The sequence below is a fragment of the Bacillus rossius genome (genome assembly GCF_032445375.1).
Source record: "Bacillus rossius redtenbacheri isolate Brsri chromosome 9 unlocalized genomic scaffold, Brsri_v3 Brsri_v3_scf9_2, whole genome shotgun sequence".
NCBI lineage: Eukaryota > Metazoa > Arthropoda > Insecta > Phasmatodea > Bacillidae > Bacillus > Bacillus rossius.
The window spans coordinates 11,898,968-12,961,327 of NW_026962013.1; the positions used below are offsets into that span (position 1 = coordinate 11,898,968).

At 39.4% G+C, this 1,062,360-nt stretch overlaps 7 protein-coding genes and 1 long non-coding RNA gene across 24 annotated transcripts; 7 read left to right on the forward strand and 1 right to left on the reverse strand.

Moving 5' to 3' along the window:
• Window positions 1-2,694: 2,694 nt before the first annotated feature.
• On the forward strand, window positions 2,695-614,770 carry LOC134543354 (rap1 GTPase-activating protein 1). Of its 9 annotated transcripts, XM_063388338.1 has the most exons (15): window positions 2,695-2,922; window positions 18,156-18,194; window positions 372,680-372,817; window positions 475,248-475,341; window positions 494,357-494,452; window positions 556,140-556,418; window positions 589,199-589,381; window positions 592,583-592,821; window positions 596,204-596,355; window positions 598,263-598,389; window positions 599,004-599,169; window positions 599,894-600,133; window positions 602,838-602,944; window positions 609,168-609,387; window positions 612,969-614,770. In XM_063388338.1, the coding sequence occupies exons 1-15, from the start codon at window positions 2,753-2,755 to the stop codon at window positions 613,110-613,112; spliced, it is 2,394 nt and encodes a 797-aa protein (XP_063244408.1). In that variant the 5' UTR covers window positions 2,695-2,752; the 3' UTR covers window positions 613,113-614,770. The 9 variants fall into 9 exon arrangements, with proteins under 9 accessions (XP_063244408.1, XP_063244411.1, XP_063244409.1 ...); XM_063388341.1 differs by lacking the exon at window positions 372,680-372,817 and having other exon boundaries at window positions 2,697-2,922; XM_063388337.1 differs by lacking the exons at window positions 2,695-2,922; window positions 18,156-18,194 and adding an exon at window positions 95,817-96,072.
• LOC134543356 (uncharacterized) lies at window positions 40,032-79,479 on the forward strand. Its single transcript, XR_010076925.1, has 2 exons — window positions 40,032-44,486; window positions 78,543-79,479. It is a non-coding gene; the product is annotated as an uncharacterized LOC134543356 (long non-coding RNA).
• An 11,128-nt stretch (window positions 614,771-625,898) lies between the features above and the next one.
• On the forward strand, window positions 625,899-827,413 carry LOC134543353 (protein split ends-like). 8 transcript variants are annotated; one of them, XM_063388333.1, is made up of 21 exons: window positions 625,899-626,206; window positions 729,632-729,859; window positions 772,106-772,279; window positions 781,117-781,272; window positions 782,316-782,477; window positions 783,484-783,638; window positions 784,344-784,566; window positions 786,743-786,869; window positions 786,967-787,144; window positions 787,538-787,644; window positions 790,621-790,793; window positions 791,182-791,430; window positions 792,641-803,522; window positions 813,684-814,238; window positions 815,099-815,248; window positions 816,797-816,895; window positions 818,658-818,820; window positions 820,378-820,760; window positions 822,658-822,858; window positions 823,497-823,655; window positions 825,171-827,413. In XM_063388333.1, the coding sequence occupies exons 2-21, from the start codon at window positions 729,717-729,719 to the stop codon at window positions 825,297-825,299; spliced, it is 14,568 nt and encodes a 4,855-aa protein (XP_063244403.1). In that variant the 5' UTR covers window positions 625,899-626,206; window positions 729,632-729,716; the 3' UTR covers window positions 825,300-827,413. The 8 variants fall into 8 exon arrangements, with proteins under 8 accessions (XP_063244403.1, XP_063244399.1, XP_063244401.1 ...); XM_063388329.1 differs by lacking the exon at window positions 625,899-626,206 and adding an exon at window positions 626,858-627,165; XM_063388331.1 differs by lacking the exon at window positions 625,899-626,206 and adding an exon at window positions 626,858-627,165 and having other exon boundaries at window positions 791,188-791,430.
• Window positions 827,414-849,640: 22,227 nt separating this feature from the next.
• On the forward strand, window positions 849,641-896,557 carry LOC134543358 (heterogeneous nuclear ribonucleoprotein H2). Its single transcript, XM_063388347.1, is given in 11 exon segments — window positions 849,641-849,728; window positions 863,965-864,065; window positions 871,022-871,180; window positions 873,949-874,092; window positions 882,477-882,615; window positions 884,135-884,310; window positions 884,687-884,905; window positions 884,907-884,974; window positions 888,534-888,653; window positions 889,455-889,593; window positions 895,959-896,557. Coding segments are annotated over 10 exon segments (1,368 nt in total). The 5' UTR covers window positions 849,641-849,728; window positions 863,965-863,968; the 3' UTR covers window positions 896,066-896,557.
• A 7,591-nt stretch (window positions 896,558-904,148) lies between these two features.
• On the reverse strand, window positions 904,149-940,005 carry LOC134543357 (ras-related C3 botulinum toxin substrate 1). The gene is made up of 7 exons (XM_063388346.1): window positions 939,864-940,005; window positions 933,802-933,923; window positions 929,461-929,575; window positions 927,024-927,141; window positions 922,873-923,033; window positions 919,006-919,118; window positions 904,149-912,923 (listed from the first exon to the last, which is right to left on the reverse strand). The coding sequence occupies exons 2-6, from the start codon at window positions 933,915-933,917 to the stop codon at window positions 919,041-919,043; spliced, it is 588 nt and encodes a 195-aa protein (XP_063244416.1). The 5' UTR covers window positions 933,918-933,923; window positions 939,864-940,005; the 3' UTR covers window positions 904,149-912,923; window positions 919,006-919,040.
• Window positions 940,006-941,384: 1,379 nt separating this feature from the next.
• On the forward strand, window positions 941,385-951,072 carry LOC134542999 (uncharacterized). 2 transcript variants are annotated; one of them, XM_063387657.1, is made up of 4 exons: window positions 941,419-941,485; window positions 943,170-943,301; window positions 945,068-945,386; window positions 946,803-951,072. In XM_063387657.1, the coding sequence occupies exons 2-4, from the start codon at window positions 943,270-943,272 to the stop codon at window positions 951,057-951,059; spliced, it is 4,608 nt and encodes a 1,535-aa protein (XP_063243727.1). In that variant the 5' UTR covers window positions 941,419-941,485; window positions 943,170-943,269; the 3' UTR covers window positions 951,060-951,072. The 2 variants fall into 2 exon arrangements, with proteins under 2 accessions (XP_063243728.1, XP_063243727.1); XM_063387658.1 differs by lacking the exon at window positions 943,170-943,301 and having other exon boundaries at window positions 941,385-941,485.
• Window positions 951,073-968,334: 17,262 nt separating this feature from the next.
• Window positions 968,335-1,039,582, forward strand: LOC134543360 (small subunit processome component 20 homolog). The gene is made up of 35 exons (XM_063388348.1): window positions 968,335-968,584; window positions 969,751-970,031; window positions 973,955-974,288; window positions 977,650-977,868; window positions 978,281-978,535; window positions 980,584-980,825; window positions 981,748-982,267; window positions 984,117-984,338; window positions 985,396-985,597; window positions 986,523-986,682; window positions 987,041-987,247; window positions 987,530-987,706; window positions 988,895-989,020; window positions 990,895-991,052; window positions 992,769-992,973; window positions 993,990-994,220; window positions 995,025-995,257; window positions 997,172-997,475; window positions 999,852-1,000,143; window positions 1,004,372-1,004,569; window positions 1,005,844-1,005,977; window positions 1,006,383-1,006,521; window positions 1,009,708-1,010,324; window positions 1,010,823-1,011,078; window positions 1,013,786-1,013,953; window positions 1,014,917-1,015,357; window positions 1,022,307-1,022,477; window positions 1,023,973-1,024,215; window positions 1,025,583-1,025,732; window positions 1,026,409-1,026,591; window positions 1,029,845-1,030,148; window positions 1,030,981-1,031,201; window positions 1,035,464-1,035,676; window positions 1,037,594-1,037,866; window positions 1,039,366-1,039,582. Exons 1-35 carry the CDS (start codon window positions 968,540-968,542, stop codon window positions 1,039,513-1,039,515), a joined length of 8,274 nt encoding a protein of 2,757 aa, XP_063244418.1. The 5' UTR covers window positions 968,335-968,539; the 3' UTR covers window positions 1,039,516-1,039,582.
• On the forward strand, window positions 1,017,368-1,020,823 carry LOC134543361 (uncharacterized). The gene is made up of 2 exons (XM_063388349.1): window positions 1,017,368-1,018,877; window positions 1,019,248-1,020,823. Exons 1-2 carry the CDS (start codon window positions 1,018,499-1,018,501, stop codon window positions 1,020,471-1,020,473), a joined length of 1,605 nt encoding a protein of 534 aa, XP_063244419.1. The 5' UTR covers window positions 1,017,368-1,018,498; the 3' UTR covers window positions 1,020,474-1,020,823.
• Window positions 1,039,583-1,062,360: the final 22,778 nt, after the last annotated feature.

Here is a 1,062,360-nt window from a genome sequence, read left to right on the forward strand (position 1 = left end):
TGGTGGGGTCAGAAAAGTGTAAATGCGGGTACAAGGCAACTTAAATCCACCAGACTGACCTCGGAATGTACTTTTTATTCCTTTCCTGTGCAAACAAAAATAAAAAATATCAAGTACTTTTCGAATGAGAGTCATAGAAGTAAAATGCCTGCAGCATTTCTTCCAGCATCAAGACGGCACTCTTAATGTAAAATATTAAAATAAAATAAGCAGTTAAAAGTGTGATGCAAAACTGTCCCAATACCAAACTAGATTTTATTTTGAAAATATGACATAAAACTTTGATTTCATCTGGATACGCAATAAGAAAAAATAATATAAAAAAATCAATATACATATCCATAAATGATTTTATATCCATAAATGATTTTTTGAATCACCAGACCTGCACAAAAATTATTTTCACAACTAGTACACCCAAAAACATAATACTATTTGGAGTCAAATAAGCAGAAATTATGGACTAAAAAAGGTAAGTGATGGTGTTTTTAAATGCTTAAACACATGAATTCGTAAAAATTTTTGTAAATATTTATTTTTTCGTAGTACCTACTTTCCACAAAAAATAAAGGTTACATTTGCATTACAGGATAACATTTTTCCCTGCACAAAAAAAAAAACCTTTTTTTTCATAAAAGTTAATTGCATTTTCAGTTTCTCGGGCGTAACTTTACAACTAATTTTTTAAATTATTACTTATGCATTTATGCACATAACGTCAACGTCCATCAACAAAAGAAAAGAGATGAATACAATGAAAATAATTTCCACACTTCCATGAGAAATGTTCTAATCCTCATTGTGATTGGCCTTCCACTAGTGACGTCAACGCTAAAAGCAACGATGCCACACTTCCAAAGATATTTTCGCTAATCCGACACTTGATTCCGATACTCAATATAGTAGTTTCAAGAATATACATCTGAGCTTTCTACCATAATATAACTATAGGGTCATTCCTCTAGAGAAATTATTCCGACAGCTTCAAGAATAGGGCTCCAGTGGAACCGAGCTCCAGTGAGGAAAGTGAATTGTGGACTCAGTGTATGATTGTAATTTAATATATAGTATAAATATTAGTTAATGAATAAAACTATAGTTGATTATTTGGGCCATCTTTTGGACCTGTTTTTCCCCCTGTGACATCAGTATGCAAAACATCTGGACGAACAAATTCTAGCTCCACAGACCACTATTCTTGTGACTAGTTGACTGGCGCAATCAAGCCACAGATGCAAGGCATTCTTCCGTCCGTCAAATGTTAATGCCCCCCCATACACGATCATTCCCAGCTTCCAGTTCTAACTGCTCAGCCCCAACTGATAGTTGTGCAAACACGATCAGTCCAAGTGCACATTTCGGAACGAACAGTCCGAACTGAACTGGAGCCTTCCCAAAAACACGATCAGTCTTGTGGTTGCTGTTGCTACTGGATGTATCGTTTCATCGTAGAATATGGAATAAAGTTCGGAATTTTGCAGCAGCAGCTGCACTTTTACTCAGAAAAAGTAGCCAAGCAACCAAAGAGTATATAGCAAAGATGTCTGCCACGACACTCAGCCGACGTACTGATGGACTCATTGTTTGGACTGGCGAAGACAACGGCAGTTCGGACTGAGTGCTCTCGAGCCTACAGTCATGTTTGATGGGAAAGCCATCAGCCCTGGCGTGTCAGTCCATCGTTTGTTGCTCACGCACACGACAGTTCGGACTGACAAGTCGTGTGTGGAAGCCTTCAGAGGGGAAGCCTACAACTCACGTAGTTTCGGTTCCCTGCAAGAATTGCCGAATATTTCCGAAGTTTTGCGTTTTGGCATTAACGCCACTTCAGCCGCTAAATCAGAAGTTTCCAATGAAAACAAGCATGTTGTGACTGACCTAACCTAACATAACCCTTCGATTTTTTTTAAATTTCAATTTTTGAGAGGAATCCGAAGTTGCACGAACGTGGTAGGGAACCGAAACTACGTGAGTTGTAGGCTTCCCCCTTCAGAGCTCGGCAAGCCTTTGAGGCCAGCAGACGTCTGGCGTGGTCCAGCGACCCTGGGTGGAGGGAGGGGTTTCGCGCGCCTCGCGGCCTTGGAGAGCGACGACGGAAGGCTGCGGACGGCCAGCTTCCCCCGGACGCCGGGTCTAATCTGCCCCAGGAAGTGCCCGGCGCCAGGGAGGGAGGAGGGGGGATCCCCGCAGTCAAGTGTACCAGTATCAAGGCACCCGTACCAATTTACAGCCTTGTGTACCGTGTTATGTAAATGCGCCTTTTCAGGGGGGACTGCAACGTAAAGTAACCAGTGAAACAGGTACGTCTAATCACGTACTACTTTATTTCTAACGAAAATTTGTTACAAAATTATATATATATATATATATATCAGTGTTTCAAGTTCGTTCAGGCTCTGTAGGTAGATTAAATAGTGTTCTAAATTTTTAGTAACAAACAACCATTTTTTTTATTACATTTTAAATCATCTTTTGACGAGTTTTTAAGAAGAAATATAAATTTAAAAAAATGTATCCCAACAAAAAAAAATGCCTGTATCAAGCTTCGATGCAAAGCCAACCACTAGTCTCCACGTGTGAAAGCCCGCAGCAAGTCCGCGGAAATAGTTTGCCGCTTGGAACCCTCAAGGATGCGTCCGGCCAGCACGCAGAAAGTAAGTCTCGGCCCTGCCACAGGAACGTACCGTAGTTGGACGGCGGCGTACCGTCGCGGAGAGCGAGGCGGCGGGGCCCAGTGAGTGAGCGGGCCGCCATGTTCCGCGGCAGGCGGAGGCCCGCCGCGCCGGGCAGCCCCCTGAGGCTGCACCTCCGCAGGATGCTGAGTGCCGGGTCGAGCGGGAGCAGCAGCCAGCCCCCCAGCCCCACGACCTCCTCGGGCTACCACTCGGGCAGCCTCGACTCCCTCGGCTCGCCGCGCCCCAGGTCAGTTGCCCCACGTTCCGACCTCATCGCCAGGGGGGAAGCCTTCATGCCACAGACGAGAGAGCCACACCCGAAGTTCCCCGAAGTTCCTGCTCGCTTCCCCCCCCCCCCCCGTATCTTTAATGTAGCTATCCTAACCAAATCAACCGTCCACAATGTTTTAAAGTAATTATAATGTAGTTAAACTAACCTAATATACCATTAGTATCCTTTTATCAACACATTTACAATGAACAATAAAAAAAAAACGAAGATGCACGATCGGAAGTTTGTCTCTCCCGTCTGTGAAAAGAATGTTTCCCATCGTCAGGGAGCAGTTACCTACCGTAACTGTTCCTCCTGGTGACGGCGACTGTAACGGTGATATCTTCGCCTCCGACGCGGCTGCAGCCCAGAAGCCAAGCCACTAACAGGCAATGGCCAGGAAAGCCAGCGATCCGTATTAGTTTTAAAAAGGTTACTGTGTGCATTGCAGGCTTGCACTGTACGTCATAGAGAAAAAACTTGAATAACGAACCGAGAAAGATGAATACCCGAACACAGTCTGTTTCCCTACGATGTTCGTCTGTGCTGTCATTGCGGTGTCCGAAATTACTGTTTGATTTCATCTGTGGGTTCGCCTGTGTTGTCGGTGTGGTGTCCACGTTATCTGTCTTGTACCATCCTTGGGTTCGTCTGTTTGTCGCCGTGTAGTCCGAGGTGGTTGTTTTGTCTGCATCTTCTGTTATTTTTACCACTGTCTCGTCGTTCTCATTCCGCTGTGTTCGTCTGTGCAGTGATATTTTTTTTATTTCCGACAGATTCCTGTGCTGTGTTTTTACATCGGCGGATTTTGGCTTTTATGTAGATTTCAAAGAAATACTACCTACCTATTTTAGCCGTTACCATGGTGCGACTTCCGGAAAATGTATGAATGGTTTTTTGTTTCATGATCCAGTGGCCCAGTCTCAAAAGGAGACAAGCGGATCGCCAGAGAACTTACTCTTGATGCATGGCAACAACGTTGGGATTCTTCCAACAATGGCAGATATACGTATCGGATACTTCCGAATATTAGAGAACGCCTCGAGAGACGGACTATTCCAGTGGACCATTACTGCACTCAGTATCTTACGGGTCACGGAAATTTCAAGGCTAAATTGTACACCATGAATTTGGTGCACGACCCAATGTGTGCAGTCTGCGGGCTTCCAGATACTGCCATCCATGTTATGTTGGAATGTTCTAAGGTGCATGACATTCGGCAACGTTATGAAGACCTCGCATCAAATTTACAATTGTCCCTCTGGAACATTTCTGGTTTGTTGGCTGATCCAGAGGGTCAAAGGATATGGAAAAATTATTGCAATGAGATTGGCAAGAGATTAGAAGAGTTCGATAGCTGGATGGCAGCAATGGACCTTCAAGAACATCAAGAAGGAGAATAACATCTGCAATTGTGGAGAATAGTTAGACAAGAGACAATAGTTGAAGAATATCAAGATATAGCCCATGCTCGGATTTGGTATTTTATTAACTCACTAAAGTGACAACTGTTGATGGAACTAGAATGATTAAGTAAGGGAATTGGAAGCAGGTGTTGGAGAGGGTTGCGGATGCAACAGATGGACTGGATTGGCATTTTATGATAGAACTATGGAAGGAAAAGAAGAGAAATACTTGCTGGCTGTGGAATCGGCGCCCCTGCATGGGTTCGGTGCCGGGTACTAGTAATCGTCCTGTCACCGGGGACATGCGGGGTGATTCCACGTGGATTGATGAGGTAAAAGTTTTATATATCCACCGCCGGTTTATATAATTGTGGACACAAGAAATGCATTTATATTTGAAAATTTGACAAAGCTATAACCTGGCTGCAGCGCCGGCGGTGAAAACAGGTTGGATGAGTTATTCTGGTTAATGGCCCTCGAGTGACGAAAATCAAGTCACTCAATGGAAACATGGGAATATAGGCCAAAAAATTGGAAAATTAAAGTAGTGCACTTGGTACACCCCTACTGGGGTTTAGTTCCAGGTGGAGGAGGTGGTGAGGCTTGGCCGGGCTTTTGCCCAGAATAACTTGTTTCATGATCCATAGACCACAAAACAATCGTCAACACAAAATATTATGGACACGATAACTATCGCTATTTTTCTCAAATCATAAAATCTAACTACCGTAATATAGAATATATCACATCCATAGCAGTCATGCCAAAATATTTTGTTTGAATAAGTTTTTGATACTGTGCTGAAAACTCTTTTATATTTTTACTACTGGATATGGTGGTGATAGGTGTTGAACGTGTGTGGATGTTTAGATGTAAATTAACAGATAATGTTTTGTTTTGTTTACAAACACAGCTCTGGGGGGTGGTATGTAAATGACATTTCAATTCACAAGTGGCATTATTACTAACCATTAAAGTAAATATTTATGTTGAGTAACGAAAATGCTGACGGGAGACTGTGCTTGATGACTTTAAATAAATAAACAAGCTTGTGACAAATTTACATTTATAATAATGAAGGTTGATGACAGCAATAGTAATAACAATTGTTTTAGAAATTACGTTCGAAAAACATAACCAGGTAATTATATAGTCTATTGTTGAAAGTCCTCAGAAAAGGTAAGCTGTGACTAGCCAATTACACAAGAAAACAACAGGGGTTAGGATGTTTTTAAGTCCAACAATAGCATGTGGAAAGTTTATGCAATGTTCACACCCCAGTGCAAAATAAACGTTGACAACAACAAAATTTATGTGAAAAAAAATAATAAGTTCCAGATAGTTCTTCAGGGGAGAGCACGTTCTTATCTTCGGAACACTGGGGCACCATGGCGCATTCCAATTCTAGACGTTGGTTAGTTCTAAAGGACCTGTGCCAAATGTCCGATGATTCCCGGAGTAGCGAGAAAAAAATAAGGGGCCGATGTGCAACTCCAAACATGCACGCATTACTTTATGTCTGCGGTGTCAGATGTCTACCTCTGGTCCTCAACAGGATACTCTGGGCTGTGTGATGGCCTCCCAGGACGATGTCACACGCAGTTCAGTCCGTAGCAGAAACATAATCACAAAGTACGTGAGGCTCGCGGAGTGCAAAATTCCCGAACAGTTCAGGATAGTCGGAGAATAGTCAACTGCATAAACCGGTACAGGAACGACGAGAAATCACCTACTCGCCGTTTTATACTAATCTGGGGTGCCAGTAACGGCGCCTTTCATTGGCCGCTTCATACGTTCAGGCGGTAAACGAACCATAAAAGTTTTAAAACAATTTTCAATAAAGTTTTTGCGCCTCTATAAAACTCCGAAAGTACTTGAATTTTAAACAGTGATATTGCACTTTAACGTCTTTTTAGTTGTTTTCAAAAATAATAAAATAATGAATTTAAACAGTTTCGGCGACCATCAACGATCGCACGAGTGATACGCATGCGCAGTCACGAGTCTGTTCCTCCCCTCCCGCGCTGCTTCCACCGTCCACACCGGTTCCCCTCTCTCAGTCCAAACGTAAATAAACTGGGAGCCTATTGTTGAGAGGTCAACTACTGAAGTTTGTTTTATCGGACTCCAAACACTTAAATAAATATATATGTGTGCCGCTGTATCGGTACAATACAACCATAATTGCAAGGCGTTGGAAAAACGAGGGTTGGCGGACAAAAAAAATCGTAGCTCTGTTCGTAAGTATAACATCTAATTTGTACAAATAATGTATTAATCTTATGATTTTAATTTAAAACTTTTTTTGTAATAGGTTGAAGAATAAAGGATTGAAATTTTAAAAAAATTATAACTCCCTTAGTAGCTACTTTATCAAATCCATTCAAATTGTTTGTACTTAAATCTTTAATTTTCAGCTACAACTTTTGTCTGAAACAATTTTTGATAAGATAAACAATTGCTGCATGGGTTTGAACAAATATAGGGTAGAATTAAAACATTATCATTATTTACGTTCTATGTACTCTGTTAAATACGTTCGGTTTTACTGTAAAACTTTAAATTTTTAACTACAACTTTTGTCTGAATAATTTTTTATACGACTAACCATAACTGCAAGGGATTGAAAAAACAAATATTGGCGGACAAAACAAAATCATAACCTTCGGAGCAAAAAAATCTAAATCGTACAAATTGTGCTTTACACTTATTATAATTCATATTTTCTTTGTAAGTACTCAAGAGTTTTAGTAGCACGGTGATAGGTCGCTTGCTTGCTAACCTCATCAGGCATGATTGAAATCTCGTCACTGGAAAAACAATCTTAATTTTAAGTTTTTTTAAAAATATAGTAATAATGTTGAATCAGCTCAAGAAAGTCATAGTTTGTAGGACGTATTTACAGAATGGTTACAGTTGTTTTAGCAAAAAAACTAATATACTTATATATTCTTAATGTTATAATATACGTTTTAAAATGTTTAGGTTAATATTATAGTAATATCACGTATAGAGAAATATTATAGTATCAAATTTTAGATGAATTTTAACACGATGGTAATTATTTTAGTAAAATTCCTTGTCTAAAACTAGGTCCAATATTTCAGTCTGCTAATTACTATCTGAGATTGATGATGGCATGCAACAGTTACGATACAGGCAGCGGATTATAGCAACAGGCACAGATAGTATGTGTGTGATTCGCATCCTGAAATATTGGTATTTGAAACGCGACTATTTTAATTATCACAATAGGCATTATTTAAAATAATTCTACTATAAATGTTGTGTCCTAGTTTTGTAGTATAAGTTTATTTGCAACATGAACAACTGAAAAGTTTGCTCTTTACCGAGGTTAGATGTAGACTGTTAAAAAAATGTCACTTTAAAATTACAAAGAATGGTGGTAACAAAGTATCCAGGGATCTTTGTAAATTTACCCATTATCTATATAAATTTACGGTACCATGTTTATTGACTTTGAACATGAATCTACGAAAATAATTTTGTTATACTAGCAGACCCGGCCACGCGTTGCTGTGGCTGAGTGAGATTCGAATTTTTTGGTGACATTTTATTGAAAATAATAATTAAGTTAGTAAAAATTCAACCAAAATGAGAAAATAAAAAGCAAGTACATAATACATTGATTTTTTTTGTAATTTTTATATACTTAGATTATAAAATTCGCAGGAAAGTTAAAATTAATTAATACTTACAAATTTTTTAACAAGAAATTAAATTTGATGAACACTGATTCTCTAGCTAATATTATTTGTTTTATTATTATATCTGTAGATTGACAGCTGAAGATAGATATCAATAATTGTAAACACGTGAGAATAAAATAAAAAATAATACAAAAAAGCGAGGTTACGTAGTACATTGATCAACGAAAATGTGCACATGGAGAAAAATAAAATTTGAATTGAAACGTAGCTCCATCTATGTGATATTTATGTCAGACAGTACAACATTTGTCTGTAAAAATCTGATTTAAAACACCATCTGTTTGAGACTTATGTAACTTACGATTAATAACACCAATCAACATTGATAATCAGTTTATTATTAATTATAAATTATTAAGACCATTAATCGAAATAAAAACTATCCTATCTCTCAATTTTCATTTAATCGGTTGACTTGGTGAAGAGTTCACTAGAAACAAACATCAGGACACTGAATTTATATTAATTAAGATTACCAAAACATTCAAAAAACTGGTTAAATCTACTGCAAATACACTGTACTGCAACAATAGTCTAGTTGTTTATTTTAATTATAGTTGTGTCACCTAATATTTTATTTATGTTAGGGTCATTCTCCAAAAAGTGTGCAATTTGGATTTTGAAATCTCAAAACTTAAAAATATGAATATTTCATTATTTATTTTACAAGTTACCTACAGTATTATGTACATTATTGCTGTTGTGATTGTTCTTCAAAAATATATTATATTAAAAAGTTCACATTCACGGAGGTGAGATTATGGTAACGGAGGTGAGAATAGAGTTCATAGAGTAGACTTAATCTCTAGAAGCCAGTATAATAAATAACCACAGACAGACAGAAAATGTACCTATAATATTAAGACACAATTATGCTAATTTACATAAACTTAAATTTCACATTTTGATGTTAGCAAGTAATTTGCATTGTTAAATCAGCCTCCTATTTCAAGTTTCTATTCAGTATTAAAACTTACTAGTAATAATTTGAAAAATTGCAATACACACACACTGGTCTTACAAATTAAAAGTATTTTAAATACTTTTCTTTGTCGCCAGTTCTTCCTTATATTCCTCTGTTCCTGAGAGCTCATTTCATTTACTCTCTTTATTTTCCCCAGTCTTTTCCTTTCATGGTATCTCTCTCTTTCTTTCTTCTTGGCTTCTTCATATATGATAGGATCATTTGTTATTGCTTCGCTTAATTTTTGCATTATGTTTTTATTTTCACTTTCACATTTTTTATTCAGTTTACTATGTTTACAGCAGTTGTCCTTTTTAGTCATTCTGAAATGTAGAAGGAACTGTAATAAGCTTACTAGATCCCGCAAATACAAAAACAAAATTTTTTACAAATCTATTTACAATTAGGCCTGTACAGTTAAAGTAATAAAAAATATTTAAAATTCAAATTAAATATTATTAGTGAAAGTAAACTTTGCATACATTTCTTGAAGCATCACTCCAGAAAAATTGTTCTGCTAATGAATACGTACATTTAAGAAGCTTGTAACATTTCATGTTCAATATTTTTATTTTTTTTAAACACTGCATTGTAGATTTTGCAAAATAGTTATTATTTATACTACAGTTTTGAAGAATGGAAGTGTCTGTTACTATAATAACCTTAATTGTATGTCACAAAGAAGAATTGAACATCCATTTAATAGAAATGCATCTTTAAGAGCATGTTAAAATGGCCAATACATAAATATATTATGCCTGAAATATACTTTAATGCTTGATCATTTATGTGATGTAATAATGTGTACATAATGTTTTACTTACAAAAATAACAAAATTAAAATGTTGAAAAATGTTACTCCGTTACTTCTTCTCACCTCCGTGAATATTGCAAGTAACGGAGGTGAGGGTAACGGAGGTGAGAATTTTAAACTTGAAGTTAAATAATTGTGGCATATTTGAGGTTAGGACATTAGTGTTTGTTGATTTCACTTTTATTCACCACATTATTACATTTATCTATAGAATGAAAGTTAAATACAATGTTTCTTACCTTGAAATAATTATCACGGAGGTGAGAACTTCAAAACACAATATCCATATTTCATACTACAAACTTCAGAAAATTCACATTTGAAACAACTTACTAAACTGCATTTTTAAGAGTAAATGAAATGGCTACCACACCTTTCTTTAGTCTACAGATTGTTGCTTGCAATGCACTCTATAATAAATTATTACAGTTTCAACTCTTACTGATGGAGGTAAGAACCTGTGTGAGGGACAATCATAAAACACCCAATATAATTATGAAATAAATTAATTATGCACTTCATTTTATCAACAAAAACTTGTTTACAGGTATACATCATGGCAAATAAATAAAAACAGAAAAAAATTGTAAATAAAGTGAACTGATAAAAGTGCTTAGTTGTCGGTGGGGACAAGCCACGGAGGTGAGATATTGCACACTTTGTGACAAATAAAAAATGAGATTATATTGTATTTAGGTTTTCTACAGGTTTTTTACATTTTATTGGTTTCCATTGAATTCATGTTGCAATTTCAAGCATTAAAAATATGTTATATTACTCTGAAACTGACCGGGACTGAAATTGCACACTTTTTGGAGAATGACCCGTTAATTACATGCTCTTTGGTTTAATTAATGAGTATCTATGAAATACAAACACTATGGTATAATATGAACATTAAAATCCAACCATAAGAGAGACCCCTCTAGAGACAATTGAGTTTTACAACGGTAAAGTAATATTTTGATGGATGTTTTAATTATGTAACATTTTATGGTCAATAATTGTTATTTTTAATTTAATGTGAATATTATGTTTTGGTGTTATTGTTGAGCACCTGATTCAAAAGTTAAATGTAAATTAAGTGTAACTGTCACTAGATTCCGGCCAATGAGGAGCCGCCTTGCCAACAAAGGCATAAGTTTTAAATAATTTAAAAAAAAAGATAGTTTTTAGGATGGCTTCGATGGGACTTGCATGCAGTATATCAAAGAGATAAATATCAACAAGGATGTAAGCTGGAAATAGGCATCCGCACAAATGTACGATAAGGATTGATTGAATTAAAGTGTATAATTATTGGTATGGCTTTATGAAAACGATAAAGTAATTAGGAGTGCATATTTTTATGTGAGTAACATATGCCCTATTTTCCACCAATAATCTTTGGTATGGAATAATTGTAAAATACACTACCTAACATTAAATTGGATCTATTGTTGTGATTTGAGACTTTGAAAAGACTGGTAAGTATTTTTGAACACACAAAATCTATAAAAATTATTATTTTTGTTAAATACCCATTAACATACGACTTGGTGATCTAGAGGTCCAGGGAGACGTTTCTCTGTGTATCTACCGACCAAGCAATAAGAAAACTGAGAACTAGCCGAGGTAAAAATACAAAACTGTGTAAAAATAATAAATCCTAGACTTTGAGAGACATTTGTTAATTTGGAGTAAATGTGCGCAACCTAAATCCAGACGTTTTTTTTTTAACTGCATGTGTTCTGGAGTGCCAACATCTTTATAGGTTTTATTATCATAACATTAACAGTAATTCTTGTGCTGGCAGAGATAGAGCTATGTATTTTAATTAATTCAATTTATGATTTTGGATTCCTTTTGTTCCCTAGAATAAAAAAAATGTGTGAGCTAAATCTTAATATTTGAGAGTAATTTGTTTTATAATAATAGAAATACCCATGTCCTATGGTATTATCACACACTCAAGCTTAATAAGGGGAGAATCCTGGCGCCCACAAATAGTAATAATATTCAGCACAATAAATAATGACACTACACCAGTAAAATCAAAAGTAGTGGAGAAACATATTTACCAGTTTCATATTAACAGGTAACAACGGACTATAATAATAAAAAGGAGTCAGAGAGAAAGAAGGGACAGTGGCTAGATCCTCGACAACACTTTTTTGCTTCTACGAGTGTGTTTACTGAAAAAAATAAGAACTCGAAAGTTTAAATATGGCATAGATTCTACAAAGATTCAGTTATATAATATTACGAAGAACTCTTCATATATTTGAGGTGAATTAGTCGTTGAAAACAAAGTAATTTTAATATTAATAATAATAATATTAGTGTGTGAAAACTTCGACACCTGAAAATCTCACTTTTTTTATGTGTAACATCTCAACTCCATACGGCTTGTGAATGGAACGGACATGTGTAACGACAGTGCTGCCATCTGTAGTGTATGGCAAGGGAAACTTTATAGAATTAACTGTTAATGAATTTTATCAATATGGACAGTATGTTTATAAAAATTCATTGCCGAAAATCAGGTCCTCAGCATTTATAGGAGCAGCTTTGTATACCGTTTAAAATATAATGATTCGATAGTCGACGTAGCTACCCCGGTTACGGAAACAACGTGTTAATTAAAATTATTGTAGTTGAAAACACGATTTTCTTATATTTATCACGCTCGGCGTTATTTTAAAGAATTCTACGTTAGATCTAGTGTCTGATTTTTTTTATTATAAATGTATTTGTAATATGAGAACAAATTACTTAAATATTCGCTACGATTGATTTTTTAATACCTTACATAGGTGCATGGTTACTTCACACATAAACTTTCAGAATGACAAACCAAACTACAGTGGAATAACGTCTTGTCAGTGTTACGAAGACTGCAGATCGTCGCTCTACCACTCTGGTTCTGGGGTAGAGCGCCTGCCTTGTGACTTGTAGGACCCGGGTTCGCGCCCCGGCTCCTCCAAGGCGGATTGCCCAGAGAGAATGGCGGCATTTTCTCTGGTAGGAATACAATCCCTTGTAACAAGTCAGGCTACCAAAGAAACGGTGGGTGGAACAGAAAAAAACCTTCCAGGTGGCTTCCAAATGGGGAGCCCGTTTCTTTTCTTGGGCTCCCCATGCGGTGGCCATTCCGGGGGTTTCTCCGGGGGAACGGAGTTTTGCAAAAGTAATTTTTAATTTTTCTGTATTCTGTAATGTGGTTGGAAACTCAATATTTATTCTTATAAAGATGTTTACGTTAATTTTCGTGTCCGAATGTCGTATTATAAGTGTTTGAAAAACTCGTTTTCCATATTTTCGGACCTTCAAAACAACGATACCTATGGGGGAAAAATTAATTTTCCGTTATATTTAAACTAAAATATTACTATTATCGTGTTTCTGTTTTGGAAAAACTATTGTGTTTGTTTCGTCTTTTCGTTTTGTCGTGTTTTTGTCTCGTTTCAACTGTTGTGCTGAATTATTTTGGGTTCAATATTTTTGTGCTGTCATCATTTGTGGTTTTTTATTGTTCTATTCTGTTTTGGAAAACTATTGTGTTTGTTTCGTATTTTCGTTTTGTCGGGTTTTTGTTTCGTCTCGACCGTTGTGCTGAATTTTTTTTTTGGGTTCAATATTTTTGTGTCTTCATCATTTGTGTTTTTTTTTCCGTTCTCTTAGTACAATTTTCTTTGTTTGTTGACCATATTCCTGTTACGGAATATTTTGTGGTGTTTATATCATGTTGACAACAGCAATTGTTTGCTTAATTTGTGTTTTTTGTCTTTTGGGCATTTTTGTTTGTTTTATTCTACAGAAAAAGTGCTTAGCAATGGCGTATGTCCAAAAACTTACATCAAGTAAAATATTACCTTTTTTTAATATCATGCCTACGTGTTACCTACTCAAAACAATCCATACAGTTACGTAAACATTTACACATGCGTCGTAGGTTCTGATAAAGAAGAAAAAGTCCCAAATATTCAAATCCATCCAATGTAATTAAAGGTGTTTTATTTATATCGGAGCTATAAACAGTACTGCCTACTAAGTTTACTCATCTTGTTAATTCACATATACAACATTAGAATTTTTCTATGTGTTTCAAGCCATTTCCCGCTTCATGCTCTAACTGTTGATGCTCCTCTTGTGTGTGTTCCAGAAATGTTCTGAATCCATGTCACGCTGTTTACATCGAGGACTATAATCTCAGTCTCCTTAGGGTTTGGTGAGAGCTATTTAGGCTGGATTTGTTTTTGTTGTTTAAAATCTAATTTTTTTCTGACTTCTATCCTTGGACATATATTGGGATGTTGCTGTATTGTGTGCTATTACAGCACCATCACATCTTTTAGGATAGTTTTGTTTTGTTGCAAAATTTACTCTTGTCTATCTGCATCATAAATGTGCAGCCAAGCGCTTGGGGGGGGGGGGGGGTTGGGGGAGGGGGAGCTGAATATCCAACACGATTGGAGCATTTTCAATTTTGCATTTCAACTGTGAAACCATTGTCCACTGCTGTCACATTTACGTAACAGGAATTTTGGGAAGGATGAGGAAAGGACCTTCTCAATGAGAGTGTATAGAATATGTGAGAAAAATTCGGATATCCTGGACTGATTCGAACCCAGAGCCTTCCGATGACATGTCGGCTGCTCTACCATCGGGCGCTCGATGTACAATAAATATGAAACAAAGCAACCCATGCTTTTTTCACAATAATACTAGTATTTTTCATTCATTATTGTTTTAAGCTTATTTTAAAAATTATTTTTCACTTTTTAAAAGCGTGTTTATTAGTTTTTTTAAACTATATTTTTTGGATAGGTAAAATCATGTGAGTTCGCATCACCGACATGCTGTAGTAGCAGCAATTGAAGCTAATTTGACCACATGAATACATGACCTAGTTCTGACATCACTGGTAAGTCATAGCTAGGTAATGAATTTTTACGTAATTTTTACATACCACTGACATCTGTTGTGACTAAAAAATTATGTAAGTGTACGGAACTCTATTATATTTTTCCTACGGGATATGGTGGTGATAGGTATTGAACGTGTGTTGATGTTTAAATGTAAATAAACAGATAATGTGTTGTTTTGTTTACAAACACAGCTCTGGGGGTGGTATGAAAATGACATGTCAATTCACAAGTGGAATCATTACTAACCATTGTTGAGTAACGAAAATTCTGACGGGAGACTGTGCTTGCTGGCTTTAAATAAATACCCAAACATAAACAAGCTTGTGACCAATTTATATCTAAAATTATGAAGGTTGATGACAACAATAACAATATAGTAATAACAATTATTTTTAAAATTGCGTTCGAAAAACAGAACCAGGTAATTATATAGTCAATTGTTGAAAGTCCACAGAAAAGGTAAGCTGTGACTAGCCAATTACACAAGAAAACAACAAGAGTTAGGATGTTTTTTAGTCCAACAATAGCCTGTGGAAACTTTATGCAATGTTCACACCCCAGTGCAAAAAAAAAAAAACGTTGACAACAAATTTATGTGGAAAAAAAGGTTCCATTTAGTTCTTCAGGGGTAGAGCACGTTCTTATCTTAGGACCACTGGGGCGCATTCCAATTCTAGACGTTGGTTAGTTCAAAAAGTTTAATGGTTCCTAAAGTAGCTGTGCCGAAGGTCCGATGATTCCCGGAGCTGGGGGAAAAACAAGGGGCGGATGTGCAACTCCAAACATGCACGCCTTACCTTATGTCTGCGGTGTCAGATGTCTACCCTTGTCCTCAACAGGATACTCCGGGCTGTGTGCTGGCCTCCCCGGACTATGTTACACGCAGTTCAGTCCGTAGCAACAATAAAATCACAAAAGTCCGTAGCGGACGACGCGGTAGACACGTGAGATTCGCGGTGTGCAAAATTCCCGAACTGTACAGGTTAGTCGGCGAATAGTCAGCTGCATAAACCGGTACAGGAACGACGGTCGTTTCGCGCGATCTTCAGCGCGGTGCCAGTAACGGCGCCTTTCATTGGCCGCTTCATACGTTCAGGCGGTAAACGAACCATAAAAGTTTTAAAACAATTTTCAATAAAGTTTTTGCGCCTCTATAAAACTCTGAAAGTTCTTGAATTTTAAACAAGTGGTATTGCACTTTAACGTCTTTTTAGTTGTTTTCCAAATTAATAATTGATGAATTTTAAACAGTTTCGGCGGCCATCAACGATCGCACGAGTGGCGCGCATGCGCAGTCACGAGTCTGTTCCTCCCCTCCCGCGCTGCTTCCACCGTCCACACCGGTTCCCCTCTCTCAGTCCAAACGTAAATAAACTGGGAGCCTATTGTTGAAATGTCAACTACTGAAGTTTGATTTATCGGACTCCAAACACTAAATTAATATATGTGTACCGCTGTATCGGTACATAAGGATAAATGATATGCTGACATCGTACTGATATAATACCAAAATCTTTTTCTTACGTACATTTGATGTAGAAATGATGTAATAATACACATTTAATAACAAAGTTTTAAGTTTTCACTTCTGTTGACAGTCCCCATGACTGGATATTTGTTTTTTTGACACATGGCTTTCTATACAATTTCACAAAGGCATCATCTGCCACGCAATGTCCACTTACGTAGCGCCCGCTGATCTCGTTGCTAATTACTATTCTTCCTCGAGGGGTTGCAGCATTTTACATTATTATTTTTTGTTCTAATGAAAATTACTACGGATGTTTAACTATATACAAAATGAGTCAGAATTCAAGCTATGAACTTCTGCTGAAGGTTTACCACAAAAAAAATCATGCTTCATATCAATTTTTTTAAATTAGAACTGAACAACTATTTTATTCCAAATAATATAGAAAAAGGTATTTCAGATGGAACAACTCTAAACATCTGGATAGTGTTTAATTGAATAGAGTTCTACAAACACCTCCGAAATTGTCGTTGTCGTAATACAAATATTTTTTATGACGTGTTGTTACTCGCCTTTGTTTCAAATAAATCATCTTGTGAGTGTTGATACAGGGGCTGTAAAAGTTTGTTCAGTAACTCAGTTGTTCCATTTTAATACTCTGTGTTATTTGCAATTAAAATATTGTTCATCTTCAACCTCAAAGGCATATGCCAACCTTTAAAAGCACTTCAGACTATAGGGCTGAGTCGTATTCATGTTTTGAACTTATTTTGTCGTGATAAACCCGCAGCCGAATTTTGAAGGTTATATTATGACTCATTCTTTGTGAGTACTGTGCTTTAATTTTCTTACTTAATTATGGTTTCAGATATAGTCAACACGTTATCTTCTTTTTTTAAAAAAATAGCCAGGTAAACTTTCATAATTAAAACTTTGCCTAACCAATTGTGTCATGGTCGCTCACTAGAAGTTCGTTTTAAGCTTTTCCACAGCTGAATAATGCATACAACAATGATACTTATATTGTTCCGTTAAATGTATCTTACATGTTTACACAATATTATTCCATTACATGTCTCTTATATGTTTCGGCAGCTGAAAAATGCATACATAATTTTACTTATATTGTTCTATTAATGTTTACAACATTATACTTCTATTGTTCCATTGAAGTCCATTACTGTATTCACAGCTGACCGAAGCACACAACATTAAACTAACATTGATTCCATTAAATGTTTCTTACATGTTCCCACAGCTGGGTAACTATACTTATATTGTTCTATTAAATGATTCATACATGTTTACACAGCTGAATAATCCATTAATTAAATTTCTATTGTTTAATTAATTGTTTCTTCATAAACATATGTAACTAGCAAAAAAACAAATGTCCATCATAGCGGTCGATGCTGACCCTTAAGAGGCCACTCCAGTGTTTCAGGGGCACTACGCAACCCGCGTTTACCTCATAAGATTCAATGCTATTTTCATTTTGCTTATAACTTATTAACTAATATAGATTTCGAAATGATGCTTGCTTGATATGTAAGACAACGATGCTCTTATCAAAGCCCCTTTCTTCAAAAATGTGCATAAATTATGGTTCAAACCTAGACAATACACTTATGCATATTAGTAAAGATTAGTATAAAACCATAATTTATGCACCTTTTTGAAGAAAGGGGCTTTGATAAGAGCATCGTTGTCTTACATATCAAGCAAGCATCATTTCGAAATCTATATTAGTTAATAAGTTATAAGCAAAATGAAAATAGCATTGAATGTTATGAGGTTAACGCGGGTTGCGTAGTGCCCCTGAAACACTGGAGTGGCCTCTTAAGGAGCACGATTATAAATCAGAAAAGAGATACTTTTTTTATTTACTCAAAATATTATCTTTATTTTTTCAGGAGCCACGGGAGCTTGCCAACCAGCCCAGTCGACTTAAGGTAAGACACGCTTGTCTACTCTTGCTCGTTGCGGCGCGACTGTTGCGTGCGACTGTACCCCGCTGCCTGGCGCCTGCTGCTGTGGGACTTCTTCTCCCGCCTGGGCTGTGCTGTGCTCAAGTGCCAGTTTTACGCGACGCAAGTCCTTATGTTTCATACCCTAACACACATACAGTTCATCGACGCACCGGGCCGACGTTATGCTATTAAACACGTTCTGTAGGCCTACATGCATGGAGTGACGTTACTCAGCAAAAGCGATGACGAAACTACGTTAAGAGTTAACGCTGACATTTCCCATATTATAAGCATTACAGTTATTAAGCATGCATGTAACAATTACATAAAATTGCAAAACAAAATTTCTTTTTTCCGGGCGAAGGAGGTAAGATGTTACTTAGTTTTAGATTATTGGAGGCCCGAAAATCTTGCTTCCCTATATCACATGATTTTTAGTGCAGAAGCTCCCCTGCTAAGTGGGTCGACGTACATCAGTCGGTCTCCCTACTGCTAGCTGGTATTTGACTGGCTGAGAGGAGTGACGAAAAAATTGTGAAACTGTCATCAAAAGAAACCGCAAAAGTTTCGTGTTTATATAAGTTATTCTCTACATATAAGTTATATTGGTTGAATGCAACGTGTTTTGATCATATTTGTTACCTACATTAAAAAAATATTTTTAAAATTTTAAACTGTAAATAATTGGCGTCAGGATAATTTTATCTTCGAAGGGTTAGTATCGACACCTCCACCAAGAATGTCACCCTCCCGAGGGAAATCATTCCAACGCCACTGGCCTGATGTACCTCGCATCATAGGATGATCACCTCAGGGGTTTCTGTACTTACTGTGGTCCCAAATTCAAACAACCTATAGAAGTGCACTCTTTTTCCTCGCAGTCGTTATCGAACCAATTACACGTGGACACATCAGAGTACAATCGACCAACGTCATTCTACAAACAGCCTGGTCTCGTCTTCACAAATCCGCAGACTAGAGACCATGAAACATGCTATTAAAACTGTAAATACCGTTTGGGTCAGTCTACATATAATTTTCTGGAAGAGCAGAAGTAGGACAAACTCTAATGAAATTCTGGAGCGGAATAATTAGAGAGACCTCGTTTGCTTTCACTAAGAGACGAATATTTGCGCAGACCTGCCACGTAATTTCATCCTTTATTCCTGTCTTTTCCTCGGAGATTGATGGAGGGTGTTTGGGAGGACAGTTTGCGGAGAGTGCGACAAGGGAACAAAAGTGAGGAGGAGGAGGGAGAATCAACACCAGTCCATCTCGGGCGAAGACGTGCGGGAGCCGGGAAGGTTATCTGCAGTGGCGGCCATCACGGGCACTCGGCGTGGGTCCCGGGCCGTCGGGGCGAGGTTCATACCCGCTTCACGCACCCCACACCCCACCCAACACGACTTCAACCGCGCATCTGGGCTACTTACACGTGCTGGACTTAACGAGGTCCACCCGAGCTGAAAGTGAAGTATGCATGTGCGCAAGTCAAAAAAATTCTGTGTACCTTCATGCCTCTGCTGTGAATTGGCCCACCACTTTAATCTGCAGGACCGCGACCCAATGAGAAATCATTGTAAGTAACAAATCCGCGACAATCCAGTTGAGACATCTCATAAATCAGGATCCAAGGAACAAGCGACATTTAACTTAGGTGTTCAGAGGACCATGGGGAGTCTATCCAAGGAGGTCGTTGGACCCAGCGAATTTTTTTTTTTTTCCAGTTCCTGACTGCAGGCAGAACACTGAACAAGGACACGAGCGCTGGAAAGCTTTTGTCTACGGCGGACGCAATCACGACGACGGCATTTGCCACGGCATCCCCGTGTTTGCGCGCGCTTCTTGCGGATTTTCTATTATTCATCTCTCTCTGTGTCTCTCTTTCTCGTCTGCCTTCTCACTCACCCTGTCCCGTGTTCATCTCTCTCTCACTCCTCTCTCTCTCTCTCTCTCACTCCTCTCTCTCTCTCTCTCTCCTCTCGCCCTGTCTCTCTGTCTCGTCTGCCTTCTCACTCACCCTGTCCCGTGTTCATCTCTCTCTCACTCCTCTCTCTCTCTCTCTCTCTCTCCTCTCGCCCTGTCTCTCTGTCTCGTCTGCCTTCTCACTCAACCTGTCCCGTGTTCATCTCTCTCACACTCCTCTTTCTCTCCTCTCGCCCTGTCTCGTCTGCCTTCTCACTCACCCTGTCCCGCGCGTGCCCGGGCAAGGCCGTGTCAACACGGGGAGACGCGGCGCTCATGAATTGGGCAGGCAGGTCTCCGCTCGGGTCGGGGGTTCGTTACCCGGCTCATGAATATTGACGAGCCAGCGCCCCCTTCCCCCCCCCCCCGGCCCACTCACCAAGCGCCTGTGCTCCATCCGCAACTTGCAGTCACCGCTTACAGTTAACTGCCACTGCTCAGAAACAACCTTGCCTCGGGACCATCGCGAATGAGAAACACAACAACTTGTTAACTGTCACGAACGAGAACTACTGAAAGCTATAAACAACCTAACTTAGACCTGTTGTAACTTCGAGCGAATTACGTGTTTCGAAGTTGTGGACAGTTCACTGTTCGTTCGTTCGTCGTCAAGCTGATGGCTGCTTAATCTATTCTGGTATTTAAAAATAATAATTAATCGTAGTCGCATGGCGCGAACATGCAGAGATACTTGAAATTAACGTCACAACTGTTTTGTCACTGGTGTTGAAGTCATTGTTTTGACCATAATATCTGTTTTATCTTTATCGACCTCGGCGTATTCGCAAATGTTCACGTGGATATTGTGAGCAGTTTTTAAATTTCATGGTTTTTTTTTTCTGGAGCTCCGCAAACCACGTGTTTTTTTTGCCCATGTAGGCAGTGGTCTTAAGTCACTTGGAAAGTGTGCCATGCCACTGAAAGGTAAGGCACAACCCTAACGCGTGAAATCCTATCTCAGAGAAGGCCTGGGTCTCGGTGCAGGCAACCCTTTACATAGGCGTGTGCTTCTGGCATATCCATTTTTTTTTCTGGCCGGAAATTTTCGCACCGGAAGCCAGCGGGAAGAAGAGCGCGGAAGAGAGAAAGGGAGAGAGGGAGAAAAGGAGAGAGGGAGAAAGGGAAAAAGGGAGAAAGCCCGCCCAGCCACGCCTATGTTGACACGGGGCAGCCTCGTTTCGACCGGAGGCCGCGGTAAAACCATCTCGGTACAGGCGCCACCAAAACTACCTCATCGCGTGTGATGCTGGCTGATATCTACCCGCATTAATTGATGACGATGAGTCGTTTGTACTCATTACTGGGTTTCGTGAGCACAGGCAACTGCAAGCGGTGGTGACAGCCGTGATGTGCATGAAGATTCTGCGTTGGTTTGCCGTTGCCTTCCGCTGGGGAAGAAGGTTGAGGTCCCAGTCCTGAATCCACGGAGAAGGAATTTCCCCTCCCTCCCCGGCCGGGGATCGAACCCGGGGCCCCTATTGGCCCATCGGCCGGACACGCTGGCCACTAGCGGAAAAAAAAAAAAATTCGCGTCATTATTTGGAGAGAACGTGAAATTCATTCCATTATGCCCTTGAACTGCGTAGTTTTGACGCGAACCTGAAAAGATAAGTAACCAATAAAAACATTTTAAAAAAAAAATTCAAATTACCCAATCACTTGTGATTCGGCCGGAAAGTGCAATGTGACACCAGTCAATGGACAAAAGACATCGACAGAAAAAAAAACCGTGAGTTTTATAGGCGACTACGCGTAATTAATATATATTATTTATATAAATATAATAATTACCTCTGGTAATTTATTTTTTCATTTGGTGAGGAACCAAACCTAAGTTCATTAAAGCTTAATGAACGCTTTTGATATCAATGGTAGATGGGGGGGGGGGGGAATAGTCGTAAACGTGTATTAATGGATTTGTTCATAGTTTGGTGTGTTGACTCAGTCAGGTTTTCGGCGCGTCGGGAAAAGTAATCTCCCCACTTGGCGACTCATGGAGCGGGTTGGGAGTTATGGCTTCTGGGACAGTGGGATGCGGCGCGTGTGCGCGGCAGTGACGTCATCCGAGCAGGCCTGCTGGAAGGGTCTCGGCCGTGGCCCTCGCTGCGTGGTGCGGGTTGCGTGTTTCCAGGGATCGCGGCGGGCCTACGAGGTCCTGGCCGACGGGTCGTTACCACAACGCCGAACGTACAATAACGCCGAATACCATAACGCCGAATGCCAAATTGACCGCAACGCCGACAGCTAGAAAACTGCTGTGTACCACAACGCCGAAATACAGTAACGCCGAAAAATGTTGCTGCGGGGAAGGGGGAGGGGGGCACAGGAGCAAAATGAAAAACAACTGAATGAATTTGTGTGCTAACCTCACCTAACCTAACCTTTGTGGCAGTCCTGCAATGACATTATTCGGCGTTAGTGTATTTCGGCGTTGTGGTAATTCAGATACGTGTGCCATTAGGTCTCAATCATTTGTCAGTGAACACTACACTGTTTGAAAACTAAGAGAGTGATGCCTGGAAAATAAGAGCTGTTGTTGGTGGCGAGAAGATGTTTGGGAACCACCCGCTGAACGCACAGGCTTGATGGGGGGGGGGGAAGAGTTGGGTTCGCGATATTGCACGAGCTGACCAATGCCCGGGGGGGGGAGAGGGGGGGAAGTGGACTTCAGCCACTCGCCTTCCTTCCTCCCTCGACGCCATGACCGCAATTATCCTGCGCGTTCCTCTACCCTCCAGACCACAGTCAGATGCCCTGCGCACATACGATGTGTGATCAATAGAGACCGGAAAAATTCGCGGATTAATTTCGTGATAGGCTGAAATTCAAACATGTGTATAATTCTGCTGGTTCCGCTATTGGCTCGCGGTTTAACTGGAGCTCTCTGGGCCGATGAGAGACTATCGACCAAAGAAGCGTCGAATCACAAGCTACCCAGTGGAGACGACTCACAATTTAGTAACCAATGAACACGCGTGTTCACTTGAGAAGTGCAGAGGATAATGGAGGCTATCCTAGAGGTCGTTGAATCTGCGAATTTTTCCGGTCCCTAGTGATCAACAAATACGGTGAATGAATTTTTATAGCAGCAACTAGGGGCTCAAATCTGTAGGATTTGCAAGAGGGGTGGGGGGCGAAAATTCGCAGGTTGGGTGGGGGTGGGGGCAAAGATTTATGCGCGCGGGGTTTAACCGACAAGATTCATCTCTGGATATGATATGTTGTATAAAACTCACATTTTGGCCTACAAGCAGACAAGTTTAACATATACAGAAAGTTTTTGACCATTAAGTTTATCAACCTCATTCCACAGTCACTATTTTACATGCGCAAGTGGGCCTTATCAGTGAGGGGCTTCTTAATTCCGTTGGGGGGGGGGGGGGGAGGGCAAGTTAGCACTACCCCCTCCCCCGAATATACGCCCATTGCTGCAACTGCTGAAACTACATCTAGTTCAAGCAATAACCCCGACAGCCTGTTGAAATAAATATTAAAAGCAAAGTTTCAGAAAGAATCTGTTACTGATAGTCCAACATAGGCATTAAATAGGTTATAAAGGTGAAATCACTAAAATATTGTTAGTATGAATGTCGTGTTCGAAATAAACAGAACACAATTTTTTTTTGTGAACAGGTATTAATGTTAGTTAAAATTTACAGATGTTTTAAAATTTAAAAAAAATCTCAAACTGTATAACAAATTTAAAAAATATATTCTATCCACCACTGTGATGCATTGTTTGATTTCAGAATAAGATTAAAATGGAAAAGTTTGATGTAGCTCAGACAAAAAATAAACTTTGATAGTGTGACATGATTTAAAAAATGTTTGAGGTCCAAATGTATCTGACGGAGAAAAATTGGAAGCAATTTCCCATCCAGTGCTACTCCTCCAACAACTGTGTTGTCAAAAGTAGTTGAAGACAGATATTCGACAGTGGGGAATCCTTCTTTTCACAGACGAGAGAGCCAAACGCCCGATCGTGCATCTTCGGGGTTTGTTTTTTTTTGGTTCATTTGTAAATAAATATGGCGGTGTTGATGAAAGGATACTAATGGTCAATTAGGTTATTAGGTTAGGTTAGCTACATTATAAATACTTTAAAACATTGTGGACGGTTGATTTGGTTAGGATAGCTACATTAAAGATACGGAAAAAAAAAACGTAAACTTCGGGGAACTTCGGGTTTTGGCTCTCCCGTCTGTGAAAAGAAGGCTTCCCTTCGACAGTGTGGCAGGGCCTTTGACGCTGCCGGGCCGCGCTTGTGTGAACCGCGCGTCACGAGCATGTACAGCAGGGGAGGGGGACAGGAGGGGAGAGAGAAGAAACACGCTCCAATGCGCGACTACCACATCCCGGATCCTGCCTCGCGGTCTGCGATAAGGCGCTCTCAGCGCCTCCTGTGCATTGCGACGGAACGAACCCCCCCCCCCCCTCCAAAACCCACCAACCACCCTCCCCCAAATGACGTAGTTATGAGCGCGACAGGAGCGAGTAGCCGTGAGCCTCCCCTGAAGACCCGTCTACAGTTGCTACGTCCCGAATTATGTCCGAACCAACACTCATATCTGATTGGCCCACGTGACCCTCTGACGTCACGAGCGGTGTGGGGGCGATGGTCCGAATATCCCATAGACCGGATGCATTCGTCAACTTGGAACTTATTTGTCCCCTGTCTGTGTCCTTTGGTGCCACAGAAAAAAAGAGGAACACTCGTGATATTTGCGGTTTTCCGTTCCCGTTTCGCAAGGAGGTAAGACAGGAAATAACGGACGGTGTTGTAGGAAGCCAGCAAGACCGAGAACAAAATATACTGGTCAGTGCTGTTCGTTTGCAACCGGAGCTTTTGAAAGGCCTAAACATGAACTAATTTTTGCGGCGTGCCTTACAGGACAAGTTAAATATTATTGAAATCCCCGAACTTTCACAAGTTTAATGAATGCTGCGAACTCATTTACAATGCATGGCTAAAATAATTTAAAAAAAAAGTTATTTTGGTGCTGTATGTTTACTGCGCTCCGGTGATTACTTTAGAAATAAGTAGATTCAGACATCGGACATCTCAATAGTAGACAGGGAGGATTTCCGTGCGACAATGTGACGTCATTCACACTAGGATAAGGACACAGACTCGGACAGTGTAGAGGGGCCGTTATCCTCCGGTGGAACTACGCCGTACTGAGAACACAGTACCATCAAGAAAACTGGGCCCGTCAAAAATTAAATTGAAACAAATATTCCCGCACGGAACACATAAGTAAGCCTGCCATTGGAACGACTTTGCCCGTGGTCGCCGTACTCCACCTTCGCAGACAAAGAATAGGACAACACAATCAAATACAAAATCAACTAGAAACCGTGATAGTTTTTTTTCGCGTCTCACCTGAAGAAGGGGTCAGGTTCAGGACCCGAAACGTCGCGAATTCTTGGTCCTGTTTTTCTATTCCATTGTTTATATTTTCTTGGTTTCAACTGTGTTATTTTTGCATATTATATCTTCATTTTTTTTTATTTCTTTGACAAATATTTATTGCCCTCGTACTATTTTTATGATGAATGTAGATGGTTTTTGTGGTTTTATGTGCGTCTCTGCCATTTGTTCGATGGCTAATTCAGTGAGAGTTTTGTGTCGTTTATTGCTTTGTTTTGTAGGGTTTATTTTTATATAGCGTTGTTTTTTTTCGTTTATGATTTTTGTGACAAGTGCTAGAAAATGGGAAAGGTCTATTTACCTTAATATATCAGAAATAAATCATCATTGAAATTAAACTTCATGTACTTCTATTTAAATATAATTTATTGATGAACCTCTTGTTGTACTAATGTAATCACCGCACGATATTATCAACCGCTCTTTCAACAACACATCGTTACGAAATAAATATTTTTTTATTGTGATTTAATTTTTTTTTACAATCGTTATTTATGTCAAAGTTTCAACGCGCTCAGTAACAGCCAAGGATAAAACCACGAATCCCTTCGCCAAGTAATAGATTTCGGAACGCCTTATTCGAAGAATTTTTAGATTAAATGTGTTTCGCTTACCTCCGTTGTCTCCTTTAAAAAGGACTCGTGGGAAAATTCCATTCCATTTCAAAAGGGCACTTTTCCTAATTGAATTACTGAAACCAATATCTGTATTTTTAACATCTCCCCGTTAGATGTACTAGACAGACGATTCGCAGACAGTCGATAACCATGTTACATAAGGTGAACTCTAATCTCCTTTTTGCGACATGCGCGCTGATGTAACGGAAGATTTTGAGCTAAGCCTTCTCATCGGCTCGGAAGTTACTCATTACGTACAAGAAGCGAGTTCTGTTCCATTACTGATTAGTTCCGTTGCGTGACCTTTTTTGCGATGAATTTTTTTTCTCTCGCGATAACACGCGAGGTTCTTTTTAACTGGTCTCTTACGGCACTCACTTTGATTAAAATTTTGACGTGCAATAATTTTTATTCATTTCTAAGGAATAACTGCTAAAGGTGGATTAGGTATACTTGAGGGTGTGTAGAACAGAAAGCACTTACAGGATATAGTTCCAAGTTCACGATTTAAAAAAAATAATTAAACCTTACTTCTTCCAGTCTTCGCTCGCGTAAGACGACAGTGATTTGAAGTTTTCAAATGATATAAAAATATATAATTACAATATTATAAACCTGATGTACTAACTATCATCGGTTACACAAAATTTTCTCGTGACCTAGACTTCCGTCGACAGGACTGTGGCGTCTAGCATAGCATGCAGTGTGGATGCACGAATCAGGGCTTAACCTCTCATCTGCTTCGAGGTCGGTGCAGACGTGCGAGCTGGGGAGGAGCGGCGACAGAATGCATTTCGGTGGAGGAAAAACGGGAATACCCCGAGAAAACTCGTCGGCTACACGGCAACATCCGTCACGTTTCGCACACTCGCCATGATTTTAACCCGCGTATCTCTGGCGAGACAGCCACTCAACCACTCTGCGATATTATAAGCAGAGAGTCGGCAATTTTCGTGGGTTCAGCACATGTCAGGTCAGCCGCCGTACGGTGCAGTTGAAAGTTCTCGCTGTTCTGGTTAACTGGAAGATAACTGCAGTAAGCCTAGTGCGATCCTTTGGCAAAGTTAGCAAGCCAGCAGTGGAACAACCAAACACCTATTCAATATTTTCCATCTCTGGCACTATAGTAAGACATATTGTGCATACTCTTTGCGAATAGCAGTGAATTCGTAGAGTAGATTTACTATGTACGTTATCCCCATTTCCTGAGGCTCCTTGGCTTGTGGACTTTATCCGCGTCTAAAGTGAAGAGTTCACCAAACGTTTCGGCCGACATTGCAATCGCAATCGTTAGGGCCGCAGTCTCCTACTGAAAGTCTTCGTAATCCTCTTGCCTTTGAGAGGTGAGTGTTCTGTTCGGCTGCTTTTTTTTTTTGGACCGATAAGTTAAACAGTTATAAATCATTTATTCACTTTATAATTTGAAAACTAATCCTTCTTTCTTAAAAATAAACATATTTCAAAAGTGTGAAACAAGTTTACAGCACTGTTACTAAGGAGTTACTAAGTTGTTGATTGGATCGGCTGGCGTATTGTGGCTCTACAGTTTTCTTCCGCCGTCAAGTGTCACCACCATGGGGGAGAAACTGTAACTGCCGAAAGTGAGACATAATTTTTTGAAGCAGTTTTGAGCCCGTCCGCTAGATGGTGGTTTCAGTAATATACTGCTAACACAGCTGCATTGATTGTGAGAAGTAGTTTTGTAATTGACGGCTTGTTAGGAATCATTGCAACGTGTGGTGTTCCGTCGATATTCATCGTCGCGACTGCAGTCGTGTTCGAGACGGTACTAAAAAGTGTACTCGGAGCCCGCTGTGCTCGAAGCGACGGCAGGTTGCGTCACAGACATTTGCCGCGCGATCGCTAAATCAGTCCGTTACGTGCGGAGAGGCGCGTGACGTAACGCGTCCACCAAGGCCCCGCGCGTTGTGCAAGGTTTGCCACACTCTGCCGGCTCACCCCTGCGAGCGCGGGCGGATGCAACCCGCGCCGCACGGCCGCCACGCGGGTCCCGACCTCTCCCAGGCGTCACTTCGCCGCTGCAACCGTACGGCACCGGTGGTACGTGGACGAGTGTTGCGGGCATCGAACCCGCGACGATTGCGTCGCGCGCGCGGCCTTGGGGTTCAATGAAGCCTCCGGGATGTGCCGCCGCGGGCCAGCTCCCCCCACACGCTGTAGCGAGCTCGTGTTTCCATCTTCCAGCCGACCTGAAAACACGCGCAATGTTTCACACACAAATTTAAGGTTAGTCAAGACATCGTGATGCATTTTGATGCAGACACCAATTTCACACAATTCCACTACAGTTATCAAACCGTGTTATTTCAATAATTGTGTACTGTAAATTTTCTTTGTGATGGTGTAATATATGTAACATAGGTAATAGCTATAGAGCAATTATTTTTTTTTAATTTTTAATTTTAGCAAATCTCAAAATAAGTCGCACCAGGTAAGATACGCGGTTTACTTTTGTTACCTATAAATGTTGGTTTCTTTAACTTTATAGGTTTTCTATTACTTGTTTGGCAAAGTAATATCATACTGGATGGAATTATAGAAAAACGCGCGTTTTCTTTTCATCGGGGAAAATATTTCTATTAAAAATTAAACAAGTAAAAGTAACTACGAAAAGTGACAACTGACAAATTTATTTAAGTTTATACACATAAATTAGACAAAATTGTAAAGACGTTCTGCAGACAAAACAGTTTCTTTATACATAATTTTCAAGACTTTTTAATGCGTGGAAAATCACAAGTTATGCTATATATTCATATCACGTTTACAGTCGTGACCATGGAGACTTTGTACAAGCATATCTGCCTGGAAGAAAGTTGTGATAACGGACTACAAAGAGAGACAAAATATACATCCGTAATTGTTTTATCTTAGCTGAGAAGGAGGCCTGGTTATCGCTTGGTGGCGGAATGTTGAAAACCTGATAAGGCAATGAACAATCCGCCGGCCACGACAAGTGGGTGTGGACTGATAACAAGCAAGGACAGCTGCTGCTGCAGCAGTAACCCAAGATTTATTTACGCTCCGTTTTAGCGTTCAGTTTTAGCATGTTAGTGGCCACAACGCACTCATACAGTAGGCGAAACACAATCGTGTTGTGTGTTTGTGTTATTTAGTTGTCTTCAGTTTGGCTGGAATATAAATTAAATGATCTGTAAGAACAAAGATCCAAAATCTCACGCGAGAAACATTGGTGTGTATCGCTGAACATTCAGATTATAAATAGGGTAGCTTAAATTTTTTTTGTTACATGACTTATTAATACACATCGAGTTTAATTTTATTCGGAGTTACAAATATGTGAGCATATTTGTTAACCTTATCAAAGTGGGCCACTTTTTTATTTGATCTTTTTATTTAAAAATGTAAGTCACGTAAATTACAATGTGCTAAATTCTTTCTATGAAATTATGAAATACCGACCGACACAAATCAGGTGCTCAAAGCGGAAAGTAAAGGCTAATAAAGATTAGAAAAAAATATTTAATATTGGGTTTATGTCATCTATCGCAGATGAAAAACAAAGAAAGGAGGCAAATAATTCGAAATTCCTTATTATTGTTCTCAAGATTCACAAGACCAACATTTCTAAATCTACTCTTCAGCCTCTAAAATTGCCTAACAATTCAACAAAAACTCAACACTTCTGATTTATTTCCGAATGTGTTTGTCGCACTGAGTACTTCTTGTTTCTGTTGCTAAAGCAGAAACAACTTTCAGTGCGCTTAGCAGAATAAAGATTTTCCTGAGATCAACAGTGGGTCAAAAAAGAATTGAATTTTCATTCTATTGTTGAAAACTAATTTTAAATAGTTGACTTTTAATTCGTTTAGTATTAATCATACTCCGGCACACCCCAATTAGGCCCCCTAAGTTTTAAAAAGAAAACAAAATGTGACATATTTTCTGAAAAAGTATAAAATAATGAAAATTATGTTTTATTGAGAGAAACATTAAAAAAAATAGTCTTATAATGCTATTAAAATATATTATGTTAGTTAGTGTTGTCTTATTTATACAGCATTAAAATCTCTCAAAGGTGTGCAGTCTTTTTATTTTTAATAGCGAGCGGTTCGAAGAGTTCTGTATTATGCAATAGGGAGGGGATGCGACAAAAAAACCATTTGCCTCCGGGCCCTTGATTTCTCTCGGCGGTCATCGTTATAGCTTTAAATGCATATTTTAAAAAAAGCTCCTCAAATAGAACATCATGGAAAATGCTTCTTCATAATCTTGGTTTTGTTCCCGTGTTTTGTGGACCACGTGTCTTTTCAGCGGAACTTCCGGTGATAGAGAAGTCACCGTCGGCCAAGGGAAGATGTTTGGATACAAGCGGTGTATTCGATTGATTGACATTCCTGGGATCATAAACATTTATTTAGTTCTGTTGTTGTTCATTCGTTATAATTTTTTTTCCTTACATCGTGTTCTTTGTACGTGATTCCTCTCTATGTCTGTTTATTTCCGCTTTTGTACTCTTATAGTGCCAGCCTGTTTTGGACAATATCCGCTGGATAGCACTAACAATAAATAAATAATAAGCAATAGCTTGACAACAGTCCTGGGCACTCAATATATTTGTGATCCGTTCTTAATATTTGTTTTTTTATTTATTCTTGTTCTTGCTTCCAGCAAGGAAATTGCTCTGTGTATATCCAATAATTCAGCTGTCTTCTTCAAACTCCTGAACTCTGAATCACTAAGAATCGTATTAGAGTATTGACAAATACTGTTAAGCCTGCAGTTGAAGTGGTCGTTCTCCTTCTGCAAGCATTTTTTTTTTCTTTTTGCAACGGATAACAGAAAACTGGATTCGGAATCGTGAGTGGTTTTTGTAGAACTGTACCATGCGTTGATTTCATGCGTGCATCCTTCGTTGAAAGAAAAAAAAAAGTCTGTGCCAGCGAGTGGCTCTTGGTGCAATGGCTTGAATTGAAAACGAGCCAGACTGCGTGCTAAAACTGTCTTCACTCGGCGTGTCCACTGGCACAGGAGTCTGCGCCTGGCAGCTCTGCGCCGCTCCAGAGACAGTCTCTCTCGGCGCCTGTGCCTCCTCTGTCCGGCGATACTTCCCGCCGGCTCTTGCACGGCCCGAGTGTTCCAGTACTTTTCATAGGCTTGCTTAACATTTTTAAATATAAATATTGCACATAACACACTGTTTTAGGCTATAAAACTCTAACACACAAACACACGAATCACCGCTCTATCACGTCCGAGTCGTGAGCTGCACTGAGTAGAAAGGTTGTGACAGTCTGCGCGTTTCCCCATCCCCGCCACAACCCGCCCACCCGCGACGCAAACTCAAGGTCGTATCAGCGAGCTGGCTATATACGTTAAATAATGACACCTCGCTTACGTCTGTAGGACTAATAGTTGGGGAATTATTAAGGCGAGACTACATAGACTTTTTCTGTTCTGGTACCCGTATGTTTTTTCTGTGTGATTTCAAAGACGTTTCGCGTCAGAACTTCACTTTGCTGTGATTCGCAACAGCGTGGCCGGTTGCCGGGCGCTGAAAGGAAAGGCGGCGAGGTTTTTGGGCGAGGGGTGGTGGAAGGCGGGAGGGAAGCGCCCCCCTACCCCGGATGATGGACGGGGCTGAGCGATCGCCTCGGCCGGGGATCGATCTAGCCCCCTCCCCCTTCCCCGCGACCTGGCCAAGGTCGTCCCGGGATAAGGGGGGAGCCCGAGATCCACTCTGCCACCGTCTGCCCCCGAACACGGCAGCAGTTCGCCGCCCGCCCGCGCAACAGAGATGTGTTACATCTGACCTCGGTAAACGAGCACATTCAAGTGTTCTCGTGTTGCAAATTTAACTTAACAATACTAAACTTGGAACACGAAATCTAACGTAGAATTCTTTAAAATAATTGACGAGCGTGATAAATTCATACGCAAAATTTTGTTTTTAACTGCATTTCTGGACGCGAATCACACGCAGTTTGCTCACCCGCCGCTAGAATTCGCTGCCGGAGCATCAGCTACGTCGTTTATCGATTCATTTTAGTAGCAGACAGAAATTTTAAACTGTGCAATGGAACAGCTCCGATAAAAGCGCAAAATACTGGGAAAAAAATACCTAACCCCGGCTTTGGCCCTTCTTTTCGACACGGTATGTTTTATTAATATACTCCCATCTTGTTACAATTCATTAAAAAGTTAATATTATAACGTTTCCTTTTGGTTTTGTTACCTTTTTTTCGCTCCATGCGCCACTAATGGCATCACTGTGGTTACACATTTCCGTTCCATGCGACTTCCGTTCCATTCACGAACTCGCTTATACCTTATACCGAAAGCTATGATGTTACACAACAAAAAAAATGTATACATAAAAATTGGACCAAGTCTTAGGGAAGCTGTGCAATACAGTGGGGGGGAAAAAAATTCCCGCATGCACGGCTGTTTACGACAGCAAAATAAACTACAGTTCTGTAAGATGGCGGGCTTCCGCGGTCATTGTTGAGGTGCGTCGAGGAGCGATAAGGGGGGATGTTTCTGATGTTACTGCAGTCGCCATCATCAGGGTAGCATGATACTGGGTCGATCCTACAAGCCGAGACACCTTTTTATGTACCTCTTTGAAAAAAAAAATGTTCTCACGTAAAAAAAAGTAAAATGCCATCCTGGTTTAGTTACAGTGTTTTGTTGACTACGTGTCTGTGGGATATCTAAGTAAATTCACTGGCTTCCTAGGGAAAAGTTAATAATCATCATTAGAACAGTTTGACAATTAACAGTTACTCCGTTACTGGGGTGGGGAAGATGCCAAGAAAAAAAAGGGGGGGGGAGAACTCTCCCTTCAATGATTTAAAAAAAAAATTCTAAGGCAGAATAAGAAAATTATAGCCACTTAGCTACATAAGGTTACAGAGAGCTTATTTTAGAAGGATTATTGTAATCCTCAGTGAGAAACAATAATATATTTCTCCCTCATTATAGCTCGACATACTCCATATACATGTGACAGGAATTTATTTCTGAGTATGTAGTCTATATTTAATTCCTCTCTACCACTTGTTACTGTAAGCATTTGTTTTATACAGTTGTGATATGTGTGCTTCATGTATTTAATAACATTTATATATGTGTGTGTGTTTATGATTTGTTTTTTTCAATCAAAATCATTAATTATACGTTGTAAAAAAACAGTTGTAGTTCTAAAAGTCTTAAAGATTTTTAGTGTAACAAAGCAATTTTTTTTTAAATTACTTACTAAACAAAAATATGCACTATATACTGGATGTACTGGATCCCCCATGGCTACGGCACTGGCTGGGTGAGGGGGCAGCTCGACGGATGTCGAAGTGCGTGGCTTGGAACCTCTCGCGCGCTGAAGAAAGTCCGACGAAATCATTGATGGTTCAGAAGTTATCGACCTCGACTTCCCAGGGACATAAAAGTGTTCCGAGATTTAAAAGTTGCTAATCCAATCCGCGTGTCTGTTTTATTGTGCAGGGCAACCAGTCATGTCAAAGTAGGCACCATATTTTAATACATCTTATTAGTTATTAGTGGGTTAAAAAATTGCGGACACAATAATGTTTGCTGGTGTCTGTCCCAGTGTTATATATATATATATATATAAATTATATCTTGATTTTTGTTTTAAATAAGAATTGCACAAATAAAATTGGTTTAGCATTTAGCTTTTTTAATAATTTTGAAATTTTTTTTTGTTCAAAAAGCCTTTAATTGGCCAAAAATATATTTTTTCGATGATAACTGAACCTGCAAGAAATAAGTTTCCTGTATACTTTTTTTTTTTTTTTTTTTTAAACTCAAGAGAGCATAATACATAAACGTAACTGTAAAATTTATTTTAATGATCTTTAAATTATTGCCGCGTGACGTAATTTTTTTAGGCATGCAAAATAGCTGAATGTGTAGCCCAGCCTTTGAACAAACGGAACCAGCAAGAAGAAGAAGAAGAAGAAGAAGGTGGTGGTGTCTCCCACCATCCTCCTCCGGTGTTTTACTGTCAACAGCCTGGGTAGGCACGTGTTTGCCCAACGTCAACAGCGCGCCGTGCCTTTGGTAAATACCCGGCACGAGACGTGACGCCGGAAGGCCGGCTGCCAGCAGACGGCGCGAGGCCGAGACCTGGCGTGCTCTCCGCCCGCGACTAGCGACCTTGGACCGCGAGGGCGTCACTGGCTGACGCGGAACAGCTGTTATCGCTGCCGTGACGTCACGGTACAGCGCCACATTCATACCACCCGGCCAGTCAATACTACAATTATAATATCTATATGATCGATAATTTAAAAAAAAATTTTTAAATATATGTGCAATGGGAGTGCATGACTTGATGTAAGCTTTTGGACACACGTCATTGCTAAGCACACGTATGTCTGTAGAAGAAAACTTACAAAAAACCCAAAAGACAAAAAACACATAATTAAGCAAAAAATTGCTGTTGTCAACAGGATATAAACACCACATAATATTCCATAACAGGAATATGGTCACCAAACAAAGAAAAATTGACTAAGAGAACGAAAAAAAAAAAACCCACAAATGATGACAGCACAAAAATATTGAACCCAAAAACACAGTTGAGACGAGACAAAAACACGACAAAACGAAAAGACGAAACAAACACAATAGTTTTCCAAAACAGAAGATAACGAAAAAAAAAAAAAAAAACCCACAAAATATGACAGCTCAAAAATATTAAATTTTAATATTCTTCCAATTTTACTACCTGTTTATTTTCCTAAGAACATAAAATAGTGTCATTTGACAGTTTTATTACAGTTGTATACATTTTAAAAGGAATAAAATATATACAAATTCTAAGTACCAATTATTATTTAACAGGAGATAATATCTCTAGCAGTCTGTTATTATACATTACAACACATTCCATTAATTATGTATTATGGTCAAAAGGGGGGGAAAATGTTTAATACGAAATTATACAAAACAACTTTACGGCAAAAACTGTTCAAACCAACATGGCTTCTTTCAGATAAATTATATTAAAATAATTTTTTTTAATATTATCAGATGATGTGTTGCTGAAATGAAACAAGAAAACGTATTTCCGAAATACTTATTCCAAAATTTTCTTTAGAAATAAATTTTTGTTCACTTTTTAAATCATAAAGTTTTGTTTAATTCCGTTGCGCTCTTGGGGAATCTCTGGCAACAGTGCACACTGAAAAAAAGGACAGTGTTGCCAGATGTACGCCATAGAGCGTAAACGTTTGAGACACAACTTTGTAATGTAATTATTTTTTGTTTAAAGCATCGGAAATATTGTATTTTGTAAGGTAACAATAGGAATGAGAATCGTGGAAATAAATTTTCCTGGAATATTTCATCAAAATCATTATCCTATAGTTTAAATTTTTTTTTTATTTCTAAGGATATGTAATTGAAAGACGCCATCTTTGTTTCAACCGTTTTTTGTTGTCATTTTGTTAATTGCTCTTTTCAGCATTGCAAATACTTTCATAGAATGCCTTGTTATTATTAGTGACTGATTGTTACAAATAGTTTCTCCTGTGAAATAATAATTGGTGTTTAGCATTTTTTTTCTGCCAGAATGACTATAACTGTATTAATACTGTCAGTAGCCACTATTTTATAATTTTAGAAAAATCAAGAAATAGTAAAATCAAAAAATATACTAAAATGTATTATGATTAACGATGGTATACAAAATAATAATTTAATAAATTTTTCCAACACGGGTAGTATCGATGTGACAACAGTGTTCGCCATTTACTTTGTACTGCAATCTAAGCGTGAAACAGACTACAGAAACAGTTTTATTGAGCGGGGCAGTTCCACTGCCTGATAAGACTTTAACAACTTACCTCCTGCAGCGTCTCGCTTTTTTTTTCTACCTCTTAATCTTTATTAGTGTCAATGGCGGGTCGCAACGAGAGAGGCGTGGGAGAACTAGGCTTTCTTTTTTACCATTATTTCTCCATTCCCTTGCACCTCTATCGCACGATCTCTCAACTCCCGCTGTGCGGTCGAACTCCTACTGGAAAGGGAAGTCCATATCTCCGGTACTCCTTGCTTATCTACCGTTCCGGGCACCAATATATGCACGAACAAACACCTGCTCTAATCTCTAGATGCAACAAAGTTGCGACAGAAATTTCGTATGTACAGTGTAATTTTTTTTTTTTTGTAAATGAAAAAGAAATATTCATGTAAAATTGCCGATATTTGTAAATCTGAACATTTGCGTGAAAACAGCTGTATCACTACAAAAATAGTGTTCGCAGTAATACTGCGTTCGGATTCTCACCCGGGCATTTATGCTTTGTGTTGTGCCAGTACCTCCAATAGTTTAAGTTATTTTTAAACCGCTCAATGAATAGCTTCACAGTATTAATTGCTCACACAATATAAAACAAAATAAAGTCAAATGGTTGAATATTCGATTATATTTTCCATGGTTTTACATGAATGAAACATCAATTAAAATAAACTATACGTCAAATTTCGTAAGAGATACTCAGTATAACAAGAAAAACTTATTTAATATATGTTAAAATAACCATAGCCGTGTGTTGCACAAAGTTCCAAATAAAGATTGATAAAGTTCTTTTAACCAATTGGTTATTTTGGTTTTCACAAAAATCTTAAACCGAAACTAAAATGGTGTATACAAAATAAATATGTAGACTACAAAAGTTTTACCAATGAATATTTGTATATTATTCAAAAGGAGTTATAATTTTTTACACATTTTAAAATTACTAATGGTTTTAAAAGTGTCACTAATTCTGTAATTGCAAGTTGGAATTCTTAATGCAAACCGAGTCAACCAACAAAAAAAGTAATAAAATGTTTATAATAAAAAGTGCATCACTGATCGAACGTCTAATAAATAACACATTCAAAATAATGAAATGCTTGAAAATGCTTTAATGGGTTTTAAATATTAATTTAAGAACTTTTTCTGCATACTTTCGATTCTTTTCTAATTAAAATCTTTTGATGAAGAGAGAGTTTAAATTTAATAGGACCTAAAGATCTTCATGTGTTGCTAATAGTATTATCTACATGTTGGTGAAAAAAAGCTTGGCATCCAATATAACTCGAAGGTCTTAAAAGAGGACACCACGTTTAATGTCATTACTTACTATGTGATAATTCTGATTAATTTAATTAGTTTTTTTGACTAAAGGTTATACAATAAATGCTATCGTAATTCAGAGACGTTTGTTAACTAGAAAATCAGATCCGGACAGCTGAAATATCTTGCTGAATAGTTTCACAAACATATTTCCCAATTACTTTTTTTTTTCCATCAGCATCTTTTCTTGATAAATTCTGATTACAGTTGGAATAACATTTATAAAATATTAAAGAGTAGTTGAGATAAACTACTACTTTGCGGAACACCTACTACCATGAAATTGCATTTGCAAATTTGAATACAAAGCGTCTATTTGTAGAATAATTAAAACATATATCTACCACGCATTGTTTGACGAGGCCTAAAATTGACAATTTTTTAATCATGACATTATGTTGGAAAGTAAAAAGGCTTTGCTCATGTTGAAATAAATAGCATATTTTATTTACATTTGGATTTATATATATAAGCGTGTGTTAAAGACGATATCCCTGATTGAAAACTATGTGGTTTTACAGAAATTATATTTTTAGGAATAATATGCATGGGACTATAAATATTTTTTCGTCAAAAACTGCTAAAATACTACAAAACAAAGGTTTCTGGCTAGAATTTAACCGTCAATGATACTTCAAGTAAATATATACCGATAAATGGTTGAACACACAACCACTCACTGACTGATGCACACTTAATTAAAATATTATTTTTTTACAAAAGCAAAATTTTTTTAATGTTTGTTTGAGCTTTATTTATAACATGTTGGAATGATAATGCTACAGTTACTATAAAGCTACAAAACTGCAAAAAATATTTTTGCAAAACTCCATTCCCCCGGAGAAACCCCCGGAATGGCCACCGCATGGGGAGCCCAAGAAAAGAAACGGGCTCCCAATTGGAAGCCACCTGGAAGGTTTTTTCTGTTCCACCCACAGTTTCTTTGGTAGCCTGACTTGTTACAAGGGATTGTATTCATATCAGAGAATATGCCGCCATTCTCTCTGGGCAATCCGCCTTGGAGGAGCCGGGGCGCGAACCCGGGTCCTACAAGTCACAAGGCAGGCGCTCTACCCCAGAACCAGAGTGGTAGAGCGGATACTAGCAGTCTTCTTAACACTGACATGATGTTATTCCACGAGTTTACTGTAGTTTCTTGTGTCATTAACACGTGCACTAACATCTAACCTCGGTAACGAACAAATTTATGTGTTCTTATGTTGTTCGTTCAGCATGAAATATGTAATTTCATAACAGCAGTGAAATATAATTTGTGTAACTAGTCTGGCAATTTTTTAGTTGTTTTTCTACAAAAAAAAACTAACGACTGTCGAAATATAGACTAGTAAAAAAATATATGTACGAGCTTGCACTGTCTATAATAGGTAATTATAGTTCGATCTGGCACAGGGGGTGAGGGGTCGGGATTCAGGGGATTCGAGGCGGCCATCTTGGATAACGTCACTTACGGCGGCCATCTTGGATTTGAATTTGACCTTTGACCCCGGCGATTATCTTGGATCCTGCCATTTGGTTTTCTATAACATTCCACCGAATTATGACGTCACATCCACACTCTTGAAAAACCTCAAATATTAACTTAAAAAATCGGGAAAAAAATTATAAAAAAATATTAATAAAATTTTAATTTTAAATCTTGATGACTTCGTCATCAAGCTCCTCACTCCTGTGCGTTGCACTTTTCGTTACGATGCCATCATCATCAAGCGCCCCACTCCTACTCATGCATTATAGTCTGCTGGAGGCAGCCATCTTGTTTAGTGGAGACCGCCATCTTGATTTCATATGATGGATGTCGTCATCGGGTGTAGGTTTCTAAAGTATGTTAGTGTATGTAAGATCGAGTTTATATTACATACCAGTGTTGTTATGACCCTAATAGACAAAAAAATTCACAAATTTTGTTAAAATAAATCACAAAATCCACAGTCATTTATTTGCTGTGACCACCATTTTTACTTAAAGACATAATAATTTATAGGTTTTAACTAAAATATATGTCATCAATACTACCGATGTGGATGCGATGGTTTTAATAAAGATAATTTTATTACTCCATCTTAGCGGACCAGAAATTTTTCAGAGTCCTCAGAAGTCCGTGTTTGCGTACTCATGTTTTAAAGCTGCAATGAAGCAGATATTTTGATGTTTGCGTATAATTTCACTCTTTTTAATATGATTAATTTGAGGAATAAAGGTTTTATACTAAAATTAATAAGCAGTATGTAGGTATAATCATATTTATTCAAATAAAATTTAGAGAATAATAAATATATATGACATAATTTGTACTAAATATTATAAGATTCTTAATCGTAAATATTTATTATTGATTATTTAATATTTTAAAAGAAAATAAATATAATAATAAATTCAAAAATTTAATTTAAGTTTATTCATTTTTTAAATATTTATAATTTTTTTAAATTTAATAATCACTTTTCATTTTTATCAAAACGTTTTCATTAAATTTGTTCATTTATTTTTATAAATATTTATTATTTATTCAATTTAATAATAAATATTAAAAATTAATATTTTAATTTGATGTTCGATTTTAATTTTTATCACAATTTTTTTATTAAATGTTTTATTAAATTTATTTTGTAAGTATTAAATAATAATATTTTAATTTATATCAATAAATAATACATACGGATAGCTTGAAAAAGTATAAAGGCACAATTTTTTTACTAATATTTACGAATAGTAAATCATATTAATCAAAATATTCAATTTAAATCACTACTGAATATAATTTATTAGCACATAATATATAATTCGCACTTGTATGAAACTAAAACACGTGTTGTGAATGTAGAAACTAGAAACATGTGGATAAATATTATAAATATGAAAACAGTGATCAGAGGCGACGAGCGTGCCAACATGCGCGACTAATAGAGGTTCTATTTCTATTTTGTTGGTAGCTTTTTTTCGAGACTTAATGAACGGTTTAGCGGGCAGCTTCAACCTGTTAATTTTGTCTTACAGTGATCCGCGCCCATCTTAAAATTTCACTCATCATTTTTTTCATAACGCGCCTAAAGAAGTATAACTTTAAAAAAATAAAAATGAAGATTAAAAAGGGTATGTTAAAAAGTTACAATTTTCTTGGTAAGTAATGTGAAACGGAAGTGGCTTGCCCTCTTTTTTGTGCCCTACGGATGCCATGTTAACAGGTTTTCCCTGAAGATTATCGTCAAACGAAAAAAAAAAAAAATATATTTTGTAAATCATGACGACAAGCAAGTTGCAAGACGTAACCTTCCTTTAGACCTACGAATTATTCGATCTTCCTTCCTGGACTTTCTTCACGTTGAAAATGTTTCTAACAATCATTTATTCACCACTGTATACTGCGTCGTTGTTTACTGTGTTACCATGAAGCAGGCACGTATAATTCAGATAATAAACTGAAGAAAAATCGTACTATAAAGATAACTGAGGAGTCGCACGCCATCAAAGAGAGGCTGTTGTAATGTATACGCCTGCGTTTCAGCCAGACGTTTGCCACGGAATTCGTATTAAATTAAGAACCGCCAATGCTTTTGTAAACTAAGAGACGTGCGACAGCTGAAAGGCGAGACTCTGAGAAAGCGACGTTAGCTGTTGCTTCTCTTCCAGGAAGTATAGTCAGTTCCGATTTCCGTAGACCTCGTAGTTTCTGAAGGGGGATACAATTTTCGAGCGTTTTGAAAATTCCGATCGCACGCGGAGAATAGTTAGGTACGTGGTGGGGGAACCGATAGAGGAGGAGACAGCATGTAGAAATGACACTTGCATTCTTGCACACTTGCATAATTTCACACTAATACAGTTGTGTAATAGCACAATTTAGCGCTCGCATTCTTACATATATATATATTTTTTAATCTGTTACCTCAGCCAGTGAAAATTATGTTTCCGATATGTAATAATTATAATAAGCAAGAAGTTTCTAATCGATAGCGCGTGGCCTACACGCACACATCCCCCCCCCCCACCCGTCATTTAACTTTTCAACTCAAATCTTTCTTCTGCAAACGAAATATCTCGAAATCTCTATATGTACCTGGTTGCAACCAAATATTTACTAATAGGATCTAGTATATAAGCGCTGCGAGAAAATAACTTATTATTTTTCATAGCGGCGACTACAACTGTCAAGATAATCGCACCAGTTCAAAAGTTTTGACTTCAACAAGTAGCCGAAGCCAGGTCCTACGCCATTTCAAACAAAAAATAAATAAAAATAAATCTCGGAAGCTTTGTTGCAGTCGGTATCAAAATATTTTAAATTGAAAGAAGGCAAGGCCTAATCCCACTTCAAAGTCCGTGTTTGCTACGAAGCTACTGTTATCTGTAACTTCAAGCAACTCGTATTGTTTTTTTGTAGGTGCACTGTTCCTTAAAAAGTTCGTAAATTGTTGAGTTTAATTTCCCACGGTGCAGGAAACTACAACTCCGGAAGCAGTTTCGAAGCTATATTGCCCCTTCAAGCGAATGAAAGTATAGGATAGCCTCTTTTTGCCGCCATTTTATGGCGGCGTCTGCAAATGCTGAGACGGCCTCCTGCACTCCAGTGCTTGTCGGTAACCTCAACTGCTGACAGCGGAAGAGGAAAACGCTGAACGTGCTTGTAACCAGGATGTTATACTGGCTTTCGGAAAACATTGCACGTTCACGTGTTCACATACCAAGGTTTTTTTTTTTTTAAATTGCACTTCTGCGACGACGGATGTTAGGAAAAAATCGTGTTTCATTGCAAGTCCTTTTTTATGTTAGTGATTGAAAAATTAACTGTTGATATCTTTGAAGGTAATGATAATTTTTTTATATGTGGCTTATGGACTGCAGACGATGCAACTATAACGAATATATATATATATATATATAAGCAAAGAAATTAAATCGGTTTTTCTAAGCCTAGAATTAGCTCTCAGAAATAACTGTCAATTAAGTTGTGACCATTCGCGGTCGAAAGCATGCGCGCGACCAAGTGTTTTGAACAGTGGCGTAACCAGGATTTGTGTATGGGGGGGGGGGGGTTAAGAAGCATGGTTCCCCCCCCCTTATTAAAACGGGGGAGTCCGGGAGTCCACCCCCGGGAAAAATTTGGATTTTAAGGTGTAAAATAGTGCTATTTTAGCAGTTTTCGGTACTTAACTTTAAATATTGTAATTGTAAAATATAATTAATTTTTTAATAAAAAAATTGTTTGAGTGATGAAGTAAGAAATTAACTAAAGATATTTTTATCAATCCAAGTGCCTTGTTTACGTCCACTCAATATCATAATTCTTGCTCGAAGATCGACAATACAAAAAAAAAAGGAATAAAAAGGGTTGGGTTTCGGCAGAACCATTGAATATATATATATTCAATGGCAGAACTGATCTATTCCTGGAAACAATTATCTTTAGCTTGAAGAGTTACATGACACCATGACGTTGTCTCAATTCTATACACACTCAGCGATCCTTACACTTTTGGAAGCCCAGTCAACACCTGCTTATGATTACCGCGCTGGTTAAATTCAATAGGTGTAAGATATTTGAAAGCTTGGGACCCGTCACGGCGTCACAACCTTATAGCTTCTGCTCGCGACAGGGGTAGGGGAAGGGAAGGAGAATCGGTAGGGCTCGCTTACTCTTCCCCTCCAGTGCAGTGCCCGGTGATTGCAGTAAGACACCCAGGCTTTTAGCTAACCTGCTTTCAGATAAGAAAAAAGAATTGTAGCTAAGAGGGGGGTGGGGTGTTAGAACCCCTAACCCCCCCCCCCCTATGACTACGCCCCTGGTTTTGAAACGTCTTTAGACTTCACATTAGGCTGCAGAGTAGAACTGTTAAGGAAAAAAGAGGTCCCAGGTGTGATTCGTCACAAGTATTCTGTAAAGTGCGCAAATTAAATTACTTTTGTGTATAAAAATTCAATTAAAATAGAAAATAAGAAATGAAGATATTCACCAAACATCATCAGCATTAGAATACTAGCCAATCAAGGCGGAAATGATTTTATTTTTAAAGCAGTGGGTACGTAATGCGATTCATAGCTTATGTTCACTTTTAAATTAGTGTTAATTGCGTCAAATAATTATGAGAACGATATCCGACGGCTCGAAGTCGCTCCAGAATCTATCACCGCAAGTATCGATTAACTCCCCCTGAATCGTGGCGAAGTGGTGTTTCGCAGGGGTTATTTCTTCTGCAGACAGGTTGCGCATAACATCGAGGTCAAGACGTCACATCGTCCATAGAGAATACGTCACGATGCAGGTTTGTGAGAATCTCCATGGAGCCGCGAATGATTCCTAGTTCCGTGGTCGATCCGGGATCGAACCTTCTGGATCGTGGTTTTCTGCTATGGCCACGGCGAGCATCGTTGGCAGGGTGTCCACAAGGAAAATATATTTCGTACCAACTTAGGCGAGAAAAAAGTACTAGATTTGAAAAAAAAAAGTACTAAATTATAATTTGTTATGGTTTTAACAATTTAGGAAGTTATAATGAAATTGCAATGCTCTAACTTAAACATCACACCACACACACGTACATTCCATAGTTTTTAAAAATAATTACGCTTAATAATAAAACATATTGGAGTTACTGTAATATTATTATATTAAAGAAAAAAAGTACTAGAACTCGGCGTAAATGTACTAGACCACTAAAAGTACTAGATCTAGTACGAAAGTACTAACTGTGGAACCCTGATCGTTAGTTGAATTTGAACGATTCGCGGAAGGGTGGGAAATTCCGGAAGCTGAGGGGTGGGGGGGAAGCGCATCCCTCGCATGCGGGGTCAGAGGTCAGGATCAATACGAGTATTTTCTCCCGGTGTCCTTCGAACGCCCGCCCAATACGCGCCCAGCTGAGGTCCCGGCACGGGGCCATCGATCCGCGGGCCGCGCGGGAAAACTGGGTCACGCGGTACCGGCCGTGCGAGCAGCTGACGCGCGGAGCTAGCGCCGCGCCGGTGCAGCGCTCTGTCGGCGCGCGGAGGAACTACGTGGTGCGCGCAGCTTCGGGCCCCGACGCGCCGGTCGCCGCCAGTTGGATCCAGACTTCAGCCCGCGCCGGCAGCAGCGCAGCTGATTGGTCCTCGCCAGCGACGCCAGTGAGAGTGGACTGGTTAGTGTGCTGCTTCCTGTTCCCGTCGCACCTTTACCCAACCTCAAAGGAAAAATTACATTTTTAAATTTATTTCAAATGTACTTTTTCTTTTCAAAATAATTACTTTTATTTTTAAGTTTTAAGAATTATCAGCGACGTATGAAATGGGCTCCTAGATTATTCTTTATAGAAACAATTTTTTTTGAAGGTAAATCATAGTTTTTAGTTTTAGATTGTTTATTACCTATTTGCTAATAAGATTAGCGGTGATTAGTGACTAATATGTTGTTTTTAGTCGTCGTGCAGTTACCGCATCCGTGCCAATAAATGGTAATCATTTTATCACATCAGCTATGACCTACAGACGGGAGCAAATGACGTGACCTCGCCACGTTTATTCTCCCCTGGGGTAGGCCTCAAATGGTTTCCGAATCAATGTTTGAAGGAAACGATTAACTTTTACTTCTTGAAACATGACTTCGTGATTTTACTAATGATTTTTTTTAAATATTAAATTTTAAAATAGTGGTTACTATTTTACTTTGTGGTTGGACTCCGACGTCGTATTTTCTATTTGCCTAGTTACCGTAAATTACAGTACGTAAATTTTGTCTGCATGCATACCCCGTAATCTGTATTTACGGTATATTTTCGACAGTTGGACACACAGTTGCGCATGTGAATTAATTGTGCGTTGTGCTAATAGTAGTTCCGGAATCGTTACATACTTTCTTTCCGTGCGATGAAAGGAGCAGATATGACTACCTACTTTCACTTTTGCATCGAGAAAGCAAGTCGTGTGAATAAGTATGGATGATGGGAGTTTGTGACCGTTTAAGATGGTAGAAATGAATTAATTTGTTTCCAAAACTTAAGAATTTTTCACACGTATAGCACGAGGGAGGTAACTTTATATTGTCCTCGCAAGCAGCGTCTAATGTTAAATAAGGCTGGTTGCTCACTAACTCACTAAGACATTTATGTTTAAGAACTATTTAGTTATGTTTTAAGAAGATTAACGTTCTTGAGAGAATCCGTGTTGTAGGGTGACCATAAGGCTTGAATAACTATTTTCGTTTTAAGAATTGCAACAGTTACGCATTTTATTCATTTAGTTTCGGGTGCATTTAGGATCTTGTTCCTATTTTTACCACGCTTTTATTAGCTTCACCTGTATGTATGTATGTATGTATGTATGTATGTATGTATGTATGTATGTAGCCTATGTATCTATGAATGGATGTATAATGGATGTATAATGAATGAATGTAATAATATTTCCATTCAATTTCACCCACATTTCGACGTCCGAATGTGTTGAAATTTTGCATACATATAACGAACACCTGACAATACAATATTTTGAAAACTTATGATCTTAGTGTTAAAGGAGTGTAAAGGAAGGGGGTCAGAGGGTAAAAAAAACACTAATTTCCAACTATGGGTATCAACTATGCTTTATGTGTATCCATAAGGCCGGAACATGGTGGGAATTTGCCCCGGGGTCGACTGTGCCCCTGTGGGGGGTAAAATCCCAAAATTTTGAAAATTTTAAAAATCAATGCTTTTTATATTTTGAGTGTTTCCGGTCCTAAAGGTTGGGCTATGGTAAAGAAATGTGCCCCGGGGAATTTGTTTTTTGGGTTGGGGGGGGGGGGGGGGGCATAATGGCTTAAAATTTAGAAAATATATTTTCGACTAAGAGGATTTCCGAGGTCGGGTTATGGAGGAAAATGTGCCTTGGGTTCGATTTTCTCTCCCTCGAAGGGAGGCAAGGCTAATAATGACCCTAAATTTCGAATATGTTAAAAAATTTAATAATTTTTTATTTAGAGTGTTTCCGATCCAGCAGGTTGGATTATGATGGAAAATATGCCGGGGGAGAGGTTAAAGTCCCAAAATCTTTAACGCTCCTGTAACCTTCTTGGAGGCTGATTTTAGTAAAACCCCGTGCTCAGTTAATGTCTGTGTAATATAAAGAATATCCGTGCCAAGTTTCAAGTCTGTGGACATATACTTGAAAGACGGTCAACCTAGTACTCACAAACTCTACAATTCACAACTTTCGCGAAAACTTAACGGTATAAAGACAACTGACAATGTCGTAAATTAAGCACACGAGGTTAAATTTGAAGAATTTGCTTGGTATTTTTTGTTTCCACACGGTAATTTAAATTCCATGTAATGTTGACACATTAGCTGAAATGAGTAGATTACGTGAACATTAATGACTAAGTTTAAGTCATTTGTAACAATTAAAGACTTTAATCACTCATATGTAGTATTTTGAATCTGTTTTAATTACTCATTTTCAATATTTTTATTTTATTTTGAGACTAAAAGGAATGAAATAATTTTATAGTTAAAAAAATAAAATACCCGCTTTTATATGTTATTTGTATTAATTTACGGCCGCTGAACTTCAGTTGAAAAAAAATGCTAAAATTATGTAAATACATTTTTCGTAGTGTATTTAAATTACTTCGCTGGTTAGATGCAAATTCTGCTTGTTACCGAAAATAATGAGAGTTCCCACCACTTATCGACGGATTAAGCTATGCTTGCTATGGCGCAACGCCATTTCTTGTCGAAGTTTTCTTCTCGCAATTTCATTTTTCTTTCATGGATAGTTGTACAGTGGAAGGATTTTTAAAGTCTGAGTTGATGTATGGAACTTCTAAAAAAAAAAATATTTAAATGAAAACGTGCAACATTTCTCACTGTCTCGTTTATGAACGATCTTCTAAAAAAAAATATATTTAAATGAAAACGTGCAACATTTCTCACTGTCTCATTTATGAACGATCTTCTTACTGAGACTAGATTTGAACCATCACTCACCTTCGAATTCCAAGATGCTATCAGATATTGCGCTTTGTCCTCCCTGCCATCTGGGATTACCAAAAAAAACACCTCGGACGTCATAAACTAATTTTATAAGATGGAAAGTCAATAGGCAATCTCAGTACTTACTAGCTTGCAATACTGATCATAATAAAAAAAGTGTATATTACGTACAAACATATTATAACTAACTAAAAAACAACATTAACATATTTAAAAATAAACTAATAATAAAAACTTTTTAATATGCAAAGAACAGAAATTTTTAAAATAATTTAAGGATACCGATGTTTATAGGAGCATTGCTTCAAGCTCTTTAAGGAAACAGGCGAGAAACAACTAATGTCGAGAAACCTAGTGTCTCGATCACCTAGTTGACGCTACTACAAGTAGCGTACTGAAACCGCCCCTTGTACTCTATAGGTAGTCAGTACGCGATGCAAGAAGCTATTATTGCAAATTAACTACGTTTTATAACGGGGAGGGAGTAAAGTGTTTCAACGTTTCACAAATTGTAATGTTTTAGTTCTCAGTGGGTTCTGAAACTAGTGGTGCGGTTTGATCCTCAGCATGCCTGCAAACACTGAATTATCAAATAACTGCACGGTGTGAACTCATGAAAATTATAATTGCGGAACTGCTTATAACTTGTCAGGCATATCAGTCTTTTGGTCCCAAGCGGACAAGTGTCGAACTCTTCAAACACCCCTTCCCCCTCCCGTTGAAAGACGTTGAGCTGCAGTGAATGATTGATGAGGGGTGCGGGGTATGACAGCAGGCGACAGCGCTGCGCTCTAACGTGTAAATAACAACTAAGACGATACAGGCGTTACGACAGCGCACTGCAGCGGTGAAGTTCCCAAGCTGCTCATCATACGATTCTGAAAAACGTAGAGTAAATCCTATCCACTCGCGACTTCTATACAGTATATATATTCAAAGCTTTTGGTGGGTCATTCAGGACCTGAGGGTAATCCGAGAGTTAGGCAGCTTGTAGATCTTGGCCGCTTTGCCAACTGCCTACCTTCCAGGCGTCAGATGCGTTTTGATAACCACTCCCACAGAGACCCGGTAAAAGTTATCTTGGAATAATGAAGGTGTCAGATCAACTTCAAAAATCGTTATACAAAACTACCCGAAAGCACGCGATGACATTAACTTTCAAGTAAATTATTTTATTTCAGTCGGTTTTAATAATACTTTTATTGCTCAGAAATATTTCCACTCATATATTAAGTCTTAAAAACATTTGTCGACAATGTCGACATTTTTTGGATGAAAATCAGCTTCTGGACAGATAATCAAACGATTAAATGAATTTTACAGCCAATAAAATCGAAGCCATGAATGAAATGTGAATGAAGTAAGTTACTTCATTCACGGGAAAGTTTGACTACGAAGGTTTGGTTATAAGCACGCGAATGTTTACATTTTCTCATCTCACTTAAAATTCTATCCCTTCCTCCCTGGACCACCAACTTAAGGTTCCGCCTACCCGGGCACACATACGGTTTGCAGAGCTTCAGGAAAAACGACGCTTTTTCAAAACTACTCAAGATATCCGAGTGGGGTATGATTACGAAAATAATTTAAGAGTTCGCTGAGGGCCGATAAGTACTTTTGATTTCGGATTAAATTTTTAAACAGTATTTTTAGAATAGTTAAAATGGCTAAAACGCATGTTTTCAGAGTAATTTTTAGACGTAAAACAACCAGTACATATTCTTGAAAGCACTTTAGGGACGTGCATTACCCCTTTATCTTCATTTCTCGGCCATACAATGTAACGGTCACCGCTCAAATTTCACAGTTATCATGTGACAACGAGAAGACTGCGCGCCAGTCCAGAGGCGACACCGCGCTAGAAGCACCAGCGAACGTCGCGCTTATCATCCCGCCTCCTGAGTGTCAGACCGAGCTTTTAGGAATAGCTTAATTTGCTTTCTGAGATACGAAAAAGCGAGTAGAAAATGCCACCGAAATTGTGCCCATTAATTTTTTTTCAAACCAAAATGAATTTTAATATGATAAAAAACTCGTCAAAAGTTTGTTCTCTCTCCTCCTTTTCCACAGTTTTAAAACAGGCAAAAAGAGTTAGAAAAATTATATCATTTATGTTCGGTCGTTCTCACGGTATATTGTTCTGAGGATGCGAAGTTGGAAACCCTGTCGTCAAAATTAGTTTCTTCGAGCAATAATCGCCTCCCCAGAGGCTTCGTATGGATCCGTCCCTGTGTCTCAAGAGGCTTCCTATAGATCCGACCCTGTGTCTCAAGAGGCTTCCTATAGATCTGTACCTGTGCCTCATGAGGCTTCATATAAATCCGTACCTGTGTCTCATGAGGCTTCCTTTAGATCCGTCCCTGTGTCTCAAGATGCTTCCTATAGATCCTCCCTTGTCTCAGAGACTTCCTATAGATCCTCCCTTGTCTCAGAGACTTCCTATAGATCCTCCCTTGTCTCAGAGACTTCCCATGGATCCGCCCCTGTGTTTCGGAGGCTCCCGGAGGCCGTGTCGGATCGAGGCTCCTTGGGGCGTGACAGTGATCGTCGACCTCGCAGCCTGCTCCACGGGTCACGTGTCCACACGGACACGCGGACACGCCGCCCTGGGGCCGGGCCAGCGCGCACGCGTGTTGCGCAAAGAGCCCCCCGGGGCCGGGGGAAAGGCGCGCCGGTGACGCAACACGGCTCGCTGGTCGAGAGCACACACGGCGCTGTCCCCCCCTCTGCATCCCGCGCTCTCCGCAGACACAGCGTGACACCATCGCGCCGAATCAGTGGCAGATACAGGCTTTTTTTTTTTGGGTGGAAAGAGGGATGGGGGATCTGGTGGTGGTTAAAAAAATAGAAAAAAATAATTGGTTGTCTGTAAAGTCGGTTTACGGACGATAGTTTAACGTGACAACGTCATAACAAAACATTGATGAAATGATTGCATACTTTTATGAATAAAATTGAATCATTTTTTATTTTAATAATAAAAGAATAAATACTTGAAATTATACTAGTAATCAGATTTTTAAAATGCAAGAATAATTAACCTTTATTGCAGAAATTGTTGTTGTAATAAGCAATGAAAACCAGATTATTTTTTCACTTCACTTTATAAACAGTCCAGTGGAAGAGAGATAGACGTGGCGCAAGCGTACAATGAGCGAAAATGGGGACACAGAGTAACGGAACAATGTGCGTAATGGGACACTTTTTCGTGCGTGCAGCCGGCGTTTATCGATTTATTAGACGTTGTCGCGTCAAAATAGTTTTATTACTTGTATTAAAAAAAATTACATTACTATTGACACTAACTCAATAACACACGCGGCTTCTCACACGTGTGCAGTTGCAAGTGTTGTCAGCTAACCTTCCATCATTCAAGATAACAACCTGCCTTCACTGTTTATATCTACCTTCCCCCCCCCCCCTCGCCCAAACTCACGGTTGGCGCTACTGGGCAGAATGTTCCGTGGTAACGACAGAGTTGCATTCAACATAATTCGGCAAAAAAAAAAAACTTCAAGCTGTATCATGATATGCTTATTTTTATTTTTGGAAAATTACTTAACTGTCACTGTAATATTAAACTAAAAAAAATAAACTTGTTATTTGATACCAGATAAAAGTAAATAATGTGAAATTTGATATTTTTTTCCTATAATCTTCGTCGTTGTGTGTTCCGAAACTTAGCTACAAATTGACGTGCAAACTGTGAAAATTCACATTTCAACCCTGCAATAGGAGTAAGAATGTGCCTGGTTACACTATTTTGCATAATGGGTCGGCTGAAAACATTTTAAGTGAAGAAACTCAACGTATTCAGCTAACTACATTATGTTCTATCTGCGCAATTGCATATTCAGTAGCTGTATCATGTGTTACGGATCCTAAGTTTGAACGTTCCCGTCTCCGAGATGCTGCCTGCTGATCCGAGACAGGATGAAGGAAGTACCGAGCTTAACGTGAAGAAAGCTGTGTATAGCTGATTCAGCTCATCGTGCCTTGCGTCCAAGTGTTGCTGTAACGACAGATTAAAATCAGCTTCAACTGATCCTTGGTCAAAAGAGTATTTCTCGAATTCTTACGGTAGCAAATAAGTCTTGAAAACGTACATACATTTGCTTTGCGCAGGTAAATCAGCATATTTTTTTTTTTAGCGCACGCCTTGGAGAACTTATAGCAATTAATAGAGACCTGCAAAATTCGCGGATTAATTCGGTGATAGGCTAGAATTCAAACACATATACTTCTTAGATAATTTTGCTATTGGCTTACTGTTCATCTGGACGAATCTCAACCAGTTATAAACCCTCAACCGAAGAAGGATCGAATCACAGACAAACTATAGCTGAGACGACTTACAAGTCGGCAGCCAATGAACTTGCGTTATTTGCCCGAGTGTACAGGGGTATTTGCAGTTTATCCTGAAGACCATCGAAACCGCGAATTTTGCAGGTCTCTAAATTAATATGTAAAAATTAATAGGGCCAGGTATTTTCTCGAACAATAAAGTCAGTGCCATGTCTCTTGTTTCAAATTTGAAAGGGATCAAAATAGGTACCAGTGGTGCCCATTTCCCCGCTGACACTTGCAAAAACAACGCGAACATCGACGGCCGCGTGAATTTGTTTGCAGGCGCTGTTGGCAGGCTCTAGCACAATAGATTAGTCATGGTCTCTAGTGGTCACGAGAGTCACGAAAAGGTAAGGAAACTCGAAGGACTGGTCATGAAAGTCATGAAAAAAAATATCAGTCCCTAAACAAGCTGCAATTGTGCTGGAAGTCATTTAAACTTTATATCTCCAGCTGACATTTGCTAACTACACTGAGATAAAGGTTTGTTTGCCTCAACAAAATATTTGTTTATATATGGCGAAATAAACATATTTTGTTAATTCAAACAAATATTTTGTAGTAGGAAAGATTCTGTTGACCCCCCAAAAAAAGATTTTATCAACTCAAATGTATATTTGGTTAGGTGTAACAAATTATTTTTGTTTTTTACCGAGTTTGGTTAAACTAACAAAATATTTTGTTCCACCAAGTAAATATATGTTTCGGCATTTATAAACAAATATTTGTTTGATTCAAACAAACCTTTTTCTCTTAGTAACATTTATTTTTCATCCTTGCTTCAGTTTACAGTTGTTACGTGAAATATAATTAGTTGAACATTGTCAGTTTAGATCATGTAGAAATTATCTCAAAAGGTTTTAGCTTCCAAACTTAAAAAATCTTTTTTTTCGTGCAAATTGTCGAAAAAATTTTATTATATGTTTTACGTTTTGATTCGGTTGTATGGCTTTTTGTAAAAATTCCACACGTCGATGAAAAAAAAAATTTGTATGCATTTTTTGTATTAAAATGTCCTTAAGAAGCTATTCGCAGGCAGCCCGAGGGGCAGAAGGATGCGAGGACTATCGAATTCGGGACAAGTTACGTGACACGAGAGACTGTATAACCTCAAAGGAGTCGCGGAAGCTGTGCGCCGTGGGAAGTTGCCCAACCTGCTTCTCCTACTTCCGCTTTCACTTTCCTGCCGCTGGGAGGCGCGTGCGCTCTTCTCTCCCCCTTCCCCCCCTTCCTGCAACACCTTATGAGGGTCGCGATTCGCGCGTTCGATCCCCCACTCTTGTCAGCATTCGTATTTTACCGGGCTCCCGAGTGCCGTTTTATGTGCCTCGTGCCCGAGGATTCGGGTGGAAGAAAACGGACTATTCCTGAACGCACTCAGTGGTGGATCCAGGATTTTGGTTTGGGAGGGGCTTGACCCAGCTGAGGCTAGGCTTTTTCAAGGCAAACACTAAAACAATAATGGACCCAGATGCTTTTGGAGGGGGCTTGAGCCCCTTAGCCCCTCCTCTGGATCCGCTACTGAATGCACTCGCACCCAACGCAGGTTACCAACCTACCACAAGATTGCAAGCTATGTCGCTGATTACTGCACCACCGGGACTTGTTTATGACGTCGCGAAATATATATATATATATATATATATATATATATATATATATATATATATAGTTATCGGATCGAACAAACTTTTTGGTGTTATTGTTATGAAACATTGTGTTGTTTAGAGTGGCTAAATTATTTTGTCGTCACCAGAAAAAATTTTTTTGGCAGGGTCCATACGACTAAAAGTATAGTGGCGGCTACGAAACCTCATATTTCAGAGCTGAAACTTGCTGTGTAGGTACTGTAAGAGTTCCGCAGAGTGGAAATGTTAGCTTTGTTGTGTTGGCAGGGACGTCGGAACAGGGGGGCAGCAGGGGCGAGTCGCCCCCGTGCTGTTATGCATGGAGGAGGGGGGGCAAGAGTAGCATTTCGCCCCCCTCCTTTTCCCAGAATAAATGTTTGGTCTTAGTAGTATTTTTCTCAACCAGTAGTTACAAACGTTGCATTGGTGATCACATTGATTAGAAAATCAAATTTATGAATGTCAATATACTGTAAAATGATTTCAAATTCCTAGATGGTATTTTATTTAAATTGTACTACATCTACTGTCAGAGTAGTATTTAATACATACTACATCATCAAATTCTTGGAATGGTATATTTAATATTTTGGTTCGGAAACTCATTAAATAGCACAATTTTGCATCTAAAATTTTCCAAATTTTTCCGGGGGAGGACCCCCGGACCCCCCGCTCTAGGACTGAGGTAAGTGTGATGCATCTTTTCGCCCCCCCCCCCCCCCAATGCATGAAAACGTTCTGACGTCCCTGTGTGTTGGTTTGTGGTAAGGGGGGGGGGGGGGCGCCTCCAGTTTGAATAGATGATAATTTGTACTGTGCTGAAAATAGCTGTAGTTACTCTTTCTCCTACCATATCTCTCTCTCTCTCGCTCTCTCTCTCTCACCCACACATTTCCTCCCGTGCTGGTCCCTAAACGATACCGCTTCCTCAATATACCGCGCAAACTTCCGCCAAGCCTTGTGTGCATCCAGTGTGTGTGTGGCCTGTGGGGTGGGGGGGGGGGGAGGGGTTCAGGAGCAGGGTAAAAAAATACACAACGAGCACTCGTGGCTGTTCTAGGTTCCGCTGAAGAGGCCATAAAATGACGTGAAGTGTTGCATCACGGGAAGCCTACGATTCACTCGTACTTCTGGACATACCCGAATACTCACGTTGGCAAGCCTTCTTTCAACAGACGAGAGAGTTCATGCTCGCTTTTTTTTTTCCGTTCTATCTCATTGTATAAACCGGTGTGGCATTAAATTTTGCCGTCGATTAGGATAGGTTAGCTACATTATAAATACTTTAAAACATTGTGGATGGTTGGTTATATTAGGTAAGTATAGCTACATTAAAAATACTGTAAAATCATTTTATGGTTGCTTAGAAAATAACTTTTTAATATGTAGCTATCCAGCGCTAGGAAACCGTTTACATGATTTCACTGTATCTTTAATGTAGCTATCCTAACCAAATCAACCGTCCACAATGTTTTAAAGTATTTATAATGTAGCTAACCTAACCTAATTGATTATTAGTTATCATGAGTAGTATATTTATTTACAATGAACAAAAAACAAAACCGAAGATGCATGATCGGGAGTTTGACTCTCTCGTCTGTTGAAAGAAGGCTTGCCAACGTGAGTATTCGGGTATGTCCAGAAGGACAAGTGAATCGTAGGCTTCCCGTTGCATCACGCTTGTTCGGCTGGCAGCTGTTGCGAGAAGAGCTTTAGGTGTTGGGGGGGGGGGGGAGAGGGGGGGGGGGGGAAAGGTGAGCTGCCGTGCAACATTCGGTCGAGAAGGTGAAGGTGTAACGAATTTAACTGTCGTCTCTGTCTTCTTTTGTGAGGCAATGGAGGATTTAAGGTAAACAACCTGACACTCACGTCCGCCTCTTTACCGACCGGTGGAAATGGAGACAGCAGTCATCACGTGGAAGTAGTTTAGCTCCATGTAACTAGCATAGTGCCCATTCTTATGGAAGGTTGTTTTTTTTCTTAAGACAATAAACCTGTTTGTGCAAAGTATTTATATACACACAAATATAACGTAAATTGTACATAGGTAATCTTGCATTTTTTTTTTTCAATTTACAATTTTATTATTATGTGATTATGAGTAAATTAAGACTGTAAAAATATGAATATTTAAATACTTACACATGCATATAGTAGCTTCAAGCGTAGGCGCCCGTTAGTATGCAAAAGTGCGTGTGTCTTAAGTATGGGTGTGTGCAGTCTATGCAGAAGGCTATATCATTTGAAGTTCCCGTCAAAGGGGGCTAATTGAGTGATTTTACAGAGGTAAAAAAAAATTGGTTTCCCCTTATAAATAGAGACCGGAAAAATTCGCAAATTCATTTCGCGATAGGCTAAAATACAAATCATTATACCCCAGTGCTGCCTCTGCTGGCTCACAACTCACCTGGATGACTCTGGGCCAATTTGAAACACCCGGCCAAAGCTTTATCGAATCACAGGCTGCTACGTTGGAACGTCTCAGAACACAGCAGCCAATGAGTGGGTGACATTTGACCCCGAGTGTACGTAGAACTGTGGATTTCATCTTGCAGGTCATTGAACCCGCGAATTTTTCCGGTCCCTACAGTTATAAAAAAAAAAGAAAGGAAATCTCAGAAAACGTGTGTGCCCAGTTTAACCCCCCCCCCCCCAAAAAAAAAAAAAATCTACAAAAACTTTCTTTGAAACTCGAAACCCGTCCCTCGGCGCGCTCTGCCAGACCGCAGGGCCGTGTTGTTTATGCGACGCGTGGAGGCGTCTCGTCGAAAGGTTTTCCGCGGACACGTCGGGGCGGGAGGTGTGTTTACGAAGACTGGCGAAGACTGGCGAAGACTGGCGAAGACTGGCGAAGACTTCTCGGACCGGCTTTCACAGCCTCGTCCGTCCGGAGCTCAGCAGAGGCCGTCGTCGTGCTCACGGCACGGAGCTGTCAGCTGCAACAAAACTGGCACTGTTAGCGAAGCTTCCAGTAACGATTTGAACGTCTCCTCGTGAAAAAAAAAAAGAAGATATTCCAACTGTGTACAATCAAGTTTCAAACTCCAAAACACGAAGAAGAATCAAGCCTTTTTTATTTAACAACCATAACTATAGAGACCGGAAAAATTCGCGGATTCAATGACCTCTAGGATGATAGCCTCCATTATCCTCTCTGCATTTCTCAAGTAAACACGCGTGTTCATTGGCTACTGAATTGTGAGTCGTCTCCACTGGGTAGCTTGTGATTCGACGCTTCTTTGGTCGATAGTCTCTCATTGGCCCAGAGAGCTCCAGTTAAACCGCGAGCCAATAGCAGAACCGGCAGAATTATACACATGTTTGAATTTCAGCCTATCACGAAATGAATCCGCGAATTTTTCCGGTCTCTAACTATTAGTCTTGTGGTTGCTGTTACTGTTGTATGTATCGTTTGATCGTAGACTTTGGATTTTGCGATTGTAGTTGCACTTTTAGTTTTTTAAAAAAAGGAAGGAAAAAATAGCTAAGCAACCAAGAGTATCAACACAGACGCTGCTCCCACGCCCGGCATGAAAGAGTCGCGAGACGGTAGAACCGCAGCACGCCAGGGGACCCTCAGGGCAGCAGTGCTACCAGCGGTTATCATGTAGGTCAGCGACGCGGGAGTGTTGTCGGCCCTGTTTATCGTCTCCTGCGGGGGGTGAGGCGAGCCGCGCAAACACTCCAGATAACGGCTCCCCGGAGAGCACAGGGCGCCGCAACAGCACCGCCAACCTGATAACAAGCCCCGCGAATATACCCGCCCGGCGCTGCCAACATTGCGGCCGTGCGCATGCTAATCGCCTCGCTGCCACACACACAAAAAAAAATAATTACACAGCGGAATAAATTTGCAGATGCAGTACGCACAAAAGTTTTGTTCCGGTCGCTACACGTTATTGAATAAATGTCGACTTATAATGGCGTCTTTTTGGTTATTTATCTTACCCTTAATGATGGGCTCCACCAGTCATTTTAGGAGCTTACGCAGAATTTTATTTTGGGGCTTTCAAATTATTTTATTTTGTAGATGGGAATGATATATATTTTGGAGGATTTCGACGGATGCTTTGTTGCCGGGGGGGGGGGGGGAAATTGAGTTATATAAACCCCCCCCCCAAATCATTTCCATTTTTTTGGATTGTATTGATTTTTTTTTTGTCAAATTGAGAAGCCCAACTATATTTGGAAAATGGGATAATAAAAGTAACGTTGTGTGAATTACCCAGCTGTGCAGTAACCACGACGGGGTTAAGCTAGGGGACAAAAATGAAATTTGTTAAATAGTTGCCTGATATTTCACAAGCAAGCTGATAATGTTCAGGATGTTCAGCACGCGCAGTGGAACTGGGATGACCGGCGTGGAGGGGTGGGGCAGTGCCGCGGGCGACAGGTCGACGCCTGCCCTGCTGTAGGCCCGGGGGGTCCGGAGCAGAGCTCGCCTGCTGCAACCCGGGGTGCTGCCACTACTTAGAAACACACGAGATAGAATCTTCTAAGTTGTTTGTTTCTAAGTTATGTGGTTCAGCATTGTGTGTTTCTAAGTTGTGATAGTTCTAAGTTTATGACTTTCTAAGTTACGTGTTTCTAAGTTATGATCGTTCTAACTTATGACAGTTCTAAGTTACGTGGATTTCTTTTCGAGGTTTCTAAGTTATGACTGTTCTAAGTTGTGTGTTTATAAGTAGGGCCATGCAGATTTCGCGAAAAGATTTCGAGACTAGATGAAAGTTAAAACACTGTAGCATCGTCTGTGTTTCGTGATTGGGTGAGTTTCTCCCATGTACATATCGATTGTAACAACACCAATCACAGTGATTCAGTGCGGAAGTAAACGCATTCTGAATCGCTCGGTCGAATAAGGCAACGACTTCTCTCGCGGACGGCCGCCAATCACAAGGAAGAAACCACAGGTGCGGGTATACCTTGTTGCAGTCTAATAAGCGTTCAGATCTTTTCGCGAAAAATGCCTGCCCCTATTTATAAGTTATGTGTGGTTCCCCTGCAACCAACTGGTCGTCGCGATAGTCCGGGTCCCTTTCTCCGCGGAACGGCCTTGTACGGGAATTTTTTTTTTTGACGTGTTAACATCTCAGCACCCGGTACAACGGCATTCGGTAGGAGCGATTCCGTGAATGGAACGGAAATTTGTAACCACGGTGACGCGAACCAAAGTTCACCAAGACAAAAAGAAACTTTATTGTATTAACGGTTTAATGAATTTTTAACAAGATTGGCAGTATTGTTTTTTTTTGTTCTAAAATATCTTGGCGAAAATCACGCCCAAGTCTTTTACGCTTTTATCGGAGCCATTTTCATTATATAGTTTAAAATTTCGGTCTGCTTTTATAAGATGATTCAATAGTCGACGAAGCTTCCCCTGCAGCGATATCTAACGGCGGGCATGGAAACTACGTGTGGTTCGCGTCAGGAAATTGTAGTAAAAAACACTATTTGCGTACATTTATGACGCTCGGCATTATTTTAAAGAATTCTACGTTAAATTTCGTATCCGAGTTTCGTATTGTAAGTGTATTTGCATCATTAGAACACGTGAATTTGCGCCCTTGTATAACAAGTTTCAGTTCATGATTACGTCCTAAAGATTTTTTTTTTGACAGTGGAAATTTCTTAAACGGTACGGGCGTTTTTGGTTATGAATAATTCCAAACACAGTGTTTTGAGATGTACAGGGAGCATTTATCTTTAATATTCCAGCATTGAACTGTAGGGTCGCCGCTTAAATTCCTATATAGGCGCGTTACTGACGATAATACTGCACGCCAGTTAGTTGCCTGGCGCGTAGAGGTGAAGATACGTTTTATTGGCGAGCCAGTGTCGCCCTTAGCGCCCCCTGATGAAAAGTCCAGGTTACGCCAGAACAACCGATGGTTAACTCCCCTGACTTATAAAACAAGTCGAAATGTACCCAGGTGAAAGCTGTATAGACGCAGGCATGACTCCAGGCGCAGCAACGCGGGGTGGAACAAGGCATGCACTAAGCAGGCACGATGATGCATGACGAAAGAGGATGGTCCAGAAGAGTGCGGGAGTTTGAACTTTTTACTGTAATTACGTATTGTTTTGGTTGGGCTGTTCTGTCGGTTTAACCTTCTACTGCATGAATTTTTTTATATTTATGGAAAAAAAATATAAATGTTTATCATTTACAGCGTGGAGATTACAGCAAAAATATTTTAAAATGTTTAACTTAATTTTTAAATTTTTAATTTAATAAAATCGATTTGTGCCAATAAGGCACAATATTCAGTTATCGTAAAATAAAAATAATGTAATATAAAAATATCTACAACTGAACATTTTCGTCCAGTAAATAATGATAATTAACAATAGGTAGAGACCTGCAAAATTCGCGGATTCATTGACCTCTAGGATAGACTCCACAGTCCTTTAAATACTCGCGGAAATGACACCTGTTCATTGGCTACTGACGCGTGAGACGTCTCAACTAGGCTGTCCGTAATTCGGCACTTTCTTGGTTTAGTGTTTCCCATTGGCTCACAGTTCCCCGGATAAAATGTGGGCCAATCGCGGAAGCGGTACGAAGGTATAGTTGTTTTGATGCTAGCCTATTGTGAAATGAATCCGCGAATTTTGCATGTCTTTAACAATAGGTAATATACACAAAACAATTATATGTTTGTGTATGTAATGATCATCAGGGGCTGCAAGAAATGGTTTCTGTAGCTTGTGCCACGTATGGAACCTCATGCAGCTGCTATCCTGGAGTAGTTTCGTTTGTGGAGAAATGTCTAAAATGCTTTATGCCATGTGTGTCACACTATGCAGTAGAGGGTTAATAACCAAGGGGCCATTTTGAAAAAAAGTGGCAAGAGGCCGTGACATGAAGGGCTTATCGGTATATGTATCCTCCATTTCCCACGAAGCCTTATTAAAATCAACTGTTGGCATCACACATATTCGCGGATGAGAATAGAAAAAGGCTTAAGTTCATAAATACTGAAGTCGATTGCCCCATCCCAGGTGCGCCAGCTGAAAGAAATGAGTTCGCATATACTGAAAGGAATGCAACCCTTACCCCATATTTTTTTTTTTACCCGCTTGGGAAATATTCCAACACGAAACTGCCGACATTCGAAGCCACGCATCTCTTGCTTTTGGAGCTATCACATGGGATGTGTCAGAAAGTAGAAAATTTTCGCAGGATGTAATTTTGTCTTGGCCACACAACCACGTTTTAGTTCAAAGCAGAATATTTGGTTTACTAAAGAAAAGCATGAGAAAATTATATATTAGGTATTACATCGAGGTTTGTAGCAATTTGTAGTTCAGAGCTTGTTTAACAGAACATGCCTATATCTAAAATGTATATCGAGAGGTCGCATTAGTAGCATATTTATTTCTCAGTTTTGCCCATAGCTATAACTGAAGAACTGTAATAGAAAAGTGCCTGAAACACGTGCCCAAAAGAGGACGTATTATGTACTGTCACGATGAAAAGTGCTATTCCCAAAAGAAGAGAAAAGAAAATTTCACTTCCGTGTTTCCCATCACGGAGCGAAAGTCACGCGAACAACAAATCTTTCTCTTGGCCAGAAAACGGATGGAGGTTGGTAGTACTTTTGACTGGGAAAAAAAAAAGAAGGTTATGGTGTGTCTCGAGGAGGAGAGTTAAAAGAAAGTTTGTTTCAAGTGAAATTGTCAGCCGGAATGTTTTGTGGTGACAAAAAAAAATCAGTGGCTACGAAACTGTTTGCAAAGCAACTTTTATTGTCACTGATAAACTGTGTTGGCCACAAAAACTTTTTTTTTCACCACAAAAATAATGTGGCTTGGTTGATTACTGATGCATATATTTACCGGCCCTAATTCCCCCTCCCTTTTCCCCCCCATCCACCCGTAAATAACTCTGCCAAGCTTTCCTAAACCATCAGTTTATAGTCAAGCAGAAATAAATATACTATTTATTTAACTTTTATAAATGCTGAGAGTCCTTGAAGAACCATAACTTTTCAAGGGCTGACCAGCACTTATCGGAAAAGGAAAAAAATTGTATTCATAGCGACCGAACTTTAAATGCAAATAATTTAAATGGTTTTCGATGCCATTCCCACATAAAGATGTCAACCAACAATGTTCAGCAAGTAAATCAGACTGTATGCACATTTCGTTCGACGTGAACAACTATACCTCCCATTTTTATGTTAAGAACAGACACCCCGATGTTAAATGTTATACACTCTAAAGAAATTAGAAACATTTCTAAACTTGTAATGGGAGTTAAAAACATTTACAATTATACATAGGAATCCATTATACGATTGTTTAGGAAAATGTCAAATCCGTAGTAAAGTTACCATATTTCTATGATAAATTTCATGTAGATTAATAAAATGTGTACATGTCTATATCTTGCAGTTATCCCCTAGAACTCGTTAAAAAAAGTTTTAGTAGTAGGTGTGTTTTGGATAATCCTTAATGCATTACGAATTTGACCTTGAGGATGTGGATAGTCATAGGTGAATATATAACGTTCAATAATCTGGGTTTGATGCTACCGGAATTGTGTTCGTTGAGTGTTTCTGACCGAGATGTTACCGTGAAAAGGCAAACAGTGAGTGCACCGGCGTGGGTTTTTGCCATTCGTTCCCGACTCTTGTGCGTCGTAACTGCGCATCAGCAACGAAAGTAAAATGCTCTAGCACAGTGCCACTCCTTTATTGCTATCTCCCAGGAACTTTCCCAGTATTCCGGGTTTGGCTTCACTGAGATCGCCTCATGAATCCTCCTCTCGCTGACGTTGCGCTAGGACTGATCGCATCGGTCGTAAAAGCAAAATGTACTTGACCCTTGCGCTGAGGTCACCCTGACCTCTCTCTCTCTCTCTCTCTCTCCCTCTCCCTTTCTCCCTCTCTCTCTGCTTCTCCCTCTCTCACCTCACTCATGCAGGCGCCAGCAGCCTCAAGAGGATTCACATTTCCCGTCGTGGCTTCAAGTATGCGTGTCGCGTCATATTGCGGGAAGAAAGGTATTACAACCAAAATGAAGTTGTTAACGAAATGTTTTCTGTAATTTTAAAACGTGCTCGAAATATTTACGAATTATTTTTGTTTAGTCGAAACCAATTAATACGTTTCTGGGGAGACAAATGGAGTACATGGAGGGGGATTAAGGAGCAGTAGAATTCACGAACCAACATGGCGCCCGTTTATTGACGTCTTATCAGTAGAGACCGGAAAAATTCGTGGATTCATTTCGTGATAGGCTGAAATTCAAACATGTGTACAATTATGCTGGTTCTGCTATTGGCTCGCGGTTTAACTGGAGCTCTCTGGGCCAACGAGAGACTATCGACCAAAGAAGCGTCGAATCACAAGCTACCCAGTGGAGACGACTCACAATTTAGTAACCAATTAACACGCGTGTTTACTCGAGAAGTGCAGAGGATAATGGAGGCTATCCTAGAGGTCATTATATCCGCGAATTTTTCCGGTCCCTACTTATCAGTCGTTATGATGGACTGCGGTGACACGTGTTTTAGTTCAGTTTACCTACCGAGAGCTCCTCGATCTTTTAACTTAGAAAAGAATCAAGAACAGCCGATGTCAAATGGAAACAAGCTACCGCCATGTTTTATACGCGAATTGATTTTGGTGTGTGGGGGGCAGAAACTACATTTCATACACTCATTGCTTAACAACTGAACCTTAGCAAATTCCTGAAAATACTTTTAGTTACAGTGTACGTAATGTTTACTTTATGCTGCACAGAAAAAAAATATATACTTACAGTCATCATTATAGCTACATTGAATTTTGTTTTTTTGAACGGTCGACTTTGGTGTGAGTAAATTATGTTACCGAATCAATTATACAAATTGCTATTACGTGCTTTTACGTGTTTTCGCCTGTGACGTACAGTGCCACATTAGTAAATTAGCTGACAAATTAGGAACGTAGTAGTTTTTAAGAAACGTGTGGGCTGGCGCAGCGGTGGAAGGTCGCCGGTTCGAATCTCGGTCCGCACATTCTGATCTCATGGTTACCCGGAATTATCCCTTCCAAAAAGACGTGGGTGATTTCGTTTTCCATTTTCATTTACGTGTGTTATTCACGATGACCTCATTGCAAAAACAGATTTTTTTTGTAAGAAAAAAAATTAACGCGGAAACTCAAAACTTAGAAACGTAGCAACTTAAAAAAATATTATCTTAAAATGGTCGCATCTTATAAATAATGTTCGCAGGCTTTCTCGGCCATTGTCTGAAGTAGCTTGGCTTCTGGGTTGTAGCCGCGTCCTTGGCGAATGATTCACCGACGTTTCGGTCGGAATTTCAGTCACCATCATCAGGGAGAAGTTACCTACCTGATGATGGCGACTGCAATGTCGACCGAAACATCGGTGACTTATTCGCCAAGGACGCGGCTATACAACCCAGAATCCAAGCTACTTCATATCTTATAAGTAGGGACACCTGTATTTCGCGAATACATTTCGTGTCAAGGTATTTCACAAAATACTGTAGCTTTTCTCCTGTGGTTATTGGCTGAGGTCGGTGAGAGGTGTCGTCCCGCTCTTGACGGGGGCCAATGAGAATGTGGTCACCGTACTGCTGCACCCTCCTCACAATTTGCCATGACTCTTAGAATAAGCTACAGTGTTTTGTGAAATACCTTGACACGAAATGTATTCGCGAAATACAGGTGTCCCTACTTATAAGTACACATTTTATACCTTAGGAACACGTGACTTGGAACTGGAATCTCGTGTGTTTCTAAGTTCTGGCGGCAGCCCAGAGGGCGTAGCTCCGGGGCTGCGGAGGAGAATCGGGGCCCTCCTGGGACACGCCGTGGGGATCTCGCGTCGCCCTCGTATCCGCCGCTGTAGCTGCCGGGCGTCGGGGGAAATGGATTCTTGTCGATTTCAGTCGCATAACTTCATTTACTTATTTCGTTCCGTTTGGAATAGTGCACCCGGGGATGTAGAACTGACTTTATTGATGTGATATCTCCAGTCCTCGCAGACAGGGAAAATCTGAAAAGGAAAAAAAAAAAAAAAAACCAGTAAAACTCAGGGAATTGCAAACGCTTCTTCAATACTTGGAAAAAACAGGGAAATTTTCAGTGTCTAACTATAAAACATAACTCCAGAGTATCTTAATGTCATATAGAACCGAGTGTATATTTATAAAATCATGCATTAATTTACTTTAGTGATCCTTGCCCGATTTAATGTGTATTCATTTGAAATAGAATTAAATATGTAAAGGCCTAGTCTTTAGTTTAAGAATAACAAATAAATAATGTATAAAGTTAAAGTTCGATCAAACAAATGTATTCTTTTTTTTCATCATACTGAGTATGTTGGTTACGTAGTGTTGATTAAAAGGATAACAGCGCAAACGGTATATTTTGCAGGAAAACATTTTTAGTCTAATATTTATGATATGCATTTTTGTCTTATGTGTTTGATAGTATTTTTTTATTTTAGATATTTTGATTTTATTTTGACAGATCTATAAAGCAGGGGAAACATTTTATATGGAACAGGGAAAACTCAAAGAAATGTGCAGAAGAGTGTGGCAACCCTGATCACGTTCTTTAAATGATTTTTCGCAATGGGGAATTTTGATTTAAATAATTATTCTGAACACACGTCATTGCTGGTTTAGACTATATTTCCATAGGAAGAACTTGAAGAATGAACAAAGGGAAAAAATTGAATACACACACACAAAGCACGCCAAACCACCCATGGTCAAAATGTTAAATGCATAGACAGCACAGAGAATTCCGTTGAAGGAATTATTACAATATCACAGCACAGACGAAACACAGTGGATCCATTCTTCAGGTTCTCTCTATGTCATATATTGTTTACCAGCAAAAGCGTATATCTAAAATAATTTATTATATATATATATGATAGGATATCATTCACATAATATACACGTAGGTGAGGTACGTGCGTACGATGCGTACCTATTTAAAAAAATTAAAATTCAAGTGTTCAAAAAACACCTATGTTCTTAATGTCACTATGTAAATATTATTTCTTGCGCTATAACTGTACATTGAATCCATAATAGTCTTCAACGTATTGAAAAAGTCTTGAACAAACTTTATTAAATAATCTTTTAGTAGGTACTGTATGAAATATTTGTAATAAGTATTATAGGTTAAATAATTATGTACTTTTAAACACAGTTCTATTTTTTTCCATATCCTTTTAAGTTAAAAAATACCTTTAGACAGCAAGTAAAATGTTAATTTACTAATTAGCCTACTTTCAGGGACAAACTAAAAAAAAAATATGTTCTTATTTTCGGTTTATTTTATTTACTATTTAAATTGCCTTTGAGTTTTTATTACTTATTAGGCCTAAATCCTGCGGGTGATGTGCTAGTATTAAAATTAATTTTTTATGGTAAAACAATTTAGATAACATAAATTGATACTTAATTTAAATTACAAAAATTTCAACTGCAAAATAGTCAAAACAATTCATCAAAGATCTGATCGGTTCGTTGTTAAACTTTTAAAAATGTTGTAGTATAAGTTAAATGGTTGAAAATAATTTCCAGTATGAATTATTTTAATGCTACCAGATATTAAGGGGCCCGCATGGTAAGGGGTGTACTTGTGTTAGTGAGGCGGGTTGATAAGCGCGACGCCCGCTGGTGCTTCTAGCGCGGTGTAGCCTCTAAGCGCAAGGCTCTGAACTGGCGCGCAGTCTTCTCGTCGTCACAGGATAACTGTGAAATTTGAGCGGTGACCGTAACATTATATGGCCTAGAAATGAATATAAAGGTGTAATGCAAGTCCCTTAAGTGCTTTAAAGAATCTGTACCGGTTGTTTTACGTCTAAAAGTTACTCTGAAAACACGCGTTTTAGACATTTTAAATCTTCTAAAAATACAGTTTAAAAACTTCATCCGTAATCAAAAGTACTTTTCGGCCCTCAGCGAACTCTTAAATGCTTTTCGTAAGCAGACCCCGCTCGGATATCTTGAGTAGTTTTGAAATCGCGTTGTTTTTTGCTGAAGCTCTGCGCACCGCGTGTGTGTGCCCGGGTGGGCGGGGGCCTTAAGAGGGTATGACGATGTCGGTCGTGGTTGTATCGCGAGGGCTGCTGAAGAAGCTCAGCTCGTGACCACAAGTCCATAAAGGCTGTGATGGCCCACGTACTGCGCCGCGCCTGATTGGACACGAGGGTCGCGTCCCCACGGTAATAATTGAACCCGCGGCGCCGGAACGTTAACGTACGTAGCCAAGGGCTTAATTAACTACCGCGCGAATTGCAATCCAGCGTCGTGTGTTGCACACTCTCTATTTGCGGCTGTTATCTTTTGAAACACAGCGACAGTAATTGGGGTTTACGAAAAAAAAAAACAAAAAAAAAAGTCACATCAAAACCTATCATTTTCTCATTCTCCACATAAAACGTTGCATCGCATGCCAGCCAAACTAAACAAAAACAGTCGACTTAAAAAACATCGGAAGATCACAGTTGACTGTCTTTCCGCACTTAACATTATCCAATGGAAAAACTTTTTACAATTTATTTAAATTAGAAAAAAGGTTAGGCTAGGTTAGGTTAGGTTAGGTCACTTTACAAACTGACCACTGTCAGAAAAATCCTGAAGGGCTGCCCATCCAAGGGGAAACAATTCAGACAACCTTTCAAATACACCACTGTCAGAAAAATCCTGATGGGCTGCCCATCCAAGGGGCAACAATTCAGACAACCTTTCAAATACACCACTGTCAGAAAAATCCTGATGGGCTGCCCATCCAAGGGGCAACAATTCAGACAACCTTTCAAATACACCACTGTCAGAAAAATCCTGAAGGGCCGCCCTTCCAATGGGCAACAATTCAGACAACCTTTCAAATACACCACTGTCAGAAAAATCCTGATGGGCTGCCCATCCAAGGGGAAACAATTCAGACAACCTTTCAAATACACCACTGTCAGAAAAATCCTGATGGGCTGCCCATCCAAGGGGCAACAATTCAGACAACCTTTCAAATACACCACTGTCAGAAAAATCCTGAAGGGCCGCCCTTCCAATGGGCAACAATTCAGTCGCCCCGGACGGACGCGACTCGGAAAGCATCCGCGCGCGAGCGAGCCGTCGCCGTCGGTCGCGCCGCCGAGTGTAAATTTAGTCGCTCGTCGCTCGGCCGTGAATCAATAAGGCCGCAGGATCGGCGAGGCGGAACCCCTCCCCCCCCCCCCCATCCTCCAACCAATGTCTCGTGTCGCTCGGAGCGACTGGCGTGGCCGGGAGAAGTAAAGTCTTCTTCGTCCGCGTGGTCTCCGCGTCACGTGGACGGGGGAGGTCAGTGGAGACGAGCACACTTCAACGAGCACAATGCGCGGTTGTTAAAGAAAGGGGAGAGGGCGATTGGGTAAGGAAAGTCAATCGGCCGTGGGCATCGTCGAAGAGAAACCAACCACCAGTATTCGCCGGGAAATCTCACGTGAAAGAGAAGAAATTGTCGTCCCCACCCCACTCCTTTTTTTTCCCCTTTCTTTCTTCGTCCTCCCTCTTGAGACATTTGTGGAGATATTTCGAACATTTATTTTGTTGTTGGCAGATATTTTTTTTATGTCAATAAAAAAAAGAATTCAATGGTTTCTAAAAATTTAATCGTAAATTACGAATTCAGTTTTGTATCGCATTTTTTTTTTTAATCAGTTTTAAGAAACAAATAAGTCCGGGATCATTGCCACAAAAACTTAAAGGTTTTACTGGTACATCTAGGTCTCCGTAATGAAAATACCTAACCATGAAAACCAACCCTATAAAATTATATCAAGTCATTCAGATTCTGTTGTTTTATATTCTTTTCATTCATGCACGATGTGACACTTTCCTATTACTCTTTAACGCCTTTTCTATGAAACAGGAGTGTTGGGGGGGCCACGGGGAACCAAAATCAGGATTCTAACCCGGTTCCAAGGCCCGTTCTACAATGACAGATATCACGGAACCAAGGATTTAAATGGCACGCATGCGGACGCAGGTACGGGTTAGCTCGGTAATTCCCAGCTCTTCCGTTTTCGTTACTCCGTGCGACCAATTTGGCCGCGGTGGTAACCACATTTGTTTACATTCTAAAAAACGCGGGGGAAAAAAAAAACTCGTTTCAAATACAAGAATCTCTAGTGTTGTATCATTACTTGGAGGTTTATTTTTATAATATATGTTAATCCTGACCATGTTTTTTTTCTTCTCGGATCTCAATTATTTTGGGCTAGTAATTTTTTTCCCCCCCGTAACTCTGCAGTTCAATCTCATTAGTTGCCGTTTGTTACGTTTCAGCGCATTGCAGAAGCGACAGACGGATAATGAAACGTAAATATCTCGCGGGGCCGATCCATTATTATTATTTTTGACGTGACAACGTCTGATAAATCGATGAACGCCGGCTGCACGCACGCAAAAGGATGACTCATTGTCCCGTTACGCTCGTTGTCCCGTTACGCTTTGTCCCGTTACGCTCATTGTACGCTTGCGCCGCATCTATCTCTCTTCCACTCGATTGGAACAACCATCGATTTGACTTTTTCGAGGCAAATTAAACTTGAAACACTCCCATTCGTTTCCTACCATCGTCCTATCCTTAACATAATAACACAGATTGGAAGAAGTTAAATAGCAAACATGTATAAACGTTATAGTTAAAATAATCTGTTCGTTAAAGTAATAAACATATTTGAACTAATGAGTGCAAATAAAAGTAAATTTATCAATTAAATTGTATATTTCATTTCACTCCTTCTTTGTATCCATACAAAATAGTGATAATTCAATAAAAAAATTATTCAATTTCATTCATAAAGTATGCAGTCATTTCATCAATGTTTTGTTATGACGTTGTCACGTTAAAATATCGTCCGTAAAGCTACTTTACAGACAACGAATTTATTTTTTTTTGTTTCCATGTCGTAGAACGTGTGTAAGTAGCCCGGGCAGCTCATCGGGGAGCTCGCTCGACGTAAGTTTGGTCACAATCGCGCGCGCGGCTTGTGAAAGGTCTCTGGCCAATCCCGTGCCTGAATGACCCTCGCTGGCCCGGCGCTCGCTCGACTTCTCATGGAGCAGGGGGGGGGGGAGAGAGAGAGAGAGAGAGAGAGAAGACCTCCCGCTTCCCGCTTCGCTCTTCGGCCACGAAGCCAAGTTCACACCACAGCAAATGAACCTAGTACTGCGTCTCGAACAAAAATAGATTGGGTGTGTGAGAAAAATACAGTGTTTCGAAAACTATCATGGTGGGAAATAATTTTTTTTTTTTCGATTAATAATCATTAGATACAGTTTGTATTTCGTGAAAATGTTTACTACCAGTTTATTTCTAAGTGATTGATCGCCTTACTGACATTGATTCTCAAGCACGGACAAAGCTTTCAATTTAGTACAGATACAAACGTAAGCGTAACAAGCACTTAACCCCCCTTTTCGGCCCCTTTCCACAAATATGACTGTCTCTAATCATCGTCTATGGTGAAGGGTAACCTAAAATTATTAGATATTTTATGTGATTCTCAGAATTACTCTTGTAAGTGTATAAACGTGATAGGTTTGAAGGTCGTATTTTATTCCTGGCAGTGTTACAACCGATTGTAACTGGGTTCTTTGTTCGTTGCGAATTTATTTACGTCTCGAAAGAGTTACTAAGTTAAGTTGAAAAAATGTCGCCGAAATGGACGGAAAATATTATTATAGCAATTTAATAAGTTTTTTTTTTAATGAGCTTCATTGTTAATCTTAGGTTTTTTTAAAAATATAGAACTAATAATTGAGCTACAACTTCGTTCCGAAACTATTTTCGTGAGAAAGGTGAGCTGCCTTTTTTTTATTTTTTATTAAGACGTTCTATGTTGTGTACGGCTGCATTATTTCGTTGTCAGTCGTTCATGTCTTCTTTCTGGCAGCTGTGATTGGCAACTCAATTTTCCTCCTCCCGCCTCTTCTCCGCTCCATTTTAATAGCTTGTCCGTCTGACGTTGAGGTCTAGAAGCAATCACTGATTTGTTTTCGAACAGCCTGCAGTAAACCGAAATTATTTCCTGCGGTAGACAATTTGCCGTCACGGACGACAAACGTTGGAGGGTTCACGTTAACTTATAGCTTGATAACAAACTGTTTTTATTTCTGCTTAAATCCACTTAATTTTTTTTGTGTGTATAAAAATATATGATTTAATTTCCCTATTCTGGTATATAATTCAATTTTGCTAGATGTTTAACTGGCTCTTTAGAATTCAGGGTTTCAAATATTTCCTTTTTGTAATTTATTCTTATTTTATTTAAGGACTATCATGTGTGCAGTATTTTTACTACGGTGGAAACCATTAGGCTATATAAGAAAAAAGAATTCAACTTCATGTTTTTGTTATAAAAAAAATTAGATGTCAGAAATTGCCTTGATGGGAATGAAATTTGCGGATTCATTTCGTGATAGGCTGAAATTCAAACATGTGTATAATTCTGCTGGTTCTGCTATTGGCTCGCGGTTTAACTGGAGCTATCTGGGCCAATGAGAGACTATCGACCAAAGAAGCGTCGAATCACAAGCTACCCAGTGGAGACGACTCACAATTTAGCACCCAATGAACACGCGTGTTTACTTGAGATGTGCAGAGGATAATGGAGGCTATCCTAGAGGTCATTGAATCCGCGAATTTTTCCGGTCCCTACCAATTAATGATCTATAGGGACCTGGTGCGCACCGTAACATGACGTGGTCGCCACCCGGGATCAGCCCCTCGCCCATAGAGGTGACAAGGCATGTGACGTGAATGCCTGTTTCGACCTTGGGACACTCGAAATACATCAGAGTTCCGACCGGTCACCGGGAGCTTCATTTTGTGCGCACCGTGCCAAGTTACACGTCACTGTAGGAAACAAACAACTATATTTTAATTTTTTAATGCTGGATTTTTTTAACTTGACAACGTCTAATAAATCGATGAACGCCGGCTGCACGCACGAAAAAGTGTCCCGTTACGCACATTGTTCCGTTACACTCATTGTACGCTTGCGCCGCATCTACCTCTCTTCCACTCGATTGGAACAGCCATCGATTTGACTTTTTTCGAGGCACATTAAACTTGAAACACTCCCATTCGTTTCCTACTTTTCCTATCATCGTCCTATCCTTAACAGAATAACACAGATTGGAAGAAGTTAAATAGCAAACATGTATAAAAGTTATAGTTAAAATAATCTGTTCGTTAAAGTAATAAACATATTTGAATTAATGAGTGCAAATAAAAGTAAATTTATCAATTAAATTGTAGATTTCATTTCACTCCTTCTTTGTAGCCATACAAAATAGTGATAATTCAATAAAAATGATTCAATTTTATTCATAAAAGTATGCAATCATTTCATCAATGTTTTGTTATGACGTTGTCACGTTAAACTAAGATGAAATAATACATTTTAAACTAGTTGTAATATACAAGTTGAGTTATGTTGCTGTGGCTATGTTTTACATTAATTTTTTTTTCCTTTCCTGATTGGCTAAGCGAGCGTGTCATCTGTTTGTAGGCGTGGTATATTTGCAGCCACCCACTCTAACATTCACTATACGAAAGGAGTGGCTTTAGTTCGCCGTTCGGGCGCTTGGCGCGCTGCTCTTCAGCACGCGGTTCTGCATAATGAGTGGAGCGCGCCAATTCGGAAGACATCCTTTTTTTTTTTACTAGGCAGTGGCACCATCAATTACCCTTTTAACATCTCACCCGCAGCCATTATTGTTTGGCTCTAAGCCCGGCCGGGGCATGATTTATGGGCAAGTGTGATGGGAGATTGAAGCTTGCTTTGTGGAAAAACCTCTGTCCTTCTTTAGACGACCTTCGCTCGCGCTAACCCCTTTCAGAGGCTCTCCTGAAATTAATTTTATGTTAAAAAAAAAGGCAACTTTTACGAGATAATGAAAAAAAATGTAGCTACTGACACGTCAATTAAATCGACACAAGGTTATTGTAGTTAAAAAGTTTTGCTTCGGCGTGGCAGTAAAATTTTTTGGTGGCAGTTACAGCAGGAGCTCTGAACGGCAGGGAATGTTTACTTTTATATTGTAATGGCTAGAGACCTGCAAAATTCGCTGTTTCGATGGCCTTCAGGATAGACTGCACATACCCCTGTACACTCGGGCAAATAGCGCAAGTTCATTGGCTGCCGATTTGTAAGTCGTCTCAGCTGGTTTGTCTGTGATTCGATCCTTCTTTGGTTGATGGTTTATTATAACTGGTTGAGATTCGTCCAGATGAACAGTAAGCCAATAGCAAAATTATCTAAGAGGTATATGTGTTTGAATTCTAGCCTATCACCAAATGAATCCGCGAATTTTGCAGGTCTCTAGTAATGGCTAATCCCCGATTCTTACACGAATTATTGCAATGGCTCTTTGTGGGACGGGGGTCTTTACTCTTGTAGCTGACGCCACCACAATAAACTCCGGAAGGAAGGTGATGGGGACGGAGGTTGAAATGAGGTTGGAGAGAGGTCAGGACCGTAGTGGGTGGAATTAGGATCTCTGGACCTTCGCACTTGTCGTTTAAGGATTTCCCTGTGTGTGGGGAGTCATGAGCTGTGCTCAAAAACTAGTCGATACCTGTTCGAGTGCGGTATCGCCTGAGTACTGTCGGGTAGGCAACCTCGCTGTACTCGGTGATAACTAGGGACAGGAAAAATTTGCGGATTCTATGACCTCTAGGATAGCCTCCATTATCCTCTGCACTTCTCAAGTAAACACGCGTGTTCATTGGTTACTAAATTGTGAGTCGTCTCCACTGGGTAGTTTGTGATTCGACGCTTCTTTGGTCGATAGTCTCTCATTGGCCCAGAGAGCTCCAGTTAAACCGCGAGCCAATAGCAGAAACAGCAGAATTATACACATGTTTGAATTTCAGCCTATCACGAATGAATCCGCGAATTTTTCCGGTCTCTAGTGATAACTTAACATTCTGCTAAACAAGTCGTCAATCTTAACGCGCTTCTCGGTACAACTATAATTACTATCACTCTCGTCGAAACACGACTCTCTTTGCACGTCCTGCTGCAAGTCTTCGTGGTAAATCCGTCGGCGATTCCTGCACAATGGCCAGTCGCTGCCAGCGCCTCTAGCGGCGAAAGGCCAAGGCAGCGAACTCCGATCTGACGAGGCGGATACGCCCTCGCCCGCCGCATAATAATTCCAATTTTAAAATTCCCTTACAACATACAAATTTGTGTTGGGAATTTGACTGCTTGACAGATAAATAGAAGATCAGAAATCACGTCTGTCTTAATAGTGCCAAACAATGACGAAATTTGGTAGATATATTGTTGACTAAACAAAAACCCGTGTGAAAAACTGATTTCTGTAACCACCAACAAGTGTTTAATCTATTAAATCCTTCGGCTGAAATAACTGCGTCAAATTTGATTGGCACTATACGAACGTTTACAATAAGTCAGACCTTTTCTTAGTGTTTGTGTATCTAGGAGCTCATTTCAGTTTAATTGCATTAGGTTTATCATAATGTCGACTTTATCTACTGTAAAAATCTATGTATAACAAATCTTTCGACTTGGTACGCATCTAATAAAGCAATTAGATGAAACATTATGTTATGCTGCTTGTGAAAATTGAAAATGTTACGTGTTAAATTATGCTGCAAACAAAATCATGTACAATTGAGTGTGTGGACTTTGTAAGCTATTGGGGTGCGATTGTGGAAATACGACTTTTTTTTAACGATTTGAAAATATGCACGCGTCTGCTCTGGTTTCATAGCCTTCTATATTTTAGATTTAATTTTAATTGCCCACTAAATTATATCACATAGAATCGCATCGAGAATTCGAAAAAATATACTTTACATCTCTTAAATCCATAATTAATTAGTTTTATCTAAAAATTCAATTGGCTTTTTCCCACTAGAATGTAATTTACATTGTGTTAAATTTTCTCGAAATAGTAAGCTGTAATTTTCTGCCCGTTTATTTAATTTAAACTAACAATGGTTTAGGTATTTTCACTTATTACTAGAGAACCATCTGTCATTTCTGAATTCTGCTAATGAAACTTAATATTTCTATAATGATTCTTGGTGTTGAAGCACAGTAAGATTTTTTTTTTTGTTTTATATAAAGAGAGATATCTAGTTAGTTTCAGCCTTTATCCAAAAAGTTCTTTCATCGCCCACGTATGGCAAAATTAGTAAAAAAAAAAAAATATCTAAAGCACTTCTTTCGGTATATCGGAATTGATACAAGCTAAATCTTTAAAAAAATATTTTCAAAAACATTTCTTGTCTAGACCCGATAGTGATTTTTTTTTTGCGCGTACACCGTGGACACAGATACTAAAATGCAAATAATGAGGTTATTCTCGTATTTATGCTAGTAGTATGGCCTAATTTTCCTAAGAGAGAGTGAAAGGCGCCATCTTGATTTCAACAGTGGTAATAACCATTTTCGATGGTTGAGCTATAAAAATTGAACTTTGTTAGATCATAGTATATTATTAAAGGAATTTTATAAAATTTGTAGTAACTGGCTGCTACAAACCGTTTTCCCTGATCAGTCGTTAACGTTTAGTATTGAATTCATTTTTGGAAATGGCTACTTTGAAATAATACTGTCGATACATTGCATTTTTTTTTTGGTAAATGGAACAGATATATTCATGTAAACTTACAGATATTTGTAAATTTGTACATTTACATGAAAACAACGGTGTCACTACTCGCAGTAATACTGGGTTAGTATTCTTACCCCGGCATTTATACTTTGTTTTGTCCCAGTACCTCCAATAGTTAAAGTTATTTGTAAAACGTTCCCCAAATATCTTCCCAGTATTAACTTCCCACATAATAAAACCAACTAAATAAAATAAAATTGTTGAATAATCGATTATATTTTCCATGATAAAAAAAAAATAATTGAATGAAACATCAATTAAAATATAAGATTATGCGCTAATTATCGTAAAAAATACTCATATTATCTCGAAAAAAGGTTATTTCATATATGCAAAAATAATCATAGCCATGTGTTGTACCAAGTTACTTGTAGTTTTACAATCTGGCTATTGGTTCCCAAAGGAATCGTTTGTAAAAGTACAGTTTTTTTTTTTTTTTTAATCTGTGTATACGCTATGTCAGGCATTTGCAAATATCTTAATGTGTAATCTCGGCCTTATCGAAAAAAAATTTTTCGATGTTAAGTGATACAAAATTATGACACAGACCCTTTTTGAAACCAATATGGCGTCTTTCGTATCCCATCATCGCTCTTTCTCTCCTTGCCTCTCTAATCGTTTTAGCAGCGTGTAAAAAATTCCTAGTCGAGGTCGAGGCAAAGCGACACAGACACAATGTGCGCAGCGATAAAGCAGCACAATACGGGCGAGGCCCCCCCAGTTTCCTGTGGTCTGTTGATAGCGCTATCTAAGAAGGTTGGCACTCCCCAACTATGTGGCTAGTGGCGCTCTAAAAAAGCGTTGTGCCAGCCACAGAACACTCTTTTTGTCGCTCCCGCAGTATCGCATCGGAGCGCAGGCCGAGCACACACAGAATCAGACGCAAAAGCGGATCCAGAATGAGGTTCAGGGAGGGGCCAAATTAATTTTTCCAATAAATTTTAGTATATTTATAATTGAAATACCGAAAGGAAAGTTTAGAACGGTCTTAAATTATCTTGCTGCTCTATTTAACAGTGGGTTGGATGCTGAATAATAATTTCGTCATTCTTATTTAGTCGCGTGCATTTGATTTCTGGTTCAAAAACGTCCTATTCTTTATGGAACAGCAGTAAAATAATACTTTAGTAATTTTGGAAAACTATGATTAGGAAAATCAGAAATTTTTCAGTGTTCCGCGGGGGGGGGGGGGGGGCATGATGCTATGCTCCTCTCCCCCCTGTGGATCCGCCAATGATCAGACGCAGCACGACTGACGACACAAAACAGTCGCGATGAGACACGAGGCGAGCGACAAAGTAGAATGACTGCTCCAACTTGGTAGCGAGCAGACTGTCTGACGGCTGCAGTGCTCTGCGCATGCACGAGGGTGAAAACTTTTGTCATCAAAAAGGCATGCCGTAGTGTGCATACCCTTATTTACTATATGGCAGCTTACCACTTAAACGTGGTTTTTTCATCGTTACTTTAATTCGAGAAAATATTCACTTGCCAAGTATTTTAATTGAGTTTGTATGTTAACTACAGTAAATAACAATTTTATATAATCTATCTTTAGGGACACCTGTATTTCGTGATTTCATTTCATGTCAAGGTATTTCACAAAACACTGTAGCTTTTTCTAAGAGTCATGGCAAATTGTGAGGGTGCAGCAGAACGGTGACCACATTCTCATTGGCCCCGTCAAGAGCGGGACGACACCTCTCACCGACCTCAGCAAATAACCACAGGAGAAAAGCTACAGTATTTTGTGAAATACCTTGACACGAAATGTATTCGCGAAATACAGGTGTCCCTATCTATCTTTTAAAGAGTATCGCTACAACAATTTGATTTCAAGAAAATGCGAAGAAATATCGTAACGGAAATACGGCCTTAAGCTGTCGCGCGGCATCGTGTCACGTCGCGTCGCGTCTGATTCTGTGCGCGCCCAGCCTAACACCTGAATCAAGAAACTGTTTCTCACAAACTGTTTTCATAATCTTCGTATCGCAAGGTTACGGGTTGTAGTATAAAATATGCCCAGATGTGTGGTTTGCTGTCTTCACTACTTCCTAACTTCATATTTGTTCATGAATTACAACTAAATAAATTTTTTTTCTGCAATCAAAACTTCATAACCCTTTGTGACTTATATAATAGTTTATTGTACAAATTAAAAACAAAGAAAATGAATGACATATTAACACGTAAATCATGCAGATAATTTATCTGTGGTGAAGTTTTACTATGGATATTTTCAAACTCAAATCTTCCAGGCCTATATAATTTTACTCATAACTTCGCTGTAACCCAAATAGCAATTAGGCTTGAGGTTAACGTGCAGGGTGACTTGCAACATGTGACTAAACTATGATTGTTACGACACAGATTTGTATTCGCAGCTTGCAATAAACACTATGTCATGGCAACGTTAATTCAAGCTTGACATAAGAGTGATACAGGCTTGAATCAAGCTTGTGAGAGCTACACGAGTTTAGACTTGTGATGTTGATTCAAGCTTGTAGGCCCGCACACACGAACTGCCAGTTTGGACTAATGAGTTGGATCTGAAAAGTCGGAACTACCGTGTGTGAGCAAGAACGGTGGACTGATCAGTCGGAATTGATGGACTGGCGAACTGATGGCTTCCCATCAAATCGGACTGTGGGCTTTTTCAGTCCGAACTCCAGTGTGTGGGAACGGCATCTTCGCCAGTCCAAACTGTCAGTCCATTAGTACATCAGCTGTTTGCCGTGGCAAACATATTTGTTTATAATCTTTGGTTTTTTTTACTATCCCCCTCCTTTTTTTAAAAACTAGAAGGAAAATGCAATTGCAACATCTAAAGTTTTTTTCCATATTCTACGATGAAACGATACATCCAACAGCAACAATAACCATAAGACTTATCAGCAAGCCTGCAAGCTCTCACAAGCTTGTCTCAAGATTTTATCAATCTTATGTCAGTCAAGCTTGAATGAACGTTGCAATGCCAAAGAGCGAAAACAAATCTGTGTCATACTAATCATAGTTTAGTTTAAAAAAAAAAAAAGAAGCTTGAATCATGCTTTGATATGTCTAGAATGCACAGAAAACATGTTTCAAGTCACTCCGCACGTTCATTACTATTATTTAAGTGCTATTTATGAAAATTTCACACGATAAAACCCTTACATTTGTTGTTCTGCCACAAATATCTTTAATAGTTAATATAGTGGCTGTAAAAAGTTGCACAATGTGGCAGAAGAACAAATGCAAGGGAGGTATCGTGTGACAATTTCGGAAGTAGCTCTAGTAATGACGAGAAAAAAATTAACATAGCGTGTGACAAGAGCGTCGCCAGCCGATGGCCTGGGGGGGGGGGGGGTGAACTGCCCCCCTACAACCCCCCCCCCCCCTCTGGCGAGGCCCTTGGCGTATGCTGACAGCGAAACTTACAGTTGTGTTGGACTCGAGCATTAAAGGTTTTCTGGTGTGACTTATAGGGTGTTCCTGTGGTACAGATCAGACAGGACGGTGCAAGAGTTGAAGCTCCGGTCGTATTTAAGGGTGACGCGACCAAACTGTGGTACATACTTGCAGAGCGCCGCAGCCATGCTGAACCCTAGCGAGCAGCTGTCCAAGCCCGCGGCAAAATGGCGGCTGCCGCGCGTCGCGCGCGACGGCCGGACGTCCGGGGGCTGGTGGCGCGTCTTCAGGCTGGCCAACCTGCTGCTGCAGACGGGCTGCTGAGGGCGCCTCTAGCGGCCGCTGCGAGAACCTCTTCGTCTCTTCGCCCCGTCCGGCACGATGACGTCACGCGCCCATAGACTCCACCCGTCATAGTCCGAGCACACCTCGCATAGCCCGCGCGTTGCGCGAGGAGTCTCTTAACACAAGCATGTAATTAACATTACCACTCAGTAATCAAGTAACTGGGGCGAGCAGTCGCCATGTAACTATCACTAGAACACTAATTAAAATGATGTACAGAGTTTAATGATTTAGCGTTTAAGGAAATGGTGCCTCCTTGAATGTTCGGCCTATTGCACTTAAATTATTCATGTTATTTGCGTACATTTTCATTCAATACATACACACACTACGTTTTCCATTATATTTAGTAATCATAAGGAAGCATTTCAGACGATATTGAGACGTTAGAGACTTTATTATTACTATACAAATGTATTCACATAATACTACAAAAAGTCCATCAATTGTATACGGAGTTAGAGGAAATGTTCAGGATAATAACATAAAAGTACAAATCGAAATATTTTTTTTTGTACTGTATGTGTTCATAATGATAAATTGACAACATCTTAAAAATATATTTGTGAACGTTAAAATGGTAGTCTTAATGGTAAAGAAAGTTAATGTAGTAGTATTTTTTTTAGACCACTAACTATTTTTGTGATTTAGTAGTTTGTTCAGAACTTAAATTATATTTAGCATGTGATACGTTAGTAAGTTATTAATGTTGTTAAATAATATTTTATCTTGTAAATTTGTTCTGGATTAAAAGTTTAATCATTTATATTTTGCTCTTTTTTTTAGTTATAATGTGATCAAGAGGAATTTTTGTATCTCTTTATCCACATGTGTTATTTGTGAATGTAGTAGGTAATGAACGAAGTTTCTCGTGAATATACACTGTGAATGGTAAAACATCTCTCAAGTTACACAGAAAAGTTTCTTAAGCCCGCTGAGAGGGACAAATATATATTTTTTATTTTTATTTTTAAAAGATTTGGCAGAATAAATAATGGTGTTTGGACTAGTTATAGCAACCATAACTACCTTCTTCAGATTTCACTAAAAATATTTTGTTTTGTTAAGCAGAAAATAAAGAGCGGCATAAAAAGCTAGGCAAGTTGGAAAAATATTAAGGAACATATTTAACTTATTCTAATTATGTACCAAGTTTAAGTCTTAGTTATACTCCTTCCCTCAACAGAGATTCTAGATATTATCTCAAGAGTTTTACTGTAGTAAAATAATTATGAAATGTACGCTACAATTTTTTTTGCGCTGTGACGAATTCTGCTTTGCTATGCCTCATTAAATAATTCATTTCAATCGTGTACTTCGAAATATTTATACATGCATAACCCTGTAGTGTAATATGGTAACTATTCTAGATTTTAAGTTTTCTATATAACTAACATACTTTAATCAGTTTTGGTCTGTGTAGTGGTAGGCGAACGTAATGATAGTTCGAGTATTGCGTAGTAGCCCTAATTATGTGAGTCTGAAAATCACGTCCTTCATTGGCAATTATTTATATTGATTTAAATTTTTTTTTGTGTAGGACCAGCCTCAAACGTAGCTATAATAAATTTGTCATATAATACTTTCAACTAGCACGATGAAACCAACCTAAAATAAAGCTATCCAGTCAGAACAAACTCAAGAAAATCGTTTCCGTGAAATGCATAGTTTCAACATTTTTTAGGTCATAAGAATGATTTATCATTTAATTTTAAAATTTAGGCTTTTTTAAAGCAGAGTATTCCATTTATGTAGTGGAATGCTTGTAAATGGAAAAGCAGAGTATTCCATTTATGTAGTGGAATGCTTGTAAATGGAAACTGATTGCTACAAGCAATAAGTTTCCCGTCGTGTGAATTTATTGGGGTTTATTTTTTTAATTCATTTTCGGGTATGGCTACGACTGTAATAATTTGGTTAATAAACACCATATAAAAATCTTTTATTGTGTGGTGTGTGCCATAACGAAGATGATTTTTTAACTGTTAAAACTTATTTGACGTATTTTAGTTTCCAACTCTACATCTTGTAAGAGTCTAGTGGTAATTTTGAATGGCTTCACAAGTAGATAACACTCAATGCATGCGATATGCTGCAAGTGGCATTTTAGTAAATAAACAAGTGTAATGTTACTCCAGAGCGAACATACATAATTGTATACACGTTATATGGTTTCAGTGTACGACCACCACCACCATCATTACCAACAACAATAAAACTTTATTGCTTTTATTTTGTTGTATTGAATGTTATACTCTAGCGTGAATGTGCCCAAGCATAACATCACAGCGACACTGACGCACGCACTCCAATACGACAGGCATCGCTGGTATGCTGTATCCGCTGGACGATATTTTCATGCGAGTCAACTTGCGATTTTTCGTGTTGTGCCACATGACAAAACGACCCGTTTTCTTGTTATTTTTTGATGATTTGGTTAATATTTTCTCATTAAAAATAGTTTAAAGCTTGAAAATACAACAAAAGATAGCAGATCCCATCTTATTAACGAAGGAAAATTATATAAGCAACCCTGTTTCCACAGGTACAGTAGCTCTGTTATTTGGAACTTCATTCGTTGATTTGTTGCTCAGTTTTAAGTAGTTATTTTTTAAAAATTTATTTCATAAATATGCTATCAAAATTGAATTATTATGGCCCATAACACACGTCATTATCTCTTAAAGAAAAAAAATGATAAATAATTATTTACGTGTTATTTTCTCCCGAGAAATCGCCACCGGTGCTGTTTGAAAACAATCTGCATAGCGTATCTTCATAACGTACTGATGACGTATGGAACATGCGTGCGTAATTTCTCTGCAGATAATCTGATGCTAACGACGCCTACTGGAAAAAAGTACTGCCGCAATAGTGGCCCGAAAATCCCAAGCGTTCTTTTTTTTTTTTTTTTAAATTGTGGCCATTTGTGTTTGCCAAACGATATTTGCAAATATTATTATTTTTTTTTCGTAGCCCGGGGGGGGGCAGAGTTTTCCAAAATATGACAAGGACTTAATTTTTTTTAAATCTATACAGAATGCTCGCGAACAACGGGGTATAAGTGGCAGGGAATGCTATAACAAGCAGTCCTGCTGGTGAGCACGTGTCCGGAAAGGCAACCTTGCAAAGTTACAGGCGCGCTAATGTACGGGCGTCGCTTCCAACGGCTGGGAGGACGCTTGATCACAGTTCAGTGAACCTTCAGCACTGCGCTGATGGCCTCAAAGACCGAGCAACCAACCAACCAACCACTCACGGGGCTGTGCAACAAACTGCTGCTGGTTGCTGTTGCGCCTGCCTGACTCTCTACCGTCTGCACCACGCTCTCCAGTTGCCAGCCGTGGAGCGTCCACGGGGGAGAAACTCTAATTACCGAGACTGAGACCAAGTTTTTTGAAGTAGTTATGGGCCCGTCCGCTAGATAGTAGTTTTCATAATATATTGCTGACATAACTACAAATAATTTATTAGGAGAAGTAATGTATAAGGTATTATCAGGTAAACAAACTAGTGAAAATTCACTCTATTTAGGTAGCCACTAATGTTGTGGTGTGTAATACAATGAGTTTTTGCACCTCCTACTCCTTTAGGTATTTATTACATGACGGTTTATTACAAAACAGCATTAAGTATTTTCGCATCGGTTAAATTAGTTTTGCGCCGCCAAGGAGATGATAACCAAAAAAAGTATCAACTAAAAAATGAAAATCGGTGGCCCGCAACTCTACGATAAAGCATCTACTCCGCTGCCCACCCCCACAAGTACCGCTAACCATAAGACCCGGCCGCCAATCTTCAGGCCAGACCCGAGCCAAACGGGCCTGGCCACACCTGCAGATGATCATCATCATCATCATCACCACCAACAAAACAACGACACCACTACACATCACCACCAGCCTCCAAGGACTTATTTGTCGGAAGGGGCCCAGTTCCGGGTATTGTAACATATTGTAAATACTTAATTGTTCTTTTGTATGTATCATCTGTTTCCCTTCACTGAATTATCTGTACTTGCTAACTCAAATAAAATTGAGTCTTTTTTTTTTGGCGGGGCGGACCCCCTGGGGGATTCCCCCATAAAAAAAAAAATGAAAACCTCTTTTCCGTTCTGTGGGAGCGTCTGAACGTGACACGCCACGGAGATCTCTGGCTGCACGCCCTCCGCGGGGGCCACCGGGGTGGTACCTGGTTGGGCGCGAAACTTCTGTTCGCGCCTTTAAAACTTTGTGGGATTGCTTCCAAGGAAGATTGTTTTCACGGAACAGAAAAAGATGTCGCGGGTCAAGGCCATGTCTGGCGAATATGGAGGCTTATCACAGCGCTGTTTTTTTTTTTTTTTTTTTTTACCAAAAATGTATGAACACGCAATTAAGTGTGAGCAGGTGCATTATTGGGATGCAAAGGCCATGAATTGTTTCGCCATGAATTGTTTCGCCACGAATCTCAGCGTTTTTTTTTTCCAGATCGCTTCATGCAAAATGAAAAATATTTAAACTAATAAAAACAATTATTTATTGAATTTTTTTTAACAAATAAAAAATCGCTGATGGTGCCAACACAAATGTAACTTTTTTGATAGCTAACAAACTAAACATCTGATTTGGCTATCAATGTACACATACTTTTCAGACATGTTTTTCCAATACAACAACGAAAAAATTGCGTGGGTATTTTCAAAAAGTAACGGGAATTTTGTGATCTCCCAAGTTGTATTAGTCATATTCACGCAATTTTTTCGTGTAATCATGATATTTTGTATGAATAGGTTTTCTTTATAATTGAATTTTTTTAAAAAATACTGTCACCCTGAAATTTCAGGGAACAGTAGAAATTCGACGTTTATACACATTATTTTAAGTAATGATTTTGCTTGAGAAATGAAAACTGAATAATTTTATTTTTTTTATTTTTTATTGATTGTTTTAATTCCTTTGTTCTTAATTCAATGCCTGTTGGATCTTAGTTAAAACATGTCATAAATACATATGTACACATTAATGTTATTCAGCAAATGGAACACGCGTGTCAAATTTGTGTGCAAGACAATACGTACAGTAACACTGTGCGAACCGGTATTAATGCACAAAACAAAAAAACAGGTTAGGGGAGGACCTAAGTGTGTCTCAGGCCAAACCCCGATTTTTTTCCTAACCTAAATTAAAACTAAGTGTGTTTGGGAGGGGTCTGGGTTAGGGAAAGACTCTAAGTGCGTCTCAGGCCGAAGTCTATACGCTCTAATCATGCAGGGTTCAAGTCATGCATCATGTGCTAGGAGGGGAATTGGCCAGCCATGGCAGCGATTGGCGCCATGACTAACTCCCCTCACTGACTATTCTAGACTATAAACCAGATATAAGTTGGGCCCAGGTAAAACCTGCATAGACACAGTGAAAACCCTGGGCACTTACATGCGGGATGCAAAATTTCATGCATCATTGGCAAGCAGGTTGGTTACAGGAAACAGAAGGATGGTTCCGGAAGAAGAGTTGGACAGCGAGTAGAAAAGAGTCTACCATGCGGGGGGGGGGGGGGGGGGTTGGGGGGCTTGCACATTGCTGTGCGCATTGGTTTGGGAGGCACTGGTTGTTTCGGGGGCGACTTTAGTCGTTTCCCGCCAGGCTGCCAGCCAGCCATTGGCCGAACCCCCTCTTTTTTTTTTTTAAACCCGGAAGAGAGGAGTTCGGACCGCACAGAAAACGCCCGCTGGCAAGCGTCCCTGAACGAGGGCCGGGATGAACTTGTGTTAGTTCTCCGGAAGGCCGCCGATGCGAGGGGAGGCGCTGTCGCGGCGCGGTTACAGCTCCTGATCCGAGTGGGCGGCAGCTAAACAATGGCGGGGCTCGCCAGAAGTACCGGATGTGCGTAATTAAACTCCGCACGTCCCCGCTCGCTGCGCGCGCGGTCCAACAACCCCTCCCTCCCCTTTCCCTGGGCACATTCGCGCGGGTGTCGCCAGCTGCGGGCACGGTTCAAATTCAAATTCAAAAAGTATTTTATTATGTCTTTTTCATACATTAGCACTTTTACATGATACACTCGACATGCCAGCACTCTGTGCTCTTTCGCCAAAAAAATTATATACAATTTAAAAGGTGAACATTGGTTTTACATATTATATACAGATGAACAGAAGTTTCAATTGATTGTCTTTGAAGAAAGCACGGTTCGGAACCGGGAAAACCCGTACTTTTGATATATCAAAAAAGAACCGGGAATATAAAATCGAGCTAAGGTTACTTTCATTTAAATATTCTCCTAAGCATGTTGTTGTTGCGCAAATGTTCTTTAAATATATATTTTTTTTTAGTTTGTTTTGAAAAGAATTTTTTTAAGTTAATACTTCTGTGGTTTTACATGCGTTGAAACAATTATTTGTTTAATTTTTTTCTCTCCAACGTTAAAGATTGAGAGTAAGACTGAGAATAAAGTGATATTGTTAACGTCAGTAGATATTTTTTGCAATAAAAAATTGTAACAATTTTTTTTTACTTTTTTACTAAAACTTGTTTAATCGTTCAAAACTAACTATTACTTACTACTTCAATCACCGATTGCTGCACCATAAATTAAAAAATATATACCTATATATCTACCTAGTACCGAAAGTACTGGAAATTCTCGGTTCCACGGAATACCAGTACCGAAATTCCTTGTCCTGAAAATCGATTACGGTTCCGAATACCCCAGATGCGAGCAGTCCGGGCCCGAGCCCCTGGCAACGGACGTCCGCGCCTTAATTTGGTTGAAAGGCCGTGTTGTGTGCAGGGGCGTAGCCAGGGGGGGGGGGTTTTAGGGGTTCTAACCCCCCCCTTAGCACCAAATCTTTAATTAATTTCTTACTCATCACTCAAACAAATTTCATATTAAAATTAATAAAATTTTTACCATTACAATATTTAAATTTAAGCACCGAAAACTGCTAAAATAGCACTATTTTACACCTTAAAATCCAAATTTTTCCGGGGGAGGACCCCCGGACCCCCCGCTTTAATACGGGGGGAGGGGGGCCATGCTTCTTAACACCCCCCATACGCAAATCCTGGCTACGCCACTGGTTGTGTGATCTGTTCTCGGAAGTTGTTCCATTGGCGTGCGCGTCCTGTTTTATCAACAGTGTACTGCAAACAACTTCACGCGATGCTTCGAAGGTGACAGTTGTGAAATGGGTACCACCTGTTCTACCGTCGAGAGCTGTCCAATTCGAATACTCAAGTGTTCATCTCGCAAGCCCACCAGAGTGAAATCGCACAATGAGCAATCTCTCAGAAACAAAATGGCGTAGGTGGATTCTTTCACGTATGGGCGAACTGGGGTTGTTTATCGGTTGCGTGGGAGAGCAGAAATGGCGCGTCGCATCTGCTTGATAACTAACTTACTCGCAATGGAAGATCTCGCATTGTTGTACAAAGTGACGGATACAGGAATTTTCTCGGGTGAGGGATGAAAGGGGGTTTTTGAAAAAGAAAATAGAAAAAATGGGTCCGTGTACTTAAATAATAAAAAGATTGGAGTGAGTGCTATTATAAAAACAGTTGGTAAAGTATAAATTCAATAAAATTTAAAAAAAAGAAGTAAATTGTCAGAATTCATTATTAATACAACCATGTGTTTAAAATTAATTATTTAAATTATTAAAATAATTGAGATAAATAATGAAAATCATTAATTATGCTGATTGTTTATTCTAATTTATTAATTATAATTATGTATTAAATAATACGGTAATAATTTATAATGTAAATAAATTAGATACATTCGGGAACGTAATCTCACTTATATAAATAAACATGAAAATACTTGAAGTTTATAGACACAATTTCTATCACTAATATTTACAATAAATAAATGTTTTTATATAAGATTTAAAAGCACATACGTAATTTTTATTTGTATGATTTTTTTATCGTGTGAAATTTTCGTTGCGCGCGCGCATCGTAAAAATCCACTCTTCATCATTTTCATAATGCGCCTAAAGAACGATATATTCAAAAAATTAAAATTTTCACTAGTATACTAAAAAAAGTATCATTACTATTGACATTAACGCACTGACATATGGGTCTGACAGTAGTAGCCACAGACAATGTGGCTTCTGATTTTGACACAAGTTACATACCGTCTTCACTGATATTTTGCAAAAAAAAATTTCATAACTAACGTCCGTAACTGGTTGTACATTTCTTTAACCAAATCGTGGAAAATGCTTGATGACGAAGCACTTTGTGCACTGGGGGTCTGGACATAAATTAATATGCTATTTTGAAACTACAATTTATGTACCTGCAAATTTGCCGTTGTTATTCTGAGAGGGGCCTGAATTCACGCCATTGTAACTTGAACAGGCAGTTTCGACACGCCCCGCAGGAAAAGAATACAATAATAACGTCACAAAATTCTCAAATGACACACTCACACGCAAACCGGTTGGGAGGTGAAATGTGGCGGCAGTCGATGGACAACCGACGCATCTGTGCGCGGGTCAGTGAAGTTCATCCTGGTAGCAGATAATAAAGTGATTTGTTTAAATCTCTATATCTGTGATTTTACATTCCTTCAAAAAAAATCCAATGCCTGGCTCACATGTGTCGATACTCTAAGATTGTGAGCAGATGCTAACGTCTCAATAAACAGTGGTCATTTTTAGAGACATGTAAAATTCGCGATTTCAAATCCCTAAAGGATAGACTCCATGATCCTCTATGCACTCGTGCAAATTACATCTGCTGATTGGTTACCGACTCGTAACACCTGTTGACTGGAATGATCGGTATTCGCTAATTCTTCTGTTAAAATTTTTTCCTTCAGATAAACTGTGGCCCAATCACTGAAGCAAAATAATGTCAAAAGTATTTGGACTCTATCCTATCACGAAATGAATCCGCGAATTTTACAGGTCTCTAGTAATTTTTTTCCCCTCCCGTTTCCTAAACACATGTCGTTTCTGTGTGCGAGTTTTTTTTTTTTTAATAATACTAATGCTCGGTGGCCGTTTTCGCTAACGCCCCACGGTCGTTTATATCGAGGGTCACGGGTTCGATTCCAACAATCATGAACATTGAGACTGTTCTCGAATGGTTGGCCACCCACCATAATATTGGTGTGCCGTAAAACCCTTTTAAACAAGCAAACAAAAAAATGTACACGCGAGCTTCATGATGGATACGCGACGAGGTGGGATCCAGGGCTTACAACTCGTGTGAACTGGCCAACAGGCAGTCGAGATGTTGGTGAAGGGTGAAGTTATCCTAATTGCAGGACGCAAATCTCGAGTCTGTTACTGACAGAATTAATTGGAAACCAAACGAATTAATGCGATACGCACCGATCACATTTACAGTTATCTTTGAAAGATTTGTGCAATGGGAGTGCTTGACTTGATGTAATCTTTTAGACATACGCCATTGCTAAGCACATGTATGTCTATAGAAGAAAACTAAAAAAAATACCCAAAAGACAAAAACACAAATTAAGCAAAAAATTGCTGTTGTTAACAGGATATAAACACCAAGTAATATTCCATAACAGGAATATGGTCAACAAACAAAGAAAAACAGATAGAAAAATGGATTAAGAGAACGAAAAAAGCCTCACAAATGAATGAAGAAATTTTTTGATTAATTTTGTGTTTTTTTTTGGGTATTTTTTAGTTTTCTTCTACAGACATACATGTGCTTAGCAATGGCGTTTGTCCAAAAGCTTACATCAAGGCACATTTACAGGATTCAGAATTTCTTGATGTGAAACATCTCAGCTCTCGGTGTACGGCATTCGGTACGAGTCATTTCGTGAATGGAATGGAAATGTTTAACCACGGTGCTGCCATCTGTGGTGGATGGTGTGAACCATTGTTAACAAATCCTAAGGGAAAATTAATTTTATTAAATGTTTGATGAATTTTTAACAAATTGGGCAGTAATTAAAAAAAAATCCGTAGTCGAAAACAGCTCCAAAGCCGGTGTTTAGTTTTTTTTTTCAAGTACTTTTTTTTCTCGCCTTTATCGGAGTCTCTTAATTGTACAGTTTAAAGTTACATTCTGTTGATCATGTGTTTCAGTAGTTGACGTAGCTGATCTATCAGCGAATTCCAGCGGCGGGTGAAGAAACTACGTGTGATTCGCGACAAGAAAACAATTTCCGTATATTTATAACGTTCGCAATTATTTCTAGGAATTCTACGTTAAATTTCTGGTCCCGAGTTTCGTATTATAGGTGTATCTGCAACACGAGAACACATGAATGTTGCTGGTTACCGAGGCTAGATGTGTTACACATCACTGGCGAGTACTGAAGGACTAGCTCACACATTTTTTTGTTTACAAGTTGGTAAAGGTTTTAAAAGTTGTAACTTACATTGGAAATTGTAAGGGGGGGGGGGGGGGCGGTCACAACCACATGCTTGGCCCTCCGGGGAACCACACATAACTTAGAAACACGCAACTTATAACAGTCATAACTTAGAAGCTTCGAAAAAAATCCATGTAACTTAGAACTGTCATAGGTTAGAACGATCATAACTTAGAAACACGCAACGCAGGACCACACAACTTAGAAACGTCGTAACGTAGAAAGTCACAACTTAGAAACACGTCAACTTAGAAACACACAACGCCGAACCACATAACGTTAGAACTATCATATCATTGGAAACACAACTTAGAACAGGCATAACTTATAAGATTCTATCTTGTGTGTTTCTAAGTTGTGTGTTTCTAAGTTGTGTGCTTCTAAGTTGTGACAGCACCCCGGCCCTCCAGACGCCTTCAGACGGCACGGGCGCCGACGCCCCACGGCGCCGATAGTCGTCACCGACGCATCGGGACTCGGCCCACGCACGTCCTTGTTCGGCTGCTGCCAGCCCGGGCGGGCGCGCCACGGTAAGCCCCAACAATAGACATTACGCAAAAAAAAAAAAGTAAGGACAAAATAATGTATACGTGGAGTCCACGCACGACAGAAGTGCAACTTATTTCTTGTAATATAATATAAATCTCTTTGGCTGAGGCCACAGATAAAAAAATAAATAATACATGCAAGTATGGGCAATTGTGCTATTGCGCAAGTATTCAAGTGTGCAAGTGTGTTGCGTCATTTCTACTACTCCCCCTGCCGTCTCCACGACTACCGGTTCCCCCAGCACGTTCCTAACTATTCCCCTCCTATCCCGTGTCCCCCCACCATTCACCCTAATGATTCCCTTCATGCGATCGGAATTTACGTAATGCTCGAAAAATTGTAGCTCCCTCAGCAAAGAAGTTTCACATTTAAAGTTAAAGCAGAGATTATTTTTACCAAATGCCCGTTACTCAAGATGCAAAAACGAATTTTGAATTTCGGCTTGCGTTTCCGCTTTCCTAATTTTGAAGTTTTCCGAAAATCATTGATGACGCAGACGTTATGTGCATACACGCCTACGATAAATAGCTATCTATGTGTGTGTGTATATATATATATATATATATATATATATATATATGCGCGTCATGCTTTTACTTGTTAAACTTTCACACAGTGAAAGCAAATAACACTTTTTAACTCAAAATGATTGTGTTACGTGTTTTCAAATTAAAGTGCGTTATTAAAATAAGCCCGGAGATAAATTTTGTTTTCAATTTTTTGCAATTTCAAATTGTAGCGTTGGGGAGGTATTGCGACTTTGTTCTGTAAAAACGAACGTGATTTTCTTGCATTGGCTGTGTGTTGGTCGTGCGTAGTTCCTTACGTAGTTCATAAACACGGTCTAAGAGTTAGATTCACAACCCACACGACTCAACATCCACGTAGGTACGTAAGTGTGAATATCGTGCATGCACTTCCTTTCCTTTACAGTTGCAACCAGTGATTGCAGAAACCATTTTTAAATCATTAGATTTTTTGCCTTTTCATTAAAAATAAATAACAATAAACTGAAATAATTTTTATTTAAAAACATTGATTGGCCGTATCTTTCTGCATTATTAATTAAATATTTAAGGCTTTCGGGGGAAAGTGATTTAAATGCAAGAAAGTATTTGTGGAAAAAAAAACTGATCAGTAACTCAAGTTTCTAGCAAAACTTTAATGAAATAGCTTGTTGTGGTAGGCAAATAAGAAAGAGTACACTGCAATAGCAATTTTGTTTCTCGGTCACTTTTCATGGGATGAAAAACGTAATTACAAATTGTTGCTTGAGCAGTTAGATATCTTCGCCCCGAAACTCTTTATTTGTAATTTTTTTATGTAAAGGTTGTTATATGTGACCATTTTTATTGTAATATAATCAGTGGCGGTCCCAGTTTTTGCAGGGCCCTGGGCCATTTAATTTTGTGGGACCGTAATAGAGCGACCCTACCGGGGAATAGTCCCATGAGAAAATGGCCCGGGAAATTTGAAAAATAAACTCTTTGGAACAACTTTTAAGCTAAACAATTTTGACTATGGTTTTGCTTATTGACCTTAAATTTTGATATTCTTTCCTAACATATTACTCTTGGGTTGATTTTATAAGAACGCTAACGATCAAATTCTGATGAAATCACATTACATTAGGCATTGAAAATCTTTAAACGTTCCTTTTAGTCGCTGAGGTCATGATATCGACCACCATCTTAGGTGATGTCACGTCCGTCATCTTGAAAATCCGTAATTATTATAAGAAAAAAATTAAAAATTTATACAAAAATAATTAATAAAATTTTAATAAAAAACACATCATGGAATCCTCAGTTTGAACATGAGGGCAAAAAACAAATGGCGACGGATCCTTCCTCCACGGAAGCCATCGGCAGTCTAACCTGCAAACACTAATGACAAGGTAGATATGCCAGCCAGTATGATGTCAAGACAGCCATCTTGGATCAGCCATCTTGTTTTCGATACTCACTACCAGGAGCGCTAGTGTCACGTAGTACACATGCCATCTGCTAGAGTGTGATACCTCCATTTTAGTTTAATTTTTGCCCGCTAGAGTGCAGTATTATTTATTACTTTGACGTAGGCCATCTTGGGTGCCATTTTGAAAATCTGCAATTTGTTAGCAAGATATTCGGGGAAAATTCCAAAAATCATCAGAAATACCGTTTATTAAATAGCGATTGATTCGGTTGATTCAAGTTCTTGGTTGGCTTCTTGTTCGATCCAAATAGGCACCCGCTAAGATCGGATTTTACGAAAATCAGCTCCCAAGGGGAGTTGAGGGGGCGTCAAAGATAAAACAAAATTCCCGTTTATCAAGTACCTATATGCCTTACAGACTTTAAACTGGGAAGGGATGTTCCTGATATTACAAAGGTCTCAACTTGGTACGACCCCCCCCCCCCCCCTTGGTCACCCTAGGAGGGGGGGTTGTTGATGTGGGTAACATATAAATAGTAAAAAAAAGCTTCCGTTCGTTTGTTTCTTATACAAATCGAGGAAGGTCATTGTATACGTGAGATTTCGGAAAACTATTTCCATCCTCCATTCTCGCACCACATGAAGAAGAATTTCGGGGTGAATAATGTCTAATGTCTCATGAGATTTCGAAAAAAAAAAAAAAAAAAAAAAAAGAAGAAAAAAAGAAAAAAAAAATCCCCATCGCACTAAAAGAAGATTACTTTGATGGTTTAGGGCACCGCCGATCCAGGTATGTCAGCTAGTAACTATATATAACTACGAATTCCCTTTTACCCCATGACAAACCTTTTCAATTTAAAAGAGTGAAGTTTCAGTCAAAGAAACAATTTTTTTAAATTACGATTAATAGGTCACATGGGTAAACATTGGATGCGTACGTGTATATATGGACACAACGTGATTTTTCCAAGGCCAACTTAGTAAATGTTGCTGTCTGTCGAAGTAGCGACCAAATATAATTTTAGATAAAACAGTTAAAATATATGTTGATTATAATTTCTGGGGCATTATATATTTCAATTGATTTTAAAAAAGTTCATATTTGTGTAAAAAAATAACTTATTAAACAGTTTAATTTATTAGTACGTGTTTTAAATCTTTGTATGATACTAGCTTTGTTCGTAGTATCCAAAATTAACAACCTAATCAAAACAAATTAACAAAGGTGTGAGAGAATCCCATTTGAATGCTGTGCATTTGAAAACGAAGGTGGGTCATCATTCAGGAACGAATTCGGACACACAACCTTGAAATAAAGGAATAAAAACTTATTAAATCTATTGAGCAAAGTGTTTTGTCTGTTCTAGGTGGAGTCCATAAAGTAAAAATATATATATATATATATTCACTTAAAACCAAATTACGTAAAGATAAAAGTAAAAAAAAAAAAAGAAAACTCGGTGTTGAAATAGATTTGCCTCTTGTAGTTATTAACGTCGCCACTTGTAGCGCTGTCAAGTGATGTTAGAGGTAATTCACATCAATTAAAAAAAAATCTATATGTACTCTTGATAAAATTTAAAACACTAGTACGTTGCATAAATAGTACATTTTAACGTTTTTCTGCATTTATAAAAGCGAAGAAACAATAGTGTAAGCCAAACAAAATAACTACGTTGTAAGGTTTATGCTGCTCTCTAGCGAGGTACACAGGAACTAAATGAATTCAGTGAACTGTACTTACAATGTAGATGGCAGCACACGGTATAGCGTTATGAAAGAAAGTACTCATTCCGGTCATGTTCGAATCTTTGAATTGGTCTCGCCAGAACGTTATAAATTTGAGGTTTGGTTGATATCAGTTTGAATGCATTCATTCTGAATGCAGCTAAAAATGTTGAGGAAAAGCGATATGGTGAGAGGTATTTTTTATGGATCAAAGCTTATTCATGGGGGGAAAAGGGGTCCATGGTGCAATACAATAATAAATAAAAACAAACGAACAAATATAATATATTAATTTATTTTTAAAATAAAACTTCGTGAGGATTAGTTACAAGTTTTCTAACTACAGCCACGGCTCTTTTGTTCCACTTCGAAAAAAAAGGGGGTAGGGGGCAGTTGCATCCCGCTGTTTCCTTTCAAATTCTTACTTTTATTTGTGAGATTGATTTTTTTTAAGGATATGTGAGGAGGGGAATATATCACTCCATCACCAAGGGCCGAATCATTTATTTCATTACCAATATCTAATTAGTTTAATTGCCACAAGTAAATATTTAAACTATTAAAAATAAATGCCTAATGACTTTGTAATGTGATAAATTCAATCTTCATATTATAAATTTTTTATACCAAATAAGAAAAAAAAAATTTGTGAAATAAGTATTATTGGCATATACAATATAATGACGATAATTGTCCAATTTGTCAACAAAATATATTAATCTTAATATGTCTTCAGAATAGTTAGGACAGCATAAACAGTAAAATAATCATCAATCTATATAAATAAAAATGTAAATGTTAGTTTGTACAAAAAAGTTAATCTGAGAAAGTTCTTCACCGATTGCTTTGAAATTTTGTCACAACGTTGCATTCGCATGTTTTTTTTTAAATTACTTATGTCACGACTGTGACAGGTAACGACATAGATAAAACTATAGATATAATTGTGTGCTATATCTTTTCTCTCTTTTCCAGACTCTTTAACCAGACTGAGCCATAGCAAGCGTGGCTGGTACGGTTAGTATCTAATAAATTAAAGAATTGAGAACAGTTTAACAGTTGGTATCTAAAACATCACGAAAATAAAACTGTTAGGTTGTTATTTAATTAAAAAGAACAAACCCAACCATAATTTAAAATATATGGATGGTATGTGAGCGTGCGTAGGGGGAGGGATGAGGGAAATGTACTTACCCCCTTTCCAAAATTAAAAAAAAAACAACAAAAAAACTCACCAACTAATGGAAAGAATCTGAAAGCAAACAGTGGGCAAAGTGGTTCCCCTCTCCCTCACCCACACACCATCTCTTTAGAAATGAAATTCTGTGTACGCTTCTAGGTATGATGTTATCTTTAAACTACAGAAAGTAATTTTTTTTTTTGAATTGGACATAATGTTCATGTCGCTACTGTGAGCCGGTGGTTCTCCCTGGAGAAGCAGCTGTTTCCACTACAAATGTATTCCAAGTGCTGCTTTTTCTAAACGTTTTATCTACCATCCTAGGGCCATGCACATTTCGCGAAAAGATTCTAAGAGTAGCTGAAAGTTAAAGCACTGTAGCAACGTCTGTGTTTCGTGATTGGGTGAATTTCTTTCAGATGCATGTTCAGTGTTACAACACCAGTCACAGTAATTCAATGCTGAGTGGCTCGGTGATATAAGGCAACGACTTCTCTCGCAGACGGCCGCCAATCACAAGGAATAAACCGATTTTGATGTCATGTAAACCCATTCCCCTCTTACTAAGACGGGGGGTCCGGGGGTCCTCCACCGGAAAATTTTGATTTTAAAAGTGCAAAATAGCGCTTTTTAAGCAGTTTTTGTATCTAAGCATTGGATACATCGATGTTAAAATTATTATTGTCTAGAATGTTGGGGGAAGGGGGGGGGGGACAATCCCCTCCACCCAAAAAGTTCAAGGGGACACGTCCCCCCTGCCCCCCCCCCCCCACCGGCCCCGGTTCCTACGCCCTTGTCGCTCGGGCGTCCACTTGGTTGCCTATAGGTAGGGGCAGGCGTTATTCGCGAAAAAATCTGAACGCTTAATAGACTGCAACCGGTTCCTACGCCCTTGTCGCTCGGGCATCCACTTGGTTGCCTATAGGTAGGGGCAGGCGTTATTCGCGAAAAAATCTGAACGCTTAATAGACTGCAACAAGGTATACCCGAACCTGTGGTTTATTCCTCGCGATTGGCGGCCGTCTGCGAGAGAAGTCGTTGCCTTATTTGACCGAGCCATTCAGGACGCGTTTGCTTTCGCACTGAATCACTGTGATTGGTGTTGTTACAATCGATATGTATCTGGGAGAAACTCACCCAATCACGAAACACAGACGATGCTACAGTGTTTTAACTTTCTGCTAGTCTCGAAATGTATTCGCGAAATACAGGTGTCCCTACCGATAGGCTATAGCGAACGCGCGAGCTGCCGTGACCTGACGCGCGCGCAGTACCTAGTTCGTAAAGTCGTCGCTAGATAGCAGCGCGGGCGCCCTCTCCTGCCGGACCGGTCCCCCTGATCAACATCTCAAGGGGGGGCGGCGACCAGTGCTCGACCGCGTGGCGCGCCGGACGGATGCTCGAGTGGCCGTGTGCGGTCCCCGTCGACTGGGACCTGGACGTGAACCTGGAGCTGACGACTGGCAAGGGCGTCGTGGTGGCGGGCGGGGCGGGACGGGCCAAGCTGCACCGCTACCTGTCCGAGGGACACCACCCCAACAACAACAACAACAGCCAGCAGGGGCCGCCGCATCATGAGGGGACACTTACGCCGGTCCTGCCGCCTAGGAGGTCAGCCACCATGACCTTCCACAGGTTCGTGGTCTTCCGCGTCCTATTCCTGCTCCGCGCCCCCGTTCCCCCGGGTGTCGGGCGTATTTCTTAAACCATTGTTGCCTTTCCTTACTTCACTGGTTGGTGACGTAGCTACTTGCAGAAGTATGCATGGATAGAAACACCTGTATTTCGCGATTTCATTACATGTCAAGGTATTTCACAAAACACTGTAGCTTTTTCTAAGAGTCATGGCAAATTGTGAGGGTGCACCGACCTCAGCCAATAACCACATGAGAAAAGCTACAGTATTTTGTGAAATACCTTGACACGAAATTTATTCGCGAAATACAGGTGTCCCGATCCATGGATGTTCAGCAGTAAAGTAACAGTAATTTTCTTACTGGCACAGCTAAGGGCGGAAAAAAAAAAAAAATGAAATACACCTGACCAACAATAGCCAATAACAAAACAAATTGTTGCAAAATATCAACACGTGGTGTCGAAGTGTAACAAATTTTTTTTTTCCGTTAGAGACGGTTGTATTTCACGGGAATTTGTGAGAGTGTGCTAGACTTCAAAACAACGCATTCAATTTGGCAGCACATCTTCCATCATTTAGAATGGGCCAATGAAAATACGTTTGCTGTAACACATACGTAACGTCTGTGGTACGCTTGAAAAAAAAAAAAAAAAAACACGGGAGCAAGAACGAGTGTTTCGGGTAATGTCTTGGTACGGATCGTTTTCCGGACACAGAAACTATCTTTAGAGATGAGGTCATGAATATTTCTACTGACACTGGCTGTGACTGGCGAACAAGCCTCATCCCGCATTTGAATGGACCAATAATAAACCAGCTGTTGCATTGCGTCAATCTGTGATTCGCCTATGTTAAACTACTTATTGTTTAAAAAAAATATTTAGTTGAACCGCGAGAGTTGAAAGGTTTTTAATCTTGACGCTTAACATTTTCCCGATAGAACATTTTTTTTTCTCGCTACTATGTTTTGCACTAAGATATTCTGAAATACACTGTAGGGAACTCCTTTCGCCGATCAGACCTAAAATTCGAAAAAAACTTTGTGAGTTTGATCAAAGTGAATCGAAGCCTGTCAATCAAATTTTATTGCGATAAAGCAGCATCTCTATGGTGTAACAAATCTTTTCTTTTGTTTCAGTATACGATAAATTATATATAAATAATGTATTTTAATATTCTAACTGAATGAAACAGCCGTGTACAAGTTGTCCTACAAAACAACACTCTTCTTGCTTATTAACTTTATATTGTTGTTTTTTTTAAATTGTTTTTTGTGGTCTTATTCCAAGGAGAATAACTCTTGTGGGACGTAAACCATTCTCGTGACATTTGGTATCGTGTTTTAATTTTTCTGCCCGGCGTTCATTCCTCGTCGCAAACTGCAGGTGTGCCCGCGTGTACGGTCGCACGCCCGTGAAGCGCCATTTGACCGCTCGTTCGTGTGGTTCACGGTTGTGGAGTCTTCACACACGCGATGGACAGTTGACCCTGGACGACGAAGCCTTGACGAAAAACAGGCGTAGTCAAGCTTGTGCCGACACGGAGGAAAAAAAACTTGTTCGTAAATCACGTCGGTGTCATTCGCTTATTGGTTGCTACCACATTTTACCTTTTATCCCGGTTGTTTTTGAGTGCGTGTTCGTTGAAAACGTTTTGACATGGGCTTCTAATCCTTAGGGAAGCGCCAAACAATCGATATACAACAACAAGAGTCATTCAAATGTACAAGTTATTGGCCCAGCTTGACAAAAGGTAGAACCACGCGAATTTTTACTAGTCCCTAGATGTAAAAAATTTATTTGTATCTTAGTACACGTTGCACGACACATTTTCTCATCAACGCTCACAATATTCTGACCACGACGTTTTTTTTAAATGCTTTTCGTAAACAAGACGCCAGTCATATGGGTTATCTCAATCATTTTTTAAATCGCGTGTGTAAATCTGAAGATCTGCACATCGTATGTGTGCCCAGGTAAAACGGGGCCTTTAAAGTCTTGCCTTGTGTAACTTGTTACAAAAAATCCGACAGTTTCGCTGTTGGTATCCATTGCCCGACTGCCACTTGCAAAGGAACGCATGATACTGACATGAAAAAAAAAATCGACATATGGTTTCCCGTTCGGTGCAAGAATGAAAGGAATGAAAGAATGGAACGGGGGCTGACACTCAACAGAAGCCGGCTGTCCTAACCCGATGGACCGATCTGGCCACCCTGAAGACTGTTTGAGATGAGAACGGGTATGGAATGGATTCGGAGGGGGAAGTAGGTGTACTCAGAAAAAAAGAATTGGTTGTCTCCTTGTCTGTAAAGTCGGTTTACGGACGATAGTTTAACGTGACAACGTCATAACAAAACATTGATGAAATGATTGCATACTTTTATGAATAAAATTGAATCATTTTTATTCAATTATCACTATTTTGTATGGATAAAAAGGAGTGAAATGAAATCTACAATTGAATTGATAAATTTACTTTTATTTGCACTCATTAATTCAAATATGTTTATTAGTTTAACTATAACTTATATACATGTTTGCTATTCAACTTCTTCCAATCCGTGTTATTCTGTTAAGGATAGGACGATGATAGGAAAAGTAGGAAACGAATGGGAGTGTTTCAAGTTTAATGTGCCTCGAAAAAGTCAAATCGATGGTTGTTCCAATCGAGTGGTAGAGGGATAGATGCGGCTCAAGCGTACAATGAGCGTAACGGGACAATGTGCGTAACGGGACAATGAGTAATCCTTTTTCGTGCGTGCAGCCGGCGTTCATCGATTTATTAGACGTTGTCACGTCAAAATCCCACAGTCCACGGCAACGTCCGCCACATTTCCCATTCACGGAAATTTGACACCGTCGGGAATCCGAACCCCGGCCACCTTGGTGGATGGCAAGTGTTCTAACCAGTAAAACCACCGCGCCCATAAAGTTGTTTTTTTAAACAGAGCAAGAGTGGCAAAATGTTACGTGGGCCGTCTGCACAGATTCTGCGAACTGTAGTACTCGAGAGACGGGTCGCTTGACACCAGGACCCAGCGACGGCGACGGCCCTTGTGTTTCTATCGCACTAGTAACATGAAATGTTTTGTCATTAAACTGTAGAATATTTCTCGTAGTTATGACGTAAACGCAATTTATTGGGATTCAGTAAAGCTGAACTTATCGTTATTTCTTTATTTATTTCTATATGCTGAACTTACAAATAATTGAGCAAAAACATCATTGGAAATTTTGAGGTCCTGGTTGATTTAAATTCGTTGCTAAAAAGTTTTTTCATTCAGTTTTTCCCCCGTTTCTCTAAGGGATTGTGGTGAGGCACCTCTACAAAATATCAGAGCCCCGCAAATTCTAGGGCCACCACTGCTTAACACAGAGTGTACACACCTCCGGTGTTGCTTATCAGTTGTGCGGCGTGGTGGACCGGACATGGCGGCCGCTGCGGCTCGGGGCGACAAACCGCTGCCGGTCCGAGGCGCGCGTGTCAGGTCGAGGCCAGGGGTCGCCACCGCAGGGCATTCGCTCCAGGTCATCCACCTTCAAATAACTTTATGAAAATAAAATATTAACACATAGGTAGAGACCGGAAAAATTTGCGCATTCATTTCGTGATAGGCTGAAATTCAAACATGTGTATAATTCTGCTGGTTCTCTGGGCCAATGAGAGACTATCGACCAAAGAAGCGCCGAATCACAAGCTACCCAGTGGAGATGACTCACAATTTAGTAACCAATGAACACGCAGAGGATAATGGAGGCTATCCTAGAGGTCATTGAATCCGCGAATTTTTCCGGTCCCTACACATAGGACCATGTATAAGTTGCAGGCACTTTTCGCGAATAAATCAGAACGCCTGTTAGACTGAAACAATGTGTACCCGCACCAGCTGTTTCTTCCTTGTGATTGGTGACCGTCGGCGAAAGACCTCATTTGGCCGAGCCACTCAGGACGCGTTTGCTTCCGCACTGAATAGCTGTGATTGGTGGTTTAACAATCGACATGTGCCTGAAAGAAATTTGTCCAACCATGACACACAAACGATGCTACATTGTTTTAACTTTCAGCTAGTCTCAGAATCTTTTCGCGAAATATGCATGCCCCTATTTATAGCTATAGAGACCGGAAAAATTCGCGAATTCATTCGGCGATAAGCTAGAATTCAAATACATATACCTCTTAGATGATTTTGCTATTGGCTTACTGTTCATCTGGACGAATCTCAACCAGTTATAAACCCTAAACCAAAGAAGGATCGAATCACAGACAAACCAGCTGAGACGACTCACAAGTCAGCAGCCAATGAACTTGCGTTATTTGTCCGAGTGTACACGGGTATGGGCAGTCTCTCATGAAGGCCATCGAAACCGCGAATTTTTCCGGTCCCTACTTATAGCTATAAGGCAACTTAGAAGGGACTCGCTACTTCGATTACTTGACCCTAGGAAGGATATATCCCACACGTAAAAAAATCACCAACCCGGCTGGGAATCGAATCACGAATCTTTGTCTCGCCAGCTAAAGGCTCTCACCAATGACAAGTACATGAATTTTTATTTTTATTTTCGAGAGGGGATATTGTAAAACAAAACAATAGCGAGTTTTTCCGTACTCACCAGAGATGTGGAACATCTAACCTCGCTAACAATCAAAATTAACGTGTTCTCATGTTGCAAATACACTTACAATACGAAACTGGGGCCCGAAATTTAACGTAGGATTATTTAAGATAATTCCGAGCGTGTGATAAATGTACGAAAATTGTAACTACATTTCTCGACGCAATCACACGTAGTTTCCGCACCCGCCGCTAGAAGTCGCTGCCGGAGGAGCAGTTACCTTGACTAACTAATATTTCAATTTGGAAATATAAATTTTAGACTATATAATGAAACGGCTCCAATAAAGCGAAAAAGGCTTTAAAAAAATACTAAACCCCGGCTTTAGACCTGATATTCGACAAAGAATTTTATCAAAATACTGCCGATATTGTTAGAATTCACTAAACAGTTATTACTTTAAGATTTCCCTTTGTGTTTGTGAACTTTGGTTCGCGCCATCCGCCACAGATGGCAGCACCGTGGTTACACATTTCCGTTCCACTAGACTTGCGTTCCATTCACGAAATTACTCCTGCCAAATGCCGCCTACAGAGAAAAAAAAGATTTTTACACATAAAAAAAGGGGAAAAAATATATTTAAAACATGTAGGCCTATTACAAAAACTTACACTTCTGTTGACACTTTCACAACTGACATATGGGCTTACAGATGTAGCGGCTTCTCATACAGTTGAAGTTGTAGGTTTTAAAACAGCTCATTTTGCTTCACCTAAAATAGCGCACTGCCTTCAATTATATTTTGCAATTTTTTTTTAACAACTCTTGGGGGGGGGGGTGGATATTATATCCCCCCTCCCAACTCAACCCCCCCCCCCCTATTTTTTCCCCCGTTTCCGCTACTGGCTCTCATTACTGAGCCAACAGGTTGCACTATTATTTGCCGTGCTTCTTTGTCCAAAAAAAAAAATACGACAGTAATGTTTGCGTGACAGGGATCGTTCATGTTGGGGGGGGGGGGAGGGGGAGGGGGGGAGTCCTCGATTTACGACGTGCCTGAGAATAAACCGAGCTGTTGTTTTATGTAGCTGAACGGGAGGCGTGGGACTAATTCTCCGTTACAATTTATGGGCCACGATTTTGGAAATATTAATAGAATTAAAAAGAAAAAAAAAGTCCTGTTTAATGTAGATGGTGTTTTGTTCGTAATAACTGTAGTTGAACAGGCTTGGTTGCGAAAATTGTTGACAATAATACCTAGGTACTTGGTTGATTCTCTTCGATATTTGCGCTAAAAAATAAATGCTAACTCGGAATAAATTCATTAAGCTATGCTTGCTTGGTTATTTAAAAAAAATCAACAAGCAGTGAACATTAAAAACATGAATTATAACATGTGTAAACACAGTACTTAATGCTGTATCTCGGGCTGGATTTCAGTCAGGGAATATTGAATTTTTTTTTTTTTTCAAATCAGGGGAATATTTCTTTGGTAGAAAAATTTAAATGGAATGGTTAGACAAAGGCGTATCCTGTATTGCTTACAGTTGTGCCATGAATTGAGTTCATTCCTTGTTGATTGCAGTAATGGTGTGTATGTCAAGTATTTCTGACCGGGGTAGTGTGTGTGTATGTGTGTGTGTGTATATATATATATATACTTTCATATATATATATATATATATATATATATATGAACGTGAGTTGTGTTCTGTGACGGTGCTTAGAAGTGTGACGTAACAAACATCAATTTGTTGCATGATTTTCGGGCTTTATGTTACTATATAATCCGTTTTGTCACTACATTGTAGAATCCGTAAGTATTTTTTAACTATGCCCTAAGAAGTAGGGCAAAACATTTTTTTTTCTGTCGGAATATTATATGGAGTAGTCAAGGAAAACTCAAGGAATGCGGGTTGTTTCTGGACACCCTTTCATGAATAGTATACCTACATGGAAATACGCTGTTTATTTTAACTGGTGAACACTTTATTTATTTATATTAATCTACCGTACATTATTTCCTATACGCCAAAATTTACTCGTGAGCTTAGTAACTCGTATGCATGCGTTAGCACGTGAACTGTTTGTTATTACTAATTGTTACAAGAATTATTTACGGCTTAGCCTTTTTTTTAAAAATTATTGATAAGAAAGGTTGGATTATTAGGCTTCGTTCAAGATAACCTTCATGCTGTTAGCCTGCATGTTCAAAATTCTTTCCCTAAAGCAAACATGTATTCAAGTGTTCATATTAGTACAAAACCTACCAATAATGAACAATCTTTTCATCTTGGCAAACTGTAATTTATTCGTTTAAAAAAAGTGTCATTTAAAAAGAGCCAATAACCAATGAACAAAGTTTTTATTTTTCACTCACTGTCTGGACTAATTACCATTATTTTGGTAGGTATAACTTTTTTTTTTCAGCACTTCTTTGTATTGGTTATGTGTCAGCGGATTAATTAACTTCGCGTTTCCAACTCGGCCGCTGCCAGCCGCAGTGAATGACGTAACCTGTTGTGCTGAAAATGACAACTGATAATTTGCAATTACTGTTTTCCAGGCCCTGCGGATTTGATACGACTTTGTGATACGCTCTCGTTTATTCTCGGTAAGGTTGTGAACCGCACATGTTTCCGATTATGTAGACTCACGTTGGGAACCAGTCAGTGTACTATAACTAGGATCCGGAAAAATTCGCGGATTCATTTCGTGTTATGCTGAAATTCAAATAATTATACCTTAGTGCTGCTTCTTCCATTGGTCCACTGTTAATCTGGAGGACTGAGGGCCAATTAGAAACCCTCACTCATAGAAGTGTCTAATCACAGGCCACCCAGTCGAGACGACTCACAAGTCAGCAGCCAATGAACAGGTGGCATTTGCCCGAGTGTGGAGAGTATATTGGAGTCTATCCTGGAGGTCATTGACCCCGCGAATTTTTCCGGTCTCTAACTATAACTAGGATCCGGAAAATTTCGCAGTTCCACTGACCTCTAGGGTTGAACTCCACGATGAGCTATGTACTCGGGCAAACTACACACCTGCTTATTGGTTTCCATATAGTGTCACCTGTTAATTGGGATGCTTGTTATTCGATGCTTCTTAGTTGAGGGTTTTCCATTGGTTCAAAAGTCCTCCAAATAAACGGTAGCCCAATCACTAAAGCAGCAAGAAGGTAAAACGAGTTTGGATTCTAGCCTATCGCGAAATATGTCAGAGAATTTTCCCGGTAAATTTCCAGCTAAATTGTGGCCCAATCACTGAAGCAAAAATAAATAAATAAACGTATTTGGATTCTGGTCCATTGCAATATGAATCGGCGAATTTTTTTTCAGGTCTATTAGTCATTCGTAGAGACCGGAAAAATTCGCGGATTCATTTCGTGATAGGCTGAAATTCAAACATGTGTATAATTCTGCTTGTTCTGCTATTGGCTCGCAGTTTAACTGGAGCTCTCTGGGCCAATGAGAGACTATCGACCAAAAGAAGCGTCGAATCACAAGCTACCCAGTGGAGACGACTGACAATTTAGTAACCGAATGAACACGCGTGTTTACTTGAGAAGTGCAGAGGATAATGTAGGCTATCCTAGAGGTCATTGAATCCGCGAATTTTTTTCAGGTCTCTTAGTCATTCGATGTTTCCGCCTCGTGTCTGAGAGCGACAGTTTGGTGACGTCACGCCGCGTCTGTGCGTTGCTTGTGTGTGAATGCGTGGAAGAAGTGAGCTACTGGCAAACCAAAATGTCGCGTCGTGTCTTGCGTTTTTCGCTGTGTGTGTGTGTATATGAGGAGACTTTATGTAAGCTTTTGGACATACGCCATTGCTGAGCACATGTATGTCTGTAAAAGAAAATTATAAAAAAAAAAAAACGAAAAGACAAAAACAAAAATTAAGCCAAAAATTGCTGTTGTCAACAGGATATAACACCACATAATATTCCATAACAGGAATATGGTCAAAAAACAAAGAAAAACAAAGAAAAATGGACTAAGAGTGTTTTTCTTTGTTTGTTGACAATATTCATGTTATGGAATATTATGTGTTGTTTATATCCTGTTGAAAACAGCAATTTTTTTGCTTAATTTGTGTTTGTGTCTTTTGGTTTTTTTTTTGTAGTTTTCTTCTACAGACATACGTGTGCTCAGCAATGGCGTATGTCCAAAAGCTTACATCAAGTCATGCACTCCCATTGCACAAATCTTTCAAAGATTATATATGAGGAGAGCTCGGGCGGGCAGAGACGCGAGAGACGCTCTTCTGTACGCGCGCCTGCTCTGTGCGGACGTCTCGCCGCCGTCACAGGGGTGTGTGTGTGCGCGCCAGCGGGAACACGGAGGCGCCGTGTAGCGCCAGGCGCCGCCCGCTCCCACGTGGCTGCCGCTCTGCCCCCCCCCTCCCCCCGCCAGGGACCAAGGCAGGGCCACGCGGAATGTGTGGAGGCATCCTCTTGCTCGCGGGGAATTACTACAGACGAACATTTTATTGAAGTGAAACTTCTTGTTTCAATTTTACTCATACATACTTAGTTCTTAAAATGGAAGAATATTTTTTTTTACAGCATTTCATTATCTAACATACAAGGCGTTAAAGTGATACTTAATACGATTTCAACCAAAAAGAGTGTCGTTTCGATTGCGATGGAAGTCATAATCGACTTGGAACAAAAAAACAAACAAAAATGGTGCACTACCAAGTGGGGAAAATAATAAAATAAGTTAACTGGATGTTAGAGAATATTTTTATATATAAGGCCCCCCCCCCCCCCCGACCAACTGAACACTCATAGCATGTGTAGAGATTCTGTAAAAAAAAATTACCGGATTTAAAAATTGCTCTTGATAGTCGAGTGGTGTGTTTACGGAAAAGGCATGTAAGAATACGTTGAGGGCGGTAGAGTAGTTATATCTACGTATCCCGTTTAATATTTAGGACAGTGGAACATGTGGTGCAGATTTTTGAATGCCTTCGAGGTCTTCGCATTGCACCAGGTGTCACGAGTCAGTAGCACAATGAGCAGATGTAATTTCCCCGCGTGCAAAGAGGATCATGCAGTATGTCCTAAAGGTCATTGAAATCGCGAATTTTTCCGGTCTGTACGTATAACGTAACGGCCCCCGCGCGCGACGAGGAGACAGCGCGCCAGTGCGGACAAGTGACGCCCCTGACCGGGCGGTCGCTAGTTCCTCCACAAGGCACTCGGCGGCCGTGAGCGCTTAGTGCGGCGCGCCTGTCCCCGCGCCAGGCACCGGACTGCCGCGCCATTTTTTTTATTATTATTAGGGACATGCATATTTCGCGAAAAGATTCCGAGACTAGCTGAAAGTTCAATCACTGTAGCAGCATCGTCTCTGTTTCGTGATTGGGTGAGTTCATTTCAGCTAGCTACATGTCGATTGTTAAATCACCTATCACAGTAACTCAGTGCGGATCCAAACTCGTCCTCTAGTGGCTCGGCCAAACGAGGCAACGACTTCTCTCGCCGACGGCCGCCAATCACAAGGAAGAACCCGCTGGTGCGGGTATAACTTGTTGCAGTCTAATAGGCGTTCAGAATTTTTTTTTTTTTTTCGCGAAAAATGCCTGCCCCTAGTAATTGTACAGGAAACTTTTGTCTGCGTTGTTAGTCTGCGAATGCTGCATGTGTACACTTTCCCCCTTATCTCTGGCCACACGTCCGCTGGGCCCGGCTGCCTTGGACATGACCGGGGGGGGGGGGGGGGGTGAGGGATGCCGTCACGCACCGCGAAGACGTGTAGCAGTAATGAAGTCCAGACCGCAAGCCCCGTCGACCATCCTCGGGGTTGGCTTCTTCCCTGCCTCACTTTCAGTTTCTGACCTTCCGTGTGCTCCGCCCTAACATGGCAGAGTTTCGTGTCGTGATGTGGGGATAGAACCAATTTGCACGTCGTTTGTTCCGCCCCCCCCCCCCTCACCCCCGTCAAATGATAGATTTTTGATAGATTTATTTTGGAGTTATACTTCTTTAGGCGCGTCATGAATAGAGACCGGAAAAATTCGCGGATTCATTTATTGATAGGCTGTAATTCAAACATGTGTACAATTCTGCTGGTTCTGCTATTGGCTCGCAGTTTAACTGGAGCTCTCTGGGCCAATGAGAGACTATCGACCAAAGAAGCGTCGAATCACAAGCTACCCAGTGGAGACGACTCACAATTTAGTACCCAATGAACACACGTGTTTACTTGAGAAGTGCAGAGGATAATGGAGGCTATCCTAGAATTCATTGAATCCGTGAATTTTTCCGGTCCCTATTTATTGTGAATATTAGTAGTATGAATGGTGTTTATAAAATTTTTCAAGTGTGTTTATATAAGTGAGGTAATGTTCCCGTATTATAAACGATGCCAGGTGGCTTGCAAGCTTCCATTATCGCTTGATTTTGAATTATAAAACGTTAAATTAAAATATTTAATAAATAATTAAAATTAAAATGTATCTCGATTATTTTACTAAATTAAATAATTATACATATGTTTATATTAATGTTGAATAATGAGTTTTTATTTACTTAATTTAAATTAAGTTTCTTCTTTACCAATAGTTTTTATTATTTTATTTCCATTAATTATTTACGCAAAGGAAGTATAACTTCTTACGCACTTTTTTGTTTTAGGATTTCGGGGAAATATATCAGCCAATTCTCCTCCTCCTTTCTCCCTGCGAACCCATAGGGGGCATGTGCTATTGAAGATGAAGCCATACAAAACAACCTTAAATTGCTCTTTACTTTATGGAGGCCGTAGTCAACTCAATTATTCCTTTAGGGGAAAAAAATGGGTATGCCGACAGTGGGCGTGCACCTGAAGTAAACTCAACCAATTACAAAACACAGACGCTTCTGTTAAATGAAAATTAGTCGGCAAAGTGAAGACTACGTACTAACAAATTAAATGCATTTCTGAGACTATTTGATGTAATAAATTTTACGGTAGTTGTTAATTAACATTCGGCCTTTGCATGTATAGAGCGCTCTCGTAATGAACTACCTTGATGAACCTTTTACCAGGTGCGAAGGTAAACAAATGAAAGGTAATTTACTAATTGCGACCAGAGTTCTTGCCACCCAGCGCGCGTGCCGTTCATTTATTTTTGATGAGGAACAAATTAAAAAGAAAGGTTTGTTTGAAGGCGACGCTACCTCATGATGAGATTAAAAAAAAAGACAGGTAACCGCAGCCATGTGCAGATGTGGGCTGAATGTCAAATATGGGTATCAACAAAGGACGTATATACACCAAACAGAGTTATGTACAAGATGTGTTCTCTGTCCTACTACCGATAGCTGCTAGAAATATTGAGCTTTCTTACGTGGATTATTTATTAATTACATAACGTTTTTGTAACCAGATGATATAGGAATTGAATCGTTCAATCGTTAATTTATGTAAAAAGGATATTTCCATGCTGAAATGGTTCAATTGACACAGATAGCGAGTAATATATGAATGTATTTCCGGGCACAGGCTTCATGCTAAGGTGCCGACCGCCATCTTGGATTGTGTCTTCACGGCGGCCATTTTGGTGTCAAATTTCCTCAAAATTCTTGAAAAATGACTGCAAATTCCTAGACATTTCTCTATTTTGAGAGAAAAATTCCCGTTTTGAGGGAAAATTTCCCGTTCTAATTCAAGAAAGATTCGAAAATTCGAAATTCGAAGTTCTGTTGGTTCTGTTTGCGCGTGTCTCCGCCCGTGATATTTTTTGCTTTTGACCAGACGCAGTCACGTAGCAAACCAATCTTCAATGCACTACTTTCTGAACTTTAAATAAAAAAACAAAACTAAAAAGTTCAAATTCAGGGAAACTAATTAAACAATTTTGAAACTCTGCACTCCCTTGATTTAATTTTTTTCACAGTTTATTCCAGTGACTAAGTTAACTTATTTATCAGTTATTTCTATGAACCGTAAAAATTCTCGGATTCATTTCGCGATAGTTTGGAACTAAAAAAAAATTAACACATTTATTCTGCTTCTGCGATTGGAACACAGTTTACCTGGTGGACCGTGAGCCAATGATAAATCATGATGTCACGAGAACCCACGAAAATCCAGTTCAGACATCTCATGAACAAGTGGCATTTGCCACAGTGTACAGAGGACTGTGGAGTCTATCCTGAAGGTCGTTGAACCCGCGAATTTTTCCATACAATTGAATCCCATTTTTTTTACCAGCCAATAACAGATCGTTAGCTGAACTTCTTGTTACAATCACGTCTCTTGTCTTATATCAATATTTGTACCTGTGCCTAGAGATGGTAATTTGTAGGGACCAGAAAAATTCGCGGATTAAATGACCTCTAGGATAGCCTCCATTATCCTCTGCACATCTCAAGTAAACACGCGTGTTCATTGGTTACTAAATTGTGAGTCCTTTCCACTGGGTAGCTTGTGATTCGACGCTTCTTTGGTCGATAGTCTCTCATTGGCCGAGAGAGCTCCAGTTAAATTGTGAGCCAATAGCAGAACCAGCAGAATTGTACACATGTTTGAATTTCAGCCTATCACGAAATGAATCCGCGAATTTTTCTGGTCTCTGGTAATTTGTTGAGAAAATCTTTTAGCATCAGGATAATTTGCATGGTTCTGTAGGTTATTCCTGCGCTTGCAGTTAGCCTCGGATGGATGACAGTAGTTTTCTTTCGTTCGCATGCGGTCAGTCTATTGCGGAAAAAACATTTTGGAAGGTCGATGGACACCTGTTACAAAAAAAGAAAAACCGCTGCACAGATGGACAAACGGGTGTTGAATAAGATGTAACATCGATGGTGTTTCTTGATTGTTTGAGCTGTTTTTAGGTATTTTATTTCTAATGTCAGCACTCGTATGCCTTTTAGTAGGGGCAGGCATTATTCGCAAATAAATCTGAACGCCTTTTAGACTGCAACTAGGTACACCCTCATTATGATTGGCGGCCGTCGGCGAGAGAAGTCGTTGCCTCATTTGGCCTAGCCTCTCAGGACGCTTTTGGTTCCGCGCTGAATAGCTGTGATTGGTGGTTTAACAATCGACATGTGCCGATAAGAAACCCACCCAATCATGACACACAAACGATGATACATTGTTTTAACTTTCAGCTAGTGTAAGAATCTTTTCGCAAAATACGCATGCCCCTACATTTCAGTGTCGAAGCTAACGCGTCCTGGAATCCAGCGGCTTTTCTAGCCAGACGGCCGCCGCCGTGAGGCATTGCAGTCCGGGTGGTTGTTCAGGACCGAGGCGTGCAGTTAGTGTCCGAGTCTAATAGGCGTTCAGATTTTTTCGCGAAAAATGACTGCCCCTAGTGATAAGTATACGCAAATTGTGCTTTCAGCTACATTTATGTACGTGAATCACACGCTGTTTCCGTAACCCACTGCTAAAATACACTGCCGGAGAATCATTCCATTTGCATACCTAAACGGCTCCGATAAAACCAAAAAGAGACTTGAGATAACACTAAACCCCGGCTTTGGATCTGGTTTTCGACAAGGAATTTTATTGAAATACTGCTCATCTTGTTGAAATTCACTAAAAAGTTAATACTCTAAAGATTTTTCCTTTGGCTTTGTGAACTTTGGTTCGCGCCATCTGCCACAGATGGTAGCACTGTACTTACACATTACCGTATACCGAGAGCTAAGATGTTTTACAGCGAAAGTATAAAGGCTGTAAACTTTAATTTGGCTATATAACTGTAAAAAAAAATTTGGGGGTATCGCATTACTAGAGACCTGCAAAATTCGCGGATTCAATGACCTCCAGGATAGACTCTACTACACTCTACACACTCGGGCAAATGCCACCTGTTCATTGGCTGCTGACTTGTGAGTCGTCTCGACCGAGTGTCTGTGATTCGACACTTCTATGAGTGAGGGTCTCTAATTGGCCCTCATTACTCCAGATTAACAGTGAGCCAATTGCAGAAGCAGCGCTAAGGTATAATTATTTGAATTGTAGCATATCACGAAATGAATCCGCGAATTTTGCAGGTCTCTACGCATTACTTGTAAAGGCTTTCTTTGAATTATACTTACAATAGGCTTGTAATCTTCGTCTTGTCAGGGTAAACGCAAGCATTAAAAAAATATATCCGTAAACTTAACCGGGCCCCGGGGATCCATCCCCCCCCCCCTTTTCTTACCATTCCCCTTTTGTTTTCTTGACGACCCTGGTGACTTCATTAACCGTGACACACGTGTATTGGCAAATAAAGCCGTTTTGGTGTTGTAGTTACAACCTTTCGCTCTGCAAATCGAGCCATTCGATATTAAACGTAGCTTCTCTGGCATAGGCGTGCGCACGGTAGGTGCCACAGGTGCCTTAGCACCACCATTAGGGTTAACGTTATTTTGTTTTTTTCAAGCAGAAATAATACATACTTACAAAAATCCGTATTATTTCCAAAAAAAATATGTTTTCCAATCGTGTCAAGTTACAGATATGTGCTTGTAACACTATCAGTATATCAATTATCAATCGAACCAACTATACACACGAAAACAAGCCAGTTGCAATTACTTGTGTTGTACACGCGGGCCGCGGCTACCATTGAATATATATTCAATGCGGCTACGAAACTTCTGAAATGTAAATACTTCTCATACTTCTCCTCGAATTACATAGAATGCGCGCTCGGTGTCCACTGTTCACTCCACTCGGCAGGCGCACGGAATAATAGCCGCCGTCCGCCAGGGTTTATTTAAAAAGAGAGAGTTTAGTTAGTTAAAAGGATAGGCTTACTCGATGACTAATAAGCAGTCGCCGACAAAACATTTTTGTTGTATTCCAAAAGTTAAAACTTTTGCCCACTCTTATTTGTGTATTTTTATTATTTTAATATTTTACATATTTTAGGTATGTTACAAAAACTCCCTTCATTTGTTGATTTTAAAACTTAACATTTGAGAATGTTTTTCTAGCATTTATTTGGCGTCTTCAGAAAACACATTAGTACGGTTTTTCAAAGCCACCAGCATGAATTCCGAGCAAACAATTTGTGCAATTTACTTTATGGCTCAACAAAGCTTAAAACTGTAAATAGTTTAGTAGTTTTCCTGACGATTATAACGTTCAAAGCCATAATTTGTCATAAAAAATATTAAAATTTTTACATCTGTGTATTTAATGTTTTTGTTCGGAAACACCTGAAATAGCACCATTTTGCGCTTTCAAATCCAAATTTTTCCGGGGGAGGACCCCCGGACTCCCCGCTTTAGGCTCGGGGTCCATGAATGACAGGGCTGTTGTGTAATCTGGCACCACCAATACTGAAGTCCTGCGCACGCCTATGTTCTCTGGTAGCAAATTATAGCGGCAGTCGCGAAACTACGTGTGAGTCGCGTTTAGAAATTTAGTGATTGATTTTAAATACTGGTCTATATATAATTAACAAGTTTAATTATTTTCAAAAATTAGCGATGGAAATTGTGTTTTTAACCTTTTCCAAGTGTATTAATACAAGTGAGGCTGAGTTATCTTACGAATATTTTATTCGCATTATAGAGTTTAACATTATTATATTTAATAAATACTTAAAGTTATTCAATTAAAATAAACTGTGTACTGCGCAGTTTTGCGCGCACGATCTATCTCCGTCGTTACTCTGTGGTTCGGTCCCGCCGCTGCGCCGCTAGCCGGCGCGAGGTCTCCACACCCGCCCGACGACATTTCAGCCTCGCGGCCATTAAGTAATTGCTCTTTACGACCTCCGCCGTCCCTTTTCTGGTCGTGCCATCACCCGCCGCTCGTTTCGTCCACGAAACAAGGGGAAAGGAAAAAAAAAGAAAAGAATGTAAGAATCCGTGGAATGACGAAGACTTGATAGGACCATCCTCGTCGCCGCGGTGAAGGAATTGCACGCGTCTCGAAGGGGCAGGAACTGAAGTGGGGGGTCAGCAAGGGAAAATCTCTGGAGACGGGAAAAATTACGGCGATGTCAGTGACCTACTCCACGAACCTTTGTGAACGCGGGCAAAATTACTTCCGCTATAATTCTGACTCGTGACACCCTTTGAACTGGGATGCTCGTGATATTCGATACTTATTTTGTTGGAGTTGTTGCTGTGACGCAGTCACTGTAGCAACAAAATGGCAAACGTGGTTTGGATTTCTAACCTATCGCAAAATGAATCCGCGATTTTTTTTTAATTTGTTTTTCTTACAACTCTAATGAAGAATTTAAAAATCTGTAGCCAGGCAAGTTGAAAAGGATGATTCTCGGGCGAAAAAATTTTACCTGCACAACTCATTACAATTAATGTAATCGCAGAGTGTGATTAAAGACTTTCTGGTTCCGAAATATCTTTGCGCACAAAAGGCATCTAGAAATTTTTAGGCATAGGATTCACTTTTGGGATCTATGCTCGTGACTGATGTTCGAGAACTTCGTTAAACACATTTCTCATTCCAGTATTTATATTTTTTAAGTTTAATTCTAATGTTTCACATAACTTAAAAACTTGCACACTGGTCGTCATAGTAAGCACGGCACAGTACGAATCGCACGAATCTCACGAAACGTGTTTACTCAAGGCAATGCACACAGCAGCGGAATTCCTGAAAGGCGGGCTCATTCTCTGGTGTCGTTCAGTTTGCTGTGTACTGTCCGCCGATATGGATGGCTAGGAAGATGTAGTCGTTAGTTGCTTGTTGGCACATTAGGAAGAACAGGGACGGAAACGAAGAAAACGGTAGTTTAGAGTAGAATATAAATATTGAGAGTAACATGCCTTTTTTCTCAGACCTTGTTGGTGATTAGTACAATTCTTTCTGCCCAGTATTTTCACATGACTCACATAAAGTTTAGAGTACTTACAGACATTCTCTAATCACATTTATCTACACTGTATTTTTTTTGTAAATGTAACGGAAATTATCATGTAAAAATACAGATCTATTTTTTAAAAAATACTAGGTTAGTTTACCTTCCATTTAATGTATGGTTTGTTGTCAATATTCTAAATCACACTGTTGTAATTAGAGACCTGCAAAAATCGCGGGTTCATTACGCGCTATGCTAAAATTCAAATAATTATACCTTAGCGCTGCTTCTGCCATTGGTCCACTGTTAATCTGGAGGACTGAGGGCCAATTGAAGACCCTCACTCATAGAAGTGTCGAATCACAGGTCACCCAGTCGAGACGACTCACAAGTCAGCAGCCAATGAACAGTTGGCATTTGCCCGAGTGTGTAAAGGATATTGGAGTCTATCCTAAAGGTCATTGGACCCGCGAATTTTTCCGGTCTCTAGTTGTAATATACCATTGAAACGGGGACATTCTTATATGGTCATCCTGTGTTACGTTTGTCGGGGCGTGGCACGCTGTATAGAATGTTCGCTCCCGCCCTTGCAACCCGTATTCTGACTTCTCCCTTTCCTTTACCAAGTCACACACTCTCCTTCATCCCCGCCGCCCCCCCCCCCCTGTTCCCTTTACTAGTCCTTCACGTGCCCTCATCCAACTCGACAACTTGTTGCTTCCGCGCGGTTGTTTTCTGGAGCGCGCTCTGTGCCTGCTCGCTCGCAGACAGGCTCATTTCCTGCCCGCGCAGCCGAGGACTGCTTCAGGCACCGTCCGTGCCCCAAGCAGCCTCTGCACACTGAGGCAAATGCCACTTGTTCAATGGATCATGATTTATGAGTAGGAACTGGAAAAATTCGCGGATTAAATCCCGTCTAGGATAGCCTCCATTATCCTCTGCACTTCTCAAGTAAACACGCGTGTTCATTGGTGATTCGACGCTTCTTTGGTCGATAGTCTCTCATTGGCCCAGATGGCTCCAGTTAAACCGCGAGCCAATAGCAGAACCAGCAGAATTGTACACATGTTTGAATTTCAGTCTATCACGAAATGAATCCGCGAATTTTTCCGGTCTCCATTTATAAGTAGGGGTAGGCATTTTTCGTGAATAAATCTGAACGCCTGTTAGACTGCAACAAGGTATACCCGCACCAAGGGTTTCTTCCTTGTGATTGGCGGCCGTCGGCGAGAGAAGTCGTTGCCTCATTTGGCCGAGCCACTCAGGACGCGTTTGCTTCCGCGCTGAATAGCTGTGATTGGTGGTTTAACAATCGACATGTACCTAAAAGAAACCCACCCAATCATGACATACAAACGATGCTACATTGTTTTAACTTTCAGCTAGACTCGGCATCTTTTCGCGAAATATGCATGCCCCTATTTCCTAAGATGTTTGAACTGGGTTGTGCTTGGATCTGTTACTTGTTTGACTGGTGATTTCTCAATGGCTCACGGTCCTCCAGGTAAAATGTGTTTTAATAGCAGCAGCTAGGGACCGGAAAAATTCGCGGGTTCAATGACCTCTAGGATAGCCTCCATTAGTAGTATACGAATGTATGTTCTGGAACATGGCTTCTGGCTGTGGAGCCCGTGGAGCCGACCGCCATCTTGGATTGTGACGTCACGGCGGCCATCTTGGAGGAGTGTAACGGGACATAGCGTAACGGGACAAGTTTGACCTTGACCTTTGACCCTCAAAATTCCCAAAATTGGGCAAAAATTGCCCAAAATTCCTCAAAATTCGTCAAAATATACATTTCTGTGAAAAAAAATTCCGCCAAAAAATCTCAAAAAATTCCTCAATTCAAAAATCAGGATTTCGAAAATCCTCAAAAGTCGTTTTGCCCTAGAAAAAACCCAAATTCCTAAAAGCGGCTTAAAACTCCTAAGAGATAGCAGCTCTAAGCCGCCGAGGTCATGACCTTGAAAACTAGGATGCCATGGCAGCCATATTGGACGATGACGTCACCGTTGCAATTTTCGTTACGGCCGCCATCTTTAACTTTTTTCATTTATTATCCGATTTCAATGAAAAAATTTTTAAAATTTATTAAAAAATCCATTTAATAAAATTTTAATAAAAAATATTTAAAAAATATACTTTTACGACACGGAGTTCGGAGTCCTCGGTTCGAACCCGGTGAGGCCAAAAAAAATTAAAAATGGCGACCGATCCTCCTCCCGTGGTGACTTTTGGCAGACTGACTCCCACCACTTTTCTTAAAGCATATATATCGTCACCTAGTATGACGTCATGTCCGCCATCTTGTCTTCGATGCTGGAAGCCATCATCATCATTGTATCGTCGACGAGAGTGCGCTGACACCATGTTAGTTTAGTTCGTATCCGTTGTACTAGAACTCTATCTTTGTTCAACAATGAACAGTTCACAAGCTAGCAGAATATATTTATGTATTTTTTTATTTTATTTTTTTTTAAATTTTTTATTAATTTATTTTTATTTTTAGTATTATTTTTTTTCCTGAAATTTTATGATATCAAAGAAAACTTGCGGTGGTTTTCTCCGTGTGCTCCTGATTATTCTTGTCAATATTATGGAGGATTTCTCCGTGTGCTCCCGTTTATTCTTGACAATATTATGGTAGTTTTCTCCGTGTGCTCCTGATTATTCTTGACAATATTTTGATGGTTTTCTCTGGGTGCTTCTGATTATTCCTGACTAGACATCTGATGGTTTTCTCCGAGTGCTTCTGGTTACTGATGAGGTATTGATCTCTGCATGAAGAATTTTTTACTTAATGAGTCATGTCATTTTTTATTCAAGGTCGCATTTAATTATTGAAATCTGCCAATAAATCAGCACTTGTAATAATTTTTATCAGGTGGAAATTAAAAAAAAAAAATATCATTACTCAGTCAAATAATCTCTGAGAAATCTAAGAAGCACTAACAGGATGGACGAACTTCCTTCTCCTTGGAGTCTAGCGAAGCCATCCTTCTTTTGCGATCGTTAGTGAGCATCCCGCATCCCGCATAAAAGAACTAAATATTATTTACCTGCAAGTAACATGTGGCGACATCTGTTGTTGAAAAGCAGAACTACTTGCAACAAGTACCTTTGAATGAGATAAATTAATTCTCGCTGATGAAATAATTAAAAAATTCTATTTAAGTAATATATCTAATTTAAAACTCTTAGTTTGCATCTGGCATTAGTCTCAATAACTAATATGAATCCTGAAACGGGATTTGTTGCTGTATCAAAACGTCATCACTGTAGATACTGTAGCAAGGTGTTTACCTTGAGAAAGAATGCTAAACGACATGAGAGAAGCGAGTGTAATTTGGGTCCTTGTCAAAAACCATTTCATTGCAGTCAGTGTCAGAAATCCTTTGGTAGAAGATATTACTTGGATAGACATTACAAGACCTGTACAATTAAGATGAATGAAGATAACGAAGACTGGGCTACAACATCGCGGAAGAGGAACGAAGGCGAAAAAGCTAATGCTAAAATTACTGATCTAGATCAAGATAATAATTTAAAATTTAAAACAAACGAAGGAAGTTGTAACCACATTAGAAATGAAAATATATTTACTCCAATATCTAGTCGTCTCCATGAAAATGTGAAAGATGGAGAACCACCTGAAGCTTACAAGGTCGAAGACTTTGATGAATCATCTGAGGCTGGCATGATTGAAGATTGTGGTGACACATCTGAGGCTGATATGATTGAGTACTGTACTGAAACACCTAAAGCAGGCGAGATCGAAGACTGTGATGGCAGTCTGAGACCAAAACGATGGAAACGACGTAATAAAATAAATTATCCTGATCAAGTTTGTGGTGCTGACATGATTGAAGACTGTGGTGACACATCAGAAGCTGGCATGATTTAAGATTGTGGTGACACATCTGAGGCTGACATGATTGAGTACTGTACTGAAGCACCAAAAGCATGCAAGAGCGAAGACTGTGATGGCAGTCTGAGACCAAAACGATGGAAACGACGTAATAAAATAAATTATCCTGATCAAGTTTGTGGTGCTGACATGATTGAAGATTGTGGTGACACATCTGAGGCTGACATGATTGAGTACTGTACTGAAGCACCAAAAGCATGCAAGAGCGAAGACTGTGATGGTGGTTTGAGACCAAAACGATGGAAACGACGTAATAAAATAAATTATCCTGATCAAGCTTGTGATAATCACTGGCAAGATGACGAAAGTGACCTTGTGGTTGGTGTTAAAACGATAAACACCAGAGATAATATTTATTATAAACATGCAAGGATGATGAAGGCAGCAGAAGAGATTGATTATACCTCATGGGAAGATCCTAACATATTGGTTAACAGGCTACGACTACTACATGGATCGCTTTGTGCAGGAAACTATTCGAACATTAAAGAAATATCCTTCATACTCAAAGAACTGAGGGAAGCTGGCTACATACAATAATGGATTAAATTAGATGTATGTGTATAAACTTGAAGATAAATTAATATATTTTCTTTCCAGATGGAAGCTATCATTTATCGAAATCTGATTTCTAAATAAAACTTATAACTTAAAGGTGTAAAAAACGTTACCACTGCCAGTCAAAATGTATACTGATAAAGACATGTTAGTAATCATGCCAAGTTCGATAAAAGTAATAGGAATCAGTTGGAACCAATTGAAGATGGAGCTCTTGGAGCAATTGGAGCCTTTTGAAGCATTTGGAGTCTTTTGGAGCTGTTGGAGCCATTTAGAGCTGTGTTAAGCATTTGGAGGCTGTTGGAGCCATTTGGAGCATTTGGAGCTGCTGGAAACATTTGGAGCTGTCAAGCATTTGGAGGCTGTTGGAGCTGTTGGAGCCATTTGGAGGCCGTTTGGAGCATTTGGAGCATTTGGAGCCTTTTGAAGCATTTGGAGCTGTCAAGCATTTGGAGCATTTGGAGCTGCTGGAAACATTTGGAGCTGTCAAGCATTTGGAGGCTGTTGGAGCTTTTGGAGCCTTTTTTTGGTGCTGTTGGAGCATTTGGAGCTGCTGGAGACATTTGGAGCTGTCAAGCATTTGGAGGCCGTTTGGAGCATTTGGAGCCATTTGGAGCTGTGTTATGCATTTGGAGCTGTCAAGCATTTGGAGCCATTTGGAGCTGTGTTAAGCATTTGGAGGCTGTTGGAGCATTTGGAGCCTTTTTTTGGAGCTGTTGGAGCATTTGGAGCTGCTGGAGACATTTGGAGCTGTCAAGCATTTGGAGGCCGTTTGGAGCATTTGGAGCCATTTAGAGCTGTGTTAAGCATTTGGAGGCTGTCAAGCATTTAGAGGCCGTTTGGAGCATTTGGAGCCATTTGGAGCTGTGTTAAGCATTTGGAGGCTATTGGAGCATTTGGAGCCTTTTTTTGGAGCTGTTGGAGCATTTGGAGCCTTTTGAAGCATTTGGAGCTGTCAAGCATTTGGAGCTGCTGGAGATATTTGGAGCATTTGGAGCCGTTTGGAGCCATTTGGAGCTGTGTTAAGCATTTGGAGGCTGTTGGAGCTTTGGGAGCCATTTGGAGCTAAGAAGTAGTCGTTGCACGTCTATGCAGGGCTAAATGTTTATAAGATTGATGTTGGCTTTCGCAAGTGATTCTGTAGTAGGATAGAAATTGTGTAATAAATATTATGTTTGTAAAAGACTTTGAGGTGTTTTATTTCTCGAACCTTACACTTTTCTGGTACTTTTTTAAAATTAAAGTTGTTTTGTATCGGCCAGGGATCGAACCAAGAACCTTAGTCGATCTAATCAATCAGTATATAGATTACAAATTTATTTAATGAATTTTGAACTTTTTCCCGAATCTCTAGCATTACAATTACGAATTTCCAATATGGTGGTCTTGGTGTCTGATAGGATGATGGTAGTAGAGGATTTAAAGTCTCTTTAAGAATTTTGAACATGGTTTATTGAAATTATTATTTTTTATATAAAATTAAATGTTTTGCATCATTCAGGGATCGAACCAAGGACTGGAGCGGATCGAATCAACATGTAAGTTAATGAGTGATTTATTTAATGAATTTTGGAATTTTTCCCGAATTTCTAGCTAAATAATTACGGATTTTCAAGATGGCGGCCATATTTCAAGATGGCGGGTGTCACAGTAATAATAAATGATTACTGCACTCTAGCGGATACGAACTAAACTAACATGGTGTCAGCGCACTCTCGTCGACGATACAATGATGATGATGGCTTCCAGCATCGAAGACAAGATGGCGGACATGACGTCATACTAGGTGACGATATATATGCTTTAAGAAAAGTGGTGGGAGTCAGTCTGCCAAAAGTCACCACGGGAGGAGGATCGGTCGCCATTTTTAATTTTTTTTGGCCTCACCGGGTTCGAACCGAGGACTCCGAACTCCGTGTCGTAAAAGTATATTTTTTAAATATTTTTTATTAAAATTTTATTAAATGGATTTTTTAATAAATTTTAAAATTTTTTTCATTGAAATCGGATAATAAATGAAAAAAGTTAAAGATGGCGGCCGTAACGAAAATTGCAACGGTGACGTCATCGTCCAATATGGCTGCCATGGCATCCTAGTTTTCAAGGTCATGACCTCGGCGGCTTAGAGCTGCTATCTCTTAGGAGTTTTAAGCCGCTTTTAGGAATTTGGGTTTTTTCTAGGGCAAAACGACTTTTGAGGATTTTCGAAATCCTGATTTTTGAATTGAGGAATTTTTTGAGATTTTTTGGCGGAATTTTTTTTCACAGAAATGTATATTTTGACGAATTTTGAGGAATTTTGGGCAATTTTTGCCCAATTTTGGGAATTTTGAGGGTCAAAGGTCAAGGTCAAACTTGTCCCGTTACGCTATGTCCCGTTACACTCCTCCAAGATGGCCGCCGTGACGTCACAATCCAAGATGGCGGTCGGCTCCACGGGCTCCACAGCCAGAAGCCATGTTCCAGAACATACATTCGTATACTACTTCCATTATCCTCTGCACTTCTCAAGTAAACACGCGTGTTCATTGGTTACTAAATTGTGAGTCGTCTCCACTGGGTAGCTTGTGATTCGACGCTTCTTTGGTCGATAGTCTCTAATTGGCCCAGATGGCTCCAGTTAAACCGCGAGCCAATAGCAGAACCAGCAGAATTATACACATGTTTGAATTTAAGCCTATCGCGAAATGAATCCGCGAATTTTTCCGGTTATAGCAGTAGTAGCATAAATGTACAGTGGTTGGAATATAACCTATCGTGAAATAAACACCTGAATTTTTTCCGGTCTCTAGCGATGGTGCTTCAATTGGTTGGACCACAGCTTACCTGAATGACTGTGAACCAGTGAAAAAAAAAAAAACTATAAAAATAAGTATTGAATCACAAGCGTACCAGTTAACAGGTGTCGCGAATTAGTAGCCAATGCACATGTCGTATTCGCACGATTAGGTACAGGATCGCGGAGTCTATCCTACAGGTTCTTAAATTCATATTTTTTCTAGTTTCGCAAAATAAACAGGCGATCGCCCCATTCCCAACCTTCGTGCCGTATGCCTATTAAAATCTCAATCATGTTCAGCAAAACTCTGGTAATGATTACAGATGAGTATTAGGTGAATTGAAACACGTCACTCGCCATGATTACTAATCCGCTCACGTATTAATTAAAAAGTTAAATAGTTCTTCATAAGAACGATTATATTTTTGACGTGTAAACATCTTAGCTCTCGGTATACGGCATTTGGTACGAATAATTTTGTGAAAATGAAACGGAAGTTTACGAAATGAAATTTGACATAAAGATGGCGGACCCACGTGTAGCAACATAAGCCCGTACATAGTCACTTTCGTAAACATTAGGGGACATACCAAACGTATTGGTGTGTCAAGTTAAATTTTATGATAGTGAAACTACACTGGAATATATTTGGTGAACTGAAATAGTCATGGTAAAAATAAATATAAAGTTTTTGAAAACGTAAGACAACTGGCATCACAGTGACGATAACACATAGTCCCCTTAGTTCCCAGTAGGCTCGGCAGCTTAGCGGTAGACCGCGCGCTTGTTTACCTCAAAGGATATGGTTCAGATCTCATAACTGGTAAATTTCTTTTGTACTTTTTAAATAACATTATAATAGAATAGTATAAAATAATGTAGAATCAGCTCAATAAGGTTAGAATTTATTTGTAGAAATTATTTACATACTGATTTTTAGTCGTTAATAAAAAAACAAATATAAAAAACATATACTTAGTGCTACAATATGTGTTTATATTTTAGTAATGCCATATAAATATAACTTCTAACATGCGCCGAAATTATTTTTATAATATTAAGTGTTTTGTGAATTTTTAACAAGATGGGCAGTATTTTGAAAAAAAATTCCTTGTCGACAGTCAGATTAAAAGCCGACGTTTAATCGAAGCCGTTTCTAATAGTTTAACATTTCCGGTTGTTTCGAGCATGAATTCAACAGTAATAATCATATAATGTAAACAAAAAAAAAATTCAAAACCGTGTTGAGTTTACAGCGAAAAAAAAAAAAAAAACTTTTTTCTTGCACTTGGTATTTGCTTTGTTCACAAAGCAACACAAAACCCTGAAGTTGTAATATGTAGAGACCGGAAAAATTCGCGGGTTCAATGACATCCAGGATAGACTCCAATATCCTCTACACACTCTGGCAAATGCCAACTGTTCATTGGCTGCTGACTTGTGAGTCGTCTCGACTGGGTGGCCTGTGATTCGACACTTCTATGAGTGAGGGTCTCTAATTGGCCCTCAGTCCTCCAGATTAACAGTGAACCAATGACAGAAGCAGCACTAAGGTATAATTATTTGTATTTTAGCATAACACGAAATGAACCCGCGAATTTTTCAGGTCTCTAGTAATATGGCGTTTATTTATTTTTTTTTTTTTACAAAGATCCAGTTGTCTAAGATTACGACAAGCTCTTTATTTATTTATTTATTTATTTATTTATTTATTTCGGGTTAGTTCCTCGGTGTAAAGCCCGCGAGTTCGCTGCAGCATCCAACAGCGCGCCTGCGCGAACCCCGGCCGGGGAACACAGCGCGCGACGGGCCCCTGTGGTCCATGCCTATTCCGGGTCGCGGTCGAGCGATCGATATCGCTGGCGGGATCGACTAAAATAGCTGAGGGGCGGTCGACGCTTGGTGCGCCGGGGCTTTGTCGACCACCGGCAGAAAATACCACCGGGTACCCGTGCGCCTGGGCGCCTGGCAACCGAGCATTCCTGAAACCAGGTTGCACGCGGACTTCGTGAATCAGCTAGCGGACATTTGGATTTAAAAAAAAAAAAATGGTTGTCTGTAAATTCGGTTTACGTACAATAGTTTAACGTGACAACGTCATAACAAAACATTGATGAAAGGATTGCATACTTTTATGAATAAAATTGAATCATTTTTATTGAATTATCACTATTTTGTATGCGGGTACAAAGGAGTGAAATGAAATATACTTTTTAATCGATAAATTGATTTTATTTGCACTAATTAATTCAAATATGTTTATTAATTTAACGAAGAGATTATTTTAACTGTAACTTTTATACATGTTTGGTATTTAACTTCTTCCAATCTGTGTTATTCTGTTAAGGATAGGACGATGGTAGGAAAAATAATGTGCCTCGAAAAAGTCAAATCGCTGGTTGTTCCAATCGAGTGGAAGAGAGATAGATGCGGCGCAAGCGTACAATGAACGTAAGTGGACACAGCGTAACGGGACAATGTGCGTAACGGGACACTTTTTCGTGCGTGCAGCCGGCGTTCATCGATTTATTAGACGTTGTCACGTCAAAAAAACAAAATTTAGTCATACTGACGATAACTAGGAATGGTTATTTATCCCGAAAATGTTATTCTCTAAGATAGTACCTATCCAATCCACTCGAGGCCGTAGCCTGGATTTCGAGAAGGATGGGGTCTGGTATGAACATCATGTAATTATTTTTTAGCAAATTTCCTTTATAATAAAATTGTAAAAGAAAAATGTGTGTCACCCTAAAATCGCAAGGTATATCAGACTTTCAGAACTCCAATGTTCCCACATAGAAATTTAAGTAATGATTATGCTTGAGGGAATAAACTGAACATTTTATATTTTGGATTTTATTTCATTGTTTTTTTTTTTTTTACTTCAGCAACTACACAAAAACATTAAACGGAATCTTCGTACGTCAATAATCCATTTGAACGATAAAACAAAATATTCACGTAAGTCACTTGAACAATAAGGTACACAAAAGGGGTACACACTCGTAACACAACGTGGCAATGACTCTCTACTTTATTCGTTGTTCCCCCTCCCCTCTTCACACCAACGATTGCCCCGAGCGCTTGTCGTGAACTTTTGCAGCTTTCGTTACCCTGTGACGTAAATACACCACTTTATCTCATTTAAATTCATACAACTTTATTTTGAGGTGTCAACATCCTAAAATTTTTCGAGAATTTCGATTCATAAATTTTTGTTTGGAGGAATTAAGATAATGTAAAGAATTATCCGCGGTAGAAAATACTCTCGAAGTTTTAAACACGCTGACAGACACGACGTCTTCCTCAACTTCAAGCGGGTTTGGCTGGCACAGCTGCGGGGCATGTCAGGCGCCCGTCAGCTTCTGCGCGTGTGTGAGGTGCTGACACTCGACTATGTTTACGTCGTGGATGGGTGTACGGGACGGGAAACGCGTGCAAGCTGAGCAGGAAACTGGTTGTCTGACACGTCATCGAGTGGCTTCTTATCTCCCGGTAGAAGGCTCAAAACAAGCGTGGCCGGGAGTGCGCATTCGGCGCAATTTTAGGTTACGAAAATCAAGATTGTCCATAACCGTAGAGACCTGTAAAATTCGCGATTTCAAATCCCTAAAGGATAGTCTCCATGATCCTCCATGCACTCGTGCAAATTACATCTGCTGATTGGTTACCGACTCGTAACACCTGATGACTGGAATGATCGTGATTCGCTAATTCTTCTGTTAAAGATTTTTCATTGGCCCAGAGTCCATCAGATAAACTGTGGCCCTATCACTGAAGAAAAATAATGTCAAAATTATTTGGACTCTATCCTATCGCGAAATGAATCCGCGAATTTTACAGGTCTCTATATACGAATGTTAGCAGGCTTTCACGGCCATTTTATGAAGTAGCTTGGCTTCTGGGTTGTAGCCGTGTCCTTGGCGAATAATTCATCGACGTTTCGGTGGACATTGCAGTCGCCATCATCAGGGAGTAGGTAACTGATCCCTGATGATGGAGACTGCAATGTCGACCGAAGCGTCGGTTAGTTATGTGGGTAAACATATTGCCTTAGATCAATTTAATTTAATATTTTTCTAAATTCTTTTTAACTTCTCAAATTTTGCTGAATTCGCAGCGCAAACTCAAGTGAGCCCTACATCGTAAAGTACCATGTTGCATCACAGTGAAGCAATATGCTTTAACTTTTCATGATTTTTTTTTCTGAGAAGGAAGTAGCTTAAAGCGTAAAGTGCTTAAGTAGATTAAATATACAGGGCTTGAGTGTCATTCTCGTATTTTAATTTAATTGATCATTTGTAATAGGCTTAGTCTTTAAATTTGTAGATACAGATACGGCGGAATACATTTTTTTGGCACGTTATTTGGTGCTAAACATTTCACGCGAAACTAGTTTAGATGTGTGTGGCTGCACGTATGATTAAGTTATTTTAATGGCTTTTGTGTAGTACTGTTTTATTTTTTACTGCGTTTAAATTTATAACATTGGTAAAAAAAGAACAGCATTAATGAGTGTATACGTAACTGGTGTGTCGTATTTTATTTCCACGTGATGCTTATTCGTTTAAAGGTGGCCACCTATACTTATCACGTTGTCCTAGTTTAAATTTAAAGCTTGTTTGGTTCAGTCCAGTCCAGTCCAATAACTGGCGCTATTATTTAGTTGTTATTGTGGTTTTTAAAGGCTATATATGTTCCCGCCTTAGGCCGGAGGGCTGTAACCATCACTCATTGATTAATTATGTCTTATTAAATACATATGCTTCGATGCGTACTGGAAAAACAAAACAAAAAAACCATTAAAATAAAATCAGAGTTGGTGAGGGTGTTACAACTCTGGAATTGAAATAATTTGGTTTCCGTTTGAAACTACTCTTGTGGAAAGGTTCAGTTTACATCATCAGGTTTTAAGAAATAACCAAAACAGAGATGAGATATTTTCTTTTAACTGGTCAAACATTTGAAGACTCAAGACAATTATAAATGTGGTATAATTGCTGAAGAATATATATAATATATCTATAATATTTGAAATTATTGAACTGGGCCCCTTACAGATCAATTTAATTTTAATTGCTATTTTATATTTTGTATAGTTTAATTTAAAATATTTAAGTATGATTAAAATACTGCCAGTGCTGTCGTGGTTATTATAACTTAAATGCAGAGCATCACGTCGCCTTGGAACACGGCGTAGACGGCATGGCGGCTTGTTCCGGAGACTCGGTAGAAGTCAGTAGACGGGAAGCCTCCGGGAAGTTGAAACCAGTTGAAACCAGTTGAAACCAGTTGAAACCCGGAGAACCGGAGAACGGTGGACGGAGGATCAGGGACGCAACTAGAGGGGAGCTGAATTGGCAGAGTAATTTTTACTAGAAAAGTTTACTTGAATACCATAGTGTTAGGGAAGATAAACTGAATTTTTTGTAATGAAGAATGCATGCATGTAAAAGGTTAAATATTAAAAAAATGTTATTTTCTTGTACCTACTACGTAATTTCTGTTGTATTAAAAACGAAATGACTGCAAAAAATTGATTTGATTTACCATATAAGTTGAATAAAAAAAAAACTTGGAATAGTGGAATTAATATTTGGTGGCGACAAGAGTTGTCGGAAAATGATTTAGTTTGTTTGGTTTGGGGAAAAAAAGGGGGGTGGAGGAGGTACAAAGATGAGTTCTTGCCCCGGGTGGAAACTAGTGTTGTCGGCTGACCACGTGATTACGTTTTTTTTTTTTTTTTTTTTGCGCTTTTTCGGTTTTCTTTCAAAATACTGATCTGCCGCAAGTCCTACGTGATTCTGGACTGTAAACTGCGTAACTAAAAAAGAGAAAGAGAGAAAGAGAGAGAGAGATTTAAAAAAAATTGGAAGCTGGTTGCAGAAAGAAAGTGAGTTAAGAAGCTTAGCTTTGCCGTCTCCGGAAGATTTTTTTTTGCAAAATTAAAAATAATAGAAATTTTTTCTGATTAGTTTGTTTGTTGGTTAATTTTTTATGAAGTTGTAAAAACACAAAATGTGAGATATTTTTTGAACGAACGATTTTTCGAAAAGTTACCAAGAGGTTTTTTTTTTTTTTGGTTGTTTTTGGATTGTACAATTGATTTACAAACAAAGGAACTTTGACATTCTGTTAGACTTGGACATTTGACACAGTTAGGTGTACACAATTTTTTTTATCAAATTGTTTGTAAATTATCAATTAAGTGTAAATATGATCTGATTTAATTAATCTACAGCTCTCAACACTTGCAGCAATAAATTTTAATGTTTTATGGATTGAACTTGAACAGCTACAACGATGGATTAAGACAGTCGTATGCTTGATGTAAGTTCATGTTTGTGTTAATTTAAAAATTAACTGTGAATAACCGAGTTGCGATAAAACTTACGTTCTTTCTCGAGAAATGTAACGAGGACCCCGAGTTCCGCGAACTTGCTAATCAACTCAGATCCTGGAATGGAATGATTTCAGTCGATGATGTTTGAAAAAAAGTGACTATTAGGAGCACTGGAATCGCCAACAGATTCTCGGTAGACGTGGGTCGTACCAACTGCTCGTGGCTAGCTCTGGCGAGCTGTCTCTAGTTTACTTCGCTCGCAGCGATTCTGACCATTCACTTCGTGAAGTAAAGTTTTTCGGGTCGTTACCACATCGCCGAAATACCACAACGCCGAACGTACAATAACGCCGAATGCCAAATTGACAGCAACGCTGACAGCTAGAAAAATTCTGTGTACCACAACGCCGAAATACAGTAACGCCGAAATACAGTAACGCCGAAAAATGTTGCTGCCGGGAGGGGGGTCCACAGGAGCAAAATGAAAAACGACTGAATGAATTTGTGTGCTAACCTTACCTAACCTAACCTTTGTGGCAGTCCTGCAATGACATTTTTCGGCGTTAATGTATTTCGGCGTTGTGGTACACAGCAGTTTTCTAGCTGTCGGCGTTGTAGTAAATTTGGCATTCGGCGTTATGGTTTTCGGCGTTATTGTATTTTCGGCGTTGTGGTGCGTCCCCAAGTTTTTCCAGCTCCTCGGTTCAACATTGCACCCGTGTACATTAGGCGACCAGACTCAGATTTTAATTTACGTTTTTAATATATTATAGATAACGCTGCGTGATGTAGAGTATCGTATACGTTCAAAATTTTACTATTTTTTAAAATACTTATTTAGTTTGTATTCTATTTGTAAGTTGTTTTCATTTTCTTTTTTTTATTGTTTTTATTAAAGCTAACTTAGTTATTATATACGTTTAGTTTTACCATCACTTTGCATGTAGTTTGTAAACATTTAGGTTAAGTGGAAGTGTGTGTATGTATATGTATGTATGTACATGTATGTGTGTATATATATATATATATATATATATATATATATATATATATATATTGATCTGCTATCGCCCGTGAAGCCACGAAAATGTATGTAGTAGTTGCTGAAGTAAAATGTTTTTTTATAATAATAATATAATAAGTCCAGATTTGAAAAAAGCCAAGGTAGGATGCATCTCAAAAATAGTTTTTATTAATATTTTCTATTCAGTTGTATTTAAGTTCTTTTAGTTACGGCTATCACTTCATTCCCTGGGCTCGAATGCACCTTTGCTTGGCATCACTTACGTTTAGTGCCGGTAGCCACTAGCATGGCACGTGTGAATTTTCCTTTATCGTCGCTCGTAATTCAGGGTCGTTAACTTCCCTGACGCCGCCACCTCGACACATGTGTAAGTCGAAGCTTACAGCACTTACGAAGTGTTCCTTCACAATCCCGTTCTGTGAAAAACAAAACAAAAAAAAAAACAATTGTAGTGACTTATAGAATAGCGTGAAAAAAATTGTTTTGTTACTACTAACAATTGGTGTTGTAAAGAGTTCACAATTATTTTGTTACTTTGAAATATCACTCTGGTAGGGTCAATATTGACAAAAATATTTTGCTGTGCCCCAGAACATATATACTACAAACCACACCCCCCCCCCCCCCCATCCCAAATACACCTATTGCACTAAGATGCACAAAGAATTAGAAATTGAAATCATTCTGCCTTAAAATTATTTTCAAGCTCAATCTCTATAAAGTGTTTCAGTTTGCCTTAAACACCTATTTTCGTAAAAAAAAATTGCAATTTAAACTGATTTTATACCTAGGCTTACGAATCACTTCAAAATATATCATTATTGCAGTTGATTGAAACCACGTAATGATCTCCGTGGCTCCTACCCTGGAATACGTGAATAACGGTGGTTAAATAGTGGTGTATTTTTCACCTTTTAAGGCTTGATCTCACACGCCATACTGATTTTTTTTCGATTTTCCGTCTCATTTTTTAAACGGTTATTTCTCACATTTTAACTCGATACATCCCTGTCACAAGTAGGTATATTCAACAAGTATTCACTTATATAGTAGGGATAAGATTTCGCGTAAGACTTTATAATTACCATCACTTGCGGGACTTTCTACACCCGTGATGTTACGCAAAGTAAACATATGTTGAAAAAATTTCTGGCAGAACACCAAATTCAAGGAAAGTGTGGAATTAAAATGGTAGTAATATCCCTTTAAAGATAGTAATGATTTTAAAAAAAGAAGGGAAAAAAAATCAATATAAGGTGTGAGACGTAGTCTTAGTTATTTGCCGGTGAAGTGGAACAACGTGTGCTCGTGTGATCCGCGCTGTTCCCACGTTGCCACGTCCCACTGTCTCGGCCAGCTCTTCCCGGCAGACAGCGCTGCTGGCGGTAGCGCGCGGAACTAGCAGGTCGACATTGGCAACCACGGAGTTCACCGTCCTTCGCTGGTCTTTGGCTTTCTTCGAGTATTTTTTTTTTGAAGTTATACTTCTAATGCGACTTCCAACAAGGTTGCGTTAAACGTTTAACGCTCCTGGGGAGGGGGAATAGAAAGAGACAGAGCGAGAGTAAGGAACTAAGTAGAGAGTAAGAAAAAAATAGAGATCCTGACAGTTTGTAGTGTCGCCATATTTGTTTCAATTTTCAATACCTTTTTTGTATGTTACAATTTAAATTGCAGAAATAAAATCATGTTTCATAGACACATAAATAGTGAGTGTGTGTCATTTCTCTATGTCCACGAGGTCTCGCCGCGTCAATTTTCTCCTTGGGGCGAACCCGTCCGCTTAATTAAATAAACAGCTTTTATCGTTGAATGATTTAATGATTTATTTCATGAAAATCTGCTCTCATAAAAAAGTTAGTTTTATAGACATTCAATAGGTCTCTCTCTCTCTCTCTCTCTCTCTCTCTCTCTCTCTCTCTATCTCTATCTCTATCTCTCTCTCTCTGAAAATCAATCTTTGAATCGTTACAAATTTAGTTCCTTTATTTTTTTAGTTTGATTTGATACAATATGATTTCACTAAAAATCAATTTCTACCCCTTCCTATTTTTATTTCCACATTACGAAGTTTCACTTCTTCCGCGCGGAGGGACTCCACGCACTATTTTTGCATGCAATATGCTTTAATATGCGTGCATTTAATATTTAATTAAAAACTAATTTTTAATGATGCCAAAGAAGTATAACTTCTCACGCGCGTACCTAAGTACACGCACCCATTTTTTTCTTCGCTCACTCACTTTTTGCGCTCTTTATACGCAATTATACTGTGTAAAACCACGCGAAGGAAAAAAAAAACACATCATAATATTATTTAGGTACATATGTATACAAACTAAATTAATTTCACCATCTCATGTTTCTGAATCCACCAAAATCACCCTCGGCTCATATTTTCTAAGAGTTAATACATTTTATGGCTTAGCAGGTTTTTGAAGCATTCATTAGTTCTTTTTTATGACTACGTGTTTAAAATTTATCGTCATTCCATCTCCTTATGCGCGCACGTATCAACTATTGCTTTCGGACTATGATTTGAATTTGCTTTAAGTTAACTAAACCATTATTTTATTCTGTTTTTACTGTGGTCACACAGTTTGCGACCTTTTCATTTGATAAGGGTAGTAAGAAATTGCAGATATTTTTTTTTGTGTGTTATCCAATAAGATTTTATTTTTGTCCAAGTGCATGGCCCAGTTTCCAATCACTCGTTGACGCCAGCCAGTTCTGAACACCGCGATGGCCCGTTTTTTTCCCCCTTCACAGTAATTTCTGTTGTCGGCGCATTCCTTTTCAACGCCGTGTTGCGGAAGGGAAAAGTAACGAACGAGTTCGTCCGCGTCGTTTGCGCCGGCTCGTTCCCGGTAATGCCCGGTCGAGATTAAAAACGAATGGCTTGTGAAATTGAGTCTTCCATATATACGCGCCTCTCCCCCTTCCCTCGGCCCCAAAAACTTCCTTTTATGCCCCCGCGCTCCTCGTGCCGTCTTCCACGCACAACGGGAAATAACGGCTCGATCGTGGGGAATTAACTTTCTTGTGTTGGCACTGCTTCAAGACCCTTCCCCCCCGAGCCGGCGGGGACTGTGACATCGAGTTGTGTCCTGTTGCTGTGCCTCGATTTGTGCAGGCCTACAAGTTAGCTGGGACGTTAAGTAACTGGTCTAGTTTCCACCCGGGGCAAGAACTCGATCTTCCCCCTTTTTTTTGTTTAAAACCAACCAAACCAAAACGTTTCCCGACACCACCTCGTATTACCACCACATAATAAATTTCACTATTCCAAATATTTTTTTTTTATCCAACTTAGACGGTAAATAAAATAGATTTATTGGCAGTCATTTCATTTTTAATACATCGCAATTGTGATGGTACGTGAAAAATAAACCCATTTTTTAAATATTTGGACGATATACAGGTGTGTATCTTTCAACACAAAAAAAAATTCAGTTCATCTGCCCTCCGAGTTTTTTTGTGTTCTAACACTACGATATTTAATTAAATATTTATAGTAAAAAATTTTTCTCTCAGTTTAGCACCCCCCCCCCCCCCCTCGGGGCTCAAATGCAACGTCCGGGGCACAAGCCCCCTCTACCCCCCTCTAGTTACGTCCCTGCATGCTAGTTTAACCCATTCGTACTATGTTTCGCTATATGTGGACCTTTATGTGGACCCAATCATTAGATTTTTAAGCGCAGCACTGGTTTTTTCTTAGATAGCAATTTAAAATAAGGAAACGTTCCAGTAGATGTTAAACTTTTAAACTTAAATGTTGCCAATCAATCACGTTTTACAAGACAAATGTGTCGTATATAGAAAAAATGTTTTTTTCGGAAACAATTTCGCCTTTAAAACCAATAACTTTTACGACGTTACTAAACTGGTAGATTTGGTACACAATTGTACAAATTTTCTGAGAGTCAACCAAACATTCCTTCTAAAGTAACTATCAACCAATTGCGTGCAGATTATTTTCGGCGAAAACATCGCAAATAGTACTTCTACAAAGGTCTAGAAATATTTTTTAAAGAGGCATACATTATCTGCTCTGAAATTAGACCACTTTCTAGCCCTGTGTACCGCAGCGAAGAGGTCCCTAATATAACAAATGTTAAAATTCTCGTTTGAAGTTAGAAACACACAGTATATAGTGTCAAGAACATTTCGTAATTTTTTTCAATTAGAAAATACAAAGAACACAAGTTACAAAATATCCAGGGATTTTCGTAAATTCACGAATATCTTCGTAAATTTACGGATGCTGAGTTAAGCTTCTTTAAATATGAACTTACCAGACTTATCTTGTTGTAAAAAACAACTTGATAAACTTGATAACTTGATAAATTTACGGCAAACACTCTCTTCTCCATTCCATGTACACGTTATAGCCCATTCCTCGTTTACGACGGAACTTAGGTTACGGAAGTTGGAGTTCGGCATAGGTTCTACGAAGATCCACTTGTCCTGTATATTTATTTTATTTATCGTCTTTATTGGGGGCTAAGTTAAGGCGATGCGTCTTTTCTTACACTTAACCACATTAAAAGATTCGCTACATTAACATTCCATAATGAAAAGGAAAATAAAAAAGCATAACCAAAATATACTTGGTGCTAAATTATTACATCTCATAGAAAACAAACTTGAATGTAAGCTAATTGTCCAAAGACAAAAAAAAAAAAACAGAAAACCAGTACACATGAAACCCAAAATTAAACATAGGCATACACCTGCTGAAATGATATGAAATGTTAAAAGTAGCACGAAGACGTATTCGCATACTTGAAATGAACTCTTCGTTGAAAATTCCGGGAATCCCTACTAATATTACAATCACGGGAAGTGTGTTTATCTGTATTTCTTTCACGCATCAGAGTAACGGCTCGACATGATTTTGTTTTGCAGACAAATGGGCCGGAGAGTTATTAGACTACAAATAGGCCTAATTATGAAATTGCATCCCTAAGGTATTGAAAAAAAGGAGTAAATACTCTATTATAATAGAAAATCATAGGAGGTAGGTCATAGACACAAACGAACAATGTGTTTGTGTCATTTCTCTATGTCCGCCACACGGTCACATAGTAAGGTCTGGCATCTTCCTATCCTTCTCCTTGGCGATACCCATCCACTTAGTGAAGCACGCAGCTGGTAGCGAACTAAAGGCGCTAATAACAGTTTAGTTTACAACTTCGTCAATAGATGGCGTTGCCTTGAATTTGTAACGCGCTATTGTCACGTCTAGCCTTCTCACAAAATGCTGTAGAATGTCGTCCCGGTTTTGCTGATGTGTGTAGCCTTGATGCAGCGAGGTTGTGCAATCAATGGGACTTAAAAAAAAAAATCAAAATTTCCCCGTTTTTCAAGTGTTAAAAGTCCTACAGGTTTGAAACTCGGTAGTGGTGTTCCTTACGTTGTGATGATTTCAGCCCGGGCAACTCCGGGTACTTCAGCTATCATTTCTAGCAGTGTACTGTAATTTCGTGGCGCATTTTCGCGTGCTGCGAGAGTGTGTGAGAGAGTGTTCCCCTCGGTCTTATTTCCGGCCGTGAGAGGGCGTCTCGCCGGCCGCGAGCCCGCGGGATGAAGGGCTTCTCTCTCTCTCTCTCTCTCTCTCTCTCTCTCGCACATGGCTCAGGCCGAGTTGCCTCGGGGCCCCGGTTATTAATTCAGAGGGCGTGCGGGCTCTTCATGAGAATTTATACGGCCTGTTAGCTGCCGAGTCGGAGCCTGCAGCCCTCGGCTGCGCTCTTCTACCAGGGCGTGACCTTTATTTCCTCGGACGCGAAACTTAATGTGCTGTATTAACCTGTCGGCGTAGTTCTCGTGCGAAATAGTGCGACTTAAGGGGATGCCTCCCATTTCAGGTCAAGATTTTATATTAACAGTAATTACAGATAAACTTGTAGACTTTTTCAACTGTTTAACTTTCACGAAATGAAAAAATATATACAGCGCATACTTTTTGCATAATTAGCTGCCAAAGTTACATTTTTAACGTTTTTGGGTTGTACAAATAAGGAGAATTTAATTTATTGCTGAACTAAAACCGAAAAGAAATGGTTTGAATTTATTTCAGATAATACTAATTAATTTTACCTGGCATTTAAAAAATCCTCAAATTTGTTACGATTTTGACAGCCAATGAACACACTGAGAGAAAGGTTTGTTTGCCTCAACAATATATTTGTTTGTATATGGCGAAATAAATATATTTTGTTAATTCAAACAAATATTTTGTAGTAGGAAAGGTTTTGTTGACCCAACCAAAATGATATTGTCAACTCAGCTGTATATTTGGTTAGGTGTAATAAATCAATTTTGTTACTTACCAATTTTGGTTAAGCTAACAAAATATTTTGTTGCAGCAAGTAAATATTTGTTTCGCCACATACAAACAAATATTTGTTGGATTCAAACAAACCTTTTTCTCTGTGCATGAAATGAGTTTTTGTGATAGAAATGCAAACCATATCATGAAGTAGCCAGTAGCATTGCAGTTAAACATAAAAAGTTTCAGTTCTACAATAAATTAAATTCTCCTTATTTGTACAACCCAAAAACGTTAAAAATGTAACTTTGGCAGCTAATTATGCAAAACGTATGCGCTGTACCTATATGTTTTTCATTTCGTGAAAGTCAAACAATTGAAAAAGTCTAAAAGTTGATCAGTGATTAATATAAATATAAAATCATGACCTGAAATGGGGGGCACCCCCTTAACGGGCAGTGTATGCTTGAGTTCGGAACGTTATGAAGTCATTCCGTATGAGAAACCGTGAGATGAATTGGGGTGTTCACCTACGAAAACGTTTACAAATAATTTTGCCTGTACGGTCTCACACGACATGTAGGCTGTTCCGTTTTCTAGCCGTTACTAGTATTCAACGGCCATTCCTGCTCATTTATCACCGGGGCTCTCTTGAATTTTCCGTTCTTTCGCTAGTTTCAACATCAGATATTTATTGAACCTTTTTTTTTTTGTGAACTGTAAAAAGTCACGCAAGTTTTTGTAACTATGTTACACTTGCACGACTTTTTATCCTTACTAGATAACTTTTAGTAAAGTTTTGGCGATAAAATATGGAACATAACGTTAAATGCAATAATAGATATCGTGATAAATTTACAGGTACAGCCCTTAAATAATAATAATAAAAAATAAGAGCAATAAATATACCCATGTGGTGAAAAGCTGAATAAATAATTTATATAAGCAAATGTGTACCTACCGAAGATTCAGTTTTAAACCCTCTAACTGCTTGAAGACTTTGGTATCAGGGGCAGTGGATGACTGAGTATCATTTTATTCAGTTCGGAGCATATGTAAGAAGTTTTTCTATTAACTGCACGTGTGCCATTTTTCAACGTAGAGCTACTCTTGCAACATTTATTCCGTTACTAGCACTTGTCGGCTAGATGAGCACGTAAAAAAAAAAAAAGCCGTTTTGTTATCAAACGTAATCGCCTGAAACTACTCTACGTTGAAAATATTACTTCCAAAGATGAACGTCAAGGTTTATATCTTTTGTTGGAGACCATCTTGGCGCCAGAGAGAAATATTATTCGCGACTAATCGCAATCTGTGGCACGAGTGTTTCAGCTCCGCGGGTCGACGGCTTCTCTCGCGCGGGGTCGCCTTATCAGCGCGCGGATGACGCGGCGCAGGCCGACTGCGTGATAACGGGAAGCCTTCGTTTCACAGACGAGAGAGCCACACCCGAAGTTCCCCGAAGTTCATGCTCGCTTTTTTCCCCCCGTTCTATCTCATTGTATAAACCGGTGTGGCTTTAAATTTTGCGGTCGATTAGGATATGTTCGCTACATTATAAATACTTTAAAACATTGTGGATGGTCGGTTATATTAGGTAAGTATAGCTACATTAAAAATACTGTAAAATCATTTTATGGTTGCTTAGCAAATAACTTTTTAATATGTAGCTGTCCAGGGCTAGGAAACCGTTTACATGATTTCACAGTATCTTTAATGTAGCTGTCCTAACCAAATCATCCGTCCACAATGTTTTAAAGTATTTATAACGTAGCTAACCTAACCTAATTGGCCATTAGTTATCATGAGTTACAATGAACAAAAAAAAACCGAAGATGCACGATCGACGTTTGGCTCTCTCGTCTGTGAACAGATGGCTTCCCGTGTGATAACAACCGGCCCCAGAGAGATGCAGCGCGAACGTTACTGTGTTGGGTTGGCATGACGAGGCGTGAAAGGGAAGGGGGAGCAGAGATTGGGAGCGATTGCAACCAGCTATAGCGTGTCTCATGATTAGATTGCAGTGTGCATTTTTATGGGTATTTTCACTCCCTCTTTCCAACGCACGAATTGTGCCATCAGCGCTCTACTTGTTCCACCGTGCTCTATAGCCAGATAATGCGCAAAGAGCACGAAAGTTTTAGACACAATTTTATAGTGCCATGGAAATTATTTAAAAATGCACTTAAATAAATGTATCTTGTAAAGGAAGATTTTGTAATGAGAATTTTGGGAATAGATTTTATTTGTACTTCTAAGGAAACATAACTGAAAAACACCGGTTTGGTTTCAAAATTTTTTGTCCAAAAATGTTTTTGTATCATCTAGTGTTGAAAATGTGTGGCTCATTCAATGGAATGTCTTGTTATAGTGACCGAATGCTATAAAAATAGTTTCATCTGTAAATAATATTTAGTGATTAACATTAAAATTTTTTTTTCAGAATGACTACAATCATACCAATACCACAAATAGACATTATTTTATTATATAGTTTAAGAAAATCAATATTAAAAAATCTGAAAAATAATAAAACTTATTATACTTACGTAAGGTATAGGAAATATATATATATATATAACATATATGACGACAATTTAATGAACAAGTCTAGTGATTATACGGACTACTTTATGGACATGCATGGAAGTTACAGTAGCACAGAAACTGTTACATGTAGGTACGGAAAATGCTTAAATAGCACCATTTTTCCGTGGGAGGGCCCCCGGACCCCCCGTTTTATTGGTGTGGTATGTGCAAAAAAGATGGGGGGGGGGGGGGCCGCATGAATCCATTCATGCCCCGGGTGCCAGAGACTCTAGTTGCGGCCCTGTAATATATATATTGAATTCTAACAAGCAGGGTGGTATCAACGTGGGCGCCAGTGGCTCTGTGCTGCAGCCCGGGCGCGAGACTCGCCACAGCCGCCGAGACAGCGCGCACGGGCTTATCTTCCTGCATATGGCCGCGCCGTTTACGTCGGCATATGCCTGCGGCGGCGGTCAATTTTTCTGTTATCTGAGCTCTCGGTTGTACGGCATTCGGTAGGGAGTAACTTCAGTGAACGAAAACCGGAAGTCGCGTCGAACGGAAATGCGTTTTTTTTTTTTTTACCGCGGTTCTGCCAACTGTGGCGGATGGCGCGAAAAAAAAGTTGACAAACTTTTATCGAACATCCCAATGATTTGACTTTATTTTGCTTGCCACGCTTGTGGTGCGCGCAGTTAATGCTGGAAATATATTCAAGGGGGAACGGGTTTACAAATAACCTATCACTATCGGAGGTACCCGGGACGACAACACAGAGCGTAGATGAAATTCTCCGGGTAAGAATCCGAACCCAGTTTCGAACTCTATTTTGTGGTGATTTTATAGTTGGTTTCATCAGGGGCGCAACAACTAAATTTCCAAAGGAGGAGGGGACAATATACCTTTTTACAAAGAATCATCGATCCCCTCCCCCCGGGAAAATTTGTATTTCAAGGTGGAAAATGGTGCTATTTAAGCAGTTTTAGTATCTAAAAATTGATTACACAGCACTTTCTTTGCCCCCGATTGTCCCCACTTCAGGGTTTCAGAGGGGTGGGGGGGGGGTAATAACCTTGCCCCCCCCCTGGTGTTGCGCCCCTGGTTTTCATGTAAACGTACAAATATCTGTAATTTTTAATGAACTTTCTGTTCCGTTCACCAAAAAAAAACAAATGACTGTGTAACGGCGCCTCGACGCCGCAATTCGGCGGGACCGACGGCGAACATTCCACGGGATCTCGGCGTGGCCAATCGCAGGGAAGACCCGCTGCTTTGGGATGAGAAGAGAGGGAAAGGGGTAGGACGCGGGGAATCGCGGCAGTGGATCGGCGACTGCGTGCGGTACACATCAAAGGGGGCCCGCCCCAAGCCTCTCCCCTAAGTGCTTCCGCGCCCTCCCCCCCCCTTCCCATCACGTGACTCGCGCCTGCGCGGGAAGCACGGAACTCCCGAAACTCCTCGAGCCCCTGAACCGACTATTCATTCCTGGACCATGCCGGACCTGCCTGCTCGACGCTTGCAATAAATTAGAGTCCCGGAAATTTCCTCGGATTCCTCTGGCCTCAGGATAGAATTCAAAGTCATATAGGATTATTTCGAACCCGTGTTCACTTTCTCCCATTGGTTGATTTCTTAGCGAGAACATTTTTTTATCCTTGTTAATTTGGCACCACCTGATCCGCTTACTTCTCTCCCTGGCTGGACATCGTTGGCTCGCGGTCGTAGAGGGGGCGTGTCCGGATAACTGCGGTCCAATCATGAACACAGTGCGACAGTGTGGAGGTTTGCATTCTAGCTTGCGACTAAATGAATGCGCGAAAATTCCGTGGTTCTAGCAATAATGTAACCCTCGCGTGATCGAGCCCAGGGTTTCCCCCTGCGTCCACGCAGGTTTCACCTGGGCCCCAACTTAACTAGTTGTAATCTAGATCTAAGATAGGGGAGTCATTATTGGCCTAAATTAATAATGTTCGCAGGCTTTCACGGCCATCGTCTGAAGTAGATAGCTTGGCTTCTGGGTTTGTAGCCGTGTCCTTGGCGAATATTAATTCACCGACGTTTACGGTCGACATTGCAGTCGCCATCATCAGGGAGCAGTTACCCACTGATAACTGCTCCCCAATGATGGCGACTGCAACGTCGACCGAAACGTCGGTGAATTATTCGCCAAGGACACGGCTACAAACCCAGAAGCCAAGCTACTTCTTGGCATCAATTGCTGCCAAACTAAAAGTTCAAGTCCAGACGAACAGGAATAAATTTAAAACACACATTATAACACTTAGCATATGTACATGTATACTTGTGTTTGCTTAAACGCAGAAATCAGCCTGTTAATATAATTTATACTTCGTACTTACAAATCTTAACCCGTATTGAGATGATTCAACATTTAAAATTTAACAGTTAAGAATTTAATCACGAATTTATTTTATTCTGAACATGGCGTCGAATATAATGTAGGCTAACATTTTCTGGCGTCACGTCGTTATACAGCCTGTAACCGCAGGGGGATATAACCGACATTTTCACATGGGCGACTGCATATGACATAATAGTCTGACTTACACGGATGTAGAACCTATCAAATTCATAAAGCTAGATACTCTGTTCTTCCAGCAAAAAAAAAAAAAAAAAAAACATGCATTACAACCCAACCTCCAGCTTATATACATATATATACAGTGGCGCAACAACACGGGGAGGGGGAAGGATATTTTGCCCCCCCTCTGAAACCTTGAAGTGGGGGCAAACGGGGGCAAATAAATTGCTGTGTAATCAATTTTTAGATAATAAAACTGCTTAAATAGCACCATTTTCCACCTTGAAATACAAATTTTCCCGGGGGAGGACCCCCACACCCCCCGCATCAATAGGGGTGATCGATGATTCTTTATAAAAAGGTATTGGAAATTTAGTTGTTGCGCCCCCTGTATACACACACACACACACACACACACACACACACACACACATATATATATATATATAACATCAGATATGGTGGGCTATAATTTCATCTAATTGTACATGAACATTATTTGTGCACAAAATTTAACTTTACCGTAAACTGTCTTTTTCAACTGATTGGGAGAAGTAATTAATTTCATATTTTAACGTCGTCTTGACTGATATAAAAACACCCGCAAGAAAGTATTCAGATAAGCTGGAAGACAGATTCGCTGGTTTGAAGCGTCGTGGGCTATTTTAAACCTCAGTTTCAGGAATTTTGTAAATAAAAAAACTTACCTTGGTGATTTTTTCCCCTCGTATTGATGTTTTATTTATACTTTGAAGTACTGTATTAAAAGTTTAATTCTGTGACGTTTTCAGTAGGTTGAAAGTAAAATTATCGCCAGGAGGCGAGGAAGTTCTAAGAAGTGGAAGGGTGCTCTGGCGCAGACAACCTAATAGATTTTTCCCTCGCCGATGGAGTTTGAAAGAACCGGGAACAAGGCAAAGTAACTTACTTTTTTTTTCCTGAAAATTATAACAAAAAGTCTGTCTTTTTTTTTCTTGTCCGCTAAACGAAGATGGGAAAAAAAGTGAAGTTGCAAGACGCACGGCGATGAATTTTAATTTTTTTTTGATGGGGAGAGAAAATAGCGTTAGCGTGCGTAGGAAAATGTAATTTCTTTTTTTTTTATTTTACCTTGAAGACCGGTCCGCGGGCGTTAATGGAGTAGAGCGGAGTTGACAGGTAACTGCTCCCTGTTTTCCAGGTTTCGCTGCGTGCAGAGCACACGATAGCTGCGAGGGATCCAGTGCGCCCAACATTGACCGTCTTACGTCCTAATGGCCGGTTGCGCGCCCCACATACATGATCAGTCTAGCTCCTAGTTCGAACTGACAGTTTGGACTTAACTGAAGCTTTCCCCACGCACGATCAGTCTTGTGGTTGGCTGTTGCTGTCGGATGTATCGTTTAATCAGAGAATATGGAAGGAACTTCGGGTGTTTTTCAATTGCAGTTGAACTTTTAGTTACAAAAAAGCTGTCTGCCACGACATTCAGTTGATGTACTGATGGAGGACTGATTTATGGACTGGTGGTTTTGAACGGACTGTCGAGGACGCTGTTCCGACACACTTGCAGTTCGGACTGAGTGCTCTCGAGCCCACAGTTCGATTTGATTGACAGAAATCAGTTCGTCAGTCCATCAGTTCCGACTGATCAGTCCACCGTTCTTGCTCACACACGACAGTTCCAACTGTTAAGAACAGACAGCACGGACTAATAGTTTTCAAGGGCCTCTAACCGAAGAGTGATCAAGGGATCAACCCTCTGAACGTTGCGCCAACTCATGCTGGGACTATACATAATTTAAACTGCGGCAACCGACGGTAACAATATCGGAGAAATGTTACGTGCGTTTCTGTATAGATGTCCCTACGAACGATTGTGGCACGGCAAGCAATGAAGTTGATGCGGTTGCCACAAGATAGCAGCACATGCGGCTACTGCCTCGTCTATGTTGAATTTCAATAACCACTGAAAACACGTGCTGGTATTTAAAAGCCATTACAGAACGAAGCAGTCTGAAATATGAATAGTTTTTTGTTTAAAAAAAACTCTAATATTAAAAGTAATATAAATGAAATAAAAAGCCTTTTTGAAAATTAAAAAAAAACGAGCATTTCAGAAACTTAAAATATGGGAACTTCACGAGGGATAATGTTGTAACACTAGAAAAGTTTTTTTCCCTTCATAAATGTAACGCATATTATCTGAAATGTTGTAAATCATTATCTAACATTTATGCCTGCATAAATTAGTAACCTGCATAAAGTTCGTAGCCGAGATCCTCATGAACAGCCAGAACTGTCGGTTTATCTTGGCGTTATCAAAGATATTTCTTCTTTAAGAGCTCAAAACAAAATGTTGCAACAGAAAATGTGATCGGACAATGATCAAACTAGATTATTAAACAAGATCAATCCGATGGTGAAACTGGCCATTAGCTGCCGAGAGAACATTGGTGAACGCAGGAGTGGGGATATACAACCCTCCCTCCCCCCGAAGTTATGCAAAATTTTGTAAAATATCAGTGAATACTGTATTCTATTTAGGGTGATGCAATGTGAGCAGTTACAACACCTGCAATTTCAACTGTGTGAGAAGCTACTACTGTAAGCCCACATGTCAGCGTGTTAGTGTCAATAGTAATGCAAGTTAATTTTTTTAATACACATGTTTAGTTTTTTTCTCATATTTTTTCAACTCCCTCTCCCTCCCAAAAAATATTCCTGTATCCGCTCCTGCGATTAACCCCCATTCACCAGTCATTGTGTTGGTGATTTATGTGTAACATCTCAGCTCTTGGTATAAGGCATTTGGTTGGAGTAATTTCGTGAATGGAACGAAAGTCACATGGAACGGAAATGTGTTACCACGGTGCTGCCATATCTGGCGAATGGCGCAAACCAAAGTTCGCAAAGCCTAAGGAAAACTTTAAAGTATTAATTTTTTTAATGAATTTTAATAATATTTTAATAAAATTTACTGTCGAAATTTAAGTCCAAAGCCGGGGTTCAGTATTTTTATAAAAGTCTTTTTCGCTTTATCGGAGCCATTTCATTATACAGCTTAAAATAATTTATGCCTGCAAATCGAATTATTCGATAGTCGACGTAGCTGCTCCGGCAGCGACTTCTAGCGGCTGATGCGAAAACTACGCGCGAGTTTAGTTAAAAACACAATTTGCGTGTATTCATCATGATCGCCATTATTTTAAAGAATTCAACGATAAATTTCGTGTCAAGAGTTTCGTATTGTATGCACATTTTCAACTTGAGAACACATGAATTTGCTCGTTACTGAGGGTAGATGTTGCACATCTCTGGCGAGTAGGTACTGAAAAATTAGCTCACTTTTTGACGTGGCAACGTCTAATAAATCGATGAACGCCGGCTGCACGCACGAAAAAGTGTCCCGTTACTCACATAGTTCCGTTACACTGTGTCCCGTTACGCTCATTGTTCCGTTACGCTGTCGGCGAGTGCAGTAATAATAGGTTATGTTAGAATTGACTAAAAAATGATGGTGATTCATATATTTGATTACAGTTTATTTATATGAAAACTTGTTCATAATTATATTTAAACTTTATAGCTAAACGCCAGTTTTTAAAATTAATTACAAGTCATCTACACGTGAACTGTTTCGTCGACTGTTTATAAAGTGAAGTGATGAGTTAATGTGTTTTTCATTGCTTATTACAACAACAATTTCGGCAATAAAGGTTAATTATTATTGCATTTAAAAAATCTGATTACTAGTATAATTTCAAGTATTTATTCTTTTATTATTAAAATAAAAATAATTCAATTTTATTCATAAAAGTATTCAGTCATTTCTTCAATGTTTTGTTATGACTTTGTCACGTTAAACTATCGTCCGTAAACCGACTTTACAGACAATTTTTTTTAATGTTGTCGCACTTTGGCTTGTCTTCGCCTGTCGTGTTCGATTCTGCACGTAACACAAAATGGCCGTACTTCTGCTCGTGGCCTAACATGCCTCGACGCAATACATCGCGCGGTGGTTGACCCGAAAATTTAGTTAAAAGCCTTGGCGACCTTCATCACGCAAGTTACCCCACGCAACTGTACACCAACAATTATCATGCAAATGAGCTTCATTTTCAATTAATTTATTATTGGGCTCCAGGCTGGTTTGTGGGTGAGGTTAGTTTTCATTGGTATTTGATTTCACCTAAACGCTGATGTTATTTAAAAATACTTGTTTGATAATGCACGCATAAAAAAGGTTTGATACAGACATTTAATAGGAAAGATCATGTTTTTAGATATGTGTTTCGTTTGAGTAACGATTCTACACTCTTCATATTTTTGGTAACTTTCTTTAAATAATGTATAGTGGACGTTATTAACCTATAAAATTGTATAGTAAATTTTAAATATAATTGTATAGGTCAGTAACTTACAAAACATGTTAAGGATAATTTACAACAATTTCTTACAGTAACACGCTTCGTTAAACAGTGACAGCAAGTCATTCAAGTACCAATAACATGTTCGTGTTTTGCATCTGTTCACTTGTGTTGCATTGTTGGGTTCAGGACATGAAGTAACCGCTGCTTCTGATGTAGTGTGGATCTGTGCGATTGATTGAGTCGTTCATTAGGTTTAGTCTCAGATTTCGTTTCCTTCACTTGTTGGAGAGTTATAAAATACATCTAGTGCCATACGTAATACAGTATGTCCATACAAGAGTGTCCCAGCTATAAATTTTAACAGTAGGTATCATCTGTAAGCGTTGTAGAGTGTTGTTTCAATGTCACAATTTACGAGTTACTCAAACGCGAGTACTGCTTTGTTGTTTTCTCGCTTCCAGCGTGAAATAATGGCTCTTTCCCCAATCAGTAGAGTGTGAACATGTAAACTTTACTTGGCAACAGGATGGAGCCCCTCCCCATTGGAATCTCTTTGTACGAGAGTGGTTGAACGTCGGAATCCCTGATTGGATTGCCCGTAATGGTCGAGACGGACACAGCTCTTTTTCGCTGGCCTCAAAACGTTTACCTGACTTAACGCCATGCAATTTTTTCCTTTGAGGATTTATTAAATACTAGATAATGCCCGGCATGCGTTGCAATGCCTCAATAAATTTTTTTTTTGTAATTTTTTTAACGTATACTAAGCATCTCTCTTTATCTCTCTAATTCTCTATCTCTCTATGTATATCTCTATAACTCTCTCTATCTTTCTATTTATATCTTTATCTCTCTATATATCTTTCTAGCGGAGCCGACAGACATTGTCCTGCCCAAATGTACTTTTTGTGAGATATGGATATGGCGGTAAGTATTTCTACGCTGGACATTTTGTATCTTCGCTTAAGTTCTGTGAATACACTTGTTGCTGGCTTGCATGTCTTGTGCGGCGGCCGATGTTGGCACGTCGTCCTCTAGGCATTTTGGGCTATGGACAGAGTGGTGAATTTAACCTTAAATGCACGATCCACATAATTTACACAGTTCAACTTACGACCTTAAAGACAAATGCCTGCTGTTGAAATTGAATAAAAATTTGCACAATATACGTTATATGTTTTTTTTTACTTTTTTTTTACAATTTCACAGAAAACACAATACCGGTTTGTCACATGAAATTAACTGAGCAGAGAACAATGAGTAGCTGTCAAACAATGTATCACGCGGGGCGCCATCTACTTAAAATGTTGGTTTGTCCTGAATTTTTCCTGAATTTTCTTTGCTATAAACCTCACGGAGCCCGAGACCTTTCCAACGACTGCAAAACCGTGGAAATCGGTTCGTGCGTTCTGGAGTTATAGCGTCAGGAAGGAAAACCCGACTTATTTTTATATAGTAGACTAGCAGAATCCTGCAGACGTTTTCCTGCCTGTGTATATTTTATTTTATTTTTTTATCGAAAAAAATAATTTTTTTTGTAATATACCTAGATTCTGTAATGTGTTATAAAAAAATTCGTAATATGAAAAATAACTTACAGTGATAAGATTTCATTATATTTATTGTCATAAACTATAAACTTTTTTAACAATAATTCACTTGAATGAACATTTTTTTTTACTATTCTATATTGTTATGTAATTGAACTAATTTAAAATAATTTAAAATAATACTAATATCTACCGTAACGGAAGTTGATAAACAATATATTTTTTTTTATTGATTTGGTGTATAGATGTTTAGATTTTTTGGAGTTCCCACTCTGGTGCAAGCAACATGTAGTTGACAATGCAAAAAAACCTAGATTTGTTAATTTTAATCCGGCAACGCGCTGTGACTGCCCTTGAGCTTTGTTTATTGGCATCGCTAGAGACCTGCAAAATTCGCGGTTTCGATGGCCTTCAGGATAGACTGCACATACCCCTGTACACTCGGATAAATAACGCAAGTTCATTGGCTGCCGACTTGTAAGCCGTCTTAGCTGGTTTGTCTGTGATTCGATCCTTCTTTGGTTGAGGATTTTATAACTGGTTGAGAGTTTTATAACTGGTTGAGATTCGTCCAGATGAACAGTAAGCCAATATAAAAATTATCTAAGAGGTATATGTGTTTGAATTCTAGCCTATCACCGAATTAATCCGCGAATTTTGCAGGTCTCTAGTCATCGCGAACGCGAGACGCACAGGAAATTGCAGACGTTTGAACGTGAAGGTCAACTCAGTGGGGATTATAGGAATGCGCGGAATCATCACATATTCTCCTTTACATTTGCTGTTAATTCTTGTTGCTTCAATCACATTTGACATCAGATTTTTTTTCATGGAAAGTCTGGTTCCGTTGTATAACTTTGGCGTGTTCAGATTACGAAGGAGCAGTATTGATGAGCCAATTTTCAAAGTCGGGTTGTGTGGTGGGAATCCAGGTGACTTCAAAGAATTGAGAAATTCATTTAGTTGCGTGTGATCGCTATAATGACAGTGTAGTAAACATAGAGAAATGACACACAAGTACTGATGCACACCAATTTTCATTTTGATCGGTTGAACGGTTTAGAAATTGGTGCGCTGCAGCGCCCTCTAGCGGCGATTTGCAAAAATAATGGATAACATAAAAACCTTCTTCATGAAAAAACACTCTGATCTGCCAACTTTTATGGCGATCGGTCAAACATTGTCAGAGTTTATCAATCTCATACATACCAACATCCAATTTATATTGCTATTGCTTCCATCATTACTCCAGACTTGTTAACCAAAGTGTGGGAAGAATTTTATTTTAGGTTGGATGTGTGCCGTTTAACTAGAGTTGCACATATTGGACATTTGTAAGAAAAACTAGGTTAGTTTACCTTTAATTTTATTTATGATTTGTTGTAAATAGTATTCTTTTAAGCACACCACGTACTTTGCTAACGTTTACCTATAATTTGTTCATACACACTAGCGGTTTTGCTGAAGCCGAAGAAAATATCCATGCGTTCCAAGAACATAGGTTAAATTAATTATTTCGCAAGTCATTGGTGCGTTTCGAATGTTTTTTTAAATAAAAATTAAAATAAATTCTGAATTCAATCCTGTTATACAGGTGAGACGAAGTGATTTATTTATGTCAAGGAATACCATTGATTTGTATATGTAGCTATTTTCTCGCCCCCGCTTTTTTTTTTTTTGGTATTTAATGGAATGATTTATTGTGTCAAAGGAAAGACTCTTGAATTCTTTAATTCTTTACTGCGCATAAATGTGCGTCGTAAATCCTGTGACGCTAAAATTTCTGCTCTCTCTCCCTACCCCTTCCATCTCATGCCCCTTTGTCTCGGAGCAGCGTCGGTCGCTCCCGTGGCTGGAGAAGAACAGGGCGTTCAGCGCCTGGCGCGTCGAAACAGCTCCCCTCCCTTCCCCCCTGCTGCAGTTTATCACCCTGGACCGCACCAATGAGGGCTGTATCTTTGTTCCCCAACTGTTTATCACGCCTTCCCTTCGTCTCTCCCGCTCAACGGCTCCTCTCCACCAAACCTGACTCTATTCTTCCTCTCCGAGCACTTTTTTTTTTTGCGCGCACACGTCTCGATCCGTTCCTTTATCCCCGGCGCGGCGCCTAGGGTAAAGTAGGTAAGTGTTCCCGTGGTTTTTCGGGCCGTTGCTGCCGCCGGGGGAAGGAAATAAACAGTTTGATGCCGAGGTCCGTTTACTTCGCGAATTCGCGTGACGAGGCGCACACGTCAAAGCACTTTCACTTTCGTGTTCGTGTTGTGATTCTGTGTGCGAAGCCCATCACAAACAAGCAGAAACGTCCTGATCTCGCCAAAGAACAAGTTATATACTGCTTCGAGGACAGTACAGTTCTTTGGGAGTAGTAAAAAAAGTTAAAAAAATTATTTTTTCGCAAAATCATACCTACAAAATTGTTTTTTCCCCCCTTAGCTTTTACAATGCCTTTTTTTTGTCCAAGACCATTTGAAATACTATTTTAAAACTTTTTGCTACTTACCCAAAAAAAAGAAAACAGAAACTTTGTGATAAAAAGAGTAATTATTACTGTCTACTTCATGGCATTATTATTATCTCATTTTATTGAAATTACGGAATCCTCAAATATTTAAAAAATCTTTACCTTTAAATAAAATTACATTAATTTCCCTTAGATAAATTTGCAAGTCAGCAAGTAGCCTAGCCACTAGCATTAATTTTTAACGTGGAAAGTTTCAACACTGCAGTCTATTTACTTCTCTTCCTGGGTAAGCATTCAGGATGTTAAAAATGGGACCTTCATAACTAATCATGCAAAGCAAATGATACGTTCATTTTATGATTAAGTGAAAACATGATTTATAAAGTCTAAAAATGTAGCAATGTTTGACGTAAATATTAAATGATAAGCTTGCCAGGGGTGTATCTGTTATTAGCGAGGCGGGATGATGAGTGCAACGCTCCCTGATGTTTCTATCGCGGTATCGCCTCTGGACTGGCGCGCAGTCTTCTCATCGTTCACAGGGCAACTGTGAGATTTTAGCGGCCATAACATCATAAGTAGGGACCGGGAAAATTCGCGGGTTCAATGAACTGCAGGATGAACTCCATAGTTCTACATACACTAGGTCACATGCCACCCACTCATTGGCTGCTGTCTTGTGAGACGTCCCAACGTAGCAGTCTGTGATTCGATAAAGCTTTGGTCGGGTATTTCTCATTGGCCCAGAGTCATCCAGGTGAGTTGTGAGCCAATAGCAGAGACAGCACTGAGGTATAACTATTTGTATTTTAGCCTATCGCTAGATGTATTCACGAATTTTTCCGGTCTCTAATCATAAGGTGTAATGCAAGGCCCTTTTGTGTGCTTTCAAGAATTTTATCGTACCCACTCTGAAAATACATGTTTGAGCCATTTTCAGTCTCCTAAAACGGAATCCGGTCCCTGCGTATTATTAAATGATTTTCTTAAACAAGCAACACTTGGATATCGTGAACGTAGGTTTCTTCTGAAGTTCTGGCACATTTGCGTTTGTACTCAGGTTAGGCGGGGGGTCTTAACAGATAACAGCCGTGGAGCCGAAACAGATCTCTTCTTTTGTGTCACGAATCGTTAATGTCAGGTGTGGGAAGAGTGAGCGAGCTACGCGCTCGAACGCAACGTGGAGGCCGGGACGTACGTACTTTGAAACAGCCGCGAAGCTCGTTAGCTCCGAGCTCGTTTATTCGCCGGCCGCGCCGGCTGCCCTTGAGGGAGGCCACGGGGCGTTCTGCCGCCGACGAGACAATTACAAAATAATAGAACCGCTTGTACACTTCCGCCCCACGCCTGGCGCGTGGGCCGCGCGCCCTGCCAACGCGCCCGTGCGCTCCTAGGCGCGCGGAGGCGCTGGGAGTCGGCCGGCCTTCGGCAGCACGCCCGCGCCCGCTGCACCTGCGGACTGGAATAATGGAACCATTTTTTTTTGAAGCCATACTTCTTTGGGAAGCCTTCTTTCCACAGACGAGAGAGCCAAAACCCGAAGTTCCCCGAAGTTCATGCTTTTTTTTGACGTGACAACGTCTAATAAATCGATGAACGCCGGCTGCACGCACGAGAAAGTGTCCCGTAACGCACATTGTCCCGTTACGCTGTGTCCCGTTACGCTCATTGTACGCTTGCGCCGCATCTATCTCTCCCTTCCACTCGATTTGAACAACCAAGGATTTGACTTTTTTCGAGGCGCATTAAACTTGAAACACTCCCATTCGTTTCCTCCTTTTCCTATCATCGTCCTATCCTTAACAGAATAACACAGATTGGAAGAAGTTAGATAACAAACACGTATGAAAGTTATAGTTAAAATAATCTCTTCGATAAAGTAATAAACATATTTGAATTAATGAGTGCAAATAAAGGTAAATTTTATCAATTAAATTGTAGATTTCATTTCACTCCTTTTATTGTATCCATACGAAATAGTGATGATTCAATAAAAATGATTAAATTTTATTCATAAAAGTATGCAATCTTTTCATCAATGTTTTTATTAAGACGTTGTCACGTTAAACTATCGTCCGTAAACCGACTTTACAGACGACCAATTTTTTTTTTCCTGAAGCTCCGCACAAGGTGTGTGTGTGTGTGTGTGTGTGTGTGTGTGTGTGTGTGTGTGTGTAGCCGCGGGTAAGGCGAGGGCCGTGAACTCGACGTGACGCGGGAGTGCGGAGCAGGGCTGGCAGGGCCCGGAGGCCAGAGGCTGCTCGCGACGGCCCAGTGCCTCCCTCTGCAGTCGAGGGTCTCGTGGCGCTGGTGTCGCGACTAACGAGCGAGGCGGCCGGAGCTGGCGTTCTCACCTTTCCCGTCCCGCTGACCCCCCCCCCCCCCACCCTGAAGGACCAACCCGTCGCCCGTCCTCCGCGGCTGAAAGCCCCGCTAATTAACTGCACCGATGTCTGTCTCGCCTCGCCGCCTACTCCGGTGTCCCGTGAGCTCTCCCCCTCCCTTTATCTCTTTAACGTCCATACCTGCACACACATTTTTTTTTTTTTGTAATTTTAGACCTTCAGCAGGTACAGTAAGTCGAGGAGATGTGCCATCACGTAGGGACCGGAAAAAAATTCGCGGATTCAATGACCTCTATCTAGGATAGCCTCCGTTATCCTCTGCACTTCTCAATGTAAACACGCGTGTTCATTTGGTTACTAAATTTGCGAGTCGTCTCCACTGGGGTAGCTCTTGTGATTCGACGCTTCTTTTTGTCGATGGTCTCTCATTGGCCCAGAGAGCTCCAGTTAAACCGCGAGCCAATGGCAGAACCAGCAGAATTGTACGCATGTTTGAATTTCAGCCCGTCACGAAATGAATACGCGAATTTTTCCGGTCCCTACGGCCATCAGTTGGGGTGTGTATTCCTCGCAAAATAATCTGATTGCTAATGATACTGCAATAAGGTAGCGCCTATGCACAGAAAAAAATTTATGTACTTTTACAAAAAAATTCTAATACTACAAGAAATATATGGAATATTTGTACAACACATGGGTTAATTTTGCATAAATGAAATACGTTTTTTCGAGATAATACCGATGAGTATTTCTAACGAAACATTGCGCCTAATTTTATATTTTAACTGACGTTTTACTCAAGCTTTTTTTGAAACAATGGAGAAAATAATCGAATATTACTTAAATGGGGCTTTTATTTGTTTTATTGTGTTTAATAAGTGCGCAGTTAATTCCGGAAAGCCATTCAGGGAACGGTAGGTTTTTAAATTACTGAAACTATTGGAGGTACTGGGACAACACAAGTGCTTAGATTCCTGGGTAAGAATCCGAAACTAGTATTACTGCGAACACTTGTTTTTTGTTATACAGTTATTTTCATGTAAATGTACAAATTTACAAAAGTATCTGTACTCTAACATGATTATTTCTGTGTCAATATAAAAAAGACATTATGATGTGATAGCAAATGCTCCATTGTAATTGGTGGCTGCCTGCAAGAGAAGCAATTACCCTATTTTGGCCGGTCCAGTCAGGAAGCGTTGTCATCCTCACGTGCGCTGGCAGTAGGTATACTTACCCAGCCAATCAAGAAACACAGTAAATGTCACAAAAGTTATAACTAGGGGCAGGCATTTTTCGCAAATAAATCAAAACGCCTGTTAGACTTCAACAAGGTATATCCGCACCGACGGTTTCTTCCTTGTGATTGGCGGCCGTCGGCGAGATATATCGTTGCCTCATTTGGCCGAGCCACTCAGGACGCGTTTGCTTCCGCACTGAATAGCTTTTATTGGTGGTTTAGCAATCGACATGTACCTGAAAGAAACCCACCCAATCATGACACACAAACGATGATACACTGTTTTAGCTTTCAGCTAGTCTCAGAATCTTTTCGCGAAAAATGCGTGCCCCTAGTTATAACTCACAGCTGGTCTGGAAAAAAAATTCGCGAAAAGTACATGGACCTTCATATCAGAGCGTAACGAAAAGTGCAACGCTCAATACTGTGGCGCTCGACGGGGAGGGGGAAGGGGAGCAAGGCATAGAGTCGTGTCTAACTAATCGTAAGGATTCGGCCATGTTCGGGCGTGTCCTCCGCTCGCTTTTTTTTTTATCAGGACCTCGGCGCCCATTTTTGACGACGACACATCCATCTAATCCAAAACTGTAAACAACGTGATTACATGCTTTCAGTTTCATGCTAGGAATAAATTATAAAATTGCTTTTCAATTCTTGACACCTTTTAAATAAACACTCATTGCTTTCATAAAACAACTTATTAACCTTTGAACATATATGATAATGATTACCATTGAAATCATTTTAAAAAAATACATAATCAAAGAAGAGAAATAATGTAAGATACCAGACTTCTTAAGCGGTAGTAATCTACATTTTTTTTGCGTATAGGTATAGTATTTCGTGTTTTTACAAATTATTTGAAGGAAAAAAAATCATAATATAACCATCTTTAATTTTTTATAACAGGCTTTTTCTTCTAAACAAGTCATTAGTTAATGTTTTTTTTATGAACATGGCAAATTATTTTGTCAGTCCTAGCATTAAATAATGTGTAATACAGTTTTTAGATTAACCGTTAGCAGGTAGTCTTAAAAATCTTTATTTTTAGTATACAATTCATTTAATCAATAAAAATTTGGTTTCCAAAAATAATATGTCCCAGAGTTTTCCAAGGGGTTGGGTAAACCTAAGTTTTATTGATTTAATGGACGATGCACTAAAAATAAATAGTTTCAAGACAAAGACTACATACGAACAGATAATCGAAAACTTTATACCACATGATTTCATGCTTTCCGTAAATGTTGGGACGGACATACAAATTTTCCTTTAATTTGTAAAAAAAAAAAAAAAAAACATTAAATAGGTTTTTTTTTTAAGAAAAGGGTATTTAGGAAAAAAATACATTAATATAATAAAAAATGTAAAAAAAAAACGAAATAATATAAGCAAAATAATTTATGATACTACCTTTTAACCAACGGTGGTTTGAACCCTTCTGCCTGGCACACCTAGCGTTTGGGTAAGTTGAGTGGGAGGGGGGGGGGGGGCTGGGGGAATTAATCTGAGTAGTTCTCAGCCCGCTACGAAGACAAAGTTGTACGGACTTCAGACCCGTGCTCTGACCGCGGTGACGTTAAAAACTCTAACTTTCACTTCAGTTCGGCGAGAGCTTCGTGTTTCCTCCCATCGCCCCCACCCCAAACTCTTCTCCTGCAATGTTTCGGCGCCACAGGACCCGGGCGTAGCGCTCGGTAAATACCTTACCCATGTCCTTCCCTCCCGCCAGCATGATCTTTTTTCTCTCTGCAAATATTCGTTTTTTTTTTTTCCCCGGACACGAAGCGACAGTCTCCGATGCCCGTCTCTTGCCGCGAGAGCTAACTGAAACGCCGCTACAAGAAGAAAAATTGGTTGTCTGTAAAGTCGGTTTACGGACGATAGTTTAACGTGACAACGTCATAACAAAACATTGATGAAATGATTGCTTACTTTTATGAATAAAATTTAATCATTTTTATTGAATCATCACTATTTCGTACGGATACAAAGAATGAGTGAAATGAAATCTACAATTCAATTGATAAAATTTACCTTTATTTGCACTCATTAATTCAAATATGTTTATTACTTTAACGAAGAGATTATTTTAACTATAACATTTATACATGTTTGCTATTTATCTTCTTCCAATCTGTGTTATTCTGTTAAGGATAGGACGATGATAGGAAAAGTAGGAAACGAATGGGAGTGTTTCAAGTTTAATGTGCCTCGAAAAAGTCAAATCGATGGTTGTTCCAATCGAGTGGAAGAGAGATAGATGCGGCGCAAGCGTACAATGAGCGTAACGGTACAAAGCGTAACGGGACAATGTACGTAATGGGACAATGAGTCATCCTTTTTCGTGCCTGTAGCCGGCGTTCATCGATTTATTAGACGTTGTCATGTCAAAAAGCTTGGTCGTGCGGTGTTGGAGGTGTCAGCGGTACTGTTTTACGGGCGCGCGTCGACTGCAATTGCCTCGTCGCCATTTTCTACTCGCCCGTCAAGAGGGTCGGTGGGGGATTCGGCGAGTTAAAAGGGGGGGGGGGGGGAAAGACGTGTGAAAAGGAGGGAAATGGGGAAGCTAAAAGTGAAATGGCTAGAGAACGCTAGGGAACGGTTTCAGGGCCCCGTAGGGAAACTTTTGTTTTTGCAGTTTCCGTCTCCTGTTTTGCGCGATAATGGACGTAAAAAAAAAAGAGAAAAAAAGGATGCATGGGCTATAACGGTGTGTGAAGCATGGCGTTAAGGAATTGTCGTGGGACGGCATGCTGAGACGTGAAGTTGAAGTGGCTTTCTACCTCACCATTGCCGTATTGCAAACACCCGAAACATTGCGGGAATATATGCTTGTCCTCGACTGATGATGGTCAGGACTACGTCGAACATGCTATGTTGTTTATTTACTTCCTATCGTAATTTTCACAATTTAAGTGCTTCACGTTAAATTTAAACACGATACCTCCCTTAAATATGAAATACTTTTTTCAAGACGAAAAATTGGCGCACAATTCTATACTTTAATTGATATTTCATTCACACACATATATATTTTTTTAAAACCATGGAAAAGATAATCGAATATTCAAAATAATTTCACTTTAATAAGTTGACACTGGAAAGCTCTTCAGGGAACTGTTTACAAATAACTTTTATCAATTGGAGGTACTGGGACAACATAAAGCATAAATTTTGTAGTGATACCGTTTTTTTTTCATGTGAGTGTACAAAATTAAAAATACCTGTAGTTTTACAGGAATATTTCTGTTCCATTTACAAAAGTAAAAAATTGGTTGTCTGTAAAGTCGGTTTACGGACGATAGTTTAACGTGACAACGTCATAACAAAACATTGATGAAATGATTGCATACTTTTATGAATAAAATTGAATCATTTTTATTGAATTATCACTATTTTGTATGGCTACAAAGAAGGAGTGAAATGAAATCTACAATTTCATTGATAAATTTACTTTTATTTGCACTCATTAATTCAAATATGTTTATTACTTTAACGAAGAGATTATTTTAACTATAACTTTTATACATGTTTGCTATTTAACTTCTTTCAATCTGTGATATTCTGTTAAGCATAGGACGATGATAGGAAAAGTAGGAAACGAATGGGAGTGTTTCAAGTTTAATGTGCCTCGAAAAAATCAAATCGATGGTAGTTCCAATCGAGTGGAAGAGAGATAGATGCGGCGCAAGCGTACAATGAGCGTAACGGGAAACAGCGTAACGGAACAATGTGCGAAACGGGACTCTTTTTCGTGCGTGCAGCCGGCGTTCATCGATTTATTAGACGTCACGTCAAAAAAATACAGTGTAGTTAATAACGCTGCTGTGGCGGGCGCACCCAAGGCAAACCCAAGGTTCGGGCGAAGATCCGCGCGGCCGCGGAGACGAGACGCGTCTTGCAGTAGTCCGGCCCCAGGGCCGAGGTCAGCTGGTCTTCAATCAGACCACCCGGGGGATAGGGAAGCTCATCCCGCTGATCCTCGGGAGCTGGAGCCGGGAGGGTTTCGGCGGACCCCCTGACAGGGGTGCTCGTCGAGAGATTAGCCGGGAAGAAGGGGGTGGAATGGACTCCCAAGATCCACAATGCTCCCCCGCCAATCTCTACCAGACGCGAGGCCTCCATTCAACCCGCGCCCCGATCCGCGCGGGTAATCGAACTCCGCGGGTCTTCGCCGCCTGAGGTATAGGTACCGGGCGGGTCCACGTCTGTCGTCTCTGGGCGAGCGAACCGCCGGCTGGAGATCTGGGGGTTTATTCCAAGTTTCCAGCGTTTTCTATCGGAACATTTCGATATCGATTCCGACATATAGCTATTTGGCCGATCGGCAACGCACGGTTCCGAACGATCGTAATCGAAAGGTACAGAAATTTGATATTCTAAGCGCGGTATCGTTACGAGGCCTAACTATCTCGGCAAAGTTCGGGTTACGATTTCCCCCTCTACAATATTTTTGGCAGCGAAGATGAGATTTGAAAACTGCAACATAACAACAAAAAACACTTCATATTTCTAACAAATTTATAAATAAAAACACAGAGTTTATAAGACAATATACTTTCCAGATGTTTCAATGTTGATAAAAGTATTTATAAAAATCTTAAGTAATTTTGAAAGTGCTCGAGCAAGCGAAAACATGTTTATTTCTTAAATTATTTTTACCGGATATTTGGTGTGAAATGAATAATGGCTGCTCGGCGATCTCGTGTGAGTGAGAGGCAAATTAAAATACGTCTTTACATTCCCACTTAGTTATTATGTATCTGGAGCACTACTTCATTACGTAATTATTGTAACTTAAAGTGGTAACCGTGGTAAGGAGTCATCCGAAAGAAGGCAAAACTAAAAAAAAAAACGGAATGCATTTCTTTTAGTTATATACGTCATATCAAATCATTCTATAAAACGGCATTGTGATATGTATATGGTTAGAAGTAGCTTCCATATGAAGAAATACTTTCGTGATTTTGGGGCGTATTGAAGTAGTTGGCCTAACAGTCACAGGATTGCAGGGATTGCGGAAGTGCGAGGCAGTAGCGCGCAGCGGCCGGTAGGACTACTACAACACTTTATCGGAATTAAGTTTCGCGTCCATTACCGTTTCCTGAGTGGTAACAGTAGTTACTGAAGATATTTGTACATGTATTATGGATCAACATTTTATAAATAATACATGTACAAATATCTTCAGTAATTACGGTTACCACTCGGGAAATGGTAATGGACGCGAAACTTAATTCCGATTAAGTGTTGTAGTAGTCCTACTCGCCGCAGCGCGCGCTACTGCCTCGCACACCCGCAAGCCCTGCTGCCCTCTCGTGACTGTTAGGTCAACTACTTGAATAGCACCCCAAAAACATACATATTCAATGCTACTGGGAAAAAATTTCCTTTTACAAAATATTAAACACAATTGACACCTACGTAAAATATCGTAAATATTGATCACGCCCAAAAATGTACTATTTTCGACCAAGTTTAACTATTTGTGTACACATAAATCGTGCATCCGCCATGATTTCAAATGGCTGCTAATTCCCGATCGGCAAAGACTTTTCGACAGCAATTGTATACTCGAAACATACCGATTTTTGGCTTCCGAGAATCGAAAGGTTCCGAGTTGATGAAAGTAACTTAGAATACCATATTGTACAAAGCTTCCGATAATCGTGAAATTACGATCGGGAACTCTTTTCCGAGAAACTTAGAATAAACCCCCTGGGTCGCAAAACCCCCTTCTCCCCGATGACAATCCCCCCCCTCCCCGTCAGACCTGGGAAGGCGCGGAGGTCGCACTGTGCTTGGTAGTTGTGTTATCTTTGAAAGATTTGTGCAATGGAAGTGCATGACTTGATGTAAGCTTTTGGACATACGCCATTGCTAAGCACATGTATGTATGTAGAAGAAAACTACAAAAAAAACTACAAAAAACTCAAAAGACAAAAGGACAAATTAAGCAAAATAATTGCTTTTGTCAACAGGATATAAACACCAAGTAATATTCCATAACAGGATAACAGGAATATGGTCAACAAACAAAGAAAAACAAAAGAAAAATGGAATAAGAGAACGAAAAAAAAAACACCCACAAATGAATGAAGCAAATTTTTGCTTAATTTGTATTTTTGTCTTTTGAGTTTTTTGTAGTTTTTTTTTGTAGTTTTCTTCTACAGACATACATGTGCTTAGCAATGGCGTATGTCCAAAAGTTTACATCAAGTTAGCTGTGTCTTACACATGTTGCTTGCATCCTTCGCCGCTGCAAATGGTCTGCTGTGACAAACAACAGTTTTTGGTACAAGCGGGATTGTGCAAAGCTGACAAAGTTAGCTATTATTATTGGCTCTAAAATGAAAGTTTTTCTTCACAAGCCCAATATTAAAGTCTGAATAGACCGAATACATTAAAGAAAAATTGTTACTACAACGTGAAATTTTTTTTGTTGGAAATAGAAGAGATACTACATTCATGTAAAATTACAGGTATTACATTTGTACATTTACATGAAAACAACTGTATCATTACAAAATGGTGTTGGCAGTAATGGTGGGTTCGGGTTCTTTGCCGGGTATTTATGCTTTTTGCTGTCTCAGTACTTCGAATAGTTAAAGTCATTCGTAAAGCGTAAAACAAAATAGTCCAATTATTGAATATTCGATTATCTTTTACACGGTTAAAAATAAATCTTGCTTGAATGAAATGTGAGTTGAAATATAAAATGATGCACCAAATTTCGTAATAAATACTCTGTATTATATCGAAAAACGTATTTCGTGTATGCGAAAATAACCATAGTCATGTGTTGTACAACGTTACAATATATTTCTTGTAGTAATACAACAAACTATTTCTTGGCAATTTTTTTTACAAAGGAATCTTTTGTAAAAGTACAGAATTAGGTTTTTTTTCTGTGCACGAATAAAAATTAGTTTCTCGGTGTGAATAATTCCACCCCGTGTTTCCGCTGGCGGTACTCCATTCTGGGAAGCCTATGATGTACATTCTGTATTGCACAGACCCGAACAAGTCCGAATATCTACCTTCGACCAACGTCGGGATAATTTTTTTCTGTAGACTCAAAACATTAACACGAGGAGGATTCAAGGTTGAAGGCATAGTTTGAATTTATGTATACGTAAACGAACTGATTATTGATGTTGAAGGGGCAATTATCTCGACTAGTCCCTCTTCCTTAAAAAAAAAAATGAAAAAAAAATCGGCAATACTTTTATTTCGTGCTACAATATTTCCTCTATTTAACACAATTTGTGGAGATAAGATGTTAATTAGGTTAGTATAGCTACATTTAAAAAAAATTGGGAGATTGTGTGAATGGTTTGTTAGGTCACGATAGCTACATATTAAATTAGAAATTCCTAAACAACCATTAAAATGATTTGACAGTATTTTTAATGTAGCTATACCAACCTAACATAACCAACGATACACAATTTTGTAAAGAACCTAATAAACAAAAAAAACTGACGAAGTTGGCCGAAGGTAGATATTCGGGCTTGCTCGGGTCTGTGCAATACATAGAGACCCGTAAAAATTCGCGGGTTCAATGACCTCCAGTATAGACTCCAATATCCTCTACACACTCGGGCAAATGCCAACTGTTCATTGGCTGCTGACTTGTGAGTCGTCTCGACTGGGGTGGCCCTGTGATTCGACACTTCTATGAGTGAGGGTCTCTAATTGGCCCTCAGGCCTCCAGATTAACAGTGAACCAATGACAGAAGCAGCACTAAGGTATGATTATTTGAATTTTATCATAAACACGAAATGAACCCGCGAATTTTACGGGTCTCTAGCAATACAGAATGTACATCGTAGGCTTCCCCTGCATTCTCGAGGCGGACTGTACAGGCTTCTGGCCGCGGGGCGAGAGAAGGCGAGAGAACTCTAGAGCAGGAGGCGAGAGAACTCTAGAGCAGGAGGCGAGGACCAGTCGCTCGCGGGCCAATGAGAACTCGGAGGTGATGTCATCTCAATTGCTCGTCCCCCCCCCCCCCCCCCCGCCCGCGGCACCGAGCGAGGCGGCACAGGAGACAAAAGAACGCCGGACTCACAGCTGGACGGAGGCGGGTTTCCCATCGCGGGTCGTCCGCCCTCGACTTCAGTTCCCCCCCCCCCCCCTCCCCCCCCCCCCCCGCAGGCAGTGAGCAGAGACGGGAAAAACATTCGCGGGAATAATTTTTCGTATATAGTTTCAGAATTTCCAAGCCGTCGCACCTTCAATGCTGCTGCCGTAATCGGCGCGAATTTCACCCGGAAGGATCGTGGGCCGATGGGAAATCATCAGTCGAAGAAGTAAAGAAACCCCACGAAAATCCAGTTTCAGAAATCTCGTAATCAGGATCCAATGAACAAGTGACGTATGCCTCAGTGTGCAAGAGGACTGAACACTAATTGCGTGACAAAAATCATGTAACATTTATGTAGTTACATTTAATATTATATATAGTGAAAAATTTTGAAACAAATCTTAAAATGAAATACTATATATAATATTTAAAAAAAAAGTTATGAATAAGTAGAGACCGGAAAAATTCGCGATTTCAATGACCTGTAGGATAGACTCCATGATCCTCTATGCACGCGGGAAAATTACATTTGCTCATTGGCTACTGACTCGTGATACCTGTTAACTAGGACGCTAGTGATTTGACGCTTCTTTTGTTGAAAGTTTTTCATTGGCCGAGTGCCATTCAGAAAAACTGTGGTTCAATCACTGATGCAGTAAAAAGGATAAAATTTTTGGATTCTAGACTATCACGAAATGAATCCGCGAATTTTTCAGGTCTCTGTGAATAAGTACTTTTACGATCACCACCATGGAAGTTGGATCGAGAGCTCGCTAGGAGGCGAACACGTTGTCTCGGAACATCTCGCGTTATTTGTGTTCGTGAGTGCATGATGTGTAAGCCGAGGGCACAGACGTTCAGGCACGCAATTTAAAGAAGAAAAAAAATAAATGTGCAGGGTTTCGCGAACGCTGCTGGGTTCAAACAACGGGCGGACGAGCGGTCGCACCGGAGCGATTTCGCGCTCCGCTTGTGCGGGCTGATTGGACCGGGCGTTTGTGACGTCACGCCCGCGCGCGAGGCGGCTGGGATATAGAGACGAGGCCTATCGGCGCGGGTGGAGTGACCGATACCACCCGCGCGTCTCTCCTCTTCATGTGTGCTTGTGCGATCCTAGGGGGTGGGGGGTAATGAGAGAGAACCGCGCGCAGTACTGCCAACTGTGCTGGCGCCCTCTGCAGCCTCCACCGAACCTATTCGTTCCCCCGATACCCGGGTACACCCCATCAAAGCCTTTTACATTTACCTACACTCAACAAACAAAAAATGTATACCTACATTCCAACAGCGTACTCATTGGAGGAAAAAAATAATAACTGTAGCCTACTTTAACGGAAAATTCATTGGAGACTTGCTGCTACTCGTAATATATATGTATATGGTCCTCAAAAGTAAAATAGCTTTCATGTACGAAAACTTTGCACCTGAAGAGTCACGTACTGTATTTTATATATTTGTAGTAAATATTTAAACAGAACATTACTTAAAGCGGTCCACAGCAATTTGTTTCAAAATAACATTTTACTTCTTATGTGATAGTTAGAGACCGGAAAAAATTGCGAATTCATTTCGCGATAGGCTAAATACAAATCATTATACCTCAGTGCTGCCTCTGCCATTGGTTCACAACTCACCTGGATGACTCTGGGCCAATGAGAAACACCCAACCAAAGATTTATCGAATCACAGGCTGCTACGCTGGAACGTCTCACAAGACAGCAGCCAATGAGTGGGTGGCATTTGACCGAGTGTACGTTGAACTATGGAGTTCATCCTACAGATCATTGAACCCGCGAATTTTTCCGGTCCCTAGTGATAGTGTATTCTATGAAAATTGCATAACCTAATTGAGGATATTAAGAGCCTTCTTTATTTTTTTTCCCCCTGGCTATTCACTGTGATCTTGAGTCCTTTGGTTGGTATTTCTGTAAACAACGGATAACACACGTAAGCCCTATTTATGTGCAAGCAGGAAAACCATTAATTTATAAAACACTAAAAAAACAAAAAAATCACACAGTTTTCTCACAGTAGCATCAGATAAAGCGCTTTTTTAACAATAGGTAATAAATGGTTTAATTTATCTGGCCAGTAAATTTCCTTCGTGCCACTGTGCCTTCTCCTCTTGGCAACTGACTAGGTACTTTTGTGGTGATTTGCATTTTCTTACGTTTTTAGTAAATATTACTTGCATGAGAATATTTATTTGTTATTTATTTGTAGGCATCCTTTTTACCAACCACAAATATCATATACGTAAAATATGTTTATAGATTCTACATTCAAATCACATAATACTTAAGTAAAAAATAAAAAAATGTTAAAAAACTGCAAAACATTCAAAAACTGGTTAGTATACAGCAAGAACGCTCTTCTATTGTCCACTCGTGTGTTTACATTTGTTGAGAACAAGTATGGGGAAATAAAAATACAGCGTAGTTTCTGCAAACATTCAGTTACTTTAAATTTATGAAGAACTCTTTGTTTATTTGGGTTAAATTCTTCGTTGAAAAGTCCGTAACTAGAGACCTGCAAAAGTCGCGGATTCATTCGGTGATAGGCTAGAATTCAAACACATATACCTCTTAGATAATTTTGCTATTGGCTTACTGTTCATCTGGACGAATCTCAACCAGTTATAAACCCTCAACCAAAGAAGGATCGAATCACAGACAAACCAGCTGAGACGACTTACAAGTCGGCAGCCAATGAACTTGCGTTATTTGCCCGAGTGTACAGGGGTATGTGCAGTCTATCCTGAAGGCCATCGAAACCGCGAATTTTGCAGGTCTCTATTTATAACAGTGTGTTCAAAAGCACACTCGAGGAATTTTTCTTGTATAATTTTAAACTGTGACAAAACTTATATACGCCACCCCCTTACCACGAAGTCACCAGAGTCAATTACTGCAAGTTCACCGTGACTTTCTAACAGTATGGAAGGTAGTTCATTATGAACGTGTGTAGCACGCTGGGAACTATGTAGTAAACTGGTTAGCTTTGTAGCGCCGGGCTGCGTCAGCGTGGCAAATGAAGCAGGTTATGCACGCATGGGTTAACAGCGTGCTTTGAAGTGTTGCGGAGTGGCGGTGCTTCGTGAACACGGAATACGTCGAGAAGCAAAGTAATTCGCGATGATTTCGTAACGGCGCGGACTTCTCTCTAGGTTCTGTTGTTGCTTTCCTGCCGAATGGTTTGCGCAGCACACCGTCAGTTAATTGTGTTTTCATTTTTATTTTCACGTGTAACATTACAACTCTCAGTATAGGCCTCCGGGAATTTGATGGGACAAAGGTTTAAACACACAGCTGGTCTGGAAAACTTGTTGCCAAAAAATACATACAATACATGCATATTCCGCAAAAAGATTCTAAGACTAGCTGAAAGTTAAAACAATGTAGCATAGTTTGTGTTTCATGATTGGGTGGGTTTCTTTCAGGTGCATGTCGATTGCTAAACCACCAGTCACAGCTATTCAGCGCGGAAGCAAACGCGTCCTGAGTGGCTCGGCCAAACGAGGCAACGACTTCTCTAGCCGACGGCCGCCAATCACAATGAGGAAACAGCTGGTGCGGGTATACACACTCGTGGGTTCAACGACCTCCAGGATAGACTCCCCAGTATTCTGCCTACTGTTGCAAATGTCACGTGTTCATGGGGATCAAGATTTATGAGATGTCTTAACTGGATCGTCGTGGATTCGTTACGTAATTGAATGACGATTTATCATTGGCTCGTGGACCTCCAGATAAACTTTGAATCGCATGGTAGCATAAAGGGACAATCGTTCGAATTCTAACCTATCGCGAAATTAATCCTCTAATTTCTTCGATATCTACATACGTGTCGCGGGATGAAAACAAGAATATTTCCAGTACCTAATCCGCAGATTCATTTTGCAGACATTAACTAATGGCGTTGAAGCCTAACAAGTTAAAAATTTTCCCCGTGATAAATAACATTTCTCACTTTTCCATTCATTTCTGCTGAATATCTTCCAGGGTGTGTCAAAGGAAACACCAGAGAGAAGAAACGTAGTAGATAGAGACTGGAAAAATTCGCGCTTTCAGTGACCTCTAGGATAGACTCCACAACCCCCTACACACTCAGGCAAATGCCGCCTGCTCACTGGCTATTGACTCGTGACACCTGTCAACTGGGACGCTTGCGATTCGATACTTTTTTTGGTTGAAAGTTTTCCATTGGCTCAAAGTCCTTCAGACAAACTGTAAGCCAATCACAGAAGCAACATGAAGGTACAGTAGTTTGGATTCTAGCATAACGCGAAATGAATCCGCGAATTTTTCCGGGCCCTAGTAGTAGATGTGTTTGAAGGCCGGTCTGATGGGAGAAATACCTTTGCCGGTGAGTGGTTTGTACTAATGTGGCATGGGATATTTGCGGACAGAGGTTATTCCCTTTTCTGTTGTTCTGCGGGGGCCATTAGCGGCGCGAGCATGCCGACCCGCCGACCCGCGGACCAAATTAAGCCAATTACGCCCGCGCGCCTCATCAGCGCAACTTGGCGGTGTAAACGCGCGCGAGGGGCCATCTCCCGAGAGAAGAGGCAGTTGCGGTGGGGGGGGGGGGGACCTTTTGAGGCGCGAGTCCGTTGAGTTTAACTATTCTGAAAGCCCCGCTTGGCACACACAGAGGGTGTGTTCGTAAATGTACCAAGTTTACTATTTTCTCTAGGTTACGGGTGTACGTCTCGTTTCAGGTCATTATTGACGTGACAACGTCTAATAAATCGATGAACGCAGGCTGCACGCACGAAAAAGTGTCCCGTTGCGCACATTGTTCCGTTACGCTGTGTTCCGTTACGCTGTCGGCGAGTGCAGCAATAATAGGTTATGTTACAATTGACTAAAAAAAAAATATGGTGGTTCATAAATTGATGATAGATATTTGATTACAGTTTATTTATACAAAAATTGTTCATAATTATATTTAAACTTTATAGCTAAACGCAAGTTTTTAAAATTAATTACATGTCATCTACACGTGAACTGTTTCGTGGACTGTTTATAAAGTGAAGTGAAAAGTTAATGTGGTTTTCATTGCTTATTACAACAACAATTTCTGCAATAAAGGTTAATTGTTCTTGCATTTTTAAATCTGATTACTAGTATAATTTCAAGTATTTATTCTTTTATTATTAAAATAAAAATGATTCAATTTTATTCATACAAGTAAGTATGCAATCATTTCATCAATGTTTTGTTTTGACGTTGTCACGTTAAACTATCGTCCGTAAACCGACTTTACAGACAACCAATTTTTTTTTATATTTTTACCTTTAACACGGGTAAACTTGTAAACTTTTTGTGTGTGTGTGTGTTAATTTTACAAAATTTTGGGCAGTAAGGAAAAAAGAAACCAAATTGAAAAAATAACTTTGAAAAAAATTGGGTTTAAAGACAATGTTGGTGGCTCATTAAGGTGTGGTTTAAAAATTATTTCAGAAAAATTTAATTTATTTTATTTATTCTTTGAAAATCATGACAATTCTAAAGATATTAAAAGGCCAGGTATAATTAAATAATTTTTTTTCCTGAAAGACATTAAAACATATCACATAGCAACCAGTTAGTTTGAATTACTTTAAACCTAAAAAAAAAAAAAAAACAAATCCCGTTTTGTATTCCATTTCATTCCCCTTAGCCGTACTGCACAATAACTTTTTAAAGGCAACTTTGCCACCTAATAACGTGAAAATGTATTATATACATATATATATACACACTAATTCATTTTATAAAAGTTTAGGCCACTCAAAAATTTAACCACGTGGAACGTAAATATAAAATAGTGACCTGGAACGGGACATTACATCCTTGAACACGACACTAAACTCAGTAGGAAAAATTCGCGGATTCGTATTGTGACAGGCTGAAACTTCTGTTCTGCTACTGCTAACGGCTCGCAGTTTCTCTCGAGGACTTGAGGGGAAATTAGAAACCCTCAACCACATAGAGTCTTCACAGGTCGGCAGCCATTAGACAGGTGACATCTTCGCGAATATGCAGTGGACTGAGGTGTCTATCGTAGACGTCAATGAAGCAATTTTTAGAGGCATGTTTTTTTCTTGTTTATTTTTCGCGAAAAGACCTGATCGCTCATTATATTGCAATAATCTTTTCCTCCGCTAGAGATCGTGTCCTTGTAATTAGCGGCCGTCTGCAAGAAAAAAAAACCTTGCCCTTTTAGGCTTTTTAAGGCATAGTTATTATGTTAGAATTTTAGTGAAATTACGTTAATGTGCTTTAAAGTCCACTTCCTATGTGATAAGTATTTATTTTTCGTCTCCTAGCTTACTACTTCTTGACTAATGTTGGAATGATTTTATGCCTGGAATTGTTCCAAATTTTATTGGCATCTAGGTTTATTAGCTTCCCCTCAAAATGTTTTGGGAAACGGGGTGGAGGAAAATATATTGTGGAAAATGTTTATATTGTTATCCGTGAATTGAATATATATATATATATATATATATATATATATATAGTATTTTAATCTTATTTATTTATTTATCTTTTTTTATATATATTTCAAAAAAATACTATAACTCTCTAGTTTTCGAAATATTTCGGAACCAAGTTGGCGGAACATTCAGTTTGTTCGGGCGCGATGCGCGTGCTGCGGTGACGTCACGAGACGACGCCAGCGCCGCGAGAAGTGAGCGGCGGCGCGAAGCAACTGCCCAGGACACGTGAGCGTGCGCGCACGCGCGGGACGAGAGTTTGGCCGACGGCGGTTGGTGCATGTGCTACTAGGTGGTTGGAACGAGACTTTTCAAAAATCCCTGAACAAGAGTTCTTACACGTGCAACTATTTGTAAATGTTTTACAAGAGTAGAAGAAATTGTTCCGGTACTAGTGCAGGTTGTGAAAGGTTATTCCTAGAGACCGGAAAAATTCGCGGATTCATTTCGTGATAGGCTGAAATTCAAACATGTGTACAATTCTGCTGGTTCTGCTATTGGCTCGCGGTTTAACTGGAGCTCTCTGGGCCAGTGAGAGACTATCGACCAAAATAAGCGTCGAATCACAAGCTACCCAGTGGAGACGACTCACAATTTAGTAACCAATGAACACGCGTGTTTACTTGAGAAGTGCAGAGGTTAATGGAGGCTATCCTAGAGGTCATTGAATCCGCGAATTTTCCCGGTCTCTAGTAATTCCACTTGCAGGTTGTTGTGTGTAAGCTTTGAGGACGGGAGCTGGCGATGTACTCGGACTAGCTTCACCTCGCTGTCCCTAGCCCGCCCCGGGGTTGCAGGGTCCCGGCTCACCCGTCACGCCCGCTAACCACCCTCCCGGACTTACAGCCGGGGATATTACCGACACGCACCCCGCGTCCCGCCCCCCGTCATCCCCTAAACACGCAGCGCACATCCGGCATGGCTGCAGGGGTTGATTTATCACGCCGTTCCAGTAGAAGGGCCGGACTGATTTATTCTGCTTTCTGTACGATATTCAAACTGTGTTCGTGACTTGTTTTATTTTAAATATCATTTTTTTTCGCAAACATTTCATTTTAATTATTAATGTAAACTACCTGGTTTCTCTGCCTTGTGGTTTTTTTTTCCCCCCAGATGCGAAGCGATGAATGTTGCGAATAACTCTAAACTTATGAATAGGGGCAGGCATTTTTCGCGAATAAATCAGAACGCCTGTTAGACTTAAACAAAGTATACCCGCACCGACGGTTTCTTCCTTGTGATTGGCGGCCGTCGGCGAGGGAAGTCGTTGCCTCGTTTGGCCGAGCCACTCAGGACGCGTTTGCTTCCGCGCTGAATAGCTTTGATTGGTGGTTCAGCAATCGACATGTACCTGAAAGAAATCCACCGAATCATGACACACAAACGATGCTACATTGTTTTAAATTTCAGCTAGTCTCAGAATTTTTTTGCGAAATATGCATGCCCCTACTTATGAATATTTAATCCTGATGTCATCGAACGAAGTTAACCGCCTGCCCGGGTTGGAACGAACAGGAACGTGTAGGTACTGCGAGCTTCAGTGTCGCGCGCGCGACGGCTGTTCTGGTTCGGGAGACTGCCGCCAGGAAGCGGCACGCTCTCCCTCGCTCCTCGCTGATGTCGCTCGGAGATAGGGCACGCGCCGGCACCTCTCCCTTTGTCGAGCCGCTGTCTGCCGCTGTCTGCCGCCGGAAGCGACTGTCGAACACGGCTGCAATTAGCCCGCCCGTCAAAAGTTACTTTTTTTTTTGTAAAGCTGGTGTACTCACAACCCAAAAATTTTCTATAAGTTTCCGTTGGTGATTCAGCATAATGAAAAAAAAAATTGGTTGTCTGTAAAGTCGGTTTACGGACGATAGTTTAACGTGACAACGTCATAACAAAACATTGATGAAATGATTGCATACTTTATGGATAAAATTGAATCATTTTTATTTTAATAATAAAAGAATAAATACCTACTTGAAATTATACTAGTAATCAGATTTTTAAAATGCAAGAATAATTAACCTTTATTGCCGAAATTGCTGTTGTAATAAGCAATGAAAACCACATTAACTTTTCACTTCACTTTATAAACAGTCGAGTGGAAGAGAGATGCGGCGCAAGCGTACAATGAGCGTAACGGGACACAGCAAAACGGAACAATGTGCGTAATGGGATACAGCGTAACGGAACAATGAGCGTAAAGGGACACTTTTTCGTGCGTGCAGCCGGCGTTCATCGATTTATTAGACGTCACGTCAAAAACGAGGAAATTTGTGTAACAATAGATTGTGGTGGCATACAGATCCTCATTGTTAGTATTCATTTCGCAATACGAGGGTTGGAGGAAAAATTAAATTGTGATATTAGCTGGTATATTGTAGACAAAAAGTCTAATCTAGCAAAACTACATTGTTCCGATTGAATATCTTCATTAGTATTGATATTCAAGTATTTTCATTGAAGTTTGGTTCGCCATTCAGAATACGATACAAATTGCGTTTTTTAAATTTTATTTACTCAGTACTCAGGAAAATTTTATATTACAGTTTTTTGGAATACGTAGAATTTTTAATTAAAGAAATGTATTGTTTCTATCATTTAAGTATTCTTCTTAACGTAAGATTAGTTCATGCACACTTTAACAATGAATCTAGCAAAAATTGAAGTTTCCGTCATTCAGTCATAAATACGTGTACTAATAATTGTAAGTGTAATAATATGAAGAATAAGGTAAACTAAATAATAAATACTTTAGTCTGTGAGTATTTAGTCTAAAGTTGAAGTCACTCGGTCAGTCTGGTTAGCAACTGGTTAGCGGAAACAGCTGTGTGAAGGGTAGTAGTGCTCGAGGTGTTTGTTTTAACCTTTACTTCGGTAAACTTGGGAACACTGTCGTGGCTGTCATGCCGGTGGACTGTGGGCTGTCCTCGCGACTCGAAGGAGAAAACCCCCCCCCCCCCCCCCCTTCTCAACCGACGGAACACGTAGCGCTGTGTCACCGCGCACAGGGGACGCCCTTTGTTGAGCCGCGCCGAGCTTCACGGACGAGTCGCGCGCGCGCTAAATACGTGCGTGTGCCGCGAGGGCCACGCGACACACCATCTTGGAAATTTAAAATTTCTAACCGCTTCTTTCACTTCGGATTCATTAGCACGTACTACTTTCTGAAGTGAAAACTTCAATGGGAAGGTTTGTTGGATAGGGAGTATATTTATTCATGTAAGTCGTCATCGACATGGTCACGTGACGTGTGAATTTTTTTTTTATATTTCAAGGATAAAACTTAATTTATTCTATTTATAAAGATACAAGTTTTTTAATTTTATCTTTATTTTCCAAGGAAATTTATAACGTTATTGTGTGGTACATATTGCGAGTATTGGATATTTTTTTAGTAGGTAGTTAAGTTGAGGTTATGTTTTTTTTATTTTGTTTATTTATTTACGATGTGAATTTCTTCAAATGTCAGGTTATTGATTTATTAGAGATGATGTTGATTATTTGTAGATTTAAGTTAATATTTTTTTATTCTTTCAATGAAAAAAACTTCATTTCTTCTAGTTTTAAAGTTATTATTGTTAGGGGCAAAACTTATGGGTTCGCGTCGCCGACATTCTAGTGATATAATACCAAAATCATTTTCTTGCGTACATTTGACGTAGAACTTATTTCATATTAAACATTTAAAAACAAAATTTTAAGTTTTCACTTCTGTCGACAGTCCCTTTGACTGGCTCTTTTTTTTGTCTAAAAGAAACCCTCATGACTAGGGGCAAGCATTTTCCGCGATAAAAAAAATCGGAACGCCTGTTAGACTGCAACAAGGTATACCCGCACCAGTTGTTTCCTCATTGTGATTGGCGGCCGTCTGCAAGAGAAGTCGTTGCCTTATTCGGCCGAGCCTCTCAGAAAAACGTTTGCTTCCGCCCTGAATAGCTGTGATTGGTGGTTCAGCAATCGACATGTACCTTTAAAGATACCCACCCAATCATGACTAGGGACTAGCTGAAAGTTAAATCACTGTAGCATCGCCTCTATTTCGTGATTGGGCTAATTTTTTTCAGCTGCATGTCGATTGTTAAACCACCAATCACAGCTGTTCAGTGCGGAAGCAAACGCGTCCTGAGCGGCTCGACCAAATGAGGCAACGACTTCTCTCGCCGACGGCCGCCAATCACAATGAGGAAACAGCTGGTGCGGGTATACCTTGTTGCAGTCTAACAGGCGTTCAGATTTATTCGCGAAAAATGCCTGCACCTAATCATGACACACAAAACGATGCTACATTGTTTTAACTCTCAGCTAGTCTCAGAATCTTTTCGCGAAATATGCATGCCCCTAGTGATTAGCACCTCGGTTCGTGGGTTGGTGTGTGCCGGTTAAAATGCCGAGGAGCTGACGTAACATTTCAGCTCCCAGGGACCCCCCGCACTGACTCCACTTAACCAACTTCCAACAAATGACGACGACTTGACTAAACAACATCACCCGAGCTGCTCGCTGGTTTAGAAACAACACGTTTGAGGTCTGACGCAAACTGTGTGTTGCGCGCTGATAAAAGAGAATCGGTTTACAAAAAAAAAAAAGATCAACAAACCGTGTTTTTACCGCGTAAACAGTCTATTACCAGCGAATCAGACACATTTAAGAAACAGTTCTTATACGAAACACTTTTTTTTTTATTTCCTGACCGACGCGCAAAAAAATATTGAGTAGATCTTTGGAAATGAACAATTGCTTATGTTCATATTGTGCTGTAAAGATAAACTCTTGCCTGCACTATGGCATAGAGAGCTCGTGTAGTGTATACATTTTCGTAAACAAAAAAAATATATAAACAGGATTTTGTCACGAATTAAGAACAGATAGCATAAAATAAAGTTCCAATATTTGACATGTTCCAGTTATAATCTAGTTTGCCAATCGTTCTGTAATTTAGTCTCCACTTAATACACTTGCAAGATAATGCCGTATTGACTGTACATTTATGGCTTCGTGGCGTGCGCTCCTTTTCCACTGGGTTCCAAAGATTTTTGTACATATTTCTTGTAAATGGAACAGTAATATTCATGTAAAATTACAGACATTTGTATATTTGTACATTTACATGAAAATAAAAATAGTGTTCGCAGCAATACTGGGTTCGGATTCTTACCCGGGTATTTATGCTTTGTGTTGTCCCAGTACCTCCAATAGTTAAAATTATTTGTAAACCGTTCCCTGAATAGCTTTCCAGTGTTAAATGCGCATATTAATAAGAACGGTAAACCAAAATAAATTCAAATTTTTAAATATTCAATTATTTTTTCAATGGTTTAAAAAACGCTTGAATGAAATATCTATTAAAATTATAATTATGCTCAATGTTTCGTAAGAAATACTCAGTATTGTCGCGAAAAACATATTTTATATATATGGAAAAATAACCAAATACATGTACAAGGTTACAATAGCAACTATTTTTTGGCAACTAGTCTCCAAAGGAATCTTTTGTAAAATTACAGAACAATTTTTTTTTTCCTGTGTGAAGTGCGTATCTTCAAAATCGTTGGATAATTCTGCACTCAAGCAATTAGTTTCGGTCTCACGTACCTTGCTGATTTGTTTTTCATTTACTCGTTTTTAATATTATTTAAGTTTTTTTTGTGTATATTTACCAGGATACATCTCTTATTTTTGTTGTTCTATCACAATTATCAACCACAAATTTACGGAAAGCCCCCTAGAGCAGAGTAAAGACCATAAAAATAAAATTATCAGTTTTCCGTGTGAACCAAGCCTTAAGCACCTAATCCGTGTGACATTACTAGGGACACCTTTATTTCGCGAATACATTTCGTGTCAAGGTATTTCGCAAAATACTGTAGCTTTTCTTCTGTGGTTATTGGCTGAGGTCGGTGAGAGGTGTCATCCCACTCTTGACGGGGCCAATGAGAATGTGGTCACCGTACTGCTGCACCCTCACAATTTGCCATGACTAGAGACCTGAAAAATTTGCGGATTCATTCGGTGATAGGCTAGAATTCAAACACATATACCTCTTAGATAATTTTGCTATTGTCTTACTGTTCATCTGGACGAATCTCAACCAGTTATAAACCCTCAACTGAAAAAGGATCGAATAACAGACAAACCAGTTGAGACGACTTACAAGTCGGCAGCCAATGAACTTGCGTTATTTGCCCGAGTGTACAGGGGTATGTGCAGTCTATCTTGAAGGCCATCGAAACCGCGAATTTTGCAGGTCTCTAGCCATGACTCTTAGAAAAAGCTACAGTGTTTTGTGAAATACCTTGACATGAAATGAAATCGCGAAATACAGGTGTCCCTAGCAATAACATATTCCTTGAGATAATAAGAGATGATGTGGGTTGGCGACGTGAGAATGGGATATCCGCGGAATACATTGATGGAGGAAACGGGAGTACCACGAGAAATCGCCCACCGGCTCGCAGAAACGTCCGCCACGTTTTTCCGATTATGAAAAAAAAATTAAGGGTTGGACTCCGCCAGGAATCGAACCCGGATGTTAGCGCGTGTCGTGAGCACTCGACATCGCCCGGATCTTCCTTTGCGTGCTTTATAAAGGACCGTGATTTTCCTTGCGTTAGCTGCGTATTGCGTTTATCAGTCCGGCCTTATGTATGGCACATCACTAACGACAGGATTTTATAGATATGTTTTCAGCTCAATTTCGTTTTCAAAGAGAATTTGGGTGTTATTGTTTTTTTTATTTTTGTAATACTTACTCCACCAAAATAGGGCTAATATTTATATACTGTATTTTACAGTCAAGTAATTTTCAATACATCGGCCTAAAACAGTTACATTCAGAACAATCAAAATTATTTAGTGAGAATTTATGTTTTGGAATTGATTCGATAATAGATGCACAATAAAACGAATTAATTTTTTTTTCTAATCCATACACTTTGGTACAATTTTTTTTGTCCGGAAATAACAACATTCATTGAATTTCAAACATTAAAACAATCCCGTTTTTTTTTTATTATTATTTAAGTTTCGGTTGGATGCTACTTAATTCCGTGATGTGAGTTGCATTTCGGGTGCTTATGCGGTGATTCGACACACGTTTCGGTGTAATTTGGGTTTTTGTCGCGATTCACCGCACGATCTCGTCCCTCGCAACATCGCGTGACGTCGCTTGTGTGTCTGGGGATGAAGCCAGTCCCGGGAACACCCTGTGTCCGGAGTTGCCCGGGGTGGTTGACGGGTTGGTGTGGTAGGGGGGGGGAGGACACGACGGCGGATTGCAGCCCTGCCACTCGTCAAAGCGGCGCGTCTGTCTGTGCCGAAGGGCTCCCACTTTGTCGCCTTGCGTGCGGACAGACCCGCCCTGCTGTCTCCTCGTCTCCTCCTCCTCCTCCTCTTCGTAATCAAGCCCCGCCGGCGGACGCTCCTTCTGCCCCCCCCCTCTCTCTCTCTCCTCTTCTCCTCCTCTCTGCCTCTCTTGTTTCGTTTGAGGGCGTCTCTGTGTGTCGCGAGCTACGAGCTGCAATAGTATCTCTCCCCCGTCTTCAACACCCTGCCCTGAAGCACTGGGTCTGTCTCCTCGCAGGACCTGCCCCTGGTCCACTTTCACCCTTGCTTCACCCAGTCCACGTGGCGCATGAGCGTCCATCGCTCTCAAAGGGGCAAACCGCTTGTAATAAACCTTCCAAGCAAAGTTCTTTTCTTTTTTTTGACGTGACAACGTCTAATAAATCGATAAACGCCGGCTGCACGCACGAAAAAGTGTCCCGTTACGCACATTGTCCCGTTACGCGGTGTCCCGTTACGCTCATTGTACGCTTGCGCCGCATCTATCTCTCTTCCACTCGATTGGAACAACCATCGATTTGACTTTTACGAGGCACATTAAACTTGAAACACTCCAATTCGTTTCCTACTTTTCCTATCATCGTCCTATCCTTAACAGAATAACACAGATTGGAAGAAGTTAAATAGCAAACATGTATAAAAGTTATAGTTAAAATAATCTCTTCGTTAAGGTAATAAACATATTTGAATTAATGAGTGCAAATAAAAGTAAGTTCATCAATTAAATTGTATATTGCATTTCACTCCTTCTTTGTATCCATACAAAATAGTGATAATTCAATACTAAAAATGATTCGATTTTATTCATAAAAGTATGCAATCATTTCATCAATGTTTTGTTATGACGTTGTCACGTTAAACTATCGTCCGTAAACCGACTTTACAGACAACCAATTTTTTTTTGACATGGCATGGTACTGAGCCTTGGCTACTTGTTGAAGTCGGCACTTGTGATCTGGTGAGATTATCACGAGAGCTTTAGCCACCCGTATTAAACAATGTCATTTCCCCGCAGCGCTTACAGACTGCTGGAGCCTGTTAGTGAATTAGTAAATACGTGGTTGCAACAAGGTATTATTTGAAGAAGCTTGGCTTCTGGGTTGTTAGCAGCGTCCTCGGCGAATAATTCAACCGACGTTTCGGTCGACATTGCAGTCGCCATCATCAGGGAGCAGTTACCGATACAAACCCACAAGCCAAGCTACTTCAGACAATGACCGTGAAAGCCTGCGAACATCATTAAGGTATTATTTTGTTTTACTCATTGTGTCGCAGTCACTTACTACTTAGTTTTTTTTGTTTTGTTTTGTTTTCCCAGTTGGGTAAATACGTAAAATAAAACTATAGTTCCAGTTTCGAAAAAAAAAATTCTTCGTGAAACTCGAGAACAAGAGAAAAAACGAAACAATTCCGCATTTCCTGCGCGTAGAGTTGAAAAAAGACGAGCACGGGACATTGAGGGGCCGCGGGTATTTTCAGTCGAGCCGTTTAGGTTCAGAGTCGCGAGCGGCTCTCGGAATAGCGCGGGGCGGACAGATCCGTGCTGCAGAAACAAAACACGGTGTGTTTCGAGGCGACCTTGACTCCCCTTCCCCTCCCCCGTCACAGTCTCATTCAGTCACGAGCCGTGGCCCACTTAGCGGGACGTTTGTTTACTTTCGTGCAGACTTCGTCGTCGGACGACAAACATCGGGCCCCGGCGTGGACCGTTTTGAAATTTCTGCCCGCATACGTCACTGCTGCAGAACCAGCGCCATCTGGACTTAGAGGCCTGCTTTCTGAACGAAGGAAGGCGTGTGACGTCAGCAGGAGTAGTCCTAGCGCCTCCCCCCTCTCCACTGTCCAAGTCCGCGCACGTGTTTCTTACCTTGTCGGTTTTTGGCAGTGATATCGTACTGAATGGCAAGTTAAAAAGTGTCGCTGTTTTCTTACAGAATTGTAACGGAAATTATGATAATGGGCCTGGAGTTAGGGTGGTATTTGGCGTGTAGATTTCGTGTGTTCATCAATTCAAAACATGCGTTTAAAAGTCAATTTGAACTTCAGAAAGTTGTACGAATCTGTTGGTATTTGTGGTGTGTGATGTTTCAGTGTCCACGATTTCAACTCCCGAACACAATGATTTCCTGTTCTAAATTCAAAATTGCAACATTTTCTTCTGCATTGCGGCCGATTTGATGTAACTCTTGATGAGTTTCTTTAACTCCCGTGTAAGTAGATTCCGTGATAAGAATTTTTTTTAATAGAACATAGAACCAAACCTACCCCATTTTCACACTCTTAAGGGTGGAATTCCGTAATGATATAGGTGTAGCCTATATGTGTTAATGTCTGTTTTAAATTTCAGCCAAACAGATTCGGCAGTAAGTTTGTGATCCATTAAGAAACATTCAAACTCACAATCTTTCACAATCATATTTCTAATGGGGAGTTGGATAAGAGTGCATATAATCCATTTAAAAAGTATGAAAAATATTAAGGTATTTCAAAAAAACGGTGATTGTTTATTGTTCGGGGCATGCATATTTCGCGAAAAGATTCTGAGACTAGCGGAAAGTTGAAACAATGTATCATCGTTTGTATGTCATGATTGGATGAGTTTATTTGAGGTGCATGTCGATTGTTGAACTACCAATCACAGCTGTTCAGGGCGTAAGCAAACACGTCCTGAGTGGCTCGGCCAAATGAGGCAACGACTTCTCTCGCCGACGGCCGCCAATCACAAGGAAGAAACCGTCGGTGCGGATATACCTTGTTGAAGTCTAACAGGCGTTCTGATTTATTCGCGAAAAATGCCTGCCCCTAACTATTGTTTATTTTCGTTTGACAGTTGAAAATGCCTAGTGACTGGTGGAAACAACAGTGAAGGCGGGAGACAGCGCATGCGCGACTGAATGCTTCTGGGAAGCGGGGAGAACGCCGGCAGTCTGCCAGGGTTGGCAGCACTGCATCCGGGCGGGCTCCTTTCACGTGCTTGGACGAGGTTGGCAGCGGCGACGGCGTCACCGTGGAGCGAGGCGCCAGCCGATGTATTCTTGAAGCTGCAGCCGCGCGTCTTTGTCCGTGAGGGGAGGGCCTGCAACTGTACAGGCGGAATATGGCCACTAAGAAAAGCTGTGCGGTTGACAAATGCCAACATTTAAAAATTAATTTTCAATTATTTTTAAAAAGATAATTTTCTTAAACATTATAACTTAAATAAAAAAAAAGTAATTTTTAGTTAAAAAATTATAGAATGCTGTATAAACATAGTGGCGTATATAATTGCAAAATGTTATACTTTTGAATAATTTTTGACCGTGTTGAATTATCTTGGTAGCAATGAAATAAACGTGGCTGCCATGTGTAAAAATGCTGCCATGTGTACGTGTTTTTTTTTTTTTTTTTTTTGCAATCGAAACTGAGGTAATGATTTTCAGTACTCGTACTTTAGACTATGCAATTTTTTTTTGAAACAAAAGTTTTTCGGTTGTTTGTATTGCAAAATAGATCATCTTAAAAAACATATATGGCGAATACACTTATTCCCAGCAACGAAATAACACCAAAAAAATATCAAGGTTGCGAAAATTTACTTTAAAAAAATTTGGCTGGTAGCCAGGCCCGTTAAGGCCCGTTCTACAATGACACGTAAACGGAGACGTATCTTACGGAACATAGATTCTACGTACAATAGCACGCAGACGGAGGCGGGCTCGTGCGGATTAGCTCGGCAATGCTGAGCTCTTCCGTTTACGTAGCAGCCATTAGAAGCCGACCTTTTTATTACGATTGTAGCCATGTTAGTTGATGTTCTAAATAAGTTTGTTTCAAGTAGAAGAATTATCTCCTGTTATATTATTACTTTATGGTTTATTTTTATTATATGTGTAAATTCTGCCCGTGCTATATCTCGAAGCATAATATTTATTTATTTTTTGATTAAATTAATATTTCGTAGCCCTGAAATGCAATATTATTGGTTGCTATTTGTTACGTTTTGAAACGTGACTCCGTGCCCAGCCAATGTTATGACAAACGATGTACTGTAAACATGTAAATTTTTAAGCTATAATGAAATAATGGAATAATCTTATCAAATTAGTGTATTGTCATCGGTCCTCGATAAATCTACAAAGCTTGAATGAAATCTGGCCGTTTAAAGTGGGTCAAAATCGCACCCAAAGGAGTCGGTTACATACATACATACATACAGATGAAGCTAATATAAAGCGTGTAAAATGAAAATCGACACGTAATTCCTCGCCCGAGGCAGGGTCCACATGGATGAAACGGAACTGACGCACACGGGAGCCGGCTGCGCTGCCCGGGGGACAGACCTGGAGACTGCGAGAGGTGAGGTGAGGTGGGGTATGGACCAGCGACGGGATGAACTGGTTTTGGGTAAAACGAGAGTACCCCGAGAAAACCCACGAGCCACGGCAAAAGTCCTGTTTCGACCCCGCCGGGAATCGAACCCGGTTCGCCACGGTGAGAGGCGAGTGTTTTGACCAATCAACCTCCGCGGCTCCTTTTAAGCTCATACAATTTTGATTTCGAATTTACCAGGTTTTTTTTTCTTCAAAACACTCCAAAATACGAATATGAGTGTTTACTAGGTGTAACAAGAAAGGCTACTTTTACTTTCATAATTATTTGCCCCTTCCAGAGCCAGCGATATATATTTATTACGATTGAGTAGTAGACAAATAATGTTTTATTTACATACGTATTCTTATTCTATTCCTTTTTAAGAAAATATATTAACCGATATACGTCATTTAGAGTAAATAGTTATTTGATTTTTTTTTTTTTTTTTTTTTTTTGTAATTTGTCTTTGCTAGGGAATATTACTTAATTTAGTGTAATTCCGGGCGTTTTAAAGATTATTTTTCTACTGGGAAATTGTTATGGTTTAACAGGGCATTAGTTTTTTTTTAAAGAATGTTGATAATATTATTACATTTGTAGTCGGTCACAGTCTCGCCAAAGCTCCAAATGTGACTTTGGTGTATTGAGTCCTCGAGTCCGTAAAGGAGCGCAGTCTGTTGCGTATAAGGCTGAGGAGGTGATGACAGGAAAGTAGGATGGCCTTCAAGGACTGGTCTAATAACCGGCTGTCAGCGCGGTTCGTGACGGTTGATGGAACACTTGAGCAACCGATTCGTTCCGTGTCAAATCTAAAATGGCCGTGGGCGTAACGACTGTTTTGCATCCGACCGTCGATCATGGAACTGTTAATTTATAGAGGTACATGTGTCCATGTCAGTTCCAGTTTATTTGCCAACGAGCATGTCTGTGTCTGACCATGTGGACGTGTTAGCACGTCTGACTCGCATGGAGACACCCTACATTCCTGGCCGCTGCTGGCATGAATGCAGATGGCTTTTCCCCCGAAACGTTTTTACTTTTCCCATCCTCAGTACGTGTGGATTTCGGCGCAGTTTCAGACTGGAAAAAGTTCCCCAAACCTCACCAGTAATTAAAGCTATTTACATATTTATGCATATATACATACTAGACGCTATGACATCACAGGGTAAACTATGGATAGCAGCCAGTCACTATTATCTTTAGGTATAACTAGAGACCCGGAAAATTCGCGGGTTTATTTCGTGTTATGCTAAAATTCAAATAATTATACCTTAGTGCTGCTTCTGTCATTGTTCACTGTTAATCTGGAGGACTGAGGGCCAATTAGATACCCTCACTCATAGAAGTGTCGAATCACAGGCCACCCAGTCGTGACGGCTCACAAGTCAGCAGCCAATGAACAGTTGGCATTTGCCCGAGTGTGTAGAGGATATTGGAGTCTATCCTGGAGGTCATTGAACCCGCGAATTTTCCGGGTCTCTAGGTATAACATACAATTGTATACCACTAGCTGAAGCACCAGGCTTTGCCCGGACTAAACATATCACAATATAAGGAACATCAGTACCGAGTTTCAGGTTTGTAATACGTACACTTGAATAACGGGAAATTTTGATTGTAAAGCATAAAATGGTTGCACAATCTCGGTGCATCAATGCTACGCATCAGCAAAACCGGGGTCGCCGATCTCCAGCTTCATATTGTGGGGAGGCAGGTAGCAACAACTAGGCAAGACTTAACGGACGCACCAGACGATCGCGCGTTACAAATTGAAGGCAACGCCATCTATTGACGAAGTTCTAAACTAAACTGTTATTAGTTCACTAGCAACTGCGAGCTCCATTCAGCGGATGGGTTTCGCCAAGGAGAAGTTTAGGAAATTCCCATATTTTATTATATGACCATGTGGCGGATATATATAAATTACACAAACTCAATGTTTATGTGTCTATGACCTACCTCCTATGATTTTGTATTATAAATTTGAATCTACCCACTTTTTAATACCTTAGGGAAAGAATTTCATAATGATATGTAGTCTATATAACTCTCCGGCCCATAAACTATTTATATGTAAGAATTATGTAGATCCGTTGCTCCGTTGCTGCGTGAAAGGAATCAAATTTTCGCATTTATATTTGTAGGGATACATACACACACATTCACACACACACACAGGTTGAGCTGGAAAGTACCAGCGGGGATTTGACACGCGCCAGAGAGAACCATATATGTCTGTACCTCAGAGGCATAAGACACAATGTCCACTTTAGGTCAAAATGCACTTTAAGGCATAAATGTGACCACTGTTTGACGTTCTTTCTATTGGCATACAACACTGAGATCTACGATGTGTCAAAAATTCACATAGTTTGGGCATTAAATAGTTGAGTATGGAATTGAGGCAGTTTAAAATTCTTTAAACTGTTCTATTGAAAAATGTGGTTTTTTGCGACATAGTAGTTTATGCCTCCGAGGTACAGATATATATAGAAGGCTATATATATGAATTGTTTAAGTGGATACGAAAACAAAATTTATATTTTTAACATGACTTTCAAGCGTTGAACTGATTGCCTTTATTTGATGACAATTTAAAATACGCTTGCTGAATTGACTTACAAAGCCCATTGAGTAAATTGCACGATTATTACCTGCAGGAATTTAAGCTTTGAAAGCTGGTTCTTGAAGTGCGGTACTGAAATCAGCCGTGAACCGACATAAGCTATTTGAGTGAGTCATAAGATCATATGTTGATTTGGTTTTCAACCAGTTTGCATTTGGTGAACGGTAAGAAATCAGTCTCTCTTTTGGTTTCATGACATTCACGTTTCGAACCGCTGTTCATCCCGTGGGATTGTGCAGAAATCAGGAAAATTCAAGTAAAAAATGTTTGCTAAATGTTTCCTTTATTTTTTTTTTCCGTCAGTAATAAATTATAATATAAAACATCTTGCTCGAATACAAGCAGGGATGTAGTCCTTGGGGGGGTGGGGGGGGGGGGGTGAAGTCATGGGTTCCAAACCCCTCCCTTCCAGGATTTAAAAGAAAAGAAACACAAGCAAGGACATAATGGGATAATTAAAGCAACTTAGCCACACATAAGTTTACAGAGAGATTATATTAGAAGAAGTATTGTAATCCTCAGTGGGCTGCAATAATGTGTTTCCTCCCCATTATATCCCGATATGCCTCATAGGTACACCGAAGCGGCAGGATTTGTGTTTACAAGTAATCTATATTTAATGCTGCTCTGCATATACATTTTTGACTTGTTTAAGCGAAATCATCTAATAATTCACATAAGAAGAAAGTATTAAAGACAATCAAATAAAAAATAAATATATATATATATATAAATGTTCAGTCTTCGTTTATACGTCAATGTTGGAGTTATAAAAGTCTACTATTCCCCAGAGATTTTAGTATGACAATCAATATTTAGGGACCGGAAAAATTCGCGGATTCAACGACCTCTAGGATAGCCTCCATTATCCTCTGCACTTCTCAAGTAAACACGCGTGTTCATTGGTTACTAAATTGTGAGTCGTTTCCACTGGGTAGCTTGTGATTCGACGCTTCTTTGGTCGATGGTCTCTCATTGGCCCAGAGAGCTCGATTTAAACCGCGAGCCAATAGCAGAACCAGCAGAATTATACACATGTTTGAATTTCAGCATATCACGAAATGAATCCGCGAATTTTTCCGGTCTCTATCAATATTAATTTAAAATTCAAATAAAAAGAAAAAAAAAATTGCTCATAAAAATTTATGTAATGGTTAAACTGGACCTCCTCCTTCACAAAATCCTGGATACGGGCTCGTTCTTTGTCCGTTAGGAAAGGCGCCAGTACGAACGGACAGGCATGGGTTGTTAGGAAGTCGATCACGAAACGTCCGGTTGGGCTTTTTGACGCGCGTCAGAGAGAAAGGACCATGCGCGGGGTTGGACCACTGTTGGACACGAAATCCGACATCGCTCGTGATTCACGCGCCGCCACATCTTGGAAGGAGGGGTGGAAGGGGGGGGGGTGTTCGTTAGGAAAGTGAGGAGGGGGGAGGTGGTGGTGATCGTTCGTTGATTGGCTGCGGTGGCGTCGCGACGCCTCGTGTCCCGAGCTACCAGCGCCGTCGCCTCGTTGCTAGAGGAGTGGTGGTTGGTGGTGGTGGTGGGGGTTTGTGGATTAGCGCTAATTAGCCCCGGGCTTCCCTCCCTCTCTCCCGCCTTTCACTTCCCCTCGCCGGACGGGCCTTCTAATGGCCCGCACACACAAAGTCCATTAGAAACTTTAAAGCGTCCTTCCCCGGGGGCTTTTGCAGTGGGAGAATTATGGCGGGTTTATCTTCCCGCGGTGCGTGTGTGTGTGTGTGTGCGTGTGTGTGTGCGTGCGTGCGCGCGGGAGGGATGCTACAAGCGCAGGCACGTGACGCCTCGTTACTGAAGGCCTCGCGGACAAGCAAGGGCCTTGCTGTTCCCTAATAGCCTCTCCTCCTCTCTTCCCATCCAGGGTGTCCACAGTTAGTACCTTTGAATATGTACACTGTATAGAAGTCGCCAGCCCAGGTTAAAATTTCTAATACGGTTTTGAGGTAGTTGGTTAATTCACCGCCGCAATCGCCACACATCTCTAGGGCATCGACTTGTGGTGGTCCCTAGCGGAGAAGTGTCGAACTCTTCAAACACCCCTTCCCCCTCCCGTTGAACGACCTTTGAGCTGCAGTGAATGATGGGTGGGGGGTGCGGGGAATGACAGCGGGCGACTAGTGCTGCGCTCTAACGTGTAAATAACAACCTAAGACGATACAGGGCGTTACGGCAGCGCACTGCATCGGCGAAGTTCCCAAGCTGCTCATCATACGCTCCTGAAAAACGCAGAGTAAATTCTATCCACTCGCGACTTCTATACAGTATATATATTCAAAGGTTAGTACTTTCGTATTAGATCTAGTACCTACTTTTATAAGTTTTTTTTAGTGGTCTAGTACAGATCTAGTACTTTTTTTTCTTTAATACAATAATATTATAGTAATTCCAATATGTTTTATTATTAAGCGTAATTATTTTTTTAAAAACTATGGAATGTATGTGTGTGTGTGTGGTGTGATATTTTAAGTTCGAGCATTGCAATGTCATAATAACTTCCTAAATTGTTAAAAACCACAACAAATTATAATTGAGTACTTTTTTTTCTCTTCAAATCTAGTACTTTTTTCTCGCCTAAGTTGGTACGAAATAATTTTTCCTTGTGGACACACTGTACCCATATTCCCATCCCACACACTTCAGTAGCACGTCGCCGTGTTCATGCCTGCGTTCGTCCGTGCCGCTGTCAATTCATCATTTAATTTTGAAGTGAAACTTCCTTTGGGCGCGATGAGAGGTTAAAATTTCAAGGCCGTATTTTAATTTCAACTGTTTTCGTGAAACATTGTTGTGAAACGTTTCTGACGGTGAAAAGGACGGAGAATAGGTATTTTGGCCGAAGAGATAGATATATATGGAGAGCACTATGATATATACGTTGCTGGGCTCGTTTACGTTCTCCTCTTTGTGCGATGATTCGTCCCTCGCACAAAAAAAAAAGAACAGCGAGAGAATTAAAGAATAAGACAGAGAGTGTGCGCATGCGCTTGTTTCAGAAAAAAAAATATATAGACTGTATAGAATGTATAGGATGTATAGGTATTCTATACAGTCAGCTGTGAATACCTCGAACTTTATATTTACTAATCGCACGCTCACGTTCCTCCTTGTTCGACCAGCAGCGTAGAGAGCGCTGGTGAGACAGTCCCTGCATTTCCTGCATAGATAGCACTACCTGTTATTGATTACGTATTTCGTTCAGAGATTCAGTGTGTTACAAATGACGGGATTGTTCCAAGAAACAGTAACACTCACGGTTTTACTTTATGGTGTGAGTATTTCAAGTGAGTAATATTTATATTAATCATGAATGATTTATCAATAATTATTGATATCCTGAGTAGTTATATTGAAGTAACAATTTTGTTGGTTAATGTTTATTAACATATTTTTATTTTAATCAAATTTTTAATTAATGCAAATATGTTAGGATTCTTAAAATACTTGAGGAATAAATGAAAGTCAAAACAAAAACCTGCGCAGTGTTATTTTTATAAGATTGTCTTTCTTCTCTCTCTCTCTCTATCTTCCTCTCTTACTATCTCTGCCGTTTTACTCCTTATGATATACCTACAAATCGAGGTTTGAATTGCGAAAGAAATTTCACTTCTATCACGTGTACTGGTGTTACACGCATTCTTTATTTTCAAACAAAAAATAGATATATAGACTGTATGTGTTGTAAGTTGTGACTTCCAGAGTTGTGTGTGGATCCCAGGACGAGAAGCCTTCTTTTCACAGACGAGAGAGCCAAACGCCCTATCGTGCATCTTCGGTTTTTTTTTTCGTTCATTGTAAATAAATATGGCGGTGTTGACAAAAGGATAATAATGGTCAATTAGGTTAGGTTAGCTACATTATAAATACTTTAAAACATTGTGGACGGTTGATTTGGTTAGGATAGCCACATTAAAGATACGGAAAGAAAAAAAAGCATGAACTTCGGGGAACTTCGGGTTTTGGCTCTCTCGTCTGTGAAAAGAAGGCTTCCCTCCCTAACCCGGACCCCTCCAAAATACACTTTGTTTTAGTTAGGTTAAAAAAAAAAAAATCCCTCCCAGGACCGCTGTCGTGCTCTGCCTTGTCGGCTCGGCTCGGCTCGGCTCGGCTCGGCTCGGCTCGTACTTGTTCCGAGCAGGCTTCCCCCTCCCTCGCCCTCCCTCGCACCCTCGCACCCTCGCACCCTCGCAGCCTCGAGGGAGCAGCGAGTGTGCTCTCGAGTGCGCGCGCAAAGGGAAGCACGACGGGAAATGAGAACGAGAGCCGGGGAACGCAATTTATTTTTTTCCCTCCCTCCCCCCTTCTGCAATTTCCGAGTTCCTCTTTAAACTCCCGCTACGCCGTGGCTCATAGAGTTTTAATTATATGGACGTGATAAATTGAAGCGACAAATTTTTTTTTTTTTCACTGTGACTTTGTGTTCCCTACCGGCCCGTGCAAAGCAAACTTCACTCAATCCTGGTGAGTAGTGATAGTAGTTAAGTAAAGTTGCTTGTGAGGAACGAAGTATTCATTTGCTATGTAAATCGGTTTAAAATTTAATTAAGGGAACAATTATAATATTAGCACTTAATTTATTCATAGGAAAAAAAAATTCAACTGAAGTAATTTGAGAAGTACGTACACAGCGTAACATTTCCCCGGGTTTAGTGTTAGTTCATGAAGTGAGTTATTTGGTATATCAGCTCTAATTATGTGAATAATTATTTTTTAGTTGTCTGTATGATTTTTTTTTTGCCAGTACCTTCCGTGACGGAGTTGTACAGAAATCAGTGGTGGATACAGGATATATATATATATATATATATATGGGGGGGGGATATGGAAGGAGGTGATTTGAAAAAAAAAAAAAAAACAATTTTTAATGTGAACACGTGTATTCACAGAAACTTACTTCACTGTAGACACCAACACTGACATACGGGCTTGCAGAAGCAGCCATAGGCGACGTCGGCTTCTCACACAGTTGTAATTGCAGGTGTTGGAACAGCTCACCTTTTGCATCGCCTGAAATAACATAGGTGCTGCCTTCGCTGATTGTTTTTGCAATTCCCCCCCCCCCCCCACAATTTGTGGGATATCACCTTCCTCCTCCTCCCACTAACCCTTTTACCAGCGTAGGCCACTGACGGAAATACCTGACGAGTGCATGGAGTCCATGCCATTGTAAAACGGGTCTAAATGGTCAGTGTTTTGTCTAGAGACGTAGAGACTGTAAAATCCCGATAAAACGACACAATGGTGATGCACTTGCAAACAACTCGATTAGCAGCAAGCGTGCACGATAGCACCAACTTGCCGCACATGATGGTTGAACAACAACAACTGTTGCTTCGTTGCCGGAAGCTGCAGGGCTGCCCACCTCGGCAGGCAGCCAACTTGAAAAAACTTGGCGCTGCTAGCAAGCAGCGCGGGAACTTCAAAATTCAAATGTTTCAAACACTATACACTAAATTGCACACAATATTTACAAGTCCAAACATTCAGAATCCATCGATTTTCGACACTGGGCTTTTTTTTTTTGAGTTCAAGTTTGCGAGTCGACGGGGACGGAGACGTTAAATAAAATCAGGTGAAAACGAAAAACTAGAAATACGAAAGTCCCGTGAGCGACGTGATTTTAATAATGGCCTCGTTCGAAGGCCAGGTCTTGCCCGGACCTTCTCTCGCCATCGATCCACCGACCACCCGGGGCGAAAGGAAGAAGAAGAGGCCGGGGGGGAGGGGGGGGGGGGTGATGTGAGGGTGGAAGGGATCTGGGGAAGGACGTGACCTTGCGGGTTGCTCGACCTACATGTGTCCTCTCGCGCGCGCGACGCCAACCCCCTGACGACAACCCCTCGCACGGCCGCGCGGGCTCTTAGTGACGGGGAGTTGCACCCTGCGAGAGCGCGAACGCCGACCTTGAACTCATGAGTTGCTTTACTTAATTTTACTGCCTTTTGAAACTAGCTTGATAAATGCAAGCATAAAAATTTAATTCCCGCTGTTCACTTTTCATTTCATTTTATTTTGTCCAGTAAATACAGTATATATGTTTTGCACATCACCGTATTGGACATGTCCATACAATTATTTAACAATTTATTTACAACAAATAAACACTCTTACGTAAACTCACACGCCTTTTTTTCTGTCTTCCCCTAACCCACTTTTTTTTCTCTTTACTCTTATTTTTCACTTTCCTCTCTTTAGTTCTTACTTACCCCATGTTTTATCTTAACGTTCGTTATTCCCCAAACCTCATCATTCTTCTCCATTTCCTTTTCCTTTCTTGTTCCTATTTTCTCCGATTCCCTCCTCTCTAACTCCATCAATTCTAACTGTTCCTCTTCCACTACTATTTTTGTGCCTCCTGTACCTTTCTGTCCCTACGTATAAATTCTTTTCCCTCGTCAATTTTTTAATGCCCATGATCCACAGTTTCAATGTATGGGCTGTCTCGTTGAATCGGTTGTTCAGTCCGAAAAATCCGTTGTTCACGAGATATTTCACTTTTTTTCCCCCAGCTTTATTAATAACATACCTACAACTCATCAGACTTCACAAAAACTTTGTCTAATGTTCTTAATTGCGTTTATCCAGATATGAAAACAAAGTAGCAGTACGGTTAAAAAACATTGAAAGTTCATTCTTAGTAAGGGAAGGAAAGCTTTTACGAACGACACAGTAAAAAAAAAATCTCACTTACAATTTTTGAAATTTTCAACAAACGTTTGAACTGACATTGGCCAATTTCTTTTACCGACTCTGAAGATTGAAAAATAAGATTGTTTGACAGGAAATTGAATGTAATTTCAATATATCTGTATTAATTAGTGTTGTTATACGGTGACGTAATGAAAAGTTTAGAAACCCAAAGTGTAAAATATTTCCTGAACGAAGGATGTTTCGCAAACATTTTACCCAACTGTAGAATTGATTTCCAGGTTTAGCCGTTAAGAGCTGATAACTACTTGGATAGTCCACTCAGCTAATCTGAAACAGTTTAAATTTTTCCTAAATGTTTTCCTTTAGTCACGACGGTATTGAAATAATAAACTACATTCTTGTACTAATATATTGTGAGTTAAAACAAATATTATCCTTCAACTGAATATATAATCTCAAGAGAAAGATAAAATAATTTTTTTTCTCGACTTCTTGGTATTAACAAATTTAGATTAATTTGAACCTGACTTGTGCCAGTTAAAAAAAAAAAAAATCAAATTGCAGGGGTTTGAGAAAGACGTCTCTTACGTAATTGGATTCTACGTGCTTTGTCGGTTGGTGGCGTCACTGAAGATCTCGAGCAGAAGAGTGAAGTGAAACCACAAAAAAAAAAAAAAAATCATTAGGATTCAAAAACACAGCATTCACGTCTTGAGAAAATACTACGGACCTTGTAAAACATTTATCTTGGCGCCAGAGGAAATATTTAAATGGGCAAAAGAAAAATAGACAAGGGTTTTTTTTTTTTAATGTTTTTGTTTTCCTGCCGGTGTCTTTCAAGAGGATGCGTCACAGACAGAATTTGACTATCTCCGGTTGAGAAGGGTAAACGAGGGGTGGTGGGGGGGGGGGTGGGGGGGAAGGGGTTGGGAAGTGTTATTCGATTCGTGAGATGAGGGAGAGTCTCTGGAGGCCAACTGGGGCAGAACAACTTGAAAGCCCGCCGGGGGTTCTGTCCGGAACGGGGGGGGGGGGGGGTTGTTTGTAAGAGAATTTGCGAAACTCTTGTAAACAGCCCCCCCGGCACGACCACGCCAAGAGAGAGAGTGCGCAGGAACTACTTCTTTATCTGCTCTCTCCTTCGTCCACTCCTTCCCATTGCTTGCGTGTTTCTCCTCGTGTCTCCGAGAGATGCAAAGCCGTGTCCTTTAACGGATTAGCCGTCCTCTTGGGACCTCTTCCACAGTAGCTGCAGGGTTTCCGTTGAAGCTAGGGAGAAGGAAATGGAAATAGCGAATCCCTCTCTCTCTCTCTCTCAATAGCTTACCTCCTCATGGATATCGTTGTGTCTGAGCCATTTACATTATACAATAAATAAAAGGGGGGTTGTCTGTAAAGTCGGTTTACGGACGATAATTTTGCGTGATAACGTCATAAGAAAACATCGATGAAAAATTGCATGCTTTTTTAATTTTAAAATATTATTTACAGTTTTTGCAAATTTAATCAATTTGTTTAAATATAATCACGAACAATTAGTTAAAAAGCCCGCCTTAACCTGTTTGATATTATAGAAGATTTTCTCGCGCGGTGGTTGGCCGGTTCTTGCACGCTCGGCTCAGGCGGAACGTGACAATGAGTCATGTTTTTTTCGTGCGTGCAGCCCGCGTGCATCAATTTATAAGACGTTATCACGTCAAAAAAATATTTTCTTCACTATACAGTCCTCTTCAATTGATGAAGTTCTTCCTTTTTTTTTTTGTAAATAAAACGTTTTTTTTTTATGGATAGGAGCATTACCTACTGATTTCATGAAGAATGTGTCTGGTATTATTGTTTTATTTGTGAGTCTCAACTTGGGTTAAATGTTCTCCTGTGGAGAATTTTGTTTGACATAGTACCAGATTCAATTATATTACCTTTTTAACTCAAAATATAGTAAGTACATTTTAATCCTTTGAAGACTGTAAACTTATGTAATAAATATTTTTGAATAGGTCAGGCCTTTTTTAACATTCAACCACATCACTGAAATTTACTGTAAAAAATTTAAATTACGCGTGGGTACTCTGCGTTACGGCTGTAGTTATTGGCCAGGAATAACTGCATGTGACACTGGTACCTAAGATTTTTTCTTGGGAAGATCGTGGGGAATATGTCTTTCTTGAATACTGCGCACAGGTTGTGAATAAATTTTTAAAGAGCACCGAAAGGCCACAATACATGCATTAACAGCTGCAATTTTTTTCCCTAAATTACTGCCACGAGACTTTTAGCATGCGTTAGTAACGAACAGAAAAAAATTGCATGCGTGATGAGTAACAATTTAAGCAAATTATGGACATTTTAACAGTGGGTAGGGTCAGCTACTTTGGTCATCTCTTCTGTCGAGTAACTCACAAACAAGGTCATGTCCAGGCCCGCGACAGAAGAAAGAGAAAGATTCCAATTATTTTAATTTTTTTTTTTTTAATTAAGCAACTACACACCTAGAGTCGTAATCATATAATTGTTTTAAGCATACACATTTTTGTAAAAACAATCCCCTCCGCCCTCCTGGTAGCAACCTTAAACGCTATTAGTAATGTTAAAGAAATACAAAAAAAAAAAAATAAAAAACAGGTTTTACATCATGTCATATTAAATTATGGAAGCTGTGCCAGTTGTAAACGATAAAATGTCGCTGAAGTTATGGATATTTATGTTAGTTATGTTCTAATATAATTCGTCAGATTTTCCCCAACCCCACCAATGTCACTAACTAAAAGTTGGCTGATATCTCTTTTAATAGGTATAAGAATTAATTTGCATAGAAACAAATGTGTTAACTTAAAATAGGGATGACGTGAAAAACAAAAGTTTTATATTGAACTTTTTTTAAAATTTTATTTTGTGAAAGAACAACAGAGACTCGTTTTCGGAACTCTCTCTCTCTTCTCCCCGCCCCGCCCCCCCTTTTTTTTTCAGGCGCGTTGAAATATCGGTAATGGATGTTCGGAATAACGAGTTGTGAGCCTATGCAGGCAGGAGGGACCTTATCAGTGTTTTGACGGGCGCCAGCAGCCCGTTTATCTTCCGTCGTTCTTCTCCGCCGTAAATCCAATAATTGCGAGCGTCGAAAAGGTGGAGGGGGGGGGGGGAATGAGCAAGCCTTTATCTCTCCCCCTCTCCCCCTTCCCCGGTCTTTTTTTTCTTGCATCACACTCTCCGGATATGATGAAAAATGAGTCACGTCTGACCAGTCGCGAAGGTAACGCCTAGACTATACTACCTGGAGCGTGCTGGATAAGCGTGTTCAGTTTGTGCTGTCCAGGATCTCCACTGTAGGAGACCAGTGGGCGGGAGGTTTCTAGTGGTTGTGGTGGCTTGATTAGTATTGGACGGCGTGGTTTATAAACCCGCCGACGTGAGATATTAAGCGATGCCGGATAAATACCTGCTGGGTAGTTTCTTAATGCTGACTAAATAAAGGAAATAGTCGGTAGAGTTGTTGTGGATCACCTTGATATCCAGTTCAGTTCGTTTCGTCACGTCACCTCATTGCGTATTCCCTAGCCTCGACGCCATTGATATAATGAATACTATATATATTCAATGTTGACGCGGAACTGTAGCGAGCCTTGGATAAGGCCTCCCTCCCCCCCTCTTTCCCCCTCACCCCCTTATGGTGCCGTTTTGGTTTGTAGAAGCACGTCAAGATGTGAAGTTCAGGTACAAGTGGAGAATTTCATTGCTCAGCTATGGGCAACATCCCAGATGTGTAAGTATTAAAATGTGCGCATAAACTAATGTTTTGTACGTGGAAAGCCAGTTAGCTCTAGTGTGGAATGTATAGCAAACACCGTGTGATTGTCCTGCAGATAAATTTTCAGTTAAAAGACCTCGTAATTTCAAAAAAGAATTTGTAATTAGTTGTCTTTTTGGTCTTGCGAAATGCTAGGTGTTGTCAAATGTGAAATATCTTGGACGTAGACCATGTCCAAGTCAGAGCTCCCGTAGCGGACCGTACCAAGGAAAAGGTTTGATAAATTCTGTGTACACGTTTGTTTTAGAGACTATAGCTGGACGTGTAGGTGGGCGAATATACCTCTTCAGCATCTGACGTGGTTTTTTTTACGGTTGCGAATGAAATATATACCCGACTGTGCTCTAGGCCGGGGCGGCAATCAGTCTTCGCCCTTGTCGGGAAACTACGTCGGGAAACTTCGAAGCAGAATGCTCGCCTGTCCGACTATCGCGAACGGCTGGTGCGTTCGTTCGCCGGAAACAAGGCCGAGAAGATTGATCGCGGCTCGCTTCTTTGGAAACCGACTTGAAAATTTTTACAGCACGAACCAGATTTTACGTCATACCATCAGCTCCCTCCTCGCTTTCACAACTACTTTCCTGCAAGGGTACACCAAAACTGTAAACAGCTTAGCTCTCGCGTATACGGCATTTGGTAGGAGAAATTAAATACCTGAATGGAACGGCAGTCGCATGGAACGGAATTGTGTAACCATTGTGCTGCCATCTGTCGCGGATATCGTGAACCAATGTTCACAAAGCAAAAATTATAGTACTAACTGTTTTTGTTAATTTTAACAATATGGGCAGTATTTTAATAAAATTCCTTGTGGAAAATCAGGTCCAAAGCCGGGGTTTAGTATTTTTTCCAACTATTTTTCGCTTTTATCGGAGCCGTTTCATTATATAGTTCAGAATTTATGTCTAAAAATGGAACGTTTCAATAGTTGATGTAGCCGCTCCGGCAACGAAATCTAGCGGCGGGTACGGAAACTACGTGTGATTCGCGTCCAGCAATGTACTTGAAAACAAATTTGCATGTTTTTTTTTTTACGCTGAACATCATTTTAAAGAATTATACGTTAAATTTTTAGTCCGAGTTTCGTAATATAAGTGTATTTGCTACACGAGAACACATGTCTGCTGGTTACCTAGGTTAGATGGTACACATTACTGGCGAGTACTGAAAAACTCGCTCACATTTATTTTTTTTGGTTACAAAATAATTATTGTCTGGCTTCTTCGAACGTGGTAACGTCTGAGAAAGAACTTTATTTTTGAATGAGGATTTTAAGTTAGCCAATTAACGGGCGGGAGCTCGAACGAAGCGAAAGATCTCACAAATCCAACTCGCAGAGCTTTGTCTTTGCTGTACTGTTAAACATCACAGTAAATCTACGGACTTTTCAACGAAGATTTCACCTGACATAAGCGAAGATATATTCGTGATTTCAGATTACTAGATCTTCGTAGAAGCTAAGCCGTTCTTCCACTGAAGAGTCCTGGTTTTCGTTATGAACAGGTTAAACACACATGGAAGAAATAACATTGTTTCTGCAGTAGTCTAAAAAAGTTTTTGAATGCTTTGCTCTTTCACCAAGATTATTCTTGGGGATTCATGTGCAAAGTAAGTGAACGTAGAACCCGTAAATTTACAAAGATACAAATATATTTATAAAGCGTTCTTCGCAAATTAAAGGTGAAATTTTTCAACAGTATGCGAGTTAAGTTGGTTCGAGACTGAGGCCAAATCATTGGGACCTTCCCTCAGCTTGCTAACAACAGTTATCCTTTAAACATTTAAAAAATACAGTAATGAACAAGTTTACCAGCTTAATAAGTTCAAAATACCTGACATCAGGTCGATAAATATAAATTATATTTCGTAGTTAATAAGTTTAATAATGCCAGTCTTTTGAGAAAATTATTAACAAGGTATTATTGTATAATTGTTAATTTTAATCGAATTATTAATGTAATTTCTCTCGTGTTCTCAACAAAAATGTCACCCCGTACGACCCGTCTAGCGAGTTAAGTTCAGTCACATCTGCAGAGCGTGTAGAGGACTGTCCAGTCTTACCTAAAAGCAGTTGAGGGGTCCGCCTGGTTAGGATTTATAAGGCCGACGCTCTCTGGTGCTTTTAGTGCGGTATCGCCTCTAAGCGCAAGGCTCTGAACTGGCGCGCAGTCTTCTCGTCGTGCATAGGGCAGCTGTGATATTTGTGTGGTAAATATAACAATTGATAGCGGAGAAATGAAGATAAAGCTGTAGTGCTAGATCGTTGAGTGTTTTCAAAAATCTGTACCGGGAGTTTCATTCCTAAAAAGATATTCAGATAACGCGCGTCTTAGCCATTTTCACTTTCCTTAAAAATACATTTTAAAAACGAAGTATGGAATCAAAACCACCCTTCCGCCCAAAGCATATTCTTAAATTTTTATCGTAAACAGACACTTCTCGGGTGTCTAAGGCAGTTTTAAAACGGCGTATTCTTTTGATGCGTTTGCTTTCGTTTGAGCTTTCCGAAGTTAAGCGCCATCGAGTGTGGTTGGTACTTTAATGGGAAACTATTTTCTTATATATATATATGTATATATATACATATACATATATATACATATATATACATACATACATAGACACAAATGATTCACGCGATTCCGACATTTCTCGAGGTTTCTGAGACTTCCGCGCACCGTTGTTACGCATTTCCGTTGCTTCATACGTCGAGTTAGCTATTTCACTTTCTTGTCATTGAAATTGTTTGTGGGATTTTGGTGTAAATTTATTAATTTTACTCTTTTGTAATTTATGTTTCGCTTTAAAATTTCTCTATAGATGTTGCGTGAATATTTGACAGCGGTGAAACATTCAAGCAGGATTATCATTTTATTGCCCGAAAACATCTTTCAGTATGCGTATGTTGATTTTATAGAATGTACTGTCGAACAACAAATGCAAGAGAGCCATAGGAATTACTTAAACAAACAAAAACCCTCAAATAATAGTAACGGCAAGAATTGAAAAAGAAACTAACTCTGAGTGTAAGCACGTGATTTTTTTTGACGTGACGTCTAATAAATCGATGAACGCAAGCTGCACGCACGAAAAAGGATGACTCATTGTCCCGTTACGCTTTGTCCCGTTACGCTCATTGTACGCTTGCGCCGCATATATCTCTCTTCCACTCGATTGGAACAACCATCGATTTGACTTTTTCGAGGCACATTAAACTTGAATCACTCCCATTCGTTTCCTACTTTTCCTATCATCGTCCTATCCTTAACAGAATAACACAGATTGGAAGAAGTTAAATAGCTAACATGTATAAAAGTTATAGCTAAAATAATATGTTCGTTAAAGTAATAAACATATTTGAATTAATGAGTGCAAATAAAAGTAAACTTATCAATTATATTGTACATTTCATTTCACTCCTTCTTTGTGTCCATACAAAATAGTGATAATTCAATAAAAATGATTAAATTTTATTCATAAAAGTATGCAATCATTTCATCAATGTTTTGTTATGACGTTGTCACGTCAAACTATCGTCCGTAAACCGACTTTACAGACAACCAATTTTTAATGGAAACGTCTTGATTGACGCGCTCGGCGGGCCGGCAACTCCGTGGTGTTGACGAGCGAGTGGACTCCGAGGGTGGGAGCGGGCTTATCGGCGCTGCCCAAACACCGCGGCTGCCCCTGCCGGACCCGGTCACGCGCCGAGATAGGGCGGCGCCCCGGGTCGGCAGTCGCCCCCTCCTCGGCGCCAGGTGATGGCAGGCGGCATCATCGCAACGAAAATAACTTTCCTCTCTATTAGGGAAAAAATTTGGTTGTCTGTAAAGTCGGTTTACGGACGACAGTTTAACGTGACGTCATAACAAAACATTGATGAAATGATTGCATACTTTTATGAATAAAATTGAATAATTTTTTATTGAATTATCACTATTTTGCATGGATACAAAGAAGGAGTGAAATGAAATCTACAATTTAATTGATAAATTTACTTTTATTTGCACTCATTAATTCAAATATGTTTATTACTCTAACGAAGATATTAATTTTAACTATAACTTTTATACATGTTTACTATTTAACTTCTTCCAATCTGTGCTATTCTGTTAAGGATAGGACGATGATAGGAAAACGAATGGGCGAGTTTGAAGTTTAATGTGCCTCGAAAAAGTTAAATCGATTGTTGTTTCAATCGAGTGGAAGAGAGTTAGATGCGGCGCAAGCGTACAATGAGCGTAACGGGACAGCGTAACGGGACGATGTGCGTAACTGGACACTTTTTCGTGCGTGCAGTCATCGATTTATTAGACGTCACGTCAAAAAAAAATTTCATTATACGTACTTTCGGGGAAAAATAAAACTCCAGACCTTCAGATTTCTTTAAAAAGAATGTAATCACGTTTGACATATGTATGGATGTTAGTATATACTGTATATACATATATGATTGATTAACTCCGATACAGTTTGACCGATCATCATGAAAGTCGGCACGTCGAAGTGTTATTTTCACAGTGAAGGTTTTATGTTATTAATTTTTTTGTAACTCTCCACTAGATGGTGCTACTGCGCATCAACTTCTATAAATAATAAAATTGCTGACACTAAACATTTTTAAGTTTATTGTCGGCATTTTCGGTTTTAACGTTTTCCGCGTTTATGGCGGTTTCATCGCCGATATACACACTGATTAAATGATTGGATGTTAGAAATTGAAAGTGATGTTGTGTCGGACATGTTAAATTTTGTAGCCAACCAGAAATTCTTTTCATTTTTGTTTTCTAAACTGTACTTTTCTAGTACAGAAACTTGAAGGTTCACACAAACAGACGTTACCACTGTGCGTTTTGTAACTCGGTGTAATGCTGCATTGTCGTCGCATCGATGGACTTCCAACAACTGTTCTGCGAAGTGCGGACGACGCAATGTTGCTTGTCTTGCGGGTCTAGAAGTGTGCTCTTGGTATTAGGCTTTCTCTCTTCCCCTCCTCCCCTCCGGCAGCTTTCAGGAGATGGCTGTGCGGGAGCCGATTATTGGACGGAGCGGAGTGGATGGCAAGGATGATGACAATACAAACAACCACGAGAGTGGAGAGCTCAGACGGAAGATAAATAAGGGAAGTGGCGGAAAAGCGAGGATGAGGTATGGACCAAGCTTCTTGTATGACCAGCAATAAAACAGACAATTAGTTTTTGGACAATTAAAACACGTTATCATTACAATAGTACCTATTATTTATATTTTTGTGTACGTAAAATATTTTATATTGTCCCCTTTTATTTTGAAACATAACACTGGCTTGTATGAACAGGACAATATTTAATTTTTTGAGCGTGGTTACTTTTATAGTTATTATAATCCTATTCTTACACAAATTTAATTTTGAACGAAAGACAGTAGATTTTCAGATTTTATTCTCCGTCTGAACTAACGTCTCAAGCGAGAACTTTTGGCGTGTTCGTATGCATATATATTTCTTCATACAAGTCAAGTTTTTTTTTAAAGAATTCTCTAAGTTTTTTTTGCGAATGTTATCCAGTTAACTTTACTGGTTTTCGTAACTTATTCGGGCCTGAATTATATTTAAGTATGGTAAAACGTATCTTCAACGAAAAACCAAATTAAAATAAGCTTTAACTTTGTAGAAATAAATAATGTAATTAATTTAAGTGACGGGACCTCCAATATTATAGCGATCTCCAATCTAGTTTTCTTGTTTTTTCTGCACTGTACAACGCCGTGGAGGGAAACAGTTTTTTTTTTTAATGTGTTGGCAGCCACCGCCGCAGTTTCGCTGAGCAGGGCTGTCGTGTAGCGGCGCAACCAACCAAGCGGACATCCTGCTGATACGACCGAGATTGTCGACGTGGCGAGCTCTTGAGACGCGTATCGCAGTACGAGTCGATATCACTTATCGATACATATCATCGCTAGCCGTAGGGGGGAGAAATCTTGAAATCTTTTAGCAAAAGCTTGGACCAAGCACAAGACCTCCGGGAATAATGGTCGACCCAGCAGTATAGGCTGTGTCCGGATTTGCCTCCTGGAGTACATACGCGAATGTACTCGACCCCGGAAATGACTTCAGGAAGACTTTTCGAACGGGAAGGAAACGATCTGTGTACTTCTCGCGTATTTCCGGGTAAATAATCGTCACAATTTTGAAAAGCGTACTATATGTTATATTTGACTGAACACTTTAGTACCTAAAAGACTCGTAAAATGATTTTCACTTTATATTTTACTACGATTAACATAAAAATAAAAGATATTTTAACCGGTTTGTAACGAATTTTCAACAAAAAAAATGCATATATACTAACTAAACAAAATAAAAAAGTAAAGTAGATTAGGAGCCTACCATTAATCCATTTTTTTTTTGTAATTGAGTGAAAAATTTACTACTTTCAGATTAAAATTTTTACTAGGACTGCATTTATTTATTGGAAAACGAAATGTCAACGAGCAGTTTACCTGGCTAAAACTATTTATAGATTCATCCGTTCCGAACTGCTGTAGTGCACCGCAAGGTAAAGTTTGGTACTTGGTCGCAAGTGCAATAGCTGTGCACTTGAATTCGCACTCAGCCAAAAACCAAGCTCTCAGATGGAAACGGAGCATCACTCGGGCGATATTTTCTCTGTCACTTAGAAAGACTTCCGTTCGGAAGGGGAAAAAAAATACTACGATAAAGATGCATGAAATTGACCAAAAATTATTATAGAGAATATTTTTGCTCATTGTTTATTTACTAAGCCTCGACTCCCCTGCGCTCCCTTTCAGGACGTTTTTAATTATTCGAGGGCGGCTTGAGCTGATATTATTTGATTCTACAAGCTGCATACATAACATACTTTATCATTAAAATAATTAATCAGTTTAGCGTCAGCGCGAATCAGTATGATTTTCGTACAAACGATACAAAAGAACTTATCACTGTAAGGTTGGCTTCAACAGACAGTGTACATCATGGCGGAAAAAAAAACTTCTGTGAACCTTACGGTTGTAGCAGTTTAACAAAAAACAATTTTTGACATATTTCATGATAGCGCTGTAATAGCTATTGCATTTTTTTCCCCCTTATTCTTTGTGCACACAAATGTATACCGTATTCTGCTCGAGCAAACAAAGAAAATAAGTAGTAACCACCATAGGTACAATTTAATGTTGATGTTTATTTTGTTAATTTTTTTTATTGTTTCTTCTCGTAAAGGGACTTGGTGAAAGTTTGAAAATTACAAAGTAGATTTCAGTTACAAATGAATTACCTATACGTTACGTATAGAGACGTATGTGCGGTAGTGATTCTGATTACGCAACAGTCAATTTACGAACATTCTCGTATCGTCAATTTTTTTCCCCCCTCCTCGATAATGGAGCAGAAAATAATTGTTTCTCCCATTGCTCTCGTTTGCTTTTCAATTACTCTTCCGTTACGTCACACACGACACAAGCTCCCGTATCGGGCTGCCGTGTGTAATCACAGATAATGACTCCCAATAGAAAGAACATGTGTCCCGGTCTATTTGTGGTCTCCCTCCCCCTCCCCCTCCTTCACACACACACTCTACCTCCCTTCTCAGCCCTTTTGTGGTTATTTACGAGAAGAGCGCATCATGGGCGCCGCTGCGGGGTCTGTGGTCCATTGCAGCCTCCTGCTGCGCGTTTCCCGCGAGGCTGTCTCATTGCTCTTTTAAGGGCATTCCTAACATTTTAACTCGATGCCTCATTGCATTCGTTGCTCTGCCACAACTATATTTTAAACAGATGTGCACTTAGTGTAATATCATATTACACAAACTGAACATCTGTAGGAAATATTCGAGGCAGAATAACAAATGCAAGTGAGTAATCGAGTTGAAATTTAAAAAATAGCCCTTAAACAAAAAACTAATAAAAAACACGAAAAAAAAAGACCTAGCCTTAAGAGGTGTAGGGATACGAAGTAAAACATGCCATATTGGTTTCAGAAATTTTATTACATAACAATTTTTTTTAAACCTTTGGTATTGAAAAGTTGCCTTCGTTAAGTCATAAATCATACGTCAGGGGATTTCCAAAGAACATAAAGTAGTGTATATCGACGTGATTATAACAGTTGTAGTCATGACCAAAAAATTAATTCAAAATAATTCAAAACTAAACACCGGTTACTTCACCTAAGAACTATTTGTTGCGGATTTTCACTATTAACTTCAGTCATCCCACTTAAAAGGCCCTGCCTACCTTGGCACACAGATCTTCATAAAAAAAATTACGCTATTTAAAAGTTGCCCAAGATATCCGAGTGGTGTCTGCTTACAAAAAAGCATTTAAAAATAGCTTGAGGGCGGATGAATAGTTCTGTGTCCGCATATGGTTTCCAAACTGTATTTTTTTTTTAAAAAAAAGTGTGAAGTACATATTGCCCAAAATATATTTTGAATTTTTAGTAATCATATACTTTTATAATTTTTTGAAAGCTTTTTACTTTGGTGTGAGATAAAAAAGTCATCTAAGGTTTTTTTTACGTTTTGATAAAAAAAAATTTTTTTCCTTTTGAAATGGGAGTTTTTTTTTTTTTTTTTTTTTTACTCTTGTGCTTGTGTATATGTTCGGACTTCATGGCAGATGGAGCTTTTTCAAGGGTGGAAAAAGTTTGAGGAACTGAATTTCCCCGTATCTCTGAATTCTTAGATTGCAACTATGCTGTATAAAATTACGTTTTCCGGGGATGGTGTGGGGTGTGTTCGTGGAGGGGGGGGGGGGGGGTTGGGGGTTGAAGTTGGGAGTGAGGGAGGGAGCCGTCTGGATCCACCACTGGTCCCATGATTCCATTCGCGGCAGGCGGGCGACGAGGGGGCCTGCCATCTTGCTCTCCGGAGATTACCAGCGGGCTCGTTACCAGAGCGCGCGCGCGAATATATCACACAGTCTTGCAAGAGTAGCGGTAAGTAATTGCCTGCCTCTTCTTGCCCTCCTCCCCTCCCGTACCAAACTCCCTTCGCCCGTGTCTGCCGCCAGACCCTTTAATCCCCCCGGCGCAACCCCTCGACCCTGGCCCTTCTGCCCTTCCCGCGTTAGAGGGCTGGTGTCAAGGGGGGGGGGGAGTTTAAATAAGCTACGTCTGTATTAATTCACTGAGACTTCGCGAAAGTGTTCGCGATGAAAGTAAACTTTTTTTTTATATTTTCTTTTATTAATCCCCGCCGAGTATTTTGTGGCATTTTGTTCGCCCTCTCATTCTCTTCTGAAGCGCTGAACATATTATTTTTTTTTCCACCGCCACTCTACGTCTGGATAAGTTATATATAATCTGCTATCCACTTAAACTTCAGTAAACTTACACTTTTTTTCCCCCTTTAGAATAACTGCGAAAGCTGAATAAATCATTGCACAAAATTAGTATCTAGTAGCTATAGATGAATCAGTGGCATTCAGTCACTGAAATAATTGGTATTTCATTGATTCAGGTGAAGCGTTTACAACTGATTTTCTGTCCGATGCTACCCCACCCTGTAGTGGTTGGGGGGGGGGGGGGGGCGTAGCAAAGATATTTAGAGGAAGAGAGGGGGAGATTTTTGGCATTGTCAATCTATACTAATATTATAAAGCTGAAGAGTTTGTTTGTTTGTTTGAACGCGCTAATCTCAGGAACCACTGGTCCGATTTGAAAAATTCTTTCAGTGTTGGATAGTACATTTATCGAGGAAGGCTATAGGCTATATTACATTATCAATAACATTAGGAATCCATACTAAAAGTCCAATTTAGAATCAAATACGTTGGAGGAGGTTAGATACAACATGCAGTACACGTACGAAGTGTGTGTTGACAATGCCGCAGAAGCTAGAAGTTTATTTCCTATTGCCCATTAACACTGTTGCCACGCACTAGATGCCTTATCATTCTTAATTTTCCCATACAAGTAAAAAACACCCGTGTAATATTAACAACGAAGCAATCAGTACCCTCATAAGAGTTCAATTAGTATTTAAATACTTTTTATCACTTTAAATCGCAAACCTAAACTATTATTTTTTTCCTCTCTCTGTGTTTAATTTGTCTTTTTATTGCCCTTTTTTTCAAGTATATATATTTTACAGACTTGAAACTTCACAGTAATGTTCCTTATGTTACGCAGGATGACATTTTCCTTAAATTAGATCCCATGGGTGGTTAAAACCAGGCAACAGTGGGTACTTTGTCTGCATGAGAACAGGATTTTGCATTGTTCATGCCTTCTGCGTCTCCATGGCAACGGGCATCGCGCAGCAGTGGCGTACCCACAAGGAGGGGCATGTATAATGAGTGGCGCAAGAGTGATCTGCCTGTAGACTGCCGTAGCGAAGTACGGGTACATCAGTTGTACGTTGCGTGCACGAGTCTGGAAACCATCAGTGCTATTCATTTTCTCTCCGGTAAATTATACAGCATTGTAATAAATTTTCACTGATTTTTTTTATTTACCATTACTGTAAATGGGAGATGTGGCTTATTTTTTTTCCATTAGTATAGCCGTGCGAAGCCGGGTCGGGCAGCTAGTAATTTATAACAGCACCTTATGGGATGTTTAGAGCAGTTTTTTTTTAACCTGAAAGGCCAAGTAAGAAGTTTTGTTTTGTGTATCATCACAGTTAAATAATACGAATTACTAACATTAAATACGTAAAGCCCGACTACAAAATTAAAAGAAAATTTATTTCTTTTTCTCTTAGTAAAAAATGTGGGGAGGGAGGGGAGAGACTATTCCTCGTAATTTTTCTCACTGGCAAGCGCCCCTGCTCTAAGGTACGAGGCATTCTTTGGAAGTTCGTAAAATTCTCGGTGTACGTGTTAACATTTCTTAATAAACTGTTATGTTCATTTGTTACGTATGAAGAACGTCGAAATTGCTCTACATAGTTGTGATTGCACGCGCGTAATTCTGCGCACGTAATGCACATGTGTAGGTGTACTTTTATGTCCCAGTGTCTCTGTCTCTCTCTCTGGCAACACGAAATACAACACCGACCTCGAGACTAGCCTAAAGGCGTCACAGTTGTAAAACACGCTCTGTCTGCCCACATAATGACATAAAACAACTCTTTTCCGAGCTAGTAGGTGTTATCGAGATCCACCGATCGCATTACGCACTAGGGTTAGAGCAAGTTTTTAAATCTTTTAGAAAAAAAGAGAGTTGTGATCGAATCTATGCTTCTTCTTTGCGTATATTTATTGTGCTGCCGATTTGATTGAATCGCGGCTAGTACAGTTTCGACAATCCCTGTGATCTTGTGCGCCTCTAGTCGAATATCGGAAGCAGGTCTCTCAGTCACCAGTAATGACTGTCACCTTCCATACAACTGCTATAAAATTTGGGTTTTCAGTTTTTTTTTTGTAAAAAAACAAAACTCTTTTGAGAGAAGAATGTCCGAAATTTATCACTTCATTATAAATGTCGTTTTTACGTTCCTGTGTCTTTAAATTACAAGCCATGAGATTGTCGGATGTCTGAAAATTGTTTATCCAAACAATAAGATACACATACGTCCCAATTCGTGAAGTTTTTGCCTTTTTTTTTTTGTATTTTTCTTGAATAAAAAACTGCAATAGTTGCCAGAAATGTCAGAAAAAAATAGCTATCGTAAATGACTGAATAGTTATATTTTTGGAAAAACCACGTATAAAAGAGATAATTGGCTTATAAAATAAAATGCAATTGGTAGTTAGTATGTACCTTATTTTTAACGTAAGAACAGTGTTGATTATTTCTTAATTTCGCAGCATGTCTCTTCCTAAGTTTTTCTTTAAGAATATAAATTTTAACTTTTAAATGATTTCAATTTTAGTCGTCATAAAACATGTTATCCCTCTATTTGTATTTTTTTTAAGTACAACAGAATCGATGGCGATAAAATATTTCTATTCTAATGTGACAAAATTGTTAATGTGATTTTTTTTCTTACAAAGCATGTCTTATTTTTAAGGTCCTAGTTTCTTAATGACGCAGATTCTACTTCTACCTCAGACTACAGCTTACACACAGCTGTTTCATTATATGGTTTAAATATTCGCTCTGCAAATCGAATGACTCGATAGTCGATGTTAGCTGCTCCGACAACGAATTCTAGCGGCGGGTGCGGAAACTACGTGTGGTCAGCGTCAAGAAACGTCGAGAACACAATTTGCGTATATATTTATCACACTCGGCGTTATTTCAAAAGAATTATACGTTACATTTCGTGTCCGGTTTACGTATTGTAAATGTGTTTTGCAACACGAGAATATGTTCGATACCGAGGTTAGATGTTACAACATCTTTGGTTGAGCACCGAAATATAACTCGCTCGCGTATTTTTGTTTCTCTCTTGTAACATAGTTGAAAAAAACAGGACAGCCCGAGCGTAGTTTGCTTCATCGCGGATGTGGTGCAGTCGAGCATAGCGGTCGTTAAGGGCGTCGGGTACTTTATAGTCCTCGCGGGAACAGTTTAATTTACAACGTCTCTCTCTTCCATCGGAGCCGACGTGGTGTTCAGGCGAGAGTCGTGCCTCTGGAAGCAAACCCGTTATGGTTCATCCGAGATCATTATTACTATCATACGTTTTTTTCACTCTAATTTAATTTGGAAGATATTAACAAACGGGCAATATATAAAAAAAAACTTGAATATTTTTTGACTAGTATCGTGCATCAAGCCAGTCCTGCTAATTAAATTTAAAAAAAAATTCATTTGGTCTCCACTTATAAGGGGGAATTAGGCCTCTGCATCTTGCAGTTTCAAACATTTTGATACCAATTGCAATAAATCTTCCGTGCTAGAATTTTTGGCTCAACATGCCATAGTACATGCTTAGTTTTGGCTATTTTGTTGAAGTTAACACTTGTGAACTGATGTGATCATCGTGATGGTTTTAGCCGCCCGCGTGAAATAATAAGTTATTTCCTCGCGTCGCTTACAGACAATAGCCTGTTAGTAAATATGTGGTTTCAACAGATAGGTACAGAAGGTCTCTGAGATTTTATTTATGGCTTGAAATGCCAAAAATTAGTATAAATAGTTCAAAATAAGAATCATAGCAAAAATAAAGAAAAATACAAGATTCCGTGGTCTATACCCCTTAATATATATGTATTTTCTTTTAAAATCGCTCTCAGTTACGTATACTCATCATAAAATATGTACGTAGGTGCAGAATTATTCGTTTCATAAACGATGAATAATTTCCGTAAATGTTTTACCGTGTGAATATACCGTGTTATGGGTGGCATGAAACAAACATGTATTTGCAGTTTTTTTACGTGACAACGTCTAATAAATCGATGAACGCCTTGCACGCACGAAAAAAGTGTCCCGTTACTCACATTGTTCCGTTACGCTGTGTCCCGTTACGCTCATTGTACGCTTGCGCCGCATCTATCTCTCTTCCACTCGACTGTTTATAAAGTGAAGTGAAAATTTAATGTGGTTTTCATTGCGTATTACAATAACAATTTTGGCATAAGGGCTACTTATTCTTGCATTTTAAAAATCTGATTACTAGTATAATTTCAAGTATTTAATCTTTTATTATTAAAATAAAAATGATTCAATTTTATTCATAAAAGTATGCAATCATTTCATCAATGTTTTGTTATGACGTTGTCACGTTAAACTATCGTCCGTAAACCGACTTTACAGACAACCAATTTTTTTTTCATAAGTGTGATTGCAATAGTTAAGTGCAGCGTGTGAGCACGAGGTGTGATTGCAGGATCGTGTGCCTTGTTGCAGGTGAGGCAGCAGCCGTCAGCGGGCCAGGGGAACTGACTCCCCATGGAGCGGTCCTCAGCCAGAGGTAACGAGCTCGTTTGTCACGTCGCACAGTGGTGTCTTTCGGAGAAGCTCGCCGGCCTCTCGTCCTTGGCTGAAGGAGGATTCTGCATGAGCGCATCGTTTCTATCGCTACTTAGTTGAAGCATCGACCATTCATCGTTGTCAGGAAAAACGGCTAAAATTTAAGTTAGTTAATGATAACAATTTTTTGACGTGACAACTTCTAATAAATCGATGAACGCCGGCTGCACGCACGAAAAAGTGTCCCGTTGCGCACATTGTTCCGTTACGCTGTGTCCCGTTACGCTCATTGTACGCTTGCGCCGCATCTATCTCTCTTCCACTCGACTGTTTATAAAGTGAAGTGAAAAGTTAATGTGGTTTTCATTGCTTATTACAACACTAATTTCGGCAATAAAGGTTAATTAATCTTGCATTTTAAAAATCTAATTACTAGTATAATTTCAAGTATTTATTCTTTTATTATTAAAATAAAAATGATTCAATTTTATTCATAAAAGTATGCAATCATTTCATCAATGTTTTGTTATGACGTTTTCACGTTAAACTATCGTCCGTAAACCGACTTTACAGACAACCAATTTTTTATTAAAATAAAAATGATTAAATTTTATTTACAAAACGACATGTTTGTGCCAGTCCATCTAGTGAACGTATTCAAAATCAAGTAGTCCTAATTCTTGTAACATTTATGCCAGAAGAGGGACTCTAAAAATCACTATATCAGATTTAGAAGGCAGGTACACTCCAAGACACTTAGGAAAACTGTATTTGAAAACCAGTTGCCTAGAAATAGTTGGAAATACTGCAAGAAAAATATTGTACCTTTGTATAATACTTGCCTATGGTTATTTATTCATATAAGAAATTCGTTTTTCGAGATTATACTAATTCTTTCCTACAAAAATAAGGCTCATAATTTTTTTTTTCCTCAGGGTTTCAAGAAAACGTTTTTATTTTTAATCAATATCCTAAAGGTAAAGTGTTTTACGTAAAATGCAACACACAAACACTTACATTCTACATGATACATGCTCTCAGTTCATTCAAGGATAGGTATACAATCGCCAATTAGCCAATGCAACTATTAATAATCAATAAATATAAATTATTGAACAAAACAAAATAATTGCATTGCTTGAGGCCTAAAATTGATAATTTTTTATTCATAAGATTGTGTTGAGAAGTATCAAAGGCATTGCTCATGTAGAAATAAATAGAATATTTTATTTATGCTTGGATGTTATACTAGTACATATATATGTGTTTACCAGTATATTAATATTATATATATAATACATGTGTGTGTTAGAGACAATCATCCTGATGGAAAACTATGTTGTTTTTCAGAAATAATATTTTTTGGAATAAAATTCATGAGCCTATACATTTTTTTTGTCAAAAACTTCTAAAATACTATATAAAAAAGGTATTTGTAACTGATACACACTTAATTCAAATATTTTATGTTCAAAAGCAAAATTTTTAAAAATATTTTAAATGTTTGTTTGAGCTTTATTTATAACATGGTAATGCTACAATTACTAAAACGATACAAAAACTAAAAAAAAAATATTTTTGCAAAACTCCGTTCCCCCGGAAAACCCCCCGGAATGGCCACCGCATGGGGAGCCCAAGAAAAGAAACGGGCTCCCCATTTGGAAGCCACCTGGTAGGTTTTTTTCTGTTCCACCCACAGTTTCTTTGGTAGCCTGACTTGTTACAAGGGATTGTATTCATATCAGAGAATATGCCGCCATTCTCTCTGGGCAATCCGCCTTGGAGGAGCCGGGGCGCGAACCCGGGTCCTACAAGTCACAAGGCAGGCGCTCTACCCCAGAACCAGAGTGGTAGAGCGGGTACTTGCAGTCTTCTTAACACTGACATGATGCTATTCCACGAGTTTACTGTAGTTTCGTGTGTCCTTAACACGTGCAGTAACATCTAACCTCGGTAACGAACAAATTTACGTGTTCTTATGTTGTTCGTTCAGCATGAATTATGTAATTTCATAACAGTGAAATATAATTTGTATAACTAGTCTGGCAATTTTTTAGTTGATTTTCTGCAAACAAATTTACAGTCCCGCTGTACCTTAATTATAGTAAAAAAAATTGGTTGTCTGTAAAGTTTATAGAGTTTATAATAGTTTAACGTGACAACGTCATAACACAACATTAATGAAATGATTGATCCAGAAGAAAATGAAATATCATTTTCGGCCTGAGACTGATACGTAATAGGTTTTTGCAACCAAACCATTTAGGCATTAAAAATATTATATTCTTTGAGGAAGAAATTGTTTTTAAATTTTTCTATCTTTTGTATGATAAAATCTACCTCTGCATACTTTTATGAATTAAATTGAATCATTTTTATTGAATTATCGCTATTTTGTATGGGTACAAAGAAAGAGTGAAATTAAATCTACAATTTAATTAATAAATTTACTTTTATTTGCATTCATTAATTCAAATATATTTATTACTTTTGAAGTGTCGTGCGCGCCGTATTTATTTTTACGAGTACAAAAAAAAATTTCAGCTGCCGGGATTTGATCCGTTAACCTATCGATTGGTAGTCAGCTATGCATTCTTTTATTTTACCGTGCTTAAAATGCGCAGCTAATGCTAGAAAGCTATTCAAACAATTGTTTGCAAACAGGTGGTTTCAAAATCTTAAATTAAGTACTAAATCTATGATAGTGTTGTAGATGTCAAATTAAAAGATACATATTCATACTGACATCGCCGGAATTTCAGGTAATGATAGAACTGACCTTAAATCGATAAGTTTGTGAAGACTAAGAATTTAGATGACACTAGTTTTGAGAGATTTGCTTACTTATTTAGAAATATTCACATTATTTGAATACTAAAATATTTTATTGGAACTTACTAGTCTATATTTCTATATAATTATTGTACAGCGGGACTGTAAGTATTTGTTCGCAGAAAATCAACTAACAAAATGGCCAGACAAGTTATACAAATAATATTTCACTGTTATGAAATTACATAATTCATGCTGAACGAACAACATAAGAACACATAAATTTGTTCGTTACCGAGGTTAGATGTTACAGCACGTGTTAAGGACACACGAAACTACAGTAAACTTGTGGAATAACATCATGTCAATGTTAAGAAGACTGCAAGTATCCGCTCTACCACTCTGGTTCTGGGGTAGAGCGCCTGCCTTGTGACTTGTAGGACCCGGGTTCGCGCCCCGGCTCCTCCAAGGCGGATTGCCCAGAGAGAATGGCGGCATTTTCTCTGGTAGGAATACAATCCCTTGTAACAAGTCAGGCTACCAAAGAAACGGTGGGTGGAACAGAAAAAAACCTTCCAGGTGGCTTCCAAATGGGGAGCCCGTTTCTTTTCTTGGGCTCCCCATGCGGTGGCCATTCCGGGGGTTTCTCCGGGGGAACGGAGTTTTGCAAAAATATATATATTTTTTTTGTTTTAGTTTTTGTAGCGTTTTAGTAACTGTAGCATTACCATGTTATAAATAAAGCTCAAACAAACATTTACATTTTTTTTTTAAATTTTGCCTTTGAACATAAAATATTTGAATTAAGTCTGTATCAGTCAGTGAGTGGTTGTATACCGATTATGTTTATTGGTATATATTTTCTTGAATTATTATTGACCGTTAAAGTTTAGTCAAAAATACCTTTGTTATATAGTATTTTAGAAGTTTTTGACAAAAAAAAATATATATATATAGGTTCATGAATTTTATTCCTAAAAATAATATTTCTGAAAAACCACATAGTTTTCCATCAGGATAATTGTCTTTAACACACACACGTATTATATATATACTGGTACACACACATATATATATATATGTACCAGTACAACATCCAAGCATAAATAAATATTCTATTTATTTTTACATGAGCAAAGCCTTTGATACCATTCAGGTTATTCAACGCTTTTTTTTTGTCTTTTGTTTGCTTAATTGTGTGTGTTTTTTTGGTCTTTTTTTGGGTAATTTTACTTTTTTATTTCTTTATTTTAGTTTTTAGTTTTTCTTCTTCTTAGCAATGGCGTATGTCCAAAAACTTACATCAAGTTCATCGATTTATTAGACGTTGTCACGTCAAAAAAACACAGATTTGAGCGAGTCTATCAGTACTCGCCAGTGATGTGTAACATCTGACCTCGCTAACAATCAATATTAACGTGTTCTAATGTTGCAAATACACTTATTTAACTATCAAATTAGTCAATTTGCAGAGCGAAAGATTAAAATATAGATACCTATAATGAAAAAAAACTCCGATAAGAGCGGAAAAGACTTGAAAGATACTAAACCCCGGATTCGGACCTGATTTTCTGCAAGGATTTTTTTTATTTTATAACGCTGCCCCATCTTCTTTAAAGTCGTTAACAGTTAATGCTTTAAAGTCTCCCGTTTGTGTTTGCGAACTTTGGTACGCGCCTTTCGCCACAGATGGCAGCAACCGTGGTTACACATTTCCGTTCCACGCGACTTCCGTTCCATTCGCGAGATCACGCCTACCAAATGCCGTATACCGAGAGCTGAGATGTTGTTACACGTCGAAAAAATATTTTCTGTTACCAAAATCTCGGCTTCTTCGGCAGAAAAAAAAAGGTGTGCTCTTCAGTGATGCGAAGAATCTGAAAGTAATCTCACATCGTGGGTCAGATATCCCGACAGTTGGATCTGTCAAAGTAGAATCAGTTAACCACGGACGGATCTCATAGCCTCGTCTGTCCGCGGGCAGTCACGACGAAGGCTCTTCTCCCGTGAGTGATTTTCGGGAGCACTTGACAGCTTATCGCCTCAAACATCGATATTAACGAACACCTCAGTCGGTTTGTGCTCCGGGCACAACACCTCTGCGAACGAACAGTGATTCTGTAGTGGCTCCTCCTCCTACTGTAAAATAAAACCTATATGATGTTTAGCATTTAAAATTTTTTTCCTGTCAGAGTGACTGCAACTGTCTGTAGACACTATTTTATGATCTAATAAATATCAGTAAATAGTATAATTAAAAAAATATATATGTTTAAACCTGTTATGATTACGATGGTATACAAATTAAGACTTTCAATTTTAACAACACGGGTAGTAGGTATCAGTCCGGCAACAGAGTTCGCAATTTGCTCTGTGCTGGAATCTTTAAGCACGGAACATACTTTATCAACAATTCATTTGGAAATTTTTGTCCTGTCACGGAAAACTCAGAATTTAATTAAAAAAATTGGTTGTCTGTAAAGTCGGTTTACGGACGATAGTTTAACGTGACAACGTCATAACAAAACATTGATGAAATGATTGCATACTTTTATGAATAAAATTGAATCATTTTTATTTTAATAATAAAAGAATAAATACTTGAAATTATACTAGTAATCAGATTTTTAAAATGAAAGAATAATTAACCTTTATTGCCGAAATTGTTGTTGTAATAAGCAATGAAAACCACAAATTAAAATTTGTCGAGAATATTTTACGTTTTTATGTCTTCCAGTGCTCAAAACGATATGCAATTGTAGCCCCGGGCACGAAATTTTATTTATAATTCATTAATAATAACTTCTCTCACGATAAACAAAGGAAAATATGTATTAACGAGTGCCTGGTTGCCGCGGAAGCGGCTAAATAGCGCGATTCGTTCGGTTCGCGTCCGTCACCGTAGATGACAGCACCGTAGGGGAATAATATTATTTAGTTTTTATAATACGATTTTATAACAAATACGCATCCCAAATACACCAAACTTATTATAATGTGTTACAATATTTTTTAAATCATTGTGCAAAAGATCCCGGATTATTATTGTAACTGTAAAACACCATTGTTCGTACAAAAACGTATTTGAAAATTCAACATTACTTTTAAATAACCGTACCGATTGTGCTGAAAATCGGTGGACGAAAGTTAAATTACATAATATTAATAATTCATACAACGAAAACATGATTGAAATATAAAATCGATGGTTGTTTCAATCGAGTGGAAGAGAGATGCGGCGCAAGCGTACAATGAGCGTAACGGAACACATCGTAGTGGGACAATGTGCGTTACGGGACACTTTCGTGCGTGCAGCCGGCGTTCATCGATTTATTAGACGTTGTCACGTCAAAAATATATATGTTAAAACCTATTAGGCTATGATTATGATGGTATGCAAATTAAGACTTTAAATTTTAACAACCCTGGTACTATGTAACAATCCGGCAACAGAGTTCGCAATTTGCTCTGTGCTGGAATCTTTAAGCGTGGGACATACTTTATCAACAATTCATTTGGAAATTTTTGTCCTGTCACGGAAAACTCAGAAATTAAAATAATAATAAAATCTCGAAGCTGAACCGGGACCTTTCTGGTGCTTGGATCCAGGGGACTTGTTCCGCCTCTCCCCTCCCCCTCCCTCTGGAAGGGCCTGGGTGTGTGCAACTGTTTACCGACTCAAGGCCGGCACCCTCCATCACTCCTCCCAGATAAGCGCCCTTAAGGGTGGATCGGGAGTCGGCTTGCAGATCAGTTTAAGATTTCCAGAGCAAGTAAAGCTTAGACCATACTGTCATGGGATTACTCCCCCCCCCCCCCCCCCCTTTTGATCGGGAAGGTGTTAGAGCTTCAGCTATGACCACCTTAGCCCTCTGCCTCGCTCAGGTAACCAGACAGGTGACACGGGAAGCCTTCATTTCACGGACGAGAGAGCCACACCCGAAGTTACCCGAAGTTCCCCGAAGTTCATGCTCGCTTTTTTTCCCCCGTTCTATCTTATTGTATAAACCGGTGTGGCATTAAATTTTGCGGTCGATTAGGATAGGTTAGCTACAGTATGAATACTTTAAAACATTGTGGATGGTTGGTTATATTAGTTAAGTATAGCTACATTAAAAAAATACTGTAAATTCATTTTATGGTTGCTTAGCATGTACCCCCCTTAGACCCAAAAATTTGCGGAAGGCAGGATACAAAGAATAGACAGCGAAATAGTGAGTTAGTTATGTATTATTTGGTTCTTTATATGACCATAAAACAAATATAAGCAGAACATGCCAGACAATATATAAGGATATTAAATTTAACAATTAACAACAGGGTATATCAGGCTTCGCCCCTCTTGACTAGAAGTACATAACACTATAAAATAACAAGTATACCTATAACCCCCCCGGTGCACCACGGGTGTCGCACATGAACTAGATGCTGTTCTGACTTGGTTAACATCAAAAAACCACCACAATAAATATAAAATACAATATTACTTGAAAAAAAAACAATATCACTTAAAACTGCAACCTAAAATACATATATATATATATATATATATATATATATAGAAATATAAAATATTACCACCTTTCACAAAATAAATTAGGTGCTCGGTTCAGTTAATCTACTCATTCAATGTTTTTTGGCAAAATAATTACTTGTTGCCTCAAACTTTTCCAGTCCAATTCGAAAGTTCACGATCAGGCAGTAAAGAAAAAATATGTATATACGATAAATGATTATAATAGTTCACAGCCAATTTTCTGCCTCACAAAATACCCTATCGAGCACCTGAGTACACACCTTTCGAAATTAACTTGATAAATACCTACATAAAAATTTATAATGTTATAAAAATTGCAACAAAAAATTACAATAAAATCTCATTAAAAAACAAATTTACCCAGTACGCATAACTCGCATAAAGGGTACAAAATATTAACAATTTCCCTCCCAAATAGGTAACCACTCAATTCCAGACTTGACGACGTAGTTACTTGCGGCTGTGTCTAATAAAAAAAATTGCTTCAAAAAATTACAGTTATATTCAAACGTTATCTCGAAGGTGAAAAATACCGGCGTAGCGTAGGCCACAAAGTCTACCCAGCGAAGGTCCACAGAAGGTCCGTCTGACGTAATATAGACGAAGACTAAATTTCAAAACTTACAGTTTATCTGTTGCCATCTACTTCCGGAGATATCCAATCAAGAAGCCTCGCAGACAAGCCTTAACAGGGTTGAAGAAGGATCAGCAGCACGCACGGCACCATTTGACGTCCACGACATTAGCGACTAGGCCCACTCTACAAAATTTTTAAATTCTCGATATACTAAAAATAAAATTTTTCTCCTCATTGGTAATAACTGCGTAGAACACTGCTGCACTCGAACATGGTATAACCGACGGAGCAAAACCTGCCGTAACTTAAGTTCTTATATTCCACCAAGGATTTACCGAACTTCCACACTAAGTTACAGCCATGAAATTCATTCCCGCAGCCACTCCATCGGCAGTAAAAGGTAACCCACTCAGGCCATGGCTCGTAGCAGACAGACCCTCCTCAGAGAAAACTCGTCAACAACTCAGCGCGCCACAGGTACCAACCTCAACCCACCAAAAGGAAAACACATGACAAACGCAAACACTGAGTACCGAAAATAGCCGATCAGAGCCTCACGAAAGCACGAGCGGCTCTAGATCCTGACAATCTGAAACGTGCCCGCGCTCCTAGATCCACACCGGCCAAAACACCAAATCTGAGGGAACGGCTCGCGCCGCCACACGGCAAACGGTAAATAACACTGCGCCAGTACACAAAAATAACCGCCACCAAATGTGACGTGACACACACGTCACAAGCAAATAACCTTTTTAATATGTATCCATCCAGGGCTGGGAAACCGTTTACATGATTTCACAGTATCTTTAATGCATAGCTATCCTAACGAACTCAACCTTCCACAATGTTTGAAAGTATTTATAATGTAGCTAACCTAACATTTTACAATGAACAAAAAAAAACCGAAAATGCACGATCGGGAGTTTGTCTCTCTCGTCTGTGAAGAGAAGTCTTCCCCAGGTGACACGGGCGCGGAGGTGTTTGTGTGAGGACGCAGCGAGGACGCGCCCTTGGTAAGGTACGAAGGACGGGGGAGGGGGAAGGCAGCGTGAATGACGCCCTAATGACGGACTAGTGGAGCCCGCAATCAGGCGTCACCCGCATGGTATCTCTCGCCGTTGTGCACACTGCCCCCACACTTGGAGCTGACATGCTGGAACACATGGATGCGGCTTTTTGAAGATATCGTACAAATTAAGCGCACTATAGAGCACTCGGAGCCGGAGTGAGCAGCCAATGACCCAGGCGTAGAGTGGATGGAGACACAGAGTGAGTTTAGGCTACTGCGCACCGTGCCATGATGATTGTTACACAGAGGCCATGGAGGTAAGAAGTTAAAGAGTGGCTATGTGCGATATTTACCATGTCAGTCCATCCAGTGAAGCTTATATTAGTGAAGCTCGCGGCAGCTGAACTAAAGGCTCTACAAAAGGAAAAAAAAAATAAATAAGGAAGCGTTCAACATTCGGAAGACGACTTGTTAGGTTGGATGCATGGATTTTTTCGGCAGGAAAATTGGAAGGAATGACGACTTGGAATTTGCAATAAATTGTATAACTTAGAAGACCGTCCTATCTCCAGTTATAGTCTAGATTTAAGAGTGTGGGGAGTTAGTCATGGCGCCAATCGTTGCCATGGCTGGCCAATCCCCCTCCAAGCACACGATGCATACGACCTTCTCCCTGCATGGCTAATCCCAGCATGACTAGGCGTATAGGCTTCGGCCTGAGACGCACCTAGGTCCCTCCCTAACCCGGACCCCTCCAAAATACACTTAGTTTTAGTTAGGTTAGGAAAAAAAATCCGTATTCGAAAAAAAAAAATACGGATATAACATACTGTACATAGTGTTAATTTTTTCCCTTCAAATGATTTAAACAATTTGGAAATAGAGAAGAACAATTAAGATGGAGAGAGAGAGAGAGAATGGAGATATACATCAAGTATCGAACATCAGCAGTGAGGCCACCGACGGAGGAAGACGTATCAAACGGAAATAAGTTTAATGAACGGTGGCGGCGGATTTCCTGGCTGCCCACCCGGGGCTCGTGCCGGATTGTCTGGCGCTGAGTCAGCCCTCGAACCCGTGTGTTGCTTCGGTCGCGTCTTGTTCTCTGGTCGCCGTGACCTTCCTTGAAATTTCAAGTCTTTTTCGTTTGGCACGACAGAAATCATAGACTTGATGTAAGTTTTTGGACATACGCCATTGCTAAGAACTTTTTCTGTTGAAGAAAAACTAAAAATTAAAATAAATAAATAAATAAATAAAAATACCCAAAAAAAAAGAGACAAAAAAAAACACACAAAATTAAGCAAACAATTGCTGTTGTCAACAAGAATATGAACACCACAAATTATTCCGTAACAGGAATATGGTCATCAAACAAAGAAAACAAAAAAAAATGCACTAAGAGAGCGAAAAAAAAAAGATAACAGAAATCATAGAATTTACAATAAGTAGAGGGTATACAAACAAAACAAAATATTCATGGAACCAGTATTGTAGTGCTTAAGTGTTTCCCTTACACAATAATTGATTATAATAGAAACAAACACATTTAAGACATTATTAATTAAATAACTACACAAAACTTTAACATTAAGATAATTATAATACTTAAAAATAAATAAATATTAAATAAAATCTTTGCATAAAATATTTTAAAATTTATTTAACATGAAAGATTAAAAAAAAATTGCGAATAAATTAATTACTCATAAAATCACGAGTGCCATAACTATAAACGGCACAACTTACACCCGTGCACGACGTCTCTCCCCTCCCACCCTCATTTACATACTTTATTTTTACATGTGGCGTGGACACCACCTTGTTTTAAACTTAACGACAGAAAAAAAAACAGCTAAAAAAAATGGAATAAGAAAAAAAGCTCACGGGAAAAAGGTATAAATAATTAATTTTTTTTTCATTTTATGCTCTTTTATGGAGTTCGATTTCTTGCAGAGATAAAGCAAACAATCTAAATATACAATTTAAAAAATATATATAAATGTGTATAACTACACAGTACCACCTGTTGTCTCAGTGTTCGTCGACCTCCGAACTGTACATCTCGGTGAGATGGGTTCTGGGTTCGAGTCCCGGGAGAAGCGCGGGTGCAGGCGGAACCGTCGGAACGAACCGTCCAGCTGGTAAATGGACGGTGTCATGTGAAAATTGGTCAACCTACAAAACATTTGGAACTCAGCAAATTCAGCTCAAAGTTGAACAGACAAAGGCCAGTATGTGGCACTGTGTTGAATGTTATCTTTAAAAGATTTGTGCAATGGGAGTGCATTACTTTTTTTCCCCGTTATCTTAGTACATTTTTCTTTGTTTTTCTTTGTTTGTTGACCATATTCCTGTTACGGAATATTTTGTGGTGTTTATATCCTTGTTGACAACAGCAATTTTTTGCTTAATTTTGTGTGTTTTTTTGTCTTTTTTGGATATTTTTATTTATTTATTTCTTTATTTTTATTTTTTAGTTTTTCTTCAACAGAAAAAGTTCTTAGCAATGGCGTATGTCCAAAAACTTACATCAAGTCACTGTGTTGAATGTTTGACCGCTAGATGTAACAATAAATTATTGGTTAAATTATTTTTGCTTGATACAGGGTGTGATTTTACCTACAAAGCTATGCCAATATAACATTTATTTATTACTTTTGCTGGTGAGCTCATTTTTGCACAACACCGTCCAGATAGCAAGTCGTGCGTGGTCAGGGCTCACCGTCAGCTGCCGCCCTCTTGAAATATCCGCTCCGTCCGTTGAGTCGTTTCGCTTGTCCGCCGCCGCTTCGAGCGAGCGCGTGCCGGCCCACGAGGGGCGAAGACCACGGCCGGACGGACAGACTTGTCTGGCGGCGCTCACCGCCTCTCGGTGGACCTGGGCTTTGAATATATATATACTGTATAGAAGTCGCCAGCCCAGGTTAAAATTTATAACACGGTTTTGAGGTAGTTGGTTAATTCACCGCCGCAATCGCCACCGTCTCTAGGGCATCGACTTGTGGTGATCCCTAGCGGACAAGTGTCGAACTCTTCAAACACCCCTTCCCCCTCCCGTTGAACGACGTTGAGCTGCAGTGAATGATGGATGAGGGGAGTGGGGAATGACAGCGGGCGACAGCGCTGCGCTCTAACGTGTAAATAACAACTAAGACGATACAGGGCGTCACGGCAGCGCACTGCAGCGGCGAAGTTCCCAAGCTGCTCATCATGCGCTCCTGAAAAAACGTAGAGTAAATCCTATCCACTCGCGACTTCTATACAGTATATATATTCAAAGACCCGGGTGACTGCTCAGCTCATTAGCGGGTCGACTTCCCTCTACCCGCGGCCGGGGCATCGCGCCAAACAGCCAACACGCGGGACGCGACGCGCCCATTACCGCGACCGACGGGACAAATGGGCGTGTCGGCATGATGAAGGTTAGAAAAAAAAGAGCCCCGAGGAGAGATGGGGGCAAGGAAAAGCATGTTTGACCGGTAATTGGAGCTTCTTCGCTTGATGTGATCCGTCAAGAGACAGTGCTGTCCAGTGGCGGACGCAGGATTTTGGATTCGGCAGGGTATTACAAAATTTAAAAAAATAATAATTTGAGCCAGAGATGTGTTAACATTTAAAACCTCAGTAACGAGTAAATTCTTGTGTAAATATACACTTACAATACGAAACTTGAACAACAAATTTAACGTATAATTTTTTTAAATAATGCTGAGCGTTAGAAATATACGAACATTTTTGTTTTCGACTATATTTATGGACGCGTATCACACGTAGTTGTCGCACCCGCCGCTAGAATTCGCTGCCGGAGCAGCCACGCCAACCAGTGAATCATTTGATTAGATGACCGAAATTTCAAACTATATAACGAAACGGCTCCGATAAAAGCGAGGAAAAAAAAACTTTACAAGGAATTTTATTAAAATACTGCCCATATTTTTAAAATTCATTAAACATTTAACATTATTTAAAGTTTACCTTTGGCTTTGCGATCTTTCTTTCGCGCCATCCGCCACATATGGCAGCACCGTGGTTACACATTTCCGTTTCATGCGACTTAGGAAATACTCCTACCAAATTCCGTATACCGAGAGCTAAGATGTCACACATTAAAAAATAATTGTGCATATACTGTATAAGATTTTTTTTTTTTTTTTTTCAAAAATTTACTTCGACTACAAAGGGCTTGGACAGTTACATTAATCATTCTCAACATGCATCACTGCTGTCATGGTGTGTGATTCCAGGTGGTGTAAGAGCTCTCCCCGCATCAACCTATAATAATAATTATTATTTATTTCCTTTTTTTTTTACACTTTGTTAACAATATTCACTTAATTAACCAGGACATTTAGCACTCACAAAAGCAAGCTCGTATGTGAGTGCATCTAGTCACTTCAAATTCCATGGGTTATTTTTACTAATGTACTGAGAAATAAATATATAAAATATAACCTATATATAAAATATAACGTGCTGTCTTCGCTGAGATTTCGCATAATTTTTTCATGAATTCAGAAGGAGCTTATCATATCCACGCCTATTCTCTCTGCGTCAGCCACTGGTACTTTCTTTGCGTTAAGGTACGTAAGGTTGTAGAAAGTAGGCCTATATGAGTTGAAGGGCCAACATTAGCAGTCATTTTTCATCATGTTTCCCCCGGGATTCTTTGCAAATAGACTTTTATAACTCATTTTACGATCACTGCTGTCCAAATAATATATCCTACTTAATGGTTATGGATTAGGAACACTGATCCCTACACGACTGCGATAGGCAGCTGGAGCAATCCTTAGGCGTGTACAAGCAAAACGAAACATTGATATGTTATCTCTTCCGCAGTTCTACCACTTGCAAAGATGCTTGAATAATCCATACGCCAAGATCAATGGATTTGAAATGTGTAACACTTCAGTGTAACACAGTAGCGTTCGATTCCTTGGACAGTAGTAGTAGGATGGCCGCATTTATGACGTATTAGTGACGTCACACGACTTTTACTGGTTGGAATTAAGTAGTATCTTTGAATATATATACTGTATAGAAGTCGCGAGTGGATAGGATTTACTCTACGTTTTTCAGGAGCGCATGATGAGCAGCTTGGGAACTTTACCGCTGCAGTGCGCTGCCGTAACACCCTGTATCGTCTTAGTTGTTATTTACATGTTAGAGCGCAGCACTGTCGCCCGCTGTCATTCCCCGCACCCCCCCCCCCCCCCCATCAAACATTCACTGCAGCTCAAGGTCGTTCAAAGGGAGTTTGTGCGTCACAAAACTGTAGGAATGAGAGGTGGGGCAGAGGGTGGGTGGAGGACAACGCATGTTTGAGGGAGGGTGGGGAAGGGGTGTTTGAAGAGTTCGACACTTGTCTGCTAGGGACCACCACAAGTAGATGCCCTAGAGATGGTGGCGATTGCGGGCGGTGAATTAACCAACTACCTCAAACCGTATTAGAAATTTTAACCTGGGCTGGCGACTTCTATACAGTATATATATTCAAAGGTAGTATGGCCTGAAGTAAAATGCGATGGTGTGAAAAGCCCACTTGTAGCAGCTCGATCAACACGCACGCCGTGGGAAAAAAAATAACTGCGCGTTGTGTGTCTGGAGCCGAACAGGTCGCCGCCAAGTCGCGTCCTTTTGGCCCGTCGGAGGGGGGGGGGGAGGAGAAACCCCTCCCCGTTGCTCGTACCCCTCGGAAGTTTCTGGAGCATTGGTCCTGTGGCTCATGTTTATTTGGGCGCAATAAACCTCTTTGGCGCGGGCTGTTGGTCCGCTGCACCTCCCCCTCCCCTCTTCATTTTTCACCGCGCTCGCCTTTTTCGAGGGGAAGCCTTCCTTTCACAGACGAGAGAGCCAAAACCCGAAGTTCCCCGAAGTTCATTTTTTTTTCCGTATCTTTAATGTAGCTTTCCTAACCAAATCAACCGTCCACAATGTTTTAAAGTATTTATAATGTAGCTAACCTAACCTAATTGACCATTAGTATCATTTTATCAACACCGCCATATTTATTTACAATGAACAAAAAAAAAACCGAAGATGCACGATCGGGCGTTTGGCTCTCTCGTCTGTGAAAAGAAGGATTCCCTTTTTCGAGTCGTACTTCTCTTGGCGTGTTTTGTTCAAATTCTTGAGAATTAATTTTTTTTTACGGTGCGCGCGCAGCATGTAACAAAAAGTTGACACGATAAAAATAAGGCTACATGCGAATAAAATTATGTATGTGCTTTAAAATCAGACATTTAGTGATTGACGTTGAATACTGGTCCATATAACTATAAACATTAACTAATATTCACAATAAACAAATTAGTGATAGAAATTGAGTATAAAAACTTTTTTAAGTGTATTTATGTAAGGGAGTTTATGTTCCTGCATGTATAATTCATTCGCATTATAATTTATAAATAATTACACTATTATTTAATAAACAATGACATTCAATAAAAAAGTATAAACATTCAGAATATTTATCGATTTTAATTGTTAATTAAAATTAAATTATATTTTTTATAAATTAAATAATTAATTATATACACATGTTTATATTAATATTTAATACTGAATATTTATTTAAAATTTTAATTTGATTGAATTTATACTTTACCAACCGTATTTGTAATATTACTTCAGTCCTTTTATAATATTGTTTCCTACTAATTATAACATCCAAAATTAAAGTTAATTTTTTTACTATGCCAAGTAAGTGTAACTTATAACGCGCATAGATAAGTACACGTACTCTTTTTTTTCTTTTTTTAATTTTAATGTAATCCCCCACTGTATCACCCCCGTGGAACCCTAGAGAATACATTTCCCTAATTACACTTTTCGCTGAGCTTCCTGACAGAAGTCCAGCACAAAGTTGGGCTGGAACTGTAAATACTAGTCTTTTCCTTTCTGTCTGTTTTGTCGATCAGACACATTTCGAGATTGCACTACTACAAAAACAAATAAATATCACTTTCATAACAACCTAATGTGTGGTGAGAATTTAATTTAGTGTGTAAAAAAATTGCAATACTTACCACTGTAAGAATATAACCAACTTGCATGTTCTTTTTAATCATTTTTTTTAATTCGTATGAATAATCAGTTGAAATATCTTACGTGACATAAAAGATAAAGAAATTGGTTCCCTCGTGTAATTACCACCAAACAAATGTTGTCACATATACCCTCAGATAAAATAATCGAAATATTTTTAATTATCGTAGTGTAATTAGTATCTGACAATTCAACGTTTTTTAAAGATCAGAAGCCCCATAATTTTTAATTATTATGAATTGTAGCCCTTTTGCACGTGACAGCCGCGATGCGATGAACGCAGAACATCTGTGTCGTCACCGCGACAAAATTTGACTGACGCGACAGACCTGCCGCCAGCGAGGCCGAAATGAGTGTCAGGAATTGGTTTGTAAAAGCTGGCTAGACTGTTGATTTTTGGTCAGAAAACTAAAACTAAAACTGTGAAATCTTTTAAATGCGTTAACGCTGGATTGTTTTTTCCCCCCAAATGGATGGTAAAATTAAACTAAACGTTCTTTTCTCGTTCGTGTCGATTTGGAAAAAAAAAAAAAAACTTTAAACATTGATGCTGTCGTGTGCTTTAGTGCGCGTAGGATGGCAAATTAATTTTTTATATATGCTATAATAGTTTATTTATTATTATCGCGCGGATAACATGTTCACAACAACGCGATAGTGCGAGTTACGGCCCCCGTCTGCACGGGCACACATACAGTGTGCAGAGCTCCAGGAAAAACAACGCGATTTCAAAACTACTCAAGATATCCGAAAGGGGTCTGCTTACGAAAAAGCATTTAAGAGTTCGCCGAGGGTAGAAAAGTACTTTTGATTTCGGATTAAGTTTTAAAACTGTATTTTTAGAAGAGTTATAAGTGGCTAAAAGTAGTGTTTTCGGAGTAAATTTTAGGCGTAACCACAACAAGTACAGATTCTTGAAAGCACACTTTAAAGGACTTGCATTACACCTTTATCTTCATTTCTCGGCCATATAATGTTACGGTCACCGCTCAAATTTCACAGTTGTCCTGTGCACGACGAGAAGACTGCGCGCCAGTTCAGAGCCTTGCGCTTAGAGGCTTATAGCGCGCTGGAAATACCGACGAGTGTCGCACTATCATCCCGCCTCACTTAAACATACACACCCAGGGCCGGTGCAAGGTAAATTGGCGCCCTAGGCGAAAAACCTTAATACCCCCCCCCCCCCCCCCCCCCACGGACGGACACCCCAAAAAAAAAAATTCCTTGCCTCAAAATACATCACGTAAGCCTAAGATTTTGTCAACAATCAAATGTAAGCAGGCTTTTTTTTCTTACTTTTTTACTTATTACAAATCTTAAAAAGGTCACCGTGGACTTTAAATAATTACTTATATCAATATAAACATTCCAAACTGTTACAAAAATCCATTTTCATCTAGTTTCAATAATCGTTAAACATATTATATCAGCTTGTTATGTGTCGTGCTGCGCCGCCCCCAGCTACTTGGCGCCCTAGGCGGTTGCCTAGTTCGCCTATATGGACGCGCCGGCCCTGTACACACCCCTGACGAGGCGGGGCCCCTTAAGGGCCTATCTGCTCGGCCTCCTCTGCGCGATGCTGGGAGTTCTGTGGTCGCGCCTGGGATTAATCAGGCGAAGTGCGTCCCGCGACAGTCGGTGGAGGAGGCTCTTAAGAACTTGACCTCGAGGGACTAGTCTCCTGCGCTCGGCCAGGCAGGTCGATTGTACAGAACTTCAATTGTACTGGAATCTAGACGTGGCGGGTATTAAGGGCGAATCAAAGGTTGTGTTACTAATTCGGTTTGCCACTGAATTTTTCGTTTGTGGAAAAAAAAACATTTACTTCTTCCTTAACTACCAAGAGTGTCCCAAAAAAATGGCTGGGCAAATTTTGACAAGAATTTAAAACAGCAGTGGCAACTTATTTCTTTTTTTCTGTGCAAGACAACTAGATTTAATCCCCGGTAACTTTTTATTCTTGAAATCGAAAACATATAATTTTGTTTTACCAGTACCTCTACTACTCTTTCACTCAATTTATACCCTACCCGCGTTTATCCGTCATGACATCTGGCTGTATGTAAAATATATATAGATATATATATATATATTTTTTCCATATAATAAAGCGAAGCAGTTTAGATACGTCACGTCTGTAATCGCAGTCCTTTATCTCGAAAGTCTGTAACTTTAGTGAAACAAAGAAATGTCTTTGCGGTCGCAATTTGCGTGACAGTTCCATTAAAAAAAAAAAAAAAAGGAACGCCTGGCGACGTCTGTGGTAGCGATGCAGGAATATCTTGTCATCGCGTTGCGCTCATCCCTCTTTCCTAACCTCTCTACCTCGCTCCCTCCCCCCCCCCCCCTCCGCAACTCAACAGCCACCTCTCTCTCTCTCTCTCTCTCTCTCTCTCTCTTGCTACGCACATGTGCTTCCACACTACGTGACTAACACATTTCTCCCATGACGGAGGGATAAAAAAAAAAAAAACAGGGAGCGAGGGATGGGTCGGCTGAGGCTCTGAAATTCTCGCGAATGCGGTTTTTTGCTCGTCTGTTCCATTTGTTTTTTTTTGTTTTTGTTTTTTATTATTCAAAGTTCATCTCCGCGTTTTGACTCAAGGAGACGGTTATTTTATTTCTCTAACGTTTCCCATCGTCCAAGCAGGGTAAGTGAAAGTTAACGAATTTTACGTGATTTTGCGTTATGCGTTGCCGTACAAGTGGCACGATTGTGGAAGTATATTCCGCAAACTGAAAATACTTTCGTTTGCTCTAGGGTTTAAAAATAATTTTTTTTTTCTGAAAGAGGAAGGGGGAGAAAAATTGTGTGCGCACACTGGTAAAAATTGTCACTTAAAATTTACAAAGCAAACTAGTAAATTATCAAAGGATGTTGGTAAATTTATGATTCCCTTCGTAAATGTATGGGGAGACTTATGAGTTTACTGAACAGAGACATCGCCTCAATTAAATCACATCATAACCGTAAACTTGTCAAGTCCACGGAAAACACATTCGCCCTTCAGCATGCCTGTTTACCCTGGTTACAAGTAAATACGAATCTCGGAGTTTGGAATCTGGAGAGTTTATACGAAGACCCAGTCGTGTGGAACCGCGACTACGTTTATTTTAGAAGCATTCATCGTTGGATGGTGCGTTCATTTGTACGTAATTTCTAGAGACCTGCAAAATTCGCGGTTTCGATGGCCTTCAGGATAGACTGCACATACCCCTGTACACTCGGGCAAATAACACAATTTCATTGGCTGCCGACTTGTAAGTCGTCTCAGCTGGTTTGTCTGTGATTCGATCCTTCTTTGGTTGAGGGTTTATAACTGGTTGAGATTCGTCCAGATGCACTCAAGGAACTTTCATTAAACCTTTATCTTCATTTCTCCCCCGTATAATGTCATGGTTACTGCTCAGATCTTAACAGTTGTCCTACTCACGACGAGAAGACTGCGCGCCCGTCCACAGCCTTATCTCACGATGGAATATTCCATGGAAGTTCCATCGCAAGTGGATTGCAGCGTCAAGCTTCCGTACAAGTTTTAGCGGACGCAGGCCGTTTTGTAGGAAGGTTTCCCACAGTTGTCCAGTGCAGTTTTCTGACGAAGGTTTGGCTTGTGAGCCAATCAGGTGATAGCAGTTAGGGGGCTCCTACGTGATGTGATAATTGTATTTTACTTATAAGAATTGTTTAGTTGAAGCGGGAAATGTGTGGACTCCTGAATCTGTTTGCGGCGTTATGCGATAAACAAGCACAGTATTTCGCGTTTATTTAACGCAAAAACGGCAAAATACCACAGTAAAACCATCCGTGCTAACATGTATAGAAAAATACGTGTGTGATGTGAGTCCGAAAACCTCAGTTTTGGATGTTAAATAAAACTCGCTAAGCTGTTTTTCTGCGTTTCTTTTTTACATATTCTGCGATAATTAGTACTATCGTACTTTAAACTAATTTCCGTCGAGGTTGTTACACATTTTAGCTTTTGCTTACAATCGTGCCTACACCTACACCAGTCGCATTCTACGTGTGATATCTTCTTCCGTAGAAACGTCTAACGCTGCCTGCATGCAAGGCAGCGTCGAAGGTTTCGTACAAAATTTTATCGCAGCCTCTTTGGAAAACCATCCATCGTATGATACAGGCTTTAGAGGCGATACCGCGCTAGAAGTACCAGCGAACGTCGCACTTATCATCCCGCCTCACCAAACACAAATACACCCCTGACGAGGCGGGCCTCGTAACGACGAACGCTAGAGAGTTAGGACTAATGACGTTTCTTAACATTATTATTATTCTTAATGTGCATGGTTGAAGTTTTTTTTTAAAATTATGATATCATTCAAATATTTGATAAAACAAATATTAGTATTGGACAGGCAAGGTAACGAGTGGAGGAAAAAAAAACTTAACAAATCACCCTCCCTCCTTAAAACGATACGCAGGGGTCAAGTGATCCCATTGATGCTGCAGAGACGATGAATAATACATAAACCCCGCCACGTGCCATGCGATAATTATAATAATAATTGGAATCATAAATTCTGCTAGGTATCCACACAATGCCGTGAGGGTTTTATCTCGTTTATCGTTATTTTACCACTATTTTTATGTTTTTTTTTTTCGTTTGGCAAGTTTTTAAGTTAATAAAGTTAGTGGAAACTTGAAGGTTTTTCGAGTCGATACTTTTTTTTTATTTAGAAAATGAGGTGTTAGGTGCATTTTAAATACATGTAAAAAATTAACTCGGTAAAATGTTTTTTTTTTTTAACTGAACAAAAAATAAACATTAACATTTCTCTCACTGTACTAAATGGTATAAGACTGAATGTTAAATGTGCATGAAATAATTTCACCGTAAAATCTACAGTTATGGTTATTTAATTTTTTTTAGTTATGTCGATAAGCAACCTTATAGAAAAAAAAACGGGTGTCAGAACAACAAATGCATGGTAGGTATAAAATTAAAATTGTAGAAATAGTCTTTGAAACAAAATTACTGAAGGTAAAACAAAAAAAAATTAGCATATTTTAACTATAAACGAAACGCGAATGAATATCACGTTATTTCGTAAAAGCTCATGCATTAAAACTTTGAATTGCAAAGACATTAAATTAATAATGAAAATCGATACATTTATGGTTCAGTAATATCTCAGGTGTCTGAAGATTTACCTACGGAAGTTTTACCACGAAATTTTCTTAAGCTTGAATAATAAAAAAAAATCAAGAAAATAACAGTAACTATCAATAAAAATTAAAAAAAAAATAATTCATTATACACCATAACGCTTCTTATCTTCTCTAGCCGCTGAATCATTAACATATATATTGATTGATTAACTGAGATGCTGGTGCACCTTTCTCCTGAAGGCGGGAAAATGTTTCGACGGTGCACAGCGTTCGTGGCGGCGCCGCCGGCCACGACGCGTTTTCAATCTTCCTTCCGATATCGCTTCCACACACTACTTCTCCCGGGGGCGGTGCTTGTACCGCCCCCGCTCTGCATGCCAATACCTCGCCCGCCCCCCGTCTCGGCCCCCCCGCGACCACCTGTGGGCCTTGTGGCCCTGCAGCGCAGGGCTGCTGCCGCGGAGACGGTATCTGCAGGTGATCCTAACACCACTGTCGCTTGACGGGAAAAAGTAAACTGTTATTACTGTATTATTGTTCCCATTTTTTTTTTTTTTTTTTCATTCCTTTTCAATTTATGACTGGTGGAGAGAGAACAAGGCCTGATATGGCGATAGTAGAGGCAAGATTTTCCATTTTTATTTCTTATAAAATTGCTGCATAGGTTAATTATTTAAAATAATTAGTCAGGAAATTTGGAAATTCTGGTCAGGGTGAGATATATTTTATTACATATTTGTTTAAACACTTACAAGCTTGAGTCCATGCTATTACTTTAATAAAACCATTGGCTGTTTTTAAAAAAAAATTGCAAACAAAGACTTACTATATAGCAAATTTAAATAGCATTCCAAACTGTGTGTGTGTAAAGGGGTGTGGGTGGGGGGAGGAGGTCCCTTTGCTAACTGGGTGTTTAGGAAGAGTGCACACCATTTCCCCCCTCCTCTCTTCTACTCGGGGAGGACCTAGGCCCGGTCCTTGAACTCGCGGTGGATTGCTGTCATAGCTTTTAGAAACACAAAGCTTAGAAACGCGCATCTTGGAAACGCGCAGTTTATAAACTAACAACTTACAAACTCACAACTCAGAAACGCGCCACTTAGAAACGTGCAAGATATAGTGTTCTGAGTTACGCATGTTCTAAGTTACGAATGTTCTAAATTACGAGTGTTCTATGTTACAAATGTTCTAAGAGACGAATGTTCTAAGATACTAATGTTCTAAGTTACTAATGTTCTAAGTTATTAATGTTCTAAGTTACTAATGTTCTAAGTCACGAATGTTCTAAGTTACGAATGTTTTAATATACGAATGTTCTAAGTTACGAATGTTCTAAATTGTGTGTTGTAAGTAATGTGTGGATCTCGCTTGCGGTGAGTTTTTTTTTTAGTTTTAAATTCATTTATTTCAGCAGTAAAATACATTGTTACAAAAGAACAAAACAGCCAAGAAAATAGCACGCTCCAACTGACTCAGCTCTTTCGTGCTCAAAACTAAATACACGATACAATAGAAACAACACGAAAGCACAAGAAATATCATCATCATTACAAATTCCAGGAGAAAAAGTATTTAAAAAAAACCCAGAGCACGGCAAGTAAATAGTGAACAGTAATGAATTAAAAACGACCCGAAGTAATGAATGGAAAGATGGAGCGTCGGAAAAACAAAATTAAAAAGGCAGTTTGCCACCTTGCTTTCAGATGGGAGAATGAATGAAGTGACTCTGGGGGCCAAAATGGTCGCTACTTAGAAATGTGCACGATATAGTGTTCTGAGTTACGCGCATGTTCTAAGATACTAATGTTCTAAGATACTAATGTTCTATGATACTAATGTTCTAAGAGACGAATGTTCTAAGATAAGAATGTTCTAAAATACGAACGTTCTAAGTTACTAATGTTCTAAGTTACTAAGGTTCTAAGATACGAATGTTCTAATATATGAATGTTCTAAGATACTAATGTTCTAAGTTGCGAATGTTCTAAGATACTAATATTCTACGATACGAAGGTTCTAAGTTACTAATGTTCTAAGTTGCGAATGTTCTAAGAGACGAATGTTCTAAGAGACGAATGTTCTAAGATAACGAATGTTCTAAGAGACGAATGTTCTAAACTGTGTGTTGTAAGTAATGTGCGGATCCCACTGGCGCTGAGGACGCGGTCGGCAGCCCCGCGCGACTCCCGCCGAGCCGTCGAGCCGTCAGGCGGAGTGATTATAACCTCTGACGACGTCTCCCCGGGAGAGGCCGGCGAGTGACGGAAATACGGGGAGGCGATAAACTGAAGGAGGCCTGCCTTCATCGCGCCGCCTCTCGGCTCCGCGGCGCGCAACGAGAATAGCCGCGCGGAGCAGACGAAGGCCGTATACGTCAACAGCTGAAGAGAGAGAGAGAGCTGCGCGCCGCGGCGGTCAGCCGGTGTCTAGATCACTCGCTCCGTCCACCTCTTTGTGTCATCCGAGTCCACTCCCGTGTCATTCTGGTGTCTGCGAGCATTTCTTTAGAATCTGACTCGATAAATATAGTTTTAAAAAAACTTGTGTTCAGCGCATTTTTTTTTATAGTAAAACGAGTTTGTAATAAACCAACGTTATGAGTTTTAGCGAAGGTGTTTCTGAGAGTATAGATTATTATATTTTTTTAGTTTTACTTGAAGTAATTTTTTTAAAAGAAAAATCTTAATTCTAGATAAATATAGAGGTCAATTTAAAAATAATATCTACTGATACATATATGCCATATGTATAGTTGTCTTTGGCAGCTATAATGGTACTTTTTTGACGTGACAACGTCTAATAAATCGATGAACGCCGGCTGCACGCACGTAAAAGTGTCCCGTAACGCACATTGTCCCGTTACGCTGTGTCCCGTTACGCTCATTGTACGCTTGCGCCGCATCTATCTTTCTTCCACTCGATTGGAACAACCATCAATTGGACTTTCTCGAGGCACATTAAACTTGAAACACTCCCATTCGTTTCCTACTTTTCCTATCATCGTCCTATCCTTAACAGAATAACACAGATTGGAAGAAGTTAAATAGCAAACATGTATAAAAGTTATAGTTAAAATAATCTCTTCGTTAAAGTAATAAACATATTTGAATTAATGAGTGCAAATAAAAGTAAATTTATCAATTAAATTGTAGATTTCATTTCACTCCTTCTTTGTATCCATACAAAATAGTGATAATTAAATAAAAATGATTCAATTTTATTCATAAAAGTATGCAATCATTTCATCAATGTTTTGTTATGACGTAGTCACGTTAAACTATCGTCCGTAAACCGACTTTACAGACAACCAATTTTTTTGTGTTAAGACCGGAGTTACTTGTATTATTGTTTCCGTTGGTTACGTGTTTCGCTTCCCCGCCGCTTGAGCGCGCCTAGGAGCCGGGCCCAGGGGTTCGGAGCCCGCCCTCTGCCGTCCAGGGCCGTGATCGATCCGCCCTAGCGAGGAAGGAAGTGCCCAGGAGGTAACGATCCCGCCGTCAATTACGCCCTTTGTGCCGGGACCTCGCCCCTCCGTCACCCCTCCCCTCCTCGCCGCGACGTGACGGCGCGAGTGTGTGAGGGATGACAGCCAGGTTCGAGGGTGGCCGATGACGTCCATCCGTCGGGCAGCCGTCACTGCCCGGGGTCTCTTCCAGCTCGTCTCCGACTCTTCCACGTTGTCACTCCTCCTAACCCCCTCCTCCTTCCTGTTTCTTACCGCATCTTCACCGGAGCGCTGACAGATAGACACCAGCACCGGGGAATGTGATGATGGCTGTAATAATAGCTCTGATATTAAGCTTAATACATTTTTTGTTTTATTTATTTGGGGTTTCTTCTCGTCAACTACGCGATCATTAAGGCTCTGTCTTATAAGACTGAAATAAATTTTTGTATATTTTACAAGGAAAATCCTTGGAAACCCTGTTGCCAAGGATATTACTTGTAAAAAATACAAGGCAGAGCTTTGTACCATGTGCGATTTTGCAAGGCTCTGCCCTGTAGTTTTGCAAGAAATATCCTTGGCAACAGGGTTTCCAAGAATTTCCTTTGTAAAAGTACAATTTTTTTATAGTGTACACACCATGTCGATTTTTTTTTGTTTTGTCATTAATTATATGTGAGGGCTATTTATAAAATTTTAACTCACTCGATACCTCCCTTTCATTTGTTGTCCACAAATATTTTTCAACAGGTATTCGCGTAGTGATAATGACATGGGTGTCAAAAAAAAACGCGCAAGTGATGCTAATTACGAAGACTTGAGCTGCTTTTCGTAAACAAACGCTCACTCGGATATCTTGAGTGGTTTTCAAATCGCGTTTGTTTTTTCCTTTGAATCTCTGCACACCGCGTGTGTTGTGTGCCTGGGTAGGCGGGGCCCTCGAATAAAAGTTCGATATGGCGCGTGCGAGACAAAGCCTTGATACTGATCATTCTTAAACGGATGAACGATAAGACGATGATTTAGTCTATAATGATTTAAGTTTGCGTATTTACCGTAGCTAACACTCGGGGAAAATCTGCGACGGCACGATGACTGTTGATGTCTCGGGGAAGTACGTAAAATTAAAAAAAATAAAATAATAATAATAGTTGTCTGTAAAGTCGGTTTACGGACGTTTAACGTCACAACGTCATAACAAAACATTGATGAAATGATTGCATACTTTTATGAATAAAATCGAATAATTTTTATTGAATTATCACTATTTTGTATGGATACAAAGAAGGAGTGAAATGGAATCTACAATTTAATTTATAAATTTACTTTTATTTGCACTCATTAATTCAAATATGTTTGTTACTTTAACGAAGAGATTATTTTAACTATAACTTTTATACATGTTTGCTTATTTAACTTCTTCCAATCTGTGTTATTCTGTTAAGGATAGGACGATGATAGGAAAAGTAGGAAACGAATGGCAGTGTTTCAGGTTTAATGTGCCTCGAAAAAGTAAAATCGATGGTTGTTCCAATCGAGTGGAAGAGAGATAGATGCGGCGCAAGCGTACAATGAGCGTAACGGGACAATGTGCGTAACGGGACACTTTTTTCGTGCGTGCAGCCGGAGTTAATCGATTTATTAGACGTTGTCACGTCAAAAAAAAGTAAGCACGTGTCATTTCAGCGACGGTTGCTCTGAAGAAACACGCCATCTGCGTCTCGTGGATCGCAGCACAAGGCGTGCACTCGAGCTCCAGGCGACGGTTCCTTTCTCTTGGGATTGTTTGGTAGTCGCCTGGCTCGTGGTCGGGTAGGGGGGAGGGGGAGTACGAGGGCGGTCGTGGAAACAAACAACACTTCCCTCGGCGCAAACAAAGAGACGAGAGCGCCATCTCGGGGCGGCGCCGGCGAACTGCAGTTACGCCCCTCCCGCCGGCGTGGACGGAAACACTTTTCCTCCTACAGCCATTTTCACTCGGCCTCCCCGCGCTACCTCTCACACTTACAACACGGCCAAAAATTCACTTTAACACATTTTTGACGTGACAACGTCTAATAAATCTATGAACGCCGGCTGCACGCACGAAAAAGTGTCCCGTTACGCACATTGTTACGTTACGCTGTGTCCCGTTACGCTCATTGTACGCTTGCGCCGCATCTATCTCTCTTCCTCTCGACTGTTTATAAAATGAAGTGAAAAGTTTATGTGGTTTTCATTGCTTATTACAACAACAATTTCGGCAATAAAGGTTTATTATTCTTGCATTTTTAAAATCTGTTTACTAGTATAATTTACAAGTATGTATTATTTTATTATTAAAATTAAAATGATTAAATTTTATTCATAAAAGTATGCAATCATTTCATCAATGTTTTTTTATGACGTTGTCACGTTAAACTATCGTCCGTAAACCGACTTTACAGACAACCATTTTTTTTTTTAACATTCGCCATTGCTGGTTGCACTGTATGTCCATAGATAAAACCTCGACGGTTAAATGTGCAATCACAAAGAAAACAAGCCGAACTCAGCCGGGGTCAAAAGTTAAAACGCATAAGATCACACACGTATTTTTTTTTGGAATCGAAATTTGAACCACATCGCGGCACATGCGAACACAGTGAGCCGACGATGAAACCGTTACAACGATAACCGTTCTTGAACCGCACGGTGACAAAACCCTGCGACGATACTGGACAGAAAATAGCGGACAACACAGCGGGCAACACAGAGAGGCACAGGCGAACCCAGTGGGCCGACGATGAAACCGTTACAACGATAACCGTTCTTGAACCGCACGGTGACAAAACCCTGCGACGATACTGGACAGAAAATAGCGGACAACACAACGGGCAACACAGAGAGGCACAGGCGAACCCAGTGGGCCGACGATGAAACCGTTACAACGATAACCGTTCTTGAACCGCACGGTGACAAAACCCTGCGACGATACTGGACAGAAAATAGCGGACAACACAACGGGCAACACAGAGAGGCACAGGCGAACCCAGTGGGCCGACGATGAAACCGTTACAACGATAACCGTTCTTGAACCGCACGGTGACAAAACCCTGCGACGATACTGGACAGAAAATAGCGGACAACACAACGGGCAACACAGAGAGGCACAGGCGAACCCAGTGGGCCGACGATGAAACCGTTACAACGATAACCGTTCTTGAACCGCACGGTGACAAAACCCTGCGACGATACTGGACAGAAAATAGCGGACAACACAGCGGGCAACACAGAGAGGCACAGGCGAACACAGCTTTGTGATTGAACAGATTTTCCGTACACCACAGCACAGACGAACACAGTGTAGGCTTCCCTAAGAAAAAAAACAGTTGGATCGTTTCGGGAACTGAGATCTGTTCCCGTCCTTAGGGATCGTCCATTAATCACGTGAGTCTCGAAAAGGGGGGGGGGGGGGGGGTGTCGGGAAAAATCACGAAATATCACAAGGGGGGAGGGGGGGGGGTGTAGAGAGATATCACGTGTATTTATTTTTTCGCGTGATTTCTACTAAACCGAAAAGGGACGCGTGACCTTGACTCGCCGTAGCCGGGCAACCATATCCCCGCCCGGCTCGGCTTGCCAGTCGCCAGTAAGACTGTGATTTTGGCGCCGAATACAAGCGTATATTAGATTATACTTATATTTAAAGATAATATTCTGAAATTTTTAAAAGTATTTTGTACCAAAAAAATACACGTGATTTATTGGGGGGGGGGGGGGTAGTCTGAAACCTCACCACAAATCACTAGGGGGGAGGGGGGGTTACAAATTTGCTAAAAAAACATCACGTGATTAATGGACGACCCCTTAGGTACAAACAGAGGTTTCTTATGACCAGAGACCTGTTAAAATTCGCGGATTCATTTCGCGATAGGATAGAGTCCAAATACTTTTGACATTATTTTGCTTCAGTGATTGGGCCACAGTTTATCTGAAGGACTCTGGGCCAATGAAAAATCTTTAACAGAAGAATTAGCGAATCACGATCATTCCAGTCAACAGGTGTTACGAGTCGGTAACCAATCAGCAGATGTATTTTGCACGAGTGCATAGAGGACCATGGAGTCTATCCTTTAGGGATTTGAAATCGCGAATTTTACAGGTCTCTACTTATGACATACATTTTTATAACTAGCAGTGGCGTATGTAAATAAAACACATCCTAAACAAATTTTCCCCATTTGCAAGAACATTCAAAGATCGTAAAATTTTGCTTCGTTCATTTCAAAGTAACTGACAAGTATATTTTTTTAAATAACTGAGATTATAAATTTAATTTATGGTAGTTAATTCATGGTTACACAACTTAGCGCGATTGTGGTTACAGGTATATAATTGGCTTCGGCGTATACGAGGCCAAAATAGGCGTACGTAACTGTTAACTTTCGTTGATGTGCCTTAGTTGAAAAATGCAACTCCAACATACACACGTTTGTCATTAAGTTATTAAATAATGTATGTTAGTAACTTGATGCGGATCACATTGGAATGCACTGATAATGTCATATAAAACACTTAAACTGCTTTCAAATGTATTAATACAAAGTATTATGAAAATTCATAACATCACGACGGGTCAACTAACTGCATATGTCGTTCAGTGTTGCGCGCAGACTTCCTTACTGGGTAGGTGGCGGGCGCGATCTATGTTTATTATTTTAATTAGTTCATTATCTTTGTCAATCGAAGGATGAAAAGGGGAGCTTAGAGACTCAACTCACCCTACGTCTCCAGTTAAAAACGCACTAGACTTATATTACGTACTTAAGTAAGGGACTATGTGCAGACAGAGCTTCAGAAAAAGAACCACGCAATTTGAATACTGCTCAAGATATCCGAGTGGTGTTTGTTTACGAAAAAAGCTTTTAAGAATACAATGAGGGCGTATGTTTAGTTATGTTCCCGTATTTAGTTTCTAATTTTATTTTTAGTAGAATTAAAAACGCAAAAAAAAAAAAAATTATAATAATATTTAGATAACAGCCTGTACAGAATATTTAAAGCACTCAAGAGACTTTCATTACACCTTTATCGTTATTTCTCCGGTTACGGTCACACTCAAATCTCATATGTTTGCAATTGCAAGACGAGAAGACTGGCGCGCCAGCACACATCCTTGTGCTTAGAGGCGACAACGCACTAGAAGCACCATGCAGCGTCGCACTTATCATCCCTGCCTCACCAACGCATATACACTGGAATCCGAACCCACAACAACCACTGACACCGAAGCTGGCGCTTCAACCAACATTGTTACGGAGATTGGCACGGTCTATATCCGTCATTACTCTATGACGTCCCCCGTTGCCATGCTGCAGCGCGGCGCGGGAAGCGAGGCAACAGCGGACACCGAAGCCGCTCAACACCCGAGCGCCCGAAGAAGCTGTCCTGATTGCCACGGGCAGCCTTCTTTTCACAGACGAGAGAGCCAAAACCCGAAGTTCCCCGAAGTTCGTGCTTTTTTTTCCCCGTATCTTTAATGTAGCTATCCTAACCAAATCAACCGTCCACAATGTTTTGAAGTATTTATATTGTAGCTAACCTAACCTAATTGACCATTAGTATCCTTTTATCAACACCGCCATATATATTTACAATGAACCAAAAAAAAAACCGAAGATGCACGATCGGGAGTTTGGCTCTCTCGTCTGTGAAAAGAAGGCTGCCTGATTGCCACGCCCGTCGCCAAGATGGCGGACGGCTAGACGGGGGCCAGAGCGGACCAATGCCACATTATCCACCCATACGTTATATATATATATATATCCCTGAAAAAGGTAACTAAATTAAATTGTTCAGCGTTCCTAGGAAACTATTATTAATGAAACTTCTCGATGTATATTTTGTTTTTTATTTATCAGACGTTTTGGTTGTCGCAGTTAAGGTGTGTCTTACACTCCAGTGTCTTACATTGAACCATGGGACATAAACAACGTGTAAGTTATATCTAGGGATAAGATATGAAATGACATACTAAGTAATTACTAATTATTGCAATCACTGATGAATCATCTACAATTTTATCATCCAATATTATTACTAACAAAAAAATACATATTGTATTAAATAAAAAATTAATTAAGTACTATTATTAGCCTAAACATTAAATATTGTTTTAAATATAAACACATTAAAACATAAGAAATTCATTATTCCTTTAGTTACGTGTCTGAGAATTTAAAGAGCCAATTTTTTTAATAAGATTTTTTTAAATACATTGGTAGACAATTGGTGTCTACCATATTGGTCTATGTTGTTCAGAGGTGAGATGCAGTAGCTGGGAAGGATTTCGATATTTGTTTTAATTTTATGCATGGGTATTAAACGTTCAAAATTTGATTCTGATTGTGTCCCAAACGTAAATCGCCGTGATAAATATCGAGAAGTATCTGTTTTAGGTATTTTATGTAGCATAAGTTGGGCGTTTGAAGATTGTTTTTTTTTTGTGAACTTTAATCTACCCTAGTTTTGTATAGTAAGTGTGCAAGTGATCACTCAAATTAAGATTATAAATAAAGGAAACGCAACTGATTTTTTTGGCATTAATTAGCTCTGGCTTACATTTTCTGGTATAGTTATTTTGGTTTTACTGGCTCTGGGTTATCATAAAATGAATTCCAAATGTGTGTGTGTGTGTGTGTGTGTATATATATATATAATGTGATGAAAAAATCATTTATTTATAGTTTTTAATCAATTTTTTTCCCTAAATACATTTTTCGTAGTAGGTATGTGAGATAAAAACTGAAGTGGCCAAAAGCCAACTGAATTTTTTTATTAATGACTCTTGACTTATGTATGCTTAAAGTCTCAGTTTGGGGACGGCTTGTATGTAAATTAATTTAGAAGCACGGAATGGACTGGATTTAGTTTAACTTCCCGTCGATACATCAAGGCTATTAGAGATTATTAAATGTGATGAGCGGCTAATGTAGTGTCGGTGGAATTATAATGTGGGTGAAACGGGAGTACCTCGAAAAAAAACCGCGGGCACAGGCAACGTCCGCCACGTTTCCCACGGCCGCAGACCCAGCAGCCAGGAACGGCGAGCGCTAGCCCGTTTGGAAGGGCACTACTGCGACATTTATTTCCGGGTGCGGCATTCGCCCAGTTGTGTGTGTGGTGTGGGGGGAAAGAAAGTAAAGTGGTGTAACGCGGAGAGTAGGCAATAGGAGATGGAGGGCTGTGCGTGTGGTTGCAGAAGCACAAGGGGAGGATGATATTGCGTGTCTCAGGAATGCGGCTGGTTAGCGCGTGCTCCCCGGCTGGTCCCCGCCGCGGCAGGAATGTCGTGTCGGAATGTAACCCCAATCCCCACCCTCCCTCTACACCGCTTCCAACCCCCACCCTCTTTATTTTTTCTCTGCAAAATACCACCCCTTAGCCCGCGCAACCCCCTACACCTACCTACACAGGCTACCCCTCTTCGGGCGCTTTGCCATTCTCGACCTGTGACTGCGGAGCACAGCATACTTCCTTCTCTCTTTTCCCCCCTCCCCCCTCTTTTTCCACCCCATATCAGCCGACTCCTCGCGTGGCAGGGAGCAGCGGCCGTTTTTATTAAAACTTCTCACGTGTTTGTTATTTCGTTTCTCCCCTTCAGCTTCCCTGGTGTTTTTGTGCTTGACGGCAGGCCATTTGTCGGCGTCGCTGCAGTTAATACCCTTTGGAGTCTGCCTGAGGGACGTTGTTCCCTTCTGGGCTCGTCGCTTGGGGCTTAGCTCTTGCCCTTGCGTCGATTAGTTTCAGGCCTGTACTTCGAGGATATCGAAAGGCTAGGCAGAATTAAAATATATGTTTAGAAATAATTCAAGTCATATCGTGAAGTAGTCTGTATCAGTGTCTTTAAACCTAAAAAAAATTGGTTGTCTGTCAAGTCGGTTTACAGACGATAGTTTAACGTGACAACGTCATAACAAAACACTGATGAAATGATTGATCCAGAAGAAAAGGAAATATCATATTCGGCCTGAGACTGAGCCGTAATAGGTTTGTGCAACCAAACCATTTAGGCATTAAAAATATTATACTCTTTGAGGAAGAATTTTTTTCTATCTTTTGTATGATAAAATCTACCTCTGCATACTTTTAGGAATAAAATTGAATCATTTTTATTGAATTATCACTATTTTGTATGGATACAAAGAAGGAGTGAAATGAAATGTACAATTTAATTAATAAATTTACTTTAATTTGCATTCATTAATTGAAATATATTTATTACTTTTGAAGTGTCACGCGCGCCGTATTTATTTTTACAAGTACAAAAAAATATTTCATAGTAGCCGGGATTCGAACAGTCAACCTTTGGATTGGTAGTCAGCAATGCTAACCGCACGGCCACGAGGCCAAATTAAAAATGATTGTTTAAGATGTTTTATATATATATTTATAAAAATTTTGTTTTGTGTTGTGGGAGTTTTAAAAACGTATGTAGTCCGCCATATTTATTTCTTATAGTGGTAGGCGGGAAATTAAAAATATATTGTCGGCTGCAAATCGGTGGATGATCGTTAAATTGCATAATATTAATAATTCAAACGACGAAAATATGATTGAAAAGTCAAATCGATTGTTGTTTCAATCGAGTGTAAAAGAGATGCCACGCATACGTAAAATGAGCATAACAGGACACACCCGTAGTGGGACAATGTGCGTTACGGGACACTTTTTCGTGCGTGCAACCGGCGTTCATAGATTTATTAGACGTTGTCACGTCAATAAATGTTTAGTAATAATTCAAGTCATATCGCGAAGTAGTCTGTATCAGTGCCTTTAAACCTAAAAAAAAAAGTTTTTTTTTTTTGTTTTGTTCCGCAATATATTTGATTCTCCTTATTGGTACTGGTGGGAAGGGGGGGAAACAACGTGAAAAAAATTACCTTGGTCAGTTAAATCACGTCAAAAGTATGCGATTTATTTTCATATTGCGTCACTCATTAGGACTAAAAGTTTAACAACTTCCAACGTAATTGAAAGAAACTATTTGTTGTGTTGTGAAATATGTGATTCTTGCTATTCGTAAATAGAGAGCTAAGTATTCTTTTTCTTACTCATTGCGTGATAATCTTGCTTTAGAAGATTTTTTTTTGTTCACCTGCTTGGCAATGAGTACTATTTAATTCATATACTCGTTTGAATATTTCCCTTCATAAAACTCTAAACCGTTAAAACCCTTTAAAAAAAAGCATAATGCGAAAGGAGGGAGGATGTGAGTCCGCGCATTTAAGTAAGACAGATAGTAGATGTTACTTGTCACGAAGTCAGTATGTCACCATCGATATGCTCTTGTCTACAGAGGTATTTTGGTCGACTTAGAAAATCGTAACTTAGAAATATCTCAACTAAGAAACACACAACCTTGAACTGACAAAACTTACAAACATGTAACGTGATAACGTTAGAACCAAATGACGCAGAACAGGCATAATTTGTAATAATCTATCTTGTGAGTTTCTAGGTTATGACTAGGGACACCTGTATTTCGCGATTTCATTTCATGTCAAGATATTAAACAAAACACTGTAGCTTTTTCTAAGAGTCATGGTAAATTGTGAGGGTGCAGCAGTACGGTGACCACATTCTCATTGGCCCCGTCAAGAGCGGGACGACACCTCTCACCGACCTCAGCCAATAACCACAGGAGAAAAGCTACAGTATTTTGTGAAATACCTTGACACGAAATTTATTCGCGAAATACAGGTGTCCCTAGTTATGACAGCACCCCGCAACATTGTTTGAAGCGGCTGCTGTAAACGCTACCACCGTTGCAGCAGAGTAAGAATGTTTGCAGTCAGTACAGGATGAGTGCAAACACTAGCGCTACGGTCGTATATTATTGATGGGACTCAGAATTACTTTGTATCACAGGCTGTACGGTATTATCAATACTTCAAAAGATAAAACAATTTTTTTTTTTTGCAAAATCTTAACGGTGTTGTGAAATTGTATTGCTATGATTAGTTTTTGACGTGACAACGTCTAATAAATCGATGAACGCCGGCTGCACGCACGAAAAAGTGTCCCACTACGGATGTCCCACTACGGATGTGTCCTATTTGCTCATTGTACGCATGCGTGGCATCTCTCTTCATGCTCATTGTAGGGCCTACGCATGCGTGGCATCTCTCTTCCACTCGATTGGAACGACCATCGATTTGACTTTTCAATCATATTTTCGTCGTTTGAATTATTAATATTATGTAATTTAACGATTGTCCACCGATTTTCAGCACAATCGGTACAGTTATTTAAAAGTAATGTTGAATATTCAAATACGTTTTGAACCAACAATGGTGTTTTACATTTACACATAATAATGCAAATTACAACCGGGATCTTTTGCACAATGTTTTAAAAAATATTGCAACACATTATAAATAAGTTTGGTGTATTTGGGATGCGTATTTGTTATAAAATCGAGTTATAAAAACGAAATAATATTATTCCCTACCGTGAACAAAATTTTTATAAATGTATATATAACATCTGAAACGATTTTCTATCGAATATGGCCTCGTGGGTGAGCGATCAGCGGCGCTATCATCTAATTAGAAAGTTGTCGGTCCGAATTCCGACAGGTGCGAAGTTTTTTTTTGGTACTTGTAAAAATAAATATGACGCACGTACCATTTCAAAAGTAATAAATATGTTTGAATAATGAATGCAAATAAAAGTAAATTTATTAATTAAATTGTACATTTCATTTCACTCCTTTGTATCCATACAAAATAGTGATAATTCAATAAAAATGATTCAATTTTATTCATAAAAGTATGCAGAGGTAGATTTTATCATACAAAAGATAGAAAAATTTAAAAAAAAAATCTTCCTCAAAGAATATAATATTTTTAATGCCTGAATGGTTTTGTTGCAAAAACCTATTACGGCTCAGTCTCAGGCCGAATATGATATTTCTTTTTATTCTGGATCATTCATTTCCTCAATGTTTTGTTATGACGTTGTCACGTTAAACTATCGTCCGTAAACCGACTTTACAGACAACCAATTTTTTTTAGTAATATATTATCTATTTATTTTTGTCAAATTTTGTAATAGTTATTCTTCTCTTTGAACATTTAGTTAGAGCTTAATTCTGCTTTCTATCATATTACCTATTTTATCATCAATAATGTTTTTTTTTTCTTAATTTTTTAAAAATCTCCATGTATAATGTAATGGCAGGAAATGTAAAGTGTAAGAAAAGTCATATCGATTACTATCACGATGATTTTTTTTTTTACCGAAATTGTATGGAGACAAGGCAAATGTTTCAATATAATGCTTTGGTTGGATACCAACATCGCGTGAATTTTAATTGCAGTAAATTTATTAAGTTACCAATTTCGTAATAAAAGAACGTTGATTTTGAAAGACGATACCTCGAAGATCTATTAATTTTATTTGGCTTAGTTATTTTCAAAGGTTAGCGTGAGGAAATAAATGTACCGAGCAATTATGTAGTTAATGAACTGATTCAGTAATAAGAGTGCTTCGTTGTAACTAAGAATAAATCTACAAGGTGAAGCAGGTCAAGAGCAAACAAAATTTACTGTGGCGTGGGTGGTCTGTGAATTGTAAAATTTATTTTCCTGGGCTACAGCGTTAGACTGATAAGTTATTCGAGGAAAAAAATATATATATAGCCTACGTAGGTTATATATGGTTAAATTGGATTATGCATGATTTTTAATATATTCAGATCCGAGGGTTGCAGGTTCAACCCAGTGGGTGACTTGATTTTTAATGTGTGTTCAACCTCTTACATTCGTTTGCAAATCTTGAGTTTCACAAGTTGTTTGTGGACATGCTTACGAGAAATTGCTTCTGCGGATGTTGCGTGAAAGAACGGGAGGAAAAACGACGGAACGGGAGGTATCATCGCTCCATCCTCCATTATATCCTTCTTCATGGAAAACGGGAGATTCGCCGCAGTGGATACATTCGACCTCTGCTCTTCGTCCAACCCTCACCCCCACCCCCATTTTACCACCAACTTTCACCCCGTCAACGCGAGAAGCAATATGAACGAGCATCGTCCCTGCCGAAGATAACTGCATGTCACTCTCGTCACGTCACTTCCTGCCAAACCGCCAATCCACCGGTTAAGCTTTTCGGGAAGAGCAGAAAACTCGGGTCTTTTTTTTTTTTTCCTCCTTTGTCCGAAATCTACGATTACACAGCAGCCTCCCGAAATTGGAGGCTTAACGTCAGCAACGACATGAAGGCAGTGGCGGATCCAGAGGTTCACCTCGGAGGGGGCACTCTAGGATTTCAGAATAGCCAGAGAAAAAAAATGTCTTAAAATCACTAAATTTGTATTTAATCTACTTACACTACACATAACATCCAATCACCAGATTTTATGATTCCACAAGAAATTCATTAATTATATTAAAATATTTTATTGATTTCAGAAACAATAATTTTTGTCGGCAATATTAATGTAGCAGACAACTGGTTTTTCGGGGGGGGGGGGGGGGCCACTTGCCCCTGGTGCCCCCCCCTCCCCTTGGATACGCCACTGCATGAAATTCACGTGAGACGGCGAGGAGTGGCGTGATGACGATGGAGCAGCGGTGGAACGCATTGGCGAGGGAAGCGCTCTAGCCCATGGCAACGTCCGTCGCGTTTCCCCCTCGAGAAGAACCTGTGCTCGACCCGGTGTCTGAAGTGGTGCGCGGGTCGCCTTGGTTGTGTGGACGCTGCCTGAGCTGTGGGAAACTGACGGTTATTCCCGATCGTCCTTAGTTCTGAGAGCGGCGACCCGCCAGATGACGCCGCCACGTGTTTTGTCTAGAGACGTCAGAGATTGTAAAATCCATACAAAAAGAAACAATTAATAACGATTCACTCGCGAACAACTCGAGATTGGCAGCAAGCGCGCACGATATAGCACCAACTTACCGCACATGATGGTTGAACAACAACTGTTGCTTCGTTGCCGGAAGCTGACTTGAAAACTTGGCGCTGCTAGCAAGCAGCGCGGGAAGTTCAAAATGCAAAAGTTTCTAACACTATACACTAAATTAACACACAATATTTATCAAGTCCAAACACCACGAATGCAACTGAAGTGGTCACGGCAGGTTGATTCTGCGGTGGCTTGCCATTGCCTACCGCAGTATCCAGGGGAAGGAATGATTACACTTGACAACGTCCAGTCCTGTACCCGCGAAGTGAGAGGTCCTCTCTACCCGTCTCGGAGTCTGACCTGGTACCTTCGGCTCACCAGCCAGGCACACGAACTTGTCGATGCATATAATCCACGTCGTGTTTCTGCACACGGCGGATACAGTTGTTGATTATTAGAGGCATTAATTTTTCGCGGAAAAAAAAATCCTGATCGCTTATGAGACTGCAATAAGGCATGTTCGCGTTAGTAGTCTGCTAGAGAATCCTTTTCCCTGTTTGGATGAGCGATGTTTGGGCTGTGATTGACGTTACTGACGTTAGACCTGAAAGAAACACACCCAACCACGAAACACAGACAATACTACAAATTTATAACACACAGCTGGTCTGGTAATCTTTTCGCGAAAAATTTGTGGTCCTATTGATTAGTAAATTGGGGTGGATGAAGGCATGGATGGATGTTCGGGGTGGATGAGGGCATGGATGGATTCTGCGATGTCCAATGTCGGAATATACTGATTCCTAAAGTTGTCACCAGAGCGCTGTAAATATAGAGTACCAAAATAATTGTTTTGCTTTCGTTTTGAATGTTTAGTTAACTTGTGAAATTAAGGTAGGTCAGAACAATAAATTACAGTGTTTTATTTTTTCTGTTTACCTTTCGAAATGGGAACCGGAAACAGCAAATATCACGAGTGTTCAATCTTTTATTCTACCCAAAGGACACGATTGGGACAAAAAGTTCAAGTTGACCAATGCATTCGGACCAGGGAGATTTGGACCACCGCCCACACCACGCATGACTTAAGGGTCACGTGGGCCAATCAGTGATCGGTGTCCGTCGGACACGGTTTAGGACATTAGGACGTAGCGGCGCGGCCCGGAAGATGCCACAGGTCGAAGCGCCGTGTTCCCGATGGGGCGGAAATTACACGGTTAGCTTCATGTGATTCGTGTACTGATGACTTTGGAACGTAGTTACGACGTCCAACTTTTCTTCACTCTTAAACACGCGGCATTTTACACGGATTCCATGTTACAAAAAAAAAACTTACGACAATTCTGGGCGAACTTTTGCATGAGCACTTCACAGCGTACCTTCTACATGAATGTAACTGGTATTAAATGAGTTCCATTTCTTTAGATTATAAACGACAATTTTTTTTTAAAAATAATTTATTTGCAGCAAGTGTATGCGTACACTTAATTTAGAGTAACATAATTTTTAGTTGTTTGTTGGATTTTGAAATGTTTTAACTTTTGTTTTGAACATTAATCTTGCGCACATAAGTTAGTTTTCCAGAAACTCTGGATCATTGTCACTTGATAAATGTATTGAATAGCTAATGCAATAGTATTTAATTTATTACAAATGTGTTAAGGTGTAAGAGAAGGCACTCCACTTTATATTCCACCTTATATGCCACCTTAAAAGTTTTTTAAAAAATAATGTAATAACTAAAATACATAAATATTTGTTGTTAAAACATAAACAAAAATTCCAGAGATATATCTGAAGGGAAGTACAGTAATGAAATCGAAAGGTAAGTAAGTAGCTTGTATACACACCACACACATATATAAACGTGTGCGAATAAACTAACCTGACTGGGGTTCTGGAATCGGGACGACAGAATTGTATCCCCTTGAAAAGGGTACCTTTCAGACTTATTGTGGCTGTAGTGTAGCTGGGTAGAAACTGGAAAGGTACCCTTTCCGATTTCTTAATATGTTTAGGTTTTAATGCAAATATGCACTGGAAAGGTATCCTCTAGGAAAGGGTAGGCCCTACCTTTCAGGATTTTCTGTACAATGACACAGCATAAAATAAACTGGAAAGGTACCCTTTCCGATTTCTTAAAATGCATATTATTTTCTGCTTTAAAATCGTGAAAGTTATCCCCTCTAACCTAACCTTACCTAACCTAATCTAACCTAATCTAACCTAACCTAAACTAACCTAACATAAACTAACTAACCTAAACTAAACTAAACTAAACTAACCTAACCTAACCATTCCGAGCACAAACATGTCGCAAACGGGAAAGGTTACCTTTCCAAGGGGATAACTTTCAGGATTTTAAAGCAGAAAATAATATGCATTTTAAGAAATCGGAAAGGGTACCTTTCCAGTTTATTTTATGCTGTGTCATTGTACAGAAAATCCTGAAAGGTACCCTTTCCGAGGGGATACCTTTCCAGTGCATATTTGCATTAAAACCGAAACATTTTAAGAAATCGGAAAGGGTACCTTTCCAGTTTATACCTAGCTATACTACAGCCACCATAAGTCTGAAAGGTACCCTTTCCAAGGGGATACAATTCAGCCCCCCCTCCCCCCCCCCACCTACGGAATCAGCACGGACATGTAACGCAGCTTTTTTTTGCAACCTTACGTTCAATCTTCGAACGTGTTTTTAAAAGCTTCCGATTTCAAAGTTTCGCTCACCAGTCGGATGCGCACCTGCGGGCTGATTGCGAACACATATGTTGCTATGCAAGACGCGGCAAACATCAAAGGTCGTGGAGATCACCGCAGGAAGAAGCTGCGTGGTCGCGAACAAAACAATTTTTCGTTAAACTCCGACCATTTACGACATTCTGACGATATATACAGTGACCTTTTGAGTATGAACTCACATTTCGGACGGTATTTATCATACCGGTGCTCCGTTATATGTAGAGACCGGAAAAAATTCGCGGATTCATTTCGTGATAGTCTAGAATCCAAAAACGTTTGCCCTTTTGCTGCATCAGTGATTGGGCCACAGTTTATCTGAATGATACTCGGCCAATGAAAAACCTTTAACAAAAGAAGTATCGAATCACTAGCGTCCCAGTTAACAGGTGTCACGAGTCAGTAGCCAATGAGTAAATGTAATTTTCCCGCGTGCATATAGGATCATGCAGTATATCCTACAGGTCATTGAAATCGCGAATTTTTACGGTCTCTAGTTATATACCATGTGTTTATAAGTTGGTGGTGTGAAACGAATAAGAGATTAGCGATGTAATTTAACTACAATAATTATTAAATAATGTAACACTTTCGTGGCACTTTTTTTTTTAATCATAGCTAGGGGCTGTTAAGGAGTCAAACCAATTGACATTGTAAACAAATTTTTACAGTATGTAGTATTGCTATGATAATACACGGATATTGCAACATTTATGACACAAACGTATTTTATTCCATGTTTAAATTAAACAATTATCAAACAAATGACCGATAGTTTAAATGCCCGAAATAAAAATTAAATCTAAAAAAAAGCATATTTAAAGTATAGATGAAAAAAAAATTCCTTTTCATATTTCACTGACACAATAGTTTATTTAAATGCACGCGTTTATTATTCAGTGGTCGCTGGCCTTCCGTTGGCGTCCCTGATGTGTACCGTGTGTTTCACAAGTCTCGCGGATCATGACAGAAAACACACACACACACACCGCATGTTGGTTCGTAATCGCGGGTCGTTACCACAACGCCGAAATACCACAACGCCGAACGTACAATAACGCCGAATACCATAACGCCGAATGCCAAATTGACCTCAACGCCGACAGCTAGAAAACTGCTGTGTACCACAACGCCGAAATACAGTAACGCCGAAAAATGTTGCTGCGGGGAAGGGGGGGGGGGGGGGCACAGGAGCAAAATGAAAAACAACTGAATGCATTTGTGTGCTAACCTTACCTAACCTAACCTTTGTGGCAGTCCTGCAATGACATTTTTCGGCGTTGTGGTAATTCGGCGTTGTGGTACACAGCAGTTTTCTAGCTGTCGGCGATGTGGTCAATTCGGCATTTCGGCATTATGGTTTTCGGCGTTATTGTACGTGCGGCGTTGTGGTATTTCGGCGTTGTGGTGCGTCCCCCGTAATCGCCCGACGCGGTGATGCGGTGTATCGGTAGGACGCGGAGGAATACCACAGGTGTTCCGTCATCAGCCCGCTGGGAGGTACGTGGTCGGCGCGTGATCCAGGTACAGGCCAGAGACGCGACGAAGCGTGCGGGGGGGTTTGTCTCGGCTCGGTGCAGAATCCCGCGGAGGTTTGGAGTGCCGTGCGTTATTGCGAGCCTGCCGCGCCAGCTGTAAGCGCCTTACCTCCGCGCTGTGTCCGCCCCCCCCCCCCCTCCCCATCATGTGGCCGGTAAACCTGGGCTCCGCCCTCCGCGAAGGAAAAGGGAATGTCAGATGAGACGCAGGCTCTCTGCAGCTGTAATCCTCGAGACTGACTTATTTTACAGGATGTCCACATGTCTCGAAACTTAAGCACTGGTCTCGAAATACACCGAAATAATTAATAACTGTGCTGGAAGTAAAAAAAAAAAAATTCTTTAATTTCCCGCAGCCTTTATTTTTTGCTTACTTAAGTTTTTTTTTTTTTTGGCATTTCACATAAATTCATGCAGTTGCGCATGAAATTATAAACAGTTGGAGAATTTCTATTTAAATCACATTGAAATTAGTTTCGGAAAAGTTTTAGCACTGTAAAAATTTGTTTGTACTTTTAACTATGAATATTCCTTGGAAACTCAGTTGCCAACAATATCGCTTGTAAAACTGCAAGGCAGAGAGCATTGTAAAATTATAAACTCTACAAATACTTTCCTTGTAAAAGTACGAAATTTTTTTTTTACATTGCAGCTTTCTAGCTTAAAAATCGGCACATTACTACGAATATTAGATCTGTTTCGCGTTACGTTAGCTTATGTTTTATTTTGCTTGCATTCATGATCATCCTGTGATATGACAAATTTTTGAAGATTTTTTTACCAAAAGGACTTTAAAAAATTCCTGAAATTGGTTCATCAGGTGTTTGAAGATATCATGTGTTATCTCTGGGAAAGATGAGGTTGCAGGGACACCGTCGTCGATAAATCCTGCCTTCGTAGGGTTTACTTTCTCGCTTAACATTTATTTTGTTTAATTTTTTTCCCCGATGACTCAATGCTTCAGGCCTTGGCACGTATCGGTCTCGAACCCCGGACCTTTTTCATCGGCTGCATAAGAGTTATTCTTGAAATGAAATAAGCTACCTTTTTTTTTAAAACTATCTTGTTATTTCGTAATCTCATTAGCGATTATGAAGTACAAAAATTCCTATTACATGAGTGTTACTATACCTGTAGTGCTGAAGAACGGGAAAGCGTGAGTTAGTTAATTTTAATATTACAATTATATAATAATGATTTAACACCTTAGTAAGTTGCAGCTTTCGTGACGTAATGACACCCGATCAGTGTCACAGCCTTTTCAGGCTCTCGTATTCTCATCACGAACAAAATGTTCCCTTTTGGAACATATGCGTCTTACAGTTACGTGCATTATTAACCTCCTGTAGTTTCCCCGTTTAAAATTCCAGTAAAATCGCATGTATGTTAAACCCCAATTTGCGTGTATGTATTTAATAATAAATATAAAGGAAAGTTGAGAATTTTTAGATGTGATAAAAAAAATATACCTACTTAATCCTCTTAAACAAGATAGCATTTTTTGGAACTAGTATTTTACAAAGCCGCTTTGAACTGAAAGTCTTATTAAATAGCGAGAAGTGAAGAAGGATGAGAGTTTTAAGACCGCGAGAGTGTTAGTACTGTTTAATACATAATACTTGTTCGTTCATGGCTGAAATTTCCGCTGGAAACTTGCGCAGTGAAATATATATTTATAATAAAAATAAAATAAAAGCACAAATGCTACGTCAAGCTTTCGTGGAATGCTAAATAATTTGCTACAAAAAATTAATCTTTTAAAAAAAAGTTTTATCTTTGTTGCAAAGTGTAAAATTGTTACGAAAACGAACATTACCTTTATAATTAGTTTTTAATTTAATGTAGAAGGGACACTTTCTTCATACGTTTTTGTATTAATAGACGTGTTTTAATGTTTTGTTGTTTTTACTTCTACTTTAAAACTATTATAAAAAGAACATATTGTTGTAGCCCGCGAGCTTATGGGCTTAATCTCGTTCGAAAAGCGTTTGTGCATGCAGTAGATATCTGTTATTTTGGATGAGCTTTAGAATTAGTCACTTAAGTTAGCTAAGTAAATGCAGTAGTACCAAAATATAAATAATTTTACCTAAAAGTTAAGGGTTTTTACTTATGTATAATTTTTTTATAACTAAAGCGTTATGATTTATATCAAATAACCTATTTGGAATTAATAAAATTTACAAAGGGAAAGTTTAGTTGTACATATCGTGGCTGCATGTGGAAACAAAAACTTCCAGTTTTTAATTACTATCAATATTTTTTTATATGAAATGTTTCCAATCTTCATTTTTTTGTTGAAATATTGTTCTCGTAAAAAAATATCGTCCTGTTATTTTTAAAAGTAAAATTTATGTTTATGTGGTAAAAATGTTTTACTTGAACCGTAAACTCGTACGTATTTTGGGAGGAATAAGCAATATGGACGAGATTTTAATTTATTTTAAATGTTATTTTTATCTTAGGCTGGCCGACAACTTGGTACCATGCTGGTGTAACTTGAGACAAAAAGGATGCATAATCTAAGTGTTGGGATGCTGGTATAGCATAGTGAAAATAAGTAGGGACTGGAAAAATTCGCGTTTTGAATGACCTCTAGGATGGACTCCACGATCCTCTATGTACGCGGGAATATTACACCAGCTCATTGGCTACTGAATCGTGACACCTGCTAACTGGGATTCTTATGATTCGATACTTCTTACGTTGAGGGTCATGCTGCCATCTGCGGCGGATGGAGCAAACCAAAGTTCACAAAGCCAAAGGTAAAATAATTATATTAACGGTTTAATCAATTTTTACAAGATGTACAGTAATATATCTTAATAAAATTCTGTGTAGAAAAAGAGGTACAAAGCACGGGTTTAGTCCTTTTTTTATTAAAGTCTTTTTCTTTTTTATGGTATTTCGTTTTATAGTTTAACCTTCCGCTCTGCAAATTAGATAGTCGACGTAGCTGCTCCGGCCGCGAATTCTAGCGGCGGGTGCGGAAACTACGTGTGATTCGCGTCAAGAAACTTAGTTGAAAACTCGATATCACTTTCGGCATTTTTTTTTTTTTTTAATAATCCTGCGTTAAATTTCGTGTGAGAGAACACACCTAATTACCGAGGTTAGATTTTACACGTTTCTCCGGTGAGTACTGGAAGACTCGATCACAATTTTTTTTTCAACCCCTCCCCCTTCTTCCCCCGAGAAAATTTTTTTTCCAGTACCCGCCACGGGTCGTTACCACAACGCCGAAATACCATAACGCCGAATGTCAAAACTGACCACAACGCCGACAGCTAGAAAACTGCTGTGTACCACAACAAACTCCGAAATAACAACTGAATGAATTTGATTGTGTTTCTTAAATGTACCTTAACGCCGAAATACCACAATAAAACCTAACCTTACCTAACCTAACCTAACCTAGCGTAATATAACCCAACCTAACTTAACCTAGCCTATCCTAGCCTAGCCTAACCTAACCTAGCCTAACCTAGTCCAACCGAACCTAGTCTAACCTAACCTAGTCTAACTTAACCTAGTCTAACCTAACCTAGTCTAACTTAACCTAGTCTAACCTAACCTAGTCTAACCTAACCTAGTCTAACCTAACCTAGTATAACCTAACCTAGTCTAACCTAACCTAGTCTAAACTAACCTAATTTTTGTGGCAGTCCTACAATGACATTTTTCGGCGTTAGTGTATTTCGGCGTTGTGGTAATTCGGCGCTGTGGTACACAGCAGTTTTCTAGCTGTCGGCGTTGTGGTCAATTTGGCATTTCGGCGTTGTGGTGCGTCCCCCCCGCCACTGTTCAAGGGATTTGTGTGGATCACGCCAGGCCCTTCCAGCGGATTGGCCACCGACACAGAGTGACCCATTGATCTCTCCCCTGGGGGCACGCCGGCCGAAGGGACGGATTGTCGAGTCCCGGATGTTCTGGAAAAGGGGGGGGGGGGGCAAGGGATGGGTCGATGGGGTAGCTCCTTGGCTGCCTCGCTGGAATATTCCAGTCGGTGGTTTCCCCACGAGGCGCTGAGCCGCCGTGCAGTATTCACGACGTGTGTCGACCAGGGGGCTGTCACTATTATGCGCTCCTTGTACACTTAACTATTCCACACCTATACCGACATCACAACGACATTCACATTCAGAGCTGGATCACAAATATTCTTCTGTAACGTGATTTTGTGAACAGACTGTGATTTTATCTTCTTAATTTGATTATGTTTTGCTCCCCGAATACGTACAAACATTTTAGTGTAGAAGCTACCATTTTACAGAATGAAGGCACGAATCAGCAAAGGTCAGATCGGAGTCCTCGTTATTTCAAAATCGCGCTCGTCCGAAAGATAGTGGTGTTTTGCACGTGGCTGTCTAATGTATTTAAAAATAATAAATAAGTATTAAATAATATGCAGCGCCTCAAATGTAAGTAAATGTACCGGGTGATCTCGGCGAACGTTCGTGTTTTAATACCAGCATTCGTGTTAATTTTTGTGCGCCCGTGTGTGTTTGAATGTTGCAGTTGATTATTTGAAGGCACTAATTGTACATTTCTGATTGCGCATTTTTGGTATTTATAGCCACCACTTTAAATAAAGCCAATTTGTGTGTGTACTGCATTAGATGGGCTTTTATGTAAAATTAATATAGCTATTTTAGAAGCCAAAGATGATTGTGGATTGTGAAACAACTAGGTTAACTTAACATTCTTTAAGACCATCAACGAACACAACCTTTATTCTCTAATAATATTGTATTAAAAAGCTTATTTTTTTTATGAATATCATGACATGGAAATCCAAATAAACGATATTTTACTAAAACGCATAAATTTATTAATATACCTAGATCCTGAGCACGAGCAATCTTAAAGAACCCTAGATCCTGATATCATTCGGGACAAAATTATAAATTTATTTGGTTTAATGCTGTGTCAGAATCGTTAGTGGCCGATTTCAGAGAGAGAAAAAAAATCTCTTTCGGCACGGTAGGTTTCGAAGCATCTGCATACACGTGCTGTAAAGTAGATAAAACTATAAAAATATCCGGCGTTGCCAAACCAAAACACACAGATTCAAGAAGTAGGTGAGCCGCAGAGTTATCATGGTAGGTAGGTGTTCCCGAGATGTTTTTTTTTTTTTCAGCCTGTGTTCAAAATTAGGAGTACACGTCGTTTTGCCTAAAGTCATTTAGCCTAAAATGTCCTTTAGGCAAAATGACTAGGCAAAACGACTTTAGGCGAAATGACTTTAGGCAAAATTACTTTTAGGCAAAACGACTTTAGGCAAAACGACTTTAGGCAAACTAACTTTAGACAAAACGACTTTAGGCAAAACGACTTTAGGCAAAATTACTTTAGGCAAAATTACTTTAGGCAAAACGAATTTTAGGCAAAACGAAGGTGAGGAAACACGATTAGGCAAAACGATTTTAGGCAAAACGACGCGCCCCCGATATTAGCTGGTATATTTCGTTCAAGAGCCTGCAACTCGTGGCTGTGAAAGAGCCCTGACAAACATTCAGATGAATGTACAAGGATTGCCAGCACGTAGCTGCGTGCGGATCGTGTGTCGCGGCTACGGCAACTACGCAGTAGGTAATTAATATTCGTCGACAGAACATGAGGTGATCCCGGCTGGGGTGATTTCTGCAAACAAAATTAAAAAAAAAAAAAAAAAAACTGAAGTCAGAGAGGATGCTCAAGAGATTGGAACCAAGCGACACCTCCGATGCGTCGACGTCACCTCGCGCAGAATCCGTCTGAGGTGCGGGTGACGTATCGCGGGCTCGACTGGGATGGACGGGAGAAGCAATTCACGCCGTCCCTTTTGTTTTATTTCACACCCTCCCTCCCCCTCCCCTCCTCCACCACTTGCGAGGCCCCTGCAGGCGGCGTCGGAGCAATCAGCGCACGCGCCGCGGCTCAAAGGTCGCCATGGCAACGCGTTTTCCGCGTCGCGACGCCTGGCGCCGACCCTTCATCCCCTCCCCCTCCGCGCCGACCCCTCTCCTCCCGGGTGCGTGACGAGGCCGGACCACGTGGTCTCCTTGGCCGAAGAGGGGGGGGGGGACTTTTTTCCTTCGGTCCTTTGGGAACCAGTTGCCAAGGAATAGCTTGCACTATCACAAGAAATATATCGTAACTTTGTACCGCACACGGCTCTGGTTGTTTTTTTTTTTTTTTTTGCATACATCAAACTACGTTTTTCGAGATAATTCTGAGCATTTCGTACGAAAATCGGCTCATACTTTTATTTTTTAACTGATGATTTATTCAAGCACAATTTTTTTTTAAACCATAACAAAAATAATCGATTATTTAATAATTATTATAATAAATATTTAAAATTAATTAACATAATTAAATATAACAAACTTACTCGAAGAAAAGAAAAATTGTGAATGAGTCGTTCAGTACTCGCCAGTGATGTACATATAACATCTAACCGCGGTAAAGAGCTAATTTATGTTTTTTTGTTTTATGTTGCAAATACACTTATGATACGGAACTCGGACTCGGAAATTCAACGTAGAATTCTTTTGAAAAAATGATGAGAGTTTTAATTGTACGCAAAAAAATTTTTTAAACTATATTTATGGACGCGAGTCACGCGTAGTTTCCGCACACGCCGTAAGAATTTGTTGCCGGAGCAGCTACGTCGTCTATCGAATCATTCGATTTGCAGTGCGAAATTTTAAACCACGTACATAACGATTTGAAAAAAAAAAGAAACTAAACCCTGGCTTCGGACCTGATTTTCAACAATTAATTTTATTAAGATATTGCCAATATTTGTAAAATTCATTGAACAGTTAAAACCAATATTTGTAAAATTCATTAAACAGTTAATGTTATTAAGTTTCACTATGTTTTTGTGAACTTTTGTTCTCACCATCCTCCACAGATGGCAGCACCGTGGTTACACATTTACTTTCCTTGACTTCCGTCGCATTTACGGAATTACTTTCACTGTCGCATACCGAGAGCTAAGATGTTACACATCAAAAAATTAATACACCCTGATACAAAATGTAACAAAATACATTCTACTTAAAAATAATGTTTAATTAATGTGCAGAATTTTCAACCACCTCTCTCATTGCCATAAGTTATACTCTGTGACGTACCGGATACATACAAGTGCAGTATTGAACGTTGTCTAGAATAGTCTACGTATAACATTTAAGGGTCACCACTCAACACAGATGGTAGACGTTGCAACGATAGAGCTAGGTGGCGAAGTGATGGATATAATACTGAATTGTAATCCCATGTAACCCTGGGTTCAAATATCGGTCCTGAAAGTACTTGCGGCAAATGTTGTAATGGTTCCTTACTGCGTGGCTTACTCCTTTCCCCAGTAACCCTGGTTTGTGTTGTTGTGCACTGTAATGGAACAGAATTATTAATGTAAAATTATAATTATTTGTACATTTACATGAAAACAGCAATACTGGGTTCGTATTCTTACCCGGGTATTTATGCTTTGTGCTGTCCCATTACCTGGTAGTTAAAGTCATTTGAAAACCGTTCCCTGAGTAGCTTTCCAGTATAAATGGCGCATATTAATAAATATAATAAAAAAAATAGTCAATTATTGATTATTTGATTAATTTTCAATGGTTTAAGAATATTATGCTTGAATGAAACATATATATATATATATATATATATATATATCATTATGCGCCAATACTCAGTATTATCTTGAAAAACGTATTTCATATATACAAAAATAACTATAGCCATGTATTGTACATAGTTACAATATATTTCATAGTTTAATATATTTCTTGGCAACTGGTTCCCAAGGAAATCTTTTGCAAAAGTGCTGAACATTTTGTTTCTTCTGTGTGTGTAAATGATGTCAGCGCTGTCGGCGATATGTTAAACGCAAGTAAAATAAAAAGTTTCAACGAAAATAGTATTACTGTGTTACAGCAAATTTCGTACCACCACCACCACAATGTGAATTTATGTTATTCCAACGTTGCAGTTAGCATTGCAGCTGTCAAAGTCAGACGGGAGTTTTCACTAGTACACGTATTCATTTCCACAAGCAATAAATTGTGACGTGTACGATGCTGACAGCGGTTACTAGCGAGCGCTGTGTGTGTGTGTGTGTGTGTGTGTGTGTGTGTGTATCTGACAAAACAACGTCTATTCCGATCAGGGATATAAATTCATCTGAAACAGTTTTCCTGAGTTGCGCTGTTCAAACTGTGTGATCCAGCATGCTCTGTTGATTTTTGTGCTTAATTTCGTCAACTCAGTGCAACCATGATATAGATAAAATGTTACAAGTGTAAGAATTCATCCTTAATGGTTGTCGATCCGGCATTAGTGCTATCCCCCAAGCTTAATTGCTGCAAGTCATCCTTTTTATTTATTTTTAATAAAATAAAATAAATTTAGATATTCCGGTTTTGTATTTCTCAAATAGTGAAACGACACCACATTTTTTTCCATGTGTTTTAAACTATTTTTTTACAAAGAATTTTTTTTGTGTGTAAATGCCAGGTGGATATGATAAAGCAGATTCGTCCCCACATATTCCTCCATATTTGTTTTGAAGTGTAATTTCGTCTACGATGAAGTCTAATAACCTTTAATGCAACAAGACGTTACAATGTCCAATAAAAAAAATGTGAGCTAGTCTTTCATCACTCGCTAGTATAAATGTGTAAACATATAACTCTGTACCGTGCAAATTCATGTGTTCTCGTGTTGTTCATGTTATAGATAAACTTATAGCATCAAATTTAGACAGGAAATTTAACGTAAAATTCTTTAAAATAATGCAGAGTGTCATAAATATACTGATAAATATAAAATTTGCTTTTCAAGTAACAACATTTCTGGACGCGAATCACACACGTACTTTCTGTGCCAGCCGCTAGAATTCGCCGCCTGAATCGCAAACGTCGCTTATCACCATCACGCGCAGATAGCAGCACGAAACTAACACAAATTTTTAAACTATTAGAAACGGCTCTGTTAAAAGCGAAAAAGACTTGAAAAAAAAATTATATACCCAGGCTTTGGATCTGATCTTCTTCAAGGCATTTTATTAAAATACTGTACACGTTGTTAAAATTCATTACCCTGTTAATTTTTAAAGTTTCTGCACACGCTAGAATACTTCTGCAGCAGTATTAAAATATTAGATTGAAACATTTTAAAACACGTGTTCTAACACTGATGTATATTTTCTTTTGCTTAAACGACGGAAATCAGTCTGTAAATAATCACTAGAAACAAACATTAACCTTATTGAGCTGATTCATCATTATTATATAATAATACTATTATATAATAATGTTTTAAAATGTAAACATAGTTTGTCAATGACGATATATGAACAACGTTCCTTCACGATAACAAGCACGTGTTCTACCGCAGTGGTACCGAGCCCGTTGACGTATGGTAAAGAGAATGTGTATTATAATAATATTGTAATGCCATTTTTCTTACGTTTTCCAAAACTTGAGATTACCATGTGGGTCATCCGTCTTTGTGTCACATTTCAGTTCATCGAATCCCGTTTCATTTTCACAAAATTACCCCATACAAAATGCCGTATACCGAGAGCTAAGATGTTTACAAAGCAAAAACACTTTTAATGTCCTATAATGGACACGTGATTGTAAACATGCGTCGAGAGAAGTGAAAAACTATACAGCCGTTGTCCGCAACGGGCACTTGTTGAACACAAGATGGTCAATAAGCCCAATATCATTGAAACATTTTTGACGTAATTTTTGCTATTTGGTGTATACGGCTCGGCAAGGTGCTTTTGAAGGGTCGAAAACTTAGAAGGCAGAATCACGCGAACGCAAGAAAGCAATCTACTCGTATTAGGTACCTATAGTTGTCAAGAGCGTGAGAAACGTGACACGTAGACTATAATATCCCACAAAAGTAATTGAGTCAAGACTCACGAAAAATATGACAAACCATAACCGGAAAAACAAAACACGTGGACATGCGACGATGACATGTGTCACAGAAGTATTATGCAAACAAATTATCGGGAAATGAACGTTCGCGTGTACTGTCTCGGTTGTGTCATCCATCAAACATATCTTTCTGTGCTGTCACCCGTTGGTAGGGGCGTACTCATATATCCCCCCTCCCCCTTTTTCCGAAATAGAATTCTGCGTACCCTCTTGTTCGTTGGTTAGTGACGAAGCCGTGTTGGGTTTTTGTCATTCACTAGCGAACCACGCTTAAGTGTATTCGATCTGAAGAAAGCATTGCGTCATGTTTTTATCACTTTGTATTCCTATTTTATATAATTTATTTTCAGTTTGTAATTACTTTTTTTCCCTGTTTCGGTGTCTTTTTTTTTGTTGGATAATATATTTATGATAGCTACTGACAACGTGCACTCTGAGTTACTTTTTTTAATTGAGTGTCTCCCAGAAGTTTTATTATCTGCGAGGATCAGAAATATATGCACGTTGTAGAGCCGCCTGAATTTGACTTAAAAAACGTTCTGCCAGGAGCCGTTGGGCGGTTAGAGAATCTGCTGCGTGGTCAACCCACTCTCCAGAACCGTGGATTCGCCGAGGAAGAAATGGAGGTATTAAATCTCATGGCGCGGCTATAAAAATGTAATAAAAACAAATTTTAAATTCACGTCAGGGGCGTGGAAGCATAAATAGCATTCGAGCAGTCTGGATATTAAAAAAAAAAAAGACGGTAGAAATACGTACTTTCAAATTGGCTCAATATATTACTTCACATTTCACTTACGTAACTGCGAGACGGTATAATATTTCTGGCACCGGGAGGAGTGTATAAGAGGAACGGCAGATGCATATTAAAATTTAATATTTTTCTCAGTACAAATATCCTGTTTATTAAAGACTAGGGCAAATGCGGGAGATAACATCACAGCGGGACAGACGTCACTCTATCTGTAGTTACTACTCCCCTAAAAAGGCTGAGTTGCTTTCATTATGTTCCGAGAGAGGGCACTGTCAATAGCTTTTAGTTTGAGACATTACAGTTCACAATAAATGCTTGTTCTGGCGAGTTTCTTTCGTAACTAAATAATTTAGGCTTTAATTTACTTTTTTCATGCTGATTATTATGCAATAAAGATTTTGTTTTAGTATTATTTTATTTAGTATAATTTTTATTATAGGACGACCTTGGCATGATATTGCGACATATTGCCACGAAAAACGTAATTTAGTGGAATGTGACATCTCTCCCTAGACCACGGGTAACATATCACACTTCGCTAATGGGAAACACGCCACATCCGTTTTTTTTTTTTACATACCGTGTGAAATCCCGAGATAATCCGTACGGAAAGCCGAGCACAAGGAATGAATCGTCAGTAATCGAAAGAATTTTTTTTTTTTTAATTTGAAAGAAGAAATGAAGAAATAAAATTTAATGGTCAAACCACAAAACATTTTCAACATGGATAAAAGTGGTATCCAGTTGACCAACAAATTATTCAGGTAAAAGTTTTGACTACGATAATAGCGTAATAACTCCTTGTGAGGTAGGCGAGAGCATAACTTAGTCGCATCGTGTGTTTTTAATGTAAGTGGTCTAAAGAAGCAAAATTTGGCAGATGGACCCCATAATGGATCAAGGATGTTGGCATGATTCCAAGTCATCTTAGATCAATGCAAATCTGTTTCTCAAATTCTTTGAGTAGCATTTTCTACCACGAAAATCTGTTGGTAAGAATATATTAATCTTGGATGGCCGCACTTTCATCACAGTGCCCTTCGAGATGTTAGAACTACCTGACAAGAATGATGTAATAATAATTTGTGTTAACCCACTCACGCAGAGGCGTTAATTGGTACATTTAAGGTGTGTTACAACAACGAGGCTAAAGTTTGGATGTATGTTCACAAGGACATCAATTATTATCAGAAATCAGGCTGGATATCTCATTGCCAAAGCCTGGTAGAAGACAATGTCAGTTGGTAATGCAGTTGCGGGATTTAAGGTGACAAAAAATATCCTCTTCGCCCAGATATCATTCCAGAACATTTATATTCAATATATGATGCATCCGTTTCCAAATTAGCAATTTTCACGCTACTTTTTAACAGAGAGATTTGTTTTGGTAGCTTCGGTAGTTCTGTTGCTTAGGTAGCTGCGGAGATTCCTTTCTTCAACCCACCCTCCAGCAAATGCGCCCAAATCTCTTGCCATATCGCCAATATTTTAAGATACATTCACATCAGTTTATTCACCTCCCAAAAATGATTCAAATTACACTCCTATAAAATATCTAAAAACTCTCCCAGTTCCACTTAAGCAAAACATATCAATGTGCAACTGTTTAAAATTTCGGTAAACAAATAGAATGACTAGTGACCGGAAAAATTCGCGGATTCATTTCGTGATAGGCTGAAATTCAAACATGTGTACAATTCTGCTGGTTCTGCTATTGGCTCGCGGTTTAACTGGAGCTCTCTGGGCCAACGAGAGACTATCGACCAAAGAAGCCTCGAATCACAAGCTACCCAGTGGAGACGACTCACAATTTAGTAACCAATGAACACGCGTGTTTGCTTGAGAAGTGCAGAGGAAAATGGAGGCTATCCTAGAGGTCATTGAATCCGCGAATTTTTCCTGTCCCTCAGAATGAGTCAATTAGTCTACGTAGCTGCTCCGGCAGCATAATTGTAGCGGCGGGTGCGGAAAGTACGCGTGATTCGCGTCGATAAATGTAGTTGAAACACACAATTTGCTTGTTTTTATCACGCTTCGCACTATTCTAAAGAATATTACGTTGAATTATGTGTCCCGAGTTTCGTAATGAGAACGCGTGAAATTTGGCTCGGTACCGAGGTTAGATCTTTTGCACATCACTGGCCGAGTACTGCAAGACTTCTTCCTCTTGCGGTGGATCGCGCTGCTCACGGCCGCCTCTTGAAAGAACCACCGCTGTCGTTGAGTGGTTGTGCTCAACTGGCCTCTCTCAAGAGCCAAGTTCAAGTCCCGGCGGGGTCCAACCCGAGTTTCCCGCCAGAGGGAAAAATATTTCGGTGCACGTTTCCGTGGCACGTGGGTTTCCTCCGTTTGCTCCCGTCTCCCACCGCAAATTCATTCCGTCGGCGCCCCGTCAGCATCTCGTCGTCTTCCATCGTCTCTCAGCGACCTCGATGTTTGACGAGATGTGTTGAGCCCAATCCAATTCCGCTTCCGGCCGGTTGTCAGCGGCGGCCAGGGACATTGTGGATGCAAGCCCCCCCCCCCCCCCCCCCCCCGAGTCCCCAACAGTTGGAACTCTGCTTCTCGGAGAACTTTTCAGCCGCCAACTGCTAACGAATGGCCATTGTGGAAGCAACGACTCTTTTTTCTTCGAGGCTTTCAACTTCGCAAAATTCAACATTTCGTACGATCAACCGACAACCGACCAACTAACAAAAAAAAATCCAGGCATTTTACCACACTTAGTGGTTATCTTTGAGATAAACTATTGTCTGTTTGAGTCCAAGCTTTTAATCTTTACTATTTGATGAAATATCAAGCATACTTTCAAACAATGCACTCAAGTTTAAATCGAACCCGTAGTAATGCAGTGTACAGTGATATAGCGCTTCTTTTTTTTTTTTAACACAATCCATGTCATAATGGTTACATAACTTGAAAAATATAATGATGTGGTTTCTGCACAATTTTTTTGTTGGGAGAAAGAAATAACTTAGTCAAGTGTAAGCACGGGGTCGTTCTGTTTGAACTAAGGTTAATGCGCAAACGTTATAAGAAATTTAAAACCATCCCTCATGTGTTGCTCCAACACAAACACTGTCGGTTTGTGTTGGGCAAAACGTTAGGGAAACGGCCGATTAGCCCTGTGCTTCTTCTGCAGTCTTTTAACAGCCAGGCTTGTAACTTCCTTGGAAAGATATATCAGTGTAGCGTACGTTCTTTCTGAATTATGTAATCCCTGGTAACTTACTACTTACGTATTGGCTGTAAAAAAAATTTATTCTCCCATGTGTTTGTAATCATTCCAGATTGTTTTAGGTGATTTTAAATGTGCATGAACTAGATGAGGTCATGTGCATTTTAGTTATGTAATATTATTATTTATTTTAATTTTTTTTCTTTTCAAATTTGATGTAAATAAAAGTAAGATTTTTTTTTTATCCGTGTCTGTATTCTCCACGACAGAATTTTGGAATAAGACACGGAAACAGGTTTTCGATATGGGTTGTAACGTGGCTTGAAATTTCCCCCGCGCCGACAAGATGGCGACACCCGCGAAGCGGAGGCGGTCCAATGAAGTCACGTGGTGGCGGCGACGGCGTGTTCTAAAGGCATGGCCGGCGGATGCTTGGGCATTGTTCCCGCCGGAGACGTGGTTTTGGGGGGCAGGAGTCGGGTTGTCCGAGTGGAAGTGGTGCATTGTGGGCCGATAAGAAACAGGGGGGGGGGGGGGGGGGTTGGGTAGGGCGAAACCTGACCGGTCACGCCGCCGGTAAATGAAATAAAGTCCGCGGTGAATTCGCGGCACGAGTAAAAGCCTTTTGTCCGCTCGGAATATAATTCCTACCTGTGCAAAAAAAAACCTTTTTGTGCACGGGATTACAGAAACAGGTATTTTATTTTTTCCTTCGATAGGTACTTTTTTATTTATCTCCTTCCCTCTTTATGCTCCCTCCCTCTTTATGCTCCCTCCCTCCCTCCCTCCCTCCCTCCCTCCCTCCCCTCCCTCCAGTTCTTGCTTCTGAGAACAGAGCGAGGTGTGCGCAGTTCGATTCCCTGCTGGTCTCTCGCGGATTTTGATCAAGACCCGCGAGTTTTCTCCCCTTCATCGACCGCACCAATGAATTTCTTTTGTGGCCCGTTGTATTTTATTTTTTTTCCCCAGAGTTTGAGTATGCCTACTGATGTCAGTCATAAAGTTTCCACTGACCACGCTTGCCTTTTGTTCTTCATCCTGCACCCTTCGGTTTGTTTTTCACTCTCCGGTACAGATTGTTTTCTCTTGTTCCCGTCTGGAATATTGGCACCACGTATCAAATTACACCTAGCATTCTCCTCAATTTTTTTTTTCATGCAAGGTGGTTTTGCGCAACATGGCTTGTCCCGTTGAATGTAATTATATTTATGTTAAACTTGTAGACATTTTTGACTTTTATGAAATGAAAATAATTTATTTAATATCGCGTACTTTTTGAATAATTTGTTACTAAAGTAAATTTTTTTAAGGTTTTAATGCAATAACGATAGCGAGAATGAAATAATATGGTTTGAAAATGTTTCAGGTAAAACGTTATTTAAATTGGTTTAGTCTTTTAAAATGGAATTCAAGCCGCTTCAAAAAAAAAAAGGACTAGTTAAATAGAGGTTCTAACGTAAATATAAAATAATGACGTATGTAGAACGACATGCCCAAGGGTGGTGTGTGCAAGTCAGTCTCGGATGCGAGGTTGTCTAACAGAACGGTGGTTGGTGGGTTGTATTTATAACCTAGGCAGAGGTACCATGCGCTTGTTACGTTGGAGCTTGTTCAACAGTGAATGGCCCAGAATTAGCGACGTCAGATCACGGACACGTTTCCACGGCCCGGTTCGTTTTTCCTCCCCGGGGAGGGGGGGGGGGAGAGACGAGGCCGGCTGTTCGGCTTTGCTGGACGTGACCTGGACGTGACCTGGACGTGACCTGGAGTGACCTGGTCGTCGCTGGCTGTGACCAGCTCGCTCGGGGCTCGGTGACCGCGTCTCTGGCCCGACCTCTCACACAGCCCCACGCAGACACACTGCACTCAGCTGCGTGCGCTGCGGAACACTTGCGTGAGCATTCCAAACAAGCTTTATTACAGCCGTTATAGGCAAGTCGAGACCATCCTGGAGTGAAATGAATCCGCGAAACGGAAATGAAATGAAACCGGAAAAATTCGCGAATTCATTTCGCGATAGGCTAAAATACAACCTAGTTATACCTCAGTGCTGCCCCTGCTGTTGGCTCACAACTCACCTGGATGACTCTGGGCCAATGAGAAACACGCAACCAAAGCTTTATCGAATCACAGGCTGCTACGTTGGGACGTCTCACAATACAGCAGCCAATGAGTGGGTGAAATTTGACCGAGTGTACGTAGCACTATGTAGTTCATCCTGCAGGTCATTGAACCCGCGAATTTTTCCGGTCCCTAACAATAAGTTATTATAGATAGAGACCGGAAAAATTCGCAATTTCAATGACCTGTAGGATATACTGCATGATCCTCTATGCGCACGGGAAAATTACATTTGCTCATTGGCTACTGACTCGTGACACCTGTTAACTGGGACGCTAGTGATAGGATACTTCTTTGGTTAAAGGTTTTTCATTGGCCGAGTATCATTCAGATAAACAGTGGCCCAATCACTGATGCAGCAAAAAAGCAAACGTTTTTGGATTCTAGACTTTCCCGAAATGAATCCGCGAATTTTTCCGGTCTCTACTAATAAGCAACATAGTGGATAGTGAATTTTTTTTTGATCAAAAAAATAACTGGTCTGTATTTTTCTTGTTTTCCAGTATCGGGCCTTTTCACTTTGAAAAAAAAAGGGGGGGGATTTGTCTGTAAAGTCGGTTAACGGACGATAATTTTACGTGATAACGTCATAAGAAAACATTGATGAAAAATTGCATACTTTTTAATTTTCTTATATCATTGACAGTTCTTGCAAATTTAAATTTAAATAATTTGTTTAGATATAATCACGAACAATTAGTTAAAAAGCCCGCCTTAACCTGTTTGATATTATAGAAGATTTTCTCGCACGGTGGTTGGCCGGTTCTTGCACGCTCGGCTCAGGCGGAACGTGACAATTTTTCGTGCGTACAGCCGGCGTTCATCGATTTATAAGACGTTATCACTTCAAATCGAAAATAACTTTCTAAGTATATAACAAATAAAAATTACACGAAAATTTTTTTTTGTTATTGATTAAAAACTATTAAACCAAATATGACCAGAATTCATGCAAAAACTTTTTTGATGTGTTTAACAGTTGGTCGTGTAATTTCAGTGGTAATTCTATAAGATCAGCGAAACTCTGTTTTTTTTTTTTTTACTTATGGTTCCAGGATGGACTGCACTCACTTTTGTACAAAATAAGTCGGTGTCCATTGTCAGTTGGCTATTGCCACATGTTAAATTCCGGCTGGTTTGCATGTAGGGGGATCGTTTGTTTGAACTTAGCGGCGTGAACTTCTTGTGCTTCAATGAGAGCGCGGTTGGAGTGTATAACGGTGTGCATTCCAGCCTGTACCAAATTATTAGGGACCGGAAAAATTCGCGGATTGAATGACCTCTAGGATAGCCTCCATTATCCTCTGCACTTCTCAAGAAAACACGCGTGTTCATTGGTTACCAAATTGTGAGTCGTCTCCACTGGGTAGCTTGTGATTCGATGCTTCTTTGGTCTATAGTCTCTCATTGGCCCAGAGAGCTCCAGTTAAACCGCGAGCCAATAGCAGAACCAGCAGAATTATACACATGTTTGAATTTCAGCCTATCACGAAATGAATCCGCGAATTTTTCCGGTCTCTACAAATTATAACGCGAATTTCGCAAGTCCCTATCTAGTCATTATTGCAAATAAAAACAGATTTAAAAAAAAATCCGAAGTCGTGCGTAGGCATCAGTCATTCATAAAACTTTTTTTTTTATAAAGAGATTCGAGTAAGGGAAGGGGAAAAAAATGCTATGTGTGTTGGGCTAATGGTATCGGAAGTCCAGAAATACGCGTGTAGCTTAGAGGCGGACCCAGCTTCCCCCGTCCTCCCCCCTGTCCTGCTTCCCGTCTCTAATGCGCCGGACGACGACCATCAATCACGTCGGCCCGGGGGGGGGGGGGGGGGGGGGGATGGGGGTGGAGGGGGTTCGAAAAAGAGCGCAAAAAGGAAATATCGTTTCCGGAACGCCGGTCGCCACTGCTCTGTTCAACCATTCAAGTCTCGTGCACTGAAGGGGACTATCTCGATGATACTTCCGATGTGTGGGCCATGGTGTACATTCCAGTATAATAATGATATATTAATATTAATAGTATAGTTATAGCTAGAGACCGGAAAAAATTCGCGGATTCATTCCGTGATAGGCTGAAATTCAAAAATGTGTACAATTCTGCTGGTTCTGCTATTGGCTCGCGGTTTAACTGGAGCTCTCTGGGCCAATGAGAGACTATCGACCAAAGAAGCGTCGAATCACAAGCTACCCAGTGGAGACGATTCACAATTTAGTAACCAATGAACACGCGTGTTTACTTGAGAAGTGCAGAGGATAATGGAGGCTATCCTAGAGGTCATTGAATCCGCGAATTTTTCCGGTCACTAGTTATAGCTTAAAGTAAATGCTACAAAAATTACTTTTAAAAAAAATAGTTAAAATTAAAATTAAAATCAGATTTAACAGATGGCGCGCGGGTTATTTGTTAGGTGTCCGCATTGTCACAAACATAACGAAAACGTTGTAAATCTATCAAAATAGGGTGCTAAAGGAGTACTGCGCATAGTTAGGCACATTTATGTTGAAACCATTAGCCTGCGTAAAAATCCCTCGTGTTATTAATAGTTTGTTTGATATCGTACACATTTAGCGAGAGTAGACACTCGCGAGATTTTTTTTTGTGACTTTGCTAATGTAATGTTCATCGATGATAATTGATACGAACTAACTGGCCACAAGCGATGATGATGTAACTCGGTGTCAGCGGAGTTGAGTAGCGTGCGCGGGACATGGCCGCACCCCGTGGCGAGCACAGCACGCGCACAGCACACGCACAGCACACGCACAGCACAGCACACGCACAGCACGCGCACAGCACGCGCACAGCACACGCACAGCACAGCACACGCACAGCACAGCAGCGCGCTGTTCTAGCGCTTCCCCGTGCTGTGCGCCCATCAGTATTCACTGCGTCAGCCGCACACACTAACGAACGATCAATTTGATACGTGCTTTCCAAATATATATAAAAAAAGTTGAACTATTTCGAATACATGGTTTTTATGCGCGGAAAAATTAAAATTTTTGAAACTGAAAATTACGACAAAGGATAATTTGTAGGAGATGGGGGGGGGGGGGGGGGGGAGGGGGTGAATTTTGGGAACCGCCATGTTGTGTGTGAATCTAGCTTCGACTTGTGAGACTGTGCTATTCACATGCTTTTTTGCGTAGTTGAAAAAATAAACAGAACTACTATCTATATCTGTTTAAAAAAAATCTTATTCTGACGTTCTGACATACTCAACAATCTCGCGTGTGTGTATGTTTGTGTGCATGTGTATACAGTATATAATAATACAAGTTATACTTCTTGTCGTATAACAGGTCCTTCACTGCATATGTCAAACGTACGTGCGAATCATGAATGTTTTCTTTAAGGGGAAACCGAATTTTAACTTTTTAATTAGAGTAATAAATAACTTTATTTCTCATATTGAACACGTTCGGGAAAATAATTTAAAAGGCACAATATGAGTATGCTAGTAGCTGCTTGGCAATCAAGCGCGTATCTTCGCCCCAAATCTTATCTCTTCCGCTAGCGTTTCCTGAGTCATTTAAGTTCGCTGCGAAATTAAAATTTCTAGAAACTACAGCTTAAGATAAGGAGTGTGTATTTTTGGAGGTTTGTGTATTTTTCTTGGTTTTCGTGGTAATCTTTTGTGCAACATTGTGATGACTTCTTCCTTGCGTTCAGGTAACAGTTGATTCATATAAGATAGCTACTCTACAATGCAAATGTTTCACAATTACGTCAATAGACATTTATGTCAGTTTCAACGTAATTTTGCAAGTATAACGAAACATCGAAAAAAAATCCGTGATAAGTTTTATTTATTTGCCGTCATTTTAATCCAGTAATCAAGTTATCCTAAAACATCACTATTTTGATATTCGTGAGATCATTCGCGAATAACTTATAAAAGGTATTTTCCTTTAAAGTGAGATAATTTGGTGGATTAGAGTTTTTGAGTTTTTTTCCGAAGCTGTTGCACAGCTATATAAAAAAAACGTTGGATTTTTAAGTCGAACGGCAATGAACACAAGCTTTTAACGTGACGGAGCTTACTAAGTTATGGCTTGGCTTCGAACCACAAGGTGGACGCGCAAGTAATTTACGGAATATATAAAAACACGTATGCATCTGCTGTAAGTTGAGGATTATCCCACGGTTCTCTCAACACGCAGTGGAACCCGCTGAGTCAAGTCGTAAACAAGGAGTAACAGCGCGCGCCGCTCGGTACGAAGACCTTGGGAATCAGCAAATGAGCTCACGAATGTGGCTTGGGCGCACGTACAACAGCGGCGTGGGTCGTTACCACAACGCCGAACGTACAATAACGCCGAATACCATAACGCCGAATGCCAAATTGACCGCAACGCCCGACAGCTAGAAAACTGCTGTGTACCACAACGCCGAAATACAGTAACGCCGAAAAATGTTGCTGCGGGGGGAGGACGGGAGGGGCCACAGGAGCAAAATGAAAAACTAATGAATGAATTTGTGTGCTAACCTTATCCAACCTAACCTTTGTGGCAGTCCTGCAATGACATTTTTCGGCGTTAATGTATTTCGGCGTTGTGGTGCACAGCAGTTTTCTAGCTGTCGGCGTTGTAGTCAATTTGGCATTCGGCGTTATGGTATTCGGCGTTATTGTACGTTCGGCGTTGTGGTATTTCGGCGTTGTGGTGCGTCCCCCAGCGGGCGTCTACCCTGCAGCGAGCACAACCCGCGCTGTGGTGTTGGCCCTCCACATCTCCGCGTGGGCAAAGACTCGGTGCTCATGAAGAGGAAGACCACGTGACCACCTGGGTTCCCGCCGACGGACAAGATCAAAAAATAGTGTCCTACCGCGTTGGTACTTCCTCGCGACAGATTTTTTTACGTCATAACGTCTTATAAATCGATGAACGCCGGCTGCACGCACAAAAAATTTAATTGTCACGTTCCGCCTGAGCCGAGCGTGCAAGAACCTCCCCCCAACCACCGCGCGAGAAAATCTTCTATAATATCAAACAGGTTAAGGCGGGGCTTTTTTAACTAATTGTTCGTGATTATATTTAAACAAATTATTTAAATCAAATTGGCAAAAACTGTAAATAATATTTGAAAATTAAAAAGTATGCAATTTTTCATCAGTGTTTTCTTATGACGTTATCACGTAGAATTATCGTCCGTAAACCAACTTTACAGACAAACACCCCCCCCCCCCCCCCTTTTTTTTAAGAATTTTTTCATACTCAAAATGACAATACATCAAATTGTAATAGTTGTAAGTAAATGTTTACCCTTTAAGTATGTGTGTCGGCGAGGCGGGGATGACAAGGTGTGGCACTCGCTGGTGCTTCTATAGCGCGGTGTCGCCTCCGAACTGGCGCGCAGTATTCTCGCCGTGCATACCGCAACTGTAAGATTCGAGCGGTAACCGTAACGTTAGATGGCGGTGAAATGAAGATAAAAGGTGTTAGTGGAAGTCCCTCGAGTCTTTCAAGCCATTCTTTTCAGAGATTTTTCACTTATCAAAAATTACAGTTTGAAAAACGAAATTCGTACACAGAACAATTCATCCGCCCTCAGCGTATCTTTAAATGATGTTAGGAAATATGGACCACTAGAATAGCTTGAGCAGTTATAATTATCGAGTGGTTTCTTCTGGAGCTCTGCGCGGCCGTGTGTGTGTGTGTCCTTTACTTACTTCCTGGTCAAACATTCAAGAATACGTTATAACTAGAGGCCGGAATAATTCGCGAGTTCATTTCGCGATAGGCTAAAATACAAATAGTTATACCTCAATGCAGCCTCTGTTATTGGCTCACAACTCACCTAGATGACTCTGGGCCAATGAGAAACACCCAACCAAAGCTGTATCGAATCACAGGCTGCTACGTTGGAACGTCTCACAAGAAAGCAGCCAATGAGTGGGTCACATTTGACCGAGTGTACGTAGAACTATGGAGTTCATCCTACAGGTCATTGAACCCGCGAATTTTTCCGGTCCCTATTTATAACTGACGTGTTTCAAGCTTGATTCGGAATCGAGGTACCCAGAATCCTTGAGAATACTCATGGCCCTGAACGGCGTACGTATAGCCAGTTCGGGGCACGGGCGCTGCCCCACCACAGCGTGACGCGCAGACGTTAGCGTACGGACGACGTAGGGGCTGCATTCCCGTGCCGTATGAGCGGCCGGCTCGAGATTGCTTCCGTCAGAAGGAGCGCGATTACCGCTCTCCTCGGCAGATCGCTCCTTTTCTCCTTTCCTTTCCTTTTCTCTTTTTTTTTTACCCTTCCGAACCGCTCCATCGCACGGCCGATGGAGCAACGACCCCGAGATGGGAGATTGGGTGGAGGTTTACTCTCTGATTACCCGTCGAATTAAAGGCGCATGGCGTATCTGCTGGCTTGTTACCTCGCATCACCGTCGAACTCTTTCTCTCATTCTTTTTTTTTTTCCCCTTCAACAACTGACAACGCAGTTGAGGGGAACATGACGCAGCGCGTTTCCTTGGTTTTTGCAATGAGATAAACACGTGCGGCTGAAGGAACCTGCATTCCGGACCCACAGTTTGCACTCCTAGACCATCTATAGTTAGAGACCGGAAAAATTCGCGGATTCATTTCGTGATAGTCTAGAATCCAAAAACGTTTGCCCTTTTGCTGCATCTGTGATAACTATAGTACCTTATTGTTTTTTTTTTATATCCTCGACATTCGTGCATGATCCGACCTTTCCCATTATCTTCAATTGTGTAGCTTTATACACAACAAAAATCATCCACTCGCGTCTACAGTACTGGAACAGTGCGTAGCAAAACGCCCAATGGAATGTTCGATGTAAACTAATTGTTAGCAGTGTTGTTGTTTTCTCGCTTGCAGCTGCACCTGCGCAAAAATGGCGACTACTGGACGTAAAGCGTTTTGTGTTCTACAATTTGCTAACATGAAATCTGTAATTTCAGCCCTCCCCGTCAGAATCCCTTTGTACGGGAGTGATTGAACGTCAAGTTCCTGACCGTTGGATCGGTCGTGATGGTCGAGACGACAGAGCTCTTTTTTCGCTGGCCTCAACGTTCACCTGACATAACGCCAGGCTATTATTTGTTTTTTTCCTTTGGACCTTTATAAAAGGTGTCTACGTTCCGCCGCTACCTAAATGATTTGCCAGAGTTTAGACACAGAATTTACGAGGCTATTGCTTCCATTACTCCCGAGTGCGGGGAGAATTGGACTTTAGGTTGGTTGTGTGCCGTATGAATAAAGGTGCCGATATTGGAACTTTGTAAGAAAAACTAGGTTAGTTTACCTTCAATTTGATGTATGATGTGTTGTAAATAGTCTAAATTTAACTGTTATAGTATACCATTGAGACTGGGACATTCTTTTATGGACATCCTGTACTGTCAATACGAGGTGCGTTCCAAAGGTAATGAGAGTGATTTTAGTAACGTCCACTAAGCGCTGTGGTTGGTCCCGTCTTGAGGAGGGGAAGGGGGCAGGGTCCTCGGGTAGAGATTCCGGTCACCCATCATTATCTTCGTGACCTTCAGTCGAGTGAGTTTCAATTACTCGCGAGCGTTCTATTTCCTGGTCGTCACAAGCCAAGATGCAGCGTTCCCTCGAACAGCTTTAAGAAATTAAATTCTGCAGGAAACTGAATAAATCTTGATCGAATAATCCTCCGCCCATTGCTATGAAGAGTGGATTTTTTTTTAAAATCACTCTTTACTTTCGGAACGCACCTCGTACACACATGTGTAATAATGGTCTTTGAAAATCTCGTAATGCGTGAGTACTGCCTTAACGAAGGCAAATTTTTAAAATTAAACAATACAGTATTGTAGTGACATTCTGAAGTAAATGTTTAAGATTTTTTTATTTTAATTACTTATCAAAGCTGGACATACGGTTAGTAATAATTTAGCCTGTATCTGATATCTTAAATAAGTTATTAGTAGGTTATCTGTATATTAAGTAAATTAAGCTCAATATCGGGATATCGCTGAACTGTCATAATGTTGAACGATTTATTGATGTCCTAATATATATTTTTTATACTTTTATCATACGATTCCTATAGCTGTAAAGGGCACTCATCTGGCTAAAAAGCATATTTACCTGTTAACTTTGTTTTTTTTTTTTCTTCTGAGGCAGCGTCACCGGTCTACTGAATTTATTGGGGAGGATAGACTCACATTGGCACCTTCCCCATCTCTCACAAAACACCCCTACCCTCCTCCCCCCAAGCCTAGAAGACAATCCTGTCCCCGTCTCTGCAGACGCCACGCCTTTATGACGCCCACTTCACTCAGGCAATAAGCGATGAGTAGGCCTACGCCTACTTTCAGCAAGTAATTAATCCACCTCGCCATTTCCCTTCTGTGAGATGATTTATTCTTGGCTGGTTTTTGAGACCGGTCAATAAAAATATTAAAAAAAATTCGCGAATTCATTTTGATGTTGTGTGCTGGACTTTTACGACTTGTGCTTTCGAATTTCTTTATCGACCGGCGTATTCTACTTGACACGCCCTGCGTCGTGCTTTAAAGCTAACATCAAGCTCACGACGGAATAAAAGGCCGAATCATGCGCGAACCAGTTCCGAATTAAAGTGACCTATCATTGTGGCAGCGGGAAGTAATTAAAAAACAGGTTATGAATTTGCAAAAGCATTTTGATTGTAAACCCACAGGTCATTGAATTATTACTGTATTTAATACTAGATGTGGTGTATATCGTTTATGGTTTCGATTTCCGTTTCACCGCAAAGCGTTTCAATGCACTCCTTATTTATCAGTATCGCTATGAAAATAACTGATGCTCCCAGTATAATCACCATAGGTATGTTGGAAAGAAAAAAATTAAAAAAAAAAGAAAATTTTTTATAATAAAATTTAAACTAAATATTGAAATGTTTTTATAAACTTTAATCATATGCAGTATGTGCCACTCCTTATTGATACTGCTGTCCGTTTAGCCGAACGTTATTTTTTTAAAATTGAATATTGGCTATTCACCAAGGAACTTCGTTTTTTTAAGAGATGAAAAGTACCATACGATTTAATTCAGTATGTTTCCTACCTCTATTTCAAAGTCATAAAAACCGGTTTAGTAATAAATTCGTGATTAAAGTAAACAAACGTTCGAGACGTAAAACATTTTAAATTATAGTTTAAGTCCAGAATAGCAGCATCTTACAAACCACAAGCGTACTTAAACAAGAATTTTTTTCGAGTAGAGATATTTTCCGTGTAGTGAAGCCATATATTATTTTGCAGTCCATCGTGTTGCATAAAATATAAATGCGCTACGCGCAGATCCGTGAAGTATGTGTTACGTAACCTTGTCCTGTCTCAAATTTGGCAGTTCTCAAAACGTGGTAACAGTGGTACCCATTTTCTAAATAGCAATTGTAAACTAATAAACGATGTTTGTTTACGAACATATACAATCACACGAAGTTTTTTTCAATGGCGTGCGCGAGGGGAGGGATATATATATATATCTCCCCCACTCCTAAAATGTTATTTTATCTTACCCACAAAAAAATATAGAAATAATTTAAAAGCAAACAGTTGGTCAAATGTTTATTTCCCCCCCCCCCCCCCCCCTTTTTTTCCCCTTTCCGAAATGAAATTCTGCGCACCGTATAACGGGGTGAATAGAAATAGCAGGTTCAAAGAATTATAAATTATAAAAAAAACTAATTATTCTGTAAAAAATCACCCATAATAATGTTGACAAATAACTTGCAAAATAGAAAAGTTTTAAGTCAAATGTTTTATTCATTAAGATTTTGTGAGTAGATTATTCCTATTTGCCCCGTTTTACGGGATGCTCGTGTTGGTTTCCAAAGAGCAACAGATGCATAGATCACTGGTACCACTTTTAAAAACTGTCAAATTAGATTAAAGTTACAAGACACAGTACACAACTAAAGCTGGACTCGTAATAATCCGTCTCATCTGTCCGTCAACCGTCCGTCCGCCAATCACGTTATATTCAGCCAATCAGATGGCCCAGAAAATTCCACCCGTCCGTCCGTCCGTCTAAATCTTACCAAGCTTTAACTTTCTGCGGTACGGATGAAATTAAAACCTCGAATATGTCTGAAAGGCATTTAAATTATTTATTTATTTTTTAGTTTGTTTATTGGTAAAGCTGCTTCCGTATTATTATTTTTTTTTAAACTTGACTTTGAACACGTTTTTAGTTCGATATTTGAAACAAAAATTAACTGAAACACAATAAGTAATTAATAATGCACGGTAATTTTTAAATATTTTATAATAAAATTTTTATATTTTGTTTAATCACTTCTAAGTGCTTGTCGTACGCTATCGTTCGATTGGTAAACCTTCACAAAATAAATTTCTTTAAATAAAAAAAAAACCTCAATAGCTGTTGGCAGTATCCGAGCAGCAGAATGTCATGACGGACGCGAGGATCATTGTGAATCGCTGGGCTTGTCGGACGGACGGACGGACCATTGATGGGGAAGCCTACGATTCACTCGTCCTTCTGGGCATACCCGAATACTCACTTTGGCAAGCCTTCTTTCAACAGAGAGAGCCAAACGCCCGATTGTGCATCTTCGGTTTTTTTTTTTGTTCATTATAAATAAATATACAACTCATGATAACTAATGGTCAATTAGGTTAGGTTAGCTACATTATAAATACTTTGAAACATTTTGGACGGTTGATTTGGTTAGGATAGCTACATTAAAGATACTGTGAAATCATGTAAACGGTTTCCCCCAAATAAATACACCTCTTGTGGTACGGAAAAAAAAAAAAGCGAGCATGAACTTCGGGGAACTTCGGGTGTGGCTCTCTCGTCTGTGAAAAGAAGGCTTGCCAACGTGAGTATTCGGGTATGTCCAGAAGGACGAGTGAAATCGTAGGCTTCCCCCATTGATGAGGTCTGTGGCGCAAAGGGAGCGAACACAAGTGAAGGGCCACAACGCGCCAAAAAGCCGCGCGGCGCCGCTACCGGGAGCGACCGCCAGGCGCGCTGCAGTCGACGTAAATAAACGAGCGCGTGGAAGCTCATCGACCGCGATGAGGGACGGGGCCTTGATGAAGGGGGGGGGGGGGGGGGGGAGGGGTGAAGCCTCGTTGAGCGTGATCGCCGGGACGGTATCACGGTGTTTGAGGGGGGGGAGGAGGGGGTGAGAGGGTGGGCGAGGAGGGGGCGACGTGAGAGCGTGCAAGCGCCGTCTAGCCTCCAGTGCCTCGCCTCGTGGGAACGTGCGTGCACGCGTGTGTGGCCCGGCGCCGAGCGTGTGTGTGTGCGTGTGTGAACCGGACGGCGACATGCTGAAGATACACATGCTGGAGTACCTGCTGGGGGAAGACACCGGGTGAGTCACGTTCCACGGAACTCCAAAATGAATTAAGTTACGTGACACAAAAATTTTTTTAGCTGATAAACTGAAAATAGTACGTGTCACTAAATGTCCAAAATGGGTTTAAGTCAACAGTCTGCTAATAGAAAATAAAAGTCAGCATTATAACAAACTTTTTTTTTAAGACATAACATTCGATTTCTATAGAATAAATCATTATTTTCCAGTCCGTATAATGAAAAAATTAGTACAAGTCAAAACTTCACTTAAACTTTTTTTTTCCTACCCTGACAGCTCAGAATTATTTTCTTAACATCTAAGGGGTTGGTAAGGGTCTAAATATATTTTTTTGAGGCCTAACAACCGTGAATACAGGCCTTATAGGATATTATAGGATGTATATAATCAGGTTGCATTGTATTATATTTTGTAATGATCTAGATGTAAAGAATTAATAATAAAATATATTGATTGATTAAACACCGATTCGTGTATTCAGCGCACTGTTAAAAAGAGGTGGGGGGAAGTCATTTGGTTTACGATGATCCTAAACTGCCCAATTCGGCTGACATAAACATTGCCATGTGCGTTTGTTTACTAATAATATTCCAACACACGCTCGCGGTTTGGTTAAAACTTTTACACGTAGAGTATTAATTAAAAGCAAACGCAGAAGTACAACAGATGTTTTTGTTTATCTGCGCATGCGCGAAGTCAGCGACGTTTTATAAAAAAAATAGCGGAGAACCAAACACCTGATGACATAGCGAACACAGCTTTGTGTGGCCAGTGACACCTGAGATGCAGCTGGCTATATTTTTCTGGCATAGCGAACATAGCGAACATAGCGAACATAGCGAGCATAGCGAGCATAGCGCCCTGTGTGGCCGTAGCTTTATGCCCCTGTCCGTCTTCGCCTCGCCTTCGTGGTGTACCTACTACAGCATTTCGGACTTTGTAATTTTTGGCCTCTACAAACGATATTAGTTAGTAAAATAAGTTCATGAAATTAAAATGTTACCTCAATAATTTTTTGTAGAATAATTTTTAGCTAAAATTAGTACAATTGTAAACTTCATTATAGACACGCGAATTCTCTGCATCTTACATTCTTATGATAAAACACCTTGGTTTTTATAAACTTAAGATCAGAATCTGTGCATGAATTTTTGAATTGAAACTTCCTTATAAACAGGTTTGAATATTTTTTTTCCAATCAGTTTCTTAATCGAAAATAAAAATAAGGTGAACATGATTTTACCAGTTTTTAATCTGCTAAAGTGTTCTATCAACTATAACCTACAAAACGCTTTTGAAAATTGCGACTTTTTATTTACCCGAAAGTAGAGAATCACACAGATTTATTTAGTTGCATGCCAACCACGAAACACAGACGATGCTACAATTTAAACACACATCTGGTCTCTAAAATCTTTCGCGAAAAAAATACATGATTTTTGTAATAACGTATCAATCATTTACTGCATTGTTATTTGGACATGCAAAGGACAAATGCGTCCGCCATGCCACGCGTTTTTGGCAGTTCTATTGGGCATTTATACCGTCCAAAGTTTGTTAATAACGGTCTACCGTGAAGCCTACGTGAGTAGTCTATATACGATACATCATGTTACTAATGTATGGCAGTTGAAACATTATAAGTGGCAAGTTGGCAACGAGCTATGTTTACATCTTCCTGAAAGTGTTTATTAAAAAAATATATATTAGTTTGTTTTTAGTTGGGTAAAGGATAACGTATTTAATTTAAAAGTTTCACGTTATTGATGTTACATTTTTTTTATGCCAGCAAGTATATTTTTTTTAAGCAGCACATACAAAAAAATTTAAACTTCTTTAGAAGAGATTTAACGAGTGTACTAATTGTTACTGCAATGAAATTTAACGTGCATGTACGCAAATAAATATTCGGACAGTTGAATGGTTGATCAACACTATATTAATTTTTTTAGGTAGATATAAAATCAAAGTTTGGTGAAATTTAGATTTTATTTAAGTTTTCTGAGCCCTGGAATATTAAAGTTCGGTAAAATTTAGATTTTATTTGAGTTTTCTGAGCCTTGGTAATCTGGAAGGCCCTTCTGGCTACCGGACCAGAGCCGTGAAACAGCCGCCGGTTGTAATTACAAGGTTCCCGTGAACCGTGAAGGAGTACACAGAAGCTGTTTACACCGCTAGGCGGAGGGCGTGGTTATTGCACTCGTTTAACCGGAATACTAGGGTGGGGGGGGGGGGGGGGCTACCTCCCCCACCTCTGGGGAGCGAACCTCGTGTGTGGAGGAGAGGGGCGGAACTCCTCCTCTACCCCCAACATTTTAGAAACATATGTTATGAATTATTTTGATAACTTGAAGTAAGTTTCTAGTTTCTAGTTTCGAACGCAGGGGAAATATGTTCCCTCCTCCTCCTCCCCCCACCACCCCTACCGGAAAATACAAATATGTCGTGGGTATCGAATGAGGCAAAAAGTAGCCGAGAGAAATGAGCCAGTGGGGCAAAAAAAAGGGCCCCCGAACGAGGCGCGAAATTTGGCGCTCGAGCTAGCCTCAGCCGTCCAACTCGCGAGAAGCGACGGGGAATAAAGAAAATTGTTTGGTAATGGACGTGGATAATGTCTCTGATGATGATACTGATGTTCATATGGTGTCAGTTGAGCCAGTGGTTGTGAGCGATGGGCCGATTTTGTCAAACATCAGATTCGTTAATTTATTTTATTTATTTAATACACAACATCCCCGTTCAGTGCGATAGAAATTCGTGAAACAAAACTCTGGCCGCAAAAATTCAGCCTACTCAGAATTTTTTATATAGATATATATATATTTTTTTAATTCCCTCCCGAAATAAATTCTTGTACCCGCCAATGAGTAGTTTGTATATTATATTCTCAAGGATTGAGTTCTTGAAATGGATATTTCGTTTCGTGTGCGTTTATTCAAAATATTTACAGTATCCTAATGCCGTTATTACACAAACGCCACGAGAATTATGACTTAAAAACGTATATAAGGACGTGATAAAAAAATTAACATTTGTATTGGAAATAATAATTATTTTTCTAGGTACCTGATGTGTAGCAGAGATGCTGGAATCAAGTAATCATCCTTATTGTTTTCAAACTTGGAAAACGTTGGAATGTAGCCACTAATAGACCTATGATTCTGTGCTTTGTTGAAGTGTAGCGCCACCAAGTGGCGTTCGAATTTATTCTTTCAAAATTTCCAAACCCTAACTTCATTCGGCAGATTCTAATCACTGCTAATTTGCTCAGTCTTTCGCCTCTACCGACATGTCAATCAGTTGACAGTCACGTAAGAACAAGCCCAGGACGTCATTGAAAGGTGTAGCTTAGCAGCGTGCGTGTGTGTGTGTGTGTGCGCGCATAGTAATGTTAAGGTTCTTTTAAAAGAAATAACTACAAACATTTGCATTTTGAATGATGGAAGATCGTTGAATATTCAGTGACGTAGCGACAGCCATAAAAATACGATTGAAACCGTTTCCTCGGTGGATGTAAACGGTAAAGATGAAGGAAAAAGAGCTATAAAAAAGTGGGAAGATTGGTCCATGAGGGGAAAAAAAGCTGTCGTTTAAAATAAAATAAAAAGTGGTGGAAGGGAGGCGCTGTGTGTTGAACCATGAGAAAGTTATTATTTGGAAAGAATTCTTAGCGTTATGTCGTGTAGTTGAGAATGCAGAACAAGACATCCTATACGTCCAAAGTACTTAATGCTCACCTAAATGCACATTATGAAGTTAGTCAGTGTTCAAAATAGGTTGACTGACGTAGTCCCTCCCATTAGCAAGTGTATCGTTATGTCAGATTCAATTAAATATAATAAAGAATACTTTTTTTTATTTTTTCAAAAAAATAACTAGACATTTACCAGTTACTATACATACATTTCTTAGGAATAACGGGAGGATATGCAGCTGTCGTAGGCCGTACTAAAGACGATCATAAAGTTACCTGCCAGAAAAGTGCGCTTGTTCGTACTTCGAAGTACCTGTATTTCACGAACACATCTCATTAAAATTGCGACATTATTTCTACATTTATATTAAATAATTACGGTATAAAATTATTTTAATTTTGAATATTTGATGAGAGTCTGTATTTTTTGGATATCAATTAAAATTATTGCCGGAATGGGTAGAATCTAAATCACAACCCATTAATGTAAATGCTCACTATTCAAAATCTTCAGTATTCGCTACCATTAAGCTAAAAGTTCAAAATTTTCAAGTAAACATATACATTATTTTCTTATAAATAAATAATTTTTGCGATAGTTCTAGCAGTGCGGTATTACTTTTGTATATGTTGCACTGGTTTTAAAAGCGTCACGAGACACCTCTTTTTTTTCTTTTTTTTTTTTCAAAATTAAAGAAATAGGGTATTTTCGAATTTTGTACCTCACGAAATACACAAAATTACATAATACAAATTTTTGAAATGAATTTGTTGGTAACATTTTTTTTGTTTTGATTATAATTTTTCGTGACGTATTTGAGAGACGTACGTAGTTATAAAATATAACTTGATTATAACACTTAAAATCTAAAAGTTTTTAATATCCTTTTCGAAGTGTTAGCTGTGAGTGCGAAGCAAGCGAATGAACAATACTTACGAATTAAAACCTACAAAACAAATTAACTGAGGCCATGCATTTCAAGATAACGTGTGTGTTCTAGTTGTACGTGTTCCGTGATTGGTAAGGACCGGTAAAATTTGAGGATTCATTTTGCGTTATACATGTGCATTCATGTTTCTTCTTTGATTGACATGCAGTTCATCTGGAAGACTCTTGAACCAATTAAAAACCCTTCACCTTCAATCATCCCAATTGACAGTTCTCACAAGTCAGTAGCCAAATGAGCACGTGGCATTTTTCCCGAGTATGTAGGGCATCGCATTGTGGAGTCTGCCCCCAGAGGTCACTGAAACAGTTCCTGGTGATTGGTAGAGTCACTTCCCAGGTCTACGGGGGTCTGCCGTCGGCGCGCCAATCACAGCCATCCAGCGCGGAAGCAAACGAGTCCTGAATGGCCCGGCCGAACAGGACAATGGCTTCTCTCGCAGGCGGCCTGCCAATTGCAAGGAATGAAAGAAACAACTCAACGCGGCCGTGCCTTTATTGCAGTGTAGGGGGAGCGTCCCGACTTTTTTCTTCTTCGCAAAAGAATGTCTGCGCGCACCAATTACAACATCACGCGAATTTGGACCAATTTCGGACGCGGCCTCGTCCTGCCTCCACCCTGAAGTTGGGTTTCGGGTCGACCTCGGGGCACGAAGCTAGGCCGGGTGGGTGTGTGTGAGGGGAGGGACCAGGAACAAGTGGGACGCCCGTAAACGAGGCCATTGTTGTGGCGGGTACGTGGAGCGATTCGTCCGTGCCGGCTCTCGGCTCGCGTCCACCTGCGGAGAGGCGCGGCGCGCGCGCAAGAAGGCGATTAAGAGGCCACTCCAGTGTTTCAGGGGCACTACGCAACCCGCGTTAACCTCATAAGATTCAATGCTATTTTCATTTTGCTTATAACCAATTAACTAATATTGATTTCGAAATGATGCTTGCTTGATATGTAAGACAACGATGCTCTTATCAAAGCCCCTTTCTTCAAAAACGTGCATAAATTACGGTTCAAACCTTGACAATACACTTATGCATATTAGTAAAGATTAGAATAAAACCATAATTTATGCACGTTTTTGAAGAAATGGGCTTTGATAAGAGCATCGTTGTCTTACATATCAAGCAAGCATCATTTCGAAATCTATATCAGTTAATTAGTTATAAGCAAAATGAAAATAGCATTGAATCTTAAGAGGTTAACGTTGGTTGCGTAGTGCCCCTGAAACACTGGAGTGGCCTCTTAAGGGCTCCGCCTACCCGGGCACACACGCGGTGCGCAGAGCTTCAGGAAAAACAACTACGTGATTTCAAAGTACTCAAGATATCCGAGTGGGGTCTGCTTACGAAAAGCATTTAAGAGTTCGCCGAGGGTCGGAAAGTACTTTTGATATCGGATTAAGTTTTCAAACTGTATTTTTAGAAGATTTAAAATGTCTAAAACGCGTGTTTTCAGAGTAATTTTTAGACGTAAAGCAACCGGTACAGATTATTTAAAGCACTTGAGGGACTTGCATTACACATTTATCTTCATTTCTCCGCAATATAATGTTACGGTCACCGCTCAAATTAAACAGTTATCCTGTGCACGACGAGAAGACTGCGCGCCAGTTCAGGGCCTTGCGCTTAGAGGCTATACCGCGCTAGAAATACCTGCGAGCGTCGCGCTTATTATCCCGCCTCACTAACACACACACACACACACACACACACACACACACCTGACGAGGCGGGCCCCTTAAGGTCGGCGTCGGCGCGCGCGTCAATGGCCTCGTCGCCCTTATGTACACACGCGGCCCTTACAAGTGCTGGCCGCGTTGTTTTAACACAGGAAAAAACCCATGCTGAAATAATTCTGTAAATACTTCCTACAAACAAACCTTAACATTATTGAGCTAATTTAACAATATTATTACATGATATTATAAGAGCTAATTCAACATTATTATTACATAATATTATATGCATTAAAAAAGTAAATAAAAGTAACTGCAGGAGTTTGTAACAGCTGACATTGCACACCCGAGGTAACATACTATACTACCTTCATTGACATTTTGCATTTGGGGTTCATATATATCCCAAACGTAAACTCCTTCATTCCAATTGCGTCCGCAACTGTATGTCTTGTGCCAAACAATTAAGTAAAGATAATTTTAAATATGCTATATTTCAGGATTAGGGGCATGCATATTTCGCGAAAAGATTCTGAGACTAGCTGAAAGTTAAAACAATGCAGCATCGGTGTGTGTCATGATTGGGTGGGTTTCTTTCAGGCATATGTCAATTGTTAAACCACCAATCACAGCTATTCAGTGCGGAAGCAAACGCGTCCTGGGTGGCTCGGCCAAATGAGGCAACGACTTCTCTCGCCGACTGCCGCCAATCACAAGGAAGAAACCGCTGGTGCGGGTATACCTTGTTGCAGTCTAACAGGCGTTCTGATTTATTCGCGAAAAAATGCCTGCTCCTATTCAGGATTTATCACTACAGTTCTTCTGCATTTTTTTTTTATTGTTTGCTCGCACATTCTGTCATCAGATGTTTTTCTAAACTTTATATGCGGGGCTATAAAAATGAAACAACCCACGTGCTGTGTAAGACAAGAGCCCCTTCAAGTGCTCGGCCGCAGGTGCTTCATGGTCGACAAGGGGTCGGGCTGTTGCCCCTCCCCCCTATGCTTCACCCCCCCCCCCCCCCCAAACACACACACACACACTCAGGAACGCATCAGGGGGCTTCGACGTAGCAGTCTCCGCTCGGATTAATCTCTCCCCCGTTGTCCGAGGAGGGCCGGCATTAGCGTATGAAATACGACCCCGGAGGGGCGTTACACGGCTCCGGCGGGAGGGAGGGGCGGCCATGTTTCTCCGCACGTCCCTCGTCCTGCGCGGGTCCCCTGTTCGCGCCTCGCCCGCGCCGTGGAAGCTCCACCGCGCGTCGCGGGATTGAATTACCCCTTCGCGCGCAGCGACGGTAATTAATGGCCTGAGTTAATTTGCGCGACAGACGGGGAGACACGCGCAGACAAACGAAATAAAGGGTTTTGACCCGGGGGGGGGGGAGGGATTAATGCTACGTTGGTTCGCTGGCTATTCGTGGTAATTAAATTGTAAACATGGAGTAGGTGTGTACGCTTATGTTCGCTGGCTCAGATGGGCTGGTTTAGAAAGGTCTCGTGTTGTGAGATTAAAAAAAAAAATAAAGAATAAATCATAGGCCTATTCACCTCAGATTATGGTTTAATGTGTGACAAAACCATAACCCGTTAGAATCTAGAAATTATTTAAACATAATTTGTGCATTTACTTGGCCAGTTTTCAGAACCATGTTTCTCAGTTTAAAAAAAAAAAACAATTAATGATCTTAACATCCCTTCTTTCACGACTGTTGGTGTCAGCACACGCTCATACTTGAGAGGTAGTTGTTAATGTTATTTACATTAAAGTTGGGTCGTAAATGTTCGGGGATATGAAGGTTTCAATTGCTAACCGTTATGTTTTGTCCACCATCGCTGGAATTATGTTTCTTGTGTTTTGATTAAAATCTGCATATGGTGTCTTCCAGTTCACTCAAGGTTTTGTAACATTAACTCGTGAATTTTGTAAATCCCTATCTTTCACAACAAAAAAAATGTAATAAGTTAAATAAACATACAAAAAGAGATTGGTCCGGTGTATTTTTTTTTGTAATTGGCTATTACTAAAGACCTGCAAAATTCGCGGTTTCGATGGCCTTCAGGATAGACTGCACATACCTCTGTACACTCGGGCAAATAACGCTAGTTCATTGGCTGCCGACTTGTAAGTCATCTCAGCTGGTTTGTCTGTGATTCGATCCTTCTTCGGTTGAGGGTTTATAACTGGTTGAGATTTTTCCAGATGAACAGTAATCCAATAGCAAAAATATCTAAGAGGTATATGTGTTTGAATTCTAGCCTATCACCGAATGAATCAGCGAATTTTGCAGGTCTCTAGCTATTACTATTTAAATGTTGTCTACACCTCTATAAATTTCGAGCCATACTTCACGTGTCCCTTTTGGTTAAACCCTCAAAATATGAAGATAATTTTGCGTGGTCTTTTTCTGTTTGTTTTGCCTCGGGGTTTCATAAAGCAGCCACGAAAATAAACATTGACTGACGGTATGTGGTCTGTATTCCGAGCAGCACTCATGAACACTGCGCGGCGCTTGACAGTTGAATATGGATGGAGTCCTATTCATGGATCGTCGAGAGAATTCTGCAGCTTGTAAAAAAAATAAATAACTGAAGGCAACGCCCAAAATAAACGATTGGGTGAAATAGGCTACAAATCAATAGCCTTCTCTGGTTGTGAAATGTTTTCCATGGTGAAATTTTAATTGGGATACAGTCAACTTGTCACACTTGGAACGATAGCAGATAACGAATGGCTACCACTGGAAGCAGACGTTTCTAGTGTGTGCTGCAGACAAACAACGCATGGACCGTAAAATGTGTCAGCCAATGAAACAACTGCTCTTTGTCTTTCTCTTTCCCTTGTACTTCACGCGTAAAATTTGTGGGGGAACGCGTTTTAATCTGTGCTAATTTAGAAGTGTGAACTTGAATTTTGTGGTTTATTAAGAACCTGTTATAGCTATTCGGTTTGGTAGGATATCCTGATTTATTTTATTACGTTAAGTGCTTTTAAATCGCCTACGAAATTTTGCTGAAAATTATTGTGGAAATGTGTGCGTTAAATATTGTCAACCATTTGTTGTTGAATATTCGTTTTAGTGACGTTTTTATCACATGGTATGGTATTTGAGAGCGATATATACGTTAATTACATCAGTCACGAGCGGACGTAAATTACAACACTACATACGCATATCGAATTATGCATAATTAGATATGCGCATGAAGTGTTGCAAATTAACTTCATAATATTGGATATGTTAGAACTTACAAAATAAATAAAGTACTACAACAGAACTTACAAACTTATTCAGGACACGGCAAACAAGCTATGTTTAATTATTTATTTTATAACGGATACTGGGAACTAACATATTTATATAATCTTATCTTTCTTTGATATATTCTTATCTTCCTTTACTTACTCCAGTCAAAATATTACTCGAACAATTTAAAACTATAAAATATAAATTAGAAATAACGAAATACACGTCTACATAAGATATATTATATTATTCCCTTAAAAATATTTTCTTATATCTTTTAACGTATTGCATTAAATAAGATATTAGTTTTAAAGTTAACTATAGTTCATTGAATCCGGAGAAAATTTTTCTTTTCGTGGTGTTTGTGTGGGGGGAAAAAATTGTAGAAAACAAAGTTGTGGAAGAAATATTTAAATTATTTATAGCTAAGAAATTTTTTTATTCGCTGCTTGACTGTGTTCTTTCCAAACTCTCAAGTTTCGTTTACATGGATGGTTCGACAAACCCTGAGCTTTGCTTTTCCCCTCCCCCCTTTTTCTCTCTCTCTCTATTTTTTTTTTTTTTTTTTACTTTTCCTGTGTTTTATTCTACAGGAATTTTCCGCGAATAATGTGTGTCTTAACGACATAAAACTGTCTGCGGAGGTTATAGAGCTGGAATTCAACTGAGCTGTGTACAGTTCAGTTCCAAGTACCTCGGCTTTGAAACAGCGCCTTTTCGTCCTCGAGTGTGTCTTCTTGCCGCTCGGCTCGAGTCGATTCGCTCGAGTCGATTCGCTCGAGTCGACATCGAGTTCGACATCGGGTCTCGGCGGGCTCGAGTCCCGCCCTCGAACTCGACTAATATTTCAAAATGTAATACATTTTATGGAGACCCGGCTTACTGGTCCGTTGCTGATGCCGAGTTGAGGTTTTTTTTTTTTCAATTTCTTTTTTTTTTTTACTACGGTCCGCGCTCGATAAATTAAACGAGAGCTCGACCAGAAACGCGTTAGTTGTCTACTTCCTGAGACGGTAACGGCCATATTTCATTGGGAAGAATTTCTCGGCGGCTGCCAGACAAGGCTCACGGGTAACCGTCATCTTTTCAAGTACAGTTTAGAAAAACAATACCCTAGAACAGGGGTCGGCAACCTTTTGAGTCGGAAGAGCCAAAAATTAAAATTTACAAAATTTCAATGTTTTTTAAAGAGCCACAAATGTTTTTATTGCCTACAATAAATAGTACCTACTTGCATAAATAAAGTTTTTTGATAAAAAACTAATCTATTTATTCATAAGAAAAATTTATTCATATATAAGCCTATCTGTTGGGTGGGCCCGTAAGTACTCGGGCGGATGGATAGCTTTAAATGGATAATTTAACTGCTTGATGATATTTTGTTTAGTAAAATATAACAAGCGTGGAAAAAAAAACCAGGCTTACTACTGGTTTGTAATAAAAAAAGTATTTTCTGTATAAATGACCTGGTGATGCAGTATTTCTGGAACGGAACTAAAGAGCCGCAGCTTCACATCCAAAGAGCCGCATGTGGCTCGCGAGCCGCAGGTTGCCGACCCCTGCCCTAGAATGATAGCGTGTGATTCACTTAACACAAAAAAAAAAAAAGAGAAGTGCCAAATATTGTATTTCAATTTCTCAATAATTTTATATATTTATAGAGAAAATGGTAATATTGATGTACGGTAAAAATACAACATAACATTTTCAATTTGCAAATATGACTTTAAATGTTCACTGTAAAAACAGCTTTCTTTATAATGGCGAAAAAATTTCCCAACAATTTTTGTTCAAATTAAATAAGCATAAAATCATATTAAATAAACATATAATTTTTCTTGTTATAATATTTCTTCGACATGTTTGGTTTATTTGGACATGAATATATATTTTTGAGTTTACAATAATAATGGATTCAACTCAAACTTTTGTTTAAAGCAGTAGTAATTTACTTTGTCTTTACTTATCAATAGTTCGAATTTAAATTTTTGTTGTTGTTTGATAGTCGGAACTAACCATTTTGACTTGACTCTCGTTATCTGTCTGTCATATTGAAAGTAAACATTAGGAATACATTTTTTTAGTGATTTTCGTCACATATTGAATTACGTCATAAGATGTGCTCATAGCGTTGTCAGTTTGTTAAGGAAAATTCAAATTAAATGTCATCAAGAAATGTTGAATTTAAATATTAGAGACTTTTTCTAAGAGTGATAATTTTATAACTCACAACTCTATGTGTTGGTTGAATTATATAACTGAATATTTAAGGACAATTTATATTTTTGAAGAAGTAAAGCCTGTAAGAGTCAGTGAGCGCTCACTACTGAACTAATACACACTTGATTCATATTTCCGATATAACATTCTTGCGCGTGTGTTAATTAAATGTAGCAGGGAAAAAAAATTGTACGTAAAATTTGATTAATTTTGTTTTGGAATTCCTGATGATTACACAATAAAATTCTCGTATCATGTTCTGTTAGCGAATTGAACATTTTCTCTTTTTTTATTCGTCTAAACTCCACCCAATATGTTTTGCGGATCAAAAGCTGCAACAAGACAAATGATTTTAAGACCTGGTATTTGGTGAACTAGAGAAAGTACTCAAATTTTTAATCCCGGTAAAAATTAAGGTAATTTTCTTTCAAAAGGAATAATTTAATGTTATCTTCTTTTATGAACCTCGAAGAAATTGAATATTTTAAGCTTTCGTGTTACCAAAAATATTTGCTGCATGTATAAGGTAAGTGAACAGACCTCCGTGTTTTTTTCAATATAATTAATGCAAGATACTTTAAAAGTAAAAATAAATAAATAATGCCTTCTTAGATTCCATAAAACGGAAGTTCGTTCGTCGGGACAGGGGTTCGTTAGAAGTATCTGAGTATTTACCCCGTCGTCTCGAGTCGCACAGAGGGCACGCTAACAAAGTGACGTTTTCAAGGCTCGTTCGAACCCACCGCGTCTCTCGACTAACGAACGTCGTTAAAAATAATTACCGTAGTTATTTTTTTTCTTTTACGCCTTTAAGTTTTTTCCGCGCCCTTCTTTTGAGCTGGCACGCCCTCTGCGATCGGGAATCCAATCAATTTAGTCTCTTTTCCATCTTTGGGAGAGAAGGGAAATGTGCTCGTGGGCGCGTGTGTTGCGCGTGAAAGTTGCGGACACGCACTTGCTCATGCGCTGGCCGTCACCTCGAAGACGCGGGAACGGAGTCGTGTGAGGACGCGCTGCCCGCTCGCTCAGCCGGATCACCGACAGCAAAGAGCCCTCGCACAGGGACGCACCACAACGCCGAAATGCCAAATTGACCACAACGCCGACAGCTAGAAAAATGCTGTGTACCACAACGCCGAAAAATGTCATTGCAGGACTGCCACAATGGTTAGGTTAGGTTAGACTAGATTATGTTAGGCTAGGTTAGGCTAGGATAGGCTAGGTTAAGTTAGGTTAGGTTATATTACGCTAGGTTAGATAAGGTTAGGTTTGATTGTGGTATTTCGGCGTTAAGGTACATTTAAGAAACACACACACAAATTCATTCAGTGGTTATTTCGGCGTTGTGGTACACAGCAGTTTTCTAACTGTCGGCGTTGTGGTCAATTTTTACATTCGGCGTTACGGTATTTCGACGTTGTGGTAACGACCCCCCTCGCACCATCCCTACTGATAATATAGGCCTACACGCGAAAGTGTGTGTTTGTTTGTCCTTCTTTCACGCAGCAACGGAGCAACGTATCGACAATGGCATTGTTATTAAAATAGTGATACAACTTAATTTGCAGATAAGTTATTATTAGAGACCGGAAAATTTCGCGGATTCATTTCTTGATAGGCTGAAATTCAAACATGTGTATAATTAATTCTGCTGGTTCTGCTATTGGCTCGCGGTTTAACTGGAGCTCTCTGGGCCAATGAGAGACCGTCGACCGAAAGAAGCGTCGAATCACAAGCTACCCCAGTGGAGACGACTCACAATTTAGTAACCAACGAACACGCGTGTTTACTTGAGAAGTGCAGAGGATAATGGAGGCTATCCTAGAGGTCATTGTATCCGCGAATTTTTCCGGTCCCTAGTTATTATTTGTCATTGATTTAAAAGTTAACAACTTGCATCACAAGCCAACGTCTCCAGTGTATTTGGTCGGACCTACTGGTACGAACAAAGCAGAAAAGGGCTGGGACTAAGTTTCACTGACGTTCACACCATATGTGCTACTTCAAGACAGTGTCCGCGTAAGCCTGCGATCTTTATTAATGTAATGTATCTGTTTAATTCATGATGTGTTATCACGAGAGACCGGAAAAATTCGCGGGGTCTATGACCTCCAGGATAGACTCCAATATCCTCTACACACTCGGGCAAATGTCACCTGTTCATTGGCTGCTGACTTGTGAGTCGTCTCGACTGGGTGGCCTGTGATTCGACACTTCTATGAGTGAGGGTCTCTAGTTCTCCAGATTAACAGTGGACCAATTGCAGAAGCAGCACTAAGGTATAATTATTTGAATTCTAGCATAACACGAAATGAACCCGCGAATTTTTCAGGTCTCTACGTCATGTGGTATCATCAACATTTTGAAACAACCAAAACTAACTTACTTTTCTCTCGGAAAAAAAAAACTTTAATCATTTTATAGATTTGTGGGGAAACATAAACCTCATGTTATTGAAAGTTAAAAAAAAGAGTAATAATTGTTGTCACCAGCTGATATTATATTTAATTTGACAATTTATCGGTAAAAATAAGTGTGTGGTTACACCTCTTGCCGCTAGGTTATTTTTCACACTCTAACCTGTGCTAGTATGTAGTGTGCTGTCTGTGGTGTATTTGGTCTAAGCTTGCAGTCACGGCCGGGAGTGTTGGCTGTTACGCCAGCGAGATCAGCATGGCGGGTTCGGGCGCTCCAGACACTCTAACGGGCCGTGTCCAGTCTGTCGGGTCCCGCCCCGCCCGCGGGGATAATTTTTTTTATTTTATTTTGACAACGGCCCCCCTCCGCGCTGAAGTCTGTTCCCACACAGCATAACGTGTCTATGGGTCAAAAACCCTAATTAGGGAGTGAATTTAAGGGTATGTTCCTAATGCGTGCCAAGCGTATGCCCTTTGGCGAGCACTCCAGGGCCTGACTTGATGTAAACTTTTGGACATACGCCATTGCTAAGCACACGTATGTCTGTAGAAGAAAACTACAATAAACCCAAAATACAAAAAGCACAAATTAAGCAAAAAAAAATTGCTGTTGTCAACAGGATATAAACACCACATAATATTCCATAACAGTAATATGCTCAGCAAACAAAGAAAAACAAAGAAAAATGGACTAAGAGAACAAAAAAAAAAACACACAAATTATGTCGGCACAAAAATATTGAACTCCAGGGCCTCCTCGCCACTGGCACCAGTGATGTCCGAATAAAGTCCGCAAAAGGAAATTCACGTATCAAAATATGTGTACACACTAATGGACAAAATGCATGTTTAACCGTAAGCTTGACCGCCGTCTTGACGTTCTTCCAATTTGCATACAACACTTAAGATCTATGGTACGTCAAAAAAATTGACGTATTTTTGGTAGAACAAGTGAGGCATCATTTAAAATTCTTCAAACTGCTCTCATGAAAAATATGCTGTTTGTAACATGGTGTATTGTGCTTCCGAGGTCTCTTTGTATTAAATACAGTTGGCACAATTAAAACATCAAACTAGAATAAATGTGTTGAACGCAATTTCTACTCCAAGCGAAGAAATCTTGAAAGTTGCAACAATTAGAAAACCTGCTCGCTTGAAAATTTACAATTTTGTGACATGGAGTCATGTACTTCGGAGGTGCAGACTTTTTTAGTAATTTATTAAAAACAAAAGCACATCGTAATGAAAGCAGGAAATCACAAATCCCGGTGTGAGCTCGTAGACGTGGTTCCTGGAAGGGTATTTGGCAAGGGGGAAGTGGGGGGGGGAAGTGTTGTGCGTGTTGTGCGGGGAGTCCGTGTTGTCCGCGACGCAGGAATGCGAGGCCCCGCCGTTAGCCCAGCAGGTCACGTGGTCTCTTACCCTCCTCCCCTCCCCTCCATCACCACGACCACCACCTTTTCAGCACCCACAGTAGTTGTAGGCCTACGCCTCAACGAACCTTGAGAAAGCGAATAAAACTTCGCAAGTCTTGTGTACATAAACTTACACTTTACGTTACGTGCTTTAATTTACTATTTTAAACTTCACACGTATCCCTCAAACTGATATTACTTTTTTTTTTTACTTTTAAAAATATTTGTGATTAGTTTACATATTTTTATTTTCACATGTTAAACAAGCTGGATCTTGGCGAAACTTGAATACAGCAATGGCGTGGTGATGTGATATGCTTAATTTGTATCTCCTGTTGTAATATTAACTAAATTATATGTTACAAAAAAAAAAAGGGCGGGGGGATGGGTGGGCAGCCGATACTCTACCGTCTAACGAGAGAGAAAAAAATCCCTTTATTTGAAACAGATTCTGACTATTTTTGGCATACATAAGTTGAAAAAATGACAAGTCAGCTTTTATTTTTATCGAGTTTGCGATCTTGTTTAGCGACCATGTCTACTAAAAAAAATAACGGACTCACCTGTAGTTTTTCCGCAAAATAAATATTTTAAAATTACGATATTTTGTATACTACAATCACTTTCACTCTGAATTTACAAAAGCAGTAAGTAAGATATTGGATATCCTGAATTAATACATCATTCTTTAAATTGAAAGTTTTTTTGATGTCTGGAATTTTCCTCACTCAATGACGTCTTTTATTACTGAACCAATATCGATTTTAATCAATTCACAAAGACAAAGAGCGGTAAAATAGGTCGCAGTGGCGATAACAGCGGAGAGAAGTCCACTTTTCAAATATTATTTATTTTAAAACATAAAACATTTATTTTATACAGGCCTACAGTGTGATGCCAGTTATTTTCATAGCATCAGAAAAATTGGTTGTCTGTAAAGTCGGTTTACGGACGATAGTTTAACGCGACAACGTAATAACAAAACATTGATGAAATGATTGCATACTTTTATTAATAAAATTGAATCATATTTATTGACTTATCACTATTTTGAATGGATACAAAGAAGGAGTGAAATGAAATCTACAATTTAATTGATAAATTTACTTTTATTTGCACTCATTAATTCAAATATGTCAATTACTTTAACGAAGAGATTATTTTAGCTATAACTTTTATACATGTTTGCTATTTAACTTCTTCCAATCTGTGTAATTCTGTTAAGGATATGACGATGATAGGAAAAGTAGGAATACGAATGGAAGTGTTTCAAGTTTAACGTGCCTCGAAAAAGTCAAATCGATGGTTGTTCCAATCGAGTGAAAGAGAGAGCGAGAGAGATGCGGCGCAAGCGTACAATGAGCGTAACGGGACACAGCGTAACGGGACAATGTGAATAACGGGACACTTTTTTGCGATTTAATAGACGTTTGTCACGTCAAAAAAAAAAACAAGCTCCGGAATGAAATGGAACTGGATCGCGATGCAGGTCCGGGTACCGCAGCCAGTGAAGTCGCCCAGAGCTGGATTAGCGGGCGCTGTCGTCTCCGGGGGTCGTCGCGGGCGAAGGGACGCCAGATGCCATTAGGCCCCGACCCCCCTGGGGCGCCCCCTAGGAGAACAAGTGGCGGGCAAACAGTCCCGGCCGGCACTGCCAACTGCGGGAATAGCAATGAGGTGGACGGGAGGCACTCTCGCCCGAAGCGCGGCGTGGCCTGGGTCGGTGGTGGTTTATTCATTCGGCAGCGGAGTAGAAGAGTCGACCCTCTCGTGCATCTGATTTGCGGTATTCGCGTCTGGAAGACGGACCGTAAACATTCGCGGAAGGTTAGAATTCCAACGACTTTACCTTTACTGGCCCACAGTAAAGGTCCTGGAGGCCCGTGAGCCAATGAGTAGGGCGAATAATTATACGTAAGGGCAAGCATATTTCGCGGAAAGATTCTGAGACTAGCTGAAAGTTAAAACAATATAGTATCGTTTGTCATGACTGGGTGGGTTTCGTTTAGTTACATGTCGATTGTTGAACCACCAATCACAGGTAGTCAGTGAGGAAGCAAACGCGTCCAGAGTGGCTCGGCCAAATGAGGCAACACAATCTCTCGCCGACGGCCGCCAATCACAAGGAAGATACCGTTGGTACGGGTATACCTTGTTGCAGTCTAACAAGCGTTCAAAGTTATTCGCGCAAAATGCCTTCCCCAATTATACGGTTTTTGCGTTCGTTCTTCTGCTGTTGGTTCCCTGTTTTAATCTGGAGAACTCTGGGCCAGTTAGAGACCCCCAATCAAATAAGTATGGAATCACAAGTCATTCAGTTGAGACGCTTCACGAGTCAGTAGCCACAATGTATCCAGAGGATTGTGGAGTCTATCCTGGAGATCATCGATCCCGCGAATTTTTCCAGTCCCGGCCGATTAAAACTCATCAGTCAAAGAAGTAACGAATCCACGACAATCCAGTTCAGACAGCTCACGAACAGTTCCTAGGTCTTGACCTAGTCGTGTGCAACCCAGACGAATTTATTATTGAACCAATAGCTTATAAAAATCTCGACCGTGGTGGTAACCAATGAGTAGAGACATGCGAAATTCGCGGATTCATTTCGCGATAGGCTAGCATCAAAACAACTATACCTTCGTACCGCTTCTGCGATTTGCCCACATTTTATCCGGGTAACTGTGAGCCAATGGAAAATACTAAACCAAGAAAGTGCCGAATTACGGACAGCCTAGTTGAGACGTCTCACGCGTCAGTAGCCAATGAACGGGTGTCATTTCCGCGAGTATTTGAAAGACTGTGGAGTCTATCCTAGAGGTTAATGAATCCGCGAATTTTGCAGGTCTCTACCAATGGGAACGCTGCATTGGCGTGAGCGTGCATAGGACAGTTGAGACTAGCCTGGAAATAAAATAATAATCCGTGAAAAATCGCGGCTCTTGTTTATACGCATAACGACCCCACAAGTGGCCAACATCAAAAAAGCCAAATCCAGACCAATAGCCCGGGCGCTGCTCCTGGTTCAGCCTGTGTGTGGGCGCGTGCCCGTGACGCGCCTCACGCGCCTCACGCGCCCGAGGAGAGAGCTGCGCGTGTCCCGTCGCGCGTCCGCACGCCGCCACGCACCACCGCAACAACACGGGTGGGCTCTCGTGTCTTCGCCGAACACCTGGGGCGCAGCAGGAGGGCGATGGATCACAGCGGCACAGTCCTCCCCCGAAGTACGTAATTTAATTTAAGTAGTATCCAAGACAGTGGCGGATCCAAGGGGGGGGGGGGGGGCACCAGGGCCAATTCCCCCCCCCCCCCTGAAAAACCAGTTGTCTGCTACATTAATATTGCCGACAAAAATGATTGTTTCTGAAACCAATAAAATATTTTAATATAATTAATGACTTTCTTGTAGAATCATAAAATCTGGTGGTTGGATGTTATGTGTAGTGTGAGTAGATTAAATACAAATTTAGTAATTTTAAGACATTTTTTCTCTGGCTATTCTGAAATCCTAGAGTGAACCTCTGGATCCGCCACTGTCCAAGGCAGGCAATTTTTCGCGAAAAAAAAAAAAAAAAAAAAAATCGGAACGCCCATTGAACTGCAGTGTGGTTCACGCCCGCGACAGCTGAAATTCCTTGTGATAGTCGGCCGTCTGCAAGAGAATCCATTATTGCCTTATCGTCACGACGAGTTTTGCTTCCGCGTCGAATAATTATTGTGTTTGGTGAGCTGACAGTAAAAAAAAAAATAAAAATACACTCGATTGAAGGGCCTGTGATGACAAATTGTAAATTGCAATAGCTACAAAACGGAATGAATTATTTGTTGAAACAATGCGTGCAGTGATCAGCGACTCCTGTCCCGCGCAGGACGTCATGTTGCGCCGCGTCGGTGTGCGGGTTGTTTTAAGGCCCCTGCCCACCCGGGCACACACCCGGTGCGCAGGGCCCCAGAGGAAACCACGGAATTTGAAAATTGCTCAAGATATCCGAGTGGGGTCTGTTTGCGGAAAGCATCTAAGAGTACGCTAAACGCGGAATAGTTCTGTTTCGTTTTTCGTTTTTTATACCGTATTTTTAGGAGCGTGAAAAGGTCTAAAACCGGTAGTTTCCATAATAATATTTAGACATGAAACGCCTGGTAAAGATTCTTGAAAGCATCTAAAAGGCTCCCATTAAATACATATTGATAGGGGCATGCATATTTCGCGAAAGGATTCTGAGACTAGCTGAGAGTTAAAACAATGTAGCATCGTTTTGTGTGTCTAGATTGGGGGGGAGGGGTTATCTTTAGAGCCACGGAATTTTCGCGCATTCATTTAGTCGCAAGCTAGAATGCAAACCTCCACACTGTCGCACTGTGTTCATGATTGGACCGCAGTTATCTGGACACGCCCCTCTACGACCGTGAGCCAACGATGTCCAGCTAGGAGAGAAGTAAGCGAATCAGGTAGTGCCAAATAACAAGGATAAAAATGTTCTCGCTAAGAAATCAACCAATGGGAAGGTAAACATGGGTCGAGCACACCTATAACTTTGAATTGTATCCTGAGGCCAGAGGAATCCGCGAAATTTCCGGGACTCTAGTTATCTTTAAAGGTACATGTCGATTGCTGAACTACCAATCACAGCTATTGAGTGCGGAAGCAAACACGTCCTGAGTGGCTCGGCCAAACGAGGCAACGACTTCTCTCGCCGACGGCCGGCAATCACAAGGAAGAAACACCTGATGTGGATATACATCGTTGCAGTCTAATAGGTATTCAGTTTTTTTTTTTCGCAAAAAATGCCTGCCCCTAGTTATAAGCATTCAGGTAAAAGTGTGCTGTCGGCGCGCCAATCACAGCCATCCGGCGCGGAAGCAAACGCGTCCTGACTGGCCCCGGACAAACAGGGGCAACGGCTTCTCCTATGCAGGCGGTCGCCAACCACAAGAGAGTAAAATGCCAGTGCAGTCCAATTCGCGATCAAGTTTGTTTTTTTTTCCGCGCGAAAGATACATCGCCCCTATTCATACTCGGAACGTATCTCGTGCGAGAAGCTGCGACCCGCGCCGGCCTCCCCTGTGTTCGCGCCTCGCTGGGTCACGTGTCTCCCGGGAGGAGACGGGCCGACCAACGGCTGTCGGCGTCGTCGCGTCCCGATGAACCGCGCGCCTTGTGCGCCGCGTTTTATTTCCGTGGAATACCCCAGTGACGTCGCCGATAAGGCCGGGGAGCGATCCCCCCTCCCACTCTCTCTCTCTCTCTCTCTCCATCTCTCCCCCTCTTCATCCTCTCCGCCCCTTCAATGACGGCCCACATTCGCGGGAACTCTCTTCAATGGGCGGCCGTTGATGAGTCTGAGAGCGGGGCGCGTCCGTGTTTGCCCGCGGCTCGTCGTGGCTTATCTCTCCAGAAGAATAACCCCCCCCCCTCCTCAAACCATCTCACGTCTTCTTTTCCTTCCCCACCATAGTCCATCAGTCTGGAACCCCTTCCTTCCTCCCTCTTTCACTGTCTGCCGCGGGGCCAATTGTGGACCGGAAGGCTTTGTGAGCCCCGGCTAAGGGCATGGACGGCCGGCTCGGGTCCCGGCAAGGCAAGGAGGGGCCATTAGTCATGCCGCGTCGGCTCGCATGCTGATGGTCTGGTTCAAGGCCGCGGCGTGTGCGCCTTCAGACGAGCTCCCCGTCCGGAACACACGTGCTCCGACAACGATCCTGTACTCTGGAAGCCGGTCGCCGAGACATGCCTAGTGTTACTACAGGAAACATATTGTGACTTTGTGCAACACTTGACTACGGTTCTTGTTGCATATGTGATGTAGGCCTACGTTTTTTTTTCTCGAGATAACACCTAATATGTAGGAGCATGCATATTTCGCGAAAAGATTCTGAGACTAGGTGAAAGTTAAAACAATGTATCATCGTTTGTGTGTCCTGATTGGGTGGGTTTCCTTTAGGTACTTGTCGATTGTTAAACACCAATCAAAGCTTTTCAGCGCGGAAGCAGACGCGTCCTGAGTGGCTCGGCCAAACGAGGCAACGACTTCTCTCGCCGGAGAGAAACCACTGGTGCGGGTGTACCTTGTTGCAGTCTAAGAGGCGTTCAGATATTTTCGCGAAATCTGCATGCCCCTACTAATGTGTAGAGACCGGAAAAATTCGCGTATTCATTTCGTGATAGACTGAAATTCAAACATGTGTATAATTCTGCTGGTTCTGCTATTGGCTGTTTAACTGGAGCTCTCTGGGCCAATGAGAGACTATCGACCAAAGAAGCGTCGAATCACAAGCTACCCAGTGGAGACGACTCATAATTTAGTAACCAATGAACACGCGTGTTTACTTGAGAAGTGCAGAGGATAATGGAGGCTATCCTAGAGTTCATTGAATCCGTGAATTTTTCCGGTCCCTACTAATGTGTGTTATAACGAAAATGGGCACAGTGGTTATTTCAATCAAGCATATATAATTTTTTTAATTGGGAAAAGTGAATGATATACACTAATTTGACATTATTTTGTTTTATTGTGCTTATCAATGTGCGCAGTTCATAATGGAAAGTTATTCAGGGAATTGTTTACGAATAACTTCAACTATTTGGATAGTGCCATGGATGTGAATACAATGGGGTTGGCCACAAAAAACTCCATGAATAATTTTAATAGACGTGGAAGAATTCGGGTATAATGTAAATAACATGCATAAATTTACAATGTAATTTAAAGTAGGTACATCAATTACGAAAGTAAAAAAAATATTATAAAAAACAAACATTACTTAGTCCCTGAAACTTGAAAGAAAATTTTCTACGGTTATAAAAATCACTATTTTAAAAATTTATTAAAGAGCATGCAGTATGTCCGTAAAGTCATGCTGCACTTCCGACCGGTCACAAGAAAGCAACGAAACGAGATAGCCAGAAAAGTGAATTCTTAACCAAATAAAACGTAAACTCTCCAAGAGTTTACCTTGGAGAGTTACTCTTGGAGAGTTTACCTTTTATTTGGCGAAGATTCAACATTTCTGTCTATCTTGTTTCGTATGCTTTCCTGAGACCGGTCGAAAGTGCACCATAACTGAACGGACACACTGTAATAACGTCCCGGCCTTAAGGTGGGTTTACGATTGAAAATTAAGAATTAAGACTTAAGACTTAGTCATGTTTTTACCATATGACTCTATGTAAACTAGTGGAATGGTTTATGATTGTCGTGTGTGAATTTTGACCGGTCGTGTGCGAACCATGTGATGACTTAAGACTTAACAGAAATGGTTATATTTTATATTTTTCGTTAAGACTTAAGGGAAGCGACCAATCACAACAAACCGGAACCTTTCAACCGGAAGTTTATGTCTTATTATTGGACCGAGCGAGGCAGTATGTATTTTGGGTTAGAATTCGTATATTTGTCATTTGTAATCATCATCCATTTCGAAAAATAGATATCCCATTTGTCAATAACCTATTTCAAACCTGCTTCTCCGTTTCGAACAATGACCGACCATGTGTTTTGTGCTGTGATTGGTTAGAATTAACGTCTTCTATGTCAATCATAAACTGGAAAATGTAGTTTTGACTTAATCGTGTGCTCGATGTTAAGTTATAATTCTTAAGGAAATCAATCGTAAACCCAGCTTTATTATAGGAGGCTTAGCTCAGGCAGGCCAAACTGGAGTTAACCGTATGACCTCAGCACGGAATCAGGAACGCGACCCCTACAACACCCTGAAACCAGGGATGCCAATCGGACCAGGGGCTGACAACTACACAGGGTCCATGTACGTAGAACTGAAGTTAGTCCCTGTGCTTATTACCAACCTCAAATAAAAGCAACAACCGGTATGGTTTAAAGGCATGCTTTGTATTCGAGCGATAATAATTGTTTTTCGATTACCTTACAAAAGTTGGTTTGCAACTTTAAATATTTAATGGTTATAAAGCTATTTATTTATAGTATATCCTAATTATCACCATTATTGTGGACATATATTAAACTATTCGACGAAAATGGGCCGGAAAATATGCTAAAAATGAGTAAATAACAAAAACCACCCCGAAAAGATAGTCTTTTGAGAATAAGTAGCTTATGCAAAAATAAAAATATGCCGTCTTGCATGACCATAGAAAAATTTGGACATACAGATATAGATATTATCTTTGAAAGATTTGTGCAATGGGAGTGCATGACTTGATGTAAGTTTTTGGACATACGCCATTGCTAAGAACTTTTTCTGTTGAGGAAAACTAGTTTTTTTTTTTTTTAGTTTTCTTCAAAAGAAAAAGCTCTTAGCAATGGCGTATCTCCAAAAACTTGCATCAAGTCATACAGATATAGAATTTATTGTTTCACAAAAGGAAGACACTTAACGTTCAACACGAATATATTAGTTATTGGCATTATTTTGTAGGGTATGGGCACTACTACACATTAAAAGTGCTTCATTTCGTACAATATACAGTATTTGATGGGTTTGTTATTCGTCTTTATGGACTGAGGTTGGTACGTATACAGCGACCTACTACCCACCCACCACTACCAACAGAGACTAAACAATAAGGAAGTTTCCCTGTATCTCCTTGCTCTGGGAGTTGGAATCTCTGACGGCGGAGCCACGGTGGAAGCGCATATTTTTAGCGTTCGTTGAAGTCTTTTCGTCGGCAACGCATCTTTTCTGAACAGAAACCCGGAGAACAATAACATGAAAATGCAGTGCTTCCATCATGGTCGTTAAAATAGCTGCATAACATCGGCTCGTATCCCAAGTGTTATCTGAGAAGGAAAAAAAATAGGCATCTGTAATCACACACTTTCTAAAAGTAGAGCAAATAAATCGTGTGGCGTATGTAATTATGAAGGAAATGGCTTCCCGGTGAAAGGAGCGAACAGTCTGTTGCGAACAAGGAACAACTCTTCAGAGACAGAGAGGTTGGTTTGTGGACGTTAGGACAGGAAGAGCCTCAGCTAATACGGTCCAGTTGAAGACAGGCGGGGGGACTTGTTCTGAACCGGACGTAGGCGTCATAGAAGTCTGGCGTACTAGGCCACTTCCTGCCTATTGCTTGGTTGCCAGATCGTTTTCTGTAGCGGTTTAGAATCGAAATTTTATTTAAGGGGGCATAAGGCCTCTTACCATGTTGCAATTTAAAATATGTTGATACTGCTTGAAATAAAAGCCAAATTTGTTGGGTTCACATGGCATAGGACTTAGCCTTGACTACTTGTTGAAGTCAACACTTGTGAACTGGTGCGATTATCATGACAGTTGTAGTCGCCCGCGAGAAATAAGTTATTTCCTCGCGGCGCTTACAGACAAGAGCCTATTGTTAGTAAACATGTGGTTTCAGCAGATACAGAAGGTCTGGGCGATATGATTTGGGCCTTGACATTCCAAAAAATTTGAATGAATAGTTAAAATGTTAATAATAGCAAAAATATGGAATAAATTATTTTATTTATGGGGCTTATTAATTTTCCTGCTTTTTTTGCCGTCAGGCTTATCTTTAACTTACTGCGCTACGGAGGTCGGCTGGTATTTTAGGTCAGTTTAATTGATTGTGGTTTTTCTGCCTCAGGTAAGGAAATTGTCAATAGAAAATAAATTATGGAAAATAATTGCAGTGCTACTTTCAGCATTATATGTTCCGTACGTTGTCCTGACCTCACGTGGTACAGTACATAACTCTACACGATAAGTCTGAATTCGACCCACGATCTTCGGCTGCAGGTTAATAAAAAAATACTGATAACGTACATACGACTTGTGGTTTGAAGTGCTCTCCCAGGCTAGTATACGCCCTTGGAAGTTGGAGTTGAACAACTGCTTAATTGAAAGTAATAGAGAAGATATCATAAATGGAGCACTAAGTGACTGACAATTTTTTTAATTGAATAGAGTTTTACAAATACAGATAATTTGTGGGTATCGTAAAATTATTTATTTGAATAAATGAAAGTAACAACACGTCATTAAAATTTACGGGGGGTAGGGGATAAAAGTGTACAGTTAAACTTTATCAAAATGCTTATTGTTCCATATTAGGTGGGATCTCTCACGCCATGTGGATTGTTTTATTTTCATTTTCTCGTAATTACAAATAGTTAATGACTTTTTCGGTAAATTTTTTTTAACACTATAACTCTCTTACATTTGTTGTTCTGTCACAAAATGTTCTTTTCTGTCATACAATGAATGTTAAGTGCCGGGCAAGTGTTGGTTTTAGTTCAACATCAAAATGCGTGAGCCAACTCGGGGAAACACTTGTTGTCAACTTATCTTTCCGTGGTGATGAAACTGCAGCATGAGATCCGTGGATCTTGTACTGACATATCATGCACATGCGCACATGCAGCCGCCTTCTGCGACGCGCGGTACAGTCGCGAGAAGCTGCGTGGCATGCCGACAGTCCCTGGTGTTTTTTTTATTCGCCCCGCCGTTGTTTTTTGGTGTTTCGAAAGCCGCTCCCTTCCAACCTTCCAATGTTTAGGAGGGCTTGTTATCGTTGTTTTTCTCTCTCTCTTCTCATTCAACCCTTCCTTGCACGCCCCCGCACCATCCTCCTCCCCCTCTAGACCCCAACAGCTGCCGCTGTCCTGCACCCGGGGAGGTTAATCTTCACGGAGTCCTCTTGAAAGTACCTCCGGCGTGTCAGTCGCCCCTGATTCTCGGTGACGGTTACCAGTTGCTGTCTTCCCCCTCCCACACCCCTCATACAAGCCACCCCCCCCTCTCACCCCTTTCGTGTATATCCCGAGCTCCCCCTTTTTCACATAACCTTACATGTACACATCCTAAAACAAAACGAGACGTAAAATATATTTTTTTTATCTCTCTCCCGTCTATCCGCCGTGGGCGATTCACCCCCCGAGGCGGCGCAGCGGGACCCGGGGGTCTGTTTGACTCGTCTCGGGTGTTTGTTTTTTCTGCGCGGGTCGGGTGGGTGGGAATGGAGAGGGGGGGACAGGGCCGGCTCTTGTTTGGGGGCTGACATCCGGCAACCTGACCCCGGCTGGCGAGGTCTGGCGAGGCCTGGCGGCAGAGCGCGGTATGTGTGCTGGCTGCTGGCTCCCACCAGGTGTGTCCGTCGCGCGGAGACTGCACCTGCACACAAGATTCCTTTCGGAAACCATTTTCCGTGACACCACGAGCAAGATATTGTAACTTTTTACAATACAAGACATGTTTATCGAGATAATACTGAGTATTTCTTACGCAAAATGGCTCATAATTTTTTTTTTGACGTGACAATGTCAAATAAATCGATGAACGCCGGCTGCACGCAAGACAAAGTATGACCCATTGTCCCGTTACGCACTTTGTCCCGTTACGCTCATTGTACGCTTGCGCCGCATCTATCTCTCTTCCACTCGATTGAAACAACCATCGATTTGACTTTTTCGAGGCACATTAAAATTGAAACACTCCCATTCGTTTCCTACTTTTCCTATCATCGTCCTATCCTTAACAGAATAACACAGATTGGAAGAAGTTAAATAGCATACATGTATAAAAGTTATAGTTAAAAATAATCTCTTCGTTAAAGTAATAGACATATTTGAATTAATGAGTGCAAATAAAAGTAAATTTATCAATTAAATTGTAGATTTCATTTCACTCCTTTGTATCGATACAAAATAGTGATAATTCAATAAAAATGATTAAATTTTATTCATAAAAGTATGCAATCATTTCATCAATGTTTTGTCATGACGTTGTCACGTTAAACTATCGTCCGTAAACCGACTTTACAGACAACCAATTTTACAAGAGTGAAAATGGCTAAAAGGCGTTTTTTTAATTGATGTTTCATTCAAGCAAAATGGTTTTTTTTTAACCATGGAAAAGATGATCGAATATTCTTTTTGTTTTATGATGCTTATGTATTAATGTAGCAGTTTTGGATGGTAATCACAATCTCATGAATTACGTAACTTTTGAGAAGCACCAGTGAAAATGTAAAACATATTCTTACTTTAGCTAACAAATATCCCATGAGGGGAAATTTCCTTAAAAAAAAATAATAATGCAAATTTGACAGCAAATTTCCTAGGAAAATGATTTGTTTGTTACTTTTAAGTTTTTTTGCTAACTTCCCTTTGTTTTTTTTTATTTACAAATATATCTGACAAAGCAATTTAGATTAGTAACAGTATAAATTACATCAACAGTTATTGCTGGAAATCCAGCTGGGAAGGGAACCGTTTTGTAATTGAACGAAAACCCCTCACTGTTCATAAAACCCTTTTTCAAAGGAATGTTGCTGTCACTGCATACAAATTGACCGAGGTTCAAAAAAAAGGGTGTTAAGGAGCATTGTTTTGCGAATTAGGCTACGTTATGCTTGCGGTATTTTTTTAATACGCCCATTGTGATGGCGAGCCTCCCAATTATACCCGTCGCCTCACGTAGCGTTGTTTCGGGGATTATGCTGGCGATTACGTCATTGTGCGGGCAGAATCCCATTGCACGGTTTAAGGAAGGAAAAAAAGGTATTGGTGAGTTGGTGTGGTAAGGGGGGGACGGGGGAGCATCATTGACACTGAACGGCTTGCTTGCAATGCTCGCTCCAGAGCAACAATGCGCGTTGCAATGGAGCGGATCGTTTGTCGGGGCTTCAGCCTTCGATGATAATGGCGGCGTTCGGGAATAGATGGAAGGAGGTGTGAGAAAGAGCGAAAAAAAAAGAGGGTGAGGGGGGGGAAGCTATTTGCGGATCCGCGAATCTGTTTCCGGAAAAGCACCCCTTGCTGGTATCAGCACGCGTGATTGTTTTAGCGCGTTTCGGTCCATCCCTTCCCCTTCCCCAAGCCGCGTGGAGTGAGGGAGGGAGGGGGGGTGGGGTGACGCCATCATTGTTCGATCCGCGGGAGAGAAGGATTTTTATTGGTAATGGGCACCACTCTTCCCCCTTCCCCCTGGGCTATAGTGCACCGTGTGACAGAGTGGGGGAGCTTTTTGTAGCAGCACCGGACAAAGCCAAGGGGAAAAAAAAAACACAAGCAAGCAAGGTAGGGTCGACGGCCGAGTGCTGTAAACACGGAACACGGAACATCACGAGAGTCCCTGCAGCTCTGATTACGTGTACGTGTACAGTTTGTGGCACACAACCCAAATTGGAGAGACTTCATTTAAAACCAACTTCTTTTTTTTTTTGACGTACAACGTCTAATAAATCGATGAACGCCGGCTGCACGCACGAAAAAGTGTCCCGTTACGCGCATTTTCCCGTTACGCTGTGTCCCGTTACGCTCATTGTACGCTTGCGCCGCATCTCTCTCTCTTCCACTCGATTGGAACAAACATCGATTTGACTTTTTCGAGGCACATTAAACTTGAAACACTCCCATTCGTTTCCTACTTTTCCTATCATCGTCCTATCCTTAACAGAATAACACACATTGGAAGAAGTTAAATAGCAAACATGTATAAATGTTATAGTTAAAATAATCTGTTGGTTAAAGTAATAAACATATTTGAATTAATGAGTGCAAATAAAAGTAAATTTATCAATTAAATTGTAGATTTCATTTCACTCCTTCTTTGTATACATACAAAATAGTGATAATTCAATAAAAATGATTCAATTTTATTCATAAAAGTATGCAATCATTTCATCAATGTTTTGTTATGACGTTGTCACATTAAACTATCGTCCGTAAAACGACTTTACAGACAACCAATTTTTTTTTTCTTCCACTTTCGCCAAGCGCAGCCTTACCTCCGCGTTTTCTCACCGTCATCACGAAATAAAATAAGTTGATAGCCTATTAGTTATTCGAGGTTCATTGGCGGAACACTTATGGAAAATCACAACGTATTATATAAGGAAAAATTGTAGTAACATTTCAACGAACACGGAAAGTCCATGGCTAGAAAATAAACACGCTTCCTTTTTTTTTTTTTTTTTTTTTTTCAAAATTTTTATTTTAGGATTATATTTAAAAAAAAAACAGTGGTCGTGTGTGTGTGTGTGTGTGTGTCCGTCTAGTCTGCTGTGTGCTTCTCCACACTGCTCCACGCCGCGACGCAGTATCTCGTCGTCTCTTTGGAGGTGGGCGGGGGGACGGGGGGCGGCGGGACGTCCCGCGAGACGGGGACGGCTCCTTGCATTATTCATGCCCCCGCGCCGCCGCCGCCCGCCGCTCTGATCTCGGGAGTGCCCGACGCGCGCCGCCCCCCACCCCCTCCCTCAACCCCCGAGCCCTGCCGGAACTACGGCATGTCCACGAAGGAATGTCCCACTTTCAATAGTTATTTTATAAAAGTTTAATTTACACTAATAATTAGAGACCGGAAAAATTCGCGGATTCATTTCGTGATAGGCTGAAATTCAAACATGTGTTTAGTTCTGCTGGTTCTGCCATTGGCTCGCGGTTTAACTGGAGCTCTCATGGGCCAATGAGAGACTTATCGACCAAAGAAGCGTCGAATCACAAGCTACCCAGTGGAGACGACTGACAATTTAGTAACCATATTAACACGCGTGTTCACTTGAGAAGTGCAGAGGATAATGGAGGCTATCCTAGAGGTCATTGAATCGGCGAATTTTTCCGGTCCCTACTAATAATGTTCGCAGGCTTTCACGGCCGTTGTCTGAAGTAGCTTGGCTTCTGGGTTGCAGCCGCGTCCTTGGCGAATAATTCACCGACGTTTTCGGTCGACATTGCAGTCGCCATCATCAGAGAAGCAGCTTACCTACTGCTCCCTGATGATGGCGATTGCAATGTGGACCGAAAACGTCGGTGAATCATTCGCCGAGGACACGGCTACAACCCAGAAGCCAAGCTACGGTACCTAATTTATACTATTCACAAACAAATAAAAAACCAAAGGTAAACCAAACCTAGTTTTTCTTTTAAAATGTTACAGATGTAAAATATGTGCACCTTCAGTTACACGACACGCATCCAACCTAAAGTCCAATGATCCTTCCCACACTTTTGGTTAACACGTCCGGAGTAATGGAAGCATTAGCCTCTTCAGTTCTGTGTCTTAAACTCTGGTAGATCATTAGGCAGCGGCGGAACGTAGACACGATTCTTTCATAAGGCCCCCAAAAGGGGAAGAAAAAAAATTCGCATGGCGTTACGTCAGTTGAACGTGGAGGCCAGCTATGTCGTCTCGACCATTACGACCAATCCAACGGCCAGGGACTTCGACGTTCAACCACTCTCGTACAAAGAGATTCTAATGGGGAGGGGCTCCATCCTGTGGCCAAATGAAGTTTACGTGTTCACACTCTACTAATATTGGGGGAAAAGCCATTCTTTCACGCTACAAGCAAGAAAGCAACAAAGTAGTATTCGTGCATGCGCTTATCTAAAACTGTTTATGAGTTACTCTTTAATTGTGACCTTGAACCTATACTCCATAACGCTTACAGTTGATATTATCAACATTTATAACCGGGAAATTGTTTTATTGACAAACTGTAATTTGCTCGAGTTGCTCGAGAGTAAGCACTAAGTGGTGCTAGTTGAGTGGAATAACTATTAAGTTACTAAGTGAAAACGGGTATGTTTAGGGACCGGAAAAATTCGCGGGTTCAATGACCTCTAGGATGAACTCGGTCAAATGGCACCCTCTCATTGCCTGCTGTCTTGTGGAGGTGTCCCAACGTAGCGGCCTGTGATTCGATACAGCTTTGGTTGAGTGTTTCTCACTGGCCCAGAGTCGTCCAGGTGAGTTGTGAACCAAAAGCAGAGGCAGCAATTAGGTATAAGTACTTGAATTTCAGGCTGTCGTGGAATGAATCCGCGAATTTTTCCGGTCTCTAGTTATGTTGGAGAAAAGTGAGAAAACAAGCGAAATCGGCCGAGCAGAAGCAGCTACAAATGCAGAGAAGTGTCGTGGGTATCGAATGAGGGCAAAAGTAGCCGAGAGAAATGAGCCAGTGGGGCAAAACGAGCCCCCGAACGAGGCGCGAAATTTGGCGCTCGAGCGATCCTCAGCCGTCCAACTCGCGAGAAGCGACGGGGAATGCAGATAATTGTTTGGTAATGGACGTGGATACTGATGTTGATAAGTAGGGACCGAAAAAATTCGCGGATTCAATGACATCTAGGACAGCCTCCATTATCCTCTGCACTTCTCAAGTAAACACGTGTGTTCATTGGTTACTAAATTGTGAGTCGGCTCCACTGGGTAGATTGTGATTCGAAACTCCTTTGGTCGATAGTCTCTCATTGGCCCAGAGAGCTCCAGTTAAACCGCGAGCCAATAGCAGAACCAGCAGAATTATACACATGTTTGAATTTCAGCCTATCACGAAATGAATCCGCCAATTTTTCCGGTCGCTATTGATAAGGATTCAATTGAGCCAGTGGCTGTGAACGATGGGCTGAGTTTATCGCGGTCTGGTGTCGCAATGTTTCCAGGCGTAGCCGCCTGTCCGTCAAGTAAGACGCTCATCGAATTCACGTCAAAAAAAAAAAGCAACATCAATTTTGCTAAATTATTTTATTTTTTTCATACGCAATATTCCCGTTCAGCGCGATAGAAATTATTGAAACCAACTCCTGAAGGCTGTAGTCCAACATACAGCCTTCCCAGATTTTTCTTATAAGCTACCATGATGACACTTTATAAATTTATTCTTCAAAAGAAAGCAAAAGTTTGTATGGAAAACAGTTGATTTTTGATGGTAGAATGTCGCGTGTAAGCTCGCATACCAGACTGGTTATTTTATTGCCACCACATAAACAAAAAAAATATACGTGTTTTATAGGAAAATTTTACACAAACAAACATCGTTTAGATAAAGTGTTTCCATCCCAATCATAGAGTTGTCCCTTAAAAAAACACGTCACACACTATATATATACATGCATATACATACACACACACGTGAGCTAATCCACTATTTCACTCTTTCCGCCATGTGTTAAGGTTTGTTGGGAGGGGGTTGTGGTGGGAGGGAGGGAGGAATGAGGGGTGACCCTTCCCTAACGGCGTCCTCTCCTTTTCGACGGCTCCCACGAGGTCTCCTCTCGCCGTGACCTCTGACCCGACCACGGGTCTCTCAGCTTGTCACGGGTGGAGGGGGGGGGGGGAGGGTCGCGGAGCTCGGCCGTGATGAATGTTAGGCCCCGGCGGGGAAGAAACAGGAGTATAATAAAGTGGCTGCCCATGAGGGGAGATCGTGCAGTCCGTCGATAAACTCCTCCTTCCCCCCCCCCCTTCACAACACCCGCGCCTTCGCCGCAGACCCCTGTACCTGCTTGTACCAGAGATAGACACCCCGGGCGCAGGTCGTCACCCCCTGCTTCGTCATTGTCCGATGCCCCACTCTCACGTTAAGGCAGTTAATGCACTACACACACTCGCGTATACTTAGTTTAGCTTGACATACAGCCCGCTCTTACAACCCCCTTTTGCTTCCATAATGGTTCATTTATACTCAAAACATCTATGTAATTTTAACTGGCTCATTTACTATCCCAGTTTTCATGCCAGTAGTTTAGTAAGTGGATTGACTGACAAAGTGGTGTTCACGATAACAATATGGGCTCGGATTCGGGAGTTTTTAACCTTTTTGTTGTCCAGGTACCTCCAATAGTTAAAGTTATTTAAACCGTTCCCTGAATACGTTTCCAGTAATAACTGCGCACATTAATAAGCACAATAAAACAAAATGAAGTTTACTTATTGAATATTCTGTTATCTTTTCCGTGGTTTAAAAATATTTATGCTTGAATGAAACAACATTCAAAATATAAAAGTATGGGCCAATTTTATAATAAATACTCAGTTTTAACTCGAAAAAACGTACCTATTTCATTGGTGCAAAAATTACCATAACCATGCGTTATAAAAAAGTCAACAATATCTAGGGGAAGGAATTTTTCGCGAATAAATCATAACGCCTATTAGACTTCAAAAAGGTATACCCGCAGCAGCTGTTTCTTCCCTGTGATTGGCGGCTGTCGACGAGGCCTTATTTGGCCGAGCCACTCAGGACGCGTTTGCTTCCGCGCTGAATAGCTGTGATTGGTGGTTTAACAATCGAAATGTACCTAAAGGAAACCCACCCAAATCATGACACACAAACGATGCTACATTGTTTTGACTTTCATCTAGTCTCAGAATCTTTTTCGCGAAATATGCATGCCCTTAACAATATATTTCTTGTAGTATTACTAGGGACCGGAAAAATTCGCGGATTCAATGACCTCTAGGATAGCCTCCATTATCCTCTGCGCTTCTCAAGTAAACACGCGTGTTCATATGGTTACTAAATTGTGAGGCGTCTCCACTAGGTAGCTTGTGATTGGACGCTTCTTTGGTCAACAGTCCTTCATTGGCCCATAGAGCTCCAGTTAAACTGCGAGCCAATAGCAGAACCTGCAGAATTGTACACATGTTTGGATTTCAGCCTATCATGAAATGAATCCGCGAATTTTTCCGGTCCCTAAGTATTACAGACTATTTCTTGGCGACTGGTTTACAAAACGGAATCTTTTGTAGAAGTACAGCAAACTTGTGTCTGCGCGATGTCCGTAAGAATGTCTGACGTGACTGTCCCGCACGGCGGGAATGTCTCAGAGGACGAGGCTCCGGTGGTGAGGTCACCGGGTGGTGGGGCTCCCATACCCGCGACCCGCTTCTTCCTGAACCTCGGCAGCCCCCGACACGCAGTTCTCCGCTTCCGCTTGCGGACTGATGTGTAGGGACCGGAAAAATTCGCGGTTTCAATGAACACTAGGATAGACTCCACGATTCTCTATGTACTCGGGCAAATATCACCTGGTCATTGGCTACCGACTCTGGACACCTGTTTCTTATGATTCGATACTTCTTTCGTTGGATGTTTGCCATTGGCTCAGAGTCCTTCAGGTAAATTTGCGGTCCAATCACTGACGCAGCATTAAGCTAAACGAGTTTGGATTCCAGCCGGTCTCGAAAAAAATCCGCGAATGTTTCCGGTCTCCACTGATGTTATCGTGCCTGGGCTCAACGTTAAACCTTTCTTTTGACTCGCTCTATATCAGCCCCGGGGATATGTTCCATTGGACCCGCACGCTCGCAAAACTGATGGCGTTCCCAATTCTGGATAAATATCTGGGCAGTCCGACGGCCCGAAAAGGACGCGAGTAGTCGTGAAAAAAAGGGGGTGGAAAGGGGAATTTGTGTTTTAAAAAAAAAGGTGTGCATGTGCACCTCGCTAAAGCTTTTAATTAAAATCGGTGGACCCAGATTCCGAAATGATGCTATCTCGTTTCCATTACGGTTTTTTATTTTATTTTGCGCGTTCCTTTTGTATTCGCATCGGGAAGGCACCTACCAGCTTCCCAGTTGGGAGGGGGGGGGGGTGGAAGATACAAAGGCAATATTTGCTTTTGCCGTTTCTCGTCGCGTCCGTCCGCGAGATCGTCGGCGATCGGGGAAATGGCGAGTGTTTGCCGCTGGCTGCCTTTCAGATTCCATGCGCTTTACTTAATTTGCCCCGTGGGGTGATAAAAAAAAATATTCTGTAGAAGGCACGTTCATTGCCCACCTGCCCTTACTCATCGTACCGCGTACGAGCGGCGAGCCTGCAATTGTACCATCGAGGCGTTTGACCGAGTTCACTGTACGCATCTTGCTGTAGTTTCGTTGGCATCCTCTGGAAAGTTTTTTTAAGATATAGCTTCACAAATACAACAATTTTGGTTGAAGGTCTTCGAATTAACGTTTTATAGACGCGGAATGTCTTGGCAGACGGTAGGCAGACGGTTTTTTTTCTGTTCGTGTGGAAACAGCTATCAAGTATGGGTTTTTTCCCCGGTAAAAACGTGAAATTTTTTCGAGCACACTTCAGCACAATTTCGCACCACTGACTTATTTATCCGTCACAGTTATCTTTCCTCCATTCCCGCACGTCTGGGATGAGTGTAAGGAAGTGAAGTGTCGGGCCTCGTCAAAGGTTTTTTAAATTTTCCTTTTATAATATGTTAATACTCCTAGTGCAATGTAAATAATTAAGTGATCATATGTAAAAAGTTGACAAAAGAGCAGGAAACTGCTAGCATGTCTGTACAAACCTGCAAAACCATGTACCATGACAAAAAATAAAAATAAATACTTATTAATTGTAATTGTAATTGTGTCCTGAGACACCCTCTTGATTCACGCGTAGTTTCAGGTTTCACCCCACCTCCCCTCTCTCTTTCCCCCTGAGGCCTTCAAAGCAGGGTGTTTCCCCTGAAGCGGGGTGGGGAGGACAGAAACGCGAAGAGGTCTGGGGAACAGCCCAGGTCGTAGAACTGACGTGGCAGTACCCGCCGACCAACACACGCCGCTGTGCTCGCGCGTCGTCGGAGCAGGCCGTCACGTGTCACGAGTCACGAGTCACGAGACACGAGTCACGAGTCACGAGTCTACGACGCGCACCGTTACACGCCGCGGGAGCGTGCACCGGGACCCGGAGGTCGGCGGTCGAACCGAACACAGCATCTCGTGGACCGCACTGTTATATACATACTGCTACGGCAGTATTTTGGTACTTTTCCATTGAAGGATGGCCCTCAGACTAAGGAAGGGTTGTTCGTAGGTACAGATAACTGGATTGTTCGTAGGAACTACGCCGTATTCCACCTTCCAAGTCCCGTACCACGACTAATTAGGGCAAGGCCCAAGTTCCCAGGTCTGCAAGGCAGCCTTTTCGGTCCCACCCAACTCTCCTCGCCTGGAATTTTTCTCCCTTAAGGCTATTTAACACTGTCAATTATTCGTCTCCAACTATATTTGACAGTAGAGATGGAGGAGTAGTGTTGGACGGAAAATGGCTTCCAATTTTTCTCCATCAAATACATGTCACACAATAAAAGTTTATTTTTGATCTGAGCTATCTGGGACTTTCCAATTTTAATCTCCTTTTGAAATTAAATAATGCATCACGGTGGTGGATGGAATTTTTGAATTTTTTATGCTATTTGTGCTTGTTAAAAAAAATTAAAAATGCATAAAATTTACTCAGTATTCGCTACATAAAATAAATGTTCAGTGATTTTTTTTTAAAGTTATAAAACATGATTTCCTTTTCACGCATAATATATATTTCGCATACGACTCTATAAACATTATTTATGTTGTTTCATTTTTATAACCTCTTTAATCGCCTATGTGCTATGTGTTCTTCGCCATTTTAAAGATCCCTATGTGACGGGAAGTGGATGTCATTTCCGTTTTCGTTTGGCACGATTTTTATTGATAGATTACATCCAACATTCAACAAACTACGTGTGATTCGCGTCAAGAAATTTAGTCAAAAACAAATGTATTTATATTTATCACGCTCGGCATTATTTTAAGGAATATAACGTTAAATTTCACGTCTTGGGTTTCGTACGTATTGTAATTGTGTTTGAAACACGAGAACACGCGATTTGGCCCGTCACCGAGGTCAGATGTGTGCACATCACGACCGATGATTAGGAGCAGGCATATTTCCGCGAATAAATCCGAACGCATGTTAGACTGCAACAAGGTATACCCGCACCAGCTGTTTCCTCATTGTGATTGGCGGCCGTCGGCGAGAGAAGTCGTTTGGCCGAGCCACTCAGGACGCGTTTGCTTCCGCACTGAACAGCTGTGATTGGTGGTTAAACAATCGACACGTACCTGGAAGAAAACCCCACCCAATCATGATGACACACAAAACGATGCTACATTTTTTTTTTTTAACTTTCAGCTAGTCTCGGAATCTTTTCGCGAAATATGCATGCCCCTACCGATAACTAGAGACCGGATTCCTTTCGAGACAGGCTGGAATCCACACTCGTTTAGCTTAATGCTGCGTCAGTGATTGGACCGCAATTTACCTGAAGGACTCTGAGCCAATGGCAAACACTCAACAAAAGAAGTATCGAATCATAAGAATCGCAGTAAACAGGTGTCCCGAGTCGGTAGCCAATGACCAGGTGATAGTTGCCCGAGTACATAGAGAATCGTGGAGTCTATCCTAGTGGTCATTGAAACTGCGAATTTTTCCAGTGCCTACCGATGACGCGTACAGACCTGGTGACGGGGGCGAGGAAGATAGAGCCTTGCTCGCCCTGCAGGTGGAGTCTGGACGGAGAGCCGGCAGCATTCCACGTGCGTGCGGATGGCTCGAGCAGGCCTGTATGGTGGGGGGGGGGGGAGGGGAGAGGTGGACTAGGAACTGGTCCACGGACAGTTACTCGGCCGGCCGCGGGAGGCTGGGAAGATGATGGGAGCTGACCGCGCGTCGCGGCCCATCTGGCCGTGATCTCGCCATGCGTGATAAGGTGGGAAAGGGGGGGGGGGGGTTTCTCTACGTCTTACAACGTGTACATCTATATTAATACAGGAGAGTGTGTGTCTGTCTGTCTGTCTGGAGTTGACGTAGCGCGAAGACGGTGTGGCCTAGAAACGTGACATTGGAACGTTGATTCTCTACACGGGGGATCAGTTTCCACGTCTAAGAATTTTTGACGTGACAACGTCTAATAAATCGATGAACGCCGGTTGCACGCACGAAAAAGTGTCCCGTTACGCACATTGTTCCGTTACGCTGTGTTCCGTTACGCTCATTGCACGCTTGCGCCGCATCTATCTCTCTTCCACTCGACTGTTTATAAAGTGAAGTGAAAAGTTAATGTGGTTTTCATTACTTATTACAACAATTTCGGCAATAAAGGTTAATTATTCTTGCATTTTAAAAATCTGTTTACTAGTAGCTATAATTTCAAGTATTTATTCTTTTATTATTAAAATAAAAATGATTCAATTTTATTCATAAAAGTATGCAATCATTTCATCAATGTTTTGTTCTGACGTCACGTTAAGATATCGTCCGTAAACCGACTTTACAGACAACAATTTTTTTTTTAATTAGTATTAAATTTAGCTATTTTCGAACAAATTTTCCTTCTATAATCTCCATGGCAACAGCAGTTGCATTGTTGACGATTAGGAACTGGGACCTTTAGGATAGATTCCACGATCCTCTATGTAGGTAGCTACTGGGGCAAATTATACCTGCTCATTATAGGCTACCGACTCGGGATGCCTGTGATTCGCGTCTTCTTTTGTTGAGGGTTTTCCATTGGCTCAAGAGTCCTCCAAGATGTACTGTAGCCCATCCACTGAAGCAGCGTGATTCTAGCATTTCGCGAAATGAATCTGCGGAATTTTTCTAGCCTCTATGGTGATGCTTTCTTCGTCTCCTGGCAACGGCTATTACATTGTTTTGATCTTCATGGTCTTTAAATCATCTTTTGTCATCGTACAGACACGGTATTGGTTAAATGAATGCGAATTTGAGAGCCTTAAAAAAATGCTGGATCCATGATGGTATCTTTGGTTAGTTTTTCTTCCCCGTTTATATTAATTCTAACGATTTTCTTTTTCGTATGATTTTAAAATTTTAAATTAGTTAAAAGTTTTTTTTTTTCGTTTGAGTTGCGGTAGGGGCGTACCCACGAGAATTGTGCCATAGCGAAGCACGGGTACCTAAGCGTTTGTGTGTTCTTTTTTTTTTTTTTTTGTAAATTGTAGATGAACTTTTTTTGACAGTGTAGAAACAGAGAAAAATTTTTTTTACGTCCCCGTACCGGAACACGATAACTCGTTACCCCCCTTCTCCTTCAAATTATATCCTTTTTTTTTTCATCCTTTATGTTTTCCTGTGCCGACATGGGACGACTCTCTCGCTAGTTCTTCTTCCCCACCGCGACTTGATCGCCTTCCTTCCTGCCTGTAGCTCCGCGCCTGTCCGCGCATGTCTCGGAACAAACTTCCCTTGCTGGACGGTCGGGCAGCTGTCTGATCTCGTCTCATTGGTCATTGAGCTCACGGACACGGTTCATCTCCCGCGACTGTGTGCGCGTGTGTGAACGAAGAGAACAGACTCCGTATATAGTACAGTTGGATGAACGCCGGCCCTCGCCGCTAGGGGAGCTGTATTTAGGACTCGGGGCAGGCACGGGCGTGGATTTTGCAATCGTCTGAATAAGTTGCAACTGTTTTTCACATTCAGTAGAATTGACAAAATGGAAAATCATCCGTGTTGAATAATTATTCATGAAAAGGACGAGGCGGGTGGCGGATTGCTGGCCCGTTGGTTATGAAAAATAACCAACGTGGCAATCATAAAAAAAAAAAAAAAAGAGATTGTTCAGGTTAGTGCCGTTTTCACCTCTCATTAATTCCATTATTATTTAGCCTATCAATTCTCACCTAATCACTACACAAGGGGATGTATTTTACGCAAAAAAAAAATCTGTTCGCTCTTTAGACTGCAATAAGGTATGCATGCACTAGCGAATGTTCCCTTGTGATTGGCGGCCATCTGCAAAGAGAAGCCATTCATTGCCCTGCTTGGCCGCCATTTTTTGTAATGCTCTCTATCTGTACATTATAATTTAAATATATTACAAAAGACAAAAGTAAATGAGGTTTTTTTTCCATGCAATTGAATTAAAAGGAGGAATTCATTAGTTTAAAAGTTTTACTCTGAAAAATAATGTTAGGTTATGCAAGTACACATACATATAACATTGAACGAAACATACACAAATTCAGCACTTGACAAATAAATAACCAATGCACGTAACAATTGAACACTCTGAATTATATCATGAAGATAAATTAATAAGTTTTTCAGCGAACCGGAACCTGCTTTTGAGCTGCCACAGGTCCAAAAAGAGTCTCTTTGTTCTTGTTTAACAATTACTTTTTACAAACCAAAAGTTAAAAAAATGGTGGGCTACAAACCCCCAAGCTCACACTGCAAAGGAAATAATATTTCAAACAACTAAATGTCTAAAGAGACAAACTAGAATTAAATAACTTTAAAATATTACTCACCTCAAAAACTGTACATATTGAACAATGTTTTCCAACAAACATAAATAATTTAGACAACTATGTACATAACCAACAATTATTGCCAACCCCAGTATATGGCCAAATAAACAATGTTCCAAAAATAGGAAATCAATTTTCTCCGTAGATGAACAAATTTAAATAAATAAATTTACTCACAAATAAAATCAGTAACTATAGCCCTGTATGCCAACAGTATACCTACAAGTTACACGTCAAAAAACCTGATCAGTCTAGTTAGACGTTAAGGCCTTTAATGCTGCTCGCATACGATGTTTATGTATTTACTTTCACGTGTTTTTTTTTTCTCCTAGTGTTTCCATGTATGTTTTCAGCAGTGAAAAAAAAAAAACTTTGCGCTGGTAATATCATATAATTGTTTCTCTTTTGTTTTCAGGTGAGTGTGTGTGGCGGTCAAGTTCGCGGAGGTCTTCAGGATCAGTGAGTATGCTGACTTGGCGTCGCCCAGATGTGAGAACTGTCTCCACGTCGGTGGAACACAGCCCACCGTCCTCATGTGTTCGTGTGGTTGTTGGCGAGAGAGCCGCAACTACTAGACTGCGACTCGCACGAGAACGTAATCCCACACGAAATCTCCAGGTCGAGGTGTTTCTCAAAACATTGCAGCTCTTTCTTCTTTCATGGCTCATCATGGAATAGGATATCTAATGTATCACACTCTCAGTTTAAAGATTTTTTTTTTTAAATTGGTAAACTGAAATAATGGTTTTACCTTAAAAATAATTTTTGTGTTGGCTATTAAAATAATAATGACTAGGGACTGGAAAAATTCGCGTATTAAACGACTTTCAGGATAGACTCCACGATCCTCTGCATACTCGGGCAAACGTTACATGTTCATTGGCTACTGACTTGTGAGGCGTCTCAACTGGGAGACTGACTCGTGATTCGATACTGCTTTGACTGAGGGTCTATAGTTGGCCCACAGTCCTCCAGGTTAACAGTGAACCAATAGCAGAAATTGCACAAAGGTACAATTGTTTGCATTTCAGCCTGTCGCGAAATGAATCCGCGAATTTTTCCGGTCTCTAATAATGACTCATTTTCCCGTCTCGACATTATGTTTAATTGACAGAACTGACTTTCTACAGAAAGTAGGATATTGCTTTGGTGGTTTTGCTGGTAAATTATCGAAGCACAATTTATGATCTTGATTTGTAACATCTTGGCTCTATGTATATGGGTATTTAATAGGAGTAATTTCGTGAATGTAACGGAAGCCGTATAGAACGGAAATGTGTAACCGTCTGTTGCGGATGGCGTAAACTAAAGATCCCACAGACAAACACAAACGTTATAGTATTAACTGTTGAATGAATTTTAACAATACGGGTCGTGTCGTAAGAAACTTGCTTGTCGAAAATCAGGTCCAAAGCCGGCATTTAGTAATTTGTTTTCAAGGATTTTTCGCTTTTATCGGAGCCGTTTCATTAAAATACTTTAAAGTCGGTCTGCTAATCAAATATTTTAATACTCGACGCAACTTCTCAGGCAGCGAATTCTAGCGGCGGTGCGGGAACTACATGTGATTTGCGTCCAGAAATGTAGTTGAAAACAATTTACTTAGGCTATATTTATCACGCTAGGCATTTAAAGTGAGTAAAAAAATTCTACGTTAAATTACGTGTCCGAGTTTCATATTACAAGTGTATTTGTAGGGGCGGGCATTTTTCGCGAATAAATCAGAACGCCTGTTAGACTGCAACAAGGTATATCCGCACCAGCTGTTTCCTCCTTGTGATTGGCCGGCCGTCGGCGAGAGAAGTCGTTGCCTCGTTTGGCCGAGCCGCCCAGGACGTGTTTGCTTCCGCGCTGAATAGCTTTGATTGGTGGTTTAACACTCGACATGCACCTGAAAGAAACTCGTCCAATCATGACACACAAAGGAAGATAACATTGTTTTAAATTTCAGCTAGCCTCTGAATCTTTCCGCGAAACATGCACGCCTTTATGTATTTGCAAGGCGGGGAACACGTGTATTCGCTCGTTACCGAGGTCAGGTGTTGCACACGCACACACATCCCTGGCGAGAACTGAGAGACTCGCACGGTAATTGACGGCGCCCTCTGCCCGACTGCTGTTCGCGCCGTCAGAGGAATATCCTGCGAGGTACTTGACGCGGGCTGAACGGGGGTGATCCCGGGTGAGAGAACCGCCTAGCGCGTGATCACGGCAGGAGCCGCGTTATCTAATTACTACCCCCGGCAGCGCGCCGTCGTCAGAAGGGTTTAGCCGCGCGAAGGCGCTCTCATTGGCGCTGCTAACCTGGTTAAGGTGCGTGCGGTTCGGGAGTCGGGTAGTCGGGCGGGGCGAAACCCCCGGGCCGCTGGCGAACAACAGACCCCGCGCCCGCGCTGATTGCGCTGCCAGACCCGCGCGTCGACGGGTGCTTGTGCGCTCTGCGTGCAAGTGAAGCTCCCTGAGTGCTCGATGGCTAGACACCCGGAAAATTCGCGGGTTCAATGACCTCCAGGATAGACTCCAATATCCTCTACACACTCGGGCAGATGCCGACTGTTCGCTGGCTGCTGACTTGCGAGTCGTCTCTACTGGGTGGCCCGTGATTCGACAATTCTATGAGTGAGCGTCTCTCATTGACCCTCAGTCCGACAGATCAACAGTGAACCAATGACAGAAGCAGCACTAAGGTATAATTAATTGAATTTTAGCATAACACGAAATGAACCAGCGAATTTTCCGGGTCTCTATCAATGGCCTAGAAGGGGTGAAGGGAAATATCAAACGCCTCGATCTTCACTCTTAACGTTAGTTAATAAAGGTGAAAACATGTTCTCGATGAGAAATCAACCAATGGGTAGGGACCGGAAAAAACTTCGCGGATTCAATGACCTCTAGGATGGCCTCCATTATCCTCTGCACTTCTCAAGTAAACACGTGTTTTCATATGGTTACTAAATTGTGAGCCGGTCTCCACTGGGGTAGCTTGTGTTTCGACGCTTCTTTGGTCGATGGTCTCTCATTGGCCCAGAGAGCTCCAGTTAAACCGCGAGCCAATGGCAGAACCAGCAGAATTATACACATGTTTGAATTTCAGCCTATTACGAAATGAATCCGCGAATTTTTCCGGTCTCTAAGCATGGGTTAGGCACACACATGACTTTGAATTCGACCCTGAGACCAGACGAATCCGCGAAATTTTCCGGGTGTCTCTGTCCATGCCCCTGGCGATAGCGCTATTCGGTGAATGATTCCGATGCTTGGTAGCGAACCACGCCGCCACCCGCGGCGCATGCGCGGACGTTTATAGAAAGTGTGTCTCTGGCGCGCCGGGCCGAACGGACCGCCTTATAATAGAACCAGGATACGCGCCGTCTGTCGCTTTCCACCTCCTCTTCTGTGGCGTCCTTGTGTCTCCTCGCCGCCTGCCGCGTCTCCACGGAGGTGCTGGTGCGGGGTGGGCGCCTGTGCGCGGGAAAGTTGAAGCCACCCTGGTTAGTGAATCTGATGCAACAAGTTTGTGCAATGGCCCCTAGCCGATCACATGAGGCAGGCCCGTTGAGGAGAGGGCTGCAGACAACCCCAGAAACATTACTGAAAAAAATTAAAAAAAGTTATTTAATAAAGACCACAAAAATTAATATTACGAGTATTATTGAAAACTGCATTTTTTAAATTTTAATTTTAATTTTGAAATTAATACGTTACCAATATAATTTTACCACAGTCTGATTTATGTGTACATGACAGTAAGAAGTTAGGGAATTCGTGTAAGTATTTTTTGCCATATTAATTAATTATTGAAGTCAAAATTAAAGCTATCCCCAACAGCTATTTACCAATATGGATAGCGTAACATTTATTGTTCGTATAGAAGTTCAAAGCTCATTATTTGCTGATGTATTGTTAACAACACTCACTTTATGATGGTATTATTTTGCTATACGCGAAAAGATTCTGAGACTAGCTGAAAGTTAAAACAATGTAGCATCGTTTGTGTGTCTTGATTGGACGAGTTTCTTTCAGGCACATGTCGATTGTTAAATCACCAATCACAGCTATTCAGTGCGGAAGCAAACGCGTCCTGAGTGGCTCGGCCAAATGTGGCAACGACTTCTCTCGCCGAAGGACGCCAATCACAAGGAAACCTTTGGTCCGGGTGTACCTTGTTTAAGTCTAACAGGCGTTATGATTTTTTCGCGAAAAATGCCTGCCCCTAAATGGCTCGAAAGGAACTCGCCAGGAAGAATAGGAAAATAATACCATCGTAAAGTGAGTGTTGTTAACAATACATCAGCAAATAATTAGCTTTGAACTTCGTCACGAACAATAAATGTTACGCTATCCATATTGGTAAATAGCGGTTGGGGATAGCTTTAATTTTGACTTCAATAATTAATTAATATGGCAAAAAATACTTACACGAATTCCCTAACTTCTTACTGTCATGTACACATAAATCAGACTGTGGTAAAATTATATTGGTAACTTAGGTATTAATTTCAAAAATTAAATTTAAATTTAAAATTTTAGTTTTTTATAATACTAGTAATTTTAATTTTTTGTGGTCTTTATTAAATAACTTTTTTAGTTTTTTCAGTAATATTTCTGGGGTTGTCTGCAGCCCTCTCCTCAACGGGCCTGCCTCCTGTGAGACTCGTGTGCGAGTTGTGCCTTCCTTGCATGTACGGGTGAGAAGCGCTTGATGTACGCGCTAATGTTGTTCCTTACAGCTTCCTCTTCTGATACGATAGACGCACGAAATATCTCTAAGGCACATCACATTGCAGTTTGTCTGAGAACTTTTGAATTCATTCCTCGTGTTTTTATTTCAGTCAGCGAGATGATAAAATATGGGGATAAGCAGTTTCAACAATTTAACAACTATACGGTGGCTGAATGTCTGGCTTAGTTTAAATAATTTGTAAATAAATTTCGACAAGATTTTCGATTGTAAAGTATTCCATTGATTGAATTTAAAGTGTTCAGTTTAAATTTCATGCACTGCTGGTCGCTATTCCGTTTCTCAGAAGCAATTATACGTGCATAACGCAAGGGAACAATATATGTGTTACGAAGTTCTGGTATTCACGCAGTGAACGGTACATGGACCTTGTGGAGGCATAACGAAGTTCGTGCGACAGCAGTCAGAGTAGAAAAGTGTTTACGTTGTTTTCAAAGCTGTCGTCAGCCGTTTTTAAGGTGGGTTTACGATTGAAAATTATGAATTAAGAATTAGTCGTGTACTTAACATATGACTTTACGTATACTAGTGGAATTATTGATCAGTATCCTTTAGGAATTTTGATGGGTGTTGTGCGAATCATTTGTTGACTTAAGGCTTAACAGATTTTTTTTAAACAGAGATTGCATTTTTCTTTAAGAATTAAAGGAACTCCAATCAGAGTACAGTAAAGTGTGTTTTTGGCGCGAAATAATGTTTCGTTGGGAAAGCACAAATGGTGCAGTACGAAAGGAATAGGAAATTTGAAATTACTGACATAATGATGTTAAGAAATGATAAAATACTTAGTACAACATTGCACGAATTTTTTTTAAAAAAAAAACCTCTGATTGGAATATTTACCTTGTTTTACTTTTCTGAAATGGATTAACGTGTTTCTGGTTGATTTTTTTCTATTACACGATTATAAAAATATGTATTTGCAATGCATGAATATATTTTCTTACTGTAAAGCCATTTTATGGGAGGGGGGGTTGAATAGATTATATTAACATTACATGTAATTACTAGTATTTATATATTAAAGTAAAATATCTTGGATTCTGCTTTGTGTGCGGATTTTAGGTTACGAACAGAAATGTTGCAAGTAGGTATATAACCAATTTTGGCATGGATAAAATGCTACGTTAAACAAATTTTTAATCGGCAACGATTACAAACTGAAATGTACTTCGAAATGCAGACGGTACCTACGAATACAAAAAATAAACGTAAATGATTTGGCTGCTTTCTCGCGCGTTTTTATTGGCTGGAATTAACGACTGCTAATTCAATCATAAACTGGATATTACTTAACCACGTGCTTGTGACGTACAGGTTAAGTTTATAATTCTTAAGTTTTTGAAGTTATACTTCTAATGCGACTTCCAACAAGGTTGCGTTAAACGTTTAACGCTCCTGGGGAGGGGGAATAGAAAGAGACAGAGCGAGAGTAAGGAACTAAGTAGAGAGTAAGAAAAAAATAAAGATCCAGACGGTTTGTAGTGTCGCCATATTTGTTTCAATTTTCAATACCCTTTTTGTATATTACAATTTAAATTGCAAAAAAAAAATCATGTTTCATAGACACATAAATAGTGAGTGTGTGTCATTTCTCTATGTCCACGAGGTCTCGCCGCGTCAATTTTCTCCTTGGGGCGAACCCGTCCGCTTAGTTAAATAAACAGCTTTTATCGTTGAATGATTTCATGATTTATTTTTTTAGTTTGATTTGATACAATATGATTTCACTAAAAATCAATTTCTACCCCTTCCTATTTTCATTTCCACAATACATAGTTTCACTTCTTCCGCGCGGAGGGACTCCACACACTATTTTTGCATGCAATTAAAAACTATTTTTTTATGATGCCAAAGAAGTATAACTTCTCACGCGCGTACCTAAGTACACGCACCCATTTTTTTTAAATCGTGAAGCCACCTTTGACCTGCGTGCTTGTCACATTCTTGCCTTCTAGCTGTTTGGTCACACCTGCAGCTGTCTGGACCTTGAGAGCATTGCGTCATCGACCCATTGACCTGATACCTTTCACAGGTCTTTTTTTTTTATTTGTGCGCAGCTGACTTTAGTTCTAAGTCGCGTTTGAACTTTATCTTGAAAGTTTTGATTAATGACACTAGCGCCATTTCTGATGCACTTGTTCCACCATAATTTACGGAACCTGTTTCCAAGTTGCGTGTCGGGCCGCTGTCACTGGAATCAGTGAGCTTATATCAAACTGGGGTGAATTACTGGTTGAGGCTGTCAGCATATTATAAATTATTTATAATCTTTGGAAAAAAAAAGTTGGCACATGTAGCAAGGTTTACCAGTCCTTTTATGTTGAATAACCTGGGGTTTTCACACCTCGGTGAAAACCGGTACCATGTCATAGAGTCATGTAAATCATTTTTCACTTGAGCTTACCTACATATAAAATTACTGTTGACCTGAAAAAGTGTAGAGATGTTTTTTTTTTTTTTTTTTTTTTTAACTTTTAAACCATTTTTGTGGAAGTAAAATATTTCGTGACTGCTTTAATGTTTTTTTTTTTTTTTAAATACTGCGCATTGAATTGTTACGAGACGACCAGAGGCCCTGCTCCAATCCAAGTAATGCCTGTCTCCCCCCTTACCCCTTGCCCTCCTTCACTGTCCCACGGAGCCCCATCATGGGAGAGGGGAGGGCGAAACCACCTCGTGCATTCCGCGCAACCTGAGAGCGCCTTATGCAAGGAAAGGGGCGTGACTAGGACGCCATTGTTCTTGCAGCTTCGAGTTTCGAGTCGGGGGATTCTGACTGCAAGACCTTCCCAGGGCGGGAGTTCCCGGACGTGCGAGACGACGCGAGGGAGTGCGAGAGTGGCGAGAGTGAGTAGAGTGGGTAGAGTGGCGAGAGCAGCGAAGTTGAAGAGGACGAGTGGCTACCTGGCGAGCGATAAAGGACGACGAGAGACGGGCTTCGCACCCGGAGATTGGTGCCGAGCTCCAGTGTGGAGAGTAAACTGTCGACTTGACGAAAGTGATTTATTTACGGACAGGCAAATTGTTATAACTTAATTAATAGTGTAAATATTAGCTAAGATAAAAAAAACTCTAGTCAATTAATTGGACTCTATCCTTTTGAACCTCTTATAACCTCTCGTGACAGAATGTTAAATGTATTACATAAAAAATATTTTATCCTAACCACTTTCACTGTTAGTTTAATCTATTGCCCATTTTCAGTTATTTCTCTGGAAGAAGCCTAAATATACTAATCGTATCAGTAACGTTCGTGCAGAATTTGAAACTTGACTATACTTCTGCCCATTTGACTATTGAATATGTTTTAGTTAAAAAAAAAATATATCGGTTTAATTCAGCATTGAAGAACGATCAAATTTTTGTAATTTTACTCATTTTCTCTATTTTTTAAAGTGAATTGAAGGATTTTGTGGTGCACTTACTTAGAGTTTATGTATTTATGTTTTACATCTTCTACATTATTTGGCTTGTACCTAAAACATAGGAAAAACATCTCCAGGAATTAAAATTTGCAGATTTAGACCTTGCAGCCATTGGTTCTTTGTACTTCCAAACTGCAAAGAAGAATTCTGCAACACTCGACGAAGAGGAAGTGAAAAAAACTTTTTTTTTTTTCCTTTTCAAGAACACTCATCGCTTTGTCATTCCTCGCGATGACTCCAGACATTCGTGCAAAAGCGCAAATGCGCAAGTCAGTGCCTTCGAATGGACGTTTGCGGAGCAGCGCCAGCGGGTCGAAACACTTTCGAGGAAATTGCTCTTTCGAGACGGTAGCTTCATTTTAACTTTTCTTTTTTTTAACTAACGTACCTACCATTTGTTCTCTCCTCCGAATTTCGACGCGAGTGGTAACTTCGCGAGCGCAACGCCCTCTGCCGTCTTCCTGATCGCAGAGCAATTCTGCAAGCGGCACTTGACGTGGCGCTCTCACTGCAGGTTATTTTGTAATCTCTCCATGCGAAAATAAAACCGCCGTAGCGGTGGGGCTGTTATTTACGCCGAACCTCCCATCTGCGAAGGTTCCGGGTTCGATCCCGAGGCGGTAAAGCCAGTGTTTCAGCGTGTTGGGAAAGTTCCGGGCGTTGCGTGCACACAGGGGCGTAACTGGAATAGTTTTCATCCGGGGAAAGAACTAATTTTGGTGCCGCCCCCTCCCCTCCCCCTTTTTTTTCAAACCACTCACACCGAAACCTTTCCCCGACAACACCTCATATCACCACCACATATTAATTACAATCCACTATTTCCCAACAATTTTGATTCAACTTAGATGGTCAATAAATACATTGATTTGCAGTAATTCCATTTTAATATATCGCAAGTTGGTTAATACGCGAAAAAATACGAGTTTTTTAAAAATATTTTACGATATACGTGCATGCATGTGTGTAGCTTTCAATACAAACTGTTCAGTTCAACATTTATTTTTTTTGTGGTCTAACACTACGATATTCAAGTAAATATGTATAGTAAAAATTACTCTGCCAGCTTAGTGACCAGCCCCCCCCCCCCCCCCGCCCTCTCCCCAACAAACTGTTTCCTAATGCGGCGCCCGGAACACAAGCCCCGTCTGCCCCCCCTCTATAGTTACGTCTCTGCTTGTACGACAGTGTCGAGTGTATTTTAGTACATCACTTAAGGTTATAGATGCATTCACTTCAGCTCTGTATCAAAGCGAGCAGTGCCACTGAACTACCTTCAGCAGCTTTGTTCCAAACCTTTGGTCGGCGGCATCCTCCACCAGTCCTCCCATATGTGCGCCCTTTAAGGGTGGATTGGGAGTGGCTTACAGATCCATTTATTCATTCCAGGGCGAGTAAAATTACGACAGAGCTGTCAAGGGATTACTCTCCCCCCCCCCCCCCTCTCTGACCATGAAGGTGTTAGAACCTCGGCTTTAACGAAGTAATCACCTTAGGCCCCCCCCCCCCCCCCCCCTCCTGCTACACTCAGCTGACCAGACAGTTGGCTGTGTCCTTTGCCCTCAGACTTTATCAGCACTGCTGGCGCCTTCCCCGATCTCCCGCGTCACACTTCAGCAGTCAGTGTCACAACACCTTCAGCAGTCGTGGTACACTGTGGCTCCCTCGTCTTTGGCTTGCCCGCTCCGTGCCGCTGGACCCGGATGTCCGCGGGGGGAGTACCACGGCACCACGGTAGCACGGTAGCACGCCATCGCTTCATAGAACTTCCCATTATGCTCGGTGTCAACCCCCTGCAGGAATGCAGTCCTGTCCGGTACACTTATTCCTAGGGTTTCCATTACCCTGGTACCACGACTGTTACTCCTGTACCGTCCCCGATACCTGGTGCTACAAAAATAAATTGGTTGTCTGTAAAGTCGGTTTATGGACGATAGTTTAACGTGACGTCATAACAAAACATTGATGAAATGATTGCAAACTTTTATGAATAAAATTGAATCATTTTTATTGAATTATCACTATTTTGTATGGATACAAAGAAGGAGTGGAATGAAATCTACAATTTAATTGATAAATTTACTTTTATTTGCACTCATTAATTCAAATATGTTTATTACTTTAACGAAGAGATTATTTTAACTATAACTTTTATACATGTTTGCTGTTTAACTTCTTCCAATCTGTGTTATTCTGTTAAGGATAGGACGATTATAGGAGAAATAGGAAACGAATGGGAGTGTTTCAAGTTTAATGTGCCTCGAAAAAGTCAAATCGATGGTTGTTCCAATCGAGTGGAAGAGAGATAGATGCGGCGCAAGCGTACAATTAGCTTAACGGGACACAGCGTAACGGGACAATGTGCGTAACGGGACACTTTTTTCGTGCGTGCAGCCGGCGTTCATCGATTTATTAGACGTTGCCACGTCAAAAAAAAAAAAACAATCACAAATACTTACGACACTGTATTAACTCTACAAGCCGGGTTTTCTCGAGGTCATCCCGCAATTGACTTTCGTCGATGCTCCTTCTCAATGTTTCACTCCTCGTCAGTCTCTTAATATCCTCGATTCATTCGTGAGTTGTTGTTGTTGTTGGCAGAGAGCTGGAGGATCCGAAGGAAAGCCCAACCGCGACGTCCGCCATGTTTCGCCGGGGAGCGAGCCCGCCCGGAGAACGAACCCTGGTCATCGGTGAGCCGAAGCCGCCGGGGTGTAAGGGGGTCGAAAGCAATTACCGGGGCGTCGCGCTAATGACCACGTAGGCCGGGCGCCGCCCCCTAGCGAGGCATTGTTTGCAGTGACGTGTCGGCTTCCGGGCCGCAGGTCCAATCAGGAGGCTGGCCCTTTTCCAGCTCCTCCCTGGCACCTTGCCGGCCGGGGTTACGCTTCCACCCCCTCCCCCCACACACACACACACAACCCTCCCACTCTTCACTGACACTGCGCGGCTCTGATGGGAAGCCTTCTTTCCACAGACGAGAGAGCCATACACCTCGAGCATGCATCTTCTTTTTTTTTTTTTTGTTCATTGTAAATAAATATGGCGGTGTTGATAAAAGGAAAGACCATAAACAAGGCAACGGTATTTATTTGTACGCCGGCATATTTCTCGTTTGCCGTGTGTCCGTGAATGTTCATGACAACTAATGGTCAATTAGGTTAGGTTATCTACATTATAAATACTTTAAAACATTGTGGACGGTTGATTTGGTTAGGTTAGCTACATTAAAAGATACTGTGAAATCATGTAAACGGTTTCCTAGCGCTGGATAGCTACATATTAAAAAAGTTATTTGCTAAGCAACCACAAAATGATTTTACAGTATTTTTAATGTAGCTATACTTACCTAATATAACCAACCATCCACAATGTTTTTTTTAAAAAAAAAAAGCGAGCATGAACTTCGGGAAACTTCGGGTGTGGCTCTCTCGTCTGTGAAATGAAGGCTTCCCGGCTCTGATAGTGGCAGTGTCCTATACAGGGAGAGGTTGTGTACGATCTCTGTCTTGTCAGTAATGAAGTCAGAATGAGATCCCTGCGCAGCAAACTTTTGATGGTTGTCCTGGAGTTATGATGTTTGTTTAACAGTACTCCTTGATTCTTGAAGGCATTTCCTCCTAAAAGAAGCTCATGCAGCTACACCTGGTTTTGCTACCCAAGTTTGCTAATCAGAGCGACTTCTCCGTTTTATATCAGACACCCACTACTTAGACTAATTAAAACCCGGTCACAATACAATATTAGGGTCAAGATAATGTGTCATTATTTTCATAGCTCCTTCAGAGAACATTCAGTATTTTTGACAGATTAATATCGTGACGTAATAATAAAAAAAATTTCAAATTTTCTTTCGTTCAAAATCTTAAATCTCCGGGAGTTCTTCGCCAATTTGTTTGAAATTTTGGCACAACGTTGCATTGGAATACGCGCGTGTTACACCTGTGACAAGTAAATAGATAGATAAATATATATATAAAATAATTTATTATTAATATTATTATTGTTGTAGAGTAACATATATAGTGATATAGAGGGAGATATAGATAATATAGAGAGGTGTATATATATATATACATGTGTGTGTGTATGTATATATATATGTGTGTATATATATACATATATATACACATATATATATTAGCCGCTATCTAGTTTCAGCCTCCGGGCGTATGCTGCCGAGGACCCTGTAGCTTCCAAGCAAGACATTGGTTTCCAGTAGTATAGGATAGCCGGTCCTGCGGCAGGATTCAGGTTGTGGTGTGTGGTGGGGTCAATGACCGACCGACCTCTGACGTCACGGCGGCCATTTTTGACTCAAAATTCCTCAAAATTGACTCAAAATGACTCAAAATTTCCCGTTTTAAGAAAAAAATTCCCGTTTTCGAGGGAAAAATTCCCGATCCGAGGGAAAATTTCCCGTTTTAGTCCTCAAAAATTCCAGCAGTTAGAAATGTCCCCATAGTGGCTTAAATTCCCCCAAGGTCATGCCGCTCTAAGCCACTTGTGGGGAGCTTTGTCCTTGACCTTGACCCCGGCGGCCATTTTGGATCCGCCATCTTGGATCCGCCATCTTGGATGACGTCATTTTGTTTTCTCGAACTTTCCGTCATCTTGGATCCGACATTTTGAATGATGACGTCACCGTTGCAATTTCCGTTACGCCCGCCATCTTTAACTTTTTTATTTATTATCCGATTTTAATGAAAATTTTTTAAAAATTATAAAAAAATAAAATTAATAAAATTTTAATATATTTTTTTTAAAAACATACATTAACGACACGGAGCTCAGAGTCCTCGGTTCGAACCCGACGAGGTCAAAAAAAAAATGGTGACAGGTTCCTTCCTCAATGGTGGCTGCTAGCAGACTGACTTACCCCCACCACTCATGTCAAAGTATACATATCTTCACCAAGTATGACATCATGTCCGCCATCTTGAAAATCCGGAATTTTTATGTTAGAAAACCGGGATAAAATTTAAAATCATTAAAAAAATTAACTAATCAAATTAAATAATAAAAAATTAATAACATTTTACTTATAAACCACTGCTGCACATATCGTTATGGTCGCCATCTTGGATTATATAATTGCAGCATGTTTCGTTATGTCCGCCATCATGGTTGAGTACGATGTAGTCGTTACACTTTATGTTATGTCCGCCATATTGGATCCTATTACTGTTGCATGTTTCGTTACGGCAGCCATCTTGGAATCGTATAATTATTTAGGTAGAAATTCGGGTAAAATTCCAAAATTCATTAAATAAATTTGCAAGCAATATACTGATTGATCCGGTCAGTTGCTGTCCCTAGTTCGATACTTGATCGATTCAATATAGTTTAATTTTATGTAAAAATATTAATTACAATAAACAATGTTCAAAATTCTTAAAGACTTTAAATCCTGTACTACCATCATCCTATAAGCCGTTAAGATCACCGTCTTGGAAATTCGTATTTATTGACTTATTAATTCGGGAAAAAGTTCAAAATTAACTAAATAAATTTACAACCAATAAAATGATTAGTTAGATCGACTTAGGTCCTTGGTACGATTCGGAATGAAGATAAAAAAAATTAAATATAACAACAATATAACATAATAGTGTCAGGTTCAGAAAAAAATAAACACAAGTTCTTTCACAAAATAAATTTTATTACATAATATATATTCTACTACACGATTACGTACGAAAGCCAGCAATCTTATAAACATTTAGGTCCGCATAGGCGTGAAATGACTAATTCTTAGCTCCAATCGGCTTATACTAGAAAGAGTCCAACCAGAACCTTTACTGACATAGTTCTCCTCTTCTTGACATAGTTTCTGGATACCGTTTTTAACAGTTTGCTTCACATCGTCAGAACTGTAAATTACTGCAGCTGATGTCTTGAATGCACACTTCTTCACTTCGGCTTCAAATGGATACGGCTTTCCATATATACAGTCCAACCACAAGTTGTATTTTAATGGACCGTTTGTTGCTACGTCATCAGTAAGCTGATTGATTATGTCCTGTCTGATATCATCAAGAAAAGTACAAATGTCTTTCATCTCACCTAACGTATTTAAATAATAGTAATCTTTTAATGTTCCACGAAATGCAGACTGCGCCAAGTAGAACCCATTATCATTCACTTGTAATGCGCCGAACACAGTCTTAGGTTTATTTTCATGTCCAGACGTTATAGCAATAGGTTGCTGCACATCAGTTTTCTTGCTTGTACGCTTACGAGTCTCCAATCTAAAGCGAGGAGTCGAAATTTCTACAGGTAAGTCTTCAGCAGACACACGAACTTCTCCTTCACATTTTTTCACATGTCGTCGCAAACTATCAATACGTGTAAACCATTCATGACACCCATCACAACGAAACTTTATACGGGATGGATTCTTCTTACATTTACTCCGTTCATGTCTTCGTGCATCATGAGAAAATGCGAACGACATATCACAGTAGCTGCAAGGATACCGGGATGATGAAGTTGAGCCTTTCAGACCCGATCCAGATACTTGCGTTGCCGCAGTTGTGCCATCTCCAAGCATACTCTTATGAACATCAATGCATCGTTGTTGCACCGAAACCTTTACTTTCTGACGCGCAGCAGGTCTTCTACATGTCTTCAAGTGTCTTTTCAACTTATCTTGCCTTGCAAATTGCTTGCGACATTGGTTACAGCTAAACATTTTGCGAGGAGGATTCTTAACACATTCTCTCTTCTCGTGGCGTCGAGCATTGCTGTTGTTTGAGAAAATCTTGTCACAGTAACAGCACCGATGTTCGTTAGTCGTTCTTGAATCACCAGTCATTGAAGTTTCCATCGAGGACGAAACGAAGTTCGTAGAGTTTTCCTGTGTAGCCAGCACCACAGGAATTAAAGTCTCTCCTGCTGACGGTATCGCGACTGTTGAAGTCTCCTCTTGTGATGACGTCGTCGTTGCCGACGGGATCTGCACCTTCTCCGCCATAGCTGACGTTAGGGTTCCCGTAGTCGATGGTACAACATCCATCAAGTTCGACGTTTTAGATGGTAAAGATGCCATCGAGTTCACAAGAACAGGTAATTACACGTCTTATGCACCAGAAGAATCAAACTAGGTGATCCTCACACCGTCGTCGTCGCCAGTAACAAACTGAGCAACCTGCTGTCTAGGACTCGCTTATATACATGCACCGGTTGGAATAATACGCTAGTCAAATCAAGAACCAATTACTATAATACTCGAGTCAAAACACCATTGAAAGAAGAAGCGCACCAAAATAAGGTGACACTTTTGGAAGAAAATTCGACAAATGAAATGAACACGCAATGCACGCACTTGAAGCTTTCATCTCAAGGTATCATTTAAATTTCATTCAAGCGAAGTATCAAGCCAATGACACATCATATTAACATCATATTGGTCATACTATCCTCAAAATTTCACAGTCTTATAAATCACATCAGTTATACGACTTATAGTTTATAACACACATCATTTCAGCCATTGTTCTTTAACAAATTCGAATTTAAAAATGTAAAATGTAAGTACTTGTTAAATTGAAGAACCAGGTACGTAAATATCTTATATATACTTTATGGACACTGTAGGCACAAAAACCCTGAAAGTACATATGTAAGAATGATATTTAATAAAACTAATATTAAATTGTATATTTATTTCCAATAATATACATCTGATCAAAAAAAGCAGGTTTTATTCTATAAACCCTGCATTTCGTAGATCATGTTTCTTTGAGGATGTATAAATTTTCAACATTTTGCGAACCAAGTAGAAGTTTTAGCCTATTCTCCAATCATTTGGATTGACTCTCGATGAACAATTTGGTCTCGCGTGCTAAGGCTTCCATCTTTTCTATATTAATAATATTATTTGTCTTAAAATCTCCGCGTCCGTGTCACTATCACAGATGTAAATCATCATCATAGCTGTCATCAATATTATCATGAGCTGCATCAATATCACTCATTTTATGATATCGTTTCCACATTTCAGTTGTCAGTGATTAACCACAATCTATGATCTTGTGAGCTCCATTCTCATTTTCTGTAAAAGCCTATGAGGCCAGTTTTATTATTTAATCCTTCAACCCATCATCACAAACACAATTAAATCATCTTAGTATATAGAAGAAAAAATCATCAAAGTTCCTTTCATTTAATCTTGGGAACCGCATCATCCCTTCCACCTATAGTGTAGTTTCTTGAGCCCAAGAGTCTTTCATTATATATACCATGCAGTGTTCTTCAAGAGATGTGGTATACTAACAGTTCTACATACAAATCCATCCTATCAATAATTTGTTTACACATAAAAAAACCTTCACGCTATTTTTACATGTTTTATTAAATTATCACTTCGACTAAAATAATTACCACACATAGTAATTTCTACAAAGGACACATTGTCCAAGACATTTTATCCATCATCTGTCTGAAAACAACCATGTCCCATCTATATCACAAAGTAAACGAGGGTTAGTGGAGATAGGTCAAACAAGTGCTAGTCACTCATAGGGTAAGAACCATGTGTTCGATACCTATCTCAGTCAATGTAGCATCTATGTATTTTTCTTACCCCAAATAGAAAAATATGTTCCAATGCATACGAATTTAAACTTATTCACGTGCGACTAGTCAAAAGTACATAAACTCAAGCACGTCAACCACAAAATAAAAATTCTCAAGGATAGAGACAGAGACTACACGATCGAGACACGCCTACCATCACCTGCAAATGAACATTGACCCCTCGCGCGGGAGTTGCAAGCTAGCAGAATGCTGCGACACTCATATGTTTTGCTCAAGACATGCATACATCACGTCGCTAGCCTTCCAACTCAGTACACGTAAAACTCCAGTGAAATCGTAATCCAGCATACGTAAAGTACTTGCTGGAACCACTTCAAAGTATACATCACTGAACCAGAGCAGAAAATTAGCTTACACATGTATAACTCGCTACCAACAAAAAAAAAATTTGTAGCACATATACGAGAGGAGTCGAACCCTACATACCATACTGTGAAAGTCGATACTCCGATAATTATAAGCGGCAAAATATTTTAAATCAAGACCCCGGCCAGTATATATTATTTTTTTCATGTTTTAAAAATTCATGTTAGTAATCAGCAACGAAGGAGTGAGTAACTTGGACGAAGAATCGTTTACCAAGTATCCGGAATCTTACTGATACAACCCATCCAGTGCACCAGCTTACTCCGAAGTGTGCGCAATTGATTAACATTATTCAATTTTTTAATATCACGTCCGCAGTGTTCACCAATATATGACAGGTTACGATTTAAGACCATACATTTCCCTCAAGTCTGATAGTTTTATTTCGGGGAGTAATAAATTATTTCTCTGAAAAAATCAATCAAGTTCCTATCAGATTTTCTCTAATGTTACGGTATTACCTGTACCTGCACATTACCAAAACATCTCCCATAAAAAATCTTAAGAATGCAGATGGCATACTCACACAAAAATAATTTTAACAAAAAAAAACAGTCTTCAGCATTATTGATAAAAAAATAATACACACAAACAAGACAAAACGGACATTTCAAATCCGACCTAAATTACGTGACACATATAGTTTATTGCATTAAGATAAACGATGTAGGTTAGGGAAAAATATATAAAAAATTCTTTAATTCTATAATTTATTTAAAATTTTACATTTATACACATTAAAATCTGACACTGTATATATTTTTTAAATTTCTCAGTTCATGCGACATTCAATATTATTAAAATAAATTATTATAGTTCGTATTAGGAGTGAAAAAATACAAATAATTCATACATATCACGTTACATCAGATCAGGAGTGTAACACCTTAGAGGGCCAGAAATTATGCTAGAAACCCGTCTTTACAAAATTGATAATGTTTTTTTTTTTTTTTTTTCAAGTAAAATTTTCGTGTAACCTGTACACCGCACTTCTCACACATAAATTTTACACGGTCAAGATTTCTTCTGCAGCCATGCCTTTCATGGATGCGTGTACTTCGTACTCGTTCAAAACGTTTACCACAGTAGTGGCACTGATAGAGATACTTATCGCAATTACCATCGCTTCCCCGATGTACAACTTGCAAATGAACTTTGCTTTTACAATGCCTAATCAAATTACTTTTGTTTGTGAAACGTACACCACATGGCTCACACGGAAATGTCAAACGATTAACGTTTCTTCTACAGACATGATTTTCATGTCTTCTTGCATGTTGTCGGTATTTAAAACTTTTGCTACAGTACGTACACAGATGTCTCGTCGTTAGACCGTTAGTCACCGACGGCTCGGAAAGTATATTACTTTCAATGTGCACTGCTGTTGTAGGCGACGAAGTCCCGTATGTTGCATGAGCTGGAGATTTCCCAGTCGACATTGACAGATCATCTGTACTGGATGCCAAAGAAGCAGAAGTATACACGACTGATGCAGAAGCTGGGAATTGCTCACAAAATGTTTTATTTACGAAATGCGGTGTATTTGCAGGTATCGGAGTCTCCTCTGCGTTCGATAATGAACACATTGAAGTCTCTTGGAGTGAAGAGACAGTAGATACAGCCATACATCGGGATCTCTGGAGATGGTAGCTTCGTTACCATCGGAATCTCTGGAGCTTCCCTCATCGTTGTCATAGGGATCTGCTTCGTCATCATCGCCTCCGTCGTCAGGGACCCCGGTGAAGACGTGAGACCCTCCGTCAAGATCTCTGCAGTCGTTGACCCCGCTACCATTAGGATTTGTACCGATTTCAACGTTGCTACCATTGAGTTCGGATACACATCAATATTCATATACCAGACTTATATACAGCCAAAGACTCGCTTAAATAACAGTGTCCGCTTGTATAACATGCAAGTCAATTCATCATCCATTGTTATTACTTAAAAAAAAATTAGGAATTTCAAGGAATAAGAATTTAAATTATATATACAAACAACTAATCACACATCCTACATACAAGGTTCATTTAGACCTACAAGAGGAGCAAGAGTCTGTTATCAATGGAACTTTCACAACCCAAACAAAATTTAAACTACTCAAATGTAAATTTTATTATGTACAGCTACTCATAACATCCAACTGACTCCAAATGACTACAACACATGACTAAAATAATTTATACGATACCAGGCTAGGTCCAAAGTCAATTTTTTTGTACCTCTCATCTACAGTTCAGGGGAGCTTCAGTGCTGATATAGCTACAGCCAAGACATGCTCAGTACCATACATCTTCAAAGCCTTCAAAGTCGATCCTTGTTAAGCCTTACGACAAAAGTCTCCGAAACAAGAGACCTACTCTATAATTTTACTAGACATTTTTAAGCTTTTCATAGCACACATCGATAAAAATCTTCGTAAATAACCCAAAATATTATTAGACCACTAGCATTTGATTTATGCACATACTGTGGGTCACCAGCGTATTCATCAACACATGACCATTCTACATTAAGCTCCCCACTTACTTCCATCAGTCTACTAGGCTCCACGCAGCACACATAAACTAAAAGAAGTCAATTAACCACCTATTATTTATTAACATTCGAATATTTAACAGCATACCGTCGACTAGTAAAATAATCCTGTCAGTGAACATATCAGCAAAGTCTACATTTATATAGAACCAGGAATCCATTGAACATTCAGAACCTAGCTACACATACACAGTGCTGGTTGCAAGTTAATTCTACACTTATTTATCATCACTGACACTCATATTACATCATAGGCACTTGAGTCAACACTCATTTTCCATCATTAACATACACACAAATGCAAATTAACCACCATCGACACTCAATGCAACCAACCACTTTCCATAATCTAATCTCAATTCGGCACTCATTTTCCAACATCGACACTCAATTCAACACTCACTTTCCATCATCGACACTCAATTCAACACTTACTTTCCATCATCAGCACTCAGTTTCCTTCATCGACACTCAATTCAACACTCATTTTCCATAGTCGACACTCAAATCATCACTCATTTTCCATAGTCGACACTCAATTCGACACTCATTTCCCATAATCGACACTCAATTCATCACTCATTTTCCATAATCGACACTCAATTCAACACTCATTTTCCATAGTCGACACTCAATTCGACACTCATTTTCCATAATCGACACTCAATACGACACTCAATTTCCATCATCGTCACCCAATTCGACACTCATTTTCCATCATCGACACTCAATTCAACACTCATTTTCCATCAACTACACTCAATTCAACACTCACTTTCCATCATAGACACTCAATTTGACACTCAATTTCCATCATCGACACTCAATTCGACACTCATTTTCCATCGATGACACTCAATTCAACACTCATTTTCCGTCATCGATACTTAATTCTACATACTCCTTCCTTTTTCGACACTCATTTACCATCATCTACATACAGTAAAATGGAAACTTTTCACACACACACACACACACACAGATATATATAAATATATTCATACTCAACTCAATTCTTTAAAGTAGCATACACATGAACTTTATTAGGGCATGAATAACGACACATTTTAATAACAATTTTCAAAATTACATTTATATCAAAAATACAAAAGTATAAAAATTCATCAGTCAATAAACATTACTAACTTATTATATATATCCTGAAATTCTAAGTTCATCAAGAATAGTCCACGTTTCTTTGATAACTGATACAATTTCGTCATCTTGCGAAACAAGTAAAAGTCGCAACCTGTTCACCAACACGTTCGGGTCTTTCATCGATATATAATCAATTTCACTTGATGACACCATCTTCTTCGAATGTTTGCTGAACATATTCTGAAAATCGTTGTAATAATGATTATGATAATTTGTATCATCATCATCATCGATGCTGTCCACATCTTTATTAAACACACTGACATCTTCATCTTGCATATCCCAGTATTTCGAATTTTTTGACATTGGAGTGCCATCATTGGCAACAAGCTTACTTGCTAATTTTCCAAAAAAATATTCCAAAGTCCGTGGAAGTCTACTATAAGACGCCTTGTCACTTTTTCTGGAGATGTTACTTTCATTATCTTCTACCTTACTTATATCTCCAACACCATTTAAGCTATAACCTTTCTCAAGACCTGGAGAGATTTTAACACAATCGCTTTTAAGACTAAGTCGATCAATTTCATTGTAAGACATACTGTCCCCGAGCATATCATCTCCATCTTCGTACTTTATCTCCTGAACGAGCTTGGCTTTACAAGTTTTATAGTGTCTTTTTAAATTCTCTCTTCGTGTCATCCGCCTACCACACTTGCCACAACTTAGTATTTGACGGAATGGACTTTTAACTCAATCGGTCTTTTCATGTCTACGAGCATTATAGCTTTTATCAAAGTATTTGCTACAGTATGTACAATGACCTTCAGATCGAGATCGATATTTGAGTATCGTACCTTCACTAGACTGTATGTACTCCATAATGTTTGAATAGCCACTAAAAGTATTATTTAGGTACTTCGTATTTTTATGTATGAACATTCATCAATTATTTACGAAAAAAGATTTTTTTTTCTTCTTATTTTGACTAAAAAACACATGTTCCACGTAGTTTTACTACCCACCTTCATATTTCCTCATATGTTATGTTGTAAAAGCAACCAGAGTTGGTTGTAGGTTACGGAATGCTCACTCACGATCTCTTGAAAAAGGTGTGCCTCCCTAGATCTCAAGAGGAAGAACATTGACCTTATTTAAAAATTAGTGAATAATATCATGGCCTAGCAAGAATCAAAAGATAATCTATTCACATATTAGCAACCATCATGTATCAGTTGTCTGTATATGCAGTCTCTGTTGTCTGTATAAGTAGACAATGATTTGTGTGGGATGCGGGATGCTCCCTAACGATCGCAACAGAAGGAGGGCTTCGCTAGAACTCAAGGGGAAGGGAAATCTTCGTGTGTGATAGCTTTTCCCATTTGTTTCAAGGCATAGTAATCGTCTGATTAATGAACTTTGGTTTTTGTGTGATTTCCACCTGTTAAAATTATTTTTTAAGTGTTGATTTGATAATATGACTTCGGAAATTTATACGAAACTCTGAATAAAATTATCCTGTCTTAGACACCAAGGACAATACAGTTTGTCTTTCATGTTAATGCTTCTCAGCTGTCTCAAAGCATATTATTTGTCTGAGTAAAGTTTTTTTTTTTAATCCACCTGATAACAATATTGTAAGTGCTGATTTATTGACAGAATTTCACTGATTAAATGTAACTCTGAATAGAAATGACATGACTCAGTAAGTAAAAAATTCTACATGCAGAGATAGATCTCTCACAAATAATCAGGTGCACTCGACGAAAAACATCAGATGTCTAGCCAGGAATAATCAGAATCACTTGGAGAAAGCGATCAATATAATATCAAGATTAATCAGAAGCACTCGGAGAAATCCATCATATGTCTTGTTAGGTATAATCAGAAGCACACGGAGAAAACCACCATAATATTGTCAAAAATAATCGGAAGCTCACGGAGAAAACCACCATAGTATTGTCAAGAATAATCGGAAGCACACGGAGAAAACCACCATAATATTGTCAAGAATAATCGGAAGCACACGGAGAAAACCATCAGGGAGGATATCGTTTAAAATCATCATAAATTACCAATTTTTTTAAAAAGTCCAAATTTAATCCTGCTTAAGCAACATGAGAGTTCTAGAACAAGCCTGCTTGTGAACTCTTTGCTTAAGCAACATGAGAGTTCTAGCACAAGTCTGCTTGTGAACTCTTTGCTTAAGCATCATGAGAGTTCTAGCACAAGTCCGCTTGTGAACTCTTTGCTTAAGCAACATGGGAGTTCTAGCACAAGCCCGCTTGTGAACTCTTTGCTTAAGCAACATGAGAGTTCTAGCACAAGCCCGCTTGTGAACTCTTTGCTTAAGCAGGATTAAATTTGGACTTTTTAAAAAAATTGGTAATTTATGATGATTTTAAACGATATCCTCCCTGATGGTTTTCTCCGTGTGCTTCCGATTATTCTTGACAATATTATGGTGGTTTTCTCCGTGTGCTTCCGATTATTCTTGACAATACTATGGTGGTTTTCTCCGTGAGCTTCCGATTATTTTTGACAATATTATGGTGGTTTTCTCCGTGTGCTTCTGATTATACCTAACAAGACATATGATGGATTTCTCCGAGTGCTTCTGATTAATCTTGATATTATATTGATCGCTTTCTCCAAGTGATTCTGATTATTCCTGGCTAGACATCTGATGTTTTTCGTCGAGTGCACCTGATTATTTGTGAGAGATCTATCTCTGCATGTAAAATTTTTTACTTACTGAGTCATGTCATTTCTATTCAGAGTTACATTTAATCAGTGAAATTCTGTCAATAAATCAGCACTTACAATATTGTTATCAGGTGGATTAAAAAAAAAAAACTTTACTCAGACAAATAATATGCTTTGAGACAGCTGAGAAGCATTAACATGAAAGACAAACTGTATTGTCCTTGGTGTCTAAGACAGGATAATTTTATTCAGAGTTTCGTATAAATTTCCGAAGTCATATTATCAAATCAACACTTAAAAAATAATTTTAACAGGTGGAAATCACACAAAAACCAAAGTTCATTAATCAGACGATTACTATGCCTTGAAACAAATGGGAAAAGCTATCACACACGAAGATTTCCCTTCCCCTTGAGTTCTAGCGAAGCCCTCCTTCTGTTGCGATCGTTAGGGAGCATCCCGCATCCCACACAAATCATTGTCTACTTATACAGACAACAGAGACTGCATATACAGACAACTGATACATGATGGTTGCTAATATGTGAATAGATTATCTTTTGATTCTTGCTAGGCCATGATATTATTCACTAATTTTTAAATAAGGTCAATGTTCTTCCTCTTGAGATCTAGGGAGGCACACCTTTTTCAAGAGATCGTGAGTGAGCATTCCGTAACCTACAACCAACTCTGGTTGCTTTTACAACATAACATATGAGGAAATATGAAGGTGGGTAGTAAAACTACGTGGAACATGTGTTTTTTAGTCAAAATAAGAAGAAAAAAAAATCTTTTTTCGTAAATAATTGATGAATGTTCATACATAAAAATACGAAGTACCTAAATAATACTTTTAGTGGCTATTCAAACATTATGGAGTACATACAGTCTAGTGAAGGTACGATACTCAAATATCGATCTCGATCTGAAGGTCATTGTACATACTGTAGCAAATACTTTGATAAAAGCTATAATGCTCGTAGACATGAAAAGACCGATTGAGTTAAAAGTCCATTCCGTCAAATACTAAGTTGTGGCAAGTGTGGTAGGCGGATGACACGAAGAGAGAATTTAAAAAGACACTATAAAACTTGTAAAGCCAAGCTCGTTCAGGAGATAAAGTACGAAGATGGAGACGATATGCTCGGGGACAGTATGTCTTACAATGAAATTGATCGACTTAGTCTTAAAAGCGATTGTGTTAAAATCTCTCCAGGTCTTGAGAAAGGTTATAGCTTAAATGGTGTTGGAGATATAAGTAAGGTAGAAGATAATGAAAGTAACATCTCCAGAAAAAGTGACAAGGCGTCTTATAGTAGACTTCCACGGACTTTGGAATATTTTTTTGGAAAATTAGCAAGTAAGCTTGTTGCCAATGATGGCACTCCAATGTCAAAAAATTCGAAATACTGGGATATGCAAGATGAAGATGTCAGTGTGTTTAATAAAGATGTGGACAGCATCGATGATGATGATGATACAAATTATCATAATCATTATTACAACGATTTTCAGAATATGTTCAGCAAACATTCGAAGAAGATGGTGTCATCAAGTGAAATTGATTATATATCGATGAAAGACCCGAACGTGTTGGTGAACAGGTTGCGACTTTTACTTGTTTCGCAAGATGACGAAATTGTATCAGTTATCAAAGAAACGTGGACTATTCTTGATGAACTTAGAATTTCAGGATATATATAATAAGTTAGTAATGTTTATTGACTGATGAATTTTTATACTTTTGTATTTTTGATATAAATGTAATTTTGAAAATTGTTATTAAAATGTGTCGTTATTCATGCCCTAATAAAGTTCATGTGTATGCTACTTTAAAGAATTGAGTTGAGTATGAATATATTTATATATATCTGTGTGTGTGTGTGTGTGTGTGTGTGAAAAGTTTCCATTTTACTGTATGTAGATGATGGTAAATGAGTGTCGAAAAAGGAAGGAGTATGTAGAATTAAGTATCGATGACGGAAAATGAGTGTTGAATTGAGTGTCATCGATGGAAATGAGTGTCGAATTGAGTGTCGATGATGGAAATTGAGTGTCAAATTGAGTGTCTATGATGGAAAGTGAGTGTTGAATTGAGTGTAGTTGATGGAAAATGAGTGTTGAATTGAGTGTCGATGATGGAAAATGAGTGTCGAATTGGGTGACGATGATGGAAATTGAGTGTCGTATTGAGTGTCGATTATGGAAAATGAGTGTCGAATTGAGTGTCGACTATGGAAAATGAGTGTTGAATTGAGTGTCGATTATGGGAAATGAGTGATGAATTGAGTGTCGATTATGGGAAATGAGTGTCGAATTGAGTGTCGACTATGGAAAATGAGTGATGATTTGAGTGTCGACTATGGAAAATGAGTGTTGAATTGAGTGTCGATGAAGGAAACTGAGTGCTGATGATGGAAAGTAAGTGTTGAATTGAGTGTCGATGATGGAAAGTGAGTGTTGAATTGAGTGTCGATGTTGGAAAATGAGTGCCGAATTGAGATTAGATTATGGAAAGTGGTTGGTTGCATTGAGTGTCGATGGTGGTTAATTTGCATTTGTGTGTATGTTAATGATGGAAAATGAGTGTTGACTCAAGTGCCTATGATGTAATATGAGTGTCAGTGATGATAAATAAGTGTAGAATTAACTTGCAACCAGCACTGTGTATGTGTAGCTAGGTTCTGAATGTTCAATGGATTCCTGGTTCTATATAAATGTAGACTTTGCTGATATGTTCACTGACAGGATTATTTTACTAGTCGACGGTATGCTGTTAAATATTCGAATGTTAATAAATAATAGGTGGTTAATTGACTTCTTTTAGTTTATGTGTGCTGCGTGGAGCCTAGTAGACTGATGGAAGTAAGTGGGGAGCTTAATGTAGAATGGTCATGTGTTGATGAATACGCTGGTGACCCACAGTATGTGCATAAATCAAATGCTAGTGGTCTAATAATATTTTGGGTTATTTACGAAGATTTTTATCGATGTGTGCTATGAAAAGCTTAAAAATGTCTAGTAAAATTATAGAGTAGGTCTCTTGTTTCGGAGACTTTTGTCGTAAGGCTTAACAAGGATCGACTTTGAAGGCTTTGAAGATGTATGGTACTGAGCATATCTTGGCTGTAGCTATATCAGCACTGAAGCTCCCCTGAACTGTAGATGAGAGGTACAAAAAAATTGACTTTGGACCTAGCCTGGTATCGTATAAATTATTTTAGTCATGTGTTGTAGTCATTTGGAGTCAGTTGGATGTTATGAGTAGCTGTACATAATAAAATTTACATTTGAGTAGTTTAAATTTTGTTTGGGTTGTGAAAGTTCCATTGATAACAGACTCTTGCTCCTCTTGTAGGTCTAAATGAACCTTGTATGTAGGATGTGTGATTAGTTGTTTGTATATATAATTTAAATTCTTATTCCTTGAAATTCCTAATTTTTTTTTAAGTAATAACAATGGATGATGAATTGACTTGCATGTTATACAAGCGGACACTGTTATTTAAGCGAGTCTTTGGCTGTATATAAGTCTGGTATATGAATATTGATGTGTATCCGAACTCAATGGTAGCAACGTTGAAATCGGTACAAATCCTAATGGTAGCGGGGTCAACGACTGCAGAGATCTTGACGGAGGGTCTCACGTCTTCACCGGGGTCCCTGACGACGGAGGCGATGATGACGAAGCAGATCCCTATGACAACGATGAGGGAAGCTCCAGAGATTCCGATGGTAACGAAGCTACCATCTCCAGAGATCCCGATGTATGGCTGTATCTACTGTCTCTTCACTCCAAGAGACTTCAATGTGTTCATTATCGAACGCAGAGGAGACTCCGATACCTGCAAATACACCGCATTTCGTAAATAAAACATTTTGTGAGCAATTCCCAGCTTCTGCATCAGTCGTGTATACTTCTGCTTCTTTGGCATCCAGTACAGATGATCTGTCAATGTCGACTGGGAAATCTCCAGCTCATGCAACATACGGGACTTCGTCGCCTACAACAGCAGTGCACATTGAAAGTAATATACTTTCCGAGCCGTCGGTGACTAACGGTCTAACGACGAGACATCTGTGTACGTACTGTAGCAAAAGTTTTAAATACCGACAACATGCAAGAAGACATGAAAATCATGTCTGTAGAAGAAACGTTAATCGTTTGACATTTCCGTGTGAGCCATGTGGTGTACATTTCACAAACAAAAGTAATTTGATTAGGCATTGTAAAAGCAAAGTTCATTTGCAAGTTGTACATCGGGGAAGCGATGGTAATTGCGATAAGTATCTCTATCAGTGCCACTACTGTGGTAAACGTTTTGAACGAGTACGAAGTACACGCATCCATGAAAGGCATGGCTGCAGAAGAAATCTTGACCGTGTAAAATTTATGTGTGAGAAGTGCGGTGTACAGGTTACACGAAAATTTTACTTGAAAAAAAAAAAAAAAAAAAACATTATCAATTTTGTAAAGACGGGTTTCTAGCATAATTTCTGGCCCTCTAAGGTGTTACACTCCTGATCTGATGTAACGTGATATGTATGAATTATTTGTATTTTTTCACTCCTAATACGAACTATAATAATTTATTTTAATAATATTGAATGTCGCATGAACTGAGAAATTTAAAAAATATATACAGTGTCAGATTTTAATGTGTATAAATGTAAAATTTTAAATAAATTATAGAATTAAAGAATTTTTTATATATTTTTCCCTAACCTACATCGTTTATCTTAATGCAATAAACTATATGTGTCACGTAATTTAGGTCGGATTTGAAATGTCCGTTTTGTCTTGTTTGTGTGTATTATTTTTTTATCAATAATGCTGAAGACTGTTTTTTTTTGTTAAAATTATTTTTGTGTGAGTATGCCATCTGCATTCTTAAGATTTTTTATGGGAGATGTTTTGGTAATGTGCAGGTACAGGTAATACCGTAACATTAGAGAAAATCTGATAGGAACTTGATTGATTTTTTCAGAGAAATAATTTATTACTCCCCGAAATAAAACTATCAGACTTGAGGGAAATGTATGGTCTTAAATCGTAACCTGTCATATATTGGTGAACACTGCGGACGTGATATTAAAAAATTGAATAATGTTAATCAATTGCGCACACTTCGGAGTAAGCTGGTGCACTGGATGGGTTGTATCAGTAAGATTCCGGATACTTGGTAAACGATTCTTCGTCCAAGTTACTCACTCCTTCGTTGCTGATTACTAACATGAATTTTTAAAACATGAAAAAAATAATATATACTGGCCGGGGTCTTGATTTAAAATATTTTGCCGCTTATAATTATCGGAGTATCGACTTTCACAGTATGGTATGTAGGGTTCGACTCCTCTCGTATATGTGCTACAAATTTTTTTTTTTGTTGGTAGCGAGTTATACATGTGTAAGCTAATTTTCTGCTCTGGTTCAGTGATGTATACTTTGAAGTGGTTCCAGCAAGTACTTTACGTATGCTGGATTACGATTTCACTGGAGTTTTACGTGTACTGAGTTGGAAGGCTAGCGACGTGATGTATGCATGTCTTGAGCAAAACATATGAGTGTCGCAGCATTCTGCTAGCTTGCAACTCCCGCGCGAGGGGTCAATGTTCATTTGCGGGTGACGGTAGGCGTGTCTCGATCGTGTAGTCTCTGTCTCTATCCTTGAGAATTTTTATTTTGTGGTTGACGTGCTTGAGTTTATGTACTTTTGACTAGTCGCACGTGAATAAGTTTAAATTCGTATGCATTGGAACATATTTTTCTATTTGGGGTAAGAAAAATACATAGATGCTACATTGACTGAGATAGGTATCGAACACATGGTTCTTACCCTATGAGTGACTAGCACTTGTTTGACCTATCTCCACTAACCCTCGTTTACTTTGTGATATAGATGGGACATGGTTGTTTTCAGACAGATGATGGATAAAATGTCTTGGACAATGTGTCCTTTGTAGAAATTACTATGTGTGGTAATTATTTTAGTCGAAGTGATAATTTAATAAAACATGTAAAAATAGCGTGAAGGTTTTTTTATGTGTAAACAAATTATTGATAGGATGGATTTGTATGTAGAACTGTTAGTATACCACATCTCTTGAAGAACACTGCATGGTATATATAATGAAAGACTCTTGGGCTCAAGAAACTACACTATAGGTGGAAGGGATGATGCGGTTCCCAAGATTAAATGAAAGGAACTTTGATGATTTTTTCTTCTATATACTAAGATGATTTAATTGTGTTTGTGATGATGGGTTGAAGGATTAAATAATAAAACTGGCCTCATAGGCTTTTACAGAAAATGAGAATGGAGCTCACAAGATCATAGATTGTGGTTAATCACTGACAACTGAAATGTGGAAACGATATCATAAAATGAGTGATATTGATGCAGCTCATGATAATATTGATGACAGCTATGATGATGATTTACATCTGTGATAGTGACACGGACGCGGAGATTTTAAGACAAATAATATTATTAATATAGAAAAGATGGAAGCCTTAGCACGCGAGACCAAATTGTTCATCGAGAGTCAATCCAAATGATTGGAGAATAGGCTAAAACTTCTACTTGGTTCGCAAAATGTTGAAAATTTATACATCCTCAAAGAAACATGATCTACGAAATGCAGGGTTTATAGAATAAAACCTGCTTTTTTTGATCAGATGTATATTATTGGAAATAAATATACAATTTAATATTAGTTTTATTAAATATCATTCTTACATATGTACTTTCAGGGTTTTTGTGCCTACAGTGTCCATAAAGTATATATAAGATATTTACGTACCTGGTTCTTCAATTTAACAAGTACTTACATTTTACATTTTTAAATTCGAATTTGTTAAAGAACAATGGCTGAAATGATGTGTGTTATAAACTATAAGTCGTATAACTGATGTGATTTATAAGACTGTGAAATTTTGAGGATAGTATGACCAATATGATGTTAATATGATGTGTCATTGGCTTGATACTTCGCTTGAATGAAATTTAAATGATACCTTGAGATGAAAGCTTCAAGTGCGTGCATTGCGTGTTCATTTCATTTGTCGAATTTTCTTCCAAAAGTGTCACCTTATTTTGGTGCGCTTCTTCTTTCAATGGTGTTTTGACTCGAGTATTATAGTAATTGGTTCTTGATTTGACTAGCGTATTATTCCAACCGGTGCATGTATATAAGCGAGTCCTAGACAGCAGGTTGCTCAGTTTGTTACTGGCGACGACGACGGTGTGAGGATCACCTAGTTTGATTCTTCTGGTGCATAAGACGTGTAATTACCTGTTCTTGTGAACTCGATGGCATCTTTACCATCTAAAACGTCGAACTTGATGGATGTTGTACCATCGACTACGGGAACCCTAACGTCAGCTATGGCGGAGAAGGTGCAGATCCCGTCGGCAACGACGACGTCATCACAAGAGGAGACTTCAACAGTCGCGATACCGTCAGCAGGAGAGACTTTAATTCCTGTGGTGCTGGCTACACAGGAAAACTCTACGAACTTCGTTTCGTCCTCGATGGAAACTTCAATGACTGGTGATTCAAGAACGACTAACGAACATCGGTGCTGTTACTGTGACAAGATTTTCTCAAACAACAGCAATGCTCGACGCCACGAGAAGAGAGAATGTGTTAAGAATCCTCCTCGCAAAATGTTTAGCTGTAACCAATGTCGCAAGCAATTTGCAAGGCAAGATAAGTTGAAAAGACACTTGAAGACATGTAGAAGACCTGCTGCGCGTCAGAAAGTAAAGGTTTCGGTGCAACAACGATGCATTGATGTTCATAAGAGTATGCTTGGAGATGGCACAACTGCGGCAACGCAAGTATCTGGATCGGGTCTGAAAGGCTCAACTTCATCATCCCGGTATCCTTGCAGCTACTGTGATATGTCGTTCGCATTTTCTCATGATGCACGAAGACATGAACGGAGTAAATGTAAGAAGAATCCATCCCGTATAAAGTTTCGTTGTGATGGGTGTCATGAATGGTTTACACGTATTGATAGTTTGCGACGACATGTGAAAAAATGTGAAGGAGAAGTTCGTGTGTCTGCTGAAGACTTACCTGTAGAAATTTCGACTCCTCGCTTTAGATTGGAGACTCGTAAGCGTACAAGCAAGAAAACTGATGTGCAGCAACCTATTGCTATAACGTCTGGACATGAAAATAAACCTAAGACTGTGTTCGGCGCATTACAAGTGAATGATAATGGGTTCTACTTGGCGCAGTCTGCATTTCGTGGAACATTAAAAGATTACTATTATTTAAATACGTTAGGTGAGATGAAAGACATTTGTACTTTTCTTGATGATATCAGACAGGACATAATCAATCAGCTTACTGATGACGTAGCAACAAACGGTCCATTAAAATACAACTTGTGGTTGGACTGTATATATGGAAAGCCGTATCCATTTGAAGCCGAAGTGAAGAAGTGTGCATTCAAGACATCAGCTGCAGTAATTTACAGTTCTGACGATGTGAAGCAAACTGTTAAAAACGGTATCCAGAAACTATGTCAAGAAGAGGAGAACTATGTCAGTAAAGGTTCTGGTTGGACTCTTTCTAGTATAAGCCGATTGGAGCTAAGAATTAGTCATTTCACGCCTATGCGGACCTAAATGTTTATAAGATTGCTGGCTTTCGTACGTAATCGTGTAGTAGAATATATATTATGTAATAAAATTTATTTTGTGAAAGAACTTGTGTTTATTTTTTTCTGAACCTGACACTATTATGTTATATTGTTGTTATATTTAATTTTTTTTATCTTCATTCCGAATCGTACCAAGGACCTAAGTCGATCTAACTAATCATTTTATTGGTTGTAAATTTATTTAGTTAATTTTGAACTTTTTCCCGAATTAATAAGTCAATAAATACGAATTTCCAAGACGGTGATCTTAACGGCTTATAGGATGATGGTAGTACAGGATTTAAAGTCTTTAAGAATTTTGAACATTGTTTATTGTAATTAATATTTTTACATAAAATTAAACTATATTGAATCGATCAAGTATCGAACTAGGGACAGCAACTGACCGGATCAATCAGTATATTGCTTGCAAATTTATTTAATGAATTTTGGAATTTTACCCGAATTTCTACCTAAATAATTATACGATTCCAAGATGGCTGCCGTAACGAAACATGCAACAGTAATAGGATCCAATATGGCGGACATAACATAAAGTGTAACGACTACATCGTACTCAACCATGATGGCGGACATAACGAAACATGCTGCAATTATATAATCCAAGATGGCGACCATAACGATATGTGCAGCAGTGGTTTATAAGTAAAATGTTATTAATTTTTTATTATTTAATTTGATTAGTTAATTTTTTTAATGATTTTAAATTTTATCCCGGTTTTCTAACATAAAAATTCCGGATTTTCAAGATGGCGGACATGATGTCATACTTGGTGAAGATATGTATACTTTGACATGAGTGGTGGGGGTAAGTCAGTCTGCTAGCAGCCACCATTGAGGAAGGAACCTGTCACCATTTTTTTTTTTGACCTCGTCGGGTTCGAACCGAGGACTCTGAGCTCCGTGTCGTTAATGTATGTTTTTAAAAAAAAATATATTAAAATTTTATTAATTTTATTTTTTTATAATTTTTAAAAAAATTTTCATTAAAATCGGATAATAAATAAAAAAGTTAAAGATGGCGGGCGTAACGGAAATTGCATCGGTGACGTCATCATTCAAAATGTCGGATCCAAGATGACGGAAAGTTCGAGAAAACAAAATGACGTCATCCAAGATGGCGGATCCAAGATGGCGGATCCAAAATGGCCGCCGGGGTCAAGGTCAAGGACAAAGCTCCCCACAAGTGGCTTAGAGCGGCATGACCTTGGGGGAATTTAAGCCACTATGGGGACATTTCTAACTGCTGGAATTTTTGAGGACTAAAACGGGAAATTTTCCCTCGGATCGGGAATTTTTCCCTCGAAAACGGGAATTTTTTTCTTAAAACGGGAAATTTTGAGTCATTTTGAGTCAATTTTGAGGAATTTTGAGTCAAAAATGGCCGCCGTGACGTCAGAGGTCGGTCGGTCATTGACCCCACCACACACCACAACCTGAATCCTGCCGCAGGACCGGCTATCCTATACTACTGTTTCCTTCCAGCAATCTGTTCAGGGGTCTTCACATCCACGGGAGATGTAATCAAACGTCGTAGTCTGAAGCGTAGCAGCAGCCGGCTCCCCGCGCTACGGCATGACGTCTAGCGGGGCGAGCTATTAATAGGCAGTATACCGGCAACCTCGAGAGTCGGGTTACGTGCGGTGAAACTTGCATCCGACATTCCTCGACGTCTAGCGAGGGGTGCATGTGTGTCAGCGAGACGGGGTGACAAGTGCGACGCTCGCTGGTGCTTCTAGCGCGCTGTCTCCTTGAACTGGCGCGCAGTCTTCTCGTCGTGCGGAGGGCTACTATGTGGTTTGAGTGGTAACCATAGCATTATATGGCGAAGAATAATGATAAAAGTTTTATAGCACACAGAGAAAAAGGTTTGTTTGAACAAATATTTGTTTATATATGGCGAAATGAATTTTTTACTTGGCGGAACAAAATATTTTGTTACCTTAACCAAACTCGGTAAGTAACAAAAATGATTTGTTACTCCTAACCAAATATATATTTGAGTTGACAAACAACATTTTTTTTTTGGCTCAACAGAATCTTTCTTAAGACAAAATATTTGTTTGAATTAACAAAATATATTTATTTCGCCATATACAAACACATATTTTGTTGAGGCAAACAAACCTTTTTCTCAGTGCATATCCCTTAAGAGTCTCTACCGATTGTTTCATGCCTAAAAATAATTACGAAAACACGTGTTTTTTTAGTCATTTTCAATCTTCTAGAAATACAGTTTAAAAACAAAATACGGGAACAGAACTAACCCGTCCGCCCTCTGCGTATTCTTGAATGCTTTTCGATACACAGACAACACTCGGGATGTCTGGATCAGTTTGCAAACGGCGTGGTTTATTCTGAAGTTCTGCACTTCGGCACGTGTGCCCGGGCAGGCGGGGGGACTCGACATAAACGTGAGGCTGCAGGAGTCGTGATGCGGCGATTGAAGTCTTCGGGTCACTTAGACATCACCAAGGAAAACCTGGGTTCGATTCCCGGCCCAGGTCAAGGCGGGATTTTCGTCGAGTGGAGAAAATGTCCTGTTGACATAACTCTCGTCGTTTTCAGTATACCAGACGTGGACAGGTTTGGAAATGGAGAGGGGGGATAAGTAGAAACCGAAAGACGCCATGTTTATTTCAACTGGTTTCATCCCATAAACGTTTGTTATTTTTTTTATATTGAACATTTCGCTTCGTTTGGTCATATATTAAGTACACATCAAGACTTTTAACATATTTATGAAAACCTCGAGACAGTGTCGATTAACAGTGTTGTTACAGCTGTAGCCGATTTCAAAAAAAATATATAGTTAAAAACTAAATCGCCAACGTCTTCACAAGGTCCACTATTTGTGGCGGCCACACATTATCAAGTTTAGGCATCCCATTAAAGTATAGGCCATGCTTTAACGAAGTCAAATTTTGAAGATCGAATGGTAGAAAATAGTTATCGCGTAAAAACTGTTTGAAACCAAGGTGGCGTCTTTCAATTTCTATCTCTCCTCTGTCATTCAGCGAGGCTCAAGGCATTCAGTGGCAGCACAGCCGAGAAGTCTCTCTCTCTCTCTATCTCTCTCTCTCTCTCTCTCTCTCTCTCTCTCTCTCTCTCTCTCTGTGTGTGTGTGTGTGTGTGTGTGTATCCCGGCGCGGGAGGGTTAGTTCGATCGTAAACAGCCGCCGTGATGTGCCCGCCATTAGCGAGACACGTGCTGCCCCCAGCGGCGCCGGGCTGCAGTGTAAACAAGCCACGCTCGCCGCCCGAGCCTTGTTGCTCGCGTGTCGGGTCATGTCGCTTCCGGACGAGTCGGCAATGCGATGGTACGACGCTAATAAGTCGAATATTGGTATTATTTTAAATATGACACTGTCTTTGAAGTCAGCGTAGCTGGTTATCGATCACAGTATATTATATACATGTATGTATGTATGTATGTATGTATGTATGTATGTATGTATGTATGTATGTATGTGAGTTTATCTTTACTCGCCAAACATGTGGAATATCTAACCACGGTTAACGAGCGATTTCATGTGTACTCGTATTGCAAACACACACTTATAATACGGAACATTGACTCGAAATTCTACGTAGAAGTCTTAATAATAATTCGGAGCGTGATTAATTATATAGGTATATTTTTTATACATACAGATAAGCAAATTGTGTTTTCAACTACATTTCAGGACGCTAATCACACGTAGTTTCCACGCCCGTCGCTGCTGGAGCAGCTACGCCGACTATCTAATTATTCCATTTGAAGACCGAAATTTAAAACTCTATATTGAACAACTCCGATAAAGCGAAAAATGACTTGAAAAAATTCATGTGTTCACGAGTTGCAAATACAATACGAAACTTGGGCATGAAATTTCACGTAGAGTTTTTTTTTTAAATAAAATATTATCCTGAAAATTTTTAAAACACGTATTATAACACTAAGTATGTGTTTGTATATATTTTTTTCTTATAAATACTTCATACAAAACTTCACCTTCTTGAGCTGATTCAATAAGTTTTAAACGATTAAACATTTGATATGTAACAGTAAATATTTCATCAAGAAATTCTTTTATTTTTTCCATGGCTTCGAATATATGTCGGCAAACAATTTGTTGTGTGTTTACAGTATGATGAACACTGCGCTACCTCTACATTTCAGTGTTAACTAAGGCTTAATGCCAGGATTTTAAAGTATTTTTTAAGTTGTCATTTATTTTGTGACGATAAATTATAGCATTAAGTAACAAAGGATAATTGTACTTAATTTTGATACCCATGCGCGATGTAAATTCTGCGATGTTCATGAAAGCAATATATACGGATGAATCACGGGTGTCCGCCATCTCTCCGAGATTTCTAAGTCATCACAGATGGCAGCCCTGTGGATACACGTTTCTGTTCATTCGACGTCAGTTTCATTCATCAAATTATGCCTAAAAAATGCCGTATACAGAGAGGTAGGATGGTGCATATCAAAAAATAATAAGAGAAACTATACACTGAACACTAAACCAAAAAAAAAAAAGTTTTTAAGTGACAACAAGATTTTTCTTTGACCTATAAGTATTTTCGTGAAAAGTGCTAAATTATTTTTTTCGCCTTAAAACATCAATGGAGAAAAACTTGTTTTATAACACATTCATAAATTCAGAGATTAAAACAAAAAGATGTTCTCCAACACAATAGAGATCATGGGCACAACACGGTTTATCGTTCGGTCGCACCTCACAACGGCGTGGCGGTGAAAAAACCAACATTTCAAATAAGGTTCTCGGTCTTTCGCGGCCCGTTGTCTGAATAGGTTTGAGACTTGAAGGCACATCGAGGTAAAAGGCAATGGCAACCGCTACCCTTACGAGAACTTAGAACTGTTGGATTTTCAAATTTGCAAAATTTATACATAGCTGATTGAAAAAGAATCGTTCCTTTATGTTAAAAAAAAAAAAGGAAGCATAATAGTGCTTGATTGTAGTAGTGATTGATTGTAGGCGCTTGTTCAAAAAAATTATTAATTTTTTAGATTATTTTAAAACCTGAAGTTGTCGTTTTCTTGGCCCTTACGATGTCATCATCTTATGGGCTATACATGTAGGCCTAATAATTCATGTATGAAAACTAAACAGGTAGCCTATTATGTAATGATATAGGTATTCAGACTTTCTGCTGTATAAAACTGCAAGTAGACATAATTATAATTAGTTTGTCAAATACTAAATTAATAATAGAATAGGGTCGAAATGAAGTTATTTTCTTTTAAAATAAGATTAACATCGCGTTCTAACATGATAAAATTAAATGTTGGAACATTATAACATGGAAATTCTTGGGAACCATCTGACGCTACGGCTACGATCACTTACTTACTGCCCCGAGAAGGAGTGAAGAATGTTAATGAGAGGGGCGAAGAGAGAGGAAGAGAGAGAGAGAGATAGAGAGAGAGAGAGAGTAAGTTTCCCGCCCTCACAGCTTGGTCGGAACAGGAACACTTGCGCTGGGTGCAATGAAGCCGAGCTCTTGAGTGAGCGCCGGAGGAAGCAGTCCTCTATCGCCCTGTAGGATGACGTCACCGCTGCCTGGCACCAACGCGCCTCAATTAGCTACTGAACAAGCTTCCCTCACCCCCTTTTTACGTCACGCCCCAGCTCTCCACCCCCTCCCCTTCCCCGCAGAATGCCATTATGTACAGGAGCTTTGTACCAGAGAACAACTGCCTTTGTAAAAAAAAAAAAAGGGGGGGGGGGGGTTGTCTGTAAAGTCGGTTTACGGACGGTAATTTTACGTGATAACATTGATGAAAAATTGCATACTTTTTAATTTAAAATATAATTTACAGTTTTTTTTTGCAAATTTAATTTAAATAATAATTTGTTTAAATATAATCACGAACAATTAGTTAAAAAGCCCGCCTTAACAACTGTTTGATATTATAGAAGATTTTCTCGCACGGTGGTTGGCCGGTTCTTGCAAGCTCGGCTCAGGCGGAACGTGACAATTTTTCGTGCGTGCAGCCGGCGTTCATCGATTTATAAGACGTTATCACGTCAAAAAGAAAAAATGTGAGCGAGCCTGCTCTCCAGTACTCGCCAGTTTATGTGTACACATCTAACCTCGTTAACGAGCAAATTCTCACGTGTTCTCATATTGCAAATACACTTATAATACGAAAACTCGGAAATCGAAATTTAACGCAGAACGTTTTTAACTACATTTCTGGGCACGAATCGCACGTACATTCCGTGATTTCGAGACACCATAGACTGAAATCAGAAAGGATTGTACACAGAAAACATTCCCTGTACGTTTACAAAAGATTCCTCTGAAAACCAGTTGCCAAGAAATATTTTTTAATACTACAAGAAATATATTGTAGATTTTTACAACACACAGGTATAGTTATTTTTGCATGAATTACATACTTTTTTTTCCTCTCGAGATAATAGTGAGTATTTCTCGGGAAAATCGGCGCGTTATTATATATTTTTATTTATGTTTCATAAAAATAATGTATTTAAACAATATAAAAGCTAATTTAGTATTAAATAACTTGACTATTTTTATTATGCTTATTTATGTCCACAGATAATACTGAAATGCTATTCAGGGAATGGTTTACAAGTAACTTTATATATTGGAGGTACTGGGACAACACAAAGCATAAATGCCCGGGTAAGAATACGAATCCAGTAATACTGCCAACACTATTTTGTAGTGGTACAGTTGTTTTAATGTAAATGTACAAATTTACAAATATCTGTAATTTTACATGAATATTTCTGTTTTAGTTACAAATTAAAACAATGTACGGGATTCAAACCTATGTCCTCCCATACTCTGTTACTGTAAAATAATTTTGGAAAAAAAAATTGGACTGCCATCGGCACACAGTGTTCGAAAACGCTTCCCGCAAGCGAAAATACAAACCTATACTTATACCCAAGAAGGGGGTGTAAATCTTTTTTTTTTTTGTTGGCTCCACTATTTTGTCGCTTTTTTTTCTTGCTTATAAAACCTGTTTCGTGCATGGAGGATTGCAATTAACTTCTATCGAGTGTTGGGAAGCGAGCAGATAACTAGCACTCTGCGGTAAAATGCTTGTTTTTTCACGTGGCGTCATTCATGGACCGACGCGCCTATTCCAACCCTACTCTCTCTCCCCTCCCCTTCTCCACTTCAGCCACTGAACAATGTTGCGATTGTCGCTCCCGTATCAGCACTTTGTCGAACGTGAATTGTGGATGTCGACACGGAGTGTTCGTGTTGCGATCTGACGGTCGACCCCCCCCCCCACCCCCCCCCCCCCCCACTCCTCCAATCATCACCAGTCGACGCCTGGCTTATCGGGAGCAGGCCCGCTGCAGATAACAGCTCATCCAGCCATGCGGACAGTTTCCGATAGCGTCACAGTGCTAGGTCAGGTTTATAACAAAACGCTTTTATAACAACGCTTCTTCACTGCCACTTATCTCGGAACAGTAAAATAAGCAGCTCATTCCATCGCACTCAAAACATAAAACATTGATCTATTAAAACTGATACTTCTGATTCAAAATGTAGCTTTTTTTCAACAGTGTTACGGTAAAATTCCACTTACTATTTTTAACAGTTTCGTGTTTACAGTGTAATGGTTGGATTTTATTTAATTGCATGGCTAGCACTCCTTTTGAATAAATTACTTCCACGGCATTTCTAGGCTTTTAACACATTTACATCAGTTGATGTCCATTCTTGAGTTTTTTTGAATTTAGTGGAAATCAGCATTTGTGTATGTCCATTAAATTGTTTTTTAATCAACTTTCCCCATTGCAAGAATCATTCAAACAACTCCTATGAGTTGGTTCAATCCCCATTTCTTACCAAGGAAATCTCTTTTTTAATGGTTATTTTGTATGTATTCCTTCATAAGTCCTCATTAGAGTCTGGAAGAATTCGCGAGTTAGCGGTGTGTCGAAAGAATTTTTAAAAGTACTGTACATACTGAGAATATGATTAGGAACTGGAAAAAACGTCAACGTCCTCCAGGATAGACTCCACAGTCCTCTGCACACTGAGGCAAATTCCACTTGTTCATTGGATCCTGATTTACGAGCTGTCTGAACTGGATTGTCTTGGTTTAGTTACTATTTTGACTGATGATTTCTAATTGACCCGAGGTCGTCCAGTTGAACTGTGTGCCAATAACTAGAGACCGGAAAAATTCGCGGATTCATTTCGTGATATACTAGCATTCAAACAATTATACCTTAGTGCTGCTTCTGCCATTGGTTCACTGTTAATCTGGAGGACTGAGGGGCAACTAGAGACGCTCAACCATGGAAGTATCGAATCACAGGCCGCCCAGTCGAGACGACTCACAAATAATCATCCAATGAACAGGTGACATTTGCCTGAATGTACAGAGGATTTTGGAGGCTATCCTAGAGGTAATTGAACCCGCGAATTTTTCCTCTATCAATAACGGTAGCTGCATAAAGGTACATTGGTTGGAATTATAACCTGTCGCGAAATTTAATGAACGTATTTCTCCGGTCTCTAAATTGTGATTCTTTGTTTTCTATTCGTCTTGACGGGGTCGCCTGTGGATTCTGTCATTCTGTTGCACCTTCTGCCAGTGAGTAGAGCTCTCCGGGTGAACTGCGGTGCCTCAAATCGGAAGTAGCACGGAGACACGAACAAGTCTTGAAGCGAGACGGTCTCTGGCCATCTGGGGTCGACTGTAGGCGAGTGTGTCTTGACGACATGTGCCGGGTGGGCGGTAGATTAGCATCGCGCTGTCCTTGTGGGGTCGCCGTCAAGACGCCGTGTTTACTGGTCGCGCTCGAGGACGACCGTGTTACGCTGACCAATTGAAGGCCGCGCTATACGAGCGAGTCCGCGCGAGCGATACATAGGGGCATGCAGATTTCGCGAAAAATAAATTCTGATAACTCATTAGACTGCAATACGATATGTTAGTGCTAGCGGATTTATCCTTGCGAATTCACGGATTTTTTTCTTAGACTATTTTTTTTTCCTAGATAATATTTTTAAACGACTTATGCCATCACACTTCACACATCGTATTTACTTATTTGTTATTTTACTTAATTATGAAAATTAAAACAAAAATGAGTTCTAGAAATTTAGTTTCGAAATTTATATCTGGTTCCCTGTGAGAACGGATTAAGGCATCACTGCTCTGTTGGAAACTATGATGGACGTCCTTGAAAAACCGTGCTCTGCGGGAGAAGGTTTGTTAGCGCGTGCGGGCAGCTGGTGTAGACCCGGGTGGAGGGGGGCCATGTGGTGAGCAGCAAGGAGGGTGGTTGGGGGCGGGGCTGTTACTGCAGGGGTTGTTTCCCCGGGAGGCGAGGCCGTTCCTTGTGTTATTGCAGCGCCGAGGTGCCGGGGTGCGCTGAAACATCCACCTCCTCTCTCTGTCTCGACACTCTCTCTTGTCGGGCGCGGCTAACGACCCGTCACGTCACGTGGTCTTCCCCTTTCCCGCGCCGTCATAACGTACCAACACACCGCACGACTTACACACTAAATGAAATAAATTGAGCTGAAATAAACATGTATAATTACAGGTATTTGTAAATTTACATGAAAGCAACTGCTTCGCAAAAAAAAAAAAATGTTCGCAGTAATACTGGATTCGGATTCTTGCCCGGGCATTTATGCTTTGTGTTGTTCCAGTGCCTACATTAGTTGAACTTATTTTTAAACCGTTCCCCTGAAAAGGTTTCCAGAATCAACCACGCAAATTAATAATAAAGCATAATGAAACAAAATAAAGTCAAGATGTTGTTTAATATTTGATAATTGTATGTTCCGTGGTGAATAAAAATTTATATTTTTATAAAACCTAAATTAAAATTTAAAAATTATGCGCCAATCATCGTGAAAGCGAAAAGAAATATTCAGTATTGTTTCCAAAACAATTTATTTAATACATGCAAAACTAACCATAGCATTGGGTTGCACAAATTTACAATATGTTTTCTTGTATTACAAACTATTCCTTGGCAACTTTCGTAAATATACAAAAAATAAAAAAAAATCTGTGTAGCTAGGGTATTCTAATATTGTAACAGTTTTTAGAATGCGTGGTTCTGACTTGCGATGATTCCAAGTTGCGTGTTTTTTTTAAGTAAATTACGGTTAGGTATGATTCGGAATCGGTACTGCAGTCTGTGGGTTTTTTTATATTTGGAAAAAAAAGCGAGATGTCGGGGCCTATCTCCCCCTTTAAATGTTTATCACTAGAGCCACGGAATTTTCGCACATTCATTTAGTCGCAATCTAGAATGCAAACCTCCACACTGTCGCACTGTGTTCATGATTGGACCGCCAGTTATCCGGACACGCCCCTCTACGACCGTGAGCCAACGATGTCCAGCCAGGAGAGAAGTAAGCGAATCAGGTAGTGCCAAATAACAAGGATAAAAATGTTCTCGCTGAGAAATCAACCAATGGGAAAGTAAAACATGGGTCGAGCACACCTATAACTTTGAATTCTATCCTGAGGCCAGAGAAATCTGCGAAATTTCCGGGACTCTATTTATCACTAGAGACCGGAAAAATTCGCGGATTCATTTCGTGATAGGCTGAAATTCAAACCTGTGTATAATTCTGCTGGTTCTGCTATTGCATCGCGGTTTAACTGGAGCTCTCTGGGCCAATGAGAGACTATCGACCAAAGAAGCGTCGAATCACAAGCTACCCAGTGGAGACGACTCACAATTTAGTACTTAATGAACACGCGTGCTTACTTGAGAAGTGCAGAGGATAATGGAGGCTATCCTAGAGGTCATTGAATCCGCGAATTTTTCCGGTCCCTACGGTTAGGTATAATTCGGAATCGGTACCTACTGCAGTCTGTGGTTTTTTATATTTGAAAAAAAAAAAGTGCGATGTCGGGGCCTATCTCCCCCTTTAAATGTTTATCACCTGTGCGGTTTCGGGAAGGAGAAGTTTTTCCACCCCGCCGCCCGTCCATTTGTACCGGCGCGGCGTCGCCCTGGGGTTATGTCGGCTGCCCTGCGCGAACCCCTGAGGCACTCCGCGTCGCGCGCAATCAGCGGTAACCCCGGCCGGTGCGTTACGACCTGCCGGCGGTCCCCCTGCCCCCCTTACCTGGTCCTCGCAGCTTCTGGAGAGTCCCGCCGGCAGAGCCACCGTCGAGCCGGGCTCCAAGCGCCGCCTGCACCAAGTTTTCACACCGTGCTTTCTTTCCCTTAACCCAACCAAAACTATGTGATATGTAGGGACCGGAAAAATCGCGGATTCAATGACCTCTATGATAGCCTCCATTATCCTCTGCACTTCTCAAGTAAACACGCGTGTTCAATGGTTACTAAATGGTCAGTCGTCTCCACTGGGGTAGCTTGTGATTCGAAACTTCTCTGGTCGATGGTCTCTCATTGGCCCAGAGAGCTCCAGTTAAACCGCGAGCCAATAGCAGAACCAGCAGAATTGTACACATGTTTGAATTTCAGCCTATCACGAAATGAATCCGCGAATTTTTCCGGTCTCTGCTATGTGATATGTATTAGAGACCTGAAAAAATTTCGCGGGTTCATTTTGCGATAGGCTAGAATCCAAATACATTTTGCCTTTTATGCTGCTTCAGTGATTGGGACACAGTTTACCTGAAGGACTCTGGACCAATGAAAAACGTCCGACAAAGGAAGTATCGAATCACAAGCTTCCCAGTTAACACGTGTCACGAGTCAGTAGCCAATCAGCAGGTGTAATCTGCACAAGTACATAGTGGATCATGGAGTCCATCCTAGAGGTCATTGAAAACGCGAATTTTTCCGGTCCCTAATATGTATCTTGTGAGAGAAGTCGTTGCCTCATTTGGTCGAGCCACTCGGGACGCGTTTGCTCCCGCGCCGAATAGCTGTCTGTGATTGGTGGTTTAACAATCGACATGTACCTGAAAGAAACCCACCCAATCACGACACACAACGATGATACTTTTTTTTTTTTTTTTAACTTTCAGCTAGTCTCGGAATCTTTCCGCGAAATATGCATGCCCCTAGTGATATGTCTTGGTTAGTGCGTCTCAGGACGAATCATGCTGGGCTTTCAACCCATGCGCGAAGGGCAGCATGCATCGTGTGCTTCATTTGGGATTGGCCAGTCCTGGCAGCAATGGTAGCCATGACCAACTCCTGTATCTTAAGCTCTAGACTAGAACTAGATAAGTTGGGCTCAGATAAAAAAAAGGCATAGGGCAATATGACAAGCATTAAGGGGGTAGTATCCTAAATTATTTTGCTTCCATAATTTCATGTTTTTACTCATTATTTTGTATATATGTTTATGATATAATAATCGTTGATTGTTTATCAGTATTTTATAAATTTAATAAGCATTTATTGAATGGTTTTTAGAAACTTAAAGGCCAGTGTTATGTGAACCCTAGCATGTACTAAGAGCATGTAATCGTGTTGTATATAATTTTAAATCGTGTATTACTTAATTTTTTTTTGTATTTCATTCATTAATCAACAAAGAAATTGTTTTGCCCACAATCCTACAAATCTGGGTATTTCCGGATTTTGTTCAATCCAATTTTTATTCAATCCAATTATGAAATATGAATGACAGACAAAAAAATTAAGCAAAAATTAATTTATCCTAGCCCCGTAAAGATTTATAACCCCAACACAAATTCCTAACCACAAACAGATTGTCCTAAAAATTTGTCATTGTTGATTTTTAACACCTATGAATTAATTTGTAAGTTTTAAAACAAAACGAGGAGCGCATGTGATTGGTAGGAATAGTAATGAGTGTGGCGAGTAGCCGTCGTTGAGAAAACTCACCCAACAGTTCATATCATTTACAGAGCAATAAAATTGTTAGTGAACTGTCCATGTATAAATTGTCTATTGAATGCACTCTACGTTTTTTAGTTTTAAAACTTTTAAGTTTTTTTCATAGGTGTTAAAAATCAACAACACTTGGATACAATCTCACTGTAAAATACATTTTAAGATGGAATTAAAATAATCGTGAAAAATTACATATATTTGTAAATAGGTACATTTACATAAAGGCAACTGCACCGCTACGAAAAAAAAGTTCGCAGTAATACTGGGTTCGGATTCTTGCCCTGGCATTTATGCTTTGTGTTGTCCCAGTACCTCCAACAGCTAAACCGTTCCCTGGAAAGCTATCCAGTATTAACTGCGCACATTAATAAGCATAATGGAAAAAAAAAAATTTCTAATTGTATAAAAATCCGATTATTTTTTTCCTTGGCCTTAAAACATTTAGCTTGTTTAAAACATCAATAATAATTTATCATAATGCGCCAGGTTTCGTAAGCGCGACAAGAAATATTAAGCGCTGTTTCCCAAAAAAAAAACGCATTTCATTTGTGCGAAAATAACCATAGTAGTGTGTTGTATAAATTTACCATTTTTTTCTTGCAGTGATACAAACTATTTCTTGACAACTGGTTTACAAAGTAATCTTTTTTGTAAAGGTACAAAAATAAATTTTCTGTGCACGGATTTGAGTCGTGTCGAAGTTTATTGTGATCTAATCCACAACACTCGCCGCATGAGCGTCACGTGTTTAAAGTGATCACCGACACCACCGGGAACACTTACTTCAGAATATCACTTTTTTTTTTCCTGCTCAAGAGAAATAAAAAAAATGGAGTGATGAGTGATCAATAGGGACCGGAAAAATTCACGGATTCAATGAACTCTAGGATAGCCTCCATTATCCTCTGCACTTCTCAAGTAAACACGCGTGTTCATTGGTTACTACATTGTGAGTCGTTTCCACTGGGTAGCTTGTGATTCGACGCTTCTTTGGTCGATAGTCTCTCATTGGCCCGGAGAGCTCCAGTTAAACGAGCGAGCCAATAGCAGAACCAGCAGAATTATACACATGTTTGAATTTCAGCCTATCACGAAATGAATCCGCGAATTTTTCCGGTCTCTACTGATCAAATCTTGTTGCTCTGACTGTATCTCGCGAGCAAGCGACGCCGACACGAGTCTCTCTCCAGGCTCTTTTTTTATTATTATTATGGAAAGGGATGGGGGGAGGGGGAGGGGGAAGGAGACAGCTTCCACCCCTCGCGGGAACACGGGCCTGCAGTGACGTCACGGGACGTGCTCCGAAGGGGAAGTAGAAATGGGGGCGGTGGTGGGCTTCTCAATAGATTAGCTCAGTTCGCGTAGGACTTAACCTTTTACCGCCCCTACATCCAGACAGCAACTCTGAATCTTCGTTCCGTTAAGCGTGGTTCAGTCGTTCTGCTCTTTGGTTTAACTGCACTAGAAGAAATAAAAAAAATATGTTTATACTAGACGAAATAAAAAAAAATAATTGGATCCACTGGTATGTGCCAGAATTATTTTTTTTGCGATGTATATGTACTTACAGTAAAAGCAAGCTATAATTCTCATTAAAATAGTGCAACAACTTTTTTAATGACGAAGTTAGTTACTAATTAATGTTTCTACAAACCAAATTATTGTAACCTCAAATAAATGATAACTTTTGCACTATCCACACCATTTCTTGAAGTGGAAAGTAGGAGATTAGAAGGTGTATTAGAGGTTTGTAGCAGTTTGTGGTATTATAAGCTGACATTAAAAAAATAAAATATTTTTATTAAAATAATTTCACACTTTAAAGATATATGACCAATTTAGAAACACCAAAATGAAAAGTCACTAATGAGAGATCAGGAAAAAAAAACGCGATTTGAGTGAACTGTTTACGAAAATCATTCAAGAATACGTCGAGGCCGGATGGGTAGTTCAATTTCCACATTTCGTTTTTAAACTGTGTTTTTGGAAGTGTGAAAATGGCTAATCTATTGTTTTCATAACATTATTTAGGCATGTGACACCCTGGTAGAGATTTTTGAAAACACCCAAGTGACTTGCATTACAACAGCTTTATCTTCATTTCTCCGCCTTAAAACGTTACCCTTAAATCTCGTTAGTTGTCCCATGCACGACGTGAAGACTGCCTGCGTGACAGTCCGCGGCCTTGCATCTAGAGGCGATACCGCGCTAGAAGCACCAGCGAGCGTCGCACTTAACCATCCCGCCGCCGCCGTTTGTTCATATGCTCGGCCGGGAGCGTGTGACAGCGATACCAGGAACTATTATGTTCCCATAACTCGCTATGTGGGAAGTCAATACAAGATTGCGACCCCGTCACTTTGTTCGAATCATTAGAAACGACGGTGGAGCGCGAAGTGTGCGATTTTAAAATTAATGGTGGCTCTCGGTCCAGTAAGAAGTAAAGCAGCTGTCGCTATGGTGCTTGGCTATAATTTATTTAGTGTAGATGTCAGGCGGGGGGAAGGTCACCCTTACCCCCTCAGTTAGGTGGCTAACTGATGTATGAAAGTGTCGTGATGTCTGTATTTAGAGGCTTGTAAAATATTGCGTCAAAAGTGGCCTACTTAACCATCCCACCTCAATGTGTTAGTTTTGTAGCCGTCAAAATAACGCAAGGAGCATGGCAGTCACGAAGGTACACACTTCCAGCAAAAAAAAAAGTTATCATCATCGAAGCACCACAAACGTCTTGCATTCGCCTTGTTGCTAAACCCCATGAAGCAACCCCCCTGCCCCCTCCAATTCCCCCTACTATTAGCTGGCAATCATGGGAGTATCTCTGCAGGCAAATCGCCGGGTACAAATGTCCTTCCACGCTCTATCACAGCGCTTCGCGGCCGTTAGGGGTGCGGGTTTAAAAATGTGGGGGAGGTTTTGATGGTTTGGGTTGCCGAGGGGAGGGGAACAGCCTCCCCCATCGTACTAACACGCTTGCACAACGTGTTTGCAATACCTAATAGAACATCTCCCCCTCCCCCTTTTTTTTTTGGTACATTCATTTTTATCTTCCGCGCCCCTCCACGCTGCGTGATGGCTCTTTTTACGCGCCGTAATTTATATACCAACATCACAATTCCCCCTCCTCCTGGTTCACCCCTTCCTTTTCGCTTCTATTAATCACTTAACCCTCCGGCGAGGACGCATTGTTCCCGGTCGCGTGGTCTCGCGGGGGTGGGGGGGGGTGGGGGGGGGGGTGAAGCCCATCGAGGGTCCTGCAGTCCTCGCATCGCTCTCGGCCCTCGGGAAGTGTGTACTCGAGTGTAGTTAGCTCGGTACACGCCGTAGCGCCTGAGGGAGTCGTCGGCGTTTGTATTTCAAGTACTTGCTCTATGACACAAATGGAACAGAAATATATAATGTAAAATTACAGATACGTGAACATTTTTGTACGTTTACGTGAAAACAACTGAATCACTACGTAATAGTGTTCGCAGTAACACTGGGTTCGGATTCTTTCCCCGGGCATTTTTGCTTCCCCGAATAGCTTTGCAGTATTAGCTGCGCACATAAATAAGCATAATAAAACAAAATGAAGTAAAATAATCGAATATTCAATTAGATTCTCCATGATTTAAAAACTTATATTTGGATGAAACATCAATTGAAATATATTATGCGCCAATTTTCGGAAGGTATAATCAGTATTATCTCGAAAAAAAATCTTATTCATGTATGCAAAAATAACCATAGCTATGGGTTGTAGAAATTTGCAATACCGTTCTTCTTCTATTATTATTATTATTATTATTATCATTATTATTATTATTAACTATTTCCAAGCGATTTTTCTTTTTACAGTCTCTGGTTAAGGGATGCAAGTGCTCACATTCAAATGAGTTGTCGGTCCCGATTGTAGTGGCTGAACTGTAAGTCTGCGGCATCACGTGGCCAGCGAGGTGACTATCGCTTGAGTGACTGGTGTGTGAAATTAATATTGGACGAACTTAAAACACGAATAGGGCTAAGTGGCTTGCGAATACGTTCATTTTTTTTGTACCAGGCTATACTCCTTGAACCTGTGTATAATCAAGTTAATTATCACGTGTTCATTGACTGTCGCCACATTCCACACTACCTCCGGTTTGCACGTGATGAGCCAGATTTTTAAAGAGGTTTTTTTTTTTTTTTTTTTTTTTTTTTTTTTTTTTTTTTTAAAGTATTCGAGGCCGTTAGGGCATGTCCAGTAAGTCGTGATCCATTGGCTAGGAACCGGAAATATTCGCGGATTCATTTCATGATAGGATGAAATTCAAATTTGTACACCACCAAGCCGCTTCCGCTATCGGCATGCAGTATATAAGAAATAAATACCCTTGGCCAATGAGGAACCCTCTAACGAAGAAGTACCGAATCACAGGCTGCCAAGTTGAGACGTGAGCGAGCAGGTGACATTTGCCCGAGTGTAGAGTCTGTCGTAGAGGTCATTGGAAACGCGAATATTTCCGGTCCCTGCTAATGACGTGTTCATTCAAGTATAAAAATAAAACATTTTCAGTTTAGACTGATGTGAATGTCGCAATAGTGTTAGGCCGGGTTCCCAATTAAAAAACAAAAAAAAAAAAAACATAAGAGTGCATAGCAAGTCATGCGTACGACCTATGCAAAATCGGTTCGCAATTGAAATCTTACTGTTAATTACAGCCAGTGTATCCGACATTTGTTGGCAGTGTTGGTAAGTAATTATATAAACTACCAAATGATTATTATCCCGTGATATCAGTCCAGCAATATGTGAACACATTTTTTCAATGCGTAAATAAATAAGGGTTATATAAAATTTTCATCTAAACATTCTAACCACGAAACGTTTTTATTTAAAATGTTTACTAGTGACTTATAAATAATATTATTAATTTTTAAAGTGGGGATAACACCTGCGATTTGTAATATCTCGACAATTTCTTGACACAAAAAGATTGATAAAAATCAACAGTTCTCAAGTCCCGCCAAGAGGACTTCCTACTCTACTCTCATTGGTTGTTGCGCCATGTGTCCTTAACGGAAATAAAATATATTAATTTCCCTTTAATGTGCACGACCGTCCTATGAGCTATTGTGAATCAGTAGCTTGGGAAACATGGCGGTCAAATCTTTCGCGCACGACCTACTGTTAGTGTAACTTAATATTTGTTTTTCAATTGTTCTCCCAGCATCATTAGGTTTTGGATGCAATGTTTTCGCTGTGGGCCCTAACACTGCCAGCGTCTGCCGGTGCGCAGGAACAGTTCCCAGAATTCCCGGGTCACCTTGCCTCCGCCCCCCCCCCCCCCCCCCCCCCGTTTCCCATCATCCAGGGTTCCAGATGGACTAGGTATAGTTGCAGCCAAGACTGTTCCGCGAATTCATCCCGCCCTTGACAGCTCTGGCTTTTTTTTTTTTTTTTTTTTGTAATTGTTCATTATACACAGTGCGCGGGTTCGAGCCCCAAACTCAAAAACCCCCCAAGTCACGTAGTATCCTTCATTTGCATCACAATCAAAACCGAATTTGTACTTTCGTAAATAGAGGTGTTGGGCAGGGGTGGGTACATGACTAAATTCTTTGGTGGGGAATTGCGGATCTGGAATACTCCTCCAGTAAAACCGTTGGACCGGCGATGAGTAGGTAACCTTTAAAGTTTTATAAATCTTAAATCTTACATTAAAAAAAAACTAAAGACTGATACATCATTACAAACTATACGACGGTTCTGGCATCCGTACCACGAGGCCCGTAATGGCCGGCAGCACATTTGCAGCTTACCTTGCGGCGGTGTCGTCTGAATGAGCAACTAAGGCTGACCTTGCATATGTTTATACATGCCAGTGTAGCGTTCTCATTGGTCACCACCGCGGTCAGACGCCTTCCGTCGTTTCGATCATAATTCGGCCTCGCCGCCTCTCCATGGCAAGTGCTGGCTCAGGGTTGCTTAGGTCGTGTAACCCAGTAGTCACAGTAAATCTGATGTACGAGAGGTAAGTCTTCTTCGCCACCGAATGGACGCGCACATTACTTGTGTCCATGTGCATAGCTCAATTAGCATTCTGTTTTTGTTGTTGTTGTTGTTGTTGTTGTTTAGGTAACCACACATGCTGAACAGCTAGTGCAGTGAGTAGTCGCCACTTAGATCATTGACTTGGGGAGGTAAGGTGCGTATGTTACTAGGGTTGGGCTTATCAAATCCCTCAAATCCTCAGATACCATCAAATCCTTAGTATTCGAAGGATTAGATGTTGACTGTAAACGGGGCATGTATTTGTCGCGAAAATATATCGAGACTAGCTGTGTGGTAAAACACTGAAGCATCATCTGTGTTTCCTTATTGAAATTATTTTTCAGGTGCATGTCTACAGTCGGCACACGAATCACAGCCATTCAGAGCGGCAGCAGAGGTCCGGAACAAGCGTGGCTCCAGAAAAGGGGGGGGGGGAGCCCGAGACCAATTTTATTGATTAGTGTATATTTATGTTTACTTAAATATTTAATTTCATATGTTAAACTTTTATCTCATCAAAAGTTGCATGGAGCTACTAAGGTTCTGTATTTGAAACCTGTAATTTGTAAATAATATTCCAAGGCCAATATCTGACCACTTTCATTTTTTGCAACTACGACCTTTCTTTGTGGAAAGGATCGTGTAATACGGTCTCCGTGCTCCGAGTCGCGCGACGCTCGTTGTTCCGCCATTAGTCACCGGATTGGTGGCGCCCGCGCGACAGGTGCGCCCCTAGCGGAGAGCTCAGGAAGGTCAGGGTGACGTCTCTTGTCCAGGTAGTGGCTGCCACCTGCTGCGCACCCCACTGGAGGGGACATGATGGGGCTGAGACAGATTGGTCTTACAGTCCCTATACGATTGAGATAAGATTTGTAAACCATCCAAGAAAAGCAAGACGCAAAACTTTTACGACTTTTACAGATACTATACCGACGCTAAAACGAAACGCAAACATCAACCAACTTTCAAATGTCTTGCGTCAGCTTGCAATTTTGCTTCACGTATTTGTAGTGAAGTATTGCGAAAACTCTTTAATGACGCAGACGTTATCTGTGTTTATTGTATTTATACCACGTTTTCGCTTGTTTTAACTTTCGCACGGTGAAAAAAAAATTAATTTAATTGCTCAAAATTTAATTTGTTTTCATGATAAACAAGAATTGTCAAAAAACTCCCTGGGGAATAAATTTGTTTTGTAGTGTTGAACAATTTTAAATTATAGGTTTGGTAGTCTTGCGACTTTCATGCCGTGATTTTATTGCATTGGTTGTGTTTTGTGCCGTTGCATTCCTTGCGTAGTTTATGAACCCGACCTAAATTGAACGTTAGAAAAATAAATAAAACTTTATAAGTGTCTGTGTGTGCTAATGTTATTACATTAAGTATTTTACTTTTCTTAGTTTAAACTATATGAAACTCACAAATAGTTATACCGACTATGAAATATGTGAGATAGTGTTGTGTTGCAGAACAAAGACAACATAGCGTGCTTGCAGAGTACGCTTCGCTATCTCCCATTGCTATGTTAGCTGAATGAAATCTTTCAAAGCTCTGAAAACAAATTTCCTAGCATTCCCATAAAGTTTTTTTTACACATTTGAACTATTTAATCCATACTTACATACAAGATTGTCATTGGCACATATTATTTGTTTCTGTTTTGGTAAAACTATTGTGTTCGTTTGTCTTTTAGTTTTGTCGTGTTTTTGTCTCGTTTCAACTGTTGTGCTGAATTATTTTGGGTTCAATATTTTTGTGTTGTCATCATTTGTGGGGGGTTTTTTTTCGTTCTCTTAGTACGTTTTCTTTGTTTTTCTTTGTCTGTTGACCATATTCCTGTTACGGAATATTTTGTGGTGTTCATATCCTTGTTGATAACAGTAATTTTTTGCTTAATTTTGTGTTTTTTTGTCTTTTTTTTTGGGTATTTTTATTTATTTCTTTATTTTAGTTTTTAGTTTTTCTTCAACAGAAAAAGTTCTTAGCAATGGCGTATGTCCAAAAACTTACATCAAGTCATGCACTCCCATTGCACAAATCTTTTAAAGATAACATATTATTTATTAATAGATATCATCCTTTATTTATCGACTTACGGAACTGTTCAAGGTATTTTAAAAACTTGACAGGCGCTTTTCTGTTTGTCAAGTTAGTGATATTGTAGAACGATTACGAAGAAAAATTTTTTGCGTAGATTCGTGCCGACGTGACATGTGATCTCGCTTTTTAAATTTAAATAAGAATCGAACCCAAGAATTAGAAACGGATTCGTTGAAGCTTTGTACCTGAAGTTTTATATACATCTGCATGCTCCACACCGTAATAATAAAACATAGGAAATAATAAAGAGTTAAACACGAAAAGGAAGGAAATAAAACACACGAGACAGCATAATGAATGCAGTTCCACTTATGCCTGTCTGCAAGTATGTCTTACACGAGACAACGAAAGTGTATCGGTAAAATAAACTCCTGATGCTTTTATTCCTTTTGATAGCGGAATTTTTTTTTGTAAGTTGGAACATTATGTTTGTATTTATATAAAAATGTTAGCTTAGAGGGCACTCAATATTACCGCTGGAAAATGAGACTAGGCAGTACGAAGACTACACGAGCACACATGATGTTAATTCTGTGGAAGTGAGACATCTCGAAGCTCAGCGCTCAGCTCGGCACCGGGCGAGCTCGCAGTTCCGGCTTCTGGCCGCGTGAGGCGCTGGTGTCACCTGGGCCACGCTGTCCGCGGAGAAACCTACGATTCACCTACCCCGAGTCGGTCGCGCGAATAAGACTGGCAATACACGCGACCTGTGCGATATCAGTTCACGATTGAATTATGTGCTAATTTTTTGCCATACAAAATTTTTGCAATGAAATAAACTCTGTTTGTGGTGGTTAGTAAATAAATATTGTAAATATTTATCTCCCCGCGACAACTATCCAGCAGCCTGTAAACACTATTTCTCAACTCATGAATTTTATAATACTCTGATAAGTTAAGCAAATATTTTAGTAGACTACTTTCAAGGAACTTAAAAACACACACACACACACACACACACACACACACACACACACACACATATATATATATATATATATATATAATTAGTATTTTTATTACATTTCTTAATACAAGTTATTTATGTTAAAAAATAATGATTATAGTTATTAAATTAAATTCATATGTTAATGATTCCCTACAACCATTTATCAAATAATGTTTCTAACTCGCGCCAAAAATGGCAATCTACTCTTCTCTCATTGGCTGATGCAACATGCCTCCATGGACTAAATAAAATATAGTAGTTTCCCTCAAATATTTAATTTCCCTCTAACCATGCACACAACCGTTCCGTGTGTTGTTGTGAAACAGGAGGTTCGAAAACATGGCGCTCAATTCATGTGCACACGACCTACTGCTACTGTTAGCCAATAGATTTATTTTTTTTTAATAATTGTGAAAACGGCCGTGTTCATGCATTTTAGATTTTTTTTCTTTCTGTTGTAAAAGTTCAAGTTAGTTTAGATTAAAATTCCCGCACAACTACTTTTTTTTTTTTTTTTTGTATTTTTGACGGTGGGTTTACGCACTTCTTAATGATTGTAAGAAAAAATAAATAAAAGAGTTGGTTTGGTTAGGTCAGAGGCATTAAAAATACTTCTGTTTGTTTATTTAGTACTCGATGTACTCGCGATATTTGGAATTTTTTTTCCCTCTCTCCTCTAATTGCCGCCGCGAGGCAGCGCGAGAGAGCCTGACCGGGGTTCTGTGGATCCCGAGTGTCCGCCGGAGCCGGTGCGTCACCCCGCCGCGCCGTCCCGGCATGCCCCGCGCCGGAGACCACGTGGTCTGGCGGGCGGGCGGCCGGCAGTCTTGGCTCGTGGCTCGTGGCTCGTGGCTCGTGGCTCCGTGGCTCGTGGCTCGTGGCTCCGGGATGCGGCTGCCCCACGCCGCGGCTACCCCGCCGGGCGACAGCTCTCGGCGGGAGTCCTGGGCCCACCTCTTCGCGCACAGGTACGTCACAGCGTGGCTCCAGCGTCATTGCTACGGACCGGAAAAATTCGCGCATTCAACGACCTCTAGGATAGCCTCCATTATCCTCCTGCACTTCTCAAGGTAAACACGCGTGCATGTTCATTTGGTTACTAAATTGTGAGTCGTCTCCACTGGGGTAGCTTCGTAGCTTGTGATTCGACGCTTATTCTTTGGTCGATGGTCTCTCGTTGGCCCAGAGAGCTCCAGTTAAACCGCGAGCCAAATAGTAGAACCAGCAGAATTATACACACCTTTGAATTTCAGCCTATCACGAAATGAATCCGCGAATTTTTTCCGGTCTCTAGTCGTTGCAACAGCGGCAAACAATACATATACGACAGCCATCAGATTTTACTCCACCTCTTTTGAGAAACATTTTGTTCGATCCAAAATTCGTAATTTAAAAAAAAACGCAAGCCGAAACGCTAGATGTTGAAAAGACGTGGGGGGGGGGGGGGGGGGGGGACGTGCTTACTTGGTGGCGTTTTTGCGTCTTGCGTAGTTTATAAACGGCCGTTTGAAAATCGCGTTATTTAAACCTTTTACGTCTCGCGTTCTTGCAACAAATCCAGCCTTGGAACTAGTTTATAAATACGCGGAAAAAAAATTGTACTTAAACGTATTCTGAACAAATTTCACCAACGAACTTTTTTAATAAATAATAATTTTTAAAATAATAATAACAATACAGTTTTGTTTAACCGTCATTCGAAAACTGAATATTGTGTATGCTCATTCGTCGCGCCCACGACGCGATGGGAATAGAGAAATGTTCTGATCGTTAATTCTGCCGCTGACGCAAATCTTGTCCGCGCTGAAGCCACAGATGTTGGCATCCGTCGCATCGCTTCCGTCGGGCTGCAGGGATTCCAGCTGTATGCCAGACCTCACGGTGGTTTTAGAAACTCGCAATGTATTGCCAACAAGTTGTCGAAAATAACTTTCGTTTCGGGCTTATTTTCATAAGTATTTTTTTCCACATAAACGTGTGCAATTCTTAATACCTAATTCAATTTCAACGCGTTATTAACGTTTATTGTGTTATAGTTAAAGGTTTTTTTTTGTGCCTGCGCTTGGTGTTAATTATTGAAGCGAAAAACGAGTGCTTACGGAAAATCAAGTTTGCATCATGGTTGCGTTCCGGGATGTGTTAGGATCTTAAAAAAAAAAGTAATTCTGTAGTTTGATGTTTTGCGTATTTCAATTGAACAAGCAAGCCGATTTGGTAATGAATAAAACATTTTAAAGTAAGCAGTATCAAAAATATATTAAATAACATTCTTATTGAGGTTTTTTAGTTATCTAATCTGCTGACTTAAAAGATATCAGTAGTGGGTGTTATCAAGGATAAAAGATAAACGCGTTTACAAAGGTCATTTCATCTAACGTGGCCTTCGTCGATTGATTTTAAAAACGTAAGTTTTAGAGACCTGCAAATTTCACGTTATTATTTCGGTACTTGATAGAATTTATAGAGTTATATATTTGCATCACACTATCATTGAATCATGGATAGTTTGACACGCCCCGAAAGACAATGAACAATTAACACAACTACAAGAATTGTATGATACAATCAAATACAACCCGGACAGAAGTCAACATGCAACAGAAGCCAATGAAATAAAGTCACCAACTTGTTTATTAATATTCCTAAGTGTGTTGATTCTAGCCTGACGGAAAATAAATCATTAGAGACCGGAAAACATTCGCGGTTATAACTACAACGATTGTATCTTTATGCCGCTAATGCGATTGACACACAGTTCACCTGGAGTACTGTGAGCCAAAGAGAAATCATCACACACAGAAGTAACGAATCCACGACAATCCAGTTCAGACATCTCATAAATCAGGATCCAACGAACAAGTCACATTTGCCTCGGAGTGCAGATGACTGTGGATTCTATCCTGAAGATAGTTGAAACCTTTTTTTCCAGTCGGTATAAATCAGGCATTCTTCGGTTCGGCACATTCTGTAATCCGGTAGCAACAGAGCACTTCACGGTAGCATTTTTTTTTTTTCGTGTGAATTCTGACCTTTATTTACTTTTACCGCGCTGCCTGCGTTTTTAGTTCGGCCAGTGTTTATCTGGACTTTGACTTTGTATCTAGTTATTTTTAATATCGATACTGGTAAGCCTTCTTCTTACGTGAGCATATTCGTGTTAAGAGTAGGCGTGTAAGTTAGTTCCCAGCTGTTGTTAAAAAAAACTGTGAGCTTGTTTTTTTGCGGTCGTGTCAATCCGAATACTTATGCGTAACATCAAAATTGGCTAGAAACAAATCTTTACCAATAGCGCGCGGAATTTACTTTGAGTGATCGATGCTCTCGGTATTATAATTAATTGTCAATCACTGGTGAAAGAATACATAATGAATTGTACTTAGCTTTCGAACACGATTTTGAACTCGTTCAGTTGAATGCGAAACGATGACTTTCATTGCATCAAACAAACAATAGTTAAAAATATTACGCTTTGCAGGTTGCAGACTGGATAACAATTGCTATTAATTCTGATGATTAGTAATTTTTACGGACCTGCAAATTTGTTGGCAACAGTGTAGGATAACGGGGTTTTGGACACGCCATAGTGTCTATAACACTTGAAGGGGGTAGTGTGATTATGCCTTTAATATTTCGTGTTTTTTTCACATTGTTTTAAAAAAATCAAAATATAAACATATTTAATTATTTATAGAAGTTTTTTTTTACTAAACAAGTCCTTTAGTGGCTTTTAGTAACTTTAAAGGAAATTTTTGTGTCGGTATTCGCATGTACTGAAAGCATGCAATCGTGTGGTATACAGTTTCGTATGTAGCCTTCGTCTTAAAACTTTTTATTTCTAGTATATAAATATAGGCTAGGTATTTAATTAAATCAATAAAACTAGGTTTTCCCAAAACCCCGAAAAACAGGTGTGCGTGTGAATTTGGGAAAACCTAATATTTTATTGATTAAATGAATGATAGACTACAGTATTTTATGCTTTCAGTACATAATATATAAAAAATATTTTGCAAAACATTATGGTTATATTATTAATGTATTCAAAATAATGAGCAAGAACACGAAGTATTTATTACAAGCAAAATAATTTTAGGATACTGCTTTCTTAAGAAAACACCTGACCGAATCACGCGCGACCGGGAGAGACGGTGAAACGTGTCACATCAACACGATTAATCACACGTTTATGAAGTCTAACGCGGCATCTGAATACAACGAGACTTTTGCAGGTTATCACTAACGCTTGCGGACAACACTAATTCTTGGAGACCTGAAAAATTCGCGGATTCATTTCGTGGTATGCTAAAATTCAAATAATTATACCCTAGTGCTGCTTCTGCCATTGGTTCACTGTTAATCTGGAGGACTGAGGGCCAACTAGAGTCCCTCACTCGTAGAAGTGTCGAAACACAGGCCACCCAGTCGAGACGACTCACGAGTCAGCGGCCAATGAACAGGTGGCCATTTGCCCGAGTGTGTAGAGGATATTGGAGTCTATCCTGGAGGTGATCGACCCCGCGAATTTTTTTCCGGTCTCTACAGTGATTCTTATTTCTTTTTCACGGAATCGGCGATGCTTTAACGGACTGAATGAAGATCGTTTCGGTTTGACGACGTCGACGAACGACGAACGACGGGAGGCGACCTCGGGCTCGGGGCTCCGGGGGACGGGTGTTGGTCGGCGGGTCCGCACCCCACGACGGCCGGTTGTCCGTTCTAGGTGGTGGGCGGGGCCGCGAGAGGCGACGCCGGGCGCCGAGACGCCGCGCCGCCACGGCCTGCGGGCGACCTTCAAGAGGAGGAAGAGACGAGCCGGCGTCGTCGTGGTCGCCGTCGACGGCAGGGTCATCGCCGCCAGGTAAAAGCGCGCCGCTCGCGAACTGTCGCGTGTCGCTTTCACGCCGGCACGCCGAGCGAACACAGTGTAGTAACGCATCTTAAAAATCGATCTTTAAGAGGCCACTCCAGTGTTTCAGGGGCACTACGCAACCCGCGTTAACCTCATAAGATTAAATGTTATTTTCATTATGCTTATAACTTATTAACTAATACAGTTTTCGAAATGATGCTTGCTTGATATGTAAGACAACGATGCTCTTATCAAAGCACCTTTCTTCAAAAACGTGCATAAATTACGGTTCAAACCTAGACAATACACTTATGCATATTAGTAAAGATTAGTATAAAACCATAATTTATGCACGTTTTTGAAGAAAGGGGCTTTGATAAGAGCATCGTTGTCTTACATATCAAGCAAGCATCATTTCTAAATCTATATTAGTTAATAAGTTATAAGCAAAATGAAAATAGCATTGAATTTTATGAGGTTAACGCGGGTTGCGTAGTGCCCCTGAAACACTGGAGTGGCCTCTTAAATATCGATCTTTCACTTTAAATAGTCACAAACCTGTTACTAGAGTCCCGGAAATTTCGCGGATTCCTCCGGCCTCGGAATAAAATTCAAAGTCATAGGTGTGCTCGACCCACGTTTACTTTCCCCTTGGTTGATTTCTTAGCGAGAACATTTTTTTATCCTTGTTAATTTGGCACTAGCTGATTCGCTTACTTCTCTCCTGGCTGGACATCGTTGGCTCGCGGTCGTTTAGGGGCGTGTCCGGATAACTGGCGGTCCAATCATGAACACAGTGCGACAGTGTGGAGGTTTGCATTCTAACTTGCGATTAAATGAATGCGCGTAAATTCTGTCTCTCTACCGGTTTCTAATTACAGAACCTCCTGTACTAAAGTTGGCGCTTCAACCAACAGCGCTACTAGGGTCGATGCATACCTGTCTCGTGTTCTGCGTTAACCTTTTTCAGCATTCGAGACATCGCGACAACACGTGGTTGCTCTCGTCTCTGAAAAGTTTACGTGCGAGTTCTAGAATTTTTGTTGTTGTGTGTCCGCTCATACGAGCCACCGTCATTCGTTAATTTAGCCAGTGTTTCCATTCCACGCGGCGAACGGTGCATTTAAATAAATAAGTATGTAAAACATCGATACCTAAGGATGGACTGAACGTCAACACACTGATTTCAGGTTTCTACTGACGCGATTAGACAAACATAATATAGAATATTTTCGTAAAAATTTAATTAATTTATAATGATAGCCACGAAGGAAGTGTTTCTCATGTATGAACTTCGTTGTGCCCCTCGGAATCACAAGTGACGCCGTAACTGACTGTACGCATACTTTATTTCGGTAGATAAAATTAATTTGTGGGTCTCGGGTTGTTGACCTTCCACAAACATCAAATCTCTATATATCTTTTTTTCAGCAGTAACAAAAGTCGGAATTGTCATTGAAAAAGGCAGATATTGCCTTCGCCGCGAACCTTGCGCCTCTCTGTTAGAGATAAATCTAGTTAGTTCAAGGACGTCGCTTTTCAATCAGTCGGCCAGGCACAAATGGCGTGGGGCCCTTTTTTTTCTCTCTAACTCTCGAAGCCTATTATTAAATTAGGCTAGCAGGCGGTCCGACAACATTCAGCTCGCCCGGTGTTAATTAACAGCCTACCCGTTGTCGGCTGGCCGCAAAGGCGCGTGAGGCCGAGCGAACAAATGACGGTTGCTCGTGTGAGCTCGTGTGAGAGAGAGAGACCGCCAGCTCACTGTCGGATGGATTTTCGCGGTTCCGCCGGTGGGAAACACTCTGCGGTTCGCGTGACGTCAGCGCGTGATTCGCGAAGCTCGCGATTGGCGGTCGCGTCGATGTGGAAGGGGTGGGAGAGGGGGAGAGTGTGTGATGGACGGCGACCTCGTGACTGTGACACTTGTCACCCGTGCGTGCGTGCGTGTGTCACCGCGGCCCGATCCTCCGTCCGCGCGCCGCGCGACGAAATTGAAAATGCTGACGTATGCGGGTTTGTGCAGGTGATGCCGGAATCACACACACACACAAAAAAAACACGTTGCTACGTCAGTATATCTCGTTGTTGTAAACACGCTGTTTCCACACGCGCGTGACAAAGTAAAAAAAAAAAAATTGAACTATTGATCACTTATATGTAGAGACCTGCAAAATTCGCGGGTTCAATGACCTCCAGGATAGACTCTACTACACTCTACACACTCGGTCAAATGCCACCTGTTCATTGGCTGCTGACTTGTGAGTCGTCTCGACCGAGTGTCTGTGATTCGACACTTCTTTGAGTGAGGGTCTCTAATTGGCCCTCAGTCCTCCAGATTAACAGTGGACCAATGGCAGAAGCAGCGCTAAGGTATAATTATTTGAATAGTAGTATGAATCGAAATGAATCCGCGAATTCTGCAGGTCTCTACTTATTTGTAGAGACCGGAAAAATTCGCGAATTCATTTCGCGATAGGCTAAAATACAAATCGTTATACCTCAGTGCTGCCTCTGCTATTGACCTGGATGACTCTAGGCCAATGAGAAACACCCAAGCTAAAATTTATCGAATCACAGGCTGCTACGCTGGAACGTCTCACAAGACAGCAGCCAATGAGTGGGTGGCATTTGTCCGAGTGTACGTAGAACTATGGAGTTCATCCTACAGTTCAGTGAACCCGCGAATTTTTCCGGTCGCTACTTATATGTTTATTTCCATTTTAAATGCACCGAACATACGTCAGCCATGAATGTTTGACATGTTTGAGAGAAATACTCACTTTTGGTTCATCGAAAAAAAAAATCAATATGCTGAACACATCTTGTAAAAGATTGCACGAATATATTTTGTTTACAAAACTTGAACAAATAAACGAATAATGATAGTATTACCAACGAACCAGTTTAACCATCTTTTAGAAGAAGGAAAAAAAAAAACATGCCGACGCCCGCGACGCGATGGAAATATAAAATCTTTCAAATCGGATGATGTCATAGGTGTGTGGAACGTGATCGGTGAATTATTTTATTTGCATCGAGTTCACCGCGCCACGCCCTTTGCGCTGTTGTGGGCCAGCATAATGCGTTATGCGCGGGGTGAGTTGCCTTTCTTTCGTAGTCTGCGAAACCAAATCGCTGGGATGTAAACGTCGAAGGATTAATGCAACCGGAACACCAAAAAAAGGACGTATCGTGACGGCTCCTGTCGGTATCCTCCGACAGTGGTAGTGAAACAGTGATCACACAATTAGTGACTCGTATATGTACGGGGCAGTGAATTACAGGCCGAAGTCAAAATTACACCCCCAATCCTCATATTTTGCGACCTTCAAAATTCGCGTTTTTAGCTGGACGGAGTTTATAATGTATATTATTATGCACTTTTAACTGCGATTCATTGGTCCATAAGGACCATAGATTTATGTGACGACCCCCTGCCCGCTCCTCGTCCTCGAAGGACAAGAAACAACGTAACATCCAAGTGACCCCAACTTATTTTTGTACTGCTGGGGGGGGGGGGGGGGGAAGCCTTTAATGGTAGCTGAAAATAACGATAATTTGGCAGGTCTTTACTCATAAGCGTCAGCCTATCTGAATGCTCACAATATTGGGCAATATATAATATATATGAAATATTTTATTTTATTTGGAATTTTAAAGGCACGAGACTCACATTAATATAATATAATATATATTATTATAATTTTAGCTATCTTAAAAAAATGCATGATTTAACTCAACGATTCCACAGAGGTGTAGCCTAAAGTTAGAACCAGACATAACTATCAACCTCTAGTAATTTGTTGCTTTAACGATAAAATGATTTATTATATAGAGGAGAATAATGCAGAATGAGCTTAAAGAATATTTGAAACATTATGTGCAAAATTGCTCAACTTAAATGTAGAATATTTAAGCGAGATATTTTTCAAATATTTTGCAAATTAAATTTGGAATCCCAAGAAGCAAATGTATAGACAGTTAACTTTGACTTGTGTCCTACCTACATTTCTCTCATGCAATAATTTTCATGCCAGAAATAGCAAATACGCATATCTCCTTTCAGTGACCTTGCGGAAAAAGCATTAATTTCCAATTTAAGATTTTTACCAGACAATTCAGAGTTTCGTCATCGTCATACTTAAAAGGACGTGTTTGGGCTTTTTTTTTTGAGTATATTTCAGTTCAGGAAGGTTTATTAATTTACAGGCACCGTTATTCGATGGTTGAATGTCGATCCACAATCTCCGCGGCCAACACTTTCTTACACGCCTATTGAACTCTGGGGAAGGAATGCGGAGTTAGCTGCCAGCGCATGCCGCGTGCTATGATTGCGTGGAAACCAATTTTCAATCTCATAACTGGATGGCCTTTTTTTTTTTTTACGTTCCGCTCCGAGAAGTAATAACTCCCCCCGGTTTTCAAAACAAGAAAAGAAGCAAATGTTTTAAAGTGACTCGGTGCTAAATTTGAGCCACGCCGGAATTTGTGATCGAACCACCTTCTTTCATCACGTGAATTTTTTACCACGATAAGAGAAGCTTTGCGTGCAGCGGAAAGTGATAGCGAGGAATAAAAAAAATACACTTTATCTGCTCGTAACTGTTATTGAAAAAAATTCTTCATACCATTACGTTTTATCCATGAGCCGGCTAGATTATCATATGAATGTTTTTCGCAACGTTTAGCAGCTTAAAAACCATATCGTCGGTTCAGTAGGTGATTTAGAAACTTCAAAATGAGCATTTTCACCTTGGCCTGTTTTTAAAACAAATTAAGAAAAAAAGATACTAAAATATTTGTGTATTAAAACTGTGTGTCAGTATTCTGAAGAGAGAAAAAAAGAGGGAAAAGTCAGGGAGTTGGAATTGGTCAGGGAAAGTAAGGGAATTTACTTTAAATCCTGGAAAAGTTATGAAAATTCCCGAATGACAGTTATGTGAACGGTAAATACGATATGTCCAATTCTTTCACCACACAGACTGTGGTGTTTTAGTATATAGTCCTAGGCTGTTTGAATTTCCATTATTATTTTTTAAAAAATTTGAATTCTAGGCCAGATGGGGATGTCGGAAGCTGTATCTTCTTGGTTTCTTTCAGGAAACTGCAAAATATGTAGCCCTACGTCATTAAAAAAACAATCAGGATATTTTGAAAAAAATTTCGGGGTTATTTTATTACAAATATACGTGGACAACCAGTTAATGTGCTAAAAATACATGTACCTGTAATCTGCAATGTTTACAGTTTTCACACGTATAATATTTCGCAAAAGACGAAATAGTTGAAAATTGATTTGAAAAAGAAGTGTCCTTCCTACCATCCTGTGCAGATCTTGTGTGTGCCAGCTGTTGGGCTCGCAGCAACCTCCTTGTCTTCAGACTGCAATTGAAGCCAGGCCAGCGTGACAGTCGCTAACAGCACAAGCGACGCGCACTTAGCTCTCTCTCTCTCTCTCTTTCTGGTCCGAACATGCCCGCTGTCATTGTCCTCTCGCATCTTCTTCAGTCGTGGGCCGCCGGTACCCCGAACACGGATAGGGGTGAAAATTTTTGACCCCTGCGTTCCCGGAAACGTTTTTAATCGATGAGCAGCCAATTCACCCCCCCCCCCCCCCCCCACCTCAAACACCAACATTTTGAGCCCTGTGACCATTTCCCAGAACTAGCTCGCGCGCGGAACATTCTTTCTCGGAGGAGGTCCTGTCCCATCTGCAGCTGCGAGTCGCCCACATCTTCTCGGAAAGGTCTTCGGCTGATCCGGTGGTTGTTGACCGTCCCGTAGGAGATGTGTGTGCTGCCCAATCAATTTGTTTACACTCGTTCACCAACGAATGATTGTCCTTGCTTCCAGGTCAGTTTGCGATTGAAATTTGAAGATTAAGTCGTTTTTTTTTATCTCGGAATCATTTCAATCGTTCTCCATCGGTTTGTGGCACGACGATTTCGGCATGACGGTAAACTTGACGTAAACCTCTTTTACCTTGTTGCTTACAGTTAATAATAAACACAGTGAAGCTTGGTGAGAAAATCAAGTGCAACTCCGTTCGAAAGGTTTAAAATCTTCTCTACTTGGCAGGCTGAAGGGATTCGAGCGTGTGCAGGACAGTTGAGTTATGCCTGTAACGTAAAGAAATACACTCAGTTAAAAATAAAATTTAATTTTTTTATAGTTTCTCGAGTGAACACTAAGACCTTGACAACTGAAAATTATGGTGCTTTTTTTTCTCTTCATTGCGCCACATATTCAGCTTTCAAAGTCTTAAGGTTTGCTGAAACTTTTGACAGAAAAAAATTACATTATATTGAACAGACTGTACGTACTCTTTAATCATTGGTCATTATTACTACTACGACCCTGCTAAGTTGTTGACGGCAAACGCAGTACTAATTACACCCACACCACCAGTAATTTGGGATAGGGACACGATAGCGAATTAAAAGTATCGATACTGTACTCGTGAGTAGTATCTAAAGTTACGTATAAAAAAATAATCGATACCTATATTTATTGATAGTTTTCTTTAGAATCTTAGCGTAGATTATTTACATTAAATAATATTTAAGAAAAACATTAATGAATATTTTTATTGCAAATTTTGTTAGAAACTTTAAAAAAAGACACGAAATAAAACATTAAATTACGAAACTGAAAATCAGTGAACTTGCGAAACGGTTTATAATTTCTTAAACGCGAAGTTTCAGTAAAAAAAAAAAGGGAAGGGGGGCCGTGCACTTAGTAGGGGAGACTGTTGTACCATGGAACACTTTTTTGATTATATTTTTTTTAAATTTTTTGAACCGAAAAAATATTTATTATAACTATTGAAGAGTTTATATGTTTCACGCCTCTGTTTAAGAACAAAAAAAATCTATATAATGCCATGCAAAGTGTTCCATGGTACATGGTCATGTACCATGGAACACACCCTCTTGTACCTTGAAACACAGTGTAAATAGTTTTAAAATATAAGTAAAAAATACAGTTGTGATTTTATATATATTATGCATTATTTACAATAATAGTAAAGTACATGCATATCATACACAAACTACATGGTTCAATTTGTAAAGTTATGCCATTGTCACTTAATTATTTCGTGTAAAATAAAGTTTTTTTTATCCTTTGCAAAAGTCACAAAGGTAGGTTTTCCACCCAAAGGTACCGGTATCATCGCATAGTTCATGTGCCCATCGTTTGCAAGATGTGCATCGAATCCATTGTTCACCTGATGCATCCTCTTTAAAAGTTCCATAATGCAAGCCTCTTCTTCACTGCTATCAGTTTCAATGAAGGTGACAGCTTCGTCTTCTTCTTCAGATGATGAAGCCTGGGGTCCTAATAGATAGGTCACTGTGACACTTCATGAATCCCCTCATCCATTCTTCTCCAGCTAGTTGTTGCTCATCCCAATTCTGAGGATATTTTATGTCATTCGCACAGGCAAACTTGTATGCTAACTCTTGCACACTTTTTTTATTATTTTTTTTTTTTAGATAAACCATAGTTCATTTTTGCTACTTTTTTAAAATGTAATTTAGCAAAGCATTTTCTTCAGCATCATAAAATATTTTTCTTATGTCAAGGTAAGTTCACTCTCAGAATTACGAAATTGCGAAATTTGTCTTGACAAAGTAGCCAATTTAACATTGAATACTTTGCAGACTTCTCTAACTGATATTTTCGTTTCAGGAGGTTTTAAAACAGCTTCTACAGCCTTTTTCATAGCAGGTGGATCAACTGGGGCCCTCTTAATGCCACACTTACTTCTTGGCATAGCGATCTGTAACAAATAAAGATAGCATAATGTACCTTGGAACATGTTCAAAGGTACAAGATGATGCGTGTGCCGAGGTACAAGAGGTAGCGAAAATTAACAGACATGGCGCCCTAAACCCGTGGTTAGATGAAAACTTTGATTGCAACGTATGAATCTACTCACCACAAGTTCAGAAAAATATTCTAGGTGATGATGATTTCAAACACATATTTGTTTCCGTTAAAAAATTAGAAGAACTACGCATGAAATATTTACTTTCGAAACTTCAAAAATTGTTTTATTACAACATCGCACAATTCCCAATAAAACGAAACAGAACTGCCGTCAGAAACACCTAGCGACATTCTTCACAACCAACTTATGGAGTGAGCCCGCTAGGTGGTAGCACTTCCTCAAAGCCACCAATGTTCCAAGGTACACTATGCTCAAGGTACAACAGTCTCCCCTACCTATTGCGCGTTTATACTTACATTGCGTAATCAAAAACTAACTATAATTTGGCATGAAAATAATTAATATAAGTGATAATATAAATAATGTGGTAAAGTATAAATTCAATCAAATTTTAAAAAATTAGTAAAATAATTCAGGAAATTTTTAATGATTAATGAACATAAATATGCTGAATGTTTATTCTAACTTAGTTATTTATTAAATTATAATGTAATAATTTATATATACGGGAACATAACCTCTCTTATATTAATATACTTGAAAAAGATTATAAACACAATTTCTATCACTAATATTAACAATAAACACAAAATTTTAATAATATCGACCAGTATTCAATATCTGTAACTAAAGTATAATATTTAAAAGGAATATATATAATTTTTATTTGTATGAAGCATTTTTTTTCATCCTACGAAAAATGTTTTGTGCATGGTGCGTGCGCATCGTAAAAATTCACTCCCGTCATATTTTCATAACTTAAAAAAAAATTTAAGTGTTTGTTTGAGCTTTATTTATAACATGTTTGAATGGTAATGCTACAGTTACTAAAAACTAAAACGCTACAACACTAAAAAAAATATTTTTGCAAAACTCCGTTCCCCCGGAGAAACCCCCGGAATGGCCACCGCATGGGGAGCCCAAGAAAAGAAACGGGCTCCCCATTTGGAAGCCACCTGGAAGGTTTTTTTCTGTTCCACCCACCGTTTCTTTGGTAGCCTAACTTGTTACAAGGGACTGTATTCCTACCAGAGAAAATGCCGCCATTCTCTCTGGGCAATCCGCCTTGGAGGAGCCGGGGCGCGAACCCGGGTCCTACAAGTCACAAGGCAGGCGCTCTACCCCAGAACCAGAGTGGTAGAGCGGATACTTGCAGTCTTCTTAACACTTACATGGTGTTATTCAACAAGTTTACTGTAGTTTCGTGTGTCTTTAACACGTGCAGTAACATCTAACCTCGGTAAGGAACATATTTATGTGTTCTTATGTTGTTCGTTCAGCATGAATGATGTTTTTTCATGAAAGTGAAATATAATTTGTGTATCTAGTCTGGCAATTTTTTAGTTGATTTTCTGCAAACAAACGTACAGTCCCGCTGTACAATAATTATATAGAAATATAGACTAGTAAAAAAATGTGTAAGAGCTTGCACAGTCGATGGTAAAGTTATTTTGAAATAAATGTTAGATATAAAGAGTGTGTTTAGTTAAATATATGTGTGTTCTTACAAGCATGAATTTATTGTGTAAATATTTTATGTATTTGGATTTAAAACCACAGAAAAGTTAACTTTTTTATATATTCTTTTGGCTTTCATTTGTTTTACCGTGCTTAATATGCGCAGCTAATACTGGAAAGATATTCAAACAACTGTTTGCAAATAGGCGGTTTCGAAATCTGAAATTAAGTACTAAATCTATGATAGTTTTGTAGATGTCAAATTAAAAGATACATTTTCATACTGACATCGCCGGAATTTCAGGTAATGATAGTACTGACCTTAAATCGATCAGTTTGTGAAGACTAAGAATTTAGATGACACTAGTTTTGAGAGATTTGCTTACTTATTTAGAAATATTCACATTATTTGAATACAACAATATTTTATTGGAACTTGCAGTACTTCTGAGTACAGAATTCTAGGTAATAGTTTACCTCAGGTTTAAGCAGGTGCATAAATAAGAGTTTAGCAGGAATATAAATGTTCTATTTCATACAATGAAACTCTCAGAAACTAATTTTAATCATCGGGATTATTACTTCTAGTAGTACTTCTATTAGTACTTCTAGTACACAACCACAGAAAGTTTTTTTTAGTATTTGTGCACATCGCAGTGACATCGCTATTTAATTATTTGTATTTTTAATTGTAACAAAAGTTGGAATATGGTGTTTTATATATTTTGATTGTGTAATATTACTACGTTTAATAGAATAAAACATGTATTATTTTTTAACTGTTACAGTATCAAAAGTTCATTTAATGGTTGTGATTGTTTATTTCCGTCCAAAAAAATATTTTGTACAAATAAAAATATATCCTTCAGGAAGAGATTTCACTTTTCTTATAATTTTATTGTTTTAAATTATTATGTTCGAACCTTTCCTTCAGTTTAACAGCTTAAGTAGATATAATAAATACTACACTTAATATTTTGAGATTATTACGAAAAAATATTTAATTTTATTTTAAATACTTTTTTTTTGCAAATGTACGGGTTTAAAATACCAAATTTAACATTATATATATTTTTTTTTTTAATGGTTCTTGCAATGTATGTCATAAGAAACCTCAATAACAGACACGAAAACATAAAAAAAAAAATAGTTGTCTGTAAAGTCGGTTTACGGACGATAGTTTAACGTGACAACGTCGTAACAAAACATTGATGAAATGATTTCATACTTTTATGAACCTAACTTAACCTAACCTACATACTTGTATGCATACTTTTATGAATAAAATTGAATCATTTTTATTTTAATAATAAAATAATAAATACTTGAAATTATACTAGTAATCAGATTTTTTAAATGCAAGAATATTGCCGAAATTGTTGTTGTAATAAGCAATGAAAACCACATTAACTTTTCACTTCACTTTATAAACAGTCGACGAAACAGTTCACGTGTAGATGACTTGTAATTAATTTAAAAACTGGCGTTTAACTATAAAGTTTAAATATAATTATGAATATGTTTGCATATAAATAATGTGTAATCAAATATCTATCATAAATTATATGAATCACCATAATTTTTTAGTCAATTGTAACATAACCTATTATTACTGCACTCGCCGACAGATGCTACTTTTTTTTAATATGAAAATAATAAATCCATGAAATTATAGATACTAATAATGAGATTTTTTAAATGCAAGAATATTGCCGAAATTGTTGTTGTAATAAGCAATGAAAACCACATTAACTTTTCACTTCGCTTTGTAACCAGTCGACGAAACAGTTCACGTGTAGATGTAAGTTGTGTGCTGCCGCTGTCTTTCTTCTCCTCGGACGCATGCATAAGGCCAATCGAGTGTAAGAGAGATAGATGCGGCGCAAGCGTACAATGAGCGTAACGGGACACAGCGTAACGGAACAATGTGCGTGACGGGACACTTTTTTCGTGCGTGCAGCCGGCGTTCATCGATTTATTAGTAGAGACCGGAAAAATTCGCGGATTCATTTCACGACAGCCTGAAATTCAAATAGTTACACCTCAGTGGTGCCTCTGCTACTGGCTCACAACTCACCTGGACGACTGTGGGCCGGTGAGAAACACTCGACCGAAGCTGTATCGACTCACAGGCCGCTACGTTGGGGCACCTTCACTAGACAGCAGCCAATGAGAGGGTGGCATTTGACCGAGTATACGTGGAACTATAAAGTTCATCCTAGAGGTAATTGAACCAACGAATTTTTCCGGTCCCTATTTATAAAACATTGTCACGTCAAAAAGTATTGACATCCATTCGCTGAATAATTGTTGTTCGTGATTAAATACAAACGTGGTGGTGTGCCGGGAGACGGAAGGCCCGCAACAGGAGACTTGACGGCGAAACTCTGCCAGGAACCGCGACGGGCGACGGCGGTGTACACCCCTGGGCGCGCGCGCGTGATTAACACACAATCCCGCGGCCCGGCGCGGCTAGAGGGCGTTCTGGCCGTGTTCCGAGCGGTTCGGGGCGCCGAGGCGAACTGGCAGACCTAAGATACACATCATGTTCTGCCATTCCCGATTACACCCGAACAATTCACCTTCGGCCAACTTCGGGATTTTGTTTTATTTTTTGCGCAGGAAAAAATGAATTCAAATTTTTAAAGTGGTCGGTTAGGTTAGCTACATTTAATACACTTTAAAAACACTACGGACGGTTAGTAGAGTCACGGAAATTTCGCGGATTCCTCTGGCCTCAGGATAGAATTCAAAGTTATAGGTGTGCTCGACCCATGTTTTACTTTCCCATTGGTTGATTTCTTAGCAAGAACATTTTTATCCTTGTTATTTGGCACTACCTGATTCGCTTACTTCTCTCCTGGCTGGACATCGTTGGCTCACGGTCGTAGAGGGGGTGTGTCCAGATAACTGCGGTCCAATCATGAACACAGTGCGACAGTGTGGAGGTTTGCATTCTAACTTGCGACTAAATGAATCCGCGAAATTTCCGTGGCTCTAACGGTTAGTTAGGTTAGTATAGCTACATTAAAATAAACAGAGAAATATAAATATATATATATAAATATATATATATATATAAATAAACCCGAGGTTGGCCGAAGGTGAATCGTTCGGGTGTAATCGGGCAGTGACAGAACTTGATGGACATCTTAGGCTTGCCGAGGCGAACACTCGCGACGTGCAGAAGCCAAGTCGCCGCCTGAGTATTGGAGTGTTCTATGTCCACTTTTTAGGTTTTGTATGCTATGGACACGAAATTAATATTAGTATTCATTTGTACTTTATCCACACACGTCTGCGCACATAAAAATGTTAGTTCTTAATTTAAGACCAATATTATTTTGTTCTATGCCATGATATTCATAGTTGTTTGATCTTTCAAATGCTTATATCTCAGTTCCGACTTCAATGGACATAGAACACTCAAATTCTCAGGCGACGAAGTGTCGCCGGGAGGCAGTCGTCAACGTCATTCACGAGGTTCCTGCCGGGTGCGTCTCGGGCAAAGAGTGGACGTGAAAACAAACACGCCTCGCCCGAAAAGACGTGAGCGCATAGATTAGGGGCAGGCATTTTTTTTTTCGCGAATGAATCAGAACACCTGTTAAGACTTCAACAAGGTATACCCGCACCAACTGTTTCTTCCTTGTGATTCGCGGCTGTCGGCGGGAGAAGTCGTTGCCCTCATTTGGTCGAGCCACCCAGGACTCGTTTGCTTCCGCACTGAACTCACTTGTGATTTAGTAGTGTTGTAACAACATCGACATGTACAGTGAAAGATATCTGCTCACCCAATCACGCAAACACAGACGATGCTACAGTGTTTTTTTTTTTAACTTTCAGCTGGTCTCGAATATCTTTTCGCGAAATCTGCATGCCCCTAAATTTATGACTTTTTTTATTACGTGATGCGACAGGTGAAGGAAGGAAATATCACCGGGGGATTGTCCGATCGCCGGTGTGTTGTCCGAGTCGTCAGTGCCGCGTGGGGTATGGGGACGCACCACAACGCCGAACGTACAGTAACGCCAAAAACCATAACGCCGAAAAATACATTAACGCCGAAAAATGTCATTGCAGGACTGCCACAAAGGTTAGCTTAGGTAAGGTTAGCACACAAATTCATTCAGTTGTTTTTTCATTTTGCTCCTGTGGCCTCCCCCCTCCCCGCAGCAACATTTTTCGACGTTGTGGTACACAGCAGTTTTCTAGCTGTCGGAGTTGCTGTCAATTTGGCATTCGGCGTTATGGTATTCGTAGAGACCGGAAAAATTCGCGGATTCATTTCGTGATAGACTGAAATTCTGCTGGTTCGGCTATTGGATGGCGGTTTAACTGGAGCTCTCTGGGCCAATGAGAAACTATCGACCTAAGAAGCGTCGAATCACAAGCTACCCAGTGGAGACGACTCAAAAATTAGTAACCAAATGAACACGCGTGTTTACTTGAGAAGTGCAGAGGATAATGGAGGCTATCCTAGAGGTCATTGAATCCGCGAATTTTTCCGGTCCCTAGGTATTCGGCGTTATTGTACGTTCGGCGTTGTGGTAACGACCCGGCCGGTATGAGTGGCGCTCCCGCGGCCAAGCGGGAGCCGCGCATTGTCCGCGGAGGCGCTCGGACGAGTTGCGACACGGGGCAACCTCGCGGCCCACGCGGCCAGCCAGCGCCTCGCTGCTCTACATTCCCGCCGGGCACTGCGGCTGCACGCCCCACGGAACCTTGTCAGTCGCTTCGAGACCAACCTTAACGATACGTTAGCTGCAATGCCTAGGGACACCTGTATTTCGCGATTTCATTTCATGTCAAAGGTATTTCACAAAACACTGTAGCTTTAACCAAGAGTCATGGCAAATTGTGAGGGTGAAGCAGTACGGTGGCCACATTCTCATTGGCCCCCGTCAAGAGCGGGACGATACCACTCACCGACCTCAGCCAATAACCACAGGCGAAAAGCTACAGTATTATACCTTGACACGAAATGTATTCGCGAAATACAGGTGTCCCTAGTAATGCCATTTAGGGACTCAGAAAACAGGAGTTAGGATTTGGATCCTAAGCCAACCAACATGTTTGTTTGATGGCGTAATGGCCACCATATTTGTTACCTTGCCCTTAAGAGATTTTCCATTATTCCTCAAAAAACATATCACATTGCTCAAAATTTCCCTAAATTATCTTATTTTGAGAGATAATTTCCCTGTTTTGTCAACCAAAAAAAAACCGAAGGGGTGTTGCTTTACAGATAGGGCCTAAGGTCAACTGTCTACAAAAGGCCCCGTCTGAAGACATGACCATGATCTAGTGAAGAAAAAAATACTTTAATTAAAAAAATTAGAATAATAAAAAACTTTAATAAAAAAGCAGATACGTCTCAAGTTTTTTGGAGTTCTTGGTTGGATTCCCGACGGATGTCCTTTCAAATTCAATCGTTAGTTTTTTTTTTTTCCCCTCGGCGGGGTCGAACCATGCACATAGTGTTCACTATGTTGGAAAGTGTTTGCTACGGCGAGCCGAGCACCTGCGGAGCAGACAACCGTCAACCGAGTGTGAGACCTCGCGCGCAGCGACGAGTGTGCCAGTTGCCGCGGCCTGGCGTGACGGTCGGGCCCACAGCAGTGTGATGGAGGGAGGGGGGATCAGGAGGCGCCTTTGTGCGTCTCCCCGCCACGCCCCCGGCCGAGCCTGCAACCCTCCTCGGGTTGCACTTGTACTGCCGGGCAACTCGCCTCCGAGTTGAACCCATCATCAACATTGTGTTTCGCATGAAACTGGGAATATTTTGACGTGACGTCTAATAAATCGACGAACGCCGGCTGCACGCACGAAAAAACGTGTCCTGTAACGCACATTGTCCCGCTACGCCGTGTCCCGTTACGCTCATTGTACGCTTGCGCCGCATCTATCTCTCTTCCACTCGATTGGAACAACCATCGATTTGACATTTTCGAGGCACATTAAACTTTAAACACTCCCATTAGTTTCCTACTTTTCCTTATCATCGTCCTATCCTTTAACAGAATAACACAGATTGGAAGAAGTTAAACAGCAAACATGTATAAAATTTATAGTTGAAATAATCTCTTCGTTAAAGCAATAAAAATATTTCAATTAATGAGTGGAAATAAAAGCAAATTTATCAATTAAATTGTTAGTTTCATTTCTATCCTTCTTTGTATCCATACAAAATAATGATAATTCAATAAAAATGATTCAATTTTATTCATAAAAGTATTCAATCATTTCATCAATGTTTTGTTATGACGTTGTCACGTTAAACTATCGTCCGTAAACCGACTTTACAGACAACCAATTTTTTTCTTAAAAGTCTGTTTAGTTTTTTCATTGTTTACAGATGATGATTTTTAATTTATTTGGGAGCTTTTTTAGGGCTTAAATGCATAGCAATAATTTGTAACTTCACCGCAATTTTGTCAGTTAAAAGATGGTGTTAATAATGAGGTACACAAAAAAAACTGGAATCTCCCATAAGAAAATGTTTATTGCATATTTAAATCAAGAATAGTAGTTTGCTATAATACATTTTAATCTTAAGCAAGTGTTGTTCTTTCAAAGTGATTTTTAATCTAGTAAGATGTCATGTCTCTTTCATTTTCCTGGTATTGCAGTTTGTCAATTTTTTTTTTAAACCTTGTCGTTAGGTAGGTATAAAAACGAGAAAAAAACTTTACGGTTTTAAGCTGTAACCTTCATTACAACCAGGCACGATACAAGTACAATGCATTCTCTCCAACCACTTCAACTTAACTGTTCTTGGAATGTAGAATACCAAAGAAAATATTTAACCATAAAACTACATTTAACTTTACTAATTTCCAATGCAGAAAAAAATATCCAATACGGTACACTTCAAAATTGTATGAATATACTTCTATACAAGAATTAAGTATAGGTACCACACCCAAAATATCGTATTCTAGCCTTAACTATGGCTACCCTGCCAGATAAATTATTAACTGGAAGTTTTGGGTTGGAACCTGTGCGTTACCAAAATAACGCAAAGTGTTATAAACTGGGAAGTATTACCTTCTGTGCAAAAAACTGTCGAAAGACTTCAAGTTATTTCAAACTTCGGTCATGTAAAGTTTCCCTCGCCTCGTGTTTCGATTAGCGGAGAAGTTACTCCTTAGCGGCTGTTCATGAAGCCTGGCAACTTTACATCCGAGTTTAATAATAACACATGCCCCACGGGAACTGCTTTCTTTTTGTCGTGTTTCAGTCTTTGCCACCAAGAACTCTCCGTGCTGAGAGACTTCAGCGTCAAAACGCAGTTGTATAATGAGATAGAGAACTTTATTCAGAGTGCACGTCCTTTTCACGCACGCCATTAGTTTGTCAGCGTTGCGTCAGGGGTGTTTATGTGTCGGTGAGACGGGGTGAAAAGCGCGACGCTCGCTGGTGCTTCTAGCGCGGTGTCGCCTCTGGATTGGCGCGCAGTCTTCTCGTCGTGCATTGGTTCACTATGATATTTGGACGATAACCCATAGCTAGAGACCGGAAAAATTCGCGGGTTCAATGACCTTCTGGATAGACTCCAATATCTTCTACATACTCGGGCAAATGCCACCTGTACATTGGCTGCTGACTTGTGAGTCGTCTCGACTGGGTGGCCTGTGATTAGACACTTCTATGAGTGAGGGTCTCTAATTGGCCCTCAGTCCTCCAGATTTAAAGTGAACCAATGGCATAAGCAGCACTGAGGTATAATTATTGGAATTTGAGCATAACACTAAATGAATCCGCAAATTTTTCAGGTCTCTACCCATAGCGTTACATGGCGGAGAAATGAAGATTAATGTCTACTGAATGTTCCCTGAGTGCCCTTTCGCGAATCTTTATCACGTGCTTCACGTCTACAATGCTACTTTGAAAACATGCGTTTTAGTAATTTTCGCTCTGCTAAAAGTACAATTTAAAGATTAAAAACTGAAACAGAACTGCTGATCCGACCTCAGGATTATTCTTTAAATGCTTTCCGTAAGCAGACACTACTCGGTTATCTTGAGTAGTTGAAATCGCGTGTTTTTTTTTTTAAATTCCGAAGCTCGGCACACCTTATGTGTGCCTAGATAGACGAGGCTCTTCATTTGTACCTCAAATAGTCGTTTCAATGATAGGCTATACCTACCATCAAAAAATTCTGTAACTGGATTTCTTGCATCAGGGCAAACCTGAAAGAAAACCCGTCAATGTCAGGGCACTCTGAATTTCTGGAGAATTCAGTGAAGGGTTAGGGAAATTAAAAGTTAGGTCAGGTTATTTATATTGAATGGATGGACAAATGCTCATCTTAAATTTGAGTTCAACCTTTGTTTCATTGCTGGTGTGCCAAATATTGTTTTAAGCAGAGGTGTGTTTTTTTTACATGTGATGGTTAATTACTTTATAATTATGTCCCGGAGAGCGGATAAGAAAATGTTATTGTGTAAAGATATTTTGTTTTCACGGCATTGAAGTAGGTATTATGTGACTTAGACATTGTTAGGAAGTACTGCAAAAATTATATTTTTTTATGGAATATTTGCTGGTTTTTGTCAGTGACAAACTATATAGGTATACTCAGAGAAATCAGACGAAAGTAAGAGTTTGTGCATGTTGCTGTACAACCTGTTTAAAAACATACGTCTTGGCTCTCGGTATACCGTATACGGCATTTAATGGGAGTAATTTCTTGAATGCGAGAATGCGACGAAAGTAAAGGATCGGAAATGTTACAGACACGGTGGTGCTATCTATGGCGGATGACACGAACCAAAGTTCATAAAGTCAAGGACAACTTTATAGTATATTAACAGTTTAACGAATGTTAACAAAATCGCCAGTATTTTTAATCGAATGCCATGTCGAAAATCAGGCCCCAAAGCCATTTTTTTTTCGGAGCCGTTCCATTATGTAGTTTTAACATTTCTGTCTGCTAATCAAATTGTTCAAAAGTCGACGTAGCTGCCCCGGCAGCGAATACCAGCGCCGGGTGCGGAAATTACGTGTGATTCCCGTCCATAAAAGTAGCTGAAAATACATTTGCGTATATTTATCACGCTCGGCATTATTTTAAAGAATTCTACGTTAAATCCGTGTCCGAATTTCGTATTATAAGTGTATTTGCAATATGATAATTGAATTTTCTCGTCACCGAAGTTAGATGGTTCACATTTCTGGCGAGTATGGAGAGATTACCTCACATATGTTTTGACGTGACAAGGTCTAATAAATCGATGAACGCCGGCTGCACGCACGAAAAAGTGTCCCGTTACGCACATTGTACCGTTACGCTGTGTCCCATTACACTCATTGTACGCTTGCACCGCATCTATCTCTCTTCCACTCGATTGGAACAACCGTCGATTTGACTTTTTCGAGGCACATTAAACTTGAAACACTCCCATTCGTTTCCTACTTTTCCAATCATCGTCCTATCCTTAGCAGAATAACACATATTGGAAGAAGTTAAATAGCAAACATGTATAAAAGTTATAGTTAAAATAATCTCTTCGTTAAAGTGATAAACATATTTAATTTAATGAGTGCAAATAAAAGTAAATTTGTCAACTAAATTGTAGTTTTAATTTCACTCCTTCTTTGTATCCATACAAAATAGTGATAATTCAATAAAAATGATTCGATTTTATTCATAAAAGTATGCAATCATTTCATCAATGTTTTGCTATCACGTTGTTACGTTAAACTATCGTCCGTAAGTGTGACAGCTCCTACACAAGTGCCGTTCGTAAAAGAAACCATAATTACGAAAATTATTCATTTTCACAGGAAAAATATCAAAACGCGTAAAAGATCTCGGTATTTCAAAATTAAGTTTTTGAAGTGAAGAAAAAATCACTTCATGCTAATTTAATCAAGATTAAAAAAATCCATAAAGACAAACAGAAAACTTTTTTTCTAAAAGCAAATGTTGGTCGCTATAAATTAAGAAATATCGCAATTGCAAAAAGTGCGTGCGCACACGTTATCAGTGTTATTAATATTGCTACGAAGATGCAGTGTTCCAGATTTATAATTGTTTTTAGATTTTCCTCAGTTAAAATTTTTGAGTGTTTTATTTTATTTATGCTTTTGAAGCATTTTATACGGATGCAATGTTTTAGAAATTTTTTTCAAAAGTATTTTTATATTCTATTAACAATATTTAATGCGTTAGTAGACTGACGTAGTATAGTTTCAAAAATTAATTATCTTTCTTTCAGAACTGATGGAAAAACGTTTGGTACTTTTATTGGGAAGGGAAAGGGGGGGGGGGAGATTTAAAGGGCATTCATGCGATTCATTAAATTTGCACGTTCGTTATAATATTGTCGCGGGTTGAAATTTTGCAGGGTTGTTGAAATCAAATTTATGGACTTTACTGACGGGACTCTGGGCTGGCTGCTCTGTTCACTCGTCAGCGCAAGTGGCGTGACCATGTAATTGGGGCACGGGGCCGGCGCGGCGCGCTGCGGGCTTGCAGAATTTTGTTTGTTTGTTTGGCCGCACGCTGGCGCAGCCACGGGCCGCAGTTACTGGGGCGCGCTGTCGTAACAAGCCGCGCGGTGTGGCCTGCACATTGGGGTAGAGGGGGGGTAGTCTTCCCAGATGTTCTAGTTAGTTGTTTAGTAAATTTGACTTCAATAACGAGCTTTTGTTATGGTAGGCGCGGCAGGGCGCGCGAATTTAAGCGCAAGTGATTGGTGACTCGGGGCTCACTCAGGCGGAGGCTATGCGTCTCACCTGTGGTCACGAGTTGTTAGTTCGTTCGTGATGTAGGAATTCAAGCTTTCGGGCGGAAGCTATGGTCGACGCCAGAGGCCACGAGTCGTTTAATTTAAGTTAGGTCATAATGTAGTCGTCAAGCTTTCGGGCGGAGGCTATGGCCCTCGTCAGGGGTCACGCGTCATAGTTTTTAAAATGTAATGTTCGTTCGGGATTTCAAGGGCAGGAGAGGCCCCTACGTTATTTTTTTAAAGTAATCGATCAAGAAAGGCTTTTCGGAAAATGTGAGTATGGACTTATCTTTGTTTTAATTTTAAGTATTAATTATGATTTGAGGTATTCGGAAGGACTAGGGAAGTGTTTAGTGAAGTTCTCTCATTCTCTCTCTTGTAAGGTCGTTCAATCGTTAAGGAAGTAAAGAGATTATTGTTTTAAATTGTAATCCCGCTATTTAAATGTTCTTTAAAATGATGTTGAGTATTTGACTTTAAGAATAAAATAATTTTAATTAAGTATTATGTTATTTTGCAAAATCTCCTTAGTTCAGCTCTCACCAGACATCCTGTACGGGATGACGAACCTATGATCCTAGGTACAGTAAAGTATTTTATGAAGTTAAGACTAGTTGATGCCAAGCGAGTTGTTTCTATGTAAAGAGCTACGATTCTCGCCCCCCCCCCCCCCTCTGAAGGTGAATCGTGACAGAAATGGTGGTGGCACCGGCTAGGTGCACGTGACAGAAATGGTAGAGTTCGCCGGATAGGTTCTATTTCTGGAGAGAGAGAGAGGTAGATTTTTATGTTTATTATTAAGTTAGTTTCAGCTTCTGATAGCAGGTTATTAAGAGTTTACTTGAGGAGAGGATTACGGAATTTTAGTCTATAGTGGAGGAAGTCTTTGAGATTTTTTTTTTTGACGTAACAGATGTTTATTTGAGGATACTTGTAAGGATAAAGTTTATAGTGATAAGTTGTTTTAAGTCGTTGAATTTATTGTAGATTTATATCGGGGATTATTACGTGAGGAGAATACGTTATAAGTTAAATGCTTATTAGAGATAATGCAAGTGGTTTAATTTAATTGAAATTAATTTTAAGATTGTAGGTTAAGAGAGTTAAAATTTAAAATAAAGTTTTTTTCGTAAATAGGAATTACTTTCAAGTGAAGTTTGTTTTGTTTTCGTGCGCGTAGGAGACGAGACGTACGAATTAAATCAGTCGAGGGAAGGATAAACGTTAGAAAGGAATTAAAGAGAAAACGAGAGTTTATGTAAAAGAGAGTTATAGAATTTATAGTGATGTTTTGTTTTAATTAGAAAAATGTTGAGAGTTGTTTCAGAACGACACGTCAGTGGACGTGGCAGAGTGAACACGTGACGGGGAGGTGCTGAGACCTAGCGGAGAACGGAGGAACCGCAAGCGAGGGTTGGCGCACCTGATGGAATTCGGTGACGTCACGAGCACGTACAGAGACGTGGACGGCCGTGACCTTGTTTTGATCAGCTGTACGGTAACTTAGCGATAAGAAAATAGACTATTGGTTAAATAAATTTAAATTTAAGTGTGTTTTAGGAGAAGAGGAACTTTCAGTATGTAAGTAATTTAATTTAAGAAGTGTATGATGTATAGGCTAGAAGTGTTTCGTTGTAAGTTGTTTATGTTTTTGTTAGTTAAATTCTACCTCGGTTTTAAAAATATTTTTTTGGGATTTGTAAACATTATTAAGGAGGTACACTATAAAATCGATAAGCATTGAGAAAACTGGGAAGGCTAGATTTTGTGTGTAGAGGGAATTTACTCCAAAAGAACAGAGAGACAAAATTAATGTTTTCATTAGGGCGAGGGACCCTAAGGTGAGGCGTTGTGTCCCTGGGAAGAAAGGGAATTGTAGCGCAGACCATAGGAGATGGGCTGACTACGGAATTAAGGGTCAGGAGAATCCTGAGAGTTGTGAGTAGTTTGGGGCAGGAGTTCCCCATGGTAGTACCGAAGTGGCTATCCTGTATGGGATAGGGTACCATTTCAATGAAGTTTGTTGGTGGGGTTAGAATCCCTTGCTGTGTAGTGGGCCTATAGCAGATAGGCACTACAGTGAAATTTTTGGTTATTTTGTGAGGTAAATTCCCTGGAGGTTAAGTAAGATTGGATTCAGTTAGGAAGGAGGGAAATGAGAAACATTGCTGTAGAGAGTTAGTGTACTTGCCTAATGTGAAATTGAATGTTACTAAATTAATTTAGGAGAAAGTTTTGTTCGGTAAATAAATAATAATGGAAGATAGCTAGATAATTAATTAATTTTTTTTGAGTAAGGTGTTTTAAGTAATGAAATAAAATAAGGTGAAGTAATTTGAATAATTGGGGAGGAGTTTCTTTAAGAGTTTAGATAATTGTTTTTGAATTTATTGAGATATTCAGCCAGTGGAGTTTGAGTATGAGAGATACAGTGAGATTTCAAGGAAATTGGTTGTTTATTAATTAGGACGAATGAGATTTTATGATTTAGAGTCAGTAAGCATAGTTAAATTTACGACATAATATTTGTTGACAGTTTACAGTTATTAAGGAGAAAACAGAGTAATCTATTTATTTTTATTTTAAGGGTTTGAAGATAAGATTATGAATTTTTTTTTTGAAAGTTTCTTGGGCATGTTTGAATAATTTTTATTTGGATTTTAAGAAATTACAGAGAAAATTTAATTGATTTACATTAGTTTGGAAGTATGGAGGTTTAGTGTTCGATTAGCCCTAACTTGATGGTCGGATCCCAAAAGAATGCCGTAAAACCGATAGCCAATTGAGAGGAATGCGGTAGGCGCTTGTGTAGAGAGGGGTTGTGGGAAAACTCCTTGGGACTGATGGCAGATCAGGGGCCCTAAATAGTGTGTGATGCTGTAAAACCAGTGCAGAGAAAGCCTGGTATGCTTAAATTTTTGGGCACAGGTTATGTAAACCTGGGGTTCCATGGGATTTAGTCATGTTAGCTGCTGTGAGACATTAAGATTTCCAGGCTCCATAGTAAATTCAATGTAAATTTTTGTTTTCTTAAAATAATAAATTTGTTTTTAATTTTTTTGAGATATTTGATTTGTAACAGTGAATACAGACCCCGAGGAATAAGAGTTGTCATGCTGTGAGAGGAGAAGGTGGTAGGCCTAAAAGGGTACAGGCACCACAGAGGTTATGTGCATTGCATAATTTAAATATAAGGAAACTTGAGAATTTGAAATTTTGTTGTTGGTTTGTACACCCATAAGAAGAGTATAGGCAGAATTTTTATTGTTATGAGATGTCTAATTTAATTGAAAAGAAGAAAGTTTAAAGATGCAAGGTAACATTATTATTGTAATAATTGAAAGAGATTAAGAGGTAGAGAGAAATAGGCAGTTTTTGTTTGTAAGTACTAAAGTTTACATATAGAAATTTAGTAACTAAGAATGAATAATAAGTTAAGTCTAGTGTAAAAGTTTTTTTTTAAGTTTGTTAAGTTAAGAGTCACAAGTAAATTTTTTTTTAGAGAGAATGTCTTTGATAGGAAGTATTAGAAACTTATGGGAAGTTTAGGGTAACATAAATAATGTAGGTAATGAATAATAAATAGATGGTAGGTCTTAAGTTAGGATTAACATTTGAAGCAGAATTTAATTAAGAAGAAGGAAAATAAATAGGCCTAATGAAAAGAACAAAAAAGGATTTTATGGTAAAGCATTTTTTTTAAGTAATAAACAATGAATAATAATGTTGTTTCAGGGTAATGTGTACTAATAATACAATTGTTTTTTTTAGGACCAAAGAACAGGAATTATGTAATTTAAATTAACATGTATTTTTGAAACTGTTACAGATTCCTTAAGATGAGCTGAGCAGCAGTCCAGTTTACAAGATGACAAGAGTTCGAGAGACAAGATACAAGATCACTGAAACAAGAGCCAAGACTGAAGATTCAAGAGAAGAGAAAGCTGGCAGCCATGGACTTACAAGTGGAGATTAATAAGGTCATGTAAAGTTTTATTTTTTTTATGGAAGACAGTAACTGGAGTTTTTTTTTGTTATAAACATTATTTACAGAACTTTTTAGGTTATAGTAATGTAATGGAACTAGTGAGTTGTGGTAGCTGTCAAAAAGAACTAATACCTTAAGTTTAATTTTTAAAGTTAATTTTCTTAATTTACAGAGGGATTAGTAGTTTTTTTTAAACCTTATTTAGGTTGGAATTTAAATACAATAGCTTATTATAAATGTGTACGAACAGTTCAAGTTCACAGTACTGATAGGTAGGTCAGATGATCTTATTGATTTTGATGATTTGTTGTTTTGAGTTGATTTTTAAGTGTTGTGAATTAGACAATGAAATAGTTCTGAAAACTTAAATTATTTCAAGCTAAGAAATAGTAAAGTTAATTGTAACTCAAAGGACACCAGAATTTAATTTTTTTTTGAATTAGTAATGTTTGAAAATTTTATACTTTACAAGAAAGGTTATAAACAAACAGATCGGATGGAACAAGGATGCAGTAAATCACAATTTCATTTAGAATTATTGATTAGCTTTTGAGGTTATGAAGTAAAAGTAATTATAATTTAAAAGTTTGAATAAAAAAATGTTTTTTTTTATTTGTTTGAAATAGAAAGTTTAAAAGTTAATTAGTCATGATCTAGGTGGGTGATGGGGTGGGAATTGGCCACTCTTTTTCCCTATAACCTCCCTAACATGGCCTTCTATTACATCTAACAGAAAAAAAAAAGAAGAAAAAGAAGACTTATTATTAGTTAGAATGTTTTTTTATGAAGATACCTGATGAACTTTTTTTTTATTGTTGGGAAGAATAGTAGCAAGATTAATCAGATGTTTTACTCAGAAGAAGAAGAAGAAGAAGATAAAGCAGTTTTATGACTCGACAAGCCAGAGATTGGTGTTTCCCCTCTGCGCTCCTATTGACTACGTTGTTTACTCTCATGGGATAGCTGGTTCGGCACCATGGAGAGAGATTGGTGGGCATTGTGGTTGCCCCCAGAAGAAAAGAAGAGTAGAAGAGGTTATGGGTGGGTCATGTGAACTGACCTTCAACCCAGTTACTTCGTGGGGACTATTTGCTGTATAGAGAAGATCAAGACTCAAGAGTTAGGGAAAATTATTGGAGGTCATGTTTCCCTTCCTTAAGTTTTTCCTATCAAATTATTTGCCTGATTAGATTATGCTAAGGGTGGGATACTTTATGTTAGCAGTTGAATTAATTAATTTTATTTTTTTGTGTGTTTGCATCCTTGCCCATCGATTGCAGTTTAGTAGTTAGTTTTGTATTTGTCAGGCGTGATGGTAATGCCTGTTGATGATGTTTCAGAATTGTAATCTGTTCGTGATGAGGATGGCACAACTCCGAAGCAGATGTGGGGAGAAGTTGTGAGCTGCCCTGGAAGCCAGTCCAGTAGCTGTTGGAGTTGAGTGGTGTTTGCTGATGGCCAGCCCAGGGAGCTACTCTTCTCGACAACACTGACTTCGAGGAGTTGCACCAACCTTCACGAGATAAGAGTTTAATTAATTGAAACACTGTAAGGACACTTAATTTTTTTTGAAGAACGAAAGAAGTATGGTAATAAACGGAAACCGAAAAAAAAAAAATAATAATAATTATCAAGAATTTGCACATTGTTTAACGAATACTGAGAAACTAAGAACAGTAATTTAATTTGTAAAGAGAGCTTCACTAACAGAACAATTTTTTTTAGAATTGAGAACTCGAGCCTCTGAAGGTTCCTGTGAGAACAAACCAGATAAAAGTTTTACATTTAATTTTATGAATACTTGTTGTTTTAAAATAAATCTTATGCAGAATCTAGATGTATGTTCAGACAGCAAGGAACTAAGAAAATTATTATTTTTGTGAAATGAGGAATTTATAGTTATGGTTTAATGGAAAAAGACAATTTGTAATTTTGAGGTAGCTCGATGGGGCTCGAGCTCTGTGAGGGGAGGGTTATGTCGCGGGTTGAAATTTTGCAGGGTTGTTGAAATCAAATTTATGGACTTTACTGACGGGACTCTGGGCTGGCTGCTCTGTTCACTCGTCAGCGCAAGTGGCGTGACCATGTAATTGGGGCACGGGGCCGGCGCGGCGCGCTGCGGGCTTGCAGAATTTTGTTTGTTTGTTTGGCCGCACGCTGGCGCAGCCACGGGCCGCAGTTACTGGGGCGCGCTGTCGTAACAAGCCGCGCGGTGTGGCCTGCACATTGGGGTAGAGGGGGGGTAGTCTTCCCAGATGTTCTAGTTAGTTGTTTAGTAAATTTGACTTCAATAACGAGCTTTTGTTATGGTAGGCGCGGCAGGGCGCGCGAATTTAAGCGCAAGTGATTGGTGACTCGGGGCTCACTCAGGCGGAGGCTATGCGTCTCACCTGTGGTCACGAGTTGTTAGTTCGTTCGTGATGTAGGAATTCAAGCTTTCGGGCGGAAGCTATGGTCGACGCCAGAGGCCACGAGTCGTTTAATTTAAGTTAGGTCATAATGTAGTCGTCAAGCTTTCGGGCGGAGGCTATGGCCCTCGTCAGGGGTCACGCGTCATAGTTTTTAAAATGTAATGTTCGTTCGGGATTTCAAGGGCAGGAGAGGCCCCTACGTTATTTTTTTAAAGTAATCGATCAAGAAAGGCTTTTCGGAAAATGTGAGTATGGACTTATCTTTGTTTTAATTTTAAGTATTAATTATGATTTGAGGTATTCGGAAGGACTAGGGAAGTGTTTAGTGAAGTTCTCTCATTCTCTCTCTTGTAAGGTCGTTCAATCGTTAAGGAAGTAAAGAGATTATTGTTTTAAATTGTAATCCCGCTATTTAAATGTTCTTTAAAATGATGTTGAGTATTTGACTTTAAGAATAAAATAATTTTAATTAAGTATTATGTTATTTTGCAAAATCTCCTTAGTTCAGCTCTCACCAGACATCCTGTACGGGATGACGAACCTATGATCCTAGGTACAGTAAAGTATTTTATGAAGTTAAGACTAGTTGATGCCAAGCGAGTTGTTTCTATGTAAAGAGCTACGATTCTCGCCCCCCCCCCCCTCTGAAGGTGAATCGTGACAGAAATGGTGGTGGCACCGGCTAGGTGCACGTGACAATATATATATCCAAGCGCTAGGAATAGCGTGGAAGAGAAAAGGGTTTAGAGAAGTGCCTTAAAAAAAAGGAAAGAAAAATTTATCGCGCGTTTTCTTTCGCCTTGTCGCCCAGGTAACGAGTTCGCAGCAAGAATTAATGGGGAACAATTTTTGCTGAAAAAAACTTTTTTTTAGTGCTTTCTTTTTTCTCTCTCCCTTCCTTCCGTCTACTTGAATCATCCTTGCAGCTTTTCCTCGACTTTATAGAGAGAACTTCTTCCGCGAACTTCTTACAGAGGATCACGTTTCCCGAAGTTTGCAGTCGGACTAAATGCAAATTCGCTTTCAGGTCGGAGGAAGACATCCCCCAGGATATAAAATGTCGTAGTACGGCCACGTGGTCCAGTGTTGGTCGACCTATGACGCAGTCGGACGTACGCCGCGCCGGTTCGAATCCCGGGTAAGGCATGGGCGTGAAATAACTCACAGCACTTGTCACCTTTGTCCGTAAATTTGTCAAAAGTAAAATAACAGTGTCGCAAAGTATAGGCATTAGATGGTTAACTCGTTGGTAATAAAAACGTACCTATGTTGCCAGTCATTAATGAAACTTACTTAATGAACTGACTCGTGAAGCTAAAGTTTCCGGATTCAATTCCCGACGAGGTAAGGAATCTTTTCACCTGCGATAAAACTGCCACGAAAACTTTAGTTGTGTGTTACGCAAGGTCACTGCGTTTTAATTCAAAGCAGCAACGACTCGCAGGCAAGTATACGCGGTTCTGTTCCCAGGGGGGTTTGAGCACAGACTAATGATTATACAGACCTATACTTGTACTCTGCGCATAGCGGGGATGTGAGTAGAAGTGTAAAACAAATCAGGGGATGTAAACATTGTCGTGCGTTTATTTAAGATGGCACTCGAAATGACGCTGGCTCTTGTTAAAAATAATCAAATGTTAAGCTTATGTTGACGCAGTTTTGTCGTACCATAGCGTGTTCTCATCTTAGTTTGGCGTATGAAATTTACTTAAAATATGCAGAGAGTATTCCATAAACATATAATTTTGATTTTTACGTTTTATCAACCCCGTTCCACAGTCACAATTTTGCAAGTGTAAGGGGGCTATTTTAGTGAGGGGGTTCTTAATTCCTGGGTGAGGGGGGGGGGGGGGCTGGGATCTACGCCCATGGTCGTTTTTTTCTCCGATATGTCGGTGAAAAGTCAGTCTTTCGGTGTAGGCTACCGACCGTCGCCAGACGGCGAGGTATGTCCGCGGGGGTGGGCCGCAGCTGACGTGTGGATGGGAGGGAGGGAGACACTCTGCGATAAGGCCCCAGCTGCCACGGACCCCCCTTGCGTGCTGCCATCTGGCGGGAAGGTCTCCCAACTGCGGGCAGTCTAGTCTGCCCGTTCATGCAGGATCTCCCCCCGGTTATCAGCCCTCCAAGTTTCACGAGAGACCTAAGATGTCCACCAAGTTCTGTCCCTGCCCGAACACGCCCGAATATTCACCTTCAGCCAACCTCGGGATTTGTTTTATTTTTGCGCAGGGAAAAATGAATTCATATATTAAAAGTGGTCGGTTAGGTTAGCTACATTAAAACATTTTAAAACACTATGGACGGTTAGTTAGGTTAGTATAGCTACATTAAAATAAACAGAGAAATATGAATATATGTAAATAAACCCGAGGTTGGCCGAAGGTGAATATTCGGGCGTGTTCGGGCAGGGACAGAATTTGATGTAGGGGAGGACGGGGCAAGTTGACGAGCGGAGCAAGATGACGAATGACTTATTTCCACGTCATGGCACTAGATAGCACTACCTAACAGACACTACTAGCGCTCCACACTGGTGGGCACTAAAGAATCGCACAGTGAAGCCGCTGCCACCATTTAGTTGTTTGTTAGATGATGTTCGTACATTTGGTCTGACGTATTGTAATTTTCAAGAACTTCGAATTAATATCTCATGGACAAACAGGTAAGATATTTGGATATTCAATGCCACACATTATTACCTTAGACTATATACTTTTCTTAACCACTATATATTGTTAACCTTTTATTTTTTTTCCTAGCGAAAAAATCCAATACTAATAACATTGCTGATCGGGGCAAGTTGACTGCAAGCAAGTGCTTTATACGGTTTTTGTGGTATCCACATACAACTCTTTTATAACTTTTGTTTGATTTTCTGAGCTTTATAATCTCATAAGCAAAATGCAAGTGTCATCACAAGCTCACCCATGAAAGCGATTCTGGTTCAGAGGAGAGCTCAGTGGATAGAACAAGAACGTTTGAAGCAACAAAGACAAGAGTCTAGAGAAGCCAAAAAAGGAACTGTTACTAAGAAACTGAAGCTCGATTCTCGAGAAAAATCCAAGAAGCTCCAACTTTCGACAGGCATGACTTTAGCTCAAATATCCGAAGTGCAGTGTCCAGTGTGTGATGAGATTTATGTCAATCCTCCATCAGAAGACTGGATCGAGTGTTGCAAATGCCACACATGGTGGCACGAGGACTGCTCGAACTTTGAAGGAGGAAAATTTGTGTGCGATTATTGTTTATAAAACACCAACTCTGAATTAGTTATGTAAGTTAACTATTAATTGTAATTTTCAACAAACCAAGCCTTTAATAACATGCCTTATATGTAAAAACGCATGTAACAATGTTAAATTAGTTAGATTACAGTAGTTTGCATTCTAAGAATAAATATGTTTAAACTTGTGTCAAAAATGTCATCTTACCCCGTAGTCAAAGCCATCTTGCCCCGGTAACGGGGCAAGATGGCACATTTGCATTATATTTTTAAAAGGGCAGAATTTTTGAGATAGTATAGAAATATAGATTTTTTTCATGTAGTTACACCACGACAAAAGACTATTCTAATAGTGTCTGGAAAGAAGGAAATCGTATTTCCAAAATTAAAATTATAAAAAATGGTGAACTCTTAACATCGCCAACTTGCCCCGTCCTCACCTACATCTTAGGCCTCCCGAGTTTCACTGTCTCGCTCCGAATGGAAACCTCTGCTTCCTAGGTAACTTGGGACACACTCGTCCAGAGTGGCTACGAAAGTCACGAGAAAGTCACAAAATAAACAGTAACTACTAAGTGAAGATGTTGTGCATAACATGGTTTTAAAATGCCTGGCTGTGGAGTACAAAAATTTAAAACTTATATAAAACTTTATAAAAAGAACTGGGGCGGCAGCAACATATATATTTCCCAATAAATTAGTTATGCGAGAGAAAAAAAGAGCACTAGCGTGTAAAAGAAAGAGCCTTTTCAAAACTGAAACGTCAAGAATTCATTCGGTTAATTTTTATGAAAATCATTATGGGAGAAACCTACGAAGAGAGCTCACATGACAGAAGCGGAAATTGATTCTAAAAGCTGACGTGGTGCCTCATTTGTTGCTACAGAATCCAACAGTTGTAGGGAACTCGGCTGGATATGAGTAATTGCAAAACAGAAATTTAAAAAGAAAATTAGTTTGTTACTTAACAAAGATCTGCAAAAAAAAAATATCATATCATTGTTACTCTGGAACGAGTGAAAGAGAAGCCACAGATGGAAAAAAACTGGGTCTCAACAACTCAACAATAAGTGAATCAGAACTGGACTACACACAACAGAACAGTGACATCGAGAAAATAAAACTTCTTGAAAACAGGTTTTGATTTTTTTTAAAGCTTGTACGTTCTTTGGAGGAAGACGTGACTAAAATAAATCTTTAAAAGAAAAAAAACGCGAAACTGACAAGAATTAATTAGTATCAAAATCCAACACAGGCGTTTTTTGGGGAAAAAAATACAAAACAAAGGAAGAGAGACGGTTTTGGAAAAATAATTTCACTCCGAATAAATATACAGACTACGTTCAACTTAAAGAAGCATGTACAGGTAGGTTTATCATTGACAGGATTATAAACAAAACTAAAATGTACGCGTTGGTAAAATTCTTTGCCTAGAATCCAAATCTAAAAAAAAATATTTTCCAGTTTTTAATATTATCAGTTTTAAAAGCCAAATAGGTATCGACCACAGTCGTAATTGTAAGTTGTACACTTTTCAAGTGTATATATTTAAATGTTTGTGACTGAACATTACATTTGCATGATTGCTGATAAAAATCTCATCCTAAAGTTTTCAGGCCGAGTCAGTAGTGCTCGATCTTATGTTCTGACAAATATCGATAAAACGTATTTACTTTGTGTGTGTTGTTAAGAGCTTTTTAGTGTCCTACGATTTTATGCTGCTAAGCTTAACAGCGGGTGGCATAAACGTGCATAGCCTAACTATGCTTCAAGTGTGAGCCAGCTAGCTGTTTGGTTGGGGAGTAGGCACAGCAACCAGGGCCGCTGCATTTCTGCCCTTGCAGATTATTACTGAGCGATAAAAATAAGCACATTTGTTTGTATTATGCAAAATAGATGTTGAACTCTTATTTTAATATGACGAATGTGACGTAATAAAATAACACAATATGTGATAAATTTTAACTTTGTACCTTTGTCTTTGTCACTTTTTTACCAGAGTTTTCATGATTTCGTAAAGGAAAAACATTCAAAGATTTTTATTGACTCATACGACGCGATTTCGCAGGGACTTTGATCGTTAGCGTTTATGAAACTAACCCTTAAGATAAATTAGCAAAACCATAGAAATTTACGTAGCAGTTTGGCTTTAAATAAAATAAAATATAAAATATATATATTATAAAATTGACGTGGGAAGTAAGTAAGAACGGCCCAGGGCCCCACAAACTCTGGGGCCTAAGCTGCCGGGACGCATCACGTCTGCAGAGGCGCCCTTGATCGCAGTCCCACGAGGGACGCGTGAAGACTACCCCCCATCCCTCCCCGGGCATGGACGCGAAAAAGCTGTCTCGCTCAAGAAAGAGAGAAATTCAATTTCGCGCCAAGAGTCTCTCCCACAACATATTTTTTTCTTCCTCCGGTGGCAAGCCCACCTCCGCGCACACGGCATTGCTTTCAGCAGGTTCCCCTAGACCTGGGGGAGGGGGGGCGGGCACCGGTGGGCGTGATGTCAGCGTCACGTTGCCGCGACGCGACAGCAAAATAATCGCGTTGTTGTTTAACACATGGGTTTTACATCCGCGCAACAACCAAAATTAAAACAATTGTACACTAAATTTTATTCTTGCTGTTACATACGCACCACACATACGACAGCCATCCACGTATGCAAGTTTTTTTTTAAAAAAAAATCGATATGCTTGAAAGAAATTGGTTTAATTTAAATTTAACTTTACATTTTAAAAATCACCATGTGTAAACCATTACCGATATTTCACAGATTAAATTCCGTAAAAAAAAACCTTAAAAATTCAAGAATTATAGAATTACCAATGCACAAGTTTGAACAAATTTTTGAAAACACAAAATTCGTCACGTATTCCATTAATGCCGCACCAGCAGCGACGAGATGGAAATAGGAAATATTTCTTATGGGGAAGTCTGTCGCGTCCGCCATCTCTGACGGGCTGACGTCACAGACGGTGTCGAACGTGATTGGTTGTAATAGGTGTTCGCGTTGCCGCCGTCGTTCGCGGGTAAGAAGTGTTCCCCCTTTACGCGCGTGCTGTAGGTATCAGGTACCTATCAGTAGGTAATTGCTTCCCTGATGAAGGCGACTGCAATGTCGACCGAAAACGTCGGTGAATCATTCGCCAAAGGACGCGGCTACAAATATGTTTTTTTTTAAATTTTTTTTAATGTTTAGTTTGTTGTGCAATCCGAGCATGAGACGGACCACACGGGCAGTCACGGCACGCACACAGTACGCAGTACGCACGTGGTTGTTGTTAGTTTCCCGCCGACGCTGTGGCACGCAACACGTCACGAGGGACAGTTCCTCCCTCGGTTCCGCCTTTGAATATATATACTGTATAGAAGTCGCGAGTGGATAGGATTTACTCTACGTTTTTCAGGAGCGTATGATGAGCAGCTTGGGAACTTCACCGCTGCAGGGCACTGCCGTAACGCCCTGTATCGTCTTAGGTTGTTATTTGCACGTTAGAGCGCAGCACTGTCGCCCGCTGTCATTCCCCGCACCCCACACCCATCATTCACTGCAGCTCAAGTTCGTTCAACGGGAGGGGGAAGGGGTGTTTGAAGAGTTCGACACTTGTCCGCTAGGGACCACCACAAGTCGATGCCCTAGAGATGGTGGCGATTGCGGCGGTGAATTAACCAACTACATCAAACCGTATTAGAAATTTTAACCTGGGCTGGCGACTTCTATACAGTATATATATTCAAAGGTTCCGCTGATTCTTGATGCCGCCGGCTCCATGAGGTTTGGGGGGGGGGGGGCTGACACCCCCGCGGCGAGTCGTGACTCGCGGCACGAACGCACGAGAGCCCCCCCCCCCCCCCCTTACCTTCTCCAGCTCACTGCACAGGAGGTAATTAAAGTCCGGCCGAGTTCCATCAGGATAAGACGGAAAAGGGGAAGGGGTACCGTAGCCCTTCGCACGGGAGCCTTTGGCGGAGACCGATCGCGAAGGCAAAAAATAAAAAAATAAAAAAAAACTATAATTAACTGCGGAACATTTTCGCCTCGGTCGGCTCGCTGATCATCGTCACTCACGCTCAAACCCAGTCTCCAGTCTCGCATCGAGGGAAATTTTTGCTACAGTTTCAATTAGTTGAATTTTTTATCAAAAATGTTACGGCATTACACAGTCGAGATTATATCATTGTCACAGTCCAATCTTCGCTAATGGACTGTTGGTCTCGGACTACCAGGAATAAACGACTGATTATCTCACGGGGGTTGCTACTTTCGCTGTCACCATAACCCGTTTGCGACTGTCGACTTGAACGGGCGCGCCGACCTAGGTTCTTTGCCGCGCCAAGCAGTGTGACGCAGTAGGCTGTGGCCTAGTATTTAACTAAAAACCAAACAAAAAATATGGCGTGGCCAAACCCACCTTCAACACGGGTTTAAGGTGGATTAGACCTCGCCATCTTTGATTTTTTTCTTTTTCTATAATTCTAATTTTGAACTATTTATCCAAAAACGTATTTCATATATGCAAAAAATAACCATAGCCATATGCTGTACAGAGTTAAAATAGCTTTCTTGTAGTATCACAAACTATTTTTTGGCAACTGGATTCCAAATGAATCGTCTATGTAAGTACAATTTTTTTTATGTGTGTACTATTAAGGGGAATAAGATTGTAATACACACACACATATAAATGCACACACATTGAAAATTAGCGATACATACATTAGGTGTTAGAACACAACCAGACAAGCAGAACTCACGACACAATACATGCTCGGAACCCAACCGGCGAAGTGATAGAGGCGATGCGTGCTGTGTCGTGGAATGAGAAACAAGACGTAAAGGTACGGACATGACAGAACACGCTCCTTGCGCGCCCTGCATTCCACTTGCAATCCTCGTTCGAGCCACTTTCCGGAGAAATGCTGCCGTCCACAACTCCGTGCAAGTGGTACGTGTCGTCCTTCTCTTTATTGACTTGATGCAAGCTTTTGGACATACGCCATTGCTAAGAACTTTTTCTGTAGAAGAAAACTAAAAAAATACCCAAAAGACAAAAAACACATATTAAGCAAAAAAAAAAAAAATTGCTGTTGTCAACAGGATATAAACACCACAACAACTATTGACAACAGCAAATTTTGCTTAATTTGTGTTTTTTGTCTTTTGGGTATTTTTTTAGTTTTCTTCTACAGAAAATGTGCTTAGCAATGGCGTATGTCCAAAAGCTTGCATCAAGTCATGCACTCCCATTGCACAAATCTTTCAAAGATAATATCTTCTCTTCATTAGCGTGCAGCTTCCATCTCGCTGGAGATTCCCAGCTCAGATGACGGTGGTTGCAGTGAAACTGGAGAGCGCCCTCAAGCGAGGACGATCGCCCAGGGCCCCGCGCAAGTGCTTTTAATTATTATTTATTTTTTGTTTGCCTAGTGTTCTTTTTAAATAAGGACATTAACTGGAAACTGAAAATTACGATTCTATTTGCACGCAAATTAAAGTGCTGGTCAACACAAATTTTAACTCGATATTTTCGTATGAGAAAAACTTTCAAATATTTAATTGCCAAGTACAATCACGCGATTTCACAGGAATTTGATCCTAAGCACTTATAAAACTTGACTCCAGGAAATAGTTTCCAACATTTTTTAAGATGAATCAGCAACACCATCGTCGAAATTTAAGTTTGAGGTTGGCTTTTAAAAAACTCTTTTGAAAAAAGATAAATTTTTCAACATTTCCTGGGGAGGGCCGTCTGTGCCCTCTGTAGAGCCATGTCGGTTGAGTTCCGAGCATATGTTTTTTTAGCTTTCGTTTTCAAAAATTATTTTATTGCGGTAAAGCAAAGAAATACAATAATATTAACATAAAATAAACTACTTACACATACTAGCTGCATAGTCTCTTCCTGCATTACATGACACTAATAAAATACAATGGAATACCATAGCATACATGACAAACAATACATAGCAGCATGGGACAAAAAAGGCCAAAAAAAAAAACCACAAATTCCGAGAATATGTTGCACGGGTGAACTGTGTTTGCCTAGTATGTAAAACGAATTTTGAAACAATAGACACACACATATGTAAATGTGTACCTGTTGCAGGTTCGAGTCGATCGAATGCCCCTTACGCAGATGCAACTTGGTTTGATAGTCTGACGGATTCCGCGGTCAACCACTGTTGCCTGTTCAGTTACATCAATCAGGGTCCAACGGGCTCAACTGCACTACGATAGTTAAAATAGTGCAGCTTTCAATTTTTTTTCCTTGGCGTCTGTTTTACAGATAAGTTGACTACTCAAACGTTATTGGAAGCCGGCCATGAATTTCAAGGCAAACTCTGACTTCAGTAATCAAATGATTGGAAACCCGCTTTTAAATAAACGCCTGCAGCTGTATGAAATCATTATAAACACACAGTCTTCAGTCATATCTTTTTCATGTTTTTTGGGGTAACGCGGTGTTAGGTAAAACTACCGAAGCTGAGCTACCTGGGCCGGATAATATTTCTTCTGCCACTCCATAAATTTCTCCAAATTAATTACCTTGGGTGTTATAACGAGGCATTGTTACTAACAAACCTGAAGCAATAAATTAATCATTAGTGTAAAATATGAAACGGGGTCCGTCGGTATATTATTCACCGCGGAAATAAGGCGTCACGAAGCTGACCGGATGGATTCTATAACAAGGCCGAGGGGATTAAGAACCAATTTTTTTTTTATCTCCCGTTTCTTCGCGCGGCCTTTCTAAATGCGAAACAGTCGGCCGTAGGAGCGCAGTAAATCTCCTGCCGGTGATGCGAGGCTGTGATTTACAGCGGCTCTGGAAATCTCCAGTCTCTCTGCTGGACGACCACGCGCCCGGGTTGTTGGCTCCGCCGCTGTGACGTCATACGTCGACCCGGCCCGGCGTGTGGGGGTGGTACTAAATTACTTCGCTTCTAACATTTCCTTCTTATTTTCACACGATTCGTAATAAATTCATAAAATAATCATATTTAATTGTTTTCAAAGAAGGCTTTTAATAATAAATAACGAGCACACGGTAGAATTTTTGAAACTATAAACAATTACAGATATAGTTATTCTAAAAAAAAAAAAAAAGGTGGTTGTCTGTAAAGTCGGTTTACGGACGATAATTTTACGTGATAACGTCATAAGAAAGCACTGATGAAAATTTGCATACTTTTTTAATTTTCAAATATTATTTACAGTTTTTGCAATTTTAATTTAAATAATTTGTTTAAATATAATCACGAACAATTAGTTTAAAAAAGCCCGCCTTAACCTGTTTGATATTATAGAAGATTTTCTCGCATGGGTGGTTGGCCGGTGCGTGCAGCCGGCGTTCATCGATTTATAAGACGTTATCACGTCAAAAAAATATTATTTGACCCTTTTTTTGTGAACTCAAACGCAAAATTTTTAATGTCGGTCGTAGCCTGTACTGAAATCATGATATCACGTGCCGTACAGTTTTGGATAATCCGTTTACATGTAGCTTTCGTCATCAAACTCTTTATTCTTGTTATTTTGTTTATTAAAGCGATAAAAAAAAATTAGGTTTCTCGTAAACCTGGGGGAAAAAAATCAGGTTTCAATGATTTTGGCATACCATAATTTTTATTGGTTTAATGGATGATATACAAAAAATAAAAAATAAAGTGTTTGAAGACGGAGGCTACAACGAACGTTTAATCCAAAACTGTAGACTGCATGATTTAATGATTTCATTACATGTTAAGACTGACAAAAATGTGCCGTTAAGTTCATTAAAATCATTTTATAAGGACTTATTTTGTAGGGAAAAACCTGTTATATTATAAGCTTAATTAAAATCACGCGCAAAGACACGAAACACTATAAGCAAAATAATTATTTTAAGTGTAGGTTCATCTGCCAGGGATGCTAGTGTCGCCTGCTTTTAATTCTATAGGTGGCTGATATGGCTTTAATTAGGTATTAATCACACATTTTTTATTTTATTTTTGCATAACCAGTGGTCACCCTGTTTCACAAGCACCTGTATGTATATAACCGTGTGACGTATAGCACGCTGTTCCCATCCCTCCTCAAGGCTCTATTTTTCTCTTGTTATTATCATCATCATTATTATTACAGGACTATGTCTGACAATCTAACATGATACCTCTCTTGCATTTGTTGCGTCACCAATATTTTCAGACCGAAATTTTAAGAGATTTGATGGGAAGGGGGGGAGGGGGGAAGGGGGGGGAGGAATACGAAATCCTGGCTATTGGGGCTTGATTTTCGACAATGAATTTTTAATACAATTCAGTAAACATTTCCATGCTATGAAATAACATTTTGGCTTTGTGAACTTCGTTTCGTGCCATCCGCTGCAGGTGGTAGCACCGCGGTGGTTAACACATTCCCGTTTGTTTTCACTTCCGTCGCTACTCTGTAGCGAATGCACGTACACACCGAGAGCTGAGATGCGACACGTCAACAATCAACAGTGAACGTGAAAGCGCCGGGAGAGTGCTACCAGGCAGGAGAGCTATGGCCACAGCGACTACGCACAGGCCGTGCGAGCCCTCAGGCTACAAGCGCCACCAGCTTTCCCCCGTGTCCGCCAGGAGCGCCAGGAGTTGCCCCCCTACGGGGCGTGACCCGGGCCGCGACCTGACTTTCCCCTCCTCACCCGCGCCGCGCGCAAGCTGCGCAGTAACTACACGTGTTTGCATTCCCGACATCGAGGCGGCAGTATACTCGATTATTTTGCTTCAAATTATCGTATTGTTACGAATCGCGGGTTCGTAAATTCGTAGATTTCATAAATTTGTATCACACTACACAGTTTTATTTATTGCCACTAGTTAACTTCACTACAAATAATCAAAAAATGCCAAATAATCAATTGCACTTAAAAAAATGTCGCTTCCCCAGTCACTCGTTTCTTACAAACCGCACAACTCGCTCGGCCGCACCTCTGGCGCAACTCTCGCCGCAGCACCCCTCGTGGAACTCCGTCGCAGGACTCCGCCGCCGCCGTCGCACCTCCCCTTCGCCGAGGACCCACTCGACGCCTCGCTCGGAACTACGCCGCACCCGCGACACTATCTCCCGGAACTGAACTCTCCGCCCTGGAACCTTCGTCCAGGGACATCGCCGCGGAACTCCGCCGCGGGAAAACTCCCGACTCCACTGAACTCACTCACTCCCTGCCCTGGAACCTTAGTCCAAGGACTTCGCCACTCTGCCGCACCCGCGACACTATCGCCCCGGAAACTCCGCCACGGGAAGGCTCCCGCCTGAACTTTCACTGAACTCCTCTCCGAGGCCGACGTTCCGGGCATATATATCGGCCCAGGCGCCTTCTCGAATCCACCAGCGCGGCTGGCGCCAGTCGCGTCATTCCGCGCCGACCCGAAGGCAGAAATCTCTCCAAACACGTGTCGGCAGCTGCCAGGTGGCGCGCGGGACTCCGCAGCTGTCAGATGTCAGTTACGTGTCAAAGGCAGGGCGTCGCGCGGGGTGTTGGGGGGGGGGGGTAAGGAGGGGGGAAGCGACAATCCTTGTAATTTTTCTGGCGCGCGCGGCGCATATCATGTTGCGGCAGCCGCCAGCCAGCTCTGCACCTGCACGTGTCACTCTTATAATAAAAATTGACACCATTTAACGTTGTTTTTTTTTAAATCTAAGGGCCAATTTCTTAGCATATACTGAGATCATGGAACCATGAGGTATAAAGTTTAAGATATACCGTTCGTATGCAGCCTTCGTTTCCGAACATCGTATTTTTAGTGTATAATTAATGAAATAAAAATTGGATTTCCCCAAAACCATAGGAACATTAGTTTTTTTCAGGGCTGACATAAAAATTTGCCTTTAAGTTCATAAAAACCATTAAATTAGGACTTTTCCCGTATTCACGATGTAAACAAAATTACCTGTCATCTTACCAAGTTATATGCTTTAATAAACCATATTATCAAATAACTTGCGATGTTAGCGTATACTTTTTTTACAGTAATGACTATTCAAATTTACCGAATTATATTTTTTTACAGTACAAGTATTCCTAATAATACCCCTCTAAAATTATAGTATGTTTGTTTTTATTTTGAATTGTTATCAATAGTAGGGTTATTTATGATTCGTGGCAAAAATATTTTTGTCACAATATCATCTATTAAATTGGTGCGGATTTCAAAACTTTTGAAAACATGCCCATAACTCTAAAACTATTACACGTTTAGAGTTTTAGATTTAATTCTGAAAAAGTGTGCTGCTATCTCGTTAGAAAAATGGCTGCATTAAAAATATTAATAATATATAACATTCAACACATAGATCGGATTTTTTTTAATGTATCTAGCAACAAACAATAAGGGAGACTATCCTGGATGTTACGGTGACAGACGCAACACACACGAAACAAAACGTAAACAGTAGAAACAAAGTCATTAAACAACACCGTTTTAAAAACAAAAGTTACTGTCAACGTTAAAACTTTAAATAAAGTTTCAGACAACAAATACATAAAATAATTCATTACTCCTTAAATTGATCACGGTGATTGCTTCAGGAGCGGAACACTAGTCAAATCAAAGACTATATTCCTAACTAGAGTCAAAACAAATCCCTCACAAAAATACCGCGGAAACAACTGAAAATTCAGAAATATCAATATAATAACTAAACCGTTTCCATAACATTTGTGCTTATGTTTCTGCACCAATCAGAACCGTAATTTATTGGCGTATTAATTATTTGCGCAGAAAATATGTTTCATCACGGCATTTAATAATTTCTTGCACTGTGGGGGTTTAAAAACTTAAAAACACTCCTGTAACTTAAAAGCTACGACACGTTTTGAATTTTGGTTTTTGAGATTCAAAACCTTAAATACACTACCCTATCAACTGTTCTCGGTTTGACGTTGTGACGGTAAATACTGCAATCTTTAACCACGAGCACATATTTCGGATGTTATTCATCGCACCGTTGCTACTTTATATTCCACGTGTGTATGAGTTGATGCTATGTTGTAAATAATATATTAGCGAAGCATATATAATAGTAATTGAAGTTGGAATATGTTAATCTAGTAGTTTTTATCATCGTAGTCTATAGTTTAATGTTTGTTATGGCAGTGTACGTGTTTAGCAACATTGACGACACAAAATTTTGTGTTGAATCTTTTATTTAAATAATTACGAAACACGTTTAAGACATGGAAAATTACGAGTGAAATAAGTAAAGTTATATTTTAACGACAAGATAGTGGTTGTTTTCCCTTTTGATTTCATTGGTTCATGCGGTGGCTCACAAGTCTCGCGGATTATGAGTAGGGGCAGGCATATTTCGCGAAAAAAAATCGGAACGCCTATTAGACTGCAACAAGGTATACCTATACCAGCTGTTTCTTCCTTGTGATTGGCGGCCTTCGGCGAGAGAATTCGTTGTCTTATTTGACCGAGCCACTCAGGACGCGTTTGCTTCCGCGCTGACTCACTGTGATTACTGTTGTGACAATCGACACGTATGTACAGTGAGTGAAAGAAACTCACCCAATCACGAAACACAGTCGATGCTACAGTGTTTTAACTTTCATCTTGTCTCGAAATCTTTTCGCGAAATATGCATGCCCCTAATTATGAGGAAACACATTTCGCAGGCCAGCTCGCAATGGAGGAATGCGGGACGTGTTAGCACTAGGGACCGGAAAAATTCGCGAATTCAATGACCTCTAGGATAGCCTCCATTATCGTCCGCATTTCTCAAGTAAACACGCGTGTTCATTGGGTACTAAATTGTGAGGCGTCTCCACTGGGTAGCTTGTGATTGGACAGACGCTTCTTTGGTCAACAGTCCCTCATTGGCACAGAGAGCTCCTGTTAAACCGCGAGCCAATAGCAGAACCATCAGAATTATACACATGTTTGAATTTCAGCCTATCACGAAATGAATCCGCGAATTTTTCGGGTCTCTAGTTAGCACGTGTCTCCGCAAGTGCAGGGCAGCCAGCCCGCTGCTCGCTACTGCGTCGCGCCGTGAAGGCGGTAGCGGCGGTGTCGCCTCCACCACGTACTTGCTCGCCATAGCCCCCTCCCTCCTTCTACAGTCCGCGTGACCTTTGCCCTCGCTGGGCTGTGACGTCAGAGGCAGGCGGCAGGTGCGCGCCCCGGTCCCTGCTTCTGTTCCTTCGTGCGCGGTGTCCCCTTTACCCTCCGCCCTCCCCTGCCCCCTTTCTCTCTTACTGCCTCTCTGTAGGTAGGCTATATCTCTATCACTAGGGGCAGGCATTTTTCGCGAATAAATCTGCACACCTATTAGACTGCAACAAGGTATACCCGCACCAGCGGTTTCCTCATTGTGATTGGCGGCCGTCGGTGAGAGAAGTCGCTGCCTCATTTGGCCGAGCCGCTCAGGACGCGTTTGCTTCCGCACTGAATAGCTTTGATTGGTGGTTTAGCAATCGACATGTGCCTAAAAGAAACCCACCCAATCATGACACACAAAACGATGCTACATTGTTTTAACTCTCAGCTAGTCTCTGAATCTTTTCGCGAAATATGCATGCCCTTATCTATCACTCTATATATCCCTATCACTCTTTCTATCTCTATCAATCTTATCACTTTCGACATCTCGCTCTCTCCCTCGATATTCTACATCACACTCGATCCGTAACTCTCTATCCCTAGAGACCAGAAAAATTCGCGTATGTATTAATTTCGTGATAGGCTGAAATTCAAACATGTGTACAATTCTGCTGGTTCTGCTATTGACTCGCAGTTTAACTGGAGCTCTCTGGGCCAATGAGAGACTATCGACCAAAGAAGCGTCGAATCACAAGCTACCCAGTGGAGACGCCTCACAATTTAGTACCCAATGAACACGCGTTTTTACTTGAGATGTGCAGAGGATAATGGAGACTATCCTAGAGGTCATTGAATCCGCGAATTTTTCTGGTCCCTATCTATCCAACTCTCTATTACTCGATCTATCTGTATCACTCTCTCCCCAAATCTCTGTATCACTCTATCTCTCACCATCTATATCTCTCTCTCCTTATTTTACTTTTTCTGTTTCTTTTTTTTTATAAATATCAAGACACGCAAGAACGCAAGACTCATGAAGTTCAACAAAGACGTATTTAGGTACTCGTTTGTAAACTACGCATGGCTTGCGTTTTCGCCTTCCATATTTGAAGTACAGTGTTCCGAAAACTTATAAAGACACAGACTTCATGTGTTTAGAAGGAAACGTATGTTGTTTTTACTGTATAGTATAAGCCATGTACGTTTTCACTTGTTAAAACTTTTGCATAGTGAAAGAAAAAAAACTTTAAAAATGAAATTATAGACAGATCAAATGTTTTATTTTAAATATGTTTTATCAAAAGTAGCCCAGGGGAAAAATAAATTTCTACTGTTTTACAATTTCAAGTATTAGAGTCGGAGACGTCTTGCGACTTTGTGCTTCATAAACGACCGTGATTCCCGTAGTACGGTGAAGTCCAGGAGTTGCTCTCCCCACAGCACGGCAGCTCCGGCGCCACGGCTGTCGATGGGAAGTCGCGGCAAGCGGAAACGGCGAGGCCGGCGACCTTCGACTCGGTTCGCGGCGTCAAGGTCTCCCTATCGGACCGCCAGCAACAACAGGAAGCATCGCGCATTTCTCTTGTAGAGCTGGGCTTCCCGCCGCGTCCGTCCGTAGCCTGTGTGTCCGCCGTCCGTCCGTCCGTCCGTCCGTCAACGAGCCGAACGATCCGCAGTCCTCCGCACGCATGCCCGTCAAAATTGTTTTCTACTTGGATGTTGCCAACTTAAAAGGCTTAAATTTTTGAAGAAAACTTTTTTTTGTAAAGTTTTACCAGTCTGTTGGTCATGTACGCTAAACAATTATAAAGGAATAAAACAAACACTGAAATGTTTATTTAAATATATTTTGGAGTTACCGTGCATTATTAATTATTACTTTTGTGCCTCACACAATTTTGTTTCAAATATTTAAATTAATAAATGTTGTTGGGTAAGTTCAAAAAAACACGACACGGAAGCATATAAACAAAATAAAACCTTATAAAATAGAGGCAATGACTTTCAGACATTTGTGAGGTTGTAATTCCATCCGTCCGTCCCGTCCGTCGAAAGTTAAAGCTTGGCAAGGTTTTGACGGTCGGACGGGTGGAATTTTTCGGGCCATCTGATTGCCTAGACCTCGCGGATACACAAAAAGCCCGGTTATTACCCATAGCTAGAGACCGGAAAAATTCGCGAATTCATTTCGCGATAGGCTAAAATACAAATCGTTATACCTCAGTGCTGCCTCTGCTATTGGTTCACAACTCACCTGGATGACTCTGGGCTAATGAGAAACACCCAACCAAAGCTTTATCGAATCACAGGCTGCTACGCTGGAACGTCTCACAAGACAGCAGCCAATGAGTGGGTGGCATTTGACCGAGTGTACGTAGAACTATAGAGTTCATCCTACAGGGCATTGAACCCACGAATTTTTCCGGTCCCTACCCATAGCTCGAAATAGTGTTTTTTTACCCTCCACTCCCAATTAACAGTAAGGTCTTAAGTTAGTTATCAAAATATTTTTTTTTGTCACAGGTTATTTATATTTATGCAAAATTTCAACACATTCGGACGTCTAAAAGTGGTTAAAAATTGAATGGAAAGATTTTATTACATAAACTATTCATACATACATACATACATGTCAAGCTAATAAAAGCGTGGTAAAAATAAAATAAAAATTCTTTAGAGGTGGGGATTTGTTGATTATGTTATTACTTCGTTTTATCGTCTTTCTTATTACATATCTGAAATCTATCCCCGAAATTTTGTCTTGGTAACAGTCTTCAGTTTAGTCGCAAATTTTTTCATTAGATTTACGAAATGTTATCTTAAACAGCATTTAAAAGTCACTCAAGTTTTTATATTATGATCACTGCGTTATAATCTGCAGCCCGTAAATAACGTTTAGTAAATATCTGGTAATAAATTTCTGAAGAAAAAAAATTTAATGTAAGAGAACAATCGTTAATAAGTGTAAGAAAAGCAAATGAAATACCAACGTTATTGAATGAGACTTATAGCTATGGGCATGCAGATTTCGCGAAAAGATCTGAACACTTACTGGACTGCAACAAGGTATACCGGCACCTGTGGTTTCTTCCTTGTGATCGGCGGCCGTCTGCGAGAGAAGTCGTTGCCTTATTTGACCGAGCCACTCAGGACGCGTTTACTCCCGCAAGGAATCACTGTGATTGGTGTTCGTAACAATCGATATGTACCTGGGAGTAACTCATCCAATCACGAAACACAGACGGTGTTACTGCGTTTTAACTTTCATCTAGTTTCGATATCTTTTCGCGAAATCTGCATGCCCCTACTTATAGCCTTAAGAAACTGTGGTTGTGAAGCAGGCTGTGAGTAGCCACATGCAAACAAGGTCGACAATTGACTTGTCAGTCGGAGGAAGTCCAGGATAATCAGCATTTACATGCTTGGGGAAGCTAAGAAGATGTTGATCGTAGTACCTACTACTCTGCCCAGTGACGACTCATTGCGTCTCCGCCATGTTTAGCGACGGCGGTAAAAAAAAAAAAAAGGTCTTAATGATGATGGTCACAAAGGTCTTTCCAGAACTACGCTATTTCCTACCCCTTGTTCTTCAGAGTTTTTTTTACTTCCTCCTTTCTTTTTTCCCACCCTTTTTTTTTTCTCCGCCAATAGCAGGCCGCCTCGCTGGCAACCCTTCTGGGACGCTACTTCCAGAAGGTAGCCGCGCCCGGGCAGATTCTCCTCCCCCGCTACCCCCCCCCCCCCTCCTCATCCGGCTAGAACACCTTCCTTCCTTTACCCCCCCTGTTGCAGCCAATTTGCCGGCCTCATGTTTCCTTAATGGCCGCACAATCCAATCTCGCGGGGGCGTGTTACCCCTTCCCTCCACCTCCCCCTTTTTTTTTACTCGTCTCGCACATTTATCACGTTGTTTGTTATATCGCTCACGTCGAGGAGATACACCACACCCCTCCTGACCCTGAAAATTTTGGCCATCTCCTCAACAGCCCTTTTTTTTTGTCCATCCGCGCGTTATCAGCTTCCCTGGAGATCGCAGCAACTCTCGCGCTATCTCGCCCGCGCCCCTTTAGTCGCGACTTGAGCTTTCGCTGCGCCGGGCCTTCCGCCACGGCGTGCCGTAGTATCGGCACCCGGGTTCTTGGACGTGCCATTATCGTGGTACTCGTGCCGTTGTCGAGACTTCTGTGCGGTGCACGTCAGTAACGTAAAAAAACCCGCGAAGTATTTAACTTCGTTCAGTCTGTAGGTATGTCGCGCATAGGTAAATACCGCTCATAATTGAATTTAATTTTTGACCCCTAACTGTACAATTGCCTAGATTCAGGGGCACAAATCTGTACGATTTTCCGGGGGGGGGGGGGGGGGGAAAGGGAAATCTAAAGGGGGGGTGGGGAGCAACCAGAGAATTTTGCGTGTGAATTTTTAACCGACAAGTCACCTCTGGATAGGGAGCTTGTATGTTGTATTATAATAATTGTATTTGCAACATGAAACTACATGATCGTTACCGAGGTTAGGTGTTACACATCGCTAGAGACCGGAAAAATTCGCGGATTCATTTCGTGCTAGGCTGAAATTCAAACATGAGTACAATTCTGCTGGTTCTGCTGTTGGCTCGCGGGTTTAACTGGAGCTCTCTGGGCCAATGAGAGACTATCGACCAAAGAATAAGCGTCGAATCACAAGCTACCCAGTGGAGACGCCTCACAATTTAGTACCCAATGAACACACGTGTTTACTTGAGAAGTGCAGAGGATAATGGAGGCTATCCTAGAGGTCATTGAATCCGCGAATTTTTCCGGTCCCTAAACATCGCTGGCGAGTACTGAAAGATTCGCTCACTTTTTTTTATGTATGAACGGATCTTTGACAATTTTTTTCATTTCTAAGAAGCCAACCAACACGCTTTTAATTGCAAATGTTTGATTGGTTTAAAATTCTTTTTGTCAAATTTTAGTGTCTGTGATGAGGTTTGATGCTTATTTAGACAAATACGTATACACATATTGACACCCATGCCTTACCCGGAACTCGAACGGAGAACCCGTCCCCACAGCCCCTTAACAAAAAGCAGTCTTCATAAAAGTCAGGAATAGCCTAGTCTTCTCGCAGGTAACGACCCTCTAAGGGACTTGAAGCTGATGCTGGAATATTGAAGACAAAGGCTCCCTGCAATTTCCTGTACCACGTACAATACTGTGTTAAAAAGATTTTCATGCCTAGAATGCCAGAGAAAACACCCGTTTTCGTTGTATTTTTTTTTTAACTTTACAAAAAACTACTCGTTAAAAGATAAAACCACGGGACGAAACTTGTAATCGACAAGTGCGACGGTTTTAAAACGCTGTATTCGTTGACAGTTTTAATTTAAAAAAAAAAAAATTGAAACGTTGTGTCAAGGGCGCGTCGACACCCGTTTGGCTAACACGTTGAGGGCGATCTTTTTTTTTTTTAACCTGGAATATGAATATTTTGTATTTTGTATTTTTTAATTATCGCCACTGCATGGCTGAATGGAAGGTCTCTGCGGGGAGATCAACGCCCGCCCTGTTCCCCTCCCCACCCCCTCCTCCTCCGGTGCGGCGAGCAGTTATCTATGGTCGCGGGCCGCTAACGATACCGGGTGGTCCTGCCAGCGGCGGGCTGCTCAATCACTTCCCCCCCCCCCTTCACTCCTCGTCCTGTTAATTCACTCGGACTGGGGGAAGGGGGGGGGGGTTGTCGCACCTACCCATGCTCGCCTCTGGTAGTCGCCGCCATCTTGTTTGTTTCATTGATTATGGCGCATTTCCCCCACCCTCTGAAACAACACTCGTAACTTCAAATTGGTCACTTTGAACTTGTCCCAATCTGTGTCCTTTGGTAGGATATGGAAGAAGAAGAATACTAGTGATATTTGCGGCTGACAGTTCCCGTTAAAAAATCACTCACACACACACACACACACACACACACACACATATATATATATATATATTCAACAGAAAGGAATAACTAAGTATTGTTACTCTCCCAGAATATGTTATGATTAAGGGCACGCATATTTCGCGAAAAGATTCTGAGACTTCGTGAAAGTTAAAACAATGTATCATCGTTTGTGTGTCCTGATTGGGTGTGTTTTCTTCAGGTACATGTCGATTGCTAAACCACCAATCAAAGCTATTCAGCGCGGAAGCAAACGCGTCCTGAATGGCTCGGCCAAACGAGGCAACTACTTTTCTCGCCGACGGCCGCCAATCACAATGAGGAAACAGCTGGTGCGGGTAAACCTTGTTACATTCTAACAGGCGTTCAGATTTATTCGCGAAAATGCCTGCCCCTAGTTATGTTGATACAAAATTTAGCTTCTTCGTCATTTGAAAATTAATGAAAGAAATAAACAAAAAGAACAGAAAAAAAACACTTATCTAGGCGCTCTATATTTACTTTGTTCTGGTGACTACTTAAGAAATCGGTAGATTCGGACATGCAACATATTGTAGACGGCAGTTTTCCGTGAAACAGCGTGACGTCATCGCATTGAAATAAGGACACTGGACCGCCCACTGGTTCGGACTGTAACGTCAAGCTGCATCATTTTGAATAAAATATCCTGACACGAAACGTTTTTACTAGAAGTACAGTTGTCTCTAATCACTGATCCGTAGGGGCAGGCATTTTTCGCGAATAAATCTGAACGCCTGTTAGACTGCAACAAGGTATACCCGCACCAGCTGTTTACTCATTGTGATTGGCGGCCGTCGGCGAGAGAAGTCGTTGCCTCGTTTGGCCGAGCCACTCAGGACGCGTTTGCTTCCTCGCTGAATAGCTTTGATTGGTGGTTTAACAATCGACATGTACCTAAAATAAACCCAACGAATCATGACATACAAACGATGCTACATTGTTTTAACTTTCAGCTAGTCTCGGAATCTTTTCCGCGAAATATGCATGCGCCCTTAGACTGATCCGTGGTTGAGTTCGCGTTGCAAGTGAACTTAGACGGGCGTCGGGTTTTGGCGATTGGTGTAACATGCCGCGCCAATCGCGCTTCTGCCCTGACGGCCTGCTAGTGCAGTGGCGCCCTGTACTCCCCCCTCCCCTCTGGGGGGGAAGCCAATCCCGTGGGAGTTAACTCGCTCCTAACTGCCTTCCGCCTCGGGAATCACCGACGCCGAGGAGGCCTCAGCTAGAAGTGCGGTCATCCATCCTCGCGGCGCGGTGCGGCTACTCGCAACGGCGGTAGAGACGGCGGGGTTTGGAACCCCACTACCACCATCTTTCCATCTAGCGGCTGCTTCCAACATTTAACCAAATATATATTTTACAATCGTGAGAAAACAGATCCGGAAAGGATAGTACAGTTAAACAAATATATAGGGACCGGAAAAACTCGCAGGTTCAATGATCTCCAGGATCAGGGGCGCAACATCTAAATTTCCAAAGGGTGGGCAACATACCTTTTTTTTTTTAAAGAATCATCGATCCCCTATTGAAGCGGGGGGTCTCCCCCGGGAAAATTTGTATTTCAAGGTGGAAAATGGTGCTATTTAAGCAGTTTTATTATCTAAAAATTGATTACAGAGCACTTTCTTTGCCCCCGTTTGTCCCCACTTCAAGGTTTCTGAAGGGGGGGGGGGCAAAATACCCTTCCCCCCCTTGTTGTTGCGCCCCTGTCCAGGATAAACTCCATAGTTCTACGTACGCTCGGTCAAATGTCACCCACCCATTGGCTGCTGTCTTGTGAGACGTCCCAACGTAGCAGCCTGTGTGATTCGTATAAAGCTTTGGTTTGGGTGTTTCTCATTGGCCCAAAGTCCTCCAGGTGAGTTGTGAGCCAATAGCAGAGGCAGCACTGAGATATAACTATTTATGTGAATGAATTCGCGAATTTTTCCGGTCTCTACAAATATAGTATATTCACTAACTAGAAATTACATTGTTTCACGAATAACAATAATCTGATTGACTGTCCACAAATTAAACCACACCTTCATACCTCCTCTATTTCCTCTCCCTGAATCACACCTCAAGTATATCTCCTCTAATTACTCTCCCTGCTGAAACTTGGCTCGACAGTGGTTCTCTCTTTCCACTTTTCCGTCTCTCAACACGCATCTCGGTTCCAACACAGCCTCGTGCTACTCAACACGACCGCCGTGTTATAATTATATGTATGTTAAAAGCATAGCATCAGTTCCACAACAACAACGTCTACAGCATATCGTCGGTTCCACAAATAAACGAGGAATTCATCAAAAAAAAAATCATTCTTAGCAACATTTTTTTCTTTTTTTATTTTAAAATATTATTTAACAGTAGTATCAAGAGTTATCTTTCAATATAAGATTTTTTTTTCCTTCGAACTAATAACTCATGTAATTAAACTTGCGCTAACTTATGTTTAAAAAAAAAAACATAAAGGAATAAATTTTTTCCGCTACTATCTACTAACTTACTTTTGGTAAAAACAAATAATAAAATAATATTTTTTCGTCCCCTCCCCCCTCCTCCCTAACCTCACCACACGTGAGGACGTGTTCATACACGACTCGTAACAGACGAACATAAACAGCACGGTCACAATATTATATGCTTTCCATTTCGTTGTCAACTCTTCTCGCGCCTTACGTAATTCAACAGTAATGCCGGAATCACTGTAGCACGACGAGTTGGATGTAACGCGAATAAAATAATTTCTTAGCTAATCACGTTAACACGTCTTTTGGCGTCAATGCGACGCGGAGTTACTTAAATGCGTGTCATATTTTGTTTTGTTTCAAATAATGTGTTAAGACTTGTGAATTGTAATAATATTGTTTATATATTTTATTTATGGAATTTCTTTGTAAACGTATTTGTATCATCTCTGAAATATAGTTACGCAAGTAATTTTTCTAGATGAACGTTAATTTTGGGTTCAACATGTCGATAAAAAAATCGGAAATATTGATGGCCGTCGCATGTGTGGTGAACACGCAATGGCCAGAAACATTTTTTTTTATACAGGCCTGTAGTTGTTTACGTTTTGTTTGACGCGCGGGTGGAAACCTTTTTCCGTCGTGTCCACCGCGCTGTTCTGATTGCAGCCTGGAACCACTTGTGCGCGGGGAGCGTGCGTGGGTGTGAGCTGAGTGCCCGTGGGAGGTGGGGGGGGGGAAGGGGGGATAGACACTTGCCGAAAGCAGACCCAGATCTCCGCCGGAGCTGGTAATGGCGGGCTGGAAGGTAAGACACAGATCTCTCCCACATGAACGAGCTCTAATGGACGCTTGGCTTCTCTACTCTGTCACTTCCCCCCCCTCCCTTTATCCAGCTCCACTTTCCCTGACCCGTTTTTTTTTTCTTCATTGTCATCCTTCTCCATCGCGATATCGCTGCGGCACGCCCGCGCCTTGTTTGCTCTGTCTGTCGTGTCGACATCTCGCGTCGCCGGCGCAGAAGACGCGCGCTTACAGAAGCGCATCCCACAGCCGGTGCGCGATTTCAGAAGCCATTTTCTAATAGTTGCAGACGTGAAAAAAAAAATTGGGCTAGAGGGATATTTCTTTCCCCTCCCCCACCCCCCTGGAGTTGGAAAAAATTATGTACTAAATATCAGTAAAGACAGTATTGTTGTTATCTTGGATGATGCAAGGTGAGCTGACATCTGCATCTACAACTGTGTGAAAAGCCGCGTCGCCTACGCCTCTTTTTTTTAACTCTCGTGTTCAAATTACATATATAAATAATACACATATTTTTATATTTTTTCATATTTTTTTCATATCCGCCTTTAAAAAATACCCGAAATCGCCACTGATCATTTTGATCTGCTTCCACCAAATCGTTTAGCCTTCCGAGAGACCACGAACACAGGAAATAATTAATGTGCCACTTGATTTATCTGTAAATTTTTTTTGTTGAGTGATTTGTAATTTGTTTAATGTCATGTGTAAATATTTTATGATGTCAGGTGGGTAGCCATTTGCTAGAAGTTCGTACTTTAAGTGATTTTGTTCATCAGCAACTGATTTCTTGTCGGTACAAATAACTTCAGCTCGGTCGATTATAAAATGTGAATCATTCCAGTTTTTGGTGCTTTTCGGATGGTTGTAATTGAAATGAAGGTATTGACCGGTATGAGTTGGTTCCCTGTACACTTTAGTGCAGTTTTCCCTGGAAGCTAGAACATCTAAGAAAGAAAGTTCCCCTTTAGTTTACATTTCATATATGAACTTTATAGATGGCCTGAGAGAATCGAGGAACTGGGCAAACTCTTCGGGGCCATGCTGTCAGACAAGGAAAGTGTCGTCAACATAACGAAGCCAGATTTTAGGTGGAGTTCTTGTTGTGTTCAGTGCTTCTTACTCGAAACTCCCCATGAAAAAGGTTGGCCATGAAGGAAGAAAGATAAATCCAGTGGAAAACTGCAAAAGGCGTATGTCCAAAACAACTGCACTAAATCAAAATTCCCCATTGCGTGGATCATTCAAAAAACATACGGGAGTATGCTGCTACACGTGAGTCCGATATCTTTGCGAAACATTCGTTCATCGATTTCCATTCCATTTCCACGAAATTACTCATACCAAATGCCGTGTGCCAATAGAGCAGATGTTTACACATTTAAGAAAAATAGATTCATCTGCGACTCGATCAGGAGTAAAATGGGATTATCGCTGCAAAGAAGTGGCGTGTTCAGAAAATTCGAACCCAGGACCTCGTGGTCCAGAGTTAACTGTCCAGCGATCTCACTCCTAGGTTTACCGTTGGTGCAAGGGTCGAGTTGCCTCGAGTTGAATGCAGGTACATCGAGTGTCATATCGCTGCATGATTAGGGACCGGAAAAATTCGCGGGTTGAATGACCTGAAGGACGAACTCCACAGTTCTACGCACACTCGGTCAAATGCCACCCACTCATTGGCTGCTGTCTTGTGAGACGTCCCAACGTAGCATACCTGTGATTCGATAAAGCTTTGGTCGGGCGTTTCTCATTGGCCCAGAGTCATCCAGGTGAGTTGTGAGCCAATAGCAGAGGCAGCACTGAGGTATAACTATTTGTATTTTAGCCTATCGCGAGATGAATTCGCGAATTTTTTCCGGTCTCTATGCATTATGTGTCAGTGAACCCGTGCAGTATGTATCTATCTGTCCTTGCGCGAGTGCGAAGAGGAAGTGATTAAGGGAAGGACGGGGGGTGTTAACGAGCACCATTAAACATCCCGCCGCTGTGTTGTCACCCCGGGACCGGCGGGAACTGGCTCTAATTCAAGAGGCTTCGTCGCGCAAGCGCATAGAGCGCCTGCTTCCTGTTTGCGAGCATGCGCGAACCAGCCGGCGTCGCCGCTCGACTGCTAGCGTTCAGCGGGTGTTTCCCCACCAGTGGCAGTTACAACATAACAACAAATAAATATACTGATAGTAACCATGCCTAAAATTGAAATACGATTGCTTTTTTTTTTTTTGACGTGACAGCGTCTAATAAATCGATGAAAGCCGGCTGCACGCACGAAAAAGTGTCCCGTAACGCACATTGTCCCGTTATGCTGTGTCCCGTTACGCTCATTGTACGCTTGCGCCGCATCTCTCTCTCTCTCTCTTCCACTCGATTGGAACAACCATCGATTTGACTTTTTCGAGGCACATTAAACATGAAACACTCCCATTCTTTTCCTACTTTTCCTATCATCGTCCTATCCTTAACAGAATAACACAGATTGGAAGAAGTTAAATAGCAAACGTGTATAAAAGTTATAGTTACAATAATCTGTTCGTTAAAATAATAAACAAATTTGAATTAATGAGTGCAAATAAAAGTAAATTTATCGATTAAATTGTAAATTTCATTTCACTTTTTTTGTATCCATACAAAATAGTGATAATTCAATAAAAATTATTCAATTTTATTCATAAAAGTATGCAATCATTTCAACAATGGTTTGTTATGACGTCACGTTAAACTATCGTCCGTAAACCGACTTTACAGACAACCAATTTTTTTAAAATAAAATAAGTTAGCTTCATACGTACCGTCGAATTTTTAATATTTACATACCGAAATTAGCTTGCAGTTTTATCGTGAGACTGTTGCTCTAACACCCCCCCCCCTCCCCCCTCCCATTCAATGCTCATGTTTGTGTGGGCGCACACAGGGTTCCTGCAGATAAGGAAAATAGGCCTATCAGGTAATTTAGAAGCTTTATTAAAAACCGAAAAAAAAAAACACGGAGAAACGAACAAAATGTTAAGTTACCAAACTGGATTAGTTATTTTGAATACTGAGTGTGTTCCTTTGATGTCTGGAAACGTGTCTGTGTTTTAACCACAAATTCACGTGTGTTTGAAAACCTGTTTGTTCCCTAAGATAACAATCAATCGAATGTGTATAATTTTAATGATTTGAAAAACTTGATCAGATGTTAAATGTCAATTGTCTAGTCACAATTTGTAATGTAACCTTTTTCGTTTCTTTTGACATGTACATTGATATTCAGCTTTTAAAAACCATATTATTCCTCCGCGTCTCCAACATTTATGGTAATTAATGGTGTTGCCCTAAATTATTAATATTAAATAATTTAACCTCAGCGACAAGATTTGCACTGTTTGTGGAATTTTGTTTAACTCGACATTACATGCATGCTTGACGTTCATCATAAATAGTTTATTATTAAAAAAAGGACCGGTTCGTCTGCAACTTCAAAGAATTATACCAGTCTTGAGAAGCACTTTAGACCATATGTCGTGTATATGTTTTCAACTTATTTCTACGTGATAAGCCCGCAGTCGAAGTTGGTCGGTTTAATTTAGACTCACTATGTTTATACCAGGGGATATTTTGCGGCTTCAATGACCTCCAGGCCAGAATCTAAATTCTTCTGAAAATCAGAGCAAATATAGTTTGTTCATTGTTTGCTGAAATTTAATTGAGCCGTCTTCTTCTCTGAACGCTATTTTAAGATGGAAACCAACAAATTTCAATGGCCTCGGTGTGATATTCATTCGTTACCAGCTGTACGTTCCAAGTAGACCTGTTTTCTTCAAAACTTTTGTATGGTTCACAAACTGGGGTACTATTTTACACAAAAATCATTTTTGTCATTATTGCGTAGTCATTACACTATCGGCACCCAAACACTCCCATTCTGCGCCAACAAACTTTTACAAAGACAAATAACTAAAGTATTTTAATAGCAAAATACGCTGTTAATTAAATATTCTATCAAATATCCACGTAACGGCCAATTCTTATCTTCTGGTGCTGGTTTACCAGCGGGATAAAATCTCGCAATGGCGTATGCTACAGCCTCTGGTATAACCGCAGAAGCTGTGAAAAATACAGATGTTCAGTGTTTAACATATTTCCAGGATGAAATCGCCAAATTATCCTGTCTGTAGAATTTAATTTATTATTATTTTTTAATCAGTGCGGGTGGTTTTATTTTAACCCAATCTGGCTCTATCAAGTTTCTGTCTCTGGTTTCAAAGCTAGTGAGTGGGTTTCGCTGCCGGACCCCACCACGTGCGCAAACCTAATTAAGGTCACAAATTAACCCGCGCGCCACGCCAGCCATTGGTCGCTGGTTGAATCTGATCACCGCTTCTCTTTTTAACAACGTCCAGCCATCGATTGCGAGGCTGTGCCAGTCGTGATTTCCTTTGTGTGTCTCTCGGTGGCTGGGGCGGATAGAGGACAGAAATCAGCAGGGGGCTGAAACTTTTTTTTTGTTTTGCCCGAGAGCTACACGTAGTTTTCATGTTTGACTGAGATACTATGTTTAAATGGGTGCGTCAAAGAGTAAGTATTGTATTTGTTACTGGAAAAAATATATGTAAGGACTCTATAAATATAGTATTTGGAAGTTGTGTAAGTACGAGTTGGTCATCAGAAAAATTCGAAAATGTTTTACAACTACGCAGTATTATACCGTGTCTCATATTACCTGGACAAAGACTGGAAAATTAGTATATGGATGTTTTTTTCATGTCAACAAAACAATGCTACTATAGACGGTGCCGCGTCATTGCACCTAAGTGTGAGGTTTTCAGAAGTAAGCAAGCAGTTTAGCCAACACATTTTTTTTCACCCTAAAAATGCGTGTCACCTAAGTAATCTGGCATCCGTTGACCGGCAAATTTAATAACATTTTCAGGTGATCGTGCGCCAGAACTAGGGAAGAAGATGTGCAGAAAACTTTAAACGTTCAGTGCATACTGGTTAGATTTCTTCAAATGAAAGCTTTGCAGGCATTTTGTTTTTTTATTATCCTTCCATTATTTTTTTTTTTCCGGAAATGCGGAGCAGGGAATAAAGGGTTTTTTGAGAGTCAGGATGCCAGGATGCGCATTGTGTTCGTTCTCAGTCTTCCGGACACAGTAAACTTCCGAGGAGCGAGTCGGCGGCACAGATTACGTAACAGGCTTACTCATATAAATTATTTATCATTGGCATGAGGCCTCGAATCCTAGGTGACGGTTACTTCCGTGTAGAATGATAAGGCCATGTACCGTGTGGAATGATATCTGATAACTTCCGCGTAGAATGATAAATTCAAAATTATCGCCACTTCGTCGTTACGTAGATATTCGATAGCATATTTAATTAAAAGCGCATTTTTCTATTAAAATACTTTAGTTTTTGTCTTTGTAAAAGTTTGTTGGCGCAGAATGGGACTGTTTGGGTGCCGATAATGTAATGACTATGCAACAATGACAAAAATTATTTTTGTGTAAACTAGTACCTCAGTTGTGAACCATATCACAGTTTTGAAGAAAACAAGTCTACTTTGAACGTACAGCTGGTAACGAATGAATATCACACCGCGGCCATTGAAATTTGTTGGTTTCCTTCTTAAAATAGCGTTCAGAGATATCGGCTCCGTTTTCTTACTGCCGTATCTTTAAGTAGATTCAGTTTGTATTATAATTAATATTTTGCAATCCCGGAAAAATAGCGGCCTTGAAATTGAGGCCCGTCTCTTGTTTAAAGAGCCCGCCTAGTTAAGGCTGTATTTTTGTTAGTGAGGCATAATGCTTCTATCGGATACCGCTCCAGGAGCAAGGCTCTGACCTAGCACGCAGTCTCGTAGTGCATAGAGCAACCACGAGATTTCAGTGGTAATCTTGGCAATTTACGGCGGAGAAATCATGATAAATGTGTAATGCAAATTCCTTGATTGCGTTCAAGAATCTCTACCGGATATTTCATGCCCAAGAAATTATTCTGAAAAAAAAAAAAAACGTTTTAGCAATTTTTAATCTTACAGTTGAAAAAATAAATTCGGAGACAGAACTACTCCGCGTATGGTTAAACGCTTTTCGTAAACAGACACCACTCGTGTATCTTGAGCAGGTTTGAATTTTCTCCGCCCGGGTTTAGGCGACGCCCTTAAACCGTTGGAGCGACGTCTTTCCCACGTGCGCCGGTCTGAGCGGGTAACCACCACGTGGTCTGGCGGGGCCGAGCTCCGCCCCGCGACGGAACTCCGCTGCTCACTTCCGCCCCGCCGCGGGCGTAACGTGTCATTATGTAAACTACCGCTCTTCTGCAGGTCCCGCTCTTGAACATAGGAGTGGCGGCCAGGCCATTCATGAACGAGTTCCTTTCCTCCGGTGTGACACCAGACGTGGCGTGGCATCTCCGCCCCCCCCCCCCTCACTCCGCCTCTACTTCCTCCGGCGGGATGCTGACGGCACCGCCTTTTCGCGCGACACCCGGCCAACGGTCGCGTCACGTCCTGCGGCCAACTGACGCTGTTGTCTGGGATACACGTTCTGGCGAAGAGGGGTAGCACAAAAGCTGCTGTTTCCACCCGCGAGGAAACGAAAAATATTTACAATAAAATGCACATTTAACGTAACCGTTATTTAAACGGTGAGCTCGAAACATAATCATATCAATATCGTAGCAAATTGTGTGTGTGTGTGTATTCTTAGCAACATGTTGTTTAGCAGTAAAGAAAAGGTAGTAGTGTGAAAAGGACCACTGGTCGTAGAACTTTTTTAAAGACACGCCTGCGTTAAAAAAAACAAACACGCATTCTCCCCCTCAATAATGTGCTTGTAAAAAGGTTACATACTTTATCTCTTGCGGTTCATTAATGCAATGAATATTTTGCAGCTTGGTGATACTGAATGCTATTTGAAGACCAAAAGAGCATTCGAATAATGCTCGACTATCCATACGCATATTTTTTTTGACGTGATAACGTCTTATAAATCGATGAACGCCGGCTACACGCACGAAAAATCACGTCTAATTGTCACGTTCCGCCTGAGCCGAGCGTGCAAGAACCGGCCAACCACCGTGCGAGAAAATCTTCAATAATATCAAACTGGTTAAGGCGGGCTATATAAAAGCAGCAATTTAAAAAAAAATTGATTTATTTTTCCAATTTCGTCATTTAAAATTAACAATTTATTAACTTTGATTTGATTTCAGTTTATTCCTATAACTAATTGTTCGTGATTATATTTAAACAAATTATTTAAATTAAATTTGCAAAAAACTGTAAATAATATTTGAAAATTAAAAAATATGCAATTTTTCATCAATGTTTTCTTATGACGTTATCACGTAAAATTATCGTCCGTCAACCGACTTTACAGACAAACCCCCCCCCCCCCCCTTTTTTTTTTACATTGTTTCCGCCCCCACGCAGTTTTTTTTTGAAAACGGTTTCTGCGCGAATGTGCTGTACGGGCGCGCCGGCTGTTTCACCAGCGAGTTCTGGAGGCGGCCGCCAGGCGCGCTGCCGCGGCGTGCTAGTTGGGCGCGCCGCCGCCGGCCGCGCCACGGTCGCCTCATCCCGCGCGCAGAGCAGCAACAGTCCGGCCCCGCTGCAGCGCAGTACCGCTAGCAGCAGCATCGCGGCGTGTGCGCGCGCGCGTGGACCCGTCCGTGCATGTCCGTGGTCTCGCTGGACCTCGCGCCCTGCCGTGAGCTCTGTGCTGAAGCAGGTGATCGACATGAAGTTCGCCGCCGGCAACAATAAGGATTGCTACAGTCTCAACAAAAAGAAGCGGTGAGACTGTTATCACGGTTTCCAACATTCTGTTTTTTTTTTTTCAAGCAACTTTAAATAATAACAATGTATGCACGTATTAAAAATAAAAATAAAACAAATATTTGGCGTCTAAATTCGGTTTCTGAAAAATAAGTATGTTCTACCGTAGCTACTCATGAGGGATGTCAACGTGTGATTTGGCGTAGTTATCCTATAATTAATATATAATAAATATTTAGGGGCAGGCATTTTTTTCGCGAATAAATCTGAACGCATATTAGACTTTCAACAAGGTATACCCGCACCAGCGGTTTACGTGTCCTTCTGAAACTGTTGTTCTGTCAACAATGTTTGTAAACATACAACGTGTGGTTGTGTTTGTAATCAAAAATCATTTGCTGCTTCGCAAGAGGCAATAGATAAATGGGTTCCTCAGGCACTGCTTTTAACAATTGGTAAATTTGAGATAAGTTACGTGGCACAACATTTAAGCACTTAAGCCCTTTTGAACTAGGTTGCAAATAAAATCACACTAGGCTTCAGGGTCGTATAGGACGTGCCAAGGGAAATACAGACCAGTTATCAAGGTCAAGTGCTACAAGTAGGGGGCATATTTAGAATTTCAATTGGATGTTTGTGAGGGGGGTAGAGGTAATAGAACAACTTTGTCCGCTGTTTGCTTTCAAATTAATTTATTTTTGGTGGTGACTATATATATATATATATATATATATATATATATATATTAGTATTTTTGAGAAGGGTGGGAGAATGTATCCGCTTTCACACCCCTTCTGTTGGCTACATGTCTATTTTGGTACCGAATGAAAACGTGAAACATCGTGCCTCTAATTATCAATAACTAGAGCCCTGCGAATATCGCGGATTCATTCGGTGATATGCTAGAATTCAAACACATATACCTCTTAGATAATTTTGCTATTGGCTTACTGTTCATCTGGACGAATCTTAACCAGTTGTAAACCCTCAACCAAAGAAGGATCGAATCACAGACAAACCAGCTGAAACGACTTACAAGTCGGCAGCCAATGAACTTGCGTCATTTGCCTGAGTGTACAGGGGTAGGTATGTGCAGTCTATCCTGAAGGCCATCGAAACCGCGAATTTTGCAGGTCTCTATCAATAACCAGCACTAGTTACGTTGTACGGTCTCTTGGACCAGGTGGATCAGCGGTCGGGCGAGGACATTCACACGTGTACAGTGTTCCTTCCCGGGTCCAGGACGGGTTTCCGAGGTGTCCTTCCGCCGGAAGGCAGGGTGAACCCACACGGTGTCACCCCCTCCTCGCTCGACCCGCTCTGGCCATTTCCCAGTGGCGATAGTGTCTTTTTGTTTTTGTAACTGGAACAAATATTCATGTAAAATTACAGATAGCCTATTTGTACATTTACATGAAAACAACTGTATCACTACAAAATAATGTAGGCAGTTATACTGGATTCGGATTCTTGCCTCCAATAGTTGAAGTTACTTGTAAACCATTCCCATAGCTTTCCGTATTTACTACACATACCGTAGTGTAATAAAACAAAACAAAAAGTTATTTTATTAAAATATTCGATTATCTTTTCCATGGTTAAAAAAATAATAATTCTAGAATGAAACATCAATTGAAATAGATTACGTGCCAATTTTCGTAAAATAATACTCAGTATTTTGTCGAAAATACGTATTTCATATGTGCAAAAAATAACTATAGCCAAGTGTTATACAAAATTACAATATATTCCTTGTAGTATTGCTAGGGGCAGGCATTTTTCTCGAATAAATCAGAATACCTGTTAGACTTCAACAAGGTATACCCGCACCAACGGTTTCTTCTTCTTTGTGATTGGAGGCCGTCGGCGAGAGAAGTCGTTGCCTCATTTGGCCGAGCCACTCAGGACGGGTTTGCTTCCGCGCTGAATAGCTTTGATTGGTGGTTTAACAATCGACATGTACAGTGAAAGAAACTCACCCAATCACGGAAGCACAGACAATGCTACAGTGTTTTTAACTTTCAGCTAGTCCTCGAAATCTTTTCGCGAAATCTGCATGCCCCTAAGTATTACAAATTATTTCTTGGCAACTGGTTTCTAAAGGAATCTTTTGTAAAAGTGAATATATATATATATATATATATATATATATATATATATATATATATATATATGTCGGAATTCAGGTCTGACATGAGCCCATCATCATCGTCAGTTACGTTACGCTTAACGCGATGTAAAGTCCAACTAGTTCACTTGTTTCACATCACGGGAGTTTCGCTTCAGTTTTACACTTACAGTATCTCTCCGTCACACGCTTAAATAGCCACGAGTATGGACTGGAAAAATCGTGGGTTCAGGTACCTTCAGGGTAGACTGGACAGTCCTCTGTACCTACAGTCGGGCAACTAACGCCAGTTGGTTGGTTGCTGACTTGTGAGCCATCTCAACTAGGTTGTCTTTGATTGGATACTTGTTTGGTTGAGAATGAACCAAAATATATGGGCATGTATTTTTCGCGAGAAAAAATTACTGGCCTCTCATTAGACTACAATAAGGTATGCCTAGGGGCAGGCATTTTTCGCGAAAAAAAAAATACCTGAACGCCTTTTAGACTTCAACAAAGTATACCCGCACCAGCGGTTTCCTCATTGTGATTGGCGGCCGTCGGCGAGAGAAGTCGTAGCCACTCAGGTCGCGTTCGACATGTACCAAAATAAACGTACTCTACCACAAAACACAGTCGATGCTACAATGCTTTTTTTTTTGTTTAAGTGCAGCGATTTTTTTTCCGGTGTTGTTGAGTATGGCGCGCAGTTAGCCGGTGGGCGTGTATGTGATCGGTGTTCGCTTGGAGGATGGGGGCCAATCAGGGCAGGGCTTATCGATCTGGGAGTGACCTCTCTCGTCGCCGCGGTCGAGATGCCTAGGGCCATGCATATTTCGCGAAAAGATTCTGAGACTAGCTGAAAGTTAAATCACTGTAGCGTCGTCTCTGTTTCGTGACTGGGCGAATTTCTTTCAGCTGCTTGTCGATTTTTAAACCACCAATCACAGCTATTCAGCGCGGAAGCAAACGCGTCCTGAGTGGCTCGGCCAAATGAGGCAACGACTTCTCTCGCAGACGGCCGCCAATCACAAGGAAGAAACCGCTGGTGTGGGTATACCTTGTTGCAGTCTAATATGAGTTCAGATTTATTCGCGAAAACTGCCTGCCCTTAGAGATGGGGCAGTAAAGAGAAACAAAGACGTCACAAGCGTGTTGGTAGGGACAGGCATTTTTTGCGATTAAATCTGAATGCCTGTTAGACTGCAACAAGGTATACCCACCACCAGCTGTTTACTCATTGTGATTGGCCGGCCGTCGGCGAGAGAAGTCGTTGCCTTATTTGACCGAGCCACTCAGGACGCGTTTGCTTCCGCGCTGAATAGCTTTGATTGGTGGTTTAACAATCGACATGTACCTAAAAGAAAACCCACCCAATCAGGACACACAAACGCTGCTACACTGTTTTAACTTTCAGCTAGTCTCGGAATCTTTTCGCGAAATATGCTTATTGGGTGCACAGAAAAAAAAAATTATGTTATTTTACAAAAGATTCATTTGAATACGAGTTGCCAAGAAATAGTTTGTAGGTAATACTACAAGAAAGATAATACAATTTTGTACAACGCATGGGTATGGTTATTTTTCTGCATGTATGAAATACGTTTTTAGAGATAATAATGAGTATTTCTTGAGGAAAAAGGTGCATAATTTTATATTTCAATCGATGTTTTATTGAAGCATCTTTATTTTAAAGCGTGAAAAAATTCGAATATTCAATAATTGGAAGTTGTTTTGTCTTTTTTGATGATTATTATGTGCGCAGTTAATACTGGATAGCTATTCAGGGAACTGCTGACAAATAACTTTTAACGATTGGAGGTACTGGGACAACACAAAGAATAAATATGCCCGGGTAAGAATCCGAACCCAGTATCACTGCGAACACTATTTTGTAGTGATACAGCTGTTTTCACGTAAATGTACAAATTTACAAATATCTGTAATTTACATGAATATTTCTTTTCCATTTACAAAAAAAAAGTTACAATGTAGTAGATATCTGTATAAGAACCAACAACAGTCAATAAAGACGGGAAACCAAGCCGTCATATAATATGTAGGAAGGTAAGCATTTTTAATATGTAGTAGTGTCTATAGCACAGTAATGCCAATAACTAATATATTAATGTCAAATGTCTTATTTTTGTCAAAATCCTTTTTGTATGTAATTATTTACCGCCATGCAAGGCGGCATTATCGTTGGATTTTTATCCTTACATAGGCAATTTTCTTTTCAAAAGTCTTTAGTTTCGTGCGGTTTTTTTTTTATAACCGTACTCATCATCTGTTCCGTACGATTTTCAATTATTGAAACGAATTTAATTAGAATTTGCTAGTTATCTACAACGAAAAAAACCACTAAAGTATACGCGTGCCACAATGCATGAGATAATTTCGACACACTGAATTGTAGTAGGTTTATAACCACTAAATGTTGTAATATGTGCAACCCCTCCCCTTTCTTCCGGTGAGACATTGCAAACTCACCCCGAGCTAGGAGCGATACAGATCTTAAGAAAACTTAGCATGATGTTTTCTCTCCAGGACTGCCAACTTCGCTGGTTCATAGCTTTCCCAAGTGAGTTAAGTTGTTTGCTTTATGATTCTAACCGAAACAAATATGGAGTGAAAGGGATGGAATTTATAAATGAGCAACAAAATTTAACTATTTTATTGAAAAATTGAAACACACTAAATTGCTGTTGGTAACCCGTTATGCTGATAATTGGTTACTCGCTAAACCAAAATACCAGTTAACTAAACTCTTCATTCGTTTACCATTGTTAACTAATTGGGGTTTTACATCCCTGATATAGACTATTACTCTATAACATGTTACAAATTTTCCATAGATAGCGCGGGCATGCAGGCTTAGACTAAGACTGCAGTCATTAAACTATACAGTGAAGTAGATACATTTAACCTTAGTCAAATATATGTTTATAACTCGTGACTGCACAGTAAACAAAATCGTGTTAAATAATTTACGTTATTTACATGTTGCCAAATAGCTACAAATAAATTTAAAGTCTCTGTTAATAAAGTGTGTAAGAGTGAGTTAGGCCTTGGCAATGCTGTAAATGATATACTAAATATTGTACGACGAAAACATTCTTCGCAGCCGAATCAAAACTTGCGCGCACCGCTGTCAGTCCAGATTCGATTGTCACTTGCGCGGGCACGCCGCGCCTTTTTCAGCGGCGATGCAGCTGACTTCGTACACCGCCCGCGCGAAGTTTTTACGCCTAATCTTCAAGGCACCCACCTATCCACCTTTATTTTATTACTGGAGGCTTTCTTAATTTTTTTTCTCACCTCTCCACAGTTTAAGAATATCACGTTGACGTAACGTATAACAGTTTCATAACTTTATCAAAATGCATAAACAAATATCTGTGAAAAAGTTTAGATCAAAGTTTATTCTTACGCACGCAGTTTCTTCACAGTGAAAATAAGTCTTTTTAAAATTTGCAAAGTACTGAAAAAATCAAACGCACAGCCATTTAACGGTTCAACCAAGTACAGTAGCTCTTTGTGTTAATTGTTCGCGGGACAGAAAAAAAAACTTACTTCTTTCCATGCACAACTCGACGATACCGCAACAGTTCAGTTACGTGACTTTCTCGGTAAACTATGCGAGTCCCGAGCAAAACAAAAAAAAAAAAAAAAACGCGTCAATCGTTACACCAAGTTTAAGTCGGTGGTTCGCACAAGTTTCTGGAGCGTTTGAAAAGCTCGTCAACAACGGGATGTCGAGCCTCACCAGAAAGCTAGGTCCGTGTAGCGAAAGGAGCGTGGCTCAATGGGAACACGCTCGGCGAAGTCACGACAGGCCGCGTGCTGGCTCCTGGGCGAGGTGTAGTCCGGCCAGGGTGTCCACGAAGAAAAAATATTTCGTACCAACTTAGGCGAGAAAAAAGTACTACATTAGAAAAAAAAGTACTAAATTATAATTTGTTATGGTTGTTAACAATTTAGGAAGTTATTATGACATTGCAATGCTCGAACTTAAATATCACACCACACACACACACACACTTACATTCCATAGTTTTTTTTTAAAAATAATTACGCTTAATAATAAAACATATTGGAGTTACAATAATATAATTATATTAAAGAAAAATGTACTAGATCTGTACTAAACCACTAATAAAGTTATAAAAGTACTAGATCTAGTACGAAAGTACTAACTGTGGACACCCTGAGTCAGTCATCTGCCCCCGCGCTCGATCGCTCGTCTCGCCCCGCCGCCGACACGCCCCCGCCCCCGCCCCCGCCCCCGCGACTGCCGCGCCGCGCCGCGGGCGTCTGCGGAAACAACACTCCCGGCACGGAGCATAGCTTCCCGTAGAACCAGCCTTTCCATCACGCGTTCTTAGTTTTGGCATATGAAATAAAATAAAAAAATTAAACCTGAAACTCAGGAGAAATTTAAATGAACCTAAACAATTTACCATTTAACTTATTAACAAACTGTTTTATAACCAGATACAAAGCTAAAGAAACAACATATTCTAAATTATAAAAGAATATCACGTGTAACTCAGTAAACGTGATATAGACGAAACTTCTTTGGCAGTTCAGACCTCGACTCGAAAGTATATCGTAAGGGGTAAAACGGGAGATAGAGAGAGAGAGAGAGAAAGAGAGAGAGAGAGAGAAAGAGAGAGAGAGAGAGAGAAAGAAAGAAAGAATGAAGATTATTTAAAAAAAATTGGTTCTCTGTAAAGTCGGTTTACGGACGATAGTTTAACGTGACAACGTCATAACAAAACATTGATGAAATGATTGCTTTTTTTTATGAATAAAATTGAATAATTTTTATTGAATTATCACTATTTTGTATGGATACAAAGAAGGAGTGAAATGAAATCTACAATTTAATTGATAAATTTACTTTTATTTGCACTCATTAATTCAAATATGTTTAATACTTAAACGAACAGATTATTTTAACTATAAATTTTATACATGTTTGCTATTTAACTTCTTCCAATCCGTGTTATTCTGTTAAGGATAGGACGATGATAGGAAAAGTAGGAAACGAATGGGAGTGTGCCTCGAAAAAGTCAAGTCGATGGTTGTTCCAATCGAGTGGAAGAGAGATAGATGCGGCGCAAGCGTACAACGAGCGTAACGGGACACAGCGTAACGGGACAATGCGCGTAACGGGACACTTTTTTCGTGCGTGCAGCCGGCGTTCATCGATTTATTAGACGTTGCCACGTCAAAAAAACACCTAATGTTGTTAGGATTTAAGTAAATGATTGAAAGGACAAAGATGAGAACACCAGACAAGAGCCGATGAAGTGGAGGGGGGAGGGGAGGCGCGTGGGCCGTCGGGAGCGCCTCCAGATGGCGCGCTGCAGCGACCGACGCGCGCGGGCAGAAACGAGGTCGCGGGGAAGTTATGAATCACGAGGCGAGATCAACACCGCGCGGGACACGCCCCCTTTGTATGCCCGCCGCCGCCTTGCGCAACCTCCGCCACTCTCGATAAACCACGGTAAACGCTCTGCAAGTGAAACTTGCGCAGACTTGCTTCTTTGCAGTTGTTGTTACACTTCTGCAAACTTAACGGCGTCCCTGATGCTGCTGCTGCTGCTGCCATCTGTGTTTTCACCGAGTAACTTTGATAGCTCAGGTACGATACGTCAGTTCGCAATTCTAGGAGATATTCGTGTATTTCAAAACTGATATAAACCCGAAAATTCAATTTCCAGTAGGATTAAAGAGTTTTCAGAATAATGTATACGTATCCTGCAGCCTAAAGGCTCGCCAAATAATCAAGTGTAACAAACATGGCGCCAGATAGTAATGCAGTTGTACCACTTTTTTTTTTCCTGATCGTTAAGTGCTTTCCATAACTCTCTAAGCGTTACACTTTTTTATTTACGCTATTTATTTGTTACGTTGATGACGCCATCGCTTTGACTGATCCTACCGGCTGTTACGAAGTCTGGTGCACATGGACGTATTCATGGTGGCAAAAAAAAAAAAAATTAGCAATGAATTCTAGTTAGAGAAAAAAATTTTTACTAATCCTCCGAAACTACAGTTGACAAAATTAATACTTAATGTTTTTTGCTTTTGTTAGTAATGATTGTATGGTCCCATGGACTCTCTTCCCTCGTGAAAGAGGTTGAGTTCCGGAGAGTTTCCTACCTTCTGTCGGATTCTGGAGAAATGCTTCTGTTTTGAGCTGGTAGGCCTTGAGTTTCACTAACTTCTTTGTCAGCATCTGCTCTTAATTCAGCTCAGACGTTGGTTGTCTTCTTGACGCACAGTCAAAGAGGCAGCGCAATAAAAGTTGTCTGCCTCGGCGATACGGGCGTCACTGGCCCGCGCATCCCACGTGTCTTCGCCCCTACGCGCAAACTGAACAGCCTTGCTTTTGAGCGGTGACATACGAGTAGTTTGACCTTCAACTGTCCACTTACTCCACTTGCAATGTTGCGTACCTATTTTTTTAAAATTATTTTCTCGAAGTCTTAAAATCATCATATATTTATTTATAATTGTATAGTTATGTTTTCTTGTGTCTAATAAATTTTATTTAATATCCATCACACCTTTGTAATTAAATGTTTGAAATTTTTTAAATTATTTCCCAGCGAGTACGTTAACTAACGAGTCACATTCATGTGTGGTTTGAATCCAGACATGTTACATTTTAAGAGTAAATAACATACGACGTGGAGCAGTGGCGGATCCAGAGGTTCACTCTAGGATTTCAGAATAGCCAGAGAAAAAAATGTCTTCAAATTACTAAATTTGTATTTAATCTACTCACACTACACATAACATCCAACCACCAGATTTTATGATTCTACAAGAAATTAATTAATTATATTAAATTATTTTATTGGTTTCAGAAACAATAATTTTTGTCGGCAATATTAATTTATCAGACAACTGGTTTTTCGGGGGGGGGGGGGGGGCACTTGCCCCTGGTGCCCCCCCCCCCCCTGGATCCGCCACTGACGTGGAGGTAGTGGTATAATATCTGAACTGGAAATTTATTTAAAACCTTTTAGAAATTTGGGAACACAAATTAATCCGTGTGTTTTAGCTGGTGCTTCAATCACTCTCTCTCCCCCATCAATGATTCACGCTACGCGACTGGATCTGAGGCGAACGTTAGAGATAGGCCGGCTGCACCCTCCTGGTGCGTCTCGGCTCGTGTTTACGGCAGGTTCTATAAATATACTTATCTGGAAACGAAGGAAAAAAAGGAGGGGGACGAGAGACGTAGCGTGTAGCATATCACAGGTTGAAGATTTGTGTACGAAATACGGACCTTGGGCGTGTTCACAGAGTTCGTGCAACTAATTTTCAAGCAAATAACAAGTTTTTTTTAAGGATTGTGCAATTGAAATCCATAAATGTAATTGTTACTTATCAACGTTAATCGCTTAATGAGGTTGACTGGGTTCATACACATAGCCATGAACGCAATAATAAAACGACGCAACTCGCGACATACGAAAGAAACCCAGCGTAGTTAATTAAAAAAAAAAAACACGACTTTTTTCATCTCTGCAATTCGAAACAGTAAATTTTATTTCATTGGAATTCTTTTCGTAATTAAAATTTATCACGAAAACACGTGAAATTCTTTTAAAATATAAATATTTAAAGGTGTTATTTGCTTTCACTGTGCGGTAGTTTTATACGTATGAACGTGTTGGGCATGATAAAAATAAACCGTAGCCTTATACACAAGTAACGTCAACGTTTTCGCCACAATTAAATTTAAATATATGAGGGAAAACGCGAGAAGTTGAAAGTGTGCCGATGCTTGCGTTTTTTTTTGCGTAGTTTGCAGTTTAAACGAGTATTTAAAAACTTCGCTGTTTAACTTTTGAAAAAAAAAAAACTTTTTTTTGCACTTCCTTTGTTGTTTTGAACGCAGCTTAAAGTGAGAATCCCACGTGGCCTTGTACCGAAGAGGATGGCCACTAGGTCGATTAACAAGCTTTCACTAAGCGCATCTGAGCCTTCTGTGACTGCCACGCGTTATCATTTCAGCTGAATAAGGAAATGTAGTATCGTTTCATATTTTATAGTTAATCAAGGTGTCCACATTCTGGAAAGTCAGGGAAAATCAGGGAAAAGTCGATCTAGTTGGAATAGGTCAGGAAAAGTGGAGGATTTTACTCTAAAACCTAAAGAATTCATGAAAATTTACTACTGATTTTAAAATTTGAAGGGAAAATGTTGCTCTCGTGTCTGCAATCATCCAGACTGTTTAGAGTTTTGTATATGGTGTTTTATTGCATGTTCATACACACTGTAAAATGGCGTATGCGAGGTTCTGTTTAATTGATGTAATTGATGGGGATGGTAGAGGCTGGATTTTCTATATTTCTTTCAGAAACTTTTAAAATAGGTAAATTAATAAAAAAAATTAGTCATGAAAATTTGTGAATTTTTTTCAGGGAAAAGTGAGGGAAATTTCATTACAGATGTGTGTGGACTACCAGTTAACGCTTAAGTTTCCCGGTATAAAGGTGCTTGGGAAACGTAGCGAAAACTCAGGCCTGCAGCTAAAAAATTTGGATAATCTGGGTGAGCGCCCAGTGGTTGAGTGAAGAAACAACTAAGTATAGAGCATTCCTACTAGTCTGAACATTTGAAATCGATTTTTGGTTGTCTTATCTGCCCACAAATGTACTCACTCCATTTAGAACGTATTCTGGGACGCACCCACGAGAGTTGGCAACAACTGAGGACCAGCGGTAATTTTATTTTAAAGTTTCGTAGACTGGAATATAATCATTATAAATATAAATTTAAATGTTGGTTCAAAATCTTAAATCTCAGAAAGTTCTTCACCGATTGCTTTGAAATTTTGACACAACGTTGCATTTGAACACGCGCGTGTTTTTATATACCTCTATGACACACCTGTGACAGGCAAAAAGATATATAAAAATATATATGTATATAAATTAATGTTTGTGTGTTCGTCTTCTGTTTTGTAAATATAACGTTATAGATAGGAAGATATAAACAGATAGAGTGAGTGCTGTATAGAGAGATGCAGAGATATATAGACAGGGAGATAGATTGCGATATGGATACATAGAGAGATATAGGAAGAGCTGTAGAAATATAGTGAGTTTTATAGAGAAAATAAATTGCAGTAAGTGCTCGCATTAACCGCAATGAACTATACGTAGAGACCGGAAAAATTCGCGGATTCATTTCGTGATAGGCTGAAATTCAAACATGTGTATAATTCTGCTGGTTCTGCTATTGGCTCGCGGTTTAACTGGAGCTCTCTGGGCCAGTGATAGACCATCGACCAAAGAAGCGTCGAATCACAAGCTACCCAGTGGAGACGACTGCTCGCAATTTAGTAACCAAATGAACACGCGCGTTTACTTGAGAAGTGCAGAGGATAATGGAGGCTATCCTAGAGGTCATTCAATCCGCGAATTTTTCCGGTCCCTAACTATACGTCTGTACCTAGTGGTCAGCAGGCAGGCGTCGAGACGTGTGATGGATGCAGGCACTACCCTTGTGGCGTTGCCGTTACCGGCGACGTGCGAAGGACGTGACGCAACGGGGGCGCCACCGCTTGATGCAACGGCCTCCCTCAGCTGGGAAGAGAGGGCGGTGCCCAATTAGCGCCGACGCGCTAATGAGTGCTCGCTTCTCGCCGCTTAGCGGAGCGCGGTGGGCAGCTAGCGGCCGACGTGTTCGGGGCGCTACTCTCTCCCTCTCCCTCTCCCTACCCCTGCCCCTGCTCCTCTGTCGACCCAGGGCCTGACGAGAAACACGCACGCCGTTAACTTCCTGACCGCTTATCTTTGAAGTTTCACTACTAACGCGCGGGGCGGCCTGCACCCGTGTTAAATAGTAATTACTAGAGACCGGAAAAATTCGCCGATTCTTTCAGCGATAGGCTAAAATACAAATAAATATAGGTACCTTTTAGATTATTTTGCTATTGGCTTACTGTTCATCTGGACAAATCTCAACCAATTATAAACCCTCAACCAAAGAAGGATCGAATCACAGACAAACCAGCTGAGACGACTTACAATTCAGCAGCCAATGAACTTGCGTTATTTGCCCGAGCGTACAGGGGAATGTGCAGTCTATCCTAAAGGCCATTGAAACCGCGAATTTTTCCGGTCCCTAGTAATTACTAGGGCCAGGCATTTTTCGCGAATAAATCAGAACGCCTGTTAGACTGCAATAAGGTATACCCGCACCAGCTGTTTCCTCATGGTGATTGGCTTCCGTCGGCGAGAGAAGTCGTTGTTGCCTCGTTTGGCCGAGCCGCTCACGACGCGTTTGCTTCCGCACTGAACAGCTGTGATTGGTGGGTTTTAGCAATCGACATGTACCAATGAGAAACAAACCAAATCATGACACACAAAAACGATGCTACATTGTCTTAACTTTCATCTGGTCTCGGAATCTTTTCGCGAAATATGCGTGTCCCTAACCATCGGCCAGCCGCGTCACAATCGATTGCAGCGACTCGAACCGCTCCAGAAATGCACCTGTGTGCATAGTTCCTTCCTGCAGTCGCGGATCGTACCCGTGTGCCAAACTTATCCAACAAGACACGCGCCCCGCCCGTTGATCCAAGTGATTTTACAAAAGTGTGGGGGGGCACCTGATTCACAATGCACTAAGCGAGTTATAGAAACTTCGGTTTCTGGTCTCGCACACACTAACTGCCCCGGGATGGCAGTGTGATGGATCGGCGGCGGGTTGTAGACGTGTGAGCTGCACAGTTGTTGGCGCCGAGAGGACTGTATCGCGGGATGGCGCAACTGTACCGCGGCCAGGAGGCGGACTCGTGAAGCGCGCCACGGACCCCCCCCCCCCCCCCCCCCCCAACCCCCGGGTGGGGACGCCCCGCGGACGACGGCGGCGAAAGTGCCCGGTAGCAAGTGGGTCAGAGGCGGTCAGGGATGACTGGTCGCCCCGTGGTCAGGCCGGGTCATCGCGGCTTTCTCCCTCCCGCGTCCATCCGCGCCCGTCGACCGTTACCGGGCTGGGCCGCCGAGTGTAAACAAGGCCCCGTTCTCCCGCTCGCCACATTGATCACCTGATTGTCCCATGCCCTCTTCAGGGCGACTGCAGATTACTGCATTTGATAACACTTTCTTGGACGCACACACATTTGCAGTCTTGCACTGCTGTTTGTCTTGGGAAAATACTCATGAATGCAAAATAAGAAATAAAAATGAAAACATAAACCCACAGAGAACAAGCCAAAATCAGATAAACTCGACGATGAACTTAAACCGGTATTATGGGCAACACAACGATGACAGCACAGAAATATTAATGTTAACTTACGGATATTTGTAAATTTACTAAAAAATAGTGTTCGCAGTTATACTGGGTTCGGATTCTTATCCCGGGCATTTATTATTTGTGTTGCCCCAGTGCCTCCTATAGATAAACCGTTCTCTGAATAACTTTCCAGTATTAACTGCTCATATAAATAAGCACGATAAAACAAAATAGTCCAATTGTTGAATATTCGATTATCTTTTCCATGGTTTAAAAATGTATATACTTGACTGAAACATCATTTTAAATATTAAAAATATGAGCCAGTATTCGTAATAAATACTCAGCATTTCTCTAAAAACTTATTTCATATATACAAAAATAACCACAGTCATGTATTATATAAATTTACAGTATTTTTCTTGAAATTATTACAAACTATTTCTTGGCAATTTGTTTCCAAAGGAATATTTTGTGAAAGTACAGAAAATGTTGTTTGAATCCTCGTTGTGTTAATTGCATCGCGCTAAGCAAGGTATTAACGTAATTTTGCGTGTAAAGGGGGAAAAATAAAAAGGTGAGGAGAGAGAAATTGGCATTCGCTCTACAGAACTTCGTCAGCATGTACCTACCTTTGGATGGTGGTGAGATAACACTCCAGGAAAAATCCGACCCCAGTGAAAATGTTTGGGATTGAACCTACGATAATATCGCCTCGGCACCGGCTAAGTGTCCATTAATTATTGTTTAGATTCGGTCTCATAGCAGACATGCTCGTTGTAGTATAATCGGAAAACTTATAATATTCTTAGCGATGTAAGAATACGTTGGTAAAAAGTTTGCAACAGAAAATATTTGTTCCAAATATGTGTTTAACTTTTTGTAAGGGTTCCCCCGCCCCCCTTCTGAGTCAAAGGGTTTTGATATCCTTCTGTTACGTTTTCAATCTGTGGAGAGAAAAAAAATACGATAAACATTTAAACATACTAACACCAATACAAATTTTGGTTTTCATATAGCAGAGATTGCTATGGAGTAAATACGAGGTAACCATTCGCGGGGCGAAAATCTTTTCTGCTGATGGACTTTTTAGTAGCTAAAGCGATAATTTCTGTTTTAGTTGAAACTAGCTCCTTTTACCACCAAACCCTTCATCATATGTATCTTTCGAGGTGACACACGGAACGAGGAATGCGGAAGAGGCCTCCCAAGGTGACGTTCAAGCGATGAACATTATAGTTGTGTTGGGGGGAGGAGGGATTTCTGTCTCTCGATTTCGCCACAACACCAAGTCTACGGAAACTACGGGAATTTATGGTTTGGGAAGTCATCGCTTGCTGGGATGTGTTTAGCACCAGGCGCTTGTTCACGCCGGATCAAAAAAAAAAAAAAAAGTAAATAGAAAGCTCTGAAAATTATACACCAGTGAAACTGCCCGACTAAGAGTCGGTGAAATTTAAATATGAATATTTCATGTCGTTATAACTTATTTAATGAAAGGTTAATGTGATGTTATGTATTTTTGAAAATAATGATTCTCGCTGCAAGTTATATAGTTAACTTCCGTCTCTTTATAAATAGTACCCTGCAATGTTAAAAATGTTAAATTTACAGCTAATAATAAAAAAAGTACAACTTTTTTAATTATTTAAAATTACATTACGAGTAATGTTATGCGTAAATAGGCTTTAGTAGCCCTTAGTAAGCTTAAATGTAATATATTTTTTGCATGATTCCGCGTTGTTCAGAAATTAACACAATCATGTGGAATTTCGAAGGTTGCTACAGTTTATTATTGACTTTGTTAATAAGACTGTTATCTTTCTGATATATATGTCAGGTAAGAGAGCCGGTACATTGAGTTAAAATTTTCTTAAATACAAATGAAGATAATTAAAAATTAACAGAAAATAAAATTACAATACCTGTGTAAAGAATTTTTAAACGATAAGAAAAATGGAAATTAAAAGAAAACTACGTAACGAATGTAAAGAAAAAATCTCATGTGTCAATATTGTACCTGCTCCTAAACTGAACTGGCTGTGATTCAGTGCTTCTTTGGTAGAGCGTTCTTCATTGGCTCTGTGTCCTGTGCATAAACCGTCTGCCGACCCTAGAAGCGTCCCTGAGACATAAGTATCTGGTGTTTCAGACGCACCGAAGTCTGGCTCCCGCTATCGCGGCCTGTTTACGGAACTGTTCCGTTGATGTTCGGCGTGACGCCGTCCAGACCCGGCGAATCGCGCCAGAGGACGTGGGGACGATTGCCGTTCGATGGCGGCGCCACTGTTAATTGCGGTTCGCCAGCGACCTCGCCGTCCCACTAATTACTGTTTCGCTTATTGATGCCACTCCCCACCCCCCGTGCCCCCCTCCCCTTTATCAACCCTCCATTTCCATTCCATTCGGCGTGGTGATCATTCCGAATTATTCCCCGACAACCAAATTAGGTTTCGGCGTGGGAATTTTGTTTGAACGGGATTGGGTGGGGGGGGGGGGGTGTAGGGGGGGTTGTGGTCGACGAGGGACTCTTAATTTATGTCTGGTTTCCAAATCGCCCCCCCCCCCCCCCCGGCCTCGGCGAACACCGCGACGTTTATTGGCTGATCTCGCAACTGTACCGCGCCCGGCAATTGGTGCTGTTGTGCGGATCAGCTTTTTTAGCGAGCGGCTGAGAAACATTGCGCTAGTTTCAGCTGGTTATATGTATCTCGCGTTCTTTGTCTGTTAGAATGATTTCAAACGAATTGCGTCTACTTTTTTTTTTTTTACTTCCGGCGAATCACAGAATTTCAGTTGCAGCATTTTCGTTGGCCTGTTCACTACAGCCTGTGCCATGTGACTTGTCTCATTTTTTTAAAAATTCTCAAAAGTAGTTGCAATGGTCTGCCCACGTTGGCAAACAATTCATGTTGTTGTTATGGTTTGTGAACGAACATCATGTGTTGTTGCTTTGCAATTTGGGCAATGTGTACCACTGGTGTTGACTACGTGTTGACAACTTGTCTTTGAGACAAGTTACGTGGAACCAATCAGAGCAGACGGACTCACCCTCGCCGACTTGGCCAGTACAGGAAGGAACTTCTCGGGCCGTCTTGATGGACCGCCACAAGGCGCGCTGGGCTACGAGTGTAAACGCACCTTCGTCAGACCGCTAAATATTTCTGCAAATTTTACTTATTACCTATTGAATTTAAATACACAATATTAGATTTTTGACGTGACAACGTCTAATAAATCGATGAACGCTGGCTGCACGCACGTAAAAGTGTCCCGTTACGCTCATTGTACGCTTGCGCCGCTTCTATCTCTCTTCCACTCGATTGGAACAACCATCGATTTAACTTTTTTGAGGCACATTAAACTTGAAACACTCCCATTCGTTTCCTACTTTTCCTATCATCGTCCTATCCTTAACAGAATAACACAGATTGGAAGAAGTTAAATAGCAAACATGTATAAAAATTATAGTTAAAATAATCTCTTCGTTAAAGTAATAAACATTCTGTTTGAATTAATGAGTGCAAATAAAAGTAAATTTATCAATTAAATTTTAGATTTAATTTCACTCCTTCTTTGTATCCATACAAAATAGTGATAATTCAATAAAAATTATTCAATTTTATTAATAAAAGTATGCAATAATTTCAACAATGTTTAGTTATGAGGTTGTCACGTTAACCTATCGTCCGTAAACCGACTTTACAGACAACCAATTTTTTAATAGTTTCGATTGTAGTTTAAGGACGTGCCGGGAGCCACCTTCTATATTCATCGAGGCGCGTACCGACGCAAAGACTGCGTGCCGGTCCATTGTCTTGTGCGTAGAGGCTGTGAGGCGTGTGAAGTGCGAGTCACTCTCGCTCTTAAGGCCCCCACACATGATCAGTCCGAACTTAACAGTCGGAACTGCCGTGTGTGTGCGCGCGCGCGCGTGTGCAAGGACGGTGGAACTGATCAGTCGGGAACTGATGGATTGACGAGCTGACGGCTTCCCATAAAATCGGACTGTGGGCTCGGAAGCACCCAGTCCGAACTGCCCATGTGTGGGAACACAGTGTCTCGCCAGTCCAAACTCTCAGTCCATTAGTACATCAGCTGTGTGTCGTGGCAAACTTCTTTGTTTATACTCCTTGGATACTTTGCTGTTTTTTCCCCTCCTTTTTATAACTAAAACTGCAATTGCAACATGAAAGGTTTCTTCTGTATTATACATACGATGAAACGATACAGCCAACTGCAACAGAAACCACAAGACTGATCGTTAGGGGCAGGCATTTTTCGCGAATAAATCTGAACGCCCATCAGACTGCAACTAGGTATACCCGCAGCAGCTATTTCCTCATTGTGATTTGCGGCCGTCGGCGAGAGAAGTCGCTGCCTTATTTGACCGAGCCACTCAGGACGCGTTTGCTACCGCACTGAATAGCTGTGATTGGTGGTTTAGCAGTCAACATGCACCTGAAAGAAACCCACCCAATCATGACACACAAACGATGCTACATTGTTTTAACTTTCAGCTAGTCTCGGAATCTTTTCGCGAAATATGCACGCCCCTACTGATCGTGTGTGTGTAAAGGCTCCAGTTCAGTCCAAACTGCCAGTTCGGGCTGAGCAGTCAGAACGGGGGGCTGGAGAGATCCTGTGTGTGGCGGACATTACGTGCCACGTGGGTTTTAGAGCTGGTGTCAGGCGGGAAGAAGCCGCCACGCCCACAGGAAACGAGCAGTCAGTCCCCGGCGATGACTCGCCCCGAGGCCGTGGTGGGGGTGTCAGAGCGGCGACCTTGCGTGACGTCACCGCGAGGATGGGGTCAGCTGACCGCGAGTCGCGTCGAAGTCTTCCGCCCGCTTTCTCTCGCTTCCCTTTCTTATCCTGCTTCGTTCTGCGTACTGCCACCTTTGAATATATATACTGTATAGAAGTCGCCAGCCCAGGTTAAAATTTCTAACACGGTTTTGAGGTAGTTGGTTAATTCACCTCTGCAATCGCCACCATCTCTAGGGCATCGACTTGTGGTGGTCCCTAGCGGACAAGTGTCGAACTCTTCAAACACCCCTTCCCCCTCCCGTTGAACGACGTTGAGCTGCAGTGAATGATTGATGAGGGGTGCGGGGAATGACAGCAGGCGACAGCGCTGCGCTCTAACGTGTAAATAACAACTAAGACGATACAGGGCGTTACGGCAGCGCACTGCAGCGGTGAAGTTCCCAAGCTGCTCATCATACGTTCCTGAAAAAACGTAGAGTAAATCCTATCCACTCGCGACTTCTATACAGTATATATATTCAAAGCTGCCACTACCATAGTTCGTCCGAACTACTTCACGAAGGGTCGTTACCACAACGCCGAATGTCAAAATGGACCACAACGCCGACAGCTAGAAAACTACTGTGTACCACAACGCCGAAATATCAGCTGAATGAATTTGTGTGTGTTTCTTAAATGTACCTTAACGCCGAAATACCACAATCAAACCTAACCTTACCAAACCTAACCTAACCTAACCTAGTCTAACCTAACATAACCTAGTCTAACCTAACCTAACCTTTGTGGCAGTCCTGCAATGACATTTTTCGGCGTTAGTGTATTTCGGCGTTGTGGTACACAGCAGTTTTCTAGCTGTCGGCGTTGTCAATTTGGCATTTCGGCGTTGTGGTGCGTCCCCCTTCAATGAACATGTTTCGTTTAGAGGACATTTCTCACTCAACCTAAACAAGTTGGCAAGGTAGCTCAGAACGACATACGTCTCTTTTACATAAGCCTCTCTGATTGGCTGTTGATGTTGAGAGTACAAACAAGTCCTTCGATGTAAAACCCAACATTTAGATTGTTCCTGGCACAAGTTTCGAGTAATATTTAACCGACTGCAACAAAAAAAAAAACGATTAACCCGGTAAATATTCTATTGTTTGAAAATTTATGGTGACGTTAATTCTCTAATAGAGAGGTACACTTGCTCGAATAAATAGGATCCAAGACACATTCATTAAATGATAGTAGAAAAATAGATTTTGTAGATGGAACACATTTTATACCAACTGCTGTGTAATCGTACACTTTTGTGTTTTTCAACATTTTTCATTTCAACCTGTTCGCCTGAAGTAAGTTTGGCGAAGAAATCTTCGTTTATTTCAGATAAATTCTTCGTCGAAATTTACTGTATTTTCTAACAGTGTACGTACTTCCAAAGGAAGTAAAGTTACAAAATTATGGAGTCATGTCATGTAGAACATTGCAGTGATCCGCATTAGCGTACACGCGTATAAGACTTTCGTGAAACCACGAAGAACTAAGGTCAGAGTCTCCGGACCAAGATTAGAACCCTTGTCCTCCACTTTGCCACGCCGTAGTCAGTGTTGTTTATATTGATGCTCGGTATTTGGATAAGGAAGGAATAGGAGGGGTTATTATTGTAACAATGAACTGTGTATTTTATTCAACTGTTCTTGGTTGTGTTTTATTTCCTTGGGAGTGTCGGGGTTTCGCAGCACAGCTGCAATACCGTTAAACCACCACCCACCACCACCACTACCCCATCTCTTGCGCGCTGGTTTATTATTCATAAGTTTGGCAACGCTGCCGGACAGCTGGGGCGGCGTGACGCGGAATGCAGTTAATTAATTATATCGCGCCCGGGGATCGCATCGCAGAGGGCGTGAAGCCGGGGGATGTGCCGACTGCTACAGCCCCTCCCCCCCGCACACCCCTACAGTAGCTGCTGGCATGCGGGCGGTCGCACCCCGCCAGCTACTGGCCGAGAAGACTATGATGTACATTCCGTATTGCACAGACCCGAACAAGCCGGAATATCTACCTTCCGGCCAACTGCGGGATAATTTTTTTTTATTACTTTACAAAATTGTGGATGGTTGGTTATGTCAGGTTAGTATAGCTACATTAAAAAATACTGTCAAATCATTTAAATGGTTGTTTAGGAATTGGCCGAAGGTAGATATTCGGGCTTGTTCGGGTCTGTGCAATACGGAATGTACATCATAGGCTTCCCGCTAGCTACCTGCCGGCCTGCTAAACAAAACACAGAGAACATAAGGGACGGAGAAGTCACTCGATCACTCGGGCGTTTAGTTTTTTATTTTTTTGTTATCTCCACTTCCTCTAATATACGAAGAAATTTTTTTTTTTTTAATTTTTCCTCCTCTGCGTTTAGTCGCACTGTCATCCAGAGAAACGTATTATTACTACTACGATTTCTTGCGGACTAAATTTATACTTTAATTACAACAATATATTTTTTTTTAGATTACTTTCTTGATTTCTGTTTTTTTTTTTCGTTTATTTCTGTTTGAATTAAAATTTTCCGAGTCCGTGAATCTTTTTGAGATACATAGGAAATTTTAATATAACTTAAACAAACGTGAAAATATGGAGAATTCAAGTAAATAAATCTGCCCTATTATACTTTTTAGATTTGCGTAATGTATAATTTGTATGTTTTATATGAACATTTATATAATCAGGAACCGTCTTAAGCGGATTCCCCCCCCCCCTTTTTTTTTACAGTGAGCAAACTTTCTCCTGGTTTTGAAACGCTGGGGCGCGAGTGTAAGAAAGCTTGTGGATTACGGCTGTTTGCCTTGCGAATAAAACATCGCACCCTAATCCAGCTTTCAGCATCCAACTGGAGGTATTTTTTTTTTTTTTTAATGAAACTGGCGAAGGCCAATCTAAATGCAGCAAGATTTTTTTATTTATTATTTTTAAACTAAGCTTACTTCGGCTCTGCACACAAGACTCCGAAGCTAATGGGAGAGCTGATCCCTCCCTGCCTCCTACTCTCAGTCCGTCCACGTCGCGTATAGTGGTCGCACGTCCCTTGTTTCCATTGCAGATTCCCTCGTGACCTGCCTTCGCTGATTGCCACTGAATATTCACGCGGCAAACACTGCGAAGCGCGCTCGTTTGGCAGTCGGACCTGTCGTTCGACGCACAATCAGCTGAAAGTGGCCCTGTGAAGAGAACGTTCTTTTTAAATATAAAAAAAACTTAATTTGGAAGCGTTAAGGGGGCCTGCCATGCCAGAGGCGTGACGCTCGCTGGTGCTCCTAGCGCGGCAGCTCATATCAGTTGCCTAATGAAGCGACCCCAAGCAGCCATTGCTGACTGGACTAACAGGGATATCATCATCGCCGGTAGCGGACCCAGAGGGGGCCGAGCACCCGAACTAGGCATCGAACCCCGAGGCCCGCGTGGAGTCCCAGAGCCGCCGAATGCGGTCCCTAACCTCCTGTCTTGTGCCAATATAATAATTAATAAGTTTTGACAGAGGATAGTGAAATAATTGACTTTGAAAATTTTGCTGCGAAACTTGCACCATGGTGACTGCAAATGGCCTGAGTTAAATTTTAATTTAATTTCGAGGGCGCGGTGTCGCCTGTAAGCGCGCGGTCTCCTCGTCGTGCATAGCGCAAAACTGCGAGATCTGAGCGGTAACCGTAACATTATACCGCGGGTAAATGAAGATAAAGTTGCAATGCAAGTCCCTTAAGTGCTTTCAAGGATCTGTACTGGTTGTAACTTTCCCGAAAATTACCCTGAGAACATGCGTTTTTTCCTTCAATTTTCACTCTTCTAGAAATACCGCTTAAAAACTTGATCCGGAAACGAGAAAAATACTTATCAGTCCTCAGCGTTTTCTTAAATGATCTTCGTAAACAAGCGGGCTTGTCGCGTAGTTTTTCTTGAAGTTCTGCGCACCGTGCGTGTTCCATTGCATAGTCACACAGTTTTTACTGGATATCCTTCACGTACACAGCCAGCAAACTGTGGAAGCTAAACTTCCTCTGAGATTATTGTTCCAGGAGTGCAATGTAAATGAAGTCTAGGCTAACCATGGTTAAGTAATTAAAGTTATTTTTTTTAATATTTGGTGTTTTTCTTTCAATATTTCTTATAGCATCGGTCTAACTAGAAAACCTCTTACTCTTCGAATGCAAATTTTCAGGAGCGACAAAAATCTCAAACTTAGCACTCATCGTTTCTTCGAGTTGTATCATATTGCTATCTCTTAGCTACCTAGTTTTTCATTTCACTTAGAATATTAATAATACTAAGGTAAGGTACACGTGTTTATTACTATTTAATGTAATAATAATACTTGCATGAACCTTTTGCATTTGTTAAGAGGTGTGCTGAAATGGGAATTGTTTTTCATAGAAACATTTTATAGATTTTAACACTTGGAGCGAATGTGCAGAAAATATTTCTGAGGAACTTAATTCATAAATGAAAAAAAGAAGTTAATATTGGAGTTACAAGGTTTGTTAATTAAGGCGGTGGTAAGATGAATTATTACTATAGAAAATGTTAAATTTAGGTGTATTAAAGTCACGCATTTGTTGAAAACCGGCCTTTGGCCGAACTGTAATTGGATAAATTAATAAATACATAATAAAAATTGTTAAAATAAATTTATCAGGATACCCTATGATATTGGAATCCATACAGAGCGCTGATTGGCCACTGTCGCTTTTCATCCTTGGGATCGGTTTCCACATTATGGAATCACACTCAGTCTCTCTAAGGATGGCAACAATATATCGATACATCAACAGTATCGATATTTCAGGTCAAGTAGCAGATATCTTGGTATCGATATATTTTTCCGATATATTCTTAATGCCGATTATTTTGTCCGGATAGTATCGAATTGTAATAAATTTATAAGCTTAATTTTAAAAAACATTTGGAGAACTGTAGGTATTCTCTCGTCGATTCTATACCATCCCAGTATAAATAATCCATAAACGACAAGTATTTGTACTGATCATGTCTCTCAGTTTCAAGGCAATCTTTAGTAGTCAATAGAAATTGACAAATCAAAAAATAATAACTAAACATAAAATCGTTAGCGATAAAAAAACATCTAAACACGTAGAGAAGAGAATACCTACTCATTAATAAAAATAATAATTAGTCCCTGGAATTTACTTGTGTTAGTAAAAGCCAAACCTTTTTAGGTAATTTCGTCATTAAAAGTTAGATGTATCAAGAATAAATGTTAATTTTATGGTTAGCCAAACAAGGGTAAAATGTGTCTATGAAGTGATAGCCCGATGTTTCGGAAGTTTCGGTATGTTGAAGCCGATATGTTTTAAGTACAGGCTGAAAAAACATCTTTGTAACAACTGCTTACCATGACCACTTCGCCGCTACCCTACTGCTTGAATCTGTGTGTGAATGTGCAAGCGACTGGTTTTAATGTAGTAGCACCTATTTTTTTTAATACTTTTTGCTGTATGTTTAAATCACTTTCCTTTTTATGCATGTCTATGCTTAATTTTTAATAACTTTAAATTAGTTATGGTTTAATCTTTTGTAATAGTTAATATTTGAACATTAAGTTAAAAATTTTAATTTGTTCTCTTAATATTTAGTCAACATCTGCTTATATCATGCTTAATTTTTAATATTCAGCTATTTGATGTAATTGTAGAAAAGTGGTTTAAGTGTAAGAAAAGGCGTACCGCCTTAACTTCGCCACCAATAAATACGGTAAATAAATAAACATGTGGAAACGGTTTCGCCTCCCGCACTGCCGCACTGCCGCACTGCTCTCTCTCTCTCTCTCTCTCTCCGTGGCTGGTCCAGCGGCGCTGCGCCGTGCGGGTCTCGGCCTGACGGGAACACCCACGACGCAGAGGTCTCTCCCCCCCCCCCCCTCCAGCGCCCCTCTCATCTCGACTCGCGGCCATCTGCGTGGTCCCTTATCGTCCACCTGCAGCTGGCGCGCCAGAGCCATCTTCCTTCTCCTCGCCTCGTGGGCGCACACGAGCACAAGTCACCTCGCACTTTAAAAAAATTCTATTTGGAACTAACGTTTTTTTTTTTTGAGAAAGTACAAATGTTTGTAAATTTACAAAAATCTATTTTTTGTCAAAATTTGTCCTATGTACTGAAATAAACAGTGGTATTCTGAAAGTACTTCGTACAGTGGTGAATGGACTCGAGTTGTTGCGGCCCACTGCCGATAGATGTCACTTGAATTTTATATACGCTCCAAGACAGTTTCATCGTTATTTGTTTTGTGCGTTTCCGCCAGCCAAACCCAGTTGTGTTAGCTCCCTGGACTTAGTACGTGGAAAAAAAAAAAACTGTGTAAAATTGTAAACGCGTGTATGTGCCGAACAAATGTAAAGTTTTATGACATATGTTCCTAGGGTAAACTGATAAAAGCTTTCCAGCAAACGATACAAATGCATGTAGCAGCCCCAAAAACCGGAGGCACGTGAAAATTTTCTGTAAACATTACTTGTGTATTTATCTATCGATGTATCAGCAACCACCGTCATTTGTGATGTGATCTCCAGCGAGCTGGAAGCTGCACGCTAATGAAGAGAAGGCCGACACGGAGTCGCGGACGGCAGAATCTCTGCTGAAAGTGGCTCGAACGAGGATTGCAAGTGGAATGCAGGACGTGCAAGGAGCGTGTTCTGTCATGTCCGTACCTTTACGTCTTGTTTCTCATTCCACGACACAGCACGCATCGCCTCTATCACTTCTCGCCGGTTGGGTTCCGAGCATGTATTGTGTCGTGAGTTCTGCTTGTCTGGATGTGTTTCTATCACCCTCGATAGTGCAGGTACCACCAATCTCGAAACATCTTATATGCACATAAAGCTTAATCGGCTACATCCACCATATTGTATTTTTATTTGTTACTTATTTTAGAAAGTAATAGCAGACAACAAGTAGCATGTACATGCTGACAAAAATTGACGCAGAATATAGCATGCATTGCTTATATAATTCGTTGCACTCAGATTAAGGACAAACGACTCAAGGAATAACGACGGTATAGGGTCGATAAATTTTTTAACTCAGTTTTAGGACAAGCAACGAACCCTCCGTCAAACTAACAGCACGTCTAATAGCTGACGTCGTCTATGGTTATAAATGTAACGGCAGGTGTGTCCGTGCTTATCACCCGCAGAGTGGAGACCACATACGGTTAGTCCGCAGATAACCGTGTGCCGTTAGATCTGCTCGCGCCCTTCGTGAGCGCGCCTCAACTTCCTCTTCCGCCTCACAGGTCAGCCACGTCATCGCCGAGCTGACACAGCGACCCAGTGGCGTGCGATGACATTTCGGACTGAGATATTTCAATTCGGATGCTGTTTCGTGGATAATCCAGTCAGTATTTCCAGCTAATGATTGAATATTGTAAAAACCTACTCACGTGTACTAGTAGTCTCCCTAGTGAACCATTGTTTGATTCTCTATTTCGTGAGTTTGATATTCGAAAGCGCTTCTCAAGAGGTCGTACCAAAGCCAACTAAATTATAAATCTGAATGCACTATTCAGTACGTTCAGTTTTTACTCACTGAACTTCCAATTTATAAAGCAGCTGTTGGCATCAGGTAGCCCATTGTAAATTGGTTATATTGTTCAAAATTCTAATTTTAAATTTACGAATGACATGGGTTACAGATTATAATCGCACATTTGTGGATATCTTCCCGAAAACTCCGTATTACAAGTGCACAAAACCGCGCTTAAACTCTCAGATAGGAAACGGCCAATCCCTTATTTCTAGGGAACGGATTTTGGTGTCCTACGCGTGACCTGTACGTTGCCCAAACTTCCGCCCATTCGCAAAACTCACTTTTTTCGGTTATTTCGTCCAAATGGCGGTTTCGCGTCTGGCGCCATCAACTCGTATCGGGGACGTACCAAGCTTGTTGGTGAGACAAATGAAACTTTATGACAGCGAAACTATCCTAGAATACATTAAGTACACTTCAAAGATCATAATAAATAATCTCAACTCAAAAAGTACTTTAAAAAATTAGAAAGGTGGTTAAATTTTTTTTGTACGATGGCGCTGCTGTCTCTAGGATTTTTGCCGTAACAATAATTGTATGGGTGGATGCGAAACGTCCGCTAGAATGCGTTTGGACCAGTTTCCAGCCTCGCGCAGGGCGCCGTTTATTAAAACAGTTGCCGATTTGTTACCTTACTGGGATTCGGTTTGGACATGTTCTGGAATACGGCCCGCGAGTTAGGGTACGGTTTCATTCCAAACGAGGAAGTGCTTACTCGCTACCTCACCCGAACTCCTTGGAACACCACTCAACAGTACCTTGAAGAACTTGTAAGTACACTAGTTCTACCACGAGCGTTTTCATGACTGTTCACAACAGGTTTACAACGGAATCCGGCCTAGTTACCAAGACCCCGTTGTCATTAACTACGAATAACGGATTATTCATTCGAGGTGCAATATTCGTTGCAAATTTCGTGAATTTATAGTTATTTCATAACGGAGTTTTGGAGAAGAAAAAGCTTCTACCAATCATGTTTTAAAAAAAAATAATATTACCTAATAACTTTAATAATTACCACTATTTTGTTCATTCGTGCAAACATATTTTCAATAAAATCACTTAAGAATTTTTTTCAATTTTAGGTGTTTTTGCTTAGTAAATGTGGTTTCACAACTTCGATAAATTTCGTTAATTTCGTTCTAGTGCGAACATATATTTGCAACTATAATTTTCTGTGATTGTTGGATCATATCATATAGAGGTTATGGAGTCACGGAGATAGAGATGTTTTGCTGGATGTTATTGAATAGCAACAAATAATTATTGAAGATATGGCCAACGTTTAAGGCCAACGTTGCACTTGTTGCAGTTCAAAGTTTCATATCGCAAGTGGGACATATTTCATTGCTTTATCTTTTAGACTGTCTTGTGTTATTAGTCGAGCTGATTGAATCTTATTCCGTTCAATTATGCCTAAATATGATTTTCTAAACGATGCTAATGTGAAGTGCCATGTATCTTTGACGTTTTAATTGAGAAGACCCAATATTCTTTCTAATTTAATCCTTAAATTATGGGTAAGTACCTGTACAGAAAAAATTTTAATTTCGACGGCAATTGCGCAAAAAAAATCATGCGAAATATATTTTTATTTGTGAAAATTACGTCAAGTGAAAAGTCTACACGTAGTCTACACTTAACGATGATTAGCTGGAAGGCACCAAACACTTTCTTAAGCCCCGCACAAACCAAATTCGTGGATCAAGCCCGGTTGTGACAAAATTAAATGTAGTTAAATGTGATGAATTTTGAAGAACATTTGCAACATTGTATGTTCTGTAATCAAGTTATCAGGAAATACTGAATGAAAGACCAAGGTAAATGCTCCGATCTCTTAAGGCTGAGAATATACCCCTTGTTAAGTCACTGCATGCACACGTCATAATTCTTATGCATGAACAATTCCTACGAATTTGACATTACGTATGAACATTCAATATTACATGTTTTGTTGAAATTTGTATTGCCGAATATAAACACACACTACTTGCTGTTTGTAGATCCATGTTAAGTGTGCTTAGTCAGCCATTTTTGTTTGACTAATTGCGCCGTGGTAATTCACGGTAAGTTCTTTTTATGTTGGTTTCACAGCTGGACGGTGCGTGGAATGGATGTTCTAGTGGTATTTTTTTTAAAACCTTTCTGAACACAAATGTGGAACTGCGAAATGAAGAAAGGGCGAGTCCAGCATATGGATCGGAGCCGTGCAAAGAGCGCGCAGCGCGCATCTGGTCTTGGTGGCAGGGGGCAGAGAGGGGGTTGGTGCTGCCTCGCCTACCTGTGCGAGCCGCGGTGTGTTGTTCTACGGCAGGTTGGTCTAATGGAGGCAGGGGAGCGGCCAGGTGCGGTCCAGGCCTCTTGGTACACGTACAAGCTCCTCGGCGCGAAACGTCATCAAAATCACACCGAAAACATGACGGGTGCCAGAACAGAAATTTCTACCGAAACGAAAAGGTCTATATAGTCTTGCCTTAATGATTTCCTATTAGTAGGGATAGGAAAAATTCGCGGGTTCATTTCGCGGTAGGCTAAACTACAAATAGTTACACCTCAGTGCTGCCTCTGCTATTGGCTCATAACTCACCTGGATGACTCTGGGCCAATTAGAAACGCCCGACCAAAGCTTTATCGAATCACAGGCTGCTACGTTGGGACGTCTCACAAGACGGCAGCCAATGGGTGGGTGGCATTTGACCGAGTGTACGTAGAACTATGGAGTTCATCCTGCAGGTCATTGAACCCGCGAATTTTTCCTATCCCTACCTATTAGTCATAGAGACGTAAGTGCGGTGTCATTATTTAACGTGTATAGTCAGCTCGCTGATACGACCTTGAGTTTGCGTCGCGGAAGGGCGGGTTGGCGGGGAAGGGAAACCGCGCAGATTGGTCACAACCTTTCTATTCGGTGCAGCTCACGACTCGGACGTGATAGCGGTGATTCGTGTGTTTGTGTGTTAGAGTTTTATAGCCTAAAACAGTGTGTTATGTGCAATATTTATATTTAAGAATGTTAAGCAAGCCTATGAAAAGTACTGGAACACTCGGGCCGTGCAGAGCCGGCGGGAAGTATCGCCGGACAGAGGAGGCACAGGCGCCGAGAGAGACTGTCTCTGGAGCGGCGCAGAACTGCCAGGCGCAGACTCCTGTGCCAGTGGACACGTCGAGTGAAGACAGTTTTAGCACGCAGTCTGGCTCGTTTTCAATTCAAGGTATTACACCAAGAGCCACTCGCTGGCATAGACGTTTCACTTTAAACCAACGAACGAGTGGCCAGACACCGCCCCACCGAATTTTTTTAAAAACTATTTTTGCTAATTCAAGATATTATTGAAGTATTTCGACAACGAGACTGTTCAGATAAAATTGCATGGTCTTCACTGTAATTTTTTTTGGTAAATGGAACAGATATATTCAAGTAAAATTACAGATATTTGCAAATTTGTACATTTACATGAAAACAAATGTATCACCACAAAATAAATAGTGTCAAATTATTGAATATTCGAATATATTTTCCCTGGTTTACAAAAATATGCTTTAATGAAACATGGATTAAAATATAAAATTATCCGCCAATTTTCGCAAGAAATTCTCAGTATTATCTCGAAAAACGTACTTATTTCATATAGGCAAAGATAACCATAGTCATGTGTTATAGTAATTTAAAATATATTTCTTCTGGTATTACAATCTTGGCAACTGGTTTCCAAAGGAATCTTCTGTAAAATTACAGACTTATTTTTTTCTGTGTAGGCAGAGCGGCAGTCCCCGTGGCTGGTCTTACTGGCCGCTATGCCGACAAGTGTTCCTCTTTGTGTGGTTGGATTAATGGAGGATTGTAAGGAACTATGCATGTATTCATGGATGGAGGGTTGGTTGTATGGAACCCAGGAATATAGAAGCGTGTGCTTGCAAAATCATGACTCTCAAACAGGGTTGACAAACTAACCTATGTTTTATGCGAAACTTTTTGTATTTTTTTTTTAAGTCTTATGCTTATTGTATGCGTACAGGCCAAAAAATTGGCAGCATACAATACGCAAGCACCCTATCCAGAGATGACTTGTGTCCGTTAGCACCCACGCGCAAAACTCTCGGACAGCGGCCCCTTCCCCCCACCCCTTTCCTCCACCGCCTTCACCTTTGCGAATCCAACAGATTTGCGTCCCTGCTTACTCTTGCTGCAGTATCCTGTCATTTGCCGTCTGGGCAGAGGACGTGAGATGCTGGAGTGTGTGTAGGCTGGACCAGACACGGGTGCGGGAGGGGGGGGGGTGAGATGATCTCCACGCGCCATCACTTATGTACGTCGGGACGCTGATGCTGCGTCGAGAACCCCTTTCCGCAGTTTATAGAGCGCGATAATGTTATTCCGGAGCGGCGCGACAATGTAGAGGCGTGATTTATGCGCGCACGCCCTCGTCGTTAGCTCTCGCTCTGGACGAGGGGGGGGGGGGGGAGAAGCAGTTCCGCGTCGCGAGCCCTCGGCATTGTTCCGCCGCACAGTCGCGCTTTCGCAGCGACTCGCGGCTGGCGTCCCTGGAGGAGGGGTGGGGGGTTGGAGTGTCCACGTCGCGGCCTCCTGGCCCGCGTGACGGCGTTGTGGCCGGTCATCCGAGTGTGACCTGACCCCTCCACCCCGCTCTGCCCCCCCCCCACCCCCGGAGCGCGCCGCTCTCGACGGGACAATGGAGACGGTACGCGCCGACTCCACTGGGCGAGTCGACAGCTGTCGTGCATGTGAGTTCAACTCATCGTCAATAGATGGCGCCCTGTTTAATTGCCTCTGCCTTTGTGACAAGGAAAGTGTGTATTTTTATCAAACATATTTTAAAATAATTTTCAACGGAAACATTAATTTTAGATTATTTTTTTTTCGTACCATTAGAATGTTTTTTTTATGAAGTATTAAAGGAGATACGGTGTTTGAGGGGGAAAAAACTAACGAAAAAAACTGTTTTTTTTTCATCATTAGCCGTGAACGTTATCTTCAAAATAATGTCTCAACCATTAATTCTGTTGAAGTATCAAGGAAGGTATGGCGTACAGACAGAAGAAAAAAAAAATCACCTTTGAGAAATATGTATTAAAGATTCTTCTTTAAGCGCGTTATGAAAAAAAAAAATGACGAGAATGAATAATTTTCACGATGGGCGCGTAAAATACGACAAAAATTATCTATGGAATAAGGCTACATACAAATATAAATATTATATGTGTGATTTTAATCATATACTTTAGTGAGTGATACTGTATTGAATACTTGTTCATTTTATAATTGAAAAAAAATGTATTTATTGTGAATGTTAGCTGTAGGAATTGTGTTTATAAACTTTTTCAAGTGAATTTCAAGTGTACTTATACATGCGAGGTTATGTTCCCGTATGTATAATTTATTTGCAATTTAAATTATTTCATTATTATTAAATAAATAATTAAAATAAACATTCAGCATGGTTATTGATTTTCATTATTAATTAAAATTGATCTCTCTTATTTTACTAAATTAAATAATTTTATACACGTGTTTATATTAATATTGGATACTAAGTATTTTTTTTTTTTTAATTTTTACTGGATGGATTATATATTTTACCAACTGTATTATAATGTCACTCCCGTCCTTGTATATTCTATTTTTAGTAATTATTTGAATGAAAAATTAAAGTTAGTTTTTATTATGCCAAGTGATTATAACTTTAACACGTGTACATAAGTGCTCGCACCAATTTGTTTTTAATATGGAATGAGAATTCTCACGTATGATCCAACATAGTGTGTTTTTTACTAATTAATAGGTCGGTTTAGTTTAGTAACTTTAATGTGAGCTATTAGATAAATAATTTTTCAAGATGATCAATATTCATTAATATCGTTCCATTTAATTTTAATTGATAATTAAAAAAAATTATTTGTTGTTTTTTTTTTCATTCCTATGAGGTTAAGTGAATACCAGTCGGTCAACGCCTGAAAATGTAAAAATAAGACAAATAAAGAAATGAACAGGGTAGGAAAGAAGAAGAGTGTGTTTTTTGATGTTTACTCGACAGGTTTTTGAAAAGTTTTGTTGACACTCCGGACATCATTCTTGCTAGTTTATATTTTAAGTAAACTCAGTATCAGCAAATTTGCTAAGTTTTTTAACCAGCACACTACATAATTTCTTATAAACTTATTTCCCAAGAATGGTGTGAAAAATAAATATTGCGCCTACTGTAGTTTTCCCATACCGGCCCATTTCAAAATTATTTTTCTGTTTGATTTTCGACCGATCTACGTATTGTAAAACCATCATAATCTAGGGTGCGAACCGACAAAATAATTCACACGGATCGGCTATTATCATAATACACGTAGGACGTGGCGCTGGTAATAAAAATAACCGAAATCATAGTTCATTATGTTTTTATATTCAGTTCTCAGTAATTAAGAGATTTTTATGCCTTCGGCGATGCGTCGCCGCATCCATCAAGGAGATAAACTTGTTTCTATTAATTCTCAGGCGGGCGTAACTCCAGACGCGGCTGGGCGCGGGCCCGAACGACGTAAGTGTTCGAGTATGCTAATGCGAGTTGTAACTCTCTTCCGCGTGCGGTTGTGCTTGCTGCGGGGCCGCCCTGTTATCCTTGTCCGCATAACTCACTCGGCAACACCGTCGCGTGCGTCCGGACACGCTATTGGCCGCGTACCTTACGTCTGTTCCACGGAGGTATTAGCCCGTGGAGTGGGCGTCGGTTCTGGAAGTTGTGAAGACTGCGTCGCTGCGTGGTATCTGGGTGAAGCCGTCTGAAGCCGTCTTACCCCCCCCCCCCCCCCCCGCCAGGTTAGTAACGCGCGCCATGTTGTTTGGAAGCTCAAGAACATTGGCTGAAGCGTAGGTACCTAGTGTTTGCATTGTGGGAATATTTAAAAACTTTTTTTTTGAAGCGACTATGTTTAACGACGGACTACCAACCATTAGGGACCGGAAAAATTCGCGGATTCAATGACATAGGATAGCCTCCATTATCCTCTGCACTTCTCAAGTAAACACGCGTGTTCATTGGTTACTTAATTGTGAGTCGTCTCCACTGGGTAGCTTGTGATTCGACGCTTCTTTGGTCGATAGTCTCTCATTGGCCCAGAGAGCTCCAGTTAAGCCGCGATCCAATAGCAGAACCAGCAGAATTATACACATGTTTGAATTTCAGCCTATCACGAAATAAATCCGCGAATTTTTCCGGTCTCTACCCATGATTAGGGACAGGAAAAATTCGCGGGTTCAATGACCTGTAGGATGAACTCCATAGTTCTACGTACACTCGGTCAAATGCCACCCACTCATTGGCTGCTGTCTTGTGAGACGTCCCAACGTAGCAGCTTGTGATTCGATAAAGCTTTGGTTAAGTGTTTCTCATTGACTCAGAGTGATCCAGGTGAGTTGTGAGCCAATAGCAGAGGCAGCACTGAGGTATAACTATTTGTATTTTAGCCTATCGCGAAATGAATTCGCGAATTTTTCCGGTCTCTACCCATGATCCATTAAACCAACCCTCCATCCATGCATACATGCATAGTCTCATACAATCCTCCATTAATCCAACCATACCGAGAGGAACACTTGTCGACAGAGCGACCAGTAAGATCAGCCACGGGGACTGCCGTCTTGTCTACACAGAAAAAAAAAGTCTGTAGTTACTTTTACAAAAGATTCCTTTGGAAAACAGTTGCCAAGTACAAGAAATATAGTTTGAATTCCCATAACACAAGGCTATGGTTATTTTTGCCTGTATGAAATACAATTTTCGAGATATTACTGAATATTTCTTACGAAAATTGGCGCATTGTTTTACATTTTAATTGATGTTTCTTTCAAGCATATAATTGTTTAACCATGGAAAAAAAATAGAATATTCAACAATTTGACTTAATGCTTGTTAATGTGCGCAGTTAATACTGAAAAGCTATCCAAGGAACGGTTTACAAATAACTTTAAAAATTGGAGGAGGTGCTGGGACAACCTACTGCGGACACTCATTCCGTAGTGATGTAAATGTTCAAATTTACAAATATCTGCAAGTCTACATGAAAGTTTCTGTTCCATTTACCAGGAAGAAAAATGACTGTGAAGTCGTGACCCGCGGGTGGAGAGGCCGAGTCGCGACCTCCAGCACCCCCCCCCCCTCCCGTGACGTCACGCGGCATGACCACGCACTTTCGCCCCGCACGTGTATCCCGAGCAGGAGGCAGGACGCAACTTGGGTGGCTGTGGCGCTCGAAGCCTATCACAGAGCACGTGTTGGCCACGTCTTCACGGAGAACGCACCACAACGCCGAACGTACAATAACGCCGAAAACCATAACGCCGAATGCCAAATTGACTACAACGCTGACAGCTAGAAAACTTCTGTGTACCACATCGCCGAATGACCACAACGCCGAAATACATTAACGCCGAAAAATGTCATTGCAGGACTGCCACAAAGGTTAGGTAAGAATAGGTTAGGTTAGGCTAGTCTAGGTTAGGTTAGGTACACAAATTCATTCAGTTGTTTTTCATTGTGCTCCTGTGGCCCCCCTACCCCGCAGCAACATTTTTCGGCGTTACTGTATTTCGGAGTTGTGGTCCACAGCAGTTTTCTAGCTGTCGGAGTTGCGGTCAATTTGGCATTCGGCGTTATGGTATTCGGCGTTATTGTACGTTCGGCGTTGTGGTAACGACCCGTCTTTACGTACAAAAATCAGAATTTATTTACGTGTCGCTACGTCTAATAAATTGAGACGCCATTTTGAAAAGTGGAGTGTAACTAAAATAAGATGATAACGTTGGCAGGCTTTCTCCGGCCATTGTCTGAAGTACTAGCTTGGCTTCTGGGTTGTAGCCGTGTCCTTGGCAAATAATTCACCGACGTTTCGGTCGACATTGCAGTCGCCATCATCAGGGAGCAGTTACCTACTGGTAAAAAAAAGTTACTTCAACTATTTCACAGACACCCCCCCCCCCCCCCTCCAACCATGCAACCATTCATCCATCCACCCTTGATACATTCAACCAACCCTCCATCCATCCGGTGAATTATTTGCCAAGGACACGGCTACAACCCAGAAGCCAAGCTACTTCTTAAAATAAGATAAATTTGAAACGTTATAAAATATAAATCTCGTTTAGTATATTCGCGGTGTTCATATATCATATATGCATATATTTATTTAATTATGCTCCTTTATAAACAGTAGTCAACATTATTGCAAGGTCAGTACGAGTAATATGCTAGTGTCTCGAATGTTATATTCCAGGTGTCTCATCTACTTTTGAGAGTAGATATTGGCCACACAAGTTAACAATTTTTAATCAAATAAAATTATGTATTTGTGAAGAAAATAGAGAACTATTTAAACGACGTTCAAAACGTTTTAAATAAGTTACGAAGAAAGGTGCGAGAAAAATTGCATTGTCGATACATGTGGGGAATTTATACAATCGGAATTGCAAGAAACGACGATTAGAAAATAGTAACGGCTTTTAACGGTTATAAAAACTCGCCATTCACCGACACAACTGTGGTCTTCAATCCACTAGACCTCTATCTCGCAAGTCATGCATCACTTTGCTCTAAGAGCTATTTCCGTCAATTTTAACACGATACGTTGAATTGTTGCTGTATGCAAATATTTTCAACAGATATTCACTAAGTTATCGTAATTATCACTTAATGGGGCCTTTGTCACCCATTACATTACAAGCAATTAATATTTGTTAAAAATATTTGTGACTACATATGCAAGACAGGTTTAGTGTTATATTTGTGGAAATATCTCGTAACTAATAGAAATGAAAAGAAAACTAAAATAAAAAAATACACATAACGTGCGAGACCTAATGTTAAAGACGTTAGATTATTTTTAATTAAATTTTTTAAGAATTAGCAGTCTCTCTTTCAGTAATTTTATTGTTTGTCACAATCTCCATTTTATAAATATTTTTTGTAGTTGGTATATTTAAATGTATGGCGGCAAAATGTATTTAAAAAAAAGCCTTGCATGTGATGTGAAAACAATTTATTGATTTGATGATATTCTGTGGGTCATTTTCCCTCTTGCTTGCCGTTTCCTGATGTATTGGAGCAGATGCGGAGAGAAGACAGTTGGTGAAGCCTGCCCGCAGATGGCTCTCAGGGCGGGTGGTGGCCTTGAAGAGGGGAGGGTAATAGATAGGAGATATATATGTATATGTAAACTCCCCCACCACCAAGGAAGAAAATAATACGTGAGATCTCGGTGAAGGCAGTATGTTGGATGATGCAAGGACTTTTGTTACAACACCTGAACTGCACACCACATAGGAAGCGGTGCATGTTGAGAATGATAATGTAACTGTTCACGTAATTTTATTTAAATTGCGATTTAATAATTAATGTGTATCATCTTAGCTCTCGTTACACGGCTTTGGTGGAGTACTTTCGTGAACGGAACGGAAGTAAAGGAACGGAAATGTGTAACCAAACACGGCGAAACCATCTGTGGCGGATAGCGCGAACGCATGTTCACAAATTCGAAGGGAAACTTTAAAGTATTAACTGTTAATTAAATTTAACTATATGGCCAATATTTTAAATAAAAATTTTTTGTCGATAATCAGGTACAGAGCCGGTGTTTGATATTTTTTTCAAGTCTGTTTCTCTTTTATCGGAACATTTTCATTATATAGTTTAAAAATTCTCTCTGCAAATCCAATGATTCGATAGTCCAGGTAGCTGCCCCGGTAACGAATTATAGCGGCGGGTGCGGAAACTACGTGTGATCCGCGTCGTTAAACGTAGTTGGAAATACAATTTGCGTACATTTAGCACGCTCGGTTTTATTTTAAAGGATTCTAAGTTAAATTTCGTGTCAAGAGTTTCGTATTATAAGCATATTTGCAATATAACTAGAGACCGGATTCATTTCGTGATAGGCTGAAATTCAAACATGTCTATAATTCTGCTGGTTCTGCTATTGGCTCGCGGTTTAACTGTAGCTCTCTGGGCCAATGAGAGACTATCGACCAAAGAAGCGTCGAATCACAAGCTACCCAGTGGAGACGCCTCACAATTTAGTACCCAATGAACACGAGTGTTTACTTGAGAAGTGCAGAGGATAATGGAGGCTATCCTAGAGGCCATTGAATCCGCGAATTTTTCCGGTCCCTAAATATAACACATGAAATTGTTCTTTACCGAGGTTGGATGTTACACATCTTTGGCGAGTACTGAAATACTCGCTCATATAGTTTAATTTTCTTTTTCAACTGCCCTCCCGCCACTTCTGACGGCACTTGGCGGTCGCTGCTGGGTCCTCTTTATGAGGGGCGCCGCATCACGAGAGCGGAGCGCGATGTTTATCGCTCTGCCGCGGCTCCCGGCAGCGCGCTGTCATTGGCCCCGGCCTCCGCCAATGGCGATTGTGCTGCCCCCCCCCCTTTCCCCTCTTCCAGACTGTCTGGTCTTTTATCGTGCCATTTGACAATTTATCGGCGCAAGAACAGCTCCGCAAATATTCACGCAGTAACCCCCCTCCCTTTTCCCTCTTTTTTTTTTTTTTAACACGAGCACACATTTACAATTAATTCTCACGAGCAATTAATGTCAGATTACGCTCACTTTCACAATCTCTTAAGGTACACGATATAAATTCTTTGAATGTAAAAATACTACCACCTGGACCCAACGTTAATCTTAAGTCATCAGATACGTGAGTATAATAATGCTATCTGCAGTAAAAATAGGAACTAATGGAGAGAAAAAAAGGTGAGAAGAAAATTTATGGTTCCTGTCGCCCGTGGACTAATTCCAAAACGATTTTAAACATTTAAACACGTTACCTACGTCCGTAACAGCGGTAACGTTTTCCACCACTACTTAAATAACGAATCATAAACAGTATATTATTTTTATTAAAATTATACTTCGTGGTTCAGAAATGTACGTCTGTAATGATTACTAGGGACTTTAAAAATTCACGGGTTCAACGACCTTTAGGATATATTCCACAGTCCTCTGCACACTGAGGCAAATGTCTGTAGTTCATGATTTATGAGTAGGGGCAGACATTTATCGCGAAAAAAATCTGAACGCCTATTAGACTGCAACAAGTTATACCCGCACCAGCCGGGTTCTTACTTTTGATTGGCGGCCGTCGGTAAGAGAAGTCGTTGCCTCATTTGGTCGAGCCACTCAGGACGAGTTTGGTTCCGTACTGAGTTACTGTGATTGGTGATTTAACAATTGACATGTAGCTGAAATCAACTCACCCAATCACAAAACAGAGACGATGCTACAGTGATTGAACTTACAGCTAGTCTCGGAATCTTTTCGCTAAATATGCATGTCCCTATTTATGATATGTTTGAACTGGATTGTCGTGGATTCGTTGCTTCTTTGACTGATGATTTCTCATTGTCCCTCGTTCCTCTAGGTAAACTGTGAGCCAATAGCAGTAGTAGCATGAAGGTACAATGGTTATAAATCTAACCTATCGCGAAATGAACCCGCGATTTTTTCCGGTCTCTAGTAGTTTTGCATATAGTGATTGTCAACATAGCGTCTAATTAAATGGCCACATAGAAATATGAAAATACCTAGTGACGAGTTAAACACGATGTTTATTGTATTCAGTGTATTTAGCGAGTACAGTTTTACCTGCTGGCAGATTTAGTTTCTACACTAATTTTTCTTAAATATGTTGCTTTGCTTGTTCGAAGATGGTGACAAGAGTTCATAGTTTATAGCTGTGATATAATTTCCCAACATTCTCTACTTCCTAGTAATTAAATTTAAACAATGTGTGTATAGGGCCATGCATTTTTCGCGATAACAGCTTTTTTTTTTCGCGACCAGCTGAGTGGTAAAACACTGTCGCGTTTTCTGTGTTTCGTGATTACTTGAGTTTCCCTCAGGTACGTGTCTACTGCAGGCACACACAGAGACGATCAGTGCGGAGGCAAACGCTTCCTGAATGGCCCGGCCAAACAGGGCAGTGGCTTTACTTGTACACGGCCGCCAATCACTAGTTTACTACCGGCGCGGGCATACCTTATTATTAGAGACCAGGAAAAATTCGCGATTTCAATGACCTGTAGGATAAACTGCATGATCCTCTATACACGCGGTAAAATTACATCTGCTCATTGGCTACTGACTCGTGACACCTGTTAACTGGGACGCTAGTGATTCGATACTTCTTTTGTTAAATGTTTTTCATTGGCCGAGTATCATTCAGATAAACTGTGGCCCAACCACTGACGCAGCAAAAGGGCAAACGTTTTTGGGTTCTAGACTATCACGAAATGAAATCCTCGAATTTTTCCGGTCTCTACTTATTATTTCAGTCAAATGAGCGTTTAGATGTTTTCGCGAAAAAAATTACATGCCCCTAAGTATCTGCCACGAGTTTTAAATATTGGGCTTTAATCTACCCTCAGTGAGAAAAAAAAAAGAAGAAACGTTACAAGTATAGAGTAAACGGGCTGACTGCGCCGTTCTTTGGAGAAAGAGAAGGTTTGTGTGCGTAGGCAAGCTGTTGTCCCGGAGTAAGCGACCAAAGTTATACCGGAAAGCGCCTGTCAAGAGTATCTGTCGTAGCGCAGTGCTCTTTAGGTCGTGGGAAGGGCCGCTCTGGCGCTGCTGTGCCGGGTGCGCACGACGCAGTTTTTATCTGCACGCGAGTGTACACCACTCGGAGGAAGCGCCGGTGCACGTGGTCCACGTGTTGTTTACTCTGGTATTGGCCCGACTTTGTGAACATCATGTGGGTTGTTGGTCTCACACGCCATGTATGTGTGTGCACACACACACATGAATTTCCGACAGGAATATGATTGTCTTTAATTGGGTGTCACTTCGGTACAGGATTCGACACCGCTTAAAACTCGTTGACTATGAAAGCTACAGAGTTGAAGTGTGTGTGTGTGTGTGTGTGTGTGTGTGTATATATTTAGCCATTGAATGAATATATATATATATATATATATATATATATATATAGCCATTGAATGAATATATATATATATTCAATGGTATAGCAGACGACCAGGAGCCAAAAAGTTTGTTTGTTTGTTTGTCGTCGCCACCAATAAAGACGATAAACAAACAAACAAACAAACTTTTTGGCTCCTGGTCGTTCTGTATGACTGATCTTAACATTTGCAGTGATGACGTAATGAGCGTTGGTTGAGAGCGTCGAGTTGAAGTCAGTGAGAGCTGTGACTCCGAAATGGACCGATTTTAAATTTAAATAAATATATATGTTTGCACTTTAAAAAAATTATTGAGTTTTAGGTTAGAATTTATTATATTTTCATATTTGTATTTAATATAATATATCATGTGGTTTATATTAGTACTAAACTTGGATTTTAAATTGGTAGATTAATCATCAGTAATTGCTGTAATATGTAATTTGTTAGTATGTTATGTCATATTTGATTCCTAGATATAACTTATTATCCATTGTTTCAGTGCAAGGGAAGGTGTGCACGCCTTAACTGCGCCAAACAAAGTCGGATAACTAAATAAACAAATAAATATATATTTAAAAAAGTATAAAAACTGTGGCCGTAACTGATCTGCGCGTTATATAACTTGTTAGGTTTCCAATGGACATTTCGAGTCTCAGCCAGGCTCCAATGCTGTTTGCAAGGTCCATTAGTTGATTGGTTGGCGTGTCAGCCGTCACAGAAGCCATTGCTAAGTTCTCCGCGTGTCATTGGATGGCGGTGAACTGTTGGTTCGTTGGTTGGAGCCCCTGGTTGGCGGGTCAAGTGCCGAGAGGGGCTGCGAAAGGGAGCGGCGAACCACTGCAGTATCATCTACCCCGCGGCGATGTCTGCCTCCAGGCAGTTCACGCCATCTTCGCTGATGGTGGGGCCTCGCCCTGTAGCCTCGCCACCTGGCGGGCTGCGCTGACGGGCGGGTGGCCTACCCACACAGGGGCTGGTTGAGTTCTTCCTCAGATACGTCACTTCAGCTTTGCTGGTGTGTGGCAGAGTTATTTCAATAAAATCTACTTGGGTTTGAGCCAATTCGCCATATTTACACGTATAAATCCTGGTACTTATTTTAATTTTTTTTAATTAACTTTTTTTTACCTGTGATATTTTTAAACGATTGATTTGACGCATAAGTTCATTAATGTACAAGCATTCAATTATTATTTTTTGATACTACTATTCGACGTTAACTTTCATTGCGTTTTCTTTCATAATGTTCTTTTGCATTCATAAATGTGATTTTTTATGGGTGTGCCTGAAATTCGGTGCAGACGCGATATCATTCATATTAAAAATGTTTGTTACATTCCATAGTAATATTTTGAAAATTTTTGCACTAATTTACGTTTAGTTTCACCAAAATTATTTTGGCAACTATTTTTTAAAAATATTTTTGTGTTAATACTGATAAACGTTTTTACTGTGTGGGTACTCCTATCCCCCATAACTATGTAGATTTTTTATTAATTAATTAGATGCTATGTTTGCTAATTAACAAAGTTCGACCGCTTGGTGGGCAGAGGCTCTCGGGTTTGATTTCCGGCAGAGTCGACTCCACCCGAATAAGATTTTTTTGACGTAATAAACGTCTATTCGCTTTCTACAGTGATAGTCGGTCGAATTTTCTTGTGAGACAGAATACCGTCAGATTTAAATCATCAACAACTACGAGATTAATAGTACGTGAACAATGGTTAAGTCCGCAATGGATATATTTTCAAACAGAATTATAGTTAAATTAAATATTAATACAAAAACATTTATGATTTCACGCCGACGTTTTCACGAAAAACATACGGCGTGGACCTGAACTGTTTCTTTCTCTGGAATTTTTCCTGACCGCACTGTGTTGTCCTTCAGCTCCAAGCTGCGGAAGGCATCGATATGCCTCTGCGGAATCACTTCGGTTGCCAGGGACATTAGAGGTCTTCTTCGAATCAGAAAATTGGCAGCGCTAATGACGGAGCAATGAGTGTATTAGGGAGATATATATATATATACATATATATATATATGCAGTGAAAGACTCCATACTAGTTTTAACAGTTTTCATACCATATAAGGCTGTTATCGTTTGATAATGATAATTTGTCCTTGATAAGGCCGTATCCAACGTAGGGAAATTTTTTAATAACATAGCATAGTGTTCAAAAAATTATATCTTTGTTACAGTTGTCATTCCCAAAAATTAATACTAAACGCTAATTAATTCACAAGATAAAAATTTTTGTACTGCCAATAAATACTGTTGTTAGGCATTCCTTTAAATATTTAATGTTTTAACGAATTTAAATTTAAAAAGCCACACAAGTATATAAATTGTTATCGCTAGAGACCTGCAAAATTTGCGGATTCATTGACCTCTAGGATAGACTCCACAGTCCTTTAAATACTCGCGGAAATGACACCTGTTCATTGGCTACTGACGCGTGAGACGTCTCAACTAGGCTGTCCGTAATTCGGCACTTTCTTGGTTTAGTGTTTCCCATTGGCTCACAGTTCCCCGGATAAAATGTGGGCCAATTGCAGAAGCGGTACGAAGGTATAGTTGTTTTGATGATAGCCTATCGCGAAATGTTTCCGTTATTTTGCATGTCTCTAGTTATCGCTTAAAAAACTATTGAAACCAACTTGCGTCTTTCAGTTTCTAAACCACCCCCTCCACTGTTATCCTATAATTAAAAAAAAAAACTATTCACTCCTTCCTCTTTGCCCACTTGTACGGTTCCATCATCAAAACTTGCTGATGCGCGTGTCCGCCTGGAGGAACTGGGAGCGGAGGAGGGGAAGACATAGACTCAGATCCACAAAGAGGAGGCTGAAATTCGGGTGTCGCGCCGCGCCATGCTCGGCACACATGTCAACACAACTAACTACGTCTTTTTTTTCCTCGCATGTATAATTTCGCTCGTTTCTTTTTTATTTATATTTTTTTGTTCGCCCCGAAAAAATTCTTTCTCATGAATGAACGGAGCAACCTTCCTCCTTCCCACTTTTCCTTCTTATTCTTCTTCTGAGCCGTACACACGGCGCAATGGGCTTTTAAACTGTTTCAAGATGTTGAATCTTTAACTCGAGTGCTGGCATGTGTCGGGCGTGTGAAATACGGCCTTGCCCTTGAGTGGTTCGTAGCTTTGTTTCTGTTGCTAATTTTTTTTTATTACTATCGGCCCCACCGCGGCGCAGACTGATGGAAATGTGAGTGAACTTCAACTAATAATTCAGTGCAAAATGCAAACTCATTGGGAAACAGTGATAAATCTGGAGTATCTGAGTATGAATTGTAATATTTCACAGGGTAATGCGGAACTGTTTTAATTTCCGTTGCTGCTCCATGCCCCATCTCTAGGGACCGGAAAAATTCGCGGGTTCAATGACCTGTAGAATGAACTCCATAGTTCTACGTACACTCGGTCAAATTCCACCCACTCAATGGCTGCTGTCTTGTGAGACGTTCCAGCGTAGCAGCCTGTGATTCGATAAAGCTTTGGTCGGGTGTTTCTCATTGGCCCAGAGTCATCCAGGTGAGTTGTGAGCCAATAGCAGAGGCAGCACTGAGGTATAACTGTTTGTATTTTAGCGTGTCGCGAAATGAATTCGCGAATTTTTCCAGTCTCTACCCATCTCACTTCAACGTATCCCTCGGGCTGGCCGGCCCCACTACAGCCACGTAAGACCTCGCTCAGGCGGGGGAAACCACACGTCGATTGTCCTCTGTGACGATGCGCTGCGCACCTGACGCGCCTCTCGCTCCAGATACAGCAGGGAACAGTTCCTCTCTTGGACCACGGGATCTCGGGGAACTGGACTTGATAACTGTTTCCCCCTCCCTCCCCCACTAGGCCGCGACTGTACGGACCTGTCCCGTGTGTTGCAGGCGGCAGCCGATGGACGGACAGCTGTACTGTCCGGCGCCTGTCCACTCGCCCGCCGACCCCGCGGACACGGGTCAGCAGACGGACAGGTTCAAGGTGAGTCCCCCCTACCCCTCCCCCCTTACCCTCCTCCGGAGATGCATCAGCAAACCTTTTACCGTTCGGAGAATTATTTCTTGAAAAAGATAACCTAATTTTATCAGAAAAAAAATCCCCCTTTTATATTTTCGACACAGAGTTCGCCGCCTGAGAACTGGAGTGTTCTATGTCCACTTTTTAAGGTTTTTTATGCTATGTACACGAAATTAATATTAGTATTCATTTGTACTATATCCACACACGTCTACGCACATAAAAATGTTTGTTCTTAATTTAAGACCAATAATATTTTGTTCTATGTCATGATATTCATACTTATTTGAAATTTCAAATGCTTATATCTCAGTTCCGACTTCACTGGACATAGAACACTACAATTCTCAGGCGACGAGTTACCTACCTAATTCAAAATAGCTTGATATATTTTATACTACTATAATATTAGGGGCAGGCATTTTTCGCGAATAAGTCTTAACTCCTATTAGACTGCAACACGGTATACCCGCAACAGCGGCTTCTTCCTTGTGATTGGCGGCCGCCTGCGAGAGAAGTCGTTGCCTCGTTTGACCGAGCCACTCATAGGACACGATTTACTTCTGCGCTGAATTACTGTGATTGGTGTTGTAACAATCGTCGCGTGCCTAAAAGAAACGCGCCCAATCACGGAACACAGACGATGCTACAGTGTTTTAACTTATAACTAGTCTCTGAATCGTTTCGCGAAATATGCATGGCCCTAACTATAATCTTTTGCTGATTGGCAGGTAATGATTGAACAACATTTTATTTTTGTTCGTATCAGACGGTAGATGATAGCATTGGGTCCTAACCCTACTCTTAAAAAATGTCAAGTGAGCCATTGTGATGTATTGAAGAATGAAATGTATGTTTTATTTTTTTGTTTTGTTAAAAAAAGTATATTCAGTTGGAAAAATTTCCGGTTCCTATCCGTCACCTTGGCGAGACCCGGCCGCCCAGTGGCGCTCGCGGCGGCCAGCGAACTAACGGCGCTGATAACAGTTCAGTTTTGAACGTCGTCAATAGATGGGAAGCTTTAATTTCACAGACGAGAGAGCCACACCCGAAGTTCCCCGAAGTTCATGCTCGCTTTTTTTTTCTCCGTACCACAACAGGTTTATTTATTTGGGATGTAGCTTACTCATACGTCATACGCCGTTATATCTCATTGTATAAACCGGTGTGGCATTAAATTTTGCGGTCGATTAGGATAGGTTAGCTACATTTTAAATACTTTAAAACATTGTGGATGGTTGCTTATATTAAGTAAGTGTAACTACATTAAAAATACTGTAAAATCATTTTATGGTTGCTTAGCAAATAACTTTTTAATATGTAGCTATACAGCACTAGGAAACCGTTTACATGATTTCACAGTATCTTTAATGTAGCTATCCTAACCAAATCAACCGTCCACAATGTTTTAAAGTATTTATAATGTAGCTAACCTAACCTAATTGACCATTAGTTATCATGAGTTGTCCAAAATAAACATTCACTGACACACGGCAAACGAAAAATATGGCGGCGTACAAATAAATACCGTTGCCTTGTTTATGGTCTTTCCTTTTATCAACACCGCCATATTTATTTACAATGAACAAAAAAAAAAAAACGAAGATGCACGATCGGGCGTTTGGCTCTCTCGTCTGTGAAAAGAAGGCTTCCCTCAATAGATGGGCTGGGCTGCAGCTGGTACATTATCTAACTAGCACAGGCGTGCAATCTAGTGCTGATCGGTCCTCACGACGGGTTGTAGGGTAATGACAGGGTTTGGGGCGGCGCCCTGGGTGACTGCCGGCTTGCCCCGCCTGGGACCCGCCCCTGCTAGGCGCTGTTGTGGAGCACCCTTTAGCCGGCTACACTTCACCCGCCAGGTAGGCTGATTGCATTTACTTGCCGTTATGTTTTTGACGTGACAACGTCTAATAAATCGATGAACACCGGCTGCACGCACGAAAAAGTGTCCCGTTACGCACATTGTTCCGTTACGCTGTGTCCCGTTACGCTCATTGTACGCTTGCGCCGCATCTATCTCTCTTCCACTCGACTGTTTATAAAGTGAAGTGAAAAGTTAATGTGGTTTTCATTGCTTATTACAACAACAATTTCGGCAATAAAGGTTAATTATTCTTGCATTTTAAAAATCTGATTACCAGTATAATTTCAAGTATTTATTCTTTTATTAATAAAATTAAAATGATTAAATTTTATTCATAAAGTATGCAATCATTTCATCAATGTTTTTTTTTTATGACGTCACGTTAAACTATCGTCCGTAAACCGACTTTACAGACAACCAAAAAGTGGACATAGAACACTACAATTCTCAGGCGGCGATATACCGACGCTTTTTTGTCTTGAACAATTTCTTCGGATGGATACACACACACACACACACACACACCTATGTGTGTGTGCGTGTGTTGGTGTGTGTGTACACATACATAAACAGTGCATTTTGTGCTATTTAGAAAATTTGGGCACCAGATATGCGTTACTGTGTTACCGGATATAAATGAACAGTCTGGCAATATTCGCCATTAAAATCCCCCCCCCCCCCCCGGGGTTGACTGATTGCGTCGTGATCATGCACTAGAAGTTCGTTTTCTTAATTTCCTGGCCGGTTACATCATTTAAAAAATAGCATCTATAAACTCATTTTCGAAATATTCCTTCATAAATGCAGTGACCTTAAAAAAACAACAACAGATATTCTGTTTTATAATGGAAAAAAAATTGTGATGTTCTTACTAATTTTACGGATAATTTGTTTTTTTTTTTTAGTCTTGAAAATAATTAGTGTCATTTAAATTCTATTTTTATTTATTTTTACAGCTTTAGTCAATTGACCCGCGAGATATAAATATGGCATTGTAAATAACTTAGCCGTTTAGTTTTTATTAGCTGGATGTTGTATATTTTACAGCTCCTACAATCCTAACAGTGTTTTAATTGGGATGTAGATGTAACCGACAAACAGGTTTGTCAGCGTCCGCATGCGTCTGGATACTTGCCAGGCGGGGAAATAGGAATCACTCTTCTGAAACGGTCACATCTGAGCGTGGCGCACTTGGTTCTGGTGACGTGAGCTCCCCGGGGTTTTTACTGCGGGTCTTTATCCGTGGAAGTGTCCCGGAGAGAGACGGCTCCATGTCGGAGAAGCGTAAGATGTACATCAAGTTCTGTCCCTGCCCGAACACGCCCGAATATTCACCTTCGGCCAACCTCCGGGATTTGTTTTATTTTTGCGCAGGAAAAATGAATTCAAACATTAAAAGTGGTCGGTTAGGTTAGCTACATTAAAACAAACTTTAAAACACTATTGACGGTTCTTAGGTTAGTATAGCTACATTAAAATAAACATATATATATAAACCCGAGGTTGGCCGAAGGTGAATACTCGGGCGTGTTCGGGCAGGGTCAGAGCTTGATGTACATCTTAGGCTTCCCCTCCATGTCGGGGCGGCCTTCAACCACCGCGCGTTGCTGACTTCCCTCGAACCGCAGGGTTGGCAGCCATGTGCCCTACCCGCTGCCTTGGTTCCTTAATAAAACCCAGCACGGACTTACTTAGGTTTTTTTTTTTTTGACGTGACAACGTCTAATAAATCGATGAACGCCGGCTGCACGCACGAAAAAGTGTCCCGTTACGCACATTATCCCGTTACGCTGTGTCCCGTTACGCTCATTGTACGCTTGCGCCCCATCTATTTCTCTTCCATTCGATTGGAACAACCATCGATTTTTACTTTTTCGAGGCACATTAAACTTGAAACACTCCCATTCGTTTCCTACTTTTCCTATCATCGTCCTATCCTTGAACAGAATAACACAGATTGGAAGAAGTTAAATAGGAAACACGTAAAAAGTTATAGTTAAAATAATCTCTTCGTGGAGTAATAAACATATTTGAATTAATGAGTGCAAATAAAAGTAAATCTATCAATTAAATTGTAGATTTCATTTCACTCCTTCTTTGTATCCATACAGAATAGTGATAAATCAATAAAAATGATTCAATTTTATTCATAAAAGTATGCAATCATTTCATCAATGTTTTATGACGTTGTCACGTTAAACTATCGTCCGTAAACCGACTTTACAGACAACCTATTTTTTTTAAAATATTAATTTGAACAATTAAAAAAAATGGAAATTTAACATAAGTAACACATGCATTGTAGGTACATACACTACAGATGCTCACAAAAGTTAAAAAAAATAAAGCTGATTCCAACTTATTATAACCAAACCCCTTAGTAATGTGCACGTGGAATAGATAAATAATATTTTGACTTAGAAAAACTATGATAGTAGAGAACTAAACAGAAAGTTTAATGTTTAAAGAAATGATTTTCAGAAAACCCACCAGAATGCAACTTTTCGGGGGGGGGGGGGGGGGGGGGGGGAATGTGAACATCTGGGTCATATAAAAAACAAAATAAAAAACCCACCTGTTTCGAGTTTTTTTTTTTTTTCAAAATTGTCCGGATTTTTTTGTTAACCGTGAATGCTTCGCGTGGCATTGCTGATCGAGTGTTCGAGTGAGGCCTGCGTTCATGTGAGGTCATGTTTATATGTATCCATATTAACTTCCCCCCCTGTTAAGTGCAAGCATAAGCATCAAACAGTGAAGCTCGTCATCTTCGATTACATTCATAATCACAACACGAGAAATAAGAACTCATTTCAGGTATTTTCATGGCATTTAACATACGTAATGACACCGGGAGAGCAGACACACATTTCTCTTGTCTCGTTCATACAAAATAAATATATTATAAAAGTCTTCCTTCTGCAAAACAAGCTTAAATGAAAGTAATTTAAAGTTCAGTACTTTTAAGTTTTTATTATTTTATTAGTATGTATTTAACGTAATATTCAATTATGTATACACATCTCTAAATATATATATATGCACGTGCTAATTGTAAAACAGCAAAGGGCACTGAATAAATAACTAAATAAATTAAAAAGTATCTTGAAGGCAAGGTTTAGATTCGAAAATGTAAGAGCGGGCTCGAAACCACTTACATCGATGTGGTGGCTAATTTATTTTTATTACATTGGTTTTTGTGGGCTTTCCTGTAATTTTATCTTTGGCATTTGCTGTTTGGTCGCGCGTTTTCTCTCCGCATGGTTACTAAACATTATTTGCGAGTTGTAAAATGTTACGTAAGTGATGCGAAATAATAGTTTGTGTCGTGTAACTTAACGGTTTTATGGAAGGTACACGCCAATTTATACACTAAACTTTATGAAGTAGACCTATCATGCATTTTAAAATTTGGTCGTTACACACCATGGAAGTAAAAATAAAGTACCATTTTTTTTTTGTTCTTAGAATGCACTTTTACAATTTCTTTTTGATGAGTTAATATACTTTTACAAAAGATTTTTTAATATATGAAATACGTTTTTCGAAATATAACTGAGTATTTCTTACGAATTTGGCGCATAATTTTATATTTAAAATTTTTCATTCGAGCAATTTTTTTAATCCATGGAAAAGATTATAATCGAATATTCAACAATTTGACTTTTTTTTTACGGTGCTTATTAATTCTCAGTTAATGCTGCAAAGCTATTTCAGAGAACGGTTTACAAATAACTCAAACTATTGGAGGTACTGGGACGACACAAAGCATAAATTCCCGGGTAAGAATCCGAACCCAGTATTACAGCGAACACTATTGTGTAGAGATACAGTCGTTTTTGTGTAAATGTACAAATTTAAAAAAATGTCTGTAATTTTACATGAATATTTATGTTGAATATACACAAAAAAAGTGTGGGCTCGTATTCGGGAGAAACGAGGTTGTACTTGCGTCTGGACGTTCTGATGTTTGTTGTTTTCCCTTGACTGTCCCAAGTCACTGCAGATGATGGCTGGGATTTTCCCTTCGCTAGGCCGTAGACATTCCTCCCGTGTTCCCCCGCGTGCTGTGGGTTTTACGTGGCCGTCTACAACTGACCACGTCTACCGGACGTGACATCCGAGTATGATTCAATAAAAAAAAAAAAAATTGGTTGTCTGTAAAGTTGGTTTACGGACGATAGTTTAACGTGACAACGTCATAACAAAACATTGATGAAATGATTGCATACTTTATGAATAAAATTGAATCATTTTTATTTTAATAATAAAAGAATAAATACTTGTAATTATACTAGTAATCAGATTTTTTTTAAATGCAAGAATAATTAACTTATATTGCCGAAATTGTTGTTGTAATAAGCAATGAAAACCACATTAAATTTTCACTTCACTTTATAAACAGTCGAGTGGAAGAGAGATAGATGCGGCGCAAGCGTACAATGAGCGTAACGGGACACAGCGCAACGGAACAATGTGCGTAACGGGACAATGTGCGTAACAGGACAAAGCGTAATGGAAAATGTGCGTAACGGGACACTTTTTCGTGCGTGCAGCCGGCGTTCATCGATTTATTAGACGTCACGTCAAAAACCTGTAAGGGGCTTACGGCACGGACGAGGTCTGGGCGCAGGGTCACGTGCTGCTAAGAGCACGAACTGGCGGGCGATCCGAACGAGCTGTGAGGCCGGTGTTACACGATACGTTTCTCCCGTTGCGACAAAAACTTCCGCGGCGATCTTTCCTTTCTTTTTTTTTTTCTGAATAATCTTTCGGCCGCTGTTCTTAGGATGCACAATGCAGGTCTCCCAAGAACGCACTAACTGAATCGAAACCAATGTGTAAAAAAAAAATCGATTTAGAAGACTTAAAAACGCGATGAGCACAGTGTGATGGATTTCCTGTTCCTGGCACCAGGATAGACTGCACAGACATGCTGACCGCTATTCAGTACTTGAGAGGATCTTTTTTTTTTTCCTTCGTCAGTTAAATTTTTGCGCCATTCAAAATATTTTTTTTTGTTTGTTCACTGACTTACATACAGTTCAGCCGTAGGGCTGGTTCTCAACATATACGCGTATACGCTTTTTATATATATATATGTATATATTGAACATTGCATTTCTTAATAAACAGTCTTATGAATCATAAGAATAAACCAAATATTCATACAAATTATAGTTACACAACCATGCACTTCTAAAGGAATTCATGTTTTGATTTTAGTTTTTTGGTAAGTCATTTCATTGTAGCGTTACAGAGATTTCAAAACTTGAAACATGATGATATTGATGTCCACTGACTTATAAAAACAGGCGTAATAACTAATAATGAAAATAAGCCGGGGAGGGGAGGATGTGCCAAGCTTCTCTGCTGGCGCGTGTGTCGGAGCCACTAGGGGCTGCTCGGTGATGCCGCGGGGTTGGATCGCAGAGGCGGGTCGAGGCACGGAGCGCGATGCCAGGCGTGGTCGCCTTCCCCCGCGGACCGCGATCTGCCTGAACGCCGTTGGGGGGTTCCGACGGGCGGGCAACACCGTGGGGGCGGGCCCCCCTTGTAACCTGCCTCGGGTGGAGGGCGGAGGGAGAGGGGGGTGGGTATCTGTCGCGCCCTGGATGGCGGGGGCGTGCGGCCGCGCCCCGCAGATAGCGATCAGGGGCGCGGATCACGGCGCAGCGCGACCCCTGCGCCCTCACGCGGCGCGCTTCCGGGATGCCAGCCCCCTCTTCCCCTGGCCACTCGCTCCCGGCCCGTCCTGCCTTTCGATATATATACTGTATAGAAGTCGCCAGCCGAGGTTAAAATTTCTAACACGGTTTTGAGGTAGTTGGTTGATTCACCGCCGCAATCGCCACATATCTCTAGGGCATCGACTTGTGGCGGTCCCTAGCGGACAAGTGTCGAACTCTTCAAACACCCCTTCCCCCTCCCGTTGAACGACCTGGAGCTGCAGTGAATGATGGATGGGAGGTGCGGGGAATGACAGCGGGCGACAGTGCTGCGCTCTAACGTGTAAATAGCAACTAAGACGATACAGGGCGTTACGGCAGCGCACTGCAGCGGTGAAGTTCCCAAGCTGCTCATCATACGCTTCTGAAAAAACGTTGAGTAAATCCTATCCACTCGCGACTTATATACAGTATATATATTCGCGACTTCTATACAGTATATATATTCAAAGGTCCTGCGCAGTTCAGTTCAGTTCAAAAGTCTTTATTTGTGCATTTTTTTACATGGGATTGCACAGTAATATTTGGTACTCCAGCACTCACCGCTCTTTTACCAAGAGGGAAGACATATTTAGAAAAAAATAACTATTAACACATATACATACATACATTTGCCTTTAAATTATTTACAAGTTTTTTCGGTATTACCTTGAAGGAAAAGTTAAAAAAAACCTTCTGCATTGTTTGGAGCCCGGGGCTCAATGTTTTTTTTTTTTTTTTCGTTTGAGCACTAATTGTAGGACGCACTATATACAAGTGTGTTTGTTATTACATGTGTTATAATAACAAAAAACGGGCAGCGGTAACCAGCCCGCGAGGTATTTCGAGCATCTCCACCGGGGGTTTCAAGCCATTTTCGCCCTACTGAAGACACGGGAACAGAACCACTAATTCCGTACTCGGCGAATTCATAGAGCGTTTCGTAAACATGCCCCACACTCTGATATCTTAAAACAGTTTCTGAAGCTCAGCACACCGTTTGTGTGCCCAGATAGGCAGAGTCCTCTGAAGTTGAAATATTCATTACTTTCCCCAACCCTTTCCAGAGGCAAACGTCTCTCGCTGTTGACCGCAAGGTGGCGGACTGATTCACACTGGACTCGCGTTCTGGAAAGGCCTTCCCCCCCCCCCCCCCGATTCCCCACCATGCCATGGGCCATGGGATTGTCTTGCCGTGGATTGTGTCGTCTCTATAACCGCGGCAAGGGTCGAGTGAGGTTCGCTACAAGAGTCCTTGTGTGAATGTTTTTGAGATGAGCACATCGTTTAGCAGCCAGGCACAAAACTCTATTAAAATAACGTGAAAAACTGCCCATAACGTACAAGAGAATTATGGAGAAAAAATATTTAAAAAAAAATAATAAGGATGCGCCTAAGTACATGAATCAAAACTTACTTATATAAACAATATTTTTGACCACAAAACAAACACGAATAATTAATTGGACAAATTGTTATTCATAATTATCTAACTATGCAGGGCGTGTCTGAATTTGACCTACAGACTTCCGCTGCAGGATCATCGCGACACAATAATTTGAAAACTTCTACGCGAGTTACGGTCTAAAGTTCTTCCCAGTGCTAGTACACGTCTTTGAAGTTGGAGCTAAACATAATTTTTATTGAAAATAATGGAGAAAGATTTACGATGGCACACCGAGCGTCTGGATTATGTGTATATAAATTAATATTTACAACCACCGCGAATTTTTCTCACTGTCGCAAAATAATTTTTTTTGAAATAATTGGGGGTTGTAACACGTCACCAAAGTATGCGTAAAATAAAGGTGTTTACCCCAAATATTTAAATTAATAAATCTGCAACAAGTAACGAAATTCGCGGGGGGGGCTTAGAACTCCATTCAATAAAACATAATCCAGAGGTCAGTGTTCAATCTGGAATGCGTTATCGATTATTTACAATAAAAAAAAACGTTGTTCGGCCCCAACTTCAAAGACTTTAGACCATGAGTTTCAACTTATTTTGTCGGTCGAATTCAGACTCATTCTGTACCCTACACAAACCTAAATCCCTCGTATAAGTAGTTCGGCTTGGGTCGAGTGTTAATTAACGGAAAAGTCAATTTCAATTCCTCCTCCCCCCCTTCCGTATCATTGCAATCTTCGAACCGCTTGATGGTTGACTCGTTCTTCAACTATAATTCGTTCACATAAACGTGGCCTCTTATTGGCTCACGATCGCATCCCTCTACTGTGACTAATTGTTTTAATCATCCCGTGTTTAACCCTGAATTCCCAACTAGCTTGTTCGTTTGCTCTCGAATTTTTGTTTGTTACCTTTGCGATTATTTTCAATTGCGGCGAGTTTTTAATTGAACCATGTAACCATTTGAATTAAAAATGTGATGAATGTAATTTGTGCTGCTAGTTCTGTTACTTCAGTTCAAATTTTGGTTTATTTGCGAATTCCTTGACGTAATTTTTCATAACTTTCTCAGACGCGCATTATTGACCAAAAAAAAATGTTTAAGACGGAATTTTTTTGCAAAATCTTCGTTTGCCAAACAAGGGGGAAAAAAGTTTCAAAATAATTTTTTTTTTGCACGAATGAAGTTTTCTGTAGTTTCTGCCTGTCGCTTTGCTCTGCTGCCTTGGGAACAACTGGTTGGTAGGCAACCGATCGTACTGGCCCGCGCGCTGGTTGCATATGTAGTACGAATTTCTCCGTCTTAGTGTGTTCTGCATTACACGTAGCTGCCTTTATTTTATTTCACTACGTAAAATCTTCGTCTTCATAAATTAAACTATTTAGAAGTTAGCTAACGTAAGTTTAGTAATTATTTAAATACTGCCCACTAATTAATGGCTTTCCGACTGTTGATTGGCCACGATGGTCAAGTCTGTAGCACGCTGTTGGCGCCGACGGTTCACTCCCACTGCCGTGAGTGGTTGTTTATTCTGTGGCGAGGACCCGCTGTCAGTTCTCGCGCGATTGAATGGAGTCCCGCCGAGGTTTTCTCTAAGGCCCAGGATTCTGATTGGGTAGGACTCGTACTTGGTGGGGGTGCTCCGATCGCTTGGAGCAGGCTCCAAGGGTTCCCTAGCGCGATGCGGAGTCGACGTGGTGAGCGACGACACAGCTCCAGTACTAGCCCGGACAACTAGGCCTCCACCGGACCACGGGTTCACTGGGTCGCAGCGTGATGTGGTGGATCGGGGAAGGCTCCAGCAGTGATGTAAAGTCTTAGGGCTCAGGACACAGCCAACTGCCTGGTCAGCTGAGCGAGGAACGAGGCTGAGGTGGTGACTATGCTGGGTTGGTGGTCCCAGCCGCTGGTCATTGCCGAAGCTCTAATACCTTCCCGATCAAACAACAGGGTGTGATCCCTAACAGTTCTGTTTAACATTATAGCTCTGGAATGTATATAAAACTAACTGGAAGTTACTCCCACACTACCCTGTTAGGGCGCAAATGTAGGAGGGGAATGTGAGAATGCCGGCCGTTAAGGTCGGAACAATCTGTCAGTTGTTCTCGCGCAGAGGCGCCCTGTTTCGCTCTCTGGGAATGAGATGGCTTTCTTCGACGCGCGTCGTGTCTGGGCGGTGCGTGGACGCTCCGTCCCGCCAATCAGAGAGCTGCTCGGGTCGCCCCGTGTCCTTCGCAGGTCGAGGAGGCGTGGCTGGCGCTGGCATCGCTGCACACGGCTTCGTCCGACCAGTTCCGTCACTGGTCACGCAAGTGATCACTAGGGGCAGGCATTTTTCGCGAATAAATATGTACGCATAAAAGGCTGCAACAAGTTATACTCACACCAGCGGTTTCTTCCTTGTGATTGGCCGGCCGTCGGCGAGAGAAGTCGTTGCCTCATTTGGCCGAGCCACTCAGGACGCGTTTGCTTCCGCACTGAATAGCTTTGATTGGTGGTTTAACAATCGACATGCAGCTGAAAGAAATTCGCCCAAAGTTTATGGTGTCAAGGTTTATGACCATGCAAAAAAAAACACAAAAGAGCTGTACTGATAAATCTGCAGGGATACTCCTCAAGGCCTAAGCCTAACTGGGCACATACGCACGCGGTGGGCAGAATTTCAGTAAGAAACCCCGCGATTTATGAAATGCCCAAGATATCCGAGTAAGCATTAAAAAATACCTTGAGGGCGGATGAGATATTTCTTTTTCCGTGTTTCAGAATAATTTTTAGGCACGAAACTTTCGGTACAGGTTCTTGAAAGCTCAAAAAAAAAAAAAGCTTTACACGTTTATCTTCATTTCTCTGTCATCTAGCGCCATTTCATAGCCTTATGCTTAGAGGCGACACCGCGCTAGAAGCACCAGCGAGCGTCGCACTTATGACCCCGCCTTACTAACACAAAAAATACACCCCTTACCAGGCTGGCCCTTCAACGCAAAATAATGTCATAAAAAAATTAAATAACCAACATTGCGTGTTTAGACATGTTTACATTGTACAGAGCTATGTCACGCGAATAATAACTTACAGAAAATTCCTTTCCAGATAAAAACTAAAGAGCTTGAAAACGCGAGAGGGGGTGATTGCCGAGTTCTGGCCCGGGACGGGAAACATGTAAATAAGGAACACCATCACTAAAAGAAAGAGAGAAAAAAAAGGGCTCGGATCGTGTTTAATGGCGGGGTTGCACGCAGCGCACGCTTATTGATTATTAGTTCCCCCCCTCCCTCTGCCACCTCCTCAGCCACGAGGTTCAGCGACGGTGCGTCCGAGTAACGAGAGCTTCGTTGCCGCGATGACTGGCTGCTCTCGGCGAGATCGATGATCGATTAGTTGCATCGTGCGACCTGTCGAGATGAAGCCGGGCCGTGTCGACTAGAGGAAGGCTACACGTGCTCCCGGGGCCTTGCTGACCTCTCTGCAACTCTAGGATCACCTGAGAGAGGAGGAGAGAGAGATAGATATCTCCTCTCCCACTCTCCTCCCCTCCTTTTCACCGAAAACACCGCGAGGAGATAATTAGTTCAGAAGCGAGAGCATCTTCTTCCCCTCCACCCCCCACCCCCACTTCCTCCTCGATCTTGTTTTTATGTGGGCCCCACGTCTTAATTAAATCACTTTCCTCGGAATTAACAAATCCGGAGAGCTGAAAAGACGCACTGTCCTTGCTAACTAGGCCATGTTTTGTTTTTCCCCTCGTGCCGTCGTACCGTTGCTTTGTTTAAGACAAGGTCCTTTTCTACTCCTTCGCTGCGTCAAATAAAATACAAGCTAAGTTTGTTTTTTTTATAATTAAAGAGTTCGCCTGTACTGATATAAATTATTTCTCCGTCGCAATCGAGTTGGTCTGAAGAGAGGTCGGTTTATTTTGTGTCTGCTGGAGCATACTCTGAGAAGATAACTTCGTTTGAACCGCCGATTGTTCACTTAATTTTCTTCCCATTTCAGAGGCGTATTTATTTAGTCAGGTCGAAGATAATTCTGACTTTTGCGCAGCAACTCTTAGATTGTTTAGTTTGTTTGAAGCGGCTGTAAATTAAAGGTTTGTATTATGCGTGGTTATTATTTTAAGCTTTACTCTTGTGTCGGTGCCAATAGCATGAAATGAAAGAAGGCTGTTACGTTCATGTTCCCTGCCACGCACGGTGCTCTTGAAGTCGCAACGCTGCAGTCCCGCTCCCAGGTGAAAGAGGCGTCGCCGCACGCCGCCTCCTCGTGAAAGGGGCCACCGCGACGTGTAATCACTAGGGACCGGAAAAATTCGCGGGTTCAATGACCTGCAGGATGAACTCCATAGTTCTACGTACACTCGGTCAAATGCCACCCAATCATTGGCTGCTGTCTTGTGAGACGTTCCAGCGTATCATACTGTGATTCGATAAAGCTTTGGTTGGGTGTTTCTCATTGGCCCACAGCCATCCAGGTGAGTTGTGAACCAATAGCAGAGGCAGCACTGAGGTATAACGATTTGTATTTTAGCCTATCGCGAAATGATTTCGCGAATTTTTCCGGTCTCTAGTAATCGCTAGGGGAAGGATGCTGTCATAACTGTGAAACACACAATATAGGTTTGTCTACTTTATGCCTGTTCCAGCTTTCGATAATTTTCGGCTTTGTGTGTTTCTAAGTTACGTTATTCTAAGCAATTGGTTTCTTCGTTGTGATAATTCTAAGTTATAAATTTCTTAGTTAATATGTTTCTAAGTTTTCCATTTCGACGTTGCAATGTTTCTAAGTCATGACCGTTCTATCCCATGGCAGTTACGTGTTACGCAGCTTTCTTTGCGAAAAAAATCCTAATTGATGACTGTCATAAGTTAAGCACAGGGAGTAAGTAGTCCTGACTCCCTGCGGGAGAAGGTGCTCGCAATTCGAGGCGTCAAGTCTGTTCTGTTGCCAGCCTAATATCCGAGGTGTAATCCAACAGCACCACTTGATGGGTTGCCTGAATGATAATATGTAGCCTATCCGCACCAACAGCAACCCACTACCTCCACGCGGTACCAGTGAAAGATACTGTAAGGTAATTATGCGGGGGAGTCCTCTGTTGTAAGCCAGAGGCATCTGGTATTGCGGAAGAGACCCCCCACCCTTGCATGCAACTGTTCCTTACCCTGGGGGAGGGGGGGGGGGTTAGCACTGCCGGGCCCTCAGGCCGTGGGTCCCACGTATGGCGGAATGGTAATGGCCGGTTATAGGCGGGGCTTCTGACCAGGAAATGACCGCGGCTGGGCCGTAAAGGCTGTAAGCTCCGTGGGGCAGGAGACGGCGGGGTATCTGAGGGGCTTGTTCTGCGGTTGTCCAGTTCCCGGGGTGACCACGCCGACTGAACTGGGGCAGCTTACCCCGTTAGCTCCCGGGCTAACAGTCCGGGGGAACCCCCCTAGCGCCATGAAACATCTAGGCACTAGTGCCGGGACGGTCAATCATTGACTGGGAGCATTCTGGTTTCCTTATAGAGCTCAGGCCGTGCGGTGCAGGACTCGCGCTGGTTTACGGGTTATTCCTTTTTTAATTTAAAAGTGGTCACTCGGGAGTTTTACGAGCAAGTGCCAGGAGTCCGCACTCAGAAACGGGCGAGTTAAGCGCCTTGTGGTACTCTTGGGATGGGGGGGTTTTCCTTGAGTCAACCACTGGTTGGGCTAATTAGGTTAAGGGGGGAGAGCGTGGCCATGATGCTGGATTGGGTTTTCTTCAGTCTTTCATTGTAGGCGCCTCTCCAAACATCTGCAAGTCTCAATGAAATGGCGTATTCATTTCCCGATGCCTTAGGAAAGCCACGCCAGACCAGTTCTGCCTCGAAAGGCTTGTTAATAAATAGCTTTTTAGTTGTAGAGAGAGACAGACATCTGTTCTAAGTTGTTTCCAAGTCGGGTGTGGATCCCGGCAGCTAGTCTCGTTCGGTCGGGTGGACCACGTGACTGCAGGGACGAAAACATTCACACTTGGAATTGCGGTTCTCTGTAGGTGTTACCAACCTCGCCGGCACGGATCCTTCGTTCATTCGCGGTATCTGATTGCTTCCAAGTCTCCCAGCGATCTGTCTGACGTCACGCATGGCCGCTCGCCGCGGCGGTGGCTTATCTCTGGAAGGAAAACTGTTTGTTATCTCGAAAACAGCCTACGGCAAACTTCTCAGCAGCACGCCGTAGTTTGAGATTGTAATCGAGACTCGAAGCGGCCGCCTACATATGATTTTATTTCCTTGTACGCCGTTGTAATACAGTCGTCTGGGTAGTCATTGGTGTCTTATTTTTCCTGATGAACATTTTTTGCCCTCCTAATATCACAAAGAAGGAAACACGGGTAATTATTTACCTCTAACAGTGGCAATTATTCCTGCGTAATCTTTTTAATTGTTTTTTTTATTGTCGCTATCTTTGTGCAGATACACAGTATGGAAACATATTGGGTTCATATAGGTGAACCATTTCATGGTTAGTGATATCAGGCACACCTATTCTCTAGTGTAATGAGGGATTTGAGACACTATGTTCGTATCTACCTCGCACATTAGAAATATTCATACGCGTGTGTCCAATATTTTAGTCTTTAAGCGTCGAAAGACGCTAACTGTTATTCTGTGATCATTTAAAAGCTACGGTATTTGAAACGACGGGGAGTTTTCTTGAATAAGTCTGCATTTTTTGGGCGACTTTCACAAAGGTTTAACGCAAGCTCTAGCTCTACACTCTGTTCAAGATACCGTGAGACGTTTTTGACAATTGCTGCAAGGAACGTCCGGACCTTTACAACTGAATATTGCAACGATATATTCTAAAAAAAATTACATTAATTTAGCACTAGACAAGCTTATCATGTATAAATAATTTTTGTTAGTTTTTTTAAAGAGTATTGAGCTGTCAATGTTTAAATCTCCCTGACAAAAAATCTCACCTCATCTTGAACAGAGTCTAGTTGTTAGGCATACCGTGGTGTGAGCGAGGAAAAACTGTAACTCTTTTTTTTTTCGTAAATAATCTATTTACTGAATGCTTCTTATTTTTTGAGTGAAGCTGTATCAGCGAAATTGTCAATAATTTGATTTAAAAGTGTTACTGTCTGTCATTGTGCGTACAATGACAGAGTATACGTGATGTATATTATAAATGATGCTTGCGTTGCGTTTTTGAGTCTTATGTAGTTTATAAAGTGGTGTTTAATAAGGTCTTTGAACATTTTGCGTCCTGCGTTTTTTTTCCCCCTTTTTTGTAAGAGTTTATAGACACGGATTTAACCATTTCACGTAAAATTGTTCACACGCCTTACTGGCAAAAACCAATCTTAACTCTGTTGCCCAAAGACTCGGCCATATCTTTACACCATCATATCGCATTACAGCTCAAAATAATTAATTTGTATGAAAAACGGTTAGCAAGTAACGCGATTACGCGATTCTTGTACATCTAGCCGGTTATGCGATGAAGTTTGCTTGCTCGCGGCTGTACCGCCGTCCCGCTCAGCAGGTCGTTACCCGGCGCGTCCAGCCACCTGATTGGCTACAAATCAGTCCTAACTGCAAGAGCCACGAGTGCGTCCTTCCTCGCTGCTAAAGTGGAATAAGGCTCTTCTGTGTCTTATCTCTGAAAGATTTGTGCAATGGGAGTGCATGACTTGATGTAAGCTTTTGGACATACGCCATTGCTAAGCACATGTATGTCTGTAGAAGAAAACTACAAAAAAACCAAAAGACAAAAACACAAATTAAGAAAAAAAATTGCTGTTGTCAACAGGCTATAAACACCACATGATATTCCATAACAGGAATATGGTCAACAAACAAAGGGGAAAAAAAGTACTAACAGAACGAAAAAAAAAAAAAACCACAAATGATGACAGCACAAAAATATTCTGTGTCGTTCTCTGGCGGCACGGCGAGTGGAAGTGACGGATCAACAGTTTGATTTGGTTTCGGTTTGATATATTGTTTGAAATATTATTTTGTACATTACTTTTTACAGTAGTACATTGAAGTGCATTGAAACATTTCTTATTGTCTTCGTCTTTGTAGCGAATTCATATATTATGTTAATTAGTAGATGGTGGCGTCTAAGGGGAATACTTAAAGAAAATATTATTTTATAATGAAAGTTTTTTTGTTAATGCATTTTGTGGATTAATTTGATAATATTAATTTAACATGTGATCATTATTGTGGGACACTGTTACTGTGTTACTTTTTTTTACTTTTTAACTATGTCACATTTTTTACTCGTTTTCCCCTCCGTAGGCATCCGTAAGCATCGTTTCTATTGGAGGTTTTATACTTTATTCAGGTTCACTTCAGCACGAAGTCCCGCGAAATTATAATAATCTACACTTGCCCTGCGATGCAGTGATTGTGTTTTACGTAACAGCGATTCAAAACTCTTTTCGGTGTGGCGCAAGCGGTTCGAACGTCTCGTAATTCGTGGATATTAAGAAAACTTGAAAGGATAAATCATTAAAAATTTACCATAGAAGATGAAATATCTGTGCAATTCAAACAATTTGTGCTTTATTTTTTTTAATTTCATCATATTTAAGGTCCCTCATTAGTATTACATAAAATAAATGTATTTTTGTTCAGCGATAACAAACGTAAATCCTAGGTAATTTGCGGTGAGAGTTTTTTTTAAGTAAAATCAATATAAATACACACAAATAATAATTTTAAAAAAAACTTTAGACGAACTAAAACTGTAAGGCGAAAGGTCGTGCATAGAATCCTAACCGATTCCTGTGATTGTCATGATTTGAAGTTGGTATACGTTTGTAAGAAACTACGAAGCCAAGGTTATTTCTAGTATTCTGTTCGTTGCAGGGTAGACTCAATCACCTGCATTATGCTCATTGGCCAGGGCTATGTCACTGGGTTGCGTGTGATTTTACCACACTTCTCTGTGTTTTTTTGGCTCAGAGTTGTCCAGAACTGAGAGCCAATGATCTGAGTTAAACCAATCTGTATGTGTTTCAGACTTACTTATCTTTCGAATGAAAACGTGAAATTATCTTGCCGTTTATATCTTCCAGTAAGAATAGCCGTAGTAGTGTGGTGTGACTTTCCTATAATCCCATCTAGAGTGAGAATCACTTGAAAATTATTGCAGATATGGAAACGAATTGTTTTCAGCCAAGTAGTAACAAGTACTCCATAAAGTAGCGATTTTTTTTTAAATTAGCGATGCCTAGGGGCAGGCATTTTTCGCGAATAAATTTGTACGCCTGTTAGACTTCAACAAGGTATACCCGCACCAGCTGTTTCTTCCTTGTGATTGGCGGCCGTCGGCGAGAGAAGTCGTTGCCTCATTTGGCCGAGCAGCTCAGGACGCGTTTGCTTCCGCACTGAATAGCTGTGACTGGTGGTTTAAGAATCTACATGTACCTGGAAGAAACCCACAGCAATCATGACACACAAACGATGCTACGTTGTTTTTGACTTTCAGCTAGTCTCGGAATCGTTTCGCTAAATATGCATGCCCCTAGTGATGTCAATTTTCACTGGAAAATAACTATCTGAAAATAGAACCATTTCAAAACCGGGAGTGTCCGTGTATGTTTCGACGGGGAAGCCTAAGATGTACATATAGTTCTGTCCCTGCCCGAACACGCCCGAATATTCACCTTCGGCCAACCTCGGGTTTATTTATATATATTTTTATTTCTATGTTTATTTTAATGTAGCTGTACTAACCTAACTAACCGTCCATGGTGTTTTAAAGTGTTTTAATGTAGCTAACCTAACCGACCACTTTTAATATTTGAATTCATTTTTCCTGCGCAAAAATTAAACAAATCCCGAGGTTGGCCGAAGGTGAATATTCGGGCGTGTTCGGGCAGGGACAGAACTTTGACATCTTAGGCTTCTCGTTTCGACGAGGAGAGCTTGCTGAGCGGGAACCCTGAAGGGCGGAGGGGGTCGTTGTGCAGGCTCACGGCGCTGACGCTTGTTTGTTTGTTTGTTCGTTGCGCAGAGCACGACGCAGGACCAGCTGTTCGAGCTGCTGGCGCGAGTGCAGAGCAGCCGCCTGGACGACCAGAGGTGCGAGCTGCCCGCCAACCTGCAGCAGGTATGTACGTGACGCCTGCCGACCGTAGGGTATGCTGTACCGCCCGACGCGCTCGTGCTGCGGGCAGCCGCGCTGGCGCATCGCAGGCGCACGGGACTCCTGTTTCCATCTCGGCCACAGCCCTCTTACCTAACATCGTATATTGCTGATCTATTATTTGTGTGTGTAGTACCATTTTTTTATTAACTCCTAGAGAACGCAAATTCTATCAATAAACATAATCTCTGACTAAAAACTAAAAAAATACATTTATTTGTCTCTCTGTGATAGTCAATTTTTAATTAGTCTAACTTTATTATTACAAAAATGTCTTAAGAGATTTAACTCTTATGTCAAATTTAAGTTTTAAAAGTTGTATGGTTATTTGTTTTAAAATGAGTTTATTACAGGAACCTAGGCGGAGTTAGTTTTCTGAATTTTTATCAAGATGATTGCTTCTGTATAATTTTTTGTTGTTCTAATAACCATTATTTTAAAGAACAATTGACCACGAAGAAATCAAACTTGAGGTTTTTGGGGACAAATTACGAAATGTTTAAAAATTCTATTTCTTATATGCATAGCCACGTGTTGTAAAAAGTTACAATATCATACTTGAAGTATTACAAACTATTTCTTGGCAACGTTTCCAAAGAAATCTTTTGTACAAGTACAGAATAGTTTTTCTACGTGGGTACTACGTGTGCGGCGGGAGTTCGCGACGGGAAGGGGGGTTCCGCTTCTGTATTCTGTATTCTTGTGTGTTCTGGGGCACGAGCGACATTAGAGATCCTGGAATCAACCGTTTTCAGACCACATCAATCTTGTAACATTCACTGGTTACAGTTTGCTTTCTTTAAGGCAAATAACACACATTTATAGGTTTTTAAGACATTTTCAAAATATTCTTATATTGATAATTTTTTTTTTACGGTTTGTGATCATATAAAAAATAAGAATAATTTAATACTGAACGCTTGTCATTTCTTAAAGAGAAATATATGCATCAGCCAATCTATACTATATGGCATCCTGTTCAGTTGTGTGCTATGTCTTAAGGCTCAGTCTCCCATACCATGTGGATTTTTTTTAGCAATTATCTTAATATCTATATCTGAAATTTCATCATGGTACCTCCTTTGCATTGGTTGCTCTGTAATTAATATTTTGAACTGATATTCACTAAGTATGTAAAAAGTTGCGCAAGTGATAATAATTACTAACAATTGTGTGAATTTTTACACCCATTGTATAACAGTTAGTAAATATTTGTGTTAGAAAAACAAATTCAAAGGAAATATCGTGTTTAAATTTTATGAAGATCCCTTAATGACGATAAAATGAATGTCTAAAAAAAAAGGGGGGGGGACAACATGGCGTGTGAGAACAAGATTTAAAGAAATAAAATTTTTATTTATGAATGTTTTACGCTTTTTTATGTTGCAAAAACATTGTTGAATTCAAGATGACGTCATTGGGTTCTCTGTTCCTTGTGACCATCAGTGATGACCCCTCGTTCAGGCTCCTGTCCCGTCGTCCTTCCCAATATCTGCAGGAACCGCGGACACGCTGGGGTTGTGGTTTGTAAAAGATAAAGGTCGCGCCCTAATCGCAGTTGATCGGGGTCGATACTCGCGCGAGCTCTTCCGCCGTCGGATCTCCTCTGGCGATAAGGTCGGGCCAGTCACGCTGGCGACCACGCAGACGCCGTGGTTCGGATCGTTCCTCCGTGCGCGGGCCAGCCTCGCTTATCTGAGCTCTTTTCGAAGCCAGCAGTTGTGAATCACGCTCCGTGAAGGATGGACTCGAATGATCCGTCGCGTCCGTCCGCCATTCGTCCGTCCTTCAACAAGCCGAGCAATTCATAGGGACCAGAAAAATTCGCGGATTCAATGACCTCTAGGATAGCCTCTATTATCCTCTGCACATATCAAGTAAACACGCGTGTTCATTGGTTACTAAATTGTGAGGCGTCTCCACTGGGTAGCTTGTGATTCGACGCTTCTTTGGTCGATAGTCTCTCATTTACCGCGCGTCAATAGCAGAACCAGCAGAATTATACACCTGTTTGAATTTCAGCCTATCACGAAATGAATCCGCGAATTTTTCCGGCCTGTAGCAATTCACAAAGATCCGCACGTCCGTCTAATACTTTCCCACTGTGATGCTGCCACCTGACTAAAAAGGCTTGAAATAGCAGTGAAAATTTATTTTGTATAGGTTCACGACCATTAATGTTAAGCACTTGTAAAGCATTAAACAAATTTTTCTCTCTCTCTCTCTCTCTCTCTCTGATATTTAGATATTAATATATTTTCAGTTTCACCATACGTAATTTCTTACACTTATGTCTCGGGAAATTTTTGAAGTGAAACTTCCTTGGGCGCGATGGGAGTAAAATTTCCAGGCCGAATTTTAGTGCAACGTATGTATATGTATATGTATATGTAGCCGATTGGGAAAATCTGTTGTACTATAACTCACTGATAAGGTGATATTTGCAGAACTACAAAATCAGTCTTTAAAAAAATGCTCGATCACATCCACTCTATACACAATAAAAAAAAATTAAATCAAAAACTAATTTATTTATAATCAATCCTAGCTTTGATATATACTAAAAAATGTTCTTTATGGTTTTAGCATTTCGATATAGATTGAATAATAATTATTGATATCCTGACCTGTTAATTGAAGTGAGCAATTATTTGAATTCATGTTCATTTATATATATATGTGAAACAAATTAATAATAATTACAAAAAAGTTAAGATTTTTAAATACTTGAAAAAGAAATGAAAGCCAAAATTTCCTTTCTGTGTTATCTTGTTGTTAAATTGTATAAATGGTTTAGCTGAGTAATACTAAGTAATACTATAAATGTGGTTGAGAATAAAATTTATCGAATTTTAGTTACTTTTTGAAACGTGTATTAATTGTAGTTAGAATTAATTGTGTTCGTGATATAGCAATGGTCCTGAAAATCTTAATATTACATTTTATGGTGCGATAATTTCAACAGTGTGTCATATTTATTGTTAATTAATCATTATTGATTGATCGATAATTGCTGATATCCTGCGCAGTTATTTTGAAATGTGTAATAATTTTGTTAATTAATGTTTATTTTAAAAAATGTTTTTCTGACTCTTTTTCTCTCGCTGTCGTTTTACCTCTTACGATATACCTACGAGTGTAGGTTTGAATTGTCAAAGAAGTTTTACTTCTATCACGTGTACTAAGCGCCACGCGCTCTTTTTTTTTACTAAACTAAAAATTAAAACGTGCGTTCAGAGGTAAGTTAAAAACTTTTAATTTGCAGCAGATAAACAAATTAATAAATTTTAAAAACCTTTTAAGATAGTAAAGATTGTCGGCAATAGGTAGGTAGGTACCTTGTTAACATTTTGGAGGTTTTTTTTATCCGTCCGTCGAAATTTAAAGCTTGGCAAAGTTTAACCTTCCGGTTGGATGGAATTTTCTGGGCCGTATGATTGGCTGTATGTCACGTGATAGCAGACGAATTAACAGATCATTGTGTGCCACAGCTTTAGCTGGTATACGGCTAGTTAGGGGCGCAGCATTTGCAGCAAAGTATTTCCACTATCGAATGTCTTGTAAAAATGTATGTTTTTATTATTACTTTTTTTATGATTTTCTTTTTGTTCGACGCTCATGCTTACAATTCAGTTGTCCATTACAGTTTTATTCAGACGTGCAGCGAAAAAGATACTGCTACTTAAACATGATTTCCAAAAATGTTTATTCAAGTACTAACCAAACCAAAAAAATAGTATATTGGTTTTGGGTTTGGTTGAGGGGAAGCGATAAGAATCGAAACACGTCATATTGGTTTCAACAGTTACTATGTTATTACTTTTTTTTTGTTTTTATCGTTCATTCTACCAACAAAGCGATTAGGGATCTATTCCTGGTGGGGTCTAACTCGGAATTTTCGAAAATGAGAAACGGAGGACGATGAATTGTTTGGAGGTACTTCCGTCATATGTGGTAAGCGAGAGGAATATTTCCCCCAGATATCTGATTTTTAAAGTATACAAATATTTAATGCTTTCGTGGCAACAAAATTGTTAAAGAGTAAGGGTAAGGCATATGCGTGGCCAAAATATTAGTCAAGTGTCTAAGGCAGAGAATAGTTTGAACATGAGTTAAATATTTTAAGTAGAAACTTAGGTAAATTTAGACCTACTTCAATTATTTTATTTCTTGGTGCCTAAGAAAAATAATAATTTACTCTGCCATAAACTCTTGATTCTGAATGTGAATTAATATGAAATGTATTTACTGATTTTTACTTGCAACAAAATCCCGTGTATTATTATTACGTTTGATGATGTAATTGACATTTATAAGCGCACGCATTGGCAAAAACACTTGTACCCATCAGAATTATAGGACCATTACGAAATGTATAGGTACAAAACTTTTCTGTTTTCACATTTTGTTTAATCCTTTATAATATATTTTCCCGCCATTTTTGCCATCAAAATATAGTTATATAACTGAAGACGGGTACTAGTTTACTAATTATGAAATGTTACAGGGTTTATAAAAGTATAACTTGGTACATTTTACTATGTGGAAAAATATTTTGAAAAATACTTTTTTTTTTTGTATTTTAGTATAATATTTTTTGTTCAATTATCTCTTAGTATTTATTTCATCGAAAAATTCAATCAAAAAGGAAACAAATATTCTTTCAGCCTTTTTAGTAACAATTTGAAACAATTTTTAAAAGAAAATCAGTTTTAAATTTGCCCAGATGGAAAATTACATGTGCGGTATACATACTGAACTAGCGAGGTTTAGTTTGTAAGGAAATATATATTTGACAAATTTAATGCTATTTTTTCTTATAACGTTTATTTAAAAAAAGTATTTGAAAAAAAAGCTGTATGTATTTTTTTTAATACATAAATTAGAGGTACCAAAATTTTACTTTTATGAAACTTATAAAATTTTATAAAATTGCAAACTAATTAATATATTTTAATAATATAAATGCATCAAAACGTGTGTCGATAGCTACAATGATGGAAAAATGAATTATAAAAGAATGTACCCTATTGTCAGCGTATTGGGAGGTTCTTACAAAATCCGCGAGAGAGCAGCACTGCTAGTTGCGACGCTGCTGCTACCTCTAGCCCGATTACTGAGTTCCTGCTTTCTTTCTGATGTTTGTTAAAATTAATGTAATAATATTTTTGTGTTACTGTCGAATCTACTGTAGGTTTACGAATATATACTGTCTGAAGTGGATTTAGATATAATATATTTAATATTACATCATTTTAACATTTTTATATAAACCTCGGTCTCACATACCATGTTTTTTTCCCCATCTTATTTATCGTCATTTATATTATTTAAGGAATCATTCTGAAATATAACGGGCTTAAACATTCACGTTCGTAATTATTATCTTTTGCGTGACTTTTTACACTCATTATATTACACTTACTTAATATCTGTCTAAAGTAGTAGTGACAGAATAACAAATGTAAGCATGGTTTAGTGTTAAAATGTCATAAATAACTTTAAACTAATTAAACGATGATGAGAAAAAGAAAATTTTGTTGTGTCAAATATTTCAACATATATTTTGTATTTTTGTTTTGTTTATTATACGGAATATTTTTTTTATTGAAAAGTTAAATTTGAAATGATATGTGTCCAAAAGAAATGCAATATTAATTTAAATTAAAAGTATGTTTTGAATGTGTTGGCCGTAGTTATCTTCTGCTGCCTAGAGTGCACTACAAGCATCGTGAACAGTTTGTATTTTGAATGCGTGGAGCGCTGTAATCGCTAACAGCCAGCTACATCTAGCGGCAGGAAAGTGAACTATGCAGCAACTACGAATTGGAGTAGGAATGCGGCGGACGACCAATGAACACTGGGACTGGAGTGTCGAGAGAAAAAGAGGAGTGGCCAGTTGAATAGGTATGTGTCTGTTTTCCACAAAGGCAGTTCCGGAGCTGTGTTCTGTAGCGGAACTATCTGTGGGAACGGGAAGCCGTGGAAGAGTGGGCGGGCAGCGATGCGTGAACGCAACAATGACACTCCTTCCTTTGTGGAGTTCTCCCAGTTCATGCCGGGGCTAGACATGCTCTGGTGGGCCTTCCAGTTCAATGTTCAGGTTAACAACATTCTTGCCAGGCGTCTTCAGTTATAATGCAGTAACGCTGATATAAAATTGTTGTTATGCAACACGTGGTAGAAAATAACATCATGACCGTGACTGGATTTTATATTACGTAAATGTTAGTAATCATCTGGCAACAGTAAAAAAAAAAGCGTTGTTAACAGTTTCATTGCTTTACTGGATTATTGTGCAACATGCCATCGACCAATTAAAAAATATAAAAATATACTAGTTGCTGCAAATGTCATTTACGTTGTTTTTTTTTTTCAAGTCAATGTTTCTCGGATTCAGAGAAGACTGTTAACATGTTTGAACAAAATATTTTTTTCTTAGTACGTCCATGAAAACAAAATAATTTGAATTGAATATAAATAGATACGCTATTTGCCAGCATGTTTAATAAAATCGCGCTGTGTGCAATATGCAAGCGCCCGGCCCATTAGCAAAACGCTCGGTTACTAGAAAATATCGTAATAAAAATAGAATGAAATATTAATGCGGTTTATTAAAAAGTATTTTTTTCAAAAACAATGGTTTTTCTTTGTTACAATGCATCTGCTTGCACGGCCAACTGGAAACTCTTAAACAATTTAGAACATTTTATTTTAGTATATTTTGCCTGCCTTCCGTAAAATTTGGTAATTAAAATAACGCATAAAATAACTTAATGTCATATCGGAAATATGGTGGACACTGCTGATGCATAGGTTTTCCCAGAGGGTATATTTACGCTACCACAATAGCCGAAATAAATAATTGTTTTATACATTTTCATTGCGAGGTATACATATTTCCAAAAATAAAAATATGCGCATACATGGTTTATAAATTCGCTGGGAGGGAAAATTTGCCAATTACTTTAGGATTGCCATTGGGTTCTTCGTGACCCGACAGGGCGTGGTTGTAACACGATAATGTTCCCCGCTACAAGATAAGGCTTCTCTTTCCCTACTCATCATTTTACCGTTATCAGGTGTTCACTAACTGTCCGCTACTCTTTATGTAGAGAAAACCTAATATTGTAGTCGAGCGCATTCGCAAGTCTTCAAATTAGTTTACAGTGTCGTGGTATTGAATTTATTCCCGTAAATGCAATAATTTATACTAATTTAAGATATGTGGGGGGTAGAGGTCACACGTCATCAGTGCAGGACCCAATGTGTAGTGCCAACATGGAATTGCGTATTTCCAACTCCGCATACGGTACGCAGCATACACGTTGTTTCGGTTTAGTAAAAATCCGAATTGATTTTACGTGATTAGTGTATTGAACATTTGCACTTTTTCAAAACCAAGAATTAAACTAATTTCGAAAACTGAAGCACGTAAAGTAGTTTTGTTTTGTCGTTAAGTAAGACTTTTAAATAAGTAAGCTAATTATAAATAGTATGCTATTTTTCGTGAGTTGTTGCGGTTCAGTCTTATTTATCATCATAAATTGCTGTTACATCACAAGGGGGGGGGGGGGAAGCCGAGTAAAATACCGTGCTGCTGTTGTTCGTGACAGTATTAGACACGTAATTTAGAGTTCGGCTGGCAGGCGGCGGTAACAGGGCCTGTTGCCACCAAGCCTGCTATTTGTAACGGTCGTGACGGGCGTAGGCCGCCATGTTCCGTGCGGGTGGCTGTGAGCCAGCGGAAAGTCACGTTTAGGGCGGACACGCACTCGCTCCGGTTTCCGCCCGCCGCCGACAGGAAGCGCCACGGTCGCGCCGTGGCCTCCGGCACAACCGAGCGGCCAAAGAAAGAATCTTACGACCAAGATGCGTGCACAAGCTGTGTAGTTACATAAATTTATGTTCCCGCCATTTAACATACCTGTTGCTAAAAAATTATACTGTTAAAACAACATGTCCTACGCAGTAGTTATAATTCCTGGGGCTGTTAAATTTCCTTTTTTTTTTTCACATTAAAATTTCACAATAATTCTTAAGAATCAGGGCGCAATCGTTCTCATTAACATGTGGATAGAACCTGATAACATCGCATCTAAAGAGAGAATAGATTATAGTTTGGACAGGAAAGATGGCCATCCATAATTTTATGTCGTGATTTCAGAGGACGTCTTTATATTATTTGGGTCGAACACAAAAAAAAAGCTAGTTGTTTGTCCTGTAAAACCACAGTTTTGATATTTCGTTGGTACACTGGTCTTGATGTTTTAAGTATGAATGTTAACCACAGTTTTGTTATTTCGTCGGTACACTGGTCTTGATGTTTTAAGTTGTATGAATGTTGTGCAGCTGGAAATATTGTTAAAACAATATCATCGTCAAACAGGGTCTTAATAAATGCAGTAGTGCATCTTATTGACACGGGAAGAAATCTTTCCTACTCCAATCCCAGTTAAGACGATATTTAAAAAAATCTTTAACCAAAATTATGTTGGCAATTTTATTTCGTACCTCTTTTAATGTAAAATTTAATTTTGCTGATTGTTTTAACATATTCTTATAAATAATTTTTAGTTTTTGTTTGCTTAAACAAACAATCAAGCTGACATTCAGTGTTTCACTTTACGCTCGGAGATGCGAAGAAAAAAAAAAATTATATTATATTTTTAGTGCGTAATTTTTTGTTTCCACTATTATAGAAACAGTGTACGGTTGCCGTTTTATAACTATGTGAATGCAATGCATTTGTGTGAAGTAATGGAATCACTTTTTCGGTTATGCGTGTTAAAGTGCGCATACATGACGACACTGACATTAGACACAGCTCGACATTAGTGTCACTGGGTGTACACGACAAGCAATTATCATGTCGACATCAAGTGTATTTATTTATTTTTTCAAACTATTGCATGAGGTAAATTATTAAAAAAATATATGTTTTAATTAAAAATTAATATAACACGTTTTTAAAACGGACAAAAAAGTATAAAATAATCTTTCGTTTTCCCCTCACATATTTATAACTCTATACGGATTCCTAATACCATACAGATTGTGCTGAAAATTTGTGATTGTGAATTTTTATTACGTATGAAAATACTCGTAAGATTTATAACGAAAAACAAGGTGTAAAAAAAAGAGTGTAGGGAGTAGCTGTCGAGGAAACTCACACAATTCATATGATTTGCAATGCTATAAAATTATTAGTGAGTTAGCTGAACTATTCATGCATGAATTATCTATTGCACGCGCCCCACGTTTTTTTTTTCGTTTTAAATCTTGCAAGTATTTTCATAGGGATTAAAAATTAACAATCGCAAATTTTCAGGACAATCTATATGAGGTTATATATCTGTATGGGGCTAGGAGAAATTATTTTATTTTATATCCCATTTTGAAAACGTATATTAAAAATATGATTATTTAAAAATAATGTTTGCTTTTTAGGCTGTATGTTCTTGTCATCCAGTTCTGAGTTGTGTTTCAAGTTTCAAGTCTATAGCTTATCGGGAAGTTGTACTGAACAGACAAACAGACATGAAAGCGAATTAATTTTAAAAAAAAGTGATAAAATAAGTATGGGAAATTGGAAATTTTGATCAGGAAAAGTCTGGGAAATATTGTTACATATCTAAGTAGACGTACTGTATTTTATTTTGTATTGCATGCGTGCCGAACTCAGTTGGGATAAAAATTTAAATAATTTCATAATGGTAGTCAACATCACGTACTTTAACAGCAGCGTTAGGCTAGTCATGAACCAACTGGGTCGTTACCACAACGCCGAACGTACAATAACGCCGAATACCATAACGCCGAATGCCAAATTGACCGCAACGCCGACAGCTAGAAAACTGCTGTGTACCACAACGCCGAAATACAGTAACACTGAAAAATGTTGCTGCGGGGTGGTGGGGGGGGGGGGGGGGGGGCACAGGAGCGAAATGAAAAACAACTGAATGAATTTGTGTGCGAACCTAACTTTTGTGGCAGTCCTGCAATGACATTTTTCGGCGTTGTGGTACACAGCAGTTTTCTAGCTGTCGGCGTTGTAGTCAATTTGGCATTCGGCGTTATGGTTTTCGGCGTTGTAGTGCGTCCCCGAACCAACTGTTCCCTGAGGCAACCAAACGGCGCCTGTGTTTTCCGCGCTGAGCTAAAGGCGCTAAGTGACCTGCAGCCTTGGCAGATACTCTGTCTCGTTCTGAAACGGCCTCAGCGCGACAAGGTCGTGAGTATCATCTTACAGAGAGCCTCTTCTAGGACGTGAAGGTTTTGTTTTCCGTCAGAGGATTACCTTTTTCACTCTGTTTGAGCTTCTCGCCGGTTATCCAAAACATTTTGTCATAGCGCAAACATTTTCTGCGCGAAAATCGATGGTTATATAAACCTTAGTGAGACATTTCATTACCTTCAATGTGGCTATATAAGTACGTAGTTGCTAGTTGCTGGAAAGAAATTTATTTATTTGTAATTTATCAAAACTTAATGTTTAAGTTCATAAAATCTTTTCGATTTGTGAGAAAAAGAAGAAAAATGTGGGCAAGGTGTTAGTACTAGCCAGAGTTGTGTACAATCTAACCTCGCTAACGAGCAAATTCACGTGTTCTTACATATGTTGCAAATACACTGATAATCCGTAACTCGGACACGAAAATTAACGAAGAATTCTTGTAAATAATGCCGAGCGTGTACACAAAAATTTTGTTTTCAACTACATTTCTGGGCGGGAATCACACGTAGTTTAAGCACCCGCCGCTAGAATTCTCTGCCAAAGCAGCTACGTCGACTATCGGATAATTCCATTTGCAGACCGAGGTTTTAAACTGCATATGAAACAGCTCCGATAAAAACGAAAAAGACTTGAAAATATACTACCCATCGTGATAAAATTTACTAAATAGTAATACTACAAAATTTCCCTTTGGATATTTGAACTTGGTTCGCGCCATCCGCCACAGATAGAAGCACCGTCTGTTACACATTTCCGTTCCTTTACTTTCGTCGCATTTACGAAATTACTTCAACCAAATGCCGATTGCTGAGAGCTAAGATGTTATACACCTTAAAAAACACACAACAAAAAAAACTGTAGCATTACAAAATATTTGGTTGTATCGACTCTATGTATGTTATTGTTGCTGTATCAAAGTTGTTGTTGAAACAAAACAGAAGTTTGTATGGTTTGTGGCTAACTTCGCCGTGAAACGTAACTAATTAATTAATGAGCGACAAGTCGGCACTGGGGCGGTCCACAGCCCGCCATGAGCTTGAGCTACCGTGATCGCGAAATTGGGCGATGAGGGGGGGTGGGGGTGTACTTACACCCCTCTCCGCCGAAATTCTAAAATAATTTATCAAAGTTTGTTGCGTGTTCGGTTGTGGAGCAACCAGCTTGAGGAACGGACGAGAAGTAAAAAAAAGATTCTGTTTTACCTCGGGTAGATTTCATTCCAAATATATGTGACCAAGCGTTCTAATAAATGTTGTTCTAAAAATAAAAAGTAGGTGCAATACGTAAGCCTACTGCACATTACCTCGCGTATTCTAACCTCCACCCCAACAGCTGTCGTTTGCGAGGTAGCGAGACGCGTGTCAAGTTGGCGACTACACATTGGCATTTCAAACTCAAAACTTTGTCAGTTGTCAGCGCTCAGTTTGTGCGAAGTTGTGTAGTAGAAAACGGAATCTGTGCGACATCAAATTTAAAAAAAAAAAAAAAGAGTCTGTGGGTGGAGTCCACGCACGACAGTAGTGAAACTTCTTGCTAATTATATCATTAGGTGTAGGCAACATAATTCTCTTTGGCTGAGGTCGGAGATAAAAAAATATATATATGCATGTATGCGACGCTGAATTATGCTATTGCACAAGTATACAAGAGTGAATTTTTGCAATTGTGCAAGTATCCAAGTTAGCAAGTATGTAAGTATGCAAGTGTACAAGTGTGCATGTATGCGAGTGTGGAAGTACGTGGCGTCATTTGTACCTCTCCTCTGCCGTCTCCTTCTGTACCGGTTTCCCCACCACGTACCTAATTATTCCTCTCGCGCGATCGGAATTTTTCGTAACGCTAGAAAATTGTAACCTCCTCAGCAAAGATGTTTCACTAAAACAAGATAAAGGAAAAGGATTAAAAAGATTATAAAAACGATTGAAATCCATTTAGTTATATCTAGAGACCGGAAAAATTCGCGGATTCATTTCGTGATAGGCTCATATTCAAACATGTGTAAAATTGTGCTGGTTCTGCTATTGGTTCGCAGTTTAACTGGAGCTCTCTGGGCCAATGAGAGACTATCGACCAAAGAAGCGTCGAATCACAAGCTACCCAGTGGAGACGCCTCACAATTTAGTACCCAGTGAACACGCGTTTTTACTTGAGAAATGCAGAGGATAATGAAGGCTATCCTAGAGGTCATTGAATCAGCGAATTTTTCCGGTTCCTAGTTATATGATATTGTAAGTTGCTCGGCAAGTTGGCACACGTGGAGCCGAGGACCCCAGGACGGTCGCGCGGCTGCGATAGCAAACATCCCGCAGTCGTGACACGCGCGAGATTGCGAAACCCGCCGCCGCTTCAGTGCAGTCCGCACTTCCGCCGAGTCGAGGTCGGCGCGAGGTGTTGACGGTGTAATCGCCTGCCCCAAGGACAGGGGCGTGTCCGCACAGCGATGAGGCGGCGACTGCTGTCCTGTCTCACCATCGCCATGTCGTCCCGCCAAAAACATTGCGGAATCTGTGCTTGGTAACTTCGTAGATGATGGTAAGTAAGTATGAATTGGAATCTCCGTCGTTAAAAACAGTTACTTCTATTAAAAATTGGTTGTCTGTAAAGTCGGTTTACGGACGACAGTTTAACGTGACAACGTCATAACAAAACATCGATGAAATGATTGCATAGTTTTATGAATAAAATTGAATCATTTTTATTGAATTATCACTATTTTGTATGGATACAAAGAAGTGAAATGCAATCTACAATTTAATTGATGAATTTACTTTTATTTGCACTCATTAATTCAAATATGTTTGTTACTTTAACGAAGAGATTATTTTAACCATAACTTTTATACATCTTTGCTATTTAACTTCTTCCAATCTGTGTTATTCTGTTAATGATATGACGATGATAGGAAAAGTAGGAAACGAATGGGAGTGTTTCAAGTTTAATGTGCCTCGAAAAAGTCAAATCGATGGTTGTTCCAATCGAGTGGAAGAGAGATAGATGCGGCTCAAGCGTACAATGAGCGTAACGGGATAATGTGCGTAACGGGACAATGAGTCATCCCTTTTCGTGCGTGCAGCCGGCGTTCATCGATTTATTAGACGTTGTCACGTCAAAAACATTGAACCTACGAATTGCAAAGAGAACTTATAAAAACTCAAAAGGTGCCAGTTTCCCCCCCCCCTACCCCTGCGCATCTTGCAAGCACGTTAAATGACCTGGATACAGCTATATAGAGGCATCCCATTATTATTATTATTATTATTATTATTTTCATTCGATTGTACATACTTGAATGTGGAAGTGTTAATCGTATCGGTCTGTAGGTATATGTCGCGGTACACATGCCCTGTCGGGCGAATGGGAACAAAACAAAACAGGATTATACCTTTGACTTATACGGAAAAAATAAAATACGTCGTCGCGTCCACAGACAGAAGTATCCTGAAATTGATTTAGTAGGCTATATTTACCAGTATGTAGATTTATTGTGGTACAGCAGTCTGGTCTAGTGGGCAGGGCTCCTGACTAAAGGGTCAAATCTTTAGGTTTCAATCTCTGTCGTTAAAAAAGTTACTTTCATAAAAAAAGCCATTTAAAACTGTTTCTACAATGCGAACACAACACTTCAGCCGATGTTTTGGGCGTCTAACCAGTACCTATGGCAGAACAATTAGCTGAAGAAGAAAAAAACGGCTTCACACACTCACCATGTAATCATGCTGACGTGGCCACCCCCTGATTATGACGCTACTCGCTGAAATATTCAATCAATAAAATGCTTCCGGCGTGCGGAGTTTTGGGGGGGGGGGGGCGAAAGTAGCAACCGAAAGACGCCATGTTGGTTTCAACCGTTCGTATGCCATGACAATCTTGGATACTTTAATATTTAAAATTGATCTTCAGTGAAGTGGAGATCACGCGTTATGAGCTTTCCATGGCATTGCCAGTCACTATTGACTTACGTCATTCCATTAAATTATTTATAAAATTGTTATGGCTGAGAAACTGTTACTAAGATGGCGCCCTTCGGTTTCAATTTTCCCCTTCAGTAGAAAACGTTTTATACATAATTTTTTTTGGTTTTAATTTTTGAATTGTAGGAACACTCGCAATGTTTTGCTTTGATGGCGAGCATTAGGTCAAACCTATGTTATGCCGCAAGGAGATGTTTGTTTGATTTACGTCTCGTCGACGTTGAGGGCGATAAGAGACAGACATTGCCTTTATTTAAAACTTTTTTTTTAGTTTGTTTTAGTTTGTTTATTTGGTTAGGAACTTCAGTTTTTTTTTTTTTTTTAACTTGCCTATGGATACGTTTAAAGTTTGATATTTGTAACAAAATTGTCTGAGACACAAAATTGATTTGGAATGAACGGTAACTTGAGAATATATTAAAATAAATATTTTAGGGTTTGTTTAATCATTTATAAGTGCTTAGAGTGAATTACCGTCAAACTAGTGACGGACGGATGATATGGACGCGACCGCGTTTAGCTATCGTGCGCTTGCGACTACAACGCCAGTCACCCACCGGGGTCCAGGTGCCCACAGGCGCTGAAGCCGCCGCCGATTCATCACATTGCCATCCGGGGCAGCAAGCGTGGGCGAGGCCAGAAACCGAAGTTTCTACAACTCGCCAAGTGCATAGTAGTTCAGTTGCACCCCACGCTGGTGAAGAATCATTTGAATCGACGGCGGGGGTGCGTGTCCTTGTGGGATAGGTTTGGCACACGGGACAGGCGCTGAAGCGTCGGCGAAGGTCAGTCTCGCAGGGAACACGTGTGTCTCGTCTCGGGAGTCCGGCACGAGAGGTCGAGCCAGACTCGGGCTGTGGACGCAGATTGGTGTCAGTCATAGTGAGAGTTCACGTCCTTCTTCATCGCGGCGCTCATGCGCCGCGCATGTCTCCCTCCATGTGTGAGCGCCGAGATGCCGGTGGAATAGTTCCTGGTTGATGGAACTCTATTTTTTGAATCCAAATTTCAGTATTTAAACCTGAAACAAACAAAACATATGAAAAGAGGGATCAATCTGAAACTAAAACTTTTTTCCTTTTTCTTATAAAGCCCGTTACACAATGACGCGGAAACGTAAAAACCGGAAACGGATGACGGACCTACTAGATATTTTTGTATAATTTTTGTTTCACTATCGGTCTGCCGCTTCCGTAATGCACGGAACAAATGACAACCAGTTAGATTGAATTTCACGGTTACAAAAAATTATTTGGTTGAAAAAAAAAAGATGTCATAATTTACATAGGCGTATAATAATTATAAAACACAAATTAATGATAGAACACCAGCTATACTTTTACTTCAACCAATTTTTAAGGTATTGAAACATTAAACAAACATGGTTACCATCGCGGCTAATTACTCTGGTTTTATGGGTCGCACGGAAGAGCTGGGCATTGCCGAAATAATCCTTGCGGGTCCGTCTCCGCTTACGTGACATTGTAGAATGGGCCTAAGCGTTAACTTTGCAAACCGTTCATTAAAGGCGGTTTTTATTTATTGCTACATAGTACATATTCATGCAGTCAATAAGCATGCATGTGTTGTTTCAGAAAAATCATTAATATATACATGTGTATATGTGTGTGACGATTAAAGTCAGAAAGAAACGTACAGTTATGCCTATGCCGAATGCTTGGAGAGTTCAAACAGGCTTTGCAAACTGCCTATATTTGTAAAAGGGGAAGGGGGGTTGTCGAAGGACATAGAGGTGGTGTTATGCTGCTAGGCCGGCAGAATTGGCGAGCAAGCGGTATTTCTGAGAGTAAGCCTGACTCTATTGTTCTCGTGCTCGGACATCCGCGTGTGAAGTCGGATCCACAGTTGAGACAATAACTGCGACACAGAACATGGGTAGCGTGTGTTCCACAAGATTTGACCGCCATGATTTCGTACCTACTGATTCACGTGTAGAAATATATTATTTATGTTACGGATTCGTGGCGCAACAGCCAATATGAGAGTAGATTAGGGTGGCAGTTTGGTGGGAGTTTGGAATTGCTTATATTAATATAGGCTCGAGGTAGATTATTGCCGACATGTATATTATAGTTCCACGGTAATTCCTGTTAAAAAAAATTGGTTGTTTGTAAAGTCGGTTTACGGACGATAGTTTAACGTGACAACGTCATAACAAAAGATTGATGAAATGATTGTATATTTTTATGAATAAAATTGAATCATTTTTATTGAATTATCACTATTTTGTATTGATACAAAGAATGAGTGAAATGAAATCTACAATTTAATTGATAAATTTACTTTTATTTGCACTCATTAATTCAAATATGTTTATTACTTTAACAAAGAGATTATTTTAACTATAACTTTTATACATATTTGCTATTTAACTTCTTCCAATCTGTGTTATTCTGTTAAGGATAGGACGATGATAGGAAAAGTAGGAAACGAATGGGAGTGTTTCAAGTTTAATGTGCCTCGAAAAAGTCAAATCGATGGTTGTTCCAATCGAGTGGAAGAGAGATAGATGCGGCGCAAGCGTACAATGAGCGTAACGGGACACAGCGTAACGGGACAATGTGCGTAACGGGACACATTTTCGTGCGTGCAGCCGGCGTTCAACGATTTATTAGACGTCACGTCAAAATGTGGGCTAGTCTGTCCGTACTCGCCAGAGAAGTGCAACATCTAACCTCTGCAACGAACAAATTCATGTGTTCTTATGTTGCAGATACACCTCAATTGCGAAACTCGGACACGACATTTAACGTAGAATTCCTTAAAATAATGCCGAGCGTTATAAATATACGTAAGTGGTGTTTCAACTACATTTCTGAACGAGATTCACACGTAGTTTTACGCACCCGCCGCTAGAATTCGTAGCCAGAGCAGCTACGTCGACTATCGAATCATTCCATTTGCAGGCCGAAATTTTAAACGTACGTACTTGCTAATAGCTTGTTAAACCAGTTGCGAATATATATTTTTTTTTTTTTTGGGAAGTGTGTAATAAAGCTCAGTGGATAGCCCATCGGTTGTTTTATAGGTTTTCAGTTCAAGGCTTCAAGATACAGCAGCGTTTTTATTTTCTTGGTTGGGGTGCTTAAGTTTGTTTCTCGAATACGAAATGTCTTGACAATTTTAGCTGTTTTTCTTCTCTTTTTTTATGTGATTGTGAAATTGTGATTAATGTGTGTCATCTCATCTAGATGAATCAGTAGACGCAAAACACTTTTGAAAATGTTGGTGCTTTACTTAAAGAAAAAGTGAAATTATTAATGGATTTACTTTACAAGATTTAACTATATCAAGGGAAACATTATCTGGGACAATTTTTAAAAACCCATTGACATAATCTGTGACAAAATGAGTGTTACTTGGTCAACAAGTAGCATTATAATTATATCCAATAAGTTATGATTGCAGCTGATGCTATGTCTTCGAGCGCGAACCGTTGGCCCAAGTGAGAAAGAATCTCAGATATTCACCTGCATTGTGTCGTATAGTGGCTGCGGGGTAGTCAGTGGAAGGCCTTGAGCTTCAGTTAATAGTCTAGAGTTAAGACAGGGTAGTTAGCCGTGGCTTCAATCACTGCCATGGCTGGGCAGTCCCCTAAGCGCATCTTGCACGCACTCCTGCCTGCTTGGTTGAAACCCCGCTTGATAAGGCGCGTAGGCTTCGACCTGAGACCCACCCTAACCTTTCCCAATCCAATGCACTTAGTTTTAGTTCGGTTTGGGCTTTGGGATGATGAATTTGTCATCTTATATGTTTATAGTTACTAGAGGGAATACGCAGTGATGTTATTCGCCATCAAAATGTTCTAAGACTTAATTGTTCAGAAAATATTTTTCACCGTTACCTTTAGTTTTATTTCTTTCCGCCTTTTAACTAACTTCATCTTCTCCCCCTCTTCCTTTCACTCCCTCTCCTGCTGGCGCTAGTTTTGGGTTCTTATCGATCTCGTTCGCTTCGTGTGGGAAGCGTAGCGGATGTCGCCAGATGTTTTTTCTTCTTTATTTTCTTTTTCCCCTTCCGTCCTTCCACCTGCTCTTCTAAGTTTTAAATTGCTCATTTCCTCCCTGCGTCCAGGCGTGGATTCGGGTCGTCTCGACGCAGACACACTTCTGCTGAGAAAACATGTAGGCTACCGTTGCTGATGTACATTACCTTTGTTTAGACAGTTCAATAGTTCGTGGTTTTGTGTATGTGTGTGTGTGTTTGTTTGTGCGCGCGCTTTAACGTAAACATGGTTCGCTTTGCGGTACCAGAAACAACTACACAGCAATTCGCAATGAACATGACTTACTTGCATTTAAAGATAGTAATGAGAATTTGACGGAATTATGGTTATTTGTTTTTCCGAAAGTAACTGGTCTCAAATTGGGCTGGGCTACGTATTCTTCTGTCAGCTTTGTTCTGTAAACAACTTCATGTGGATGTTAGTGCTCATAAACAAACGACGTGTGTTGCTTTGCAAGTTTCATTTGGGAAATGTATGCCACAGTTAGGGACAAGTTACATGGTATGTTCTTGTTCAGACCCGTTGGCTCAGTGGTTAAGGGTTGGATTCTCGACTGGGTTTTCTGCGGAAGTAACGGCCACACGAAGTTGTTTTCTAACAATGCCGACCGAATAACAGAGGCAGAAAGAAGTATACGTAGCCCTTTGGTAGTACTTTCGGGAAAAGTCCAATTTGAGACCAGTTACACACACACTATTACACTTAACGGTAGCAAAAAATAATGTTAGGAAAAACGAATAAGCCATCGCAGAATCATCTCCCCCTAGTCTGCTCCACACACGCTATGGCTGTGTGCCATTGGCGATGGCTAGTGATCATCTTGAATTCAAGCTCCGAGCTGATCACCCAACCACCGTCTGTGCAAGTGGTTCGCGATTCGTGGGGCGGCTTCTCAGTGTGTTTGTGTTTGTGTTTGGCGGCTGGTTCCGGGAACCCATCAAAAATGGCCGGCGGGCCTCCTCCTCCGCTTATCTCTCTTCCGCCGGCGTCCTTTGGCTGCGATGTGGTAGCCGCGTGGTTCCGGACCAATAAGAAGGCGCGTTGTCTGGTTTCCGTGGCCTGGCTCTGCAGCTGAGCGGGAGCCATGTACACAACTCATAGAAGCTTCAATCGTGTCAGCTCATTAGTTTTATATATATTTTTAAAATTTATTTAAAATTTAATGAAACACGAACTTCTCGCCTCCTGTTTTTGTCTACATCTTATAAATCGGGACGCCAGTTTTAAATGTGGAGTGTAACGAAAATAAGATGGATTTTGAAACGTTTTAAAATATATTCAGGTAGGGTAACGCGTGCTTCATTATAAACATTTTTTTTGTATACTTAGTGTAATAGGCAAGTTTTTCGAACGTTGGATTCCGGGTCTCATCTACTTTGAGAGCAGATATTGGACACACGCGTTAGCAAATTTTAATCAAATAAAAATTCATTTTGTGCAGAAAATAGTGAACCATTTAAATCAGTTTTTAAAAGTTAAAAATAGTTTACGATACAATAACTGTGAGATGAAATTGTGTGAAGAATGGTGCGAAAAAATGACTATGTCTAGTGATATGGCGAATTCGTACAATGGTAATTGCGAGAAAAGATGAATAGAAGAAAGAACAATGACGATTCCAGAAAGGTAGTTCGAATACAGGTATTACTTGATAGTGCATGAGCTCCATTTATAAGCCCTTATATAAACACTTGATTGGTACCACTATATTATTTTTTAACTTCCCATTTACACGACGCATTCACGCCTATCCCCATTTTTTAAAATGTAAATTAAGTTTTCAGCTGTTCTTTTGGGGCTTCAACGATCCAAACAGTTCACCATGCGAGATTGTAACATTTCAGGTTGTTATTTAATAAGTTTGTGAATTTGAAGTTTTCAACTTAATAACCGTCATAAATTTCAAGGAATTAATTATATTATTACATTTTGCATGAACAGCTGCCGTTTGACTTTTTGACATCGTTTTGGGGACTAGATGCATTGCAGACCTGAAACTTTACAGGTTAAGAGCCAGTGATGTAAGCTACTTCTGTAATTTCTTCTGTTAAGATGTATTCAACTTTATTTTCGTGTATTAATTCTGCTGGGCGTTTGCCGTGCTGACGTCACGGTCGAAGGTCACGGCGCGAAGACTTGGACTATCTGCTTTCTCCTATCCTTCGGGCGTGCTGCGCTTGGGAACTTATTATTCACTGACCCCGAGTCGGATGAACGCCCGAATAATCCTCGTTCGTGTATCTTGTTTTTTTTTTTTTTTAATTATTGACGTGAATACGTCTTAAAAATATGCTTCCATAGTTGGAGGCAATTAAAAAAAAAATACGAATGATAAAATCGGAGGAAACAGTTTGGTATTGCAGCTACATATCTTTCATCTCCATCCAAAATTTAATTACACCACTGGATAGCTAAAGTATCAAAGAATTCGTTACGCTAAGTTTGTAATGTGACGCATCGCGCGCGGTGGAGGGGGAAGCGCCACCATGTTGAGGTCATTTTGCTGCGTTTCGAGATTTCCATTCAGTATAACTTTTGACTCGGAGATGCTACGACGTTCGTTTGGGTTACAATCGTCAGCTCTCGTCAAAATCTATCGATTGCATATATAAAACATTAGTGTAAAATCGTTACAGTGAATATATATGGTGTTAAAATAAAAATATATAATCAAAAATATATAATGTTGGCTTATACGCGTCAAAAAGCCAAATCCAAATACAGAGAACGTATACGGTTGGAAAGGGGTTGGAAAGGGCTTCCCAAAAGCAGTCGAATGATACCAATAAAACACCGTATGACCGGGTGAAGCAGTGCCGGGAACGTAAAAGTATGAATGCGGCCGAGCGGATCAACGACGGTGCAAATAAATCTCCAGCTGGGGCGGTTTATTTTGTATAGAAAATATTACCTGTTACGTACACGTATTCACTTACAACACGCGGCCGAGTCCATGACACAGCCCCCCCGCCCTTTTTTTTTAATTTGACGTTGAAAAAAGTAACAGGAATATTAGGTTAGGTGTGTTAATTACGTAAATAAAAATTCTTTCGAAAATTCGTTCGAAAATTCGTTCTTTTTTCCGAGCATTTGGGGGATGTTTTTTTCACATCTAGGCAATTGTAAATTAAATGAAAAATATGAGTTATTTCAAAATAATAATTTTTATTCCAACCGCGAAGTTCATGATCGAGCGTAAAACTTCAGATGTGTTCGTAACTTATCGGATGTCAATGAAAGTGGACTTGCCGATGCGCTTGCTGGCACTGGAGAAGTATTGCCTTCTGAGGTTTCTTGCAAGTTTTAGCGGATTTAAACATTGTTCAGCGAATAAACTCTTAATTTAGCAGAAGTTGCGAATTTAATTAGACATGTCTAATTATTTATGTAGCATCAACAGGGACATTTATATACAAAAATAATAATTTCCTTATTGATTTAGTTATATGGAGTAATTTTACGTTACTGTTATGCTTTTAATGGAATCATAGTTAATCCAGTAAGCACAGCCCGTGGGTTGTCAATGTAAAAGTTGGCAACTCTGCTCCCGAGGCATGGTCCAGCCATCCACATCAGTGAGATGTGTGACGATGCGTACACCACATGATTTCATGCTTTAAATACATGCTAGGAAACACACAAAAATTGACTTTAAGTTCATAAAAACCTTTAAATGGGAGTTTTTTTTAGTAGTTAGCCTTTTTTTTTGTGGTTAAATGTGATTGTATCACGAGTTTATTTAGAATCATGTACAAAAACACGAAATATTTGAAGCCTCTGTTGATAACCGTGCAACGCAAATCGCGCCTAACTTTATAATAAATAATACGTAACCAAACAACTGAGGTGTCCATTCACGAGAGTCGGCGCCTGTAGGGCGGATGTCGAGCACTTTAAGGCTCCTGATGGCGTCACAAAGTGTGGACGCAGTTGTGACCACTTGGTCCGAGAAGCCACTTTGGGCGACTCCACCTGCCTGGCAGTTTATTGCGCACTCGAAAGAAGTTTCGCTTGGCCTGTGCCGGGTGGGGGAGGGGGGGGGGAAGGGTGGGGGGGGGGGTGTTTTTGTGTCCTCGCCCAACTTCATCATGTCATGGCGACCGTTCCTCTTCGCCTTAATTCACTTCCTGCGTTCCGCAGGCAGTTTGAGAGGAAAACGTGTTTTTCAATTGATATCTGATGGCGTCGCCCTTTTTAGCTTAAAATAAAAAAGTATCTATGTGAAACGCCAATAAAAGGTGCCTGCTCAAATGATTAATGTTAATTAAAGTGCAGCCGACTGCCTTTATTATAAAAAAAATTTGGGGCTACGAAAATAATATTAACAGTCTTGCCTTAAATTCTAATTTATTATTTTCTGTTCTTTTTTTTTTTTTTTAAGTGAAATTAATTTAACTTAACCTTAAAGCGTTCGCATGTGAGGGCTTGTAAAATTATATTTTAAAAAAAATTAAAATAAAATCTTAAAGATTGTTCTAATGGGGAATGTGTAAGTGCTTCCGTAGCGTAAATTTCCTTCTTGTGCAAAGTTTATTACGTCATTATCTATTTCAAAATAAAATGTCGGTGTTATTATTTATGTGTTTGACTTTGTTTTTAATTTGATGCTTCAGTAGAGCAAACAATCTCTATAAGAAAATCCCCGCGGTCATTAAAAACAATTCCCAAAGATTTCGCCAGCTTCCCTCTAACCTCTCATTGGTCGGTAACTGCGACAATTTTTTTTTTATCCTTTTCATTGAACTGGCGTGCTTTCAGGCTCCAGCGGGGCGTTATCGGCGCCATCATTGGCTGTTCGGTCGAGGAGACGAGGCCATTAGAGAGAGAGAGAGAGAGAGAGAGAGAGAGAGAGAGCGAGAGAGAGAGAGAGAGAGAGAGCGAGAGAGAGAGAGAGCTCGTTGGCTCTCCTCTTCTGGAGGAGCGAGGTTGTTAAAATGCAGTGGTCAGTGGATCGTGTGTAATCGATGGGGCTGGGGTTGCGCACAATACCTCAGCCCCTGTGGACTCCAGGGTATTGATGGGGGGGGGGGGGGGTAGAAAAAGGAAGAATGAAACACGGATGTCCAAATTATAAAAAAAAAGAGGAGTTGAAATCGGATGCTTCGAAAAAAGTTACTTCAACTGCGAGGGAAACTTTTCTTCTCTTTTCGCTAATGGCCGGTTTGTTACAAAGTGACCGAGGATCTAGGATTCCCTTCACCGTGATTAGTGTCCCTTCTCCCCTTTTTTTTATCTCCCCCCCCCCCCCAACAGCAGTGAATGTACCAGGCATGGTGTATCTTGCACATCCGTGTACATTACATGTAAAATTTTAAGTTAAATTCTAACAAATATTACCACTGAAAGCATCTTTATTGACCACGAATAAAATCTAAATTTTAGTAAATACTGTACGATTATTTTTCTATTCGCCTTTTAGGTTACACTTTTTTGTACTCTAAATGTATGTATGTATGTATGTATGTATGTATGTATGTATGTATGTATGTATGTAGCGAGGAAGGTCTACCGACTCACGTGACGCTATGTTCTTGCTGAGCGAAGAAAGTTCACGCGGCAGCGCGAGAAGTGAAAAGTGAAATCACGCGCTCGCGTAAAGCGTAGGCGTCTTCGATAAGCCTAAGATACACTGATGTGGAGTCAGGCGCCCGAACAGTTCCGGACATATCCGAAGTTAGCTGCTCGCTCTTGTTCCACTTCGTGGTATGAATTTAAAAAAAAAACACACACACAATTTAGTTGATTTCATACAATTTACTACTTTTGTGGTATTTTTAATGTCGTTGACGTAACCTAGACATGCGAAACCCCCACCCTCACGGGAAAAATATAATGTTTGCGAGAAATTTGACACTTTAACAGCGATTATTTATCATATTATTTATGTAACTGACGTAACCTAATCAACATTTCATTTTAGTTACGATTACCCAGAGTACCTACCTACCATCCCGTAAAATAAAATAAAATAAAGAAAATTTGTGATAAATTTATCCATGCGTTGTTTGAATGATTCTTGTAGTGGGAAAGTTTAATGCAAAACTATTTTATGGGCTAACTCCGTTTGTTGTTTTATATTGTTTGTCGTAGAAAAAAAACATCAAGAGTCGACGACAAAGATGAATACAAACACACGGATAACAATGGACCCGTAAATTTCTTGGGTTCATTTGATGTCAGTCTAAAAATTCATAGTCCTATGTATACTCTACCCACATTTTTTTTCCTTTTGGCTTTTTTTTTTTTTTACTTTAGAACCTCCCCTTGTGTTTGGAATGGGTCTATGTGAATCGGCAACTCTCTACCGCTAGCTTTTAAAACCGCAAGTGTATGACTGCCCCACAGTCGTAGAGGGAAGTGGTCCAGACATTTGTGATCCTATCATAAAAACAATGTGCAGGTATTCATGTTTTCAGTCTCGAAATTTCCCGGCTCTCTGCGGATAACAAAAAGCCAATAGCGGATGACGTACGAACGTCACATGCCCAGACAGCACAGATGACCAACAATGGCTTGTAAACATATAATTGTCATATATAATAATTATAATTGTTATTATATTGTAGTTAATTATAATTATAATTGTTATATATAATATATAATTGTTTTAAATTAATTTCAGTTACATAACTAACCTAACCTATCTTTTACGTTTATAACGCCAAGAAACAATTTAAAGGCACACGACCGCGGAATATTCGGACGACTGACCCGGGGACAGTGAATGACATTATAATTAATTATAATTGTTATTATATTGTAGTTAATTATAATTATTATTGTTATATATAACATATAATTGTTTTAAATTAATTTCAGTTACATAACTAACCTAACCTATCTTTTACGTTTACAACGCCAAAAAAAAAAAAAAAAAAACAATTTAACAAATATTCGGACGACTGACCCGGGGACAGTGAATGACAGGTTGTCTCGGGCGCCGTCTGCTCGGGCGACGGCGACGACGGGCGGTGGAAGGCAGACGGGAGACGTGGCAAGCGAAAAGCGCCTCTATAAACGCCACGCCTGGCCGACAGTACCGCTCGTGGTCACGCCCGCTGGCGCTAACAGTCCCTTGTTGACGTCCCCAGCTTTGTGCAGCTAGACTAACCGTCGACTTTTCACATAAACGACGTTCCGAACCCAGAACTTCACTCGCGATGGAGTTTCTCCGTCAACTCGGTACGCCACTAAAAATCTTTAACTTGATTTATCCTTTCGTCCTTTGAAACTTAACACAAACACACTTTTTTTTACGCCTTGTTATATTGCAGTCTGTGCAACTTTTTTTTTACTTGATACGGAAAATATAAATCATCACCCTAAGTAAAAAAAAATATTTGACGCACGTATCACTAATGTTACTTAAATAACTGGTGGCTTGTGAGCTTGCGAAATGTTCCAAGTTGTGCGGACTAGCTTCCTGGCTTGACTTGTGACAGCAGTCTGACGTGGTGACATTGTCACCGCTTGTCTCCAGACTTCATTGGACGTCACACGAAGTCGATGTCGTTAATTTGGTTCGCGCAGGCTTTAGCTGTTTATGAATACTTTTTTTGGGGGGGGGGGCGAACCTTTTAAGCCTAACGGATCTTGAAAATTGCATATTAAAGGATGTTAGCCATTCTGGTGACCTTCCGAAAAGTTGTAAGGATTCTTGCAGAGTCGTCGATGCTGTCTTTCCTGAAAGGTGCATGCCCAGAAACATGAGGATTTTGCTGTACCGACCGCACAGTGCTTCTATCTTCTCGTGTGTCAGTTTTCCTGGTTGTCCGCTTCTTAGTTAATCACAACGAACTATTTTATATATCTGAGTAACGATAGCTACTGTTGTTCGTTTATATTCATGTAGTTTCAGCAATCTTTCGTTGTGACTTTCCGTTGTTTATATAATGAGTTCCCTTTCGAAATCAGTTCTTTCCTTCTCTCTCTCTTTCTCTCTCTCTCTCTCGCTCTCTCTCGCTCTCTCGCTCTCTCGCTCTCTCGCTCATTATACCCTGTAGGTGGCTGCTTACTCACAGACACTCAAGTTAACTTTAAATCAGTGCATCCGATAAGTTTCTGTCTCGACACTACGCATGGTTCAAAACAGTTAACGAAGTGGACGAATACTACTGCGTTACTGTTTCACAAAAATATTTTTAACATTTTTCTTTATCTAGTTCTATTCCACGACAGTAAATCATCATTTTGCGTGAAGTTAATAGTAAAGGGCAGTTTGACTGACGGATTGTACTAAAACATAGATTAGAGGTGATGATATAACATTTTTTAAATTAATTCTCGTTTCAATCAAGCTAATGGACGAATACTTGTGCGATTAATTGTATATATCCGGGGCTTCAGACAAATATATTTCGTCGTGGTAGGCGCAGATGAGTATAACATTTTGTTTTAATTGCGCATTTGATCGAGAGCTGCAGTGATATAATTTTTGGTGTAACTTGTTTTTTTTTTTTTTTTCCTGGTATCATTTCACATGAAACGTTAAATCAATATCGCTGTTTCGTTGAATTAAAATGCGTTCGTTAAAACAATACGGTATTTGGGCTAATGTTTACGCATTACCTAAGCTTTAGATAGCACTAATTTAACTGTCTTGCACACAAACATCTGTCGAAACAGCCGTAGCTTGTAATCAGCTGTGTTGGTGTTGACAGTTGAATGAACAATAACCCCCACTGGTGTGGGAGCGATAGGTAGTCAGATGAAGCCCAGTACGTAATCGCAGGTGGAGATGACGTTAAGTTGCTTCCAACGTGAAGAGTTTCCCCCTTGCCGTGTTCCAGGAACCACGTGAGTCACATTCCAGGGCAATGCTTCTTCCCCCTCCGCTAGCGTTTTACGATCTTGCTCCTCCCCGCGTGGATATGATGAAGGGGGCGAAAGGGAAGATAATTATGTGATGCTGAGCTTTAAAAAAAAAAAAAAAAAAAAAACTTTGAAACCTGTTATAAAAAAAAAATTTATGAAGTTACTATGTGGCTACGCAGCATCACGTAAATATGCATGTGGTCGATTTCTAAATACGTGTGCGCTCTTCATGTGTGCGCCCGCTAACATGAAACACGTACGCACAGACTATGCATTGTCCAATGAAAGCTCGAATTGAATTGTAGGGACTGTACCAAGCTTGGTGTCTCGGTCTGGTTTGGCTCGCGCATCATATGCCTCGTCGTCTTTAAGCACAGGTTTGTTGCACTTTCCTCCGCGTTCGCCTGTGTGGAAGTTTTTAAGTGGTGACGTAAGTATGCTATGGTATAATTATTTCCATAAATACATGGTGTGTTTTCTAATTATTATGGACTTCTGAACCTGGATTTCCGTATATAATACGTACCAGTTTTATTTTGCAAACCAAAAAAAAAAAAAAAAAAACTTTGTAGGCTAAATGAAAAACTTAATTTTGTCTTTTGCCTTCCTTTTTTCTGGAATATTCTTTCAGTGCATAACTTTTCGAAGATTTACAAAAGATAATTCTTATTAATTTCTAAAAAAAAGATTTTGCAGAGATTCGTATGTAGCAAGGCATGTCTTGGAAACTTAGCGGGATTCTGCTTCTACCGACTTAACCTATACTTAGTCTGCCTCACGCTTATATTGCAGTACACAGTAAATGGTGACCACTGTTGCCATATTTATACTACCCGGCTTTTAACATAAAAAATAAGAATATTTTATTCCATATTTAATTATAAATTCATATATTTTTATTTTACTAATTGTTGGGTATTTGTAGGACCATAAATTTAGTTATATTGTCAGCATTATTATAGTTGTAGTCCCCTGCCAAAATAAATTCAATGCTAAACAACACTTATTATTTCACAGAAGAAACGATTTATAACAATTGGTCACTATAAATAACAAGACATTCCATCAAAACTATATGATATGCTCAAAAGAGCAAAAAATAATAATTAAATGGTATAGAAATGTTTACAAAAAAGTTGAAACCAAGATGGCGTCTTTCAATTACGACTCCTTGGAAATACGAATGGAATATTACGAGATGATGCTTTTGATGAAATGCAACTGGAAAATGTCTTTACGAAATTTTTATTCCAATCTTTACTTTATAAAATACAATGTTTCAGATAAATTTTAAAAACCTAATTACATTACTAAGTTGTGTGTTAAACTGTTTTGTGCTCTGTGGTGTACATCTGGCGACAGAACATGTCGAAACAAGGACATTCCTAATGGCAGATATCGTGCGTTGCAAAGACAAGAGTATGAGACATGCTATAGTTCTTAAGCATATCCACACACGCATATGCTATAGCTGGGCCCATTGTCGTGTTTTGTACGCGGTGTGAGATCGTTACACTGTTGGTCGCTAATTAGCCTTATCTTGATACCTTTTTAACGTTTTACTAATGGCGGAAGTTCCTTCACACACTTACTTATCTACACTGCTGTTCCCAGTTACAACGCCTTGCATTGTAGCTGCTTCTTGCTTGAAGCAAAATGGAAGTGTTGGTGTTTTAGAGGCCTAATGGTGTTGCGTACTTCGCACACCTTTCCCCCCCCCCCCCACCTTTTTTTATGTTATGTGTTCATATACTGCAGATGTGTTTCGTGGAGTCCGGGAGTGGTCATTAAAGCGGACCTCTTCAGCGAGCATTTTCAATTGTTTCTAATTAACACTCCCCGTGCTATGTGGGAACGCGATCTCGTGGGAGTTTTTTTTTGCACTGAACTTCTAGCTTCCGTAGTGATTATTAAAAAAAAAGCATTAAGGCTTAAAATGATATGCGTGGTTTTGATTTTAAATATTTTTTTTTTGTTCGGAATTATGTTTGGAAATTCCATTACTGAGTTTATGTGTACTTGGAGGTATATTAGAAGGCAATGCTGAAGTAAGGACATTTAAATTAAATTATTTGTACCACATTTAGTCTATGGTCCCGTTACTACAATTTGCTTCCACAAAAAGTGAATATCTCCAAATTTTCCAACGTGACGACCAGGGGCGCAACAACTAAATTTCGAAAAAAGGGGGGGGGGGGGAATATACCTTTTTATAAAGAATCATCAATCCCCCCTATTGAAGCGGGGGGGTCCGGGGGTCCTCCCCCGGGAAAATTTGTATTTCAAGGTGGAAAATGGTGCTATTTAAGCAGTTTTATTATCTAAAAATTGATTACACAGCACTTTCTTTGCCCCCGTTTGCCCCCACTTCAAGGTTTCAGAGGGGGAGCAAAATACTCTTGCTCCCCCCCCCCCCCTGTTGTTGCGCCCCTGGTGACGACTGTAGTTTAGTGGTCAGCGCATTGCTCTTACAACTTGGAGGCCATGGTTACATTTTCACCTCATTTTTTTAGTTAGGACTGAATATTTCATGAGCTGCAATACACTTAGCCGTCAGTTATATTGCGGGAGAGTCGACAGCCTCTTTAAAAATGCTATTCGCCATCACGTCGCGTGCTACGCCCATCCATCGAGCGAGAAGGTTCAGCGGTGGAGCGCTGGAGTTGTTTCCAGGGGCACCCGGGGCCGGAATCCTGGCCCAGTCGTCCACTGTGTTCCCCGCACTTCGCCGAACTCATATTGCCTGGGACACTCCACGCCAGAGGTCGCTGCCTGTCTCACTCACCTTGCACGGAGGTGTACTTCGTTGCAGTTGTTTACCACTACACGTCCAGCCTGTAGTTTACCTTGCACACCACCACCACGACGATTGCTTGAGCGGTGTCTGCTAGAACTTCTACCGATGCTGCGACTTTCATTCGGTTAAAATCCAGCTTCTAAACTAAAAAAAAAAATCCCTGATGTGTATACCGAAACTCCTGACAGACATTTCTTTAGGTTACTGCAAAACTTAAAACCCAGGGAAGTCGCACTTGATTTGGAAGTGTTAGGGTTCTATAGAGTTTGACAATTTTAGAAGTAACGTAGGTTTTATCCTTTTTTTTTTACACTCATGTGGTGATGGTTATGATGGCGATGGCCATGGTAGTAATGGTGGTAGCGATGGTGGTGATATTGATGGTAGTGGTGCTGATGGTAATGCAGTGGGGGGTGATGGCAGTGGTAGTGGTGATGGTGATGGCAGTGGTAGTAATGATGGTGATGGCAGTGGTAGTAATGATGGTGATGGTGATGGCAGTGGTAGTAATGATGGTGATGGTGATGATGGTTATAATGGTGATGGTGAGTCCTTGATACTCGTGTCCGAGCACGGTGTCACGAGGCTAACACAGGAGGAAGCCGCAGCACTACAGGGGGTTTGTCACGCCGCGGGGTTGCTATGGTGGTTCGCCCTTCCCGGTCAGTAACCTGCTTCCAAGTCCAATAAAGACATAATGTTAGCCTCGTTCCGGCTGGCGGAGGTCTTCAGAGGGATGACGTCATGACACTGCGGTGGAGTGAGTCGGGGATGCTTCGACCGATGTGATCGGCATCGCGTCGCGCCCTTCAGACGATGCTTCCTCGATGTGACTCGCTCCGAGAACCGAGTCATTTTCTCAAGAGATGCGGAGTCAAGTGGTCTTGTCTGTAGCTGCTCCGTCTCTTAAAGTGCACTCAATCACTAGAAAAAGGTACGTACACGAGATTAAATTCAGTCTCAAATTCGAAATCAATTTTCCTCCACCAGTCAGAATAGGTTCGCCTTTTGTTCGATTAAGGATACACACACATACACACATAAACATACATACAAAAGTATACATATACTGTTTAGGAAGAACAGTGTGAATCAATAATTGGCAGTTATTTAATATATTTAATATTATTTTATGTTTGTACACAAATATTTTATATTCATACATAAATTGAAAACTAAGCTGCGTCACATGTATTTAAATGTAGTCTCAGAAACACTGTACACCAAATATATTACAGTGTAATGTTTAAAAAAAAACTCCTGGAAAACACACCTATTTGACGTACAATTTTGCTTAAACAATCTAAATGAGTAGGCTATGCGTGTATGTGCATATCCGTATCTTTGCCTTTTGAGTGCATTAGAACGCTTTAAAAAAAAAAAAAAAACGTAAATTAACCGACGGTACTGCAACTAATTGCAATAATGTAGTGTGTGTCGCTCTCTGAGAAATACGAATAGGATGTAGTCCCACGATGTAGCATTGGCAGATAGCATGCACGGGAGAAAATGGGAACACCCCGTGTCTCAACCCACTCGTCAACGGTAACTTAGCTCCGTTTTCCCCAGAATGCGAAAACCCTGTAATCGAAGCCGGATCGTCTTGCTGAGAGCAGAGCGCTGTAACCACTTCAACCACCGCTGTCCCTTACATCACGTGTAGAGGGAACTTAATTTTATTTATTCAAACACATTTGGGTACAAATCATTGCATTTGTATTGTATCAAGTGATTTGTTTGTTATATTAGTTTTCCGATTCATTTCGGTATATGTGGATGTATTTCATTTCCATTTGTTTAATTTTCAGATTATTTCGGCTATTTCACATTAATATGTACAGTTAGGTAACATTTCCACACATTTCAGTACTTTCCTTTGATTTATTTCGTTACAATTCAAGTATTTAAGCATTGAAGTTAGATTCAATTAAAATACTCTTATTTCATTACAAATCGGTTCTTTTGATTCTTTTTGACGTGAGAACGTCTAATAAATCGATGAACGCCGGCTGCACGCACGAAAAAGTGTCCCGTAACGCACATTGTCCCGTTACGCTGTGTCCCGTTTAGCTCATTGTACGCTTGCGCCGCATCTATCTCTCTTCCACTCGATTGGAACAACCATCGATTTGACTTTTTCGAGGCACATTAAACTTGAAACACTCCCATTCGTTTCCTACTTTTCCTATCATCGTCCTATCCTTAACATAATAACACGGATTAGAAGAAGTTAAATAGGAAACATGTATAAAAGTTATAGTTAAAATAATCTGTTCGTTAAAGTAATAAACATATTTGAATTAATGAGTGCAAATAAAAGTAAATTTATCAATTAAATTGTAGATTTCACTTCACTCCTTCTTTGTATCCATACAAAATAGTGATAATTCAATAAAAAATTATTCAATTTTATTCATAAAAGTATGCAATCATTTCATCAATGTTTTGTTATGACGTTGTCGCGTTAAACTATCGTCCGTAAACCGACTTCACAGACAACCAATTTTTCATGTAATTTTACTAATTTCGCCTCCGCCATTGGCTGGCTGTTACTTAGAAGATAGGGAGGGATCCACTGCTGCGAGTCGTCGAACGAGCATTAAGGATCCCGTCACCCGAGCGGCGTGACTCGGCGACGACGACCCCGCCTGACGGCCGCTGCGAGCACGTGGTTTCCGCGTTGAACGCAGCTCTCTCCTCGGTCCGCGAGAGGAAACCACAGGTTGTGAAAACACTCAGAGGGTTTCAAGTTGCGTCATCGTATCCCCCCAGCTACAAGCGCGTGGGTCCGCCACTAAACGCATGTCATCACGTCATTATTATTTTGTACCCCCACGGCCCATTACGCTCGCTTGTTGGATGTAATGATGGACTCCACTTCTGTAAAAGTTGTTTGCCAATAAGCCATTTAAAAAAAAAAACCTTCGGTTTGGCTGTAACTTTTTCATCTTTGTGTCAGGGGTTAATTTCTTCCAAAATGGCTTTAGCTTGTACGTTAGCCACTTCAGGGGTTCTATTACTTGGCACACATACGACAGGCAAAGCTTCAGAAACAACCACGCGATTTGAAAAGTGCTCGAGATGTCATGTCCTAGTGGGGTCTGTTTACGAGAAGCATTTAAGAATACGCTTAGGGCGGATCAGTAGTTATGTTTCCTGATTTTATTTACAAACGGTATATTTAATATATTGAAAAAAATTGGTTGTCTGTAAAGTCAGTTTACGGACGATAGTTTAACGTGACGTCATAACAAAACATTGATGAAATTATTGCATACTTTTATGAATAAAATTGAATCATTTTTATTGAATTATCACTATTTTGTATGAATACAAAGGAGTGAAATGAAATCTACAATTTAATTGATAAATTTACTTTTATTTGCACTCATTAATTCAAATATGTTTATACTTTAACGAAGAGATTATTTTAACTATAACTTTTATACATGTTTGCTATTTAACTTCTTCCAATCTGTGTTATTCTGTTAAGGATAGGACGATGATAGGAAAAGTAGGAAACGAATCGGAGTGTTTCAAGTTTAATGTGCCTCGAAAAAGTCAAATCGATGGTTGCTCCAATCGAGTGGAAGAGAGATAGATGCGGCGCAAGCGTACAATGAGCGCAACGGGACAATGAGTCATCCTTTTTCGTGCGTGCAGCCGGCGTTCATCGATTTATTAGACGTTGTCACGTCAAAAGCTGAAAGCTCGTTTTTTAAGAATAATATTTGGGGACGAAACATCCTGTACAATTCGTTGGAAGCACTCAATATAATGTTTTGGTTACGGCTCAGCTCTCATAGTTGACTTATGCACGACGAGAAGACTGCGCGCCAGTCCAAAGCCTTGCGCTTCGAGACGTCACCGCGCTAGAAGCACCAGCGAGCGTCGCACTTAGCATTCCGCCTCACTTAGGCACAGATACACCCCAGACTAAGTGGAAATTAAAAACCGCCAAGACAAGGGTAACTTCTTACGTGGTACCTAATAGGGAAGTTTTAATAATGAAAATTGACTTGTGAATGGTCACTCAACTGTAGGTTCTTGCGTGGTTACCATTTCCGTGTAAAAAAAAAAAAAGAAGAGAGAGAGTTGGTATTTAGATTGTCGTTAATTGCAGACACCCGACCGAGCAGCAGAACGATAACGAGCTGAAATACAAGATGTCTTCAGCGACGGGGCATCGCGAGGGAGCACAGTGGTCGGTTCACGGCCCGTGTTCGGTCGTTGGGCAGAAACCAGGACGATTGTAGGTGATGGCGATGGGGCAGCGAAGGTGTGGGATTGGGTTGGGTAGGGAGGGAAGGGGGGGAATACCTGCCGTCGGTGGAGAGAGGAGCAAGTAGGCCGTGCGAGGCAACGAGGCGTCCCGGGTCGTGGATGAATGCGCCGGCACAGGAAGTGGGGGCACACGGACCCCCCCCCCCCAAACACCCACCTGGTCGCCCTTCTTCCGCTCTTCACGCGGGTGACGCACGGCGCCGGAACACGAACCACTCCGAGCCGGGGTTTGACGGCGCGCGGTCCTGAAAGCGGCGTGGTCCCCCGACTGTGTGCCGACGAATAAATGAACCAACCTTCCTCTTGACGTGCGCTTGGCCGTGATCGCTCACGTGGGGAGGCGAGAATTTTCTCTCTCTCTCTCTCTCTCTCTCTCTCTCTCTCTCTCTCTCTCCCCCCCCCCCCCCCCCCCCTTCGACTGATTTTCGAGTGCCAGGCGAAAAATGCCTCAATTTTCTGCGATTCCTACGTGTGAAGTCTTCGTCCTTTTTTTTTCTCCTTCCCTCAAGACGATATGCAGATGAGAGTGGTCGTTCGAACTGGAAAAGTTATTCGTGGGGAAGCCGTTGGTGATGGGTGGAGCAGGTATATATGTATACACGGATCGACACAGCGCGAGAAGACATGTAAGGTATTTTCACTGAAACTAATCATCATCGTATTCTTTTAAAATAACTGTCAATAATATAATAAACATATTTACTACATTTCAAATTATTTATAATGCATTTATGAAAAATGCTGTTTTTTATAGCTTTACAACATTTCCCACACGAAATAACATTTTTTTAAACTGATTTTAATGCTCGTTATATAGTTTTAATTTTTTAATAAGATTTTTTATTCAATCGAAAGCTTTCCATTATATATATTATTTCTAACAACACCCATTCATATTTCAGACTTTCTTTTTGTAATAACTTTTAAATACCACTATGTGTTTTCAGTCGTTATTAGGAATCAACAGAGATGAGACAGCAGCCTCATGTGCTGCTATCTTGTGGCAACCGCATGAATCATTTGCTCGCCGTGTCATAATCAATTGTAGTAGTATATCTCTATCCCACCAATAAGAATGATACATTTGCTGCTGGTTGCAGCAGTTTGGTAATGTAAGAACCTCTGTTCACGCGCAAGCGAAGATCGTGTAGTCCCAAGTATGCGTTGGCTCAACGTTTAGACTTGGACTAAGATCATCGAATCCGTGGATCAAAGAGCAGAATTGTTGTACAAATGTCTATCAAACACGGGGCCTTTGGTCGCGGAGTACTTGCCAAGTCGACGTGTTCAAGACGTAAATATTTCTAAAGACGTTTGATTTTCTTACACCGACTGCTGTGCCTCGGCATGTTTTGGCTGGATGAACATCTCGCCTAAACGTCCGGGTTCGATCCCTGGTGAGGTCAAACTTGGAATTTTCCCTAGTGGTAAATGTGATAAGACGTCGGGGTACTCCCACTCATACATGCTCCCACTCATACATTCTCCCACTCATACATTCTCCCACTCATACATTCCGCCAGTGCTCCATTCTCATATCGTCACCGCTCATAATCTGTAATGTTCTCGATGTCGACGATACGTTGTTAGGTCCTAATTCATTAATTAATTTTGGCTATAACGGCGAATACAGGCAAGTGTTTGTGAAGTTTTTGCTTAAACTACGAACATCTAATTTGACGAGTGTGAACGGTATCGATGGAGCATTGGCCGCCATGGAATTTCTCATACTGACATCCTTAGCACTGCTTGTTTGTGTGTGTGTGTGTGGCCGGGGGGTGGGGGGGCAGGACCGGGGGCTTGTATAACTCGCTAGATGCTTGTTAGGTTCAAATTCGCACCGTGACCCTATAATCAAACCATTGGACTGGTCTGCGAGTTGGTGAGCTGGTGTAAGCCAGTTGTTGCAACTGTTGTTAATCGCGCTCGGTGGGTTTGTTGGGAAGGGGGGGGGGGGGGGGTGGCAGAACCTTTCTTTTATCAGCTAGGAATTAAGGCTTTCCGCGGGTAAGACGATCAAACAGATATTTTATAGTTTTTTACGCGCCTTTGGACCGTGTAACACTTATTGGAACGATATGCTTTTTTTTTAAAAAAAAAAAAGGACGCTTTAGATCGCTGAGTGTGTCTGAAGTAAATGAGGCTATAAGCTAGAACAGTGATGGAATCTGATATAATGGCGGGAGGGGAACAGAGAAGAGCCACCGGGTTATCGCAATGTCCGCCTCGATTCACACCTGCGTGAAATTTGGATCTGGACCTACCGAGATTCGAACAGGATCTATCTGCTGCTCGACGAGTAGTATAACAGCTAAAACTACCAAGATACCAACATATGCGGTGGCCAATGTGAAAAGAGGTTTAACACAAAATAAATATTTATCACTACTGGATCATTAATTTTAACCACACTTGCTGTTTTTTCCCCTTCAAATTGTTAGTTAAATACCGATAGTTCTAGCGTACGCTTGTTCCAGGTACAACTCGAAGGACCTCTGAAAGTGCCAAAGAAGGAAACCAACTTATATAGTAAGGACTCTTACTGAAATAACGGTAGCAAGGTACGCTTTTCATTTCTTCGGCTGAGAGCCTCCAGAACGTAGTCACAATCTGGTGCACTTACGGACTCCTCTGAAACCACAAGTCTGTGAATGGTAGTAAGAATTGCCAACCGACGCGGACTGAACCGTCACTCGAACCATTTTAAACAACTAACGTTACTGTTAAATGTATTCATAAATTTCCATAGGATCTAGCATACCGTATGTTTCCGTCGAAAAAAAAAAATTCTGGGTGAGAAACCCCGTAATTTTTCGCAGATGAGAAACGTTGACGGCGTTGCCGTGGGAAGGTGTGTTTTCTCCGGGTACTGCTATTATTCCCCACCAGTGCATTCATTTGCTGCTACATCTCACCCGTCTCTAATTATCAGATTGCAGAATAGACCAACCGCAGTACATGGGAGTTGGCTACTGCCTATAGCATAGGTGTCAGTCTCAACCCTCTGCGGGATACCGTCGGCAATGGACTAGGCAGCGTACGTCGTATGAATTGCAGAAATCCAAGCAAAAAAATAATAATTGTAAAACGGAGGAAAATTGTGTCGCATCGTAATTATAAAATAAACAAGAACACGCAGGAATAATAAATTAGGAGTAACTGTTTTCTCTGACCATCAGATCAAACATTAATTTTTCAATAGAGTTCAAAAAAACGCAAAACTACTTTTCCTCAACTCGCTGAGTGAGAGGAAATATGCATATTCGTAATCACCTTTTATTTTTCTTCAAAGGTTGAGTTTCAATGGTTTCAGATCTAACAAGTTTTATTTTCTTTTAATTTTTACCCGGACTGGTAGAAATAAATAAGAGAAGGCAGGATTGAAAAAAAAAGTGTCAATTTAAGATTAGGTGTCGCACACTGAACGGGTTACTTATATTATTTTCATTATTATTAATCACTGTATTTTTCTTTAATTTGTTGGTAAGTCACAAATTTCTCATCAGATATTAATTAACCAAATGTTATTTTCAAGCGGTGAAAGGTGTCGGCAGATGATTATAATTATGAACACTTTCGTGACTTTTACTGCTATTAGATAATGTTTAGTAAGTCAATTTTTACGAGGTCACTAGCGAAGAGGCAGGCCAGCCAGCCTGCGGCAGGGGCCCGTACCTCCATTACCGCTACACGAGTTATCCGATTAGCAGCGGTGGCTCTCTACCTGTCTGGGCTCCGGCTGCGTGAAGTAACGTAACTAGGACGCCATTGTTCTTGGAGCTTCGAGTGTTGATTCGGGTATTTTGATGATGGTACACTTCTAAGGGATAAGATAGGTACCTTTTCAAGCGGGGCTGAGAAGTGTATCAACTAGGAGGTTGATCTGCAAGGCCAGTGAAGTGAAGAGGGTGAGTGACGTCTTGCTTCGTGTGCGAGGATTGGTGCATCGGGGACGGACTTGTGTGTGTGGCGGACGAGTGAGTAGAGACCAGCAGGAGAGAGAGAGAGCCACTGTCGAGTCGAGCTCCTGTGGGGAGAGTGAATTGTGGACTTTATGGAAGAGTGATTAATTTGGACAGACATTTCAATTGTTGTAATTTAATTAATATGAGCTAAAGGAATAAAACTGCAAATAAAAATATTAGGCTATCCTTTCCGGACCTGTTTTTCCCACTTTTTTTCAAATATGATGTCGAGAAAAATTTTAAGACGAAACAAAACGCAAGAGATACATTGTGATAAATTTACACGAAAAAGCACGCAAATTAAAAGAAACGACGAGAAAATGAAACAAACAAACACGTCGTGTGTCAGACCGTGCCTTGGCCTTGGGGCGATTTTCCCTTGGAGCATCGCCTCAGGTAAATCTTGCGAAGACTGAGTTGTGCCCCGCGGAAGTGGTTTGGAGCCTATAGAAGGAGGGAGGGTGGGGGTAGGACCTCGGAACCAATCACGATATCCCGGGGCGCAGCCGGGCAGATGTTCCTCCAACGAGGCTTGACGGCTGTCGGCCGACGCACAAGGCGCGTGGGTGGCGTGAAGACCCACCCCTACTGCCACTTCCTACCCTCCCCAGACACGGCGGGGCTAGCGCGGTGACGCAGCCCACCCACCCCTCGCCGACTGCCCGGCGCCACGGCGGCAGTGGCGTCTGGCGGCACTTCGTCATGGGGAGGGGCGCGCCAGTCTTGCCCCCCCCCCACCCCTTGGGATTAACATTCAGGCGTGCAAAAAAAAATTAGGATCTTCGCTCGCGTGAACAGAAATCCGTACATTTCCAATCTGCTGCGACAGGAAAGCAGCAGCGTCGAAGGAAATGTTAGGTGCATTTTCTATTGGCGAGCTAGAACGATTAGAAGTCGCTACAATCGATTGTGATGACGCGGAGACCAAATGGGTGATGCGTTTGCCGCAAGATAGCAGCACATCCGGGGCCCCTGCCTCTTCTCTGTTGATGCGCGGAGAGACGACGGAATCTCCAAGATAACCTTTTTTTTTTTTGTGACCCCTTGAACGGTTCTGAACTTAAAACCACCGCTTAGAAAGATGGATCGGTTCGCTCCATCTTGGATATTCTTATTTTTTAAATTTTATTGTATAGTTAAGTGTTATCAGGTCACCAACTTCTCTGTTAAATAAGCACATGTTTATTTTTTTTATCCCCCAATCTGTCACCAGTAGTTAGAATTAGACGTAAATAATTATTTCCATTATTTTTAATCTGACATTAAACATAACGGATTTTATGCCAATAAATCTGCACGCGTATCAGAAAAATGTTAAATGAAATAACAGGCTTTGAATTGTTAATATTTTACCCGCTCATTAATTCACGAAAATAATACAGGAGTGTATCGACTATCGGGGAGACGTAGCTAAAGGTTATTGTCTCTTATCGACTCGCTCGCCTTAACACACGCTGGTCACGTCTCGGAAACACGGGATCTCCAGTTCTAATATCGGAACGCGTCATTTTTTTTTTCCTCACGCAGCCACCGCGCCTCGGAGGACAGGCAGCTGGGGGTTTAAAAATAGCGTCTGTGTGAAGCCTTCGACCGGATTTGGGGGGGGGGGGGGAGGGGGGAGTCGTGAGTGACAGATGACACGCGTTGCGTTCCGGTCCGGGGACCCGGCGATTGAAATGGTAATGGCGGTGTGTGAGGACCGGGTGGGTGGGGGGTAAGAGGCAGGAAGGGGCGTAGCTGGTTTCCCCGCGAGGAACCCAATATGCTTTGGACGCGACGCGTTCCCTCGCCCGAAGAATCCCTCAGTCCGACCTTTGAATATATATACTGTATAGAAGTCGCCAGCCCAGGTTAAAAATTCTAATACGGTTTTGAGGTAGTTGGTTAATTAACCGCCGCAATCGCCACCATCTCTAGGGCATCGACTTGTGGTGGTCCCTAGCGGACAAGTGTCGTACTCTTCAAGCACCCCTTCCCCCTCCTGTTGAACGACGTTGAGCTGCAGTGAATGATGGATGGGGGGTGCGGGGAATGACAGCGGGCGACAGTGCTGCGCTCTAACGTATAAATAACAACTAAGACGATACAGGGCGTTACGGCAGCGCACTGCAGCGGTGAAGTTCCCAAGCTGCTCATTATACGCTTATGAAAAACGTAGAGTGAATCCTATCCACTCGCGACTTCTATACAGTATATATATTCAAAGGTCCGACGAACTGGGTTCTCCTCGAGTGTGCGACGGCGCAGACTTCAGATGACGGCGACTGCCGTTGTACCAGCGGCGAGGCAAGACAAACACCGACCGGGGCGCAAATCTGTAGGCTTAAAGTGGGGATGTATGGGAAAGGGAGGGGGGAAATACCCGCTCGGCCTGAGTTTTTGCGCGTGGGTTTTAACGGACACAAGACATCTCCGCGTAGGATTATTTTATGTTGTATACTGCCCATACGTTAGCCTATATGCATACAATAGCAGGAAACTTAAAAATATACAGAACGTTTCCCGTGAAACATAGTTATATGACGTTTACATTTATCTACTCAGGTTTCACAGTTTGCAAGCGCAAGCGGGCCCACTCGGTGAGGGGCTTCATAATTTCTCCCCCCCGGGAGCTACGCCCATGATATAGACCGATTATAGTCTTCATGGCACAAGGTTTTCATTGGCATATGATCTTCCCACACAACTGCCGCAATCAGCTTGTGGAAACAAAGCTTTTGTTTTCCATAACTCGACTTTTTTTTAAAACTATTAAATGTTAAGTAGTAATTGTACGGAATAAGATTTAAATACTGTAGCAGTGAAATATTCTAATCTTGCAGCGGGAGCGAAAATTTGTATAGCTTTCATAAGGGGGGGGGGGGGGGGGAGGGCGTTACGCAGTTACGATTTTGCGCAAGCAGGCCCCCCTCAGTGAGGGTATATTCAATTACCGGTGGGGGGGGGGACCTCTGGAATGGCTTACTGTATTGAAACTTGGACGTACGAAGTGCAAAGATAACTTATAAACTCAAAAGGTGCGAGTTGTATTTTTACTGCAGGTTTGGAAGCATGTCATGTGTGTGTATATATATATATATATATATATATATATATATATATATATATATATATATTTGCAATTGAGTGTACTTGAGTATGGAAGTGTTAATCGTATCGGTCTGTAGGTATATGTCGCGGTACACATCCCCTGTTGGGCGAACGGGAACAAAAACACGAAACCCTGACTCAGACGGAATAAAGTAAAATATGTCGTCGCGTCCACTGACAAAAGTATCCTGGAAATAGATTTAGTAGGCTATATTTATCAGTTGTAGATTTATTGTGGCACAGCAGTCTGGTCTAGTGGGCAGGGCTTCCTGACTATAAAAGGTTCAAATTTTCAGGTTTCAATTTCCAGCCGGGGTTGGGTAAATTGGGAGTGCGTCGTTTGCCCTACAGGCGTTTGCCCTAAAAGCGTTTGCCCTAAACGCATTATCGAAGCATATTCTCGCATTCCTCATTCCAAACAGGCGTTTGCCCTAAAAGCGTTTGTCCTAAAGGCGTTTGTCCTAAAGTCGTTTGCCCTACAGGCGTTTGCCCTAAACGCATTATCGAAGCATATTCTCGCATTCCTCATTCCAAACAGGCGTTTGCCCTAAAAGCGTTTGTCCTAAAGGCGTTTGTCCTAAAGGCGTTTGCCCTAAAGGCGTTTGCCCTTCAGGCGTTTGCCCTAAAGGCGTTTGCCCTAAAGGCGTTTGCACAAAATGTTTGATAATCACATTCGGACCAAGCTCCGGCATTTGCCCTAAAAGAAGTTTTTCGACAGTCATTTGCTCTACAGGCGTTTGCCCTAAAAGTTTGCGAATTTTGAATAATCCGAAAATTAATGCTTGCCGGCGTTTGCCCTAAAGTCGTTTGCCCTACGAACCTTTTCAAAGATAGATATCCTTACGTGTGTCTTCCCTGTTTTAAATGTTGGAACCATTCTCCAAATGAGTACAAAGTACAAAATTCACAAATTAGATGGTAGCACATACAGTTTGCTTTCCCAACGTTGAAGTCTACGAATGCAGATGGTAATTAAACCTTACAACAGATGGTGCGCCAATCTCAGTGACTGGATTGTATTTTTTAAATAATTTTTTAACAGAGAGGTTGATGTAATATTTTCCATGATGGGGGGGGGGTTAACTAGCGAACGAATTAACTTAATTTAATATTGCTGCTATATATAAAAACAAGTGTTAACAAAAGGAGCTTACAAAATTTTATAATCCTTGCCTGCTGGAATTTTCACTTTAAGTCGTCCTAAAAACGATGACCCTAAAATAATTTAAGGCAGAGGATTATACATATGAATTTATAAAAACATTTTCAGTGTTTAAAAGTTACTGTTAAAATAGCCTCCGTGACCTTCATGCCTATTTTCAATTTTTATATAACATGTGCCCAACTTAATCTGTCGTTTTATTAATATGTTTCTAGAATGTGGTGAAAATACTCCATCGAGAGTGTGCATATTTTGCTAATTCGCCCAGACCATCTATAGCTTAACTCCTAATACGTTTTATGGGAACAAGTGAAGTATAATAAATTACCTACACACAGACACAGCGAGACTCTTTTCAGCGTAAATGTTACATGGCAGGACAAGATTCAAGAAATGTTTAGCTTGGGAGAAGAGTCCATTCAAAAAAATGTCAGGTAGGAGCCCTGGTTCAATACACAAGAAAGTAATTCGTAAAAAGATTCGACATGGCACAACTCGGCGTAAACTGGCTTACCGAGAAGATAGTTGGTTGATACTAAAACGGCGTGAACTCCAATCGACTAAACCAAATGTTGACTATGGATCCTCATCAGGGCAAGTTATTGATGTACAAGGGTGTGATCTTCCTGAAAATGAACTATTAAGTAAGTGTGAACATTACTTCGCGTCACTGCAAGTCACTTTGGAAGAAAAAAGGAATATTGTGGAACAAACAAATATGCATACAATCCCGCAAGGAAACGTAATGCGCGTCTGACAGCTGAAATTGAAATAAGCAAAGCACCGGGAAAAAAGTTGAACCTTTTTCCAGCAATATTTTTGTTAAATCGCCAATAATGTTTTCTCATTATAATATTTTTTTTTTGTCGAAGACCTTACAGCACCTAATGTTCCGAAATATTTTACAGAAAAAAATATTCGATAACATTGAACTTAGCGCAGGGAACCATATGATGGTGAATCTAGGAAGTTCATACCACATGAATTCCCACCAAACCTCAATATAGGCTTACATAAGTGCCATCTAGCGACGGTTTTGTAAACTTTGCATTTAGAGGGAAAACATTTATTGAGGTATTGCCACCTGCGGAGGAAATATAAACTACAAGAACACCGTTTGAATCGATACATAATTGAAAAAACCTACAATACCCAAAATAACCTAAACTTCGTTTACCCTAAAGTCATTTGCCCTACAGGCGTTTGCCCTACAGGCATTTGCCCTAAAGGCGTTTGCACAAAATGTTTGATAATCCCATTCGGACCAAGTTCTGGCATTTGCCCTAAAGGCGTTTGCCCTAAAATAAGTTTTTCGACAGTCGTTTGCCCTACAGGCATTTGCCCTACAGGCGTCTGCCCTAAAAGTTGGCGTGGTTTCGTTAATCCAAAACATAAGTGCTTGCCGGCGTTTGCCCTACAGTCGTTTGTACTAAACGGCATTTGCCCTAAAGTCGTTTGCCCTAAAGTCGTTTGCCCTACAGGCATTTGCCCTACGTTTAGGGCAAACACCTGTAGGGCGAACGATGTGTACCCGGTAAATTCACTTCAGAATGCGAGAGGCAGTGGTAAACAACCCCTGAGTCGCCATGCTGTAGCGACCTTCACCTGGAGTCAATACCGTGCTCGTGCCTGGATACGAATTATTAGGAGTAAACCACGGTACAGTAGTTGTGCCATTTTTATGAAAGAAAAATATCCAAACCCGTCGTGGAGAGTGATAAAATCTGTAACTTTGACGAGTCCAAATTTTTTTCTTTTGCAGAATTATTTGTACGCACTTCAAATACTCCATTTTAACGACACGGCATCTGAACAATCTGAATCGCGCTTTGTAACCGTCAGTTCACTGCGATTCAGTTTTCAAACATTTTCTGAAAAAAAAAAAGAAAAATAATACTTTACCGCCTCGCTTGCCGGCAAAGCCTTTGCTTGTTGGGAACGAACCCAACCGTGACAATTATACACAGAAAAGCGAAACACGGGCCGTGCGATGCACAGCTGCCAACAGTTTTTATTTTTTTATTTTCATTCCCGTTCCTTTTCATATTTACCGGCGCGTTCAAGCTCCTAGGCTCCCCTCCCTTTTTTTTTTCCAGTTGAGCTTGGCTCTCCCTTCACCCGCCCCTTCCCCCCCCCCCCCCCGCGTCGTGGCCGCAAGTCGGCCGCTGCCATTGGCGGGCCAGCGCGCGCGCACAGGTTGTCGGGAGTGGGAAGGATTGCCCAAGAGAGGGTGAAGGGGGGGGGGGTAGGGAAGGTGCGGAGCCAAGCGTCGGCCGCGCCGCGGGATCCAGTCGCTCCGAGTTCGTTCCTCTGTTCGCCGCGTCTGTACCCGGTGCGCGCACGTCGTGGGGGCGATGCTGTGAAGGGTTCGGGTCACGCCTCGACGCTAGCCCAGGGCCGTGATCGGAACGGAAGAAGCCTGGCATCCCAAGTCGCGTGGGGGTCGGTCGTGATGGGGGTGCTGCGCTGGAGGGACCGGTCTTCAGCTGAGCAGCCCGCCGAGTGCAGGAAGCTCGAGTCGCAGGTAACAATGCTGCCAACCTCTGCGAGTGTAACTGGAGGCCCCGCCAGCCCGGGTATGGAACGTGGTAGGGAACCGAAACTACGTGAGTTGCACCGTTCCCATGGAACGGGAAGCCTACAACTCACGTTGTTTCGGTTCCCTGCAAGAATTTCCGAAGTTTTGCGTTTTGGTATTAACGCCACTTCAGCCCGCTAAATCAGAAGTTTCCAATAAAAACAAGCATGTTGTGACTGACCTAACCTAACCCTTCGATTTTTTTTTTAATTTCAATTTTTGAGAGAAATCCGAAGTTGCACGAACGTGGTAGGGAACCGAAACTACGTGAGTTGTAGGCTTCCCCTATGGAACGGTGCGCGCACACAGCTTCAGTAGAAGACCGTTACTTAAAAAAAAAAAAAAAAAAAAAAACTGTTGTATCATGTTTAGAACATAATAAAGTATGCTTTTCACAAGTTTAAATTTTTGTTTTTTTACAATGTTTTTTTATATTTGACATAATAATTTTGCCCTACAAGTATTAGAGTGGACGCAACGCACTATAATTAGCCCGCTAATAAATTGGAGGTCACCATAGTCCCTTAAAAAGGTTTTGTCGAAAAGACTACACGCCTGTGGAATTTACGAAATTCCAGTTTGGCTGTCGTCGCTCTTACTGCGACTTCTTCAATCTATAATTATACCTCAGAACACTATCAAAAACAATAATTCTAAACGTAATGCCATTTTATCCCGTTTTGTTGCCATTGTTTCCGTTGTAGAGTGAAATGTACGCAACCGAGATATCTTTTTTTCTTGATTTCGCTTACGTGCGTTGGCTGCACCCGCTGTGCGTAGTGACAATGGCATGTCTGTCATGCGCAGCTGTCATTCACAGCTGTGCACGTTCAAGACTTGTTTTGAATGAGCTCGGTGAGGTGTGCAGAGCGGACTAATGAATCGAACGACGAGGTTGTAGGCGCAGTAAAACCTTATTGCTGTCGCTGGCGCGAAGTTCATGCCGTTCTCAATAGCGTCGTCAAGTTTGCCAACGTTTTTGCTAGCTTAAAACTCTGTATATAAATTTATCATAAATTTGCATGTGGTTAGTTATCCGTATCTGCTTTTATCCAGTAATCACACGCAAGAGATGCAATCATCTTGGTACTGACTTGAAGCACGTTTAAAATTTCATCTGGCCACAATCAATGTAGCTATTTATTATTTCATTACTAGTTTTACTGCGAACTGTCCACGTTGCTGGAAAAACAAATTGTCATTTCTGCATTTTATGCCTGTCGAAATGTGTTTTGATAAGTACATAGATGTTTATTGTAATATTTTTACGTTACCTTGCAAAATTGAAATATGAGAGAGAAAAAGAGGAGGGGTGCTATGTTGGATAGGGAAATTTGGGGAAATAGTCTCGAGTGTGGGGGAACCCTGATTTGGATTCAAGGTGGAATATAACATGGAGCTAGGAAGAAAATATATGTTTTGCATACAACCATTTTTTTATTTACATACCAGAATAAGCACAAATCCTTGAAATTAAGGTCCTTCCAATTTGTGTCTGAGTCATATGTAGATACGACTGGAGTAGTTGACAACTCGTGACCGAAACTAATACAACCTAATCGTCATTTCCAACATACATCACCACGCATTTTAGTTCAGAGATAAAAATATGAGAGTGCTTTGGTTGAACACATTAAAAGTGGATAAAATAATCATATCTTGAACAGTACTCGTTGTCGTTATTGAATTGTGCATTTTTTAGTTATGGATTATGCCTGTGAAAGATTCCGTATTTGAGGTCAAGATTTCGTATTTGAGGCCAACGAAGAGATTTTCAAGGCGGTTCTGGGAGTCGTGTGACATTGTCTGTTCTCAGTTTGTACCGGGCAGCATACTGCCGAATAAATTTGCATGCAGTAGGAAACCTGTTTGACGGGCGCAAATAATGATGGGCCACCACATTAGCCGATCAGACAGAGCCATGATAAACTATTTCAAATTTTTTTTTCGTATTCGAAAGCGAGGTTTGCGTTTTACAATATTTCAGTCATGTGCCGTGAAAATCAGCATGAAACCTAAATTTTACAAATTCCTGGAGTTGGAGCGTTCGGTTTGCTGTTACTTGCCGGTAAATGTTGAAAGTAGCGACTTATTGGGACTGGTGAACGGAAAAAATCGTTAAAATGTATTGATATCGTAAATGTTTATTTTTTATTACAATTGTTTTATAGAAAAGTCGATAATTCTGAAGGGGTTTGGAAGCGAGGAAAATTGAATGCTTTACCTAATTAGAAAGCAAATGAATTTGAAAAAAAAAATAATTTTCCCAGAATATAGTTTTTATTAGATTCAATGTAAATACGCAACAATTTTAAGTGTTAAAAACATCGTTTTCGGAATAATTTCAATTATTATTATTTTTGTTAAGCAGTAACTTCACTAAACTACCTCAGTTGGTTTCTTTCCCATTTCAGATAAGCAACCAGGAAATGTGCGCAGATTTATACACTCGAAATATTAAAACAGGAAACAATACTTACACGATATGTTTCCTCCTGAAACACAATGTCGCTGTTTTTAAATTGTGATCGCAGATACAGCAGGTTTACGAAAGGGACGCAGACTTAGTGTTTGTGTTTCGAGTCATGCTACGTTTGTGATGATGGTTGATGGTTTGCACCATTTTTGGCTGTAAGGCGATAAGGTATAACTTATCCACGTGGATTTTTTTTTCGTTCTGGCTTCTTCGCCCGTGCTTGTTCGCAATAGGATTGCTGGGTGCTGACCGCCCACTTGGTATAGTGACTATTGTCAGGTTGGTGGGCCGAAAGATTCGGGTTCGATTCCCGGTCGGGGAGTTTTTTTATTTTTTATTTTTTTTAACATTCTTCCTCATTTTAGGCCTGGGAGTTCGTGATGTTCCTTTCACCTTCATCCCGCGTACGGCCGTGGCAAACCATCGCGGAATCATCCTTTCTTGACAAGCATAGGGACTTCACGGCTGTCGTCATGCCGTTGCCTGCGCTCACGACACCCAGAAATGGGTAAAACAACTCATCAGTCTGGTGTTTGATAAAGGAGGGGGGGAGGGGGAAGGTTGCAATTATAAAAACTTGGGCACACTTTCGGGAGGGCTTGGGTTCGAATCCAGATTTCGGTTTGCCGACTTACAATATCCCTTCCATTGTTTTTCTGACTACTAACATGTAGCTCTTAATGCAATGATTCCTGTGTCGAAACTTAATGTGAATTATCTACAAATAGAGATGTGAGTTGGGAAATTTTTTAAATATTACCACATGTTTTTCGGTAAATTTCGCTTTTTTCCATTTGTATATTTTAATATTGGTAGGAACTTTTTAGACAACAATTTATTGTTTCTATTTTTTGGTAGAGGATAGCATGGGTTCTAACCAACATTCAAGTGGTAAGTGAGGAATTACGTGATAAAGGAAAACAAAATGTACGGACATGTGTGTACATTTAGTTAGCACTTAAACATTGTAGTTTGTACTGTTATCAGATACGTATATGTATATATCTTACTGAACAGAAAGTACCAAACGTAAATAAATAAAATAATTTACAAACGCGACTGATGTGAGTTAGAAATACAAGTCGAGAAAAAAATATTGGATAGAACAGGCTCATAATTATTGTTTTCGTACTACGTAGTTTATGTTGGAAATATATTTTCAAGTTTCTTTTTATTGATTATAGATTTGAAAAAATACAAAAATATAGTTGCCTTGCAACAGTAGGCTCAAATCTTTCAAGATGACTGAGATATGGCGAGTCCCAAACACCTTTCAACACTTAATCAACGCCGATTGGGAGGCATGTAAACAGAATTTTTTTCTCATCAAGTTAAACATTTTTTTAAAGTAGAATATAGTAAAAGTGTTAAATTGAAAACATTTTTTTTCATTACCTTTATTTCCCACCTTGACAAAACATTAACAAATAAACCAAAAGTTGGCTAAAGAAAATAACCAGTGAATACATAAGGTACGTCACAAAGTACCGTAGTTAATTATGTACACAAAATTCACTAATTATTCCATCATTCAGCCCCCCATCGAGACTTGTCTCGCCTCTCCCAACCAGGTTTGGGAACCAGTGCCTTAGAACAAGACGACTCTTTTTACCACAAGTATCGAGGAAGCATTCACAGTTGACGCCGCTCCTGTTATTACATGTTTATTTCGATCGCACTGGTTCCTACTGTTAACTTCCTCGTCACAACACACTGTGCAGCAGTTAGGTACAAATAATTATTTATTTATAGTACACTTTTCAGTCTCCGTGTTTAACAGTGTTCAGTTTCCACCTTTTATTTTACCTGTAGGTACGTGCCTCTGCCATTAATTATATTCATTTGGCTGCTACAGATTGCAAAACAGAAAACATAACATGTACAGGTCAGGACAACCTTTGATTTTCAGGAAAAAAATTTAAAGTGAAGGGAATATATATATATAATTTTTTTTCAGTTAAAATACTTTACTTTTAAAACTACAAAATTCTCTTTGCTGAAAAAATAAATACCCCGGGGTGTGCAAGTAAAATGATTGGTATTTTCAGAGGAATTTAGGGGTTACGTGGACTAATAATTTAACTGCAGAAACTTAGTTTTTGAGTAAACGGCAGTTGAAAGTTTGACAGGAAATACTTCGTAATTGACATGGCCTTCGTATAGACTACAGGTCGCACCTGCCATCTAGAGCTGAGACATTCTAAAATGTCGTATACTGTTAATTTCGAATCCGCGCAGACGGATTACTCTTTAGTTCACCCAGCTCCTCAATTTGTATTTAATTAAATAAAAGAGAGAACCAAAGTCACAACCATTTGTCGTTAAACAGCAGGATTTTATTTGATATGGAAATTATAACTGAAAAAAATTTCTACTTTAAGTTGTCAGGGGTATTTAACCCCGTAATTATGTAGAAATGATAATTTATATAATCTTGAATATTTTACTTATTTTCACTCTTTGTTTGACGAACACCACGGGGCCGCAGAACGATTGATAAAACACACCTGACAACCCCCACCCAAATTCCCCCTTATTTTGTATTGTTGTGAAACAGTTATCTGTGTTGGAATAAGGTGGAGCGTAACCACTCCCTACTATTTAATGCATTTTTTTATTACATACGCCATTGCAGTTTTGCACTGCTTGTCGTGGAAGAATTAACGAAAATAAAAATAAATTACAGAAAACAAGACTGAATCAGCTGATGTCGGACAGACTGAAACAACGATGAAACTAAACAAGTATAGAGGACAACACAACGATGACAGCACGGACAACAATAGTTCAACCTATGAATATCGGACAGCACAAGAATTATGCATTAAATTAAAATTCTCCATTGCATGAATAATAATTTAAAGAACGCATTCCCTACAACATCTCCTTTTTGCGTGCAATGTTTATAGCCATGTTCATGTTTCTCTCGTCCATTGGCTGCGAGTGAAATTGCTCCGACAACTCCCTACCGTTTGTTGGTCCCAGCTCCGTACCGGAAGCATCGTCGAGATGACGACCAAGGGCCGAGCGGGCAGGTGGGGTTTTCTCGGGGTGCTCCAGTTCCCTCCAGGCTGGCTGCATCTCGCTAGGCCCCTCTGCTCCGTGCAGACCAGGCTCTACGGATGCGGCAGTCTGGTGCAGAACAGTGTTACCTCGCAAGTCATAACTTATCTTATCTATCTGGTTGCCATTAATTTTTTTTTTTTTTTTTTCAAATTTTCATGGTTTCACAATTATCCTCCCCCCCCCCTTTTTTTTTAAAATGATGCTAAAGGGTTAACTGTTGTGTCCATTACCTAATTGTGGATTATCCTAACCTTTAGGGTCAGGATGTGATGATGACCAGTGTCGAAATCTTGCGATGAAAATTTCCGTGAAAACATCATGCAAATTTTTCCTTCGTAAAATCGGTTAGTATAATTCCCAAAAAAAAAAAAAAATCACATGTACATTCATGTCACGTGATCGCCTTAATCGAGGATTTTAGAAGACTTTTACTTAACTTCATTAATTTACTTCTGAAAAATGTATTTTCTTTATATACAGGCTGTGAACTCTTTCCATGCGAAGCTAGCGATTCCGAGGTAAACTGGAAACTGGTCATGTTCATGTTCATGTTCAGTGGCCGTCATTAGTGCACACTTGCAGGTCCTGCCACAGCGACCGCACCAGCCTGGTAGTTCTCTTTAGGCCCGTGGCTTGCTTCCTGCGGTCAACCCCCCCCCCCTACCCTTCCACTCCCCCCCGCCCTGCCCCGCGACGTAGAACTTGCCGGCGTGTTTCAAGTATCGACCACCCCCGTGCCGCTAGCTAGGCCAGGCCGTTGACATTTCAAAATGTCGGCGTGGTTGGAGGGGGGGTGTTCTGTTTGGCCGCTTCCACCGCCGCTCGGCCCGGTGGCGGTGGGGGGGGGGGGGGCGGAACTGTAAATGTGAAGGGGCTCCTCCACCGGCGTGTTTCACCAAGCGCGTCGTGCTGAGTGCGCGGCCGGGTCTCGAACCAAAACAAAAAAAAAAGTCGTCCCCCCCCCCATGACGTCATGTTTTTCTTCTCTTGGCGCAGACAGCGCTTGCCTCTGGCGCGGTGTTCGGAGTGCTGGGCACCTTACACTAGCCGGCGCGAAGTTTCAGAGTATAACTAATGAATATATATATATATATACATTAATAAAATGAACATAATATCAAAAAATACTTAAGGTAAACTCAAAATATCTAGGGCCAGACGGACGGACTCGATTCCCCAATCCTTCCCTTCATTTCCCTTCTGTCTTTTGAAGTATTTGCTTATACGTCAGTTGCGGAACGTGTTTCTCGAGCCTCAAGTTTCCTTGCTGTGATTTGTTTTTCATAATTCCTTTGTTACAAATTCAATACGCCATCAGTACTAATCATTAAGATGATAAAAATACTGAGTTAGTAAAAAAAATTGATAAATGTAGGAGACGAATTGGCAATGATGTGTCGGAGTGACTGATGGCTCGCGGTCGCCGGAGGAACTGCCGCGCGCCGGAAGCGCTCCGGGGTCCACAAGCAGCAGCGCACGGCAGCCCGCGGCAGGGGAAATGGAATTGAAAAGTACGGCAGTCCCGCAGGGGTGGGTATCCAGGTGCGTGTCTCGCGATCCTCTTCGGGTAGTGGGTTGTTGGAGGGTGAAAGGGCTAGGGGGGGCTGTTTGCACAGGGGTTCGATTTTCGTGTTCCGAGAAGGGCACGCGGGGAATCCGTTACGAAGGTTTTTGTTGGGTGGGGTTTTGCGGTTTAGGAAAGAGGGCGAGGGGATACCGTGTGGCCAGCTGCCTACTACTCAGGGATGACGTACGGCACTAGCCACATTGCAAATCATTAGGGCCACAATAAAAGACAAAAATTAGTAAAATATATACTATATTTTTTTTTGAGTGCGAGGGGGGTTGGCAATAGGCAAAACAGTGTTTATCGCATACTCTAGGTGCATCTAGATTCGCCAAGTTGAAGATTTTGGCTCCATAAGACTTTCTTCAAAGTGAAAAGTACGACCATTTGGTGTAAAAATGCCAACTCCTTCAAATGATACCGTAAATCACGCCGGCACTTTCAGCTTGAATGGCTTATCGAACAGTTCACAAGAAATTTTGCTCTCTTTTCCGCGCAGCCCATTCGGTTGCGAAAATCACTTCCGATTACTAGAGCAGACAGTTGAAAAAAAAAAAGCTTCTTTAGAGAGAAAAAAAAATCGATCTGACAGTAACGTACATTTGCGTTAAAAAAAATTGGTTGTCTGTAAAGTCGGTTTACGGACGATAGTTTAACGTGACAACGTCATTAACAAAACATTGATGAAATGATTGCATACTTTTATGAATAAAATTGAATAATTTTTATTGAATTATCACTATTTTGTATGGATTCAAAGAAAGAGTGAAATGAAATCTACAATTTAATTGATAAATTTAGTTTTATTTGCACTCATTAATTCAAATATGTTTATTACTTTAACGAACAGATTATTTTAACTATAACTTTTATACATGTTTGCTATTTAACTTCTTCCAATCTGTGTTATTCTGTTAAGGATAGGACGATGATAGGAAAAGTAGGAAACGAATGGGAGTGTTTGAAGTTTAATGTGCCTCGAAAAAGTCAAATCGATGGTTGTTCCAATCGAGTGGAAGAGAGATAGATGCGGCGCAAGCGTACAATGAGCGTAACGGGACACAGCGTAACGGGACACTTTTTCGTGCGTGCAGCCGGCGTTCATAGATTTATTAGACGTTGTCACGTCAAAAATTTCTGGGCTTGACCTGTTGCAGAGTGCTCATGCGATTTGATTATTATTATTTTTTCCCCTCCGCCATCGTCGTATCGCCGCGAAGAAGCGACACTCGCCCCATGTCGGGGCGGCGCGTGGGCGGGCGCCCCCCCCCCCCCGGCAGTGTCTCGGGGCGGTGCGCTCCCTCGCTTATCGTGGCCTAGTTGCAGCGCCGTCGCGTCTCGGGTCGATGCAGAAGGGCGAGGCTCCATACCCCTCCGCGCACAGCTGGACCCTGCTTCGCTCGCTAGCCGTGCCACGTCTGTCGAGATACGGTGAAAGAAGAGGCTTTAAAAAAATTGTTTTTTTTTTTTTTTGTGGACAAAAAAACAACAATTTCTGGTTAAAGAAACCTAAATGATGGGAATCAATAGGCGTACGCAAACACACGGAAAATAATGCAGATCAGCTGATGTTAAATGCATACACACGTGTAATTCGTGTCTGTGCACTTAACTTTTTGACATCGGCCTATTTTGGCTTGTTTTCTGTATATTTGTGTAATCTTTTTAGACCATTATTGAGAAATCGCGTATGTCCACAAAAATAATCAAACCAATCTTAAAAGAATGTAAAACAATTCAAATTTTAACTTATATTTAAAATCAATAAATATGTTCATGGTTTTAATTAATTATAATGCAAATTATCCACATGGGAACATGACCTCACTTATTTAAATACACTCGAAAACGTTTATAATCACAATTTTCATCACTAATATTCACAATAAATAAATGTTCGTAATTATACAGACCAGTATATATGAATCACAAAGTGTATTATTTAGCAGAATTCAGTCCCTATTTCCAAGAATTCACAGGAGGGGCACCAGAGCAGGATGGTACAGGTGCCATTAGGTTGGAGTAACAACGTCCTTTTTAGCAGTCACAATGCGGTGGACAGGTGAGCAATAAAGCTTTGTTGTGGAGACTTTAAAAAAAAACAAAAAAAACTGGAAGGTGTAGTGGCGACGCAGAAGGCCTTTCGCAGGCAATTCAATTTCAGTTTAAACGACAATGTTCCATGGGAGATTTCCCGAAGACATAGAGGCGGTAAGGCCGTCTATTGAACAATCTCTAACGCTTCCTCCATGGAAAACACACCGCTGCCTTTGGAATATCGTCCAGAGCGATAAGGCGAATGTTACACACAGATCTTCCAATTACACATGATTGCCCAGGAATTGAGCCCGCAAAGCCGTGTGAAACGCAGAGATGCTGGCAATGCAAAACCAACAGCTTTGCCCCAGGCGCTATTGTGTGGACGAGCTACGAAGTGCATTTCCACTTTAGCTGTACAGTAAACAAGCTACTGGGCAAACTGTAAACCTTCTTGAACTGCGCCGGAAACCACTTCACAGCCTGAAAGTGACAGTTTGGTGCGCATTGACCTCGATAGGGCATAATTGGGCCTTGTTTTTGTGACTTGTGATTTCAGCGCGCTATTGTGAGATGCTAGAGAAATTTTTACGCCCTAAAATGGAAGAGTAGTATGACAGGGAATATGACACAGAAGTTTCAACAGGATGGAGCCACTTTCCATATTGCCCGTCGTTCACGCAAAAGTTTGCAAGAAATGTTTCCCGGTCGCCTGATCTCCTTACGAGTGGATGTCCCATAGCCCCCTCCCCCCCCCCCTTTTTGCACCTCGTATTTGACCTCCTATGACTTCTACGGGGCTACCTCAAAGCTGCGTTTACAGTGTTCGACCTCGAACCCTGGAAGATCTGATGGAGGCAATGGAGGATGTAATCACCAGAATTCCACAATGTGCTGCAAGAGTGGATGAAAACTATGTTGAACATCTCCATAAGTGCATCGCCCTCCAAGGCCACGGCTTGGACGATATTATCTTTAATAGTCGAGTCAAAAACGGCGTGATATGTACTATAAAAACACTTTTCCTTTTTCCTTGAACTGTCTCCCCCCCCCCCCCCCATAATTCACCCCTCCAAATCTGTGATTGCATTCTGCCCCATTCTCTGTTAAAGAACACACATTATCCTGTGAATTTTCGTTGCATGCTGCGTGCGCATCGTAAAAATTCTTTCTTGTCATTTTTTTTCATAACCCTCCTAAAGAAGTATAACTTCAAAAAATAATTATTTGACTAGTTACTAAGAAGAAGAAGAATAAAATTATTATTGTAGTGTCACACCACGCCACCAGGTTATTTGTCGCACGCTGGCCTGTGTTGTTAGCGCAGAGCTGGCTGTCCGGTATTGGTCTCTAGCAGTGGCGGATCCAGGATTTTGGTTTGGGAGGGGCTTGACCCAGCTGAGACTAGGCTTTATCAAGGCAAACAATAAAACAACAGTGGACCCAGATGCTTTTGGAGGGGGCTTGAGCCCCTTAGCCCCCCCTCCGCTACTGGTCTCTAGTGTTGTTCGCCCTGATAAACCGGCGCAGTCGGTAACAAGTCGCGGACACGACCGCTCGCGCTGTGTCGGATCAGTAGTCTCGCGGTTACGAACTGCCAGGTGGGCCGGATCATCCAGAGCCGTCTTGCGGGCCTTTGTGCGGGCAGATGGCCGCCTAGCGAGGCCAGGCCGACATCTGCAGGGCGCGCACATCCTGCCATCTGCCGCCCAGGACACGCCGCTGTCACCTGCATTCTCACCTGTCGCCGCAGCTGCCTGCCTCCCCTCCCCGCAGTTCGCGCGTGGCTGCCAGCCGCCCGCCGGTTTCCTGCTCTCAAACCACACGTCATTCCGTCTCCTGTTTTTGCTCATGATTTAAAACTAATTCATAGCGAAACTACATTTATTTATTTTAACTAACCATACATTGGTCCCCCCCCCCCCCCTTCTTTTAAACCAGCCCTTGTTCAATGCTTATTTTGGACTTGGATGCAAATTTAATTTTTATGTCGTAGCATGGCTTCTTGTAATAGTCAGTTTTGTATCAACCGTTCGTGTGCAGTCTTAGTCTTGAAATTCTTTATTTTTAGTATATCATTCATTAAATGAATAAAAATTAAAATTTCCCAAATTCCGAAAAACAAATTCAAGTTTTCTATGGTTTATTGATGGTCTTTTGATTTAATGATTACATTCTTTCTGTACATCCTCGGACTGACATTTAAAAATTTGGCTTAAAGTTCATAAAAATTTAAAATAACTACTTGTTTCGTATAAAAAAACCTTTTACATAATACTAAATATGAGTATCCTACGAATTTATTCTAAACCGTGTGCAAAAACACGAAATATTAGAAACAAAATAATTTAATACTGTACCTCCTTAACAAAAAAACCCTGAGGGTGTGGCCTATGCCTATTGAAGATAACTGCATTGAGCCACACGGATATTCACCCGACAGCACGTTTGTAGTGGATCATGGCGGTTGCGATGCTTTCAAGTGATGTTACCTGGCAATACTATTACTTATCCCCGCCCAGAGGTACTTATTCATCTAATAATTTCCTCCTAACCGACTCTGCCATGCCTGAAGGTACAACCCTACAACTATCATTTAATTACACTACACTTGTCCTCGAACTCTGACGTCTAGCTAGCGCATAAAGCCAGGCCCTTATACCATGTCGAACCACGTGTATGACCTTCGTTGGGTCAGTGAGGTCAGAGATTTCTGCCATGAATGTACTTGACCCTATGTTAAGATATTATAAACATCGAGGTTAAGTCGTAGACAAAGCCTTGTTTCGTGAATTCACGTAGTAGCGTTCTAAACTTTTTTTTTTTTTGCCCAGGCTCGGTGGGGCGTTTCACTCACGACGGAGATTCTCAATTTTTGGCATTGACTATGAAACCCTTTTACAACGGATCTTGCAGAATGTTTGGAGTGGTAAACGTAACATGTAGGTGTTACTGACTGCTAAACTCTTCGTTGTGACGTGACTTGTGTTTCGCATTGAAGTTTTGAGACATTGAAGTAGCTTGGCTTCTGGGTTGTAGCCCCGTGTCCTTGGCGAATAATTCACGGGCGTTTCGGTCGACATTAACATTCGCCATCATCAGGGAGCAGGTGCAATGTCGACGGAAAAACGTCGGTGAATTATTCGCCAAGGACACGACTACAACCCAGAAGCCAAAGCTATTTCAGACAATGGCCGTGAAAGCCTGCGAACATTATTAATTGGAGACATATTTTTTTTTTTTGCGGTGGACACCAAACCTCGCGAGGTGTGTGTCGCCAGTTGGGAGCTGGAGAGCAGACGGACCCCCGTACGAGCCGCTGGCAAGCCACGTCGGCCCCTGGGGGGGGCAGAGCCCGGGGAAGAGGATGGCCGCAGACCCGCTAGGCGCCGGCGGGGCTGTTGTACGATCCGTGCCGCTCCTCTCTGCGGCCATGTCCCTGGTCCTCTCCTTCCTCGTCGCATCTTCTTCCTTCGTTCAAGTGTCTCAGGCTGGCACTCCCAAAACACCAAAATAAGTGTTTTAGGTACACGACAGGATTCCTAGCGCACGATATAGGACACGGCCAGTCCCTTATTTTTTTACGGAACAGATTTCGGTGTCCTAACTGTTGACGTTCGTTTGGCCAAATTCTATGCATGCGCAGAGCTCACTTTCTCTTTGATTTCGTCCAGGTGACGGACCCGCGTCTGGCGCCTAAAAACTCTTACATGGTCACTTTTGTGATCGTCGGGGGACGTAACCAAGCGTGTTGGTGTGCCAAATGTAACTATTAATAGCGAAACTAATCTGGAGTAAATTTCGTACACTCGTAATGGCCATAGCAAGAAACAATCGCAACTTGTAAAATTAGTAAGGCTGGTTTTATTTTCGTGCGATGGTGCTGCTGTGGCTAGTATTTTTGCCGTAAAAATTGTATAGATGGACCTGAAACGTCCGCTAGAATGTGTTGAAGCCATTTTCTAGCCTAGTGCAGGACTGGACACCTTTTTATTGAAACTGGTGCCGATTTGTTTCCTTTCTCTGAGATTCGATTTGGAATAAGTTCTGGAATACAGTCCGGTTGTTAGTTCACGGCTCTATACCAACAAGGAAGTGCTTTTTCGCTACCTTACCTGAACCTTTTTTAGTACCGTCCCAAAATTTGTACTGTTCTTACATAGCCCCGAACTGAAATTCTTCCAAGTGTTATTCTTCAGCAATAGAATAATTCGTACAGTCTTATCTTCGGGATACTCCTTTAAAAAAAAATTACGTGCACGCCACTGCCCCTTGAATACCCAGCTGACGGCGCTGTTCAATACCTCGGTCTGTGATATTTGATTCTTTAAAAAAAAATTAGTGTTTTATACCGTTATGATTGCAAGAAGTTAGTGGTCATTAAAGCATTATATATATATATATATATGCTAAATTGAGGGAACAAATGTCAAATTTTTAATTTATAACATTACTATGAAAAAACTTTCTGGTTTTTTTTTTTTACGCTGGAATTAATTGTACAATAAATATTATGAAAAATAGAACCGCTCCTATCGTCACTAGTTGACACTCAGTTTTGCCATAAACACTGCTCAAGTTCGCCATAAGTCTGAGGTGTACCAGGTGTGCACATTCTTGTGCAGGTAAATAGAGGCCATGTGTACTGGGCTTTACCATTGACTTCAACAATGGCTAACCAACCCTCTGTACCTTTGAATATATATACTGTATAGAAGTCGCCAGCCCAGGTAAAAATTTCTAATACGGTTTTGAGGTAGTTGGTTAATTCACCGCCGCAATCGCCACCATCTCTAGGGCATCGACTTGTGGTGGTCCCTAGCGGACAAGTCTCGAACTCTTCAAACACCCCTTCCCCCTCCCGTTGAACGACGTTGAGCTGCAGTGAATGATGGGTGAGGGGAGCGGGGAATGACAGCGGGCGACAGCGCTGCGCTCTAACGTGTAAATAACAACTAAGACGATACAGGGCGTTACGGCAGCGCACTGCAGCGGTGAAGTTCCCAAGCTGCTCATCATAAGCTTCTGAAAAACGTAGAGTAAATCCTATCCACTCGCGACTTCTATACAGTATATATATTCAAAGCTCTGTAGTGTGCTGTGAGGGGTTTTGTCACGATTTAGTCCTCCTCCCGCGGGAGGTTGTCCTGTTCTGTTCTGTTGTGGTTGTGGCGCCACTCCCACTGTGTCTTCGTGACCGGCGTGGACAACAGACACAGTAAAACAAAAAGAAAAAATATATATATCCCTCCTCCCCCCTTCTACGCTCGGGTGTTGACCTTCCTGGCCGGGAGGGTCGCCTCGCCCTGGTGAAATACGCGCTACGCCCGCCGGCATTCCTGGGCCGGCGCGAGGCACGCCCAGCGCCTGAGGTCTCCGGCACGTAACCACTACAAGTATTACTCCGTGTGATTCCTGCCTTACTAGCCCACTTTATCATTACTTTGTAACATAACGAAAAAATCAGTAAAATGATTTCTAAGTATTACTTTACTTAATGGATCACAAAAAGTTTTTTTGTCTTTTTTTTTTTTTTACAAGCTTCCTGCGCTTCCTCTTGTCATTTGTAATTTTGGTAACAACGTTGAAGATATATTATCGTTGAAAGATTTGTGCAATGGGAGTGCACGACTTGATGTTAGCTTTTGGACATAACGCCAATGCGTATTGTTTGTTGACCATATTCCTGTTATGGAATATTATGTGGTGTATATATCCTGTTAACAGCAATTTTTGCTTAATTTGTGTTTTTTGTCTTTTGGTTTTTGTAGTTCAACAGACATGCATGTGCTTAGCAATGGCGTATGTCCAAAACCTTTCATCAAGTTGAATATATAATTTCGTGCAATTTAGGCGGTATATTGTACTATGGGCATTTATCAACAAAGTATCTCGGGTTTTATCGTTTGCCGAACACCCAAGATTGTCCTCAAATTTCGTGACCACTGATTACCACAATCATACATTTGATTAATTTTGGTAATCGGTTCCTTAACTAGTTTTGTAATAGCTAATTTTTTTGCACTTTTAAATAAAGGGTCTTATGTTTCCGTTTCCGTCATTCGTATTGCCGGAGTGATATATCTCCGTCATATCCCCTCCCCCCCCTTCTCTTCTGCGTACGTCCTTGCTCAAAACATCGGGTGAAGTGTAGTATCTGCAATGTCTAAACGGTTTTAAAGATTTTTAACTTTATTGAAGTGACTGTGTGTCGGAAATTCTAATTAATGCTTATTATAACAACAATCATCAGAAGATGATTTGATTGTTGCAGTATGGCGCAGTTGTGGTACTATGTCATAGCAAACCATCTCTTACATTAATCACGAATATGTTGTTATCCTTAATAGGAAATACAGTGCGCTGTGTGTGTGTTTTTATTTTTTAATTTTTGAAAGTCTCGTGAAAGTAAGTTTTCCCGAAGTCGAATGGACGTGGTATGGAGGAGGGGCTTCTCCAGAATACCCGCTAGGCTTCAAGACAAATATAACACTGCTTCGTCGAGGAATCGCTTCAGGCTTCAGAACTTTCCTCGGGTTGTTCGTGCAAGACTAAAAAGTATTTTGAGATGATTAAAAAAAAAAATTCTCGTCAATCCACATCCCTCATATTTATTCTCTTCCTCTTCCTCTCTATTTCGGGCCTGTGCGAGCGAAAGGGTCGCCTTAACATTGCGTGCGAAGGGTTGGTAGCCAGCACCCAAACTTTATCCATAGCTCTTAATTTATGAGAATCGAAGTTTTGTGCATCGCGTGGTTCACAGATTATCCATAGTTAAAGACCTGTGTATTGTCACCTTACTTCTAACGGTTATAAAAGTTCAACTTTGCAATATAACTGCTCTAACCCACCATTCAAGATAAAGCTAACGTCCATCCGTTTTCCATTTTCATAAAATAAAAAAGACGTATGGAAGATGCACTGGAAATTATACGTTGCTAATTGATAAATCAAATGATATTGTTTGTAGTTTTATTTGTTAATCTACCAGAGTAATGTATTCTGTGTGTGTTGCAATAACGAAATAAAAGTGATTTTTTTTAATGGGTCGGGCAGATAGATGAGGCCGAACGAAAGGAGTAAGAGCGGCGGGCGTACTGACCTGTGCGCTGACCTGTGCGCTGACCTGTGCGCTGACCTGTGCGCTGACCTGTGCGCTGACCTGTGCGCTGACCTGTGCGCTGACCTGTGCGCTGACCTGTGCGCTGACCTGTGCGCTGACCTGTGCGCTGACCTGTGCGCTGACCTGTGCGCTGACCTGTGCGCTGACCTGTGCGCTGACCTGTGCGCTGACCTGTGCGCTGACCTGTGCGCTGACCTGTGCGCTGACCTGTGCGCTGACCTGTGCGCTGACCTGTGCGCTGACCTGTGCGCTGACCTGTGCGCTGACCTGTGCGCTGACCTGTGCGCTGACCTGTGCGCTGACCTGTGCGCTGACCTGTGCGCTGACCTGTGCGCTGACCTGTGCGCTGACCTGTGCGCTGACCTGTGCGCTGACCTGTGCGCTGACCTGTGCGCTGACCTGTGCGCTGACCTGTGCGCTGACCTGTGCGCTGACCTGTGCGCTGACCTGTGCGCAGGGCTCGCGCGAGGAGAGGCGCTCCACGCCGCCGCCGCCCGCCCCCGCGCCGCCCTCCAACCCCACGAGCGGCGGCTCGCGGCGGCTGCTGGAGGAGGCGCTGCGCCGGCCGCCGCCCTACCCCATGATCGTGCTGCCCCAGGGGGGCGGCTACTGGCTGGACGGCCGCGACCAGGACGACTGCCCCGGAGACCCGCAGCCGCTGCCGCACGGCGCCTGGCGCGCCAAGATCGAGACGGACGACACGGCCAAGTGCTTCCGCAGGTTCTTCGTCGGCCGGGTGAGTGCCCCGCGCTTCGCCGAGGCTTTCAATGTATATACTGTATACAAGTCGCGAGTGGATAGGATTTACTCTACGTTTTTTCAGAAGCGTATGATGAGCAGCTTGGGAACTTCACCGCTGCAGGGCGCTGCCGTAACGCCCTGTATCGTCTTAGTTGTTATTTACACGTTAGAGCGCAGCAGTGTCGCCCGCTGTCATTCTCCCCGCACCCCCCATCCATCATTCACTGCAGCTCAACGTCGTTCAACAGGAGGGGGAAGGGGTGCTTGAAGAGTTCGACTATTGTCCGCTAGGGACCACCACAAGTCGATGCCCTAGAGATGGTGGCGATTGCGGCGGTGAATTAACCAACTACCTCAAAACCGTATTAGAAATTTTAACCAGGGCTGGCGACTTCTATACAGTATATATATTCAAAGGTACAAGAATGCCCCAGGTATACATTGTAGAGTCTTGGTTCAAGGTCACGAAACCTTAGCGGCGGATACCTCGCCTCCCGCCAGGGCGATCCCGGTTCCACACCCGTCGGTACGTAACCCGGTTGTTCCGCATGGGGTAAACGTGGCGGACGTTTATTTTTTTTTTATTTTATACACGAACAAAATTCAGCACTAGGCCTGTTTGCAATTTACTCGTGTTATTAACTACATTATAAAAATAAAACACTTTTACACTGAACATTGGGACCACACTATTGAATACAATAAATTAAGGAAGCTTAATGAATAATATAAATTAAGGAAAAAAACACTAAAATCTATTCCGAAAAAATCACTTGGAAAAATAAAACATAAATGTAAGGGTTCGTAGCTATACAATTCAATATGCCACATCTGTAAAAAATAGTCTGTTGTAATATTTACTGGGTAGGTCACATTTCCAGTGCGCAGTCACCATTATTGCGTCAAGAGTTGCAGCTGACTGTTGCTTGTGAAGAAGCGCGCGGTATAACGTTGCCATGAGCGATGGGTTTTCTTAAGTTGCTCCGATTTTTCACCTCAAGATTCATTCCGTCATTGTTCGCCTTCATTTTCTTCTCCCCCCGCCCTTTCGCTGTCCAGCAGACAGTGTAAGCCTAGTTCTTCGTCCTAAACGACGACGTATAGACGAACGTAAAGCAGTGCGGTTCTGATACATGGCCTAGCTTAAGTGCACCGTGAACAGTGCCGTTCTGATACTATTTGCGCCAGGAATTGTGGCACTCGAGCTCTCTAGTCCTCGGGCTAATGGGAGGACACGAACACCCGCAGCGACGGGCGACAGCTGTGAGGGAACAATGTTTGAAGGTTGCAGGCTACAGAAGCAGGCATATGCGCGGAGTCACTTCCCCTCTCTCCAGCATGGCCCCGCACCATCGCGGAAAGAAGTGCCCACCATTCCAGGAGCAGACAGTACATGGCCTAGCTTTAAGTGCACGTCTTTTTTTTTTTTTTTTCCCACCGTGAACTGTTTTTACTTCCTGTCGTTCCCCCAGTTACACCCGGGCAGTTGGCGGCGAGCAAGAGGTGGTCCCGTTAGGTCGCGAGGGACAATGCGCCGTGCTTCATTGGTGATTCTCGTGGCGGGCGAGTTGTTGACCAGGACGGGGCGGTCTCGTATTCTCGGCGGTGCCGCCTCGTTAAACATCTCCCCCCCCCCCTCTGCACTCACCTCACCCCACCATAGTCACCCTCCTGGCCTTCGTCAACCATTCACCGCACGCCCCTATGCCGGGCAGCGGCGGTTTTTATGGACGACCTGGCAAACCGGTTGCAAGGAAGCTAATGGGCGTTAGAACATAGGAATTCTTTAAGTTAAATTGAAGTACATAACCGTTTTTCGTTCCAGTTAGTCTGATCTCTTTAGAATTTTATTTCCTTCGTGAAGATGTTAAAAAAATGTGAAGAATACTCGACCCTTGTACGTTGCCGAATGGAACAGTTGTTGAGAGAGTTGAAGTACAAATTGAAATTTGCGCAGTAGTGAAAAAGTTCATATCGGAATGTTTATTATTAGTTGGAGAGCACCATGGTTGTACTACTTTGCTGTATAAATTTTGAATGTAGTTATAACTGAAAAATAAAATTTATATGTTACGTTGTCTTAACCGTTTAATGTGACGCAGGTTGCATCGAGTTGTGTGAGCGAAACTGGTTTGCCTTCAGCCAGTCCTCCTGTTGTCGAACAACAAAACCAGTGTGCGCGAATATGGATGCCCGTCAGAACCGCGCCTCTTTGACGCGAAGGCTCCCAAGGCCACTTTTAATTGACTCTCGCTGTAACCTTAACTTGTCGCTCGTGTGATTACGTACCCAGCGTGGATGTAACGCATTCGCCGTGAAACCGATTATGCAAATACCCTTCAAAGATTTCTCGCGTGGCTGAAAGACTGGGCCCTCTCCAGCTATGTGGGATATTTCACTTTCAATAATTTTGAGATGAGATTATTCTTGTAGATTATTCACTAAAGTGGTATCGTACTTCGTTCTGATTTTAAAATCACACATGTCTGAAATTTATTCATAACTCTAATTTTAGACGTTTGAGTGCTTGATAAATTGTTGAACAGCGAAAGTAGATTTTCTGCATTTACATATAGCTATACATAAATTCTCATCGATGCAACTTTTAAAATTATTTTCTTAAAACAATTAAGAAATTAAAAATTTATATATATAAACCAAATATACGTAATTGATAAAGATGTAGCCTAATTCACGTAGCGCCCAGACGAAACTTGTAACAGCGTTTTATCCGTCAATTCAGTTGGTAGGGGCAGGGGTGCCAAACTGTAGGGTTGGGGGGGGGGGAGGGGGGAGGTGAGCCAGAGTTTTGCGCACGGGTTTTTACCAACACAAGTCAGCCCTGGATAGGTGCTTGTATATTGTATTCTCCCCATAGTTGGTCTATATGCATGCAATAAAAAACTTTGAAATGACAAAGTATTCCATAAAACACTGTTTTGACATTTACGTTTTATCAGCCCCGTTTCACAGTCACGATATTGCAAGCACAAACGGGCCTTCTTAGTGAGGGGCTTCTTCATTCCGGGGGGCATCCTATGCCCCGCAAATCAAGTCCCATGAGTATGGGTGTCTGAGCAAGCGGCGGCGTAAAGCATAGGATCCGGATTTTGACCAATTGTTTTATGGAGATATACTTCATTTTTATCAGACTGATTTTGATGAGATACACATACTAAGCAATTAAGGAAATTTAAAGGAATAATCCCAGCGTTCGCCCATATTTGATTTTGGGAAGGCGAGGAATCCAGTCGAGGCGGTGTGTACCCTGATGTGAATTTTTTTCTTTAATTAACTAGCTGCGTGTGGTGCCGTTACTGCGAAACGCAGCATATCGCGTCGAGACAGTCCGCATCGTCACACGTTTTCAAGTCATAAAATCCTCGCAGAATGGCAGAATGTCATGATTCTCCGTTTTTGCTGTTGGAAACTGAACTGTGTTTTTACTCTCGAGAGCGAGGTACATGGCGATCTGCTCTGCTGAGCCTGCCCGCGCCTGTATCTTCCCCGCCGCCTGTATCTTGCCCGCGCCTGTATCTTGCCCGCGCCTGTATCTTGCCCGCGCCTGTATCTTCCCCGCCCCCGCGCCGCTGAGGACGCTTCAGGCATAAATATTCAGCGACTGTGCCAGGCCTCGCTGCACGCGCTGCACTCCCGAGCCGCATTAATGAGAGCCGGGGATCGATCCGAGACGAGGCACTTTCCTCCTCCCACCTCTTACCAGCCCTTCTCTCCTGCACTCTCTCGGTGTTCTCTCGCGTGTACTGTCTACCTGGCGCTCTTCCCTTTGAAGGTCTTCCTTTTTCTCGGATTGCCGAGACACGCGCTCGGATGACAAGTTCTCTTTTTTGTAGGGACCGCAGTTCGCGGTGGCGTATTGTTTGTGCGCGGGTGAACGTGAGTACTCTGTCGAGACCTGCGGAAACAGTCCGATAAACGTGTCTTTTTTACCCCTCTTTTTTTTCCGAATAGTTCTAATACCTTTCACTTTTTTTTTTACTTTAGGGATATAGTTGACAACTTTGAATGACGTTTATGCTTTGATTTCCTCTTTCATACAATTGTCTTAAAAATGAAACTTGAAAAAAAAAAAAAAATTTTTTTTTTGTTAGCGAGTCTTTCAGTACTCGCCAGTGATGCGTAACTAAACGTCTAACCTTGGTTACGAGCAAATACGTGTGTTGTCATGTTGCAAATACGAAACTCGGACACGACATATAACGTAGAATTCTCTAAAATAACGCCGAACTTGAGAAATTTACGAAAGTTGCGTTTTCAACTACATTTCGTGACTCGAATCTCACGTAGTCTCCGCACACACTCCGCTGCAACTCGCTGCCGGAGCAGATACGTTAACAATCGAACAATTCTATTTGCAGAGTGAAAATTTAAACTACATTAATAAACGGCTCCGATAAAAGCGAAAAAGACTTGGAGAAAAAAATTCCAAAACCCGACTTTGGACATGATTTTAGACAAGGAAATTTGTTAAAATAATGCCCATGTTAAAATCCGTTTGCCTTTGTCTTTATGAACTTCGGTTAGCGTCACCTGCCACAGAAGGAATCACCGTGGTTGCACATTTCGTTCCGTGCGACCTACGTTCCATTCACGAAATTACTGCAACCAAATGCCGTATACCGGGAGCAAAGATGTTTATACATTTAAAAAAAAGTTGAAAGGTGAAATATGTCGAAATACTGCTGTACCGGTGGTTTACTGTGGGTTCGGTGGCCTGACTGAACAAGAATGCCGCATCGGGGCGTTTCTGGAAACAGAAGTTCCCGATGATCGTGAAATCACAGTTTTCTAGTTTAGTACTTGATCCGAGTCACATACTTAAATAGCCAGTTGTACCATAAGAGTTCAGGCGTGATCTCAAGTAATTTGTTGGTTTGATCGCTCTTCGACCACATTTGCTGTTGCGCCAATGAGTCGTGAGCGCTGAGCGAAGATATTTTTGGGAACTTCGAACCTCGGGTCAGTTCATAGCAATGACCTCGAATCGACAATGCACCACCAGATTAGACCGGCGTTTTCGCGGACGTATGCCTGTAAATTTAATCATACGTTAATATTAAGAGTATTATTTTTTAAAAAAATTGCAGTACATATATCACACGCATTTATTTTTACTTATTCTAGTAGTAAATACTCTCACGTGAAATACCCATCTTTTAAATGTATGAAATGCTTGTTATTTTAGTATAATGTTTATTTTATTTCGTCAATATACTTTCCATATTAAATAAAAGTTTTTTGTTTAATTAAAACCTTTTCATATTTACGACTTTCGTTTTTTATGAAGTTTTAAAAAATCAGTTTGTTTTTTTTCAGTTGTTTTTAAATTTCAACAGATAAGGCAACGACTTCATGTGCTGCTGCCTTACTGTAATTGCATCAACCATTTGTTCGACGAGTCACAGCCGATGTATGAATAATATAGCCCACGCAAGCTAAGATCTTGTGGTCCAATTACGTATCGGCTGAAAGTTTAGGAGAATGATCTTTAGATCATTGTTGGGCAAAGTTCATTGGATCGCAGATCGAAATTCAGAACGGTGCATGCTCGCTGTTCTCGTTAAGCTTCGAAACAATCGGCTTCTCTCGTTCGTCGTGTCGAAACCATACTTCACGAGCGGCGAGCCCGCTTATTTACTAACAAGATTGACGTGAAGCGCGGTGGTTACAATTCTCATCCAACTCTTTTTTTTTTTAAGTTCCTCGTGGCGATATGTGTTAGGCTTGGTATTATTTCATTGACGTGACACTCGTCTTGTCTGAAAATAAAAATAATAATTTATGACATTTATTTGTATCTCGTTTTAGTGAGGCGGGATGATAAGCGCGACGCTCGCTGGTATTTATAGCACGGTATCACCTCTAAGCGCAAAGCTCTGAATTGTCCCGCAGTCTTTTGGACGTGAATATGACAGCTATGATATTTGAGAGGTAACAGTTACTTTAGGCTATATGGTGGAGGAATGGAAGATGAAGTTGTAATGCATGTCCTCTAAGTGCTTTCAAGAATCTGTACCGGTTGTTTTACGCCTAAAAATTACTCTGAAAATACGAATTTTTAGCTATTTTAACTCTTATAAAATTAAAGTTTAAAAACTTAATCCGGAAAGAAAACTACTTGTCGGCCCTCGGTGAATTCTTAAATGCTTTTCATAAATAGATCCCGCTCGGATCTTGTAGTTTTCAAATCGCGTTGTTTTTCCTGAAACTGCGCACCGTGTGTGTGCCCAGGTAGGAGGGTCCTCAAAATGTGTTCCAAAGTAGTTAACTGCGATAAATGATTAAACATTCGTGTAGGAAATCGAGGCTTCTACATGTAAAATGAAATCACATAATAACAATTTGTTATTCATCAGGGGATGTTGCATTGAAACTATTTTGTTAACCGATCGTCGATTACTGCTTGTTTAATTGACTTTTTTTTGTACACGATACTATTTTAATAATTTTGGTTATATAAGTAATTTCTGCGCTATTTATATTTATGCAAAAAAAGTGTTTTCCAGTATTCGTCGTTCTTATTTCTTTTCTCTGGATTCATTAATTTTTTTTTCAAACGATGGACATTGCTTTTGAAACTTTTGCCAGTAAGTTGTGCAGTGAGTGTATAATGTGACATGCATGAGGATATTAACGTATCTTGTACCTCGGGAGGCATTAAGGCACTGTGTCCACGTTTGGGCAAAATGGACTTTTAACCATAAACTTGAAACTTTAGTTTGACGTTCTTACTATGTCAAAAATTCGCGTATTTTGGGTAGAAGATAGTTGGGTCTGTAAGCGAGGCACAATTCTTTAAACTGCTCTCTTGAAAAATGTGGTTTTTGTGACACGGTGTCCTGATGCCTGTGAGGTAGATGTAGTAGTGTCATCGTCGCAAGGTGGGGGGGTGATGGAGGGAGGGCGGGGGTTCTGCGCGGGTCGGGGTTGAAGGCCGCGTGCGCAGGCGCTGTGGCACGCTGGGTAATTAGCGCCGCGCGTGGGCGCTGCTCGTTCCGCGAGGCCTTGGACATCACATGGTCAGATTCTCCTTCAACCTAGTTGAACAGAAATACCTCAAAACAAACCTGTATTTAATCCTGTCACACTTGTCATCGGACAGAACCAGCTAAAGATATTGACGTGACAATGTCTAATAAATCGATGAACGCCGGCTGCACGCAGGAAAGAGTGTCCCGTAACGCACATTGTCCCGTTACGCTCATTGTACGCTTGCACCACATCTATCTCTCTTCCACTCGATTGGAACAACCATCGATTTGACTTTTTCGAGGCACATTAAACTTGAAACACTCCCATTCGTTTCCTAGTTTTCCTATCATCGTCCTATCCTTAACAGAATAACACAGATTGGAAGAAGTTAAATAGCAAACATGTATAAAAGTTATAGTTTAAATAATCTGTTCGTTAAAGTAATAAACATATTTGAATTAATGAGTTCAAATAAAAGTAAATTTATCAATTAAATTGTAGATTTCATTTCACTCCTTCTTTGTATCCATACAAAATAGTGATAATTCAATAAAAAATGATTCAATTTTATTCATAAAAGTATGCAATAATTTAATCAATGTTTTGTTATGACGTTGTCACGTTAAAATATCGTCCGTAAACCGACTTTACAGACGACCAATTTTTTTTAAAATAAGACTGTACTTAAATATAAAATAATGTATCGCAGTGTTGGCCGGGAAAACTTAAACATGTTATGATTTTTGACGTGATAACGTCTTATAATTGGATGAACGCAGGCTGCACGCACGAAAAAGCATGACTCATTGTCACGTTCCGCCTGAGCCGAGCGTACAAGCGAGAGCGTGGAACAAGCGATAGAGAGTCACGATCGGCCTAAGCGTTCGGCTTGTGACGCATCTATCTCTCTCCCACTCACGTTTATCACGTAAAATTATCGTCCGTAAACCGACTTTACAGACAAACACCCCCCCCCCCCCCACCTTTTTATGGATCTCTTTAATTTGGAGAGATTGTAATTTTCATCGCATAAATACTAGCTCCTTATTAAAAATTATATTTTTGTATTTTTAAAATGTATAAACAGTTTTCAGATAAATTACTTCACATGCGTCATTCGCCATTTTGAATATTCATTGAGACGCAAAGTCCACTATTTGTGTTTTCGCTGGATACAATTCTGATAAGACCGATTAAACCGTTATACATCAAGTACATTTTAGAAGCCGTCGAGTCGTCCTAATTTTCAAATAAAAAAAATGGCTGCAGTATTGATATTATCGATTTCGTTGTAACCCTCCACCGCTCCAACATTATTCGACCATATATATATGGGAAGGTTTTGGGGGTAAACGTTTGACAGTGTGACGGGGCTGTTAGGAATTTGATGCATCCGACGTGGAACGGATTGTTTGCCAACGGAACTGTGTAGAAGTGGTGTCATGCCGGACATCTCGTGTGTTCGTATTCCGACGCAGTGTTTTGTAATTCGTGACTAGTTAACAAGTGCGTGGTGTGTGTTGGAGTGTAATTGCGATATCGACAGTGCTGTTGTAAGTGTAAGCCAATCTTGGGAGGAGTATGTCCATATCGCAGAGACAACGACCTTCTACCCAGTGCCGTTGGATCGCTTGCGATCCGGGTTCCATTCCGGGCGAGGTCGAATCCGGATTTGTCCGCAAGCGTGGCAACGCGGCGGATGTCGTGAGCCGGCGGGGGTCTTCTCGGGGTACTCCCGTTTCCAACCGCCCAGCCACTCCGTCAGCGCTCGGTTCTCGTCTCGCAGCTGTTGACCAGTGTCGGCCCAAAGACCGAGCTGCAACAGGACACTTTTTTTTCTAATCTTGCTTGCGGACTCTTAGTGAGGCTTGTCCCATTTAGGTGGATTCGCCACTGCACAGTCGTAATTACGTATTCTGTTGTTTTTTTTTACGTGACAGAAATAAGCTTTGTTTCGTTAATATAACCTGACAGTAAGTCTTCCGCTTCGAAACAACTGAATGGGGATAGTTGATTTCAACACGGAGCAAATACAAATGCGCTATTTTTTTAAATTGGATATTGGAGCGATCTTGCTCACGTAAACCGTTGAGGCATGCCTGTGAACTTGAATAATGGTGAGTCAAACAATGAATAGATGGTAGGTCGACGTAACTGTAAAAATGAATCGGTGAAACTGTGCGTATTTTGTCACTCGTATCTAAAGAATGTGATTATTAATAAATGCTTGCGCAACCTGTTTAGTCAGAGTAAAAATTTAAAACAATGTTGTTCTACTGTTCTTTAAAAAAAAATGGCCACATTCGGTTATCTTTGTTAGTTTCTGTTACTACACTTTCTTCGTGGGTTAATATAGGGGATTCCATTTTGCGCCTTTCACCTTCCTGTTTGTTGTAAACAACCGCCCGTGTATCTGGCAGCAGCTTTCTAGGTTCACCGTGTTCACGTAGACAATGTCGGGCATGTCGGAAAGTTCCAGAGCGTAGTAATTGCTGATGAGGAATAAAAAAATCTCAAATTGCCGGGCAATTTGTTTAGAAACTTTTCTTTCTTGCTTTCTTGTAGTTAAGTTAATTTAAACTTTACGAGCATCTCACAAATTAGTTCCACTACAGAGCCAGTAAGTAAAATCACATCTGATGAACTTTTTTTCACCCCGTGGTATGAGATTAATAATGTATATCCAAGCCCTCTGAACTTTTTTTTTAAATAATGGCGAAACATTAAAATTGTAATTGAATTCGTTTCGAAAATAAATAAAAAATTGGCCGGAAAATATACTGGACGCGAGTTATAAACAAAAACCTCCCTGAAACGATAGATAACTGAGAAAATACAAGCCGTTGTAAGAAAAAAAATGAAAATGACTCCTTGAATGACCGTAAAAATAAACTGAGCAAGTATATATGAAATGTATTTTAACAAAAAAAATAAAGCACTAAAAGAATATATTAGTTAGTGGCAGTTGAATACCGGATATGACACTTCCCGTATTAATTGACTCAGCTTGGTGCGTATACGTAGACCTACTACCTACCCCAACACCCCCTAAAAGAGACTATCCAATAAGGAACTTTCGCCAACATGGATGGGACGTCTGCCACATTTCTTACGGCCAGTTGCACAATCCGAGTTCAAGCGTGATATATCGTCAGAAACGGACTTGATCGTGGTTCGACCACATTTCTGGTTGCACCATTGTGTTTCGAACGCTGAACGAAGGCCGTTGGGAACTAGAAGATGAACCGACGAGTCGAGGCGGTTGACATAGCATTGATCTCGGATCGGCACTACGCGAGAAGCTGTCAGGGATTTTTACGGAATTTGTGCAGGTTATTTTAATAAGACGTAATTATTAGAGCGTTACTAACCAAATGGTACAGATTAAACTGCTACTTATTCTAGTGTGTCAACCACTTCACATCCATATTTTAAGCGTTTAAAATGCTTATTTTGTTTAATGCTTTAATATGTTTGCTTTTTTTATTTCGTCATAATTACTTACCATATTAAATACTGTTTTTTAATCATACCTATTAATATTAACGCTTAAATACCAGCATGTTTCAAGTAGTTATTAAAATTCAAACAGACGAACTGCTGCATTGTGGCGACAGCATTAATCATGGCTATCGCGTGTCAAGTGAATGGCAGCGATTTCATATCGTTCCAGCCCACTATTAGAAAGGCAACTTAAACATTTCTTCGACACTACTGCTACCTGCTGTGTCGCAAGATTGTGAATGCGTGGACGGTTCGCGCGAGCGAAGATCGGGCAGTTCCCAGTTCGTGTTGGAGCGAAGTTAAAAGAGGGATGATCCAAGGATCACTCCTGGACCACGGATCGCCGGATCGCCAGGTCGGAGAGCAGAATGGTGCAGCCGCGGAGCTGGCGGTGGCGAGCGGTGAAGCCACGCACCGTTCCGTATCGGTGCGTGGACCGCATGGGAACTCTCCCACGCTCGGCGAGATGCCCGCTCTTGCCTTGTCGCGCGTGTCTCGACGAGCCGGGATGACACGGCGGCTGTGGGAAGCAGGCCCGCTCTGTGGTAGTACCCATGTACCCAGTGGTACCCGTGATCTACTTGTGCTTCTGCCGCGGACGGTTTGCGAGTGGCAGTTCTGAAGCGTGTACCAGTGGTGATACCACTATTGAGGAAAACCAAATTTGGGCATGTTAAACTAAGAGTTACGCCTAATTTCATATTGCGTATTTTTTTTGTATGAAACAAATAATTTTAAAAAAAACCTTTTCATCTGTAATGTTTATAAGGATTTTACTACATAGGTTTATTAGTTCTCATCGCTTAAAGAAAAGCACAATATATTTTTTTTCATGTGTAACATCTCAGCTCTCGGTGTACCGCATTTGCTGGGAGTAATTCGTAAATGCGGCGGAAGTCGAGGAACGGAAATGTGTAACAACCACGGCGCTGCCGTCTGTGGTGGATGGAGTTAATCAAAGTTTAAAAAGATAAAAGGGAAACGTGAATGTATTAACGGTTTGGTGGATTTTGACGAGACGGCCAGTATTTTTAATAATATTTCGGTCTGCAAATATAATGGTTTCTATAGCCAACGTAGCTGCTACGGCAGCGAATTCTAGCGGCGGGTGCGGAATTGACATTGTGATTCGCGTCTAGCAATGTAGTGAAAAAAAAAATTCGCATATTTTATCACACTCGGCATTATTTTAAAGAATTTTATGTTGAATTATGCCCGAGGCCTGTGTTTCTTATAAGTGTATTAGCAACATGAGAGCATGTATTTGCTCGTGAACCGAAGTTAGACGTTACGTAAATGGCGAGAACAGAAAAGACTCACATTTTTTAAAAAAAAAAAAAATTTCTATAGGTTATTAGGCACTGTCCCTCGTTGTTTAATCACTCTTATAATGTGCAAGACGTCACTGCAGTTATGGTTATTCTCGGTGTCCACCGCTGGGTGGTAGCTGCCGAGGCTTTGTTGTGTGTTGTTGTTCTGTTCGGAAATACGTTGCAATTCGGAAAGTACCTGGTGGTCTCGCCACTGGACTTTGCCCTGGGGAAGGGGGAGGGAGGGAGGCAGGCAGGAAGTCGCCCCCGCACAGAGCAGCCGCCGACCCGGGGGCAGGTAGGCTCGGTTTCCGGCGAGGAACTGCGCTCCGCCGCCCCGCCGCCCACATCCCCCGTCCCCCCTCCTGTCCTCCCCCCACTCTCCAACCTCCACCCCGTTTCTCCTCGCCAATGGCAGACCGCGATGCGCTCCGCTGCGCTCGTAGCTTGTTTTCCTACCCGCATTCCGAGCTACATTTAAACTTATGCATATTTGACGATATTAGAGCACTCGTCTAGTCTTTAATGGAATAATACAAAGTAAAAAATTTTAAATGTTAAAGAATTAAACTTAAAGGAAGACAAAAATTCTGACGTCTGGTTTGTTTAGTAATCCATATCATTCATTCTGTCATGTTAGACTAAAATACCCGATGAAGGGTTGTTAGTGTACCTGGATTTGGTCCTTAGGTTCGAGGTTTCGTGCCGGTTTTTTTTTTTTTTTTTTTTTGGTATTCGTTTATTTTCTTATAAGCCGTCCATCAGATCTCCCTCATTTTCTAGTGATAGTCGCAATTTCCTGACATAAGACTGTCTGATGGCTACTACAAAATTTTGCTGACTTTATCAAAACATTTGACATAGTGAAATCTCTATATATATATTTTTTGTAGTTTCCCTGCGCAATATCCGCCGTTTGTTTTGCCATTCTTGCGAATTTGCAGTAAATACGAATAAATTGATTGTAAAAAAATGTATTGAGTGTTGCGAAGTTTCTATACAATTTTTTCAGCCGCATGGACTTGAGTGAAGGGGTAAATGCCTGAACCGAAAGACGTTATCTTAGTTCCAACAAATTTTTGGACGTAACAATTTCCTTCGTTTTATTTTAAAATTATGACCACCACTCTAATAATAACTGCCAATTTGACACCATGCTATGGTTTTCGGAAATTGTCAGTTGTGATATGTGCTTTAACGAATGCAAATTTTTACATTCAACGATGGCATAAAATGCAGTGTTAAAACCATTAAGGCGTGTTTAGGTTTATCTACCTTCCTCTTAACTGTAAATTTGTGAATTCGTTCTGCAGTGGCACACATTTCCTAGTGAACTACGTCATTACTGGTTTGCAAACACACACACACACCTCTTCTTTTAATTTCTCTCTCTAAGATACCGCCCCGCATTCACTTCTCATGCGGGGCGGGTCAACGTTAAACCTGTCGCGTCGCTCGACCCGCTTTGCATGCCGGGAACTAGTTTCGGCAGCGCGGCCGAGTCCTGACACCTGCGGAGCCTGCCTGGGGGGGGGGGGGGGTTGGAACCAGCAGTCCGTGGTGTAGCGTCGACAGAAGAATCCCCGACACAAACACCTGAAGCTCCGAGAACGATGGCGTCCTAGCTAAGGCGGGAGCTCTCGGAACGCGCCGAGAATTCTCCCGGGCTTCAGAGGGAAGGCGCAAGCGGCTGCTAATCGGATCAGGCGTGTAGCGGTGATGGATCACGCAGACCCCCACCACCTGCAGGCTGTTTGACCAGCCTCGTTGTTGGCCCCTCGCCATCTCCCGGCACCGAAGCTTCCAACGGAGTCTCTCGCCGTAGTGTTTAGGAGAGCGCTCTGACGTGAAGTGGGCGTAACCCGACCCCGCCCGCCCGCCAGCCCGCGCGCCGCGGAGAAGTTAGCGTGGCGCCACGGGCGGCGTTCGTGGAGTCGCGCTGCGCCGCCGGAACCGGTTCCCTCCGCGCACGGGACCCCGCCCTCGGCCCCCCTCTTTCTGCCGCGTTCCAGCCGTCCGAGCACACTCCCCGTCCCGCCAGCGTCACTTTCCGTAAATGTTGAGTCGCACGGTGTTGTTATTCAGTTGTTTGTTTGTTTTGAAAGACAAGTGACCTTTGGCGTTAGGTTTTTTGTTTTGTTTTTGTTTTGGGCTAGTAATTGTGATCTTGGAGAGAAATGGTGGCAGATGTATTTTTGTGCATTAGAACATGAAATTTCAATAACGAGTTCTGATGTTACATATTTAGTTTAGCATTAAAAAGTGCAATTCCGACTTCTAACGGCTTACTTCATGGAACAGTACTCTTGCATTCGTTCTTATGACGTCGCCAGACACGTGCCCGACAACGGCTACAGGTCCTGCAAAACTATCAGCTCCTGCGTGACAGTTTGCAGCTAGAGAACAAAGTACATGGAATAACTGGAGACACCATTTATGACGAAACAAAAAAAAATGAAATGGAACATTTGGGACAAGATGCCCCATATGATCGATTTTTGGTAAAAAAAAAAAGTTAGGGTGCTGGACATGTTGGTAAGGGGGTACTTTTAATATTTTGGCAGACGAATGGCGACTTCCAGTACCGACCCTGTTAAAAACTTTGTCCTGTTACTAAAATACTTCCGTCACGGTACTCATATTCTATTATTATCTTCTTTATTGAATGCAGTGAATATTTAGCAACACAAATGCAGAAGCCAACTCCTTATGCTTTAAACCACTTCTACGTGATTCAAACTTTTATATAGTTTTCTTGGAAGGAAAACACCTGATCACACTATGTTTCCTTTCCCTGGGAGCGGGGAGGGGGTGTTTGTCGTCTTACCCTGGGTATATGCGGACTAATACTGGGATATATTTGCAGGAATCTCTCTTAAATAGTATAATTCAGTAGATGATGAAATAACCAATATGGCGTGTGAGAACGATCCTTAAGCATAGCCTGTCACGCAGTGTTACAACTGACAAGAAGTTAGTACAAACAGTTTCATGTTCAAACTTCTTGACTAAATTTGAAGTGTTCAAGAGTAGCGAGAATTTTAATACGAAGGAGGAGTCTCTCCTCACGGTTTGATTGTGGAATTTCGGAATAGCTGCCCGGCCTGATGCATTATACCTATTGCCGTGTGTTTGAATTGTGCAGCCTGCCATGCACAGAAGAACGTCAGCAAATAAGAGGAAAAAATAAATTTTTACTTTTAAAATCTGCTGAAGATTTGCTAGTGTCGAGCGATGAAAATGGGTGAAACAAAAACATTCCCCGAAAATTCGGCGTGCCCGACATTTCTGGTACCCAATCCGCAGTTTTTCTATATATAAAAAAAAATAAGTTAAATATTTGGTTTTATTCAGGCTTTTAAGTCAGCGATGTCATCAGAGACTGACAATGAGCAAGCGATGCAGGGGAATTGGGTAAGTTGCCGGCAATGTGCATATTGTACCCAGCAATTACCTGTATTTTTAATGTTGCAAAGAAATTTTTTGTCTTGTCGCCTAGTTTCAATCATTGTAACTCTTCAGGAGAGCAAAATTTTGATTTGTTCTAACTTATATTTTCTTTTGTTTTATTAAACTTCATCATATTTTTCTTAAACTTCAGTAGGCAAAATATATATTTTTTTTTGCCGCGACACACTTGAAAAAATGGGAAATAATGGTATGAGTGCTCTAATATCAATACCCAATGATGCCAACTGGATTGTATGTGTGTATATATAACATATATATAATATTAAAATCTGGTGTGAAATAAGGCCACCCCTATGGTTCCTCGTAGGCTTGTCGGAGAGACGCCATCATGTTTGGTGTAGACTGCGGCACCCGGAACACGCGAAAGAGCTGGAAGAGCGCGGCGCTGCTAATTGAGACCTCCATCAACGACGCGATACCCTGCGCTTACCTGCGGCGAGGTCGCCAGACGCGCGCCAGCTGGCGGCCGGGGGTGGAAGCAGGGCCCCGCCGAGGCCACGTCCGCACTCCGCCGGCCGGCCTCGTGGTCCCGTGGTCCCGTTGTCCCGTTCCAGTGTGGTGTTTTCAACACCATCACCTGAATAACGTTGTAAATATTTTGACAACGTTCGTTTTGCAAAAGTAAACACCAAATGGATGTCTTCGAACTATACTTTTTTTTCCATAGTGGGAAGCAATTCAAAAAAACGAACGATAAAAAACAAAAGGCGGGGGGATACAGTTTGGTGTTGCAGCTACATATCTATCATCTCCATAATAAATTTTAATTACGCCACGGGATAGCTAAAGGATCTAAGAATTCGTTACGCTGAGTGAGGACTGTGACGCATCGAGCGCGGTCTGGAAGGGGAAGCGCCGTCTTCTGGAGGTCATTTTTCTGCGTTTCGAGATTTCCGTTTAGTATAACTTTTGACTCGGAGAAGCTACGACGTTCTTTTGAGTTTGTCATCTCGTCAAAATGTATCGATTATGTATATAAAAAATTAGTGTAAAATAGTTACAGTGAATGTATATGATGTTAAATTTAAAAAAAAATTAGCGTATTTTATATTTTGTATAGAAAATATTACCTGTTACGTACACGTACTCACGTACAACATACGGCTGTGTCCATGACACGGCCTCAGCCCATTTTTTTTTTTTTTTTACTATAGTGAGGCTAAACATGATATGAAATGGTTAAAACTCCCCAAATTTTCGCTGGATATTCAGTTAACGGAAAAATAAATACTTTAAAAAAAACGTAGCAGATTAGGCCATAGTTTACTAAACCGCTTATGGCCGGCCAGCTTCACTCTTTTTTGAGGACAAACTAATCTGAGCGACACATTAATAAATATCACATCTCTAAAAAAAATTATAAACAGCATTTATAAAAAAATTATAAATATGTACAGATAATTCCATGAGGATATCTTGAATTCATAAGTGTCCGCTAACAACTTGCACTACTTATAGGCAAACAAAGATGGCTAATATACGAGATGATATTGTATTTAAATATTGTTGAAGCTGGCAGCACGCGGCTTGCGGGCCGCTGGTTGGTCGTCACCGATCCAGACAAAACCAAGCCACACACGGCCGTGGTCACAAGCATACACTCGGACATGACTTGGTTCGCTGTTGCAAGGAGAGGGGATGGTGGGAGGTATGTCGGCGGGTTCGGGGCGAGGAGGCAGAAGCGAGCTGAGCCCCGTCGGACGACACCCGCGGAGTGATGGGAAGCCTTCTTTTCACAGACGAGAGAGCCAAACTCCCGATCGTGCATCTTCGGTTATTTTTTTTTTGGTTCATTGTAAATGTGTTGATAAAAGGATACTAATGGTCAATTAGGTTAGGTTAGCTACATTATAAATACTTTAAAACATTGTGGACGGTTGATTTGGTTAGGATAGCTACATTAAAGATACGGGGAAAAAAAGCGAACACGAACTTCGTGGAACTTCGGGTTTTGTCTCTCTCGTCTGTGAAAAGGCGGCTTCCCCGGAGTGATACCCGGGTCGTCAGCCACGCGCACGCCGCATGCAAGGTGGCCACATGGTAAACCTGGAAAAGGTCGGGGAATTTTTCAGCAACAGGGAAACGTCAGGGGGGAAAATTAGGGAATTTTGTTGGATAATATTTTTAAAGACTATATTAAAGACAAATTTTTAATTACGAGTTTAATGAAAAATTCAATCGCTAGCAGAGACGTATTTTGATTTGTTCTGGTCCCTTCCTCCCAACCTGTATCTCTTACAAAAAATTCGTTCCCCCATTCATTTTGGCGCATTCACTTCAGTGCTATCAACTGAGGAAATCTTTTTTCCAAACCTGGAAAAGTCTGGGAATTTTCGCATCGCAGGTTTGTTACTCTCCCTGTAACGAAGAGAGGTGTTGAACGTTTCGTCGACGTGGTACGTTTACGTGCGGATGATGTGTGGAGTGGTGAGATGGAGCAACGATGACATGCGTTGGTGAGCGCAGCACTTACATGTGTAACTAATAAACAAGTTTGTTACCAGGGTTCGTACACCTAAAAGTTATTTTAAAAAAATGTTTATACGTAAGAATTGTATTATTTAAATGCCCTTACAATTTATTACTGATCGTTTAAAACTACTTAATAAATAAGTAATTCCAGTTTTGCGTGGATTTTTAATTATTTTGCTTTGGACTCTAGCAGCAAGCAATTTTTCGCATATTCTCTTATTTCACAAACTGTCTAACTCATCAAAAAACTTTTATTTTTTGCTGGTGGTGAAACAGATGATGGTCATAAGTTAAAATTTCCAAATAATTATACTTATTGTGAACTATGGGTTATTTTCGTACATGTGAAGTCGTTGAAATCCTTAAAGGTCTCCTTAAAAACTCGTCAGTTTTAATGTAGAAAGGTTGCAACCGTGGGTTACTACGGCTGTCGGCGGTTCGGCGGCCCGAAACCCAGCTAGGCGGTGACTAGGCACGTGATTGGGCGGGCGTGGGCCGAGGGGGCGTGTCGCAATCTTCCCTCGCCCCGTGACGCACGCGCCGCCGCCCGCCGTCTTGGATTCTCCCCCGGCTGGAGTCTGCAGCGGTGCTGCACCGCGCCTGGTGGAATGTTTTGTTAGTGTTAGTCGCCCGTCATTTGAAGTGTCACGTCCCGCAGTGCAAACTCTTCACTTAAACCCATTGTTTCGGCCGCTCCTCAGACATGGCGCACACAATCAACTGGACACGAATCAGCTTCGAGCATTATCAGTGTGCTGGCCAGTGCCACGTTTGCATGAAGAAATCTGTTCAAACATGAAAGGTCCCTCTAACTTTAACCAAACTGACAAGATTATGAAGATAAGTGAGTTAAAATGCCATGGCCAAAAAAAAAGTTTTAAAATTGAATACGTGCTTGTCATTTAACAAATAATAAGCAACGTGTACTGTACATCTGCCGACACAATTTGCAGTATGGTGTGTGCTTATAGCCTACAGTAAAACATCTTCAGAAAAATCTCTGGAATAAGAGTGACGATACAATGTAATAATTAAAGTAGAGCAGTCCCTCGTTCTGCGTAGATTTTTATATTTTTTGTCCTTTATCAATCTTGGAATTAAGTGTTTTAAATCTTTCATACGTCATGACACCATTGATACTGCGAATGTTATTTTCACAACTCATCGTATTTATCTGCAGTTATTATTTTTACATGATCATTTGTATTATATATACACGAATTTATTACGCAAAGACTGCTACGTTAAAATATATATATATATATATATTAATTTTTACTCCATATTTCCCCTTCAATGTATGTAAACGATACGCATTTTTTGTGATTATGAATCTAAAAAAAAAATTGACAGGGAGCGTATCGGGGCCATGTTTTAGTTTCGTAGATACAATAATTTTCTCCTCCAAATTTTAATTAAAAAAAAAAAGAAGCGTTAATACAGTGAATGCCTTGCTCCTTGGCTGACGGCGCACACCTCTGGCATGACGGCCAGTCTCCTCCTGGCGATGACGTGTTAGTGGCGGGGTGTGCTGTCTTCCGTCGTCACACCTCTCTGACGTGATTCGCGCGAGGTAGTCTCGGCATGCGTACCACGTGTTTCTTTCCACTCGAAGCGCGATGAACTTGGAACCACCAGCTTAAAGGTTAGGACTCGCAATATGACTTCTGCTAAAGTTAAGGTGACGTAGGTAAAATAACTTTAATCACACCTTTATAAAATACAAGAATATTACATAACATTAAAACCCTAAATAAGTTCAACTGTGGTCCTGTTAACTCGCAATAGTTTTGTCATTCGATCACCCGTACAGTGACTAATTATTGACGTATGCCTTTTTTTTCTGGTTAAGTTCTCCTTTAAGTAGTTTAAACTCAGTGTTGAGTTTTTACTCGATAGCGCTCGGTGACCTGATATATTTCTCGTTGCGGTCTATTGGTCGCCCATCTTACGACGCGCTGACACTTGTCAGGGGTGGAAATCTGTAGGATTCCCAGGGGGGAGGGTGGGATAACGTTTATCATTCCCGTTTCACAGTTACGATTTTGCAAGCACAAGCGGCCCCACTCTGAAATGGGTGGGGGGGCTCTGGCTCTCCACCACACGGGGCCGCACAGTGGACGGCCCTCTGGTAGCGGTCCCTTAGACGACCAATAGCGTGCTTTTTTTCCTTCAAGAGCCCCGCCCACCCGGGGACATATATTGAGTGCAGAGCTTCAGAAGAAAACCTACAGATGTTCAAGGGGGTTACGTTTACGAATAGCGTTTAAGAATACTTACGTTGAGAGTTTCTTTTTCCTCATTTCCTTTTTAAACTGTATCTTCAGAAGAGTGAAAGTGGCTAAAAACGCGTTTTCATAATAATGTTCAGGCATGAAACTCCCGGAGCAGATTCTTGAAAACACTTGCATTACAACCTGTTCTTTATTTCCCTGCGATATTGTTACGTGTTACCGCTCAGATATCACAGTTGCCCTATGCACGACGAGAAGACTGCGCGCCAGTCCAGAGGAGACACCGCGCTAGAAGCACCAGCGAGCGTCGCACTTAATCATCTCACCTCATTAAGTATTAGACATCGCCATCTTGGAACTTCAAATATCTTTATACTGCTTGCAATAAAGCTTCCGTGCTTTTGTTTTTGTTTGGCATGGGAAGGACTTAACTTCGGCTGGTGTGACAGTCATGATTGTTGTACGCCCGAAGCCTGTTAGTAAATGTGTGGTTGCAATAAGGTAAAGTCTGGGAGGTATGATTTATGCATTGGTATACCAAACATTAGGATATATATATATATATATATATATATATCAAAACCAGAATTAGAGCAAAAAGGTTGGGGAAAAATCCACCCCTTAATGTGAAAGTGATTATTTGAACGTGCATGGCCTTGTGTTCATCAGGAAGCGCTATCTCCTCACCAGGCGGTTGAAGGGTTGAGCTCAATAGGACAGTGACTCCCCCCCACGTAGCTTGGAGGGAGCTAACCCTAACCCTTCAGTCTGCTGACTAGGATCTCTGACCGAGCCCTGGGGGGAGGGGGGTTGGGGGTTGGGGGTTGGGCTCGAGGGTGACGTGGCAGCGCGCACCCTCCACACAGTGTCTCCTGGGCCGGTTGAAGGGGGGGAGAGTGTGTGCTTGCCGACGTGGGCAGATATTGTCATCCCTTAACCCCTGCCCTGGCTTGACAATGCGTCTGTAGCGACACACGGCCGCTTTTCCCCCTTTCTCGTGGTAATCGTTTTATCTCGCGCACATAGAATTTTATTTGGGGGTGTGGGGGGAACAGAACCACATTGCCCGTAGTGTGCTTGCATTCAAATTCTTTCTATTTGTTGTTGGGAATTTTTTTTTCTTCTGATCTCGGTAAAGAGAGGGGGAGGAGATACACCCCCACCCGCCATCTCCCACCCTTGCGTATTCTCCTCCTCGTACGGTCCACTACTGATTTTGGAGGCATTCGACATAGCTGTAGGCGAGGCTTCGGTTTCCCCCAATCATCTCAGGAAAACTCTGGATAGGTTCATCCTAGACCAGCCCGGATGTGAGTCGTGTGTTTCGTTCCTGTCTTATCTAGCTGTCGACGAGACGTTTTACCTCGACGTCTTCAATAGTGCAAGTCGCCTGCCCTTTTTTGTTTTGTCGAGATGCTAATGCAATTTATCCTGGGCTGTACTACATTGCCAAACCAAAAAAAAAAAAAAAAAAAAACTCGTTTTACGTATGGAAGGAAAAAAGATCGGTACTTATCCGTTATCTTCCCGACCAAATCGAGCTTCACACCTACAAAATGATGCATTCGTCAGTTCTTTTGACCAACATTATATAATAAACACAATAGTTTCCAATGATAATTTAGTTTCCTCCAGCCAGTTACCTTTCCGAACTCCACGTTCATCAACATTTCATCGTGTATCTCCATTATATGAATGTCATATGACAAGTACATTTTGTGGTTATTAATACAGAAATTTTCGGAATGAGCTATCCCATAGCGTTGAAAATAAAAATTACTGCTTGTTTTTCGTTTGCAATAATTTCACACAATTTTCTAAAATTTAAAATTTCACTTATTGTCACTGAAATACAGAAACAAACGACACCTCGACATTCAGAACTGCGGATTGTAATGTCATCAACAGGTACAGCGATGATCAAATGGGAGGGAATATCGATATGCCGAAGTATCGACATATTTTTTAGGTGAGAATACAACAGATAAGTACCAAAAAAAATCCTGCTGTTCGAATAAAGCAGCTACACAATTATTTTAATGATTTTTACGTATAACCCTGAATGTAATACTTAACCCTGAATAACATATATTATACTTTTTTTTTAAACTCGGAAATCTAAGTTTCTTTACCGCTTAGAAAAATATATACCAGTAAAATCTTAGTACTTTGTAGTTAATAGTGTTCTTGTGGAAAAAAAAGTCGGTTTGAAATTAAAATGGCTAAGTTTTAAAACAATTAGGAAGCTTTTTACAATTGAAAAGTGGCCGTTTTCGGGGAGGAATTTAAGTGCTGGCTTAATGGACACGGTAACGAAATCACTTCCATTCTCCCATTGTCTGCGGGGGAGCTGCCTAACGTAACTCCCTTCCTGCCCGCGACGCGCGCTCAAGGCGGTGTTTCCCGCGCGGTCGTGCCGCGCATGCGCGGGAGGGCGGTGTGCGCATGCGCAACCAGGTCAGCGGATCGTGGGAGCGCCGGCTCCAGCCGGTCTCTTCTTCTTCTGCGTGGGACTTTCACCCAGGGTGTCCACAGTTAGTACTTTCCTACTAGATCTAGTACTTTTATAAGTTCTTTAGTGGTCTATTACATTTACGCTCACATCTAGTACTTTTTTTTTCTTTAATATGATAATATTACAGAAACTCCAATATGTTTTACTACTAAGCGTGATTATTTTTTAAAAACTATGGAATGTGTGTGTGTGTGTGTGTGTGTGTGGTGCGATAAGTTAAGATCATTGCAGTGTCATAATAACTTCCTAAATGGTTAAAACCATAACAAAATATAATTTAGTACTTTTTTTTTTCAAATCTAGTACTTTTTCTCGCCTAAGTTGGTATGAAATATTTTTTTCTTTGTGGACACCCTGCTTTCACCCCAGCCCCAGCCCCGGCGAGGGAAGTACCTACCTCCGGAACCCCATCATATGAACCTCTCGGGGTAAACTGGGTGACGACAGTGCTCTTGACTTGACTATTTGATTGCGAAGCCAGGATCTGGCCACCGCCCAGATCGGCACAGGAGACATGCTTGCCTTACCGTCAAAAAGAGTGACAACGCCGGGACGTCCCGGTGTAAGAAGGGCTCCGAACCTTCGTCTGGCCAAACCAGTGAGCTGGTTCAGTTAGAGGGGGTTTGTCAATAGATAAGAGCCCACGATGCGCTTATTGTACACTAAGGATTTCGTCTCTACCAACTTACAGTTATGTCAATTTACATTCAGAGCTGAATCTCAAATAATTTTTAATTGTGTGACTTGTGAAGAAACTGTGATTTTTACTTTATTTTTATATTTTTGACTCGTACAACATTTTAGTGCTGAGTAAACCATTTAACATACTATTTCTTTAAAAAAAAAAAGTGTGAATCAATAAATGTTACACCGTCCGGTTGGAGTTATATATATATATATATATATATATATATATATATATATATATATATATATATAATCGTTCTCGTCAAAATATCGTTGTCATGCCTATCCCTGCCTGATGTATTTGAAATAATAAATATAATGCATAACTATTAATTAATGTGTATAGCTTAAATGTAAAGGAATCTGGAGACCTCGGTTAATGTTTATGTTTAAAAACCAACATTTTTTAAATTTTATTTTTGGTAGTGTTTGAATCCATGAGGTGTGATTCGTGCAGACCTTAGTTAATAGTACATTCCCACCCTCGCAGTTTGTAGCTACCACTTCAAATAAAGCCAATTTGTGTGTATTGCATTTTATGGGCGTTTATGTAAATTTTAAGATCGCGATTTTACGAACCAAAGATGGTTGGTTATACATTGTAAAACTACTAGGTTAACCTAACATTGTTCTAGACCAACCAACACCGCCTTGCGTCTCTAATTAAATCTTATTAAAAAATCCTTAATTTTTATGTCATGAACAACAAGACACTAAGATACAATTTAGATTTTTTTTTCTTCAAAATTTATAAATGTATAGAGACCTAGATTTTGAACCCAAATCATTGTATAATTTAACCTAGATCCTGATATAATTAGGGACAAAGCTAAATTTCTTTGGTTTATTACTGTTAGGTTGGTGGGCTGGTTCATCGCACCATCGGGAAGAGAGGGGAAAGCCAGGTGCCAGGGAGGTGAGCCTTCAAGACGTTTGGCGATGCCACTGGTGCTACTTTTGAAAACTGTCAGATTGAGACGTTACTGTGTTTAAATGATCCTCACAGCGAGGCAGATTGATTTAAAACAATATTTTGGGCAGCGCCCATTGCTGGTTTGCACTTTATGCCTTGGAGAAAAAACCTGTGGAATGGACAAAAGAAAAGTGACCACACAGGCTCACATCAGAAAGCAGGCCAAAATCAGCTGATGTTAAATGCACAGACAGCGCACAGCATTCTGTGGAATGATTTACAACAATATCACAGAACAGACGAACGCAGTGGGTAGAGACAACGACGAAGTGGTTATAAAAAGAACAATAAAGACAAGCAACGTTTGACAACTCGGCGAAAATACAGCGATGCACAGGTGAACCCAGCGATGAAATGAAACGGAGGGAAGCCTTCTTTTCACAGACGAGAGAGAGAGAGAGCGAGTCAAACTCCCAATCGTGCATCTTCGGGGTTTTTTTTTTTTTTTTTGGTACATTGTAACTTATGATAACTAATGGTCAATTAGGTGAGGTTAGCTACATTATAAATACTTTAAAACATTGTGGACGGTTGATTTGGTTAGGATAGCTACATTAAAGATACTGTGAAATCATGTAAACGGTTTCCTAGCCCTGGATAGCTACATATTAAAAAGTTATTTGCTTAGCAACCATGAAATGATTTTACAGTATTTTTAATGTAGCTATACTTACCTAATATAACCAACCATCCACAATGTTTTAAAGTATTTATAATATAGCTAACCTATCCTAATCTACCGCAAAATTTAATGCCACACCGGTTTATACAATGAGATAGAACGGGGAAAAAAAAAAAAAAAGCGAGCTTGAACTTCGGGGAACTTCGGGTGTGGCTCTCTCGTCTGTGAAATGAAGGATTCCCTGAAACGGATATCGTGAAACGACGACGAGCACAGACGAACAAACAGTCGGGCGGTTGGAGCCAAGCGCGGGCGGGCTTGTAGCTCGCGGCAGTTGGCCGCCTGCAGTCCCCGTGCAGCCGCGAGGCCGTCTGTCGTCCGGGTGGCGACGGGTCCGCTTCGGGCGTCTCCGAAATAGACTCGCCGGCGGCCTCTTCCGCGTCGTCGTCGGAGCCTATGCGCTGTCGCCCCGCGCGCTGCTACACCTCCCGGTCCAAGGGGAGTCGGGGTGTCTTGGAAGGCTGACGCTATTCTGACGTCTTGAATTTGTCATTACAAAACATACGGAGTACATTTTTTGTTATCGCCCTAGCATTTTTTTTTAATTACTTAAGGGTTTTTTTTGGTGGGGGGGGGGGGGGTATTTTTACTACCCGTAGATCCACCTCGTCTCCGTCGGCTTCTACATGCTTTAGCAGAACACTGTAGTAATCGCACATGTGTTAATAGGAATGCAATATTTAAATTACGACGGCTGGTCGCTGATTTCAGTTTTATTTCGAAAGTGGTTTTAGAGTCGAGGTGTAAATAAATATGCGAGACTATGGTTCTAGCCCCTGAATAGTGATTGCAGTGCATCTCATTTTATTTTTAATTCGTCATCCTTAAATTTTTTTGTTTGGAATTTCGTCTCAACGAGGTTCCATGCTTTGTTTTTTTATTATCATATTTTGAAATACATTAATTATTTCTGGTACAAAAAAAATTGTGAATTTTTGTATTAAAAAACTGTTGTGTAGTTAGTACTAAAAAGTAGTTGCAATCGTTAAAAAAAAAAAGATTGTTTTGAGTGTTGAGTCGTTGTGCCAGCTGTACATTTGTTCGGACACGGCATATCCTGGCCATGTTCCTCACGGGGCGGGTGGTGTCGGGGGGGGGGGGGGGTTGTGCAGTCGCCTGCAACTCCCCCCCCCCCCCCCCCCGACACACCATTGTTCCTCGCTAAACATTACACTTAGTGCTCAAGGCTGGCTCGCGGCTCCACGGTGTCGAATCGAGGCCACTTTCCTCTCGTGTAGCGCCGCTGTTTGTGGATCCCGAGCGGGGCGCGCTTCCGTGCTTCCGTCGGCGCCGGCGCGTGCGACTTTCACCGCGTCACCCCCCCCCCCCCCCTCCTCCCTCCTCACGCGCCCTTCTCGTTAGCCTGGAGGGACGTGCACACGATCGTTGTATTCTGCTCGTGGTTAGCAGCTCGATAGCCAAACAAACCTTAGCTGCGTGAATGAAAATGTCCTCAGCCATTTTTTATATCTGATGTTGCGTTTTAATTCTAGAACTTTGAGCCAAGTCACTCGTATCGCCACAGCTTCGGGACAGTACACATCGTAGTAAGGTCAAGGACTTCCTATAGGAGGTCATAGTGTTCCGATATGAGCTGCTGTAGATAATCTACTATGATAAAAAAAAAAGCTCAGAAAAATAAGAAGAATAATACTTCGGAAATTTTGGATATAATTATTCTTCATCGTAGGCCTTTATTTCAGTATGTAACGTGTTCCTTCTCGTAAAACATTGATTGAATTATTGTTGTTATTGTTTTTAATATTCCTAAAGTTATAATGCACCGTTTCACAGTCACGGTTTGCCCCTTGTTTGCTTTCGAATTATATCCATTTGTTGGTGGGAACGGTAGTAGTTTGTTTTTAACGGTTTGGTGGTGGTGGAGGTGGTGGTGGGGGGATGATATATGCGCTCCCCCCCCCCCCCGCTAGCGCCCTTCGCGTCGAAAGTGCGCATTTCGCTCGAAGTTTTATTCCCCCCCCCCTCCCCCCCCCCTCACTGGAGTTTCTCGCCCGGGGCCGCCCTTAACTTTCTCCGGATGAGACTCACCGCTCTGGCAGTTCTCAACCGCCGCGCGCCGTTCAAATTGGCTAACTTTTGCCTTTTGCGCGCTAAGTGGTCACGCGAAGAGGCGTGATTTCTGTTTTCCTCGTGCTTCTCTCACAGACTCTGTGCTGGGCGCCCCCTTGACACGCTCATCAGCACACATTTAATTGGGACGCAGAGGGAGGCTTCCTTTTTCGTTAATGCGACGTAGTCACGCGACGATTTCGCGCGCTGGTACCATATTATCTCCCGTGGCTCAGCGGGTTATAGAAACGAACCTGTTTCAAAATAATTAAATTGGATGTACGCACTCTCTGGTGTACACAATGCCACAGAATGTCTTAAATTGTTAACAAAAATGGATACCTAAAATACATGGAGAAACAGCAGGTATCAGCTGATGTCAAATTTTACATGCCTTGTCATACCTTGAATTTAGACTAATAACAAAATTCCCCTAGACGAACGCAGTGGGGAAGCCTTCTTTTCACAGACGAGAGAGCCAAAACCTGAAGTTCCCCGAAGTTCATGCTTTTTTTCCCGTATCTTTAATGTAGCTATCCTAACCGAATCAACCGTCCACATCGTTTTAAAGTATTTATAATGTAGCTAACCTTACCTAATTGACCATTAGTATCCTTTTATCAACACCGCTATATTTATTTACAATGAACAAAAAAAAAACGAAGATGCACGATCGGGCGTTTGGCTCTCTCGTCTGTGAAAAGGCTTCCCATCGCAGTGAGCTGACGACGAGACAGTTGCAACAAGAACAATAAATACAAAAGAAAAAAAACAGCAACTCTTTAAGAGCCAGTGGAACTTCGTCGCTGAAGCCGTTACAAAGCGCCTTTCTGGAACATGAACGCTCGTTTTGTTTTACTCATTGCTAGGGGCTTGGAAGAGTTCGTGGGTTCAAAGACCTCCGGGACAGACTCCAGTCCTCTGAACTCTGAGGCAAATGCCACTTGTTCACTGGATCCTGATCTATGAGATGTCTGAACTGGATTGTTGTGGATTCGTTACTTCTTTGACTGATGATTTTTTCATTGGCCCACTGTCCTCCAGGTAAACTGTGTGCCAATAGCGATGGTATCGTAAAAGGTACAATGGTTGTAATTCTGTAGCCTGTCGCGAAATGAATGAGCTATTTTTTTCCGGTCTTTACTCAATTTCTCGGTTCCTGCCGATGGCGATACGGACTGGAATAGTTCTCGAATATTTTTCTTGGTGGTTAGATTGTCCAAGTACCCAACCCATCATTGGTTCATTTATTTCAATCATCACACTGCTGGGTGATTTGACGCCATCGGGGCGATGTAATGCGCTTATATTTCATCCCCTCATTGATAATGCTTATTTATGTTCGTTTTCCCCGCCATTTACTAATCCTATACTTTTGAAAACCGTCACTAACTTCTGCTTTCGACCATCGCGTTACAGTACGTTCTCTACTTGCTCACAAAAATGTCGACGACTTCCACCTATCGAGATCTTCAATTGTTTTGTGAAATGCAATAATCCGTGCTCCACTCCCGTGCTCATCTATACACCCCACGCAAACATCTTCAGAACTAACATATATGTGTATTAATTCACTCGGCCCAGATGTCAAAACTACATGTCCCTGCGCAGTGCGGTGGTTGGATGGATATGCTATACTAATCACTTTTACGTAGGCCTATCTATCGCCTGCCTTATTTTCGTGATTAACCTTTTGTTTTTTCCCCTGTGATGTGTGTGTACACAGTTGAATGCGTGAACGGTAGGCTAAATATGCGCGTGTTAAAATAAGGCTGCTATTTTGATGATCCGAGTGACGCAGGTAGTTCACATTTAACGAGACCCGGGTGCAAAATGGCGGGTGGGACGTTGAAAAGACCTTGCATCGCAGAGTTCTCTTACATTGAGCGCACTTATAAATCCTGCTCGTTCTGGTGTCAGTTGTGTATCCTTTCGCCACCTAGTCAGGGGTGTGTTTGTGTTAATGAGGCGGGATTATAAGTGCGACGCTCGCAGGTGTTTATAGCGTGATATCGCCTCTAACAGCAAGGCTCTGAACTGGCGAGCAGTCTTGTCTTGCATAGCGCAACTGATAATTTGAGCGGTAACCATGACATTAGATGGTGTAGAAATTCAGATCATGGTGTAATGTAAGGCCCTGGGTGCTCTCAAGAATCTCTACCGGATGTTTCGTGTGTTAATTTATTCTTCAAACTATCCATTTTAGCCTTTAAGCAGAACTACTCATCCGCCCTCAACGTATCCTTAAATAATTTTCGTAAACACACCTGTCGGATATCTGGAGCGGTTTCAAATTTCATATTGTTTTTTTCTTCATCTTCTGAATATCTGCCCAGGTAGGCGGAGACTTTAAAGTAAATCTTTTTAAATGATCCAGTGGCATTAATTCGAGCTTCGATCTCGTAAAAGAAAGAATATATATATATGTATATACATGTATATCAGTACAAAATTTTCAGATATGTAATTGAATTCAACTGGATTTTTAAAGAGAGAACTCAGAACTCAGTTTCCAGCGCGACGAAAAAAAATTGCCGCACCTTAGCGTCGTTTTTTCGCTAACGCTTGCCGGAGAGTGAGGAGTGGGGGCGGTAAATATCTCCCCGCCCTCTCTGGCATCGAGTGCCCCACTCACGAACATTGCTTCAAACCTACTCTCGGGATCGTGAAGTTTAGAATGGGAGAACCGAGGGAGGGGTTGGGGCTCGGCCACTGCCAGTGTCAGAGTGGTGTGTGGGGGGGGGGGGGGATGCAGCGGGCGGCGACTGCGGGGAGTGGTCCATTGTGATGCTGGGCGAGTCGTGCCGGGCGGTTCCCACGCGCGCCCGTCGCCCAGAGGCGTCGGCAACAACCGGCGGTACCCCCCTCCCCCCTCCCCCTTCCTCCCTCCCTCCCTCCCTCCCTCCCTCCCTCCCTCCCTCACCCTCCCTCCCTCTCCGGGCGAGCCGTTTATCACGATGCCAGGACCAGGACCAGAGGCGTTTACAGTTACGACCGGTAACTTTCAGTCTCTTCTAGATTTAATTTTAATTGTGGGATTAAGTAAGTGGAGGGACCCCCAGGGCCCCAATCACAGCACACCATGCTTGCTCCTCCTCCTGTGTGGTTGGCACCCGCATGATGAGACGTATTTTTTTTGTATTTACTAGTTTAATTTTTACGTGAGGTGAAGTTACGAAGTGGACACCGCCTTGACTTACTCTTAACCACTGATTTAAATATATATATATATATACACTGTATATTACTTGTACAAATAAAAATAAACTTTAAATAGACAAAGAAAATTAACTAATTATTTTCTCTGTGGGCCTATGATCTCTAAAAATAGTTGTCTGATTTCTTATAGAGAAGTACACAATATAAATATGAAATTTTTTTTAAAAAAAAAGAAGGAAAATAAGCAAGAACAAGAACTATAATGTACAAAATATATAACTTATGTAAACTACACAGCATTACTTTAAAAATTAAAATATATATATATATATATATCCATACATATTAAGATAATTATCACATAAAATGTATAGGCCAACCATACACACACACTATAAGGACAACAAAATTCAGCATGTCTGTTTACATCTGATGAATTTTTTTTTTTTAAATTCCGATAGTCGACAAAAATAAAAATATTAGTCAAAACGAAAGACATGCGGTTTTTAAAAACACCCAGAATAATAATCCTGCATTTTTACAATTTTATTTCGTTTTGGATATCTGGCAATTCAAGACGAAAAACCTAACTTTACGATGAATTTACAGACGAATCATATGCATAAAATCCAAGCATCAAATGATAACCTCGATATAGTCGCATCATATATTTAAAAAAAAAATGTAAATACAATCGAGTGGGGAAAGAAAAGTTCATTTATGTGCGCGTGGTAGAAGTTATTCTTATTTGATTTAATTCTAAAACTAAAATTTAATACGTACAAAACCTTATTGTGAAATATTTTAAAACCTTTACTAACTCAAATGTTTCTTACAGAAAATTATTTTATAGGATAGAGTTAAAAATAAACTCTCGATGGTGAGATTGGAACATGATCTCGGGTACCACGCACTTTTTTACCACTGCTGCAGAGACGCAGAGCCGAAACTACGGGTTTTTGAAGGCCGTATTGCTAATTTTCTCAAGTATTTTTGAACTTGAGATTTTCTTGTTACAGCCACTAAATTTGTAGAACATGAATTCCGGGATAGTTTCGCTCTCTTTGAAGTTTAATTTGGCACAACGATACGCTTGGCACTTCGCCCGATGTTCACGAAAGTGAATATACGAGTTCGTGTCACCACAAGCTGGTCCGTCATCTGAACGAAGAAGAAATCACCAAAAAAGTGAACTCTGCGCATGCGCAGTAATTTGGCCACTGATACGCCAAAATTATTTCCCTAAAACTAAGGCTGGCAGTGTCCTATTAAGGATTTGGGAGCGGTAATTTGTACTAGGAATACGGTTAGGGCACATGAGTAGCATATTCAACCATAAACCCGTATTTTATGGGTCTTAAAATACCTGTCCTACTCTTTCCTAATCCTTCCGATACACTTTAACGGTCCTCAAATAAAAATTAAATATTTCAAAGTTTTATTTTTTTTTCATGTAATACTTTTCACCATTCTCAAATTACATCAATTGCAGCCAAAGTCGAACGTTTTTAGTTTAATTTTAAAACTATTAATATGAGATTTAAAATTTGTTTTTTTTTATACAGCTAACTGCTAATGCCTATATATATATATATATATATATATATATATATATATATATATATATATATATATATTAAAACATCGTGTTGCTTGGTATGTCAGTTCAAGTGCAGTTGTGGCAAGTTGCAACTTCGGAATAAGAGTGTGATCTTACGTCATTAACTGGTATGATCGTGGTTCCCCCACAGTTTGCGTTGCGCCGTTGTTTAGAGCGCTGAATGAAGGACATAGGGAACGAGGAGACGAACCGACACACCTGGCGGTCCGTGGACAAAACATTTCGGATCGACACCACGCGAGCAGACATGCCCGGAATTTTTTACGGACTTTTAAGCAGGTTAATTTAACCAGGCGTAAATATTATGAGCATTATTTACACGATTTAGGATCGTAACACATGTATCACAAACCTATCCTTATTCTAATGTTTCAACCACTTCTCACGTTCAATACGCCATATTTTGAGTGTGACAACCTTGTTATTTTGTTTGATGATATTATTTCTTCATAATTATCTTCTATATTAAATAGAGACGTTTATTTTTTGTCAATCTATCAGTATTTCAGACTGCTTTGATTTGTATAAACTTAAAAACTTTAAGATACAATTTTTTTTTATTTCCATTGGTTATTAAAATTCAATAGTGGGATCAATATTAATCTTTGACTGGAATGCCACAGTCGAGCGTAGCCCACCAATATAAATATGTTAAACATTTGTTCGACATTGCTGCCACCTGTTGCACCTGTAGTCGCGCAGTCCCGGTGTGGACGTCTAGAGGGATGGTACCGCATATAGACCAGGGCTGAAGCCTTTGAAAATGGTAAAATGTGAAAACAAGAAATAGGATAAAACCCATTGGAAAAGGAAGAGAATATAATAAAAATTAAAAAGGAAAAAATAATTTACGGGCGATCTGAAGGTCGGGAAGTGGTAAGGGGTGAGTTTTATAGGGTGAAAAACTGTTTATCTCGATTTCGGGTAAAACTACGAGTACTTTCATTTTTGTTATATTCTCTTCCTTTTCCAATGGGTTTTATCCTAATCTTTTTTTTTGTTTGAAAAATGATCGACCCTGGTCCTAGCATGGCGGTGCTCTTGTTCGGGCGGGGGGCTTGAACCGCGCGCTTGTCTGTCGCAGGAGCACCTGAACTTCGTGGCGCAGGACGAGGCGGGCGGGCCGGTGTGCCTGTCCGTGAAGACGGAGAACGTGGCCTCGCAGGAGCACCTCAGGATAATGCTGAGGCTGAGGACCGGCACGTCGCACGAGCTGGTGCCGTCGTCCTACCTGGGGCCGTGTCCCTCGCCCGCCCGCATGGCCAAGGTGAGCGGAGCCTTCCTCCCGCCTCCCTCCCGCCTCCCTCCCGCCTTCCTCCCGCCTTCCTCCCGCTTCCTCCCGCCTTCCTCCCGCCATCCTCCCGCCATCCTCCCGCCATCCTCCCGCCATCCTCCCGCCATCCTCCCGCCATCCTCCCGCCATCCTCCCGCCATCCTCCCGCCATCCTCCCGCCATCCTCCCGCCATCCTCCCGCCTTCCTCCCGCCTTCCTCCCGCCTTCCTCCCGCCTTCCTCCCGCCTTCCTCCCGCCTTCCTCCCGCCATCCTCCCGCCATCCTCCCGCCATCCTCCCGCCTTCCTCCCGCCATCCTCCCGCCATCCTCCCGCCATCCTCCCGCCATCCTCCCGCCATCCTCCCGCCATCCTCCCGCCTTCCTCCCGCCTTCCTCCCGCCATCCTCCCGCCATCCTCCCGCCTTCCTCCACCCTTCCTCCCGTCTTCCTCCCGCCTTCCTCCCGCCGTCCTCCCGCCGTCCTCCCGCCTTCCTCCAGCCTTCCTCCCGCCTTCCTCCCGCCTTCCTCCCGCCTTCCTCCCGCCTTCCTCCCGCCTTCCTCCCGCCTTCCTCCCGCCTTCCTCCAGCCTTCCTCCAGCCTTCCTCCCGCCTTCCTCCCGCCTTCCTCCCGCCATCCTCCCGCCTTCCTCCAGCCTTCCTCCCGCCATCCTCCCGCCTTCCTCCCGCCTTCCTCCAGCCTTCCTCCCGCCTTCCTCCCGCCTTCCTCCAGCCTTCCTCCCGCCTTCCTCCCGCCTTCCTCCCGCCTTCCTCCCGCCTTCCTCCCGCCTTCCTCCCGCCTTCCTCCAGCCTTCCTCCCGCCTTCCTCCCGCCTTCCTCCCGCCTTCCTCCAGCCTTCCTCCAGCCTTCCTCCAGCCTTCCTCCCGCCTTCCTCCAGCCTTCCTCCCGCCTTCCTCCCGCCTTCCTCCCGCCTTCCTCCAGCCTTCCTCCCGTCTTCCTCCAGCCTTCCTCCCGCCTTCCTCCAGCCTTCCTCCAGCCTTCCTCCCGCCTTCCTCCAGCCTTCCTCCCGCCTTCCTCCCGCCTTCCTCCAGCCTTCCTCCCGTCTTCCTCCCGCCTTCCTCTGCTCTCTCCACGGCTTGTGTGAAACTATCTCTCTTCTATCTCTCTCCACATATCGGAAGAAGTTAATTAGCAAACATGTATAAAATTTATAGTTGAAATAATCTCTTCGTTAAAGTAATAAACATATTTGAATTAATGAGTGCAAATAAAAGTAAATTTATCAATTAAATTGTAGATTTCATTTCACTCCTTCTTTGTATCCATACAAAATAGTGATAATTCGATAAAAATGATTCAATTTTATTCATTAAAGTATGCAATCATTTCATCAATGTTTTGTCATGACGTCACGTTAAACGATCGTCCGTAAACCGACTTTACAGACAACCAATTTTTTTTGTGCTTAGTAACTTGAGTGTTACATGTAGAGTAATTTGAATGTTGTCCAGTAATACAAACCACTTGCACAGTGTTGTGTTCGGAGAGTATCGTGATGTGGACCTGTACACGTAAGAACAAGGTGCGCGACTATTGTCGCAGTTAGTGTGTGTGTGTGTGCAGGGGAGAAGGGAGAGCATTTATGTAAACCACCTCTAGTTGGAGGAGCGGCAGAGGTCAGCTGGAAACATTCAGCAGTTAATTGAAAAGTGGGAACACAATGAGAGGCCGCAGCCCTGAACCTTGGCCCCTCTCTCTCTATCTCTCTCCTGTTCTCTTTCTGACCCCGTTTATACATTCGTGCGCGGCTTGTGTGTTTTGTTTGGTTTGGGGCGAGCGTGGGTCGGGTCGCCCATTAACCGAGGCGCTCATTGTCTCTTGACTTGTCTGACTTGGGCGTCCGACTGCGGGGGCCGGGGTGGCATTCATCTGTCCGTCAGGGGGAGTCGGGAACCTTTGCCCGTGCTTTAATGGCAGTGTGATGCAACACATTATGCATTTGCCCTTATTTTCTCCGATACTCCTTTTTTTAAAACTTCAGCCTGCAGTTCCATCCCTCTACTGCTTTTTATTTATTTTGAAAATTTTTTTTTTTTCGTTCGTAATGTTCAGCCAGGGTCTGCTTGCCACCTGTTAGAACTATCAACTATCACATTTGTTATCATCCGCTGTTATCGACATGGAGTGTGAGACCCCCAAGTTACCGGGCGTCGCGGATTGGGTACTTGGTACGTCGCCGACCCAGACTCACGCTTGTCACCCCACGCGACCGAAGATCGCGAGACGTCTGTCCCGCCACAGAACAAGGAGGGGCTGTACAAGTGGGAACTGAAACAATGTGTTGCGTAGGCCCATGACTACCAGTTAAAAAAAAAAAAAAACTTACAGGAGGTTTAAACAATTAAGTATAATATTTTTAATTTAACTATTTGATAACTTAATTGCTTAGTAACATATACTGTGTTGTAATAATAAAAAAACATGTTCTACATAAATTATTAGAGGATGCAAACTTTCTGATATGCCACACTACAAAATATGTGGTCACTAAAATTTTAAGTTAATTTTTTTTTTCACTTTTTCACATTTTGTCTGCCTGAAAATAGCTTATAGCTATGTTAGTAATATTTTACGAAAGCCACTTTGTAGCGGGTGGGCCCAAAACTACTTGAGGAAACTAGGTCTCAGTCTGGTGCACGGCTGAACACGGGTCGTCACCACAACACCGAAATACCACAACGCCGAACGTACAATAACGCCGAATACCATAACGCCAAAATGCCAAATTGACCGCAACGACGCCGACAGCTAGAAAACTGCCGTGTACCACAACGCCGAAATTCAGTAACGCCGAAAAATGTTGCTGCGGGGAGGGGGGGGGGGGGGGAGGGGTGGCACAGGAGCAAAATGAAAAACAAGTGAATGAATTTGTGTGCTAACCTTAACCTAATCTAACCTTTGTGGCAGTCCTGCAATGACATTTTTCGGGGTTAATGTATTTCGGCGTTGTGGTGATTCGGCGTTGTGGTACACAGCAGTTTTCTAGCTGTCGGCGTTGTGGCATTTCGGCGTTGTGGTGCGTCTCCGCTGAACACCAGGATGGTGAGGCGTGAAGGCGCACCAGGTCTTTCATGAACAAGCAGATAGATGCAGGTGGTTCTAGTTGGGGTTGAGGAAGAGAGAGTATGGTCCCGGCAGTGACAGTGACAGTGACAGTAAGAGGTTCTCCCCCCCGCAGCTGCTGCACGGCCCGCTGACGGCCGACAAGTTCACGCCCATCCTGTGCCCGCGCGCCTCGCAGCTGATCGCGGCCTACGACGAGCACGTGCTGGTGTCCAAGTTCAAGTTCGGCGTGCTGTACCAGGAGCTCGGCCAGACCACTGAGGAGGAGCTGTTCGGCAACGTGCGCACGTCGCCCGCCTTCGACGAGTTCCTGCGCCTGCTGGGCCAGCGCGTGCAGCTCCGCGACCACAAGGGGTGAGCTCCGTCCCTGCCCGAACACGCCCGAATATTCACCTTCGGCCAACCTCTCTGTTCATTTATACATATTTACTAGCTGCAGTACCCAGGCGTTGCCCGGGTTAAAACACGTGGAACTTAATTGTCTGCGAGTTAAAGCAAGGGAAGCCTACAACTCACGTAGTTTCGGTTCCCTACCACGTTCGTGCAACTTCGGATTTCTCTCAAAAATTAAAATTAAAAAATCGAAGTGTTAGGTTAGGTCAGGTCAGGTCAGGTCAGGTCAGGTCAGGTCAGTCACAACATGCTTGTTTTCATTGGAAACTTCTGATTTAGCGGCTGAAGTGGCGTTAATACCAAAACGCAAAACTTTGAAAATCTTCGGAAATTCTTGCAGGGAACCGAAACTACGTGAGCAAACTGGATAGCGCTATATGACAGTGTGTTGGACATAGAGAAATGTCACACAATTACTGTTTGTATGTTTATGATCTATGATTTTTTTGTTTACCCATGGCGATCAGTTATGTATAATTTATTATTAATTATAAATTATTAAGACCGTTAATCGAAATAAAAACTATCCTATCTCTCAAGTTGGGAAAAAATTACACATAAATGCCAATTTTCATCGAAATCGGTTGACTTGGTGAAGAGTTCACTGGAAACAAACATCATGGCACTGGATTTATATCTATTAAGAAGATATTTCTCTATTTATTTTAATGTAGCAATATACTAACCTAACTAACTGTCCATAGTGTTTTAAAAGGGTTTTAATGTAGCTAACCTAACCGACCACTTTTAATATTTGAATTCAATTTTTCCTGCGCAAAAAATAAAACAAATTCCGATGTTGGCCGAAGGTGAATATTCGGGCGTGTTCGGGCAGGGACAGAACTTGATGGACATCTTAGGCTTCTCGTCGGCGAGGCGGGCTCGCTGGCGCTCCCGGCGCGGTGTCTCTTCTCCCAGTGCGCAGGACAACTGTGAGATATAAAGGAATTATGCCCTTAAACCAAAATCAAAATAATTAAGAGAATGTAGTGGCTAATAGTGTTAGGCAGAATCAAATTTGGAAAAGAAATTCCTTCTTGCATGCCCCTCAGGGTTTATATCAAGAAGATAAAAGTTTAAATAAATGTCTATTATGAATAGGATTAGTGTGTGAGGTTTAAGCGGCGACCTTAGCATTGTTTGGCCGAGAAATGAAGATAAAGGTGTAATGCAAGTCCCTTAAGTGAATCTGTACTGGTTGTTTTACGCCTAAAAATTACTCCGAAAACATCCGTTTTAGCCATTTTAACTCTTATTAAAATACCAGTTTAAAAAATTAATCCAAAATCAAAAATCCTTTTGGGCCCTCGGCGAACTCCAAAAATGCTTTTCGTGAAGAGACTCCAGCCCAATATCTTGAGTAGTTTTGAAATCACGTTTTTTTTTTTTTTTTTTTCCTCTTTTTCCCCTTTAGCTCTGCACACCGTGTGTGTGCCCGGGTAGGCGGGGGCCTTAATGCTCTGCCTCGCACAGGGGCGTGCACGGGGTGGGAAGTATCACAACCCCCCGAGATCCCCAGAAATATTACAATATTGATCACACCCATCATCAGAAGGAAGGGATTTGAAAACTTAACAGCTGACAAATTGATCTCTCCGCCCCTCCCCCCTCCCCTCCCTCGGATGGATTTATGCGTACGCTCCTGGTCTTACATGCCAAGTTGTTTCGTTTCCTTGTCAATTTTTGACTGCTTTTCCTGTAAACTTACCAAGATTCATTTTTTTGCATTTTATTTTCTCACCAGTAAAATGTCCCGAAAGTGTACACAATTTGATCGCTTTCGTGACCTTTATAGCTCGAAAAATAACATTGAGTAAACATCTGGTGAAATTTTTGACTTGGCAACGAATCAAAGATGGTTAGTGGAATAAATATACATGCAAAGACCCTTAATTAACAGTAATGACAGAAAAAAAAAACACTCTGCATGAGACTTCAGCCGTAAGGTTCGGTCTCGTAACTCATGTTGATTTTTTCTCGTTTTTCATAAATACTCTTATTGAAGGGCCAATTCTAAAATTTTAACTCTTTACCTCCCTTGTATTTCTTGTTCTGTGACAGATATTTTCAACATAAATGTACTTAGTCACTTAGTGTAAATATAATGGGTGTAAAACGTCATGTAATTCTTGGTAATTATTATCCTTTCACAAATTTTTACACATGTTACCTGACGCAAAGTGAACATATGTTGAAAATATTTTGTGACAGAACAGCAATTGCAAGGGAGGCATCCAGTTATAAATCTTTTAAACAGCCTTTAAATAAAAGTAATGACAAAATAATGATTAAAATCAACGTGGTGTGCGAGGCGGAGCTTTGAGGCAGAGTGTCTGACCCGATGGCTCATTGGCTGGAGCTCCTGGCTTGTGAGCGCCAAACGAGCCTGGGTTTTTCCACCAGGCGGAATGGTTCCTTCCTGGGTTCGGTTACTGTCTCTTTTATTGCCACTTAACCTCCATACTGCGGAAGGCAGAGGCAGACCACCGCAGAATCACCTCGCCTAGTAAATGGTAGTCACACCATTGACATCTTCCCTGCAGCACTAGTACCACACTATCTGGAGGAAGGCCATAGTTGTCTTGAATGACAAATATTTACGTCAATTCAACCACAGCAGTAGTAGTGAGTCCTAACTTAAAGAGCTTTGTAATGAATGCTTATGACTGCACAGTTCATAGTCCATTTAAAAATAATGGGTTTTATATAGTATAACCTCAGCTTTATTAATGATTTCATGTTCACTTTTAATGAGAGGGAAGAAGAAAAGTTAATTTTAAAAGTGATAATTTATACATTAAAAGAACTAGACATGTAAGTTGTGCACAATGCAGGAAATCAATAAATTAAGAACTATTATCACATTATCAGGTATAATATTTCCATTTTTGTTATCAAGTGTGCATGGAAACCCTTGCAGTAATAAGCAGGCGTGTACGCAGAATATAATTTTGGGTTTGGGAGAGGAGGGATAGAACCACTTATTCCACTGTTTGCTTTCAAATTCTTTACATTTGTTGGTGGAAATTATGTGTTTTTTTAGGATTTCGTACTGGCAGAGACCAGCATTCTACCAAGGCAATCCGGGTAAAATTCCTGCGGGGTAAAATCGGGATATTTGGAAGTGGGAGAAGGACAAAGTTTTCATGAGCCATGGGCCATTAGGTTTTCTGTGGATACTTCCATTTTTCCTACACATTTATTCAGTGGATGCTCCATTCTTCTCTCTCACCATGATTACCTAGATGTGGAGGAAACATTAAGAGTTGATCATCTGATTGACTGATCCAGCGTTCGCAGGCCTGTTGAAACGCTCACGGGCGTGTGTGGTAACGTGCTGCAGGTACCGTGGAGGCCTGGACACCCAGCACGGCCACACGGGTGAGGAGGCCGTGTTCGAGGTGTTCCGGGAGCGGGAGATCATCTTCCACGTGTCCACCCTGCTGCCGTTCACGGACCACGACCCGCAGCAGCTGCAGAGGAAGAGGCACATCGGTGAGTTCCCGGGCAGCTGCCGGTGACGCGGAGAGACATCTCTTTGAATTACTCTTGTGTTGGGGAAGATTGATTCAGGAGCGAAGCCAACCGGGGGGGGGGGTCTAGGGGTCCAACAACTCCTCCCCCCCCCCCTTCTTATCACCAAACCTTTAATTAATTTCTTATTCATCACTCAAACAAATTTCATATTAAAAATTAATAAAATTTTTACCATTACAATATTTAAATTTAAGTACTACCGAAAACTGCTAAAATAGCACTATATAACACCTTAAAATCAAATTTTCCCGGGGGAGGACCCCCGAACCCCGCTTTAATACGGGGGGGGGGGGGGGGGGGGCATGCTTCTTAACACCCCCCATACACAAATCCTGGCTACGCCACTGGATTGATTCAAAACATTTTTACAGACAAATGTCATTGCTTCTTTTCAGTGTATGTCATGGAGAAATCGCAAAAGAATGGACCACAAAAGTTGACTGCGCTATCACTCAGGAAAAAACAAAGGCAAAATCGGCTGGAATTCTTTGTGCTGTCTGTGCATCTACACAATTTGACATCTGCTGATTTTGACTTGTTTTTTTGTGTTTTTGTGTATGCATCCTTCTTGTCCATTCTTATGGTTTCTCTATGACTAGGGACAAGATTTTATGGTTTTATTATTAGGTCAATTTTGTTTTTAGATCATGAGCTTTTCGGTGTTATGGTTTTTATTTTATACATCTTAAATCGTAAAAATAGTGTATTATTCAACAAATGTGAAACTAAAATATTTCTTATCTTATTCACGAAAATAGTCTTGTTTTGACTGACACATGCACTTATACAATAAATCATTAGTAATAAGCATGTCTTAAATAGTACTACTCAGAAAAAATAAAAACAAATTAGCATTTGAAAAAGGTTGTGGTATCAGTCCTTATTTCAATAAATTCATTTTACGAAAGCAACGAGTTTCGCATTGCCTGTAGAAGCTTCTTAAATTAAACTTGAGACACTAAGTGTTCTATTTTAAAACCAGTTTTTTTTTTTAGGGCTCAAAATTCGAAGGCGAACACCATCCTTGGAAATAAAAATGTATATTGCTTCAAAGAATTTTTTCCATAGTGAACCTTCAACCCAATTGTGTGAGCAGTTAGCTGGGCTAAACACATCATAATATAAGGAAAATCATTATCTAGTTTCAATCTGGAGGACATACACTTTAAAAATAGGAAATTTTGATTTAAAAGTCTAATTGTTTCCACAATCTCGGTGCTACGCATAAGCAAAACCGGGACGCTAATCTTCAGCTTCATTTTGTGTGAAGGCAGGTAACCCCTACGCCAGACTTGATGGACGCACCAAATGATAGTGTGTTACAAATTCAAGGCAACGCCATATATTAATGATATTATAAACTAAACTTTTATCAGCACCTTCAGTTCGCTAGCAGCCACAAGCATCACTAAGTGGATGGGTTTCGCCAAGTAGAAGGATAGGAAGTTGCCAGACTATATGAATATGTGGTTGACATAGACACATTAAACAAACTGACTATTTGTGTGTCTATGACCTACATTCTATGATTTTCTATTATTAAAATGAATTTACCTCTTTTTCACTCCTTGAGGGATGTAATTTCATAATTGTGTAATGTGTCACTCTGTGGCCAATAAACTTATCTATATCCAAAAAATCTTGTCTATTCGTTGCTCCATTGTAGCATGAAAGAAGGCCAGACGAACACACTTTTGTATTTATAATATTACGTAGTAGGGATGATGTATAAAATATTTATACTAACAAACTCTGTTAATTATTTTAAGGGAGAGGTGGTATGATAAAGGTGAAAATTATGTTGTAATACATCCTTTAAGCTATTATACATAATATGAAAATAATGTTATAAATTTTCTTTCCAGGTAATGACATAGTCGCTATTGTATTTCAAGAAACGAATACTCCTTTCTGTCCTGATATGATCGCATCACATTTCCTTCATGCCTACATAGTAGTACAAGTTCTGGATCCAAACTCTTCAAACACAAGGTAGGTTGCACGTTATCCCTTACAAACGGGTAATTGTTGGCTGGTGTTTTGAACGTATAATTCAGAAGTACTTAATATTATGGTGGATTTGCAACAGTAGGAAGACACCTTATCATGCAATTGCCATTTCTCATTTTACTGTCTGGAAATTATCTGTAAAAAAATTAGTGACAGGATGTTCATCATCAGGGAAAACCAGGTAAAATCTAGATTTGTCAGGGAATTTTTCTAATTTACGGAGAAAAAAATTTAGAGAGTAGTCTGGGAATATGTGTTCGGTCAGTGTTTTTAGATGGAATGGTTTTGAGTTCTAGAAACTTGAATTTACAATAGTTTTAGCCAAAAAAAATAAATGTATGTATATATATTTAGTTATTTTAGACACCGTAGATTTGCCAGTCCAATGAAAGTAAATGTGTTTAAATTAGTCATTGTTAGTTGAAATATAGAAATGGTTTCAGTTGTAATATAAAAATAAATTTTAAGAAATTACATAATTCTGACTTAATCAAAATACAATGATTTATTTATTTTTTAATGTAATGACATTGTGTGTTTAATATTTTCTTGGACTACTATGAAGTCTAGTAATAGGCCTGATTTCCCTTGTGCAGGTACAAAGTGAGCGTGACGGCGAGGGACGATGTTCCGTTCTTCGGACCGACGCTGCCGAGTCCGGCCATCTTCACGAAGGGTCCCGAACTGAAGCAGTTCCTGCTGACCAAGCTCATCAACGCAGAGAATGCATGTTACAAGGCGGAGAAGTTCTCCAAGCTCGAGGTAATCGCTTCGTTGGATCGCATGCTGTCCGCGAGCCCTTGTAGCTCTGCTGGTAGACACGATTGCGAAAGTTCACTTAAGAGAATTTATGGTCTTACACGCCACGTTGATTTTTTTGAAATAGGTTTTCAACATATTTATTTAGTGTAATATAACGGAGTCAAAATACTTGTGGCAGAACAAAAATTAAAGGGCGGTAGCTAGTTAAATTTTTATAAATAGCCCTGGAATAAAAGGAGTGATGATAAAACAAACAAAAAAAGTTAACATGGTGTGTACATGTGATTTGAATGCAAAAAATAAAATCATACTGACTGATTTTCAAAAAGGTTTCCATTTGTATGTACAGTTATTGGTGGTGCAAAAAGATAGGTAACGTGTAAAGGGTAGCATGGTTGGCTTATATTTTTAATTCTTCTGTTAGTAGAAAAAAAGTGGAGAAAAAAAAAACATTTTTTTAAACTATGATAGTATCACTTCTTTAATAATAATGTAATTGTATATTTACTAATAAGATGGGATTTAACAAGTGATCTGCTATATTAAAATTAAAATGCTGTCACATGCGTGCACATTCTGTTATTTTCTTATGAGGACGATGTGGAAATTTTTTAGTTGGATTAAACACCACCCACAAATATGACAAGTAAAATGGGGCGTTTTGATGAAGTGGGAGGCGGCAGGAAGCCGAGACTTTATCTGGCGTGTGCTTCCTGCCCCCCAGTTGCGGACGCGGACGTCCCTGCTGCAGTCCCTGGTGGACGAGCTGAGGGAGAAGTCGAGCGAGTTCCTGAGCGGGGGAGACCTGCCCTCCGCCCCGGACACCCCCAAGTCGGACGGCGGCGCGGGCGGGGGCCCCGGGAGCCGCTTCATCGAGACGGTGCGCAAGGCGCTCAAGATAGCCGGCTCGCAGCAGCCGCAAGCGCCGCCGCTGCCCCACTGCGCCGAGAGCACCACGCCCACGGTCAGTGCCGCTCGGCTTGTGGGCCTGACCGCGTTTACGTACCCAAGTTGAAACTGCATCACCAAGTGTACAGTGTTGTCGCTGTGGACATGATTACATGGTGAATTGGCGATAAAACAAAAGTAACAACACAAAACATGTTCAGGGGCGTAGCCAGGGGGGGGTTTAGAGGTTCAGACCCCCCCCCCCCCCCCCCCCCAGCATCAAATCTTTAATTAATTTCTTATTCATCATTCAAATAAATTTCATATTAAAAAATTAATAAGAAAATTTTACCGTTACAATATTTAAAATTTAAGTACCAAAAACTGCTAAAATAGCACTATTTTACACCTTAAAATATCCAAAAAAAATTCCCAGGGGTTGGGGGGGCATGCTTCTTAACACCCCCCCGTACACAAATCCTGGCTACGCCACTGGTTGTTGCTATGGACAAGATTACATGGTGAATTGGCGATAAAACTAAAAGTAACAACGCTAAACATGTTAGTACAACATGTACATAGAAAAGGAAGTTAATACACCATTTACTACTGACATGAAACTTAACAACATGAAATCAATTGGCAATTTGACCAAACATAACATTAAATTTTTAAAAAAAAAAAAAAATTATCTTTTATTACAGTAAATTAAAAGTATGTAATATATTTAGCATGAATTTTATACCAAAATGTATGAACTAAATGGATTGGGAAAAATAATTAATTTTACGTTATATTATTCATGATTAGTAATAAATCGTTATTAAATTAATGACTGTTTATTTTTCAGACACAGAAAAATTTGCAGACTTATGTTTATTTTTTTAATAGTTCTGTTCTAGACTAGCTTAATTGTATATGGTTTTATTCTCATATGTAATTTCATCAGGTGACTATCAAAATGAGACCTTTTTGGTGAAATAAGTATGTATTAGGAAAAAAAAAAAGCATATCTTGTCCCTAATCATTGGATCCATTCAATTATACAGATCAGGCAGCAAGTAAAATGATGTAGAAACTGAAAAATAGTTTTGTGAAAATCAATGTAGCCAAAATTTTTAATTTATGAAAATATTGTTTTAATAATTGTTGCTCTTTCCAATTTCAGTACCCTTTATTAGAATATATATATAAATTTACAAATTGCTCATCTATAAGTAGGGCCAATGGAAAATGGTATATAACAATTATCAATTTCGTTGAATAAAAAGTTACTTTTGTGCCAAATATTGGCGAAAAAAAAGTTATTTAAGTGCAAAATTTCCGTTAAAAAATGTTGTTTCGTTAAAAATAAAAATTTTGTTAATTTTACATGTATACAGTAATTTGATGAAAATTATCATTTTTTTAGGTCAAATTTATTAATACCAATGGTTTCAAGTACAACTATAACCTTTACGGTTAAATTTGGCATACTTCATTTGCGTTACTACAGATTAAAATTCTCAAGATTATGTACATTTATAAAACAAGTCAGAAACTTGTCTGAAACACATGTTTATTGAGCGTGAATATTTGTAAACCATATTAATTATGACCACTATATTAGAAGATCAGTTTTTATTTACTTGCTGCAAAGTAGTCACCCTCAAAACACATTGCTAGCATTATCTCCTCCTCTGTCAATGTTTGACGCTGGCAGCCAGAGACACTTGACTGGAAGTCAAGAGAATTCTGGAAAGTCATGCTTTAATGACAGCAAAACTCGTAGCACGTGAACAGAAGCGGATCCAGAGGGGGGGCTAAGGGTTCAAGCCCCCTCCAAAAGCACCTGGGTCCACTATTGTTTTAGTGTTTGCCTTGATAAAGCCTAGCCTCAGCTGGGTCAAGCCCTTCCCAAACCAAAATCCTGGATCCACCACTGCACATGAACTTTTCCAAATGTCAGATTTCAAAACTGCTTGTTTTGTTGCTGCATAGCTCTCCAATAACTGTTGAAATGTCAGATCTCGGAGTAAATACACAGCTTGGACTCGATCCTGCAAGTTAAGATGATAGTTTCAGAAAAGATTTCTGGCCAGTCACAGCAAGTTTTACTCCTGTTGCAGCTTTTAGACATACAGCAGAATTCAACAATCTAAATACGTAGTGATGTTTTCTTTTCCTGGTGTTCAGGAATGTGCATTTTTACTTCACTGCATGTTCATTTAGCAGGGTTGGTTAGTTAGACCAGACCTTCCCAACTAAATTTAGTTTGTGTGCTCAGCACTGAATGTACATCATGTTCTCACACACTCAACACTTTCAGCAATTCTGCGCACTTGTTCATATAGTTTGCAGAATCTGATACAAATGCACAAACATTCAATGTTATCAGCACCATGTGGTTTAAAAAATAATTACTTTTACTGCAGATTGTAGGAGTAAAAATTTTCTGGTCTTCAGAATTACGCCGGTCCGGGAGGATGCGAAAAACATTCTCCAAATGGCTGTTCATATACCATTATCTTTTATTTAATGTCTTATTGATCAGGTATCCTGGTTTACATTTTGTAATCCACCTTGCCAGATAATGTTGTTGTGGTCATCGTGCTTCCCTGATACATTGTTTCTGTATATGGTTAGCCAGATTATGTTGTGTCGTCATCCAGTGTTCCTGCTTAACAAGGCTGGTTTTACAGTTTCATGCAACTTCAGTCCGGCCTAAAACAGTGGTGTTAGCAAGTATGCTCATGTTGTTGTGAGTTCTGGTCTTAGGCATGGCTTGTTTACTGTTGCAGAGTGGACGTTCTTCTTCGAAGTGCGCTGCAAATAGTGTCGGAAGCAGGAAGAGCGCTCCCGCTTCGCCGGTCTCCAGTCCGGACATGCAGTCTCGCCGAACAGCGAGGTAAGTGTGTGCTTAACCATGTACAGTGAAAGGTCTTTGATCCGGTGGTGTTAAATGTTCTGGCACATTATCTAATCCGGCACCAATCTAGTGGCTTGCATCCAGAGTTCATCAGGTTAATTCCAATTGTTGACCTTGGGGGCCACGTTTACATTAGTGCACTGCTGTAATTTTTAGTTCACCCTGAGGTTATTGTTACTGTTGGTTTTCATTTCAGTGCAGTTTTTGTTTTTTTAGCGGGTTAAATATTCTGTAAATGATTCGTAAAGAGATGTGAATCACAGATGCAATGTGGTATTAAGACTTTTCATACAGGATTGCTCTCTTTTTTTTTTTTTTTTTCCCCCAATAGAGCAGCTTATTTCAAATTAGATATCATCTGTTATAAAATATAAAGCAATACCATATACAATATTATACCTTCTCCATGGCTTTGTTCCGTTTACTTTGTAATTTACCTTTATATTTTAAAAACCTAATCCGATTATTTCTAAGTTGCAGTTTTACAATCTGAGTAGCATGTGTTTTTAATTATTGAGGAATTTCTTGATTAGTTAGACATTTGTTAAAATGTTTAATTTGTGCAGCCTCTGTGCACCATTTGAATTTGATTGGTTCTATCACTGACAGTTTAGGTGAATGTTTTTGCCATCCTCCGGGCCCAGGGTGTAGAAAATTCTGAAGACCATAAAATGTTTACTCCTACAATCTTTAGTGAATGTAATTATTTTTCCATAATGTTCAAGCTTAAATATGAAAAATTGAGTGATTAAACATAGTTTCCATGTTGTGAAGTATTTAGAGTAAACATTGGACAAGACCCATTAAATTTTTTTTTAATCTATCTGACACCAGTGATAAATTAGTGTGTTATTACCAAGGTTAGTAGAAGGGGAGGTTGCCTCAGACGCGCGCGCATCTTTCTGCGCAGGCAGCGAAGTGACGTCACGTGCAGTCCACCGCCTCGTCCTTGCTCCCGTCCCGTCCCCCAGTCAAGACGCGCGCGCTTTCACAAATTTATCTTTCCGTCCCGACAAAACTGGACACACTGTCATAGAGGCGATCTCATGACACGCGTACTTCTAGTTTCATCTTCATGTGCACGACGAATTCAGCTACTTTATGTGTACCTCGCGTGTGTGTTTAGAGTTTTATTTCCTAGCCTGATAAACGTCAACTTGTGCAGTGTTCGGCGTTTGAACGAATATTTTATAACATTAATGCAGCTTCAATACTAGTTTGCTGTGTGGTAAAATGCCCGGGACTGGGTGTGCTGTAGCTGTTTGTAAAAATCGTCGTGAAAAATCAAAAAACGTCATATACCACAGATTTCCAAAAGAAATTGTGTTCAAAAGCCAATGGGTGCAACGCTGCAAACGACAAGATAAATTCAATCCTGATACATCTTATGTTTGTTCAGATCATTTTATGGTCGAGGACTATGAAAGAGATCTACAGGCTGAACTGTTAAAAACTGAACCGAAGAAAGTTTTGAAGAAATCTGCTGTACCATCTGTAAAATTGTTGTCTAAGGATCATATTCACCGGGAGGATACAAATTCTGTAGAACGTAATTCTCGGTACAATTCAAGACAAAACAAAAAAATTGCAACAGAGCTGATAAAAGAACCGCAAGAAATAAGTGTAATTGAATCTAGCAGCCTCAGTGCTAGAAATAAGGTAGAAAATAAAGAAGAAAATCTAAAAAAAGAAAATGAAATTCTGAAACATAAAATATTACTATTAGAAAATAAACTTCTCTCAGACGCCAAAAATATTAAAAAATTAAAGAAAGAAAATAATAACCTGAAGAGAAAGAATGTAAAAGATTCTAAAGAATCAAAAAAATGTTTCCAAGTGCTGTCGTCATTGTTTACGAAAAATCAAATAGGGTTGCTTCTTGGAATAAGGAAACATGTGAGGTGGACTAATGAAGAAATATCTTTGGCGTTCACATTAAGGTACCTAAGTAAACGTTGCTATCTTTTTCTGAAGAAAAAAATGAATATCCCTTTGCCAGGTATATCCACGCTTCAGAGGTGGGCATCATCTTTGGAAATGCGTGAGGGCCTACTTCAGCACATGTTTCAGTATCTTGAAGTTGCCGGATCAAAACTGATTGATAAAGAACGCATAGCAGTCCTGCAATTTGACGAAGTTAAAGTAAAGAGAACTCTGGAATACGATGTGAAAAAAGATGAAGTTGTCGGACCTTTTTCATACATGCAAGTTGTAATGGCTAGAGGCTTGTTTTCTAAATGGAAGCAGCCACTTTACATAAATTTTGACACAAAAATGACGAAAGATATTCTTCTGTCAATTATTGATAAGCTTCGTGGTGCAGGATACGTGGTGAAAGCCATAGTAAGTGATCTTGGGGGAGGAAATGTAGGCCTATGGAAGGAAATGGGAATAAGTACAGACAAGACATTTTTTAACCACCCTAGTGCAGAAACCGAGAAAATTTATGTGTTTGCTGATCCGCCACATCTTTTGAAACTCATCAGGAATTGGTTTTTGGATACAGGGTTCAATTTACCTGGTAACATACACATTAATAAAGGACCAGTCGAAGCCCTTATAAATGCAGAAGAATCCTCAGATCTCAAAATATGCCACAAACTAACAAAGACACATATATCGGTGGAAAAAACGCAGCGGCAGAATGTAAGGAAAGCAAGTGAATTATTGTCACGAACCACTGCTATCGCTTTGAAAACTAAAATGCCCGGAATGGACAAGAATGTGGCACAAGCAACTGCAGACTTTATTCTCCTGTGTGACCAATGGTTTGACACCATGAACTGTTATATACCCCGTAATATTGGCGAACCATCCCGAAAAGCATACGGCCAAGAATTAACTGCTCAAGACGAAATTTTAAACAAAATGATTGAAACAATAAGTAAATTGTGTTGCTGCGGGAAAAAAACTATGCAACTTTTCCAGAAAGGTGTCATTGTGTCTACGAAATCATTACAGCTTCTTTACAGAGATCTAAAACTGACACATAGTATTAGTTACATATTGACCCATCGTATTAATCAAGACATTATTGAAAATTTGTTTTCGCAGATTCGCACCCGTGGAGGATTAAACGATCATCCCACGCCTTTAGATGCACTATACCGCCTGAGGATGATAATTTTAGGAAAAAACCAAGGTGTGCTACGGACGAACACAAATACGACCGCTGCTTCAGATGACACGGAATTTGTGGCAAGCAAAGTGCTTAAACTTAGCGGTCTTTTTGATTCAGTAAGTGAAACTGAAAAATCAAAAACAAATTTTCTTAAAGAAGAAGGCAAGTCTGAAGGAAACGTAACTGCGGATGATATCATTACAACACAAACAGAATTTAAATTTTCTACCGATTTAGAAGAAAATGCTTTTGAATACCTTTGTGGTTGGGTGGCAAAAAAACTCAAATCAGAGTTCTCCTACTTAGAAAGTAGCAATGAGGCGAATACTCTAATACCAACTGAATCATCGTGGGTCAATCATCTGTCTTATGGGGGATTGTGTATACCGTCTGAACTATGGTTACGTCAAGCAAAGCAGCTTGAGTGTGAATTCCAAAATTATCATGGTAAAGAACTTCTAAAAGGCCCAGGCGTCGTGACGAAATTGGTGGATAAGATTGCTCCTTCCTTAAATAATATTCCAAAGAAAATTATCAGAGCCTTTGTTCTTCAAAGAAAATTCATAAGAATGAAGTGTCTTTCAGAAGAATCCCGAAAATCTACCAAGAGAACTTCTAGTGCCATGTCATACGACGGGAGGAAAAAAATTAAAAAATACAAAAGAATTGTTACATGAAGTACTTAGGCATTTAAGACCTGAATTTGTATGCTGCATTAAATAGCTGACTTCTAAAGTGACATTCGGAATATTTTATTAGGTCTAGTTTTGATCAGGATGACCGAATTTTTATTTATATGGTGCATTATCAACTAAACAATTTTTTTAAGTTACACGTGTGTTAAAGCAATCTCTCAAAAACTTAATGCTAAATGATTTTTTTTTATTTTATTTTTTTATTTTCCAAGAGTAAAGAAATAATCCGACATCGGAAACTACGGACGATCAATGAGCTAACCAAATATGCAACGGTTGCAATGTTTGGTGAGTACCGAGATATTTTATTGTTTCCACATATGCTTGTTTTTTTTTTTTTTGTGTATTTCTTGCAAGGTACTCACAATCATCAGTGATGTGGAATGGTTTTCTATGTACATAATAATTTTTGTGCTTATCATAATAATGGAATCTGTTTTTCGCGTGTTAACTTACTTTATTGCGTTTTTTTTTTTGGGGGGGGGGGGGGATAATATTTATAATAATGGCAGCCATATCAGTATTAGACCGAGTATAAATATAATGGAACAATTATGGAAGGGTCGTTGTAATAGTGTTAACAACGTGTTCGATCTATGAGTTTAATTGAAGACGCGACACTTGCTGCTGTGGCCGGACGCGGCAGACAGATAACGGGCAGGCCGGCAGCTGCGGGACTGCTAGTGACGTCACCCACCCTCGGCCGGCTGGCTACACAGCGCTTACGGGACCGAGGCAACCTCCCTCTACTAACCTTGTGTTATTACAGTAAAACCCTGTTTATACGTTTTTCAAGAGACTGGATGCTAAAACCTTCTAACAGGAAAACCCTCTTAAAAGGTAAATACATTTGCTTCATAAAAATCAATTTTAATAAAATGACATACTGTTTAACCTAAAATTACTTACCAATTATCATCGGCATGCTGGAAAAATTATATAATATATCAGTAAATTTAACTATTAAAAAGGAATTTTTTTAATAAGCACAATAAAAATAATTATCAAAACAAAAAAAAAGAACTAACATTTACACTTCACAGTTTTGAAAAATACTGCATTGAGTTGTTTTTTTGAACACATTTTCGTTCTGACGCATCACAGAATTTTCCAGTTCCCATAAACTCTTCCTCACACTTTCTGAAACATTTGGTGTTCCATGAACCTCAGGTTGTCCAGGTGGTCAAGGGCTTCAGTGTAATGGTAGAACTGCATCATCAACTGAGACACAATCTTCCAAAGTGCATGAAAAATTCAGGTGCTCTTGAAGAGTTTTCCAATTTGCACTGCGTGTAGAAGCACATGCAATTTGGTTCACTGTCCTCAAATGCTTCTTCAGGGAAAATATCATTAACTTGTTGAGCACCAAAGCCTGCTTTTCTGAAGCAGTTGGTAATGATGGTTGAGTCAAGCATTTCCCCATGAAGCAACAAGAAAATGCATGGTGTCCAGGATGTTGATTTTATAACCACTATTTTTGGTACTTTTCATTCTTGTTAAAAGTCGTAACACAAGGCGCTTACAAAAATGCTGTTTCCGAATTTTTATAATTCCCTGGTTCACGACAGCTTTCGTCGATGTATCCGTACTTGTTAATGCACCACCACAAGTCACATCCATCGCTCGGTACCACCTTTGAATATATATACTGTATAGAAGTCGCCAGCCCAGGTTAAAATTTCTAAAATTTTGAGGTAGTTGGTTAATTCACCGCCGCAATCGCCACCATCTCTAGGGCATCGACTTGTTGTGGTCCCTTGCGGACAAGTGTCGAACTCTTCAAACACCCCTTCCCCCTCCCGTTGAACAACCTCGAGCTGCAGTGAATGATCGGTGGGGGGTGCGGGGAATGACATCGGGCGACAGTGCTGCGCTCTAACGTGTAAATAACAACTAAGATGATACAGGGCGTTACGGGAGTGCACTGCAGCGGTGAAGTTCCCAAGCTGCTCATCATACGCTCCTGAAAAACGTAGAGTAAATCCTATCCACTCGCGACTTCTATACAGTATATATATATATATTCAAAGGTACCACTAGGCTGTAGCTGTAGCTGTAGGTGTACCCGCAGGCAGGGGCGCAACAAATAAATTTCCAAAAGGGGGGGCAGTATACCTTTTTATAAAGAACCATTGATCCCCCCCTATTGAAGCAGGGGGTCTGGGGGTCTTCCCCCGGGAAAATTTGTATTTCAAGGTGGAAAATGGTGCTATTTAAGCAGTTTTATTATCTAAAAATTGATTACACAGCACTTTATTTGCCCCCGTTTGCCCCCACTTCAAGGTTTCAGAGGGGGGGGGGGGCAAAATACCCTTGCCCCCCCCCCCCTTATTGCGCCCCTGGCCGCAGGTGTTGATGGGAAGGGGTGGGGGCCGGTGTGCTCCAGGGCGACTCCCTCGGAGAGCGACGACTCGTCGCTGAACAGCGTGGACCTGGACCCCGCCGTGTACGCGGACAGCGACACGGGGCTGGAGAGCATGTCGTCGGCGGAGACCCCGCGGAAGGCCTGCAGCCTGTGCCTGGACGGCCACCAGCAGGTGGACCAGCTCCGGCAGGAGGTCACGCGGCTCAAGTGCGACAAGCTCGACCTGCTGCGGCAGAACGTGGTGCGTTCCTCGGCGCATAGGTCCCGGTCCTCGTGGACACTTCTCTGCAAGTGTTGGGTTTTATGGACACTTCTGCAAGTGTTCAGTTTTAAGGAGACCTCATTCCCCCCCCCCCCCCCCCCCCCCCCCCCCCCCCCAATTTGGATCAAATTTCAAATCAAACGTGAAATTCACGAGTGTGGCATTATGTGCCTCGGCTCGGGGGCTCAGTCCTCGGCGCTGGGCTTCATGGACAATTCTGCAAATCCTAATTTTTTTTTTTCTATTTGGATCAAATTTCAAATCAAACGTCTGAATCCAAACTGAATTGAAGTTTTTTTTTTTTCCTTACTTCTCACGAGTTCAAGAAAAATTGACGAGAACTACAGTAAAATTAAAGAGAGAAATATATCGATGGCTTAGAATGAAAAACCTCGTATCTCAATTTTTGGACGAAAGTACTTTTTTTATGCTTTTGGCTGGAAAACCTCGTATCTCACAAAATGTGTAGCCTCTCGTGTTAAACACTCGAGGGGAACAAGGATTAGGAATGGAACAGAGTGCGGCGAAGTTTCATCTAATAGTATTACAACTCTATGGTAACAACACATTTATTATCGCTTAAACATTAAATTATTCATAACAACTTCATTAATGACAAAAATGTAAACAGTTGATATTTGCGGCGTGGCTCTGATGCAAAAGTCTGCGAAAAGAAACGTTTAGGAATTATTGCAACGTGAGACACGTGAATGCAGCTTAACAAATTCACTTCACAATTGCCCGTGCTCTCATATTTGGCACCGCGCTTGGCGCTGGGAACACCGTCAAAACAAAAGCTAAGTTACAAGCAATTAACGTACATAAATTTCCAGAGTGCAAATAAAAGTATATAACAAGACCCCTCGACTTATTGAATATTATGCGACACACCTCTGTCAATGTGCAAGTTAGCAAACATCACCATAATCATTAATATCATTTAACTAACATGCTATTTATACACAACATGACTAATACAAAAAGGACCACTATAGATGTTTTCACGAGGGTAAGCAGACCTCTAATTATTAATATCTAATTATTAATTTAACTAGTCGTCAACTTAGATTACTCTTGTCGACACGTAATTCTGCGGGCAAGTTCTTATTCGTCGATGCAGGGGTTACCATTGACTATCTCCCCAAACTATCGTAGAGGGAGAAATGCTCGTCGGTGTGGGGACTGGCATTATTCTTCACGTGTCGCTGCCGGGATTTGCACCTAAGTGTTGTGTGTCCAGTCAGATGTAAAGTCTTTCATCGGGACTCTCAAGCTCACACCGCCGTCTCCAAGCCTTGCCTCCGTCACCACTGCCCCTCTTCTCACTCTAAGTTTTCTACCCACTCGGTCTATAGGTGTCTACGACGAAACAGTACTTTACCAAGTGGTAGCTTCTTCCGACGGGCAGCGTGACGGCAGACCGGCGAGACGTGTTGACAGTGTAGCTTCCTTCGGCAAGGAAGGCCAGCAGGGCCTCCGGATGGTGTCGCTGGTGGTCGCGACGAGTCTCCTCTCGTAGCGGAAAATGGGACCCCTTTTATACTCTGTGAACTGCTAGTATCGAACATGGCAGATTGTTCTCGGTCGGGGCAACCGGAACAGGCGCCTTCGGCGATGTCCGGTTGGCAACCCGCCAAAACGAGCCTCCCCGAGGGCTCCCGAGAGGCTCCGAACGTCATGCGCGCAGCGCGCGAACACTTGGCTTGTGCTGGTTGCATCGGCGCGCGGTTAGACGCCGCGCGACACATCTTGATGTGCGTATGCAGAGCACATGCAACAAATGTTTGGCTGAAAGAAATAAAATGTGCATCCTACTGCTTTCTATCGGGAAAAAAAGAAACCACGTATATCAGTAGCACTCCACATTGTGGAGAAAACCTCGTATGTTCGGTATGAGATAAAAGGTATTCATTCTAAGCCATCGATATATGGAGCCAGGAGCCATAATAGAGTTGTGTAAATGATAAAGGAAATAAAAACACCTGAATATGCATTTTCTTAAAATATTAAATTTTAAAGTTTGAACATTTTTTTTTATAAATCTAATATTTTTAATAATTTGTAATCATAATCACATATAATAAAAAAAAATATGCATGTACTACGTTGCAGCAAACAAATGCAAATTTCTAAATAAATCTTCTAGGTTTGATATATTTTTAACTCTTATCCTTTCTCAATCTTTTGTGAATGGGTTCCAATTGCTGACTTATTAGTAAAAAAAAAAAAAAAAAAAAAAAAAAAAAATTAAATGTTGAATACAATTCTGTATCGTATTACTCACGAATATCTAATTTTTTTTTTTTTTTTAATACTCTTATACCCCTAGTTTTCTGTTTTGAGTTCTGCAAATATTTGAAAAACATTCAGTATTAATCAACAATTTGATATTCAATTCAAAATATCAAATATTTTTTTTTGATTCCTAACTAGCGGACAGCTACGAAAATCACTCGCAAAACATTTAAATGAAATATTGTAACATATACGAATCGAGTAGATTTATTGTGGCGTTTCTGCCACATTATTTTCCATGATTATGTTTTTAACTATCTTTTTTCTTGTAATGATTTTTTTGGTTACAGAATAGTTTAGGTGCTTTTGTATGAGGGCTGTGTATGGGAGTTGTCTCCTTATACTCCATTATTCACAAATTTTATTTGTATTCTGTTACATAGTTCACATACATGCATTTTACGTATAACAAATTATCTATGATTTTGTTTAAAAATTATTAAAAATACTTTTTTTATGTGTATGAGCAGTTTAATCAAAAAACAATTTAACATTTAAAAAAATTCACTATTTTGTAAAAACGTTTTTGCCAGGTTTTATTTTATTTTCTTGTATATTACACCAATCTCTTATGGTTCCATAGATTCTCTTTTTCATTTAACTGTATTTTGCACCCTCCTGTAAAAATTGGAAGAGAAGAGGTTTCATTGTACCTAAGTTTAAATTTAAATAGAAAAATATTAAACATTCATAATTTGATATTCGATTGGAAATTTTTTTGTTTTTTAGTTTAACCTTCTCATTTTCCTTTCTTGGGCTTGTTCATTTTGTCAATGCTCCATTGGTCATCTGCCTTGTCTCCGATGATTCAAATGTAGATAAGTTATTAAGCCCTAATTCATTCATTCATACATACATTCATTAATTCATTCATTCATTCACTCACTCTTTTGACTTGAATCCTGCAATCCTGTTGAGTGCTGAACATGACTTGTCAGTCAGTTGAATTTGATGATAGGTCAAGTCAATCATTGTGTTACTGTGTGTGTGTGTGTGTTTGTGTGTGGGTTTATTTATTCTAATCATCGCTGGAATCTGCTGGCTGAGTCAAACCTCCAGTGGCACTGTGATGTGTCACTGCCTGTCGCCTGTCCAGTTAAAACAATGAAGGGTTAGAGGATAAACTGAATAGAATACCGTTGTACTTTATAATAATTTTCTTTGGTGTTCGCGTTTGATGACCCTGCACGGCGGTGCTGGGTGCTGTGTTTTGCCCTGCGCCGACTAGACGTCCCCGCGAGCGAGACGGTGGCGTGTGCTTGCAGAGCTTCCAGCGCGACATCAAGCGGCTGCGCGAGAAGGAGCTGCAGCTGCAGTCGGACCTGGCCGCCGCCTCCAAGGAGATCCTGCGTCTGCGCGAGCTGCTCAAGGAGTACACGAGTGGGGGGGAGGCGGGGTCGCCCGTCTAGGGTCGTCGCGCCCGCCGCTGCGAGGACGCCTGCATTTACCAGTTAAAGATCTCGCTCCAAGACGTGAATTCGTGTAAAATAGACCGAGTAGTAAATTAAAGAATATTTATGAACATTACAAGAACTTTCGAGGAAAATATAAGAAGTATCTATTTGTGTAAAAAATAAAATTTAAAAAAAAAAATTCTCTGCTCTGCGAATTCTGATTCTGTGATTCTTCTGATGTAGATCAGGTACTGAAAAGTCTTAAAATGCTCTCTTACCTTAAAAAAGTTTTTTGTGAAATGAACTCGAATCTATTGGAGACAAGGAACATGGTTATTTTGATAAGGAACATTGAAATCTATTTGTGTAGTTCATACACACTCGTGCAGATTGAATAAGCGGTTTTCTGTTTCTCTTGATTTATTTATAGTATAAGTGGTGCTATTTAAGCTCATGTATATTTGCTTTCTGCCCACCTGTGTTTTCCCAAGCAATACTGTGCGATGCAAGTGCATTGTAAATTTTTATATTTTCTTATATTGAATATTATTTGTTTAAGTTTATCTACGAAAAAAAGTTTCCACTTTGAAGAACATTGAGTGTGTATGAAGCATTTATATTTTTGATAAAAATTTCATCACAGGAAAATGAGTAATCAAATTAGCTTCCAAGTACTTAGAAGGGATGGCTATTAGAAAGTAATGTATTTAACTTGTTCATTCCTAATAATTAGAAATTTTATTTCTTCAAACTTTTCACAAACTGTAGTTTTTCACTGATCAAGTAAACAAAAATTAGTATTTGTTAGGATATTCTTAGTTGCATTTCATCAGTAATGATAAAATTTAATATTTAAAGTATTTAGTGTGTGGAAATAGTTTTAAAACGTTGAAGTTTTGCCCTTGTATTGTAAAGTCGAGCAGTACCTTAACAGTTTGATTAGAAAAAATTAATAAAAAAATGTGTGCGAAATAACTACTCACCTTCAAGTGACAAAGACTCTTGTACCAAAGCTAACATTCCTCAAGTTGACATTTGCTTAGAAATAGATTAAAGTAGTGTAATAATGTTGTAAGAAAAGGTTAATTTGCTTATACTGTATATTATATGAAAATAGTCTATTATGCGAGTGAGATAATGATGGCTTGTTTCATTTGAGAGAGTTAATGGAAGTGAATATACCAAAAATTTACAAAAGTAGAGGATTGATATTTGTCTTGTTGATCTAAGCTAGTAATTTGTACATTATGTTTAGAGTAAAGCTATAAGTAATTTGGTTTAATTAAAGGTTATTGTGTAAAGATTTTTTTTTTGTCATCAGTATTTGTAAACCCTATTTTGTTAAAGCTATGTCTGTTCTATACCTGCATGTTTGATTTCAACAAAAAAACTCTTATAGTTTGTGATAGTAGAAAAGCTATGTCACCATTTAGATAAAAATTAATATAGTAAATAGTAAAGCATTAAAGTATGTTTATTATTTGCCATGCAGCCATCTTGGGTAAAAAAAATGCAGTTAATTTATTTTGTATTCAGACAGCTTGATAAACTACTGCATACCCAGTTCATAAATTAAACAATTTTGCTGAAAAAATTATGTGTTTTGGAGTGGTTGTAAATTCAATGTGTACAAAAGAGATTAAATTATCAAGGAATAACCTTATCTTATAAAATTCTTAGTAATGCTATTCCTTTATATTTACATATGACATTATTTTTTATTCATTGAAATTATCCTTTGGGTAGTGTGGTTGGTTAACTATCACACTGATTGCATGAAAATAGTGGTTTTTTCATCCTATGTACTGGTATTGAATTCTTAGATGGAAATGTGAGGGTTACAATTAAGGTTGAGACGATACCAGATTTTTTGAGTTGAATATAATTTAGAATGGAAACGTTACATGTTATCCCAAAACCCAAATGGAATTACAAAATTTGGATTCTGATTTTTGTTAATGTAGTACAGTTAAAACTCTTTGATCTGGCATGTTGACGATTGTGGCCATTCCAATTTTCTGGATTATCGAACATCTAAGAACAATGGGAATACTGTATGTAATCTGAAATGTTAATATAGGTTCATACAATACATGTGCCTAAAAAGCATATGATTCACACTGATGAAATATCATCACTTAGCTAACAATGCTGCCTAACTAACATGCCAGTAACTTTACAGTTGGGCAGTACTGTTTGCTAAATGATATGTATCATGATTGTTGAATTGTTTCTAATGGAAACGTAAATGAATTTAAAAACTGTGTTTCTTTCCAAATAGATCCATACCATAGGCGGACATGTTCTATGTACATACCGTATTTTTGTCTAAAAAAATAAAAACTAAATATATGCACAGAAGACAGAATGATCAAGTTTTAGTGAAATGTGTGCAGGAAATTCATTTTCGTAGGCTTCTAATAGTACACTTATCCCATTTATATTGATAAATAAATATTTAAAAAGTTACATTTCCATAATTAAATAATACCATGTAAGGGCACATACTACATACATACCTTTTAATTGTGAACAAAAAGAGAATAAACAAGGTATTGTGCCTAGTTTTTACTAGCAGCCAGTAAAATCTTGTACCCAAAATGGGAATTTCTTTTTGTATCAAGAAAGTATCATTTTCTTTGAGTAAAGCAAGAGTTTTGGCTGTGCGTATGTGAAGTTTTTTTTTTGCGGCTGCTTACAATAAACATGAAGCATTTTTATAAAAATAATAATTGGTTTTGTAGATGAGACACCTTTGGAATATGTATAATCACAATGAAAAAGAGCAGATAAAGACCACCTGAGGTGTAAAGACTAAGCATTAACCAAGCTGTGTCCTACCCATCATGTGTGCATTTTCAGAATGCCTTGCGTGTTTATCTGCAACTAGAATTGCCTCATGCTTGGGAACGGAGGGATGAGACCAGCTAGCAAGAGACTGCTACCAACAGCTAGGTCATCTCTAAGAGCAAGGGGCAGAAGGGGGGTAGACGTGCTCCATCGTAGACCTGCCTTCTAGGCAGGCGTCCAAACCAGTAGTGTACCGGAGTCGTAACCACAGCGACTTAATTTTAAATTTAATTTTTCATAATTATAATGTTTTCAATTCTGGGGCAAATTAATTAAAGGACAGTAACAATACAACCTATCATTAATTGTTGGCTAACAATTAACATTCGTGCAATTTCTTCCATTTCAGTTGGGATTATGGAATGTGCCAAACCAAAGAATAATGTATTGTAGCTCTTCAATTAATTTGAGTTTTGAGAAGGAGCGCTCGCCACTGCAGTTTTTTACCATCGAAATTATATATATCCGTAGAGCTATCTCAATGTTTGGGAAAGTACCCTGCACACCTCTTTTCATGATAAGCTTGTACATAAAAGGTTAATATCTTTTGGCTCCTTGTCAATGAATATATTGGCAAATGTTACAAACTGACAGTTCATAGATAAATGTAATGTCCAAGTCATCTGAATAAGACCTGACGAGTTGCTCTGCTTCAGACTTCAGCTCGTCTGGCTAAAAAAGCTAAATTGGTTTGATATATCTTTAATGCTTGAAGACGTTGGTCAAGAGAAGCGATAAACTGATCAATAACAGGCAAGAAAGTTTCTGTTATGTATTTCTCAGAAGGGCTGAGTTATACTTCTTCCATATGGCCATAATCCAATGGGTTAAGATGCACATTTCGGTGCTTGTGTTGAGTTTTCGTCTGTTAAACCAGACAGCTCTTCGCCTTGCTTCTCATAAGTTTCAAAGGAGTCATGCTTTAATGCAACATAGTTTTTAAGTATTTAAATCGTATTTATCGTGTTGTATATTTTTACTAGTTGTATCTATTCTTCGCAGGATATTATTATTCCAGAGGATGGTGTAAATACCAATTTCAAGCTGATTCATCAGTGTTAACAGGCCTGCTTCACACCATACACAGCATTTTTCTTCAAAGTCATCAGCAATCTATTTAAGTACATCCTTAATCTGCTAATAGTCATGCTCAAGTGTCTTAGTTGCGTCAGCTCTGCAGGACCAATGCGTTGTGATGTGTTTGAGAGTTAATGCTGAGTAATTTTTTTTTTTTCAAACTTCAGTCAGTAGCTGATGCCAATGCATTGAAACTGTGTGAATAAGGCGAACAGCTTTTCAAGGAAGTCAGGAAAAAAAAAGTACAGCACTCAAGCAGCTTCCTACAGCATTTTTAGCAACCAGATTTAGAGACTGTGCTGTTCAAGGAATCCAGGGTGCAAGATTGTTCCTCTCTCTCACTTTGGCTTGTAGACCATTGTACTTTCCACTCATTGCAGAGGCATTGTCATAACTTAGACCTTGGCAGTTTCCCAGGTCTAGGTCATGTCTCTTCAAAACACTTAAGCCATTGAACATGTCTTGAGCACCATGGCCTTTGTTTCCCATGAATGTTACAAAGCATTCCACGGGGCCATCTTTCTCCATATACCTCAATACAAAGTTTAGTTGGTCAATTTGCACTGCATTGAGTGTGGAGTCCAAAGAAGTGGAGTAATATTTTGATTTCTTAACTCGAGAAATAATTTCTCCGAGAACTTGTTCAGCCATTACACTGATAAACTTCTTCCATTATTGTAGATGACAGGTAGTTTGTGTGACCCTTGCCGAAATTGACTTGAGTTTCGGTATACAGAGCAAGAAAGTCGTTCTGAGTGATGGGTTCAAGAATACCCAGAAAATTTCCATTTCTAGGTGATCCAATTCGTTATCTCCTCTAATTGCTAAGCCACGCTTGGTAATTAACTAACATTTACTACTCATTTCAACACTGATCTCCAATAATGCTCCAGACGCTCGACCTGTTGTGTCAGCTCAGTATCTATTCGCCCAATCGTAGCTTTCACATGTTCCGTTGACCGCTTATGACTTTGTATACGTTCTTGTGAATGTTTCCAATCACAGAATCCATTAGACGAAAGCTGAGAAGACTCAGGTTCTGTAGTTGTAGTTAAGCACACCAATCTGCACATGAAGCAGTAAACATGTCCATTAGAGGGAGCAAAGCATAACCAATTCCTCATTATGACTTCTCCATTATGATTTTTATGACTGAAAAGCCTAAGTGTGCTCATTCTTGGAAAATTGTGATCCTTTCAAGGTTGCTGAACCTAGTGGGCAATGAACACACTTTCATCACAGTGCTGGATTGTTGATGCACCCCATTTCATCCAGTAATTCCGCATCTGTTCCGAAGGAAATAATGGATGGCCAAAGTCCAATGTCTTTTTCAGAGGTGCCCCCCCCCCCCCCCCCCAAACGCTATGACTCCCCCCCCCTCCCCCCCAACCTAATGATGCGCACCCCCCCCCCCCCCTATCGGAAATTTTTTATGCCATTTTCTCAATGATTTACTCAATTATTTTATAATATTATACTTTTTTAGTATTATATTTTATCACATTTTGCATTAATTAAAACTGATTTTCTAATAATAATTTTGGTCATATCGGGTAATATTTCCATCCTGAACCGACAGATGCCAAACTGCTTTTGTTGAGGAAAGTGCGGGGTTGTCAATTTGATTTACAAGATCCCTTTCAATTATCACAGCACCAGAAACGTATTTTCACATTAGAAGCTATAATTATGTAAATAATATATACATTTTTCTCGTCTTTTAACCACCACCCCCCCCCCCCCCCCCCCCCTGAAATTTTAATGACGCAGTCTGCGTCGTTGCCCCCCCTTGTGGGCACCCCTGTCTTTTTCCCCCTGGTGGGCCTTCAACTTCTACAATAGATGTGCCACTATCAGCCTCCTTTTCTGTGTTCTTCAATTGGACCCATTACTACTTATGCCTTTTCTTTGTCAGGATCAACAACCATTTCCACTAAAGCATTTTCAGGTTGATCTGGTTCTGCAAAGTCATCACTCCTTTCTGACACTTGTCTTGATTGAACAGTGAAGAACTGGTCCGATTTTGTTATCTTTGCCATCTCTTCAGCTGATTTCATTGTTGCTTCTTTTGCCTTAAGTCTTTTAGAAGCCCCAGACTCCCAAATTCTTGGGCGATGTCTGTGTTTGTCTCCTTCATGATTGTCCATGCTAGTAATCTACAAATAACCACATGACCTTTTCAACCTTTTTTAAGTCCTGATGGGGGATTAAAGATAAAAATAATTGTACACAGGAAGTCCCATAAGTTGAAACTTGGTATGCTTCTTACTTACATTAAGACCTAATAACAAAAATAACCAGCTTAATTCAACATTCCAATTTCAAAATGGTGTTCATTGTTATACATTTTCTGTATTTAAGTTATTTACATTCAGAATTTAAAATGACTGCCATTTGGAAATGCCAATAATTTAGCAATCCATACAAAAATTAAAAAGTAAAGCTATTACTCTCAGTTAATGTAAATAAACTATATCTTGTACAAACAAATTAAATGTACAGTTTTTTAATATTAGCAATATAGGCATTAGGCCTAGTTGCTTAGCAAAACATAATTAACTTTAAGTATATTTATCAATATTAAATTAAATCTACAAAAAAATAATTAAAATACAATTATCACAACACAAAAAACTTATTTAATTGTTTATTTAATTGTCCTGTCCAACTGTAGCCAGGGTAATGGTGAAACTTCATCATATAAATATTGAGAGTTCCCTCCAAATAATTTGAGTTTTGCTTTAGGTACACTGAAAAGACATCACTGTTACCATTCATTCATTATAACTAGAATAATAAAACATTTTTGACTTAACCAAGATGTATCATATGACAAAGTCCAGAAAAATGACTCGTGTTAAATATAAAATGGGAAAATCAGAATTAACTAACAAGTAAACTACACGCAACTGAAATTGTACTTGTCACAATAGGTAACTCATAACATTACTACTCTCTAGTGGACTAGTTATGTTCCTACATTGTGATTGTGCTGCCATCTATGACCAAGTCACCAGTAATAATATACGTATATATATTAAAAAATAATGTAATTTGTGTTTTTCATGTAAAACCATGCTAAACATTAATTGTGAATATTTATAACTGGTGTAAATTATCAGATATTGTAACTAAATTTTATGTGAATTACTATGTTAGAAGAAAAGGCTAGTACAATAACATTTTATGATTTTAAATAATTTTAATTAATTAAAAAAATAAAGTATGATTATTACATTTATCAAGCTAGAGAAAAAAAATAGAATTTATGGAAATTTTTGTTAAATGTTCCCTATCACTATAAACCGTTGACAGCAAAGAGACATGTATTTTTCTTGTTTTGAGATATTTACCCCTATATTGGCGGGAGGCCCAAGGCCCGTGACCCTTGATCCCTCGCCCCTCCTTTAATTCAGGTCAGGTTCTGCGGTATGCCAGCATCAGATGAGTCATTCCTAGAAGCTTGAAAAAGGCAAGATGTTCCCATACTTGTGCTCTTGCAGAAATGTCTCTCTTACCACTTGAGTTTGTAGTCTTTTATCTGCCACTTTAAGCAACAATAATAAAGTTATGTGGCAGTTCTCAAAAGTTACTAATTTCTTAGATGAAATATCACGCGACCAGAATTTTTGTACAACAATAACAACTTTTTATCAAAAACAAAAGTTTCTGAATGGTGGTGGTGTATAAACTAAAAACTGTGCGTACTTCATTTTCAAGGTAAGTAATAGAAATATGTGGTAGTCAAAAACAAGTGAAGCTCATTGGAACTGAACTTAAACATAGATACCACATGGAATCATCATTTACACATTATCTGAAACATCTTTAACGCTGTCAGTCACATTTTGTCAATTCATAAGTTATAGCTAATTTTCATCTTTAGTAGATTTCGAAGCAAGACCACCTATTGTAGCCATTACCATTGTGCGGCGTTCAGAAAATGTTTATATAGTTTTTGGCTTCATGATCCTTAGACCCCAAAACCATCGTCAACTCCAATGTGTATGTAGGTGTGAGTGTGTATTTATCACAATTTTATGAAAAAGGTAACTGCCGTAATTTGAACGAATCACTTCCAAACTTCCGAAGTACCTATAGTAATAGAAAATCTCGGTCGAGTTTGTTAATTAATGGGCAAAATTCTACCAAAGGTGGAGAAATGTGAATGTTTTTCGAAAAACAAAACAAATTGCTATAACTCCCATAATTATACAAATATTGAATCAATTTAAACGTATTATATTTAATAGGAGTAAATACCAAAAAAATTTGGCTAAATACATTTTTGATACAATCAACCATAACTGCAAGGGAAAGAATAAACAATGGTTCGAGGACAAAAAAATTCTTAACTCCCTTAGTTGGAACACAATTGAATCTGTTTGAATTATTTGTAAAGACATAATTTTTATATAAAACATTTGGCTAAAACAATTTTTGATAAAACGAACCATTGCAGCAAGGGGAAGAAAAAAACTGGAATATAATTTTAAAAAATTTAAATTTTCCATACCATGTGCACTATTGAATCCATTCTTATATAGGTACTGTAAAACCTTTAAATATCATGTAGGCCTACAACATTCAATTGAAATAATTTTTTACACCATCAACAATTATAGCAAGGGATGGAAAAAAAAAGGGTTGAATGTCAAGAAAATTCACATCTCCCTTAATAGGCACACTATTGAAGCCATTCAGATTTAAAGTTGTCTAATTCTGTTATAATACTTTTGTCTGAATTATTTCTTGACAAAATGAACCATTGCAGCAAGAGAGTAAAAAAAAGGGGTAGAATTAATAAAAAAAAATCATAATTTCCATACTATATTCACTATTAAATCTGTTCTTATTTAATGTAACACCTTAAAATATTGTCTACAACATTCACCCAAAATAATGTTTTATTCAACCAACAATTATAAAAAGGGGTGGGAAAAAACAAGGGATGAATCCCAAGAAAATGCATAACTGCTTTAGCAAGCACACCATCAAATTCATTCAAATTGTTTGCAAATATAATTTTAATCCAAAATTTATGTCTGAAACAATTTTTGATACAAGCACCCATTGTTGCAAAAGGTGGAAAAAACAAAGGTTAAAGCACAAAAAAAATCCATGACTCTCTTATTAGGTAAAACTATAGAATGTATAACAATTAATTGTAAATCTTTTAAAAATTATCTAAAACTTTGGTCTGAAACAATTTTTGATAAGATGAATCATTACTGCAAGGGGTTGGAACAAAAATATAATAAACTTCCCTACTAGGTACACTGTTTTGAATCCGTTCTTATTTATTTTAACTACCTTAATTTGGTCTAAAACTTTTGTCTAAAGTAAATTTTTATGTAACCAACCATTACTTTGAGGGGTAGAAATAACAAGGCTTGCAACAAACAAAATCATTTCTCTTTCATTAGGTAGGTACCTATACAATAAGATCCATTATAATTTATTGTAAAAATCCTAAACATTATCTTAAACCATTGGCTGAAACAATTTTTGATTATACAAACTATTAAAGTAAAAACAGGGGGAGTTGTAATTTAAAAATATTTAAACTTTCTTACTATCAAATTTGTTTGAATTTATTTTAAACCGTGTTAATATCATCCTTAGCCTTGGTCCAAGGTAAATTTTTATATGCCCATATATTTGTGCAAGGGATAAAAAAGTAGTACATATTTTTTGATCAAAACAATTCACTACTACCTTAGTAAGCATAATATGAAAAATCATTCTAAGCTATTGAGTTAAAATCATTCAAAATATTTTTACTTCATGGAAAATGAAAAAATTAACATTAAGCTTTTTAAATGTTCCAGAAGTTTATGGAAGTTTCCATAAAATTCCAGAATAAATAGGTTGGTACTTCAAAATCTACATACGCCTGTAGGCTGTGCCAAAAAGGGATTGTCTTTTATTGTAAGTAAACAATTTTTTTTTTCGGTGTGGTAATACTAAAAAGCTATGATTATAATATTTAATAATTAATTATTTTAGAATAATCAATATAAGTGAAATATTTTTTTTTATTTATTTAATATTTACAAACTATGATGTCCAAAAGAAAGTAGGTAGGTACCTACACCTTAAGGTTAACCTTCAAGGTTTGATAAACTTCATGTATCATTGAGATATAAATTGTCCACTTCAGTGGATGACTTATACTGAAACGGTTAAATAAACAGTAGGCCCTAACTGTGCCAAGATAAAGAGGATTTACTACCTAACAATGAGTTTCATGACAATAACACCATTTCATCATAAGTAACATTATACGTAATGTTTTTTGCGTATAACTTCATTGTCATAATTATTTGAATACCGTACCTATTGGGTATGTAATTGTTGCAACCTGTAACCTATTTAATAGTTAACCATAAAATGTACACATAAATTAACAACAGGAAAATAAAAATCTCATGTATTAAGACTTGCAATCCATCTTACGTAAAACTAAAAGTATTTACTCTGAAAATCATTAAAAAAAATTTAAAAACAATGTAAACACAGGAATAATGTTGAAAATGTCTTTGGTTTGTACAATTTTTAGAAATATGTTTTTTTTTTTGTTTTTTTTAATTTTTCTTTAGAAGGAGAAACTCCGAGACTAATGAATTATTTGTTATGAACCTCCACAACTGGGCATAGGTTTCTATTTCAAATTATCCCTCTACAACACTGGTCATCACCAAGGGTTCGTAGTTTGAATACAGGACCTTATCTGGTGGTGCTACTGGTACTAGGGCATGTAAAAGTTGTTAGAAAGGATTCTGGGAACATTTTGCGGGTAGAGGAGGTGAGTCTATAACCGTCTATTGACTCTAAATCTGGATATTATCCTTGATATTATTAGAGAAGGATAATTTTGAGGCTGGACGCATGTAAGCCATGGGTACAAGGGGGGCCCGCGGGAATTTGCAGGGCATCCCACGTGGCCTGACAGTTTTCACTTATACAAGTAATCTCTGGATAGGGTGCTTATATGTTGTATACTGCCCATATTTTGGCCTATATACATACAACCTTGGCCATGGTTCGCTGGAAAGAAAATAAGATTCCAGTTAGAAAAAGACACAACCGTAAGTCTTAAGTCACCATTGCACAACAAACACCTTAAATAAAGTAAAAATTAACATTAACTCTGTTAAGTAAATTAACCTAACACTAATCTAAGATCATAATTTTAGAGGTTAAAAAAAACATAGTCCTTTATTTAGCTTAATTTACAACAGTTAAAATTACTAAAGCTTAACTGTCAAACAATTAGGTACGTACGTAAGAAATTGAAAGTTAATAATTGTGTGGATTGCTACGAAAATAAAACTGAGAAAGGTGGGTAAATGCAGGATTCTGATAATTAAACTATTATGAATTTCTGAAGACTGCACAGTTGCTTATGTCAGGCCCATTATCGAAACATTTGGTGAATCTTGGTGTCTAATAATTACACACTGTTTTTATTCTGCAAATATAATGTAGTGCACACATGGCACTTTGCATATGGACACTTAAGGATGATCCCTTATACATTGGACATGGGCATCGCAACCAGGGGGACGGGGGAGACACGTCCCCCCCCCCCCCCCCCAATAATAAAAGTCTTCAATTTCGTCCCCTCCAATAATATATTTAGTTTCGTAGTTATATTAAAAATATGATTTATGTGATATAGCCCATATGTTGCGCATGGTGCATTTAGTCCAATTGTGGTAATATGAGCACTTTTAAATTCGATCTTCGTGTAAAATCAAAATAAGGTCAGATACCGCGAAGCGCGCCGATAGCAGAAAGCCGAGACGAATCGAGCCGATCCGATCAAATAAATTATATATTGCAACCAACTATAATTAGAATATTTAGGAAAGAAAAATGCCTAAAAACCACCTTTTTGCACCTTCAAACCCCAAATTTTCCCGGGGCTTTTTTTTCCCCAGGGGATGGATATTCTTCAACAACTAAATCAATTGAAGTCCTCCCCAAAAAATATATCTTTGCGACGCCCATGCATTGGATGCCAGCTGCTTCAGAGAAGGACACTAGGCTTCTAGTAATATCAGAAGGTACGATGCCAAGTTAATTACTGTTTATTGCGGCCATGAATAATATTTTTTTTATAACTATACCTAGGACTATGTATAATATTCTTATTAGAAGTTATAAAAGGACTTACGGGCATCTCAGTTAGAAACCGTTTAACCTAAACATCCTGGGTATCAACCGTACCTACTGGAAGGTGTCGCAAGGGGTGGGCTATATGATAACATGCAGAGAGACAAGGAAAACTGTAAATTTTGGTGAAGAGTTGTACGGGCATAAAAATAACACCCATGTTTATTTTCTTACATAAGTAATACTTTTATCCACTAATTTGTACATTGGTTATTGATAAAATAACAAAGTAACTAATACGGAATAATTGACTTATTTGTAGCAATTTATATTTCTGAAACATGCTGTTTCTGACAACAAATTTTTTTACCAACATTTTATTATTGTTTACTTTTAAAAACTTAATTTCTTTTTCTTAGGATAAATTTTGAGTTCAATGCGTAGAAGAATTAAATGAGTTCAATATTAAATTAAATATTGTACTAAGTTTTGACGAACAAAATTAATTTACTACTGAAATGTAATCTTGAAAAATATTGTGTCCCTGCTTTAACGGAAGCATATTGACATAATAAACAAAAAACTATTGAATCCAAGCTGGCGTCTCCTGAATTACTCTTAAATATATTCTTTTTCTTTTTACAACGCTCCGCTTTTAGTGCTACCTATTGATTGTTCGTTAAACCATTCGTTGACTAGACGTGTGCCTCCGCGTTTGCGCTCTATTTTCTCTTAAGTGTAAGGATACGAAAGAAGTATTTAGCTTCTTGTTGGGGCGCTCTCTGTAATTCAGATTTGTAATCTCACAAGGCTCGGCTGAAATGGCTTGGTTGTGTTTGTTTTAACGCCATGGTCTCTGTATGTGTTATCTGTTACGGAAATGTTATTAGTTACGAAAACTGCAATGTTCAGACTTCCATGCCACAGCAAAACCTTAAACAAATCCACAGTGCTCTAATAGCGTCTTCATGGTGTTGCACGTATCCCATCCGATTTGGTTTGAAAGCGAGAGCTGTAAACGAATTGAATCGTTTGTTGTGGTAAACAAATCGTAAAAAAAGGTAATTTCTATTGAGAGTGAATATTTATATTAAGGGGTTAACTGAAACGTAAGTAGTGAGATGAAATGTATGGGACTGAGATTCTGTAAATAATGCTGTTAAAATAGTTTTTTTTTTGACCCGTCGGAAAATATTTGCAGTTGCGAGTAAATATGTTTTAGAATAGCTTAAAAACTCTAAAAGATGTTTATATACATTTTGGTTTATCCTAAATCTCATATTAAACCATTTTTCGTATCTTAGACGAACAATACACAACCTAAATTTTTTATTACTTTTTTCCGCACTTAGAATGTTCATTGACACTACTGAGGAGAAATTTTTACATAATTGAATATCATATGTAAATAAAATTTACATTTGTATTTGAACAACAGTTGAAAATACTTAGTTTTCTTAATAGAAACTGCTTGTAGCATACCATTTTTCAAATAATTTGAACTTGATTGATATACAGACCTTTTATATAATGGTAACTGTAGTTAGCTTCTTTAAAAAAAATTTTTTTTACCTGTAATGCAAGCTTTCAAGAGGTTTGCTTCGAATGTTACCTCTCCCATTCGAGTCTTCGACCGGTTCGTTTTTTCCTACCGGCCTCCCCTCCACTTGAATCCACCGAAAGTGGACTCGCCCAACAGGCGTCATGGCTCGCGCGCTAGCTGCGTATTGGTCCGCCATAACAGCACAGCAGCTTCACCAGCTAGCTAAGGGAGTTTTGGTTGTGATCCCGCCATTGTGACGTCATTTGCTGTAGAGTAGCGATTCGAAGTAGCGCAGTGGAGTTGAGTTATGTGTTGTGCGGGAATAATGTGTACGTGCGTATTTTTATCCATGGAAGCTACGTAAAGCATTTCCTCATGAAGAGTTCGGAGCAAGATGGTTAGAGAGACGCGACATCTGTGGGTTGGAAATTTACCGGAGAATATCCGCGAGGATCGCATTCGAGAACATTTTAAACGGTATGTTTGTAAATAAAATCAGTGCCACTGCCATGGGAATTGTTAGATTTGCGGCATCGTCGAGTGGCGGTGTTGTGTGGGTGTTGCTAGTGGTTTGTTGTGGGTGTGTCGGAAGATGTCCAAGTGTTTACAGTGTATTCCCGACACGTCCTGTCACCACTTCAGTTCGTGGCTAAGCTACCCCAGGCTGCAGCCATGGTGTCGGAAGGCGTGAGTCTGAAGCTACAATGTCCCACATTATTTTACATTATTTATTATGATCATGACATTTTGTGTTTCTTTCAGAAGTACCTACATTTCGAGTTCTGGATTGAAGATTTTAATGGCGTGCCTAATGCTTAATTTATATGTACACGTGGGTTCTGTTCGTAGTCATATAAAGTGATAACATTTTATCCATAAAAATGCGCAGTTACGTTACAGTCAAGTTTAAAACTGCAGTTTACATTTTAACATAACTTAATATGAAGAAGCAGCGGTATATAATTTTTGTTGCTATACTTATAATTAAATTTAGCAACTTTTTCTCCAAATGTGTTACCTTTACACATACTTTTAAGTTTAAATTCCGTATCATCGTAAACTTGAAGCTAGACATGTTCCATTTTAATTGGATGTATTTTCCAAGCGTAAGCTTGCGGTGAAAGTCTGACAGCAGGTATAGTTGGTTAGAAAAGAACAGCTTGGTGTCATGTGGCCTAATATGGGTACTGGACGGCTGGTGGTTTGCAAATACGTTTGGAGTACGTATTGTTTTATATCGGTGGGGAATAAATTTGCGTCTTGTGTTTAGGATATTTGGAGCCAGGTGGTTGATTACAAACGGATTAGGGAAATAAAATTTTAACGTTATGTTAGGTTATTATCTTTTCCGTTGTAGAGCAGAATGAAGAGCGATGTGGCGCATGAAGGATTTTGGCAGGGCCTGTGTTCTTGATGTTTGCTTGGGGTGGGCTGCCTGCGTGAAGCTGTTCTCGTCGCGAAGTCGTGGAGAGGTAGGCGACACGCTGCCAAGCGCGGATAGCTGACGTGGGTGCTCGCCGATCCCACGGCTAGCGTGCGTGTTTCCTGCCCGCGCCGGGCTTTTGTTCGCATGAGAATGTGCTTTCAGCTTACGTAAACCGGCTTTCGGTGGCGCGTGAAGAGAATTATTGGGGGGGGGGGGGGGGGGGAATTCATGTAGTTAGCGTTTAATTTGTGTAAGTTGATATTTTCATTCTGCATGCAAAGAAGTGTTCGTCCTGCGAAGTAAATATATTTTATTAATGACGTATATATAATTTTTAATTGCGTTTGGTATATATGCCCTTAAAAGTGGCCTGAAAATTTCTACAATACTTGTAAAATCACCAAGCAAATACGTTATAAAATGAAGGGGTATATTTTGGCTTTGCAGGTTCTGGTTATTCCAGAATTATATTGACTGCGTGAAACAATAAGAACTTTTTTTTGTCATTGGAAACTTACGATTTGAAAAATTTAATGTGGGCTTGAGTACAGGCTTTATGCTAATTGTGAATTTCGTTAAAGGGCCTACGACCACTCGGGGGATATATATCTCCACCGTCTCCGATATAAAAATTATATCATTCCCACAAAAGGAATTACTTTGAAAGCTAACAGCGGGAAAAGAGTTTCTATCCCCCGCCCAAAATAGTCCTGTGTAGACTACGCTCATGTGTCCCATGGCCCTAGCCAGCGATCACGGCTACCAAGCATTTAGTTGTCTGTTTACCCATGTACAGTTTTTGGGAGATGGTGTATATCGACGTTATGTACAGTGAGTTAAGTTTAATAATTATCCCCGTGTACTGTCCGACACCGCCATTTTGTTCGATACATGTACTGCTTTTGAACGTTGTTTTAAGAGGGGTTGGTGTGTACACTTCTGTCAAATTTTATGTTCCAAGTCCAAAGTTTAGTTTTTTCAGGTTATGATGCTTTCAAACTTCTCTGCAGATTAGAGTTGCGTTTGTAAATCGCGTTTCGTTCGGGTCATAAATTTCAAGGCAGATTTCATAAAAAAATTAGAGTCTTCAGTACTAGCCAGTAATTTGTAAACATCTAACCTTGGTAACGAGCAAAGTCGCGTGTTTTCAGTATTTTTTATTTTTTTATTTTTTATATATAGCTGCAATTGGGTACAAAGTGCCCGGTGGCAAGCATTCTCCCTACTTTCCCCGCACTCTCCTTCTGAACTGGTCCACACTCCCAGCCGTTCAAACTAAACGTTGCAGTCCAATAGATTCATTAAAACAAAATTAACCTGAAACATATTTTAACACATAACACGAAGTATTGGTATATGTGTTTTTGTTATTGCATAAACGACAGAAATGATTCTGTAAATACTTCCTACAAACTAACGCTAACCTTGTGCTGATTCAGCATTTAAGATTTAACAGTAAAAATTTCACCCCGAAATTCTTTAATTTTCATGGCATTGAATATTTATGTAAGCTAACAATTTCTTGTGTATCTTACATTATTACGAACGCTTCGCTAAATTTACTTTTCAGTGTTATCTAAGGATGGTCAATATTGTAATGCATAATTTTTAAGTTATTTCTTTTTATGACTATAAATTATGAAAAAGTACTAAAGGATAGTTGTGCTATTATAAGGTTTATTTTTGACACCAATACTAGTAAATAGTCCGATGTTCGCGAGAGTTAATATATACGAATCGAGATTTCTGAGACTTCTACATTTGGCAGCAACGTGTTAACACATTTCCGTTCCAATCGACAGCAGTTCCATTCACGAAATTACTCCTACCAAATGCCGCGTATCAAGAGTTAAAATATTGACACTCACTAAAAAGCAAATCGCAGTTTAATGACTAGACACTAACTTAACATCCTTGTCACTAATTTTGGCAGGTGATGGCATATTTGCACTACAGAAGAGGTAAATTACACTATATTCTGTGGCGCGTAACATAAGGCACACATTCAGAATGGTGACTGGGCATTGAGGAACGAAAGTTGTGATGCGTCAGTTATAGTTGCAGGAAGATTCGTGTAAATTATGTTAACACATCTCCTGGGCCTTGGTCAACGATTTGTTATAGTTTTACGACTAATTTTTTTTTTGAAATCAACGTTATAAACGTGGCTCTCGATATTAATTCAATTGAAACTAAAGCATATTCATTACCAGAAAATTTGGTAATTGTTCCTTATTGCTTATCCAATTTTTATTAAAGCTTTATAATGCATATCTTAAAATAAAATAAATGGGGATCGTACATTTTCAAATCACAAACACGTCAAATTCCTGTCTTTATTTTAGTATTTTCTGTTAAAACACAACTGGATACGCACGTGTAAAGGTGTAAAGGTGTGCTAGAAAAAAAAGTGCATTCTTGTAGATAGTGTCTTGCATTTCTTAGCAGCCAAGGACGTCGCTTTGATCTTTTACTGAAATGTATACAAGACCTTGGGTCAACGTATTTTTTTCTTCTTCCCCGCTGTCGAAGAGTGAATGTTCGAATTGTTTCCATCAGCTTTCTTTAGCCTTGTTTTCCGTCTCTTCTAAGGTTTCCTTTGTTGCGTAGGATTTGCAAGTAGATAGCCTTTCTTTAACCTCAGTATTTGCACCTTACTTGGTAGATCGACGTACGTTTGTTAGAAAAATCATTTAGTGATATTTTTAGAGAAAATGAGAATATAGATGCCTATAACTGTAAATGGCATATATAATGTGCGTAAGAAAATGTATTTTTGTTTGCTAATTTTTTCGGCAGCACTGCATTTATTATTACACTTGCAGCTAATACGTTACTTTCGTGGGTAAGCTGGAGCTGGAAAAAAAAGTGTATTTGTAGAAGTTGGTGCGACCAGTAGTGTTGAAATTGTAACATAATATACTGATAAGGTGGTACTTAGAATTAAGTAACTTAATTGTGTGATAAGTATAATGCAAACATATATTTAGGGAAGACGTTGGGATTAGTCTACAACGCGATACCATAACAAAATCGATAACGTCACAAACATGGCGGCACAGATGATCTTATGGGACAAACGCGGGAGTATGGGAGTTTTTGGCGGAGAATATTCACACGCTTGTTTTGCACAAAAAGTTATGAAACTAGCTTTCGCCTATCTGAATACAGCCCTACCTATTCTAGTATAGAACACGATACTACAATTCCACCCGGTTTATTAGATAATACAATACCACTTTTTATAATCTATTTTCATTGATATTAACTTCTCGGGTATCTTAAAGTATACTATAACCCTACATATTATAGTATAGAACACGATACCGTTCATGTTTTACCTGTATGGTATCATATTCTATAGTAAAAATATTAGTTAATTCCCTATGGAAGTGTAGAACATTTTGCAATACCACATTTGTGTGTTGGTTCTTACTATGATTTGAACTTCTCATAGGAAAAATAGCAGTTTTTTTATTACCTTATAAATTTTATTATTGACCTAACAGAAGTTTATTTTCACTACACTATTTCATACTTTTCCCCTACTTCCTTTCCACCCAATAAAAATCATCTGTGATGGCAAGGTACCGTGTGTAATGAACTTGATCCAAGAATATGTGAAGCGAATTGCAGCTTATGAATCATTCGCTAGTATGTGGCCATACTGCAGACCCTTGGCTGGAACTCATAACCCTCCCACTGGAAGCAGTTAGATTTGCCTAGTATGGAATCCTAGTATAAAAGCCTGTTCAACCAAATCTATAGGCCCCCCATACACATTCAGTTTTTTTTTTTTTTTTTTTTTCAGTTTACTGGACTCCTGATTTGAAGAATAAACTGATCGTTCAACTGAACTGAGTATTTGTAGGACAGCTCAGTTTTTCGTCTAGTTTCTCCAGTTTTTCCTTCAGCTGTGTCAGTTCATCCTGTTGTTGGTGTGGCAGAAGTGACAAAAGATAACTAGCATTTTGCCTTTTAAATTTCCACTAGGGCATCGTACGCGGCAGTTTTTTTTTGAACTTATTATTGTATTGTTTGCATTCCCCAGATTCCACAGCCTGAGAAGGGATATTTGTACATTTCTAAATAATGAAAGGCTCTCCCTTTTTTGACGCGACCATCGCGAAATTTTTCAGCGTAACCGACGAGTTTTGATCACCTAAACTGTCAGTTGACCATAGGGGGGGACCCGAGGCCAAGAGCCAGGGTTTCGCCGGACAGAACTGCGCAGTCACTACAAGTAATCGTTCAGACATACTGAGCGTGTATGGGACCCTTAGAAGTTTGTGCTTTGTGACGGGAACATAAGCCAGTTCCCGAAACGTCCAACTGTTTTGTCATAGGAAGCCTACAGTCTTCGTCGTTCGCTGTGTGTTGCCCCATGTCTGCCTACATATACTGTTTTTTTTTTTGTTGAAACTGTGTTCGTCTGTGCTGTTATTGTATCATGACTAAATTCCTTGCGGGGAATATTCTGTGCTGTTTGATATTTAAAGTTTGACATCAGTTGATTTATACTGATTCTCTGAGAGTTTATATTTTCTTGTAGTTTTTCCATGACGACATGCAGAACTCCAATGGCATATGGAAAACGAATTGGTTTGATGTATTCAGCACTATGATAGTGATCTGTCAACAATAATGTCATTGATAAAAAAAAAGCTCGGTGAGATTTAATTTGATAAAGAAATTAGCAGGTCTGTTTATGGTATACAAGTTTGCATTTCAATGTATTTTAATTTTTTAATAACTGAAGTGAAATTTTCAAAATAATCATGCGTGACAGGTTTTGTAAACTTGTTCGGGGTTCTGTCCAGCTTTGTTTGTTTGCAATATTGTCAAACGTCTGTTAGAATTTTAAATAAATGTCGGGGACGAAATTTTGAGATTGAAAAGGCAGTTGGAGATAGATTGCCTCGGAAAGTTATTTTCAGGGACTGTATCGGGTCTTCCCAAGACTACAACTAAAATTAGCCAATATTTTAAACATAGTAAGTATTGGTTTTTACATGCTTTATATTAGCTTCACCTGTATGTTTGTCTGTCCGTCTGTAACTCTGTCTGTCCGTCTGTAACTCTTTCGACTAAGAGTGAGTGACTCATCACAGTAAAATGTCCCACCCATTTCATTACGTTCGTTTGCCGAGCGGTCTAAGGCGCGCGACTTCTGTGACGTCAGCTTTCGGATTCAAAGATCGTGGGTTCTACTCCCGGCCACGCCGAAAAAAAAAATGTTTTTTTTTTCCCCGGTAAATTCTAATATTATATCCATACATCTAACTGCAAATGATTCGTAGAGACTTTACCATTTCTTTGTGACGTTGCAACTCCAAATAGTTATCTCAGATGGTAATAGGTAGTGTCGGTAACTCATTTCCCTATGATAATTATACATAAATATAGTTTAAAAAACTAAAAAAACATGCTTTTAAAGAATATCAAACTAAAAAGTTAAAAATAAATATAGTTTAAAAAACTAAAAAACATGCTTTTAAAGAATATCAAACTAAAAAGTTAAAAATAAATATAGTTTAAAAAACTAAAGAAACATGCTTTTAAAGATTATCAAACTAAAAAGTAAAAAATAATTTTAAAATTAAATTTATGACAATAGTATATAAGCAATACTAGTATAAATGAGAAAAAAGCATGGGGCGCTTAATATTCAAAAAATATGGCACAAAGCGCCTCAAGCTTTTTTCTTATTTATACTAGTATTGCTTATATACTATTGTCATAAATTAAATTTTAAAATTATTTTTTACTTTTTAGTTTGATAATCTTTAAAAGCATGTTTCTTTAGTTTTTTAAACTATATTTATTGAAAGTATATTGCGATGGGGGCACGTAACTCAGTAACGTATGTCCATATGTTCCGACAGTCAGTACTGCTGTACGTGCGCACATGTTGTCTCTCCTCTTCCTCGAAGAAACCCTGGCAATGATGGTCTGGCGCAGATGGCTGTGGCAGGGATCATAAATCAAGAACGTTAGGGAAGGGCCAGGGCCGGTGATTGTAGGAAACCGCCTGTGTGTACGTCTCTGATCGTCCACCAGGCTTGGTCGGGCTAGGTCTGCTCCTGCATGCCATGGTACAAAACTGTTTTGTCACAAAATATAACATTTCGGACAATGCTCTGTGATACTGTGAATGCTATTTAATTCATATTAAGTTTTACTGGTACCAAATAAAACATAAAATAAAAAAATAATTATGCTTAGTTGATGCTTTACAAATTATTTATTATGAGAGCAGGACGAACTTCAATTCCGAAGTTTGTTACTTGGGAAGCAAAAACGTTACCTCTTTCACTATTAATTTACACAACAGTCAAATAATGATGCACAATGACGGCATCACCATGTTGCATGTACATAAGTAGCTGGTACGGCACACAACCTTGCTTGCAGCTGTGCTAGGGAGCAGGGAGCATCATCCTGCAGAACGTCCTCTGTGACAAGTGGAGATTGTCAGGGCTGGCCTGAGCGATGGAACGTCGTTCAAATATGTGTGTGTCCAGTTGTGCAACTTTCACTTTTGGCCCGGAACTGTCGAGTGTTTTCAAGACGTTTTAAGGGTAGCCTAAACAATCCGATTAAACCCCAGGATATGTCCTGAATTGCGCTTGTAAAATTGCTATACTTACCTATGGCAATGTGTTTTTATTGATTATAACGGTGGCTTTATTACTGCCTTAACAGTAATGGGAGGATGTTGTGTTATTTTCATAAACTTCACGTATTACTATTTCTTTCCTTGCCTTTTTTTCTTTCATTAACGCTTTTAAAGTGTATAAACGTACATTCCGCAGGTACTCTAATTGTTACATTAGTCCTGTTTCGAAACACTTGTTCATTTCCGTATTTCATTCGAAGTAAAGTAACCCTATAGTTACCTTTGTATATTTTTTATGGTTAATACTGAGGTTTGAAATGTTTAGATTGGCAACTTACGTCTGTGCGCGCCAAACGTGGCAACCCTGTGTTACGTAATCTGTCCCCTTCCTCGTCGACGGAGCTGTTACGTCACTTGGCGGAGGGTACAGTCCGCGCAAGACACACTCGACGGAAGGGGGCCCCCTTGGACCGCTCTCGCAAACCTCCCTCTCCCTCCCTTGTAAAGCCTAGAAAGTTGGCACGGGGTAGACGAACTCCCCTACGCACGGGGTGGTTGCGTAAGCGTGACCACGCCGCGCATATCCTCGTGTTTTGTAGAGCGTGCTGGCATAACGCGCGTGTGTGCCTTAGTTATTCAGGGCAGCCAGGGCTTGGATATATTGGGAACCTGAAGTAGCCTGTAACGAATATAACTACACGAAGAAATGTGACAGTTGCGCAAAACTTCGAATCTGCTGTACACAGCATGCCAGGATGGTCGGTATTTATTTAATATTTTTTCATGTGGTCTAATTTTCGCTAATACGGTGTTTGACACCCATTTGGTTTAGCATAACCGCGTCATTTAATGACACTGTTCCTATTAGTATTTTTGGTGAGAAACCTGATGTACCGCTCAATATTTTCCGATTGTATTTTTCAATGTATGCACCGAAATATGTACTATTTTAAAGGCAGTCATGTTGATGTAGTTTGCAGTCTTATAGTGTGCTTGCAAGTGATGGTAGCAATTTTTTTTTTTGCAAAAAATTTAAAAACTGTAATGTCTGATAAAATGTGCATCATTTGGAGGTTTTAATGAACATTGGAATAATGCAGCAAATGCAAATAAAAAGCAAGCATTTTCGAAAAGTCTAAAAAAAGCCAAGTTGATGAATCTATGATCCTAATTACCCCCCAACCCCCAACTAGGTTTGTAGAAATTATAGAGGCATTTCTAATGAAATCTTTTTAGGACAGTAATGAAAGAAGAACCTCCGATACTTTTACAGATGAATAGAACCTACAGTTAATATTGGATCTGAATATAGGTGATGAAATTGTAACTCTTGAAAATTATCTTATCGTAAGCCCTCAAAATGTTTTCGCTTTAACTGAGAAAAAAAACAAAAAAAAAAGATAAGCTTTGTTTTTAATGATAACGTCTTAGTAAAAAAAAAATCGCTATTCTGTGGGTGTTCTTGTTTGTTAAAACCATGTTAAAAACTGAAGTTGAATCGATTCTGTGTTAGGATTTTTAGTTTCTGGAAACTTTTAGAATATTACAGCACTTTCAACAACGAAATCACATTACGTGTATTAAAGAGACTTACTTGTATGCTAATAGAGGTTCTTTGTTGGGGCCGTGGCGCGAATGCAGCGCGAGTAACGAACCTCAACGGTTGAAGCGGGGCTCGCGGGAAGCGTGGTCTGTACACCCCTGGAAGGAGCATCTCTCCCTCCAACGCCCTCCCCTCCTTCGCGCCGTGCTTGTATGTCGTCATCAGCCGCGGCGGACGGCCATTTTGTCGAGCCGGGCGGCTCGGTCGCTGAACGACCTGCCTTGCCGCGCAGCGCTGGTGGCGAAGTTTGCTGGCTGAATCACAATTCACATAGTTTTGAGAGTTTAGTTGTATCGTGGAATGTTTATTTGTTGAAAATGGAGGCTCTGTTGTGGTTCTGGAATACTATAAAAAAATCGTGTGGATGGTTGGTTAAGTTAGGTTAGCTACACATAAATTTTGTAAATTTGCTCGGATGGCTGGTTATAATAAGTTAGCTACATGTAAAACCAGAAATAATTTATTCGCCCCATATTATGAGATGTGTATTCAAATAAGAATACGTGACGTGATACTGTAGGTAGGCCTATCACCGACTCGTTGGTTATTTGATTGAAAATTAATTTATTCCTAAAAACACACATTTATATAAACTCAAAATAAAAATATTACTTCCTTTATTTTAAATATTTTTTTCCACTTTTTCTGACTAATAGTTTGATAGTATTTTTTTATTTATCTAAAAACTATTTTTGGTCGACTAAGGCCCTTTCTGCAGGGACCGATTCAGTTATTGTGAACGATTTGCCACGTTACGCCGACGGACTTGAGAGTTATCTTTATGTATTATGTCTTGGATCCCTCTGCTTTTCCACGCAGGAAGCTGCCATTCCAAGCAATCACATCAAACGTCGAATAAAGGGAGCTTTTAGGATTTTTATATTTTAATGTATAATTTTTTAAAATAACCTATAAATATTATAATTATATCCATGTAAGCTCACACATTTTGAAATGTACTAAAAGTCTCATTTAACATGCTAATTTTAACAAGAGCTTTCGCATACTTGGCCATTGTTGGTTTTTGTTTGGTTTTCATCAGCAAAGCTCATGCACAGGCTATTTTTGTTCGTCTTAGTAAGGAGGGGTGGGGGCTAGCTTAGAAGCGCATGCTTGTTAGTGTCTAGCGGAATAATGCCTGTCCTACAGAAGTGTGGATTAGATATTATCACAGCGCACACGACCAGAGACTGATGCGAGGTAATGAGACTGCCGCAGGTCGCATAGCAGTTAGATCTCGCTCAGTCACTACGTTCCCGGTGGCGTCGGCTAGGGTGACGCAGCGCTCTGGCCTGCGGTGCGTCCTACCGTTAATCTGAATTTTGTTTCAAACACTTTTATTTAAACAGTACTGTAGCGGAAGTTCGGTGTGAATGCATCACAACGTTATCGTCCTGATAGTTTTATTTGAAGACACTTTACACTTGTTTTGTAAATGCACGTGCATACTAAAACTTTCTGTTTTGCCAGTCAGGTGGTACGGTCACGTACTGGGACTTTAGGGGTTTCAGTGCTTCTGCCAACTAAGACTGTACCCCAGCGTTATCTGATGCGATATTTTCGAAGTTCGAACAGAGGCAGTGGCGAATTTAGTGGGGGAACGGGGGGGGGGGGGGGGGGGGCACGTGCCCCTCTCCCCCAGAAGGGTAAAATATGTACTGGATATTACGACTTCGAAGTAATAAACAGGTATTATACTAGGTACAGTCGCAGGTTTTTATTTAAAAAGTTAAATACAACATGGATGGATTTGTAAATTGTATGTTTGGGAAGGTTCGTTTTATACAAAAAAAATTATGAAATAAGTCAACATTTTTTGTGTGCAGCGTTACCATTTTGTGTGTAAAAATGTGAAGATCCTGACGCGGCCCATGGCCAGATGTGAGTGGTGGCAGTGCCTGGGAGAGTGGCGTGGCCGGCTCTGAGCGCCTCTTATCTGCCGGCCGATAGCCTGCTGACCTAGGCGTCACTGGCCGGGCACTTCGGACTCCAGACGTGTTGGTCCGCCCGACCCTTCACACCCTTCATCCTTCTCTTCTAACGTCCTGAGCGAGCTTCAGCTCTCCGTGCCATGCCAGGTTTGCATGCTTCGTAATATTTATCATAAACGTGTAAGATACCAATTAATTTAGCACGTGTTTTAATATAAGATTTCATTATTCGGTTATCAAAACCAGGTGCCGCAGTTGGCCGAACTGAACTTTTCAAAGGAAGCAGCGACGGGATAAGCACCCATTGTGAGCTGCTCGCTAGGACTGTCCGTAGCTAGCTGTACCAGCCAGTGTGACTGGCCCGTCTCTTTCTTTCCTTTTGGCCAGCGGGGGAAGGCTGCATTTCAAGGCCAATTTTCTAAAATAAAATTGCCAATAGTTCTGTTTTGAGAAATGCATGCACCGTTGTATGAATGTCACAGATATCAAAATCCTAGTAAATGACAACAAATATCTGCCCACAAACATGAAATTTGGCTTACGGAGCTTAAGTTTGCCGTGGAGTGCTGATTGGTGGACCGGGAGTGGGGATGTCCAGGGCACTGATCCAGCCTCCTCGAGGGACGATGTGCGGACAGGAATTGTCGGGATATGGCAGTGGCGTGCTGTTACGTAGTTGAAGTAATGATTAAAACTTTTTTTATATGATGCAACTTAATTTCTTTTATTGAATTAGATTCTTGGAGGGAGGTGTTTGGATCTCCTCTTTCACACGTGAAAATACAGTGTGCAATAAGTTAATTGACGTACCAGATTTTTGTAAATTTTTTTTTTAAATTTATCGCAAGGTTCACATTTTCATAAACTGGCCTTGCTGCATCTTTTGTCGCCTTAACTTCCTTTAGCCTTGTGGCCCAGGCTGGTGGTAGAGAGGTAGCACTCGTTCACCGCAGACACATTGAAAGTGCTGCGCAGTAGATACATTCCTCCAAGTCAGTTTGCATTTCTCCTTCGCTTTCCCCTCAAATTTGGACGATATTTATTATTATTATTTAGCAACTGCGAGCCCGCACGTGCCACCGCGATGTCCGTGTGTTCCGCACGGTTTATCTACGTAGTTACGTAGTATGTAGACGCAGTCGTGTATTTATAAACAAGACGGCCTTCATTCTCTGTAGATGGCGGCCAGTTGGGTGGACTGTTCGTGCAAGACCCGCTGTCGGGGCACGCCCAAGCCGGCGTCCATCTAGCTGCTGCTGACAGGCTTAGTCGGCGATAGCCCGGGCACACTCTCGTGTCTTTACCCTTTCAGTATAACAACAGTCTTGCCAGGGACGCCACACTTTGCAGGTACATCGGTTTAATTTCTCCATGAAGACGCCTATTCGTTTTTTTTAGTTATCGTATCCAAAGTGAAGTATTTTTAAAGAAGAGTTCTATGTATACTATACTATTGTATACTATAGCGCAATATTAGTATATATTAATCTTGTACACTGCAAAGGAAATTCGATTATTTTTTCGTTGCCATGCCAATAGTACATTTGTTATCAGGAAACTAACGAATTTTTTTTTTTAATTCTGAAATTTAAATAGATTTGAAATAATAAATGCAACTAAAAACCTAACTAATGTGTTTAAAAGTTTTGATATTGTTTTTGTTTAGTATTTTTTTTTTTTTTTTTTTTAATGTTTGCGGTATGCCTATTCTGGAAACGAGCCTGCTCTCTCCTATCGCCGTCAGGCAAGAGTCGCAGGCTGTTTTATCAGAGTGCCTCGGACGTCGCGTTTACGTCATCGACTGAGAGGAAGTACGACTTCCAAGTTTGCTGCTCAGTTTCTCCTCGTCTGTCCTGTTGGCCTTTTTATAAGTCGTATTTGCTTAGCCGCGGTTGCCAGTTGGGAACATGGATGGTCCATGCGGGTTGCCACAACCACACAGGTTGTGAAATTTCCTCGTTTATAGCAGTCGTAAGACTTCCCGTGTGACGCGCTTAAGTTGCGTTGAAGGGTTTCAAAGATCCAAGCAGCTTTGCTTGGTCCACTTATATCACGGGGGGAAATAAAATCCAATAAGTTTTTTGTTTTGCAGTCTTTTTACGATAGCCAAAATTTCAACGTATTGAATATTGTAGTGACACAACTGTCCAGTATTGAAATTGATTTGATACCTCGAATCAATGTCTTGCACGTTCATGTAAAACGAGGATCACAGCGTATTAAAAATCTCTAATTTTTCCATTTGGAAAATGTCTAGAAGAGCACGTCTTAAATTGTCAGATAGCGGTCATCATAGTTTATTTATTCTTCCTTTGCCAGATTTGCACTTTCCTGTTGATACAAAAATACTTTAGTCTTATATTAATTGAGTTCAGGGAAAGTAGTTGCCGCCTGAACCTAAGAATACTTGTATTTCTACGAAAATTGCAACATGTTTATCAGCAAATAGACTTACGTGATTGGTAATGGGTATACAGATTACGGTTTAGTTTTCTCATTGATAACGTGTTATCATACTTTGAACCAGGAAACGTCTCGTTTGGATTGGCGGTGGTTCAGCGGCCACGCACGCCATCCTGCTCAGTCGAACTAAGGTCACGAGCACTTTATGCCCTCAGTAATTACAATGGTAGGATGTCTTCCCGTTCTTCATTGTGACAGAATACGCCACCACCTAGAACATTTGTCAGGATGCAATTGGTGTCTTAGCCTGAAATCATTCAGCACTTGGGTTTTCAATCAGCGGTGTCGCCAGTCTTCCTTTGTAAGAAAAATCCCAGGTTGAATCCGGAAGTGTCTGATGATTTAGTTGTGAAATGTCTCACAGTGCCAATTCCGTACCAACAAACCTCCCCGGAGATGGAATCATGGTCAGCCAGAGGTCTGCAGTGCCGCACCACAGACCACGCCGCAGGTGGGGAAGCCTACAACTCACGTAGTTTCGGTTCCCTTCAAGAATTTCCGAAGGTTTCCGAAGTTTTGCGTTTTGGTATTTACGCCACTTCAGCCGCTAAATCAGAAGTTTCCAATGAAAACAAGCATGTTGTGACTAACCTAACCCATTCGATTTTTTTTTTTAAATTTTAATTTTTGAGAGAAATCCGAAGTTGCACGAACATGGTAGGGAACCGAAACTACGTGAGTTGTAGGCTTCCCCCGCCGGTGAACAGGCTCGAACCCGCGTGCCCTCCGCGGTGACCTTGTCGCCGTCTGGCGGCGGCTCTATTTGTGGAGGCCAGGGCTCCATCTGCGGTGCTGCGCAGTTGGTGCCTCCCCCCTCCCCCTCCCCAGACCCTCCGCTCAGCCACCCGTGTTTCTTCTGGACTGGTCCAGCGGGACTGCGCAACGCCAGCCACTGTAATGACCGATCTTAATTATCCATGAGGACAGACCTTATTAGTTTGCAACTGTAGCAGCGAAAAAATTCATGCCATTAGCAGCGTGTCTTGCTGTGGCAGTCAAATAAAAGTGTATCTGAAAACCTCTGTTAAAGACAGCAAAGTTATACTCTATAATGTTTGCTATAAGAAAGTGGTATGAAAATATCTTATATACTTGTGTGCGTTCTAACAAATGATTATTAGTGATTTAATAAAATTTACAGCAGTACTGAAATGCTCGTTGCGGGCGCCTTTAAATAAATCAGGGTTACCTTCATTAACTCCAGACTGATTTTCAACACGAAAATATACATGAGATGTTTTCGTGAACACAGCTGTTTATGCCACTAAATCAGTCACATTACATTCTAAAATTCTGGCGACATGCCTATTGTTACGAATTAATCTAAGTATTTACGCGTTCATTCCAACCGTTAGAAATATTCTCGGTTCAAAAGGGATAAAAGTTAATGATTTAATCCATCAAGACTCTATATAAAATAAATTTTTTATCATGAGCATTTGTTGAAAATAAACACACATGAAGTTAATCTTTGCTCGGGATAAACTAACTCAGGTCAAAAGCTGGACCACTGGTGTAAAAAAATGTGACTCAAGCTCGTTAGAAGTGAAAGGTATAAAATTAAAATCTGATTTGGGGAAATTATAGTTACACCAAATATTTCAGAGACAACTTATCACAATGAAACTGCTTATTTCTAAGAATCTAACTTTGTATGACTATGATGTAAAAAATTTTTTAAAAGAAAACATTTACATGGCATTTGGAAAACTACTGTTAGTGTGATAATATTACTCGATGTGTAACAATCCAGTAACAGTCTTACTTTGTGCCGCTACGCGTAACATCCTTGTTGCACTGTCCTCATCCTTCAGTAGGGTGGCTCTCATATGGCTCCGTCCCCTCGGCATTAACAGCACAGAAGGTCCTTACTGGCTTCAATGTCGTAATCGGCTTCACAGGAGGTTTGATAGTACAGTCCTCTCTTCTGTGATATCCTTCTCTCCTTCTGGCGCTGGTAGCACGAAGATATTTCCGTCGGATGGTTGTAGAAAGCTGTTTCCACGTTGTTAGATTGCCACTGATTCTTCGTAGTTCTAATTCTCGTTCCGAACTGTTTTAAATTGTATTCGGTAGGTATTCGAAGATTACTGTAGGTCGAACGTCTATTTTCAGTTGACCCGAATTTCATGATTTGTAGATTAAAATTATGTAGAAATTATTCGGATATAGTATAATTTGTAGCAATTCTTTTCAATATAAAACTTACATCAAGTCATGCACTCCCATTGCACAAATCTTTCAAAGATAATATAAATCTTTGACCTTTGTATTATTCAATTTGAGGTTTCCACTTTTTGTTCATCCTTATATCCCAAATCAACGACATATATAACTGTTATCACTAATAACACTCTTGCAGATATTGATTTTCTCTAAGACTGTTCCATTGTAGATCAAAATTTGTTGATTTTTTTCCTTTGGACGATTCCTTAATTTATCTCATTAAACATAAACTGGTAACAAATTCGCTTTGCATAAAAAATTTGGTTCCTAAATCAACTTCAACTATTAATATTTTTTTAATCTACCATTAGTTTTCCCAACTCATATATTTACAATGTAATATTTTATTGCAAAAACAATACGCTTGAAATTAAATCACGCCGGTAAAATAATTTCCTCTTCCATTGAAGAACCAGTTATTATTTCAAGCATATAAAATAAAACTAATTGTTTTATGATTAGTGGCACATAATATCTAACACGCAACTCTACTATATTTACAACTCTTGACTAAAACAAGTGTCTGTGCCAATTCCCCCAGGGCTCATGTTATGATCACGGACCAGTACTAGGCGTCAACAAGTTACGTCATGTAAAACAATTGTTGCCTGGGCTTCAATATGTTTTATGCGAAATACATTAACTCGGTGTGATCCATCGTTTAGGATTTCGAATAATATGTTTTTAATAACCCATTTTCTATGCGCAAAAAAAGTGAGTTCCGAGTGGTTCCTATGCTGCAAATTTTGGTTGTACCTAATTGGCGAGTTTTCTCAGTTATTGTGCGATGCACGGACGCATGGGAAGTGTATCAAAGCGTAGTGCTTTATTATGTTATCTATGGAAATGTGATTCGTCGACGTGGCTGCAGCCGGGGGCCAGGTGCAGCTGGACGTCTCCCGGTCGGAATGCGGAAAACTGTAATAATAGAAGGTGCGAGATTGGCTTCGTGCTCGCAGGCCGAGTCTGGCAGCAATGTCCCAAGTGTCTTCTCGCTACACTTGTCTTGCAGCCAACTCTTAGCTCGGCTTCGATGAAGCGCAATTACTTCGGGCGAGTTTGCTGGCTCGGCGAGTGCTCGTTACATGGGCCGAGTATAGCTCTCACACTCGCTCAAGAAGCTGCATGCAAAGTTTTTAAAAAAAAAATTATTCTGAAATCATGATAGTAATTTAGTTAAAACCGAACAATATTTTTTCGTCGTCTGCTGAATTTCGATACCTTAAATGGCAACTTATGTGAGCAGCCAGAAAAAAATAAATTAGACTTCTTTACCCAATGGGCTGGCGCGTGCGGAGGCAGCAAGAGAGTTGCTGGAACGTACAGTCGCCCGGGCTATGCCTGTAGCTGCTCACTCTCTGCCCCCACTTCACTTCAGTGAGCGGTTACATTAGAGCATTGCCCTGATAAGTTAGAAGGCCTTGAGTCCAACTTATTTCTTAATGGTATTTTGTAGCGTTTACGAATCATTCTAAAAATATATACACCTTTCTGTGTAAAATTATGAAGCACTAAATCCAATATAGTGATAACTTACATTGAAATTCATATTGGCCCTAACCCCAGTTTGAGGTCTTTTCGATAATTTTGTTTCCTTTTCCTGTAAAATTTTGTTCTTTTGCAATAGGGTTTTCTATGTTATGGGGGCAGAGCAGCTGGTTGCATTTAACGTAAATGTTACATTTTTGTAAGTTTTTCATATACAAGCCCGATATCGACAGTGGGGAAGGTTTTTTCTACGAGTAGGCACGTAGTTCCAGATGGATAGGGAAGGAACCATGGCCACACGGACGTCGTGAGTAACTCGACGAGGAACCTCACGGACTGCTCGGCGGCGGGAGAGAGCCCCCCGACTGTCGTGAAGCAGGGGCGCGGTCCCCGGCGCACGGCACTGCCCGCCCAGTGCCCTTCCTCGCCCGGCCCCGCGTCGCGTCGTGAAATGTCGACTCCTCCGATGGCACTAAGCGCGCGCGCGCGCTTTTCTGCACGACTTGTGCATTCGCTGCATAGGCCGCGGTTCCCTTTCCACAGCGACGGCGCCTGCGGGAATAAGGCCCGGCCAGCTCGTCCTGTCTGGGAGGGAAACACCGCGAGTACAGAAGCATGGCGGGGCCGTATTGCGCCATTTATGAACTTCGCATAGAACCAGGGGCGCGTCTTTGTTCATATCTCAGTTTGTGTGATTTTTAGTGGAGTCATTCACATAAAAATAGTAATTAGTGCATAACCTGTAATATACGACTCGTTTTCTGATGTATGTATTTAGTGATATGACTAATTTGGCATCATCAGAATCTGATTCGTAACTCAAATTCAGGTAGTCTGTCATCATGCCGGTCACACTATCTGGTTAAGAATATAGGTGTTCATAATCAGCCCTCCTGCCTTGCCTTGCCCTGCCCTGCCCTGCCTTTCCTTGATTTACCCGTACCATTGAATATATATAATGTATAGAAGTCGCGAGCCCAGGTTAAATTTTCTGTCCGGTTTCGCAGAAGAATTGTTGTAGTTCCAAGCTCCGCCGCTGCGATCGCTTCAATCGCTGGGTATCGACAGCGCACGCCCCTAGCGGTCTTAGGGCGTACTAGGTTAACCAGCCAGTCACCCTCCCAAATACGGGAAGCTGGTATCAGCACCGTTCGGCGACCTTGACGATAAGTATTCCTTACCACTGCCTTTGAGAGCCACGAAACCCCGGGAGAAGACAGTTACTGGGATCACTGTATCGAGGGATTGTGTACCCTAGTAAAGTGAAAATTAGCTCCTAAGAACTTTGTATCAGGCCTTCAGTCCGTGTTGAGTTTAAAATATGATTTAATTTAAAAGTTAAATACCTACTTATTTTAACTTTATTTCGCATTGATAATTTTATAATTTCAGACATGCTGAAGGGTAATAAATGTGCGTACACGGGTTGTCAGAATACGAGGATCGGTTCACAAGGCACATCAATGTTCCGTTTTCCAGTTAAAAATAATGATAGGGAAGTTGTGAATTATAACTTGCCAATTTTGTTTTACATTATTTATCAGTTATATACTGTGTAAAAAAAAGTTGACGCAAGTATGCGAGGAAAGTCCTAATTATTTAATATGAATTAGTAAAGAATTATTTTCTATTATATTTAAAATAGCCACGTTTTAATTACTTTAAAAAACTAATTATATTACAGCAACCACATATTTTTAATTTCATCATTTTGACTAAAACCGAGTGAACGCTAGTTAATTTTCGATGTAAATTTTAATAAACGCAAAGTTTTAGCCAAGTATTACCCACGTCGTCTGTCATAAAATGCATTTGTTTGGCAAGCGTTTCAACAAAATTTTAAGATAGATTGCAAAATGTGCTTAAGAAATAACTAAACAATTAATTATTTGTGAGTAGATAGACTGCAGCTGCATTAGTATTTTTTTGTTTATTACTTTACAATATTAAGATGTTAGTAGCTTAATGATCGCTGTCAAAAAACGTCATGTGAAAAATTTTGCGTTTATTTACCAGAGAACATACTTTTTAAGTGGATTAGTGTAAGAAAAACATAAGTTCGAACTTTTGTTTTATACAAAAATAAAAACAAAAACGTGGTAAACATTGATCCACACAACCACCTCCGTACTTTTTTCAAGTAGATAAAACTGTTTAAAATACTTTGAATTCTACCGTTATTACTTAAGTTATGAACAATTTAAATTCAAAAATATTTTATTATGTATCCAGAAAAAAAATTCACCTGGAAGACACTTATATTGAGATTCTAAAAATTAGGTACTCATTTAAACACGAGGTGTTATAGACTTCTAGCCCAGTCAAAGTATATTTCAATCCGATGTTTATGATTTTGTGTTTCAATTGTTCAGTGGTCTGCACGGAACGTCACATCAACAGTCATGATAAATAGGAAATGATAATGTAATTGACATATTTTGGGCAAATAGAGGAATCAGTACCTCTTATCGGCTATATGACTGTGTAGTAAGAATCCACCATTAAGAACAAAGTCAGGGTTCTCCAAGTCCAAATTCTCCCTCGTCACATAAAACATGTACAGGGTTGCTTTCTTGGTTTTGCGTATCCCAGCTTCGTCAAAGAGAGCTAAATGAAATGGAGCCAACTAACTCATACTGCATATACATGATCAAGTCATCCTATTTTTCTTCACTTATCGTTATCCTCTGGAAAACTAACAAATGATAAATGAGCTATTACAATTGAATGTAATAGTGAAGCTAATATTCGCCCGAGGGAGAGCTTGATCTTTTCGTGACAATGCTTGATTAGAATTTTTCCAACATTACTCTGTATTGATTGCTCGCCGATTACTATAGATTGAAAAAGGTAACTGTGGCATCCCCTACTAGTCCAGTTGCTATATAGATGATTTGCTGTGTTCCAGGAAATGGTGGGTGATTATTTAGCTAAGCAGAGATCTTATATTAATCTGTGGCATCCCTACTTCTTCGATATTGTCAGAAATCTAGTTGTTCAAAGATATAAAATGAGTAGCGCATAACTCTTCAATGATGAGCAGATGCAAATGCAGTCATTCCCAAGGTCCACTCGCTCAAGAACTTGTCAGTGAATCCTCGTCCTCGTGTGAGGCTTCCAACAATTTTCATGTTACGCATTTAAGTCTGTTCTGTGGTCTGTCTGACCAAACGCTATCAGTTCTTTTCTTTGAGAAGTAACCCTGACATGTAAACATGTTTAATTCTGGGGTCATCATGGACTCTAGTTTAAACATGTCTTGTAAAGTCAAGTGACAGCATTTGGCATACAAGAGGCACGGTTCACAAATATATAGGTCAGTTGCTATAGAAAAAAGGTTTGAGATAAATAAAAAAAACTCATTTTTTAAGTGAAACTATCTCAAACAATATTAGAAAAATGAAAAAGTGAAAATAATTTTTATAGGATTTTTAATACTCTTTCATTTTTTATTAAAACCTTTTTTCTTTTAAGGTTACTCATTTACGAGATATTGTTTTAAAAATCAAAAACAAATGCCTTTTTTTATAATCCTTTCTAGTTTCTGACTACCTCACTTCCTATTCATCATGACTTTTGATTTTAATTCCCCTGGACACTACTGAATACGTGCAAAGTGTAACAAAAATATCGGATTTAATCCGAGTACAAGCGAAATGTTAGCATATTTTGACTGGGCTATTTATTCCTTCATTAGAACTATTGCTAGTTTGAAAGCTTTCAACAAACGTTTCTGACAAATAATCTCAGTCCTGACATATGACAGTTGATTATTCCTCTGCGTTTTACACGATCATATTTTTACATATTTCACAGATGATGAAACAAACACGTACATTTTCTAACGAGTCATTGATTTATAAACTTTCCTCTATACGGGTCAGTGATTGCACGTGTGTAAGTCGTTTGCTAAAGCTCGACAATGAAATATTTTACTTAACGTATAAAACGTATACGTAACGAATACCTAGGGACAATAACACAATAGTTTTGTTAAATGTCATTAGATGGCATTGTGCATGTTTCGTATCGTTAAGAATGTACGGAAGTAAAAGGTAAAAATTTTTATACGCAATGGAAGAGTTTTATATACTGATATTTAGAATGAAATAATTCTTTGAAATTTATATTGTACTCTGTTTTTGTTTTTTTTAAGTTGTTAAGTGATATTTAAATTTATTATGCATATACATATAATATAAGGTAAATACAGCTGTGGTACATGGGAACTTGCACGATTACAATTTCGCTCAAAATTACTGGGCCTCATTTAGCCACAGTTTGTTTCACTTAAGATGGCTTTAGATTACATTTATTGCAACGGATTAAGTCTTTGGCCGCTGAATATTTTACTGTAAAATAAACAAAAGTTATTAATACATGATTAGCTAGTCTTGCACTACATGAATATGTGTTAGTTTTGTTTATTGCTTCACAAATTCTTAATGCTTCATATAATTCATATGTCAAAGTCACAAATTTCGTTGTACGAACTGTCAAAAATGTCACCTACTATGGTAGGATAATTATGTGGCTTTTTTTACATTGAAAGTTTTTGTGCATGTAAATAAACTCTTCAAACAACTCTAGAATACAGAGAACTGTTTTTCGCTAGAGTTTTATACACCAACTTAACGCAAAGTTACTGGGCCCTCATTATTTGTAAATTATAAAGATGATAAAATAGTACGTATAATCATTTGTTTGTGGTATTTTTATTTTACTTCCACCCATTTTTAATTTTTTTTTTATTTGACTTGAAACGCAATTTAATGCACTGTGTTGTATAATGCTCCTGAAGGAGAATTTACAAACCAACTTTACTTCTGAAAAGTATAGGTAGTAAATATTTTTAAAATTTTGTATAAACTTTTTTTAGATCTAGCCATGTTAATAAAATATTAATTTATCACTGCAAAATAATATTCACTGCACGTATGCGAACATAAATATTATGTATGTACATGTTTACTGTTTAGTTATTTCTTTGACATACAATATTTTTCCCCGATAAAAACGAGTTTCTTGTGTTAGAGCTTACTAAAGTTTTTATTAATGCATGACTAAGTTCGTGCACAGATTTACACTGATCAACTATTTATATAACAGTGTCTGGTATTTTATAATTTCCTCTTTGCGTACATTTGGTTGAATTATATTAAAGTGGATTCTATGAGGTACTTTAATTAATTTGGTGAATAAAATATTTATTTTATTTCCAATTGGACCGATTTTTATTCAAATACAATATTTATTACACCATCTGGAATCCAACACCAATGAAGTACTGATATATGCGGCTCTTTTTAAATAATTGTGTAATATTTCAAGGAATATTTTTTTTGCTTTCGGTTCTTTAAACAAAATACATTTGTGTTCAATATATTTACGTATCGTTTTGACGAGCATAACCTCCCGCCTTGTCAATGCGCTGGCCCTCCACACAGCAACGGAAACAAAATACAAAAGATAGAGAGATAGAGAGAGAGAGAGAGAGAGAGAGAGAGAAAGAGAGAAAGAGAGAGATAATACGCGCGCGACCTTGAGACAAGCGATACTATAGCGCTCTAGCGTGGGAGACACTAACCACGAGTGCCTTCTTTTCGAAAGCAGAGCTGTCTGGCGGGGGAGCTTGCAACTACCTCAGTTTTGATTCCAAACCTGGCAGAATAAATCGTATCCCCTCGCGACTTCTATAAGTTATATATATTCAATGCCCGTACTGCCTCACGAAGCTCGATGTGCGCCTGACATCATTGGTAGTGAGAACCCATTTTTTCAGTGGGCGGCGGTCCTGTTGTAAAACTTACGCTAATTCACATCAATAAATATATAAATAACATCCTTTAAAAACAGGGAAGTGAGAAATGGTCAGGGAAAGTAGGGGAATCGACTTGATATCCTGGAAATGTCATGTAGGTTCCTCAGTGGTAATAATCTTAAGGGGAAATTTATGCTCCATTGTGCCATCAACCAAACTATGAAAGCATTTTTCTTCCCAAATGGTGTTTCAGTGCATAGTCACACTATAAAATGGCATATCAAGGATCTGTTTGAATTAAAGAAAGTTGAGAAAAAGCTACGGCAACTATGGGGTTGCGAGAGGCTGTATGTTTTCCTTCAGAAAATTACAAAATTTATACATTATTTTTAATAGCCAGGGAAATTTTATTACAAATTTATGCGGACATCTTGGTAAATTATTGTATTGGTCATTACTAGATGTCTTGCGAGAGCAATTATTTTGATCCCATATTTTTCGTTTGAGCATGTAGTATGTTAGAATCGCCTCCTATTCCGCCATTTCACGCCGTCGTCTTCAACTGTTGATAATGCCTGCCCTCCTAACCTAATCTCTAGTAGCTTCTGCTTGGTGTGTAGCGTCCAACCCAGATGTCAAAAGCATCATTTCTCAGCTGCCAATCAGCAGCCGTGGGACGTAACCCCAGAAGCAACGATCGTCAGTTGCTGACGCAGAGAAGGTACTCCGGCCATAAACAGGCTACCCGAAAACTGGGTTGCTGATTTATGTTTTTGTCGAACTAGTTTTCCTATTGCACAGCCAGACTTAATTAAGGCCCCCTGCCACTATCAAATTTTCTGTCCAACTAACTGGCAGTTTGATTCAGTCCAGTTCGCTTTAAATAGTTTTCATGCAAGCCTGTTTGAAGTAGTTTGACGTTTTCTTTGTAGTGTGTGTGTCATGCCATCAAAGCTGAATTTGAACATTACGCTGGCAGCAACAACACAAGACGAACACGGAGGCTTCCTTCCGTTCTTCAGGTCCTCTCTATGACATCCTGCGTGAACTGCAGTGGCGTATGTCCAAAATAACGTTTCAAATATATCGTCCCCGTTGTAAGAATCACTTAGAGAATGTATCGGGGTTGTTGTAAAATGCGTGGTAGGTGGCGTGGCGGCGGAAGAGAGGACGTGGGAACAAAGAGCCAGAGGGCCACGCGGCGGTGTGTGTGCGAGTGTCGGTTGGTTGACAGCTGCTCTGGTTTCCTCAGTTTGTTGGAAGACAGGATGCACGCACCGCCAACCCCTCTCCTCGACTGGCTGCCTTCAGTTGTTCCACCCGGTACGCGTCGCTCCTACGCGTGCTCCTTCCTTTGTCTCGGGCCAGGGCCACGGTACGGGCAGGTTACTTGTGTCTATAATCACCGCTCTCTGTCGTTATAGATACAATTCCGTTCCTCAGCTTGTGTTCACGACGTATGGGTAGTCAGAACAATGGCCACCCAGGGGGGGGGGGGGGGGTTCCTCGAGGTGCTCCCGTTTCTCATCTGGTTGTCGACGAGTTGTAAGGATCAATAGTATTTATTGACAGTGCTGTGCCACAGAACAAAACGAGCTTTAAGGTCAGAATTTGGGAAACTTTTTCCAGAAGAGTAAAAATATGCTCTTACGATGAATGTTACCGTGTTTTCCATAAACCTCCATATCATATGCGTGCGGACGGCAAGAAGGAAGTAATGTCTTCTATTGTTTTTTTGTTTGCCCGGGGGGGGGGGGGGGGTTGTAGTTTATTGCCATCGGCGACATGTAGCCTATATAAGATTGTAACTGTTCTTTGTGAACTTAAGATTTGGACTTTGCTCTTATAACTCTTGCTAAATAGGAAACATTCTGGGTTGAGTGACGATGTTATGGTTCGATAGAATTTTTAAGACGTGGTCTGCACTAAAATAAAAACAAAAAGGTTAAATATGGACTTCGGTGAGTCTTAAGGCTGGTATTCCGGGAGACAAAAATAAAAGTTAGGTGTTAAATATGCTACACCTGTACCCTAAACGTATTCCAAGCGCACAAAACCGCTCCCAAACCCTTAGATTGGATACGACCAGTCCCTTATTTTTTAGGGAATGGATTTTTGTGTCCTATTCGTGACCTATCTGTTTCCCAAATTCTGCGCATGCGCAGAGCTCACTTTTTCGTTGATTTCGTCAAGATGGCGGACCCGCGTCTGGCGCCATTAACTCGTATATATTCACTTTCGTGAACATACGAGGACTTACCAAGCATGTTGGTAAGCCACATGAAACTTTACGGTAGTGAAACTATCCTGGAATATATTATTTTTACATTTTGATGGTCATAACGAAGGGAAACTTTTTTTTTACTTTTTTTTATAAAATGTATTTTTGCATTACGAACACTATAATCCGTTTACAGTATATTAAATATTAATTGATTAATTGCTATAGTATCTTCTAATACATATCGTCGCTAGCTAATAATAATAATGCATAATTAAAATTTCAATAATTTTACGGGAGGGTCTAGAACTACTTTATTGTAAGTTTGTATAGTAGTGTGTATTTATTGTACTGCTATTTTTATTTTAAAACATTTTGACTATTTTATTTACTATCAAGCAAGGGTAAATAGCAATACTATCTACTATTACCTCAGCATGGATCCTAATGCAGTTAGTAAGTTTGCTTTGTGTATGCAGGCAGTTCCATTTTCGTGCGATGGTGGTGCCATCTCTGGTATTTTTTGCAGATGAAAATTGTATCTGTGGATGCGAAACGTCTGCTGGAATGCGTCGGAACCAGTTTCTAGCCTCGCGCGGGGCACCGAATATTATAACTGCTTTTCCAGTCTTGTTTCCTTACCGGGGAATCTGTTTGGACACGTTCTGGAATACGACGAGTCAGGTTATGGTCGTATCCCAACAAGGCCAGTGCTTATTCGCTAACTTGCCCCGAGAGTCTTGGAATACCGCCCCGAGGGTACGGACTGGAGGATAAGGCTTGGAGCCTCCAGGCAGAGGCGCGACGCGGCATGGAACTGTCTCGCCTCTCATGCTTCATATCAGAGTATGTGCTGGAGGGGGAGGGGGGAAGGCAACGCCAACTCCAACACGCTCGTACCTGCATATGGAGCGAGCAAGGTTGTCACATCCGCTCCCGTCCTCCTCTACTCTCCTTCAAGTCTCTGGGCGTGGACGTCAAGGCGCCTTCGTGAGCGGCGCGTGGGGAGGTTTGTTCGTTGTCTTTTTCTCCGTGCCAGTTGGAAGACATCCCTCATCCTACACTCAATTGTTTAAAAGTTCGTTACATGTTTCCGAGAATCGGATCTCGTGATCGGTTTCGCCTGCCACGCCGTGTCCGGGCACGATCGAGTGCGTTACTGGGCGTAGAATAATTTTCTGAGCCGCCACAGGTTAAAAATGCTTACTGCAGCAATTTTGGTTTCGACTTTCGAGTGTACTCGGATGTCTCAAGTTAAGAAGAAAGCATTTATTATAAAATATATATATATATATATATATATATATTTTTCGACGGTAGAAAGCTAGGTAATCCAAGATTATTATTTTTGCTGCTGGCTTGAGAACTTAACCAAGCGGACGACTGCAGTCTGGTTTTATTTAGTTTTATTTCTGGAGTGTTAAGTTTGGCAGCTATTTTTTGGAAGCGTCTATAGAAGTTGCTTGGTTTCTGGGTTGTTAGCTGCGTCGAAGGCGAAGTTATCACCGACGTTTCGGTCGATGTTGCACTGCACGTACATTGCAAATTAATTTTTGCGCAAGACATTGTACATGTAATCTGTTATTTGTAAGATTACAAGTAAATGTTCCCTCTCTAATTTGCGACGTGGTTTCTCATTAGTAGTTCATTTTCTTTTTCTCAGATGACTACCGGCAATGCATACTTCTTCGCTTATTTAGTCCCATTTTAAAAATGTTTCCTCATAAAGGTATGGGGTTTGTAAACCAAAACGGCAGTTGAAGCTGAGCCTGCTCGGCCTCACACATGTTTGTTGTTTCATTTTATTGTCATTACTGTTGTTATATGGCTATTTCTGTAAAGCTATCAGGATAATTCTTTTTGCATTTTTTTTGGTCGCGAATTTCGTCGCGAAGCATTTAGTAAACGTCATTCCTAGGTGCAATATGTCAACGCCAATAACATCATTATGAACACTTGCGTGAAGTTTCACGGCTGTTAAATTATAGTTAGTGACCGAACATGAGCGATGTAAAAGCGGCTGAAGATAATCCATGTGGTGTCTTTACGAAAAAAAGCATTTAAGAATAAGCTGAGTAGTTGTGTTTCCGTACGTCAGTTTAAAACAGTATTTTTAGTAGAGCGTGTTTTTAGAATATTTTTTTTTTTTAGGAATGAAACATCCCGTAGAGATACTTGGAAGCACTCAAGAGTATTGTATTACACCTTCATCTTCATTTCTCCGCCATGTTGCCTCAGAAATGTCATAGTTGCCCCACGCACGACGGCGACGAGAAGACTGCGCGCTAGGAGCAGCAGCAGCAGCGCACACCAACACAAATACACCAGACGCTAGGTTTAGGTTTGTTACGTGTTAGTAACGACGAGAAGACGATAACAGCGTGGCGGGCCGGCTTGTAAACAAGCCGCAGTGCAGCGGCGCGGAGGGACCCCGCGAGCGGCCAGGGTGGTGGCGTTGCCGCCCCGCTCCGCCCCGCATGCAAATGAGGCCGCGGCTCGGCGCTTTGTGCGGCGCGCTGTTGCCGCGTCACGGCAGGTGCGCCCCTGGAATGTCGCTCCCTCCTCCCCTCTCCTCTCCCTCCCCCTCCCCTTCCCCCTCCCCTTCCAACATTACCCGAGTCTGGCGTGCCTCGCACGAGGCGAGAGCCTCGCGTTCTTTAATAACGTCCGTTTATTTTAAACTAAAACGAAGTGATGACAGTATTGCTTATTTTCAAACCATTTTTTTGTATACCTTTAATATTTAAACTATTAATCAAAACACAAATACGGGAAATTGAGTAGCCGAAAATGCAGACCAAGTCTTTAAATTTACTCGCTGAAGCAACAAGTTAGCGGTGTGATATAGTTAAAGTTTGTTCGCAGGCGAGTTAACTGGTTAGCTTTGTCCATTGTAATTGAGGCCTTGCGGTTTGGTGTTTGCCGCCGCCCATTTCGCTCCCTTTCGACGTGTGACGGAACTGTCCTTGTTCAACGCGGACAGTGGGTTGGCGTTTGGGTGGTTTATCAATCTAACGCAGGGTAAATAGAAATAGCAGGTCAAAGTGTCAAAAAAACATGAAATTACGGGGATACTAGGTTGGTTTTCAAACAACAAATCCGCTAACGCTTACTGTTAGAAATTTATTTCGCGCAAAGGGAATTTAAAAAAAATTCCATAGAATGTGACCTTTTCACCTGAAAGTTGGGTGGGACGTTTCTGGATGATCTGTGGTCGAATTCATCGTACATCTACGTTTTAAGATACAGGAAGCGCTTCTGGAGTGACAGTAAAATGTGCGTATCAGCTTCCGTGCGGCGTGATGGTTGATATTTTAGTAGACTGGCCATTTAAGGTACTTAATAGAGCAGATCCCCGGGACCGATCAGTTTGCCAGCATCCAGCGAACTAATGATAACGTCGCGTGATGATCGGTGCGACCTCGGACAGTGTGTGTGTGACGCAGTCGTGTATTTGAGGCGAACCGGAAAGGGTAGGTACCAGGAAGGAAGAGGGCTTCCTGTTCTCTTTCCTCCTCCCCCCCCCCCCTTTTTTTTTTTTCAACGGGCCAAATCGAACTTCCCGTTCCAGCTGCGTGGACTGTTGTCGAGCTGTTAACGCAGTGTTTGTTAGAAGCTTCATGTCCACTTCCTCCTCCGAGCGGCCATCATTACTATGACAAAAGAATCAAGAGAACAATTTGGGACATCGTTGGTCCCCGGTAAGCGTATTGGAGGCAGCGTCTGCGTAATGTGCGTGGATCGGACACGATAAATCGGTTAAAAGATAGGCATTGATGCGAACAATGTGTCTTGATCATCAGCGGTCGACTGGTAGATAAGTTCACCTCATCAGGGAAGTAATATTTATTGGGCCTTGAGCATCTCCGCGCAGGTAACAGCTGGAATAGATCATGTGGTCTCCAACCCCAGGACTCGTGACCAGACAGACGTGTTAACTGCCCTGTCTTGACGTCCTGATTGCATTGCGAAAACGCTGGCTGGAAGTGTTGCAGTCGGCTGCAGGACAGACAGGACTAGAAAGTGCAGCAGACAGGTCGCGTGTTGTCTACCGGGCATGTGCGGCAATTTTCTGGTGCAGTTCTCCACGCCTCGAGTCACGATGCTGCGACGTCGACCTTTTTAATGGCTCCTTTTCCTGCTCTGGGCGGTTACCAATCCAAGGCTCGTTGCAGGACTGTTCCGGACCAACCACCCGCCGGCAGTCAAAGCCTGTTGGAACAGTTCCTTTCGTTTGAAAACTTTTAAGTTACATGCGTCACACATGAATATAAGTAGTTGGCCAATTTACTGCAGTTCAAGTCGGATTGATCCCTAGTCGAGGGAGATCAGTTTTCTGACTACACGTTGGATTCTGAAAGTTCGAGCAATTATCATGTACTTTAAATAGCAGAATCTGGACTGAAACTGAACATTTTAACAGTAAATTCATTTTTATTAGTTCTTTCGTTAATTTATCAGCATATTACACTTATATTTAGGGTATTCTGCCAATTCGCTCAGCGAGTAGCATTTTGCGGGTCAATATTTTATGGGTTGGTTCACCTATGCGTGATGTGTTGTCCAAAATATCGGCTTAGTATCATCGGCGGGATCTTCTGTTCGTCGCCCTGTTGGCAAAGTTCATTTTTCGTCTGCGTTTACTGTTCTTGTTGCAACTGCCAATTCGTCTTTGCTGTGATTTTTTTCTGACTAATTTATTCCACGATATTTCCCGTGTTTTGTCTTTGTAATTAACTTTTGACGTTGATTGATTTGTGGCTTGTTTTCTGCGCGTTTGCGTGATCATTTCTTTTTTTAAGTTATTAAGGTTTCTCTTGTGACAAAAGTGCAAACCAGCAATGGCGTATGTAAAAATGGATTTAACACATCTTCCCCATCTCGAGGATCAATCTAAGTACGCATCTGTGCTGTGTTTCATATCGGTACGTAGTTCACAAGAGACGGAGAACGGGATCTGAACCCAGGTTGTTCCCAGCTCGAGTACACCTCGCTCGCTCGTGCGTGAGTGTGGACCCCCCTCCCCCTCTTCCTGCTCCGCCCCATGAATATGGAAGCGGCGCGCGGACCGCGGAGGGCCGCATCCTGCCGGAAGCGAGGGGCTCGATGGGGCGGAAGGTTCGCGCTCGCCCGCCACATCCAGTTCCGACCGACTGGAGGCCGACGGTTCCGAGCGCCGAAACGCCCGTCGTCGATCGGGGCCAGGTGGCAGCAAACCTTTCGCAGAGACGTCACTACACTGTCGACAAAAAAAAATATATATAATCTCCTTAAGGATGGGTATCTCACGCTACATTGTTGTAGTTTCTTCGGTTTAAGGGGCCCGCCTCGTCAGGGGTGAATGTTTGTTAGTGAGGCGGGATGATAAGCGCGACTCTCGATGGTATTTCTACCGCGGTATCGCCTCTAAGCGCAAGGCTCTGAACTGACGCGCAGTCTTCTCGTCGTCACAGGATAACTGTGAAATTTGAGCGGTGACCGCAACATTATACGGCCGATAAATAATGAAGATAAAGGTGTAATGCAAGTCCCTTAAGTGCTTTTAATAATCTGTACTGGTTGTTTTACGCCTAAAAATTACTCTGAAAACACGCGTTTTAGCAATTTTAACTCTTCTAGTAATACAGTTTAAAAACATGATCCAAAATTAAAAGTACTTTTCGGGCCTCAGCGAACTCTTAAATGCTTTTCGTAAACACCCCCCACTCGGATATCTTGAGTAGTTTTGAAATCGCGTTATTTTTCCTGAAGCTCTGCGCACCGTCTGTGTAACGAGGTAGGCGGAACCCTTAAGGGCTATTCGTTTGAATTTAGCACGATAACTCTGTTGTATTGGTTGTAGGACGCAAATTTGGATCACCAGATATGTCACGCCAGTGACTTTTTGACTGCCATTAGATGACACGTAGTAAATACCTGGTGATTAAATTTGAGACCAAGCAAAAAAAATAATACAAGAAAGCTGTAGTGATAAATCAACCGATGTTGTCAAATGTGGTTGTTCGTCTGTTTTTTGTTTTCTTCGCCAGCCCACTGTGTTCGTCTGTGCAGTAATTAATTAATTTATTCTGAATAATAAATTCCTACCACTGAATTTTCTGTGTTGTCTAGGCATTTAACATTTGACATAAGATTTTGTTTATGTATTTCACCTTTGTTCATTCTCGAGTTTATCTGGAATGCACTATGTGCAACTTCTCGTGAGGGACTGTTCGCTTTGAATATATATACTGTATAGAAGTCGCGAGTGGATAGGATTTACTCTACGTTTTTCAGAATCGTATGATGAGCAGCTTGGGAACTTCACCGCTGCAGTGCGCTGTCGTAACGCCCTGTATCGTCTTAGTTGTTATTTACACGTTAGAGCGCAGCGCTGTCGCCTACTGTCATACCCCGCACCCCTCACCCATCATTCACTGCAGCTCAACGTCGTTCAACTGGAGGGGGAAGGGGTGTTTGAAGAGTTCGACACTTGTCCGCTTGGGACCACCACAAGTCGATGCCCTAGAGATGGTGGCGATTGCAGAGGTGAATTAACCAACTACCTCAAAACCGTATTAGAAATTTTAACCTGGGCTGGCGACTTCTATACAGTATATATATTCAAAGCTGTTCGTCCTCTGTTTCTCAAATGAATCTTTCAGGCTTGGCCTACCACTGACCACTTGTCTTCCCTGGCGCCAGACACAGCACAGGAGTGATTTAAAATAATGTAATAAAATATAAGCTTTTTTTTGTGTGAATCTGAAGTAGAAGACAGCATCTGAAAACTTGATTATTTTGAAAGTTTTATTTATTTAATTTTGTACTACTAAAAAAAAAAAAATGAATCGCCTTCAATCAGCCATGTGCGGACTGGTAGTTAGTTAGGTCTGGGGAGCGCAGTAACTAGTGTGGCGTGGTTCAGACTGTGGCCCAACTCACTAGGACAGGCATGCGAGGTGCCAGTGCTAGAATTGAGGACAGTAAGTTGTTGAACAGGAACTTCTGATTCGGAGACTGCTGTGGTCTCTAGGCCGCGTCTTATTTAGCATTGCCTCGTAGGAATCTTCAGGGTGTGTTTCAGCCGGTCGTTAAAAACAACGCCGAACGTACAATAACGCCGAATGCCAAATTGACCTCAACCCCGACAGCTAGAAAACTGCTGTGTACCACAACGCCGAAATACGGTAACGCCGAGAAATGTTGCTTTGGGTTGGGGGGGGGGGGGGGCACAGGAGCAAAATGAAAAACAACTGAATTAATTTGTGTACCTAACCTAACCTAGGCTAGCCTAACCTAACCGTACCTTACCTAACCTTTGTGCCAGTCCTGCAATGACATTTTTCGGCGTTAATCTATTTCGGCGTTGTGGTACACAGCAGTTTTCTAGTTGTCGGCGTTGTACTCAATTTGGCATTCGGCGTTATTGTACGTTCGGCGTTGTGGTGAGTCCCCGTTTTAGCCAGATCCTACCGCCAGCAACAGTCGCACTACCAGACAAGCCAGGATGCGCGCGCAGTCGACGGAGGGGCTATCCCTCCCGAGCTGTTGGGGCTCGCGTTGCCTCGGCCGCCAGTGTTTTCGCGCATCTGTCCAGGCGGCGCACAATGCAGGCCGCAGCTGTGCGCGGGGCCCATTGTCGCCCTTGCGGCGCCTCCAGCTGCCCCCCCCCCCCCCTTGTTCCCGTCGTCTTTCTGACACGCTGCTGGTTACACCGTGTCCGCTCGTCAGGCGTTGGACATGCGAGACACGACGTAGACCCTGTCGACCGTCGGCCTGTATCTTCGAGTTGGTCTCCCCTCCCACTTCTAATCCCCTTTTATTTTTGCTGTGGGGATTATTTATTTTGGTGGCATTGGCTGGGGACGCACCAAAACGCCGAAATACCACAACGCCGAACGTACAATAACGCCGAAAACCATAACGCCGAATGCCAAATTGACTACAACGCCGACAGCTAGAAAGCTGCTGTGTACCACAACGCCGAATTACCACAACGCCGAAATACGCATTAACGTCGAAAAATGTCATTGCAGGACTGCCACAAAGGTTAGGTTAGGTAAGGTTAGCACCCAAATTCATTCAGTTGTTTTTAATTTTGCTCCTGTGGCCCCCCCCCTTTCCCGCAGCAACATTTTTCGGCGTTACTGTATTTCGGCGTTGTGGTACACAGCAGTTTGCTAGCTGTCGGCGTTGCGGTCAATTTGGCATTCGGCGTTATGGTATTCGGCGTTATTGTACGTTTGGCGTTGTGGTAACGACCCGCATTGGCTTCTCGCAATCTTGCTAGTGCCATGCACGATCTTTGCAGTTAGTTCTTTTTTGTGATTCCAGATATTTACATAATGGGACTTAAGAAGTTATTATACGAACTACCCAGGTGTGAAAGAAAAATCACGCCATCAGTTCAATGGTTTATAATGAAGATTTGCCTAGCTTTTTACAAATAGCAGGTAATTTGCACATTAATAAAATAATCAAACATTGCGTATGTGGCCGAGCCGTAAATGGCACACGAGCCTGTGTTAGAATTTTATGTGTAAAATGGGGAATTTTCGAATCAGGTATCTAAAAAGGAACCCTAAATTTTATATTTATTATTTTTTTCCTTTCAGAAAACCTCAAAAGTTGAGGCCGTTTATTCGTTAAGTAATTCATCCGTAAACACTCATAAATTGAGTTTTTCTATTATGAGTACTTAAAAGGACTTACAGGAACCACAAATCAACATAATCCTTGGAACGTTTTGTCCCCCCCCCCTTTTTTTTTTGTTTTGTCTTGTGAGCAAAGCCTAGCAAGAAGGACCGTGCAGAGATCTTTGAACCACGTGTCAAGACAGATTTTCGGGCACGTCAGCATAAGCGTGTAAGAAGAAAATAAAACCATGAACTTCCTGTCCTTTCTTTGCCTTCCTGCGAAGGTTCCTCTCCTAGCTAAAGAAAAAATGCGCCTGTGTGTGTTTTTAGTTCCAGTTCTGTATTTGTTTTATTTTAATTATTTTAAAAATTAATTTTTAGGACATGCGATAGGTAAAAATTCCTTTAGCAGTTTATTTTCACAGTTGGTTTATGAAATTGTTGCGTACGTCGTACGGTAGCTACCATTCGATGGTTTTCCGAAGTTTCTATTTGTTCAGGAAAAAGTAAATGTATTTTTTTACAATGCTTTATTTAAAAAATTCCTTACTTTTCCTTAAATACCAATTATGATATGGCACGTGGTTGATTCGCTTCTATAAGTGAGTGACCTGTAAAACCCTACACGCGTTTCTAGCACAACCGAGGCTTGCGTGTGTGTGTACCAAGTATTCGCTTTGATTTCGGGAGAGGAAGTTCAGTTCATAATTCTGACGGATCTGCGGTTTTCGCTTACGGAAACTGAGACGTGTCTCGCAGATTCGCGGATGCGAGTGATTAAGCTGGTAGGAAGGAAGAGGAATCACAAAACCGAGACTTCCACGTGGCGTCTTGTGGGCGTTGACACGTGGAGGTTGTGAACTCCGCCGACGGGGAGGGTGGCTCGCTGCGGAGTGAAGAGGGTGGAGAGGTCGCCAGGGGTGAGAAAGGTTGCGACATTTCCCAACCCTGCGAAGTAGCGGGTATTTGCGGGTTTTTCGGAAGGGGGGGGGGGAGGTTGTGCACGCCGGGACGACTCCGTGCGCCGGCGCCTGACCCCGTGAACTTTCCCCGGCTTATGGCGAACAAGTGAAAGTTGTTCCCGATCGCGAGGGCATTGGCGCGCCGCCCCGGCAGCCGAGACGGGGTCCTTGCGTCGCGCGAATGAATCCCCTCGACTGTGCATTTGGGCATGGCGGTGTCGCCCATCTGATGCATGGTTGCAATGACCAAGGTACTGATTTTAATTAAGTAAGTCCGATTTTCCATGGACGTCATCACAATTTCAGTCTGAGGGGGTGCGCATGACACCAGCATTTCCGGATCCCCGTGATCACCTTCGGGTCTGGTGGTCGGCACCTCTTAACTGGTTGGCTAAAGTTGTCGGTTTCGATTCCCGACTGTTCCAAGGATTTTCTTCCTCCACTTAAAAAAAAAAAAAAAATCCCGGATTCTAAACTGGGCTTGGTGTCGAAGTGTGGCAGATCACACCCTCGGGTGCGCCATGCCTCCAACACTGCGGCGTTGTCTGGTGTCTCGACTCTGAAATTTAGCATCGGGGTTCTTCAGTGGTGGTGTCCCTATCCATAGGCGCTTTTGCTCCTCATCTTTTTTTTCTCTCTATAATACAGCCAATGGAACGGGTGTTCAGTTTACATTTTTCTTCGCGCAGTTATAAATGTGTTATTCTTGACACAAAGTGTAGTGTGTGTAGACCAGCGGTCTCCAAAGGGTGATAGGGTCACAGGAGTTCCGTGGGTCAGGACGAATGTCACATAAAGCAGCCACAATTATTGTCAAATAACTTTATTTGAAGGAGTTGGGGTTCCGCCAAAAGAAAAAGTCGATCATATGGTTTCCTGGCCGAAAAAAAATTGGGAACCGCTGGTCTGGACTACGGCTGGCTCGTAAAGGCCAGACGTCGTTCAGATCATTGCTTTGAAATATTCCGTTCCCTTTCTATAGCATATATTAAGGGTGTATGACCCGTTGCACATCATTGTTTTTTTATCTACGTTTCGTACGGTTAAACTTGCCGACTTGTCACAAAATGAAAAATATATGTGCATACATATCGCATAATTGTTACATAATCAGCTGGAAAAGTTGCATTTTGACGTGACAACGTCTAATAAATCGATGAACGCCGGCTGCACGCACGAAAAAGTGTCTCACTACGGATGTCCCACTACGGATGTGACGTGTTCGCTCATTGTACGCATGCGTGAAATCTCTCTTCGTGCTCATTGTACGCATGCGCGGCATCTCTCTTCCACTCGATTGGAACAACCATCGATTTGACTTTTCAATCATATTTTTGTCGTTTGAATTATTAATATTATGTAATTTAACCATCGTCCACCGATTTTCAGCACAATTGGTACGGTTATTTAAAAGTAATGTTGAATATTCAAATACGTTTTGAACCAACAATGGAGTTTTACAGTTACACATAATAATTCAAATTACACCCGGGATCTTTTGCACAATGTTTTAAAAAATATTGTAACACATTATAAATAAGTTTGGTGTATTTGGGATGCGTATTTGTTATCAAATCGTGTTATAAAAATGAAATAATATTATTCCCCTACCCTAAATAAAGTTTATAAATATATATATGTCATTTGAAACTACTTCATTTTTATGTATGGCCTCGTGGTCTTGCGGTCAGCGTCGCAAACTTTCAATCCAAATGATGTCGGTTCGAATCCTGGCAGGTGTAATCATTTATTTTGTACTTCTAAAAATAAATATGGCGCACGCAACATTTCAATAGTAATAAATATATTTGAATTAATGAATGAATGCAACTAAAAGTAAATTTATTAATTAAATTGTACATTTCATTTCACTCTTTTGTATCCATACAAAATAGTGATAATTCAATAAAAATGATTCAAATTAAAAAAAAATTCTTCCTCAAAGAATATAATATTTTTAATGCCTAAATGGTTTGGTTGGAGAAGCCTTATTACGACTCAGTCTCAGGCCGAATATGATATTTCCTTTTCTTCTGGATCAATCATTTCATCAATGTTTTGTTATGACGTTGTCACGTTAAACTATCGTCCGTAAACCAACTTTACAGACAACCAATTTTTTTTTAAAAACCTTTTTGGGCAGTTTGGATAAAGAGAATGAAATGGAACAAGAAACTGGAACTTTTTTGGTTTAAAGGTAATTTCTTGGCAGCAATGTGATATGATTTAATGTCTTTAAGAGAAAAATATTTAATTTTACCTGGCCTTTTAAAATCACCAGAACTTTAAACCATACCACGTAGTAGCATTGCCTTTAAACCCAAACATGTTTGTATTATTCTATTTGGCTCTCCTTATACTTACTGCACAAAAATGTAAAAAAGTTCAACAGCTAATTATGCAAAAAAGTATGCAACTTATATATTTCATTTTGTTGAAGTTTAGCCACTAAAAAAATATACAAGTTTAAACGTGTTGAACATAATATAATATTGACCTGGAACAGAACATACCCCCTTAAATCCAAGGCTATGCTTTTAAAATTTTACATTAGTTTGGCTCGAGTTCATACGATTATTTCACTCGTAAATTTCCAAACATCTGGTATTAGACCTAACACCAATCAGGCTCTCAGGTTCGATACTGCGATTAAATAGGTTTTGCAACAGCTTTAGGCGATTCAATGCTGTTGCTGATTCCATCGCGACGCAGATAGTGCATATCGCGGATAAAACTGCATTGTTACGTTACAGCATGAGTTAGGTTGCTGATATCTGATTTCCTCTCATTTCGCGCCTGTTTCGAAGTTCTGGTCGTAATAACTTCAGTCTGCAGCTGGCAGTAGACGTGTTCGTGTGTCGGTGGAATCGAGTCACTGGTGTACCTAAAATAAACGAGTGAAAGTGAATCAAAGGTTTTTACCTAACGGATGAACAGTTAATTTCAGGATAGTTTTCTTGAAAGATCAATGGACTAACCTATCATTTTGTTGTATACACGTCGAAATCGTGAGTACACTCGTTGATCTTCGTAAATCGTTCTCAACTTGCTAAATCCTACAGCTATGCACTTACCAGTAAATAAGCGCTAGATATTAACGTTAGTGTTTTAAGTTTTCTCACGGAAAATTTAAATACCTAATATTTCTTCTTATGTAGAACGTTTCAATGAAATTGCTTTCGTCTTATAATGCATAACCAGGTGACGCGAAATCTCTGCATGTTTTCGAGTCTTACATTCTATCCTTAAAATTAATATTGAATTTACTATGTTTTATATTTTATATGTATAGTAGCTACTCTTCTGTTGATTCATTCACAGTATATGGTACATTTGTTTTAGTTTTTATGGCTGCCATGTTTAACGTTTTAATATCAGTTTTTTTTTTTGAGAAGTGGTTAAGTTACTGTTTCGTTTTAAGAAGAAGGTTGGTAAGATTGACATGACGTACGACAGCTGCGTAAAGTAACGTATTTAATTTTTTACGTGCATAGGGTATATCATATAGACAGGTGTACAACATTTTCAGCATGTTACAATTAATTATCTATCTCATCATACGTGCGAGCTGAATGCATGTTATACACGGACGTAACTAACTTTTTTACAACGCTAAATTGCCAAGGAGCCTAGAAAAACTATTCTAACAAAATTATGCTTAGAAAATTATTTGCCACACAGGCATACAGTTCCATTATCGTTTTAACGACTGTGCTTGATGCCTTATGTAGTTATTAGAAACATCAATCTAGCTTTAAACCGTGTGCGCATCTGTAAATGTTTCCGATAGACTGAGACTGAAGTACGTAAGTCGTAGTACGGGAGTGTGTAGTAATGTGGCTCCAGTGGTGTGATAGCGGAACATTTTGTCTAGTGGAGGGCCGGCATGTCTGAATCTCGTAGCGCGTGTTCCAAGCTCAGACGCATGCTTCCCCCCCCCCCCCCCCCCTACATGGAATCGAAAGACTTCGTTTGAGGATGAGTTTTCTGCGAGGGGGTGGGGTGGTTGGGAAGGAGGGGGGGGGGGGAGTCGATAAGGCATGACCCAAAGACGTGCCGCTGCGACCATTAGGAAACTTCTGTTGGCGCAAGACGCGAGCTAACATACATTATAGTTGAGATAAGGATGGGATAAGTATAGCTCATTCAACCTAAGCCGAACACTTTTTGAATTCTTCATTAGTGATTTCTATCAGTCAGGAAGTCATTGGAGCATGAAACTAATTGACTTGCAGGTTTTCAATTGGAACAATTGTAACACAGGTTATTTTAAAGTTGAATTTAAATTTGAAGTTGAGTTGTTGACAGGGGAAAAAAAAAGAAGAGTGTGCCAGAAGACGATTTCCAAAAGTTAAAATTAGCTCTAACACACTAAAGTCTTAAAGGGGCCTTCCTAGTAACATCAAAAGTTAGTGAACGCAATATTTTTTGGAACATGATAGCACATTATTTTCGACACTACGAATCTGAAAGTTTTTCTCCCACAAAAATAAACTACAACAATTGTGCGTATAGCTTTAAATTTTTAATTTTATGTATCAAAATAAAAAATCTTAAATTGTCTAAAAATAATGTATAACTTTAGGCAGAAAGGTAATCTTTTTCTGGATGTATTAAAAACCTATAGTTGTTTTAAATTCAGAGATTTCTTTTCCGCTGTTTCTGAAAGTATTAGTAGTCCAAAACATTGGCTGAAGTGTGGTGTTTTCATTGTGGAATCTGTTATACGATATGTATTTTATGGAATACCTTTTAAAGACGGAGATTCTATTTCGTACTTACATCACCGTCACCAGACTTGGTAAAGCGTGACAACATACCGATGGCGAGGTAGGAGGAAGTGACAATCGCTAGCTCCGCGGCGTGTCGCTTGGTAGGGGTGTCGTGTAACACGGCCTCGCCGCTCGCGGTGGCTGCCGGGACCCCGAGGTACCGTTACACGGTCCCGTTCAGGGCGGGAGCCGTGGTCGGCCGCCATTGGTGGGCGGCGAGGGGTCGGCCGACCCTCCAGAGTAGCGTCCACTTCGGCCCGCCATGTGTCGCATTCAAAATAATTGCCTTAAAATTATTAAGTTAACGTTCTTATGTCTGAATACATCTATTGTGTAGCTCATGAACGAGATTACGTTTTGGCCATTTCACGGGATTCATTCCACACAAATTATTAAATTAAATCAACCAAAGTACTTTGTTCTCCAAAAAACTAGGCTAGTCAACCATGAACATTTTTTTTTTTTTTTTTTTTTTTTTTTTTTTAAAATCTCTGAAACTAAGGAAGAAGTTACATTTCGGAAAAGGGCACTCGTTGGAACGCAACGTGCAACGCTGCACATATCTGTATCCAAGCAAGAAGGGAAGAAGCAGAGTATTTATTGTTGTCTCATTTACCCTAATTAACCAAGTCATAAGTGTTTTGAGACTGGTAATTTTTTTTTTTTTTGCGATAATTCAGTGCCTCGCCACTGCTGCATAATTGAGCAAACTTGAATATGTGTCGTGGTTTAAGCGAATTCTGCTTCCCGTGACATGTCAAAAATGTCGATTCTTGTCATAAGTGTTGAAAGCTCTTGCCACTTCGTTTATTATTTGTAATAAATGATAATCAGGAGATAATAATAGAACTAATTTCCCAGGATAAAATGAAAACTTAGACTTAGGAGCCGAAATATGAATAAACTATTAAGAGTTTTGGTTTTCTGCAATTTGCTTTGGAGCCCAAACATGAAGGAATTATTATAAGTTTTTGTTTGCTGCGATGTGCTAATGATGTGCATCTGTCTTTTTTCCCCGGGTTACTTGCGTCCATAGCAACATTCTCCCATCACTAATTAACTTAAGAGAGATTAGTTCCTCCAGATAGCAATTTCATACAAATGTATGGCATGGCATAGTTAGTGTTTGAGCTTTTATAACATTTACAGTCTGATTTTTAAAGTGGAGCAAATGTCTGATTATTTCACGTGGATGAATATAACTATCATAGTTTTAATAATAATTACCCATCTACGAATATGTGTAGTTGAGAATCAATCTGATATCATTATTAATTAAACAAAAGAACAATAACCAGTTTATCAACAGTGTGTTGATATAATTATTTGAAGCACGATCAAATGTGGATAGTCATTCACCTGATAGCAATCACTGATGCATTGTTTCAAAGTTTGAAACATACAGTGGTACCATGGCATTGAAAAGATTAACACTGCAAACTGCGCATGAGGAAAGGTTTTATATCAATTTTACATGCTAAACGTCGTCGATACGTGTTTTTTCGATGAATATTTTTATTGTAAACATATTTATTTTGCCAAATTGATTGATTGATTGATTGAGACAGGGAAGAATGTTTTGTCCGACAGATTGTTCCGACCTACGGCTGGTATTCTCACGGTCCCTGCCAAATTTGCGCCCCATCTGGGTAGAGTGGGAAAAATATTTTTTTTTTTTTACATTCCAGAGCTATAAATTAAACCGACCTGCTAAGGATCACTCCCTCTTTTTGATCGGGAAGGTATTGGAGCTTCGGCAATGACCAGCGGCTAGGGCACCAACCCAGCATAGTCTAAGGGCCGGTTGCATCATTGAAGATCGCTGGTCGATCCGAGATCATACGAGGTAATGAACCAGGATCGACACACAAACGGATTGCACCATTCGAGTTCACCTTGACAGAGGATTGAGGTGAACCTCTGTTTGAACCACCGGAATTGATGGTTCAGAGTAGTTGGATCCGAGATCTTGTGTATTTTTCGTTGGTTTGTTGTGTTTTGTAGTCGTGTTCGCATAGATATTGGTTTGTTTACAATTGATATTTTGATGGGCTACAATAGTTTACAGGAAATTTAGGCTGATATATTTTTAGGTATGCCCGAAGTATGGTAATTGTCATAATGTTATTTAAAATATGATGCCAATTCTTGCCAAGATTCTTCCTTCTGCTTACAAAACACGCCATCAGTTCTCTTACACTCTAAAATATCCAGTCTTTCTTGCACCAAATCGACAAGGATGATTTTTTCTTTTTCAGAGAAAAAATTTTTTTTAGGTACTGAAATTTTCTTTTCATCGTCATGTGTACCCGCGTGTACTCCAGTCAACTCACAACCGACCACAAGTTTGTAATCAATAAAGAAATAGGCTTGTATGTAAATATCACGATGCCAACATTTACAGCAAGAACTTCAAACATACTAAAGAAAATTCTCTGTGACTAGATGGAATTCAGTAGCCAATAGAAAACTTGCTTTCATTTTACAATCGATCTTTACCAACCTAAACCTAGATCGTGAGATCGAATGTCTGAACTCGTAAATTCACTTTGGTGCAACACATACACACTGGATCTCAGATTCGACTTGAGATCACACTGAAACAAAGATCTTACGATCTCGGATCCGAACAGTTATTGGTGCAACCGGCCCTAAGTCACCGCCTCAGCCCCGTGCCTCGCTCAGCTGACCAGACAGTTCGCTGTGCGCAGTGTCTGCGCGAGGCCGCAGGTGGCGCGCTCCCAGCCGCGCCGCGCGGTAGCTGAAGGTCGCGGTTGTCTCGAGTACCTACCCCCGAGCCCCGAGTCTGCCCCTCTCTGTCCTCTCCCCGGGCCATCGGCATTGCAGGTGGGCAGAGCTTCAGATAAAAAAAAAACATCGCCATTTGAAAACTGCTTAACGTATTAACAGTGGTGTCTTCTTGCGAAAAGCAAGAATAAGCTAATGGCGGATGAAAAAGTTCTGTTTCCGCGTTTCGTTTTTGGACTGTATTTTTTTAAGAGTGAAAATAACTGAAACGCGTGTTTTCACAATTATTTTTAGCCATTAAACTCCCGGTGCAGATTTTTGAAAAAAACCAAGGGACTTGTGTTGCAGCTTTATCTTATTTCTCCGCCATATAATGTTAAGGTTACCGCTCGAATATCGTATTTGGTCCTATGCACGACGGGAAGACTGCGCGCTAATTCAGTACATTGTGCTTAGAGGCGATACTGCGCTAGAAGCACCAGGGAGCATCGCACTTATCCGGCCTCACTAACACAAATACTCGCCCGATTCAGGTGGGGAGGGAATCCGTACTGAACTTAATGAAGCCCAAACTATTCGGACACGCTAAAAATTTCATTTGGAATGCTGTTCGCTAGTTTCCGTGTTTGTTTCCGTGCCTGTTCGACGCTGTTTTGATGCTATTTTCGACTGTTACTAGTTCCCTTAAAACGTAGCGCAGCAATTTTGTTTTACCAATTAATTCTGTATAAAACAAAGGGTTAGGCTATTTACTTTACATAAATCATTAAAAAGAATGTATGGTTCCGTAGATAGGGAAAATACAGAAAAAAGTAAATACGGCAATTCCGTATTTGTTTTTGTTTACATTACCTATAAAAGCAACATATACAATGGTGCAAACTGTATGGCGTGTATGATAATATTTTACTATGAATTCTATTCTGTGTATCGAACTATATTGGTTATTGTTTTTTTCAGATAGATAAATTAGACAGAAAACAAAATTGTTTGGCGGGACAGTTAAAACTCAGGGCAATCGTCAGCTAACGAAATTAGCGCAAGATATTTTTGATGTTTTGTTGCATTTTTTTGGTCGAAACTTGTGAAAGGAATTGTTGTGTGTGCTGTGGTTGTGGTGGCTAGTTCCTCAGGTCGTGTGCCCTTTATGTATGTGCTCACATTAAAAAATAACAGGCCATCCATAGATAGGACCTGAGCTAAATTATTTCTCAATTTAATTCTTATAAGTTAATTGTAGCCAATGAATTTTCAATATTTATTGGTGTAAGTAAATACGTTTTAAGTAAGATCTCCTGCTACAACTGACCAGCAGCTTGTAAATAGTATTTTTCAACTCACAAATTATAATAGATGTGTTGCGCAAACCACTAAAAAAAAAAAATATATTTTAGGACGACAGCTTTAATTTAGTAGTTTGTATTTACTTTCATCTCGTGAATTTTTACGAAGAAAGAATTATATAATTAGTATGCCGACAATTTTACTACCTAACACAGACAAAATAAAATTCACTGCATAATTGCGCCATTATATGCTCTCATTGTTTGTTGAAACATGAGTCCGTGACCAATAATATATTATACCAAAAATATATTATACTCCTATGTGCACGTCCTCTCTCCCACACGTGACCATAGTATACGTAGTTTTGAATAAGTAGGTTAGCAGTCATTGTGGACAAATTTTATGTACACGGGTCATATTCCGTGTTGCTGATATGTTTTGAATTGTGAATCCAGTCTTTGTTGTGCATACTAGAGCTGTAGCAAACCGTATGTATTCGTTACTGAGTAACGGGTGCGGCATCTAGTAACGAGTAACGAAACGTTACACACGAATGCATTTCGTTACTCGCATCTTTCGTATGTTTTACGCATGCGCGCGCTTATTCGTTACAAAGAAATGTTTGTTTATTAAGAAAAGTATAATTTGGAAATTCGTCGTCCAAGTTTTTTACTGTTTATTAAAGGTATTGTGTGTGTAGACAAAGTTTTAGATTCGAACAGAAACAACGTAAGAAAGTATTTTTTACAAATTATAAATATGTATGTTTTTGTTTTTATTATCGCGTATTTTCACGTTTTATGTTCTTATCTTAAAATATATATTATAATAAAGCCGCTCTAATGAGATTTAATTGTTTCTTGGTTAACAAAAGCTGTTAATTATCAAATATTTTTAATTGTTTATATTCGATTTATTTTTATTTACGCGACGTCATACTGTACGCGTACGAAATACGACTCGATTCGTTGCTGTTACATAACATAGCATGTGCTATGTTATGCGGTATCAGAAGTAACGAGTAACGATACGAAAGTAACGAGTACTAATTGTTATAGTAACGAATACATACGGGTACACATTTTTTTCGTTACTTTTACACCTCTAGTGCATACCGAGGGCCCGATGTATACACGGCAGTCGCAGAAGGTTTTTTTTTATTCCCTTTCGTTCGAGCCGCAGGCAGCCTCGCTGGGCCCCGCTGCAACAAAGCGTATTATTGGCCGGGGCCGCTGCGCGCGGCAACGCCGCCTCCTCCCGGGCCCCCGCCGAGCCGGCAACGTCGCGCCAGTGTTCCCCAATGATGCAACCACCCCTCCTCGGGCCTCCCTCCCTCGCCGCGTGCATGCGGCGGATCGATGTTGGAGGGGACTGACTGGGGCCCCGCGCTGCCTGCCTGGCTCCGGCCAGCTCCCAGCCAGCGTTGCCAGATCGCGAGGTTTGCCCCATGTAGGGCGAGTTTTACGTGGCGAATTATTGGAAATGGGACTATGTATTAAGGTATGGGACATTCCACAGTTAAGGTTATTTGTGTTCATTAAAAAAAAGTTCCCTTATTGTTTTCGTTAGATACCAATCGCCTGGCCTATAGTCCTATAGTATCAAATATTATTTAAGAAGCAACTTGAACTAGTGATAACCATGCATAAATAAAGCACAACAGAGACGGCGGCCATATACATATCACATACTCACACATGCATATATATAATGTATAAGTCCACCCGTTCTCGTGCCTTAGAAAATCCCAACTTGAACTCTAAGCTATGAAATGTTCCAACTAGGAAGACTTTATTCAAAGCTCTCGTTTTTTTTTTTTTAGAAAAACATGTTGCTTATTTCCAACGCTAGAGGCCGTTTTCGGATGGTGTCGATGCACAGATTAAAATTTTCTTTACATATTTTTTTTTATAATAACATTTAGGCATTTTCACTTTGTAATATTTTTAAAGTTTAGCGTGTTTATAATACCTTTTCAGATTTTCTCAGCAGAATTCTCTAGCACGAAATGAATTCTTGATATTATGCACGATTCGTGCTTTAGTCACGCGGATGCTATAACGGCACAGTCTTGTGAAGCGTACGTGGTGTAATTGTAACTAGTCATTTTCCTCGGTACCGCTAGGTTATCGTGTGTGTTATGACTTGCAGGCGTTTACTGTTACATCCTGATCGACATCGCTAGCGTGATGATATGAAAAAACCACTCTTCCTGTAATAACTTTGCCGGCTCGTCTCCTGCGCATGTGAACGTACCAACGGAATCTCCACACGCCAATATTTTTTTTTTTGTGCTGTCAGTGACTTTACACTAGGAATGTTATAAAGAATGTTACGAGTAACATTATGGCGATGAATATTGCAAAGGATAACGTGATAACATGATAGGTTCGAATAATGTTATAACGATAAATTTTATAACTAAGTATATCATTATAAATTGTAATGTTACTACTGAAACATGAGTGTGACTCACTGACTCACGTCGCAGTGGACTCGCTGGTGAGCTACTAGGGTGAGCAGTTCGACGTGGTGATAAAATGCATATAGATTGAATATTACGATACAATAATTTATGTACATTTGCATCGTTATGAAGTTTGGCCATGTCTCAAAATGGCGGACGGGCGCTATAAAACTTTTTTCTCCAGTCCCAAAATGCAACGGAAATCCGTGGGTTATTTTACCTTGATGAAGAAGGGGGGGGGGGGGGGGAGTTATACAGAATGTCACATAAATCAACTTCAAGACGGGGACAGTTTTGATAGGTCAGTAAATTAATTCTGAATTTAAAAAAAAATTAAGAAGTGTATTGGTGTTCTAGTAGTCAATTTTTTTTAAAAAAGTTTTTAAATCCCCACCCTGCACCAAATTATTAGATACTGTGACTAAAAAATATTTTGCTGTACAGTCATAAATAACCCTATTATTGATACCAATTTGAAATAAAATCTAACATACTATACCTTAGGAGGGAAATAATTTATTTGAGCGGGTAAATTTGACTGGTCATTCTGTAAAAAAATATTCTGCTAATTTAGAAAATTATTTGAAAATATTGCTAGCTAAAGCAATATATATATATATATATATGCAATGTAAAATTCAAAGTTATCCGTTTAAAAATGTTGCCGCATAAGTCGCGTGTATCAAAAATGTTAGTCACAGTATTTTTTTTAATAATTTGGTGCAGGGTGGGGACCGAAAAAATTAAACGTAACTTTCTCACTGGGACATATTTGAAGTATTCCATATTTGAAGTATTCCAAAATGTATCACTAAAAAAATTAACCTACAGGTGTATTTAATTCAGACTCTTTTAAAGTTAATTTTTAGGACGCCACCAAATAAATCTTAAGACAAAAACGCTCAATGTTTCAGTTATACATATAATTTTTTATACCCAAAAATATGTATTTCCTCAAACTGACACACAAAAAAAGTTGATCAGCTACAAAGTTGTTTTGTTATTAAAGTTATATGGGGGTTGAAAGCGCGAAAGATGTTCACAATGAATCAGTGGCGTAGCCAGGATTTGTGTATGGGGGGTGTTAAGAAGCATGGCCTCACCCCCCCCCCCCCCCCCCCGTATCAAAGCGGGGGGTCCGGGGGTCCTCCACCGGGAAAATTTGGATTTTAAGGTGTAAAATAGTGCTATTTTAGCAGTTTTCGGTACTTAAATTTAAATATTGTAATGGTAATTTTTTTTATTAATTTAATATGAAATTTGTTTGAGTGATGAATAAGAAATTAATTAAAGATTTGGTGCTAAGGGGGGGGGGTTTGAACCCCTAAAACCCCCCCCTGGCTACGCCCCTGCAATGAATAGAATTTGTGAAGACGTGTCTTATCAGCGCAAGAGCGCTCGCTCTCAAAATGCTTCGTAAGACGAAACACGGTCTTGTGTTTGGAGAAGTAGGACTCTGTCCTCCAAACAAGTTCAAATAAATATAGTTTAAAAAACTAAAGAAACATGCTTTTAAAGATTATCAAACTAAAAAGTAAATAATTTAATATAAAAAAATTTAATTTATGACAATAGTATATAAGCAATACTAGTATAAATGAGAAAAAAGCTTGAGGCGCTTTGTGCCATATTTTTTGTATATTAAGCGCCCCATGCATTTTTCTCATTTATACTAGTATTGCTTATATACTATTGTCATAAATTAAATTTTTTTATATTAAATTATTTTTTACTTTTTAGTTTGATAATCTTTAAAAGCATGTTTCTTTAGTTTTTTAAACTATATTTATTTTTAACTTTTTAGTTTGATATTCTTTAAAAGCATGTTTTTTTTTGTTTTTTTAAACTATATTTATGTATAATTATCATAGGGAAATGAGTTACCGACACTACCTATTACCATCCGAGATAACTATTTGGAGTTGCAACGTCACAAAGAAATGGTAAAGTCTCTCCGAATCATTTACAGTTAGATGTATGGATATAATCTTAGCATTACCGGAAAAAAAAAGAACTTTTTTTTTCGGCGTGGCCGGGAGTAGAACCCACGATCGCTGAATCCGAAAGCTGACGTCACAGAAGTCGCGCGTCTTAGACCGCTCGGTTAACGAACGTAATGAATTTGTTGGGACAGTATACAGTGATGAGTCACTCACTTTTAGTCGAAAGAGTTACAGACGGACAGACAAACATACAGGTGAAGCTAATATAAAGCATGTAAAATAAAGCCTTTTCTCTTCTCAGCTCAGCTATTTTCTTCGACCCGCATTTCTGGATACCAGCCTGCCAGTTAGTGCCGTATCTTCGCGACCGTTGACTCGTTGCAGTTGCACTTTGACGTGCTATTTCGGATATGTGATTTCATTTTCCGCCTTGATGTGAATTACATATATGTTAACTATGGAAGGCGGAACAAGAAACTACATTGGTAGGCTACGAGGAGCATAAGATTGTGTTGAAAGTTTTTGAGTATTTAAAAAAAACAAGTTAGTGTGAACAATGCATTTATGAAAGCTTTGGTCAGCGGTAGCGATAGTGATCAAACGGTATGTGTTAATTATTAATTTCTATGTCAAGTTCACTTTACAATTATCGTATGGATTCGTACCAATAAATGTGAGTGAACGGTTTCTTGTTTAAGTTAGTAAAAAATTGGAGATTTATTATATATTTATAAGCGTGATATTATAAACTATTATAAAATTACGATATGGGTTCTTAAAATGCTTTTCGTGCAATCAGAATTTAAAAAAAAAATCTAACATTTTTAATGTTATAGATTTGGCAACAGCGTGTGCCATAAGCCGTGTTCTGCAATCTAAGAGTGAGAAGGTGTATACAAAATAGTAACAAGGACGTGTTCTATAGTTAAATAATTTTTTTTCCCAAGTACTTTGGTACGCTTGCACATCAATGCCAACATTGTGAACATATTATTTAATGTGTCCCAAATCACAATATATTTAGACATCTCTCTCCCTTTTGACATTTTATTGAGAAGCGTTTGACAAAACTAACATCAAACAATACACAGAGCGTAAACACAATTACGTGGTTTACCTCGACGCCATCTTGAACCTAGCTTTCGTCTGGGTGGCAACATGGTTGTTACGTAAATAGCATGCATGTTGTGCAGGTAATTTCTGCAGTTTAATATTGCACAGAGCACTTGGACATCTTTGGTTTCAGACGTCAAAGTTTATCTGGGGAGACTTCGTACACCGATGTCAGAGTCCATCGATATCAAAGCTGACTGTTTTTTATCAGTTGCGTTGCGCCATGATAGTTTATCGAGATTCATGTCGGTGAATAACCACCGAACCATGTTGCCATGCCGTGCAAGCGTATTTTTTTTCCAATTGAAACGTCTCTTAAATGTGAGTGTAGGAGTCTATGAGCTTTTCCTTGATGGAACGTGATTAGAAGTGCATTTAAGGCACTTACAATTACTTAAGACGGCCATTATTCCATTCAGCTAATTCTCCACAAAGCAACTGTCAGTTTGTATCTCTTACTTTGGGCCCGAAAGAAAGAAAATACTAATAATAGTTTTAAAATACATAACGTACATTCGAATTATCAATAATTTTGGTTCGTTGCAAATACATGGGACGAGTTTTTTTATGACTGTTTCCGCTTTAAAACAGTTAGTTGTCATTTTGGTATCTAAACTTCAACTATTCGTAACAGTCGCTGTAAAGTGGATATATGAGGGTTTGTATTTTTTAAAAATTAAGGCTCAGCAGGTTGATCGTGGATATTTTAGCCTAAGCATAACTATGACGCTTTATTTTTATGACGGAAAGCGAAAAAAGCTATTACCATTCTTCTCGTCATAAGGGTCGCGCCCTACATAGGGCATCTTAACTGTGACGCTACAATCTCGTATGATTTTCAGCAGTTGACAGTATTTTGTTAACTCTTGGAAACCTTGTATAGTTACCATGGCAACACCCCAGTCCGCTGATCAACAACCACAAAATACTAATGTTTTGGATTTTAATGATTTGTAAACATAATCATCTTAGTATTTACAGTTTCTAAATAGAGCAAATTCGTAAACGCAAACACATTGCTTTTGAAATATTTAAAGTTATGTTTCTGTATTAACTGCTTGTGATTCCTTTAATTTCATTTATCAACACAATGTAGACACGGTTGGATTTTCGCATGTGATTTCGAAAGAGATTTATTGTGGGTGGATTATTTTCCTGACGAATAGCGTAATGCTTCAGTATATCCAACAAATCCGATTACTTAATTTTTTCTTAGTTTTAACTGTAGAAAATTGATAGTATTACTAGCTGAAATAGTTATTATTAGCTGAAAATATCAAATATTAGACGGGAGCTCAAAGATGTGAGTCTACGAAGCACTTGGCTCGTATTGTTGGCTTTGGCGTGCGCGGCTACCGAGGATCCTCGTCGGCATAATGCTTGTACAAAGATAACTCGTAGTTAACGTATGCGCAATTGCTCATTGTTTTATGTCGGCGCACTGCGGGTGTCTCCAGGGCGGCTGTTCCCGCGCTTCGTCGTAACGACCCCTTCCTCGTTGCAAAGGCGCAGATGGGCCCACTTCCGCCGGCTAGGGCCGAACCGGAAGTCTACTGTAAGGGTTCTCGCTCGTGCATGAAGCGGCATTGCATTACGGCTGCCCGGCTCCGCAGACAGTCCTCTCATGACAATCGTAACTGTCTCATGCGGACCGGGGAATATTAAGTTTGTCCTCCCGACATCTCGTAATAGCCGTCTACGAAGATGATATTTTCAGGGAACTAAACAACCTGCACGTAGGCATTAATTATCAAGCAAACCCGTAAGAGTCGTTCCGTTACTGCGTGTTTGCATACACCGGACATTGCCATTTTGTTAAACAAAATGGAGGACGCTCATACATAAGAACAATTTACCATTTGTTATATCTGTATTATTCACTATGTTCTACCAGAATCATAAGATATTGTAAACATGTAACAATATCCAATATCGTCTGCCGCAGTGTTGCAAAAAATAACAAACGTGCTATACAGTATTATGGGTCAAATGTTTAGTAGTTGATGTCCATCTTAAAAATACACGTTGTTACTTCTTGATGTGTTTGTGAACCATAGTCGGATTTTTTCAATTTTTTTTTGCTATTGCGTTTTACTGTTCCCCGAGTTTTTCTAAAATGCTATAAAAATGCAACATTTATCTTCATGCAGTCTATTTAATGTTGTCGTTAATATGGGTAGGCATTCCTAGTTTTGGCCGACAACAGACGTAGCAATTGGGCAATAGAATGTATGTCCCGTTATTGTTCGACTGTAATGAAGTTACTGCTGTGATAACGTTTCGGGTTAGATACATACTTTGTGTACTGGTAACGCTCCCTCCCCCAAGTTGTTTTCTATCGCAATTATAGGTCATTGCCGTTAAAACATTTCCCTGCCTTTTCAGCTTATTAGGCATCAATGGAATATTTGAAGAATAACATAAAAATGCCCCGAGGGTGATTCAGCGTTCATTGTTAAATAGCAATATTGTAGAGTATATGTATGATTTGAATGTGGACATTTTTACCTTGGCGTTGGCTCTATAAACGTCCGTTAATATTTTATTTAGGCATACTTCACCATTGTCAATAAACTTGAAATATAATACGATTAAACTAACATAAGGGGAGAAAATTTTTTTTTTGGTCATGGAAAATGTGCATTAAAATTTCAGTGTTAAATTATTAACTTAAAGTAGTTGCTACCCATACATTATGCGCAAAATTTAATTCACATATTAAAACGTCTACTTACTGGTAGGAATGCGGCGGTAATGGGCCGTTACAGTGAAGCTGTAATTGGGACACCAGCTGTTCTATGGGCTGGAGGCGGAGCAAGTTGGGAACGTTCAATTGGCAGTGCGTCTTCGCATGGACACAGGGCAAATACTTCTGTTGGTCGAACCCTCTCCCACCACTTTGTTTTGCTGCCGACAACGTTCGAGATAGCGCATAGCGGCACTCCACTTAACCCCGATAACCTCTTCCAACAAAGGACGTTTATTTTCGCCATTGCTACTTGTGAACGAAGACCACGCTCAGCAGTGGCTCGGCGCTTGGTGCTGCGAGACGCGGAAAAAGTGACAGCGTGGAAAATGTGCATTTCCTCGTGTTCTAGAACTAGCAGGGAAAAGTTCCACGGAATTTCTACCAGCATTTCTTATTCTCTCCAAGGTGTGGGTACAAAAATTTAGTTCTCAAGAGTTTGGAAAAGGCAGTCGAAGATAACGTCTTCAGGTAGACAGTAATCATAAATCAACTGAAATTGCGCGCGTGAAGAAAATATTTTTTTTCTCCCAAAGACGTGTTACAGCCAGCACTCTTAAGCTTATAACTGTAGTGTTTAATAAATGGTGGAATTCCGCTGCTAATTAACTCTCTGCTTGTAGTTTCTATGCTGATAGTTTTCCTACCGTTTCAAGCGGCCAGGGGGAAACGCACCTTTATCATTATGGAACTTTCCCCCCGCCTTAGTTCTATCTGTGGCAGTTATTGTAAAGCTGGCTCTCCTGAATTGTTTTAAGAACCCATCGTCTCATGTAAGCTGCAGGCTTTTATTCGACGTTATTACCAATTCTTGGGAAAACTTGGGCGGACGTTACCTTGAGCCGTTTCACGGAAATTCCCCCCCCCCCCCCCCCCTACTTACTAATTAAGTCCATTGCATCAACGCCTTGAATGGAGCCGGCGTGTACGAGACTTAAGCTCTAAATCATCGGTGGCCGAAGTTCACCACGTGACTTCCAACTCACATGGCACACGAGGCGCGGCAGTACGGTCTAGGGTCGGGGGGTCGGGGGGTCGGGGCGTGCTCGACCTCGCCTGACTCGCCCGTATGTATCCTTGAAGTGTCTAGTTTCCGGTCTCGCCAACGTGGGCTGCCTGCATGCTGCTCAGTCCTTGGCGCTTCGCCGTCTGTCTGCCCTCTCTCCTGCACTGCCTCATTCCTGCCAGCCATTGCTACTTGTGTGTCGTGTTCCAGGTCATTGTTTCGTATTTCTGACTGGCTTAACTTGGACAAAACGAGAAGAAAAAAAAACATACTGTGCTTACTTTTCCATAATCAGCTGGCAAAGTTTAATTTATAACATTTTCGTGCAATAGAGATAAGGAGAATCAAATATAGGTACTAAATAACTGAAACATTTTTGGGTTTGAAGGAAATGCCGGTGGCTACTACGTGGTATGGTTTTAAAATTTTTTAAGATAATTTAAATTTTATTTAGTCTTTTAAAATCATAATAACTCTTGTTACCGGTTCCGGTAACTTTCTTCGCCCTTAAAAAAAAGAATTTGGTTTCCACGAATATTCATTCAAAATCCAAACAAACTCTCAGACGCTAACGTAAACACCAACAGATCAAAAAGAGAGAGAGAGACGTTAAGAAAAAGAGAAAAACAAACACTAAAGACACCAAAAGAGAACTCCAAAAGCACAACACTAAAAGTTAACATAAACATTCGCTACAACTCCGAGGATTTCAAAAGTAAAATTATATAAATATTTTTTTAAGAAATTAAATCATATTACATAGTAGCCAGTAAAATTGACGTTAAGGGGCCCGTCTAGTCGGGGTGTATGTGTGTTAGTGAGGTGGGATGATAAGCGTGACGCTAGCTGGTATTTCTAGCGCGGAATCGCCTCTAAGTGCAAGGCTCCGAATTGACGCGCAGTCTTCTCGTCGTCAATGGGACAACTGTGAAATTTGAGCTGTAACTGTAACATTACATGACGGAGAAATGAAATGTAATAAAAGGCCCTAAAGTGCTTTCAAGAATATGTACCGGTTGTTTTACGCCTAAAAATTACTCTAAAAATACGCATTATAGTCATTTTAACTCTTTTAAAAGTACAGTTTAAAAACTTATCCCAAACAAAAGAATTTTTCAACCCCCAGGGAACTCTTAAATGCTTTTCCTAAATTAGACCCCACTCGAGTAGCTTGGAGTAGTTATCAAATCGCGTTTTTCCTGAAGCTCTGCACGCAGTATGTGTCCACGGGTAGGCGACGCCCTTAAATTAAAAAAAAAGTTCAGTTTTTTTATTGCATTTCATTATTCTTATTCATACCGCATAAAAACACGTTTGAAATGCAACTTTTCCAGGTAACGGTAACTATGAAAAAAGTATGCGGTATACTTTTATTGTTTTTTGAAAGTCAGCCACTCAAAATGTCTGAAGTTTTAACCGTGTTTAACGTAAATATAAAATAATGACCTGAACAGAACTTACAGCCTCAAAACGTGAAACCAACTTTCGTAATTAATTTTGTCAGGTGTAAGGAAGGATATGTTCTAATTGAATTGTATGCATTTGCTAGCAAGAATGATTTATAGTTTTCGATTAAAGTAAAGTGTTCAGGTTAGCTTGAATTCATTGAAGCTTCCATGTCTCCTTAGAAAATCATTGCATGATTCTCAATACTTTATTTACGTCTCCTGTGGTTGCTTGCATAGCTCCTAAAAGGTTTTGTGTTTTGGCATATAAAATCAAAAGGACTAGGTGTGACTCTTTAGGGCGTCTTTGTGACCGTTATTATGTACCACTTCAATCGAATACTTATGTAACAAATTGTGTCAGTATCCCGTACATGAATTATCAAAAGAATCGCGCGCAATAAATTCGTTTTATACTGTAGCATTATAATTTCAAGCTGTAGGGTTGGTGACATATTGCGACTGCAGTGCTTTTATGGACGACTGTGATTTACCTGAATTGCATGCGTGCTGAGTTTCCTTGCGTAGTTTATTACGGGGACGCACCACAACGTCGAAAGACCACAACGTACAATAACGCCGAAAACCATAACGACGAATGCCAAATTGACTACAACGCCGACATCTAGAAAACTGCTGTGTACCACAACGCCGAATTACCACAACGCCGAATTACCACAACGCCGAATTACCACAACGCCGAATTACCACAACGCCGAATTACATTAACCCCGAAAATGTCATTGCATGGACTGCCACAAAGGTTAGGTTAGGTAAGGTTAGCACACAAATTCATTAAGTTTTTCATTTTGCTCCTGTGCCGCCCCCCCCCCCCCCCCCCGTCCCGTTGCAACATTTTTCGGCGTTACTGTATTTCGGCGTTGTGGTACACAGCAGTTTTCTAGCTGTCGGCGTTGCGGTCAATTTGGTATTCGGCGTTATTGTACGTTCGGCGTTGTGGTAACGACCCGTTTACTACCTGGTGCTAGAGCCACGGTGTGGCTGGCCGGTAGGAACACAGCGATGGTACACGAGGTGGCCGCCATGCTGCGTGCGTTCAGCGACTCGTGAAGGTTGGACGTGGGAGGGGTTTCTCCTCCGCGGGTCGCCCACAGACGCACACGGTCCTCGGCACAGCCCGTTCACATCCTCGCACGTGTCAAACCTTGCTCTCTATCTGGCATGGACCATTCTTCTGGCCCAATTGAAGAACAAGTTTGTGCATTTGTAAAAGCATCGAATTTTTTTTGTACGACGCTCGCTCACAAACTTAAAAAAAAAAGGTTAACATTTTGGGGTATGTTTTTCGAACGTCAACGTAAAAAAAAAAGATTAGTTATGCAGGCACTAAGTATATGTTTGCATTAATAAAACACGTCCAACAATATTCACTTGTTTTGTTGCACAGTGTAGTCACAATAATTTCTGCTACAATTGCTTCAGGCCCGATTGGTGTATGTGGACTGAAAATTATTGTGTGTGAAACTCTCTGTTCACTGAAAATTTCTATAATCGTGTCTCAATATCACTCATTTGAATGAAACAGCACTATTAATTGAAACTTTCACTAAGGAACGACAAATTCATTTTGCTGTATATATTTAGGTTCTTCCAAGTCGGCTAACTGCAACCAGTTATGGTAACAGCAATTTGTCATTGTATGTTTAGCGTTGATTAAGATTGTTTGTTTTTATATTATTTTCATTAGTAACTACAGTTCATTGAGAACGACGTAAATGAAAACGGGCAACACTTTTCACAAGATTGCTAAACAATACCGTCATATTAAAACAAATATAATTTTTACCTACTTCTTAGCTTTTTGTTTTGAGGCCACAAAAGTTCACCCTGACATCTACAGTTTTTCAAAAATTTATTAGACCTATTATATACTATTAAAATAATTTATAACCGATTTGGGGTACAGATGAAAGTACGTACATTTCACTAGAAATCGGTATACAAAAATTAAAAATATGCTAAAATAAAAATTGAAACCATTTGTAGAACATGTAAACTAGAACAGAAACATCTTTTTAAAGATCACGAATGCACGTAGACTTGATTGACCGTGAATTGCGAGCAGGTACACCAACAGTCATGCTTGTTGTCGGGCACCGAGTGGTCTCGGGGCGTGTCGCCGCGGCCGCGACGGGCCAGAGACAGTCGTCGCCGCGGCAGGGGCTCGACCTGGCGGAGGGTTGGCGCCCCTGCAGGGCCCGCGGCAGATCGATGGCCGTGTGCCTGGTGTCGGCGGCCCGGGGTGCGGCGTCGCTCCCCCCCTCCCCCTCCCCCGCCTCTGGCGGGGCCCCGGCGCCCTACGCCCCGACACTGTGATCCAATCCAGGCACGTGCCTGAGCTTCATTTGCGTCCCGTTCAACATCCTGCGCATTAAATGTCCAAGCATTTGTTGATCATCTGAATTTTACGTTTAAAAAAATTTTTTGTCCCCCAAGTGGGTTTCTTTCAAACGAATCTGACCATTCCCGCTGACACCAACTCGATATTCTTGCTCTTAACATGGCCTGCAGCACGCGTATTCTGACCGACGAAATTTTGGAGACGAGTAGTTTCACATTTTAACAAATTTTGTGTGAATAAAAACACTCGTGAAGTGATCGGATTAGCTAGACTGCTTTGCACTGCCAAATATCATCTTGGTTTATCTTCGCAATGTGAATTGGTTTTGTAAAATTTTACTATTTCTCTGGTTGGCAAGTTTATCATCAAATACGATAGAAGCTATAGTTTTGGTTTATTTAGCGGCGTGCTAAAGTTGATATTACCAGACAAGATGTGGGGTGACGATAGCTCATCTCATGATTACGCACCTTTAACTTGGTGTTTTATTTTTATTTTTATAAATTCTTGTGGATGCCGGGTTTCGATAGGAAATATTAGGTATGGTTACGTTTTTTCCAAGAAGTTTAACTCTAGAAATCGCATGTCAATACGAGGGGTTAAATTATGTCCATTTTTGCTGGTAAAGCTGTTAGCCGTCTCTTATGTGATGTAGTTAGGTTGCACGAACTGCGGCTGGGCACGTGGTGCGCCGCAGATCTCGCCAGCGCAGGATCACCACCTCGCTTCCTCGTTTCACGTCTGCGCAACGGGTCGTCAACGAGGATTTGCAAACTCGGCGGTAAACCATCCGTCGATCGACCTTATTCCTGGTTTTTTTTTTTCTCTTGTATCTCCTTAAAACTTTTGGTGCTTCCCTCTCGTTTTGTTACGTATTCCTGCCGACCTTGTTGATGGCGCTAGTGACGTGGTTAAAAGGGGGGCCACCTGGCTGGTTCTTGCGAGCTCTAGAAGCGCGGGGGCGCTAAGGACGACACTGGCTCGCGCATGACACGCCTCTTCGCCTCTACGCGCCAGGCACCGAACTGGCGCGCCTCTGTGGGACTTAAAGCGGTGACGCTGTAATTTTGCACTCAAATATTAAATATGAAAGATCAATAAAATACTATGTTTAAGAATTCTTCGTGCCTAAAAAGGAAAGTTGGTGAAAACATCTGTTTTGCCTTTTTCATGGTTGGTAAAATTCTTTAAAAACGAAACCATGAAACTAAAATTGTGTATGCAAGTGAAATGGAAATCAACGAAAAAAATGAGCTCTGCGCATGCGCGGAATTTGGGCAACAGGTAGGTCACGGATATGACGCCTAAATCAGTTCCCTAATAATAAGGGACTGGCCGTGTCTTATCGTGCACTAGGGATACGATTAGGGCACAGGTGTTTGTCTGTTGGAATACCGGCCTTTAGGGTGGGCCACTGACTAACGTAGCCGGTGGCCGCAGGCTCGGCTGGAGGTGGAAAGCGGGTCCGCCGCCCCCGCGCGAAGTTCGTCGCCCCCGGAGCCCCGGGAGCCGAGGCGTGGGCGCACCGAGTCACTTGGCGGGCGCGTGGAAAGCAGGCCACCGCGACCAGGCGCGCGGGGGCCCTTTCTCCTCGGGCCGCGCCGCTCCGCAAACATTTCGCGACCTGCAGGCAGCCAGCGGGTACAACGACCCAGTGTTACACTGCTTGTCCTTCGTATCTCTCTTCCTCTTCACGGAGAAGTTCGTTAAAATCATCCAAACGATTCCGTCCCATAATTTAGATTTAGTTATGCTCCCCATCGGGAGAAAATGTCTTTTAGCTTGAATTTTTTTTTTAATTTGTACCGTAATTGTTTTGTCAATAAAAACCTACAGTGAAAAGTTGTGAAGTTTGTTTGGAGGCCACATGAAGACGCTTCATTTAGTAATTAATTTCCGGCCCAGAACTTGAACTTATTTTAGGCGTACAAATATTAAATGCCGTTTCCTTCAACGACACTTATATTTGAGGTGTGTTTTTTTTTTTTAGATGAATTACAGTGATGGAGAAAGTTAACAATGCCAAAGGTTCTTGTGGAGAGCTCGGCCTATGAGACATGTATGCCTTCTTTTATTAGTCTCGACAATTGGTTTGGTAGTCAGCAATGCTAACCGCACGGCCACGAGGCCATCTTTCCCCCCCCCCCCCCCCTAACCTAACTAAAAACTAAGTGTGTTTGGGAGGGGTCCGGGTTAGGGAGGGACCTAAGTGTGTCTCAGACCGAAGCCTATCACGACTTAGTCATGCTGGGATTTGCCATGCAGGGAGAGGGTCGCATGCATCATGTGCTATCGACAATTGGAGTGTGTCAGAGATGGCCAAATGTTGTGTGACTCGGGTTTGTTGCGAAGGCCTGCGGTGGTCCCGATGTCGCGCAGACGTGGCGGGCTGGTCCGCGGCTACTCGGCTAATTGTGCGGGCAATTAACGAGGCAGTGAAGGGAGAGGGGCGGCCTGCAGTGTGTCGCGTCATGGTCTACTTTGTCAGCCTGGCGCTACACGTCGCCATCTGCCGGCGTATGCGCTGTCCGTGGTAGGTCGTGGCTGCATGTTCTAGGCACGCGCGCAATGACGACTTTTGAATGCAACTGTGTCTTTTTTATTTGTCCACAATGTTCTGAAGATTTTAAATTTCAATTGGTTCTCATCATTTGAATTTGGTGGTATTTATCTAAAACATGTTTGACATGCCAATCATGTATTCCCAAACTTTTATATAATTTCACAAGATGTTTACTAACAGACTCGTCTGCAACATCTTTTATTTCACGCGAGTGACTACAACTGTCATATTTTTTTAAAAATTATTAACACTATTCTTCTAATGTTGTCTGCGACAAGTATCCTTTGCAATTTGAGCAAAAAAACAAACATGAATGCTGAATTCCAAGCCGTGGCAAAAAAAAATGGAAATTTAATATGGCGGGCCATAATTCCCCTTAAATATGGTGGAAGTGGTTTTTTATTCCCCATTTTCAAAATAAATAATGTTGAAAGTAACAGCGAAAGCGTACCTGGAACTGTGTTGATATTGTAGAATATGACATAAAAAGTAGAAGTCCTTCAGTGTGCCGGCAACTTCGCGCTTGGGTGTGAAAATTACGTAACTAGTGTTAGTTAGAAAACCTTGATGTTGTGAGAAGAACCAAGCAATAGAATGAAGTCGGATAAGTTACGCCCAGTATATGCAAGTTGTCTTATCCCCGTTATACAAGTTTGCTTCGCAAGGCAAGGCCACCTACTGTTCTTTAGTGCTTAACATTTACTCTGGGGATTTTTTCATCCTACAAATTGTCTCGGACGGTTAGACCATGCCGGGAGAGAATAATGTACATTTTGTCTCCCTACTAGACAAGTGAAACACCGAGTCGACAAGGTGGGACCGTACAAACATTCATTCGAACAATTTTTCTTTTTTTCAGTACCTTAACGTTTTTTTTTTAATTTAAAACCGTAAAATTTAATAACACACATTTAAAATAAATAAATGCACATTAGTCGCAGGCTGGCGAAGAATGAGTTAAAACTCGATATTTAGAACAAAAATTAAAAAACTTTGAGCAAGAACTCGATAGCTGAAGATGGTAACTCTTATAAAACGAAAAGTGTGTTAGTTATTTTGACGCAGAGCAAAAATATTTACCATAAATTATAATACTTAGTAAATAACCAGACATTGCGGGTATTTACAGTTTGATTGTAGCCCATGTGGCTACTTCATTCACTTTATCGCATCACAGATTCATGTCACGTTAAAGCAGTAGACAGACATGTCAGACAGTTAAGATAAGCGAAATGTTCTTATTTATTTTTTTACTTCAGCGGTATTGTTAGTGTACGATCCCTAAATACATTTAAGCAACGGCACATAAGTTTGGCAACTCTGGGACCAGTGACTTATGTGCTATTGTACCTGCGAGACGGTGTCGGGCGCTATGGGATGGGCAGGGATGTGGCTGTGTGTATGTGTATAGATTCCCCCAACCCCAACGTTAACTTTTTTTGTGCAAAATATCAGTAAATGGCAGTATGATTTGGGTGTTGTAAGGTGAGCTGTTACAACACCATAATTTCAACTGTATGAAAAGCCGCGTCACCTACGGCTACTTTTCTAGGCTCATTATGTCAGTGTGTTAGTGTTAATAGTGTTTTTTTTAATAAACGTCTTCGAATTTTAATTTGTTTTGTATGTACTCCCCCCCTTTCTTTCAGAAAAATAAATTCCGTACCTGCCACAGCTGCGAGAATCTTTATGGTTTAAATTGCATATTTATGCCTCTGACTGTCATGCCAACAGGATCGAAGGGAGACACACACGACAGCCCGCTGAACATTACCTATCTGGTGAGGAAGTTGGTTACGAAATTTTGCTGTTTCCGGGACGAATTGATCGTATCCATCCAAGCTCTTTTCCGAAAGAGAGCGACCCGCCCTGCCATCGCGCGGGACCACCCCGAGAAAACACCGGTCACGTCCGCTGCGTTGTCCTCATCCGGAAACCCTTGCTGCGTGGCTTAATAAACAAGCGGAGAGATGAAAATTGAGTTTGCGACTGGAGTTTTTTAAGTAAATAATATAGTTTTCAGTATTGTAGGCAAGCTTTAAGGCTGGTTCTGGTTCACACTTGACAAGTAATTCAATCGAATGGTGAGCGGGCGAGAAAACGGCGAGTAGGCGAGTTACGGGCTCGCACAAGTCAAGAAGCGAGTTTAGTACCGACCTGTGAATGTGTAATACACTCGAGAAATCTACCTAAAACGTCGCCGTTCATAACCTCTTCCATTGAAGGACGACTGGCGAGTGAGGTGGGGTGGGGGATTGTTACCCGACAGTCCACTCCACTAAATAGTTTTGTTCAATAAACTACTGGCCTGGTGTGAAAGTAATTTGCAACACTTGCTCTGTAATGTAAATGTTTATCCAATTAACATACTGTTGACTAAGTTGAAAACACACACTAGGTTAATTTTAGTTGGTAGGAGGGAAATATCTTATTTCAATAAGGGCTGTACATTCTTCTTAAAACCTGTCGGTTGTTTTTTTCTTTTGAAGCGTGTTTGATAGCTGGTCGTAAGAATAATGTAAGTAGCCTTTGGAATTAACGAGATTGTACTGATCTCAAAAGAGTGTCAAAGTCTACACCATCACCGGAACAGACGAAGAAGTCCAGAGCAAGATGGAGAAGATGTGGGAAATAGGTCAAAAGATTAATTCAGGTAATTATGACTATAAACTTCCGATACCTGGATGTCCCAAGTCGATTTGTCATGTTCAAAATAGTAATACGGCTGCAAATTTATTGGCCAAAGCTGCCAATATTGATTTCAAGCCAGAGCTGGAGAAAAAGGATATATGGGCGCCTGGTATAGATGGGAGTCTAGATCATACAAATATAGATAAATATGTTCGTAGCGCTATAGATACCCTTAAAGAAATGCAAAATAAGAGAGACAGGAATGCGATGATCGTCGCCTGGCTGTCATCGTACCTCATGGCTCGTCTGCCTCGCGGCGGGTCCGCGCGGCTGCGGGGGGACTACCTGCTCGCCTCCATTCAGTCGCTTATCTGCGGCGGAAATCGGCGACCTTGAGTGCACTCGCCAGTCTCCGTCCTTGGCGGTGTTGTCTCTGTGCAGACGTAGCCGCCGCCGGACCTTCGTGGCCGAGCAGGGCCTCGGCGCGCCTCCAGACCTCCAAGGGGAAAAACAACAGTGTCAGTTAGACATCACGCGAACGGTTTTAACGAGGTTAGTCGGTAGTAGCAACCAACATATACTTCAAATAAAGCTTAATGTGAGAATTTTGTTCAGTTTTTGGATAGCAACAAATTCGTAACCAGTATTAGTAATGTGTTGAGGCAAACAAACAAAACGCATGTCATCAGTGTATAGCCTAGAACTACTTCCGGACTATTTTCTGCGAAACCCCACTAATATTATAAATGCGAAGGTGTTGTGTGTGTTTGTCCTCCCTTTCACGTAGCAACGGATCGAAATTATTTTTTTTGCATCGAGTTAGATTATGGGCCGGAGAATGACATAGGTACTATTTATCCGGAAAAAAAAATCACGGTTCCTGTGGGATACATCTCGAGCGTAATTCTGTATTTACCTCCATGCTAAAATGGCTAAACAGATGGCACCGGCCATTGAATCGGTTGCTTGCAGTTTGAGTGTTGATTTGTCGTTGTGAATTGTTTAAATGCCTCGCAAACTTAAATCAAGTCTTTTGAGAGTGTCACCCCAAGCACAAGCAGAAAGACTTGCTCTATCACTAGTGTCTTTGAAAGATACTGAACTGAGAAGACAATTCTTTGGAACTATAAGACCAACAGCCGTGCAATTTGGCAGGTATATTCCTTTTGATACGTAGGCATCTGCTAAGAACGGAATGTTACGAAAATCAGCGACTAAAAGGTGTTGCGGGGGCATTATAAATCAATGTTTCAAGTTACATTCGGCTTCTTTTATATATATGTATGTGTATATGTATGTGTGTGTGTATATATATAATTTACCCGCAGCCGGCGCAAACATGTATGGTACCTTACGGTCCATACTCTTTTTCAGATGTGTCCCCTTTTTGACAGAAGTTCCAGCGAATAAACAGAATTTTGACAGATGAATGTTTGGACGAAATAAGCCAAACAAACTAATCGTGAACTTACAGTTATTTTGTTAACCTATCTATTATTAATACTTCTTTGAAGTCACTTAACATTTCAGCTTCGCAAAATCTACTCGGTATGCACTGAAGCCAGTGGTTGCATATGCCAGCTTGTAATGGTGTATCTTAACACATTACATCTCGAGGTGTGCAATATTGGGTTTGCGAGGATTTTGTAGATGTTTCAATGAATTTTATAGTTTAGGTTTGACGACTATAGTGAAGTTTTATGCATTTTATTTATCATATGGGTTTGACGTATCTTGAGTAAAAAAAAATGTTTTGCTTGGCTCTTTAGATTTTACTGGGGTGTCTTAAACATCTTTTTGATTAAATAATACGTCACGCCCACAAAAACGTAGCTCAGCGCTTACCTAGTTCCTTTACCGTCTTACCTTACGAAATCTGGTTGTTTCGAGTAAGTGTAAAATTTTTGTCTTGCTAGAATGAATAAATATAGTACCATAGTTTTAAACTTTGTAAAATTCCTTCCTGTTTTAAAAAGTGAAGTTGCAAAAAGAGTTGTAAAGTTTATTTCGTTACTAATTTGTACCAAAGAGAGAGATGAGTAGTCACATATTGAGTTCAATGGAGCATGTTTTTTTTTTTCTGGTAGCAGTGAGGAAGCTTTTGGCAATGAAATGTGATGGTGATTTCTGCGCTTTCTAGTGTGACTTAACATAATATAATATGCACGAAAGCCAGGGCAAACGCGAATTATAGTTGTTTTCCACTTGGTTTTAATAGTGCTGTACAAAGCTTCTGGTTAGGCAATTTTTCTTTGAAATGTTTGAAACATTGCTCCTAGAGCAGTTAAAAGTAGCTTTCGCTTGCTGACGCACGCAACAAAAAGCACGTGCTTGTTTATCGTGTCGGGGCGCAGTAAACAGAGTAAGTACACTCACCGGGAGAAACCTATTCTTTCGCAATTACTCTGTTTTCTCTCAAGACGTCAGACGTGGTCGTCTACAGAGACCATGGTTTAACTGCAGTCTGCAGGAATTGTAATGTTGCAGGGGGAGAACAGTTGAAATTGCAAGCCTTTAACATTAACTTTTGTTTTATATTACACATGGCGCTGCGAAAGTAATCTTCATCTTCCTGTATTAATGCTAATTTCGGTGACCTGAAAAATCTCTTGGGCTAATTACCTTGTAAGTAGGGAGTCATTATGGCGACGATCTTGTGGGGGGGGGGGGGGGGGGGGGCGAGCCGTAGACTGTCGTTTAGTAATTACTGATTTGTAATTGCCGCTCAGCATTTGATTGCAGTCGAGCAGCGACTGTAGCCGCAGCCACGCGGCCACGGAGCATGCGAGAGGCTCGCGACTACTATCATTGTAAAATACAAGTGTGTGTGTGTATGTATGTGTGTGTGTATATATATATATACACACACACACACACACACGCTTGTATTAAGGGCTCCGCCTACCATACTTCAGGAAAAACAACGCGATTTATAAACTAGTCAAGATATTCGGGCGGAGTCTGCTTACGAAAAGCATTTAAGAGTTCGCCGAGGACCGAAAAGTACTTTTGATTTCGGATTAAAGTTTTAAACTGTATTTTTAGAAGAGTTAAAATGGCTAAAAAGCATGTTTTCAGAGTAATTTTTAGGCATGAAAAAAACCCACACAGACCCTTGAAAGCACTTAAGGGACTTGCATTACACCTTTATCTTCATTTCTCGGCCATATAATGTTACGGTCACCGCTCAAATTTCACATTTATCCTGTGACGACGAGAAGACTGCGCCCAGTTCAGAGCCTTGCGCTTAGAGGCGACACAGCGCTAGAAGCACCGGCGAGCGTCGCGCTTATCATCCAGCGTCACTAACACACATACACCCCTGACGAGGCGGCCCCCTTAACGACAATTTTCGTGTACACAAGTAAATTAAAATATTTTGTAAATTTATGTATTATTTTAATTGACTATGTGAGATAATAGTCAATAATACAAGTTTCAAGCATCTTATCTTAAACGATGGCCACAGCGTTACGCCCTTTTACGTATACCTTGGGATGTTAACAGCAACCCTGCATATTCGAGTACGTATTGGACTTACATCTTGACCGGGATCGCTAAGACTTTGACGGTTTGTAAAGTGGCAACCAGAACCTTTCATGGCGTATAAATGAAGATAGAGGTGTGGTCAAGTCCTTTGAGTGCTTTCAAGAATCTCGGACGGGAGTTTCTTACCTAAAAAATTATTTAAAAAAACACGCGTTTTTGCTATGTTTACTCGTCTGAAAATAAAGTTTAATGAACGAGACACGAAAATAACATCCGAATTCATCGTATTCTTAAATAATTTTTTTTATTAACAAACACCACTCGGCTATCTTGAGCAGTTTTTTTTTTAAAAAGCGTGGTGTTTTTTCTGAAGCTCAGCACACCACATCAAACACAACGCCTAGCACGCGTTGGAGCGAGCGCACTTCGCTTGTGGCCCGTGCGATCCGAGCCCACACCGCGAGGTCGTGACGCTATGACGCCATGACGCCATGACGCCATGACGCCATGTCATTCACTGCTTCCTGTGTCCTTGCGGCGACCCGTGCTTGGCGACGGGACCCCCTCTCGCTTCAGTACAGGCCTTCCCACTAGGAACTACATGCTGCAGTCGCCACGGCACATCCGTGACGAAACCCGCACCTTTCAGGCGTTATCTAGTCGTGAAAAATCATTAGTGTGTAAAGTTTACAAAGTTTTACTCGGTTATTTTGTGTAAATTAAGTACAGGCGATATTTTAACACGTTGTTTTCAGCTTTTTTACATTTGTTTGATAACGTAGTAAATTGTTGTGTTGTAACAAGTTTCCGAAGAGTGTTCACAACAAACTATGTAAAGTCACTTTACCGTCAACCTTCGTGGCAGTTTATCTCCCCGAGAAATGTCTCCGGACATTTGTCGCACGCCCACGTGATCGCCGAATCTTGCCAGTAAGTTGTCAGCATTAAATAATGTTTCGTCATTTACACACAAGGTGTTGCAAGCGTGTGTGTACATTCAAGTTGCCTTTTTCAACGCATACTGACATTTTGTGCGTGTCCATTGCAAGTGAAGGTCGACTCGTAAAAATATCGAGCAGGAAACTTGTTTATTGCTTTTTCTGTTCTGTTTTTTTCAACAGCCAGTCACAAATGCAGACAGGATTAATGCTAGAGAGTTAAGGTTTCCTCAGCTGTGAAGGTTGCACAACGTTAGGAGCCATGTTTTCGTTACTACTTTCCAGCTAAAGCCACCGTGTCTATTAATTTGAGTATATTTAAATTCAAAGAAACTGTTATTTTAATAAGTCTTGGTGCTAAAGAATTTATTGTGTTGCTGTTTAGGTATAGTAACTACGGCTAGGGCAGTAAAGCAAAATACCGTTCTAAGAAAATTATCGCTAAGAAACGTTGGAAGTGAATGCACTTGAAAGAACGACACGTCTGTTGATGTGCAGCGGGGAAGAAGTTTGAAACCCCAGTGAGCAAGAATAATTTTAGAAGTACGTCATAGCTTTTGTTAGATTGCGTCGGAACCCCGTGACGCAAGGACGGCACGGGGCGTGGATGCGACGCAGTACGCGGGACGAGTGTGATCCCCTGGCGGAGGGAATCAGGACAGCCCTAGACCGCGGCCCGGGAAAGGTCCAGGTATGCCCAGGTATGCCCAGGTATGCCCAGGTATGCCGGGCGAAGGCACCGCAACAGCTGGATGCGGCTGTTCGGTGGACGGGAGCCGCACAACGGGCTTTTGTCCCGGAATGACCCACTTGGCGTCGGCGATTATCGGCCCCTTCCGGGCTGCGTTTGAGGTACATTCGTGTCACGAATATAATGAACACCACATTCATTCTTGGCACCAACATAGTTTTTTCCAGGAGTGGTTTTGTCACTTTTCTTTCCGCGAAACGCGCAAGCTCGCTAGAAAAAAAAAATTGGTCTTGTTTTGGGTCAGATTGGAATGCCGGATAGGTCTTGCTAGATAATCTATCATTGATCAAACCAGTTAGTTGTAAGGCGCCTAAGTCGCATGTTGATAAATGTATCATATAAAGAACACGTAAATTTATAATACACGAAATATTTATTAAAAATCCAATTTATTTTTATATCGTGCAAATTAAATTTATTTCTAGTTTATATGAAATCATAAAAAAAAGTTGACCATAATTGTATGTTTATTGTCTCTGATAATTCAATAATCATCCTTGCTGTGGATTAGATTCCGTATACATCATAATAGCAACCATATTGACACTGCGATTCTTATGAAGGTGCCCAATGGAATATAGTTCGCAACAAAATTAGCATGCTACAATTCAAATATGCCTAAACATTTATTCGCGATCAATTTAATCTTATTATTAGAGCTGAAAAATTGACAAAATAGTTGTTGATAGATTTATATTTGCAAGTGGAGGCCAACAACTTGAATTTTATTATACAGATAAACACCGCCAAAACGTGGCAAACTAAAGTACGGCTCGCTACGTTATCACTGAAAAATGTCTCGTCAAAATACGACGTTATGCTTTCATGCAGGTCTCAGCAGCTATGCTAGGAGGAACAGGTTAGCAAAGAACAGAAAACAGAATTCATACAGCGTTACAGAGTCAGTCAGTGACTCTGTGATGAGAGTATTTATATTATTAAAATGTTACGTTGATGACTATTATTGTCGTTTTCGTTTCATTGAAGGTGCAGCAGGCGGTATGAACTGGCTTACAGTTGCTCATTCCTTCAGGTAAATGCTGTATCCGAGGAGACTGTATGTCCCTCCACTTGGAAGGGAATATGGTGCATATTCATTAGTGATGTCAACTGAATTCGGGAGTAGATCCTTGGGCATACATAGACTAGGATGGTGAATAAGACCACCACCCTATTAGCGAGGGGACTTGTCGCCGGTGGTACTGGAGGAGAGCCTTCGAGCGGCGACGGCTTCGGGCGCTGGCGACGAAATGCGCGGCGGCGCTTGTCCCTGGCGGCGCAGGTTTCGCCTCGGCTGTCCCCCCCCCGCCGACGGGCCTCAAGAGAAGCTGGTCTGGTTCCAGCTCTGGACCAGTTTTTCCACAACCTCCTCCTCCTCCTCCTCTCCTCTCGGCTCTCCATCACGCCGCCGAGCGTGGTCAAACCTGTTTCCCTCCGCCGGCGGAGAGAAAAAAAAATAACGCGTAGTAAAACACAAGTAGGCGTTCGTCTCTCTCTATCTCTCTCTCTATCGCCGCTCTCGAGAGTAGCAAGACTAGAAGTTTCCTGGTCGCCGAACGCTGCGCTGGAAAGACCTCGACCGCAGCGTGAACTTGTAGGAGAGAGCGGGGGGAGTCAGTTCTAGTGACTTGCTGCATCTTTGATGTGAACAGTGGTTTCTAGATTGAATTAGCACTTTGAAAAAAATATGCGTCTGTAAGTGTAGAAACATTAAACATTTTTTGAAAATTCACGTTTATGCGATTTGTTTACCACTTGTTTTTTTATAGTTTTCCAACTTGGGAGTTTTAATTGCAGGATGTGTTCGTGTATACACACGCACATATGCAGCTAGGCCAAGGCCAGTAATGACAACTCAAGCATGATCAAAATATTATCAATGCACAGCCAGTCTATAACCATTCAGGGTTTGAAGAGGGACTCTACTAGCAGAAAGCCTACCTACTACGTAGTACAATTTCCTCAATTTTGGAGCTGAGCTATTGTAAACTGAAGATATATTCTATTATAGACTTGTGTTTTGTTACAAATCAGTCTTCCAAGTATTTAGAACGTTTGCTGATTTTCATTGTAGGTCATAGAGAAACTGATAGATGAATACATAAACAGAAAACAAACCAAAATAAGCCGATGTTTTCTGGCTATTCGTGTATTCATCTCTTTGGCGTTCTTGATGCCTGTGTGTGACATATTGTAAACCAGAAATGTATGTAAAAATAAACTCTTAACTAAATGAATTCTTCCCCGTAGCAAAAATCATTCGAAGGAAATACCAGCAGATGAGTTGCGTGTAGAGCAATGCAATAATTCAATTCAATTCAATTCAAAAGATTTTTATTATACATTTTTACACTTCACAGTTATTTGACAATGGTTTACAAGACACGCCAGCACACAGTGCTCTTTTGCCTAAAAATACATTATTATTAAATACAAGTTAAACTTTGCTGGTATATACAAAATTCACAGAGGTTAACAGAAAAATATAAGCGGTATATACAAAGGAAAAGTTTAAAACCTTTGGTTTTGTCTGGAGCCATGCGTGACCATTGCTACCGTAAAATGGCTAATCTAGAATATTTTAAACGGTAAGGCTATCTTTAAAATTCTTGCTTATTCAGTAATTTTATTAAATAGTCCAAGTTAGTTTATGCCTGAATGTAGATACAAACTTTTTCACGTTGGTAGACGTGATATTTCATTCCTGCGGCCAGCATCAATTTTTGCGTGGCATATAGCTGGCTCGATTTTTGTCTTTGTCAGCATCATTAAAATTGTTTTGTGCAATTGTGGTGTAATTTGTTCTGTGCGAAACCGTCGGATGACCTTGAAGTGTTACCACGTGCTCGGGTAAAATGTTATCTGCAGGCGACTTGTGTACCCAAAAATCCATGCCAACCGAGATAAGATAGGCGCATTTTCTTGCATCGCACGTCGCTCGCCATACACCCGCGGAGCAACAGTCTTCGAGAGCGTGCTCGGACCCGTATGTTGTGGTTGTTGTCGTCGGGTCCCGCGGTGTTGCAAGCGTGTGCCGGTGTGGGTGCCATGCCAGGGAGCCAGTCAACCAGTTCTGACCGAACTCGTTAAGAGTGGTGAGTACGTTGTGGGCATGCGCGTGTAAGTTTCCGAGGACGCCGCGCCGGAATGACCCGTGTTCGGCTGCTGCGTGCTGGCCGGCTGTTACCGCCCGGCGGCGAAAGGAACGAATGACTAGAAAACACGACTCTGCGCTGCCACTGCAGCGGGGGAACAACACGCTTGGCAACACCGCGCGGGCAGCGCTCCTGTCCGCGCGGTGTTGCCACGTCCCCTCATCGCCTCCGGCTTCTGACGCGTAGAAATTTCCATCACAGGAGTTTTCTTGCGGTCCGCCGCAATTAAACGTAGACTTTTTTTATTAATGTTAATTAGTTTCCTATGACTTAACTTTTATGACGGCAGGCTAATTGTGGTTGAGTTTACACGTTAAATTTAATATAAACAATTTCTAGACTTACAGGGGATTGCCATCTCAACCATCTGCGCTAAGGTTTCAGGAATTCAGGTGTGTGTGTATAAATATCCCTCACTTTATTCTAACATTCTGACACATTATTCTAAACATCGCCGTTTTGTTTACTGTTTTCAACATCGGGATAGGTCGTAATAAATTTAGTGTGTTCCAGATACACTTTGTGGCACATGACGATGTAGGATATAGTTTTAAACAGTTTTCGAAGTCGGTATTCTTTGTTCAGAAGTACTATGTTGCATTCCAGCTCATCTGAACCCTTCAAAATGCCTGCTAAGTGCATATATTACTATATCTCCTGAACTTTCAAATTAAATAAGTGGAAGTAAATTATATATTTAAGTTAAATTTTGTGTAGATGTGTACATGAATTACTGGCCGAATTAATTACAGTTGTTAAGATAAACTTCAACACTATATTACATTATATAAATTAGTACATGCCCGCGTGAAGAATTAAAATAATTAATTACGGTAGTTTCAAGTTGTAGCCTGTTGGTATTGGAATGAAACAAGATATTGTTTATTTTATGGTCAAATATAATAATGACGTAGAAATCACAGCAAAAAAAAAACTGATTTACCCGACCTTTGTGCTATTAGCGTCTTGTTACATGTTCGTTTCCATACAGTAAGTCAAAATGATTTGGTTTCTTTAGAAGTAAAAAAAAAAAACAATCACTGCGTCAACACTACACTATATTGAATGGGGAAAACACATACTTTGTATTTAAAAAGCGACTTTAGTTAAATTCATACCCATCATTAAACATTATAAGAAAATAAAAGTGTATTTAAAACATTTTCACTTGGAAACCCTTTCCATGGTTGCATTAAACCAAATACTTTATTTCCACTTGGTTCTTGAAATTTATCACCACAAATTGATGTTCTCACCCATATTTCTAGAAGGCGACGGGCATGGATTCTAATATGGGACTATGCATTCCATTCGTCTGTTAACAGTTAGCACCATTCTTCTGTTAAACTGATATGTCACATGATGTGGGTTCTGCAGCACAAAGATAAAGAAATGTGGCGAGACACTCGACCTATGAGCCGCCAAAAACAGTTCCTGGTACCTGGTATCAGAAGGGGTCTTCGTATGTCTGGTGAGTCTCGTAGACTTGGCTACTCGAAGTTCTTACTGCAAATTTGCATAGAAAAAATTGCACGTGGCCACACTTTCCGGCGATCACAAAAATTAAATCGGTCATATTGCGTGTTTCACTGGAGTGGGGTTGAGCAGAAAATTGGTAATAAAATAGTATGTATTTTCATACGAAATAATCTGCTGTAAAATGTACGATTATAATTATGTTTATTGACATTGGTTTTCTCAGCGTGCTTTTAGCTATTCTTGTGCCATAAATCCTCTGTGGAGTTTTTTTTTTTAATATCGACAAACAATTTTCTAAAGTGTGTTCGACCTTGGTTAGATAATTTTTTGTTTGAATTATGGAACAAGTTTATGATGAGTTATCGAAAACATCGTGGTTCCAAATGTATCTGTAGTTTCAACGTCGTCATATATGTGTCCGTACTGTGGCAGTTTGTTCACTAAAAGACGTCATGAGGAAAGCAATTAATTGTGCAAAGAGCCATTGGCAGAAAATGCTTAAGTTGTGGCAAGTGCGGCTTTCAGTATGGACAAGTAATAATTTAAATAAAAAACACATCAAGACCTGCGAAGGTACTTTTTTTTTCGTCTGCTGAGAAAAAGTGTTTGGACCGAATGTATATGGACCTGATATAAATCATCATACCTGGAAATCGGAATCGCCTACGTTGAAAGTTATTGCGACTCCAGCATCGAAGAAATGGAAACAATATATCGTACCACAGAAGAAAAAAAGTTGAATTTCCTAAGATGAGACATTAAAGAATTTACTTTCGTACAGAACTGAGTGATGGATTTTCTGTTACGGAAGTAGAAGGATTGAATAATACTGGAAAACATTACTATAGCAGCTTTACAAAAAATAAGAAAAATGTGGAAGAATTTTAAGCTGTCAAGACAGAAGAAGGCGGTGATGTCCTCATGCCAAAAATGGTGGAAACGACGTGATAAAATAAGTGCAAATGACAGTGCTTATGTTGATGATAGCTGCAATGATTATGCTATTCACTTTGAAGCTTGCGATAAATCAGAAGACTGTAGAGAATATTCCTGAATATTAATAGTAAAGAAAGGTTTTATTGCTTCGCTAAGTGCAAGACTATTCTTGCCGAGATGAGAAATCTTCCATACTTAATTATTTTTATCTGATGTAATTTTTTTTTATAAAACCTAATAAAACAGTTTGAGATAAAGTAATTATGACTTATTTAATATTCTTACATGCCCAATTTAAAGTTTTTATGGAGTATATGAAATATTATATACGGTTCTTCGAGTTAAACATATATTTTACAGTTTAAACTCGATGTTACAAAAGTCAACGTTCGAAAAAAGAAGGTTGAGCCAGATACTAACGTATCCTGCCGATCGTATCCTACCGAATTGAATGTGCGTCCATTTGTTGAATGTGCGTTCAAAGTGCGCCCTTTCGTAGAATGTGCGTCCGTATGTGCGCCATTTGTCGAATGTGCGTCCGTATGTGCGCCATTTGTCGAATGTGCGTCCATTTTGTTGAATGTTTGTCCTAGATGATAATAGTGTGTCCTGTGTGTCATTTTTTTTTAATGTATGCCAAATGTGTGTCTTAGATGACGAAAGTGTATCGAACTTTGTCTCCTAAATGATGAATGTGTGTCCGACTGTATATCTTAGATGACAAATGTGTGTGTCCAAATATGTGTCCTTTTTGTTGAATGTGCGTAGTCAGGTATTTCGTCAGGACTGAAGATATCCTGGTTCAGAACCTGTTGTCCTTGCAGTGTTGTCAAGTATTACGGATTTCCCGCAATTATTACTGATTTCGATGTCGAGTTACAGAATCGTGGAATGTTGTTTGTTTATTACGGAAGCAGAAAACACTGACCCTTCTGAAATATTGAGTCGTTTCATACGATAAATTTCGCTCAAGAAACTTATGTAATAATAAGATAAACTTTTTTTCTATTAAATATTCAACATAAATGTAAGTCCTAAAACTTATTTTAACTTTTAAAATACCAAGTGGTTTGCTTACCTGTGTATTTTTGGAATTATTTTGAGGATGAATAAGCTCGTTACTGTGCAAGATTGAGGGTTAAAGTATTTTATGAAGTCTAGTATGTGGTATAAACTTTATACCGCATTAGTTTTATGCATGTTTTATTGTGTGCTTTATTACCGATGGATGTGCCTGGGCATTGGCAGCAATTGTCTTATCGTAAGCGTAGGTACGACAAGTGTCGAAAAGTAAGTCGTCTTGGTTCGGAGACGCTTGGCCTATATGCTTGTATTTGGCACAATGCATAAGGAGCACAGAATATATCCTAGTTAGGAATAGTGATAGTAACATATTTATTCAGCCGGGTAGATAACTTGTATAGAGTATTTGTTTGCAGTGATGTTGATTAGTATTGCTGTCGAAACTAATATAAAAAAATTGCTAAACATTTTTTGTCTTTTTTGGCATGTCTTGCTACTTGTATTAGTGTTTAATTACGTAATAAATGCTATTTGTTAAAATGTGTTTTATTATTTGTACCTGGAACTTATACTGTTGTATAATGGGTTAATTTAACTCTGCAATGCTTGTGATCGTACGAAGGTCGGGAATAGAACGAGTCAATCAATATATTATTAGGCATGATTTAATGATTTTTTAGTATTTGTTAGGGATTTTTTTAGTGTATAATTACAGATTTTGAAGATGGTGGACGTGATAATAGTTGGCTGACTGGGGATTGATAGTACTGCTCTTAAGCGAGTAAAAAATAAACCCAATATGGCGGGTGCACACACTAGCATATGTAAACAAAATGGCGGAATCCAATATGGCTGCCGTGACGTTCCATTGGTTGAGAGTAATATATTTCTTGGTAGTAGTCTGTTTAGTGGAATTTCTTTTTATGGAAAATTGCTGTTTACTTTTACAAGTGTATCCACAATGGAATCAAAACGAGAACAGAAAACGATTAAGTTATTGAGTAATGGAATAAATTATTTATTTATTGAATGGATTTTTTTCTTCAAAAATTAAAGATAATCGATTTGACTTTTAAAGTCATGAACCAGAGGATTGAGTTTTTGCCATTCTAAGGAATTCAATCCTCGGCGAGGAAAATTAAGCCTCTCTGGGGAAAATTCGGCTCGTGGTTCCACAGCCCTATGGCCTGTTGTCAGACATACCAAATTATCATATTCACTTCAATTCGGACTTAATACTGAATGCACAGACGATTCCAAATTTAATTTTTACTGGAATGGACCAGGACTGTAGTAGGTTAATTTCGTTACGGTGGACTGGAATTTAAAATTAATTATAAAAATTCCACCCTAAACGTGTGCTAGCCGGCCTCAGGATTTGACTGAGAGTTGAGGTTAACCTGCAACAAAAAACCGCTCTCTTGTTTGCACCTCGAGATCTTGCTAAAGACGCGCCTATCGACTCCAAGTTCTGTAACTATGAAATTATACCCTAGGCAAAGTAAATGACGCAAATTTCAAAATGTCCAAATAACACAATAGTCGAGAACTAATTTAATATATCGACTTAAAATCTGAGAAGCCCGCCGATGACGTTTGTGATAACAGGGAATCGTTTTTTTCATGTCACGTGGGAGCTACATTTATAATAGGTTGGAGCTCGAGATTTACCACTATTAAGTCGTGAGCGTGTGAACTGTGGTGGGAAGCAGAATGCCACTTCCCACATTGTATGCCGTCATTTTTTTGCGTTCTCGTTGCGGCAATTGCCTAGTTTTTTGATCTATCCTCCTTTGCTTCCATATATGACCTTCAAAATGTCCAGGCTGTTCATCGCCGACTAAATACATGTAGTATTCGACTCGACAAATATTTGATCATCTTGAATTTCACTTGGGACGCAGAAAGAAAGATAGAAATGTAGGTATTAATCAGGTTACCAGGTTAGTTATATCTGTAGGGTAGGTCGCGTGCGATTTTGTTTTCTTTTTTTGTGGGCAGGACTTGCGTTGAACTCAACAATTTCTTGTTAGAAGCTTGTGTAAAAGTTGATTGGGTTGCATGCCAAGCATTTTAAAAGAACGCTGTTAATGGAAACACTTGAGTCATTGTACAATAGTTTATACGCGAACGAGTGCAGTTTTGTGGAAGCTAACTTGGACTTCTAACTGACAGATGAATATTTTTTCATCATTTCTGAGAAAAATGCTAGTTCTGTGGAAAATGTTTTTAAAGTAATAATTTGGGCTATGTTACATCGTAATGTCCGCATGAAACTTACCGACGTGCACTCGCCCATGGGATATACTATACTTAATGATGTAGCTGGTACGTTTTCCCGAGAGACTCCATCTTTGTTGTGGCAGAAAGATTTTGTTAGTGTAGTAATAATTTTAGATATTCTTGGAGTAGTCAACTTAATGTGTCTGAGGAGGTTTATGTTCGAATTCCCAATATGATAATTTTTCCGGCGCAAAATTGGGGGTATCCAACATAAAACAACTGCGTGGTATTTTCACCGACGTTTTTGGCAATGGCGGTCCTTCATGGTTTTGTGATCAAGCTGAAGATGACATGTAACGGAATTTCCTGTCAACTCGTCAGCGTGGTCAAAGAAGAGTTCAATGAATATACTGCTACGAAATTTTTCCTGTCGTGCTCGGGTGCAACATTTACGAAAACATTGCCTTATATCTTATAATACCCCGGCGAGTCGCGTGACATCGGGAATTTGTTTTCAGGATGATGCTGGAGTTCAGAAAACCCATTTGCACGAACTTATTTTGATATCTTTAACGAAATTTTTGTCTTTAGTTCAGCGTCGGTTAGCCTCCTTTTGATAATAATTATTGTTTGATCACGAAATAATTTTATTAAGTGAAATTATGATGTATATAATAAAAAAAATCTCTTTTCTTGCTCATGTCGGCGTCTTAAAAAGTTTTCGGAACCTTTCACTTTCAATATGGTAGGAAAACGCAAGACGTTGAAAGTTGGCAGATACTTGCGTCGTTAGTGAACGAATATTTGAAAACTATGTTTTTGAACTTTTCTGCGTCTCGCGTTTTGGAGTTTCTTGCATCTCGTCTGTCATGTTGCATTATTTAATTTTTCACTTTTTTGTTTTTTATTTTTGATATTTAAAATATGGATGCCAGAAATATTTAACACATTTACTATCTGTAAAAAGCCAAGTAAATATCCTTTATACAAAATTTGTGTTTGACTGATGGGGTCATTAATGTTTTCAGTTAAAATAGTCCCGTTAATCCTATATCAATTCGTAAGTTAAAAAATATGTTTACGTATAAAGTAACTAATATGTAGGAAAAATTGTATTTATGAAAATTAAAATGATTAATTGTTAGGCCAGGTTTATAAACTATGCAAGGCGCAATAACACAACATAAATACTGTACAACTTCAAACTTTCTTGCGTTTTCGACGGCCATATTGGACGTTGTTTCGAAAACTTTTGAAGACGCAGACGTTATATGCGGCAATGGTGTTGCTTTTATTATTAACACGAAATTATCACTTAAACTTTCGTATAGTGGAAGAAAATATCACTTTTAATTAAATCATATTATAGAAAATAATGATGAATATGAACAAAAGAAGCTCAGGGATTCAATTTGTTTTCAACTGTTTTACAATTTTAAGTTGTGGGATTGGTGACTTCTTGCGACTTGAGTGCTTATAAACGTTTTTACATGTGTTGTGTAGTTTTATAATTCCGTCCCTTCTAAAACTTGCATTTATTTAATTTTAAGGCAAATTCCGTTAGTTTAATCGGGACTTGGGTGATCCGAACAGGGTCCGGTCCCATCTAGTTCGGATTAGCGAGCTCCCAAGTATTCCCGTCAGCGATGTTCTCCCCAGCCACCACTCCGCTCGTCCCACGAGACGGCGACACGCAGCGCCGCGGCGGTAATTGCTGCAATTAGCGGTCGGACGCGCGCGCCGGCCCAGCGAGTGGCTGCTGTGTGTGTCTTCGGGCCAGCGCGCTGCCGGCCTAGGATGTACATCAAGTTCTGTCCCTGCCCGAACACGCCCGAATTTTCACCTTCGGCCAACCTAGGGTTTATTTATGTATATTTATATCTCTGTTTATTTTAATGTAACTATACTAACCTAACTAACCGTCCATAGTGTTACGTGTTTTAATGTAGCTAACCTAACCGACCACTTTTAATATTTGAATTCATTTTTCCCGCGCAAAAATAAAACATCCCGAGGTTGGCCGATGGTGAATATTCGGGCGTGTTCGGGCAGGGACAGAACTTGATGGACATCTTAGGCTTCTCGTCCGCGTTCAGCTTGTAACCAACAACGCTTAGACCTTGGCATCTAAACAATCTAGCTGTATGCAGTAGACAATTTTTAAACGAAAAACTAAATAATCGTAACAAGTATAATGTTTGCAGGCTTTCACGACCATTGTCCGAAGTAGCTTGGCTTCTGGGTTGTAACCGTGCCCTTGGCGAATAATTCACCGACGTTTCGGTCGACATTGCAGTCGCCATCATCAGGGAGCAGTGACACTAGTTCAATCTTAACAAGAGTTTTAACTCTATGGAAGCTTAAGTTTTTAATTAAACTCAGTTCACAGTTTTCGTACTATAGTTCAGTGATCGTCTGTTATAGGGAGTTAGTTTATACGTTCTTCGAATGATTCCTGCAGTGGAGAAGATTATTTTTTTTTATTTGGGACATTGAGAAAAAAAACCCGAAGAACAGACAAATAACTTACAAACTAGTAATGGCGTACATCCAAAATAATGATTGTAATGAGTTTATGTTCATTCTTACATTCTGCATTTATACGTGTGTTGATTGTACTTGAAATCATTGTAAATAAAGTAGCTTCAGATTATCTTAATGTTAATCAATGCTTAACGTTGTTAATAAAGTAACTCAAGCTATCTATACACGTTAACGTTGTACTACCTGGGTAGTGCCATCGCAGCGTGTTGTGGGGCGAAACCCTGCAACGGTATCTAAGAAACCGCGGATCAATAACGTCGAAACAGGCCACCCCCCTTGCTTACCCTGCGTGCCCTTTTCACTGTCGGATGCCTCCGTCCCCTTGTGTATTGTTTCATTACTTTCCCGCATGTTGTGGCCCCTTCAACCGGGCCGCCCCGCGCTTTCAATGTCATATCTATACAGTGAAAGATTTTTAATCCGGCACCATTCGAGCAGCTTGCGTTGAGATTTTTCCGGGTGTACTCCTGTTGTTGGCCTTGGTCGCTTTACCGCGTTGCCGGCTCGGAGTTTATCATATGTTTTTTTTTTATAGCGGGTTGAAGGTTGTTTCACTTGTACATTTCCGAAACGAGTTTCTGATGAAGACCAACGCTCATGTGTATTATTTTTCGTTACGTATATGAGATTATTACTGTTCGTTTTAAATACAAGTGTACGTAATATTTTTACTTAGGTATTCCCGTTAAAACTATAGGTATTGTCATTCGTTAATCTGGCAAGTCGCTAATCCGGCGTGCATGTGGTGCCTGATTATTTCACTTCATTGGGTTTCAAAAGTGATCTTCAGTTAGGCTGGCTTCACGTCACTCGGGTAACATTTCCGGCGTAACGATTGTTTTTTCGGGTTATAAAAAAAGAAAGGCCGACATTATGATTTTGTGCATTATACACACTCTCATTCTTGTGCCTCACTTGGAATATATAACCCCCTTATAAGGAAGTTCAAATGTTGTCTCTGTTTCGCTCTTCCGCTGTAGAAGTTTTTGTGTCTCCGGCTACATTGAATATATGCAATGGTTTGGTATTAGTGTTTTTGTCTGGAAGATTGGCAAGAATTATGTATCTGAAATACTTTTTTGTTACCGAATGAATGGTTTTCGCCTTCATATCAAGAACAGTTAGATTTATCGTGGCACACAGTGAAATTGAAAGCAACAATTTTTACCTACGTGGGAATGTGTCTATTGTGAAGGTGCGTTTTAGATGTTAAATGTTAGATTTCCAGTTTTCCAGATGCTTTCTAAGAAGAGTACGGCGGCACCTTTGTTTCTCCAAGGTATCCGATGGGCCCTGATCCGAGAAAAACAAACTTCGTCAACCAGTATACACGGGCTTTTCTAGTTCCTTGTCCCGCCACCGGTGCCGCCAGATGTTTTGTGGGGAGCGGAGTCACGTGTGCCTTCCGTGCTCTGCTCTTCTGTGTTTATCCTGCAGCAGGACAAAATTTATAACTCCATCACTCCCGTCTGTCTTTGTGTGGCGGCCAGGGGCTAGTTTTCATTCGGAAGCAGATGGCTCTGAATTGCGGCATCGGGTTGGTGTTCCAGTACCGTCTACCGGCTTCTCTCCGCCAGTATAAGAAACGGTGGACGGAACACCGGGATATGATTTTTGATGCCCCGCGCGAGGGTATCATAGTTACAGTAGCTTGTTCCTTTTGTGACGGAATGAAGTATTTATCTCCAGTTGGTTCTAGAGTGATCCAAAAGGCCACCAATGACAGACAATGTTTGTATTATTATTGTACACGTGGTCGTGTTCGTGTAGGCATCTCGCTCTGAAAGATAAAGAGCTTTTACTTTAAGATGTGTCGAACACGCCAAGTTAATTGTAAGTAGAATTTGTTATGATTAAACAGGAAACTTATTATATGGTTGATTTACATAGTGCATCATTAAATTTACAAATGAACATTCAAGATAATTCTCCTTCTCAGATGCTCGGTTAACTATAGGGCAGCGTTAACATAACTAGCTAAAACGCGCCCAAGTATAGGCAAGTAAAGCGTTAGACTCAACTTAACTTTAGCAAAAAAAAAAAAAAAACACCCAGGTATAGGCAAGTAATTTTATCGCATCAGACTGCGGACATTATGAGGGTATGAGTGGCCATAAATTTTCTGACACAAAACATTTTTACTTCAGTGAAAGGGTACGGGGGGGGGGGATGTTCGAATAGCTGATCAATGAGCAGAACTAGGAACGAAACTTGGCCGTAGCAAAGTCCGGATAGTAGTTGTATGTCTCAGGATATCTTGGGCGTGTGGCAAGCCTGCGCAGGGGTAGTAGCGCGGCGCTACCCTGTTTTGGGGAATAGCTGCGGCCTTGAAAGCGAGGAGTGATATTGCGGCAGAGGCCTGGCCCCTCTCCAACAACTCTCCCACACTCCCCTGTACACAGGTTCTCCATCGCTGACCGTGAGAGGGGTGACCTTCAGATTTACCGTCATAAAATGGGTACTGGGAGAGCCCTCGTTCCCTGGTGTTTTGAGCGAGCTAGATCCTGCAAGGAATCCATGTTGACGTTGGTACTGTTCAGTGCGCGTGACCCCACTCTGTTGTACGGTCACCGATCACGTGATGGCTGCAATGTCTTGAACGGCTGGTAGTACCTCGTCGCTTCATTGAGACTAGGAACAGGGGAACAGCTCTGTTGGCGTGTTAACCATGATATATTTGTGTGTGTTAATCTCATACGGTTTTAAAAATAGCACGTGTTTCGTAGATCGCATGTTCGCATCAGCACGTAAACCAATACTTGTTTTATTCTCCTTTATTTTTCTTAGTTTTTAAAAGGATTGTGTTAAAGTTTAAAAGAAAATATTAATTATTGAAGGGTGTGTAACCCTTCTTCCTCCTTAATTGGAAGAGGGGTTGCGTCCCCGACTCACTCTGGGCGCGAAGGGAAAAAATAAATATTAAAACCAGGCATAAAAAGCTAAACAATATAAATTCCCCACACCACTGCCCAGGGGTCAGGCCAAAAACTTCAAAGGATATAATAGCAGAGTAACCATTAAACCAACAAGAGGCAAGACTTTGGACGTATGTTATTAAAAAATAGAAATTCGCAAAAATAGTATTTACTATACATAACCATACAAGCTTAGTTACAAAAGCTGACGTTAATAATGGCAGCATCTTATCCCCATTTGCGATACTAACAATAACCTTTAAAAAATCGTAAAAATATAAATACTGATAACAACAAGTATAAAAATATATATAAGGGCGTGAGGCGTGGCCACTATAAAATATCAAAATTTACTGACTGCCCTAATACCAAAAATCAAAAAAGACAATCAATACATATATATAAAAATTCTACAATAATAAAAATGAAGTACAAAAAAATTTATTTAAATAAAGTTCTTAAACTCTCAATCAACGGTTTAGTCTTTCTTCAGATGTTCGTTGCTAAAGACTTGCCAAAAAACAAACAAAGTTAATATCCTAGGCAGGCGCTGGCTTCCTGACCTTCCTCACCAACTCCAGAGTCTAATGCCACGCCGGGCCATAGGTACGAATTCACATAGGCGTGAACGATGATCAAAAAATAATTATCTTTTTTTTACGGGAAATGTAGCTATTAACTTGCCAATGATTTCATAAAAACGTAGAATGGCCGCACCAACCAACATCAGGCTGCGCATGTAGTCCAATACTTTTAATAATACTGCACAAGCTGATTATAATAGCTAAAGCCAACTTTAAGTATGCAAATTCCGAAGACAAAGTCTCGAAAACAAATTGCAAAATGTTCGTTTCTTCCAAACAGGCAAACGGGCGACCTTTTTTAAAAAAAAAAAATCCCACACTGGAACAACGTGTGAAACAAATGGGCCTCTTCACCAAACAGGCTAATAAAAGTTCCGTCCAAATAAAATTTAGTATGGGAAAATACACAGTTCACTAGGTTTGCCAAAAACCCGTGCAGCACCACGAGGGTAAAAATCAAAATTGCGGCCTCTCTTTACCTTGATTTCTTCTGTATCACAGGGCAATCCATTGCCCTGCCACCCAGCGTGGATCCTCCATCCCATTACTCTTCGTCGCCCGTTGCCGTCCGGCACACCAGTCCGCACCGTCACATAGCTCTGTCCTCGACGGTCGCTGGCCACCCACTTCTCGCGGCCTCAGCTGATTTTCCACTCCCGGCAAGCCGAAAGTCTGACGTCATCAGCCAACCGCCGGGCGCTCGCCAAGTGGTATTTACGTGAAACACAATCGATGTTCATAAACTCATAATCGATAGCTACCAAACGGCGTATAACTAATTAACAGAAACAAATATAATTAAATAAATTTACAAATAAATTAACATTAATTAAAAAAGGCGTAAAAATACGTAAAATAAAAAACCATATAAAACTAGAGACCAACAACAAAAATAAATTACAAGTAAAAATGTGGCCCTGCCGGCCACAGGTGTGAATGGTTTTACCATACTTTTTTTTAATCTTTTTAATATGACACACAAATATATTTTCCAGCTTGCTACTAAAATATTATTCTAGGTAATTGATTAAAAAAAAATGTTTAGGGCTAAGAAAATGTAAATTTTTTTTTTGGGGGGGGGGGGGGGGGCGGAAATTACGTTTATCATTCCAGTTTACACTTAAGATTTTGCAAGTCCAAGCCTCATCTTGGGCAAGCTTTTCAATTCCCATGAGGAACCTGGGCCCTCTACACTCCCTCCCCCTTGATTTTCGACCTACCGTTTGTTGTTGGTTGGTTGGTTGGTTGGTTGGTTGGTTGGTTGGTTGGTTGGTTGGTTGGTTGGTTGGTTGGTCGGTATGTTGGTTGGTTGGTATGTTGTTTGGTTGGTTGGTTGGTTTGTTGGTTGGTTGGTTGGTTGGTTGGTTGGTTGGTTGGTTTGTTGGTTGGTTGGTTGGTTGGTTGGTATGTTAGTTGGTAGGTATGTTGGTTGGTATGTTGGTTGGTTTCAGAAACATCGTTGGTATTTACAAATGCGTGTTTGTAACAAACTACCATCTTTTTTCTGTTGCGTTTGAACGTGGAATTAGTGATAATTGCGGGAGTTGTAAAAAAATTCGCAGCATAGTTAAAGGCCTGCACGGAAAGGCTGAAGGCTGAAGGCGACGGCCGGACCCGCTGATTACGGCGCGCAGCGGACCGCCTGACGACCGACTCTGCGCCCGTAAAGTCGGACTCAGCCGGCGGCGGGGGCCCGTCTCCACGTATTAGTCGTCAAGACTACGTTCAAGATCGCCTTCACTGTAAATCTTTCAACTTGAATTTCCAGGTTTCCCTACAGTTTTATGATTCTCGGTGGATCATTGGCTGGACCTCCAAGTGGATAGTTGGAACCTTCTAGGAACTTGATTTTTTTTTAGAAACTACATTCAAAAAATGAAAGGTGACGAATATCAAAATAGTGGGTTCTAACCACCTGGTGGTAGGTATCCATAGCTCACAGCAGGCGGGAGCAAAAGTGCATTTAGTGCAGAAACGCTTTTACATGCCAGACACCAGCCGGCGTACAGTCTGTTTACTACTCGTACTGCGACCACGCAATTTCATTGCACGTGACGAACCACGTGATATATATTGTGATCTCATGTATCTTACGTGAACACACTTTGGGCAAAACAGTAAATGTTACTGCCACTTCTGGGTGTGTGTGTAACGTGCTGTTCGAAGCCAGACTCCACGGCGGAATGTTCAAAGATCTCCGTGCTTCTTCGAGGTTTTGACGTGGTCCTGGTGTGAAGTGTAGCAGTACGACGTGGCTGAGCTCAAGAGTCGTGCGCGGGACGGACGTACTTCGAGACATGCGGCGCCGATCAGTCGCGCGGCTGGCCCACTTCTCGCGGACCGGGTCGGCCTCCCACGCCCTTTGCTACCTGCCGGCGGCGCTGCGACGCCGCTCCGTCCTCTGCCCCCTATTCCGCCGTGCAGGGGTGGTCAGCCCGTCCACACCCCGACTCTTCATCTGCAGCAGTTTGAATTTTAAGTGACTGGCCTAAGCCTTGGCGGGGTAAAAATCACCCGTGGCCCATTGTGTTGGTAACCATTGATGTAGTACATTCCAGGTTTTCTTCCTATTCTGTGGTTCAAGACTTGATGTAAGCCTTTGGACATACGCCATTGCTGAGCACATTTATGTTTGTAGAAGAAAACTACAAAAACCCAAAAGACAAAAACACAAATTAAGGGTTTTTGTAGTTTTCTTCTACAAACATAAATGTGCTTAGCAATGGCGTATGTCCAAAAGCTTAAACTAAATCATGCACTCCCATTGCACAGATCTTTCAAAGATAATAGTTCGTTCTGGCTGACCTGATTTGTGTGTGTCTCAAACTTGGTCCCGATTGTTGAACACGCAAGAACAAGTTGATTCCACACGTCACACGGCTTTTTAGCATTCCACATTTAGGACGTCAGTCTATTTTCTATTTAGTTCTTACGTTGTGTGCGCAAACTTCCGAAGGTATCATACGTTAAAATATTTTTTTTCGCCTATGGATTGTACACACTTGAACTCTAATTGATTGTAATTGGATATTCTATGTATTTTCGATATGTTGTACTTTCTGTATAATATTCAGTTTTATTACTTATTATTTTATTTGGTGTTTTGCATGATAATTCACGCCTTTCTGTCGCTTTCCTTGCTGATACTAAAGCAAATATGCAAACATTGGTGTACAACAACACAAGGTTACTTACTCTTTTCGTTGCACGAGGCTTGTTGAATCGACGCATCGGTGGGGCTCAGAATGGCGTGACGCAACGTCGCTATAATTCTTATAAATGTTTGACATATTTAATTTGTCATGACTGTATCGTGGGAGTGGTCCTGACTCCTGTGGGAGAAAGTGCCTGCCGTTTTAGGTGTCGGAGCTGTTGCCAGCACTAGTATCAGAGGCAGAATTCACCAGGGTCACGGATGCGAATATAAATCCTCTCCGCACCAAAGCAACTCGCTACATCATCGTGGTACCAAGATTGTTAACCAAAGTGAGCTCTGCTGTAAAGTCCTGGTCCCTCGACATTCTCAGATGTTGGTATGTGGTATCTGGTGAGGTGGCAAAGACCTCTTTGTTAGCAGCATCAGATGGTTCGTGAAGAATCTATGGCAATGGGAAAGGGCTAGTCTGGGTACATCTTCTGCCGTGGAAACGGACACAACCGGGCGTCTCTGCGTACCGGACCGCGGCGGTACTGTGCTGGCTCACGGGCTAACAGACCGTACAAGCCCGCAAGTGCGTGGAAGTGCGGGGGCGACCCTTGCTGATGCTGGGACTCCCCGCCGAGGTTTTCTCTACCGGCTCAGAGTCGCACGGTGAGGACTTCGCAAGGGCAATTGGTTGCTCTGATCGCTTAGAGCACGGGTCTCCACCCGTTTGACAGACGCAGTGAGCGGCTAAACAGCTCCTGCACTACCCCTGGAAAGACAGTAGAGGCTCTCTGGGCTGTCTTAGTCGTCGAGAGATGTGATAAGACTTGGTTAAGCTAAGTCAACCACAGGTTAGCAGAATGGTTAAGAGGAGGGGAGAGGGGGGGAGTGATTCTGGGATGGATTGTCTCAGCATATCACTGTAGCTCTTCAAACACCTTCAAGTCGCGTTGAAATGGCGTATCAATTTCCCTACGGCTCTAGGGAGCAGTCTTATTCAAATCCAGCACGTTAAACAACTGTGCAACTTGTAGATGAGTGTCATGGATATCTAGTAGTATCCGAATTTTCTCTTATGGGGTAAAAAATAGGTTTCCTGTATAATATTCGTGAATTTTGGCCATTGAAAGGGAAATTTTTCCTCAGCTTGTTTGACGGTGAGAAATTGCTTATAGCACAGTGTGCGGATTGGCTTGGAGGAAGACGTGGCAACGTAGCAGCACGCAGGGTTTCCCCGGCGAAGAATAGGACTTGCCAAAACTTGTGCAGCTGGGTCGTCGGTGTAACAAAGCAGTCTTGTAGCAGGTGTTCCGACGCACCTGCGGCAGGGGTGGAGGGTTCGCATTGTGGCGCCGGGGACATTTGCCACCCTTTCTCTCGTCTTGCTAACCCTTCGGCCACGGCTGTACACCACGAGAACGTATCCTTCAGGCCACTGCAGGTAGGACATTCTGCTGTCGTCCCACGAATAGCCACGAAACTGCTTTCACTTTGCGTGAACAATTTCGTTTCCTACACACGTTGTGTCTACCGATTATTTTTCGTCTGATCACATATTTCAAGGACAACACAGACATCCGTTAGCGGCGAGTTCGTGCTGCGTAATTACCTCAAAGTAGATGGAAGTCACTGTTTATGGCAGGTATAAGATGCTCCAAAAGCAAAGTCTCGGTGGAAGCGCCTTTGTAACAGAGCGTGTAGTTGACTGATGGCCAGTTGTACCATTATAGTTCCAGCGGGATCTCATTTCATAAACTGGTTTGATCATGGTTAGACCACATTTTCTGTTGCACCGTTGTGTTTTGAGCGCTGAACAAAGATCATTGGGAACTTCGAGATGGTCCTGGCGGTTCAGAAATGCCTGGAATTTTTATGGACTTTATTACAAAATTCCAGATGATGAAAAAAACATAAAATAATAGCGACCTTAATATAACTTTTAAATTGTGAATGTTAAAAAATCAAAAAAATCAAATCTTATTATGTTAACACAAACTTGCAACAACAAAATTCTGTGGATCCGATCGCTACTAAACTTCAACAGGATCACCCGCTGGGCTAATGTGAAGATTTCCAAAATCGTCCAGCCGTTTTGGAGTCCATTCACACATCGATTTTTATGTGTGTGTGTGTGTGTGTGCGTGTGTGCGCGCGCGTGCGTGCTGCGTTTTCCAGTGTTACATCAACTTACTACGTAAAATACCATATGTAAAGCTTTTTAAATGCTCATTATTTTAGTTTAATGGTTTAATAGAGTTTTGTTGGATTCATTAGAATTAATATTAAATATTTTTTTTAAACAGAACCTATAAATTTGTCGTTATTAGAAATCAACAGAGATAAGGCAGTGGTCGTATGAGCTGCTCATCTTGCGGAAACCGCATCGCAATCGATTTTAGCAACTTAATAATGTTTCAGACCACCAATAAAAATGTACCTAACATTTATTCCACCCTATTCGCGTCGCAGATCGAAAATGCAACTTCGATTCACGCGAATGATGATGGCGTTGTCCCAGTATGTGTTGGCGCAACGTTCAGAGGAATGATAAAGATCATTCTTGGGCTAAGATCATTGTATCGCGGATCGAAGAGGAGAATGGTGCAACTGGCCATGAGTGTGTCCCTAGGTCGTAGAAGTCTGTCCCAACTACGCACTCCAGTGCCGCCGTCTTGTAGCTGTTGTAGGGACAGTACAAATGGTATAAGGCGCCGTTTATCAGCAATGGTAGAATGTGTGTGTACCTATCTTGGTATAGCGGGATTGGAGAGGGTAAAAATCACGTGTAAGATTTGTTAACATTTATTGAATCACCCTCGTAGCCAGTGCCAGATTAGGGCGCGGTCACAAATCACCATCTTGTATATTTATTTCAAAAACAAGTCTACACTGTGCACAGATGTTGCAAGAAAGGAATCTGATGGAAACGCCAACAACGGTTGTATACGCGACGACCCAGATACTTTGTTGTTGGATCCTAGACAAATTAGACTAGTTCAAACTCGGACCGAATCTTCTAAGTGCTTACAGTTCTATGAATAAGCTATATTTATTTGCTTGAACCCCAAAATGATGGTGCAAACAAACTCGCGAGATCTGCAAAGTTTTCGTTGCAGTTTATTATGGTTGCTGCCCCGTGTGCGATAACCCCGTGCTTCGAAAATAAACATCGCCCTTGGCCCCGGCCTCAGTCGCTTCGCCGAGGAATTTGGGAGCAGCTATACAGCCCTCGCCACCACCACCGGGGCTCAAACTCGGGTTTTTCGAAATCGGTCAACGTGGCGAACGTTATACCAGTAACTCTCTCTTTAATTTTTAAAATCTACCGCGAAGTAAGCCGTGTAAACGTATTGTAATCATCTTTAGTTTGACTAGTGCATTGTTAGACAGTTTCCATGAGTTTTCCCTGGTTTACTTACTCAACCAAACATTTTCTACCTCTCATTAGTCAATATTGTAGCATCACTTAAAGATTACACTGATAATAAATACTGTAACAAGTTCCAACCACGTGTAACATATCAAATTGACATTAAAATTTTTTCACCCATTACACAGTTTGTTCTAGTATCATTTCCACCAACGCTGGTAGTTTCTAATGTGATCAAACTTTGAAAACATACATAATTGATTGTGACCAAGTGAATTACTATCGATATTTGATCGTGCTTCAGATCGTTAAATTAATACATGGTTGGTTTATAAGTTCTTGCGTTTGATTAATTAAAAAAAATGTGTTTTCAAGTACACATGTATTCGTTATTAAAGTAGGACTAGGTTTAAGACTTTAAATAAACACTCTTGTTTTAAAATAATTACTAATCCAGTTTGGTAATAAGGTTTTTGTCAGTGTCCCCGTGTTTTCGATGTTTTGTAGATAACTTTTGAATTCTCGAGTTTATCCTGCATCACATATGAGCGGTAGTGTTAACGTTAAATATATATTATTTGTTTTAAATAACGCATGTTAGCTGGAGTTTCATGACTTAATTTTCCTTTGTGTTGTTCAGTCATAACACAAATCATTTTAGCGGTACAGAAAAACCTCGTGTTTATTGAAAAGTCTGTTACACTTAGCCAACATAAATATTGTTACCTATTTATACCTAACTAAGCAATGTTTTGAAAACCAGATTTCTAAGAATTTGATAAAATAAAAATCAGAGCATTGCATTGTAAATATTCGCCGTTCAAAAGTTTTAGTTCTGTTCTAACTATGTATTTTTTTTCAAATTTCAGACTACGAAATTAATGATTAAATCAAAAGTACTGAAATAAGAAGTTATCTCCCCGTTTTATGCAAACCTGCAGCCTTCGTCATGTTTGGTGACCTAAGGAATCGTTAATTTTACCTTCTAACGCATTGTGTTATAGTAATTTCCTTGTAAATGTTGTAAGTGATAACCTTCACACTTATGCTCAAGAGATGCATACGTGAAGGTGATTTGTCTAATAAAGTTCCTGGCCAGCCACTTAGTTTCCTCGAATGAGGAAAATGGCGCCAGTACATTTGTTATGCAACGCTAAATGGCCTTACATGCCACCGCGCTCTTTGTCTACGATTGTATGTGGTCGGACATTGTTCCATGCGCTGCCATTTCACTTTTTTTTTAATGCCCCAGATATCAATCCTCCTACAGCTAGTTGGTATGCTGTTTTAACGGTATATATTTTATACAATATAGTTTTGCTTTATTGTTTTTAATTTTACTATTGGTTGAACATGATCCGAAAAACTCGAAAGTAACATACTTTATCATACAGTTATTAGTAAATATGTAAAGTATAATTTGGTGGGGTTTTCGGAAAAAAAGTCAGTCCAGTTTCTGAAATTTAATGTTTTGTAATAGCTAAGGCGAGTATAACGGCGTCTGTGACCAGAAGAAAAAAATAAGTGCAAAGCATATTTTATAAGGAATTTGCATGGTATTTTCAAATTACTTCCCGATATGGGAATTGTTTTATTTGCGCAATGTGTGACTATGAGAATGTCCCAAAACTCAAGCCGATAACATTATTAATTATGGTTCTGAATAAAAAAATTCAATAGTGTGGTAGTTTCGAGAAAAAAAGCATTTTCTCAAAAGTTTTTAAATCCGTGCCTATTTATTAGATACTGTAACTAAAACTTTTTATTACGCAATCATAAATAGCAGTACTATTGAAAAAATTCTAAGTAAAATCAAACCTGCTATACCTTTAGAAAAAAATTATTTGAAATACTTTCGGCCAAAACAAACAAACTACAAACAAAAATGAAACGGGAATTGCAACGCATGCCTGGCATTAGTTTCCAGTTTAATAACACCGGGGCCCTGTAATGTTGGAATATTAAATAACAATCGTGCCAACCTTCAAGTTTTGATCTCGTTGTTTGTGCGAAGTGAATTATGAATAATGTTTAAGGGGAATAATCTTTTACTGAAATAGTTTTTGGCCAAGTTCTCTTTTAAGTTGGATGCAAGTTAGGTCACACACTATTTCAAATGTGTAGGGCATATTTTTTAATTTTCACAAATTGATGAAACCAGCTGTTCAATAATGTTCGGAATAACGCCTGCAGTGTGTGCAGTTTCTTCTCCGGCACTTGACAAAGCAATTTAAATTTTCTCGGGTTCTTTGGAAGTCAATTAAAAAAAAAAAAAATGTTTAGTTTATCTATTTAGCAGGCTAAAATGTTTTAAGTATTTTTTCGAGTTGTGCATTATTTCAGCATTAAGTTTCGGTGACAAAAAGGTCGCGTGATTGTTTCTCTCTCGGGAATTTTTTATAGGTTTTGGATTGTAATCATCACACAAGGGTGTATTATTAAAAAGAGTCTAAGTATGCATAAAATGTAACTAAAACAAATTGCTACAAGATTATAAATTTGGCCTACCGAACTACAACTCTAATAACATAAATCACTTAAAAGGTCACATTTTCGTTTAAAAAAAAAATGAAAATACAATTGAAAGTTACAATTACCCTCGTACCCGGCGTTAGGAAATTTCTACGTTTGTGCAGCTGGCAGCCGCGGTGTCGTGTTGGTTTGAGCCATGTACCGAGGGGTCATATAAAAATTGTAGAGAGAATGAAAAAGAGCCAGGGGGGGGGGGAAGACATGGCCGCCATTACAACCCCCCCCCCCCCCCCCCCAACAAGCCAGTGACCCCCGTGAAGAGTGGCGGCGCGCGCACATTCGCATGCACGCACGCACCCCGCCGCCGCGGCTATTGATTTGCGAGCTGTTGGCCCCCGGCACATGGAAAAGGGGGGGGGGGGGGGGGGGGCAGCGCCGAGCGGAGGGCTACATAATAGGCAGGCCTGTTGCAAATGGATGTACGAGGTATTATGCTGCACATGTCAAAAAAAAAAAAGTCCTGAGTTGGGCGCGGCCTTGGTCCGGGCAGGATTTCCATGTTTGCTATTTTTTGGTTTGGCCGTAATGAAGACAAAACTAATTTTTTAAGCGAAAGTTCGAAGTAAATGCCTGGTTACAAACGTTTTGTGGTATCTTGTATTAATTTACCATTTATATCTACGTGTGCCTACCATGTCTTAAAAATTACACACATCCTGCACATCTTATGTTCCTTGAAAAACTGCACCCAATGCCACATGATTGTGGCACGGATTCGACTTTCCACAAAGCAAAAAAAAAAGAGCCTTTTCATAATTCAGTACTTTTTTTTTGTCCCCAGGTTATTCATTTAAAAAGGACAAAAAATCACAACACACCATATGTCACACTTTCAGCAAGCAACTGAAAAATGTAATATAGTAGTCTTGAGTGACAGAGCATACAATAAACAAAGAGAACAAGTTTTTTTTAAATATAAATTATCTTATCGCACTGCGCTATTCAATCTTCAATAAAAATATTAAGTTGAAAGCTTTGAGGTACTTTTAATAATTTAACTGCATTGGTAGTTGTGAAACGCAATGAATTATAAATAAAAGTTAGCAGTTATTTTTTGGTAACGAACTACTAAATGATAGAATTGTGAACGACATTAATTGGAATTTTAAGCCAATAACAGTGTATATCAAAACGAAATAGCGTTGAATCTTTTCGAGTAACTTTTCTGAGCATGAAACTTAGTAGTAATATATTGCTGGTTTGAACGTTGAATGTAGACAAGGAATGATAGAAACTAAAAAGTAGCAGCCTAAGATAGAATAAAGCGTTTCGACATAGTGAATGGAACCATACTTAAAACATTTTTCGTCTAACTCTGAATTGATTCAGTGTAAAGGACCATGTATTTTTAATTTAATGCATTTCATTAACGATTGAAGGTGTATTTACTTCTTATGGGGCATGCAGGAATGTATGATTTACAGTAGGATCTCGCAACTGATAGTAGTGAGTTTTTTTTTCAGGAATAGGTCACACAAATTAACACTGCCAATCAGTTTGTAATATAGGTGTTTGATATGCGCGACGTTTTAAAATGTTTCTTAATGCGAATAAAACATACTTATTATTTTTAAATGCTTCTTAATTTAATTATCTCCCCAAACTGTTTCTTAATGCGAATAAAACATAGGTACTTATTATTTTTAAAACTTTCTTAATTTAATTATCACCCCAAACTTTTAATACAAACCAGGGGGGTGGGGGGATATTACCAGCCAATCTTTCTCACACAAGTAGGTATAATTTTTTTTATTTACTTCCTGTTTAAAGTATGTAATTTATATTTTTGGGGAATTAAGGCACAGTCCAGTCTCCAGTGATAAATATTCTCTTTACACACGGATAGCGTGACAGCGTCGTCTTCAGCGCTCTGATGCAGACTGCGGGTCAGGTGAGCCGATAGCGGCAAGGCGAGGCGAGCAGCCGTGCCCTGCCTGGGCTGAGTCACGGCCCGCGGCGTTGCCAAGCGTCGCGCCGAAGCGCAGCGTTGCCACGTCCGCTCCGCAGTGCTGACGTGGAGCCCGCGTTCCACTTACGACCTTCGCGAAAATACTGTCGCGTTCGTATGAACATCACCTTATGTTTCACGTATGTGCGTGTGTTATCTTCTGTGTTTATATTTTAAAACATGTTTATTACATTAAAAGTTGTTAGAAAATATGAACGAACCGGGCATACCCAAATCTTTATTTTTGACGAAACATACGGCGAAGGTAATGTGTGCATTCTTATCGATTTCTTAACAATCATGTATATACTAAAGACAACAATGAATGCTAAATATGTTCGTATCGTAATTTAACAGATACTTAAGACCCGTTACATTCTGAACCACTCAGAATTTTATACTATTTTGTCGGCTTTTTGTTCGCAATCTACGTAGGATCTGATTTAATGTTTGTCACACTGTCACAATTACATGTTTGACGTATAAAATGTCATTACCACAGCAACACTCTTAGCAAGATACGTTATCAATTTTTCGTCACACGGGTTAAATTCAAGTTAAACAAATGCGTTGTGTTGCTTCACTAGTTTGATATTAAGTACTTAATATGTACATTACAAATTATCTTATTAAATTTGCCAGTTTTCCATTAGTTAAACATTACATTCTTAAACGTACACTTGCATAGTACTTTTCAGGAAGAAAAAATAAATGCACAGGGCACTAACACGCGTAGTAAAAAATAAGTAGCATTTTTCTTACAATGCCTGCGATAGCTTAAACAATGGCAGTTAAACTGTTAGCGTAGCCTTGAAAAAAGTATTGAATAAACATCCGGGAGTTGTTTGTTAAATAAAAACCTTGAATATCGATTTTAAAACGACAAGCAAGACACTGCGCTGTGAAACGTTGTAGATACGCAGTTAGCGAAACGTTTTATGTACGCGTCGGCGGTTTGGATAATTCAGACGTAGATCTTGCAACGCCGCCTGCCGGGAGTTTTTTTATGCCCCCGTCATGAAATTGCGTTCTTCCTCCCCACTCTTCCCTGTAGGCAAGCGGCTATCTTTTTTTAGTCCTGTTTTCTGAACTCGTGACCGCGGCGTCACCAGCTCTCTCATTGGCTGGAGACGCCAGCCAATGGCTTGTAAGGCCAAGCCAGACCCGAGCGTCGCCTCGGCTATCTTCGGGTCCGCCACTTCCGTGCCGAGCACAGTCGAGAGTTTGAGGTTCGCCACGCAGCAGCTGGCTTGGGTGGTGTGGAGGAGCAGCAGTACCAGAGTTCTTTTCTACTCACGCCAACGTTTTTAAAGCAAAGGAAATATAATTTACTTACCATTCTTAGTGGGAGCTGCGTAACAAACAGTAGAAATGAGTACGATTTGTATTTTTTTTTTTTTTCGAATTATCTTGGTGAAAATTTTTTTTTCTGTGGAGATAAAAAAAATGATAGGAAAGGTGCAAGATACAAGCTAACACTATTTCGACTGTCGTTTGTGCTTAACGAACGTGAAAGGACTATTGCGAGGCATTAAATCCCTTTCCCCCGCCCAACTGCGCAGTAGCCGTGGTTGCCTTCGACACTGCTCTACGCTCTACCTCGCTTACGTAGCACTGCACACGGTTCCGCCGGCGGTCGTGCAAGCGCACTCCGTTCGTGCACGCGCACGTTCGTGTCTCCGCATCCACAGTCCGCATTGGACTGAGCAGTCGTACTGCGGCCTGAGCGTGCGCGCGGCCCGGCCAATGGGGAGCGTCGGCTCGGAAATAGCTCCTTGTAGGAGGGCGCCTTTTGAGGGGAGGTGGGGGCTATGGCAACCAGCCAGTAATGGCTGCCAAGTGATTTTTATCTTCGCGCGGCCTCCCCTCTGCTGCCTTTTTTTTTTACAGCCCGCCGCCTCTTGGAGCGGAGCTGTGCTTGGCTGGCGTGCCTGCCGCGCCACGGCTGGAAAAAAAAAAAACTCTTTGACGCAGCTATTTTGGGGATACCGAAATATTTCTTGTAAACTAAACTTTTTTTTTAAATTTATTGGCATCGTTTTGTGGGTTTGAATGCTGGCTTTGAATTGCAGAGATACATTTCTGCAACAAGTGAAATGCTCGAAGTTATAAAGGTGTAGCTGATTTAGTTGATGTTAATACTTAATAGGTTAATATTCAATCTTGACTGTAGAATTACACAGTAGTGGGTTGTATGTGACAGCCCAAAGTGCGCGTGAACGAACACCGAGTTTGTATAAGGAAATTATTATGATAGTGTTCGTGTGTTTGCGATTTGATGCGCCATTTTGTTTCCATTTGCGTTCCATTTTGACGGATGTCTTGTATAAGATAGTCACGAGCCGCTATTGCATAATAATCAATGCATTTAAAAGTAACCGCTCAGGCATTAGTCGTAGAATCTCTGGCATGTTTTTATGGATTTTTTTTTGTTTTGCTGGCACAATATCATTAAAGCCAAATCTACAATGACACGGAAGCGAAGACGAATCTCACGGAATGTAATACTCGTAATGGCTAGCATACGGACACGGTACCCAGCTCTTCCTTTTACTTTACTCCGTGAGACCAGTCGAAGTCCAGTATTTTGCCATATTTGTAAATATTTTAAATACGTTCAAATTTTTTTTTTAAAGAACAGGAATATCTTGTTGTATCATTACTTAAAAATTATTAAATAAACATAACTCAATTCGAAAACTTTATTTGAAAGGAAAATAGTGGATCAGCAACCAGAAGCACAGAATTCAAATTTAAAAAAAGTAGTTCGAGGAAAAATTTCTTATCAACCCAGTCTCTCGAAAGTACAGTTTAAAACCCCAACTTTCGAGACCATGTCATGCTGACCGTGTTATATGCTCGGTGTTCAAAATGTTTACAATTAGGTTGGTTTATCTGTTTGTAAGTTTTATTTCATTGGTTGTTATTTCATAGGTTTCCTTGCATTGTAGAAGCGGCAGACGAATAGTGAAACGTTAATATCGTGCATGTCCGTGATGTTACCGCCTCATCGTGAAACGAGCCTAACCGCGCCATAAGTCTTGTTGAGTGCTGCGAGGCACCTCGCGCAGACCCGCGAGAAACTTGCGGAACTGGTCTTGCAAACTGACTGCTCCCGGTACCAGCATTGCATGTTTTTTTTTTTACCGTTCTAGCACCTACTGCAGTCAATAACACCTGCAGCTCCTTCTACACCACCGCTTGACTTGATGTCTCTGCACGTAAGCTAGACATTTGCTTGTCCGATGGCATTGCAGGAACAACAACCCTTCGCTCCTTCTTTCATTGCATTGTGGTGCAACGTTTCCGTTTAATAATTATGAGAGGGTACATGGTAATTTTAATATATTTCTTCACTCCGCCAAGTTAACAGTCGACATTGCTATGTCAGGAATCAGTACACATTATTTGAAAGTCTCGAAACATACTACGGTCCTCACTCAAATGGCATGCAGCTTTCGGCTTATATCCCAAGAGTGGTTCAGTAGTCATATCATTCGAGTTCGATTCTCGGCGGGGTAAAAATCGAGATTGTTCACGTGACGGACCTTAAAGTAGCCCGGGGTTGGTTTTCTGGGAGTGCTTCCGTATTTTCCCGTTTGCTACATTCTTATCTCGCCTCTCTTTATTGTCTCTGATTTCGCCGATGATATATTTTATGACAACTTATTTTAAGTGTATTGGGTTGGGAGGGATCCTTATCAAGCGGGGTTTCAACCATAAAGAAATGTAGCATGCATAATGTGCTTTGATTGGAGATTGGCCAGCCATGGCAGCCACTTAACTCAAGACTGTAACTAGTTAAGTCGGGTTAGTGAACCTGCATATACTCAAAGAAAACCCTGCGGATTGCAATAGGTGATGTACTAAGCAGGCAAGTTAAGTGCACGACTAGGATGTCCAGGAGAAGAGTTGGGCTTGGCAGAAAAGTTTCTTTACCATGCGTTGTTTGGGTGCTTGGCCACGAGGGGCGCATGTGCCCCTGCCGTCACGCATCGGACTGCCAATCAACGACACAGAGACGTTAAGCACTAATGAATCAATTAATTTAAACTGGGGCAGCACTCAAAAGTAAAATACCGAGTGAGATGCAACAATGGTTAAACGCTTGGCCTCTCACGAGGGATGAACGGTTTTGAAATCCCTGTCCGTCTTCTGTTTTTCCGAAATCACTCTCGGCTAATGCTGGGATATTCTATGTCATAGGCTTATCATAATTTCTTTGAATTGCGATGTTGATAACGTTTCTCATGATATAAAAAAAAAAAACATTCGCACACCCGTCCGGGTTAGCAATCGCGACCTGAGCCATCACGCCAGTCTTTGGCACATTGTTTCAGCGAAGTGTTTCCTGACGTGTCTTGACTAGATGAAACAGAATTGACCGGTCTTCAATGGAACACCCCCCCCCCCCCCCCCCCTGGACCTCGCGCACGGCACAGCGCGTCCCGCGGGGGTGCCGGGCCTGATTCGTCGTTTCCTCATTGCAGCCCCTGTCCGCCGGCGGGAGGCCACCGGGGTCCTGGCGTCCACGCGCCGACCCAGCTCTCTCTCAGTGCCTCCAGCTGCGGAAGGAACACCAAGTTTGTCACCGTTCAATGTCTCGCTGTTCGGTGTTTGCAGGCAATCACACTTCAGCCACCCGTGAAATAGCGAGACCAGTGGTGTATTTAAAAATAATAGAAATAAATAAATATTTAAATTTTAACACGCGTATTAAAAGAAAACTCACGTTTCTATTGACACTAACACACTGACACACGGGTCTGCAGAAGTATTTATTTATTTATTTTCTTAGCACCCAATAGACTCAGTTGATGAGCAGTGGCTCTCTGAATATAGGGCCTGTCGACATGGTTACCGTAAGCCTTAAGATGTAGTTGCAGGTGGTATAACAGCTCACCTTCCAAAATAACATTTCTGTTTTCACTGATATTTGACAAATATTTTCTCAAACTGTGTATCGGAGGGTCATCTGGGAGGGAGGAGAGAGAGTGTGTGAAGAGAGAAACTACTGGTTTACAACGCCCGCCATGTTTTTCCACCGGCGAAAAATCCGGAATAGAACCTTTTTTTTATTGGGAGGCGAGTAAACATAATATTTGAACCACTGTGGCCTCCATGAATAAATTAAACAAAATACGCGACCCACATAACTTTTTAGTTAGTTGAGATGCCACATTTCATTGTTCTTAATGAAACGTAATAGCCCAACTTGTATAATGCACAGAGCAGGACGACTATATATATTTATTTTTGTCCTGTGAATTAAGAAGTACAAAGTTTTATTCGCAAAAATACTTATTTTAAACTGAGCCATATCACACCATTTTGTATCTATCAGATGTTGATAATTTGTACAACATGGGCATGACAAAGTAAATAATAATTTTCTTATTTTCATTATTGTGTGTGATACAAATTAACGATTTCGGCATGTAACCTCAGGAAGGAAATAACTTATTTCGTGCGCCTAATTGTTAGACTTCAAGGCAACTATAAAGACTTTGCCACGAATGTTTTGCATCAAGAAGATTCTAAAGCCGGGTACTGTAGTTTGTCTAGCCAAAATTTAAACATCAAATATGTACTGCTAGTTGCGACACTGAAAGCATTTTCTTGACCTTGTGTTTCAAGAGGATAATGGTTTTTCTGCATCAATTTTATTACTACGTTGCTCCGAGGAGTTAAGTCGCCATGCGCTCGAAAACAACCTGTACAACTGACCGGGAATGGTTTTTTTCCCCTCCCCCCCTTGTTGAAACACACAGTTGTGTAGCTTCGAGGCACGCGCGCTGGCCCGAGAATCCGTTTCGTCACTTTTCCCTGCGACATCCTTGTGCTGGCTTCGCCGAGGCCCCCGTACTGTGTGGTCGGGAGTCCAGAGGGTGTGGTGGCGACAACCGCTGCTATTGTTGTTCCGGCCACTCCAGAGATGTTCCGTTCTACAGTTCCAAGTCTTCTCCGAGCCCGTGGAATCTTACTGCGGGGATAAAGTTTTTAAATGCACCGTGGCATCGTTTAATTGTGGCGCTTCACGCGGATGCACTCGCCGGGTTCCTCCTCCCCCCCCCCCCCCCACACATTTTTTCCCAATTCTTACTGATTTTTTTATAATAATATTTAATTACGTTATTTATTCACGACCAAATTCAGATTTTGGCTGTTTTACAATCGATACTGGACCAAAAAAATGTGCATAATTAAATATTAGATGAACTTCATACTCATACGATACAATTTAAAACAAACACAAATTTATATAAAAAAAAATGCAGCACAGAATTTAAACGTTGCTTTTATTAATTGAACTGTTTTTTCGTTATGAAGGACTTATATTTTTTCCTGGACGAGACGAGTGAAATGTGGTTTAGCTCCCACGATAGGTCATTCCACATTTTTACATGCCATGGAAATGAAAGTAGTTGTATATTTGTGTATGAATTTTGGGTACCTGAAATGAGTTCTTAATTCTCGTGTTGTGATAATGGTGAATGGAATTGAAGCTGACAAGTTTATCTGTTGGATATTGTGGAGCACTATTACTCCTTTCAACTGAGACATTTTTACTGTAATTACTATACTGGATAATGTTTAATTGAATAAAGTTCTACAACCGCATTGATTTTAGTCATTGTAGCAAAATAATTTCATTAAAATAATTGGGGCAGTAACACGTCACAAAAATTTGTGAATATAAAGATGTTACAATTATTTCAATTTTTTTGAAGTGACCAAAATTCGTGTTTGTCATAGAACTTTAAACAATTCAGAGACTTAGTGTTCTATCTATAATACTTTCTCTATTATTGACATTAAAATTTTTGTTCAGATACAACTTCAAAAACGTATACCAGGTATGGGAAGCACTAAAACCATAAGTCCTGTGAGGTTTTCTATTTATTTTGTAGAGAAATTAACCTGCAGCCGAAGTTTGATGTTATAATTCAGACTCAGCCTGTGTGCCCCCCCCCCCTCCCCCCCGGCTCCTTTCCCCCCCCCCCCCCACACACACACACACACACACACACACACGACAGCGTCATGGTCACCGACTAGATCATCTTCTGTGTTTCCTTAACTAGGGAGTACATACACCTGTATACAGTCCCGTGTTCCGAAATATTTCTTCATAGGTATTAGCAAATATGTACGATGAAATATTCTGTTCATTGTTTGTGCGCAAGTCCAAGTAGAATAACACAAATTGCGAACACATAACACAGATAAATGTTTTGGCCCGCCATTTTTTTTTTGTACAGCATTCTGGCTCTTGGACACACGGTGGCCTGTATTGCTTTGCAGTTGATCGACCATATTTTCATCAAGTAGCTTTTTTTTCTTTAATATTGTTTCTTTTTCTGAACAGATACATAATTACGGAAACTTAAGTGGTAATTTGATTAAAGCCGGATATTGACAAAAGGGCTGTTTTGGTGATGTGTTGGTTCTTGGCATGACTTCGAAATGTCTTGTAATTAGTTGTGCGTCTGCATGGAATGAACTTCATGTGAAGTGAGTGGCCAGTGCAGTGTTGTTGTGTGCTGATTTGTCTTACTTTAACACTGTGTTGCATGCGTTGAGATGTGGGCTTTTGTAGCATATTTTATTACTTCTGATAAAGAGACAGAGACGTGTTTCTCAACCACTGGCTTTGCGGCTACCAGCGATTTGTTATGTGTGTATTCTATGCCTTTTATACTCATCCTTTTATTTGCACTAGTACTGGTTCACATCTCAGTTTTCTTATTCGTAGGTTTAGTGTGTTTGGAAAAATAAATTGCTATTCAGCCGCAGAATAAACAATGGATTTTTTTTGGCTAATACCAAGTAAACACGAGATGTACTCGCAAACATAGGATCGCCAGCGTTCTTTAAAAAAAAGTTAATTTAAAGGAAAGTAATTAGATTGGAAAACAAAGGATGATTATTATGATGATAATAATAATGCTAAAAAAAATTCTAAACACATTTTCATTAAGTATTGTTAGTAATATTTAAATAGTATGATGGGATGAATCAGTGAATTGGTTGTTAATTACGCTCGTCATGTTGGAATTTTTCTTATTAAAAAAAATATAGTACGAGAGTCTTATAGTAGGAGAGTCCACTAAATTATAAATATGATTTTGAAATTTTAAAGAATCTTTTTAACTAATAAAAAATAAGTTTCCTTCATGTTACCTATGGCTCAAAACCATATTTTTAATCATGTATAAAAGCGGGGTTAAATTGGTGTTTTAAATTACAACCAAATACTTTATATGAAAACACTTAAAAATAGGTTATAAACTTTTTATATAATTATTTAGTAGCTATTTGGACGTAAACTATTTCCGTGTTGTTGCTGAATGTATTAGGAACATTTATCTACATCTTAATTTAATGTCTGTAATAAAGTAAAAAAAAAAATTACCTCAAGAGTTACCCATTTTACTCTAGAATTATGTCCAATGTCGAGCATGTATTTCGTACTCATTGTTTTTGTTATTACAGTTAACCTTTGCAAACATTTTTTTTATTGATTACTGGTGTTTAATGCCATGTTAGGCTTTAGACCTAAGTTCATATATTATAAAAAATGGTACTCTCGACTTACCGTTGTACGAATGTATGATGTCACTCTTGGGGGAAAAATTATAAAGATCCACACACTATTTTTACTTTTCCGTTGAACCAGGAGGAACTTTTAAACATAGGTACTCGGTATGTTATCACGGTTACGAGCTGGAAGCCTGTGACGTACATACATGCATGCATAGCAGTAGCAACAGGATTGCTGTGGACGTTTTGGTACGGAGCCCTGAAATTAGAATCATAAATTATTTGTGGGTCCCGAATGACCTCAGAAGTGAAGGCGACTGGGACCCGAAAGTAGTTTGATTTGTCTCATAAATTATTTTCTTCGGTGAAAATTATACATTGCTGCATTACAGACCTTCGTATATCACATCAGCTTGTTTGATTTTTAGATTTATATTTTGAAGTAATTAAAAAAAAAAAGCTATGCTGGTCGCTTTCCTGTCAGAAAAAGGCGGTGGTTGAGAGTATACGTGTAAGCTAGTCCAGCTAAATCTGAACACTTAAAAAGTTTATTTAAGAATGCCTGTCCGCGGAGGCGCACAATTTTACTAGCAATCCTTGGGTCTGGGGCACATCCATTGAAGTTGATAATTGCGTATATTTAACAAAAAATGAAACTCCACATTAAAAAAGAGCAAGGGGACGTGGATTTTGATAGAGGAGGGGACATTAAATTCCGGTCCATTTATCATGATTTCCGTTTCCCTCTGTTTTCCGAAATTTCTCGAATTGGATATAGCAATGGTACTTCAAGCCATGTCGATTCTCTCACGTATGCCCCTGAATTGTGTTATTGTTGTCGGAATGCTCGGCCTTGCCGACGGGAAGTGAAACTGAAGTGAAGTAGATGGAAGGTTATTGGCAGGGCTAGGGCAGCGGTGAGTCGGGAGGACGCGGCGGAGAGGCTACAGCCTCTGCTTGTTGCAGCTATGGACGGGTCCAGAGTGTCAAGCTGCTGCCCCGCGCCAAGGACGACGACGGCTCGGCGGGGCTGTGCGCGACCGTCGCCTTCATGGACATCAAGTCCGCGTCCAAGGCGCACAACATGGAGCACAAGCTGGACGAGCGATGCCTGAGCACCGAGTACTACGAGCCCGCCGCCATCCCCGGCGCCTCCGCCGCGCCCCTCTACGTGTCGCCCCGCTTCCCCCACGGGTGAGTAGCGACGTCTCCTGTCCGCCCCCGCCCTCCGCTTCCTCCGCTTGGTCCTCCGAGCACGTGACTTTCTCGCCGGTATCGCGCATAACGTGAACTATTGCTACGTGAAGACCGGGCAGCTTCTGACGACATGCTGCTCACAGCTGGCCAGGGCGTACTCCCCTCCCTTTCACAGGGGGGGGGGGGGGGGAGCGGGCGGCGGCGACGCCGGTAACCTTGCTTTCGACCCCGCGCCGCCGCCTTACGTAACGACGCCGGCGTGAGTCAGTAGTCACGTGCTCCGGACTGCCTCCTCCTCCCCGCCCTAGCGTCCCTCGCAGTCCTGTGGTCCCCTTAAAGTCTTGTGCGCATGTATGTGGGTCCCCCGCCCCGCCCCGCCCCGCCCCGCCCCGCGACGTCCCAACCCCTGGTGAGCGACTACGGCCCCGCTCCCGTGTGCTCGAGTGCCGCAAGCTTTCCCGCGCGTCGATAGAAAAAAAAATATACAGTGTCTTCGCCCGTACACGTGTGTTGTCTCGAGTGCGCGTAGCTGCAAGTCAACCAGTGCCAAAGTGAGGATTCCGTAGCGCAGTGGGATTGCAGTGCTGGATTACAGTGCCTCGCAAGTTGCCGGTTTGTTTGGTCGTTGCGAGAAAAAAAAAAGTGTGTTCCTTCTCTTCCTCTCTTCGTTGGTCACCAGGTGGAAGGAGGAAGGAACCTTTAGCAGGTAAATACCGTGTGCTGCGGGATCGCTGAGACTGCGCGCTGCAGGTAGGTGTAGTGTTTTTTGTTTTTTCCTTTCCTTCGCACTCGCCGCCAGGATGTGAGAGCGATTTGAGACGCTTGCTGACTTGCTTTCTGGTTTTGTTCCTATTTTGTGTTCGTAACTTTGTGGGATTTGATTTCTGTAATATTTAACAACGTGTGTACTTGAGACGCTGGCCACGGATGTGTGTTGATTACATTTTTCATGTTGGTAAAAAAGAGTGGTTTCCCTGATGATGGTTGAGTTCCGAAATTTTTTTTATGCTTGTGTTTGCCTTGATAGTAGGACAAAAATTACAATTCTGTTGCTAATAAAATCGTAGGAAACCATTCAAGTTAAGCAGTTTATTTTTTACAAACCAAGTTTACAGTTATGGCAACGGTAATTTTATAGTCTTCGTATATATTTTTTAAATTGTGGAGTTTGAAAATTGTCCTTAAGTAATGGGGAGAGGCACGAGAAAAACATTCCCCTCCCCCGCCCCTAAGTTTCCCTCTACATTATTTGCTTACTTACGCACTAAAATACGCCTTATAAATCATATAAAGTTTTTTCGTCTATATATGGTCAAAAGAGATTTATTTGGTCAACAATGACCATTTACCACTTCCGTAAAGGTATTTTCACAATTAAAATTGCTGTAATTTGCAGCAGTTGTCATCACTGTACCTGAGATCATTTAACTATAGTGCCCAATATCATGGCACTGGTTCAATCGTTATTCAAGAAACTAGCCATTTATGTAGGAAAAATTGAAAGAACAAAAAAAAAGGGGGGGGGGGGGTAATTTCTGAAGAAATTCCAAACAATTTACAGAACAACATATAAAAACACTTTAATCTACTTTAAGTATCATTTAAATTCACGTTAAAATCACGCTTTCAAAAAATTCAAAATTTCTAATAATGTATATAATACTTAAAACGCAACACAAAACGAAACTAATGTGTTTGTTTTTAAACCAGTTTTCATTTTCAACTAGACTAATTTTTATACTAGCAGTTTCGGGAGTTGGGGACGTAATTTCTGACCCGCACACACATCAGTGCCGGTATCTGAAATTATACACGCGCACTGCTTTTTTCGTGAACTTTTGCAACTTCGCCGTGCTTACTGTTGATTACCTGTCAGTGACAAACTTAGCAAATTTAAGTAAAATGCATGTTGGTAACGTGATTATAGAGCCCCTCCCCCCGCCTTTTTAAAGTAGTTAATAACACGACGTGAAGTGGAATACCAGTACACCTGAGACGTGATGTCACTTCCTCGAAGGCTAACATATTTGGCGAGTTTACCGGCCACTCGTGATGTGACTAACTCAACCAAACTAGTTTACTTGTTCACACAAGTTTTGGCGTGAGTTTTGTGTTATTCATGAATTCATGTTGCTCTCTACCTGTTCTTACTACATCAATTCAAAATTGAACATACATTGAACACTGTCATTATTGTTAGAGGTTTTAACAATTTAGTACCTACTTAACGCTGTTTGAGATTTTAACGATTAATCGAAACACAGCAGTGGCAAGCGAGAGGTGAGAAAAGAATACTATTCATCAATCTACTCGCTGGTCAGAAGTGAGCGGCTAGTTAGCGAGTCGGTGCGATTACATCGAGCAGTTTGTTCGTAACGGATTCGCCGACGATTTGTTAGTAAACTTGTCTCCTGTAATTGACTCTTCGGAAGTCCTGACATACTTCCAGGAGATCAAGCTGTCATATGTTAACTCTGCATTCTCAAGAAGAGTAGTTTTTGCGTAAGGCTTATTTGTTACAGAATTATTGAACCGTTTGGTTACTTATCGTAGCCATTCTCACGCGCAGAGCTCGCGATACAGAAGACCTGGCGTACTGACACTGGATTTCATAATCGGTGGGTTGGGGGGCGCTTAGGCTGATCTATGATGGTCCGCGCGGGTGGCTGCGATAATACAACGTATCGCATTTCCCGTTCAGACTACTGTGAATTATGTGACTAATTTTTCTCATGAACCACTTAATAATGTGTGTCTTATTTGTAAAGATAAGTCTAAATAAAATATTTTTCGGCTGATTCGGAATGGATTCATTTCTGAGAAGAAAAAAAATTTCGTCTTCTGAAATCTTCTTTTAACATAGGCGGTGTTGTTTTCCGCAGAAAGCCGACAAGGGAAAAAAAATCGTTAGATAAAGTTTATCGGTAGGCGGGGAGTTGTTATCTGGGTGCGACGCTGCGTTGTTGCGTCTAGCCAGATCGACTTGGCAACGTCGCATGACGTCAGCACGCCAGATGCCTAACTTCCGGGAGTCGCGGCGACGCAGAACGGCGGCAGACAAAGCCTCTGCCGCCATTGTGCGTGCGGTGTTGCGCGCACACATAATGGGGCATTTTTATATGTCCACGACTCCATTAACATTCGTTTGATACCAACACATCATGAAATTTGTACATTTAGCTGATAATTCAAAGAAAATAACTTTCGACAATTTGCATAATCATTTCTAATACAACATCCACATTCATGGATAAGACATCCTTATCCTCAGGCTTCACTTAAAAAAAACTGTCGCATTTAATAAAGCATTAAATTATTCTAGCAGTTATATCACAGCTGTTTTGACTATATGCCAATCGTCATTATGTATTGTGTATTCCAGCTTATCAGAACTTAAATTGTTTTTAATTTAGTAAAAAATGCGTTAGTGAAATGGCCTTTTCCTTTATTATTACGAGTGGGGAAAACGGGTTCGTAAGGATAGCACAATTAATTTTATACAGTTTTATTTGCTACTAATTTTTAAAATTCTAATTAAATCACCACACTTAATGTCTGTTCACAAATCGTTAAGTATCTGACAAGTCCACAGCTCGCACTCCTCACTGGAGCTAGGCTCGACAGTGGTTCGCACCTTACCTCGCACCTGTCCACACACACTCGCGTGTCTCTTGCCACTCGGTCACACACGCACGGTCCCGTCGCTCCGCGCCTGCCCCATTCGCCGAACTCGCACTTTACTCAACTGGTTTGTTGGAACTCAACTCCGCGGAGGCCAGTGTCGCCGCTTTTTTACCCGTGGCCGTCTTTCTGGAACTGACTGGAGTGGTTATGACGCGTCGCGTCATTCCGGGCCGACCCGACGCTCGAAGCGGCCAGAACATCTGCGCTTATTCACGCCACTCCACGAGGCGGCCTTTGTAACCCCGCGGATTTCCCAGGCCACTTAAGGCCAAGGAGAGGGGGAGGGGAGGCCGGGCAGCTATAATCCCCAAAGGTATGCGTGCGTGATGTCAGTGGCCGTGCGGGGCCACAAAGGCCGCTCCTGTAACTGGCACGCGTCGCGGCCTTGTCTCCTGTGTTCGCAACAATATTTTGACAGAGCAAGAATGCACTAAACTACATTGAGAGAGAGAAAGAGAGAGCTAATATGTTAGCTCGTGCCCGATGTGTGATTTGAACACACGAAACCTAGAGTGTAAACCGTACAATGACCACACTTTAGTTGAGTTCAGTTCATTATGAATAATCCAGGATTATAGGCACTTGCGAGTCGACAACACAGTATTGAGCTATGCAAGGAGTCACATGGAGAGGCAAGCGAAGTCGACGGACCTGTGCGTGTTTTTGACATATTAATGTAAGGCTTTAAGGTGTCATTTCACAAAAATATTGTACCATTTAATTGGATAAAGTACTTTGTTTTCCAGAGAACTAGATTTTCCAGCTTTTTATCGGTATTTTCCTCTGAAATCACGGAAGATTGTAAAACTGAAAACAGGGTTGCTACTCGCCTAGAAAACGGGGAAACTTCAGGAAATTTGGGGCAAAGGAGTTAAATGTCAGGAAATTATGTGATCCACAAGCTATATCTAGCATGAGTATCCATGTATTTATTAAAATGGAGTGTTTGTGTAGTTCTAGATTAAATCTGAGCAATAATGTATTTTTGAGAATTCCTTTTCTTTTCCTCCAAAAAACGTTACAAAAAGTACTTGTGCGTGATACTATAAAATGTTTCTCATGTTTCACTTTTGGGCTTAGGGTTATCAGCTGTCTCTGAAAAAAAAATATTTTCAAGAAAACTGTGTATTTGGCCCAGAAATAAAGAAAAAAACACAAGCTTTAAACCATCCTCGTAGAGCTTTGGAGTTCAAACTACTTTTCTCCGAAAATATATGCTAATAAATGCGTTCTGGATATATTTACTAGCAAGACATGATAGTTAATAACTAATTGCGAAATGTTTTTGAAATATTATTTATGTTCCCCCATGACAATGCAAGTGTTGGACTAGACCTGCAAGAACGATCTCTTGTCGCATAGGGGCAAGTATTGATTGGTGTTCAGTGGGGCGTAGCTATAGAATATCTGGATATACCTACATGAGGCTATGGGTGCAGTCTGTTAGGTATGCTCATGGCCGATACCAAGCTGCTAAAACTGAATATAAGAAAATAAATGTAAAGAAACTGAAGTCAAAAGAAAGTGATGGCCGCTAGAGAGTAGCAGTGATAAAGAAAGAGCTTGAAATTCTATATAAAAAAAGTATCTTAAAAAGTAACTTTCTCGGTTAACATATTCTTGGTTTTAATCGTCTAACATTGACGCTGAAAAAATATTCTTCTGATGAAAATTATAACTTTTATATTTACACCTGTCAGCTGTAGTGAAATTGAACTTTTTTTTATGTGTATAGCCAAGAATGTTTTTAAAGAGAAAAAAAATACATTTTGTACGGAAATCGGATAGATTCAGAAAATTTTTTAGTAGAAAAAGTGGGAACAATGTGAAAATTTTGATAACGTTAGCTTTTAGAAAATTTCACTCGTTCGTAGGATGCAGTATGTCTTTCTTGCGTGACAGAGCTGTGGAGGGGGAAAATTGTAACGTACATATTTATATTTTCGTTTCAATTTATTTACTATGGCACTCGTGCATCATGTAAATGGCAAAGATAATTAATATGTTCGTTATTTAGCTCACAATAAACTGAAAATAATTTGGTTTCTAATATGGTTAGTTGCATTGGAACATGACACAATAACCAGTCCCTATTTATGGCTGCTGTATGTTTACTATCGTCCTGCTGAGAGTAGTACAGTACTAGTAATCTCATTTTATGAGCACTGATTTCCCTTTGTCTTTTAAAAGTTAGTTTTAGGCCATATCGTCCATGGTTCCGTCTATGAAGTGAATGTCTCTAACCTCTTGTTTTTCAGTCGGTAGAGTGTTTGCCACGTAATCGGTAGTTAATATATAGTTTCGTCTGAACATTCTGGGTGCCATGAGATCCAAATATGTTAATTTTATGTTCATCGGTCCACATTATATTATACCAGAACTCTTGATGCTTAGTTAAAACGACCTTGGCAAATTTCCGTATACGAGCTTGGTTCAGTTCACTAACATTGAACCTTTTTCCTAGGCCTTCGTCCATAGTATTCTGCCCTATAAACTACCCTATGGATATTATTATTGCCTCTTCTAAAAGTGCTTTTATATGAAGGCAACTGTGCGAAGCAGTGTATCACAGTAAGAATAATTATCATGCATTGCCATAGGCGAGGCAGGTGTCGATGTCCCAAGAGACTGTGACATCGGAATTCTCAACGTGTTAACTCATTAAATGTAAGTAGTATGTGTACGAACGGGATTAATAGCGTGTTATGTGAGTGACGTTAGAAATCCAATTTAATGCTTTCGCTCATGTTGTACAAGTATCGGAGAATAAATATTAAAATGAGAATATGCTGTCTAATGTATTAAGTGTGTACAATTTCGTACTTTATTTGCCTTACAGCTCTGTACTTGCATGAGGTGTATACTTACTGTATACTTAAAGCACACTGAGTGTTTCTCTTATTTTAGCACTCTCGGCGAGATCTGCCGGGCATTATCTCTTCTTCCGCCAGTGAAAGAATGTTGCTAGAGGGGGTTTAGAGAGTGCCTCGCTGCAAGAGCAGGGTTGTAAATTAGTGATTCGTTTCGGCGGTTTTCTGTTGGACGGTTTTTGTTCGTTCGTGGGTGTGTGCTTTGTGGCCAGTCGAGGTAAGTGGTTGTAGCAGCTACAGTTTAAAGGCATGGGGCCCTGGCATCAACCCCCTTTCCCATCATCAACTCCCTTCCCCATCATCAACTCACCTTTTCCCACATTCTTGAGCCTCTACTCCACTTAGCTGCCTCCTCTCCATCTACCAGGGAGTCCAAAATCCTGGAAACGTAACGGAAGTTGCCTTCTGTTACAACCAAGGGTATGAATAAAAGTGGGCATGATAGTATAGCAGAACCGACAATAGAATTTGATAATTCATACACACACTATATACCCAAAGTGCTATCAGAAAAAAAAAAACAATGCAGTTTCCTACTAAAGCATTTGCGTATCGGGGTAGCAATATTTAACTAAATACTGAAAACTATACAGACATTTCAGCCATTGATGCATGCATATATAACATCCGGGGAATGTATTGATGTCTTATCTTCACGTGCAAAAAAATATCCAATGTCTTAGTATTAAAATATAGTCATGCAATTTTCGACGGAGCATATTTTTTCCTTGTTTGCAAATTTGGGACTAATATAAATATGAAAAAAAAAAATCCTTGTGTGCTTTAATTTTCGGTCTCACGCGCAATTTTTTTTCTTTCGTTTTTTCCATTGTCATTACTTTTATCAACTGGCTATTGTTAAAATTATAATCGGTACCTCCCTTGCGTTTGTTGTTCTGGCATAAATATTTTCAACAGACACTCACTTCATGGGTGTAAAAAGTCGCGCAAGTTATAATAATTACGAAGATTTGCGAGCCTTTTTACATCCGGGATGTTAATTATACTATGTCAAGTTAAATTTTTAGCAGTAGCCCATAGAAAAATAAAGTAATTACGAAAAAAACTAAAAAAAAAAAAATGTCATGCGTGGTTTATCTATAATTTTACGATTATATTATTCAGCTCATCGAGTTAATTATAACTAATAATTAATTGAGATCATGTAATCTTGAGTTAAAAATCTTAATGTAGCACACTTTTTAAAAGTTACGTTAATATATTACAGTGTTCTATAACATATAAGGCTATGTCGAGAAATCATAATAATATTTATTTTATCTAGTGAACGAGATGAGCTGCCCGTCTTTTGTCGATTAGGAACAAAGCTATGCCTAGAATGACCGGTAACAAATTATGGGAGTTCATGAGTTTTTTGGCGCCATGACGTTTTGTTTTTGTCTTGTACCTATACATATTTGAAGTTTTGTTCACATGCTAGATTTGATAACTACAGTTCATTTTGGTTCTGGTTTCTCTTATTTCCTGTGCGAAAGATGTCTCATTTAGATGAGAATCATGCGCGATACAAGCTAACGTAAATTGATATATAAAAAATACTTGGTATTGCACAAATGACTCTATATGTAGGTTACCAATGTGTTGGCTATACAGATATTGCCTAAATTAATACGATGATTGTTAAAATTCCTAAAATAGGCGCTTTTCTATAATTTTGCATGGATTTGTGAAACATGATGCATCCCAATAGAAATTTGAAAGTATCTCTATTTATCTAGTAGGGCCTACGTTGTAAACGAAACCATTACATTGTGTAAAGTGTAGACTTAGTTTTAAGCCCATGCAATATTTTTTAAACTTTTTTGTTGATATACATGGATATTGGTTCTACGCGAGACTGATAAGAGAAAATAAAGTCCAATGTATAATTCGTTGAGAACATGCTTGTAGAAGTTATTGTTGTCTCCTAACGTGCGTGAGTCTTGCTTTGGGTGGTGTTCCATTGAATTTCCTCTCCCGGTTTTCAGTTTTAAATTCACGTGGACGCGAGACAGGGCGTCGGCGCGGCTCGTCCAGAATATACACGGCGGGAGCTGCGGCGAGAGCGGGCCAGGAATAATCCCGTCTCCCGGAGGCTGTGCATGTTTCATGATGAGCGATGAGCCCGCGGGAGGGAGGGCGGGCGGGGAGACTTGGCAACGCCGCGCACGGAGGTCAGGCCTGACGTGGAAAGATGGCGGCCGGCGCAGGGTTGCCATAGCGACGGTCGAGAGAGCTCTTGCTTTCCTTCCTCTCCGGCCGCCGCGCCGGTAGCACGGCGAGCCTGGCGGAATCATTAACCAGTGGTGCTGTAACCGCAGCGCTAGGATGTGCTGATATATTAGACACACGGCGCATGGGTGCAGTTGAATCGTTCTTAATTAAGCACCGGCTTCTTGAATTAGCGTTTAAGGTCCGTTCGCACTATCAAAACTTTCGCGAGATTAATATGGCCCCACTGCATTAACGTTAAATCAACGTGTACTTTAAATCTTTTGAACCAAGACAATTCGAAGTAGTTAACGATCTCTTTAAAAGGGTATCTTTGCACTATCAAATATATAATATTGAGTTGTACGACTTTAGCGTAGTACATATTATTATCGCAAACTAAGTCAATATAATAGCATTTTAAGTATTATTTTAACAATAGAAATTCAACTACAAACTTATTCATGCGTTATGTAAAAATGTTAAAAACTTAATAAAACAACGTACGTTTTTACTTAAAATTATTAAATCTTTTACGTACAATATAACTAAACTTAATTTCGGACGCTATACAAGTACATTATACATTCAAATCTTGTTCTGTGTTAAGCTTCAACCCTATTTAATAAATTTTAATAATTATGGTTAAACTAAAGTAATACCGAATGTTGGAATTCATTTTACGTTATTTACAAAATTAGCTTAAAATTAATATTGTAGCCTACCTATATTTTAAAAACTACAGTTTCTTTTTAAAATATGTTTGGATACACACGCTTGAATGTAAATTTCGCACTGAGAGAATTGATTGATTGTGACTATTCGCTATTAAATATCCAGCCTAGAGTAGATAATCTAAATACTGACATTTGTTAAAAATGGCTGCCACCCAATTACATCAAGGAAGTGTTGACATTCCGGTTACACTTGCCATTATTATTTTCTTACAGGTCTAATTTAGCGAAAAATTCAATGGAAGTTTTACATGTGTTCGTTCTAAAGTAAACGCCTTTGAAATAAAAATTCACAAAATAAATTGCTTTACTGCGTACAATTTTTTTTTCATAACATGTCCTTTTTTAAGTAACATTTTTATGGATTAGTGTAATAATGTTTCAAGAAATGTAAACACAAGCCTCTGGGCCTACGTCGATATTAAGTTTGGTGGAAGGTTACAAAACAACATTAAAGCAGATGAGTCCGCTTGTAGGTGCTTGAACTTTTACAACTTTTTTAAAATTATTTTATGCAGAACTGTTATGCACGTGATGTATATACAAATTGTTTTTCATCGAAAAGTGAGCACATACATTCGACAGGGAAATGACGCTAAAGTCATTGAAGCTCAAATTATACCCACTATGCTTTAAAAAAAAAAAAAAAAAAAACAACCAGACTAAGTTGAGACCGTGAGAGTTGCTTAACTAATTTTTGTAACTTGTGATTGTTTAGGTTTTAATCTGCATCCATTTATCATAATGTGTTGGTTTATCGCTCTCAAAATTCAAGCCCATGAAGTTAATGAAAAAATTAAAATAATGCTTTTAAAAGTTTGTGACTAGATTTTACTACAGCTTGTAAACGCTTCTATATTAAAACATACTTTATTTATATATCATCAATATCCATAACTTTAATTGAAATAATCTTTCAAAAAAAAGCTTGTTGCGAGCTTAAATAACACTAGTCAATATTTACTTTAAATTACCTATTTCACTCTCTGGCGACAAGCTTTTTGAATCGCATCAAAACATCAACATGATTAAAAATTATTTTTTCTGTTATTCACTTTCCCTAACAAAACACACAAAACAAAACAGCCATATATATTTATATTTTATTCACAATAATATAGGTATGTAGTTTAGGAGTCACACAAAATTTGGGATCTCATTTACTCCTAGGGCTTTTTTTTTTTTTAATTTTAGAGTTTAATAAAAGCTTGCTTGTTTAAAACAATTTTTTTACATTAAATTTATTTTTTGTGTGGGTGTTTGGAATCTTTTATATTTTGAATGACAAACTGTTAGACAACTTTTAACAGTTTGTGGACCTCTCCGTTAGAACTAAATTAATTTTAGATCTGCAACTTTTAAGGTTTAAAGCCACTATTGTACTGGAAACTTCAAGACATAGTTATATGTTATTCAAGAGCATTTTATTTTTGTGTAAAATATTTTTAACTTCTTTAAAATTGACATTTTAAACAATTTTTTCACAAAATGTTTTAATAATGAGCTGAAATATTTTTATTAGGAAGTAGCTTGGCTTCTGGGTTGTAGCCGTGTATAATTCACCGACGGTTCGGTCGACATTGCAGTCGCCATCATCAGGGAGCAGTTACCCCAGAAGCCAAGCTACTTCAGACAATGGCCGTGAAAGCCTGCGAACATTAGTAATATTTTGAATAGGTTTGAAGTGTTAAATATTATTTTCGTAAACAAAATTACTGTTATTAATTATTGACCCTTTTTTTTTATAAGACTTTTTCCTTAGCTGTTTCGTCGCGGAAACCATATTCATTTCACTACTGTTCAGAGAACTGCAGTGGCAAGCCTGCCGCCGCGGGTTATTCCACCCTCTCGGTTTCATATCCAATACGGCTTTTTATATTGTTCCTTAAAAAAATTATTAAATACTTTAGCAAGCTGTGTGTGAGAGAGAGTGAGTGTGTGTGTGTGTACAATAGATCCCAGCTTATTGACGCGTGGTTGGTAGTGCCGTGCCGAGTTCGTGGCCCGCGGTTGGCCAGCCTGGGAAGTCACCCCGCGGTCGGGATCAGTCACCCTGCTATTTGGAGCAGTGCGGTACCTGTTACTGGGTTGCCCGCCTATTGTCAGGTCGCCCGCAGCCAGGGCTGCTCAAACTGCGGCGCCTCGTCTTCTCTCGCGGCTGGAATTACTGTCTAGTTGTGTAGGTGCTCAGATCAACTGCTTAATGAAGCGACCCCAAGCAGTCATTGCTGACTAACAGGGATATCATCATCGCCGGTAGCGGACCCAGGGGGCCGAGTACCCGAACTAGGCATCGAACCCCGAGGCCCGCGGGGAGTCCCAGGGCCGCCGAGTGCGGACCCTAACCTCCTGTTTTGTGCCTATATAATAATAAGTTTTGACAGGGGATTGTGAAATAACGGACTTTCGAAAATTCGCTGCTAAGCTTGGTCCGAGTTTAATTTAATTTAATTTAGAGGGAAATGAATTAATTTTTTTTCGTTAAACTAGAGTTTTGTCCAGTCCTCCTCGGTTGTGGCGGTGGGGGGGGGGGGGGGGGGGGTGATTTTATGTTTAGCTGAGCGGCTGGCCTTAACTGCTCAGGTTATCTCTTTTTTTTTTTTTTTTTAAGGTGCTGAAAATTCTTTTGTTATAGTGTGATCACAAACTACGTGTTTGGTGAGAACATGTAGCTTTTGAACTCCATGTCTATGGGAATAGTACGTATTTTTGTACGATTTTGTTGTGATTTGTAATGTTTATTCAGTGTTACCGTACTCGTACGCTAGAAAATTACTCCTATTAATCTCTGTTGCTAGATAACACTAAAAGTATGTATCGAAACAGGTTCTGACCACACGTAACTTGTCAGATAGACTATACAATTTTTCCCCAGGTTCAGTTTGCACTGTTAATTCCAGCAATGCTAGTGCAACCAACGCTACCAGTATGTTATCTTAATATATATAAATCCAGTGTCCTGATGTTTTTTTCCAGTGAACTCTTCACCAAGTCAACCGATTTCGTTGAAAATTGGCATTTATGTATAATTTTTTCCAACTTGAGACATAGGATAGTTTTTATTTCGATTAATGGTCTTAATAATTTATAATTAATAATAAACTGATTATCAATTTTGATTGGTGTTTTTAGCCCGGGAAACAGTGGGTACTTCGTCTCCATGACAACGTTGCGTGCTCGAGAGTCGGGAAACCATCGGTGCTATTCGTTTTTTCTTCGGTACATTACAAAGCATTTTATTAAGTTTTTGTCAAAATTAATTAATTTTCATTTAATTTCATTTCATGTATTATAACTGTAAATAAGAGATTTGGTCTCATTTCCCCCCCCCCCCCCCCAATTAATACAACCGTGCGAAGCCGGGTCGGGCAGCTAGTATAATATGTAATGTTTGATAAACCTTTGAAACAATAGATTCTTGATTGGGACCAGGAGAATGACTATCGACATTTGATCGTGCTTGAAATCATTAAATCAATACAGTAGAATCATCAGTTCTTAAGTTTAATTATTTTAACAGATGAGTTTTCAACTAAAAATAGATTTGTGATTAAACAGCAGACTAGTTTAAGACATCAAAGAAACACATTAGTTTTGAGAAATTACCAAAACAGTTTGGTAATAAACAATTCGTCAAATTCTCTGCGTTTTCTCGGTTTTGAAGTCACATTTACAATTCCCTGAGTTTTCCAGATTTTTGCCCTGTCCGTGGGAGCCCTTTTATTTGTTTTGAGTGTTCTTGTTTACGAACGGTGTACACACATTTGGGACTTTTTCATTGCACATGATTAAAGGAAGTCTGTATGATATATTGGTAGTTATCGAGTGCATAGAACAAACCAATTAAGTTAATTATTATTTACTTACGATGGAAATAGTTTGGTACAAGTGGATTCTGCTAAACACACATTTTTTTTGACGTGACGTCTAATAAATCGATGAACGCCGGCTGCACGCACGAAAAGTGTCCCGTTACGCACATTGTTCCGTTACGCCGTGTCCCGTTACGCACATTGTCCCGTAACGCTGTGTCCCGTTACGCGCATTGTCCCGTAACGCTGTGTCCCGTTACGCACATTGTACCGTAACGCTGTGTCCCGTTACACACATTGTTGCGTTACGCTGTGTCCCGTTACACACATTGTTGCGTTACGCTGTGTCCCGTTACACACATTGTTGCGTTACGCTGTGTCCCGTTACTCTCATTGTACGCTTGCGCCGCATCTATCTCTCTTCCACTCGATTGGCTTATGCGTCCGAGGAGAAGAAAGACAGCGGCAGCACACAATTTACATCTACACGTGAACTGTTTCATCGACTGTTTATAAAGTGAAGTGAAAAGTTAATGTGGTTTTCATTGCTTATTACAACAACAATTTCGGCAGTAAAGGTTAATTATTCTTGCATTTTAAAAATCTGATTACTAGTATAATTTCAAGTATTTATTCTTTTATTAAAATAAAAATGATTCAATTTTATTCATTAAAGTATGCAATCATTTCATCAATGTTTTGTTAATGACGTCACGTTTATCGTCCGAAAAATCGACTTTACAGACAACCAATTTTTATAGTAGTGGTGCAATTTGGCGGGGGGAAAAACGTTTTGTTTTATTATATTTTTAATATAACTCTGTTACTCTGCGGGTTAAATGCAATGAAATTGCTTTGGTTGCGTTTGGTGACCGGATTGCAAGACGCGAGTCCAGCCTAGTTGGCTGCGGTGCGACCTCCTGCTGTACGGCGAAGACGGCTCTAGGCTCGCGGTCGTGCCAACTGAGCGGGTCTCCAGTTGGCAGCCTTGGAGGCGTGGTTCTAGAGCCACTGGGGTGGGCGTGGGCATGCGCGCGTGGGCGCAGGTTGGTACTGTAGGTGCTAAAACGAACCACGCCTGCCGCCACACCCCATGGGCGAACTCTGGGTACAAGTTGGACATGCCACGTGTAATTTTACTGTAGCGGTGAAGATAACTTAGAATATATATATATATACACACACACACACACACACACACACACACACACACTACACATAGTAAAGTGAGGGAAATCTTTTAATTTTCCAAAAATATTTTGCTAATTGATGTTCAAAACCAAAGGCTTTTTTCCCCCAAATAATTTGCCTGTAGTTAGTTTTTAGCTTACAACTTTAACGGTTGCAGCTATTTCGACGAGACTGTAATAAATTGTTGTTAACTTACAGTATAGTACCTAAGATAAAATTTTGTTGCCTAAAAATTTTGTTTCCATTGCTTTGCCTAGCAATATTAATACGAAATTCACGACTGCATAAATTATTGTATACTTCAGTTGCATAAACCATCGAACTTAAATAGTTGACGATAAACATTTTACTATAAGAAATTTTATATAGAATTGTAATTGCTCATAATTGTTAAAAATAATAGCTACACTGTATCAAACTTCATAAATACATCTTTATAAAGTTTAAGGAGGTAAGAATATTATTTTGTTACGCCTTATATGTGCGTTCTTTGGATGATTCTTAAAATGGGGAAAAATTATTTCTGGTTTAAGCTGGTTCCCCAGGTTTTTCTCTATGATGACCAGTGTAAAGGAACAATGGCGCACTGTTACCGGCATACGAGTGCATGCAAGTCCCCGCCTACTTACTTGACTGAAGTCCATCACGGTCCGGTCTGTGGCCGCGTGACGACGGTACGGGCCGGCGGCATACGCGCGGATCTAACAACAACAAACATAGGAGAACAATACTGGTCACTGAGGCATTTATTAGCGACAACATTTAACAGTGTTCTTGTTTTGTGTCAGATCAGTTATTTAAATTTCGTAAAGTGTATGTATACAAATATTGTAACGATAAAGCATCACTTTGCAATATCTTAAGAAAGAACTATTGCCAAATGGCCTGACTTTGCACCATATTTTACACTTACAAATTCATTTCCAGCAATTATACTCATAAAAATGATTTAATTTTAACAATTTTATATTTATAGTTTTTAATTAATTTATATGCCAATTGCCAGAACATTCTACACACATTTTTACGAATATAATATTTTTTTTTATATTCCATGGTGCAAAGTCACCCTTACTTACATGACTTTGCACCAACATTTTTTCATCATTGACAATTGCGAGGAAATGGGTTTTGGTGCAAAGTCAGCTATCTAGGAATTCTTTTAAAGCTTATTTACTAAGCTCTTAACTCATTACACATCAATTACACAGAAGAAAAAATAAAAGCACGTTTTCTTTTTAATCATCATCTGTTTTAAGATGTACCAAAACATTCACTTTCACAACGTAGATAATAAAAAAATTCTAAACGTATCTGAATGTCTATTTATAAGAATCTAAGAAAAAATGTATTAAGAATTTGGCAAATTAAAAACTGGAATACAGTACACAATGTTTTAACACACAAAGACAACAAATATGTTCAACAGTAATTTGCATTCTCAAGTTCCGGCACAGAATAAAATCGTATTTTGTTAATAGATCTAGAAATTTCGATCCCACCTATCAATCTCTTCCCAATCATATTCAAGTTTATCTGCTGAGGTATGCCACTTCCATGCTTTCAAAGTTTTTACCATGGTTGAAACAGTTACAGTTTTATCTATAATATATGTTTTTCACAACATGCTCGCCAACGACTTTGTTGATGTTCTTAAGTTTTATATTGCTATTCCCTCCCCTGTTGATGAAAGTGTTAGTCTTTCTCTTCGTTTGCCTCCTGTTTAAGCCGCGCAGTCATTTGTTCCAAAGTTTCATCTTCAGAGCTGTCATTTGCAAAACTTTGGTTTCTTCATTTTCGTCGACATCAAAACTCAAAGATTTCCCCTGATTCTCATTTTGATCGCAGAATGTTTTGCAGAATTTGCAGTACTATCATCTTCTATCATGACCTCATCACCATCCAAACTTTTCCCAGACACCATATTAATTTCCTTTCGTTTCCTAGGCTTTGGCAAACCAATCGACTCTTGTCGTTTTCTTTCCATTGCTTCAATGAAAGAAGCGTGGACAGAATTATCAACTTAAGGGCTTTCAACAAATCGCATTACTTTATATCTTGTGTAATGGCCACAATTCCGCTGCTTTCGAAAATTGCCTTTATGTTTTTGCCAACTTGTGGAGTTATAGCATCTCTCAGGTTTTTTTTTGGAGGTATGGAAAATACTGCTTGTCAATTGTAGTTCCCTTTCCACCTTCAGCTCAACAAGAGTGCGCTCCAATGGTCCTTAACTTGCATAAACCCTGCTTTGACAAGTGTTGTTTGGTGGCAAACAAATAAGAATTATTTCAAGTGCAGAGAGGTTGAGGAATTACATGCAAGGTTATCCCCAATGAGCACTTTTTTGCAGAGGTGAGAAACCACCAAATCCCTAATCAAGTAGTGAAGGTTGCTCCATCGAACCACCCATATGTGCGTGATTATTTTTGGTGCAAATTGGTTCTCCCTGGCACCAAGTAGTGAACATATATATTCATGAATGTGGCGAAGGTATAAGACATTGTGAAAAGACAGAGTGTTTTGCAAACTATGGAAGAAATGGGTTTTTGAGGAGTATGTATAAGGGTAACCAAATCTGTAAGAGAACTGGAAGAGGGATGACGAAGTTGTTAAAACAAGCAAACTGAGTGAAGCAGGGTAGTGCATAGTCCCCATTGCTGTGTATTATAGTGTTTGAGATAATTATTAATATAATTAAAGAAAATATTGGAGAAGGAAACACAAAGGCCATGGGTATTTGCTCATGATTTTATGGCGTGGGAGAAAAGGAAGGTGAGGTGCAAGAGTAGCTAATGTCATGGAGTGAGAAAGTAACTAAATGTGGTATAAGATTCAGCACTAAAAAGAGTGAAGTGATGGCCATGACTAGGAACAAAAACGAAGTTAAGAGATGCATTGAATTAGATGGTGTTGATTTAAAACGGATAGAAACCTTCAATTGTCTATGAAGTGTATTTATGGGAAGGCGCAAAATCAATGAGGAAATTGTAAGGAGAGGACAAGGGGATGCATTTAGAGGTGTACGAGAGATTTGGTATGGAAGAAGAAAATGCCATTTACATGCAAACAAGTGTTGTAGAATACCTTCTAACTACACTTATGCTCAGTTACGGAGCAGAGATATGAACTGTAGATAAGTGAGATGCTGGAAAGATCAGAGCAATAGGAATGGAGTTTATGAGGAGTATGTTGGCAGTTACGAGGCGAGACAGCATCAGGAATGAGCAGGATTACATGGATTGAATGAGAAAATAGCAAGAATAAGATGATATGAAAATGTCCAGAGAATGGGAAAAGAGGGGCTGTCTAGGATAATGATGGAGTTGTACAGAGGAAGAAGGACCCAAGGAAGACCCGAGGAGATGGGAAGAGCAGATACCAGATAGTTAATAAGAGTGCAGGAGAGAGGAGAAACTGAAATATAGTGAAGGATGAGGAATGGTGGATGGATAGAGGAAGGGGGGGGGGGCATTTTACTTTGTTAGCCTGGCTACAGACTGGAAGCAGATGATTATTTAATACAAAACACATACGTTGTTATGACACACACATTTTTTTTTACATTATTTCATTCTCGCGTTACAAATGAATGATTTGTTAGCGATATTAGCCGCAGTCACTTAAACTACTGACATACATAAAAGTTCTACACAGACATCTCTAATGAAGACGTACAACTGAGTGTAAACTAGTGGTTTTTGCGATCAGTTGGAACTTCTTTGACGTGACTACAATATTTGACTCGCAAATCGAAATTATGGGTAAAAGTTATATCGTAAGCTAAGTTTTAACATAGGTATTCTATGTATACATCGGCAAAAGTTAAGAGGTTTAATCTAAATGCGTTATGTGGTAACAAAACAAGACTTTAAAAAATGCAATGTGAAACAGGCCCTTCACAGGCTTGCAGTGTGGCAAAGAAACGCCAAGGGGAAGAAAAAAAACATTGCATATTAATAATAATTTTACTTGGCCCGCGACAGCTTAAACGGATTCTTTTTCTTATTAAAATGAATAAATAAAATTTAGCTTTTTCAATTAACTTGCGCAAATTAAAACCACCAATGGTTTTAAAACTATTTTACCGCCTTGGATGAATTTGATTATATGTGAAGTTGCAGCCAACTGTGAAACCCTTAGTGTGTTTTTCAGATGTTTGCTGCCTGGGCCGCCCCATATTATTGGCGCACCTTCCCTCCCGCCGCGCCGCCCGGGGCCGCTACCAGCGCCGGCTGGCCGCGGGTCAACGGCCTGCCGCGACACACTTTGCCCCGCGAACACATTTTACCGCGCGAGAAATTCGCCAGGGGTGCCACAACCATGTCTCCCAAGCCGCCCAGGGGGACAGTGCGTCTCCGAAACGAAGGATACGCGCTGGTTTTTGAGGATCTAAACTCGGGGCATAACCTTATCCCAATGACCAGAGAAACCGCGCCCCGTGAGACATTATGGGCCTCAACATGGACGTGCATTTTTGCAAACCCAAAAATGTTATTACTAATGCAGCTTGTTCATTGCTGAGGTTAAAAAAATATTTCTTATAACACTTTGTATGTTTGATATTTAGTGACCTAATCACTACCTTTTGAGGATTGGTTGAAGAAGCATATTTGGAACACCTACTCAGCATGATCACTCCGCGACGTAGCTACTGTATGAATTTGTGTTGTGTGAATGTGATAGTGACCGGTATCAATGTATTACTAATTTCACATCATATTTTCCATTTTCTTACTTACTTTATCGTTTATTTCAGACACGCACTATTTTTTTTTAATATGTAAAGTTAAAGAATCTTATAATGTGGTTAAATGCAAGAAAAGGATTATCGCATTAACTTCGACACATATGAAGACGGCAGATCAATAAATTATAGATAGAACACAACTTAACATTAAACAATTTCAACCAAAGCGCGCGTGTTAAAATACTATTCGTGAATAAACATGCATCCATTGTCTATGTATTGTGTATAATTACTTTGGCCGAATCTGACATAAACCGTGACGTTCATGAGAAACGTGGAAATTTCCATCTAATAACGCCACTTTGAAAATTGTCAGTTGCCGATGGTAATGTTTTCTTTCGATGGTTTGTATGTACCTAAGGGTCCGACGACAGTAACAGAACATATTATTTCTATCGCTACGGAAGTCAGCTACAGTCTAGTAGACCGTAGGAAATATGGTGAGAACAATAATAAAAATATATGTATTGCCTCGACTGTTAAGTTGAATTAACTTTCAATTCGATTGCCAGTTAGAGAAGCCTATTAAATGCAGGTCGTGGATGATAAAGCCTCTTAGTAGTATAGGATAGTATTTTCTGGCACTGGCGCTGGCGCGTGGAGCCTGAGCCGGTGTCCGCCATCTTGGATTTTGACGTCACGGCGGCCATCTTGGAGGAGTGTAACGGGACACAGCGTAACGGGACAAGTTTGACCTTGACCTTTGACCCTCAAAATCCGCCAAAATTGGGCAAAATTTGCCCAAAATTCCTCAAAATTCGCCAAAATTTCCATTTCTGTGAAAAAAAATTCCGCCAAAAAATCTCAAATTCCTCAATTCAAAAATTCCCGTTTTCGAGAGAAAAATTCCAGTTTCGAGGGAAAATTTCCCGTTTTTAGTCCTTAAAAATCCCAGCGGCTAGAAATGTCCATATGTAGGCTTAAGCATCCATGTCTACAGCCTACGATAAGCCTCTGACGTCATCATGGATCATGATGTCACCGTTGCAATTTTCGTTACGGTCGCCATCTTTAACTTTTTTATTTATTATCCGATTTTAATGAAAAAAAAATTAAAATTTATAAAAAAATTCACTTAATAAAATTTAATGAAAAATATTTAAAAAACATACATTTACGACATGGAGTTCGTAGTCCTCGGTTCGAACCCGGTGAGGGCAAAAAAATTAAAAATGGCGACAGGCTCCTTCCTCAATGGTGGCTGCAGGCAGACTGACTCCCACCACTTTTTTTCAAAGCATATATATCGTCACCTAGTGTGACATCATGTCCGCCATCTTGTCTTCATTGCTGGAGACCACCATCATGTTTTCGTCGGCGAGAGTGCGCTGACACCATGTTAGTTTAGTTCTTATCCGCTAGAGTGCAGTAATCATTTATTACTGTGACACCCGCCATCTTGAAATTTGGCCGCCATCTTGAAAATCCGTAATTATTTAGCTAGAAATTCGGGAAAAGTTCCAAAATTCATTAAATAAATCACTCATTAATTTACATATTGATTCGATGGATTCCTGTCCTTGGTTCGACCCTCGATCGTTACAATAATGTTTAATTTTATGAGAAAAAAAATAATAACTTCAATAAACCATGTTCAACATATTTAAAGAGACTTTAAATCCTCTACTACCATCATCCTATCAGACATCAAGACCACCATATTGGAAATTCGTAATTTTAATGCTAGAGATTCGGGAAAAAGTTCAAAATTCATTAAATAAATTTGTAATCTATATACTGATTGATTAGATCGAATAAGGTCCTTGGTTCGATCCCTGACCGATACAAAACAACTTTAATTTTAAAAAATACCACAAAAGCGACAGGTTTGAGAAAATAAAAACACCGCAAGTTCTTTTAAAAATTTTTATTACATAAATTCAATACACTACTACAAGTACAAAAAAACACTGACAAATTACTAAAGCCTTTTTGGATTCCTCGGTTCAAACAGTCTTCTTATTGTACGGACTAAGCCTTTTACATGACTTTAAATGTCTATCCGATCCGTTCATCACCACAACCAGAGACGGACGGAAGTTCATATCACTTATATAGTTTCATTAGACGGTACAACACATGAGTCAAATCAATAACCATGTTCATTATACGTCTCGGAGCATTTTTTATAATGACGATGTAAGCTATCGAGACGTGAAATTAGTTTATTGCACTTATTGCACTGAAATTGAATTCTTTGAACATTATTAGAACAACCGCTTCTTTCATGTCTGCGAGCATTTGAGGTGATAGTAAATGATGCACCACAGTATTTGCACTGATGCGAAGTACGCTCTTCATTAATTGAAGTATTCAATGCTGACGAAACTTCAGATGATGGTGGATCAGCACATATCGAAGTCTCCTCCAGTGTTGTCAGAGGCGTTGTCAACGGGATCTGCTCCAAAATCGTCGGCGCTGACGTCATGGTTCCCGTAGTCGATGGTGCATCCTCCATCGAGTTCGACGTTAAAGTCGGTAAAGATGCCATCGAAGTCTCAAGAACAGGCAATTACACGACTTATTCACCAGAAGAAACAAACTAGGTGATCCGTACACCGTCGACGGCAGTAACAAACTGAGCGTCCTGCTGTCTAGGACCCGCTTATATACATGCACCGGCTGGAATAATACGCTAGTCAAATCAAGAACAATTTATTATAATACTAGAGTCAAAACAACATTAAAAAAATAGAAGCACCATCAACAAAAAAAAAGGAAGCACATTTAAAAGCACCATCATCAAAAAGGAAGCACATTTGGAAGCACCATCATCAAAAAGGCAGCACATTTGGAAGCACCAACAACGAAAAGGCTGCACCATCATCAAAAAGGAAGCACATTTGGCAGCACATTTGGAAGTACCGTCAACGAAAAGACAGCCCATTTGGAAGCACCGACAACGATAAGACAGCACATTTGGAAACACCGACAACGAAAAGGCAGCACCATCATCGAAAAGGCAGCACATTTGTCATTAGCACCAATATTCATTGGCTCCAATATTCATTGGCTCCATTATTCATTGGTTCCATCAGTCTATTGATTCCATCAGTCTAGTGACTCCATCAGTCATTGGCTCCTACAGTCATAGGCTCCAACTGTCTTTTGTATCATCAAATCCAAATATATTCGGCTAGAATTCTACGTGTCTAAGAGACTATGAGGCCACAAGGCTACGAGTCTTAAAAAATCTAGCTGGTTAAGAGTTATTCATGACCGCGAGACTGCATGACTAAACGAGCGCATGGCTACGAAACTACAGTTCTATGAAGCTACATGGATACAAGTCTACTCGGCTCCAACACGCAATGTACACACAGTACACACAGGAAACGGAACGTACACACAGTACACACAGGAAACGGAACGTACACACAGTACACACAGGAAACTGAACGTACACACAGTACACACACAGGAAACGGAACGTACACACAGTACACACAGGAAACGGAACGTACACACAGTACACACAGGAAACTGAACGTACACACAGTACACACAGGAAACGGAATGTACACACAGGAAACTGAACGTACACACAGTACACACAGGAAACAGAACGTACACACAGGAAACGAAACGTACACACAGTACACACAGGAAACGGAACGTACACACAGTACACACAGGAAACGGAATGATCACACATACATTAGCGGAAACACACAGGCTTAGTTGGAAATCAGAATACAAGAAATAAAAACATTAAATTTTTACTTTCAATATTTAATTACTTCTCAACATTACACAAATACAAGTAAAGGAAGCCATTATTGTATGTAGCCAGCTTTCCTCAGTTCCTTGAGTATGAAGGATATTTCTTTGATGCACGAATAGTTTCCTGCACAAAGCGAGCCATGTAGAAGTCTTAGCCGGTCAACCAATATGTTTGGATCTTTCCATGATGTGTAATCAATCTCTTCTACCACCATCTTACTTGCTTGTTTATTATAAATACTGTTAATATCACAATCGTCCCAGTGATCATAATAAGCATTATCAGATTTATTTATTATAACACGACGTTTCCATCGTTTCGGTCTCAGGACATCGCCACATTCTTCGATCTTGTCAGCTCTAGGTGCTTCATCACAGTCTATGCCTTTGTCAACAGCCTCAGAGTCACTGTAACAATCACTGTAGAAGACATCCTCTTCACCCAGATTACCGTATGAATTCGCTATCGATGATGTCGAAGTGTCTTCATCGTCTTCATGCTTCCTTTTTAGGAGTCCATCATTTTTACAAAGAATGGAGGATCTACTGAATATAGGCTTGAATGTATTCTCACTTTTCACGGTGTTGATACTTCCATTAGTTTCAGTCTTCCCGAAGCCATTAGCATCCTTCAATTTATGTTCTTCCTCACGATCGGGTGAGCTAATACCATCACGCTCAGGACAAGGAAAATTATTGTCGTAATGCAGATCACTCTTCTTTAGTCTAGTGGATCCATCGGTGTCCTCTATGCCGTAAGTAGTCTTGACTTTACATGTTCTACCATGTCTTTTTAAGCTGTCAATTCGTGTTAACAACCTGCTACAACGATTACAGCTTAACATGTTGCGTAGTGGGTTTCTAGCACAATCATTCTTCTCATGACGTCTAGCATTCCTTCTCATGGCAAAATCCTTGCCACAGTATCTACAGCGGCTTCCTTCCGATTCAGCTGCAGATAACAAACCACGATCCATGGTAGCTTCTGTGACTAATGTTAGATACAAACTGTCAGTTTTCTCCAATTGGAACCATTTCTTAAATAGAGTTTTTGAAATATTTCATCGGCGAGAGTTAAGTTATCTAATGCAAAGCAAATTGATGCAAGTAGTTCTGGCTGTCGTCAACAGATGTCGCCACGTGTTGCTTGCAGGTAAATAATATCTATTTCATTAATGTGGGATGCGGAACGCTCACTATCGATCGCAAAGGGAGGTTGGCTTCGATAGTATCCAAGGAGAAAAAAGTTCGTCCTTCCTGCTAGTGCTTCTCAGATTTCTCACGGTCCGCCATCTTGGATTGCGACGTCACGGCGGCCATCTTGGATGGGTGTGACCTTGACCTTTGAGCGAAACCGCAGGAGTGATCGCAAGAACACGGAGAAAACCATCATAATATTGGCAAGAATAATCAGGAGCACACGGAGAAAACCGCCACAAGTTTTCTTTAATATCATGAAATACAAAAAAAAAAAAATTAAAAATAAAAACGAAAAAAAAATTCAAACATTCTGCTAGCTTGTGAACTTCTCATTGTTGAGCAAAGATAGAGTTCTAGTACAAGCCAGAATGTTTGAATTTTTTTTTCGTTTTTATTTTTAATTTTTTTTTTTTTTGTATTTCATGATATTAAAGAAAACTTGTGGCGGTTTTCTCCGTGTGCTCCTGATTATTCTTGCCAATATTATGATGGTTTTCTCCGTGTTCTTGCGATCACTCCTGCGGTTTCGGTCAAAGGTCAAGGTCACACCCATCCAAGATGGCCGCCGTGACGTCGCAATCCAAGATGGCGGACCGTGAGAAATCTGAGAAGCACTAGCAGGAAGGACGAACTTTTTTCTCCTTGGATACTATCGAAGCCAACCTCCCTTTGCGATCGATAGTGAGCGTTCCGCATCCCACATTAATGAAATAGATATTATTTACCTGCAAGCAACACGTGGCGACATCTGTTGACGACAGCCAGAACTACTTGCATCAATTTGCTTTGCATTAGATAACTTAACTCTCGCTGATGAAATATTTCAAAAACTCTATTTAAGAAATGGTTCCAATTGGAGAAAACTGACAGTTTGTATCTAACATTAGTCACAGAAGCTACCATGGATCGTGGTTTGTTATCTGCAGCTGAATCGGAAGGAAGCCGCTGTAGATACTGTGGCAAGGATTTTGCCATGAGAAGGAATGCTAGACGTCATGAGAAGAATGATTGTGCTAGAAACCCACTACGCAACATGTTAAGCTGTAATCGTTGTAGCAGGTTGTTAACACGAATTGACAGCTTAAAAAGACATGGTAGAACATGTAAAGTCAAGACTACTTACGGCATAGAGGACACCGATGGATCCACTAGACTAAAGAAGAGTGATCTGCATTACGACAATAATTTTTCTTGTCCTGAGCGTGATGGTATTAGCTCACCCGATCGTGAGGAAGAACATAAATTGAAGGATGCTAATGGCTTCGGGAAGACTGAAACTAATGGAAGTATCAACACCGTGAAAAGTGAGAATACATTCAAGCCTATATTCAGTAGATCCTCCATTCTTTGTAAAAATGATGGACTCCTAAAAAGGAAGCATGAAGACGATGAAGACACTTCGACATCATCGATAGCGAATTCATACGGTAATCTGGGTGAAGAGGATGTCTTCTACAGTGATTGTTACAGTGACTCTGAGGCTGTTGACAAAGGCATAGACTGTGATGAAGCACCTAGAGCTGACAAGATCGAAGAATGTGGCGATGTCCTGAGACCGAAACGATGGAAACGTCGTGTTATAATAAATAAATCTGATAATGCTTATTATGATCACTGGGACGATTGTGATATTAACAGTATTTATAATAAACAAGCAAGTAAGATGGTGGTAGAAGAGATTGATTACACATCATGGAAAGATCCAAACATATTGGTTGACCGGCTAAGACTTCTACATGGCTCGCTTTGTGCAGGAAACTATTCGTGCATCAAAGAAATATCCTTCATACTCAAGGAACTGAGGAAAGCTGGCTACATACAATAATGGCTTCCTTTACTTGTATTTGTGTAATGTTGAGAAGTAATTAAATATTGAAAGTAAAAATTTAATGTTTTTATTTCTTGTATTCTGATTTCCAACTAAGCCTGTGTGTTTCCGCTAATGTATGTGTGATCATTCCGTTTCCTGTGTGTACTGTGTGTACGTTCCGTTTCCTGTGTGTACTGTGTGTACGTTTCGTTTCCTGTGTGTACGTTCTGTTTCCTGTGTGTACTGTGTGTACGTTCAGTTTCCTGTGTGTACATTCCGTTTCCTGTGTGTACTGTGTGTACGTTCAGTTTCCTGTGTGTACTGTGTGTACGTTCCGTTTCCTGTGTGTACTGTGTGTACGTTCCGTTTCCTGTGTGTGTACTGTGTGTACGTTCAGTTTCCTGTGTGTACTGTGTGTACGTTCCGTTTCCTGTGTGTACTGTGTGTACGTTCCGTTTCCTGTGTGTACTGTGTGTACATTGCGTGTTGGAGCCGAGTAGACTTGTATCCATGTAGCTTCATAGAACTGTAGTTTCGTAGCCATGCGCTCGTTTAGTCATGCAGTCTCGCGGTCATGAATAACTCTTAACCAGCTAGATTTTTTAAGACTCGTAGCCTTGTGGCCTCATAGTCTCTTAGACACGTAGAATTCTAGCCGAATATATTTGGATTTGATGATACAAAAGACAGTTGGAGCCTATGACTGTAGGAGCCAATGACTGATGGAGTCACTAGACTGATGGAATCAATAGACTGATGGAATCAATAGACTGATGGAACCAATGAATAATGGAGCCAATGAATATTGGAGCCAATGAATATTGGTGCTAATGACAAATGTGCTGCCTTTTCGATGATGGTGCTGCCTTTTCGTTGTCGGTGTTTCCAAATGTGCTGTCTTATCGTTGTCGGTGCTTCCAAATGGGCTGTCTTTTCGTTGACGGTACTTCCAAATGTGCTGCCAAATGTGCTTCCTTTTTGATGATGGTGCAGCCTTTTCGTTGTTGGTGCTTCCAAATGTGCTGCCTTTTTGATGATGGTGCTTCCAAATGTGCTTCCTTTTTGATGATGGTGCTTTTAAATGTGCTTCCTTTTTTTTGTTGATGGTGCTTCTATTTTTTTAATGTTGTTTTGACTCTAGTATTATAATAAATTGTTCTTGATTTGACTAGCGTATTATTCCAGCCGGTGCATGTATATAAGCGGGTCCTAGACAGCAGGACGCTCAGTTTGTTACTGCCGTCGACGGTGTACGGATCACCTAGTTTGTTTCTTCTGGTGAATAAGTCGTGTAATTGCCTGTTCTTGAGACTTCGATGGCATCTTTACCGACTTTAACGTCGAACTCGATGGAGGATGCACCATCGACTACGGGAACCATGACGTCAGCGCCGACGATTTTGGAGCAGATCCCGTTGACAACGCCTCTGACAACACTGGAGGAGACTTCGATATGTGCTGATCCACCATCATCTGAAGTTTCGTCAGCATTGAATACTTCAATTAATGAAGAGCGTACTTCGCATCAGTGCAAATACTGTGGTGCATCATTTACTATCACCTCAAATGCTCGCAGACATGAAAGAAGCGGTTGTTCTAATAATGTTCAAAGAATTCAATTTCAGTGCAATAAGTGCAATAAACTAATTTCACGTCTCGATAGCTTACATCGTCATTATAAAAAATGCTCCGAGACGTATAATGAACATGGTTATTGATTTGACTCATGTGTTGTACCGTCTAATGAAACTATATAAGTGATATGAACTTCCGTCCGTCTCTGGTTGTGGTGATGAACGGATCGGATAGACATTTAAAGTCATGTAAAAGGCTTAGTCCGTACAATAAGAAGACTGTTTGAACCGAGGAATCCAAAAAGGCTTTAGTAATTTGTCAGTGTTTTTGTACTTGTAGTAGTGTATTGAATTTATGTAATAAAATTTTTTAAAAGAACTTGCGGTGTTTTTATTTTCTCAAACCTGTCACTTTTGTGGTATTTTTTAAAATTAAAGTTGTTTTGTATCGGTCAGGGATCGAACCAAGGACCTTATTCGATCTAATCAATCAGTATATAGATTACAAATTTATTTAATGAATTTTGAACTTTTTCCCGAATCTCTAGCATTAAAATTACGAATTTCCAATATGGTGGTCTTGATGTCTGATAGGATGATGGTAGTAGAGGATTTAAAGTCTCTTTAAATATGTTGAACATGGTTTATTGAAGTTATTATTTTTTTCTCATAAAATTAAACATTATTGTAACGATCGAGGGTCGAACCAAGGACAGGAATCCATCGAATCAATATGTAAATTAATGAGTGATTTATTTAATGAATTTTGGAACTTTTCCCGAATTTCTAGCTAAATAATTACGGATTTTCAAGATGGCGGCCAAATTTCAAGATGGCGGATGTCACAGTAATAAATGATTACTGCACTCTAGCGGATAAGAACTAAACTAACATGGTGTCAGCGCACTCTCGCCGACGAAAACATGATGGTGGTCTCCAGCAATGAAGACAAGATGGCGGACATGACGTCATACTAGGTGACGATATATATGCTTTGAAAAAAAGTGGTGGGAGTCAGTCTGCCTGCAGCCACCATTGAGGAAGGAGCCTGTCGCCATTTTTAATTTTTTTGCCCTCACCGGGTTCGAACCGAGGACTACGAACTCCGTGTCGTAAATGTATGTTTTTTAAATATTTTTCATTAAATTTTATTAAGTGAATTTTTTTTATAAATTTTAATTTTTTTTCCATTAAAATCGGATAATAAATAAAAAAGTTAAAGATGGCGACCGTAACGAAAATTGCAACGGTGACGTCATGATCCATGATGACGTCAGAGGCTTATCGTAGGCTGTAGACATGGATGCTTAAGCCTACATATGGACATTTCTAGCCGCTGGGATTTTTAAGGACTAAAAACGGGAAATTTTCCCTCGAAACTGGAATTTTTCTCTCGAAAACGGGAATTTTTGAATTGAGGAATTTTTTGAGATTTTTTGGCGGAATTTTTTTTCACAGAAATGGAAATTTTGGCGAATTTTGAGGAATTTTGGGCAAATTTTGCCCAATTTTGGCGGATTTTGAGGGTCAAAGGTCAAGGTCAAACTTGTCCCGTTACGCTGTGTCCCGTTACACTCCTCCAAGATGGCCGCCGTGACGTCAAAATCCAAGATGGCGGACACCGGCTCAGGCTCCACGCGCCAGCGCCAGTGCCAGAAAATACTATCCTATACTACTCCTCTTATTTCCTATCAGTGCAATATATAACAGTCCATTATCAATAATATTTTCCTGCAAACATTCCACGGGCTTTTCCTTCTTTCCAATTGACATTAATATGTTAACCAATAAAGTGGGTATTTATATTGCCCAGAAGTTTTATGATCATTAAGGTTTCGTGCCGTCATTTAATGGTAAAGCCGAGCAAGGAGACTGGGATGACTTGGTTGTTGAGATACAAGGTCAGCTGCACACCGAGGAGAAACAGCAGTGCGCTAGTGTAACTGGTTCCGTTGTAAGCTGTGTTCTCGGAAAGAGAAAGCTGCCACGGACCGAGGGCACATGTTACCTTTGCCGCAGCGGCCACTGTTGACTGTAACAGTCCTCGCGCACGTTGTTTCTACCGAGTCGTCACCATAACGCCGAACGTACAATAACGCCGAATGCCAAACTGACCGCAACGCCGACAGCTAGAAAACTGCTGTGTACCACAACGCCGAAATACCGTAACGCCGAAAAATGTTGCTGAGTGGAAAAAGGGGGGGGGGGGGGGGGGGGGGGGGCACAGGAGCAAAATGAAAAACAACTGAATGAATTTGTATGTGTTTCTTAAATGTATCTTAACGCCGAAAAACCTAACCTAACCTAACCTAACCTAACCTAACCTAACCTAACCTAACCTAGCCTAGCCTAGCCTAGCCTAGCCTAGCCTAGCCTAACCTTACCTTACCTTACCTTTGTGGCAGTCCTGCAATGACATTTTTCGGCGTTGTGGTACACAGCAGTTTTCTAGCTGTCGGCGTTTTAGTCAATTTGGCATTCGGCGTTATGGTTTTCGGCGTTATTGTACGTTCGGCGTTGTGGTGCGTCCCCGTTTCTACCACATGTCTTCGTTGCATTGTCAGCCATTTCCCTTAAAATCACGGTATAAGTACCGCGAATTCACGGAAACCGGACCCGCAATGTCAAAAAACAGACCTGACATCAGAATTTTTCAAACAGTCGTACTTCTTGTCGCTTCGGGACATCGTCGAATATTTTCGGACATTGTCGAAGCTAAACGAAGCGTTCGTAGGCCGCGTCGGTGAAGCCGGAAAATGTTAAAACTTTTTTATGTATTAAATAGTGCCAGATGTAATGGCACTGAGAGTTGGGTTGAATCTTCCTATGTGTCAATGTCGACAATGCCAAATCCGTCAGACGCGTATCAAAGTATCGCTTTCATGTGATCATAGACTTTGCATTCTGGGATTAAACATATGAAACATTTTTGAGAGTCGCAAGTATATCTTTGTGGTTTTTAATAGTAATAAAAACCTCAGAACACATCTAAGTTGATTCTAAAGCTAAAAGTGATCTAAAATACCACATGTTAATGCCACTGTATAAAATAATTTAATCTTAATTTTTTTAAGCATCTAGTCAGTTGTGATACTAATGTACCTACATACAGTGTTGCAATCTGATTTTTTTATAATTATTTTAATTTATTTGCGATGAAAAGAACAAAGACATATTGTTTAGTTTCTCTAATGTTCGTTTTTTTTTATGGATCGACTCTACGACCAATCGGATCACATTAGTGACTAGCGTTTACAGTGAAAGTATATTTTGTACTTAACTTGCCAGGACCAAAGCGAGCGTTTATTTAGCAAGTCAGTGTGATATTGAGCGAGTAGATTCTAAATTAGCCTGAAGTAATCAACGACTTGACACCCAGTATTTTTCTCCAAAAATTGGCCGGCTCATTTCTTAAAGACCAGCGTGTGTTATAAAATATAAAATACCACCATGATGTATAGACGCACTATTGTTGGTGTTTGTCACAGAGATTGACTCCTTTGATCTCGTTACATACTACACTGGACACTGTGTGTCGTTATGCCGTACTTGAAAGTGTTCGTGATAAGATGGTGAGCCTTTTCAAACTGCCCGGAATTTGGGTGTGACTATTATGGAACGGTTAGCTGTTTTCCCACCTTCCCCAGAATTAATTAAAAGTGGAGAGAAAAGAGCAATCCTTGATGTTAGGTCCAGTTTTTATCTTCCAGCTGAATATTCACCACCACCCCTAACCATTTGCTCAAAATGGACGTCTTGTGTATCAGTAGACAGCCTGTATGGATCACACAAAAAGAACCCGAGATGGATGTGGTCCGGTTGAGTTTAGAGATTTTTAGTTTTTATTGGTGGCTTAGTTACTCTTGATTGAATGAATATTGCTACTATAATTAATTGTAGCTTTAAAATTTTGCGATTTCGCGCATGTATAACATTTGTATTTGTGACAACGGTAACATTTGCTGTACTAGTACAATAGTACAGAGAACAACTGTTTATTTATGTTTAATCCGTCGTTGCTTAGCTACCACTTACTAGTAATGCTGGACAACTATCTGAAATTGCATTTTTATTGTTTTATTAACAGGATTGAAGTTGGAATGGTCTTGAATTAAAGTTTGTTTACATCTTGTGTGGTAATAAGATTTTCTTCGCACACTTCACTACTTGGCAGTTAGTAAAACATTTTAATTTGGTATTAATTTTTTTGTTATTTAGTAAACAAAGCCAGTCGACTTTGTTAATCTATAAAATTTGTGTGTGTGTGTAAATGTAAACATTTTTGTTTGTTTGTCCCTTATGCGTTCCTAAACCATACAACCGATTGTGATGAAACTTTGCTCACGAGGAATATCACTCACTCACTGTCTAGGCGAGATTTCGATAAAGCCAATCCTTAAAACAGAATTTAATTATTCTAGATGATATTTAGCCATTTCATTGTTAACGCATCGTTGTTCCGATCTCTATGAAATTTTGCACACTTTTAAACACACACACCTTTTAAACACGAGGAATACTGTCTAGGTGAGATAACGTACAATGTGTGGCGCGCGAGTCCTATCGGATAAGTACTAGTAAATATTAAATGTTAGTTCCTCTTTTCTGTGGTCCGAATAATAATGGCGGCACGTGACTCGTAACTATGGAGTGGGTGTCTGTTCTGAAGTTGAAGTCAACTGCTTAGCAAGTGGATAGCAAAACAAATTGTAGCTGTATAAAGGTTAATCTATACATATAAAAGAGGCGTATAGAGTATGATATATACATCTACATATCTACATACACATACTATCATACATCAGTCACTATTTAACCTATGGTTGTGCATAAGTACCGTGAAATTGCATGCTATGAATTCGGACGGACCTATAGGTTCTAATATCTACAAACATTATAGACTCAATAAGTGACGGTTCTCATAAATTATATCACATACTCATCCTCAAAAAATCAATGTTACTATTAATAATTACAGTTTACCACTTGATAAGCCTAACTACAAAATTATTGTAATGAATTAGTTGCAAACATAAATAAGTACAGAGTCCCAATGTTTTTGTGAATTCAGATTTGAGGAATTATTTCCGTATTCGTCGGGGGTAGTAACACGTTACATAAGTGTTTGGAAAATAGTGTTACTCCTAATTATTTCAGTGAAATAACTTGGCTACAGCCACACACTTTACTTTGGTTGAAGAACTTCAATTAAAGATGTTAATATTTTGTGTATTATTTACAATGCAAATGTTGTTCATTCCCAACTTCAAAGGCGTATACCACCCTTGTGAAGAGGTTTTCAACTTATTTTGTCGCGATGATGTACAAGTAGCTTATCACGTATCCAAGTTTATACCTTGTTCCTGATGACATGATCCTGTATACATTGCACCTGTGGTAAATGATGCTTGCCGATTTAATGTATTTGAAAGATCCTGGACATAACAGAAACTTTTTATAAAACAATGAATTATGATTGTAAGTTGAATAAACAAAATACCATAAGACCTGAAATTATTTGTTTGAATAGTGATGTTTGAGTTTTTGTTTAACCATGTGTAGGATAGACGCACAGAAACATCCGAAAATAGGGCGTAACTGCCACTACTTCATTTTTAATAAAGAATAATAAAGTTTTAAGTGTGTTGATCGAGAACTTATAACATAAAAATAAACTGTTACATGTTTGTTTTTCAGTGATTTGCATTTTTAGTATGGCCACGTTCATTCACGATAGCCATGTTTACGTTTGGTATAAGCTTAATTAGGAATTTTAAACATAATTTTACTATGTAAAATAATTATTTTATAATTGTGATTGTTATAACTCTACTTGGTTTACAGATTTTGTGAAATTTATTGTGATAATGACGTCACCGTGTCAGTATTGTTAAGGTTAATTGAACGGTGACTTCAGTATAAATGGCCCGAGTCCATTTTGAACGATAAAAGTGATGTGCTGTATCCAGCAAATCGGGTGCATTTAGATATTTATGTTTATTAAAAATTCAATAATACACACGTATTTGTGAGTACTATATATATGTGTATGTATATACATATGTACATATATACATACACTCGGACATATACGCTGATTATATAATATATTCAATACATATTTTATTATATTGCTTCGTTCAACCAGTATCTTTCTACGTGCTAAATTTACCACAGGATTAATATATACACGATCATGCCATCAGGATCAAGGAGTAAAGTTGGGTACTTTATACGGAATAATTACCATCGTCAACTTTAACGATTTGGTTCTTGGATGTGTGTAACGCTGTTGGTTTAGTATATATAAATAAAACGAATGAAAATTCTGATAATTAGTTTTCTCGTGGTCCGAAGAAAGAAAAAATGGTAGGTGTTCATCGGTGTTTCACTCTGCAGATGCATATATAAGAAGAAATTACCATTGCTTAAGTATTGTTTTACTTTATGTATATATTCTATATATTGGTCTTAACACCTAGTAATATTAGGTAACATACATATATAAACAGTAAATCATGCATATACTCAATTTCCGTATTTCAGTTTGCGGAAATGAAGTCCTGTCCTAATACCATGCTCTACAGGGAATTCGAGTTATATAAGTATGGTAAACTTTGAACACACGGTAACAATAAAATAAAGTTTGCGAACTATCTGAAAGGCTAAGAATGCTAATGACATTTGTTATCCTGAAAATTACAGTAAACCTATTTGCTAACATATAATCCATAACTGATGTATTTGAATGCTGGGCCGTGAGTTGATCCATCAACAAGCGCGCTCCCTCGCGTTGTAGAATTATGGACTCGTCCAATACGCGGCGGGCGTGGATTTCGTGGCTCCACGTTTTGCACCACGCTTGCCAGTCGCTACCGCCAAGTCGTTTGTTATTTTCCAGCACATCTCGAGCAGCACGAGGAATAAACCCCTCTTTGCCCTAGTGAACTTTACGAATCATATTGTTCGTGTAGAATGTTCATGTCGGGAGGGATGAAAACTTCGTTATTTTCGCATGTTTTGTTACGCGCGTGCACGTTGTCTTGTCTGCCTCGTTTGATACTTCTCGTTTGAGACTTCTCGTTTTTTAATGCTCTGTCATGCTGGGCGCGCTAGCATGGCAGCGCAGTGCTGGCCGGTCTTTGATCCCAGCTTTCTTCTCGCCTGACGTCATGGCAATGCTAAGTACATGTTTGTGCTGCGTGTTTCCGTCCCGGCCGTGGATGACGTGGGCAGAATTTCCATTGCTGCGGGCCGCCCCACTTTGGACATCCCTTCCTCTCTCCCTGGGTCGCTGCTTCGCAGCGTTGCCACGTCGCCGGGGAGAGAACGCGTACCCGTTTTGCCATCACACTGAGTCTTCAGTTTACATTTTGTTCTCAAAAGTATTTTATGTATTGGTCTTATCTATCGACACGTAGTCGTTGGATTTTTTACAGATGCAATCAGTTACACCATTATCGTTAGCACTAGCACGCATGAGAACTCTTTCATGTGCTAATCCAGCATTAATTAGCAGCGGATAAACCGCTGCATGTTGGAAGTGCACGATTTGTGTTTGGTTTTAGTTTTACAAAATTATTTACGTAGCTTTATTTTCTATGAAATTCACATGTATACATTCTTGGTGACAAATTCACATGATTACAGTTATAAATCTAGTTCAGAAATGGCCTCTATATAATGTTTCTAGAATAAAACAAGTTACCGAAGCTAGTCATCAAACATATGCATAGAAAACTGAGTTATTAGTATACATAATGTATTTTTTCTCCTCAAAGCCTGTACACGTGTATTCATAGCCCGAAAACGGTACTAAATTTTAAAAAATCCCTTTTGGCACAGCCTACAGACGTATAGAAGTTTCGAGAATAAGTAGGTACCTACTCGAAATCTACCTAACTTTCTGGAACATAAAAAAAACTTAATGTACATAACATCCTATATGTTCTCCAATATATATTCCAGAACATGGTCTCATATTCTTTGCAGCGTATTTTTTTTTAATGTTGAATATCTTTGAACAATTTTTCATATTATGCCTCCTAAGGAGGTAGTGAATATTTTTGACCTTCAAACACTATTTTTTATCCTTTGCACTAATTCGTGGGCGTATAAATATTTGCTTTGAACCAAGGCTTAGTTAAGACAATATTAAGATGGCTTAAAATAAATTCGAACGAATATGGTACCTAGTAAAAATGTATGAACTTTTATTAAATACAAACAACGCCCCCCCCCCCCCTTCCCTTTTTTTTCAGTTTTTACTCGAATAGTTCGTCTCATCAAGAATGTTAATGGTTTTTACAAAAAGTTATATGTTACGATTTTTTTTTTTGTTTTTCAACCTTTGTTATTTTCACCCCTTGCAGTAATGAAAATTTGGTTTAGACAAAAGTTTTAGACCAAATTTAGGAAGTTAAAATAAATAAGAACAGATTCAATGGTACGGAAGTTTTTATTTTTTTATTCCAACTCGTGGTTTTTTCCAACCCCTAGCAGTAATGGTTCAACTTATCATAATTGTTTCAGACCAAAGATTTAGATATTTTTTGAAAATTTACAATCGGTGTTATAGATTCTATAGTTTAACTAATAAGGGAGTTATAATTTTTTTTTGTCGTTTATTCCACCCATTGCAGCAGTAAGTACTTCGTTGTATCAAAAAAATGTTTTAGACAAAAGTTTTGTGATAGCATTTTTAAGTTTTACAAACAATTATAACGGATTTAATAGCTGCATACTAAGGGAGTTATGAATTGGTTTGTTCTTCAACAATTTTTTTTTTCATCCCTTGCTATAATTGTTGGTCGCATAAAAATTATTACGGAAGAAAGTTGTAGATATTTTGTCCTTTAGGTATATTTTTTCACGAAAGTAAAGTTAACGTTTCTTTTAATCTGTTCCGTTTATTGTAAATACTATCGGAAACTTAACAATTGAGATTTTGGTGGTACAATATTTTGGAGAAGTGACTGTAGACCGCCACGGTGATGTGCTGCGACTGTACGCGCGCGCGGTGTCTGTGAAATCTGCTCTTTCAGTCTAGAGGCGGCGTTGCCAATCGTCGAGGTCAGGGGTGTAAACAGCAGCGGCCATTTTCTTACCGCCTCAAATAACCTTCAGTATTCGTTCCTTGGCGAAACTTTTTGTTTCTTGGATTACGTTTTATAGCAATTGCACTTGAAAATAATATGTTTGAGTATCCCACAAGCTATATAAATGTTTTTATCGGGATTTTAACCAAAACTCAATTCTACATTTAAAAAAATCAAAACTTGTAAAATTACGGGAAGGAGAAACGCGCAGCTTCCCGGTTCCCCCCCCCCCCCCCCCCCCTTGTTTTCACCACTATACTTTTGCGTCAATGAAAACAAATTTGTGTATACATCCAATCTAAATAGGATAGTTCTAACTTTTTGACAAAAATCCCGATAAAAACATATATATATATGTGTGTGTGTGTGTGTGTGTGTGTGTGTGTGTGTGTGTAAAATCACGAGACCATCTAACTCAGTACTATCAGCAGTTGAAATTGTTCAAACTCACTCATAGACGAAATATGCACACACTGAGATTCTTACTTATAAGTTATAACACACTGCAGCCGGGATTCCCTCGTTACCTGTCGGCCATTTCAAATTATCTACACAACTACCATAACCACGAGAACCGATCCACAAACAACTATGCTGGCAATCTCCGCACATTCATCCAAAAGTTTGCCAGGATCTTTTGCGGTATGGGTGGTAGCATGCTTTGGAACGAACTGGACCAGGCGACAATGGAATCTAATAACCTGGCAACCTTCAAACACAGGCTGAAGAAACATCTCTGGAACACCTACTCAGCATGATCACTTCGCGGCTTACAAACTAAGAATATGTGTGCGAGTGGTAATAATGTACGTAAATACTATAATATTATGTTGTCTACTAATGACTCTTAACCTTTATTACCTTTCAGCAAGTGTATATGTCATTTTTGTGTTAAATACAGATTAGTATTCTGTTTTATGTTTGTATATTTAGTTTACAATCAAGTTCGTTTTATATCAAGCATTATTTTGCTGCGCGTTATTATTTTGCCACGCGTTATTATTTTATTTTTTGTATACAATGTTAATGTAGAGAAATGTATAATGTGGTTAAGTGTAAGAAAAGGTATTCCCTTAACTTCGCCAAAAATAAAATCGCTAAGTAAATAAATAAATAGGTGTATAACACACGCCAATTTATGTATAAATCCCCCTCCACCAGGAAATGGCTGAATCAGCCCCTGAGGAATAAAATAGTTGGATCCGCCCCTGAGAAATAAAGTGGCTGCATTGTATGATGTAAAAACAAAGCTTTGACGTTAGTATTGAGGGGTACTACCCCCCCTCCCCCCCAGTCAAACTGAACAAATTTCGTATTACTGATGCATGGACAAGTACCAATGGACCATCAAAAATTTCACTACTCAATGTTTTTATGTGGACATTGTACTTTTTTTCCAGCATCATAATTTTACATTTTAATAGCCATTGTTTTGCGTTTTAAGAGCGAACACGTGATCATGGTGTTTACGCTACTGGTCGCAACAGTGAAGTGTGTCGTCTTGCCTCATCGGTGTATGCTTTTCAAAGACAGTTTATTGCCAGGGGTATATCCGATGGGGAGATCTAGTAGAGGCCCGCCCGTTGAGGGGTTCTCACAAATCATTGTTTTCTATTCTTTTATTGCGTTGTATATTACCTCGTTTAGGGTAAAATTCCAATCCGGATTGAACCTGGAGTGGAGTGAACTCGGAGTGAATGTGTAACGAACATAGACTGACGAAATGCGTTTATGGTGAATATCACAATCCAGATTGAAATGTAAACAAGATCTAAGTTGGAGTCAACATGGACTGAAAATTTTGTGGTGCGATCATTACGTCCAACAATAACTCTACTTCCATCTCTGTCCACACATTCCTCTGCTCTTTTTTTGCCATTTTCACAAATTATGCCTGAAATGCAACGAGACCAATAACAAACTATGCAATATGACGGCGGCTTGCTCGTGCGTGTTTTCTTTTCACTCCAGTCCGTGTTTAAAGTAAAATCTCATTCCGGATTCTTCAGTCCAGTCCACCTCAACAAGTGGAGTGGATTATCACACTTCACTCCAACTTCAGTCCACAACAAAGTGTTTTAAGTAAAAACGAGGTATATATTATTATTGTTATTAGTGAATTCGACGAACTTCGGCTGCAGGTTCATCACAAAATAAGTGGAAAACTCACATATGTATGTCTTATGATCTAAAACACTTTCCGCTTACCAAGGTTGGTACACGTCTTGGAAGATGTAAATAATAAAGTGTCTTAAGATTGAGCACTGGGCGTTTGCGTTATGATTAATTGAATGAAATTCTACAACCATCGGCGAGTTTTTTCGTCGCAATATTATTTATGTGAAATGTTTGGGGGTGGTAATTTCACAAAAGTATGTAATATATATAAACACAGAACTTAGGTGATTTTTTTGTACCTTATAATTGTAATTCAACTATTTCTACCGGAAATAATTGGAAAATATACTTACGACTTACACTATAGTTTCCCAAGGCTGCTATTCGCTTTGGATTCGGAGCTAACAACAGGTGAATAGAGGAAATATTTAAAATGGAATACTAAGCGACTAGATTATATTTAATTGAACAAAACGATAAAACGAATTGTGGTATTACCTTTAATCGTAGTTAGATATGCTAGTATCAAATTCAAAACGTAAAACCTCAACCCCTAGCATGTTTGCAACACGCATATCATCCGGTATCGTAGAGCTGCTTCAAATCAGGAGCACAGATTGTCAAGGGATGTACATGCTTGCGAATGTTTTTGAAGAAAACATTATCTTGTTTTGGCAACGCGGAATTTTTAAAGTGTTAAATTCCAGCATGTGTATGCGTAAGCTTCATTTGTACTTACATATAGATTATAGTTTTGGTTAAATTTTGCAGAGGATACTTCATATATTTGAACATTTAGTTAAACTTTTATTCTGCTTTCTATCGTATTACCTATTTTATCATTTACTAGCTGAAATACTCAGCGTTTCCCAAGCTGAACACAGGGTGAGTGTTTTTTTCTTCTTTTTTTTTCTTTTCAAAATCGGATGTAGATAGTAATAATTGTCTTAATTTGAACGTCAAGTAGGTATGCAAAATTGCATCAAGAGTTGGTCAAGCAGTGGCGAAAAATCTCATGTATTGTATTAACTTGTAAAAAATGAGACGAACACTACTATCTACATCTGATTTTAACGTCAAGTGTGCCAAAGTACTGCTTTAAGTGATGAGAAGGGAAGTGGGGGTGGTTTTTCATAATCTTGTGTTTTCAGTGAACATTTTTTTTCTTTGTTAAATTGGATGTTGACGATAAATGCCTTTTTTTTGGTGCGTGAACTGTTTCAAATTCCATCAAGGAGTAAAAAAAAATTATGGGGTAATAAAATTCATTGAATGGGGGTTAGTTATTTCTAAACTTCATGTAGCCAAGAAAAGGGGTAGGTTTAACATAATTTTTTTTTAAACATGAAGTGTGAAAAATTTCATCAAAGAGTGAACAATTCTCCTTAATTGGCTGGGAAAGTGGGCTGGTGTAGTTTTTAGAAATATAATATATTCAATAAACTTTTTTTATATAAAAATCAGGATGAGACAATTAATTTTCCTCCTTTTGAACATCAAGTGTGCAAGATGTTACCAAGTTGTACCAGTAGCCTACTATACTTTATTGGTGGGAAAGGTAGACTGGGGTGGTTTTATAAATAATTTGATGGGAGTGAATTTTAATTAAATATATGCCGTTAATTGTATCTTAACTTGAACGTTGAGTTTGCAAAATTTCATCAAGAAGTACCATATAATACTGCTTTAGGGGTGGTTTTTATAAATCACATGTAGACAGATAGATTTTTTTAAAACGGACATACAATTATATTCCTCTTAATTTTAACGCCATGTGTGCAAAATTTAATAAATACAATATCCTATTTTAAGCACGGGTAAGGGGAACGGAGTTTTTTGCTTGAGATCACATGTGGACAGGAAGATGGGGTGGTTTTTTGAAATCGGATAAATTGGTGAATAACCTCTTGTTTTTAACATTAATGGTGCTTAATTTATTTATATGTACCAACATTTTGCTTTAAGGGATGAAAAAGGGCGTTGGGGTTGTTTTTAAAAATAAACACTTTTTTTACAAAATTATATTTCTTATTATTTTGGATATCCTGTGTGCAAATTTTCATCAAGTACCAAATTTCTCCCTGAAAGCATTTTGGACATTCCCTTTTTTTCTAAATCAGTTTAAGACTGTAATTTCTCCCTTAATTTAAACACAAAGTTTGCTCAATTTCACCAAAAATTACAAAACATTCCGTTTTAGGTGGTGATAAAAGGGAATGGGGTATTGTTTTTATTTAATGTAAACAGTGACCCGGTAAAATGTTTTTTAAATTAACTATAGACCGCAGTTGTAGCCTTATTTGAATGCAAAGTGAACAGAATTTCATAAAACAGTGTTGAAGTTCTGTTTTAAGGGGTGGGAACGTGATATGGGGTAGTTTTTTCGAAATCGCATTTAGACTACTTTCCTCGTGTTTGGAAGGGTCAGGCGTGCAAAGTTTCACCGTAATCGGGTGAATCTTTTAGAAACGCATATGGGCACACTCACACACACACACAAATATACAGAAACAGAAGTAACACATAATGTTAATCATAAAAAAAGTAAAATTATATAGTACACATTATTGATGCTTGTAATGTATGCTGCAACCATACATTAATAATGGATATAAACCATTTATGTCATTAACGAAGTTTTTTTTTTAGTGCAATCAGAAACGGATTTAGATCTATTCCTGTCTTACGAGTCAAAGATGGGGTTAAGATTTGATAACAGAAGTATGAAAATTCAGCGAATGTAAACAGTGCCATGTGTGTGTTACGCAATTATTTTATTTTGGTCACAGTGTTTATTTATTAATGTTCTAAATACTGTTAGAAATTACGAAGAATTCTGGTTACAAATTATCCAGGGATCTTCGTAAATCTATGGTTATCGTGGTAAATTGACAATTCTGTTACTTTGATCATGCATCCACAAGAATAATCTTGGTATATTAACAAAACACCCGAAAACGTTTTAAATGTAAAAAAAAAAAACTTCGTTTCTTACTTTTCGTATCATCGTCCTATCCCTAACAGAATAACACAGATCGGAAGAAGTTAAATAGCAAACATGTATAAAAGTCATATTAAATATAGTCTCTTCGTTAAAGTAATAAACACATTTGAGTTAGTGAGTGCAAATAAAAGTAAAATTTATCAATTAAATTGTAGATTTTCATTTCACTCCTTCTTTGTATCCGTACAAAATTGTGATAAATTCAATTAAAAACGATTCAATTTTGTTCATTAAAGTATGCAATCATTTCATCAATGTTTTGTTATGACGTTGTCACGTTAAACTATCGTCCGTGAACCGACTTTACAGACAACCAATTTCCCCCCCCCCCCCCCTAAAGAAACAGATAATTGTGAAGTCGGGGGATCTGGATTGGGTTCGTCGGGAAAGTCCGCAGATGTAACACGGTGTAGTGCTGTGTCGGGGTGGCGAGGGCAAGTGGTCGAGTGGACGCCTGTGTGTCGCAGCCCGGCCGACGAGCACGCCACCTTCGACCGCACTAGTCACTTCTACGAGCGCCGCGAGGGGGACGCCTTCCTGCGCCGCGCCGCCTCCGCCTACCACGCGGCCGCCGACCCGCTGCGGGGCCGCGCGCGCGACCGCCTCTACAGGAACGGACCCTACTCCCAGCTCATCGACAGGTAGCGGTCGACGGCTCGTCGGAGTCACACCTTTGAATATACATACTGTATAGAAGTCGCGAGTGGAAAGGATTTACTCTACGTTTTTTCAGAAGCGTACAGTGTCGCCCGCTGTCATTCCCCGCATCCTCCCACTCATCATTCACTGCAGCTCAAGATCGTTCAACGGGAGGGGGAAGGGGTGTTTGAAGAGTTCGACACTTGTCCGCTAGGGACCACCACAAGTCGATGCCCTAGAGATGTGTGGCGATTGCGGCGGTGAATTAACCAACTACCTCAAAACCGTATTAGAAATTTTAACCTGGGCTGGCGACTTCTATACAGTATATATATTCAAAGGTCACACTTCCTAATGCTGGATTCACAATTTAAAAAAAAAAAAAAAAAACAGTAGCAGTAACAGTAGGCCGTGTGCATAGGACATGAACGCCATGTTTCCTAACCTGACGATTCGCAATAGCAGAAAGTTGGTCGTGTGCATAGGAGTTTAATGAATATATTTTATTTCGGTCGCGTACGCATGGCACAACAGCCAATGAGAGAAGAGCAGGGTGCTTTTTGTTTGGCGGGACTAGAAATATCTTTGTATTTACTAACCATATTGAGGTAAGAAAATGTCGAGATAATAATAGTATGTATTATCGTTATTTTGAAAGTTAACATGTTTATTTACTGACACTGCTAACAGATGTCGCATAGTTCGCGAAATTTCATTGGCTGAAATTAACAGTAAGAATTTAATTGTGAACCGATTTCGCAGTTCGCACAGGTCGTGTGCACAGGTCGTGTGCATGGCTTGCTATGCACTCGCTTAATTTTTTTTAATTGTGAACCCAGCCTAATGCGACTTCCAACAAGGTTGCGTTAAACGTTTAACGCTACCATGGAGCAGGGCCGGTGCAAGGTAAATTGGCGCCCTAGGCGAAAAACCTTAATTGCCCCCCCCCCTCCCCCCTCGGACGCCCAAAAAATAATTTCCTTGCCTCAAAATACATCATGTAAGCCTAGGATTTTGTCAACAATCAAATGTAAGCAGGCTTGTTTTTTTATTACTTTTTTACTTATTACAAATCATAAACAGGTCACCGTGGACTTTAAATAATTACTTATATCAATATAAACATTCCAAACTGTTACAAGAATCCATTTTCATCTAGTTTCAATAATCGTTAAACATATTATATCAGCTGTTGTGTGTCGTGCTGCGCCGCCCCCAGCTACTTGGCGCCCTAGGCGGTTGCCTAGTTCGCCTATATGGACGCGCCGGCCCTGACCATGGAGAATTATTTGCATGCAATTAAAAACTATTTTTTAATGATGCCAAAGAAGTATAACTTCTCAAGCGCGTACCTAAGTACACGCACTCATTTTTTTTTCTTGCATTTCTTCTGCTGCTGTGGTTTAATTGCTGTAAAAAAGTCGCGCAAGTGATAACAATTATCAAGCACTTGGGCGGTGTTTAAACCCTTGATATAAAACTAAAAATATTTGTAACAGAACAATATTTGCAAGCGAGATACAGTGTTAAACTTAGTTGAATATTCTTTAACTAACAACAATGACGAGAAAATGAAAAAAAAAAAAAAAATTAACATTACCTTTAAGACCCAACCTTAAAAGTCGCAAATTAAGTGTAAGTGGTTGAAGACTGTCCTTAAATCATGTTGGAAATTATGCCCGAAAAGGTTTTAAGCTTTCTAACATGAAACTAGGCACGTTCCTACGAATAGTTTGATCTGTTTCGTATTATGTGTAATTTTCGACTATATCAAAAATACCCGTGCTAAAAAAAAAAATTGTGAGGAAATTTTATGGACGGGTTCTGAAAATGTCGTAGAATCGTTTCACCAGGTTTGTAGACATTCTGGTTCAGTTTACCTAGCCATCGCCATGACATGTTCGTGACAATATATTTCTGCGAAGATGAGACTTGTCAGTTGGTGTGACCGTCGCCATATTGGGACACCTATAACGTTATGGCAATCGTGCTTGACCACTCCCGGTGAAGGGTAACAAGTATGACTTAGAAATTCTTCGTTAAACACAGTCAATTCCATAACTTGAGTTTTTAAAAAACTGTTTCCACAATGCATGCATGGTTTCGGGGTGCCCGCAAACATGGCTCAGACCAGTAGCTGGACAAAAAGCGGCTCCACGTTACCCCTAGTTCGCCATTACCTTACGCAGTTTATGGTGGTATGGGGACAGATCAGCACCCAGCCCAGAACCCAGGAGGGAAATTATCACTAACGTGAATAACGCTCCTACCGGACCGGGAATCTGGACAATTTTTTAAAATTAATTATATGATCAACAGCTTTACGCCAACGACCAGAGAATCGACACTTTTTATAATACATTTATTAGTCACAACATCTTTACAACCGTGACTGACCCGGGGCTCGAAGTACCCAGATCCCATCTCGCGCCATAAAGCTGGCGTGTATCCGACTAAGCTGCAGATGTCAAACCCGGGACTTGACTTATCAGCCGAAAGTCCTAACCGGAAGGCCTTCCAAACTTTCGAAACTCTCACAAAGTTTAATATAACCTGCCTTCTTTTTATAGGAAAACATAAACATTGGGGTTTTTATAAAAAAAATTATGTTAAAAATATAAAAAAACTTAAACTTTGTTCTTAAAAGTTTTTAAATCGTTGTGTTGGGAAAACGGCATAACCCGTCAGTGCTCTGGTGATTGTTTTCAAGAGGTTTTTAAAGGAGCGTATATTCTCCGCTCGCCAGTCATGGAAGGCGAAGAATAGTTTAGTGAAAACGCGAAGGTCGACCTTGTAGCCATCCTCGCCGGTTGCCGGTACAAGGTCACGCTGGTCCCTCGCCATTCCTTATTATTCAATGATTCTGAATACACACGTTTTGGCCTTTTTCACTCTTCTAAAAATACATTTAAAAAGCGAAATACGGAAACAGAACTACTCCGCCATCAGCATGTTCTGAAATCCTTTTTGTAAACGGACACCGCTCGTATATCTTGAGCAGTTTTCTAATTGTGCGTGTGAAGCTCTGCTCATCGTATGTGTGCTCAGACAGGCAGTAGTCCCGCACGTAAACAAGTGAACATTGAGGCTTGGGATCCGCCACCCTGTCTTCTCTCGGCGCAGAGGGCTCATCTCATTCCACTTCATTATCCCAAGTCCATTAGAGACAGCAGGGCGTGACCGCCGGTCCCGCCGTGGCGTCACGGGAAACGTGCGCAGACGGAACGGTCCCCGCGTCTCCAGTTACGAATGCGACGGCGAACCAACCCCCCCGCGCCCTAAAGTTGTCCAAGAGGGCGGAGCTCCGGCTCATGCGCGTGTACACTTTCTTGAAACCTGCGTTCGAAACAAGCGGTCACGTGCCCTTTGCCGGCGCGGTGTCATTGTTACCAACTACCTTTTGGTTAGGTCTTATATTGATTCAGATGCTCATTGCAGTCCCACAGAACTACTTAAGGTTGATCATTGAAGGCGATAACGAGTAAATTAAGCTTCCAAATTAAGGAAACACTCTTTCTTCCCCCTCCTCCCAACCCAATAAATCTTTAAGACCATTTAAAAATTATTAGCTTATAAGGTGCGCGCAAATATTTATTTTGCCCTGATTCGATTAAACCACTTATCACCAGGTATGTTTTAGAAAATTACTAAATTATTACGTTTTAATTAATGTTTTACAGCTCACTATGGTCCTATCTCGTACACATACGTTAACGTAAATGTTACGTGGAACAAACACGAGAATTACTAGGGGCACAATCATAACTAAACAAAAGTTCTTACTTCACAGAATGTCATTGTTCATTTACAAAAAATTCTCATTATTTTGGGTCACCAAATGTTTAAATACTTTTATGATTTCTCTCGGATGAAATACTCAGGGTAGTTTTACATATAATACGTTACAGGACATATATTTTGCAACATGTATTCTGGACCATAAATATATTTCTAAGTAAAAGTTTTAATTTTATGTATTCCTTATAACTTTTATATTTTTTCAATAGGAAAATACACGTAGAATACGAAAATACACTTCACATGGCCGCCAGACATACAGTTTCTTTGTAATAGTCGTGTTTTCACTGTTCTAGGGAATAAGGCTTACCTCAGGAAACTGAACAATTTTCCCAGTTTTCACACTCCTTATAAAGATATCTCCCGCAATCTTTATTATTTCCAGGCCGCTAAAACACTTGTTTTTTATCAACTTATGCCTAACTAGTTACACCGCCACTGTTTACATCCAATATGGACGCTGGCCTCTAAGGTATAAGTCACCGCTAAAACCAGCTTACCGTTAGCAATTATGACGTGGTGAAGTCATTAAAATAAAATCCAACAATGTAAATATTCAAAAATTGTTAGCCGAATAGAGTTAGTACAATCACAAATTTAAAATTTGGTTTTATGCCATATTAAAATTATTTAGTGAATGTTTGTATTAAGTTAATGCCAATCGTAAACATAGCCCCCATATTTGGGCGTGATCATACTTCCTTTGTATATCACACAACAATCATGACTTAGTTCAAACTTTATGTTAGCAGTTCAGGTTTAAAATACTTAAATACTTCATTACATTTTAAGAAAATGTAGTGGTGGCAGTTAGGCCTAATTTTCAGTCATCTCTGTGCGTCTATACTGCACACTATATAGCTACACGAATTCCTGCCCGCAAAGACGTATACAATATGTATGTATTTTTGTTCCTTATGTGCAGTCGTATACATAGAGTACATACTTGGAAGGTCCGTTCACGTCAGTTGCTGCCTGAATAACGTGTCAATAGGCTCAGATCGGTGGTGCGAGTAAAATTTGAAACGTTGGTTGTTTAGTAAAATCCAAGTAGTTTTTAAATGCTTCAACTGTTGAAGCAACAAAAAAAGAATGCATTCAAACTGACGAGGAAGACCTGGGACTGCGGCTGCGACACGAGGCCTCTGGCCGGGCGTTCGCCGGTGACCTGTGACCTTAGCCCTCCCTCCACGGGCGGTCGGCACATAGTTTGCCGGGGTGGCGGCGGCGGTGTTGCCAGCGCGGCCCAGTGGAAGTGGCAACGCCGCGCACTTGTTCCCGGCGTTATTGATTTTCCTGAACAGAGGCGGTGGTTACACAGAGAGAGACGGTGGTTCCTATAGCAGCCGGGTAGGGGAGGGAGAGAGAGAGAGAGAGAGAGAGAGAGAGAGAGAGAGAGAATGAGAGAGAGAGAGAACGTAACACCCCCCTCCTTTACAACCTGCTCTTCGTGCCGCAATTGTTCTGTGCGCAGCCAATGGCGCACATGGTGTTTGGCCCGCGATATTGTAGCGAAAGTACCCTTCCTCCTCAATCGTGTACCAACCCAGTCACCCTCGCTGTATCTCACTCACCTCCCCTACCCCCTTATCCTGAACCGTGGGCCATCAAGCATTGCTGGCATGTTGCCGTTTTCCTAGGATTGTCCAGCGGCGAATTGGGTGGCTACGTACCTCCATATAGAGTGGTTTAGGTTACAATTAAAAACTATTGATTGTTTTGGCATCGTCTTATTGTAAAATTAGGGTTAAAGTTAACTTATCCCTGTTCACCTGTAACATGCTAGTTTGACTTGCAACTCACTTTTAACCTAAGAGATCCTCTATAATTGTAGCAAATTAATTTGTTTACCCAGCAGTGTCTAAGGCACTGACAGGATTAAATAAAATATTTTTACTGCCTTTTCTTTTGTTGTGTAAACATCACAGTTCTTAGCATGCAGCATTTGGTAGGAGTAATTCTGTGAATGGAAGGGAAGTCAAATGAACGGAAATGTGTAAACGTGGTGCCAAAGTCTTAGAGCTAGTGCACCCACGTATAGCAACATAATCCCATCTATAGTCACTTTCATAAACATTAGGGGACATACCAGATGTGTGTCAAATTAAACTTTATTATTGTAAAACTACAGTGGAATATGTTTGGTAAACTAAGAAAGTGGTAGTAAAAAGTAATTACAAGTTTGAAAATAGGTAAAGAATTGCGATGAAAATGATTATAATACATATTCTCTTTTCAAAATTCAAATAGGCTCAGTAGCAAAGTGGTAGAGTGTACACTTGTAAAGCTCAAGGGCAAATTTTTGACGTGGTGTAAACCTCATCACTGGAAAAAAAAATTAATTTTTAATATAATAATTTTATAATATTATGTAATAATTGTTGACTCTGCTCAATAAGGTTAATGTTTGTTTGTAGGAAGTATTAACATACTGGTTTCAGTCGTTTGAGTAAAAAGTTTAGTGTTAGAATATGCATTTTAGAATGATTCAAGTTACAATTTTGGTAATGCCATAAAAGTATAACTTCTAGTATGTGCAGAAACTTTATAGTTTAAATGGTTTAGTGAATTTTAACAAGATTGGCAGTATTTTAATAAAATACCTTGTCAAAAATCAGGTCCAAAGCCAAGGTTTAGGATTTTTTTAAAGTCTTTTTGCTTTCATCAGAGCAGTTTATAATAGTTTAAAATTTCCATCATTTCGTGCTGCTATCTGCGTGTGATGGTGGCAAGCAACATTTATCATCCAAGTAGCGAATTCTAGCGGCGGGCACATAGTATGTGTGAATCACATCCAGAATTTTGGTATTTGTAAAGTAAATATTTTATTTATCAGTATTTTTATCACACTCAGCATTATTTTAAAGAATTCTACGTTAAATTTTGTGTCTTGAGATTTGTATTATAAATTTATTTGCAATGTGAACAACTTGAGAACACACACATTTGCACATTACAGAGGCTAGATGTTAACTCATCACTGGTGAGAACTGGAAAACATGCTCACCTTCCCCCGCCCCCCCCCCCTTTTTTTTTTCTCCCATGTTAGTAAGATATGCAGTGACCATGAGTGCTAGATTTTTATTTTTTAGGTCAAGTTATATATTCTTGTTTTAGACTTCATATTTTGGTTTTTAATTAATCAATAAAATGTCTTAACATCCTACAAAATATAAATTGTAACAGCTACTAACAATTTACATTATAATTTTGATCGGAAAGTTATAAATATTTTCCACCATTTTTAAAAATAAACTAAATAGTAGGTAACCATATAAATGTATTGATTGTGTTCTGGTATTTTAGTTGGCTGAAAAAGTCATACCATTTTAAAATGTTGAATTTATTTGGAAGGAAACTTGACTGCTTATCTTAAATTGAATCGTCTTTATGGAAACTTATCAAGTTCATAGGATAAAAAAAGTATTGAAATGGAATTAACTAACTACTGGGCAACATTCACATATTTTCCTGATGACTTTTTAAACCATCACTGCATAAGCTAAACAACACAATGTTTTAGTTTTGTAAAGTTGGTTCATTCCTCTGTGTCTGACCCGTGAGAGGACAAAACAATGATAGCTGACCGGTATACACCGGCAGTAAAGTATGAAGAGCAGTTTTAAAGTTGCAAGCACCAGTAGTAAAAAACTAGGGACAAATGAATCCCTAATATTGTATTGCACCAAATCGCTCAAATACACGTAGGAAAAACAATATATTAAACCATTTCAAATTTTTAAAAGGGTATCGTTAAAAGGATAAGGGTAATTTAACTATCATACTCAAACGTGCAGAAGATTCTTAGCATTCAGTACCTAGGTACATGAAAGAAAAACATGCTACCCCAGGCTTTGTAGATAATTTTCAGTTATTATTTGGTTCATTGAAATAACATGTTTATTTGCAATGTACACGTACAGAAAAAAAAAATGCAGGAATGTTTTAACAGCAGTAATAGCACCTGGGGCTAAATAAAACCATAACATAACATCCATATCTGATATTGAGCTCAGTTTCTTTACTTTTCCTTTTTTTTCCCCCCCCCCCCCCCTCTCTTCATTTCTAATGTTTTAATAGCAATGGTATTATAAAATTACATTTAAAGTTTCAAATGCTTAATATAGTTCCTCATCAAGGATGAAGAACGAATCTCTGATGTTTTTGGTTGACACGGCAGTCGTCATATTCTGTTGTTGCATCTGCCTACCTTGAAGATGGTAAATGCAATGCTGACAGAAATGTTGGGAACTACTGTTTCTTCGTACTTAAAACCTGCTCACCAATGTGATTTATGTTCGTGTGGTCTGTTTTGCTGCATCAGCTTTGATTTGCTTGCCACTGCCGTGGTTCACGGGGAGAAGTGCGGTGGTTACCGAGGGGTGTGTTGTTTGCTTGCCACTGCCATGGTTCACGGGGAGAAGTGCGGTGGTTACCGAGGGGTGTGTTGTTTGCTTGCCACTGCCATGGTTCACGGGGAGAAGTGCGGTGGTTACCGAGGGGTGTGTTGTTTGCTTGCCACTGCCATGGTTCACGGGGAGAAGTGCGGTGGTTACGGAGGGGTGTGTTGTTTGCTTGCCACTGCCATGGTTCACGGGGAGAAGCGCGGTAGTTACCGAGGGGTGTGTTGTTAGCTTGCCACTGCCATGGTTCACGGGGAGAAGTGCGGTAGTTACCGAGGGGTGTGTTGTTTGCTTGCCACTGCCATGGTTCACGGGGAGAAGCGCGGTAGTTACCGAGGGGTGTGTTTGCTTGCCACTGCCATGGTTCACGGGGAGAAGTGCGGTAGTTACGGAGGGGTGTGTTGTTTGCTTGCCACTGCCATGGTTCACGGGGAGAAGTGCGGTAGTTACGGAGGGGTGTGTTGTTTGCTTGCCACTGCCATGGTTCACGGGGAGAAGTGCAGTAGTTACGGAGGGGTGTGTTGTTTGCTTGCCACTGCCATGGTTCACGGGGAGAAGTGCAGTAGTTACGGAGGGGTGTGTTGTTTGCTTGCCACTGCCATGGTTCACGGTGGTTACCGAGGGGTGTGTTGCTGCAGAGCTCAGCCCGCCCACCACCGCGCCCTCAGCAGCTCCTGGAGCTACGAGGGCTCGCCCAGCGTGCGGTACGCCGCGGTGCCCCCTACCCCGGAGCCCTACCCCGAGGAGAGGAGAGAGGTGCAGCCCGCGCCCCACAAGAAGAGGACCAAGTCCAGGTAACTGCAACATTTTGAAGCAACAGACTCAATCAAAGGTTATCATACCAGAAGGGCGTATCAACACTTTTTGCAATATGTTGATACACCCTTCTGGTATGATGCCCTCGAAATGTTTGTGCAACCTCAAAATATTTTTAATGGTTCGGGATTTTACGCGAGCTTAAATTATTGGTTTCTTTTAAAGTTAGCTGACTAGCCTCAACAACTGTAATGTAACATTCTCAATTGGGTGTTTCAGTAAATTGTAATTTTTTTTATTAGGTTTGGCAGCTATGTTAGTGTAATTTCATTAGTCATATACACCAACTTTAATACAAAATACTCCCATCACAATAGTAATACTAGGAAATGCAATAAGATAACTTTAACTCTTTACATGTGCATAAATAATAATGTGGTCCTTGGAAATCCTTGCAAGTTCCTTACATTTATTTGGGCTATGAAGGTTCCTTTAATTTGTAATGCTCATGAAAGCAGTACAGTCACAATTAATATTAAATTGTACGAGTAGCCAGTAGTACTAGTTAGGTATTTTGGCCTTAAAGAGTTTGGGCCGTGGTTCTAATTACATTCACACTAGCTACTTAAGAGTCACAAATGTTCTCAGGATTTTCAAATGTGTGTTTGTACTGTAAACAATTCATTAGAATATATTGTGATTATACTGAACAATGTCTTGGTTACCTTGTGTAACTTATTCCAACTGAAAATATTTGCAATTTTATTCAGTTTCTTTAGTTTGGTTCTTTTAGTCGTACTTTTATACCCTTAAATAGTGTAGAGTTGGGAAAGTCCTTCGAAATACAACCAAAATATCTGTGAGAACCTTCTCTAATAAATTGAGGATTATAAGTTGCACGCTCTGGAAATAATTAATTAATTTACAAGGGTCATATCTGTTGAAATAACATGCACTTGAGTTTTGGCTGGAAAAAAAAATGTTGCTAGTACATTGTGACGGTCTGGTTCCCTTTACGTTTTGTTCGGACCACTGTTAAACACTCTTGGATGTACAACCGTGTGGCTGTTGGTGTGGCCAGCAGGTCGGGCAGCGAGTCGGGGTCCAACTCGGGCTCCAGCAGGTCGCGCTCGAGGTCTCGCAGCCACTCGCACTCCAGCTCCAGCTCCAGCCAGACGGCCTCCAGCAGCGCCAGTTCGGGCACCTCCACGCCCGCCACCGAGAAGTCCTGTTCCCCGCACAGGTGGGTGGTTCGCAGACAGCTCTCTAGGGGCAGAGGGGAGAGTGGACCATAATATTATGTGTGCGCATCTTTGGTATGACAGCAGGGGGCAGAGGGGAGAGTGGAACATTTTCTTATGTGCGCGCATCTTTGGTATGACTAAATAAAACAGACGAGATCGAAAACAAGAATTACCGCAGTGTTTTGTCATGTAAAAGAGAATCAAAAAAAGTGTTAAAATATCAAAACCATGTATGTTCTAATACTATTTTCGTAGCTAATAAATTTTTATCGAAACAATAAACCTGAAAGAAAAACCATTTGCAAAAATGAACATTATATCGCATAATAAGATTTAATCCTCTATTCACCGAAATAAGTATAACTTCAAACATTACTACCCAAGATGGGGGTGTGTTCTGTAGAATGCTTCAAGAGCACGCTTCTCTTTGGAGTTGGGTTTTATTGCACTAATGCTGTCACAGTGCTGTCACAGAAAATGCGAACAACCGTTAATACACTCACAATGCTGAGCATAACAGAAATACATGGAAATATTTTAATTCGCACGCACACACTCATACACACATAGGCATGGCGTGCACACAAATTGTGTGATGATAAAACACTCAGTAGCGTGAGTAGCCATAAAGAGCACTTCTGTGGTTAGCTCTGTTGGCAAAAGTCAGTGGTCAGGTAAATGACCACTTGGAGATTAGCGTCACAAGTTGTGCTAATGACCACTTGGAGATTAGCGTCACAAGTTGTGCTGTTACTGGCCCTCGTAAATAGTTAATTTTGCTTATTCTTAATTTGGCACATTTGTGCATACGCCTTTAGAGTTTCGTTGGAGGGTCACTGCTCTTTTTAGATGATTACGCAGCATTCTGAATACAAGGGGGCTTAGTTGGTTTCGGATTGCAGTGCATGGTGAATCGAAGAATGTCTGTTTGAAAGATCGCCAAATTGAGTTTTGAGAAGTGTAGAAACTAGTGAAGATGCAGTGGAGGCATGTTCTTTGCCACAGCCACCACAGCACGGCGCGGAGTGGCCGTGTGGGCGGGGTGGCGCTCCAGTCGGCTGTCAGTGCTCCCCACACCAACAACGTGAACCCGGCCGTGCATAGCGAGGATCGCCGTCCGCTGGCCATCTGCGTGCGCAACCTGCCCGTCCGTTCCAGCGGTGAGCACGGCCGCGCGAAACCCTCTCCTGTCGCTGTCGCTCCTGTCCTGTCGCTACATTGGACTTCTATAATAACATAATAGTTTTCTCTACCTTTGAATCGGGGTCAACATGGTGGGATGAAGCTGATGCTGATTTAAATCAACCAAAAAAATGGTCTCGCGAGGTATGCCATTTTTTCTCACTTGTGAAAGAACCCGACGTTGACCCCCCAAGAATCAAACTAGGAACATATTGAATGGAGACGAGTGTCAATCACAGTGCACCCTGATACAGAATTTAACCGGGTGATTGTGATAAAAGTTGCAGCGTTGAGGAGCATGTCTAAAGTTTGCAACATGGAGTCATTATTAGAGACATGCAAAATTCGCGGATTCATTTCCTCGATAGGCTAGCATCATAACAACTATACCTTCGTACCACTTCTGCGATTGGCCCACATTTTATCCGGGGAACTGTAAGCCAATGGGAAACACTAAACCAAGAAAGTGCCGAATTACGGACAGCCTGGTTGAGACGTCTCACGCGTCAGTAGCCAATGAGCAGGTGTCATTACGGCGAGTATTTAAAGGACTGTGGAGTCTATCCTAGAGGTCAATGAATCCGCGAATTTTGCAGGTCTCTTAGTCATTCTATTTTGATTGTAAAAGGTACTGTCAATTTTTTGGCAGCTGTTTGAAGCGCGACGTTTTTGTTTTTTCCCAGACACCAGCCTGAAGGACGGTCTGTTCCACGAGTACAAGAAGCACGGCAAGGTGACGTGGGTGAAGGTGGTGGGGAAGGCGGGCGAGCGGTACGCGCTCGTGTGCTTCAAGAAGCCCGACGATGTGGAGAAGGCGCTGGAGGTGTCGCACGACAAGCTCTTCTTCGGCTGCAAGATAGAGGTGGCTCCCTACCAGGGGTACGATGTCGAAGACAATGAGTTCAGGTGACACACACTGCCAGTTTCTGTTGGCTTTGCGTGAGACACTTGTCAGATGGGCTCTGCAGGAGATCTGTTAAGAAAAAAAGACTTAACTATTTCCACCAACACTCCAGTTTTATTCCCTGTTTCAGTCATAGTACAGAGGTGTGAAAACCGTTTGACTTAAAGCAAAAAGTTTGATAATTTTTTTTTCAATTTTCTGTACTCTAAACAGATACTAGAATTACTCAGCCGTGTAATATTGACAAATTAACTCAATTTAACTCACAAAAGTACTACTGTACTGTTTAATTGGGGGAAAAAAAATTATTTGGACTGTAGTTTCTGCTGCTGTCAACCTTCCGCTGCAATGTTCCTTTTATTCTTTGAAATACTCAGCACATAGGTGCAGTGTCAAGCCAGATAACTACATATGAGAAATGACCTGTGAGCTGGTGGGTTATTATTGAGAACATTCCAGACCTTTTTTATCAATTGATTTTTCCATTTACCAGTCATTTACCGTTAGATAAAAATTGCATTAATTTTTTCCCCTTCTTCTTCTTCTTCTTCTTCTTCTTCTTCTTCTTCTTCCTCTTCGTTGTTACAGCATACCTCAGAAGGTATTTTAATTCTCTTGTACATTGCCTTATTCACTGTCTGACCACTTAATAAAAATTAATGGTTTGCACAGTGCCTTTCTATTCTGAAAAATGCCGATGTCTCATATCTTGTAGATTTATTGAGAAAGTTTTAATGTTAACAGTGAGCTCTTTAAATTTTTTTCACAATTTGATTTGGATAGCGGTTTGTGTCAGTTAAGATATCATGGCAAGATGCTATGCTTATGTCCATTGTATAATTAACTTTACAAACAGTGTAAATATGATAATTGCAAAACATAGAATAACCTATCTTGTTGTGTTTTCTATTTTGACCAATTATACATATATACACACTAGCTTATTGCATAGTTTTTGTCACCAACCTGATGAGCTGCCTCTGCATTAGTTGACTCCAGGGGCTGCAACGAGACACTATTGCGAGAATGGATTGAAAACTTAACATCATCAAGCCTTAGCGTGCTCTCCATATTTCATGTACACTTTTTTTAAAAGTTCAGTCTTTTTTTATTTCAGATTCCACATTTGTAATTTAGATTGGAAATTAGTAGCATAGCTAATTAACATCATAATCAGGTAGTTTTTTTTTTTGGGGGGGGGGGGGGGGGGGGAAAGGTTGAAATCAACATAATTTTCTTAAGCCGTCTATAAACTGTAGTTAAATATTTCAAAAACTAATTTACTATACTGCTTTATTTACTAGCAACTAAACTCATTCAAAATGTCCAGAGTTAAATTCATTGTAGAAAATTTCGAAATATTTAAGAAAGTTTACTAATTTAAATATTTGCAATTGAGTAGACATTTTTACTAAAGTGTTTGAAAAAAGAGTTTAAGTAAATAAATAATTTACTGTTAAAATTAAAATGTTTCTACAGAAGGCCAAGGACTAATAAAAATATGTTTTTCTGGCCAATTTTTAAAGTAAATTTTTTGTAAGGTTCTGTATGGCAAAATTGTATAAAAACTGAAGAAGAAAGATTGATTATTTTGCAAACACATTGAAATGTTGATTGATCGTCTGACCCTCGGGTACCCAGTGAACGTAGACAATACCATGAATTTTGAAAATATATCTATATTTGTAAAATATTTCCTCACCTTGTCTTTAAAATTATTATGACTTTTAAACATACTTCACTTTAACTAATTTCTGGCTGCACCCTTATTAGCATAAATATAGTTTTTGTTATTGTAAGTTCCTTTTGGCTAGATAGTTTTTCACACAGTGTTTTAGGTTATTTGCTTGTAGTTTTTCTTTTACAAAAATGACTGCAGAGTTGTGGATCTTGAGGGTTTATAATTTCAGTTTTTAATGTTTTTCTTAATACTTTTTTTTTCATTTACAGTTACCTACATAGATTTTTTTTTCCAACTTTCTTAACTTAATATTTTATATTTTATAAATGAACTCTATGGATAAACTACATGAAACTTTTTTCTGTGGTCCTTATAGAATTGTTTTTAGTAATAAAAAAAGTATATTTTGTTTTACAAAGGAAAGATCCTTGGTAATGAGGTGTAAGTGAATCTCTTGTAAATTGTGTTGATCTATTGTGGAACTAACAATCTTGCAGGCCATATGAAGCGGAACTGGACGAGTACAATGCGAAGGCAACACGAACCTTGTTCATTGGAAACTTGGAGAAGGATGTCACCCCTTCGGAGCTCCGGAAAAATTTTGAGCAGTTTGGAGAAATTATTGTACGTAGTCCCGTGGTGTAACGTTAACTGTTTTAATTCTCAGCACCACTGTAGCTCGCGGGAACCGTGCTAAGCTGTTCTTTTGGTTGGTTGATAGGAAATCGACATCAAGAAGCAGGGTGTATCTTCGTATGCGTTTTGCCAGTACGCAGACATCTCGAGCGTTGTGAAGGCCATACGGACTATGGATGGCGAACATCTTGGGAACAATCGTATCAAGCTGGGTTTCGGCAAGTCCATGGCCACGAACTGTGTCTGGGTGGATGGTGTGGCAGGTAGATGATAACTTCACTTTGACAACGTTACAGTTTAAGGTCTATTTATATATTCAATGTTGTTATTATGTGTTTGATATTTATTAATAACTGATTTGTTTCAAAATTTAACTATAATGGAGAAAAAAAATGATTTGCAGAAGCCTAGTGTTCAAAAGTTCGCTTTCGAAACATATATTTTACACAAAGTAGGAGTTCACCAAAGGGAAAAAATATTTTTTCAGTGTTTTATTTTTTGTTTGCAGTTTTTATTGTCATTCAAACTATAACCTGTCAGTTTTCTGACAAATAAAAAACTTGCACTACTTTTGTCATTTGCTTGGAGCTGTAATAGTATGAATGCTTCTTTTGTTTTTTGAGGAAGTAACATTGGTTGGTGCAAATTTTTTACAGACTCGGTTTCTGAAAAGTACCTGAACCTCCAGTTCCATTCTTTTGGTAGCATTTCGCACGTCACCATCGATCGGGAGCGAGGCCGTGCGTTGATCTACTTCGAACAGGTCAGTGCAGCACGTGAGGGGCAGTGTAACATCATCTTCGGGGGGAAAAAAAACTTGTTATGGCCCAAGATTTCTTTTTGAGACTTGCTCACCTCCCTCCCAAGGCAAACTGAGTTAAATTCCCAGAGGGCTATCGCTTCCTAGCATTTGGAAATTGTGGTGGACCCAGCAGTGATACTCCCGTTTTCCCCACCAATAAATACAGTCCATTGCTCATCATCTTTGACCTAATATTGATGGAATTTTAAACCCTAAGTCGATTCAAATCTTTATGTAGACAGCTTGCCCGAGTGGTTTTATTTTTAGACCACTTAGGTATTTCAAGACGGGAGATTTCTGAATTTTTGTTTATATATTTTAAGAAATCTGTTTATTCATAAAGATAAGAGTATTATTGATCAGATATGGTAGTTAATGATTAGTAATACTTATCTCACCAAACCAGATTCATTTTGACTGATATTACCTATTCATTTTTACAACACAATTTGTAATAAGCATGTCTATAAAAAAACTAATCAAAAAAAAAAACATATTTACCTACTGTAATGTAAAAATGAGTTTTAAATTATACGAGCAAGATTAAAGAAAGTATAATTTATTTTTTCCCCATTGTATTTAGTGTATACATTTCAATAAAAGTTTTATGGTAAATTAAATTACATTCATTGAATTTAATGTATTAAAACATTAGGGTTTTGTGATTTAAATTGCTTTGATTAAAAATTTTGGTTAATTTCATGATTTCCATTGTATTTTGGTGGTTTATGGTCTATTAATAGGGGCTGGAAAAATTAGCATTTTTTTTTATAAAATTAGCATTTATTATTTTATAAATTATCACCTATTGTGAAATAGCATCTATTATTGTGAAGTCAGAATTTTAAATACAACTCATTTAAAACTTAATATTTACATTCTAAATGTTTAAAAACTAAATATTCACATACAAAAATACCTAAAAATTACCCTCTAGTTCAGTTTTGTAATAAACCAAATTTTTTCATGGCTCTCTAGATTAAAACTGCAAAAATAATGTAAAAGCTTATTTTACTTTAAAAATAATTGGTTGTGTTATATGCTAGAAAACATTAGATTGCAGCTTAGTTCATAGCAATTCATATTAACAAATCAGCTACATTAATTAGGTGGGTTATATTATGAAATCATCTCCGAATGCATTTGACATGGCTGCATCTCATAGACATACCAATATCACAAAGTATGGTTACAAAAACTAGTGTAGAGAAGGATAATAGGGCATTCCATATCAAATCAACCAACAATATAATTATTTTAAACCTTGAGGTTGGTGATTGTGTTCTACTTATCAGTATGACAAAAAATATATTTTTTTTGGTTTTTTATCTATAAATTTTTGAAAAATAAAAAAATGATAGTTTGTAGGAATGTTTTTAAATTTTTAAAAGCACGTAACTTTAAAACTGTTGGTCCTAGCTTTGAATATATATACTGTATAGAAGTCGCGAGTGGATAGGATTTACTCTACGTTTTTTAGAAGCGTATGATGAGCAGCTTGGGAACTTCACCGCTGCAGTGCGCTGCCGTAACGCCCTGTATCGTCTTAGTTGTTATTTACACGTTAGAGCGCAGCGCTGTCGACCGCTGTCATTCCCCGCACCCCTCATCCATCATTCACTGCAGCTCAACGTCGTTCAACAGGAGGGGGAAGGGGTATTTGAAGAGTTCGACACTTGTCCGCTAGGGACCACCACAAGTCGATGCCCTAGAGATGGTGGCGATTGTGGCGGTGAATTAACCAACTACCTCAAAACCGTATTAGAAATTTTAACCTGGGCTGGCGACTTCTATACAGTATATATATTCAAAGGTCCTAGAAAGCCCAAATTTGTGCCATTCACTTCAGAATGACAAGGGCTTTAATTTGACAAATAACTTGAGTGTATCACATCACTTTATATTTTTTCCAACGAAATCAAAAAAAAATTTTTATATAAAAAATGGGAATTTTTTAATTTTGATGAAAAAATATATTTTACATCAAACCTCTAGTAAGTTGTGATGGTATTCCATTGGTATCACGTGGAAATGATTTTTTTATGTAAATTGATGCGTATGAAAATTCTGCGAATTCATGACATTTAATCATAATAACACTTTAACTCTTTTTATTTAAACTTGTCTTAATTGATTCTCAATTTACCATAAAAATTTACATAAGAAAAGTGAGGTCCAAATAGTGTGATAATAGTTTCTTTGGTAAATACAACAACTGGCCCTAACAGGAGTTACTCAAGCAGTGACATGTTTCTTTCCTGTCTCAACTTGCAACCCTTAGTCAGCTTCCTCCTACTAGGGCTCTTGTCTTCAGTCATTTGTGTTGTGAGTTGTCTCTGAGCGAACGAGTGCTCCATGCATGTTCATAAGATACAAACGAATAAACCGTGTGGTAAATATTGTTTCAATCCTTTTAATAAAGGCAGGCATTGGGTAACTAAAACCCTAAGGAATGTCACTCCATGGATGACAAAGCTAAATGACATCATTGAAGATGGAATGAAAATTTGCACTTTCTGTCTGTAGGTCTGCCTGTCTGCCTGTAGGGGATGCCTACTTGCGAACGGTTTTTTCCTGAGAGTAGTGCTCGCACACTTTTGATTTCCACCTCCAGGTGGAGCCTGCCAGCTTGCAGTGCTTGCCTATTTGTTGTGTGTATGTGGTTTTTTGTCTTTAAATTTGTGTAGGCCCTAATTGGTTTTTTTTTTGTTTGTTGTGCCTACCTTAAATGTCCCTCAACTGTTGGTGGTCATGGGACAATTTGTAAATAAATGAAATAAATCTATTGTCATTAAAAATCATAATAAACTCTTTTGGAACAATTGTTTGTGAGTAGAACACCAATATGTATTTAAAATTGTTTTCCATTGGGAAGTGCAAATGGAAGATTTGTGTATAATCCAACATGTAACATCTCGGGTGGCGCTTGTCTTACAGATCTCGTATGCTCAGGAGGCAGTGCGGGAAATGCGCGGTGTCCCGATGCGGGGTCGCAAGCTGCAGGTGGACTTTGCTTCTCGGGAGTGCCAGGAGGCCTTCTACGAGCACCTGGAGAAGCAGGGGCACGCTGTGGTGGGAGGGGAGAGGCCGTGGGACCGCTACGACAACACGTGAGTCCACCTCGCTGCGCTTCCCGTTCTCTTGTTGCATTTCTGGCTGGACATTACACTTCTGGCTGAGAACTTTTGAATCTGTACATAGGACGACAAACCAAATAACCTTTCTTTACAATTTTTAGCGATTATTTTACAGCTGCCATGCATATAAATGTTTAAAGTTTATATAAATAGTTTTTTTTTTTTGAAACAAACATAACATGCATTTCCTGTATTTTGGAGGTACAATCATTGAAGAATGTATTTTTTTTTATTTGATGGATATAACTTGAGTAGCTTGTACTTTTTGATAGTTGATATTAAATATTTTTAAAATTTAAAATAATAATTGAGGTCCTAGCTTGTAAGGTTTGGAGATGACAGCACAAGGGGCTTCTTCCAGGAGCAGGGAGGTGCAGGCCAGCAGGTTCGAGACGACGGTGGTAGTGCCTGGCAACAGGTTCACCCACTACGACGCCCCTCAGCGGCAGAGGTCCTCTTCGTACAGCAGGACTGCCAACAGCGCCGCCAGCACCCCGGCTGCACCGGCCGTCAACAACTCCGGGGTGCCCGGTCGGGCGGCGTCCCGGTCCCAGCGAACAGGCCAGCGGTACGAGTACTACGACTCGGAGTATCCTGACAGGAGGTACAGGTGAGTGCCTCCCAGGCGTCTCCAGAGTATTCATAAATATTGGGCTTCTGCAATCCTGTTGTTTTTTTTTAAAATCAATTATCAAATCACTAGTGTAAAATATTTTTAGAATCAAATTAAATTTTTTATTTCCATAAGTCCAAAAAAATTAATGCATAATTTGTATATTTTGTTTATCCAGCTGTTTGTATTTATAAAAATAAAGTATTTTAATTTAAAAAAAAAACTATTTTTTCTTATAAGAAGTACCCTATTTTATCGCATAATCGTCGCACCTATATCTTTGGCCGTCAAAATTGGGATAAAAAAAACTTCTTGCGTAAATGTCGCATCATGTTTTTGGTCCCACTATTAGATGCCTAGCACTTTGTGTAGGTATCTTTTCCTTATAAAACGATGTATTTTAATGTAGAAATCTAATATTTATTCGGAAATTACCACGTATTTAATTAATGGAAATACGAAGTTGACTGACGTGTAAAGTTTCTTTGAAAGACTTTTCAAAAGTTATTACCTTTATCTGTAGATCACAATCATAAATCTTCAGTAATCATTGCACTAAGTTTCTAACAGAAACATACATTGACATACCATTTGCAAGATATGTAATCATAAATCATCTGAAGGTTAACCAACTTTGAAGCTTGGAAATTATGCCATGCAGCAATGCTACACGTTATACTTTTTTTTATCAAAATAGTTTTCAAAAAGTTGTACTTGATTTATTTGGGTAAATAACACTCCAGGTAAACATTGGGAGCCAATGTTGATGTATGAATTTTCATTTGCCTACAGAGTATGACTTAAAGTTTTGATCTTGAAGAATTTTATTGCCCAATGCAGTTAAAGAAGGCACGTATATCCTACAGTTTCTGGTTTATTAGTCATACAACCTGTATGTTAATTTAAATGGCTTTGCTCTTTTGTTTGGTTTTATTTTATTGTAAATGTGAATCAGGACGAAAATATTGCTCCTCTAACTCCTTACTAGAAGTGACTCCAGTAAGCATAATGTGTAAAAGTGCATAATTACTAATCATAGAATAACTTAGTTGTATGCGTTTCTCTCTGTTGCACTACGCAGGCTACTTAAGCACTTTTTAAATTTCATAATTAAAACAATGAGAAAGTGTTTGTACTTAAAGGTTTTTCGTTGAAATGTTCTGCAGTATCATATTATGAAGTAATAATTTGTGTGTTTGTTTGGTAGGAACTACGATGAGTTCAGTCAGGGCAGCGCTGCGTCCCATGACGACTCGTACGAGCAGGAGTTGCGGGACTACGGCTATTGCCAGAGAGACAGAGGGGACAGTAGTCCGTCGCCGGTGAACTGCGACGCCGAAGTGATGTCTCGTCGCAGCGTGGCAGTCATACCTTCCCTCCAGAGCGTCGTGGTCGGTGGCGGTGCGAGCGACGGCCCAGGACCCCATCCCCCGGACATCAGGCATCTCCAGAAGGAGCGAGTTCACATTCAACACCTACTGCAGCAACTGGAGTGCACCAGTTCGGGCGATGAAGATGGTGTTACTGCAGTGCCAAAGAAACGGGTCAAACTGGAGGACGGTGACGAGTGTGCGGACGAAGTGAGACAGGGTGGGGTGGGTGCAGATCAGTGCTATGACGGTGGACTAAATCATAGTGATCCAAATCCACCTTCCTTGTTGGTGACTACGCATAACCATCGTAAGAGTGTTTCGGAAGTGCGGAGGTTATCGGACATCAGTAGTAAACATTGTAGTAGCAGGAGACAATCTACAGATTCCTCTAAGCGCGATACGTCTGCGGACAGAGTGGTGTGCGTTCAGGCATATTCTCCACATCCTGTTTGCAAGCGTAGGAAGACCGGCAGTAGTGCGAGCGAGAGTGAAGAGCGTACGAGCTGCAGGTCTGGTAAACACTCTCACCACCACCACCACCACCACGACTCGACAGTGGTTTCTACTATCAGTGGTGGAGAGAGTGTCGATGGTAGTAGGCCGGGTACTCCTCTGTGCGACGAAAGACCAGAGAACTTGCTACCTCCTTCGGAGCCGAGACGAATCCCACGAGACAGGCTCTCAACAGACGGTCCCCTTTCGCTTCCTTTGCCGAGGTTTGCCTCGCAAGTGATGTCTGCCTCACCCCGTTTGTCAGTCTCTATATCTGGGGTTACTTCGAAAACCACTTCATCTAGCAGTATTCTTTCTTCGCCTCCTTCTGTTGCAACGTCTCCTCGTCTTGTTCCTCAGCCTCCACCTAGCCCCATTACGGCACCTCCGCCTGCATCTCCACCTCGACCACCTTCTCTCCCATCGACAACGTCATCGGACTCCGAACTTTCGCCTCCCTCTCCGACCCTTGAGGAAAGGATACGATCACTGGATGAGAAGTACGAAAAATGGTCTGGTTCGAGAGCGCTAAGTGCAGCTGGTGGAGATGCCCTTGCAAAACTCGACGCTGCGGCAAGCGAAAAATTTAGGTTTCGCCACAAACTGCTAGAGGATTTAACGGACCTTCAGCCATCTGAAATAGTGAAGTCTGTGCTGGCCAAGCGTAGTGTGTTTGATGAGGACAGCAAACGATTAGAGAATGTAGGAGATAAGTATGAACCACGAGAATTTGTTCCATACACATCTCGTTTTCAAGGCCTCCGGGTGAAAACTGATGTTAGCAGCACTGCCACAAAGCCTTTGGCATCACCATCTGTTGCAGGAACACCACTCCCACCTGTTGTCTCTGGAAAATTGGGCACTTCGTTTCCTAGTCCAGCGCCCCAGCTCCCACAAAGGATACTTGGTACACTTTCACCTCTTCATTCTCCATCTCATCAGCTCCCCAAGTCACCTTTTTCATCAGGTACTCCAACCACTCCAGTCATACCCACAAAATCCTCCCACCCTTCTGTTTCCCCTGTGTGTGCTGCACCATTACTGCCACAATGTGGCAAATTACAGAATATACCAAAGACTGTGGGTGCTGTTTCTCCTCGGCCGGCTGGTGCGAATCTTCCTCCTGCCAAGGGCTTGCAGTATCCTTTTCCAAGCCATCCACCGGTACTGCCGACGACAACTGTAGCTACGACGACAGCGGCAGTTGTCAGCACGCTAGTGTCTGTATCTAGTGCGGGCATGAAGCAGAGTTTACCAGTATCTTCTTCTACCACTACAGGAACTGTGTCGTTTGTATCCGAAATGAACAGGACATGCATGGTGAAGTCATTGACAGCGACTCACTCATTGGATACATTGCGGTCACCAGTGTTGAGGAGTGCATCTGTTACCGTGCCAACAACGGCTACATGCACGAAGCCTTCGCCTGAAGTTGCCTGTAGCAGGATTCCAATTCCATCTTCTCCAGTTCTCTCTTGTGCATCAAATTCTTCTCCTAGCGTGACAAAATTTGTAACGTGTTCGAAGTCTGGTTCGTCTAATGCAACAGTTATTGTTGCTTCTTCTGATCCTAGGTTATACAGACAATCCCAGCATGCACCAGATACATTGTCTTCAAGAAGTGTGTTAGTAGGACCAGTTTCCACACAGCCGTTGAACAAAGTGTCGTGTGTTGTTCCATTGTATACCCAAGCAGCTCAAAAGCTGCCCTCTGTACCAGTTCAAACAGTTCAAAGGGTTCCTGGAACTGGGGTAGGAGTGAAATGTTCTTCTCCAGCACCTGTGCAGGGTATTACATCACCTACTGGAGTACATTTTGCACCAAAATCTTCTGAGCTCTCTCCAAAGATCTTAAAAGAAGTATGTTTGAGCTCAAACAGGACGGACTCTGCCCCAGTTTGTTTAAACATTCCTACAGCAACTAGTAATCCCACCTTGATTTCTACAAGTAGTCCCAAAGTATCTGGTACAGTTGTGACGTGTACAGGTATCGTGTCCACTGTTACTACTGTAGCGGCAGCTTGCACCGTAACGACAACAGTATTAACTAACACTTTGGCATCTACGTGTACGGTTTTTGTTACTACCACAACTTGTGAAACATCTGTATCAACGGCCTGTACGAACCTTGAGTCGTTGAGACAGTGCATAAAATTAAAATCAAGTTCGCCAACCAAAAAGGATGTGCCCTTAAACTGTCTAGCGAGAGATAAGCAACAAAATGAATTTTCATCTGGTAAACCTGGTCCTCCTTTCAGGAAAGATTCAACATCTTCTGTTAGTAGCAATTCATCATCTTCATCAAGGAAAGAGAAAGAAGGTAATTGTAGGGAGCAGGATTGTAGTAGGAGCAGCAGTAGCAAGTTAAAAGGGCTGGATGATAAAAAGCCTGGTGCAATATCTGGAAGACGCGACAGTGAGAAAGATAAGAAGGAGAGAGATCTGGCAGACTTTGCTGAAAGGGACAAGAAACGTGATGAATGTGAAAAAGATCGAAGGAGAAGTAGTGTGGATGGAGACAGAGAAAAGAAGAAAGAAAAAGATAGTGCTGAAGTACTTGATAGAAGGAAGGAACTTCTTGAAAGTGTGGAGAAAGAAAATACAGATAGAGATAGATGGAAAGAACGAGATGATAGCATTGACAAAGAAAAGTGTAGGGAAAGTGCTCCACTTGAAAGTACCCCTAAAGAAATTGAAGACAGGGAAAGGAGAAAGGAAAAAGAATTCTGTGATAATCCTGATAAGCGTAAAGAGAAACAAAAGCACCGTGCTAATACACCAGCAAGTATTGGGTGTAAACGAAGAATGAGCTCTCAAGATAGTATCGACAGTGTCCCTGAAGATGCCAAACGCCTTAAACTGTCTCCTGCATCTGCAACTCAAGAACACAGAAAAGTACCAGAGAGGCGAGACTCTAAAGACAGTGGGCGGAGTAGCAGTAGTAGCAGCAAGAAAAGCAATGGTGATCGCTCTAAGCTGCAGTGTGACAAACCTAGTAAACCAGGTGAAGAAAAAGTCCGCGAGGACAAGCATGTGTTTGGACGAGAGCAACATAGGGAAAAGTCAAAAGACAAATCTAAAAAGAAAAGTAAATCTGACAGAGACAGCCCTAAAGACCAAAGAGAACCTATCACTAAGAGTAACAAAGATATTCAAAATGACAAAGACTTTTCACCTAAATTGACAATGAATAAGAGGAAAGATGATAGTGATATAGAAGATAAAGAGGATTCTAAGCACAAGTATGGAAAGAAAGAAACCAAAGATAAGAAGAGGCTTTCAAAAGATGGATTTGGAATTAGTGAATTCATTGATGAGAAAAGTAAAAACCAAAAAAAGGAAAGAGAGAAACGTGATAGAAAAAGGGATGATTCAGGTGCTGGTAGTGACAGCAAGTTGTCTTGCCACAAGAAAGATTCAAAGAAAACTGGCCACACAGATACTGAAAGTGAAGATGGGAGCGGTGAACTGTCAGGACCAAAGAAACATTCCATCTTTGATATTGTTGATGATGGTCCAGCTTATATTTCCATGTATGACAAGGTGAAAGCTCGTTCAACTAAGAATATGCAAAAGTTAGAGGAGGAAAAACGGCAAGAAAAGATGAGAGAGAACTTCAACTTGTTGAAGCAGTCTCGTGCCAAAAGGGAGGAAAAGAAACGATCAACTTCATGGGATGAGGATTCTGACACTGATGGAGAAAAAGAGCGTGATAAGACTAGTAAATCAAAGCGACACAATAAGGTAGTCATAAGTAGTTCATCAGAGGATGGGGAGAGAGAGGAAAGGAAGATTGTGCAAGCATGTAGCAGGCCTGTGGTACGCATTAAGAAGGAAGAATCATGTACATCTGTTAAATCAGATTCTGACTCTGACTTGGTAGCTGTTCGAAGGTCATTGACAGCAGATGATGATGATGAATCCATGGGCCGTAGTAAGCATGTTCCTCTCAGCAAGAAAGGCAGCAGGTCAAAACTTATTTCAGATACTTCTGAAGATGATATTTCCACCAACAGGTTAAAATTAAATGCACAAAAAATAAGTGACATCTATTCTGCAGAGAGTGAAGCAGAGTTGGGATTTGCAGATTTTGATGATAAACAACATGCTAGGAAAAATATGGCAAAAAATAACAAGCTAAATAAGAATTCTGAACTTTCCCTTGGAGAAATGCCAAAAAAATCTGCTTCTGAAGCTGGTAAAATTTTGAATGATAAGTCTAATTTCAAGAAAATCAACTCAAAAAATAAATTTAAATCTAATATTGACTCGTCTGATGAGGAAAATGTAGTTAAATTTCTTGACTCTTGCAAAACTGAAATATTCGGAGATGAAAAGCAACATAGCATTAAGAAGAGTCACATGAAGAACAAGTTGAACAAATGTTCACTGGATTCATCTGATGATGAAGCCTCAAGACAATTCGAAGAAGTTGACGCTAAACCACATGTTAGATCAGAAGAGAAGCATATAAGCTTAACACAAGCTATTGCGAGAACAAAAAATAAAAACTCAGTTGAATCTTCAGATGAGGATGATGAAGTAATCAATAGTGGCTTTTTTGATGACAAAACCTCAGAATTTAAAAATTTTGGAAAGAGTAGGCTCACTAAAGGCTTTAATGATTTTTCAAATCAAGATCTCAAGAAAATTTTAACAGATTCAGATAAATGTGATATTTTTGGGGATGCCATTCAGTCTGAAAAAAGTGTAGGAGTGCCAAATAAAAATTTGTCACTTTTCAGTGGCTCTTTGCAGACCAACTTAAACTCTTCTACAATGCCACATTTAGAAAAGAAGCTTTTGTATTTTGAGAATAATGCATTGGACAAAAACTGTGAAGCTAGAAAGAAACAGCATAAGAAGAAACAGAGACGACTAAAGAACTTCCAAATAGATAAAGAAGGTGTAATTAAGACAGATGGTTTGTGCAAAACTGGTGAAGAAATTGGCTTAATAAATCTAGAAGAGGAAGGTAAGTCGAAAGCAGAACGTAAACGCCACAAACGGGAGAGGCGAAAGTCATCTCATAGTGATGATAGAGATGGGAAACCTTCAAAGGCACGAAAGAGGAGACCACCTAAACCAGAGCTGGGTGTCCTGAAAATTGAAAGTAATTTGAAGCGTGAGGAAAAAATTGAAGATATCTTTGGTCCTCTATCAGATGACTCAGATCCGGGTATTGTGAAGCAAAGCCCTATCCCACATGACAATGGTGGTCGGTCTTTAGACAAACTGCAGGGAAAGTGGCAAGTCTCTCTTGTGTATGGCTCAGATTCAGACTCTACTTTGGCTCCTCAGATGGAATGTTTTGCCCCCCGTTCAGTTGAGAAAGATCGAAAGAAGAAAGATAAGAAACGGCGAGAGAAAAAGATCCGTGAATCAGAAATAGCCAATGTGGACTTGGTAGAAGCAGGAAGAGTGCTTGAAGCCAAACTTCTAGGCCATGATGACTACCCCCGCCTTTCGCCTATTGCACCATTGGTTACGATCAGACCTGAGGATGCAAATCCTGAGAAGGAATCGGATGTGTTTAGATTTACTGATGAAGATGATAGTGTAGAGACACTTGTTGTCGAGAAGACAAAAGAGAAGAAGAAGAAACGCAAGAAATCTAAAGAAGAAAAGCAGAACCGAAGAGAGCACCATCACCATCACCACCATGACAAGAACAAGTCTTCTCCAGATAGGAAACTTAGCATATCATCACTTGAAGATGGCAAGCCACCTCACTTGCCTTCTCCATCGCTACCAAGTTTGGATGTAGTTCACAGTCCTCCTAATAAGCCCATGATTGAGAATATTACAAGTCCAGCTGCATTACGAGAAGCAATGATCAGTCCTCCTTTGAAGATATTGCCAATAACTTTGAAAAACAATGAGAAGAAAAAGCCTGAAAAGTTCATACCAGGATTTGGTGTAGAAATAGATGATATAATTCATGAGACAGCAGTCAAAAGCATTTCTGAATTTGAGCAGCCTAAACCAGAGCCTCTGAAGGAGGACCTTAGCAAAACTGAAGGTTTGGCAAAATGTGATGATGATTTGACAGGAGATGAAGAAAAGCCTAGGGCAATAATTTCGCAAGAAGAAACGGAGGATGCTGTGGCAGCTCTTCTTGGGGAGTCTTTTGGGCCTGATTTCAATGATTGTTATGTTGGAGACACTCATGAAAGTCCACATCATGACAATGCTGCTAATGCTGGACATCTTCCAACAGACGAAGAGGAAGAAACAAGGCAAGCTGTGGAAGGGTTGATAGATATGAAGCCTGATACACCACAGTCAGAACCTGATTTGCAGATAGACACAGATACTGACCATGAAGCAGATGATGGTTATACTGGATTGCGATTTGGAGGAGATGATTCATCACCAAGAACATCTGATGGTTTTGATTTCTCAAGGCCTCCAAAGACCCCAGATTTTCATCCATCTTATTATGGCCAACAGTCTCAAAATCTTGTCAAGCCATATGAAGCCAGTGCAGTTTTAAACAAGTCTCCTACACAGGTTGAGAAAGTCAGTCAGACACCACAATTGCCGTTGGTACACAGTACGGCACTCCTATCGCCACCTCAAATAACATCACCACCACTGTCTTCATTAGAAAGTGATGGACAAGTACCTTGTCATCTAGAAAAGAATAAAGCTACTTCTGTCATTACATCCACAATTGGCAGTAATGTGGAGGCTTTACCTGAGCCAGCACCAATACCAAGTGTGCTGAATATGTTACAGTTATCAGAAAAACGTGATTTGAATGCTGTGGAAGATGTTATTAGAGACACTAATTTATCTATTTCATCAGCTGCTCAGGAACAATGCTCACTTTCATCATCTGTGCCAAAAGACCAGGTACAAGCATCAGAACCTGAAACTGAGGAACCTCAAACTGAACTAGAAGGTTCGCTAGAACCAGTTCCAGTACCAGTACCTGAAAAGGAGCCAGATCTAAAACTGATGCCTGAATGTAAACCTGAACATGATCCTGAACCTGAACCTGAACCTGAACCTGAACCTGAACCAGAACCAGAACCAGAACCAGAACCTGAGCCTATAGTGGAACCTAAACTGGAACCTGAATATGAACATGATCATGAACCAGAACCTGAACCTGAACCTGAACCTGAACCTGAACCTGAACCTGAACCTGAACCAGAACCAGAACCAGAACCTGAACCAGAACCTGAACTTAAAACTGAAAGCACACAGGCACCAAAGCTAAATCCAGAGTCATCTATGAATATAGAATCTTCTCCAGATCGGCCAGAATCCCCTTCTCTCCCATCTAAATACTTATCATCTCCAGCATCATCAGTGTCTGAATTGTCAAGACCTGCAAGTTCCTCATCAGAAATAGTACCACCAGTGCAAATTGAGCAACCGGTTCCACAAGAAGCAACCAATCTCAAACTGCAGGACTATAATGATAAAACAGAAAAATTGCCTCAAACCTCTTTGGTGAATGCAACGAACGATGAAGAGTCATCAGATGGACAACCATTGCTAGTTTCAGAAACTGCAGTTGCTAATGATGGACAGGAAGTTTTGGAATGTGGTTTTGAAGATACTAAAGAAAAGATTGATGAGGAGACACTTGAACCTGATAACATGACTGTCAGTAGTTTTAAACCATCAAGTGGTGGAGATGTTACTGTTGCTAAATCTGCAGTCACTACTAAAGATGAAAGTTTGACTCCTGATGAGCAAATTGAAGTTTGTTCAAAGGAAACAATTCCTGGAATATCAGTATCTGAACATGCAGATGAAAAGAATGAACTATCAGAAAAAGAACTACTTCCAATCCATCAAATTAAATTGGAACCAGAAATGGATTATGATCATGTTGAAATTAAGTCAGAAACTGATAAAGATTTGGATATCAAACCTGGTGTGTGTGCTGTTATATCCAAAGATATAGATGGAAGTAGTTTCAAAAGTAATGAATTTGGTCTTTCTTCTGAAGATGGCCGTGGTTATAGTTGTTCATCTAAAGAAGATAGTGGTTTCATGTCCACAATTAAAGAAGAACAAAATAGTGACATTGCTAGAGAATCAGACTTTTCGGAACCAGAGAGTGACATGAAACCAGATAATGATTTTGTTGCATCCATACTAGCTTCAGAATCAATGAATCATGCACTAAATACTGATGATAGTAGGTCAGAAGTGGATAGTGCTGGGGATATGCCAGATGAACCATACAAGGAGAGGGAAATAGAAACAGTTTCAGTTATCAAGGAAACAGAAGCTCATCTTATAAGTTTGCGTGAAGAGAGGGATCCATTTGCTGCATCTCCTGATCGAGAGCTTGAATCTCCAGCAATGAAAGATAGTTTAGATGCTCTAATGTTGAACAAAGAAAATGATGCAGGTCTCCTAGTTAACAACTTGAACATCAGCAATGCTATTCGTGTTGATTCTAATTTCTGGACTGCTAAAGAAGTTAACTTAGATTCTGTAATAAAAAAAGTAGATGCCTTATGTTCTAGTGACGATATAGGACATGAAATTATCAAAGGCAAAGAGTTGACTCACAAAACATGGTATAGCAAAATTGAAGATAAAGATAAACTCATTCCAGAAGTTCCAATATCACGTGAGAAAGTACAGCCTGATGTTTTTGATTCTTTGAAGAACTCTACTTTAGACGTTAGGAAATTTGAGCAGGAAGATTCAAAAACACATGATGAGAGGTTAGATAAAGAAATAAAACTTGAAGCACCATCACCTGAGGTTCCAGAAGAGAGAGCAGATACAGAAGTTTCATCGCTTGAAATGCCAGATGATAAGGTGGAGAAAGAGATGGTGACTCCTACATTAGTTGATGAGATGGCTGTGGACGAGGCAAAGAAGTGTGAAGACACTGTTGCTCCACAGGCAGAGAACTGTAATGAGAGCCTATTGACAGCTGAACCAGAGCAGCAATTACCAATGCCTGAACCAGTGCATGAGGATGTAGATGAGGATGCAGCCGCGCTTCAAGAGAGAAGTTATGTGGGGGTTAGGAATTCTAGAAGAGGTCGTCGTGGAGTTGGTGGTAGAAGAAAGACTTCTACTCGTGGTGTAGCGACTCGCAGAACACGCACAACTTCTCCTCGTAAGCAGGTCTCAGATTTGCCAATCTCACCGCGACGAGGTGGGAGAGGAGCTAGAGGGGGGGTTGCCAAGGTGGCATTCCACGAACAACTGTTTTCCAAGAAACCTGCTGCGGATGTGTACGAGTTTCACGATTCCGAGGATGAAGGGGCGGTAGACCACGGTGGAGAGAAAAGTCGTCCACGTCTCATTCTTACCATCAAGAGTCCGGTTGGTTCAAATGTTTGTGGAAGCAAAGATGGTAGTTCTAAAACACCACCTGTTGTGGAAACTCGCGAAGAATTTCCAGTTGTTGTTAGCAACACTTCAACTGTCGTTACGAGTGCTACCCTTGCCTCCACCACCATCACCACTACCACCACTGCTACCACAGCCACCACCACCGTGACTACCACTCTTGCAGTTAGTAGCACTGTTCCTGTTGTTGCAGCTTCTACCATCACTGCATCTCTGTTGAGCACCACGACCACTCGTAAATCTCGTCGACTTTTGGAAAGGGACGGCTCTAGAACAACTGTAGATGATGTTATCGAAGATGTGATTCGAAGTGCTGCAATCGTGACACGATCGGCTGCAGCAGCGGCTGCAGCAGTAACGTCGCTCACGCCTCGTCGGTCGTCTCGTCAGACAGCAGGTCAGAGGCAAGCCACGTTCATGGTGGAACCCAGGAAGACAAGTCGTGGTGGGAAGAGGCAGCATGCCCAGCACAGGAGAGCTTCAGAGACTCACTACGAGTCCGGGGAGGACGAGAAAAAGAAGCTGGAGGATGATGGCAGCAGGGGCAGGTCTGCCGTGTCAACTGATGACGAAGATAAAGATTCCCTGGATCTTATGGATCCAGCCAAGGTGGCGGGAAAGGGCAAGGAAGATTTGTTCCCGGAGTCTGAACTGCCCAAACCGGCGTGCGAGGCGCCAAAGAGCAGCGAACCGACCACGCTGATAGACCCTGTGACGGGCCTGCTGATGCAGATGAGGGAATCTGAAGAGGGCCAGTACATCCCTGTGACAACTCCAGCTGTGGTAACTCCATCACCACCTGTAGCTGCAGCTGTAGAGCCATGCAAGCTGCCAGATGCCAAGCAGAAGATTGAATTTCCACCTCGAACATCAGTGGCAGTGAAGGTAAGTTGTCATCTTGTATTAAAAATGGTACAGAAGTAGTGATGGTAGTAATATTAGCATTTATGTTAGTTTTAAATACACGTTCCTAGCCAAATACATTTGGTATAATTATAGGGATTATATTAATTTATTTTATATTAATTTATGTATTAAGATTTGGGAAATTCTGACAGTTTTGACACTTTTATGGTGGGCCCAAAAAAAATTATAAACAAATACAAGAAAATTTTTGCAAAATGCCAGACAGTTGTGATACTTATATGGTGGGCACAAAAAAATAAATAAATAACCAAATACAAGAATAATTAAAACCCAAATGTACAAATATAACCAGGCACCACAAGGAAGTCAGCACTATGCAAAGGTGGGCACCACCTACAAGAAGCAATCCATGGAGGTAGGTAATGATATAACATTTTTCAATAATACATATGTGATGTGAGTTATTTTTTTAAAAGCTTTTTTATTTTGTAGAGCTTTTCTTTTTGAAAATAACTCTGAAGATTTACTTGCAAGTTTGTAATTTTTAATTAATCAGTGTAGTCTGGTTAACAAAGTAAAGCTATAAAAATTAAAATTGAGTATAGATTCATGGTTACCTTTACAGCGAAACCCCTTATTTACGTTACCGTTATTTACGTTTTCCCGTTATTTGCACTATATTCTTCAGGTCCCGTTTGGTTCCCATATAGTCCAATACAATACTTTCCCGCGAATTACGTCTCAAAAATCGAATCAATCCCGCTATTTACGTCACGTAACAACCATAAACAACCAGAAAATACCGTGGAGCTAGTAGGCAATGAACATTTTAAATAGCAAAATATACATATTTTATAACATGAAAAGTTGCTTTTATTTCTAAACATGTAATAATTTAAGCCTAGGCGTGTAAAAGTACGAGTAATTATAGCAGGAGACAATCTAAAATGCACGAGGGAAAAACGTAAACTCATGAATGTACAAACATGGCTGCTTGTAAGTTCTGATACTGTATTTATGTCACAACTTAGCCGAAATACTGGTACGAGACATAAACTTCACAAGATAAAATGAGCGGTGTCTTGGTAACTGTTTTATACGTCTTTTATAATTTGGGAAGTATTGTACAGTTGACGCCATATTTTTTAAACTAACCATTTATTTCTGGGGATTGTAAATAATTAATTATTGGTATCAAGACATCATGATAAACGTAAACTTGAACATGTCACGGCAGCGAGAAAACTGGTGCGTATACCAATAAACTGGTATTAGAACTGGATAAAATTGGTACACGGGAGGTGGAGCTTATATTTTTTTCCGCTAAGCTCGCATCTATTGGTTGGCGGCTGATGGCGTCATGAGTCTGGGCGGATCATAGAGTGCGCATGCGCCGCCGCGTCGTTACAGCAGCTGACCGAGTACAATGACCTTTCTCCGCGTTTGGCGCGCTATTGACGGTAAATATTCATCAATTTGCGGCCTTTTCTTAAAAATTTTTTTACTGTGAGCAATGTGTATGTAGCCCGTATTTGTTATAAACCCTGCCGGTTGCAACTGTATTTATAATTTGGAGAGGCAAATAATCTCCTTGAACAGCCTAAAAAGCAAGCAGAAGAAAATTTCAAATTTATTTTTTAGGATGTAATCAGAAAAACATTTTGGCTTTCATTCTTTTTTTATTTTTGTCAAATGTGGTAAATTAATAATTGATTAAATACTAAAGTAAAATTTGTTGTTAGTGTGTTTGTACCTGCATTGTAGTATGTGCTATTAAACAAAAGGAAAAAAATTCTAAATAAGGTAAACTGTACTCCTTTTTATACTTTTCCCTTTATTTACACTTTCCCGCTTTTTACACTTTTTTACTTTGTCCCCATGAAAAGTGCAAATAAGGGGTTTTGCTGTAAATGTTGAATACCATTTGGAGTGTTGTATTATTTCATATTATTTCCATTTAGCATAGATAATGCATCTATGAAAGATCTCAACCACCACATTGCATTGCAGCTCTTCCACGAAAAATATGTTTGACTGATTTAAAGACATTGTGGATTCATATTGAACATTTTTACCTTGAAGTTTTTATATTATTGAAATGTGCACATCATAATTGCATAAAAAAAATATTTTTAAAAGAAAGTATGAATACAAAAATGTAATGAATGCTATGCAGGTTTGATAATTAAGTTCAAATCATAACAGTAACATAGCTACAGAATAGAACAGTGGCCTTATATTTAAAATAATTTCATGGACATACTCATTGCTGATTTACATTAGTTGTTATAGAGAAACCTCAGGAATGGACAAGAAAGATGAATATGTAAATGCATGGGGAACAAGCCAACCTTACTTGATAAATGTTGCATGCCTAAACAGATCTGAGAATTTTATGAAAGGAATTTAACCAGAAAAAAATACAGCAATGATCAAGTCTATGCCTGATGACGTGTGCAGATTTTGGTTCCCGAAATGTTGCAACTATTTTGATGTAGTCATGTTCAGATTATTTGTTTTATTTCATGCGTGGATTTGTGTGTGTTTCACTATGTAGTCCAGAGTGGTTGTTTTTCTGTATTTACTGTTCTTGTTGCAACGGTCTCGTCAGCTCACATTATTGAAAAATGAATGAAAATGTCTATCGAAACCTAAAAATCCACCAGTACCCTTTTTACTTTTATTATAACTACATACTTTGAACATAATTTTATAGCTATTCTTTAATAACATTCTTGAATATAATACATCACAAATAAATCACCAGCACGGTGAAGTTAGATAAGACAAAAACTGGCTTTATTTAGAGCATGGCTAACACTACAAACAATGGAAAATGCCAACTGTAAATAAATGTTCATAATATTGTAATGGAGACTTACGTAATTTTTTAAAATAATTTAAAAAAATTATAATAATAATATAGGACTTAACGTAAGTTGAATGTATAAATATGTTACTCTTGTCACATTGCAAACGTACAAAAAATGCAAACTACAATACACAATAGACCTTGTTTCGACTCCCGTAATTTTGACTAATTGATAAGCAATCTTGCTTTGATGTGCATTGAGACCGATACTTTGGCGATTTTGACCTATCAATACGAGCAATAGATGGAAAAATTCTTGTAACTTCCATGGCATGCTGTAATTTTAGCTTAGCTATAGCCAGATATGGATCAAGCATTGTAAGTGAATAAGCAAATAATTTTAGAAGCAGCTCATACGGAGGGCCCAACTATTAAATGATGAAATATCTTCAATTACCAAGCAACAGCCTTAAAATGTTGTGAATGATGATTTGATTTTGTATACCTGCTTAACAAAAGTTTTTTACTTTTATTGTTATATAGGGTTGTATGTACAGACTTATCAGCATTTTGAAATGTTTAAAATACTGTACATTCTACGAATATTTTATATCTTGATATTTTTAACTTGCAAAATAGCAACTTTATTATTACTTCTTTGAAGTGTGTAAGAATTTTTTAAATTTAATCTTTTTATAATTGTTGGTTTAGTTTTGGGCCTACATATATGAACATTAAAATTTCATGGTACATTTTTGACAGTTAATTTATTTATTTATTCTACTTGAAGTATAAATGCTTATAGTAAAACACTCTTTAAAAAGAGTACTTAAGCTAACTAATAAAGAGATTAAATTTCTGAAAAAACATCTCTTATACAAATTATCAGATAGTCTTTGCAAATTATGCTGGAAGAAAATTGTAATTTACGAACTTCCAAAATAACGTACCAAGTACAATTACAATCATATGTAATGGTCTGGAAAATTTTCCATATAGACTGAAAAACCTAGGAAAAAGTCGGAGAATTCCATATACAAAAATGTGTAGCAACCCTGAACCTTTCAACATAAAATATTGTGTGTGTAGAAGATTATAAAAAAAAAATTGACTCCAGATCTGTATGAATTGTTGATTCACATGAAATCTAAAGGCAATTTCCTTGAGGATTTGCAAGGTACAAGAAACTGCTAGAGCTAACTCGTGCACATTTCTGAAATATTGTCCAGAAAGTGGCATATATGAAGACGAAGTTAATGAAAAAATATTGACAATCTCGCAAATATTTTCAGTGAACTTTACATAGTAAATGTTTTTAAAAGCTAGTAAGTAGTCAAAGCTTTGAGTATATGTATTGGTGAATCATCTGAGACTGCTGCTGGCTTCGCTTCTGTAGGAAACAATTTGCATATTAATGAAATAATAAAAGCAGAATCGGAATCTCATGCGAACTCCATGCTTCTGCAAGATATAAATATCTTCCTGTAGTACAAGTACCTTGTACAAAGTTGCAGTGCATGTTCTTGACGATTTAAGGTCCAGGCGGACCTTGTTGAGCTGATATATTCTCGAATGAACAAGAGATTAAACTACATGTTGACGGTAATAAACGTATTGTTACGAACGTGAGCAAGGCCGCGACAAGTGCAGGTGCAGAGCTGGCTGGCGGCCGCCGCAACATGAGATGCGCCGCGCGCGCCTGGAAGATTACAAGGATTGTCGCTTTCCCCACTCCTTCCCTCGCAACTCCCCGCGCGAAGCCCTGCCTTTGACACGTAACTGACACCTGACAGCTACGGAGTTACGCGAGCAGCCGACACGTGTTTCGAGAGATTTCTGCCGTCAGGACGGCGCGGAATGACGCGACTGGCCCCAGCCGCGCGTGGGAGTTCTGGAAGATGTCTGGTCCTATATATATATGTGCCCGAGACGCCGGCCAGAATCAGTGGAGTTGAGAGGCAGAGTTCAGGCGGGAGCTTTCCCGCGGCGAAGTTTCCGGGGCGATAGTGCCGCGGGTGCGGCAGAGTTGTGAAGTCCTTGGACGAAGGTTCCAGGGCAGGGAGTGAGTTGAGTTCATTGCAGTCGGTAGTTTTCGCGCGGCGGAGTTTCCGGGCGATAAAGCGGCGAAGTCCCTGGACGAAGGTTCCAGGGCGAAGAGTTCAGTTCCGGGCGATAGTGTCGCGGGCGCGGCGGAGTCCCGAGCGAAGTTCCGAGCGAGGCGTCGGGCGGATCCTCGGCGAAGGCAAGTGCATCGGCGGCGGCAGAGTGCAGCGACGGAGTCCCGCGGCGGAGATCCACGAGGGTGCTGCGGCGAGAGTTGCGCCAGACGTGCGGCCCCACGAGGTGTGTGGATTGTAAGAAACGAGTGACCGGGGAAGCAACATTATTTTTATGTGCAATTGATTATTTGCCATTTTAGAAGATTATTTGTGACATAAGTAGTGGCCTAAAATAAAACTGTTTTGTGATAAAATCTTTAATTGTGCTATCCTTTACGAACCCCGCGGTAAATCGTAACAGTATATTACAAGTTAGCTTGGGCCAGACCTGTGAAATTGAAGAAGTCGGCTGATGTAACCTAGGCCATGGCAGACATTTTGCGCGATGGATGTGTACCCTCATACCTGCAAACGGAGCTTTGGAAATAATTCTACAATGCGACCTTCAAGGCTTTGATGAAGAATTTTGACATCAAACACTACTATACATTTAGTAATGCCTCCGTAGTCGAGAGGTTTAAAATAACTTTGCGCACAAAAAAGGTGGTGTCAGTTTATGGCTAATGGAACTTGCAAGTGGCTGGATATCTTGCTGAACCTTCGTAGCAAATAAAATTCCACAGTGCAGCCCGCGAATTTAGGCCGCACCATAGATTTGTCATCAGTATCATTCTGAGCACCAGTGAAGTCTTTGTGATTTGTGTCTCAGCTTATTGGAACGTAAACAATACGGCACTGTGCAGCCGTGCGGTCTTTCTCCCTCTTTTGGAAAAGCGGCAGTCTCCCACTCTTCTCCCTACTCCCTTTGTTTTTATTTTTTCTGCCCCTTGGTGGCAAGTTATTCTTTCCAGTTCCTTGTCCTTTCTTAAGACTGGCACGCAGAGAAACTTTTGCCACACAGGAGGAATATGTAAGTAGCACTTCAATACACCAATCCTCTGAGTTTCTCACGGACCTATCACAGGGAAGTTTCCATAAATCAAAGATGGATGCAGCAATACGTGCGCTTTTTGCGGAGCTGTGGCCGCAGTGTTCGTCTTGAAATGTTGCAATTACAATTGTGAGAATAAATAACACGAGAAAACTACACATATTGTTGGCGTCATGAAAACCAGATGTTGATGGACACGTGGAGATTGCCTCCACTTTCTTTGCTTGTTCAAGGTCGTTAAGGACGGCCGAAGAGGGAAAGTTAACTCAGCACTGCTCAACGATCACGCTGACCAGGCACACACAAATTCTGTCTTTTTTTGTTTCTTCCCCCCCCCCCCCCCCCCCCCCCCCCCCCCCCCCCCCCCCCCGGCCCGTGTCTGTTCGTCCAGCCAAGACGCGTCACTCGTCAGGCGCCAACTGGGCGGACGGGTGGCGGGTGGTGCTAGTAACATAACGACACGTGAAACAAACAGGACACACACTGGAGACGTGAAACAGCAGTCAGGGCATCCCCCTTGGACATAAAGTGTAACAGATGTGACAGCTGAGGGGGTGGGCGACTCGAAGGGGCAGACCAACAGCTTTATTTTTACATTGTGACCAGGTGGTTAAAAAAATATATAACAGCCAAGCGAAGAAATTCGCCGGAGCAACGCCATTGTTTTTTTACAGCTTCAAAATACAACAAATTAATAATTAATCTTAATTTAAGCACTGATAATCCGACAACCTGATAATCTGGGCCCGGATAATCGAGAGCTTACTGTAAAATATCTGAGGTTAAGTTTATTATATTTATGAGCAAATTTCCGTCTCTTTTAATCTTATTTTGATTATAATTCTCTCTCAAAAAACAAAGTAACGATATTATTATTATTAATATTATTATTATTAGAGCAAAGCGAAATACGTCATTAACTTACGTACAAAAATAAGGTAAATGTTAGACTTTTTTGTAACCATCTCGTTTCAGAGCTTGTTTATTAAACGTATCTTTCCATACACATATTTATTATTGTTTGCAATATTAGTTGCATCAATTTGTCATTTTTGGCTCTGTATACAGCATTTGGTAGGAGTACTTTCGTGAATGGAACGGAAATGTGTACATGTTGCTGCCAAAGGGAAACTTTATAGTTTTAACTGTTTAATGATTTTTAACAAGCTGGGCAGTATTTAAATAAAATTCTTTGTCAAGAATCAGATCCAAATTCGGGATTTATTATTTTTTCAAGTCTTTTTCGTATTGATCGGAGCCGTTTCATTATATAGGTTCAAATATTCTCCTGCAAATGCAATAATAATTCGATAGTCGACGTAGCTACTGCAGCAGCTAATTATAGCGGCGGTTTAAGAAAGTTCCTGGCCAGTTATTTATGTTAGCATTTTAGTTTTTGTTAGACGTATTGCAAATGGTGCTCACGTTTTGGTCACTTCTAGAAACTATAGCCACTTTATTACTATTTTTTTTTGTGGTAAGGGGTAAACTATATTAAGGCCTGCGCTTACATGGCTTACGCTTACTTATACGTGACAGATACGTCTTATTAATGCACTACAGAATTATAATTCTTAAAATGGGAACATATTTGAGCGTTGGAGTGCTTTTTGCATAGACAGCTAAAGAAGCCCTTTAGCGTGTGACTGCTAAACAAAATCTGTTTATGTTCTCATCAGAAAAACGCTGTCAGCATTGTTTACAAAGAAAATTGTTGTGTGATGGTTTGTTTGTGTTAGGAGGTATATAATTTTTGAATGCGCCTGACATTTAGGAGATATGATAATAAGTACTTATTTATATACGAGGGTTATTTTTTTTTCAACCTCCGATCGACTGTAATAAAAAACGGGAATGAATTGGGAAATTATTTTAATGTCAAAAGAAACTTACATCTTTACTCTATTTTTCCACATAATCACCGTGCCGATTGTGGCATTTGTCGTACCGATGCACCAGCTTTCCAATACCCTCTCCATAAAATGATGCCTCCTGCCTATTCAGCCACGTTTTAACAGTGCTCTGCAGTTCATCATTGGTGTTGAAGCATCGTCCTCTAAGCCACTTTTTCAACGTGGGGAAAGGGTGATAGTCAAACACTTCCCATCGAAATCTTGCAAGGAGTTGTTGTGTTACGGCGGCACTATGTGGTCGGGCGTTGTCATGAAGCAAGACAACACCAGATGTCAGCATTCCTCTCCGCGTGTTGCGTATCGACTGTCTTAGCCGTCGTAGTGTCGCGCAGTATGCAGCAGCATTGATTGTTGTCCCTGGCTCCATGAAATCAACCAGTAGCACACCTTGGTGATCCCAGAACACTAGCCATCTGTTTCTTGGTGCTGAATGTCCGTTTGAACTTTTTCGGCTTGTTTGGAGAATAGGTGTGCATCCACTGTTGTGATTGAAGTTTTGTTTCTTCATTATCGAAATGAATCCATGATTCATCACCTGTCACAAATTTGAGTCAAAAAGTGTTCACCATCGTCTGCGTAACACAGCAAAAACGAGAAGGCTGATGCCATTCGCCGCTCCTTGTTGATGTCAGTCAACATCTTGGGTACCCATCGGGCACAGATTTTCCTGTATCCGAGATAACTTCCTTCCTTGGCCACCTTCATCATGAACATCAATACGGCCTTCGTGGAATTTCCGACACCACTCTCGCACAAGCCATCGTTCATAAAGTTTTCACCGTACACAACACTCATTCGGCGATGGATTTCTGCTGCAGTGTGCCCTTCTGCCTGTAAGAAACGGATGACTCCACGCAGCTCGCATTTCGCCGTACAGTTTATCGTTGCAGCCATGTTGACATTCCCATAACCAAGCTTCAACTGAGGTGTGAGTTGGCCGCTCCACATGGTTGGTGGAAGGGGGTAAACACTACGAGACGTGTCGATTCGTGTACGAGCGATTAGGGTATCGATTAATGGGCATGCCATGGAGAAATGAAACTGTAATCACACTGCAGGGCACTGTTAAAACGTGGCTGAATAGGCAGGAGGCATCATTTTATGTAGAGGGTATTGGAAAGCTGGTGCATCGGTACGACAAATGCCTCAATCTGCACGGTGATTATGTGGAAAAATAGAGTAAAGATGTACGTTTCTTTTGACATTAAAATAATTTCCCAATTCATTCCCGTTTTTTTATTACAGCCGATCGGAGGTTGAAAAAATAATAACCCTCGTATAAATGACGCAACATTAGTAGTTCGCATCCGTGCGAAGCCGGGCGGGGCGCTAGTTTGCAAATAAAAAGCCACGCAACTAACTAAACCATAAAATGTTACTATTTGATTCTAGATACAAAGTACTTGCAAGTAGTGTGTAACCAGATTCAATTGTTTCGGCCCAGCTTATCTTAAGTTGTTATTTCTTTTATCTATCCTGTACATAGTTCAACATTCGCTGTCGTGTGACGTCGGTGTTCTGCGCTACTGTTGTTGTGATCACGTTGGACTGGGCACTGTGTAGTGCCGGCCAGCTACTTTGATCATTTTGAAATCCACTTCTGGCAGTCACGCCTGGCAACAAAAGCCCATGGTTCAACTTAATCATAGCCTAGCGCACGCCTGTTCCGACTGGAAACGCATTTTATCTTCTTGGCTGTTAGAAAACGTTGGCAGAAAAAAAATAGTGGTTAAATAACGTGGAGTGCACTTTATATACCATTATTTTGTGGACTTGTGGATGCTTAAAAAGACAAGTTTCCGGTCGAATGATGGCATGGATGCCTTCTGTCAGTTGAAATAATACCGTCACTGCTAAACCACTCCTCCCCTTTTCCTTCCAATATTTCGAGTTGGCTGATATAGTTAATAAAACTTATTTTTCTCCAATACTGCTAGTTTGATTGATTTATTTTTAACATTATAAACCCCGGAATGATGTTTTAGCAATACATATTTACCATTTTGTATTTTCACGCCTTATTTAACCTTATTTTTGTTAATTTTATATTTATAAACTCCTGCAATTTATATCTCGATGGTAAAGGTCTTCGAGCCAGCCATTAATTAAAGAGCTAGATGATTCGCGGTAAGGTGGGCCGTAGATGACAGTGAATCACTCCGTAAATATTTAACTTGGAGATAGTCACATGTAAAAGTTAGTGATTAAACAGCGCTGTGGTCGCTAATGCGTCACGCTGATGCGAGGAGGGTCGCGGATTGAACCCCAGAGGACCGTCGCGACTGTGAGGTGTGTGTGTCGCAGCCTCAGCCGGAGCCGGCGAGCCAGAAGGCTCCCCCCGCCGCAGCGATGCACAAGCTGCCGCTCGCCGTGGTGTGCACCACGCCTTCCGCGGTGCAGGCGCGTGCCGTCGCCGTCTGCGTGCCGGCCAAGCCCGCCGCCGCCGCCGCCGCCGCTCCCCCGCCGCCCCCGCCGCCGCGGCCCCTCAAGGCGCACGTGCTTCAGGCCGCCCCCGCCGCGCCCATGACGCCCATGACGCCCCTGACGCCCATGGCGCCCAAGGCGATGATCCTGCAGGCGGTGGGCAAGCCCCAGAGCGCCCCCGTCAACATGAAGGCGCCGGCCGCCGGCCCCAAGGCGCACCTGCTGGCGGCGGTGGTGAAGCCGGCCCACCACCTGGCCGGGCCTCCCGGGCCCCTGGGGCTCGTGGGCAAGGGCGAGCCGCCCAAGGCGCACCTGGGGCTGGGGCAGCAGCCCATGCTGACGGGCGCAGTGGCCAGCCCGCCGCTCAAGGCGCCGCACCTGCCCAGCCCGCAGCCCGTCGTCGCCGGCGCCAGCAGCTCCCGGCTCAAGCCGCAGGTCCGTATCCCTGCCTGTGGCACTTGTACTCAGAGCCGGCGCGTCCATACAGGCGAACTAGGCGCAGCACGACACACAACGATTATTGAAACTAGATGAAAATTGATTTGTTGTAACAGTTTGGAATGTTTATATTGATATAAGTAAATATTTAAAGTCCACTGTAACCTGTTTATGATTTGTAATAAGTAAAAAAGTAAAAAAAAAAACACAAGCCTGCTTACATTTGATTGTTGACAAAATATTAGGCTTACGTGATGTATTTTGAGGCAAGGAAATTTTTTTTTTGGAGTGTCCGGCCCGGGGGGGGGGGGGGGGGGGGGGGCATTAAGGTTTTCGCCTAGGGCGCCAATTTACCTGCACCGGCCCTGCTTGTACTTCACTGCTTACCATGACCACTTCGCCGCTACCCCATTGCCTGAATCTGTGTGTGAATGTGCGAGTGGCTGGTTTTAATGTAGTAGCGCCTATTTCTTTTTTATATACTATTTGCTGTATCTTTAATCACTTTCTTTTTTTATGTATGTCTATGCTTAATTTTTAATTACTTTAAATTACTTAGTTATGGTTGAATCTTTTGTAATAGCTAATATTTGAATATTAAGTTAAAATGTTAATTTGTTCTCTTAATATTTAGTTAGCATCTGCTTATATCATGCTTAATTTTTAGTATTCCACTATTTGATGTAATTGCAGAAAAGTGGTTAAGTGTAAGAAAAGGCGATAAATAAATAAATAAATAAATATATTTGATCCTGGCATTTATCAGGAATAAATTATTTTGCAGATGGTTCTAAATGTAAAAGCTATATTCCGTGCAAGTGTGTTCCTGTTGCGAGCGTGAGGGGTCGCTTTTGCAGGTGCCCGCCGTGCCGGTGAAGAACATCATGGACCCACCCAAGGTTGAGGTGTCGGTGGGCGGGTGCATCGTGGTCCCGACCGTCAGCCCCCAGGCGAGGGGCCAGGTTCTCCAGGCCGGTCTGCCCGTGTCTGCGTTCGAGGCCTCGCTGGTAAGAGCTGGGGCGACTCCGCTCGCTCGATTGCGGTGGAGGTCATGCGTGGGGATGGCTAGGGGCGGTCCACTTGGTTGTAACTGCTTTGTGTTCAACAGACTAACTAACAATCTTAGCTTTGGACTTGACTAACTTTCAGATTGAAATGAAATGAGTGCATGTTCCTTGAGGTGTTTGCGATTCTTGTTGCAACTATGCCGTGACAGCTGCAGATTTATATGTTTCAGCATAATTTTTTTTTTCAGATCAATTAGGTTTTTTTTCAATCACTATGACTTGCAAATGGTCAGCATAAACTATTCAAGTACTGTTCTATAACCAATTTGACTTGAGTTTGAATTAGTGGTGCTTCAAGACAGTACACATAATACAAACTTTATTTTAAACCTTCAAATTGACAAAAATTTGCTATTTTAGACTTCTCTACCTTAAAAAATACTGATTTGCTACACAATATAATTGGGTTGTTAGCTGCATTGAACTTTGCTAGGTACAGACATTTCACTCCTAAAGTAATGGTCACTGCTGTGTGTCTCATAGTTGTACATTATAAGATTTTAAAAAATAAAGTTTTTTTTAGAGGTGATAGCCTATGATTGTGCCTCATTAACGTACACACTCGTAAAATTGTGGCTCATATTATTGAAAAGTAAGCTCCTGGCAGTTCATCATTACAAAATTGCCTTAACAGTTCTGTTGGTTATGAAATACATATATTCTACAACTTTATTCAAATTTATAGTGATTAATTAAATTTTAAGCATTAACTTACAGCCTTCCCATAATCGGATACTTGGTAAATAATTTTTGTTTTCCCTGGCTTAGAGCACTGATTTAACTTTAGCTCCTTGTATTATTGACTCAAAAAATAGGGATTCAAGTACATACTACTTAAACATAACTGATATAATATTAATTTTTTTCCTGTCAAAATTAATAATAAAGCCCTGAGTGGCTATGATTTTTAAGGTGGTTTGCTTACCTTAAGCCTTCCGGTACATTGCATTCAGAGTTGTAAAAAAATTAAGTTTTTTAGTTCAGGGTAAGATTTTTTTAACAATTTTGAACCTCGAATACATTAAATTTGAACATATTTCGGTTTGAAGAAGTGTTTGTACCGTAGCACTTTATTCAACATCTTTATTTACTATCTTGTTTAAGGAGATAAACAGTTTGAAAATTATTTAGAAATTTTTATGAAATTACAGACATAATTAATAAATTTTTTAAAATTTTTGCCAGCATAACGTTAGTACTGTAGCAATGTATCTTAGTGGAGAACTTATAAATTATTCAACGAAACTTGAAAGAACATAATATAAGATTTAGTTAAAGGTGCTCAAACTAACTGCAGTCATCAAAAAATTTACATTCTACGTAAAAATATTGTGCAGCACATATTAAACATCCGTAACCTGGTCTGCAGAGGGGCTAAGCCCCATCCGGCCCTCTCGGGGGTGTTCGGGAAGGTGTAGATGCTTGTGTGCGTGGGTGGAGAGTGCACCGCGCAGCTAATACCGCGCGTGTCTGTTGTGTGTGCGCCAGCATGCGGGCTCTGGTGGTGTGGTCGCGGAGTTGCTCCCAAACCCCCAGTTTGTGCTCGGGCAGGGCAGGCAGCACAGCCCCCCTCCCGCCCACCAACAGGTAACTGTACCTTGTCTGTCTGTCTCCCTGTCCCCCCCTTCCCCCTGGCCTTCTCCTGTCCCGTAGTGCAGCGCCTGGTAGTGTTGATAGCAGCGGGATCTGTATTTTCAAATAAGATTCCAAAAATAAAGTAAATGAGTTCCTGACAGATGAAATGTATTGAGTTTAAACTCCAAACCTGTAATTTTTCTTTGCAATTTTAAAAGCATGCTTTTTGTGTATATGTAGTATGACGTTTTGTACAATTTGTTTATAACATTTGAGTTAAGAGTTATGTAACAAAAAAAATTTTTTGTTTTTGTTTTTATGGTAGTGGTGCGCATTGTTCACCCCACACAACCAGTTTTCTGCATGGGGTTTATATTTCATGTATGGTAGATATTTTGCTTCTGGGTTTTGTTGCCGCCCACGTACGATAGATACTGTAGATCTTTCTTTTGCAACCTTCCTCCTTTATAGTTGAACACTTTCCTGCAATATAGACAGCTCTTCTGTGGTTCCCTTTTTCCTCCCCCCACCCCTTTAGCTCTCTTCAATATTCATGCTTTGTTAAACTATTTTCCTTGACCTTTAAAGATTTTAAAAATATTTTTTTACTGCAACTGTGTTGTGTGTTGTGCATGTGAATACTAATTTGTCATTGTAATTATCATTTAAGCTGTTAAGTGGAATCACAAGCATTTGGTGGCTTTCTAATTATAAAATTCTAATCTCCCTTTTAAATTGTACGTCTTAATTTAAAATCTCTTAGCTCATTAAATATACTTTCCTTGGCAATGTTTGTGACAGTTGATTTTGTTACGATCTTTCCTTATGTACAGACATTTCATTAAATCACTTCTTGAGTGAGTCTATGAACATATTGTGCAACGTCCCATGACAGTGGAAAGTAATGTTTAGAGATTTACAGAAAAACTGACTTTGGAATTTTTATTACTGGGTCCAAAAATTGCTTGTTGCATTTCCTTTACCTGATGAGTCATATATTTTCTTATTCATGAAATTTGGTGAGCAGTTCATAAAATATACTGGAGTCATTATTTCTTGCTATTTATTGTTTTATATTTTTATTCTCACACACATGTGCCATTTCTGTGCATATTGGTCTTCCAAAATTAGCTCCCATTGGGTTAGAAAGAAGTTTGTATAATTACGTATTTGTTTTGCATATGCCCAGACATATCCAGCTATACTGTTTCTGATTTCTATTTAAATTTTTTTTCTCAGGTATTCATATAACTGTGTATTAAAACAATGATGCATTTCTTCTTTCCCTATGAAACTCCTGACTAATGTAAGGTTACAAGTTAATCTAAATTGAACGCCTAAGGAAATTATATGTTGTTGTCTAAAATTTCTGAGTTTTTCATTTGTACCACATCTGCGGCTGGCTGGTGTTTTTTAAAGTATATATTTTGTTTGAAAATAAGGAATCAATCGAATACCAGATCAATTTTTGTAATGCGTTAATTTGTTTTAAATGATGATGAGAATTTTTTCCCATCAGTTCAACTACAGATGAAATAAACAAAGGATTAATTTACATCAACTAGCCCATGAGGTCTTACAAAATGTTTTAGTTAGTGAAGTTAGCTAAGGTAATACATATGTGAAGTTGGTTAGTTGTGGCAATAGTTTTAGGGAGAACTACTGCAAAATGATGAGGTGGGATGAACGTGGTTCTGTAGAGTTATTGCAGTGTTGAATGAAGGAGTGTTGTGTTTGTTAATGAGCGAACATTGCAACTGGTTTCTTGCCACAGGGGGAGATAGTCCATCAGCACGTGGCATTCCCTCACCACATACGTGGCACGCCCGGCTCTCAGAACCTGGCGCCTCACTACGTGAACCACCAGCAGCTGTACCACCAGTACCTCAGGGTGCAGGAGACCATAGGAGCGCACATACCGTACCACCTCCCGCCAGGTACACAGTTCGTCCTGCTGTCGTGTGACTGTGGATGACAGAGCATTGTCAAACATGTTGTAGACCAACATTTGACAGTATGCATGCATCTGTCTACTTGGTAACTTGTTCTGTGCGATTCACCTTTTCTTGTGCTTAATATTGTTGAATTTATGGCATAATAAAAAAAAACAACTGCGCTGATAAGTGCTTAAGTATCCATTTAACACACATACATAACTTCAGAACATTGGAACCAGAGTAAAATGTTACCACCGTGCGTGAACAAGAAAGATGATAAAAAGTTTTTTTTCGGAACACCTTTTCTGATGTACAAAAGATTCACTTTTGTTGTTGTTAACTACTTATCCAGTTTTGAATCTTGTTCAGGTTGACGCTGTAGGTTTTTGTTCAACTGAACACTACGATAACAGATTTCTGAGGGAAATTTAGCAGTAATTTACTTTCTACATTGAAATTTTTAAAATTTTATGTCATTGAGGTTATCTTTATACTTAAGCTTTGACTTGGAAATAAGCAAACCACTCAGAATAAATCCTTTTTCTCCATATGTATGCACAGTAATTAATTTTGTACCTTTTCCAATGTATTTTGTAATGCCAACTCCCTTGAGTGCTGGCAAAAAAAATATGCTGTGTGTAGTATGATTGTGGTTTTGCAACAGTAACTACAGTTCCTCCAGTCTTACAAAATTTGCTGTTTGTCTTTTCCAAACAACTAATCCAGGTTGTTCAACCAAAATATTTCTCTTAGATGTAACATTTTGCCCGACGAAAACCTAGCAACAAATTTCTCAAGTATTTTTCTGCATTTTAAATATGCTGTTTTCATCACAAAGCCTTTGGGACCAATTCTTTTAGAGACTAATAATCTAGCATTATTCTCAGTCTACTTTAATTACTCTCCTGTGCTCTTATTATTTTACCTGATGGTGTTTTATAAACAAAATAGTTTTGCTGTTTCCCTTCATTAGAATTTGTTCTGTTTATTTAAAACACCTGTTTCAGCACTAGCTTCAGTGACACTGTTCGTCAAATTTTCGCTGAAATGTACCACAGCATTGTAAACTACGTCTTCCGTGCTTGTACCCGCAATGGTGGCGTAGATGCCATTATGTAAATCGGGATTGTGTAACTCGGACCTTGATCGATGACCTCGGCTGTCGGGTAGCTGCTTGACCGACCCCTTCCTTCTCTCTGATGCGCTCATCATGTTTCTGCCCTGGTGACAGTGGGGGTCTGTTGCAGGTTCTTTGGTTTCTGGTCATGTAAAAATAGTTTATCATGGCTTGTATCTGCAGTTGTGGTCCCCAAAAAAGTCACAAATATTAGTAGAAGGTAATGATTAAATTTCTGGCAAGCAATCCCATACTGCAAAAAAAAAAAAAAAAAAAAGCATCAAGAGGTCGAGGTAAAAACACTCACTTATCACCACGATAATGCATTAATGGGCTCTAAGCTTCTGTACTTTCCCTGCACGTGCTGGGGAAAGAGAGAACCGACGAGTGGTGTGGATTCGGCGACGGTCGTGCTGAGCGAGAGGGGGCGGTGTGCTCAGGTGCAGTGAGGTCGCCGCTGGTCCCGGCCATGGACATCAAGTCGGAGCCGGAGACGGAGAGCAGCAGCCCGCCCCTGGAGCTGCGCAGGCCGACGAGCGGCGGGACCGCGGTGCGAGCGGCACACGGACTGCAGTCCCCGCACGACCGCGCCACAGACTCCCCGCAGGTCGCCACGGTCTACGTGCACCACGCCGGGGCCCGCCTGCCCCACTTCACCCGGCCCTACTACGAGGAGCCCCCGCCGGCGCACATCAGGGCCCCGCGCTCGCTGCCGCGCCCCGGGGTGGACGCCCCCGTCTCCCAGCCTCGCCTGCAGGTGGCCACGCCGCCCCACGCCAGCCAGGTGCCGCCCCAGGCCGACTCCCTGCTCATGCTGCTGCAGGTACTTACAGCGGTCTGTCCCTTGCTCATCACTAGGGACCCTTTTATTTCGCGAATGGTTTATTCACAAAATTTTCATACAAGCATACAGGTTACTCCGCTTCTACCGGTTTTTTTTACACCGCTCTTACCAGGTTTTTTTTACACCGCTTTCACTAGTTTTTTTTTGCACCGCTATTGGTAGTTTTTATTTACCATTTTTCAGGGTCCCTAGTTATTACCACAACGTGTGGATGCATACTGGGCCTTCTGACAGTCATTTAAACCTTTTTTTTTTTTACAGATTATACATCAGAGGATTTGGAACATGGGCCACATTTAGTTCCATGAAACATTATTATTTCATTTGCATATTATTGAAGTAAAAAATCTGCAATGTATCGTTTTACTTACCAGGAAAAAAAAATGCATTGCAATGTATTTTAAATTAAAGGAAAATATCATGGACATAGTTTTTTTACTTTGGCATTAAGTGACTGTACAAATATATTACTGCGTTAAAAATTATTATGACAAAATTGCATGATGAATTTGTGTTATAAATCAACTTTGTACATTTGAAATATGTTTGAGCTAACATTTAAAAAAAAAAAAGTAACTTTCTTTTTAATCAAAAGCATTCTTTACAAACTTATTAAAATAAGAATAAATACTAGGGCCATTAATTTCATATTGTCCTTTAAAGATGAAGTCATGATTTCTTTATGTTGACATTACAAAATAATAATATAAAACTGATTCTTACCTGGGTCTTTCTACGGCACGCCAACCATCTAAAACATTGGTTGCGCTGTGAAAAATTTGAGGGCCGCTTCCATTCTCAAAGTTTTGTATGGGAGCTGGACCTTCTCAAATAATATCAAAATCTTGTGGTCTGATATATTCATAAATAACTATAAGAAATTCATAGAAGACAAAACACTAAGAGAAAATATTGACATACATAGTATTTTGTATGAAAGATCCTTTCCTTTAAATCTTCTGCGTTTTCAGTTAGCCCAGTGATAACATTTTTTCAGCTTTTCTTCAGTGTAGATTCTTTCACGTTACTCCATGATTTATCCAACCAGTAAATGTTATCTTTGAGGTTAGATTTCTTTAGGCTTTCGACAAAGGTTTTAACTTTTTCTAGGTCCTCAACCAAATGTTTCAACAGTCTCTGCCAGGAATGGCGCTTCAAGTCGGCTCAGATAATACACAATCTTGGATAATCGAAGCTCAGTAAATCAAGACACTACTTAATTAAAAAAATTTTGTGTTATCCATTTATAGTACATTGCATCACTCATAAATAATTGTTTTTGTGTGTGGCTGGGTTAAAGTTGACAGAGGAGTATTAAAGGGCCCGCCTCGTCAGGTGTATGTGTGTTAGTGAGGCGGGATGATAAGCGCGACGCTCGCTGGTGCTTCCAGCGCGGTATAGCCTCTGAGCTGGCGCGCAGTCTTCTCGTCGTCACAGGATAACTGTGAAATTTGAGCGGTGACCGTAACATTATATGGCCGATAAATGAAGATACAGGTGTAATGCAAGTCCCTTAAAGTGCTTTCAAGAGTCTATACCAGTTATTTTACGCCTAAAATTTACTCTGAAAACATGCGTTTTAGCCATTTTGACTCTTATAAAAATACTGTTTAAAAACTTTACCCAAAATCAAAAGTACTTTTAGACCCTCAGCGAACTCTTAAATGCTTTTCGTATGCGGACCCCACTCGGATATCTTGAGTAGTTTTGAAATCGCGTTGTTTTTTCCTGAAGCTCTGCACACCGTATGCGTGCCCGGGTAGGCGGAGCCCTTAAGATATAATATTAAATGGCCCTGCTAAATCAAAGAAATAATTTCGAGCGTGCCACGTGTGCCATTTTGTCGGGCTGATTTGGGCCGCTGGCGGTGTTGCAGCGCTACCCCGTGATGTGGCAAGGGCTGCTGGCCTTGAAGAACGACCAGGCCGCCGTGCAGATGCACTTCGTGTTCGGCAACCCGGCCGTGGCGCGGGACTCCCTGCCCCTGAACGCAGATGGCACCACCCCGCCCCTGCGCATCGCGCAGCGCATGCGGCTGGAGCAGACGCAGGTCGAGGGCGTGGCCAAGAAGATGCAGGTGAGCAGCTCCTTTCCCCTGCTGTTCTAACTGGGGCGACTCTCTCGTGTCAACGACACTTCGTTTTTTTAACTAACTACCACGTGTGTTGCATGTCGGTAGATGAGTGTGACTGTCGATTTATACGCCCGTTGCAACCGTTGCGTTCTCTTATTTTAGTGTGTTTGGCGCAAAGTAGTTTCCGTGTTTTGTATTTTAATCCATGGCAGTTTTGTCAACACAGTTAACTGGGTATTTATTTATACGGTACAAATGACTTAACCTCAACAATGAATGTTGGTATCCGACAAACTCACGAAATGGTGCTCTGTAGAATATTTGTAATCAAATTAAATATTTGTTATTTTTAAGTGTTGATATTCATGTTCAACATTGAATCAAATGTGAATAATAAACTATTCGTAATCAAAATTTTAAATGTAAATATATAGCTTGATACAACTTGCCTGAATGTTTGCAAAATAAAAAAAAAACCAATTGCTTTTATTCGTGAACACCCGAGAACCTGTGTGGCTTCTATGTTTATCAATGTCGCTGCGACCGGATGAGATGACTGGTGGGAATGTCGGGGACCAAGAACGCCGAGGGAGGACGTCTCGGGGAGAGCATGCCCGTGAGGGTGGGGTCTGTCGTTGCAGATTGACAACGAGCACTGCATGCTGCTGGCTCTGCCGTGCGGGCGTGACCACATGGACGTGCTGCAGCAGTCCAACAACCTGCAGATGGGCTTCATCACCTACCTGCAGCAGAAGCAGGCGGCAGGCATCGTCAACATCGCTGCCCCCGGCTCACAGCAGGTCAGCTCATTCCCGGTGCTCGCGTTCCATTTCAGCTCCCGCGCTCTCCCGGGATCACTACAGCCTAGTGTGTCATGGTTCCTTGAAGTAAAGCTGGTGCAGGTTTCTTCCTCAATGTCCCTGATTTCCTGCTGTGTATAATGACTAGAGAGCTGTAAAATTCGCGATTTCAAATCCCTAAAGGATAGACTCCATGATCCTCTATGCACATCTGCTGATTGGTTACCGACTCGTTAACACCTGTTGATTGGAATGATCGTGATTCGCTAATTCTTCTGTTAAATATTTTTCATTGGCCCAGAGTCCTTCAGATAAACTGTGGCCCAATCACTGAAGCAAAATAATGTCAAAAGTATTTGGACTCTATCCTATCCAGAAATGAATGCGCGAATTTTACTGGTCTCTAATAATGAGTTACCTACAAGATGTGAAACTAAAAAGACTGTAATTAATTGATGATGCTGTCCGGCTAAAACTGTCAGGCATTCCAGCCCAACTGCACAAAATTCAACTTTAAAATGTAGTCTATCTTACACGTATTTCATTAAACAATGTATGTAATTGTTAGGTAGGGGTGTGTGCATAAATCTGCTCAGTGTGCCTACGAATTGCATCACTATTGCCATTTTTGAGCTCTGTTCACAGCTTAGTTGAAAAACTACGCTCCGTGTCTACAAATTGCGGCATTTAAACCATTTTTGAGCACAGTTGACCTCGACAACGCTATGATAATACTGGGGGTTGCCAGTGATTGGGAAAGGAAGAAGGAAATTGCTGCTACTCAGTTTTTCTTTCATATCTCATGTTGGGGTTTTTTTTTTTTTTTTTTTTTTTTTTCTTCTTCTGAAGATTTTAATGGGTGCAGCAGTAATAATAATAAACATTAACCAAGATGGACAATTACTACTTTGTTTTTTCATGTGAAAGACTGGAGGCTTTATTACAGAATAAACCAAAAAAGTTGAACGTGAAAGAAACTAGACTAACGAATGGTGCCATAATTCTTTATTTTGGTTAAGTGTTAATGATTTAAGTTTTGTCAAGGGCTAATCTAAGAAAATAATTATTTAATAAGATTTTACCGTTATATATAGTTAGTGTGTGTGTGTGTGTTCGTTTATTCTACAGTGAAATGTGATAGATACCTGAAAAATTTACTACCGTGATAATTTGAATAATAATGCAAATTTTCAAATGCAAAATGTGAAATTCTGCATTTTAAATTTAAAATGTTTATTTATCATCCTTTTGGCTCTTGGACATTTTTCTTGACGTAATAACATTTTATGAAAGTACTTTGAAAACCTTATTAATTCCTGTGGGGATTTGTGTTCTGCCAATAGAATGGCCACCCTGATTAAGTTACAAATTAGACAGTGTCCACGTACCTGATTTGGCAATGCAGTGTCATAGTGCCTGATTCATAAGTTGTCAACAATTGTCTTGTTGGTATAGCAAGTACAATTAATAAAAAGAAAGAGATAGTTTAAAAGTTTTATTGTTTTTTTTTTTCAGGCTGCATACGTGGTTCACATTTTTCCATCTTGTGACTTTGCTAATGACAACTTGGCCAGAATCGCACCAGATTTATTGCATAGAGTGCATGACCTAGCACATCTGTTGATCATCATAGCTACTGTGTGAGTTTACATCGCATGCTGCAGTATTCCTGACTTGAATCCCTGGAAAGTTTCAAGTTTGGTCTGGGAGAATATCCTGCGCCGAATCTGCGTTTCTCAGATGAAAGACTTTCACCAGACATGAAAGTTAAATAAAGTAATGTGCACAGTTTATCACATTACTACAAACTCCAGCTCACGAAGGAAGCTCTGTGGTGTAGTTTCAATGCCTACACTTTTTATGCCTTATTTCTTTTTATTATTATTCATACATTTTTTTTGCATGTTTTTCTTCACCATAAATTCTGTTTTACGAACTGCCTATGCTTCTTGGCACATGTTATCCAACTCAGATTTTATTCCTATAACTAACAAATTATGATAGCTGTGTTCTTGGTTTTATCTGTTGACTGATCTAAAGATGTTTTATTATAAGTGGAATGTATTTTACATGTTATATGGGCAGGGGATTTGGTTCTTAAGTGTTAAATTAATGGCATAACTAGGTAGATGTTGGCTGTCAGACATAGTTATAAGAAAGAGCTTCATTGAGTCGTGTCAGAAAAGTATCTGTGTTGCATATTATATTGTATATTGTTCATCAAGTCGTTACTTCGAAGAATATTTCTTCTTGTGACACATGAGAGGATGACGACATAATGGATTCATCAAAAATTATTTGTGGAGCACAGGTGTTTGTGTTTTGGGAGCAACATTTTGCTGCTTCACATTTTTATGACTATACTCTCCCACATTACAAGATTAGACTTTAATCTACTATTGTAGAAGCTACCCCGAGTGTTGTTTTGTAATTTAATGTAACGGAACCAGATTATGACTAGCAAATAGCTAACCTACCGAAGACTTAACAGCGTGTCAATTTCAGTAGCTGGATGTACATACGTGTTAATGAAAATATTAGTTTCACGAAATGTGTCGAATGTGTTTCGGACAACCTGTATAATGATGGTGGTATGAATGTAGTTTCTCGCCGACACCAGACTTATTGTTCGTCGTTGCTGTGCTGTATAACTGTGAAACATGTAAATGTTTTTATCACGTTCGACAAATGTAAATAATTGTGTATTTTACTGTTGTTCGACATCTAAGAAATTTCGAACTGCGGTACCTAGCAAGCTGTGTATCCTAACTACTGGTTCTCAGAGTTGAAAATTATTTAAAAAAACAAAGGCGTTATCTTTTTTTTTATTACGAAAGTGGTATTGTAACGAAATGATAAATGTAATATAAATGTGATTATCTCTCTGTAGTGCAAGTTCTACAAAGTAAAGTTGTGTAATTTTCTTGTTTCTTGCTGCATCTCATTCTGGACTGATCTAATTAATCATCTTTATAATCATCTACATTACTTTGAATGTAATAATCTCAGTTGTATATTTTGTACATATATAATACGTATTATAACAATTACTTGTGCAGTGCTGTTTGAATTTTAGTCCAGGTACCTATTACTATATAATATACGCGATACAGTATATAAATATGTGTATATATATATATGAATTATAAGAGTCATAGTAGTATAACATATTACCTTCTATGTAGATATAGATACAATGTGCACTGTCTTTAAAAAATTGTTTCTAGTGTTGTCGGTACTTAGCTGTTCTTTTACCCTTGCAATGTGTCGGTCGAAGTGAACTTGTTCGTCTAAAACATCCCCTGCAGTTTTAGGTGTAGCTTATAATTTTTTTATTTTGATTTTGTCTTGTTTTCAACTAGAATTGTCGTTGATGGTAAACAAGTGTTTTTTCAATGTCAGTTTGCTCAAATTGTCATCCCAGATTCTATTTTCACTTTTTATTGTGTACAAGTGAGTAAATTATTGTCATATATTTTTGATGTGTACAAAAGTGGGGGGCGGGGAAACTGTGAAAGTGAAGAAAACACTACCAATTCGTACTGGACATATGCTCTAGTATGTGAACTTGAAAAAAAAAAAAGTGGTCAGAAGGTAAAACAAAAACTTGTATATATTTCAGTGACTATCTTAGGCTGTGATCTCTCTGCATTAAGTTACTGAATTTAATTTGATAAAAAGATCGTCCAGTGATTTAAGTTATTTGATGAATGAAAATATAAAGTGTTAATAAAAATAAATGGAAATTCCTCCCTTTAGCATTTCCTGTCAATGAAACTACTTCTTATCCTTTTCCTAACCAGAAAACAACGGGTCATGGTGTTAATGTTTTTCTGTTGCTGGTTGTAATGTGAAAGTGTTCCTCAAATGTAGAAAAAGGGTGATGAGGATGTTGTATACACACACCTTTGAAATACAGTTACATTTAGAAGCAGCCCTGCATAATGCATGTTGACAAAGTGTGACATGTTTTAACTGGAAGTCTTTAAGTGGTTATTGCATTTCACATAACCTCAATAGTGACATTGAAAGCTACCAAAATCCTATAACCTATGAACATACCAGAATATTGGATTGTTTAAATTTACTGTACTAGGTTATTATTATGAAAAAAAGATAAAAGTATTACCTACATATTAAATGTAATAATGATGGGTAGATTAAAGAACAGAGTATTGCCTGTAGCACAGTGATTAATAATAATAATCATCAAATGCAAAGCTGCAGTCATTGAGAGACCTGTTGCAAATAAATAACTACTTAGTAAACCTAAAATTTTAGAGATGGACGAGTTGAGGTTTTTTGGCGTCGAGTCGAGTTTAGCAATTCATATTTCGAGTTGAGTCAAGTTCGAGTCACAAAATTTTTGAAGAGGTCGAGTCAGTTCGAGTTTCATAATTTTATCATTTTTTGCGTCGAATATGATAAATAAAATATTAGTACACCCATTGATATAAAAATTGAGTATCCAAGATGCATCTGCATTATTTAAATATTTTAAATGATTAATTAGCAAATCATTATGTTATTTAAATATAAAAAACTAAGCTTTATTTCAACATGATTTCACAGTATCTTTAATGTAGCTATTCTAACCATATCAACTGTCCACAATGTTTTAAAGTATTTATAATGTAGCTAACCTAACCTAATTGACCATAGTTATCATGAGTTGTCCAAAATAAACATTCACGGACACACTGCAAACGAAAAATATGGCGGCGTACAAATAAATACCGTTGCCTTGTTTATGGTATTTCCTTTTATCAACACCGCCATATTTATTTACAATGAACAAAAAAAACGAAGATGTACGATCGGGAGTTTGGCTCTTTCATCTGTGAAAAGATTGCTTCCCGAGTTACGTAACTTTTTTTTTTCCGATCCACCGGCAGATCCCCACATGAACAAACAGCTCAAGGGATTTAGGTCTTGTCACATTGTCACATTATTAATGTAAATACACTTTCCGCGGCAAGATTATTCGCCCGGAACTTGTTACAACTACAAGAATATCAATATGTTTTTAAATAAATATTTCATGCATTTGATTTGGCGATCAGTAACTGATTGCCAAATAAAATGCATGAGCGTTGTTGTTATTATATTTTATTCAAACAAAAGGAAAGTAATTTTATCCTAAACGTTATTGACACGCAGTGCTGCGTAGCGGAGCAGCTAAATATAGTTCCAAAATGCAAGGCTGGCTGGCCTAACACGCAGCCATTTTCACGCATCACAGCTTGGTGTTATTTACTAAATATTACAATATAATTATTTTATGTTTTTATTTTTAGGTTACGGAAATCTCTTGTTTATACGAGTAATTATAAACGGGGCACGATAAACGTGATAATTATTAATATATCTGCGTTTTGCAACAAATTTTTCTTCAGTGAAAATCCATTGACGTATTTTGTAAACAAATGCGGTACCATATTTGAAGTAAACACAGGATGAAAAACAAAATGAAAACAGTGCACGCTGTTTCCCAAGCATTTTTTAAAATATAAAATGGTCATGTGACATAATTTTGTCCTATAAACTGTCGCCACTATCGACAAAATCACGTTACGACGTCACGTTCATAAATGAAGGTAGGCCTAGGTTTGGTTGCACTTGTACCTATTATAGCGCCGTAGCACGGTAGCGGGTAAGGTTAGATTTGCACGGGATTTGTTTTGTTTAAAGGTCATTATCATTTCTTGCACTTGTTCCTATTATAGCGCCGTCGCACGGTAGCGGGTAAGGTTAGATTTGCACGGGATTTGTTTTGTTTAAAGGTCATTATCATTTCTTGCTGTATTAATGACTTGGCGAAAATGTTAAGACAACCTATAATAAAGTGCTATAATGTCACGATGCTGGTACTTAACTCGAAACGTTTCGAGTCTTGAACTTGATAAAATATGTGACTCGGTTTTCGAGTCGAGTCAATCTGACCCAACTCGGCTCGGCTCGACTCGATAAACCAAGACTCGACCCATCTCTATAAAATTTTATAATGACAGGATTAACAGATTAAAAAAAATACAAACTTACAACTATATATATTTTGCTGGTAGTTTATCTTGGAATGTTTTTTGTAAGCATTTTAAATTTACAGTGAATAATCAGCAGTATCAAAATATAAAAAATGGCCCTTTTTAAGTAATGTACTTAATGTAAGAAATTATATTATGATGAATTGATTTAAAATATTTATTAGTCCCGAATTTCCAGTGGCTGTCTGAAATATTAATAGAAATATAAGTTGGTTCTTTCCTTAAACACAGGAGCTCAGGAGCTATCCCAAGAGCTGTGCATTGAGGAGACATCCTCAGGACAACGGACGAAAAAATGTGGGAACCATCATAAGCAAGGAAACCGTTGAATCATTGGAAATGCAGAAAGCATTGAAAATAAGAAACAGAACCCATTGCATAACCAATAATGCAGTGTATTATCAACTTTTAAAAAAATTTGGTACAAGGTTGTTACCGGCACAAAAAGGAATTGCCTTGGGTGGGGCGGGGGAGGTTTCTGTGTTTGTTGAAGTGAAGAAACTTTGTTCCACTTACCAATGGCATGAGTATAATTCTTGCTGTCAACACATGGCAAGAAGTTGGAACACGGTAGTGTTAATGATTATAAGCGTGGCACTGCACACTTGAAGATTAAAAGAAAAAAAATGAAAGATGCCGACAAAATTACTACATATTTACGAGGAAGAAGTTTGGGAAACTATCCCATCTTATATCGAAATCCGGCACCAACACTAGTAAAATAAGATAAAACTCAGACGAGCATGGTGGTTGCATCTAGCTCGAAAGATTCTCTGTGGCGTCGCTGCGAGAGCCGAGGATGCGGACGACATAGTGTATCAATGGACATACATGTCACTGATTATTTACTCAGGACCTTACTGAAGGTTCTCTTTTTGACTGCTGAAAATTGCACTCGTGCAGCCTCAGAGGTAAACATGGAGAGCTTAAGTGATTTACCGACATTAAATTAAAGTATAATGTGCCTAATTTAAACTTAATTTATTTCAAAATACTGGATAATTCGAAAATATTTCACAGTTTCTTTAAATTCTGTATTAAATGTGAAAATAAGTAGGTATGTGTGATTCAAATTTTGCTTGAATGATTTGAAGTTAAAACTAAAATGCCAAGAACCTTAAGTAGGTGGAGGCGAAATGTTATTTTTGCAAGACTGCAGGAAATAACTGTTTACATTACTGAGACACTGTCTCAGCTTACCTTCAAGGGCGTATATATAGGGGGTGGGGGGCAGCCCCCCCCCCCCCCCCAAACCAAAATAAAAAAATATTAATGTATTAAGTACACCCACCCCTCGAATTAATGCTGTTTGATTTACGCAGTTTGGAAGTAAAAACACCAATCATTTATGGCAGGATTTGAAGTAGCGTGGTCATAGATATGAAGTAGCACTTTTTTTCTGCATGAATTTTTATATTTTATATTTTGTGACTCCAAAAGTGTATGAAAAGATCACCAAGTAACAGGAGCATTAGTGACACAGGCCTTTAATAATTTTAAAAACCCAAGGAAATGTTTCATAAACATGAAAATTGCACATATCTTAAAACATCAGTTTTGATTGCTGAAAAAACAAAATCCATTGCTACAATGCAGATTGGATACCGAAAAAAGAAAAAAAAAGACATATCTATAGTAAAAACTACAAGATTTAGCAAAAGGCAGCAGAAAATAACAGTAAGAGGTCATTGTGACTGGATGAATATGCCTAGAAGAGCCAGGAAAAACTATGGAAATTTTGATCACTGCTGAGATGCAGAGCTAACAGTGGAGATGATGACTTTAAAGACCAATTGATGAACATTGGTGGTAGGAGCATGTACACACGTTCTTTTTATTCAAAATGATCTCATTAACACATTTGGTCATTTAATCAAATCTCAATTGTGACATGTTAGGAAGTCTTATTTTTTAAATTCTGTTTTAGCAGATGAAACCAATAAATATTAGCCAAATGGAACAGTTTTTTCTTTGTGTATGGTATGTTGAACAATCATACAAAATTTGAGATATCCTAACTTTAGTTCCTGTTTATGATGTTACTGGTGCAGGCGTAGCTAACACTGTTAGAGACTGTGTTAATTTTAGGGCTGGACTTAAAGAAAATGAGAGGTCAAGGATAAGATGGTGTTGCCACTATGAGAGTGAAATTCAGAGTACAAGTTTCTATCAAAGAAAAACCAACACAAGTCTTGTATACACATTGCAGACCTGCCAACTCTCACGATTTTGGTGTGAGGCTCACGATTTTAAGGTCCATCTCACGCCCTCACTCCATAATAGTGTTTCCTCACGATTTTTCGGGGCCCCAAGATTTTGTTTGTAAAAGTTACAAAACAAGTTTTACCAAAGCTTACAGTAACGAGTTTCCATCAATACTCGAGTCACGTAAAGGAAGCAATTTTGCGTTTTGTATCATGTGCCGTGCTGATTTTTCTATCTCGCATAGTGGAAGAGACATTGTGAAACATGTCGCTACAAAAAAACACAACTAACACGTGAAGTGTATTGCTTCCAATAAAAAAATTAATTTTGCTGTGAACAGTGATAATAGTGTTACACGAGCAGAATGTTATTTTACATCTTTTTTAATTGCGGCCCTGCATGATCACTACACGACAGCGCTAAATTATGTTCAACTAAATTAAATTTAAAGATTCTCATTTGTTGTATTTTATATCTAACCTGTACTTATGGGCCTGAAAATTTTTATCGAGGACCTCATGAATTTTTTAATTTGAATGTTGACAGGTCTGACATTGTTCTTCGCAGTCTACATTTGTGTTTGTCGGATGCAAGTAACATTCCTTCTATAAGAATGTGTATAGGCGTTAACAAAGAAGTCTGTGGATTCTTCCATATGTCAGCCAAAAGAACTGAAATATTAAAATCAACTATATATGACTGCTGTCCTTAACAGAAAAAAAAAACTTGATGGGTAAAAAGGCATGACTTGGTGCTTTTATTTAAAGAACCTTCCTTGTCTCTCTAGAAAATAGAAGAATCAAGTGACTCACCACCAAAATCTTTCTGAAGCCATAGCAAAAGTTAAGATCTGCTTTCAAAATGAAGGGTAAATGCTAATGACAACTTTAAAATCCGGTATGCTCAAGTAAAAGGAAATCGCTGCAAAACTCAACATTAAAGAAGAGATTCCAAGAGTTTATCACCTTCAACAGTCCCCAACAACGGCCCTTACAGAGCAGAAGAAGAATATTATCGACGAGCTGATTATGTACCTTACCTTGATGGTTTTTGGAATTCACTGAAGGAATGCTTTGAATCTCGCATAACATTTGCATCCTTCCAGAATGTTGTACCAAAACAGATATCGGTTCATGGTTCATTGGAAGCTGCTTTCAATTTGTCACATAAAGAGGTCGTGCAAAGTGAGTTTATGTTGTGGAAAGAAGTGTAGCTGGAAAAAATCTGAAAAACTTCTCAAAAAAGACAATAGTTCTCTAGAAAAGTGTGATGAGACTTTATTTTCTAACATAAGAAGATTGAAGACTTAAGAAATGCTCTGTGGGAAAGTAGGCTTAATGGACTAGCATTGCTTTCGATCCATAGACATTAATATAAACAAAGTTCTGAACAAGTTTGTTAATGTACCAAGAAATCTGGACCTTGTTTTGTAAACTTTACATAAAAAGGCAAACTTCTTTTTTTAATGTAGTTCACTTTGATACCGTATATTGCTTAAAAATAATAAACCAACATTCTTTTCCGTTTTACAAAATTTACATTGGGTTGTAGTGACCAGAGCAAAAAAAAAACTTTAAAAAATGTTTTACACATTAAGTTAGTATAAAAGTAAGGGAAGTGAAGAAAATATTAACGCAAATACAATTAAACGTTAAATATGTGCGTGTTATAAAACAACATGCTATCATATAATAAAGCATAATTCATTTTTGTTATAAAAATTAACTGAAATCTTAAAGAAATAGTAATAACTATATTTAGACAAAACTTTGCTTAAAAACCCTTTGAAAACCATCCTAATCATTGATTGATAGTCACTAGCATATATAACTGTAAGCTAATCTCTATTTGCCACTGCTTAGCTTTGTCTGTAGCCATGTAGCGAGAAACTGTAAGTGGGGTGGGTGGCTGCCCTATTCCCATTATTTTCTCGTAATTTTAGTTTCTGGCATAACTTAGTTAGGTGCAGTATGCTTTTTCTATTGTAACTTAAAAGAGTTTTGTTGCACTGTTTTTTTTTATTTTGTGTATTAAATTTCATAGGTTGCTCTCTGAACTTAATGTGCAACTTTTCCAATTTGCTAGTTAGGTTCTAAGGTTGTAGAAAATCCAACATTTTGAAGTGTGAGCAAAGTGAAAGTGCCTGCGGTGATGTTAAAACTCGTAATGATTGGTAAAATATTGCAAGACCAAATTACATGCCAGCAAGTTTGCTGTAAGCGCGACTGCAATCTTCTAGGCGTGACTGTACTATCCCTAATCCCTTCTCTCTTCCCCCTTTTCCTGCCCAAACATACCCTTCGCCGGTGTCTCCAAGAACTGAGGGCACACAATAATTGACAAGGAGTTGTTGGCCTCTTGCAGTAAAAATGACATGAGTTCAGCAGTCCAACAACCTAAGTACACTTTATTGCTGTTCACTCAGGAACTCTTGCCAAATTATAATAAAATCTCGTTCATGTATAAAACAAATATTGTGCAAGGCAACTCAATCATGTACCTGAACAAAAGGCTAAGGAAATAATAAACACATCAAATTGTCTTCTTTGATATTATGTTAGGGCAAATATAAACAAATAGTATAAATGAATTGACATTAAAAAAATACTAAATGAAGTTAGTGTGCACTCTAATCTGGCTTGGATGTGCTACTTTTGAGAAGAGATTTATTAGAGTAAAAATATTTGTACATCATTTTTGGAGAGGCATTAGAAAAAACACTTTGTAATAAAAGGTAGACCGATAGAAAGACCAATGTAAGGACTAATTTAGATGAGAGAATGGGAAATACAAAGTTTGCTTCTAACAGTGTATATTAATGCATTTTATTGAAGAAAATGGCCATACTGTTATTTTTATAAAAAAAAAAAAGTCTCAAATTTTTTTAACATATTTTAACACGTCTTCATATTACTGCAACTCAAAAAGAATACAGAAAAACATGTTAAATTGCTTCTATACCAATATTAGTCACTCGTAAGGCCTTTTATGCGGGGGCATTGTCGTGACGAAGGAACCAGTCACCTGATTGCCAAAGTTTCGGCCCTATTCTCCACACATCCATCCACAAACGTCTTAAAAGATACAAATAAAGGTGCTGGTTAACAGTCTGGCCAGGGGGAACAAATTCCCAGTGCTAGAGGTGGGTCGAAAAGTATCAACCTGATACTTTGTCACTGATGCGCGCCTGTATCAAGAACGGCAAACGAGTACACTTGAAAAGTATCAAGTACTTTAGTATCAGTTCAGAATTCGCCTGGAACAACACCATGGCCAATGTGCGCAGAACCCGATCGCAGATGACTGTCACTTGGGCGGAGCTTGTGAAAGGGCAGGGAGCAGGAACGACGAATAAGGGATAAAGAAGGGAAATAATGTAGGGGAGGAAGCGCAGGGGAAGGCGTTGAAGGAGAGGCGCAAAGCGAAATTGTTACGAGTCGTTTGGTTATTGTCCCACATCAAAGTACGCTCAGTGCGCAGTGCGTGCACAGTCTCGTTCAATAATAAAACTAATGAAATTTTAATATTAAAAAGTACATTAATACAAGATATAATATTTATATTTGTGCACCTAACAGCTATGAAAATGCAAATAAATTCTCAGTTGACACTAATAACAGATGTAATCAACATATGGACTTTTTTTTTTCGAAAACAATTAGTAACTAGTGTTTTTATACATTAAAAGATTACGATTTTATCAAAAATAAAAAAAAACAGATACGTACATTAGTGAGCATACTATATCAATGTTTACGTTTCAAATGTTTCTTCAGATTAGTCGATGATGATTTATAACTCAGTTTTTGTTTACACAAATTACAATTAGCAAGCTCATTATTTTCCGTAAAAAAATTCCACACAAATGAAGTCTTTTTCCTGCTCTTATCCATTCCTTATTTCACTATAAAGATACTAACTACAAAGCATGACAGCCCGCAACAATGTACATGGTGGTAATTAATACATGGCCAGGACGAACTGCAGTAACTGATTGATACTGGCTGTATCAGGCGGGCATGAGAGTAACAGAGTTAGAGAATTGCCAGGCGTGATAAATAATGTATCAGACACCGATACCTTTTTACGCTGGTGATGACGGCACGGAGGATGTGTACCCTGTAACGAAAATGCTGATACCTTGTCGCTTCCTGGGACCGCTAATGCTCTGATACAAAAGTATCAGATACTTGTAACTAGGTACATTACTGTTTCAGTATCAGATTGGAACAGATACCGAAAATTGCTGTAACAACCCACCTCTTCCCAGTGCACAATTCCACGAACATAAAAAAGACCATGATAATCTTAACATTCGACCTCACTTTTCCTCCTTTTTTCGGTCTGGGAGAGTTGGAAGGCTCCCACAGTCCCTTGCTTGGTTTCTGGGTCATACCTATAACACAAACTCTCATCACCTATAATGACTTTAGTCAAAAAATTTGGATAATTTTTTTCAAGTCCTGGCTCAAATTCAATCAAATGTTTTTTGATGTTGCTTGAGAAGGCGAGGAACAAATTTAGTGACAACATGTCTCATTTGCAAATCCTCAGTCAAAATACACTGCCAAGAGCTCCAACTCACTCCCGTCTTTTCTGAAATTTCGTTGATCGTGAAATAACGATTCTCAATTTTTTTTTCAACGTTTTCATTGTTTCGAGTTGTTGAAGGGCGGCCAGAATGAGCATGGTCTTCAACACTTATCTTACAATGTTTAAAGCGCCCAAATCACTCGAAAAGTTGTGCGCGGCTCATAGTAACCTACTTGCAAGCCTGTTGAAGTATTTGGTAAGCTTCCGTTGCCGATTTTTCAAGCAGGAAACAAGGTTTCAAACACGCATTATGTTCTTTTAAATCTGACCTAACGACTTCGCTGGCGGAACAAGGGATCAATTACAAAAAAAAACTACTACGATCGAACGTTGACCTACAAACTGAGGTCTGAGCAGCTGTTTCGTGAAAGTATCTACGAACCCCATCTAGCGGGATAACTCTCTAGGTACTATGTCTATGAATGGCACCCCTTGCTCTTGGTCCTTTTATTTTTTTCTTGTGGGACACCCATGTATATATTTTGAGATGAGATGGGTTTGCGGTACATGGACTATGAAACGAAAATCTTTATAAAAATTTTCCGGAAGTCGTACCATGGTAATGACTACAATAGGTAGTATTTCTTAGAAATCTAACGGAAGATAAACTTCTTAGTTTAGATACCTGTATATTCAGCACAGAATTTAATTAATTTAAATGTTTACTGCCTACATAGCCTAAATTTAAAAACATGACGTGTCTCGTCATAGTCAGAAAAAATGTCAAACACACACTTTAAAATATTTTATGTTTTACTCTTCTCGTACATGCTATAACAGAAAGCCAATGCAAAAGATAAATGGAAGAGATAACACGTAAGTTCAACCAAATTCGCTAATAAAAAAAAATTCTGTGTATGATGTAAATCATTTTAAAAAAAGTGTAAATGTACAAAGAAAAATAGTATAAATTAAAATGAAGTATTTGCTAAAATATATAAATGGAACTTTTATAGCAGCGAATAAAAAAAAACACAATTATGTCCATAGTTCATAGCACTTGTAACAAAACCTTTCTTTTCCTATGACGTCATCCCGACCATGGCCTCTAAGCCGTGCTCTGCACAGCTAGCACCCGATCCAATTTTCGGAGAGCACCCCCCAGCCCAGCGGGAATGAGTCAGGCGAGTGCCTCGGGTGTGATCCCAATAGACCTAAAGAAACTTAAGGGCACGGAACCCTGGGGGCTCGAACCCATAAAACAATTGTAGGGCTGAGGATTAGAAGGGTGATATCAACCAATTCATAATGTTTGAGAACAGTGAAAAGAAGATTTTGTTTGGAAATATAAGTATTGTATTGAACTACTACAAAACACTGAGTCTTTATTTTGTACATTCAAATATTTCTCTTTTCACCAAACGACTTTTTTTCATTTTTGTTGTTAAATATTTTTATAAAAGAAATCATAAAAAAATAATTGAATTGTTAACCCGAGAAAAAATTAAAAGTGGGCTATCGGCCACATATTAACGTATCATAAAGTTAGAAGTGAGTTATCAACCAATAAGTGTACAGTGTTGTACAGTGTTATTAATGGAAAAAGTGACATTGTACGGCCGAAGGCCACCCCAAAGCCCGACCTGCACCCGCCAGTACTTGGCTCCGCTAACGGAAAGCACCCCTAGCCATGGCCCACCTGAGTCAAGTGAGCGGACCGCAGCCCAAGGTAGAGAATAGCGAACCATTTTAATTACACATGCAACGCACTCCCCGTGCCTACAAAATCCCCCACACAATAATAAAGTAATCAGAAACAAACAAACGCCCCTAATTAAGGCTGTTCAAGTGGTCGAAAAATCGTCCCCACTTCGGAATGACTTTAAACTGATACATCACTCACAATAGCATAAAAACTGATCAGTGAACCCCCTAAGAGCGCTGTATAAGACTCAGGGTCGCGCCGCTGGGTATTCAGTCGAGAGGAAGGCTTCAAAGGGGAAGGTTATGTCGCTCGGCTCCGTACAGCGGGTAGGGCGACGCGCGAAAGAAAATCGCCCCTAGTTCTCCTAGCGGAGGAATGGCTAACTGTTTGCAGCAGGTAGTCGCGCCGGCTTATGTGCTATCCCAGGGGGCTGGGGGAGGAAGTGGCAGACAGCTCAGATCTCATTCCTCGCCGGGTGTAGGGTGTCCGCTGTCGGGTTCGGTGTGTGACGTCAGCAAGGACCGCAGATTTATATTTGCCAGTTGCAAGGCTCGCAGATAATGCCTTACTTTCACAGCGAATTATCTGTAGATTCTCTGACGCTTCATCTACATGTATAAAAATAACTTGAAAACATTATTTGGCTAAATTTTTGTCTCTTCGCTAGATTTTTGAAGCAATGAATATCTTTATTAATTATATTACTGATAAAGTTTTACATTTTGTAGTGGTTACCATGTTGGGAATTCCGGAAAATTGTTACGTTATTTTTTTTATGACCCTGACATCTCTTAAGCTTTGTCAACTCAAAAGTGTAAACATAATTTTTTTTTTTTCGTATGTAACTTTATAATGGGCATAATACTGTGTAATATTGTACTAATTACTTCCAGTCTGATACATAGAATCTAGTGAAGAAAAATCTCGATCAAATTCGTTAATAGGAGAATCGTACAAAGGGGTTAGAATTGATTGTACATCCTAAGAGTAGTACTTTTGTCTGCAAGGTTTTTTTTTATAACAACCACTGTCAGCGCAAGAGGTTGGAACAAATATGGTTTGAAAATCAAAAATATTCATTACTATAACAAAACAATTTAAAAGATTTTTAAAACTAAATATTATCTAAAAATTATGTCTGAAAATATTTGTATATGTTGTAGCTTGCTGCTAAACATGATCCAAATTATTAAAACTGCTGTTATCTCTTTGTTTGTTTTAACATCAATAGATATAAAATTATATATATTTCACTTGTGGATGCGCAATATGTGAGAATTATCTCCATACTTATAATTTCTGTTGGTCTAAAAGATATTCCGTTAACGTATGAAAAGAAAATCAAACTATTTGGAATGATATGTGTGTGAATTATATGGCAAATGTATGAGGTAAAGAAGACCTCACTAAAACTTCATACATAATCATTAAATTGCACAGACAGCGATAGCGATTGTTTCCTTGTAATTGACAACCGTTTGCAAGATAATATATTGCAATTTGATTTAAACATTCTAAAATATGCTAACACACTTAATGTAGCCTTTTTTTATCTTCTACAAATGACTGCTCTTATGAAGAAATTAATAGTGGGTAAAATTTTGTACTGTTGGATATTTCAGAGCACACTTTGTTTAGAGCATTGCCCATATGATATAGTCTTATAACGTTAGAAAGCAAGTTGAAGAATTTTATTTAAAGTGATTACATTAACTTTTAACATTTAAAATGAAACAAATTCTTCCAAGTAAGAGGATTGATACACGCACAGTATGTACGAGGTAAAGAAGACCTCACTAAAACTTCGTACCTAATTATTATATTGCGCATTAGACAGCGATAAGTAATGTCTGCGCTAGCGATTGTTTCCTTGTAATTGCACAATGAAAGTCCCCCAGAATAAACCCTTCGCATATCAAATCTTTCTCCATGGCTGTGGAAGGACCGGTATGGTTTTTATAGCATACATGATCTGGGATAGTTTTCTGCCTTGATTTGGCCATCGAACATATACTACAGTATTTATTTCTGATGCCCAGGTAAAGTATCTTCTGCGTTTCCAGTCCGATAAGAATAGCCTGCAAAGTAATACAAATGTACTGAAATGGTCTAATTCGTGTTATAAAAAAATTACATTCGAAGAACTGTTACAATGTGAGATGATTTGTGTTTTCTTTGGATAACTAAAAACCACTTGTTTTTAAAAGAAGTTTATTATTTTAAGAAGCAGGTCATGGCAGAAACTATCAACAATATCAATGTATTTCACTTGATAATATGTCATTCTAAGTAAATTGTGATGTCTTTGGCGTTAATATTTAAAAAGAAATCAAATCTAATGAAACATTTTTATAAAAGTTACTTATTTGTTAATAATAATAAAAATTAAAAAGCATTATTTTTCCTTTTAAATTCAATGTAAAACTAGTCTTACAATTTGAGTATTACCGAGGCTAACGGAGCTTCTCATCTCATGACGTAGGCGAGACATTAAAGAATCAAGGGATGAAACATTTTTTTTGTATTCGCGTCAAATGACGGCTTTGGTCTACAAAGCCAATTGGTGCAAGTAAACTCGGAAGGCACCAGACTCTAATCGACAATAAGAACTACAGTGGATTGATTAGTATAGGTTTGTAAACAGCACTGCATCCCGTGAACGTGTCTACATACACTGGGGTCATCTCTGGAGTGGCATGATCTACGTAGTGCACGGCTCTGACACCTTTGCAATCTAAGCTCCAAGGTTTTAGTAAAGATTCTGTATTTGTTTATGAGAATTACTTTTGACTGTAAAATTTTCTTCTGGAGTCCTTAAAAGATGGTGGAAAATAGCCGAATTAAATTCACCGCCGCGACCAACTTCTCTTTTATACATTCTGGCCTATTGTAATTTTCTCTTAATTTTTATAAAAATCTGTATTTCCTTACGCCAAACTTAATGTTATTGAATATCAAATAAGTGTTGTGATCGGGTAATCCAGGGAGAAATTTTGGCATCGTGTAGAGTCAATACAGCCACTGTGCGCCGGCCAAAATAATTTAGTTGGCTGAATTTTGCTACTCCCAATTTGGTTGTCTGTAACTAAGCAATATTGACGTAACCTACGGGACTCTCGTATCAGTCCTTTCTAGTGTAGTATTATACCGCCACTGGCAGGCGCATATAGGGAACAAGGTTTCAATTTGGCGCCAATTGTAGCGACAATTTACATGCTTGGAACACTAACAAGATACTGATTTAGGTTCGTCGTCACACATGAAAGACTGGTGCAACATTTCAGAGAACTTACAAGCGAATTCTTACACCGGTTTGGTATGCATCCCAATGGTATTATTGGCGCTCATAATCAAAAAATTAATAGGCACATTCAACAAAGTTAACAGGCCAAGGGAGAAATTTATCATTCAATCACACGTTTTCCATCTCCTCCTCTTAGGGTGCATAACTCCCTCATAAGTCACGATAGGCCCATGTGTTAATGTTTCCCTATTATTTTGACTTTAAGATTTCTCTCTGCATAGTTAGCATATAAATAACGTCTCATCCTGTACAGCGCCTGAAAACTTTTCCCTCACTTTTTTCAGTATCCCAATGCTTTATAATTTCTTTTACCTCATTCCTTAGTGCGCCGTGAGTTCACTTACCTGTCAGTACATGGCAATATAAACCATTTTTATTATGTACTGTCATACCAGGTGTGTTATCATGATTGCATTGTCATTAATAAGTCTGTGTTCATAGGAGCCATAACAAAATCTTAATTAAGAGAATTGGGATTCCCGCAACTCCCAAACTCCTTGGGAGCAATCGCATTCGATATTTTCTATCCCAGATCTATAGCGGCTGCTACTGTGCTTAAATAGTCACATCTCGGATTTCATTGGTACAATTTCGTGTACACTTTCAGAACTGCAATTATGATCATAATCAATTACATGATAGTCACAGTTAAGCCGGTCACAATGATATTCATAGAATCAGAAACCACCACGAATGACGTACATAAACCACGTTTCACTAGTTGTCTGCCAGTTGAATTCTTACAATTTGATTACTGTTTTACTGTTTTTATAGGTAACATTGAGATTTTCTACCAATCTGGACATTTGATTAACTATATAAAATTGTTATTTACAGTTTCATTAATGTTACTTTACTCACAACACCTGTTGATGAATTATAGCCATGCCCATAGGTTCTTTTCCCCCATACACCGTCACCTTCTACTGCTATGTAGGGAATGCCATTCAGAAAATGTTCTTTCTGTTCTGCTATTTTCTTTTCTTCTTCTCCTGCTTTTTTTAAATTTAGAAGTCACATGTTTTTCCCACGCCTGAAACATAGTGGAGATTGGTAACATTTAATATACTAAAAAGAAAACAGACTTAATTTACTCTAGTATCGGATTACTTAAAATAAATATAAGTAGTCCTGCAAAAGTTATACCTGCCCGATTTTCTCTTTCTGCATTACAAAATTTTCACAGTACATGCATGGAATATCCATAACTGATAGTAATTCTTCCACTTGACTGTGACCTATACCAATCCACAGGGCACCCCACACTACGGCATCATTTATTTCTTCAGCCTGAATCTCGTCATGTGAAGATTTGTTTCATAAAATGCGCAATGTTTAAGCATATATTTCCTGGAATGTCCCAAGGGACATAATCATTATCCTTCTCGATGATAAGATCGGGGAGGTCGCTCTCTGATTTCTCGGAACAGAAATGAATGTTGCCATTGCTGTTGTCATCAGGAGAGGTTAAATTTTATTTCGTAGCAGGATTACTTTGAGTTAATGATGGTGCAACCTCTGGTAGCAATGTATCTTTACGCAGGGATGGAATATTTGCCGGCAGTAAAGTGACATCATCCGGCAACAAAGACACATCCGACAATAATAGGACATCTTCTGTCTGTAATTTTGTAATTTTCATCTGTGTCTTGTACTCCATTCGACCTGTATGAAAAGAAACGGTAACAAATAAATTATCTGAATAGCACTAAACGACATTAATACATTACTTGTCAACAAGTGGGAAAATATAAGAGGTCCACGTTGTTATTTGCACAAAAGGCAATCTCCTTACGCTTGAAAGTGATTTTGACTACCGGCGAAGTCAAATAAGATGTATTCGCATTTTAAACGTTGCGGACCTTGTTGGTGGGTTTTCTCAGGAACTCCGATTTTACCCTTGCATTCATTCCTCCACACCTATCTAACTCATCTTGTCCATTGTTCTGGACAGCTGGAATAACACGGATGACTTTTGGGTACAGCAGCCAGCTTCATGCAGTACTAGCTCGTAGTCGTTCACGTAAGCAGTGCTTGATGTAGGAAACAGCTTCCATACATTTGCTTGGAGAAACTACACTTCACATTAACAGCTCGTCTGTGATTATGATTTATTTAAGGATCTGATAGTTGTGCGATAGAATTACAAATTATTAATTTGACAATGGTGGGGAACTACAAAACAAAAATTGACATAAACAGCAAGACATATGCGACATGGACAGGTATGAAATGACAACGTATCTTTATTTGTGAATTTTCTGTACATTTATTTAGTTGTAAAACTTTGCATGTTGAAGTAAATTTATTTGCAATATTTTTTTGTCGAGGCACATTTTGTTGTGCACTGTATCTATTCAGTAAATTGCTTAGTTTGAATTGGGGTTTGGTGTTGGCGAATGTCCAACTGTGACTTAAACATGCAATTATGGCACCAAAAGACTAGTTGACCATACAGACAATCAGGATTTAAGTATTATGGTATTTAAAAATAAACTTATAATTAAAAAAACTAAAAAAAAAGTTTTTATCTTTGATTAAACTAAATATTAAAAAAAAATTCAATTGTTTTTTGTCCAACAGTCATATAATGCCCACATCTCTGAGTAACAATTAGAAGTAGGTTAAAATCAATTTTTGAAATTTAAAATTTTTTGGGGTTTTGAACCCCCTTCCAATTGAGGGGGGCAATCGACTTCGGGCAAATGTCCCACCATGCCCGGACTCATGGACATACAAAAAATTATAGTTATTGCCCATAGCAAACAATCTCTTGTAGTGTGATGTGATGTGACAAATTCCACAGATAGATTAGTAACTAGAGAATCCTGAGTTAGGTTAAAAAACACAAATAATTTTAAATTCAGAAATGTGTATTAAATACGTTGAAGTTGTGTACTGTAACGTTTTCATTGTGTCATGCCAATTTTAGTTTGTCGTTTATGGTACAAATTAGGTGGTCCGTATTTATTTGAATAATAAAACTGTATTATTTGAATAAGACAACTAATCTTGCAAAATATCGTCAGAGTTGATAAGTCATGAACGTATATATTTCTATAATGAATTTTATGTATATATCAAAACAAAAATGGCGATGAACACTAGTTGCTGTAGAACACATAGGCGCAGTAGAGGAAGCGAGTTTCTCACCATTTATTTGCGCATGCGAAAAGGATGCATCTACATCTTCAGAGAATTTCGGAACGTATCAGAGATGGCAGAAACCTCCTTTTCAGAGATCTCGAGGGGTAAAGGATCTCTGCGAGCACTATTCGGAAGTACCTACTCTTTGGACACCGATTCTCATCAGAGACAAGACAATATTGTTTGGCAAGTTTTATGATATCCTGGTTCAACTGAAAAATACACGAAAATATTTCAAAGAGACACATGTGGAGAAGAGAATAGGTGCCGTGAACGATAATAATTTTGTAAATAATTTAGGAAAAATAATAAGCACCGAAGGAAAAATGTTATTTAAAATACTAGTATTCTATTTTCTTGTGCGTTACGTGTTACTATAATTTTAATAATATGTATTACATTGTGTATTTGACATAGCATAGATAAGTAATGTATGTTCATAGGTACTGAAGTTACGCGCTAATACTAAAATTCTAGGTTCAACTTCCAACGAAAGAAATACCGACAATTGCTCCTCTTGTGATATCCGTTGCTGTTTTAACAACAAACATCTGTAAATACGAGATAAAATTCAGGCCATGACTTTCTGGGGACGCGCTGTGCTTGTAATGCAAGTCACGTGCATAGCCTATAACTAGACTTGCCATACGTCCCGGTTTCGCCGGGACAGTCCCGGATATACTGAGTTGTCCCGGTGTCCCGCCCGGTTGTTGAAATTGTCCCGGTTTAGATTCAGGGCACAGTTTCTTGGAAATAATTGAGCAAAATTATTAGATCAGAGAATGATTAATCTGCTCTTGTGTGATCAGTAACATTTTGGTAAGTAACACAGTAATACAAATTTACAGAAGTCGGCAGCAGAGAAGTCCGTTGGAGGCGATGATGAACAGTGCCTGGAGTGATGAACGGGGTTTGATGCATGAGTCCACAGTCCGCGGTTTGATGGTGTGCAAAGTTAACTTCGTACTTAGCTGCAATGAATTTTATGAAAAAATTAAAGAGAAGAAGGACTTATTGAGTGAGGTTCACTCAAGTGAAAAATACGAGTGGTACAACAAGTAGAAAACTGTTTTGTTTTGTAAAAATATCATGTTTGTGTACCATTATGAATAAAATAACAAAGATTATCTATTCTATATTTTAAGTGTTTTTTACATTACTGTTTTCATAAAACCCCCCCCCCCCCCCCAAACAGACATCCCTAAAACCTAAAGTGAAAAAGACAGAACTGTCCCGGTTGGTCTGTGAAAAAATATGGCAACCCTACCTATAACTATCATTGCTGGGGCAAGCTCTTAGCACCATAAACATAATATATATATTTTTTAACTTCGTGACAGAAAATATCAAGTTGGCGCAGCGAATAAATTCAGTAAGCCAACATTCAAAAAACTAGCTCGCTGATGTTGTTCATTACAACTTTTTTCCCCGTCGTTTTATGATTTGTGTAATTATTGAGCAAAGAGTAACCTACCGAAAAATTTTCTGAGTCATATATATACATGTAAACATCGTTAGACGTAGGTACATAAATGCAGTCACAGTGGAACTACGAACTAGGAAGTTTCATGTCTCATACAACCGTTTGCATTACCATATAACGATTTTTTTCTTCCTTGAATACCATTCTAAATCGTAGCACGAAATCGACGAACATTAAATTAAAAAACTTAACTCATACTTAAACTACGAACAAGCTTACAATACTCATAGTTTTAAACTGAAAACAACTATAATTCACTAGTTCTACAAGTGCTGCGGTTTCTCAGTGAGCTAGTTTGTTGTCCCCCTGCGTCGGGTGCATGGTGTCAATAGTTATAAATATTTTATTGACATTTATGAGTAGGATTATTATTTCGATAATATCTCAAAAAGCACCACACGTTTTTTTTAAAAATAAAATACATTTTTTCTTACATACACTATTATTATTTTATATTTATTAAATTTTTTTACACTATTCTTAATTCAAATTTATTAAAATTTATTTTCTATTTTTTAGTTTGGTTTTCTATATAAAGCGTGTTTTTTAGTTTTTTAAACTATTATTTATTTACGAGAGCGGCTCGGTGGTGGTTTAGACTTCGGCATGAAGCACGGAAGTTACACGAATAACAAATTCACTTACGAAAGTAATCAGTAACTTAAAATGCGCGCGAAAATGTTTCTTTGCCGTACGCGGCGAGGCTGGTTAGAGCTCCTCGACGTAGTTACAAAAAATGACGCCTTGAGCGCCAGCGAACGGTCACGCGGAGACGAGGGTCGCGCTGGAAAGAAAGACGAAGTCGGTATCTCCCGCGGGAGCGACGCGCGTCTACAGTTATTCATACCCCATTGCTGTATTTTTCATCGTAAATATATAAACCACATATCAGAATAAAGTAAACAGTCTAGGCTATAGCCTCTAAAAGTATGAATCCATAATATCCCTAAACTAATTTTATTTTGTTTGTAGACTACAACCCTACTTTTTTTCTGTTCAAATGTTAATAATGCTTAATATTGTAGAAATAAATCTCCTTGCTCTAACCAATTGAAAATTTCTGAGAATGATATTGAAAACATTTAAAAACAACTTATCCTTAGTCATTACTAAAAAAAAAGAAAATTAACTCTAATTGTATGAAATCATTTACGATATAAAATTTGTAATAAAAATTATAAATACAGCAATTTTGGTTCCGAAATGTTACTATACATGCCGCAAATGCATACTTGTTGCATATGTATGACAAATGCTTATATAACATTGCCTTTAACAACTTGACCGAGTCCCTTGAACGGCCTTAATAGAGTGCGACGTAGGAGTGCCCGGGTCACTCACGTGTAGCTTTCTACTAAAACAGCTGTTAGTGCAACCCTTGCGGCCTTCAGCCTAAATTCAGTAGTGAAACGTGTGACGTAACGCAAACCGCCCCAAATTAGCATTATCATTCGCCACTGGAGTAGTTAATCAAGAAACAGACAGTCTCCAGCTTGACTCTAATATTCAAACTTATTTTAGACAAACTTATTAAATGTCAATTCTAAAACATATATAGATATTAAGTTAATCATTAAGTTTTATTATGTGAATTTAGAGCCACTTAAAATTAGTTAATTATATAGATTTTTACGAATAACGGAACTTTAGAAACTCTGGCGCGACAGGGAGCTCACCCCTCCCATCGCCCCAGGGCCAGACGCCAGTACAGCGCGACTCGCGGACCGGGACGGACGCACGTCCCACGGGGAGCCAGCATCTCTTTGTTTCACCGAACGTCCATCTGGTAATTATAGTCACAACCAAAACCTTTTTTTAATACTCCCCGTGTGCGCCCGGTCCTTTTCCGGTGTAGGGCCTAACCCAGCAGCGTCAATTTAACACGCCCCACACAAAGCATTACGTGGGGCCGTGCAGTATATGGTACGGGCCGTCTCCCGCCACCCCAGAACTTAAGTTAATCGCCCAGTGCACAGGCACAGGCTACATCCAAGCTTAAACGTGTTTTTAATTTAGTAGCGAGCCGCGGTCCACACAGGTGGGCCCGCGCGTCGCAAGTTACCGATTACGAGATTAGCCGATGCTAATCGAACGCTCTCCCTCAACTGCGACTGGCGTGAGGACTTAATAAGTAAACACACGTAGAGGCACTCAGGTGTCCCTCTCAGATAACGTGTGCAGTGTAATCGTGTACGTAAAAGCACCACAGGGTACAGTTTTGTCAAGTGTAATTGTATTAATAGTGTAATCAAAACTTCTACGTGTTCCGACGCCTCATTGGCAGTCATGTACCGCCGAGTAGACCTCGCGCCCAATGTAATGAACCAGTGTAATTCGTGAACAATAAAACGTCCACCCCGCACCTCCCGTGCGTGACGTGCGACCCGTAGAACAACCAGAACAGTGTATGTAAATTAACCTAAACAACCCAACCTAATCAGGAAACAAATTCCATCACCATCGACGGTTCTAGCGGACCACGCTGGGGCAACGAACCCACGACCATCACACGGTTAGACACCGAGCTAGCCTGGCGCCCTCCCGGAACAGAAATCTCTAAGAAAGCCAGCCACCCCGCTAGGACCTGCGCCCGACCTCGAACCCCAGACCGCGGCGGATGGCAAATTTTTCTAGATGGGGATACTTTGAATCAGCATTTAAAACTTTCACTTACAAATGGATTGTTTTCTATTGAGCATTTTTGACCATCGTTAAATATAACATTCGGTCTATGTCAAAATCTAAATATCTTTGAGTACAGCAACATTTTAAAATATGCTGATTAACATCATAATATAAATAGTTTTCAAAATGTTAGTATTGGTACACTTCTTCAGTGACATCTTGAATAAAAAAAATTTGTATTATCTTAGTCATAGATTTTTATCTTTCTTGGAACTCCTAACATATGTACACCAGTCTGCTTCTTTGTTTTCTAATAAATGGAAATTGTACCCTATGCACTGACAGCAATACCTTAACAAAATGTTCTATAAGTAAATATACTTTAAAATCTTTAATGATCCTACCTCTTACTCACAAAGTTTCAGCCAAATCGGCGAGCCCGGACTCGATTATCAAAGTAAAATTTCAACTCTAAATATTTCTGACATTGCAGCTTGCAATTTTTTTTTACCCATGTCGTTAAGCTGAATAAAATAGAACAAACTTGACGGTTTTAAGCTGTAATCGTCATTATAGCCAGTCGCATTACAAGAATGAAGTTTTCTCTCTCACCATTTCAACCTAACTAACAAATGCGGGATAATTTTAGACATTTGTACAGATTAGACATTACAAAGCACCCAATTAAATGAAATAATAGTAATCTGCTAAAAATACAAACATTGCGACAACATTGATAATAATAATACATTTAAATGCAACTCTTATTCAACAAATTCTTAATTATGTATTAAACGCCTTTTTGTGCCGTTATTCGTTAGGTGCCGTGACATTCATTACGCCGACGAGACACATCAAGACAAATTATAGGAATTGGTCTGACTATCGATATGACCTTTTAGGTGACATTGTCGTTTCGTCTGTTAGCTTTATCTTTGCTGCAATGTTAACAAGAACGCCATTTTGTTAGTGTTTTGTAGTTTTGGAAGAACGTTCGGGTGTTTTGTAGGCTGACAAGTTTTAAAATGTAGGTATTAGTTTGTAAACGTGCGAAATATTACGTTTCCTTTTTTTGTTTAAATTATTTTCTCTGTGAACAATGAGTTTTTTTTGTATGAATTTTAAGGTAGAACGGTGTGGTATATAAGCGTGGGAAAAATGATGTTATGAAGGCATTTTTTGAGTAGGTTTATTGCCGTATGAAAATTACTGCACGCAGTTTTTCAATCTCAAAAGTACTATATTTACTTTTCTAGTTTCCTGTTTGAAATGGTAAATTTAATATACAGTATTTAATATAGGTTGTTAAAAACCTTCTGAAGAAGGTTGATGGCGCCAGCTCCAACATAATATGGCTCTAGTCTACTATTCGACTATAACAGTTTTTTATATTTATTTGAATAATCTGGGAGTAATCTAGATTACGATTTCATAAACAAAAATATTTGTGATGGCGGCGCTTACGATATTACCATCTCTACGTATACGGTATAACACATTCGCGCCTTCGCGTCTATCCGACTTGTTCGATCAAATAGTTTGATGGATTTTTTGTTTTGTTAACAATGCTCTACATTTACTGCTGCATCTTTTTCACGTGATCGTACGTAAAGGGCAGCACGTTAGATTGTTATATTTATCTTGGCTTTACTCCAGAGCTATATACAAAAGAGAAAATATTGTAAATACATATTAATGGAAGTTTTGTACTTCAAAAATGTATTTATTATATAGGACTAAACCACTTGGTAAATATGTAGTGTACGGATTAGCATCAAAATTTTTTTTAAAAATCTGAAATAACTTTCATTATATGCTCTGTTACGTCCTCTTTTCAAAACAGCCTACGGAGATAAGAAATTCCAAATACTTCAGGAGATATCGAATTTTTTAATTTTAATTCTGTGCACTCGTGCGGCTTCACCATTGTTGCTTGTTTACAAGTATGATTTTTTTTTTGCGACGTACGTGAACGGGTAAATCTAAGATGCACATAAAGTTCTGCCATTCCCGTTTACACCCGAACAATTCACATGGTGTCTACTGACCCTGGAAAACCTGGAAAAATCGGGGAATTTTTGTTTGGTAGGTTGTAGTTGGCAATACGTTTTTTGTTTATTGATCTGCTTTTATTGACGTAGCATCAAGTGTATCGCGTCCCATTTTTTTATTTTTGAATGGAAAATAACGAACAGTTCCCACGTCCATTTTCTTTTATTTACCATCGGATTCGGAAGTGGCGTTAAATCATGTGATACAAACTGGTTCAAGCTGGTTTGTTATCTTGCTGACATGACGTGCTGCAGCATGTTCTTCCCACATGGATGCCCTCAACGTAAACTGGGCATTTTTGTTAGCTTTGAAAATACATATCACAGACACTTTTGGTGAAGATTCGCCATCGTTGCTAGAAATTGGTAGCTGTGGGCAGGGCCGTCAAGAGGGGGGGGGGGGGGGGGCAAAAGGGGCAAATGCCCAGGGGCCCGGGCGCCCGGCTGGGAAGTGTAAAATAAATGGCTGGAAAAACATTTCCCCCGTGCTATTAAAACATCTTGTACAATATATATATATATATAAAAATAAATAAATTAAATTGTTTTGTGTGTTCCTAAAACTACAGTCGATAACCAATAATTTAACCGAGCAGTAGGTACTTGTAACATTCAGTTCACACCAAAATACTTGTGTAGTAGCAGAAATGGGATCGTTACAGGTACGTCGGAACAGCGAGTCGCCCCCGTGCTGTTATGCATGGGGGGGGGGGGGGGAGAGTAGCATTTCGCCCCCCTTATTTTCCCAGAATAAATGTTTGGTCGTAGTAGTATTTTTCTCAACCAGTAGTTACAAACGTTGCATTGGTGATCACATTGATTAGAAAATCAAATTTATGATTGTCAATATACTGTAAAATGATTGCAAATTCCTAGATGGTATTTTATTTAAATTGTACTACATCTACTGTCAGAGTAGTATTTAATACATACTATGTCATCAAATTTTTGGAATGGTATATTTAATATTTTGGTTCGGAAACTCATTAAATAGCACAATTTTGCATCTAAAATCCCAAATTTTTCCGGGGGAGGGCCCCCCGACCCCCCACTCTATGACTGAGGTAAGTGTGATACATCTGTTCGTCCCCCCACTAATGAAAACGTTCCGACGTCCCTGGAATGTTATAAATAATTAATATGTATTACAAATTTTTCAATGTAATCAACGTGGTTCAGTGTGTTTGATGTTTTCGAAGTTATAAAATTGATTATTACTTTACATTATTTTAATAATATTTACATTCAGAATAAATTGTTATACATACTTATGTATTTTAAACACTCATATAGTAATGCAATTTCTGATTACCATTTAAGATTTTTTTTTTGTTTTTTTTAGCAATATATACATCAAAATTAATTATTATTTGTATTTTGATGGGATTAACAATGTAAAAGTGCACTGAGATAATACATGCAAATGCTTTCTTTTTTTTGCGTAACTAGGAAATCGTTATGTATGTTCAAATGAAGGATGCAATTTTACGATACCATATATATTTATGGTATAGGCCTATGTAGTAGTGGTATGCAAAAAAAAGGAAGGGGACCTACTACCCCAGCTGCCCAGGGGCCCACAAATTCTCTCAGCGGCCCTGGCTGTGGGCTTCATACGGTCCATGGTGCTTTCAAAACTGGAATTTCTGCTATACAATTGGACGTTGTTAGTTTTTTCAGGCACAGTTACTATTTGTTTATACATGTACCTGCAAGGAGCGCAGATTACATTAGAATAACTGGATCAGAGCTTTTTTCCAAGAAATTTTGTGCAATCAGATGGAATACTGCAGTTGCTGAGGGTGCCATGAAAACGTTACCCCACCTAAAGAAATTTGTTAATGAAGTTTCTATTTCATCTGTGTCTTTCAGTGTAGTGAAAAGTGCTCTTGAAGATAATCTTCTAGAAGTAAAATTGACATTCTTCTACTCTTTGGCATCAGAGCTGGAATTGTTTCTCACAATGTTCCAAAGTGAAGCACTCATGGCACCTTTTCTCTATGATTCACTGGTAGACATTTTATTAGCTTTGGCAGGAAAGTTTTTGAAACCAGAGGTACTGAAGAGCTTAAGGGAGAAACGCAATGTATCTCAATTGGATGTAGATAACCAGGAAAATCTATTGACTGCTAACAATATCAAGTTGGGTTATGCAGTACGCCATGCCATCAAGAAAGAGAAAGTACCAGTAAAGTCTGTCCTGTTACTGAAAAATGATGTTAGGACTTGTCTAAAGGTTATGGTAAAAAAACTTCATGACAAAAGTCCCCTGAAGTACAAACTTACCAAGGGAATTTCCTGCTTATGTCCGTCTGTGGCTTTAAATTCGGGTGTGAGGAAACAGCGTGTGAATTACAGTTTAGAATGTTGTCTTCAAAACAAGTGGCTATAAGGACAAGAAGCTGATAACATTGAGTGATCAAATCAGTTGGTATGTTCCTCGCAAGATTCTGAAGCACTGTTCTCGTCTTTTTCTCGAGAAGACTGGCGGATTGATCACTTGTGGATGCTCATTCTTAAGGCACATACAGTAACTGCCAAAACAAGCCTTCTAAAGTTTGTGAGGATGATGTTGGTACTTTCCCATGGAAAGAGGATTTTCAGTGAATTCTAATCTGCTGACTGAAAACTTGCAGGAAGAAATACTGATCGCACAAAGACAGATGTACGACTTTGTTCAACGTTCTGGAGGTGTAGAGCATTTTGATATCACCAAGTCCATGTTACAGTATGTAAGAAATGCTAGTTGTAGGCGTAAGGAAGCCCTGCAAACAAAACAAAAAGAAAGGAAGCTACAGACAAGAAGAAGAAGGCAGAAAAAGAAGAATTGAAGAGGAGATCAAGGCATTGCAGTTGAAGAAGGCTCGAGTGTTGGATTTGTCTCGTTCTGAAGCAAGTGCAATAGATGCAAAAGTTGAGTCACTGCGAAATTGATGGGAGCTTCCTTTTACTTATGTTTTTGCAAAAGTAAGTGTGTGTAATATTTATAGCAGCATGTTTTATTTGCCATCAATTGAGTCACTTTGGCCACGTCTGGAAGAAGGTATTTTTTTTACTAATTTAAGTGAGTTGAAATACTTTGAAACCCGTCAATGTACTGTTATGCAGTTTTTTTCAGTTTCGTGTAATGTTGTAATTGTGTTACAGAAAACCTGGAAAAGTTCAGTTTTAGACCTGGAAAACCTGGAAAAATCAGGGAATTTGATTTAATAGATCTGGTAGACACCCTGAATTCACCTTCGGCCAATCTCGGGTTTATTTATTAATGTTTATATTTCTCTGTTTATTTTAATGTAGCTAACCATCCATAGTGTTTTAAAGTGTTTTAATGTAGCTAACCTAACCGACCACTTTTAATATTTGAATTCATTTTTCCTCCGCAAAAATAAAAAAAAATCCCGAAGTTGGCTGAAGGTGAATTGTTCGGGTGTAATCGGGAATGGCAGAACTTTATGTGCATCTTAGGTCTCCCATATGAACGACTACATCATGTAAAAAGAAAATTACGTGAGTTCCTACTGTTCATCCTTTGTCCTGGTTTGTTAGGTCAGGTCAGCTACATTATAAATACTTTAAAACTAAACAAACATTAAAATTAATTTTATTATTTTTAATGTCCGTTCAGTTTCAAAGTATTTATAATGTAGCTGACCTGACCTAATCTACCTTTGTCCCGTTTTGTTAGGTCAGGTCAGTTACATTATAAATACTTAAAACTATACAAGTAAAATTAATTGATATTATTTTTAATTTCCGTTTATTTTGGAGTATTTATAATGTAACTAACCTTACCTAATGGAAAATTTCTGTTATTTAGGCATTCACGCACACACAGCAAAATATAAAATGGCGGCTTTCGAATAATTACATAGGTCTTGTATTGCAAAATAAAAACGGCTATATCTCCAAAAGTAATTGGAATTTCTTATCTCCGCAGGCTGTTTTGAAAAGAGGACGTAAAAGAGCATATAATAAAAGTTATTTCAGATTTTTAGAAATTTTTTTGACGCTAATCTGTACACTACATATTTACCAACAACTTTATTGACTTTTTGGGTACTTTGTTTTTCCAAGTGCCTAAGACGAAATTATATAAGCATGTTGATTTTAATCAGCATGATTTAAATCGTGATTTTAATCATGTGATTTTTTTTTAAATCTCATGATTTAAATCATGTGATTTTTTTTAAATCGGTGAATTAAATCAATTTATAATATGATAATATGAACGTTAATATTTCCTATACTGTATTGTTTAAACCAAGTAATCATGCCTACTTACATAAAAATTGACTGCTGCAAAGATAGAATGAAAATTGAATAGTATGTATTTATAGTTATTTTGAAACACATTAAATATAGGTGGGTGGAATGTAACTTTAAATGCCATCTCATTTTCTCTCTTCTCTCCTCTACCTCATGTGTTTGTGTTGTGTGTGTGTGTTATATCTCTTTGGCAACAGGTTTGTCTTCCAACAATGTCAAATGCTAATTTTTGATCTGTAGGAAGGAAATTTTCAGTTCTTTGGTATGTCTGGTTTGGTTCAGTTCAGTCAACATTAAGAAATCGACTGGGTACAGAAAAAGCTGCAAAACTTGTAGTTTTGTTTAAAAATTTTTAATAAGTAATATTTTATGTAGAAGTTTTAGTTTGAATACTCTCGAATGTGTGCAATTCTGAGAAGAAGAACAAAAGGAAATTGTGGTTTTGATTTAAATTACTTTATTTAGATCAATTGTACTACATATAAGACTATAAGGGATGACAGAAGTGACATAGTTACATTTAAATATTATATATTTTCAATGTAGTTATTTTCTATAAGACATATTTTTTTTTACTAATGTTAACTATGTTACTGTACTACAAATTTTCATAAAGTGACATCATTAATGTTTCCTTAAAACATTATGCAATGTAAAATGTGGTTATTTCAAAGAAAGAAAATTTGGCTAGTTGTCTTTACAAAATGAATTAATCTGTTATTAATTGTACTGTAGAGCAAAGTCAAGTCATGAAAACAGTCATGAAAATGTACTGTATATTACACAAATTACAATTTTTTAAATTTTAATCAAAAAAAATCTGATTTTAATCAAAAAAACCCGATTTTAACCAAAAAAACTGATTTTTTTGATTTTTTAAAAAAATCAGGTTTTTTCATACCCTGATAAGCATACAAGGTAATTATCGGTCGATGCAGAAAAAACGAAAAAAAAAAAAATTGGAATCATGTTTTTTACGTACTATACAAATTCCTAAATTACCACCAAGTGATGGTTTCGGAATTCCTACTAGTTTGTGAAATATAATAGTTTATAGCTTACATTATTATACCAGCATCAAACGTCATGACTTCGGTGAACGAAAAGTAAATAAAAACTGAAAATATGTTTTTCAAGTACTAGAGACATCCCCAAATGTACCCTGAAAACATAGTTTCTTAATTCCTACTGGTTCGTGAAAGATAACATTTTAATTTTACATTACAATACCTACCTGTATTTTCACACTGCTGCCGCCAGTCATTGTTTACCCGTGATCATGTATATCTTTGTTTAGCACATTTGTAGTTAACTATGGTGAATTAAAAATACGCTATTTCTTCCATTTCATATATTGAAAGTTTATCCCTGGATCCTGAAGACTTGATCCTGTTGGCTTGACCCTGTTGTACATGATGCTTGCTGTTTTAATTCTGTATGTCAAAATATCCTGATGGTATGATCCTGTTGGCTTATCTTATATTTTTAAACGAGCAATTCTTGTGTGTGTGTATATATATATATATATATCTGAATCTCAGAAACGGCTCCCAACGATTTTCATGAATTTTAATATGCAGGTGTTTCGGGGGCGATAAATCGATCTAGCTAGGATTCATTTTTAGAAAATGTCGTTTTATCCGTGTTTTCAATAATCAACTTAAACATAAATTACTTCCTGACATCTATTGGCGAGTAATAATACCATATTTTTAATTGGGAGCAACTAACTGCTTTAAGGCGATTGGTGCATGGAAAATATTACGACAAAACTAATTTAACTGTACATATTTATTTTTGATGCTTCTTTTTAAGACATAATATACCTAGGATATTTTTAATAAACTTTGTTTTACTGAGTTATGTCATTTTAAATGCATTTATTTTTATTCCAAGCCAGAATTATTTAGAAAACACATAATTATGTTAAACTTAAGTATAGTTCAAGAAACGAGTGTACGAATAGGTTTCTGCACCTATAAAAGTAAGAAAAAAAAAATTTCATCGTCAAAATTACAGTTTAATATTGACAATTTCCATTGATCACTGCTGGACTACTTCAGGAGCGATTTAAAGAATAACTTTAAATGAAAATGAAAACATAATTGGCAGAACACTATTGAGTTATGTATATATTTTCATATCCTTTTGTTTTTGATACGATCCGACTCAAAACACGCCCTCTGGAGTGACAGTTCTAGTGCTGCGTATAAAACTCTCGCCGCCGGGAAGAATGTCCCCGCGACGTGGCTCTGAGGGCGGCGCTTGTCGGAACCAGGTAGTCCGGCGGAGCTCGGGCCGGCTGGCCGCAGCCTGCGGGTGGGGAGGGGGAAGAATGGGGTGTAGAGGGATGACGAGAGAGGAGGCTCTGTCAAGGTCGCGCTCATGGAGCTAATATACAGTAATACATCTGGAGAGGACAAGGGAAGGCCAGCAGAGGATGCGAGGTGAAGCCGGGTATCGGCTTCCTACGCTGGAAGAAAATGAAAAAGAGCCAAACACTCCTCGCGCGGCCGAAGAATCCTCCAAACTAAACTCGCAACAGCTCCGAAACTATCAAAACAATCAAACTGAAAATTTTACTGGAGTATCTGTAAACATTTTCCCCCACATAGCTTTAATATTTTTTTCGAAACATGAATGCTTTCATTTTTAAAAATTAAATACATATTTACTGCCAAAAAATTTTGTGAATACGCAGAGTAAATTACAACATTGAGGAAAAATTTTTGTTTGCAATTATAAGTGGGGGGACACCAGCGTATGAAATAAGGAAGAAGCCTCAAATTTTATTTATATACCCCTTTTGACGCATTCAACCCCATACTTTTATTTTTACAGAGAGTTGAAGTGGGAATAATGTTTCAGTGGGTAACACTACCGACATATGTCTTCGGAACGCACTTCTTTTTGTTATTATACGTCTCAAAATTTATAATTTCATACACAACGTTTATAAAAACGAATTCTTACTTACCTCATTTAATCTATTACAAACCTCTTGTAATATACGTGTATCAGTAGAAGAACCAACGTAACATGCAAACCTTAGGTAAACACTGGTAGAGAATTGTTTGGAATAACTGTAATGCTATGCATATACTGACAATGTAAGAAACTTTCAATTTTATTAATTGTTTGCATAAGAATTAATAATTTAAAAAAAATCATAGAATAGGCCTTTATAGACTGAAAACCTTTCACGTAGGTTCAAGTCGCGTACATAAAAGTTTTTTAATATATATAATTACCAATTATTGTTGAATATATTTAACATTTTTATACATGTTACAACACACATATAATAGCAAACCTATATAGTATATTAAAAGACAAACGCCAAATTTTATCATTTTGTATTTCTTTTCTCTGTGTGAATAAAATAACAGTTCTTATCGTAGTTGCTAATACTGTACTATATTTTTAAAAAAAATTACGAAAACCCCTGACATCGTCACCATAACAATGATAAATTTGCAAAATAATTAAGGCACATCTTTTAATGCTACGAAGCACACTCTTAAGAGAAATGTTTTAAACTTATGTTGGGATGTAACTAATATCTTAAAAGCATTGTGAAACCGTTTCTTTGAGGGAAACCTTAATATACCGAACACCATACCATCCTTTAATCGAGTATGATTTTCGCTTCTTAAGACCCATTTGTCTTCAAAATGCACTGTACTGTGTAAGTAATAAATCAGTCTTAAAATCAGTTAGTTATTTTGTCTTCCTATTTCGTATTCTAATTGAGATAAATATCAGATAAGCATGTGTTACTTGTATCACGACATCAAGGTATTATTTATCAGTAATTAATATTTCATTTTATTTTTTTGTTAACTAATGTGCGTAGGGCAGTGCACTAGACACCACTACCTGTGTGTAGTGTTGCGTTACGTTACACTTTTTAACGCATTAGAGTTTACATAAAATGATAAATCCAAAATTTCGTTTAAAAGTATAAATATCAGCGATCAATTTAATTAATGTCCAGTATAACTCAGTCAGTAAAACATTCGGAAATATGTATAGGACCTGTTAACCTAAATATTTGTTAACAGTTAAACTGAACTAAGATGTGTTAGAGTGGTTTTTTCTCTCTCCGTATATTAGAGGTATGGGACATCAAAATACGCATCTGTCGCCCATTGACTTTAGATACAGAATTATAAACTACATATTGTGAAAACATTCTGCAGCAGTTTTTGCTGAACGGAAAAACACGGATGAGAAGACAGACGAAGTGTTTGGTAAGTGATTTTTCGTCAAATGAAATGGAACAGGACAGTGCTTATCAGAATGAAATTACAGAACTACTTTTGTGCAAGGAAATGTATTTTACAAAGACAATTCAAGAGAAATCACCTTTAAATGAAATAGATCTTGCTGACATGGAAGAAATAGACTTAGATTTAGAGGCCAGGTCCCTTTCAAGTGACGAAATTTCTCTTGAAGGGCTGAAATATGTTTCTGGCTATATAGCTCATCGTTTCAGAAATAAATATCCTGACCTTGGCACTACGGATTTCAATTCGGAGGACGATAGCTGGATACATGTACAATCAAAGGGTAACTTAAAATGTCCCACTAATGAATTTTTGGAATTAATAAAGATCGCTGAAATGTGTTTTGATAATGTTCATGGCAACAATTTGTGCAAAAAAAGAGCAGATTTTTGAATCACTGACTAAAATTATTTGCGGAACTACTGAAAATAAATATCCAGAAGAAGTTATATACTGTTTTGTCAGGACAAGAACGTATATGCGTATCAAGTATTTGAACATGAAATATTTTAACAAACAAGACCAAAAACGCAAAGAAAGAAATAAGATGAGGAAAACTACCCTCTAAGATTTTTCAGTGTGATAGTGTCCACTTTCCTTCACCATAATATGTATGTTCATAATTTATTTACGATGTTTTTTAATTACTATATTTAAGAAAAGCATTTATTGTGAATATCGCAGCAATTATGTAGGGCTTAAGGTATTTATTGTATTCCAAATATTGAGTATGCTATTTTTATTGCCTTTATTAAAAATAATATATATGTTAACAATGTAACAAAATTGCGATATTTTTGTATTGCTATTGCAATTTCGTTTCTTGTAAACATTATTGTACACTTTTTCATATTGAAATTAAATTTGCTATAGGGTTGTTTGTATTTTAATTTTACATTTATAAGATTTTTTATATGTTGTTTACTGTTTACAAACATTTGAAAAATATTTCCTTAACCATATTTCAATTTCCATGGCAATAGTCTTGTTAGCTTTTCGGGTAACTCTTCTACATGGATGATAAGATGGTGCGACATCTAAAACATATCACACCACCTTTACATAACTATAATACTAAGAGGTGTTTTCTTTACATAATATTAAAGCACAATGTTTCCTTGTGGCGTAGGTGATTTAGAATTTCCATTTATCTAGAAAAATGGGCTTTCAGAATGTTTTTTAACACACAGTGTTTCGGAAGGTTTTTGAAGAAAAAAATTGACTACCCGTTTTATTTTTTTGCAGCTGAATTCGGGCACGTGCATGAAATATAATTAATCCGTAGGAAGCGCAATGGTTTAAAGTATTGATGTTGAAGATTTGAAAAGATTTATTGAAATAGTGTGAGAGAACGAGTGAGTTGAGTGAGAATATGTGCGCTCTCAGCCACATGACGTGCGCAGTTGCGAACAAATAAATAATCCATTCCGCCTCCCCATGACGAAGGCTGAGTGAAAGAGAAAACCTGCTAAACCTTCCCCTCCTCCGGGCACGATAGAACCGTATCGGCTGTGTGTTAGAGGGAGAGGGAGATAAAACCTTTGAGGTTCTGTTAATTCCTCCTAGATGGCAGGCCGCAGAGCGACCACCAGCAACACCCTTCCCGTATGAAGGCCATCTCGCCACTGACGAGCTGGAACTAAGCTCCTGACCTCCCTACATAGTAACGGTCACCCACATAGGCATCTAGACTCTTTAATGATCATATGATACAAAATTCATTGCTTTCGGGCCTGTGACCGTTTTTTACCGTGCACCAATCGCCTTAACGACACAACACTAAAGCTACTCCAGTAGATGGCGTTGTTAAGCAACATTAAGCCAATGAGTGTTTGGTTTGAGGTTAGACCAAGAAAATCAATATTTTACTTATATTATTTGTGTCTTTTTAACTCATGTGTTCACTTAAAAATGCCTAAACGATCTTTGAAAAAAACACAATTATTAAGTTCTAAAGCCCTACGACATCTTTCGTCTCGATGTCTTTGTTCTTCTAATCGGTATTCTCGTTGTTTGTCATTTTCATTAGCTACACATTGTGTGGCACGCTGGCGCAAATCTCGCAGACGTCGCTCTCGTTCGTCATTTTTATTTCCAGAAAACGAAATGATTGTTCACCAGCTTAATAAAAACATTGTCTCTTTAAATAATGTTGATAAGCGAGTCGAGCCATTTACTTACCCATTATTTTACCCAGCCGGCACAGAAAAAATACTGAGCAAAGCTCGGTCATCCAGGTACTGTATACTTAGTTACATAACCAGCTGTCTGGAGCTGTATCTAATGTAATGTATTAATTTATATGTGGAGTAAGTGACGCGAGTTACTCAGATGCCTATACTACCGAAAATTAAATACAAATGACCTTGTACACAAATAAAATGTACATACTTAGATGTAATAAGTTTTGAAAAATTTATATTATATACCCTGTAAAAGGCACTCATGTTTATAAAGATGGGATGCTAGTTTGATTTAAGTAAAATGAATAAAAATTATTATATCAATATGTTTTTAAAACTAAAATAATTACAAAGATGAATGATTTTTACATCAGAAGTTTCCAATAACATACAACAGACATTGCAAGAAGAGTAAAAATAATGTAAGATTATAAACTTTCTTATTATTTTACTTTTTTTTTGCAATCTATGTATATTTTTGTACATATGTATTAAAAAGTAAATTTATAAAGGTAATGTCATTGGCTATGCTCATTCCAGAAACATTTGTATGACATTAGTAACTCTACAGTAATTATGATTTTAATGTTTTGTAGCTTTTATGAACATAATCATGGCAGATGGGTACACACTGGCCTATGATGAAGTCATGAATCTTAAAAAAAAAAAAAACAGTGTCAGTGTTTTTCAAAAACACAGTTAAAGCAGTTCATAATATTACGTATTAATTTGTATTGTTTCAGTAAACATTTCCTGTGATAAAAAATAACTATGTGTGCAGCATTTGAAATATTAAATTATGCAAATATAACCAAACATAGGTTTTATTATTCAATATGCATAGGCACATAGTTTCTACTTATTAGGAATTGCGGTTCTACAATGTGGAACTATGTGCTACAAGTTATAGCTGGAAAGCAAGGAGTGGCTAACATATGTTTCTCTGTTTTAGTGGTTTATCATTTATGGTAATAATCTAGAAGCCAACAGATAATTTCGTATTCAATAGTAACACCTCATATTTATTCCAATGACACAAATAATACATAAATAATTAAACTTTAGCATACCTAATCTATTAATAAACTCACAAAGTATACCACCATACAATTATTTTTTTATTTCAATTATTGTGAATATCTTAATAGGTTTTTCTGTACATAAATGTGAACTTTTTGAATGTGAAAGGTTGATTTAGTTAGGTCAGCAACATTTAAAATGCTGTAAAATCATGCTAAGTTACTGATTTCAGAATCTAGTGAAAATTTTAAAATAAGGTTAATGAATATAAGATGTTAAATTACTATCATCAGATTTTTCTCTTTTTTCTTGAATAAGTTGTGACAAAGACATTTAAGTCAATGTTGATATTTTCGTAGACATTTTTCATCTGATGTTGCATGTGGAAGAGATTGCGGTAGGCAGTGGTGTGTTTTAAAATGTTTTTACAAAGCTATTGTGCGATATTGAATATTTGTTTTGATATTTGGCCAAATTAATGGTGCCCAGCATATTATTTGCTACATGTTTTAATGTCTGCAAGAGCAATAATACTAAGCATTAATAGAGACATTGAAAAAAGATTTTTTGCATTGTATTTTAAATTGCCTTCAGTTGTGTTAATTATCCATGAAATGTATCTTTTTTTGTTGTTTTTTTTTTCCTTCGGGAAGTTGGGTGTTGGCACTTTTAGGTGATCGTAACAAAAGTAATATCGGCAATATTTTAAATACTGTAAAATCATGGAAATTTATGAATTCTCACAAATTGGTGTTTTATTATTCAGACTAGATTCGGGAATAAACTGGGTAGTTGTAAATCATCTTGAAGTTAAGGAAATTTGCATGGTTTAGTTATTTTAAAATGAGTAAATATCAATGGAATTTTATTGAATTAGTTGTAATTATATCATAGTGATTATAATAATATTCACTTCAATAGTTTCTCATTTTAAATGTTATAAATTTACCCCACAATTACACTGACTTCTTGCCCGCCTATCTACCAAATATTTCAGAATCCTGTGCAAATTAAAAACCTCCCTGCCAAGAACACTTGTGATACTGTAACATTGTATTGTTGTTCATCTGGACAACAAATATTCAACAATACATTTGCTATTTATGATTTTCTGATAATGAACCAAACTTTTTTGATACATTTTTCTTGTTGTTTTGATCACCTGACATCTCCAGAAACCAGCCGAATCACAATGTGGTTATGGTATATTTAAAATCTGAAAGTGAATATTGTTTTTCAAATTGTTTTGTTAATTAAATTCTAATTCCTATTTTATTAGACAATAATTTAACACCTGCAGTGTTCACAATGAAATATTGTACCCATAGATTATTACATTTGCTGATAATTTTTCTTTGGTCTTTGAAAATAATTTGTAATTTGGAACAAACAAGGCCATGTCTGCAAAGGGATAAGCTTGTGTCTTTGTGCTGATGTATGCTTGTTCCAGCCAGGATCATGCCAGGATCAAATGAACAGGATGATGAAAGCTACGTTATCAAGCTGCGTGGGTTGCCATGGTCCACAACCGTTGACGAAATCATCAAATTCTTTAGTAAGTTTTGTGCCACATATACGTTGGTGGCTATGTACCTATACTTAAGATTATTTACTAATTAAAACCACCTCTATGTGGTAAATGTGCTATGACTCATTTTTTTCAGTGGTTCAATGTTATTTACTGGAAATTTAAGAGAAAACAATTTGGTTGTATAAATGATCTTTATATTTATTTTAAACCAAGATAAATTTGAAATATTTAGCTTAAATGATTAAAAATGGTGCTCATTTTGAATTTGATTTAGGTTTGAGAAAAAAAATGTTCTTTATTGCAGTCCCAAAAATAAGTGATGTAACTCATAAATTATTTAGTAGGGATGAATAAATATATATTATCTGAACAATTTTTGTTAGTGTTCCGGTGCACTAAATGGGGAGGTGGCAGTTTTTGTATCAGGGTCATTCCATATGAAATCAACCAGAGGCCTTAACCTCTACACCTTAGATTTTCATGTTTTTTGTATATTATTAATATCAACTAAATACATTTTAAATCTATTTTTTCTAAAAAAAATTTTTAGTAGTTTTTTTTGTATAAATTTTTGAAAATTGAAAAAATAGCCAATTTTAGCAATGTTTTGGGTCACTCAAATACTTGTAGGTTTCCAACTAATGGTTCTAGAAGGCTGTTTGACAGCTTATTTTAAAGGTCATTGAATGGGCTTCAATTTGATATGTAACATGACCAACTTCGGGGGAAAAAAATTGTTATTTCTTTTCAAAAGTTTTAATATTGAATTTCTAAAAAACACCATTTTCGATTTTTTTTTAAAAAAAAGTTGGTTATTCCTACATATATTGGTTAGATTTGTGCCAAATTTCAAGGTGGAGAATCAATGGGATCATGAGTAAATAAAAATGAGAAGTTTAGTAGATGCTTAAGGGGGCATGGTAGATAAATAAATGCTTTAAGCGTCAGTTGGACGTTATTGGTTTTTGGAAGACAACATTGAAAAACTGAAAAACAACAATCCTACATAATGTTATTTGCCAACTTTATTAGCAGACGTCCTAAAAAGACAATTCTCTAGCGTTGTTTCTTCCGCAGCAATTAAATGTTAGAAATTACCAAGGCAGAAGTTTTGGCTTCAAGTAACCTTCAGTTTTTAATTAATGCATTTAGCTCTGGTTTAGATACCATGCCGCCTTAAGAAATAGTTGCAGCAAGGAAGAGTAGCATAATTTTACATCAAATTTTTATTGTTATAGACTAAAATTTTTTGCAAATTATAAAACACGGATAACAAATCTTATCTTACATTCACCCAGTGTTCTTTGATTAAACATTTGATCAATATGATAATACACAGCACGTGATCTTGCTGAACAGATGTAGCCCAAGTTCAAAGCACATGATCTTGTTGAAATGATGTAGCCTAAGTTATAACTGACAAAACATGTTACTGTGAAATACGATAACTTTTGGTGGCTTGCATGTATATTGGCAAAAAATAATGAGAATAATGAAGTTAGTCAGTTTTTTTACATCCCAAAGGACCTGCTGCTTCCTTTATTTATCCAACACCAAGAGCCGATATACTAGACATTAGAACTGAAGATGATCTTAAAAAGGTTGAACCTTGTACAGCAACTGGGAGAACTTTTACACTCACTAAAGAAGAGATTGTATAGGCATCACACCTGCTTGAACGAAGTATGCCACAACCTAAGTGAAAACTGTAATTAATTAAATATATACTAAACAGATTTTTTTCATGAGCAATTATATGTTTTGTCAGTTATAACTTAGGCTACATCCTTTAGCAAGATCATGTGCTTTGAACTTAGGCTACATCTGTTCAGCAAGATCACGTGCTTTGTATTATCAAATTGATCAAATGTTTAATCAAAGAACACTGGATGTAAGGTAAGCTTTGTTATCCGTGTTTTATAATTTTCAAAATTTTTTTGTCTATAACAATAAAATTTGATGTAAAATTATGCTACTCTTCCTTGCTGCAACTATTTCTTAAGGTGGCATGGTATCTAAACCAGAGCTAAATGCATTAATTAAAAACTGAAGGTTACTTGAAGCCAAAACTTCTGCCTTGGTAATTTCTAACATTTAATTGCTGCGGAAGAAACAACACTCGAGAATTGTCTTTTTAGGACGTCTGCTAATAAAGTTGGCAAATAACATTATGTAGGATTGTTGTTTTTCAGTTTTTCAATGTTGTCTTCCAAAAACCAATTACGTCCAACTGACACTTAAAGCATTTATTTATCTACCATGCCCCCTTAAGCATCTACTAAACTTCTCATTTTTATTTACTCATGATTCCATTGATTCTCCACCTTGAAATTTGGCACCAATCTAACCAATATATGTAGGAATAACATACTTTAAAAAAAAACAAAACCAAAATGGTGTTTTTTAGAAATTCAATATTAAAAAGTTTGAAAACAAATAAAAATTATTTTTTTTCCCCGAAGTTGGTCATGTTACATATCAAATTGAAGCCCATTCAATGACCTTTAAAATGAGCTGTCAAACAGCCTTCTAGCACCATTAGTTGGAAACCTACAAGTATTTGAGTGATCCAAAACATTGCTAAAGTTGGCTATTTTTGCAATTTTCAAAAATTTATACAAAAAAAACTACTCAAATTTTTTTTTAGAAAAAATAGATTTATAATGTATTTAGTTGATATTACCAATATACAAAAAATCATATAAATCTGAAACATTGAGTTTCTAAATTAATTTTTCATTGGTTGATTTGATATGGGTGTTTGCCAAAATAAGGTACCTAAAGCATGTCCCTAGGCCTTAAAAATATTATACATTTGTATTAATAGTAATTTTTACAATAAGATATATGCTTGAATGTAATAGAAGCCTATTATTTATATTATTTCTTAAATAAATGTTTTTGTATTTAAGATGCGAGACCAAGAAAGTGCTAAATGTCCCCTCCGTGGACTGTCCCCAAGTACAGTTTGATAACATTTTAATTATCCACAACAATATGATTTTATGTTATTTAATATTAATTCTTTAAATTGTAATGTCAAAAGATTAAAAAAGAAATCATAAAATTGCTGGACTGCAAAGGTTTGAATTTTCAAGTAAGATTAATGTTTATGAATTGTCCCCAGGAAATGGGTCCTTAGTGTAGACATACAAAATAGTTTCAATATAAACCTCCAGGGTGCAGCACTGGCCACTGAACCCTACAAAAAAGGAGGGAAAAGAATCTATCTTGTTTCTATCAAGTCATAAGTGGATGATTGGTGTTTTATTGGTACTTACATTAGTTGATCCATGTGATATAACGGTTGGTTAAGATCGCTTAGTCCACTTCGTGGACAACTTTTTGAAGGTGAGAAATGATATCTGTCACTTCTAATAGATGAATAGATAAAAAGTACTACATATAAATTTCTTTTACAAATGCAGTGATATTCTAACCTTAAAAATTAAAGGACTAGAAAACAAAAGTACAGTTTCTGTCCCCTCCGTGGACGTCCCCTCCGTGGAATTCACAGGCTACGGAGGGGACATCATTGTACATGTAGTGAAATATTTCCAGAGTTGAATTAATGAGAAATGTATGGAAGTGTTAGTGCTATTTCGAGTACCAGAACTGCTGACATTGCAGCATAGGCCTATTAACAGACCATAACATATTTATGTACTTAATCATTGATGAAATTTATACATTAATTATGAAAATTACCATACAGCTGCACTAAGAACTGTGTTTGTTACATTCATTAGATCCAGTATACTTGTGTAGAAAGATATTTGACAATTTAAATATTGTCACAGGTACATGATTTTGTAATACCTTAAATGCTTACATGTTAATAATAATTTACCTTGCAATCTGCTGAATTGATTATTTTCTGTTTTGACAAATGTTCATGCAGCACGGTTGTGGTCTGTCTATCCTCATTATAAAAAAAAGCATTAATTTTACTCTTTCAAATGTTTTATCATTACAACAGAGCCCAATAAACGCTCTGATAAATTTAGTATTTATCTTGCAGAATAATGGCTCCCATAAAAAAGAAAACTTCAAATTTCGCTGATAAGATCAAAAAACGAAGGGAACAGAAAAAGATCAGCATGAGTAAGGCTAGAGAAAGGTTAACTAACAACCCAAGAAAGTATGAAGAAGAAAAAGCTAAAGAAAGGGAAAGATACCACATGAGGAAAAAATTAATTTTGAATATGAGTGAAAGGGATGAACGATCAGTCAGGAAAGAATGGAGAGACCGGAAACGACATCAACGAAAAGAGAGAAAAAATGAAAGAAACTGAAGAAGAATTAAAAATTAATTCTCCTGAAATGCCATTAGAAATTTCAGATGCTGTAGTAGCCTCAACTTGCAGAGTTTAATGTGGAAAAAAGCGTTCAAGGAAAAACAGGAAGAAAATGTAAGATAAAAACGGAAGTTGGAAAAGGACAATGAGAGACTACGAAGAAAACTTGATACAAAAACAGAATAAAGAGAATAAGAGATTCATTACAACCTAATGCAGATACTCTAACCCCTAGGAAGAGAGTGGAAAAGTTATTTAGTAATAACAACACTAATTCAGAAGAAGTTAAAAAGAAAGTTTTTTTTGCTGAAGTTATCCATGACCAAATAAAAGACAGTTTTAAAACTGAGAAATCTATAAAAAAAATGAGAACTATGTTACGAGTTTTAACTGGAAAAATTATCAAGAAGTACAGACTCTGTGTACATAACCACGGACTAAAAAAAGTACCAAAATCAATGGTAAGGTTAAATTTGTCCACTCGGTGGACAGTAGAGTCCACTCCGTGGACAGCCCCAAAATTCTATTTACGTTTTATTAATTCAATTTAATGTATCGATCTTGACCACTTATTGTACTGAATTTGGCGAAACCAGGGGAATATTTAAGAATCTTTACAGGTGTATAAAAAATAATAATTTTTTTTTTCTAACCATACATAGTTTAGGTACCTTATTTTGGCAATCACCTATATGGAATGACTCATCATGGTTTTACTTAATTTTACTGTTACAAGTTACAGATTCTTGTAGAGAAGAAATGCTGGCCCAATTAGAGTTACCAGACACTGATAATAAAAAAGGAGGACATTCATCTCGCAAAAGGAGGACATTTCACTAAAAAGGAGGACAATATAATTTTTTTTAAAAAGCCATGAATTAATTACAATGGAGTACAATATTTTACAATGTTTTGGCATTTAATACAGTTTCAGTACAAAGAATCAAACAAACTACGCATATACAGCATATTAAAAACACGTGCTTCTGCATGTGCTGCTACCTGTCAAGCTGCCATAGAACTACTTACTAGTGGGATGACTCTACGGACAGCGCGCGCTTTACTCAGAGTGTAACTGCAGGAATTATCTCACTTTATAAAAAAGCCGGACATTTTGGAGCATTAAGGAAAATCCGGCCGGACGCAAAAAATACATAAAAAGGAGGACATGTCCTCCTTTTGCCGGACGTCTGGTAACCCTAGGCCCAATGCATATAATTTAGACCATTTTAACATGAGTATAAAGCAAATTAATTATTAATGTTTATAAATAGTTTATGATTAAAGATACAGCTACACATAATCTTACTAATGTTCTGTCTGTATTAGTACATAGTTAAAATATTTGCAGTGTTGACACATGCAGGTTTTTTTTAACGAAAGCCCTGTTTCATTAATAACTAAATTACATTATTACCAAGTAAAGTTAATCTTCAACCTAAAAAAGTGTATTGTGTTTGCATCCATTACATAGGTAAACAGTTTTCTTTGTGAACCAATGTAGGACAAAATTTAAACCCATATGGACCTGTAAATATGAAAAAGTGTTAAGATTGCTTCACTAACTTACTCAGTTATGAAAAACATTTTTTCAAGAGCTCGGTGTGATTAATCAGATTAGACTTCTTATTAAGACAGTAGGTTAATATGTTTTTAGTAAAATTATTACTGCACAGGTACAACCATTGTGAAGTACAGTGTAGTCTTGCTTTTCAAAATCCCACTAATCCGAAAATCCACCTAATCCGAGCGAGTTTAAAGTTAAAAAAAATATTTATAGAAAATGATAGTTTTTTGTTTTTAAAAATTTTTTTTGATGTCATGAACCAATTATCAACATGTAGTAATTTTGTGCTTGTAAAAATGTAGGCTGTTTTGTGTGATAGCTTAATATGTTGCATTACTGTAATTATTTAGTTAATCGGAAAATATGGTAATCCAAACAGCTCTCAATCCCAATTTAGTTTGGATTAGTGGGACTCCACTGTATATCTTAGTGAAAAATTGTGCAGCGGCTTGATATGAGATCTATTTTTATTAGAAAGTGTGATTTTATTTGGTAGTATTGAAACTGTAATATTTTAAAGGCAGGCATGATAGGAGTTGCTTGTTTACTGTTTTCAAGAAAAATGATTGATAATGAAACAATTATAATTAATGGTTACAGTTAAAAATAACAAAAGTAGCTATGGTTGCCAACCAAGTTTGAAAAATTACTTCTTGCATAAATACAAGTATGGTAACACAATCTTAAGTGTAATATAAATGCATCTTACAGTAATAGGTCTGTAATCAGGCATGATTCGGACCACAGTCATGCCAGATTATTGACTATCTATATAGTTTTAACGGGAATATCAAAGAAAAATTAATACATAATAAATGGCATTTAAAATAAGTTGTATTAACCTGCTCTAAAAAAAAAAAAAAAAAAAAAAATCAAATTAAAGCAGTGCATTGCAACCTAACAGGAAACACTGTATTGAAATGAAAACGTACAGTAACTTTAAACTCAGGGTGAACTAAAAAAGCTGACAGTTAAGGTAAACAGTCAGAATACACAAAAAAACAAGGAACGTGAGCAGCTGTGCTAGATTACATAATGCGAGGAAGTATAGATTTCTGTATTAAAGATTTGCACTGTATTTTATTTCTTGAGTTGGCACACATCTGCTGTTCCAGGCGACTGCAACATCCGAGGCGGGAAGGCAGGCATCCACATGACCATGTCACGAGAAGGAAGGCCCAGTGGTGAGGCTTATGTGGAGATGGAGACAGATGAGGACATTGATCAAGCTGTCAAACGTGATAGAGATCATATGGGACAGCGCTACATAGAAGGTAGGGCAATAAAAACATCTAAAAAACTTCTGAATATTTATAGCACCAATTCTGCTTGCAATTCTTTTTATCATTTACTCCTACAATAAATTAAAATTTGTGTGGAAGGCAACTTCTCTCCACCGCACAGTCTTTGCCCACTCGACGACTGTCTTGTCTCGACACATTCCCTGTCCAAAAGGGCTACGCTGCTATCACTAGGTGCGGTCCAGATTTACCACACAGCGTTAAAGTTCATAAAATAAAATATCTTTAAAAAAAACATTTAAAATGGGACAAAACATTACTTATCAAAAAAATTGCTACCATTGAACAAAAACTTAACATGCAATTATAATAATTGCTCGCTTGTGGGAGCGTGTGTGTGCATGTTTTGTGACCATATCTCCATCAGTGTTAAGGGGCCTGCCTCATCAGGGGTGTATCTGTGTTATTGAGGTGGGTTGATAAGTGTGATGCTTGCTGGTGCCTCTAGTTTGGTATCATCTCTAAGTGCACAGTCTTCTCTTCATACGTAGGACAAATATGAAATTTGAGTGCTAATTGTAACATTAGACATTAGAGAAATGAAGGTAATTGTGTAATGCTAGGCCCTTGGTTGCTTTTATAAATCTGTTCTGGGTGTTTCAAGTCTAAAAAATCTTTTGAAAACATACAGTTTTTTTTTAGCCATTTTTACTCCTCTAAAAATATAATTTAAAAAACCAAATACAGAAACCAAACCACCTATCCACCATCAGCGTATTCTTAAATGTTATTTGTATCTTGAGCAGTTTTCGAATTGTGTGGTTTTCTCTGAACCTCTGCATATTGTGTGTGTGCCGTGCCATCTACTTGAACTTTGTAAATGTTTGAGAACTGGCTAATCACACCATTTCCCCCAAGTCTTCTTTGTCTATAATTAGTGCGGGTGAGAGAGGAATGGGCAACTGCTGCCCCTCTCCCCGTCATAGTAATGAAGTAAGACAGAAGGCAGACAGTGCCGTATTGTTAACGTTCCAATAAGCTGACACATGAATCACACACACTTATGCTCACAGAATTCTAGTACAGACAAATATATGGTACAGTCAAACCTCATTATTACAAACCTGAAGGGACCATAATTTTAGCACTTTGTAATAACGAGGGTTTGTATTAACCAAACTATTGGGATATCCTGACAAAAAAATTGATTGAACTTTAAATGCCTATATTTACAATTATAAAGAAAATTATACACACTGTTGGTAGTATAAGCTGGCTTCATTACATGCATGGCAATATGTAAACACTGAAGAAAACAAACAATGCAACACTTACAGAATAAATCATAATACAAACTTCAATAAACTTGCATTCATGACACATTTTCTATTCAAACATTTGGTTTAAAAAAAGCGTCAATTCTGGTTTGCACTATCTTTTTCTTATAAGCATTGTTTACCACATTTAATTTTGGTCGTATATACTGCTGCCAACTCTCTACATATAGTTTTGCCAACAAGATTGTTGCGATACTTAAACCGTTGTAGCCAACCATTGCTGAACTTGAAGCCTGAAATTCCTAACCTCAATGCTAGGTAGTCTGCCTTCTTCTGAATCATAGGTCCAGAAATTGGCAAGTTTGCTGTACACATTTCTTAACCACTGCATCAAGGTAGCTTCCATTTCTTGATGTTTTGGGCCTCACATTCTTTTTCTTGTTGATAATCTGCACGAACTCGCAAAAGCTGATTCAATATTTTCACGATTTTTTAGTATTGTCGACAACGACGATTGCGGGATGTTAAATTCTCTCGCAATTTCAGTTTTCGTTCTCTCCACATTGTCTACTTATTCAATTATTTTAACTTTAACTTGCAATGTAAGTTCGTTGCGTTTACGTTTCACAGTCATATTACAAAACAACAAACGCTCAAAATTGAGGTTAAGATACACGTGCGTGAACAATGGAAAATATTAGAACTTTTTTCCATAGATTGTTTAAACTTCTACGTATGTACACTTTCGACGACTAATATTAATACGATATAGAGTTCTTTCCTTTTCGTTTTCCGTTTACAACATGGCATCATTTCCAGTTTAGTTACTAACATCGCCACTAGAGTTGAACTTTTCATCTTGTTTTTCGACCATTTTGCGCTGTAGGATACATACATGTATCTTTGGAGCACGTTTGTTTACATGACGGTTATGAAGACGATTTACTTTAGACTTCGGTGGTGAAATTCGTATTAACCATTTACTTATACACGTTAACAGCTACTTGAGGGATCAAAACAACCTTATTTCGTATTAAAAGTACTGAATAACATAGGAAATCATACTTTATTTTCCGGGACTGTGAAAGTACTTCGCATAAACGGGAATTTCGTACTAAGCGAATTCGTATTAATGAGGTTTGACTAGCACCAAAAATCTTCGGAAACTTTAAATTTCCAGAAGACAGTCAAAGAAAATTAGTCTTTGATTCGAATTTGTCTTCGTGATGCTTTGCACACCCCTAATTTTGAGTTGGTGTAATCTTCTGTATCAGCAAGTGGTTGCATTATGTATGGTATTGAATGGATGCAAACATAAGTTTATAATAGCATTAAATAAATATTCAGTGAGCTTTCTGAACTATTTGATTAATGAGATCATGGTTACATGTTAAATGTTGGCATTCACACAGCTTGATATTTGACTTTAATATTTAAATAAAATAGTTTTTAGTGTGCTTTAAACTTTTCTGATTTGTATGCCACTTTCTATGTGCATAAACATAAAATTTTTTTTTTGGCCAGTGTTTCGAGTGAAGAAATCTGAAATGGAATGGGTAGTGAAGCGCAGTGGGCTGAACTTGGAGACAACCATGGATGATGGTTGTGTAAGGCTTCGAGGTCTGCCTTTTGGCTGCTCGAAGGAAGAGATAGCCCAATTTTTTTCTGGTAAGTTTGCACTTAAAACTACAAACTATTGGTTTATAAATTTTACTACAGTAATTTAACATCACTTACTTCATGCTAATTTTGTTGTAGTATAAGGTGGAATTGGATTGCAGTTCTGAAGTTTTGAGACACAGTCACTAATACCAGAATTATTCGTTAACATTGTATTGCAGTTACACTGTTCCTTTGCTCGTCTCTTCAACTTTCAGTTCTTTTAGAGGAAAGTGCAACTTACGAAAATATCACATTGAACAGGCTGAGGTAAAATGTCATCACAAAAGAACTGATATGCTGCCACTTGTAATTCAACCAATTTATGTTTTTAAATAATCAGTACATAAGTTGTTGAGTACTGAGCCATTAATTAATTATCCATGGTCCCACTTATATGATCAACTTTTTTTTTTTTTTAACATTTGCTTTACATATAGTTACTGCTGCTGCTATGTTGAGGTTTGTACCTATTTTAACATCTATATTTAAAAGTTGACGTGTGATATGTGGTGTAATTGATGTTTATTGTTACTTTTGTCATATAGATCATTTGTATTGAGAAGCTTAGGCCTCATTGTACATACCTTATAAAATTCAAATTTTAAACTGTCTAAATTACTGTTCATACAATACAAAAATAATAACTAAAGTTTTCATTTTCATAGTGGCCTTCATCTGAAGTAGAAAAAAAAAAACACCTATGTGCGAAAGTAAACTCATGGTTAGCTGACACAAATGTTTCTTTAAATTTCAAATACTTTTGCAATTTTTCGAATTGCAGAAGACAGACATCACTAATCATAATTAATATTTTAGAACTCATGTCACATGAAATAGGTGTTTCTAATGTATATTTTTGAAGTTACCAATATTTCCTATGTTATGAAATGAGGTTTTTTTTACATAATGAAAAATAAGTGAAGAGACCATTTGGGCTTATATTTGGAATAAATTGGCTTCAGAATTACAGAAAATTCCTGTTAGTAAGTTTCTCAAGTTATTTAGAAACCTATATTTATTAACAGGGAAAATTTCTAAAAGGTTAAAATTGTATTCATTACTAGTTCAAGTGATACATTTTTTAAAACTTATGCAGGCAATTTTCCTAACAGGGTTTTACGGTAATTGCATATGTCAGATATGTTGTGATATGTATTAAGTGGATGTTTTGTAATAATATAGACCATTGTTGAGTCCCTGGAATCACTTGGCATACGTCACATTGACAAATAATTGGAACAGGAATGTAAAGATGGCAAACCTGGCTCCAAATAAGAGTTCAAAGGATTAAATACCAGTGGAAGCAAATACTATAGTTAGTGTGTAATCAAGTATGCCTTTCATGGGTGTATAAAAGTGCATTAATGTGGAATACATATTATTGTTTGGTGTTAATACCATAGTTTCTAACATGAGACTTCCTCTTTTCAGAATTGAAAATTGGAAAATAAACTTGCACCTATCATATAAGATGTGAGGCCACTTGGTCTTATGCATGGGACAAGCACAACCTTGCTTATTCACAACAGTCAAAAAATTGTTGGTTGGAATTTTATTAGGAAAATATGTGATGAGATTTTTCTTTTCTTTTTCCATCTACACCGAAGCAGAAACATGAGGGGAAGGGCAGATTCCTGGAACTTGTTGATCAGTTTTATAAACTAAAGAAGAGTTAATTTTTCATTACCTTGATTTTAGATTCTGCTTTTAGAAAAGAGACAGTATCATATTAGTGAAGTGTGACATGCGGAACACCAACATCCAGAAGTTGTACTAAGGCTCAGCTAGTCAGTTCATTAAAATTGCTGTTCCCATCATTGTTGCAACAGCCGCCTAAGTACTGCCTTGTGAGACAATCATTAGACACTTGCGAGTACTCAAAATTCGAGTTTTAATTTTTTTTTTATAATACTCAATTTGTGCTCGTTGCTTTTAAAAAACTCCAAATTCGAACAAGCTTTTTCTTGTTCTGTACCTTTATATAATTACAACTTTTTTTCATTATTTCGGAATAAAAGTACTACCCTCGTATCCTTTACTTTATAAAATAACATATAAATACAGTAGAACCCCATTTTTACGTTCCCAGTATTTACGAATTCAGATGGTTGAAGTATTTTTTTACTTGCATAAATATTTCGCTTATAGTACTAATGCCTTACTTTCTCTCTTAAAAAAAGCATTTACCGCAGTTTATGTTGCAACAGTACTGCATTTAATAGCTAATCATCAGAAAAGTTGGACTGAACAATAAAATTTGAAAGTGAAGTGTGTGAAGTTGGTTTATTATATTTTACTATGTGTTGTCAAGGCAGCTTCATTTGTCATTGTAAACAACCTACCTTTTTTGTGCCACACTTCATGGTAAACCATTTGGCCATGCTACTTCATCTCAGTCTTCGCAGTTTTCAGGAAAGTCAGTAATTTGGAAATTTTACAACAAACATGGCAGTTGTGATTCATGGAATTATTTGGGTTTATTAAGTTTTAGTGACTGAAAAATGCAACTTGCTCGACTCGAACTCACGAGTTTTTGCCTAGAACTCAACTCAATTTGAAAATCCTCTGCTCGCAGATGTCCAACAATCGTGCAAAAAATTATCCTGTTATAAGCTGAGAAACACATTTTCTATTCTAGGTACCATTTGATAATAAGGATTTACAATTGAATATACTCTAATTGTTGAATGTGAGTTAGGATAAAAATAAAATTAACCTACACTTTGCAAACTAAATGTCAGTGAGTTTATTGAAAATATACTTATAACCTTCAGTCATTCAAAAAAAACTAATTTCAACCAAATTCTGTTAAGTTTTATAATTCCCTAAATGCATTGCCAAATGATGAAAGTTTAAATATTTTTTAGGGGTATGATGTCTCGTAACATCTAAACCTCTTTTACAGTTCAGTAGCGGGTTTTGAACAAAGGAATTTTTTTCTCTCCTGTTTAGTATGCAGTTTATCTGTTTTCTGTAATATTGGCCATGTGCCTCAGATTGTAATTGGACAGGCCTGACAAAGCAGTTCCAGATTTAATGACGAACAATGCCAATTTTAATGATTTTTAAAAACTTATAAATTTACTGTGGGTGGAATCAGGTTTGTTCACATCAAGAACTACTTAATTAGGTGGATTCAGACATTTAAAAGTACAGTTGTATTAATTTGTATGTTATATTGGAAAACATATATTTTTGTGAAGTTGATTTAACTTTAGAAGTTTTAAATTTATGTATTCTCTACTTTTGTCTACATGTGAATAATTGTGATTGTTAAATAGCCTTTTAAGCTCTTACTAAATAAATATTACTTTCTACATCACAGAAATGCCCATGCATAATTTTTTTTAAATTACTGATGTGATTTAATTTAAAAAAAAGATTGAACTGTCCATTAATTCTACATTTGCTTATGTTGGTTTTTTGTCCTTTACTTTTTGATCTTGATTGCAGCAAAGTGTGGGAAATAAGCAGGCCTGTGCGAATTTTCGAATACGAATATGAATTCTGAATAGTTTATTATTTGTATTCCACTGGACGTAGAATACTAACACTTTGAAACAACAAATATTTATTTGATTGTGAATTTTTGACATAGCATACCTCACCTCGTGAGTTGGTCGTATACCATAGTTCATTCTTACTATTCAAATCAATATTCATCGTGCTCACTTTTAAAAAACTCGAAATTCAAACAAGCTTTTTCTTGTTCTGTACCTTTAATTATTTCGGAATAAAAGTACTACTCTAGTATCCTTTACTTTATAACATAACATAATCTACTGAGTATACATAATAATTTACTATTCATATTCACTTTTAACTTAAAAAAGAAAAAAATTTATTTGCACAGGCCTAGAAATAAGTTAATGGGTCATAAAGTGAGACTGGTCGGGAAATACTGGATTGATGATTGCAGTGCAAGCTCGGCTGTAGCTGTGTTCCTCGTGTTGCCACAGTTCAGTGACGTCCCCCCAATTCTTCAATAAACCAACCAATTTTGCTAGAAAAGAACCTGTAAACATAAACTGCTGCCTTAGTTTGCAATATTTTTGCAGTGTCCATTTTCTCTAACTTCACTTCACATTTTAAAATAAGGTTTCATTATTAATACAAATTTGTCTTGTTTTGTGAGTGAAATGATGGACTCAAAAGACATAGTATCTCCCGTTGTCACAAAAATGTAAACCCAACATGCTGCCTTAACTTGAGTGATGTGCTTGTTTATTAGACGTCAAAGGACTAACTATTGTAATAATAATTTTTCATTCACTTAGTAGCTTTCATACAAATAAAGCAGTTATTCTGGCATATGCAATTACTCAGTGTTGGTAAAAATAAATTTTGAATGTGTGTCCAGGATGTTGAGTGGGGGAATCTGTAGATTCTTACTGGATTATCTGCAGGTGTACTGGAATTAACAATGTATTCTATTTGTGGGGTTTGTGTTAATTTTAATTGATATTGTGTGGGTGTTTCTGGTATGATGCTGGGAAAAAGTTATAAACTAACAACATCAGGGTGGCCACAGATTGGGAAAACTGGGAAAAGTCAGGTAATTTAAAACACGTGAGGGAAAATCTGAAAATGTCAGGGATTTTTGATGGGTTAGCGAAATTTTTGAGATAAGATTGTTTCTGCATTGTAATGATTTCTTCAGTGGCTATTCGTTATAAAAACTTGTGTTAAGCGGTATTATTTTCAAAATTGTGTCTGCATGTTATATTTACCCAATAATTCACGCACAATTTTACTTAAAACGTGTGTTTAAAAAGCACGTTGTGCTGCTTAAAGTTGATGAGGAAATGGAAAATCATGCAATGGGAAGAAATTTGTGTATGTGACTGGAGGAAAAAATTAGATTGTGACAAAAAATGGCACTTCACTGCAGTAGACAAAAAATCGGTGTGGTTCTCATTTTTAATTTATGGCCATTTTCCCTCACTTCAAGGTAAACATATCATTCACCGTTAATCCATAAATAAAATATTTACAGCCTAATATATGTAGAGATGTTGATTTACAATTTTCATTAAGAATTGTAATGGCAAGTATTGAAACTTTTAATAGTATTCTTGTGGAAAGAATATAGTGCTGGAAAAAAAACTGGTACACATTTACAACAGTACCGAAAATAACAGTACAGATAACCTTTAAGGCAATTTATAAGTTAGATGCTGATTAATTTTTTAAAGTGAAGTAGCATAACAGTGCCAAATCATGGCCAGGGAAAATTACAATGTCAGGGAAAGCCTGGAAAGGTCAGGGAATTTCATTTGAGATTTTGTGTGATCACCCTGATCATGTTATTTTTGCTAGCCAAAAACGATCAATAAATAAAATATTTATTGGATTGAGCTTACACAAACTTGGCTTTGTACCAGTTACACTTTGTGTGTTGCAAAAACTTATTTTTATAAAGTCTTCCATGCATCAGAATCAGTGAAGTAAATTATAGTGCAAAAGATGATTGCTTAATGTATAGCAATTCTGTTTATTCTTAAATTTATTTCTGGTTTTTAAAATTGTAAGTTTGATATAACGTAGTAACTAATAACAATATAAGATTAATTCATAACACTTTCATAGAAATAAAAATAATTGCAATACTGTACGAAACTATGTTCATTTTGTATTTTTTTAATAAATTGCATTGTTTTTTTTTTTGCATGTGGTACTTGTAATTTTAGAATCGTAAAATTTATATTCTATTGCAATTCCAACAGAAGATATTGTGTTCAAGAATTGACTTAGTGGTTCAATTAAAAATAATTTCCCTTAAAAATTCACTTTGCAACTCGAAGGCTATCATTGAGCTTCTTTTTTGCACTAAATTAAAAATAAATTCAAATAGTTTTAACAGAAAATTTTTATATGAATCTTAATTTGTCAAATATTAGCCCCAGAGCTTTGGCCACCCTGCCATTTGGAGTAGGCTTGGAGTCCTCGCAACCCAGTACCACCTTCTAAACCATTCTCCAGCAGTGCCATAGTTTCTGGACAGTAACTTTGTCGTGCTTCTGTCATCTGTGGATTGGATTGAAAGATTTACACATAACCAGTACTCGGATTGCAAGTAGCCTGGGAAGCTAACATTCTTTTTACTAGTTTTTTCGTGGTCAAGTATTAGCATAAGTTTTAAGGATGAGGTTGAGTTGAAATAAATTTTTTAATTGCTTGAAAATGACAAAACATGGATTGGTTTTTGAGTCATTTTTTTTAATGCTTAAACAGTTTATAAAAGCCATTAAAATTCCAAGAACTAGCCTTTAACTTAATATTACTAATATTATTTAAATTGTTTCAAAAAAAAAATATTTTTTTAAAGATCTTACTTTTACCAATACATATTAATTTTTGTATCAGCATTTCTCAATTTTATTTTATTTTTCAGTGTTAATATACAAACAAGCAAACATTTAAAATACCGAGTTGGTGGCATTATATTTTATTATACTGCGTAATGTGTGGCAATAGTAAATGATATTAGTAGGGACTGGAACATTTTGTGATTGAGAAATCTGTGTGAATTTGCTTGAAATTAGGTCTACCCACAAAAAAAAAGTTTGCGCAAAAATACTTTTTCACCTGTGAATTTTCATATCTTATACATGATTAAATACTTATTTTAACACATTGTTGTGTTTATTTTATAACTAAATATCAACTTATTTTTAGTTAGCTTTGTTCCTGCAATGAAGAATGTAAACATCATGATCAACAAAAAAAAATTGCCAATTTACTAACACACAGCAATATCAACCAAAATCGTGGCAAGTACCGTTGTTTCAGTGCTAGTGTGTGATTTTCTTCCAGTGCGCATGTGTACCTTTGTGTAGTGAAGTTGAAATTTACAATGAACATGAAGATATTTGTAAAAAAGTAAAAATGAGTGCGTTTGGAAGTTTTAACAACCTATTTCGTAACATGAAAGTTTGTGGGGGTCAAAAAGATGTCTAAATACATGAGATCCCAGTGAAGCACATGGGGTTGTTGACAGCAACGGAGTACAATTAACAGTTTATGTTGTTTTTCTCATGCTGTTGTACAACAAAAATTGCACAAAATCTTAGGAATGCATACAAATGGAGAAACTGAAACATTTATAGTTTTTCTGAAACCTATTTGTATAATGTAGACCTGCTTTTGGAATTGGAAATCTTAATATTTTGTACATAATAAAAATTAAAGTTTTTGATGTGAGAGAGAACCAAATAGCCAACCATCTATGGGTTTTTTTTTGGTATGAACCAAATAAATTTTTTTCTCTGGAATTGCTGACAGATTTTATATAGAGAAGCTTAACCGAACCTCAGATGTGCAAGTTAGATTCATGTGTTGATAATAAATGTAGAATTTTTTAATTTTAATTTTTCATTCCTGCTAAAGGTTACCTTGTACACAGGTCCAAACATTATTTGCAGAAGTAGGACCAAATGGTTAAATATTGGTTACTGGCACAGGTGTGATATTTTGTTATGGTAAAGCTTGCACACAATGCTGGGAATGATGTTTACCTTAAGGAGCTGACAATTATTGTATTGTTATTTTTGACTGTAATTTAAAATGTAAAATTGTTTTTTGTATATACACATTAGTAAAATTACATTAGTCATAACACTGAAAGAAACACTGCTTTTCTTGTTTCAAAGTACTGCTTTCTGGCATTTCAAAACAGCAAAATTTTCCAGTCCCTAGTTATTGGGAATAATTTATCATTACCTAGCAGGTTGTGTGTGTATAAAGCCTGTATTTCTGAATATTTATAATTAAAATGTCTGGATGTTTTAAGCCTCTGAATAACTCAAATTAAGTAATTTTGTTGTATATATAGGTCTAATGTGAATTGGTTTTATCTGCTCTAAAAGGTTATTATACCAAAAATTCAATATATTTATTCTCAATTTCACAGCATTTGACAAAGTTCTAAATATTATGCTGCTCTTTTAATAGGTATTTTAAATGTGGTCAAAGATTTAATTAGTTTTACTCTAAGCTGGCTACCAGTCTTTAAAATATTTTATTTTATATTGTTTTATTTAACTTGATCAAAAACCTCATAAGTTTTATTTGCAAATGAGGCAGTGAATTTAAATTCTTAACTCTGGCACAACTAACTTGGGCATAAAACATCTAGGTATTTTGATTGCAGTACCATACACTTATCTAATATTTAAATTTCAAAAATGGTTTAAATTAAGTATTCATATCTTTATTATTTTTGGGTTTCGTGTGTTGCAAAGTCCAGAAGGTGCTTATGACTTGAGAAGCAACATCTGTTCTTTGCATTGTACTGTATTACATTAATTGTTGGTTTCTTTCTTTCTTTTTTTTTAACGTGCTGGTGTGTTGTGTGTTTTGACTGGGCCTATTGTTTATTGGTTGGGTAGGGTTGGAGATAGTTCCGAACGGGATAACCCTACCAACAGACTACACGGGCCGCAGTACTGGGGAGGCTTACGTTCAGTTTGTAAACAGAGAAGTTGCAGAGAAAGCTCTGCAAAAACACAAGGAAAAAATAGGACACAGGTGGGCAGGCTGGGACTTTGTGGCTGGGAGGGTGTGTTGGGTGGGTGGAACCCATGTCTCCCAGACTACGCTCCCTCTTTCGTGTTGCTTTAGTAAGGTATTCAAGTATCACAGAGGTATGTCTTTCTCTAATACCATAGTGTAAGTTAGGCTAAGTATCTGTAGTCATTTACATACGATTCCAGCAGGCAGCGCGGTCTGCTCGACTGCTCGGACACGAGGATGGTCATGCGAGTGGTTGATAGCTGAATTGGGCACGGAAGGAATTGCGTAGTAGGTTGATATGCAGTAGAGCGTGAGCGTGCTGACACCGTGTGAGAACAGTGCAAGCAAGTTAGTTGATCGAGGATTCGTCTGTGCAGATAACGCTGCCTTATACCAAGCATCTGAACCAAACAGGAATTGTAGCATTTTCTGATGCCTTGTCGCAACGTGTGGTGTATGAGAATCAATAAAAATTTATTGAATGATTTGTTTTGGGTTTTTGGTACAGAACAAGCCCCAAATTTTCCTGCTCACCCGTGTTGAGATCAGGACAGTAAAACCACAATACATATTTAATTATGCTGAGCTTGTAAGTTTGTCAGCAATTTCTTCTTTCTTATGAGATGGACATGAATGCTTTAGTCCTGGTTCTACCAGTTCCTTATGAATACGGCATAACCGAGGAACCGACTGTTATCACTGTTTTACTTCTGCTTGGTCTTCGTATTTATATTTTTTTTTTTTGTTTTTGTGTTTAAATATTTAAATATTTTCTTAAGTAGAGTGTTTTTATAAACTTGTACATATTTTATTAAATGCATAGTTTAAACATATTAACCTACTACTGCATTAACAGTTAATTGGCTTTGAAATAAAAATTTTATTAGTTTTCTGTTACCCGTTGAGTTGTTACCACCAAGTTATTCTGGCATTAAATTTTCTTCTGCGCCCAATATAAAAAACTTTGGACAAATTTAACTTGGCATTTTTTTTTTTTTTAATTTTAAGTATTCTTCTGCAGTCTGCTTGCTACTCCATAAACTTAGCAAAATGTTTTCTAAAGTTTAGTTGTTAGTTTACTCAAAGATTGTTCTGGTATAATATAATATAAATATTGTAGTTGTCTCAAATAATAAGATAATTTTGTAGGAAAGCACTAATGGACCATAATTTTTCAAAAATTGTTTTAAGTTTAGCAGCAATGAATTATTTAAATTGGCAATTTGGTGGTTAGATAGCTGTTAGTTTTGCAATTGCTCAAAAGTAACTTTCTTTAGAAGCCTTGTGGCTCTGGCTAAGGACAGCTAAGAATATGGTATATTTTTCAATTCATCAAGATTTATATATGTTCAGTAATAATTTACTAAATAAATATTTTAATTAATTTGTTATTTTTTAGATATTGAAAGAACTTGGTAATGTTCTTTTATCCTTTTTAATAGCAATAAGACATGAGGTTTTGGGCATTTAAAAACTGCACAGCTGTTATTTGGGTTTGTCAGCACAAAGGAGTAAAGTTTGTTGATTCACACAGGTACATAGAGATATTCCGTAGTAGCTTGTCAGAAGTGCGAGCTGCCATCGGTCCAAAGATAAGGCCGCTGGGGCCCGGAGGTTTTGGACAGCGGCCGGCCCCATATGACAGAGGCGACAGGTTTGGAGGAGTGAATCGCTACGCCAGCATGGGCCGTGGTTCCCGCAGCTTCAAAGGTAATCATATTTGTAATTAAATGTATTCAGTGTCCTCGCTATTCAATAATTTTTTAATCAACCTTTGAGAACTATATCAGGCTTGTGCTATTTTAACTTTTTTGCTGTCTGATATACAGCAGGTATACATGAAAGTAAATTCCATGTGTTCACATAATTTGAATGGTTTGATGTTTTGGTAGCCATAGGTTTGTTTGGTACTTGTGGTAGTTACCCATTTGTTTTTGTAGCCATATACTGTATTTTAACTCTGGTAATACACATTTGTCCCACGTTTGCAGCAGTCTTGTGGGCCAGGAAATGTGACTATTTTCTCTCATCTTCTCTTTCTGTTTCCTCGCAGTGTGAACAGCACAGTACCGCACTCTTATTCCAGGCTTCAATGAGTTTGACGACGGGCCGAGCCCGTGGATGGTGAACACGTCGTGGGGGGGGCGGGGCCGCCGGCCCGGGCAACATGCGCAACAATATGGGGGGCCGCCCCGCGGGGGGCATGGGCATGGGGCTGGGCCTCAACTCCAGCCTGAACACCATGGGCCCCCCTCGCGGCCGCTCCAACAGCTGGGCCAGCAACGGCAGCGGCCCGGTGCGGGAGCTGGGCGGGGGCCACTCGGTGCACATGAGGGGACTCCCCTTCCGGGCAACGCAGGACGATATTGCAGACGTGAGTTACTGCTTGATCTGGTGCCAGAATAGTAGCTCAAATTTCATTTTAATTTAAAAATATAAGATCTAATTTAAACTCTTTTAAGATAGATTTTGAATAAAACTATATTAGGGAATTAAGTTGTTCTTTTGGTTGCAAAATATATTATTTTTAAAAACAGTTGCTCTTCATTATTGTAAGGACAGTTTAAAGGTTTATTATTTAAAAAATATACTTATCTCATCAGGTTGATGTGTTTTGTATTAAATGATAGTCTATAATCATAAACACATAACAGTTGCAGAAGGATACATAAAACCAGCAGTACTACGTAAAAAAAAATAGTATCATCAAATTTGTGTTGTTACATGTAACAGACTTTAACCTAGAAGGATGATACAGTGAAACCTCTATTTAACAAATCTCAAGGGACCAAAATTTGTTGTGTTTGTTGTAAAGGAGTTTGTTAAATGGAGGTTTTGCACGATATATTTCTAGTCATCATAAAGATTCACATAAATGGCTAGAACTGTCTTTCTGACTGTTTAATACGATATGAGGAATTAAACATGAAAAAGTACATAGAATACACTTGTTTAGTGGCCAACCATTTGATGCTTGAAATCATCAATTCCCATCCCCAGTGCTTCCTGGCGTGCCTTTTCTTGTAAAATCGGCCCAGAGACGTTGATGTTAGATGCCCTAACCTCCATTAGCCAGTCAAAAAGTATCTTGTCCAAATCATCAGTTTTACATACTTTCACACGTTTTCGATTTGTTCCTACCAGAGAAGCATTGTTTTCAATCTGTTCCCGGTTGGATAATATGGTCGAAAGTGTAGACGCCGGGATGTCGAAACGTTTAGCTATATCACTTTTTTTTACACCTTCACAGGGTGGCCAGCCAACCGGGAAATCGGGAAATACGGGAAATAGCCAGGATTTCTTTAAAAAACCAGGAATATCTGGAATCAACCAGGAATTTTTATTAGAACTGGGAATTTTTTTTATGAAGTAACGATCGCAATAACATACGGCTGTTAAATGAGCACGTTCACCACCCGTTGAAGCACGACAGTATGCTCGTGTGCTATATTTTGTGAAAGTTAATTTGTTCATATTGCATTTAAAAACTTTTGTAGTACGTAAGAAACCGTTAACAATTCAGACTTCCATACTTATTGTGTTTCTGTAATCAAAAGCAACAGCATTTTGGCTGAAAATGTTGTTGTAGGGTGGTAGTAATTTCTCGCGCGGCATGTTGGTAGCACTAGTTTTGTATGTATATTTGTTTTTACTTTGTGCTCATGTTGTTGCGTCACGGTATCACGGATACTTTTCTCGAGTTTTTTTAAAAGTTTAGTTGTGCGGGACGTTGTTTTGAATTTTTTAATCTAACATGTAATTGGTGCAGACTATCAAAATGTCAACGAGTTCGGTCACCACATACAGTGACAAATATACGGAAGAGTTTGAATGGGTGGAGAAAGATCCAAAGTGCAGGACACACGCTATTTGCAATTTGTGTAATGTTATAATCAATATCGGTAGCATGGATGGGAAGAACAGCATTAGCCAGCCACGCAAGAGAGGCAAAACACGTGCGTTTGGTGTCAAGTAATTTTTGTGACGTGAGATTATAAATTTTTTGTTGGTGGTAGGTTTTGTTTTAAGCAAGTTCATTGATTTAATTTTTAATCCTATAGTTAAGTTGTCTATTGTTTAACGCCAATAAAACATATTGTGTGTGCTTTGTGTAACAAAAATGCAAATTGTATGCAAATATTGATAAAAACCGCTCTTGAAAAAACCTGGAAAAAACCAGGAATTTTATTATCCCAGAAGAGTGGCCACCCTGCTTCATCAACTGCATTTAAAATTTCTAATTTTATTTTAATATCAATCTGTTGCCGCTGTTTATGATAAGAATTCATTTTACATTATTGCTGTGTTTATTTCCGTAACTATGTGTGGAAATAAATAAACAGTGGAAATAAACAAACAACAGTGAAAACTGAAAAAATGGAAATTGTACTCATAGATACCATAGTTAAAAATATTTGCGTGTGCGCATCTTTAACCATAGAAACGCAAAATATACTAGTTGTTCGTCTTGCCAGAGGGATGGTACGGGAGGTTTCCGCCACTATCGCTAAATGTACCCGCCATTTTGAACAAAGTGTGGCATGTATACACGACGTGTGTTATCCATGGTGCTTTGTTTATTTATTGTCTTCCGCGATGGTGCATATTATTTTAAGGTTATACACACGTATTTTTAAGCAGTGAATGCAAACAAATTAGTGGATGTCTTGTAGGAGATGTTTATTTTTGCGTGTTTTTCAAAAGCGGCAGTTCGTTGTAAAGGGAATTTCACTATTTCGGAACAAATAAAATTAGGTATTTAGAGGTTAAAAAAGCATTGATCTTATGGAGGTTCAGTGGGACCAAAATTTTTTATTTCGTTGCATGGGTTTTTTCGTTAAATAGAATATTCGTTAATGGAGGTTTTACTGTAGTATTATTTCTCCTAGTTACAAAAATAAACTAAAAAATTTAACAGCAACAAGATGAAATATAATTTCTGAAAATGCTGACTAGTAAAATGTTTTTAAATTTAGTGTTGTGCTATAAAAATATATGATAGTTACAGTTATAAAGTATGTTCTTGTGAAAGTGTTTTTTTTTTTTATACTTTGATTGTCATTTTCTGTTAATGAAATAAATTGTGTATTAGTTGTGACAAACAAGAAAAATTTATAAAGAGGACTGCTTTTTTTTACATTAAAGTAGGTCGCTACTCGCTAGTAGCTTATATGAATACTGTATCTACCCAAATAAACTGCACAAATTGTGCAAAATAAGTTTTGAAAAACTTGACAAAGCTGCATGGCTACATTGTAAAGCATAAGTTAGTTCTGTTATGCTGGTTTGTGAACCTGCTATTACTTAATGGTCAATAGTGGAATTTTGAATATGGTTTGTGGTTAAGATCTACAGTTGCAGAAAAAACAAAAGTGAATAATAATTTTCAGAAAATAGGAATTTTGTTGGTGGAGGGGGGGGGGGGGGGGGTATGTTGTCGCGGAAATGTAGTTAATAGTTAATTGACTGGAGGGAAAAAAGTATTTTGTGTTTGAGCTGTTATTTCAATAAAATATTCATTTATTTTGTGTGATTCTTCAATAATTTCCCAATTTATATCATTTATGATCTTTATAGCATGGCATTAATTTTGGCCAACATATTAAATGCCTCTTCAATGCAGTAAACAAAACAGCTGTGGGATGTGGGAGGTAGCCATTTCACATTCCAACATATTTTTTTCCTTGCGTCACTGTAAACATTCATAGTTAATACATAAATAAAATATTTACTGATAACTTAAAATGCATGTACATATTTACATATAAAGTTTTACTGAAAATATCATGTGGCATGAATAAAGAGTGCTGAAAAAAAAAACTAGGAGATGTCAACACCGGTAACAACATTGCTGTTAGTTTTACAGAAAACATTAAAGGTAATATAAATATTATAGGTATGAGACTTATTTGAAGGGTGTTTTATCGCTGCAGTTCTTCAGGCCACTTGTCCCAGTGAACATTCGCCTGCTCTACGACAACAGCGGGAGAGCGTCAGGAGAAGCTGATGTGGAGTTTGCAACCCACGAAGAAGCCACCAAAGCCATGTCTAAAGTAAGTTCAAATTAGTGATGTACCTATGGAATAATCACTTAAGTATCTGTAGAGGCTTTTGGCTGATATTCCCGTGATAAAAGCACAAGTTCATCCATTCAAGTTTCCCCAATATTGTCAATTTACCTGTTTGCAGTTGTGTTATGGATTTCAGAAACTATCTCAAAAAATGTACTTAAGATCATCTCTGTAACTTACATATGTTCTACACATGTATTTTTTGTTTCTAGTTAGAGCTTAGTCTTTTTGTGCACTTGTGTTGCTCAGCCAGACAATGGCAGAAAGAAATAAAAACTAATACAGATACAATTTGCGGCCAATTTACTGCCTGCTTAACTTTAAGTAAGAAGCTAAACAACCTAAAATTGTGTGAGTATCTATGTATCTTAAACCCAAGTGAAATGCAATTGTATTTCAATATGACATGTGTGTGTTTTTATGCTCAGCTCATAATCATCTGTGGTGAAATCACTTCATAATGTAATTTTTATAGAAACATTTTTTGGATTTGAAAGATAAGTTTTTTTTAATTTGTGGTTAATTTTTTTGTATTTGTGTCTTTAGTTTTAATGTTAAGGATGTCTAAAGTACTTATGGCATTTCTACCCACATTGCTTAACAGAATTTTGTCTCTGCTGAAATTTTCCTTGGTTTTTTTAATTTTTTTTTTATTATATTGGGTTTGGGGATTTTTTAGTGCCATATAGATATGATATTGTGTGCTCAGTTGGTCTTAGTAATCAAATCCAATCACTAACATAATTTGGCAGACTGGTAGTATGATTGGTGTGTGTGTGGCAGGACAAGGGGCACATGCAGCATCGCTACATCGAGTTGTTCCTGGTGTCCACGCCCGGACCTGCTCCCGGCACCGGCGATCGCTTCGGTAACTTCGGGGGCGCCACCAATTTTGGAGGTGGCGGAACCACCTTCGGAGGAGGTGTGTAGTTGGTCTCTGTTTTCATCAACTCTTTACTGCAAATTTCAATACTAAGAAACAGAAAAAAAATTTGCAACATTTTTATGATAACTTTATAAAGTCATATTTTAACAACTACGGTACTTACTTATGTTTGGTACTTAACCTAATTTTTTTTTAAAAAAAATTATTTATCTATTTATTCTGTTAAGCCTTTGATTCTGGATAGGAACATGAAAAAAATCGCAATCACGATAAACTTGAAAAATAATGTGAAGTGTGATGTTTTGAATTTAAATTCAAACACAATACATGTTTGAAACAGAAGAAAGTGGACAAATTCTTTGTTGAGAAATAATGTGAAACTTTAATTTTAATTTATTTCAATATCTTGTAAACAACAGAGTTTGTAAACTACCGTATTGGCCCGAATATAAGGCGACCTGCAGTTTCAGGAGGCCAAACGAATGTAAAAATAATCTTGGTAGAAATTAATGTGAAAATTCATTTGACATACATTTTGTGTTGATAAATCCTTTTTGCATTTATGTATAACAATTAAATTATATTTATCACATTACTTATTTAAAAAAAGGTTTGAATGGCCTACCCTAAAAGTAAAAAGTAAAAAAAAAACAATAAAAATATTTATATTTTTAAGTATTACACTAGAAATATTTTCGTATGTTTACTCTAATGAAGCTGCATAGTTGTCATCTTCAGAGCTGTTTATTTGTCTAGAGCTTGTTCCCCGCCGTTCCACCGATGTGTGATTGTTCATTTTTCACAGTTTACTGTATCTACGAATTTTAAATTTTTACAATGGCTATTAATCACTCTTAAAATACAGCATTTAACTTTCCGTTTCACTTAAGCTACGTATTGCCACAGAACAAGGCGTATTACTATTTAATAGTGTGTTAAACGTAACAAAGTAAACAAAGAATGCAGCTTGCCGGAATAAAACAAGTGGCTAGCTGCCATGATGAAGCATACGGCCATGAATAACATCGGTTACGTGACCGCGAATATTTGTCCATATTACTCTCTGACAGAGAGTCTCTGTCCTATTAATTTTAAAGAATAATCTATGATAATTAAGTTGTTTGAAAGGTTTTTACATATATAAAGAGTGGATCATTAAAATAGCTTTTGAAGCAACGTACCAAATTCCTTTTAATATGGCGTCTTCGTGCGTGTTCGGCAATGTTCGTTTTACAACAAGAAATATTGTGGAAAGACAGTTGGCAGCCGTGAATTTCCAAACATTACATCCGAAATGTTTGTAAACGTAAACAATCGTTCTGAAAATAGCTGTGATATTTTAGTACAAATATTTCCGTTAAAAATCTGAAGATAAATTACCGTAAATGTTAACACGCGATTGTACACAAAGTACAAATATGAATTGTGTAATATAAGGTTGCCATTTTGAGATGCTTCATCATTCACATTTTTACTCAAGAACAAATATTTTAATTTTCAACTTTAAACAATTCTGAATTACTGCAATATTGGGTGGATTTATCGTTTTCCCCGTGAGAGGTAACGAAATTATAGTTTATATAAAAAATCGTGAACATTTTGTTTCTACTGTATCTTTCAGCTTGGAACTAATTTTTGCGGTTCTGGGTCTTGGGTGCGAAAATAAGGCGACTTCCAATTTTTGCATCTCTCGTTTATGTAAAAATGGTCGCCTTATATTCGGACCAATACGGTATCTATCTCGCTCCCATATTTATTATGCACCAATACGATGAGACAGAACAAACACTTCAGTTTTATCTATGGAATTCTACTTTATTTTTGTGATCTAAATTAAAGGTGTGATCCATACACAGGAGCGACCCTTCTGACCCTTCTGCAGGTAAATACTAAAGTCTGAAATAGAAAATGAGAACATATCTTTGCTGTCAGTATCTGCCAGCAGCATAAAGCTATGGCTAGTGTACTAGTGCATTGTACTTCTCTTTTATGTGTTATTGAATTTCCCCCCCCCCCCCCCCCCCCCAATTAATCATGTAAAAATCCAGCAAAAATCATTCATATTTTTAGTTACGCACTTAAAAAACTTTTTTGCTTTTCCAGGAATGATAACAGGAACTGAAAACCAATGTTCTCGATGTAAAAGCGGACATTTCTAACATTTACATTGAACAACAATAAATCTTAAATACAAATTTTAATCGTACACTAAATTTTCAATAAAATAAATATTCATTATTTTTAAGAATTTTAAATCAAATATATATATTAGTGGTGCACCAATATGACTTTACGGATTACCGATTATGAGAGCAATAATCGGCAGATACCGATTCAGTTACCGATTATAATGAACAAATTTTTTTTAGGCGTAATAATGCACACAAAAATTTTTATTCCCATGTGAATTTAATAACAAGATTAGGTAAAATTCAGAATACAGTTATAATAACAGTATAAAAAAATATAAAATACACTATTAAGTCATTGCAAAGTGTAAATTAAATTAACTTCTGTTTATATTTGTTAATGTAAACAACTGGAACTAGTCTAATAATTGTAATTTACAATGGGTAAGTTTTTGTTGCGGAAAACTAGCATTATTATCGACTATCACATAAGGTTGCACCAAGAAATTACCGTTTAACAATATAAACATGTTGCTTTATTTTGTTCACTTGAGTTCATAGAAAAATGTTTCCACAATTCACTTTTTTTCTCCCTACTCGCCATCTCACTATAATTATATTAAAATAACTCAAAACCAATTCTGGCACATGTGATTTTATTTATGTTGACTGAATATATAAAATTATAAATACTTTTTCACTTTTCACATACAAATAACACAACGGATAATGTTACCAAAGACGCCCATAACGAGTTTGTAAAACGCAGTGATAAACTCTAGAAGGTATCGGGACCACGATTTTGAACAGCTATGACTCGAAAAGATCGATTGTCATAGAATCCACTGCAACTGCTTGTGGTATTTTGATTGCGTGCCATCTATTTTACATCTCTGGCTATAGGTAATGTACAAGGCCACTAAACAAAAGACAGAACTAAAGACGAAACGTAAATAAACGTGTAGGAAAAATATATTTTTTATTGTTCCAGGCAATGAGATTTATTAAACTTAACGAAATATCTGTAATCATGATATGACGGAGTTAGATGAATTTTGTAATATATACCAATATTACCGTATTTCGTCCTAAAATGTGTAACAAAATATTACACGGTAAAAACCTTCTTAATTACGCCGGGACATAGATAATCGGCAAAGTAATCGTTAAGATAATCGCCGATTACGATTCATCGGTAAGTACCCATAATCGCCAATTACGATTCATCGGTATCCGCATCGGTGCACCACTAATATATGTATATTAGGGATGGGCCGGTCGAATCCTCGAATCCCACCGAATCTCTAGTATTCGAAAGATTTGAAATTCGAGGGAAAAGATTCGGGATTCGAGGAAAAATATTGATGTAAATGTAGTACTTTAAAAACTTAAATGCTTACAATTTACTTTGCCTGTTTACGTTTTCCTTGGAACACATCCTATTGAGGTACAGTAGAACCTTTGAATATATATACTGTATAGAAGTCGCCAGCCCAGGTTAAAATTTCTAATACGGTTTTGAGGTAGTTGGTTAATTCACCGCCGCAATCGCCACCATCTCTAGGGCATCGACTTGTGGTGGTCCCTAGCGGACAAGTGTCTAACTATTCAAACACCCCTTCCCCCTCCAGTTGAACGACATGGAGCTGCAGTGAATGATGGGTGGGGGGTGCGGGGAATGACAGCGGGCGACAGGGCTGCGCTCTAACATGTAAATAATAACTAAGACGATACAGGGCGTTACGGCAGCGCACTGCAGCGGTGAAGTTCCCAAGCTGCTCTCATACGCTTCTAAAAAACGTAGAGTAAATCCTATCCACTCGCGACTTCTATACAGTATATATATTCAAAGGTAGAACCTTGTTAATTCGTGATGGTCGGGACCGAGAATTTCACGGACTAGCGATTAAAAGCCCGGAAGGTCTTGTCAAGCTTCTCAGACACGGGCGTGCAGCTGGGTTAAGGCCGTTCACGGTAAGGGCCGGACGTCTTCGAATTAGTGTCTCGGCTTAAAAATGTCTAGCCATTAGTTCACGGTCATTTACAACAGCCGAAGAGAGAAAGATAAGATCGTGCTGACATTGCACACACCCCCCCCCCCCCCCCTTTATCGTACAGCCGAATGCCAGCCAGACACGTCACTCGCCAGGCGCCTGCCGTGCCTTGGCGGGTGGAAACAAACAAAGGGAGCCGGGAAGCAGACGTCAGGACATCCCCCTCAAGTTTAAAGAGTGACAAACGTGACAGCTGAAAGGGGGGCGACACAAAGGGTCCCTACAAACAGCGTTGCAGAGTTTGGCGGCCCAAGCGATGGCTTGTAGTGTTTGCCGGCCGCCGGCCCGCATGACGTTAATTTTAAGTGCTGACAATTTTTACTTCTCTTTTTTTTCTTCTCTTTTAAATCGTCCCGGATTATCCGATTCCCTAATTAGCGCATCACGGATTAATGAGGTTCTACTGTATTGTACTTTTAATTTGTTATTATATAAAAAAAATTATGAAGCCTGTACTGATTTGGGAAACTTACTTTATATTCATGAACATGAATGCATTGTCTCTACATTGGCATTAAATAAGGCATAAATCACATATGTATTCTCAGAATATGCTAAAAAATAAAATAAAGCACATTTAGGATCTAGACTAAATATGAATCTTGTTTTTTTTAAATATCTTTACCGAGAAATCTGTTACTTAGTAATACAACAATAATGCCGACTTTCATCACAAGTTACGGTCGCACGTGTAGTAATAACAATGAAATAATGAATGACAAAAAAAATAATACATTATACAATTATTATTTTAATCGCAATTAAATTTTAAATATTCTGATACACGTTCCATTTATGAATTTTTTTAGGACCAAGTTTGGTTTGTGTAGACTACCAATGTTAAAATATGTGTTATCTGAGAATTCCATGATGGCCAACCAATGAATTTGTTAGCCAATCATTTTGAGCAACATAACAAATAACTTATATTAATATAAAATATTTTAATGGGTAAACTAGAGCAAACACCCCATCACTTTTAACTTCGGGCATATTAATCATTATGCTTTAGTGAGGCTTAATTTTAAAAGACGCACGACAATATTTCTTATGGCCTAAAACCATTGAAGCCAAGATGGCGCCTTTTAGTTTCCATTAAATATTTCAGGAATGCGTTTACCTTCATTTGGGACTTTAAACAAATGTCCAAGTTGGTAACTACAAAATATTGTTCCGTCGGATGTTGAATTTTGTTTTCCGATTTCCGTGGATACATGAATCACTGTACTCACAGATAATGCCTGAATGCCTTAAATCCACCAAGTCGGATTCTACAGCAATTGATGAAGTGACCAGATTCTTACGTGATCCTACAGTTAACCCAGAAATAAACATTCTTGAATACTGGAAAACTCAGTCTGCATGTTCACCCAGGCTACATAAACTGTCCAAAAAATATTTGTGTTCACCACCTGCGACAGTGTTCTCTGAACGTTTGTTCAGCACTGCAGGAAACATATGTGACCAAAAACGGAATCGTCTTGATCCAGACCGTGTCAAATCCTTGTTTTTTTTAAATAAAAATTTAAAGGGTTAAATAATTTGGCATAATGTTTAAATTTTTCTCTTAACTTATAAATTATTTTATAAATAACCCTTGAGAACTGAATTCGGATTCGAGGGGTGGATTCGAGGTACTGTTTGGGATTCGAATTCGAGATTCGGATTCGATAAAAATGGGATTCGAACCATCACATATATATATATATATATATATATATATATATATATATATAAATTAGGAATAGGCTGGTTGAATCTTTAATTCCCATGGATTCTCTAGTATTAGAAGGGTTTGAGGAAAAAGATTAGAAGAACGATATTGAAGCAAATTCAGCACTGGCAACTTTTAAGTTTACTAGGCTTATTTATGTTTATTTTTGTACTTTTTTTTCTCGCTATTCCTCAAAATATAGCATTTTGAAACGAATATAGAAGTCTAGTTGCAACATGAAGTGTGAAATTAGAAGAAAACAACGAAACACGGAAGTTAGGTTCTGCCCTGTTTATTCCAAATAATAGTGTTTATGTACTGCTTTATTTAGTACCTACCACCTGTCTTATAATGATTAAACGGTCAGTCATATATTTTTTGGTTGAATTTATGAAAGTTTCAGAAATGATCTTAAGTACATTTTTTGAAATAGTTTCTGAAATCCAAAAATTTTTTACTGGATAACATCAGTGAAATGTGTGTGTTGTGTTTGTAATGCTGCAGGCCTGGCCACCAACTTCCAGCGAAGCAACTTCACCAGTAGCAACCTGGGTGGTGGAGGCGGCAACTACGGCGGCCAGCTCAGCGGGAGCAATTTCAACAACTTCTGAGTGATGGGAACACACATTCCGTTGCTGTTTGCGTTTTTCTTGTACATTTCGGCACCCATAAAACAGTACAGCTTTATGTGGATAGGGTTCACGTAAAAAAAAAAACCATGGGCCTTTATGTTTTGAATTCTTTGACATCACCTTGATACACACCAGGAATCAATGGAAATGCTGTCGTTACATATAAATTACGTTTGTATGTCAATACAGACACAATTTGAAATGATTGGTTTGTTGTGTAAATTGTGAATTTTTAGCTGTAGATTTTTTAATGACAAGTGTTATATTTAATTTTATTACTAAAATTTAACAGTACTTATGCAAGATAGTACTGCATTAGTTGTGGATAGTCAAGCCATGCGTACATATGTAGGAGGTAATTTTAATGTTAGCTTTATAATAGGTCACAAAGAAATGACCACAACCACCTGACTATGAATTTATTTTGTAATTGTGGTATTGTCCAAGTAAAATTCCAGTATTTGTTAAGTATTTTATTTTGCAATGTTCAATCAATTTCCATCCATGAAGTAAAAAAAGTTTGGTTCCAGGCATATGACAGAAATAACCTATTACGTTGCAAGCTATTATGAAGAATTAATACAATAAAACTAACTTAAGACATTCCCACATAATAGGTTTTTCGCTTATTAAGTTTACAAAATTATTACCATGATGACTTCCATATGGTAATTTATCCCATTTATAGCTTTTGCGTGAAAAATGCTTCCCACACATCACCGTTTGTGGAACAAAAATTATCTTTAAATTATCTTAGTTTTAGAAATAACAAAATAATTCAAACTGCCCACTGCTGGACACTGCACACTGCTACAAGTTGATTTTTTGACCAATTCTTGTATTTTGTATAGACTCAAGCTATTCCATCTGCATGCCATTTTCTCTATTCAAGTTGTAACATGTGATGAATACACAACAAACAGTAATTTTTTTGCAAGCATTGTGCAAATTTTTCATTTTGGAAATATTACAGCTACAACCCAGAAGCCAAGCTACTTCATACAATGGTAGAGACAGTCTGCAAACATTATTAAAATATAAATTCTTAGTGTAGTCATCCTTATGAGTAGGGGTAGTCAAATTTTGTTAATGACGAAATCACGAAATTTTAAAAAAAATCACTTGCACATGATGTGTAATACAAATAACCTTACTTGGTAGTGATAAGACGTTAATATACTGCATTTTGTTTTAACGAAATTTGCTGTGATGCGCGAAATCCATAGTTTTTCACGAAATATGACGAAATCGCGATATTCGCGCAAAATTAACCTTTATCGCGAAAAATCACGTTGAATCATTCTGGAACCTGCACAAAATGTTTATTATTCCAAGAGGTTGTATGTGAGACGCCATCTTTGCATTTGTTTTTCTCTAGCACCCATAGAGTAGTGTGTGGTAATAAACATTATCACTTTAGCTACTGGTGGACAAATCACAGATGGCGTTGGTAGTTACGAGTGTCGAAATGTTCTATGATTTTGTTTTCACGAGTGCAGTGCGTGTCTGTCGAGTTTAAGTTCTTTATTTCCGAGTGGATGCAAAATGTCTCTCTTCCGCATCTATGATCGTTTTCCGTTAAAGTTTTTGTGTCATTTTGGTCATGTTACCGTGGTCACTGGATAATCGTATAAAATGCTGAAAGTTGTGTTTTCGAAAGAGCTAAAGAATATGACGACGAAGGATTTTACGTGTTCAGTAAAGAAAAAGGCATCATGATGTGCAAGTTCTGTAATGTGCAAGTCGACTGGAAAATAAAATACACGTGTGAAAAACACTGTAAATTTCAAGCATCGCACAAGGTGAACAAAGCATCGGGTTCTGGAACTAATCGTCAAGTTACTCTAGAACCATATATTTCACGAATGAAAATAATTACATCCAGACGTACGCCTACTCAGTCTCCGTCGTCGCACACGTTCCTAAAAGACGTAGAAGGCCATAAAACGCCAAAAATTACATTACAGTAGAATCTCGTTATAGCGAGCACAGTAATAGCGAGAACACGGCTATAACGAGGTATTTTTGATGAATTTACGGCGTGATGGCTTGAAGCGCGCTTTTGTTATTTGTCTTCTTTATCTCCACCCCTCTCGCTCGCCACTAGACATCGAATCCCATCCTTTCTTTATTTTATCAAACTTCCATTAGTTATCTGTGCAGTGTGTAGACAAAGTTTGATATTGGAACAGAAACAACGTAAGAAAGTATTTTTTACAAATTAGAAATATGTATGTTTTTGTTTTTATAATCGCGTATATTTTCACGTTTTTTTTTTTGTTATCTTAAAAGAGATAATATTAAAAAGCCGCTCTAATGAGATTTAATTGTTTCTTGGTTAACAAAAACTATTAATTGTTCATATTCTATTTATTATTATTTACGCGACATCATACGCGTACGCAATACGACTGGATTCGTTGCTGCAACATAACATAGCAAATTATGCGGTATCAGAAGTAACGAGTAACGTAACGATAGTAACGAGTACTAATTGTTAGCATTTTTTCGTTACTTTTACACCTCTAGTAGGCACTACCGTATTTACAGTCAAACCTCTATCTATCGTCTTTCAGGGGACCAACAAAAAAATTCAGTAGATGCGGACATTCAATAGATGTGGACTTCACTCTTAAGAATTTTTAAAAAATAATATTTAACCTCAAAATTAGTGTCAGAAATATGTCAGTTACTTGTCATTAAAGTTAAATCAGTTGAAAAATAAATAAAAATGGAAGTATTTTACTTAATTCAATTTACACTTGCAAAAAAAAACATAAGCACAATAAATCTACATGGAAATTAAAGTCGTTTTCAATATCCTGAAGTCTGAAATATGTTAACTCATGTCATCAAACGTAGAGCTGTCCTGAAGATGCCGATTTTGCCAATATTTAATTGAATCAGTATTTCTGCCGACTTCCGATACACTTGTTAATTTTCGGCCGATATTACTGAAAAACGAGAGAGACTGCCATAACCTAAAAATCCACGAGTACCCTTTTCAGTTTTCGTAGTAGTACTGCATTATTTCAGATCACATTATTTCTTCGCAACATGTGCCAAACGTACATATAAAAATTTAACATCCTTTTTTTCAATAATGTTCTTTAATTTTAATATGTCATAAATAAATACATCACCGTCACGGTAAATAGACATCTCGGTTGTTACGGTAACTAGAGTGCAAATGTGGTAGCTTTCGTGCTTCTGTAGTAATTATGGTATCGACAAAGAATCTTTAGTTCTTTTTATGGTAATTATCTTAGGATAACAATTGGGTTTGTACTATAGTTATGGTACATCATCCATATTTCTTCGTACGTTGTTGTTCATTTGTCTTTTCTTCATATTTACGTGCTCCATTACTTGGCTGCAGATTTAAGGTGATATTTACTACTGTATACTATTATTACTGTTTTTATGACGGTTTCTTTCTAAGAAATGGTTATTTCTGCAAAATCTTTATGGTTAAACGATCATCTATTATAATTTATAGTGACGGGACCACATATTTTGAACGATTAATGCGGACAAAACGATAATTCGAACATCGGTACAAGCGGACTTTTTTAACCTTAGTTGTATGGCAATTTTGCCGGGACCGTAGAAAGTATACGATAAACACGGACAATTGATACATGCGAGTTCGATAGATAGAGGTTTGACTGTATTTCCGAATCGCTAGGACAGTTTTCTTGTAACTTTTGTTTCGGTCAGTTGTTGGGGTATTTGTCCGGGAAAGGGGTGCTGATGTTTTGAGTTTAATCCCAAATTTATTTTCTAAAAAAGTTGACAGGTTTCTTTAAATGAAAAAAGTATAGTTTTCCAGCGACTATTTCGTTTGAGGCGTACGTGCGTTGCCACAGCCGCACTCCTGCTATTTTGTAAGAAAATAAATTGTTGCGCTACACTAGCACCACCTGTTAGCAACATCCCGAACCAACATGGCCGCCAGCAGACAGCCCGCGTCGGCAATAGATAGCAGGACAATGCTGCGTCGGCCGCGGGCTGAGATGCTATACTTACGTGGAGTGGTAGGGTATTCTGGTTATTTTGACGCAATCGGTGATCGCATCCGTACTTATGGGGTATCGTTTTAAAGAGAATTCACACATCTGCTCACAGAAATTAAGATTTCGTTAATATAACCTGTTATTTTCCAATTATACAGGTTTAAACACAATTTTTATGCTATTTTTGGTTAATTTTTATTTTTTGGGGGCCAAAATTTGTCCAATTCGGTAATAGCGAAGACACGGTTATAGTGAGGATCAAACCCGGAAACGTGACACCTTGCTATAACGGGACTCTAGTGTATTTTGCCGACCGCAAATGCGTCTGGTGACGCAATCGTCGATAGGCCTTAACTCAATCTTTGTTCCTTTCTCTGAATTGGCCAAATGCAGTCCAGAAAAATAGTGTCACTTCCATATTAGCCAATCAAATCATAACTCTCAAAATGCTATTGTTGAATCTGGGCGTCCTAGCCAAGGCGACTATTAATTTTCGTAGTTGTCACGGCAATGCACGAAAATAAATGCCGGCCAAGAGTGCCAACATATACATGAACAAATACCGCACACGCAGTTGAGGCGGTGAAAAACGTAAACAAAATAAAAACAATACTCTGTACTGTTGAATAAGTACAGTGTTTTGGTGGGGACTTGTTTGCAGAAAATATATACCCTAATAGCTGATTTTCAGAGATAGTCAAAATGGACTTGAGCCACTAACATTTCTGATCAGTTTCCGATTTTTTTTGTATGTAATCTCGAGAATTTTAATTGCAAATGCAGCGTGCTAAATTTTAGATGTGCATGTACTTCAAAACATTGTGTTTGATACATTTTGACCAAATAAAACAATTATTCCATCAAACATATACATGTGTATAAAATTATAATGACGAAATAGTTATTTTTTCTAATTAAATTTTTTTCAACCGAAATTTTGCACCGAAATAACTCACCGAAATGGGCCTTTTTTATTTACCATTTTTCATTGGCCCTACTTATGAGTAATTACAATGTATGAATTTCAGTAGGTTACGAGTTATGTATGTTAAAATTGTAACAGCCTAGAGTTATTTACACCAGTCTAAACAAACAAATTCAAAATTTATGAAAAGTTTTGATCTATGTTAAGAAACCCAAAATAGCAGGTATTATGATCCTTTGAAATGACTGTTCTCTTCCGAGTTGGTGTGTGGTGTGAAATGCCTTTAGATACCTGTCTGTGTGGGTTGGTTCAGCTACAGTGTTTACAGAAAGCCAACCCACACAGACAGGTATCTACAGGCAAGTCCACACCACCCTCCATCTCAACTTTGGTAAACAGAGCTCGAGCCATTTGTGAAGAAGACAATATTGGGGAAGAAATTAAACATCTTACAAGTGCTCTTCAAGTGAATGGTTATTCAACGTCAGAAATCAGGAAAGCCACGAAACCACCTCAACAAAAAAAAAAAAAAAAAATCTTCCTAATAGTCTTCATTCCTTATGTCAAAGGAATTTCTGACCAAGTGGTAAGAATTCTTAGGTAGCATGAAATTCATACAGTTCTCAAACCCATAAACAAGATTCAGGGGTCTCTGGCATCGGTGAAAGACAAAACGGTAAATATTTACAATCGCGGTAGATGCCAAAAAAAATGCTAAAAATCTGAAAATACTTTTATTCTGTGCCCTTTCACTTCCTCTTTTCAAAACAACCGGCGGAGGGAAGAAATTCCAAATACTTTAGGAGATATCGAATTTTTTAATTTCATCATATGTAGAGTCGCGGTAGATGCCAAAAAAAATGATAAAAATCTGAAAATACTTTTATTCTGTGCTCTTTCACTTCCTCTTTTCAAATCAACCGGCGGAGGTAAGAAATTCCAAATACTTTAGGAGATATCGAATTTTTAAATTTTCATCACAATACCTGTGAATTCAGGCGGCCACCATTGTTTCTTGTTTACGAGACGAGTATGATTTTTTTTTCCGCGACGTAGGTGAACGACTACATTGTTGCTTGTTTAGGAGTATCTATTAAAATCTGAAAATACTTTTATTATAGTTATGTTATGTTAGCTACTAAAACACTATGGATGGTTAGTTAGGTTAGTATAGCTACATTAAAATAAACAGGGAAATATAAATATTAATAAATAAAACCGAGGTTGGCCGAAGGTAAATGGTTCGGGTGTAATCGGGAATGGCAGAACTTTATGTGTGTCTTGATTTACCGTTCGTGAATGCCTAATTAATTAAAATGGTCGATTAGGTCAGGTCAGTTACATTATTAATACTTTCAAACTAAGCAGACATTAAAAATAATATAAATTAATTTTAATGGTTGTTTAGTTTTAAAGTATTTATAATGTAGCTGACCTGACCTAACAAACCGGGACAAAGGATGAACGGTAGGAACTCACGTAATTTTTTTACTTATTACTTGCGCAACAAATAAAACATTAAAATTTGAAACGTTAAAAACTCACATACGTTAGAGGCGGGTACATTCCTTTGCCATTAGTAGAAAATGATGTAGTGGTTCTACCTACGTCGCGAAAATAAAAAATCATAAACGTAAACAAGCAACAATGGTCGGTTCACCTACGCGGAAAAAAATCATACTCGTCTCGTAAACAAGAAACAATGGTGGCCGCCTGAATTCACAGGTATTGTGATGAAAATCTAAAAATTCGATATTTCCTAAAGTATTTGGAATTTCTTATCTCCGCCGGTTTTAATGTAAAGAGGAAGTGAAAGAGCATATAATAAAAGTAATTTCAGATTTTTAGAATTATTTTTCGCAAATACCGCTACTCTACATGTTCAAAATTTAAAAATTCCATATCTCCTAAAGTATTTGGAATTTCTTATCTCCGCCGGTTGATTTGAAAAGAGGAAGTGAAAGAGCATAGAATAAAAGTATTTTCGGATTTTTAGCATTTTTTTTTGGCATCTACCGCGATTGTAAATATTTACCGACAAAACTCCTGTCGAAAACCTAGCCGGTGTGTACAAGATTCCATGTTCTTGGGGCAAGTTATATATAGGACAAGCTGGCAGACGAATAATCACAAGGTTAAAGAACACACCAGTAACTACAAACATGGAAACCAGACACAGCATTGATTCAACCAATTCCACACCATATCCAAGAATACAAGAAAAGATACATTTGAGAATCAGCAGAAATACTGAAACACCCAGCAAACATTAATAGAAAAGATAACTACAAATTAAGCAAAATTTAGAAATCCTCAAAACAGCTCCACATTCCAACATCAGACAGCTCACCCCTGATTGAAAAAACAACTCAGCAGAAGTATATAAAGGCAGGATAACTGGTAAGTAGGTCACAGATCCCTGATGTTGGCCAATGCAATGTCTGTGAATTATTCACCACGGAAGCGACTACAACCCAGAAGCCAAGCTACTTCATCATACTGTATATACTGGTGTATAGCACGCACTTTTTTCCCCTCAAGTGAAGGGAAAAAATCAAGGATGTGCGCTATACACGGAAAAAAAAGTTAAAGGGGGAGGGAAGGCGGGGAGGAGGACTGATAGTCGTTAACTGCCGGGTGATGGGTGACCCCACACATACGCACACAACCTAGTTACCAGTTGTGACGATACAGCGCTTCATTATGTCCCATTTACACAGCTGAGTTTAAGCTTGCTCCTGTCGTTGCAGATGGTACAGTATGCCACAAAAGTTTCGCTTTCAGGTTAGAGAGTATTTAATTTAAGTATTTTCCTGACACATCTCCAGACATCAATTTAAATAATCATTTGTTTCATTCGTAATTAACAGGTACCACAAAATGTTAATAAAATTTATTTATGGGGGAAAAAAAATTTTCTTTGGAATTTGTTGCAAAAATCGTGGTGCGCGCTATACACGAGTGAATACGGTAAAAATAAAAAATTAGTTTCCACATTGATTTCTTAATTTACTTGCACTGAATCTATTCTTGAAATACTGAACAAATTTATGAGCTGTAGCAATCAGTAAGAGACTGCTTACATGATTATTTTGATGTGTGATGTAATATCTAGTATCAACCTCAAAGAAGAATTTTCTGAAGTAAAAATAATTTATTTAATGTCTCATGTTACAAAATAAAAATCTTCATACAAAGCCAATGCATCAAAAACATGTGTTGCACAAAATAAAATACAAAAAATATTTTGCATAAATGATACATTTTTCATATTCTCTTTCTTACAAAGAGAATAATATTGCAATGTTGGTAAAGTACAAGTCTTGCATGTATGTACTACAAACAGCACAAATAAAATGACAAGTATTCTCAACATATAATACAGCAATATAAATCTGATTAAATTTTAAATTACCAAACCAATACTGACTAGATCAAAATGGTCAGCACCTGCTTCGACCACAACTTTGGTTTATACAAATATTCCCTTCAAGTTATGACAATCTACACTGAGATAGCTTTATATATAACTGTGATAAAACAATTGCCGAAAATATTTAAGTAAGATAATTCCATAGAATACACAGATTAATTGTTATCACGTAAAGCTGATAAGAATAGTTTGAAAACAGTTTTATTTTAACATGTATAATTCCCACTATTCAAGACAAAAAATTATGTAAAAAGAACAAGACTATCAAAATTTTGTAATGGTGCACTCAACAACATTGCTACCTGACCTGAAAACAAACTACATATATTATCCTACCACAATCATAAGTATAATAAGGGATCACAACTTATCTTAATGCATTTTGCTTTACAGGGGAAATATAAAGGCAGTTTTGACAACTAAAATATTCATAAAAGATAAAAACATGTTGAGTTAATTAGTTGGTACATTAACTTTAATATAATTATTGTAGCTTTAAAAACACGCATACAACTCCTGGGCTATTTGAAATTACTAAAAACCTCAGTTGTAACATGAGAATGTGAATACACAATCAAAAATATATAGCAAATTACAATTAAAACAATTGACATAAAATTTAAAAAGAAAACTATTTTAGCAGATAGTTTACATAATGCATCTTTTACAAGGAAACTCATCTGTACACAAAATGTTGTAGATTTATTAAGTGCACATGCCTGTTGATAATTTTTTTTGTCCCAAGTAAATCTGTCAAAAGACAGAATGTATTATTAGAAATGATGTTATTGTAAAAATATAGTTTGTATGGCTGTAAACATAAATATATACTGGCAATAGAGTATTAACAAACATTTTAGTGTCATTGAATAATTCACTATCATATTTATAAATAAATAAAAACACATTATTATTTTAAAAACCAAAATGAGCAAGTACTTACAGACAGCTTGGAGGGAAAAATAAAAAATTGTTTTTAATTCATGAGTCGAGACCCATTAACTGGAAAGCAAAAAAGTAAATGTGATATAAGGAAACCAGGATGTTTGAAGTTGTTTCGACAATCTGTGCAAGTGAGAGAAATTCATTTTGCATTAAAGTAGGGATTAGGTGATGAGAATTCCTAGCAGTGTCCATTGGGGTCATCACATCAAGCTTCACCAAAGAGTGGCACACATACCCTTATGGAAAATATAGGTCCGGTATGGTTCCCAACATCTTGATCACCTGAAAAGATACTACCCACTCCACAGGTTGTTTGATTAGCTACAAGTACCTGAATCTTGTTAACTGAATGAAAAAAAGTCCTACTTACTGCAAAACAACAAAAAAAAAATTGTGTCAGTAACGAACAAACAATAATTTACCAAGTAATGAGTATTGCTTTCTGTTCACATTTTATAGTTTCACGTAAGTTCACTCAAACACACAATGAAAGTCTAAACCTAATTAATCAAAGCAGTTCATCATCAACAGCTGAAAATTAAAAATATTCACAGCTTAACTGCTAGTGCAGTTAGAAACTACATTTAAAAAAAGCATTTAAGGGGGAAAATATTAATTTAACATAAAATTAGACATATACATTCTGACATGCATAATTAAAAATGTTATACAAATTAGACATACATATTAGAATGCATTGAGTAGCAACACTATTACACAGTACAATAATTATTTTAATTTAGTCAAATAAGGGCAATCTGCGCAACTGGGAGAAGTCATGCTTAGGGCAGTTTCCATTCTTTAACGAGACATACTCTGAACTCCAGCTACACATCTTAACAGATTCAACCAGTAGTTGTGATTTTTAATGCATAATGACACTGCATGTAGGCACTAGAAATAATAATTTACTATACAATTTCTTTCATCACTGGGCACTTTTTACAAGATTTTGCTGTCTCATAGTAACTAAAGTCGTTATATTGATACCACAACTATATGTTAGGGATGTGCGAGTACCCAATATTTTCGGGTACGGTTCGAATCCACAATTACCCAAACCCGGAATCGTGTACGTACATGGTTTCGAACAGTATTACGAATATTCACAAAAGTTATAAATTAATTTAATACGGCTCAAAAATACTAGCAATGAAAAATAAAATTAGGCTACTATTACGTAATTATTTATAATATGATGTATCAAAAAAAGATATGTAAATTAAATAATTAACCCAGTGAGATTAAAAGAATTTCGAGAGCTTAAACTATAATTACGAATTTCGTCGTATAGCAAACTATAAACTAAAAACAATTACCTACATACCTACAAGAAAAAAAGTCTCGGCTATTTATTGGAGATAAAATGGTTTGGTTTGCTGAAACGTTTATAAAACTGAGATTTCCCTGTGGCGTGTAGTTTATTAAATTTGAGTTGGAGAATTGAATATGTTTTGGTTTTCATATTTTAAAGTGTTTATTATTAAGTTTACATAATTACAAACATTTCAATCTCAGTGTAATAAATAATTGCTAGAGATGGTGATTTATAGCATTTAAAATAATGACATTTAGCATTTTGAATTCGAAATTTAGCATTTTGTAGCATTAAAAAAACACAATTTAGCCAATTCTCTCATTTTACATTACTGAAGAAAAGTATATTTTTAAAAAAGAAACCGTTGCTTGCCGTTTTACCGACATTTTTTCTTCAACCGACTTATTGGTGAATCTTTTTTTTTTCCATTCCAGATGGCGATTACATAAATTAAAATTGCGCATTAAAATATTCGTATCACTTTCCTATAACTGTTCACTTTTGTATTCATTTATGCGATTGCGAATGGAAATGACGTTTCGTCCCATTTTTACCACGAGGAATAACAGTATACAACACATTCACGAGTATACACGTATTTGTAAACACGCAACATTCCACAGACTACACAAGAACGCGGCTTTCACGTGAAACACAGCCAGAAAATGGGACTTACAATTCTTAGCGCAACGAAGCAGAGATGTCGCAATATGGTGGCCTAAAAACTTGTACTCTGCAAGATGACAGACAATCTTCCAGCTAGTTGTTCTTTGCTTTGTTTACAATCGCGAGGCACGGATGGCCATTCTACACTCAATATTTACGAAAAATAGTAGTTGTGAATGATGTGACAATAAGATACTTGTGCTGAATACGCCATAAAATGATGGTTTCTTTTGATACTGAACTGAAACAAAATACAATCGGTAAATAAATTGTGTATAGTGAAGACGAATCTAGGTTTTTTACCTTGATTTCGCATTTATCTCGGAATAGCCTAGATTTAGCATTTTATAGCGGAAAAAATATAATTTAGCATATATTTAGCAAAAACTAAAAATCACCATCCCTAATAATTGCCAGTAGTTACAGTTAGAAAAAAGAGAAGACATTTTTAAATTAATCAGTTATTTTTAATTATTCTGTGCTTAATATTCGGAAATCGGATTCATATCTCAAATATTGCCAGGGATTTGAGTCGGATTCGAACCGAAATGAAAATCAAGGATTCGCACATCCCTACTATATGCTAATGTTTTGTTGACTCCCCTTAAATGCTTTACAAACCACTATTACAGGCCACTGATGCATTGCACACACAAAAATAAATGAGATTCTTATAAAATTTACAAAATAGAGCTGCTCTTAACAGATATGGCTGAGTAATAGACAAATACAATTCTCAATTAAATCACTACATTAATTGTGATTTCAGTAACCTTTTTACATACATGTGTTTAGTAATCTAAAACTTATTAGCAACATAATGATACTAAACACAAAAGTTCATTATTATTCCATGATTTTTTGGAGCAAACAAGCTCACTGCAAAAAGAATAACAAATTAAAAATTGCTACATCACATTTAAAGCTAACTTTTTTTCATGCAGAACATGCATCTAGATTCATACCTCCATTAAAATCAATGCAATGGTTTTTAATGAGTGTAGCCATTTAACAAAATAGTTGATGATTAAGTAAAAATTTATTGTATTTGAACAAAAACTTGTAAGGGTTTGTGAACCATGTGATAGTATATTCATAGATTAAATAAAAACACTGAAAAACACTAAGCCTTGTTCAAAAACACAGAAAGTCTACAAAGTGAACACTGGTGAAGCAATGTACCTTGGTGTACAATGATTAAAGCAGACAGTATACAATAAATAAAAATTAAGAAAAAATTTGAACAGAATATGACACAATACGTAACGGAGAACATTTTTTTTTACACATCCTTCAGGCACTAAGCCATCGTAACCTTAATTACAATATATTATTGACAATTACAACTTTGTTATGGCAAGCTTAAAGTGTTCTATTCTACACCTGTGACAGAAAAATTGTGATGTTTGATAAATAAAACAAATATTTTACAGGCAATATAAATAGACATCCTTACATTATCTATACATATACAGCAAGTCTTTGATTAACAGACAGGTTAAGTTTCCAGAAATTGTCCGTCAATTAAAACATCCATTAATTAAATTATGTTTCTTCATAAAGCACAATGTTACGTTCCTAGACCTTCAAAAATGCCGGTTTTTATTATTTGACCATCTATCAATACATAATAAAATTCTGATTGTATATCTTGACATTTAAGAACACAAACCAGTATGTAATGAATGGCATGTGACATAAAAACATTACTGCAGACTTGTGACTTGCTGGGCAGCAGGCCAGCCTGTTGCATGGACATTATTAAACAAAATATAACAAGAAGTTATGTATAATAAAACATACACATAATAAGATTTAACTGAATGTAACATGCAAGAACTTAATCTGATTAATTTGGGTGAAAAAACAGCGAACGAACAGAGCCGGTGCAACAAAGGAGCAATGGTATAGAATGGCCTGTGTGTTTCACCGCCCAGCAAGTAGATGAACGACTAGCACAAATTTCCTTATAACGGGACGCATGGGCTGGTGGAAGGGGTAAATTGGCTGTCGTTTTGTTTGTCACATGCATTGTAAATATTAACGCAGTGTCCTTCCCTCCATTTTTTTACAGGCACAGGCTTAAATAAACCCAGACTCTTATAAAATAGTTGTGTCATCCTTAAATAACAATTATGCATGCGTGCAAGAATTATTCATGTGTGAACGCCGTGCCGTGCTTGGATATGAGTGTATAGACAGGCTATTCCAAGTAATACTGACCCTGACCGTTCGTAAGTTGCAATGCGGAAATGTACGTTAGCCGTTATCAAAATTAAAGGGAAAAAAATATATGTATAGTGCCTATAATACTATAATACCAAATGTTTGTGAAACAAGTGTCTGTTAATCAAGAACTTGCTGTACTATTAACTATAAATAAGTGTGTGTGGGTTTAGAAGAGTTTCCGTTTGTTTGTTATATAAGTCGGAACAAACTTGGATCAAATATGTTTACCACTTTTATAGTTCTGTTTAATATTACTATGCTGATTTCTCTTTCAGTTCATATATCTAACTAAAAGTTGCAGTCCAACAGTTACATGTAAGTTCATTCTCTATCAATATTTCATGAGTATTTTGAAAACGGTGATGAAATAAGACAAAAGGTGGTGGGTATATTCCAATAGGGCATACAATTTCTATACTAAATATATGCTGATTCAAATTTTCCGCACAGTGAACTGTTTTACTAAAACTGCTAGATGGTGCTGTTTGTTTGCATTTTAAAACAGCATTGAAATTTCCGTAATAGAGTAAATGAAATAACCAATAACTAAGTCAAACTCAACTCTTCACAGCCTCTTCACTCTGTATAAACCCCGGGAAACACCAGGTCCTTCAGCTAATTTCATATAAAAATATGAAAATAACATTTTGGAAATTCACAAAAGCAAAGAATAAGGCTTTTGAACAGTTTGTAAAATGATGTTAAGTAATTAGTTTTTGAATGTTATGGACGGTTATAGGTATCTCTGTGCTGTGTTAAAAAACCACTTAATTTGAATACAAATTTAATGTTCAAATTATTTGTAGTGTTAACTATCATCAGTTATATCATATCTTACGGCCACTAGTCAAAAAGATCTTCAATATGAATGTAGATGGGCAAGAATAATATGTGACAAGACATTAAAAATTACTATCATAGTTTACTAGAGATTGAAATGTGTTCAAGATATTGTAACAGTTAACTGTGATACCAAGAGAAAATTATAATATAAATATAACTTGAAAATACATTTTCAAGCAATAACAACTGAAAAATATACTATGAAATCATTTAACTTTTTAATTTATTACTCTTTCTGCAGATTTAACAAAATGTATGAAAGCATGGGGCAAAAAAAAAATGTAAAAACTATCTATAACTATCTGGCTTATAACTATAATTACTACATGTCCATGAATCTCTCTATGGTTATTTGCCTAAGAATACAATATTTATAGTTCATGTACTCCTATTAAGTATAAAAACATTACAATGAGTCCCTTAACACAAATCTCAAAAACATTTACACTACGCGTATGAACCGCAAACAGAAAACCTATGAACTTGGCTACTATCAGATCATATTTAATACAATTGTATTCGGTAATAAACAAGGTAAGTAACATCTGATGATTCACTACAGAAAAGATAAGTTATGTATTTGATTCTTGCACTAGATTTAATTTTAAACACAGTATATTTTAAAAAAAAAAGTATTTAAAAATAAGTTTTATAATCATTTAGAATAAAAAAAAAACATCAGAATTAATTTCAGTTCCCATGAAAAACAAAACATTCATTTTCCAAGTCCCATTAATTAAGTAATGCACACCTAAGTTACTTTTCTTGGAAATAAATATTATGAACTCACTAAAAGTAAGCCTAATTATGGTATGACTAGATTAAACTTAGTCTAGTAAGAGAAACCAATCCTTATATAGTCCTACAAAAAACCTATGCCTTTAGGAAAATTTATATTTTAACTTTAATTGGCAAACATAGCCAACGTAATTTATACTCACCAAACACGTCAGCATTTCAAGTGAAATACAGTAGAACCAGTTTATGGTGAACCCGCCTATAATGAATTCCCGTTTATAGTGAATTTCCGTCTCGGTCCCGGCAAAATGATGTGAGGTTATGTATTAATTTATTGGATATAGCGCACAACTTTTGTCAATGTTGATACGTTTTCCCGTGTATCACGAACAAATTTTGCCGACATAATGCACATTTATCTCAAATATTTTCATATAATTACAAGTATTTTCACAAAACGTCTATTCTGGATCACATTAACATTTTTCTCTGCAGTATGCTACTCGATTGTCCACTGTTCATATTAAAAACAAGTCGTAATCGAGTGGCCTCGGTAGGCTACGTGTAGCCAGAAATGGTGATCAATTTGGTGAAAATAAAAAATAGTTTTCCCTGCATAGTTAAAGAATGGGCGAACGCGTGTACATTATAGCAACAAATTCAATATTTTTCGTCTCATTTTTATCGTTCACGTTTCGGACATTTTGATCGAGTAAGGTTCGTAAGACTACCACTAGATAGAACTCTGTGGATTAAATTTTTCCATAGAAAGAAATTTTTGTTCCAGCTTTAGCAACTGCGATACTAAATGATACGTAGTGATCTTTGATGCGCCACACTCGTTATTTTTCGTTTATTTACTTTTGACGGTAAAAAGAATTTCGTGTTCTGCAAATGTGCTTCAATAAGAAATACGTACATAAAAACGGGTGAAAAACGCGTTAAAAAACGCAAGGCATTATCTGTGCGAGATAAACTGGACATTATTAAAAAGGTAGACTCCAACCCCACTGTCCCGCACGTGTTAATATCAAAGGAACTGGGAATTGCAACATCCACATTAAATACAATATTAAACAAGCTGAACAATCTTCTTTCTCAAGCTGCGAATACGTCACAGAGTATTAAACGGCTGAAAAAAAAGGAAAATACGCCGATGTCGAAGAACCATTAATAGAAAGTTTGTACATGTGTAGTGTATTAAAAATAATATCTGCATTTGCTCATAAAACTGTTGCTTTGAGTATTTTCATTCGTTCTTTTGTTGGCTTAGGCCTATGTGTAGTTAAGATTATGCTTTTGAGTATGTTTTGCCAATATAAAAGTTTTCCCAGATATAAAGTTTCCCCTCTATAGTGAACATATAAACTACTCCCTTCAGATTCATTATAACAGGGTTCTACTGTATTTGCACGGGAGTGGAAACAAACAATTATGCAAGTACAGTAACTACACTGGATTCAAACATTTTGTAGTGATGGTAAAGGGATTGTAAACCAAAAGATGTTACTTACAGAGAGCACATACAGATAGACAAACACAAGAAATTCTCACCCACTCCAACATGACAAGTGCAAAAATATTTCAAACTGGGAACTTAACTGTTATGACTACTCACATTGTTATGAATCCGTGGTGGCATAAGGTATTTACAGTATTGTGAATATTGTGCACAACTCCAACACATTTCCTCATGAGGCGTGCAGGGATTTGCAAACATCATTCTGAAATAACATAATGTAAATTAGATCACAGTCGTCTGCAGTTTTAGTTCAAGATAACTCTAATTGAGGATGATATTATTTTTTGCATGCCCTAGGACAATTTATTATTATAGATGAATAACAAAAATCAAATTTATGTGCATGTGGAATTCTCACTTTTACGAAAAACAAGAAAATTGCACATTTTCTTATTGGTAGTTAAAAAAAAAAAATCATTAGCTTTACTTTATTTAAGCCAGTGCGTCACAAGCATTTGGGCCATTGGTCATTTATTAAATCAGTATGCCTTATACTGGCAGTAAACTTGGTAGTTTTTTTTTTAAAAACCAAATCCTACAAAACAGATTTAAATAGTTTAGTTCTTAATTGTTGCTAGTATTGCACAAATAATAAATGTAACAAGAAAATGTGAATTGAAGGAAATCTTAAATTATTACAATTAAACAAATTGTTTCACATAACCACAGAATTTGATAAATATCATAAATAAAAGTAAAGGATATAAAATTGAAGCATTTAAATGAAAAGTTATGTTATTCCCCTTGAATTCCCTGGTACCTGGTAAAATGCAGCTTGATTAGGGATGGGCTAGTCGATTTCTTCAATCCCACTGAATCTCCAATAGAAAGATTCTAAGAAAAATATTGGAATAAAAAATTCAACACTGGCAAGTTTACTAGCTTTACTGGCCGCAAACGGCCAGCGAGACGCACCTCTTTCGCTGGACAGGAGAGGGGAAGAAGGGGCAGTGGCCTTCCATATTACGTGTAACGCTCCTGTTATTTGAACATTTCTTCAAGAATCCCAATTATGTAACGATATAAGGTTCGTGTGAATTAAATTGCTACATCTGAACTACTCCACCAGAGCTTCAAGATTCCAATTCGCGGAGAGAGAAGATAGTGCAAGTCCTACTCCAACAACGAACTAATGTCCAGCTGAGATTCTACAATGATTCTTCGAACGATGATACTTGTAAACTCAGGATGGACGATTAATGGATTCAACTATACTACAATATTAAGTTGTTACATAAAATGTACAGTTATTCAGTTTGGTTATATGCTGATATTTTAAGTTAACTGGATGTTTTGAACCTATGTTTATCTTTGTGCTTCTATTCTGATACCTTTCTCCAACAATTTTTTTTTTTTCAATTTTCGCCTTCATTTTGTTTTCGATCATGCCAGAAACCGTTGCTTGCCGTTTTACCGAATTTTTTCCTTCATCAATTTTCTGGGTGAATCTTTTTTTTTGCAGCCTGATGTCCCTCAGATGCTTTTCAAGTACATCTTTTTTTTTCCCACTCCAGATAGCGATTACATAAATTGCAGATTAAATTATTTGTATCACTTTCATAGAACTGTTCACTTTTGTATTCATTTATGCGATCTCGAATGGAAATTACGTTTCGTCCCATTTTTACCACAAGAAATAACCGTATACAACATGTTCACGAGTATAAACGAGTATTTGTAAACACACCACCATCCACAGACTACACAAGAACGCGGCTTTCACGTGAAACACAGCCAGAAAATGGGACTTACAATTGTTAGCGTGGCGAAGCAGAGATGTCGCAATATGGTGGCCTAAAAACTTGTACTCTGCAAGATGACGGACAATCTTCCAGCTAGTTGTTCTTTGCTTTGTTTACAATCGCGAGGCACGGATGGCCATTCTTCATTCAATATTTACGAACAATAGTTGTGAATGACATGACTATATGATACTTGTGCTGAATGCGCCATAAAATGGTTTCTTTTGATACTCAACTGAAACGAAATACAATCGGTAAATAAATTGTGTAGAGTGAAGACGAATCTACGTTTTTTTAATTTTTACCTTGATTTCACATTTATCTCGGAATAGTCTAGATTTCACATTTTATAGCGGAAAAAATATAATTTAGCATATTTTCGCATCTATTTCGCGAAAACGAAAAATCACCATCCTTAAATATCACTGTTGATTCCAAGGGTAACGTCGTACAGTAAAATCTCGGTATAACCAACTTGAAGGGACTGATATTATGTGTGTTTGCTATAGCGAGGTTTCTTTATAATGAGGTGAATTCAAAACCAACGAACAAATGATTTGTGATACTAAGGTTTTTTTTCTGTAGCCATCATTATTTCAAAAAACACAGAAGTAATAGTAGGTACTCAGTATATAGATACAGTATACACAAAGAACTTACCTACTTTTTAATACATGCTACAGAGTCCTCGAGCAGAGCAAATGAAGATTAAGTAAACCAATCCGATTTGATTACAATACATAAGTATATTGTATATTACGTAATAATTGAAAAGAATAGACGCTGTACACTTAAGATCACAATAAATTAAAATTTAAGAAATCTTTACTTCAGTAATACCTATTACTAGAGTCACGATTATATGGTAATGCGCGATAAAACGAAATAACACCGAAAACCGCTTGAAAACACGAAATAAAACGAAATTGTGCGAAATCCGCGATATGTCACGAAATATCGTCTATCCTGATTATTTACGTTTTTTTTTTTTTTTCCATTCTGTAAGGACAATTTACTATCTTCAGCACAATCAAATATTTCTGACAGTAACTAGCAGCCATATATATTATATGCGACGGTGATTTATTATAGATTTTAAAATGAAGTCTCAGAATTAATGTAATATTTTCTTTAAACGGTAATCTTGTGTACCATAATAATTTAAGATGTTGATAACTATGATACAATGGCCGCCGTTCACTTTCTGTAAATAAAAAATAACAAACGTCCAAAATATGATTATCTAAGATTACGTTTTTAATCATTAAAATTAGAGATGGGTCGAGTCTTGGTTTATCGAGTCGAGCCGAGCCGAGTTGGGTCAGATTGACTCGACTCGAAAACCGAGTCACATATTTTATCAAGTTCGGGACTCGAAACACGTTTCGAGTTAAGTACCAGCATCGTGACATTATAGCACTTTATTAAAGGTTGTCTTGACGTTTTCGCCAAGTCATTAATACAGCAAGAAATGATGACCTTTAAACAAAACAAATCCCGTGCAAACCTAACCTTGCCCGCTACCGTGCTACGGCGCTATAATAGGTACAAGTGCAACCAAACCTAGGCCTACCACTACCTTCATTTATGAACGTGACGTCGTAACGTGATTTTGTCGATAGTGGCGACCGTTTATAGGACAAAATTAGGTATGTCACATGACCATTTTATATAAAAAAAATGCTTGGAAAACAGCGTGCACTGTTTTCATTTTGTTTTTCATCCTGTGTTTACTTCAAATACGGTACCGCGTTTGTTTACAAAATACGTCAATGGATTTTCACTGAAGAAAAATTTGTTGCAAAACGCACATATATTAATAATCATCACGTTTATCGTGCCCCGTTTATAATAACTCGTATAAACAAGAGATTTCCGTAACCTAAAAATAAAAACATAAAATAATTATATTGTAATATTTAGTCAATAACACCAAACCGTGATGCGTGAAAATGGCTGCGTGTTAGGCCAGCCAGACTTGCATTTTGGAACTAAATTTAGCTGTGCTCCGCTACGCAGCGCTGAGTGTCAATAACGTTTAGGATAAAATTACTTTCTTTTTGTTTGAATAAAATATAATAATAACAACGCTCATGCATTTTATTTGGCAATCAGTTACTGATCGCCAAATCAAATGGATGAAATATTTATTTAAAAACATATTGATATTCTTGTAGTTGTAACAAGTTCCGGGCGAATAATCTTGCCGCGGAAAGTGTATTTACATTGAGAAAAAAAAAATTGTGACAATGTGACAAGGCCTATATCCATTGAGCTGTTTGTTCATGTGGGGATCTGCCGGTGGATCGGAAAAAAAAAAGTTACGTACCTCGGGAAGCCTTCTTTCCACAGACGAAAGAGCCAAACTCCCGATCGTACATCTTCGTTTTTTTTTTTTTTGTTAATTGTAAATAAATATGGCGGTGTTGATAAAAGGAAATACCATAAACAAGGCAACGGTATTTATTTGTACGCCGCCATATTTTTCGTTTGCAGTGCATCCGTGAATGTTTATTATGGACAACTCATGATAACTATGGTAAATTAGGTTAGGTTAGCTACATTATAAATACTTTAAAACATTGTGGATGGTTGATATGGTTAGGATAGCTACATTAAAGATACTGTGAAATCATGTTGAAATAAAGCTTAGTATTTAAATAACATAATGATTTGAATTAATCATTTAAAATATTTAAATAACATAATGATTTGCTAATTAATCATTTAAAATATTTAAATATGCAGATGCATCTTGGATACACAATTTTTATATCAATGGGTGTTGTAATATTTTATTTATCATATTCGACGCAAAAAATTATAAAATTATTAAACTCGAACTGACTCGACCTCTTCAAAAATTTTGTGACTCGAACTCGACTCGACTCGAAATATGAATTGCTAAACTCGGCTCGACTCGACTCGAAGCCAAAAAACCTCAACTCGTCCATCTCTAATTAAAATATTACACACTAAAGCGCATTGCTTTTACTGTTTATTTAAAATAAAGTACGTAGGGTACGAAAATAAAATTAACCCTGCTTAACGTAACGATTGTAAATAATAAATAGTACATGTTTATGTCGGTATTAATTTTCACGTGCGTATGTTGGTATTCGGTATGCGTTTGTATTCGCATCTATTCTCCATTGTTTTGATCTTTCCAGCACGGCAAGTTTTTGCGTATTAAGAGGTTAAATTCTTCCTATTTGATTAAAAATTTTTGATAATGCCTAAAACGAAGGTTTTTTGCCAGTGACCGATCGAAAGAATTTTCCAGCGAAGGATTTTATTTCAGTGATAAAATTTTAATGTGCAAATTCTGTAACTGCAGGCTAGACTACGAGAGACGCGATACGCTTGTGAAACATAAGCGTTTGAGGTTAAGCGTTAAACGACATCCTTGTCTAAGAGTCTTTAATGCCATTAATTTGCTGTTCAACCCAAGAAATGTGAGTAGGGTTAGCATAGAAGATGCAAACCTACAGAAGTCTCTGCATAACTTGCCTTCTGTTTCCCATCTTCCCATTGATACATTCATACATGGCTATGTTGCTTTCAAAAAAATAATTGAGGATGAACTTTCATTGCCAGAAACAAGCCAAATTGATGTTGCAAAGGTACTTTGCTCCCTTAAAGGGGACTACAGTGAATTTGCTCAAGCCAGTTCAAGGGCAATCTGGTTCCCAACATCAAATGTTGATGCAGAACGTTCATTTTCCAGGTACTCACTGGTAGTTAGTGACAGAAGACGTCTCACTCCAGAAAATGCGGAAAATTTAACTATGATAGCATTTCAATAAAACAGTCTTAATAGTTACTTTGGAAGTTCTTAATTGTGTAATTTTGTAGTGTATGTGATTGTAATTAAGTCGTGAAATTTTTAGTAGTTATTTAAAAGTTTTAATTTATGAATTTGCAAATGAACTTAATTATCTATGAATTTGCAAATGAACTTAATTGTAATTAGATCATGAGGTTTTAGTGTTTATTAATATTTGTTTTAATAAATTTGCAAGTCGTACAGAAAAGCAAGAAAATTTTGCCGTGGGTATTTTAAGCAAAAAAATAAAACCGTATAACACCGAAATCTTTATTTCTTTACACCGAAATTTGTCTTAAAATAACACCACAAAATCTTGACTCTACCTATTACTGTTTCACCATAAAAAAGTCAGTAATACATGACTGCTTTTAATGATTATTAAGTTCCTTGGTAACCACTCTTTCAAGAGCTCGCAACTGTTTTAAATTTGAAGCACTAGTTTCAGTACTTGTCTCTGATGTAAAAAAAAAAAAAATCGCTCAAGAACGTCCAATGCAACATTTACCTCTTTTCTAGATGGACGTGTCATTTCACCTTCATTAGGTTCTTCAGCCATCGTTATAAAGGAGTTCGTTGTGCGAGGTTTTACTGTATTAATAAAATGTAATCAATTTATTCTACAGTGTAGCTAAGAAAAAAAATAAAAAACTTTTATAAAATATAAATTGGGGCTACAGTACATTTAGAAAGCCAGTAGAAATGCTATTATTTACCTGGCAATGTTATGTTCTGTGACGTGTCGGACCACCTAAAGCATGCTGCACTTCCTCTGGCGACGCTTCTGAGGTTCCGGTCGCAGCACCGCTCGCACCGCTTCGTCAAACACCTGCAAGACCATCACCACCACACAATCACCATGTGTGGACACTTGCAGACACTCAACCACTCAACACGCACTGTCTCAATAGCACATCCCTTTCAAAAACAGTCCGAGAACAACAACTATCAATAGCAGCAAGATTATATGCTGAATAATAATAATAAAAAACCTGAAAAGCATGTCAATACACCCTTACTTATCAAAATACACCATATAGCACCAAAATTAATGATAAAGTTATCTTTTAAAAATTTAATTAATATTATTTAGCACAATACCAAAAATGATATGAAAAATATTTATCTTACATATATTTAACTCATTACTGTTGGTACATTTCTCAAAACACACACAGGCATGCTGATATATTTTTTTACTGTCCCGAGAGCCATACTGTCGTGGACATACTTATTACAAATTATTAGGCATGTGCGAGAAAGACTTTTTTGAATTCGAGACGAGATCGAGAAAGCAATTTTAAAATTCTCGAGAATCGAGTCGAGATCGAGAAATCTGTACTTTAGTTAACAGGATAATATGATCCAAAAAAGTAAAACTCAATAATCTGACAAACATACATAATTATTCAATAATTTTATCAAGTATCCACAAAAGACGATGAATGAAACATTAGTTTACAAAGAAAGAACACTCTAGTGGCTAGCCTAATTTAAGGTCTAAAGCGGCTATTTAAAAACACCAGCTTTTCAACATTTTCAGCCAACAAATTTTCACGCCTAATGCTCACAGTGTTTCCAGCAGTACTAAATAGTCGTTCGCTTTCAACTTGTGTAGCTGGTATTGCCAGATACCTTCTTGCTACTTTAGCCAGAGCTGGAAAGCGTATCTTGTTGTTTTTCCACCAGGTAAGTGGGTCACCGTTCCTTGGAATTACATCTTCACGTAAATATATTTTTAGTTCTTCCTCCAGACTTGATGATTTAGTCCTAACTGATGATTGTGATGTCTTCTTCAACACTTCAAAACTTGACCACAGTGAGCAAGTCTCTTTAGCTTCAGTCACCTGCACCAGTTCTGGTTCAGGACGATAATCATTTTCAGGTTGCTGATGTGAAGTGATGTATTTCGTGCACAACAACTTTTCATGGTCTTGCAATATCACAGTCTTGAATCTAGGGTCAAGCGCCATTGAAAGAAGATCTTCTTTCACACAAGAATATGAAGGAAATCTTGATTTTAAACCTCTTTGCAGTGATTTAGCAAATGCAGTACCAGATTTGCATTGGTCTGTTTGGACATAGTTTGTAAGCATTGTTTCAATTCCATATATCAATGGGATTTTTGATGACAGTGTTGGGAACTTTGAGTAACATAACTCGGTTGTGGCCTCATCTATTGGTTGCAAAATATGTGCAATGCTAGCAGCTAGTTTCCACTCACTAGAGGTGAAGTTCTCCACTGCCATGCTCTCTCCTAAATCAGCAGAAATGGGCACCTGCTGCTCAACAAGACGTGACAGCATGGTGTATTCACTATTCCATCTAGTTGGCACCATTGGCAGTAGCTCGTGAACAGGTTTGTTTAGCTTCACTTGAAGTGCATGCAGCCTCTCACGAGCAACATTACTGTGTCGATAATGGCCAACAATAGCTCGTCCTTTTGCCAAAAGTGCTGTAATATCATGTTCATTTTTTGCATCGTGCAGTGCCAACTGTAGTGTATGTGCAAAACACTGAACATGATGAAATAAGGTTTTCCTTATGGCACATTTAAGGTTTTTTGCATTGTCTGTTATGACATAAACTGGGACTTGATCAGTTGGCAAATTCCATTCTTCCATTGCCCCTACAAGCTTTGCATGTACTGCATCTGCAGTATGTGAGCCTGGAAAGTGGTAATTGCCAAGAATATGGCATTTTAATTTGAACTCTTCTGTTAGGTAATGGCCTGTAAGCGAAATGTAGCTTTCATGTCTCCTAGATGACCATGTATCGGTAGTGAAAGAAAGCGACTCCAGACCATTGATGGCATCTGTACTAATTTCATCAGCCAGTTTGGTTCTTTCCTCTTGATACAACTGTGGTATAACCGTCCTTGAAAATGTTGTTCGTGAAGGAATCTCGTAGCTAGGTTCTAATTCGTTGATTAGACCTCTGAAGCCATGGTCATCCACCATGCTGTAAGGTTGAAAATCACAAGCCATCATGATAGCAATTTTTTTGTCTATTTGATTTTTCCTCACATCGCTGATGCAAAGCTTCTGTTTTTTTGCAACACACTCAAACATTGAAAGTTGTCGACTAGAAGTCTTCTTTTCTTCAGCAGTTATTTTGTTGAATTCTTTTTCAGCGGCTGGATGTTGTTTCAAGTGCCGCAAAAGTCCACTTGTCGAGCATGAAGGCGTTTTAATAATGTTTTTACACAATTTACATTCGCCACCTTCTTTCTTTTTTAAATAAACGTTCCATATTGTGGCCATTTTCCGTTCTTTTTTATCCACACCACTAACACTTTCCTCCATCGCACTCAACTTTACTTGTTTTCGGTTTGCAATTACAACTTTACCTTTACAGTCACTTAACAGTTTATTTGCCTACTGTCGGATGTAAACATACGTTATTGACTCCATAGTATATACAGTTTCCTTGAGCCATGGACGGTACTTGATCATGAAAGTCTGAACATTCACCACTATCGATATGTCACTATCGATACGGACCGCAATTTAAACATCATGTTGCTTGTTATATACTGCTGGCCGTGTGTATAACCTAAGGCCATAAAACAAAATGCAATCGCGGAAGAATTCTGCAGTCATGTTTATATTTTTATTTTTTACCGTACCGTTTTACGTTGATACTTGATATTGATACCGAAAATGATTTATTTTTAACTTAAATGTTGGTTTTATTAACGGAAAATAAATATTTTCTTCTGTAGTTTAATGTAATAACCACAGCACAATTCATTGTTTACGTTTACCGTTTCATCTAGTGACTTGTGAACGGAAGTTGTTCGTTTTTAACTTTTTAATAATTTATCGTGTATACTATCGTAACAAGTATATTTTATTTTATTCGATCTACGTTACGTTGAAGATATGTTAATTATTTCAACACGCAACGCAAAATGCTGCCTCAATATATTATATTACCTAACCTATTTCTTGTTTACAAAATTCTCGAAAATTCCGAGCCAAAAAAATTATCTCGAGACGAGATCGAGAAAATTTCTGTCTCGACTCGTTCTCGATGATGCCGAGACTCGCACATCACTACAAATTATTTAATGTTCAAAATGAATTATGCATCAGTAAATAATACTTTGTATTACTATTTTGGTGAAAATGTATAGAGTAGTTGTTTAATGGTTTTTATGAACTTAAAGACAAATATTTATGTCAGTCCTAGCATTCACTGAAAACACGAAATCATGTGGATTACAGTTTAGGATCCAATGTTTTAATGTAGCCTTCATCCTAAAAACCCTATTTTTTAGTATATCATTAAAAAAAATTAATACAAATTAGGTTTTCCTACAACTCTGAAAAACTAGGGTTTATATGGTTTTGGGAAACCCTAATTTTTATTGGTTTAATTGATATACATACTAAAAACAATGAGTTGGATGACTATAGTGACATACGAACGGTTAATTCAAAACCATTTACCACACGATTTAATGCTTTCAAGTACACGCTACGACTGACATAAAAATCGCAAAATATTAGAAGCGAAATAATTGCAGATACCAGATTCTGCTATAAACGCGTGAGCACGCGAAGCGCAGGTGAACTTGCCTGTTTGAGGCCTCGCTGGGTTAACGCAGAGCACTCCATGTACTTGACCGCTCGTATTTTGTTGGCCAGCTTCTGTCCCTGCTCGCGCTTGATGGGCGACAGGCCCTGCTCCACCAGCGCAGTCAGCGTCTCCCGGTCGTCTCGCAGGTCGATCTTCGTCCCTGTCATTCGGGCCGAGGAGGGAAACATTAACACTACCACCAGGGGCGCAACAACAGGGGGGGGGGGGGGGGGGGCAAGGGTATTTTGCCCCCCCCCCCTGAAACCTTGAAGTGGGGGGCAAAGAAAGTCCTGTGTAATCAATTTTTAGATAATAAAACTGCTTAAATAGCACCATTTTTTACCTTGAAATACAAATTTTCCCGGGGGAGAACCCCCGGACCCCCCGCTTCAATAGGGGGGATCGATGATTCTTTATAAAAAGGTATATTTCCCCCTCTTTGGAAATTTAGTTGTTGCGCCCCTGACTATCACCATGACGTAAATGCAACTCAATTACTTGAAGGTCAATGGACGTTAAAAGAAATTCCATTTCATTTATTTTGCGTGTTAACATGCACGGTACAAACAAACCGTGTCGCCCTCAAACACCCTTGGCTTGCTTCAGAAGGTCATACCGGCAAAGCGGTGCAAAAGACAAGGGGGAGGGAAAGAAGGCGGTTATAGGTATTTTTTTTTGGTTTCACATCTTGTTGAGAGGTCATTGGAAACGGATAAACACTACCCACAATGGGGAAAATCTGCCATGGCCTATTAAGAAACCATCACAACATGCCCTGCAGTGATTTCGGAAACCCACGGAAAACATAATCAGGATGACCATGTAGGCCTGTGCAAATATTCAAATTTTCAAATACAATTCATTATTTGAATTCAACTTTGAATACTAACATGAAATAATGAATATTGAATTAGTCCTGAATATTTGAAATAGAAAATCGTCGTGAGTTTGTCGTACAACAACATTCACTGTTGAGGTCAAGCCATTTGTGCAATATAAATACCCAGTTTGGATGTTTTAAAGGGATGTTTTAATCAACCAGAAACATTCCTTTGCAATAGCCATTAAAAGAAAGGAATGCTATAGTTGCAATGGCGTAAATCAATAATAATAGATTTACCACCACGTGACACAGTAACAGCTTACTGGGTGTTATGTACACACGAAGAAAACATATGCTGAGTCAGTGACAAAATAAACAAACGTAAATAATAGTAGTGCCAGATTTCAGAGGAAATTATCAGCAAATGTGTTTGTAATATTGCCACAGTTAACAACAAAAACACTTGAATTCAATCATCATTTTGTGAATACAGCATTTAAAAAATAATTTCTGGATAAATATGTACACTAGCTGGTTCTGGGAAAGAAGGTGAATTAAGACTGAGGTGAACAGTTGGTTGGGGTAATGGCATATTTTTTTTCTCCCCTTCAAAAATTTGATAACATTTTATGTATTATAGCTGACTTGGTCTGACTAGCCTTTCACATAATTATTATTTGTCTAATTTCCCAGAAGGCACTACACTACAGTTTTATATTTTTTTTTACTTTCCTTATGTAAATGAAACTTTTATTTTCTTACTATTCAATATTGATATTTGTATTCGAGAATAATTAAAATTTGTATTTGATTCAAACTATAAAAAAACTGATATTCACTCAGGCCTAGGACAGTGAATAAAATTGGGTCCTTTGGAAGAGCAGTCCAACATTTAACATTTAACATTTAACTATTCAGCAACCCGTAAGATACATGTTCTGTTGCTTCCTGTGCACACTTGTCCACAAATAGAGAAACATACCCTCTCTTTCAAAAACAGCTTTTTTTTTTACATTCACTGATATTTTTCATTCCGTTTGGTGCCACACAAATGAAAAAAAAGTGACTATCTACAGATTTACAATGATTTTTTGTTACTGATGAAAATTAATTATGAAAGTTTAAGCTTTCGAGTGCAAACAATTTTTAAAATGTAAGGAAATGGAGTACATATTTGGTACATAAAGACATGTAAACAATTAAAGCATAAAATCCAATGTTTGTCACCACAGAAACTGCAGTGCAGATTCACCAAACATTCTACAGTCCATGGAACTCAGCCAGCAGACTGCCACGTAACATACAATGAATACAAATGTACCAAAAAGTGTGACCAACTCAACAAATACACTGATCACCAAAACCACAACTAATGAGACCATAATGATGTCTAGTGCATTCCAGCTAGTATGGACAATTTTTCAATCTTATTCTGATAGTCACTTCTGTAACAGATGCACAGATTTAGACTTAAACAAGCCGGTTATAGCTGACAACATAACAAGGCCAGTACTGTCCGGACCAAACGTTGTGATAGCTGGCAGCGCGGGGGTGAAGGGGCAAGGCGGTGGAGGGGCAGGCGATGCGCGCGCAGGTCAGTACGTGTAGCGTTCAGCATGAAAACATTGCTACGTGACCAACTCGCAGCGCGTGTTACGAGACGTACGGAAATGGACGGACGTGGAAGCTGCCGACGGCCTCATAAAGTTATTCATAGTCAAGAAAGAGACATTATTGCTAAAGTAGTGAGCAATGACTTCAATGCCTTAAGGGGGAGGTTATCAAAACATTGTTTATTTATAATATACCTTTAGGCCTATATTTTTGTTTGGAAATTGTATTTATTCTGTAGACATTGATACTTACGATTTTGCTATTGTGAATGATATTGTATCTTTCATAATTTTGTATAGTGGCATTTTATAGTCTAATTTTGCATTTTACAGTATTATGCATTTAACCAAAACCGGCGACCAGGTCAGTTTGATTTTTAAATTCCTGAGATTTATGTTTTATTGTTTCATGTAATTTAACGAGTTAATTACCCGTACAGGGTGATTTTATTTAATTTTCTTTCTACAGTATGGGGCACTTTTACCAAGAGAGTATTATATTTTCATGTAATTGATTTTTTAAAGTTATACTTGTGACGAGGTATATTAAAAATACTTTTTTCCCCCTGCAGTAAACTTCATTTGCTAAATTTATTTGCGCGTAACATATTTATTTCATTACACATTCCTTGATACCGACTCATATCTATATTTAACCTTGTTTTTCAGCTAACAACATTTGGAGACAGATGATTATTGGATAAAATATCTGTCGAGGTGAAATTCAGACTACTGGTAACGTGTGCATTGCATTCATATGGGTTGATTACATTGCTGTTTTTGGGTTGCTAATATAAGTCACACCATCGGTTTTACATTTCTCGTTATATAGTGAAAAAATTATATGTGCCTAAGGTGTCATGATAAGGACGAGTGAAACCCAAAGCGTTGTGGCCTGGGGAGCGATGAGAAAGCGATACACGCATATGTTTTTGTAACAGAGATAACACGTCCGAGCCGTGACGGGCCGTGCCGAATGTGCGCCGCGTGTGACCGGGCCGTGCCGACATTACGCGCCTACAGCACTAGGAGTCCAGCTACCACAACGTTTGGTCCGGACAGTAGCTTCTTGACAAAGAAAGCACTAACTTAAGGATTGGATCAGCATTATTTCTCAACCAGTAAGTGACCCACCCTGTCAGTTGTCGGGTTTTCACTATTAGCCTTATATTTTAACAATGCTCTATTTATACTATGAATATTTAGTGTAACTATTTGTAAATGAATATGCATATATTTTGCATCATTAATCTAATGAAAAATATTTGTTTCAGTAAGCTGAAAATGTTAAATACAGGTTTGAGCAGGGCTTAGCACACGGTTTGTTATACAAAGATATTTGTGATTAAAAAAAAAGTTGACTCTGCCTGTTATGTCACTAAACACACAAAATTTCCTTCGTGGTAAATTTTCACTTTTTTTTAATAGTGGCACCTAGAGACTATCACTGTAGAATAGCAAAAGTATTTTTCAATCCTTTTTAATATTAATTTATTTTATTTTCCCTTGGAATTTACAGGGTAATTATAATTTCTATACAATTTTTTTATAAATTTTTTTGATGGTAACGTTTTTTTTTTTTTTTTTTTTTTTTAATTTAGAACTTTGAAATTTAGGGTTTGACTCTTGATGTTTTGAACGCCTGATAGAGTAAACAGATACAATGCTATTACAATACATACTCTATACTGCAGTTCTGTGATGTGGAACATACCAACTAATATCATGGGAGCGTCAGGACAGTGGTGTTTGATTTCTGGATACCACTTTGAGGTAACATTCTCAAATGATGAAGGGCTGGTGACACTGAAGCAAATGAGGAAGACATCTGTCTGCAATACAAGACAGCAACAAACTATCACTGTAAAACTTTAAATTAAATACATAAAATACAATACATACAATATAGGTAACTGTACTAATGCACTAACTAATCCATCTACAATTAAATTCATATTAATTAACCAACAAGAAAAGCAGATTGTAACTCAATCACACATAAATGATGAACAAATATGAATTAAGTTTGGAGGTGTAGAAAACACGATACAGTGAAAGGTGTTTAATCTAGTTCGGGACCTCAGCCATGCTGGAATAGAGATGTTTCCTCATTATTGAACATCAATATAGTATTAATTTTAACTGCAACATCAAAGAAAAATTTAAATACAGTGCAATGGTATTTAAAACAATATTTAATAAGGTGTGCTGTAGAAAAAAAACACAGATTGTTGAGTAATATCACAGACATGTGACATAAAATCATGTTTATTTACAAATTTTGGTATGCTAGTTCAATGTAAGTTTTCTAAGCACAACATTCATTTCTATATTTGTATGCTATCTTTGCTTTGGATTCTTTTGTCAAAATAATCGGTTTAGTTAACATCTGATTGTCCTAGCGAGTTTGTTTTATAAAGAAAATTTAGTATTCTACAAACATTCATGGACATTAGATGTGTTTAAGAGATAGAACAATTAGTGTTTCATTAAATCATTGTTGATACTCAAATAGAATAAAGGAAACATCAAGAATATTTTTCTGAATCACTATGTTGAACCTAGAGTAGGACCAATTGTTTCACTAACTTATAAGAAGAGTCTGCAACAATCCAGACCTCTGACTAGCTCACGGTTGGGCTAGATTGCACGTACATACACACTTGAATTTTGCTAAACGCCAAGAACCAGTTCACACAATAGAATTTTATTTTTTGAGGTTATGACACAGTTTACCTTGAAGATTGCCTTGCACAAATCCAAGAAGTCAGGAATAAAGTTATTTTTCTCTTTACCTAACACTGAACACGGCCGCTATGTTACGACACAGTAACATTTATATCAATGGCACAAAAAAAAAAATATGTGTGGAGTCCATGTGTGACAGAGGTGAAACTTCTTGCTTATAGAGAGATAAATTATTAGTATTGTTTTATTGAACAAGAAATAGAAGAAGTATAAGTTTAGATGCAGAGATTGTTTGAGTGTAATACTTAGGGATTGGGGGGGGGGGGGAAGAGTGTTTATGTAGCATTGCAAACTCTTGTCCTCCCCAGCTTTGCAGAGTATTCTTATGAATGACATAATATTTTGAGGTAAGATAGTATATCAGCTGATTTTTTTATGGTCCAAGGTCACAGTGACTTCGTTTTTCTTACTTGTTTTTTATGATTTTTAATATTTTTGTTAGGTTATTGTTTGTGTACATGGATTTTTCTGTCTTTTATTTACTTTCAATATTGTTCTTATACCTTAATTTAACCTTTGGAGTTATTTGGAAGCTATAATCATGTATCTAGAACACTGTGTATTGTGTTTGTATGTACAAGGAAATACTAGAAACAGTTGCGCGCTACGGCAACGCCAATTTTTAATTATTTTTTTTACCAGTACTTTCCGGCAGATTCTGTATGTATTTCTTATGACAGGAAATCAGCTGAGTTTCACTCCCATGGGAGGCAGTAAAATTTTCACGTCGGTTACATCAGCCAATTTGAAAAGACTTTGTGATTTTTCATGTTTAATTTTTTGCAGGAAAAGTCTCACTGTGAGGGATGATAGGAAATTATTATTTTGTTGTGTTTTTGTACTGTGCTGTGATGCGGAGTGATTGGTTAAGATCACATGACTGCTTGTTTCGTGAATTGTAATGGGCGGTCACATAGCCTCTTTAGTCACTGTTGTGTGGTGATGGTCGAGGGCCCGAGAAATAACGGATCGAAGGTAGCATGGAGGGAGTTTTGAGGAGAAAAGTAATTGTTTTGAAGGAAGTTTCGGTGGAAGTTGGGAATTATTAGGAATGAATCTTTGTGTGTAATCTGGAACAGTGTTATGGTCGGAAGCTGGCAGCCATTGTGCTAATGCAAATTTTCTGTCAGAAACAATAAAAACCAGTAAAAATCAGTAAATGTGCTTGAGAGAGATTTTATTTTCATTATGAATCATTTAGAGCAACGTTTTCACAAAATTTAAATAGTATTTTTGAACCCAAAAAAAAAAAAAAATTCAAGTGTTTTTATGTATGTGCAATCCAAATCTACATCACTTTTGAGCTAGCCGGTGGTCTGGAGTGTAAAAAAACTGTGCACACGAGAAACAAGACATTTTCTCTTATTTTAATACAACATAACGGATGTTAAACACTCCAGTACCTGAGGGTATGAAAGTGGCCTTAACCTGTCGTAGTCCTCTTGGCCTGCTGTGTCCCACAGCCCCAAGCTGACCGGGATTCCATCGACCACCATTGGCGCTGAGTAGTTGTCGAATCTGATTGCACACACGAAACACAACCTGCTATAGTACATCAGCACTTAACTGAAACCTTGAATTAAACAAATTAAAAACAAACCGGCAAACACAAAAAACTTAGGTTAAACGTACGCATATGTAATCACACTGTTGACAACACAATTATTAGCAGAAGTGTTGTTATAGAGTTTTAAATACATTGCATGCTTATGCACCGACACTTCAGGGGAAAGACGCCTCCTAGATTACAGTGTATACCAACCAAGAGCTCAATATTTTGAGTCATGTTGGGGTGTTGGATCGACCCCACGTTCCTTGACACATCAGTGAGATGCACAAGCATTCCTGGCCACCAAGGACATTTCAGATGTTCAAATCCTGATTCATCCATCCTAATTTATGTTTTTTATAGTTTAACAATATTACTCCAGAGGAATCCTGTGATGGTACCTTACAAATGATGATTTCTTCTCCAATTTCCTGACACATATAGTCTCTCTGATGACACTGTTGATGAGATGTTAAAATAAGCATAGTATGTTGTAAAATAATGATGCTCAAACATTTATAGCCTGTAACCAGGCAAAGTTGGCTGGTTTAAACCACAGTTTAAACCAAGTGGTTTTTTATATATATATATATATAAATAAATAAATAAATAAATAAATAAATATATATATATATATATATATATATATATATATATATATATATATATATAAATCAAATGGGTTTTTAATGTGGTTATAAATAGAATATCTTAAATTTGAATAAAAGGTGTAATTCCACAATTATAACAATAGACTCATTAATGTTTTTTTTTGTGATTTACGGGATAAAATAATTACAAACTAAACAAGATATAATCATTTAAATTATCTGAATAAGTTGTAAACTATACCCAGCTAAATACTTCTGTGAAATTAAATTAATTAGTGAGTTATAGACAAAATGTAAAAAAAGGGGAAATAAATAATTTTACTATTAAAAAAAATTCCTATTCTGTGGGAAACACCCATTCTATGGAGAATCCTCCACCTGTGAGGAAATGCTCTTTCTGTGGTTAAGTCCCAGTTCAGATGTGCAGATTTGGTGGACTTCAGTTCTTTGATGTTATAACTTTTGTTGTTCAAAATGAGTGGCAGAAAGCGGGATGTTGTACGGCTTTCATTTGAACATGCTGAGAACCAAAATAACTAACACAATATAAAAAAGCTGCTTTAAATTTAAAATTTACCGCGCCAAGAAATAAAACAATTAAAAAAAAAAAAAAAACTAGTTTAAATAAAAGAAAAACAGGCTGTTTGGTTTTTTTTTTTTCCCAACCCTGTACCAGATCAGATTGGTGAAATGCCTTCATATTCCTTCTTTGTTTCCAATCTTCACCTCTGACCTACACTTTACAAAATTCATGATCCTCCCACCTCTTCCTTACTGAATTCTTCATGTGACATGCTACAGATAGAGAGAGAGAAAGGCCACGAGTGGAAGATGCAAAGGAACGGTGGAATAACTTGTTCTTGGTGAGGTGAGAACCAGGCGGGAGTAGAACGGGCCAGAGGGCAAGGTATCAGAAACGAGGTGGCAATGGTATTTAAGAGGAAACTGAAAGGTCTGGGAGGCTAAAGTAGAGGTATGACTTACTGACTGTCACTCTGTAAAAGCCCAACCACAATTGTAATACAGTAAAGGCTCCTTAATCTGGCACATTCAGGTATATGGCCGTGCGGAATAACAAATTTTCTGGATTATCAAAGATCACAAGAGTTTCATTACCCCCAATGAAAGTTAATTTTGTAAGACATCCCACAAAAAAATTAGTTTCCTACAGAACTTGTGTCACGCAGGGCCATTGATAAAAACTAAGGGTCTAGGGGCAAACACAGACCAAATGTGTACCTGGCTGACAAACTATCACACACCATTTCAGCCGCAACTCACAAAATTTATCACAAGGAAATTTCTCTCTGTTTGCTGTGTGTAGTTCGTTAAGAATGCAGAGTATTAGGCACCTTTGTGTGTGTACACTAACTTTATCTTTGGCACCTGGCATTAATTAGTCTGTTGATTTCATTTGCTTGATAAAAATTGGTAACTTTTTCAACAACTTCAGCAGAAATTTTTCGACCTTGCAAAGGATCAGATATGAAAGAATACCGTTGAAATTTTCTTTAGTTACCAAGAATTAGGTGCAACTGATAAAATGTGTAAAACTTCTCCCTTACGGATGTTGCATATTTCAATTTTTCTTTCATCTGACTGATTAGAAAATTTAAGTCACTCACATTCCTCTTAGTAATTGACTCTTAAGGTAAGTCTCCATCAATATTTCCTTCAGAATGCAATTGATCTTCTGGTAGCTTCACTTTTGATTTCACTTTACTTTTGACTTCAGCTATCTTTCTTTTACCATTCAATAATTTTGAACACTTCGAAAGTCCATTTAGTTTTAATGGTGATACATCTAGAGTACTTATGCTTAAATTCAATTCCTTTTCAAATGGTGTAGTGTCGGTAAGGTCTTTCTTCGTGGGTGCAAGCCTGTGACGGTCTGGGTCTTCATCTTTGTTAGAATTATTCTGTGAATTTTACAACTCTGGTTCTTGAAATGACTTCGTCCTACAGTTGGAACACAGCTTTTGTCCAGAAACTAACAAACCACCAGATTTCCCTTTAGCATCTTTTGACCATTGAAGAGATATAGGTCTTATGCCACTTTTCATAGACCTTTTGTGTTTCTTTGCTGGGTCACAGCATTTTTTAAAAACTTCCCCGTAATATTTGATGAGTATTGCATAGTGGTGTGAACATATACTTAAATTCGAATGCAGTGTGAATCCATCTATCCTCCAAAGCAGAATTTCTTTTTCTTCATCAGAAGTTCAACAATATTAAGAATTATCTTCTTGTTTGTGTATGTATTTACATTACACACAGAATTAATAAAAAGAGCTACACTACACTTTTCATATAACCTGGTAGCCATTGTGGATTGTAAAAAAAAATTGTCGGTTTTACCACTTAGTAAGAAAATACAAAACAAGTAACTTGTCAAAAATAAATAAATAAAACCATCACATGTAAACACTCAAACATAACAGTCATAGATTAAACAATCCCAGACAACTTGTTGAAGTACACAGAAAAATAGCAGCCCCTAAGACTCCAACACACACTGGAAAACCTGTGACCCACTAATATCTTCTATGAGATCACCCTACAGTAAACATTTAGATGATGCATCTACATTTAAGCAAGAAGATGCAATATTATGCAAACTGATTTGAGTGACCAAACAATTGAACCATAACTTTTCTTCAAACATGTTCTTCTCTTTTTCATTTGTATTTTTCATATATAGGCCTACAGTATATTAAATGTGCATTTACAACAAGGCTCAATCATTATTTCAAACATTTTTGCAATACAATTTTTTACTAATATTTGCTTTTACATGTACAAATTATTTTGTAAACTTTTAACTGATTTATAATCATCTTTCACTAAGAACTTGCTTTTATAAATTTAATAAATTTCATTTCATTTTTTAATAGCAAATTTTGTGCTTTCTAATGGTACCAAGCCCGAGATTGTAAAGATTAATAGAAAAAATATATTAATAGGATTACTGATTTATGTTTGCAATTTTTGTTAATCCTTTTTTTCCACTTATAACATAACTTACACAAACTTCTGGACATTTAATTACATTTTACAAGTGATATTTGAAATCTACGTAAAATTCTGAATAAGCATGATGAATTTCACAATTCTATATTAATAACTTTTACTAGTTTACTACAAAAGTAAGTTGAAGCAAGATGTCACTCGACTTTGCTTGCGGATTAAAAAACTTCCACCAAACAGAAGGAAACTTTGAAGGGCTTTAAATTCCAAACTAGTCAATATTAAAAAAAAAAAAAAAAAAATGAAAAATACAGGTTCATATATTTGTCTGAAGATACCATGTACCAAATTTAATCCAAATATGAGATGGTGGGGTGGACACCCCTTGATGATATGGCATGGAATGCCCCTAGTTTAAGGTAGCTAATAACTGTAAAAAAAAAAAAAAAAAAATGCTGGGAGACAGGCTGTAAATACAAGTAAATCTGCCCTTGCAAACCACAGATTATTTGCACACAGTTTCCAGGCATTTATTGTTCATTCCCACATTACTTCACACTGCTGACATAAATGGCCTGGTATTTCCAGATTCATCCGACCTAGCACAGGAGACTCACACAGTGGGGACGTATTCTCCGGGAAAGCTGTCCGTTGTGTAGGAGATCAGCATGCACGTCTTCCCCACGGTGCCGTCTCCTACCACGACACATTTGATAGGTCGGCCAGATGACATTGTGACCTGGAAATAAAATATATCACTGTATTACAGATACACTCGATACTAACTGCATAGTAAGAAAGGATATGGGAAAAAAAACAGAACAAATAAAGACAGCAAAGAAAAAATAAATGAACTAGCGAATTCGGGTTGAACGTCTCGTGGCCATTGGGGTGATATGAGATGCTGAGACGATACAAGATGTAACTGGAGCACTGGCAGCATAAATGAAACGGGAAGTGAAACGGGAAGACACACCCCGCTTGCGTTCTGACCGGAACAGAATCCGGACCATCCCGCTGGGAGGCGGGTGGTCTCAACAACTCAACCGCTGTGACCCAGTCAGAGAAACAAACATGAGTCGCAAGCAAACGCAATAAAAGAAAACACTGGGCAGCTCTTAGCTTTACACGAGTTGGCAATGCTGCTTTAATGTGGCCTGGTGTGAATAGCATGTTCTCAGCTTTCAAGGCAGGTTGTTTGTTGAATATATTTAATAGTTTTTAAAACTTTCTATCTATAAAATTTATTCATAGTAAAACTGCCTTAGTTACAGAAATTTGATAGTAATTAAAATGTAAAGTTTTTAGTGAAGATGCATTATTTACTGGTTTTTGTGGATGTCATTACAACATAAAATGGTGTTATACATTTTTCAAGTGATTTTTTAAACATGAATGTAAACATATTTAGCATGAAAAGAATTGTTTTTCAATAAGCTGAAAAATGTACACCACACAAATAAATTTCAATTTTGCAGCAGTATGAGATTTGTATTTTTTAAAATTTAAACTAGTATGAATAAAAAATTTAACACAATATCATGCACATTTTAGTTGCCAACACTTTCCATATATAGGCTACCCTGATATAGCCAGGAAAATGTAGCTCAATTCTCTTGGAATTAACTACATCACTTATAATAATTACTAAGTCTAATAAAATTTTCTAATGCTATGACTTAAGTTATTTGAAAAATAAAATGACCAGTAAAATGAAAAAAAAAAATCCCTTAAAGTTAGTAATGTTAACTGTTTAAGTGATATTTTTCTTATAGCAAAAACAGTAATTAAAACAGTAAAATACATTACAGACCTTACTATTAGCAAAACCATCTATAGATAGATAAAACAAATACAGATACTTTGGGATTTAAAATTCAGTTTTTAAAAAAGCCATATCTCTGGAATAATAGCAAGAAATTTGTTGTTAAAGTCTGCAAACAACCAAGTAGTACTGTTAAGATGTTAACAAGTTTTTCAACATAAGCATTCCAAAAACTTTGTTATTAAAAAAAAAAACCTCATTGTCAAAAAGGCAAGGAAATTGTTCACTGAAGTCAGCACTATATACATTAAATTCTCAAAATAAAAATAAATAAATTTAAATCCCACGGTCCCCGCTTTTAGAAAATGGTTCTGAGACCTTAAGTTAGGGCCGCTGATGCTGCTTTGCTTCAATTGTCACCATTGAAGAAATCATTCTATAAACCTCCTTGTTCTGTGTACAGTACTACAGGTCAATCAAATTATAAATTGCCAATATTAACTAAATACATTAAAAATTTTTGGTTACATCAGTCATAAGAATGATTTATTCCATTTTGCGAGACTCGTATACACTGAGATACAATATAACTGTTGATGATTACCTCAACATGACGGTCCTTACATCATTACCACCCTTACATTCCTACGGGACAAGCGTGGCAAAACGGGGATTTTGAAAGGGGGGAAAATCACATGCTCTTTTTTTGCACAAAATATGTTTCCAAATGATATAAATAGTTAATGATGAAAGGTGTTAGTCAACGATATTAACAACGGGCCAATATAATATTTAAAAACAAATAACAGTTTAAATCAAAGTAAATATTAAAATTCCAACACTTTTGAATATTGCAGCTGTTCTTCAAATCGTGCTCGATGTCACGCTGTAGCTTTTCTAATGTGCTTAGATGCAGGAACGGCTCCAGGGCCCCCGCGACCCCAAACCTAGCCTTTATTACCCCAGCACCTGTCACATGAAATTTGGTACACATTTAATTTGTAGCTAATTAATTTTTCATAAATGATTTTTGGTACTGAGCTACGGTATGATATAAACTCACTGTCATTGTACAGTGATTGTAATGATTGGCTTAACAAAGCATAATACAATGCTTTATAATTTTATGCCTTTTTAATTTATTGCTACGATCACATACTCGCAACTTAAAAATTTGGAACATGATTTTTCCCTTGACTGTTTATATTGTGTTTCGCTGACGCACTAAGAATTTAGTAAGGAGACGTAATGCGCCCTTTTATTTATGCCGTTTTGACAAGCTACGGCAGTAATTTCAGAGAGACGCAACCCTGGTAGTGTGGGGACATGCCTCATAACCCAAGTAGGCTGTGAGCCACAGAGCTGTCCTGTTTTCTCCTTATAGTGTGTTTGGCTCAAATAAATGTTTCAATTTCTCTTGCTTCCTACGAAATTACATAGTTATAAAGTCAATTAGAAATCAATATAACTTAGAAGCAATAGTCATAAAATAATTAGGAAAACAAAATTTTCACTGCATTCAAGCAATCAAATTAGTTGGACCCAGCTAAACTTAAGGTATAATGGGCACCGGTACTGGCACAAACTATGCTAAAAGTTCCATACATATCACATATCAAAGTTTCTCCCTTGATACTGATGGCATGATTCTGTACACACTGATTCTGTAGTAAATTATGTGTGCTGTTTTATTTGCATACATTGAAGATTCTGGACATAACAAAAAAATAGTGAAATACCAACGATTGTTATAACAATGATTGATTTATGATTGTTAAATATGTACAAAAGAAAAAATTTCCACCAGACCTGTCAATTTGTTTGTAAATTGATATGAGTTTTTTTTACCAAGATATTTTGATGTCTTAATTTAAAATAAATATAGTTTAAAAAACTAAAGAAACATGCTTTTAAAGATTATCAAACTAAAAAGTAAAAAATAATTTTAAAATTTAATTTATGACAATAGTATATAAGCAATACTAGTATAAATGAGAAAAAAGCTTGAGGCGCTTTGTGCCATATTTTTTGTATATTAAGCGCCCCATGCTTTTTTCTCATTTATACTAGTATTGCTTATATACTATTGTCATAAATTAAATTTTAAAATTATTTTTTACTTTTTAGTTTGATAATCTTTAAAAGGATGTTTCTTTAGTTTTTTAAACTATATTTATTTTTAACTTTTTAGTTTGATATTCTTTAAAAGCATGTTTTTTTAGTTTTTTAAACTATATTTATTTTTAACTTTTTAGTTTGATATTCTTTAAAAGCATGTTTTTTTTAGTTTTTTTAAACTATATTTATGTATAATTATCATAGGGAAATGAGTTACCGACACTACCTATTACCATCTGAGATAACTATTTGGAGTTGCAACGTCACAAAGAAGTGGTAAAGTCTCTCCGAATCATTTACAGTTAGATGTATGGATATAATCTTAGAATTTACCGGGGGGAAAAAAAAAAACATTTTTTTTTTGGCGTGGCCGGGAGTAGAACCCGCGATCTCTGAATCCGAAAGCTGAAGTCACAGAAATCGCTCACCTTAGACCGCTCGGCTAACGAACATAATGAAATTGGTGGGACATTTTACAGTGATGAGCCACTCACTCTTAGTCGAAAGAGTTACAGACGGACAGACAAACATACAGGTGAAGCTAATCTAAAGCATGTAAAAAAAGCATCAGATACAAAAGGATTACTATAAACACGATCATGCCATCAGGATCAAGGGATAAACATAGATATGTGATATGGAACAATTACCCAATTATTTTGCAACAAAGATTTCAACCAGCTGATTATTCATTTGTACATACTCCAAAGCCTAACAAGCCATCATCATAAACTAAAATCAGCTGATCAAAACTAAACTCAGATGGTGAATCATTTCAACCCAACTGGTCTAACCTAACCTCCGCAACATTCTTGACATACACCACTAAAATTCTTCTCTTAGATATTACCACACAAATCTCCAATAGTTGACAGATCATAAGAGATTTGTGAAAGTATATATGCACACAAAACACAGAACTCTGCAAAACAGATTAGCATTGAGGCAAGCACAAAGAAATGAGTCAGAAAGAAAGGATTTATGATAAAAACAATTCAGCAACAAATGATCACCCAATTAAGACATCATAGATGAATGTTTACACAATTTAATAGTATTTTAAATCATCTAATCTAATCAACCGTTCAAAACTGTTAACTACTATAAATATCACAATGCCTTTTAACAGAATCAAATAGAATGAGAGGAACTTAAAAATACTATTTCCAGATTTTTTTTTTAGAAGAGACTTACTCAATTACAATATTAACTATGTAGAACTTTACATATTTTTAGATAAACCTTTGGGAGACCCCGAACCACAATCTTTGGCAACGAATTGAGCAAGAAATGTTTAAAAAAAAAAAGTGAGATGCAAAGGACCTTAAGGCACCGTCTGCATGGGCACACACATGGTGCGCAGACCTTCACGAAATTAAACGTGATTTCAAAACTGCTCAAGTTATCAGAGTGGGATCTAGTTACAAAAAGCATTTAAGAATTCACTGAAGGCCAAAAGGTACTTTTGATTTCGGATTAATTTTTGAAACTGTATTTTTAGAAGAGTTAAAATAGATAAAATGTGTGTTTTAAAAGTAATTTTTAGGGTGTAACACAAAAGGTACATATTCTTGAAAGCACTTAAGGACCTTGCATTACACCTTTATCTTCATTTCTCCGCCCTATAATGTTACTGTCAATTATCCTATGATGACGAGAAGACTGCACCAGTTCAGAGCCTTGCACTTAGAGGCTATACCGCGCTAGAAGCACCAGCGAGAATCATGGTTATATTATCCCACCTCATTTACACACATACACCCCGACCAGAAGGCCCCCTTAAGAGGGCCTTTCTGATAAGGAAAAGGGCAAAACAAGTAAGGGGGAGGACTCCTTGCCACAATCTGGAAGCTCGATCGTCAATGGAAATTTTTAGTTTTACTTTTACGATGAAGCAGCCTACATAAAATTTAAGTATTGATAGATTTTTGATTTATTACATGAACAATTGGGCTTCCTCCGGCGACAGGGGGTCCTACCCTTTTCTCTTCCCCCCTCCTTAGTTGTCTTGAATCTCTCACCCCCCCCCCCCCCCCCCGCACACCATCCTCCAGCACATTCCATTCCCTCCCTGCCTTCCACTTTATATTCGCCTCCATTCCCTCTGGAACTTTCACCGGTGATCTGCCTTCTACACCCACCCGTGCGCAATCTAGTTTCTGGCTGTCCTCAGCTCCTGTCTCCCTGTATGACCTTAAACAGCCTGACCAACCTTTCCAAACCATTTCAACACCTTAATCCTCTCAGACTATGCATTTCCACCTCTTGTCCTTCCCTTCTCCTCTACATACCCATCGCCCACCTCACTGTTCTACACTGCACTTTCTCCAGCTCCCTTACCTCAGTTACTAAGTAAAGAACCTAAACAGATAAAACATTTGACAAGCACAAAAACACATTTATCTCCTTTATAACACAGATAAAAGATCAGGAATTATGTGTTTCAGGACACAAAAAAAAATAGTTAAGAAATTATTTAACCTAATGTCTAAAAACTATTCACTTCATTTAATATTCTAAGAAATGCATTATATTACAAAATAGAACACTATTGAAATTCACGTCTCAAGCCGGTAGCTTAAAAAAACTATTAATAAAATTGTGTTTCAGAAATCATTACTATTATGATGAACTACCGATTTCTTAAGATTCAAGTAAAATAAAAATAATTTCTAAGTGGATAAAACAATGACATCAGCTCAGAAACTAGGGGTAGTTATTTTCGCCTACTAGAACTTTAATATTTACAAAATACAAGACCTAAACAAAAAAATACAAAAAAATAAGATTTCTTACAGTTTTATTAAAGCCGATGCAATACCCAAATCCAGAATTTGAAAGTTAAAGTAAAATGTACTTCAATACGAGTACGTCAAAACACAATAGCACCCATTCATTCTACTGCCATGTTTCAACCATAGAGCAAACCATACGTACTAAAATGTTGTCTAGGACAAAACATGAGATAATATAAACAGAAAGTAATTTTTGCGAACTTGGTATATTGTTAAAAATTACAAAAGTCAGCAGCATTATTAATTAAATAAGTTTGTGAACAAATATAACCATAACAAATACAATCTTATTAAATTATAAAACTTATTTATTTGCAAACACTATGTACCGAAACATTTATTAGATACAGTTTTGAAAAGGATGAAAGGGGGGGGGGGGGGGGACGACTTGCCAAACTTTCAGATTTGTTGAATTGGAATGTTTGACTGCCATAGAAGGCACTAAATATAAAAATAGTCAACCTGGAGGAGTGCTGAATAGAGCAGCGAGATGGGTAATGGGTATGTGGAAGAACTAAGATGACAAGAGGGTGAAATGCATAGTCCAACTGAGATGATTAAGGAGATAGAGTGGGAAGAATTACAAAGGAGGAGTGGAAAGATTGGTCAGACTGTATAAGGAAATATAGAGAGAGGGCGGCTGGAAGCATCTGTGGATTAGGATACACAGAGTTGGGTATAAAGGACGGAGAGATCACGGATGGAAGCTCTAGAGGTACTTGGGACGAACGGAAAGGGGTAGGGACGCTTTGCACCCTCATTGCTGGTAAAAGGTCCTGGCTGGAGGCGCCTGTGGTGGCCACGGCTGATCAGGCTCACACTCTGCTCTCAGGTTGTCCTGTGATGCGCACCTGGCGATAGCATTGTCAGATGGGTTCACCGGGATGTTTTGTGTGGTATGTTGCTAGGTACCCCAGGCCTCAACGCACATGTTGTGGATGCCCAGTGTGACAGTCATCTTCCCCATTCCCCAGGTGGCAGGGGTTGGCATTGAATGAAGGTGTGGTCATTCTAACCTCCATTGTGTTAAGCAGTGATTTAAACTAATAGGGCCTGTTTTTCGTTCCAGAACACCAATCTAGATGTCCATCAGTGCAGTTTCACATGAAGGCTTTTCTCATTTGTTTCCAGTCTCCTGGTGGCCAAGGCTAAGCGTATGTTATGATCATTGGCGTGGCCTTTCGTCTCCAGGCTCATCCAAGCAGATCCTGAAGGTGATGTCCTCGAAGAACGCAAGATGGCCCCAAGTACCACGTGTTGGGAACTCGGGCGTTTTGTGGTTGGCATATTCATGTTACACCACCAGAGACGCCTCAAAATAGTACTTCCAATCCTTTGAATGTACGTAAAACATCCACTACCTACCCTTTGAAGCAACATTGGCATAGCTCTATTGCTTCATATATTTTGCCTTGGGAACATAGAGAATGGTCACCCCTTGATTTGAATTTCCTTAATTTTCTATGGGTTCGAAGGTTCGAGCATAGCTGAAGACAGAAAAAAAATTTAAAAGTTAGATTTCAATCATAGTGTAACAATCTATGACAATATTTTTGATATGTTTTTAATTTTGTATTTATTTTGAAACAATTTTTGTTGAACTTTACTTTTTTCTGGATTAAGGTAATATCTTTTTATATATTTAACATTTTAATGCTAATGAGTATAATTATAGAGAATTAACTAATATATTATTTAAAATGACTATTCCTTGTGTGGTCTGTAAAGTTTGTCTAATGTAATTCTGTATAAAGGTAATTATGTGTGTGTTTAAATCCGGCATAGCGATTGTCCAACATGAAGTGCTATAAAAAGATACATGAATATGTAGAGTCTATGCATTACAAATTGATAAGGACACCAAAAAACTTAATTTGTTCAGAAGATAGTCTCCCTTTAATTAATTTATTTGTCAAAATGTTATGCCTACTTCAATTACACAATGAAGCAGAAAAATCTAAAAGTTGTGTGTGATATGCTTACAGCCAGTTATATCAACATTGATTAGCACAGTGAAGTTTATTTTTGCCTTGATTAAAAAAATATGTGGTTACCTATACGAACTTGAGTCACTGCAGTATTGAGATTTTATTTTTGTGTTAATTATCGGGTCGGAGAGGGGTTGACTTGCAATGCTGTTGCATTCCTGACATTTGAGACTTCCATGGAGCATCTCCACCCAATATGTAATAGGAGAAAGGGGCAAGGACAAAGATTTAAGAGTGAAACTGTATATTTGTAAGTTGATAAGGGTATGTGTATGTTTGTAAATGTATTTGTATTACGAAGCACAGTAGTATAGTATAGAGATAGAGAGCGTGCTGACCGAGGTAGGTGTCGATGGCATGGTCGGTTGGGGAGAAGGGAAGTGGTGGTGAGGCAGTCGGCAGCAGACTTTGGTGCCGTGTGGATGGAGCTCGATACCGGAGTGGAGATACTGCAAGATTGGGCTGGCCGTCAGCTCTACCCAGTAGCTAACCTATTGTTGGATGCGGACATTTCACTAAAGTAGCATTGATTAAACTGGGATATCGCACGGTGCCTTTACAAGTAGTCGTTGTAGTTTTGATAGTGAGGTCGTAGAAATAAAAGTGTTTCAAAGTCTCCCCTGTGTGTTATTTGTCAGTGTAGCGTTCCGGAGGCCAGAATAGCCGAAGTTAACCCGTCGTGCATCGAACCTCCAGAACATGCTTTCTTAGCCTTTAGGGGTCGAAACCCTGACCCTGAGTAGTCTTGTGCCTCGACTGTGTGCTAGAGCACAGCCAATTCTGTATTATTCTCCAGCTGACACCCTGTAAATAGTAACTTAGCTTTAAGAACCTTAAATACATTAGGGGAGGTAATGACAGGTTCACACATTAAGCATTTAGAGAGTATTGTAAATAAAATAAATGACTAGGAAGTAAGCAAACCCAGTCCCAGTACCTTCCACCACTGTAGGAGTGCACTCTGAGACATTATGAGCAGCCACCGCCAGTATGTTTTAAATATATTGATTGCTTTAAAACTTCAACCAGCAAAGATAGATTGAATTATATATTCCAGTGTAATTTATATGTTCTTTTAAAGGCACACAGATACAATGGTAGCATCTGAGATTTAAATTAATAATATTGTAGATGTGACTTCTGCTCCTGAGGAGTGGAAGCTGTCTCCTTGAAACCCTTGCTCATTCCTAAGCAACCTACAGCTAGGGTCAAACCTCGTCTCACTGAACTGCCATCTTTGTTTTTGACCTGCCTCAACTAATTAGTAAACACCATAGTTCATTAAGTAGTGTTTTGAAACATTTTTCTTGTTTTTGGAGCTCCTCGCTCATCTCGCCTAGAGTTTTCTGAGCAGGGGGCTAACCCAACCCCCTCCCATTTTCACTACGTTCTTCGCCATGCACCGTAAGACAAGTGGGCATGGAACTACGCTTATGGGAGGGCCGATTCCGGTAAGTTCTTTCAAGTAATTAACCGAGAGGGACATGTGACCAAGAGAAAGTTGCTTCATATATTTATAAATTACTGTTTTATTTAGTAGAGTGTGGAGTACTGTGCAGTTGCATTTGTAAGCACAAGTGGGCTCTGCATTAAAGCCAGATGTGACTATAACCTGATGTTTGAATATTGTGTAATCCCGATCGTTATCCTGTCCCAGCAAGTGTTCACAGTTTGTCTATCTTAGCTAGGGTGTAACCATGGGCCTACAACATGTGGGTCAGCGAGGGTTCAGGCTAGGTTGCGCAGCATCGTTTCTCCAGAGCAGTTGTCCTTGGTAAGCCACTTGGGTCGAGTGAACCACGACTCACTTCCAAGTGGAAGGGTGTTCCATGAAATGAAAATTGTGATCTTAAACAATAAAAACAAAAATTAAGAAAGTTTATTAATATTATATAAATAAATCTTATAGAAAGTAGTGTTACTTATCATATATATTATGAAAAACATTTTATGTAAATTGTATTTACCTACACAAAAAATTAACAGGCTTATTCCCGCAAAATTATAGATGTGCCTAAACTGAAATAATTAACCAGAGAAAAACTACAATTTATTGTATAAAAATCATTTAGTACAAAACTTAATTTAAAAAATATCCACCAATTTAGGGTTATGTGAGTGTTTAGCCGCCTACATTTATTAATCCTTGTCTATAATTAGCCCAACACAATCTATTAAATAAATACTTAGAAAATATTTAGAGTGAAGTAAGATTTTTTTCTGTTATAGTTATGCACACAAAGATTTAACTTAATGCAACGACCTAGAGATATATAGACTGTTTATCACCCTGCTTTCAGCGCCAATTGCTGCTGTCGCCGGCATGCTGGGGAACTACAATCCGAGCGAGAGAGAGAGAGAGAGCTGATTTGACAGAATGGGGGGCAACACATAGCTGTAAAAGCATTGGTTCTTATGGGAGAAAGATGCAAGTTGCTAGTAAATTCCCAAAAATGTAGGTTTTTCGCAATTTTACAGTTTTTGCGGGTAATACTTAAAGATGGAACAAGTGAAATATAATTTTAAATTCAGTTTCATCGTAGTGCGATGTGTAAGTACGACATTAAATGCGCTAGAATATAGCTAACCCTTCTTCGACCCAACGTTTGTGACCAATATGTAGATCAGTTATTGAACCTATTATATATGTATTTCGGGTAGTAATTTGATACAGTACATGGAATTTATCTCATCACTAAGTACTATTAATTTAAATTAATCGACTGCAATGGAATAATGACAACTTTTAAATGATTTGTGTTATTTGTTATCTGTTCATTCATCACGTAATTTTACATAATGAACATAATTCATCCCGTAATATTACATAACTAACTTAGTACACTGCCACTTTTCTGCTGTCAACGTACATCGTCTGCTAACAAAGCACTGTTAGCCCATCATTCTGTCAAATTCAATTGGAATCAAAGATGGCCTCCCACTAGCAGTCTATATATCTCTAGGTCGTTGACTTAATGTGATATGCAACATTTTATTTAGCAATGGTGCGGGCGGATGGCTCTCGGTACCTTCGTAGTTAGATGATGTTTGCCCGGCGCCAGCTCTGTCAGTAAGTGTTCCATATAAATGAAGTAGGTACAAAGAAAATGTACTTATAAAGGAAAATAGACTGAAAGAGCAGTTTTTTTAAGAAATAACACAAGATTGCCCAGGTGTCCATAAATTGTCACGGAAGCATTGCGCTCTTGTGCTGCAGGTATTTACTTCACACTGACAAAATGTCGGACGTCAAGAAAGACTGCATGGTAGTTGTACTGGTGGAGAGCCGTGCCGACGAGTCCCTTGCCGTACGCGGGATCGAGGGAGGGCTGGCACATGCGCCCAGCCAGCAGTTTCGGGGGTTAACGACGGCAGACATCGTGGCCCTGGGAGCCTCCCGTACTGGGCGGAAAGACCCAGCTGTGGACGAAGCAACGAAAGCGCTGGCAGCTGGGAAGCAGCCCTCACCGGTCCTCCTGGCCAAACTGATCAAGGCGTTCGTCCAGGACCTACTGGCGGGAACCAAATCGAGAGAGGCGTGTATCAAATATTTACACTACTTTGGGAAAAAGGTCGCAATCGTGACATATAACACTTGGGAATTTTTATCGCGGGCCAGCAACTCTGCACAACACGAGAGGGCATGCCCATTATTTCATCTTCTAGAGAATATTTCAGACCATTCTTTCTTTTTAACATGCAAAATCTAAAAAGTCTGTGTGATGAATTCTCATACATATCTAGTTTCCAATGCAAATAATTATAACTTATAATTATCATACTTACTTCAACATTTCAAAGGAAGTATAAAGTGTTTGTACTATGATGGCCAGAGGAAATGAAAATAATAACTACCGGTACAACATACATTTTTGGCACTTCTTTTATTAAAATGCATTATATTTTGAGATATATATTCCTATTTTTAACTGTTCATCTAACAACTCTGTTTAATGTCATCACTTGATAAGCGATATGACACCTTAAAAAAGGTTACGTTAAACAGTTTCTTTTAGCGATATTTTCTTAACCAAATACATAAGGTGTCTATATGTATATATACTTAAAATATAATTTGCTTTTTGTAGGATTGTTTTAAAGTTAAGTTTAAAGTCACTTGCATGCTTGCACTTTCATAAAAAAATTCTTTCTGTTCAACATTTTTTCTTCTGCTCTGGAGTTGCATCCTGAAATGTGTAATTACTGTCTTTAAATCAATGCAATGAATTTTTAATGTCATAATATATCTTAAAATCAAGTTACTTAACTTATATCAGTCATATTTTTTCACCTACTATATTTTAATTATTTCCTTTTTTCAGACAATTCAACATTTATGTTAGCAGTCAGATTTTAGGCACCTTAACTAAAACTTAACTAGGTTAGTTTTTTTATTATCTTACTCATGTCTGCATTTGACTCACTTCTGAACTTAATACTTAAATATGAATGGTCTGATGTGAAGCAGATGTAAGTAAGGCAGTGAACTAGGCTATTTTTCATGTATGTTCGGATTATTTTATGTTCTGGGGACTAGTCCATCGTTCAACCATAAACTGAGCGTGAGTAGGCTTGTTTACAAATAGTGTTCATCTGTCCCATCCAACGACCTAGTTCGTTGGTACCGTCAAGTTTACATTCAGTTTCTGAACGATGAGCAAATATTTGCCTGCTCTCAATTTTTCACTTCCTCTATCAGCGAAAATAAACATTTCCGACATCACACACATATATATATATATAATAAGTTCCTTTTAAATTGTATTGTATACTCTGAAAATTTATAAAAGAATTTATTAGTTTAAACTCTCCTCATTTTATTATCAGATTTAGTTATTCATGTCTATGTTTTAGATTGTGTTTTCTTTTTTATATTAAGTGCAAAATTACTTGCTGAGTATGGTTTCGAAAAAGGATTTCAAGAACTAAATATCTGATTGTATTGTTTGCAGAAAATATCAGCGTCGCAGAAGAAGCGAAGCACTAAACGAACCAAGAGTAACAAAAGCGAGTCAAAAAAAGACCTTCCAAAACCAAAAAAAGAAGTAGATAGTAATATTTTCATCAGGCCGGGCACCAAGCTGGAAAGAAGGATAACTGGCTGGGACGATGTGAAGGAAGTAATAGACCCATCACATGACGTCAACAAGTTGTTTGTTGTTATAACGGGACTGCACGAACCGCAGCTGCTGGTTAATATGGCACTCGAAGAAGTCCCATTTCATTGCTTTGTTAAGATATGTTTAGAGAATGATCAAGATCTTGACAATGGATCTTCATCAATCAGTGAAGATAATGATAACATCTTGAAATACTGGAAGACATTTCACCAACTATTGCAAGTAAATGATAACATAGTTTTAATGAAAGATGTAGCATTTGTAGAGTTTCGACCTAATATCAGCATTCGAAAGCTCAATGATCCTGCACAAAAATTCCACACGCAGAGAACTATATTTAACGAATTTGTGGATTTAATGTATTACATTTCAGACTCAAGATACCAACACAAACATTATGTAGACAATATCATTGTGACAGCTGTGGAAGAAGTACCAGTATTGAATCTTGGAAACATGCATTTTTACAACTCTTTGGTTAATAAGGTTCTGCCTGAGTGTGTTGATGTTCCGTATCTCTTGGACTGCATGTTAAAGCAGGTGGAGCAAATGTTATCAGAAGAGGCTCAAAATTCCGAAACTAAAGATACAGTAACTGGAGGTATAGATTCATCACTTGAATCTGCTATACAAATCCTGAATAATGAATATGACATAGTGATGAAGTCTCCAATAGCTGATGAGTTGCAAACTTCAATGACTGTTCTTAGTGAGGAGGAAGTTTCTAATAAATATTCGGAGGCAAATGCCCAGGTGAAACTCTCAGATATCCACAAAACAAATCTTGTATGCTTATTTCAGGCATGGGTTGAAATGGCTACGGTCATAAATGATAATGAAAGTGAGACACCGATGCAATCTTTGTTTCAAGACATGAGTTGCTCTTTGTTGAATACCTTACTTCAAGAAAATGCTTGTTCACAACCAAAACAATATATCAAATACTTGCCTATAGTATCAAGTGATGTTAGCGATTTATCTATTTACTCAATAAATTCAAATTATTTGAACAATAATGGATCTCTGATAGCAAAGCAACTGAAATGTAAACTGTTCAGATTGGATGGGTTGTCTACAATCTACAGTGACGACAAATGGCCCGAAAGTTGCATTTCTGCTGAAATCATGAACGCAGGTACGGCGTTAAAAGAAATATTGACTTCTATTTGGGATTTCAACTGCATGGACATCAGAAACAGTAATCTTAGAAAAATATTGTGTGTTCGTTTTCATTCAAACTACAACCAGAAACCAGTATATTCTCAAAAATACCATGTTTACCTACGCACACCTATTTATTTTAGAGACTTTTATGAATTTGTTCTGGACTACGAATCTAACTGGTTCGAGGAGGAAGAGAAAAAACTTAAGGAAACTTTAAAAGGCAAAACTGTTCTTAATTCTGAAGGGTTAAAGATAATCTCAGAAATGGGGACAGAATCCTTTTTAAACGGCATTGCGCAGAGATTAATACTAATCAACTCTTTAAAATATCAGAAAATGCTTAACTTGGATTCAGCTAGGAATGCAGATATCGTTCCTTTATCTGAAAACAAAAAGGTTTCCAAAACCAAAAAAAAATCCAAGAAAGATAAATCTACTGGTTCAGATACTGGTAAAAGCAAGGCCTCTGTTAAAAAAGCTAGTAAAAAAACTAGTAAAAAAACTTCTGATAGTTCCAAGAAAGCTCTTACTTTCAGCACAGAACCACCAGTTTCATTAAATGAAATAAAAAATGAGTCGTTACTACAGGGATATAATCTAGGGCCAATGCGTGTGCAGCTTTCGGGGCATGTTACAAGTTTTTCCAGCCCAAGTGGGGGTTCTGTCTATGTTGATACAAAAATGTGGGCACATCAATCTAAGACAATAAGACTAAAAATCTCTGCGCAAGGTCATAGCCTTTTATTTCATCACATCAGTAAAAGTTCCGTACCAATAAATAATTTTCACATAAATACTCGTTTAGGCGTATGCATCGCGTTTGAAAGAAAAGCCAATATCTCATCACATATTTCAATCTCAAAACAACCAGAAGAAGAAGAGGAACAAGTACCCAATACTAAAAAGAAAATCAACGAGCCAAAGAAATCTGTTCCTAAAACAGCACAAAAGGGAAGTCGAGTATCTTATCCAGAAACTGATACAAATAATCCTTCCGAAATTAAACTACCCAAGACTCAAAAAGAAACACATGAATTGTCTGGGTATAGAACTAAAATGTCTTTACCATCTGGTTTGGTTATAGAGACTGTTGAATTATATCATCTACATCATTATATTAAGCAACAATATATTAATATTAATGAACGCAATAAATGTAAAGAAAATTACAGATGTTTTCTAGCCAATGGTAATGTACTGAAGTTTATGAACGATGGGACTATTTTTGTTTTGTGTCCAGACAGCACTGTTTTTGAATGCTTTCCTATAAACAGTGAACCAGTACAGAAAATAGTAACAATTCAAGATGAAGAGAAAAGGGAATCCGTTAAACAAAAGGGAAGAAAAAAAATAATTGAGAAAAAAGGAGGTTCTAAAAGTTCGTCAAGAAAATCGCTTCAGGAGGTGGCTGAAGCAATAATAGAAACCAATTATTCAAGTGAAAAAGAAAAGTTTATGCAGGCATTCAAGTGCTGTGTGTTAACAGCTGATGGAAAACATTTTACATTAAATAATTCCAATGCTTCCGAACGTCTGCCAGACGAATTCATTAGAACTATCACAAATCATGTGACGGGAGAGATTCTTAAGAGACGGCTCGATGGATCTACCCTTTTGTTAAAACCAGATGGCACGTTGATAACTACATTTCCGGACGACACAATTATAACAACTCACGTAGGTGAAAGTGAAATTGAATTTTCTTACGACTTCGAAGATATTATATACTGTTCAACATACATTATGCTTGATACAACAACAACTATGGAACATCCACTATATGCTAGAGTGAAATCATCCATGCATGATTTAAATGTAGAAATGCCAGATGACACACACGTCAAAATTTTACGGAATGGAATTTGCACAGTATCAATGAAACATGAACTTTTGGTCAAGATAGAAAATGAAGCCGTAAGGTTCATCCATAAGACTGATAAACAAGAACATTTTGTATCCATTATTTACATGAATGCATGGAAAGAAGATTCGTCCTTTGTTTTAAGTCACACTACAGACATATACGGCAATGAGTTCGAAGTTAAGTGTGATGGCACAACCACTTCTTCTATTCAGACTGAAGGGTTTAATACTTGTCGTTGTTTTACTATTGCTAATGATATGACAGTAACTGAACTACTCCCTGCCGCGGCAGTAGATTTACACATTGAAAATATTATGAACAAGACCGATTTTTCTGTATTTTTGGAACCTATATCACTAACACCATATCATTATTACATAGCCACACTGCAAATTATTAGTGATAAACGACCATGGGACATGATCTACGAGAGAGATATGGTTTTTCTTCATAGAAAAAATAAAACTGACGAGAAAAAAAGCAAAAATAATCTACCTCCTTGGTTACAGCCAGCAAAAAAATTAAAAACTTCATCAAAAACAGACTTTCTTCTCAAAAGTAATCCTAAACAAAAAATAATTTTTCTTCTGAAAGTTTTATTTCAACTGTCGAATGCTGAAGTTAAGAGTAAAGAGCCTACAAAAAGTTGCGACTGTTTTACATTTACACTTGATAATTGCAAAGTTCATTTATTTTCAGACATTATTCAGAATCATGTGAACCTTTTTTTAGAAGGGAAATTCCCACATTTGGGGGAATTTTTGCAAGGAATAACACACGATTTGAAAAAAGAAATTTTGCAACCAGAGTCACTGAAAAATTGTTTCACATTAAAAAACCAAACTACGAAATTGGAAAGAAAATTAAAGGATGACAAATTTGAACGTTATAAAAACATTTTGCGAACACGTGAATTCGGCCGTTATTTTGACACTGTACCTGGGATTACATTCCTCAACATAAATGAACTCATAGATCAAACAGTGAACTACTCTGAAACTAAAAATCGCACCAAAAAAAATTGTGCTGATGTACTGTATACTATAGTTGAAGAATTATAAAAAGTATTTAAAACTCAGAATTTATTAACTTTAGGTTATACTACATTATTAAATCTGATGCAACATTTGTTTTATGATTTATGTAATAACTTACGCCCCCTTGGCTTGCAGATTTGTTTTTTTATGTACATCAAAAAAATTTGAGCGAGTATTTCAGTACCTACTCGATAGTGATAAGTAAACATATAACCTCGAGAACTAACAAATGCATGTGTTCTCACATTGCAAATAAACTTGTAATACGAAACTTGGACATCGAATTTAATTAAGGATTCTTTAAAATAATCCTGAGCATGATAAATATAAGAAAAATGTGTTTCAACTATATTTCTTGATGCGAACCTCACGTAGTTTACACACCCGTCGTTAGAATTTGCTGTTGGAGGAACTACGTCGACAATCGAATAAACCGATTTGCAAAGCGAAAAGTACAATTTAAACGCGCAAAGTCTAGCTCCTTACTTGGGCACAGTTTATAAAAGGTCTTTATTATGGGATGTTAAACCCTTAAGTTGATAAATATACGTACATATATACTATCGTACATTGTTCTGTAAAAAAACATACATTTTTTATTTTACACTCTTATCCTACTTACTATATATAACTTGAACATATCCCAAGCATGACCAAAATCTTTATGTTCTCTACTCTTCTAAAGCAGGGGTTCCCTATATTTTAGCAACTGTGTACCACTGAAACATTTTTTTTTTTTTAGAAACATTGGTGTACTACCAGGCCTATGCCTACCCAAAAAAAAAACTGCATTTTTTTAGTGGGAAACTTGTTGTTTGTCCATTATCAAACTTTAAATATTAGGATCAATGAAACTTAACTTGACAGCATTTCATCGCAAACCACCTGCAAGATATCCATGTACCACTAGTGATACACGTACCACTGGTTTAGGGAAAAACTGAGAATTGTTTTTCATTTTTTAAACTGAACTATAATTATGTCTAACAGGCGGAAATTATTAGTTGTTAAAAATAAGTTCTATTATCGCCTTTGCAATTGAATGATTCATTGGTTCATTGATATTGTTGAATGTACTTATACACTTTTTGCTTGAGTCAAGTAGAAAACAAATGTAGGTTCTGCTATTGGAGCCAGAGCGAGGATTAGAATTTTCGCCTGCCATCTTCGACTGTGATATCATGGTGATCTTGACCTTGTCCCCGGCAGCCATAATGGATTCCGCAATCTTAGATTCCAACATTCTGGATAACATTATTCTGATTTATGATGTCACATTCGCCATTTTGTTTTATGCAACTTTTGATTCTAGAATTTAAAATAATTTTGAACTATGACATCACTATTGTATTTTTAATAATGGCTGACATCTTTAAAATCCTTAATTATTAAGTTAGAAAATAAGAAAATACTAGAATTTATAAATTTATATATTTTAATACAATTTTAATAACATTTTAATAAAAAAAACACTTATATAATAGAACCTGGAATCGTCTGTTTGAACACAGTGAGGACATAATAAAAATGGTGAATCCTTCCTCCACAGAGGCCACCAGCGACTGGCTTCCCACCACTTATACCAATGCATATATCGCCAGGTAGTAGAATGTCACAGTGGCCATCTTGTATCCGCCATTTTCTTTTTATTTGTTAGAATGTGCTACCAACATATTAGTTTAAATTTACCTGCTAGAGTGCAGTAGCATTTATTACACCGACATCAGTCCTTTGTGAGCCATCTTGACTGCCATCTTTAAAACCTTTAAATATAAACATAAAAATTCGAAATGGGATTCCAAAAAAATTATCAAAAAAATCACTCATTAATTTAGTGTTTGTTTCCAGTTATAGGCTACAGCATGAGTCAATACAAAACATATAATTCTAGCTTATAAATATTTATTTAATTATACATCATATCCAGTGGCAGAGCCAAGTTAGGGTGGGGGGGGGGGGTTAGTGGTTCTAACCCCTCCCCCTTAGCAAAATTTTTATTTTCTTAACTGAAAGCAGGTTAGCTAAAAGCCTGGGTGTCTTACTGTTATCACCGGCCACTGTACTGGAGGGGTATAGTAAGCGAGCCCTACCGATTCTCCTTCCCTTCCCCTACCCCTGTTGCGAGTAGAAGCTATAAGGTTGTGACGGCATGACAGGTCCCAAACTTTCAAATATCTTACACCTACTGTATTTAACCAGCGCGGTAATTATAAGCAGGTGTTGACTGGGCTTCCAAAAGTGTAAGGATCGCTGTGTGTGTATAGAATTAAGACAACGACATGGTGTCATGTCAGTGGCGTAGCGTGCCATCTCGGCGCCTGGGGCGGAAGACCTATTTTGCCGCCCCCATTCTATAGGTGCTTAATTAAAATTAAATTTCACATGCAATGAGGTACCTTATATTGAAGTTAAAATAGGATGAGCGGTTTTACAAGCGGATTCTACGGGCCTTATGAGCAGCGAAGTCAGAAATAACTTTGTCAAAATCAATATTAACAGCCAATTCTTGTTCAATTGGCAATATAGCCAAGTTTGATAGTCTAGCGGAGCTCATAGTAGATCTGAGGTAATTTTTTATTAGTTTCAACTTCGAAAAACTTCTTTCACAACTTGCAACACTAATCGCCAAAGTCAAATATATACGAATCAAGATGACTATATTTGGAACCGAAATTCCGAGATTCAGTTTTTGAATGAACTGGAGGAGCTCCAGTGGTCCTTTACCACTTATATCTTCCTCTGATTCAGAACAGGCAACAACAACAAACTGCTGAAGACGCTTCCGCTCCATCTGAAACTCGTCCTTGTCGATGTCTTCTAATACATGGGAAAGATCCCCGAACTTGCTGTCCAAAAGTTTCGCTGGCATCAAAAATCCGAACTTGTCCGATATTTCTTGAATTTGCTGGAATAGAGTCGTTATTTCTTGAATGATCTTGTCGAATGATGCGATAATCTCTCGACGGATTTCCTGTTCGTGAGACAAAGCTGCATCTTCAGAAGATTCATCGCCATGCATGCGGTTTTTCATGCGAATTCTTCTCGTTTTGAGTTCGATTCCGAGTTTTTCGCAGAGAGTCTTAGCAAAGTCAATTGCTTCTTGCACGAAACGGTCTCTACTTTCCACTAAGAGGGTTTTCAAAGCGCAGAGTTTCTGAGCACACTTATCCACACCTAGTCCTCGTTGCTGCAGGTAAATCTGTGCGTCATTTACTTCAGGTAGCACTGCAGCCCAAAAGCCAAGAAAAGTTAGGAAGTTAAATGACTGCATGGCTGTCAGGAGAAGACTGGCTCCCGATCTTGTTTCGGAAGTTTGAGATGAATCTGTTAATTGTTCTAGTACCTCAAGAACTACCTCAAACTTATTTTTAAGCATCTTGACAGCTACATGTCTAGCGCTCCAGCGCGTTTCAGTGATTCGTTTTACTGCTTGACCTGTGACGGCAACCAAAGCGTTCCATCAAACAGTTGATGCGGAAAAGAAGGCAAACAGCTTCTCCAGAGTTCCAAAAAACGTCACGGAATCCACTGATTCAGAAGCAGCGTGTACCCCAGCCAAGTTTAGTGAGTGGTTTGTGCATGCAACGAATATAGCTTTCGGATTCAGTGCTTTAATCCGGGCTTGAACTCCATTGTGGATCCCTGACATTGTGGCAGCATTGTCATAAGCCTGTCCTCTCAGATTCTGTATGTCCAGTCTGTCTGATGTTATCTTCGCGATTATATCGTTGCTGAGATCTTCTGCATTTTTTCCTTTTGGTTAGAAGAAGTCAATGAAAGATTCTACCACGGCGACTTTTTCTCCTTCGATATGTACGTATCGCAGAACTTGGCTCATTTGGTCATTGTGGGAGATGTCTGGTGTACTGTCGAAGATTACGCAATAATATTTAGCTTCTTGAATACGACGGTTGATGGTGGATCGAACTTGCTGTCCCAGTAAGTTTATAAATTCATTCTGGGTTTCTGGAGATAGATACGAAACTGAGTCTCTTGCTCCCAGCTTTATCTTTGTCAGGTGTTCCATTAGAAGAGGGTCGTATTTAGCTAGGAGGTGCACTAACTCCAGAAAGTTCCCGCGATTGCCACTATCATCTCCTCGAATGTCTTCTCGATGTCCTCTGAAGGCCAGATTCTGTTTGGCTAAGAACTGGATAATATTCAGCAACCTGTACAGTACATCCCTCCACTTCTTCTCCTCACTTTCGAAAACTTCTTGTTGTTTCTGATCGATGGTTGCTTTACAGTTCACGCGAACTTCCAACTCCTTCCATTTCAAGAATCTCTGTTCATGGCCCAGGCTATTTTCATGGTCTCCTATTCTTGTATTTAGCTTCCACCATTTGTTGAATCCTTCATCAGATGCGAAGTTAGAGCCGGAATTGCCAAACAGCTTGCAAGAAAAACAATACAAGGATTGCCCCTTTGACCTCTGGTGCGAAACTATAATTTGTGGATTTTTGGGATTTAAATTAACGGACTAATAAAACTGAAACTGGGATTTTACGTTCAGCGTGTTTCACCCAATCCCTGCCAGACCTAGAAGAAAAAAGGCGTCGACCGTTAGAAAATGACTTAACTGAGAAGGGCTTGTAAACCCATAATTTGTAATTAACTAATTTTTTGGTATATTTATTTGCATGTTAAGGTGTGTCAATTTTTTGCTAGATTTCGCCTATGTTAATTGGTATTTACAGCGGTGATACGCCCGGTGCGTATCTATATTTGTATTTGTATTTGTATTAATATGTTCTTATATATTTTTAATGCCTTTTTGGTAATTATATTTAATTTTCGGAGCTCCGAAGTATATGATCAAATTATAATTTTTTGGGGGAATTGTTAAAGTATTTTTTTAGTATTATTATATAGCTATTTTTTATAAGTAGTAATAGGGCATGTATTTTATGATGGATGCGCCTATTTGTGATGAAACGATTTTATGATATATATATTTATTAAATGTTGTCATATAAATTTTGCGTCTTTTTAATTTGCTGCCTCCTCTCACTGTTCGCAACCTTATTAGTATTTTTTAAGCCTGCTATTAGTTTGGGTTTTAATATTTTTTTGGGTTTACCTGCGCTCGCGGTATGGGGCAATATAGGAGTTTTACTGTGTCCCGGTTTGCGGAAGTTGTTTGGTTTGCCCTGGGTTAAGGTCAAACTTTACAGTACAATGCGTAGTACTAAATTCAATGAGTGCGAAAGAGAGGCATCGACACGGGCCGACGCGTGAAACAAAAGATTTTGTATGAGTAATTAACATAATAAGGAGTGCCGCTCCACTCGGCTCGCGCGCCGGGCGGCGCGGCGTGATGCGATGTTGCCGTTCGTATGTAAACAAACAAACGTTATAAAGAGCTCTGTCAGTGATTTCGCAGTTTTTCTTTTAAATAAATATTAAAAAATAGTCGGTGCGCAAAATTGTAGATAAAAATGGAACATTATAGTGTGTCTGACACATGTAATGAATGAATCATAGATCAGATCTCAACCAGCTTCACCGGCGACCCGCGCCCGCGGGCTGCCGCCCGGGGCGGGCCGCCCCCTCCGCCCCACCCACGCTACGCCACTGTGTCATGTAACTCTTCAAGCCAAAGCTAATTTTTTCCAGGAATAGATCAGTTCTGCCGAAACCCAACCCTTTTTATTGCTTTTTTTTTTTTTGTATTGTCGAGCTTCAAGCATGATTTATGATTTTGAGTGGACGTAAACAAGACACTTGGATTGATAAAAATATCTTTAATTAATTTCTTACTTCATTATTCAAACAATTTTTTTTATTAAAAATTAATACCTAATATTTTTACCATTACAATATTTAAATTTAAGTACCGAAAACTGCTAAGATAGCACTATTTTACACCTTAAAATCCAATTTTTTTCCGGGGGTGGGCCCGGACCCATGTATTAATTTTTTGGGTGGGGTGGACGGGGGGAGGGGGGGCGCATGCTTCTTAACCCCCCCCCCCCCCCCAAATACAAAAATCCTGGCTACGCCACTGATCACATAAATTTAATAGTTTACTGTAGTATATATTACCAGTCCATCATGGCATCTGCCATCTTATCTGCTATCTTGTCCACCAACTTGTCGGCCATCTTGACCTACATTTTAAAAATCTCTAATGATGAACCTAGAAATTCGGAAAAAAACATCTCAAATATAATTTAAAATTACTAATTAATTGACAAATAGATTTGATGGACTCCGGTCCTGGGTTCGATCCTTGGCCAATGCAAAAAAATAATAAAATATAATTTTAATTCACCATAAAATGACATGCTGCAGAAATAAACCTACAAAATTATAAACAAAAAATAACATAAATGCTACACTAACTACTACAAGTACACACACACACACGCACACACACACAGAAAATAGAAATTGCTTGAGAAATTGGGGGTTTTAAGCTGTACCCAATATTATAGCAGGCGCAATACAATACCTAGCGAGGAATTCTTTTTCACCACTTCAATATTATCAACAATTGTGGATAAATGTTAAGGCATTGTTACACATAAAGAATTTATTAAGCACTCAGAAAAATAAAGAAAAAAAGTAATCTGGGAAAAAAAGATGTAAGAAATTGAGATGGAACGAGGGTTAATAAATTTTATACCAAACTCTCTTTTTAACACAAAGTTTATCGTTTGGCCTCCTACAAGTAGTGCTTTTAGTTCGAAATCTGCCGCAAGATTTATTAAGCGGATCAGACGGACAGCCTAAGTTTCACCCCCATAGATCGACATGCACGAACAGTTCCGAAGTACGTCGCTCGATCGGGTAACTTCGGTAGTAGAAAAGCGCGGGCTATAGCTACAGCTTTTGAACGTGAACAATGATATCGTTTTTTGATCTAGCAAGAGATAAATTGCAAAATTGTACCAAAAGTGATAAAGATAACACTATTCCGGGATATGTAGACAGTGAAATCGGTTATAACAATTTCTTTGATGCCTTAAAAAGTGCAGGTTACTCGTTCTCAGTCAGAAGTAGTGCAGCACAGGAGCAATTCAAAATATTAGATTCAATTTTCTGTAGAAGACGAAGCAAGCAACATTAAAACGTTTATCTTGCTTGCTTCAAATCCTCAACCCTTATATCTGTCAATGAAGGAAATTAATTTAGCTTTCAGCTTGGTGACCTCTAGATCATTACAATAAAATGAAGGGCTATAAAATGCTAATGATATGACAGAATGGGTGGGTGAAGTAACGTAAGAACTCTGAGAAAACCAACTAACCACTGCAATGTTTGCTATGTCCCCCACTATCAAAAGATCCATTAATGACCCTGCTGAGAATCAAACCCAGAGCACTTAAACACAGAGACCTAATGTTTGCCTCTAATGACCACATTTACAAGACCACAAACCTAATGCTTATTACCTTTTCCACCATTAATTTAATTACCTTACCTTTACAGATCGTGAGCAGCAGGTAATGACCAGTGTACTGAATAAAGTCTTTGAGATTAAGGGCTTCTTATGTGTAGGAATGTTTGCAATTTTTGAAACAGCCCTTTTCGGAATTTTATTATTCTACTACTGTTAAAAGTCTCTTCTCTACAAATTTGCTTTGTTCTCTGTTACTAATTATTATTAATGTAGGGCATCCTCCATCCATTGCATACCTTTAGTGAACATAATAACATATTATATTTTATTATATTTTTATTCTCCTCGCTGGTTCTGTATGTTCAACTACAGCTGATTCAGTTGTGTCTTTATATTTTAATTATTTATTTCCATTGTTTTCCATGGCAAACAATACAAAACTTCAATGCCGTTAATCCAAAAATTGGAAGTAAATCATATTTTGAAGGTTTGCTATCTAACAAATCATTAGGTATTTAAAAATTTATTGTAATTTTTAAATTCAAGAAAAGTTTTCTGATGTATGTTCTGAGAAAAAGAAACATTTATGGAAGCTTACTGTAACACCAAAAATGAAGTATGATGTTACTGATATCATTTGTGTTTGATATAATTAATTATTAGTGTTAAAAGTGCATTTGCAGTGCTAATTTCTGATCCCGTTCACATACAGGCATAAGTGTGATAACTAAAATGAAGTATGACGATTTAAGAGTTAAATGTTATATTTAATCTCTTTGCCTAACTGTTTGATGAATATTTTAAGTGCAAATGTGCAGTTTGTAGTTCTTATGTTAGATCTAATTCATATTATACAGGCTAATGTGCATTGTTTTATGAAGAATAGTGTTGTAACAAACTGTCAGATTAAATTGTTTTGTTCCAAAATAGAGCAATGCTCTTTGGAACATTGCAGAAAATAAAATTTTAAGAATTACAAAGTCTAGCACAAATATTAATGTAAATCAGCTCCAAGACTTAAGTTGTAAATGTGAAATTAGGCCTATGTGATTACAATCTTATGGCATTAAAGGTCTAGTAAGCCTACCTACATTTGTATTTTAAATAATCCAAGTTCATAAACATTTAAAGAAATTGCTGCAAATATTTCAGTTCAATGAACTGATTCAAATAAAAAATTATAGGTTTAAAGATAATCTAGTAATGAAGCCAATAGTATTATTAATTAAAATCTTGTCTGTAATCTCAGAAGTCAGAGAAGTTGAACCCTCATGCAAAACCCAGAGCTGGTAGGCAATAATTTTTTTAATTTATTAATAATTTTCGGATTTTTTTTTTATCAAAGATTGATTAATTTACATTGATTGATACCAAACATATACAAGAACTTCAGAATACAGATTTTCCTTCATATTGAAATATTGTTATTTAAAAAAAATTATTTTCTTTTATTGATAATACACTTATTGGAATTGGCTCTAGAATATTATAGTGAATACATAATCTGTACTTGTCTATGATTTGTTTGTTTTTTATGTAAGTGTATATAGTAGTGTTTTTTTTTTTAATGGTTGTTGGCTAGTGTTATGTATGTATGTGCACTATATGCAAATGGTAGTTCTGATAGTATATGTTCATAATAACTAATATACTGATATCAGACTAGCTCAAAATTGGTCTGTATTGTACATATATGAATACTTTATAAGATATGTATTGAAATATTATTTGAGTTAAGGAAAATTGTTACTGTAGAGTGTAGATGTTTGATTGATTATTGAAAAAAAAATTCCTTCTGACAACCATTAATAATTTTTACTGCTTTTTATTAACCTTCATAAAAATTCACAAGTCACCATGGTTACCATCTTCCAGCCACAAAACAAATATTATCAGTGATTTTAAAATACATCAATAAATATTATCAGTGATTTTAAAATACATCAATAAATATTATCAGTGATTTTAAAATACATCAAATAAACTCTCTCGCTGCATTCACGAAATCATTGCTTATTTACATTCGCCAGCCAAAGAGTAGATTAAAAAAAAGCTGTTCTCCACAAGCCTGAAACAAAAAAGAAATCAAAGTTAAATGATTTATATTGTACTAAAGAGAAATGAAACTGATAAATAAATGTATCAAAGAAAAAAGTTATGCATACCAGAATGATAAATTAATTTCAAAACCATTTTAGTTAGAAATTTGATACATTAAATATTTTGGTAAATTCTCATTTATGTACTACAATTAACATTTTTCTTTGTCCTTTCAAATAGATATTTTTTCCAAATACTTTTTGACAAAAACTCATTTATGTGAAAAAAAATTATATGAAAAACATAATTCTATTACTCTTGTGCCCATTATTGCAGAAAAACTAGGTATTTAACAATCCAAGTAACTACACAATTTTAGAAGTTTGTTTCTCAGGGCCTCAAGTGATGTAATTGCTTGTTATTAGCTTAAGCAAATCTAGGCTTTGACTCAAGCAAAATGTTTACAAGTTGAATTAATTTCACGTAATGCATGTCACATAAGCAGTTAATTTTTTTTTTTTTTTTTTTAAGTATCTAACCAAAGTCTTCGGGGAGAGTATTAGTAGGTAGGTTACCAAAATTTGTAAGATTCTATATATATCCTATATGTTCATATTTTAGTCGTATCAACAAAATGCCTACACAAGAATAGATGTCAGCATGTTATTTTGCAGCAGTCGATGGCATTACTTCATAGTACAGTTGTGAAATCACTACAAAATGTGTCGGATGTATATTGCAATGATTTACAATTATTATTGGTAATCGCATAACTGCAGAGTTCAGAGCGTGTTAGAAAATTAAAATATACCACACATTGTTCTTTTTTTGTTTCTAATAATATTAGTTTATATTCCTACAAAGATGGATTCAGAAATTTCCTAGAGTAACAACTTTTCCACACAAACCAAATTTGATAAATAGTAATTCTTAGTACTATGTACTTCGCCAAATAAATTATTTTTAAAGTCTAGGTAAACTTCCCTAAAGAATAATAGCTTACACCATTTTACAGTAGTTATAAAGAAGTTACCTTTCCCTAACCATTTTCATGATTTAACAGCACTTATGTAACAAACCTAACCAAGTATTGCAACTGTGAACTACAGTATAACCCTGTAATTGTTTTCAAGTGAGCATGCGGAAAAATCATAAGCAGTCGATGGAAATTTAGCCATTCCAGTGTTTTTACATTTTACCAATGGACTCATTAAGAAAATATAATGTTAAAAACCATTGATCAGTACCCTTGATGCTTGAATTTGCTTAACCAATCTAACAATTATACAACTTCGTTGTGCATCAATAAAGTAAATCAATCATCAATACAGTAAACGTCTTTGATTATACTGCGCTAATTCCCAAAGATATTTTTAAAAAATTGAAATAAATTGTTTAACAGTAGTTTAATGTTAAAGCAGGTAAGTATAAACAATACAAAATTTGTAAAATCATGTGAATGGTTGGTTAGCTAAATTTAAAAAAAAGGTAATTTTCTTTTGATGCTGCTTATCCATAAAAAAAATTATAAAATTTTGAAAATACCTTTTCAGACACTAAAAACCTTCCTCTATTAAAACTGTAAACAGCTTTTCTTAATTTATACTGGTTTTCAAGAAATCACATTTTGCACACTAGATAGCTTATGCAGTGAAGCAGCTGTCGCCATTTTTCCCTCTAATTGCATTGCAGATCCTGTGGTTTTCCATATATATAAGAATTTATATATTTTTTATTTGAATATTATAACCTAATGAAACGTAAATAATAGTTTTAAAAAAGTTACGAGTCTCTAATGTGTATCCAAACCAAAACGCCAACCCTTGACAGGGATTTTTTATAGCAGTATGGAGGCGCAAAGTGCAGATTAGTTACCTGCAATAGCATGTAACCTGACGTTATAAAAGGAATCATTTATTACAAAATGAAAATTTATTTTATATGTCAGGTTATGTGTTGTCTCACGTAAAAAATCAGAATTTTGCACGTATCAACTGCTAAAAAATATCGCTCTCAAGGACTCATGCTTTGGGTTTGGAATGTCACATAACTTTTTTAAAGTGTTAATTTACGTTACTGCATTGCAATATCCAAATAAAAAATATACAATTTGTGTATGAAAAACAACAGGATCTGCAACTCAATTAAAGAACAACATGGTTACAGGCCCTTTACTGCACAGGTAATGTAATGTAACCTATAAACAGTGATTTCTCAAAAACCAGTCTAAATTTAGAAAAACTTTTTTCAGAGTAAATACAGGTACATATTTAAAGTTAAAAAAAAAGTGTCCAAAGTTTATTTTGCATACAAAAAGCAGCAACGTGAGATAATAACCTAAAAAAAACACTGTAAAATGTATATTGGTTGGTTAGATAATGTTAGTAACATCCAACCGTTCAATTGATTTTACAGAATTTTTAATTGGCGCTATCCTAAGCTAACCAAATGTAAATTCCACTGTACTTAGAATCACTGTACGTATAATGTTACTAACCTAACAAATTTCACTGTATTTTTAATCCAGCTAACCCAAGGGCAGTATCTCAATATTACAGATTTGTAATAAATAATCCTAACATATCCACATGTTAAACATGATAAACTACTTGCAGTATCAAACAACCCTCATAGAGAATAATAATTTTAAACATGTCAGGAAGTAAAAAACACTTTAGGAATTTATAATTTTTCCTGCAATACCCCAAATTATATTAAGTGCACTCACCTGAATGTAATTCAGCTCTGGTAACAATCATTTAAAATATTTTTACTTAAATGCGGTTAACTGCTACACACCACCAGAAAACATTTCTTATGATTTTATACGTTGTGCGCTCATGAACATATTATTATTACTTAACCTGCAATTGGGCTTTCACCCGGTGGCAAGAACTCCCACTCACTCCCCTCTCCCCCCCCCCCCTCCATCAGCTTTCTCCTCAGCTCCCTCCCATCCCTGACCTCCACCATTTCCTCCCCCAGCCCATTCCACTCCCTCCCCGTCCTCACCAGGAAGGTGTTCCGCCCTCTCTCTGTCCGCCTCCACACCCTCTGGAGCTTACATCTGTGGTCTCTTCGTCCTCTGTACTCCCCTCTATGTACTTTGCTTCCCAATTGCCCCCATCCCCCTTCCCCCTTCAGCACCTTGAACATCCTGACCAACCTTTCCACTCTTCTTCTCCTCTGTAACGTTTCCCACCCCAACTCCTTAATCATTTCCGTTGGGCTATGCAGTTTCCCATCCTGCCCCTCCCTCCTTCTCCACATTCCCATCACCCACCTAGCCGCTCTGCGCTGCACCCCTTCCAGCTCCTTCACCTCAGTCACCAGGTAGGGGTCCCAGACCGCCGCCGCATACTCCAACATTGGCCTGACCAATGTGGAGTATGCCTTCTCCTTTGTCCTCCTCCCAGCTCCCTGCAGGGTCCTACCAAGCAACCCCAGCGCCTGCCTTCCCCTCCTGACCACCCCCTCTATGTGCTCCGCCCATCCTAGGTCATTTTTCAGTGTCACCCCCAGGTACTTATATCCTGCTGCCTCTCTTATCTCCTGCCCCTTCCAGTAATATACATTTCGTGTGACTTTCCTCCTCTTTGTAAATCTGACAACTTTTGTCTTACCAACATTCAAGGACATTCCATTTTTCTCCGTCCATTGCTCCAACCTTATCAAGTCCTCTGTTAAACATCCCCCTTCCCCCACAACCTCATACACTACACAGTCATCTGCAAATAGCCTCCATCTGGCTTTCATGCCCTCCCCCAGATCGTTTATCATAATTGTGAACAACAGAGGCCCCAGCACACTCCCCTGTGGCACCCCCGACGTCACTTCCCCCTCCTCGGAGCTTTCCTCACCCACTCTCACTCTTTGTCTTCTATTCCTCAGGAAATCACCCACCCAGTTTACCACCCTTCCATCCCTCACCAGCAACTCAACCTTTTCCATTAACCTCCTATGGGGGACCTTATCAAACGCCTTTTCAAAATCTATAAAGATTGCATCTATCTGCTTCCCCCCGTCCACCGCTTCCACCAGGTCTTCCAACAGCCCAGCCATCTGGGTCTCGCATGAGAACCCCATCCTGAATCCATGCTGCCTGTTATCCACCCACCCCAGATCTTCCATTTCCCCCTTTACGTACCTTCCTACCAACCTCTCCATCACTTTTCCTACACAGGACGTCAAACTGACCGGCCTGTAACTTCCTGGCTCCGCCTTATCATTTCCCCCCTTGTAGATGGGAACTACCACTGCCTCCTTCCATTCCATTGGTAGTTTCCCCTCCTCCAGAGACTGCTTGAAAACCTCCAACAGGTACTTCCCAATCTCCCTATCACCCAACTTCAAATGACTATTCCCTATACCATCTGGCCCAGCTGCCTTTCTCCCTTTCAACCTCCTGATCACCTTAATTACATCTGTCAGTCGCAGCTCAAAGGCCTTCCTGCCCATTAAACTGTCGTCCTCTTTACCCTCCCATGCCTCCCCCTTTGTAAATACTGCCAGATATTGCTCCTGCAGTAAGTCTGCCTTTTCCCTGTCCTCTGTATATTCCTGCCCCCCTCCTCCTCTGAGAACCCCTATTCCCTCCTCACCCTTCACTCTTCTTATGTATCTGTAGAGCTCCGCCCCATTTACCGTCCCCCCTTCCCCCATCAGCTGTTCCATGTAAGCATCCCTTGCTTCCCGCGATTTCCTCCCTAGTTCCTTCCCAAGCGCCTTCATTTCCGCCTCTATCTCCTCTCCCCCAAGCTTCCTTGCCCTCGCATGCAGCCTCCTACATTTCCTTTTCAACACTTTCAACTCCCTTCCATAGTAGGGAGGGTCACCTCCTTGGCCTACCCTCCTCTGAGGTACAAAACGTGTAGCCATCTGCAGCAGAATATTTCTTAAGGCAGCCCATCTACCTTCGAGGTCCTCTATATCTACCCATCTACTGTATTCCCCCTTCAGGAATGCCTCTGCCCCCACTCTATCAGCCTTACCCCAACAGTTTACCACGTTTCCCCTCCTTACCCTTTTCTCCCTCCAGCCCACGTCTAACTCCACTACTGGGATCCTGTGATCACTGATGCCCTCCATTACCACACTTCCCCTGACCGCCTCCATTGGTCTCACAAGTACCACATCCAACAGGTTCCCGTCATCCTGCTCTCCTCTCCTGGCACCTTTTCTGGTGCTTTCAGTCACCACCTGCTCCAGTCCTCTGTTTGCCAGTTGAGATGCCCATCTCTGTTCCCTTGACCCCATCCCCTCCGGCCCCTTTTCCCATGCCACCCCTGGCATGTTCAGATCCCCCGCCACTATCACCCACTTGCCTTCCCCTAGCATGTCCAACCTGTCCTGCACCTCCCGTATGGCTTCATCCCCTTGCCCTGGTGGCCGGTACACCGCAATCAGCCGTACATTTTTCTCTCCTACCTGGAACTGCATCTCCAATAACTCCGCTCTCCCCCCAACCCATACAACCCTACCACAGAGTCCCTCTCGCATGCACACCATTACCCCTCCTCCATTCCTGTTCCTGTCCCTTCTAAATATTTCAAAGTGTGCTCTCTTCAGTTCCCCATCTCTAATTTCCTCGTCCAACCATGTCTCCACCGCTACAATGATATCCGCCCCATAGGCTTCCACCCTGCCCCAGAACTCCTCCACCTTCTTATATATACTTCTACAGTTTATAACTGCGACTTTTACATATTGGCATTTTCCCCTTTGCGCCTCTGTCCCTTCCGCCCTGATACGAGTGCCCCTTCCCCTTAGAACCCCGATTTCCAGCACTCTTGCAGCCCTATCCAACTCCACCCCCCTCTTTCCTCCTTCCTCGCTCCCCGTCCAACCAATCTGAGTTTTGTTGACTTTAGCTGTCACCTCCTCCCTAGCATTGCTATCGGCTCTATATTCACAATCACCCCCCTTCTCTCCACCTTCCTCACTATCTAGTTGCTATCTTCTTCCCTGCTGCTCAAACCTTGCCCTTTCCAAATGGCCAGAAGTCTCCCTTCCTAGCAGGTCTCCTAGCATCCATTTTCCCCTCTCTGTTAGGTGAACCTGATCCCTGCCCACACAGTCCTGCCCCACCCATTTCCTGCTATCTACCAACATGGCTCCCAAGTCCCTACACACCCTCTCATACACCTCGCTGACCGCCGCAGCCTTGACATAGTTTATACCCCTCCTTACTAGTACCCCACTGACCACAACTCTGGCTACAGGGAACTTCTCCTTCACCTTGCCCACTAGCCCCCTCATATCCTCCTCTACTTCCCTCCCCACCACTCTACCAGCCACATCATTTCCCCCTACATGAACAACCACCACCTTAACTTTACTGCTTCCTTTCATGCAGCCTACCCTCTCCCCCAAGTTCCTAATCTTTGCACCTCCAAACGCAGCTTTATATATACTTCCTTTCCCCACCCCCTGCAATTCTACCCCCTTCACAATAGAGCTGCCCAGGAAAATCACTTCGGGCTCCTGTCTAACTATTGTACCCCTTTTCGTATCCCTGCCCTCTTCATGCCTGTTCACATCTACGTTGCTTGTACCCACAGCCTTACTGCCGGCCTCCTCCCGCACCCTCCTTGCTACCCCTTCATTCTGCAACCTGACACCTGTTTCCTGAACTTCCCCAGTACATGCCTCTGCATATGTGGCCTTAACAGCTTGAGTCCTTACTTTCTCCCTCCCTTCCAGCTCCTCCACCCTCCTGCGCAGCCTATCTACCTCCACATCAGCCTCCTTTCTCATCTGCCTTTCCTTCTCAACTTCCTCCTTTGTCCTCTTCAGCTCGCACTCCAGCCTTTCGACCCTTACTAACACACTTCTCAACCCATCCTCCCTTTTTACTTCTTCCTCTACCCTCTCTAATCTATGTTTTATTTCCATCTCCTTCCTGTACAACACCTCACCTAATCCTTCTTTCAAATCGACTTCCCTCCTTGTCCCACTCAGACCCTCAACAATCTTTCCTCCCAGAATATCACCAATGAAATTGAGTGCCCAGTCCTTACCCACATCTACATTCCCTCCTTCCCTCTGAGTTCCTGACACCCCACCTACCAGCTCCTGGCTACCACTGCTTCCTGCCATTGCCACTACACTTCCTGAACCCTTGTTATCCTTGTCACAATCCTTACACATCCACTCCTGCCCCAGACTACCCAGCTCCCCCTCCTCTAGTCCTGCACACTCCGTATGGACCCAGCCTTCGCATTTGTCACACCGTACACCACTCTCTCCATCTTTCCACACCTTTTTACAACCCACACATTTAAGCTTCGACTTACATTTCACCCTACCCATTTTGTCACAATTCACTATTCTACACTAACCTATTACCCAAATAACTTAAATAATATATAATCCTACTGTAATAACCAACAGATAATCCTACACCTTAGATCTTATTTCTACTCTAATTAAACGGCCACGTGGCGACCGCAAATCAACACAACGCTACCTAAAATTTAAAAAAGATAAGCCTAAAGTGTACAAAAATTTATATAAGAAATGATTACTTGCCAAGAATAACACAAGCAATGTTAACTTGTAAACGGACAAAACTAATCTCCTAACAAATCAAACAGAAATAGCTCAATAACTTACCTGAAAATCTCATAATTAGTAACAAGGAAATATTTGTGTACATGTGTTTTACTCTTAAAAAAATATAAAATAACATTAGTCAACAATTTTTTGATCAATAATGCAATGTTTGTTTTGAACGTACAAAAAAAAAAAATACCCGAACATGTACGAACCAGCCCGAAGGGCATGTCGATCTATGGGGGTGAAACTTAGGCTGTCCGGATCAGACACATCAAGGCCATAGAGTCAATGCAAAGGACAGGAATTAGGCGACCTTTTTAAATGGCTGGTCACCACGTGGCTATTCCATGGATTATTTTTTTTTTTCATGTTTTTCTTACTCTTTGGTATTAGTGTGTGTCTGTTTGGTTAGTTTGTGGCAGAGACAATCTATACGGAGTCACATGTTGTTTGGAGGTTAGGAATTAAGTTTATCAAGCATTAAATAAATGATAATATTTTGCTGTTTTAATAATGCAAGTTAGGTTAACGTAAACAATAAAGTTAAAAGTTTGAAGAAAAAATGAAGACCAAACCCACAAGGCATAAAAATGATAATACTTTTAAGGTTTGTGATATATTTTTTGTTATACTTTTATTTCACATTCATCTTTAATTTGTCCACCTCCGTAGCGTAGTCGGATTCACACCGGCTTACGGTGCGAGGGGCTTTGGGTTCGATTCCCGGGCAAGGCATGGGTGTTAATCTATGTACGAATATTTGATTGATGACATGATAATAAAAGGCTTCGACAGGTGGATAATCCCTGGCTTCGACTAAGAAATTGCATCTAGTGCTGGTTGTAAGCGGTATCCGAGAACCATTCAACCAATAAAAAAAAAATAAAAAAATGTTAGGAGTGAAAATGTTGCAGTTTCGCTTAAGGATTTATTCCTCTACTATTCAATATAATAACATTTAAAAAAATTTCAGTTATACTAGTTTGGTGGTAAGGGATTAACACCGTGATGGGCCTGGCAGTCTAACTGTTAAGCATTAGATTGAATTTGAAGAAAAAATAAATGTTTTTACTTCCTAATATTTTAATATAATAATTTTAAAAAGCCATCATGATTTTTCAAACGTTTTTGTTAATTGAGGTTTTACAGTTGTAGTTAGGTTTGCTATATTAAAAAAAAAAATCATTAAATTTTGGCGGGTTAGGTTGTTTGCATTTAAAATACTGTAAAACATTGATGTAGTTTTGTTAGTGAAAATTAAAATTAAGAAATTATTATCATTATATTACATAATTTTAATTGCAGCTAACCTAACATAATTAACTTTCTACATAATTTTGTTTACAATAATATTCAATATACAATATTGTACAATATTACAACAATGCTCAATGTATCTGAGTGGTTGTTGTTGACAAAAAGCATTTAAGAATGCTCCGAGGGCGGATGAGTAGTTTTGTTTCCATTCTTTGTTTTTAAACTGTTTTTTTTTTTTGGTACTTATAGTGAAAATGGTTAAAATGTGTGTTTTCAGAATAATTTTTAGCCATGAAACACCCGGTAGCAATTCTTGAAAACACTTTAGCGACTTGCATTATGCCTTTGTCTTCATTTCTCAGCCACAGAATGTTACGGTCACCACTCAAATGATGCGTTACGAGCGCCAGTTCAGAGCACTTAGGGACGATACCGCATTTGAAGCATCTGCGAGTGTCCCTCTAACAGACGCATCTGCTAGGCCTCAGTTCATTGGTTCGCTCGAACGTGTTCCAGTTCCAACTGTTCTCGGAGCGCATCGCGGGCATTGACGTGGACGTGTTCCACCGGGTGGGGCACCGCTACGAGGATGCCTCGGAGGAAGAAGGCACGCACGTGCACCAGTGCCTGCAGAAGTGGAGCGTCCTGAACCTTTCGGAGAGCTACGACCGGCTGCGACGGAGGTTCCCCTCCGTGGAGACCCTGCCCCAGCTCCTGAACAAGAAGGACGAGGTCGTGGCGCTTCTCCTGGAGTTCGTCGAGCTGCGGGACTCTCTGTCCCTTCAGCCGGTTCTGGAGTGAGTGAGCCTTGGGCGACGTTGCTCAGAGATGCCAGTTTTCGGGGGAAAGCATTTTTAGGGCTACACTATAGGTAGGGACCGGAAAAATTCGCGGTTTCGATGGCCTTCAGGATAGACTGCACATTCCCCTGTACACTCGGGCAAACAACGCAAGTTCATTGGCTGCCGACTTGTAAGTCGTCTCATCTGGTTTGTCTGTGGTTCGATCCTTCTTCGGTTGAGGGTATATAATTGGTTGAGATTCGTCCAGATGAACAGTAAGCCAATAGCAAAATCATCTAAGAGGTATATGTATTTGAATTCTAGCTTATCGCCTAATGAATCCGCAATTTTTTCAGGTCTCTAACTGTAGGCAAGTACAGTAAACTCCCTATTATCCGCGGGCGGATGATCCTAGGTACGGATTATCCGTGGGCGGATGATCCTAGGTGCGGATTATCCGCGCATGCTACGAAAAAAATACAGCACATATGTGAATCTGTATTTTATTACAAGCGAGCAAATTTTAACTCTACTGACGAGTATTTTAACTCTACTGTGCGCATTATACAATAAAAATCCACAGGCCTTCTCGGAACTCACGCAGTAGGCCGGCAAGCATTGCTATTTTTGTCTCTGTCGCGCTTTGTTTCTAGTCGTATGGTTGAGCACTTTTATGTTTCTATGTTAATTATTCAGTAAAATACTAAAATTTTAGCATCATTTAAAATTTTTTACTGTTAATTGTAACTTTTACTGTACATAAATATTTAGATTTTTAAGTTGAAATTAATGTTTCCTTTTTTGTTTCCCATTTTCAGCTCTTTTGTGGATTATCCACGATTTTCACTATCCGCGGTGGCCCTGCCACTTAATTTCGCTGATAATCAGGAGTGTACCTACTGTATAAAGCTACTATAAAAATATAGTTTTATCTTACATGTTCTAAAATTTATAAGAGATTATGGAATATACTTCAGAAAGGGGGAGGCATTTGGGGAACTCACCACTGAATGTGGATATCAAGTTGGTAAAGCAGATTTTGCTACATGAAGACAGTGGGATAAGATTTTTTGAGGTTTCCTTCAGCAGTTACACTGCTTTCTGAGGCAACAGCAATATCCTACACATATATTTTATTCCATAATGTGTGTGTGTGTGTGTGTGTGTGTATGTGTGTATATATATATATCTTGTAAATATTTAACATGTTAAAAAACATTTTTTGGTAAGTTTATCAGAAAATCACAGTCCAAGCTATACATCTTAGCATCTGGCCCAACTAATTACTCGCTTCTTAGTGCTCAGAATGGCATTTGTTGAAGTGGCTATTTTTGATGGCTTGGCTAAGCATAGACTATTAGGTCGTCTCTAGTGTTTCTCGCAACACTATACCTGCACAACGAATTCTTGCAATCCAAGACATATACGTATGTGAAATGGGAATATTTTGCAGTAGACTTTACTTTTACAGAACCATGTAAATAAAGTTGATCAAAGTTTGCTACACAACCAGAAATAAATTTGGCCATTTTTTATCAGCTATTTGCTTATTTTTATAAACTTTTTTAAATTATATTTTTTTGGTCATTTTAAAACTTTATACATATGTAATATAAATGTTACTCTAAATGTTACATGTATTGTAAACATTGTACATACCTACTCTAAAAAAAATAAGAAAAAATATTTTACACAGACTTATTACTCATTTTAATAACCTAGATAAATTTTTTCCTACATTAGATAAAATTCTTAACAGATAATCGTACAAAAACATAAACTTTTTCTATTTAATTTTATATATCAGTTGATCTGGTTAAGAATTTACCTAATACTTTAAAATTTCCAATATTGTCTAGAGTTCATTGTTTTTTATTATCTTGCAAAGGCTTATTTTTGTAATCGTCGTATCTAATTTGGTTGTTTTGTGTGTTTGTTAATGATTCTGTATGGTTCATACCATTTATGGCTTTTTAGCTGGTGGTAGACATTAAACATATCAAGTAAATGAATTAATGATTGACAAATTGAATCAATCAATGAATGATATAATTAATAACTGAATGTATAAATGAACTATTAAAAAAATGAATGAATAAATAAGTAATTGAATGATTGATGAATGATTAACTGAAAGAATGTAGAAATAATTTAAGAAAACAAGCCTATGATTATACAAATGAATAAAAAAAAAGATAAAATAAATGAATAAATGAATTAATAAATACCTAATTAAAAACAAAAGTTTAAATTATAAAAATTAATAAATACCTAAGTAAAATATGAGGTAATTGAATTACACAGGTACAAGCCAGAGCGTAGAAAAATTGCATTTCAAAAAGTACTATTATGAAGAAAATAAGTTACTGTGTAGTACGGTAGTGCGTACCACAAGGTCAATGAACACGAGTTGCTTGGAACGAAACCTGCGTAACTGTGCAACAATAGGTAGAGCAATAAATGTACGATTTTGCACGGGTTGGTTACACAACTTTTCTTAAACCATATACCATTGTTAATGATGCTGCTGTGTGTATATATCAAGAAGAAAATCCACCAACAAGGAAAACTTTCATGAGTTCCACTAACAGAAATGATTGCATTGTTTTCATTTCATGCAACTCCCCTCAGTTTTTAGACACGCCACAATTTTTCTTTTCATACATAGTTTCATACCGTTCATCATCGTGATTCTCCGCGCTTCTTCTCTGTTAACATTTAGTCCTGAGTGCTGTGTTACATACTTCATTGGTGTCTATTTCAGAATATCCTCCATGTTTAAAAACGTACACACTAGTAATGTCTCTCTCAAACTCATTATTTTAACTTATGCAAAATGATCTCTTCTTTTTTTGCACAAATACGTACAGAGTGTTGTTAGTGTCAATATTAATTAGGGATGGGTCAATGTAAAATTCTCCAATACCATAAAATCTTTAATATTCAAAGGATTCTGTATTATAGGTAAAAGATTTAAAAAAAAAAAAAAAAAAAAATTACAGGAAATAAAGTTAATAAATTAAAAAGTAAACACTGATAACCTCTGAAGTTTACTACGTAAATTTTTTTCTTCACACCTATTATGTTACCATTCCCCAAGATATTGTACTTTTAACATGTAATTATAAAGATAAAATTACAATGTATATTTATTCCAAAAACTTAGTTCAAGAATAAAATATTTAAAGGGTTAATATTTTAACACCATAGTTGATATGTTTGATTTCTTGTACATAATTTTATTGGGGCTGTTGAGACCTAGAATCGGATTCGAGGGGTATGTTAGAAGTAGGTACTCTTTGGGATTCCGATTGAGATTCGTATTTGAGAAAATTGGGATTCTACCCATCACTAATTGTAAGTTTTTTGAATACACACATGTTCATATTTAAAATTTTATTTATTAATTTTTTTTGACGTGCCAACGTCTAATAAATCGATGAACGCCGGCTGCACGCACAAAAAAGTGTCCCGTTATGCACATTGTCCCGTTACGCTCATTGTACGCTTGCGCCGCATCTATCTTTCTTCCATTCGATTGGAACAACCATCAATTTGACTTTTTCTAGGCACATTAAACTTTAAACACTCCCATTCGTTTCCTACTTTTCCGTTAAAGTAATAACATATATGAATTAATGTGTGCAAATAAAAGTAAATTTATCAATTAAATTGTAGATTAAATTTCACTCCTTCTTTGTATCCATACAAAATAGTGATAATTCAATAAAAATGATTCAATTTTATTCATAAAAGAATGCAATAATTTCATCAATGTTTTGTTATGACGTTGTCACGTTAAAATATCTTCCGTAAAACGACTTTACAGACAACCAATTTTTTTAAATCACCCCTGAAAAAAATTGCTGTGTTTGCCAGTGATTCTGGTTGAAGGTTTTGCTGGACTACCTGATTGTCACACCTCTGCCGTCTGCCAGGTTGATCGTGGCGCTGGCGAGGGACCTGCACCACGACTTCTACCCGCACTACGGCGGGGTCCTGCGGAGCCTCGTCGGCGTCCTGGTGGCCAAGGACCCGGAGCAGCTGGAGTGGGTCTTCACCTGCCTGGCGTACCTGTTCAAGTTCCTGTGGCGCAGCCTGGCCCGCGACGCGCCGGCCGTGTTGGACGGCCTGGTCCCCCTGCTGTCCCCCGCCTGGCCGGCGCACGTCAACAACTTCGCGGCCGAGGGCTTCGCGTTCGTCGCCCGCAAGGTCAAGGACAAGCGGCGGTTCCTGCAGCTGGTCCTGGGACACCTCCGGGAGCGGCCGGACGTGAGTCGGGAGCGGCCACCACTTCTTTGTTCATGTACCGTTTTTTACTCGAATGTAATGCTATTGTTTACCGTCGAACGGTACCGCTCCCTTGTTCTCATAGGTTGAAAGTTGAATCCATTCTTCCACCGGAGGACCACGCAAGTAATTGCGACTGATGCAAGTCCACCGAATTGTCCATGCACACGTCACCGCACCAGTCCTACCTCCCACAACACGTATTGTGTGCACGGCACAACCATTGTTCCCGGTAATCTTCAACCAACCACCGAAGTTACTCCGAAGTTCCGCACGTAACTAACTCACTAAAAACATGAACCGAACAGTCAAAAAAATGGTGCCTGGTAACGGTATTCTTCCACAGTCAGTGTCACCTACAACTCAAAGTTAAATTACCTCCTAACATCATTTATAGACTAGTTTATACGAAATAGCTATGATACCTACCAAGACTGTGAAAACTAAAAGTGGGGGGTCGAATTATAATCGCAAACTTGTATCTTGCCGTTGGGAACAGCTTAGTTGAAAAACTGCACACTCTGCCTGAAAAAACTACATCACTTATGTCACTTTAGTCTGGGGCTCCCTGAACCTCTGCACAGGCGTGACAGATGAGAGATGCAGTATGGAAGTGAGGGTGCAAATGGAGTGTCACTGGGTTCCTTCTCTTTGCTGTGGCTGCTGGGGAAGGCACCCCCCTCTCCCTCTTTCACCCTCCCGGACGACCACTGTAATTCACCACGTTAAATAAATTAAATAATATTCAAGAGCTAGGTACTTGAATTGCTATTTCAAATCCATAAAGTCTTTTGCCTAAACTCATTCAAAAAATTTGGGGTTCTTTTATATTCAGGGTCACTTTATTTTTGGGTAAATACAGTATTTATTTTATTTTCGAGGGTCATTTTAATATAAAATGGAAATTTTATACAGATTTTATTAAAATACAAAAAAAAAAAATTATTTTTCTACATAGTTTCCTTTAACGGAAATACATTTTCTCCGTAGAATAGGAAACTTTTTGACGCCTTCATGAAAAAAATTAAATGGCTGCCCTCGGTAATCAATTGCCCATGTACGGTTTGAAGTAAATCATTCCCCACTCTAATGCCTTCTTCAGTGGACCTTAAACAAGCTCACGCAAGGCTTAAATATTGTGGTAATTGACACTGGTCGCCAGATGCCTGTTTAGGGCTTTGATCCTCCACTTTATCACGACCATTTAGAAACTTCTGGGCCCAATGAACACTTGGGTTTTACTCAGAGTAGCATCACCGAATTGTGCTTGAAGTTTCTTCAAAATTCCATTTGATTTCACACCATGTTTGGCGAGGAAACAAGCAATAACGTTTTGTGTAACTGATGCTGGTTATTGTTTTTCACTCATAGCGATACTGATGTGATAGACGTGAGTGTAAGTGCTGGGTGTATGCCTATCCTCTCCATTCTGCCGCCACCAATTCCCTGGCGCGCTGCACCGCTCACGTCACTACGAACAATATTTGAGGAAAAGGATTCAAAGAAAAATATTAAATAAAGCAAATTAAAAAAAAAAATTCAACATTGATAACCTCTGAAGTTTACCAAGTCAAATTTTTTCTTCTTACCTATCCTGTTACCATTCTCCAAGATATTGTAATTGTACTTTTAACATGTAATTTTATTTGTGAAACAACTATTAAAGGTAGAATGTTTCAACACCATGGTTAAAAAAATTTTATTTATTGAACAAAAAATTATTTTTGACCCTTGACACATAGATTCAGATTCTAGGGTACTTTCAAGGTACGTTCTGGTATTATAATTCATATTCTGACACACACACACACTCACACACATACACACATATATATCACCCTTTGGTAAAAATATTACCAGAAAATATTACCAAAAGTTCCTGAAAAAAACTGAAGTTTATTCACCAGGTTTTATAAGTCATATCACCTTAAGGCTCTGTGCACCACTGCGTGAGATAAAGACTTACCAAACATACTATAGCAGAAATGATGGGGAACCACACAAGCCAGGCATTCACACAAGGCTAATGCCTAGGCCACTTACAGGGATGGTGAGGTTGACTTTTCTTTACTTCAATCAGAAAATGGCAATTTATATATAAATCATTTATTAAAAATTGGTTTTTTGAAATTTGAAATTTTAGTCAAGGAATGTCAGGAAAATATTGTTACAGATTTATAACAGAAATTTTATTACAGATCTGTGATTTTAGGATATTTTGTGAACATTGTAACTTTCTGAGATCATAAAGTAGGAACTAAATTTTGTGGTGAATTGCGATAAACCTGAAATAAAACCGAAATGTGAGTCTGTACGACGTGTGACACGGAAACACGGGTTAACTCTGGAAGTAATACATACCGTATTTGCTCGCGTAAAGGCCCCGCCCACGTATACGCCGCCCCCCCCCCCCCCCCCCCCTCCTTGTTTTGTAAACATTTTTGAGAAAAAATATAAAAACGTGTTTTTCTGGGTTTATCTGAGGGCAGGGCAGCTTGGCATGCATCAAACAGCAAGCCATGTATTGTGAGCTGCGAGAGGTGATTTTGTAAGCAGCAGTGATACAGAGACTGGCATTATAGTTTGTCCGCTCTCAGTAGGACTGTCGTGAGGCGTGACAGACGTACGCAGTTAGTCGTATCTCAAACGACATAAAGATAAAGAAAGCTTGACTCGCACGCTTGTGTTGATGTGCAGTGTTGTCGGAGAAGAAGAGGGGAAGCGAAGGAGGAAGGGAAGTGGGTTGAGCAAGGAATTACCTATGAAAACTGGTACACGTACCATGAAACTGGTATTTCTAACCTTTGTCTGGTTGGCTGGCTAGCTGGCAGGAGGGAGGTTAAGCCACGCCTCTGCCTCTCTCCCCCCCCCCTGCCGCAGCACTGCCTCTCCCCCCTGCGGACTCGCTGCCTCTCTCTCCCTCCTGCCGCGTCGCTGCCTCCCCCACCCTCCCTCATTAGAACAAAGACGCACGACTTGCCAGTCGTTCCACCAGCTGTTTCATTTAATCAAAATTTAATTGGCGTTTAAATAGGTTGTGGCGGTATTTCATTTTGCTTTTATTAAATGTTAGTTTTTCATACCTGAAAAAAAAGAAAAATCCATTTTTCTGTTTTTAATACATGAAAAAAAGAAAAATCTATTTTTTTCCTCCAAATTCGCAAACTCCCCATTTTTGGAGTCGAAAATTTGGAAAAAAAAGGGGGGGGACTTTATACGAGTAAATACGGTAGGTAATTAAGAGAAAATGTTTCACCCTGATCACTGAAATTTGTTTTTGTCAACTTTCAGAATTCTAATAATTGAAATAATTGACTTCATTTTACCATGTAGTGTGTGTCAGTGTGTGGCAGGATGCGGCCGCCTGCTGTTCGAGGTGGTGCGCGGAGTTTCGGGCCAGCTGCACAGCTGCGCGGAGGCCGTGCTGCCCGTCTACCTGCGCGCTCTGGGCGACGAGGACGTGCCCGTCGAGCTGCTCTCAGCCGTGCTCCAGCACGTCGTCGCGTGTGCGTGCTCCGAGTTGAAGCCGGACAAGTGCGCCGTCCTCTGGACGTGCATCTACGTGAGTTTTTCCCATAGTCGAACCAACCTGATTCTGGTTGATGTTTGAGTGACCCTCGTGACAAGATAAAATTCAGTAGCGTTGTGATATTCGCACCCTGAGTGCAAGACTATCGTCACTCAAAAATCGGTGCGATACTATCACAACTCAGACGCAATAGTCTTACACATGTGCTTATAATATGTTTTCCTGAGTGCAACACTACATTATTTGCCACAAGTCCCGTAAAAGTAAATATAATATTTGCGATAGTCTTGCAGTGCCTAGATAATGATACTTTCCTGCTTATGGTAAAAAAATATCTCGTAAACTCAATTTTTTTGAGTTACGATAGTCTTGTACTCAGGGTTCGGTATTTGAACTGTTGGGTTTTGGCCGCCCCGCTCACGCGTGAACGAACCGCGTCGCGCAGGGCGCGGTGGACTCGTTCTCCGAGGAGGGACGGACAGACGCCGTGCTGCGGGCCGTGGGCCTGGCGCGTCAGCTGGTGGCGTGGAAGCAGGGTCTGTGGGTGTGCGGGTCGGAGACGCTGGCCCGACGCCTCGGCGCGCTGCTGGCTTCCTCGGCCCCCGAGGTGTCGGCCCTCGCCGCGGACCTGGCCGCGCTGCTGTTGCAGTCTCGTCACGCCCGGCTGCCGCAGGAGCACGCCAGCCTCCTCGCCAACCAGGTGAGCCGTGCGTTCCCCCTCCTCCTTCACGACCGTCGAGGCTTGGGACTGGGTGAGCTGCTTCTGTTTAACAACCAGTGCCTCGAAACAGGTTGGAGAATATTTGCCATGACCTTATATCACCGCTGAATGATGGTAATTCAACTACTGGTAGATGCACACTCTGTGAATAATGAGAGGCGGATGATGAAGCCGTGCGTTCCCCTCCTTCACGACCATCGAGACTTGGGACTTGGCACTGTTTAGCAACCAGTGCCTCAAAACAGGTTGGAGAATGTTTGCCATGACTTTATATCGCCGCTGAATGATGGTAATTCAACTACTGGCAGATGCACTCTTTGTGAATAATGAGAGGCGGATGATGAAGCCGTGCGTTCCCCTCCTTCACGACCATCGAGACTTGGGACTTGGCACTGTTTAGCAACCAGTGCCTCAAAACAGGTTGGAGAATGTTTGCCATGACTTTATATCGCCGCTGAATGATGGTAATTCAACTACTGGCAGATGCACTCTTTGTGAATAATGAGAGGCGGATGATGAAGCCGTGCGTTCCCCTCCTTCACGACCATCGAGACTTGGGACTTGGCACTGTTTAGCAACCAGTGCCTCGAAACAGGTTGGAGAATGTTTGCCATGACTTTATATCGCCGCTGAATGATGGTAATTCAACTACTGGCAGATGCACTCTTTGTGAATAATGAGAGGCGGATGATGAAGCCGTGCGTTCCCCTCCTTCACGACCATCGAGACTTGGGACTTGGCACTGTTCAGCAACCAGTGCCTCGAAACAGGTTGGAGAATGTTTGCCATGACTTTATATCGCCGCTGAATGATGGTAATTCAACTACTGGCAGATGCACTCTTGGTGAATCATGAGAGGTGGATGATGAAGCCTGTGATGAGCTGAGTAATGTTTTCTTTGTGAATAAATCAGAAATAGATCTTATCTTATAATGTTATAATACAAATCATCAAATGTATCCAACTTTTTGTTATGCTCCATGCAGGTGGCCCTCAGTAGCCTTTGTTGAGACGTATCAGCTACATACAGCCTTCTCTGCAAGAGTTGAAAGCTCTTTGCAAACGTTTTTTCTGATCTGCGCAAGCCTGGAGTGAACAGTGGTCAAATATGCCGTTGTCTAGTGGTGTCCTGCCCAAAATACCATGACCTTGAACGCAGTCCTTCTTCCCTCAGCTTCATCCCTTTCCCCTCCTGGCGATGTACCTTTGTGTTGAGTGCTTCTTTGTTTGTAATTGTTCAGTAATATTTGTAATGTTCCATAATTCTGCGTTTACTATGCTGTGTAACAGCACAATGTTTTATGTCTCCAAAGTAGTGCTTCTTCCACAATTTGAGTCGCATCACAAACACGCGCACGTTCCACGGACCATTGCGTGCCCTCTAATTGTGACTGTATCCAAACCCAGAACTGACTCGCCGTAATTATCAATACGTTCGTGACCGATACGGCCCGGAGGACCAAAATGTTATGTGACGATGGAAATTAACAATTTCTTCCGAAATGGTGAATCATAGCAGCGCCCAGCACAGGGTTGTGTCTAGACAGCCGTCTTAAGTTTGACGGACTTTTGTTAGATACACAAAGCTTAGGGAAAGTTTAGTCCATATCTAAACTACAGCATTGCACAAAAAAAAAATCTGTGAGATTTCCATGTTTCAAGCACAAACAATAAATGTGAAACATATATACAAATGGTCTTTATAAAGTCTTCCTCAGACCTACGGTGCCTTGTAACACAAGTCGAACAGCCAATAGCTTTTAAACCGAGTGGTGAAACGTATTTTAGGCAAGCAAACCTTTTTTTTCCCTTCCACCGTGAGGTTTTTTTTTTTTTTTTTTTTTTTTTTTGGAAATACGTTACTGAAGAATGTATCCCAATCTGTCCTGTGAAGTGTAACCACCAGCTTAATAAATATGTCTCGTGAATTACAAAAGTCTCTCACCCTGACTGCACACGCCGATACATCCTGCCACACTGCTATCCAAGAACGGGACGCTCTCTTTAGCTGGCGTGGCATTCCCCAGGTGCTGGATCTGCCGCAGCGGGAGGTCCTGCTCAGGTTCTTCGAGAGCGTGTTCGACTACAGCGGCTTCGAGTCGCTGGTACTGCCGCGCCTGCTGGCCCACTGCTGGGACGCGGGCGCGGACTCCGGGGTGCTGCGGCTGCTCGCGCGCCTCGTTCTGCGCAAGTCCCCGCCGTGTGCTTCGGGCGTCGAGCTGGCGGGCTGGAGGCAGTACCCGCTCTGCTTCCCCGACGACACCGGCGGGTGAGTGGCGTGCGGTGGATGCAGATACAACAACAGATACAAAACTGATCCAATTTTTTTTTTTTTTTTGTAAATACCGCTTAAACCCGAAATTTGGAATATTTTTCGACCCAAAACTTTTTGATTATGAGTTTATGGAAAATACGTTATGTAGTAAAAATCACAGTTCAAACGCACAGAAATAAAAATAATTCAAATTAGTAAATGTATACAATATGTATCAAAAGCTTTTCTGGTGCCACTTTCTGTCAGTAGAGTGATTTGCCTTGCTTTTTTTTAAAAAAAAAAATAAAAGCAACAATTAGAAGAAGAAAAAAAGTCAGCATTCATAATGAAAAGAGTTCTATGGCTGTAATTCATAAACCATGGTGGTTTGCCAGGAAAAGTAACATAGTCATATTTATTACATTTTGTCAGTTTCACATGATAAATGCCTAATGGCTTTGAAATGTTGAATATTTCATCTAGTGGATGGACTGAGAAAGTAGATGGCAAGGAAGGCTACCAGAGAATCTCAATTACAAAATTGAACCAAACAGTAGCTCTGGTCGTACAGTTTTTGTTCCATGACAAAGTTGTACAGTACTTGTAAGCATTATTACAGTAGTGCAATCATTAAAGAATTATGATTATGGTATTTTATATTCAGGTTTGTATTTTTGTGTCTGTTAAGGAATGTTTGTACCATTTGTTGGAAAATTACTTAAATATTTTTGCTGCAGCACTGATTTTGTATAAAGGAAATGAGTTGAAATGTGTGTGTGTGTGTGTTTTATTTAACATGAATTCATATCCTACTTTGCAGCTGTAATGTAGTAAAAAAAAAAAACCATGAAATTCTAGCGTGATTATAGAAATGTGAATCTTTGTATATTATATAAAAGTATTTATATAGCTTACATTTTAATTTCAATTTTTGCAGAATGAAGCTGAATTTTCCATCTTTACTGTTGAAGATACTACAAGTTGAGGAAACAGATGATTTGCTGGCCTCACTAGAAAGCTGTTTGTGCGTGTTGATTTGCCTCCCGCATTTGAAAGTTTTATCAAAAAATAATGCGGTTGGTGCTGTTAGAAACGTGACCAACATTGTGATGAAAGCATTGATGAAGAGAACTGAAGAAGAAAGCTTTACATCTTACCCTGAAGCCATTCCGAAACCTGAACGTGAAGCAACGAACAAGTTGACGTTTTTGTTTAGTGTAGCGATGGAAACGCTCGTACATCTGGAGGACGAAGTGTTGTTGGGTGTCGTCGACTTTGACCAAGTGGTCGATGTTTCGCTCTCATACGCAACGGGTCCCGAACATCTCTGCATGCTGCGCACATTGGATCTGTACCTGTCGTCACTCCACGAGCAGAATGCAGAAGTTTTCTCGGCGGTTCTACTCACCAAACTACTCGATCATCTGGAAAGCAACATTCTGTCACCATACCACCCTGTGAGTAAGCACTTGAACAGGGCTCCTGTGGACTGGGAAAATCTGCAAAACAGGGAATTCAAAATGTGTTTTCAAAACCTGTTAAACACAGGAAATACCCACGAACTAACCCTCTAGTTCAGTTTTGTGCAAAAAAAAATACCTCTTTCTTGCCTCCCTAGTTTAAAACCACTAAAAAAAAAAATTCATGATTTACTTAAAAAAAAAGTATAGTCAGTATGCTGTAATCATTAGTTCACAGATTTGATTCATAAAATAATACACATATTTAACTGTATTTATTGGGTGGGGCTCATATTTATGAGGTATTTAGGATAAATATTACAATATCACAAATCATGTTCGTCATGAAAACTAGTGTAGAGAACAATTACCAGAAAATAACCACATGGGTGAATTGTAGGGATGTGCGAGTACCCGATATTTTCGGGTAAGGTTCGAATCCACAATTACCCAAACCCGGAATCATTGTACGTACATGGATTCGAACAGTATTACGAGTATTCACAAAAGTTATAAATTAATTTAATACGGCTCAAAAATACTAGCAGTGAAAAATAAAATTAGGCTACTATTACGTAAGTATTTATAATATTATGTATTCAAGAAAGATATGTAAATTAAATAATTAACACAGTGACATTAAAAGAATTTCGAGATTTCAAGAGCTTAAACTATAATTACGAATTTCCTTGTATAGCAAACTATAAACTAAACACAATTACATACCTACAAGAAAAAAACATATTGGCTATATATTGGAGAAAAAATGGTTTCGTTTGCTGAAACGTTTATAAAACAGATATCCCTGTGGCGTGCAATTTATTACGATTGAGTTGGAGAATCGAATATCTTTGGTTTTCATATTTTAAAGTGTTTATTAATTAAGTTTACATAATTATAAATGTTTCAATCTCAGTGTAATAAATAATTGCCAGTAGTTAGAGTTAGACAAAGAGAACGCAAATTATTTTTAAATTAATAAGTTATTTTTAATTATTCTGTGCTTAATATTCGGAATCGGATTCATATCTCAAATATTGCCAGGGATTCGAATCGGATTCGAACTGAACTGAAAATCAAGGATTCGCACATCCCTAGTGAATTGTAACATTTGGGGGTACACCAAATATTTGGAGCACTGCTGTGGTACTTAACACTCACGCTTAAGCAAAATGCAAGTGTGCAGCCTGTTTGGTTTTCATCTTTTTAGCCAATCATACACCTTTTTTCAGTGAGATGAGAAAATCTGGGGCATAGATGGTGGACGTGTAGTACTTAACTGAAGTACTTAAAAGTCGTAAGGGCAAAGAGCCAAAGATAAATTAAAATAATTTAATTATATTTTACATGTGTCCCAGACAAATTGCAAAATATGAATTTAAGGTAAGTCAGGTCACAAAGTCTAAAAGACTCATTTGTTTTCTTTTTTAAGTTTGAAAAGATACAGTATGTACAGTAATTTTGAAAACTGTCAAAAAATATGTAGCAGCCATGTGGCAGTTTATAAAGGATATTTTAAAAATGAATGACATTAAAAAATAATTTATCTGAGAAAAAAAAAAGGCATTTATTTAGAAAATTACTTCAAATAGCATCTATTTTGAAAATTAGTAACAAAATATAGCATCTATAGCAAGATGATATTTTTTCTGGTCCCTGTCTATTAGTTAAGAGTAATGAAAAAATATATGTATATTTGATTTGAAATTTTTTATCAATTATCAAATCATTCAATAATATCCAATATTCTTTGAATACCTTCAGATCCGTACAGACTGTTCTTGGTTAAACTAAGACTTTGAGATGTTATCTCAGGGCTCACGCGAAGGGAACGTCTCTCTCGCAGGTGCGGCTGCTGACGCTGCACGTCTTGTCGCTGTTCGAGACGGCGTCGTCAGGCGCTGCCGCCGGCTGCGGGCTGAGCGACTGGACGCTGTTCAGCGTCTCTCTCGCGGCCGAGCGGACCCCGGCCTCAGTGCACGACTATCGCGAGAAGCTGCAGCACGCCAGCAAGCTGGGCTTCGAGAGCACGCGCGACGCCTTGCTCCGCAACCCTCGCTGTAGCAAGGTGCGGGGGGTGGGGCAGGGTTCGTTCATTTCACGTGCAGTGGAACCTCGCTGATGGGACCCTAGCTGTATCAATGTTACAAGTGTTTTGAAACGCACGGTCACAGTAATTATGACTGTATAAATAGGGACATAACTAAACGGTGAAATGCGATAAAACCGGAATAACACCTGAAAAGCATGTCAAAAACACCACGTAACACCAGAATGCAAATTTAAGGTAAAGTTGCAATGCTTTCTTTGAAAATAGTTTGTTACGAAAATTTTTTGTGAATGTGTACATGTATACTACTGCAATAAAATTGCGAAACTGGAAAAAGTAAATTTCTGCCCGACCAAATCTAATTCAAATTCGAAGTTGTGTTATAAGTAGGAACAAGATTATATGGTGAATTGCAATAAAACCGAAATAACAGTGAAAAGCATGTCAGTGCACCAGTTGTATTGAATTTCGACTAAAATCATGAAATTAATCATTGTTGCAAAAACTATCTTAAATAACAAAAATTGAAATTTTATTATATTAAATTAAATGTACTTAATTTTGTTAGCATGATGTTTGTATCAAAATGTATCCAAATACATTGGGAAAAAAATAATTTTACTTTGTTTAAGCTTGCATCTCTTATCAGTAATTTATTTTTTAAATTTTTGACATCTGCTCTATACATTTTCAGCACACATTCACATGCAGATTAATTTTTGTTTTGAATAGTTCTGCTGAAGACATACATATTACAAATTATTTTATTGTAAAAATTCACCATACGTATTTAGTAAAAATGTCACTATTTTGATGAAATTAGTATTACAAAATTTTTGAGTATATATTATTTGTTGGAAAATACACTATTTTTATGAATAAAATTAAGCTATTAAAAATAAAACAATAACACTGATATCTCCTTTTTTAAAAAAAATGAAATAGCCTTTAAAATAAGGCCATAAAATATTTTCCGTAGTTATAAGAAAAGTCCTTTATAAAGTTTGTCCTAGTGTATCGGTTCTTGTGAAACTTGACGTTAGGGGATGCTAACTCGTTGCTGTGTCCACAACAGGTGCCCCTAAAGTTCCTGCTGGGGTCGCTGTACGTGAACTTCCAGCTTCTGTGGGAGCCGCTGACCAAGCTGGTAGTCTCTCATGCCCACGGCATGCCCCCGGGAGACTTCTGGGAGGTGTTCCTGGGGCAGCTTGCGGTGTCCGCGGAGCTCGCGAGGGCCAAGAGCGGGGAGCTGCCTCAAGTGGCCGACGACTTTGGGTGTAAGTCACTGTTTCCCCGTCGTGATCTTGCATCTTCCCTCGTAAATATTACACAGGCACCCGCAATATCCTGGGAGTAGATAATATTACCGGATAGCCACCCAACTGGGAAAAATGGGAAACGTTGAATTAGCCTGGAATTTTTTGATGCCGGAAAACTGTGGGAATGTTGGGAGAGAGGAGGTGGGAATGTTGGAATATTGAGAGGGAGGAGACAAGATGGTTTGTGTCTCTGGGAAGTATGAGCTTAAGCCTCGAAGAATAAGAACCAGGGGAGGGAGAGGTGAGCCATATGTCATGATGCCGCTGATGCCGTCAGCCTGGCCGGACAAGTTTCGCGTGCACCCAATTACGTCGCAGAAGCTACATCCTCCTCATGTTTAAATGGACTGTTTGGACTTGTAAATATTGTGTGTAATTTAGTGTATAGTGTTTGGAAACATTTGAATTTCGAACTTCCCGCGCTGCTTGTTAGCAGCGCCAAGTTTTTAAAGTTGGCTGCCTGCCAAAGTGGGTAGCCATGCAGCTTCCGGCAACGAAGCAACAGTTGTTGTTGAACCATCATGGCGGTAAGTTGTGCTATCGTGCACGCTTGCTGCCAATCGAGTTGTTTGCGAGTGAATCGTTATTAATTGTTTCGTTTTATATGGATTTTACAGTCTCGTACGTCTCTAGACAAAACATGGACTGTTCTTTTTTTTTGTTCCGATAGAAACTTAATTTATAGTATTAAAAACCATACAAATTATATATGCTGTTCATTAAAAAATAATGTGTTGTGTATTGATGTGTTGTATTGGTTTTATTGCTATTATACATATAATCTTGTCCCTAGTTGTATTATGTGCAGGAAACTATTATGTACAACAAAACTTCTGCAATTACAAAAATAGAAATTGAGCAAAACATGTTTCTTTTCCCCCAGGGGATGTGCTGGATGAATTGTTCAATAAGCTGCAAGACACGGAGGAGAAACCAGACCACACGAACTACAGAATACTGCTGTGGAAGGCGATGGCAGATTTCTCTGACGTGTCCGAGCCCAGGAACAGAGATTTCGTTCCGTTATTCATCTCTTACTTGGAGTGAGTAACCTGACCATATTCGCCGTAAACGGTGCTTGGACAGTGTTGAAGGACTGTTTGCTGCATGTGTTCTATCCCTCCCCTTTTTTTTTTACCTGGAAGTAGTCTGACTCGGTTATGTGGCTCTGCTAACAAAGTGAATGAAGGTGAATTTTCACTAGGTGAAGGGTCAAATTCCAATCTTCTCGAATTTGAATAAAACCATAAAACTTGTCCCTACCTATTTGTAGTTTATATGTATTCTTTTGCAAGAATGATCAATGGGATAGGGAAATAATGTTTGGTTGGACAGGGCTCACACTGGGAAATTTTCTAGAGGATAGAGTGTTGTAACCCTATCATCGATGATTGTTCGCAGGAACGAGTATCTCAAGAGCAATGCGGAGCTGGCCAGCATGTGGAACATAAAGCAAAACGTCATTGACTCTGTCCGCGACGCGGTCGAGGACGAAGCCATGGAGCAGGAGCAAGATGGGGAAGACGAAGAACTGGCGGAGATCAAGCAGCAGCTGTTGTTCCAGCCGCCCCCACCACAATCCCGTTCCCACTCACGCTCGGGGCACAAGTGAGTTTCGAGTCTCGGTAGCCGTACATGAGAGAGTTTCTCGTTTAACAGTGTAAAATTAGGTTGAGAGGATGTTTCCAAATTAATACACTATCTATTAAATATTTTTCTACAAAATTTCTTCGTCGTATGTCAGAAATTTTGATTACTTAAGATTTGATGGTGTGTGAGGATTTGATGTCTTGTTTGGCCCATCTCTATTTTATTATTTGTTTGTTATGTTAAGTGTTAACAAGTACTGATGTTCTTATGTTAGTGAACAGTTTCATTCTTTCATTTCAGAACCCTCCTTGCACACTTGACCATTTTCACGAAAATCAAAAACCCAAAAGCAATGTTCAAGGAGATGGAGCTTTTGAAAATCTTCAGCGATTTTCTTTCTCACAAAGCTCCCGACGTGCAGAAAATGGCATTGGATTACGTGCTGGCGTACAGAGATAAGGGTGTCATGCCCTACCAGTAAGTAATTGTTAAATACTGTTTACTTTCTTCAGAAGACATAAATAAATTCATTGCCGTGTCTTGGTTTTCATGTCTAGTTAATAGTTATTCACAGGTTCTTACTGGGTGAGTGCAAATATTTGAGATTTCATAAATCAAAAAAGTATCAAATCAAATTTAGTGTTTTCTATAATTTCAAATACTCACAACTCACAATCATGAGTATTTGATTATATTCAAAATTTGGTAATGCATTTGTATATCCCTATATGTAATAATCAGTGTTTACTCCCACTATAAATATATACTCAACAGATACATTGTTGCAATGTAATTATCTTTTCGGAGCGTATGCACCAATTTTATTACATGTAGTATTTTACTAATATTTAACTATGATTTTACTGTACATCTTTATTTCCATGCCACATGTGCACCTAAGATTTTTTGAGTTATTTGTTTTAAGTATTTTTTTATACTTATTACATTAAATAAGTATGTGAAGTTCTTTTACATGAGTATCACCGTGAGAAAACTACCAGCTAACTGTAATATTAGCCACGCTTTCCAACTGGAGACATCTGGGTCTAACTCAGCTGGGTATCAAACTTTCCTTGTTTCATTCCTTATCTCATTCATTGATTCCTTAATTTTTAATTTATTGATTGATTCATTCATTGATTGGTTTATTGAATTATTGATTCATTGACCAATTGATTTATTGAATCAATGATCAATCTTTTGATTTATTTATTTATTCATACGTTTTGATCCAAAACGTTGCATATCCAATGCTGTTTCAGCTGCCTTAATTTTGTTGTAAGTTAAATTTAATATCTACCTGTATCTAATGGAATCGCAGGTGTTTCGCTATCAAGTGCATTTCTGAATTGTGTGCTGTATGTTTATGTTACTTCAGCAAGATATAATTATACCTTAGCACATTTTTAATTTTCAAAGCATATGCTCTTATATACATATTTTTAATATTGTATAACAAACTTTGTTTTAATGCTAAAAACTAGCGAATAAAGTTTCTAAAATTTAAGGTTTATTTATAATTGATTATTAGGAGGAAATTTGTTTGAACATACATGGCATTATGATAATTAACCCTTTGTTAGTTCTTTTTAATATTAAAAATATTGTGCTAAGTGTAACTTCTAATGTACATGTAAAGTTCACATACATACTATTTTTCTCCAGGGAACATCTGTATGCTCTTATCGATGATAAGACTTTCAAGAACGAGATCACCATGTTCAGGATAGAGTCTGAGGGCAAAGTGATTCAAGACCACGACCGGTCCGCTGTGATGCCTGTTATTCTGAGGTGAGGCTTCTTGGGAATGTTAAGAAGCTTTGAGGGTTTGAATGCTTTTTGTAGGTGTACATATTTTGTTAGAAACCCAAAATAGAGTGTATAGCAAATGAACTTAAGGCTGAGAAATTACAGCCGAAGGACCCCCATCTTGGTTCCAACCATTTTTGGCTCACAACAATTGTTTTATTGTTATTTTTCGAAAATTCGTTTTCGTTAAGGCAAGATTTTTTTGATATTGCATATGTATGACTTTTGATAATACTATTAAATTTAAAGGTTGTAGTCAATCTTAGAAAATGATCAAAATTTGAACCCCAATGGTTTCACATAGGAATTGAATATATCTGATGCAGATAATAACTGTCCATTTCAGAAGTTTCATTAAATATTTCACTATCCTTTAATGTGGCTAAATTTTCAATAACAAACTATTGAATCCAAGATGGTTTCTTTTGGTTTTCTCCTCCTAAATAAAAATTTGTTTAAACTGTGATGGTAAAAACAATGATATTATAATGTATGCCATACACTGCTAGTGAATAATTTTTATGCTTTGAATTATTTTCATCACTTTTCTTTACTTTACTGAACCTCGAAAACACTCGAGGCTCGTACGCTTCCTAAATTTACATTAAGGTCTTTAATTTGATTTTCATTCCTTAAAGGTCCTTAAATGTCCTTAAATTTCACCATGGATTCTATAACACATTCTAATAAATATGTATATTATTCCAGTCACATAAAAATTATAAACAAAAATACTACAGTGTTTTGTGTGCATAATTTAATAGGTATTTTGTTTGGAACCTAGGGAGAAAAGTAATGGTTTGCTCATGCACTTTACATTTCCCAATGTTATTTAGCTTTTAAAATACCCTTTGTGCCTCCATTTCTTGTGTTTATAATGAAAGAGTTTTTTTTTTATAGATAGTAATAATAGTTTTACACGTGGTAAAGTGTGAGTAAAAAATAAATCCATTGATATTCATTATTATCTGAAGATACTTAAATGATTAAAAGAGCTCCTTAAAAACTCCTTAAATTTTATTAATGTGAAAAGGTACCAACGATGACACAACTTTGGTTTTTGAAATCCTTCAAATGCCCTTGAATTTCTAAGTTGATATAATACATTGTGTTATTTAAAATTACATGTTTATTCAGTATTGTGTATTAGGTTTGATATGTTGTTCGTAACTTAAATATATGTGATTCGGTTTTTTTAAAAAAATTTTAAATAATATTTTTATTCAGTTTATTTCTTGTAGGTAACATTGAGGGGGAGTAGCTTTTTATTTGTTTTGTAAATTTTTATTTTTTAGTGTTTTATAAGTTTTATATATTAGCCATTATTATTTAGTATTTTATAATTTAATATTTTATTTTTTTGAATTATTAAATTATTTGATTAATATTTGATTAATTTTAATAATTATTTAATTAGTATATATTGTTTACCATCGAACGGTACCGCTCCCTTGTTCTCATAGGTTGAAAGTTGAATCCATGCTTCCACCGGAGGACCACGCAAATAATTACGACTGATGTAAGTCCACGGAATTGTCCATACACACGTCACCGCACCAGTCCTACATCTCACAACGCGTAGTGTGTGCACGGCACACCCATTGTTCCCGGTAATCTTCAACCAACCACCGAAGTTACTCCAAAGTTCCGCACATAACTAACTCTCTAAAAACACGAACCGAACAGACAAAAAATGGCGCCTGGTAACAGTATTCTTCCACAGTCAGTGTCACCAACAACTCAAAGTTAAATTACCTCCTAACATCATTTATAGACTAGTTTATACGAAACTTATACAGTATGCATTGTGTGAATGTAAGTGTGTGAGCGGCCACCCCGGACTGTCCTCCCCGCAGGATCGTGTACGGCAAGATGCTGGCCAGGTCCGCCAAGGGCAAGGCCGCGGGACAGTGGAAGCGCTCGCTGGTCATGAGGTTCCTGGCCGGCTGCCGCGAGGAGGAGCTCATGGCGTTCGTCGAGATGACCTTCAAGCTCTTCACCAAGCACATCCGAGGTGAGCCCCAGTCTTCGCAGAGGCCTGCGAGTGCTCCCAAACATACGTAATATCATATTTGATTCGACGTTTCAAATCAAATCATTATTTTTAAATTGTTAGTAGTTACCACTAGACTAGGCCTCAGCGAATACTGTTGTTTTTTTTTTTTTTTTTTTTATCCAACTCAAATTTCTGAATGAAATATATCAAATTACTCACAAATATGGAAAAATGTTCTAATAGAATATTAACATACATTGAATTTTTTTTTTTTCACACTTTAAGGAAGTCCAAGTAAAATTGTGATATAAAGTACAGTAAAATTATATATTTATATTTATGAAACCATAATGGAGAGGTGTAAAATGTAATGGAAAAAAAACAACTGGCAATTCATTTCCTTCAACCAGTAAAAATTTAAGTTTGAAATTTGTTTTTTTGAGGAGAAAAAAGAGAAACATTTATAATTACAATCCTTAATCACAAATGATTTCTTACATGTAAAAGCAATGTATGTATGATTTTGCAGAAAACAAATATAATTTCCTCAATGAATCTACTTACCTTCATGATCATGATATGTTGCAATTTTTTTTTTTTCAGTAAAAATTTTTGGTGACAATAAAAAGATTTATTAGAAGTGTTGAATAGAATATCAAATTATTTGCAAATATATAATTTTTTTTTACTACCCGCAGAAACCTGCAATAAATTATCCAAGTAGTAATTTTTCATAAAATATTTATTGAAAAAAAGTTTATAATGTATGAAGTTAAGATGACTTATTAAGTAATTAGATTTATTTTCAGTAATTATACCTTTTTTTACCTGATTATAATGCTATGATGTTTACTACAACTGTGTAAACTTAAAGTGGGGGTTGCATTATAATCGCAAACTTATATCTTGCTATTGGGAAACGGCATAATTTCAAAAATCTACAGGCTCTGACTCTTGAATGTGTCACTTATGCCACTTTAGACCGCTGTTAATTACCGCCTCCTAAACTTTCCAGTTAGTTGGAAAACTACATGCTCTGCCTGTAAATGGCATCACTTATGCCACTTAAAGTTCCTTGGCTTCGTGAACCTCTGCACAGGCGTGACAGATGAGAGATGCAGGATGAAGGAGAGGTGCAAATGGAGTTTGTGACTGGGTTTTTTCTGCTTTTCTTCGCTGTGGCTGCCCCTCCCCTCCTCTTACACCCTCCCGGCCGACCACCATACATCACCACATTCTTTGCTTTCTGGGGAAACCCCCGACCCCCCCCCCCCCCCCACCATTTAACTAGTGCAAAAAATAGGATTTTTTTGTAACTGTGGCTTGGTGTTTCAAAAGAGATCATGTAACGCGCTCCACTGACGAAAGTAAATATAGAATAAATTTAATAGTTTCACTAATTTTCAAGTGTTACGTACTTGAATTGTGATTTTCAATCCATAAACACTAAAACAATTTTATAGTATCTATACCTTTGCACTAAAACACAATATGACATGACATTTTCACCTCAAATTTATATCAACTTCCTTGACTTTTCCCTGATCAATAATTCAAACTTCTCATCCATTTTTCATAAACTCCTAATCGAACATGTTTGGGTTCGCATTATATTCAGAGTCCCGTTATTTTTTGGGTGAACGCGGTGATCTCGACCCTAGCCATTGTGCATCGTTTCTGCTCGTTGCGTGGCTCGTAAACCCAGTGAATGGTTCGGCTCGCCGTCGTTTGCAGACGACCCGGTGGCCCTGGTGGATGGAGTGCTGGCGTCGCTGGATCTGGAGCGGGTGGTCCCTCCGAGGCGCCTGCAGAGCGCCGTCAACATGGCGCTGGTGGTGCTGCAGCAGTTGGGCAGCCTGATGGGCGCCCGCCTCCAGGCCTTCCTGCTGCGAGTGCTGCTGTGCATCGGGGCCTTAGTCGCGGGGGTGCTTCGTCACAGGTGCAGGACAGCTTCCCTTTTCCGTTGTCACTCTTGTTTAACATGTTGCTATTAGTCAATTTTAGATGTGTATGGGAATTATTTGTCCTTTATGTTCAGTGCTCAGTTGGCGGTACTGATTTGTGTATTATGTACCTTGGAAGAAGTGACGTTGCATTAAACGCAGTCTCGGTGAAAGTTACATGTCGTCTGCATGTCTCTTCTCTTTTGTGCTCCGACTTTCCCATAGTCTGTTCATTGAAATAAGTGTGTCATTCTACAAATATGATACTGAAATATATTTTTTTAATACTCATTTTTTACCAAAATGGTCCCATTTTGATTGACACCTAATGCACGTATACATACTAGCTACAAGTTTACACTGTGAATTGTAATAAAAACCAAAATAACACCGAAAAAGCATGTAAGTTCACCGTGAAGCACCGAAAGTGCAATTAAAATCATAAAACTTAATCAGCATTTTCAATAAAAACTTTACCTCTAATGACAAAAAAATAATCTTTTCAGCATGAAGCTTGTTGCCATATTTTATGTGAAACAATTGCAAATAACTGACTTCTATTTTGATCTTGCAACTGTTAATTAGTTATTCATTTTTGCATTACAAAGTTTATATTTTTTCAAACACGAAAATGCTGAACAGTTTAATTTTATTTGTTCCGAATAGTTTTATACATGCTTATTAAATATCATTATTCTAAAAATGCACTGTTTTGGAGAAATTAGTAACATGTAACATTTAAGTGTCATATATTTTCAGTTATATGTTACATTTTTTAATCAACATTTTTATAAAAATTTAAAAACATGAACACTGAAATCTTTTGTTTTAAAAATGGAAATTGACCTAAAATTTAAACCATAAAATCTTTTCTCTGTGTTGGTGTATTGACATGATTTTCAGTGATATTTCTGTTTTATCGCAATTCCCATTTAATCCTGCCCCTAGTGATTTCAAACTTTTCTTAACAATACTCCACAGTGGTTGTTCAGTTAATCGTTGTCTGCAACAGGGATCAGATCCACGCTGGCTACCTCAATTCGTTCCGGACCCTGCGCAACTCCTGCCTGGACGCGGTCTCCAAGTTCTTTGCCCGCTTCGAAGCGTATGCTTGGAGCGAGGGGGAGGTGGACGCCTTGTTCCACGTTTTCGTCTGGCCGTGGTTGGAGAAGCTGCCCTCGGAGGGAGCGTACAGTCCCACCGCCCTCCTCAGGCTCCTGGCGACGTGGTGCAGCAACCCAAGGTTCGTTTCGGAAGAGGTTTTTGGCATCGAAAATTTCGAAACGCTAATTTTAATGCAAACGGCAAAGTTCTCCCACAGCATGTTACGATTATTTGAGGGCTCTCCTTGTAAGTTCATCACTCGCTCTCACAGCTCACAGCTCTCTCGCAATTGTTGATAGGTCGCCAATAGGCCTGTGCGAAGCTTCAACTAAGTGAATCAATCAAAGCTCTCTTCAATATTTGATTTGACTTCACCAATAAATTTTCTATTCATTTTATGTGAAGCTTTGGTTGTGATGCAAAGCTTCATGAATTATGTGAAGCTTCGTGTTTGTTGCGTAACTTTAAAACGTAGAATGCCTAAGAGACACTCTTGAAAATATTTAGTTTTTTTTTGTGTTGTATTTGTTTTGCTTCAACCAAGTAGGTTTCTTAAATTAAGACAACAGGAGGCACTCCATTTGCTTTTATGAATGCTCAATATTAATATTTTGCATGGTTATTTTATAATTTTTTATTGAACGATGTTATGATTGGGTTAATCACTTAATCAGTTCAAACATAACAAATGTTAAATTCTAGAATATTTCTGAAGTTATTTACGTTAGTATCGTCCATAAATGCTGAGAGGAAAAAGCTGTTATTTCATGCATGATGGCAATTTATATCCCTGTTAAATATTTAAAAACTCCTAGTATCAATTCAAATATAAATTATTTATATTTGATTTCAAATTTGTTTGTAATCTAATTTTTAGTGAAGCTGTTAACATTTTTACGACATCCAAGTTTCGGTGTGTGGATCAGTGGGCTCGTGACTGCAGGTATTTCCTCTTCCTGGCGAAGCACCGCGAGGACGCCGAGGCGTGCTCGCCGCTGCCGTGCGTGATGCAGCTGCTGCGGGGCCCTAGGACGCGCCCCTCCGTGACGCACCTCATCGTGGACATGCTGGGGAACCTGCTGACGCTCCAGGAGCCCGAGGAGCGCGGGCAGGCCGCCCCCATCGCCGTGAACCACGTGCGAGTGGTCGGCAGCGAGGTGGAGGAGGAACTCTCACGTGAGCACGTCTTTGCCACACTTCAGTGCGCGGCCAGTCTTGGAATGCCTGCACACATTCCTGCGACTTTCGATGTTTGCCCATTGGACTGGTGTATTGCCATTGAAAATGATACTTTAAGTGGAAACTGCAAAGTTGCATATAAGTTGCATATATGAAAATTTTTGGATGAAAGGAAAATGATATTTTTATTAATGTTTTTCATTCAAACATAATACATACTGGCAATACCTTAAATTCAGATTGACTAGCTTCAAAGATATTAATTTTCATTATAAAATTGTACCCCATTCCCATGACCTTAGGATTGTAGTTTTGTAATAGTATGCATCCTGTTTTTTTAATCCCACGTACTGTCTACTTCTGTTTTAAATTTGATCCAAATTGGTTTAGTATTAAAGTCGTAATTTAGTAACAAAGATAGGAGGAAAAACAGCGATGAGTGTCAGGTTCAGAGCGGACTGGTGGTCACGCACCATCCATTGACGTAAGGCATACCATTCGTGCTTGGCCAGATTACAAGGGTCCTTGCTACCTACCCCCCTCTGTTCCCCGCACACCATCCCGCCTTGGGCTAATGTCACCTTTAGCGGCCTGGGGACTCCGGGCTTTCAGAAGGAGCCGTGAGGAGGATTGGAATGTAGTGTATTGTATGTAGATGGAGGTGGATCATGCCATCCAGGAGTCTCCACCAGGGGCTACATGGTATGCAATAACTAGGGACAAGATTATTTGGTGTATTGTGATAAAACTGAAATAACACCGATATGCACGTCAATACACTGCATAACACAAAAATGCTAGTTATAACATGGAATTAAGCAGTATTGAACCAAAAATTAATTCAAATCACAAAAAAAGAAAAAATCGTTATTTTTTTTTTTTAAATTCAATAAATGCCATTATTTCCGGACAAATATTTTACCGAAGTGCATAGATCAGAAAAATCAATTAAATTTGTTTTATTGTAAATCCATTATTCAACCTCTTGTAAACCACAAATGCTTGCAATTTTTTTATTATTGTTCTCAATGTATCTATAATTTAGACCAATTTATTACAAATTATTTTGCTTTGAAGTAAATATTACAAAACTGGATTTATAAAAATTAAAAAAAAAATAACACTGGTATCTTGTGTTTTTAAGAATGAAATTGGACTAAAAACAAAACCATAAAGCTTTTCTGTAGTGATTATTAGAGCCACGGAAATTTCGCGGATTCATTTAGTCGCAAGCTAGAATGCAAACCTCCACACTGTCGCACTGTGTTCATGATTGGACGGCAGTTATCTAAACACGCTCCTCTACGACCGTGAGCCAAACAATGACCACCCAGGAGAGAAGTGTAAGCGAATCAGGTAGTGCCAAATAACAAGGATAAAAATGTTCTCGCTAAGAAATCAACCGATGGGAAAGTAAACATGGGTCGAGCACACCTATAATCGTCCATTAATCACGTAAGGCTCGAAAAGGGGTGGGGGGGGGGGGGGGTTTGTCGGGAAAAATCACGAAATATCACAATAGCGGAGGGGGGGGGGGGGTGTAGAGAGATATCACATGTATTAATTTTGTCACGCGATTTCTACTAAACCGAAAAGTGACGCGTGACTTTGACTCGCCGTAGCCAGGCAACAATATCCCCGCCCGCCGCAACACATGAACCACCCGGCTCGATTGCCAGTCACCAGTAAGACTGTGATTTTGGTGCCGAATACATGTGTAAATTACATATAAGCCTTTCCTTTATTATTTTTATGCTAGTGCAGACCTGCCAACTCTCACGATTTTGGTGTGAGGCTCACGTGATTAATGGAGGACCCCTAACTTTGGATTCTATCCTGAGGCCGGAGGAATCCGGGAGATTTCCGGGACTCTAGCGATGATGCGCCGGGGGGGTGATTTGTGCCGCACAGTGACGGAGGGGCTGAACCTGGGGAGCCGCCTGCTGCTGCCACACGTGGACGACATCCTCTCGCACCTGCAGCGCCGGCTGGCGGCGGCCGCGGTCCGCTCCAAGGGCCTGGCCCCGCGGGAGCTGGGCGTGCTGGCGCGGACGTCGGAGCTGGTGCGCGACGGCGCGCAGTGCGGCATGCTGGCCGACCTGCTGCTGCCCGTGCTGGCGCGGCGCGCCGGCGCCGGGGAGCAGGTCGTGGGCGACCTGGTGGCCTCGCTCGCCCACCTGCTGCCCCGGGTCGAACGGCCCGACAAGTACTTCAGGTGCGGGTGGTTCCCTACCGCAGGCCAGGTCCGCTCCTTCTCCAGCTCCAGTGGGGGCGGAGACAGTCCCTTCCAAACCTTCGTACCATCACAGGTTTCAAAAAACTATTGAAATTCAGTATTTCGAGACGGTGAATTTGTGAACGTTCCAATGCCAATCTCTACCATGCATCGTTTCTTTGTGTGATAGCTCCTCCCAGAAAGTCTTAATTGTAGCTGCCCCTGATCTTAACAGTGGTTTCTGTTAAGAGCTATTTTCTAATGACCTAGCTTAGGAGTAGACCAAGTTAAAAATACGAATTAACAGTGAAATGTCTTTAATTCAGCTTGTTGAATACCATGGTCTTTACACGTTTGTGATTTTTATCAGATCATCAATGGTAAATGCACCTGCCCCTCAAAGTAAAGCTCTAATTGGTTCAAGGAAAACAGAGCACTAATCAAAACAGATCTAATTGAATACATTTTTTCCATAAGTGTGTGTTACTTTGAGGGGTGAGTGTATTTTTAACGTATGTCTGTTTCTAAACACTTTATTATTAACAAGATTTATATGACTAATATATCTAACTATATACTGTTACATTTTTTGTTATTTTTTCCATAAGTGTGTGTTACTTTGAGGGGTAAGTGTATAGTTTTAACGTATGTCTGTTTCTAAACACTTTATTATTAACGAGATTTATATGACTAATATATCTAACTTTAATACTGTTTATACAACACTGTGGACAACAATATCACACAAATCACACAAAACCTATGATTATATTTTTATTTTTTTGAAAACTAATTGGAATCATTTTATAAAATTCTCTTAATAGAATTTTCCTCTCTTATAAGCTACATACCCTCATTTTATTTCATGTTCAATTAGTTTCTAAAATTTGCTAACAAGGGTTGTCTGTAAAGTTTCCGACCTCAATATGAAGATTGCACTCTCGTAAAAAAATATAGGGGAATGTGTTTGCTCATGCTTTGGAACATAACCTCAGAAATTTCTTTGCATGAGTCTCTGCAAAATTGTTGTTTACGAAGGTGATGGCCTAATTGGGCAAAAATCTCTGACAATCAATTGTTTTTATACCTTGTGAGTAAATAGTTCAAACAGCAGTTCGTAGATTTTTGCCATGGCAACTACTGAGGTGTGAGCTGGTGCATTGACTTGGTGAAACAAAATATTTCGTTTTTGCAAATGTGATGTTTTTCTGCAATTTCTGTCATCCTCGTCAATTATTAATGTGTCATGTTTTTTTTTTTTTTCAAGATGATTGATTAAGACAATTCCATGACTATCCTAGAGAACAGTTACCACCACTTTCCCGTTCACAGGAACGGTCTTTGCTTTTTTTTGGAGCTGATTCATCCTTTGCGGTTTTTGGTGGCGCAGATGTTAATCACCCAAGCTGGTACTGCCATGTTTTAATTCAGTTACCCAAAATATCACTGTGGTAATGATGGTGCAGTCCCAGTACACAGCATCCAATTTGTATTTAATTTAGTGTAGGTGTATTGCCAATCAAAAAAAAATATTCAGTGACAGCTCGATACTCAATTTTCCATTTTCTCACTTCTGATTTAGCTACAAAAATGTATTGTTTATTTTACAAATGCATTAGTTATTTACACAAGCATTTACAGTTACTATTTTTAAGATACATCATATAAATATAGGGATGTAGAATTTTTGTTATCAAAGAGCCACATGATTATAAATAAAGCAGCAAAAGTTATCTTAATGGGCTATAAATACGTAATTTTTTAAAATTAATTGAAACACAAATTTCCCCATTCAAAAAGGTCAGAAAGAAGTCATGTAAGTTGGAATTGCTAGCATAAAAAATAGGAAAATCAGGAAAAAGGGAAGTTTGAATTGATCAGGGAAAAGTCAAGGAAGTTCCATAGTGATATAAATTTGAGGTGAAAATGTCATGCTTCAATAAACCATATTCCAGGCTGTGAAAGAATTTATTTTTTTCATATGGCATTTTAGTGCAAGTCATAGATACTATAAAATTGCTTTTGTGTTTCTGTTTGAATTTTCATTTTCGTTGTATGGTTCTTATCTATTTTCAAAATTAACTATAATTGCAATCATGTTCAAGTCTGCATAAGGCTGCAGGAGGCTGAACTTTTTTTTTAATTTCTTTCAGAATAAAATAAAATATGTTAGTTTGAAGGGAAAAAAATTAGTCTGGGAAATATGTAATTTCGGCCAGGAAAAAAGTCAAGAAAATTTTAATACTGAAACTGACTTTTAAGTAGCACTCAATTATGCCATAGGCTCAATTCTGACTGGAATGAATGTGATTTTCATTGCGCAGAGATTCTTGCTGCGAGTTGTTTTTAACGGTGCGTGCCGGTGACAAACGGCAGGTCGCTGGCGCCGCTGTTCGGGGCAGTGGGCCACGTCGGGCCCAGGAAGATGCTGTGCCGGATGCTGGAGCAGGCGTCGGGGAGCGTGGCGCCCGAGCGCCGGGAGCAGGCACGGCTGGCCGCCGAGCTGGCGGCAGGGCTGAACGCCTTCGACGCCCGCTGGGTCGAGCAGCCGGACTTCGACCGCCGCCTCGACGCCTTCCGCGGGGTCCACGCCGCGCTGGCTGACGGGCGGGTCGACGCCGACCTGGGCGCGCTCGTCATCCACAACTGCTTCTACTTCCTCAAGAAGGTGAGCCCGAATCACCAGAGAGCGCTGCGGTAGGCTCCTGCGAATACTTTTTTTTTTTTTTTTCTTTTTTCCAAATTGAATATCTAGAATAAATATTTTGTGGTTTTATTTTTAGGCTGATTTATTTTTTAAAAGAGGAGATTTTGGTGTTATCTTTATTCATTAAGACTGCACATTTTTTTAACAAATACTCCACTTAAATGTTAAATAACACTAATTTCATCAAAATAGTCCTACTTTACATGCTGATACAGAAAATTTGTTACAGATTTGTATGAACACAAGTAAACACAAAAAATTATTTTCTAACATTTAATTTTATATTGATATGGACTGGTTGAATCTTCAAACCTTCAAATACCATTAAATCCCTAGTATTTGAAAGATTAGAGATTCTAGGAAAAACATTGAAAAAATTAAAATTGGAGGAAATGTAGTAAATGCAAAAATTCAGCGCTCACAACTTTGTATTTCACTAAGTCTAGTTGTGTTTTCTTGGAAGCTTATCTATTACCATTCCATAATTTTAATATACAGCAAAACCCCTTATTTGCACTTTTCAATGGGACAAAGTAAAAAGGTTTAAAAAGCGCGAAAGTGTAAATAAAGGGAAAAGTAAGAAATACGTTAAAGATAATTAAAATACAGTCGCATCCTGCAGCGTTCATAACAAATATGGGCAGTAAAAAATTTAAAAAAAGGGCCGCAAATTTGAAATTTACCGTCAATAGCGCGCCGTGCGCAGAGAAAGGTCATTGTACTCAATCAGCTGTTGTTACGGCACGCGTAGCCGCCTGCTGGCTCTCTCTGTTCTTTGAGCTGCGCATGCGCAGTATAACTCACTCAACGCTCCGCCCAGACTCGTGACCTTCCATCAGCAGCCAGCCAATAGATGCGAGCTTAGCGGAAAAAAATATAAGCTCCACCTCCTCCCGTGTACCAGTTTTGTCCAGTTCTAATACCAGTTTATTGGTATACGCACCAGTTTTCTTGCTGCCGTGACATGTTCAAGTTTACGTTCATCTTGATGTCTTGATACCAATAATTAATTATTTATGATCCCCAGAAATAAATGGTTAGTTTAAAAAATATGCGTCAAATGTACAATATTTCCGAAATTATAAAATACGTATTAAACAGATACCATGACTCCACTCATTGTATCTTGTGAAGTTTATGTATCGTACCAGTATTTCGGCTAAGTTGTGACATAAATATAGTATCACAACTTACAAGCAGCCTCGTAAAGTCGTAATATTCCCGACATTCCTGGTACGTTTATACATTCATGAGTTTTCATTTTTCCCTAGTACATTTTAGATTGTCTCCTGCTATAATTACTCGGACTTTTACATGTCTAGGCTTAAATTATTATATATTTAGAAATAAAAGCAACTTTTCATGTTATAAAATATGTATATTTTGCGATTTAAAATGTTCATTGCCGACTATAAATGTTAAGTTTTTCACAATGTTTTTAGGCCTACTATGGTTGTTAAGTGACGTAAATAGCGGGATGGATTCAATTTTTGAGACATAATTCGCGTGAAAATATTGTATTGGACTAAATGGGAACTAAACGGGAACTGAAGATAATAGTGTAAATAATGGGAAAACGTAAATAACGGTAACGTAAATAAGGGGTTTCGCTGTATATTTAATAATGTAAATAATATTTTATGTATGTTTTATTTGGGAAACTTCTATAGTAAAACAAAACATTTAAAGGGTTAGAAGAGTTTAAAAAAAATAAGTTCTTTGTTGTTTTTAAAGCATTTTTATTTTATTTTTTTATCCTTGAGACTTAGATTTGGTATCAAAAGAATAAATTCAGGTGTGGGAAATTTGGGATTTGAACAGTCTTTAGTGTGTGTGCGTGGGTGGGTGTGTGCGTGGGTGGGTGGGTGCGTGCGTGCGTGGGTGGGTGGGTGCGTGGGTGCGTGGGTGGTTGCGTGCGTGCGTGGGTGGGTGGGTAGGTGCGTGGGGGTTGGTGCGTGTGTGCGTGTGTATATATATATATATATTAGTGATGGTTCGAATCCCATTTTTCTCGAATCCGAATCTCGAATCCGAATCCCAAACAGTACCTCGAATCCACCCCTCGAATCCGAATCCAGTTCTCAAGGGTTAATTATAAAATAATTTATAAGTTAAGAGAAAAAATTAAACATTATGCAGAATTATTTAACCCTTTAAATTTTTATTTAAAAAAACAAGGATTTTGACATGGTCTGGATCAAGACGATTCCGTTTTTGGTCACATATGTTTCCTGCAGTGCTGAACAAACGTTCAGAGAACACTGTCGCAGGTGGTGAACACAAATATTTTTTGGACAGATTATGTAGCCTGGGTGAACACGCAGACTGAGTTTTCCAGTATTCGAGAATGTTAATTTCTGGGTAAACTGTAGGATCACGTAAGAATCTGGTCACTTCATCAATTGCTGTAGAATCCGACTTTGTGGATTTAAGGCATTCAGGCATTATCTGTGAGTACAGTGATTAAAGTATCCACGGAAATCGGAAAACGAAATTCAACATCCGACGGAACAATATTTTGTAGTTACCAACTTGACATTTGTTTTAAGTCCCAAGGTATTTAATGGAAACTGAAAGGCGCCATCTTGGCTTCAATGGTTTTAGGCCATAAGAAATATTTTCGTGCGTCTTTTAAAATTAAGCCTCACTAAAGCATAGTGAATAATATGCCCTAAGTTAAAAGTGACGGGGTGTTTTCTCTAGTTTACCCATTACAATTTTTTATATTATTATTAGTTATTTTTTATGTTGCTCAAAATGATTGGCTAACAAATTCATTGGTTGGCCATCATGGAATTCTCAGATAATACATATTTTAACGTTGGTAGTCTACACAAACCAAACTTGGTCCTAAAAAAATTTATAAATAGAATATGTATCAGAATATTTAAAATTTAATTGTGATTAAAATAATAATTGCATAATGTATTAGTTTTTGTCATTCATTATTTCATTGTTATTACTACATGTGCGACCGTAACTTGTGATGAAAGTCGGCGTTACTGTTGTATTACCTACTAAGTAACAGATTTCTCTGTAAAGTTATTTTAAAAAAAAACAAGATTCATTTTTAGTCTAGATCCCAAATGTGCTTTATTTTATTTTTTAGCATATTCTGAGAATACATATGTGATTTATGCCTTATTTAATGCCAATGTAGCGACAATGCATCCATGTTCATGAATATAAAGTAAGTTTCCCAAATCAGTACATGCTTCATAATTTTTTATATATAATAACGAATTAAAAGTACAATACAGTAGAACCTCGATAATTCCGTGATGCGCTAATTCGGGAATCGGATAATCCGGGACGATTTAAAAGAGAAGAAAAAAAAAGAAGTAAAAATTGTCAGCGCTTAAAATTAACGTCACGCGGGCCGGCGGCCAGCAAACACTGCAAGCCATCGCGTGGGCCGCCAAACTCTGCAACGCTGTTTGTACCGACCCTTTGTGTCGCCCCCCTTACAGCTGTCACGTTTGTCACTCTTTAAACTTGGAGGGGGATGTCCTGACTTCTGCTTCCCATCTCCCTTTGTTTGTTTCCACCCGCCAAGCAGGGCAGGCGCCTGGCGAGTGACGTGTCTGGCTGGCATTCGGCTGTACGAAGTGGACGAGGGGGGAGGGTGCAAGGTCAGCACAATCTTATCTTTCTCTCTTCGGCTGTTGTAAATGACCGTGAACCAATGGCTAGGCAGTGTTGTATTTTTTTAAGCCGAGACACTAATTCGAATACGGCCGGCCCTTACCGTGAACGGCCTTAACCCAGCTGCACGCCGGTGTCTGAGAAGCTTGACAAGACCTTCCGGGCTTTTAATCGCTAGTCCGTGAAATGCGGTAATCCGTGATTATCTCGGTCCTGACCATCACGTATTAACGAGGTTCTGCTGTACCTCAATAGGATGTGTTCCAAGGAAAAAGGAAACAGGCTAAGTAAATTGTAAGCATTTAAGTTTTTAAAGTACTACATTTACATCAATATTTTTCCTCGAATCCCGAATCTTTCCCCTCGAATTTCGAATACTAGAGATTCGGTGGGATTCGAGGATTCGAGGTTTCGACCGGCCCATCCCTAATATATAAAACTTGGGAAGAGGTGAAGAATCAACTACGATGGCTGTTTAGTTATATATAAAGAAACAAACTTGGGGAAGAGGTGGAGAATCAACTACGGTGGCTGCTCCGCCCAGGAAACGGACCTGTCGCTGCGGGACTCGGCGGGGCTGTGCCTGCGCAAGGTGGCGCCGGCCGTCTGCAACAAGTTCAGGGACGACGCCGCGACCAGGGAGTTCCTGGTGGACGGGACGGTCCTGACGCTGGTGCGGGCCGGGATCGGCGACCGCAGCGAGACCGTCCAGTACGAGGCCATCGCGTTGCTCGGCGAGATGGTGAGCGATCAGCGTGCACAAGAACTTGTGGTATTTAATCTTAAGGTTCAATTTATTTCAGAATAGGTATAATTGTTTATGTTCTTATAAATTTATTTTATGGAAAGACAGTCTATTATGCATTCAAATAATGACACATAAATGACACTTAATACTAGAGATGGGTTGGGATTCAAAAACTCATGCTGAGTCGCTTTGAGTAGCTCGACTCTTCTTACAAGTTGAGTTCATTGTACTTGACCGGACGAGACCTAACTGTATTTTTTTTTTAAATTCCTACATATGTGACGTGTGCAACAAACATTAATGGGCTTACCATTATTAATAGGTTTTAAAAAAAGCTCTAAAATTTGTACGCTAGTTATTTGTAGACACTCCGCCCGTCATCAGACGTGATCACGCACCATTTCAGCAATATTTTGTGCATGGCGACATGGCGATGGTGAGGTAAAAAAAAGTGTCTTCAACTACATCACAGCATGCCACCTCCCGACAATTCCTAACTATGTGGGTTTCGGTTTGTGATGTACCGATGTAATCATTTTATAATTGATATCTTTGATATTCCAATTTTCTCGATTAATGATCTAACTGTTTCCATCAGATACTTACTTACTACCTACATACCTACATACTAGTGTTGAAATAGTACAATATTTAATCCTTAAGGTGTCACCCATATTTTCTATTTATCTTTTGATAGTTCAATAGGTATCTTTGACTCTAATTCTTATGTAATTTAAGACTATACATGAATGATGTGTTTGTTAATTAGTCAAATGCATAATGTGTGTTGTGCTGTTTACAAATTTTATGCAGTAAAATACTTTTTTTTTTGTCATCTGCCAAAAATCTTTGTAATAAAGAATTTTGTTAAGGTACTGGAGTTGCTTGGCTTCTGGATTGTAGCCGCTTCAAAGGCAAAAATGTCACAGGAATTTTGGTCGACGTTACACTGCTTCCTGATAATGGCAACTGCAACGTCGACCGAAACATCAGTGATATCTTACCTATGACATGGCTACAACCAGAACCAAACAACTCTCCAGACAATGACCGCGAAAGCCTGCTATCTTTATTGTTAAGGTGTTGACTTAACTTACAAATATTAAATTTCTGGAGACTTGCCCTGTATTTTTTTTTTTTTTCAAAAAGGATTTAATCAGTTTTGTATTGGTTATTATTAGATCTGTTAAAAATATGTATAGGTTGTTGGATTGGTGTTTATATCGTCCATCAACCATCACTAGTTAGTTGGTGGGCTGGGTCCACAGGCGCGAGAGTGCGGGGACCTGCACCCAGTGCTGAGAGACCTGTCGAAGCTTGCGGACAAGGCTGACCCGGAGGTGGACTTCTTCGAGAACCTGCAGCACTTGCAGTCGCACCGGAAGACGAGGGCCCTTCTCAAGTGAGCTCACCTACCTTACCTATTAGGGTTCCCAAAGATTGGGAAAATTTGCAAAACCAGTTTTTAATTCTCTCCTCCCCCCCCTTCAATAAATACCTAACAAATTAAGTCCCAGATAAACACGTTTAACTGAAAATTATAAGTATGCATTTTTGAAATATTAACATATTCATGTTCTTAAATACTGAACCTTATTAGTTTCATAAAACTTTTTATGAAAGAAAAGTTTTAACACTTGAATTTAAGTGTTTAAGAAAACATAAATATTTACGTACCCTCTAAATAAATAAAAAATAAAAATAATTCGGCTTCGGGAGGATTTATTTCTCTCGTTTGGAGCCACCGCCTGAGTGGGAGAGGAATTCACGACCTCACCCCTGCAGACTCGTGCTCTGTGCGTCGCAGGTTCTGCCACGTCGCGGGCGGTCTCGACAAGCCACCCAGCCCCCGGACGCTCACCCAGTTTGTCCTGCCGCTGGCATCGCGGTTCCTCCTGAGCGACAAGTACGCCACCAAGAACAGCATCGTTGATGCTGCAATCCAGGTGTGCGCTGCTGTGTTACGCTGTGTTGTAGTCAGTGGCGGATCGAAGGGGGGGCACCAGGGGCAAGTGCTCCCCCCTCCCCCCCCCCCCCAGCCGAAAAACCAGTTGTCTGCTACATTAATATTGCCGACAAAAATTATTGTTTCTGAAACCAATAAATTATTTTAATATAATTAGTGAATTTCTTGCAGAATCATAAAATCTGGTGGTTGGATGTTATGTGTAGTGTGAGTAGATTAAATACAAATTTAGTAATTTTAAGACATTTTTTCTCTGTCTATTCTGAAATCCTAGAGTGTCCCCCCCCCCCCCCTCCCCGAGGTGAACCTTTGGATCCGCCACTGGTTGTAGTTCATACTTCGTTACAGTTTAACCTCAGTATCAGTAATAAAAACCCTGTTAATAGAAAACAAAACAGTAATACAAAGTGCTTTCTCAGGTCCTAGAAATTACATAGGATTTATAGTGCTAAGTAATAAGCATTGAAGTTTGACTGTATTTTTTTTTTTTTATGTTTTACTATTTACTTTCTGCATGTACTTGATATTTATACTAGTAATATGACGTTTAGTGTGGTAATGCCACTTGAACATGTGTTTTTTTTTTTTTGGGTTCCTAGGTACGAATTAAATTAATTCAACTCTATAAGCAATATAAAACTTTTTTTTTGCCATTGCAGAATAGTTAACAAACAAAAAACACACCAGATTGGCAAGGAAAGGAAGGTTTTTTTTTTCTCGAGGCAAGGGTGCCAGCAGACACGTAACTGTGAATGTTATGTACCTTGGATGTATTGAATACACAGCCAGCACTAACATGAAGTGTTACACTTGCATTTTGTTTTTGTATAAATCCTATTTGAACAATCTACATCTAGGGTATATTAGTGATTGTAAACAAAATCATATGTAAATTGTAAAGTAAACTGTTTAAAATGTTAAAACTTCAAAGATGGAATAAGTGTTGGAATTGTTTGGTTTTTAAAAACTTAACTTGCATTTATTGAATGTAAAAAAGCAAATGTTATTAGCAAGAAATTCACCATTCATGAAATGTTATAAACAGGAAATAAATACATTTTTCTTACAGGGGAAATGTTGGGACTTAAAAAATATGTTGTTATAAGCAGGAATACTATAACAGGGTTCTACTATATTTATTTACTCTAGCAACAATTAGTAGAGTTTCTGTTATAAAAGTGCAACATGCTAGAAGTTGGGTATGCACCTAGTCACATCATATACAGTAGAATCTCGTTATAGCGAGCACGGTAATAGCGAGAACACGGCTATAACGAGGTATTTTTGAGGAATTTACGGCGTGATTGCTTGAAGCGCGCTTTTGTTATTTGTCTGCTTTATCTCCACCCCTCTCGCTCGCCACTAGACATCTTGCCGTTGACGCCTGTCACATTCTTCAGCCTTGCAGTCGCCACCTAAGTGCGTAGCTTTAAAAATAGAATCCCGTCCTTTCTTTTATCAAACTTCCGTTAGTTATCTGTGCCGTGTGTAGCCAAAGTTTGAGATTGTAACAGAAACAACGTAAGAAAGTATTTTTTACAAATTAGAAATATGTATGTTTTTGTTTTTATAATCGCGTATTTTCACGTTTTTTTGTTGTTATCTTAAAAGAGATAATATTAAAAAGCCGCTCTAATGAGATTTAATTGTTTCTTGGTTAACAAAAACTAATTATCAAATATTGTTAATTGTTTATATTCTATTTATTATTATTTACGCGACGTCATACTGTACGCGTACACAATACGACTGGATTCGTTGCTGCAACAAAATCAGCATGTTATGCAGTATCCGAAGTAACGAGTAATGTAACGATAGTAACGAGTGCTAATTGTAATAATAACGAATACATACGGGTACACAATTTTTCGTTACTTTTACACCTCTAGTAGGCACTACCGTATTTATTTCTGAATCGCTAGGACAGTTTTCTTGTAACTTTTGTTTCGGTCAGTTGTTGGGGTATCTGTCCGGGAAAGGGGTGATGATGGTTTGAGTTTAATCCCAAATTTATTTTCTAAAAAAGTTGACAGGTTTCTTTAAATGAAAAAAGTATAGTTTTGCAGCGACTATTTCGTTTCAGGCGTACGTGCGTTGCCGCAGCCGCACTCCTGCTTTTTTTGTAAGGAATTAAATCGTCGCGCTACACTAGCACCACCTGTTAGCAACATCCTGAACCAACATGGCCGCCAGCAGACAGCCCGCGTCGGCAATAGATAGCAGGACAATGCTGCGTCGGCCGCGGGCTGAGATGCTATACTTACGTGGCGTGGCAGGGTATTCTGGTTATTTTGACGCAATCGGTGATCGCATCAGTACTTATGGGGTATCGTTTTAAAGAGAATTCACACATCTGCTCACAGAAATTAATATTTCGTTAATATAACCTGTTATTTTCCAATTATACAGGTTTAAACACAATTTTTATGCTATTTTCGGTTTATTTTTATTTTTTGGGGGCCAAAATTTGTCCAATTCGGTTATAGCGAGGACACGGTTATAGCGAGGATAAAACCCGGAACCGTGACACCTCGCTATAACGGGACTCTAGTGTAATTTACAAACTTTATTTAGTAATTTACTTGTAGAAAATAGGTGTTAAATTAACCAAAAAGTTGAACATTTAGTTTGCTACATCCTCATTTATGCTTTCACTTATAGTGATGTACCAATGTAATTGTTTTAGAATCAGTATTGGCTGATATACTGATATACCCAATTTTCTAGTATCCGATGTGTTTCAAACCAATAAGTACAATTAATTTTATCCTTTTAGGTGTCAGTCATCTTTTTTTTTAACGTGTTTATAATTCCATACTCATCTTTTACTCTAAATTTTTCTGTAATTTAAGACTATAGTTGAATATTGTGTTTGTTAATTATTAAAATGTATTTTGTATATTATGCTATGCACAAATTTATGCTGTAAAATACTTTTTATGTTATTAAAAAATAACCTTTTACTAATTACAATTATTGAATTTCTGGAGACATACACCATGATTATTTTTAAAAGTATTAAATTAGTTTCTTATTTGTTAATTGATCTGTTAAAGAAATGTATCATTAATATGATCTCTATCTGTTTCTATACAAACTGCCCATCACAATTCATGTACAGGTTAGAACAATCACAAAACTAAACTGCTTTGAAATTTATTTCCAGACGGTCGGCACCGTTTGCCGCCTCCTGCCTTGGCACCAGTACGAAACGATCCTGAAGTACTACCTCACGAAGCTGAGGAGTTCCGGGGAACACCAGAAGCAGCTGATCAGGATCGTGGTGGCGGTGCTCGACGCCTTCCACTTCGACCTGTCCCGGGCGCGGGCCGCGGAGGGGAAGCACGGGACGATCGAGACCGCCCGCGCGGAGGCCCGGCCCGGGGCGGAGCCTGCGGAGGACGTCGACGCGGCAGCGGAGGAGCTGGCGGACGAGGAGAAGCTGAAGAGTGCCTTGGAGGAGCCTCCGCCGCCAGAAGAGGCCTCGGAGGAGGTGGTCAAGGCGGAGGGCGCGGAGCCCCGGGAGCCGGCCATCGCCCGGCAGACGACGCTCGCCCGTTCGACGGCGGCGCGGGCGGTGCGGGCCATCGCTACGGGCCTCCTGCCGCAGCTGCAGCGCTGCCTGGCCCAGCGCACCCAGGCCGACACAGCGCACAAGGTCAACCGGCGGCTTGCGGGGCCCGACAGGGATGAGGAGGACATCCTCAGGGTCCCGGTGTCCCTGGCTGTCGTGAAGCTGCTCCAGAGGCTGCCCGGCCACATGATGGACAACTGCCTGCCGGGGTAACGGCCTGCTCTCACCGTACACCCATAAACATTTGTTTACAAATTATCCTTATTGATTCATTATAAGAATCACTTCATTCATTCAATAATTTATTGATAAATGTATTCATTTATGCAATCATTTATTCATTCACCTATTTATTCATTTATTTATTCGTGTATTATTTCATTTATTCATTTTTAAATTTTTTTTAAATTTTTTGCTTTAAACTTTTATTCAATGTTTGTTATTTCCCACCAACAGTTGGGGGACTGTTGAAATGGGCACTACATTAAGATACAAAGGACTGTAGTCACTGCAAGTAGGCAAGTATTGTTCTCAGTAGGCACTAGCTGCCTGAGGGTACCACCCTGCAGGGAAAGCACCAAGTCATTACATTTCTCTTCCTGGCGACTATTTTTCACGTTAATGTAGCCTAAAGCTGACTGATATGAAATGCATGTAAGTACAAAGTGCGAAATAGGTCTCGCAGGTTTAAGGGACTCCTGACGCAGGGTCATCTCGAAGCTGTGCTCGTTCCTGAAGTCACGCATGGACAGCGTGCGGCGCATCACCCGCGACACCATGCAGAAGATCGTGGTCGCGCTGGGGCCCGCTCACCTGGGCGCGGTGGTGCGCGAGATGGCCGCCCTCCTCACCAAGGGCTTCCAGGTGCACGTGCTGGCGTTCACGGTCCACGCCGTCCTGTCGGCGCTGAAGGGCGCCTACGGGCGCGGCGACGTTGACTCCTGCCTGCAGGACGTCCTGGAGGTGAGTAGCTCGCAGCGCATGTTGGGGACCACCTAGTCAGGGGCGTGTTTGTGTCGGTGAGTACAATACTCGGTGCTTCTGGCACGGCATCTTCACTGGATTGCTCGTGCATAGGGCAACTGTGAGATTTGAAGGGTAAATGTAACATTATACGGTGGAGAAATAAATATAAATGTGCAATGCACTCTTTAGCCATTTGCGCTCTCCTAAAAATACAGTTTAAAAATGGGATACGGAAATTAGAACTACTCCTTCAACTTCCACTCTCATTTCTTGAGAAGTTTTTAAATTAAAGGTCTGCACATCGTATTGTGTGCCCAGGTATGTGGGGGTCTTGAGACGGTTTTTCACATGCATTTGTCACCATAGCTAACTTGCTTTAGATAATTTGGTAACAAATTTTGTCTCCAGACATATACAGGTGCACCATCCTTCATCCGAAATTCCAAAATCCGAAATTTTTTTCAAAACTTCAACGTCCACGATATTTTTCGCAGTTGTGTGGCAAACTCAAGTCGCGATCGCGTGACTAGTGCGAGCGAGTGACTTGGCAGCACTGCATCAGCAAGGCAGCATGCAATTTGGCAACGCCGAGGCGCTGTGTTTACCGTTTGTCCGGCAAACTAGCGCCAGTTACAGCTTGCTGCTTGGCTACGATAGTTGTTTTATCACGTTTAGTAGTTAACCGTGTTGTTACGCGAATGTGTTGCCATATTTGAAGACGGCAATGGCAAAAAGGCATTCCGATTTGAAGATGGGTGGTAGCGAAAAAAAACTAAAACAATTAACATCAATAACTCAGAAGGTGGAATTATTGCAGAAACTAAACCAAAACAAGTGACATTTCAAGAGGCATTTAAAAATGCCATCATTCGTGCTGCTTCATCTTAGGAGAAGGAAAATCCTGCTCCCGGCCGATCACGAGACGTACGAGTTGACGGCGACATCTGCGGCGATGACGACGCACCATAAACATTCTCCAGATGTTTTACAGTATCATTTGTTAAAAACAAATTATTTTGGCGATTGTTTCAGGTATTTATTTATGCTGCAGTGTTTATTTACGTTATGTACTTTGTTTTTTTTTTGTACTATGTTGCTTGAAATCCTTAATAAATCTGACATAACCTAACTTGGCTTTACTAGGCCTCCTGTATTAAAATTCCGAAGTCCGAAAAATTCCGAAATTCGGAATGCTGCTGGTCCCGAACATTTCGGATAAAGGATTGTGCTCCTGTAGTAGGTAAATTTTATTTGTGAGTTAAAAACAGCTCCCAAGTGGTAATAACAATGAACACTTGCATGATGTTTTGTTTTTATGATTTAAATATTTAAAACATTATGTTGGACTTGTAGCATTGCTAGTTTACACTATGTTTCATAAAGAAACTCCTGAAGAACAGACAAAAAAAAGATGATTCCACAAATATGCTGACAGAAAACCAAGCTAAGATCAGCTGATGTTAAATGTTAAATGCATAGAAAGTAGGGAAAAGCCAGGGAGTTAAAATTGGTTAGGAAAATTAAGGGCATTTACTTTAAAACCTGGAAAAGTCATGGAAATTCCTCAGTGATAGTAATTTAAGGGGAAATGTGATGCTCCAGGATGCCATCTCCCAGACTTTGAAAAAAAAATTTCCAGACAGTTTTTTAGTACATGGTCATACACACTGTAAAATGGTGATTGCAAGGACCTGTCTGAACTAGTTCAGCTATAGGGATGGTTGAGACTGGATTGTATTCATTTCTTTTAGAAAATTGCATAATAGTTAAATTATTTTTAAAAACAATTGTCAGGGAAATTTGTAATTTTTGTCATGGCAAGTCATGGAAAAGTCAGGGAAATTTTTCTTTAGATTTGTGTGGACAAACTGTATACAGAAAATTCTCCCTTAACCTTAGACCTTGGTGGAGTCAGTTGGGAAGTGATAAGACACTTATCTCGTATGCTAGAGGACCTGAGTTCGAATCCCCAGTCACAACCATCTGAATTTTGGTTTGCTCAGACGAATTCTAAGTTGATTCCTTGCTACAGGTCATAGCTGATTCCTTTTCCCAGTACCTCTTGTCAATTCATTTTTCTGTATTTGATGACCTCGCTGCTGAAAATACATTCAATCCCCAATCTATTGAGTGAGGAAAAAATTGAAGGAAAAATTTACAAGCTAAAAGGTTTTCATATTTAAGCGTAAATAATACTGTATTTACCTCAATATAATGTAATGATTTTTCCCAAAACTGTGGAAACTTTTAATATAATTGCAAACTTTTATATTGCCATTGGGAACAACTTAGTTGATCAACTACAGCTCTGCCTGTAAACTGCATCACTTATGCTACTTAGTCTGGTACATCCTGAACCTGTGTACATGCGTGACAAATGAAAGATGCAGAATGAAGGAGAGGGTGCAAATGGAATGGCCAGCACAAAGAATGTGTGAGGTGAGATTTGGTGTGGAAAAATGACGGAATTGATTGGCGGGGAAACGCAAGTACCCCTAGGAAACCCACAGTTCACTGCAACGTTTGCCAAGTTTCCCACTTGTGAAAACTCCGGGTTTCATCCCGCAGGGAATTGACCCAGATCGCTTTGGTATGGGTCCGGATGTACACTTATAATTATCTTTTAAGTATAGTGTTGAATTCTGGGGAAATCGTGAGTTGCTGAAACACTGTTGTTTTTAATTATTATTTGTTTCCATCGTAGGTCTGCAAGAAAGATCTATTTGGTGCTGTAGCTGAAGAGAAGGATGTGGCTCAGATTGTCAACAAAACAAGTGAAGCCAGGTCCACAAAGAGCTATGACATTTTCGGCATATTAGCGCAGCACATATCTGAGAACTGCTTCACGGATCTGCTGATGCCTCTGAAAGAGGTATGTTCATGGTACAAATAAACAAATTTTCCAGCAATGTGTTGAATCCACTTTTTTCTCAAATCCATAATCTCAAATTTCATTCACAAAAGACTCTCTTGAATCCAAATCTAGATCTCAGGGTTCAGGAATAAAATAAGATTTGTCCAATATCGATACAGATACCGATACCCTGATATCTGATACTTCAACGCAATATTTGTAATTATGTAATTTGCTACACTTTATGAACAAGTAGTAAAAATATTAATTTTTTTTTTATAAATTTGTTGGTTAGTACCATTGTTTTATTACTTAGTTTACTTCAAATCTAAGATAACTTCAAATATAAGATGATTCCTTGCAAATCTGCAATAAAAAGTTCTTGAATTTAAGACCATCCCAAGCATTAAACTCCCAATTAAAAATTACCTTTAGATTTTGTTCAAAATTTGCACCAAGCTCATATAAAATTATTTATATTTCTCATTTTAGTCTTATGAAATTTCTAAATGTTGGTTTTGAAATTTTTTTTAATATTATAAAAACATTATTGCTAAAACTTTAATCTGGATTTTTCCAGATATTTTTTTTTGTGTTTACTGGGAAGAAAAAACATTTTTCAAACAATTTTAATAAGATGTGTAGCATAACAAGAAAGATTAATTTCTAGGAAAAAATATTTTTTATTTTATAATTGTAAATAATAATTATTGTTACATGGTAGCATAATTAAAAATTTCTTATAACATATATTAATAAAATGATAACATTGTAATTTTGGTTATTCTTTATTTATTTTGTAGAGGATGTTATATCTGTTGGTTTTGGCCTGGTTGCACTCTACAAATACCTCACCAAGAGTTGTACATCTGTGAGAGGTGTTTTCTTTTGTGTTGTACTGAATGAATTTTATTACATGCATATACTATCAACTGCTCGATATTTTCTCCTTTAAAAGGCCTGAACCTTTTTTTTTTTCAGGTGCTCTCCTTGTCTTTCTCGCACAAAGTGGTCTCCAAAGTCCAGGAATGCCTGCGCCACGTGGTCGCGGGCCTGGTGGAGAACCCCTTCGTTCCAGTCGAGTCCGTGGTGATATTCATGTACGGGGTGGCCTCCGAGACGGTCCCGGAGCTGGCGATGGCTCCAAACGCGCCGAAGCAGGCGTCCGGGAAGGAGGGTCGCCGGCTCGAGGAGCGGACGGACAGCTTCATCATCCGGCCGGCCCCGAGGAGCCGGCACGGCGCGGCCGGCGCCGTCGCGAGGAGCTCGGCCCGCACCAACGCCCACGTCCTGGTGGAGTTCGGGCTGCAGCTGCTCCACGCCCTGCTCAGGAAGGAGAAGCTCCGCCCCGGTGACCACAAGGCCCTCGTCGACCCGGTCGTCCCCGTCCTGTGCAGGTGCTTGGAGGGCAAGCACGTCAAGGTGGGTTCACCTAGCTTCGTCCGCCATCGTCTCCGCGACTCGCGACTGGGGGCGCATTGTGGGACTTTTACTTCACATACTCTAACAACCTTTATCAACAACTTAATTTTTTAGACAATTAATTAAGTATGAAACATTTGAATATCAATTTATATAAAAAAAATTATTCTTATTATTATGTTGAATTTATTTTTAATATAAAAATAACTATTTCACAAATAATTAGATGTTGACGGGAATGGCATTTTTACCTCGGGACGGGATTCCGTTAGGGAAGATATTGGATTTTCGGGATCAGGAGCAACAGCATTGAAATTGGTATACAGAAAAAAAATATTTACTATTGATATGTGTCTCAAAAAATTTCTCATCCATCCCACAAACCATTAGTAGTCCAAATGATTTCAAGTTCACAAAAAATATTGATATGTAAGACTAATAATAAGTAACACATAATGGAAATAAAAACACACATCTTATTCCCTACTAATTTCCTGTAATTTACTTTTGATTGTACGTGATGAGCTGATGACTCACTGCGAAAGCTTAAAACCGTTCCGATGTTTCTGAAAGAAACAGAAATTTATGGCTTAAATATTTGAAGCCAAGATGGCATCTTTCAGTTTCTTTGTTAAAAATGGAGTTTTGTGTCGTTTCGAATGTGACACGTTTGGCAACATTGTTGATTGCTGCTCTCATAAGTTTATTTTCAAACTCAAACATAACCAAACGATATGGTAAAGATGTTTACTTTCATCAAAAATAAAAATATATTATTAAAAATATGTTTGAATACATTGAGTCTTTATTTAGTCAAGAGTTTTTATTTTTAACAGCATGTATGATCGAGGGTTGAATTACATTTCAGAGATATGTGTGTTTCTGTGATATCTTTGTGCTTCGTCTGGTAAGTACATGTGCAAATTTGTGGTTTGTTGCATGATGTAGATTGTGACTAACACATATGCAGAGATATATATATATATATATATATATATATATATATATATATATATATATATATATATATATATATATATATATATATATATATATATATATATGAGAATTATTTTGCAATAAATTTTTACTTTAAAAAAAATTGGTTTTCTCAAAGAATTATCTCCAGAAAAAAAATTATTTTCCTGAAGTTCGAGAAAGGTCTCTTTCCCGACTTCCTGTATATTTTAAAGTTTTGTGCTATTGAATGTATATATGTCAAAATATGGGCAGTATACAACATGCAAGCATCCTATCCAGAGATGACATATTATGGTTAAAACTAGGGATGGGCCGGTCGAATCCTCGAATCCCACTGAATCTCTAGTATTCGAAAAATTCGAAATTCGAGGGAAAAGATTCGGGATTCGAGGAAAAATATTGATGTAAATGTAGTACTTAAAAAACTTAAATGCTTACAATTTACTTGGCCTGTTTACGTTTTCCTTGGAACACATCCTATTGAGGTACAGTAGAACCTCGTTAATACGTGATGGTCGGGACCGAGATAATCACGGATTACCGAATTACATGGACTAGCGATTAAAAGCCCGGAAGGTCTTGTCAAGCTTCTCAGACACCGGCGTGCAGCTGGGTTAAGGTCAAGGTCATGCGACGTAACATCTCCCGAGGCTTACTGCACCTTGGCAGCAGATGGATAAAAAATAGTAAACTCCCCATTATTCGTGTTAATTGGGACCTGCCGATGCCCGGATAGTTGAAATCCTGTAAAAAAAAATAAACCAGGATAATCCCTTCAGGGTAAGGGCCCGCCGTCTTCGAATTAGTGTCTCGGCTTAAAAATTACAGCACTGCCTAGCCATTAGTTCATGGTCATTTACAACAGCCGAAGAGAGAAAGATAAGATCGTGCTGACCTTGCACACATAAATTTTGAGTAGCCCCCCCCCCCCCTTCCCCCCCCCCCCTCATCCATTTGTACAGCCGAATACCAGCCAGACACATCACAAACCAGGCGCCTGCCGGGTTGGCGGGTGGAAACAAACAAAGGGAGATGGAAGCAGAAGTCAGGACATCCCCCTCCAGTTTAAAGAGTGACAAATGTGACAGCTGAAAGGGGAGCGACACAAAGGGTCAGTACAAACAGTGTTGCAGAGTTTGGTGGCCCACGCCATGGCTTGCAGTGTTTGCGGCCCGCGTGACGTTAATTTTAAGCGTTGACAATTTTTACTTCTTTTTTTTCTGCTCTTTTAAATCGTCCCGGATTATCCTATTCCCGAATTAGCGCATCACGGATTAACGAGGTTCTACTGTATTGTATTGTACTTTTAATTCGTTATTATATAAAAAAAATTATGAAGCATGTACTGATTTGGAAAACTTAATTTTTATTCATGAACATGGATGCATTGTCTCTACTTTGGCATTAAATAAGGCATAAATCACAGATGTATTCTCAGAATATGCTAAAAAATAAAATAAAGCACATTTAGGATCTAGACTAGTAATATAAATTTTTTTTTTTTAATAACTTTACCGAGAAATCTGTTACTTAGTAATACAACAATAATGCCGACTTTCATCACAAGTTACGGTCGCACATGTAGTAATAACTAGAGACCACGGAAAATGGTGAAGTGCGAAATTCACGAAATAACGCGAAAATTTGATACTTTAAACGAATTTTGCGACTTTCCTTTGATTTCAACATAGTCGCGAAATTCACGAATTTTCGCGCGAAATTCGCGCTTTTTCGCACAAAATGATGTCCTTATGTCGCAAGATATATTTATTTACGCCATCATAAACATAGGAGTGAAATAAACACAGACTGAAAGACTAGCACCGTGATATTATCTTCGTTTTGACACGTTACTGAAATTCACGTAGGTATTTTTATTACTCTACAAGCAGTAAATATTGCCATCGCAAATGAAATAAAAATGTAACAAATGTCAACAATCGATATGTGCACACTACCAACATAACAATATTGACTGTCCACAGTTTTCGTGTTTAATAAAACGTAATTTCTGCCGCTAGGCGCACTGGTGTCGATTTTTCTAACCTTCTACTTTAATCGCATAAAGCTAACATGGCAGTCATATTTGCGTGCACAAATCTATGAGTGTTTACATATACCGTCGCCACATTTTGTGAGTTTTGTTATACAATTGTAGTTATGGCTAAGATGCCGAAAAATTTGACAATATTTGATCGCGAAAGAGAGATGAAATTGGATGGTTTTTATATTTTTGATCAGCGGGACAAAATTATGATGTGCAAGTTCTGCAACGTGCGGGTTGATTGGACACGCAAAGACACATGCAAAAAGCATGTGGCAAATGACACACACAAAAGAAAAAAACAATTATTTTGTCAGGCAAATTCTACCGTGTCTAAACAAATTTCGATAAGCGACACCGTGAAAAATAACAAACTGAAAGTGCAGAAACAAGAATTTGTTTCTGATTTTGTAAATATGATGCTGGAATCTAACATTCCTTTGGAAAAAGCTGATCATCCAGCTATGAGGGAATGGTTGAACACCCATGTTGAAGGTTAGCCTTATTTATTTACTTATTTATCAATTTATCTCTAATAAAAGTAAATAAGCATATGTAAGCCTACAATATTATTAACTTACCTCTAGGTGTAACTTACCTTTACTTCAATAAAAATATACAAGCACCTCAGATTAACAAACACATAAATAGGATGGAATGCATTGTGAAATGGTGAGCACACCACAAGATATTTGTTGACTGATTGATTGATGGTTTGACTCTGCAATCAGCAGTAATCTTGAAAAGGTTAGGTTAGGTTTGGCTAAGAATTGTTTTGAGTAAATTAGCCCATTAATATTTTCAGTGCTAACCTGATAAATGCTACCTATTTATAAGTATATTGTAATTTATGTTTACATTTTAGGCGCAGGGGATTTGCCATCAGCCAACACGCTCAGAGAAACATATGTCCCAAAAATTGGCCAGTCAAATAAGGAAGCAGTAAGGCACGCTGTAGAAAACAAACAGATTGTATTCTTGTGTGATGAAACGACAGACAAAGTGGGCCGATGTATATTTGTGGTTTTGATTAGAGTGTTACGTTGTAGTTCGGTTCCTCTTATGTATGTAGGTGGTGTGAAAGAGTTGACAGCTGCAACTGGATCTGAGTGTTCGAGAGCTATTTTGTCAATTGTGGCAGAGCTTGGAATAAAATTTGAAAATGTTGTAGGTGTGATAACTGACTCGGCCAAGTACATGACAACTTGTGTGACTTCACTGAAGTGTGTCTTCAGTGATGGTATGGTGCATGTCCAATGTTGGGCCCACAAGCTCAACATTATTGCTAGTTTGTGGAGTGCCAACCTAACTGAACTGAACATGTGTGTTGCAAATGCAAAGCATGCATTTGTCAATGCAAGAAAAAGGAAGCACAGGTACATGTCTTTCTTGAAGGACAAGTACCCTGAGGATGAAACAAAACACGTCCTGTTTCCACTTCCAATAATGACGAGGTGGACTTCATGGTATAAATCTGCCAATTATGTAGGTGAACATGTGGATGATTTGGTGGAGTTTTTGTCTGCAGAAGAAGAAGGAAGTAGTGCTATTGTGCATTTCAAAAATCTCTCTCAAGATGATGTGGCTGTAATCAAGTGCTCATCAGTTTTTCTAATTGAACATTGCATTAAAACAATTGATTCAATAGTACTGTTAGAAGGTGCAAATTATGCCTTTTCACATCAAGAGTACCCCATACTAATGGACCTTAAAAATACATTCACTCTGATTAGCAGGGGAATCCTAGGGGAAGATACTTGCACAAGCATAGCAAAATTGTCAACTCAAGTGAAGCAGCATTCACTTCGTGAAAATCTTGTTAGTGTAGGACTGAAATGTGTCACCAAGCTTTCCGATTTGATGAATCGGATTCAGGTAAAGACTTCATTCTGCACATCAGCAAACTTTTTCACCCCAGTAATGTTTCGAACAATGTTGTTGATGAAAAACTGTACAAGTCAAGTGCAAAGAAGATTCCTATTCTTTGCCAACTTTCCCAGACAAAATTTTTGGAAGGCTACTTGGCTTACCAATATCAGGTTTCACAACTTTTGGCTGAAATGCAGCCTGTTGATGTTGTCAGTGTTTTGATGAACATGCAAGTCCAACATAGTGAATTTGTTCAGCACTGTGTTCCTCCACTGTGGATCCCATCTTCAAATGCAGACAGTGAAAGGGCATTTTCAGCATACTCACACATTTTAGCAGACCGTAGAACAAATTTAAAGGCTGAAAATCTAGAAATTCTTTTCACTCGATTTTTTGGTAGTAAGGCACAGTCTGCTACTTTGTAGTGCCTGTGACTATGGTAACTGTAGTGTTACACATTTGTGTACTAACAAAACTTGCCTGCAGAGGAGAATTTCTAGTATGTACAGTGAGAGAGACTATAATTGAATTTTGATATTGAAATACTGTGTATTGTAACTTAGAATTTTTAATGGAATATCTTGAATGGTTTTACTTTGTTAAGACATGTTTAGTCTTTGTAAGGCCTGTGTTATTTAGTTTACAACTTGTTTTTTTTTTTTTTTTTTTTTTTTGCAAAATGAGACATAACTTTGATCTGTATAAAAAATACTGACATACAAAACAGGTCTTAAAACTGTACCAAAGTTCCATGTGAGAATAAGTATTTTCTTTAGATGAGTAGTACCATGGTATATGTAAAGTATTGTAATCAAAAAGTATAAAAATGTTTAATCGAATGAATCACTTGATGTTTTTACTTTTTTTCTGTTTATGTTAAGCAGATTTTCACATACAAAATTTAACAGCTATTTATAATTGTATTTTTATCTACAATATTAAATATTCGTAAACACCGCTTTCCTCATTTATATGTACCGCTATGAGGGTTTTTTTACACCGCCAATGGCATAATTTTTTCACCATTTTTTGGGGTCTCTAGTAATAACAATGAAATAATGAATAACAAAAATTAATACATTATACAATTATTATTTTAATCGCGATTCAGTTTTAAATATTCTGATACACGTTCTATTTATGAATTTTTTTAGGACCAAGTTTGGTTTGTGTAGACTACCAAAGTAAAATATGTATTATCTGAGAATACCATGATGGCCAACCAATGAATTTGTTAGCCAATCATTTTGAGCAACACAAAAAATAACTAATATTAATATAAAGAATTTTAATGGGTAAACTAGAGAAAACACCCCGTCTCTTTTAACTTCGGGCATATTAATCACTATGCTTTAGTGAGGCTTAATTTTAAAAGACGCACGACAATATTTCTTATGGCCTAAAACGATTGAAGCCAAGATGGCGCCTTTCAGTTTCCATTAAATATTTCAGGAAAGCGTTTATCTTCATTTGGGACTTCAAATAAATGTCAAGTTGGTAACTACAAAATATTGTTCCGTCGGATGTTGAATTTCGTTTTTGACCAGATTCTTACATGATCCTACAGTTAACCCAGAAATAAACATCCTCGAATACTGGAAAACTCAGTCTGCGTGTTCACCCAGGCTACATAAACTGTCCAAAAAATATTTGTGTTCACCACCTGCGACAGTGTTCTCTGAACGTTTGTGCAGCACTGCAGGAAACATATATGACCAAAAACAGAATCGTCTTGATCCAGACCGTGTCAAAATCCTTGTTTTTTTAAATAAAAATTTAAAGGGTTAAATAATTATGCATAATGTTTAATTTTTTCTTTTAACTTATAAATTAGTTTATAATTAACCCTTGAGATCTGGATTCGGATTCGAGGGGTGGATTCAAGCTACTGTTTGGGATTCGAATTTAAGATTCGGATTCTGGGAAAATGGGATTCGACCCATCACTAGTTAAAACCCTCATGCAAAACTCTCGGGCTGTGTGTGTTATGGTTATTATTTAAATGTTATCATGTGTAAGCACGCTGGTGGCATTACGGGTTCTTCTCTTTTCCAGTTGACGATGCTGTCCCTGCAGTGCTTCCGCTGGGTTCTGAAGATGGACCTCCCGTCGATGAAGGCGAACGTCGGCAAAGTAGCCGATGGCTTGTTCGGTATACTGCACAAGTATGCTGTTGCGGGACTCAGTAAGGGAGACAATTTCACCCTTGTGGTTTCCGCGTTCAAGGTTAGTGTTCTGTACGCCCAGACAATGCAGGAATGATGCTGGTACCATTTTTTGTGATGGTCGGAAAATTGAGCACATGAAACTAAAGGTGGCTCTACGGAAAACGGAGAATTAATTAGGCCAACCCATCTTTGTGAATCATGGTTTGACACACATGGTCACGTCCGATGCCATGCTTGCTTTGTCCATGAAAGTTCAATATCAGCTTGTTGGAAATACCTACAGAAAAGAAGTTGGCCTACCATGCTCAAACACAAATAAGGCGGGAGATTAGAATTCATATACATCTATACTAAACAGTTCGACTAGATAAGATTTTTATTATAGGTTATTTGTGATGCAAAAGTTTCACTGGTTGTACTGCATTCACTATTTCTTATTCACCTGTAGTCACATCGAAATAATTTCTTTTGTTTACCTTTCCCGCAGGATTACCGTATCACTATGTGAGGTAACAGAAACATATAAAAAATACAAAAAAAAAAACGAAGATTTTAAAATCATGTTTTAGGCCGGGTATTTTTAAATAACCAAAACCGGAACTGCACAAGCCTACACAACACCCATGCATAGCGTATTTAACCTAAAATAATGCGACTTTGAATATAATGCAACTCCTAACAAACATTTTGATAATGAGTTTACAAAAGAGACTTTATGGATTGGAAATTGCAATTCAAGTACATAGCATTTGAAAATTATTTAAATTATGAAATTTGTTCCATATTTACTAGACCCTTTCTGGTGCCACTTTAGTCAGTTTGAGTGATTTACATGGTCTCATGTGAAACACCTCAGTTAGAATAATTAAATGCTTTATGGTTGTAGTTCAAAAGCAGTGGCTTTTCAGGAAGCAAAGAATGTGGTGATATACAATGGTCGCCTTCCCCAGCAACCATGGAAGAGAAGCAGAAAAAAAAAAACCAGTGACACTCCATTTGCACTTCTCCATCCTGCATCAGTCATCTGTCATGCCTGTGCAGATGTTCAGGAAGCCCCGGACTGAAGTGGCATAAATGATGCAGTTTACGTGCAGAGCGTGTAGTTTTTAAACTAAGCCGTTCCCAGTGGAAATTCACAAGTTTTGCAATTATAATGTGTCCTCATCTTTTAGTTTCCACAGTTTTCGTTAGAAATCATAGCATTATATTGCATGGTACATTGCAGTGGCGTAGCCAGGATTTGTGTAATGGGGGGTGTTAAGAAGCGTGCCCCACCCCCGTATTAAAGTGGATTTTAAGGTGTGAAATAGTGCTATTTTAGCAGTTTTTCGGTACTTAAATTTAAATATTGTAACATGGTAAAATTTTTTATTTATTTTAATATGAAATTTGTTTGAGTGATGAATAAGAAATTAATTAAACATTTGGTGCTAAGGGGAGGGGGGGGGGTGGTGTTTGAACCCCTGAAACCCCCCGCTGGCTACACCCCTGGGTACATGTATACGCGCACCAATGTGCACAGACACACGCACGGTGCTCGCGCTCGTGTCCAGGCGGTGACGGTGCTGGTGAGGGACGCCCGCCACCACAGCATCAGCACGGACCAGCTGAAGGCGCTGCTGCTGTACGCGGAGCGGGACCTGCACGACCACGGCCGCCAGGCCACGGCCTTCTCCCTGCTCAAGGCCGTGCTGGCCCGCAGGCTGGTGGCCCCCGAGATGCACGCCGTCATGGGCAAGGTGGCCGCGCTCAGCGTCACCTCGGAGGCGGGCCACGTCCGCCTGCTGGCTCGACAGGTGAGACTTGCCCCGGCTCCCAGACCCTTCTGCCAAGTGTTGCGTTACTGACCGAGACGTCCAGTTCCAGAACTATTGAGTATTATGGTTTATTACGAAACAGAGAACGTTAAGGGCCCCGCCTACCTGGGCACACATACGGTGTGCAGAGCTTCAGGAAAAACAACACAATTTTTAAAACTAACTCAAGATATCCAAGCGGGGCCTATTTACTGATCGCATTTAAGTGTTCGCTGAGGGCCGAAAAGTACTTTTTAATTTCGGATTAATTTTTTAAACTGTATTTTTGAAACGTTAAAATGGCTAAAATGCATGTTTTCAGTGTAATTTTTAGGCATGAAACAATCGGTACAGATTCTTGAAAGCACTTAAGGGACTTGCATAAAACCTTTATCATAATTTCTCCGCCATATAATGTTACGGTCACCGCTGAAATTTTACAGTTATCCCGTGACGACGAGAAGACTGCGCGCCAGTTCAGAGCCTCGCGCTTAGAGGCTATACTGCGCTAGAAGCACCAGCGAGCGTCGCGCTTATCATCCCGCCTCACTAACACACATACACCCCTGACGAAGCGGGCCCCTTAAGGACGTTTTAAAATCAGCATTTCGTTTGATAAATAAACGCTCATGTGTTGCTTGTAATAAGAAAGTAAATGTTTTGTAAAGTACCTTTCATAAATATGAATCTTTCAAATTTTATGTATTTAATTAAGTGTAATTGTTATATTATGAATTGGTGGATTATCTCGCAACACAGGCTAATAAAAACATTGGAACCTCAGAGGCGACACTGAAGGCCAAACAAAGAAACGATAATGCCTCCCTGAAAACACTGTGGAGACTGTGGATCTGTAGCTTTCAATTAATTTTTAAAAAATGCAGTTTCGTCTGGGCGTGCTTCGATTTTTTTTGCTTCACAGGTCTTTTCTTTTGAGATTTAAAATTTTTACTATTTTAACTAAGGTAAAAGAAAACATAATACATCATGTTGAATTGTTACAAAAGGAAAAAAAATATATATCATTTTGATGATTGAATAATTGAATTATATTATTAACTGAATAATAATAATCATAATAAGTTAACAGTTAAGTTTATGAACTTTAAAATGTGCAGAACAATGGCCAGTTGCTGGTTAGTTTTGTTCAAAACGTGTCTAAAGAACTTATATAGAAAACTAGAATTTTTCTTACCAGAGACAACTGAACACAGACTTGATGTGAAAAATTAAATATTTTGATGAATAGTGGTTTTTTCAGAGGAGTCAAGCGGTTCAGAATGTTTATTACTACCCTATTCACGGAAACTGTGAGGGGTCATAAAACTGGGTTTTACTGTAGTTATGTGTTTGCGTTTTTTCTAAAGGTGTTCCACCAATTCCTGATGGACTATCCTCTCGGCAAGAAATTGGAACAACATCTCACGTTCTACATCTCCCAGTTGAACTACGAGCTACAACCAGGACGAGAATCCGCGTTGGACATGATGCATAATGTCATCAATACCTTCCCACTGGTACGCATTGACTCCCAATGCAAAAAGATACTTCTTGATGATGGGTAGAGGTCTGCTAATTCTCAAAAAATATTAGATACTTGTGAATAAGTTATATTTGATATTCAATACAAAATTTCTATTTGATTTTTTTTATTATTATTTTTTACCATCAGTATGCCTAAACCATGTGGATCCCATTCCTTGAAATATCTATTGAGACATTTATATTTGTTTCCTGTAAAAGTATTCAGACATTGTTTTTATATTTAACAATTTATTTGTATTATTTATTGTTTATGATTTTAAATTAATAATTATTTTTTTTGTATATAAATAGTTAGATCAACAAAACAATTTTAAAATTGAGAATTTTACTGGTTTAAGAATATATATTGCCAGAATTTTTTTTTGCTTCATTTTACACTTCTTCGTTATATTTCCATGTATATTACTCTCTTTTTTTGTCTTCTATTTTTGGATCAATTTTTCTTGGACTCCTGTGGGGAAAAAAATTACGCTATGTTAATATTTGATTAGAAATTTGATATTCGTGAATATTGTGATATTTGATTTGCGATTTTATTCCGATTAGGAAAACAGCATTTGCAGAAGCCTAATTTGTAGACACCATGCATTAAATATATTTGCTGTAAGAGCCTGGATGCAGTGTTTCGAACCGCTGTGTCAATTCCAGCCAGTCCTGACGAAGCATAGCGGTCTCTTCTTCGTCACGATCGGCGCCCGGCTGGTGAACGACGATGCCCCTGAGTGCAGGAAGATGGCGGCGCAGTGCGTAAAGTCCCTGCTGTTGCGGCTCGGCGGGAACGCCCGCAACAAGCTCTTCGACATTGTGCTTCTTTGGCTGGAGGACAAGAAGGTATGGTCACGGGCAGGGACAAGATCATGTGCTGAATTGCGATAATACTGAACTAACACTGAACAGCGTGTCAGTACACTGCAAAAGACCGAGCTGCTAGATAATACACCACAATCGCACTGAAATGCAAGTTAAGCATTTAACCAGAACTTAATTCAAATAAAAAATAATTTGTTTATAATTTGTTTGATTTTCAAGGAATGTCATTATTTCCAGACAAAAATTTTACCAAAGTGCATAGATCAGAAAAAAATATTTTTAATTTATTCTTTACCAATAGATAGAGTAAGTGTGACTCATTCACAAAAAAAATACAGTGAAAATATTTAACGTGTATCAAACCAATAAGCTTTATTTAGAAATTTGGGATTGTATTCTGCAACATAGTACAGTAGAACCCTGTTATAACGAATCTGAAGGGAGTAGTTTATATGTTCACTATAGAGGGGAAACGTTATATCTGGGAAAACTTTTATATTGGCAATACATATTCAAAAGCAAAATCTTAACTACACATAGGCCTAAGCCAAGAAAAGAACGAATGGAAATACTCAAAGCAACAGTTTTATGAGAAAGTGCAGATATTATTTTTAATGAACTATACATGTACAAACTTTCTATTACCTAATGGTTCTTGGACATCGGCGTATTATCCTTTTTTCAGGCATTTAATACTCTGTGACGTTTTCGCAGCTTGATAAAGAAGATTGTTCAGCTTGTTTAGTATTGTACTTAATGTGGATGTTGCAATTCCCAGTTCCTTTGGGAGTGAGTGGGAGTTCTTGCCACCGGGTGAAAGCCCAATTGCAGGTTAATAAGTAATAATAATAATAATATTAACACGTGCGGGACAGTGGGGTTGGAGTCTATCTTTTCAATAATGTCCAGTTATCTCGCACAGATAATGCCTTACGTTTTTTACCGCGTTTTTCACCCATTTTTATGTACGTATTTCTTATTGAAGCACATTTGCAGCTTAATAACACGAAATTCTTTTTACCGTCAAAAGTAAATAAACGAAAAATAACGAGTCTGGCACATCAAAGATCACTACGTATCATTTAGTATCACAGTTGCTAAATTTGGAACGAAATATTCTCACTTTCTATAGAAAAATTTAGTCCACAGAGTTCTATCTAGTGGTAGTCTTACGAACCTTACTCGATCAAAATGTCCGAAATGTGAACAATAAAAATGAGACGTAAAAATATTGAATTTGCTGCTATAATGTACATACGTATTTGTGTGGTGGTAATTTATGTTTAATTTTGATAACATATTAAATGTACACGCGTTCGTCCATTCTTTAATTATGCAGGGAAAAATATTTTTTATTTTCACCAAACTGATCACCATTTATGGCTACATGTAGCCTACCGAGGCCACTAGAATACGACTTGTTTATAATTTGAACAGTGGACAATCGAGTAGCGTATTCCCGAGAAAAACTTCAATGTGATCCAGAATAGACGTTTTGTGAAAAAACTTGTAATTATATGAAAATATTTGAGATAAATGTGCATTATGTCGGCAAAATTTGTTCGTGGTACACGGGAAAACGTATCAACATTGACAAAAGTTGTGCGCTATATCCAATAAATTAATACATAACCTCACATCATTTTGCCGGGACTGAGACGGAAATTCACAATAAACGGGAATTCATTATAGGCGGGTTCACTATAAACGGGTTCTACTGTACGTACATGATTTTTGTATGTACCAAATAATCTGTGATTATAATAAAAAATTCTCTTTTTTTTATCCATATAAACAGTAGGATTAACAGCACAATTTTTGAACCTAAAATAATTTTTTTTTTTTTTTTTTTTACTGATTTAAGAAAATATATTGCCAGACTTTTATTTTCTTACATTTCACACAACTGTATTATCGTTTCATACTTTGTGTGTGTATTTTTTTTTTCTTTTTTTCCTTCATATTATTGATTTTTATCAGTTTTGCTTGGGCTCTAGTGAGGTGTATAAAAAAAATAAGTTTTGCTATATTATATGTTTAGAGTCAATTAGAAGAATGTTTAATATTTGTGAAGAAGCAGGATTCACAGAAGGGGGGCTATCTACAAAACAAGAATGCTGTTGTAAAGCATGACATTACATAATTGAGAGATTTGTGGTCTCAGTTATAAAACTTAAATAGTTTCATTTGAATTTTGGTGAACGAAAAGTTTAAAACCTTAATTTAAGTATCATATTCACCCAGGAATTAATACAACTCTGAATATAATGTGACCCCAACCTTTTTTATAATGAGTTTATGAAACAGACTTTAAGGATTGTAAATCACAATTCAATTACATAGCACTTGAAAATTATTTAAATTATATATTATAAATATTATTACTTATTTACTAGACCCTTTCACTTTTGTTAGTAGAGTTTGAAACACCAAGAAGCATTTAGAAAAGAAAAAAAATTCTGTTTTATGACTGTAGTTCAGAAGTGGAGACTTGTCAGAAAGCGAAGAATATGGTGATGGTGGGTGATCGCCTGTGAGGGTTAAAGCGTAGAGGGTGTGCCTTTCGCAGCAGCCACAGCGAAGAAAAGCAGAAAGAACCCAGAGACAAATTCCATTTGCACCCTCACCTTCATCCTGCATCTCTCATCCGTCACACCCTTGTAGAGGTTCAGGAATCTCCGGACTAAAGTAGGATAAGTGATGCAGTTTACAAGAAGATCCTACAGTTTTTCAACTACTAAGTGGAGGTGCAGGAGGTGGTAATTAACAGGAGTCTAAAGTGGCATAAGTGACACATTTAAGAGGCAGATCCTGTAGTTTTTCAACCAAGCTGTTCCCAGTGACAAGATAAAAGTTTGTGATTATAATGCGACCCACATTTTCATTTTCCATAGTTTTGGTAAAAATCGTAGCATTTTATTAGGATAAATGGACGTAGTTATGCAAAAAGGAACCAACCCACATGAAACCTATTCTGAGTATTTTGAAGTTAAAGTTAATTATAAATTGTAATTCTCGTATTGATAACATAATGTGGGTATAATTTTAATGGTCTAGTATAAATACTGATATAATAATAGCAACGACGGTACGATCAACCTTGTACTATTTTAATTTATTTTCAAATAAAATATAAAAAAATTTGTGGGTTGGTTCCTTTTTGCATAACTACGTCCAAATAGGGTATTTATGCAAACATAATTTGACGCTCCAAAATAAAATAATAAGATAGGACTGAGGCTGGCCTACAGAAGATGTGACGTGTGCGCTCCAGGTGGGGCACCGTCAGCTGGGGGCCCAGCTGCTCGGGGTGTTCGCGGAGGCGGAGAAGGAAGCCCTGGAGGGCCGCCTGGCGGGCGTCGTGCCTGCCCTGCTGGACCAGTTCGGGCGGGCGCCGCCTGGCGCGCCGGGTCGGTTCGTCCGGGCGGCCGGCGTGCCCACGGCCGAGGGCGACGAGGACGAGCGCTCCAGGGACCATCTGCTGTTCCAGGCCCTCAGGACCTTCACCAAGATCTGCGAGCACTGCCCCGCCTTCCTGAAGCGGCCGGAGTGGACGGAGCACGTCTGTCAGCTGGCCGGTGAGCGGGCAGAGCTTCCTAAGCACTTGGTCCAATCTTTGAATATATATACAGTATAGAAGTCGCCAGCCCAGGTTAAAATCTCTAATACGGTTTGAGGTAGTTGGTTAATTCACCGCCGCACTCGCCACACATCTCTAGGGCATCGACTTGTGGTGGTCCCTAGCGGACAAGTGTCGAACTCTTCAAACACTCCTTCCCCTCCCTCCCTCAAACATGCGTTGTCCTCCACCTACCCTCTACCCCACCTCTCATCCCTACAGTTTTGTGACGCACAAACTCCCTTTGAACGACACTTGAGCTGCAGTGAATGTTGGGTGTGGGGTGCGGGGGAATGACAGCGGGCGATAGTGCTGCGCTCTAACGTGTAAATAACAACTAAGACGATACAGGATGTTACAGCAGCGCCCTGCAGCGGTGAAGTTCCCAAGCTGCTCATCATGCGCTCCTGAAAAACGTAGAGTAAATCCTATCCACTCGCGACTTCTATACAGTATATATATTCAAAGGTTCAATCAAATATTTCTAATTTTCGGATTCTGTTTTGGAAATAAATTTTTTCCACTCTGTACACTACTCCATTAAGGTATCATTTTACTATATTTTGCATAAAATTTTCTTTGAGTTCTTGCCAAGTCCCAAAATAAAGTTTCATTATGTGTTTAAACACGTTAAAGAAAAAACTGTTCAGTGTTCATGATTAATTTTATCTTTGATTTGAATTTAAAAATACAGGTTTTTGCAGAAGCCAAATATATCGATTCATGATTTGGCACTTAGCACGACCTTCTCGCTGCACGTGTGTTTGTGTTCTTGCTTGGCGGGCGGGCAGACAGCGCCCAGTCGTTCCTGGGCCACCCGCACGAGTGGGTGCGTCTGGCGGCCGCCCAGGCGCTGGGGCACGTGTTCGGGTCCTTGGACCCCGCGGCGGTGGCGGCGCGGCCCCCCGCCGGCGGCCTGGCGGGGCAGACCAGGGGTCGGCTGCGCGGCCTCGTGCTGGACCTGTGCGCCGTGCTCCAGTGGGAGAGCTCGGCCCCGGAGCTCTGCGACCAGGTTCCTTCTCATTGCTAAACACTCCCTTCTTTATTATGCAGTGAAAGGTCTTTTATCCAGTCTGTCTGCGACTACGGCCACGCCAGACTTGCGGTTTTTCCAAATCACCAAACGTCAATATAATAGTTTTTTTCAGGAATACCAAAGAAAAATCAATTTACAGTATAACAGTATTTAAAACAAATTGTAATTAAAAGTTCTATAGAAATTAAAAAAAATAATATGAGTTAGTATTTTAGTACTCGCCGGAGATGTGTGACATCTAACCTCTGTAACGAGCAAATTCATGTGTTCTCATTTTGCAAATACAAAACTCGCACACAAAATTTAACATGGAATTCATTAAATTAATGCCGAGCGTGAAAAATATATGCGTAGTTTCCTCATTCGTCACTAGAATTGGTTGCTGAAGCAGCTAATTAGTCTACTTAATAATTTTATTAGCTGACAAAAAAATTTTTTTGATAAATACTAAACCCCATTTAATTTTATACAGTTTACCTTTAGCTTCGTGAACTTAAGTTCGCACTATCCACCACAGGTGGCAGCACCTTGGTTAAACATTTTGGTTCCCTGCAACTTCTGTTCCATTCACAAGTTTACTCCTACCAAATGCTGTATACAGAGAGCTAAGATGTTACACATCATAAATAGTAATGAGCTTTGGTGTTGCTGGCTGTTATTTTATATGTGTGTGTGCATGTGTGCGTGTGTGTGTGTGTATATATATAAATCATGGAATGTGTACCTATGAAATATAAAAGGAAAACCACTAAAAAATGGAAGAACTGTACTGAAATCAAAACTGAAAGTTATGATAAACTCTGAGATAACTAAAATGACCAGGAATTTCAGTTTTGACGACCTAATGGCGAAAGGTCGACAGCCGTAATCCAATCGAAAAAATCTGAATTTAAGCTGCTCGATGGAATCTGCTGAACCAAAGAATTTTGGATCAAAGATCTTTTACTTTTCTTCTGAATCAGCTGTGTACCGTCAAGAAAGTCACTTAAGTCTTGACTGATTCAAGGTTTAATAGTTAAATATTTAAAATTAAAAGTGAAATATTTAAAATATGGGTCTAAGTTAAGTTCTGTAATCAATCTCGCACTTAGCTAGAACATAATGCACCCACTGTTGCCATAAATAATATTGGCACTACCGAGTTTGCTAACATTAAAATTCTTATTTTGTATACTGTCAATAATCATCAGGTTCACTATGCAGTCAAACTTTGTTTTTACATCTTTCATGGGACCAGGAAAAAAAATATGTAAAACCAGGAAAACGTAGAAAGAGAGAAGTGTTGAATAAAAATTTTACTGTCTCACCGTCCTGGAAACAATAAGAAAATACGTATACACCACACTAAAGAAAATGTCAGACGTGCTTACGTTTTTATATAATAATTAACTAGAACGTCATTATCTCACATGGTGAAAACAATAAATCTATTTAATCTGGCAATTCTTCACAATTGTTCAAAGTTAAACGTTAAATTTTGGGTTCTTAAGTAAAAGATACGAATGTTGATGCATCTCAATATGCCTTTTGTTATAGTGAGATTTTTCTTACACAATTATTTTTTGGACTTTGTTTTTTATCACAGTTTAAAATTTATTTATTTTCAGATTTTTATCGGTAATATTTCTATTAAATGAACACGACTACTTTCAAAACTATTGTTTACATTTGGAACATTTCATTGTAATGTTTGAAAATTCAGGGCTGCCAACAGTCTTTCCAAAATATTTGTAATGTGGTAAAACTAACATCGCCAAAAATGCACGAAGATGCCATATTTACAGGAATTTTGTAAGTTACTTTCTAATGTATTTTAATAACGGCACAGTAATCTACTGTTTGTTTATGTAAAACACACATTTAAAACTTTATTATCATGAATAATACATTTAAGTTAAAAAGTTAGTGATATCAAACGGAACTTGATTTTCACTTTCATGTCACCAAAGTTTTTGTTCATGACGGTGTGTATGGTTTACTATGACACGTGGCATAAAAAAATGTAAGTTGTTTACTATGGCTAACGAAGCTGCAGTGACTATTTGCTCAAACAGTAATGTATAATAATAATAATCATAACATTATTCACTTTCAACTTTTATTGTTCCATTTAAACTTTTCTGGTGGTTTGCTATTAAATCTGTTGCTGTGTAAACGTAAATTGTGAGACATTTTTTCTCAAAAACCGGGAAAGTAATGCATTAATACTATAGGGAAAAGGATGGTGCAAGTAAAAAAAAAAAGTACATTAATCACAGGAATTCTTAAATTCCAGGTACGTAAAAATGAGTTTCTACTCTATTTATAATTTTACTATTTGTTGATTCTTCCAAGACCATACAATAGTGCCTTTTGATAGTATTGTTCCAGTTTTATAGGTACTCTCTGAAAGATAAAAATATCAATTCTATACACCAATTATTATCCCACAGGAGAAACTATTTGTAGCAGTTGATCACTATTAATAATAATAAGTAGAGTCAAGATTTTGTGGTGTTATTTTAAGACATATTTCGGTGTAAAGAAATAAAGATTTCGGTGTTATATGGTTTTATTTTTTTGCTCAAAATACCCACGGCAAAATTTTCTTGCTTTTCTGTACGACATGCAAATTTATTAAAACAAATATTAATAAACACTAAAACCTCATGATCCAATTACAATTAAGTTCATTTGCAAATTCATAAACTCAAACTTTTAAATAACTACTAAAAATTTCACGACTTAATTACAATCACATACACTACAAAATTACACAATTAAGCACTTCCAAAGTTACTATTAAGACGGTTTTATTGAAATGCTATCATAGTTAAATTTTCCGCATTTTCTGGAGTGAGACGTTGTCTTCTGTCACTAACTACCAGTGAGTACCTGGAAAATGAACGTTCTGCATTAACATTTGATGTTGGGAACCAGATTGCCCTTAAACTGGCTTGAGCAAATTCACTGTAGTCCCCTTTAAGGGAGCAAAGTACCTTTGCAACATCAATTTGGCTTGTTTCTGGCAATGAAAGTTCATCCTCAATTATTTTTTTGAAAGCAACATAGCCATGTATGAATGTATCAATGGGAAGATGGGAAACAGAAGGCAAGTTATGCAGAGACTTCTGTAGGTTTGCATCTTCTATGCTAACCCTACTCACATTTCTTGGGTTGAACAGCAAATTAATGGCATTAAAGACTCTTAGACAAGGATGTCGTTTAACAGATGAGTTTTGCCTCAAACGCTTATGTTTCTCACTCGCGACATGTTTCACAAGTGTATCGCGTCTCTCGTAGTCTAGCCTGCAGTTACAGAATTTGCACATTAAAATTTTATCACTGATATAAAATCCTTCGCTGGAAAATTCTTTCGATCGGTCACTGGCAGAAACCTTCGTTTTAGGCATTATCAAAAAATTTTTAATCACATAGGAAGAATTTAACCACTCAATACGCAAAAACTTGCCGTGCTGGAAAGATCAAAACAATGGAGAATAGATGCGAATACAAACGCATACCGAATACCAACATATGTACGTGAAAATTAATACAGACATAAACATGTACTATTTATTATTTACAATCGTTACGTTAAGCAGGGTTAATTTAATTTTCGTAGCCTACGTACTTCATTTTAAATAAACAGTAAAAGCAATGCGCTTTAGTGTGTAATATTTTAATGATTAGAAACGTAATCTTAGAAAAACATATTTTGGACGTTTGTTATTTTTGTATTTACAGAAAGTGAACGGCGGCCATTGTATCATAGTTATCAACATCTTAAATTATTATGGTACACAAGATTACTGTTTAAAGAAAATATTACGTTAATTCCGAGACTTTATTTTAAAATCTATAATGAATCACCGTCGCATATAATATATATGGCTGCTAGTTACTGTAAGAAATATTTGATTGTGCTGAAGATGTGAATTGTCCTTACAGAATAGAAAAAAAAAACGTAAATAATCAGGATAGACGAACTTTCGTGACATATCGCGGATTTCGCACAATTTCGTTTTATTTCGTGTTTTCAAGCGGTTTTCGGTGTTATTTCGTTTTATCGCGCATTACCATATAATCGTGGCTCTAATAATAAGGCATTCCATTAATTATGTGCTATGGTCAAACAGAACAAAAATTTTAATATCAAAAGATAGAGAAAATAATTTGATGAGAGAAAGGTTGAAATAATCATGAAATGTGCCGAGCATTTGCCATGTGATAAGCAACGCCACTCCAACGTTGGTCAGGTCATCAAGAACCTGGTCTTCTTGGGTCGTGTGCTGATGGAGTTGCCCGAGAACCACGAGAAGGACGACCCGGGGGAAGCGGAGGAGAACGAAGCGGCAGACGAGGAAGATGAGACTAAGAACGACTCAAAGGTTTCTCTTCCGTGGATGATCCGACAGATGAGGCGCATCGTCAACAAGGAAATCATTCACAACCCAAAATCCGAAGTGCTGGTATGTTTTTTCATATATTAGTAAAGTTGCTGTCACAATGATATGTCGCATCTGCCCGTCCGTAATCTGTCTATCCGCTATCCGTTTGTCCATCAAGATGAGCGATTCACAATGATCCATACGTCCTTCATAATATTTTTATACTTGGTTGCTGCCAACAACTAATAACGCTTATATTAATGAGGAAATTTCTTTTTTAAATTTTTACCATTTTGATGATCATGTACACTGAACACTGATAAATGATTAAACAAGCTCTAAAATATTTATCTAATATATTTGAATGATTTACCTTGCTTTATTATTTACTTTTGTGTCTTAAGATAATTTTTCATTGAAATATCAAACTCAGGACGAGTTCATTGAGGTTGTAATTTTTATCCGTCTGTATGCCGAAAATTAAAGCTTGGCAAGGTTTTGACGGACAGACAAAATTTTTCGGGCCATCCAATTAGCTGAATGTCACGTCATTGATGGATGGATGGATGAAACCAATCGTTGTGAGTCCAGCTTTAGTTTCTGTGTAATTTTACATAACCCAAATTAATTTTTATGCTAAAAAAAATTGTGTTCACAAATTGCTGGTCAGTTGTCACATAATAATCATTTGGTACTTAATATAGTTATTTACTAACACTACTAACAAATCTCGGATGCATAGCAAAATTTAAACAATATTATTTCAATCGTGAACCAATTTCACACCAGATGCATACACCAGATGCATGCATTGCCTGCTATGTAGGCCTGTGCAAAGTTTCGGCTAAGCGAATGAATCTAAGGTCTTTTTAATATAAGATTTGACTTCGCCACGAAATTTACCTTTTTATTTGAACATTTGAAGCTTCGGATGTGATGCAGAGATTCTGCATCTGATGTAAAGCTTCACATTTTTTGAAAAACTTTAAAAATAATGAAGCTTAAGATTCGCTCATGAAATTTTTTTTGTGTTGTACGTATATGTTTTGCTTGAATAAAAGTTTTACTTAAAACAATGAAAAGGTGACTTTGGTCGCTTTTGTGAATGCTTAATATTAATATTACACATGGTTATTTTATAATGTTTATTGAATTATGTTATACGTAGAGCCCAGTTGGTTAAGCACTTAATCAGTTCCAACATTACAAATGTTAAATGAGTAGTATTTTTGCTTCAGTTCTATATTTCATCAAATAGTCTACCTAATACAGCTTCGTCAAGAACAATATTCGCAGGTCGATACGACTTCGGAAATAATTTAAACATTTGATTTGATATTCGCCTTGTATCAACAAACTAGTATCGGCATATGTGTACTGCTGCGTACTAGTTTTGAATATATATACTGTATAGAAGTCGCCAGCCCAGGTTAAAATTTCTAATAGGGTTTGAGGTAGGTCACCGCCGCAATCGCCACCATCTCTAGGGCATCGACTTGTGGTGGTCCCTAACGAACAAGTGTCAAACTCTTCAAACACCCATTCCCCCTCCCGTTGAACGACCATGTGCTGCAGTGAATGATAGGTGGGGGGTGCGGGGGAATGACAGCGGGCGACAGTGCTGCGCTCTAACGTGCAAATAACAACCTAAGACGATACAGGGCGTTACGGCAGCGCACTGCAGCGGTGAAGTTCCCAAGCTGCTCATCATACGCCCCTGAGAAACGTAGAGTAAATCCTATCCACTCGCGACCTCTATACAGTATATATATTCAAAGGTTCTATATTTTATCAAATAGTGTACCTAATACAGCTTCGTCAAGAACAATATTCGCAAGTCGATACGACTTCGCAAATAATTAAAACATTTGATTTGATATTCGCTTTGCATCAAAACACTAGTATCGGCATATGCGTACTGCTACGTACTCAGGCGGTGTCGGGTGGACATGACAGAGGTGAGCGGTGTGTGTGTGTGTGTGTGTGTGTGCGGGACAGCGGACCTCGGCGTTCAAGTGGCTGGGGGCCATGGCGGTGGCCCTCGACCGGGACCGCCTGCGGGCCCTGCTGCCCCTGCTGCTGCCCCCGCTGGTGCGGGAGCTGTCCGGCGAGGACGACGACGCCCGCCCGCGGCTGCGCCGGCTCGCCCGGGAGGTGGCCGGCGTGGCCAGGCAGCGCGCCGGCTCCGAGCAGTACGCGCTCCACGCGGCGCGGCTCCAGCGCCGGCTGGCCGCCCGCAGGCTCGAGAAGAAGAAGGCGCGCGTGCAGTTGGTAGGTTTCGCCTCTTCCGTGTCGTGCCATGGGCGTCGCAAGGATATATATTTTTTGGGGGGGACACTTCAATTGATTAAGTTGTTGAGGAATATCCATCCCCTGGGGAAAAAAAAAAAAAAAAAAGCGGGGGGTCCGGGGGTCCTCCCCCAGGAAAATTTGGGGGGTTTGAAGGTGCAAAAAGGTGGTTTTTAGGCATTTTTCTTTTTCCTAAATATTCTAATTATAGTTGGCCGCAATAAATAATTTTTTTTAAATATTTTCAGAGAACAAATTTTTAAAAACACAGTTAACATATCTGTATTCGGTATCGGACCAGATTTTGATTTTACACGAAGATCGAATTAAAAAAGTGCTCACATTACCACGATTGGACTGAATGCACCATGCGCAACATATGGGTATATCACAGAAATCATATTTTTGATATAACTACGAAACTAAATATTTAATTGGAGGGGACGAAATTGAAGACTTTTTTATTGGGGGGGGGGGGGGGGGGTGTTTGCGACGCCCATGGTCGTGCATACTTCACACGCAAGTTGTGGCATCCGTCAAACTTTGTGCCGAGGTGCCCACATTCTGGTAAGTCAGGAAAGTTGCAATTGGTCAGGAGAAATTTCATGAACTTTACTTGAAATCAGGGAAATTTTTCCCAATGATATTAATTTGAGGGGAAAATGTTATGCTCCAGTCGGTCTTTTACCAATTATTCAAAGTATTTTTTCCAAGATGGTAGTTTTGGACATTGGAAACTGGATTGTCTTTATTTCTTTCAGAAAATAAACTAGGTCAATTATTTCTTTCTTTCTTTTTTTTTTTTGTTTTGTCAAGGAAATTTGTAATTATGGTAAGACAGGGAAATCTTATATATTTGTGTGGATACCCAGTTGTTTTTTTTACTATGGCTATTTTAGCATACCAAATTTATTCCTGGGTAGTTTCATTATGATAAAGTGTCATTAGGCCATTCAAATATGTTGGGTATGTACTGTAATGTGTACAAAAGTTCCTACATACATACCTACTGGTTTAGGTTGCTACACGTGGGTCTGGAATCTTTGTGTCTCATTTCCGTTCATCGACTTCTGTTTTCATTATCACAAAATTACTCCTACGAAATGCCATATACCCAGAGCTAAGATGTTTACACATCAGAAAACAATAACTTCGAAAAATAGTTGAAAGTGTAAATTAGCTATAAAATAGCATTTATAGCAAGATGCTAATTTTTCCAGCCCCTACCTATAGGCACTCGTACAAAATAAAATTTGTATTGAGGGCATAATCTACATTAAGCATTGTTTATGAGACTCTTTATAAGCAGTGAAGCACATCATGTAATTTTCCTTACGCCTTGGCAAAAATTCTGTATTGGGGTGGTGGGAGGAAATTAATAATCTTTCCCTGCTTCTTCCCTTCTCTTCTCAGGTTCCATCACCACTGCACATGGTCACAATTGTAAAACATTTTTTAAATAATTATTTTTTACTTTCCAGGTAATCACAGATCCAGAGAAAGCTGCCAAACGGAAGATACAGAAACAGTTGAAGAAGAAACACGACAAGAAAATAAAAATGGAGATTCTGAAAGGCCGTAAACCAGGCAAAAGAAAGCTTACGCGATCACTCGACATTGACGAAACATGATTTTTCATATTTCATTTGTAAAAATGTAAATAATTTTTATCAATAAATTTACAATTTAAAAGATGAAGTGGAGTTATGTTAATTTATTAGCCTGACAATATCATAATCCTCATAAAGTTTTTGCTCATCTTTAAGTTATAACTACTAATAAAATTATTCAGCAAATTTATAGGTACTGAAGTCTGGGTTGGAGGGCTTGATTTACTTTGATACTAGAACTACTGTATGGACGCCACCGTATGAAAGGACATACAGACCCGGTGGAGACTTCTACTGTGTTCTGATAGGTGCTTTCAATACGTGTCCGGCTCTTGTGGAGACGTTTTGAACATCTCCAAGAAATCTTATATGGCTCTCATGCTGGTCAAGAAAACTTAGATGGCTCTGTCATTGGTCCAGGGAACTCACACAGCAGCCTCACTGGTCCAGAAATCTTAGATTGTTCTCTCACTGGTTCAGGGACTTCATGCAGCCGTCTCTCTGGTCTTAGGAAATCAGATGGTCATATAGCTGATACAGGAACCTTAACGATCCTCTTTCTGGTCAAGAAATCTCAGGTGACCATCTCACTGGTCCAGAGACATAAGTTTGCCCTCTTACTTGTCGAGGGATCTCAGATGGCTATTTCGCTGATCCAGGGACTTTAGACTGCCCTTCCGCTGGTCCAGGGATTTCAGACAGCCCTCTCGCTGGTCCAAGGACTTAAAACGACCCTCTCGCTGGACAAGGAGCCTTAGATGGTCGTCTCACTTGTCCAGGGCCATCAGATGGCCCTCTTGGTGGTATAGGGACTGCAGACAGTCATTTTGCTGGTCCAGAAAAATCATATATGCTTTCGCTGGTCCAGGGAACTAAGATGGTCCTCTATCCGGTCCAGAGAATGCTTATAGCCATTTATCGCTGGTCCAGCATCCTCAGATAAACATCATGCTGCTCCAGGGATCTCATATGGACCTTTCGCTGGCTCAGTAAACACACAGCTGTCTCACTCGTTCAGGGATCTCGGACGACTGACTCGGTGATTCAAAAATTACAAATAGCTCTATCGCTGGTACAGGGACCTCCGATGGGCGTCCCACTGGTCCAGAGACCTTAGCACGTCCCTCTTGCTGATATAGGTACCTACGATGTCGATCTTACTTGTCAAGGGACCTTAGACAGTTGTTATACTTGTCTAGGGAATTCAGCACTGCCATTTTGCTGGTATAGATACCACAGACAATCCTCAGCTTTGTCTAAGGACTTTAAATGACCATCTCGCTTACTCAGGGAGCTCATATAACTGCCTCGCTTTTCCAGATATCTCAAAAGGCCCTTAGGAAGGATCTTAGACTGTCAACCCTCTGGTCTATGGACCTCAGCACAGCCCTCTCACAGGATGACAACAAATACCCGTATTGCTTATCAAGGGTCTTCAGATGGTTGTCTCACATGTCCAGGCAGTGTTTCTTTCAGGCACTTCTCCGGGGGGGCTTTGCCCCCCCCGGAGTTCTCCCAGAGCCCCCCCCCCCCCCCCGGGGAATATTCAAAAAATAAAATTGGAATCCATTTTAATGTTACTTGTTAAGGAAAGAAATTCGTTACAGTCACAATCTTCATGTAAAATGATTAAAAACTGGTTCATGGCCATGTCTATTATGCAGTCCCTCTTTCAGTATGTTAAGTTTTTATAAATGATTGCAATAGGTTTGCCAGGCATCCTTTGTTATAGATGCAGTTAGCAGAGTCCAGCATGTGTGTCTCAAGTGCTCGCCCCCACGGTATTATGTTCCCGAACGCACCTCTTTATCTTTGCCCTTTAACTCACACATGTATGGTGGGAATACAATGACATGTTAATTTTTTTAAGTACTGTGAACTAGTTCCGTCACCAGACATTTCAGTATTTTTTTCATCGAACTCTACACATCCGCGTTTTAGCCATGCATTAATTGTCACATTACTCATGACTACGGAAGATGTGCGGAAAGTTTGGGATAACCTATTCGAATAGCAATTTTTTTAAATTCCTTTGCTTTGTGAAATGGAATCGAAAGGCATTTTCGCATGCTTCTTGATCACAGCTTTATATTACTTTAATAGTTATTTCTTTCTTTCTTGTGAATCACCTTATTACGTTTCCACCGCTTATCATTCGGATCGGCTCGGCCCGGACCAGACGGCAGTAATATGAACCCATGTTATCAAATGAAAGGCCGCGCGCTTTATCGGGTCGGCTCGACTTGTCTCGGCATTCTGCTATCGTACGGGGAAAAAAATCGTTTCGGCATCGGACCTGGTTATCTTTTGGAGAAACTCGTTCGAAGGTAACAATGTACAGAGATGTGGATGCATAAGCATTTCTTTATCTTTCGATTTTCCACGGGGGCCAGAAGAGGGATTCTTTCACAAGTTCTTAACATTCTTTTTCCAGTAGACGCGGGTCATTTCCTCCCTGTGCGTCGTGCGTGTGCGTTGAGCTGGTGGTGCGTCAGACGGCTGTTGGTAACGGCAGACCTCGACGTGTAGGCTACTCATTGTTGGCGTGCTAGTGTAGTTTTCGTTTACAAGTGTGTAGTGCATATGGCTTTCTGCGTACTTTTCTGTAAACCTGTAAGTATATAAACACAATAATTAACCAATCCAATGTAAAAATATGGCCGCAACAAAAACTTTTGGATACTAATTAAATTATTCTGTTATAAATCATCGCTTTAACGTTTTGAGTATCATCTTAACATTATCAAGTAATTTCTTTATAATGCATGTTAGTAAACTGTATGTAAAGTACTTAATGAATTCTGATGCCAAGAAACCTAGAAGTAGGTCAGTAGGTGGTTCACGGTTACGATGGACTAAGCCCAGGTTACGTATTTATAAAATAACATTTGGCACAGTGAAACAAATGTATTGTTAGGAGTTTAGAATTTTAAAACATTCAGTTTGGCATTGCACAAGTACTACCATCTTGGGCTTGGTCAAACAAAAGTGTTTCGCGCAATTATAAATTGCCGGAATTAAAATGATGACTATTAATGCCCCTGATTACAACCAAATCGTTTAACAATAGATAGTGATAGTATGAATTATGTTTTTTTATATGTGCTGTTCATATTTAGTGTTTTTAGGTAGTACATGGTGATATTTTGACAGCCTAAAAGAGCGTTTTATTTTTTTTTTGTAGAAAAGTGTTTTCTCTCTTTTAGCTACTTCTTAAGTTTTGTCACCCCCAAAATTTTGCCACCCTGCTCATTTATCCACTTCTTTCTGAAAAGTAAAAATCAGTCAAAATGTGTGTGGATGCTGTGCGTGTTAGATTGATATTCTTCACATAATGCTGTTTTAATTAATAGTTTATACTGCCAGTCAGTACCAGACTATCTCCATTAAGAGTTACCTCTTTTGTTTTAGTGACTTTGACATGAAAAGAACAATAGACTCCTATTTTAATGTCGCAGCAGGGCCCAGTCAAAAACCGCGAACTGAAGCAGGCCCATCACCATCAGTCCAGCTGACTGAACAGAAATGCTTTGAAAATGAAAGTGCAGAATTATCCAGTCCGCATCCAGCGAAATCATCCGAAAAAGTAGAACGTCACTACAACAAAAATTGGGAACAGAAATACAGTTGGCTGATCTACAATGAAGAAAAAGGAGGTGCATTTTGTAAACTATGTGAAAACTTCATGAAAAATGATGCAAAGGTTCTGCAAAAAACAGGTGGAGTGTTTATTACTACTCCATTTACATCTTTCAGAAAAGCTTTAGGAAAGAATGGAAACTTAGAGAAGCATGAACATTCTGCAGCTCACTCAATAAATGTAGAAATGGAGAACCTCAGAAGACATGCTACGAGGAAACCTATTCATACTCAAATGATTCAACAGAGTGAAAATGAAAGAGACATAAATAGAAAAGGCTTAAAAACTCTCTTGCGCGGCTTGTACTTTTTAGTAAAGAAAGAAATAGCTCACACTACTACATATAACAGCTTGATTGAAGGTCTTCTCGACAAACTGAATAAAGATTTTAGTAAATGGAGAAATTCTCTAAGTGACAGATCGAATTATAGCAGCAAGGACACCGCCTGCGAGCTTTTGGTCTGTATGGGCGAAATTTTGAGAGAAGAATTAAAGGCAACATTAAAACACAAGAAATTCTCTGTTCTAGCTGATGAAAGTACTTCACTACGAAATGAAATGGAGCTCAGCATTATGTTTAGAGTTGTGGAAGATAAAGTACCAGTGGAAAAGTTCTTAGCAATAGTCAAAATCCCAAATGGAAAGGCAGAAACTATTGCAGATGCAATTGACAAGGAACTTGCTGCTCTTGATTTAAATTATGAAAATATTATTGCCTTTGGATTTGATGGTGCTTCTAATATGGCTGGAAACATTGGAGGTGTAAGAAGGAAGCTTTCAGAGAAGGCGAACAAGGAAGTTATTTACATACACATCTTGTCCCTGGCAGCAGCTTCCTGCAGGAATAAAAATCAGAAAGTCAAAAGGTTTTTCCATGTTTTGAAATACATTTATAAGCTGTTTAGTAAGTCACCAAAAAAAAGAAAACATTTTGCATGAAATTCAAGCAGTAGTAAATGATCCAGTTCTCAAGATTCCAGAATGTATTGAAGTGAGATGGTTGTCCCACTACAAGGTAGTGAATACTGTCTTAAGATGCTTGAAGTCTATTTTGATGGCTTGTGAGCACATTCATAAAGAAGGAGCAGACCTCGCGTCATTAGCTGGGGGAATTTTGCTGGAAATCAGAAATGAGAGTTTTCTCATAACTTGTCATGTGATGAATGAACTCCTCAGTGCACTCTCTTACCTGAGTAATGCTTTGCAGAGAAAGGATTTGAGTTTGACCAAAGTCATTCCTCTAATTACTACAACAAAACTTCACTTACGAGATATTGCAGACCAGTGTGGAGACATCAACAGCGACTTGCAAAAAAATGTCCGAAGCGAAATAACAGAGAAGTTTGGATCTGAGGTGTGCCTAGTTGCTGATGAAGATTAAAAAAAAAACATTCAAGGGTATGAAAGAATACAGTGAAAGTGTCCTCCAAGAAATTGAAGACAGGTTCAACGACAAATCGATAGATATCCTGGTATTTTCAAGCCACTTTGACACATTTAAATCATTATTAGAATTAAAAGACAATGATGCAAGTAAGTTTTGCGCACACTTTCCTATGCTCGATGTCGAAGGTGTACTTGCAGACTTGAAATCCTTCCAATTTTTTATACGATCCATGATTCATAGCGGGCAATTCAAATTGGACGAGAGTCCAGTGATAAAACTCCTTGAGGCTGATGTAGGCTACTGCGAGTTAAAAAACTTTGCGAAATTATTCTTACCATTCCTGTGACTACAGCTTCGGTGGAAAGATCTTTCAGTACAATGAACAGAATTTTGAATAAGACAAGATCTAGAATGCTACCGGGAACCCTATTTCATTGCATGATGATAAGTATCGAGGCTCCTGAGATTCCGACTGAGGAGTTTCTTGAAAAAACAGTTGATTTGTATGCAAGGAAAAAAGGTCGTCGGATACGATTTCTGTAAAAAAACAATCAAAGTAGGCTTTAGCATTTAAATATTTAGTTTGTTTATTAACGTTCATTATTTTGTAATATGGTAATTTTTTTACATGAAATTGAAGTTTAAAGGTCTAATAATAATTGCTTGACCTAACAGACAAAATTTTTCTTCTCATTCCTTCCCCATCTCTCTCCCCCCCCCCCCCCCCCCCCCTGAAACTTTTAACTGCCCCCCCCCGGGGGAAAATGTCTAAAAGAAAGCCTGTGTCCAGGGAGTTCAGCATGGCAATTTTGCTGTACCAGGGAACATAGTTGGCCTTCTCGCTGGTCTAGGGTCTGTAGAACGGCCATTTCGCTAATTTGGGAACTTCAGAACGGTTGTGTTGTTTGTTAATAGATCTCTGATGGCCGTTTGCTGGTCAATAAACTTAGTCGGTCGTCTAGCTGAACCAGAGAACTCAGCATTGCCTTCTCACTGGTCCACAAATCTCAGAGAGTGGACTCACTGGTTCAGAAACCTTAGCACGATCCTCTTGCTGGCCCAAGGACACCAATATGGCAGTCTCGCTGGGCCATAGATTTCAGATGGTAGACTCACTGATCATGGAACATTAGCACGGAACTCTTGCTGGTCCATGGACGTTAGACGGCCATCTCTCTTGTCCAGGGACCTTAAGCACAGCCCTCTTGCTGGTCCCGGGACCTCAAATGGTTATCTCGCTGCTCCAGGGATATCAAACGGCCATCGCACTGGCCATAGGACCTCAGCATAGGCCTATTGCTGGTCCACGGTTCTCAGACAACCATCTCACTGGTAATCAGCATGGCCCTCTAGCCTATCTGGGGACTTACTACAGCCTTTTAGATTACCCAAGGACCTCAGCCAGTCATCTCACTTTTCCAGGTACTTTGCATGGAAATTTTATCGGTCCATGGGCCACATTCGTCACTGGTCGAGACCTCAGACGGCCATTTAACTAAATCAGAGACATTAGGTGGCAGATATAGCTGATATAGGTACCTCGGTATGGCCCTCTTGCTTATTCAGATGTCGATCTTACTTTCCCAGGGATCTCAGATCAAGACCTTAGTTGGTCTAAGGACCTCATCACATCACTCTTTCTTATCAAGAAACATTAGAATGGTCCTTTCACTGGTTCAGGGCCTTTTAGACATGTCTCATTGGTTTAGCAATATCAGATGGTTGTCTCGTGGTGTCAAGTAACTTAGCTTGGCCGTCTCACTGACCAGGGACATCAGATGGCCAGTCAATGAAAGATTATCTCAGCACTGTCGTCTATCTGGCACACGAACCTCAGAACTGTCCTTTAGCTGGTCCAGAGACCTCAGCACAACCATCTCGCTAGTACAGTGACCACTAAAGTCCATCTCACTAGTCAAGGGGCCTCAGCAGAGACCTTTTGTTGGTCCAGGCAGCTCATACAGACTTTCGTACTGGTCCAGAGACCTCAGATGGTAATTTCAGTGGCTTGGGGACATCATAATGGCCCTTTTGCTGGTCCAGGAATCTCAGATTCCGCCTTACTGGTCCAGGAACCTTGGCCCTGCTCTTTTGCTGATCCAAGGACCTCATATGTAACATTTGATGGTCCAAGGCCCACATATGGCCGTCTCGCTAGTACAGGGACCTCAAATGGCCATCTAGCTTCTACAGGTATCCAAGCACAGCCCTTTTTTCTAGTAAAGGGGCTCTATGTTTGAAACACTTGGTTTCCAGTAGTATGCGAACTCGACTACAACAGTGAACTCGCATAGAGACAACCCTCGGCTAACCTGTAACGAAAATTTTCTGCATACGATTTCACCAGTGGCGTAGCCAGGATTTGTGTATGGGGGGTGTTAAGAAGCATGCGTACCCCCCCCCCCCCCCCACGTATTCCTCCCCGGGAAAATTTCGATTTTAAGGTGTAAAGTAGTGCTATTTTACCAGTTTTCGGTACTTAAATTTAAATATTATAATGGTAAAATTGTTATTAATTTTAATATGAAATTTTTTTGAGTGATGAATAAGAAATTAATTAAAGATTTGGAGATATGGGGGGGGGGGGGGGGTTGAACCCCTAAAACCTCCCCCCCCCCCTCACCCGGCTAGCCCCTGGATTTCACCACCCTTGTTCGAAAAAACATATCTTGTGTGTGCCAAAGAAATTTATGTTTCACATTGTGGCTAATCTGTTTTGCAACGAGGAGATCATATTTTATTTATTGCATGTTACCCATGGTATTTGTTTGCAGATTTTTTCTGTAAAATATTGACTTTCTGCCATCTTTTGCAGCTGATGAAGTGGATGAGTTTTGCTGTAGGTGCCAACAAACAATTTATGCAAGCCTGTGAGCAGTTCGCAGGGAAAACTCAGACTCTTATTTAGAGTATGACGTAGCCATGTTGCTGGCGGATGGCAGGAAACAACCAAAATACTCCTGCTGTTGCAGCCACCAGAGACACTGATGATTAGGTTGATTAATTAATAACTGAACTAAGATACACTGATGACTGGTTGACTAACTACAGAGTGTAAGATATGAAATACACGATGGACTGTGCTGATCTCTGCATGACTGAATATTTTCAAATTATCCTACACATTATACGTAGCAGCCATCCAGCAATGGCTGTACTGCAACACCGTAATACATAAAATGAGTCTAAAAAACACCAGTTGCGAGGAGAACTAAATTACTTAAAAATCAGTATAGAACTGGTGGTGCTCTGCCTTAAAATAGGAATAGGCCACTTGGGATGAACAAAAGGCAGGCCCCGAAATTCCTCTTGCCTTAACCAAAATAAAGCATAGGTACCTACGCATATCGCCTAGTTGGCGACCCTACGTTGGAAACATCGTGGTGACTAGGAGATTTTAGTTGCAGTCCGGGACATGACCCGAGCCCAGACTAAACTATTAAATTACATCAAATGAAGAAAATGTCCTGTATATAGGCACACACATTTAAATTACACGGCCAGTGAGTTCAGGCCGGCCTGGCAGACAATCTGGGGGGCCAGATTCACAAGAATTAGAAACTTACACTACTGCAGGGAAGAGATCGGTAGACAAAGGAAGATCGCCCCTGCGGGGCGATATGTGCCTGGTCTGTATGATGGGTAGTGACGAACTGGCCAATGAGAGAGTCTTCTGCATGCTACTCTGGTCCGGCTTCCTACAAAAATGTGCCATGTGAAAAAAGCAATACGTGTCATGCCATCAGCCTAATTGTGCTAAGTCATCATTGGGTTAATCACTAATTAGTGCCCTTCCTACAAAAACATTGTCTAACACTTATTTAATGAGTAAGATAACTATATATATATATATATATATATATATATATATATATATATATAGTGCTGCAATAATTCTGAGGGTGCACTGTCGGGCAGCAATCGATATGTCGGGGGCTGGTGTTCGACGCACTGACCACCTTCGTTTAGTGTTTATTATACCCTTTCTATTTGCCCTTGACCAAACTTACAGCCTCTTCAAGTCTTCTTGCAGGTGTGCCACTTCCCTTGCAGTCATCACGCAGTCATCAGTGAACAGTCTCAGTTTGTTATCCAAATCCTCCCCAACATCGTTCATCATGATTAGGAACAGCAGGGGCCCCATAATGCTCCCTTGCGGTACTCCTGATGTCACTTCTTCTCTTTTCACCATGTTCACAAAACTGAATTGAAACTAATAGTTCAGCTGCATGACGCCCAGCAATGCGGAGAAACGGTAAAAGACTGACGAAACTATTTACAGATGGCACTGCTGAACAAGATGGCCGCCACAGTGGCGCACTCACGATCTATGGCGCCATATTCAAATATCCAAACCACCACACATTCTAGCACTATGCCCAAACATACCGCCCACCAAAAATAACATTTTTTATGTTTCACTACACTGGTTCTAAGTTGACTGGCAACCGACACAATTTTATCACTGGCCGCTTCACCACTCGATGCTGCTGTTTGATGGTAGCTACTCTTGACACACCATCCTGACCAGGATGTAGGGTTGCGACGCGGCCGAGTTGCCACTGCAGGGGTGGAAGGTGGTCTTCTTTGATGAGGACAAGGTCACCAACCTGCAGGTCACCTTCGCTTTTGGTCCACTTGCCACGTGGTTGTAGAGTGTGCAAATATTCCTTGTGCCACCGCTGCCAGAAGTGCTGTAATGCACTCTGTACCAGCTGCCATCTGTCTAATCTGTTGGTCTGAATTTCCGTGAGGTCTGCAGCTGGAGGAGATGTCAGAGAAGTGCAAACAAGGAAATGTGCTGGCGTAAGGGCCTCCACGTCATTTGGATCTGATGAAATAGCACAGGGTGGACGTGAATTGAGGACAGCTTCAATTTGAGTGAACAAAGTCGACAGCTCTTCAAACGTGAGTATCTGCTGGCCAACGACTCTCTTGAGATGGTACTTCGCAGACTTGATGCTTGCCTCCCACAGGCCTCCAAAATGTGGCGCAGATGGAGGATTGAGGTTCCACTGAATCCCACGAGTAGCCAGAGTGTCTGCCACACAATGCCAATTAGAGGTGTTCCTCAGGTACCTTTGAAGGTCATTGAAGTAGCGACGTGCCCCTATGAAGTTGGTTCCACAATCTGAAAAAACAGCCTTATAGAGTCCACGCCTAGCCACAAATCTGAAAAAAGGCATTTAAGTAGGCAGTGGTACTCAATGATGAAACAACTTCCAAGTGTACTGCCTTAGTTGCTAAGCATATGAATAAACACAGGTAGGCCTTGGATGAACGACTGTTTCGACCATTCGAAAGCCTGACTTGGAAAGGGCCCCCATAGTCAACACCCACATTCAGAAATGGTCTTGTTTGTTGCACTCGACTTGATGGAAGATTTCCCATGGATGGCTGCACATTGGTGGCTCTGAATCTGTAACATTTTACACAGGCGTGTATCCTAGTCTTGACAGCTCCTCTATCTGCCACTATCCAGTACTCACACCGAATTGCAGCATGTGTGGCACTGGGGCCAGCATGAAGGTGTAAGACATGATAGTAGTCAATAATCATTTCTGTCACAAAACTCCTTTTGGGAAGCAGGACTTGATGTTTCATTTCATAGGCAACATGTGAATTCTGCAGGCGTCCACCTACACGGATGATCCCATCAGCGTCAATGAATGGCTGTAGTCTTTTATTTCCAGAAGAACATTCGCGAGCTGCAGCCAAACAATCAAACTCTAATTTGAAATTCTCTTGCTGAAGCTGCTTCAAACACACCTTTTTGGCAGCGTCAATTTCTGTTACAGTGAGAGGACTTGTGTGTCGCAACTCCCTTGAAACCTTTAAATTTAATGCAAATCTCAACACGTACGCAAGTAATCTTTGCAGTCGTGACCAGGACGAAAACCTACAAAGGATGTTAAGAATGTTCGGTATACACTGACCAACCAATGAGACTAGCGTGATTGCCTTCAACTCCTCTTTACCTTCCTCTGAACTGGTATATCCTTGACTGGGCCATAAATCCACCACTGCTGTCAACCAACCTGGTCCAGTCCACCAAAGTGGGTGTGTTAGAAGCTCCTTGGGTGAGAGTCCTCTTGATGCACAGTCTGCAGCATTTTCAGCAGAGGAAACATGTCTCCAGTGGACCAGAACCTTGCTCTCCTGAATACGAGAAACTCTGTTCGCCACAAATGTTTTCAGCCGATGTGGCGGAATCTTAATCCAAGCAAGCACTACGGTCGAGTCACACCATGCATAAATACAACTTATATGGATTCGCTCGGACAGTGTTGTGATCAGTGATTCAATCAATTTGATAAGCAAGAGTGCAGCCTGCAATTCAAGTCGCGGAAGTGTGACTGTCTTCAGTGGTGCAACATGTGACTTGGCGAGAGGCAAATGTGATTTTGTTTCACCGTGGCTAGAAGTCCGCAAATACACAACAGCTGCGTAACCCTCATTGGATGCATCACTAAAACCATGGAGCTGGTATTCAGACTGTGGTGCAGAAACAAGACAAGGTACGGACAGCTTGCTTAGGACATCCAACTGGCCAATGAAAACCTGCCAATCAGCAACTAAGTGGGTGTCGTCCCAAGAAACTCCCAGTAACCAAAGCCTTTGGAGAAAGATTTTGGCTCGAATGATGACTGGAGTAATCCACCCTAGCTGATCATATAACCTAGCAATTTCTGAAAGGATGGTTCTCTTGGTGACTGTTGCACTAGCATGCTGAACATGATATGAGAAAACATCTGCCTTCCAATCCCATTGAAGACCAAGTACCTTAATAACTTCATTGCTACCATGAAAACTAAGTGGACTCTCCCGGTGATCTTCTGGAACTGCATCCAAAACTGCCTTACTATTACTGGACCATTTTCTTAGTTCAAAACCACCTTGTTTCAGGAGATTTATTAATTCTTGCTGTAACGCGAGAGCTTCCGTGACTGATGCTGCACCAGTCACAATGTCATCTACAAACACGTCATCCATCACAACCCTTGCTGTTATCGGATACCGAGGACCATCTTCCATTGTAAGTTGCTGTAAGGCTCTCATCGCCATAAATGGAGCAGCTGAGACTCCGTAAGTGACAGTGTCAAGTTGGAATTCACGTATTGGTTGGTCAGGGTTCTCCCTCCACAGAATTACCTAGTATGGTGCATCGTCTGGATGCACCAGAACCTGACGATACATTTTGCAGATGTCTGTAGTTAATACCACACGGTGAAGACGGAAGTGAGTGATTATGTCCACAATGTCATTTTGAAGCTTGGGTCCAGTCATCAAAACATCATTGAGTGACTTCCCTGAAGTGGAGCGAGTTGAGGCATCAAACACCACTCGTAACCTTGTTGTTAAGCTGGGTTCCTTGCACACATAGTGATGAGGGATGTAGTAACGACATTCCTGACCAGTTGCATTATCTAGACAATGCATGTGCCCCAGTTGCTCATATTCACGGAGGAACTTGCAATATTCGGTATAGGCTTCCGGTTGGTGGTGTAGTCTGGATTCCAACTGACATAACCTCTTAACTGCATGACTACGTGTATCTCCTAAATCTGGGTCTCTCTCCTTAAATGGTAGTCTCAGTACATATCTTCCTTCGAGGTTTCGTGAGTGAGTCTCAACAAAATGATTCTCACATTTTGTGTCTTCTAGGCTGGAATGCTGGACAGATGGTAACTCCTCGGTCTCCCAGAACTTGCGGATGGTATCTGTTAGGGCTGTATCCGATGACACATACATTAAGACAACACCACTACTGGAAGTATCTGCAACCTGAGTCACCTTACCCATAATAACCCAACCAAATATACTGTGCAACGCTACGGGAACTCCCTTCGAAGGCTGGTACCGCCCACCATCAAACACGTCTGGATATACATCAGCACCAAGAAGGATATAAATTGCTCCTGGAGTATCAAAAGATGGGTCTGCTAGTTCCAGATGTCGATACATGTCTGTCACATGGTGGGGAAGGGGAATGGTGGGTAAATTGGCAGCTATGTTCTTCAACACTAAAGCATCAGTAACAACGCCAGTTCCTACACCCTTACATGATGTTAGAAAACAAGTAACTGCACCACTGTTAGCAACAACAACAGAGTGAGCCAGGCCCACAACAGGAACCTTAGCCCTTCGTCACTTTAGCCCCAACCTATGAACACATTCTTCTGTAATAAATGAGCTCTGCGATCCTGAATCGAGTAGTACTCTAACATTTTGCAGCATTCCACTTGCATCCTTGACTCGTACCATAGCAGTACCTAGAACGACAGTGATTGAAACTGCTGTTGAAGAAGTTAGTGACACCACTGTCGCAGCATCCTCCTTGTGACTTGCTTGTGGCATAGTAATCTCTTGGATGGATTCACCTGCAGGTAGTTTCACTTCTTGATTGGGAACCGCAGTGTGAAGGAGAGAATGGTGTCTCCTGCCGCAGTGATAACAGTTTCTTCTTGACCTACAATCCTTCACTCTGTGACCTTGTAAGCAGTTAAAACACAGCATCTTCCTGCGTACAAACTCTATCCTGTCATCACTTGACTGACCCGTAAAAACAGGGCACTTGTAAAGTCCATGCATGTCTCCACAGGCACTACAGGGCTCTGCTTCTGCTGTCACTAGAAATGAGGATTTAAAATTTGGGTTTTGAGGCAGTGACCTCTTTGGAAAAGGGCATGCGGCAGGCACTACAGCTGGAGTGTGATTTGACATCATCAGGGCCTTAGACTGCAGCTCCACGAACTCTAACAATTGATTAAAAGTGGGCATTTGAACATTTTTGTGTGCTATTTCAAACTGATTTCTTGTATCTGGATCAAGCTTTGGTAACATTAGATTCAGCAACACAAAGCTCCATTCAGTAACAGGCAACTTGAGAACTTTCAAGGCACCCAGATTCTCCTTTAGAACATCTACCATATTTCTCAGTTTGTCAGGCGCGACAATTGACAGACGAGGAAGATGCACAATCTTGTCCCAATGCATGTTTGCAATTGCCCGGACATTGTGATACCTATCTACCAAAGTTTGCCATGCCAGAATATAATTTTCCTTAGACAGTGGGAGTGTCTTTATTAGATTAAATGGCTCACCTGGTATTGATGTAAGAAGGTATTGGTGTTTCTCCACATCTGACAGGCCCTCATTATTATGCACCAAGGATGTGAAAAGGTCATAAAATGTGGGCCAGTCAGTCAAGAGACCCTTGAATTCTGGCAACTGCAGCTTCGGCAACTTAATGTTCGAAGATGTCTTGGCAATTTGATTGTGTTGTTTGTTCTGGCCTGTTTCGTTTACAGTGAGCTTGTTAAATACTTCCTGTATCCTATAGTAGGCTTCATCAAATTCCTCAAGTTCCCTTTCGCTGGCTTCAGATTCCACTAACGACTCGGTCTCTGTAGCTTGAATAGCAAGTTGCATGTGATTTTCTTCAAAGTCTGTCTTCAATTGATGTAAATCGGTACACGTGGCCATGAAAAGTCCCGCGCGACTCGGGTTGCGCTCGACTTCGTCGGCGAGCGTCAGAAGTCTTGTAATGCGGCACTTAACGAGGCACAAACGCGTTTTGGTTTGATTTGACATTTTAAGTAACGGTCTTGCAGACGTTCGGACGCACCGGCAATACACGAACCAATGCAAGATAGGTAACCTAGGCCTAACCTAAAACCACACGTGTTGCCTATAATCGCTTGCACGCAATCAAAATTACGTAAAGTACATTTATGAGCTCAAATAATACAGTGTTTGCGTATACAATGATATTTTCTTGATAGCACAACACTATAATCCCGGATAAAGTCACGCACGCGATTCGTAACGGTACTGCACATGTCTATTTTTGAACAAAGAAGACCGATATCTGAATGGCTTTTACGTTGTTTATGCGATCCACCTAATAAACTGGCTCAAACATACAGATATCCGGCCCGGAGGACCAAAAAATGTTCACAAAACTGAATTGAAACTAATAGTTTAGCTGCATGACGCCCAGCAACGCGGAGAAACTGTAAAAGACTGACGAAACTATTTACAGATGGCACTGCTGAACAAGATGGCCGCCACAGTGGTGCACTCACGATCGATGGCGCCAAATTCAAATATCCAAACCACCACACATTCTAGCACTATGCCCAAACACACCATCAAATTCCCACCTTCACCCAATGTTTCCTAATCCTCAGGAAGTCTCCTGTCCAATTCACCACTTTCTGTCCTCTATCAGACTATCAACCTTCACCATCACCTTCTTGTGTGGCACCCTATAGAACGCCTTCTCAAAATCAATAAAGATTTCATCATCCTGTTTGCCTTCATCCACTACCTCCATCAAGTCCTCTAGAAATCCAGCCATCTGCATCTCACAGGAGAAACCCTATATTAAGCAGTGTTGCCTCTCATTCATCCATTCCAGCTCACCTATTTTTCTTACCACATACCTCACTATCAGTTTTTACATCATATTTCTGGCACTCGTCATTAGGCTGACATGCTTATAATTTTCTGGGTTTGCCTTATCACCACCTCTCTTGAAAATAGGCACAACCACTGCCTCCTTTCATTGCCTTGGCAGCTGTCCCTCCTATAGTGACTGTATGTGTAGTACTTACACGTATCTACAGACATCTTTCCTTCTTAATTTGAGATGGCTGTTTCCTATTCCATCGGGACCAGTCACCTTCCTTCCCTTTAGCCTACCAACCTCCTTTATTACCCCTATCTTTATTTCCAGTTATCGCTCTCCTCTTGGCTTCTCGCCCTGTGCTTCATACCATACCTCCTCCTCCACAAAAACAGACAGGTATTGCTTTGCAGTAATTTCGCCTTTTCCAGATCCCACACACACTCCTGCCTCTGCCTGTCTCTCCCCCTCATTACTGGTAACCCCTCCTCACCCTTTACTCTTCTGACATAGTGACACAGTTCCGCCCAATTCCCCTTACCCACTTCCTCCATCAGATTTTCCATGTAGGCATCCGTTTCCGTCTTCGTCTTTTCCCCCAATTCCTTCCCAGCTCATTTATCTGCTTTTTAGTCCTTCCCTTCCTAGCTTATTTGCCCTAGAATGCAGCCTGCTGCATCTGTTTTATTTCTTTATTATTCACTATTGCTTACAAGATATGACACGTTCCAGTTATGATCTATCAAAGGTCCGCCATTACATAAATACTGCTGACCTTCATGTCTGCCAACTTCAAATCACAACACCATCTTCTAACGAATAACGCACTGTCACAGCATTTGACGAACTAGTCTCTCAATCTTGCGAGCAATCTGATTTCCCGGCCACTCTTTGTGCGCACCGGACACCCAGACCAAGTAACTCTTCCCTCCAAAGTCACACAAATCAACACCAACTTTTTCAAATGGTAGCGTTGGGACCTCATGACTAATTAGTGGCTCTGCTGTGTTCCTGCTTCTGAACTTCTGACACACAAAGCACCTACTAACCATTGCTTCGATGTCCACTGACATGTCCGGCCAGTACAACAGCTGTCTCTGGCACGAGCTTTGGCTCTCTCGATGCCTAGGTGCCCTTCGTGCAGACGGAGTAGCATTTGCGGACGCAGCGTTCCTGGTACCACTACATGGTCATTTAGAAATAGGAGACAGTTGTCGGCATGCAAGTTATGTCTCTGAACAAAATATATTTGTGCCTGTTGGCTGACTCGATTTTTATGTTCTGGCCACTCTGTTTGACAGTATTGCATCACCTCACTTAGTACTTCATCACCTGATGTTGCCTGTCTGAACTCAGCCTTTCGCTCTTCTGACATCTGAACACTGTCTCATTGGTCATCTCAGCCTCTCCATCGTCACACTCTCGTATATAAGACAGTGACAACAGATCCTCTACATGCATCAGTTCACCTGGAATGTACTCCATTGACAGTGTGTACCGCAGTAACTTAAATTTCATATGCTGTAGTTGTACTGAGTAAACCTCTCCCACATTTTTCTTGAATACGGGCACAAGAGGTTTGTGATATGTGTACATCAGTGACGTTACTCCCATATATGAATTGATGAAATTTCCGTGCTGCAAACACTATACTTAGTGTTTCCTTCTCTACCTGTGCGTAGTTTTTCTTTGCTGGAGACAAACTCCGAGACGCATAGGCGATTGGTTGATCCCCTCACATCAAACAACACCCCAGGCCATCCTTGGACGCATCACACTGCATCGACAGAGGCTTGTTGGTGTCGAACAGACCTAACACTGGAGTCGTCCTGACCAACTCTTTGACGTGCCTCCATGCTTCTTTGTGCACCGGCAGCCATTGCCACTCAACAGGGGTGCAATGACGGAGGCTAGGTTAGGCAAAAATTTTCGTAGATAGCTTATGAAACCCAGTACCCGTTGAAATTCTACCTTGTTGGTGGGTGCCTGTAGCGCGAATACTGCCTGCACCTGTTCCGGATCCGGTTGCATACCGTTCTTGGAAAAGACATGTCCAAAATACTTCACTTCAGGTTGTTTGAACTGAATCTTGGCTTTGTGGAATTTTACATTAAGGTCCTTAGCTCTCTGTGCTACCTGCAATAAGATATTGTCATGTTCCTGCTCATCAGCTGCTGCAATCAACAAATCATCAAAATATATATTACCCCTGGAATGTGACCAAAGTTTTCCACATTCACACGTTGAAATATTTCTGGTGCACTCGATAAACCAAATGGGAGTCTTCTAAACCTGTAGCACCCAAATGGCATGCTAAACGTGCAGTAACGACTTGACTGTTCATATAGCTCAATTTGATAGAAACTGTTTTTCAGATCCAACACCGTGAAGACTGCCTTATTGCTAAGTTGACAACTTAATTCTTCCAGCATTGGTATCATATGATATTCCCTTCTGATTGCTGTGTTTAATTCCACTGGGTCTGAACACAGCCGAAGTGACTTATCTGTCTTCTCCACGATCGTTAATTGACTGACCCACCTAAATGGCTGATCGACCTTTGCAATGATCCCTATGTTTACCAGGACCTCCAACTTCTGTTTCATCCTGTCTCGAAGTGCCAGAGTCACTATTTTAGGGGGTTTCGCGACTGGCTGTATTGACTTGTCCAATGTCAAGCTACACTTGTTAGGCATGCATCCTGTTCCTTCGAACAGACACGCGAACTCTGTTGTAAACTCGGCATATGAGATACCCGATGCGATACCAGCTGGCCTACTGCTCACACTGTGAACCACACTGCGGGAGACGAGTCCCAACAGGACGCACCCTGGGAGTCCCAGGATTGGCATCCTACAATCATTGTCTTTGACCACAACAAATTCCAACAACACTCGCGCACTGTGTTTCCTCTGTCCACGTGTGCAACAACGAAACACAACCACCCCCACTGGCTTTATTTTGTGACCACCGAATACTTCCAGGGTTACGTTAGGTTGCTTTAGCTCAGTTGTGTTGTCATACTGCTTCACGAGAGACTGTGACAGTATATTTATTTCCGACCCCATGTCCAACTTAAATTGTACACTCTGGTCCCGCAAACACACATCCTGGACCCACTCTTTACGATACTGTTTGACACTCTCTATGATAGCACGGCATTCGCCTGATCCTACAACTTGCAGCATACTTACAAAGAAGTCCTCTGGCCCACATGTCGACTCAGTTACCCTAATCTCTTGCACCTGACTAGTACATGCAATTGCAAAGTGATAGAATTTTTTACACTTGTAGCACTCTTTTCCAAATGCTGGGCACTCATTTTTCTTGTGCTCTCTTCTACACCATCGACACCGAAAGCCTCCTTTGACCGCCTGCTGTAGACGGGATTGTCTCTGTTGTTTTGATGTCCTCCAAACTGTGTCAACCCTCTGGTCACTCTGGGACTCTTCCTTCATTGTTTCGACATGGTGTTGCATTGGAGTAACCACCTTGCTCTGTAGAACACCTGCATGCTGTTTGCCTAATTCTGCCACTCGGCATTGTTCAACTGCCTTGCCTAGGCTAAGATTAGGCTCTCTTAACAATCTTACTTGTAGGCCTTTATCTCGAATGTCAAGCACTATGCGATCCCTAACCACACTATCTGCCTGATCTTTGAAGTCACAGCTTTTCACAAGTTTCTTTAGATCCCTCAAAACTGAGTCAAACAACTCACCCTCTTCTTGCGAACGGCAGTTGAACTTAAAGCGTTCCACAACGATGTTATTTTTCGGGTTACAGTAGGCCTCAAACGCTGCTGTTACCTTTGCAAAATGTAAAATCCGTCTTGTCTTCGTCCGAGAGGTCAAACGTGTTGTATAGCTCCACAGCTTCGTCTACGATTATATTGAGCCACATGGCAACATTGACTGCCGACGAATTCGATTCATAGCCCGTTGCCAGCATGAAAATGTCAAACTCTGCCTGAAATTGCGATAATTTTCACACAAATTGCCATCGAGAGATAGACACGGTGGCGGTTTGAACGACTTCATTGTCTAACCCGCCAGACACACACACACACACACACACACACACACACACACACACAGAGAGATTGCTCAAACAAGTTCGTTCCACTAGCGCCACATGGCCCACCGCTAGCTACCGGTATTTTGAACACCTGTAGGCGATTCTACTGACTGCACCATGTTTTATTTCTTTATTATTCACTATCGCTTACAAGATATAATAACACGTTCCAGTTATGATCTATCAAAGGTCCGCCATTACATAAATTCTGCTGTGTTTCATGTCTGCCAACTTTCAATCACAACATCATCTCTGCTTGATGTCCTTATCTCTCACCGAAATAGTATACAGGATCACCCCCTTTTACAATTCTTTTTTACGACACAAAATGCTCCACCCTCCGCCTCAATATGTTTATGAAGGCCACACATTTTTTGTCTAACCACTCAATGTTTACCTACCTATGATACTCTGCCATTAAAACTGCCTCCACCCCTGCTCTGTCTGCTTTACCCCACGCTTTTACCACTTTCTCTCGCCTTTCCTCTCCATCCTGCCATCCATCCCAATCTTCACCACCGATATCCTGTGGTTGCTGATTTCTGCCATCATCATACTGCCTACCATCGCCTCCACTTGTCTCACAAGCACCACATCCAGCAGGTTTCCACTCTCCTCCTGAACTCTGCCATTAATCTTTTGGGTATGCTCCCCCAACACCTGCCCCAATCCACAATTTACCAGCTATTTCTTCACCAATCTCATCTAATCACTGTTCCCATACCACCCCTGGCATGTTTAGATCGCCCGCCACTATCACCCATCTATCTTCCCCTAGCAAGTTCAATGTGTCTTTTATCACCTCTATGGCTTCATCCCCTTGGCGCGGAGGTCTGTACACCGCCAGCAACCTTATTCTCTCTCCCATCCTCGGATTATTAATTCTAATACTTCTGCTTTCTCCTCCAACCATTCAACCTCCAATCAGTTCCTTCTGCACAAATACCAATATCCCTCCCCATTTCTGTTTCTGTCCCTTCTAAATATTTCATAATTAGCCCTCCACAGTTTCCCATCCCCGATTTCTTCGTCCAACCATGTATGAACCAATACAACAATATCAGTCCATATCAATGTCAATATTTATATTATACTCCTACAATTTATTGTTGCTACCTTCACAGTGTTGTATTTTCCGCTTCGTGACTCTGTTCCTTTCCAACCATTACATGTTCCTTTCTCATGTAATCCCATCTTCATCAACCCCTCTTCTACCCTGTTCACCTCCTCTGCTCCATATCCTACTCTCGCCCACAAATTCATCTCATTACTACCATTGTCCCTGCCACCACCTCTTTATTCCTCTCCGACTCTACTCCTATATTTGTCCTGCCTGCGTCTTCCCCCCTTGCCAGTTTCCCTGGTCACCACTTCTTGTTCTCAGCCCCTCCTCGAGCACCTGTGTTAATATTCCCACCCCTTCTGTTTAGATGGACCTGATCTCTAGCCACATTCGACCTATTTATCTTGCTTCTGGCACAGACAAAATTTTCTCCCCATATTTGGCACTGTCTCCTCATGATGGCCTAGGCAGCATTCAGTTTTCCCAAATCAATGCCCCTTCTGGGTAACACTCCACTCACTAAAATGTTCCTACTGTTTTTTGCCTGATTCTACATACATTTCTCTTATATATTTTCAAAATTTTATGGCCCTCCATCTCTGTTGAGGTCATTTGTACTTACATGTACCACCACCCTTTCCACACCTTCCATATTGCACTCCTTTACCCTTCCCTGCACATCTGCAATAATTGTCTCTTTCCTCCTGACTGCCTTGTTGGACCCATGAACCTTAACATACCTGAGCATAGAGTCCCCGAAAAGTGCTTCCCTCTCCATGCCAGTTCCACCTTTTTTGTCGGTCTCTTTTTGTATCCTGTCCACCCCCCCCCCCCCTCCTCCGACTGACTAAACACCCTTATTATCCACCTCAGCCCTACTTTCCTTGTTACCGTCCACTTTAACGCAAACTCTACTCCATATTTCTGTCTTTTCTACCCTTCCTTCCTGACTTACGTTGCTTTTCAACCCCCCTCCTCCTATGCTTCCATACCATTACTTCCTCTTCTAAAGTGCCATTTAGTCTCTTCAATCTGCTAATCTCTTCCTCTAGCCCCCTCACCATATCCATATGCTCCCTCAACCTAGCATTTTTTTCATTTTACTCACCTTCAACTCTGCTCTTAACTGATTGACTTCGTTTTATAGGTCTCCATCCTTGTCTGCTTGTTCCACCTCCTTCCCATATATGTACCTCTTTCCGCATTTCCTCTCCTTTAACTGACATCTTGTCGTGGGCTGGTCGACTAGTCCCTGACAATGCTGCTGTTCTGCCGGCTACTCAGGGTTCGGTAGAGGGGGGTTCGGGCCGCGTGGCCGAGGGACTTAGTCTCCAGAGATGAAATGAGAACAACTCGAATAAAGTTTGATGGTCCTTTATACTCAAGATGCTGAACACTTTACATGGGGCTGCCGCGTTTCCACCTGTGACTTTTTCTATGTGGGTAGAAACCCGGTTCCGCGCATTGATCTGGTTAAGAAAATTACGGGACGTCCCGCCCATGACGACTATTACTCCCACAGTAAGGAATATAATTCTTATGACCCGCGCGCGATAGGATGTCTGTCTGACTGTACTCCACACTGGCCAGAAAGAAATGAAAAGCACAGAACCTATGACGGCGAATGACCAGTTTGAAAAAATGAACTGCGACTTGAATCGCCAGAATTGAGAGCAGAACACATGTGCGTGTAAATAATAAGATGAGAGCTCACGACTGAATAGCAAATTAACAAGCTCGACTGCAAAGTTGAAAAAACGTCTCCGCACGGCAAAGTCTAGAATCACTGTTAATACCGCGCCCGCTTTTCTCACCCTCCGGAAGCAGCGTCACCAACACGTCCGTCGCCTCACGTGCCGGGTCCACGACTGCCCTCCCACTCCCCTGCCGCGCCTCAACACCCGCATCTCCCCCTTCCTCCGCGAGCCCGCGGAACACGCTGATTGGTCACAGGCGGAAGCCATGGCCTTGGCGCCCGGTGAACAATTAAAACTTATAAAATACAAAACCCTTCAATACAAAATTAATTAAAATAAAATATAAGCAAAAATATGTACAAAAAGTAAAACAAAAATATATTTACAATAAATAATATGTCAAATCCTGTAAAGAAAACAAACATCGCATGTCACCGTCACTTGCGTCGCACAACACACTAAGAGATGGTGCTGGCGAGGCATAACGGCCTGAAGGAGCCGGGGAGACACTTGGATCGACGTCAATCTCACAGAACATATTCCACAACCATTTCCTTCCCTGGGTTACAGAAGACTGCCTTGACTCTCTACCCA

What these genes read in the sequence shown, in the direction of transcription:
- LOC134543354 (XM_063388337.1), top strand. Translation starts at nt 95,834, where the DNA reads ATGCTCGAGTGGCCGTGTGCGGTCCCCGTCGACTGGGACCTGGACGTG. An exon ending in GGCAGGGTCATCGCCGCCAG is followed by an intron (nt 372,818 to 475,247) that starts GTAAAAGCGCGC and finishes CGTGTGTTGCAG; the next exon opens with GCGGCAGCCGATGGACGGAC. An exon ending in AGAAGTTCTCCAAGCTCGAG is followed by an intron (nt 599,170 to 599,893) that starts GTAATCGCTTCG and finishes CCTGCCCCCCAG; the next exon opens with TTGCGGACGCGGACGTCCCT.
- LOC134543353 (XM_063388328.1), top strand. Translation starts at nt 627,281, where the DNA reads ATGTCCAAGTGTTTACAGTGTATTCCCGACACGTCCTGTCACCACTTC. An exon ending in CTGGGTGGATGGTGTGGCAG is followed by an intron (nt 787,145 to 787,537) that starts GTAGATGATAAC and finishes AATTTTTTACAG; the next exon opens with ACTCGGTTTCTGAAAAGTAC. An exon ending in CCCCTCCCGCCCACCAACAG is followed by an intron (nt 816,896 to 818,657) that starts GTAACTGTACCT and finishes TTCTTGCCACAG; the next exon opens with GGGGAGATAGTCCATCAGCA.
- LOC134543357 (XM_063388346.1), bottom strand. Translation starts at nt 933,917, where the DNA reads ATGTCATCTGGCCGACCTATCAAATGTGTCGTGGTAGGAGACGGCACC. An exon ending in CGCTCCCATGATATTAGTTG is followed by an intron (nt 923,034 to 927,023) that starts GTATGTTCCACA and finishes CCCGAATGACAG; the next exon opens with GGACGAAGATCGACCTGCGA. An exon ending in CCCAGCGAGGCCTCAAACAG is followed by an intron (nt 919,119 to 922,872) that starts GCAAGTTCACCT and finishes ATGGTCTTGCAG; the next exon opens with GTGTTTGACGAAGCGGTGCG.
- LOC134542999 (XM_063387657.1), top strand. Translation starts at nt 943,270, where the DNA reads ATGGAACTACGCTTATGGGAGGGCCGATTCCG. An exon ending in TTATGGGAGGGCCGATTCCG is followed by an intron (nt 943,302 to 945,067) that starts GTAAGTTCTTTC and finishes CTTGTGCTGCAG; the next exon opens with GTATTTACTTCACACTGACA. An exon ending in CGGGAACCAAATCGAGAGAG is followed by an intron (nt 945,387 to 946,802) that starts GCGTGTATCAAA and finishes TATTGTTTGCAG; the next exon opens with AAAATATCAGCGTCGCAGAA.
- LOC134543360 (XM_063388348.1), top strand. Translation starts at nt 968,540, where the DNA reads ATGAAGACCAAACCCACAAGGCATAAAAATGATAATACTTTTAAG. An exon ending in GTGATGCCTGTTATTCTGAG is followed by an intron (nt 989,021 to 990,894) that starts GTGAGGCTTCTT and finishes TCCTCCCCGCAG; the next exon opens with GATCGTGTACGGCAAGATGC. An exon ending in GCTTCTACTTCCTCAAGAAG is followed by an intron (nt 1,000,144 to 1,004,371) that starts GTGAGCCCGAAT and finishes TGCTCCGCCCAG; the next exon opens with GAAACGGACCTGTCGCTGCG.
- LOC134543361 (XM_063388349.1), top strand. Translation starts at nt 1,018,499, where the DNA reads ATGGCTAAGATGCCGAAAAATTTGACAATATTTGATCGCGAAAGAGAG. An exon ending in GTTGAACACCCATGTTGAAG is followed by an intron (nt 1,018,878 to 1,019,247) that starts GTTAGCCTTATT and finishes TTTACATTTTAG; the next exon opens with GCGCAGGGGATTTGCCATCA.